This window comes from Muntiacus reevesi, chromosome 6, assembly GCF_963930625.1.
Source record: "Muntiacus reevesi chromosome 6, mMunRee1.1, whole genome shotgun sequence".
NCBI lineage: Eukaryota > Metazoa > Chordata > Mammalia > Artiodactyla > Cervidae > Muntiacus > Muntiacus reevesi.
In genome coordinates this window covers 41,494,388-42,647,820 of record NC_089254.1, presented here as the reverse complement: position 1 = coordinate 42,647,820, position 1,153,433 = coordinate 41,494,388, and the positions used below count along the sequence as shown (strand labels likewise).

The window sequence follows — 1,153,433 nt, the reverse complement described above, 5'->3', positions numbered from 1 at the left end:
GTGGGGAATAGCCAAGTATTAAGAGGGTAAAATGACAGTCTCTGTATACCATAGAACAGCATCTTTCAATCCCAACATACTTGGTAGTTTTTTTTTATTTCAGTTAAATTAAGGAATTTAAACAAAGCAAATATTGCTTTGTGGAACTTGACTATAACTATTATTACAAGATGATTACTGGCTAAGCATATTAGCTATTTTTTATTGAAGTAGAGTTGATTTACAACTGATTTACCACGTTGTGTTAATTTCTGCTATACGGCAAAGTGATTCAGTTACACATATATATATGTACAGTTTTTCTTATATTCTTTTCCACTATGGTTTATCCCAGGATATTGAATATATTTTCCTGTGCTGTACAGAAGGACCTTATTGTTAGCCATCCTATATATAATAGTTTGCACCTGGTGACTCAGACAGTAAAGAATCTGCCTGCAATGTGGAAGACCCAGGTTCAATCCCTGGGCTGGGAAGATCCTCTGGAGAAGGGCATGGCAATCCACTCTTGCCTGGAATTCTTGCCTGGAGAAATCCATGGACAGAGGAGCCTGATGGGCTATAGTCCATGAAGTCACAAAGGGTTGCACGCGACTGAGCAACTAGCATTTTCACTTTCACAAGCGTATTTTTTCAAAACATGAAAGACTCAGAAAACCTACGGACAGTGTGTTAGAAGATTCCCCCTCTCTCCTGCTTCCCATTAGATCAGGGCCTATCCCCTCCTTGGGGAATTGTGTACCAGCCTCCTCCCTACTTTCCCTGCTCCCACTTTCTCTGTACTCAGTACAGAGGTGCTAATATGGAAATAGGATTCTATCATTACTCTGCTTCAAACCCTTCAGTATCTCAATTGGAGGCAATAGTTTATCATTAAGGAAAATCCCTGCTGCTGTACAAGAAGAATTCTTAACAACCTGGCTTCAGTTTTCCTCCCCTTCTTCATTTGTTGTTATCCTTTCATTTCTCTTTAAAATTCCTGGAATGCCTGTCTCCCAATCACCCATGTTATTGGCACTCTATACTCTTTGTTTTCTTTGTCTGAATGACCATTTTCCATCTTCTTGTCTTTGTCTAGCTCAGGTTTTCAGATCCTGCTTAGGTATTACCTCCTCCTGAAAAAAAAAGAAAAAAAACTTAGATCGCTTTTACGCCCCTCCTCGATCTGGTCTTGGCAAACTTATGCATGGTGACATAACTCTCCAGGCCCAGTAATAATACAAATGGAAACCCTGTCAGCATTACTGTATGCCATAATGCCCTCTAAGCACACCACAAACATGGGCTTATTTATACTGCAACCCTCTAAAGAAGGAACTGTTATTATCTGCATTTGACCGATGAGGAAGCAAAGATACAGTGAGAATAACTTGGCTAAGATCTCACCATTAGAAACTGATCGAGCTGACATTAGAGTCCAGGCAGTTTGGCCAATATCCCATGATATTAGCCTTCACATTACATTGCCTTTCAAAGAAGTCTCTTACTTAAGCATGCATTCATTCATTTGATAAGTGATATTTAATACTGTAATAAGAACATTAGCACACATGCCTTGTCTGTTGTTAGCTATAAGCTCCTTGAGGGTAAGAACTGGACTCTATTACTGAATCTCTGAAAAGTGAAAGTGAAAGTTGCTCAGTCGTGTCCAACTCTTTGCGACCCCATGGACTGTACAGTTCATTGAATTCTCCAGGCCAGAATACTGGAGTGGATAGCCCTTCCCTGCTCTAGGGGATCTTCCCAACCCAGGGATCAAACCCATGTCTCCTGCGTTACAGGCAGATTCTTTACCAGCTCAGCCACAAGGGAAGCCTACTGAATCTCTGAAGCCTTCCACAATGTCCAGTGGATAGTGGGCAACCAATAAATGTTACTGAATGAATGAACAGTTGAAGTAATGTGAGACTGGACTTCAACGTATTGGCTCTGAGAAGCTACTTTCCCTCCCAGAGGGCTCTCTAGCAGCCTGCTGAGTAGAGAGGCAGGCTGGAGGGCCACCAGCATGTGGATGCCGAGGAGGAAATGTACTCATCCCGGGAGTTCCCCAGAGAAGGGAGGAAGAGGAATGTTAGGGATTGCAGGAGCAGGAGAAAGAATTCTGGAGAAGAAGCAAGCTTCAGAAATGGGGGTACTAGGGAAAACATTTCAACATGGGAGAGGCATTCAAAAGGGACAGAGGCTTCCAAAAGAATGGAGAGGAGAACAAGAAAGAAGCTTTATAAATTTTCAATCAACAAGTCATTGGCAATTTAATGTGAGGATGGTTTCAAGAATGGCCAGACCACACGAGGCAGCCTGGTTGCTTGGAAAGCTCTTGCCTAAGCTTTGGAGTCAGTCAACAGAAGACAAACTGTTGTGAGTTGAGAAGTAAATGTGAAACATTTTTATAAATTTGAGGTTTTGACAAGGGAAACTATTACTTGTTCTTGCTCCCTCCTGCTGTAGCAGGGGCCCCAATAAAGACTTGCCTGAAGTAAATAAAAGTACAGTTGAGGCTTTGAAAAAATCTAGTATTAAAGGAAAGGAGAGAAAGGCCACTGAATTGGAAAGCAGGTTCAAGGGAAAGATGGATTCTCTCTTTGTCTCTGTCTCTTTCTCTCTTTGTCTCTGTCTCTTTCTCTCTCTGTCTCTCTGTCTCTTTCAGACAGTATTTATAGACTTTCACTGCCTTGTAAGACTTTCACTGCCTTATAGAGAGAGACCCATCAGGAGCACACCTAGAGTTGAACAAATTGGATTTAGTACTCATTCCAGAATAGGAGAAGGCAGATATGCAGATGACACCACCTAAATGGCAGATAGCAAGAGGAATTAAAGAGCCTCTTGATGAAGGTGAAAGAGAAGAGTGAAAAAACTGTCTTAAAACTCAGCATTCAGAAAACTAAGATCATGGCATCCAGTCCCATCACTTCATGGCAAATAGATGGGGGGGAAATGGTAGCACTGACAGACTTTATTTTCTTGGTCTCCAAAATCACTGCGGACAGTGACTGCAGCCATGAAATTAAAAGATGCTTGCTCCTTAGGTAAAAAAACTATGAAAACCTAGACAGCATATTAAAAAGCAGAGATATCACTTTAGCGACAAAAGTCTGTATAGTCAAAGCTATGTTTTTTCCCGTAGTCATGTATGGATGTGAGAGTTGGACCATAAGGAAAGTTTAGCACTGAAGAATTGATACTTTCAAACTGTGGTGTTGGAGAAGACTCTTGAGAGTCCCTTGGACTGCAAGGAAATCAAACCAGTCAATCCTAAAGGAAATCAGTCCTGGGTGTTCATTGGAAAGACTGATGCTGAAGCTGAAGCTCCAATACTTTGCCCACCTGATGTGAAGAGCTGACTCGTTGGAAAAGCCCCTGATGCTGGGAAATATTGAAGGCAGGAGGAGAAGGGGGAACAGAGGATGAGATGGTTGGATGGCATCACTGACTCAATAGGCATGAGTTTGAGCAAACATCAAGAGATAGTGAAGGAGAAGGAAGCCTAGCGTGCTGCAGTCCATGGGGTTGCAAAGAGTCAGACACTCAGACATGAATGAGCGATGAAACAATAACAACAGCATGATTGGAAAATTATGAAAGCAATCATTATGATTACTTGGGCCTATAATTTATGATTTTGGTTCAAGTTTAAAGAGAAAGAGCTTTGCTCTGAATTGGGTATTATCAGCAAGTAGGTGTATTCTGTGGTTGAGGATCTCAATAAGTCTTCTCCAAAGGGAAAGCAGAGCAGAGTCAGGCTAAGGCTGTAATTGATAAAGAAGCAGCAGTCACTTCTATCAGCCAGGAGAGAGGGACGCACGGTATATTGTGAGTTGGACAGTGTTCTGGTTGTGCTCACAGTCAGGTGTGAATACAGAGTAGTCCTGTGTGTGTCTTGACCCGCCATGATTACAGAGTGGCTTTGTCTGAAGCTGATGTTCTGTGAGCTTGTTTCTGTTTGCCGGAAGAGCACCACGGCCCAGCTGTGAGTGCCAGGCCAGCTTCTGGATGCTGGCCTTTTCCTTTCTTGAGGCCTGGGGGAGGATGATGCTAATAGGCGGTCATTGTCTTTTGGGTTTAGGCTTTAGGAGGATTTTTGAATCAGAAAAGTAGGTCTAGATCCAGGTTTTGTGTTACCATACTCTAGAATCTCTGGCACAAAACACCAGCTCAGTAAAGGAGAAGGGAAGGCGTCTTGCTGGAATAAAATTGTATCCGGGGTCAGCCAGTAGGTAATAAAAAGACTAAGTAGATAAGTGTGGTGAGATTACAGATGTTTATTTTTTTTTTCTTCAAAGTTATCTACATTTTCTATTTTTAATAGTGAGTTTTAGTATTATTCAGGTTGTAGTGTTTAAGTTTATCACCAAAATAACAAATATAAGGTTATACTTATGAAGGAGGGGGAAAACTGTTGAGGCGGGTAGAAAATATCATTTCCAGGAACTGAAGGAAAATTATGAATTATAACTCCCATGTCTCTTCTTCTGTGAGGTCTTTCCTGGCTCCATGATTGGTCCATGTTGTCATGATTATTTGTTTAAATACTCAAGTCTGTCTCCTCACCCTTACTTGAAGCTTCCTAAATCCAGCAACCATGACTTAATTTTTTGTTTTTCTTAATATCTAACAATGCTTGGCATAAAGAAGACACTCTCTAGATGTTTGCTGACCTTATACTTTATACATTTGAAAAATCTGTCTCTCCTGAAAAAAGCCTTTAACTCTGAACTTTTGCTATAAAGCACCATGAGGCAGTGTGGCTATTACCAAAGCAATGTTCCTTATACTGACCGTGGGTTGAAATTATGAATTGTTGCACTAAGAAATCTGAAAACTGTTCACAGATTTTCATCTAAAAACTAATGAGTCCTCTGAATGCTCTTGGACATAAACCAGGTTTGGGGATTTTATGTCTTTACCTTGAATCCCAGGGTCCTAGGTAATTATAAGCACCTATCCAGTTGAATTCTGCTGACAGTTGTAGTGCAGATGAGGAAGCAGACTTTTCTCATTTCCAGTCTGGGGTGGAGGTAGGCAGGTGGCAGGTTGTATACTCCCAGTTGTTTTAGAAAGTGGAAGATGCTTAAGTTCATTCACCAGCAATAGAAAATAAAGCAGGGAATTTATTTAACATTCAATATCTACAAGGATTATTGAATGCCTACTATGTACCAGACTAAGCTAGATCTTGGGATATAATAGTGAACAGAGCAAAGATCCCTGCTTTACTAAAGCCTACATTGTAGTGGAGAGGATAGACAGTTACCATGAGATATAATAAATGCCCCCTTCATGGATCACAGATTGCTGTCTGATCATCTCATCCTCTGCCGCCCCATCCTCCTGTTGTCTTCAGCCTTTCTTAGCATCAGTCTTTTGCAATGAGTCCGCTTTTAGCATCAGGTGGCCAAAGTATTGAAGCTTCAGCTTCAGCATCAATCCTTCCATAAATATTCAGTGTTGATGTCCTTTAGGATTGACTGGTTTGGTCTCCTTGCAGTACAAGGGACTCTCAAGAGTCTCCTCCAGCACCACAATTAGAAAGTATCAGTCCATCAGTGTTCAGTGCAAACTCCAGGATGTAGTGAAGAACAGAGGAGCCTAGCATGCTGCAGTCCACAAAAAGTTGGAGGCGACTTAGCAACTGAACAACAACAATATAATAAACGAGTAAATGTGACACTGTGTTACACAGTAGCAAGTGCTATATGGAAAAATAAGAAGACCTAAAAATAGGGCAGGGTAAGATAACAGAGTTGGGTGGAGGGGAGAAAGGCAGGCTACAATTTTAAATAGGGTGGCAGATAGGTCAGGCAGTCCTCACTAAGGAGATAACATTATAGCAAAGACGAAGAAGATATCTGCGAAAGTGTCCAAAAATGTCGTTAGGTGATTTTAAAGACAGATATGGTAGTGTTTTGTTAACTACAATTCTCAGTTTCATCTCAGTTCAGTCGCTCAGTCGTGTCTGACTCTTTGTGACCCCATGGACTACAGCACGCTGGCTTCCCTGTCCATCACCAACTCCCAGAGCTTGCACAAATTCATATCCATCGAGTCAGTGATGCCATCCAAACATTCATCCTCTGTTGTCCCCTTCTCCTGTCTGTCTTCAATCTTTCCCAGCATCAGGGTCTTTTCAAACGAGTCAAAAAAATAAAGTCTGTCACTATTTCCATTGTTTCCCCATCTATTTGCCATGAAGTATTGGAACCAGATGCCATGATCTTAGTTTTCTGAATGTTGAGTTTAAGCCAGCTTTTTCTTTCATAGATATTTACTTTTCACTTGCTTCATCAAGTTAAATTCATGACTTGACTTTAAATCTGAGTAAAATTGCATTTTAAAGACATCCACCCAGTTGCCTATCTTAGTAACTTCAAAACATATGCAAAGATTTATCGTGTTTTACTCTGGAAAGAGTAAAACTTTTATATATCATCATGAAGTGTGTAAAACCTTGTGAGGTCAGATATTAACCAAAATATGATTATATGGCTGAGAGTTGAATTTTTTGAGTATTTGAAAATGGAAAAAATGGATTTCATAGCAAAATCAACTCAGAAATAGCTGTATGATAGTATTTGTCTGCATTACTGCAAATTCAGTCACTTTCATGAACAAATCTTTTCAGTATATAAGGTTGCTTGAGTCACAATTGGGTAGCTAACAGTTGACAATGAAAAATCATACAGCAAAGATTCCAACATATGTTTGTATTGTCTTGGTGCTCAGCTTTCTTTATGGTCCAACTCACATCCATACATGACTACTGGAAAAATCATAGCCTTGACTACATGGACCTTTGTTGGCAAAGTAATGTCTCTGCTTTTTAATATGCTTTCTAGTTTAGTCATAGCTTTTCTTCCAAGGAGCAAGCGTCTGTTAATTTCATGGCTACAGTCACCATCTGCAGTGATTCTGGAGCCCAGAAAATAAAATCTGTCACTGTTTATTTTCTTTTCTAAAGTCTGTCACTATTTATTTTCACTGTGAACTACTGTTAGAGGTGATCAAAGCAAAACATTTAGGCCATTTCAGAATTGACTGAAAACCTGAAAGGAAATAGAAGAAATCAGTATTTTGCAGAAATTACTATCAAAGAGTCTACAAAGAGCTGTTACACACCTAATCCATACCCCTCAGAGTCATACAGAAAGAGTTTGCTGAAAATGTTAATGAATGTCTTATATACAGACTGGGATTGACGAATAATATTTGAATTTACACTCCTGATCCTGGATCTCTAGTTGAGGTTAGCAATGAGGCCAGGAAAGTTAACTTCACAAACCGTATACCACTTATAAGTGGCATGTGTTGTGTTATGTGCAGTGTTATGTGGCTTCAGTTGTGTCCGACTCTGTGACCCTATGTATTGTAGCCTACCAGGTTCCTCTGTCCATGGGATTCTTCAGGCAAGAATACTGGAGTGGGTTGCCATGCCCTCCTCCAGGGGGTCTTTCTGACCCAGGGACTGAACCTGAGTCTCTTGTGGCTCCTGCATTGGCAGGCTCGTTCTTCACTGGAGCCACATGAGAAGCCCATAAGTGGCAGGGTTAGAATCCAGATCTCTGGCTGGCCTCAAGGTTGGTTCTGTTTTACCAAATAGACTCTTTTTTTTTTTCATTTACTTTTATTAGTTGGAGGCTAATTACTTTACAATATTGTAGTGGGTTTTGTCATACACTGACATGAATCAGCCATGGATTTACATGTATTCCCCATCTCGACCCCCCCTCCCACCTCCCTCTCCACCCGATTCCTCTGGGTCTTCCCAGTGCACCAGACACGAGCCCTTGTCTCATGCATCCCACCTGGGCTGGTGATCTGTTTCACTATAGATAATATACATGTTTTGATGCTGTTCTCTCGAAACATCCCTCCCTCGCCTTCTCCCACAGAGTCCAAAATTCTGTTCTGTACATCTGTGTCTCTTTTTCTGTTTTGCATACAGGGTTATCATTACCAGCCTATTATACAGAGTGAAGTAAGCCAGAAAGATAAAGAACATTACAGCATACTAACACACATATATATGGAATTGAAATAGATTCTTAAATTTAAAAAATCCAACATTAAAAACCCTTGGGAGGCACTACTTCAAAAAACAAGATCGCTACTGCTGCCTTAATTCCCTGAACACCTAGAAGAGAACACACACTTTTGAGCCCTTGTGAAACAAAAGTGGCAAGTGTGAAGGGGATATGAGCATATCAGCATGGTCACTGCTGATCCAGCCGTGAACACAGATCACGGTGGAGGCGGGGGCAGGGAGATTACAGTGTGTATGTATATTCATTGGCCTGTGTGCTTCTTGGCATAGCCTCTTCAAACATACACATCGATTATTTAGCAAGGCCAGATGGCAGACTTAACGGCCTCCAGTAATCGTGCCTTCTCGTGCCCCCAAAGGGTGCATGCCATTTATAAACCATGCTGGAATTCTCTGTTGTTGTGTTGATGGAAGTGGATGTAACCAAAGGCAAATGTTTTATGTCAGGAGGAAAGGGGTCAGGCTTACAGTTGGAGCAGTAAACCTTGGCTACCTTCTGCCAGGCACAGCAGTTTTTCTGCTGTTCATCACCCTCAGAACAGTGAGGGGTAGAAAGTGTGACTACATTCTCTGAGGGCCATTGAATCATGGTGGTGGGCATACATGTATTTATTTCATTCAGACCTGAACTCAGGAATTCTTTAATCTTTTTTAGTAAGAATTGGCTAAAGTTTATTTAAACTGTGAAATAGAGAAGATTAAAAAGTTCACTAAGTAAGTCTATAAAGTGAATGAGGTGATTCCTTTAACCTCTCAATGTGAGGTGATGGTTATGTTCCTTAGTTTGATTGTGGTCATTATTTTAAGATGAATATGTATATACATCAAAGCATCGAGTTGTTTTTCTTAATATATGCAATTTTTATTTATCAATTATATCTCAGTAGAGCCGAGGAAAAAAGAATACTTTTATACCCAAATATTATATGAATTGTAGGTCAGATCTGCTGAAATTTTCCATTGGCTATCCTTGAGTGCTCAGTAACTTATATTACTAAATGCCTTTCCAGTATCTTCAAATGCAATTTTTTTTTATTAATTCAGACAAAACACGTAAAAATTGACTAATAGTTAGAATTGAGTTTTATCATATGCATTGGATTGATAAGTGAAAAGTAATGAATGATGTATTTCACTTGAATATGCCCAGTGATAAAACTTCTGCTAGCTAAAGACATCTGTTTTCCCCATGGCTATTTTGTAGTTTACATTTCAGTTTAGCAGTTCCAACTGCTATTCCTGAGATTCTGCATTTTGTAATTTACAAACGAAGAGAACTGAATTAGGATGTTCTGTAAAATCATACAGGATCCCCCAGTCTTTCTTCAAGGTCTTACAAACTACCCAATAGGGGAAAGAACTGATGTCCTCCTGGGGTGTTGGCTGGCAAAATGTGTCCCTAAGTGATCCTGACAACAGACAAGATTAAGGGAATGATGAAGAGAGAACTCATTGGAGTCACAGTAAAATTCCTTGCTACTGGCTCTAGGTGGGTCTGACTCCTTTTTTAATTTCCTGAAGAATGGTGTTTTGGGCTGATGCTGTTTATGCTAAGATGATTGAACATAGATTTAAACAACCTTCTTTTCAGTTCCCAGGGCTATATACATTCCCTCTTGACAGCTTTATCTAGTCCAAAGTCAAAATATCAAGATTTATGCCCGAGAAGAATTTGACATTGAGTTCTTTTGGATGCCTACAGAAATACACTTTCTACTCAAGCTGCTATCTAATCTGCTAGAGTCCCCCATATTTTGAAGGAAAAAACTAGGATTGGATCTATATAGTCACTTAGGAGAGAGCAAAGCTGTTGTAAACACATATAAATTACAATTTTATTTTAGCTCTCGTGAAATATTATTTCATGTAGCTTATTAATCCAACCTTATTTTTACATTTGAAGATTCAGTTGTTTAATGTAACCATCAATACAGATGCTCATAATTTTATTTGTAAGCATTGGAATTCATTAATATTAATTCATGCACATTATTCTGTGTCCTCTATGGACATATGTGGAACATTATACCAGACGCATGAGAATTGAGTGGCAATATAAGGCAGTTTCACATCCTGTTCGTAAATAGCTTATAATATAGATATTATTAGTCCAAATATAGAAGAGAAAGACCAAAACACATTTACAGAAAAAACATAAACTCAGTGGAATGGCATTCCCCCCTTCTCCTCTGAGACCTGAGTCAACAGTTTTGCCTTCTCTTTCCCATCTTGTCAGCCTTTTCCTCTTCACCATCCCCTCCTCCTCAGTGTTTAAACAGGCCAAAGCCACTGCTGCTCTGAGCAGGAATTCTCTGTCTAAATGAGAGTACTTCTCTGACCATCATTCTTTCTCACAGTCTAGCTTCTTGAAAGGGTAGTGTGTGTTCTCCGGCTTTCCTGCTAACCGTGCCACCTGACCTCTCCTGCCAACTCTCTATGGTAACAGTCATCCTCTAGGTCACCAATAACCCAGTAGGTGCCAGCCAATCCAAAGGACTCTGATCGTCACCCTACCTGACTTCCTTGCTCCTTCTCAGTTTCCTTAATGAGTTATGAAACTTCCCATGGATATATTCTGGATTTGGGAGTGGTCTGTCTAGTGACTTATTTTAGACTTTTTTATATTGTCGCTGGTGATCTCACTCACACCTGTGATTTTCATCTCCTGAGCCCTGTGCATTTGCCTGGTGCTTATTCAGAGAGTCTGTAACGCAAAGTGGTTGAGAGAACAGAGTTTGGCACTATGTACCCTGGGTTCCAATTTCTAATTTGGTACTTTCTACTCTTTCAAAGCTTTAAGTCCCTAACTGTAAAATAGAGAAAATAATAGTACCTACATTTTTGGTCATCCCATACCGTTCCCAAGATCCTGGCACAATATTCTATGTCCAGAAGAAACATAGTGAAGTTGTGAGAATTAAATGCAGTAAAGATGTGCATAGCACACTGGCTAGCATGTAAATACTCTGTAAATTTTAACTGTTGTTATTGTTCACCATTCAGAAAATTCAGATCATGGCGTCTGTTCGCATCACTTCATGGCAAATAGATGGGAAAACAATGGAAACAGTAGCTGACTTTATTTTTCTGGGCTCCAAAATCACTGCAGATGGTGATTGCAGCCATGAAATTAAAAGATGCTTACTCCTTGGAAGGAAAGTTATGACCAACCTAGACAGCATATTAAAAAGCAGAGACATTACTTTGTCAACAAAGGTCCATCCAATCAAGGCTATGATTTTTCCGGTGGTCATGTATGGATGTGAGAGTTGGACTATAAAGAAAGCTGAGCACTGAAGAATTGATGCTTTTGAACTGTGGTGTTGGAGAAGACTCTTGAGAGTCCCTTGGACTGCAAGGAGATCCAACCAGTTCATCCTAAAGGAGATCAGTCCTGGGTGTTCATTGGAAGGACTGATGTTGAAGCTGAAACTCCAACACTTTGGCCACCTGATGCGAAGGACTGACTCATTTGAAAAGACCCTGCTGCTGGGAAGATTGAGGGCAGGAGGAGAAGGGGACAACAGAGGATGAAATGTTTGGATGGCATCACCGACTCAATGGACATGGGTTTGGGTGGACTTCGGGAGTTGGTGGTGGACAAGAAAGCCTGGTGTGTTGCGGTTCATGGGGTAACAAAGAGTCAGACATGACTGAGCGACTGAACTGATTGATTGTTATTGTTGAGCTTCCCAGGTGGCACTAGCAGTAAAGAACCCACCTGCCAGTGCAGGAGGCTTAAGAGACCTGGATTATATCCCTTGGCGGGAAGATCCCTTGGAGGAAAGCATGGCAACTCACTCCAGTATTCTTGCCTGGAGAATCCCACGGACAGAGGAGCCTGGTAGACTACAATTGATAGTGTCCCAAACAGTTAGACATGACCAAAGTGACTTAGCATACATGCACACATTGTTATTCTTACTAGACACTGACATTTGGATTCCATAGATACCTTGAACTCAGTATATACTAAAATGAATTTGACATTTCCTCCAAATTGCTCTCCTTTATTGCATTCTGGTCAGTGACATATTCAACCCAGTCACTAAACAGAGACCTAAGTAATATTTCTTTCTTCATTCTTTCATCCATGTGTACACTTAATGTGTCTAAGACCAAGTTATTTTATCTTTTTAATATCTCTTGAACCAATTCTTTTCTTTGTGTACCTATAGCTAATCTTTGGTTCATGTCTTCCATACATCTATGAAAGTATTCTTCAATAAAAACCTAATTTTTTCCTCCCAGCATCAATTCCTGTAACTGCCTTCATTTGCTGTGTTGAACCTGCTTTCAAGGCCCTACATGATCTGACCCTGCCTCTCTTTCCAACCTCATCTCTGCATGTATGCTCTCTTCATCCTTCCCACCCTCACCTAAAAGCAAACTCTCTACTTTAGCCTTAACCAAACATGCCATCCTGTCTAAGCCAGTTTCTTTACCCAGAATCCACTTCTCATATTACTGATGAAGTTGCACTCATCCTTAAAGATCCAGTTTAAATCTCTCCTCCTTCATCATTTTTATTTTTATCCCTAATCATCTTATACTTATGAATTAAAGTTAGTTTACCTTATTGCATTGTCATGTGTTAATTTCTATATGTATTTCCTCCTGCACTTTGAAACCCTTGGTCAAGCAGATATTGGGTCATTTTTACATTCCTAGAATCTGACACAGTGTCTGGCACTTAGTCGGTACTCAGAGATTAGTTGAAGGAATGAATGACCCATATAGAACAGGTGTAGCTTTCGCAGATTGTCTAATTACTTTTATTTCTTTAATTGCCAGCCAACATTCATCTCCTATATCCCCAGAACAGTTTTTACAATCGTACTTAAACATTGTGCACTTCTTTTGCATTGCATTTTGGACTTTATTAGGAATCGCCCTACTCAGCTCACGGTTGGATGAATATTATTTTAAATGATGTTCATTGCATTGCACAGTGTATCCTTTCTAAGAAGCCACAGGAGAAACTTCTTTTAATTCTCTATATGTGAAATAGCCACCCTCTTCTGAGCAATGTGTGTGCTTTTCTTGTATAAACTCTTCAACTTATGTAACTTTTTAGTTTCAGAACCAAACTTAAGACATCAGAGTATGCATCTTGCATATTTATCTCCACTGAATGTATTTTTCCTATCCTGATTTGATGTTACCCTTCTCCATGTTACTGTCTTGTTTGATTGCCTTTCTTTGTTAGCTGCCTTACGTCTATTTTATAAAAAGTGAGTTGTGCAATTTATCCTTAGCTACATAAAGGAAAGTGAAACGCTAAAATGAAGACACTGACATTTGTACAAGTAACTAAGAGGGAAGGGAACAGAGGAAAACATTAGAAGTTTCTAACAGCAACAGTTTGAGCAATAATATCTTACTGATGTTATCCATAACCAATCATCTAATGTTTTTGGAGCAACTGTGTGCCAGACATTGGTAGGCACGGGGGTGCAGAGATATACAAATTAAGTCTCTGCTCACAGGAGCTCAGTCTTGTCAACTCTAATTTCCATTCTGGCCTTTAGGATTATGTCTGAGATACAGAGAGGATCAGTTCAGTTCAGTCCCTCAGTCGTGTCTGACTCTTTATGACCCATGGACTGCAGCACACCAGGCTTTTCTGTCTATCACCAACCCCCTGAGCTTGCTCAAACTCATGTCCGTCGAGTTGGCGATGCCATCCAAACATCTTATCCTCTGTCGTGCTCTTCTCCTCCTGCCTTCAATCTTTCCCAGCATCAGGGTCTTTTCCAATGAGTCAGTTCTTGGCATCAGGTGGCCAAAGTATTGGATTTTCAGCTTCAGCATCAGTCCTTCCAATGAATATTCAGGACTGATTTCCTTTAGGATTGACTGGTTTGAACTCCTTGCAGTCAAGGGACTCTCAGGAGTCTTCTCCAACACCACAGTTCAAAAGCACCAATTCTTTGGTGCTCAGTGCTCAGTGCTTATGGTCCAACTCTCACATTCATACATGACTACTGGGAAAACCATAGCTTGACTAGACAGACTTTTGAGGATACCCTTTCCAAAAAGGACACATTCCCCAGCCCACAAGAAATAATTCTTTTAGTTAGAATATAGACTAAGCTTCTTTGGCATATGCTTAAACTGCAGGTGGCATAAATGCCTAGAAGTGTATTTATTTCTCAGTAATAAAGCAATCTGGAGGTAGACGGTCCAGGGCTGGTGGAGTGGCTTTCTGTGTACAGCACATAGCTTCCATATCCAGGGACCATGTCCTCACAGCATGATGGGTAGAGGGTCAAGAAGCATGCCCACTCCTTTGAAGGGCATGACGTGGCTCTGAAAGTGGCCCGCATCACTTCTGTTCACCTTCCGACAAACAGAACTTAATTCCTTTGCCACAGAAGCTGCAGGGGACACTATCAAATATACCTTTAACTAGGGGCTGCTGTCCAGAGGAAATACAGAAGGGAAGAATAGATATCAAGAGACCTCTAACAAATTTCTGCTAACAGTAGCAAGAAGGTTTCTTCTTGTTTCTGTTCTTCTTATTAGTGATATTAGTATTGTTGTTATTATTATTATTATTATTGGATGATGGTAATTCTAATTATTTTTTTGCCCCCTCTGAACATTATTTAAAGGCCATATATTGTCAGGATAAAGGTTACTTTATGGTTGCACTTCCTGTCCTCTGCCCCATCTATGAACTTCATCTCTTAAAGTTCTCAAAGATCTAAGTTTTTTTAAATTAATTAATTTATTTTAATTGGAGGCTAATTACCTTACAATATTGTAGTGGTTTTTGCCATACATTGACATGAATCAGCCATGGGTATACAAGATCTAAGATTTTTAAAAAATTATTACATAGTAGTAGTATTTTTAAAAAATAGCAATTCACCAGCGATTCAGATGTTACATTGTTCTACATTCTGATTTTTCACTTATCATAAGCCAAGTATATGAGAAAGTACATGAGTATCTACCCCCAGAAAAGGTAAAGCAAGACAATGAGTCACAGGTTTTAGTGTATAAGATCCCATTATTGACAGCTCCTAGAAGAAGTCTTACTGAAAGAGTTCTCTGTTCCCCAGTTGTAGGTTACAAAAATATTTTTTAGTTTTGCTCCTATTTCATATATTTTAGAATATGAGTGATGATAAATTGTTATGAGACACAAATCAAATTGAGATGGGAAATAGGAGAGGAAGGGAAGAGAAAAATGCTTTCTAATATTGCTGATTCTGTGTATAATTTAACTGTCTTTAAATATTAAATAATCTTTTATACTGATCATAAGTATATTCCTGAATATACAGAGAACTATTTTCACTCTAAATTTATAACATTTTTGGAAGCTTAATTATCATACTTGAAGGTCAAATGGTGCTTTATTGCAATAAAATACAAAAAAGTAATAAAGAAATTATTCCTGGGGAGATGAAAGTCTAGGTTCATAGCTCATTAAATGGTAACTTCACAGACCGTGTCTAATTTGTCATATTTAGCTTTGGAAGTTTCATACATTTGAATTTCAAATTAGGTGAAGAGATACCTGAGGCAAAACTACCTAGGGCCTTTGAATTCTAAAATGATTCAGGAGCTATAGTTCCCATAACCTAATACCTGTATCTATAAAAAATTCCTAGCATCATCTGTATAGTGCTTGCCTGATTCAAAGATTTAAAAAAATAATCAATGATATTAACACAAAGTTCATTACCCACTCCCTCAATTCATTTTCAGACAACCCTTTCTTTTTCTTCCCACCATATTGAAATTGCCATCCTTTGCAGTAAATAATTTTTTGAACATGTTGACTGAAAAAAATTTTGGAGTCACATGGTTACCCAAAAGTTTCTTCCTCAAAATAAGTCATTTGAAAGAAAAACACTTGTGAAAAGAACAGTTTTTGGAGGAATTAAATGCAACCCCATTCTTTCTAACATGCTTATTCTAGGCCACTGTGATCTCATCAGTTGCTGGTGACCTCAACTTTTGAAACAGAGTAAACACAGAAATCCTTTTAAGAAATGAAGCTTTTCTTTCAGCATGTAATTTGTCTCTTGGACAAATTGAATTGATGATAGGAATAGTTTTTCCTTTAATATTGGGAAATTATATAATGATCCATGTTTATGATATTTACTAAAAACACCCAAAGATTTAAGCTGTTAGAATGCAATTAAGAGAAGCATGGCTGTGAGCTCCAAGACCCAAACGGCATCAGTTGCTTCCCGTTTCACTTCAGTTCAGTTCAGTCGCTCAGTCATGTCCGACTCTTTGCGACCTCATGGACTGCATCACGTCAGGCCTCCCTGTCCATCACCAACTCCCAGAATTTACTCAAACTCATGTCCATTGAGTCAATGATGCCATTCAACCATCTCATCCTCTGTCGTCCCCTTCTCTTCCCACCTTCAATCTTTCCCAACATCAGCATCTTTTCAAATGAGCCAGTCCTTCACATCAGGTGGCCAAAGTATTGGAGTCTCAGCTTCAGCATCAGTCCTTCCAATGAATATTCAGAACTGATCTCCTTTAGGATGGACTGGTTGGATCTCCTTGCAGTCCAAGGGACTCTCAAGAGTCTTCTCCAACACCACAGTTCAAAAGCATCAATTCTTCGGTGCTCCGCTTTCTTTATAGTCCAACTCTCACATCCATACGCGACTACTGGAAAAATCGTAGCCTTGACTAGATGGACCTTTGTGGCAAAGTAATGTCTCTGCTTTTTAATATGCTGTCTAGGTTGGTCATAACTTTTCTTCCAAGGAGTAAGCGTCTTTTAATTTCATGGCTGCAGTCACCATCTGCAGTGATTTTGGAGCCCCCCAAAATAAAGTCTGTCTCTGTTTCCACTGTTTCCCCATCTATTTGCCACAAAGTAGTGGGGACAGATGCCATGATCTTAGTTTTCTGAATGTTGAGCTTTAAGCCAACTTTTTTACTCTTCTTCTTCACTTTCATTAAGAGGCTCTTTAGTTCTTTGCTTTCTGCCATAAGGTTGGTGTCATTTGCATCTGAGGTTATTGATATTTCTCCCGGCAATCTTGATTCCAGCTTGTGCTTCTTCCAGCCCAGCGTTTCTCATGATGTACTCTGCGTATAAGTTAAATTATCAAGGTGACAATATACAGCCTTGACATACTCCTTTTCCTATTTGGAACCAGTCTGTTGTTCCATGTCCAGTTCTAATTGTTGCTTCCTGACCTGCATACAGGTTTCTCAAGAGGCAGGTCAGCTGGTCTGGTATTCCCGTCTCTTTCAGAATTTTCTACAGTTTATTGTGCTCCACACAGTCAAAAGCTTTGGCATAGTCAATAAAGCAGAAATAGATGTTTTTCTGGAACTCTCTTGCTTTTCCGATGATCCCGTGGATGCTGGAAATTTGATCTCTGGTTCCTCTGCCTTTTCTAACACCCGCTTGAACATCTGGAAGTTCACGGTTCACATATTGCTGAAGCCTGACTTGGAGACTTTTGAGCATTACTTTACTAGCGTGTGAGATGAGTTCAATTGTGTGGTACTTTGAGCATTCTTTGGGATTGCCTTTCTTTGGGATTGGAATGAAAACTGACCTTTTCCAGTCCTGTGGCCATTGCTGAGTTTTCCAAATTTGCTGGCATATTGAGTGCAGCACATTCACAGCATCATCTTTTAGGACTTGAAATGGCTCAACTGGAATTCCATCACCTCCACTAGCTTTGTTCATAGCGATGCTTCCTAAGGTCTACTTGACTTCACATTCCAGGATATCTGGCTCTAGGTGAGTGATCACACCATCATGATTATCTGGGTCATGAAGATCTTTTTTTGCTTTCTGTTTAAGTTTACAGATGTTTCCCAATCTTCCATTTGAACCTACAGAGTTCAGCAAGTCCTCTGTTGGTAGTGTCATAGGGACAAATTGTTAATTATATTCAGTGACATTCTCTAAGTAATTGGAGATAATGGAAAAAATACATTTAGAATTTGAAAGGGAATTTTCACAGAGTAACTATCTAGTACTAAACATAGATATTTAACATTAGCTGTGTTTAAAAGTTTGGAAAGATATTGATAACTGGTTATTTTCATATTATAGTGGAGGTCAGAGTAACTCACACTGAGTGAAAAATAATGAACTATTAAAAAAAAAAATCTCACCCTCCAAAAATGTAAACATATTCCTTAGTAACTTCAACTCTTGCAACTCTGGACCCAGCACCAGCACACTGGTATGTTAACATATGTGGGCTGAGTGCTTTTGTTCATTTACTCAACAAAGTGTCAGTACATGCTCTTTGTACTTGTATTTTAAATGGATGAATAATAACCTTGTTTAAAGAAACAAGAAAGCACATTTTTCTTTGAAAACTTTGCTACTGAATTTACCTTTTTCATGTTAGATCTCCTCAGTCTTTATGGTGTGAATTGATTTGTTGTAAGTTGGATCTCTTTACAGTTGTTTCACATAATAATCCTTCACTATTCTTTGCATAATTATCAGATTTGCACCAATATGAGTTCCTGTATTCATTCAAGTCAATTCCAGTCTTTTTCTTGTAATTCATGGAGATTAGTAAACCATTTCAAGAACAGCACAACTGAGTAAATGGGAAGCTCTACAAGGAACATATTTTTTAAAATAAATTTTTAAGTATTTCCTAAAAACAATGATTCAGGTTTCTTTTATTTTCAACTATATTAGCTTATCAATTAAAAAATCCATTCTCATCTTTTTTATATAGCCCATGAAATTTTAGTGAAATTACATACCTAATATTCAGGTCATTTAAAAGTAGCATCTTGGAAAATGTTTGTCTAAGGAAAGACCTAGAATAACACAAAAGCATTTCATTTTTTATATAAAGCTTTATATTTTACCAAAACAATCTGTATGGGTCCAGCTACAGAACTTGGAGGATGAGTAACTTTTCCGTAGCACTATCACAAACACTGAAAGGAATCTGGAAAAACAAATGATTAATGCACATTTATGAGTGACTTGGACTCTTATGAACGTTTATTCCCTATCTAGTATGAAAAGACTATATTATGCTTTTAAATTTAAAAAAATTTTGGATTTCTCACCTAAAAACCAGTCAGAGTTTGGCATGCTTTCAATCCTAATCCTTTGCTGAAAACATGCTTTTAAAAGACATGGAGGCTTTGGTGAGACTCTATCATGATTCTTACATTGTGTTGACTTGTTTCACTTTATTTTTTAAAGTAACGTAGAATCTTCATTTTAACTTACCTATTTAGCATTTCATTTCTTATCTGTAGTTGTGATGGAGTTGGCTCATTTTGGTGACGTTTGGTATACTCCTTAAATTGCCAAGATACCACTTTAGCTCAATTTCCAATTTAGCTAAGTTACTTTAAATTGTCAGGCTTTACAAAGAACATAGTTTTTCAGTTTTTGTGGATCTCAATGACATTAACTTTGTGGGTAAAAATTACAGAGATCTGCTAATATTTTGAACAAGATCTAGAGTTCATTGAAACATGAATGTTTATTCTTTATGTTACATGTTCTGTTAACAAAGATAGTGATGTTGCCATCTTGCCTAGAATTAGTAAAAATTAATAGATATCCAGAATTATGAGTTGGGTTTGTTTGTACATTGCCAGTACTCATGGAACTCCTTGGAGTGATCTGTGAAATCCAACTGCAGGATATGGTATCCCGTGATAACTGTACTTTAATTCTAAGACATCATTGAAAGTTTGGTCTCTAACTGTTGCGTGGTTTATGAGAGTTTACAAGTTCTTAGTGGAAACTTCATATTAATCTGAATTGCCCCAACATTTGTGGGAAGACAAATGATTTCATAAGTATCAAGGGTTTCTGTAAACCAAGATGAACTCCTGGTATTCTCAGAAGTGAATTTGTTCTGTAGTGGAGGGTGTACAACTAATTGTTTTTGTGAGTCTAGAAATATCCAGATTTGTTAACAGCTCTGTGTTTGGTTGAGTCTCTCACAGTGTAAAATTCTGTCCAGCCATTATATATATAGTTTCACCAGTGAAGCTGTGTGCATGTGTGCTAAGTTGCTTCAGCCATGTCTGGTTCTTTGTGACCTTTTGGACTGTAGACCACCAAGCTCCTCTGTCCATGGGATTCCACAGGCAAGAATACTGGAGTGGGTTGCCACGCCCAGGGGATCTTCCCAACCTATAAATCGAACCTGCATCTGTTAGGTCTCCTGCATTGGCAAGCAGGTTCTTTACCACTAGTGCCACCTGGGAAACCCACTAGTGAAGCTAAATCAAGGACCGTGTTATAAAATTCTCCCCCTCAGTCACCGCTCTGAGTACAGAACAACTCCAAGTTGTTGTTGTCTTCCTCTCCCTTCAGTCTCCTCTGACAACTGGCAGGGCCCTCACTCTCAGTGCATCCTCCCCTGTGTCTGCCTGTGGTCATCATCTGACCTCATCTTCTTATCACGATTCAGAGGCACATGGAAGAATTAAGATGTCTTATACTTCTGTTAAATGTGTGTTCTATCCTATTTTCTCCAAAGCCAAAGCCTATTTCTTTAGGAGCATTTTTGTTCTCTCTCATTCTTAGAAGCAAAGCTTCCCAGTTTAAGCCATTTGGCAACTTTATGAGGTAGCTACTGTCAGTCATGCAATTTCAGATTCAAAGGAGTTGTGAAATTGGACCAAAGTTGATAATGGGTGAGGGCAGTTTAGAGTCCTTAGAGAGGCAGATAATTAGAAACAGACCAACAGAACATTGAGATAAAACGTTCAGTCAATCTAGAACGATGAGTCAGTTCAATGGAAAGGAGCAGGAAATGTATACTTGGAGATATGCCACTACAAGCATTGGAAGGTTGACGAGCTAGGGTCTTTCTTTTCTTTTTTTTTTTTTTTTAGATATTTGAAATACAACTTTATTCTGATTCTAAATGAAAAGGAATGGGAATGACAGTAACAAACAAGATTCCACCTCTCAATATTGTCATGTAACTATAGCAGTCTTATATTTGAAACTCAAGGAGGAAACAACTGTGTTCCAAAACACCTAAATATGCAGGTCCAAAAAATGAGGGTATTTTTTTTCTTAACTGCCACATTCACTCCAAAGCCCATCCATCTCCTTCAGCATCCAGAGATTAAGCACATGTTCTGCTTAGCTATGTAATAAAGTGGCAAGCACGCTGCACCACTGACGTCACAGGACAGCTGCCTATAAAACCAGACTTCCGACGCTGGGCCCCAGCTTCACTTCTCACAGGTCGTCATCTTCATCCGGGAGAGCAGTTGTCTGAGCAACCTCTAAATCGGCTCATACTGTGCTGCCAAGGCTGGGTCCATGACCACTTCTGGCGGGGCAAGAGCAGGCATGGCGACAAACTCCAAGTTAGGGTCTCCAATCAATTTTGTAGCAAGCCAGAGGAAGGGCTTTTCAAAGTTGTAGTTACTTTTGGCAGAAACGTCATAGTACTGAAGCTTTTTCTTTCGGTGGAAGACAATTGACTTTTCCTTAACCTTTCTGTCCTTAACATCCACTTTGCTGCCACACAACACAATTGGGATGTTCTCACACACTCGTACCAGATCTCTATGCCAGTTAGGCACATTCTTGTAAGTAACTCTTGATGTTACATCAAACATTATAATGGCACACTGAGCTTGTATATAATAGCCATCTCTCAGCCTACCAAATCTCTCCTGACCAGCTGTATCCCATACACTGAACTTAATAGGTCCTCTGTTGGTATGGAACACAAGAGGATGGACCTCAACACCCAAGGTAGCTACATACTTCTCAAATTCACCAGTCAGATGACATTTCACAAATGTAGTTTTTCCAGTATCACCATCACCAACCAATACAAGTTTGAACTGAACTTGGGGTTCTCCTTGGGCAGCCATTGTGATGTTACTTCCAGAAGCCTCTCCACGCCCCAAGCTAGGGTCTTTCTGAAGCATGTATTTTATACTTAATAAAGGAAAGAGTTAAGACCTTTTTGGCAAATTAGTATAATTCAGGATCTTAGTAATTCATCCAAATCAGTAATATGAGGCAAAGCAGGTACTAGTATCCAAGTGGGAGTGTAATATATGTTGTTGAACTATATTATACTTCTTCAGGCTACTTACTCTAATTCTTCTGTGGTATGTTTATTCTGATAAATTTAGAAAAGGTGGTGAACTTTCTACAAGCTTACAAATTTCTTTTACACTGCATAAAACTAGATTGATATAGTTGCTTACTGAGAGATGATTAAAGTAAGCTTCCCAGGTCCATTACTTTACTAGATTTTGGACCAAATATATATGTGTATTATACTATACACATGTGACTATTTTTCAAAGAAATGTCTACTTTTCGTTTCACCAAGTTTAATGTGTACTATATTCCTCTTTTTGAGGAAATAATGTTTAGTTATCTCAGAGAGTGGGTATATTTTTAAAAAAGCACACCGAGTCTTCCTAACTAGTGATTGAAAACATGATAAAAGTTGGTTGAGTTAAATCCAACTGGTTATTAATTGGGTATTTAAACTATCCAAACTGCTTATACTAAAGAACTTTAACATTATGAGTTTATTTTGGCATTTTTCAAAGATTTGGATCTTCAATTATTATTTTCCAAAATATCATAAAATACATTACAACTAAGAAGGAAAATAGCATTCGATTCAATTAGGTATTTATTGAGAATCTATTACCAGCTTTAGGCTGGTGTCTTCAGCGGGCATATTTTATGTCTTTGAGGAACTTATTTCTTCTTGGGATAAAAGACATATACTTACTGTAGATAACACTTTTACATGCTGTAAAAGTAAGAATTGTATTGTGTGGTCAAGACAGTTATTTTTGAAGCTGGCTTTCTGTTAGAATCAGCTGAGGAGGTTTTAAAAGTACAAATTCCAAGTTTCCATTCCCAGAGATTCTGAATCAGAGGATGGTTTCTAAATGGCCCTGCCATGATGATTATTTTGGAGGTGGTTCAGTGAAAAATGTCATGTGCCAAAATAATTTTGTAAAGAAAGATATCAATTTGGATAGACTCCTTAGATTAAAATAGACTAATACATAATATTCTCTTCATTTCATCTAGGTCTTAGTAATCAGAGTCATTTAAAATTGATAATTTAATTTAATTGATGTCTCTGCAGATGTTTTGCTACATTTATCTAACTATTGTACTGACTAAAAAATATTTCTAACTGATAATTGCTCTGTGTGTCTGTTTGTGTGTGTGTGTGTGTGTGTGTGTGTGTGTGTGTGTGTGTGTGTGTTCTCAAATCATGTCTGACTCTTTGCGACCCCATGGACTGTAGCCTGTCAGGCTCCTCTGTCCAGGAAATTTTCTAGGCAAGAATACTGGAGAGGGGTACCATTTACTCCTCCAGAGGATCTTCCAGACCCAGGGATTGAACCCACATCTCCTATGTTTCCTGCATTGGCAGGTGGATTCTTTACCACTGCAGCACCTGGGAAGCCCTGATTTCCATATGTTTTATACTTATTTTAACTTATTTCTCAGTTTCTTTCAAGTTACATATTTCATAAACATAAGTACTGTCTCCTCCCTGTCTTAATAATTTATCCGATGAATACAGAGACCCCTTTTGTTAAGGTAGCTAATATTGGACACAGTAAAATACTGTGATATCCTAACAAACACAGCAAATAAAAAAATATATTCTTTTGGTCTAAGTTTCTTGTTAGGTGCTACAAAATCTCATTTCTTGTCTTCACAGTGAACCTTCTTGAAAAAGTAATCTGTGCAGTAGTTAAGAGAGTTGCCACTGAGGTCAAATTTCCTGGATTTGTCTACAGACACCACTTATCACAGTGACTTGATAGATAGATACTAGCATTATTAGGATTATTTTTGTCTCTCTTTTAATTGTCTTCTCTCTTAAAAATCTCTCCTTTCTTTATATCCATCCTTTTCTTTTCTGTGACTTCACCACCTCCTGTGTGATAATGCTTTCCTAATAAATTGCTGAATAGTACAAATCTCCCTTTTGGCGTCTGTTCAGCATTGCCCAGTAGAAGTACAATGGGAGACACAGCTATAATTTTAAATATTCTAGTAGCCAATTTAAATAACAAGGCCCCAAATAGGTAAATTTAATAATATAGTTTCACACAGAATATATAAAATATTAAATATTTCAATATAATGTAATCAGTAAAACTTAATGAGATATTTTCATACTATCTGAAATCTGGTGTGTATTTTTCACTTAAGCACATTTTTAATTGAAGTAGTTGATTTACAGTGTTGTGTTAGTTTCTGATGTATAGCAAAATGACTCAGGTGTGTGTATACAAAAATATATATGAGTACATATATATGTGTATACTCTTTTCAGATTCTTTTCCACTATAAGTCATTACAAGACATTTTGAATGTAGGACCCTATAGTATATAGTAGGACCTTGTTGTTTATCTATTTTATATACAGTTATACGGCAGTGTTACGGCACATCTTAAATGTTGATCTGCTTGGTCTGTATCAAGATTTTATAAATTTTACAACTGAAAACTAGATTTACATATCCAAGTATTCCATACCTACTTACAAGGCTTCCAATAACTGAGTCAAATATAAAAAAAATATTTTTCTTTAATAGCCACATCCAACTTGACAAAATTTATCCATTTTTTTTAAAAAGAAGAGCTGATTTAACTTTGATGCAGAAACATACAAGTTTGAAAACTATGTCTGTCTAAGTAAACTCATTTACTCTTGTGTCAGCCTAGTATTATTAACATGAGATTCACAGGGATACTGCATAAATTGAAAAGCAAGATTATCAATATCAACAAGAAATTCTTCAACTTTTTTGCAGACATTTAAAAAAATTGCCAGTTGCAATTGACATTTGCATATTGATCATATTAGGGAAATATGTAAAATCATTATTTGCTTGTATATTAGAAGTTTCAGTTTCAACATGAATAATCTTAACTTTTCCAACTACTTTACAAGTAAACTGACTATCTTTGAAGTTTCAAATTGAGTACACTCATATATAGTGTGATGTTGGTGAGGGAACATAAATCCATGTGCCATGTTTTTGTCATTGGTTATTGGATAATTGGCAGTTATTCCTTTGTTTCAAAAAAATCTTAAGAGTTGACAGTTCAGTGAATCCTTGTAAAACTCTTCCGGGACTTAACCAATAACCATTGGAATAAAACACAAAATCATTAAATTTTCTTGTTTTTTTTTTCTTTTGAATTCTGTAAACTAGTGATGATTCAGAACATTTGCATGTATATACTAACAATTGTATCTATGACACTTCCCATTGAATCTGTGTTAAAAACTGAGGACAAACATTTTCAACATATATAATATTTCGGATGCCCTAAGACAAACACCTCTAGTTTGAAATTACAAACTACAAACTTAACTGTGTGGATTTTTCATCTAACATAACTGAAGCATTGATCATTGTGATAGAGACTAATTTTTTTAATACCTAGCTGAATTTCTTCTTTAATGAATGTAAAAGATGTTAAAATATCTGTTATGGTTCTAATTTTTAGATAGTGAATTGGCAACATTTCTTCCTAGATTTAGAAGTCCACTGAGAAAAAAAAAAATTACCAAAGTGTCAGTTGGCCAGTATCCCTTATTTCCTAACTCTTACCAGAGTGCCCGTTCTTAAAATGCATATTTGAACAGGTACTCCTTTGCTGATAAATGTTCAGGCGATCATCATGCTTTCATAGTAAAATCCAAACTCCTTAACATTCAGTTTCGTAATCTTGGCCTTCCAATCTTCCCAACTTCACTTTACTACCCCCTCCTCCGAAACTTTGTTCTCATCATGCTAAAATAGTTGTGGTTGCTCCAAAACACCATTCTCTCCTACTTCTCAGGGCCATTTCACTTTCACTCCAGAAACACCTCTCCTCTCTCCTACCCACACCTGTCTTCCTCCTGCTAGTCTTTCACAACTCAGCAACCTCTCCTGACCACTGTCTTCTCCTGGGCAGCCTAGAATTAGTGTCCTTCGTTTGTGCCCTTCTCACCCTATGACCTCTGAACACTATCCCATAGCACTTATTACACTGTACTGTACTTATCTCCACCAGATGGTAAGCTCTTTGAGAGCAAGGAGGGTGCTTTTTGTCCCTATACTACCCCACACCCAGAGTGGCCCATGGTATGTAATGGGTGCTCACGTTACATTCGTAGTGTAAGTTTCGAGGAATACTTGGCTAAACTTGTATGATAAATAACTATCCTGCATGTAAGGGGTTCTTCTTTTCACTTTAGGAATAATGCATGACTTTTAAATATAAGAACTAACTAGTGAGTTGGACATCTTATTTTAGGATGTTAATTGACATTTTCTTCTTAGTCCTCTAAAAAGTTCTATCTAGCTCTTTATTTGTTTAGTATGGCTTAAGTTTTATAACCACATTTGTAATTGTTTATTAATGGATTTTGTTTTTGCTGCTAATAAATCATCTTTCCGTTTTTCTCTTTTGGTCCAGCTCCAACAGAGGTCACTGTGCACCCGCATCTAGGTGAGTATTTGAGGCTCCAGGGTCCCTGACCTCAGTGCTAAATCTACTTGTTTCAGTCCTTTGCTGTGTGAGCAAGGGATACAGAGATGAGGAAACTCTCTGCCCTCTCTGATTCGCTGATCTTTCATTGAAATCAGACTCAGGTCCAGATTATGCTTTAACCTGAGACCTCACTGAGGAGGTGATCCAGAAGCCCAGTTTGGGCTAATGGAAGGACTTTTGAACCTGTTGCTAACATTTATCCTTAGAATCCAGTTGGATTTGATCTTTTGACATAGGGTTCTAATACTGAATTTTCCCCCAAGCCTCTACCCATCATGAATAGTAGAGCATGGAGGCAATAGGCAAGGAGCTTTGAGTGTGAAAGATGTGAGATAAACTGAGTGTGAAAGCAGATCTGAAATATCTGCTTAAACTAGTGTTGTTGTTCAATTGCCAAGTTGTGTTCGACTCTTCACAGCCACAAGGGCTGCAACACACCAGGCTTCCCTGTCCCTCACTATCTCCCAGAGTTTGCCCAAGTTCATGTCTATTGAATCAGTGATGCCATCCAACCATCTCATCTTATGTCAACCTCTTTTCCTTCTGCCTTCAGTCTTTTCCAGCATCAGGGTCTTTTCCAATGAGTCAGCCATTTGCATCAGGTGGCTAGAGTATTGGCTTAAACTAGCACTGGCTTGTAAAAAGAGAGATAATTTGGCCATTTCTTCAAAAACTAAAATGAGATTGTCTAAATAACTGGATGCTTTGTTTAATAGCACCATGTAAAGTTGCCTCCTCTCATTTTTCTCATGATCTTTTCATTCTGACATGTATTTAGTGGGCTGCAGTTCTTGAGGCAAGATTGTACAGTGTTAATAGTACGGATTCTGGAGTCAAATAAACTGGATTTATTTCACCTCTGCCACTTGCTTGCATGATGATATTGGGCAAGTTACTTAATCTCTCTATGCCTGTTTCCTCACCTATAAAATGGAAGTAATGATAGTACCTACCTCCTATGGTTGTTAGGAGGATTAAATGAATTTGTATGTGTATATATATATATATATATATATATATATATATGTATGTATGTATTTTTAATAATAATGTTTGGAAAGAAGGCAATACATGAACAAATAACCATAGAGACTTACCCATGCCTCTGTAAAAAAATCTCTGGAAAGCAAATGACCTTTAAGAGTTAAATTTCTCATATATGACAGTGAAGACTGATTTTAAAAGCAGTTTCCTACACACACTATTTAATAAGAATGAAAAGAAATCATCCTAGCTGGCTCTAGCCTTTTCAGCTGTCTGTCACTGTGGGACTTGCAGATGGGTCAGTATTTGTCTCTTGGGCTTGCTTTCTCTTTCAACCTATAAACCCAATTAATTTATTTTTCTCTTTGGAAAATCTGCCTTGAGAAGCTCTACTTTTATGTAATGCTCCAGCTTGGGGCTCCTCTTCTTTGGCAGATGAACGCAAGCACTTAGAAGCATGCCTTCTGGCAGCTGAGGCAGGCTGGTGACCCACAGTGGCCCAGCCGCGTCTCAGCCATCTTGGGTATTTGAGAGAACGGTACCCTGTAGGCATTTCAGACACTGCATCTAATCGCTCAGGGGAATCATTAAATCACTCCCAAGCACAGAAGACATCACAGTGTTCTCTCCAGTGTAAATCCATATTCTCCCTGTTGTCGAGCCTAAGGCTTTGAGTCTGAACAGCCATTTCTTTCAATACATGCTGATTCACTGGTTTTCCCGACTTCGTTATGTGCTTACCTACTGGCATACCTGGTATAAAGAGGGTGAGGGTGCCTGCAGGTGGCATTGTCACCAAAGAGAATTTGCAAGTGAACTTTCTGGTATTTAGAGGTGATATTTAATTCCTCAATCAGTTCAATAAATTATATACAAGTGAACCCCTCAAAAGAGTAAAATATCACTTTTGGAAAAAATAAAAATTTTTGGTTATGTTTTATTAAACAGATCATATGATTTTTATTTTTTTAAAAAGCATGTGCAAAATGGTCCGAACAAAATTATATAGACCCGGAGAATTTATACTAGCTGAAACAAATTCCCCAAGCAAACCATGGGAATCAGATGAGAAGATTTTCAGGCATCAAATTAATTTTTTACAATTTGTGTAGAAATAATTACCATTTCTCATACAACCTTAGAAATGAGTCTACTTACATTGTAGCTGGCCATGAAATTGTTTTTACTTGTCCATCCTCTATTCAGTGTAAATATTACATACTCCACAGATTATGAAAACATTCTTTGCTCTTGGCATGGCCTGAGTTCTTCTGTAGCTTAAAAAGAAGTATTTAATACAATCTCGAGTATAACAATAATATATTTAAGACTATGGATGGTTTTCTGCCATTCCTCCTGACTTCTAACATGACTTTATTTAGAAGTTTTACTTACTTGTGTAGATAATTTCTCCTATGCAGCTCTGAAGGGGGAAATGGTAACAATTTGAAACACATTACATTTAAAAAATGAGTGAATATAGGGAATGAGAAAAAGCAAGTCAGGGCAAGATGGGTAGTAAGAAAGAGAAGAGGAGATGGGTTAGTAAATAACAGCAATGTTAGCTAACAACAAATAGCCACAATGTTCTGTTCCCTTCAATGCTCTAAAGTTAGTTAGGCACTGACTTTATTCTGGATGTGTTGAGCTGTGAGGGGCAAGTCTTATATGACCTCTTCTTGTAGGCTAGTGCCAACCTTGGTCTTCCCACCTCTGCGACCTGGGTGACATTTTGGTAGGGTTCTCTTTGGGGGCTCTGGTTTCCAGACTTCGAAACAGCAGAGTTATTCTTTTACTTAGTAGTTTAGGGGCACAGCAAATGCAATCAACTGCTTGTTTAAACTGCAATTTTAGTTTAAAATACTGTTATTTCTCATAAATGTGGCATGTTGACTCTTTTACATAGCTAAGTCTATTGTTTAGTGTAACCCTTTTCTAAATCTTTGTTCTTCCTTTAGCTGAAATTCATAGTGACAGTATTATCCTACGAGATGACTTTGACTCCTACCACCAAAAGGAATTGAATCCAAACATATGGTAAGTTAAAGGATCATGCCTCACTTTGGTCTGTATAAAAGGCCAAAAAAAAAAAAAAAAATTATGCTTCCTTGGAGTAGTTACATAAAATTAAAATGCTCTTTAGCTCTAAGTTATCAGTGAGAGTTGTTCAACTAAGGAACTGGGATTAATGTCACCTAGAGTATGTCTATTGTCTATTCTGACTTCTTTAAGAACTGAATCTAGGTATTCCTCAAAGCCATGGGTGTGGTCAGTTTTTTTCAGTAGTACAAATTATTTACATAGAAAAAAAATGTGCCTTATTATGTCTAATAATTCCATTTATTGTTAAAGAAAAGAAGGGAAATTACTTATCTGAAACTGACAGATTATTTGAGTCATACTTCCAGATAACTTCTGTGTTATTGGATTACCGCATTTGTACTCCAGTTTTTCCTTCCAAAGCTGTTTAGAGACCACCATATGGGACTTTGGAAGGCAAAGAAAGAATTAACCAAAACGTATACATTAGAAACTTGTTGAATACATAAATGGATGCATGAATTTGTTGGCAGTTTGTTGTATTTTTCTGACTTTGGAGAAATGAGTCTATCCATCGAGAGCTATAGTCAATCTGAATAATTTGAGAGAGTATCTGAATATGTTATTTTCTGTGTACTAAATGTTTTGTGTACTTGAATAAGAGTTCAAGATAAATTAGAAGCTCTAATGTAATCAAGTTGTAACCAAAACCCAAGCAATATTCAAGACTACAAAGAGGATAACCACTTTATCCTCAAATGTCTGCATATGATATTAATTTCTTTTTCCTTATTTTCACTGTTCAACAAATATCAAACAATAATTATTTTATTTATATAGTACATTAAAAAGGAATGTGGTTCCTTTTTTTGAGTAGCTTATAGTTCAGTAGAGGAGACACCTAAAACACATTTTTAGAAAGCTTATAATTCAGGATAGAAATCCTTGAATGTAATAGAAGGTTATAAATAACATACTACAGTTCTAAAAAAGAAAGGCTGGCTCTAGTGAGAGTTTCTTGGAGAAAGTGATCCTTAACCTGAGAATTGAAGATGACATATAGGTTTAGAGAGTGTTGATGCTTAAATACAAACAGGAACTTATGTCTTTTCTAGAAAGAAATATAGATTTAGAGAGTATAAGTATACAAAAAAATCAGACTAGACAGAGACGTAAAGTCTTATGATTCATATGCCATTAAAGAGATAATTTATCAAAAAGATTTTACTTACCTCTGAACATGTTCTAAATATAAATTTCTTAAAATTAGTTGAAAATCGTTATTAAGGAAAAACCAAAAACTTTCTAAGCACTACTTCTACCCAAGAAAAATTCTCTCATTCTCCTAACATTTGGCTTTTTTATATCCCATTAATATAGATGTTATTAGATGATTTGTTTCTTTCAAGGCGAGTTCATTTGTGTCAAGCTAATTCATTTTCTTCAGTGAGTTTTCTTGACAAATACAAAATGTGACTTTTATGTGGTCCAAATTCTGTTATTTTTGAAATCAATAAAACATGATTGATTTTGCTTCACCCATTTTCATGACTGATCTGGTAGATGCTTTCTTGACCGAAGTTATAGATTTTGTGCCCCACTTGCTTAACCTACGGTTTTTCCTCCTGTTTCCTAAAACCTCTTATTAACTTTAAAAAGCCATGCACTTCTGTCTTCTATCAAATATACTTCAGAGTAATTTTACTTTATCCCTTACTGACCATAATCTCCTTCATCTAGTCTCTTTACAATTAAAAAACAATAATAACAACCTAGGAAGTTCTCATCATTTGAGAGATGGCTTTGTTGAATATAAGTGGCAGAGGTTCTGAAATCAGGTCTGCCTGGGTGGACTTTCAAGCTAGCTACTTGCCAGCTGGGTATCTAAGAATAGTACAAAACTTGCGCTACCTGTCTGAGCCACATTTCTTGTCAATGAAAGTGAGCCGAGTATTTTCCCAACACCATTGTCTTAAAGTTTGATGAACCTGAAAAGGTCTGGTGCATCTCCTGATGTATTGTTGCTGCTCAGTACAAATCAGTTCCCTCTCTCCCTCTCTTATCCTCTGTCTCCTTTTTGTCTCCCTCCTTCCTTCCCTGTCTTTCTTCCTCCTATGGTATAGTTGCATGTTGGTCTACTTGCCTGCCCTTGAGCTCCGATATGATCCCAAATCATTATTATTAAAATATTTTTCAGTCAATTTATGTAAATGATTCCCCAAGTCTTCCCTTACTGTATTCAGATCAAAAACAGACTTCAAATTAAATATATCTATGTTATTTAATATATATTAATGAAAATACAGTAGAATTATAGAGAAGGGAGAAACAAAGAGTGTTAAATATCTTAATCCCCCTTAAAGTAGACATAAGCTCCCTAAAGTTAAAAACCAATACAATCAGATATTCCAGTGAGGTATTTCCAATAACATAACAAAGATCTCTCTTGCTTTGGGCCAACATAGGCAGTTTTCAGGCTTCCCTGGTAGCTCAGTTGGTAAAGAATCCAACTGCATTGCAGGAGACCCAGGAAGATCCCCTGGAAAAGGAAATGGCAGCCCACTCCAGTATTCTTGCCTGGAGAATCCATGGACAGAGCCCTTGGAGGGCTACAGTCCATAGTGTTGCCATGACTTGGCAACTAAACCACCACCACTACCAGGCAGATTCACTCTCCCAGAATCTGTTTTCTTGGTATAGATACTGACTTGCGAGTTTTGTCCCTTATGATATTGTCTTTGATTTTCTTTACCCCAATTAGAAGCCACTGAGCAGCTCTGTGAAAACCAGGAAGGGGAATCCTTACTGACAACCCATAACTTTATGCCATTGGCACACACCACCGGAGAGAAAGAAGCTCAGGGTGTACTGCTTTGGGGCAAATTCCCAAGGCTCAATATATCACTCAATAATTTGTCACAAGAGAAAAGCACTCTCCTTTTATGAGCATGTTTCTTCCATGGAGTTTGAAAATCATCATGTGCGTTATTTAACTTTCAATTTTTAAGGACAAGCCAAAGAAAAAATTAAGAAACTACAGTCCCATCTGTGCAATGATGGGGAGAGAGATCAGTTTAAATTTAGTCACTCATACTTTATTTGCTTCCATTGACTTCATCTAGTAAAATCAACTTTTTTCCCCACTTCATTTCATATTATTCTTGATATCTAAATTTCTTATCTCCTGTACAAATGACTGTACACAAAAAACAAGGAGCATAAAATGATATTACTATTATAATGATGAATGTACCAGCCAAGTTATTATTCCAAGTGTATGACAGTGATTGGACTAGAAACAAGAAACTTTTTTACATCAGCTCAGTATTGAATCTGTCTCTCTGCTTAGTTTAAATATTAGATTTGATTTTAAAATTAATAAATGTACTTAGTGAAAAGTTTGATTATATTAAAAATAATAAAAATAAACCTTTTTCCCATGCTAGATCTATATTCCTTCCCTCTAGAGGCATCAGTTGTTACCAGTTTCTGTCAGTCCTTCCAGAAATTGTTTAGGCTTACACAAGTATCACAGTTATGAATTCTGTCCACAAAATTGAGTATCAGAGAAATAAAACTTTCTTTATTCTTTTTTTTTAACTCAACTTAATTTCTTTTCATTGTGTCCCTTCTACCAGTAGTGAAAACTTAATTTTGGTCAACTTTAGCTTCCCCTCTCCCATTTTTCTGGTGTTGTAGCTAAGTATCAGAGAGCTTATTAGTTCAAAGGCAAGGGGTAGGGTGGGGACACACCTCTTATTCCCCAGTCCTCTGTTCCTACAGATATCCACTGAATCCTCCCTGTCTCATCTAGTTTTTGGTGACTGGTCCACACAAGTAGCCTTCTCACCCATCCTAATCACTCACTCCTTGATGACGATTGCTCCATTTGATCCACGTTTGAAGGCATGACGACTTCTGTTGCTCCTGGGCCTGGGCTGTCAACGTCTCTGTGACGCTCTGCTGTGGTGTCATGCCACTGTGGTCCTTCTGCCTCCCTGAGATGCAGAGTATAGAGTCCTCCTGTGCTTTGACCTCCCCGAGGGGGTCTCTCTATGGCGCTGCCAGAGAAGTGGCCTTTTATCTCCCACTCTCTCAGCCATTTCTGTTTGCTTTGTTCAAATAAAAAATGAGAAGTAAAGTTACAAATGAACAGCAAAACCCTCTCATGGGAATATAGTGACACCTCAGGCTTGATGAGAGTGAGGCTTCTCCACCTTAACTTTGCCCTGATGCAGGGCCACATGCAGGTAGACCTCTGGATCACAACAACCACCTCGTCAGGTCAAATGTACCATTGAACCCAAGAGAGTGAGACAAAGAATGTAGATAGAGCAACACTGAATTACCAGCACTGTTGATAGTTCTCCATTATCAAGTGTGTTCAGTGTGATTACACTCCTGATGATGAAGATGGTCAGTAGAGTCTTGTTCCAATCGAAACAACCCTATAGCCAAAAAGAAAAAAAAAAAGAAAACATAGGAAGGACAACCTCTTATAAATAAATTTAGAAGGCAAGTAAAGACCTACAAATACACTCTATCTCAACATTTCACTTAAACATGTTCTACTTGTGTCTCAACTACCTTTTTTGTAGTTTCTTTTTATGAATTAATTATTTTAGTATCATATAAACACTGTCAGTATTCCATATGAATGGTGAGAAATCTTGATTTTTTTTTTAATTAAAAAGAACCAACCTAATAGCAAAAAACTTGTAACATCCCAGTTACCCATAAACAGGAGAATGGATAAAATAGTGATACATTCATACAGTGGCATGCTATTCAGAAATAAAAAGGAATAAATTATTGATAGCTGAAACAACATGGTTGAATTTAAGAAATATTATGTTGAATGGACGAAGCCAGATCCAAAATAATTCTTACTGTATGATCTTACTTACATGAAATCTAGACTAGATGATATTATCAAAAGTGCTAGTAATTAGATTAGTGATTGTTTCAGGGGTGGGGAATTGACTGGGAAGGAGCATGAGGAAATTTCTGGGGTGATTAATGCATTATATATAGTATTATGAGAGCGTGGGTTACACAGATGTATACCTTTGTCAAAGCTTGAGATCCATGTATTTCCCTGTGTAGAAATTTACCTCAGTAAAAAATTTCAACAGTAATTTTAAAAAATGAGAAAAATTAAGAAATAAGAGACATTTATGATTCATAGCTTGAGTTAAAAAGAGTTCAGAAAGATGGAGAGAGAAAGTTAAGTAAATTGAGTAATTTTTAAAAATAAGTTTTCTTAAGAGGTGTCTTTACCCTCTAAGCAATTAGAAAGTCAGGAAGAATCTTTCTTTTGGCTTACAGATTATCCCTTTAATGTTTGTTTTCTGAAGATCACAGAAGGCATCCAGAGCTATAATATCACTAGGCTATGATGTTCTAGTGGGAAGTGTGAGACTGTTAGAAAACACAATGATAAATAGCAACTAGAAGACAACAGATGTTTCCCCTCCAGCACAGTAATAATAGCAGAGATGTTCTATTCAGCAGAGATCAGGGAAGAACAAGAGTCACTAATCAGAAGAAGCATCTTAGATGAGTAAGTTGTGATGCCAACAGGGATATTAGACATCAAGAAGAGAGACACAAATGAAGTTGTTTCAGATCCTGTGGCACATGAAGACCTCTGTCAATTGGCTTATCATACAGAAAGCCCCACAGTTTACAGCTAAGGAAGCTAAAACTGTGGCTGGCATTGCAGAGTTGCTTGAATCAAGAAAAGACTAGAACATTTCCATTTTTGCATATGAAAAGATCACACTACAGAACTAGAGAAATTGAGATTACAAACTCTGCTGCATCTGATAGTCTCTTCAAAATACTAATTTATTGGAACAGTTACCCAGAAATGGAATAAAAAGATTGGTGATTTGACTTATTAAAGTTTATTTTCTTTGAGAAAAATAATTATTTAAACAAAGACCCTAAAACAATGGAAATTTTAGTATGGAGTGACAGTCTAGCTGAATCTTTATTTATTCAGTGATCAGTAGTTTAACCTATGTAAGATAAAAGAAGTCAAGTGAGCAGTAAAATTACTTCAGAGTTCCTTAGTTTCTTGGAGCCCCCATAGAAAACAAGAGCAGAGGGGACTCCATTTAGTAGACAGGTGTGAAAACTACAATATAAATGTAGTTTCCAGGTAATCAGAACAAAGTAAGTCTAGTGATCAGTGTCACTGGGGAAAAAAAAAAAGTAGATAAAAGTACATCCACGTTGTTCAATGTGTTAGGGGAAGCACACTAATTGAAACCACCCACCCTGGCCAGGCACCATAGTAACCATTTGCATGAGTTTTATGACAGGAGATCCTGATAAGGAATATGGAGCTAATAAGCCACCACCAACTGGAAGAGTTCGGGAAAGGTTGAAAGGAGACACCGCGTGTCTGTCCACTTCCCAGAATCCCTCTCGCTAGCATCCATCTTGGCTGAGCGATGCGTGCGCCACCAGGAAAGACTCTGAATTAGACTGATTGGCCAAAGACTACCCGGAAACTAATCCCATCACCATAAAACCCAAGACTGCGAGCCACGCGGCAGAGCAGTTCTCCTGGGCTCCCTTACCCTCCTCCTCTCCACCCGGGTGCCCTTTCCCAATAAAATCTCTTGCTTTGTCAGCACATGTGTCTCCTCGGACAATTTCCGAGTGTTAGACAAGAGGCCAGTTTCGGGCCCTGGAAGGGGTCCCCCTTCCTGCAACAAATGTACAACTGGCCTGTGGGTGGTAAGCCTGTGAGACCTAACGGGTGAAGGGAAGCACTCACCATGGGCATCAAGGTCTGCACATCACTGCTGAAGGATTTCCAAGGGGCCTTTTGTTATTGTTGTAATGATGACCACTTGGGATCATATCACGTAATATGTCATCTTACCTATTTGACATGGAACGTATACCTTATAAGTTTTCAGGAGATGGTGACAAAGGGAAACTGTGAATGGGTAGTAAAAGTCTGCAAAATAATATTTTATCTTATGATTTACCTTTGCTAAAACCTCTAATATATCACTGTAGTTTGGGTTGTGGAATTGTAATTCAGTTTTAAGGTTTAATGGTCCAATATTCTGATCTTTTTTTAAAAGTGTACTTATTATTTATTTGACTGCATTGGGCCTTAGTTGTGGCAGGCAGGATCTTTAATTTTCTTTTGCAGCGTGTGGGATTTTTGTTGCAGCATGTGGGATCTAGTTCCCAGACCAGGGATCAAACCCAGGCCCCCTGTGTTGCATCCAAGGAGTCTTAGCCACTGGACCACCAGGGAAGCCCCCTGATATTCTGATCTTTTGTGCATCTTTTTCTACTTTTTCTCTTCATCTTCTTGACCTCCCCCTTTTCTACCATTTCTCACTCTCTCTTCTCCTTTGTTAGTAACTTTTTTCTCTTATTATAACACCCTCCTCTAACCTTCTTTTTCTTGCTTCCTCCTCCTCCTTCCACTTCCCCTTATGTAATTGCTCTGGGGAAAACTTCATCTACAATAGAAAGGTTAACCAGGAGGTGTCCTACTATTAAAATAAGGTGCAAATCTGGAAGCTTATTATTTCCTTCTTTAATCTCTGTTTTTTATGACAGAAATAAGAGCTCACTCAATGGAATTAAATGTCAAGTACATTTGAAACAAATTAGAAAATATTTCCTCAAACAGCATGTAGTAGAATTCACCATAGTAGGAGGTCAGAATATTGCATGCAGTAGTAGGGTGATAGAAGGGATATTTTCAATCCAAATAATATTTGTCATTATAGCTGTTAACAAAGGAGAAATTAAATTTTTTAACTCCCTGATGAATAGGAATAGTTCTCTTACCTTCCTCAGTGAGAAGTAATGAGAAAGAATGAACTATAAATGGAGTTTGTCATTTTCACATTTAGAGCATGTGTTAGTTCCCTAGGAAAAAAAGTCATGACATCGTTGAAGGTGATATTTTTCTCAGTCTTACAGAGTGAACTTTCCTTGCTGTTTTTCTAAAAATATTCCATATTTACAAAGAGAAGAGAATTCTTTGGGGGTTTTTCTTTTTTTTTTTTTAAGCATTGTCTTTCACAAGTAAATAGTCATGCCTTTTTCCTATAAAACATCATCTCTCTGCTATAAAATATGGTCAAAAGTTGAGTGTTCTGCTTATTGAGGTTTTTTGTTGGGTTTTTTTTTGGGGGGGGAGTATAGTTGGTTGCTTATTGCGGTTTCAGTGGAAAGTACAAGGAGCTCCAGTGTCTCCAAATGAAGTCAGCTGACTGTCCAGCTCCCAGATGGCCGACAGGGTCCTGTTTACTTTGATGGATTCACCAGGCCCCCATCTGGCCTGGCCTTTCAAGTTCACACATTAGATTTTCAGCACATGCAGTGTGAGCTGTACCTGGGGGAACAGACTTGTTATCTTTGGGTCAGGAAATTGTAAGAGATTTCTCTTTTCTCTTTCCATTTTTAAAGTACATTTTATAATCAGATCAAATATTAAAAGTATTTTAATATCTCTGTTCAGAAATGCTGGTGAATAGACAATTCTGACTCATAGAATACCAGACATCGCCTCCTTTAGAGGCAATAAATTACAGAGAGATAATACAATGTCCCCAGTCTTGGGGACAAACAGCATGTATACCAAATGAGAATTTGATAACTGATTGTCGCTGAGTTTCCAGATGATTAACTTGTTTCAGCAGAGTGACTGACTAAAGGCTGAGTGATTTCACTGTGATCTAAAAAGAAGAATGAGCCATATAATTAGACTGCTCTTGAGAAAATAGTATTTTGGTTATTTATTTATTGTTATCAGGATGATGTCACCACCAACCATTCATAAATCTCTGACTGTTCGATGGAGCCCAAGTTTCTCATTAATCCTCCTCCTCTTTCCGGTGTCCTGAAAGTCCTGTGTGAGTCTCTGTAGGACATGGGGACCGCAGGGACTCCAGGGACATTTCACTCGAGCTTCCTCTGTGCCTTCTGAACAGGGACTTTGGCACGTTTTCCAGCCTAATAATTTTAAAGTCAGGATTAAAAACATAATTATACCTTCAGAAATGTGCATATAATTTCTAAACAAAAACAGCTACCTAAATAATAAAAAAATAAAAATGGAGTATTGACACCAAAATAACAAGTTTCAAACTGCCAAGGAGCTTGTTAGAGTGAAAACCAAATCTTGGCTCAAAGCATTCTTTTTCTTTTATGTTTACAGTTTAACCCTACATGTGTTGGTCAACAAGCACCTGCCTTCATCCTTACTGATTCCTTTATGGTTTTGTTAGTGGAAAAAATGGTAGTATGATAATGTGTATGTAAAATAGGGATGAATTATCTAAGGATATACATGACCAAAGGAATATTGAATTTGCTTATGTACTTTAGTCCAGTAAATTCATTCTAAACATTTTCTATGAAGTCCATGACATTTCTTTTATTTTTTTACATTTGTATTAGCAAAGCAAAATACTTTATCCTATAAATGAAAAAAGCAACTTTTAAGAAAAGACACTAGGTTTTCCAGATGAACTTTGATAGCAAAAATGATGACAAACATTTTTGAAATGCACATGATTTTTGTGGAATTGGAGTTTTCTCTTCCTGGCCGCATTAGAGTGGAGTGGGAAGAATATTGGACAAGGAGTCAGGAAAACTGGCCTCTAGTCTCATCCTGTCATTTGTAAAATGAGGGGGTAATGAAAATCGGTGATACTTCAGATGCCCTCCAACTTGAACGCCTAATGATCTGTGAACTCTAGTAATAGAAGAGATTCATGTGGTACCTAAGCATGTGATAAATAGATTCAAGGAGAGCTCAATAAATTCAGGCTTTGCATGGTCTTTGGGGATAGCAAGCATTTCCCTTAAAATGTCTTTAAATCATACTGTTCATGAGAGTATATTTTGATGTGGGCGACTCATATGATGTGCCATGGTATTTGTCAGATTCTTATGTTCTGTTTTTCATATTGAGAAAAAGAAACTGGGGGGAGTTTCTTAGATTAAAGAAATATTCAGTATTACTTTTAAGCAGAGAAGCAATTCGTTTCTAATCCTTAGCTTGGGAGTTCACATTTCTTTTTAAATTGAAAAACAAAAATCTGTTTAACTGAAATTATTTAAAACTTCCTCTTGCCATCAATCTGTGAAGAATATGTTACCTTACTTTACAGAACCCATCATTTTCTTGAACAAATTCAGTTGGGAAACTACAGTTTAAATGTTATAAATAAATAGCACTTTTCTTGGTCTCTGTACCACTAAAGCTGATCACAGTGCCTATAGGTTCCTAGCACAAGTTTGTTAATTATAAGAATGAATTAATTAATGATAAATGAGTAAATACACTATTGGCAGCTAAGAGTAGATTGGATTTGACTACCCAGAGGGATGTGTTTTCAAAATAACTTACAATAAATTATGTTGACAAACCCAGTCATACTGAAAAATTCAAGCAAAGGGCATTTAAAAGACCTTGACAGGAAGCTAACAGATTTGTTTCATCAGTCCTTGGTGAAGTCACTGTGCCTCCAGGTAGCAACAATTCAGTGAGTAATAGCTGGTATTTCAAGATCTTTAAGATTCAACCGGGTACCAATGCCTTTGGTAATTTTAAGTTTCTGGAGCTATAAAGTACATCAAGGAAGAAGGTCCAGAGAGGTTGTTGAGCTAAGTGGGGAGAATGCTGTAACTGATTGCCTTTTTTGTGTGTTTTATTGGCTTTTTAACTCCTGTTATTCCACAAAATAGGAGTGGTTCTCCAAACACTTCAAATATCTACTGTCTATTCACTGGTTCCCTAGTGCCAGGCTATAGGTACCTATGCTAGAATCATGTTTAAACAATATACAGATATCTAGGTTACACCTGAATCCTATTTAACCTAAACTGTGGGTGATGGGGATTTGAAATACATGTGTTTATACAGATACTATTTTCCTGATATACAGTTGATTTGGGAACTGCTGATCAATATTTATAGATAGAATGATTGCTTTGAGAATTCAAATATCAGGCCTCGGACTTCACACCAACAGTGATGCTTTTAGTTTAAAATCACTGGAGGAAAATGGCAGATAGTCCATGTGAGGGTTGAACAATCTTTTAATTTCTCTCCGATAAAGCTTATTTTTCTTCTGAGTCATTTAACAATGCCTTGGAGCACAAATAATCCTCATCTATCACTAAGAAGCCCACTATGATTTTGATGCTTCTTCTATGTACTTCAAAATCACACTCCTTGGGAAAAATTAATGTATAGTTTTAAGAATAGAAAAACAGTAGTAAAAAGTTCATGTAACAGATTCTCTGTGGGGGGAAAAAACCTAACGTACCTGTTATGGATGAAAATGTTGGAAATCCATAATAAAAATAGTTAAAACTTATGCTAACACTTGTATCATGCTTGCTCTGTTTGAAGTGTGTCAGGCTCTATTTGAAGTGCTTTAGACCTCAAGCCTTAGGGCTTCTTCCTCTTGGCTTTATGAGCTTCGTGGTATCCTTTCATACCTTTGTCCTCTTCCTCTCTGAATAGGACTTCTTGTTCCTTCTTTTCTCTGAGATTAGCAAACAACTGAAAGGGCCTGATACAACAGTCTTCAAAAGCAAAGGGCATAGTGCCCTGTCCACAGTGCTTGGCACCTAGAATGTGAAAGTCTTTAAAAATGTCCTTTCTGCATGAAATACAGCTCTCGTGCACTTTGAGGTTCAGACTAAGAAAACATAGCTCAGTCTTTCTACATGTAATGACTGTAGGTTGAAATATCATAATGCCAGAGCATTATAAATGTTACTGTAAATATGCAAAGTCAAATCTACAGTATTCGTATTGTCAACTTATACTAAAGAGATGAATATATTTAATTTTGAGGTTCTGTTCTAAGATTTTATTAGCCACTTCATAATAATAAGGAAAGCAACTAAGTAAATTATTTGCAAGTTTAACATTAACTCAGTATCCAAAATTTGCTTGGATTAGAATTTGTATTTATTTCATATTATTATGTGGATTAAATACAATCTGACTCCATTATTTTTTGCATGGTATATTTTGTAGACTTGCAAATCTATTTGAGAACAATTATTTTAAACATTGATGTTAATCATAATTCAAAAGAAACAGGTTTACATTTGTAAAACACCTTTTGATTTCAGAGATATATGGTTTTAGCTCATTATATAAGTGTATATAACTTTGCTTATCTTTAATATTAGCAAAATACTTGTATTGAACATAGTAGGTTATGTAATAATTGATAATAATACTAACTGCCATTATTAAGCACCTACTATAAGATTAGTTCTGTACTCAGTTTTATATACATTCTCTCATTTAATCCTCATGATAACTATGTGATATTTAGTTCAGTATTATTATCTTCATATTACAGATGAGAAAATTGAAACTTTGGGAAGTTAAAGTAACCTCCAGTGCCAGTAACTGAGAGAACTAGGATTGAACTTCAAGTCTTTCTGTTTTTATGCTTCTGTAAACTCTGGGAGTTGGTGATGGACAGGGAGACCTGGCATGCTGTGATTCATGGGGTCACAAACAGTCGGACATGACTGAGCGACTGAACTGAACTGAACTGAACTTGTCACAATACAAAATACCATTACCTACCTGGAAATGTTGATTTCAACTGAATAGCAATATCTATTACATCTTTTGAGTGATAAACCACTTTGTGTTACTTAGTTCACAGACTGAGATTATGCTCTGTGTTCCCATAGGGTGGAATGTAACAACTGTGAGACTGGAGAGCAGTGTGGTGCAATTATGCATGGCAATGCTGTCACCTTCTGTGAGCCATATGGCCCAAGAGAACTGGTAAGTATGTGCTATTTATGTACTTTATTCCAAATACACGGTCTTTACTGCAACAAAGATTTTCCTACCCAATTCCAATTCAAATGAAAATGTGCAGTATTACTTATCAGTCCTATTGCAAATATCTCAAAATTAGGTGGAGTGATTTTAGTTTATTTTCAAGTGTAAAAAATGAAGAATTTAGTAAAAAAAAAAAATTGGCAGCCTCAATGGATCTCATATGATTACACGGCTTTTTAAAAATATAGGTATGACATGCATGACATATGATATATACAAAAGACAGGTATTGTATATATAATATCTACATAATTTGTTACTTTATAAGTCCTTGTATAAAGCTTTACTTTTATACTTCTTATCTCCTTGCAATCGAAAAATGTTAGATGAGCAGTTTTATCACATTATTTTTATACTTTGTTTCCTAATCACCTAGAAATTTTAACGAAATATTTAAAGTGAAAGAGCAGACTAAATAAACTAAATAAATAAATTTTTGTTTGGTTTATGCCAAATTGTTTGATAGTAGGTTACTTTAATTTAGATGATTAGACTTTGTTTGCCAAAAATAAGTCCTTGGATCATGTGTAAAATGCAACATGAGCATTCTTAAATTGAAAGCAATTAAATCACTAGCCATCAAATATGACTAATAAGCCTTTTGTTATCACGTGGTACTTCTTTCTGTCACCAAGACTACATTCATTTCACATTCTTGAAAAAGGATGTATTCTTTTTCTTGAAAAAGCTAATTGTTGTCTTACACTTCAAGCTCAGTTTCTTTGCACCTAATGTTCTTTCTGCAGCATGTCTTATGCGTTGCCTTTCAACTTGAGTTTCAGTGCCTCTTTTTTTCTCCTACATCTTCCTTATCATGGAGCTTTTAGTAACAAGTTGTATTTTTCAACCCTCCATCATACATTTTGTTTCAAGTTCATTAATTGTAAAAGTGGCCAGAAGACTGCCTTCCACTTTAAAAGGGAGGGGAAAAAACCTAACTAGGTAATTAAAGGAAGATTTAGTTGTCAAATTGTGAAAGTCAATTAATTTTTATAACATGGTTCTTATTTTATGCTGCTTGAATACCCCTTTCATGGCAATAGATAAATTTAATTTATTAAACATACAAGCTTCAGAACGTTGATAAATTGAAGAGTTTTTAGTTGAAATTAGAACACAAACAGAATTAATTGGATGCAAATTAAAATAATAGGTACTCATAATTCAAGTCTTACAAGGTGTTATAATATTCCTGCAAAACAAATGTGACTCTGTAGTGAAAGTCTTCTTGAAAAAAATAGATTTGCTAGTACATCTTAAATAATGTACCATGACTGAATTAATTATCTATAAACCTTAAAACAAAATTAAATTTTTGTCATAGTTAATTGAGCTTAGAATAAATGCCCATTTTAGAATGTCCTCCCCATTCAGTAATATTTCAGGGAATGCTTGGCAAATTCTTTTTTGTTTCTAATTAATGAGAAACAAACATATCTAAGAATATAATGCCAAAATTCATATTTCTATAGTACAGAGACTGAAGTATCTAGTTTATTTGACTCCAGGTATATTTAATTGTGATAGTTTCCCTATATTCCAGTATATTGACTATTAGAGTTTATATGCTCAATGGGCTAGTTTTGAATTGTGTTATATAATTAATATAAGATTAGCTTTTCAACCAAGAAGGAAAATATTCAAAATAATTATCTTCACCCAAAAAATGAAAAAACATACACAGATTTATGTTTACATCATAAGTATTTCCCTAATATGAGTTGTGTTGTAGACTTGTAGGGAACAAAATGAAGATTCATTAACAAAGATAAGAATGGCATCCACATTTTATACACTAGCAACTTCTAGTTTCCAGTTATTTTTATACTGTATTGGTATCCTAGGAGCAAAAATATATATTGTATCCAAGTCGTGTTTACAGAAGAAAGATCAATCAAAAGAAAAGTGACGAATTCAGTTGTCAGTTAACTTGCTATTATCCACTAAAATTCAAATATTTGCACAGCACTTCAAAACTGAATCCAGTAAAAAACCTGTTGTGCATGAGAACTGATGAAAGTTATCAGCCCCCAAATATCACTTTTAAAAGTAGATATGTATACTTTAAAATTTTTCAAAAATCCAGTTCTTACTGAAATTGTGAAACAAAGAACCATAGATCAAGGCAAAGAACCTTGGTAGGCCTTATTTTTTAAATGCCTAAAAGAGCATTTCCATTTTGTGAATTTAGTCAAATGGCCATTTCATTTCAATAAAAGCCAAGGCCTGTGAGAGGAGGGATCTGCTACCACATGGGCATACTGTGCATTTGTGTTCCCACTGCTGCTCTGCTGCGCAAGCCTCATGTGTTTCATTACTTCAGTGAAGTCTCCGGATTTCAGGGGAGAGCGCTAACTTGATTCATTTTGCTAGTCTGAATTGAAGGTAATGAGAAATTCATTTACCCACTCCTCTAAGAAAAAATCTGCTCTCTCAGAGCTTAAAATAAAATTAGTTATGTTACTCTCCATTTTTAAAAAAATAAATTATTTACTCAATTTTTCTCTCTTATTTGGAAATGTGTTTTAGTTACAATGAGGAGTTTGTGCTAAAACAGGATTAAATTCAGTAACAATTTGTGGGGAAGAAGTGTAGAATGAACAGCTTCAGCCTGCGGTGAATTCTTCAGATTCATTTAGTGAACATACTGCTTTTCTATAATTTGGAGTTCATTTGATAATTTAAGAACAGTGAGATTTGGTAGTGAAAAAGTTCTCTCTCTGATGTTCATCGTCACTGTAATAAATCATCAAAATCTCTTTAAGAGGTCCTTTACTTTTCGAATGACTGATGTAATAACTTTGCAGACTGAAATTATGTATTTGAACTCAAGAATAATAAATAATTTATAATATCCAAATGTAAATACAGGTGAATAGATTTTATAGGCAGTGCTTTATTGGTTTTTTTTTTTTTTTCTTTCTCTTCATCTTTCCTATCCTTTCTTGTAGCTGACAGTTTTACTAATAAACTAAATTGGGTCAAGGTAAAGGAATGAGAGTCAATCATTCCAATAGTTCTTAGCTTCCCTGGTGAAGAAAACAAAAAATGGAATCAACGACTAATAAGTCTAGGGTCACCCTCAGTTAGCACATGTAATTTGAAATTTGGCACTATTTCAAGTGATTTACTGTTTACTAGGAGAGGTCACAGCTGTGAAACTTGATCATCCAGGTGACACAAGCATCATTTATTACACCCTCAGGATAAGTATCAAAGACTCTCTCGTATATTTAATGCACTAGCAATAGCAATAACTGTGGTGCTTTCAGCTTATATAATGCCATACCATTGTTTCAAAGAACTTACATTCAGGAGTGTTTCATAACTCATCTGGGAATTACTCAGTTACATAAAATCAGAGGAGGAAAAGTGCATTCATTGAATTTTTGTGAAAAATTTAAAAATTTTCTAAATGCCTCTTTGGACTTTAAAATTAAATTTTCCAAGTGGAAACCCCTGAGGGTAAGTAGTTCCTCTAAAAGTTATGGGGGAGGGAAAAAAACAGATTTCTTTTAACCTTGAGGCATTTGGTTCTATCCAAGGCATCCATGAGACATTTAGTCTCTGAAACATCTGGTAGATACCAAAAGGTCCTTGAGATTTGGTCTGTCTAAAACGTCCATGAGCTTGTTTGGTCTACGTTAAATGGTTTAGGACATGACCAAATATCATGGACTTTTTGTAGTGGACCAAATGTCTTTTGGACATTTTAGACAGGACCAAATGTCTGCTAACCTCTTTTAAAGAAATCTTGAAAAGAAACTAGTATTTTTGTTATCTAAAGAAAGTTCTCAGTTCAGTTCAGTTCAATCACTCAGTCCTGTCTGACTCTTTGCGACTCCATGAATCACGCCACGCCAGGCCTCCCTGTCCATCACCAACTCCCAGAGTTTACTCAAACTCATGTACATTGAGTCGGTGATGCCATCCAGCCATCTCATCCTCTGTCGTCCCCTTCTTCTCCTGCCCCCATTCCCTCCCAGCATCAGGGTCTTTTCCAATGAGTCAACTCTTTGCATGAAGTGGTCAAAGTATTGGAATTTCAGCTTCAGCATCAGTCCTTCCAATGAACACCCAGGACCGATCTCCTTTAGGATAGACTGGTTGGATCTCCTTGCAGTCCAAGGGACTCTCAAGAGTCTTCTCCAACACTACAGTTCAAAGCATCAATTTTTTGTCACTCAGCTTTCTTCACAGTTCAGCTCCCACACCCATACATGACCACTGGAAAAACCACGGCCTTTCTAAAATGGACCTTTGTTGACAATGTAATGTCTCTGCTTTTTAATATGCTGTCTAGGTTGGTCATAACTTTCCTTCCAAGGAGTAAGCGTCTTTTAATTTCATGGCTGCAGTCACCATCTGCAGTGATTTTGGAGCCCCCCCAAAAAAATAAATTCTGACACTGTTTCCACTGTTTCCCCATCTATTTGCCATGAAGTGATGGGACCAGATGCTATGATCTTAGTTTTCTGAATGTTGAGCTCTTAAGCCAACTTTTCCACTCTCCTCTTTCACTTTCATCAAGAGGCTTTTTAGTTCCTCTTCACTTTCTGCCATAAGGGAGGTGTCATCTGCATATCTGAGGTTATTGATATTTCTCCCGGCAATCTTGATTCCAGCTTGTGCTTCATCCAGCCCAGCGTTTCTCATGATATACTCTGCATATAAGTTAAATAAGCCGGGTGACAATATACGGCCTTGACGTGCTCCTTTTCCTATTTGGAACCAGTCTGTTGTTCTATGTCCAGTTCTAACTGTTGCTTCCTGACCTGCATACAGGTTTCTCAAGAGGTGGGTCAGGTGCTCTGGTATTCCCATCTCTTTCAGAATTTTCCACAGTTTATTGTGATTCACACAGTCAAAGGCTTTGGCATAGTCAATAAAGCAGAAGTAGATGTTTTTCTGGAACTCTCTTGCTTTTTCGATGATCCAGCAGATGTTGGCAATTTGATCTCCAGTTCCTCTGCCTTTTCTAAAACCAGCTGGAACATCTGGAAGTTCACGGTTCACATATTGCTGAAGCCTGGCTTGGAGAATTTTGAGCATTACTTTACTAGTGTGTGAGATGAGTGCAATTGTGTGGTACTTTGAGCATTCTTTGGCATTGCCTTTCTTTGGGAATGGAATGAAAACTGACCTTTTCTAGTCCTGTGACCACTGCTGAGTTTTCCAAATTTGCTGGCATATTGAGTGCAGCACCTTCACAGCATCATCTTTCAGGATTTGAAATGGCTCAACTGGAATTCCATCACCTCCACTAGCTTTGTTTGTAGTGATGCTTTCTAAGGCCCACTTGACTTCACATTCCAAGCTGGCTCTAGGTGAGTGCTCACACATTTGTGATTATCTGGGTTGTGAAGATCTTTTTTGTACAGTTCTTCTGTATATACTTGCCACCTCTTCTTAATATCTTTTGTTTCTGTTAGGACCATACCATTTCTGTCCTTTGTCAAACCCATCTTTGCATGAAATGTTCCCTTGGTATCCCTAATTTTCTTGAAGAGATCTCTAGTCTTTCCCATTCTGCTGTTTTCCTCTATTTCTTTGCATTGATCGCTGAGGAAGGCTTTCTTATCTCTCCTTGCTATTCTTTGGAACTCTGCATTCAAATGGGAATATCTTTCCTTTTCTCCTTTGCTTTTCGCTTCTCTTCTTTTCACAGCTATTTGTAAGGCCTTCTCAGACAACCATTTTGCCTTTTTGCATTTCTTTTCCATGGGGATGGTCTTGATCCCTGTCTCCTGTACAATGTCACAAACCTCCGTCCATAGTACATCAGGTACTCTCTCAGATCTAGTCCCTTAAATCAATTTCTCACTTCCACTGTATAGTCATAAGAGATTTGATTTAGGTCATACTGAATGGTCTAGTGGTTTTCCCTACTTTCTTCAATTGAAGTCTGAATTTGGCAATAAGGAGTTCATGATCTGAGCCACAGTCAGCTCCGGTCTTGTTTTGCTGACTGTATAGAGCTTCTCCATCTTTGGCTGCAAAGAATATAATCAATCTGATTTTGGTATTGACCATCTGGTGATGTCCATGTGTAGAGTCTTCTTTTGTGTTGTTGGAAGAGGGTGTTTGCTATGACCAGTGCGTTTTCTTGGCAAAACTCTTTCTTTTCTCTAAGAAAGTTCTATTAGTGCAGTTTTCTCTAATGACTCTGGTGAGAGGAGGGAAATAGCAAACAGAATTCTGAACTTGGTGGGCCAGTTTTCTCTTAAATAATTTGTAATAATGAAAGATTTAAATGGAGAATTTCATCTGATAACCTGACACCAGTGATTCTTGCAATGGTAAAACTAAATTAGGAGCTGATACACATACTGATCTCTAGATAACTTATAAAACGGTCTCTCTTGTCCTCCCCTTTGTTACCTTTTCTGTTTCTTCATGAATTTTAAAGCCACATAATTAAAACATACACTCCAACACCACTTTCCAAATTGTGTTGTAGAAATGGAAAGCACAATTCGATCTTTTGATATTCACATATCAGCTGAATTCTGGCACTTCAAGAAGTTTATTCACTGTTTGTCCACCAGTTCCCACAGTGATTCATGAACTGGGTATCTCTTAACCCTTCTGCCATGGTGGACTCCATCATATGGGGGCTACAAAGTTCAGGAGTATTATTATGACATTTAAGAAGACTACTCCTTCTGCCATGTTTAAAACATAGTTATCTACTTCCTATTTTATTGGGTGCAGTCATGGGAGGCATCCCATACCTTCGCTCATGGGATCAGAAACCCAACAAGAGTCACTGAAAATGAGAACCAAAAGAAAAAAGAAAGAAGATGAGAACCTTATTTCTCACCTTACTTGAACTGGTATGGGTCAAAGTAACTGCTCCATATAATAAATGAAATAGTGACTGAACAAACAAATGAATTAAAAAAATAAAATTTTTTTTAGATTTTAATTTATTTAAAATTAAATTAGGTACCATTCCGTTTCCAGAAAGGGGAATGCTATTTAGGCATGCTTTTTCATGAAACTAAAGGAAAATAATAGCAATGTGTTGGAAGAGTATTTCTACTCCTATAATTTGATTATTTGGGAGAGGGGTAACAGTTTTATTGAAAAATAATCCTCATATGCTACAATTAATTTGTTTAAAGTATACAATTCAGGGTTTTCACCTTAATCACAAAATTATATAGCCATTACTACAATCAATTTTAGAACATTTTTATCATCCTCCAAAGAAATTCTGCATCTTTTACCTGTTGTAACTTTATTCACTTTTCAAAATATTCCTACTCTTCTCATATGTTTTAATTTTGGTCCCAGTTTTTGTTTGGTCAATTTTTAACGACATTTTTATGGGCCCCAGGCCTATTAATGAGGAATGAGAGAAGGTGCAGTGAGTAGAGGGGGCTGTGTTAAGTGCCTGGTAAATTACACTAAGAAGTTGTTTTAAACAAGAGCCTGAGAAATGTACTAGGACTGCCTAAGTAAGGATCTCCCAGAGAAACACAAAACATTGACAGAAACAAGCTAATCACTGGATAAATATAACCTTTGTTTATGGCTCCTTTCCGTCCTCTAATTTTTACTCTCCCTCCTCCTGAATCTTTTACCTCTTTATCCTGCTCTTTATCTTGTCTGATTTTGGTGTATTCCTTTTTCTAGATTACCACAAGCCTTAATACAACAACAGCTTCTGTCCTCCAGTTTTCCATTGGTAAGTGTTGTTAGCAATTAAGCAATTTAACTTGGAAATGTTTGTCTTAATCATAGTGTTCCAGCAGGATTATGGTGCCAAATGCTTTTAGATTTAGAGAAGAGTAAGTCTTAACACTGCAGTGAATAATTTAAAACATTTTTAAACTGAAATAAAAAAATTTTAAATGCAGTTCTCACTTCTCTCTGGCAGCGAGTGGAGTGTAAAAACAATCCAGGTACCAAAACATTTTAAAGGTATTACATGTACATTTTGAATGTACTGGATTATTATATTACACAGAATGACCTTACTAATAATTTTTTTCTTGGATTAAGATTGAAATCTGTTAAATTTCCTGCATTCTTACTGAATGATGGTAGAAAAGATTATTTATTTATGTCTGAGAGAAACCAATTAAAGCTTCATGTTTGACATAAGTAATCTATGTTTAATTAATTCACACACCAATAATTTAAAAATAACTGTATCTAGCAATATTTCTTTTAGGTGCTTTGTATTTGAGCTAAAAATTTCTATACAAAGCATTCAGTAAAATAAGGTTATCTTTTGGACAAGTGTGTATAGTTTTGCTATTATATTATTTTCCATTTGAATTTTCAGAGTTGTATATTAATAAATAACATGTGTGTTTCCAAAGGGAATATTCTAAGTAAAGAAAGATGCTGCCTTCCAGATGGGGGCTAATTTTTGGTCTTGGTTTTATAACATGGACACCTCCTGACCTCTCCCCATGACATGAGGACTGCTGACAGCCTTGCCTCTGAGATAGCACCCTCCACTTTCAGCCATCTTCACTGTCATATCTTTGGGGATCCACCACTAGTGAGAGAACTGTTTCCTTCACTATGCTTCTAGTCCTAATTGCAGAACAGTGCTCTTGCAGCCCACTGTAGTTGATTTCCTAAGAGCCATTTTTTTTAAGTCATGTAGTTGTCATTTTTCCCTCAGGTTGCCCCCTTTCAGTTTCTGTTAGTTATACAGTGAACCTGCTTATTTACATTTTGGACTCTTCTCTTCTCACATTGATAGCATTACCTCCAACAATTTACTAACTACTCAGAGGTCCTTATGTGGTCATAAGGAAAGCATTAACAAAAAAAAACTAATAAGGTTTTTGGTAGGAAGGATTTTTTGATCTATTAGCAAGTATATAATAAATTTTCTATAATGAGCATATAATACTTCTATAATCAGAAAAAAGAGCTCAATTTTTGAGCTATTGTAGTTTTGTAGTGCTACAAAAACAGAATTTTTTTTCAGTTGTAGCATGATAGGCTAGTGTAACTTAGAGATTCTTAACCAGAATAAATGTGTTTAAATTCATTATACTACTATTATAAAATATAAGCTAGATTTTTTAATTTATCAATAGTCTGAGCATGTATTAATAATAATTAATATATTAATTTCAGATATTATCTTTAAGCATTTAAAGAACACAAGAGAATCCTCTTTTAAAATATATGCTCACAATTCTACTATATTTAAACTTTATTCAAAGTAGCACCGATTAAATTATCCCTCCTTCAAGGGAAAAAAGATCTTTTTTTTATTAATAGTGAGGAGTATACTTTTGAGCCAGCATAGATTCATTTCCTCACCTTTCAATAGCTGAGAAAGGAATGTTTATCAGAGAATAAAGAGTTTGGTGCCTGAGACCCAAAACCCAGAACAAGCACCATGCCCAAAGGCTTGAGACTAGACCCAAAAAAACTTGAAGAATCATTGATTTCTCCACAAGTCAAAGGGCTATAGCCCAGCAGGCCAGAGTGTTGCTTGTATTATAAAAAGCATGGATTTGAATCCTAGGCTAGAAGGCTGGAAGAGTAACAGAATCAGAGTTACAAAAAGATGGATAGACAGATAGGTATTTCAAGTTTTTAACTAAAAAGATACACTTCGGTATTTTTTAGAAAGTTTGGAATCAAAAGTGAAATTTTAACATGTCATTGTATGGGAATGATATAAAATATTTAGTTAAATTATAATTTACTGCTTAGTGACTTCATCAGGGAATTTGCTTACTGCCTTTTGAGGATAAAAATTCTTGAGAACTAAGAAGTATTAAGGTAGCTGAGAAGCAGTATAGTGGCAAACCATTAGCTGTGTGATGTATGGTGTTATGTGGTAAATAGGTATAACAAACAGGACTTTCCTGAAATGATTTTGTGTATCTCGTGATGAGTGCTTGGAGTACTATTGTTCTGTTTGTATTTATGGTGTGAGGACTAGACTGGGGCACACAGAGAAATTACAGACACATCATAATTGTATATATTCATCCTGAGTTTTACAAGCCCACAGTAACCAAATACCAAAGTAGCAACCTCAGCCTAGTAGCACTGCATTTATATTCTGTTCAAAATTTTTATTAAGTGTGTTTTAAAAAACACAATATGTACACAGTTCAATGTTTATATTTATTTGTGTCTTGTGAAACTTTCCAAGTATGTTCTAATAATGTAGTTAAATATGATAAGTCAGATTTAGAGTCACTTCTTAAGAAGTCCTCTGGGATGTTAAATTTTCATTGTATATTGTGATGATTCAGATATAATAGAGACCATTTTCTAGGGGATTCTGTTATTATTTATGGCCTCAGTAATAAATTATGGCTATATAACCATAACTGAATAAATTATTGCCTTGATATATTCTTTCCATTTATTTTTATTAGTTGGAGGCTAATTGCTTTACAATATTGTAGTGGTTTTTGTCATACATTGACATGAATCAGCCATGGATTTACATGTATTCATCATCCCGATCCCCCCTCCCACCTCTCTCTATACCCGATCCCTCTTGGTCTTCCCAGTGCACCCAGGCCCGAGCACTTGTCTCATGCATCCAACTGCCTTAATATTTTTATATTGCTCTTGTAAACATTTTTAATTACATTATAAGCATTATCCAAGAGAGTCCCAAGTACCTTGTCTTTAATTACTAAGGAGTGTCTTAATAAACTCTTGTCATGTCAATTATTAGCACCAATGTTATGCCAGTGTATCTTTCTAAATACACGCACGCACGTGCGTACGCACACACACACACGCACACACACACACACACACACACACACAGATTACAGACTGTCTTCACCAAATGAATTTTTAAGTTAAAGCATCCTGAAAACACAATCCTAAAGTTGAAATTTACTAGGTTAACAATAGCTAAATTGTCTTGAAAGATGTCCTAAAATATTCTTAGAACAACTTCTCATTTTTCCATTCCAGTGAAAGATCTCATATCCATTTCTGTGCTAGGCATCGATCTGCTACAATCCTCACTTGATTCATTAGATTCAATTGGTGGAATTTATGGCTGTAGCCATAGGGACACTTACCTATTTCCTTTAGATTTCCTCTAAGACGGGAAGAAAAATTTGAGATGATGCCCTTACAAACCATTATTTTATAAGTTCCTCCAAACTCTATTTTTCCAAGCAGGGGAAGTGCTAGGAGTGCTTTGGATTCTTTATTCATTTAACAGAATTTCAGTGAGTATTTGCTGTCTCCTTAGGCTTTTCTGGGTTAATGTTGACTATGGAAAGACAAAAAATGAGAAAACAACATTTTCCAGTGCTTAGTGATGTGGTAGAAGGCTTTAGATGCATGTGGAGCATGCAACCTCTGGAGAACTGCTAGTTGTTGTAAACATAGATGAATGTGCGCAGGTCCCTGTGGTGTTAGGTCCTACAGAGTAGAGCAATTCAGGAAGGCTTCTTAAGAGAGTTCCTGAAAGTCAAGAACATGAGTCATTGGAAAGGACGAAGTTTTTCCAGTTGAGGAGATGGAGTGACATAAGCAAGGCATAAAATGGGAAACTCAGTTCTTTCCTGGATCAGGAAGACTGGATAAGGAAGGCTATGAGCGTTGTAGCATATAGTTGTGTCCATCTGAAGAGTTCATGTTCATCAGCTGGGAGTTTTAAATAGGCAGTAGAGGTCTGAAAAGTCACCTCTTTCTTTCTTAAGTGATAAAGAAATACAATGAAATTAATTCTTAATATGTGTGATCTTTCTTAAGAAAGATCAGTTGTATTAAGAATGGATTTGTCCCTTCCTTAATATAAATCTACATTGATTTACTTAACAAGAGCTTGCCAAAGAATATACTTGTTCAATTTAGCCCAGCTCTTTTTTCCAGATTAATAGAATCTGTTGGCTAAGAGGGGATTGAAAGTAAAGCATTTTTAAAACATACATCATGAAGAATTTTTTGGCTTAGGAGATGTATCTGTCTTGTCCATCATTTTATTCTCAGTCCTAAGCCCTCAGCCCTAGCAACTCAAAATTAGAAGATGCTCATAAATATTTCTTGCCTGAGTGACAAGTAACTATTACAGAGACATCTATAATATTATGTAACCAAGTCATAAATTGATGTGATACAGACATTTCACGCCAAGAGATTTGGGGGAGGTGATCTGAGAACCTCAATCAATGGAAAAGATAATCCAGAAGAAAGCAAAGAATCACCAATAAACTGTGCTTTTAGTGAAGCCAGTAGACAAAAAATATATATCCATGCGTTTAATCAGTTTGTTATTAATGAACTAGCTAGAATCTTTTATTTCTTCATAATTCATAGAGTTGGTACCTTTTTTCTTTTGTTTTACTTATGAATATCCTAAAGATTTGGGGTTTTGTAGGTATGTGTTTGGGCTTCCCTGGTGGCTCAGCGCTAAAGAATCCACCTGCAATGCAGGAGTTGCAGGTTTGATCCCAGAGTTGGGAAGATCCCCTGGAGGAGAGCATGGCAACCCATTCCAGTATTCTTGCCTGGAGAATCCCATGGGTAGAGGAGCCTGGCAGGCTACAGTCCATAGGGTCGCAAAGAGTTGGACATAACTGAAGTGACTTAGTATGCACACACACACACAGGTGTTTGTGTGTGTGTGTGTGTGTGTGTGTTTTACTGCTTTTTCATTTGTTTTTAATCACCTTAAACAAAGTAAAGGCACTATGTCATGAACGTTTTATATTTACAGATTAAGATATGAAAATGTCTTTAGGTCTGCATTATTCTCATATGTACTGTACATGTTACAGTGTCTCTGAGACAAGTGAGAGCTACTCGTTTTGTAGTTTGAAGTATAAAAACTAGAAAATTACAAAGTTAGAGGTACTCAATGCTGAATTGGAAGATTGCTTTGTAGAGGAAAAGAGATTTTTCTCAAATAGATGTAATGAATAAAATGCCACTTATAAGAGGTATTATATTGTATCTACTATAAAGGAAGAAGTTTTTCCTTCAAGCCTGATTCACAAACATATTAATTACTCAGAGCTTGATTCAGTAGAGAAACTCTCTCTCAGTTCTTGGAAGAGTTAATTCAGAAGGAAGAGAAATTGAGCCTTCTCATATTTTGGTAGAAATTATTGCTTATTTCCTCTGTCTACTTCCTGAGATGTTTTCCTAAATCTGGCTCTTTTTGTTGTTGTTGTTTTCAAGAGTTACTTTTCTTGGTAAGTAAGACCTTGGGGAATTTATATGAAATTGTGAAAACCTCTTCTGGAAACATGAGACTCCTTGAGTATGAGGCTAACAAAATCTGTAGTGACTTGATATCAAAACATATATAAATAAAAACAGAAGTTTAGCAAGTTTTAATGGTGAAAGTAGCTTAACGCATGCTTTTAATGTTAAATACATGCTTTATTTGAGTTTAAGGTTCTTGGATATAAAAGATATTAAATAAGGTTTCTACTTGATTTTTAAATTTTCAGAACTCTATATTCACACAAAAATTAAAATATTTATATATGGAACACTTCTGTGTTATCTATTTAATAATTAAAATTTGGAATTGATTTTAATTCAGGTTATCCTTCTTCATTCCGGTGTTGATCTTTTTAGGGAATGTAGATTTAAAAAACCAGTTTAAATCAAAGCAAGATCCTCTATGACCCACCTCCTAGAGTAATGGAAATAAAAACAAAGTAAACAAGTAGAACCTGATTAAACTTAAAAGCTTTTGCACAAGAAAGGAAACTATCAGTTCAGTTCAGTCGCTCAGTCATGTCCAACTCTTTGCGGCTCCATGAACCGCAGCACACCAGGCTTCCCTGTCCATTACCAACTCCTGGAGTTTACCCAAACTCATGTTCATTGAGTTGGTGATGCCATCCAACCAACTGATCCTCTGTCGTCCCCTTCTCCTCCTGCCCTCAATCTTTCCCACCATCTGGGTTTTTTCAAATGAGTCAGCTCTTCGCATGAGGTGGCCAAAGTATTGGAGTTTCAGCTCCAGCATCAGTCCTTCCAATGAACACCCAGGACTGATCTCCTTTAGGATGGACTGGTTGGATCTCCTTGCAGTCCAAGGGACTTTCAAGCATCTTCTCCAACAGCACAGTTCAAAAGCATCAGTTTTTTGGTGCTCAGCTTTCTTCACAGTTCAGCTCCCACATCCATACATGACCACTGGAAAAACCATAGCCTTGACTAAACGGACCTTGGTTGACAATGTAATGTCTCTGCTTTTTAATATGCTGTCTAGGTTGGTCATAACTTTCCTTCCAAGGAGTAAGCATCTTTTAATTTCATGGCTGCAGTCACCATCTGCAGTGATTTTGGAGCCCCAAAAAATAAAGTCAGCCACTGTTTCCCCATCTATTTGCCATGAAGTGATGGGACCAGATGCCATGATCTTAGTTTCCTGAATGCTGAGCTTTAAGCCAACTTTTTCACTCTCCTCTTTCACTTTCATCAAGAAGCTCTTTAGTTCTTCTTTGCTTTCTGCCATTAGGGTGGTGTCATCTGCATATCTGAGGTGTCATCTGCATATCAGCAATCTTGATTCCAGCTTGTTTTAATTTTTAATTTTAAATGCTGGGCTTCTTCCAGCCCAGCATTTCTCGTGGTGTACTCTGCATATAAGTTACATTAGCAGGGTGACAATATACAGCCTTGACGTACTCCTTTTCCTATTTGGAACCAATCTGTTGTTCCATGTCCAGTTCTAACTGTTGCTTCCTGACTTGCATACAGGTTTCCCAAGAGGCAGGTCAGGTATAAGCAAGGTGAAAAGACAGCTCTCAGAATGCGAGCAAATAATAGCAAATGAAACAACTGACAAAGAATTGATTTCCAAAATATACAAGCAGCTCATACAACTCAATACCAGAAAAACAACCCAATCAAAAAGTGAGGAAAAGACCTTAACAGACATTTCTCTAAAGAAGGCATATAGATGGCTAACAAACAGATGAAAAGATGCTCAACATCACTCATTATTAGAGAAATGCAGATCAAAATTACAGTGCGATATCACCTCACACCAGTCCATCATCAAAAAGTCTACAAGCAATAAATGCTGGAAAGACTGTTGAGAAAAGGGAATGCTCTTGCAGTGTTGGAGAAAATGTGAATTGATACAGCCACTAGGGAAGACAGTATGGAGATTCATTAAAAGACTAGGAATAAAACCACCATATCACCCAGCAGTCCCACTCCCAGGCATATACCCTGAGGAAACCAAAATTGAAAAAGACACATGTATTTGATTGTTCATTGCAGCACTACATACAATTAGCTAGAACATGGAGGCAACATAGATGTCCATTGACAGATGAATGAATAAAGAAGTTGTGTTCATATACACAATGGAATATTAATCAGTCATAAAAAAGGAATAAATTTGAGTCAGTTCTAATGAGGTGGATGAACCTAGAGCCTATTGTAGAGTGAAGTGAGTCAGAAAGAGAGAGATAAATATCATATTCTAACACATATATATGGAATCTAGAAAAATAGTCCTGAAGTATTTATTTACAAGGCAGTGGTGGAGAAACAGACTTAGAGAATAGACTTATGACATGGGGAGAGGGGAGGAGAAGGTGAGATGTATGGAAAGAGTAACATGGAAACTTACATTACCATATGTAAAATAGATAGTCAATGGGAATTTTCTGTATGGCTCAGGAAACTCAAACAGGGACTCTGTATCAACCCAGAGGGGTGAGATGGGGAAGGAAGTGGGACGGGGGTTCAAAAAGGAGGGTATATATGTACACCTATGGCTGATTCATGTTGAGGTTTGAAAGAAAACAACAAAATTCTGTAAAGCAATTATCCTTCAATTAAAAAATAAATTAATTAAAAACAAAACAAAGAAGACCAGCTTATATGAACTATATATATTTTTCAAATCTACCTCACCCCAAGTTCCTAAGCCCTATCTTAACTAATAAAAGGGAATATTCTGAAATATTGTAAAATGCTACTAAATATAATGTTCTGGCAAAGATTATTGAGATTAATTATGTCTGCATTATTAAAACTAATAACTGAAGAGTTTTCTCTACCTGAATTATAATAGTTTGAAAGATACTGCACCCTTTCCCTTTTGAAATATTTAATTTATTGTCACTCATCTTGGCAAGGCTTGAAAGATAAATATTAATATTTCATTCATAAATATGTTTTCCTAATATTTATTGAGGCCTGTTCTTGTAGAAGGGACAAAACATTGAAAAATAGGATGAGAAGAAGTTAATCATTAATGTAGACTAAATAGTCTTTCCTCCATGAAAAATATCATTATCATACCCTGATATCTCTGAGTCCCCGCTTCCTCTATTTTATTTTGTGATGCTTATTTCACTCAGCATTGATTTATACTCTGGCCATTTGTGCACATCCACTTTCATTCTTTCTAGCTTAAATGATGCTTGAGGACTAAGGATTATACAAGTGTCCTCTTGTTTTTAGGGCATAATCTTACTCACAACTAGTACCACCCCGGAGTATCAGCATCACAGGGAAGGTTAAAGTGATGGTCACCTTCTGGGAGATGAAGTAGAGGGCATTGTAAGGCCTTGTGGCCAAGGTCAAAGCCCAAACAACAAAAGGGTAGTAACGCTGAGTCCCCAGATTGTTGGGCGTTGGAGAGGGACGTTATTTAACACCTGCTCTCAAAGGTTGGTATTAGTCCTACTAGAAAATGAGCCAGACTTGAACACTAGGGCTTAGTTTAAGGCCTCCACCCCAAGGAAGAGAGGGCTGCTCAGCAGGGAACCTGGCAAAGCCTGACACATTTTGCATTTCCCTCCCTTATGTTTTTCCGAACATAGGATCTGATGAAACTTCTATGTTGGACTTGGGAGGGAATTTGTAAAGGGGTGAGGCACCCAAAAGTGGTTGGAAATGGCATGGTGTTTCATAAATCAGGAGAGAATTGGTCCCTTATAGAAGTGGCAGGAAATAGGAAAAAATACAAATATTTTGGAAGTGAGGGAATGGGGATAGGGCTGAAAGAGAGAAAGGTACAAAGGGGAGGAGGACAGCTGTTCATTTTATATCCTGTGGTCATTGTCCATCTGCCATAAACTGAAAGAAGTCACCTAATGAGATTTGGGGATTTCAGCCAAGGAAGTGACTAAGGAGCAAAATATTAAGTACAATAAATCACATACTGTCACATTTATTCAAACAGAAAGGCTTGTAGATCAAATAGTCTGTTTCCTAATAAAGTCAGCCAAAACAAAGATTGTTGCTAGTAGCCTCATTTTAAAAATAAATATAAAACAGAAGGGGAAGAAGAGTTGCTTTTAAAACCTGACTCTTCTTCTGCATTTTATAATAAAGCTTTTTATTTTAAACGAAACATTTTTAGCATATGTATAGCATGAATGTAGAATATTTGAGTTTTTACTGTACTTTGACCTCTCTCAATCCTTAATATCAGTTTTTAGTAGTTGTTTAAAATGGAAAATTTACTTTCATATAATGGTCCTTTTTACAACACTGTCCTTGAAATATGTTTTTTTTAGTGGATAAAATGGTGAATTCCTCCAAAACTTATTTCTTGGTGGGTAAAACTGATGTCTAGACATAAAAAATAGATTTTCATATTCAGATAAGTGGTTAATTGATCTTTTGGGGCAGCTGAAGATTTTGGACATGTTAATTTCTCTGACTTGACAATTTCTGTTAATAAAATGATTTTGGTCAACTTTGGTCATCATATTTTACCAAAATTGAATTCACTTGTTCTTGACAGATCCAAGAGTAATTTGAGGATTTCCTCTCGTACAGAATGGAACTATTATTAATTAAAGTAATATCCTTTCAGTCACAATTCCCATCCCTGTCATTTGGGACTAAGAAGCCCCAGGATGCTTCCCACCTGTGCTGCCACAAAGCATTATCCGATACAGTAACCATTTTTTCCTTCCCTGCCTAGTACTCACCCCTTTAGCTATATTCTGTGAGCTTCAGTAAAGCATAAGCTGCTGTCTCTGTGCAGGCACAAGCCAGGCGAGCTGAGCCTGTATTTTGTGAGAGCCTGAGGCAGCGCTGCCTGGCAGGAAGTGTAGGCAGGGTTCGACACAGGGTCAACAGTGCGAGAATGCCTCAGAGGAGCGAGGGAGACTGGTGATCAGCCAGGAACAGCATCCAAGTACTCTGTGGATACCTGCAGTCCATGAAGGTAATAAGTAACAAAAACAACTTGCTTCAAAGGGTGTCAGGTGAGAAGCTAACTCACTGCTGGAGGACAAACTTGATTACAGTTTTCACAACATTTATAAACTAATGAAGCAGATTTATATAGATGTGCCACATTATAAGACAGTATGAACAGGTATGTATAATCTTATAAAGTTTAGGTTTTCTACACAGAGAGGAATAAAACAAACATGAAAACTAAGAAATATATGAAACTGGCTATCCTGGAAATTACAGCATTACCTGCTTAAAACCAAGAGTCACAATTTAGGTCCTGTTCATCAGGTAGTACTTCCAAGACTGGCCATATTACAAAGATTTTGGTCTACTTATAACAGATTGTTTTGATGCCATGGGCTGGGAGAGCTAATGCCCTTAGGATTTTTCTGGGAGACTCAGTAGTGAAGGAAATAAAAACCTAAGTATAATGTAATTATTGTTCTACATCATTGTTGTTCCTGGAAAATAAACATTCACAGCTGCCTCTAATGAAGTATTTGAGCAGAAGTTTGTGAAAATATCAAAATATTGATCATCTGTATAATAATAGCCCATTGGCTTGCTTGCAGCAGAATTACTCTGAAGAATTCCCAGGTAGTAAATAAGCCTTTACTGTATTTCTCGGTTCTTTTGGATATAATGAGTGTTTACTCACTAGTGAATAGTACTATCCTTAAAAATCGCTCTTATGGGGAGACTTCCCTGATTGTCCAGTGGTTAAGACCCCATGCTTCCAATGCACAGGGCACAGGTTCAGTCCCTGCCTCAGGGAGATCTTTGGTTGGGGAACTAAGATCCCACATGCCATGCAGCCAAAAAAAACATATTTCTCTTGGCAAAGAAAAAGAAGTGATAATTGCCAGAACTGCTTATTATACCAATATCTTCATCTTGCTTGTCACATTTTTCACATTATAGAATGAGGCAAGTCCCTTTCTTGAATGCCTTAGCCTACAGTAACGTAATATGCCCTGGAAGCGACAGTGTCTGGCTTTTAAAAGCTTCTCTAAAAGTTCCCCATTCATTTCTTTTTCCCTTTCCATTCACTACAAGCTCAGTTAATGCCCCTCTCCTCCATTTATCTACCTTGAAAAGATGAAAGAATGTGTTGATTCTGCTAAGATTGGCTCCAGTCCTAGCAGGGAGTTTAAGTAGTCTGATTACATCCATTTCATCGCTTTATGATCTTTCTGTATCAAATGCTGTTGTTTACACGCGGCTCTAGGACTCTGCTTGTCTCTGTGGTCTGAGTTTTGAGTAATAGCAGCAGCAGCAGCACTTGGGCTGCAAGAATTCTCAGCAGGGTTCTGTCCAGACACTCCTCAAGCCTTCAGTATTTATGGGCCCCGCTCCACTATCTAGAGGCATGATTTCTGGCAGTGCTTCTCCCCAATCTATAAATTCTGCAAGATCACTTCTCTCCTTCTGTGGCCCTGTGCCACATTTAAAAAGGCAGCTTGTTTTTCAGGCAGTGCTTTGAGGAAAAGAGTCTGCTCCCGGCAACCACTACCAAACCCCCAAGAGGCAGTAGCTCCTTCTATTGTTTCTGTTCTGATTTACTTTGAAAAGTGCTGGGCTTTGTGGAGAAGGGCATAACCAAATAAAAATAAAGCTACCCAGGTCTTGGGAGACTAAAACCAATTGATTTATCCTTCTACTATAAAAATAAAAAGATATAGAGAGGACTACAGAAGATATTAGGCTCACAATCCCTAATCTGTAATTCCATAGTATAAAAACACTCAGAAAAATCACAGAACTTTTTTTTTTTAATTTATTTGATGGCAAAGCCTCACATGATCTAAATTCATTTGGCAGCTAGACTTGAAGTAATTTAAAGCTATTTATAATCTTTACTTATACTACTTTATATGAACCTTTGTATATTTAAGCACAGAAATATTAATATGTTTCCTTATAGGATAGTGCCTCAGACTTGCTGGTGATCTTACATACTATGTGGTGTATTTACCATGTTACCTTTCTGAAATCTGCAAGTTAAGTCAGTCAGGAATTTGGATCCTAAAGTTTATCTTACCTTAAGTGATTGTGAATTGTATAACTGTTATTTTGAGAAAGTGAGTAATAACTCTTGAATTCTTAATAGAATAAATGACTAATATTTCTATTTTTTATGTAGCTTTGATTTTATACTAAATCAAGCTATTCTTTAAGTTTTTTGCTTTTATGGCAACCACCCAAAAGAAATGGGAAGAAAGGAAAAGGTTTGTATGTGGATTTTGGGAAACTTCCTGGCTCTAGAAGGTATTTGCAGTCTCCTTTGTGCACATACATTATGGTTAATGGGCTACTGAACAATAACAGGTTCTCGGGGTGCTTAATCTGGGCTTCACTGGTTAGCACATAACTGCTGCTTGTTCATGTGCCTGTGTATCCTTGGCATTGTGAACTCTGACAGCCATTTAAGATCCTCTCGGCCAGCACTGCACAGAAGCACTCCAGTTAGTAAATCCTGGAAGTTGCAGGTTCTCACCAGGTTTTGTCGAGCTCCTGAGGCTCATTCAGGTTCATCTCCAGCACTGTCCAACACTGAATGGTTTATTTGTTATGTAAGCAAACGATTGAAGTGAAGTCACTCAGTTGTGTCCAACTCTTTGTGGCCCCATGGAATGTAGCCTACTAGGCTCCTCCATCAATGGGATTTTCCAGGCAAGAATACTGGAGTGGGCTGTCATTTTCTTCTCCAGGAGATCTTCCTGACCCAGGGATTGAACCCAGGTCTCCTGCATTGTAGGCAGACGCTTTACCATCTGAGCTACCAGGGAAGTATATAAGCAAACAGTTATGTCAAGTCATTTCATCTATCCTAATCCAGTTGTTATATGATGATTTCCTTTTAAGAATATTTTAATTGAGCCAGATCTGCTTGAAAAAAAGAGAAGAAAAATAGTTTCAAGAATCATATATTCTTACTTTATTATTGTCTTGCGTTACAGTACATTGTCATGTGAATGTGCCATGTTAAACAAAATGGAAAGTGAACCATGTAATCTGAGCTTGGTACCCCCATGTGAGTTAAGACATTTGTGAAATTCAGGAACACACTACAGGGCATGCTCTGTACAGGGGTGGGATCAGGTTTTGTGGGTCTACATTTGAAGCTTACACAGTTTGGATGAAGGCTAGAGTGTCATTAAGGAAAAGAATACAAAATTGCACATTCAAAATTAGGCAAAAATGTGAATGTTTATTTAAAATGAGAAAAGAAATCACAACATATTACAAATCTTTAGAAACTGGCAATACCACAAACATAAGAAAATCCAACCTTTTTGTTAACTGCCTGAAATACTTTTTTCCTTTTTCCTTTTGGGTGCATATTCTAAAATTACCTCTGCATATAACAACTTTTGCTGTTGATGTAAATGGGGAAGGGAAAAGAGCACTGGATTGGGAGTTAGGCCATGTAGTCACTTCTCTGCCGACTGAATTTGCCACGTAAACTTAGGTAATTGGTGGAGCCCTAGTGAGCCCCTGACAACTCGTTTGTAAAGCAGAATGTTCGTCTTCCTGATCTCTTAAATGTCTTCCCACTGTGACCCTTAATCCTAGAACTGAGTGAAAAGAATGAACTGTGAGTTACCAGGAATAGATTTTATGTAAAAATATGATTATGATGTTGTCTGTTTTAGTTCAGGGGGCCCCTACAAGAAATATCAAAGTAGTTGCTATACCTTTATTTAACCAATCATAACTAGTTTATACTTGTAGCTTGTTTTGCTAGCAGGGAAGATATTAGGTAGAGGAACAGAAAAGCAACATCAGCCAAACCATGTAATATTGTTACCCAAGCAGTTCTCAGCATGAGTGATCAAATGTGCTGCCCCCTTTGACTCTTCCCAGAAGAGTGACAGACTCTTTGCTGGTGGACAGAGGTTATAAATCACCTCCATATCCTTATCCTGCTGAAAAGAAGTACTGCAAAAGAGCCAGTAGTAACAACAGTAATAATAATGATATCATTGCATTTCAAAAAATTCTCTTCTTAGAGTTTAACTGACAACTGCTTCCTAAATTTCATTCATTCAACAACTGTTCTCTGAGCTCCTCTTCTATGTGAAGCAGCTCTTAAGGCCTCGGGGAGACAGGATTCGTGAAAGAAAATCTTTGCCCTGGTCGGGCTGACATGCTGCTGAATATCAAACAAATAAATGTCAGGGAGTACTGAATGCATGAAGAAAATTAATCAGGGGTCAGCACATGAGGGGTCACATTTTGTTGGAGGTGGCCAGGGGATGGCCGCTGAAGATGTAACCATTGATCAGAGGCTTGAATTGTGTAGAAGAGATAACCTGGCAGAAAGAACAGCCGACAGAAGAGCCATGTGGACTGCCAATGGGTAGCCCCACGCCTTATGTAAATGTCAGTTCTGAATGATATTTTACTCTTAAGTGGAGAAGGCTACTCAAAGAGTATACATTTCCTGGCTTTTCCTGAATCATAGCCACAATCAACAGAAGTGGGACTGAATCATGAGAAAATAACTAGGCTTTTAAGTTTGCATGTACCTCAGACATAAGTATTTTTAATAATTGGTTGACTCATTGGTTGATTGATTGCTAGATTGATCATCTTGACCTGACTCCCTATAACAAAAGTGGAAAGTTGCTTATCTATTGTTTTATAAATTACAGTAGGGATGGTTCTATGTAAATAGAGCCCAGAGGTAAAAATTGATACCAATTTTAGTTGCAATTTTATGAGTAAAATGGTTCAAAGGTCAAACTGAGATTACTAAAAATGTTTCTTACAACCATAGTGATGAATCTCTCTAACAGTGACAGTAAAGGAAGCAACCTTATGAAATAACTTTTGCCATTCTTCTTATTTCTTCATTTTTAAATAACAAGTACTAGGCACTATTTTATATTTGTAAATATTGATTGTTTCCTTATAGTAAAATAATTATTTCAGAAACAGATTTATAAACTATTATGGAATTCATTATTTAGGATACAAATGTGGATTACACTATTATTTTAAATTTAATCCTGATTGTAATATTGTATCAGGTTAATGCTTTCCACATAATTAAAGTTTTCTGAGTTGGGAAATGTTAGAATATTACTTCTTTGGAAAACAAGTATTTTTTTTAATCTCTTGTAAATGACTTACTATGGATTTTTAAAGCAAATGACCAAAGAAATTACTTATCAGTGCAATACCTTTTGTGTTTGTTCTGAGTGCTCAGATAGTACGTTATCAAACTGATCTGTGTGAGAGATGATTTAAGGAGGTGATGGTGAAGGTAAAATAAAGGCATAGATTCAATAAATCTGCAGGAGAGTATGCAGCTTTGGGTGACTGACTATGGAGACAGGGGAAGGAGAAGAATGGGCAGGGAACCTGCAGAGAAAGTGATTTCCAAGTGAACCTGATATGGAGACTAGAGGTGGTTCAGTCCTTTAGGTCTTACCAAAAACAGAGCCATGTGGCTCCTGGCAGGGGCCAGAGCGGAAGTGGCACAGAAGCTTGTCCCCACATGTTTGGACCACGTGAACATCAAGCAGTATTTGTTTCCTTAAGTGTGCTTGTGCACTGGAAAGCATACAGCGAAGTGGTTGAAGGCATGGATTCTGGTCTGCCCAATTCTAAATCCCATTTGGGCCTTGGGTAAATTGCCTAGCTTCTCTTTGCCTCAGTTTCCTTACCTGTAAAATGAGCATGCAGAGTAGTACCTAACTGCTCAAAGCAACTATAATTGTTCTCTTGAATTACTGGAATTTTTTTTACCTCTGTGGATGCTGCTAAAACTTTAACTGGTCAGATTTTCTGTTTTCTCTGGATTTTAGGAACTGCAAACTCAAATTTCTACTCTATCAATTCTAAAGACCTTATGAAGTATGTCTCCTTATACTGTTATATGTCTTGCTATCTTATTCCCAAAGCGCCTTCTTTTTCTTATCAAGTAGGTGCCTTTCTTCCCCTCTAATACATTTACCAGTGATGCTAACAAACAGGAAGTTAACTCTTTTGGTTCTCAGTTTTCATTTCCACATTGCACTTACAGCATTTCCATTAAAGAGCTGGGTAAAGCCCAAAATGAAAGAATATATCAAAGAGGGAATATATGCCTTAACATGCCTTAAATTCTTTGATAAGTAGTGATTCAGCTTAGTATTTGGCCCATGAGCAAATATTTTTTCCTTTTTCTAGGATAAATGGATTTATGAAATGAAACAAAAATACTGAATCATACCTGAAATTTCTTAGTGTGGATCAGAGTTGTTTTCTAAGCACATTTCATGTGTTAATGCCTTAATCTTCACAACAGTTCTTTGAAGAGATTGTTATTATTATTCGCATTTTACAAATGTAGAGAATGGACACAGGAAAGATTAGTGACTTGCTCAAGATTAACACAGCTAAAAAGTGTCAAATCCCAGATTACAAACCTAACAGCATGCCCTCACCATCTACTCTCCTAACCCCTATACACACTTTCTCTCTGGAAGATAATATATCAGAGGGAATTTCACTCCAAAAATGAATTTTAAAAATTATATAGAATTATCAGTAATACTAACGAGCACTGAATTTAATATATAGAATTCCCTCATCTATTTAAGACTGTGTGACCCCTAGAGGACAAAATGGCAACCCATTACAGTATTCTTGCCTGGAAAACCACATAGACAGAAGAACCTGGCAGGCTACAGTCTGTGGGGGTCGCAAAGAGTCAGACATGACTGAGGAACTGAGCATGCACATAAGGCTATATGATGTTAAGGTTATATGATGGTAATTTTATAGCATTACAATTTAGAGTAATTTCTATAAAGTTACAGTTGTATTAGGTTTCTTCCTAGACATAAAAGTGGGTTTTCTTCCTTAGAACAATGTGTTAATCTAGTTAAACACTGAAACAGAAACAAAATAAATCAACTTGAAAGGAAAAGATAATGTCTTAGAATTAAGAGGATATTACATTCGAGAAACTTTTTTCTTAATGTACTAGAAAATGATTCCTGATGGAGAGGTCAGAACGTGTGCCTTGGGGGTGATATTCGGTGTGGCTTATGAGTACTTTGTATGACTTTGCAAACTGTTTATTTTTAATTATACTGGGCCATTATAATAAGACTTTACTAATAAGTAAAATAATTCATCTGGCTATCATTATTCTTCATATTACTTTATCTAGCTGATAAAAATGTATCATAATTATTCATGTAATCTGTCTCTGATATTTTTATTCTAAAGGCAAACTGGATTGTGCAACCATCTAAGTCATTTTAGGGCAATTTCTAGTTAATGTGGGAGAATTATTGCCCCATTGACTATATGACAGTACCAAAATTAATCTCGGGTAAGGATACATGTAGTACAAATATTCTAAAGCACAGCTCTCAGATTTTTTTTCACTTTTGACCCAATTCAGACAAATGGAAAATCCTGAACTCCCATCCATCCATGGTTATAGTTCCCCCTTTCTAGTATAAATATATCTCAGTAAAAAACAAAAAAAAAATGGATAATTTCAGATAAGCAAATTACAACAAACCCATCACGGTCAAGGCAGAGCTGATTTCTGTTGTGTACCACGATTGTTCTGGGTACTCAGGACACAAGTAGTAAACAAGACAGACACTGCTTTGATGGAGCTTGCATTCTAACAAGAGATGGACAATGAGCAATTATCAAGTAAATAGATGAGATAAATTTATATACTCATAAAATGGAGTGATAAGATGCAGGATGATTGGACATTGGGGGTGAACTTCTTTAGATTGAATGAGCAAGGAAGATTTCTTTGAGGAGGTGATATTTGCACACATCCATGAGAAAGAAGAGTAACAAACCATGGGAGAGTCTGTGGAATAGGACATGAATGTAATGAGGAAAGAATAGAGTATGAGGATATTGACATCATCCGTGTAATTGCAGGCAGAGAGTAGGCTCATAGAAGCCCTGAGATGGAGTGTTCAGGGAGGAGAAGGTCCATAGTGGCTGAAACGAAGTATATGAAAAGAAGAGTGCTACAAGGGATGTTCTAAGATCATGAAGGATTTAATGTATCATAGCAATGAGCTCATCCTTTTGTTCCTAGTGGACTGAGAAACCTTGAGAGAGTTTTAAGCTGGGTTGGCCTAATCACTAAAAACATTTTAAAAGACTCTTGTTTTTGAAAGGCCTATAACTGCTATGTGGAGGATGAATTACAGGAGAATTAAAAGGGGAGCAAGAAGACCAGCAAGACATGACCCTGACTTAACTAAGGTGGTAGCACTAGTGGAGGATAGAAGCTGAGCCGTATTTTGGAGTCAGAACTCCCAGACTGATGGGTTGAAAGTGGGAAGTGAAGGAAAGGGAGGAATCAAAGATGACATCTAGTATTTTGTTAGTTTCTTTGAGCATCTGGAGTGGTGTCATTTGAAATGCAAAGTGTACTGAATATTTGTAAGGTGAAAAACCAGTTCTTCTGATTTTGACTTAATAAGCCTGAGATGTCCTTTTGGGATGGTAAGTAGCAGTTGGATCTATAAATGTGGATCTCATGGGAAATATCAGTTCAGTTCAGTCACTCAGTCATGTGCGACTCATTGCAACTCCATGGGCTGCAGCATGCCAGGCTTCCCTGTCCATCATCAACTCCCAGAGCTTGCTCAAACTCATGTCCATCATGTTGGTGATGCCATCCAACCGTCTTATCCTCTGTAGTCCCCTTCTCCTCCTGCCTTCAGTCTTTCCCAGCATCAGGGTCTTTTCCAGTGAGTCAGTTCTTCGCATCAGGTAGCCAAAGTATTGGAGTTTCAGTTTCAGCATCATTCCTTCCAATGAATATTCAGGACTGATTGCCTTTAGGATTGACTGGTTTGATCTCCTGGCAGTCCAAGGGCCTCTCAAGAGTCTCCTCTAACACCACAGTTCAAAAGCACCAATTCTTCAGTGTTCAGCTCTCTTTATGGTCCAACCTTCACATCCATACATGACTACTGAAAAAACCATGATTTTGGCTAGACGGACCTTTGTTGGCAATTAATGTCTCTGCTTTTTATTATGCTGTCTTGGTTGGTCATAACTTTTCTTTCAAGGAGCAAGCGTTTTTTAATTCTGTGGCTGCAGTCACCGTCTGCAATGATTTTGGAGCCCAAGAAAATAAAGTCTGTCACTGTTTCCATAGTTTCCCTATCTTTTTGCCATGAAGTGATGAGACTGGACGCCATGACCTTAGTTTTCTAAATGTTAAGTTTTAAGCCAGCTTTTTCACTCTCCTCTTTCACTTTCATCAAGAGGCTCTTTAGTTCTTCTTTGCTTTCTGCCATAAGGATGGCGTCATCTGAATACCTGAGGTTACTGATATTTCTCTCAGCAGTGTTGATTCCAGTTTGTGCTTCATCCAGCTCAGCACTTCGCATGATGTACTCTGCATATAAGTTAAATAAGCAGAGCGATGATACAAATCCCTGACATACTGCTTTCCCAATTTGGAACCAGTTCATTGTGCTGTGTCCGGTTCTAACTGTTGCTTCTTGACCTGCATACAGATATTTGTTGTAGATATTAGTTAAAGCCTCAAAGTAAAAAGTGGCAACATAGAGAGGAGAAGATAAAGCCACCAAAACAATTTGAGATCAAGAACAAAAAGGGCAACAAAGGAGAATGAGAAGCAACAGCCAGTGAAGCAAGAGAAAGATCAAGAAGGCAGTGGAAGATAGAAGAAGTTATCCAATTAAGGGGAAAGGATGGACTGTGACAAATCCTGATTAAGTCTAGTACCCTAAACATGGGGAAATGATCTGTTGATTGGGCAACATAGAGCCCCAGCCACATAACCAAGACTAGTTTCAGGGCAGTGCTTGAGTGTAGAAGTCTGAATGGAGGAAGGGACAGAGGATAGGCTGTGATGACGTGGAGATAGTCACTGGACAGCCCTTCTGAGAAGTTTTCCTATAAGTGGAACAAAAATAAGATTGGAAAGAACAGAAGGTATAGGTGTGACATCAAGAAAAAATTTAAGATGGGAGATGCTTTGTATGTTTCTATGATGTTTGTATGACAATAGGAATGATCCAGGAAACTTATTGGAAGAAATTGATGATACAAGAGAAAGAGAGGGGAGATCTTAAAGAGCCATTGGAGATGGAATCTAGACCACATTCTTTAGAATGTTCACCATTCTTTAGAACAGATCACTTCATCCATTATAACAGGAGGAAGTCAGAGTATACTGGTAGAGTGAAAAGATGAGGGTATTTACTCTCTGGTCTCTGTTTTTCTTAACTATATATGCTGCATTGTTAATCTAATAAGAATGAACACAGATATGTGATTTTATGTTAAAATTCCAAAAAACTTTTAAAACAGTATTTTTATACATAATTTGATGATACAGAGCAAATTATTAAAATAGCACAAATTCTAGCCACAAATTCAGTAGCACAGATTTAGGGCATCATCAATGAAAGGTGGTTTTGTTGCAAGATAGTTTCAAGATATTATGTAGGTATTTGCTTTAGCAAAAGAGTAGAGATGGCTTATAGTTATATTGCAGTACATATATGTCTTAAGTATAAGACAAACTTTAAGCCAATATTAGTCCAGAAATCTTGCTGAAAAAATTATCTATCATTATGTACTATGGGATTGACTAAATAACCAATAGTAATGCAAATGACTGTTATAGTAAATAAATGTAGATTTACTTTATCATTTATCAATTTATCTGTCAATTTTAAATCAAGAATTGCCAACCAAGACCAACTGGAAATAGCACTCATGAGGTACCTTTGACTTAAATATTCTGTCTTCCCCCAAGCCGGGGGTATTACAGTAATCCTGGTGTGTGTACCTCTACATGGAAACCAGAATTCCTAGACTGTTGGATTAGGGCTCCCAGTGGGTTCTAGAAGTTCATCAATTTTATTTATGAATACCATACTTCAGGAACCCTTCATCACTTTGTAGGCTGCTTATATCCTTGATATAAGTAAAACTGATAATATATGAAATTTCCTCCTTTGCCAGTAAGAACCAAAGAAAGAGTTTGCATTTGCAGATCCATTTAAGTCCATTAATGGTTCTCGGACCATACTTTTATAACCATAGTTCTAAGTTATCTTCCTACCTTCAGCAATTCTTAAAATCTCTGCAAAATTGCTACTTTAGAGTGAAGGATTAACAATTACATCAGAAGTGATCCAAAGGAAAGAAAATGAACCTGTACATGAGAGGATATTTTGCATTTTTCATTTGAGTTTGTTTTTCCTTTCTGGTTTTAAATATCAACTTTGGCAATTAAAGATCTTTCATTTAAGAGGGGAAAGAAAGAAGTACCTATTGCAGGTGGCACCTGCTTATTATTGTCTCCTCACTGCATTAGAGGTGTTTGAGGTATGTGATACCAGTGCTTCTGGGAGCAGGGAGCTGGGGATGGCTTTAGGCACCTGGGCACATGGATGTTAATTAACTCTTTCCTCCCCTCATTGCAGACAGAATCAAGCAACCATTTTCAATCTGGGCAAGGACAAATCTTACTCTACTGACCCAAGTCTATGTGACAGTGGGGCTGCAATTCAAAAGGGCTTGTCTGAAGAAGAAATTCACCCAGTCTATGTGGAACAGCTATATTCATAGTGGGAGTGGAGAATCATTTATTCATTGGCTTGGCACCATTTGGGATGGTAGTTTGATAGGAGTGGCCCCAAAGGGAAGCATGTATACAAAGCCAACTGGTTCTCTTGGATGGTGCTTCTTCCAGAAGGGGACGTTCCCATGGCATGGGCAGTGCCTCTCTTCTGGCTGTCCATTCGTACCTAACACCCCAGTCCTGGTCCTCTGGTTGTCCACTCCTCTGTTGGAATCCCTGTGGCTTTTGAGTTGTCTTTTCATGTAGGAACCCTTTAAAGATAACCCTGGGCTAGTTCTGTTTTCCTGGGTACACCTTTAGTCTGTAGGATCCGTGGACCTTTATCTCTCCAGGGCTGGAAGTACTGCTTTATCCTGAAGGGACTGAGAAAGTGTTGATGGATTATGAGAAGGAAGTAACAAGATTCAGTTCACTTGTGGGAAGAGCGCTGGCAATAGTGTGCCTGGGTTAGGGCATGTGAGGCTGGTGACCAGCTAATCACTATTGCAAAGTTCTGGCAAGAGCTACTGAGAATCCATTGACAATAATGAGGAGGAGATGGGTTCAGAAGATATTAACATTTTAGATACAAAATAATTTAATGACCAAGTAAGTAAAAGTGAGTCACCTGCCAGGTACCTTTTATTTAAATGAGTTCATCATAAACTTATCTTACTATTCTTGCAGCAAGAATGCTGGAGTAGTTGGCATAGTGAAAGACAGGGAAGCCTGTTGTGCTGTAGTCCATGGGGTTGCAGAGTCGGACATGACTTAGCAACTGAACAACGACAATGAACTTATTCTCATAACAGTAAACACTTTTTCTCCCAACAGTCAGATGATAACATAAGAAAATAGGGGAGGGGTCATATTGGTTATCAGGGTCATAGTTGAACACATTTTTTATTTTAATGTTTGCCAGTTTTCCTGTTCTTTTTCAATTTGTAAACAATTTCCACTGAATTTCTTCTGTGAAGAACATTTTTGGTTTTCATTTGTTCTCTCCTTTCCATTTTGGGGATTCACCTCAGGCACTTGCTTTTAAGTACTTAGCCATGTATAAAACAGAAAGGAAGCACATAAATACCGTTTACATTCTTTAGGCTAGTGTGAACTGCCTTTTGAAAAACAAATTGTCTGCCAGACTTCATACATGTTTCTGTTGAAGTTTGTCTCACATAATCCTGGCCATTTCCATTTCCAGCCCCACAGTTTGATACTAATTTTAAGCAGCTGCTTAAGAAAAGTAGAACTTAAATGATCAAACAGCATAAAGTAGGCTTCTGTTTGAGCTCAAGGTTACTGTGTAGCTTTCTTTTCAGTAGCCTTTTTTCATCGACATTCTAGCTGTGAGAATAAATCTAGGAAAACTGCTGTTTGGCCTTTTTTAGCTCACTGCCAGCCTTGGCGATGGCAAACTAACTGGTGTTGTACTAAACACTACTGAAATAAAATAAATGAGTCTGATTAAAGCTTGGAACTCTTGAGTACTACAAATATAAAAACCGTCAACAGATGCTGTTTGCTAAAACCACGGCTCCTCTAGCAGATGGGGGAACGTTAAACATAAAATATGCTATTTCTTTTTCGTTTGGTTCATTTGTTTTTAATATAGTATAAAAACCCTGCTACTGAGTTCCAGTAAACTTCTGGCTATGTTTCATGGCTGTTTTGGGAGTGTGCTTTTATTATAAGAATTCATTAAATATGTTAAAACAAATTCTTATCAAAGTTTAAAACTGTCTTTGGTTTTCATATATCCAATACTGAAAATAATCATGAAAAACAATGACCAGATATCCACAATGGAAAATTATGTTTCTCTTTCAAATCTTTGATGTTGGGCTGTAGAAGAATAATATCAATCATATCTCTAATAGTTCTCATTCATTTAATACTTGAATTTACAGTATTTTAATTTCTCATATAGAGTTGGATGCAACTGAGCAACTAAGCAGCAGCAGCATGCTACATCATAAGTTAAATAACACACACAGAAGGATGCTATTTTTTACTCTTCATGCAATTGAATGACTGACATGCCACTTAATACAATCATTATTAATATTAACTTGCAAGAACCATAATGGCATTATTAATCATTCTATAATATTCAGATATTTCTTGGCCTAGAACAGAGTGTTTATATTTAATTTAGAAGTTCATGTATCTCTAAAGAGACCTGCATTTTACTTTTTTCTTGACTCAAAATTATTTATCTACTATTTATCAGAATAGATCACAAGAAGTTTTAGCGTAGTTAGAAGAATGGGGAAATGATCAAATAATTAAGTGGTTAAAAAATTATCTAGAGTATTTATCAGGAAGGATAATATGTAATCACACCGTTCTTTTTTAACTTTGAAATTTATTGTTATTGCTGCTTACAGGTTCAGGTTCATGTCGCTATAGTTATTCAGACCCTTGTATCATCGTGTCATATGCCAAGAATAATACTGCGGACTGGATTCAGCTTGAGAAAATTAGGTTTGTTATCATTTAAAGTATCATCATAAATTTTGATGTAGGTGGGTTTCTGCTTCCCTGTTTACCTTCATTCTCCCACTGACTTTATTCTTCATGCTTAAAAGTACTCTGGTGGTTAATTATATTGAATTACATGAATGCACATATTTACCTGCATATTACCTGCTCTATTTGAAGAACATGTTGTTAAATGTGTCATTTTCCATTCACTACTTCCCACTGTCAGTAGTAGCTATAACAAACTATTTATTTTTGGTAAAAGTACATTTGAGATAGTAACCTTTCTGATGGGATTCTCCACAAAATAACATCACCATCTGTTTCTCTAGGTGGCCTGGCTGTGACCTGGTTTATAGGCCTAGAAATGTATCAGATTACTACCTAAATTCCTTCCAGTCTGTGATGATAATTAGTTAACAGCCTTTTGGATCTAATCCCTGGTTCTGTAATTTTCCTTCTAACTTCCCTAAGGCCAGTTCTAAAATTCTGTTATAACTGTGATGTGAGTTGTAATCATTTATTACATTTTCTTTATTAAAAAAAAAAAAAATCCCTTCATAAGAAAATGAGGTTGGATGCTTAAAGAGGAAGAAGCTCATTCAGGTTGAAAATATTTGATTAAATTTAGAAAAACTCAGACTATGTTAACCATTTTTGTGCAGTTTAAATCATAAAATAAACTTCAGAATGGGTGCTCATTTCAGTTATGGTGAGGTATTTAAAGGAAAAAAATACGTTGAAATTTTATTGAGTGGTTATTCTGCTCAGTTCAGTTCTTAAGTTAGTATGACTCAAGTAGAACATTTTCCATCAGTTCTGTGACAGTTTTCTTTTTTTTTTTAATGCTATTTTCCTTATCCTATTTCCATATTGAAAAAAATGTGATTTATTTGGGCAAGAAGAATAAATATTAGGTTCTTAATCGTTAATATAAAAAATTTCTAGTATTTGAAATAAAAATAAAAGTCTCACAAGTTCAAGTTCTATTTCAACCAAAACTTGAGAAAAGTAATTCTAACTCATGGATTTTAATAGATTTTCTCCCTCTGTGACAGGATAAAATATTATTTATAGATACCTGGTACAAGCTAAGCTCTGACATGCTGTGCCAATTGCCAATTTTATAACAGGGGATTTGCTATTCCTTCTAATTTTTAGTAGTTATAATGAAAATGCATTCATATTAAGTACTGATTTATATAAATGGCTTTAAGCAAAGCAGCATAAGTACTGGAAGTTTTACTCATATGCCTCCATTTTTCTCAAATATATCTCATAGTGTAGATAAATTGTAGTGTATATTTCTTGCTGAATAACAGCTATATGCTTCTGATATGACAAATAGTGAGTGTATACATTTAATTATAAGATATGGAGATCACATTCAGCTGATTCTATTTATTTTTCACTACATAAGACTTTCAACTTTAGGCCATGCACCAAACTATCATTCTCATTAATGCAACTTTGCCATTAGTGATCAGAGTGGACATATTTTCAATCACTTCCTAAAACTAAAATATATTATCTTCATTGATTTAAATTATTTTTGAAGTTAAAAACAGTCATCATTAAATATTTTAAAGGAAAGGGGAATTGATTACCCCCAAAGGTAAGGCACACCATTCATAATCTACACTGACAATCCTACAGATTTATATGTGCTTCATTGGTGAGTGAAAAATATGGCTTTTCTCTAGTCCTTTCAAAACTGATTTATAGTAAGCCCCAGGTACTACTAGTTTGCATTTTAGTACCACTTTTAATCTTGGCTAAGGCCATCATTTTTACTACGCAGGTTTCTACTTGGTAGAATAAAATGTTTAACATAAATATTAAATAGCAAAGGACCTAGATTTCAGCGGATATGATATAAAAATCCTGTTAAATTATATCATGTTTGTAAAGACTGGTATGCAAAACCTGGTAATTTAAAGACTGGAAATCTAAAGAATTCTAAATGAGAACATTTAATTCTCATGGCAAATCTCACATTTTCAAAACAAAAAAAGTATTTGTTTTCTAGAAATAAAGTAACTCATGTAAATATTGATTTTGAAACATACAGCATACAGTGATCCCTAATAGATATAAAATTTCAAAGTAAGAATTAAAATTAAGATAATTTTGCAGTTTTTCTCCTTTTTTTCTTCTTAGTATCATATGAAGTATATAGTTTTAGATTGAGTGTCTACCATTTACAAAATACTGTGCTGGATACTCTGATTTTTTACAAAAGCCAAAGCAGTTGTGTACCATTTTCTCTTCAATTATCCATTTACTGGCTTACCTGAGTATACTTACTGCCTGCCTTGTGTTAAAGGTAGAGCTCTTTAAGACGTTTAATACTTAAACTCCCATCACTCAATATGGACATCTTAATAGCCACATATATTAAAAGGTTTAAGGGGTATAAGATTATGAGTATTTCATCCATAATGTGTAATGTTTTTAAGATAAGAAACCACAATCTTAATTAAGAAACAAAATGGATCTATAAGAAAGATAAAGTGGACCCTGTTGAACTTTATTGTGGCACCAATTCTCATCTCTCCAGAGCCCCTTCCAATGTCAGTACTATCATCCACATCCTCTACCTTCCTGAAGACGCCAAAGGGGAGAACGTCCAGTTTCAGTGGAAGCAGGAAAATCTACAAGTAGGTGAAGTGTATGAAGCCTGCTGGGCCTTAGATAACATCCTCATCATCAACTCAGCTCACAGACAAGTTGTTTTAGAAGATAATCTGGATCCAGTAGACACGGGCAACTGGCTTTTCTTCCCGGGAGCTACAGTGAAGGTTTGATCTCTCTTTCGCTCCTTCTCTTCTCCTCTAAAACCTAAAGCACAATAAACCAAATTGTACTAAACCACTATTTTACTAAAGTATTTTACTAAGTGAAAGTTTCTCAGTTGGACTTCCTTTGTGGCTCAGCTGGTAAAGAATTCACGTGCAATGTGGGAGACTTGGGTTCGATCCCTGGGTTGGGAAGATCCCCTGGAGAAGGGAAAGGCTACCCACTCCAGTATTCTGGTCTGGAGAATTCCATGGACTGTATAGTCCATGGGGTCATGAAGTATTTTACGAAAACCACTATTAAAAGAATAGGTAATATCACTTTACCCTCCCCTGTAAGAATGGGAAATCATTCATTTATTCATCCTTTGAAGAAGTATTTTTGAGAACCCATGGTGGCATATACTGGGCTGAATCTGGAGAATATAACCACAAAAGACAGATATGTCTTTTCCTTTTGTTGTCTGTCAGTTTAGTGGAAGGTTACATATAGCGGTGTGCATGTGCAAAACAGCATAATTGTTGATTTGCTGGGAAAGTTTAAGGTGCTATAGAAATAACAATATACAGTGTCAGATCCAGACTTGAGGGATTAGGAAGACTATCCAAGAGAATAGGAATAGACTGAAGGGTCATTTCAAATTGGCCAGATGGGAAGACTAGTGTTTCTAGAATCATAAATCACACACATAAAGGCTAGAAGAGGATTGCACAAAGCAGAGGCCTTCAACAGTGTTTGAAATGGCTGTCTAATAAATTCTGAGTTGAAACTTGTGATAAAGTCTGAAGATATGACCAGTGATGAAACCTTAAAGTCTTAAAAGCTCACTTTTAAAATGAGAATTAAAATCACTGGCTTGCCTGCCCAGAGAGTGTGTGGAGTAAGTTGACCTTCAACTGGACTCTCTCAAATTTCAAGTATGAAAAAAATAAAGTACAGATGCAGATTGGAGAGTTTTTAAAATTGTGACTCACTGTTACAAAAAAAAAAAAGGGCCTCTGTGCTGCATGGGGGTGAGATCGCAGAAGTCACAAGCAGAATATAGATATCTAAGACACTCATCTCCTTTTAATGATTTATGGGTTGCAAATTATTTACAGTACTTCCCTGGTGGCTCAGTGGTTAAGACTCTGCCTTCCAAAATACATGATACAGTTAAGCTGGTGCTTAGCAAATCATACTCTAGATACTGACTAGCATTAGGAACAGACATCATCTTTGCTCAGCATGAGAAAACACCCAGTAAACCTTATGGAGATTTGTTCTGATAAAGACTCTAAAACTTTGGTTCCTTTGGATCCTTTAAAGAGTCATGGATGCCTTTCACATGAGTGTGGAAAAGAACCTCTGTAAGGATAGCCCGTATCATACCCCACTGCTGCTGATTAAGAGAAGGGTTTCTGTTGTCACTGTTCACCATTGGTAAGATACGTAAACCCAGGAAACACATGGAGACCTCAGGGCCTGGCATTCACATTCTTTTCCTGTGATGATCATTTGGTAATTATTTGATCTCAGTTCCCTTTACTATATATTATATGTACTTTTTGTGCCTTTTTTATAAGCCATCATTATACTAGTTTAATTAACTTTTTGGTTTCTTAATGCACTGTAGTTTGGTACCACACATGTTAAAAGTGTATGAAGTATGGGTTTGCTTTGTAGTAATGGTTACTTAAATTACAACTTGGTGTGGAGTATACTTTTGCTTTGTGGTCTCTCATCTTCCTCCTAAGCTTACTAATCACACATGTGAGACTTGCCTAGTTACCTACTTGCCTAGTTGCCTATTAAGAAAAAATCATTGTAGTAATGGTTTGTACCAGGGTCTTTGGCTGTCACACAGAAGCTTTTCTCTAGTGTTTCTTTTTAAAATTTTAAGTAAGTGCAATGATAAAATCTAAGATTGCCATTTTAGCTCATTTATATGACCAACCTTTTGCATTTTGACTCAAACCTCTAGCATGAAAAACTGCCTTTGCCAAGTGATTTGGAGTTCTAGAAATAAAAATTGTTTATTTAAACTGTATGCAATTTCTCCATCAAATATTTTTCCTTTGGTGGGTGGCCTCTGAGATGAAAACAGAGTACAACCAATTAGAAAACATATCTCAATGTTCCCATTGGTCATCGGACATGTTTTGAACATTGTTTTATTTTGGACTTTTTAGTGTTGAGAGTAATGTTTGTTTGTCCAGACTATATATTGTCTTTTCTAAATAATACTCATTAAAAGTCTCCAAGATGTTTACATCTTAACTAAATCAGAGATTGAGTGTAACCTCAACTGAGTGCTTCCTTGTGCTTCATTACAGAGTAGAATTTATACAAGGAAAAACGTCCAAGCACAGATAGGATACTCTTTGGTTAAGTAGTAACAGGTACTTTTTTATTGTCCATGTATTATTCTGGGGACTTGTTATTCCAGATGTGTGTGTGGGATTATGTATATAATCTCATAGAGTTGATCTTATGAACCTATAAGAAGATGAAAGTGGACATGGAGGTGTTGAGTAACTTGTCCAGAATGCTGTTCATACCAGTGGCGGAGCCAGGATTCAAATACAGGAATCTGACTTCAGAACTCTTGCTGTCAGCTGCCTGATAACTGTGCTCTCACAAGTAGTAAATGTAAACTTAAATGCACCCTTTAGTCTTATGTTTCTTCCCAACATCTATTTGTTAATTTATCTGCCTGTTTTCATCCCCATCACTCTCTGGCAGTAGGCTGAAGATTCTTGTATTTCTCATATTTTTTTATCTTGATCTAGCTTTATTCCATTTGTACTAATTTTCTTTTCTCTGGATGACTGGTTTTTTTTTTTAAGTTTTGACTGCACTGGGTCTTCTTTGCTGCACATGGGCCTTCTCTAGTTGTGGCAAGCAGGGGCTACTCTCCATTGAGCCATGTGGGCTTCTCATTGCAGTGGCTTCGCTTGTTGCAGAGCGTAGGCTCCAGGTGAGCGGGCTTCAGTATCTGTCGCACGTGGGCTCAGTAGTTGTGGCGTGTGGGCTCTAGGGCACTCGGACTTCAGCAGTGGTGGCACACTGTCCCTGTTGCTCTGCGGCATGTAGAGTCTTCCTGGACCAGGGATTGAACCTGTGTCTCCTGCATTGGCAAGTGAATTCTTATCCACTGCACCACCAGGGAGGTCCTGGATGAATGATTTTCATACATTAAAATCTAGTAAGTTCAGACCAAGCACAGGTTGCTTCCTTGTCTTCCAGTCTATAACAGCTGGTTTTATTTTCACAATCATATTTACTGGTCCATCACTGCTGACCTAAAGTGAAGTTAAGGAGATAGGAGTACTAAGATATTTTCCTTACGGAGGTAGGAAGCATTTTCAGTAACCTATAGAGAAGGTGAAATAGAGTGAGAACAGGGGAATTGAAATCAACAGTCTCATGGTAGCAGACTTCCTGTGATGAGGATGTTGGAGTCAAGAATCATACAAAAGGATGCCATTGACAAAAGATGACACCATCATTCCTTAATAGAAAGTATTTCATGCTTCCTCCATACTCAAGACCTTTGACGGCTTCCTATGTAGGCCTTGAGGGGACAAGCCAAACTCCCTAGCATGTAATTCAAGGCTGTTTCCAGTCTATGTCCAGCCTAAGTTTCATCCTTATCTCCTGTCCTCCAGCATCACAAATAAAATGGAATTTCACACTCCCACTCATTTAGACATGCTTTTCCACCTTTCTTTTTTCTAAGCCTAGTCATTCCCCAGCATCCTTAAGGGCCTAGTTCAAATGTCATTGTCTGGGTGAAGTTTTGTGGACAGTTAATGTCTGCCTCCTCCCTGTGCTGCTATAACCATGAAGTTGAATAAGCAGGACTTGAGGTTAAAGACTGTCTACAAAATACAGGTTCATTCTTCTTCACTAGTGACCATTCATATTCACTCAAGACAGCATTTTTAAGTCTGTATCCTTTTTGCACAAAAACTAAGTCAAGTCCAAATACTACTGATAGACCTGAAAAGCAATCAATCACTGTAGTAGTTAGTCTCATTTCAATAACAAATACCGCGTGGTTCACCATAATAGTGCAAACTCCAAACTTCACCCACAGCATCTCCTTTCCTCCAGCTGAGGTCTGCTGAGTAGAAAAGAGATAGAGGTCAACTCCTTCCCCCTCCTCCACTAAGTCATTAATTTTAGCCTTTGAATCATCCAGGGCTGGGTCAGGAGGAAGGAGAAGAAGTGAGAGGCAGTTATTGTTGTGAGTGGGAATTATTGATCTCATAATCTGCCAAGTGATTGAAGCTGGGTTTCTCTTGGATCCATCACTAAGCTCTTTGGATATGTCACCACTTTTCACCAGAACTGGGGATTTCTCACCTGTAGCTCCCCAATGTATATCTCTCAGGTTATGTCTACTTCCACGGCTTCCCACTGGGACTCTGACTCATGACGTCAACCTCTTTCTGCTGAGGGCTCTTTGCCCCTCCAGGAAGCCCTTGGGGGCAGGATCTTAGACAGACCAGATTGCCTTTTGTGCACATGGGTCCAATCCTAGTCTATGGTGAACATTCACTTTGAATCCATCATTGGGAGAAAAGAAGCTAGTTACTTCAAAATGCAGCCCTCTTGTTACCCAGCCACCTGCCAGGCAGCCCCAGTTGTTAGTCTAAGCCCTTACAGAATCCCTTCCAAGGGATGGCCTTGAACTCCTGAGCCCCAGGCTTGAGGCAAGTGGATGATACCTTCCTCCCCTGAAAGGTCATGGATGTGACTCACAGTTCACCAACAACCCTCTGGAAAGGAATCATCTCTCTGCTTTCCAGCTGCCAACCTACTTCAGCTTCAGATTCACTCATTCTCAATTTAGGGAAGTGGCTAAGTCATTTTACCACCTCTTTTGTTAGGTCCTTACATTTGGTCCATTATTTCACTTCGGAAGGAGGAGCAGCACCTGTTTTATTGGCACCTTATTTCAGCATTCTGTTAGAGCATATATATATACATCTATGAGAGCATTTACAATGTTTCTTTGTAGTTATGTTTGTCTCCCTAGTTAGCATGTTAGCTTCTTAAGCTTAGGAACTGTTTCTGCTATTTTTGAATCTCCAGTGTTTGGCACATGATATATTGTGCTAGTTGAACAAATGAAAAGCTGAAAAAATACCAAGATCTAGTTTGTGAAGGAAGAAAATAAATTGTATATTCAAAGATGACATGAGAGCAAAAATATTGTGAATGGGATTGGATATAGCAAAACTGTTAAGAAAATGAGCTTAACAGGGTTCAAATCTTGGTTTCACCATTTACTAGCCGTATGGTCTTGGGCAAGTTATTTAACCTCTTGGTTTCTCAGTATCCTCATCTTTAATAGGGATGATAGTAGTATCCATCTCCTGTTGTGATAATTAAATAAGAAGATACATGTAAACCTTAGAACAGTGCCTGGCATATAGAAAGGTCTTAATAAGTATATGTCTTCTTCATTGAAAATGTTGAGTACAAATAAGCCCCACAGGGAAGTGAATATAAAGGAAAAATAAGTAGAAGGCAAACGATTGAGCTGACAACCCCAATTAAGAGGGCAGAAGGAAGAATAGGATAGAAAAATACAGAATTCACAAATTATGTCATCCATGTTATGTCATTAAGATGATATCAGAATTAAATGAAATAAATGGATTAGGTTGGACACAAGTATTTCGCATAGGTGTAACTTTTGGCAGGCAAACTAAGGACCGGTTTCCGTTTGAATTAAGTTGAATAGACATTCACATAATTAAAAAATTAATAGTAGTTTTCATTATTAACAAATGATTTTTAAGTGCTGTTCATAAAATTAAGTAATAGTAGTAGGGATGTTGATGTTGTGAAAATAGAGTTTAAGGGTAACAGGTCAAATAGAAAGATAAAAATGAGTCTCTAGTATTCTTAGTACTTATTTTTCCTTATCTTCTTTATATTTGTTTCCCATTTCTTTGGTAATAATATTTAATCCATTTTATCTGAGCCTGTGCTTGTTTATCTCAAGTAGGGCAGAATGATAGAAGACCAAATAGAGTAATTAACTTAAGGAGTTAGGTGATCTGGAGAACTGCAATTATAGGTCACCAGTTTAAATCTGTCCTGGGTTGGTAGAAGGCCATTACCATCTGTTGGCTCTTTAGTAATTGATATGAAGTAGGTGTCTAACAGTATCAGCTTTTAATGTAGCACCCGACCTTATGTTTGTTGTGCTTTTTTATTTGGATTGGTACGCTAAAGAGGACTGTAAGAGGTTACACAATTAATATGTTCTTCCTAGGCAGCCATCTGTGTTTCTCTTCCATTCTCTTTGCAAGTTCATGGCCTTGTCTGACTTAGCTTCCAGTGTTTTTCCAGAGAGCTTGCCCATGTGGAAGAAAAGGGGCAACACATTCTTAGAGTGTTTCTAATTACCATCATGATTTTATTATTTCCCATAAATCCCTAAGCAGCCCTCTGTTCACAACCAAATAGGAGGGGCTCTAATGCCTATAAATCTAGTCCTGGAAGTCAGAAAGCTCCCCAGAGCACCACCCTCATTAGCAATCTCCGCAGTAAGCCAGCCGTGGATTCAGAAAGGCAAGGAGTCTCAACTCACTTGATGTTGAATCACCTGTCTTAATGACTGATTGTAATAGTAGTTCCTTCTTTTACAGACAATTGCATCCTTTCTTTTTTTATACTTTTGTATATGATTTCTAGACTAATCAAGAATTTCTCGTGTCAGTTGTTTCTGTTCTGAAGATACAGGATATACTGTGTCAGTCTGCCGGTGGCTGGAATCGGCTACCGCTGCCACAGCTGCCATTCCCTGGCAGCACCTCACCCTATAAGATGGCTGTGGGTGTTTTGCCTCATTTAATAGTGGAAGGCACATTCTTCCTGCCTGAAATGGGAGAATAATTAATCTAAGGGCAACTTCTGGTGCTCTGACTCTTTGAGAATGGTATTGGTTTTGTCATCAAAGTTTAAGAGAAATGGTTGATTTTTTTTTTCAGCCCCTTCCATTTCAAACATATAGAATCAAGAACCAGTGTTTCACCTTGGGTAGGATTCTGATCCCCATCTCCACTGAGTAGCATGGATAGAAGTAAAGTTGCTCAGTCGTGTCCGACTCTTTGTGACCCCATGGACTGTAGCCTACCAGGCTTCTTCCATGGGATTTTCCAGGCAAGAATACTGGAGTGGGTTGCCATTTCCTTCTCCAGAGGATCTTCCCCACCCAGGGATCGAACCCAGATCTCCCGCATTGTAGGCAGACGCTTTGCCATCTGAGCCACCAATAATAATAACAACCATAATTATGATAAGTAGTAATAGAAGCCATAGTAGTGGTGGCATTTCATGAATCATCTGTAGTTGCCAGCACTATGAGGAAAGCCTTTTGATCTAAATTTTGTATCTACAGGAGACATTGCATGTCTGTAAAGAGCCTGAGAACTTAGTGCTCAGGTTTCCTTAGTCATTCTTGAAACATCCAGACCTATCCATCAAAGTTATCTCTTCCCAACTCCTCAAACACACATACTGCAATCTGAAAATGTCCTTAATTTCAAGCTCAAAGAAAAGTGCTGGATGTAACATTTTAAAGGGTCAGCCTGGAGCTGTTGCAGCTACCTGCTTTCTATAACTCACCGTTAAAGAAAAGACCTGCAAAGATCAGGAAAGTACTCAGAAGAACCCAGGAACAAATGATTTGGAAAGAGGTATGAGGAGATATTTTGGCTTTTGTTTTTTCTGTTTTTTTCTATCCTTTAATAGTACCCAGTGAAGCAAAATTTCCAAATAAATCAATATGCCATGGAGGTAAATATTGGTCAAGCAGCTACTTCATTTTGTTTATTCACTCCCATCTTTGGTGGCAGCCAAAATTTGTATTTTGAAAGCATGAAACATCCACAACTCCTTGATATCTGAGTGGGAGAGAGAGTACATGCTTTGCTCAGTCACTGTTAATAAATGTTTATATCTGCTCAGCTAGCCTGGTTACCCTCAGCTTGCAAAGGCATAAATCACTGGCTTCTGTCAACTCTGGAATTGACCCACAGATTAAATGCAGATCACTAGGAGATAGGTGGTGTTCCGTGTATTTTTTATTTTTAAGAAATCTTCCCACTCTGATTGCTGTGCCTGCACCTGCTAATCTTTTTCTATTTATTATCCTAGTTCATTGTATGGATAGCAAAGAATGCCAGATTACTCCTTTTGCACATTTATGTCAACTTGTGTTGAGAAGTAAATCAACATTAAATGTCACAGTTTCTGTTGTGAAGGTTTGTCCTTTAGAATAGGCTGTGATCAAATGTGTTTAAAATATTTTTTTTCTTAAAAAGTAATTTATTAAATTTTGCAGTGTATGTCAAGGATTGGGAGTAACTAAGTATACAGAATTTAGAAGGGCCATATCTTAATCTTTTATTTCTACTTCCAGTTAGATTGCTTCCTCTCTCTTCCATTTACTGTTGATAAATATCCAATAATAATGTCAATTTTCCAAGTTTAACAAACACCAAAGGCCCTAATGAGGAGCTATTAGGTGAATTAGGTAAATCAACAACCCATTAAGGAGAAGCATTAAGTCAGAAAAGAGAGTCTATTAATTTTCTTATAGCTCTTGTACATTATGCATTTGCCAAATTCATTATCCCAGTGGACGCTAGGCAGATCTCCAGTCCTGAATAAGAACTGGAGCTTTCATTCTGGGCTTCTGCTGTCACTTGTCTAATACTATTATCACAAATTGTTGAATCATTAATGGAGAACAAAGGTTGTAACATCCAAATTATGGAAAAAATGCAAACTGATTTGTCTGAAAATGTAAAGTCTTAACACAAGTTGAGGCTAGTGAAAAAAGTCAAAGACAAATGGTGAAAGGGATGATTACATTCAAAGCAGAATTTATTTCTAAATGTGTGTTTTGGGAATACAGTCCTCTGGCAGAGCAATATCTGCCTGCTATAATGCCTAACTTGTCTTCTATGAGTTGGGCACCCCAGAAAAAGGTTTCAAAAGTCCATTCAGTGATTTTCTTTTTTTAGACTGTAAGGACAAACAGGAGGAAATCAGATATGCTTTCCAGAAATATGCTTTGCAAATTGCTGTACTGGAAACTATCTGGTCTGTGACTTGAGGGATTTGAGTACTGGCTTTCTAATGAGGATAAACCTGAGCTCAGTAAGACTTGTGGCTAGACCATGTTCTCGTGTCTTTTTCTATTAAGAATCGGAATGTTAACTACGATTTTCTGGCTAGATTCCAGCTTGGTTAATTGCATGCTGTCTCTCTAAATTCGCTTTGCTTGGGATGTTCTTCATTTTGGATTGCATTGCTCTTATTGTCATGTTTCCCCCAAGAGGTGGGTACATGATATTGTAAAATGAGCCAGAATATAATTTGTTAAACTAATAAGAGTACTTTGGGGATGAAGGGTTAAATGTAAGTAGTGTGTTTTTCACAATTTCCCCCCAATGAGGCCTATTTGTACAGTAATTAATGTGGAATAGCATTAGTGAAACATGGAATTGAGCCAAATCACCATGACAAGAGTGGCAATAACACAGAAACATAGAATTTCTACTAAATAATAAATTCTACTAAAAATAACCATTCAAACAAATCCCCAGAGCCTCCCTTTTCTTGTTTGTTTATGATCTGAAGCTGACACATTTAATCACTAATTATTACATGTTAATACAATATTCAATGTGAAATTTATTTTATTCTGTATGAACATACAAAACCTAGTAACATTTCCCATCATCTTTGTACTTAGCACAGCACAGAGCTCAATTATTTGCATAGTGGTACTCATTAAGGTAAAGTTTGTTAAATGAATGAAGATAGGGGATGAAAAAAGAAAGGGAATTAACATTTACTGATTTCCTAAGATTTAGCAGTCTTTGGAATAAGCATGTTACTTGCACTATCTCATTTAATCCTCACAATTGCCCCCATTTCACAGATGAAAATAAAGAGGCTTCTAGAGCTAAGTGACTTCCCCAAGGTCAAACAGCTTTGATTTTCAAAGCCAGCAACATTGTATAATAACGTCCCAGCCCTTTAGTCCCTCAGTATCTCGCAGCCTCCCATGTTGTGTCTGGTGTTCTGGGCCTTAATTTGAGAAGGCAAGACTGAAAACCTCAGACACTGTGAAAGTCATATTGATCTCTACAGACAAGGTTAACAACTGCTCTGTGGAATTTTTCATTGTTATTCTTTCTCTCATTACTCCAATTCAAATCTGTCACTATGGCTGTTTTAAAATTGTCATAACTAATGCCAATTAATTACACACTTGTCACAAAATATACCATAAATTGAACCTTTATGAATCGTAGTACAAAGTGGTTCAAATGCTTAATGAATCCAGAAAATAATGAGAAAAAAAAAAAAGACTCTTTGAACTCCCTAAAATTTGCTCACTGTGGTTGAATCTATTGTGTTGACTAGAGAAAATGCACTTCAGCCCTCCTGCACCTGGACTGTGTTTATAGCCAAGTTATCAGTTTTTTAACTGGTATTAAACTACCTAGAAATTGAATGTGTGCAAAATGAAAGAAATTCATTTTGCCTCATGAAAGAAATCCCTCTCTTCCTATTTTGTTTTTTTCTTTATAAGCATGAAAGTCTATACCTTTAAAGACCGTTGAACCAGGATGTAGGAAATATGTATCTCTATATGATAATAGCTACAACATGGTGAGAGGCTTAGTAAACACAATGATATGTAATGCTGTAAGTCAGTCCATTTCTGGTCACTTAGTCACACATCTCACTTTAATCCAGAAACTTTTATACCAGCGTATTTTGTTTCCAACCAGACAGTGGCTAATTTATGGCTCTGCCAACAATGCCATTTTAATTAATTTTATTCATCTTATTTCTCTTTCCTCTGCTCCTCATATCTCATCTGTTTGCGTTGCCTAGATTTTAATTAAAAAACCTCTCCTCTCTAAGGAGCAATCTGAAGTGGCAAAAATAATCACTTAAAATATTACAGTCATTAAAAAATTGGCTGTGGTGGAAGCCATGCATTTTCAATTTTCCTACAAATGATGTTTTAGCTTCCTTTTAAAGTGCACTTTGTATCTGAATTGTCTGCCACCAGCCAGCTTGGCTATCAAAAATGGTCTTCCAGCTGGGTGGGCTGAGTGACAACTCCTTAATGGAGGAAATGGATGGCTCTCTGCTCATGTGGAGGGGAAGGCACACCGGGCAGATTTCACTCCATCTGCCACCAGCTCTCTGCAAGCTGGCATTGCCCAGATGCCCAGTATACTCACTCCAACTAAAAGGATATCGTCAAAAATAAATTGTAAGGCTACAGATACCTGAAAGAATCATCAGGGCCATTAGACCCCAGGGAGATAATATTAAGAGGTGCCTCACTATTCATCTTTGATGAAAACCTAATTAAACTATGGTGGAGGTGATTGCAAGTACTTTTTTTTACAAGTACAGAGGTGAAGTCATTAACATTTTCAGCAGAGTATAGAGAGCAACCTTAGGAAAATGCTATCCTGAATTGTGGCCAAAGACTTGTTATATTGAGGAATTTGCACTGATGTTTCCTGTTGATGTTTTTCTGAATGGCAAATTCATGTCACTTAGTTACAGTGTGTTTTGCTTTTCAAGTAAAGGAAATCCATGTAACAGCAAAGTAGAGAAATACTTTTGATTGATAGATGGAAACAAATAAGGATGATATATTAGGGATTTTTAAAAACTGGAGCTTTTCTAGTACTTGGAAGTATAAAGAATGTGTCATTGGTCGATGCTAAAATAATGAAATGAAGTAAAAATAATATTTAACGTCATTATGTAATTAAGAGGGCTAAGGATAGAAAGGAATATATAGAACCATCTGCATAATTTATATCTTTATTTTACTCAAAATAAATTCTGAATTATTTGATACTCACTATAAGTTATTCAAAAGTTGAGACTCAGAAAGTCACATATTATTTGTAATCATTTGTTCAAGAAAACCTGCTATATTTTTACCATACTCAATATAAAATTGTCCTAAATTCCAAAATATTCTTGTTTTTATTGTATCAAGAGCTCATATATCTCACAGTTAGAAATTTAACTGTTTTATGAAGTTGTTCAGATTTTAATTGTCATTGCATGTAAATGACATGAATTTGAATAGATGCAAAGCAAGAACAACTGGGTATTAAAATCACTGACTAATTTCCTAAAATTCTTTTCATTCTTTAAATTCACATTTTGTTTGGATTTTTAACATAAGCACATGTATGTTATACAATGAAAGTTCATCTGTAAGAAAAGTGGCAGCAGACACCTTGCATCATTAAGTTTTCCTAAAGGGAAATGTTTGGTAAGCTGCCAACATTTGGAGAGCTTTAAAGTTCTAATTCATGATTCAGTATATTCTGAAAATTAATGAATGATTGTAATATTTTGCCATATTGTATTGTGCAGTGTATTCTTTTACATTTTATTAAAGGTTTTAAGTTGTTCTGAAGAATTTTAATGACTTACAATGAGAAACACAGTTCAAAATAGATTTAAATGTCCTATTTCTCTATAACCTACTGCTAGGGGTATATACTGCTAAGGGAATATAATAGCTTATTTTTGGAAAATAGCATGTTCAGAAATAAAATAACAGTTATTTTGTAGCACTTAGAGATTTCAAAAAAACCACTTCCACATATAATTTGTGCTTCTTACAGTGTTTCTAGGATATAGATATTAGTGGCCCCAGTCTACAGCCTAAGAAACTAAGATCTAGATGGGTTAAATGAGTTGTGCAGAACCATGTAGCCATTCAGTAGAGAAAATGCATCAGAACATGCCTTCTTTTCTTAAATTTATTTATTTTTTAATTGAAGGATAATTGCTTTACAGAATTTTGTTCTTTTCTGTCAAACATCAACAAGGAACATGCCTTCTGATTTTGATCGCCAAACTCCTTGAAGATGGACAGTAACTGAGTTTTCATTCCGTGTCAAGAATGCTTTTAGTTTCCAGTATTTGGGGTTTTTTTAAGTAACCTTAATCTCCTCAGCTCAATTAATTGAATTGGGTTCTAGGGGGAAGTTCAAGCACCTCTACCCGTACAGGGTATAAAGGTTTATGGACAGCTAATTTTTTCTTCCAGTTTTATTGAGATATTGATATATAACATTATAGAAGTTTAAGGTGTACAGCATAATTATTTGACTACATACATCGTGAAATGATGATCACAGTGAATTTAGTGAACACCCATAATCTCATAAAGATACAAAATTATGAAATATAAAAAATATATTTTTGAAAGCTTATTTATAACAGTTGTATTATCACAAATGGTCTACTAAACCACCAAATGTGTTTGGTAACAGTCAAATAACTAACAAAAAGATCCTTTAAAATATACCTCAGTTTTTTAAAAATACCTACTTAAGTTTGTAAAATGAGTTTAACAATATGGTATTCAGTTTCATAATGATGTTTCTTTACATAAATTTTCCATCTCAACTAAATTAGGAGAAGGCAATGGCACCCCACTCCAGTACTCTTGCCTGGAAAATCCCATGGACAGAGGAGCCTGGTGGGCTGCAGTCCATGGGGTAGCTAAGAGTCAGACACGACTGAGCGACTTCACTTTCACTTTTCACTTTCATGCATTGGAGAAGGAAATGGCAACCCACTCCAGTGTTCTTGCCTGGAGAATCCCAGGGACGGGGGAGCCTGGTGGGCTTACGTCTATGGGGTCACACAGAGTCGGACACGACTGAAGCGACTTAGCAGCAGCAGCAGCTAAATTAAAATATGCATCAAATATGTTAATAAATAAATCTTGGAAGAGTAGCAAAGCATAATTATGTGTAACACAGAGTCTTAAATATTAACAAAGAGTTCTGAGGTAAACAAAATCAAAATGGAAATAATTAAATTGACGTTTAGTCAGAAATGACCAAGATTTTATGTTAAGCAAATCACTCTTTTCATTATACAAATATATTCTTCTAAATTGTAACATGTGATTATTCCATTTTCATGTGTATAGATTTTTCATGGTTGCCTCTTACTTGCACAATGACCTAATATTATTTGCATCAGTGTAAAAAAGTCATATTAATTCCAAATGAATATAGACCACAAAGAGTCGGACCCAAATAAGTGACTGAGCTGAACTGAACTGCAGTTGCTCAGGATCCCAGAATGAGAAGATAATTGTAAAAACCACTATTTAGAGCTTGGTGGCTTTATTATTAGGAAGGTAATCTTTGTTATTTTAGTTGGCATTCCATTATCCTTATAGAGTTCATAGTAGTAGAGGATCTTTGGGTTTGTCATTGCTTAACAGTTTCATTTGATTGTTAAATAAACTAAATCCTAGTTTTGATCAATGTGTGTGGATTAAGGATTGCATATCATGAGCTCAGTGTAGCATCCATGAATAATGTGTACTCATTGTGAAGATGATCTTCAAGCAGGTGAAGCCTGCCACACAGTATAGCATTATCTAACCTGGGGGCTTCCCTGGTGGCTCAGATGGTAAAAAATATACCTGCAATATGGGAGACCTGGGTTTGATCCCTGGATTAGGAAGATCCCCTGGAGAAGGGAATGGCTACCCACTCCAGTATTCTTGCCTGGAGAATTCCATGGACAGAGGAACCTGTGGGCTATAGTCCAGGGGATTGCAAAGAATCAGATAAGACTGATCAACTAACATTTTCACTTTCAAGCTGATGAGAGTCATAGTGTGTATGCCTTATGTCAGTGCTGTGAAATGACTCCCCCAAGATCATGTGCTCCAACTCTCATGTCTGAATGTCTGGAAACTTATGGAATCTTTTTTACTCTTTCATTATAGTAGTCTGATTTCCCTCCCCATTGATTTTATCTTCCACCATCAGTTTAATTGTCATAAAGTATTTCTTTGCACATATTACTGCTCTGTTTTAGAACATCACCACCAATGGAATATAGCAGTGATCTCAGAATATCATTTAAGATCCTCTACAATCAGGCTCCAATCTAATTTTCAAAATTATGCCTACTTATCACCTGTCATTCGTTCATATTTATCATCCAACTTGGATTTTTATCCGTCCTTTAAAGCCAATTGAAGACCTGCTCTTCCATGAAGCCTGCTCATTTAGACCAGCCCTGGACACAGTGACTGCCACCTTCTTTCACTTGTTAGCACTTTCCATATGCTGCCTTTGATATACCTCAACTAGGCTGCAGTTTTTTTAGAGCAAAGATTAGATTATTATTATTATCAATTATAAACCTCTTCACTCCACTGACTTCCTTGATGCTTCCTACCTTGTGAGTTTTCCATAAAAGTTAGTGAATTACCTGAAAGACATAACCGTATCAGAATTTATTCATTTATTAAATTATTCAACAAATATTTTTTAATTACTGCCATATGCCAAGCATTATGCTAAGACCTGGAGTACAGGAATATGATCCTTGCCCTACAGAACCTACAGTCACAGGATCTAACTGAAATTCTGTGTCCAATTATTTTCCTTCATTTCTATTTTATTTTAAGAGTATATAAAACTTGAAAGAATATTTGATCTTTTATTTATTAACATATCTCTGTGTGACATTACCAGAAAATGATTAATGCAAAAACTTATCATATTTTTAAAAGTTAAGTACTCAGTTTACCCAGCTCTATAGTTGGATTTTGCCTTTGATTCTTTACTTGAAGCTGGGGAAAAAAAGTATATTTAAAAAAAGGCTTTGCAAGAAATTATTTATCTTTATTTTCTGTAAGCCTGGTGTTCTTTTGGAGAATGACAAAGTTTGTTGTTTATAGGCTCCTCATCGGGGACATCATGTACTTCCTAGTTCTGGTCAGAAACTTTTACTCAAGAGCTGGCTGAGAGTATACCATCATATCAGGGATTACTTTGACCTTTTCTGTATTCCATGTTTTGATTAGCAAGCTATTCTGCTCATATCCCATTTAGAGACAAATTGTGAAAGGCTTGAATGGCAAGCCAGAAATATATGGAATATTGAAAAGGTCAGTGTGATTTAAGTCCATAACCACAGTATTGAAAATATATGACAAGTCATTATCACACTTAATTCCCACAACAAGGACTGTGGTAAAGATGGGAAATTATTTCAATTAAAATATTCTTGTTTCACACTGAAGGCTGAGGTGGCAAAGCTCAAATGGTCTCTTGACTCCTCTTTTTGTGATAACTTAATAAGATAGAAAGAAATTGTAACTGAATTAAATAAGACCAAAAAAAAGAAAAAGAGGTAACAAGCTCTTTTGATTTCAGAGTCCTTGGTAGAGGGAATACTATAGTGACTTCTAAAAACTCTAATTATACATGAACAAGACAGATACAGCCACAAAACCAATTCAATGGACACCCCACGCTCTCTTTTTATCTACAGCATAGCTGTCAGTCAGATGGGAACTCCATTTATTTCCATGGAAATGAAGGCAGCGAGTTCAATTTTGCCACCACCCGGGATGTAGATCTTTCTACAGGGGATATTCAAGAGCAGTGGTCAGAAGAATTTGAGAGCCAGCCTACAGGGTAAGTAATTGTTATCTCCCATGCTGTGTATAGCACTTACATTTATTCCACTGGACATATTTTAAATGCATATTGTTAAATAGCAAAAGCATACTTAAGTCAATACTAGAGAGTCTTATCATGGACAAGCCAAAGGGGTACACTTATCTTAAACATTCTTTATTAAGCAATCAATTATTTTATGCATACTAAAAATTTGAGATTGCAAATATCTTTTAACTTCAGTTGAATATTTATATCTCATCTTTGCTTATGCAGCTTTTACCAGGAAAAGTTTTTTTTCTTTCAATGTGTATAGCATATAAAATCTTTCCACTACTTTTATATTGAGACTTTCAGTTGTCTCCCTGGGATCTGAGATTTACGGATGCTGTTACCAATTTTTAGTGGAATATGATTTTGATCTATAACAATTAGTTCTATAGATCTATAACAATTAGAATTTGGGGGGTAAAATTTACCATTTAGAGATTTTTAAAGGAAGGATATGACCCTGAAGTTGAAACAATGAGGATGGTTTGGTGGCAGTATTTTCTTGCTTTCCTAAACTGTGTGCCTTCTTCTGGGTCCAGTGTCCCTGAGATATTTCTGTTAGTTGAATGACACTTTCAGAAGTTCAAATTGAGAAAAATTAACAGGTTCAAAGAATCAAAATTCATAAGATAGTGTGTGTCGGAATTCTAGAAATTTTCTGGTTCTCACCTGGCCTTTTTTTTTCTTTTCTTCAATACATATACACTTGTAATCAGAACACCAGGTTCTTACTGTTTAGTGCATGTTTTCTGAAACCATGATGAAGGCGAATGAAGTTAACATAAAATATAGTTTCATAATGATTATGAAATAGCAATGACTTAACTGTTAACTATCAGAAACTTTTCAAGAATACAGCATTTGAGGTATTTACATATCTCTGATCTCAACAAATTCAATCAAAACTGGATGAGACCTGAGTGCCTGAGGGACCAGAGCGCCACCATGGACTTGGGTTCCCCTCTTCCCGTGCATTACCCAGAAAGTGCGTTTGAACCCGATAAGAGGGAAATCTGACCAGCAGCCTGAGCTGCTGCTGCTTGACTTTCTGCTGCCACATCAGGATCTCTCACTGTTGCAAGCGAGAGTTCTGCTAGTACATGCAGCCCTGCTCTTCCTACCTCAGGGAAATCCAGTCTGTGAGAAGCCTCTGAAGAAAACTGACGCCTTGAGGGACCCCACCCCCGCCCCAGGGGGCACCATTGACCGCTCCAATCCTAGTAGTAATGCTCAGGCCCTTAAGTCCACAAAGTCCTTCTCCTCTGAGGTTCTTATCACCCTTGAAGTTCCATGTCCAGTATGGCTCTGGTGTCTGTTTTAGGGACCAGCGACCATTGTTTCTCTTTCTTGTGTCCAGGATCTCCCCAGGAGGCTGGCTGCTTTCCGTACACAAACAGGGCTCATTCCACTCCCCTCATAGACTATTGATGGGATCTAGAATTTTGACCATGCACCCAAGTCTTCTTTACCCACTTTCTGGAGATAAAAGACCCATCACCAGCACATCAGCTCTTTCTGACTTCTGATATAAAAGACCAGTTCAGATCCCTTCCCTGACAATGGAGCTTGACTGTCTATGAGAGGGTCCCAAATTTTCAAGCACCAAAGACTCATTGACCTCCACTCCTTCACCTCTCCAAGTTTGTACTATCCATGCAGCAGTGACAGGTTATTCTTTTTCAGTGAGACCTATATCCCCTGGGAACTCAGGTGATGCCCCAGTAGTATCCAGATACCCAGCCTCCTTCCTACTAAAGCAGAGAGAAACACAAGTCTCCAGTGGTAACATTCTGACATGCAAACCCTTTCCTACCAGTTTATCTAGTTAACTGGCTAGCTAGTTAGCTATGTATCTCTTTCCTCAAAGTTCTAATGTCTTCTTATTCTTTGGAGAAGAGATAAAATTTATTTTTATGTATGGCCTTCGTATCCACATATTTCCTCTCCCAGAATGTCCTCTTCTTTGTTTTAGCTTGTTTTATTGTCAAAGGTCATCTATAGAAGAACAAAAGAATGCTTTACTATATCGACTAATGGTCCACACAGCTCTCCACTACTAACATTAGTGGAGACTTAGTTCAAACACACAGACAAACCCTTTAGGAATTAAGTTTAGAAAGGAACAGATATTATATTAAAAGAAACCAAACATACTTTAGAAAATTAATGTACTAATCCAGAAAAATAACTGGCAAAAAATATATTCCAGTTAACAGATCAGACATTCTGTTATCTCAGAGCACCAATGATACGAGAATTTGTGGTGAAACCAAAACTTTCATCTCCCAAAACAAACCTAAAGAAATAAAAGTATTTATGCTTGAAAAAAGAGCTAAACACAGACACAGGAATATCAGACCAAATTCCATTCACTTAGTGACTCAGATGGTTTCTTTGGCCAATTCTCAGTGCTAAGATATATCAGGTTTTGGTCACAGTTAAGAGGCTGCTACTTTCAAGCCGTGATGTTGTCAGCAGATTTCCGTTCCAATAACATAGAATAATGTGCTTGACAAAAGCACCTGTGTCACTGTAATTGGAACACAATTAATTCACCTAAATTCTGAGAGCAGCTTAATTATTCTAGCAACCACACCTTAGCTTTGTTGTAGCTTTTCCCCAAGGATGTCAGACCACACTGCCCCCTCTCAGAACTACTTCATTTATACTCTTATCTGGTGAATCAGTTATCCATGTTGGCCTTATATTATTAAAAAAAGATATAAAAAGATAATGAGAGAATCTAGTACTTTCTTTGTTTTGGGATGGTGATGGATTGCTGGTTTAATCTGTAATGTTGTATGTGAATGTGTATATGTGTGTATACCTTCTCCACACTTACTCACTCCCAAATGTTGCTTTATTGATCTCAAGAGAATGCTGTTGTAGTAATTCTTAATCAAAACTCCAGTGAAGATATCTTGTCACAATCAAATTAATGTGAAGCATTTTTATCTAGGGTAAGAACTGACAAAGAAAAACAGATCAGGATCTTGGTAGTGAAGTTCTTGATGTGTTTTTTTGAGCCAGATTTACTGAATATTTGTCTCATTCTTCCCCTCAACCATCACCACCCACACAGACAATTTATCATCATAAGCTCACTGCTGAAATAGACATAAAACGTTGGTGTTAAATTCCCACAGTATTCAAGAGTGACCAATTGAATTGATTGAATTCTGACACTTTGAGGTCACTTTCTTATAACACACAAAAAATAAATTATTAATATGGATATAATATTTTCATCTCTTTTAACTGTTTTTTCTCCCGTAAGAATTATGAAAGAGAAAAAAGAATATGCAATCCTCTCTAATAATATCTTCAAAACATTTCATGTGAATTCAGGCAAGAAAAAGTATCCACAGTCATTATGACTTTTTTTGGAACCCAGTTTCCAAATATTCCTGTTTCCTTACCATTTTAATGAAACTATTTGATCTCAGATCACAAAGACCCAAAAATTGTTTGCCTTTCACATCACAAAGCTGTATGTAGATAGGTTTATTTTAAGTGGGATTTTAAAGTTTATTTTCTTTTTCCTAGAGAAGGCACATCTGTTACTTCAGCAAGATAGAAACTTTAATAGATAAGCTGATAATTTATGTGAGCCTTTGTGAACTTTGGCTTAACCTTATAAACACATCATTTAATTAGCAACTACAGTATCTCACCTAGCCGAAGCTGTCTTCAGGTGGGAGGGGACTTTGTAGAGAAACACATTACTAGAATATTGAATTTGTATATTTGTCATGCATGTTTTTAACTATTCAGATAACTTTTCAAAATATCTGTTTTATTGCTTTCACTGAAGTATTCATGTTAGAGAACCTCCACAATGTAATGAATGTTAAGCTGTGTTTTGAAGTGTAATTAATTTACAATGTTGTGTTAGGTTCAGATATATAGCAATGTGATTCAGATATACACACACACACACACACACACAAAGATATATATACACATAGATAGATATATATATTTGTGCTATATTTATGATATATATGTATATATATTTTTTCAGACTCTTTTCCATTATAGGATTATTACAAGATATTGAATACAGTTCCCTGTACTATACAGTGGGACCTTACTGTTTATTCTATATATAATAGTTTGTATCTGCTCATCTCCAACTCCTGATTTATCTCTCCCAGCCTTTCTTCTTTGGTACTCATAGGTTTTGTTATCTATGTCTGTGAGTCTATTTCTGTTTTGTAAATAAGTTCATTTGTATCACTTTTTTATATTATACATGTAAACAATATCATATGATACTTGTCTTTCTCTCTCTGATCTACTTCACTTAGTATAATAATCTCTAGATCCAGGTCCATCCATATTACTGCATATGGCATTATTTCTTTTTTTTTTTTAATGCCTGATTAATTGAATATCAGACTATTGAATCAAGAGAGCATACTCTAGTCTTCCATAACTGCCCCAAATCCTTGGAAATTATAGAAAATGAGCAAATGAATCTGTAATGACACTCTGAAAGAAAAAAGTGTGCCCTAATTGAACCAGGAATTAGGAAGTGTTACAAAAAATGAGAAAAAAAGAAAAGAAAAGGATCTGATTAAAGGAGAAAACCATAACTTAAAATACATATTGAATGAGGCACTACACAAAGGTATAGGTACTGAACACAGGAATCAGATGGGGCTCTGACGTCCTGCTGTGGAGATTGCCAAGTAGGTGAGTGTCTCACTGCATTCAGCTTCCGTGTGGGCACTTCTGCCCTTAGGAACAAGCAGTGAATGTGAACACTTGGAGAAGCAGGGCAATGCCAGGTGACTGGACACCTCAAGGATCCCCATGGTACTCCCCACCCAAGGACACACCTGCTCTCATTGGTGGGCATTTTTACACCAAAACTAAGGGTGAATAGCGGATACAAATCTGAGCAAATGATCTGGAACCGTCAAATCTAAGGAAATCCTCTCCATAAAAATAATTAATCAAACTAGACAGCTACGAGCTGAGAAAAGAGAAGTAGCAGAGTAAACAAACGGAGATTTTATAAGAATTATAGTTAATGTCCTCAGAGAGATAAGAAAGCATACTATATTTGTTAAATTAAAACAGATTTTATGAAGAAAAAAATAGAGATGTGGAAAATAAAAATGTATGATTCTTGAAACAAATTTAATGAATTTGTCCCCTGACTATGAGCATAGGCATAGGTAAAGAACAAATTGATGAGCTGGAAATTTGAGTTTTGAAGTGTTTCTAAAACTTAGGATTATTGTATAGTGTATATACTATACTATAAAGTATAGGGTGAAGAATAGCATTTCTAACATTAGAAATAATAGGAATTCCTAAAGGAGGAAGGGTCAGAGGGAATATGTGGAATGAAATATTAAAAAAAAAAAATCAAAGAAAGGTTCCCGAAACTTAAAAAAGAAGAAAGAAGAGACATAGTTCCTATGAATGAAAATGTTTAGCAAGATGGATGGAAAAATATCTGGTCCTAGACCATAAGGGAGAAACTTTAGAACACAGTTGAAAGTGGAAATCTTAAATCTTTAGATGAGTTTCATTGTGCTTTCCTTGGTAACACTAAGCATAAGTTTAAGAAAATGAAACAGTTATCTTCGTGTTCTGAGAGAGGACTATTTGGAACATAACGTTCTCCTCCAGACAAATATGATTCAAGTATTGGAGAGAAATAAAAAGCTTTTCAGACAAAAGGGTTCAGAAAGTTTACTACTCCTGAACACTCTCTGAAAGAATTACCAGAAGATGTACCCATAGACGTTAATCCAAGAGAAATATGATAGATTGAAGAAAGACTAGTGAGCAAGGAAAAAAGGAAAGCTTATAGTTCAGACTGAAAAAAAAAATTGATTATTAAAATATTTAAATCAAAGTTTGTAGTTAAAGCCCAGATGACCTCAATATAAAAGTTACAAAGGGAAACTGACAAGAAGAGAAAAAGAAGGAATTAAAATACTGCCAACATTCTTTACTTGCTTGGAGTGAGAATGTAGGTCTTGGATAACTCTTAATGTTAGTAGAAAGCTTTAAGGGTAAATAGGTGTGTTAAAGAAATTATGTTAGCCATATATAGGCTACGTAACTTCTAAAGCGTTAGCTTAACAGAATAAAGAGAACTTAGTCTACAAATGCCAGGAAAGTGACAGAAAAATAAACAAAAAACAAGGTAAATAGAAAACAGAAAACAGTTTGGCATGAACCAATCTAAGATCCCCTGGAGAGGAGAATGGCTACCCACTCTAGTATTCTTACTTTGAAAATTCTATGGACAGGGGAGCCTGGTGGGCTACAGTCCAGGAGATCACCAAGAGTTAGACACAACTGAGCGATTAACGCTTTCACTTTTTCAATCTAAATGTATCAGTGCACAATAAACTTGAATGAGTTATGTTCATTTATTAAGTGAGATTTTCATAGTAAGTTTTTAAAAATCAGCTGTATATTTGCTATTTATGAAAGACTTAAACTAGAATAACATAAGAAGTTGAAAATCAATGAAGAAAAGCTAATATACCAGATAAATGCAACAAAAGAAGCAAGGAGGCATATTAATATCAGGTATTCAAACCCTATAAGATAAAATTCAGATTTAAGCAATAAAAGGACTAAAAAGGAATATTTTATGCAATAATATATGAAGAGCACTTTGCACAGTGCATGACATAACAAGCAATCAAAAAAAAATTAAAAATTGGTTGCTGTTCCAACTGTCATTACTGTTGATAATAGGATATGACCAAAGTGGTATTCAGAAAGAAAAATTATACTCACAGAAACTAATAAGATATAAAAGAAACACAAACAAAATTAAATAGTCCAATGAAACTTAAATGAGATTCTCTAAGTAAACTAATGGGAGGTCATTTTAAGAAAGACAGTATTAGTTAAAATGATAATTGGATATATTTTGAAACCATGGAATTGCTAAAATAGATCAAAGTTAACTTGTTTCAAGCTGTTAAAAGACTTATTTGTTCAGGTTTGCTTTTGATGTGGGTTCTAACATTGCTTTCTATTTAAGCAAATTGTTTTTCTATTTTAAAACATAAACAGTAAATTTTCAAATAATCAAAAATAAGTTCATGTGATTAGGTATGCCAAAATTGTTCTGGAATTCCTTGTTTAATTTGCAGCACATTTTTACCTTCACTTTTGGCACTGCCATTCTTGAATTAATACCCTCTTCCCCCTCCAAACTAGCTGTCCACGTGAGCATCCAGAATACAGCAACGATCTTCCTCTTCGAGAAAGGACTGTCTTTACTGAAGTCACAGAAAAAAGAATGAAATCTGAATCTTAATTCCTCACAGCTTGGAACAACATTAGACCACGATAGGATTTTTCTGTAGCGGTGTTAGAAGAGGCTGCTGGCACTGAAATGCTCAGATGCCCACTTCTTCAGCATGTCTTTGTTCTCCATAGTCTTTCTTCAGTAGTTCACCTGCCCACATTGACCACAAGGCACTCCTGAATATCTAGGAGTTTATATGAAGGAGAAGCAGAATTCTGATACCTCAAGAAACATAGCTCAGGGTTATCTATTAATAGAACAAACACATCTAGGAGCATTAGAAAATGGAGAATTTAATTCCTCAGCCCCATAAATTATACTAAATAGTATAATTACTTAGTGATGTATTTTGAAGTATGACAACAAAGTAGTTACTAGTTTGGCATATATAAGAAAATATTATGTAACCCATTTTTAAAGAGTTAATAATAATCTGGGAGAAGTGTATATTATTAATGTAAGTGAAAAAAGGCAAAATTCAAAACCATCTGTATAATATTTTCATGACCATATTGAAATACACATATAAAATATTAGAAATACAGTAAAATGTTAATTGTTCTTGTCTTCCAGTTTTACAATAATGAGAATATGGCTACCATAATAGAAATAGATGAAATACCCAGAATTCCAAAACACTAGCAAGACATAGAAGGGATGCTGAGGGCAGAGAGAGCAGTCTCTCAACTGCTGAACTGAGTATTCCCAGTTCCCTCCAGCCTCCAGTCCTAACACTCCCATTCTGCTACCATCCACACCCTATTAAGACAATTGCTTTATAAATTTGTCCTGAAGAAATTCTTTCAAGAAATACACTTTAAAACATCTCATCAAAGATTACAGAAAAAAATTGAGCAGAGAAAATGTTTTCCTCAGGTCAGCCATAACTTAGTCTCTGCTTAGGTAGGAATTTATATAAAGAGACCAAAATTCAAAGTATTAGTTATATTTTTTAATGTCATTGCTTAGAAAAGTGGGTCATAACTGCAACTGTCTTTTAAGTTTCAAAATGTCTTTCAAGATGTCTTTCTTAAATTTCAGTGCTATTCACTGGAATAAAACCAAGAAAAAGTCAATATAAACTTAAAACAAATTTATATTGGCTTCCCCTTCTGGGGAGATAATCGCAAAGAATGTTACACATATCTTTGAAAACCTAAACTGCATATAGGCCAACAAGAACAATCTCCTTCCATGTCAGTTGATGTTTTTACTAAAAATTGGCCTTAAAGCTCTTTAAAACTCTTCAGAACAGTTTGAGCATCTCTTGCTATTTTCTACAAATTCTTCCCTCTATCCTGCCCAAAAGAATTATGTTACCTCTGGCTTAGGAGCCTTTTCACAAGATGCTTATAAAGCTCCAGAGGGATTTTATTTAAGCTTATAATTCAGGATAAGTGAATCAAGGACAGATTGACAGTTCGAGTTAACATTGTATTAAGTGGGTCTGCTTTTTTTTTTTTTTAAACAGGAACGTTCATTATTATTAAAGCAAAACCACTTGACCATTTAGATCACATAAGTAATAAATTTAAATGCCCAGATAGGGTTGTAGCCCAAATCTTGGACTATACAAAAGACCCACTGATAGAAAGTACAGTTTTCTTTCAACTAAGTATCTCCTTGCTTAAATTGATTGATTAAGCGATTACATTTTGCATGTTGTACTGCAACTTTGTGCAAGATTGCTGCTCTACTAATTGTAATATGAAAAAATACTCATTGTAATTTAGAAGTTCATTTGAATTGCCACTTTGACTTATTTTAAAACAAATATAGCAGTACCTTTTATGGGGCGGTGGGGGGGTTGGAAAAAAGGAAACTAACATTATTTGAAACTGTAATATGCCAGGCGATACATCTTTTTCTCTGAACATCTTCAGTCTAGGTCATATTTCTATTTTATTGGTGAGAAAGCTGAGTGTTTTCTACCATTCTGAAGCCAATACTCTTTACTAATGTTATTCTAACAAGAGTGTAAATAAAAATAATGCGTGTAATAAAAACCTAAGACAAAATTGAATTTGAGTGAAATATAGCAGAACCAATTGAAGAAAAGAATTTTTAAATGCATTGCATACAGGAAAGCCTTCAAAGAGAACTCATCCTTTACCTTCACCTAAGCTGTCATGCTGGAGGAAAAACCTATAAATGCAATGAAGGTGGAGAAGCCTTTAGTCAAAGTATACACCTTGCTAGACCTCACAGGACTTATGCTAGAGATAAGCCTCATGAATATAAATGAATGTGGAAGAATCTTTACCTATGGCACATTCCTTATTAAATATCAAAGAATTCATCCCAAATAGAGACCTTATGGATGTAATGAACTTATTCAATCTCAGAGAATTTCTAGTAGATAAAAAAATGTTATGAATCTGGTAAATGTAGGCTCTTATAGCCAGGCTCTATTCTATATCTTAGTTCAAGCCTCAAGTCATCAACTTTAGGTGGTTTAATATATTCTGGAAAATATAATAAAACAGATCTTCATAGTTCATGTGAAAAGTTCCATTACCTTTTAGAGGCTTTTGTGCCAATATTTGTAGGGGGAAAAAAAAGGTATTTAAAATATAAGACCTCTGTTTCCTATGTTCATATTCTTAGTATTTTCATCAATCTATGATGAAATAATTTAGCTTTTCATTCTGAATTCTAACACATATAAATTGAATGTTTTTCTTCCTTTTTCTGAAAGTGATTTTCCTTTTGCAAAAGAAAAAAAATGTGTAAAGTAAAAATTAAAAGTCTTCCAATGTGAATCCCACTCTTCACTGTTAAAATGTAGACATGTTTTCTGGTATATATTCATTCAGAAATTTTTCTATAACTATACAAAAATACTCTCTAGAGTCACATTTTCCTTACTAAACTTGATTTTTTAAAACTTAACAATATATTATGAATGTCTCTTCTAGTCAGTGAATACATATCATTATTTCAGAAAGGCACTGTACCAATTTATCTATCTGGACCTCTGTTGATAGTCAAAGAATATTGTGATAGATTTTTTGTATGCTTATTAAAGTATTTCTGAAAGAGAAATTTCTAAAAGAAGAAAAAAAAATTAGAGAATCAGATATATACATATACATATATATGTGTATATGTAATTTTCATTTTTATAATTACTGCCAGATTGCCCTTTGAAGAATATTCATCATTCTTTTTTGAGCTTATGAAAGAAGTATTTTTAATTTCAGCTTTATTGAGATACAGTTGACATATAAAGTTGTAAGATATTTGAAGTGTACATCATGTTGATTTGATATACATAAACATTGTAAAATCTAGTTAACTAACATATCTATCATCTCACTTTTTTTGGTTATAATATTTAAGTTTTACTCCTTCATATCATTCTTTATTTTAATTTTTATTGGGGTATTGCTGATTTACAATATTGTGTTAGTTACAGGTATACAGCTAAATGAATCAGTTATACTTTCGTATCATTCTTAAAACTATTAAAGTGTGAGCTGATTAAAATGTAATTATATTCTCAAAGCTTTCCAAAGCAGCTAATAGGGAGGATCACCGGCTTTCCAGTTAAAAAAAACTTCTTTAAATTATTTTTGCTTACAAAAAGAATTCTCTTTTTGATACAAAAAGTAGAAGGACATACACTAAAATATAAATTAAATATTATTTTGCCCTCCTACCTCTAAGGAACAAAGTTGCCTTAAGGCATTTTATTGATTATTAAATTTTTTTGCATATTCCAACTTTGCCCCATTCTATTATAAATAATAGATACCAATGTATTTATAATAAATAATGTAAGGAATGTTTTTTTAGAATTAGCCATCAAAGAATAAATATAAATTGCTATGTTGTAGAGAGTTCTTCCCTCTAGGCAGACATTCCTTCAAATGCAGCTCACAAAGAACCACATTTCTTTGGGGAAAACAATTTAAAATGTAGAGAAATAACACTCCTTTTCAGGGAAATTGCAGTACCATCCAAGATATTGCTAAAACTATAGAGCACTGTAAATACCCCTGCTGGACTCAAAGATTTGGTTATGTTCATGAACAAGATATGTAAATGAAAAATTCAGCATGTTAAATGAGACTATATAGCAAACAGGATATGTCTTTTAACTTATACTGTTTTTATAGTATAGTTTGGATTTTATATATTTCTTAATGAGAAAATTAAAGCAGATTGGGAGGAGTGTCACGTATAAGTGTATTGGAGGTTGCAATTTTAGATGTCTAAGGAGGGCTTCACTGAGTCAGTGACATCATCATAAATGTCTAAAGGAGATTAGGGAGTCAGCCATGCTGGTTGGGCAAGAATATTCTTTGCAGAAAGAACATCAGTACAAAATCTCTGAAATACTAGCATCTCTTGATTCAAATGGCATTTTCACGCCCATAAACATACACTGACAATCAAATTTGTCATAGTTCATAAAAAGTTACATTGTCACAGAAAACAAAAAAAAAAAGATTTGGTTATGTCATAATTTTACTTCATGTAATTATTATATTGAGAGAGTCAGAGACCATGACATTTTTGTAATTGGAAAAGACTACAACTTTGCAACCTGACCGAGAGGGATTCTGAAGTCCAGGCAGGTGTCTATCAGGTCCCTCAGTAGTTGATTCAGCTCTGGGACCCCCTCAAGGATACTTTGCCTCCAACTAAGCTCGAGCCAGTGTTTATACAAATTCATGAAAGAATGAGTTTGTGCCATAAGAAGCACCTACTGAATTTTTAATGAATGAAAGATTATTTAAAGCAGTGAGAATTTTACAAAGTGATTTTTCAGATTTCTCTCCACTTTTCTCTTCAAAGCTGACTAAATTTTCTTTTTCCTTTTATTGTAATATATATTTGTATATATCTTTGTATTTATTAATTTTATTGTATATGTATTTGTAATATATTTATTTTAAAGAAAATAACCTCACTTTTGTTATCTTCATATATATTGGGAGAAATGAAAATTAGAATAAAATTGAATATGTTTTAAAAAAGATTAAAAAGAAATAATACAGCCTAAATCATGTCTCATATAGCCCTCTCTGTGGTAGAAGTCATGAAAACTATTCATTTAGATTAAAGAGTTACTTAATTAAAACTAATAATTAAGAGAAAAAGACTGCTAATTTCATTTCTCACTTGAATAAAACCTTCTTTTAGTCTGTGACAATTCCATCTTTTCCAATTTAATCTTTCATTTTGAAAATACTCTAAAGCAGATGGATGCCTAAAAGGAGTCATCATATGCATCATTTATAACCTTAACTTGCTTTGTGGATCAGTAGACTGAGTGGCTTAATTGGGATAAATGGAGCAGGTAAAAGACCAATGAACCAGTGTGAAATTTTCTTGTATGAGTGGAGAGAGGTTCCTGGTATATACAGTAGTCTAGTACTATTAGGAGCTGCTTTTCCTTAAATGATTGATATAATCTGTTAAAATACAAAAAAAAAAAAAAAATTAGCATACTCTAAACATTTTGGTTTCAAACGGTTCAACATAATTGTCCTGGCACAGTACCCTTCTTAGAACTGCATCTACTAAAATAACAGTGAACTAAGAAACAGAATATCTGTCTCAATTTCAGAGCCAAACAGGTAGTTGGCCTTAGGTAAGCCACTTATGTCTGTGTGTCCCAGTTTCCTCTGTAGGCAAGTTAGTTGTGTGAAAGCAATGGCCAAATTAGACACAAGCAGAGATAAATACTAAGGAGATACAAGAGTTTTAAAATAGTAAATGTTTTTATTCATTTCTGCATATTTAAATCACATTACCTTTCTGAAAACTTGCTAGACTTTTGCCAGGTTGTTTGACTTTTTATTCTATAACTATTTTTAATGTGCAAAATACCATATAAGTATTTATAATGTTATGGTACTATCTTTTATGATTTCCTGTTTCCTTAGTTCAAATTTGATCCCCAATCTCAACTGTTTAAGTGCTTTGAGGATAAAGGCTATTATGTAGCAGATAAACTATACATGTCATGCATGCTAAGTTGCTTCAGTTGAGTCTGACTCTTTGTGTCCTTTGGACTGTATTCGCCAGGCTTCTCTGTCCCTGGGATTCTCCAGGAAAGAATACTGGAGTGGCTTGCCATGGCCTCCTTCAGGGGATCTTCCAAACCAGGGATCGAACCCATGACTCCTAAAGCTCCTGCCTTGCAGGCAGATTTCTTACCACAGAGCCACCAGGGAAGTCACACTATACATAGTATTGATGAAATTTTTCTCCACAGAAAAACTGTAATAGTGAAAGGAATGTGTTTAAAACTTTGTTTAGGAGCTTCCCTGGTGGCTCAGTAGTAAAGAATCAGCCTGCAATGCAGGAGACCTGGGCTTGATCCCTGGGTCAGGAAGATCCCCTGGAGAAGGAAATGGCAACCCACTCCAGTATTCTTACTTGGAAAATCCCATGGACAGAGGAGCCTGGTGGGCTACAGTCCATGGGGTTGCAAAGGGTCTGACATGACTGAGCGACTAACACTTTCACTTTCATTTTCATTACGTAAAACCTGTAGTGCCACATCCTTGTTGTTGCTGTTCAGCTGCTAAGTCATGTCTGACTCTTTGCGACCCCATGGACTGCAGCAAACCAGGCTTCTCTGTCCTCCACTATCTCCCAAAATGTCCTCAAATTGACATCTGCTGAGTTGGTGATGCTGTCTAACCATCTCATCCTCCACTGCCCCCTTCTCCTTTGCCTTCAATCTTTTCCAGCATCAGGGTCTTTCCAGTGAGTCTGCTCTTCACATCAGGTGGCCAAAGTATTGGAGCTTCAGCTTCAGCACCAGACCTTCCAATGAATATTCAGGGTTGATTTTCCTTAGGTTTGACTGGTTTGATCTCCTTGCTGTCCAAGGAACTCTCAAGAGTTCCAGCACCATGGTTCAGAAGCATCAATTCTTCAGTGCTAAGCTTTCTTTCCGGTCCAACTGAATGCGGAGTTCCAGAGAGTAGTAAGGAGAGATAAGACCTTCTTAAATGAACAATGCAAAGAGATAGAGGACAGTAATAGAAGGGGAAAGACTAGAGATATCTTCAAGAAAATTGGAGATACCACATCTTTATTTCAGAATTATTTATTACTAAGTAAATATTCCTCATTAAAAATAAAATGTTATACTCTATAAAGTTTTGACTTAATATTCTAACTGTTAGTGTTTGTCATTTTTTTAAAGGTGGGACATCGTGGGAGCTGTCATTGGTACAGAATGTGGAACAATAGAATCAGGTTTATCACTGGTCTTCTTCAAAGATGGAGAGAGGAAAATATGTACCCCTTACCTGGACACTACTGGTTACGGGAACCTGAGGTTTTACTTTGTTATGGGTAGGTACATTTTGAACAAATTTTATTGTTCGAAATAGGGCAAATTCTAGACCATCACCGACTCCTGAGGAAGTAAGGTTGTTTGTTGTCTACACTATAAAATAAAAATTCATGAACTATGAGTACTACTGGTTCGGCAAAATTGGTGCTCACATCTGCCTCACACCAGCCCTGCTGGAACCATTCTGAACAGAAGTTAGTCTTGGTCTTGCATGACTATACCTAAAGACAAAATGTCTTAAAACCTTCTTTCCACCTCTGCTGCAGTGGTCATAGCCGAAAAGACAATAAGAGAGAAGCTAAGAACAAAGTAACTCCTTTGTCCAAAACCTCTAGCCTCTCCAAAATACAGTCAACCAACTGAACCATTTGTTTTAAATGGATATCTCATCATTGCATAACTGTTTTGTTGTGGGAAGCTAAGAAACAAATTAATAATACTTTTTAATACTTTGATAATATTTTCTACTTTATAATATGGTGGTAAGTACAAAAAAAAAGTACTTATAAAGTGTTATTTTTCTTCAGATGTTTGCAGAGCAAATAAATAGTTAAAAATTTAGAAAAATACCCAAGGAGGAATTAGGGGTTGAAATGTGTGTCCTCTCAAATTTATCATTTTTGTCAGCAAGAGCCACAGCTACATACTCTTTCACTGGATGTCATTCCAAAAATGTGAGTAGGTGTCACATGCCTTCTTTGTTAAATGACTGGAAAAGCACAGGCCACACCTGGAAGTGAAACAGGAAATAAACATTGTCTACCTTTGACCTTACTAGCAAAGATGTTAATTCATCAGGACAAACAAGCCTCCCAAGTCTAGGCTTCTGCACTGGCTATTATTTCTCTCACATTCCTCACTTTCTACAGCTCAGAGTGGCAAAGCAAACTTCCAGTTGTATCATGTTGTCAAATACATTGCCTGTGTGATGCTACCTCATTTCCAATAATGATCCATTTGATTACAAAGATACTGTGGATACAAACCATAATAATGTAATCTTCCTGCCATAAAGATATCCTCACCTTGATTCTGAAATGAGTTGTATAAAGACCCAGACATCAGTTTTTTAATTTTTTAAAATTTTTAAAGAGAATAAATTTTAATTTTTTCTTTTTAGAAAGAAATTTTAGGAATTTAATAAATTAATTTCCTTTAAATAATTAGAATTCAAACTAGCTCTCAGTTTATTAAGACTGATTCCTGGGAAACCTTAAGAACCACTCCCCATCCAGCAAATTATAATAAACATTTAATATCCCAGTCTAATTTAAATATTTTCCCTTTTTCATATTTTCATTTTTTATATAATATTTTTGAATTCTTCATTTTTTCATAGTAAATAATGGTAAATCAACACAGTCCACTGCCTTTGTATAAGAGATTGTCATCTGTATATAATAGATCTAGTTATCTTTAATTCTTTCTAGGATAAAGCAAATTATTAATGAATTAATTAAAATTACATTGACTCTGAGGAAACATTCACTTAAATGGGCCCAAAGTACATTATCCCAAATAAAAGCTCTCCATTCAATTAAAAAATTTAATGAATTCCTATTGAATGTAGAACACTGAGCTAGCATACATGGAGACTACAGCTAGAGAAAATAATGCCACCTAAATCACAGAGGTGCTGATCAGTGAGTTGCAGAGTCCTAAAATAGTGTCTAATAAATAATTAAGACTCAATGTATTTTGGCTTTTATGTGTAAAAAAATTACTTTCAGTCCTTGCCCACAAGTAACATCTATCTTTGAAAGAGATTGCAGTTGGGCTGTAATGGAATGAAAATGTTACAGAAGTGCAAAGGAAGATCTAGATATTGCCACGGAGATGGGATTAGGGTAAAGCTTTGTGAAATAGATGGTATTTGAACTGGGCCTTGAACATTTAAGCTAAGCCAGCATTTTGAGCAAAAGCACAAATATAAAGGTACATGACGCATTTAGAGCTGGTTGATTTTCCCAGGATAGTTGAATGGAAAGACATAAACTGGAACTAGAATGCTGAACTGAAGCCAAAAAGTGACTGAGTTTAATATCATACTGAAGAATTTGGATTCTTTTACTCTAGGCAACATGGAGCTGTCAGGTAATTTCTGTCAGTTCTATAAAATATTCTCATCTTTGTTTTAAAAATGTAATTCTGGCATAGTGTGAAAGAAACACTGAAACAATCAGAAATTAGAAAATAGAATACCAAGTAGGATAGGGTTGCCAGATTTATTGGGGGGTCACTATGAACAAAGCTAGTGGAGGTGATGGAATTCCAGTTGAGCTATTTCAAATCCTGAAAGATGATGCTGTGAAGGTGCTGCACTCAATATGCCAGCAAATTTGGAAAACTCAGCAGTGGCCACAGGACTGGAAAAGGTCAGTTTTCATTTCAACCCCAAAGAAAGGCAATCCCAAAGAATGCTCAAACTACTGCACAATTGCACTCATCTCACACTCTAGTGAAGTTATGCTCAAAATTCTCCAAGCCAGGCTTCAGGAATACATGAACCGTGAAATTCCAGATGTTCAAGTTGGTTTTAGAAAAGGCAGAGGAACCAGACATCAAATTGCCAACATCCAATGGATCATTGAAAAACCAAGAGAGTTCCAGAAAAACATCTATTTCTGCTTTATTGACTATGCCAAGCCTTTGTGTGAATCACAATAAACTGTGGAAAATTCTGAAAGAGATGGGACTACCAGACCACCTGACCTGTCTCTTGAGAAAGCTGTATGCAGGTCAGGAAGCAACAGTAAGAACTGGACATGGAACAACAGACTGGTTCCAAATAGGAAAAGGAGTACATCAAGGCTGTATATTGTCACCCTGCTTATTTAACTTACATGCAGAGTGCATCATGAGAAACCCTGGGCTGGATGAAGCACAAGCTGGAATCAAGATTGCTGGGAGAAATATCAGTAACCTCAGATATGCAGATGACACCACCCTTATGGCAGAAGGTGAAGAACTAAAGGGCCTCTTGATGAAAGTTAAAGAGGAGAGTGAAGAAGTTGGCTTAAAGCTCAACATTCAGAAAACTAAGATCGCGGCATCTGGTCCCATCACTTCATGGCAAATAGATGGGGAAACAGTGGAAACAGTGGCTGACTTTATTTTTGGGGGCTCCAAAATCACTGCAGATGGTGATTGCAGCCATGAAATTAAAAGACACTTGCTCCTTGGAAGGAAAGTTATGACCAACCTAGACAGCATATTAAAAAGCAGAGACATTACTTTGTCAACAAAGGTCCGTCTAGTCAAGGCTGTGGTTTTTCCAGTGGTCATGTATGGATGTGAGAGTTGGACTATAAAGAAAGCTGAGCACTGAAGAATTGATGCTTTTGAATTGTGGTGTTGGAGAAGACTCTTGAGAGTCCCTTGGCCTGCAAGGAGATCCAACCAGTCCATCCTAAAGGAGATCAGTCCTGGGTGTTCATTGGAAGGACTGATGTTGAAGCTGAAACTCCAATACTTTGGCCACCTGATGTGAAGAGCTGACTCATTTGAAAAGACCCTGATGCTGGGAGAGATTGGGGGCAGGAGGAGAAGGGGACGACAGAGGGTGAGATGGCTGGGTGGCATCACCAACTCGATGGACATGGGTTTGGTGGACTCTGGGAGTTGGTGATGGACAGGGAGACCTGGCGTGCTGCGGTTCATGGGGTCACAAAGAGTCGGACACAACTGAGTGACTGAACTGAAAGTGAGACTGAGAGACTTATTTAAATTTGAATTTCAGATAAACAACAAGTAACTTTTTGTATAGGGATTGGTCATGCAAAGTATTTTAGCTGGCAGCCCTAAATTATGAAGGCTATTGCACTGATCCAAGCAACAAAGAAATTACATGATGGTGGCAATAATGTGAAGGAGGGACAGAGATAGAATAACTGGAGAAGAGCCAACTGAAGTTCATGCTCAGCTGACTGGGATTGGTGACAGCAGTCTCCGAGCGGACACAGGTATCTCTGTAGGATGACTGGAAGAATGGTGCCATTTCCCAAAATTGCTACTTTCAAAAATATTAATAATTATGATAAAGAGAAAATGTGGAGTAGAGGGTTTTATATCATTAGATATGTTGAGGTTGGGGGTTCTGGAAGGCCATATAAGCACAGAAATTCTACTCAGGGTCTAAATCAGATTTGAAAGTTGTCAGCATGCAGGTGATAACTGCAGCCACTAAAGTCACTGTGCTCTCCCAAGCAGAAGACAGAGTAGGACATGAAAACTCTGTAGGGAGAACCCTCATCTAGGTGTAGATAGAAGGACAAGGAGAGACAAAGTATACTGAGAAAAAGCATAAGGAAATGCAGGAGGAGGACATGATTCTGTGCTACAGGAGGAAGGGGAGAGAGTGGTTCGGGGGTGGGATGACTAGGAGGTGATCACAGTGGAGGAATGCCACAGAGACAAAAGGCAGCCAGGACGGGTGGAGAGCCCACCTGTGATTCCTCATGGTATGGTGCCTGGGGGAAGCCAAAGTATATAAAGTTAAGAGAAATGGAGATGGCTCACTGACAGAGAACTGCTCTTTCGAGAAGTTCATCAGTAAACACATGGAATGGGGTCTGATCTTGAGGAGAAGGTAGAATCCAGCAAAGGTGTGTTTAGGTTAGGATAGGGATAGGGTAGGATAGGATAGGAGAGGATGACAGCTGGATAGGTAGGATAAGACTGGATACTATGGAAAAAGACTTTAAAACTTTAGTGAAAGTGAAAGTGCTAGTCACTCAGTAATGTCTGACTCTTTGCAACCCCATATAGCTCACCAGGCTTCTCTGCCCATTGGATTCTCCCATTATTGGGAGAATTCTTATGAATGCTGCAATGGGTTGCCATTCCCTTTCCCAGGGGATCTTCCCCCAGGTTGTCCGCATCGCAGGTGGATTGTTTACCATCTGAACCGCTAGAAAAGAATGTGGGAACAGATTTAATATACGATAGACAGTTTATAAGTAACCCCTCACTAAGTATTGTGCCTTAGGAAAATCAGTGGCCGATTGTTAATTTAGAACAGATCACATTCCCTTCTTCTCAGACACTGCCTACGTGTCCTTCCTGGTTTCATCCTTTGGCTCATATCAGTCTGCTATGACCTCCATTTCTGGACAATTTGCTCAACTTTTTAAGTTTGGTTCACGGTCTGTTTCCTTTATTCACACATTCATTTATATAAGACAAATTCATTGAGGACTAGTATCCAGCACTGTTCTTAGAGCCAGAATGCAGTGATCATGACAAAAGTAATCTAATATACATCATTCATTTGGGGTTTTTTAATTTTATTTATTATTTCTTCAATAAATATTTACTAAGCATCTCCTATATATCCCACTCTCTTATTCTACACTTGTATTTCTTTTCTCTGAATTTTGGCTGCAGTTATGGCAACACAACATGCTTGATTGCTAATTATCATTCTTTCACGTATGTTATTAGTTACTTGCCAAATTACAGACTTTTTGAGGTCAGGGCTCAATTGAACCTTCAGGTCCAATATCCTGCACACAGTAAATAACAAAACCACTTTCTTAATGTAAAAAAAAAAAGAAAAGTCTTAAAAAGCTATTAATACTTAAAACAGGATTTAAAATATTTTAAAACTTAACTGTCCATCTAGTTTCTATTGAAATCTTCTGTACTTTAATTGCTGTACAAAATGCCTCTTGAGTCATACCTTTCCACAATACATCAAAGTGAATGAAGCTGAAGAAGAATCTGTATCTTTCTGAAGGAGCTGCTGTCACTGAAACTTCACAGAACTGATAAATTGCCCCCAGAGGGATCTTTCAGATAAAGTCTGTCATCATTTTAAAGTCTTGGCTCCTTTTGGACTTTCTTCTTCTGTCATTCTGGGCTGGATGAAACTCCCACGTGGGTTTCTATTCTCTCTGAAAGGCAGATGCAGTTCACGAACTGTTCTTGAGAGAGCAGAGAGGGTTTACAGGGAACAAATTAATGAAATTAGAGAGAACTGATGGTTCAGTTCCTGTGTCTCTAGATGTGGTGCTTTAAACCCATAATGCCTGTGACCTTTCACCTTTTTTGTTCTTTTTGGTAAGTCTTTTATATTGGCTCAACAACCAGTTTTTAAGAAGATAATTTAGTTTTCGTATAGCTCTTTCCCCCTACCTGCTGAGACTATCCTATAGAATGGCTTGGTTAACTGTTTTTACTATAACCTTGAAGTGTGCAATGATATGCAAAAACATAATATCAGATGTCAAAATCATGATCTTCTCTTTACAGGTTGTTGCCCTTGAACAATAAACATCTTTTAGAATGAGGTCTACATTATCACTATATCTGGCTTCTCTATTCTCAGTTCAGATTACTTAGCTCAGTAAATATTTGTTATATGGCAAGTTGCATACGTCTAACAGATATAACATGCCAAAATTAACAAATACAAATACTCAAGTTTCTTCTGTTATGTACTTTTTATACTGGTCCTTGGGATTTTCCAGGCAAGAATACTGGAGTGGGTTGTCATTTCCTTCTCCAGGGGATCTTCCCGACCCAGGGATTGAATCCAGGGCTCCCGCATTGCAGGCAGAGTTTTTGCCCTCTGAGCCACCAGGGAAGCCCCATACTTGCTTACATACACTTAAGTTACATATGTCTGACAGATGTAATGTGCCAGATTTAACAAATACCAACACCCAAGTTACTTCTGTTATCATGTTCTTTCTTATACGGGTCAGGTTCTAACTTTCTTACTTAACATCACGTTTCAGTAATTTCTATCCAAGATCAGATCCCAGTTATCCAGGTTGAATTTAACCCAGGCATTTGCAATAAATGACTATTTATTTATACAGATGATAAGTCTCATCCATTATTTACTGACTTTACTAGGTTAACTCTTAAAGGGTAATCTTATTCTGGAGTTTTTGAGTTTGCTTTTTGTGTCACTGTAGTGTATTAGGGACAGAAATTTCCTGTAGATAAAAATTAAGATTAATAGTGGTTGATTTAAGAACTGGAAGAGATTTGTCTCGGAAGATAATAATAATAAAATTAGAAATTAATATTATAAATTTTGGACCTTAGGGCTAGAATGTTTGCCAGGAAATCTGTGTTGCCACTTCTGCTATTTTGTTTAGTGTTGTTATGAAGGATAATGGTGAGTGGGGAGAAGTTTCTGGTTTGACAAGTAATCCTTTAAAATCTAGGTTAAGCAGACAGTTGATAGAAGCCGCAATAAAAAGGGTTATTGGCCCAATGATAGTGAAAGGAATAGAGGGTCAAAGTTTAAAACTTAATATCAACTCCTCGTTCTTCCACCAACTGGTTAAATGATCTTCAGTTTCAGGTATTGCATGATTAATAATCTTAACCACCTCTCAAAGTCTAACTTTATATCGTTTCCTATGACTGTGAATTAGTGTGATAGGGAATAAACTACTCTATATATCTTCAAACAATCAAATGAGGTACCAAAAGTAAAAATGTAAAATGAGTTACATTTAAAATACAAATACCTGCTGCTGCTGCTAAGTCACTTCAGTCATGTCCGACTCTGTGCGACCCCACAGACGGCAGCCCGCCAGGCTCCCCAGTCCCTGGGATTCTCCAGGCAAGAACACTGGAGCGGGTTGCCATTTCCTTCTCCTAATATATACTAAAATATTAAAGGTACTACATGTAACCATTTAAGTAACACTACTTCAGTAATCCTTGATTCAGGGACTCACCACACTTTTTTTAAAATCATAATCAATAGTTTCTGAACTTTGACCACAATGACCTCAAATATAAGAAAGTAACGGTTTATTAAAAAGCAGAGCACATTTATTTAATGACAGTTAAAATATGGACCTGTAGTCACAGTTTGTTGTAGACTGTTATTTGGGTAATCTCTTTACCCAAATAATGGTAAATAGTTACTTTGGTTAATAGTTTGGTAAATAGTTACTTTGGCCCTCAAAAATGTCAAGTCTTTGATCTTTAGCATGGCCTATTTGAACTGTCTACATAAATTATTTCTTTGGATCTGGTTACTTTGTTTAGGGTCATTCTTAAGTGACATCTGGGTTTTAGAATTATTTTTTATTCTAATATTTAACACTATATTTGATATTCTCATGGGTGCAAATTGGTACTAACACTTAAAATTTTGTGTGCAGGAGGGATTTGTGATCCTGGAGACTCTCATGAAAATGATGTTGCCCTGTATGCCAAAACTGAAGGAAGAAAAGAACACATTACATTGGATACTCTTTCCTATTCCTCATACAAGGTATACATGCCAATCTGTGTGTCAGCTGGCCCCACCCCAGTCCAAATCAAAACCATGAAGACTCTGCTAAATGCAGAAGATAAATCTCTCTTCTGGTAGTCCAGGAAGTTGCCACATTTCTTTAAAAGTGACGTGGACATTATTTTAGCATTCACTTTTTTCCTAATATAAACAAAAAGGTGAGATTTTATCAGGAAGATTGAATTACAGCCCATCAGAGACAATAAGGTGGAACCCAGTGAGCTAACAGTTATTCTTGTCCCTAAGAAAACTCTTAACAGTGACCCTACCTGTGTAGCCTCACAGACTTGCTATCAGGCATAGTGAGTATTAATCCAGCATTTGCAGTTTCCTAGGCAAAAGACATGGTAGAAGTATTTACCAAATAGCTTCAGTCGTGTCCGACTCCATGTGACCCTATGGACTGCAGCCTGCCAGGCTCCTCTGTCCTTGGGGATTCTCCAGGCAATAATACTGGAGTGGGTTGCCATGCCCTCCTCCAGGGGATCTTCCTGACCCAGAGATCAAACCCCCGTCTCTTATGCATTGGCAGGCAGGTTCTTTACCACTAGTACCACCTGGGAAGACCCAGTAGAAGTATAGATTGTTACTACCTTTGCTTTTTTCTCTTTGCTAATTTGAGCCAGAGAGCCAGTACTTTGAAAAACTTAAACAAAGCCAGCATCTAGCAACTCATAGTTTAAGTCAGAAGACAGAAGATAAACATCAAGGCTAGATGGGTAACAACCAAAGAAAGTATCCAACATACCCTACATGCTAGGGTCACCCAAATTATACCATTTGGAATTTTATTAATGGGTTATTTTTCCAGCTATAACTAGGTAGGGTCATACTTGCACTGGTCAGCTGCATGCCTCAGACCAAATCAATTATGTAAGTTATCGTGGATTAACTCATTGGCTATGGATGTTTCTGCTTAGAGTCCTATTTTTGGAATACCTGGTTTGGCAAAGAATTTATATTACTTGAATACACTTTAAAAGAAGATTGATTAATGTCAAGTTGCCTTTGTCTAGTGCAAAGATAGATAAAATGGATACATAAGCTTTGATAACTTTAAAGACCTTAAGCCAATTTATCTTCAGGTAGAGAGAGTCTGACCAGTCACAAACAGAGTTTCAGCTGTCTGCAAAGGAGGAATTCTGAGTGATTAAAATGAGTGTCCCCTAAGGACAACATCTTTGATGTGAAATAACAAATGGAATAAGCAAAATATTGCTTGGTGCTTAATAAATGGCAGTTGTATACATAATAATTGTAAATTGAATCTTAGAGAATTCGCACTGATTCCCACAAGGAAGATTATGAGTGATTTTGGTTTCCTTTGTTTTGAAGGTTCCATCTTTGGTTTCTGTAGTCATCAATCCTGATCTTCAGACTCCTGCTACCAAATTTTGTCTCAGGCAAAAGAACCATCAAGGGCATAACAGGAATGTCTGGGCCGTAGATTTTTTCCACGTCTTACCTGTTCTCCCTTCTACAATGTCTCACATGATACAGTTTTCTATTAATCTGGGATGTGGAACACAGCAGCCTGGGAACAGGTAGGAAGCCACATTCTGTGTGTGTGGACAAATTAACAATGAACACGTGAACTTGGCTATTCAATCAGAGCAACTTCTTAGTAAGTTGTCACCTGAACTTTTAATAAAGTATCTATTAGTAAAATACAAACTTCCCCCCAAGGGAAAAAGAAAATTTCTTTAAGTAATATGTATGATTAGATAGATTTTAAGTAGAAATGACTTTATTCTAAGAAGTTGATCTTAGGTGTCAACGGTGTTTGGATTAGCTCTGGTAGTCACCCATTCCAACAGTTTGCTGAGAGAGAAGATAAAACAAATAACTGAAGAAAAAGTTTGACCCCATGTAGTTTATGACCCCCTAATAATAGACACAGAAATCAACTAGCACTTCAAGAGCGATGAATTCTCAGTTTTATTTGCTGAAGTGTTGCTCTTATCCTTCCTAAGGATTTTGTCAGTCTCAGGTTCACAGGATGAAGTAGCAGTGTGAGACATGGTAATTGCCTTGCCATCTATCAAATTCAGGAGCACAATCTCAAGTTACCATTTGCTGTCTTTAAAACATCGTTCATTTCTATTAGCAGTAATTTAACTGCTTGCACTTTGAAGGCTGGCCAGACTTCAGTGGAGGGGAAAACAATCACTTTGGAAACAGCATCTTAAATTTTTTTACACTAGTTCTACAGATGTTTAATATACTTCTCCAGAGATGAGTCATTTAATTTCATCTGTTATCTTTGCCCCGTTTTGTTATTCTTATTCTGGTGTGATCAGTATCAGCTTAGAGTTTTCTACCAACCATGGGCGTTCCTGGTCTCTACTCCACACTGAATGTTTGCCTGAGATCTGTGCCGGACCCCACCTCCCTCACAGCACGATCTACTCCTCTGAAAACTACAGTGGGTGAGTGAACTCTAACATAGCAAGAGATTTGAATCCATGTTGCGGACTCAAAATCAGTAACTAAGCCTGAGATTAGTGTTTTTGGCATACTAGATAAGAAAGCTGCCTTCTCCTTCTCATCTGATTTAGGAGTGATCTCATTTTTTTTTAAAGTAACTTTTGTAAATCTGATGCATGATCACAATTTGTAGAGAGTCATTCATTCTTTAGGTATTAAGCTTTTATATTTTGGATTGCATAAATTTAAACTCTATATAGTGACCTCTGGTTATTGCCAAAAAGACTTACTGCCAAAATAGTTACCAATGAAAAGATGCAGCATAGACTGGAAGAAAGTTAAGCTTTGGAATTGAATCTGGGCTCAAATCCTGGTTCTGCCGTCTACTTGTATAATGATATTTACTCTCTCAAACTTTCCACCTCTTTCCATGTAAATTGAAGACAAAGATATACCCCTTTAAGGACCATTAGGAGGATTAAAGATGACTGTATAAAATACTTGCCTCTTTACAGAATAATCACTAGATAAATAATAAAAATGTTTCCAAGAATGCAAGATTAAGTTAAAAATTATTTTCCTTCCTAGCCTGTGTTTAAATATGCACAGAACTAGAGAATAGCAAAAAATAAGAAGTAATCAGTGCTAATCAGCACCCTAGCTCATCACAGTTTATCATAGAATAATATCTAAGGTCTGAGTATTGATGTAAAATTTTCTTTTAAAAAGTCTGAAAAAAATCAATGGCTATAAGGTACTCTAGTTACGTATTTGTTTTAAAATTATAAACAGACTCCACAGGTGAATTTAAAGAGTTTATTACCAGCCATCTCAAGCATAGAGAGACTAGAACATCAAAAGCATATAAAATAGATTCAAAAGGTGTGAACTGCATATGAAGCTGTTTTGTGCTAACTTTCTTGCAGGTGGAACCGAATAACAATTCCCCTTCCTAATGCAGCACTAACCCGGGACACCCGAATTCGCTGGAGACAAACGGGACCAATCCTTGGAAATATGTGGGCAATTGATAATGGTTAGTTTTTGCCTGTCATAATCACATGCCATGGAAGTAGACTCTTCCTGTGCTTTTGTTCGTCTGCACAGGCTTAATCACATTTCTAAGTCATGGCCTTGCAATTTGTTAAACGCCCTTTCTTCCCTTTCTCCCTTGCATTCCCTTAGAAGCCCAGGGATGCACAATCAGAAACATAAAGACAGTGGAGTCAGCAATATTAGATGCTAGTACGCTTCAGCGTACATTCTTTTAAAGTGCATAAAGCTCTGAAACTCAGATTCGCAGTTGATGACAGGGGATATCCTAACATTTCTCTTGAATGTTTTATACAAAATTAATGTAAATGCTACACTGCATGTATTAAAATAACTCATTCTTCTCTTAATAACTACCGTGACATCTGGATGATTCTTTTTTAGATGCAGATGCCACAAATCAGGAAACATCATCTCTAAAATGAAACTTCTGTGTGGAACTTTTACCTCCTTTTCAGAAAATAGCATAAAGGGAAAATTTAGAAATACATAAAATACCCTGTTATCTTTAATTTTTAAATGAATTGTTGATAAATTGTTGCATAACATTAAAACCAGTGTCACTCATGTTGAGTACTCATGAGAGAAGATATTTAATCTGTTGGAGTCCATGACTGTAAATTTCCTATATTTTCTTATTAATAGCCAACTCACTTAGCAATTCTTACTTCAGGCAGATTTAGAGATTTCCTGTTTTAAAGAGTATATAAATTTGAATGAATGGCTTATACTACAAGAAGTAAAAGGGAGGGAAGAAATGACAAAATATCAATACTTAAGTTAGTTTAGGATAGCCACTGACTTATGTTAACTTTGTAAAGTGGGAAAACCCTTCACTATTGTGAAATGCTAAATTTCTGTCTCTTAACATTTTTGTTTTTCTGAATAATTTAAAAATTAGTGCACAATTAATTCAAGAAGTTTCAATTCTTGAAACTCAGGAATGACTTCAGGCAAAATAATTTGCTGTTTGTTGTTGTTTAGTCACTGAGTTGTGTCCAACTCTTTGTGACCTCATGAATTATAGCGCACGAGGTTTCCCTGCCCTTCACTGTCTCCTGGAGTTTGCTTAGACTTATGTCCATTGAGTCAGTAATGCAGTCTAATCAACTCAGTAAATTTTTTAAACAATCTGTATTAAAAGAAGATCAATAAAAGACCCAGATTTCAAAGACCATATGAGCCACATGGGTACAAACATATAGAGATAAACACACTGTATTTGCAAAACTGTCTGAAGATGCATTTATTAAAATGGAATTTCTCCCCTGGCAGAGTATTTTCCATAGAACTTGAATTACCTGTTGATTAGCTCTAGGGAATGAGTATATGCCTCTGGATTGTAGGCTATGGATGGCATTTTCCTGCTGTCATACATTTCAGTGGTCCTAGAATGAGCTTAGATTACTTTAGATTATCAAAAAATTAAAGTGCAAAATGAAGAACATATAAGCCTATGAAAAGAATATTTAAGTTTCCTTAAGATGTACAGTATGAGTTTAAGTCAGGAAGTGTTTGCTTCAGGTTGTGAATTCCCAACATCATGCTTTGAGTAGAATGAGAAAAGATAAAAATACACGGAATAGGCATGTTTAGCAGCGTCTGTCAAATGCAGAACTAGCCACAGAATCTCTTAAATTCTGATATTATTTTATATGTGAGGCTTTTGCAGAAGCAGACCCTGGTTTCTGGTTTCTTCAGAAGGCAAGAGGAATACACACACATCTTCTCAAGGGAAATTTGTGTCTACTTGCCAAAGAATACCCCCCAAATCTCTCCCATTTCAGTATGGAATTTCAGAATTACATCAAAGAAAACAAATAGAAAAAAAACAGATCAATATTGAAAATTCTTAGTAAAATGAAAGATCCTAGAGCAAAGTATGTTTGTCAGCACTTTTAAATTTGTTTAGCTTGATTACATTAGTGAAAATAGTGAAGAAAATGCATTTATCTTTTCCACACTCTTAGAAAAACAGAGCCTTTAAATTTATTCTACTGTGAGTCCTGATGATTTCATAATTAGCAGGGAAAGATGACAACAAAATTCTTAGAAAGGAAAATGATAATGAATAGTAACTTTGCTTATGCCTGAAATCGAATACATGAGAGCTCAATAACCATTGGATCTCTGATTCCACATTGGTTTTGTTCCACTTTTACACTATTTGGTGTGATACTGATTGTACTGATTATCAAAAGGCTTAATAGCTTTAAATGTATTTGAGTCTGAGTATCTCATTACCTACCATTCAACAATCAGGGCCCCATTTCTCAGCATTTCCACAGTTAGAATTTAGGTTTGTAATATCATTATCAGTCAAACACACCATTTTTAAAAAACTCTACAAGTATAGAGAAGACTTTATGCTCAACCACAGATTTTAAGTCTCCACTTGAGGAAGGATAGATTAATATTTAGAAGTACATGTAACAGTCATCTGCCATGATATAGATTCTCTTCAGATGAAAATGAAATGATAGTTTTTTAATTAAATTATAATCTGTCCACTTTGTGATATATCAAATTGTACCTTGGTAAATTCTTAATTTCCACCCAAAGAATATAAACTTGGTAGAAAGTTCAAGACAGAAGCACTAATATTCTGCCTGAAACCATTTTAGATGAAGAGACTGCATTAAGAACCCAAATTATTATGTTCCTACTTTCTTTGCTATGACAGATTAAAATCTTGAAAGGATTATTTAAGTTAAAACCATTCTGGCAGATTTTTAGCTAAACGCCTAGCTTGTCACACAGCACTCTATGTCAACTGGATTCCTGTGCAACATACATGCAAGAAGGAGATTTCATGGCTATTGCTTCCCACAATTGTTTCACATGCTGGTGGTGGTCTTGGCCTTTCCTGTGATTTTGCCATCTTTCACATGCTCTTTTTTGCCCTGCAGTTTATATTGGTCCATCGTGTCTCAAATTCTGTTCTGGCAGAGGACAGTGCACTCGACATGGTTGCAAGTAAGCATTTTAAAGTAATATTTATACTTCTCTTTTTTGATGTGCTTTATATACTGAAACCACAGGTGATATTAATTTGTTTTAGTTTCCTTTTTAGGCTTTTGAGGTTTTTCAAGACTAAAAGTAGCATGCTCCAAACGGATTTTTCAGCATAATAGATTATTGAGTGTATTTTGTAAGTGGAAGTTGCTTAATAAACAATTTTTCTATTAGGCTAAATTGTGAACAAATGTAGCATACTTCATGTAAATTTGTTAACAAATTTGAATTCTTTGTATCTTGATGGCTGCCTTGTATGTCTTTAGTTTCTTCAATATGATATTTCTCCATAAATTTGTTCTAGTGTTCATGAATTATATTTGAATTCCTGGCATGCTTTGTAAATGAATTATAAAAAGTAACAATGATCCATAAACCTGATGGGAAAGGAAACTGGAGCAGGCCAAATTAACAGATTTGATAAGAAAATCCATCGTCTTTAAGTGTTATTTCAAATCTTCCTTGCTTTTGAGAATCTTTTACGTCTTCAAAATGATATATAAAGAATTTCACATAATAATGATATTGAATATGAAGTATGAAATTACACATAAACAGTGTAATACCTTACCCCACCAGACCATTCTGTTATATTCATAGCAAAATAATAGTCATATTTATTATATCATTCCTCTATAATATTTAATTATAAAATATCCTGAGAATCCCTGAAACCACAGTCTTTGTTATACAGATACATTTTCAACAATGGATCATCTAATCTGTCTCTTCTTGTCCTCCAAATTAAAAAGTCACTAATTAATTGCTTAATGGAAAAATCATAAAAGGGTTTTGAACCTGATCATTTGTAAATTATCTTTATAAGGCAAAATACTGGTCACCACTGAGATTAGAGTGTCAAGTTAGCTTTTTTTTTATTTGAAGTATACTTGCTTTACAATATTGTGTTAGTGTCAGGTGTATAGCATAATGATTCATTACTTTTGCAGATTAGATTGGTGCAAACATAATTGCGATTTTAGACAGTGAATTTTAAATCATTATAACTAGGCTCAAACACATCTTTATTATTCAAAACAGAAACAATTACAGTCAGCACATTTTTGCCATTGAGAAATAAATTTGTTTATTCCTTTAGCATAAAGATCTATGCTTCAGGATTCTACAAAGTCTTGGAGAGCTTTTTCTGCCTCCTACTGGTTGTGGAAGCATTTTCCCTGCAAAAAGTTGTCAAGATGCTTGAAGAAGTAGTAGTCAGTTGGCGAGAGGTCAGGTGAATATGCCAGATGAGGCAAAACTCCCTAGCCCAATTCATTCAACTTTTGAAGTGTTCGTTGTTCTATGTGCAGTCAGGCATTGTCTTGGAAAAGAATTAGGCCCTTTCTGTTGACCAATGACAGCTGCAGGCATTGCAGGTTTTGGTGCATCGCATCAGTTTTCTGAGCATACTTCTCAGATGTAATGGTTTTGCTGGGATTCAGAAAGCTATAGATGATCAGACTGGCAGCAGACCATCAAACAGTGACCATGACCTTTTTTTTTGGAGCAAGTTTGGCTTTGGGAAGTACTTTGAAGCTTCTTCTCAACTCAGCCTCTGAACTGGTTGTCACTTATTGTTGTATGAAATCCATTTTTCATTGTACATCACAATCCTATCGAGAAATGGTTCACTGTTGTATGGAACAAGAGAAGGCAACACTTCAAAACAACAATATTTTGATTTTCAGTTAGCTTACTAGTTACCCACTTATTGAGCTTTTCACCTTTCCAATTTGCCTCAGGTGTAGAATGACCATAGACTAGTCGCCATTGAGTTCTTGGGCAACTTCTTGTGTAGTTTTAAAAGGATCAGCTTCAGTGATGCTCTCAGCTGGTCATTAACGTCCGACGGCTGGCCACTACTGTTTTCATCTCATCTCCTTTGCAAAACATCTTGAACCACCACTGCACTGTACTTTCGTTAACAGTTCCTGGGCCCAATGCGTTGTTGATGTTGCAAGTTGTCTCTGCTGCTTTATGACCCATTTTGAACTCTAATAAGAAAATCACTCAAATTTGCTTTTTGTATAGCATCATTTTCATAGTCTAAAATAATCAAAAAATATAAAGCATGTAATAAGTCATTAGCAAAAAAATATACAACAAGAAATACACATTAAAATTATGTATAACCACATTTATTTAAGAGTGTATTCCAGTATCAATCAGCAAAGTTCAATAATACAAAACCACAATTACTGTTGCACCAACCTAATATATTGCATTATAGGTTATTACAAAGTAATGAGTATAGTTTCCTGTGCTGTACAGTAAATTTTTGTTACTTATCTATTTTATATATAGTAGTTTATATCTATTAATCTAGATGATTAATCTATAAAACCCCTAGTTTGTCCCTCCTATTTTCCCTCTCCCCTTCAGTAACCACAAGTTTATTTTCTATGTCTATGAATCCATTTCTGTTTTACTGCATATATTAATTTGTATTATTTTTTATATTCCACGTACAAGTGATATCATATAGTATTTGTTTTCTCTTTCTGACTTACGTCAAAAAGCATAATATTCTTTAGGTCCAGCCACATTGCCGCAAATGACAATATTTCATTCTTCCTTATGGCTGAATAACTTTCCATTACTCAGATATGATTATATATATATTATGTCTTCTTAAGTAAATCATCTGTTAATGGGCACTTGAGTTGCTTCCATATCTTGGCTGTTATAAAAGTACTGCTGAGAACCCTGGGATGCATGTATTTTTTCAAATTAGAGTTTTTGTTTTTTCTGGATATATACTCAGGAGTGGAGTTGCTGAATCATACGGTAATTCTATTTTTAGTTTTTTAAGGAATTCCATACTCTTTTCCAAGTAGCTGTATCAATTTGATTTCCACCAAAAAAAAGTGGAAAGTTGTTTTTTTTTTTTTTTGCTTTTTTCCACTTTGGTGTTTTTGTACACCAAAAGTGTACAAGTTTCCCTTATCTCCACATCCTCTCCAAAATTATTAAGCATGTACTTATTGCCATTTTATTTCTTGTTTTCCAGTTGTTTTTGTATTTCTTCTTTTTTCATTTCTTTTTGTTTTGCCATTTGTAGCTTGATCATTTTCTTTTATAGTCTACTTCAGTTTCTTTCTTTTTGAATTTTGTGCATTTTTTGTATATTTTTTCATTTGTGGTTACCATGGGTTTCCCTGGTGGCTCAGTCAGTAAAGAATATCCCTGCAGTGCAGTGCAGGAGACCTGGGTTTGATTCCTGGGTCAGGAAGATCCCTTGGAGAAGGAAATGGTAACCTACTCCAGTGTTCTTGCCTGGAAAATCCTATGGACAGAGGAGCCTGGCTGGCTACAGCCCATGGGGTCACAAGAGTCAGACATGACTTAGCGACTAAACCACAGCATGGGGTTCATATATGTTGACCCATAGCTATATCTATTTGCTTAAACTGATAAAACTGATAGGCATTTAAGTTCAAATACATTTTAAAAGATCTACATTTTTACTCCCCTCCCCTACATATTATGTTTTTTATGCCATTTTTTTTTTACATCTTCATGCTTATCCCTTAACTGTTTATTGTAGTTATGGTTGCTTTTATAATTTTTTGTTGTTTTTTTAATCTATTTCCTATCTTATTTAAGTGATCTTCAGTCCTCACTATATATTTCCTTTCTTATTGATTCTTGCTTCTTTTCCATTTAGAGAAGACCCTTCAACATTTACTTTAGGATAGGTTTAGTATTGCTGAATTATTTTAGTTTTTATTTCTCTGAGAAATTCTTTATCTCTTCTTCTGGTCAAAATTATAATCTTGCCAGGTAGAGTGTTCTAGTGACAGATTTTTCCCTTTCAGGACTTCATATATATCATACCACTCCCTTCTGACATGAAAAGTTCCTATAGAGAAATCAGCTGATAGCCTTATGGGTTTTCCCTCATGTATGACTCTATTTTTCTCTTGCTGCCTTTAGAATTCTTTCTTTATCTTCAAATTTTGCCTTTTTTTACTATATGTCTTAGTGTGGCTCTGTTTGGATTCATCTTATTTAGGGCACTCTGTGCTTCTAGCACCTGGATAATTTTCCTTCCTGTCTCCTTCTTTGTTTGGGTTTGGACAGTTTTCAGTCATAATTTCTTCAAAAATGTTTTTGATCCTCTTCTTTCCCTCTTCTCCTTCTGGAACCCCTATCATGCATATGTAGGAATGTTTTGTATTATCCCGTAGATCTCACATGTTGCTTTCATTTTTTCATTTGTTTTTCTGTCTGCTGTTCTGATTGGGTAATTTCCATTATTCTATTTATACATTCTTCTGTATCATTTACTTGATTAATTATTCATTGCTTCTAGAAGGTTTTTTTTAATCTCAGAAACTGAATTATCTATTTTTGATTGGGTCATCTCTGCAGTTTCTAGTTACATGTTAAAATGATCTGTGTTTATATTGCTAGTCTTCCTTAATTTAGTTGGCATTTTTATTACCAACTCTGTCTCAGTGTCTTATAGACTCTGTTTCATAGTTTATTTTTTCAGGGGTTTTCTCTTGCTTTTTCAATTGGGAGTAGTTACTCTGCATTTCATTTTACTTAACTTTCACTGTCTTTATGAATTTAGGTGAAATAGTTATCTATAGTGGCCCTGAAAGGGTGTTTTTATGTGAGTGCATCAGTGTCTTTAGCATGAGACTGAATTTGATTTGTATGCCAGCCACATCTTTCCTCAGGGTATGTTGGCCTCTATCACCTTGATAGGGGTGTGGTTGGTATTGGAAGAGCTAGAGCCTTTGCAGGGTGTGAGGTGGAGCTCCTCTCTGCTCTGTAACTGTGGAAGTTCTGTCAGCACTTGGGTCTGCTTTCCAGTTGCTGGAGGGGAAAAGCTGAAGGTTGGGCCCCAGCTGGCTCTGTTCCCTTTAAGTATGTGTTATTCTTTCTCCTGACACTGAGGCCTTTGGTCCAAAGGAGAGTGCTGAAGTAAGTAAGGCTCTTGTGCTTACAGAAGTCTGATGTGCTGCCTTTGTTGGTATCTGCAACTCTACTCAGACACAGCCCAAGTTTGCATCCTTTTCCCTGCTTTCATTTCCTAGATCTAGTGCAAGGTTGTGGCACGGAGTTGGCGGAGCCAGAGCATTTGCTCAGCTGGGACAGGGGGTCAGAGCTTGTGGTTTCAGAAATTGAAGTGGTTGAACTGCCATCAGAGGTCTGGGCTGCTTCTGGGGTGCCGTTTAAGTGCCAACAATGACTGCTGCCACCCCAGCTGGACCATACCCTAGACCCCCAAGCCTTTTCTTTGTCCCTTGATCGAGTCTTCCCCCAGGACCTGTCTGCTGGAGATCTAGCACCAATCTGTGGTGTGAACTGGGGGGGGCTGCAGCATTCTTTTGGCCGGGAGCCAGTCGCAGGGGCTCCAGTAGCTGCTCTGCCATCAGAGGTCTGTGCTGCTTCCATGGTGCTACCAGAACAAGTTGTCTGCCCCACCCAAACCACATTCAGCCCGCAGGGCTATGTCCCTGCATCCTACATCAAGTTTTCCCCAGGACCTGTCAGTTCTAGATGCTATGCCAAGCTGTGTTGAAGAGTGAATAGGGCCGGGTATTCACCCAACTTGGACTGGGGAGCACAGTGAGGTGACAGCCGCTAGTCCAGAGCTCTCTCTGCCCTATCTGTTGGCAAGCCAGCACCCTCCTACTCCTGGTGAGTGGAGTCTAGGCTTCTGCAGCAGCCATCCTCCCAGCACCCAAGGGCACTTGGGTGCTCCTGCATGTAGGACCCCAGTACTAGTATACCTAGTCTGTGACTCCCTCCCCAGGGTGAGATTCCACCCGTGCAGTCCTTCCTTTCCTCTTAGACCCCTCCCAGAGGTACAGGACCCAGCTGATGCCTATTTTTCCCCATTCTAACTGATTACGTGACCGCCTTTCTGACAGTCTTGGTTGTGTGGGAGTTCTACCAATTTCCACTTAGTTTTACATGAGAATTGTTTCACATATAGATGTATTTTTAATGTGTTTGTAGGGTAGGGGTAAGTTCTACATCCTCTTACTCTGTCACACTGAGTCTCAGGTTAACTTTTTAAACTGTATTTCAATGAATTTAATTAGCAGAGACATCATTCTGCATAATGGAAATGTTTGTAATGGAAATATATGTAAAGAATTGAAAACTTCCCATTTTATCTCAAAACAGAAAAAGCATCTCTGCCTTTTTAAATAAAACTACCAGCTCCTGCCCAGAAACACTGACTCATTAGAACTATGAAACATCAGCTGGTATTTTCCTCCAGTTTATCTTTACTCATTATCCGTAGACAGATCATCCTCTTCTTCAGTGCATTTCAAATAAAATTAACACAGAGAAGCTGACATTTTTGTAATTTCTAAAGTTGTCCTGAAAAATTTTGAAAGCAAATTATCTAAAATGACAGCTGCTTTTATTAATGAAAATAGAAAGTGCTATTTCTGAAATACCTATCTATAATTACAGTGGTTACACTTTGTACCTCATTATTTTGTGTACAGTATCTCTGTTAGCATTAAATAACTTTGTTAAGGCAGCCATCTGTGTCACCCATGATGGATGCAAACAGAAATCTGAATGACAGATGCCTTTTGGGCATCTTTTTCTTAGACACTATACATTATCCTGAATAACTGTAGCCTTTTCTTCCTGCTGAAGTCTTGCAAAATTTTTTCACCAGTTGGAATTTTAGTTTTATCCCTGTTCCTGGCAATGTTTCTTGTAACATTCATTGGCTTTCTTCATTTGTGACTGGGATAAATGTTTGGCCACTACCTCCTTTTCCAGCAATATATGCCTTTCAGTTTTAGGCAGAACTCCACAGAAAAGTAATTCACATTCAGTACCATTTATTTCCTTTAAACAGATCCTTGAATTTGGGCCTCTGCAGCTCTTCTTCTCCCCATTTTGCTCCCTTAGTCACTACTGTTACTTGCTGCTAGGATTCCACCTCTCCTGCTTTCTAACACTTTCTTGGCTATGTACAATCCCCAGGCCTGGTTTTCTTTTCTTTTCTTTTTTTTTTAACAATCAAGTCAATATATTTTTAATGACAAATGGTTAGTGTTAACCCTATGTAATATGTGATCAGAAGTAGCTAAAGACCACGAGGTGGTAACTATCAGAAGTAATACTGGACAGAGGATTACTTACAAAAAGAGCAATTTTCAATAGAAAAACTGAGCATTTCCCTTGGGAAATATATTTACTATTTTATTATTAAGCAACTGGGGCAAAAAGGCCTGGTTTTCTAAACTGACAACTTATTATCCTGATAAGCTTATTTCTGTTAGAGATGCTAATGAGGACAGAGAGTATTAGAAACCTTCCTACACAGGTGTCATCTGTGTGTCTTAAGAGTGGGGTGGGCCTCTTCCCCTGAGATTCAAGGTGACTGTAATACCACATTTAAGGGTGCATAGATGAACCAAGAAGGAACATATTTGGAGTCAGAAGAGCCTCTGGACATTCCTGAAATTCCCAGTGTGTGCCAGCATACTATTCTGCTGCAAAACAAAGGCTACAAAGGTATTATATATTTGAGTGAATTCCTTATCAGCATTCTATCCCAGTTATGTAACTTTTGATTAAAGTACACTTTCAAGTCGGGAAGTGACTCCAAAGTGAGTCTTCTCTAAATGATCACCAGTTTCCCCCAATTACTAGACTGAAGAAGATACATTTAATATATAGATATGTGTTTGCCCTGAAAAGCACTCTGGCAATAGATAATCTTACTGGGGAACATTAATTCCAATTTGTGGCCATGGTAAACCATATTGTTTTCCAATGTTAAAATGTATCCTCTTTAGCTGACTTCTTATCCTTTTTAGAAACTGCTTGGCTATTCAGAGTTGGACTAAGTCAGAGGGATAACTTGAGAAATAAATGAACTGCTTGAGGCGTATTTACCTGCTCTGTAAATATTGGTTTTCTTTTCCACTCCCATCCCTAATGCCAAGACAACCTTAGCTGTGTGCTACAATAGTTCTTGGCCTTTTAGGATGCAGCCTCTTTGATAAAATGCTGATAACTTAAGCCTCCCAAGGAATATCCAATACATATAAAATTTTGCATTTGATTTCAGGACATTCATATACTCCAGGGACCCTCTGTGAGGCTAGCATAGATCTCAGTTTCTGCAGGTGTGCTCGTGAGGTAGTCTGTAAGTGTTGCTATAATACCACCTTGTTGGTGCACCTGCTTTATAAAAGACGTGTCCACAGACTCACAGACATAGAAAACAAACTAATGGTTACCAAATGGGAAAAGCAGTGGAGGAGGGATAAGTTAAGAGTTTGGAACTAGCAGATACACCCTATATATACAAAATAGATAAGCAACAAGGACCTACTGTATAGCACAAACAACTGTATTCAATATCCTGTAATAAACCATAGTGGAAAATAATTTGGAAAGGAATATATATATCTGAATCACTTTTCTGCACACCAAAAACAAACCCAACCTTATAAATCAGCTATACTTCAATTAAAATTTCAATAAATAAATAAAAATAAAAGGCTAGTTTCAGGTTTTAGAAAGTTTTGAATGCTTAGAACCCTGCCACCCACCCAGAAAGATACCAGTTTAATTTTATAATGGGTAATGTAGTCGTTATCGTGAGAAGGAAATAGTGCCGTACAAATAAAGAATTTGAAACTGATTCCTGATGAGCAAACTCCTTAAAATATAAGAAGTTTCTGATATTCAGTTATTAAGTCATCTGTGATGAGTTCTGTCACTAACAGAAGACTCAGGTAACTCTATATTCTAGTCAGCTCACACACATACAGTACGTCCTTACATGGCAGCAGGCAGGCTGTTGTGTACTGTGTGTGAGGCGGGTTGCTTTTTCTCGAAGCACTGCTAATGTGGGATTCCACTGAGAGACAACACAGTTCTGCTAAGGACATCTATCTAGGTCAAGGGTGTACGCATTCCTTTTATAATGCCAATCCAGTTTGGAATAAAAATAGATTTATTTTCCAATCTTTTCTTAATATTTCCAGTAATTACTGTAAAAAATATAGCATGTATTTTTACAATTGTTTCTAAAGGAAATTTATTCTAGATATCCTATAGGAGTATTTTACCTACATTGTTTCTTTTATAAATTTAATGAACATCATTGTGGATAAAATTGCATAAACATAATATAACTTTTACAAAGATTTTAAATTGGAAATATGCACAAACATAGGTACATTTGCAGATAAATTATTGGCATTAGTTGAGGGCAAGTGCTGAATAAATGTTTTAATCATAATTTTTTTTTACAGCAGGACTGTATTCTTTTGGAGTATTTACAGTAACTTCTCCCAAATCAAGCCTTCAAATTCAGTATTCTCCAAAAACAAATAAGCCTTGCTCACCATTCTTTCAAATACTGGCTTCTAGACTTCCTCATCCCTAAAGTAAATAAAGAAATCTCTGAAAGGACTAACATTTAGATATTAATTTTATGGTCTCCCTTTCAGATGTGACCCTGGATTTTCTGGCCCAGCTTGTGAGATGGCATCCCAGACGTTCCCAATGTTTATTTCTGAAAGCTTTGGCAGTTCCAGGCTCTCATCTTACCATAATTTTTACTCTGTCCGTGGTGCTGAAGTCAGCTTTGGCTGTGGTGTCTTGGCCAGTGGTAAGGCCCTGGTTTTCAACAAAGATGGGAGGCGTCAGTTAATCACATCTTTCCTTGACAGCTCACAATCCAGGTGAGTTAAAGCAGAGTGAAATACATACAGAAATAAGATAGCAAGGATTCAATTCAGATCTATTAATTTTCTTTTTTTTCTTTGTTACTAATATATATATATCTCTCCTGATTTTTAGTCAAGATGAGAGGAAGCTTATAGTTTATATAGGGTTACTTTGCCCTAGTTTTTAATAAATTTACAAGCTCACTAATGATTTTAAGATACTAATGACTGACTAGATTTTTTTTAAAAAATATGAAATGTTAGCATCAAAACTGTTCTTAAGCCAAGGGCTAGTTAATTATTTATGTAGTTTTATTTATTTGACAGCTTGCAGAGGCTGATTAGATTTACCCTACATCTTCCCTTCCCCCCCAGTGCTTAATAAATAATGTAGCAAGAGAATGATTGACATTTTTAGTGTATGTACACAAGTATGAAGTATACAAATATGTGTAAACATATGGTTATATTTGTATAAATAGATGTCTATAAAACACATGTATTGACCTCATCTTCTACATATATTCATATATATCTCAGTGAAATTGCTTACATTTTATAGAAGAGGGATGAATGGAAACCTATAGCTTTTGGTTTACTGAAATTGGTTCAAAATTGTTTAAAAGCCACAATGAATGTTTTAAATGTTTATGCACACTAATTATAGACAGTTCATGTCTAGGTTTCTCCAGTTCACATTGAGGCTGGGAAGCAAGTCTGTTCTGAGCACGTGCAAAGCCCCTGACCAACCTGGTGAAGGTGTTTTATTACATTATTCTTATGATAATGGGATAACTTGGAAACTCTTGGAGCATTATTCATATCTCAACTATCATGAGCCCAGGTATGTTGGAAAGCATTTGGAAAAATGGGAGGGTGATATTTCCTTCCTGAGGAAATCTTTGTTCAAGTGGTATAAGAGCCTAGATATTTTTGCATTGAGAGATGGTAAGGATAAAGATTGATGCCTCTTGCAATGAAAAACTAGCAAGCTACATTCTTGTAATGTGTTTGCCCTGCTGACTTCTGGGAATTTGAAAAAATTTATTCTCATATTCTGAAATGTGTATCTAGGGGAAATATGTCTAAGAAAGAGAAAAATAATTAACACTTTTTTCCCTTTTCAACTCTAGTGCAAACTATTAGATAAGATTTTAATATAGTATTAAATTACAAATGCTGTTGACAAATATTTGTCAGCAATATATGATAATAAATTATAATAAATCATATGAGATAATTCATAAAATATTACAACTGATTTTTTAAATTTTTTAGTTAATTTTTTTAAATTTGCATGTAACATAATTGAATTATAAGTACAAAGATATTTTTCTAGCATATATGGTGTCCCTGGCAAAGATGGAGTGGACGCTGTATTAAAGCCCTTTCTTCAGGCCGCTTATATTTTTCTTTGACTTATATATTTCACAGTCTACAGTCAAAATTGTGAGATTTAAGTTTTACTTGAAGCAGAGCCATCCTTCAGTTTGGGTAGTGATAATCACCATTTGTGATACAATTTCAGATGTGTCCAAAAGAGTCACCTCCTTTTCTAGAACACTTTTTGGCCTGCTGACTGAAATTCCTTTAAAATAGCAGAAGAGGAAGATTGGAAAGTTAAAATAGCACTAGAGTAGGTATCTCTGTGGCTTATATCCACTGTCAAATATAAAGAGCAAATAAAGTTTGGCTTCCTGGAAGTACATACATGTTGAACATGGAAAAATGTGAAAAAGAGTTGAGGCTTTGGCACTGCAGTGTGCACTGGCATCATAACAAAACAACAGGGGCAATGATGATTTTATATACTTTGAAGTTTTGCCTAGAGTTATCCCTATATTTAAGTATTTGCAAATAGGTGGGAACTTTTATTGATATTTTCATTAGAAAATTAGGTAGCATGTAATAGAGATAATATTTAACAACTATTATGAGTAGTAAATATTATATGTTATAAAATTTAAGAATGCACCAAATGTGTTGAGTCTATTCCAAGGGTATACACAAGACTAAACTCAATGTTCTCACTCAGTAGAGACATATGAATCCTAAAGAAACATTTTGTAGACTCTCCATAATAATCATTAAAAGAAAATCTAGCAAAACTCAAGGTGATAATAAAAAATAATGAAAGCATGAAGAAAATATCATTGTCCTAAGTTAAACTGGCCTAAAATACATTTTTTTCTAACAAAGATAGACAGTTTCAAAATTCAGTAATCAATTTGTAGCATGAAATTTAATTAATCTTTGTTGATATGAAAAATAATTATAGATTTAATGTGCTATTGCAAAGGTACATTTAATCTTGCCTGCCATTTGACAGCAACATTTTTCTTCTAAGCAGAATCAAGGTGGCTTTTCAACACTAGGTATGTGCACTGCTTGAAAGATTAAGATCAGAGTGGAGATTTTTTTAAATGGAGAATATGGTAGTGGTACCAAGAATACTTTCATTTTATATATATTGCCTCTGTCCAAGAGACTGTTCTGTCCTCTTATATAAATATTAATAAAGGGTAACATAGCAGAAGTAGAATTTGATATATTCTAGACACTAAATTGCATTTTATATGATAAATAATACAAACCATGTAAACTCGCCATAGGACAGTTAATTATATCTTCATGCCTTCAGCCATTTGCTGAGTTTTCTTCAGTATTGCTATCTGTAATTGCTGTGAATTTCATATTGTCCCTTTCTGCCATGGTTGTTAGAAAATGAAGTGTGATCCCTGTTAGATATGCTAGTTGGCTAACTACTGTTATTCATAGCTGATTTCTAATAATTTGCTTACCTGTAGTTCACTCAATAAATGAAGAGTTCTGCTTGTTATTTATAAAAGTTAAAGTCTGTATATATCTGAGTTAATCTTTTAACTCTAACTGATTATACTGTCTTGTAAACTAATTGGCATTCTTACTAATATAAAACTTTATATTGTTGGTGAAACTAGTATTATTCTAGATTTTTCTTAATTATGGGGCTTGTTTTTTTATTCTAAAATTATAAAGTCTAACAATATCTTATTTTCGTCTTGGTTATTGATTATAAGAAATTTGTGAGCTTAGTACATATCCAAAAAAGGAAGTTGACTTAAATTCCTGGGTTTTCATCTAGGAATAGTCAGATCAAATGGTTCCATGGCTATACTAGCCAGTCACTGTAATAGGTATAGAGTAGGAAAAACAGAGACTCCCACCCCACCTGAAGATATAATGTAGCGATAAAGAACCCAGATTCTAGAGCCGTGTTCACTAGATACACACCCTGGCATTGTCACTTAAAAGCTGCTTAACCTGAAAGAAAATCCTTAACCTCCTTTTGCCTTTGTGTTTGAGTCTCTATCAGAGTATACTGATAATATGTACTTATTCTATGCAGAAAGAATTTATTAAGTCCTTTTTGTATACCAGATACCAGGTTCTAGGTGCTAAGATAAAATAGTGAAAAACAGAAAAAAGTCTATGACTTTGCCATAAGGATAGTATTATCTCAGTTTCACAGATGAAGATGCTGAAGTGCATAAAGGTTAAATACCTTCCCTGCAGCTGCAAAGTTGTCAACCATTAGGTGCCAAGAGTCTGATTACAGACTCACAGTCTTAACATCTCTGCCGATGAAAATATCAGTCACTTCAATTACTGTTATCACACACATATACACTTTATTTTCTTTAAAATTTCCTGAGAAATTCTACTTCTCAGCTGTTAATTTTTAACATTGTGTATATTTTCAACAGAGAGAATAATACCTGCTTTTAAAATTATTAATAGAAAAATTATAATTTTCTAATAACAATGCTAATACAGCAACATTAAATTAATGTATGATGTTTTTATTATTAAGCCAGTTTGAATATAGTTTCATTATTTTATTATTTCTTTGCTATGTTGACATAAATAATTATTAATTATTTAATAAATGTTTAGAAAAAATAAAGTGAGAATTACTGAAATAACTTAAATTTTACTCTTTTAATCAACTCACATTGGTTAAAATATTAGCAAATTGTGTACTTAAAAATAATAAATTTATGGTAACTGTGTCTTTTTAGCTTAAGAAATGCTTTTTAGTTTATATTTCTGTATTTGAACATTGATTTCTCCTATTTAAAAAGTCTTTTTACTCACATTTCAAAAAGTCCTGCCACTTTTTCACTGTTTTCATCAATGATTGTAATCAGATTATTCCACCCCGTATTTTCATGTACAGATTATTTAAAGAAAAAATAGACTTTATTTTTAATAAGTTTCAGTACACAAAAATTATATTTTCAAGATGTGATTTAATGCTTCTTTGTGTAATAACTAAAAGATGAACATAATACAAATATGAAAATCAATCTACTTTTTCAGTAATCCAGTGTTAGACTTTGAAGTTTTTAAATAATTTTTTTCTAAGTTATCCAACTAGTTACCTGCCTTAGGGAGTTTTTCTTTGCTCACTAGGAAAAAGATTCAGTCCTTTCAGTGTGCGTTAACGCAGACAACTCTCCTGGTGTTTAATTGTACATTGATGGAGATAAATGTTCCATTTGCCATTCACTTCACATCTCACCTTGTGTATGGATGTGAGCAGCATGGTACTGTGATTTATGGAGCTTTCAAGCAGATGTCATTGCAGTGGCAATTAATGTATGGTTCCTGCTGCTGTGTACAATGATTGCTCCTGGAAATTAGATATTATTCTTAATTTTATTCCCCATTTGTCAGATACAGGTTTGTTGTCATAGCCACCATGACAGAGCAAGTGACCTCGCACACTATGCTAAACTCATGGGAATGAGAAAGTGCCATGGTTCCTACCAGTTCAAAACCATAATATGTGTAACAAGCTGCCAGTGTTCTTTACCAGACTTATTTTCTGGTAAATAGGCGAATCTTGCCACATTGACAGCTGTGTTTTATTGGGTTAGTGTCTCTGAGAGCAGCTGAGTGAAAGCAGTCATATTTTTGATGTATCAAGACTTTGTTGCAGTCAGACAAGAAACTGGAAAATCTCAAAAATGTTTGTCAGTGGGAGAATTGTTTTTTCAAATATTATACTGCAGAAAACAAGACCCTGCTATAAATGTTTATATTTTAAGACACCAAAATAATCCGAATTTTACTTCTGTTTTCTGCTTTAGAATAATCTCCGTAGAATTACCAGATGATGCAAGACAGTTTGGAATTCAGTTCAGATGGTGGCAACCATACCATTCTTCCCAGGGAGAGGATGTGTGGGCTATTGATGAGATTATCATGACATCTGTACTTTTCAACAGCATTAGTCTTGACTTTACCAATCTTGTGGAGGTCACTCAGTCTCTGGGATTCTACCTTGGAAATGTTCAGCCTTACTGTGGCCATGACTGGACCCTTTGGTAAGGATTTCATCTTTGTTCTTATTGTTGTTACATTTTGCGTTAAGGATTGAAACACAAAGATGACCTTCCAATCCATCTAGCACTTAGTCTTTTGTATTAATTGAACGCAAACCATTTGAAAAGTCATTATTATGTCTATAAGTAAGTTATCTTGGGAAAGAAGACTGAAAACAAAATGCTGATAGATTTAAATAAAGATAAATCTTACTCTATTTTTTAATCTTGAATTTTTACTTTCCCACCATTACACATAAAAACCCTCTTCACAAAGTGTTAATATCTAAAGTGACTAACATATTCTCCCTTCAAGGAGGTCCATCATGATCACAGTTAAAATTAAAATCACTTTAATGACTATTTTAATAAAATTTCTCATGAGATGTTTTATTTTCATGCTGTCTTACATAAAGTCGAAGAAGTTTTTCCATCCCTGATTTGTTTACTAAGATCTCCTTTGTTTTAAAATGAATTTATTTTAGTTGGAGACTAAGTACTTTTATCAAGATTGGACCAGTGGCTTGTATAGGTAATGTCAGTGGAGTTTCAAGATTGTAGAATCTCTTAGTCAAGATACCTTTCATTCTTAGATTTGTTTCTCTCTATGATCATATGCAAACTTAATTATACATTAAGCAGTAAATGAATAATTTAAGACTGTTATTAGTATTTCAGAAACATCAGTAGGTTGACACAATAGTGATTAACTAGAGTCAGGAGGTGGCCACTTTAGATATCTAGGAGGAAGCTATGTTTGGGTAATTCAGAGAGTGGATACAATGCATTCCACCAATTGGGGGAAAAAAAGAACAGGAAGTTCCAGGCACTTGAAGACCTGAAGGAAGAGCATTCAGCTACAGGAAACTTTGTAGTGCAAAGACTCCCATAGCATGAGTGACTATGGCATGTTCAAAAATCAGGAAGTATGCCAGTGGTGCTGGAGCCTCAGGGATGAGGGAGCAAATGTCAGAAATGGAAGCCAAGAGATGTACAGAAGCCTGATCAAGTAGGAGTTTCCAGACTTAGAGATGCTACATTAAAATTCAGGTCTGTAAAATCTCAAAACTCACAGCCTTCATCACTGTGCATACTACCCCTCTCTGGGTTCCCTTAGAACTTTAAGCATGATTTAAGAATAATTTTCTGAGTCTTTTACTTTCTCTTGAGTCATGGTCAGACCAATTTAATTTCTCCAGATGAATCTCACCAAAAGCTATTCACTGCAATTGTCTCCAGAGAGTGTATCATAAATGACCCATCAGTGACCTTATCATAATTAGAGGTAAATTTTACACACCATTGCACATAAAATTACCTTTGATGGGAACTGTGCATGGACAGTCACATCTCACACACAGCAGGCTAAAATTCTAGCATCAAAATGACAGCTAATGGAATGGAAGTACAGCTGATCACTTTTGCTGTGAGCACTGTCCAACTAGATAAAATGCAATTTCTATATGACAAAATATAAAAAGTTATATTCTGTATTTTCTAGTTGATAGCCTCAGCTGCTTGTTTTTGTGCATGTTCTTTCTTAGTCCCAGAGTCTTCAAAGAAAATAAAGGGGTGAAGCAAATAAGATATAAAGATGTAAAGCAAAATGAGAGTTCTTGGAATTTTATGATTCTGAAATTTTAAATTGACCTGAATTAACCACCATCCAAATTGATCTTATATCATAAACTGTATCCCCCAAGTTTGTGTAGCAGTTTTTCTTTCCAGCACTTTTAATACAACAAAGAATCATATCACGAATGCAAGTCCTGTATCATGTTTATTTTTTTCATAAATAGTTAACATCTGCTCAAATAAACTCCAAAGTTGCTGAGCATTTTAATTTAACACTTGGGTTGAATGCATGATAACAGCAGTTTAATTTCTGTGCTTTGATCAAAACCCGAAGAACAATATTCTTTCACACAAGCCTGATGAATATTCTTAACCCACCACTGCTTTAATTGGTGGAGATACATTTACTTTGTGAAAGTACAATCACAGTAATTATAAAAAGCCATAAGAAAATATAAATAATTGTACAATCCCCATGGGCACCTTGAGCAACGCCATAGGAGTTTTATTAACAGCCACATGTGAGCAATCAGATTTGACTTTCTGATCTTCTCTGAAACGAAAAGGAGTTGTCCTGGTTGTGAAACAACAGAGAGTATACTCTGGTGGTGATAATGAGACTAGAGAAGCACATTAACCGCTTTAATAAGGATGTGAAAAATGCTCTCTACTCATTAAAGTCAAACAACATGCAAGGTTTCAAACTGCTCCCATTTTCTTAGTCAATGAATCAGAATAAAGCCCCTTTTAATGACACCGTTTTCTCTCTGCTGCTGTTGAGGAATATATTGTCCAAGTTCAGTGTGAACTCATTTTAGTGATATTTTTCAAAAACACTTATTACAGTATTAAAATTCAAATGATGACATTGACCAACTATTTATCATAACTCCCAAGTTCTAAAACAAGTTTTGTTTTTTTTTTTCTTTTTTAGTGTAAAACCTTTGGAGCATGTTGTCTTATTAAGTAAAAATTTTTTGAACATGTTCAAATATGTGGCCTCTGGCCTTCAATGACCTTGCTTCTCTCAAGGGAAATTTTGAAATGTATACATGTTTGCCACAAATGACTGGTGTTAAATTAATTATTGTTGGCTTTTCCCAGCTGTGAGTTCATTTGGTTCTCATTTTCTAACTTATGACTTTCCATGGGCATGGGTTCCTGTTACTGAGAGTGTTCTCCAGGGAAAACCTGGACAATTGCTTTTTCATTAGAACTGCAGTCAATATGCTAGAAATCACTTCACAGTGTGTCAGAGCACGCTTTTCCACGTGGAAATGAATTGCTTTAATTATTCGTAGTACTCTCCTTTCTCCCATGCATCGTCTCTGAAATCAGAACCTCTGTCTGCTTTATGTTCTAAAGATAGTCTTTAAAGCCCCTTCCATGTATTTTAAGATCATTAATGGAATTATTTTAATCAATATTTATTAAAGGTGGATTGACCAATACTATTAGCGATAATACCAAGGCGCATTTACATTCCTCTCTCTTATCTAGTAGACTAGCTAAGTATACAGGTGGGAAGGAATTGCTGTTTATTATGCAGAGTTTTTTTTTTTTAATGTAGAGTTTTAGTTTTAAAATGTGTAAAACTGTGAGAGGATGGTCATTATAGCATATTAGAATTGGCAGTTGGTTTTAGTAGAAGACATAAAGAGTTTTCCAGACAACCAAAGACTAAAGGAGTTCAGCACAACTAGATGGGCTTTACAAGAAATGTGTTAAAGGAGCGTCTTCAAGCTGAAAGAAAATGGCTCTAATTGATAACAGGAAAACATGTAATAAAATAAATGTCATGGTAAACGTAAATATATAGTTAAATTCAAAACACTCTCATGTTATAGTGTTTGCATGCTTACTAAGTCATTTCAGTAGTGTCCACCTCTTTGTGTCAAATATGAACCATAGGCCACCAGGCTTTTCTGTCCATGGGATTCTCTAGGCAAGAATACTGGAGTGGGTTGCCGTGCCTTCCTCCAGGGGATCTTCCTGATCCAAGGATCAAACCAATGTCTCCTATGTCTCCTGCATGGGAGGGTTGGTTCTTTAGCCACCTGGGAAACCTTATGTTGTAGTGGTGGTAGGTAAATCACTTATAAATCTAGTATAAAGGTTAGAAGACAAAAGTAGTAAGAATAATTATAATTACAGTAATTTGTAAGCAGAAAAGATAAAAACTATGTAAATTATGGCCCCAAAACATGAAACATGGTGGGGGAAGTTAAAAATGTAGAGCTTTAGTATTCATTTGACTTAAGTTGTTATCAACTTAAAATAGATAGTTATATATATAAGATATTTTATATAAACCTCATGGTAGCTGCAAAGTAAAAACTGTAATAGATACACAAAAGATAAAGAGAATGGAATCCAAGCATAAAAACTACAGAAAATCATCAAATCATGAAGAAAAAGAGCAAGAGAAGAAAGGAAGAAATGAATTACAAAATTACAAAAGAAAGAAATTACAACCAGAAAACAACTAACACAATGACAATAGTAAGTTTTAGTAAGTCCAAACCTTTCAAAAATCATTTTGAATAAAATGGATTGACTTCTCCAATCAAAAGCCAGAGTGACTGAATGGAGTAAAAGAAGCAAGATCCAACTATATGCTGCCTCTAAGAGTCTCACTTCAGTCTTTAAGATAGCACACAAACTCAAAGGGATGGGAAAAGATATTCCATACAAACAGAAGCCAGAAGAAAGCAGGAGTAGCTCTACTTACATCAGACAAAATAGACTTAAAGCAAAGACTCTAATAAAAGATAAAGATAGGTGTTACATAATGATAAAGCTACTAGCCCAACAAATCTATAAAACATTTGTAAATATTTATGCACCCCCAACATAGGAGTCCCTAAATATATAAAGCAAATATGAACAGACATGAAGGGAAAAATCAACAGCTATACAATAATAGGAATGGACTCAGTTTTCTACTTTCAATATTGGATTCATGTAGAATATCAGTAAGAAAACATTGAACTTAAAAGACAAGTTAGACCAGATAGATTTAACAGACATTTATTAAACATTGCATCCGAAAGTAGAAGACTGCATATTCTTCTCAAGTGCACATGGTACATTCTCCAGGTTAGAGCATATTTTAGGCCACAAAACAAGTCCTAACAAAGTTAAGAAGTCTAAAGTCATGTCAAGCAATTTTTCCAACCACAATGGTATGAAACTAGAAATCAATTACAAGAAGTAAACTGGAAAATCCACAAATGTGGAAATTAAACAATGTGCTACTGAACAATAGGTTGAAACATTAAAGAATGTCTTGAGACAAATGAAAATAGAAATACAACATAACAAAACATATGGAATGGGAATTCCTGGTGGTCAATTGCTTAGGAATCCATACTGACTATCAAGGGCCAAGGTTCATTCCCTGGTTGGAGAACTAAGATTGTGCAAGCCTTGCAACATGGCAAAAAGAAAAAGAGAGGGATGGATCCAAAGCAGTTCTAAAAGAGAATTTCATAGTAATAAATGACTGCATTAAAAAATAAGAAAGATGTCAAATAAACCTAGTTTTGTACTTCAAGGAACTAGCTAAAAAAGGACAAAATAATTTTAAAGTTACTAGAAGGAAAGAAATAACAAAGATCAGAGTGGAAATAACAGATACTAAATAACTAAAAAGATAATAGAAAGATCAGTGAATCTAAGAGGTGGTTTTCTGAAAAAAATAAACTGAGTAGACAAATTTTTAACTAGACTTACCAAGAAAAGAGAGAAGGCTCAAATAAAATTAGAAATGAAAAAGGAAACATTACAACTGACACTACAGAACAGTAAAGAATCATAAGAGGCTATTAAGGACAATTATATGCCAACAAATTGAACAATCTAGAAGAAATGGAGGAATTCCTAGAAACATACAGCCTACCAAGACTGCATGAAATAGAAAATCTGAGCAGACTGATTACTAGAAAGGAGACTGAATTAGTAATCAAAAACCTCCCAGAAAACAAAAGCCTAGGAGCAGAAGACTTCACTGGTGTCTAATTCAGACATTCTAGAATTAATGCTGATTCTTCTTAAACTTCTCCAAAAAGTAAAAAAGAAAGGAATACTTCCAAACCCATTTTATAAGGCCAGCACAACTCTGACTCCAAAGCTAAGCAAGAATGTAATGAGAAAAGAAAATTACAGGCCAAAAATTTTGATAAATATAGATGCAAAACTTCTCAGTAAAATATTAGCAAATCTAATCTAACAACACATTAAAAGAATATACATCATAATCAAATTGGATTTATTCCTGGGATACAAAGGTGAGTCCACATATGAAAATCAATCAAGTGATATAACACATTAACTCATATGACCATCTCAATAGATTGAAAAAAAAATGTCAATATTCAACATCCATTTTTAATTAAAAACAAAAACAAAAAAGAACCTCTCAACAAAGTAGGTACAAAAGGAACATGCTGTTCTGCTGTGCTTAGTTATTCAGTCTTGTCCAACTTGATGCAACCCCAAGGACTGTGGCTGGCCAAACTCCTCTGTCCATGGGGATTCTCCAGGCAAGAATATTGGAGTGGGTTGCCGTGCCCTCCTCCAGAGGATCCTCCCAACCCAGGGATCTAACCCAGACCTCCCACACTGCAGGCAGATTGTTTACCAGCTGAGCTACCAGTTCTTATTGTTCAGTCGATCAGTCATGTCTGACTCTTTGCACTTCATGGACTGCAGTACTCTAGGCTTCCCTGTCCTTTACCATTTCCCAGAGCTTGCTCTAACTCAAGTTCATTGAGTTGGTGATGCCATCCAACCATCTCGTCCTCTCTCATCCCCTTCTTTTCCTGCCTTCAATCTTTCACAGCATCAGGGTCTTTTCTAATGAGTAGGTTTTTCACATCAGGTGGCCAAAGTACTGGAGCCTCAGATTCAGCATCAGTCCTTCCAATGAATATTCAGGGTTGATTTCCTTTAGGATTGACTGGTTTGATCTTCTAGCAGTCGAAGAGACTCAAGAGTCTTCTCCAACACCACAATTCAAAAGCATTGATTCTTTAGCACTTAGCCTTCTTTATAGTCCAACTCTCACATCCATACATGACTGCTCAAAAAACCATTGCTTTGACTATACAGACATTTGTTGACAAAGTAATGTCTGTGCTTTTTAATAGGCTGTCTAGGTTGGTCATAGCTTTTCTGCCTAGGAGCAAGTATCTTTTAATTTCATGGCTGCATTGACCATCTGCAGTGATTTCAGAGTCCAAGAAAATAAAGTCTGTCACTGTTGCCATTGTTTCCCTGTCTATTTGCCATGAAGTGATGTGGCCACATGCCATGATCTTGGTTTTTTGGACTGTTGAGTTTTAAGTCAACTTTTTCACTCTCCTCTTTCACTTTTATCAAGAAGCTCTTAAGTTCCTCTTCACTTTCTGCCATAAGGGTGGTATCATCTGCATATCTGAAGCTATTGATATTTCTCCTGACAATACTGATTCCAGCTTGTGCTTCATCCAGCCCAGATTTCACATGATGTACTATGCATATAACTTAATAAGCAGGGTGACAGTATACAGCCTTGACGTACTCCTTTCCCAATTTGGAACCAGTCCGTTGCTCCATGTCTGGTTCTAACTCTTCCTTCTTGACCTGCATACAAGTTTCTCAGGAGGAAGGTCAATTGGTCTGCTATTCCCATCTCTTGCAGAACTTTCCACCATTTGCTGTGATCCACACAGTCAAAGGCTTTAGTGTAGTCAGTGAAGCAGATGTAGATGTTTTTCGAGAACTCTTGCTTTTTTGATGATCTAATGGTTGTTGGCAATTTGATCTCTGATTTCTTTGCCTTTTCTGAATCCAGCTTGAACCTATGGAAGTTCTCTGTTCACTTACTGTTGAAGCCTCACTTGGAGAATTTGGGGCATTACTTTGCTAGCTTGTGAGATGGGTGGAATTGTGTGGTAGTTTGAACATTTTTTGACATTTCCTTTCTTTGGGATTGAAATGAAAACTGACCTTTTCCAGTCCTTTGGCCACTGCTGAGTTTCCCAAATTTGCTGACATATTGAGTGCAGCACTTTCACAGCATCATCTTTTAGGATTTGAAATAGCTCAGGAATTTCATCACCTCCACTAGCTTTGTTCGTAGTGATGCTTCCTAAGGCCCACTTGACTTCACACTCCAGGATGTCTGGCTCTAGGTGAGTGATCACACCATCCTGGTTATCTGGATCATTAAGATACTTTTTGTATAGTTCTTCTGTGTATTCTTGCCACCTCCTCTTCATATCTTCTACTTCTGTTAGGTCCATACCATTTCTGTCCTTTATTGTATCCATCTTTGCATGAAATGTCCCCTTGGTATCTCTGATGTTCTTGAAGAGATCTCTAGTCTTTCCCATTCTATTCTTTTTCTCCGTTTCTTTGCATTGATCACTGGGGAAGGTTTTCTTATCTCTCCTTGGTATTCTTTGGCACTCTGCATTCAGATGGATATATCTTTCCTTTTCTCCTTGCCTTTCACTTCTCTTCTTTTCTCAGCTACTTGTAAGGCCTCCTCAGACAACAACTTTGCCTTTTTGCATTTCTTTTTCTTGGGAATGGTTTTGATCACTGCCTCCTGTACAGTGTTACAAACCTCTGTCTATAGTTCTTCAGGCACTCTGTCTATCAGATCTAATCCATTGAATCTATGTGTCACTTCCACTGTGTAATCATAAGGGATCTGATTTAGGTCATATGTGAATCATCTAGTGGTTTTTCCTACTTTCTTCAGTTTAAGTCAATTTTGCAGTCCCAGGGAAGCCCATAAAGGGAACATATCTCAACATAATTAAAGCCATATATGACAAGTCTACTCAGTGATGAAAGCCTGAATGCATCTCCTCTAACATCAAGAATAAGACAAGGATGCCCACTCTCATTACTTTTATTCAAAGTTGTCCTGAAATTCCTAGCCAGAGCAATTAGGTAAGAAAAACAAAAGTCTCCAAATCTGAGAGGAATAAGTAAAACAGTCTTTATTTACAGATGATATGATTTTACTATGTGTAGAAAAATGAAAGATTCCACCAAAGCTGTTAGAACTAATAAACAGATTCAGCAAAGTTGCAGGATACAAAATTAGTAAACAAAAAGTAATAGCATTTATATATATTAACAATGAACTGTCTGAAGGAAAAATTAAGATGATTGAATTTATAATTGCATCAGAAATAATAAAATATCTATTAATAAGTTTAGGCAAGGAAGTGAAAGATCTGTATATTTAAAACTGTAAGACACTGATTAAAGAAATTGAAAAGACACAGATAAAGGAAAATATATTCCATGCTCATGGACTGGAATGATTAATATAGTTATAATGTCCATACAACCCAAAGCCATCTTCAGATTCAGTGCAATCCCTATCAAAATTCCAATCTCATTTTTCACAGAAATAGAACAAGCAGTTCTAATGGTTGTATAAAAACCACAAAAGACTTCAAGTAGACAATCTTGGAAAGAACAAAGCAGAATATATCACACTCACCGATTTCAAACAATTTTACAAAGTTATAGTAATCAAAACAGTGTGGTATTGGTATAAAAAGAACACATAGCTCAATACAGAACAGAAATGAGAGCCCAGAAATAAACCAATGTATATATAATTTAATTTTTGACAAAAGAGACAAGAACATGTGGGGAAAGGACTGTTTTTTTCAGTAATTGGTATCTGGGAAAAAAGTGCTGCACTCGATATGCCAGCAGATTTGGAAAACTCAGCAGTGGCCACAGGACTGGAAAAGGTCAGTTTTCATTCTATTGCCAAAGAAGGGTAATGCCGAAGAATGTTCAAACTACTGTACAGTGCACTAATTTCACATGCTAGCAAGGTAATGCTTAAAATCCTTCAAGCTAGACTTCAACAGTACATGAACTATGGACTTTCAAAAGTATGAGCTAGATTTAGAAAAGACAGAGGAACCAGAGATGAAATTGCCAATACCTGTTGGATCATAGGAAAAGCAAGAGAATTCCAGAAAAACATCTGCTTCATTGACTACACTAAAGCCTTTGACTGTGTGGATCACAGCAAATGGTGGAAAATTTTTCAAGAGATGGGAATACCATACCACCTACCTTTCTCCTGAGAACTCTGTGTGCAGGTCAAGAAGCAACAGTTATAACCAGACATGGAACAATGGATTGGATCCAAATTGGGAAAGGAGTACTTCAAGGCTGTATATTGTCACCCTGTTATTTAACTTATGTGCAGAGTACATCATGCAAAATGCTGGGCTGGATGAAGCTCTAAGTGGAATCAGTACTGTCAGGAGAAATATCAATAACCTCAGATATGCAGATGACACCACCCTAATGGCAGAAAATGAAGAACTAAAGAGACTCTTGATGAAGGTGAATGAGGAGAGTGAAAAAGCTGGCTTAAAACTCAACATTCAAAAAACGAAGATCATGGCATCTGGTACCATCACTTCATGGCAGATAGATGGGGAAACAATGGAAACAGTGACAGACTTTATATTGTTTGACTCCAAAATCACTTCAGATGGTGACTGCCATCTTAAAATTAAAAGACTCTTGCTCCTTGGAAGAAAACTGTGACAAACCTAGACAGTGTATTATAAAGCACATATATTACTTTGCTGACAAAGGTCTGTCTAGTCAGAGTTATCGTTTTTCCAGTAGTCATGTACATATGTGAGAGTTGGACCATAAAGAAGGCTGAGCACCAAATAATTGATGCTTTCAAACTGTGGTGCTAGAGAAGACTCTTGAGAGTCCCTTGGACAGCAAGGAAATCAAACCAGTCAATCCTAAGGGAAGTCAACCTTGAGTATTCATTGGAAGGACTGATGCTGAAGCTGAAGCTTCAGTACTTTGGCCACCTGATGCAAAAAGCAGATTCACTGAAAAAGACCCTGAAGCTGGGAAAGATTGAGGGCAGGAGGTGAAGGGGGTTACAGAGGATGAGATGGTTGGATGGCATCATCAACTCAATGGACATGAGTTTGAGAAAACTCCAGGAGTTAGTGAAGAACAAGGTAGCCTGGCATGGTAGAGTCCATGGAGTCACAAAGAGCTGGACACAACTGACCAACTGAATAACAGTAGCCACACGCTAAAGACAAAAACTGGACCACTATCTTAAACCATACACAAAAAATTAACTCCTAATGGATCAGAGACTTGAACATAAGACCTGAAGCCATGAAACTCCTAGATGAAAACTTAGGGAGTAAACTCCTTTACATCTGTCTTGCCAATAATTTTTTGAATTTGATACCAAAATCAAAGGCAATGAAAGCAAAAAAAATCACAAGTGGGACTATATTAAACTACAAAGCTTATGCACAGCAAAGAAAGCTATCAACACAATAGAAACACAATCTACAGAATGGGAGAAAATATTTACAAATCCTCTATCTAATAAAATGTTAATATCCAAAATTTATAAAGAATTCAAACAATTCAGTATCCCAGAGAAACCTAAACATTTTGATTTTGAAAATGGGCAAACAGTCTAAATAGACATTTTACCAAAGAAGACATGCAGATGCCGAACAGGTGTGAAAGGTTGTTGCTGACCCACAAAAAAATGCCAGGATTCTTGGCCTCCAGAGGAGAAGAATTCAATCCGGGGCCAGAGATAAGGCTTGATCGCTCAGAGCTTTTGTGCAATAGAGTTTTATTAAAGTATAAGAGAGATAGATAAAGCTTCTGACATAGACATCAGAAGGGGGAAGAAAGAGTAAGCCCTTGCTAGTGTTAGCAATGGAGTTATATACCTTTTAATTAGTTATTACAATGAATCAAAAGAATGTCTCAAGTTTGTGAAAATTTTACCAGACCTACTCTCACAATTTACATTTTAGTATAACAAGATTAGAATTTAACAATAGAAAGATCCTCCAGACCCACTCCCATAATATACATTCTAAGATATGAGGATTAGTCAGAAGGTTTTCAAGAAGGAGAAACTGTCCTCCAGCCGGATACATTGTTGTTGTATAATCCCTAGTCATGGAAAAAGCAAGAGAGTTCCAGAAAAATGTCTACTTCTGCTTTATTGACTATGCCAAAGTCTTTGACTGTGTGGATCACAATAAACTGTGGAAAATTCTTCAAGAGATGGGAATACCAGACCACCTGACCTGCCTCTTCAGAAACCTGTATGCAGGTCAGGAAGCAACAGTTAGAACTGGACATGAATCAACAGACTGGTTCCAAATAGGAAAAAGAGTACATCAGGGCTATATATTGTCACCCTACTTACTTAACACTTATATGCAGAGTACATCATGAGAAATGCTGGGCTGGAGGAAGCACAAGCTGGAATCAAGATTGCTGGGAGAAATATCAATAACCTCGGGTATGCAGATGACAACACCCATATGGCAGAAAGTGAAGAAGAACTAAAGGGCCTCTTGATGAAAGTGAAAGAGGAGAGTGAAAAAGTTGGCTTAAAGCTTAACATTCAGAAAACTAAGATCATGGCATCGGGTCCCATCACTTCATGGCAAATAGATGGGGAAACAGTGGAAACAGTGGCTGACTTTATTTTTCTGGACTCCAAAATCACTGCAGATGGTGATTGCAGCCACAAAATTAAAAGATGCTTACTCCTTGGAAGGAAAGTTATCACCAACCTAGACAGCATATTAAAAAGCAGAGACATTACTTTGCCAACAAAGGTCCATCTAGTCAAGGCTATGGTTTTTCCAGTGGTCATGTATGGATGTGAGAATTGGACTATAAAGAAAGCTGAGCACTGAAGAATTGATACTTTTGAACTGTGGTGTTGGAGAAGACTCTTGAGAGTCCCTTGGACTGCAAGGAGATTCAACCAGTCCATCCTAAAGGAGATCAGTCCTGGGTGTTCATTGGAAGGACTGATGTTGAAGCTGAAACTCCAATACTTTGGCCATCTGATGCAAAGAACTGACTCATTTGAAAAGACCCTGATGCTGGGAAAGATTGAGGGCAGGAGGAGAAGGGGATGACAGAGTATGAGATGGTTGGATGGCATCACCAACTCAATGGACATGGGTTTGGTTGGACTCCGGGTGTTGGTGATGGACAGGGAGGCCTGGCGTGCTGTGGTTCATGGGGTTGCAAAGAGTCGGACACAACTGAGTGACTAAACTGAACTGAACTGACAGAGTTTAAATTGAGTTGTGTAATTGACTAAGACTAAGCAATGCATAGTAAAAAAATGTTTGTCCTTTTCTCCTCCTTGAGAATTCCAGACCCCCAATCTCCACTTTGAGAGCCCCAGACCTCTTTTTCCTCCTTGGGGACCCTGGACTTCTTATCAATTTGCCTAGGAATTGACTCTCTCAGGTACATGAAAAGATGCTCAACATCACTAATCATCAAGGAAATGACAAATCAAAACCACAAGGAGGTGTCACCTCACACGTATTAGAGTGGTTATTATTGAAAATAAGAAATAACAAGTATTGCCAAGGATGTGGAGAAAGGATATCCAATGCACTGTTCTTGGGAATGTAAACTAGTGTATCTACTATGAAAAACTATATAGAGGTTTCTCAAAAAATTAAAAATAAATTCCATACTATCCAACAGTTTTACTTCTGGGTATATGTCTGAAAGAAATGAAATCACTGTCTTGAAAATATATTTGTACCGCCCATGTTTGTGGCAGCCTTATTTACAACAACCCGGACATGGACAGGGCGGCCTGGCATGCTGCGATTCATGGGGTCGCAAAGAGACGGACATGACTGAGCGACTGAACTGAACTGAGGCATGGAAACAGTGAGAGTGCCCGTCAGTGTGTGACTGTATGATAAAGAAAACGTGGTACATACAATGGGATGTTTGCAGCCATAGAAAATAAGGAAATTCTTCCATTTTGACAACATGGATGGGCCTTGAAAAAACCCAAACTTACAGAGAACAGATTGGTGTTTGCCAAAGGTGGGGAGAAAGGGGTGGGCAACATGGGTTGAGTTATCAAAAGGCACGACCTTTTCACTCAGAAGATTAAGTTCTGGGGATATAATGTGTAGCATGACTATAGTTAACAATACTGTATTTTATATTTGAAACTTGCTAAACGAGTAGATCTTAAAAGTTCTCATCACAAGAAAAAAATTAGTAACTGTGTGAGGTGATAGATGTTCACTAAACTTATTGCAGTGATCATTTTGCAACGTATACGTATGTCAAATTGTTGTGTTACACACCTAATACAGTGGTGTGTGGCAATTATTTCTCCATAAAACTAGAAAAAAGTAAAAATTGATAAGATGAACTGAGAAAAGCTAATTTTTTTCTTTAATTATGCCTGAGGAAAAGGAGATTTATTTAAAAGAAGACTTAGAAATGAGAGAGATGTATTGTAGAAATGTTGAAAGGGTCTGCTAGTTGCTTTCATGGGCAGTAGAAATAGAAGTTATATAATATTACTCAATATGTCTTTTTTTTTTTGCATATACAAGTGAATCACTAGCTCCAGTCATGGTAGGATCACTTTTTAGAAGAGAAATTTCCTAAAAGACGTAGTGAAAGTAGAGAGAATATAAAAGAAACACGCAGGAAGTGAAACTAGCTGTGAATGACAAAAGGCATGAGGAAAACAAGGGTGATTTTTTTTGTAGTATGTGATGTTGTGATGGGAAGATTTTGGAAGCCTTTCCAAACCAACCCCAGGTGACATGGTCAGCCTGGAGATGTAGGAAAGCTGATTTGTAAAAGAAGGACAACAGCGGCAGGATGGGTGGCCCAAATCAGAGGGAGTGGACAAATGGCTACAAGTTCAGGACATTCAAAAAGTGTATATTCATATCTCATGGGGCATCTATAAGCATGCACAGCAAAAAGGAAGCTGTATATTTTATAAGAAGCAAGAGTTGCCTAAGGTTCAGGCTAAAAGTGTGTACATACATGCTAAGTTGCTTCAGTTGTGTCCGACTCTGTGTGACCCTATGGACTGTAGCCTGCCAGGTACCTCTGTCCATGGGATTCTCCAGGCAAGAGTACTGGAGTGGGTTGCCATGTCCACCTCCAGGGGTCTTCCCAACCCAGGGACAGAACCTGCATCTCTTATGTCTCCTGCGTTACAGGCGGATTCTTTACCACTTGTACCACCTAGGAAGCCCAAAAGGATCCTAAAAGCCTGTTTATCTCATAATACAAATTAAATACAACTCACTTCCAATAAGAGGTAGGAAATAGTACTGTAGCTCTACTAACTTTGAAGAAAATCAATAATATATTCTTACATAATAATATAACAGAACTGAAAAATGACTGAAATGTATTTTAAGATATACAGGAAGAGCTATAAAGTAGTTGTCAAGGTACTTCTAAGTTATAAGAATCATCAGGTATCAACAATAATGTGTAGTGATGTATAACACAAAACGATTTCCTAATTGATCAGGAGAAATCCCTTCAGAGCTCATGCTTGCTCACACCTGATATATACATTTAGCAAGAAGTGGGCCAAACATTTTTTAATGAGATCTACCCCTTCTTCTAGGGCTTCCCTGATAGCTCAGCTGGTAAAGAATCTGCCTGAAGTGAGGGAGACCTGGGTTTGACCCCTGTGTGGGGAAGATCCCCTGGAGAAGGGAAAGGCTACCCACTCCAGTGTTCTGGCATAGAGAATTCCATGGACTCTAGTCCATGGGGTCACAAAGAGCTGGACATGACTGAGCAATTTTCACTTCACTTCAACTTTTTCTTCTGCTATCTTTTGGTTAATTTTTCAAAATAGGATTTATGTGTTTGAGGATGTTAAAAGTCAAGAGTCTTTCCTACATGCTAATGTTTATTCCTTTGGACTAGTCTCATGAAAATAGTCATGAGGCAAAGGAGGTTGCCTGATACTAATGTAAGGAATGTGTCATTTGTAAACATTCACAAAGGAGAAGTTGGGTTAGTGCCCCTCTGAAACTTTGGATAGCTCACAAGAAAAACAAGCTTATGGTTGTCCCTTTATAAAATGAATCTGCTTATAGAATAAAAATAGCAGCCAAGTAAATATCTTTAGATATTTTCTTTCATTGAACATCAGCCTATAATTTATATAGAAATTTTGTCAGTTTAAATTGTTTATTAGTAATCCTAGAGTATTCTTGGGATTATTCTTTTACAAAGATTATTAAAAAGAATAAATCAACTCAAATTGTGCTGCTGAAGAAAGTCAGTTGGAGTGAACTCACTCCCAAGAGCCATTTCAACTACCATTTCACAGTAAGTGATTAGGAAGGTTAGCAGATAGATAAGGTTAATGCATTGAGTGACAAACTGAAAAGTCTTCAGTGCCCAAGGAAATACCTCTATAAAATTGATAATGTAATTGAAAGTTGCTCAGTCATGTCCGACTCTTTGCAGCCACATGGACTATATAGTCCATGGAATTCTCCAGGCCAGAATACTGAAGTGGGTAGCCTTTCCCTTCTCTAGGGGATCTTCCCAACCCAGGAATTGAACTCAAGTCTCCCACATCGCAGGCAGATTCTTAACCAGATGAGCCACAAGGGAAGCAATGTAATTGAATATACTCCCAAATAGATTTATAAATGACTTTCTAAAATAAATCCTATTTACTAGGTTTTTTCATCATGAGGATTTCATTACATGAACTTTTTATTCGTTGATAAGCTAACATATATTCAGCTGTTTATTGATTGCACTACAGGCAGTTTGTCCTGTAGGTATAGTACTTGGTACTAAAGATGAAGATAGACAAGCCCTTTCTTTGTGGAGCTTATTTTCTAGAGGAGAAAAACAATTATGAACAAATTTGTAATAATATTCCAGATAGTGACAATTGCTGTGAGGATAAAGGAATGGACTGTTAGGTAGCATAAGTGGAAACTGAGACTATTTTAGGTAAGATGTTTAGGGATGCCCTCTTGGGAGTGTAGAGACCTCAGAATAATGAGAAAGAAGCACTAAAGTGAAAGTGTGCAAGGAAACCATGACAGGTAGAAAGAATAGCAAGATCAAAGGTCCTGAGGCAAGCAAGGGACTAGATTATATTAGGGCCTCATAGAGCAATAGAGAAGTTTTGGATTTTATTCTAAGCATTATGCATGCTATGTGCTAAGTCGCTTCAGTCATGTCCGATTCTTTGTGACCACATGAACTGTAGGCCACCAGGCTCCTCTGTCCATGGGATTCTCCAGAGAAGAATATTGGAGTTGGTTGCCATGCACTCCTCCAGGGGATCTTCCCAACCCATGGATCAAGCCTGCATCTCTTACACCTCCTGCCTTGGCGGACAGGTTCTTTATCACTGGCACCACCTGGGAAGCCCCAGTGTGTTATGGGTTATGAGAATTCAGTAATTAATTTGAAGCAAGGGAGTGATGTAATCATATTTTTAATATAATTGTAGCTGCTGTGTGAGAATAGATGGTATGAAATAATAAGAAAAGCTCAGAGGCCAGTAGTGTCATCCACGTGTACTTACTAGAATGTTGCTAGAAATAGTCCGATGGGCCATTTGAAAATATATGTTGGAGAACAAAAGCTTAGAAATGAATGCCAAAGGAATGAATAAAATGGCCATATTCCCAGAATCATGTCTTGTTGATGTCCACACAGTTGACTTTTGAGTCATTTATTTCTCCAAAATTAGATTTTCCTAAAACTCTTCCTAAGAACTAAGCAGCTAAGTGAGATTTCAGAAGTAAGAGAACCTACCACTGAACAAGTTAACAGCAGAAATCTGCATTTCATGATCTGGATTCAAGGTACCTCTGGCTTGTTGAAAAAGCAATTCAGTAGGCTGAGACTGTTACTTTTCTACAGACAGTGGTTCACAGTGCTCTGCGGTAGGCCCTGGGTGAGCTGACCTGGTCAGCCTTTCCTGTCTCCCTGCCTTTCATTCATTCCACCCCAACCACATCGTCCTTCCTTCTCTACTCCTTCTCTACTTCAAGTCAAGCTCTTTCCTCTCCCAGCACCTTTGTATTGCCTATGCCTCTTCCTAGGAAGTTCTTTCATTGGTCTCAGTGCCAAGCCTCCAAGTTTTCCAGGGAACTGGAAAAAGTCCAAGGACTTGAAAAATGAATACTGTTTCAAAACTATGATTTTTTTTAAATGGTAAAAATAAAATTAATAAATTTAAATTAAGTACATGTAAAACACAACATATGCCAACTCCATTCACTGCTAAATTTAAATATTAATAAAATTTTATGCTGTTGGTAATAATTTTTTGGTCAGATTCCTGAGTATATTGAGAAGTCACAGCCAAATGTATATTCTATGCATTACAAGTAGCCAAATAAAATTCAAAGGCAAAATTATAAAATCTACTTGAAGGTTTCTGCACCAAATATATATATATATATATATATGTAATGTGGAACATGGGTGCATTTTAATAAGCTTGCCATGATGTGTGATGGAGTTTCCAAAATTAAAAGTGTCAAAGTCCTATAAAAGTCTTAAAACGGCCCTGCTTCAATACTCACTAAATTAGTACACACTAGGTGACTGCATATGGTTGGAAGGATAAAGAGAAAATTTTGGAGAGTCCTTGTGTATCTTTCTTTCTTGCCTCACCTCTTCCCTCCAAACTGAACATTTTCATTCAGGGCTCTCAGGCCTAACTATATGGGGCCAGTGTGTTCCTTCCTGAAAGGATGTGAGATGCAAGAGGAAATAGGAAGGAGATGACAGAGAGAACAGGAGTGTGTTGAAAAGGCAAGCCCTAATTATAAGCAGTGTAAATATGGACTGGGCAAGTTCGCTTCAACCAAAATTGGTTCTGGGGTTATTATGGATGCAATGTAAGAATAACAGGAGTAAGAGGGTCCAGGACAGCCAAAAGTCGGAGATGAGTTAAAGTTATTAACAGAGGCTGGAAACAGCAAAAGCTTCTCTGATTCCTCTCCTCCCATCAGAAGAGGTGGGAAGTTTTATAGGTGAAAAAGGGCTCCTGACAGCATCGTGCTAAGTCACTTCAGCGTGTCTAACTCTTTGCAGCCCTATGAACTGTTGCCCGCCAGGCTCCTCTGTCCATGGAATTCTCCAGGCAAGAATATGGTAATGGGTTGCCATTTCCTTCTCCAGGGCTCTTCCTGATCCAGAGAGCAAACCCACAACTCTTACATCTCCTGCATTTGCAGCTGGGTTCTTGACCACTAGTGCCAGCTGGGAAGCCTCCCCTGGCAACTTTGCTACTCTCATACCCACAGGTCCCTGGCCGGACACTGCAGGCACTGCGAGAGTTGAGAGGAGCTCTTTCCCCCTGAGTCCTTGGTCTCCCAGCTCTCTGATAGTCTGTCACCTTTCTGGCCGTCAGTCTCTCTCTCTCCTCCTCTCTTTGGGGGGCCAAAGCCCAGTCTGTTCTCTGTGCTGACTTCCTGTCTGTCTGGTACCTGGCAGACATTTCCCTTTTTCTGCCACAGTTTACTCCGGCTGCTGAACATTTCCTAAAACTGCAGTGAGGTGGACAAAATGAAGATTCAGCTGAGAAATGACAGAAATTTTTGAAAGCATACAAATTTTTGTAAACTTTTACAATGTCTATAAACATTTTTAAATTAATTTATTTATTTTAATTGGAGGCTAATTACTTTACAGTATTGTAGTGGGTTTGGCCATACTTTTTTTTTTTATTAGTTGGAGGCTAATTACTTCACAACATTGCAGTGGGTTTTGCCATACATTGACATGAATCAGCCATGGATGTACACATGTCCTCCATCCTGAACCCTCCTGCCACCTCCCTCCCCATCCCATCCCTCAGGGTTGTCCCAGTGCACGGGCTTTGAATTCCCTGTCTCATGTATCAAACTTGGATCTATTTCACATATGTTAATATGTATATTTCAACATTATTCTCTCAAATCATCCCACCCTTGCCTTCTCCCACAGCATCCAAAAGTCTGTTCTTTACATCTGTGTCTCTTTTGCTGTCTCACATATAGGGAACCTATATACCATCTTTCTAAATTCCATTTATATGCGTTGATATACTGTATTGGTGTTTTTCTTTCTGACTTCACTCTGTGTGAAGTTTTTTAGTTAGAGTATAACGGCTCTACAATGTTGTGCTAGTTTCTGCTGTACGGGAACGTGAATCAGCTCTGTGTATACACGTATCCCCTCTCTCTGGAGCCCTCCACCACCCCCATTCCATCCCTCTAGGTCATCACAGATCACAGAGCTGAGCTCCCTATGTTACACAGCAGCTGCCCACTAGTTATCTCTTTTACAGATATATATCAGTGTGACTTTCTCAATTCATCCTCCCCTCTCCTTCCTCCACTGTGTCCACAAGTTTGTTCTCTACATCTGGGTCTCTGTTCTTGCCCTGCAAAAAAGGTTTATCAGTACCATTTTTCTAGATTCTATATATGTGTGTTAATACACAATATTTGCTTTTCTCTTTCTGACTTCACACTGTATGACAGGCTCTAAGTTCATCCACATCACTGCAAATGACCGAATTTTAGTTTTTTGTGTGGCTGTGTAATATTCCATTGTATATTAATGTATGTACCACATCTTCTTTATCCATTCGTCTGTCAATTGACATTTAGGTTGCTTCCATGTCCTGGCTATTAAATAATGTAAATAATGTTACAAAGAACATTGGGTGCATGTATCTTTCTGAATTATGGTTTTCTCAGGGTATATGACCAGTAGTGGGATTGCTATGTCATATGGTAGTTCTATTTTTAGTTTTTTAAGGAACCTCCATACTGTTCTCCATAATGGTTATATCAATTTATGTTTCCACAAACAATACAAGAGAGTTCCCTTTTTCCACACCCTCTCCAACATAAAATTTCTACAGACTTTTAGAACTAGATTTTTTTTTAAGTGATTGGAATTAGCTGCTGGTGTGTAGACTTGGGGAGAATTGGGCTAGTTACCCAGGAGATAAAGGTGAGTAACTGGGCTGCAAATGAACCTCTGTGCTCCTAAGAAAGACATGGAGTCACTCTCTGTGGCTCCCAACAGTCACTGGTCTACCTGCCATCTCATAGTAGCACCTGTGCAGGTGTGTGCAACCTGGTTAGAGAGAGAATATAGTGTTCATTGTCGTCACAACCACTGTGTACAGACATCCTGAATGTCTCACCTAGGTGACTTATTTCCCCCCAGTTCTGTCTCCCACACATAAAACTATCTCATCCTTGAGAGAAAACTGCTATTAAGCACCCAATTTTTTGTTAAGATTTGTTTGCCAGGAGGCTGCTTTCTGTAGAAGCTGAATAAACAGCAGCCAAGCAGCTTGATTTAAGCATTTTATAGCTTAAAGCAAAATGCTGGTCCTGACTTAAAGAACCATGTGCAAATTTCCAAACTGAGAAAATAGAAATGAGACTGAAGAAGCTAAAGAATATAAACTATGTACTTTACATAGGAATTGTAACGATAAGCAAAATAAAGCAGGAGCTAGGAACAGAGGTATAAAAGGAGACTGAAATACATGCTGTAAAGCACATGTATTCCAAAATATTTTCTATTGCCAAGTCAAACTAACAAGATAACTAAGGATTTCACTTAGAAATCCATAAGGACTTTTAAAATGAAGTATTGAATAAACACATGAAAAAATGCATTCATTATATGTAGAAATTTCAAATTTGTTTGAAGCTGTAGATGGATTGAAGTAAGTAAAGAAGATTGTCATAAAATACATCTGTATCTAGAAATTTCTTACATAGAGAATTACTCCAGTTGAGAAACCAGTAAAGAGAATATAGTCAGGAAAACAAAGGGAAAATTAATAAAACAACCTATCATATGAATACAATATGTTAAGGCCTCATGTTTTACATCTTCTTTCTCTAAAATCCTCATTGAAGTGATCGAGACATGATAGCAGAGAAAATGCTGTACCATTTTTGGACTTTGAAAGTTGAATGAGCTTCTTGAAGAAGTAGGGTGTGGGAGGAAAATGTGGTGGTGAGAGTGGAATGAGTGAACATTAGATGACTCCTTGCTTCTGGCCCCTATTCTTTGAGGCTGAGCCTGGGGCTCGATATCAGAAACACAGGTGATGCCATAGAGGGTGGCTGTCAGCAGAAGTATGGAAATTCAGGTGTCTCCACACATTGAATAATGCAGAATGCAAAACCTGTTAGAATCACAAACAGAAAATTACAACCATAATTCAGAGTGTGATTTCAATATTTTGTTTGAGTTCTTGATGGATGAAGCAAACAAAAAATAAGTGAGGACCTAGACAAATGTATGGGAGAAAATTAACAAGGATATTTAATAAAGAAAAAATGATACCCTACTATTAACAAATACATGTCTCTTTCATATGTCCACTGGACATTTGCAAAAAAAATAAGTTTGAATTAGGCTCTGAAAGAGTCTTAATAGATATCAGTAAAGTACGACACCAAAAGCAGGGCCATTAAGGTCACACATTCCAGCACTTAAAGTTTTTTAACTATTTTTTCCCTGAAAACAATACGCAGCAAAAACTGGGAAGAGGGAGTTATTTGCAACATTTATACCAGACTACATATCCCAAATATGTGAAAAATTTGTACAAATAAGTAAGGAAAAGATAAATTCCAACTCTAATGACGGGCAAATTACATGAAAGGCTACTTTAACACCCCAAAAAACTACAAATAGGTAATGAATAGTTAACATAGATATCATGTTAATTTTTCTAATAATCAAAGAAATATAGATTAAGAGATTTTGCATAGAGTAGCTAAAATGAAAACTATTGTCAATGTTCAGTATTGATATGTGTTAAGAATTTGCAGTGCCATCATTGTTAATATTTTTGGTAAATATAACTTGGTACAAAATTTTTGAAGGACAGTTTAGCAATAAGTACTAACCTTTAAATTTTGCTTTGACCAAGCAATTCTGCTTCTAGGAATTTATCCTAAGAAAATAATTAAACAACTATACAAAGATATATAAGGATGCATATTGTAGAAGTATTGTTTATAACAGTGAAAAACGGAAACAACCTCCAAAGATTCCCATCTTTGTAGATTGGCTTTATTCATTAAAAATGACAGTGTCTCAGCATATTTTTTCAATATGGAAAGGTGGGAATGAAATAGTTTTAAAAAGGAAGAAAACAAGACTATTATGATTCTATATTTTTTAAAAGAAAGAAAAGTAAGTGTCTCTGTATGTGTGGGTATATTCCTGTGTGTAAACATAAGGAAACCTGGAAGTATTTACACTAAAATATTAGCAGTGGTCATCTCTAGATAGAATTGTGAATTTTTAGCTTTTTTAAAAAATGCTTCTATACTGTCAGTTTTTTCCAATAAGTGTAAAGTTTATATAATCCACTAAAATATTATGGTTATTTCTATTTTGAGACATAAGATTATAGAAAGTACAAATTAGTTTGTGTCACCTTTAATTCCACAGTATCAGCAAGCATTTCTGTCAACTCTAGTAAACATTTCTTTGAACAAAACCCTCAAAAAAGGATGATAGAGAGGTTTAAATTCATTCACATGTCCTTTTGCAGATTAATATAACTTCTGAATAGTATCAGACCAAAAAGGTTTTGTATTGATCTTCTGTTTCTCTGAAAATGAGTTCTGCAGAGCTGTTCTTTACCATGGGTTTCTTGAAAATAACAGAATACTGCTTAGATTTCTAAGAAATGTAAACACTGGTGCATTGTCTTCTCTTGTGGCCCATTGGTAGTGACACTTCTGCCACATAGTTTACTTACCAAACTATTCTGAAAGAGATGAATCAGTTGTCAAAAATGGCCCAGTCCCTAGGTGATTTGACTATTTTACATGAATTTCCTTTTAAAAAACTGTGTGACCTGAGTATTCCTCTGTTTACTTTAGTTAGATGTATCTGCCTTTCATATAAGAAAGCCTTTTTTTCTGGAGATGGGAACGAGGCTCTGGGGAAATGCAGAAGAGGCAGTTTCTTTAAGAGAGGATAACCTCAAAACCTTGTCTGTGTTCATTACAGCATTTAGGTAACTCTGGTTCTGGAAAACTTGCCTTTTCTCCCATCAAGAGCCCTCACTCATGTGCTCATTTTATTTAATATTCTTTGCATGCTTTTGATAGGCATGACGTAGTGAAAAGGACATCAAAATAGAAATCAGATGGCCTGGCTTCTAGCTTTTTAGTAACCATGTGACCCTGATGGTCAGCAGCTAAGGCTCTCGGTTCTCCTTCTCTATAACAGTGCTCAGGATCCCTGATGTATCTCAAATGATATTGACTCAGAAATCAAATGAAATAATTCAGCTGTTGCACAATTATGATGTCTTGTACCAACACCAAGTGCTTCATGAGGTGTACAAGGCTCTGAATGCTATGCAGGATGCAGAGCTGAGCAAGGTGTGACCTCTCCCTGTGGAGAGGCTTCCAGTCTGGTCAGGAAGATAGGTCCTCAGCAACCCCTGAGATTGAGCTATGAGGGTAAGGCAAAGGACCTATACTCTGGACTATGGAGATTTAGATATGACTAAGGAGACTTGAATTGCATTATGGTGTCATCTACTTACCAGTGTCATAACAGAGAGCCTACTAGCCTTCTTGGGGGTGGAAATGAAAAGGCACAGGGAGGTAAGCTTGCCCTAATGGAAAGAATTGTCCCCATTCTCTCATTAAAATGTTTAAGTATTAAAAGATTCGAGACTGTTTTATTGTTCCTTTATTTTTGAGGCACTCTTACAAATCAACATGAATAGAGCTAAGTCTCCAATTCCTAGTGCATTCTGTCTCCAGAATTTCTCCCCAAAATGCTGATGTGGCCTTTTTTTTTTTTTTTTCCTGTTTCTATGATTGCAACAGAGAAGTTCAGCTTCATTTTTGCCTTTATAAACATATCTTGACTTAGACAAGCAGCAGAGAGGAGCAGTTTTGTAAATTAAAGGATTGCAGCCTGTGAAATTCTCTCCCATAAAATTCCAGTAGTGTATGAGCATCAGAATATTAAGGAGGAAAATGTCAGACCTAATATCACTGACTTTCAGCCAGTCTTAAATAAATCATAAACAATCGAGTGAATTTGTTTTATGAGTGGTCAAGATTCTGAGGCGCAGATGTCTGTGATCTTCTTGGATTATTTTGCTTCAGATTAGGATGGCAGGAGAGATGTCATACAGGGCTTCCCAGGCAGCTTAGCAGTGGAGAGTCTGCCTGCCAATGGAGATGCAGGTTTGATCCCTGGGTCGGGAAGATCCCAAAGAAGGAAGTAGCAACCCACCCCAGTGTTCTTGCCTGGGAAATCCCATGGGCAAAGGAGCCCAGTGGGCTATAGTCCATGGGGTCACAAAGAGTCAGATACGACTTAGTGGCTGAACCACCACCACCACCAGTGGTATCATGCAGTACTGTGAAGTATGGCAGGTGTATCAGAAATGCATTCAGCTCTCAGTTGCAACAAGAAAAACCAGAAAGGTTTGACCATGGTATAAACAAAAGTGAAAAGGCTTATTTTGTCATTTGTAACAAGCCGTCCTAGGATTAAGGGCTGGAAGCATCTTAACAAGGCCATTAGGGACCCATGCTGTCTTCATTTTCTACTCCACCATCTCTGCAGAGAGAGCTCCAACTGCATATTTCTTCCCGTTATTGTCATAGAATGGCCACTGCCCCATTAGGGAGAAAGCATTAGGAGCAATGGGCAGAAGGACATGCCAGCCAAATCTGTCTGTCTCTCTTTAGAAGCTTGTATTAAATCTGAGCAAGTAGATACTTCTCTGGAGGTCCATTGGTTAAGGACTCAATACTTCCAATGCAGGGGGAACAGGTTTGATCCCTGGTTGGGGAATTAAGATCCTGCATGTAATGCAGAGGGAAACAATAGAATAGGAAAGAGATCTCTTCAAGAAAATTAGAGATACCAGGGGAACATTTCATTCAAAGATGGGTACAATAAAGGGCAGAAATGGTATGGACCTAACAGGAGCAGAAGATACTAAGAAGAGGTGGCAAGAACACACAGAAGAACTGTACAAAAAAGATCTTCACAACCCAGATAATCATGTTGGTGTGATCACTCACCTAGAGCCAGACATCCTGGAATGTGAAGTCAAGTGGGCCTTAGGAAGCATCATTACAAACAAAGCTAGTGGATGTGATGGAATTCCAGTTGAGCTATTTCAAATTGTGAAAGATGATGCTGTGAAAGTACTGGACTCAATATGCCAGCAAATTTGGCAAACTCAGCAGTGGCCACAGGACAGGAAAAGTTCAGTTTTCATTCCAAACCCAAAGAAAGGCAATGCCAAAGAATGCTCAAACTACTGCACAATTGCACCCATCTCACATGCTAGCAAATTAATGCTCAAAATTGTCCAAGCCAGGCTTCAGCAATATGTGAACTGTGAACTTCCAGATGTTCAAGCTGGTTTTAGAAAAGGCAGAGGAACCAGAGATCAAATTGCCAACATCTGCTGGATCATTGAAAAAGCAAGAGAGTTCCAGAAAAATATCTATTTCTGCTTTATTGACTATGCCAAAGCCTTTGACTGTGTGGATCACAATAAACTGTGGAAAATTCTCCAAGATATGGGCATACCAGACCACCTGACCTGCCTCCTGAGAAATCTGTATGCAGGTCAGGAAGCAACAGTTAGAACTGGACATGGAACAACAGACTGGTTCCAAATAGGAAAAAGAGTACGTCAAGGTTGTATATTGTCACTGTGCTTATTTAACTTATATGCAGAGTACATCCTGAGAAACTCTGGGCTGGATGAAGCACAAGCTGGAGTCAAGATTGCTGGGAGAAATATCAGTAACCTCAGATATGCAGATGACACCACCCTTATGGAAGAAACTGAGGAAGAACTAAAGAGCCTCTTGATGAAAGTGAAAGAGGAGAGTGAAAAAGTTGGCTTAAAGCTCAACATTCAGAAAACAAAGATCATGCATCTGGTCCCATCACTTCATGGCAAATAGATGGAGAAACAGTGGAAACAGTGTCAGACTTTATTTTTTGGGGGGCTCCAAAATCACTGCAGATGGTGACTACAGCCATGAAATTAAAAGACGCTTGCTCCTTGGAAGAAAAGTTATGACCAACCTAGACAGCATATTAAAAACCAGAGACATTACTTTGCCAACAAAGGTTTGTCTAGTCAAGGCTATGGTTTTTCCAGTAGTCATGTATGGATGTGAGAGTTGGAATATAAAGAAAGCTGAGCACTGAAGAGTTGGTTCTTTTGAAATATGGTGTTGGAGAAGACTTGAGAGTCCCTTGAACTGCAAGGAGATCCAACCAGTCCATCCTGAAGGAAATCAATCCTGAATGTTCATTGGTAGAATTGATGTTGAGACTGAAACTCCAATTTTTGGCCACCTGATACAAAAAGCTGACTCATTTGAAGAGACCCTGATGCTGGGAATGATTGAAGGCAGGAGGAAAAGGGGACGACAGAGGATGAGATGGTTGGATGGGGTCACCGACTCGATGGAAATGAGTTTGAGTAAACTCCAGGTAGGTGATGGACAGACAGGCCTAGCATGCTGTAGTCGATGGGGTCTCAAAGAGTCAGACACGACTGAGCAACTGAACTGAACTGATGTCATGCAGTGCAGCCAAAAAATAAAAATAAATAAAAGAGAAAAAAGCTGAGTGAGTTTACCCACAAAGCATCTTACATGTATCCACTTACATCTCGTTGGTAAAAACTCATTGGTGGACATGGGCACCCCTAGACCAATTACTAGAAGGTGACTGGGGAGAGGGATGCTCTAGATGGCAGCTGAATCAGCCTACCTACCCAACAACATCTGCCCACAACTGCTGGTGGTACAGATGTTCATGCCAAATAAGAATTTTATTATCACTGTGTAACCATCCTCATTTAGCCTCTTAACTTGTCCTTTTCTATATGTTTCGTTTTCTCTCTTGGTGTCTTGGCACCTTTAAAAGCTGTTATCATCAGGGAAGCTCACAGAGCACACTCTTCTCAGGTTTGAATGCTTCCTCTCTCCAACCAAGTTCATGGTTAATTTGTAACCATGCAAAAGTTAGGTGCAGGCACTATTTTCAAAACCCAGCACTTCTTTCTGAATCTGTACAGAATTGCCAGGACACTAAGCCATCTCAGAAGGGAAGAATTTAAAAGGAGTGCTGATTGTGAAAATAATCTTAAATTATTTCAGGAATGCTGGAGTGGAGAAATACTCTGTATGATTTGAGTGAGAAAGTTTTAGTGCCTCTATGTGGCCTGTGGACCACTCAGCCCATGTGCTACTATGCCCTCTGTGCTTTTTAATCAGAAGCCTAGGGTATATACTGCACCTTCAAACAGTTAAATGAAGGCTAGTTTTTGCCTCTGATAACCTTTCTCATAAAGGGTAGTAGAAAGAGCATACAACCCTTGAAGCTAAAGGCAACATTCATTTCTCACAGGGAAAAGTGTTTGGGGTTTTGTTTTGTTTTTTGCCTGTTTTAAAGACTATGGAATTTATATAGATGTTTGTGCCCATATAGCTTACTAGTATTTTTGTTCAATGCTGATTTCTTTTATTTTGTAATTTTACTAAAAATTGCATACCACAGCTTCGTATTTTCTAGATTTCATTTTGCATACCTTAACACATAGCAGCAATCATGGTTTTCTGTCTCTTAAGATAGGAGCATCAATGCATAGTAACTGAAAGTTAATGGTTTTTAAATTAACTATAAATGAAAATTATTCAAAATTAGAGTTTTCTTCTCTGTCTTAGAGTAATAGAAGGACAAAGAGATAGTATATTGGTTGAGACGTTTCGGAATCAGGCAAAGCTGATTTCTCATCAAGTGTCTGCCATTTACTGTCTCCATTTCCTCATTTGTTGTTGTTGTTGTTATTCACTCAGTAAGTCGTGTCTGACTCTGTGACCCCATGGACCTCCACTATCTCCTGCATACATTCATGCTAAGTCACTTCAGTCATGTCTGACTCTTTGTGACTGTATGGGCTATAGCCTGCCAGGCTCCTCAGTCAGTGGAATTCTCCAGGCAAGAATACTGAAGTGGGTTGCCATGCCCTTCTCCAGGGGATCTTCCCAACTCAGGCATCAAACCTGCAAGGATTGAACCTCCATCTCTTTATGTCTCCTGCATTGGCAGGCAGATTCTTCACCACTAGTGCCACCTGCAAAGCCCAACTGTCTCCTTAAGTGTGCTCAGATCCATGTCTATTGAATCACTGATGCTATCTAACCATCTTATCCTTTGCCTCCCCCTTGTCCTCCTGCCTTCAATCTTTCCCAGCATCAGGGTCTTTTGCAATGAGCCTGCTCTTCGCATCAGGTGGTCAAACTGTTGAAGCTTCAGCTTCATCATCAGTCCTTCCAATGAATATTCAGGGTTGATTTCTTTTAGGATTGACTGTTTGAATCACCTTGCAGTCAAAAGACTCTTGAGAGTCTTCTCCAGCACTACAGATTGACAGCCTTCTTTATGGACATCTCACATGACTACTGAAAAAACCATACCTTTGACTATATGGACCTTTGTCAGCAAATTGATATCTCTGTTTTTTAATATGCTATCTGGGTTTGTCATAGCTTTCCTTCCAAGGAGCAAGCATCTTTTAATTTCATGGCTGCAGTCACAATGCACAGTGATTTTGGAGCCCAAGAAAATAAATTCTGTCACTGTTTCCACTTTTCCCCCTTCTATTTGCTATGAAAGATAGGACCAGATACCATGATCTTAATTTATTTTAATGTTGAGCTTCAAACCAGCTTTTTCATTCTCCTCTTTGACTCTCATCAAAAGGCTCTTTATTTCCTCTTCACTTTTCTGCCATTAAGAGTGGTATCATCTGCATATCTGAGATTGTTTTAATTTCCTCTGGTAGGTTATAAATTCCTTGAGAACTTTTCTCTGAAAAAGTAATTGTGCATACCTTCAAGCACTTTATAATCACATAGTGCTCAGTTGCGTGCTCGTGTGTGCTCAGTGGCTGAATTGTGCCTGACTCTTTACAACCCTATGATTGCAGCCCGCCAGTCTCCCCATCCACAGGATTTTCCAGGCACGATTACTGGAGTCGGTTACCATTTCCTCCTCCAGGGGATTTTCCGACCAAGGAATGAAACCTGCATCTCCTGCACTGGAAGGCAGATTCCTTACCACTGTGCCACCTGGGACCCAGTCAATCATGGGGATTTTACAACCATTAAAACCACATTATCTCATTTTCAGTATTTAATAGCTGAGTACTGAAGACTGGAGAATTTTAAAACTGAAAAGTCTCAAATTGTCCCATTTCCTACCACCAAACACAGCCACTGCAAACATGCTGGTTAATTTCCATCATGCATCATTTTGCAAATTTTTTAAAAACATTTTTGTCACATGTACAATAATTTGATTATATTACCTTCATAAATATTTGAAATATGGACAGTCTGTCAAGTGACTATACCAGTTTACTTAAGCATTCCAGTTTCCTAATAGTTTGACATTAAAATGTTTGCCAGTTATTTCCTTGGGATAGAGTCCATGAAACGAGTCAAACGTTTTATCTATTTGAGCAGTACATGAGTGCATACCCATTTTCAAATATATTTGACCACTCAAGGTATCAACTTAAAAAAAATATTGCTTCTTTGATAGGCAGATATTTGATATTTTATATTTCAAATTGCCTTTTTTAAATTAATTGAAATCCATTCTAGAACTTGGCAAGATTTAAATAAGTAAAATAAAATTATTTTGGCATACGGTATGAAATGAAGAGCTTAATTTTTCCCTAATATATTGCTGTTTTTAATTTTCTGATTTCCTCCTCTGTCTTTCAGTTTTACAGGAGATTCTAAACTTGCCTCAAGTATGCGCTATGTAGAAACACAATCAATGCAGATAGGAGCATCTTACATGATTCAGTTCAGTTTGGTGATGGGCTGTGGCCAGAAATATACCCCACATATGGACAATCAGGTGAAACTAGAGTATTCAACCAACCATGGCCTCACCTGGCACCTTGTCCAAGAGGTGAGTTTATTTTCTCTAAAACTTGTGATAGGTAGACGTCACCTTTTTACATAGGGAGCAGAGAATTAAAATTCTAAAAGTTTAGGTTTGGTTGAAAAGGAACAATATTATTTGTAACAGAATTGACATAAACTCAGCAATGGATTTTAAGGATGCCATATTTTGCACTATCAGATGCTAAAGGGAATTGAAAATCTTTAAAATATGGTAATAGATATACTAGGATGGTGTTTTCAACATTATTTTCTCTAGCTCTCTTTCTCTATTAAAGTCTCTTTCTTCTTTCTCTGTAGCATGTCTTCATCTGTTCTTTTCTGTCTCTTCACCTGTAGGTAGACCATACTAAGAATATATCTCCTGCCTTAAAAAACAAAAAAGAAATACATAATTCCAGGTTCTTGAAATAAAATGTACTTCTTTCTATATACATACTGGTGATTCATACATATAGTATGATATTTATGCAGATACTACTGATATGCATAAATATAATACTGAATAGGATAATGTTACCAGGTGGTGCTAGTGGTAAAGAGCCCACCTGCCAGTGCAGGAGACATAAGAGATATGGGTTCAATACCTGAGTCAGGAAGATCCCCTGGAGAAGGGCATGGCAACCCACTCGCGTATTCTTCCCCAGTAAATCCCTTGAACAGAGGAACCTGAAGGGCCACAGCCAATAGGGTCTCAAAGAGTTGGACATGACTGAAGCGACAATATACACCAAATAACAGTGTGACACTAACATGTCAAAAAAGGAACCCTAATCCAGTTTCTGTTTTTCCATGTGGCTATTAGAAGACATTTCATTGCCTTGTGGCATCTCATTTATTTCCCAAATATTTTAGCTTCACAGAAGGAAAATTTATGGATCGTATCCATATTGCAAATGGTTAAGATGACAACATTAGATTTCTCTAAGGTCTTTTTCACTTCTTTTGAGTGAGTAAACATATTGCTCTGAGGAAATGGAAGTTGAGTTAAATTTTTGCCTGATTCTCTTTTAGGAATGCCTTCCAAGTATGCCGAGTTGTCAGGAATTTACATCAGCAAGTATTTACCATGCCAGTGAGTTCACACAGTGGAGAAGAGTCATAGTGCTTCTTCCCCAGAAAACTTGGTGAGAGATGCCATCTTCAGATATGACTGTCACTTTAACTTTTATGTCTCTTCTAGCATGACGAATATGAAGAAGAGTTAAGCACAAGATGACAGTATGCATTCCTCTTTTTTTATTTTAGAATCAAAAGATCTTTCTTTTTGTACTGAGGATATTTGAAAAATAGAGCTAATGAAAATTTGGTTTCCAAAGTGTCATAGCTTTTCCTCACCTCTCTTTTTGCCTCAACTTTTCATTTTGTGGGAAAACTCATTGAGCCAGTTTCTTTGGGTTTGACATATAAAGGGGAATGATACAGGAATCTAAAAACTCCTATGTCAAAAGTTTGGATTGCAAACCTGTTTTCTTCCTGCAAAGGCCTACTTTTTCTTTTAAAAGCTTAACATGTCTTTTTTTCTCTATTCTCTTTCAGTAAGAATGAAGATCACCCCAGGCAGAAGCCTCAGTAATTAGGGAGAAAGTTTAATATTTAATAATATGAAAGAGAAAAGCACATTTTCCCCAAATATTGCATTGTTTCATGTTAGACTGATCACTCCAAGGCCTGTTTGAGGAATAGACTGGAGGATAAAGAGTGAAGACAGGAAGACCAGTTCAGGGGGTGTGGGGTGGTCCCAAGCATTAAAAGTTTAGGTGGCTTGGAGTATGAGTGTAACAGACATGGCAAGAGCCATCATTTGTGAAATTTATTTTAGTGAAATTGGACTTGTTGATGGGCCAGATGGGAGCTGGGGTAAAATGGGAAGAATCAAAAACAGTTTCTAAATTCTGGACCTGGGAAAAATACCACTAAGAAGGGAGAGGCTGGAGGAGTGGATTTAGGACAGTAGATTAAAAGTCATATGCTTCTTATGTTTTGTGCTATGAATTTTGAAATACTTATCTATTCAAGTAAAAAAGCCAATTGGACTTAGGAATCTGGAGCTCAAAAGGGGGGTTGGACTTAAAAGTTAAAAATTATGAGTACTATTTAAACCCTGGAACAAGATAAGCTCACCCAAGAAAAAACCTTTGACCAGAAATTAGAACACCTGAGTTCTCAGTATATCTCTGTTAATGACTGACTGCATGCTTTAGCCATTTACAGCCTCTTCAAACATAATTCCTTATGTGTGTGATGAAGAGGTTGAATTAGATGATCTTAAAGATCCCTAGCACTTCTGGAGTTCTATGATTTGTGTAGCAGGAAAGGCATAAAAGAGACAAAAAGTTATATTTTTCTGTGGTATCTGCTTTCCTCGACCCCTTTTTAAAAGAAAATTACTAAATCAACCCTTCTTGGACTATTTTATAGGAGAGTTAGGCTCCACACAAAAACAATTGGCTAGATAACCACCTAAAATTATTATTATACCTACTTTAGTTGAACATTGAATTACTGCATTATAGAAGAATGCCTCCTTGATTATTTTTAAAGATTCATCATTATGTCAGTTTGAACAAAATGCTTGAATTTTAATTTTCACATATTTTTTATATCCAACTGTGAACTATTTCCTGGATACTCAATTATGCTTTGTATAACAAGTTGTTGCTTTCTCTAACATCCTACTCTTTTATATCTACTGCTGGGAATATAATCAAGATTTATATTTAATTTCAATGATATTCCAAGCATGTCTATCAAGATTATAAAAAAACATTATATCAAACAACTGAAATACCAGTCATAGTTTGTGCATAGCTACTGAGGTGTTGTTTTTTTTTTTTCTAATTTGCCCCCATTATTTCACCATTATGTATATCACCTCGTTATTTTAAAAGCACTGATTTTTATTCATTGACATGTGGGTTACCATTTCAAAATTATGATGGTAAAATAATCCTGACAATATATTTAAGAGATTTTTATTCCCAGAGTAAATGTTTTATTCTGGGAATGTTCCCAGAGACATTTTAAATTATTATCCTTAATTACCATAGTGTAGACAGTATCCCAAAAAGTGCTGTCCTTTATCAAAAAGGACTTTGCAGGTTACTTAACACTAAAATTGTATGTTGTATTATTATTTCTTAGCTTAAACGATATTACTACTGGGTTGAGTTTTACTATAGTTAAAAAGAAATCAAATTCTCATCAATGTTTATTAGGCATGCGTGCCTGCATGCTGAGTTGCTTCAGTCGTGTCCAACTCTTTGTGACTCTGTGGACTGTAGCCTGCCAGGATCCTGTGTCCTTGGGATTCTCCAGGCGAGTATACTGGAGTGGATTGTCATGCCCTCCTTCATTTATTAGGCACTTGAGAGGAAATATGTTGATTCTTAAAGTCTTTAGTTTTTATACAACACCTGACACATTGTTGGGATATTCATTAAATGTTGGGAAATTAAATAGAATTTCAATTTAGTATGCTTTGATGAACCAAAGAGATGTTTTATTACAAGCCATATCTTTTTTACAAACTGAAAAAAAAAATCTACTAGATTATTCACTCTTGACAGCTTGCGTTTATGTACATGTAAGTAAATTATTGAATTCTGCTTTTCCAAATTTCCTTCAAAGCCCTGGGTGAGGAAAGTATAACTATTTCTGAAAGACAAACAATCCAATAGGATATTTATTTTAATATTTCTACTGACTAATACTTAAACTAAACATTATTGCAGTAATAGTTTGAAAAATAATGTCCAACTAGTTATTATCCTTGTTTTTGTATCTATAATGCTCTAAAGCTCTGCTGTAAAGATAAAGTATGTTTATTCTCTTTGACCTTCTTGTTAACTTTCTTATGTGCATTTCAGACTTTTGCAGATGGCAGGTTTTTCCCAAGCATTTGGGAGAAGAAATTACAGTTTAGTTTGAAGCAGTATTCCTTCTGCCAAATCTTTCTTCTGCTGTTTTGATTCAAGCATATGCAACTATAAATTGAACACAGACAAGCAAATGTGATCTGCATTGTCAAAGATCTGTTAACTTTAGAAGATATGCTAGATAGGACAACTTAGATTGAAATATTGAATATGTATACACCTGCTCAAAGAAATTATATTTTATATGAACTGAACATTTGTTACCCAATGAAAATTAACTTCGTTTTTATGAGAGACATTTACATAAGAACAGAGCCTAATGAGACCCAAACAGCTGTGAGTTGCTGACTTCATAAACAAATCAACACCTAATGACTGAATGAGTTTCAGAATAATTGAGTAAATGTAATCACAGTCACTGAAGGTAGAAAATACAGTTTAGTCAGCTTTCATTTAATTTGATTCCTCGAGTTAGCTAACTATCAAGAGATGACTCAGTGGTATTTTATTTCACTCTAGAAGTTTATAAAGGGGAATCAAATAAAGAAAAGACTGTCAAGTTTTGTTGCATTTGAAAATCTATAGTTTGGATTTTAAATGCAGGTCAAATTCATTTCATGATCCACTAGGCAGTAGTGGTACATCCAGACTCAATCCAAAGTGCACAGGATTTTCTTCTTAAGAATACTTAATTTTTTTTTTTTTGCTGTGTCAAAGTGTTTTTTTGTTTGTTTGTTTGTTTTTAATTTTATTTTATTAGTTGGAGGCCAATTACTTCACAACATTTCAGTGGGTTTTGTCATACATTGACACGAATCAGCCATAGAGTTACACGTATTCCCCATCCTGATCCCCCCTCCCACCTCCCTCTCCACCCGACTCCTCTGGGTCCTCCCAGTGCACCAGGCCCGAGCACTCGTCTCATGCATCTCACCTGGGCTAGTAATCTGTTTCACCATAGATAATATACATGCTGTTCTTTTGAAACATCCCACCCTCACCTTCTCCCACAGAGTTCAAGAGTCTGTTCTGTACTTCTGTGTCTCTTTTTCTGTTTTGCATATAGGGTTATCATTACCATCTTTCTAAATTCCATATATATGTGTTAGTATGCTGTAATGTTCTTTATCTTTCTGGCTTACTTCACTCTGTATAATGGGCTCCAGTTTCGTCCATCTCATTAGAACTGATTCAAATGAATTCTTTTTAACGGCTGAGTAATAAAGAATACTTAATTTTGAGAGACAGACAGAGGCAGGGAGGAGGAAGAAGAGAGAGAAAGAGAAAATTGGCAAATTAAATATTTGTATTGGGGGTGATATTTAGCAGTGACGCAGCTGCAAATCAGTGAGATCACACCTTGTGTTCTCACATGTGATCAGCTGGAGATTGCTCACACAACTAAATTTTTTTTTCTCACTAAAAATGAAGCCAATATTCAACCTCTTTCACTTTCTTTTCTGTTAATTAACATCAGCACTTGAAACTGTGGATTGTCATTTTAAATGAAATAATTCACTTTAAGCGGTTTATCTTAATGAAATATCTGTTCAAGAGTTCAGAGATATATGTAAGAATAAAAAAGGATTTGGAATGTGTTTAATGTGATTGTTTAGAAGCGTAAATTAGGTCAGATTTCTGAAACCCTCCAACCCCATTTTAATATTTGAAATATCAAAACTTCAAAATAATATATGCCATGGGTTTTATGTAAGCACGTGATTATAAAGAAAATAAACTATCACCTCTGTCAACAAATCACCAGAGCAGTCATTACATTTTTGAGCTGGAAAGGATCCTAGAAATCAGTTTGCCCAATCTCCTAATTTGAGAGGTGAGGAACTAGAAGCTCCTGAAGGCTTAAATTTCCCACTAAAGGTCACACAGCTGATAAATTGCAGAGCCAGGGTCCTTGGGGTCGAATCCCCTGACTCCTAACACATTTTTCACTCTGTTACCTACAGAAGTCAGAAACAGGGTGCCCTTTCCTGGCCTTGTCCGTCCACTCATTGGTTCACTTTTTAACAGACTTTTTGTACTTTATTCTGTTCCTGTGCAAACTACTGAGATAAAAAGATATCCCTGTCTCCAAGAGAACTCACAGTCTAGACACCTGTGACCCTCAGCTTGACTCAGATTGTATCAGTCTTAAAAGAATATAGTCACCTCTCTAAGTGACAGTAGTGCATGTGTCTTAATTGTCTTCTGTTGGGCTCCAAGATAATGTCCCTACTTTTATAGTAAGCTTTTCTAAAACACGTTTCTTAATTGGTCTATGAAAATTGTAATGGCTATTAGATTACAAATATAAACTGTTACCATGGAAGGGGGCATCTGTCTCGTTGTATGTTCCAGGAAGAGCACTGGTATGCTGCAAACCTGTGTCTGCTGGGTGCATCTCGGTGAATCCTGAAATTATCCTACTATGAATAAAAATGCAACGTATCAACCACATGTCATTAGTAAAATAAACAGTAAAGGCTTAGTCTGGATTTTAACAGTCTGTTATGTACTTAGGGAGTATTTAATATGTGGATAATTGATGCAATAGACCTTAATGGATCATTCAGAGCCATTAAGATCAAGTGTGTCTGTAGCTAGTGTACTAGGGGAGGGTTTAATCAATTGAACTGAGCATGCACGCCTATTCTGCACATTTTTTTGTTTGTTCTCTCTTGTTTTGCACTTTGACCAGATAAAACTGGTCACGGATGCCTGAAACTTCCTATAGGTGAAAAGTATGATGTGATTTTAAAAGCACATTTTGTGGTAGTCAATGAATGGAAACCCTCTTGGCATTTCCCTCAGAATGTCTTCTTTAGACTTTATATCTCATTTGAATCAGGGTCCCAAGTGTTTCTCTATGTGTAACAGACTGTTTAAGTTTTTATCTCCACTTAACATCAACTTGTCCATGAAAACCAAGCAAGTTAATGTTTCAGAAATAATGAGCAGGATTTAGCACCCAGGTGTTCTTACTTGGAAAATAGTACAATGTCACCCATCCTCTCAATCCCAAAACAATACCTGCAAACAAAACTTGTGTTTTATATTGAGCGCCAACTGGAAGTCTTCGAATAACTACTGATACATTTATTGTAAGAAACTGCGTTACTCTAAGATAAACACTGTGCATTTTCATCTGTGAAAGACAGTTTTGTATAAATATTTATTTTTTAAAATTAGTCTGTCTTCCTTTCTTTTCCTAGCATCAAAACCCTAAGCAACAACAGCAATAAAAATCTGATATTGTATCTTTCTTTAAAATGTCTCAAATTAAGACTGATGTAAACAGATAAGTAGACTTTTCTTCATGATGGAATTGTTGAATCAGACAGTAACTGAGTGGAAATTAAACCCCTAAAGAAAAATGATTGGCAGCTAAATTCAAGTTCCAAAGAGTTAGTTCTCTGGAGAATTTTGAACTCTGACGTTCTTTGTCTATTTGACCCCATGTCGTTTTTATTACTATACCTTGGCTTGTTTCTAGGTCCAGTGCCACCCGCTTCCGTTGGAGTCAGAGCTATTACACAGCTCAAGACGAGTGGGCTCTAGACAGCATTTACATTGGGCAGCAGTGCCCCAACATGTGCAGTGGGCATGGCTCCTGCGACCGCGGCACGTGCAGGTATATGTGTCAGAAGAGACGATTGATTCTGCTTCTCTGGGTGTGTGTTTACAATGATACCACAGCAGCTGCCATCAGACTTCTAAGGATAGCCTGATAAATAACGAAATAGCCAAAGGAAAACGATCTTCCTTTCTATCCTTATTTTAGATGTAAAAGATATTGTTGCATTTCAACAAGTATAAAGCCATATATTCTAATTTCAAAGTGCAACCTCCTGGGTTTACATTTCAGAGTTTATCAGTCAGCCCTAAAGTCCTCTTTGTTAGTTAATAGAGCTTGGCTATTGCTTCTCCTTCCTTCCCCTGATAGTCTTAAAGCACAAGTCAAACAGCTGCTGCATACTTTCCTACACCACTTCACCAGAAGCTCAAAGTTGTATACAGAAGGAGATGGTGATTATCGCTAATGAGGATGAGATAGGAACACACTTGAATACTTAAAGACTCTAAAAAAGACATAATTTAATCAGAAGGAGGAACTGTAAAACATGGCCACAGTTAAGTATTGGATGAGCAGACAAACATTTACATGTGACCTTTTAAGCCTACAGGAAAATTTCACAATCGTTCCCTTCTTCCCAACCATACATGTGCATATATGCCCATATCTTTCTTCATTATCCTCATTTCTACCATTATAGCACTTTCTTTTAAAAATGGATTCTGTCCCTTTTTCCCCATGTGAAAAACTGAAGGTTGTTACCTACCACCATGTACAAAGACTAACAGTGTAGTGAAAAGTCTAGTGCAGATGCTAATACCTGAGCAAAACTAAGACATAGGGAATGTTGCGGGTCAAATGGCTGTGGCAGTCACATACGAGTCTATCACTTGTTCACTCAGCCCTCCTCTCTCATAGGTGTGACCAGGGATACCAGGGCACTGAGTGCCACCCAGAAGCTGCCCTTCCTTCCACGATCATGTCGGACTTTGAGAACCCGAGTGCTTGGGAGTCTGACTGGCAAGAAGTTATTGGGGGACAAATTGTAAAACCCGAAGAAGGGTGTGGTGTCATCTCTTCTGGATCATCTCTGTATTTCAGTAAGGTATGAGTGAGAGCCAGGAGTAAGTGATCAGGGCAGTGGCTATTTCAATATGTGATTGATGTTATGGAGCAGCCTGAACTCAGAAGGTACAAATGTGACGCAGTTTTATATTTTCCCACCTTGTCTGCTTTTGATCGAAACTGAAGGTTGCTCAGTTATGTTCGACTCTTTGCAACCCCAAGGACTATACAGTCCATGGAATTCTCCAGGCCAGAATACTGGAGTGGGTAGCCTTTCCCTTCTCCAGGGGATCTTCCCAACCCAGGGATCAAACCTGCAATGAGCATTCTTTACCAGCTGAGCCACAAGGGAAACCCAAGAATACTGGAGTGGGTAGCCTATCTCTTCTCTCTTTTTTCTTCTGCTTTTGATTGGACTTTGCCAAATTCCTGTGCCTTAACTCCATATGCGAAACTCTTTTATAGTTTTATGCTTGTCTTTGCTTACTACAAATCCAGGTAGGCCGATCTAAAATTCCTGCCCCTCTTGTACCTGATTTAAAGCTCATTGCTTTCCTTTCCTCCAGTACCAGCCACGCTTGTGTCTTGAGGGGCTTTGAGTGGGGCAGGTTCTTGGCCCCTTCTCATCCCAGCCTTTGAAGGGTGTGTGAGCATGTGGGTCTGGGGATAAGGAAGTGAGTGGTGGTGGAGCTTAGAAATTAACAATAGCAACTCTGTAGCCAGACTGCCTGTTTCAATCTGATTCTGCCACTTCCTAGCTGTGTGACTTTGAACAAATTCCTTAGCCTGTCTGTGGCTTGGCTTCCTCCTTGGTGTTATATATATGTATATATCTCATTAGCATTATTATGCAGGTTAAATGAGTTAGTACTTGTAAATCATATAGAACAGTACCTAACACATAGAAAGTAAGTACTACTAGAAGTATTTATTAAACTTGGATTATTAAGTTTATTAAACTTTTAATGGATTGCCATTAATCCCAAGAATATGATTGGAGGAATGAGGGGTAATGATGAGGGTAGAGGTGTGCAGAGCTGTTCCTGGGGAACTAACCAGCTGTCCATCAATAGCAAACATCTCAGTTCCTATTTCCACTCAGTTTGGTGGCTGCTTGTGGTATCTGCTGATGTGGGACCATCCTAGTCAACTTGGGCTACTATGATAAAATACCATTGAGTAGGGGACTGAAACAGCAAACATTTTCTTCTCACAGTTGTGAAAGCTAGAAAGTCTAAGATCAAGACACCATCAGATTCAGTGTCTAGTGAAGGCCTGCTTCCACACTTGTAGGATAGTCATCTTTGCATTGCATCCTCACAGGAGGCAAGAGAGAGCATGTATGCTAAGTCTCTTCAGTTGTGTCCAACTCTTTGCAACCCTGTGACATGGAGCCTGGCAGGCTTCTCTGTCCATGGGATTCTCCAGGTAAGAATACTGGCGTGGATTTCTATGCCCTCCTCCAGGGGACTTTCCTGACCCAGGGATCAAACCTGCATCTCTTACATCTCCAGCATTGGCAGGCAGGTACTTTATCACTAGCACCACCTGGGAATCCCCAAGAGAGAGCAGAGAGAGAAAAATCAGACTTTCTTGTGTCTCTTCTTATAGGGGCACTAATTCCATCACGAGGACTCCACCTTCATAACTTAATTACCTGCTGAAGGCCCCACCTCCTAATACCATCCCTTTAAGGGTTAGTCTTCCAGCATGTGAATTTGGGAACATCTTAACATGAAGTCCATAACAGAGACTCCAAGTAGAAGTTTATCTTGCAGGCTTCAGCTTCCCCAGTGGAAGCAGACAGATCAGTATACACCAACTAGGGACTGAGTTGCCAGCCAGAATCCCTAAGTCTGATTCTCTTGGAACAATCCTAACACACACTGCTTGGTGAGGGATGGGGTTGAGAGAACTACCTCCCTCTCCTCCCTTGCTACAGTCTAGGAAGGACGTTTTTTTCTTCCTCTCTCCTCCAGTTCCTCTCTTCATATAGTCTTCAAAAGGACTGCAACCTGAGCAGTGTGTGCAACCGTAATTATTAGCAGCTCTCTTTAGAATGTGGAGTGACTAGTGCCCCTCCTTTCCAGCAAGGACTATAGCCACTAATTCTAGGACAATGGGAAATGTCTCATTCCACATCATATAGCAAGTACGTAAAGGTGGGTGATATATCATAGGGCAGAACCTGTTTGGGCAGAAATCCAAAACACGTTAATTTATGCAAATGTAAAAATAGATACAGCTTTTGTTTTGATACAGGTGCGGAACAAAGAATCAGCAAGTAAACAAGATAGAGAATGACAGAAAATCAGGGATGGATTTTATTTAATGATATTCTTATCTATTGACATTGAAGGTTCCCTGGTCATTATTCTTAGAGATGATACTCAATAAGTGACCAATACACATTCTATAGATCTGATTACACAGTCTAATCCTGCAGAAATGGAAACATTGTGTCTCTGATACCATCAGTTCTAAAACAAGATGATGAATCCGTGGGCTTCCTTGGTGGCTCAGATGGTAAAGAATCTGCCTGCAATGTGAGAAATCTGGGTTTGATCCCTGGGTCAGGAAGATCCCCTGCAGAAGGGAACAGCTACTCACTCCAGTATTCTTGCCTAGAAAATTCCATGGACAGAGGAGCCTGGTGGGCTACTGCCCATGGGGTCGCAAAGAATCGGAATGCAACTGAGCAACTAACATACATGAATCCTTAACCAGTATGTACCCAAACAGCCCAGTAAACATGTGTGTTCACACACAGATATTTTAAACATATAAGGGTTATATATTAATATTTCTTCCTCTTAATTAAAGATGATGTCTGAAGTCAAGCTACCTGGCTTTGTACCCGGGCTCCAAAACTCATGTGTTGGTTCACCTTGCAGAGTTATAACATCTTTCTGTGTCACATCCCACTCTGAAGTGGGATGTTGGGAGTGAGTTAATGCAGGTAAAGAATAAAGGATAGTGTTGGGCACATAGAATTACCATTATAAGTGTTAGCTATCATAATTACATTTTATGAGAATGAATTTCCAATTGGTATATTGAATATTTCCATAGGCATGCCCTGCCACTAATAAAATAAGCATTTCAAAAATAAAATCAATCTCTTCCTCCCACACCAACTTTCTCTGTAAATTTTTGTCAAGATATCTAAGGATCATAGATTTACTTTTTTTCTCTTGAATCAGTCAGACCTGTTTTGAATTCTAAGTGAGAGAAGCTAGCTTAAGCGAAAAAGAAGGAAATTTAGTTCTTGTAATCAAAACAGGGAGGGCTTAGATGAAACTGGCCACAGAGATACCTGGAACTGGAAACTCAAATGCCCACAAAACTCTCTTCTTAAGAGGAGATTCTATTTTCAGGTCAGCATCATTGTGAGAGTGGCCATGGCCACAGAGCCCTCTAAGCAACTCCATGGGAAAATGTGAGGAAGGTTTCTGATTGACCAATGACATGTCCATGGACTGGTGTCATATGATGGGCATGGCCAGAGGAATATCCTCACTCTGTTGGCAGAGAGGTGGAATACACAGTTTGACAGCCCCCACCAGTCAGCATGATTGAAGTAGAGAAGGGATAATGACCCAAAGGAAGGGTTCCTTAGAGCTTTGAAGTCAATCTAGATTCATTTCTCTAAAAACATGCTTCTATCTTGTCATTCTTCCATCACCAATGTTCAGGACAGTCTCCAGGACTGCTGCCCTAACTGCATAACTCATTTTCTTTTCCCAAACATGAATCCTTTGCTCCAAACTGGAAACTCTCCTCATCATCCCATATGTTGTTCATTTCCCTCTTTGCTTAATCTCCACTGCTTTCCTTTATGCCTTCCACCATCTCTGATATCCATATAAAACTTTTGCCCAAATCCTGCTGCTTCTGATACTGAATGTCAGCCTCTATGTACTGATGCTGAATAAAATCTCAGAGATGAAGTTCTGAGTGAAATAGAAAAGAATAGCTTTGTTTCTTTGCCGGGCAAAGGAGGACAACAGTGGATTCCTGCCCTGAAAAACTATTCTACCCAAGGAGGATTTGGTGAGGAATTTTATAGTTTAAGAGTGGGGTTGCTGACCAAGATTAGGGTGTGTATAGAGCCTGCAGTCCTTTATCCTGGTCTCGGGTAGTTTCTTGATGCTTCTCTAGTTTCTTTAATCTGGCCTCAGTGGTCTTCTCTGGAATGAAGAATGTGGATATCTTCCACTTGGTGGGGGTTTTAGTTCTGTCAAGAATGCAAAGATATTGTTATGTGTTTCCCTTTAGGCAAAACGAGGACTCTGCCACAAGGTTGCACTATTGTTTATTGTTCCTCCTTTGTCTCTGTATCCTCTCCCTTCCCTGACTAGCAACTGTTTGAATCTGCTCATTGGGATTCACGGAAGGTCATGAAGGCTGGACTCTGTTCCCTACCAACAAGGAACAGGGGACATGGAAAGGCTTTTGTACCCAGGGGCCCCACAGAGTCCTGCTTGGTTTCACTTCCATGGGGGTTTCTAGGACTAGGGCAGATGACCCTGATCTCGCCTTTATTTGACTGCCTTTCTCATTGTCAATGTTTCCTACATATATAGATCATATTTTTATTCTCATAGTACCCAGCAAAATGCAGAATTACTGACTGAGCCAAACTTCTAGATAAGATGCTCTACTCAAAAATGCTTGCCTTGCATTAGGTATTTACATATCCATAAATACCCTTGAGACTGAATAGATTGGAACCTTGATAACTGATCAGATGACCAAGTGGGATTTAACAAGGAATAGAACTTGATCTGTAGCTCTAAGTTGTCATTACTCTCCCTGCTTGTGTCTGCGAACTCCCCTTTCTAGTTTGTTTTTACAACACGTGGTGTTGAGCTTGGTATAACTGGCAATCAATAATTATTTGAAGAAAGTAATGAATGAATTGGAAAGAAAAGTGGAAAACAACAGGAAGTTCTAAAGAAATGTTATCTTCAAATAAATATAGTAGAATTATTTTTCTGCTGGCTTTTTGATTAAAGATGACTTTCAGTTCAGTTCAGTCACTCAGTCGTGTCCAACTCTTTGCGACCCCATGGACTGCAGCACGCCAGGCTTCCCTGCCCTTCACCAACATCCAGAGCTTGCTCAAACTCATGTCCATTGAGTCAGTGATGCCATCCAACCATCTCATCCTCTGTTGTCCCCTTCTCCTCCTGCCTTCAATCTTTCCCAGCATCAGAGTCCTTTCAAATGAGTCAGTTCTTTGTATCAGGTGGCCGAAGTATTGAAGCTTCAGTTTCAGCATCAGTCCTTCCAGTGAATATTCAGGGTTGATTTCCTTTAGGATTGACTGGTTGGATCTCCTGTCTGTCCAAGGGACTCACAAGAGTCTCCTTCAGCACCACAGTTCAAAAGCATCAATTCTTTGACACTCAGCTTTCTTTATAGTCCAACTCTCACATCCAAAAAACCATATATCCATACATGACTCCTCAAAAAACTAGACAGACGTTTGTTGTCAGAGTAATGTCTGTGCTTTTTAATATGCTGTCTAGGTTGGTCATAACTTTCCTTTCAAGGAGTAAGCGTCTTTTAATTTCATGGCTGCAGTCACCATCTGCAGTGATTTTGGAGCCTAAGAAAATAAAGTCTGTCACTGTTTCCTTTTGTTTCCCCATCTAGTTGCCATGAAGTGATTGGACTAGATGCCATGATCTTCGTTTTTTGAATGTTGAGTTTTAAGCCAACTTTTTCACTCTCTTCTTTCACTTTTATCAAGAGGCTCTTTAGTTCTTCTTCGCTTTCTGCCATAAGGGTGATGTCATCTGCGTATCTGAGGTTATTGATATTTCTCCTGACAATCTTGATTCTAGCTTGTGCTTCCTCCAGCCCAGCATTTCTCATGATGTACTCTGCATATAAGTTAAATAAGCAGGATGACAATATACAGCCTTGATGTACTCCTTTCCCGATTTGGAACCAGTTTGTTGTTCCATATCCAATTCTAGCTGTTGCTTCTTGACCTGCATACAGATTTCTCAGGAACTGGATAAGGTGGTCTGGTATTCCCATCTGTTTTCGAATTTTCCACAGTTTATTGTTATCCACACAGTCAAAGACTTTTGCATAGTCAATAAAGCAGATGTAGATGTTTTTCTGGAACTCTCTTGTTTTTTCAGTGATCCAGTGGATGTGACAATTTGATCTCTGGTTCCTCTGCCTTTTTTAAATCAAGCTTGAACATCTGAAAAGACAACTTTAATGGAAGACAAAACATAAAGTTTTGTAAAGTGTTTTAGAGGTTTTATTATAAAGGCTCAAGATTTTAAAGACATTGCCTTTAAATTTTGTATTATATTATGTAAACCCTAAAGACATTTTAACCTAGAATGTCAGGGAATATTGGACATATTTTCCACTCTCCAGCAATGAGAAAATCCTTAATCTATTATCTGAACACACATACTCTCACATTACATGCCTATGTATACATAGATAGATAGATGGATAGATATAAATGCTTCTTGTTGTTGTTCGGTCACCTAGTCGTGTCTTGACTCTTTGTGACCCCATGGACTGCAGCACACCAGGCCTCCCTGTCCCTCCCCATCTCCCGGAGTTTGCCCAAGTTCTTGTCTATTGCATCTGTGATGCCATCCAGCCATCTCATCCTCTGATGCCCTCTTCTGCCTTCAATCTTTCCCAGCATCAGGGTCTTTTCAAAAGAGTCGGCTCTTTGCATCAGGTGACCAAAATATAGGTCACACATATCTACACATACACATAAATACATTGATCATAGAATGATAGGAAAAAAACTACAAACTGTGTGTTACATCAGATTCTAAGTTCTGACAGAATGGTTTGCCATGAGCTATTTCTTTCTTCTTTTTTACCCCCTTTAAAACAATGTTCATCATTTCAGGTCACTGAACAAAAGAAATTGATTTGTGCTACTCTAGAAAAAAACATCTTCAGTGCCACACCAAGCATTTATATGATATTTTTCACCATTTACAAAAATCCCACAAAATACTTTCAGAACCATTATAGAGCAATACCATAGTCTCCTGGAAAAAGAACACTATTCTGTGAATTTTGCAATAGGCATTCATTCCAACCATCTAATTATGATAGCTGGATTTTTATACTTCTCCTCACCTTAGATCTTTATCCTTCTGGCTCATTTCCACATGCCAGGGTTTTCATAGAACTTTGCTGGATGGGAATTAACCAGCTAGATTCTTCTCAGAATCATTTTTCCTGTACTGATCCTGAGGCATGAAAATTCTAGGTGAGATTATAGTAATCTCTGAGATGTTTCATACTTAACAATATGTCAAGTCAATAGGAAGAAAAATGAAAGACACATCTAATATGCTGAAAATGCATATTACTTTTAAGATTTCTTCTAATATGTACATAAAATTGAGAGTTCCAGAAGACGAGTTCCTGTCTCAGGATTAACCTTAATTTCTTTTTGCTGGCACCCTTGTCTATTTTGGGATCTCTTAGTTGACTTTAGATTTATCGGTAACTGTGTACTCCCATATTTATCACCAAGTATTTCCCCTGTGACTTCTAATAACTGAAACCCTTTCTTAATTAACTTAGTGGATTAGAGTAGAGTTTAAATTATAAGTGTGAGGGATGCTTTGCTCTATACTGTGTATCCTATCTCAGATTTTCTTCCCAGCTTAATTGAACTTCTGAAAACTCTCCAGGACCAATCAGTGCATGTCATGGATTAGCTTTGGCAGATTTGATTTGGGTGAAAGAATCTTATCAGCAAACTTTTTTTCAATCCTGTTAGCATGAAACCATTTACAGGCAAATGATGACAAGCTTGTCAATTTGTGTCTACTACCTTGCAACAGAACTGTGACAGGCAGGGGCACTTCCTGTGACAATAAACAAAGGAAGCAAGTTACCGGATTTGAAGAAGTGTTTTAACATTTTTAAGACACAAAGAGAAAATTTAGTGGGTGCAAAAACTTATTTAGTGATCCCTCCCACCTTCTCTGTTTCCAAGAGAGACAGACAGGTTGACTGACTGAGAGCCCAAGAGACTTCAGTACTCTCTGTTCAGAAGTTTCTGTCTTAACCTGTTTCACGTCAGTTCCCAGGTAGGAGTAGGGTCAAAGCATGTGTATGCAGAGACTATTCCCTCAAGAAAGCATGCCATGTGCTAGGCAAGTTATGTAGCATGTTATTTCATCTACTTGTCACAACACCCTATGCAGAAGGTATTAGTACCCATATTGTACTTCTGAGGAAAATAAACGCTCAGAAAGGTCACACAGCTAGAGGACAGCATGAATCATGGGCTGAGATTCAAACCCAGCTCCAACTGATTTCAAAGTATGTATATGATCTTTCTGCTCCATGACTCCTCCTGGAAGAGATTTACAAAGGGAATACTGGAAGTGTTTTAATTAAAATGAGTTTTGCTTTGTTATTAAAGACTTTTGAATACTCTTTGGTGTAATTAGCCATTCTCAGGGGTCTCATAATCAAGTCCTGGATACTAATAGAATGTATCCAGGAACAGTTAAATAACATAACTTGCTCCTCTCAACAATAAAGGAGAACATGATCAACTTCACATAGAGCCAGGATGCTCATACAAATTTGAAACTGAAACAACAAATTGCTCCCAGATAATTGGATCTATGATTTCTCTGTTCTTTGGAAAGGCTGGGAAAAGACAGTTGGTGAGCTGGGATCTAGATACTTCCTGGGTGGACTTTGTCCAGTTCTACATCCAGATCGGTGGAGAGAGTCCTGCGTGCAACAAGCCTGACAGCAGAGAGGAGGGTGTCCTCCTCCAGTACAGCAACAACGGGGGCATCCAGTGGCACCTGCTGGCAGAAATGTACTTCTCAGACTTCAGCAAACCCAGGTAACCAGCTCTGATTGCCTTCCAGTGGTCAGGAAGGGTAGGGGTGATGTTGCTGTTTAAAACATTGAGTCATTTCAAGGAGAGAGAACTCTCCTGATATAACACAATTAGATATGGAGAGAGACCAACCAAAAGCATCACTTCTAACGCACACAGGGGAGAAGCAGAAACCAGATAAAGCCAACTGGGTCTAATGAAAATAATAACATTCAGGGAGAGAGTCAGGGATGGTAGGTGGGAGATGGAGCTTGGTGAAGTTCCCCCTATACCGTAGAAAGGGAATTGATAATGGGGCCAACTGATTTAAACAATTTGGAATTATTCAAAGTATTTTTTTCTAAGGAATAGCATTGTCAATCTGGAAATTACTGAGAATTCAGTAAAGTAAGAAGATTACTATATAGACAAACAAAAATTCAATAGCTTTCTTAAATTTCAGATATATTCCATTTTTATTTAAGGGAATTTTTCTTTAGGTCCTAACTATCTCACCACATTTTCAAAGAGTTCTATGACACTAAAATGGTTAAGAGATTCTGAGTTGGAAGCTATAAGAAGACCCCATGATGGAAAATACATAAATAAATATAAGGAATAAGTTTAACAATACTGAAAATCTCTGTAAAGAAAATTTTAATAAAACTTCAAAACTTCTTTCAAATATATAAAAATGAACAAATAAATGGAAAATAATATAGCATCCTTGGATAGGAAAACTGAACATTATGATATGAAGATACCTCTTAATTTATATTTTATACTATTACAACCAATGTCTTAGTGGTATTTTTTTGTAACTTTATGTCTAGAAATATAAACTGACAAAAATAGTTTAAACTTTTGGTTAAATATAGAGGGAAACCCTACACGATATTATAATATATTGTATAGCCTACATAATTAAAGTGGAATGATACCAGTGCATAGATAGAACAATCGAGTCAAATGACCCAGAAATTAACTCAGATATACATACAAACTTAAATATGAAAAAAAAAACACATCGGTTATCAATGATCAAGAAATGGTCATTCAGTCAAATGGTGTTAGAAAAAAGTGGGTAGGCTCTTGGGGGGAAATATCTATATAGATTATCATCTACCATCTCAGATGATAATGTTAAAGACTGGTTAAAGATTTAAACATTTAGATTACTATCTGATCTTGGGGAAAGACTTAAACTTTCTATGCATAAATTCAGTAGAAGAATTAACACACATGTGACACATCCATTTCAAAGGAAATAGAAAAAAATCAAAAATAATAAACTGAGAAAATATTTGCAACAAGTGTGAGAAATAGAAGATCAGCGTTCCTGTAAAGAGCTCATACAAATTATCAAGAAAAACACTAAGATCCAGTAGAAAAATAGGTAAAAGGAATGAGTAGATGTTACAAAACAAGAAAGACCTATGTTTAATAAAATACAATTAATATCCAACCTCTCTTGCAATAAAAATGATACCATTTTTCAACAGTCAGATGGTCATTTTTAAATAATATAAAATACTCTTTCCCCATGGAGCAGCAAGACAGGTGCTCTCATGTCATCCTGCATGCCATAATTCCAGGAAGGAATTTTGGAAACATCAAGAGCCTTAAACATGACCATTTTATTTGGCCTGGTAATTCCATTTTGAAGAATCTTCCCTAAAGAAATAAACTGAGGTGTACATAAAACTATATGCATAGATTTCCATCACAGAATTATTTATAAGGAAAGGTGAGATAAATAGTAGCACATCTGTGTGATGAAAAATTATATAAATGGTAAAATGATCTTAACTAAGTTTACTGACATGAGGATGTGCTCATGATATAATGTTAATTTTTTAACTGTAAGATACAAAATTATACATATATCTCACCTGTGTAAAAGAATACATGCTTGAATGATATACAGCAAACTGTTAGCAGAGGCCAATCTCATGTGGTAGATTATGGTTGATTTATGTTTCATTTTTACTGGTTATTTATATTTTCCCTCAATAAAGTAAGAACTGTTTTGGAAAAAAAATGCTATTTTAATGCAGTAATATACAAGGGAGCAGTTTTTTCTAAGGATTTCTTTAGAAATGTTGTGACCATTGCCGTGGTAGTCAAAAGACATTGTTCTGTTAATCAAACTTAGTTGAAATATCTGCCTCCAAAAGATACGATAACAAACGGAGAAACCGGTACCAAGACTAAACTTGCTTACAACTTTAAACCTCTTGTCTAATGTGTCTAAACTTAGAAATTTCTCAAAAATACCAAGAATCAAGCAAAACTAAACTTTCTCTTGTTGCTACCAGTGTTATTTTAACAGCTGCTGAGGAAAACAAAGTTTTTCCTTTCCTGGCACTAAATGATTTGCTTTTATGCAGATTTGTCTATCTTGAGTTACCAGCTGCTGCCAAGACCCCCTGCACCAGGTTCCGCTGGTGGCAGCCTGTGTTTTCGGGGGAGGACTATGACCAGTGGGCAGTTGACGACATCATCATTCTGTCCGAGAAACAAAAACAGATCATCCCAGTTGTCAATCCAACTTTACCTCAGGTATTTCTCATTATGTCTGAACTCCAAGATGACAGAATTGTAAAAGAGGATGGGATTACTGACTCCTCCAAGGATTTAGTGCTTGACACTTGAACGTGTAGTTTGGTTTTATGTGTTTGCACTAATTTTTTTTTACCTCTCTATGCTACTCTTTCACAGATTATTTAGATGTTAAAAAATGTAAGAAAAGACTAGAAAGTTTGGCCAATTCATTAAGCATAATTATTAGTTTGTTTATAAAATAATTAGATATATAGTGGCAAAATATTTTCAGTTGTTAAATAATCAGGAAAAAAACTTCATGGAAGTTTAAAAAACAGTTTGAGAGTCTGGTTTATTTTCTTATGAAACACAAATAGTACATGGTAATACAAATAATACATGGTAATACAATACAAATAGTAGCATGTCACAAACTGAAAATTCCTTTCTTCTTTTCAGAACTATCAAATTGTCTTTGTGTGTTGTTTGTATTGTTTCTATTAGAACTTTTATGAGAAACCAGCTTTTGATTACCCTATGAATCAAATGAGTGTGTGGCTGATGTTAGCTAATGAAGGAATGGTTAAAAATGAAACTTTCTGCTCTGCCACGCCATCAGCCATGGTGTTTGGAAAATCAGATGGGGACCGATTTGCAGTAACTCGAGATTTGACTCTGAAGCCTGGATATGTGCTGCAATTCAAGGTATTTATGCATAAACTTCTTGAAGATTAAGGAGCAACCATCTTCCAGATTTGTGAATGCAATTCACAAAGAACACAAAATGTTTGTATTTCTGTTAGTGAAGGGACTCATCTGAACAGTTTCCAGCAGTCTTGGAATGGCAAAGCCTTTTAGCTTTACCCATAAGGAAAACAGCTTGTCAGTTTTTAATGAGCCCCAGAAGTGGCTGTGTCATTGTATTTCTTTAAGTGCTCATGGAACTCTATCAGAATTAAAAAGAAAGATTACTTTGAGGATTTCAATCTGATTGTGACTTAATGAATCCCATGCTTTTGGATGGTAATGGATACATTCTTTTCAGCTTACTAGTACTTTTTAAACTTGCAAGTAATTTTATGTTTTTACTATGGGGTTTTCAAACAATTTCTTTTCCTTTGATTCAATAAATTTTTACTTTAATTATCACTGTTCTCTTAAAAGCTGCTTATTTTTCAGTGCTGTGATAACATGTCAACATGGATAGCAAGTATTTACTTTGACAAGCTCTTTTTTCAAAACCCTAATCAAAATTTCATTGTGTTTATAATAAAATCCCATTGGTGAATTCTGGGGTCGAGAGTAATGCATTTTTAATGATCCAGCACAACTACATGGTCCTTACATAACGGCAGGATGCAGATGCTAAATAATTTACAAATGGAATTATTAAAGAGATCAGATGTTTATGGGAAGCTCTTCAAATATAATTTCCAGAGGTCTGTAAACAAGGCAGTGAGTCATAAATAAGATGATTAGTGAAATGTTATTCTTCTCTGTTTAGATTTTGATGCTAAATTGCCATGAAAAATCATTAATAACAGTGTACAACTGTATTAATTTGTTGGTACTGCCTAAAATGGGAGCAAAATAACAACAATGGCAATACATTGTCAGAATAGTATGCAGTTTCTCACCTGGCACTTTTTCTAATTAATTAACCACAAAATCATGATAGTGTAGGTGTTGAACTCTGCAAGGTGGTATTCTGAAGGTATTAGATTCTGAAAATCTAAATAGAGAAAACATTATTAAATGTTTCAAAACATAATGCAAAATGCCTAAGAAAAGTCTCAATTTTCAAATCACACCACCAGAAATTGTTGATTTGTAGCTATCAGTTGATAATAGGCAGGTAATATGAGTCATTTAGGAATTGTTAGTGTTTATTTGGAATCTGTAATAAGAACTTGATGTTATTTGTCCAATAAAGTACAGTGCTGGTTAAGTTTTGATGACTACCTGCCTTGTGTCAACACTAAATGCTAGGAATACAGAGATGAGAAATGTAGCCAAGCCCTCAAGGAGTTTAGAAACTAGCAAGTGAGCTAGAAAAGTGAACAGTTGCAGTAGAGTCACTGGAGTGCTGTGTTAGAAAGAGGCTCTGATGCTGTGGGAGTACCTGACATGGTTCCTGGCATATGGCAGGTACTCGAAAATTATCTCTTAGTTAAATGGATAGGTGGATGGATGAGCTGAAATAGGAAGTTTCTGGAAATACAGAGACTTAGCAGACTGCAAAATGAAGGGGTGGGAAATTTCAGTTAGAACAGAATGTGCAACAATGTGAAAATACAGGAAAGTGCAAATGAGAATGGAAACGTTGGAAATTTGAGTTTGGAGTACCTGCCATAGAGGTAAGATAAGGTTGATTCTAATGGGCTTTATATGATACACTAAGTCACTTAGATATTAATCCAAGAGCAATGAGTCATGGAAGATGTGTAATCCATTGAATGTGAGAACCTGCTCCAGTATTCTTGCTTGGAGAATTCCATGGACAGAGGAGCCTGGTAGGCTACAGTCTATAGAGTCGGATATGACTGAGCGACTAACACTGTACCTACACTACATAAAATAGCTAGCAGAAGAGTGACATACTCTGACTTAGACTTTTAAAAAATCACACAGGTAACTGAGTTGGGAGTACACTGGCAGAGTCAAAGGCAGAGATAAAAAGACTGGCCAGGCAATTATTTCAGTGATCCAAGTAATAGATAATGGGAACTTGGACCTGTGAGATAGTGGAGGAGGCAGAGAGATGTGCTCAGATTGCTGACTGTATTTTGAGTGAAGTGACAATGCTAGAGAAGTCATCAAAGTAAGAAATGAGGAGGCCAGACTAAAGCATAGCCTGGGACTGTAAGTAGATGGGTCTGAAAGATGTTAAAGGTACACAGTCAACAGGTTTGGGTAACCTACTGGGTGATAGAATGGATTCTAGAACAACTCCCACATTTCTGGCTCCAGTCACTGAAATCAGAAATTCAGGAATAGGAGGATTTGTTTTAGGGTGGTGGATGATGAGAAGACTTGGACCTGGGGATTTAGGGATTCCTGTGGATTGCTAAGGGTTTCCCAGGTGGTTCAGTGGTAAAAGAATCCACCTGCCAAGACAGGAGATGCAGATTCGATCCCTGGGTTGGAAGGATCCCCTGGAGAAGGAAATGGCAACCCATTCCAGCATTCTTGCCTGGGAAATCCCATGGACAATGGAGCCTGGCAAGCTACAGTCCATGGGGTTGCAAAGAGTCAAACATGACTGAGCACAAATGATCATGGATTGCTGAAGGACAAACAGACACGAAGCAGTTATGTACATTGTTCGGAGAGCCTGAGCGTATCTGGGAGCCATAGGGATTCAGAAGGAATCTAAAAATTATGATTGTGAATGAGATTAGGGAGCTTGTATGGAGTAAAAAGGTAAGAAAGCCAAGAACTGAATTCTAGAAAGCATCAACAGTTAAGAAACAGGCCAAATGGTCCATAAAGAATAAAATCACAAACCTGTCACAGAACTGAAAGCTCCACTGACTTACCTACGTTAGCCATGGGTCTAAGACAGAAAGCTCACTCTGTGTGCCCAGCGTGACTCCTCTCACCACGGGCCAGCCGAGGGCTACGCTAACTAAGTAGCGTGATAAAAGGGCTTATGTTACAAGAGGTGATCTTGCATCTTAGAGGGTCAAGTCTTTATTTTCTTGACATTTAACTATGTAAACTTGGATAAATGAATCGCAATAAAATTGCCACTAGCCATATTATAAATCCTTCTGAGAGATGCTTTCTAGCTCAGAGCATGGAATTAAGGAAAATATGTGTTCTTCCCATTTTTGACTGACTGACTCAAGCTACTTTACAGTCACAAGGATGAGCTGGTTGACCTTTTGAGCTCTGACCCAATTTTATTTGCCTAGGGGCCCATCTTTCCTTCATCCTTTATTTTTTGGTCATGATTATATTCTCTTGAGTTCTTCAATTTTTTCTATAAAATTTGACTATTCTTAGTTATAAAGCCTTATACAATCCTATGATGGCTCCAACCAACAAATGAAATAACATATGAATAGATCATGTGATCTAAGACAACATGTGATTATATTTCAGGAAGAGTTTGACATTTACAATTTTAAAAAAATGTAAACTAAAACAGTAATACAACCATTTATATATTTATTAATTTAGAAAGAAACTGTCCAAAGCTTTAGTAACATTCAGTGCTGTGTAAAACTGATTTATTTGAATCTAAGTGATTAAAAATGAACACATATAAATAGGAAATTCACAGTTTCTACATTTTGATTCATTAATACTACTCCTAGATTTTGGTATGCTTCCTTATAAAGATTACAAGAGAAAACAGAAAAAAATGTTTCTGCTAGGGGCTTCCCTGGTGGCTCAGTGGTAAAGAATCTGCCTGCCAGTCCTGGAGAAGGAAATGGCAACTCGCTCCAGTATTCTTGCCTGGAGAATTCCAAGGACAGAGAAGCCTGGGGGGCTAGAGTCCATGGGGTCGCAAAGAGTTTGAAACAACTGAGTGACTGACATACACACACGCCAATGTAGGAGACACGGGTTCAATCCCCAATCCAGGAAGATCCACATGCCTCGGACCAATTAATCCTGTGCACCACAACTGTTTAGCCTGTACTCTAGAGCCCAGAAGCCACAGCTACTGAGCCCACGTGTTTCAACTACTGAAGCATCCCTCCAGCCCATAGTCTGTGCTCCACAATAAGAGAAGCCAATTCAATGAGAAACCTGGGCACCACAGCTAGAGAGAAAGCCCTGCTCACCGCAACTAGAGAAAAGCCCAAGCAGCAACAAAGACCCAGCACAACCTTTAAATAAATTTGTGCTATAGCCTTGTGATATAGGTTGCATTTCTTACAATTTTTTGAATATTTTTAATCCTGTGATGACAATCATCTCCACAAGTGCATAGAAGAGCAATGATTTTATTTCTGGATTATGTTGCTTTTTTGATGCTGTGACAGAAACTTAATTCTTCCTTATAAATTGACAGTGATTTCTTACTGAGCTTTTGTAAGAAAACAGAATAAAGATGCCTGTCCCCCTGAAAGCAGAGGACAGCTTCAGTGACCTTCATTTTCTAAAGAGGACAGCTCTCTATCATCTGCTTCCCTCTGTTTGTATCCTCAGTCTGGGAAAGGAAAAGAAAACAGTTTCTTGGCTTCTCATCTTTTGTCGAAGACTCTGATCACATCTATGCTCTCTCTTCTCTCCTATAATCTCGAGAAGCCCACAAAATGGGCAGCTGGTCCTGCTTGCTATTGAAAAGCACCTATTGCTTTTTTTTTCATTTATTTTTATTAGTTGGAGGCTAATTACTTTACAATATTGTAGTGGTTTTTGCCATACATTGACATGAGTCAGCCATGGATTTACATGTATTCCCCATCCTGATCTCCCCTCCCACCTTCCTCTCCACCCGGTTCCTCTGGGTCTTTCCAGTGCACCAGCCCCAAACACCTGTCTCATGCATCCCACCTGGGCTGGTGGTCTGTTTCACCATAGATAATATACATGCTGTTCTTTCAAAACATCCCACCCTCACGTTCTCCCCCAGAGTTCAAAAGTCTGTTCTGTACTTCTATGTCTCTTTTTCTGTTTTGCATATAGGGTTATCGCTACCATCTATCTAAATTCCGTATATATGTGTTAGTATACTGTAATGTTCTTTATCTTTCTGGCTTACCTCACTCTGTATAATGGGCTCCAGTTTCATCCATCTCATTAGAACTGATTCAAATGAATTCTTTTTAACAGCTGAGTAATATTCCATGGTGTATATGTACCACAGCTTCCTTATCCATTCATCTGCTGATGGGCATCTAGGTTGCTTCCATGTCCTGGCTATTATAAACAGTGCTGCGATGAACATTGGGGTGCACGTGTCTCTTTCAGATCTGGTTTCCTCAGTGTGTATGCCCAGAAGTGGTATTGCTGGGTCATATGGCAGTTCTATTTCCAGTTTTTTAAGAAATCTCCACGCTGTTTTCCATAGTGCCTGTACTAGTTTGCATTCCCACCAACAGTGTAAGAGGGTTCCCTTTTCTCCACACCCTCTCCAGCATTTATTGCTTGTAGACTTTTGGATAGCAGCCATCCTGACTGGCGTGTAATGGTACCTCATTGTGGTTTTGATTTGCATTTCTCTGATAATGAGTGATGTTGAGCATCTTTTCATGTGTTTGTTAGCCATCTGTATGTCTTCTTTGGAGAAATGTCTGTTTAGTTCTTTGGCCCATTTTTTTATTGGTCTCCCTCTCCCCTTCTTCATGTAATTCTGTGAAACTCTCTGGGTGTCCCTTATGGTGGAGAATCTTTTCACCATTAACCTAGAAGTCTTATTATTAGTGCTATATAGTTGGAGAAGTCTTGAGACTACTGGAAGAATAAGACTGAAATCCAGAGGCAGGAGACTTAAACCCAAAACCTGAGAACACCAGAAAACTCCTGACTACAGGGAACATTAAGTAATAAGAGACCATCCAAAAGCCTCCATACCTACACTGAAACCAACCACCACCCAAGAGTCAATAAGTTCCAGAGCAAGATATACCACGCAAATTCTCCAGCAACGCAGGAACATAGCCCTGAGCGTCAACATACAGGCTGCCCAAAGTCACACCTAACACATAGACCCATCTCAAATGGACACTCCATTGCACTCCAGAGAGAAGAAATCCAGTTCCATGCACCAGAACACCAACGCAAGCTTCCATAACCAGGAAACCTTGACAAGCCAATTGTCCAACCCCACCCACTGGGTGAAACCTCCACAATCAAAAGGAACCACAGACCACCAGAATACAGAAAGCCCACTCCAGACACAGCAATCTAAACAAGATGAAAAGGCAGAGAAATACCCAACAGGTAAAGGAACATGAAAAATGCCCACCAAGTCAAGCAAAAGAGGAGGAGATAGGGAATCTACCTGAAAAAGAATTTAGAATAATGATAATAAAAATGATCCAAAATCTTGAAAACAAAATGGAGTTACAGATAAATAGCCTGGAGACAAAGATTGAGAAGATGCAAGAAATGTTTAATAAGGACCTAGAAGAAATAAAAAAGAGTCAATTAAAAATGAATAATGCAATAAATGAGATCAAAAACACTCTGGAGGGGACCAAGAGTAGAATAACAGAGACAGAAGATAGGATAAGTGAGGTAGAAGATAAAATGGTGGAAATAAATGAAGCAGAGAGGAAAAAAGAAAAAAGAATTTAAAAAAATGAAGACAACCTCAGGGACCTCTGGGACAATGTGAAACGCCCCAACATTCAAATCATAGGAGTCCCAGAAGAAGAAGACAAAAAGAAAGGCCATGAGAAGATACTTGAGGAGATAATAGCTGAAAACTTCCCTAAAACGGGGAAGGAAATAGTTACACAGATCCAAGAAACCCAGAGAGTCCCAAACAGGATAAACCCAAGGCAAAACACCCCAAGACACATATTAATCAAATTAACAAAGAACATATATTAAAAGCAGCAAGGGAGAAACAACAAATAACACACAAAGGGATTCCCATAAGGATAACAGCTAATCGATCAATAGAAACCCTTCAGGCCAGAAGGGAATGGCAGGACATACTTAAAGTAATGAAAGAGAATAACCTACAACCTAGATTACTGTACCCAGCAAGGATCTCATTCAGATATGAAGGAGAATTCAAAAGCTTTACAGACAAGCAAAAGCTGAGAGAATTCAGCACCACCAAACCAGCTCTTCAACAAATGCTAAAGGATCTTCTCTAGACAGGAAACGCAGAAAGGTTGTATAAACGTGAACCCAAAACAACAAAGTAAATGGCAACGCGACCATACCTATCAATAATTACCTTAAATGTAGATGGGTTGAATGCCCCAACCAAAGGACAAAGATTGGCTGAACGGATACAAAAACAAGACCCCTATATATGCTGTCTACAAGAGACCCACCTCAAAACAAGGGACACATACAGACTAAAAGTGAAGGGCTGGAAAAAAATATTTCACGCAAACAGAGACCAAAAGAAAGCAGGAGTCGCAATACTCATATCAGATAAAATAGACTTTCAAATAAAGGCTGTGAAAAGAGACAAAGAAGGACACTACATAATGATCAAAGGATCAATCCAAGAAGAAGATATAGCACCTATTGCTTTTACAGAGATTTCCAGACCCTGTGAAAGGGCCTTGGTTGGAATTGAGCTGCATGTCTTATCATTGTAAATTTGTGCAAACTCAGTAGAAAGAACCCTGACTGCTGTAGCATCTAATTTGTTAAATGATGTCTTGAAACCAAAGCCTGTGTAATTCTGTCTTTCTTTTTAACAGCTTAACATTGGGTGTGCCAATCAATTCAGCAGTGCTGCCCCAGTTCTTCTTCAGTACTCTCATGATGCTGGAATGTCCTGGTTTCTGGTAAAAGAAGGCTGCTACCCAGCTTCCGCAGGCAAGGGATGCGAAGGAAACTCCAGAGAACTGAGTGAACCAACCATGTATCACACGGGGGACTTTGAAGAATGGACAAGAATCACCATTGTTATTCCAAGGTCTCTTGCATCCAGGTAAAGTGCCCATTCTTACCATGTGCCATAGTTGCCATTTCTAAGGAGCATAATTTATCTCAATATCTTCATTTCATGTATCTCAGTAACCTAAGAGAATTCATAACCTCTAGCAGTATCTATCCAAGTAATGGCTCTTAAGAAAATGACACACACATTTGTGAAAAAGTTTACTAACTTACCCATCCATTCATTCATTCGACAAATGCTTATTGAGCCACCTACCTGTGCCAAGTTCTGTCTTGGGCACTGGGATTACATCACTAACCAGAAGATGTTTAAAAGCTAAGTGAGTTATAAAGCATTATGTAACAAACTTTCATTATGTGATGACTTTTTTCTAACTTAATGCCTTCTTGAATAGACAATTTGAGATATCTCATCATTAAGATAAATATAATACAATAGAGAAAAAGATTTTAAGTCAATTGACAGAAGCATGAGCTAAATGGATTAAGAACTTGAAGCAAATTAGTTTTTGTAATACATCAACAAGTTTAACTCTTAGCTTCTTGGCAGCTAGGACAAAGTGTGAGAGGTCAGGAGATAGGGTTATTTGGTTCTCATTGTTGAATAAGAAGAAAGAAAATATATACATTCTTATAAAAAAAATTAAGTGTACTTTTTTCTAAAATATAGTTGTATTGTGTATATATATCTTTGTGTTGGGTGGAGTAGGTAACATCAAGATCAGTATCTTAACTATAATTTTTCAAAAGATAAAGAAGCATTCTTCAAGTGGACACTTTTTAATTGAATCCTAGAACATAATATTCAGTTGTGATTCAGTCAAAGCATTTCTGTGCAGAACTGAGATGATATAATAGGTCTATTTGTACTGCTGGTGATGTAACTTAATATAGAGGTTGAGCTACACATTAATGCCATTAAGCATTATTTCCAGCCTTACTTTCTTCCTAGAATATGGTAGGACTATACTTTCTCCACACAATTTAAAGTTAGGCATTGCCTAATGAAATGTGAGTGGAAATGAAACACATAATTTTGAGTCTATGTGTGTTTTGCAATCTTATCTGTTTCATGAAAGCACCTTTTGTGATGAAGCTTACATCAGTCTGGGTCCTTGAGTTTCTGCAATCAGCAGACTTTCTTACAACCTATACTGAACATATAGCATAAACCAGAAATAAACTTTTGTTAGGTTAACCCACTGAGACTGGGGTCTGCATATTATATCAGCATAACCTATCTCATCCTGACTGACTGAATGATAACAGCTAAGAATCTATGGGAGTGGTTTATTTATAATGTTTGTAGAGACCATTCTGTCTATAATCTTTCACCTAATTGATCACCAGATTTACATCTAGCTGGATATCCTGGTTGTGTTCTCTGCCTCCCTTGTTAATTAGATATGCATACTTTCAGAAACTGCACCATAGATTTCAGTATACAGACGTCTCAGATAGGTAAGAAACTTGTGTGGTCAGGATATATAAGTTTTTGTGGTAATCTACTAAACTTTGGAGCATAATCTTTAAATGCCAACTATTTCAAGAAATAATTCATCAGTCATTGGATCTAAGATCAACTTATAAGTAATTTTTTTTGTCTTTACATGCCAGTGTACTTTGTTGTGTATCAAAGAGACTCAGATGACTTGGTTTGTGCCAGAGTTGATGAGTTGACCTTCTTTAGTGAAATTTAATAATTTGACTTACGTTGTGCTTTAACTAGGAAACAAGTCCAGCTACTATAAAAGCAAAATAAATTCAGATGCTTAACAAGGCTTAAACAAGATAGAAATCCATTATTTACTGCATAATAGTCCAAAGGTGAGCAGTTCAGAACTGACAGTGTATCTCTGCCATTCTGAACACACAGCTTATATCTCTGGATCCAAGGCAGCTATTCCAGACCTTGTAACCTCTCAATCAGTGGAAGGAAAATGATCAGGAATGCATAGGTGCATTACTTTTTAAAAACTATCATTAGCCCTTTTTCATATCCCTCAGTAGAGCATAGGATAATATTTTTACAGTTGTCTATTACTGTGTAACATTGCTCTCCAAAACATAGTGGCTTAAGATAGCAGTGGCTTATTATTTCTCATGGTTTTATGGAGTTGATTGGGTAGTTCTTCTGCTTGTCTCTCCAAGCTTTATAATGTAGCTTTGTTCAATTTGTAGGTTGACTAGTGTCTGGAATTAGTAGGACCTTTCTCTCTATGTGGTTTTCATCCCAGTATCCACCCCAGTATTCATAATACCCACAGTTGGGTGGTTTCAGTGTTAGAAAAAAACAAAAGTAGAAGCTGCCTGACCCTATCTTACTGCCACACCCTAAGGATCAAAACAAGTCACAAGGCAAGTCTAGATACAGAGAGTGAGAAAACAGGCTCCTCTTTTTGATAGGACGTGCAGAAAAATCTTATAGAAGATATACATAAGGAAGTATGATCCACGTGAAAGTGAAAATTACTAGTTGTGTCCAACTCTTTGTGACCCCATGGATTATACAGCTCATGGATTTCTCTAGGCCAGAATACTGGAGTGGGTAGCCTTTCCCTTCTCCAGGGGATCTTCCCAACCCAGAGATCAAACCCAGGTCCCCTGCATTGCAGGGAGATTCTTAACAACAGCTGAACCACCAGGGAAGCCCAAGAATACTGGAGTGGGTAGACTATCCGTTCTCCAGAAGATCTTCCCAACCCAGGATTCAAACCGGGATCTCCTGCAATGTAGGCAGATTCTTTACCAACTGAGCTACCAGGCATTGTTGTAACAACCTAACATAGTTTGTCCTGGCCCTCTGATTCACATCTGTTCCCCATAAAAACATACTCATGTTCCTCCCAAGACCCTCAAAGGCTTGTGCCATCATAGCATCAGGCTCTAAGTTACTTATCTCATGTCAAGGTTCCCTGGATATGACTAACAGATCTAGGAACTGAAAAGAAAAAAAAAAGTTATCTACCCCACCCCTACCCAAATACAACAGTGAGATAAGATAAACATAATATAACAATAATATATATAACAACATAATAAACACTGCCCACTCAGGAAAATGAAAAGAATGGGAAGCACATAGCAACCACTGGTTCACCAAAATTCTGAAAGCCAACAACAGAGCTGTTACTAGGGTCCCTTCTCTACGAACAATGTCCAGGATAAGAAAGTTTGACAATTCTGCTCCTGGTGAGTAGTTCCCTAATTTTTTGTTCTTCTCAGCTGTTTGTTCTACTCTATAGGCTTCATCCTCTGAGACATCTTTCCTTTTCCATAAGGACACATCTGCTTTTGGAGTTAAATAGCCCTTTCATCCTGCTTATTGCCCATCTCAAACTGGGCATTGTAACATTGCAGCCCTTGTAATCCTCACCCCCACCACTGCCATTCTCTCCCCATGTTTTTCTGAAACTGTTCACTTCAGTTGCTCAGTCGTGTACAACTCTTTGTGACACCATGGACTGAAGCACTCCCTGTCTGTCACCAACTCCTGGAGTTTACTCAAACTCATGTCCATTGAGTCAGTGATGCCATCCAACCATCTCATACTCTGTCATCCCCTTCTCCTTCCACCTTCAGTCTTTCTCACCATGAGGGTCTTTTCAAATGAGTCAGTTCTTTGCATCAGGTGGCCAAAGTATTGGAGTTTCAGCTTCAGCATCAGTCTTTCCAATGAACACTCAGGACTGATTTCCTTTAGGATGGACTGGTTGGATCTCCTTGAAGTCCAAGGGACTCTCAAGAGTCTTCTCCAACACCACAGTTCAAAAGCATCAATTTTTTGGTGTTCAGCTTTCTTTATAGTCCAACTCTCATATCCATACATGACTACTGGAAAAACCATAGCCTTGACTAGATGGACCTTTGTTGGCAAAGTAATGTCTCTGCTTTTTAATAAGCTGTCTAGGTTGGTCATAACTTTTCTTCCAAGGAGCAAGCATCTTTTAATTTCATGGCTGCAGTCACCATCTGCAGTGATTTTGGAGCCCCAAAAAATAAAGTCTGTCACTGATTCCACTGTTTCCCCATCTATTTACCATGAAGTGATGGGACCAGATGTCATGATCTTAGTTTTCTGAATGTTGAGTTTTAAGCCAACATTTTCACTCTCCTCTCACTTTCATCAAGAGGCTCTTTAGTTCTTCGCTTTCTGCCATAAGGGAGGTGTCATCTGCATATCTGAGGTTATTGATATTTCTCCCAGAAATCTTGATTCCAGCTTGTGCTTCATCCAGCCTGGCCTTTCACGTGATGTACTCTCCATATAAGTTAAATAAGCACAGTGACAATATACCGCCTTGACATACTCCTTTCCCAATTTGGAACCAGTCTGTTGTTCCATGTCCAGTTCTAACTGTTGCTTCCTGACCTGCATACAGATTTCTCAAGAGGCAGTTCAGGTGGTCTGGTATTCCCATTTCTTTTCTTTTCTTTTTTATTTTTTATTTTTTTTATTTTTATTTTTTTTATTTTATTAGTTGGAGGCCAACCACTTCACAACATTTCAGTGGGTTTTGTCATACATCAACACGAATCAGCCATAGAGTTATACGTATTCCCCATCCCGATCACCTCTCCCACCCCCCCCTCCACCCGACTCCTCTGGGTCCTCCCAGTGCACCAGGCCCGAGCACTCGTCTCATGCATCTCACCCGGGCTAGTGATCTGTTTCACCATAGATAATATACATGCTGTTCTTTTGAAACATCCCACCCTCACCTTCTCCCACAGAGTTCAAAAGTCTGTTCTGTACTTCTGTGTCTCTTTTTCTGTTTTGCATATTGGGTTATCATTACCATCCTTCTAAATCCCATATATATGTGTTAGTATGCTGTAATGTTCTTTATCTTTCTGGCTTACTTCACTCTGTATAATGGGCTCCAGTTTCATCCATCTCATTAGAACTGATTCAAATGAATTCTTTTTAACGGCTGAGTAATATTCCATGGTGTATATGTACCACAGCTTCCTTATCCATTCATCTGCTGATGGGCATCTAGGTTGCTTCCATGTCCTGGCTATTATAAACAGTGCTGCGGTGAACATTGGGGTGCACGTGTCTCTTTCAGATCTGGTTTCTTCGGTGTGTATGCCCAGAAGTGGTATTGCTGGGTCATATGGCAGTTCTATTTCCAGTTTTTGTTTTTTTTTTTTTAAATATTATTTTATTAGTTGGAGGCCAATCACTTCACAACATTTCAATGGGTTTTGTCATACATTGACATGAATCAGCCATAGAGTTACACGTATTCCCCATCCCAATCCCCCCTCCCACCTCCCTCTCCACCCGACTCCTCAGGGTCCTCCCAGTGCACCAGGCCCGAGCACTTGACTCATGCATCCCACCTGGGCTGGTGGTCTGTTTCACCATAGATAATATACATGCTGTTCTTTCAAAACATCCCACCCTCACGTTCTCCCCCAGAGTTCAAAAGTCTGTTCTGTACTTCTGTGTCTCTTTTTCTGTTTTGCATATAGGGTTATCGCTACCATCTATCTAAATTCCGTATATATGTGTTAGTATACTGTAATGTTCTTTATCTTTCTGGCTTACCTCACTCTGTATAATGGGCTCCAGTTTCATCCATCTCATTAGAACTGATTCAAATGAATTCTTTTTAACAGCTGAGTAATATTCCATGGTGTATATGTACCACAGCTTCCTTATCCATTCATCTGCTGATGGGCATCTAGGTTGCTTCCATGTCCTGGCTATTATAAAGAGTGCTGTGATGAACATTGGGGTGCACGTGTCTCTTTCAGATCTGGTTTCCTCAGTGTGTATGCCCAGAAGTGGTATTGCTGGGTCATATGGCAGTTCTATTTCCAGTTTTTTAAGAAATCTCCACGCTGTTTTCCATAGTGGCTGTACTAGTTTGCATTCCCACCAACAGTGTAAGAGGGTTCCCTTTTCTCCACACCCTCTCCAGCATTTATTGCTTGTAGACTTTTGGATAGCAGCCATCCTGACTGGCATGTAATGGTACCTCATTGTGGTTTTGATTTGCATTTCTCTGATGATGAGTGATGTGGAGCATCTTTTCATGTGTTTGTTAGCCATCTGTATGTCTTCTTTGGAGAAATGTCTGTTTAGTTCTTTGGCCCATTTTTTGATTGGGTCATTTATTTTTCTGGAATTGAGCTTCAGGAGTTGCTTGTATATTTTTGAGATTAATCCTTTGTCTGTTTCTTCATTTGCTATTATTTTCTCCCAATCTGAGGGCTGTCTTTTCACCTTACTTATAGTTTCCTTTGTAGTGCAGAAGCTTTTAAGTTTCATTAGGTCCCATTTGTTTAGTTTTGCTTTTTTTCCAATATTCTGGGAGGTGGGTCATAGATGACCCCACTGAGATTTATGTCGGAGAGTATTTTTCCTATGTTCTCCTCTAGGAGTTTTATAGTTTCTGGTCTTACATTTAGATCTTTAATCCATTTTGAGCTTATTTTTGTGTATGGTGTTAGAAAGTGTTCTAGTTTCATTCTTTTACAAGTGGTTGACCAGTTTTCCCAGCACCACTTGTTAAAGAGGTTGTCTTTTTTCCATTGTATATCCTTGCCTCCTTTGTCAAAGATAAGGTGTCCATAGGTTCGTGGATTTATCTCTGGGCTTTCTATTCTGTTCCATTGATCTATATTTCTGTCTTTTTGCCAGTACCATACTGTCTTGATGACTGTGGCTTTGTAGTAGAGTTTGAAGTCAGGCAGGTTGATTCCTCCAGTTCCATTCTTCTTTCTCAAGATTACTTTGGCTATTCGTGGTTTTCTGTATTTCCATACAAATTGTGAAATTATTTTTTCTAGTTCTGTGAAAAATACCGTTGGTAGCTTGATAGGGATTGCACTGAATCTATAGATTGCTTTGGGTAGAATAGCCATTTTGACAATATTGATTCTTCCAATCCATGAACACGGTATGTTTCTCCATCTGTTTGTGTCCTCTTTGATTTCTTTCATCAGTGTTTTATAGTTTTCTATGTACAGGTCTTTTGTTTCTTTAGGTAGGTATACTCCTAAGTATTTTATTCTTTTTGTTGCAATGGTGAATGGTATTGTTTCCTTAATTTCTCTTTCTGTGTTTTCATTGTTAGTATATAGGAATGCAAGGGATTTCTGTGTGTTAATTTTATATCCTGCAACTTTACTATATTCATTAATTAGCTCTAGTAATTTTCTGGAAGAGTCTTTAGGGTTTTCTATGTAGAGGATCATGTCATCTGCAAACAGCGAGAGTTTCACTTCTTCTTTTCCTATCTGGATTCCTTTTACTTCCCATTTCTTTAAAAATTTTCTACAGTGCTGTGATCCACACAGTCATAGGCTTTGGCATAGTCAATAAAACAGAAATAGATGTTTTTCTGGAGCTCTCTTGCTTTTTTGAGAATCCAACAGATGTTGGCAATTTGATCTCTGTTCCTCTGCCTTTTCTCAACCCAGCTTGAACATCTGGAAGTTCATGGTTCACATATTGCTGAAGCCTGGCTTGGAGAATTTTGAGCATTACTTTACTAGTGTGTGAGATGAGTGCAATTGTGTGGTAGTTTGAGCATTCTTTGTCTTTGCCTTTCTTTGGGATTGGAATGAAAACTGACCTTTTCTGGTTTTGTGAAACTGTGGCCCAACCTTACCTTTTCCAAATAGACATGTGAAACATGTTGTGAAGCTGGGAAGCATGAGGGGTAAATATTTGCTGCCGTGACTAGAATACCAGGATGTTGGAAGACATCGCTTTGAAAGTAGTCCATAGAATCAGGAGCCAAGGAACACAATGCTGGTGTGATACCCCAAAGTCAGATAATATAGAGTTGAATCTGAAACTGCAGTTCATTTGATGCTGAGTAGAATTGCCCAGTTGGTAAAGCCACATCTGAGAAATAAGAAAAGACTGTCCTTATTATCACAAAATGAGCCAATATTTTGAGGCTTCCAATTTATCAGTATTTTCTTAGACCTCAGCTTTTGGAAGGCAAAATCTTGTTCATTAGGATCTGGCTTCCTGGTTTGTTTGAATACTATCCGACTTGCTCGGGATGGCATTTGTGATGGAGAGCTCTCTACTACAGAATAGTAAATATGTTACTGCTTCAACCCATGCGAATGAGCTATTGTTTCTTCTGCAGTATGTTAAACTCAGATATCTCCAAATGCAGTGTTGGAAAGCTGAGAATTATAAGTGAAAATTGTTATAATTTGAAACTATTTTGCCACAAAGCAACATGCTTATCAGTTCAGTTCAGTCGCTCAGTCATGTCCGACTCTTTGCGATCCCATGAATCGCAGCACGCCAGGCCTCCCTGTCCATCATCAACTCCCAGAATTTATTCAAACTCATGCTCATCGAGTCGGGGATGCCATCCAGCCATCTCATCCTCTGTCGTCCCCTTCTCCTCCTGAACCCAATTCCTCCCAACATCAGGGTCTTTTCAATGAGTCAACTCTTCGCATGAGGTGGCCAAAGTATTGGAGTTTCAGCTTCAACATCAGTCCTTCCAATGAACACCCAGGACTGATCTCCTTTAGGATGGACTGGTTGGATCTCCTTGCAGTCCAAGGGACTCTCAAGAGTCTTCTCCAACACCACAGTTCAAAAGCATCAATTTTTCAGTGCTCAGCTTTCTTCACAGTCCAACTCTCACATCCATACATGACTACTGGAAAAACCATAGCCTTGACTAGATGGACCTTTGTTGGCAAAGTAATGTCTCTGCTTTTTAATATGCTGTCTAGGTTGATCATAACTTTCCTTCCAATGAGTAAGCGTCTTTTAATTTCATGGCTGCAGTCACCATCCACAGTGATTTTGGAGCCCAAAAAATTAAAGTCTGACACTGTTTCCACTGTTACCCCATCTATTTCCCATGAGGTGATGGGACCAGATGCCATGATCTTAGTTTTCTGAATGTTAAGCTTTAAGTCAACTTTTTCACTCTCCTCTTTCACTTTCATCAAGAGGCTTTTCAGTTCCTCTTCACTCTCTGCTATAAGAGTGGTGTCATCTGCAACTCTGAGTTTATTGATATTTCTCCCGGCAATCTTGATTCTAGCTTGTGCTTCTTCCAACCCAGCGTTTCTCGGGATGTACTCTGCATGTAAGTTAAATAAGCAGGGTGACAATATACAGCCTTGACATACTCCTTTTCCTATTTGGAACCAGTCTGTTGTTCCATGTCCAGTTCTAACTGTTGCTTCCTGACCTGCATACAGGTTTCTCAAGAGGCAGGTCAGGTGATCTGGTATAATAGTTACTAGAACATTGTTCTTTTACAAATAATTCAAAGCTGATTTTCTCAAAGGAACAGTTTGTGTTCGTGTTAATTCTCTTGGTTCTTGCCTGCAGGGGAGGGACATGGTGGTGGTAAATATGCGCTGGTACCTCCCTGCTGACCCTCATCCCCAACCATACCGCCACTCAGTCTGCTCTTGACTCTCTGTGCCAAATGCAGAAAGTCAGCATCTCTGGGAAGGGCTAGAAACTCAGCTGCTTAATATTCTGCCCAATGTCTGCGCCACCACCACACATCACAAGACAAGCCGGTACACAGGCGCTTACCTTCCTGGTTTAAGTGGCAGATGCAATACCTCTCTGAAGTGTGGTGGGCCGAAGGACAGGGGTAGAAACTGATTCTCCAGGTCATGCAGGCATCCTCTGAACAAAGATGACAATTGGGAAAGGAGTAAAGAGAGAGTGTGTTACCTTCTACTACCTTATCTGAAACATGCAGGACAAAGGGGAATTTTGCTTTCTGAGGGGCAGAAATTATAGATCCATGTTTCTCTGGGTTCTGTTATAGAAACTTAAACAGAAAAGGCAAATGTGACTTTAATTTAAAAAGACTTCTACCAGGGAACTGAAGTGTTTCTTTTTTATTTTAGATGTACAGCCTATCTTTTGGAAGGGACACAGAGGCCTTACCATTTTATTACAAACAATTGGCAAAAGATGCCTTTCACCAATTCCATTTATTTCCTTTGAAAGGAAAAATATCTTCACAGGCTAAATAATATTATAACTCCATTGGGAAGGGTTTTCCTAAAGCCCATGGCTTTACAACTGTACTTTCTTTTTTCTTTTCATTTTTTGGTTTTGCTTTGTTTTGCTAATCTTCAATTCTGTTGTCTTTTGCCTTAAATAATAAGACTGATACATTTTGAATTAACTTCAAAGGAAATAAAACATACATTCATCTTCCTTTTGACACATTGAAAAATGTGTTAAGACTTGCATTAATAGAAATTAATCACTGAAAAACTTTTTAAACCTAGTAAACAACATTGTTGGCTACATTTGTAAATTTGCCAAATGTAAATAACTTAAAATAATGAAGAAAAAAGCCAGGGTTATGATTTGGCGTTGCCAAATTACCATAGTTATTTGAAGAGCCAGAAAGAAATGTACTCTGATACTGCTATATTATTTTCATAATAATAGAGGAGAAAAGGAACCATCTTTATCTACAATTATCCTTGATAATCTTCATTAATCTTTAAGATTCTTTACTCTTCTTTACTTAGAGACTGAATTCACTCAAAAATCTATAAATAATGGCAACATAATTAATTGGTATTTAGATGGTCTAATCTATCTTCCCTCTTTAATGTTAGTAGAACTGAGAAGGAAGAGATGTTTTCTTGTTATGAAGTTATAGATGTAGGTGGGTTTCCATGTATTTGAAAGGAAAAGAGATGTGTTGAAAGGATTGGAAATATTAGAAAGCAACTGGGACAAGTTTTAGTTTGGCAGCCTCAAAACTTATGAGGGAAATAGGACTGGACAGCAGCCCAGGCCACTGGTGTTCCAGGGTTTTGAATCACTGGAACCAGGTCCCTCTTTTGTTCGTTGCCAGTTACCAGTGCTTGTTGGCAGCCCAGCTGGTTGCTAAGTTTGTAGAATAAGCATCTTGGAGACTTCAAGATGAGAAGTGAAGAAGGCAAGGAAGGCAACAGGTGAGAATATAGCTGTCAGTACAAACTTGACTCTTTCCTACCAAAATCATGCAAATGGCAGAGCCATAGTCCCCTTATTTGTTCTAACAAAGTACATTCTATTTGATGGTTTCAAAGATTCCCAAATATCCTCTTAAAATATGCAAGAAAAAGAAAAAAACTATGTTTCTGGCCATCAGAATCTTCTTTATCTGAAATCCTCCTGATATTTAAACATTTATGCTGAAGAAAATATCAAGAAGTTTTGATAAATATTTGAGACCCTTTTAAAGGTTAAGTGTCCAATCAAGTGAACATGACTCCCAAATAAATATATATCTCTTGAGTTTTTCTGAACTGTTCTGTATTTCAGTGCTTTGGTATGAGATATTGGTACCAGAAACACATGTGCTGTTTTTCCCAACAGTAAGACCAGATTCCGATGGATCCAGGAGAGCAGCTCCCAGAAGAACGTGCCTCCTTTTGGCTTGGATGGCGTATACATATCAGAGCCTTGTCCCAGTTACTGCAGTGGCCATGGGGACTGCGTTTCAGGGGTGTGTTTCTGTGACCTGGGATTCACCGGTAAGGCTATAGACATGTCTAATGATTTGTTTGGAAAATATTCATCTCTGAGTACTATATGTCATGATACTTCTTCCAAGGAAATATATTCCTAAGTATTTATTCTTAAGTCCTAAAATTATAGAAATTTGTAACCTAGGCAAATGAGGTACTGAAATATTTTGTAGTTTTGAGCTGCCTAAGAAGGAAAAGCATGATAACATGTATTTCATCCCTTAAGTATTTTCATTTACTAATAATAGTGATAATAATTAACATTTCTTGAGTCCCTACTTCATGCCAAGCACTACAGTAGGTGTTTTTTATTTCACCTCATTTAATTCATGCAACAAATAACCCTACAACAGAGTACTGTCATTGTCCCTGTTTACACTTAAGGAAACAGACACAAAGACACACAGTAACTGTCCCAAGGTCACACAGCTAAGAGTTGCTACAGCTCAGCTTTAATCCCTGGCAGCCAAGCTCTTAAGCATTAGGCTTCCTGTGCTCTTTACATTGCTTTTATACAAAGTGTAATTTTATACATTTAAAGTAAAAGTCAACTTGTGAAACGATAAATGCAAGACTGCCAAACAAAAACTTAACAAGAGAAGTATTTTTTGACCATTATCACCCTGAGATGTTGCTACAAGCAAAAGTAAAAAGGAAGCTGAGATTAAAGAGTAAAATGGGAGAAAATATTATAAGCTTCGTAATCTTTTTATAGAATTTTTCCTGGAATTAACTTCAAAGGATCCTTCCCAGCTTTTCAGTGTTCTGCTCTTCATCTGGCACGTGACCAAAGACAAACATATGTTGTTACAGGCCTTCTGTAGAGAGTGCTGTCACTCCTAGTTTCAGGGTGTTTTTTTCTTAAATCTGGGATAAACTCCCCATATTGATCCTCTAATACAAGGACAACAAATGAGCAAATTTTATTTGTGGACAAAATCTTATATCTCAGTTTACACAAATCCTCTGGTTAACAAAAATCATGAAACTGTGTGGTTCCCTCTGTGTTTGTGTTTAAAAATTTAAAATAATAGAAGCAGAATACTGTTTTGATGATAGCAGTGATGACTGTATTTCAGGCAGATGACTGAGGTTTAAATTTTGATGTGATTTCTTTCCCCCAACACCTATGACAAAGTCTCCTTTGCCCACACACTAATGTACCTTCTAATGTTTCATGATTTTGACAAAACCTGTCTCCTCTGTATTTCTTTTCTTGGAAGCTGCACAAGGAACCTGTGTGTCTATTGTCCCTAATCACAGTGAGATGTTCGATAGGTTTGAGGGGAAGCTCAGCCCACTGTGGTACAAGATAACTGGAGGCCAGGTTGGAACAGGCTGTGGAACACTTAATGATGGCAAGTCTCTCTACTTCAGTGGCCCTGGAAAAAGGGAAGCGAGGACTGTCCCTCTGGACACCAGGAATATCAGGTAAGTAGTTAACTGGTCACTTCATGAACATAGTATTTACTTTGCTGTGTGATCTAACCTACAACACTGTTCTTTTCAGAGTTTACATAGTAATGTTTCTCTGCATAGATTCTGATATATAAAAATGAAGCATAACTTTATAATAAAATAGATTCTGCAAAACTTATACTCCAATTCGTTAATCAGCATACTATCATCACCAAGGCCTGTGTGTCTAATATATGTCAGCTTGGTTTTCTAAAGTTCTCTGTTATTATGAAGAATATTTGATATTAATTTTAATATATGCCAGGAGAAACAAAGAATTTTTTGCAACTTTGAATTCTGTGTCCAAAAATGTGGTGCCCCATTCAGCTAAGTTTATTTGTATTCAGTTATTGAAAACTGTTCCAGAAATTTAAAATACCTACACTGACACCTACTGGTACAATAAATAAGTGCTTAGTTTTAAGGGCAAATGAAATAGTAGCACACCTAAAATATAACTGTGCTTCTTTAGTTTTAATCAAATTATTTTAGAATTGGAAGAAAGGAAGTTAAAGAAAGGTTTGAAGCTCTTAGAGCTTCTTCTCACTAAAATCTGGGTTCTGTGCCATATGTTTTCTGCCTTCGGTCTCTTTCCCCTTCCTTCTAAGTCCTTCTCACAGAGCTAACCCTGTCATGTAGGTTGGTTTATAGTGACTGAGGCATAGATTACATCACACCGAGAGACAGTGGTGAAAAATTAAACCATCTGAGTTTAAGTCCATAGTAGAAGTAATTGTCTGGCCCTAAACAAATATAACATTCAAGTTTTTAATGTTAGATTTTTCCTCCTGAGTTTCCGAGGATAGTATCATCTCAATTTAAAGGAATTCCATTTCAGTGATTTCATTAAATTGCATCAGACTGTCACAGTGAAATGAAGTTAAATTGTTTCCTTTTGTTTAAATCATTATTCCAAAATAAAATTAATGGTCGTATCAGTTAACTTTTCTGAATGGTTATAGAATTAGCCTACTATCTAATCTGTGTAGTTTCTGCTTGTCATATGCCCTTTGTGTTTAAAAATAGTACCTAAGAATTACAAGAGTTTTACTTTTTACTGTGTCAAAATACAGAAGGCTAGATGTCTTCTGAACTCATGTTTTTAAGTAAACTGAGGTGTTTTGGGTTTTTCCCCCCCCCAGACTCGTTCAGTTTTATGTACAAATTGGAAGCAAAACTTCAGGGATTACCTGCATCAAACCAAGAGCTAGAAATGAAGGTAAGCTGCTGTATTTCCATAAAAACTACAGTTACTCCTAGCAAAGTAGTTCTTTCTCCTCCCAAAGTTTGGCTGAAATTTTGTAAACTGATTTGTTGTTCAGTTGCTCAGTAATGTCTGACTCTTTGTGACCCCATGGACTACAGCACACCAGGCTTCCCTATCCTTCATCATCTCTGAGAGCTTGCTCAAGTTCATGTCCATTGAGCCAGTGATGCCATCCAACCGTCTGATCTTCTGTCATCCCCTTCTTCTCCTGCCTTCAATCTTTCCCAGCAGCAGGGTCTTTCCTAATGAGTCAGCTCTTTGCATCAGGTGGCTAAAGTATTGGAGTTTCAGCTTCAGCATCAGTCCTTCCAGTGAATATTCAGGGTTGATTTCCTTTAGGGTTGACTGGTTGGATCTCCTTGCTATCCAAGGGATTCTCCAGAGTCTTCTCCAACACCACAGTTCAAAAGCATCAATTCTTCAGTGCTCAACCTTCTTATTGGTCCAACTCTCACATCCATGCATGACTACTGTAAAAACCATAGCTTTGACTAGATGGACCTTTGTCAGCAAAGTAATGTGTCTGCTTTTTAATAGGCTGTCTAGGTTTGTCATAGCTTTTCTTCCAAGAAGTAAGCATTTTTTCATTTCATGGTTACAGTCACCATCTGCAGTGATTTTGAAGCACAAAAAAATGAAGTCTGTCACTGTTTCCATTGTTTCCCCATCCATTTGCCATGAAATGATGGAACCAGATGCCATGATCTTTGTTTTCCGAATGTTGAGTTTTAAGCCAACTTTTTCACTGTCCTATTTCACCTTCATCAAGAGGCTCTTTAATTCTTCTTCGCTTTCTGCCATAAGGGTGGTGTCATCTGTGTATCTGATGTTATTGACATTTCTCCCGGCAATCTTGATTCCAGCTTATGCTTCATCCAGCCTGGCCTTTCACGTGATGTACTCTGCATATAAGTTAAATAAGCAGGGTAACAATATACATTTTTGATGTACTCCTTTCCCAGTTTGGAACCAGTCAGTTGTTCTATGTCCAATTCTAACTGTTGCTTGTTGACCTACATACAGGTTTCTCAGGAGGTACGTAGCGTGGTCTGGTATTCCCATTGCTTGAAGAATTTTCCACATTTTGTTGTGATCCACACAGTCAAAGGCTTTAGCGTAGTCAATGAAGCAGAAGTAGATGTTTTCCTGGAATTCTCTTGCTTTTTCAATGATCCAGTGGATGCTGGCAGTTTGATCTCTGGTCCCTCTGCCTTTTCTAAATCCAGTTTGAACATCTGGAAGTTCTCAGTTCACATACTGTTGAACCCTAGCTTGGAGAATTTTGAACATTACTTTACTAGCATGTGAAATGAGTACAATTGTGCGGTAGTTTGAACATTCTTTGTAAATGGATACACTACCCTAAATCATTCCTTCTCCTCTCCATCACTAAATGGGTAACTGCAGAGAGACTTGGTCTCTAAGTTTCCTCATCCAGGTCCTTAAGCCTAGAAACATATTTGTTTTAGGGAAACCTATTCCTTTATAGGAGTTCCCAGGTGGCACTAATGGTAAAGAACCCACCTGCCAATACAGGAGACATAAGAGGTGTTGGTTCAACCCCTGGGTCAGGAAGATCCCCTGGAGGAAGACGTGGCAACCCACTCTGGTATTCTTGCCTGGAGAATCCCATGAACAGAGGATCCTGGCAGGGTACAGTCCATAGGCTCGTAAAGAATCAGACATGACTAAAGCTACATAGCACACACACACATTTCTTTATAACTTTACACAAGGAGAAAACAAAATTGCAGATACTTTTACATTCAGCACTGTAGGGTACTAGGAATTTCTTTGCATAGGGTATTACTGATTGCAGATCATACACTGCTTCCTGCCTGTAAACAAATCCTTTGGTAGAAGGAGCAGTTTTGGGTAATAATAAATATGAATTTTTACTGAGAAGTTATATATGCAAGGCACTGTTCCAGGTGTTCTATCTGTTAATGCACTCACCATACCCCTTTGCCATTGGTACTGTAATTTATCCTGTTTTACAGATGTAGATGTTGGGGCCCAGGGAGGACAAATAACTTACTCAAATCACGCTGTCAGTAAGTGGACGAGCAGAGATTCAAACCACTAGAGCCTATGCCTCTCTCCTTCCCCAGAACCCTATTCTCTCAGACATCCACACCATCTTCTGCCTCCATGATTCAGTGCTGAAAGAAATGCAAAACACTTCAAGTATACATAGTTGGCCTTCAGTTGCTATACAGATATGATAGGATTCCTTAAGGGACCCTACCTGTGAGTTGGTTCCTGGCACAAAATCCATAAGCTTCTCAGATGGATCCTCCTCCAAACTTTGATCTCATGACAATCATGTGAAGAATTTTGTAGCTTTCAAGTTTGTTATTATCTCGGGTATGACTATGTAAAACTTATTGGCTTAAACACTACAGTACCTGTTAGTCAGTAGAGCTACCGATAGCTCTGTTCATCAGTTCTAAATGTCCTTGGCCTTATCATCAGTAACTGAAAGCTTCCTTGACTTTTCCTAAGTATCTCAGTACTGTTAGTCTAGTAATTATCCAGATCATCTATCCATTGAATTAGCAGTCTAGAAACTTGTATAGGCTATTTTGCATTTCCTGGTCTCTTTGACAAGCGTTTATTAAGAATCTGCTCTAAGCTAGGCACTGTTCTATACAGTGTCACCAAAAGATAGATGCATCAGTCTTGATGAGCTAGTTTATGCTACAATGACAGACAACTCTCAGTCTCTGTGGGTTGAAACATAAGATTTGTCCTCTGTGCTGCATTTTCCTCATGGGTCATCTGAGGTTCTCATCCAGCACCCAGGATAATGAAGCAGCTGCTAGGTAGCTTCTGGGTGTTGCCAGCCATGTGGCTGAAGGAAAGAGAACATGTGATAAAGGGGACAAGAAATGCAAACTACCGTGTAGCAGGATGCGAACAACCAGTGTGGCAGTAATGAGCACAGCAGACAGAAGCGCTACCCTTAAGAGAACTTATATTGTAGTAAGAGGAGTCAGAAATCAAGAGTAAAAGAAATGAGCAGGATGTTAGATTGATGGGCTAGATAGAAATAAATAAGCTGATGAGATGGAAAGTAAACTTATGCTGGGAAAGATGCTGATTTCAATAGGGTGATCTGGGAGTGGACTTACTGAGAAAGTGACATTTAAATTGAAATCTTAAAGGGGAAAGTGTTAGTTGCTCAGTCGTGTCTGACTCTTTGCGACCCCAGGTACGGTAGCCCGCCAGGCTCCTCTTTCCATGGGATTTCCCAGGCCAGAATACTGGAGTGGGTAGTCATTCCCTTCTTTAACGATCCTTCCTAACCTGGGGATTGAACCTGGGTCTCCTCCATTGCAGGCAGATTCTTTACTGTCTGAGCCACCAGGAAAAGGCTTCCCCAGTAGCTCAGCAGTAAAGAATCTGCCAGCAATGCAGGCGATGCAGGAGACTGGTTCCATTCCTGGGCTGGGAAGACCCCCTGGAGGAGCAAATGGCAACCCCCTCAGTATTCTTGTCTGGGAAGTCCCATGGACAGAGGAACCTGGTGGGCTGCAGTCCAGTTCCGTTCCTATGACGGGCTGCAGTCCATAGGATTGAAAATAGTTAAGACACAACTGAGGACACACATTAATGGTGAGAAAAGCCCAAACAGAAAGAGCTTAAGGCAAGTTTTCCAGTCCGAAGAAACAGCAAAGGCCATGAGGTGGAAAGGAGCTGTGGTGTTGGAGGAACAGAAAGAAAGCCAGATGGCCTGGGGCTCATTTAGGTTTAGGAATGCTGGGGAGAAGGAGGAGAGGGACAGAGCCAGGTCATGCAGAGCCTTGCTGGCCATGGAACAGAGGTGGGATTGGAATCCACTGTATTAGAAACAACTGAAGACTTTTAGGTCAGGCAATGATATAACCTGATTTAAATTTTTATAAGATCACCCTACAGAAACAATATGTAGTTCAAAACAAGAGTATCTCTAGAGCACATTCTCCACCCACATGGAAACAGGTGCTTTGAGGGATGCAAAGGTAGATGGAGTTCTGTCCCAGTATCTTGCTTACTGACTGGAGAGGTGGAGAACCTGAATGTTTTCTTTAAATTTGGTGATAAAATTGCTATTTAAAAGTAGTTCGTGGTTGGAACATGAAGCAACTATGTGCATGTGCATATGTGCATGATTCTTGTGAAAATTACAAATCCATACCCCTATTTGTATATGAGGAAAAAAAAGAAACTCTGACTAGAGTATAATGGGAAGCATCCACTTACTGACCTGAGACTGTCCTCTGCTGTAACCTCTGATTACAAATGCTCTTATCTGCCTTCTGGGACTTATTCCCTTTAGGAACACAACTTATTCTCAACAACCCTGAGCCGTTTTCTTGAACTCACTGCTGCCTGTGTAATTTACATCCCACAGGCATTTCTCAGCCTTTTATTGAAAACTGGTTGTTAAAATGTAAATCTGCCTAAATCCTTGAACAAATCTCTTCCAGTGATAAAAGTAAAGATTTTCTGCATACTCAAGCTGAAGCCTCAATTTACATATTTGGAATTAAAATCAAAATTAGGCTATTTTCAGTAAGACTGGGAAGAATGAGGATGGAGTTGTCATTTTAAAAGGGGAATGTTTTATGTTTCTTAAATATTTGGTAGTTGAGCTGAAATGACTTGGTTTATTCCGATGGACAGTGTTTAGATGACACAGCTAAAGAGGATCAGTTCAGCTCAGTCACTCAGTCATGTCTGACTCTTTGCGACCACATGGACTGCAGCACACCAGGCTTCCCTGTTCATCACCAGCTCCCAGAGTTTGCTCACTCATGTCCATTAAGTCAGTGATGCCATCCAACCATCTCGTCCTCTGTCATCCCCTCCTCTTCCTGCCTTCACTCTTTCCCAGCATCAGAGTATTTTCTAATGAGTCAGTACTTTATATCAGGTGGCCAAAGTATTGGAGTTTCAGCTTTAGCAAGAGTCCTTCCAATGAATACTCAGGGTTGATTTCCTTTAGGATGGACTGGTTTGATCTCCTTGCAGTCCATGGGACTCTCTCTCCCTCTCCTTGCCATCCAAGGGACTCTCAAGAGTCTTCTCCAACACCACAGTTCAAAAGCATTAATTCTTCAGTGCTCAACCTTCTTTATGGCCCAACTCTCACATCCATGCATGACTACTGTAAAAACCATAGCTTTGACTAGATGGACATTTGTCCGCAAAGTAATGTGTTTGCTTTTTAATAGGCTGTCTAGGTTTGTCATAGCTTTTCTTCCCAGAAGTAAGCATTTTTTCATTTCATGGTTACAGTCACCATCTGCAGTGATTTTGGAGCCCAAGAAAAAGAGACCCAGAGATTGATTAAAAAAAAAAAAAAAGATAGATAGATAGATAGATAGATAGAGATACTGCTGTTTCCCTTTTTTGCATTTCTCCATTCATTCATACTTACCTGAGAGGCATTCCATTGACCTGAAGAAGTGGGGGCCTCCTCTCTGCAGATCTTGCAGTTAGTTGCCTGCAGGTGTATGTGACAGTCCTGAAAAAGGCAATGTGGAGAAAGGCAGCAGGCAAAAACCAACTGTAGCAGGGACCACTTAAGCTATAATTCTCATATTCTCATGTACATCTGAATCCTTTCAGTTCAGTTGAGTTCAGTTGCTCAGTCGTGTCCAACTCTTTGCGACACCATGGACTGCAGCATGCCAGGCCTCCCTGTCAATCACCAACTACGGGAGTTTACTCAAACTCATGTCCACTGAGTTGATGATGCCATCCAACCATCTCATCCTCTGTCATTCCCTTTTCCTCCCACCTTCAGTCTTTCCCAGCATGAGGGTCTTTTCAAATGAGTCAGTTCTTTGCATCAGGTCGGCAAAGTATTGGAGTTTCAGCATCAGTCCTTCCAATGAATATTCAGGACTGATTTCCTTTAGGATGGACTGGTTGGATCTCCTTGCAGTCCAAGGGACTCTCAAGAGTCTTCTCCAACACCACAGTTCAAAAACATCAATTCTTCAGCACTCAGCTTTCTTTATAGTCCAACTCTCACATCCATACATGACTACTGGAAAATCCATATTCTTGACTAGATGGGCCTTTGTTGGCAAAGTAATGTCTGTGCTTTTTAATATGCTGTCTAGGTTGGTCATAACTTTTCTTCCAAGGAGCAAATGTCTTTTAATTTCATGGCTGCAGTCACCATCTACAGTGGTTTTTGAGCCCAAAAAAATAAGGTCTGTCACTGTTTCCACTGTTTCCCCATCTATTTGCCATGAAGTATGGGACCAGATGCCATGAAAGTATGAGACCAGATGCCATGACCTTAGTTTTCTGAATGTTGAGTTTTAAGCCAACTTTTTCACTCTCCTCTTTCACTTTCATTAAGAGGCTCTTTAGTCCTTTGCTTTTCTGCCATAAGGGTGATGTTATCTGCGTATCTGAGGTTATTGATATTTCTCCCAGCAATCTTGATTCCAGCATGTGCTTCATCCAGTCCAGCATTTCTCATGATGTACTCTGCATAAGTTAAATAAGCAGGGTGACAATATATAGCCTTGACGTAATCCTTTTGCTATGTGGAACGAGTCTGTTGTTCCATGTCCAGTTCTAACTGTTGCTTCTTGACCTGCATACAGCTTTCTCAAGAGGCAGGTCAGGGAGTCTGGTATTCCCATTTCTTTAAAAATTTTCCACAGTTTGTTGAGATACACACAATCAAAGGCTTTGGTGCAGTCAATAAAGCAGAAGTAGATATTTTTCTGTAACTCTCTTGCTTTTTTGATGATCCAACAGATATTGACAAGTTGATCTCTGGTTCCTCTGCCTTTTATAAATCCAGCTTCGACATCTGGAAGTTCACAGTTCACATACTGTTGAAGTCTGGCATTACTCTGTGTAATTTTGAGCATTACTTTAATAGCGTGTGAGATGAGTGCAATTGCGTGATAGTTTGAGCTTTCTTTGGCATTGCCTTTCTTTGGGATTGGAATGAAAACTGAACTTTTCCAGTCCTGTGGCCACTGCTAAGTTTTCCAAATATGCTGGCATATTGAATACAGCACTTTCACAGTATCATCTTTTAGGATTTGAAATAGCTCAACTGGAATTCCATCACCTCTACTAGCTTTGTTCATAATGATGCTTCCTAAAGTCCACTTGACTTCACATTCCAGGATGTCTGGTTCTAGGTAAGTGATCACACCATCGTGATTATCTGGGTTGTGAAGATCTTTTTTGTATAGTTCTGTGTATTCTTGCCATCTCTCCTGAATATCTTCTGCTTCTGTTAGAATCCTTTGGGAGGTTTTAAAATGCAGATTCTTTTTCAATAGGACTGGGGTGGTATGCTGCATAACAAATTATTCCCAACTGAGTGGCCTAAGGCAACGTCTGTTATCTTCTAGTTTCTGCGAGTTAGGAATTCAGGTTCTGGCACAGGACCTCTCCTGAGGTTGTACACAAAGTGAAAGCCAGAAGTGCGTTCATCTGAAGAGCCAACCAGGGCTGGAGGATCTCTTTCCAAGATGCTCACTTATCTGGCTGTTGGCAAGAGGCCAGTTTCTCTCAGTGAACTTGTCCACAGGCTCTTTGTGTGTCCTTCCAGGGGGAGAGAGAGAGGGAAGGGAGTGCAGACGCCTCTTACGGCCTCATCTCAGAAGTCACCCACTGTCTCTTCTACCATACTCTGTGTAACAGTAGCAAGTTACGAGGTCTAGCCACTCTGAGAAAGAGGAGAATTAAGCTTCACTTTTTGATGGGAGGAGTGTCAAACAGTTTGTGGAGATGGTTTAAAAAGCTTCACAGGTGGAACCTGTTCCCAGATGTTGCGGGTGCTGATCCTTGGACCAGACTTTGAGTAGAAGGTGCTAAAGGGCCACCAGTGAGACTTTAGTCTAATGATGCCTTAGTTTTGGTACCATATCTACTTTCCAAATAGGTCTTCTGAGATAACTATCTAAATTATTTATTCATTCTTACTTGCTCTCTCTCATGTTACAAATATCAACCATATCAAACAAATTAATGTCCACAAGAAAACTATATTTTGAGCAAGCAACAAGGGTTGGAGACTGGAGTTTTGTCAGACACTCCTCACCTTGATTAGAATAAAGATGAGAAAGAGCCTCCCTTCAATTTTCTTCAGGAACTTTGATGTGGTTCTCTCCCTTCTGCAACACATGAATCTGACTTCCACCCACTGAAGCTCCAGCTGCCCATGTCTACACCCATACACAACATAGTTCTCCCCACAGAGTTCCTCTTCTTTGAGCTGTTTTTATTCTCTCATCAAACACAATGATTTCTTCTATTTTAAATATAGTAACATTAATTCTCTTGAGATTTCTTTTGCATGTTAGACATTATTATCCCTGACATCACCCCTTGTCAGGTGTAGTGACAATAATTCCATGTAATATCAATTAACCTTAAAAGGCATTCTTTTAGTTCTATATTTTATCATATTATTTCTTGAAACAATTTTACTAAACTCTTTGCTATGCAGTACAACACAGAGATTGAAATATTCTGCTTAGTTAATAATGAGGAAACTAAAAAGATATTATATGAACCCTGGATTATTTTTCCAGAAAGATTGAGGGAACATGGCATTATAGCTCAGATTGTAAAGAATCTGCCTACAGTGAGGAGATCCTGGTTCAATTCCTGGGTTGGGAAGATCCCCTGGAGCAGGAAATGGCAACCCACCCCAGTATTTTGCCTGGAGAATTCCATGGACAGAGGAGTCTAGCAGGTTACAGTCCATGGGGTCACAAAGAATTGGACACAACTGAACGACTTTCACTACTACTACTACTAGAAAGATTGAGCTATAATAAAATTAATATAACAAATACAAATTTACTAGACATAATTTGTGTGAATATTCAGCTAGCACTTCAGTATCCCCAGTCATAATTTTGAATATACAGTGCCAGTCTTAGGAACAGTTATGGAATAGGCAATTAGATAGATGCCAAGAAAGCCCTCTGCCCTTCCCATCAAATAGAATATATATATTTTTAATTATTTGCTAATGATATTTATATTATATGTATATATATATTCTGTTGACTCCTACCATTTCATCATTAGCAGTTTTTTCCTTTGCATTCAACATTACCCTTCCCCTGTGTAAAATAAAAAATGTTCCTGGGAGAGGTAGGAGGAATCGCACATGAAGTATCTTAAACTTTCATGTATATTCCCTAAATCACACTTCTCTGGTGATTAGCAGAGGGAGGTGGGGCAGAAGAGAAACATGAAGGGGAGAAGGTGAAACGAGAGAGGAAGGTCAGAGTATCGTCAGAGTAGAGTGAATTCTTCTGCTTTGCTATGTAGTAATTTGTCTTTATCAGTCTTCATTGACCCAAGTTCTGACAGAGTATGAAATGCCTGTAAAAGTTTCCTTCTGCTTAAGAGAATTTCAGATTGACCTGTGCTTCCTATCTGGCGCATCAGCGGCAAAGAGCCCTTCTTGATTTTGTGCTGGGAGATTGAGATATTCCTTCTGAGTATATAATAATGATATGAGACTTTGTACTGTTCAGGACAGAATCTAAAATTCAAATACATAATCTGAAGTGCATTTTTATGTCCCCCTTACCAACCTCCTCATTGCTCATACAAAGCTGAGTGGTCTTTAAAAGACCTTATGCATTTTTTCCCCCATTTCCTAGGAGTTGGTGCATCAGAAACTGTCAAGAAATTGATGAGCCTTCAGGTCTACTAATTCATTCCTTGGAAATTAGACAAATGTGCCCTCATTCTATGAGATGCAATTTGAAGTTTCTAGTACAGTCTTGCCACTTAAAGTAATACTGTTTCTTGCCTTTTTTGCCTCTAGGAAAGCTGTCCAAGTAACTGGATTTATGTCTTTTAACACAGGGCTTGTTGTTCAGTATTCAAATGACAATGGGATACTCTGGCATTTGCTTCGAGAGCTGGACTTCATGTCATTTCTGGAACCACAGATCATTTCCATCGACCTTCCACGAGAGGCAAAGACACCTGCTACAGCTTTTCGATGGTGGCAGCCCCAACATGGCAAGTTACTGCTCACCCCGACTTTCCTGGTAGCATTTAGATCATCCAGTTAAAGCCACTTTGTATTGTGTGCTTTTTAATTTGCTGTCAATTTCTAGATAATTTGATTTAAAACTGTAGTCATAAAGATATTCATATTGCTATATAATGAACCTCCTGTAACTGCTTTTATTCATCTGATTTCAGGGAAGCATTCAGCCCAGTGGGCCTTGGATGATGTCCTTATAGGAATGAATGACAGCTCTCAAACTGGGTTTCAGGATAAATTTGATGGATCTTTAGATCTGCAAGCCAACTGGTATCGAATCCAAGGAGGTCAAGTTGATATTGACTGTCTCTCTATGGATACTGCTCTGATATTCACTGAAAACATAGGTATACATTTTCACTTGATAAGGGGAGAATATTTAATTAACTAGAGGACTAAATTAACTAAAGCCCAAGAGGAGATTCTCTAATGCCAAACTATGTGCATAACTGCCTGTGCTGAGGGAGGCAGTTGGAAATAACAAGTTGTTTGTCTTCTAGTTTGACTTGGTGAACCCAGTAACAGTTTTTGCAGGGACTGTCTTTCATGTCATGCATAATATGACCAATGTTTCTTAAAAGTGAGGCAAAATATCTATCTGAGAACATTCGTGTGTTTTATAATTTGCAGAATTAGAATTTGCAGACTCTCTGTTAGCCTGTCTCAAGGTGGTAAGGCTTTTCCAGTTAGCAGCCGTCCATATTTCTGAGTCTGTGCTAACTAGATAAAAACAGTCAGTGTGAGATGAAAAGTCAAAGCACATGTGAGACACTATAGATAAGATATGATTTTTGTTTACTACTGAAAGCATGACAAGCAGAAACACCAAATAAGAGAGAGGGCACAATTATGTGCTACCATTAAACTTTTCCTTTTTCGTAGGAAAACCTCGTTACGCTGAGACCTGGGACTTCCATGTGTCAGCATCAACTTTCTTGCAGTTTGAAATGAGCATGGGCTGTAGCAAGCCCTTCAGCGACTCCCACAGCGTACAGCTCCAGTATTCTCTGAACAATGGCAGGGACTGGCATCTTGTCACTGAAGAATGTGTTCCTCCAACCATTGGCTGTCTGCACTACACAGAAAGTTCAATTTACACTTCCGAGAGATTCCAGAATTGGAAGCGGATCACTGTCTACCTTCCACTCTCCACCATGTGAGAATTGTCATTTGGCTACATGTCAGAACTTCAGGTTTCTGTCACCTAATTGGAAAATAATTGTGATGCCACTTGGAAATTCTATTACTCTTTCATGAGAATTATGCATGGAACATACCAGTGGGGAGAGAAAGTTCTAGGTGGTTGGGTAATAACTTTTAAATATGGTTAGGAGTTCCAGGAGTTTTATGAGGGTGAACTTTTCTGCTTCTTCAGCAACCTGAAGGTTGCCCAACAGATTCAGGTTTTAAATTGTTGTAAAAATAAACATCTACCGAGTAACCAGAGTGATACTTTGCCACATGGAGCAGTTTGTAAAATCATTAGATGTAGAAGAGTGTCCTTAGTTGTTGTTGGCTTTTCTCTTTTAATCTCCACACCACAATAAGAGTAAAAGGTTCATTCTTTTGAAATGCTCATATCATTTTACATCTTTCTTCTCCTCCGCAGGATCTCAGATTACATTCAACCCTACCTTATGTTAGCGCTTACAGCAGGTTCCCACTTCTGTGGTTTAGGTGTTGGATAGTGAAGGATCTTTCTAGGAACTAATGTTACTGTGGTGGGTGAGAGAGTGTGTACCATCCTGGGGCTGCTCTCCCCAGATCCCTACATCTTCCTTCCACTGCCCTGCTCTGAATTGTAGACACATTGGCTTCTGCAAGCTGCATTTGCCAGCTGCATGTGTTTTCTGGCTTCCTGGTAGATTTAGGGAGTAACAGATAATGGCAAGAAAGTAGAAGGTGGAAACAAAGTTAAACCAGGGTATTCCTCCCCCTCCCTCTCTATCTCAAGTACATCTTGGCCAAGTTCAGCAGCTCCAGCTCCACCTCGGTGTCCCTCCAGGTGACACTGGCCCCTGGCACTAGCAGCACCTCCTCCTGTATCTCTCCATCTTTGGACTTGCAGTGGCTTCCTGACTTTCCTAAACTCTTATTTCCTCACTGATGCTGCCACTCACTATGCATCCAGTACTTTGTAAATTCTCTCCATTAAACACTTAAAGTGGTTCCCATTTTCCTGGTTCCATTTTGATTCAGAGATGTGCAAACAAGTGACAGGAAAAAAAACCACCAGAAATCAATGTGTTTTAGTATTTAACCTAAAACAGTTTGCTGTGGACCCCAGAGCTTTAAAGAATGCTCACTTGTAGCTCATTTATTCACTCTATTTTTATTCAACAAACATTTATTAAATATCTCTGCCTGCAATGCAAGAGATACAAGAGACATGGGTTCAATCCCTGGGTCAGGAAGATCCCCTGGAGAAGGAAATGGCAACCCATTCCAGTATTCTTGCTTGGAAAATCCCATGGACAGAGGACCCTGGCAGGCTACAGTCCATGGGGCCGCAAAAGAGTCAGATACAACTTAGCTACTAAACAACATTATGTGTTAGATCTCTGGTACAAAATGAATAAAATGATGCCTGGATCCAAATATATGATTTAGGATAACAGGTATCTAAACAGTTATTTATGCTATAAAATGCTAACAGTGACAAAACCCAGGGATATTATTGAAACAAAGGGGGATACTATCCAACTCAGTTCGGGGAGATCGAATGGAGCTTTCTGCAGGAACTAATGTCTGAGTTGAGTCAGCATTAGTGAATAGAGCTTATCTGAGTGAAGAGGCTTGCGGGAGGTCATATGTGCTGTTGTAAGCCAAAAAAAATCCCAGAGACCAGAATATGAGTTGATGGGAAAACTCAAGGACTCGATGCTATTAGAGTACAATTGTGAAGAAATAGGCAAAGATGAGGCAAGAGAAGAGGGCAGATGATGAAGGGGGCATGTATTTCATATTAGCAGTTTGGCATGTGCAGGGGAACCATTTAAAGTGTGTTAAGCTGAGTGGTGACATGATTAGATTTCCGTTTCAGAGCCACCACGCTGGCAGCTGTGTTGCATTGAAGGAGGACTTGTGTGGGGAAAACAATAGCACTTGAAATGTTACTATTGAAATTCCACTTCAAGTCAACTGTGTTTTACATTCCAAATAACTTAACACATTTCTGCTGTGCAATCTGTTCCTAAATGAGAGACTGCTACTGCTGTTTGGTAAGGCTGTACATATTTCTGAATAAAGTGGTCTTCTGACAGTATATCCCAGTTAACAGATTGCAGATATAATTAAAAAAAAAAAAAATGGGGGTTCATCACATCATTCTAGTCCTCACCTTTATGGGAACCAGGCCCTCAGGAACCAAAATAGAGGCAGAAGTTAGATAAGGCTTCCATTTACTACCTCAGAAACCTTAGGGACAGTAGGACAGAGACCTCATGGCAAAACTTTGTAAGATTCCAACTTATCCTCATGTTCATCATCCTCAGTCTCTTTTCCAGTACTGAAAAGTTGTAAAAGCCTGAAAGCAAAAACTAACATTCTGCATAGAGTTAAAACACAGAATAAGTTGATAGTTCAAACTTTTCCAAGTCACATGTGTTCAGAGGCTCTTATATGAAAGAAATGGTGAAATATTTTTAAAGTATATTTTCTACTCTCCTGTTTTTCGGTCAAGAGTAAACATCATCCAAAATTTGGTACAAAACAAAGTGTGTCGAATAAGAGAAAACTGGAACCCTGAGGAAGACACTTTTAAAATGAAAGAATTAAATGTTTTGTTTTTGAAGGTTGCCACTCAAACCAAGTATGATTTGTTTGCTTTCTATTTTGTTTTGTTTTTCTTAGATCTCCCAGGACCCGGTTCAGATGGATCCAGGCCAACTACACTGTGGGGGCTGACTCCTGGGCTATTGATAATGTTGTGCTGGCTTCAGGGTGTCCTTGGATGTGCTCAGGACGAGGGATTTGTGATGCTGGACGCTGTGTGTAAGTTAATGAAATTGGCAGTTTCTTTCTTTGTAATGCAAAAAGAAAGATAGTATCTTGATCTCATGACGTATAATGCCTTTTCTCCACTCATTTTTTTCCTTAGGTGTGACCGGGGCTTTGGTGGAGCCTACTGTGTTCCTATCATTCCTCTACCCTCGATTCTTAAAGATGATTTCAATGGGAACTTACATCCCGACCTTTGGCCTGAAGTGTATGGTGCAGAGAGGGGGAATCTGAATGGTGAAACCATCAAGTCTGGAACATCACTCATTTTTAAAGGGGTCAGATAAGATTCTTCACTAGAACTGAAATTCCTGTCTTTTTTCAATGCTCCACACCGATGCATTTCTGTTCAGATGATATATTATTGTATACACTGTTACTGTCTTCTAACACATATCATGCTTCCTCTTACATCCACTGAGATCATTTTTTATGATCACTTCAGCATTAAACTCCTCCCTTGCTTTGATAATCAGATCTTCCTTACATTCTGCTGGAATTACATATGTAAAAATTATATATACACTATTTCTAGAATCTTGACTTCTAGAATGTAACATTTTGTGTGTTTTCAGATATTTAATTTGAAATATTTTTCTAAATGACTTTATGGAAGATCTTTGCTTTTTCCTTCCATTTTCTTTCTTTTCCTCCTGCCAATACAACCATTTGGTGACTCTAAGAAAACCAAACATTTAAGTCAAGTTAAATCATTACTGTATTTTATGTATTTCAACCTAAATGTTGGTTAGAGGGTTATTAAGCAAGTATGTGAAACTGTGCTGAGCTGGCACATCTTCGTATGTGAATACGTGCCACATCCTGCCCCTCTCAGCTGGGGCAGTTGGCTAATCTAGGTGTGCAAATGAAATCTTTAACAAAAATCCGCATGGGTCTCTGTACAACCTTAATGATTAACACCTAACACTTAGAAAATTAGACACCCTGGAACTTTTTCAATTATAGTTAATAGATGCTGGCTATCATTCTTGTTTGAGTCCAGAATTCTTCTCAAGTGTTTAGATGAGATAGAAAAACACTTGGGGGTCAGGGAGATTCACGAGTCCCTGAGAGCGGTAAATGACTGAAGAAATTGAGGTAGGACATTTCAGGGTAGAGACTGCTGTTTTGATTGTGTGCATTTTAATTCTTGTTTGAGGCTTTAGCTCTTACTACCACTATCTATTTGAAGCAATTGACAAGACTACAAAAAGGTAAATCCTGTGATTCAAATATCTTTACCTGATAAAATTTTAAGCAGTAAATTAACCTGGTTTCTAGGTCCTATGAACAAAGGAAACATATAGTCTTTTATATTAGAATTAAGTATTTTCTCTTAAAAAAAAGTATTTTTTCTTTAGCCATCCAAATGCAAGAGCAGCCAAGCATTATATGTGTTGGACATATACTATCTATCAGTCCTGCAGGATGCAAAGAAGGCTCAAAAATGCCATTCAGTAGGTTGCAGTTTGACCTAGAAAGGCATTCTTTTGTGAAAAAGGAAATGATAGTTTCTTTTCAATGTTTATAGATTCAGGAGTGCTATCTGCTATTAAAATAGCTTTGCATTTAGCACAAATGGATTACTGAACCTGGAAGAGGATCAGAAAAAAAGCATCTGTATGAGCTAGAATATGTGTAGAAGCAGGGCAATACAGTTCCATTGGGCAATATTCCATATCAAGTACTTAACTGTAAATAAAATTTAAAATGTGAAAGAAAGATGCTTTCGTATTTCAGATCATGCTGACTTTCAACAAAATTGTTTCTACAAGATACACTATGAAATGTGTCCTTTAATGCCTGACTTATATTGGCCCATGGGAGCAAGTTTATACTCATATTCTGTAATCAAGGGTGAAGAGTAATCATATTCCTTTATCTTGATGTTGTCAAGGGATATTTATGAACAGGATCTGTTAACTACCCACCTCAAAGTTTTTTCATTGTAAGATGAAGTGACCTTTTCCCATGACCTTAACCTCTATATGGCGCCAAGCTATGAAAACATCCAAGGCCTTAAGCTGATAAGTGTATGAGGGAAAGGGTAAAGACATCAAGACATGAAGGATAGGCAGTGACCAAGCATTGTGGACTGAGCAGGGCAGTGGATTATTAAGATAAAAGAAAAATAAGACTGGAAATATAAGGCTTTTATACAACCACCTTCAATCCTGGAAGTTTGAATCTCTGCTTTGTATAAATGCAGTTGCTTTTTCATTATGATATCAAATAATTCTCAAATTCTAAATTTAGCATTATCTAGATATCTCTCCCCAAACCAAAAGATGATTTAATAAACAAAACACTGATATTTTATAAAGGATGGAGGATAGGTTTCAGAATCTGACATATCTGAATTTGAATTCTACTATCATCACTTTTGCAATCTTGAGCAAGTTACTGACCTTCTCAGATTTTCCATTTCCTTATGTGCAACAGGAAGAATATGTTTCACTTATGAGTGAAAGGTGATTTAAAAGAGTAAAGTGGTTCTTTTAGAACCCAGCATGCTGTGTGCACTCAATATGTGGTTGCTCTGTAACAGGAAAGCCCATTACAAAATTAGTCTTATTTAAAATTTTTCAGCTATTAAAGAATGCATTATAAAATAAATATTAAGAAGAGGAAGAATTTGCTTCCTCTACATTACATTCCACTTGGTGTCTGTTAGCTGATAATTAAAAAGCCAGTAGACAGTTCAGTGTCCACTCAGTATCGGCCAGCCCTACACCACCAAAGAGTCACTTCATTCAGAGTCATACTTGAGAAACTGAAAGTCCTGTTAGTACCTAGGACATTTCCATAGCGAAATTCTATTTTATTGGGCTGTCACTGCAATCCTGCATACATGGAGAAAACAAGCTGTGGAGCTGTCAATCCCAGGCAACCAGAAATAGTTAATTAGCAGAAAAATTACTAAAGCCAGTGTGATCACTTTCCGCCTTCCTTGGCTTCTCTGCATGAACGCTTCCAGCCTGGGCTTAGGGACTTGCTTAGTTACGCCTTATTTAACTTGACCAACTGGAGGGTGTTGTGTCAGCCTGAATGAGAGCCTCCCGGGGCTGTCAGAGCACGCAAAGGAGTAAGTTCTTAAGACTCTTTGGAACCCTGAAAAAGTTACCTATTAGCTTCTAGCTTCCAGCAGGAGCTGGCACATTTTCCGTCTGTTTCCTCTTTACCCCTCTCACAACATGCTGTGATCAAAGGAGGCTGTTTTTTAAAAAGGTTTATAGATATATAATAGTATCATTTTTGCACTGCTTTCTATAAAAGTCACAGCAAAGTGTGACTTAGAGTTGAACCAATGAAATGTTATTCAAGCATAGAGAATGAAAGCCATTAAAAGGGGAAATGATCAATTTTCCTTTCAAACTGGATCAAGTACTGTCTCTTGATCATTATGCATCTATTATTTAGCTAATATAAGTTAGATGTATAAAATCAAAGGAAAATACTCTCACAAATAAAGTAAGATTGCTTAACATGTATGTTTTTTTGTTTGCAGGAAGGACTACGGATGCTCATTTCAAGAGATCTAGACTGTACCAACACGATGTATGTCCAGTTCTCACTTCGATTTATAGCAAAAGGTAAGCCATTTCTATGGGTGTGAATTCACTATTTCCCTTCAAGCAAATTTCCCTTCAAGCAAATTTCCCCATGTATGATTCCTCCTCCACAAAGAAATAACAGATTTTAGGCCATAAATTTTGTTATATGGGAGAACTAACATGAATTTGAGTGCATAAGTGTTCACAAATGTTCTTCTATAATATATATTCATTTTAATGTCAGGGTAAGATTACTACTTATTTTATAATGATTTCATACAGAAATAGTAATCATACTAGTCCTCTGCTGGTTAAATTTATCATCACATCCCTGGATCTTTTTTTCACCACATATGTCTAGCTGAAAAAAATTTAAATTTAAAAAATTTAGCTTTTGGAAACTTGGGATTTTCTTTCACAGATGTAAACCCCTAAAGTCAACTCTGTCATTCCGACCTTTCATAGTAACTAAATAATTTTCCTGACAAATAATGTCATTTGGATATAAGGAATTTTCAAGTAGATTTTTGATAATATCTTGAGATGTAAATGTTTGACCCTTTGTAGAGCTGTGAAGCCTATAGAATCAAAAATTTTTAATATTTCCTAAATGAAATACAGAAAGATATGTGTTCATACTGAGAAAAAGAGGGAGATAGTACTGTGTGAAAAATCCAAGATTTGGTGTGTGTTTTGAGATCTATTTATCCAGAAATTGCAACCCATCATCACTTCAACTTGCCTCAGAAGCATTTGAACTGTAAAGCATCTATGTGAATATAAGCCAAGTTATGCACTGATGCAAAAAAAAAAATAGTCTAAGATTGTACAGTATTCCCGTTTTTATCACAATGTGTTTATGCCTGTGTTTTCTTCTTTCTAGGTACCCCAGAGAGGTCCCATTCTATTCTATTGCAATTCTCCATCAATGGTGGAATCACCTGGCACCTGATGGATGAATTTTACTTCCCTCAAACTACCAACATACTTTTCATTAATGTTCCCTTGCCATATACTGCCCAAACCAACGCTACAAGATTCAGACTCTGGCAACCTTATAATAATGGTAAAAATGCTTAAGTTCTCCTGTTATCAAAACTGATTGTGGCATGTTAACATGCTTTCGCCTAAGGTGTGGAGGAAGGGTTTGTCAGCCAAGTGACTTTGCTGTCGATAGCACATTTTGCATGCTTCACTTTTGAGGAGTTTCAAGGAATATCTAGCTTTATATATCTCTACCTTCATACTTGACTATATATTATCTTCATGTTTGACTCCTATGCAAATATAGCTAAATCCTGTCATAGAGCTATGCTTTTTAAAAAACAATCCAGCTCTACCATTAGGTACTCATCAGTTGTAACTACATTTTTTACTGAATTCATTTAGGAATACATAGTTCTGAGTGCAGCACTTTGTTAATGAGACAGAACAATGTTAGAGCAAAATGCCGTGACAAAGAGGGACCGACACAAGCAGATAGTGCCTGAGATAAAATATTCTGTCATATACACTTGACTCAGTGATAAGTTAAAGTGAATGTATAATTTAACAGCATTTTCAGATGGTTATAGAAAACAATTTTACAGATTTGTAATGTTTTATTACTTACTGTATTTCTATTAACTGCTTTTTATAAAGGACCAGACTCTACCAAATTGTACCTTTAATGGCCTAGGTAAGCACAGAGATATCATATTAAGCGAATTCTTTGCAAAGGTAACACAAGAGTGGATAAGAAAAATGTACTTCCATCTCTAAAACTTAACCTGAGTGTTTCCTTTATAACCAGTAAGTCAAAAAATAAAATAATTGTAACTTATTGTGAACAGAAAAAATAATCTCATATAATCGCTGAGTCCAAAAATGCCACCAGTTTTACAATCCAGAGGATAGTTGTCTTCATATTATGTTTGGAATGCTTACCAATTTTTCTTCATTTCTTTCACCAACTGCTTCCAAAACAAGAAAAGGGAAGGAAGCTACTAGGATTAGAACAGTGACAGGATTAGAGAGGGAAAGGCACCTGTGACTTCATTTAAATCATCAGGTTGTTTCTATAGGCTTCTATTTATAGATCCTTTTATATATTTTATAAGAATTCTACTAAAAGTAGGAATCAGTGAAGAAACAACCTTGGGGAACCTTGTTGTTTCTGCTTGCCGTGGTCTTATCATCTCGTTTCCAGTGCAATCCAAGCAGTGTTTTGCAAAAGCACCGGGCTTGCCCATCTTATCTTCTCAGTAATATCTTTCTTGGGCTTCTCAGGTGGCTCAGTGGTAAAGAATCTGCCTGCAATGCAGGAGACCCGGGTTTGATCCCTGGGTTGGGAAGATCCTCTGGAGAAGGAAATGGCAACCAATTCCAGTATTTTTGCCTGGAAAATCCCATGGATAGAGGAGGCTGGTAGGGCTACAGTCCATGGAGTCACAAAAGAGTTGGACACGACTTAGCAATAAAACAGCAAATATCTTGCTTAAACACTCTACCTGAGTTGCTGAATCAAATTCTATGACAGCCTAAAGAGTGATTTTCCTCATTTTCTGTATGCTCCCATATAGCTCCAACGAAACATACATGTTTTGAAAAGCATTAAGGGAAAAATAAAGTAACATATAACAGAATGTTTTCTTCTGTGTAGTTTTTAACAATGAAATAAAGCTGCACAACAAGCCAGTGTTGTAATGGCCATGGTCCTTAAGCCTAAAGGAAACATGATTCTGAGTCATGAGTTGACTCTAAAATATCCTGAGTTGCTCCATAAATAGACTAGTTAGTGTAACTCATTTCTAAATCCACAGGCTGACCATCCATCCTCATATATTCAGGCATGTTCCAGATTCTCCTAAACCATGAAAGCATGACTCAAAGCCCACTCTTGCTGCTGGAGGGTCCATGGTACCATAGCACTGCTGTGACAGGAAGGGAAGCAAACTCTTACCAGTCTTCTGAAGTTAGTGAGGCTCTTTCATGCAGTGTCAACTTAAAAGGATTGAAAGCGTAATTTTTTCCACACTTTAATCTGATAACACAGTATTGTATAGTTTGTGCTTCTTTGTCTAGAAGGCATATGTTTAAACCAATAGTTACTGAGTTCCTTCTGTCCTTTCTTCCTTTGAGCAAAAATGTTCATCCAGTTTTCACCTTTGAAAAACTTGCTTTATCCAAAAATGCCATAGGTAAGAAAGAAGAAATCTGGATTGTTGATGACTTCATCATTGATGGAAATAATTTAAACAACCCTGTGATGCTTCTGGATACTTTTGATTTTGGGCCCAGAGAAGACAATTGGTTTTTCTATCCTGGTGGTAACATTGGTCTTTATTGCCCATATTCTTCCAAAGGAGCACCGTAAGTATCTAATTGACAAGTTAAAAATAAAGCCACTGCTCTATAGAGATCACAGTGAGCTTTTGCCTAAATGGATTCCTTGTTGTTTTCTTGTATAACAGTGAGGAAGATTCAGCTATGGTGTTTGTTTCCAATGAAGTTGGTGAGCATTCCATTACTACTCGTGACCTGAATGTGAATGAGAATACCATCATACAATTTGAGGTACTTGACTTTGTTCTATTAGTAATGCTTTAAATTTTATCTTGAACAAAATCTAGGAACGAGGAGGAAAATCTCAGATGATTTCATGCATTATGACTTTCCATTTTTGTGCAAGGACAAAAGAGGTTTTACATCATAATTCATTTTTATTAGCAGAATGTATTGTCCTACCGAAGTGTATTTCTGAATTTTTAGTCCTTTATTTATGACATAATTTCCTCACCTACTACAATGAGAAATTGTCAAAATAAATTATTTCAAACATTATAAAAATGAAAAGGACTATACTATTCTAGTGCTATTTTCACAATGTTTATGTGTTACTTAAGACCCAGGTTAGTGTGATTATAGTCTATACCAGGCCAGCACTTTTGTTTAATATTTATCATGATGTCATGAATTTTACAGATAAAATAATGCTTACTATTTTTTTAAAATTTCTGTATATTTCATTACTCTTCATGGACTCCTTATATTTTTCAAGACAGAAATTAAAAATGTATGGAAGAAAAACTTTTATATATTTTAAAAACTCAGATAAAATCAGCAGAACCAAAGATACATTGTGCTAAGATTCAATAGTCTTAACTTCTGAAGATACTTGTTTCATGATTCAAACCTATACTAATCATTGGACAGGCTTAAATTAGTGCCTAATTGTGTCAACAAAATTTTTAATATTTGCTCTAGATTAATTGTATCCTCTAAATTAGAGTTGTTTCTTTCATCTTAAAATCAGAGACCAAATGATGGTCTTAGTGGAGAAATTATTCTCTATTTTAAGCTCTCTGTTATATTTTCTAATTTTTTTAAGTTATTTATATAACCTTATTTTATATTTTCTATTATTTATGCTTTAAATGTTAATAAAAAGTAATACCTGTGGCCCTTTCAAGAGTTCTGTTATCAAAAGAATCTAGGTAGAAGCAAATGCCTGTAGTTGAAAAGTTTACTCATCAGAATAGTTTACCCATCAAAAGAAAAGAGGAGTAGCGTCAACAACAATAAAAATTATAGAAATATATCCAGTGGCTATGACAGCAAGAAAATGTTAATCCCAATTGGAAGAGGGAAGTCTTTTTCATGAAAAGAATCACATGCATTTGTTTAAGTTTTAGTTTAATTCACTTGAAAGCATGAAAAAGGAATGAAGTGATTGTGTCCCTAATGTTAAAAAGTCCTTTCTGAGAATGTTCTCACTATGCCAGGGAAATGGTGACAACAATTTTATTTCATTCTGTTTTAATATTGAAAAACACATACTGAAGATTCTCCATGTGCAAAACTTGGGATTGTTTGAAGGTGTCACAAGACGAAAAATAGAAGGTCTTCCCATCCAGCAGTCTGAAAAAAAGCTAATGGTTAAAATTAAAGAAACAATCTTTTCACTACAGTTTGTATGGCTTGGCAATGAATGTGGGCTAAAGGTAAATTTTGGAATTCCATGCAAGTCTCTGCCTTATTCGCTTCCTAGCTTTTTATAAAAATGAAGGAAAATAAATTTTTCATGAGGCCCTTTGAGGTTCTTTATGAAAAAGTATTATTTAAAGGTAATATGCAATATTACTCAGGCAAAACAGAATTTCATGCTGTTAAATATTTCAGCAAGACAGTTCCCAGGAAAATGGACCCTCGAGAAAATAATGAAGTGGTGAATCATTTCAAGGCTTGTTGCTCTGAGGTAATTTGTATCATTTTTTTCTTCTTCGTCAAGATCAATGTCGGATGCTCAACTGATAGCTCCTCTGCTGATCCGGTCAGACTGGAATTTTCCAGGGACTTCGGGGCAACCTGGCACCTGCTGCTCCCCCTCTGCTACCACAGCAGCGGCCACATCAGCTCCTTGTGCTCCACTGAGCACCACCCGAGCAGCACCTATTATGCGGGGACCACCCAGGGCTGGAGGAGGGAGGTTGTGCACTTCGGGAAGCTGCACCTTTGTGGGTAAGGACCTGCTGCTTCCAGTCGTGTTTTTCTCATTTCACAGTTTTCTTCATGATGTCATGGTTGACTTGCCACTTTATCAGGGAAATGTCTACCTTACATTTCCTCCTCAGTTCTCCACTGAAAGCAGATCAGTAGGTGTTTAAAACATAGGACACTGAGCTGACATACTACTAATTCATGGTTTGAGTGTGTGTGTGTGCTCAGTTCTGTTCAACTCGTTGCGACTGCATGGACTGTAGCCCTCCAGACTCCTCTGTCCATAGGATTTTCTGGGCAAGAATACCGGGGTGGGTTGCCATTTCCTACTCCAGGGGTCCTCCCAACCCAGGGATCAAACCCATGTCTCCTGTATCTCTTGCATTGGCAGGTGGATTCTTTTACCACTGAGCCTCCTGGGAAGTTAAAGAACATTTGGCTTGAAGATAGATTTAAAAGAGCACATCATGGGCAGCATCCTGTGCTGGGGTTTATATCCACATAGGTCTTTATTAGATCAATTAAGAAGCAACAGAAATATAGTTTTCCCTCAGAGTTATAATCTGTCCCCCACCTCACAATTTAAATGCAGTTAGAAGTTTTACTTTCAAATATCTACTTATATCTTTTGTGCAAGGAGAGGGCACATGTGGAGGGTGGAAGCCCGCAGAATATTCCAGGTATTTCATAAATATATATATATATACACACACACACACACACATAAGCACTCTTCCCTGGGTATTTCTATTTTTTCAATCTCTCTCAGTATTCTTGTTACATATATGTGACTCTTCCATTGAAAAGTTATTTGGAAGTAAAGAACTTCAATTCCAATAAATATGAAATGAAAAGTATAGTTCAAAAAATAAAGCTAATAATATAGGTGAACAAAAAGGAAAAAGTCAACAAAGCAGCCTACTTCAGAATTTGTCTTTTCCCTGAGAATAAACAACTTACTCTTTCAGGGTATTAAAAAAAAAAAACAACACTAATATTATACTTTCAAGATGGGAATAGATTTACATTCCCCATGTGAAACTCAGCATAATTAGAAGTCTCAAGTCTTCAAGTGAAACTACTAATACCTAGTACTTTTCTAAAAGTGTGAAAGTGAATCTTCGAAAGTCTTCATTCTCTATGAACATAAATCCATTCACTCCTCATGATACCATCAGCAAAATTTTTGTAATTTGATTGCTAAGGACTCTAATATTTTGTACTATTGAGTATATCATTTATTAATTCTTACTGTTACACCAGGATACTGTTCTAATTATTCGAAAATCTAATTGTTTTTTAAAAAGAAGCATTACTAAGTAAAACATCCTCAAGATTCTTTGGAAGTGATAGTCGAGGAAGCAAGGAGACTCTGAAGACCATAAGAATAGACAGAGCTGATGACTCAGTCAGCAGCACAACCAGAAAGCTGCTGTTAGGGTGTATGGAGATGGGGTGTGAACCTTGTCTATATAAGAATTAGCAGGGGGAAATAGCTCAGGAAAAAACTTTTAATACAAAATCAATTGTGTTATTTAGGATTATGTTATCATTATATGTTGCAAGAAATATAAAGAGGCTTACCAAAAACAGTGGAAGAACTTATTAGAAACGTACTAGGAAAAGCATGGACTCCACTGAGAAAGTGTGAGGACATCAGCAAGAGGAATTTGTGATCCTTTTTATCATGCTGATAATAACATCACTCATCAAACTCCAGCTCTCATTTTCTAGAATTCTTAATTCTACATTTCTATAAAAGAAAATCTGAGCCAGTCAGCTGTGACCAAAAGGCCAAGAGCTGCAACAGAGGGAGAGATGCCCAAAGTCCATGTTTATGGGCAGTACTACTGTTGTTTAGTCGCTAAAGTCATGTCTGACTCTTTTGCAACCCAATAGATTGTACCCTCCAGCTCCTCTGTCCATGGGATTTCCCAGGCAAGAATACTGGAGTGGGTTGTCATTTCCTTCTCCAGGAGATTTTCCCAGCCCAGGAACTGAACCCATGTCTCTTACATTGTAAGGCGCATTCTTTACCACTGAGCCACCTGGGAAGCCCTTATGGGAAGTGTAGACAGGGAAAAATGGTTGGATAGCCAATCACTTTAGCACCTATGACCAATACCATGGTCATTATGGTATTGTGAAAAGCTCCAGGTTTTCTTTTTAGTGGACTGTTAATTTCTTCCAATGGCTCAGGTAAGAATTAGGTTAAATAGAAAACAACCATAAAGCTGGGTGAAAGCCATGAGTTTAGATTGTCTTAACAACTGAGACATGCTTTCAAAAGTTACTACATGAAAATAGTCCATTTTAAAGGCGTATGAAATAAAATCACTGCCAACCAGAGGTACTGAATGAAGCTCCCCACCCCAGGACAGTGTTCCAGGGTCCCAGAGCCTGCATCACTACCAGTTGATTTTGCCCACCTGGCTGTGCTTATACATGAGGCGTGGTGATATAATTTAAACAAGAGAAATGCAGACATCTATATTTTTACCTACTGATACTGGGATTTAGTTTAAAATATGCTTCCTTTAATTATAAAAGGTACAGAACTTAACCATCTTGTTCTTTGTATTCCATGTGATTTTCATTTCTACGAAAAGAAAGTAAATGTATTAAGGAGGCATGCCAGCTCTTACAGTGGTATGAACTTACCTTTCAAACTGCCTTTAACTGTTTCTGCAAAGAGAAGAATTTGCCTTAGAAGTGTTGTGTAGTCCCTGTTTCAGGAAAACAATTAGCACTCTTCTTAAAACCCACACAGGCATGAATTGCTGGAAGGCAAAAGTTAAATTTTCTCCAATTCAGTGAACCATTCCTTGGTTTGTATTCAGCATGGTACATAATAATGGCACAAATGCTAGATGCTAAGAAAAATATATTACCCGTGTTTAAATTGCCCTTTTATGTGCACTCACAGGACACTAGGTACCAAAAAAACTATACTAAATGTTTCAGGTGCAGAAATGGCATTTTTGCCATTTCAAATGTCAATTCACATTTGAAGCGTTAAGCTTCCATCACATTTTATTCACATCACCCTTGTGTCTTTTTCATTTGGAATCTTTTTGTCTTTGAAATTTTCTAATTGCTTTTGCTTTATACAGTTTCATAATGAGTCAACCAAAAACCCTATTTAATGAAAGCACTGCTGTGTGCTTGAAATTTAAAGTTTACATTAAAAAACAGATCCTTTGAATACCACTAGCTTGGGAGAACAGACACTGACATACACTACGGAGGGTGGCAGTGAGAAATTTTCAAAATAAGATTTCAGCAGATGGGGAACCACAGTGAAACCAGACTCTTCAGCCCATTTATCATAGTGCTTGCAGTTTCTGTGTCAAGACAGGTGAACAATAATAAATATCCAACCAAGGTGGTTCATTTGTATTCAGAACATTTGAATAAATAAGAAGTTCAAAAAAACCCATGTAGGCTTTCGTTCAAAGGAAAGCTCCAGCCATTTCCCTCAGCTCAGCAGTCTGAAAGTTCAAAAGGTAGGAAGTTCTTCTTGCCAAGACTAAACTCTGACAGGCATTAGATAATAAAATTTAATTATGAACTGGCATTTTGGGAGCACCTTAATATAGTTGGACTCTTGATATGAACAAAGAAATTAGGGTTAAAATTATATGTGGGAAGTTGACTCTGTCTGCTTTACTACCTACTAAACTTTAGAAGTATAATAAATGTTTCTGATACTGACTTCTAATTTCTGTTCTCAAAAAATTATTCTGAATTTTGTTTCTATATAATTGAAAATTGGGCCAATTCACAGGGTACTAATATGAGTGCACTGGGTTGGAAAGATCCCCTGGAGAAGAAAATGGCAACCCACTCCAGTATACTTGCCTTGAAAATCCCATGGACAGGGGAGCCTGGTGGGCTACAGTCCATAGGGTCACAAAGAGTCAGGCACTACAGAGAGATTAACTCTTGTGACTTGTGTCAGTTCAGTTCAGTTCAATCACTCAGTCATGTCCGACTGTTTGTGACCCCATGAACAACAGCACGCCAGGCCTCCCTGTCCATCACCAACTCCCAGAGCTTACTCAAACTCATGTCCATCGAGTGGTGATGCCATCCAACCATCTCATCCTCTGTTATCCCCTTCTCCTCCTGCCCTCAATCTTTCCCAGCATCCGGGTTTTTTCAAATGAGTCAGTTCTTCGCATCAGGTGGCCAAAGTATTGGAGTTTCAGCTTCAGCATCAGTCCTTCCAATGAACACCCAGGACTGATCTCCATTAGGATGAACTGGTTGGATCTCCTTGCAGTCCAAGGAACTCTCAAGAGTCTTCTCCATCACCACAGTTCAAAAGTATCAATTCTTCGGCACTCAGCTTTCTTTATAGTTCAACTCTCACATCCATACATGACCACTGGAAAAGCCATAGCCTTGACTAGATGGACCTTTGTTGGCAAAGTAATGTCTCTGCTTTTTAATATGCTATCTAGGTTGATCATAGCCTTTCTTCCAAGGAATAAATGTCTTTTAATTTCATGGCTGCAATCACCATCTGCAGAGATTTTGGAGTCCAGAAAAATAAAGTCAGCCACTGTTTCCACTGTTTCCCCATCTATTTGCCATGAGGTGATGGGACCGTATGCCATGATCCTAGTTTTCTGAATGTTGAGGTTTAAATCAACTTTTTCACTCTACTCTTTCACTTTCATCAAGAGGCTCTTTAGTTCTTCTTCACTTTCTGCCATAAGGGTGATGTCATCTGCATATCTGAGGTTATTGATATTTCTCCCAGCAGTCTTGATTCCAGCTTGTGCTTCCTCCAGCCCAGCGTTTCTCATGATGTACTCTGCATATAAGTTAAATAAACAGAGTGACAATATACAGCCTTAACATACTCCTTTTCCTATTTGGAAGCAATCTGTTGTTCCATGTGCAGTTCTAGCTGTTGCTTACTGACCTGCATGCAGGTTTCTCAAGAGGCAGGTCAGGTGGTCTGCTTTCAACAAAAGGAAATGCAAAAAAGCAAAATGACTGTCTGAGGAGGCCTTACAAATAGCTATGAAAAGAAGAGAAGCCAAAAGCAAAGGAGAAAAGGAAAGATATACCCATTTGAATGCAAAGTTCCAAAGAATAGCAAGGAGAGATAAGAAAGCCTTCCTCAGCAATCAATGCAAAAAAAATAGAGGAAAACAATAGAATGGGAAAGACTGAGATACCAAGGGAACATTTCATGAAAAGATGAGCTCAATAAAGGACAGAAATGGTAGGGACCTAACAGAAGCAGAAGATATTAAGTAGAGGTGGCAAGAATACACAGAAGAACTGTACAAAAAAGATCTTCACAACCCAGATATTCACAATGGTGTGATCACTCACCTAGAGCCAGACCTCCTGGAGTGTGAAGTCAAATGGGCCTTAGTAAGCATCACTACGAACAGAGCTAGTGGAGGTGATGGAATTCCAGTTGAGCTATTTCAAATCCTAAAAGATGATGCTGTGAAAGTGCTGCACTCAATGTGCCAGCAAATTTGGAAAACTCACAGTGACCACAGGACTGGAAAAGCTCAGTTTTCATCCCAATCTCAAAGAAAGGCAATGCCAAAGAATGCTCAAACTACGCACAGTTGCACTGATCTCACGTGCTAGTAAAGTAATGCTCAAAATTCTCCTGGCCAGGCTTCAGCAATACGTGAACCATGAACTTCCAGATGTTCAAGCTGGTTTTAGAAAAGGCAGAGGAACGAGAGATCAAATTGCCAACATCCGCTGGATCATCGAAAAAGCAAGAGAGTTCCATCTATTTCTGCTTTATGTACTATGCCAAAGCCTTTGACTGTGTGGATCACAATAAACTGTGGAAAATTCTGAAAGAGATGGGAGTGATTTGTGTGACCATCTATATAAGTAGCTCCTCTGAAAAAAGACTATCTTCTTTGAACTGAGTTTTATACATAATAAAATATACTCAATTATTATATTTCTGGCCTGCTACCTAAATATATAGATTATTTCTAAGGAGTTTATTATCTTTAGCAATATGATAGGACAATCATCTTATAAGTAAAAAGCAAAATTACTTTTCATTTAAAGAGAAATTAAGAAATAAGAGACATTTAACTAAAAATAAACTTGACTTTGTCATTCGTCTCTTTAAAATAATCTTTTGAGGTTCTCTGTTGCCAAACAGGACAAAATCCAAAACACCCTAGTGTGGCTCTTAAAGCTTTCCACATAAAGTGATGTTCAAGAAACACTAACTGAGCATCTGCTATGTGTGAAACACTGCACTAGGCACAAAAGAGTTTGCAAAAAAGAAACAAGTATGGGTATTGGTCTCTGGGATTCATAGCCAAAAAGGGAAATAGGTGTGCTTTTAAATACTCATAGCTGTGATAGCTATAATAATGGAACTTCCATCAAAATTATGGAAGAGAGAGAAATTAAAGGACTAGTTATTTACCATATTACCCAGCAAATTTACTACCATCCTATCCAAAACAGGTATTCAAGCAAATTTTTGTACACAAATATTCATAAAAGCATTATTCACAGTAGCCAAAAAGTGGAAACAAACAAATGTCTATCAGTTGATCAGTGACTAAATCAGTTGACTTAGCCATACAATGTAATATTATTCAGTCATAATAATAAAATAATTCTGATACTTGGCTACAGCATGGATGAACCCTGAAAACCTTATGATAGGGGATTAAAGCCAGACAGTAAAGGTCACATGGTATGATTCCATTTATATGTAGTATCTAGAATAGGTAAATCCACTGAGACAGGAAATAGTTTAGTGGTTTTCAGGGACTGGGTGTAGGGGAGAATCAAAAGTGACTGCTAATAGGCACAGGATTTCCTTTAGCATGAATAAAATGTCTTGGAATGTGATGGAGGTTATGACAAGCTAACAAAGTGAATGTACTAAACACTGCCAAACTGTACACTTTAAGTAGTTATTTATTACTTTTATATTATGAGAATTTTAAGTTTATTTTAAAAAGATTAGTTATACAGAGCCTGCATGCTAAGTCATTTCAGGTGTGTCCGACTTTGCCAGCCCATGGACAGTAGCCTGCCAGGGTCCTCTGTCCTTGAAATTCTCCAGGCAAGAATCCTGGAGTGGATTGCCACTCCCTTCTCCAGGGGATCTTCCTGACCCAGGGATCAAACCCAGGTCTCCTGCATTGCAGGCCGATTCTTTACCATCTGAGCCACCAGGGAAGCCTGTACAGAGGTTGTGTGTGTGTTAGTCGCTCAGACGTGTCCAGTTCTTTGTGATCCTATGGACTGTAGCTCACCAGGCTCCTCTGTCCACGGGATCCTCCAGGCAAGAATACTGGAGTGGGTTGCTGTGCCCTTCTCCAAGGAATCATCCTGACCCAGGAATTGAACCCAGGCTCCGGCATTCCAGGATGATTCTTTACCATTTGAGCTGGGAAGCCCCATAGAAAATGTTTAATGGAAACTGCCTCACCAATAAAGTGTTGAAAAAGATACAAACCCAGGTGGAGATTTGAGAGTGACACTATTGGGAAAGGCTTGTAGAAAGAGGAACTTTATTGGCAACATCCTGGAGATTGAGTAATGTCATTTGTGGTCTTGAAATATTGAACCTTGTTTTCTACTTGAGTGTGGTACAGAGGTGGTAACTGCCCACTGCTCACCGATCAGATGTGCTTACTTTGAAGATATTGTTCTGTTGGTTAGCTTTTGAAAGACTTGTATCTCTTTTCCAGATCTGTGCGTTTCAGATGGTACCAAGGGTTTTATTCCGCTGGCTCACAGCCAGTGACGTGGGCCATTGATAATGTCTATATTGGTCCACAATGTGAAGAGATGTGTAACGGACACGGGAGTTGTATCAATGGAACCAAGTGTATATGTGATCCTGGTTATTCAGGTCCAACCTGTAAAATAAGCACCAAAAATCCTGATTTTCTCAAGGATGATTTTGAAGGTAATCTTTTCTTATGAAACCTATATAACTTTGTGAAAGAATTTACACATTAAGCACAGTTTGTGTGTGCTGTCGCTTCACTCGTGTCTGATTCTTTGTGACCTTATGGACTGTAGCCCACCAGGCTTCTCTGTTCATGGGATTCTCCAGGCAAGAATACTGGAGTGGGTAGCCATTCCCTTCTCCAGGGGATCTTCCAGCTCAGGGATTGAACCCAGGTCTCCTGCATTGCAAGCAGATTCTTTACCATCTGAGCCACCAGGGAAGCCTTGATTTTTTTTGTTTGTTTGTTTATAACTTATTTAAAGCCTTGCTTTTAACTGTGCTCCTCAAGATTTCATCCTTGACCATATTGTCCTCTGATGTGGTACACTCTGCCTTTCAGGCTTTCCTGGTGGCTCAGACAGTAAAGAATCTGCTGTAATGCAGGACACTCGGGTCTGATCCCTGGGTCCAGAAGATCCCCTGGAGAAGGAAATGGCAACCCACTCCAGTGTTCATGCCTGGAGAATCCCATGGACAGAGCAGCCTGGCGGGCTACAGTCCACGGGGTCACAAAGAGTCAGACACAACTGAGCAATTCACACACACACACACACACACACACACACACAATTTGTAATATAAAGGTAATCATTAATGAAAGTCGCTCAGTTGTGTCCAACTCTTTGCAACCCCATGGACTATAGTCCATGGAATTCTCCAGGCCAGAATGCTGGAGTGGGTATCCTATCTCTTCTCCAGTGGATCTTCCCGACCCAGGAATCAAACCAGGGTCTTCTGCCTTGCAGGCAGATTCTTTACCAGATGAGCTATTAAGTTTCACCCTAATATTTCATTATTTTTCATTACATTTGGAACCACCCGTGCCTTTGTTTAGTTCTGAACTTCATAGGATTCCATTTTTGAAACAAAATCAGTAAGAGTGAAGAAGACCATAATTAAGAAAAAGCAAGGCTATTTTCGCCCCGTTTTCTATCATATGTAATTTCTAATCAATGATAATTTTGGAAAATATCTATATAAAGAGTCAACCTTGGATGACAATGTAGAAAAACGTATACTATAATGATTGAAATTATTCACAATTATATATGCATCGGCTATGCACTCTGATAAAATTGGGAAAACGTTCTCATGAGAGAAAGTCTTAAATGTGATAGCTATCTGTGTTAGAATGATGGTGTTGGTTTAGTCACTAAGTCACGTCCAGCTCTTTGCAACCCTATAGAGTGGGGCCTGCCAGGCTCCTCTGTCCATGGAATTTCCCAAGCAAGAATACTGGAGTGGGTTGCCATTTCCTTCCCCAGAGGTTCTGCCCGCCCCAGGGATCAAACCCACGTCTTCTATGTTGCAGACGGATTCTTTAACACTGAGCCATCAGGGAAGTCCATATGTAGGTTAGAAAAATGGGATTGATTTTTTTTCTTTTTCCCAAGTTGCCTGCGAATGTTTTGCAATGTATCTATGGCTTCAAGATATACTTTAAAGTTAGGTTTAGGTATATCAATACAATGGAATAATATTTAGTTATAAAAAGGAATGAAATACTGATTCATGCTGCAGTATAGATGAATCTTGAAAGCATTATGCTAAGTAGAAGAAGTCAAACACATGTCGTATTTTTATGAAGCACTCAAAACAGGCAAACCTATAAAGACAGAAAGAAGATTAATGGTTGCCAGGGGGTTGGGTGAGGGGAAAATGGAGATCAACTGCTTACTGGGTACAAGATTTCCTTTATGGGTAATGAAAATTCTGGAGCTAGCTGGCAGTGATGGTTGCACAACATTATGAATGTACTAAATGCCATGAATCATTCATTTTAAAATGGTTAAATGGCAAAACTAATGTATTATGCCTTTTACCACAACCGAAAAAGGTGAATAACTGAAGAGATTGGTGAGTTGGTTTCAAAAGACATTATTTAATAGGAAATATTAAATTACACTGAAATTTCTCACACTAAAACTGTAGCTTTTAAAATACTATATAACACTGGCCTCATACTGTCCTCTCAGTAGCAAGGACACAGTAAAGAAGTCAGTGGAAAGGTCTCATTACCCTTCTTTAATTCTGGACTGATGCACTCTGACCAGCCAGTGTCTGTTTTTGCAGAGGAGCAGAATGGAGGGAGCAGTTTGGCTGGACCATAGATACTAGGGAAAGGCCCCCTTCCTTTGTCCTGTGGACCCTTAAATTATACAGCCAATGTTAAACAACTCAAACAAACTAAAATGTTGAAAAGACCTCTTATCCTCCAAATCTATGACTTCAATATTCGTGACTTCATATTTTAAAACTACACAAAGCATTTGGCATATTCTTTTTAAAAATACATGGCTATATTTGGGGTCATAGGTAAACCACATTTTCCATTCTTTTCAGGTCAGCTAGAATCTGATAGGTTCTTATTAATGAGTGGTGGAAAGCCATCTCGGAAGTGTGGAATCCTTTCCAGTGGAAACAACCTCTTTTTCAATGAAGATGGCTTACGCATGTTGATGACACGAGATCTGGATTTATCACATGCTAGGTAATCGTTTTTAAATGCTGTTGAAGAACTACCTTGTAATGTAAAGTAGCAGAATGTAATCAAGTCAAAAAGAAGCAGGGATCTCAAGGACAAGGCCTCCCATTGGAAATGCTATGCTTCTGGCTTGCCAAAGACTCCAGTAAGACACAGTTTACACAATTTTCATTCTAAAACTGAGAGAGATCATGCAATATCGGGATCAGAACTGAAACGGAGCTAAACAGAAAGAGGCTAATATCTGGTTTTCTATTAGGTGGTGACCAGGAAATGACAGTGTTTACCTTGCTTTAACTTTAAGAACATAATCTTCTTTATGCACCTTCTACAGAATACTTTTCATTAGCACCTTGTCTATGTAGAAATTATTTACCATGCTCAGGAGAAAGCTTAATTGAAATTCGATGTGCTCACAGATTATTCACCATTAATTGTATATCCATTAACAATTTAAGAACATCTAAAGTGTAGGCTTGTTGTTTATAAGCATTTCTTTCCAATGATTTGCTCATATATTCGAGTCACCCATTTTCTAAATTAAGCACAGTCACTCAGAAGCAAACATTTTAAACTGGCTCTGAGGATTATGTCCTGTCAAGATGTGTATCCCTTGATCATTTGATGAGCCAAAAACTTAGCCAGGAAAATAAAAAATACAGTTTAAAATGTATAAAATGGAACCTTGACCTATTTTTGCAAGTGAATAAAGAAATCATGTTCTATCTTTTGAAATATTTCAGAGTATCTTAAAATATATTTTAACATATCCTCCTCTTTTAAGTTGTTTCATTTATTGAATTATAAGTTTGATCATGTTTCATATAAAATATAATCCTATCTATAAGAATAATTTTACAGTTACAGAAAGCAAGATTTTATTTATCTCCATCCTATTTTAATGCATATGGTTTAATTTGCTGCTCTTTATCTAAGAATTATCACTGGCAACTGAATTCCCTAATTTAGAAATTATTAGGCTTTTCTAAATAATTCTTACATGGTTTATCTATAACTAAATTAATATAAACATTTCCCCAATACAAGTAGACAATATACTAAAAGTGTTTCTCTGTAAACAATTGTTTTTATAGGTAAAACCTTTACAAGGCAGTAACCATGTATTTTTTCCATTAATCCAATGTTAAAAACGCCATTATTTAATCTCATCTCAGTAGCATGCTGTGTAGGATTTGCATATATTGACCTCAAAATGCTCCATGTAAAATCCCAGTTTTCTCAGGGTTATAAGGTAAATGAATGTCCTGATAGTGGATATGGGGGAGGGGAGGAATCCATGAAGAATGCATGATTTTATATATGGAACTGATGACTTTTATTATATGCCCCAATATATTTCTTATGTTTGACTTGCATTCATAATTGGGTATGTGTGTTGGGTTACATATGAAATGTATTCTGCATTACCAGCTAGCACAGTGGCCAGACCAGGAACCAACAGCTCTCCTGCCAAAGATAACATGTGAGCTGGTTTTCCTTGGTAGCCCAGCTGCCACTCTGTCCACCTCCCTGCCAGCTGGGAAGGCTGCCACTGGCTGACCGCCACATCTTTCAATGGCCAGTATCATCCGTCCCAGATGCAGCAAGAGTCAGAGGCTGATACAGTCCACCATCCACACCACCAAACACTCCTGCTCCCCTGCTCCTGGCACAAAAGACAGAGAAGAGACTCAGGCTTAACACACCTCTTCCAAAAAATGTCTGGCCTTTCACAAAGAGGTGCTACAACTGGTGAATTTAAAAGTGTCTCACAAAACCAATAATACGAGATCTGAAAAATTACTGGTGAAAGCTGGGAATGAATGATTTTGTGGATAAATGACATAAACTACATTAATTACATTCTTTCAGTTTCAGATACTAAAGACAAGGATACAGATTTATCTTAGATAGATAGCAATACACACTCCCAAACTTGGACAGCCTTTGGACTGCTCCCGTCTTCTTAAAGAATAGCCAGAGGGCACGATAAATGTTCAAATCCCTCAGACACTCACTTGTTGGTGGGTGGGGGGGTGGAGGGATACCAAATATCATTATGGGTACAGAGTAGCCTTTTTCAGACTTCACATTTTACTAACTCCCTTTCACATTTAAAAGGGAAGTCAAACTTTGGAACAGTTACTTTGAATGTTCCTTAAATCATCGTATTCATTAAAGCTGTGAGCTCCCCTGTTGCCCTGTGCACTTGTCTACAGTAAATTTTACTTGTGTCAGATTTGTGCAGTTCTTCATGAGACTGGGATGTGGTAAAGGTGTTCCAGATCCCAGGAGCCAACCTGTGCTTCTGCAGTATTCTCTCAATGGTGGCCTCTCGTGGAGTCTCCTTCAAGAGTTCCTTTTCAGCAACTCCAGCAATGTGGGCAGATACATCGCCCTGGAGATACCTCTAAAAGCCCGTTCTGCTTCTGCTCGCCTCCGCTGGTGGCAACCATCTGAAAATGGGCACTTCTACAGTCCCTGGGTTATCGACCAGGTCAGTCCCTTCAAGATCAACTATTATAATTTTGTCATTTGCGCTGAATGTGGCTTTAGAAAGCAGTTAGGCCAACCCCTCGCTCAGTAGAGGAGGTCCAGGACCCACAAGCTGGGTGACTTACCCAACGGCATGTTGCTAGATTAGATATGGCATTTAGCTTCCTTTCATTCTCTAGTTCCTCAAATGCCTGAGCCTATAAAAATGAATGACACAACAGAAGGCCCAGGTCCTGCTCATAGAGGATTCTGCCATATGGTTAGAGGGACTTTATTAAGCGTGATTCAAGGCTATAATTCTCTGAAAGGAAAATGTGCAAATTAGCATTTGTGCCACATACAGTAGTTCCCAAATCCTCTTTCCTAACCTTTGAAGAAAAAAATAAATAAATCTCCCTAACATCCTTATGAACAGTTCTAAAGGATCTTCATACATAATAAAATGCATATCCAATAGAACTCAAAGAACTTGTTAACAAACAGTAGAATCCCTGCAAAGAATTGGAACTGAAATGCCTTAGGGTATGTCTGTCCTTAAATAGAAATTTTACTTGGAAAAAAATCACATATAACCAAATTTTGCATTCCCAGCTTGGGTGTATGTAGTTTCCAAAGGCACAGTTTGGTCCATGAAGACTGTGAATGATTTTGTCAGTCTTTCAATTTGTTTCTGTAGCTTCTTGCCAGATGGGCAAGCAGACCACATAAACAGGAGCATTCTGAAAGGCCTCCTAACATTATGTTTGCTGAATAATGCCAGTTCTGAGCAATCTGACAGATAAAAACCAAAAAAAAAAAAAAAAAAAAAAAATGACTAAACTTTCTCATGTCTCAAAACCAAATTGAAAAGTTGTTCTTTAAAAAATATATTTCAGATCCTCATTGGAGGAAATATTTCTGGCAATACAGTCTTAGAGGATGATTTCACAACTCTGGATAGTAGGAAGTGGCTGCTTCACCCCGGAGGCACCAAGATGCCTGTGTGTGGCTCTACAGGTGATGCCCTTGTCTTCATTGAAAAGGCCAGCACCCGTTATGTGGTCACCACGGACATTGCTGTGAATGAGGATTCCTTCCTACAGATAGACTTTGCTGCCTCCTGCTCGGTCACAGATTCTTGTTATGGTGAGTGTTACCTTTCCAGGTGGAGGAACAAACATGTATAAATGGGCATCCATGACTGCCACAGTCAAAGGACTGAACTATACCTCCAAGAAGTCTGGAAGTAAAACACAAGTGCACTTTCAGTCAAACCACAACTGCATTTTTAATAATGTTGTGGGTAATTGGAGTTTTATAAGCTTATTTTTTAATGCCTCAGAATGTAAACTTATTTTAAGTATATGTTCATGAAGACTTCTTTTATATATGTGATACCCAAAGATTTGTATCATTTTATAACTCCAGATTTTTTTAATTTATTTTTTAATTGAAGGATACATGTTTTACAGAATTGTGTTGGTTTCTGCCAAACATCAACATGAATCAGTATACATATGTCCCTCCCTCTTGAACCTCCCTGCCACCTCCCTCCACATCCCACCTCTCTAGGTTGTTACAGAGCACCAGTGTGAGTTCCCTGAGTCATATAGCAAATCCCCATTGGCTATCTATTTAACATGTGGTAATGTAAGTTTCCTTGTTACTCTCTCCCCCTGGTGGCTCAGACAGTAAACAATCTACCTGCAGTGCAGGAGACCGGGTCCGATCCCTGGGTCGGGAAGATCTCCTGGAGAAGGGAATGGCAACCCACTCCAGTATTCTTGCCTGGAGAATTCCATGGACAGAGGAGCCTGGAGGGCTATCATAGTCCTTGGAGTCACAAGGAGTCATACACGATTGAGTGACTAACTCTTTCTACATTTTCTCTCCATACATCCCAAACTCTCCTTCCTAAATCCAGATTTTTAAGGTATCATATTTACAGAATAAGAGAGTCTTATCACATAAGGAATGTCAGAGTCAGCAATAGGATTTACACACACAGGGTTTTACATGTGTTTTAATTAATGGGGCTTTAGATTAGTCCAGTTATGGTCTCCTTTCCATTCTCCCAGGATTCATGAAATTTTGTTGTTACCATTTTGCCTAATACTTTCTGCCATTGTGGATCATAGTATATTCTAAACCACCCTGACTGTGACTAGTTTTCATCTTCTAGGTTGTGCACCTACACACATACCTTATACACACACACACACATACACATACATGGACCTATCTTAGGAGCAATAAATGCTGCCATCATTGCATAATCGGACACTTCACTGGAATTTGCAGATCCATCAAGATTCTGGGGACTTCCTAGTCTTTCACCACCCTGTATCACTGTTCTTCCAAGAGATCTAAACTAGAATGTTCACAAGGACCTTGTTCTGTTTTAGATTCTTGGGGGCTAAAATCTGGAGAACTTTGTTACTTCCAAGGTCCTACAAAATCCAGATTTTTCATATTTCCATTAGGCTGAACTTAATGGATAGATCTTAGGGAAAAACTCAGAAGTGCTCTTTCTACCTTGGACTCAATCAGTCAGCATAAACTAGTCATGGAATTTGAAAAAATATAAGGTATATAGCCTGTCTTCACGAGGTGCAGTCTAGTTGAGGGGTGCTTCAGAAAGTTAAAGTCCAATAAATGACTAAATCAAGTGCTTGATGGAGTGGTACTAATTTAGCAAAACTGCAATGAGAGTTCAGCCAAGAGAGGGATAACCAATGGATGGCCAATCCTAGAAGTTTGGGAAGTTTCACAAAGAAGCTAAGTCTCAAGTGAGCATTGATAGTTGGAGTGAATTTGAAGGGTGAGTGAGGAAGAAGATACCTGAAGCTGGTCTGATAGCATAATGTGGGAGTTCTCCTGGTCCATGGGGATACTATGAGGAGACCAGCCTGAATAGATAATATTTGCATCTAATGGAGGAGGGCAGAGTGCTAATTTTGAAAACACAAAGGGACTTTTGGGTCCTAGATACCCACTCACTGTCCATAGACACAACCAGTGAGAAACCAAAGAGGTAGGTTATGACATGGCCGGCCAGCCTGCAGCAGAACCAGGACTGAGACTCTGCCCGTCTAAGCCCAGTCACGTGTATTTTCTACTGTAGAGTAGGGCAACTTCTTGAGAAAGATTGAACTGAATAAAAAAATAAAAGAGGAAACTGGCTAATCTTTGTTGGCAGCAAATTAAGAAGGGCATTAAAAGGCAAGCGTAGGAATTTGTGCTTGACAAAGTCATGAATGAGAGGGCATGGGTGCAGGGGAGTAGTATGGTGGATTTTAAGGAGATTAGCTCAGGAACCAATGAAGGTGGGTAAAGAATAATCCTGGCAAAGAAGTGTTGGTGGACATCTCTGTAGGAGGTGATGAAAACTTGCTCTACTTGCCATGAAGAGAAATAGAAGAAATAAAACTAGTATGAGACACTGAAGACCAACAGGAAAGCAATAGCAGACCTCAAAACCAGGTGACATATTGAACATAAAGGGTAAAGAAGAAAGAAGTAAATTTTCTAAAATAATTTCTAAATTTTAAACCCAGAAAACTAATGCAGGAGCCTTGTCACTGAGAGAATTTGGAAGTTAAGAAGAGGTGTTTACATGTATACCTATTGCTCATTCATGTTGATGTGTGGCAGAAACTAACACAATCTTGCAAAGCAGTTAGCCTCCAATTACAAATAAATAAAGAAGAGATGTTTGTTTATGAGAGAAAATGAGTTTTTATTTAGCTTGGTGAAAATAGTTTGAGGTAGAGATACCCTTTAATTAAATGTGGAGGGCTTACAATGTAGAAAACAGGAACTTTGTACTGTCCATCGCAATATGCCAGCATCCAGCACAATGCCAGACTGAACAAATTTGCTGAATGAATAAAACCAACTTTGAGATGCAAAATTGTGATATCTGGGCACAGAAATAATAGTTGAAGCCCAAGGAGGGTATGTGTAGAATAGAAGGCCAGAGATGGAGTCTGGAAAGATTCCCATAGCTGGGCTAGTTAGCAGAGAAGTCAGAGGGAAATAAGACAGGAGATTCAGAATAATGTCTTGCAAAAGAAAGGGACATTTCAAGAATCAGGGAGCCATCAATAATGTCTAGTGCTGAAGGGAGTACAGGAACAATGAATAGTGAGACAGGCCATTGTATTTAACTAAAAAGGCCACCAGGAGCCTTCGAGCAGTGAGTGGTACCAAGCTGGCTGCACAGGAAAGTGCCCCCAGGGAACTTAAAAGCTCCCAACATCTTGCCCTGCCCCACAAGAGTGAAATCCCAATCCCTGCAGATACGACTCTGACATTGGTACTTTCTAAATGTACCCAGGTGATTTCATTGTGCAACCAAGACTGAGAATCATGGTCTCAGAGAAGGCAATTTCAATAGGGAGATGTGGCCTGAAGGAGTTTATAATGTCTTAAGAAGGGACTAGAGAGAGAGATATAAAACATATTTTATTCTCATGAACAAAACTTTATTATTTTTTTTCCATTTATTTTTATTAGTTGGAGGCTAATAGTATATAGAGTATAGGTTGAATGTTTTGGAGGAAGAGAAAGGAAAAAAAAAAAAATCTCTTTCCGTAGACCCACAGCCTGATTGCCCATTTGGGCATGAATTTCATGACTTTCAGCTACTACTTTTACTTCTCTGATTTCCCAGTATATTCCATAACACAACAAAGCAATGCTATATAAGCGTATAAAAGAGATTTTTCAATTTCTTAGGAGTTTCTCCTAATCAAGAGAAAATTTGGCACAAGTTGATCGGGATCCCTATTGAATGGTTAAATTTTGAGAAGTCTGCTCAATTTTTTTTAACTATTTAAAAAGGAATCATTATAACATACAATTGCTATGCTCTGTATTTATATGTTGACCTTTAAATAAACAGAAAAAATATACTGTAGTTATTGTAATATGTAAGTGATATCTAATTTATATATTTGTATAACATATGTCCTATAACTATTAGATTAATAAACATATCAACTTTAACTGTTACTATGATTTCTTTAACTGTATATAAAACAATAAATTAAAACATATGAAAACGTAAGTAATCATGGTTCCTGGATCTTCAGATATGTATTTCTAACCAGAATAATGCCTGTTTCAGCTATTGAATTGGAATACTCGATAGATCTTGGATTGTCCTGGCATCCATTGATAAGGGACTGTTTGCCTACCAATGTTGAATGCAGTCGCTATCACCTGCAGCGCATCCTGGTGTCAGATACTTTCAACAAGTGGACCAGAATCACTGTGCCTCTCCCGCCTTACACCAGGTATGAATGCTTCTGCATGTAGTGAACCCAAATGCGATATAATTTGCATGTGCAATTTCAGCACAGGAAGATTAAATGTTATGTAAGATCTTGTTATGTGTTGATGATATTGCCATGCATGAATTTATTAAAGTACTGTAAATAAGTAAAAAAGAAATCAGTTTTTATGGTGACATTGTTCTGTGTTTTCCCCAAATCCAGGTCTTCCTGACTTTTATCTCTAGTATATTTTTCAAATGGTATATGAAAGAAAACAGTGGCCAAATCAGTAAGCTTCTCTAATTTATTATGCCAAGAACAAGTTCATTACGCCAGGAACAAGTCTTAATGGATTTAAATGGAGTCTATGTTCTGTCAGTTAGACTGCTGTAAATGTAGCAGTGAGTGGTATCATATTAAATGGATGTAGCACATAAATGTGTACTAAAATTACTGTTTACTTTTGAAATTTTGTTGTGAGCAGTATCTTGAGAATTATCACCTGGAGCATTCTTTTATGTGAAAAACAATTGTGAATGCTTCTTCCTTGTGTCCTTAAGAAATGACTGTATCTTATAAAACTGAGTGGTAGATGCTGGTAGAAAAGTTGTCTAAACTATCTGTATATTCACTTTTATGGTGGAGAAAAAGCAGAGAATTCACCTTGCCTGGTGGGATAGTGTTACATGCCTCTCTCTCTTTTCACCATCTAAGTAGAAAGATAATCAGTTGCTACCTTTAAGAAAGGAGCAAAGCAACCAATGCAGTCCATGGAATAGGAGTTATAGTCTGGGCTCATTATCATTCTCTCCCTTCCACAAATGAAGAAAGAATAAATCTTCCTAGCAAATGGTCGTAAAATTCGGCCATTCATCTAGGGCATAAGTTTTCCTGGGATTTTCATAAATGGGATGGTTTCAGTTACTAACAGCCCAGAGCTCCTCTACAATTGCTGGCTCAGGGGTACAAGACTATATTAACTGTCAGCAGAGTTGCCAAGTTTAAATGAGATACGTGAGATTTAGTTGCTCATTAAAGGTATTGCCATGCATGAATTATTAAGGCAATCTTAATGAGTAAAATAGAAAAAAAAAAAAACCTCCCGTTAAGGCAGTAGTCTTTTAAGTCATTATGAATTCTGTGAATTATTACCCAGCTACTTGGTAGCATTTTGCAAATAAATGACATTCTAAAATAAACTGCAGCTCATCATTATACCCTTGAGTCTTTTATGTAAAAGTGATTAATCCTCATCTTTTAATCTATCTTTGTCTTTTGTACATACTCATGACATTTTTGACCCTTTCAAATGATATTTGAAAAATCTGGTGAGCAGCCATTTCATCTTGTTATCATATTGAGAATATGCAGTTTGTTTATTATATTACCCTCCAAACTCATGTTGTACAATGGTTTAAAGGCAACACTGGTTTATAATAAGGCCCTCTGGGTAATTCAGAAAGAAATGTGCATGGATGGAACCCAAGCCAGAACCCCTTCTGGTCATGCTCTGCACTATGCCAAAGATCAATTAGAACAAGAGCCAGACTCAGAACACTTTGTCTCAAGCTTGTCAGTGTACTTTATCGGCTCTTACATACAGTTGCTTTTTAAATATGGTGCTTTCTTATTTTGAGTTGAACTGCCTCAACATCTGCCAAATACTGGGAGTTCAATGTTTATGATACCCCTCAGGACAGAATTGAGGATTTTAGTTTGTAGTTCTTCACTATAAACAGACATGATGCTGATGACTTAAAGTCACATGCTAAGTGGGGATTAAGAGTGACTGTGACAATGTTCCAGCTGTAGGTTTGCTCACTCACTTATCACGTGACCACAAATCTCAGATACTGTTGTTGTTGGCACAGTGGTAGAAAGAGTCAGCTGAGGTCGAGTGTCCACAAATTGACATCAAACCATTAGCCAAACTGAAGTGACTAGTAGTCATCAGTAGTGATTATCAGTTATTAAGTCAGTCATTAAGCATGTATTTTTAAAGTATTTAATCATAAGCTAGGTCTGTGTGAGGGGCTGAACTTAGCCCTGCCTCAAGGAACTTTTAGTCCAGTGGGGGAAAGAAACCAATGGTAATCAGAGAAGTAAATACGAAGTTCAACTCATAAGTGATGGAGGAGCCTTGCAAGGTGCTAAGAGATTATACATTATAGAGAGGTTTGTGTGCATCAAGAAGGTCAAGGAACACTTTTTTGAGAAAATTATAATTGCAGTAAGAGTGAAGGAAAGATAAGTGTAAATAGGAGAAGAGTAAAGAGAAGTGTGGCCTGGCGTGCTGTGGTTCATGGGGTCGCAAAGAGCTGGACACGACTGAGCAACTGAACTGAACTGAACTGAAAGAGAAGTGTTCCAGGTAACGAAAACAGCCAGTAGTGGGAAGAATCAGGCATATTTGAGATGCTGATAGAATGAATCAGACAGTAAGAGAGAAAGTGGGGTGAGGTGTAAGATGATGTCAGATCACAAAGAGCATTGTTGGTTGTACTAAAGGTTTAGGGGTTTGTTATATGAATGCTGGAAACCTGATAAAGTGCTTTGGGATTCAGAAACATAATCAGATTTGCGTTTAGAAAAGCTTATTCTAACTGGAGAACAAGTTGGGGAGGATAAGAGTGGAAGTAGATGTAAGGATTCTCTTAAAGAGATAGTAACTGCTGGTAGCTTGGACTAAGATGTGGTAGACATGAAAAGAAGGGAATAAATTCAAGAGAAATAGTGGCAGTAAAATTGACTGAGCTTAATGATGAAAGGACATAGGACTGTGAGGGAAAGAGGAATGCAGAAGATGATTTCCTGGTCTCTGAGTTGAAAAACCAAACTAATGCTGGTGCTTTTCGTTAGGAAGGGAACAGTAAGATTAAATACAAAATGACATCACACTGCACTCCAAACATTACTCTGTTAAAACCTAAATGAATTGGGGTTAATAGATCATAATCTCTGATCCTCCTCATATACACTGATAAAGTTAGGTTTTCATGAAAGGGAAAAAAAGAAAAAAAGACTGAAAAGCATTGTGGTTTAGTGCAGGGCTCCCACTTTTCAGCCCTGTGATCTTCTAAGTAAGTCATTTCATGTCCCTAAGTTTCAGTTTCCTCATCTGAAAAATGAAGACTTTTTACCATATAAAAAGCTCATAAATGTGCATGGTAATGTTTGGGACATTGTAAACATTTACTGAAATGTAAGTCATTTTTACTTTTATGAGTTAACCACATAATCACATGTGTTAACCATATCTCAGGTTTATTACCAGACTTCAGTCAGACTGAGAAGTCTTTCTCATTTAGCTTAACAAAGTGAGCCCATAGTAATTGTAGGACACTACCTTAAGATTCTGCCCTGGAGGAGGTTACAACCTGATTATGGGAAAATAAATAGCTTAAAATTAATACATACTGAATATAATTGAAAGCCTCACTGAGGAATGGTCTGAAAATGCTATAGATATTAAGTATTGAGAGACAGTGTTAAATGCCAGAGTTAGAGAGGGTTTTGTAGAAAAGATGGGCCCTGGCCTCAAAGAATGGCTAGGATTTAGGAGGATAAGGAAAAGAACTTCCTAAATTAGGGGAAGAGCATGAACATGTGAGCCTGGGATAAGCACAGAGGTTGCTGATTAAAGAGGGATCTCATATCTAAAGCTGTGGGACATTGTTTGTTAGTAAAGTTGGGTTAACTTACAGTAAGCGCTAAAGCGAGGCAAGGGGCTTCCTGGGTGGTGCTAGTGGTAAAGAACCCACCTGCCAATGTAGGGGACATAAGAGACACCAGAAGATCCCCTGGAAGATCAACCCCTGGAAGATCCCCTGGCATGGCAACGCACTCCAGGACTCGTATCTGGTTCCCATGGACAGGAGGCCTGGCAGGCTGCAGTCCATAGGGTCACACAGAGTCAGATGCGACTTGGCACACATGCAAAGGAAGGCAAAGGAGTTTAGACTTGTGGGGAAAATGAACTATGGTGAGTTCTGAGTTGAGATTATTCTTCCAAGAAAAAAAAAAAATGGGAAAATAGAGAGACTCAAGTAAGAGAAAGACAAAGGCATTGTGATCATGATGATACATGATAACAAGAGTCTGGACTACAGCTAACATGAGAGTGATGAAGCAGATATTACAGGACATTTCAAAGAAAGAATTGGTAAAACTCAGTCATTAACTTCTTAATTGCATACGTCAAAAGATGACTCTAAAGTTTGAAGCCTGTGAAAATTGTGCGAAAGAGAGGAGTGAGCTAAAGCTGATTCCAAGAGGGGCAGTATGGCAGATTTAATCAAATGATGCTGAATTAAATGTGATGGAAATATCCTTTTGACAGAGCTATGAAGACTGGAGCCCAAGGGAAGATAATAAACCTTGGAGACATGAGCATAGAGGTCATAGGAAATGCTGTAAAACTGCTATAAAGCCCTCCAGAGGAGAGTATTTAAAAAGAAAAGATCCCTAAATTTAATAGCAGAATGAGTGGAAATAGCTATTAGAGGAACCAGAAGGATTCAGTCAGGGAAGTAGGAGAATCAGAAGAACATGGTATCCAAAAGCCAAGCGAGACTAGAATATCAAGCAGAAGAGATGATCATCAGTGACAAATGCTACAGTGAGTTAAGAAGCAAATTTCACAGTAGATTTACTAGAGTTTTTCAATAAGGACATAGTCAGTGACCTTCAAGAGAATAGTTTCAGTGAGATACTGGAAACGAATAGAGCTTGTCTGGTGCCAGAGCCCATGGGTTTAACCTATCGCACTGTATTAGCACTACATCTTTCTTGCTCGCCTATGGGTATGGTCCTAGAAGAGGTAGGCAGCGAGGATGCCAGGAGTTCTTGAGAAGGACTGAAAAAGTAGGAAAATGCTGAAATCAATTTTGTATCCCCTAATCTGAATCTGCCTCCTCCTCTTTAGTAACCCCAGACCTAAAAATAACAGGTAGCTCAAGTGGCATCATAGGTTCTTGAAATGTCATCTGAGAACTAGGGTGAGTCAGTGGAAGGACAGGTAACCTAAATCCACCTAGAAAGTCGGGGAAGGGGAGCTGCCACAGGAAGGCTCAGGTGTGACTTGGCTATTTTAAGTCACAGTTTGAAGATGATCCATCCCCTTCTACTGGCCCTAATGACCTGACTGATACCACTGTCTTTAAAGATTAACTATTACACTTTGGAAGCCAGGTTGTTTTAGTCACAGCATGGAATGTTCTTAATGTGTGCCGGAGGATTAAAGGAATGGTGATAAGCTCAAGAAGGGGCAAAAAGACCGTGGAAGGACTGGAGTAGTGGAATGGGGTTGGAGGAGTCGATAGTTTTTGCAGGTAAACAAATTTAAAGAGGCGACGTATTTTTCAGTGGCATTCCCACCTACCTTATCTGCAAAGAAAATATCTTATTCTAAGAAAATCAGATAACTAAGCATGATGTTTATTGGATTCATCATGAAAAAATATTCAAGGAAATTAAAAGTTCATGTTTTTTAAAGAGATTATTTAAACTTTCTCTGATACTCTGTTTCTCTCCATCTTTATTTGTAACTTACCAGTATCTTTTGAAAGACTTTTGGCAAGTATTTATATTATGGGACATCTTGTTTAAATGTTTCAATCAAGTCAAGGAAGTCTTAGACTTCTCTTAGGTATCTATCTTCTCATACATCATTTTGATGCTTTGAATATCACTGGTGTAAGTTTACCATATTTATGCTAGTGTCTCAGGGCTAAAAACCATTAAACAATTTTGCCTGGTATAAACCATGGTACTATTAATTTTTCACATACAGAATATATTAACATATAGGTGGGCATTCAGTTCAGTTGCTCAGTCGTGTCCAACTCTTTGCGACCCCATCAACCGCAGCACTCCAGGCCTCCCTGTCCATCACCAACTCCCAGAGTTTGCCCAAACTCATGTCCATTGAGTTGGTGTTGCCATCCAACTATCTCATCTTCTGTTGTCCCCTTCTCCTCCTGCCTTCAATCTTTCCCAACATCTGGGTCTATTCAAATGAGTCAGCTCTTCACAATAGGTGGCCAAGAGTATTAGAGTTTCAGCTTCAACATCAGTCCTTCCAATGAACACCCAGGACTGACTTCCTTGAGGATGAACTGGTTGGATCTCCTTGCAGTCCAAGGGACTCTCAAGAGTCTTCTCCAACACCACAGTTCAAAAGCATCAATTCTTCAGCACTCAGCTTTCTTTATAGTACAACTCTCACATCCATATATGACTTCTGGAAAAACCATAACCTTGACTAGACAAACCTTTGTTGGCAAAATATTGTCTCTGCTTCTTAATATGCCGTCTAGGTTGGTCATAACTTTCCTTCCAAGGAGTAACCATCTTTTAATTTCATGGCTGCAGTCACCATCTGCAGTGATTTTGGAGCCCCCCAAAAATAAAGTCTATCACTGTTTCCACTGTTTCCCCATCTGTTTGGCGTGAGGTGATGGGACAGGATGCCGTGATCTTAGTTTTCTGAATGTTGAGGTTTAAGCCAACCTTTTCACTCTCCTCTTTCACTTTCGTCAAGAAGCTCTTTAGTTCTTCTTCACTTTCTGCCATAAGGGTGGTGTCATCTGCATATCTGAGGTTATTGATATTTCTCCTGGCAGTCTTGATTCCAGCTTGTGCTTCCTCCAGCCCAGCGATTCTCATGATGTACTCTGCATATAAGTTAAATAAGCAGGGTGACAATATACAGCCTTGATGTACTCCTTTTCCTATTTGGAAGTAGTCTGTTGTTCCATGTCCAGTTCTAATTGTTGCATCCTGACCTGCATACAGATTTCTCAAGAGGCAGGTCAGGTGGTCTGATATGTCCATCTCTTTCAGAATTTTCCGTAGTTTATTGTGATCCACACAGTCAAAGGCTTTAGCATAGTCAATAAAGCAGAAATAGATGTTTTTCTGGAACTCTCTTGCTTTTTCGGTGATCCAGGGATGTTGGCAATTTGATCTCTGGTTCCTCTGCCTTTTATAAAACCAGCTTGAACGTCTGAAAGTTCACGGTACACGTGTTGCTGAAGCTTGGCTTGGAGAATTTTAGCATTACTTTACTAGCATGTGAGATGAGTGCAATTGTGCAGTAATTTGAGCATTCTTTGGCATTGCCTTTCTTTGGGATTGGAATGAAAACTTACCTTTTCCAGTCCTGTGGCCACTGCTGAGTTTTCCAGATTTGCTGGCATATTAAGTACAGCACTTTCACAGCATCGTCTTTTAGGATTTGAAATAACTCAACTGGAATTCCATCACCTCCAGTAAATTTGTTCTTAGTGATATTTGCTAAGGCCCACTTGACTTCACATTCCAGAATGTCTGGCTCTAGGTGAGTGATCACACCATTGTGAATATCTGGGTTGTGAAGATCTTTTTTGTATACTTCTTCTGTGTGTTCTTGCCACCTCTTGTTAATATCTTGTGCTTCTGTTATGTTCATACCATTTCTGTCCTTTATTGTACCCATCTTTGCATGAAATATTCCCTTGGTATCTCTAATTTTCTTGAGATCTCTAGTCTTTCCCATTCTATTGTTTTCCTCTATTTCTTTGTATTGATCGTTGAGGAAGGCTTTCTTATCTCTCCTTGCTATTCTTTGGAACTCTGCATTCAGATGAGCATATCTTTCCTTTTCCCCTTTGCTTTTGGCTTCTCTTCTTTTCACAGCTATTTGTAAGGCCTCCTCAGACAGCCATTTTGCTTTTTTGCATTTCTTTTTCTTGGGGATGGTCTTGATCCCTGTCTCCTATACAATGTCATGAACCTCCGTCCATAGTTCATCAGGCACTCTGTCTATCAGATCTAGTCCCTTAAATCTATTTCTCACTTCCACTGTATTATCATAAGGGATTTGATTTAGGTCATACCTGAATGGTCTAGTGATTTTCCCTACTTTCTTCAATTTAAGTCTGAATTTGGCAATGAGGAGTTCATGATCTGAACCACAGTCAGCTCCCAATCTTGTTTTTGCTGACTGTATAGAGCTTCTCCATCTTTGGCTGCAAAGAATATAATCAGTCTGATTTCGGTGTTGGCCATTTGGTGATGTCCATGTGTAGAGTCTTCTCTTGTGTTGTTGGAAGAGGGTGTTTGCTATGACCAGTGCTTTCTCTTAGCAAAACTCTATTAGCCTTCGCCCTGCTTAATTCTGTACTCCAAATTTGCCAAATTTGCCTGTTACTCCAGGTGTTTCTTGACTTCCTACTTTTACATTCCAGTCCCCTATAATGAAAAGGACATCTTTTTTGAGTTTTAGTTCTAAAAGGTCTTGTAGGTCTTTGTAAAACTGTTCAACTTCAGCTTCTTCAGCGTTACTGGTCAGGGCATAGACTTGGATTACCGTGATATTGAATGGTTTGCCTTGGAAATGAACAGAGATCATTCTGTCGTTTTTGAGATTGCATCCAAGTACTGCATTTCAGACTCTTTTGTTGACTATGATAGCTACTCCATTTCTTCTCAGGGATTCTTGCCCACAGTAGTAGATATAATGGTCATCTGAGTTAAATTCACCCATTCCAGTCCATTTTAGTTCTCTGATTCCTAAAATGTCAACATTCACTCTTGCCATCTCCTGTTTGACCACTTCCAATTTGCCTTGATTCATGGACCTAACATTCCAGGTTCCTATGCAATACTGCTCTTTACAGCATCACACCTTGCTTCTATCACCAGTCACATCCACAACTGGGTGTTGTTTTTGCTTTGGCTCCGTCTCTTCATTCTTTCTGGAGTTATTTCTCTGCTGATCTCCAATAGCATATTGGTCACCTACTGACCTGAGGAGTTCATCTTTCAGTGTCCTATCTTTTTACCTTTTCATACTGTTCATGGGGTTCTCAAGGCAAAATTACTGAAGTGGTTTGCCATTCCCTTCTCCAGTGGACCACATTTTGTCAGAACTCTCCACCATGATCTGTTCGTCTTGGGTGGCCCTATACAACATGGCTAGTTTCATTGAGTTAGACAAGGCTGTGGTCCATGTGATTAGATTGGTTATTTTTCTGCAATTGTGGTTTCATTGGGCATTCAGTTCAGTTCAGTTCAGTCACTCAGTCGTGTCCAATTCTTTGCGACCCCATGAATCGCAGCACGCCAGGCCTCCCTGTCCATCACCAACTCCTGGAGTTTACTCAAACTCATGTCCATCGAGTCGGTGATGCCATCCAGCCATCTCATCCTCTGTCGTCCCCTCCTCCTCCTGCTCCCAATGCCTCCTAGCATCAGGGTCTTTTCCAATGAGTCAACTCTTCACATGAGATGGCCAAAGTATTGGAGTTTCAACTTCAGCATCAGTCCTTCCAATGAATACCCAGGACTGATCTCCTTGAGGATGGACAGGTTGGATCTCCTTGCAGTCCAAGGGACTCTCAAGAGTCTTCTCCAATACCACAGTTCAAAAGCATCAATTTTTCGACACTCAGCTTTCTTCACAGTCCAGCTCTCACATCCATACATGACCATTGGAAAAACCATAGCCTTGACTAGATGGACCTTTGTTGGCAAAGTAATATCTCTGCTTTTTAATATACTTAGGTTAAGACAAATCAAATCTATTTCCATCCCACTACTACAGAGAGCAAAGCTATTTTCAAAAATTTTGAATTCCCTCTAAGTTTTATCACTTGTCAGATCTGCTGCCGAAGTTGTATCTGAGAATCTGAGCTTTGGCTGTATGCTGTATGGCTATGTGCTCTGTATGTATGCTATAAATGGATTTTAATTGTTTCAACAAATGTATGTCATTCTCCATGAAGTTATTTTGCAAGTTGTAGGAGCTTTCTCATATCTGAAGGATGGTCCAGGATCCCTAGGTGGCTCAGTGATAAAGAATCTACCTACCAGCATAGAAGCCGCAGGAAACATGGTTCAGTCCTTGGGTGGGGAAGATCCCCTGGAGGAGGAAATGGCAACCAACTCTAGTCTTGCTTGGGAAATCCCATGGGCAGAGGAGCCTGGTGGGCTACACTCCATAGGAACACAAAGAGTCGGACACAACTCTGAAGTGACTTGGCACTCACACGTGCTTATAGTATAATATAGTATAGTATACTCCCTCCTTGACTGGCAGTCCTCACACCTGTGAAATGAGACAATTGTACAAAACAGTTTCTAAGAGTCACCCTCTCCTTGCCACCCCAAAGTGTGCTTGACTTCCTTCTTATGTTCATAGTTAAGTGTCTTTTTCATCAGAGTCTCCCCCAGAGCAGAGTCTTTGTGCACCCTGTGACGTGGCACACACCTTTAGAGCCCTTCATAGGTAATTCATTCACACCACTTGTACCAAAGTTCATGCCTCCTTTCTAGAGCCTACTTGTACCTGTTGGTCATGGGCTGTGATGGTTCAGTTGAGGCTGAGTTGAGCTGACCCATGCTTCTTCCCAGGTGTACACCTATGAGTGGAATTACTGGATCATATGATAACTCTGTATTCAACATTTTGAGAAACTGACAACCTGTTTTCCCACAACATCTAGGAGGAACACATGAGGGTTCACATTTCTTCACATCCTTGCCAACACTTGTTACTTCCATCTTTTTATCATAGTCATCATAGGATGACTATTCAACTCAAAATATTGAATACAGAGTTACCATATGAACTAGTAAATCCACTCATAGGTGTACACCTGGGTAGAAGCTGGGGTCGGCTCAGCTAAGCCTCAACTGAACCATCACAGCCCATGACCTACAGATACAAGTAGGCTCTAGAAAGGAGGCATGAGATATAAGCTTCAGGGAGTTATATCTCACTGTGGTTTGAATTTGCATTTGGCAGGTGACACTACTGGTAAAGAACCCACCTGCCAATGCAGGAGACATAAGAGACACACCGGTTTATTCCCTGAGTAGGGAAGATTCCCTGGAGGAGGGCATAGCGACCCACTCCAGTATTCTTGCCTGGAGAATCCCCATGGACAGAGGAGCCTGGAGGGCTACAATCCATAGGGTTGCAAAGAGCTGGACATTACTTAAGCTCCTGAGCACACAATGACTAATGTTTCACATCTTTTCATGCATTTATCAGCCATTTATGTATCTTCTTTGGAGTTTTCTCCACTTTTGTCTAACACAGAGAAATAGGGTCATGGAGGAAATTTTATGCCCAACAGAAAGAAAAGGTCTTGTCTAGCAAGGCAAATATGGGACACATTTTGAAATGAGACAGACACTGTAGAGCCTCTAACTCAATCTCAGAGTGCCAAAGGTTTCAACTCTGACACTGAATAGCAGAAGTCAGGATAGACTTGTGTGTACATACAGCAGCAATAGGCAGGCACAGCTGTCCACAAATAAAAAACTGTTCTATTCTAGGGATAATGGTAGGAATAGGACTATTTGTGCAGGTTGAGATAGAGTTTTGAAGAGTTTGCTTATTGAGAATACAGAGTAATAATGAACCGATAGATCCTTCCCTTGTCTCGGTTTTCTGAGTAAATCAGTATGACTTAGGGCACTGGGCTTTAACATCATCATTAGTAGAATTGGAGGATTGGCTATATTTTCTAGTCTCAAATATTTTATGTATCTCTGAGAGTAAAGAACACATCAGGGAAGAGTGAGAAAGCATATTAAAAATTATGTATTGTTTCTATCAAAGAACTTTTTTCATGATGATGGTGAAGTCTCATCAGGACTTCATAAGCAGACATAACCATTTTGAAGAAAAGAGCAGATATAAAAGACTCTGAAATAATTATCAAAATTCATTATAAGGTGTGTAGACAGTGTGGGAAAAGTTTCCTTGGAAGAGCAATGATGGAAACCATGCTACTGACAATCACATTTTAACTGCTTAGCAATGGATGTTTAATTATTATGCAACACTTATGAAGCACTTACTATGTGATGTAAATGGAGAGGAAATAATATAAATTCAGAAAAGATGCAAGGAGAGGCCTTTCAAGGATGTGGCAAAAGGAGAAATCTGCTCCAGGGCCATTTTCTCCACAACTCCAAGAAGCAGCAGCCGATGGTGGCTATCATTATAGGGAAACTTCAGGATAAATGATGACACCTGCCAAGGGGCTTCACCAAGACACTTTCAGGTCTTGATAAACATGAACTAATTAATGTCCACAACACCACTGTGAGGTGGAAAGTAGCATTTTCCTAGTTTTATGGACAGGGAAGTGTCAGCATGTAACCATAAGTGATTTGGCCCCTTTACATAGTGACAAGACAATAAGAAGTTCTGGAAGTTCAACTTTCAGATTTCATTTTCGACTTACCTTCCAATTCATCCCTTAGTGAAAGTGTTGCCTTTTCTTATAAGACTATATTGGACAGTGTATGTACCCATTTTATGGGGTAGATACAGTTATTTCTAAGAATATAAAATCATCACATTTGAGATGGGGGCCCTAGAAATCATCTAATTTAACCACCTTTTTACATGTATTAATTTACTCACCATGAGCATAGAATTTACTAGGACCAGAATATAAAGTGAAAGTGAAGTCGCTCAGTCGTGTCTGACTCTTTGTGACCCCATGGACTGTAGTCTACCAGGCTCCTCCATCCATGGGATTTTCCAGGCAAGAATACTGGAGTGGGTTGCTATTTCCTTCTCCAAGAGATCTTCCCAACCCAGGGACTGAACCCCAGTCTCCCACATTGTAGGCAGACGCTTTACCGTCTGAGCCCTTATTTATCTTGACTTTCATTGGCCAACTCTGATTTTCACACATTCTATGCATAGTATCCTACTGTTTCCTTTTCTGTGGAATCCTGCAAAATGGTACAAACTGAAAGTGTCATGATCAGAAGTCCCCATGAAAACTATCAACCCAAACAGTGCATTTGGCTCTTAAATCTTCTGTAAGTCTGTTAAGTGGCTACCTGGATTGTGATCAGCACAGCCAGTGAGTGATCAGAAAACCACCACATGCTACGCAGCTCTGCCATCTCCTTACTCTTAGGAAGATCTCCCTCACTTTGGCAGTCATCAAATCACTGCCCCCTCCACCACTGACCCCCAGTTCCTGCCCATCTACTCTCAAGACTTCTTCTATTTCGAATTTTCACCTTTATTGCTACCAGTTTAACATTCTCTCAGTAAAAGTGTATGAAGCCCCATCTATAAGAGTTACCAACAATAAACTGATAAATAAGGAAAACAATCCAACAGAGGAAATAATGCATAAGTAGGCACTTTTAATAAAAAGTGAGAAGAGCTATGATAAAAGGTGATGGGCTAGGTAAAATGTCCATCATCATGTCTACAAATAATAAATACTGAAGAGGGTGTGGAGATAAGTGACCCTCCTACACGCTTAGTAGGAATGTAAACTGGTACAGCCACTATGGAAAACAGTTTGGAGATGCCTTAAAAAACTAAAAATAGAGATACCGTATCATCCAGCTATCGTACTTCTGGGCATATATCTGGAAAAGATGAAAACTCTAACTCAGAAAGATACACAAACCCCAATGTAGCACTATTACAATAACCAAGACACGGAAGCAAACTAAATGCCCCTTGACAGATGAATGGATAAACAAGATATGGTATACACACACACACACACAATGGAATGTTGCTGTTCAGTCACTTTAGCGTGTCCGACTCATTGCGACCCCATGGACTGCAGCACGTCAGGCTTCCCTGTCCATCACCAACTCCCAGAGCTTGCTCAAACTCTTGTTCGTTGAGTCAGTGATGCCATCCAACTATCTAGTCCTCTGTCATCCCCTTCTCCTCCCACCTTCTATCTTTCCCAGCTTCAGGGTCTTTTCCAATGAGTTGGCTCTTCACATCAGGTGGCCAAAGTATTGGAACTTCAGTTCAGCATCAGTCCTTCCATGAGTATTCAGGGTTGATTTCCTTTAGAATTGACTGGTTTGATCTCCTAGCAGTCCAAGGGACTCTCAAGAGTCTTCTACAACACCACAGTTTGAAAGCATCAAATTCCTCGGCTCTCAGCCTTCTTTGTGGTCCAACTCTCACATCCATACATGACTACTGGAAAAACCATAGCTTTAACTATATGGACCTTTGACTGTATGGCAAATAACTATATCACTACAATTGTTATAAATACTATGAAAGGAAAAGAACTTTTTGCTATGGAAGAAATGTAATTTTTAAAGGGCTCTGAAAGAATATTTCTCTATGAGGCCCTGACCTTTTCTTTAAGACTTAAAGGATACAAGAGTTAACCAGGCAGAGACAAAAGAAAACCATGCTGGCGGAAGGGAGGCAAGAGTTTGGGGAGCCTTGTGAGCTGAGAGGATGAGCAAGGCTCCAGAATTAAGTAGAGCGGCTAAGGGGGTTTAGGAGGGGGCTCAGCTCAGGCAGAGCCTCGTGGACCAAGGAGGAGCTTGCAGTTGAAGTTAAATGCAATAAGAAGTGACAGCAGGGCTTTAGGTCGACTTTTCTCTGCTGAGAGGAACAGATGGGAGCTGGCGAAACAGGTTTTGAAGAAATGAGTGCGTAGGTGCTCAGTAAAGAAATATCAAACTGAATGATTTATTTTCAGAGTGAAGATTTGAGTTCTGTTTCTTTTCTATTTTCTAAACTTAATATGTGCTAAGTTGCTCAGTCATGTCCAACTCTATGTGACCCCATGGACTGAAGTCTTCCAGGCTCCTCTGTTCATGGGGATTCTCCAGGTAAGAATAGTGGAGTGGGTTGCCATGCCCTTCTACAGGGGATCTTTCCTAACCAGGGATCGAACCCATGTCTCTTGAGTCTCCTATATTGTCAGGCAGGTTCTTTATCTCTAGCACCACCTGGAAAGCCCAAATTTAATATATATGAGTTCAACTAGAAAATTTTAAATTCTTGTTATTTGCTATTTGGTCCTGCCTAAAACAGATATCTTTCAGTCACGTGGTTAACATATCTTAATGACAAAAATATATGAATCCGTGAAACAAAAGTTGCTTTGGATAATTATTTCCCCCATGCTCTTTGAATGTTCAAGCTCACCTGAGCCTCAGGCATTGTTTGGATTTTACTGCCATCTAGTGTCTCTAAACACATAAGTTTATTTGTGTTTCTGAACAAGACACTCCTCCCAAGCTATGCAAGTGAGCAAATAAATTTCTGCTTATGTAGTGGGAGAATCTCTGTTTAGGTTTTATTTATATTGCATTTAAATCATTATAAAGTAAGTCTGGTCTTACTCCCCTCTCTTTTGTCTGTCTAGTTATCTAGGGTTTCATTGATCCTTCTGACTTACACCCCCACTGTCTTCCTAAGGCTCTCAAAATTGTGAGAATTCCTCCGAAATGTCATGTGAGGCCTATCAGTGTGCCCCTGCACAAGAGCATCTGACCTTAGGTAGCATGGGGGAGTTGAAACCCTCTCCCCAAGTCAAATGCAGAGGGCTGTGGCTGCTTAAGGACAAACATCTTTTCCTAAAATGCAAATATGTTAGCAGCAGACCTGGTGTCCCTTCACAGTGGTTTCCACCCAAAATTCGGGGCTCACTGGCTCCCTGAGGCTACTGGTTTTAGCATTAATTTTAGTTTCTGTTTTAATCTGTTTTTACAAGGCTCAGAAATATCATTGACCCAAAATGTATTCTCAAGCTATTGCAGTTCAGTCTGGCTTGCTTTTATTAATCAAAGTTGGGCAAAGAACACTGCCATTACCAACACTTTCAGAACGTAGGCAAGTGTGTTACATACATTTGTGTTACACTCCTCCATGCACTTGTTTAAACATACCAGGACACGTTCTTTTCTCCACCACATCCTTCATTATAATTTTATTTCTCTTCAAAGGTCCCAAGCCACTCGTTTCCGTTGGCATCAGCCAGCTCCCTTTGACAAGCAACAGACGTGGGCAATAGATAACGTCTATATCGGGGATGGCTGCATAGATATGTGCAGTGGCCATGGAAGGTGCATCCAAGGAAATTGTGTGTAAGTAGGTTTTTTTCTTTCTTCTGTAGAAAGTCCCTGACTCACATTCCAGCCGAATTTTTCCGAAACTGATTTTTGAATCACTCCCAAACTGCCTTAAGTTATATATTTTTCCTGAAATCTGACACTGAGCTAACTATGAAGTTTATGGCTATTGAATCTTCATTCTTGGTTAGAGATTAGGAACTGAACAATAGCTTTCTTTTAAGGAGAAGGCTGAGTTATAATTGACTGTGTTTTATTTTCTTCTGTGTTTTTGTGATACACCTGAGCCTTGAGAAAAATATTAAAGGAGGTTCAAGAGTTCAGCATGTTCTAACTGAAAATAATACATCATAAGTATTTTTCTCACTTAGGTCTGACTGTATATGTAATGATGTGCATTACTTGTGGTTTGAATGGTATTCCTGTGTTATTTGCATAAGAAAGTATATAAATACCTGATCAATTTGCCAGTTATATTTCATGGAGAGACCTGGGATTTTACTCTCATAGAGCCTTAGCATCTTTGGAAGGATCTAAAGAGTGTGTGTGTGTGTGTGTGTGTGTGTGTGTTGTGTACTACGGACTCTGTGGCTTTATTTTCAAAGACTCTACTGTTAGATGGGGTAGTATGAATGAAGATCCTGATAAAGAATTCACATTTCCCTTCTCCATTAATCTCTGCACACCTGGGAAGTCTTTCTTTTGATTAATGATTCTAGCCCATATCAACCATGACCTCTGTGACTCCAGAGCTTCCCAGTCCTATATTCATATTTCTTCCCACATTGAACAGAGAATTCAGTCCTGTGGTCAAAGATGGCAGTTGCTATCCGAAGTGCCCTTTGCTATTTAGAACCTGGCCTCTTGAATTCCTGATTGGCCCAAAGTCTCTGTTAAAAAGACTGATTTCATAAATTATTAGGACCAACCAGGTTAGTTTGGTATCTGCAATTGCTTATCAGCCATCCAGAGCTGTGTCATCTAGGGACTGGGCTTTAGTGAATTCTTTCAGGTTGCTTCTTTCTTTCCGCCTATAAGCCCAAGTCACTAATTTAGGAAAGCCTAGAGGTAGTTAATTCACTCCTTATTTCTAATCTAAAGCACTGTTAAGGAGAGCAACTGAATTACGGCAAACTCTATGAAGATAACTAATCTTTCATCATCTTGGACTAGGAAAAGGAGTTGGCCTCATTAATTTGAGAGCACACTTGCAGGACCTGTGTTTGATGCTGACTTTTCTTTTCTCTTTCTCCACTCCCAGTTGTGATGAGCAGTGGGGTGGCCTGTACTGTGATGAGCCTGAGACCTCTCTTCCAACTCAACTCAAAGACAACTTCAATCGGGCCCCATCTAACCAGAACTGGCTGACTGTGAATGGAGGGAAATTAAGTACTGTGTGTGGAGCTGTGGCTTCAGGAATGGCTCTTCATTTCAGTGGGGTCAGTGTTTGGTTGCTGTTTATTCATTTCTGCTTTCTCTGAGTTCCTCCCCCTCCCAAAACTGACTCTCTTTTGAAGTTTAATCAACAAATCAAGATGCAGAGTTAGAAACTCTAAATGCACAAACCTGATGTGAACTCACAACTTTCTACAAATCAGAAAATGCTTATCATTGTCAACATTTTCCTGTCACAAATCAGTTTGGACAATTTAATTATGCAAGGTGGTGTCAGTACAGGTATATTTAAGTACACATTAAAAAAAAAAAGGATTTAAATAAATTTCCACCCTGGGATAGAGAGCTTGCACAATGTCTTCCATCTGGATGATGTTCTAATTGAAAATTCCTGAGCTTGCAACAGATTTGGGATTTAAGGAGCCACAAATGTAGAAAATGAACTTTGGTGTTCCCTGAATTTATTAACAATAATTAATCCCTCATATAACTTACCCAAGCAAGAATAACTGTTAGTAATTTTTAGACATTTGTATTTATAGCAGATTATTTTGTGAATGACAGCAGCAATGTTAGAAAATTGCTTTGAGAAATTTTATAATCATTCTGCACTGCTGCCAAAGATGACTTGTTTAAAAGTAGAATTTCTCCAGTAGTATGATTAAAACCTTTCATAGGTAAATTTAATTTTTAAAAATTGCAAATTCACTGTCAGTTATTTGTTTCCCTACCACACCCTACCTCAGAGTTTGCATTTGTGCCAGTGAAGTGTACTAGTATTTTAACCCAAGAGTAGCAACAGAACATACAGCATACAAAATTTTATAATCATCAACAGTGTTTAAGAATGCAATGTTCACAATACTGTTTCTTCTTTAGTATTAACTTAGATGGAACTCTGATACCTAGTTTTCCTCATAGTTTCACCTATTAATAAGAAACAACTACTTATCTATGTTAATGAATTAATATAGAAAAGATTAAAATCAACTGTAAAAGTTTAAAAAGCTTACAACTAGTATTGCTAATTATAGTTGTATTTTTGGACATCATTTTACAATTTCATATTAAAATAGTCATCTCAATGCACTATTTTGTTAATAGCCAATGCCTTTTAAAAAATCTAACAGATACCTATAAATAACTAGAAATAGTTTAAGAAAAATATAGAATAGTTACTTTAATTCCAGCTCTCCTATTGCTTAGAAAAAACAAAAGAGAATCTCCTTAGAATACATTGCCCTTTGTAAGTTCTAGTACTAAAATTTCAAAATTTAGCATATGTTTGCTATGTACCTACTGTGTGCTAGAGGCCATACTAGAAGCTAATATAGTAGGAGAAATGATAAGAAAATCATTATTGCAGTACTGTGTGAGCTGCAAAAGAAAGGATGGAAGCCAGAGAACACCTGGAACCTGTCATGACGATTCCTTATCACCGTATTGTTGCTTTCTGCTTCTTAGGGCTGCAGTCGGCTATTGGTCACCATGGATCTAAACCTCACGAATGCTGAGTTTATCCAGTTTTACTTCATGTATGGGTGCCTGATCACACCAAACAACCGTAACCAAGGTGTTCTTTTAGAATACTCTGTCAATGGAGGCATTACCTGGAACCTACTAATGGAAATCTTCTATGACCAGTACAGTAAACCTGGGTTTGTATTCTGTTTTATCTCTAATAACTAGTACGTTGAGCAACATTACTTGATAAGACCTGCCAGCAATCTGTCACAGGGACCACAGGAAGACCTGAACCACACTCACCACTAGATGATGCCTCTGAGACAAACATGAGGATAAGGTTTCTGAGCTGGATAAACAACTGGTTTGGGTTTTTTTATTTCAACAACTAGTTTGTAAATTTTCAGATAGATGAATACACAATCACAGTGCCAGTAATGAATAGACTCACTACAAAAAACCATATATATTAATGAATGTATAATTAAGTTCAACAACATTTTGGGAAAATGGAAACAAAAAACCAGTTTGTAAAAAAAAAAGACCAAAAACCAGTTTGTTTGTTCACCTAGTGTTCACTCCATTTTAGGAACTTGAAGGCTAGAAAATAAACACATTGCCTTCTCCAAAATAAACACAATAAAATGTAAATATCCTTAAGAAGCCTAGAGTCTATTTTTAAATTTCTTACTGAAAAATCCTGAATAAACACAGTGTATGTGTCATTTTTAAGAATATATTCTTGAAGGACAAAAATACAATGTGACCAATTAGAAAAGCCAAAAGGTTAGTAAAAAAGAAAAGAACATTTAATAAAGTAGGAGGAGGAGAAGAATATGGAAGAGAAGGATGAGAAAGGAGAGAAAGAGAGAAGGTTGGAGGAAAGAGGGGATGGGAAGAGAAGGGAGAGATGGAATGATTGTGGCCCAAATAAGAGACAGAATAAAATGAGAAACATAGATAATCCCTCACTGCATGGCAAGCCAGATACTAGCTAAAAATTAGGTGAAATGAAAGTAATCAGAATCTTATAAATGATCATTGAAATTCAATGTATCAGTCAAGAACAGGTTTAGCTGTGAATTACAGAAAACCTCAAATAACTTGGAAGTTTTTTTTCCCTTCTCTTAATATAAGTTAGATCCAAAAGGAAGCTGCCCAGAGCTGCTGCAGTGGCTTCACCAGGACTAGAGACCCAGATTCCTGCTAGCTGGTACTTCTGCCACACTCTACACTTGACCTACATCTCATGGTTCAAAAGAACACACATTCCAGCTCGCAAGCAAAGGGATGGGGCAAGAGCGGTGTGCTGTCTGTCTTTAAAGACACTTCCTAACACTTGCCTACACTTCCTTTCGCATTCCAATAGCCAGAACTTTGTCGCACAGACACACCCAGATGCAAGGGAGTCTGGACATGTTGTCTGTATTCTGGCTGACTATTTGCCTCACTAAAAGATGGGTTCCTAACATGAAGGGAGAATGGGAATATGGCAATTGAGGAAATGCCAGCAGTCTCTGCCATAAACAAACATTTTAAATCCTGCACATGCATTAAAGTTGGACACCAATAAAGGATTACAAATGAAACTAAGTGGTACACATTGTAATAGTGCAAAAAAACTGTGCTCGCCTATTACTAGAAGATGGTAGATGAGCCAAGTAAACTGTTTATGAAGAAGGTTATAGTGTGTCTCACGTACGAGCTTCTGAACACTTATATACAGAGAGAAGGAACTTATGTTTCTGTAGGGTAAAAGCATAACTGTCCAGTCCACTTTAGTTCTCTGAAGAAGAAACAAATTCACCAAGGTAGGAACAGTGGTCATAATTTATTTACACTTTCAGCAGCCTTAGATAAACTTCCACTCCAAAGGTTTTTAAAATGTGGTCAAGGATTTTTCAGGAAAGAAAAATGAGAAGAAAGTCATTGCTCTGGGTAAAGCTGTGTGATTGTGTGTCCTTCCAGGAATGGATAGATTTCTGATATTACTAACACTTTCTAAAATGTTAATTAAACATGCCAATTTAGTGGATAAAAATTATAAAAATATCTTACAAGGTGAGCATACAAAAAAAAAGAGGAAAGAGAAGGGCACACGTGAGCTTCAAAACTGAAATGCATGAGAAAATGAGCTTCGAAAAAGATTATTTACCTAAAGACTCATAGTCTCCAAACTGCCAGTTACTACACAGGTGAGGGTCTAAGATTTACAGTCTATACTTTCCTTCCCTAAGACTACGCTCCATTGAGCTGTTGTAACCCAAAGGATATCAAAATGATGGACATGATCTAAAAAAATGTATTTAAATTCCAAGTACTAGAAATTCAACTAACAACATTGTAGCCTTGAATAGATTTTGACTGATCCCCATCTAGAATACTACCTAGTGTTCTGGTCATTATACTTCAAGGAAGACGTAAAGAGAGAAAAGGGGGTAAAAGAATCAACAAGGAGATACTGTGTAAGCAAAACTAAAATAACTAAACCTCTTCAGTGTGAAAGATGAAAACCAAAGGGTCATTTTTAAGCTCTTAGCTTAAGGGTTCTTCCCAGGATGAACTGCTGCTTGTTGGCCCTGTCCTGTAGTGCTAATACTAAGAGGCAGCCTTGGACTGTAAATGGAGTTAGACTGGCATGGATTAAAAAGATGAGACTTTGCTGCCGTCTCCTGCATCTCCTGCATTAACCAGGTGGATTCTTTACCATTGTGCCTCCAGGGTGAACCCTGCAGTTTTCTGTTTGCCTAGGCCTCCTTCAGATCAGGAGGCATAGGGTATATACACTTTGGTAGACATAAACCAATATTTATGTAAGAGATGCATGTTTGATCCCTGGGTTGGGAAGATCCCTTGCAGAACGGCATGGCAACCCACTCCAGTATTCTTGCCTGGAGAATCCCATGGGCAGAGAAGCCTGGCAGGCTACGGTTCATGGGGTCACAGAGTCAGACACCACCAAAGCGACTTAGTACATACACACAAGACCATAAAATAAAGGCAATTTATCATGGTTTTTAAAAATTATTTTAGCTAAAGTCCTCTCCTCATCTCCTATGTGATGTGTAATGTCTTATGTCTGGATGCACATCCTTTTCTCCCATGAGACATTTGACACAACTTTTCCCCACCCTCACCATCATTTATTCTTCAGATTTGTGAATATCCTTCTCCCTCCTGATGCTAAAGAGATTGCTACTCGCTTCCGCTGGTGGCAGCCAAGACACGACGGCCTGGACCAGAACGACTGGGCCATTGACAACGTCCTCATCTCGGGCTCTGCCGACCAGAGGACCGTCATGCTGGACACCTTCAGCAGTGCCCCGGTGCCCCAGCACGAACGCTCGCCTGCAGATGCCGGCCCTGTGGGGAGAATTGCTTTCGACATGTTTATGGAGGACAAAACTGCAGGTAAATTTTCATTGATGTTAAATGAAAATCCACTTGAGTCTTTTCCAAAAAATGGAATGTGGAACCTTTTATACATTCTCAAGTGGTTACAGAAACAGTGAAAAGAGTGTCCCCTTTTCCTCTCTCAAACTTCCTGGTTTTACATTGTAACGAAACCTTTTCTTTCTTTCAAGCCAGCAAGCTTGCTTTAATAAATAGCATTCTGTAGTTTTACTAATAGGGTAATTTTCTCTGAGAAAATTTTTGTTTCTACATTTCTTGTTTTTTATTTTGGTTAGAAAGCCAGCATTTTTTGGATGTTTGTTTTACTCTCCAAGGACAAGGATTTTGTTTAGCTGTACCTGCATTTGTGATGGCATTTCATGTTTCAGAAATATCCAGGGTCATGCTTTTACTCTTCATTCTTAATAGGAGTATTGCAGTGGTCCTGGTGTACTCTCAAGGAGTTCTCCATGCTATTCTTACTTTTAATGCCTTGTTTTCATCTCATCACATTATTCTGGTCCCTTTTTTAAAGTGGTGTATTATATTAAGTATGTGACTTTGTGATGCCACACACTTAGTTATACTGCATAAAACCTGAAGTGGTATCTTCAGGTAAAGTAGTAATGTTTAATTACATGTATTGTATCAATACAGCAAGTCTTATGGAATAGATAAGACTATACCACTATAGATTCATCAGACAGTGAGACTACGCCATACCCAACTCTGTGCTAGAATCTTACGTAGAAAGAAGGATCTGGATGTATTTTACAGTAATGAGACTGATAAGAACCTTCCAGAGGAATGAAATCGATGCTGAAGACAGTTGAAATGTGGGGAATTTTAGTAACTTAAAATACTTAATTATTAATGTTTTAATGTAAAAGCAATACATGTTCAAAGTGTGAAATTAAGAAAATACAGAAAATCATGAAGATGAAAATCACCCGGAGGATAACCAACATCAATATTTTGTTATTTTTTTAGAGTCTTTTTCTGTGCCTTTATATAATCATATTTTAAACTAAATTATAGTCTTATTTGTATTTTGTAGCCTGCTTGTTTTATTTAGAATTAAATCCTTATCATTTCCTCTTGTCCTTAAGTTTCTTTGAAAATATAATTTTAATAGCTATAGAGTATTCCATTATAATTTTATCATCTTAACATTGAATATTTAGATTAATTATTCTTATTAATTCATTGATTAGTATTTCACATGGACAATGGTATAATTGCAAACATTTAATGAAAATCACCCTTTTAAATGGAAAAAGCTTGAAATGTTCTTCACCACTATCAAGTAGTCTCTTTCAAGAAGATTATTGAGTAGACTTAACATAAATCTGATTTGGAACTTTGCTAAATTACTCATTTGTTTTCCCTGTGTAATGATTTACATAAGTGAGTTTATGATCAGAGAATAATTTAAGTGCAACTTCTATATGAATAAAACAAATACATGTTTTTTCAGATACTGAAAATACTGATTTTTATTTTAGACTAATTTATGATGTACGTTTAAACTCATGCTTGTCTTGCAAAGACAGTGCTCCTAGAAAGTGTAATATCTACTTACAGAAGTAGTTTATAACACTGCAGCAGAGATCAGTGTTAGTTGATTAATGTAAGCCCTTTTTCAGGATCACAGTGTTGTAGCATATAATAAAATATTTACCGGAGAATAAACTCAGGATATTGTTATTGGAATTCAGATTTCTGTGCCTTTTGATTCTGGAGTCCTATACCTCTGCTGTAGGACTAAACGTAACTCCAAATCCAATGGAGTGAAAACTAACAGATAATGGCATTATGGTAGCCATTTGACTCCTGGAGATGAAAATGCTTGTTCTACAGGCATATGTTAAGTTCAGACAAAATCAAAAGAACACAATACTGGTGAAAGCTGGATTCCAATTAAATTGTTTGGTCTCTTCTCTTATGAAGCCATACAACTCTTTGCACAGTAACCCAGGCTTCCACTTGTACCTGTCCATCTCCACTGTGAATGCTGGAGCTAACTAGGAAACTGCCAGAGAAAAGCTGGGCCTGTAAAATCAAAGTGTATCATGAATTAGATGAAATGTATAGATATGTTTAATTTCTAACCTTTCTGGGATAAAATCATGAAGTTAAAGCACCCCTTCCAAAAGAGAAAGCAAATTGTGAGGGACATGAATGTGTGGTGTGCATGTATGTCTATGTGCATGTGTGTTTGAGAGAGCGGCACAATAGGATTACTCTGCACTGATCAAGTCATAATCTTGCTGCTTAAATTTTCGTTAGACTCTTAGAAGCTTTTTTAAAAATCACTTACTGAGGTATAATTGATGTACAAAAATCTGTAGGTATTTAATGTTTACAACTTGATGAATTTGGATTTATGTATACACCTATGAGACGATCACCACAATAAAGGTCATAAATTTATCAGTCATCTCCGAAACTTTCCTCCTGCTCTCCTCTTTTTTAATATTGATTTTTCCATTATGGTAAGCACACTTAACATTAAGATCTCTCTTAGTAAATTTTTAACTACGCAATACAGAATTGTTAACTATAGCCCCCATGTTGTACGATAGATTTCCAGAACTTATTCACCTTGCATTACTGAAACTTTGTGCCATTTGACTGACAAGTCCCCTTTTCCCCTTCCACTATTCTACTCTCTGGTTATAAGAGTTTAGCTATTACAATTTTTTTCATTGCACAGGCTGCCGCTGCTAAGTCACTTCAGTCATGTCCGACTCTGTGCAACCCCATAGACGGCAGCCCACCAGGCGCCCCCATCCCTGGGATTCTCCAGGCAAGAACACTGGAGTGGGTTGCCATTTCCCTCTCCAATGCAAAGTGAAAAGTGAAAGTGAAGTCGCCTGGTCGTGTCCGACTCTGTGCAGCCTACCAGGCTCCTCTGTCCATGGGATTTTCCAAGCAAGAGTACTGGAGTGGGGTGCCATTGCCTTCATTGCACAGGAGACACTACCAAAATTTGAGTATAAATAGCTGACTCACTTCTCTATCATGTTACTGAAAATCTTCCTCTTTCTTTAGATTTGGCCTAAAAAGTTAAACACCTGTCAGGAAAGCAAATAGATGTACATTTCCCTTTGTTTTTCATTTGTAACACATAAAATGCATTCTTTTTTCCTAAATGTAGACTTCACTAGTTTAGAAAAAAAAAGAATGTATGTGTTACAAATGAAAAACAAACTAGTATTGGACACTTGATATATCTCAGTCTCTCAGTATGTATGTTCCTAAAATGATGTGGTTATATTGGTGTTTTATCTGTAGATGGTAGGTAATAAGAGAGATTACTACTTAAAATAATTATCGATCTTACCTAAAGTGAATATTTGCTTTAAAGTATGTTTGTCATAAATCTGTCATTAAAATTTTTGCTTTTCTTTTTTTAAGTAAATGAGCACTGGCTATTCCATGATGATTGTACAGTAGAAAGATTCTGTGACTCCCCTGATGGTGTCATGATTTGTGGCAGTCATGATGGAAGAGAAGTATATGCGGTGACCCACGACCTGACCCCCACTGAAGGCTGGATCATGCAATTCAAGGTGAAAATGTTATGACCTTAACCATGTGTGTGTGCTAAGTCACTTCAGTCACGTCCGACTCTACTCCATGGACTGTAGCCCGCCAGGCTCCTCTGTCCGTGGGCTTCTCCAGACAAGAATACTGGAGTGGGCTGCCATGTATCCCTCCTTCTCCAGGTGACCTTCCCGACCCAGGGATCAGACCTGCATCTTTTATATCTCCTGCATTAGGTGGGTTCTCTGCCACTAGGGCCACCTAGGAAGCCCAGTGTACCACAGTCCACTGTAATTCTTCAAGATCCATCTGTCTTCTTTACAGACCAGATAGGTGAGCTGAAAGGAGATGTGACAGAAATCACAAGCCCCATGACCTTAACTATATAAACAGTCATATACAAATAATATAGAAATGAAAAAAAAAATTGTAGAGACAATGATCATACAATCTTTTATTGACTTAATACATACATTGAAAACTATTAACAAAATTTAATATTAAGATAATATACATCCCAAGTATATATAACTTAATGATTAAAAGTATTTTATTTTTGAACTATTTCAAGGTGAACTTGTGCGGTGTGCTATGCTTAGTCGCTCAGTTGTGTCCATCTCTTTGCGACCCCATGAACTGTAGCCTGCCAGGCTCCTCTGTCCATGGGGATTCTCCAGACAAGAATACTGGAGTGCGTTGCCATGCCCTCCTCCAGGGGATCTTCCCAACCCAGGGATCAAACCCAGGTCTCCAGCATTACAGGCAGATTCTTTATCATCTGAGCCACCAGGAAAGTCCAAGAATACTGGAATGGGCAGCCTATCCCTTCTCTAGGGGATCTTCCAGATCCAGGAATTGAAGTGGGGTCACCTGTATTACAGGTGGATTCTTTACTGGCTGAGCTACCAGGGAAGCCCTAAGATGAACTTAAATAAGATTTAATGTGCTTCTGACATTAAATTTTAATAGAGAAAAATATTGATAATAAAATGTAGAAAACTGATTTCAATTCCCTGAGTTTAAATCATTATATGATGTAGGCATTCTTTTCCTTTAAGAGAAGACTGTGGTTATATCTACTTTTTTAATAAAAACATTTCAGTGTTTCTGAAGAAAGAAAATTACAGAAAACAAAGGCATGATTAGCATTAATGCCAACATCAATTTTAGCTAAGATCTTATGTCAACCAATTTATTCATTCCCACTGTATTAGCAACAAATGTTGCATTATGACTGTCTCCATCAACAAAGAATGCTGTGTCTTATCAAAAGTACCCTCTGTGATTACTTCACTGCATCTTACTTGCAGTTGAAAGTGATTTATTGAGAGTCATAAATTGTATAACAAAACAGTAAACTTGGTAAAGCTGTTAGCAATCCTTCTTGGTCGAGCATTCTGCCAAACAGAAGTGCCAGACCATTAGCACAACAAATAACAATTTGTAAGAGTAGGCCCAGGCCTTCCAAGGCAATCAGCCAGCTATTGCAGAAGCACAGCTTTCAGCTTCTCTCCAAACTCCCCACACAATATATTTGGCACTTTCTATAATTTGTCACCTAGGGCAACCATGTCAACTCCACCATTCATGAACACAGCAAATAAGGAACCTGAAAAGAAACGGATGTGTTGCAGTGTCTGTCAGATAATCAGCGGCTTTCTTACTACCCAGCCCTTAGAGCAGAAGCATGCAATATGGTTTTAACACCTTAATAATCTTGCATCTCTCTGTTTACTAGATCTCTGTTGGATGTAAAGTGTCTGAAAAAGTCACCCAGAATCAAATTCATGTTCAGTACTCTACAGACTTTGGTGTAAGCTGGAATTATCTGGTTCCTCAATGCTTACCTGCAGATGCAAAATGCTCTGGAAGTGTTTCTCAACCATCTGTATTCTTTCCAACCAAAGGGTGGAAAAGGATCACCTACCCACTTCCTGAAAGCTTAGTTGGAAAGTAAGTAGAAAATTAAAACCTGGTTCTAAGCATTCGGAAGTGGATTTAGACATTGTGGTCAGCCTGAAAGTACTGTGTAATTGTCAGTAAAATGCTCTCTTCCTCCCTAACTCTAAAGTTCACTCATTAGTGACCTCCATGATGAACTAATTTAAGAAGACCTCAAGATGTAATCCTCAGACTTGTCAAGATAGGCCCTGACAGGCTGTTCCATTTGAGCAATAGTGATGGCCTTGGAGCCAGTTGAAAAGGTATTTGTTACCTTATGGACCTTGTAAATTGTGCTTTCCACATTGGTCCCTTGTCAATCCATGATAGATGGAGCCAAGAGAAAACCTAACTTATCATGCTCTTGATACTTGTACAAATCCTAACTCTCCATGCTATTTGTATAAACGTAGTTTATAGGTTTCATTTTTTTCTTATCAAAGTATTATGTTCTGCACCTGCAGTGGAAAGTAATTAGCCTAGACAGTCATGAGCCAATACTTCTGAAAAGTATGTCGTGAGCCAATACTTCTGAAAAGTATGTGGATAAGTTAATTTAGGCAATTACAAAGAAATTCCCCTCAACTGTAAAATTAGGGGAAAAGATACATTGAAGAAAATGATAGTTATACTTCTACCATATGTCACAGTTTCTGGCTAAATGAAGAACTTTTTGTGAAACAGATTCAAGATATATGACCAGAACACATAGAGCCTTTGAATAAGGTACTTACAAAAGACAAAAAAAGTCGCATAGAGATTGTTTATTGCATGATCACTCACAGTTTTCTGGAACAAATCTAAAAGGCTTAGTCAGTTAACATGCTAGATAGCGATCAGTATACTTTCAGCTGCAGGTAACAGAAAATTCCATTCAAATTAAAATTACATTTGGCTCAATTGAAAGTGAGATATGTTATCTGTATAATGAAAAAAATCCAAAGGTAAGTGGACTCTAGGATTGGTTGGTTGACAAGGTCAACAGTGTCTTCAAGGACATTATTATTTCTTACTCTCTTACTCTTATTCTTTGCTCCACTCTCCACACACGGATTTCACACACAGTCTTCAGACTAGTTTCCTTTGTGAACATAGATGTCTCCCAGAAAGCTGGAGCACAGTGCATCCTTACCTATGTCCAATGGAAGAGAAAGAGTGTTGCTTTTCTTTCCAGCAAGGCTGGAGCAAGTACTTCTCTGCATCTCACTGGTACAAATTAGTTCAAGAATGTCCATTCCTTACTCCATCAACAGTTAGGGAAATTATATTATCATTTTCATATGACTCATCTGGGCTGACGTGGGTGCTGGAGAGTCACCATACCCTCATTGCCTCATTTACCCCTCTTGTTCTCACTCTCTTTTTTTATAATGAGGTATATAATTTACAGTCAGTAAAATGAACACATTTTGATTGCTCCTCATGATTTCTTCCCATTGTATAATACATGTAACCACCAGAAGCAAGATACAGAATGTTTATATCTTCCCAGGATGTTCCCTCATGTACTCTGAACTCTTTCCACCAAAAAAGGGTGGAATATGTTAATATAAGGTTAATTATGACACTTCTATTTTCCCCAGAGGACAGAGAAGAGCAATGATAAAACTAAAATCTCAGGGAAATTTTCCTTTAATATAACCCTTCAAAATTGTTTTCTAATTAGCATAGTTACTCTGAGAATATTGATTAGGGGATTCAGAAGCTGCTGTTTCCCAACCACCTGAAGGCCATGTGTATGCTGACAAGGTGCTGTCAAAGGAGTGATTTACCTTCTGTACAATTTCAGAAATACAGTTAATGAATCTCAATTGCATTGCAGCCACTGGAATCCAGTTCTTAAGTTGATTTTTAATAGTTACAGATTTGCGTTTTAAAATGTTCCTTTTGCTTGACATAGAGGTCCCACTGTATTTTCATTTGTTTTACAAGTTTACTCACATATTTTAAAATGTAAGTTGAACTGGCTTTAAATTTACATTACTAGAAATAGAAAGATAATGATGATCCAAAAACATCTTTTATTAACCCATTTCATCTTGTCAGAATGGTTTAAATGTTTTCTCTCTTGAATACTGAATGTACATGCAGGAATATGGACCTGAATAAAGTTAACTTTTGTTCTTCACTCCTTTGCTCTTGTGTTGCCAATAGTCCAGTAAGGTTTCGGTTCTACCAGAAGCACTCAGATATGCAGTGGGCAATTGACAATTTCTACCTGGGCCCTGAATGCTTGGACAACTGCAGAGGCCATGGAGATTGCTTAAAGGAACAGTGCATCTGTGATCCGGGATACTCTGGGCCAAACTGCTACTTGTCTCACACTCTGAAGGTAAAGTTAAAGCCCCTGAAGAAAATATGTATCCTCATTCCGGGTCGTGCATCAAGAGCCAACTTAAGAGTAAGACTAATAATTTATAACCATGTTTTTTGGGGCTCCCAGGAAATAAATCCCTTGGACAGAATCTCAAATATATATATATAGGGTTTATTAAATACAAGAATATTAGGACCAAGTGCTAGTATGTTTTACCCACTAAATAATATAAACCAGTCTGTATGGATTAAAGAACATACTCTGTTTTGGAGGGTTTTATAGAGCAGACTGTTAAAGTCAATATTAAACCTTCCTTAATTCACTTTTTTCAGTAGATATACTATTTAAATTAGGAGGGTACTGTTGTTGTTATGAAATAAACCAAATAATATTGATACATTATCACACACACACAAAAAACAAGTTTTCAAAAGGCAGAAACAGCAGAATTTTTGTTCAGAAAGTGTTCTGATTTGTTGACTGCTGAAATGTGGTTGTGTATTAAATGATAATAGAGAGATTAATCTTGGAAATTTTAGCTATTATATAATTATTCAACATGCAAAGTAAATACAGTTGCTCAACACTGTTGCCATATATATATATACTCTGTTTCTGTGAATAAATATACTGTATTTATCTTATAATAACAGAAAAATGACTAAGTTAAAAAAAGTACAAATGATTGAAATTGAGTGTATAAGTGACAAACAATGTAAATAAAACCTGTCATTTTGTGACTTCCCTGGTGGTCCAGTGGTTAAGAACATGCCTTCCAATGCAAGGGATGCAGTTTTGATCCCTGGTCAGGGAACTAAGATCCCACATGCCACAGGGCAACTAAGCCTGTGCTCCACAATTACTAAGCTCACGCACTTCAATTAGAGAGAAGCCCGTGAGATGCTACTAAGACCCAAGCAGCCAAAAATAAATACATTTTTTAAAAAACTGTGATTTTTTTCTACAATACTTCAACAACTTTGGAACTAATAGATTAAAAACGTAAAATTGGAACAATGCTCACTTGTATCTGAAGCTGTTAGTTTGTATGTTATCAAATGAGATTATAACATGAGAAACGTAGCCACAGGTAATAAATAAATTTTTTGATATAGAGTCTTTTGTGAACATTTAAATTCCATTAGCATTCTTCAGTTGGATAAGAAATAAGAAATTGTAGAAATCTATATTATGAACCCTGAATCAGATATTTCTAATGAGAGTTTAACATGATTACCAAAGCACGTCTTCTGACTCTTGTGTTCTCACATATAAACCTCCAGTTATAAATTGCACTTATTTGCTAACATCAGTGAGGTAAGGTAAGGCTAACATGTTGACCACATGTCTTTAACTGTGGAGTTGATTATGTTCCAAATTTGAAGACGGTCTATCTAAACCATCTGAACCATATAATAAGATAGCAAATAGACAACCTACCTAAGACGTGAAAAGGTATACAGTTTTTCTGTAAACAGCTACTACAGTTGCAACTATGACATATAGTTTTCATGACATATTTCTATCACTAAAAAAACAAAAAGGAAAGTGAAAAAAAAACCTGCTTCAACCTAATGCAAAACTGTATTATGGGCAAAAAGAATGTCCTCTGGACAAAATGAATAGAAAATCAAGATCTTGACTATGATATGAGGAAATGAAATAATTGAACATAAAGTTAGCCATAATGAACCCTAATATTTTATTTACCTATTCTGTTTTGGAAATAGACTATTCCTGGTTGGTGGTCTTTTTTAGTCAGAGGATAAACTGGAGACTCCGGGGAAATATTTTATTCTAGATTTTGAGTTCTTCTCCCTATCATCTGGAATCTTGACCCTGACAAACATGTGAAAAGTCCTTTAAATTGCCTTCCAAGATTGTTTTCTTTTGACTTCATGCAGAAAGGTTTGGTTTCAAATGTCCCTGCCTAACCAAATAGACATTTTAAGTTTGTTCTGTGTTGGAGGCTGAAGGGTCCTGGGTTCCTAAAACAGTCTCCAAGGTGCAGGGAGTGGAAGGGGCACATATTTCCAGGGAGAATAAGACAATCAGTCAGGGCATACTGGGACAGGGGGAAGTGCTAAAACATCTGTCTTATCTTATTCCTTTAATTTTTTTAAATTTTTGTTCCTGTTTTCATAATATCATAATAAATTACACGATTACTTTCCATAATATATAAATAAATATTTTGAGAATATATGCTTAAGTAAGTTTTTACAAATAGCAGTATTACTAAACTCAACTTTACAATTGTTCTATTCTAAGATTCTTTCTAGATTTTAAATTCCAATAATTAAGCATTATTTAGGCAGTTTAAATGATTGTCAATAAATGATGGACAAGAATATTGTGGATGTATCGTGTTGGGTTTCTTTTAATATCTTTCAGAAAAGCATTTGAAATCAGCTCTAATTTTTTAAGGTCCAAGATGTAACTTTGTATTGTCTTAATTATTCCATAAGTATTCTTTGAAGTTTTTACTTTTAAACACATACCACTTACTTTTTTCCAGACTTTTCTGAAGGAACGCTTTGACAGTGAAGAAATCAAGCCTGATTTATGGATGTCCTTGGAAGGTGGAAGTACTTGTACTGAGTGTGGGATTCTTGCAGAGGACACTGCACTCTATTTTGGGGGATCCACAGTGAGACAAGCTATTACTCAAGATTTGGACCTCAGAGGGGCAAAGTAAGCCGATTTTTTGTTATCTTTGTCACAACCTAGCAAACTGGCCCCCAAACAAGTACACACCTATGAAAGAAGTTGTTATCCAGGGCTTGAGTAGATAATTTGTTCTATCTGTTCTGATGGCTAATTTGTGCTTGCATTCAGATTCCTGCAGTACTGGGGGCGCATCGGTAGTGAGAACAACATGACCTCCTGCCATCGGCCCATCTGCCGGAAGGAAGGCGTGCTGTTGGACTACTCTACAGATGGAGGCACGTTTCAGGGGTGAAAGCCATGCCTTGCAGCGAATTCCCAAATTCCATCCATTGCCCCTCAGAAAAGTCTCCGCAAAATTTTGCTGACCTGGCAATGCAAATAGTGAAAGTCACAAAGAGAAAGTTATAGATCTTGGTTGCATTCCACCCATTACACAGTCTGTATTTGTAATTTCTGTGTTGTACACAATCTACACAAAAAGGGAAAAGAGAGAAATCACTTTTTAAAAAAAACTCCAAGCTTATGAGTAAAGACAATAATCACGAAGCATAGCTGAAGCTTGATTATAAATGATACAAATAAGAAATAAATTTTTGCATAGTCTTCCAAGTAACAAATAATTTTAAAAACATTTTAAAGTGTTTTAAAAAGCTTTTGTGTGAACAAGCATATAATAAATGGTATAGAAAATCTATAAGAAAGCATTAGTAGTTGTGGAAAACTATAGTCAATTTGTGAGTCTGTCACACACTATTTTAACAAGATTTGTTTCGTTATTTTGAAGTAGCTAGAACCAGACCAGTAGTACCATGAGGTCTTCAGAAAATCAGCATTAGGGGGTAGATATCATTCTTAATAACTGGCAGATAAATAGATGACCCTACCTTAAAAGTATTTTAGGAATTCAAAGGTGTTTCTTAAGTAATTTAAACATTCCACCTACTGTTTTATCAGTTGATGAGAGAAGCTTCATATTCGTCCAACAAATCACAAATTGCATAGAATTATAATCGCTATATTTTAAAATACTAGGAGTATCTTATCTAGAAAGATTTAAAACACAGGTATTTCTCATTATTTATGAGAAATAATGCATATTGGAATCAAGAACAAAACTTTAGAAGCTGAAAATGTTTAATTTTTACCTCGGTACTTTTATTTTTGCCCAAGTATTTCTAAATACCCTTCCCCTTATATCATCAGTCTCATTTTGAAACAGTGTGTGAATACTTAACATTAAAGTCAGTGAAATCAGTTCTCATTATCTGGCTGAAGATCTCTTTGGAGAACTTGTAGTAACTGCAATATATTGGTGGTGTGTTGTGTTTTTTTTCAGTATGTTACTATATTGGTATATTTGTTTTATAGGAATTACTTGGTCTTTGCTCCATGAGATGGATTATCAGAAATACATTTCAGTCAGACATGACTACATACTTCTTCCCGAGGAGGCTCTTACCAACACAACTCGACTTCGCTGGTGGCAGCCTTTTGTGATCAGCAATGGACTTGTGGTCTCCGGGGTAGAGCGTGCTCAGTGGGCACTAGACAACATTTTGATTGGCGGAGCAGAAATCAATCCCAGTCAACTGGTTGACACTTTTGATGATGGTAAGAAACAAGACATTGAGCAATCCTCCCTGTGTATCTTTTGTCTGCTTATGTCTTTATATGAATTGCTACATGAAAAGCATTTAGATGAGTGCCTACCGTATATTTACTGATCAACGAATGTTAGCTATTATTTTGTCTAATAGTTTATACATCTTCAAGATTGACTGCTTGTTGAAATGTCAACAAAGAATTTAATAAATCCCATTAAAGACACAATGTCTTGCTCTAAATATAATTTGAAATTTCAGCAGCCCCAAATAATTTCAGTTTCCTTAAGAATTTCTATACTGCAGAGATACATATTTTATTGGTTTGCAAGTATTCCAGGAAAAATCTTGCAATAGTAAAAGTTACCCAGACTAGCAATTATATTTTAAAAGTTGGGTAATCATTGTACTAACATTTAATAATCTTTTCTAGATTTGATTGCTTATATATTATACCAATTAAAGAAAATAAAAATCAATCTTAAAGGGTAAGCAAAGAGCTAGAGCATAGACATTCAAGTAGTTCAACAATAAACCAATTAATTTAAGAGAATAACATGCCATATTACTTCCAATTTATCTTAACAGAAGGCACCTCCCATGAAGAAAACTGGAGTTTTTACCCTAATGCCGTGAGGACAGCAGGATTCTGTGGCAATCCATCCTTCCACCTCTACTGGCCAAATAAAAAGAAGGACAAGACTCACAATGCACTCTCCTCCAGAGAACTCATTATACAGCCAGGATATATGATGCAGTTTAAAGTAAGGGGAAGCGGCTCCTCCAGGCAGTCTGGTGTTAAATTTGGGGGAGGGAGTACAGAGAGAAAGCTTATTTGAACAACTATAAGGAAATGATTAATTGCATTCATTAAAAGAGACTTTATTTTATGAACAAAAGAAGTTATCTTTCACAAAGGCCTTTATCTTGTAGGATTATTTGAACACACATATATTGAGACATAGCAGGACATGCAACTATATTATATCTCAGATATGTAATCTTGACTTCACTTTTACAAACCTTGAAAATAAAAAGATCAAGTAGGTGCCTTTGTCTATCTCTTTCTTTGTTTCTATCCCTTTCTGTCTCTCTTTCTCTCCCGCTAATTTCTCTACCACTTTATCTTTATGCCTATCTCATACATCAAACTTTGCTTCTTTATATGTCCTTTTTCATGATATCTTTCCATTTTTCTTTTCTCTCTGACTTCCAAACAGCAAGCCTGTACATTAGCCCAACTGAAACCTCCCAAATCCTCAAAGATTTGAAAAGGACTCTCACTTCTTATTAATAAATGTATATTTTACTCATATAGAAAAATGGAAGAGAAGGCATAAGAGGTAATTAGTAGACAAATTAGAGAGAAAGATAAAGCACTATCAATTAATGTCTTATTGCAGAAAACACTAAAAAGGGACATTACAGAAATGCAGTTTATTACTGGATCATTTTAAAGAGACAGATCAGTTGTTTTAATGCTCTTATTTAAAAAGACGTGCTACAATGACAGTTGACAGAAAGAATCCTTATTAGCATAAATAAAAATGTGTTCGTAGCTGGGAGAAGGGGAAAATGGGGAGTTAATGTGTATAGGGTTTCAGTTTTGTAAGAAGAATTCCCAAGTTGAAGAAAAAAGGCAAATTTTCTGTTTTCCTCAGCTTTGTATTAAACCCTACTTCAGAGACTGGAGGGTGAGGCAAGCCCCACTCCCTCGGGACTGTCCTTACCTTAGTGACATGAAGGACACTCAGAGTCACATCCAGAATTACACTACCTCTAATTCAAAGCCACGGCCCTTAAGAGTGAAGGCTTTTCCTCTCTCAGGCCTGCATCACACTCATATTTTTTATTAAGTTGGTTGGGGCCTCCTCTTTTGTTGCTTCTATCAACCCAGAACTGCAGAGACTGAAATTTTCTTCTTTAGCCAAGTCAATTTGTTTCTTTTAAAAAAGAGAAAAAAAAAAAAACTTGTCCCCAGAAATTTAAGAATTAAAGTGTCACTAAATCTGCATCTTTAAAGTCATCATAGACTATCTGAACACCACATGCAACACCTTTCACCCATTCCTCGTTTTTCATTTTCTCTGTACTATTTGGCACTCTTGTTCTTGTCTTCTCCAGCTGGTGAAATTCTCTTTCCCCTCAGTTTCTGGGTTCTCTGATGCTTCTCCTCTTACCTTCTTAATAGCTACGTCTATCTCCTTTTTGGCTCTTCTTCCCTCAACCCTCTAAATATCAGCATTTCTTAGTACTTCTCCCAGGCTTTCTTCTCTCTTCATAGACATTCTCACTATTGAGAACTTCATTCACCCTCTGGCTTCAAGTATCATATCTTTAAGAGCAATTCCAAGATTTGCATATCCAACCTTGACTGGCTCATCAGCATTTAATTCTGTACTTTTAATCACCTATGTACTTTTCTACACCTTTAAATTACTGGCACCTCAACTCAACCTGTTTAATCATGAACTTCCTACCTTCCCACTTCTGCCAACTCCTCTTTCTGATTTTCCTATTACTCTTGATGGCATCACCTCTCACTTATTCACCAGCTCTAAATGTTAATTTAGTCTTTATCATTTTTCACATCTAATTAGTTACTCCATCTTTTTAATTCTAATTCCCTGTATTCCTGGCACCCATAGCATCTCCTCTCTTTGCACTGTTACCACCTTCATTCTGGCCCTCATTAAATCAGTAATCCACTGAGTAGTCCTTTCCTGTCGAATCTCTCTCCACTTCACGTGTTTTCAGCAGCACAGATTGATCCTTACAAAGTACAGCTTTGATACATCATTCTACTGCTCATAAACCCTTAATGACTCCCCCCCCCCATTGCCTACCATATTAAGCTCAAACACCTTTGACTACAACTCATGCTCTGCCAAACTCAACCAATCTTTCCAGCCTTCTCTACCAATGTTCTACACTTAAACCAAAACACATTAACCACACGCTATGCTCTAGACATGCCACAGTGCTTTCCCCCTGCATGTCTACTCACAGTCCTTCCACCTAAACATCTTTGTCTTATCTCTACCTCTGAGACTCTTCCCATCCTTCAGGGACAGCTCACATGCACTCTCATTGATGAATTCTTTTCTTTTTTTAATTGAAATATATTTGACATATGGCACTGTGTAAATTTAAGTCATACAACATGTTGATTTGATACATTTATATATTATAATACAGTTGCCACAATAGTGGTAGTTAGCACCTGTATCACATCACATAATTATTATTTCTGTTTGTAGTTGGAATAATTCAGCTCTCCAACTTCTGAAGAATTATTTTCTCACCCACTTAATCAGATTCAACCTCTCCTTCCTATGAAGCACCAAAGCATTTTATATTTTTCTGGTTTCCATTTCCACTGCTGGAATACACATTGTATTCTCTCTCTGAAACCACAGTTGTTTTATGAATAAGCATATTGTATGAAGTTTATAGCACCAACCTTCCCTAGTGTCAGCACTGAAACAGGACTTGTTGATTGAGTAGATGATTAGAACTTAAATTTGAATCACCAAGTCTTCACAGCATTTATGCACTGTTGATGATTCAAGCATTTAATTGCACATGATATGGAATACTTTTATCTACATGGAAATGGAAAAAACTAGGAAGAAATATTAAGTAATTAAAAATTAACTATTTTTAATTACATATAAAAATGTAATGGCAGCATCAAGGAAGTTAGTAAATCAATGAAACTATCTTGAACCAATGATACTTTGTTTCTTTCCATTAATTCTCCTAATACTACTTTCCTTTTGACCAATTTATCTTCCCCAAATTTACGATTAGTTGTTATACTAATTAAGTAAATATAAATAGTATTTTTTAACCTAAATTCTCATCTCCTTGCAAAATGGTATGACTTGTACAAAACTCAAAAGAACATCTTCTTGGTGTCTGGCAGGCTGCTCTGTAAAAGCTTCTTCAAATACTTCTTGGTTACTTATCAGAATCATAATGAAGAGAGATGAGAGTTCTCGTTAATGCTAGGCATTATTTAATCTTGCCTGATACATATCAATTATCTGCTTGTTTTAGATTGTTGTGGGTTGTGAAGCCACTTCTTGTGGTGACCTTCATTCTGTAATGTTGGAGTACACTAAGGATGCAAGGTTTGTGAAATCACTTTTTACATTTCCTCCAAATGTGAATATACAATTCAAATGGTTGTCTATTTTTAAGGCAACTGCTTACAGGGAAGCATTCTTATGTATTAAATGTGGCAGTTAATTGTATGCATGTGAAAATGTCATTTGTATAAAACTCACAATGTATCTTATTTTCAATTTTTCCTTCAGACCAAGAAAAGTCAATTTCATACTAGGCTGCAGCCAACAAATTTTGTATTTTAAACTAAGACAGTATATTTGTCCTCAAAGTAGAACTCTCTTTTATTTATGTTGCTTGTTTTCAAACAACCCTAATAAAAATATAAATCAACGAAAGATCTGATTATGCTTTAGCTAGAGTCACATCCCCTAAGCGTAGTAGCACTGTTGACTGTAAGTCTGACTTAGTGCAGCTACCTCTTTAGGGTGTCAATAGGCCTGCCTCCCACCACCACTTTGAAAAATGAATTATAGTAATAAAGTTTGGGTAGACAGAGAATGTTGTCAGTCAACTCCAGGTATAGTTCTTGTAGCAATATCAGGGAGCAGAAGCCACTAGAGTCAGCTCTGTGCCCGCTATTATTTTATTCTGTCATCTATAAATATGTTAATGTGCTTATAAAGAGAGTATATCTTATTTGAAATAATTTTCCATTTTTCTTTTTATTATATGTAATTATATATATATGAAATTTATATTAAAATGTCTTAATTTAACTCAATTGTTAAGCATTACCTTGACATGAGACAGGCTGTATATTTCTCTGAAGAGCTGTCTAATGCAGCCTCTCTGGTTTCTCTGGTTTCTGCAGGTCCGATTCCTGGCAGCTCGTTCAGACCCAGTGCCTGCCTTCCTCTTCAAACAGCATTGGCTGCTCCCCCTTCCAGTTCCATGAAGCCACCATCTACAATGCTGTCAACAGCTCTAGCTGGAGGAGAATCACCATCCAGCTGCCTGACCATGTCTCCTCCAGGTAGGCTGCGTACTTAGGTGAACTGTGTGGAATGACCTGTGAGTCTCTGGAGAACTCATACAGGGAGCCGAGAGCAACTGCTAAAAGGAGTCTAGACTTTTAGTTGTAGCCCTAGTCCCCTCTCCCCTCATCTCCCCACTCGTTTCACTGCCCCATGCCCCTAAATGGCAACTGCGTGTGCCCAAAAGAAATAGGATTCTTCTTTGTAAATGATTCATAGACCTCAAATTTTCTTTTAATTAAATACCACAGCACACACCAATCTCAGTCACAGACCCTGAGTGATAAGTGTCCCAAGACTTGGACTTGGCATCACAACTGCCCCAGTGTTCTATGCTCCCAGAGGCTCTGCTGTTCCCCCCACAATCAGTGCCCGCTGGGGTGTGCCAGGCTGATCGGGTTATACTGAGTTGTAGGGTAGATATAATGGAGCACAGTCTTCCTAGAGTAGCATTTATTTTCCCCAAAGATTTGAAAATGACACAACACTGTAGGAAAAATGGATATGGGCTTATTATGGACTAGAACAGGAAATGTACATAAATTTTTCAGGAATTTTGGGGGTTTACTTCCAGAGTCTGAGGGGTACAACTTCACTCACCTCCGCCAATTGGATGCTTTGGGGAAAAGTTTTGGAAACCCTTTTCTTAGAAATAGCCCCTATCTCCAGAGACTAGAGGCTGGACACACCATGGGCAAGAACAGCCTCCTGAATCCCTTCTGCTTTCAGTGCGACACAGTTCCGCTGGATCCAGAAGGGCGAAGAAACAGAGAAGCAGAGCTGGGCAATCGATCACGTGTACATCGGAGAGGCTTGCCCCAAGCTCTGCAGTGGGCACGGATACTGCACCACCGGCGCCGTCTGCATCTGCGATGAAAGTTTCCAAGGTCAGAATCCCGTTTTGTTGTTCTTGACCCAGGAGACCATAAGGTTCTCCTCATCGCAACATTCGTGCAAAGGCCACTAGGGAATGGTAGAAACTCTTGCTTGAGGGATTTGAGATAAATGATGCACTCTTTGATCACAGACTTACTTACCTCAGGGATGAATTATGAAGGATAATTTTATGCTATGTTCCTTGAATTTTTAAAACTGCAGATTTTATTCCCCCCCCCCCAGGATATTCTATAGTACCTCACCTTCCTCAACTTCCACATAACTCCCTGCCCCAGCCTCTACCTTCCACACTTGATTTTTGCTCTGGGCCTCTCTCCTTCCCTGCCTGACTGCCTGTCCCCAGACCCTGGACCAATATTCTTTCTTCCTCGGCCTTTCCCAGGGGCAGGTGCCCCTGGCCTCCCAAGATGGAGCTGACAATTCAAAATGTTCTATTTCCCAAGTCTCTTCGTCACATACACACACAGAAAAACCTTCATAACTCAAAAAATACATTTTTACTGCTTGAGTTTCTAGAGGCTAACTATGTATTTGGGGCAAAGTATCTACTCAACTGCTGAGATACCAGGAGGTTGCTCTGTCAGTCCTGTTTGAAAGCCTGCAGTCCTGCTTTCCTTTGATGAAATGTTTCTCACAGGTTTCAGCCTCTATGTTACAAAGTTCACTGTATCCAATTACTTTTACATCCTTGGAGCCTAATTCTTGACAAAGAGCAATGCACAGTAAATTTTTTTACTGAACCCTTACACTGCCTTATACTTTACTATTTACACAAGTATCCCTTCATTCATTCAGCGGAGTCATTTAGTACTTATGATACCCACCCCCATATATTAACTATGGTTAATGTCACCATTATCACTTTATAGGTAAAGAAATTAAAGGGAGCCTAAGAGACTTCTCTAATAGTACATGTCAGAAAGAAGACCAGAACCCAGGTTGTTCTTTCCAATCAGTCTCTATGTCTCTCAGAGCTGAGAGATTTATCCAAAGAGGACCAGAATTAGCTTCTCCAGGTGTACAATGCAAGAACCCATAGATTTGGATTCTGGAGTAGAGTCTACTTAGCTTTCTTGATGGATGTTATTTCCTTGCCTCCAAATGAAATGAGTATAAATGTAGACTGATTGTTACATTGTTACATGTTAACATTGCTGATGTTAGAAATTCTTAGCTGCTGTCTTCTTCCCCAGATTGTCTTATTGCTGAGACCAGCTGGGTCTGTCCATGTGTTAGATGGAGAATTTGAACTTTTAGGCAAATAAACAACTCAGCTGTCTTACAAGGAGTCCTAGGTGTCTAGAATTTGCCCTTTTCTCTGATCCAGCAGAACTATGAGCTTTTGATTTTGAGTTATTGTAGACATTAAGAAAATTTGTGCATTTCCAGTCAAGGAAAAATGTACAGACATACACATTTGCTAAAGTAATGCCTTCCTTAAATGCCTGTATTGCAGCTCTGTTATCTCTGAGAAACACTTCCAGTTTATTATTCCTGTATTTATTCCAGCTTCATTATGGAACATTTTATATGTACTCAGTATTATGCTAGGTGCTAGAATCCAACAATGAATAAAATATAGACTCTGTTCTCAAGAATCAACTATAAGAGCTAGAAGGAGAACAAGAACATGACTTCTTTCCTGCTATTTTCTTATCATGCTAGGGAAAAATAAATTATTATCTTACCTCTCATGCCAGGGTGAGAGCTCCCTTCTAAGACCCATGGCTGCTAAACATGCAAGCCCAGTCAGATGCTATTTTTTAACAATGGGCTTATACCAGTACTAAGTACATTAGCACCTACCTATTTTAGTAAATATCAACTCAAAGATAATATGACTTTTCAGCAGCATAAGCCAATAATTGCTGAAATAAAAGAGAAATATTTATTTCTAAGAACCTGTATCTGCTTGGCATTTTGTCATTCTTACAGTAAATCTGACATTGATTGGATTAAATGTGAAATTGAATGCTTGTTCATAATCTTTGATGATTCTGTTTGTTCTGGCTAATTTTTGCAACTATTCATTTCCCTCTAGGCGATGACTGCTCTATTTTCAGTCATGACCTTCCCAGTTATATTAAAGATAATTTTGAGTCGGCAAGAGTCACTGAGGCAAACTGGGAAACTATTCAAGGTGGAGTGATAGGAAGTGGCTGTGGGCAACTGGCACCCTATGCCCATGGGGACTCGCTCTATTTTAATGGCTGTCAGATAAGGCAAGCTGCCACCAAACCTCTGGATCTCACTCGAGCAAGGTAACAAAACTCCTGTGTTGTAGTTCAGACACAGAATCAGTCGCAAGCACATCACTGTCCATTGTTAGATATGATCATGAACTTCACGGCATGGGTGTCACTAAGCAGTAGAAAACTAATATCAGCTGCATTTGGTGTGAGAAAGTATTATATGTTTGCACAATTCAGAATTATGATTTACTTAAATTTAGTATAGAGTTACCTTGTGAATGGTGGTAACATAGGCATAAGCTTAGAGAAATGGCCAAATATAAAAAATAGAGAAGTGTATCACAGTAACACAATGCTATAGGTCAGTTGTTTGTCAATAAAGTTGAAAAAGTAAATAATTGGTTATGAATAATCTATATAGATAATTTAATGTGGACCGTATGCAAGCATGTAAATATAAATGTGAGTGTGAAGATTTATAGTAATGCAAGCATACGTAGTCCTATATTTAGCATATGTAGCTACAAATGGAAATGGAAGATTGATGGTTGGATAGATGGGAACTTTAAAAGTTCACACAGTTTAGGAACTGCGTGCTAATGTAGAATAGAGAAGACAAAGGAAAAGAGACCCAGGAGGCTTGGATTTTCTTCCCCACCTGCCCTTCCAGCTCTGCACCTGAGCTAGAGCAAACACAGCTTTTTGTCTGCTAAACAATTCACTTTGCTTTAAATTGATCAATGCATTTACAGGTGTAAGTCTAGCAGTTTATTTGACCACCTATTAATCACTCTGTTAATCACTCAGGAATCTTATTAATCACTTTAGGAATCTTATAAAGATAGATTTCCTATGTTTAAAAACTATATCTTCTAAGGGCAAGGGTGCCTGTGAAAAGCAAAAGGACACATCAAACCCAACAGCAGACATGGTCCAGAGCCTGCATGTCTAACTCAGTTTTCTCTCTTCTCTGATCTCCAGGCATCTTTTCCTAAAATAAACATGATTTTTCCTCATCCAGATTCTGTTCAGCTTGAAGCTGTTTATAAAAAGCATATAGCATAGGGGCACAGTTCTTGAGGCACTAGCCTGTTGTGTCTCCCCTTTGCCTAGCCAAGAAATAAAGCCACTCTTTCCTTCTCCACCATAAAAAGCATATGGTGGAGTAAATATCATGGCTTTATATCTTGTCTTCTCCATGTCCTCAGCTGCCTATTTGGCTGATATTACCTTGCAGAAAACAGAAGGTGTTTCAGGAGAAATGTTCTAACAAGATTTCTAACATCAAAGGAAGAAAAAAGATCTTTGAAAGTCAAAATTGTTTTCTCTGTGTAGAACACCAGCCTTCCAAGCTTATTTTTCATATGTATGATGTAAAAGATAGTTTAAATAAATTTTGTTATTTGTATGACTTAGTCTTAAGACTGGATGCTTCTATTTTTACCATATTATGAACTTGAAAATTACAGAACTTAGAAACAAGAAAGATAAAAAAATAAAGTATAACTCCTTGAATACTACCTGACTTTTGTTTAAAAATGAATTCCCCTGTGGTTGTTTTTTTTTTTTCCCCAGCAAAATTATGTTTGTTTTGCAAATTGGGAGCACATCGCAGACAGACAGCTGCAACAGTGACCTGAGCGGCCCGCACGCCGTGGACAAGGCCGTGCTGCTGCAGTACAGCGTCAACAACGGGATCACCTGGCATGTCATCGCGCAGCACCAGCCCAAGGACTTCACCCAGGCCCAGAGGGTGTCCTACAACGTCCCCCTGTAAGTGCCCAGAAAGGAGAATCAACAGTCTGTGGTGAAGTTATTGAACAAACACCACAAAGTCAGTGGTGGCAGAACCGAGACTGACTAATCCAGATCTCCAGAGTTGTGTTACTGTTTCCTATTGGGACAACTGACAAAACTTGGAGCCAGGAATAAAAGCAAGAAGGAATAGAGAAAAACAATTAAATACCAAGGTGCTTTGTGCATATTTCCCTCCCAATAATGTGTTTCTAGTCCTTTAGAAGACAGCATTTTAAATCTCCTGCTGGGTACACTGATTTGAGAATTTGTTGAGGATAGGTAGGTTTGTCAGTTTTGCCTGGCCTGGTACCCTAGTGTCTAGTGTCTAACCCATCACACAGAAGGTACATCCCACTTGTTGACTGAAGATGCAGCTCTTCCAGGTACTAGTGGAACAAGGGGAAGAAATGAGAGAGATGTAGAAGGATTGCAAATCCTTGAGTAGCCAATAAGATGTGATGCTGCTTAGAAGAATACTGTGACCTAAGCAAATCTAAATTGCATACCCAAAGTTCTGTTGATTTAGAGTAGCCTATTGTATTTACCAGAAAGTTCTCTCTTTTCTAATGTTTGACCTGTCTTCTTATCTGTAACCTAGGGAGGCACGGATGAAAGGAGTTTTATTGCGCTGGTGGCAGCCACGCCACAATGGAACAGGTCATGATCAATGGGCTTTGGACCATGTGGAGGTCGTGCTGTGAGTATCTGATATATAACATCTCATGTCCATTTCAGAAAGGTTTGAAATTTCTTTGATATGGCATGCTCCTTAATTCAGTAAGAATTGTTCGTGATGAGAAACCCCCACAGGATCACTTTGGCTTCCACTCTTCCACAACTGCAAACTATGGCTCTAGTCAACAAGTGATATTATAAGGCCCCGAGTATGATTTAATGTACCTTAGAAAACTTCGATAAGTAACAGTTTATTTAACAATTTGACAATATTAATTCAATGGGATCGAACAGAAGTTTCCAGGTAAATGGGATCAGTGGCTTCATGAAGTCTGGGTTGCCTTATAAAATGGAATGACATCCTGAAAAGAAAAAGGATCTGTGCTGGTCGATGTGCAGAGAATTACTACCTCATGTGCCTGACTATAAACACCTGTCCAAGCCATAGATGCCCGGGGCATTCTTCCATTTAGTGACATGGTCAAAACCAGAACAAAGAATTTGGTTTCAGATTCCTCGTGATTTTAATCCCAGCACCTAAGAAGTCAAGGGTGCCCCCTCCATGGTTTCTCCCATAGAATAAGATTGTCAGCGCTCTCAACTAGCTGGATTGACTGTTCCACAGAGAGATGACTTACTTTTTCTCTAACAATCTAGTTCCTGTAGAACTGGAATGCTTATGTCTCGGCGGGTTCGGACCGATGGCTCCAAGTGGTTGGCAAGGAGAGGCGAATCTTCTCGGTAGATAGGTTCAAATGTTCATTCTGTTTACCAAATAGAAAATGAAATCAGCCCTTTGTCTGATTTCAGTCATTTTGAAAGCAAATTTAAATGATTAATTGGTAGGAAACCTACCAGATTTGTTTTCTTTCAGTCATAGCCATGAGCTGAACTTTTCAGTCTTGAGTTAGTCCTTGTCCTAGTTTTCACTGAGGCACCCGCTTGCATGGCATCCATATCAACCCCAGATCCAAGAGCAACCCAGTCCCTACACAAGCTCCCACTGTGCGCTCTGCTGCTTTGGACCACTTGCTGGGCTCTGCCTCCAGAAGAGAAGCTTGATGTTTAAAGTAACAGTCCAGACTCACTTGACTCCTTGTAATGAGGCTGATGTTTCACTTAGATTTTGATCTCCTCAGACTGCACTGTGCCAGGAATCTCCTGGCTAAGCTGGGCTCTATAATGAATGATGTGTGGTAAGGTCAGAGAGAGCAAGATATCCAGACAGACCAAAAACCAACCCTACCTACATTCATTCTTCCCTGGCTACTTTCCTTTCAAATGAGCGCTTCTCAATCTAATTGAACATGAGATACACTTAGGAGCTTTTGGAAGCATCAACATATGTCCCAATGCCCATACCTATCCCTACAGATGATGTGATTTAAACTGATCTGCAGTGAGACCTGAGCATTGGTCTTTTTTAAAAGCACCTCAGTTCATTCTAATAAACTGTTTGAGAATCAGATTTAGAATTAGTAACTGGTTTTTATCTTTCAAGTCTGTCTCCGAGACAGTTTACATTAATGGAGCTTCCTATCCCTGACAAAGCATTACCAATTTTTATGAAAAGTTCAAAATTTGATAGTCATCAATAGTAGGCAGGGCGCTAATACTGACCTTGGGTAAATATAACAAATCTTACATGTCATGTGTTTCAATAGATATTTCTTCTCCTCCCACCCAGCTGAGCAATTGTAGTTATCCATTTTGGATTTCAAAGGCTTATCATCACCACAGTTCCTTCCCACAGACTAAAATTAAAGAATAGGTGGGTCAGAAGTACAAATATACTCCCTGGTATGAAATAACCCCTTCACAACTCGGGAGTCAAACAGAGCTGACCTGCTGCCTCAAACGTTCACATCATACAGTTCCCAAGGGAACCTTCCGGTATACCTGGCATTGGTGTTAATTTTTATAAGCAGCTGCCAGCTTCGTGATATTCTCATGATATTATTACAAGAATCAACCTAGTGTTTCTGGTATTTTTCTGGAGCAATAATCTGCATTTGTAAAGACTTTACTTTTATTCCATCTCCAGAATTTTAGTGCTTTGAAGAATTTATCACTTACCAGCCACCTGTGTGCTCTTACTCTGTATGATTTTCTCAGTCTCAGGGGACTAAGACATTCTGAATGAGAAAAGCGCATTGCCTCACATGCAGAGTATTACATGACTTGAGTTTTATTCAGTCTTCTTTTCAGTGAATGATTTTAAATTATAACTTTATACACATAACCATAAAATTTTACATATTGATAAACATATGTATACATTATTATATGTTAAAATTTGTTAAAACTAAAGGAGTTACTTTGTTTTCCTTCTTTTTTGGAAGGAAGAAATATTTCATAAATTTGAGTCTAATCAATAAGTTGTTTTAAAAATACCATACAAAGAAATTATCTTTTAAGAACTATGTTTTTGATGTTTTGCTCTTGTATTAGGATTTAATATTTCCATGCCACTGTATTCTTTTAAACTACTTCTTTTCAGAAGAGTCACAAAAAATTTTAAGGCATTTGCTAGTCAATATGCCTTCCGTAGCTCTACATAATTTACTTTAATTCATACATTTAATGAGCTTAAAATTAAAGTTCCAGATAATTCAGAAAAATAAAATAATTTATACAAGTGTCTTTCAAGCAGATAAAGCACAAAGAAACCAGCCAGGGTTCATGTCACAGTTCACAAATATTATTAATTATATCTTTGCTGCAGAGATGTATATTTAGAAATAGGTGAAATACTCCCATAAAGCCCTATTAAATTCAAAATCTCATCCTAATTATACTTCTGTATAGTAACAGTTATATAAACTAGGATTGTTGGTTTTTGAAGTGTGGCAGGAACAGGAGGCTGAGGTGCATACCTAAAGAGATACAAGCCCTGCCTAACTGAACACTGCAAATAGGGCAACTGATATGTTTTTTGCAACCAATGGTTGGAGGTATACATTTTTAGAATATGTTTTCTTTTCTGAGTAAAGATTGGCCCTAATCTAGCTTTATTACCATAGTTTAGCTCTTTTGCATGTGCACTAAGGACACATGCTAAAAACTCCAAGAAAGAAAACCTGTGGTCACGCATGGTATCTTGAGTCTAACCTCAGTACTGCCCATATTAGTGAGAAGATACATGAGTTTGATGAGGAGAAAAAAGAAATGTAGCACTTTTGAAAATATTTCAAGGTTTAGGAGTACATCCTAAATGAACAAGATACAGAACATATTTTTAATTTAATAGCTTAATTCTAAAATACTCCATCCAGAAGGATTTGAGTTTCATAAATATGGATATACAGAATAAGCCCCACACCATAAAGATAAAAACCACCGTTTTGGCATTTAACAAGCGAAGTCACTTATGCCTTATGCTTGTTTGAGAGTGTAATCTCCCCACTCTGATGATTTTTTTCAATAAAACCTGTACATGAAAAGCACTTCATGATGATTAGCCCTTGCTAATCTGCCACAGAACAGATGAACCGAATTGACAGATCACTTTTTCCCAGCCTCACTAGCTAGGACAAAAAGTCCTCATCTGTAAAGTCTGAGTGATGCAGCGTAACACAGTCATTGATAATCAAGTGTCTGAAACCTAATTTCTCTGAATTCATTGGCTAGTGTAGAATATTTGTTTTTCCGTAAATGTTTGTGAATACATTTGGGCAGATCCCTCACAAGATCCATGCTGGTGGGGTCTTCTTAGGATAAAAGAGAATCCTTTTTTTTAACCTTTGTTGCCTGGGCACTCGTCCTTCTATCCTAAGAATCTCCCTCACCCAACTATGCATTTCATTCACACATCACATTTCCTGTGTATGTGTCTTAAGTCACAACCTGTCATGTGTATGATGAAGCGGGCTGATTTTTGCATGTGTACCTTGAAAGCAAATTGCTCAGTAAAGAGTCAGCCTTTGTGAATTGACTTACCAAAAAAGTGAATTATCACCACATTCGCTGAGAATTGAAAACCAATATGTTGCTAACTATGGTCTTAAAAGCATTTATCAGATTTTAATAATATGAGTTCCATCATGGCCATTCCCTCATGCTATTCATTATCAAGATACTGTCATATTTTTGGCACAAATGATTTATGGAGAATAACGTATTACATTTGTTGCAAAGCATATTTATCCTTCCTTAAATTTGATTGTGTTATTTGATATATAGGACTTACTATTTTTAAAAGCCCATTCCTTAATATATTCAGGAATAAGTATCTTCTAAAATGTAAATAATTGAAAAATCAAATAATAACATTTATGGTAGTTATTAAACTATTACTTTCATATTTATGCTTTATATGCAACATTTATGCCAAATGTAGTACTGTAGCTACATGTACTTTGACACATATGGTTATGAGCAAATATTGCATGTTGCATTACATAGAAAAGTTAAATATATGTATATACTAGGTATAGAAGAATAAGGAATAACATCTTTAATTTTTATTTTCAAAAGAGATGAAAAATCCTATATTGCGTCTAAACCTGATCAGACTTTTATGACTAATCACAGTGCTGCATGTGTTGAAAGGCATTTTTTAACTTGTATTATATTTCATTATTTGCTGTCATTGGTTTTCCACTAGAGTAAGGTAAGTCCTCTTACTAATTCTGGGGAACTGTTTACTAAGTTTCATTGTTATTACCTATGTTAACTGAGAAATTTTGTGGAAGACCTTTGCAATTGAAAAAAAAATGTGAAAGGAAAGTTATATGTAATATTGAGAAACACTGGAACACTTGAAACCTATATCATGTAAACTCGGTGTTCAGCCAAATTGCGGTAATTCTCTGATGTATACAAACAGCATAGACCAGAGTGCCAGTCAGCATGCCTTCATTGGACTGATTGTGCCTGAGATTTTCTTAGGCGTTCTCGAAATATGAACAGTTTACAAGTTTGTTTGAGAGGAAAATGAAAATAGAAATGTGTGCATAAGAGCTATGGGCTCTGATTAAATGTGGTGTCTTTCAAAAGATCTCTTGTGCTAGAGATGATTGAGAATGCCTGGACTTCTCAAATCTAAGTTAATAAATGAACAGGCAAAAGGGAGTGGATTTATTCATAATATTTGTGAGTTCTAGATCCTGTCCTTAGGATCTAGAACAGGATTGGCCTTTTAAAATACATATCTACATTTGCTCTCTAATAGGGATACTTTAAAACTTAGGAAAGAAAGTATACTTAGGTAAGACTGGTATCCTTAGGTAAGACTTCTTTAACATATGTTTACATTTGGAGATACTTTAAGCCTAGGTAAGAAGGTAAAATGGTTATCATTTGTTAAATATCAGCATATTCTGCTAGAAGTTTCATTTAATCCTTACAACTCCCCAGTGTACACAATATCAGATACTAGTCTCATCCCCATTCAGTAGGGAAAAGAAAAATGAAGTGCTCTACATTGTGAAATATGTGAGCCCACGTTTACTTACATATATTCCTCCTGAAAATGCAAGGCCTTGAAAGTAAAATGTACAGCATCTTCTATGCAGGGCAGTTTAATTGATTAGTTTCAGTGGCAGTTTCCCATCTTAAAATCATCAGTATTTCTCTGAAAAATAATGGCAGTCACTGGATTCTTATTTTTGCACTGATATAAAGCATTACTTATTATATCGTAAGTTTTGATGAAAAATTAATTACTGAACAGTAAAAATGACTAAATTTCTATGAGCCCAAATTAGTTTTATCAAGTCTCCACCTTCCCCATTTCCTTTAGAATCAACTACAAATCACTTAATTTTTTATAATGGTAAATAACTTAAAATAGTGGCTCCAGTGAAGAATACGAGGTGACCGTAGTCACTAGTTCTTGAAAAAATTGCAATATCCATATTTCCTATGAGGGAAGCATTTTATTATTCCATATGCTGTTTAAAGTCCCTCAACTCCCGCAGCAATAATGGAAATTTAAGTTAGCATTTCCAAGAAATCATTGATCACTCTCCCTTCTTTCAGTGGCTTCCTCAAAATAGAAATTTTTAAATGGACCTAGTTCTATTCAGTCAAGCAAACTGACAAGTCAAGAACCATAGTTGATATGCCTTGGAATGAATATTACCTGCTTTCATTGGAATTGTAATAAAATACTTTCTCGTATTAATATTATTGCAGTGAAGAAATAAATCCTTAAAATTCCATCACACCTATAATTATTTTGGTTATAAGTTTATAACTAGTTTATCTATAACTATACATCTATATGTATCAAAAACAAAAATAGGCTCCCAGATCTGCTCCACAAAAAAAAAAAGAAGACTTAATAAGCATGACATCTTTAAACTGGTTTAAAATTCTCCTAATGTCCAGTCCCATAAATTAGATACTCTAGAAGCCACAAGTGTTTAGCAACCATGTGAGTTTATTAATGGTCCTTGAAGCAGGCAGCACTTTGGTATAGCTTCCCATGATGTTTTATTTTCAAAAGCTTATGAACTGGAAAAAAATCTACTTTTGTTAGATTCCATCATCCTGTCACCAGAGATACTTATGTTTTATGTGACAAAATTTTCCAGTGTGCTTTGAAAATGTGGCCATTTCTAATGTGACTACAAAACACTAGGCATCTATAACAAACATCTATTGCAAATGCTGAATGCATATCAACATTCACAGGGATCTAAAGATATGTTATGGATATATAAATTTATTCAAAAATTAAAGGATATCCAATGAATCAAAATACCTCCAAAAGTAAATATAAGCTCCCAAGCTGGATCTATTCTCAAGGTATTAAAGATCTGCAACCTGTTAATATTTATTTTCTCACTCATAAAAAATGAAGCCGGCTTCCCTGATGGTTCAGCTGTAAAGAACCCATTTGCAATGCAGGAGACATGGGTTGGATCCCTGGGTCGGAAAGATCTCTCAGAGAAGGGAATGGCAACTCACTCTAGTATTCTTGCCTGGGAAATCCCATGGATAGAGGAGCCTGGAGGATTACACAGTCCATGAGGTCACAGAGTTGGACACGAGTTAGCAACTAAACAACAAACAACATAAAAATGTAGAATTTAAGTCAGTCCATAATAAGTAGTTACGTGGAGAAGTTGCTTTGAAACCACACATGCACATCAACTTTTGTTTAAATGAAATGTTCCTATGTTCCCATATATTGAGGTCACTTTCCCATCAATCTGGGTTGCATTGAGATAACTGAATATCCTAAGTGTTCTGAGTTTATCTTTTTTTCATGTAAGATATTTTAACTATTTTAAATTTTCTTTGAGTACCTTATATCTTTAAATGTGTTTACAACAGAATAATTTTCATTGCTTTAACTTTGCAATTATTCCTTATAGTTAAAGAGTAATGATTTACAACAGGAATCCAATCAGTAAGTCACCAAAAGTTCAACAAACATGCCATGACCACTCAGGGGTCAGACAGAAGGCTCAGTGCTATGGTACAGGGGTGGGGGGAGTGGGGCACAGCTGCTACACCCAGAGAAGTTTAGTCAGGGTCAGCCAAGAGATGAACATGAGTCATCATCTCCATGCAAAGCAGAAAAGGGACAGTATGAGGATTCAAAGTAGGGGGGGAATCCTACTGGCAGGGGTGAGTAAAATTTTTTTAAAAAGTGATACTTGAAAAATAACTAGAAATTTAGGAAGCTGGGTTGAAGATTATCCAATAAGGCAGGTGGAAGGGACTCAAGGTGAGTTTGAATAGAGATGTCTGTAAAGTATAATAGATGAAAGGACTTGAAAAAAAGAGTAAAATGAAATGTGTGGAGGACTTAAAATAGCTGGCAAAGTTGACTTAGATAAAAGGATTAGGAATCCTTTTTAACGAGGTTAAATCAATGTTTGCTGGACTTCCCTGGTAGCTCAGATGGTAAAGCATCTGCCTGCAATTCAGGAGACCCGGGTTTGATCCCTGGGTCAGGAAGATCCCCTAGAGAAGGAAATGGCAACCCACTCCAGTACTCTTGCCTGGAAAATCCCATGGATGGAGGAGCCTGGTAGGCTATAGTCCATGGGGTTGCAAAGAGTCAGACTGAGCAGCTTTTCTTTCCTTCTTTGCACATTACACAAATTTCTTTGCAATTACACATTCAGTGATACTTTCTTGGTGTTTATGGTTTCTCTTCAGTGGTATTTCTTTCATAAGCAGAAAGGATGAGGAGGCTAGCTTAGGGGACCACTGTAATATAATAGCTTAGGTAAATTCAGGGAAAGAGCACACACGAAGTGTTCTAGGATGCTGGCAGGAAGATAGCTAGTTCCAGGCTAACCTGTGACTAAAGAGGTGAGAGGATTCTTTCTCCTGACACTTGATTAGTTCAGTACATTAGGCTGTTGTTCTTTTTTTATAACTAGACTTTACATAGGCAGCAAGTAGTACTTCTCACTACTAATAAATAATGGATACATTCATTTCCTCCTTCAACTGTGACATTGAAACTGGTCAGCTTGATTGATACATATAATATTAACACATCAAGGGAAGGACAATCAAGCTATCTGAAAACAAAACCTGATTTTTTTTTTCTTTTTCTCTATAATGTCTAAGGAATATATTTTGTTTCCATTCTATCATTTCTAACATGTTCATAGGATAGAAATCCAGGGTGCAGGTTATTATCATTTTATTTTGTAAACTATAGATCAATGCAATGTCTTTTTATCAAGTTTTAGCATAAATGCTACTGCTTTTTGATTAACTATATCTGATAAAATTCACTTTATATATTTTTCTTTGATTTTATTATAAATTTTATTTTCTAATGATCTAACATCTATAAAATCCTCATTTTAAAGGTTTCTGTATATTACAAATGTCAGTATAATATCTAGGTAAAATAGAATCATTTTACATCTTTCATATTTTACATCTTTGCATACTTTATTTTGCATATTTTACATCTGGTCTGTTGAGCAGAAGAATACACAGCTCAGTGCAAAATTACTCTTTCCTTCCTCTGTAACCCAACGCAAATTCATATCATATTTACCTTCATGGTGAAATCACATCACATGACATTATCCTGCTCCATGCACATTTTAGGTGGTGCAGTGGTAAAGAATCCGCCTGCAATTCAGGAGAAACAGGAGATGAGGGTTCGATCCCTGAGTCAGGCAGATCCTCTGGAGGAGGAAATGGCAACCCACTCCAGTATTCCTGCCTGTAAAATTCCATGGACAGAGGACCCTGGCAGGTTACAATTCACGGGGTAGCAGAGAATCGGACATAACTGACCACACAAGTAAGGAAGAAAAGACTTTAAGACAATACAGCATTCAAGAGACTCAGTGAATTTGAAAAGTACTAAGAGGCTCACTCTTAAAAAACACATTTTGATGCTATATAGAAACATGTTGTCACTCCAGTGCCTGTGTGAATGGAGTTTGATTCTTTTCAGTGATCTTATGGATAAGGATCCTTCTTAAATTACGTTTTCCGTATCAGAACTTTAACAGCTGTCTCTGCCAGTATCATGCATATTTGTACATGTTCCTAGAGTTTTTTCAGTATTTTTATCAGCTTGACCTTGAGTACATATGTATGAATGTGTGTGTACATACATGAGGGGAATGTGTGCACATAGATTTACATCTATACATTCACTTACACTTTCTTAGTATTTTATGATCTTTTTTTCAGTAGGGTATCTCCTTCATAAAGCCACGTTCATAGAATATGACCCCAGCTGCTTACTGTTTGAGAAAAGCAGCAAAATCTGATATTCTGAGAAAAAAATTTTGCTTTATTTTGCCCCTGAGACCTCAGGAAACAGGAAGATCAAGCTGATTCAAATAAGAAGTTTGTTTTTCCTTTGTTTTTGTTTCTCAAGCTTTAAATGGCAATGGTTGCTGGAAGAATCAAATTGTCCTTCCTACTTGTTAAAGATGTATGTAAATAAGGTAATAGGTATAGTACACACTTTATCTCAAGTCAGCCTTTTCAGAAAGAGTTCAAGAATAAAATTAAAAATCAAAAAAACAGTTGCAGTCCACTTTTGCAATTAATCAAGAGAAGTTGCCATTTGTTCTGGTTCAGAGCTCACTCATGAAAAGAAGGGGATTTCTTCAAGGCCAAAGGCAGTAAATGCAGGTGTCAACCTTTAGTTCTTCTGTCCTGGGGTGGTAATGTTAGCATGGCCTATAAACCCTGAGAATTTTCCAAAAAATAGCAGGGTAACTTAGGACATAGACTAGATTGTGCTTTCAGTGATGGAACTTACATGCTCTTTTCTCTTTTCCCTCCCTGCTTCTGTCCTTTCTGATTTTAACAGCACTCGCAAACAAAATTACATGATGAATTTTTCACGACAACATGGGCTCAGGCACTTCTACAACAGAAGACGAAGGTCACTTAGACGATACCCATGAAGAATCAAAAAGTTTATTTTTCTTTCCAATATGTGATGTGTTGTTTCACATTCTTTTAAATCTCGCACTGCATCTGATATCAGGAAATTTCTGTGAAGGACTTAGTGATTAACTGAAAGCCCTTCTCAAGACCAAGTGTACACCACTTTCCCACACTGTGAACTAATGACAAGTGACTTATTTCTCATAAGTAAATGTCTTCATGTTGATGTATCCGTGCAAATTGTGATCTGTTGTAATATCAGTTACAGTAGCAGTATTGAAAATAAGAAATAGTTTAACAGAAAAAAAAGTTTAAGCACAAAAGTTTAAGAGATTTTATGTTTAAAATGGCATTTAGTACAGTATTTAACATTCTTGGTCACAAAGCTATTTAAGTGGACTGTATTTCAGCTATGTATCATGTTTTATATGATTAAATTATCATTGTTGGTTCTTTATGTATTCTCTTCTACAATATAACACATTGACACTGTATTTACTTATTATGTTGCAATATTTTTTGCTGCTGAATTTCAGGCTACTTATATTCTACAGAAAATTCATTGAAATACCTACTCAAGAAGATAGCTGTAAAGATATTGTATCTCCTTTAATATACCCCTCGAAATGTATGTTGGTTTAGCGTTGTTTGTGGATAAGAAAAATGCTTGACCTTGAAATATTTTCTACTTAAAAAAATTGTGGATGAAAACCCTATCTCCCACAAAGGAGTTCCCATTTCCTTGTCTAAAAGATACTTTTAAAGTGTTCCGTGGCTGATTTACTAACAGTAAGTGCCATTTTGTGTCTGTGATAACAGAGTGATTTGTAAAACAGTGGATGTTTTCATTGTGTTCTCTTTGTGGATTGTTCTTCCTGCGGGTCATATTCATACCTTCTGATGAAGTTGTACCAACACCAGCAATGTTATAATGGCCCTGTAGCCCTGAACTCTCTATTAACATAACAAAAAGGTTGCACTCTAGGGTGAGCCAAGCTAAAAGTCCATGCTTAAATAAAAATTATGTTCAAAAACCATTTGAAGTTCATTTGTTATTTCCTGTTTGTGTCTTTATTTGCTGCTTGTGTGTAGGATTTGTAAGTCTGGGCAGGTTTGGAAAGAACAGTGTCAAATATATTTACCAGTTTTTTATTGTTTTTTCATTGATAATAGCCATTATGAAACCACGCTTTTCAATGTAGCCATTTGGTTTTTTCCTATTATTCGCTCTGCAGTCATGCCAAGAAAAGTCAGTAAAGAATTCTGAAAATTATTTAACTCCTGAGAATTTTGTTAGCTGCTGACATAATGCCATAAGTACTCATGCATTCATTCAGCAAATACCTATTGAGTGCTTGTTATGTGACAGGCACTGTGCTAAGTGTTGAGGATTAAAAATGCTGACAGACATTTTCCTTGTTTTTAACATCTACAAAATAATAAATATGTTAATTTTGTTGTATTTGTTGGTTTTCCAGAGGGTTAAAAATACATATATCTAGGTAAGAAAGCATTGAATGGCAGTAGTATTTCTCACTGAACAGGGAAACAATAAGGGATGATCTTGCTGAGTTTAGTTAAATTTTATTCTGAGTCTTGTATCAAATCCATTGTCAATCATTTCCTTGAAGATATAAGGGCCTTTTTTTCTACTTAATGTAACACATGAGACTTTGTATAATTCGGTGCATATGTGGTCCATAAACATTTATAACTATTGTTCTTAATTGTTGATTCTTCTTTGTTCACAAATTGTCAAATGATGGGTCACCTTTTGGTAGTATTTTGTTTCATTTTTTCACTGGTACAAGAGGTTGAATTTTTCCCAAAGTCTTATCTTTGCAAGTAATTTATGTGTGCCATAGACCTATCCCCTGACTAAGATAAGATATTAACAATGCTCTCATACCCTCAGAACAGGATTTGAACTCCCCACCAATTCATCTCAAAGTTTAATTGCATACTTTGGGTCTTACATCTGTTGATTTATTTAATTTGAAAACATAGCTCAAGTAGGAATTCAATTAGTGTGGACTCAACTGACTTATCTTGCTGAAGGAAACAAAGTTTAGTAACAGATAAAAATATATATTTTTATGACCAGGTTTCCATGATTTCTACCCAGTTGTTTCTTATTTGCCATACATTTTAATGTAAACTACACTCCAATCTAATCTTAAATATATTCAATATCACTTGTATTTTACCTTTTACCTAAAAAAAAAAAAAAAAAAGTATTACTTTTAAAATTCCCCAAACTTTCTTCCTTATGTTCCAAGGTTAAAGAAAGAATTATGGGAGATGACTTAAAACATGTATCCATTCATTTTAGTGTTTTCCTGTTGATATTTTGACAGCAAATTGTATTCTTCAGCCAGTTCCCTGATGCTAGGACATCAAGAATATTGAAAATAAAAAAATACAGTTAATACAAATCTTTGCAGAGAGCAGTTTAATATCAGTAACAATGAATATGTTACAATATCAGTAAAAATTACATTTGTGTATACAGCATGACCCAATTACTTCTAGGTATTTACCATAGTGAAACTCACATATATACACAAAGAAATGTGTATAAGAATGTTCACAACAGCATTATTTGTAATTGCAAATAATTGGAAGCAGTCAAATATACATCAAGAGAATGGATAAATTGTGATTTATTTTCATAATAGAATATTGTGATGAAAATGGGTAAACAGTACACCTATTAATGATAACAACAAAAGTTGCAAAATTATAGATACAGTTTAATGCCATTCATCAGATCTTAAAATTTACTAACAAATACCACATGTTGCATATGAACACATGCATAAATGGCAAAAATATAAAAGCATGTGTGGTACTGGTACATACAAATTCATAATTGCAGTTACCTCAGGTGAGGAAATAAGATCAGAGTGGGATATGTGGAAGGCTTTGACTGTGTCTAAAATATTTCATTTCTTTAAAAGCCAAAATAAAATATAATACAATGTTAAGGCTTGAGTGAGTTATGTGTACAAATGGGTTTGTCATATTTCTGTTCTCAAGTGAGGATCTAAATACTATTACAAAAAAAAAAGAATAGGGAATTTCCTGGCAGTCCAGTGGCTAGGACTTGGAGCTTACACTGCAAGGGGCCTGGGTTCAATCCCTGGTCAGGGAACTAATATGTTGCAAGCTGTAAAACACGGCCAAAAAAAGAGAAAATAATAAATAGGCTTTGTCAAGCAAATTCAATGGGGAAATATAGTCTAAGAATAAAGCAGCATGTGCAAAAACCAAAGATGGGAAGCAGCTTGCCTCCTTAGGGGAGTCGCAGCTTATTTGAATTTGAGGAGGGGCACCGGGGGAGCAGTGTGGAGAGATGCCAGGGGCCAGTGTTGTTGGCAGCATCAGGAGGGAGGGAAGCAAGCAAGCATTTGCTCAAACTAACAATATTCAGCTTTTCCCAGGAGGCACTGGCATAAGTCCACTCTGACCAAGGTGTGGAAAGGGGCTGGAGTAAGTTAAAGACAGAAGCTGGAAGATTCGAATTAATAGGTAGATTTGGGACAACAGCTGAGGAATAATTTCAAGTTTCTGACAAGAATTTTGCTAAGGATTCACACTTCTCCAGAGAAACTACAAACTGCTTCACATACAAAATACAGTAGTAAATAAAAAAAGTAACTATGCATTTATTTATTGTTCAGAAGGGGAAAAAAAAAAAAAAACAGCAACTGATAGTGCAAGAATTCCAGTTCAGAGGTGAGACAGTCTTGTCATCATTACTGTATCTTCCATTTAGTCCTTTGGGTGCTTATTATAAATGAATTTTTACAGTATTTTTAAAATCCAACATGGATGGAAATGGATGCTGTCTTTATAGATGTGGGAGACCATGCAATGACAGTGGGAAAGTCTGCCTCTCTCCAGTGGCCTCATTACCTTATTCCAGCCTCTGGATCCATTGTCTAGAAACCATGCCAATACATCAGAGAAACAGAAGTTAAGTCTAGAAACGTAATTTTTTATGGAGAGAATACTGGTAGAATAATTTGTGGAAATACATATGAATAATAAAAAGAAACTGTGTGAGAAATATTGCCTCAGTAAATCTAAAGACAGTAAAATAACACCAAAATTATTACAGAAATTCCTGAATATTACTATCCATAGAAAACAGACATGCTGTGATAAGTGAGGCACTTTTGACCACCTCTACAATTATCTTAAAAAAACTAAACAACTCCCTTAAACATTAAAGAAGAAAGTCAATCCTTACTAATTCTAATGTAATTTCTTTCACATTCATATTTTAGGTGATTTGAAGTTAATTATTTGGTCTTCCTCTGAATTTCCTATCTGTAATAAAATATTTGTAACTATAAAATACTGGAAACTACGTAAATATGCAAACATAGGTGGGTGAGTGAACACAGTATGGTACATAGACACAATGAAGTATTATATAATTGTTAAAAAGAATGAATGAAAATCTCTGTGAAGTGATATACAGTGATTTCCAAAGATATTGAGACATGAAAAAAAGCTGAGGAAAAAAGCATTTACAGTCATCATTGTTTGAGAAAGGAAACTAGAACACATACCTATATCTGCCCAGCTTTGTGATGAGAAACCAGGAAGAATGAGCCAGGAAACCATGAAGTCGTTTACTCCTGGGGGGACTGGGTAGAAGGGAACAAAGGAGGGAAGACATTTCTCTGACTACATTTGTATAGCTTTCACTTTGGGGATCAATGTTAATCTTCTACAAATTTAAAATTTAAATCAAGCCACCAAAAGGAAAATAAACTAAACTAGAAGCAATAGCACTATCTAACTCACAAAGCTGTCCTAATACAAGTTAATACAGGTACAGTGCTTAGAACAGTGCCAAGCACATGTGCCAAATACTGAGTGATACTCAGTATTACTGTTACAATTGTCATATTAAGTCACCTGACCGTTACTTCCAAAGATAGTTTATAATCTACCTGTCTACAGTGTTACTGCTCAAAATCTGACCCTCCAATCGGCCACCAGCCTCACCCAGGAACTTGTCAGAAGTGCCTGTCTCAGGCTCCAACCCAGACGGACTCCATCAGAATCTGCATTTTTAACAAGATCTCCTATGTACATTACAGTTTAAGTACTGGGCTCAAGGACTGACAAGGTAATCTCATAAGATGACAAAGTGTCAAATGGATGACACCGGAAGTGTATGTCACAGGTACCCAATTCCTCCTCAGCATCTCACTGTTAGGATTTATTCAGAGATGATCAAAGTCTGAAGAAAAGTACACACGCCGAGATACCAGTAAGTTCATCACCGGACTCTCAGGCTAGTGTGGTACCCTTGAAGAGAGTGCCCTCGTGTGGAAGAGAGAGGAATTTCCAGCTCTTCCGGGCAGCGTTATGAAGGAGATGCTCGCCCTCTGATGGGCTGGTACTAGTTCTCCAGGCGCACTTTTCAGCTTTGAGAGCCGCCGCCAAGTAACTAGCTTATCATACAGTCGCTTTGGAAATGCAAAAAGCAGGGGAGGGGTGGTCGTGGGAAGTGACTCTAATGAACCAACCATAATCCTTGCTAAGATAAGGTCATAGGAAAGTTTTTATACCGAAATCATTTCTGCCGTTCCTCTTCTTGGATTGGCCACGGTGCTCTCTTACTAGGCGTTAAAAGCACAACAGACTCTTTCCTTCCCTCCTTCCTCTTTATTTCATCCCTTCCTTCTTTCCACACTCCATTTTCCATTTACCTTCCTGTCTCCTAAACTGCATATCAGGTCGCATTACTTAATAAAAAGCAAAAACTGATTTGTACATTCTAACTCGAAGGCCTGGGAAAGAATCCGTGGCGCGTATGTTCAAGTGTTTATCCGAGGCAACTCCTCAAAAAAAATTTAAAAAAAAAAAAAAATTCACACTGTCATTCAGTTTTGTCATTGTTCCTGTGTCAACATTCTCCATAAGGAGTGTATTTTGAAATATATATTAGCTTATTTTCATTATAAAAAAAATAGTAAGATATGTTTCCCACTTGAATACTACCGCTTTATTTACCGTGTTTGCCCCACGAATCCCATCGTCAAGACCCCGTGAGCAGCGGGAGACAAACGGGGGTGTTTCCGTGGCGTCGGGGGGCTGGACGGGCGGCGTATAGTTTCCAGCACACCGTGAAAGTTGTAGAAGTTGGAGAAGAGACCTCTGGGTCGCAGGGGTCGCGCGGCGGGGGGCGGGGCGGGCTCGGGTTACGGGTCCCGCGGGACGGCGCGCCTCCACAGCCCGTCAGGGAAGCAGCGGCGAGGCACCGCGGCGGCGGCGGCGGCGGCTCCGGAGCGCGGCGGGGCGGCGGCTCCGCCCAGGGCAGCGCCGGGCAGCGCCGGCCGGTGAGTGCGCGCGGGCCGGGGCCGGGGAGGAGCTGCGGCGGCGCGCACGGAGCGCCCACCGCCAGGTCCTCGGGGACCCACGGGGTTCCCGCGTCGCCGCCTCTCCCGGCACCTCTAGCTCCGCTCTGTCTCTCGGGCGCTCCTGAAACTGCTTTCCTAAAGTGCATTCAGCATTTGACTTGCCCACACCTTGCCCGTCTCTAGCCCCTGACAGGAAAATCCCAAGAAGCGCCTTCCTTTGCAAACCTCCGACTCAGGCCTCCCCGTGTGCAGCGGCCGCAGAGATTGTTGTTGTTGTTGCCAGACGTTTGTGTCTTTACTGGACGTGTGCAACTCTTCGGTTCTGACCAACCCTCTGCTGTTCACAGCTTTGCTTTCATAGCTTCTCAGGTGCCCAGAACGTTCTCCGCCTTGCCGAGCTGTGCGCAGCCTCAGAACCCCTTCCCACTGACTGCAGCCCGCGCGTCCCCCAGCCCCGGGGGTGCCTTCGCCTGCTCTCCGGAGCCGAGCGCTGCCCCTAGTCCAGCCGGGGGTCGGGGTGGGTTCTGCCGCTGGGACGGCCAGGGTTCCCCGAGAGGGTCTGTAGTTCGGGGTCGGGACGGCTCCCCTCCGCGCCGGGGGAAGCTTGTACCTGGAGTCCCTGGCTTCTCCATGAGCGGAGGGCTTGCTGAGGGCCTTCCTGCCGAAAAATTGGGTAGTGGTGGCCCTGCCTAAAAACGCTTCTAAACACTCGCCGTGGTGGGCGCTCGACCGCAATAGGAGTTCTGATACGAGGGCCTGACTTATATTTAATAAAGTAGTTGATCAGGAAATCAGTTTACTTGTGTCGACTGCCTGCTTGAGGCGCACTCTGGGCAAGACCCACGAGGAAGCGTGCTGGAAGCTGCGCAAGGACCTTCGCTTGTAGGGAAGGCAGCAGTGAGGCTGTGAGGAAGGTGGGGAGACTTTTCCTCACTGGGATGAGTACTGTGTATCAATCCGAGGTCTCAAATTTTCAAAACATGTAAGGAAACACAACAGATACGGCAGGTTCAGGGTGGAGGATGCACTGAGATTCAGCGTTTTCTTATCTGAAAAGTGGAAACAATGTCTATTATATAAATGTTTATTATATAAATTTAAGGTAAGCTTGGCAAATGCAGGGGAATTTGAAGGATGCAATAAGAAGTGCAAGCCTTCTTGAAGTCAAATTTGAAAGTTTTATGCACGCAATCCTTATAATTACTTCCGTAGTTTTTCTGTTTCTGAAGACTTTCTGGCAGGGGACAGGAGGCAGGAGAGAGAAACTCAATCTAATTTACATTACAAAGAAACTTGGGGTGAAGAATTCCTAGGTAAGGTTGCTACGGCTGATACCTTAAGTGCACTGCTGGAAAGCATTCTAGCCTGTAAGTAACACCTGAAGCCCCAATTCTGTTACGTAGGGTTTCTTTTCTTTCTTTTCTTTTCTCTTTAACTACTCTGAAACTATACAGAGTTACACGTTCCTCATTAATTTATGAGTGATACCAAAAGAATTGACTCAATCCAACAAGAATTTGAGCTCCTTTCCTGTATGAGGCACTTTGCTAAGAGCTGCAAAGGATGAAAGATGCGGGAACTTTGCAATTTAAACAGCAGTAGAAACAACAGTAGGCTGATTTGTCAAAAGTAGATGCAGGTGTGCACTGCCTATTCAATTTAAAAGCGAAACCAGTTGGGCTTTTATTTATTCTAAATGCCATGTGTAGCCCCTGGTATCTTTATCATTTGGTAATTTATTTTTTCTATCATTGCCAGTGGTCTGCATTTTAGTAATTCCAAAATAAAAGGTTTTCTAGGAAATGCAACTAAATAAGAATATAAGTCCGTTTTCCCTAGTGTTTGCATTATCATTAAGTTAATTAAGTCAAAATCAACAAGAAAAATTAGGAGATGATTACTTTCTTTTCCTTTCATTTCAATCTAGTAAGACAAAGTCAGCATAAATAAGTTTAATTCTCTCTTCCCTCCTGAACTGTTTTATCTAAGTCCATTCTTTTGGAGGATGATCCACCTTTATGAAATCTTTCCATCCTTCTTTTGGAAGACAGTTCCAGAGGCCAATTTCACAAAACCTTTCATTGTAGATAGCAGAAGCCATCAGCATCATCACATCATCTTCTTCCCAGTCTTACCCTTCAAAACAGTTGTATTCTTCGGGACTTTAGGGAGGGGACAGGACATTTTTAAAATCTGGTCAAAGCTAGGACTTTATCCTTGGAAAAAATGCACATGCGCTCAGAATATTGTATATCTCTTGGAGGATTCATGGTGCCTTGCTCAAGAACAGCGGCAGTGTGGAAATGAAGCAAGGATGTGGGTAAATCTATAAACTGTAGATATAATTTGATTTACTTCAAATGGAATAATACCTGGCTTTTTGAGTTAGTGTTCTGTGAATGGGAAGTAAAAACTATTATTTATAAAATGCTAAAGACAAATTAGTCCTATTAATTTTTTGTTAATCAAGATCAGCTTTTATCTTGAACATTATGAATCTGGTTTTTCAATTTTTGGCATTCTTCTCAAGGAAATGCTTCTGAGATTATTTTTCAGCACTGATGCCTCATTCAGGATGGTTTCTCATGTGCCAACTTTTGTAACTTGGGAATGGCTGAGTTCAAAATTGGAACTTGCTCAATCTCACAGTTCACACAGGAAGGATATATATGTCACATAATTACCATATTCAGTTTGAGCCACGGTGACAGCCCTAGTTGTATCTTGGAGAGACTTGTTTGGTATTAGGAGTGAGTGGAGAACATTAAGAATATCCTGGATGTAGCTTCTTTTGAAGAACCTACAACCTCTGGATTACCTTTCCTTCTTCTATCCCTAGGGCCAAGGAGCAAGCTCTCTCTTCTCCAGCTCTCAGCCCCCTGGATCAGGGCTTCATTGAACTGCACTAGACTGGCCGTCTGGGTTCCCTGCCCCCTGCTCTGTGCTGCACATTGGATCTGGCTGAGTAGAGACCCCCTGGAACTAGTCAATGGTAGAGTGAATCCGAGGTAGTGATGGATTTTACCTGGACTACGATTCTTAACATTTCCAGAAGCCAATATCACATTGCCCTATTTGTAAGAAAACAGTAAGACAGAATGCCAGAAGCATCACTGCTTACTCTCTCCTTTTAACTTGGATCAAGACCAACCCAATCGATCCTTAGATAGTTTTGACTTACCTTATATTTTTTACTATTTGTTTGGCTGCATTGGGCCTTAGTTGTGGCCCTTGGGATCTTAGTTGCCTCAGGCGGGATCTGTCTGCTGCACGCAGGCTCAGTAGTTGGAGTGCACAGGCGTAGTTGCATGTGGGATCTTAGTCCCCCAAGCAGCGATGGAATCCTCCACTGTGGAAGGTGGATTCTTAACCACTGGACCACCAGGAACGTCCCTTGACTTACCTTATTGTTGAGTGACAGCTAAGTAGCTGGTCACACCCATACAACGTCGCTGATGGATGTGCTCAGTCATGTCCAACTCTTGCGGCCCCCATGGACTATAGCCCACCAGGGTCCTCTGCTCAGGGAATTTTCCAGGCAAGAATACTGGATGGGGTTGCCATTCCCAACCCAGGTATTGAACCCACGTCTCTTGCATCTCCTGCATTGGTAGACTGATTCTTTACCACCAGTGCCACCTGGGGGGCCCTTAGAATGTCAATGATACACATTAATTGGATTAGTAAATTAATGGACATCATGGTTTTAATCCAAGCTCTGGCCTTAACTAGGTACATGATCTTGGGCAAATAACAAATTAAATTCCTTGGACCGTGTTTTTCTTATGTAAAATGAGGGTGTCGTAAGGGATCAGTGGTTCTCAACTACTATGTAGTCCCACATGTCTCAATCACATGTAGAATTTACTTAAAATATGTATATACACTGGATCAGAGATTCTGATTTAATTGAACTGGGGCAGGGCCAAACACCTCTGTTTTTTAAAAGCCCGCCTCCACCCCACCCCACCCCCCAAGAAGTGCTAATATCCAACCAAGATTGAGAATCCCTGGGTTAAATCAACACTAAGAACTGATTCTAAAATGGTGTAACTTAAAGATAGAAAAGCAGACCAGTAAAATCTGTTTCATGTGTGGCTTAGCCCGGCATTATATACACCCCACAGTAACCAAGCCTACACACACTTTTCTAAGAAGTAGTCCAAATCAAGCTATTTAAATTTATTCAGGGAGTATTCTGTGCCTTCTTGCCATTTCAGTATTCCCACGATGCTTTGCGAGTTCTCAGCACTTTGTACATTTTGATGGACTGAATTAGATATAACTCTGCCCCTCTAAAATGATTAGCTGTTCCTGAAGGTCCCCAGATTCTCTCTCTTCTCTTGGTGTCCATGCCTGTGTTTACTAGCCTATTGAAAGTTTCTCCTAGAGGTGATCTGTGACTTTCTGGGGTTGAGGAGAAGATGTCAGCAAGGGATAAGGATGATCACATCGATGGTTGCTGAAATGTGAGCTTCTGTGACCAAATTGAGATAAAAAAAAAAAGATCCTCACGCCTTCTCAAGTAGTTGTAGACTATCAAGTTACCAGAACTGGGATAGGGAAAAAAGAGCACATTGTTTACCTTCATCATTTGTTGGGACCTAATCTTGTTGCCATTACACCATAAATTCAATTCAGGTTCACACTTTGAAAATTATTCTTTAGGTTAAAGCTAGAAGTTACTGTAATCCATGAAATTTCTGTTTATCTTTCTCTTTTTTTCCCTCCTGCTGCCCTTCATATTCCAGAATACTTAGAAGTAGAAAAAAACAGTGTATTTGTGTGACTGTCAGATCAGTAAAGAGAAACAGACATGAGTTGACAAAAGATAGAAAGGCATTAAGGAGGAAGGAGGCCCATGGATCACTTAATTTTTTTTTTTCTTTTCTCTCTGCTGTTGGGCTTAGAGCTGCTATGCATTTATTCTCAAGTTTTCTGAAGTTTAAGCAAATTGTATCCCAGCTGCTGTGTTAGGAAATGTGGGCTTGCAGCCCGTGACCCTGTGTTGCTCGCATCTCCCGTACATGGTGCGTTGAGTGCTGTCCTAATAGGGTACAGCCTGGACATGTTGTTGTCGTTTAGTCACCAAGTCATGTCCGACTCTTTTGCAACCCCATGGACCCACCATGCTCCTCTGTCCATGGGATTTCCCAAGCAAGAATACTGAGTGGGTTGCCATTTCCTTCACCAGGGGATCCTCCCTACCAGGGGTCTAACCCACATTGGCAGGCTGATTCTTTACCACTGAGCCACCAGGGAAGCCCAACTTGGTCTAAATTCAACGTTGACCAGTCCCAGGGCCTGTCTGAATCCTAAATAATGTCTTAGGTTGGGCAGTATTTTTTCTGGAGTGGAAAGCCACTGACTGCAGAGCTCTTTGTGTCTCAGAGCTGCCCTTAGCTGATGTCAAAAATCTGATGGAGAACCACAGACCCAACTCAGCCCTCACCTTTCCATCTGCCTAGAGCTATGCACTCACTCAAAAAAATCTCTAAGGTTGGATTCATTTTGTGGGTTTATTGCTGATCATTGTTCCCAAAGATTTAGTGATACAGGGTACATGCTGTTTTGTTATTTCGTAATTTTTTCTTTCTCTACTCAAAATGAATTAACATAGAAATAAATGTACTAGGAAAAAGATTATTTTATCCTCGTAATTTTAAATCTAACAAAGTTTATTCTTGCTAAACTCAAGCACCCAGTTATGTGTTTATATGTAAGCGTTTGAAAGTGAAAGAAAGTGTAGTTGCTCAGTCATGTCCGACTCTTTGCGACCCCATGGACTGTAGCCCTCCAGGCTCCTCTGTCCATGGAATTCTCTAAGCAATAGTGCTAGAGTGGATTGCCATTCCCTTCTCCGGGGGATCTTTCTGACTCAGGGATCGGACCTGGGTCTCTCACATCACAGGCAGATTCTTTACCATTTGAGCCACAAGGGAAGTCTTGTCCTCCCACAAAAATCTAATATTTGAAGATAGTAAGTATAGTCAGGGTTCTTAGGTTCACCACTAGTTTGCTTTTTAATCTTTTATTCCTCAAAACACCTGAATATTGTAAGGTAATTAGAAGTGATAACATTTTCTTAACTGGTCCCTGTTTTATTGAACACTTAACAACGGTCTCCAAAGCTAACAGGGGTTTTTATTTCTTCATTCTTTTCTTCCTTCCTTCCTTCCTTGATTCATTCAACCATTCAACACATGTCTAGTGAATTCCTACCGTGTACCTGTCCTCATGTAACTTTCATTTTTGTGAAGAGAGGAGGGAAGACAGAAAATAAAGTAAAATACAGTGTGGGTTAGATGGTGATACATGCCATGGAGGAAAATAAAGCTGGGAAGAAGACCGTGGAGGAGTTGGTTGCACAATATGTAAAATAAAGTGGCCTGAAAAGGTGGTGGAAAAAGTTATGAAGCTTTCTGGGAGTGGAACTTTCTGGCCAACCAAAGGTCCTGAGGCAGTTCTGTGCCTGGTATATTCACAAAACAGCAGGGAGGTTTGAATGTCTGGAGCAGAGTGATGAAGTGTAAGTAGAAGGAAATGAAATCACCTAAGAAAGGGGCAGCTGAGGGGTAGAGTTTGGGAGGTTGTGAAAGATCTTGCAGTTCCTTGTAGGGCCTTTTCAGTGGGATGCTTATAAAGTGAAATGATGGTGCAGTTTCTTAGTATTTAGTCAAAATAGCAGAAGCCCTGTGATCTCCTTTGTTACACGCTATGGATGTTCCCCACTTTTTTGTTTTGTCACCAAATCAGTCTCTTCCCATCCTTTGCCTTTATCCTTTATCCCCAAGGCTGACTCTAGAGTGGGGTTAAGTCTCCCAGTGGTTGCTTTCTTGATGCCCTGAAGATAAGACTTGCCCTTCTTTTTAAAGAATGTGCTGCTAGTCACTAAAGAAGAAAAACTGTCAGTACCAAAACCAGTAATCATAAGGGAAATTAATAAACCTACACAAAATATATTCTTGGTTTATACTATAGCCCAGACACAAAATGGTTACACTACTGGTGAATGGAATTTAGCTTGTGTTTTATTGAGTCCACACGTTGTTTTCTAAAAAATTTGTGTTGATTTCCAACATTAAAATTTTTTTAATTAAGGGAAGTTTTCATTAAAATATAGTTTCAAGTGTTCTTTAAAAATTGGACATTCTATTTATATGAGGCTCTAGAACAGACTTCCCTGGTACCTCAGACGGTAAAGCATCTGCCTACAATGCAGGAGACCTGGGTTCTATCCCTGGGTCAGGAAGATCCCCTGGAGAAGGAAATGGCAACCTACTCCAATACTCTTGCCTGGAAAATCCCATGGACCGAGGAGCCTAGTAGGCTACAGTCCATTGGGTTGCAAAGAGTCAGACATGACTGAGCGACTTCACTTCACTTCACTTCTTCTAGAACAGACAAAAATAATCCATGATGATGGAAATCAGAACTGAGGCTGCCTGACATAGGAATATAGTAGAGACTGACTTGGTAGGGCCACCAGGCAAAATTTTGGATGATGAAATGATTCTCTGCATAGTAGTCTGAAATGCATGGTTGTTGTTCAGTCGCTCAGTCATGTCTGACTCTTTGCCACCCCATGGACTGCAGCATGCCAAACTTCCCTGTCCTTCACCATCTCCCAGAGTTTTCTCAAACTCATGTCCGTTGGGTTGGTGATGCCATCCAACTATCTCATCCTCTGTCGTCCCCTTCTCCTCCCGCCTTCTATCTTTCTCAGCAACAGGATCTTTTCTAATGAGTCAGCTCTTTGCATCAGGTGGCCAAAGTATTGGAGTTCAGCACCAGTCCTTCCAATGAATATTCAGGGTTGATTTCCTTTAGGATTGACTGATTAGATCTCCTTGCATGGTAAAACACATTAAACAATGTACTGGTCTGTACAGTTTACTATATGTCAGTTGAACCTCACTATGAAGGAAGTTTAAAATGGAAGTCAACATTCAGTAAGAGCTGACTAGTGCTGACCACTCAGAGTTTGGCATGTGCTCTCAAGATTGGCACAAACTTATTACCTGGTTCACTTCAATTATTGTTATTACATACCTGGGCTTTCCTGCTGGCTCAGCAGGGAAAGAATCTGCCTGCAATGCGAGAGAGCTGGGTTCAGTCCCTGGATTGCGAAGATCCCCTGGAGAAGGGAAAGGCTACCCACTCCAGTGTTCTGGCCTGGAGAATTTCATGGACTGTATAATTCATGGGGTCTCAAAGAGTCAGACACGAATGAGCGACTTTCACTTTCACCAGGATCCTGTAGGTGATATTGGTGTGTGATTTATGCAGTAGTGGTTTTGATTTGGACTATCAATAGAGAACAAATCTGAAGAGGCCTGATATGTTTAATTGGCAGTGGAGAAATTAGTACTTGCCTCCTCGGGTTGTATGTGAAGCAGGTAACAGAAACATAATCTTAATAGCTTGGATCAGTCAAGCAGCTCACCTACGTCCATCTCTTAGTGGTATTCTCAAATGTGGGATTCTCTGAGGTCTCTAAACCTAAGTCTCAGCTTTCCTCTCAAATGCAGATCTCCTGTGCTTGCAGACTCCTCCTCTGAAAGGATAACAGAAAGTACATTTAGCTCCTATTACCAGCACTTAAAACTTACTTTTATTATATTTGTTATATGTTTGTTATTTGTTTCTTATGTGTCTACCACAGAAATCTTGGAAAGTGTGGACAAAAGGAAAATAAAATTACCCACAATCCTGAACATAACCTCTGTTTACCATTTTGTGGCAAATGCTTTCAAATTTTTCTTCATAATGTCATAATACAAAATATGCCTATATATTTTATGTTAAAAACTTATTTACTATATAAAATTTAGCACACAATCACCAAATTTGCAACAAGTTAAAGATGAAAGATAACATCCTAGGCACAGGCATTTGCCTTCCGTCTATCCTATAACTCTTTTTAAATGGCTGTGACATTTTGCAGATAATAGAAAGAACCTGAAGAGAGTGGGGGCAAGTTATTGATGAAAAAAAACCAGGAAATTGGTGCAGGAAGGACCACCATAGGAGGGAGAGTGGCCTTCTAGAAAGACGCTCAGGGCGTGGAGTCAAGGACAGAGAGCAGGCATGAGCAAGGGGACCTGAAAGCAGAGAGCTCGATGGAAAGTCTTTATGCATTAGTTAAGGTGAGCCAGTGCTTCTAATTGAGCTTGGCATTGTGGGGTGAATCCTTTCTTTTTCTGGCATTTGAAAAGAGAGTGAACCCTAGTCTGAAGGCCAGCTCTTGCCTCCTCACACTAAAGTCAAACCAGAAGTTGAAGAGCCTGCTTTGCTGTGCAAAGGTTCCTGATCACCGTTCCATTCAGGGAAGAGTCCTGCCCTGAAACCCTTGTGTACAAGAGAGTGGAGGAAAGTGACCCCAGTTAATCAGAAAAGTCAGTGAGGTCTTTATATATATATATATATACACATACACACACATGTACACACACACACATATATATAATAACCTGACATATGAAGGAATGTGAAAAAAACAACCCCAAGATAAACAGTTATTAATGTCAGAGAGGAGATTGTTTAAAATAGCTTTTAACTTAGAGTTACCAAAGGGGAAGCAGGAGGGGAGGGATAAATTAGAAGTTTAGGATTAACAGATAGACACTATTATTGGATTGGCCCGAAGTTTTGTTCAGGTTCTCCATAATATCTTGCAGAACACCTAAACAAACTTTTTGGCCCACCCAATATGTTATTCAAACTAGATAAATAATAAGAATCTACTGTATAGCAAAGGGAACTATATTCAATAATTGTAATAACCTATAATGGGAAAGAATGTAAAAAAGAATACAGATATATACACATACACACACACATATATATATAACTGAGTCACTTTGCCATATACCTGAAACTAACACAGCATTGTAAATCATTATACATCAATTTAAAAAAATAGACAAGGACTATCAAAAAAAGAAAAATATATATAAAATAGCTTTTAAAAATAAAAAAATCTGAGTACCCTCAGAGTGATTAAAAATGTATTGTTTTCATACAACAAAAATATAATTCTGTAAAGAAGGAATAATCAGAAAACAGACAAAAAAGATCTTGAAATTTTAAAAAGTAATTACTGAAATCAATTTAGTAGAGCAGCTGAAAGATAAAGTTTAAGCAGTCTCCTGGAATGAACAACCAAATGTCAAAGAGATGGAGAATATATATGTTAGAAAAGATAAGAAACATAGAAAACAGTTCATTATGTCCACCTTCAATCTATTGGGGCTCTAGAAAGAGAAAATAAAGTCACTTAAGATTGATGTTAAGCTTCTCATCACTGAATAGGACACCAAACTACAATGGAGGAATGCCTTCACAGTTATGAAGGAAAATGATTTTGAACCTAAAATTCTGTTGCCAATTAAATTATTAAGTGTGAAAATAAAATGAGGACATTTTCAGATCTTCAAAGACTCAGGCAATTTGCTTCCACGTACCCTTTCTTAAATAATTACCTAAGGATGTGCTCCAGCAAAATGAGAGCAGAAAGAAAGAAGGAGGAAGATGTGAAATAAGAGTGTTATTCCCCCAGTACAATCCTAGGCTGGCAGATTTGTACCAGACTTAGAAAAAAAATAAAGTGATGCAAATTAAAAACAAAAAGTAGTCAATAAACTCTAAGAATAATGACTTTAGGAAGAACTAAGTAGCTTCTGTTCAATAGATAGAACCAGCAATGAACTATATTCACATAGTTAAAAATAAGAGGGCATCTACCAACCTGAGGTAACTCATGCAGACCTCTCTTCAGTACAAACACACAAAAATAAAGGAAAAGACACAATGAAATGTATCAGTAAATCAGTCAGTCAGTTCAGTCGCTCAGTCATGTCCGACTCTTTGCAACCCCATGGATGGCAGCACGCCAGGCCTCCCTGTCCATCACCAACTCCCAGAGCTTGCTCAAACACATGTCGATTGAGCTGGTGATGCCATCCAACCATCGCATCCTCTGTCGTCCCCTTCACCTCAACGCCTTCAATCTTTCCCAGCATCAGGGTCTTTTCCAGTGAGTCAGTTCTTCGCATCAGGTGGGCAAAGTATTGGAGTTTCAGCTTCAACATCAGTCCTTCCAATGAACACCCAGGACTGATCTTCTTTAGGATGGACTGGTTGGATCTCCTTGCAGTCCAAGGGACTCTCAAGAGTCTTCAACATCATAGTTCAAAAACATCAATTCCTTGGCGCTCAGCTTTCTTTACAGTCCAACTCTCACATCCATACATGACTACTGGAAAAACTATAGCCTTGACTAGATGGACCTTTGTTGGCAAAGTAATGTCTCTGCTTTTTAATATGCTGTCTAGGTTGATCATAACTTTCCTTCCAATGAGTAAGCGTCTTTTAATTTCATGGCTACAGTCACCATCTGCAGTGATTTTGGAGCCCCAAAAAATAAAGTCTGACACTGTTTCCACTGTTTCCCCATCTATTTGCCATGAAGTGATGGGACCAGATGCCATCATCTTAGTTTTCTGAATGTTGAGTTTTAAGTCAACTTTTTCAGTCTCCTCTTTCACTTTCATCAAGAGACTCTTTAGGTCTTCTTCACTTTCTGCCATAAAGGTGGTGTTATCTGTGTATCTGAGGCTATTGATATTTCTCCCAGTAATCTTGATTCCAGTTTGTGCTTCATCCAACCCAGTGTTTCTCATGATGTACTCTCCATATGAGTTAAATAAGCATGGTGATAATATAAAGCCTTGACATACTCCTTTTCCTCTTTGGAAATAGTCAACTTTAAAATAAAGACTACCAGAAGCATGCAGAAAATCATTTAGAAGAGCAGTTAGTGCAAGTTTATACCCAGCACAACCATAGCAGTTTCGCTGGAGGATACAGACACTGAGATATAGAGATAGGATTATGCCATTTGAATCTAGAAGGAAGACTTGACCTCAGGCACAAGGAAACATGGAACCTCTTCTCACCTCCCCCCACTTAATATGAGGTCACAATTTAAAAAACCTATAAGCAATCATAAAGAAGTTTGAGCAAATAAAACAAATAGAAGAAATCCCAAAGAATCTAAAATAATAGAAATATATGAAAAAAGTTATAATTGTGTTAAAAAGTGTTAAAGGGATAAAAAGAATAGAAAACAAAATGAAAAGGACAGTGCATAAAAAGAACAGCATATTTCAAAAAGAAAATAAAGAAATGAAAAATACAGACATTGATTATTTTTAGTTAATGTATTAACTAAACAACATATTACCCAAAAGAAGATTAGTGAACTGGAAGTCAAATCTGAGAAAATTGCTTAAGATCAACCCGTTGAGATTAAAAGATGAAAAATGTCATAGGTTGAAAGACACATTGGTACAATGAGGAGCTCAAATAGATGTCTAATAGAAATTTCAGAAGGAAAGAACAGAGAGAATGTTTTAGCCTATATTGGTTACATAAGTAAACAAATTAAAATGTAATACAATCTAGAAAAAAATAGTAGGGAGTAATGAGATGTAAGTATTCATTTTTCATGGTGAGCACTCATAGATAATATCTAAATTCAATAAATCAAAAGACAGCCATATATTGCTTAGAGCAATAGTTCTCAATCCTTAAGGAGATGTAGAAATGTATCACAGTGACTGGAGGGTGCTACAGGCATTTAGTATAGGGGACGAACATGCTAAATGCACAGCACAGTTCCACATATGTCCCCCAAAATATTAATACTAATAACACTCTTTTTGAGAAAAGCCGATTTAGAGTTAAAAATAAGCCCACCAGAACTAAAAACAAAAACCTATTTTAAGAAAAAGATTGCTTTAGGGAACAGAGCTGGAGTTAGGGAGAAGAAGGGTGGAAAACCATTTATTTTTGTGATTAGTCCTTCCATAATACTTGTATTTTTACCATGTCTGTATTATGTTTATTAAAGAAGACTGGTAAACCAGTATATTGTTCTTCCATTTTTACTTAGAATTCTTTCTTATTAAATATCTGTCATTCAAACTTAAGCACCAATATGAATTACTGAGCTTTTTATCCCAAAGAAGATTCTAGAGGCATATCTTCTGAGTATTAATGATCTTTCCTGTGTTCCTAGTTGGAAAATGAATCTTGCAATTTATCACCTTAAGGAGTCATAGAAAATTAGTGCTGGGATGATTAGTATCTTTAGTGGAGTTGACTAGTTCTCTCATAGTAGGCGGTTTTGATCAGTAGTTCTGCATAGGATAAAGGAGGATGAGAATATGGTCAAATAGCTAGAGCACATGGCTTCAAATTGGAATGTGTAGCCTGCTTTTTATGATCCTTTAAGACTACATCCTGTTCAACTTCTCCAGCTTCATTTTCACTGACTACCTAAAAAAAAGTTTCTACCAGTACTTTTGGTATTCTGTGACTGTGCAGTGCTGTCCTGTGCTTAGTCACTCAGTCGTGTCCAAGTCTTTGCAATCCCAATGGACTGTAGCCCGCCAGGCTCCACAGTCCATGGGGATTCTCCAGGCAAGAATACTGGAGTGGGTTGCCATTTCCTCCTCCAGGGGATCTTCCCAACCCAGAGATTGAGGCCAGGTCTCCTGCATTGCAGACAGATTCTTTCTCATCTGAGCCACCAGGGAAGCCCAAAACTACTGGGCTTCCTTCTTTAGGGGAACTTCTCGACCCAGGAATTGAACTGGGGTCTCCTGCATTGCAGGCAGATTCTTTTTTTTTTTTTTTTTTTTCATTTATTTTTATTAGTTGGAGGCTAATTACTTTACAGTATTGTAGTGGTTTTTGCCATACATTGACATGAATCACCCACAGATTTACATGTGTTCCCCATCCCAATCCCCCCTCCCGCCTCCCTCCCCATCCCATCCCTCTGGGTCTTCCCAGTGCACCAGCCCTGAGCACTTGTCTTATGCATCCAGCCTGGGCTGGTGGTCTGTTTCACCCTTGATAGTATACTTTTTTCAATGCTATTCTCTCAGAACATCGCACCCTCGCCTTCTCCCACAGAGTCCCAAAGTCTGTTCTGTACATACTGTGTTCATGGATTGGAAGACTCAATATTGTGAAAATGGTTATACTACCCAAAGCAATCTATAGATTCAATGCAATCCCTATCAAGCTACCAATGGTATTTTTCACAGAACTAAAACAAATAATTTCACAATTTGTATGGAAATACAAAAAACCTCGAATAGCCAAAGTAATCTTGAGAAAGAAGAATGGAACTGGAGGAATCAACCTGCCTGACTTCAGGCTCTACTACAAAGCCACAGTCATCAAGACAGTATGGTACTGGCACAAAGACAGAAATATAGATCAATGGAACAGAATAGAAAGCCCAGAGATAAATCCACGAACCTATGGACACCTTATCTTTGACAAAGGAGGCAAGGATATACAATGGAAAAAAGACAACCTCTTTAACAAGTGGTGCTGGGAAAACTGGTCAACCACTTGTAAAAGAATGAACCTAGAACACCTTCTAACACCATACGCAAAAATAAACTCAAAATGGATTAAAGATCTAAATGTAAGACCAGAAACTATAAAACTCCTAGAGGAGAACATAGGCAAAACACTCTCCGACATAAATTGCAGCAGGATCCTCTATGACCCACCTCCCAGAATATTGGAAATAAAAGCAAAAATACACAAGTGGGACCTAATTACACTTAAAAGCTTTTGCACAACAAAGGAAACTATAAGCAAGGTGAAAAGATAGCCCTCAGAATGGGAGAAAATAATAGCAAACAAAGCTACAGACAAAGGATTAATCTCAGAAATATATAAGCAACTCCTGCAGCTCAATTCCACAAAAATAAATGACCCAATCAAAAAATGGGCCAAAGAACTAAACAGACATTTCTCCAAAGAAGACATACAGATGGCTAACAAACACGTGAAAAGATGCTCAACATCACTCATTATCAGAGAAATGCAAATCAAAACCACAACGAGGTACCATTACACACCAGCCAGTAGTCATATATGGTTGTGAGAGTTGGACCATAAAGAAGACTGAGTGCCAAAGAATTGATGCTTTTAGACTATGGTGAGAGGTCAGGTAACTTGCTAGATGTCCCAGCAAGAGGGAACACCAGGACTGGAACTTAGGTCTGAGAGAATCCACAGCCTGTGCTCCTGACTGCCACTTATGGATAAGCAAATGAAGGCTTGCAGAATGCACACACCTGTGAAATGACAGTTCCAGCCTCCAACACAGTCCTTCTGAACCCAAAGCCTCTCAGAATGGTGTTGCCTCTCAGAATGCGAATCTAAGAATCCTTTGGCCTAGGAATTGAGTGGGAGGTGGATAATTACAAAAGAAGAGAGAAAGGATGGAAGAGCCACAGACTATATCCTCGAGCAACCACGGTCCCCACCACTCACAAACACTCTGAGAGCATTCAGGCCACAAGCTGCATGTTGCTCTGTGTTAGGTGTTCAGACAATCACACTGTCCTCACAGAGCTTCCAGTCTGCCTTCAGGACCAGCCTACAGGGATTATTGGGCCTTTGGCTCTTTCCACATGTTGGGCCACTTCAATTAATCCATGATCATTAATAAGGAAAAGCAGGGAGTTTATCTTGGTTATGCTAAAAGTCCTAGAGATATAGAAAAGAGGAAGCAGGTTTTTCAAATTCCTTTAAAGAAAAGACTGTGAATGTCATAAGTGAAAGAAAAACTTTTTCTGGACTATAATCTTTCTCTGTGAGCTCTGAAAAAGACAGACTCCAGAATTACTAAATCAGAATCTCTCGAGGTATTTTACGCTCTCCTTGTGATTTCAGGGAGAAATCTGTGGTATTTTAAGCTCTCCTCATCATTTCAACGTGCTCCCAAGTTAGTTGTGACTGGTCTAATTGACCCTATGATAACAGCATAGAACAGCTCAGAACGCTTGAGAGGCAGAACTAGGGCCAGACCCTGACCCCAACCTTCAGTTTGGAGCATCTTCTACAAAACCATAGGAACCTTCATTATTGGCAAGCAACTAATTCTTGCTTTTAGTTTGAAGTGAAAAATGTTGCTGCTACATTTTTATTTATAAATAAGTGACTTTTTAAAATTACTTTGAATAGGAAGCAAGGTTTGCATTTTGAGAATATTTTGGGATAAGTCAAGTGAGTGTAAATGAGTTCATTTTCACATTTACACAGTGAGGAAGTTAAACTGGATGGTTTACAAAATTACTTTCAAATCTAGAAATCAATGTTGAAAAGTATTCTAAACTTTTTATTTTTTTCCTTGATTTTATTTTTTTTATTTTTTATTTTTTTCCCATTTATTTTTATTAGTTGGAGGCTAATTACTTTACAGTATTGTAGTGGTTTTTGCCATACATTGACATGAATCAGCCATGGATTAACATGTATTCCCCCCTCCCACCTCCCTCTCCAACACAATCCCTCTGGGTCTTCCCAGTGCACCAGCCCCAAGCACTTGTCTCATGCATCCAGCCTGGGCTGGTGATCTGTTTCACCCTTGATAATATACATGTTTCGATGCTGTTCTCTCTCTAAACATCCCTACTACGACTATACTTTCAGGAATCATTTCTATAGTTCATTTCTAAACTGTTTTTAAATCCCTTCTTTCATAGCTTTGAAAAACAGGGCTTCAACATCGAGATCAATTTGCTTTTCTGTCATTAGTATTTTTGTTGGAGACTCTGTCAGAAGACTTGTTCCTTAGGGCCATCTGAAAGGTGACTTTTCTCATGTGAGGGTTTATGTACTTAGTTTTACAACTTGGTGATTTATAACGGCAATCCACATACTGGAAGTTCATTATCTGTCAGATAGTCATCTGGTCATTTGATCTCCTGCCTTGGTCCCTAGGTTACTTTACCTCTCTTCTGATATGTAACCTCTTCTTCTGATAAAGTGGTTATTGTGATGATTGTGATTATTGTGATGAGCATACAAAGTTCCCCCAAAGGACAGTCTTTCATTTTAACATCCTCTTCTCCTTTACTCTTCCCAGCAGTCCTTGCCTTTCTCAGTTGAGACATCTTTGAACTTCTGAATAGATATCTCAAGGAGGACAAAAATTGTGCCCAGGGTCCTAAAACCTCAAAAGAGTTTGAGAATCCCCTCCTTTCTGTGTCTCTTCCTGACCTACAGAGAGTTATTATTATTATCAGACTTACCTAACGACAATATAAGATACTCAACTGTAACTAATTTGGGATAAAGAATAAAATTTTAATATAAGTATGCAATATTTGGAACATACTTTTACTAACCATTTGCTACTTATCTGACATTCACATTTTAACTAGACGTCCTATAATTTACTTGGCAACTCTGCAGAGAGTGCATACCCTAAGGCTTTTTTAGTTCATCTAATGTTTTGCGGTCTAAATTCTTTTAACATTTGCTCTTAATTTAAAACTTGAATGGAATGTTTGTAACAACTAAGATTTCAGTTTTCTTTAGCATTTTCATAAAGTGTAGCATTTGCACTGCCCACCTACACATAATTCCCTTTTGTTGTGAGAATATAGAATAGAAATAAGACTTTTCTGTAGAAACCCAAGCTTGATATTTCTCTCCTTTGTAAGTTTTTATTAAATATTTCAAAGATACACGTAAGCAAAGATAGTAATATAATGCATTGCACACAATTTATACCCTATTCAGTTTCCTTCTTTTTGTTTGGTTTGATAGGTAGGTGTGAGGGTATATATTGCCATCCCCTAAGTCAGTGGTTTTGAACCTTGACTGTGCATTAAGAATCACCTGGGGAGCTTTAAATCTCAATCCTTGCCTGTCTCTTAGAACAACTAAATCAGAATCGCTGACAGTAGAGTCAGATGATTCCAGTGTGCATCCAGAGCTGAGAACCAGTGCCCAGAATGAAAATGGCAAATGCAAAGAAACATTGTTTACTGCCAAATCATCTCCTTATATTTCACATTCCTCTTCAAAACTTACTTCATGTATTTTTCAGTAAGTATATTATATCATAGTGTATATATATATATATGTAATGTTATGTTGAATTACAGCACATGTGTCATTTTATAAAGTTTACTTTAAAAAAATCTTATCTGTCTTTAATCATGTCACTGATTCATTATTAATTTCCTAAAAGCTTATAATTGGGTTTGTTTTCAAATATTTCTTTGTGATTTTCCAATGTCTTTTTCATATGCATATCTCTCTTGGGTTATAAAGTTATAAACCAGTGATTCTTACCTTTATCTGCTCATTAGATTCATCTTAGGATGCTCTAAAAAAGATGCCTGGGCCCCACCTCCCAGAGGCTCTGCTGGGAGACTCTGTGCTAATTGGTCTGGTATAGAGCCCATGCATTGAAGTTTTTAAAAAGCACCTGAGGAGATTCCAGTTTCAGGGAGAATTGAAAGCCAGATTCAAAAGATGTTTTGAATCTTTCTGGGGACATTTAAAACATGCACATAATTGCCCTGCTTAATGAACCTGAAACTGCATACATCCTCAGTTGGGTCCAACTCTTTGCAATCCCATGGACTGTAGCCCGCCAGGCTCCTCTGTCCATGCTTAATAAGGTAGAAAGAATTTTGAGGTTCTAGGAGGAAGAGAAATGAGGGAATGATAAATGACCTTCATAGTAATAGGTATAAATGAGGAATTTCTGTTGGGGGAAGCCAAAGGACTTTTGAGAATAAAAATAAGAATGTCTAATATTTTAGAAATGTTTTATTTCTTCTGCTACACTTTAACATGACCTATTGTGTTGCACTGAAAGCTTCAAAACAGTTTGCTGTACTCAGGTATAGGGATGCATGCCCGCACCCATGTAAAGTAAATGCTCGCTGTCCAGAGCCCACCTATGGGACCCTAATTCAGGAGGCTCAGAGTGAGGCCAGACAGCAATCCTTTAAAACCTTGTCCAGAACATTGTGGTGGGAGGGCAGGTTTGGTCACTACTGCACTTTATGATAACACATCCCAATTCATTGCAATTCATCCCATTGACAACTGGGCAAATTCAAGAAGAGTAATTGAGTAACAATGATTATGAGACCTCTCTCAGATCTACCTGGTCTTTTTCTCTTTGGCTATGTGAAGGAAGAAGTTATCTTTCCATGACAGGCTAGGAGACGATCAAGGAAGAGGTCTCCAGAAAAATAATTAAATAAAAATGTCAGAGTAATCTTAGTCTTCTATAATGTAAAGTACAGAGAGGAAGCATGACATACAGTATCAATAATCATGATGCACTAGTCCAAAGACTGTGTGTGTTCATCAGTGAGACAAGGACTGAGCTGGGTCCTGGGATATAAGGGTATTGTCTCAAGGGATTTACAGTCTAGAGGAGGAAACCAATAATTATATAGTTGGGAGAGATATAGGATATTACACAAAACAGTGAGTAGAGACTCTAATCTCATGTGAGATTAGAGGTGAGCAGGAACTCAAGAAAGCAAAGAACAAAACCTGGCTTTTGAGTAGGATGTAGGGAAAATGGAAGGAGAGAGAGGGAAACGAAACAGCATTCCTTGGAGTGAGTGGAATTCTGGGCACAGGCACAGAGGCTGGAAGCAGCTTGGTAGGTTGCCTGAATTGCAGACGGTTCTCTGGTGCCGTTGCATGGTGTTCTGGAGGAGTTGGGGTCAGGAGGGGGGCAGGGTGGCAGTGTTGCTGTCTGTTAACCCACCCACATACCTCAGCCCAGCCATTCTTGTGTATTATGAGGAGTTCCTGGAATAATAAATAAAAAGTTAGATGAGAAGCCAGTCTTGCTAATTCTAAAACAAAAGATATACAGTCTTAATCAGATTGTGCTGCAGAATTCTCTTTCTTCAGGCTTATCTTTTCATATCATCAGTACTGATACTTGGTTGCATTTGCTGCTAGAATTCCTTTTTATTTTAGACTTTTAAATTTTCAACCTCCTTGAACCTAGGCTTTGTTTCGTGTGATGTTTTCTGGTTGGTCACACAAAAATGATTTAAATTTGAGTGTAATTTCAGTTTGATGAATATTGAACTTTTCATCATGAGCAAATTGTGTTGATCAGCATCAGTAATCCAGCACCCACGTGCAGTTACACTGGCCCCTAACCATTAACTCATGCTAACCCCTGGGGAGGGAAATGTCAACCCACTCCAGTATTCTTGCCTGGGAAATCCCATGGACAGAGGAGCCTGGTGGGCTACAGTCTGTGGGGTCACAAAGAGTCAAACATAACTGAAGCGACTAAGCATAAGCATGTTGCTTATAAGCATAAGCATAACCCCCAACTCCTTAACTTCCTTCAGTTGGGACCCATGGCTTTAGTTGTTGTGTACTTATTTTTTATTATAAAATATACCTTTCAAATTTACAACTGCAAAGAATCATGTACCAACCACAACCACCAGTTTATTTACCACTTAACTTAGTCAAATCTTAACATTTTGCTCTATTTGTGCCAGTTCTTTTTTACAAACTAAACATTGCAGATACTGTCAGTTGAAGCTCCCTGTCTATTCCCCTTCTCTCCAGAAGTGACACCATCCCAATCTTAGTGTTTATCATTGTCATGCATTCTTTTATACATTTACTACATATATGTGTGCACATAAAATACATCATTGCTTTGTAAGTTTTTTAAACTTTAAGTAATTGCATTCTTGAAGTACCCATCTGTGCCTTACACTTTTATTGAAAATTATGTTTTTGAGGTTTATGATGATGACATATATAGATTTAGTTCATTTATTAAAATTACTGTCTAGTGTTCAATTTATGACTATACAAAAATTTATGTAGACATTTAGGTTTTTTCTGATTTTTCACTGTCATAAAGCTGCAGTTAACATATTTCTATGTGCAGAAGCATATTGGGTTTTTATTCCTTAAACATTTCTTTTACTCATAAGAGTAGTATTCATTATGTAGATAAGTAGGTAGATAGATGTAGGTATGGAAATATCAGTCATCCTAATAGCCTTAGGCACATAAGCCTCAACTCTGAACCACAGAATAATGTAAGGAGTAACTATATGTGAGTACAGAATTGGGAAGGAGGCTAATGTACCTTCAAGAAACTTGGAGTGAGTTTAAGGACTGCTCTTGCTCCTTTTTCTGTTTCTTTGACACGTAAATTGTTAGAGTCAGCCTAATTCACTGTTTCCTTAATATTGACTTAGAGTCAATTGCTGCAATATTTGTCCACTGAATTTAATACAATCCTTTGTTTAAAGTATACACATTATGCAGTAATTGCCCTGGGAAGAAATGTCATATGCTTTTTATTGACCTTAATTTTCCTTCCATTTATTTGTACCTACTCTGTCCAGATCACTAGGTTTGGTGCTCTGGGTATTCAAGGATGAAAAAGTCATTAGAGACCTTAACACTGCCAGGGAGAGATGGTAGGAAACAATCGTCAGTAAGATTCTGGCATCTGAAATAGAGTTTTTATTTTCCCCCTTAGTGACTCTCAGGAAATGTTTGTCTCCTGCCGTTGATGAATAATTTCAGAGTACTATGGATCATGCTGAAGAAAATGAAATCCTTGGAGCAACCCAGCGGTACTATGTGGAAAGACCTATCTTTAGTCATCCGGTCCTCCAAGAAAGATTGCACAAGAAGGACAAGGTTTCGGATTCCATCGGGGATAAGCTGAAACAGGCATTCACGTATGTTCTTTCAGCCTGTTTCCTTTATTCTGTCATTCAGTTACGAGAGAAGCAAGGTCAGATGTACAAAGAGAATCTGTGATGTGGAGGAAAAAACAAATGATGAGCACTCATGATTTGCAGAGATGTCCACATGGTTCATTCAGATGTCCACGTCTACATTCAGTGGCAGATACTTGATGGAACACAAGCTTTACTATGCATTTCACCATATGAAATTCTGACTATGCCTTATGTCATATAAAGGTTTATATAAACAATCCACTTTTCAGTTCTCCACACACCTTTAAAATATCCACTGCTTTCAGTGACTGTGAAGCTGGGGAGATCTCAGCCAGGAGAAGGACCTAGGATCTCATTGTCTTCCTAACCTGTCAACTCTCCTCCAAAGCCCCTCAATAAGATAGCTTGATCCTTCCCCCTAGTGAAAAAAATAACCCCCTCTTCCATTTCAGGAATGTTCCAACCACTCTAGTCTTTTTCCTGCTTCTACTCTATGTGCCAGCACCTTAAATCTATGAATGTAAGTCCCCACCTGAAGCTATCAAAGACATTCAGTGTCTTGTGACTCTTCATTTTGAAATCACAGATACAGTAATGTGGCAGGCCTGGGATTGATAATACATTGGTGCCTGATTGCACACCTCATTGTGCAAACTATCTGATTGCTGCCTCCTGAGCCATTGAGACCGCAGCTCATGTGCTGTGTTCATTTAAGCTTCACAGTGACCCTGTGCTCTAGATATGACATCATGAGATGTTAGAAATACATACACTGGAGTCAAGACTATCTGAGTTTTAATCCGAATCCCAACCACCTGTCATCTGTGCACTGGTTTCCTCCTCTGAAAAATGGGAATAGTAATACTGTTTACATCATTGGGTTACTGGGATTAAAATCTATTAACTTATGCACAGTGCAAGGCACATGGAAAGCAGTACATAAATGTAGCTATTATTAATATCTGTTTTCTAAACAGGGAGACTGCTATCAGATCTAGTTTGTTTTACTCAGATTCATTGCTCTTGTCATAGTTACCTTACATTTTTGCTTCCAATATCTTTCTACATCTAATTACCAAATACTTTTAATCACTAAAGACACTATATAAAATACCATGCATGGGCTTCCTAGGTGGCACTAGTGGTAAAAAACCCACCTGCCGTGCAGGAGATGCAATAGACTCGGGTTCGATCCCTGGGTAGGGAAGATCCCCTGGAGAAGTGCATGGCAACCCACTCCAGTGTTCATGCCTGGAGAATCCCATGGACAGAGGAGCCTGGTGGGCTCCCGTCCATGGGGTTCCAAAGAGTCGGGTAAGACTGAGCAACTTACTCTTCACAATAATGCATTATCCTTTTAAATGGAATAAATTGCTTCCTCGTCACCAAGAGGACTTGAGACTGTCACAGTGGTAATGGAACTCATCTGTCTATACTCTTATAGGCATTGACCAGCAAGAGGACTGGCCAAAGCCCAGAATATAGTCTCTGTATCAAAGTTAATTAAAACATCCAGGGATTAAATACAGTGCCTTGGTTTTATTACCATGGTGTTCCACCTAACCAAGACAGCCAGGCATAGACTCAGCTACAGTGACAGATGGTGTTTTGAGTTTACCTAATCAAAAACCCTAAAGCATTGAACACACGTTTATAAAGCTCATAATACCTGTGTGAATTCCTTTTATTTTATAAGGGAAAACTTACATATATTTGTATGGCTGAGTCTCTTCACTGTTCACCAGAAGCTGTCACCACATTGTTAATCAGTTATACCCCAATACAAAATAAAAATGCTTTTGAAAAAAAAGAAAAGGGAAAACTAAGTGGGTAGGTGCTGGTCAGTGGTTCCACAATCAAAAGTTAACTCAAGCGGTATGCACTTCCCATACTTTACATCAACACAGAAAGCACATTCAAGATTTCACCTATTGAAATAATGGCTTCTGCGATATCTCAACTATTTTGAAGCTAACTTTTTCTTATTTTTCATGGTCAGTTGCAGAGCATTAGAGTGGAGCCAATTCAGATGTTCCTATTTTCTAAAAAAATAATAAGCAGCTGTTGTCTCTGACTTCTGCAGAGTAGAAAAATCACCCTCATCACCAGTTTGAATTTTTCCTTTTTGTTCCAGAATATAAGGAAGGGAAAATGCCTTGATGTGAATTCTACAGAAATGGTTCTCATTTATCTATTTCTTTGTCCTTCCAGATGTACTCCTAAGAAAATACGAAATATCATTTATATGTTCCTCCCCATAACCAAGTGGTTGCCTGCATACAAATTCAAGGAGTATGTGTTAGGTGACTTGGTCTCAGGCATAAGCACAGGGGTGCTGCAGCTTCCTCAAGGTCAGTAGAATTTTTTTTTCTTCCTCTGATACCATCTCAAACAATTGTGTTAACTTTTTTCTGTTTAATTTCATCATGATTTTAAATTTATAATTTTTATCACATTGTTCTAGCATCTTTTCCTATCTAGAGTAATTCTTCAGAAACATTTTACCCTTTAAAAGCCCCAGATCTTTTAGTTGCAGAATATGGTGATACGTTTACAGATCAATACATTTAGGAACTGGTGGAGCATTGCCTTTCTTTGGCTAAGTTAATTTCTAACTCCATGAACATGTCATTAGGGGCTGTCCTTGAATCAACTATATTACATTTAAAAAAAAAGGTTCTTGACTAATTCAATATCTAATTATAAGGTACTCTGATATACTGAATTCCTCTGCAGTTGTATGATTTTATAGAGATACAAGAATTTAAGAAAATGCTCACTGATTTATTCATCTGTTCACATGTGTGTAACCTGGCCCTCCCTGTTTTCACAGAACTAACTATCCAGTTAGGGAGAGAAGCATGAAATAAATAAAAATACACATAAATGTTTAAGTACAAATGATGGTAAACACTATGAAAGAAGATACAGGGCACTCTGACTTGATAATAATATGGGGACCTATTTTAAGTAGGTAAGTCACAGAACCCCATTAAGAAAGTGAGATTGACCAGGATTGCAATAGGACCTGAGCAGGGACTGGAAGTACTTGGCAGGGCAGCAGCCATATGTACCCTTGTGCATATGCATTTAAATCTTACACTGTGATAAAGGGATGTTTTTTACAGTGCTGCAATAAAATTGGATTATTTAGCTCTGTTCTTGTCTGACATCTAAAATTAATACTTCATACTTCCACATGGGGGGAAAAAAAGGTGAGACGGAGCTGAGACCTGAAGGATGAGTAGGAGGGAGATAAAGAATGAGAAGAGATACATTCCAAGAAGAAGCAACAGCATGTGTGAAAGCAGTTAGCAGGAAAAGAATTGGGTGTTAGAAGTATTCTGAGAAAGGCAGTGTGCCCGGAGTGTGGGGAGTGAGGGGCCAGTGGCTGGCCAGGTGGGGGGCAGCGGGTCTGCACAGCCTCGATAGGCCCCTTTGGATTCCATTCTGAGTCCAGTGAAAGCTTGTCAGCTTGCTTTCCCCTTGGGTTGGTTTTTTTTGGCTAAGAGATCTCTGGGACTGTTGTGTGGGGATGGACTTGGTTGATGGGAGTGGCACCAGAATGAATGTAGGGAAACCAGTTAGAGGCAACAGTGACTCAGTGTAATCAAAAGGTGATAATGACTTGACGAGCCTCTAGGTTAGCTGGCCGAAAAACTATTCCCTCTCCAGTTTCCTGAAAAGTAATTACCAAATGATAAATTTAAAAAAAATTTCCCCAGTGATCAATTAGTTGGATTTTCAATTTGCCAAGTAACTGGGTTGTTGAATCTCTTATATCTGTTAAACAAAGCTTTAAATCAGGTTTAGGACCATTCTCCATAACCATTTTAACACCAGAGGACAGAGAAAGGGACATATTTAAAGGCAGAGGTGAGTGTGGGGGAAGGAGGAAACGTAAACTCAGCATCTGAAGTGGGATATAGGATCTAGACTGGCATTCAGTCAAGTTGGACTGACAGAGCTTCAGGAAATGGCTGCAGTGAGCACATGTAAACAAATGCTTCAGAGAAATTCCAGGATTTTGCATAGTTGTGTTTTCACTGAAATGCCATTCTGCAACTTTTTTTGGACCTTCTTCCATCTAGATATAGGATAGTAGCTGTAAAAATGGAAAGAATTGGAAACATACATGCTGCATTATATAGGTAAAATCAGCAGGACTGGCTGTTGGATTGATTTGGGGGAGAATGAGGAAGCTGGGCACGTGAGGGACAAGGAGACTGACATTAGATTAGGAATGAGAATTTTCTAGAGAAAGGTGAAAAAGCCTTATTCATTTACCCTCCACCTAAAGTCAAAGAAGGAAAGAAGGACTGCAACAGAACCACTTGGAGCACTGGATATGTGTCCCTTGAAGTTCGTGGGCACTATTGCAGGAAAAGTAATCTACAGGTGGAATGGTGTGAACCACCTCGAACAGCAGAATGTGGCCTGCACTTGCAAAGTTTCCTGGGGGTAAAGCATTAGGGGGTGCTTTGGGAGGTAACCAGGCTTGGCTCATTTGAAAGTAACCTGCCCAAGAAGACTTCCTACAGCATAAGTAGCTGCCAGCAGAAAGAACCTGGAAGAGGTGTAAGACCTGGAACCTGGAAGGGGCCAAGATCAGGGGGAGGGGTGTTACATCTGCCAGGGAATGCTACACTGGGAGTTCCTCATTGAAAAGGGTTCTCCAGAGAACCCTCAAAGCACCCCACTGGAGAAGCAGACAGCATTTGGGAATTAACAGCAGATTACAGCTGTGCCAGTCAAGTAAGACTTTCTGCCCATATCTAATTTGGGAAAGATTAAAGCAGAAAAAATCTACTCCTGGTGAAGAGGGAATGACAAGGAAAACTATCTCAGCCTGGATTCTCTGAGCACAAATACAAGATTCTGTGTAGAAGTGGGACAGAAGTGTGGGCATGTTAAGACACATCAGCTTAAATTAACAAGGTTTTCATTTGTTCATCGTAGATAAAGAACCAAGAGAAAAGTACAGAGCCCGCTGTTTTCTGATGATCTCCCCATTTCTGTTTGGTCTTAATCCCACAGGGTTAGCCTTTGCGATGTTGGCAGCTGTGCCTCCAGTGTTTGGCCTATACTCTTCATTTTACCCCGTTATTATGTATTGTTTTCTTGGAACCTCCAGACACATATCCATAGGTAAACCTTATAGTTGATGTTCTACTACCTTTCCTTTTGGATTTCCCAGCTTTGCAATGTGCTGAAGAAATAGCATGTTTGTTATTAGGATATCAAACATTTGTTACTGTATGCCCAATAGGTGCTTTTAAAAAATACACTCTCCCTCAAGATTTCTAGAATTAATAGCTTTCTTGTAATATGGACATAATAGAAAAAGACAGTTTTCTTGACTAAAAAGAGTAGTTGTTGAAATCTGTGATGTAAGTACTTCAGTTCATAATACAATTTGCTTGCATCTGTGTTTTCTTTTTATTTGTTTTATTCATGGTACTTCAAGTTCCTATTCCTATGCATACATTGCATTTGCATCTTATTTTAGACCCTGAATTATACATGGTTTATCTTTAGTGTATTTAGGATCAGGTTTATATGGGTTTCATAATAGTGTTGGTGCTGCCTGAGGGTGCTACCAGCCAACACACACACACACAAGTCTCAGATATTCATTGCTGGGTAACAAACATGCCCCAAATTTAGCAGCTAAAAACAATTATTTGATTATCTCTCATAGTTTCTGTGGGTCAGGATTTGGGAAGGGCTCAACTGGACGGTTTTGGCTTAGCATCTCTAGAGCAGTTGAGAGTCAGGTGGGAGCTGAGCCAGGGCAGCTGCAGGAGGCGGGTCTCCCTGTCCCTCTCCCTCTCCTCGTACCTCCCACCCCATCCTCTCCCCCTGGGGTCCTTTCTGGGGGTTTCTCATACACAAGGGTGAAGCACAGTCAAGCAGTACAGCTCTCAGGCAGAAGCCATATCAGCTTTTGTTACGTAGCCTCACAGGTCACACAGTATCACTTCTGCTGCATTCTTTTGGTTACTAGCGTGCCACAAGGCCACCCAGATTCAAGGAGAGGGGAATTAGGCCACGTCTTCATGGGCAAATGTTAAAGTTCTAGAAGAGTGTGTAGAATGGAAGATTCTGTCACTGTGCAGTGTTATTTCAGTGAGGATTTATTGACCTCACCTGTCTCTCCTGGGATACTGGCAACAATCACATCAGATATGCTGAAACTCATTTCTTTGGTTAATACTTCATTGTTTCAGGTCCGTTTGCAGTTATTAGCCTGATGATAGGCGGTGTGGCTGTTCGATTAGTACCAGATGATATAGTCATTCCAGGAGGGGTAAATGCCACCAACGGTACAGAGGCGAGAGATGCCTTGAGAGTGAAGGTCGCCATGTCTGTGACCTTGCTTTCAGGAATCATTCAGGTAAGACTCACAGATGTGGAAATAAGCTCTCCTTTGCTCATGAGCACTCCTGGCTGGTCATGGGCAGAGTCAGCCAGCAAAACTTCAGAGCTTGGGGTTTGTAGCCCAGGAATACCAGTCCCACTGCATACTTTACTTAAATTGATATTGAGTAGGAACTAGCTAGCTTCAGTTGGGTACGTTAGAGGTTCTAAAAGCAAGACAAGCTTGAAGTAGGGTCAGTTGGTGATGGGAAAAGACATTTCTTATCTGCCTGGAAGGAGCAAGCAATGACATGAGTAAGTGTGTCCCCACTTCTGAGGGACGGGGAGAATAGAAAGGGTGCCCAGTGCTTCGGGGGGCTCCAGGCCCCTCCAAGTGTCGTTGTTTTCTGAATAACCACTGACTGATTTGTTAGCTACTTACCTGCTGTAGATACAAATTTGTAGTGTTAGAAAGTGGTCCAGAAAAAACTTTGGGATGTTTTCTGTTGGATTTAGCTTCCTGATCTATCATGTGGTTTATTTGTCTCTTTGTCATTTAAAAAAAATTAAATAGTTTTGCCTAGGTGTCTGTAGATTTGGATTTGTGGCCATATACCTCACGGAGCCCCTGGTCCGTGGGTTTACCACCGCTGCAGCTGTGCATGTCTTCACCTCCATGTTAAAATACCTGTTTGGAGTTAAAACAAAGCGGCACAGTGGGATCTTTTCAGTGGTGTATGTAAGTAAGCAACTTCCCCACTTACTAGTACTATTTCCCTTCTTTATTTTCCCTCCTTCTCTCCTGTATCTCAAGACTCACTGTGCTTATTTCTAAGAATTTCAGTAGAATGGAGAAGATTTAGGCCTTCTAAGGCTTTTCTGAGAAGAGCATTACAAGGAGAATTAAACCTTAAAGTTTCATTTCATTAATATGTAATACTATCTACCTCACAAGGAATTTTTTGTCAGGTCTCTATTTGGTGGCTACACCTTTAGCCTAATTAGCTCCAGAAACAGCTTTTTCATAAGAACAGATTAGGTTCTCTTTGGGAAAGTGAAAGTGAAAGTTGCTCATTCATGTCTGACTCTGCAACCCCATGGACTATAGCCCGCTAGGCTCTTCTGCCCATGGAATTTTCCAGGCAGCGATACCAGAGCGGGTGGGCATATCCTGCTCCAGAGGATCTTCCCAACCCAGGATTGAACTTGTCTATCTTACGTTCTCCTGCATTATAAGCAGGTTCTTTACCGTCTGAGCCACCAGGGAAGCCAATTTAAAGTCATTCTGGGATAAGATCTCTCTCTCTCCTTGCTCAAGCAGCTGAAAATTGGAAGCCTATAAAGGATTTGACTAACGCACCTAACCAGATTAATCTAATATAATATACATAGACCCTTCCACCAACTCAGAGAAAATATAAATTATTTACAATGAAATTGTAAATACAATGTAATTTACACTGTAAATTACAATGGTAATAACTGATCATGTACAGCTGACCACAACTTCTAAAAATTCAGTTTCACATGGTGCAATTTAATTAGCAATTGATAACTAAAGATGGCTTAAAACCCCCATACACTTGGAAACTAAAAACATATTTCTAAGTAGCCCATGGATAAAGAGAAAATTATGAAATAATTAGAACCAAATGAGAGTGGAAGTGCTACTTATCAAAACTTCTGAAATGCTGCTAAAGATATTTTTGGAATGAAAGACCTATATATGGCCTTTGTAAGAATTCATGTGTCACACACTGTGTTAGGCAGAGCAGTGAGCTTATAGTTCAATGGGAAGACAAATGTATTAGTTGCTTAGTTGTGTCTGACTCTTTGCGACTTCATAGACTGTAGCCCGTCAGGCTCCTCTGTCTATGGAATTCTCCAGGCAGGAATACTGGAGTGGATTGCCTTTTTCATCTCCAGGGTATCTTCCTGACCCAGTGATCAAACCCAGGTCGCCTGCACTGCAGGCAAATTCTTTACTTTCTGAGCAATAGGGAAGTCCCCAGTACCACGGGAAGGCAAATCAGTGCAGTTCAGTTCAGTCGCTCAGTCGTGTCCGACTCTTTGTGACCCCATGAATCGCAGCACGCCAGGCCTCCCTGTCCATCACAAACTCCCGGAGTTTACTAAAACTCATGCCCATCGAGTCGGTGATGCCATCTAGCCATCTCATCCTCTGTCGCCCCCTTCTCCTCCTGCCCCCAGTCCCTTCCAGCATCAGGGTCTTTTCCAATGAGTCAACTCTTCGCATGAGGTGGCCAAAGTACTGGAGTTTCAGCTTCAGCATCAGTCCTTCCAATGAATACCCAGGACTGATCTTCTTTAGGATGGACTGGTTGGATCTCCTTGCAGTCCAAGGGACTCTCAAGCATCTTCTCCAACACCACAGTTCAAAAGCATCATTTATTGGCACTCAGCTTTCTTCACAGTCCAACTCTCACATCCATACATGACCACTGGAAAAACCATAGCCTTGACTTTGTTGGCAAAGTAATGTCTCTGCTTTTTAATATGCTAACTAGGTTGGTCATAACTTTCCTTCCAAGGAGTAAGCGTCTTTTAATTTCATGGCTGCAGTCACCAAAATAGTAAACCACTAATCACATAAATGGGCTGCCCAAGTGGCTCAGTGGTAAAGAATCCTCCTGCTATTGCAGGAAATTCAGGTTTGATCCCTAAGTCAGGAAGATCCCTTGGAGTTGAAAATGACAGTCCACTCCAGTATTCCTGCCTGGAGAATTCCATGGACAGAGGAATCTGCCAGGCTACAGTCCATGGGGTCACAAAAGGGTCAGACATGACTTAGCAACCAAAACAAATCACATAAATGTGTAATTAAGTATAAATTGTGTTAAGTGCTATGAAGGAAAAATCAGGCTGCTATTAAAATTGAAAATTTTTATGAAAATATGAAAACTGAATAGGGAGACCTTTAGATTAGGGATCTATATGTCATACACATAAGATGGCGGCATAGAAGAACGTACGCTCATCTCCTCCTGTGAGAACTCCAAAGTTACAACCAGATGGTCAGTACCGAAATCAGATTGATTATATTCTTTGCAACCAAAGATGAAGAAGCTCTATATAGTCAGCAAAAACAAGACCAGGAGCTGACTGTGGCCCGGATCATGAACTCACTGCAAAATTCAGACTTAAATTGAAGAAAGTAGGGAAAACCACTAGACCATTCAGTTATGACCTAAATCAAATCCCTTATGATTATACAGATGGAGTGACAAATAGATTCAAGGGATTAGATCTGAGAGAGTGCCTGAAGAACTATGGACAGAGGTTCATGACATTGTGCAGGAGACAGGGATCAAGATCATCCCCAAGAAAAAGAAATGCAAAAAGGCAGAATGGTTGTCTGACGAGGCCTTACAAATAGCTGAGCAAAGAAGAGAGGCTAAAGGCAAAGGAGAAAAGGAAAGATATACCCATTTGAATGCAGAGTTCCAAAGAATAGCAAGGAGAGATAAGAAAACCTTCCTCAGTGATCAATGCAGAGAAATAGAGGAAAACAATATAATGGGGAAAACTAGAGATCTCTTCAAGAAAATTAGAGGTACCAAGGGAACATTTCATGCAAAGATGGGGACAATAAAGGACAGAAACAGTATGGACCTACAGAAGCAGAAGATATTAAGAAGAGGTGACAAGAATACACAGAAGAACCATACAAAAAAGATCTTCATGACACAAATAACCACGATGGTGTGATCACTCACCTCAAGCCAGACAAGTGGGCCTTAGGAAGCATCACTGGAGTGTGAAATCAAGTGGGCCTTAGGAAGCATCACTACAAACAAAGCTAGTGGATGTGATGGAATTCCAGTTGAGCTATTTCAAATCCTAAAAGATGATGCTGTGAAAGTGCTGCACTCAATATGCCAGCAAATTTGGAAAACTCAGCAGTGGCCACAGGACTGGAAAAGTCAGTTTTCATTCCAGTCCCAAAGAAAGGCAATGCCAAAGAATGTTCAAACTACCACACAATTGCACTCATCTCACATGCTAGCAAAGTAATGCTGAAAATTCCCCAAGCGAGGCTTCAACAGCATGTGAACCATGGACTTTCAGATGTTCAAGCTTGATTTAGAAAAGACAGAGGAACCAGAGATCAAATTGCAGGCATCCATTGGATGATAGAAAAAGCAAGAGATTCCAGAAAAACATCTACTTCTGCTTTATTGACTATGCCAAAGCCTTTGACTGTGTGGATCACAACATAATGTGGAAAATTCTTCAAGAGATGGGAATATCAGACCACCTTACCTGCCTCTTGAGAAATCTGTATGAAGGTCAAGAAGCAACAGTTAGAACCAGACATGGAACAACAGACTGATTCCAAAATGGGAAAGGAGTATGTCAAGGCTATATATTGTCACCCTGCTTATTTAAGTTATATGCATAGTACATCGTGCAAAATGTCGGGCTGAATGAAGCACAAGCTGGAATCATGATTGCCAGAAGAAATGTCAATAACCTCAGATATGCAGATGAAGCCACCCTTATGGCAGAAAACAAAGAAGAACTAAAGATCTTCTTGATGAAAGTGAAGGAGGAGAGTGAAAATGCTGGTTTAAATCTCAACACTCAAAAAACAACAATCATGGCATCCTGGCCCATCTCTTCATGGCAGATAGACGGGGAAACAATGGAAATGGACAGAGACTTTATTTTGGGGGGCTCCAAAATCACTGCAGATGGTGACTGCAGCCATGAAATTAAAAGATGTTTACTCTTTGGAAGAAAAGCTATGACCAACCTAGACAGCATGTTAAAAAGCAGAGACATTACTTTGCCAACATAGGTCTATCTAGTCAAAGCTATGATTTTGCCTGTAGTCATGTATGGATGTGAGTTGGACTATAAAGAAAGCTGAATGCTGAACAATTGATGCTTTTGAACTCTAGTGTTGGAAAAGACTCTTGAGAGTCCCTTTAACTGCAAGGAGATCCAACCAGTTCATCCTAAAGAAAATCAGTCGTGAATATTCATTGGAAGGATTGATGCTGAAGCTGAACCTTCATTATTTTGGCCACCTGATGCGAAAAACTGACTCATTGGAAAAGACCCCGATGCTGGGAAAGATTGAATGCAGGAGGAGATGGGGACAACAGAGGATGAGATGGTTGGATGGCATCACTACTCAATAGACATGAGTTTGAGCAAGCTCTGGGAGTTGGTGGTGGACAGGGAAGCCTGACATGCTGCAGTCCATAGGGTCGCAAAGAGTCGAACATGACTAAGAGACTGAACTGACTGACTAGATTAAGGATCTAGGAAAGTAGTTTTGAGGAAGTGACAATTAAACTGAGTGTTTCTTTGATTAGAATAGAGTCCAACTGTGGGTGTCCACACATGCTCAGTCACATCCAACTCTTCGTGACCCCATGGACTGTAGCCCACCAGGCTCCTCTGTCCATGGGATTTCCCAGGCTAGAATACTGGAGTGGATTGCTGTTTCCTTCTCCAGGGGATCTTCCGAAGCCAGGGATCAAACCCACAGCTCCTGCATCTCCTGCACTGGCAGGCAAATTCTTTACCACTGAGCCACTTGAGACGCCTCCAACTATGGGAATAGTTCCTAAATAACTAAATTCTTCATTTCCCATAATAGCTGATAACATGCTTCTTACTCAGATTTCTCAAAATGCCTTGTCACAAAGGAAATAGGACAGAGAGGCACACCAGAGAATGCTCTAGGCATTGATAGGAAAGGTTTGCAGCCTGGTCTTGGTGGTCATCTACCTGCCCAGGGTCCATACGAGTACTGACTGCACATCGGGTGCCGAGACTGCAGCCTTAGGAGACAATTAAGTGGCTTTCTTCTCTTAAGTTTCCTGGACTTCTAAGTTTCAGCTACTCTCTTGCCTTCGAAGCTCACCTGATTCCTCTTTCATCTGCTAAAAATTATTTCTCCCGCTTTCAGTTCCTAAAAGCTTTTCTGTATATTTGCTTTCAGATTATTATGCTGATATAACCCATGGTCCTTTCCTAATGCTCAGGACTCAGCTTCAGAGTGACTTTTCTGAATCTTACAATTCTACATTGAGACATTAGTGTAGCAAAGAACATTGTAATATAAGATTGTTGGATAGGTATTACAACTACAATTACCCAGTTGTATAACTGGGTAAAAATGACTCCTAGTGGTGAAAGCTGCAAAGAGAGATTTCAGCCTGAGAACTGTTAACTGGAAATGTCCACTACTGGGATAGCTAGTGTGAATTAGAGCACTAGACTGTCTATTCAGGGGCTATTGCGTGATGTAACATCCAGTGTTCACTGTGTTACAGAGTACAGTTGCTGTGTTGCAGAATGTTAAAAACCTCAACGTGTGTTCCCTAGGCGTTGGGCTGATGGTTTTTGGTTTGCTGTTGGGTGGCAAGGAGTTTAATGAGAGATTTAAAGAGAAATTGCCAGCACCCATTCCTTTAGAGTTCTTTGCGGTAAGTTGACTTCCAGCCACATTCACCTAGCTGTTTCTGTGAATGGTTTTGAAGTGGGACGGGGAGAGAGAAGTTAGACCTTTTTTCTCTCTGTTCCTCCAAGAGAAGGTTGGGGTTTGTCAAGGGGAACTTTTACAAATACAGTGACAAAAAATTAAAAGCATTAAAACATAGGCATGAAGACTATCCGTAAAAGTGTGAATGTAAATTATCTGAGTGAAATTATGGAGATTTTTCTTTCTCAGAGTTTTTATTGTCTAATTGTTTCATGGTGAATATGTAGTACTTTAATGACTTGAAAAAATTAAGCTGTTTCTATTTTGGAAAGAGCAAAAGACAAAGATTCCCAAACTTTGTTAATTCTTGGCACTCATAGGTCAAAGGGAATACCTAACTAATAGTTCCATTTACTAAGTAATCAAGTCCAAACAATTTAATATATATTTATGTCTTTATTGCTTTGGATGAGAAGAAAAAAAAAATATATATATATATATTTATGTCTAACAACTTAAGAACTGTTTGTAAAAATAATGCATATAAATTGGAATAAAGTGTTATTACATTCTTAAATAACCACAACAATTTATTAATGAATTTGTGTGACTTGTGGACACTGCACAACCCCTCAAACCTGGGAATCAGACACCACTACCCTCATTTCTGTTCACTTTGATTTTTGTGTAGTACTTATTTTCTAAATCACAGTGACCACTGAATGCCCAGCTTTGCAAAACTTTGGTATGACTGAAACCAACATAGTAGGAACTAATGTGGAAACTGTGAACTACTCAACCTAGAAGTTTGCATGGTATCTGACAGGTGTCCCTATTTCCCATGAAAGTCTCACAGACCCAGTGAGCTCTCCTTGGGACTCTGGGCACTTCGGTGTATAGTTTGGGAACCACAGGAGAAGAAATAACAAGGATAGGTATCTGATCCAAATTTAGCAAGAAGTTCCAGCCCTAAACCCTACTGGCTGGTATAGCTCACAAGGAAGCCATTGCCTTTGATCCTCTTCCTTGCTTTCATCTCATCTACACCCAAATAGGACTGTTTCTTATCATCTCAAGACTTGTTCTATCACTGGGGTTTGACACAGAGTTCCTGTTTCCTCTCGGAGAACAACAGGAGGTTCTCAGCTCCCTTGCATGGCAAAGGAGAAGGACAAGCCCTAATCATGAAGTAAATAATGAAGACTGTTTTTCCTGGCTGAGGTTCCTAGCTCTGTCCACTTTCCAGATTCCCTTTAAAGTTTTCCTCATGTTTCCCAGAGCAGTGGTTCTCCAGAATTCTTTCATTGTAATTATGGTGAACCTGTGTTTTTTTGGTTTTTAGTTTTTGGGTTTTTTACTTATTTATGTGTTCCTCAGAGCTAGGAAAAAGGAAGCCGTGTTGGAAAATTGGGAACAGAATCAGCATGACTCTCTTTAAACATAAAATTTTTTTCTTATAGTAAAATTGTTTGGGGTTTTGTATTCTGTTTCAAAATGTATCTGTGTGTATTGGTAGGAAAGAGGTGGTTTAAATTATTTACCACTGCATAAAGTTGATGCTCCAGAGACTTGAGCCATGTGTATCCTGTGGATTTGAATCTGGGGGCACTCCCCCAGTTTGAGATGCACAACAGATGCAGTTAAGGGTGACAGACATTACCACCAACAAAGAAGAGGCATTTCATCCTGGGGCCAGAAGCAGCCATGCCCTTGGCCTCGCGGGCGGCTGTGTCTGATCATGAGCGTACCTTCCTGTTGGATCCCTGCAGCAGGCCCCTCCGTGGGGGACTGGCTCCCTTCTCTGGCCACCCCTATTCCTTTGCTCCTGAGTAACCCACGTGACCTACAGGCGGTCGTGCTTTGGGATGAAGAAAGTTGCTATGTCCTGTGTTATTTTCTCTTCTTGTAGCTCAGTTAGACTTGTACTTCACACACAGACTAAATCCAGAAAACCTCATATATAAGGACACTCAGTGACAAGCGGTTTCGCCCTGGCTCTCGCACAGACATGGGAGTAGTCAGCGATGCTTCTGGAGGTGCTGGTGGGCACCTCTAGCCACCTTGGTGCTGCTGTCCTGGAGACAGAGTCCACAGGACGCTGATCCACAGATGTAGATCCAAACATAGCTTTTACAATGATACACTGTCACTGTATCACCCTCACAAGACATATTTCATGTCCTTTGTTTGTGCCACCTTGGCTGGAGCCCCATCTTACTTGCCCTAAATGCAAAGCCAACTCCTAGAAGGTTTTACGGCTTCTTTCTGTTTGTAGCCAAACTAGCCAAATGCCTCAGGAAGAAACAGAGCAAAGTAAAGAGGAAAGAATTCCAGGTCACAAGGAGACTGTAGAGTCCACTTTAATGTTGTGAAGAGTCTTTAGGAGAAGTTAGAAATGCTGGGAACTGACTATAATTCTTTTTAAAACTGGATGTGTGAGAATAGATTTGGCTTGGCTAACAAGTTCTTTGAAGCTTATTTTTGTGATGTTTGAATGTCTATTTCTAATGCATTCAGATTTGTGTCTCTTTCAGGTGGTTATGGGAACTGGCATTTCGGCTGGGTTTAACCTGCATGAATCATACAATGTGGATGTCGTTGGCACACTTCCTCTGGGGTAGGAAAATAGTTATAAGTAACAATATGACTTAAATAATCAGTGGATGAATTATTGCTTTAGTCTTCTTGAAATGAAAAATCATTTTCTCCTATATATCAAATAGCTAAGGGTTTGGGGTGTTTTTTTAGCTTGTGTATGTGTGGCAGAGGTTATTGTGGTAAAAATAATAATAATAACATAAAATTCATCATTTTAATCATTAAGTGCACAGTTCAGTATACTCAGTACAGTCACATTGTTGTGAAGCGGATCTCCAGAACTTTTTCACCTTGCAAATCTGAAACTCTATACTGTTAAACAATAGCTCTCCATTCTGCTTTCCCTCCAGGCCCTACTTTCTATCTCTGTGAGTCTGATTATTTTAGTACTCATAAGTGGAATCATATACTATTTGCCTTTTTTGTGACTGGCTTATTTCATTTAGCATAATATCCTCAAGGTTCATGTTATAGCATGTGACAGGATTTTCTTCCTCTTTAAAGGGGAATAAAATTCCACAGTGTGTCTGTACCACGCTTTGTTTATCCATTCATTAATTGATGGACATCTGGGTTGCTTCCACCTCTTAGCTATTGTGACTGATCCTGCTATGAGCATGAGTATACAAATATCTCTTCAAGACCCTGTTTTTAGTTGTTCTGGATATGCACATAGAAGTGGGATTGCTAGATCATACGATAGTTCTAGTTTGACTTTTTGAGAACCTCCATAATGTTTTCCATAATGGTTGCACCATTTTACAGTCCCACCAACAATGGCATGTGGTTTTTCACTTTGTTTTTTTTCCTATATAGCACTTAACAGTTTTTTATTAATAGATCTCTTCCTGGGTAGCATAGGAGTTAAAAGCAAAATGATCTAAATCTAGCCTGTCACTTAGTAGCTTTGTGACCTTGGGCAAGTCACGTACCATCTCAAAGCCTCAGTTTCCTCCTGTGCCAAGTAAGCATGGTAATTAATGACTATCTGAGGGGCAGTTGTGAGGCTGGGAAACAGTGCAGGTAAAGCAGTCCATGTAGCACCTGGCACACAGTGCATTGTCTAGACGTGTTAATTGAAAGTTCTGTGGCTCATTATTTCAACCAGTTTTCTTATTTTAGACCACATATTGTTGCCTTGCTTCATCTGTTTTTCTTTTATTTAATTCTACATTTTAAAATTTTTACTATCATTTTTTATATTTAAAAGAGTAAGAGTGACCACGAGCCTCTCCTGGTCTCATCTGTCCCTCTCTGATCATCTCTGGCTCTCTGTATCTCTCTCTGTGTGTCTTTTTGTCCCTGGTACCGTCTTTTCATGCCACCCTCTCCTCTCCTTGCAAAAGAACAGAGTCAGACATTTGCCCAGATGTTGGATATTGAAAGAACCTGGCATATTCCATCAGGGCTTGCCCCAGGGACCAGCTAAGAATCTCCAGGGAAGCCCAGGGAGGAGGAGTTGCTCTTCAAGCCAAAGTTCACCCAGGGAGCAAGTGCTGAAGGAGGAAGCCTGCACTCAGCTTCAATGAATTGCTATCATGAATGCGTTACTTACGACTCATGTAAAAGGATAACACAGCCGGGCGCGGTTGTGCGCGCCTGTAGTCCCAGCTACTCGGGAGGCTGAGGCTGGAGGATCGCTTGAGCTCAGGAGTTCTGGGCTGCAGTGCGCTATGCCGATCGGGTGTCCGCCCTAAGTTCGGCATCAATATGGTGACCTCCCGGGAGCGGGGGACCACCAGGTTGCCTAAGGAGGGGTGAACCAGCCCAGGTTGGAAACGGAGCAGGTCAAAAAAAAAGTATAACACAGCGATAATCCTTGCTTTTCTACTTGCACTTATAATTTTTAAAGTACTTTTAAAAGTACTTTAAAAAGTATTGTGATGGCTCACAATAACACTGTCGACGTGTGTTATCCTCACTTAACAGATTAATAAGGTCATTTATTCTCACTTATTCAGCATATATTTATTGAGTGCCTATTAGGTACTAGGGACACAGCAGTTAAAAACAGAAGTGAACATAGGAGCAAAAAAAATCTTTGCTCTCATGGAGCTAATATTCTACTAGGAGAAATGGGCAATACATCAGTAATGAGACATGCCGTAAGACAGGGGAAGCCAGGTAAGAGACAGGAGGGGCTGGGGTTGCTCTTTTAGGTAGGGTGTCAGGGAAGGTGATATTTGAGAGATGTGAGTGCGGTTCGGTGAGTCCCAGCCTGGAGTCAGAACTCAGTCTTCTGATACCCAGGTGTGTGATCTTTCCAGTACCTCACACCTGGGTCGCTAACATAGTTAGTCATGTGATAAACACGAGTCTTTGGATCCAATAGATAACCCTATTCAATAACTAATCACAAGTAATTTACATGGTGAATTTTTACACTTAGATTTCTCCTTTTTAAAATTCACATGCCGCTATAATTCCTACCTAATACCTTCCTTTCCCTATTGCATTATACCCAAATATGCTTACCCTCTATTAGTAAAAGTTAAATCTTAAGAAAAAAAAAAAAGTACCGTTTTGAAACTTGGCTTCCCAGAAACCTTATCTTTATGGAACTTTGCTCAAAACCAGGCAGGAAACCAATAACGCCTGTCTAACATCCTATCTATGTACAGTCATACCACTTCAGTGATATATGAGCCTCATTGCCAAACAGGAGTGGTTTATTTGCCCACAGTTTTTCCGTGTAGGTGAGGCTCAACTGAGTGACTGTCTCACTTGGGGTCTCTCAGGCAGCCACAGACCCTGGGATGACTGGGGCTGGAGGAACCGAGAGGACCTCGCTCAGATGTCTGAGAGCTCAGCTGCAGTGGCTGAAACAGCTGAGGGCTAGCTGGCATCTTCTCTCCACACGGGTCTCCATCCAGGGTCTCTGTGTATCAGCTCAGGGCAACAGGACAGAAGAGCAGAAGCTGCCAAGTGGCTTACCACACTCATTCAGCTTCACTCCCACCACGTTCTGGTCAAAGCAAATCAGATGGCCAGCCCGGATTCAACTAGAGGGGAGACAGACAACATCTAGATGTGGGAGCAGCACACACATGTAAGGGAGGAATTGTTAGTGATTGTATTTGAAAACACTGCTGTAACTACCACACTTAGCCACACACACACACTTAAATGCACAATACAGCGTCCAGAAATGGATAGATGACGGTTAAAAGATCTCATTCATGGCAATATATCACGTTCCTTGGTTTACTTCTCTTAATTCATTGCTGCATACATTCTTTTCTCATATTCTTATTCCTCAGACCCAAACCTGCTGCCATGCCTTCTCTCCTGATTAATGCTTATGCAGCGAAGTTGCAGGGAAAGACAGTAAGTTCCATAGTCAGACCTCCTGGGTCTGATTCCCAGCTGTCTTCAGTAGATCGCTTAAGTCTGCAAATATCAATTTGTTTCACCTATAAATTGGGATAATAATGACACCTATGTAAAAGGATTGTTGTAAGGACAAATGAGATGACATATGTCAAGCATGTAGCACATAACTTGAGTTTAACACATGCTAGGTTCCTTTCCTTTGCTCCTCTCCCTTTCCCTTACCCCAGAACCTGAGACAACCCCTTCATCATTGTGATATGACACAGTATGAGAAATAACATGGAGAGGCAGGTTCTTCACAGTTTTGTTGAACTTGGTAGATGAGTCATTTGATCTTGGACAAATTGCTTGGCCTCACTATGCCTCATTTTCCTCATCTGTAAAATGGAGATTATAATGGTGCCTAGCTCACAGTGCTGTTAAAGATAGGTAAACACAGAACCTGACACAAAAAGAAGCACCTAATAAATGACTATAAAAGTACAATACTGTGCATCAGTTAATTGATGTTATTATTATTTAGCCCAATGCCTTGAATTGGAGCAGGTGCCTTTGAAACCTCTATTGCCCTTTCCCCCATACAATTCCAGGGGTTACCAATTCTGTTCTTTTAGGACAAAGGTTCCAAACTATAGGAATGGACCATAAAATTAGGTTCCCTACTAGGAAGCTCCAGGAGTCACACTTACGGCCCCTCCAGACTCCTAGGATTCCCAGGTGAGACCTAAGGAGTATAATCTGCCGCTGCTCCTTTCCCATGTTAGAAACTCACCTAAAGGGATGTGGGGAAAAGCAGAGTCCTTACATCAAATAGCAAGGGAGAGCAGTGAGTATCCCTGGTGTTGCCTAGACAGTAGTAATTCTCCAATAAGATAGCATTGTCCAGCTCCCTCCTCACCTCAGTTTTGGTTTGAATGTATTGTGGCATCTGAACACTTCACTGACTGTCTCTTCTTCCTACTCCTCAGTCTTACTTACACCTGCCATACGGGGAGCCAAGAGGTATGAGGTTACTCCTTTTCTAAATAAAGTGGCATTGGATCTCTGCTGATAACCCATTCAGTTTGAAAGCTGGCACTCTGGGGGTGGGGCCTGGAAAGAACCTGTGCATCAAAGAGGGCCCAAGTTTTGCCAGAACAAGTACCCAAGTGCTGATTACCTCATCTTCAGATAGTGCCCTCCCCCCACTAAGTGCTCCCCTCTAGCTGCATGGTTTTTTCCAATGGTCACAACACCCAGGTTAAAGTTGGCTTCACTTTTCAGGCTGCTGCCTCCAGCCAATCCAGACACCAGCCTCTTCCACCTTGTGTACGTGGATGCCATTGCCATAGCCATCGTTGGGTTCTCAGTCACCATCTCAATGGCCAAGACCTTGGCAAATAAGCATGGCTACCAGGTTGATGGCAATCAGGTAAATATAATTAATTTCCTGCAGATGCTTCCTAGCGGTATGGTCATCTTGCTCTACTGTGGGAGGCATTAAATCATCAGAACACTGGGGTACTGAATCCTACCTCACCTCATCAGTAGGTGGTATCTCCACTCTGAAGTTTATAGTTTGCCAGATTCCTCTAGGTGCTGTCCCTCCTTTAAAGCTCACAGCCCAGCATCGAAACATGTATATTATCAAGTGTGAAACAGATCGCCAGTCCAGGTTGGATGCATGAGACAAGTGCTCAGGGCTGGTGCACTGGGATGACCCAGAGGGATGGGATGGGGAGGGACGTGGAAGCGGGTTTCAGGATGAGGAACACATGTAAATCCATGGCTGATTCATGTCAATGTATGGCAAAAACCACTACAATATTGTAAAGCAATTAGCCTCCAACTAAGAAAATAAATAAATAAAGCTCACAGCCTGAGAATCTAATATTTTTCCAGGACCATTTTTACTCTACTCAGAAGCTTTCTCTTTGTTCATTAAACTTTGAGTTTATGATTCTTCACCCAAATATATTATTTCCTGCGTTCCTTTATAAGATAGCCGCAGATAAAGTATTTAATCTGAATACCATGAGCCATTAGTTTGGCTTGACAGTGTTACTCTAACACTGTGTAGTTCTAAGAGGATACTAGATGTTCTATGTTTGTATGAGACACAGTGATCCAACTAGGAAGACCAGAAGTTGCTCTGAGATAAGGATTCACTCACTGGTCCAAAGAGGACACTGGCATGGGTTCCTGGATGAACATGAGCCCAGGCATTTAAAAGATGCCAGTAGTCCTATCCACCAATAATTTTCTCTTAAACATCAAAAATATTTTGTCCCTGTTGCTGCAGTTTTCTTTAAAAAACAAAAATATCAATTGTGTAGAGAGTGTGTTTAGAAAACAGGGGGCTAGATGATGATCACAGCATTTATCTCTAACACAATAAAAATTCAAAATCTTTTTCTCCCACCTTAAAGTATGCAACAATTCCTATTTTGAACTCATGCTAAACAAATTTTTTTTATATCTGGAAAGAGAATGAATAGACAGCCTGTACTGTTGAAGATGTCCTTTAAAAGGGTCATCATGCCTGTCTTCCTGAAAAATAACTGATCTCTTTTGTGCTTTCCTTCCACATGGAAAAGGAGCTCATTGCCCTGGGACTGTGCAATTCCATTGGCTCACTCTTCCAGACTTTTTCAATTTCCTGCTCCTTGTCTCGAAGCCTTGTTCAGGAGGGAACTGGAGGGAAGACACAGGTGTGTATGCAGCTGGCCTCTAAGGTCTGGTGATTTGGGTGATAAGCTAATCTCCTGATTGTATTCTGCCTGAAGATCCCTGCTCCAGTGAACTGTGTATGAATCAGAGAAAGGTATGATTGGTTGAAGCAAATCACAAAGAAATGAATCTACAGAAAAGGAGTATATTCACCAGTCAAATCAAAAACATTAACACTCCTGGCTACCAGTAAACCTCACGGTTCAGACTTCGAATGTTGTCATGAAAGCCTGAGAATGAGTGTGGGCAGATTGCCAGCCCCATTCCACAGAACTTTCTGATGGAAATGTTCGATATTTGTGCTGTCCAGCATGGCAGCCGCTAGTCACATGGCCTTCTTGAGCACTTGAAATGTGGCTAGTACAACCCAGACCTGAATTTTTTATTTTATTTAATTTACTTTTTACAATTCAAATAACCACACGTGGCTACTGCAAATGGACAACAAAGCCATGTCTGAACTCTTCTGGCCCCTGTGTGTCTTAGGTCTGCACCATATATCTCCTTTTCTCCACCACTGGCATGGGCATTTCATTCAGAGTATTTAAGCATTTCAGCTTCTGTTTAAAGGCTAAAAGACTTCCTGGTGACTCAGCTGGTAAAGAATCCACCTGCAATGCGGCAGACCTGGGTTCAATCCCTGGGTTAGGAAGATCCCCTGGAGAAGGGAACGGCTTCCCACTCCAGTATTCTGGCCTGGAGAATTTCATGGACTGTATAGTCCATGGGGTCACAAAGAGTCAGACATGACTGAGCAACTTTCACCTGAAGGCTGTAAGAGGAACCAAAACCTCAGAAACGGAGTGGGAAACAAACAGTTACAGGTTTATGTAATGGTATGGGTGACTTATGTGAAGCCATATCTTTCCATAGTGATTTTCAAGAGACTAAGAGCAAGCTATGTCCCACTTCTCACTCAAGTCTCCTAAAAGCCCCTTCCATGTATCTTTTCTCATCCAGCTTGCAGGTTGTTTGGCCTCATTAATGATTCTGCTGGTGATATTAGCTACTGGATTTCTCTTTGAATCACTACCTCAGGTGTGTACCTTGGACTTGGTGAGAGGTTTTTCCATGTGTAGAGATTTTGCAGTTTTATTAGTTGATAGTTTTGTGACTCTCATGGGTTTTTACTATAACCCTAGTAGGGTAGTAGCAAAAAGGGTCAACAGTAGGGTCAGTATCCTCTTCCACAATCTGCCAATACCTGGGACCTACGGGAAACCTTCTCAACATCCCTGGTTCTATTTCCTTATCTGCAAAGTGGAGGTTTGGGTTTGGCTTATCTCCAAGGTCCCTTCTCTCTGATCTTCTATGACCTTATACTTCTATTAAAAATTTGAGATGGCCTACACTCATAAAACATTTAATCTAGAAGAACTTAGGAACGATATAGAGTAGAAAACTCAAGATGCAGGAAGGCCATGGGGGAAATCATCCCTTGAGTACCATTTAATTCTAAACCTGTTAGCCACCATATAGGTTTGCTACTTGGATATAAACCTGGTTTTCCAGAGCCCATTTTAGTTAACCAAGTCCTGAAAATCCAAGTGTTCTTAGCTCCAAACGTGCCATCACTGCTGTGTAGGAAGTGAGTGGAGAGAAGATGTGGCGAGGGCAACAGGAGGACAGTGAGGAGCCAGCAGGACTCCTGAGGACACAGTGTGTCCACGGGGTCTCTGGACACAAGAGGAGAGGCACATGCGGATGTGCTGTGTTTCAGGCTGTGCTGTCGGCCATTGTGATCGTCAACCTGAAAGGAATGTTTATGCAATTCTCAGATCTCCCCTTTTTCTGGAGAACCAGCAAAATAGAGCTGGTAAGTAGCAAAGGTGATTGTTAGGTGAGTATGTCATAGCAACAGATGAATTGTTGCTGGTAAAAATGTGGGAAAGATAAGTTACTGTGGCCAGTTATTATATGCAGTATCCTGTTAAGCAAGGCTAAGTACTGTGTGTGTGTGTGTGTGTGTGTGTGTGTGTGTGTGTGTGTGTGTGACTCAGGAAGTTTTCACATGATTCTACCTAAAGCTCTCTTTTTTTTTGTTTAGACCATCTGGCTTACCACTTTTGTTTCCTCCTTGTTCCTGGGACTGGACTATGGTTTGATTACTGCTGTGATCATCGCACTGCTGACTGTGATTTATAGAACACAGAGGTAAGAGTGCAGATTGGCTTGGGTGTGTGTCCTGCCTGACACTTCAACAGTGACCAAAGCTCAGTCTGGTCAAAGAAAACTCTGATTACTTCTGATCTGCATGAGAGGGAGCTGAGGACTCATGGGCTTGCTGGCTAAATAAGCAAAAGGCCAGAAGGAAAACTCAATAGGATCTTGCCAGATGCTTTACTCTGTCACAGTTTATAATTACATTAGTGACTTTTTAAAAAGAACCTGATTTGTCCCATGGTTCCTGCCATTCCAGCCCCTGTGGCGCCCTGGCTTACGTCCCCTCTTCTGAATGAACTGTGTATTCTTGCAGTCTTCGGCACTGCGTGCTGACATAGGTTTTGATGACATGGAGCAGACTCTGACACCAAGTTACCATATGTGGGGCTTCAGCTATTCCTTCCTCCACCCTGCACTGTTATCGCCTGTCATCTCTTCTCCTAGCAGGAAGCTGAGCCCAATGGAGAAGGTATAAAAGAACTTTTTTAAAAAAACAGTGTGTTCATGATAAATAAATAACTCACTACAAAGAAAAAAATAAAGAAATATTGTTTCCAAATAGTCTGACTTTGGAATCAGACAACTGTGGATTCAAGTTCCGGCTATCACTCCCTATATGCTCTGTCATTTTACATGACAGCCTCAGTCTCTGCCTCTATAAAATGAGTCTAATACTAGCTCCCTCAGAGAGTCACAGTGAGGTTCAAATGAGGATAATTCATGTGAAGAGCCTATCACAGTGCCTGACTCATATTATGCACCCAACAAATTTAACACAGGAGGAATGAAAATGAGGTTAGTCTGCTTTTGCCTGTAGTTGCAAATCACATGATAGTTCTTAAAGTTTTGATTGTGGTTTGTTGAAGAGCTGCTAGATGGAGAATGATGGGATGCTTCCCACTCTGAAGGAAGGAAATGAGCATCTTCCTCATCAAAAACTACATAAAGGGAAATGTTAACATGTGGAATCTAAACGCAAGAATTACACTGTTTTTAATAACAAACTCTACCCTATCACTCTTTTTCATATAAAAATAGTCCCCCACTTGTTTTCATAAGAACATTATTAGTACATGCAAGAGTTCTTTATCTCAGAGCTTTAGTGAACATGATTTAAAAATATCTATATCCTTTATGATATAGATACAGACAAAGGTCCATATAGCCAAACTATGGTTTTCCAGCAGTCATGTATGGATGTGAGAGTTGGACCATAAAGAAGGCTGAGTGCCAATGAATTGATGCTTTCGAACAATGGTTCTGGAGAAGACTCTTGAGAGTCCCTTGAACAGCAAGGAGATCAAACCAGTCAATCCTAAAGGAAATCAACCCTGAATATTCACTGGAAGGACTGATGCTAAAGCTGAAGCTTCAATACTTTGGCCACCTGATGGGAAGGGTCGACTCTTGGAAAAGACCCTGATGCTGGGAAAACTTGAAGGCAGGAGGAGAAGGGGGTGACAGAGGATGAGATGGTTGGATGGCATTGCTGACTCAATAGACATGAGTTTGAACAAACTCTGGGAGATAGTGAAGGACAGGGAAACCTGGCATGCTGCAGTCCATGAGGTCCCAAAGAGTCAGACATGACTTAGCAACTAAACAACAACAAATATCCTCTAAAGAAGCCATGGTATAGAATTCAAGATTTTTTTTCACTTTTTGTTTTTTTCACCCAAATAGTAGTTGGTGATTTCTTATAAATTTTAAAGTTAGGTTGTTTTTAAATGCTCTGCTTTTTTTTCTCTCCCAAATGATTTAGTAAAGTTCATTTTTTATGTTTTGTCCCTGTTGGTGATTGTGCTGGGTCTTTGTTGGTTAGAGTTTGGGGAGCCACTACTCAGGCTACTTGTTTATTTTCAGCTGCTTCTTTTTCTATAATTGGAGCAGGCTACCCAGAGAGGGCTAGTGCTCCACTGGCTTTGCTTGTCTTCCAAACACCCAGATTCCCTCACAGCCAATAAGGTTAAGGGACAGTCAGTTCATCAGCAAATAGTTCCAGATGTCTTCTTCCTGCAGGCGATGTGGGCAATGATATACATGTGATGGAAATTCAGCTTCCCCCTGCCCCAACTGGGGTGGGGGGGAGACATATTAAAATAATTATAAGCTTTTCTTAAAAATTATGGTCTTAATTGGATAAATTTTTTGAGGGAATTCTATGTTCTCATAGAGATGCTAGGCTCTAGGAATATTGCAGTAGATAAAACATGGTCCTTCCCTTCAAAAAGGCTGCACTCTCCTAAGAATGATAGATTCATAATGATGATGATGATGCTAATCATGGTAATGAAGTAATGGTGGCATTAAATTAGTGTGGTTATGTGCCTGGCTCTGTACAAAGATCCATGCTTTGTATCATTTTATCCATATAGACCGATGACTGTTAGCATCCCCATTTCACAGATGTGGAAACTTGGGCCTAGATTGATTAAGATCATACAGCAAGTGGTAGACAATGATTCAAATGTGAGTTTTTGCAAATCCAGAAGCTAATTCTTAAAAAACATTTTATAATCCATCTTCAAGAAATTGAAATACATGGTTTTAAGTGCTTCAGTAACCATAAGCAAGGTACAAGTGATAATAAGCATAAGAAATGGCCAGATAAAACACCATCAGAGTTCATAAAGACTTTCTTGCTCCTTGGGGTGATTAGGAGAGAAACAAGGAGTATTTAGACCTGAGGGTTTTCAGTGTGCTCCAGCTGGTCAGGAAGACCTTTTCTGCATCTGTTGAAATCCTCATACACTGAGACCCCACTCACCCAGCCAGAGAGCTCTCATCCTCCCCTGTGTGCCCACAGCAGTGCTTTGGTCCTCCAGCACCTCGCGTGTCTCCAGGTTACTTGTGTTTTGTGTGGTCCATATGCTGAGTCACTTCAGTTATGTCCAACTCTTTGCGACCCCGTGGACTGTAAATCTCCAGGCTCCTCTGTACGTGGGATTCTCCAGGCAAGAATACTGGAATGAGTTGCCATTTCCTCCTCCAGGGCATCTTCCCAACCCTGGGATCAAACCTTCATCTCTTATGTCTCCTGCTTTGGCAGGCAGTTTCTTTACCACTGTTGCCACCTGTGGTCCCTGTGTTAACCCCTGCTCACCCCTCCCCCCTGGCAACTAGATTGCAACATATGGACAACATTTTGAGTCTCTTTTAAAAGGTTTTCTCCTAATTGTGAACTCAGCTGAGAACCTTTCTTCTTGTCTACAGTATCAGTCCTTGGTGTTATATTTGTCCACAGTCATCACTAGACTGTGAGCATGAGCAACATAATTGTAGAGGTGAGATTCTTGGAGCCCAGAACCAGCACATGATTGTGTGTTCTCTGAATGTTTGTTGAGGGAACCCACCTAGAAAAACCTGTGACATCTCTGCTGTACATTCTAACTCACAAAGCAGTTGTACATACATGCTGAGGAACACCAGAGCATGGTAACGAGGCCATGAAATATCAAAGAAAAGACCTTGAGCCATATTCTGGGTCTGCCAAGCTCTCTAACTTGAACAACTCACCTAACCTCACTGGACTTCAGTTTCTCTTCCACATGGTGGCAGAAATAAACCCAGTATATTTTTAATGGGCTATAATAAGGTAATATCAGGTGTTTAAGAAATAGTATCTAGCATCATTTCACTGTCTACTTGGAGCCAGACTCTAAAGATTTATGAATTTGTGTTCTTGAAAAATAATGTTTAAAATGTATTCATTTGGGACTTCCTTGGTGGTCCAGTAGCTAAGACTCCACACTCCCAATACAAGGGCCCCAGGTTCAATTCCTGGTCAAGGAACAAGATCTCACATGCTGTGAGTGAGAGTTCAGATGCTGTAACTAAAGATCTCACATACCACTATGAAGATGAAAGATCCCACATCCCACAGCTAAGACCCAACACAGCCAAAGAAATCAATAAGTAATTTTTTTTAATCTACTCACTATTATTTTCTCCCATTCTGAGGGTTGTCTTTTCACCTTGTTTATAGTTTCCTTTGCTGTGCAAAAGTCTTTAAGTTTAAGTAGGTCCCACTTGTTTATTTTTGTTTTTATCTCCTTTATTCTAGAAGGTGGGTCATAGAGGATCTTGCTGTGATGTATGTCATAGAGTGTTCTGCCTATGTTTTCCTCTATGAGTTTCTTAATCCATAAAGGTCTTTAATCCATTTTGAGTTTATCTTTGTATCTGCTGTTACGAAGCTTTCTAATCTCATTGTTTTACACATTTTACACAGTTTTCCCAGTGCCACATATTGAAGAGACTGTCTTTTCCCCATTGTATATTCTTGCCTCCTTTGTCAAAAATAAGGTGCCCACAGTTGGATGGGTTGATCTCTGGGCTCTCTATCTTGTTCCCTTGGTCTGTGTTTCTGTTTTTGTTCCAGTACCATGTTGTCCTGGTGACTGTAGCTTTGTAGTATAGTCTGAGGTCAGGAAGGTTGATTCCTCCAGCCTCATTCTTCTTTTTCAAGATTGCTTTGCCTATTTGGAGTCTTTTGTGTTTCTATACAAATTGTGAAATTTTTTGTTCTAGTTCTGTGAAAAATGCCATTGATAATTTGACAGGGATTGCATTGAATCTGTAGACTGCATTTGGTAGTATAGTCGTTTTCACAATATTGATTCTTCCAACCCGGGAACATGGAATATCTCTCTGTCTGTTTTATGTCATCTTTGATTTCTTTCATCAGTGTCAATAGTTTTCTGTATACAGCTCTTTGATTCTGTAGGTAGATTTACTGCTAGGTATTTTATTCTTTTTGTTGCAATAATTTTCTCTTTCTGATTTTTTGTTGTTAGTGTATAGGAATACAAATAATAGCAAATGAAACAACTGATGAAGCATTAATTTCCAAATTATACAAGCAGCTCATGCAACCCAACACCAGAAAAACAAGCACCCCAATCAAAAAGTAGGCAGAAGATGACCTGAACAGACATTTCTCCAAAGAAGACATACAAATGGCTGATAAACACATGAAAAGATGCTCAATATCACTCATTATTAGAGAAATGAAAATCAAAACTACAATGAGATACCACCTCACACTGGTCAGAATGGCCATCATCAAAAAATCTACAAATAATAATTGCTGGAGAGGGTGTGGAGAAAAAAGAAACTTCTTTCACACTATTGGTGGGAATGTAAATTGATACAGTAACTATGGAATACAGTATGGAGATCCTTTAAAAAATTAGGAATAAAACTGCCATATGATTCAACAACCCCACTTCTGGGCATATACCCTGAGAAAACCATAACTGAAAAAGACACAAGTACCCCAGCTATTTACAGTAGCTTGGACATGGAAGCAACCTAGATGTCCATAAACAGGTGAATGGATAAAGAAGCTGTGGTACACATATACAATGGAATGTAACTCAGCCATAAAAAGGAACACATTTGAGTCAGTTCTAAAGAAGTAGATGAACCTAGACCCTATTATACATAGTGGAGTAAGCAGAAAAACAAATATTAACACATATACATGGAATCTACAAAAGTGGTACTGACGAGCCTGTTTGCAGGACAGCAGTTAAGACGCATACATAAAGAAGAGACTTGTGGACACAGTGTGGCGGGGAGGAAAGGGTGGAACAGATCAAAACAGTAGCTTGGAAACATATACACTACCATATGTAAAATAGATAGCCAGTGGGAATTTGCTATATGATTCAGGGAACTCAAACCAAGGCTCTGTGACAACCTAGTGGGGTAGGATGGGGTAGGAGGTGGGAGGGAGGGTCAAGAGGGAGGAGAGATATGTATACCTATGGCTGATATATGTTGATACATGGAAGAAACCAACACAGTATTGTAAAGCAATTGTCCTTCAATTAAATATAATTTTTAAAAAATCTGTTCAGGCTAAACTTAAGGAAACTCCTATGCTGATTTGAGATTTTTGTTTTATCCCCACACCTTCAGTTGATCCTCCAACCTCTCACTCTACAAATCAGTTCTCTTATTTCAAATAAAATGAAAATCCCCTTTCTTGCTTTAGAATTAGAGCAGGAAGATAATTCTGTCTACCAAGTGACATGAGATCATGTCCCAGGCATGGTTTGAACTCTGCACAGTTCATTTTTCCTCCCATCTTTAAATCCCTAAGTCTCTTGTCTGGAACAGATTGTGTGTGTGATATGTGGATGGTATGTACGAGCATGTGTGTGGTGTTATGTGTGTGTGTGTGTGTGTGTGTGGTGTGAGGCATATGTGCTGTGTATGTATATTGTGTATGTGTGGGGTGTATGTAGGTGGGAGGCGTGGCATGGGTTAGGTTTGGGATGGTACTGGGAATGCAAATATATGTGGAGCCCTTCTGGAAAGGGACCATAAAAAGACCAAATAAACAAAAAGAGAAAAGAACCAAGTATCCCTGAAGTCACTATAATCCATACAGGATTTGCAAATGTGCAGAATCTTGTGTTTCCATCACTACCTGAGCATCAGCATGATAATATTTTAACATAGTCCTTCTCTGTCTGCAGTCCAAGCTACAAAGTCCTTGGGCAGCTTCCTGACACTGATGTGTACATTGATATAGATGCATATGAGGAGGTAGGTCCTTTTTTCTATCATTTTAAATGGTTGTAAGCATATGATGTGACTGGCTAACTATTATTTTTACTCAGGATAGAGAGTTAGGGGTGGAGATGTGGGAAGTGTGGTGGTCAGAGTGAAAAATCTGAACTTCCGTTTACTGTCTGGATTCAGTTTTATAGTTTATACTATACATCAGTTACACAGCCTCTTAATATTTATTTTTCCTCTTTTTTAATGAGGATAAATATATATTCTTGGACTTAAAGTATATATTTATAAAATACCAAGACTTCCAGGGTGGTCTGTATGTGCATGATTTCCTTCTGATGAATTCGAATGGGTGATAAAATTCTAATATTAACCATGTACAATGTAGGTGGTGGAGCTGTGGAATTCTCCTACTTCATTTTTTTCCTGCTTCATTTTTAGTAGTTAAACCTATGGCTTAAAATATCCTTAACTTTGAATTTTCTTTTCTGATGTGGAATCTTTTATGTAGAATCTTTTACAAAGTCTTCTTAAACTAGTTTTATCTGTTTGTTTTGTGTTTGGGAAGAAGTTCTCAGACTCACTGTAAAATATTAATAAATTGGACTGGTGGTAGGATTGCTATATTTTCCTCTTTCCAAAGAATTAGGTGCTCAATTACTTGTTTCCAACTGCATTCCAGAATTTCACGAGGCTTCTTGATAAAATTTTCACCTGAGTCTGTTTTGACTCCTACCTACATTCTGTGAATAAACCAATATAAACTTCTGTTCATTTTATGTGACCTCTTCTCAGAGTCTGAGTGGCAGCTCCCCATCTCCTAGATTCTCTTTTTTAATGTTTTTCAGTTTCTTCTTTGTATTTTATGGTAAAAAAAAAATGAAACAAAGACTTTTAAAAGAAATGGGAAGATGTGCGTTTTTAAAGGCCTTCCATTCAACATGCCTTCCTTCAGAACATGAGTAGGTTTTGATTTGCATTTCTCTGAAGAGTGATGTTGAGCATCTTTTCATGTGTTTGTTAGCCATCTGTGTTTCTTCTTTGGAGAAATGTCTGTTTAGTTCTTTGGCCCATTTTTTGATTGGGTCATTTATTTTTCTGGAATTGAGCTGCAGGAGTTGCTTGTATATTTTTGAGATTAATCCTTTGTCTGTTTCTTCATTTGCTATTATTTTCTCCCATTCTGAAGGCTGTCTTTTCACCTTGCTTATAGTTTCCTTTGTTGTGCAAAAGGTTTTAAGTTTAATTAGGTCCCATTTGTTTATTTTTGCTTTTATTTCCAATATTCTGGGAGGTGGGTCATAGAGGATCTTGCTGTGATTTATGTCAGAGAGTGTTTTGCCTATGTTCTCCTCTAGGAGTTTTATAGTTTTTGGTCTTACATTTAGATCTTTAATCCATTTTGAGTTTATTTTTGTGTATGGTGTTAGAAAGTGTTCTATTGAATCAGTTCTAATGAGATGGATGAAACTGGAGCCCATTATACAGAGTGAAGTAAGCCAGAAAGATAAACACCAATACAGTATACTAATGCATATATATGGAATTTAAAAAGATGGTGATGATAACCTTATATATGCAGGACAGAAAAAGAGACACAGATGTATAGAACAGACTTTTGGACTCTGTAGGAGAAGGTGAGGGTGGGATGATCTGAGAGAATAGCATTGAAACATGTATACTATCAAGTATGAAACAGATCGCCAGCCCAGGTTGGGTGCATGAGACAAGTGCTCGGGGCTGGTGCACTGGGAAGACCCAGAGGGATGGGATGGGGAGGGAGGCGGGAGGGGGGTTCAGGATGGGGAACACATGTAAATCCATGGCTGATTCATGTCAATGTATGGCAAAACCCACTACAATATTGTAAAGTAATTAGCCTCCAACTAATAAAAATAAATGAAAAAAAAGAAAGAGAAAGAACATGAGTAGGTCAGCTAGACTGACATTATTTTATTTAAACACTGTCAAAGGGTCCTTAGCAACATCTGTATTAATTTTCAAGTTTGAAAAGGGAGGCAGTTGAAGTTTTGATTCTGAAATATTTCCATATATTAAATTCATTAACATTTTACTTTTCAGGTGAAAGAAATTCCTGGAATAAAAATATTCCAAATAAATGCCCCAATTTACTATGCAAATAGTGACTTATATAGCAATGCATTAAAAAGAAAGGTGAGTCACAAGAAATTAAGAGTGATTGTTTCTGAGGACGGAATCTAAAGATTGATAGGCATGTGAGGGTCACTTACATGTCTCTATATGCTATTTATACTATTTCATTCTCTCCATCTCTATTTTTTTAAATTATAGTAAAATATAACATAAAAATTTATCATTTTAATGATTTGCAATTATACAAGTCGGTGGATGGAATTAAGTACATTTCAACTGTTGGGTAATCAACACCACTATTCTTTCTCTTTTAATATATGCATATATTGTTTCAAAAATATTTAGAAGAAAAAATTAAGTTTCTTATTCTTGGGAATACATGGATTCCTTTGGTCATGATTAGTACTCCACCCCACACTATCCACTAAAGAGGAAAACCTCCCAGTCAACCCACACAGTCTCTTAAATATAAAAATCTGAGAGATTTATGTTTGAAAAACTCTACTTTAAAATTATTTTTAGGGACTTCCCTGGTGGTTCAGTGGGTTAAAACTTTGCTTTCCAGTGCTGGGGTGTGGATTCGATTCCTGGCAAGGAAGTAAAGATATCCCACATGCCTCGTGGCCAAAAACCAAAGCTTACAACAGAAGTAGTATTGTAACAAATTGAATAAAAACCTTAAAAGAATAATCCACATTAAAATTCTCTTTAATATTTAGCTTCTGGCTGTCTTGAATCAAGACCAATAATAAGAAAACTTACCAATGTTCTTTGAATGAGGGAGTAACCCAGTTCAGGGCATTTGAGGGAGAGGTAGAGCAAGGGTTAGGGTGATAACTTGGCATAGAAAACAATCAGATGGAGAGAATTAAAGATTAATTGCTTTGGGTGGATTCTGGGAGCAAGAAGTGATTTTTGCATTTATTGCCCTTCTGTAAAGACTGGAGTGAACCCAGCCTTCATAATGGGAGCAAGAAGAAAGGCAATGAGGAAGTATGCTAAGGAAGTTGGAAATGCCAACATGGCCAATGCGACCGTAGTCAAAGTGGTGAGTAGTCCCTTCATTGTAATTTTCCTTTGTCTCTTGATCTGCCTGCTCCCCCTTTACTCTTGATCTGCAAGTCCCTCGCCTTTTAACACAGCATGAAGTCCCTAAAATAGGAAAGCTTAGAAATAAGGTAAGTATCCTTTATGTATTAAAAATACATAATAAGGTCAGTTATGAGAATGCTTCTGAAATAAGTAGTGATAGGAGCCAGGAAAACGTGATTTTTAGAAATGAAAATCACATAATACCTTAATAAATGTTACTATTATTACTTTGTCAGAAATTTATTCAGCTGATAGTGGGGAAAAAAAGCCTCAAAGACTGGTTTTTGCTGTTTGGTCTTATGGTAATTGTGATCTGTCATGTTGAAATTAATAAGACTATTTTAGAAGTGAGAGGAAAATGGATATGAATACTAAAGAAAGTGGTTTCATTGGACAATAGAGGAAGAGAAGGAAGAAAAACGAAACAGCTAAAATTGAATATTGTGTACATATCCTTTTTTGTCATACACAAGGCTGGAATATAGTGAGTAATTTAGAAGAGATCTGCTATAATCAGAAACTGGAGAATAGAAGGACTAATGTTTCTCTCATAAATCTTTCTCAGAACAAAATATGAGTTGTTTATAGAATTCTGGTTTGGTTTGATTTTGATGTAGGATGCTGAAGTAGATGGAGAAGATGGCACCAAGCCTGAGGAAGATGAGAATGAAATAAAATACCCCCCAATAGTCATCAAGAGCACACTTCCTGAGGAACTGCAAAGATTTATGCCCCCAGGGGATAACATCCACACCATCATTCTGGACTTTACGCAAGTCAATTTTATTGATTCTGTTGGTGTAAAAACTGTGGCAGGGGTAAGCATCATCTTCAAGGAGTCTTTTAAGGATAATATCTCTGTGCCCAGTATCACCATCAGTTAAATTAGAAAACTGAACTAGGGTTTTCACCTCTTAAAATTTGGTTGCTGTTGCTTTCGTTTTTCAACTTTTTGTTGTTAAAAAGAACAAAAATACACAAAAATAAAGAGCAGAGTGTAATGAACCCCCTGTAACTATCACTCAGCTTCAGCAATTATCAATTCATGGTCAATTTTGTTTTGTTTATCCCCCACACCCACTTTCCCCTCCTCTTATTTTGAAGCATATCTCAGTCATCATATAATCTATAAATATTTTAGTATATATCTCTTCGAGAAGATTTTTTAAAAGTCATTACCATAATGATTTTATTACACTTGAATAAAATTTAACAAGAATTCTTCAATGTTCCAAATCATCACTGTTGATATAAAAATCAAACAAAATGCAAATTTTAAATGATTAGTTCAAAATGCATAATTTTTTAAGCAAAGTCGCTCAAGTGAATGAACCAGAGCATCTTATATCACTAAATACATATTGGTAGAAAGAAACTTCTCTTGACACCTCACAGAGTCAAAAGAAACTAAACTTCATTTTAACGTTCTTACAGATTGTGAAGGAATATGGAGATGTCGGTATTTATGTGTATTTAGCAGGATGCAGTGGTGAGTACAGTTTTAGAATGGGGAGGCATTTTATTTATTTCTAAAACAGAATTTATGTTACATTTATTTATAATAATTTTTGTTATAAAAAAACTAAACAGCATCCATGAAGAGAAAACTTCATCTGTCTGCATCCTTGGGGGAGGCATTTTAACATTTTGGTTTTGTTTCTTTTTTTTAATAACTACACTTGGAAGAATTTTCCCTTAATTTTAGTTTTGGTGAAAGTGAAAATTATTCTTCTGAAAATTACTCTGAAGCTAAGCTTTGAAATTAGCCACTTAACAGGCACTCACATTCCTGGGTTACTTGTGGCAGGCCTGTTGCACTGGAGTTTGAGGAAAAGAGCTAGTAAACCATTATGATGGAGTTGTGTTTTTTTTAGTAATCATGTATTTAATGGCTGCCATAACAAAGTTATATAAAATCATTTAAGTGTTTTACCATGTAATGCCTGCTATTTTTAATATAAATTTTGGTTAAAACAGTACTTGAAAATTAAATCCCCATAAAGGCTTCACTTTTCACCTACCAGGATGGCAAAAATTGGAAATATTTGACAGCAGGCTCTGTAGGCTCACTGTGGCAGGATGGGAGCCCTGACATTGCTGGTGGGAGTGCAAACTACAGCAGCCTCTACGGAGAGCAGACCAGCATTTTCTTCCCAAGTTACAAATTCATTTTTACCTTTAACTCAGAAAATCCAGCAATATGCTACACACACTCAAAATGACACATTACGTGATTAATCACAGTATACAAGAACAAAAGGCCAAAATCAGTTTGTGTCAAACAGAAGGGGCCAGTTAAATAAACCATCCATAGAACACTGTGTAATGGTAAAAAATAAATGAGTGAAAAGATTAAGCAAAAAAAAAAAAAATCCTGAATTATATATATATATGTACATATATACATATATACATACACATACATACCAAAAGATAATGCTATCTTATCTATTGGGTAATGGAAAATAAAATAAATATATACTTATATTTATATCTGCGTAAAGACATACTGAAAGAATACACAAGAAAATAATAAAAGTGGCTTCCTTGACCAGGGGAGTGATGTCATGAGGACAAGTATTGGGGTGAGATTTTTTACTTTATATCATTTTAATATTTTATGTGAAAGTGTTATTTTTTTAGTGTTTAAGACTGACACCCAGAGTGTGGGCTAATTTCCTTTTTCCTTTTCCAGCCCAAGTTGTGAATGACCTCACTCGAAATCGATTCTTTGAAAACCCTGCCTTGCTGGAGCTGCTGTTTCACAGCATTCACGACGCAGTCTTAGGCAGCCAAGCCCGAGAGGCGCTTGCCGAACAGGAAGGCTCGGCAGTTCCTCCCCAGGAGGACTCCGAGCCCAACGCCACTCCCGAGGCCTAGGCGAGGAATTCAGCCTGCCGTGGGGTATGAGCCTCTCGTGATTATTAACCTACATGCTTTAAATACTAGACGCTATGTTGTTGTTTTTCCCTGAGGGTAAATATTAGTAGTCAAGGCTTGATTTGGAGGGTGAATGACGCACAGTAAGATGTATGTTACCTGTATTTTTTTTAATTGACTATTTCAAAAATGTTAGCCTCTTGCCCGCCTTTATTGTTCAGTGACATTTCTGTTACTTTTTAGCATTATCTTTGTGAGCCAAGCACTTAAAAATTTATTTAAGTACTTTATCCACAGATCAGATATGCTGTCACCAGATGGGTATTAGTACTTAGTTCTTCTTGTTGATCTACAGACTTTCTGTAATCGGTTACCTTACAGAAGGGGTGAACTCACAATTTTTTAGACGTTCTTCTTTTAAAATAACTATTTACTGTTATAGAAGCAGTATAAGTACATTGGGGAAAATTAGAAAAGATAGACAAACAAAAATAAGGAAAATCTTACATTACCACCAAAGATTATTGCTAACACTTTAATGCATATTCTTCCAGATCTTTTTCTATTCATATAATTTACATCTTCTAACCAAAATAAGATTATACTCTGTGTAGTGTTCTGTAACCTATTTTTTTTTCGGTCCACAATCTCTGCTTTCTCATTCGGAAACATGTTTATTTACCTCAGACCATATTCAAAGTTCCCCAAGTGTCCCACATTTGTAGTTGGTTTATCCAAGCTAGTATTCAGTCTGTGACCTTACACTACAAATGGTCATGTCCCTCTAAGTCTCAGAAGTCTATCTTAACCTAGCACTGTCCCTTTATTTATGACATGGACTTGTTAAAGGGAGTAGGAACAGTTGTCTTATGGAATCCCATCTTGTGAAATGTATCCACTTGGTTTTTCAAGGTGTTATTTAGCTTGTCCCTCCATCTCCTGAACTACCTATAATCTAGAAGTTGTATTTAACTAAAGGCTTCACAAATTTGAATAAAACATTTTTTTTGCTAGAATATATCATAGATGAGACACATGCTTCAAATCACAACAGAAAACAAATAATATCTTGTTGATCTACCTTTAATGATGCTAAAATAAATCACGGGATTAATGTGACAACCATCCCCCAATTACATTTTCTCCTTTGTGACTAGTGAGTTATCTGTATGGTTCCTTTAGTGTTGAATGAATGCTCAGTTCTCCATTAGCCATTCACCCAGGATTTTTAACGTTTAGTAATAGTTCTTGCCTTAATCAGCAATTTTATTAAGGGTTTGTGAATTCTTCTTTCTCTAATTCTCTCCTGTAGTTTTCTCTCAACTTGAATTATTGATCATCCTTAAATACAGTTCTTACTTGAAAGCGAGGTTAAATGTTTTATTTTTTATGCTTAATTATATCAGCTTCAAGGTAAGGGGTTGTTTTAATAGATGATGACAGATTAAGTTCTTTTAGGTTTCTTTTTTTTTTTGGTATAGATTCATCAATTTTTGTAGTGTTAATGTGCTTCAGCTATTATAGTTATTCTTTTTGGTGTTCAAATCATCACACCTGTGGCCAGTAGGACCCCTCCCCCCAGTAGTTTTGTTGTTGCTGCTAATAGTGAAGTAGCCTTCAGTACCATGTATTTTAGAAATCTAACCAAATCCTGGTTAGATTGGTATAGTTATCTATAACCATACAGATAACTGAGTATTATCCTTCTAAGTCCATAGAATTATCAGTTAATTCTTCATCAAACTCAGTTTTAAGCTGATGAGTGAGTAAAAAGCTATTTCAAGCATTTTTCTTTATAGCTATTCAAAAGGAGACCTTTAAACCAATATATGTCATCAGAAGTTCTTGCTCCTGTAATTCCAACCACGAGATCACTCCAAATCACAGCACAAGTATTAGCCAATCTGCTTAAAGCCTCATCTGCTAAGATTAACTGCTAATGTTTTGTCTTTTTTATGAGTTTCCTTACTGACTCCTTATTTTAGTTTTCAGGAAGAAAACACTTTGAGGAGAAAAGTAGATCAGGAAAGGACTAGATTAACACGAGTCTGCTCCAAACCAAACCCTGTGGTTTGTTACTTTAACTGTCAGGTTTCTCAATGACTTTACTAATTTAATTCAAAGTAGTCCCCCTCCTTTATAACCAATACCATATCTAGATCTAGAGTGAAATTAAATTTGCATCCAGTTGTTTCCTTTGCACTCATCACACACAAGATCAGATACATCTGCCTTCTGAAAGAGCATGTAGTTGTAGGACCTCAGCTTACACTGGAAACTTTTTTTTTTTTTTGTATAAGGACTTGATCATTTCAGCCATTCAAGTAGAGCTCAAGGATTTTAAATAATGTTACACAATAATCTATTGCATAATCTTAGCATTAATTTTCAGTAAATGCTTTACACACAGCATATACTCAAGTCTTGGTTGGTCATAGACTGAAAGTAGTATACAGGAAAAGTACCATCCATAGCTTACAAATTTGTATTTAACTTTTCTGCCCTATACTTTTTAACCTATTCTGAAGAGAATTCTACCATGTACATAAAAACACTGAAGTCTTACTGAGGAAAAGTGTGTTTTCTGCATGCCTCTGATAACTTAAGAATGCATTTCAAAATGTATTCTATTTACATGTAGATATTTTGGAATCTTTTGAGTTATTTCATATAATGGGAAGTTTCCTGACCTTTTTATATTTACAATCAAGTTTTATCTCTACCTCATTCTTTCTGGACCTTAAAAGCTGTGTATCCTTCTATGTTTGTATGTGTATCTTTCCATGTTTTTCAGCCCAGGTTCAAATTCATTCTTATTGCCCTATCAAAGAGCATAATCAATACTGACAGATATAGGGACTAGACTATTTTATAGCAGTATGAGAACGCCTTGTTTTCAGGAACGTCCCATATAGTGAAGTTGTCTTTCTCAAATCCTCTGCAATGTGACCATGGTTTATCTCTGTCTCACAGTTGGATGAAATATGTTTGCAAACAGTTGTGAAGGGCCCAGGAAACTCCTCATTCATGTCACAGACACTGACTGTACAATCATATAGCAGCTGAGAGTGGGATCTCAATGCCAGTCTTATCTGCAGTGGGACTCAGAGAAACAGTGAAGGGATGGATCCTCTGCAAGCCCAACGAGGTCATTTTGTAGTTTTCGGGTAATATCTAAAAGATCCACTCCCTGTATTTGATCCTGCATCCTTACCTAACAGATAAAGGAGATGCCTGCCTACAAAGATCCATGTTGAGAAAATGAGACTGCCCTCTTCCTGTGTGACTGGAGAGGGGAGCAAACCTAGAGTCTGCCCCCCAGGGGGCAGTGTGTGTTGATGCTGGGAGGTACCCTTGAGTGGGAATGAGGAAGGAAGGTTATGATGGTGAAGAAGCCCACCCTTTTAATCAGTTTAAATCCTAACATCAAACATAACTTCCTTGGTGTTAGACTGCATGCTTTAGTGAGTGCAAAAACGCTGCTGGTCCTTTTTTAGTGTACCTTTTAGGAATGCTTTTAGGAGTCAGTGTGTAGGTTGTTGATAATATGGTTTGAGTGCTGATAAAAGTTGGTTTGAGGCCTAACAAAATATCTAATTCTCCAAACATATAGCTGACCAAAATGCATACAATGGATTTTATTTCCTTCAAATCCCACAGCAAAACGTTCAAAAGCCAGGGCTCCACCAGGTAACCTGTCTGCTCTGACTTGGGTTTAATATAGTTTGAGCATCTCAAAAATCCACTTTGCCTTACCAGGCTTCTCATTGTACTGGTGCATAGCGTTTCAGCTTTATGTTAACCAATGAACCTTTGTGGAAATTAAATTTTATAAATCTAATCATGTTTTTAAAATGTTATTTAAAAGGTCACTACAGTATTTTTCTAAGTCAGAAATCCTTTGTATTCTATCAGCTTGCTGATGCATGTGTAAATGTGTCTGTACAGACACATACATATTTTACATGGAGGGAGTTACCAGTGAATGTGTATTTTCTTCTTTTTAAATGGAATACAGACATGCTACTCTAGTTAGTGTTGACTTGATGTGTGGCCAGTAGACTTTCATCATCTAACGGAGATGTCAAGATTATTCAGAACCTATAACAGGTTCGGCCTGAGTACCACATATCCAACTTGAGCTGTTTCAAACTAGTGCATCTGATGTATGTGGTGATATGAACAAGTGCTGAGACTTTAAAATAAAGAGTGTGTTCTAAATGCATACATTGATCAAAACAGTACAAAAACATAAATCTTTAGTATTCACTTACAAGCATCACTTGGAAATGGTTCACTTTACTTCATACTTCTTGAAAGACTACAGCAGGTTTAAGGAAGAAAAGCTTTTATGATCAAGTTCACAGTAATGAAAAGAGAAAGGATGTTGGCTAGATTTTATGAATGAATGGCTTTAGTTTTTCAGCTTAAAAATATTCTTATTTAAAGATTTCAATACAATGCTTAGAGGATTTTCTATGTTGTCAACTTTTTTGTGAATTACAATGTATCCATCTCTATTTTGCATTACCTGTGAATACTGAACTACAATAAAAATATTCTTTATTGTGTTTGGGTCTCAGTGTTTGGGAGGGGCATAGAAACGTGTTATTGTGGTGAAAGAGGGAGGGAATTTGGTAGTGGTGGTACATGAAATAATTTTAAAGAGCTTTGTTTAGGATTCTAATACAACTTTTATTTTAGAAATACTTCAGTGTAGACCAGAATTCTTATGGGAGCTTTACCAAAATTTTAAACCATTAATTTATAAAATGAAAATAAGTACTTTTCTGTATAAAGCCAATTCTGGATTTTCTAAATGAGATTATTATAATACATATGTATTATAATAATCTCATTTAGAAAATATGTATATTATTTTTCCTACTTTACTACTTTGCTAGTCATTAATATCAACAATCCTTAATTAATCTGAAATTGACTTAAATGGTAAAGCAGAACACATTACATCAGATGCTTCTTACACTTTAAACAAAGTTCAGCCAAAGCTTTATTATTCAGCATTGTAGGGAAAAACAACTATTGAAACACATGTGATCATGTGCCTTGATGGGCCACTGTGATAAGGGAAGAAGAGTATGATGAACAGAAGCATCGGCGCTGGAGCAATTAAACTTGGCCTCAAATCTCAGCTCTGTGACAAGGAAACAAGGTAGGAAAATTCTGCATCTGTTAAACCCACCTCACTGGGCAGATACAGTGGCAGACACAATGAGATAATATAGGTACAGCATCCTGCCAGCATATGTCTAGAACATACGTGGTCAAAGTGAGCACTTTGCAATTTGGAACCTTTAAATGGTTAGTGAGTCAAAAAACAGCTTTCCTGTCTAATGGCATTAAATATCACCCTTTATTGTACCGCAGAGAAAAAAAGACATCGGGGAAGAAAGCAAACAGTTTTGAAAACCATTTATTTTGTGTGTGAAATGGTTACTAAGAAACCTGTATAAGGTCAGGATTCCAATGGAAAGAGATGTTTTCACAAACACGCCCGGGCTCAGTTGTATGTCATGTAGCGGGGAGTAGCACTGAACTTGGCATAGGACTTAATGACCTTATTGACAGCTTCCAGGAAATCCTTCTCAGTAGCGATTTTTCGCCGTGCTCGGATGGCAAACATCCCAGCTTCTGTGCAGACGCTTCTGATCTCAGCACCTTTTCACACAAAAAGAAAGCAACAGACTTAAATAAAGCCACCCAGACAGAGAGGCCAACAAACAGAAGCAAGACCTGTTCACCTACCAGTGCTGTTTGGACAGAGTCGTGCTAACAATTCAAATCTGATATCTCTTTCAACACTCATTGAACGGGCATGAATCTTGAAAATGTGAGTCCGACCCTGAAAATAGGGAAATTGACAATGTTAAAATGGAAAATAGCACAGGAAGGAAAAAATTTCAAGAATCCCTTTTCTAAAGTGAAATGATGGCTGATTCATGTCAATGTATGACATAAACCACTACAATACTGTAAAGTAATTAGCCTCCAACTAATAAAAATAAATGGGAAAAAAAAAAATCCAAATAAATAAATAAGGTGAAATGATGTTCCCACCTCTAGATCAGGTAAGCTAAACTCAATTTTCCTGTCCAGTCTCCCCGGCCTCATGAGTGCTGGGTCCAGAGTGTCAGGTCTGTTTGTAGCCATCAGCACTTTAATGTTGCCTCGAGGATCAAACCCATCCAGCTGATTGATCAGTTCCAACATGGTCCTCTGCACTTCATTGTCACCCCCAGCACCATCGTCAAAACGAGCCCCTGAGAAGACGGGAGGAAAGATATGATCTCCACATTCACTCAGAAAAGCACTCTGTCTGGTGAATATCACACCCTCCAGCCCAAAGGAACCTCTCAGTTATAAGTAAATTTTGTGCTTTACACAAAACTAATTAGAAAGGGTTCATCATAGGTTTATTTAACATAGGTTCTTTTAAGTATTTTTTAAAATCTTCTTTAAGCAATTTTGTTTTCTAAGTCACTCAAGAACACCTCCATTGTTTGACACAATATACACCTGGACTAGGTAACAAAAATACATGCAAACTTTAGCAGTATAATGGTATTTGATTATATGTAAGAAAATGCCATGCTCTTCTAAAATTCTCAAAACTGTCAAAAATATGGCTAAATCCATAATGCAGCAGAACTGTAACAGCCTACTGTCACACCAATTTGGATATATTAGAATACTCTAGTGTCAACACTCGCCTTCATTTCAATCAGTATAGCGCAAAAAAAGACCTCCGGATATATATTTTTTCATTTTAAAATTGTACAAATACATACTGTTGTATTAATGTATTATGTACAGTATCAAACACCAAAATGAAAAATTGTTAAATGAGATTAAATATGAACCAAAATTCCAGTACTTCCTTCCAGTACCCTAATACAGTTTTATACAAAACTATATATACCCTAATAGAGTTTTATATAAAATCCACTTTGGAAACCATGGATTCAGAGCATCCTCATATCATAAGGCTTATTCCAAAGGTATTACAAAAATGACATCAAGGTCACCACACCACATCCATAGACTGGTCAAATTACGGCCCTTGAACATTTACTAAAGAATGTCCAAAGCCCACAACACCCATCAAGTCTAAAGGCAAGGCTAACAACCAGTCCCCAACCAGTGCTACGGTGTCCACTATACTTTTCTTCACTGAGTTCATTAAATCACAACTGTCTAATGACGTAACACTTAGCAGCTAACAAAGACTATTACTTGTATAGACTGTAACAACAGCCAAGGAACAACAGAACAGAACAAAATTACAGTAAAGCTGTAATTACTCTTTTTATAAGAGAAGCAAACTGGAGCTCAGAGTTAGTTAAGACAACTGGTTTAGATCACACAGCTAATACTGTATTTCATCAAATCTATGAAGCCAGTAATATTATTTTATGTACATTTTATGAACTAAGTAAAGTTGCTCAGTCGTGTCCAACTCTTTGTGACCCCATGGACTGTAGCCTACCAGGCTCGTCTGTCCATGGGATTTTCCAGGCAAGAATACTGGAGTGGGTTGCCATTTCCTTCTCCAGGGGATCTTCCCAACCCAGGGACTGAACCTGGGTCTCCAGCATTGCAGACAGACACTTTACCATCTGAGCCACTAGGGAAGCCCATTTTATGAACTACTACCAATTAAATTATGCCTCAACTGCTTTCTGATCCAATTAAGTGAAGCTGTATCTCAAGTAAGGAGTTGCCAAAGTGTGAAAATACGAGTTCTGTGAATGAAATTGGGAAAGTTCAAAGATAAAGACTGAGAAATACCAATGCTATTTAATGCTTTTCCCCTTTATGGTATAGTCCTACTATTAGATCTCTGGCTCTCATGTGCCAAAGTTCATAAAAGAGTTGAAATTAAAAATTTCACACAAGATTAACATATCAAGGACCTCCACACATACTACTATAGAATCCTCATGAAACTCAGTCCTAAAGTTCTCTGAGATACCATTCATACCTCCAATTGCATCAATTTCATCAAAAAAGATAAGGCAGGCTTTCTTTGTTCTGGCCATTTCAAAGAGCTCTCGAACCATTCGAGCCCCCTAATGAAAAAAATAATTTGTTAATTCAGACCTGGTCTAAAATCTTGTTTAATAGGTTATGCTTCAAACTTTTCAGTATTTCCAAGTATTCAACTATCATTACCTAAAATTTTTTCACAAAGATTAAAGTGTGTTACCTATTCCATCAAATTAATCTCACTAGGTTTAAAGCACTATTAAGTAATTTCATGATTCTGTACTTATTAAATAGTCAATAACTTTAAGACTTGAAGAGATCAAATTAACACAATTAAATAAAGGTACCATTTCAATCAATAAAACTTGCAGAAATAAAAAATCTGATCACTTGGCATTTCTGATCACTGAATTTGATTTGTAAGTTTTGATCAAAGAATAAAAGTATATCTCCACATATGAAGATCCTTTTCTAATTCTCATTTTAAGTATACTAATCATTAATGTTTCAATGTAATATATTCAGCCCTAAACTTACTCCCTAATGAAAAAAAAAGTCTGTCTGTTTTGTGTACATATACCCCTCCACACACACATATATAGACAATCTCTGGTCTCTTCATCAAAAGAACATAAAACACAGCCCCTGAAGTAAATACACTTTCTAATACACTCTCTGGGCATTGCTAGAGTATTTATCTTATAAACCAAATCTGTAGAAAATGGTACCCTTCAGTAGGGAGCATACTGATCAAAAATGTTAAGCAGTTGTTTATTTCCAAATAACTACAAGGGAAGACTTGTGGCTTCTAGACTTTTAACTACTAATTACAATCCATCAATCAAAACATTTCAGGTCTCAAGCTTTTGATGTGAAACCACCATTTTAATTTCATCTATGCTTTATAAATCTTTCCTAGAGCTACATATTCCTTGATTATGATCAATTTACTTTACCTCACCAACATACTTCTGTACAAGTTCAGATCCAATAACTCGAATGAAGCAAGCATCAGTCCTGTTAGCAACTGCCCGAGCACAGAGTGTCTTGCCGGTACCCGGTGGACCAAAGAGCAGCACCCCCTTGGGAGGCTCAATGCCAAGGTTAACAAACCTCTCTGGCTGTGAAGGAGACATAATTTTTACACTTACCCCTTCTCTATAATAAAAACAAGACTATCTCTACATCAATATTTTTAAACCAAAATTATTAAGTCACAATTTATGCATTTGATCTAAAGAAGAATTTTACTTATTCTACCACATAAGATCCAGACTCATTAATACCCAAGGCTTAATGGCTTTTAAAGATATCCTACTATCCAGGGTTGACAAAAACACTTTTTTCCCCTAATTTAAAAAAAAAAGTGTTTAAATAACAAAAGTATTATCTCATATTTAATATTTTGGTTTTTTTGCATTATCCCCTAAGCTTAATTTGACTCAATTTAAGACCATTTCTTCTTGATTTCATTAAAACACATTGCTTCTTTTATAATAACCTACCTATAACATATTTAAGATATTTATAAAGGTTATATCTCAACCTCCCTTGTCACTCTAAATAGATTTCTTTTTTTTGAATAGGGTTGGCTGCTCAATCCTTTTGCCTTCTCTTCTGGAACTTACCAATTCTCCACGCCTTTACCCTCTACCCCATCAAAATTTTTTATTTAGGAAAATAAAAATATTTAAAATGAATGTATAGGCAGAATTTTAGTGCACAGTAGGCAAAAGGCTGTCATATCTTTGTACAAAGAAATTTAAAAAGCAACAGTCTCAGCCACTTACATGAAGCAGTGGGGTCTCAACTACTTCTCGAAGCTTCTCAATCTGCTCCTTACAGCCACCCACATCGCTGTATGTAACGTCAGGTTTTTCCTCCACCTATGAGAAGGACGAAAATGTACAATATAGAGCCACACGCTTTTGAATACTAATTGTTCTATCCAGTAGAGTAGACCCAATACCCTAAAGAAAAATCAAGACTTACACCAAGTAAGAATTTTAATAAAAACTGAATACACTGCTGGTGTCCTAGACTCACAAGCTGTACTACCTGTTAAAACACTACGTGAGAGACGAACTAGTAAAAGACTGATGAACCTTCTCATCTGAAAAATCTCTTCAGTATACATGCACACATTAACATTTTTTATCAGTTAAAACTTTCAACACTTTTTGAGATGAATGCAACTGTATTCAAATTCCTGCCATTCCTTTTCCCTCCCGCAGTTTCTTACCTGCATCATGGTAACTGTTGGGTCAATCTTAGGAGGCAGTGGAATGTGAATCTGATACTTATTTCTGTCCACACTAAAGAGGTAAAAAAAGACCCTCACTAAGACATACAAAAAAATATACTGAATTATCATGTGTTCTACATACATTAATTACATTAACTCACTTAGTCCTTATAACCATTCTAGGGCAAGTGCTTCCTCCAGCTACACCATGTCACCTTAAATAGACCAGCAAATTCAACTCTAAAATTTTGTACTTACTTTAATCCTGACATTTGAGCCCATGAAAGGCTAAGTAGGGGTGGGAGGTCAGGAAGCAGATGCAGAAGAAAGGATATTCAACCACAGTCCTCTACTAGATTACCCCCTGGTAATCCATGACACCCAGTTCATTCAAAAGAAAGTCAAGGACGTGAATGTGACATGGCATTTTTAATGAAAGATGAGTATTTACTGTAGATAGAAATCTTACCCAACTCTCATCCCTTCTTCAATGTCGGTAGGTGCCACCTGATCACTGAGGTCCACCACAAACTTGGCAAACTGCTTCACATTGATAATGTACTTCGGGTCCTCTGAGTCAGCATTGATTATCTTTGTGCATCTAACATGGCAAAAGGCTTGATTAGAGTAAGGAACCTCAACCACTAATAATGAATTGAAGTAACTGAATTCTCTCCTGGGCAAGCAGTACACTACTGAGCAGGTGTGAACTGCAGAAGCTGGGCCACTGTTAAGGATCCCTCTCCACAGAATATGCTCAGTCCCAAGGGTCTGCTCAGCTTTAGTCAAGCCAATAACATTTCAGAAGATATATTCCCCTGTAAAATTAAACCCAAACAGTTCATCATTAGGAAGTTCCCTTTCTTGATTTTCATAACTATATCCCTTTATTAGCGATACGCCTCTGTATCTTCAGGTATTCTCCTTTTTATTTTTCTTATTAAAAGTTGTCATCTTGTCTTATATCATGTTTTCCTAAATCTGTTTTCATTTTTCCCTGAGTTTATATTTCAAACCCATTTGTACTGTTGCTGCTATTTTTAACTTAAATATATTTCTTCCTATGGGTTATGGTGAAGGTGAATTTGCTATCCCACATACATCACAGGTGTAGAAGGAAATGGCAACCCACTCCAGCATTCTTGCCTGAAGAATCCCAGGGATGGGGGAGCCTGGTGGGCTGCTGTCTATGGGGTCGCACAGAGTTGGACACGACTGAAGTGACTTAGCAGCAGCAGCAGCAGCAGCAAACATCACAGGAGAAAGTAATCTAATCCCTATTTGCTATACTATCTGCTTACAGAAGAAACACAAAAACAAACAGAACTCATATGAGAAAAAGTTTATAAGCTATCGCAACAAATACAGGGAAATACAAAGTAGTCTCTGGAATGTGCATTTAGGCAGAGCTAAGAGTAAGGTAAAGAACGCTTTGTCCTTGCAGCATAAATTGTGGACAGGACTCCGTTTTCTGTTATTAGCCAAAGTCTACCAGGGAAGTATAATTTTAAACAAAGTATCCATCACTACTTTATCTGACAGACCCTGCCAACACAGATTTTTTTAATCCTCAGCTGAGAAAGACCTCAACTTGCAAAGCGTTGAAGTAAGGACTTTTGAAAACCTGTTCATCCTTAAAAGCAAAGAGAACACTGGCAAAAACAGTCCAAATCAACATTCTCAGAATTCTGGAAATTACAGGTTTAGGGAAAGGGAAAAAAAAAAAAAAAGGCTAAATCCCAGTAAGAACAGCAAGTGTTTTGCATTTAAACTCACTTTAATCCCATAGCCCTCTCCCCACCTTTGCGGAAGACTTGAAAGCCAACAGCCTCCCAGCCATGGTGAAGGTGGGAACAAGGAGCCTCCCAGCGGGAAGGCAGGGATGAAGAAATAGAGCTCCTCCAAAAGCCCAGCCTCAGAGAACTCCTGACCTGTCTGACAGCTAGCTAAAAAGCCCCGTTCTCAGCATTTGTTTTTATCTGACCTGACTCAGAGTTCACTGTCTACAGACGCCCTCCCCACAGGGCATTTATTGGAAACAATCAGTGGCAGTTATTTAACATCAACTGTCTGAAGCAGCATTTACCAGTTGGGGATAACAAGAGGTTGACCAAAAAACTTCAAAACAACAGGAACAAACCCTGGGGAAAGGAGAAATCTGAGTTCCAAAACTGACGTCCAGTTTCCATCAAACAGTTATGAGACACAAAGACAAGTAAGATACAGCCCATACATAGGGGAAAGGCAGTCCGAAGGAAGACACTGGTCTTACTAAACAGAATCTTTAATCTGTGTCATAAATGTTTTTTTTTTAAAACCAAAGGAAACCATGTCTAAAGAATTAGTGGGAAGTGTGAGAACAATGTCTCACCCAACCGAGAATACCAAGGAAGAGAGAAATTAGACTGGAATATTATTTGGCTATAAAGAATGATGTTCTGATACAAGCTACAACATGAATGAAGCTTAAAACATTATGTGAAGCTAAAGTCAGAAACAAAGGGTGATACATTACATGATTACATTTACATGAAATGTCCAAGATAGGCAAAGCCATACTGAGAGAGTAGATTAGTAGCTGCCATGTCCTAAGAGAAAGGGGAATAGGGACAGTTAATGTGTTTGGGGTTTTGTTTGGAGGTGGTGAAAATATGTGGCAAAAGGTAAAACAGAAGGTACCAAGAAATGCTGGGGCAAGGGGTAGGATGGTGGTAGTGGTGGTACTAACTTGACTGAAAATGAGGCAGGTGTGGAGGTGAGACAGGAAGGGTGATTAAACATAAGTGAACCTGCTGCTGACATTCCCTAGACCCCTACCTCCACTGTTCTTCCAAAATATTGGAGACTGGAAACAACAGGAGACAGAAGACAACTTCTCTAGGAAAAATGAGCGTCCAAATAAAAAGATCTAAAGATACTGACACTGAAGGCTCCCCAAATAAACATTCAATCATATAAGCTACAGTGATGTTTAGGACAGACATGCTTCACTGCCGAATCTAGAGCATCTATCAGCTTTTTTGCCTCCCACTAAAACAGAAGCCCAAAGATTATCAGACATCTAGCATAAAAGACACACACCATGCAAACCAGTACAGCCACTATGGAAGAACAGTGTGGAGATTCCTTAAAAAACTGGAAATAGAACTGCCACACAACCCAGCAATCCCACTGCTGGGCACACACACTGAGAAAACCAGAACTCAAAGAGACACGTGCACCCCAGTGTTCATCGCGGCACTGTTTATAATAGCCAGGACATGGAAGCAACCTAGATGCCCATCAGCAGACGAATGGATAAGGAAGCTGTGGTACATATACACCATGGAATAGTACTCAGCTATAAAAAAGAATGCATTTGAGTCAGTTCTAATGAGGTGGATGAAACTGGAGCCTATTATACAAAGTGAAGTAAGTCAAAAAGAAATATACCAATAGAATATATTAATTCTGTATAATTCTGTATCATATAATATGTGTACATTAATACACATATATATGGAATTTAGAAAGATGGTTAACGACAACCCTATATGCAAGACAGCAAGAGACACAGATGTAAAGAACAGACTTTTGGACTCTGTAGAAGGCGAGGGTGGGATGACTTGAGAGAATAGCATTAAAATATGTATATTACCATATGTGAAACAGATGACCAGTCCAAGTTTGATGCATGAAACAGGGCAAAGCCGATGCACCGGGACAACTCAAAGGGATAGGATGGGGAGGGAAGTGGGAGGGGGGTTTGGGACAGGAGGACACATGTACACCTGTGGCTGATTCATGTCAATGTATGGCAAAAACCACCACAATATTGTAAAGTAATTAGCCTCCAATTAAAATAAATAAATTAAAAAAAAAAGACGCCAAGCAAGAAAAGTAGGGAAAAACCATCTTAGAGGAAACAGAAACATTTCAGTTTAGGCTTAGCTTCCTTAGAGACGACGACAACATATTATGACCGTGATATAAGAACAGGACATTCAAAAAGCAACAAAACATATACACCAAAAGAAAGAAAAGTTCTCAGAAATTAAAAACTTAAGTGAGGGGGGAACAAATCAATACATGGACTCAAAGTTAAGAAAAGATCATGAAAAAGTAGAGCAAAAAGACACAGAAAAGCAGGAAAGAAAGATTAGTGTATCCAAACAATCCAGTATCAGTAACAAAAGTCCAGAACAGAGGACCAAGAAAATGGAAAGAAATCATTTACAAATAGTTTCAAGAAAATCTACATACTGAAGGACATGAGAGCCCAGCACCACAGATAAAAAAAATGTTTAATAAGAAGTAGGTATCATACTAGTCATTAGCACAATACAAATTAAAGTGAGCTGGGTTTTTTGCCCAAATGGCAAAAGTGTAACGTATCTTAACACTGATCAGGCAAATATACATTTCCCTCAAAACCTTTTGGTTTTGAGTTTAAACTGGCCGAACCATTTTCTTCTCCACACATTTCAAAACGGTAAATACCTCTGTCCCCGTTCCACTTCTAGTAAGCTATGCTATAGGTATGTATGCACATACACAGAAAAATATTTAACATGAGTGTCCAAAGGAGCACTGATGTCTGAACATCATCGCTTATGAACAGTGAGGAGGGAAAGGGAGGTTTTTCCATTTTGCTCTGTATTTTCCTATATCATTTAAATCTTTTATATGATTATGTCTTTGCCTATTTCTTGAATTATTATTAAAAGCATAAAATTTTAACCCCAGATACTTTTGGAGAAAGCTTTATTTACTTGAAATATGGAATAAAAATTCTTTATGAACTATTGCCTTATACTCAAAAGTACAGATAAAAAATAAATTTCCAGAGACCATTATGCGTACCTCGCAACCTGCAAAGGCTGTTCACTCTGGAGTGTTTGCTTATCCGCAGCCAAATCCCAGAGTGCTGGTGGAGCCAGGCCAGTGTCAGACTCTTTAATACCTACATAAAGAAAGATCACAAAACTCACTGAAATGTACTGCAAGCTTTCTCAACCTCAGCAATACTCACATTTCAGACTGAGTAACTGGTTGCTGGCATGGTCCTGTGCATTCCAGAACAGCTGGGAGCATCCCCGGCCAAAACGTCAGTCTTGGAACCCCGGCCATTACATCACTAGCACCACGTCCCCGTCAAGATAGGAGAATCAAGAGGAGTCCAGATACTGCCGAATGTCCTAGGGGGATCACCCCAAGTGAAAACTACTGCCCCAAAGTATACATAGGCCAAAAATGTAATGCCATGTTTGACATTTTTTTTGTGCTTGTCAAATACTATAAAACTTCACCACTCAAGTTCTCAAGAAGAAAAGTTTCCAACTACTAGGCCACAGTCTGCTTACTTCAAGCAATAAATGCCATGTAAGATTATATTTTTATTCAAGAAATTCTGACTTGTTTATTAGAGTCTATTGAACTTGGCCTTGACCAACAGAAACATTACTTGCTTAAAGGATGATATTTCTTAATTGCTAAGCATTAAACTTGCTTGTAGAAGTAGTGAAAGAGATTATTAAATGAGATGCAATTTCTTAACAGATAAGGGGAATTTTTTTTTTTTACATTTTATTTATTTAGTTTATTTCATTTTTTAGTTTATTCTCTGTGAAAATAAAGTTACACATACTGCTTTACACACTTTGGCAGAAATAATACATAATTTAAATCTGGAAGACTGGATTTTATAATACTCCTTGTTAGCAATTAAGAGTAGAATAGGGATGACTAACAGTAGACATAAAAAGCTTTAAAAAGTGAAAGAAAAAAGGAAACAATAATAAAAACTTAGAGTATATTAGTTTAGTGCATAATGGATTTTTGTGGTTAATATGGAATTCTGGTGCTGATTCTATGGAAGAATTCTCTTCTATTTTGACTTTTAAAGTGAAAACAAACTATAAGAGGAATAGCATATTTATTTGTAGCAAATAGTTTTTGGTAAAGGATGACTTTTTAAAAATGTATGATTAATTAAAGAGTAATATTTGTATTTCCACTCCTTTAATATAATTAAACCATTACACATAAAGAAAGGAAACAGAAATAAAATATATTTATACCTGTGAGCTCATTAATTTTCTTGAGAAGTTGTTGAATGTCATCTTCAACCTGTTTGATCTGCCTAGAGTAAGTGCTCTGACCCTAGGAGATAAAGGATATCAACAATTTATCAAACTATATTAACAAAAACTTTTAAGTTACATTGTAATAGCTGTTATTGTCCTAAAGCTTGTAAAATGAAAGTACAGAGTTTCTTATTTTCAGAACAATTCCTGAACCAACCTATACCCCCCAAGCAGGTAACACACCATCATGCAAGATAATGAATGAACATGATACCTGAAATTATCTAAAATTGAGGCCCACTTCTATGCATTAAAACTTAGCATTTCAGTTAATTCATTTTCATACATTTTCAATACAGTAAATGTTTGTGTAAATTATTTCAAATATCTTTCCATTTAGTATTACACTTTAATTACAAATAATATAAAAATGATGTATAAGCTTCTGATTTATTCTAGATAGAAACTGTAGATATATAACATTTTTCAGTGAAAATTAAACTGCTGAAAGTTTCTTCTAACTATTCTGGAAACACAATACCAACAGAGTCCTTACTTCAACACAAAACATCTGTATTTTGTAGATACTGAAAGGACTTACATAAGTTTTCAGCAAGGCGATATCCCCTTCGTCCAGCGCTAAAAGAAGAGAGATAACACATGAAATTCAAACAAAACAAACTTGAGCTTACAATTTTTTCTATTCAATTCAAACTACACCAAATGAGAACTGTGCAAAGTTGTAGTGATATAAATATAACCATCAACTAGTTCCTGGACTCAAGGAACTTTTATCTAACTGGGCAAAGGCAGATTCTTAACATTATATAAAATAACTTCAGAGTGACATAACAAGAACCGAGAGCCCAAAGACTTTAAGAATCAAGACGACTTGAGTACTAGACCCAGCAGGGTCATGCATTTGCTAAGTTACCTTGGAAAAACCACTTAATTTCTCTGAGTATCAGTTTTCTCACCTGAAAGAACATTAGCCTCATTGTTTCTTTAAGATCAAGTAAGACATGAATTTAGAAACATAAAAAATTCTACACATTAGTTATAACTGTATCCAAGGGATAAACCTGTTAGTATGTTTATAGAATTATAACTTATCCAGGGAAATACACAGATGAAATGTTAAATCAATGACTAAGTTTTCCACTGGGTGACTGAGCACCTCTTTCAAGGAAAAAGAGTGAGATGAAAGTGGAGAGGAAATGCTTCTTTGAAGGTTGGGTGACTATTAAAACAGGATGCTAGGAGAGGTTGAACTTGTTCAGAAAGGAAAGAGTTAAGAGAAAACAAAAACCAAAAAACCACCATAAGAACATTTTAAAATAACCTATAAGAAACAAAACAGCATAAACATGAGAATGCAAAAGGAAAGAAATCATGAAGGAAAGTGTTGCGGGTAAAGGGTCAAGTGATATGGTCTCTAAGGAGAGTAATCCAGCATTGTCTATAAAAATGTCAAAAAAGAAAAAAATTCAACTGCATTTCTAAAATTACCCTACAGCTTGTGTTTGTGCATGTGCTAAGAGTTACATGAACAAGGTTATTCATTGTTCTATAATGGCCAACAGATTAGAAGGAAATGTCCATCAATGATGATTAATTCATACGTGACTGAACGTCCAATAATTTGGATTTTATACAGTTCACACTGACTCTATATAATGATATAAACTAATTCTTAAAACATAGTAAGGTTTTTTTTAAAAAAGCAAGATGTACAGAAAGTTACATTTATGTTTTTCTTTTTTAAAACGAATAGGAATATATAAGCAAACTTGCTTGTATGTACACAGAAAATGTATAGAAAGATGAGGCAAAATGGCAACATCAGCTTCCTCTGTAGAGGGATGGCTGCGGTCAAGGATGACGCTTTTCAATTTATCTTTTTCTCTTTGGGGTTTTGAATCATGTGAATGCATTACCTAGTCAAAGGAATTTTTTTTTTTTTTTATAGTTAGGTCTCAGGATCCTGGCGCTGCAATGATAACAGCAAGTTGTCACTTGAGGGGGCGGAGGGACGGAAAAGAGGGTCCAGGGAAGCAACCACCACCAGGCGGGGAACTTTTCAAGGCCTGCAAGACCAAGTGGAGTGCGTGATTTCTTCAAGGCCTGAGAGATGCATGTGAATGAACATTTCGATCAGCGAGAGATGAACACAGGCCGTGGGACAGAAAGAGGGGACAGAGAAGACAGCCGGTTAACCCGGCTGCCGCACCAGACTAAATCACCAGCGGCACAAAAGCGTCAGAGCGCCAACCTGGAATCCACCGCCCTCCCCCAACGCCGGGCCAAGACTGGTCCTGACGCGGCCCGGAGCCCCCGCCTGTGTCAACTGACCTCGGATGGGCTTGTCGTCCTTCTCATCTTCTTTAGTTTTCCTCTGATCAGCACCGAGGTAATCAGGCATTTTAAGGGCTCCAAGTACCTCAGCTCCTCGGTGATTACACAGCACCTTCCTCGCTTCCGGTGGTGCCCCCACCTTTCCCTTCCTCACCGGAAGTAAAGCTGGCTCCGCGGGCCTTTTTACTGCGGCGCCAGGCAGAAGAGCGCCCTGGACGTCACTTGCTGGCGTTGCACCCGGTGAAGCGGGAAAGGGGGAAGATATCCCAGTTTGAGGGCGAACGTCGCTCTCCTTCAGCCTCTCACTGTGGCGAGATCCCTCAGCAACACATTTCAAGACCAATACAGGCTCAAGTTGCTGAGTTTAAATCCTGCTTTAGTCATTTACGCTATACTTTGGGGTAACTTCTTTAATCTCTGTGCTTTAATTTTCCTCGACCTCAGAGTATTGTGGAGGCATTAAACAACGACGTTTGTAAAGTACCTGGCTTATTAGATATGCAGTGAGTAGTGGTTTGTTTTATAGAGTGAACGTAAATAGAAGTTGTTCATTAATTTGATGTTAACGACGGATCAGGAAGTAAATTGTTTCCATTTTTGAGCTCGCTGCTAAGGAGTGGTACCGTCTTCAGATACAGGGAAGTCAGGGAAAACAGGTTTTGAAAGAAATGAATTCAGGAGATGAGGAACAGAAGAGAGCAATTAGGAGACAATTGTAGAATTTAGAGAAGAAGAAAAAAAAAGCCTGACCTTTCTGTACACAGCAGTGAAAAGGCAATCTACAGAATGGAAGAAGATACTTGTAAGTCATGTATCTAATAAAGGGTTAACATACAGAATATATAAAGGATTAAAACTTGGTCCAAAGGTTAGAACTGGAGGTCCAGAAGTTGGGACCCAGAATTTTTTCTCTGTGGGAGCCCATGTTCAATCCTTGGTGGGAGATCTAAGATCCTGTAAGCTATGTGGTGTCTTCAAAAGAGAATAGAAAAATCTAAAAAACTCAGGACAAAACCTGATTCTTTGAATAGACAATGTACTTGAATGGATCTCTCCAAAGAAGTTCTACAAATGGTCAACAAGCACAGGAAAAGATGTTCAGCATCATTAGGCCCTGAGGAAATGCAAATCAAAACTATGAAACATTATTTCATACCTGTTAGAATGGTTATTATCAAGAAAAAGGAAAAAAAAAGTGTTGGTGAGGATGTGGAGAAAATAGAAACCTTGTGTATAGCTATAGAAATATTTAAAAGGTGTAACTACAATGGAAAACAGTATGGTAGTACCTCAGAAAGTTAAAAATGGAATGGTCACATGACCCAGCAATTCCAGTTCTGGGTATATACACACAAGAATACACAAGCAGGGTCTCAGAGAGATAGTTGTACCTCCATATTAGTAGCAACGTTATTCATGATACTTGAAAGGTGGAAGCAACCCAGTCAACAAATGAAGGCATAAATAAGATGTACATACAATGGAATAGTATTCAGCCTTAAAAAGACAAAAATCTCACACATAACCACTTGTGAGGAAATTATGCTAAGGGAATAGTCACAAGAAGACAAATAGTGTATGATTCCACTTATAGGAGGTACCTATAGGAGTCAAATTCAGAGACGGAAAGTTAAATGATGGTTGATGGGGGCATAAGGGTGGTGGAAATGGGGAGTTGTTATTTAACACCATGAGTTTCAGTTTTGCAAGATGAAAAGAGTACTGGAGATTGGGTGCACAACAGAGTGAATGTACTTAACACTACTGAACGGCACACTTTAAAATGGTTAAGATGAGAATTTTATGTGATTTCACTACAATTTAAAGATTATGATGAAAATGGATGGAAGAGGTGTGAGAAAAAAAACTATTAAGAAAATGGAGTCCGGTTACCTTGAACCTTGGAGCTTGTTTTAACAGTGGTTACATTAATAAAGAGCCTCTTGATGAAAGTGAAAGAGGAGAGTGAAAAAGTTGGCTTAAAGCTCAACATTCAGAAAACTAAGATCATGGCATCTGGTCTCATCACTTTAATGGCAAATAGATGGAGAAACAGTGTCAGACTTTATTTTGGGGGGCTGCAAAATCACTGTAGATGGTGATGGCAGTCATGAAACTAAAAGACGCTTGCTCCTTGGAAGAAAAGTTATGACCAACCTAGGACAGCACATTAAAAAACAGAGACATTACTTTGCCAACAAAGGTCCGTCTAGTCAAGGTTATGGTTTTTCCAGTGGTCATGTATGGATGTGAGAGATGGAGTATAAAGAAAGCCAAGCGCCGAAGAATTGATGCTTTTGGACTGTGATGTTGGAGAAGATTCTTGAGAGTCCCTTGGACTGCAAGGAGATTCAACCAGTCAATTCTAAAGGAAATCAGTCCTGAATGTTCATTGGAAGGACTGACGCTGAGGCTGAAGCTCCAATACTTTGGTCACCTGATGGGAAGAACTGACTCATCTGAAAAAAACCCTGATGCTGGGAAAGATTGAAGGAGGGAGGAGAAGGGGACGATAGAGGATGAGATGGTTGGATGGCATCACCGACTCGATGGACATAAGAGTTTGAGTAAACCCTGGGAGATGATGATGGACAGGGAGGCCTGGCGTGCTTCAGTCCATGGGGTTGCAAAGTGTCAGACAGGACTGAGCGACTGAACTGAACTGAAAATTAATAAAGGGGTCAATAAGAGTTTTAGTGGGAGATTAGTTTTTGAAATACCAGTTTTGTCATACAGCATACACAGGTAAAGTCAATGTATTTTAACAATGAAAATTAATTCCTAGATAATAATTTGCTTATTTCTGGTTCTCTTTCGAGAAAAGTGGGTACATCAAGTCTTTTCTTTTGCACAACCTAATCCAGATACTCTGGAAGAGGTAATGGGAGTGGGAGTCGGGGAGTGGGAGTCTGTGAATTTTCACCCACTGTTTTCCTTTTGCTAATTCTTGCTTTTTACTTCAGTCCTAGAAGGAATTATACAGTCTTTAATGAACAATTTAGTCCCAAAGTCCTGTAATTGGGAATATACTGAAAGAAAACTTGATGCTGCTAGAGCAGTGTAAAATGATTGTTGGCCTTGGATTAGGATCTAACACTGAGGAGGGGTTTCTTCTGCAAATGATAGGAGTGTTAAATGAGATACCACAGGTAAACTAGTAATAGCACAACAGACATTAGCTTCTATTATTATTTCTGGAGAAGGAAAAGGCTACCCACTCCAGTATTCTGGTCTGGAGAGTCCATGGGGTTGCAAAGAGTCAGACATGACTGAGTCACTTTCACTTTCACTTTCTATTATTTAGGTAAACATAATTGCACTAGAGTTGTAGGTAAAGAATTCTCTATAAAGGTGTAGGCTGTAACAGTTATTCTCAATACTAATTCGTACACATCTTTTCACCTTTTAACAAGTAGAGCTACTACAAAAATGAACAGTTACATTCAGACTAATAAAGTAGTAGTAACTTGAAAAGAATATAGTAAGAGCTGCTTTAGAAAATCATGTTCTATGTATTGCACTGGAAGTGGAAATTAATCCTTTTTTTTTTTTTTTTAACCAGGGAACTGATAATTCTAGGAACCTTTCATGCGTGAATCTTGGTCCCCAGCCGGATATTAGTCAGTAGAGGACCTAGGCAGCCGCACACGTTGGCCGAGGGAGTGGGGGTGGGATTGGCCTACGCACCACGAAGGATTCATCCCGGAAGTAGTTATTGGCCGTCTCCATGCGCCGGTTCCTGGACCTCGTAGAGCCAAGGCGCGAGGCTCGGACGGGGAGGTAGAGCTGGAGGGACTCTAAGCGCCCTCCTCCTGGGACGCGAGCCGCTGCGCCCGCGGGGCTGGCTCCGGCGTCATCATGCTGCTCCTGCCAAGCGCTGCAGACGGCCAGGGCACCGCCATCACCCACGCTCTGACCTCTGGTACGTGCCCACTCAGCCCGGCTCCGTCTAGCCTCAGCCGCCCCTCCCTCGGTCCTCCACTTTGGCGACCCCGTAACCTCTCTATCCTTGCCCGTGGCAACTAGCTTATCGAGTGCGGGGCAGCGACGTCACGAGTGTGTTTTTGCTCCGTGTTACGCAGAAGTCTTTCCTCAGACTGGAAGGAAGGAGGGAGGGGGGCGTCTTCCTTCTGCCCCCGCAATTTCTTCCTCGTGTCGCTGCTGCTGACTCATGGATCAGGCGGAGCAGTTCGGTCCCGAACCCACCAGTACCCTAAAAAGGTTCTTCCAAGCATCTCCTTGCCTAAGGCAAGAAACTGCCCGCAGCTAGGTCCCCACGTGCCTGAGCCCTTACAAAGCTTTGCTGCCGGCGCTCACTTAAACACCTTTCTCCCTCTGTACATTTGCTCTGGCTTTGTTTTTTAGATGTCCCAGCCCAAACAGTGCTCTTTATATTCGGTAAGAAAAGACCACTGTGTGGTGGTGGTAAGACCCGTGTAGACAGACTTTTAAAGGCAGTCATTAAGTGAAACGTCCTATGTAAATCAACTGTCTTCTGTTTTTGTTTTTTTTAAGGGAGAGAAAGTTCCCCAGCTGCTGCAGCTTCTTAGATTTATAGCGCAGGACAGTCGTGGTATTGTAAATTTAAAGAGTCTAGTTTTTAATGATTTCATTGACTATCAGAGCCACGCATATAGACGCTTGTTTGTGATCTCAGACATATTTCACGGCACATGTTGTGTTCCTACTTACAGAGGTTTCTCTGTAATCTCGCAAATAGAAAGTCTTGAAAGCCACACCTGCATTACACAGGTCGTGCTTCTTGAACATAGTGGTTTGGAATCTTCTGTGAATGGTAGAAGAAACCTCAATTTTCCTACCCAAGTAAAACATGAAAAGCAGTAATAGTTTTACAAAATTGTGGCCGTTCGGTACAAAGAAAGACTTAAATCTGAGTTATTATTAGACAATACAGCTTTTTGCTTTCATTTGAAATCAAGATGCTCACTCTTTTCCTGACCCAAGTTACCTTTCTTGAATTGTTAATGTACAAAGGTATAGTGACTTACTGCACTTCCCAGGAATAATGATAAAGACTTACTTTTATTTAACAGTTTGGGGCTTCCCTGGTGGCTCAGATGGTAAAGGGTCTGCCTGCAATGTGGGAGACCTGGGTTTGATCCCTGGGTCAGAAAAATCCCCTGTAGAAGGAAATGGCAACCCACTCCAGTACTCTTGCCTGGAAAATTCCATAGACAGAGGAATCTGGTAGGCCACAGTCCATGGGGTGGCAAAGAGTCAGACACGAGTGAGCGACTTCACTTTTCTTTATTTCTCTGATTTTCAAAATGCTTTCATAGTTTGTCATCCAGTTTTACAAGGAAGCAGATAAGTATTCCCATTTTACAGTTGAAGGCATCTCTGACTCATTTCACATAGCTACTAATAGCCAGACCCACGCTGAAATTTAGAGCTTTTGATTTCAGAGCTGTTCCACTGAAGCACAGTTTCATTAGTAAATCCCTGTTAGCTGCTTGAAAATTGTCTTTCAGAAAAAATCATTGCTAGTGAATTCTTAAAATGTTTGAAAGCTATCTAAATTCAGGTTTTAATAAGTAAAATATTTTTAGTTGGTTTTAGATTTTTTTGATGAGGCTAGCTGTTTATGAGTTTATAATTGTTTGTTACTTTATTACAGTTATTAGTCTAGAAAGGCAGTTAGAAACATCTCTCCCTATCCCTCATCTTCCTCTCATTTCCTCAGAAAAGTATCAATTTATCGACATTGCTGAATGTCCTGTTTTATTGGATAATTGGAAGATGTTGATTAACTCTCTGCAAATACTAGGAAATGATTATTTATTGCTTATTCTCATGTTAACTGGATTACTGCAGTTATTTTCTCAGTTGATGGTTTTGAAATTATATACTTATGCTGTCGCTGGTTTGATATTATTTATTACCTTGGAACAGATTTATTCTGTGCAATACACTGAAGCCTCTCTTTAACACTTTCAATCACAGCCTCAACACTCTGTCAAGTTGAACCTGTGGGAAGATGGTTTGAAGCTTTTGTTAAGAGGAGAAACAGAAATGCTTCTGCCTCTTTTCAGGAACTGGAGGATAAGAAAGAGTTATCAGAAGAATCGGAAGATGAAGAATTGCAGTTAGAAGAATTTCCCATGCTGAAAACACTTGATCCCAAAGACTGGAAGGTATTTAATATCTGAATCTTGTTCAGTCAGGTGCAGTTTTCCATTAAGCCATGTTTTAAAATGATTCAACAAAATAATCATAACTTAGCACCTGTTTATGGCCAAATCCTGAGTGGGACAGCACTAGCCGTAGGATACTAGCTCTACTGGAGAAATCCAGAAAGGTTTCACAGAAAAGGTCATGTCTGAGTGGTCTTAAACTATTAAGGGACAATCTTTGAAGTAAGAGGGAGAAAAGGTGTTCTGGTCAGAAGGAATAGATATGCAAAGACAAAAGGAGTAAAAGAATATGTGCTGCCTCTTCAGGACTTGGTGAAGGGTAGAGTAGCACATGAAAGGGTGAGAAATCAGACTGAAAACAATCTGAATGAACGCTGGAGGATCCTTCTTATGCCATACCAAGGAAGGAATTTATATTTTGCTTTCAGGACAGTAAGACATCATCTGAAGTTTCTGAGCTAATTTCAGAAAAGTAATTTCTAGTAGTACAGAAATTTGCTTGAAAAGGGAGAGCAGGATGAGAGGGGAAGGGAATAGTTTGCTGTTATAGGGCTAGTGTACAAGTGAATGCTTGATGCTTGAACTAAATTTGTAGCCAAGTTTTGAGACAGAGGAGAAAGATTTGCTTTGAGGGGAGGTAGACTTGATGAGTCTTGGAGACCTTGATTGTGCTGCCCAAGAGAAGGGGACGTATTTAGAAGACCCCTGATCACCCCAGGTTGAGTCACCTGTTAGACCGTGGTGGTGGTCACCAGCACAGCAATGAAGGAAAAGGAAGGTTGTGGGGGGCATGGTGTTGTGTTACTCTGCATCTGGAACTCAGACGTCTGTGTTGGAGTGAACTAGGGAGTCATGAACACTTACAGGGCACTACCATCTTCCAATCCTGGCATCGGATCAGAGCACCTTGACCAAAGTAGAGAGAGAGACAGAAAGAAACCCCAGGACTGAGCTTTGCAGGGCATCGAGAAGCAAGTCAGAATAACTGGAAAAGCTACTGAAAGATGGGAGAAAAACAGTGGATTCACAGAAACTAAAGCAAGATAATGTTTCAAGAGTCACCTGTGCTGCCAGTGAAAGTTGAACTCAAGTAAAGGCAGTTGGGTGATCTTGTGTTTGGCAGTTGGAAATTGATTCTGAAGAGAGCAGCTTCATAACCCCAGGGCTGAGAATGGACAGAGTAGAACTAGATTGGAGTGATTTGAAAAGTAAATGCTAGAGAATGTAAAGCTAAAGGAGGACAGCTTTTTCAAGAAGTAATGATGGGAAGCAAAGAAATAGAAGCAAGGTCTGAATGAGAAGCGATAACAGAGCATCTTCTAATACTGATAAAAATAATTCAGTTGAAATTTAGAAGACAGCGGAAAGATGCTAGCATTTGAGAGATGTAGAGAAGATGGTGTTTAGAACCAAGAAGAGGAATGGAGTAATTTGTCTTAGTAGGACAGGCTTTCTCAGTGGTGAGGGAAAGGTAAAAGATACATGGATGCAGGACAATGGCAAAAAGATGCAGGAATTTGAGTATGATAATTTACATAGTTTTCATTAAGCAGGAAACAAGGCCATTGATGAGAGGGTGGAGCAGGGGCTATGAAGCTTAAGGAAAGACTAGAGGACCAAGGTATGTAATAATCGTTTTAGAGAGTGGAATGAAGTGTGAATGCCAGGCATGATCAAGGAACCCATCAGTTTGCAGTCCTGAATTTAAAGGAAAACCAGTTGATCCTATTTGATCTTTTTTCTTCCATGTTTTACACCTTCAACTCCCCTTTCTTCCCACTCATTCTCTGATACTGGATACACCCTTTGAGTTCTGTCAGGAGCCTTTGCTCAAGTGCTGCCTCAACCTCTAAATTTGCAAGGAAAATGAAAGCAGGAGCTTCCTATCCAAAGAAACACCAGTTTCTCAAAATGTTCATCCAACCTTCTTTGCTCCACATGGTTCCTATACTGTCATTGCCACTGGCCCAACCTACTGGGGCTTCTGTAATGCTCCCCTCAGTTCTAAAATCTTGCTGGCTATACCCTGATTTAAGGATAGCCATAGAATATTAATTTGTATTAATAAAAAAAAGAGTCATTTGGTAAATGATTTCAAAAAATACTAGACTTTATAGGTTTCTGTCTGCTTGTTTTTGTTTTGGGTTTTTTGGGGTTGTTTTTTTTTTTTTTTAACTGCAGGGCTTCTCAGAGCCTTTGTTTGCTTTCTATGTATACAGATTATAAAGAAGGCTATATATACAGTGGTCCATGTTTCCTAAACTTCTGTGACCTCAGGACTCATGTGGAATATCTCGCTAAACTTCTATTACGAGAGTTTCACTTTGGGAAACACTGTATTAGGATAGCAACAAGGGATAGGATATATGGCTTCATTTCAAATTTGACTCCCTTTTGTGTCTTTATCAGAACCAAGATCATTATGCAGTACTTGGACTTGGCCATGTAAGATACAAAGCTACACAGAGACAGATTAAAGCAGCTCGTAAGTATTTGGTTATTTTGGAATAGTCAAATATCTGCTGTAGGAAATGTTATCCTCTTGAAAAAGTATTACATGATCACAGTCTCTAGGCATAACTAGATTTAGTGTAAGTTATGTAGTATACCAGTGTATAACCACAGTCCCCTTACCTTCAAAATAAAAAATGAGCAATAAGTCTCCTGAATGGATATCCTCATTAGGGTCAAGAAATCAGGTGAGTGTATTTGTGACAGAATAAACAACATTCTTCTAATGGCTCGCTTTTAAAATATAGTATTTCACCTCCGTTTGGAAATTTGGCCAGCTGCGCTTAGTGGAAGTTGCCTTGATAACTTCAGTTTTTTGGTGCTCTTTTGTGATCTTAGGTCACATCTCTGTTGGTACCATCTTATCTCTTCTGTCCAAGAAAGAGGTATCTGATGCTTCACTGTTCTTTTTATTGACAAGGTTAAAAATTGGTGGGGTGGCAGGTGCAGGGGCAGAAATCATTGGCAAACCAGTCTTCATTGGCTTAAGAGTCACTGTCCACTTAGTGCTCTAAACTGTTCAGTCCTCTGATGTCTTGTGGATGTAATTTCTTACACACCATTTGGTCACCTAATGAGTAAAGCTTCATGAAAGAGGTGAAGGTGATCAATTTTCTCTTTTATCTTAGAACAGTATTCTACCTTCTACTCTAGAGAATGGATATTGAGATCAGAGGAGGTAAAGTCGTGGCCATATGAAAAAGGAAGAGGGTATCAGGGTCAGTCAAGAAGGGAAAGTATTGTACTTGGAGAAAGATGACTGAATGAGACCTACCTCATGTTGAAAAATCCTGGTTGAGCCTAAGTATGGTAAAGGGGCTTCCCAGGTGATGCAGTGGTGAAGAATCCACCTGCGAATGTAGGAGACGCAGGTTCGATCCCTGGGTTGGGAAGATCCCCTGAAGCAGGAAATGGCAACCCACTCGTTTTATTGCCTGGAAAATTCCGTGGACAGAGACACCTTGTGGACTACAGTCTGGGGGTTCACGAAGAATCAGATATGACTGTGCGCAAAGCGCACACAACTGTGATAAAGAAACTCAAAATTTTCCCATTATTGCTTGTATTTAGGAAAGTCACAGGAAGTGTCTTCATTTTGTTAGTTGAAGGAATCTATGAGAATATTTAAGACCTTTTCTTGGATTTCTTTAAAGGCTGGCATGATTTTAGAATAAGCATATGTTAATGCATATGAATAGTCATTGCAGTACACATAAATGCTAAGATAATTCATTTGCCCTGGAAAAGTATCTGCGAAGTCTTACTCTGAAAGAATAGCATACAAATACTATAATGTGTTGACACATACAAATTTATGAAAGAACTGGAAGTGATTTAGAATTCTGAAAGTAGTTTTATGTTTTAAGGTGAGGAATTCTCTAAAGGTAGAAGAATATGTAATAATTATAAAAGAAACATCCATTTGCTCCTGTTAAGTCCATTTTATTGGGATAATAGAAATTAATTTTTGAATATTCTGTTGCCAAAAGTTTTGCACCCCCAATGTACAGATTAACATTATGTGGATTTACGATTAGCTCTCTGCCTCCTTGTTGTATTTTCTCAGTATTTATTCAGAAGACTGACATTCTCTTTCCTCTGTCACTGTAAAATAGATGGCTGCTACTTACTGCTCCCTGAAATCTAGTCTAAAAGTTAATTCTTTGCAAATTTGTAATTATTAGCATAGACAAACCTAATAATATGAGTCTGATTACATTGAGACCCTTCTAGTTCTTGAATCCTATTACCAACACATAAAGGAGATTGTAGGCTTTTTTTAAATTTTATTTAATTTTTTAAATTATAGTTAATGTATAATATTATATAAATTACAGGTGTCCTGTATAGTGATTCACAATTTTTAAAAGCTATACTCCACTTATAGTTACTGTAAAATGTTGATTATACTCCCTGTTTTGTATAGTATATCCTTATAGCATATTTTGTACATAATAGTTTGTTGAAAGTTTTAATTTTTAAAATTTTTTGAATGACTATGATGAAAATTAGGGATTCATTCATGAGTGGATAAAGTAAGTGGTCTTTTTTTTTTTTTATGCATTATCTGAAAAGAATAAATTGCTGGGAAAGTTGAATGATGGATTAAGAGAAAGTACTTGCATACTAAAAGTATTTCCGTTTTTTTCTTGAAGAAAAATTCCCACACTGGCAAATGATGCATGTAGGTTTGATAGTCGCTGCTTGGAAATAAAGTCTTTGGTTTGAATTTTCTAAATTTAATAATTTTAGCTTAAAATACTTCTCATGGGGGACTTCCTGGGTGGTTCAGTGGCTAGAACTCTGTGCTCCAGTGAAGGAGACCCGGGTTCAATCCCTGGTCAGGGAGCTTGATCCGATATGCGCAACTGAAGATCCCATAGGCCACAACTAAGGCCCAGTGCAACCAAATAAATATAAATAAATAAATATTTGAAAAGTAATTCTCATATTTTAAGCTAAAAACTGTTTCACAGAATGCCTCTTAAAATTAGAAATAATAGACATTTTTGTAATCTATAATGGAAAAGAATGAGGGAAAAAAATATATAAATATCTGAATAACTTTGCTATACAACTGAAACTAACACAATATTGTAAATCAGCTGTACTTCTGTATAAAAAATCATAGATGCTTTTTCTGATAATAGCAATATGAATGTACAATAAAAGTCCATTTAGTAATGTACCTTCAAAACCCCAGAAACTGTCTTTGGTGAGGAAGGGAGGAGAGAGAAGTCTGAAATTACGATAAACATGCACAACAGCTGCTCAGAAATTACCCTTGTCTCTTTTTCAAACTGAAAGATGTTCTTTGGCCTTTGTTATCTTGTTTTTAATATTGAAGGATATCTTTTACTTCCTTCAGCCCCAACTCTGGGCAGAGTATACTGTACATAAATGACTAGAGGTGACTAGGTGGAGAGGTCAATGAAGGAAAAAACAGTGTAGCATAAGTGGAGACTATTAACAAAAAACAGGCATTGCCTATCTCAGACTTTATCATAAGGTTCAAAAGAAGACTTGCTCCACCTTGTCGGTGCAATACAAAGATGTTGCATTGGGTTAAGGGAGGGTGACATAGGCATTGCAGAAAGAGATTCAAGAGAAAAAAAAAATAGAATTGCCTGGAAACTCAAAACAGGAGAGCAGGATTTAGAATTACAAAGGCTGACATACAATTAGAAAACAGTAAAGCAGAGGACAGCCTAGAGAAATGTTCCCAAGATTCAGAAGGAAAGAATAAAAAGATGTCAGATTTCCCTAAAGAACAGGTCAGAATAAATGTAACAGAGACAGTAATTGCAAATAAAGAAAACTTACCTGATTTATAAAGAGCTGTGACTTGAGGTTGAGAATATTTGTAGGCATGTGTGCGTGCATGTGTGTAGTTAGTTGTGTCCAACTTTTTGTGACTCCTTGGACTGTAGCCTGCCAGCCTCCTCTCTCCATGGAATTTTCCAGGCAGGAATGCTGGAATGGGTTGCCATTAGGGTTTACTCCTGAGGACACACTTGCATTTCAAAGGAGAACAGTGTGAGTCAGGCTGAGCTGCACAGCATCCATTTTGCCAGCCAGGGTGGAAGAGCCCCGAGTGGTGGCTAGAGAAGCTTTGGTTTTCCTCAAGCACTGGCCGTGGGAGAAGCCAGTGCTCCCTTCCTGCAGTGCCCAACCGTGGTGGGGTCACCACACCTCTGAACTACCCTGTGTGATGTGATGGTTGTTCCTGGCTAGTAAGCCTCCAGGCCTAATAGTCAGACTCTTAGTTCCTGTGAGCTGCCTAATAACCTTCAATAAATTCCTTTTCTCCTTAAACCAGCTAGAAAGTGAAAATGTCTCCTCTTGAGTGTTAGTGGAGAAACTGATAATATACTTGGTTTTTTTTTTTTTTACTGTAGCTCAAAAAAACAAAAGTGTATTTATCAAAGTTTCTGAAACCTTGCACTGTATACAAAATCACTAAATATGCCATAAAAAGATTTGTACAGAAATATTCATAACAGACTTATTCACAATGTCCAAAAACTGGAAGCCACCCAGATGTTTACGAACAGGATGATGGATAAGCAAACTGCTTGTATTCATAAAACAGAGTAGTGTTTAGCAGTTTTTAAAAAATTGCTGATACACATAAGGGGGTGAATCTTAAAACATTATGTCAGATACAAAGACATACTGTATGATTCCATTTAGATGAACTTCAAGAGCGTACAAACATAATCTCTCATGAGAGAAGTCATCCCCCAAGTGGTGGGGGATGGGACTTGACTGGAAAAGGGGTACAGGGGAACTCTGAGTGATGGAAACAATCTGTGTTTTCCTTTGAGTGGTTGTTAAGCAACTGTATACAATTGTCACAACCTTTTGAACAGAGTACTTAAAATATGAACACTTTTATTCTATGTAATAAAGTGGATCTGATTCAACAAACCAAAAACAAGTCACTTGAGTATTTGTTTATACACATTTGGACCTAGACAGAAATAAAAATTGTATTGATAGATGTGAGAGCAAGATCATTGACTATCAGAACAGACGGTTGGCAGCTAGAGCCCTACCGTCAGTAAGTTCATTGCCTACAAAGCCATCATGTTACCTTTTCCTTCCCACCCCCCCCCCCCTTTTTTGTTGCTGCACTGCAAGGCATGTGGCATCTTAGCCCTCTCGTCAGGAATTGAACCGAGGTCCCTCGCAGTGGAAGGGTGGAATCTTAACCACTGGACCACCAGAGAATACGTCTGTTACCCTTTCTAAAGGAGAGAAAAAATAAAACATTCAATTCAAATATTTAAAAGAGTATCACTGAGGAAGATGGAAGGAAAAAAGTAGATAAAACAATATCTTAAAATGGATTTATAAGAAGGAAAAACTTAGTAGAGTACAGAAGGAATAAAAACAGTTACAGAAGATATTTTTAACTGAGACCACAGTTATATGCAAGGAATTTGGAATTTTTGATAATATTGGCTTTTTTTTAAATTGAAGAAATTTAAAGAGTTACCCAGAATTATCTCCTGAAAATGTGTAGACCTAAGTGATTTCTTAGGTTAATTTTTTTTTTAATGCTTAAGGAATTGAAAATTTTCATGCCAAACATATAAACTGTTTTAGAAACAATTCAATTCATGACCGTTAATGTAATCCTAGTATGAAAACCTGGCATTGAAAGGCAAAATTACGGAAAAGTCAGTGAAAAGTTCTTCGTTGCCAGGGGTTGAGGGATTGAGGAGAGATGAATAGGTAGAGCACAGAGGATTTGGGGGCAGTGAAAATACTCTGTATGTTATGATGGGTATCTGTTGTCATGCATTCATCCAAACCCACAGAATGTCCACCACCAGGAGTGAAAACTATGGCCTTTTGGTGATTATGAAGTGTCAGTGTAGGGTCATCAGTTGTAGCAAATAGTGGGCATTCCCTGCTAGTCCAGTGGTTAAGACTCAGCACTTCATTGCCAGGGCCTGAGTTTGATCTCTGGTTAGGGAACTGACATCCCACAAGCCACATGGGGCAGCCAGATTTGGAAAAAAAGAAAAGCTAGGTGAAAAAAAACAAATGGACTGCTCTGGTGGGGGGAGTTGATAAGGAAGGGCGGACAGTCTATAGATCTGTTAATCACCCTCTTAATTTTGTTGTGAATCTTAAAACTAATTACTTTTTAAAATGTGGCCAGAAAAAAAAAAAAGCTATAAATATCATCCATGAATGTATTGAATACCAAAAACAAACAAAAACAGTTAATAGCAAAATGAATTCAACTATATGTTAAAAGAATACTGCCAGTGAATATTACTCTTAAGAAATATATTAACGAAGCTAAATCTACTTATATTTTACATAATATTATCAATATATCAATGTGATGTCCTGAGAAGATAGTGAAAGTACATATAGTATAATTTAATATTCACTCCTTTTTGATAAATAGAACTTTGAAAAGAAATGTAATTAATTCCCACATATTTCAGATTTCACTGCCAACAAACTTGTAACTGTGTGACTTAGTAATACTCTCATAAAAACCCATGAGGGAGTCTGCCAATGACTTTTATGCTATTTGGGAGTTTGGGTCAGTGAATTAAGATAATAAAGGAGAAAGAACTATAAGAAAGAAATATATTATTTGTAGGTAATATGTGAAAGTGAAAGTCGCTCAGTTGTGTCCGACTCTTTGTGACCCCATGGACTATACAGTCCATGGAATTCTCTAGGCCAGAATACTGGTGTGGGTAACCTTCTCCAGGGGAGCTTCCCAACCCAGGAATCGAACCCAGGTCTCCTGCATTGCAGGCAGATTCTTTACCAGCTGAGTCACAAGGGAAGCTGTAGGTAACAGGATCTACCTAAAAACTAAAAGAGTTGAATTAGGTAGCCAAGTGCAAGAAAAGTAAACAAGAATAATAGTTTCTGGAAGGTACCATCAAATATATTAAAAAGAGTCTTGTCGTGGGATTATCTTTAATTAATCAAAGATAATTAATTAAAGATAATTAATTAAAGATAATTAATTAAAGATAATCCCAGGAACAGACCTTGGTAAAATTTACTGAGATAAAGGAAGCCTCACAAATTAGTAGAGAAGGGAAGGATTATTAAATAATGTTAGGACTTTGAAAATTAAATAAGCTTTTCAATTTTGACCATAGAAGATACTCAGATAGAAACATATCAAACTTCTGAAGAATGAAGGACCTCCTTTATAAGTACTGGAATACAGTATAAAGGAAATGATCAGTAAATATGAATTAATGAACTGAATGTTTTTTAAAAACACAAGAATGGTCACAGCAGCTGGGGAAAGCATTAGCATCAAGCATGATGGACTAGGAGAGGCACAAGCTCTACAAGCACAGGCTCTGGAGTCAGGCTGCCTGGATTGGAGCCCAGTTTGACCAGGACTTTGGACAGGTTGCATAGAGGTAAAGTAAGTGGTTATTTAACCTCCTTGTGCCTTATTTCCTTATCTGTAAAATGGAGAAACTAATAGTACTTTTCTCAGAGAGTTACTGAAAAGATTAATTGATAAATAGTGCTTAATGGATATTAACAGCTAGCCATTATTCACTGTAAAGTGACTCACAGGCTAAGAAAAACTAAGATAGCTCTCTATTACTCCATAAGTAAGGGAAGAAAGATAGAAATAACCACAGACATTTTTTTGATCTCCTTGAGCACCAGTGATAATCATGTTTTAAACAATTGGATCCAGTGCTGTTGAGGTTGTGGTGAAAAGAATGTTAACATAGGGGTTGCAGTGGTATAACTTTCAGAAAGGGACTTGTTCATACATTTTCACTCACTGATTACTTCTCTAAGTATATACTGAGAAGAAAGAGTCATAAATATGAAAATACTTGTGTACAAAATGATTCATATTGAAATAGCTTATAGCAGTGAAGAATTGGAAACAATCTATAGTAAATACCCAACAGTAGAGAAATAGTTGAATTAGTTATGATAGATCTACTTGAAATACTGTACTAAGTAGTTGTTAAAATTTTCTGACACGTTTGCAACTGCCTGGGAAATGGAACTGCTATAATGTTTAGTTGAAAATAATCACAAATTGGTATATATAGTATGATTATACCTACATTTTTAAAGGTATATGCTTAAGGGGGAAAAAGTCTGTGTGGACGTACACCAAAATATTAATGGCAGTTGTCTTTTTGGATGCTGGCACTTTGGCCAGTTCTTGAAGTTATTTCAGGGTTTCTCAGGTGACCCAGTGGTAAAGAATCTGCCTGCCAATGTGGGAGACACGAGAGACTTGGGTTTCTGGATCGAGAAGATCCCCTGGAGGAGGAAATGGCAACCCAGTTTAATAATCTTGCTGGAAAATTCCATGGACAGAGGAGCCTGGCAGGGTGCAGTGTAGTCCATGGGGTTGCACAGAGTTGGACATGACTGAGCACACACATGCTAAAATTATTTCTCTGTATAATTTCTTTTTAATAAGCATATGTTTTACTGTGGGAGAAAATATTTTTAAATTAATATTATGCTTTTAAAAATGGCTCTGCTTAACTGATCTTCTTTTTTAATTTTGATGACTAAAAGGACAAGTTATCTAAATCTTACTTTGTAGATAAAGCAATGGTTTTAAAACATCACCCGGACAAACGGAAAGCAGCCGGTGAACCAATAAAAGAAGGAGATAATGACTACTTCACTTGCATAACTAAAGGTAAGAAAGCCTGTTAAGGGTTGGGAATTTTATTAAAAATTTATTATTATTTATTTTTATTTATTTATTATTTATTTAAAAATTCATTAAAAATTCTATTAAGTGAAGATTATTTATTAATTGTTTGGATTGGGTTTCCTGTGTATACTGTAGTTCATTTATACCATACCATTTAAAAACATTTTTAGTTAACATCTGGTTATTTGTGGTAATCTCCCCCAGAGCCTCACTATATAAAGTGAGGTTCTCCCAACCAATGGCATCAGCAATGCCGGAAATGCAGCTTGTCAGAAATGCAGAAGCTCTGACCCTGACCCAGCCTTACTGAATCTGAATCTACATTTTTAACAAGATCTGCAGGTGGTTCTTATGAGAAGCTTATCCTGGAGTTACTTCATATAAGTGCTGTGTTTAATGTTGAGACTACTAAGATCTTTTTCAGTTTCAGATGCCTTATGGGATTAAATTGTTCCTCAGATATTTTGCTTATTTAAATCAAGAAGTTGATTCTATCCTAGTAAAGGACCCACAACTGTCAATGGCTATTTACATAGCCATATCCTCATAAGCAAATTAATTGAGAGAACCACCATTTCTAAATGCTTCCTTAGATATGATTTTTAATTTTGATGCTAATTTTTTAAAAGCTGTATACACACTTTTCAAACTTACTCTTTATTGGCTCACTCTTACACAGTGCTCAGGATGCCAGAGATCCTTTGATTTTTTTTTCTTTTTTTGACAGCCTTGGGATCTAACAGTTAATTTTCTAGCTATTTCTTTTTCCTCATTCATGCTTTCTTCAAGATTGAGTGTGTTTATTGTTTTGTCCTGTCTTTTCCAGAAGAGATACTTACAGAAGTTTTTAAGTCCCGTTTTAACCAGTAATGCTCCAGCTATTATTGAAGTCCTCCCCTCCCCATAAGCACACACAATTTTTAAGTACAAAAAATAATTTTTTTTTTTAAGGAAAAAAATGTAGCATTATGGTGATGTGACCTTTGATTTTTTTTTCTTCAGCTTATGAAATGTTATCTGATCCAGTGAAAAGACGAGCATTTAACAGTGTAGATCCTACTTTTGATAACTCAGTTCCTTCTAAAAGTGAAGCAAAGGACAATTTCTTCGAAGTATTTTCCCCAGTGTTTGAAAGGAATTCCAGGTGAGTTATGGCATCCCCTTGTGATCATAATGCTCTACTGGCTGGCTTCTTAAGAGTTCCAAGTTTCTGTTTTTTCCTCTGGTAATAGTTTGGTTCTCTTCTTCCTCCTCCTTTACAGTATTGAGCTCCTCTGGTGAACTTGCTATAATTGTTTATTTTATTCTCTAAACAGTTCTTCCTTCCTTTAGTTAAATTAACTCACAGGACATTTTTCTTTTAAATTTCCTTTGGGGGAAAGAACAGTGGTTGACTTTATGTAGTGTGACGCTGATACTTAGGTGACAGTGATTTCCCATTTTCTCCCTCCCCTTTGTTAACAGGTACACTACTACATTTGGTCAGTTTTCATTTAGGAAATAACTTTTATTCTATTTTTGAGCATCTGATTATCATAAGGTTCTCTGACAAAGGGTGAATTTATATTTAAGATTTAAGTCATATGTAATTTATTTAATTAAAATCAGTTTCAAATTGTTTGTGAACCAGTAATCTACATTTTTTTGCTTCCATCTGCATTGGAAGGTTTCCTCAGAGCACATCTTAGCTGCATATTGGAATCAGCTAGGGAGCTTGAACAGTTCCTGATGCCTGGGTTCCACTGGAGAAACTGATTTTAATTTAAGTGGTTTGGAATGCCTATAGGGTTTTTAATGCTCACAGGTGATTTTGATGGGTAGCTAAGTTTGAGAAGCACTTTGATTGGTGGTTTGATACAGCCTACTATTTCCTACACCCTTTGTCCTTACCTTTGTTTTGTGATTTAAAAAAAATTAAGGTTGTAAAAAAAAATTAGTGTATTATATTTGTGAGTGTGTGGAACACTGCATCAAGTTGGCAAAACAGATCAGTAGCAGTCTTAGGATCCTTTCGGAGATGGTGGGTCAAGTGCTAAACCTACAAGTCTGATTATTAAGGGGGAGGTGGTAGAGATGAGGAGGTGGAAATCTGTTCCCTCTGAGGATTCACGTTTCTTAAAAGGCTCAGCCTGCAGGTCCCTTCTGTACTGCTTGTACTGAGGACTAAGTGAGCTTGAAAGGTGGGGCTAGAGTCGTTTCTTCTGGCTACCCTGGCATCTTCCACAACCTTGTAATTTACAGAACTGAAGATAAGCTGAGAGTTAGAACAGTGTTCCATTGTTTTCTCCTGCACCCCCATCCTCCCCTTGCCCTCCCTTTTACTGCACCTGTATTGCTCATCACAGCACTCCTGATCCCCCTGCTCTATCTCTTAGTCATGGAGGACGTAGCAGGGAGATTATAAGGGATTCATAAAAACTTTTTTAACAAATCAGTTGTTGAGCATTTGTACAAAATGTTTTTAGCTTTTCTTTTTTTTAATATTTCAGGTGGTCAAATAAAAAAAATGTCCCTAAACTTGGTGATATGAATTCATCATTTGAAGATGTAGATGCATTTTATTCTTTCTGGTGAGTGAATACATTGTTTCTCCAGTGCTTTCATTTTTTAAGAAAAGTATTCAATAAGTACTTGATTGACTTTTATAAATTAATTGATGGATGGGAAAATCACAGAACCTTCACTGAACAAAAGGAGGACTCTTTTAAGAAATCTTCCCTGGTGGCTCAGAAGTTAAAGCATCTGCCTGCAAAGCGGGAGACCTGGGTTCGATCCCTGAGTTGGGAAGATCCCCTGGAGAAGGAGATGGCAACCCACTCCCGTATTCTTGCCTGGAAAATCCCATGGACAGAGGAGCCTGTGTGGACTATACTCCACAGGGTAGCAAAGAGTCAGACACGACTGAGTGACTTCACTTTAAGAAATCAAAATTTCCACAGAATGCTGTATTATCTCCTGTGTACTATTTAGGCTTTTATGATTGTTTTTTCAATCTGTTTTCTATCAACCAGATTTCTAGATGTCAAGCACACTATAGCAATAAAAAACAATGAAAAATGAGTCATTTGAATTCAGTAAAAAAAATTTCATTTATTTTTTAAAGTTATTTGAATATATGACAAGGAATTCTGTAGTCTCTAACTGGTTCATTAATTTTAATACATATTACTCATTTTCTACTTTTATATTATGTGTGCTATATTTTCTCATTAAGTATCTGGTAAATATGAAAACAAAATCACTGTAAAATAAACGACAAATTTAGCTCTGTCAGTTGTAGTTGCTCTTAGCTTCAGAGAATACAAACCAGATAAAGTAACCATTACTAGGTGACCTTAAAACTTGACAAACTAGGGGAGGTGAAGGCAGGAACAACTTGTAACAAGTCCCAGTCAAGAGTAAAACCTGATATTCAGAAGAGATAGCAGGAAGCTGCTATTTTGATTTAGGGCTGATAAGTATTTTAGACTTCCATTCCAAATACAGCTCTTTTTAAAAAGAAGAAGAAAAAGACTTGAGTATAGTGTGATTTCAGTATCAGAAAAGAGGGGAGGGATCTATTAAACTCATTCACTTGTCATTGAAGTTTCTTAAAATTTTATGCTCCTAACTTAATTTTAAAAGGAAGATATTTTTCATTTATTTTGGCTTGACTTTATGTTATTTCTATTTATATTAGGTATAATTTTGATTCTTGGAGAGAATTTTCTTATTTAGATGAAGAAGAAAAAGAAAAAGCAGAATGGTATGTATGTAAATCATTGATAAGACATTTTATTTGGTTCTTTGGTATTTGTGATAATATAAAAATGCACAATGTGTATTTTCTTTCACATTTTTCTGTGTATCCATTTTAAATGAGTTTTCTGATATTTTGAGAACCCATCTCACAAGTTAAGCTTGATAGTGCTAAATATGATATGCTAATGAAATTACTTAAGAAATTGTCAATAAAACTGAAGTCAGCAAATTCTTTTTCTTCTGGTTGCTTAACTAGTTTTATTTATAAAACATTACATTTTCCTGTCATACCATCTATAAGCAATAGTTTGTTTCCAATATTTCCTATTTAATAGCCGTGACGAAAGGAGATGGATTGAAAAGCAGAACAGAGCAACAAGGGCCCAAAGGAAAAAAGAAGAAATGAACAGAATAAGAACATTAGTTGGTAAGTGTAACTGATGGGTTTTTAGAGTTCTTTAATTAAATGTTAGACATTGAAAAGATTTAACTTTTTTTTGGTAGATAATGCATATAGCTGTGACCCAAGGATAAAAAAATTTAAGGAAGAGGAAAAAGCCAAGAAAGAAGCAGAAAAGAAAGCAAAAGCAGATGCAAAACGAAAGGAGCAAGAGGCTAAAGAGAAAGTAAGATGACATTTGATAAAGTTGGACTTTAAATGTTCATAATATTGTCAGTCTTCAGATCTATTTTAAACACAGAATCTGTCAGCAGAGACCTAGGTGCTACTATGAATGAATCACGACACTTGGCATAGTTGATAGAAGGATCTTCTTTACCTCCAAATTCTTACTGGGCAAAAACATGATGTCATATAAATTTCTTAATACTACACTTATTTCATGTCTGTTTTACATTTCTATAAATTTTTGTAGAAAAAAATTTATAAAAAGATAAAAATTTATCTGCTTTTCCTTCAGTCTTTGATAAGTTGATGCTTACCTTTTTGTAATATAAGTTACTAAAAATTGTATTTTTTTAGTAAGGTTATATATAGAGCATTTAAGAATTCTAATTTTATTACTAAATAATTTTATTAAAGCAAAGACAAGCTGAATTAGAAGCTGCTCGGTTAGCAAAGGAGAAAGAAGAGGAGGAAGTTAGACAACAAGCATTATTGGCAAAGAAGGAGAAAGATATCCAGAAAAAAGCCATTAAGAAAGAAAGGCAAAAACTTCGAAACTCATGCAAGGTACGTTGACTGCTTGAACAAACACTACATACAAGTAAATCAGATTCTGTTTAAACTTAAAATATTTCTATATGATAAAAATATAATTAGACTACTATCTGCACTTTATCTCAAAATATAAATATTTTAAAATTCACTTTTTAAAAATTTCACACATGCATATTCAGTATGCAACTCTGATAGGGTCGTGTTTTGTTTGTTTTTAAAATAACTATCTTGGCTTTTTAAACCATCAAAAAGAAAAAAGCTTATTATTTTAATACATGTTCCATATTCAGATCTTCTCGATTATCTTAACATCTTTTTATACTTGAATTGTTCAAATTAGGATCTAAATAAGAGCAACAGTGTCAGCTGTGTATCTCCTGGTTGTGTCTGTCACAGGTCCCCTACCACCACTATCTCACCCCTTTCCCCCAGTTGGAGAAATCAGATCATTTATTCTAAGAATGTACCACGAATTGGTTTTGTCTGGTTGCTTCTTTAATACTGTAAAATTAATTTTTATCACAGAAAAAGTTCTTTTAGAAGTTAAACATGGGTTGCTTTTAAGGATCTAAAAGCTTTCATTTTTGTCTAAATAAAGGGATATTATTTAGTTCAGTGCTGGTAATTTGTGTTCAAATATAGATTTTACTAAAAATACTGACTAAAAAGGCCTTAAAGTTTTCAAATGTAGTTTTTTCCAAGAGATGGTCTTAGGTTTTAAACTGGTAAAGTTAGAGACCAATATTATTTCATACCACACAGCATCAAATGAATAAATTAGTGAAATTCCAAGCTAGAGATTGCCACACCATATACTGCACCATTGTAGTTTAATTCAGCAAGTATGTTCATGCTTACTATGTACAGAAAACTCTTTCATGTAACTGTCTAGAGGCTCCAGACACTAGAATATGTATTCTAATAAATGGCATCTTAAATCTTCACTTAATAAAATTGAAATTAAAACTGCCCCATCACTAGGCTTTGAAAGACATTTAATAAAAATACAATCTGTCTCTTCAGACTTTTGACAAGGGGAAAATCTAAATACAAAAAATGAAATATTTTCCTCAGATTTCACCTAGAAAATTGAAAAGAATGCAGTGTGTTATAGTTGTTGAGAGCAGGGGCTCCGGGCTAGCAGCTTAGATTTGAAGTCATTCTCTACTTCCTTGTCCTGACTATGGTTCTCAGGAGCTTCCCTCAGCCTGTTTGTGTCTCATCTTCCTCCCCTTTACAATAACTGAAGTAATACCTAGAAAGAGTTACAAAGATGAGAGGAGATCATTCATATGTAGCACTTGTTAGATTTGGCATAAGGAGAACTGAATCAAAAACTTTAAAAGTTAGTTAGAAAATAGAAAGTTTAAATAGTTCTTAGAGATGGTACATAAAAGAGGATTAAAGTTCTGGCCTTTGGTAACTTTTTATTATTGCTCCTTTCCAGCATAAGTTCTTTTATTCATTCAACACATATCTGATAGGCACTAAGTATGTGCCAAGCAGTCACAACTAATGTTGATATAATGATAACACAGTCTTTGCTTTCAGGAATCCACTATTTAATGATGGAGAATGACAAGAAAACAGGCAATTGAAATAATTAAAGATGAGTATCAGGTTGAGAAAGTACCAAACAGGTGGTGTTAAGGAAGAAAATGAAAAGTGAAAGTGAAGTCGCTCAGTCGTGTCCGACTCTTTGCAACCCCATGGACTGTAGCCTACCAGGGGATTTTCCAGGCAAGGATACTGGAATGGGTTGCCATTTGAAGGGAGGGAAAGACAGCCCCGCCCATCAACAGAAAATCGGATTAAAGATTGAGCATAGCCCCACCCATCAGAACCAGACCCAGTTCCCCGCTCCACTCAGGCCGGGCCCTGCCCAGAGTCAATCTCCTGTCAGAAAGCTTTCATAAGCCTCTTATCCTTATTCACCAGAGGGCAGACAGAATGAAAACCACAATCACAGAAAATTAACCAAACTGATCACATGGACCACAGCTTTGTCTAACTCAGTGAAACTATGAGCCATGCCTTGTAGGGCCACCCAAGACAGACAGGTCATGATGGAGAGTTCTAGCAAAACGTGTTCCACTGGAGAAGGGAATGCAAACCACTTCGGTATTCTTATCTTGAGAAGCCCATGAACAGTATGAAAAGGCAAAAAGATACGAAACTGAAAGATGAACTCCCCAGGTCAGTAGGTGCCCCGTATGCTGCTGGAGAAGAACAGAGAAATAACTCCAGAAATTTGAAGAGACGGAACCAAAGCAAAAACAGCACCCAACTGTGGATGTGACTGGTGGAAGTCAAGTCCGATGCTGTAAAGAACAGTATTGCACCTGGAGTGTTAGGTCCATGAATCAAGGTAGATTGAAAGTGGTCAAACAAGAGATGGCAAGAGTGAATGTCAACGTTTTAGGAATCAGTGAACTAAATAAAATGGATGGGAATGGGTGAATTTAATTCAGATGACCATTATATCTACTGCTGTGGGCAAGAATCCCTTAGAAGAAATAGACTAACCCTCATAGTCAACAAGAGTCCAAAATGCAGTACTTGGGCTCAGTCTCAAAAATGACAGAATGATCTCTGTTTGTTTCCAAGGCAAACCATTCAGTATCACAGTAATCCAAGTCTAAGCCCCAACCGCTAATGCCAAAGAATCTAAAGTTTAATGGTTCTATGATGACTTACAAGAGCTTCTAGAACTAACACCCAAAAAAGATGTCCTTTGCATCATAGGGAACTGGAATACAAAAATAGGAAGTCAAGAGATACCTGGAGTACCAGGCAAGTTTGGCCTTGGAGTACAGAATGAAACAGGGCAAAGGCTAACAGAGTTTTGCCAAGAGAATGCACTAGTCATGGCAAACACCCTCTTCCAACAACACAAGAGACATCTCTACACATGTACATAACTAGATGGTCAATACAAAATTCAGATTGATTATATTCCTTGCAGCCGAGGATGGAGAAGCTCTATATGGTCAGTGCAAAAAAGACTGGGAGCTGACTGGATCAGATCATGAATTCCTTACTGCACAATTCACACTTAAATGGAGAAGGAAATGGCAACCCACTCCAGTATTCTTGCCTGGAGAATCCCACGGACAGAGGAACCTGGTGAGCTGTATTCCATGGGATTGCGAAGAGTCAGACACGACTGAGCAACTAATACACACATAGGGAAAACCACTAGACCACTCAAGTATGATCTAAATCAAATCCCTTATGATTATACAGTGGAAGTAACAAACAGATTCAAGGGATTAGATCTGATAGAATGCCTGAAGAACTATGGACAGAGGTTCGTGACATTGTACAGAAAGCAGTGATCAAGACCATCCCCAAGAAAAAGAAAAGGCAAAATGGCTGTCTGAGGAGGCCTTACAAATAGCTGAGAAGAGAAGCAAAAGGCAAAGGGGAAAAGGAAAGATACACCCATCTGAATGCAAAGTTCTAAAGAATAGCAAGGAGAGATAAGAAAACCTTCCTTAGTAATCAATGCAAAGAAAAAGAGGAAAACAATAGAACGGGAAAGACTAGAGATCTCTTCAAGATTAGAGATACCAAGGGAAGACTTCATGAAAATATGGGCACAATAAAGGACAGAAACAGTATGGACCTAACGGAAGCAGAAGATATTAAGAAGAGGTGGCAAAAATACACAGAAGAACTATACAAAATAGATCTTCATGACCCAGATAACTACAATGGTATGATCACTCACCTAGAGCCAGACATCCTGGAATGCGAAGTCAAGTGGCCTTAGGAAGCATCACTACGAACAAAGCTAGTGGAGGTGATGGATTTCCAGCTGAGCTATATTAAATCCTAAAAGATGATGCTGCAAAAGTGCTGCACTCAATATGCCAGGAAATTTGGAAAACTCAGCAGTGGCCACAGGACTGGAAAAGGCCAGTTTTCATTCCAATCCCAAAGAAAGGCAATGCCAAAGAATGCTCAAACTGCCACACAATTGCACTCATCTCATGCTAGCAAAGTAATGCTCAAAATTCTCCAAGCAACATTTCAACAGAACATGAACCAAGAACTTCCAGATGTTCAAGCTGGATTTAGAGAAGGCAGAGGAACCAGAGATCAAATTGCCAACATCTGTTGGAGCATAGAAAAAGCAAGAGTTCCAGAAAGACATCTACTTCTGTTTACTGACTACGCGAAAGCCTTTGACGGTGTGGATCACAGCAAACTGGAACATTCTTAAAGAGATGGGAATACCAGACCATCTTACCTGTCTCCTGAGAAATCTGTATGCAGGTCAAGAAGCAACAGTTAGAATTGGACATGGAACAACAGACTGGTTCCAAATTGGGAAGGCTGTATATTGTCACCCTGCTTATTTAAGTTACATTCAGAGTACATCATGCAAAATGCCAGGCTGGGTGAAGCACAAGCTGGAATCAAGATTGCCAGGAGAAATACCAATAACTCACACATGCAGATGACACCACTCTTATGGCAGAAAGCAAAGAGGAACTGACGAGCCTCTTGATGAAAGTGAAAGAAGAGAGTGAAAAAGTTGGCTTAACACTCAGCATTCAAAAAACTTAAGATCATGGCATCTGGTCTCATTACTTCATGGCAAATAGATGGGGAAACAACGCAAACAGTAACAGACTTTATTTTCTTGGGCTCTAAAATCACTGCAGATGGTGACTGCCACCATGAAATTAAAACATGTTTGCTCCTTGGAAGAAAAGCTATGACCAACCTAGACAGCATATTAAAATGCAGAAATATTACTTTGCCAACAAAGGTCCATCTAGTCAAAGTTATGGTTTTTCCAGTAGTCATGTTCAGTTGTGAGAGTTGGACTGACTATAAAGAAAGCTGAGTGCCGAAGAATTGATGCTTTTGACTGTGGTGTTGGAGAAGACTCTTGAGGTCCCTTGGACTGCAAGGAGATCCAACCAGTCAATCCTAAAGGAAATCAGTCCTGAATGTTCATTGGAAGGACTGACGCCGAGGCCGAATCTCCAATACTTTGGCCACCTGATGCAAAGAACTGACTCTTTGGGAAAGACCCTGATGCTGGGAAAGATTGAAGTCAGGAGGAGAAGGGGACAACAGAGGATGAGATGGTTGGATGGCATCATTGACTCGATGGACATGAGTTGAGTAAGCTCCAGAGTTGGTGGTCAACAGGGAAGCCTGGCGTGCTACAGTCCATGGGGTCGCACAGTCGTACATGACTTAGTGACTGAACTGAGAGGGAGCGGAGCCTGAGAAGGAGTGACCCAAAGAGGTAGGAAGAAAATCAGTAAAGCTTTCGGAAGCCTAGGGAAGTGTCCCAGTAAAAGCAGCATTGGAACCTTAGCACCAGGTTGCATGGAGTAAGGGAGCAAGGAGAAGCGAGGGACGGGAGATGTGTCAGCAGCAGCTTATAGGGGCGTGAGAAGTACTTTCCGATTCTTGTTCATCCATGCACATCATGACATTCCTCTAAGTATCATCTCTTGTCAGCAGGTGTTGCTGGACTTCCTATTCCTTAACACATTATTTTTTAATAGTTTGGCACACACACTAGATAGAACAGGCAGCCTGACAAAGGGATTTTGTTGTAAAGAGTTTCTTGATTCTTCGGTTTCTGTGAGGAATCAGTTTTATAACATGCAGAGGTCTTCTGCACCATCACGTTGTTTCCGTTTTGCTCCTGCATCCATTTGCTGATGCCTCTTTATTGCTGGCTGGCCAAGGAGAGCCTTGGGAGGTGCCCTAGGAATGTGGTTCTTGGTGATCAGAAGGGCAACATGTTCAACTTAAGAACTTCTTGAAAACTTCAAGCTTTGTAATTGTGTTTATGGATGTCTTAAGTGCCAGTAGATAGAAGATGAAAATGTTTGTGTTTATACTTCTAGACCTGGAATCACTTTTCTGACAGTGAGGCAGAACGTGTTAAAATGATGGAAGAAGTGGAAAAACTTTGTGATCGGCTTGAATTAGCAAGGTATAACTATAAAGCTGCTGTTGAAGTCTTCTGTTGGGCTTAGGATAAAGTTCCATCCCCTTTTTTCTTTTAAGTTTACAGTGCTTGAATGAAACACTTACATCGTCTACTAAAGAAGTAGGAAAGGCTGCTCTGGAAAAACAGGTAACCATGTGACTTCTGCCTATATTTAGCACTTAATCTGCCTCAGGACTGCTTTCACCTCAGTATTTCCCCACCTGACATGGAAGTTACTGTAGGGGCAGAAAGTGTCTCATTTCTGTTTGGGTTGATGTAAACTGGATTTAAGTATTTATGCTTATTATCATATATGTTTGATTTGTGGTCATCTAGCACATTAATCATAGATTTTTCAGAATCACTGTTAAAAAAAATTGTGTTGATTAATTCCTTGAGCATTTTTGTAGGATAATAACATTTAGAACCAAAAGAGATTTTTATTCTGTCTAGTTTACACCTTTTATTTTACAGATGAGGAAACAGGCCCAGAAATTCAATTCAGTGCAACAAGTGTTAGTAGCTGCTATGTATAACCCTGTGCCTAGGTGATGTGGAGAAGGTCTCATGCTATTTATTGCTGCCACAAAGTTCAGGAACAGTTACACTAAAGAGAAAAGGCCTAAGGATCAGAGGATGCAGGACCTCCAGTAAATACTGTGTGTCGCTTAGAGAGGAAGTGCCAACACAAGGTTGGCGTGGTCAGGGAAGCTCAGTGAAGGGTTTGAGCCAGTTTTGAAAGATGACATTGTTAAATGAAGGTCAGGGGAGCGGCATGAACCATAAAATACAGGTAGGAGTAGACAATTGATGGGGGGAAGTGGGAGATTAAGTTGGTTAAGAAGAGTAGAGTCAAATTAAGCAAGATTTGAATACCAAGATGACTAGTTTCTATAAGCACAGCTCTTTTGAATAGCACAGGGTTAACACTGCTATTAACCTGGCATTTGTAGACAAGAGGCATTGGATGAGTGTAAGTGACTAGTGTTAAGAATCTCACTTGGAGGACTTGGACTATGAGTGATGATGGGAATCACTGAAATCTGTGGGACTTGGTGACTCGTTCTAAGGGTCTGAAGTGGGAAAATGAGTCAAAGATGACTCCCAAGATAGCAGAAGCAACATCAAGTAAAGGCATGTTTTTGTTTTTGTTGTCACTTGTGCATGTTTGAAGGTACACTGGAAGTGACAGTGTAAAAGGTAGAAGTTAAAGATTAAACCAAGGGCGCGTTGCCGTGCTGCTCCCTTTGTGTAGAGAATAAATGATACTGTCTGCAAGAGAGTGGATAGATACGAGCTTTGAAGTTGCCTTGTGGGTGAGTAACCCACTGACTGTAGATTTGACAAGTAGTGTCCACAGCAAATAGATATCATGTGACAGGAATAGTGTAGGTTAGGCTGAGGCTGGTTCTTGGTTCCTTGAAGCAGAGATATGCAGCCTGGCTGGGGCAGTGTAGGGTCCTTGTCTGGATGATGCTGAGGGTCGAGAACCACAGGGGCCCAGCCAGAAAGAGCGCTCAGAGTAGTAAGATGCTTTAAGTCCCTGACTTACCTATGATATTTGTGTAGATAGAAGAAATAAATGAGCAAATTAGAAAGGAGAAAGAGGAAGCTGAGGCTCGTATGCGCCAAGCATCTAAGAATGCAGAGAAGTCAGCTGGCGGAGGCGGAAACGGAAGTAAACACTGGTCAGAAGATGATCTGCAGTTACTCATTAAAGCTGTGAATCTCTTCCCTGCTGGAACAAATTCAAGGTATTGGTTCTAATGAAGCTTCTCTTCACTGGAGCCTCAGGATTATGTAGACAAGCATCTGAAATAGCAGCATATTACAGCAAGTTTCCAAGGATGTGCTTGGGTCTGGATGCTAAATTCTGTGCCACGGTGGAAAATGTAAAAAGCAGAGTGTTCATTTTGAACCTGCTAGTCTTAACAGCTTACACCAGCAGACATACAAAGATCCATATATACAGCAGGATGCATCATCAGTTCTCAGGAAATTAAGGATCATGAGACATAAACCTTGACTGTCATCTTGCCCTATTCCATTGTGGCTTATACGAGGCACTAGGTTTTGTGTTCCATGGCTTCTCTTTAGTCTTAATTCGCCTTTATTACTTCCCACCTCAACCTGGAGCTTAAAAAAGTATGTCGAAATGGCAGTGTACACAAATGTGTGCTTTTATTTGTTGATTTTTTACATAATCTAAGATTTTATACAAACTTGAAACCAAGATTATACACAGCTGATTTAAGCACTCAAGTCCAGGCAATAGTAATAATTAGAGCACCAATTTAGAGCTGATTCTTTAGATGTTATAGTTAACCCTTCTGCAGTAAAAATGTTGGGTCATTCTGAGTTTTGTTTTGGTTTCTTTTTTCTCATTATTATATCCAATTTTCCAGATGGGAAGTTATCGCTAATTACATGAATATACATTCTTCTTCTGGAGTTAAGAGAACCGCCAAAGATGTTATTGGCAAAGCAAAGAGCCTTCAAAAACTTGGTGAGTTAGTTTTTGCCAAATCAGTTTGTTACCTTAGATACATATTTTAAAAGTAATCTATGCAATTTAATGAAAGACTGAGATGAATTGTATTATATTAAAAAAAATTTTTTCCCTTCTCAGACCCTCATCAGAAGGATGACATAAATAAAAAGGCTTTTGATAAATTTAAGAAAGAACATGGCGTGGTGCCTCAGGCAGACAATGCAACACCTTCAGAACGATTTGAAGGTAATGAAATTTCATTCTTCTGATTAGAAAATGCCAAAACCTTGTGTCTATCTGAGAATATACAAGATCTAAGGCCTACATGCAGAATGACTGGGAATTAAAGCATTTAGCGGACTGGAAGGTGTAATCTTTAGGACTGACTGACTTCAACACCACTGAGAACTGCAATTCTTCCATTTCATATGCCATGAGGGGAGGGGTGTGTTTGTTTTGTTTATCAAATTTTACAAATCAGTATTAAAGGATATTAGGACAATTGACATTTAAATAAGGTCTTTAACTTTTTATCGAGGTTAACTTCTTGATTTTGAAAAATACACTATATATAAGGAAATGTCCTAGTTTTTAAGAGAAGACAGGAGTAGAGGGGCAGCATGCCTATAATTCACGTGGTTCAGAACAAGTTGCACAGACACAATTTGTTATGCTGACATTGTCTTGAGTGTTCTAGCTAATCTGATTACTCTGGATCAGTGTGTTTCAAATGCAAATTATGACTCAATGGATCATGAAATCAGTTTAATGGGTCATGAATAGAAAATATCAGAGGGCATTACATCTGTTATACAAGTGGGTATTTGTGAAACTTTTATTCATGTGTATATGTATTTGGGATGTGATACATTTTTCCTATGAGTTGTTGACAAAAGTTTGAAAAGTTCTCTTGGACCTCATGCATTTGTGAGCCAGCAGTCCTTTCTCCCTAACTAAGCTAATCCTGAATACACTTCCCAGATCACAGTACCAGATCTGTTTTGGGATTAACAGCTTTGACTCTGTGATCTCCTGTCCCTATCTTAGCATGCTACTTTTCCTATGTTCTTAGTCTGATTTATTATCCTGTATTTCAATTTGAAAATATTTTAACAGAAGAGACTTAGAATGTTCTATGAAGAGTAAAAAATCATTGTGTTCGCTTGTTGCATTTGCAAAATCAAGGGTGACTTTTGTCTAGGCTGAGTATTATTTTGGCTCTTTTAAGAATGTTACCTGGAGTAGAAGTGGCAACTATTCCAGTATTCTTGCCTGGAAAATTCCATGGACAGATGAACCTGACAGGCTGCAGTCCATGGGGCCACAAAAAGCCAGAAACTACAGACCAATTGAGCACAAGAAAGATAAGTAACAAAGTGGACATTTCAGGACACTTGGAGGGCAGGTCTAAAGGAGATAATGCTCTTGTTCCCTTATGCCCTCCACAAAATGCAGACATGTTCAGAGATTATGGTTATTCTCAGCCCTTTTTTGTGGGACTAATTTACATGCTTGAGGCAGACAATGGTTGTTTTCTGGCAAGTGGGTGACCCTGTGAGGGCAGGAGTGATTGGCGGTGATGTGGTACTTGGGCCCGACTCCTTTATCTCTTCTATGGATTTAAATGGGCAGGCCCCCCTCTCTGCAACTGTACCAGTAAACAGCAAGCTGGCTGCATTTTTTGGAATGGTGATTTCTCATAGAAATTTCACATTTCATTCATTTTGGTATTATGAAGTACTGGGTTGGCCAAAAAGTTCATTCAGGTTTTTCCAGAAAATGTTATAAAAAACCCAAATGAACTTTTTGGCCAACCCAATACTTGGATAATAATAGCAGATAATAATTACATGCCAGTTCCATCTTTTTTCCGAGAGAGAGAGTGAGTGAAATCTATGATGTTAAACAGGTCTTCAAACTAATAAAATTCCACTTAAAGGCTTTCTGGAACTTAAAAGCTGACTTCAAAAAAGCCAGAAAAAAGTCTGGCTTTCCAGACTTCCAAAAAAGTCTTTAATCTGTCTTTAAATGGAAGTTCTCTGCCTTGTTTTGAGGCGTATTGTGGTTTGTTTGTTTTTCAGGTGTATTGTTTTTTAACTTATTCACTGTGCCTATGAGTATTTTTTAATTGGGAAATAACTTAGATTTCCAGACTTCATCCCCAGATACCATTTGAAGTAGTAGTTTCATTACTGGCAAGATGGGTGCCACTGTGTTCTCATTGCATGGTCTGAAATAACTTAAGCTATCAGTCCCTTAACTTAGACTTACTACTAAACCATGTCAGCTTTTTAACCATTTTAATTTTCCTACAAAAGTGGGATGTGCACTTCTTACATCCTTAGGAGGGAATGTATTTGTGATACATTTGTGAAGTTTTCCATCAGACACACAGATTTGGTTTAGTAGAGATGTACAGCACAGGCTTTAGTGGATGTGCTGACAGTGGCAGACAGGAACATGGAGTCTAGTCTCACATCGCCTCTACAGCATTGGGTACCTGCCTTAATTTTGTTAAAATCGTTTTTTCCAGTGTAAAATAGTGGTTTACAGACTCTCATCCAGCTAAAAGTTGTGTAATTAGGCAGCTCTTTTCTCTATGCTATAAGGAACTAGATTTAGATTATCAGAAATCTAAAGTGACTTATGATTGTGTTTTTGAACCCAGCAGTCCAACTGTATATTTTAAATCTGATTTTTAAAAAAATGTCTGGCAAGTATATTTTGAGACCAGAAATACAAAGCATTTCTTTTGTCTCTGATAATTTCCTGGGATGTGAGCTACCTAAAGTTTTTTTTCCCCACTTAATATTGGGTTGGCCACAAAGTTTGTTTGGGTTTTTCCATAAGACAGAAAAACTTTGTGGTCAACTCAATACTGGTATACGTGTGTCTAATCTCAAAGTAGTTCAAGATTACACACCAGATTCAGATGGGCACTTACCAAATGACTCATCTGAGCAGGTGTTCCAAAGCAGTTTTCTATCAATTAGGATAACTGTTTCAAATAAAATTTGTTTCTTAAACAGGTCCATGCACAGATTTCACCCCTTGGACAACAGAAGAACAGAAGCTTTTGGAACAAGCTTTGAAAACATACCCAGTAAACACACCTGAAAGATGGGAAAAAATAGCAGAAGCAGTGCCTGGCAGGACAAAGAAGGACTGCATGAAGCGATACAAGGTTGTAGATCTTTAGTTTATAGATTCTATTATCATTTAAATCATGTTTTTGTGCTTATTTCAACACCACCATAGTTGTGGGGCCAGTATTAGAAATTTCCTAGCTCTGGCAGTTAGTTAAAAAAAAATCAACCTTTTCAGTACAGATTTATCCAATTGGAATGTTTTACATATTTATATCACACACTAGAAATGTCTGCAAATCCTGACAACTTTGTCTAAGTAAAATGTTTGTCTTCTTCCTAGGAACTGGTTGAGATGGTAAAAGCAAAGAAAGCTGCTCAAGAACAAGTGCTGAATGCAAGTAGAGGCAAGAAATGACTTATGACAATCTTCGTTGTGTATGCATTTTTATAATAAAACTGAAAATACTATACAAATTTTCATTCTTAAAATTATACTTAAAGTGTGTCCCAGCATAATTTCTCAGAGTTCAGAGATCTAACCATTCATTATGGTGGTCTTATCCTTTCAAAGTTATTCATATTTACCAGTATAGATTTTTTTTTTCTTTATGACTTACGGGTCTCAGTTTTATAATGTTCCAAATGTTTATTAGGACCATTTTTAATCATGAAGCCAGCGCATGTTACTGCAAATCTGGTTAAAATCTGGTAGTTGCTCAATAGGACCTAAGGATTTAAAAGAAAAGACAGTTACAACTAAATTCGAAGGAAAGTCCTTAGCCAACTTTCTGCATGGGAGACTAGGAGTCAGGCTTACCAACAGCAGCAACAGCTGGACTCTTATCATAAATATATTTGGTACACACTTCTCGAATTATCTCAGCATTTACAGCCTGAAAAATTGAAGATACAAGCATTCAGAGTTTTTTTCTAGTAGTAAAGACATTGTATACCTGGAATGTTTTAGAGCTAAAGCAAGTTTTATGATGCCTATCTTCAGCTGTTGCATTAATAACAAAGATAGTTTTGCACAGATCCAACACTATCTAAGGACTACTTACATCAATTCTTGCTTCAAGCTCAGGGATGGGAATTCTTCTATTATAGCATAGCATTTGCCTACCTATATCTTCACAGATGGGAGTGGAACCTGTTTTAAAGAAAAAGGAAATCTAAGGACTGAAATATAGATCAACCAACCATGTGAAAATAAGACATTAAGTCTTTATTCTTTTACCATCAAGTTGCAGCAACATGTTTGTCTTCAGAAGATTTTTGGCTCGTGCAACTTCACTTTCAGTGACACTTGTACATAGTCGCATCCTAAAAACCATTTGGAAAAAATCAAAGGTCAAGTAATTTGAAAATGTTATGTGTTTTATGAGTTAATGACCTAAAGAAAGAAAGGGTGCTATATTATCTGTTACACCACAATGTACAAGTGATTATGAATTCAGTTTAGTAAAAAGTTGAAATAGTAACTTTTGTTACTGTCAACAGTAACTACTGATTCCAACAGTTAGATAAAAGTTAAAATACTGCTGATTATTTTCCTGGTTGGGTTAACTTCTCAAAAGTGATATGGTTAGCAGAGATTCACTACAATATAAAAATAGGCTAACTACATTTTGAGAAGTTCTACAGTCATTTTGAAAATTTGTGAATCCCCATGCATTAGGATTTGACTTGCTAGGGGATAGATGATAGATCAGTGGGTCACTGGTTTCTCAAAAGAATCTAGCTGAGTCTAACTTAAACCTAGTAATTAATTATTACATCTCTTTAAGTCTGTCTCAGACAGTAATGCATGTGCCTGCAATGTGGGAGACCTGGGTTCAATCCCTGGGTCAGGAAGACCCCCTTCAGAAGGAAATGGCAACCCACCCCAGTACTCTTGCCTGGAAAATCTCATGGATGGAGGAGCCTGGAAGGCTACAGTCCATGGGGTCACAAAGAATTGGACACGACTGAGCTATTTCACTTCACTTCACATCTAGCTAGAGTGTGAAAGAGTAGGAAAGGGACCAGAGCTAAATAACAGTTTTCCAAGAAGCTGTGGGACCTTTCACCTGTCTCAAGGTACTAGTTTTGACTAAAACACTACATTTCTTTTAATAATGGCAACTTCAGGTTCATTTTTATAACATAGCCTTTCCAAGCCAGATAGGTTTAGAAATACTTCCTAAAATTCTAGTTGGCATTTAAACATTTTTAACTTTTAAGCTCTTTCTGAAGTAATCTGCTACTTAATAATTAAGAACTTTCTATGGGGGGGAGCGCACAATAAATAAATAAAAAAAAAACTTTCTATAATATAAATCAGCTTCACATGAAACCCAGAAGAAATGTGATCTTTAAAACACTGCAACAATTGCTACTATTGAACAGTACTTAGTCTTGTTCTCTTAATAAAATGCTATCACCTTAAAAAATTAATCACTGTCAACAGTGTAAAAGAAGAAACTAGTCTAAATTGGTAATTCTTAAGCAAGATTTAAATTATTTTCTCACCATTCTTTTTGAACAACATGTAGCATATCTGCAACAGTGGCTGGTTCACAAACCATATAGATTCCCCACAATCCTGTATCTGTGTAGGAAGTATTGAAAGACTGGAAGCTATGGCAGAGGTTGCCATGACAGGTAAGCTGGGCCAACTTGCTAGATAAATTCTGTAAGGAAAAGAAATTGTCCAAGAGAACTGTAGGTATACATGTTCAGACTACCAGAAAGAAAAATGAGGTGTAGAAATAGTGACTGCCCAAAAAGGCTGTTTCTCAGTTTTATTCAGCAATAACTCAATAAAAAGCTAAAATTCAATGAAACTAACAATTATAGTTACCTTACCAGCCCAATGCATCATCCCCAGAGAAAGTCATAATGTTAAAATCCTTAGAAGCTGCACCCACTTCTAAAATAATACATTATCATACTAAGAGATTATCATACTATGTCACAGAAAAGCAAATATATCACATATGTAGAATCTTAAAAAACTATCTACAAAAGAAAAACAGACTCACAGACTTTGAGTTTGGGATTAACATATACACACCACTATATATAAAATAATCAACAAGGACCTATGCATGCCACAGGGAACTCTTACTTACAGGGAACTTAATACTCTGTGAATGGATTTATATAAATATATCACTTAGCTATATACCCAAAACTCACACAACTACATTATAAATCAACTACAATATAAAAATTAAAACCAAAAAGTGACAAATCCTGTCAGGACAGAGCTATCCCTAAAATTAAAAATGGGATGATCTCACATATTGGAGTTCGGGCACATTCTCAGGATCCCTTGGCTAATCCAAACCAGCATTCCACTTCTAGCACTGACTGAAGTGGGATATGGTTATTAATTATGTATGTGTTCCAGCTTGGTTAAATAATCATTTATAACCATATCAACCAAAAAACTGAATAAACTATGCCAATATGCTTTGCCAACAAAAAAGTTAAAAAAGGTTAATTTAAAAAGTAAAATAATGCACTGTTATTTCCAACATACTTTGTAGAGCTTTTGGCAGTTTGCTTAAAAATCTGAAATATAGCATGTGAACCTAAGATATTTGTATGAAATATATTTTGTCAAAGTCTTTGAGTACAAATATATACACTTTGTTAGCTATTTAAAATCGTATAATGAAAAAAAAAATTGTATAATGATGCTGTTAAGGTGCTGCACTCAATGTCAGGAAATTTGGAAAACTCAGCAGTGGCCACAGGACTGGAAAAGGTCAGTTTTCATTCCAAGGGAAATGCCAAAGAATGTTCAAACTGTCACACAACTGCACTCACTTCATATGCAAGTAAGCTTATGCTCAAAATCCAAAACCGTCAAACTAGGGGTCAGCAGTATGTTAATCAAGAATTAGGTGTACAAGCTGTGTTTAGACTAAAGGCAGAGGACCAGCGATCAAATGGCCAACGTTCACTGGATCATAGAGAAAGCAAGGGAATTCCAGAAAAACATCTGCTTCACTGGCTACGCCAAAGCTGTTTACTGTGTGGATCACAACAGACTGTGGAATATTCTTAAAAGAGATAGGAATACCAGACTACCTTACCTGTCTCCTGAGAAACCTGTATGCGGGTCAAGAAGCAACAGTTAGAACCAGACATGGAACAATGGACTGGTTCCAAATTAGGTAAGCAGTATGACAAGACTATATATTGTCACCCTGCTTATTTAACTTCTATGCAGAGTACATCATGTGAAATGCCAGGCTGGATGAATCACAGGCTGGAATCAAGATTGCTGGGAGAAATACCAATAACCTCAGATATGCAGAGGATACCACAATGGCAGAAAATGAAGATGAACTGAAGACACTCTTGTTCAGGGTGAGAGTAGAGTGAAAAAGCTGGCTTAAGACAACATTCAAAAAACGAAGATCGTGGCATCCAGTCCCATCACTTCATGGAAAACAGAAAGGGAAAAAGGGGAAGCAGTGACAGATTTATTTTCTTGGGCTGCAAAATCTGTGGATGGTGACTGCAGCCATGAAATTAAGACGCTTGCTCCTTGGATGAAAAACTATGACAAACCTAGACAGTGTATTAAAAAGCAGAGAAATCACTTTGCTGAGAAACATCCATATAGTGACAGCTATGGTTCTTCCAGTAGTCAAATACTGATACGAGAGATGGACCATCAAACAACTGAGCAGGGAAGAATTGATGCTTTCAAATTGTGGTGCTGGAGAAGACTCCTGAGAGTCCCCTGGACTGCCAGGAGATCAGACTAGTATGGTAAAGGAAAACTAAATGGTAAAGGAAATCAGCCCTGAATATTCACTGGAAGGACTGATGCTGAAGCGAAGCTCCAACACTTTGGCCACCATACTTTGATGTGAAGGCTCAGCTCACTGGAAAAGATCCTGGTGGTGGGAAGGATGGAGGGCAAGAAGAGAAGGGGACAGCAGAGGATGAGATAATTGAATGAAATCACCAACTCAATGGACATGAATCTCAACAAACTCCAGGAGACACGGGAGGATAGAGGAACCTGGTGTGCTACAGTCCATGGGGTTGCAGAGTCAGACACAACTTAGCAAATGAGCAACAATAATAATTTTGAAGTAATTTCAGATAGAATAGGAACAAAAATTATACAAAGAATTATCTTTATCCAAATTCCTTAACAACTGTTACTTTTTTTCCTTTATCATTCTCTTTAACATATTTTTCAACTGTTTGAGAATATAGTGCAGATATCCTTTTTACCCCCAAATACTTGTTAATATGCACTTCTGAAAAACAATGAATTTAACTTCACTACAGTTATAAAATTAGGCTATTAACATTAATATAGTACTATCAATGAATCCTTCTATCCTTAATCAAAATTTGACAATATAGCAAAAGAAAAAATACTGTTTTTTTCCATGTCTGGGAGCAATCTAGGATCAGTTCATACGTAAGTCAAAATTCATAGCACAGTTTGATCTTCTCATTTATTATGGAAATTTACTTTAAAATCACATACCATTCCTCCTCCGAAAGAGCGATCCCAGTTGCCAATCAGTGTGTTTGCAACCATGAGACAGATTGTATCTGGATGTGCCCAACCAACAGCTTCAACAGCTACTGCAAGGTGTGCCAAAGGCATCTTGTCATCCCTCACTCGAATCTAGTTGGGATAAAGGATGCAAAGCTCTAGTTAAGATTACCACTCTATAACATGCTTGACAAGAAACTAATTCACCAGTTCTATTAATTGCAAACTTAAAATGCCCACCATGACACTCTTGTTTTTTAAACAGTCAGGCCTCATTATACTCCATAGTTAGAAGGCTTTCACCAAAAGATCTCCAGATGAAATACTACAGACACAACCACCAGATAATTACGTGGTCAAAAAGTTTTGCATTATTTACTGGCAGAAATAATCATCAGTCTGAATCTTTCTGTCTAAATTTAGGCTAATCTTAACAGGCTTGTTTTTGTATTGCCAACGCTAGTCTCATGTAACTGCCAACATCAGGCTTCTTTCCAGATACTAATATATGAGCATCATCCCTAATGTGGCAAACAAAGCTTCTAATGAGGCTTAAAGAAATAGCTGATACAGAGCAGATTTCTCTAGAAGTTCTGGCTTTAACAGCTATGCCCAGAAATGTACTATGGGTAGTCTCAGTCAGGAATAAATCTAAAGTGTCAAAATGTGGGATGTTTTTAAAATAAAAGATTACTTTTATGCCCTGCCAATAGGAAAATAGGCAAAATGTCAAGAAGACCAAATAATACTTTCCTTAAAAAAGAAAAATAGGTGGTTAAATATATGGAACAGGAAGAAATATTAGCAACTGAGTCCATGTGCATTTGGACTTCTTTGGTTTCCTCCATTTTACTGTTAGGAACAGGCACATTTTGTACAAACGGTTATAAATACAACACAAGAAACCAAAAGGGTTAAATGCTAGCTTAGGAGGCTTGGCCTACCTCACTTCCTGTGAATTTGCACGGAGGCAGAGCTGGTATTTCTCCTTTTTGTGTGGACAAAGATTCACCAAAATGAAATTTTGCTAACTCAAGCAGCTCATCATGGGAAACTCCTATATTGAAGGAAAATATTTCATATATCCAGCAGCAATAAAATGTAAAGCACACAATTAACTGCCAGTACTTCTGTTTACTTAAGGTGGTATAACTGGTAACAGGTTACAGAAAGACTACTTGCAGTCAGTAAAAGCCTTTTCTTCAAGAGTAAGCTCACAAAGCACATTGTATCCCTGGTGAGAAGACTTGCAGTTGCACAGATTTCTCATTCTGAAGAACAATCAGTTTTCATCCACTGATTCAAAGATAAGTATAAGATAGCTTGAAGATATTACTTTCCATACAAAATCATGTTATATTAAGTAAAAGTCCTAGAATGGTGGTGGTGGTGGTGGTTGAGTTGCTAAGTCATGTCCAACTCTTGTGATCCCATGGACAGTAGGCTCCTCTGCCCATAGGATTTCCCACGCAAGAACACTGGAGTGGGTTGCCATTTCCTTCTCCAGGGGATCTTCCCGAGTCAGGAATCCAACCCAGGTCTCCTGCTCTGTAGGTGGTCTCCTACATTACAAGTGAATTCTTTACCAACTGAGCCACTAGGGAAGCCCCCAAAAGCCCTAGTTGCAAACTAGCAAAAAGGGGTTACTTTTCAATAAAATTTTTAAAGTAGAAAAGAATATGAGCTCTGTATCATTTAAAGAAAGCTCGATATAAGACATGTTTTATTCTCTGTGCTCTGCTATCAAAATTCAGGACTAAAATAACCTCATATAGATTCCTGAATAAATTCATAGCTTATCAAATACTCACTATTTGCCATCCAAAATTTAAGAAGTACTTGGATTCTATAGCCCTATTTTCCAAACTTGAGCCTAAAGAGATTCAGTGAGATTCTTAAATTTACAAGACAAATTCAGGCATGAGTAAAGTGCCTTAAAAAATATAGCCACAAGATTTTTTTGGATGAAACATTCCATTAGAACATAAAAGCACAACTTACACCCATATTTTCCAAACACTCTCTGATATAAAACAAGACAGTGAATGAATGATTATATACACATTCTTTTCACAATCACTACATAAGAGAGCCACCTTGGATATCAGGTCAGGAAGACCTTAGTGGTACAAAGATGGCAAGCAGAGAGTGTAGACCCATGAGCATGGACACAATTCTCAGCACCTGGCAGCCACCCCCACTGTTTTACCACCTTTATCTGTAGCCCTCCTGGTGGGATGTTCCAGGCATTCAGCTCCTGTCCCGGTACCACCTCCACTTACCTCTATCCAAAAGGCAGGGGAGCCAATAATTTATTTTCTTTTTAAAATGAAGCTGGGTCTGGCCTATTTCACTGAATTTATAATACCACTGTTTATAAGAAACATCATCACTTATGTACTAATAAGGCAAAAGGATAATTAATCTAGGATAGGCCATTAATTAATTGTAAGATATCCCAACTCTGACAATCTCAAAATGAACCAATGAACTGTGTGACAAAACCCACTGCATCCATATGCCATCAACAATGGCAGAATCTCCTAGACAACTTAGCTGTTGAGGCCCCATCCAACCAACAGTGTCCCCTTTCCAAGGCAGTTTCATTGTGTAACTCCAGTCAGCACCAGCCATTTTGGAAACACTGTTACTAACTCAAGACAACTTTAGAGAACATAGAGCCACACAAAGGTAACATGTTTCTGACAGTTAACCTCATTTTCATCTTCTTCATTATTCCCAAGTAATAAGCTCAAAGTCTATCCAGGCCAACTAGAATTTTAAATTATTGTCATTTCTAAAGGAAAATTTACACAAAAGAACATTCCATGTAAATCTTCGCTTTGTGTTAAAAAGAGAAAATAAAACTGGAAACCGATAAAATGTACTATTTGCCTAAAGTCAGACTACCAGGAAATCTAACAAAATCTAACCTGAACTTACTTTCTTTCACTAGCTTCAAACATGCTCCTCCAAGGAGGCCTTGGAGTGGCCTCATGCCACTTTCATGTTCAAATTCCCATTAAATAGTCTCAAAATCCCTTATATACTTCCCCTTCTCAGTAATTAGCAGATCTACTGAATGAAGGAACAAATCAAAGAATGAATAAACAATGTAACATACTCAGGCCATGCCTGACCAAGGATGAAGCTGGTTCTCAAGAAATAATTTAAAATCTCAAGAGATTCCCAAACTGTTGAACACTGTCTACCAACTATCATTCTCCTCCAGCTCACCCACTCGCCCTTCCCTTGCAAGTAAACTCCATTATGTGTGTACACTTACGTACTAGAGGCTCACCAAGCTTTCTTGTTAAAAACTACTAAAGAGAAGACGGGGGAAGTCCGGTTTTAGTGTTCCACATTGCCCTTACACAGCATACTAAACAATTTGCCCTGTAAATGAAAACTCTAAAGATATCTCCCAACAGGATCAAACTGATAAGCATATCACTCTGTTTAAAACAGTCACAGAAATTTAAACTTACCTCCAGCAGCAGCAAGTACTATTCTTGGCCCCTTATAATGTGTGGTTATATAATCCACTAAGTCCTTACGATTTATAGATCTGTAAATGGAGTAAGAAAAGCAGTACTAAAGGGAAATTTAAAAGCACAGATCCTCATATAATATACCTTTATACCTCACATAATATACCTTTAATATCCAATTAAATTGGATCTTAAAGTTATTCTAAGTTAAATGCAGTCAGAAATAGGATATATGCAACAAGTATCAAAGAATTTCAACATATATATATATATAAAACATGTAATATCATCACTTGTTTACTCCAGAAATAGGTATAAACCCAGATACCTGGAAATCAAGTGGGGCTAAAAGGTCGTTCAAGTACTGTAATGATACAATTTCATTCAGATTATTGGGGGCAAAAAATAACTTTCTGAAACTTTGTGAATGCTAATTTTCACAATTCAAATTTTTTCTCAAAAAAAGAAAAAAATCTGAGAATTATACCTACTTGATATTTTCAGTTGGTCCCAAAATTGTCCGACCAAGTGCAGTATTTTGATAAGCTGTGGCATGAAGATAATCAAAAACAACTTCTTGTAAATTGGTTTCAACTTCCTGCATCTCTCTAAGGATTACTCCACGTTCACGTTCAATCTCCGCTTCTCCCAATGTGCTGTTCTGTATTATATCAGCAAGAATTTCTACAGCTAATTGAAAATAAAACACAGGAAGAAACACTAAGAGTCTTAATTTTCACTATTAATATCTATTAAATTAGCATCAGAAACCATGATAGTGACCAGCACTCAATAATGAATAAATTATTAAACTGGAAGAAATAAATGTTTCTGTACATTTGATATATCTCAAAGGACTAAATTAAAATGAAAAATATAAGCCCCTGTGGTACAGATGAGCTTGGAGAAAATTCCTAAATTTGCCAGAATTAGTGTTGTCTCAAACATCTTTCCCCACTTAATTCCAATTAATGATCAGTGTTGGTTAGATTCTGTTTATCAAAGTCTCTGATAAATGAGGATTCAACAGAGCTGGAACAGTTAACAGTAGAAGTAAAGATAATTACCCCAAAAGACATACATGTGACTATCAAAGGATAATCAAGTGACCCTTGGGGAAAACTGATGAAACCTTCAAATATTTATACAAAAACGACCCTAATTTGTAAAAAGTCACAAGTAAACTAAAGGATATATCATGCTATTAAGCAATTTTATCAGAGAAAGTACATACGTCTCCAAAGAAGAGAAACCTCAACTATCCTTGAAGAATTACTATACAATTGTAATCACAATCTAAATTTTAGTAAAAAAAAAAACAAATTTATCAACTGTCATTTTGTTACCCTGCTGTACACTTCTGTTAAGTTCACTTAAAGTGGACTTGTTTCAGGAGCAATAATGGTCCAGTACCAAGGACCTCCTGTAATTAATTACCTGCGAGTTGGTGATGGATAGGGAGGCCTGGCGTGCTGCAATTCATGGGGTTGCAAAGAGCTGGCCACGACTGAGCGACTGAACTGAACTGACATTGCCCCAAATGACAGAACTGACTGCAAGAATGAGCTGGGACAGAGACTATGGCCAAGAGGAGAAAGCGATCTGTGAAACCAAACTAAAGCTATCTGTCCATCTAACACCATGTTGTCAATCAAATAAAAAACGCTCCAACAAAATTTTAAAACAATAAAACCCCATCTGTCCAGACAAGTAATGCCCAGATGGTAAGCAAAAGCCCAAAGACAGATAGATGGGAAAATGAGAGAGCCTGTATGAAGAGCCTCCTCTATTTGGCAGTAGTAGTCTAGACTGGTACCTAAAAGTGGGGATTCATATTTCCCAATATTTATGTTTTAATCAGAATCTTCTAATGTATACTTAATACTGAAATTTAAAAGCATAGATCCTCAATAACATACCTGAAATTAAATTGGGCCTTAAAGATATTCTAAGTCAAATGAAGTCAGAAATAGGATATATACTACTATCAAAGAATTTATATATACATACACACATATACACATATAATTTAATACCATCACTTGTTTATTCTAGAAGTAGCTACAAACCCAGACAACCTGGGAGTTAGTTGGGGCAAACTATTGCTTAAGTATTCTAATGATACAGTTTTATTCAGATTGGTCATCGCCAGAGATGGGGGAGGGAAAAATAAGTGAGCTGTTTTAGGTTTATTTTTTTTGGTTTTAGTCTAAATAAATTGAACTTTGAAAAAAAATTAATGGAAAGGAAGCTACGAAAGAAGTGCACTCCAGGAGGAGGAACCAGAATGTGCAAATGCAATAAAGAAGCAAGCACGTTCTGTTCAAAAACAAAGCCCAGCAGTCAGAAGATATAAAATATGTTCTGGCTTGTAACAGAAATGAAAAAATCAGATAACAGAACAGAGAAAAAACAAAAATAAAAAGTAGACAGTAAAAGTGAATATATAATAAAACAATTAAAAATCATTTACTACCCAGGTATGACTCTGGAGGAATCAGTATTTGAATCAAGTGTTAGGACTTGATTTGTAGAAATCTTTCAGCCTATAAATATTTAATACCATCTGTCATATTTGTAGAAAAAATAGGTGCCCTCTCACCCAGAGTTTGATTCACTTATTTTCACATTTCTGGGGTTTACTCAAGAAACATAATGAAAACAGTACTAAATTATTTTTGAATGCCTGTGAAAATTACATATCTGCAATATAAATAAGAATACCTCTTGGCAAATCTTTAGAGAATGCTTTGGCATAATATACAGTCTGCTCTCTGGAGGTATAGGCATTAAGATGAGCACCCATATTTTCAATTTCAAGTTCCAGATCTAACTGGGATCTCTTTTTGGTCCCCTGAAATAGAGAGAGAGAGGAAAAAAAAAAAAAATATATATATATATATATGTATATATAATCTCTCCTTTTATCCCTCATTTGTTCTACACAGTTCAAACAATGAATATGAGGACAGAAGCCTATGTACAGTTTGATGTAAGAACCAAATTTGGTTTCTAAACTACATCAGGCTTCAGAAATAGTGACATACTTTCAGATGACATTTACATCCCATGAGAAAATCTTTGTTTCACCTCTACAGAGCAATTATCAGTAATTATTTCAGGTAATTATCCTGAAAAAAGAAATATTCTAAAAAATAATAAAAATAAGAGATGCTATACTTCTGAAGTAGTTCTCTTTACCTTAGAATAAGACTTTGTGTTTACTGTCTCTTAAAAAGCATTTAAAAAATAATCTTTATAACTTGCCTTGAAAGCCATATGCTCCAGAAAGTGAGCTGTTCCATTATTCTTCTCATTTTCATATCGACTTCCAGCATCAATCCAGAGCCCAACCTTAATACAGTCAGGTAAGAATTAGATAAGACATCATCTTCCTTCTTTTGAGGGGATAAGGTGGGGTGGGGGCAGTGTTCTTCTTTTTTCTGACAAATGCTTTCCAGTCTTAACATTAAAGTTTTTTTGACTTGACTGGATTGACAATATAATCCTATGAATTATGAGATTTAAAAATTTTAAGTCGTTAGGCTACTGGGTGCCACAAATACTTACTTGCCAGCTTTACTGAGGACCCAGATTGTTAGCCCAATGTGTTACTACACTCAATTACCAAGTATAGTATAAAGAACATCAGAAAAGATTGGCAGAAAATCTAGGTTAAGATCCTGGTTCTGTCATGTATTAGTTGTTGTGACTGTGTACAAAACCATTTAACTTCTAGAATCTTGTTTTTCAACTATAAAATGGATGCAATGATCCCTGCTACAAAGAAGTATTTTAAAGATCAAATAAGACAAGATATATAAAAACATTTAGCACACAGTAGTCCAGCAAATATATTGCTCTCATTATTATCAAACACTGCACAATACAACCTGCTACAAGATGTAGTCACTTAAAATAAGCACACATGCACCCAGTATGGAAGTATTACAAGAAAAGCTTCACAAGTGACAATCACTTGCCAAGGCAAAATAACTGCTGCTACTTTCAACTACCTGCCAACCTACTGACAAGCTTTACACATACGGTCTGCTCTCTCCTAATCAGGGGTCAAACTAAATCACTTACTGTGCATGTTGAGAGCCCAGAGTCTTCAGAGGCCACCCTGAGTCCATTCTCCAAACAGGTTACTCGAGTTTCAGGAACATTCAGAACAACTTGTGTAGCAGCCTGTGTACTTCTCAATCTGTTTCCTCCAAAATATGACTGGTTGGGGAGAAAAGAAGCAGCAAAACACATCACTATTCTTAATACAAACTTTTGATTAGAAAACCAAATCTATCTCAAAGAGACTCTAAAGTACTCTTTCCTCCTTAACTTTTACTCCACTAGATCCACCCCTTTGCCTACCCTAGGAACATTCCTCAACCAACCACTTTGCTAAAGCCAGCAACATGTCCACAAACATGCCCTTTCCTCAAGAAAAATGAACAGTTTTTGTCATTATCCTAAAAGAAACTACTTTTATTTCAATACTTCTAGAAATGTTTAGTATTCATTAAGGGAACAAGAAGGGGAGAAAAAAGTCAAGAAAAGGAGAGAAAAAGATAAAAATACACGCACAGTAAAGAAATGTTTAGCTTCCACTGTTCAAGAAAAGGAAAGTTTTGAAAAGGACAGAAAAAGAGAAGGTAGGAAGAAGGGTAATTACTCAAGATACACTCTGGCTGACTGACTGACTATGGACTATTCGCAGGTCCCCATATGTTTTCTTCTTTATATATGTGTTAAAAGTTCCAAGAACTCTAGAGAAAGCTAGTCTCTTATGAGAAAAATACCTATTCAAACTTTTCCTTTAGCTGCCCCAGGGTTCACAGGAAGCAGAGCTGATGAACAGGACGAGAGCCAGTTTTAGGCAAAAAGAGAACTCAGAGCGGATGGGGTGGGGAGTCCTCAGTTTTTAACACCCCCCCCCCCCGCCCCCGCCGCCAACTGCAACCACTGCGATTTTGGTAATCAAAACGCACTCTTTATAATGACTTCTGAGTAACTGGGGGAGGGGGTTAGTAAACCACGGTCTTCCCACACGTCCCTGGCAGGTCACGCGCTGCGGGTGACCAAAGCCAGCCCAGCACCGACGGGAAGTAAGCGTCCCCGGCAGCCGGATGCCCCACGGGTCTTGGCTAAAGCCGGATCCGCAGTTGGAAGTGTGTGGGGCAAACGCCGGCGGCGCAGCCGGGCGCCCGTTAACTCAGGGTCGCCGCACGGGGTCCTGCGGGTGAGGCCCGGTCTAGCCTGATTCCCAGACAAGTAGACGGAAGCTCACCCGCCCAGTAGCGCCCCGGATCAGGAGCCTCTCTGTGAAACCGCAGAGCTGCCGCCGCGCCGCAGAAAACAGCACCGCTCGGGCCGCCGCCGCCATCGTCTCAGTTCTGGACTGTAGGAAGGATGTGCTTCCGGGGTCATGACCTGAGGTCCCAGGCGAGAGGGCGGACCCCACCTAGTGACTGTGATGGGAATGACAGCCCTGTAAGCGGTCTTGGAATCTTTCTGGACGTGGTGCTGACTGAAGAACACGAATTAGGGAGTCTGTAGAAGCCCCTGTATCAGCGGTTACTTTTATCTCCTACGACGTGCAAGGCACCAATGTAGAAGAGTTAAAGGTAACTTGGGGCAACATATTATCCCACTGGTGGGTAAAATTGATTGGAAAAGGGGGGATTTGATCCGTAATATGAGGAACATGATTCCTCACTGTCCTTAGAGGAAGTCTCTAGTGCAAAGGACAGGCGTGGTGAGGGGAAAGAAGCAAGTGTCCGTGTTGACACCTATTCACTCTTCAGCACCTTCAGTCTGGGTCATCCCATGCCACAGACATTGTTGGTGAAGCCACTAAATGCTGAAAGATGGACGTACAATCCTTGACATGGATTTCTTTCTTCATTCTATCTGTTTAAAAATATTTGTTTATTAATTTTCCTGTATGGGGGTCTTAGTTGCGGCACATGGGGTTCTTCCTTGCAAAGCACAGGCTTCTCTAGTGGTGGTGGGGCTCCAGAGCACGGGGCCCCTCTAGTTTGGGCGCCTGTAGTTGACTATGAACTATTTTAGCTCAGTAGTTGCCCACGGTGGGTGTAGTTGCACTGTGGCCTGTGGGGTCTTAGTTCCCATGACCAGGGATCAAACCCACATCCCCACATCTTCCTGTGTTGGAAGAGAATTCTTTCTGTTAGGATTTGTTTGTTTGTTTGGCTGTGCTGGGTCTTCCTTGCTGCGCAGTGGGGCTTTCTCTACTTGCAGACAGCAGGGTGCTCCTGTTCTGTTATCTGCTGTTGTGTTATCTTGCAGGGGCTTCTCATTGCAGGGGCTTCTCTTGAGCTCAGTAGCTGTGGTGCACAAGGCTTCGCTGCTCTGAGGTATGTGGCCTCTTCCCTGGAGGGGGACAGAACTCTGTCCAGTGCATTGGCAGGCAGAATCTTAATCACTAGACAACCAGCGAAGCCCTGGAAGAGGAGTCTCAACCACTGGGCCACCAGGGAAGTCCACCTTTCTCATTGCATCGTTTTATTTTACTTATTTATCTATTTTGGCAGTGCTGGGTCTTGGTTGCTGTGCAGGCTTTTCTGTAGTTGCAGTGAGCAAAGGTTACTCTCCAGTTGCCACTGAGGCACCAGGGAAATCCTCCTCATTGTATCTTAAGAGCTGCTCTTTCTTCTAGTCCCTTCTTGGGCGGCTCTTTATGCACATATCTCTTAGTGAGACTAAAATAGCCAGCACTGTACTAACTGTACTATTCCTGTACTCTTTTATAGATGTAGAAAATGGGATCAATAACTTGCCTGAGTTCAGTTTAGTTTAGTTCAGTTCAGTCACTCAGTCATGTCCGACTCTTTACAACCCCATGGACTGCAGCACACCAGGCTTCCCTGTCCAACACCAACTCCCGGAGCTTACTCAACCTCATGTCCATTGAGTCCGTGATGCCAACCAACCATCTCATCTTCTGTCGTCCCCTTCTCCTCCCACCCTCAATCATTCCCAGCATCAGAGTCTTTTCAAATGAGTTAGTTCTTCGCACCAGGTGGCCAAAGTATTGGAGTTTCAGCTTCAGCATCAGTCCTTCCAATGAATATTCAGGACCGATTTTCTTTAGGATGGACTGGTTGGATCACCTTGCTGTCCAAGGGGCTCTTTTTTTTTTTTTTTCCTTTTTTTTTTTTTTTTTCCAAGGGACTCTTAAGAGTCTCCTCCAACACCACAATTCAGAAACTTCAATAATTCAGCACTCAGCCTTCCTTATAGTCCAGCTTTCACATCCATACATGACTAACGTTCAGGATACTAATAATAGGCTATGTAGCACCAAAGCCTTTGCTCTTAAACACCACATCATCCTACCCTGAAAGTTGGTGTTCCCCAGGGTTTTGGACCTTAGCCTGGGCCTCTACTACTACACACTCTCCCTGTGGTTTCCACTTTCACTGGAGACCTTCCCTGTTTGTCTTTTTTTGAGACCAGGCTCACTTAACCATTCAGTGACTAGACAACTACACTTGAATATCCCATTGGCACCTCAATATCATCTCGTCCAGAATGCACTTCACTGGCTTGCTCCTAAGTCTATTCTTGTATAGTCAATGAAAACAGCCAATGATACCTCCATTCACTAGACATCCAAACCAGAAACCTGGATTTCATCCTCAGCTCCTCCCTTTTTCTCATTCTCAACATCCAATTAATACACCCCTTTCCAGCCTTTTCAATCTAGTCCAGCCCAACTATCATAGTGTTTGGAACAAGGGGTCTTTTTTGAATGCAACTTTGTATTCTATCAACTTGTATGATAGTCCCATTGTGAAGAACCCCCCAGGAACTTCCCTTGGTCAGGATAAAGTGAAGGCTCCCTAGTATGGAAGATAGGTCCCTTCATGAGTTGATTCCTACTTATCTTTTCAGACTCATCTCTCTCTACCTCTCCCTTCTGCTATGATCCACAGGTTCAGCTTACAGGACCTATTATGTAATAAATACAGCAAAGTTTATTCCTTCATGTTTCTAAAACAAATGTGTGTTAACAATAAAGAAATACAAACATCATACATATATACAAAAATATTTAGGTATAATCACAGGAGGCACCTGGGAAATTTCAGCACATCTTAATTCAAACTTAGTTTAGGATCTCAGGGAAAATGACAAAATAAAGACCTCTGAAAGTTCTCTCTTCTTTTCATAAAATAAATGAGAAAACTGGTTTTAAAATTGGCCAAAATATGAGACTTCTCTGGTGGTCTAGTGGTTAAGACTCCAGGCTTCCACTGCAGAGGGCATGGGTTTGATCCATAGTCAGGAAACTAAGATCCCGCATGCCACGCAGCATGCCTAAATAAGCAAATGAAAAATAAAAATGGCCAGAATCAACATTTTCAAAACTCTGAAAATTAAACAAGGTTTGCATTAATCTGGGGTGCTATTTTTTTTAATCCAGTAAAAACACCGAAATCTCAGTAAGAATACTGAGCTTCGTACTGTTCTAACTTAAGGGTTTAACATTATAGTGTTTAACTCTGTATTTAGCCCCTTGCCCCTAACTCCGTGGTACACTTGAAAACCAGGATCCCACAACCAAGGTGAAAATCAGCAGCCTGGCAGCCACCAGAGGGGGTAAAATTGGGTTGGAATTCCTTCAAGGCCTCAAATCCAGAGAATCTAAATTGTTTGACCTGTCTCATGCTCCACTGGGGCTTCCCTGGTGACTCAGCAGTAAAGAATCTGCCTGCCAATCCAGGAGATGCGGGTTTGATCCCTGAGTCAGGAAGGCCCCTGAAGAAGGAAATGGAAACTCACTCCAGTATTCTTTCCTGGAAAATTCCATGGACAGAGGAGCATGGTGGGCTAAAGTCCATGGTGTTGCAAAGAGTTGACATGACTGAGAGATTAACACTTTCACTTTTTTCACTTTTCATGCTTTTCTGGATGACCTCACTTATAAATTTGCCTTTATTTGACCTGACTTAAGGCCAGAAGCCTTCTTCTGGAGATGTTTGTCGAAAATATTTAGAGGCAGCCGTCTAACTTTAGGTGACTGCTTAGAGGTAGCAGATAATGTTAAAGGCAAACAATAGGCAAACCAAGAAGCTTAAAAGAAAAAGCTAGGGCCTCAGTCGTCCATATAAGGATACCTCGTTTTACTGCTCTAGACTTTTTTGTGCTTCACAAATGTTGCGACTTTTAAAAATTGAAATTTTACCGCAACCCTATTGGCACCATTTTCTCCCGGGTCATTTGCTCACTTTGTGTCTCTATGTCACATTTTGGTAATTCTCACGGTGTTCCAAACTTTCTTCATTATTATTATATTTGTTATGATGATCTGTGATGTCAGTGATCTTGAATGTTACTAAGGCCCAGATGATGGGTAGCACATTTTAGCAAGAGATAATTTTTAAATTAAGGTTTGTACATTGGCTTTTTAGACAAAATGCTATTGCACATTGCAGTATAGTATAAACATAACTTTTATGTAAAGTGGGAAACTGAAAAATTCATGTGACTCACTTTATTACAATGTTTACTTTATTGTGGTAGTCTGGAACTGAACCTACAAGATCTGAGGTCTACCTATAGAGGCTTTGAAAAGCCCAGACATAGTTCTGGGAGTCTGGAAAGCCATGCACATGTCTATGGCTGTGTGCATACTCAGGGCTGTACACATGCCCAGGAGAGACCTGAGAACCCCCTGACTGACCTTGAGGCTGTGTGCACACAGGAAGAAAAGGCTAAGGCCAAGTTGTCAACTGCCTGGCTGAGTGTTGAAGGTATGCACAGAGCTTCTTGACAACTGAGAAGTTCATTGAACCTAGGCATTCATGGAAGTATCTATATAATTATTAGCTGCCCATTAAGCTATTTGAGCAGAAACTTCAGTGGTAACACGTGACTTTAAGGAATTCATTTAAAGAAGTCACTAAAGTAAACAGTGGTGACTATATCCGGGAGAGAGTGGAATCTGATATCCAGAACTGACACATTATATTATTCTAAATGTCTAGTTCTCAACAAAAAAATTACAATTCAAAGAAAAATTACATTCAAAGAACTAAGAAAATACAGTCATGCACAGGAAAAAAAAGTCAAAGAAAATGTCCCTGAGGAAGCCAAGACATTGGACTTAAAAAGACAAAGACCTTTTAAAATAAGATGTTTTTAAAATGTTCACAAGACTAAAGGAAACAATGTCTAAACAACTAAAGGAAGGTATGAGAATTATGTCTCATCAAATACAGAATATCAACAAAGAGATAGTAATTATCTTTAAATCAAAATCCTGGAATTAAAAGATATAATAAATGAAATGGAAAATTCATTAGATGGGCTCAACAGCAGCTATGAACAGATAGATCAACTGAGATTAACAGTGTGTGGGTTTAAGAGGAAAAAAATGAAGGGAAATGAACAGAGCCTCAGATTTCTTTGAGATACCTTCATGCATTCCAACATGCACATAATGGGAGTTCCAGACAGAAAGTACAGAGAGAAAGGGAGAGAAAATATCTTTGAAGAAATAATGATCCAAAACACCCAAATTTGATGTAAAACACTAATCTACATGTCTAAACATCTGAACAAATTCAAAGTAGAATAAACTCTAAGACATCTACACCTGGACATATCATAATGTTAAAACTATAGAAAGAGAAAATCTTAAAAGCAGAACAACTAAGATATCTATTCAAATCCTTTATCCAAGTCTTGGTAACAATTTTGAAATAATTCACATATCATGTAATTCTGCCACTTAAATTATACAGTTCGGTGACTTTCAGTATATTCACGGAGTTGGGTCACCATCACCACCAATTCCAGAACATTTCAATTACCTGAAAAAAAGAAACCCATACCCTTTGCTGTCAACCTCCACTCTTACCTTTTCCCCCAACCCTAGATAACTACCAAAAAAAATTTACCTTGTTTCTTGACAGTTTTGCCTTTTCTAGACATTTCTAATAATGGCATAATAGAATGTATAGTCTTTCATGTAATCATTGAGTATACTTGTTTCTTGTAATCAAGGACTGTACTTCTTTCACTTTATGTAATATTTTCAGGGTTCATCCATGTCTTCGAACGTGTGAGTCTTTCATTCATTTTACTGCTGAATAACATTCTGTTTCATGGATATAAACCTGTGGGTCATGTCCACCTTTTTGCTGTTATGACTTATGCTGTTGTGAACATCAGTATACAAGTGGACATCTGTTTTCACTTCTCAGGTATATATCTAGCAGTGGAATTGCTGTGTCAATGGTAACTCTACACCTAACTTTTTGAGGAACCCTCGTATTGTTTTCCAAAGTGCTGTATCACTTTACATTTCCGGTAGCAGCACGTAGGGTTCTAATTTCTCCACATCCATACCGCTACTTGTTATTGTCTCTTTTTAAAATTTAAGCCGTCCTAGTGGAGGTGAAATAGTGTCTCATTGGGATTTTGAGTTTGACTTTGATGTCTGAAGGAGTGTAGGGGAGGTAGGGAAATGACTTATAGCAGAAGTGGCCTTTGGAGAGCCTAGGAGTGTTGGAGGCACTGAACTCCTGGTGGTGGCAGTGTCGTAGGCATCCTGCCTGGCCTCTGATTCCTACTCATTTTCAGACCTTGCTTCTCCAGTCTCCCCACTGAGTCTATGAAGCACAGAAGTTTTTATTTGATGAAGTCCAGTGTATTTTTTTTCTTTAGTTGCTTGTGTTTTAGGTGTCATATTTAAAAAATGCACAATCAAAGATTATGAAGATTTACATCTGTGTTTTCCTCTAAGAGTTTTATAATTTTAGTTCTTTCATTTACGTCTTTGATCCATTTTGAGTTAATTTTTATAATATCATATGAGATAGGATGTCCAACTTTGTTCTTCTGCATGGGATGTCTAATTATCTCAGCACAGTTTGTTGGTATGGTCATAATATTTAAATGGGTTGGTGTTTATCGCCAGTCCTTTTATGTGGTTTTTGTAAACTGATTAATCTTTTGACTGAATTTCATTGTCAAATAGTTGTTGCTAGTTTTGTTGTTTTGAAACTTTCTTTATGGATGTCAAATTCCTTTAAGTTTTTCATGTTTGAGAATATCTGCTTTTGTTTTTATCCTTGAACAATATTTTGTCTGGGCTTGATATTCTTGGGTCACATTTTCATTTGCTCAGAATTTCATAGACACAGCTCCATTATTTTCTTCAATATTGCTTTGGAGAAACAGAGGCTAACCAGATTTGTTTTAACTACCCTAAATATGGCTCACTTTGTCTATTTGAAAATCTAAAAAAAGATAGTTTATTCTTGAAGTCTAATAACTTAACTATGGATATATCTTAATATTGAGTAATATTTTTCTTTTTTTGAGTAATTTTTGTGTTCAGTGATTTTCATAAAAATTTCAGGGAACACAGTATATTTTTTCAATCTGCAGATTCACATCTTTCTTCATTTTAGGAAAATTCTCTTTGATTACATCTTCTGGCATTCCACTCAGTGAGTTCTTTATTGGGGATAACAGTTCTCTTTATGATGAATTACTTTATCTGTCTTCCGTGTTTATTGGCATCTCTCTAAGTTCTTGAAGCTTTGTCATTTTCATCTCAATCTTTTGTGATTATCTCAAGCCAGAAATAGACCCACACATATCTAGCCAACTAATTTTTGGCAAAGATGAGAAAGTAATTTAATGGTCAAAGGATACCCTTTCCCACAAATGGTGCTGGAGCAACTGGATATTTCTAGATACCCTCCCCACTTCCCTCAGTGAACCTCAGCCTAAATCACACACCTTATATAAAAATCAGCTAAAATTGAATCATAGACTAAACGTAAAACTATAAAACTTTTAGGAAAACACATAACATAAAATCTTTGGGATGTAGGGCTAGGTGAAGAATTTTTAGACTTGATATCAAAAGTTAATTTCCTGGGTGTGATATTGTATTACAGTTATGAACAATATTACTGTTGGACAAGATAGATAAAGGGTATGTGGAGTCTCTCTATATTATTTCTTACATTTGCATGTGAATCTACAATTACTTCAAAATAAAAAGTTGAATTTTAGGAGAAAAAGAGATTACAGTTCAAAAAAAATTTTGTATTGTGGGAGAAGAACCATGTGGGAAAAGTATTGTTTCTATCTACTGATCATCATATATCAGTCAGGCACTCATACACACACACACACACACACACAACACACACACACATTAGTCACAGAGGTTCTTACAAATTGATATAGAGAAATTTAGAATTGTTCATCTGGGCATAACTAATAAGGTAATAAAGCAAATTGCAAATGAATTGGAGTAAAAAAATCTTTGCATGTTTCACAAAGCTTTCCTGATCCCGCACTTTCTGCGGTGGCCCTCTAACGAGGAGGGAGCTGTTAGCGGACTGTGAGGTGTGTAATGTGACAGCTGGGGCGGCCCCCTGCGTCTGGCTGCGCTACTGGCAGCCTTTGTGCCCAGCGTGGACTCACTGAAGTGCTTTAGCTTTGTTTCCTTTTGTTTTTTGCCTCTTAATGGAGGTTACACTGAGTGGGAAGGAGGCCCTGAGTTGAATGTATAATCACCATGGGAACAGAGGCCACAGTCAATCCCTGGGAATGCAGCTCATGGCCCCCTCCACATGACTATCGTCCAAGTCCTTCTTATGCATTTTTTCTATGTCCTGAATGTTTCTGAGTTTGAGTGAGTGTGTGCAGGTGTGTCTTTGTCATTCTTATAGATTACCTGATTTGTCCTTGAGGACAGAGGCAGAGGAAAATGTAGGGTACTTTATACAAACAATTTCCCATCCTTCAAAGTTCTGGTTTGTGTTTATTAACTAGGAATCAATTATAAACAAATGTGGTAGAAGAAAAGTAATTGCTGAAAAATCTGAACTCCCACTTACATCCACTCAGGCCACTATGTCTCTTGTATAGGAAATTAAGTCCAGCATTTATGATGGTAGCAAAATCTGATTTTCTGTCTTCCTCACCTTCATTTTCTGCTAGTCTAGATGACTTCAAATTTCGAGGATCTTTGCATTCCCATTGGTCTTTCTGGGACTCTTAAATCATGAATTGCCTCCTCATCTTGTTCTCCATTGATTATATGCTCAGTGCTCCTTGACTCACATTGGATTAATATGTACTAAATGTTTCTTCCCCTGGGCTCCATTTACTCCACAAACCTTCCTAGAGACTCTGTCTTTTCTGTAGTGAAGACCTACAGTACCTTCTAAAAAGATATTCTGCTGTGGATGACTCCAGTAGGGTGTGTGTGTGTGTGCTCAGTCGCTAAGTCACATCTTTAGGATGTGACTTAAACTTATTAAATCTTCACAGGAAACATCCAACGGATCTGGTAGAGAAAGAATGTAGGAGACAGAGTATAGGTTCTAATTTAATATTGAAGAAGCTTTTGCAAAGATCTCAAAATACACAAGAATCAAAATACACAAAAATCAAAATACACAAAGATCAAAAATACACAAGAGTATGAAATCACCTGGGTCACAGGATGTTATTCGTCAGACCTGACTATAAGATTCTTACAAAAGTGAGATTTGAACCTATTTTCAACATTTTCTCCATTATCTGGTACCTGAGAAAAGAATAGGCAATTCAGAAACTATAGGAATGATGATCTGCCAATTAAGTAATTTAGAGTTCCAGGGAGGGGCTCACCTGGTGTCTAGCGGTTGAGAATCTGCCTGCCAATACGGGGGTCAAGGGTTCAATCACTGTTTTGGGAAGTTCCCGCATGCCCAAGGCAACTAAGCCCCCTGCGCCACAGCTACTGAGCAAGTGCTCTAAAGCCCCTGAGCCACGATTACTGAGCCCCTGCACTGCGAGTACTGAAGCCCACTGCACTTAACAGCCCGTGCTCTGCAACAAGAGAAGCTACTGCAATGAGAAGCCCACGCACCACAACGAAGAGTAGACCCCGATTGCAGCAATTAGAGAAAGCCAGTACATAGCAAGACCCAGCACAACCAAAAATAAATAAATAAAACTTTAGGTTTCCAGGGAGAGACGCTAGTCAAGTCAGTTTGGTTTTCTATCTGCCTGGATCTCTTGTATGCATCCCTCTCTTCTTAACCCTGGCTGATTTCACCAAATTTGTATAGAGATAGCTAGTAGTAGTAGTATTGTTAGTCACTCTGTCATGTCTGACTCTTTGTGACCGCATGGACTGTAGCCCACCAGGCTCCTCTGTCCACGGAATTCTTCAGGCAAGAATACTGGAGTGGGTTGCCATGCACGTCTCCAGGGGGTCTTCCCAACCCAGTTATCAAACCTGGGTCTCCCGCTTTGCAGGTGGATTCTTTACCAACTGAGCTACCAGAGATAGCTAATCCTAAAGTATAATTTAATATAAAAGTATTTTTAAAGATTCCTACCAAATCCATAAGCTGGCATGAAACTTTTTCCTGTTGATCTCTTTTTAGTTTCAGTGTGTGGTGGCCAGAATTCTAAGATGACCCCCAATGACCCACGCCCTTATATAATCCCCTCCTGTTCACTCTCATTCCTGTGATTAGATTACATTATATGGCAAGGTGAGGGGATTTTTCAGAAGGAATTAAAGCTCCTAGTTAATTGAGTTTAAGTTAATCAGATAGCCCTGGGAAGACTTCACCTAATAAGGTGAGCCCTTTCACAGGGTCTGGAGGTAAGTCATTCTACTGCTAGCCTTGGATAAGTAAGAAGTAAGAGTTCTGCAGCCACAAAGAAGTGAATTCTTCCAACAACCATGTCTACTTCAAAGAGGACCCCAAGCCTCAGGTGAGACCCCAGCCGTGAACTGACACTTTGATTGTAGTTTTGTGAGACCCTGGAGCAGAGAACTCAGGTAAGCCACGCTCAGCCTCCTTTGAAACCTGTGAAATCATAGATGGACGTGGTAAGCCCCTAAATTTGTGTTGACTTGTGCCGCCATAGAAAATTTATACACAATTTAATCTCCAGAAGTTTAGTTAGCTGTTGCAGAGTGGCTATTTTGTTTCCTTGCTTTACTGTCAGTTTCTTTCAGTATGCCCTACCAGACACCAGGAAAAAAACAGGGAAAAAAAAAAGCATCCCCAAGACCAGGCTTTAAGTCTGTGTTTTGCTTATTGTAGACAAAAGAGGGGGAAATAATATAAATATAAATTCTTATTTTGATCTTCCATCAGGATATAAAACTTCCCTTATCACAGACTATCCATTACCAAATGCTGTTAGTTCTATGATCAAAATATATCCTGAGTCCATCTTTTCCTTTCAATTCCCATTCCACTGTAGTCAAAACCATTATCCCGTGTAGCCCAGACGTCTGTAAACCAGTCTCCTATCTGGTTTCCCAGCTCCTCCCCTTTCCTGCTTCTCACTCATTCCTGACCAGTCCAAAGAGCTATAAAAACACTGTGGGGAGAATTATGTCTCTTCCCCACTTAAAGCCCTTCAATGTTTTTTTCATTGTCCTTAGGATAAAATCAAAAATGACCTGGGCTTTCCCCCAAATAATCTAGATCCACTTTCTTCTGCAGCACAGTTCTCCGGCCCTGCTGATCTTTTTGTTTTTCATCAGACAGATGTTGTCTCTCGAGCCTGGGATACACATTTTTTGGCTAACTCTCCCTCATCCTTCAAGTCTTCACTCAAAAGTCACTCCTCCAACAAAGCCTCCCCAGACACCCTGTGGCAGATGCTTCTGACGCCCCACCTCATCCCGTGTACCCGGGTAGTGGACATCCCTCAGCCACCGCAGGGGTGGCTGCCGCTAACCACTCCCACCTGCACCTTTCTCTAAAGCACTGCCTTTGACTGATGAGAACTGCCTGGCTGGAAGATGCTTGGGAGGTTATTCTCCCCCAAGAGCGTGGCCTTAACCGACTGTCGATTGAAGCCAGGAGCAAAGCACTCAGGCCTCTTGCCTCTGAGCAGGACGGATTTGGTCCTAAACTGAAGCTTCAGAGCTCCTGGTGGGATCAGGCTGTAGCTAAAGTTCCCCCGAAACCCCATCTTTGCCCAGATTCTCCCCCTGCGCTCTCTCCGCTGCTGTCACCCGCTTCCAGACTCCTGGGCGTGCTCTCTCAATGAATCACTTGCACAGGCATCCCCACTTCAGGCTCCACTTCTAGAGAACTTGCCCTAAGATGCCCACAGTAGAAGTGACAGTCCCCATTTTTGTCTCATGTCCACCTTCTTTTCCTTCACTGCGCTTTTCGCAAATATCAATTTTATATTTGTTTCTGGATTAATTCATTGTACTGTTTCCCTATTAGCCCTGACCTCTGTGAGAGTGAGAACCATGCCTGTTTTACCCCAACAAATTGCGCTATGTCTGGTCCCGTGGCGGAGCTCATAAGTTGTTGAACAGATGAATGAATTTGTGATTTTGGTGTCTGTCTTTAGATGAGTGTAGCTGGTAACGGATAAAATGCATACATGGTACCTTGGACTATGACTTGGAAGTTGTATGGGGCTCCTTTATGTGTTTCTAAGTGGAAGTACTTGGAAAACTAAACCTCACTAATTTACAGTCTTTGCTCAGGAGAAGGGGGGCGTAGAAAATAGAATGGCAGGTGGTGGTGTTTCTTTATTCACATTAGCGAGGTCAGAAAACTGAGGTTCAAGGGGATTAGGCCACTTGCCAAGGTACAAAATGAATGAAAGTCTGAACTTTGAATCTAATCTCAGGCTTTCTGACTCTAAAATCCATGCTTTCCAAGGGTTTCTTTGTCTCTCAACCTACTAGCTTATTTAATTAAATTATCTTGGGCCAAATATAAGTAAAGGTTTAAATATGTGAACTTTGAGTTAATGTTAAAACTGGATATAAACCTTAAAATCCTCTTAGTCTTATGAACTGCCATTAGTCAATCTATAATATTGTATTGAACATCTATAATATGTTAAACATTGATCTCATCATGATGAAAAAGGGAAATTAATTGGAGATGATTTTAAAGTTAAAGTACAATTGATTTACAATATTGTGCCAGTTTCAGGAATACAGAGAAGTGATTCAGTTTATATATATATACACACACATATATATGTATATAATGTCAGATCCTTTTCCATTCTAGGTTATTACAAGATATTGAATACAGTTCTCTGTCCTATATAGTAAATCCTTGTTGTTTATCTATTTTATATATAGTAATGTGTATCTGTCAACCCATTTTAATTATCCTGTCCCCTTTCTCTTTGGGAACCATAAATTTGTTTTCTATGTCTGTGTGTCTGTTTCTGTTTTGTATTCATTTGTATTACTTTTTAGACTCCATATATAGGTTATATCATATATTTGTCTTTCTCTGACTTTGCTTAATATGATATTCTCCAGATCCATCCATATTGCACAAATGGCAGTATTTCATTCTTTTCTATGACTGAGTAATATTATATAGTGTGTATATATACACACACACCACACCTTCTTTGTAAGTAGAGATAATTTTGATTTTGGATTTGCTGCTGGCCCAGTTGTTTCAAGGTCACCTGATGGAATTAAATGTACCTGTGTTTATTAAATGTGCCTGTATTTCAAGGACTGGAACAGTAGTGTAGCCTCTGTATCTCCAGTTTCATCTCCCTCAAAGCCATGCTTAACCCCAGAGTGTTTTTTAATTGAATTATAGTTGATTTACCATGTTGTGCCAACCTCGGCTGTACTGCAAAGTGAGTCAGCTATACGCACATGCATACTCTTTGTTTTTTATAGGCTTTTCCATCATAGTTTATCCTGGGAGACTGGATATAGTTGCTTGTGCCATTCAGTAAGAGTGTGTTGTTGATCCAGTCTAAATATCATAGTTAGCATCTGCCTACCCCATACTCCCAGTCGATCCCTCTACCCCTCCCTCTTCCCCCTTGGCAACCACAAGTCTGATCTCTATGTCTGTGAGTCTGCTTCTGTCTTGTAAATGGGTTCATTAGTGCCATATTTTAGATTCTATAGATCTCTTTCTGACTTCACTTAGCATGATAATCTCCAGGTCCATCCGTGTTGCTGCAGATGACTTTATTTTGTTCTTTTTTTATGGCTGAGTAGTATTCCATTGTGTGCAGAATACATCATTTTTATCCATCCATTTATCTATTGGTCAAGATTTAGGTAGCTTCCTTGTTTTGGCTATTATGAATAGCAGTGCTGTGAACATTGGGGAACATATATATGCACTCTATATTCTTTTTTTCTCCTTTCTCACTTCCTTTTTAAAATAAAGATGGCAGCATATTATATCCAACATTCAACTCCTGTTTTTTTAAAACAGTATATCTCAGAGATCATTGTATAGCACTGCATCAAGATCTTAAATTTTTTAATATCTTTAATATACAGTTTTAAATATACAATTTTAAATTATAAATATACAATTGGAAATCCGCCCTGGGTGTTCATTGGAAGAACTGATGTTGAAGCTGTAACTCCAATACTTTGGCCACCTGATGTGAAGAGCTGACTCATTTGAAAAGACCCTGATGCTGGGAAAGATTGAGGGCAGGAGGAGAAGGGGATGACAGAAGATGAGATGGTTGGATGGCATCATCGACTCGATGGACATGGGTTTGGGTGGACTCTGGGAGTTTGTGATGGACAGGGAGGCCAGGCATGCTGGGGTTCATGGGGTCGCAAAGAGTCAGACACGACTGAGCGACTGAACTGAATTACATAGGATTCTACTGAACTGATGTGTCATTATTTAACCAATCCCCAGTGATGAATTTATTGGTTCAGTCACTAAGTCATGCCTGACTCTCATAATTTCCTCCTAATCTCTCGCTATTATAAAACAGTGCTGCAAAAAAAAAAAAAAAAACAGTGCTGCAGTAGATGACTACATATACATATCATATTATATTGAAATTACCTCCCTTTGGTCTATCTTGACTTAGGCTCTAAGTTCGTTTGAGGCAGGAAATGATGCTTTATGCATCTCCAAATTTACCTTCTTTTAACAGGGCTTGGCATGTGTTAGGTGTGTAGTTACAGTTGGCTGGACTGAAGTTATTATGTAAGGAATAAGCCAGTCTCCACATGTCTTTGCTGCCTGTCCAGGTCTGGGAATCACAGGACCTGTGGGCCCCTAAGGGTCTGTTGGGTCATCCTCTAGCCTTCTCCCTCATCCATTCTGTCCCTCTCTACCCTGATCTCTGTACCCAGGTGGGAGCTGAGCCTTACATCATCATCCAGGCTCCTCACCTCTGGCTTCCCCTAGGGTTCATCCAATAGGAGGCACTGCCAAGGGATGGGGAGTGGGAGATGGAAGTTCTTGCTGCTGCTTCCCTGCCTTAGAGTTCAGTTCCAGCAGTGGTTCTGTCTTCCTCTGCTTAGGACTACAGCCTCCTCCCTTCATAGCTCCAGCACTCACATCACTGTCTTCTGCCCTTACCCTTCATGCCCAAAGTAGTACCAAGCTCACTGTTAGTCCTGGGTGGTTGTGATCTCGGTGGCCGCAGCCTGCAAAGGCTTGAAGCAGGATTTCAGTTCCCAACCAGAGATTGAAGTCAGGCTGCAGCAGTTAGAAAGTTGAATCCTAACCACTAGACCACCAGGGACCCGTGGCCAGTGACAAGGCCCCTTGCCCTTAGCCTTTGTAGAAATGAATTCCCTCAAGGACAGAAAATAGTGAGACAAGTAAAGTATTTATTAGGAGAGAAAAGAGTATGTGTGAATAGGCACACACGGGCAGGCTCAGAGAGTCACATCCTTGTGGCAGTTTGAATCACTCACATGGGGCATTTCTTCCAGGCTTCCTGTGGCCAGTGTCCTTGCTTTGCCTGGTTCTGAGTCCATATTTGGTTTATCTCAGGGTCCTCCCCTGTGTCCTCACACATCTCTTAGTCAAGATGGATTCTGGTGAAGAGGCCTGTGGGTAGGTTGACATCATTTACTGTGAGGTGTCACTGCCTCCCTTTTGACTCCCAGGAGCATTTCTGCACATGTGAGGTCGGGAGGGTCTCCTTGACCTTGAGAATGGGAAACATGTGGTCTCTTTCCTGGGCAGGGCTCGCTCTTGGAGTATCTGTCCACAGGGGACAAGCTCCAGCTGCTCAGCCCCGGGCCTGTCTATCTCCTGCCTCGGTTCTTCATCCCTTTTTGGATCCCTTAACCCTACCCATGTCCCTGTAAATTATCTTGCCACTAAATTATCTTCACTTAAAAAAAAAATATCTTCACATAAACCCTTTGCATAGAATCTTATTTTCTTGCCAGGACCTTCCCTGATTTAAGATCTCTTCTGAATCTGAGATTCTACCGTTCTAAGCCTTGATAGTTTCCCAACTCATTTTTGAGATATAACAAAACCTAGCTAAAGAGGCAGTTAAACCATAACTGACTGCCCAAAGATTTATAACAATAGTAACAAAGTGGTGTTGAGAAAATGAAGCACCTAAACCCTGCCCCCTTGTCCTACTGTGACTACTTTGCCAGCATCAGCATTTGTGATTCAGCCAGGAATGTTTAATAAAAAATAAGCACAGAATTTAAAGAGTATTTCAAAGACTTCTGCCTAGCAGTTCTTTTCACTCATTGAAGCAGCAGATAGGAACTGAAAAAATAAAGCAAGCAAATAAGACCAGAAAAATTTTATGTGAATTAAGCAGTACGCTGCTTTATGTATTTCTTACAATGTGCATAGTGCTCACACGGTGTGAGCATTTCTTGAATAGCTGTTCATTAGTGGGCTGTGAATTGCACTTTTTAAAATATATCTATAGGTTGTTCTCCAGCCAATTAAGTTGAAAATAGGGTTTTTTCCCCAGATTAATAGCTGAGCAATAGCCTGGAGAGTCTTCAGGCATTGAGATTAATTCTTTGTACTTTTGAGTTGTAAGGAAATCTGGCTTAAAGTAAAACATAATGGCTGCAGATTGCAATGTTCCTCATTAGCAAAACTCAGGCTTTTGAAAGGAGTGATTTAGGATTTTCCTTCAGGGAGGATCAGCCTGCAATATCTACACACAGCTTTTGCTTCTAGACTTTAGTTACCAAGAACTTTAGAAGACACACAAAATGTTGATCTGTCACTTTGTCTCAAATCAGGGTGCTTCTAAGATAGCAGACCTTTTCAGGCATGAATGATTCATGAAATCATTTCTCCACCTTAATAAAATGATGAGGTGAATGACAAACAAAATGGTTCATTTATTTACAGCATATAAATGGAAGTTTCTTTGGGAAAATATATGCTATATGTATGCACATGTATATAGATACATACATATATAGGAAACTGAGCCCTCCTAAAATCAAGTTCCCATGCTGAGTTTATGATTAACTACTCTATCTAAAACTTTATTCCCTTTCTTGTCCTGCCAGTTATTATTATTGTATATAAAAGTGATATTATTGTATACACAACTAATAATTACTCAGTTTATATGGCAGTTAAGTTTCCCATGAAAAGTTTCTCTTAAGTCCTTAAAACAACCTAGTGGTCAGCCGATATGAGTACCTTATGGATGAGGAAACTGAGGATCTAAGAAGCTAAGATGACACAGCTTTGAAGAAATAGAAGAGATGGAGAAGGAAATGGCAACCCACTCCAGTATTCTTGCCTGGAGAATCCCATGGACGGAGGAGCCTGGTGGGCTACAGTCCACGGGGTCGCAGAGTCGGATATGACTGAGCGACTTCACTTTCACTTTCAACCCTCAGCTGAGAAGACTTTCAGCTCTAGTGTTTGCTGTTGATTGTTTTCTTGAGTTCTCAAAGACCTGTGACCATATTTTTTTAAGTTGCCTGTTTTCTAATTGCATCACTTTACACACTGTTGTCTAATAATATGTGGTATTTAGAATGCCTTCTTAGAGCAGCCATTGCCTGTATTTTCTTAGCACCTCCTTGGTTTTCTTACGTGAACTCATCTGACAGGGAAATGCAGCTTTGTTGTTTGCCCTCTCTGCATATTGGACCATCTGAGTCAGTGTTCTAACTAATCCCTGATGGTCTCTGAGCTACTGTTCTACCAGACTCAGTAGTTATGTGCTTCAGGAATTTTTCGGTAGAATTGGTCCTATTAGGAGACTCTTCATGTCACCTTTGTTATCTTAAAAGCTGGTCCCTTCGCTGAGGCTCTTAATTTTTTGAAAACTTGATTCTATTTCAGCTGAAAATTGGCAAGGCTATTTAAAAAATTGATGGAAGCCATTTAAGAAACTGAAAAGTAATCGCAAACAACATTGGGTAGTTGTGACTTCAGTTCTGTATCAGTTGAATTTTTGTGCTCTTCTCCCTGTGTACGTGGTGGTTCTATTTTTCTCCAATAAAACTTTTTATTTAAAAAAAAAAAAAAAAAAAAAGAGAAGAGAGATGCTAAAAACAACCTAGAACTCTGACCAAATTCTATTCTTCATGGCTTCTATTATTCTAAGGCTTTACTTCTATGAGATGTCTCAGAAATTTCTCAGAACAACCTCAGCCTTGAATTTTATGGTACTGAACACATGAGTTCATTTAATATGGATGAAATAAAATTCATATTTTAAGGTAAGACAAAAATTTAAACATACAATTTTTCTCTGCCCATTTGGACCTCCTCCCACCCCTCTGGATGTGCACTGTACATCTGCATTATGCATTAACCAGACCTCCCCAAGGGCAGAAATACCAGCTGAACCATGAAGTTCAATTTTTCTTCTGGTATCAGTCATATAACTCCTTCGAAGATAGTATTACTTACTTATAACCTTATTAATGTTACTAGCTACATTATTTGTAATCTGCCTATTTTACAATATTATTGTTTTTTGCATTACCAAATGTATGACTGACTCTCTTATTAAAAATAATGACTATGTGGTTTGAAACAATTAACCAAATATATAATTCTATACGATCAATAATTGTAATAGTGCAACTCTAGATATGGGAAGAAGCAACAAGAAGGAACCATTTCCTGGACCATGACAGACTAGTAAGACAGGTGAGCTTTTGGCTACTGTTAACAAGGCCTAGTCTAATAATAACACATTGAGTAGCCTGTCAATGAAATCCTTGCCTGATCTGAGAATGAGTGTTTCTAGCATGATGGGACACATTGATCATGAAATGACTCTGAAATCTAGCAAAAAAGGAAACTATAAGTAAGGTGAAAAGACAACCCTCAGATTGGGAGAAAATAATAGCAAATGAGGAAACAGACAAAAGATTAATCTCAAAAATATACAAGCAACTCCTGCAGCTCACTTCCAGAAAAATAAATGACCCAATCAAAAAATGGGCCAAAGAACTAAACAGACATTTCTCCAAAGAAGACATACAGATGGCTAACAAACACATGAAAAGATGCTCCACATCACTCATTATTAGAGAAATGCAAATCAAAACCACAATGAGGTATCATTACACGTCAGTCAGGATGGCTGCTATCCAAAAGTCTACAAGCAATAAATGCTGGAGAGGGTGTGGAGAAAAGGGAACCCTCTTACACTGTTGGTGGGAATGCAAACTAGTACAGCCACTATGGAAAACAGTGTGGAGATCTCTTTAAAAACTGGAAATAGAACTGCCATATGACCCAGCAATACCACTTCTGGGCATACACACTGAGGAAACCAGATCTGAAAGAGACACGTGCACCCCAATGTTCATCGCAGCACTGTTTATAATAGCCAAGACATGGAAGCAACCTAGATGTCCATCAGCAGATGAATGGATAAGGAAGCTGTGGTACATATACACCGTGGAATATTACTCAGCCGTTAAAAAGAATTCATTTGAATCAATTCTAATGAGATGGATGAAACTGGAGCCCATTATACAGAGTGAAGTAAGCCAGAAAGATAAAGAACATTACAGTATACTAACACATATATATGGAATTTAGAAAGATGGTAACGATAACCCTATATGCAAAACAGGAAAAGAGACACAGAAGTACAGAACAGACTTTTGAACTCTGTGGGAGAAGGTGAGGGTGGGATGTTTCGAAAGAACAGCATGTATATTATCTATGGTGAAACAGATCACTAGCCCAGGTGGGATGCATGAGACAAGTGCTCGGGCCTGGTGGGCTGGGAGGACCCAGAGGAGTCGGATGGAGAGGGAGGTGGGAGGGGGGATCGGGATGGGGAATACGTGTAACTCTATGGCTGATTCATATCAATGTATGACAAAACCCACTGAAAAAATAAATAAATAAAAATTAAAAAAAAAAAAAAGAAATCTAGCAAAAATAAGACTAAAAAGAGGACTCTGTAAAATAAAGAACATAGCCCACCATCCAGTTCTACAAAGATCAAGTCATTAGTTGCTATAGTTGCTGACCTACAATATGCCTTGAAAGGAATTCAGGGCAAAGATCAGGATGAAGCATTTTGGACTCTGGGAAAACTGGCAGATTGGCCCTCAAATAGTTAAATATTTTCAGGAGAAAACTGCAAGAACCCAGTTTCTTGCATTTTCCCATTCTTACCTCTTTGAAACAGTCCTCGGAGCTTTCCAGAAGACTATCTCCTGGGTTATAACCTTCAGGTTGACTTGAATAAAATTTTCTGTTTCTTTGTCAGATTGACTATTAATTTTTTGGTCAAAAATATAATGAAGAAAAAGTTGTTCAGGAAGATTCTCCATAAAATATCCTTCCTGTTCTCCTTTAGAAGATCTATAGAAAAATGGAGATAGTCTTTACTAGCATAGCAAAATTTAGTGGGGCCTGGCATACTGGTCCTCATACAAAACAATTTTATCATTTGAATCACTAACACCATTTTCAATAAATTCTAACAATCTTTATTAAGCAGTAGATTACACACTTACCACCTTCCACCCTTGAGTTGTTTTAATAATCTCCATGAGAATCCTTTGAGAAAGTTATCACTGGCCTTGTTGGAGAGATGAATGCAAACCAATGTACCGGCCAGGTAAAAAAAAAGATGATCTTTCTGGGTGAGTCCCCAAAGTGAGGATCTGCAGAACTGAGCTTTGAAGGTCAGGGGAAATTGCAAGATAGCAAGCAGTCAGAACTTCAGAAGAAAGAACTGGAATAGATTTTCTTAGAATATTGGTTGGAACCAGCAGCAAAGTGTCCCAATGGTGAAATAGTTTTCTGTCTGTGACCTAATTGTACTGTCTGAATTCAAGTGGGCTTCATGAATTCAACCAACCAGCAAGTCCATTCGATCATAACCTTTGTGGATTTGGCTTTAAAACCAAGTTCATTCCTCAAGGTTCCATCTCACAGAGATGAATCCTTTTCCTGTTGCATCAGTTTTATGTTCCCATGTGGTGCTAGTGGTAAAGAATTAGCCTGCCAATGCAGGAGACTCGAGAGACGTGGGTTTGATCCCTGCATCTGAAGGATCCCTTGGAGTAGGAAATGGCACCCCACTTAAGTATTCTTGCCTGAAAAATTTCATTGGCAGAGGAGCCCAGTGGGCTGTAGTCCATGGTATTAAAAAGCAAAGACATCACTTTGCTGACAAAGGTCCATGTAAGTCAAAGCTATGATTTTTCCAGTAATCATGTACAGATGTAAGAGTTGGACCATAAAAAAGGCTAAGCGCCAAAGAATTGATGCTTTTGAATTGTGGTTCTGGAGAAGATTCTTAAGAACCCCTTGGACTGCAAGGAGATCAAACCAGTCCATCCTAAAGGAAATCAACCTTGAATATTCATTGGAAGGATTGATGCTGAAGCTGAAGCTCCAGTACTTTGGCCACCTGATGTGAAGAGCCAACTCAGTCAAAAAGAGCCTGATGCTGGGAAAGATTGAAGGCAAAAAGAGAAGGGGACGACAGAGGACGAGATGGTTATATAATATCACTGACTTAATGGACATGAATTTGAGCAAACTCCAGTAGATAGTGAAAGACAGGGAAGCCTGGTGTGCTGCAGTCCATGAGGTCACAAAGAGTTGGACATACGTTAGCAATTGAAAAACAAATTGGGACATTAAATTCAACTTAGTGTTCACTCTGTATCAGTTTGTTTTTTTCTTAATATTACATATGTTAACTTATCATCTCAATTACACAGTAAATCATATAGCAACTTGTTATAAAAATAGGAGATTTCTCAGTAAATATTTATTTAGTCATTCATTGACTTTTTGGGTGCCTACTCTGCTCTGGGCACCACGCTAGGCTTTGGGGATCTGTTGCTGACACGGAGCCTGTTCTCATGGAGTTCACACTCTAGTCAGCGAGACGGATGTCAAGTAAATGGTCAAATGCACCAATACAAAACTGGGATTGTGACATGCTAAGGAGAGGTGGACAAGCTGTGTACGTACTCAGTGGAAGGGAACCTGTCATATTCGGGGAAGTCAGGAAAGACTCCTGTGAGGAAAGTCCTTTGAGCTGAGGAAGGAGAAGATGCGTTGTGGATGGTGATGCAGGCAGAGGGCGCAGCGGGGACTGCTGAGAGGTAGAGGCGTAGGAGTCTTAGCACCTGTGGAAACCTGTGATACTTTTAAGAGTGAGGTTTGCAGAGTCCAGTGAGACAGGTAAGGAGCTTGTCTTCATTCTAAGAGGTAGAAGGCCAAAATCTGTGTTTTACAGGGAAACTCTCGCTACTGTCTGTGGAAAATGGATCAAAGCATGCCAGAGAGGGTGCTGGCAGACCAGCAAAATAACTCACAATAGTCCGTGGAAGAGTCCAGGAGAGGCTAATTTTAAACTGTCAGTTCAGGAAGTTATATTTGAGATGTCTTCCATCCCAGCTTGTTTAGGTAATGCTGTTTTTCTTTATTTTCCTCTTTATTCAGACTTTTTCCCTTTAGTCACCGATGCACAGTTTAATTGATCAAATGCACTAAGAAATAAATGAATTGACAAAAGGTTAGTTTCTATGGCATCATTTTGCTCGTGAGAGAAAATGTCTAAGTTTGGAGCAGTGCCATATAAAAGAACTATTAAATGTTACTGATGCATTGCTTAATATCGCTCTTGCTTCTTAAATCACAAAATACATCTGGTGACATCTGAAATTTGTTTCTTGAGTTGTAACATGTGAAAAGCAGTCCTATGAGTCCACTGGGATTATGAGTAGCTTCTGTTTTCTTTGTGTAGTGTGTTGGGTAAGAACATAGACTCCAGACAGGCTGCCTCGTTTGAATCCACTTTTGCTTATTTCACCAGCTTACCTCACATTGCTGTTGGGAGAATTAAATAGGTTAAACCACTTAGTACAGAAGCTGGCACATAAGTGCTCTCAGTAAGTGGTCATTACTGTCATTATTTTTCTCCCAAATGTTATTTCCTAATAAACACATATTATTATATGCAGAGCTATTTTTCAACATAATGATATACTTTATTTTTATGATGATTTTCAAAATCAATAATATTGACTTTAGTAATTGTGGTAAATAGGCTCTCAGTGTGGGATTTTAGGGTTTTTTTTTAACTTTTTATTTTGTGTTGAAGTATAGCTGATTAACAAACAATGTTGTGATAGTTTCAGGTGAATAGCAGCCAAGGCACTCAGCCGTACATATATGCGTAGCCATTCTCCCTCAATCTCCCCTCTCATCCAAGTGGCACATGACATTGAGCAGAGTTCCCTGTGCTATACAGTAGGTCTTTGTTGGTCATCCATTTTAAATATAGCTATGTGTCCAAGTTTATCCCAAACTCCCTAACTATCCCTTTCCCCTATTCTTCCTCCATGGCAACCATAAGTTCATCCTGTACGTCTGTAAGTCAAACGGAGTTATTTTTAAACTGGCAAATATGATAGCATAAAAATGTTAACAATGTTTATCTCTAAATGCTGGGGTGAATGGTGATTTTTTTTTTTATCTGCTTCTTTGTATTTCACTGTATTTTCTTGGTTTGTAAAGTGAGCATGCATTGTTTTGTCATCTAAAATGCTCTTTTTAATTGTCTTTATAACTTAGCTTAATGCCAACAGGCAGATAGAAGCGTTAGAGAAATAGTTCTTCAGAACAACACACTGTTGCTTGAAATTTGTCCAGGTGCCTCATCAGGAATAAAGGTGATTGAGCCCAGTGACCTGCTGGTCCACAGTGGGCACACCTAGGAGACAGGGTTGGCAAAATAATACCAGCTGTGCTTGCTTCTTAATACTTTCAAGCTCCTAAATACAGTCAACAACCTAGTGACAGCTGTGTTGTGTAAGAACTGGTGATACTACAACACTAATCTACTATCTACACTGAAACTCAGTCCCAGTAAATATTCATGCTAGGAGCAGCTGAACTCTCCAGTTCTTTAATATATGAACATCAGATTAAAGCTCCACAGATGCAGTGACTTGCCTGCATCCCCAGAGTACTTTAATCCTGATATCTGCAGTCTCCATGACTATTTGCAAGGTCAGAAGGTCAAGGACTTAACCAGATCTTATGCACCTCAGTGTGATGGCTCTACTACCCTGATCCGTCTTCCAGTACGAATAGGCAGGAGATGTAAACAGAATTCGGGAATCAGACCTCATAGCTGGGTTGGGACAGGTATTCAGAGAACAGATACTAGGAGAAAGGTGTATTCCAGAAGGCGGGACACACTGCCCAAGCCAGGTGAAGGGGAATTTAGCTCCTAGTAACTGGGATCTCCCAACTGATAAGGGGCAAGGCCTGGAAGGACAGAACAGGTAACACTAGGAACTCCAAGCAGTGGGATCAGGGAGGCTTGTTAGCTCGTGGTAGAACCATGTTACTGGACTGGCCTCATGAGCAGGACTCTTGTCCTTGATCCTCCTGGTGGAGGAAGCATTATGAGAGTTGGGAAGTTTGACAGGAGGGTCCCAAAGAGGGAGACTTGATAATGGATGGAGCACCAAGATGCAGGTCCACGGGAACCTGGCAGGGGGCCAGATCTCAAAGCAGAAGCAGGAGGGCAAGAAAGTCGGCAGTGGAGATGGGCGGACATTGCAGTCTGGATTAGCCTGCACACTGGCCCAGAGCTGGGCCGCCCTTCCTAGAGTAGAGGCTGGAGTGGGTGTGAATGGTATCACAGTGTGGGGGGAGCGGGAGTTAAGTGGTCGGGGGACTAGGTGGAACCTGATAGTAATCAAAATAGCAGCTGCTCGATGAGCACCTCCTGTGTGTCAGTCACGTTGCTAGGACTGCATATGCTTTCACTCACCTCAAAACACCCCTGTGAGGAAGGTATAATTATCTCTATTTGATAAATGAGGAAACTGGGGCTTAGAGGATGAGTAATAGCCCAAGGTCATAGAGTTACAAAAAAGCAATCCGAAATCTGTGTGACTTCTAACCCAGGATCTTTACTCCAGGAACACATTTATTCCTCACTGTATCTGAGCACAGGTGACTCCAGTTTTTCTGTTCTTGGGGGTAACATCATACATGCAACCTATGATTTATGTAAAACAGTAAAATTTCTATTCGTGGGAAAGTCAAGTCAAGCGTGGAGCTGGTAACCTCAATAACATATATTTGTATATCTATATTTTAATAAGTGAACTCTGTCCTTACTTTCAGAAAGCATAAACATTCCTGGTAGTAGCTTCAGAATTTTTTCTGGCCATTTTGCTAATTCTGGAAACCCTGAAAATAAAGATTATTTATTTATTATAAAAAGGGTCCCATTGGAACCCTTTTTATACAAAACTAGAGAAGTTTTTAAAAGATTAGACACTGCAAGTTGAAGGAAATTGTCAATAGGAACAGGAATTCTGGCGGGAGAGTTTGAGGTCGTGGGTTTCTGAAAGGACTTTGAGTCCCAGTCCCCTACCCCCTCTTCTGTAGCAAAACTAGCAGTATCACTGCCTTCTCCACTAATCAAATAGCACATAGGTGAGAGCTGGCTGCATCTTTGTCTTTTACAAGTATCTCAGTTTAAAAATTGAATCACAACCTCACAGTGACCATATTTTAGAGTCAGAGGAAAGCAAGCAGGGAGGGCTCAGAATGAGCCACGTGGTAAGATCCTCGGGCACAAACCTGTGGTCCCACAAAACCAGACTTACTGACCCCATGCAGTGAGGGAGAGCATTAAAGAGAGGGAGGAGGGAAGCATTTTGTAAAGCTTAGCTTCCTTCTGAAGGATTCCGAGAAGGGCGTAAGGGAAGCAGGGCACAGCTCTTGTATTGAACGCTGTTTCTGCTGTGGGCTTAAGAGAAGTAAACCACCAGGTGGTGGGTATGGAATGGAGGGTGGTTTAGCAATTAGGAGTCCCCAGCAAGAGATGAGAGTAATGAGATGGGCTGAGGCATCCTTGAAAGGAAAGCAGCAGTCATTCAGAGAGGAGGGTTGTGGCGTTTTACAGACTGGGGAGAACAATGGTTTCTGTTAACTCTGCAACTGGCTCTCTGTTCCTCCTTCCGGGCTGATTGACAGCAGGGCTGCTTTTTTTCCCCTTTTCAGTTCAAGATGTATTTTTTCATCTTTTAGTTCCAAATAGGATTTTCCTTTCCAAAGGGTGGAAGGAGAACAGGGGGAGGAAAGTTGATTGAGCCCATTGCTCTTCCAGCTGACCTTCCTGCACTGTGATCTGAACCTTGTTTCGGATTTTTTTATTATCATTGATGGCTGGGGCCTTCAGCCTCTCTCTATGAAGCTATGTTTGTGTCATAACCTGGATGAAACATTGAAAAACATGCTTATGAAGTCCTAAGTGACAGAAAGATGGAGGGACAGAAATTTCTGGATGAGTGGACTGAGCAACACCGCTAAGTGCCCTCCAGGCCCAAACACCTTGAGTAAGGCATCTCTAGGCAGTATCTATGAGTTACCATGTACGGCTCTTTGTTTAAACCAGATCATGCTCCCTACCCCCAACACACACCCCATATTTAAAACTCCTAGGTGGCTCCTAAATAATCTGGCCTCTATCTGCCTTTCTGATTTTATCTTCTGCGTCTCTTCCCTTCTCCCAGTCGTCCAACTACACTGGCCTTCTTTCTGCTGTTCCTGAACTCTAACCTCATTCCAATACTCAAGCCTTTGCTAGACTTCGCTGGAATGTGTGGTAATACACTTACAGAGATTTTTTTTTTTTTTTAAACAGAGATTTTGGACATGAGTAACTCGTCATCATTTAAGTCTCAGCTTAAATTTCATATTTTCAAAGATGCCTTTCCAGTCACTTCTGTCTAATCCTCCCGCCAGCCCTGTCTCTCTCATTACCTCTTTAAATATACGAATGTCTATAGCAAAAGAGAAACAGGCTCACAGGTATAGAAAACAAGCTAGGAGTTACCAGTGGGGAGAGGGGAGGGGCAAGCTAGGGGTACAGGATTGATACAAACTACTATGCATAAACCAGGAAATTATAGCCATTATTTGGTAGTGTCAGGCGAGTGTAAGCTCATCGGTTTTTGTCTCGTCACAACAAAGATTTGGAGTGACATTGAAGTCCCCTCGGCGGATCACAGTTCTCGGGTCTTGGACAGACTGTTATAGCTCTCAGGTCTTGAACAGACCGTGTTATAGCTCTTAGATAAATCAGTGTTACAGCTCTATTTTATTCAGATAATAGCAGGAAAATCCATCTTCGAGGCGTGAGGGCTCGTCGATCCAAAGACACAAAGAAGAGAAGAGCGCCCCATCGCGCGGGAGAGAGAGGGACAGAGCTAGCTTTGGCTCCTCTTTTTATATGTTTTTCTCTCCCTGGGCCTGTCCTATGTAAATTGGGCCAGCCAGGAGCGCTGTTTCTTTAACCTGAGGTTCTCACTCCGGTCCTCAGACCTTCCTTTGTTCTATTTTCATGGGCTTTTCCCTTCCAGGTCTTTTAGCCACCACCATTCTGGACTCCTTTTCCCTATTCTAACTACCTAACATTCCCCCCTCAAGAGATGGGAGGCCCAAATTTTTGGAAATAGGGGCGTTGAGGTCTCTCTGGCTACTTCCTGCTGAACTGGAACGGCGAGGGGCATTGGGCCTCCCCCTCTTGCTAGTCTCAAGCCTCAGAGTCCTCACAGCGGTGTCCATCTAAGGGTGAGAGATATTTCCCGTGGTCGGCTGTAGTTTTATATCTTTGTTGAACTGGCACTGCATGTTGCAGCTCGACCTGGGCACAGACAAGACAGGTTAGACAATTGACAGTACATGGAACAATCATAAGCAGCATCAGTATGGCATAGCAAGGACTAGTAGGGGCATTAGCCAATTACAAATTTACATCACCAGGATGGCTCAAGTCCCTCTTTGTTTAGGGATTAGAAGATCCATCTCCTGTCTGTTTTGGAGTACTATCCCTGTCAAGCTGTGTTGGCTCTTTAGAGCTGTCCTGAGAAATCTTATCCCCAGAGACCAGGTTTTGGGGGTGTTCATTAGGATGGCACTCATTTGTAGTTCTGAATAGGTATCTGAGATCTCCCAGGGGCTCACAGGTGTATTGAGTGTCCTCTTCTGTTTTCTTCCATGGCTTGTGACTCATGAGTAGTGAATCCAGGAGTCAGGTCCTGGCACCCTGACCGCTGTGGGAGTAGAAAGTATTACAGGGTAGGGGCCCTTCCATGTGGGCTGGAGTTGAGCTTTTGGGGATTCATCTTTCCAGACTTTAATAAGGGCTTGAGTCCCTGGAGCATATAGTGGTGACTCTTTAGAATCTTTGGCGTCCTGGTTCATACCCCACAAGCGTATATCCTGTTGGAATTGCCCAATGGCCATGGTATAAGACTGGAGGGTCTGAACCTCTGGATCTAGGAAGAGGTCATTGACATAAACAAAAGATCTCCCATATAGCATCTCATAAGGACTAAAACCAACCTGTACCTTAGGGGCAATACGGGTGCAGAGGAGAGCTATTAGTAAAACCTCCTTCCATCCCAGGGAGGTCTCCTGGGTTATCTTTTTTATCGCTGATTTTAAGAATTGATTGTCTCTCTTTACTTTTTCTGAAGGCTGAGGCCTCCAGGCACAATGGAGATAATAAGTAATGCCCAATGCTTTAGAGACCCCTTGGGTGACCTTAGAAGTAAATGATGTCCCATTGTTGCTTTGTAATGATCTGGGTAGACCAAATCTTGGAATGATTTCATGAAGCAGTTTTTTTTTACCACCACCTCAGCCTTCTCAGTCTGGGTGGGAAAGCCTTCGATTCATCCTGTGAACGTATCTATCATGACTAATAGGTATTTATACCCTTGAGAAACTGGCATCTGGGTGAAGTCCATCTGCCAGTCCTCTTCTGGATAGGCCCCACGTCATTGGATGGGCTGGGCCAGCTGGGGTCTTTGAGCTCCTTGGGGATTGTTTAATTGGCAAGTGGGACAAGAGGAGACCACTTGTTTTATAGTTGTTTGGAAGCCTGTTCCTCTGAAGGACCTTTCTAGTAATCTTTGGAGGGCCTTTTCCCCTAAATGAGTGGTGGCAGGTAAGGAGTTAACCAACTTCCATGGGAGGTTCCCAGGCAGAAAAATGAGTCCCTCCTTTTGGAACCACCCCATATGATCTTGAAAGCTCTCACTCTTAGCTTTAAGAGTCTCACCTTCAATATATGCAGGAGTTTCTGGCAAGTTAGTCTGTGGAACTAAGGTGGCAACCCTTATGAGATCACTGTTCTCTAATACTGCTCTCTTAGCTGCCTGATCGGCTGCTTGGTTCCCTCATGTCACTTCCAAGCTCCCTTTTTGGTGCCCTTTACAGTGGGAGACTGAAACCTCAGCGGGCAGATGGACTGCCTCCAAGAGCCTAAGGATTTGATCACCATATTTGATTGGGAAGCCTCGGGTGGTCAAGTGGCCCCTTTCTTTCCAAATAGCAGCATGTGCGTGTAGCACCAGAAAGGCATACTTGGAGTCAATGTAAATGGCTATTCTTTTTCTTTTCCCCAGCTCTAAAGCTTGAGTCAGGGCTATGAGCTCAGCTAGTTGGGCTGAAGTACCTGGTGGCAGAGGCTTAGCCTCTATGGTCTCAAAATTGGAGACTACTGCATACCTGGCTCTTCTTTTTCCATCTAAGACAAAGCTGCTTCCATCAGTATACCAGATTTCCTCAGGATTGGCCAGAGGATCTTCTGACAATCCCTCTCTGGGTTTTGTCCAGTGGTCCAAGGTTTCTAGACAGAAGTGAAAGGGGAGAGAGCCCTCGGGGGTAGACAGGAGGGTGGTTGGATTAAGAACCTCACAAGGGGATATAATGAGGCCTGGATTTTCCATCAGCATTACTTGATATCTGAGGACATCCATAAATGGCCTCTCCCATTTAGGAGTTGTTTTACTTGGTGGCTGGTAAAAATAGTTAGTTTGCCCCCAAAGGAGAGTTTTTAAACATCTATCATGGTTGCAATAGCTGCAAGATTTCGAAGGCAGAGGGGCCAGCCTTGGGCGGTTGGATCGAGTCTCTTGGATATGTAAACTACAGGCTGGGGCTCAGATCCCAACCTTTGAGTTAACACTCCCAAGGCTATTCCCTCTCTTTCATGGACATAAAGTTGGAATGCTTTTTCTGGATCCGGCAACCTCAAGGCAGGTGCCTGAGTTAAGGTCTGTTTTAGTGTAGCCTCTGCCTTCTTTTGAGAATTTTCCCACATCAGTGAGATAGAATCATCTCGTCCCTTCAAGCTTTCATATAAGGGCTGGGCAATTAGACCATAGTTGGGTATCCAGATTCTACAATACCCAGTTAGCCCCAGGAAAGCTCGCAATTGTTTTCCAGTTGTGGGGGAGGGCAACTGGAGGATTTTTTGTACCCGATCAGAGGACAGCCTCCTAGACCCGTGTGTAATCTGAACTCCCAGGTAAGTGACCTTTGTCTCGACCATCTGTACCTTAGCACGGGAGACTTTATATCCCTTTTCTGCCAAAAAGTTTAGAACCTGAATTGCATGTTGTTGGGCACTTTTCTCATCTGGAGAGCAGATTAGTAGGTCATCTACATATTGTAATATTTTCCCATTAGGTCCCAGGTCCAGATCTAGGGGATCCTGGCTAAGGGCCTGTCCAAACAAGTGGGGGCTGTATCTGAACCCCTGAGGTAATAATGTCTAAGTCATCTGTTGGTGTTTTTCTCTTGGGGCCTCCCACTTAAAGGCAAAAAGATATTGGGATTCTTTAGCCAGTGGTATGCAAAAAAATGCATCTTTGAGATCCAAGACTGTAAACCACTTGGCACTGGGGGGGATTTCTCCCAAGATTACACAGGGATTGGGTACTGTGGGATGGAGGGGGACTACAGCTTCATTTATGATCCGGAGATCTTAAACCATTCGCCAGGTTCCGTCCTTTTTCTTTACTGAGAGGATTGGGATGTTACATGGCGAACTGGTGGGGACCAATAGTCCATCAGCAAGGAATTTATTTATTAAAGGCTGTAGTCCCTCCCGAGCCTCTCTTTTGAGGGGATGCTGTTTCCGGTTAGGAAACCGAGTGGGATCTCGGAGGACAATGATGACCGGTTTAGCTTGATGGGCTTGTCCAGGAATTCCCTGGTCCCACACCTGGGGGTTAATTTTGTCCTCCCATAGTTTTTGGTCCCTCTCTATTGGAGAAGGTGTAATGGGTTCTTCAGTAGTAACCAGAAGCTGTAGGGCCCTAGGGGCTGAAAAGCTTTCCATCACAAGGGTGATCCCCAGTTTAGTGAGTATGTCTCTTCCCATTAAGGGAGTAGGACACTCAGGGACCACCAGAAACTGATGGGAGAATATCTATCCACCCCAGCAACAAAGAAGTGCTTGGGTGAATCTTTTAGTAGTTGCTTTTCTTGTAGCACCCAAAATGGTACAGGTTTGGGAGGGGAAGGCTCTGGAATAGGAGATCAAGACAGAGTAGGTAGCTCCTGTGTCAACCAAGAAATTCTTGGACCTACCTGCCATGTTCAGTTGTACCCTTGGCTCCAGCCCCGTGATGGTTATCTGTGACAGGTGGGCTGGCTGGAGCGGGCCGCTTCAGTCCTCTTGAACCATCGTGAGGGAAGGCTTGGCGCTTGACCTTGAGGTTCTTGGGTCCCAAGGGCAGAGTGCCGCCCAGTGTCCTAGTTGATGGCATTTGTGTCAAGCCGTTCTAGGAGACTTGTGATGGTTAGGACAGTCTTTGGCCCAATGCCCCGCCTGTGTACAGATTAGGCATTTGCCTCGTGCCTTGTCCTTCAAGGACTCAGGGTGTGCCATAGGGCTTCCCTGGAGGGCGGCCAGCATCTGGGCGTGACTTGTCTCTTTCCTTCTCTCCCTCTCCTGGGCCTTGGCCTCCTTCTCCTGGTCTCTGTTATAAAAGGTATTGGTGGCTGTCTGGATCATCTCATCTAAAGAGGCAGCAGAGTCCTGCTGCTGTAGCTGTTGTAACTTAATTCTGATATCTGATGCACATTGGGACAGGATTTATCCTTTTAAATTTATCCTTTAAAATCACCTGTCCCACGTAAGAGTCTAAGTCCAAATTGGTAAACTTTTAGAGGGCCTCTTTTAGCCTTTCCAGAAAGGCAATGGGGTTCTCATTGGGCCCCTGAGTTATTGCTGAGACCTGGGCATAGCCTATTACTTTTTGTTGAGCTGCTTTTACTCCTGCCTTCACACAGATTAGAAAATGATCCCTTTTCCAGATGTGCTTAGGGTCATTATAATTCCAATTAGGGTCAGAGGAGGGGACTGCAGTTTCCCCTACTGGGTATTTATCACTGGACATGTGAAGCCCTGTTGCATACCTCTGGGCTTCCTTTAAGACCCTAGTATGTTCAGGGTCAGATAAAGTTTGACTAAATATGACCATGATATCCTTCCACATCAGGTCAATGGCCAAGGTAATACGTTGGAACGTATCTATATATTTGCCTGGGTCATCTGTATAGCTTCCCAGGTCTTTGATCTGTCTTAGTTCTAAGAGGGAGAAGGGGTTAAGGACCCCGGTTGGTCCGAATTCTCCTCCAGTTTTTTTTTTTTTTTTTTTCTTCTTCTTCTCCAGCTTTAGCTAAGGGACATATTCGAGCTGGCTTTTGTGGAGGGGGTGCTCCCGGATATGGGGGCACGCTTGGATACAAGGAAGAAACACCAGACAACTCGGGAGCTGTGGGAGGTGAGCCTTCACGGGGTGGGGGGGGGGTTCCTTCTCTTGGTTGCCTGTGCCTAACACCATTTGCCTAGTGGGCTCACTTTTAGGGCATACAACAATCCCATACTTAAGGTTCCTTCATATCTCTTAGTCTGAAGAAAATTTGGACATAGGGGATCTCTGTCCATTTCCCTTGTCTTTTGCAGATTAATTCTAATTGCAGGATGGTATTGTAATTTAAAGTCCCATCCTCAGGCCAGGTTCCTCGTCTCCCAGTGGATACCGTGGCAACGCAGTGGCACAAAAGAATTTTAAATGACTCCTCCTCAGAGTTAGAGGATCGAACAGCTTCCAGTTATCAAGGATGCATCTCAAGGGCATCTGCCGGGAAGTGGATTGCTTATTTCCCACCTGAAAGACAGTCATGACGGGGAGGAAAAGGAACAGAAAAAAAAAAAAACTATTAGACTTTCTGAAGCTTATCCTACCCTGTACTGTTGCAACCTGAGAGCCAGGCGTCCCCGGGTCAGAGTGCAGATCCCCAGGCAGGCTGAGGTGTGACGACCTCCTAGGACCCCCAGGCTGGAGTTTGGGCGTCCCCAAGGTCTCCAGTGTGACCAGTGCTAGGTAGGATCAAGGGGTTGGATATTATACAGCACTTCCCTCCCAAGGCCAGCTATTTTCTGGTTTTCCCTCTAGAAGATTGTACAGGCAACGTTGTGGGCCCAGATGGGGCTGAGGAAAGCAGCATGAAACAGGAGGGGGGGGCAGAGCACAACCTTTGAAAGAATGACGTAGCACAAAGGTATAACGTAAACCAATTAAAATCAATTGGGTCCAAGATGACAAGTCAAATTTAAGTAAACTTTAATCTCTAATCTGTAAGCCAAAAGACGCACCCAGAGGTGACAGAGCAGCTCTAAGGCACTGTCAAAAGACAGAGGAGTGGGTGGTTCCCCAATGGCTGGGATGATCTTCCCACTTATTAGCATATGAATTAACCCTGCTCGCAAAACCTAGCCAGGCCACATTCTATGGCCTGTGCCATAGAATGGGCGCTTATCTCTGAATCCTAACAAATCCACCTCTTACTTATTGCTTTGTCACTCACTGAATTTTTGCAATGAGACATCACAGCCTGAGCTTCATTAGGTCCTGAAGCCGGACACACTGGATTTTAGTCAGGCTTGATTCCCGGGAGAAAGAGCTGAAGGAAAGGAGGAAAAAGCAGTGGGAAAAACGTGCCAAGCAATCCCCTTTCATAGACTGCTGGAAAATTTGCTAAATTCTTGACCGGTGCTCACAGTTTTCATTGGTCTGATTCTTGGCACAGAGAAGAGCAAGGACAGATGAACCCCCACCGGCTTGGGTAACAGCTACTGGGGCCCAGCAGATAGTGCCTTTGGGACATACCGAAGAGTAGCCTCTCCAGAGTCCCTCCATTGCGCCCACTGCTGCCCGTCTGTTTGCGGGGGGGTTCTAAGAAACAAGAAACGAGAGATTGTAAAGGAGTTAAGATTTCATTAGGCATATGTCCCTCCAGCCATAGAAGCGAGGCCCTCCTACCTTAACAGGAGGTCTTCTGCAATCTGAGGCTGAGCCGCGTGGGCTTTCTGCTGAGTTTGTTTTCCGCTGTCCCGGTTTCCAGCACGATGGGCCTTCCCCGGCGCTGGGTTTTTTCCGCACTCTGCTTCTACCTCGGGAGCTCCGCTGAGTTGGGCTCCTGCTGCGCTTGGCCTCTTCTGCACGGAGGTTGTTTCCGCCAGGTTAAACCCGACTCATGGCACCGTAGATGTCAGGCGAGTGTACGCTCCTCGGTTCTTGTCTTGTCACAACAAAGGTTTGGAGTGCCGGACATTAAAGCCCCCTCGGCGGGTCACAGCTCTCGGGTCTTGGACAGACCGTGTTATAGCTCTCAGGTCTCGAACGCACCGTGTTATAGCTGTTAGATAAATCAGTGTTATAGCCCTATTTTATTTAGATAATAGCAGGGAAATCCATCTTCAAGGCATGAGGGCTTGTTGATCCAAAGACGTGAAGAGAAGAGCGCCCCAGCATGCGGGTGAGAGAGGGAGAGAGCTAGCTTTGGCTCCTCTTTTTGTATGTTTTTGTCTCCCTGGGCCTGTCCTATGTAAATTGGGCCAGCCAGGAGTGCTGTTTCTTTTACCTGAGGTTCTCACTCCAGTCCTCAGACCTTCCTTTATTCTATTTTCACGGGTTTTTCCCTTCCAGGTCTTTTAGCCACCGCCTTTCTGGACTCCTTTTCCCTATTCTAACTACCTAACAGTAATAACTTTTAATGGAATATAATCTGTAAAAAATACTGAATCACTATGCTGTACACCTGAAATTAATATACTATTATAAATAAACTGCTTTTTTCCCCCCTAAGAATTGAAACGGAGAGAGCTCTCCAATAGACACAACTCTCCCACTCTCAAGGGTCTTGCTTCCATGTCTTATTAGCCTTGTGCCCTCAGAAAAGTTAATTAGCCTCTAAAAATCTCAGCTCCCTCCTCTAAAAAATAAAGAGTAAAATAATGCTTGGTGCCTGAGTTTGTTATGAGGACTAAAAGATTTGTAAAGCCCTTAGCATAGTGTCTGGTATGTGGAAAATTTTACAATAAGTGGTGCCAAAAAATAATAAGCTGAATCTCAAATATTAAAACTCTAAACTGACACAAGAATATGGAATAATACAGCAAAGGAACATACAGAGATGACTACATTATAAAGAGAAATGCATGATCAAAGACAAACTAAATTACCATCGGTCTATATGTTGTGAAAATACTACATAGGTTTTCTAAAGTATGGAAATGATAACCTCATTTCTACTTTAAGGAGGTTTTCTGAGTAGATTTGTCATTTTTACTTTGTTTCAAGAAAATGGAAGACATATCCGGATCACTCAACTAGCAGAGGGAGGGTATTTCTTATGCCTAAGAAAGGACGCTGAATGTAGACAGTTTTATGAGTGTTACTCAGAATGGTCTATAAGGACAGAGTTGTTAACTAAGCTACCATAAAATTCTAAAGTCGTGGCCTCTGCCTAGCAGCATACAAGGATGCAAAGCTGACAAGCCACGCATGGCTGCCTGCCATCCCCCTCAGTTAAGAGACTAGTCAGCGGATTGCTGTGTGAGGCAGCTCATACTGTTAACTCCATTTAAAAACTGACTTTGAAGCAAGGTCAAGAGAAATGCTAGATTGCATGTACAATGAGTATCTGAGGACACCCTTGAATTAAATCATCACACACATCAGCCTCATTTTTTTCTCCAGGGCTCTGGAAGTCTTGCAGAAACATAAATTTCCTGTCCTCTTGTACTTCCCTTCCATCCCCCCCAATTCCCACTCCTGCCCAGTCCCAAGTAGATTCTTCAGAATTCAGTAAATCATAATTTATTTATTCAGTCCACAGACACAATAGGAGTGTCTGCTGTGTGCCTAGCACAGTAGTAGGTGCTAGAGGTGTACATATGAATCAAGCAGAGTATCTGCATATGAGTAGCCCACATCCTGGTTTGGGGAAACATAAATGGAAACAAATAGTCACGCTATAATTTGCTCCCTGCTTTGCTAGTTCTCTGACAGCATGAAGGAGTACATCAAGGCTATATATTGTCACCCTGCATATTTAACTTATATGCAGAGTACATCATGTGAAATGCCAGGCTGGATGAAGCACAAACTGGAATCAAGATTGCCGGGAGAAATATCAATAACCTCAGGTACGCAGATGACACCACCCTTATGTCAGAAAGCAAAGAAGAACTAAAGAGCCTCTTGATGAAAGTGAAAGAGGAGAGTGAAAAAGCTGGTTTAAAACTCAGCATTCAAAAAACAAAGATCATGACATCTGGTCCCATCACTTCATGGCAAATAAATGGGGAAACAATAGAAACAGTGACAGATTTTGTTTTGGGGGGATTGCAGACGGTGATTGCAGCCATGAAATTAAAAGATGCTTGCTCCTTGGAAGAAAAGCTATGACCAACCTAGACAGCATATTAAAATGCAGAGACATTACTTTGCCAACAAATGTCCATCTAGTCAAAGCTACGATTTTTCCAGTGGTCATGTATGGATGTGAGAGAAAGCTGAGCACCGAAGAATTGATGCTTTTGAACTGTGGTGTTGGAGAAGACTCTTAAGAGTCCCTTGGACTGCAAGGAGATCCAACCAGTCCATCCTAAAGGAGATCAGTCCTGAGTGTTCATTGGAAGGATTGATGTTGAGGCTGAAACTCAACATACTTTGGCCACCTGATGCAAAGAACTGACTCATTGGAAAAGACCCTGTTGCTGGGAAAGACTGAAGGCAGGAGGAGAAGGGGACGACAGAGGATGAGATGGTTGGATGGCATCACTGACTCAATGGACATGAGTTTGAGTAAGCTCCGGGAGTTGGTGCAGTCCATGCGGTCACAAAGAGTTGGACGTGACTGAGCTGAACTGAACTGACTGCATGAAAGTAGAGTTGGCCATTCTGCTTTGAGAAGTTGGGACAGCTCCTCAAAGATGGTGATTCTTGATTTGAGTGTTTCGAGATGAGCCTGAGTGCTTAGGGGTGAAGCCGGGGAAGATCATTCTAAGCAGAAGAAGCAGTGTGTACACAAGTGCAGATCAGTGTGTGGTTGACATGCAGGCTCTGGGTGGACAGGGAGGCTGAAAAGGTTGGCTGAAGAGTGACTGTAACAGCAGGAACATGTGAATGTGAAATTCAAAGTTAAACCATGTTTTGCTTCAGCTCTGAATTTTGGAATTGAAAGAGATCTTAGGGATTATGTAAATTAACCTTATAGAGGCTCAGGGTACTTAATGACTTGTACACAGGAGGACCAGAAGCAATCTGCTGGGAGGAGAAAATATTTTCCCCTTCCCCTCTTAATTCTTTTGGCTGGTTGAATAATTAAAATGACATAAGACAGATAAACAGAAGAAAAAAATTTAATTATGAATGTACTGTGCTTAGTTGCTCAGTCGTGTCTGACTCTTTGCAACCCCATGGACTGTATCCAGGCTCCTCTGTCATGGGGATTCTCCAGGCAAGAATACTGGAGTGGGTTGCCATTTCCTTCTCCTGGGATCTTCCCAACCCAGGGATTTAACCTAGGTTTCTCGCATTGCAGGTAGATTCTTTACCATCTGAACCGCAGAGAAGCCCATGATGTACAGGGAATCCAGATAAATACAGGAGATTCCAGAGAGTAAAATGAGGTCATCCTGCATCAAGGAGACGATAGTAGAAGTCTGGGACTTGAAAAATAAAGAAGTAAATTCACAAGAAGAGTGAAGAGAGCAGATGTTTAGTAAATACATATTTGCTGGGATAAACAAACAATGGGACACAGAGGAGAATTTTAACAGACTTTTCTAGGTTCCTTCCCATCTACCACACCTAGTTCATATTATACTATAGATCAGCGGTTCCCAAAATTTTTGGCACCAGGGACCAGTTTTGTGCAAGACAACTTTTCCTCGGACTGGTAAAGGGTGGGGTGGTTTTGGGATGATTTAAGCGTGTTATATTTATTGTGCACTTTAATGCTGCTGCTGATTTGAAAGGAGGTACTAGTTCTTAGCTCAGAGGTTGGGGACACTTGCTATATAGATAACTCTGGTGGTAGTTCTTTTTTCTGAAATAGGCCCTCTGTCTAAATTCTTTTAGGCAGGTAAGTGAGAGTTGAAAAGAAAAACTTCCCGAGCCTTGCGTTTCTTCCTCATGTCAAGATACACATTTTAGGTTGGTCAATTCTGCTTCCTTACCGATCTCTCCCACACAAGGCCTTCTGCTCCTTTCTCTGAATCCTCCAACCATGACTCCTGGCATCAGCCTGGAATATTGGTAACCTACAAAGCCTGGAAATTGGGTCTCTCAGAGCTCAACTTGGAAGTAAAAGTATAGAGTTTAGATGTATGTGTCCATTCATTAACTATGCTAATTGACAAATATTTTATATATATTGTTACCACACTTCAAAGACTGCTTAAAGGAGAATATATTGGTTTCCCATTACTACTATAACAAAGTACCATAAATTTGGTGGTTTATACATATTTATGTATTTTCTTACAGTTCTGAAGCCAAAAGCCAGTCTTTTTCACTGGACTAAAGTCATGGTGTCAGCAAGGCTGGTTTCTTCCAGAGGCTGCCCACCTTCCTTGGCTGTGGCTGCATCACACGAGTCCCCGCTGCTGGTACCACAAGGCCTGCTTCTCTTTGACCTTCTTGCTGCCTCCTTCTAAGCCCCCTTGTGATTACATGTAGGGTCCACGTGGATAATCCAGGCTGATCTCCCTATCTTAAGATCCTTAATCACATGTGTAGATCTTTTTTGCCACATAAGGTAATATTCACAGGCTCTGGGGCTTAGGAGGTGAATATTTTCAGGGGAAGAGAGGGTTCTTTAACACAGGGAGCCATATTCTTTGTTCTTGAATTGGAAGCAGTTGACACACAGCTGTTGTTGGCTGGGGACTTGGGAATTTAGGGAGGAGGACTAGGACAAGTAACCCTCACTAGTCCTCAGTCTTTGAAAAACCAAATAACCTGGGGTGTTTGTCGGGAAGAAGGCAAGACATCTTTTCTCTCTCTGCCATAATAAATGTCATCCAAGTTGAATTAACATTGTATTGTTTCTTTGGGCAGCGAACTGAATGTAAAAAGAAGTTATATTAACCCAACAAGTCAAGGGGAAGTGTCTATTTTAAGGTCCAACATTCATAAGATAAAATGTTCAGTTAGCTAGAGTGAAGAGGATAAATAAGATTTCATGTCTTCAACATTAGCAGTCAGTTTTTGCTGTTTAGAGTTTGAAAAGTGCCTGAGTCTTTACTCTAAATTCCAATCTTTGGTTTTAACTGTGTAATTCAGCTGCATGGAAACCCAAAATAATGTTAGCAGAAAAGCATGAGAACAAAGAAGGCTGATTTTTTCACAGGCAGTGCGCCAGATGAAGACTTCCCTCAAGTCAGATTCTTTCAACCACTTAGGTGTAGGAGGAGTCCTCTCTCATTGGAGAAAATCAAAGTGGGTCTTCCCATCTGGTTATTTTGTCAGTGGATTCAACCTGACAACCTAATAACATAAGGATTAAACATTGAAGTGTATAGTCAACATGAGCAGTCTTTTAAAAGTTAAAACTTATGTTTTAAAAGTTAAATGAAAAATAAACTCAAATAGAAAAGTCTAAAAAAAACCCTTGAAGTCTAATAATTTTCCTTACTCACAAAATACATATATATTGGTGACTTTAAGTTTCCTCTTTCACCGTTTTTTTTTTTTTTTAATATATCTAAAGTTTCATGATTAAAAATAGCCTAACACAGAAGTCAGCAAACTTTTTTGGTAAAAGGTGAGATATTTTAGGCTTTGTGGGTCATGTCTCTGTTGCAACTACCCAGTTCCGCCCTTGTATTGCAAAAGTAGTCAGATGATATATAAATGAATTAAGATGACTTTATGTAAATAAAACTTTTATGGACCCTGGAATTTTATTTTTACAGAATTTTCCGGTATCACAAAATATTATTTTTTGAATTTCCTCCCAATCATGCATGTAAAACTGTAAAAAAAAAAAAAAGCATTCTTAGCTCACAGGCCATACAAAAACAGGTTACAACCTAAAACTATAAAAGTGAAGAAAACTGAAGAAAAGCATGACATTGGACTGGCAATGATTTCTTAGATATGACATTAAAAGCACAGATAATAAAAGTAAGAATAAACAAATGGGACTATACCAAACTTAAACTTTTGTGCATCAAGGACACGGTTAATAAAGTGGAAAGAACCTATGGAATAGAAGAAAATATTTGCAAATCATATTTCTGATAAGTGGTTAATAGCCAGAATATATAAAGAATTCTACAACTCAACAACAACAAAAATCTCTCAATTTAAAAATGGGCAAAGGAGTTCAACCGAAATTTCTCCAAAGATGGTATATATTAATAAACGGCCAACAAGTATGCAAAAAGATGTTCAACATCCCTAATCATCAGAGAAATGCAGATCAAAATCACAACAAAATATCATCTCATACTCATTAGGATGGCTACTATCAATAAAACAAATGATAAGTATTGATGAGGATATGGAGATATTGAAACACTTGTGCACTATTGGTGGAACTGTAAAATGATGTAGCCACTATGGAAACTTTAAAATTAATAAACCTCAATTAAATAGAATTGGGAGACCAGAAGGGGAAACTGTCACACCATGGGATGATAGCAGAGCCCAATGGAAAGGAGAAAGACTCTTCTTTCCTGGCAAGGATTCAACCAAGGGAAAGTCATGAACTCTTTGTTTCCTGAGCCCTCGCAACTCCCTTTCCTCCTCCATGAAAGCATGCTCCTTCCATTGCTCTCTGGGGAAATTCCATTGCATATGGCTCACCATGGTTGCAGACCTTGGATTGCAATTCTCTGCTGACCCCAAATAAACCCACCTTTTCTGGAGAAATATCTGACAGTCTTATCTGTGGGAGCAGCCCAAATGTCCATTGACAGATGAATGGATAAATTAAGTATGGCAAATACATACAATGGAATACTATTCAGCCTTAAAAAGGAAGAAAATGTTGTCACATGCTATAACATGGATGAACCTTGAGAAAATCACACTAAGAGAAGTAAGGCATGGGACTTCCCTGACAGTCCAGTGTTGAGACAGCCTTCCAGTGCAGGGGTTGGGGATTTGATCCCTGGTCCAGGAGCTAGGATCCCATGTGCCTCATGGCCAAAAAACCAAAACATAAAACAATACTGTAACAAATTCAATAAAGACCTAAAAAAAAAAAAGAAGGCAGTCATAGAGAGACAAATATTGGATAATTCCATTTGTATATGTGCTGCTGAAGGGAACACGGATGATTTCATTTGGATGAAGTTTTTGAATAGTCAAATCCACCTAAACAGAAAATAGAATGGTGGTTACCAAGGCCTGGGAGTTGGGGGGAAAAGAGAGTATTGTTTAATGAGCATACAATTTTAGATTTGCACAATGAAATCATCCTAGAGATCTGTTTGCCATCATTGTAAACATACTTAACGCTACTGAACTGTACCTTTAAAAATTTCCACCTTAACCATTTTAGTTATGGTTTTTTACCCCAATACAAGAAATGAAAAAGTATTACTATAATGTAAAATTTGAGGATTTTCTATTTTGAGAACTAGTTTGAATCAGAACCAAAACAAACTAGGGGGCAGATTATACCTGGTCCTCAGGTCAGCTTTGGTTGATCATTGGCCTAATGTAACCCACCTTACCCTGGAATCAACATGCAGTCTTCACATATTTAACCTGCCCCCCACAATCTTTTTTATTAGAGTCATTGAATGTTACAACTGTAAGTGGCCATAGAGACTTGGTCATTTTGGAGGGTAGGAGTGGGGCCCTGGTGATGTGAGATGGGTATTTTCCAAGGTCAAAGAGGTAGTTAATGGTAGATTTAGATGTTAGCTGCCTCATTGATTTACAGGTTAGCTGCCTCATTGCTGTTTGGAGTTATCTATAGATTCTTAATGTTCATGCAGACAATTTTTGATTTAACTGGAGGTGAATGCAGTAGTTAATTCCACAGATGCTGCTATAAGCACACATTGAATTAAACTCCCCTAAATGGCAACCCACTCCAGTATTCTTGCCTGGAGAATCCCAGGGACGGGGGAGCCTGGCGGGCTGCTGTCTATGGGGTCGCACAGAGTCGGACACGACTGAAGCGACTTAGCAGCAGCAGCAGTAAGTAGTCACGTGTGCTCTAGTCCTCTGGGCCTTTAGGCTTGGAGTTGGGAGAAGAAAGGACAATGCTGATTGCAGAACTCACTTTACAGATGAGCTATTGTGCTAAAATTGGTTTATATGTGGTTTTACAGTAGTTATTTAAGTAGAGCCTAAGATTTTGTGAAGTACTTAAAATAAGTTCATTTAATACTAGTCTCCAGAAATGTTACCTTGGCCACCTAGCCACTTAAGGGAGCTGTGTAAATTTGCTCCTCTTCTTTACAGCATTAATTAACATTTAAAAAAGAAGTAATGTTTTAAAAAAATTCAACCGTAAATTGTAAAGATCTTACAGGCTTTATTCAATGATTCATGAATTTGGCAGCATCCCATCTCACAGATAGAAAGAAGCTCCAAGGCACTGTACAAAATTAAAGAACTTTACAGGCAGAAGAAGTTGGGACCTGGAAGTCATACTAGCAGAAAGTGAATTGGTTGTGACAAGGTCACTTTCCTTTAAGGGATGATGTGGGCCTGGGTGTGTCCTGTCATGACATAGATATATCAGGCTGATTATCTCACTAGTGCTGACCAGGTGATTCCTTGATTGACTGGTTTAAGATTCCAATTCCGGGAGAGGCTGACATTATAAGTCCCCGTTTGGTGATGTGGAGTTGAGCATTAAGTGACTCCATTTTAGGCCTGTTGTCTTGTTTTTAACAGTAACAACTTAAAAGACAAACCATTATATGCCAAATGCCTGACTTTCTAGGGGGTCACCAAAGAGTGAAGGACATATAAAACCCAATTCAGCAGGTCAGGATCTAAAATTAAACCATGAGTGAAATGCAAGAGGCACAGGGTTCATTCTGCTCTGTACTGTGAAGCAGGACAAGCAAGGTTTTGCCTGGAATGATAAAAATTGGTATACTAAACAGCTTTTCATTGTCAAAAAAAATTAAGCTTTAGAAGTTTTAGGGGAAGCACACTGACTGAAACTGCCCACCCTGGCCAGGCACCATAGTAACCAACTGCATGAGTTGTTTTATGACAGGAGGTCCTGGTCAGGAACATGGAACTAATAAGCCACCACCAACCAGAAGGATTCGGGAGAGGTTAAAAGGAGACACCACATGCCTGACCACCTCCCAGAATCCTTCTGTCTGGCAACCATGTTGACTGAACAAGGCCTGCACCACCAGGAAGGACTCTGAGTCAGAATGATTGGCTAATGACAACCCGGAAACTAATCCCATCACCATAAAACCCAAGAGCAGAGCAGTTCTCCTGGGTTCCCTTACCCTGTTGCTCTCTGCCCCGGGGCCTTCTTCCAATAAAGCCTCTTGCTTTGTCAGCACATGTCTCCCCCGACAATTCTTTTCTGAGTGTTAGACAAGAGCCCGCGGGGCCCTGGGGGGTTGGGGGGTGCTTTCTACAACAGAAGTAGAGTAGAAATGACAACACAACCCATAAAGTTTGTGTGATATTCCAGAGTTTAGAAAGCATAAACATTAGGGGAAAGGCTTAAAAGACCTTGGGACAATCACATAACTTGAAAATGGACTTGTTAGGGGAAGCACACTGATTGAAACCGCCCACCCTGGCCAGGCACCATAGTAACCATTTGCATGAGTTGTTTTATGACAGGAGATCCTGATAAGGAATACGGAACTAATAAGCCACCACCAGCCGGAAGAGTTCGGGAAAGATCGAGAAGAGACACTACCTGTCCGTCCACTTCCCAGAATCCCTCTCGCTAGCATCCACCTTGGCTGAGCGATGCGTGCGCCACCAGGAAAGACTCTGAATTAAAATGATTGGCCAAAGACCACCCGGAAACTAATCCCATCCCCATAAAACCCAAGACTGTGAGCCACGCGGCAGAGCAGTTCTCCTGGGTTCCCTTACCCTCCTGCTCTCCACCCGGGTGCCCTTTCCCAATAAAATCTCTTGCTTTGTCAACATGTGTCTCCTCGGACAATTCATTTCCGAGTGTTAGACAAGAGCCCAGTTTCGGGCCCTGGAAGGGGTCCCCCTTCCTGCAACAGACTGGATGTTAAACACTATCAGGGAATTGTTGTCTTAGATGTGGTATTGGTATTGTGATTCTGAGGTGAAAGTTCTTATTTTTTTAGAAGACACAGGCTGAAGTATTTAGGGGTGATTGATTTTGATACCTGCAATTTATTCAGACGTATAACAAAAAGGCATCTCTATTTTCTGTATATTTGAAAATCATCATAAAGAATTGGGGTGAGGAGAACACAGGGCATTTTTCAAAAGTTCCTTAGTTAAGGGCACTGTGAAGACCTCCTGAGCTATCAGTAGCTTCAATTTATAGTTTGGTTTTGTAGCGCTGTTTCTTTTCCCTGCTGCAGCCAGGAACACTGACCCAGTAAGAAGCAGCTCTTAATCACTCTTAAGTCAGTAAGATTCAGCTGCAAGCTCCCCGAGGGAGTAAAAGTCCACACCTGCTATAATCTGATTTACATTCCTACGCTATTACACTTGGCACGTTCACCTTCAAATTGCAAAGTAATTTGTTTTGCATTTTCCCGCAGTTGTATCTGCATTCGGAGGCCCAGGCAGAAGGTATTTCTTTCCAGCCCGTGAACACCCAACCATTCATTGTTGAATTCTATTTGCATCTGTCTATACTTTAAAACACTTTAAAAAACAATGAATTGCATCCTGTAATTCAAAAATGAGAACCTGGGGAAAAGCTAAGAATCGTAATCTGGTGGTATTTGGTCATCACCGTAAGAATCTTGCTACCAGGTACTGGCCTCCTAGGACAGAGCAGGCTAAGAGCCGCCACCGCGATTCCATTTAGTTTTAGCAATTAGGGCGGCTGATCCGGGAGCTGTTCAAGCTATCTGCAAGTTAGCGTCTGGTCTAGGAGGGATAGCCAGCATGGTGTCAGAAGGGCTTGTGCGGAGGGCGAGTGGGGCAAGGACCGGGGCCGGGCGGGAGGGGCGCAGCGCGCCTCGCCGCCGGGCCGGCCATCTTGGCAAAGGCCAGAGCGGCGGCCAGCCCGGGGCTGCCAGGTTCGAAGGTCACGATGAGTGAGTGATCGGGCGACGAGGAGCGGAACCTAGCTCGGCCAGGGCCCGGCGCGGCCTCGGGCCGCCCGGGGGGCTGCGGCGCCTGCTCGGCCCGGGATGGTGCGGCGGCGAGCGCTGAGGCGCTGCCTGCAGCTGCTGGCGCCCTTGGCGGAGCCGGCGCGGCGGGGCCGGGGGCGGAGGCACTCGGGCGCCGGCCGCCGGGGCCCCTCCCGCTGCGCTGGGGCGCTGTGTCCGGGGGCGCTGTGGCCCGTCGCCGAGGAGCCGCAGCTGCAGAGGCGGCGGCGCGCGCGCCTGACCGCCCCCCGCGCCAGGTGAGCCCACGCCCCGCGCGCGCCTCCCTCCCCCGCGCGCCGCTCCGTTCCGCCGCGCGGTTCGGCTCGCTTCCTCTCGGGCTGCGGGAGGAGCCGTCCGCACGCCCCGGCCTGGGGCTGCTTGGCCTCTTCGGCGGAGTAGAGCGGGCTGTGGGTGGATTCCTGCTCCCAAGCCCTGCCTCATCTCGGAGATGCTGCACTTGTGAACGGTAGGACTTCGTTTGAATTTGTGCGGAGTCCGCATCTCTGAAGCTGCGTGTTTGAAGAGCCACATAGTTTTTGGTTTTTTTTTCTCCCCCCGATTGGGAGAGTAGCCGCCCCTGGGGTTTCTTATATACAGGTCCAGGCTTCTTCTCTGCAGTTCACGAGGTAGCATCTTCACCGACTGGAATAATGTGGGTGTCTTTTGGTGTATGTAAATGAATGATTAGGCAACTTCCTTGGAACAGTTTATTTCTGCTTCACCTATAGTACTTATTTCTAAAAATTCGTTTCGACAGGTTTCTCCCCATTTATTTTGAAAGTTAACCACGGAGAGGAAATGAGCTAAAGTTTGGAGCAAGGTGCGGCGAGGTGGTAGGAGACGGTGCTTTTGCTTTTTTTGTTTTTTTCACCGTGCCTTCTTGTTTTCTGTTCGGTGTGTTTGTTTCTCAAGTTGAGTGTTACTGCAGGCTTTTCAAAACAGGTATTCAGATAATTCCCCCCCGCCCCCCTCCTTTGACTAGAACGCTCTATAATCTTGGTAGCTGAGATCAATACGTTTCTACAGGCTTCAGAGTCTAATGAACCGTATCTCTGTTACACCTGGAAGATACTAGTATGAGAAAAGTTAACCTTTAAAAAGTCACTTGATTTTGGTTTTTCCTTGACTGCAGTTCTGTATATGTTATAATATGACTCACCTGGTTTACTTTGGCTAATTAACATCAAGTGTTTGCTAGTTGATAATTCTGGCTAATGTATTGAGAAAGTGATTTATGAAATACAGCTCTCTGAAAATTAAGAAATAATTGCCATCTTTGTTAAGAATGAATATCTAGCAGTTCCACTTCTGTTTTCAGTTTCATTGGTTTTGATTTAGCCTCAGACATCCGTATTGTCTAGGGAGAAGTTATGTAATGTTTAAAGAGAAAAGATTACCAGTTTCCACAGTAGTCTGATTTTGTTGGAAGAGAATTTCAGTCTCTTAGAGGAGAAATTTAGGTCTTGTTTAAAATTTAAGAGCGATACTGACTTCAAAATGTTTTCAAGTTAAGTGAAAATATAGTCACAGTTTTCAGATTTTATTTAATTACATTCTGCAGGTCTTCCTGCTGCAAGAATTTTGTAGTCTCCAAGAGACGGTAATACTTAGTGTATTTCTCATACTCTTATTATTTTCATTCAGCGTCTCACATTATACTGTGCTGGATTCATATTGCAAAATTTAATTATGAAATTAATTCAGTTATAACTATATGAAGGACATTTTAATATAAGCATTCCTTTGTAGGGTTTGGGATTTAGTTATGCTTTCTATGATAGTCATCCTGTATGAAAAGGGTGCTATGTTAATTTTGAGTATTAGTGAACTTGGGAAATTGGGGCGATTTTTAAGAACATTTTTGTCCGTGTTTGAAAAAGTACTGCTTGCCTTTTATTTGTTGTTTCATTCTGCTTTTTCTTTGTCGTGGTAGACAGCTGTAATTATAGTGAGTTTTTCCATTCCATTCTATTCTTTTTTCTTTGTAAATTAGAATATGCCTGTAGGTGGTTTGTGTTGATCTGGGCATTTTAGATTGAAATGCATACAGGTAAAAAATGTTTTCATTGAAGTATTACTGGGGAAATGAACTGTGCATGTAATTAATGCCCACACAATTTATCCTGCCTAAGGGCATGTGTAAAACTGGTATTTAAAGAATCACCCATGTGATTTCCAGTCTAAGTCAAGTAGTGTACTATTCTAGAAGCTAGAATACTGAAGACTTCTACCTTTCTATATTTATAGTGCTTTCATTGACTTGTCTTTTGAATTTAATAACCATTAATTGTGTATTTAAATATTTTAATTAACAGACTTTGCGACAGATTATGCATGAACTCATAAATCTCAGGGGCAGTATTGTTACATCAGAGATACAGTCTTTGCCAACTCAGTTGTTTAAATAATGTATTGTTGCAGAAACCAGAAATCGGGAAACCAAGCACCACACTTAGAGAGTTGGAGAACTCAGGTTTATTACGCTGGCGGGCCCCGAGGAGTTAACACTCCAAGCTCTGAGCCCTGAACAAAGGGGTTACAGAGTTTTTATAGACGGACTATAGTGGGCAACACTAGCTGCTGACAGGCTGGTTTAAACTAAGGGGTTTCGTGCACAGGAACAACAGTGAAGATGGAGAAGGGGATGCCTGACCTTTACACGGACAGGCATGATTAAGCAGGTTTCCAGGAGCTGTGCAGTTGCAAAGAGCAGGACAAGGGTGAGTGAGATAAGCTCCAGTTCCTAGTATTCCTCACTTTCTGAGACTGTGTGACCTACATGATCCAGGCTTTGCAAGGAGCAAGCTGAGTTACCAAGGCAGAAGGAGCAGGAGATTATGTGAAATTTTAGCTTTTCCTCTTCATTCTCCCCTCCTCATGCTTCTCTCATTCACTGTAGAAAGCATCATCTCATGTTTTGGTAGGACTTTCAGAGCTCTCCATTGTTTAGGGGGCTATATTGAGCTATTACCATATGTAAATTTATGGATTCAATCCAAGAGGTTATGATCCAGGTAATTGTATTGAGGATACAAGGGCCAAACAAGAGCATTGCAAAGAGCATGAAGAGAGGACCTGTTAAAGGGAGAAGCCACGATGCCCAGCTCCCATATTGTTTCAGTTATCCCAGGAATTAGCTCATTTCTCTCTCCTTTTTATGATTCATTCCCTTAGCTGTTGGACCATGTCCCTGACTATTTCTGATTGGTTACATAAAAGCAGCATTCTTCATTCGAGAAGAGGCAGGTTCCTCCCTTTTTGGCTGTCAGTAGGCCTAGCCCTCCCTACTTTGTAAAACCCCCTCAGCCAGGAAGTCTAGTTGGTTCTGTAATGAAGAGAACAGCAATAATACCGATTAGGGATAGAGGCCAGGATTGACAATGAAAATCCGTCGATATTTTGATGGCTGGATCCTCAGGCTTTGGCTGTGTGTTGACCAGCCAGCCGCTGGAGTGTGGCTGGAGCCAGGCTGAAGAATCCTCAAGCTTCTGCCGCGCGTGGACTGGTCAGCTCTGGAGTGACCAGAGCAGGGCTCAGTGTCCTTCATGGGTGAGGGCTGTTGTCTTTGGAACTGGACCTTGAGGAGATTTTGGGGGTCCTGAACTACTTTCCAGGTGTCCTCATCATAGGAAATCGCTGTGTGTGGTGGATCCAAGGAATGACACCTATGACTTTTAACAGCAGCAGGGGTTGCCAGGACGACTATGTGAGGGCCCGTCCAAAGTGGCTGAAGGGGTTCCTTTTTCCAGTCTTTAACCCATGCCTCATCTCCTGCTGATAGGGATGAACCCAACCGCCCAAAGGAATGGGTGTCCTTTCTAAGGTTTCTCGGGTAATTTGGTGGGAGACTTTTCCCAGGGCCTGGAGGTGTCAGGACAGCTCCAGTTCAGCTAGTTGTTGGTGGTCTCCCTTGAGCTTTTCTATCACTGGGGGTGGTCTCCCATATAAGATCTCAAAGGGAGAATAGGATTTCGGGGTGCATTTACAGGGGGAGATGAGAGTCCACAGAAGGATAAGGCAGCTTGTTCTAACATTGTCTGGGTGTTGGCCTGAGGATATTCTTTCTTAACAAGAAAGTTAAAAATATATGGGCGAAAGATTAACAGAAGTAGGAAAGCTGCTGGAGGGCTAGCCAGGAGAACCAGGTCTAGACGTTGGTTTGTGACATTAGTGTTTCTCTAGATATGAGAAGATGCAAGAATTTGGACTCATAAAAATCTTTACCTGAAAACATCTGACTATCTGAAAACCTGTTTTTCTGGGGTTTTCCCAGAGCACAGAGTGCCTTATTTTTTGTCTCCACCCTGAACTCCTTTCAAGGGGGTGTTGAAGGTCAGCATCTTAGAGTGGTCATGATTTAACCTTTGTAGAGGCAGCTGGCAAGGGCCAACTTCCAGTCAGCAGGGCCCTTTCATAGCCACATATTTGACCGTGTTTTGGGGGCATTTCATGGTCATTGTGTCCCACGGTGCTGGAAAGTCTCATTCCCAGATCTAACAAAGACTCCGTTGACAGGCCACTCGGTGTATTGTCACTAGACCAGGCCTGGTAAGTAGCAAAAGTCTCTGGACCACACCTGTCTTACTAGCCTCTTGGTCCAGGAAAATATTTCCTCTTGTTGCTTCTTCCCATATCTAGAGTTACATTATTACAATTATTGATCTCATATGGAACTGCATACCAGCATTTTATCACAGGCTCAGTCACACATTTGGTAAGGTAAGAAATAACTTCTGAGGCAAGCTACATAGAAAATAATACAACTAGCAGTTATTAGTAAGATTACAAGCAGGAATTTAAGTCAAGAACTTTCATTGGGTATACCCTGATATACCCCAGGTTATCTGACTCGTTAAATGATTATAGCCAAGTGTTAATCTCCTGGTTGTACATCATGGAGCATCTTCATCCAAAGACTGGTTACTGAGATAAGCTTTAGAAACAATCTTAGAGTATCCTTTTTAATAACTTAATTAAATCTTTTAGCAGTATAACAAGAAACTATCTCAGAAGTGAGTGATAGTAAGCACTGACCTTAATTAACAAAACTAGAATATTCAGTGAAACATTTTTTCTTTTTTGGAGAACTCATTGTGAGGACATTAACACTGTAGCCAGGTAAGGCTTTAACCCATCAAATTAAAATGAGGTCTGTCAGGGAGCCGGGAAAAGCCAAGTGGGTGTCTTGGATTTCCCATAGCCCTGCTCTCTTATTTTCAGCTGTTTATCCATTTTTAATTTCCTCATTTAGGAGCAGACTATTGCCATGTTTTAAGGACATTAGGATAGCGAAAATCTAACTGTGAGGGGTTAGTTTTTGCTGAAGTAGAATGAGCTTTCTCTACATGTACCATAATCTTAAATAATGTTTATTTACTTTACCAAAGTAACAAAAAGATTTTGAAAACAAATATAAACCACTTAAAGGCAAAGAAATTCATAATCTGTTATCAAAATCTGCATTCTAAGAAAACTTTGTTCTCTAAACAGAATACCAAATTCCAGTCTGGTACCAGCTTACTGTTAATAACAAAAATTTGTTTATCTGCTTAATTTTAGAAAGTCTTTTCCATAAATCTTGAAGAACTAGCAGTATTTTTCTAAAGGCATGAGAGTAAAACCATAGAAGGGATGTTTAAAATCTGCTTCTGTTGCAGTTGACAAAGAAACCTGGTTATAACACTTTAATATGATAACTAGAATTACAATTGACCATATTTTATTAGGGCATATCAAAGCTATATGAATTTCACATAATTTTAGGATATCTATATTAGTTACATCATTGTGTGGATCACAATAAACTGTGGAAAATTCTGAAAGAGATGGGAATACCAGACCACCTGACCTGCCTCTTTAGAAACTTATATGCAGGTCAGGAAGCAACAGTTAGAACTGGACATGAAACAACAGACTGGTTCCAAATAGGAAAAGGAGTACGTCAAGGCTGTATATTGTCACCCTGCTTATTTAACTTATATGCAGAGTACATCATGAGAAACACTGGGCTGGAAGAAGCACAAGCTGGAATCAAGATTGTCGGGAGAAATATCAATAACCTCAGATATGCAGATGACCCCACCCTTATGGCAGAAAGTGAAGAGGAACTATAAAAAGCCTCTTAATGAAAGTGAAAGAGGAGAGTGAAAAAGTTGGCTTAAAGCTCAACATTCAGAAAACTAAGATCATGGCATCTGGTCCCATCACTTCATGGGAAATAGATGGGGAAACAGTGTCAGACTTTATTTTTTGGGGGGGCTCCAAAATCACTGCAGATGGTGATTGCAGCCATGAAATTAAAAGACACTTACTCCTTGGAAGGAAACTTATGACCGACCTAGATAGCATATTAAAAAGCAGAGACATTACTCTGCCAACAAAGGTCCATCTAGTCAAGGCTACGGTTTTTCCAATGGTCATGTATGGATGTGAGAGTTGGACTGTGAAGAAAGCTGAGTGCCGAAGAATTGATGCTTTTGAACTGTGGTGTTGGAGAAGACTCTTGAGAGTCCCTTGGACTGCAAGGAGATCTAACCATTCCATCCTAAAGAAGATCAGTCCTGGGTGTTCATTGGAAGGACTGATGTTGAAGCTGAAACTCCAGTACTTTGGCCACCTGATGCGAAGAGCTGATTCACTTGAAAAGACCCTGATATTGGGAAAGATTGGGGGGCAAGAGGAGAAGGGCTGATGGAGGATGAGATGGCTGGATGGCATCACCGACTTGATGGACATGAGTTTGAGTAAACTCTGGGAGTTGGTGATGGACAGGGAGGCCTGGCATGCTGCGATTCATGGGGTCGCAAAGAGTCGGACACGACTGAGTGACTGAACTGAACTGAGTATCAATCATACAGTATAACCTGAAAATATTTATCATCCCTTTAACAGTACTTCCCATGTGATTTAACATGTCCAGTGAACCAAGGTAACTTAATAGCTCTTTGGAATGTCTCAGGGGCCCTCTGAAGCATCCCAAAGTTAGCTAGAAGTCAAGTTATTTAGGAAGTTTTGTCAATAAATGTCAAAAGGATTTATAACAGTCACTCAGGTAGGATCATATAAGTTACTGTGAAATAATAGTTATTTACTTAGCCAAAGTTAACAAAAGATTTCAAAGGTAAATATAGAACAGATCAATTAAGAGGTAAACTTTAATCTATAATTAAAAGCAGTTCAACGTCTGAAGAAAGTATGTCCTCTTAATAGAAAGGCCGAGTTTAAGTTTTTGCACCAGTTTACTTTAAACTCATTTAGGTAAACTTAATTAAATTTATTTTAAACTTAGTCCTACCCATGCACAAAACATTTTTTCAGGGTCCACCTTTCACATACCTTTTAACCACTTTCTGTAACAGCCATCTGTAAGTCAGACCTACTTTCTTTTCCCTTTATAAAATGTAATTTTAATTTTTATATCTTCTTTATTAAAAACATACATCCTACTTCTTCCTTATTAGATTAGCAAACAAACATTAATACTAGATATTTAATGTTGAATATTACCCAGTTTATGTGACTCTGAAATTTATTTAATTTTTCTTATATTTAGAATTGTTTGATTCGTAAGTGCTTACTTTTCTTTAGGCCAATTAAATTAGAACTCATTTACAACTTCAACAATATTATCAGAAAAAAACAAAAGATATACACTGAAACGTACATAAATACAGACAAACAGACAGAGATCTTATATTTTTCTGTTTGAGATTTAAAATATCTCTTTGACCTCCTTTTTCACTTGCTTGAAGTTCTAACTTGCCTAAGGCTGAGGCCTCAGGCAAAGTTGGCTGTGTATTTCAAGGAAATGGAAAGGGTTAACTTCAAACTTTTCCTTACGAAAGCCTTTTAACAAGCTAGTTGTTTTTAACTTCAAATGCAAAAAGAATTGGTTTTGCAGTTTCCAAAAAGAAAAATTTCTCTCACTCCATTCAGTCAGCAATCATGCACTCACAATCATTCAGAGGCTATCACAGTGCTTCCCTTCTCCTGAGTCCTCAGGTTTCCTTAACTTTTGCTTCCTTCCTGGGAGCTCCAAGGAGGTGAGCAGTCTCCTCTTCTACCCGTTGGGGTAGGACCTGACCGGGGACTGGCTCCAGGACCTGACCTGATCCTATGGCCATTCCTGGTGAGTTTGGTCCGTCCCTCCAATGAGTCCAGCTGGGGCTCAGCCATCCAGAGAGTCGGAACACCAGTCTGAAAGAAAAGCAGGGATACCATCAGGTGGCATGCCTCCTCGTTCATCTCGGGGTTCCTTCGCTCCAGCCCAGCCAAGCCACCAGTCTGGCGGCTCCAGGGGTTGGCATGGTTGGAGTCTTGCTGGGGCCTCCAGAAATGTTGCAGAAACCAGTAATCAAGAAACCAAGCACCACACTTAGAGAGTTGGAGAACTCGGGTTTATGACGCTGGTGGGCCCAGAGGAGCTAACATTACAAGCTCTGAGCCCTGAGCAAAGGGGTTACAGAGTTTTTATAGACTATAGTGGGCAACACTAGCTGCTAACAGGCTGGTTTAAACTAAGGGGTTTTGCGCTCGTGTGGGAACAGCAGTCAAGATGGGGAGGGGGATGCCTGACCTATACACGGACAGGCATGAATAAGCGGGTTTGCAGGGGCTGGGCAACTGCAAAGAGCAGGACAGGGGTGAATGAGATAAGCTCCAGTTCCTAGTATTGTAAGTCCCCACTTTCTGAGACTGCGTGACCTACGTGATCCAGACTTTGCAAGGAGCAAGCTGTGTTAGAGAGGCAGAAGGAGCAGGAGGCTACGTAAAATTTTAACTTTTCCTCTTCAGTATTATAGCTTCATAATTTCCAGAAACTCTTTCAAGTATTTTTTTAAAATATATTTACATTTAGTTTGGTTTTAGAGACTTACTGAGAGCCCGGGAGATGTGAGTGATTTACCCGAGGATCCTTAGCCCAGCAGCCCTGGCCTTAGGCTCAGTGTGTGTATACACTGCTGCTGCTTGTTAGAAAGGGGTACGCCTTGAAGCCAAGGTAAGAGTGGTTTGGATCAGCACGCTTTGGCCCGCATCACAGCCGTAAGTTGTACCCTTAAAATGGTAGTACCATTATCTATTGGGCACAGGGCCGGCGTCTAGATGGATCAGCATAAATTCAAAAGTGATTGAAAATCAACTCAGTACAAGCCTGCTACCTGGAACAATTCATCTTTCCCCTCTGAGGCAGCAGATTTTCCTGTTTATCTAATTTGGGGGCCTTCCCGGGTTAAGAGACAGTGACATACTGTTTGAACAGTATATGCCTGTAGAGTTCTGTGCGCGTTTGTAATCTCTCTCAGCTAGAAGAATGAAATTGTCAGAATACACACCAAGCTTTCTCATTATTCCGGCACAGCTTATAATGGACAGATACTTGTTTTCCTTACAAAAGACCCTGATGCTGGAAATACTGGACAACAGCAGTAATTAGTTTTGAAAATTGTTTTCTGTTTTTTGAAGATCCTCCAGATCCTCCAGACTACAAAGGTGTTTGTTTTCAAATTACTTTGTTCATTCTTTAGGCTTATTCAGAGTGTTCATGGAAAGTACTGCTATGTATATTGTGCGATTGTATGGTTGAAGTAACTAATAACAAAGAGTTTCTGAGCTCAGAGTTCTATTTAAAACTTGAGGCAAGTTCATCTGTTGATGAGTTAAACTATGTGAAATGTCCCCCATGAGGTGAAATGTGTTACTTGTCTGCCCATGCTGACCACAGTCTATGTTGATTCTAAGTGTTTCTGAGCATAATTCTGATGAGAATATGGCTAATCAGCTGTCCAGCCTCTTTCACAAGCCAAACCTGGACCCTTAGAGTGCCATGTAACTCTATGGCCTAACTTGTTTCTCCTGTAAAAGAAAGAGGTCACAAGGAATGACTTGGGTCATGGAGTGTTCAGGTTACAAAGGACCTAAGTATATGTCTGGGTCCAACCACTTTTAACCTATAGACCTGGATCCTTGGAGTGCCATGTAACTCTCTGGCCTAACTTTTTTCTTCTGTAAAAGAGGGCAAAAAGGGATGACTCGGGTCATGGAGTGTTCAGGTTACAAAGGACTTAAGTATATGTCTGGGTCCAACCTCTTTTAACTTACAGATTTCCTGTTTCTACCCCAGAAAGTTTTAAGCCTCTTATCATACCATGGAACTGAAACATCAAAATTAAACTTTTCCACCATTTCACAGAGATGAGGTACAGCCCTCACTGGCTTATGATGGGGTTGGTGGTGGTGGTATAGTTACTGAGTTGTGTCTGACTCTTGTGACTCCATGGACTGTAGCCCATCAGGCTCCTCTCTCCATGACGGCGTTATGTTCTCATAAACATAAGTTGAAAATATCCTCATTTGAAAATCCATTTACTATGCCTGTCGAACATGATAGCTAAGCTTAGCTGTCTTTAAGCGTTCTCTGAACACTTATATTGGGCTTCCCTGGTGTCTCAGATGGTAAAGAATTTGCCTGCAATGCAGGAAACGTGGGTTCGATCCCTGGGTCAGAAAAATCCCCTGGAGAAGGGAATGTCAACCCACTCCAATATCCTTGCGTGAAGAATTCCATGGACAGAGGAGCCTGATGGGCTACAGTCTGTTGCATCACAGAGTTGGACACAACTAAATGACTTTCGAGCACTTACATTAGCCCACAGTTAGACAAAGTCATCTGCCACAAAGCTTATTCTGTAATAAAGTGTTGTATATCTTATATAATTTATTGAATACTAGTGAAAGTGAAAAATAGAATGGTTGTAAGAATATGGGTCATTTACCATGGTGATTGCTAGCCAGCAACCCCAGTTATTCTTTGGGAGCTGTGGCTTGCTGCTGCCCATCAAGGCAAGAGAATCTTTTGCTTCACCTATTACTAGCCCAGGAAAAGATCAAAATTTACCGTTCAAAGTAGGATTTCTACTAAATGCATATTGCTTTTGTGCCATTGGTAAAGTGGATAAAACCATAAGTTGGATCATTGTAGGTTAGGCTTCCCTGATGGCTCAGTGGGTAAAGAATTCACCTGTAATGCAGGAGAAATAGGAGATGTGGGTTTGATCTCTGGGTTGGAAAGATCCCCTCGATGAGGACATGGCAACCCACTCCAGTATTCTTGCCTGGGAAATCCCGTGGACAGAAGAGACTGGTGGGCTGCAGCCTGTGGGGCCGCAGGAGTTGGACATGACTGAGCAAACGGCACACGGGCACACACAAGTCAGGAACCATTTGTGCTCTGACACTGTTGTTTGAAATTTGTCCTTTCCTCATACAGTGTCTCAGTTTTATATATGTATATAAGATGTCTGTTGTATGTAAACATGTGTGTGCCTGTCAGAGCCCATTTTTGGAGTGGGTGAATGGTAATCCTGGTGAACTTGTTGAATATCACCACAGTGACGAATTTGACATACACTTGTGATGTTCTCAGCAACATTTTCTTAGTTAAGCATGATTATACTGAGCTTTATAATTTCTTTTTTTTTGCTTAGCTGCCTAAATATCTTACAATCATACTTTATAATAATGGTGGTGATTTAGTCACTCAGTTGTGTCTGACTCTTTGTGACCCCATAGACTGTAGCCCTCCAAGCCTCTCTGTCCATGGGATTCCCGAGGCAAGAAATACTGGAGTGGGTTGCCATTTCCTTCTCCAGAAGATCTTCCTGACAGAGGGATTGAGCCCACGTCTCCTGCACTGCAGGCATACTCTTTACTGCTGAGCCACCAGGGAATTAGCCTTTTTAATAATGCTCATCTCCAATTTCATATAAACTGTCCACATTCTAATACATTTTGTTGAAGTCATAACGATGCATATATATGGTACCCTGAGGCCACAGAGTGATCAGTCTTCAGATTATCCCAGGACTGATGGAGTTCCCAGGATACAGGACTTCTAGTGCTAAAACCGGAAAAGCCCTGGGGTATTGATCCTCTTACCTGAAAGTGTCTCTTCTTGGGATTTAATTAAAAATTCTTCAAGTTGGAAGGATAAAATGCCAGGTAGTTATATACTAGATGAACTCAAAGACATATTTTCAAGGCAAGGGAAATATCTTCAAGGCCTCATATATATTTTCTGTTTATATGACTGAAGTATAGGATTAAATTATTCTTTTCCATGTAATTTTAAACAAAAATAATTTTAGCAGTTAAATGAAATAGTTACATCATTTAAAATCTCCATGTAAAGTTAAAAGGGCTGTTATAAGAGAATTGGTATTTATTGTTTACTAAATGCTTTTTACTTTGGGGTCTGAGAAGCATTGCTGAAAGTAAGAAGGGCTAGCCTTGTTTGTGAGACCATGCTCTGGCTGTGTGCTACTAACTTTAGAACCTAGATATCTGTTCAAGGCAAAGTTTTTGAGCTTTTCTTATGCATTCAACATGATTAGTGGAAAGAGCATGGATTATGCAGTCTTATCAACTTGGGTTAGATTTCCAGGTCCAACTGTTACCAGCTTTTTGACTTTATGCAAACTGTTAAATTCTGTGAACCTCTGGTGTGTCACCTGTGACATGAAGATGATATCTGTTTGGTGGGAATGTTATGAGGATTAAACAAGATAATGTGTATAAATTGTCTGACACATGGTGCTCAATAAATGATATACTTAGAGCAGTCATCTGTCTCTGTGTACCCGTGTTTGGATTAGGAAGGCACTGTTTTTTGGATAATTACCTTACATGTTTTTATAGCTTCCCTAAACTTCCAAGTTAAGATTGTTGTGTCAGTTCGGCTTAGTTTTGGGAGGTCCAGAGTTGCAAGGCCCAGGCTTGGTACATGGCCTCTGTCTGAAGTCCTAGCTTTCTGTGCCATTCCCAGTGAGTTGACATCATACTCATGGCTCAAGATGGCTTGAGGCAGCAGGATGCAGGGAGACTCAAGAATGCCTCCCTTTCCCTTGAGACTCCTGGAGGCCCTATGAGACTTCTGCTTCTGTCACATCTGCTAAAGTGTTGTCAATATGGCTGGACGGTGTGGAAACGTAGTCATTAATTGGGGCATCAGTCAGCTCAGCTATGTCCGACTCTTTGCGACCCCATGGGCTGCAGCACGCCAAGCTTCCTGGTCCATCACTGTTGCCCTAATGGGCCAGGAGCGAGCGAGGAGAATGAAGACAGAACAGGAAATCTGGTGCAATGGATCAGGGGACCTGCAGTCTCTATTGGACTGAGGTGCAGAGTCCACTCTGAGTACAACTTTTATTCCTAATTGCAGACTACAAGATTTTCTCAGATCTTATCTTTTTCAAGACATGCTGTGTTAATCACGTACTCCTATTAGTGTCATGGACTACACTGCCATAGTCCAGATCCTTGTGTTTACACAATCATCCTTGTGTTTACCTCAGGCTGTTCCCTTCTGGGCTAGTCCCGGGAACAACTAGCAAGTGTGTAGGCAGCGTTCATGCCTGGCACCAACCCGATGTTCCAAGGTCCGTGCTTTTATGATCCCAGTCATACTCCCTTCTGGTTCTGGCCTTGGGCTTTGTAACAAGGAGATTATTCTTAAGAAAAACGTGAAAGATAATCATTAACGTAATTTCTTAACATATGCTGTTTTTCTAGGTACTATTTCTGTGGAATTTCTCAAGGCTGTGAAAGTACATTATTAGGAATTCCCACTACACATCACTAACTCCCGGAGCCTGCTCAAACTCATGTTCATCGACTTGGTGACGCCATCCAACCATCTCATCCTCTGTCGTCCCCTTCTACTCCTGCCTTCAATCTTTTCCAGTATCAAGGTCTTTTCCAATGAGTTAGTTCTTCGCGTCAGGTGGCCAAAGTATTGGAGCTTCAGCATCAGTCCTTCCAATGAATATTCAGGACTGATTGACTGCTTGGATCTCCTTGCTGTTCAAGGGACTCTCAAGAGTCTTCTTCAACACCACAGTTCAAAAGCATCAATTCATTGGTCCTCAGCTTTCTTTATAGTCCAACTCTCACATCCATACATATGACTACTGGAAAAACCATAGCTTTGACTAGATGGACCTTTGCTGGCAAAGTAATGTCTCTGCTTTTTAATACGCTGTCTAGGTTGGTCATAGCTTTTCTTCAAGGAACAAGCGTCTTTTAATTTCATGGCTGTAGTCACCATCTGCAGTGATTTTGGAGCCCCTCAAAAAAAGTCTGTCACTGTTTCCACTGTTTCCCCATCTATTTGCCATGAAGTGATGGGACTGGATGCCATGATCTTCGTTTTTTGAATGTTGAGTTTTAAGCCAGCTTTTTCACTCTTCTCTTTCACTTTGATCAGGAGGCTCTTCGGTTCTCAGCTGGGGCATAGCTACCCTAAGTATAACTGGCATTCTGTTACTGAAGAGAAAATGGGGACTAGATTTTATGGTAGGCATCTTCTGGTCTCTACCTCTTTGTCACCACTTTACCACCACAGAATGCAGCTACTTAAGTATTCCTTGATAAAGATTTTTCCATTTTTATCTCCATAATTAGTAGTCTTGATGGAAATGCCCCTGGTTGAATTTTGTCTCATTGTTCTTTGGTTACTTTTGCTTCTCCTGTGATTTGATTCCCACCAGGTTCTCTGAGAAAAATTAAGTCTATCCCAGTGAAGAGTAATTAGGATTTAAGCTCCTGTTCATTTATTCATTCAATAAATATTTATTGAGCACTCATCATGCATAGGCTGCTGTGGGTTATTATAGACAATGTTCATTATCACTGAGTGTGTTTCCCTTTTTTTTTTTGGTTTGGCTTCCTGGGTTCACAGAGTTGAATTTGTGACTCAGCTGGATTGAGTACAAGTCTGTGATCTGTCAACCCTTGTCCCTAGCAGTGTGGTCTCCCCAGTCCTAGCATTGTGTGGCCTTGAGGTTCGGCCACCTTGCTAACTTGGAGTGCAAGACTTTGGAGGAAGAACAGGCTTTGTTGGCGACTGCTATGCTAGCATAAATTTGAGGGTGCTAAAGTGTTTTCTCTGAGCTGGAGAACCTAAATGCCCGTGCTAGCTCCTCAACCCTGCCTCCATGGCAGAATCACCCAGAGAGCTTTTAAAAACTACCTGGGGAGTACCTAGCTGACATTTTGCTTCAGGAGCCTCCGGTATAGTTTACAAAGCTCCACAGGTAATTCTGATGTGCAGCCAGCAGTGAGAACCACACGTTTGAGGACTTGTACCCAGCTGGCTTGGAAATGCTCTAGGGAGGAGTCCCACTTTGCTGTTTATCAGTCGTCTGTCATACAAGCAGAGCCCTCCTTGACCTGTTTTGACCGCCAGAAGGGGAATGTGGGAGAGCTCAGAGATCTAGTACCTGGATAGAACATGAGACAGTGAAGTGCTTTAGGGGGCACTTAACTAGAGCTGGCCTTGCGTGCCTGTTTTGCTTGTTCCTATTGGGAGATTTTTCTTTGAGCTGGAGAACCTCGTAACTGGGGCTCCAGCTCTGGGGAGCATGCGAGTTGTGGGTGTGGCTGCTATTGTGAGTTTGCTCATTTTTGTTCTCTAGGGACAATAAGGGGAGATGAAGCAGGTGGGGATTGTTATTTTCAGAACCAAACACTGCCAGTTTGTGAGAGCCTCCTGGTGAATCTGGAGCAGTAGGTGGGGCCACATGGAGCTGTGGGATTACATAACAGTTCTGTGGAGAACCGTGGTTTCATATTTTTTTAAGAGTTGTATGAGTTCTAGGAAGACCGGGGCTTCTCTTCCTCAAATATAAGAACAAAAACAGTCCAGAGTTTATTCCTTTCAAGTTTATTCACACCACTGCCCTCAGCCCCCATCTTTGTAGTGCAGAAATGTCAAAATGGAATTCAAAGTGGAATTTTTTCCACTAACCCTTATTACTAAAGCAGTGTTTAGCATGCAGTAAAACAGTGGCTGAGTTATTGAGGACTTACTGTGTGCCGGACACAGGGCTGAAGGATTATGTACCTTTTGTCCAATAATCCAATGAATAGGCATCAAACAGGGAAACTAGGCTTAGAAAACATGACAAGGGTGCCAAGTTGAGAAGTATTTATTTTTAAAATGTTTTAAGTCTCCTGTGTGTCTTTTCCTGATAATGTGGTTTTTCCTGATAAATGATTTAAAATGTACATTATGTCCTTTTTTTTTTTTTTATAATGCTTGTATAATTTACTACATCCTAGTATTCTTAAATATTGAATTAACTCAGGGATCTCAAAATACTTTTGAGCCTCAAGGTTCTCTTAGGGGTGTCTGAAGGCCTTTACTCTGAACCTGTTACACTGACAGGAGATCGGCTGACCGGCGTCTGACTCCAGTACTGCCCTGGGCCTTGCTTCCTTGTAAAAGCCTCCAGCCTCCACTGTTGGTTTGGTTTTTGTCATTTACCTTTTTCTCACAAAGGATCAGCAAGAGTGACACCCAGGACAGGATGATGTCTGCCATTCTGCCATGTTCAGTGAATCACGTAACCCTTCTAGTGGCCCGCTTGCTTCCCGTCACCCTCTGTCAGCGTCAGGGCCCTTTAACTTGTCTGCATTCAGGAGCTTGAGAGCCTTTTCAGTCTCACTGGCCCCGGGAATCAAAGGACTTTGTCAGTGTGAACTATTAATACTTGGCATGTAAGGAAAAGTGTTTCCTGCCGTTTCGAGATGTAGGGCCCATTGTTCTGGAAGTGCCTTATTCTAAAGATGATTTTTTGTTATTCAAAGCTGATACTTTCTGTAAATATGGTATGGTTGCTTGTGGGTTTTGTTATTTTTTTGCCCCTGAAGGATTTTGAATGCTTGGAGGTTAGGGGCTTGTATTACCCACTGTACCTAGAGTTAGAATTTAGATACAGTAGACAAACTGTGCTTGTTAAATATGACTTTAAAAATGCTTTAACTGGAGGCGCTTACAAATGATATCTCAAATCTTATTTTAAGGTTGAAAGTCTTAAGGGTTGTTTGATGTATCAGATCCGTCATGAAATGCCTTCTGACGTACTTCTGCTCTGAATGACTCCAGGTCTGCCTAATCAACCTGTGAAACTACACCTTGTCCCTGTGACTGACTCTGCTGTTCTCGGGTGAAAAATACTTTACTTGAAAGTGAAAGTGCTAGTTGCTCAGTCGTGTCAGACTCTTTGCATCCCCACCAGGCCCCTCTGTTCACGGAATTCTCTAGGCAAGAATACTGGAGTGGGTCACCTTTGCGTTCTCTAGGGGATCTTCCTGACGCAGGGATCAAACCCAGGTTTGCGACATTGCAGGGAGATTCTGTACCGTCTGAGCCACAAGGGGAGCCCAAATCCCTTGCTAACTTGGCCTAGGGAAAGTGGCCAGATCTGAGCTGCTTGAGCTGGAAACTTCCTAGGAGGCTGGGCACTGGAGAGGGGCAGCCCAGGGCTCTTGGCCACTTTAGACGGGGCAGCTCCAGAGTGGCATAAACGGGCTGTTTGGTGCAAAGACTGTTAGAAAAGGGTTGGCTTTTTGCAGGTATGGTCCAGTCCTCTCATTTTACAGATGAAGAAAGTGAGCCTTGATAGTCAGTGACTTTTTAAAGGTTGCAGATTCAGTAGGGCAAATTTGGAAGCAGAACTGAAGTCAGAAGTTTTGTAAAAGAGTGCACTTTGCCCCTCCTTACCCTTCGTGTCTATCCAGAAGCTATGAAGACACATTTCTCGATTCCTTTCCTTATGAGTTATGCTTTAAAAACAGGCAGCTTTCAGCCCAGTTCTCTGTGACAGCCTAGAGGGGTGGGATGGCGTGGGAGGTGGAGGGAGGTTCTTGAGGCAGGGGGCATATGTCTGCACACCCGTGGCTGCTTCATGTTGATGTGTGGCAGAAACCGGCACAGTACTGTAAAGCTGTTATCTTCTTATTAAAAAACACACAGGCAGTTTGTCTTTTTCCATCATTGATTATGAGATGGGAGAAAGAGGCCGTATTTTTCCTTTTAATAACTTTATTTTTAATTTGGTAGCGCTGGGCCTTCCTTGCTGTGAGGGCTTCTCTAGCTGCGGCGGGCGGGCCCCTGTGGTTGCGCTCAGGCCTCATCGGTGTGGAGCGCGGGCCCTGGGCGTGCGGGCTTCAGTCGTCCTGGCCCCCAGGCTCGGAAGCACAGGTCAGTAGCTGGTTGTGTGGGCTTGGTTGCCCAAAGCATGTGGGAGCTTCTCCAACCTGGGATCAAACCCATGTCTCCTGCATCGGCAGGCATTTTCTTTACCACTGAGCCACTGAGCCTCCTCAGGGAAGCCTGAGACCACATTTTGACAAGTGTATTTTTGTTGAAACCTAGGATTAAGGAATAGTAAATGAACATTTAAGATCCTCTTAACATATTTAGAGGTCAAAATGTGATACATTTTGAAGTCACGTAGGCATTAATTTAGACTTTTTCCTTCTCATCCTTCCCAACCTTTTCAATTAAATAATTCTGTGTATTATTTAAGCATTATTGATTACACAAGAAAGGAATCTGCAGTTTTTGTTTGGTATTATTTTCAAGATATTAAGGAGGTGATGACTATATCATTTCCTTAAACTTATGCATGTCTTCTCAGTTTGCTGTAACATGCCACTTTAATTTGCTAATCCCAAGGATTTCTGTTGTAATACTGGAAGTTTTAGTTTTGAATGGGCTTTGGTCTTAAGCTGGCTCTTTATCTTTTTTGTTTTGTTTTGTTTCTAATCCTAATCAAAGCTTTGGTTTCTTATTAACATACAGGAAAAACTTTTATCATAGAGGAAGCATCTACAGAGTTTATCTTGGTGACTTAAAATCTATAAATAGCCTGTGAAATGATTTTTAGCTCAACATACTGAATTTTGTCCAATAGCAAAGAATTTTCAAAAGCCTTTGGCATTCTATGATCAAGGACATTAGTTATTCTTGACTGCTTTTTAGAAAGAAAACATGTTTTCTAATTCATGTCCTGCAGAACCTGATTGTATTTTACATTCATCCTTCTCAAAACTGCCTATTCTGATTTCTGTGTGCTCTTGGTAAATTAGTGTTTCTTTGAGAATTATTTATGTCAAATGACAAAAACAAAACAATTTAGTAACCAGTTTGCAACCTTTTTTTCAAGGGAAAACAGCCCATGGATTGGGGGAGTACAGGGCCTCACAAATAGTGGCGTGCTCCTCCCTGGGGATTTTGGGCAAAAGGGAGTTCTACAGAAGAGCTCCTTAGAAGAGGCAGCCTGGAGATAGGATTCAGTTGGTCCAGGAGACTGGTCATTTCCTTATAAAGCCAGCAGGTCCTATTTTCTAGGGTAACGTCATAAGGTAGTTTAGCTAAACTGGAGGATTGTGCGTGGTGTGTGTTTGGATTCCTTGACAGGTATTTCCCCTAAGTGAAGGCTGACTTGGGTTCAGATTTGTCATGTGGGCCGGGCTGCTGGGTGGCGGGTGGTCCTGATATATATAGTATGTTGTGTGTTAAGTCACTTCAGTCGTGTCCGACTCTTTGTGACCCTATGGACTGTAGCCCACCAGGCTCCTCTGTACATGAGATTCTCCAAGCAAGAATACTGGAGTGGGTGGCCATGCCCTCTTCCAGGGGATCTTCCCTCACCCAGGGATCAAACCCACATCTCTTAGGTCTCTGCATTGGCAGGTGGATTCTTCACCACTAGTACCACCTGGGAAGCCCTGTGTGTGTGTGTGTGTGTGTGTGTGTACACACACATATATGTAAATATATGTGTATGTGTGTGTTTTAACTTTATCATTTGTCAAAGTAATTTTTCTGACTATAATCAGATGAGCACTTTATAAGACAGATTTAAAGTTTCTTTTTTTTTAACACAGAAGATAACTGATTTATATAAAGAATAAGGACACTTAAACTTTTTTTATTACTTTTTTTACATAAAATTTTTAATGAAAAATTTCAGCAATCTGAATTTTAAAATCTGAAATTCTAGGATGTTATCCTTCACCTGAAAAAAAAAAAAGCAGCTCAGTTGGGTCTTAAGGTTCTATTTGTCATATTTACTCTATTTACTCTTCTGATCACAAATAATAGTAATACTCTTTGTATTTGTGTAGCAGTGAGAAAGGTGGCGCTGGTGGTAAAGAACTCGCCTACCAATGCAGGAGATGTTAGAGACACAGGTTTGATCCCTGGGTCAGGAAGATTCCCTGGAGGAAGAGATGGCAACCCACTCCAGTATTCTTACCTGGAGAATCCCATGGGCAGAGGAACCTGGTGGGGTACAGTCCATAGGGTCACAAAGAGTTGGACACGACTGAAATGACTTAACACAGGAGAAATACTAACCCATGATGTCATAGCTCTTCGTTACAGTCCTTTAAGGATGTAGTTAGTATTATCTTTATTTAGCAGTTAACTAAGCCCAAGTTTGGGTTTCCCTGTTGAATTAGCAGTAAAGAATTTGCCTGCTAATGCAGGAGATGTGGACTTGATCCCTGGGACAGAAAGATCCCCTGGAGAAGGAAATGGCAACCTATCCCTGTGTTTGTACCTGGGAAATCCCATGGAGAGGATCCTGGAGGGCTATAGTCCATGGGGTCACAAGAATCAGACACGACAGAGACTAAACCACTACCACACCCAAGTTTAGAGAGTAAATTACTCTCTCCCTAAGCTTAACCTCTAGTCCATGGGAGAACTGAGTCCTGTCCCGATTCCCAACTAATGTACTTTCCACTACTGTGAGGATAAATTGTCACTGATGTATAGTATATATTATATATACATATATCTAAGTGTAATCATTTATATATATATATAAATTCTGACTAATATATTTTTGATACAATAATTGTTACTGAGTTGTATATTAAAAACACTGCAATGTGTGCATGCTCAGTTGTATCTGACTCATTGCAAGGCTGCCAGGCTCCTCTGTCCATGGAATTTTTCAGGCTAGAATACTGTAGTGGGTTGCCATTTCCTCCTCCAGGGGATCTTGGTAATTAAGTATTAATTTGCTGACCCTCTTTTCCTTTGTGAACAACAGATGGATTTGTGAATAATATTGATAGCTAAGTTTGGAAAAGAAAGCTAGAATCCAGAAGTAGATTTCAAGGTAATAAAGCCTCTGTGACAACTGATAAATATAAAATATAAAATTTTTAAGACCAATTTGTTTCCAAAAGGACAGCATAAATTCTATCTAGTAATTATCAACTGCATTCTCTACGTTTCTTAGAAGATTAAATGACAACTTAACAGCAGAAAAACTTTTATTCCTGTGTCTCTAACCAAAGAGAGGTCTGAACTGCTACATTTGGTGAAGACAGGTTGTCCAAGTAAGAATATTTTAGTTCAAAAACTGCACACATGGGTAAAACGCTTTCAAAAAACAAGAATGCTTTATTTCAAAAGCAAGTGTTTTATCTTTTCTTTCTTTGACATTTAAGGATTGCCAGCTGCCTGGAATTGAATGTGTTGCTTTATCATTAAAAAAATTAAGGAATAAATAACAGTACAATATGTGTTTGAGATTTCAACATACTCATGAATCACAACATTGGAAATCATCATTCCTAGGTTTGACATTCAATAAATAATAATTGAGTGACTATCCATGACATATGAAAGATGCTAACATTTATCTGGAAAATATTCAGAACTGTATTTTCAGATATCAAAAATAATACTGAATTCACAATTTTATTTTTTTAATTTAATTTTTATTTTATATTAGAGTATGGTTGATTTATAATATGTTAGTTTTAGGTGTACAGCTAAGTGATTCAGTTATACATGCACATATATCTATTCTTTTTCAGTTTCTTTTCCCATATAGGCTATTACGGAATAGTGAGTAGAGTTCCTTATGCTATAAGCTAGGTCCTTGTTGATTATCTATTTTATATATAGTAGTATACATATGTTAATCCCAATCTCCTAATTTATCCCTCCTCCCACCAACTTTTCCCCTTTGGTGACCATAACTTTGTTTTCAAAATCTGTGAGTCTGTTTCTATTTTGTAAATAAGTTCATTTCTGTTGTTCTTTTATATTGTAGCAACATAAGTGATATATGATCTTTTCTTTGACTTCAGTTAGTGTGATCATCTTTAGTTCTGCCCATGTTGCTGTAAGTGGCATTATTTCATTTTTAATGAATCCATTAAAAATGGATTATTGTATGGAATCTTATCGAATTCCACATCTTTATCCACTCCTCTGCTGATGGACGTGTAGGTTGCTTCCCTGTCCTGGTTATTGTGAGCAGTGCTGCAGTGAACACTGGGGTGCCAGCATCCTTTTGAATTATGGTTTTCTTCAGCTATATGCCCAGAAGTGGGATTGCTGGATCATATGTTAGTTCTGTTTTTAGTGGTTTTTTTTTTATAGATTGTGGAAACTTCATAGATGTATTGAGCAACTTTCAAAGATCATATTTAAAGGAAGAGTTCTTGAAAGGTTCAACGAATCAAACCCAATTGCACATAATAATATACTTTCTTATGGTTATATCTGAACACACTGATTTTGAAACTGTAGCGCAGATAAAAAACAGTAGTCTTCCAATGCAGTGTTGGGTTTAGTGTCAAAACGGATATGTGAATTAAAAGGCGCCTAATAAGTACTCAGTATATGTTAACTGGTTTAAAGTGGTGTTACATTGCAACTGAAGACCAAACGGTTCTTGTTGGTTCTTGACAAACTCAAAGCAAGTATTTTAAAGAATTGCAGAAATATTCTGGCAAAATGAAGCCACAGCTTTAGAAAAGGATCATAAAACTTTGATTAATATAGAGAACAAGCCTTTATTTCTGAAACATTGTAGTTAAACATTGGCCAAAAATTGGCCACAATGAACATAAACTAGACTCTGGCCATATGAGAGAGGATCCACTGGAGTGTGAGGTAAAGGCCAGAAATTTGAGGGATCATTTATTGAAACAGATGAACTGCAAATTATCTTGAAATTTCTGGCTATGGCCAAATTCTACTTTTGGGCCCTTTTCCTATTAAAATTGAAAACCATCCCTCAAAACTGAATATACAATCTTTTTTGCTTTCTGTGAAAAGCTGAGTCAACTTGTCGGGGACTGCTTTTACACCGTTTGGAAAAAGCTGTATTCTTTGTCTGTGTGTGCTCAGCTGTGTCCAACTCTCTGTGACCCTGCGGACTGTAGCTCATCAGGCTCCTCTTTCCATAGGATTTTCCAGGCAAGAATACTAGAGGAGGTTGTCAGTTCCTACTCCAGGTATTTCTAGTTTCATAAGGAACCTCCGTACTGGTCTCCATAGTAACTGAACCAATTTACATTCCCAGCAATGGTGTAGGAGGGTTCCCTTTTCTCCACACCCTCTCCAGCATGTATTGTTTGTAGATTTCTTTTTTTTTAGTTATAGCCATTCTGATTGGTGTAAGGTGATACCTCATTTTTTTGTAGTTTAGATTTGCATTTCTCAAATAACTAGTGATGTTGGGCATCCTTTCACATGCTTTTTGGCCATCCATGTGTCTTCTTTGGATAAATGTCTATTTAGATATTCTGCCCATTTTTTGATGGATTATTTATTTATTTTGATATTGAACTGTGTAAACTATTTCTACATTTTGGAGATTAATCCCTTGTTGGTCTCTTCATTTGAAAATATTTTCTCCCACTCTGTGGGTTGTCTTCATTTTACTTATGGTTTCCTTTGCTGTGCAAAAGCCATTAAGTTTAATTAGGTCCCAATGGTTTCTTTTTGGTTTTGTTTTTATTTTCATTAAGTTTAGGAGATTGATACAGAAAGATACTGGTGCGATTTATGTCAAAGAGTGTTCTCCCTATGTTTCCTTCTGAGTTTTATAGTATGTGGTCTTACATTTAGTTCTTTAATTCATTTTGAGTTTATTATAATTTATGACAATTATATTTGATAACATTTTAGCTTTCTAAGTGGGACATAAAACAACTGCTTTACGAATCCATGGTGTCTTAAGTTGGATGAAAATCAGTATAATGTAAAGATCCTCATCGTGTTTTGAGACCCCTTTTGTCACAGGCTGTTGACAGTGTACATGTCTTCATGAATATGCCTCTCTCCTTGTGCCCAGTGTTGGCCGGAAATCAAGGCAGAATTTTCACTTACGGTTGTTAACTTTGGAGACAGATATATAACAAAATATAATTGGGAAGTCTGCTACATTTGAAAAAGGAAGCTCCAACCTGGGTATGTTTAGTTAGATATATTTTTTAAGTTTGCAAAGCTGAAAGCTAGTCAGCAGAGCAGGATCCAGTCTCCCTTAGTTCTGGTTGCCCTGTTGTTTTATCTTTGATGTTTACGGATGGCCTTTGAGAGATTGTTCTGTATCTAGTACAGAGTGATCACGAGGGTGATGTTTGACGCAGAGCCTTCACATGACCCAGCGGCTCTGTGTCTCCACGAGCTGATGTTCCCTCGGTCACTGGACCATCTGTTGACAAAGCTCATCATTGTGCACATTCACCAGATGCACTTCTAGTACTTTTCCTCCAAAGGAACGAGCCCAGGTTGTCACAGTTGAGGTTATGTTCTTCTGGTTCCTTCTGATCATCTCACACTTAGAGTGTATAGTGTGGGACGGTGCATCATAGTGGCAGCATCTTGTGTTTGAGCGCCTTTCACGGGCGTACATAATCCTGTGAATTCATCGGTGTCCGTGTGCTGCCCCTCCTCCCACCCCGAGGATACTTTAAGAATCATGTGCACAAGCACGGTGATGGCAGGGGGCCCTGAGGGGGAGTATGATGCATCTGAAGAAACAGATGAAGGAAATAGATGAAGGGCCTGTGTTTGGAACAGAGGAGAGTGTGGGCAGAGCTAGAAGCACATGCCCTCATGGACCGTCGTGCTTACTTTGTCCTCATTCTAAGAACAGAGGACATTCTCTCGAGGTTCCCCTTTACCACATCCCCCTTTTTAAAAAAAATGCCTTTAAAAAGCTCTCTTCTGAAGTCTGGATTTTGTATGTGTCAGGGACCAGATGGGACCATCTAAGCTTAACATTCAGAAAACTAAGATCATGGCATCTGATCATAGATGGGTTTTGGTGGAGACCTGCTTCTAAGGATTAATCTGGGTGAAAGCCTGAGTCGCGGGGAAAAATGGGTTCCATGTGAATAGACAACTTTAAAAAAGTTTCTTGTCCAGGAAGAAGAGTCACCAAACCCATTTTTCACTCTTGTTCCGTCTCCAGGCCCCTGGAAGCCTCTTTGCTCTCTCTTTCATCACCCCCAGAGCAGCCTGGATCCCAGAGATCCATCTGTCAGTGCTCACCTTGGATCCTTCCTTCCCTGTGATCTCAAACCCTGCCTCAGACTCACTGGGACACAGATCCAGTTTCTCTTCCACACTTGAAACATGTACTTAATTTCCCCTCATTCCTTTACTGAGTTAGTAGGCTTCCAGTTCTGACTCATCCCATTTTTAACTCCTGGCCCCAACCTGCCCTACAAAGCCTCCATCCAGAGATTCTCAAATCTCAGTGATGCAGCTTCTTTATTGTCTCTTCGAATTAATCTTTCCTTTCTCACTATCACTGTCTCATCATCTTTTGCCTGGTCTGCTATTCTGCCTTTTAGTTCTTCAGTTAAAAACATATGATTATGATAGCTACCTTGAAATTTTGCTGGGGATGTTAGTTTAAATGCAGTGTGTGAAACGTAGCACAGAGCCTCACTGTTAGTGACGTTCTGGGTTTCTTCTATTTCCTACTCATTTATGTCCCTGGCTCCAGGTTTTAGCTACTCCCTTTTTGTTTTTATCCTGCTACCAGAGTTGTCGTCCCCAAACATGCCCTATTTAAGTGCCTTTAGTGTTTCCCCATTGCCTGAGTGTAGTCAGATCTCCTTAATGTCTCAGCCCCAGGCCCATCCTTTTCATCCCATCCTTAAACATTTGCCACCCCAACTCTTAAAGCCTTTCTTGCATCTGATGTTCCAGGTACATTTGACAACTGGGTGTTGTCTGAAAACCCTGCTTTGAACTTTTTGTGTTTGGTTTTGAATCAGAGTTCCCTTTTCTTTTTTCTCCCCTATCTCTTGATTGTTGAAAACAATGAGCCAAAACTTTATTCTATATTTGGTAGAATTATTACATGTGTGTCTATATGAATATGAATCTCACAAACTTTTAGTCATCCCGAGGGGTGGGCATGAGGTCATCTCTGCCATTGGTTAGACATATTATCTTGTCCAGAAGTGACTTAAACTCTCTAAATCTGTGTATTTTCATCTGTTCAGTGAAGTAGGGTTTAAATGGATGGTCTTTGTTTCTGCCTGGACCCAAACTTGATTATAACCCAGGTAAAGCTATTCTATAGGAGGAACTGAGCTAAATCTCCCAGATCCTTTGCTTTCTAATAGAAGTTAATGACTTTAGATGCTAACTGGATTAGGGAATAAAGGATTAGCAGTTGGGTGAGTAGCAGGCACTTTATGTATACTGTGTCACTTACTCCTTTGAAACCTCACTTGAGATAAGTAGGTATTTAACAGATAAGATAATGGAGGGCTGGAAAGGTTAAGTCACCTGCCCAAGACACAAAGCTGGTTAGGCTGTGGTAGCTGTTGGCCTCTCCCACTAGCAGCCATGCCTGAGCAGAAGTGGGTGCTTCAGCTCTTGTCAGCTGTGGTTTCTTAGTACTGTTTTTCTCTGGACCATGAAGTGTTTAGTCCAGACAGTTTGGGGGGAAAAGTTTTTGGTTGTGTGTGTGTGTTTGTCCTGGGGTTTGAGTTATTTCACTTTCTTCCTGGGTAATATTTCTATTTAAACACCAGTGAAGTCAAATCATAATGCTTGACTCTCTGTTATTTGTGCTTATTTTTCTCAGAAAGCAAATGTTTGTTTAACAGAATAGGAGAGGGGTGAAATCCATGGCAGGTGAATGGATAGTCTTACTGCATCGTTGTTCACTTTAATGTGTCTGGAATCCTGTATAGCTCAAAAGCAAGGATTTCAGTGCCTTGAGGTAGGTGGTGTAAGTGGGCCTAGGAGCAGTAATGAAAAGGGCAGCAGCAACAGCTTCGGTTTGTTGAGCTGATGAGCCTGATGCGTGTGACTGATGCATGTGAGGATGTGCATACATGTGTTACATTTGCTCTGTACATTTTGCATGCATGTTTCTAAGTGCTTTACTTGCATTTGCTTTTTCAATCCTTAATAACCCTTTGGAGGCTGGTATTATTATCATCTCCATTTTTTAGATGAAGAAATCAAGGCACAGAGAAGATAGGACACTTGCTTAAGTTTATAGAGCTAGGATTCATGCTTGCAATTCTATATCTGAGTTAGTTCAAATTTGTATTGTTAACCTGTTACATTGTTGTAATGTCTCTCAACTAATGTGTATCTCCTTTTTTGGTGTTTGGACTCTGCACTTTTTGGAGGGTGTTAGTAACAGACTTATTTATTTTGGGGGGGGAGGGCTCCAAAATCACTGCAGGTGGTGACTGCAGCCATGAAATGAAAAGATGCTTACTCCTTGGAAGGAAAGTTATCACCAACCTAGACAGCATATTAAAAAGCAGACATTACTTTGCCAACAAAGGTCCATCTGGTCAAGGCTATGGTTTTTCCAATGGTCATGTATGGATGTGAGAGTTGGACTGTGAAGAAAGCTGAGTGCTGAAGAATTGATGCTTCTGAACTGTGGTGTTGGAAAAGACTCTTGAGAGTCCCTTGAACTGCAGGGAGATCCAACCAGTCCATCCTAAAGGAGACCAGTTCTGGGTGTTCCTTGGAAGGACTGGTGCTGAAGCTGAAACTCCAGTACTTCGACCACCTGATGCGAAGAGCTGACTCATTGAAAAAGACCCTGATGCTGGGAGGGATTGGGGGCAGGAGGAGAAGGGGAAGACAGAGGATGAGATGGTTGGATGGCATCACCGACTCGATGGACATGTGTTTGGGTGAACTCCGGGAGTTGGTGATGGACAGGGAGGCCTGGCATGCTGCAATTCCTGGGGTTGCAAAGAGTCGGACACGACTGAGCGACTGAACTGAACTGAGTAACAGTTTGTCTTCAAAGTAAAAATAACTAGGCCTTGTGGGGTCGTAAAGTCATTGGAATTAGTGAAATATCCTGGAAGAACTAAGACAATCCTTCTTACATGTTATTAACCATGATGTTTTAAAAATGCAGATATGAAAGTGTTACAGATTCATGAAGATGCTTTATTCTATAGAATGTTATTGAAATGGAAATTTTTCATGTTTAGTGTTGACTGGTGAAGTAGCTTTGTTTTGAATTACAGCACATAAGCAATTTTTAAAAGGTTTGGCAATAATAAGTAAAACAAACACCTTTTCTATTTAGCAAGCGATAATAGTGGATTCTAAAATGACATTTTGCAGGAAGAAAGTTTCAGCCTAATAGAGACATAACAGCATGTGTATGTTTTAACTTTTTTGCATTAAAACTCAGTATATTCTTCTTCCCTCCATTTTTTTTTGTTTTTAGGTCTTCACCAAAGAACATGGATGAAAATGAAACCAACCAGTCCCTGATGACAAGTAGCCAGTATCCTAAAGAAGCAGTAAGAAAGCGCCAAAATTCACGGAGTTCTGGAGGACGTGATTCTTCTAGGTTTTCCAGGAAGACTTTCAAACTGGATTACAGACTAGAAGAAGATGTAACTAAATCAAAGAAAGGGAAGGATGGGAGATTTGTTAACCCTTGGCCAACGTGGAGAAATCCCTCTATTCCAAATGTTCTCAGATGGCTGATAATGGAAAGAGATCACAGCAGTGTTCCATGCTCCAAAGAGGTAGCGTTTGTCTTCTGAGTGCTCTGTATTTGCTCTTTTTAATTATTTTTAATTATTTGTTTGTTTGGCTGCGCTGGGTCTTTTTGGCTGTGTGGGCTTTTCTCCGGTTTTGTCAAGCTGGTCTACTTTCCCGTTGCAGTGCCCAGGCTTCTCGTTGCGGCAGCTTCTCTTATTGCGGACCGTAGGCTCTGGAGCATTTGGGCTTCAGTAGTCACAGCACCAGGGCTCAGTAGTTGCAGCTCCCAGGCCCTAGAACACAGGCTCAATAGTTGTGTTGCACAGACTTCGTTGCTCTGCAGCATGTGGGATCTTCCCAGGCCAGGGATCAAACCCGTGTCTCCTGCGTTGGCAGATAGATTCTTTACCACTGAGCCACTAGGAAAGCCCCATGTATTTGCTCTTAATATATGTATTCCTTAACTTTGCTGTAAATTGTATTATGACACTCCAGTTAGGTAACTGAGCCCTTTTATATGATAAGGTTCTGGAGAGATGACATGAATAAGGTGCCTTCACATTCATAGTGGAGCAGCAGAGGGCATGTGTGTATAACTAGCTCTGAACTGGTGGCAGCTGGAAGTAGGAACAGAATGTCTTTAAAGTGCAGGGAAGGAAGCTGTTGATTCTGACTGCTAAGATTGGAAATGGTTTTACAGAGGAGATGATCTCTGAAGTAGGCCTAGAAAGATAAGAAGTATTTGGCGATGGTTTTCCCAGTGGATGGCGGCATGAAGAAGGTCACCAAAGCTGGGAGTGCACGACGTGTTCCAGAGTGTGCTAGCCTGCTTTGGAATATGAATTACAAGGGTTAAGCCTAGGTGCTTGGCTCTTCATTCTTGGATAAAGCTGCTAAAAATTTAAATCATCAAATAACCTTTCCACTCCTTTAAAAATGGAGAGTAGGTTCCTGGCCTTGCAATATGCCAGTTATACCTATGATGAAACAAACTTTGGCCTACGGTTTATTAGATGAATGAGACTTCACTTTGGCTGGGAGTGGGTGGCTCCCAATTGCAGTAGGACTTTCTTCTCTTTTCTTAGTTTCTGGCTGCTCTGTTCCTCCTACCCACCTTGTCCTCTCTTTTCCAGCAATGCCTGTCCTGCCAGACACTGTGGGGAGTTGAGAGATAAGGCAACAGGCGTTGGAAGTGGGTGGGATTGGAAGTGGGAAGTGGGTGGGAAAAGAGTGGGGACATCCCTGAAGGCTTGATCTGCAGTGAGGCAGGAGCGGGGGAATAGGTGGGTGTTGATGACATTAGATCTTTTAGGTAAGTGTGTCCATTTTTCTTTAAAGGATATGGAATTAAAAAACAAAACACAACCCATATTGTCACTTCAATGCCAAGGAATCCTAGTTAACAGAATTAACATGAATAATATTTTCCCAGCACTTTTTTAAGAGTGAGTCAGGAGATTAATAAGTAAAACCTTATTGTATGTTTAAACTTTGTGGTTGGGAGGAACAAGACCATTTTTGTTTCTTCTAGAGAACCCGATATGAAGAGAAACATGGAGTCAGGCTGTGAGAAGAAGGGCTTAGAGCAGGAGGCCAAGATGGGGAGACTCCCTGTTGGGTAGAAGTCCTTCCTGGTGTTTGGGCCACAGCCTCTAAAGATACAGCAGTAGTAGTGGTGTCTTTAGTTTTCCTTCCTTTCAAAGAGGAAAGTAAGTGACCACATGAAAGCGGAAGCACATCTCTGAACACTTGACGATTTAGAGATAACTGACGAGAAACTGGGTTCATTTTCTGAGGACTCATCAGGCCAGTGGTTCTTAAACTCCACTGTCCAGGTGCTAAAGCTCAAGCCATGAACAAAGCAGAAAGCACCCTTGCCTCCTGGGGCCTTAGGTTTAGTGGAAGAGAGATAGTAAATAAGTAAATGATGTGTGATAGTGAAAAATGATTAGTGCTTTGAGGAATAATAAAGTGGAAAAGGAAATGGGGTGGGGGGTTGGGAGCCGAATTCTTTAATGAAGCATAAGCATTTTTTAAAACTTATTTATTTTTAATTGAAGGATAATGACTTTACAGCATTGTGTTGGTTTCTACCAAACATCAACATGAAATCAGCCGTCAGTCAGTTCAGTTCAGTAGCTCAGTCGTGTCTGACTCTTTGCCACCCCATGAATCGCAGCACGCCAGCCCTCCTTGTCCATCACAAACTCCCGGAGTCCACTGAAACTCATGTCCATTGAGTCGGTGATGCCATCCAGCCATCTCATCCTCCGTCGTCTCCTTCTCCTCCTGCCCCCAGTCCCTCCCAGCATCAGGGTCTTTTCCAATGAGTCAACTCTTCGCATCAGGTGGCCAAAGTATTGGAGTTTCAGCTTCAACATCAGTCCTTCCAGTGAACACCCAGGACTGATCTCCTTCAGGATGGACTGGTTGGATCTCCCTGCAGTCCAAGGGACTCTCAAGAGTCTTCTCCAACACCACAGTTCAAAAGCATCAATTCTTCGGCACTCAGCTTTCTTCACAGTCCAACTCTCACATCCATACATGACCACTGGAAAAACCATAGCCTTGACGAGACGGACCTTTGTTGGCAAAGTAATGTCTGCTTTTTAATATCCTATCTAGGTTGGTCATTAACTTTCCTTCCAAGGAGTAAGCGTCTTTTACTTTCATGGCTGCAGCCACCATCTGCAGTGATTTTGGAGCTTCCCAAAATAAAGTCTGACACTGTTTCCACTGTTTCCCCATCTATTTGCTGTGGAATGATGGGACCAGATGCCATGATCTTAGTTTTCCGAAATCAGCCATAGGTTTACCTATATCCCCTCCCACTCCCCTCCCATCCCACCCTTTTTTTTTTTTTTTTAAAGGCAGGAGTTTCTTGTTTCTTTGATTTTCAATTTAGTTTTTATTTTATATTGGATTATAGTTGATTTACAAGCTACTCCCCATGTAGGGTATTACCGAAATATTGACAAGAGTACCCTTTTCCTTACAGAAGATCCATGTTGATTCTCTCTTTTATGTTTAATGGTGTCTATATGTTAATCCCAAACTCCTAATTTATCCCTCACTGCCATGTTTTCTTGTACCTACAGTAGCCACCACTGAGCTTTCCAAGTCTGTGAGTCTGTTTTGCAAATAACTTCATTTGTATCATTTTTCCTTAACTGTACCTAAAAGTGATAACAGATTTTATTTGTCTTTCTCTGTCTGACTTGCTTCTCTCAGTATGATCATTGGAAGGGCCATGTACATTGCTGCAGATGACATAATTTCATTTTTTTTAAGGGCTGAGTATATATTCCCTTATATAGATATGCACCACATCTTCCTTACCTGTCTTCATCTATCTTCTTCATCTATTGATGGACATTTTGGCTGAATCCATGTGCTGCTGCTGTGAATAGTGCTGCACTGACTGTTGGGATGCATTTGTCATTTCAATTATGGATTTCTTTGATAGACACCCTGGAATGGTATTGCCGGGTATATAGTATATCTACTGTTAGTTTTTAAAGAATCTTCATACTGTTCTCCATAAAGGCTATTACCAGTTAACATAGGAGGGTTCCCTTTTCTTCATGGCCTTTCCACCATTTATTCTTTTTTATTTTTAAATTTTATATATTTATTCATTCAGTTTTGCCTGTGCTGGGTCTTCATTGGTGCACAGGCTTTTCTCAGTTGCAGAGTGTGTGGGCTTCTCATTGTGGTTGTTTCTCGTGAGGAGCACGGGCTCTAGGGTGAGTGGGCTTCAGTAGTTGGGATGTGTGGGGTCAGTATTTGTAGCTCCCAGACTCTAGAGCTCAGACTCAATGGTCCTGGGACACAGGTTTAGTTGCTCTGAGGCATGTGGGATCTTGGACCAGGGATTGAACCCATGTCTGCTGCATTCACAGGCAGATTCTTTACCACTGAGCCATCAGGGAAGGCCCTCTCCAATGTTTATCCTCTGTAGACGTTTTGATGTTGGTGATTCTGATTGGTGCAAGATCATACCTCATTATACTTTTGATTTGCATTTCTCTAATAGTGAGTGATGTTGAGCATCTGTTCCTGGGATTTTTTCCTTAAAAGAGCCTTGTGAGTCATATTTACCAGTTGAAATCAGCTTCTTGAGAGTCACCCCTGTATTGTATTTTCTTTTGATTACCTAGGACAGCACATTGCATGTGGGGAAGTCACGAATACAGTAACTCTGCAGGCCTTGTGATGCAATTCCTCACCCATGGTTTCCAGTTGTTGTTATGGGAAGTGTCCACAAAGGAGAAGCATTTCTTCTTTCCCAGCACTGGTCACAAAGGGCGACTAGATTAGGGCAAGTCTTGCTCCTGGGTTGTTAATGGGAGCCCACCGTGCCAGAAGAAATTCCCACCTGGGCTGTGTCTCGATACTTTCACCCTTTACCCTTCAGCCTGGGCCAGATCTCAACCCCTGCCAAAGCGCTGTGCTGAGCTTGCTGTCCTCTGTAGGTGGGGACTCCAAGGAAGGAGGCTGTAGGTGGGAATGCCTGGAGCACAGGAGACATGGAGGCCAGGTGACTTTTCAAAGCTATTGCAGCCCAGGGGGTCTATCGTGTTTTCCCTGCACTTGGCTTAGCTTAGTTTTCTGATGGCCCTCCTGGATCTTGATATTCTGGTCTCTTCACAGGGTACCAGGCACCACAGGTCCAAGGGGGTTACTCTCTTGACACGTCCTTCCCAGCTCCCTGAGCCCCACGACAGTCCAGCTTTACGATCCAGGTGCCTCAGGCTCCAGGAATGAAATCCCAGCCCTGAAAAGTCAGGCATGAGGCAGGAACAGAGTCTGCTGCTTTCCTTTTTAGGTTGTGATTTAATTTTTAGTTTATGTTGCAGTTGTTCAGTCATGTCTGACCGTCTGTGATGCCATGAACGCAGCACACAGGGCTTCCCTGTCCATCACTGTCTCTGAGTTTGCTCGGACTCATGGCCATTGAGTCAGTGATGCCATCCAACCATCCTCTGTCTCCCCCTTCTCCTCCTGCCCTCAGTCTTCTGCAATATCAGGGTCTTTTCCAATGAGTTGGCTCTTTGCATCAGGTGGCCAAAGTATTGGAGCTTTAGCATCATTCATTCTGATGAGTATTCAGGGTTGATTTCCTTTGGTTGACTGGTTTGATCTTCTTGCTGTCCAAGGGACTCTCAAGAGTCAACACTATAGTTCGAAGGCATCAATTCTTTGGCCTTCTTTATGGTCCAGCTCTCACATCCATACATGACTACTGGAAAAACCATAGCTTTGACTAGATGGACCTTTGTCAGCAAAGTGATGTCTCTGCTTTTTAATGCACTGTCTAGGTTTGTCATAGCTTTCCTTCCAAGGAGCAAACATCTTTTAATTTCATGACTGACCATTAATGGTTGTGGTCACCATCTGCGGTGATTTTGGAACCCAAGAAAATAAAATTTATTACTGTTTCCATTTTTTTCCCATCATTTGCCATGAAGTGATGGAACTGAATGCCATGATCTTAGTTTTTTGAATGTTGAGTTTTATACCAGCTTTATCACTCTATGCTTTCACCTTCATCAAGAGGGTCTTTAGTTCCTCTTCACTTTCTGCCAAAAGGGTGGTGTCATCTTGTTGATATTTCCCCTAGCAATCTTGATTCCAGCTTGTGATTCATAGAGCCTGGCATTTTGCATGATGTACTCTGCATAGAAATTAAATAAGTAGGGTGACAATATATAGCATTAATGTATTCATCTCCTAATTTTGAACCAGTCCGTTGTTCCATGTCCAGTTCTGTTGCTTCTTGATCTGCATACAGGTTTCTCAGGAGGCAAGTAAGGTGGTCTGGTATTCCCATCTCTTTAAGAATTTTTCACAGTTTGTTGTGATCTACACAGTCAAAGGCATTAGCGTGGTCAGTGAAACAGAAGTAGATGTTTTTCTGGAATTCTCTTCATTTTTTCTATGATCCAGCAGATGTTGGCAGTTTGATCTCTGATTCCTCTGACTTTTCTAAATCCTTCTTGTACATCTGCAAGCTCTTGGTTCATGTACTGTTGAAGCCTAGCTTGAAGGATTTCAAGCATTACCTTGCTAACGTGTGAAATGAGCGCAATTGTGTTGTAGTTTGAACATTCTTTGGGATTGGAATGAAAACTTGCCTTTTCCAGTCTTGAGGCTACTGCTAAGTTTTCCAAATTTGCTGTCATATTGAGTGCCGCACTTTAACAGCATCATCTTTTAGGAAAAAGCTCAGCTGGAATTGCCTTACCTCCATTAGCTTTGTTAGTAGTAATGCTACCTAAGGCCCACTTGGTTTCACACTCCACGATGTCTGGCTCTAAGTGAGTGACTGCACTATCGTGGTTATCCAGGTCATTAAGATCTTTTTTGTCCGGTTCTTCTGTGTATTCTTCCCAACTCCTCTTAATCTCTTCTGCTTTGGTTAGGTGTATACCATTTCTGTCTTTTATTGAGCCCATCTTTGCATGAAATGTTGCTTGGTATCGCTAATTTTCTTTGAAGAGATCGCTAGTCTTTCCCTTTGTATTGTTTTCCTCTATTTCTTTGCATTGTTCTCTTAAGGACACTTTCTTATCTCTCCTTGCTATTCTTTGGAACTCTGCATTTAGTTGGGTATATCTTTCCCTTTCCCCTTTGCCTGTCGCTTCTCTTCTTTGCTCGGCTGTTTGTAAGCTCTCCTCAGACACCCATTTTGCTTTATTGTGATTCTTTTTCTTGGGGATGGTTTGTGTCACTGCCTCCTGTGTGTTATGAACCTCTGTCCATAGTTCTTCAGGCACTCTGTCTATCAGATCTAATCCCTTAAATCTGTTTGTCACTTCCACTGTATAATCATAAGGGATTTGATTTAGGTCATACCTGAAGCCCTAGTGGTTTTCCCTCCTTTCTTCAGTTTAAGTCTAAATTTTGCAATAAGGAGCTCATGATCTGAGCCACAATTATTTCAGGGCTTGTTTTGCTGACTGTATAAAGTTTCTTCATCTTTGGCTGCAAAGAATATAATCAGATTTTCGTTTTGACCATATGGTGATATCCATGTGTCGAGTCATCTCGTGTTGTTGGAAGAGGGTATTTGCTGTGTTCTCTTGGCAAAACTGTTAGTCTTTTCCCTGCTTCATCTTGTATTCCAAGGCTAAATTTGCCGTTACTCCAGGTATCTCTTGACTTCCTTCTTTTGCATTTCAGTCTCCTCTGATGAAAAGGACATCTTTTTTTGGTGTTAGTTCTAGAAGATCTTGTAGGGCTTCATAGAACTATTCAACTTTAGCTTCTTTGGCATCTGTGGTTGGGGTATAGACTTGGATTACTGTGATGTTGAGTGGTTTGCCTTGGAAATGAACCAAGATCATTCTGTCATTTTTGAGACTGCACCAAAGTACTGCTTTCAGGACTCTTGTTGACTATGAGGGCTACTTCATTTCTTCTAAGGGATTTTTGCCCACGATAGTAAATATAATAGTCATTTGAATTAAATTCACCCATCCCAGTCCATTTTAGTTCACTGATTCCTAAAATGTCGATGCTCACTCTTGCCATCTCCTGTTTGACCCCTTCCTGTTTACCTTGATTCGTGGACCTAACATTCTAGGTTCCTGGGTAATACTGTTCTTCACAGCATCAGACTTTACTTTCACCACCAGACACATCCGCACTGGGCATCATTCCCACTTTGCTCAGCCTCTTCCTTCTTTCTGGAGCTGTTTCTCTGTTCTTCCCCAGTAGCATATTGGACACGTGCTGACCCGGGGGGCTCATCTTTCAGTGTCATATATTTTTGCCTTTTCATACTGTTCCTGGGGTTTTCATGTTGGAGTAGAGTTGATTAATATGGTTGGTTGTTTTAGGTGTGAAGCACCTTGATTCAGAAATACTGAGATGTGAGTCTGTTTTACAAACTGATGGATTTGTACTGGTTTTTAGATGGGTTGTGGAGGTGCTTTCATATGCTATTGGTCCTTATCTGACTTGCTTCTCATAGTATGAGCTTTTCCAGATGCATCACTGTCGTTGTAAATGGTTTGATTCATTCTGTTTCATGGCTGAGTAATATTCCCTTGTATATATGGACCCTGTCTTCCTTATGCATCTCTTTGGTGATGGACAGTTTGGTCTTGACTTCCAAGTCTGGGCTATTGAAATCATGTTGCAGTTAATTTTCAGTTGTACAAATTTTTATAGTTTCTTTCAGATATGTGCTCAGGAGTGGGATTACAGATAATTTAGCTCTAATTATTTTTTTAAGGAACTTCCCTAGTATCTAATTGGTGCTCTTACCACTTTACCTTCTGAGGAACAGGCTAGAGGCTTCCCCAGCATTTATCATTTGTAAAGGTTTTAATGATGGCCACTCTGTATGTTGGGAGGTGATCCCTCATTGAAGTTAGAATTTGCATTCCTCTACTAATGAGCTATGGAGGTGCTCTTAGGCTCCCCCCCGCCCCGCACCGGATAGAACGTTTCGACTAAAATTTACCTCATTGCACATCATGAAACTCACCCTCTTTTGTATTTTCTCCTCATTACCTGCCAGTACATTTCTCTGGGGAGGTTTCACTAAAAGCTCGGCAGGTCTGTGAGGCAGTTCACCTCAGCACTGGTTTCCCAGCTGTATGGGAAGCATGGCCAGGCAGCAGTATTTGCTCATTCCAGGCACTGGTTCTACAGGGAGCAAGAAGACCAGGGTAAGACCTGCTCCTGCGTTGTTCCTGGGAACCCCGGGTGCCAGAAGAGATGCTGTCTCAATTCTTCCGCCCCTTACCCTTAACCCTGGGACACATCTCAGCTTATACTAAGGATGGGTGCTGAGGTTGTTGTCCTCTGTGGTGGGGTTTCCAAGGAAGGAGACCGGAGGTGTGGTCCCCGAGCACCAGGAGATGTAGCATCTAGCTGACTTTTCAAAGCTCTTGCATCCCAGGGGGTCTGACTTGTTTTCCGTGCACTTAGCTTAACTTGTTGGATGGCCCTCCTGCATCCAAGACAGTGTGGTCCCAGCCCGAGGTTCCCGGCACCGCAGGTCCAAGGGGGTTGCTTTTTTGGCATATCCTTCCCAGCTCCCTGAGCCCCATGAGAGTCCTGCCTTGGGATCCAGCCTCAGATACCAGGGATGAAATACCAGCCCCAAACAGCCAGGCATGTGGGGAAGTCAGCTTTTTCCCCTTTTGAGATTCCCTGGTGGCTCAGATGGTAGCGTCTGCCTGCAGTGTGGAAGACCTGGGTTTGATCCCTGGGTTGGGAAGATCCCCTGGAAAAGGAAATGGCAACCCACTCCAGTATTCTTGCCTGGAGAATCCCATGGATGGAGGAGCCTGGCGGGCTACAGTCCATGGGGTCGCAGAGAGTCACACATGACTGAGTTGATTAACACTGCCACATTTGTTTCAGATGTGAAGCAGCTTGATTCAGTTCACTGAGGTGTACATCTGGTCTTTCTCGGACTGTTTCATATAAGTTACTCCACGCTGTTGGGAAGAGTTCCCTGTGCTAGACAGTAGATCCAATTTTTTTTTCCTGATTTATATGCGTCAGTGTACAGATGTTCATGCCAAACTGCAACGTTATTTCTCTCTCCCAGCTTTCCCCTTTGGTGACCCTAATTTCTTTTTTAAGCCTGTGAGTCTGTTTCTGTTTTACAAATGGGTGTTTTTGTATCAGTTTCTAGATTGTTCTTGGGGGTGACAGCATATGCTGCTCTCTCTTTCTGACTTGCTTCTCACTGTGAGTGTTTCCCTGTCTGTTGTAACTGGACTGACTTCACTGTGTCACGGCTGAGTGCCCCCTTTTATATCCATTGGATGTCTTCCTCTTGTATCTGTTTGATGATGAACAGCTGGGGCCTGGCTTCCATTTCTGAGCTCTTGAAAGCATGTTGCAATGAAACTTCAGGTGAATGAATTTCTTCTCATTACAGTTTCACTCTGATATAAGCACAGATGTGTGATTACAGGTCAAATGTAGCAATAATTAGTTTCTTAAGAAACCTGCATAGTGTCCTCTGTGGTGGCTGTTACCAGTTTACCTTCCGAGCAGAAGGCTAGGAGGATTCCTCTTCCCCACACCTTCCCCAGCATTTACTGTGGGTAGAGTTTTTAATGATGGCTCCTCTGACTGGTTTGAGGTGACCCTTCATTGTAGTTAACATTTGAATTTATCTACTAATGAGGGATGCTGAGCATCTTTAGTATTTGTCTTTTAGTAAAAACTCAAGAAAAATCTACCTCTTAAAATTGACTTCCTGAGATTTGACCCTGTTTTGAATTTTCTTTCAATTACCTGCCTGCACGCATACTACTCCTCCAAATTTTTTCAACCCTGTGGACTGTAGCCATCCAGGTTCCTCAGTCCATGGGATTTTCCACACAGGAATACCAAAGTGGGTTGCCTTTTCCTCTTCCAAGGCACCTGCAGATTTCTCCAGGTGATTAAAAGCTTTGCAGGCTTTCTGGCGAATTCAAAAGAGCACTGGTTTTCCAGTGGTACTTACAGAAGTGTCCACAAGGCGGCAGCATCCTCACAGCCCCAGCACTGGTTTAATAGGGCCAGGTTAGCAAAAGCCCTGCTCCTGGCTTGTTCCTGGGAACGCCCGGCGCCAGAAGAAATGCCCTGGACTGTTCAATACTTCCGCCCCTTACCCTTTACTCTGAACAGACGTCAGCTTATGCCAAGGATTGGTGCTGAGGTTTCTATCTTCTGGGCTAGGGTCTCCAAGGAAGGAGGCTTCTGTGGGGGTCCTGGAGCACTAGGATATGTGGAAGCCAGGTGATACTGCAAAGCTATGCAGCCCAGAGAGTCAGTCATGTTTTTCCAGCCCTTGCTTACCTTCCTTGTCCAGTGACCCACCTGCATCAGGACAGTCTGGTCCCATCCCGAGGTTCCAGGCACGACAGGTCCAAGGGGGATACTCTCTCACACATGCCTCCCAGCTCCCTGAGCCCCATGACTGTGCGACATTAGGATACAGCCAGCTCCGGCTCCAGGGATGAAATACTAGGCCCACGGAGCCAGGCGTGCGGGGAATCGAGTCAGCGTCTTTCCCTTGTAGATTGTCGTTTAATTTTTCGTTCACGTGGGACTAGTGTTGATTAACACTGTTGTGTATGCTTTAGTGATGTGTACACCTAGTCTTTTTTGGAGTCTTGTCCCATGTAGATTATTCCAGTGTTAAGAAGTTTCTCTGTGCCAGCCAGTTGGGCCAGGTTTCTTACTGATTTTTATCTGTCAGTATGTAGGTGTTAATTCCAAATTGATTGTTTATTCTTTCCTCCCAGCATTTCCCTTTTGATACCCTAATTTTCTTTTCTACGTTTGTGAGTCTGTTTCCCGTTAGAAATTGATGTGTTTGTATCTTTGGTCAGATACCACTTGCAGGTTATATGGTATTCTAGTACAGTTTATCATTCGTTTTTGGTCATGTGAGAATTTTTGTTGCAAGTGTCTGATTTCATTGAGTTTCATGGCTGAGTAATTTTCCCTTCTGTGTACCCTGTCTTCCTGAACCATCCTGTGCTGATGGCCAGTTTGTTGCTGGCTTCCAGGTGTGGACAGCATGTTGCAGTGAATGTGAAGTGCATATATATATGTATATATATATTTATATTTATTAGTGTTTCTTTTGGATATAAGCCCAGGGGTGTGAATACAGACCAAATGTAGGTCTGCTTACCATTCACGGAACCTTCATAGTGTCCTCCTTTAGTAGCTTTACTGGTTTCCCTTCGGAGAATACGGCTAGCATGTTTCCTTTTAACCAGCTCCTTTCTAGGATTGATCGCAGAGTTTTCAATAGTGGACACTCTTGACTGTCCCGAGGTGATCCCCTGGTGCAGTTACCAGTGGCATTTCTATTCTGATGAGTGCTGTTGTGTTCCTCTTATGTTTGTGTGTTTTAAAGTTTATTCACGGGAGGTGGGAGGGGGGATCGGGATGGGGAATACATGTAACTCCATGGCTGATTCATGTCAATGTATGACAAAACCCACTGCAATGTTGTGAAGTAATTAGCCTCCAATAAAAAAAAAAAAAATACTGAAGCCACCAAAAAAAAATAAATAAAGTTTATTCACTTTACTTGGAGGATAATTAGTTTAAAATATTCTGATTTTTTTTTGCCAGACGTCACTGTGAATTGGCCACAGGCATACATGTGTCCCCCCCATCCTGAGCCCCACACGCACCTCCCTCTCCAGCCCGTCCCTGCAGGTTTCACAGAGCACCAGCTTCGCATGCCGTGCTTCACACATCGCCCCGCGGTGCTCATCTGTTTCACAAGTTATAATGTACGTTTCAGTGCCGTTCTAATAAATGACCCCAGCCTTGACTTCCTGCACTGAGTCCAGAAGTCTGTCTACTTTCCATCTGTTTCCTTTGCTGCCCTATGTGTAGGATCGTTGGTACCGTCTTTCAGGATTCCATACATGCTTTAATATACGGTCTGTCTTTCTCTGTCTGACTTACTTAACTCTGTATAATAGGCTCTAAGCTCATCCACCTCATTAGAACTGACTGAAATGCGTGGTCTTTTTTTTTTCCAAATAGCTGAGTAATGTTCCATTTTGTATATGTCCCGTAAATTCCTTATCCGTTCATCTCTCAAAGGACAGCTAGGTTGCTTCCACATCCTAGCTATTGCAAATAGGGCTGCAATGAACATTGGCATACATGTGTCTTTTTCAATTCTGGTTTCCTTGGGGTATATGCCCTGTAGGGGGATTGCTGGGTCGTATGGTAGTTTTAATTTTAGTTTTTTTAAGAACTCTCTATACTGTTCTCATAGTGGTTGGACAGATAGATAAACATAGAAGAAGAAGTGGGGGGGAAAAAAAAAAAAGAAGAAGTGGACAATTAGGGTAGAACAATAAAGTTTCAAGATTAAGTTAGGATAGAAACCTTTTCCATCACTCCCTGCTGACCTTCCCTGTTCCATCCTGCACATGGATGGCACAGCTTCAAGCCTTTACTCTGAACTTCCTAGTCCAAGCAAAAATCCAAGTATGAATTTTCTCCCAATGACAATCAAATGAATAAAGCAAATTGCTCTGGAAGAGAAGAGCTTTTCCTGGTACAGGGAACTGAGAGAAATGTTTCTGGGGTGAGTGGGAAGGTGGGGTGGAGGTTGAGTGGGCACCCAGTTCTAAAGACAGCCTCATGGGACGTACTCGGCAAGTTTCACGAGTGGCTTCCTGGGAGAGACCTCAGTGCAGCTCAGTGGCAGAACAGCAAAGCAGTTTGTGAAAGTTTATAGAACCCAGGAATGTGACCCTGAAATGAGCTTCCCTGGTGGCTCGGCGGTAAGGAACTCACCTGCAGCTCCAGGAGCTGCTGGAGACCTGGGTTCAGTCCCTGGGTCAGGAAGATCCCCTGGACAAGGAAATGGGAACCCACTCTGGTATTCATGCCCGGAAAATCCCATGGACAGAGGAGCCTGGCGGGCTACTGTCCATAGGGTTGCAAAGAGTCAGACATGACTGAAGTGACAGCATGCACGCATGTATGACCCTAAAACACAGCTTCTTGTTGCTTAACCCAAGGATTAAATGTAGAATAACCTAAGGTATAGTACTTAACACATTTGTTTTAGTTATTGGTTCACACCTGCTTACCCCCCAAAGTGATCATCTTATCATGTCAGGACCACGTTTCACTTTGGTTTGATTAGTGGTAGAAAACTTCAAAGGAAAGGAATAAGGAGAACCTCTTTGCGTGTGACTGTCCAGTAGTGATCACAGTCCTCTGCTTTGAATTCTATGTACTCAGAAAGTTAGGTTCATAAGAGATCCAGGATCTGCACTTATGTCATCAAAGGTTTTCTTTACTATTCTAGAGACTGACCTCTTGAGAGTTTTGCACTAGCTGAGCAAAAGGACTGCATCTAGGTCAGTCAGCTTCTGGCACTTACGGAAGAGAGCCTTTACAAATATTTAGTGAACTCAGCAGTACTCAAAGTTTTAAATTTAATTTTCCCTTTGTCAGTTGTATTTGTAAGTAAGATCTTACATTACTATATAGTGGTTACTGTGTCTGATTTAGAAAGAAGTATATGCATTTTCAGTAGAAAAACAAACAAAAAAAGACATCAAATGACTTCGGTTCTTCTCAAATAACCCTTCTCTCTATAATTTAGGTCAAAATGTGCTCATGATGATATATATACCTTCTTTTTGTTTGTTTATAAATTAACTGCTGCCTTTCTTTGTACACATAGGAGCTTGATAAAGAACTCCCGGTGCTGAAGCCATATTTTATTGATGACCCTGAAGAAGCTGGAGTGAGGGAAGCTGGCTTAAGAGTCACATGGCTGGGACATGCAACAGTGATGGTGGAAATGGATGAGCTCATCTTGCTCACAGATCCCGTCTTCAGCGCTCGGGCCTCCCCATTGCAGCACGTGGGCCCCAAGCGGTTTCGTCGTCCCCCATGCACTGTCGCCGAGCTGCCCCGGATAGATGCAGTCCTTGTCAGCCACAACCACTACGACCACCTGGACTACAATTCTGTCATCGCTCTCAATGAGCGATTCGGTAACGAGCTGAGATGGTTTGTGCCTTTGGGGCTCCTGGACTGGATGCAGAAACGTGGCTGTGAGAATGTGATCGAGCTGGACTGGTGGGAGGAGAACTGTGTCCCCGGACATGACAAGGTCACCTTTGTGTTCACGCCTTCCCAGCACTGGTGTAAAAGGACTCTGATGGATGACAACAAGGTTCTCTGGGGCAGCTGGTCTGTCTTGGGGCCTTGGAACCGATTTTTTTTCGCAGGAGATACTGGTTATTGCTCTGCTTTTGAAGAGATAGGAAAAAGATTTGGCCCTTTTGACCTTGCAGCTATTCCCATTGGAGCGTATGAACCAAGGTATGTAGATGTCCAGAGAAAGCATTCCTGCTACATGGTAAATCAACTGGGCTCAAAGTAGTCATGATACATGTAACTTGTGATTTTATTGGTGGACTTTGTTATACATTGGGTAGGGGCTTGTGTGTCAGACTCAGTTAAAACTTTTTTTTTTAATTTTAAAACATTTTAATTAGTCATATCAGTTAAATAATTATTCAAAATCATAAATTATATTGCCAAGAAAGAACACCACAGTTTAAAGAATTACTACACCCAGCGCAAAGTTCATGTACTATTCCAACTAAAGTTAAACCCATCAGCTGATAATCCTATCTGACCCCGGCTTTGCCTTTCACATGGAAGGTACTCTCCTTATAGAAAGAACCACCTTTTGCTCCATGACTGCACTGCCCCCATCCCCTGCCCTGTGTTGAGGGCAGAAGAAGCAAGGACTTGGCCTATGGCATCAGTCCCTGCTGATGATCTCACTTCAGTCAGCAGTGCAGTCATTCGGGTCAAAACAGTTTCACGACTGATGGTTTCACTGGCCCTCCAACCTCTCTGGGCTCATCACCTGACTTCAGAGCAGATAAAGGTCACACTAGCATTTGAGACCCATCCACTGCCTATCTTTTCCTTAACTCTATTTAAGAAAAAAAGAAGTGATTTCAAAGAACTTGGTTAGATTTCAGTGGACTGTGGTTGATATGTACACGTGAAGAGAAAAGAAACACTGAAAATAATGAGATAAGGGCTAATTTTAAAAATGTATTTTCTAAGGTGCATGTGTAGGGTCATGTATGCAGACAGAATGGTATGTAGGATGCAGTCCTACAAAGAGAAGAAGGCTGACACAGATGAACTGATTAAGTCTGAGCATTTGTTTCTGATTTTGTTATACTTAAAACTTTTTTTTAAGTTCATCATAAACCATTTCATTACTATTTTTATTAATGCTTATTTCTCCCTTTTTCCCCCTAGTTTCTTCATTTAAGGGACTAGATATTTTTACCTTATTGAAAACTATTATGAACCATTAACACTACCAGAATTTCCCTTTTCCACATACTTCTAATTCTGAATTCTAATGAAATCTCTCAGAATATCAGTCAACCTGTTTACACATCAATTTTGTATGGTATTGATCCTTATTCAATATATCTTCTTAGTATATTAGAATACTTCTTATATGTAATTGTGAAAAAAAGTTTTCATATGTAGCAAGATCCATGTGCCATATATATAGGTGATGATACAATGTGTACAGCCTAAGTATACAAATGCACTCATATAATTCCCTTTCCTGCTTGCATTGAGGCTATCTTGTTCCTAAGATGGGAGAAGGATCGGGGAGAGAACAGTGTTTGCTCTAAGTACTTAAATCATGGTAGCCTCTACTCTGCAATCCAGTTATCTGGTCAGTACTTAAAGTTTTAGAAATAATGTTATCAGAAGCATTTCAGAGTAGTCTATAAGTGTAAGACGATTACACCCAAAATGATTTTCAGTGATCCTAGAATGTTTTCATCCTTACATCTGGGATCCCCTGTCATCAAGTTTCCTATCCAAGTCAGGTGGGATTTTAAGTTTTTAATTTTTATACCTGAGTGAACATTTTAAATTTATTTCAGACACACATGAAGGTAGAAAGGAGTATGTGTATTTCTTTGAAGTACAAGTTTCAACAAATCAGTAGAAACACCTGATTCTACAGTAGAGCCGGGAGAAGCTGTTTGCATCCCGCCCTGCCTCTGAGTGTCGGGAGACACAGCAGATCCAGTGCGTCTCTCAGCTGCTGCTGAGCAGAACACAGGGGCTTCATCCTGAGCGCTGCAGCTCCTCACCATCCATAACGCCCCTTGTGCTGCTGCAGACAGATTGGCTTTTCCATAATGTCTCTGAAAACCGGAGCAGCTCCCTGCTGGACCCAGATCGCTTAGTTTTAACTGCAGCATGAGCTGGCCATAGCAGACCCAGTATATAAATAATGTGAAGACACTGTCGCTTTCCTGAAGTGGTGGCTGGGAAAGCAAAGGATTTACTTCTAGGTAGTACCTTTTACGTATCAGAAATTATTGTTCATCCTGAAAGTGCTGGTTGTGTCAACTAAGTCGGTGCTGGATTTGATGCTCTGAATAAACTCTGTCTTGTTTAATCCTCACAACACCCCTGTGAAGTGGGAATAGCTACTCTTTCACAGACAAGGACGAGGCAAACTGGAGAATTTGAAGTGGCTGCCAAGGCATTCCCAGGAATCAGTAGAGCCAGGGTTCATGCCCAGGCCCCCCGTCTCCAGAGCTCTGCTCTTACCAGGCATGAGGCAGCCGGTCAGCATTTCTACACTCTGTTCAGTCCCCCGAAGTCCCCCTTTTTCTTACCAAACCACACACCTCATCTTTGGTTGTATGATGTTTAATTCAATCCTTGATTAGTAATTGGATTTTTTTTTTTTGCTCCTGATATTATAAATTATACAGTAATTTTTGTTTGCTTTTCACTTTTAGCATGTTAAAAAAATGGTTTCTGTAAGTTATTCAGGTTATTTTGCAACTGAAGTTTTGATTTTTGTTACCCATTATTCCACTTCTTTGATTAGTACCAAGACCAAATCTTTTTAAGATAAGACATTTCTTCAGAATAAATCCTCAGCAAAATGAAAATACATGTGGAACAAAATCTTACTAGTCAAAGGGGAGTTTTGCTTGAGACTTACCTACTGTATAGTAGTTTGTACAAAAAATATTTTAGTGGTCTGAGGAGATGGTTTTGACTAATGTGACTTACTCCTGTGTAGAATCTTAAAGGTTGATGAAGCAGTAATTAGAATTTAGTGTATATTTCAAAGGCCATATTTAATAAATTACTGTTTTCTAAGGTGGTTTATGAAGTACCAGCATGTAGACCCAGAAGAGGCTGTAAAGATTCACATTGATGTTCAGACCAAGAAGTCTGTGGCGATTCACTGGGGAACTTTCGCCTTAGCAAATGAGGTAAGTACGGCTGGTCACAGTGACTCACTGTGTGTCTGACACAGGATGGGACTCAGGCATCAGTGTTACCTGGCAGTGTGTTCAGAAACCAGACTGGAATCTGAGCCTGTGTGGTCATCATAGTCATCAACGTGAATTACAGTGGTAAATGATTAATTAGTAAAACTATTTATATACAGTGAAAAAGAACCTCTTCATTGCATGGGGTCTTTTGAATTATTTATATAACCAAAAATATGTGTGGTCTTAGGAAATAAAAAAATGGATCATCATGTCATTCCTCTCCAGGCAGGCTTTTGTTTCAGTGGAAGATACAAGATATGTACGGAATTGCTCTAAAAATGTTAAAAAAAAGTGGGGCAGATAAAGGGGTCTCCGAGTCAGGGACTGTTACTAATTGAAGGAATCAGGGAGAGCTTCATGGAAGAGGTGACATTTAAACCTGGCTGTGAGAAGGTAAGGAAGAAGGCATCTCAAGATGAGGAGAGTGTCGGCATGGAGATGGTGAGCAGTGAGTTCAGCCAGAGTATGAATGCTCTCAAGAGCAGCAGGGGAAGTAAGGCTGGACAGCTTAGAGCTTTTCAGAAGTGTTATTTGTCCAGTAAACACTGATTGTGTGTCTGCTGTGTGCCAGGCACTGGGATAAATAAATGGTGGTTTTATTTCTAGACTAGTAGAGAAGACTTCATTTTCCGATAAGGGTCCTGGACCCTAGAACTCTGCTTACTAGGCAGAGTTGTGGGATCAAACAGGAGCTTAACCAAAAGCTTTCTCTCCTCTCCTGGAGCCAGGGCCTATCCTCAGGAAAACTTAGAAACGGACAGGTGAACGCAGCTGCTTCTCCTTGCTCTCCGCGGCACCTTCCACATTCCAGGGCCTCTCTGCAGGAGTCCTCTGCTTTTTAAGCATTCCCTCTTTCTGTCCTTTTTCTGGCCTGCCTTCTCCCTGGTTGCATCTTATTCCGTAATTAACACACTGCCTGCCCCCTGTCTACTCCCTCCCATCAAAATCCCCACTCTGCACTGCTGGGGGGACACAACAGAATCAACAGCTGAATGACCATGGGCATAGGAAGGGTGAAGGAGAGTATGTGTTTCTGTGTACACAGGTTTACTGCTGTATTTAGTGGCGGTGTCTTATTCCGTGTGTGTGCATTCCATTCGTATATAAATTTAGATATAAGTATGCTTATTTATGGTCCATTTATATTTCAGCAACTTAGATGAAGTAATAGTATTTTATTAAATGCTGCAAACAGAAGAGTCAAAGATGAATCCTAGATTTTTAACCTGAGTAACTGGGAAGATGGTTATGCTCTTGACTGACTGAGATGGGAACTTGAGAAGAGGAGAGAAAAACCTCAGTCTTTAAGGGTTATTGTATTATTCAGTCTTACTCCTGTTAAAAATCTAACCTTCATCTTTACTTCTTAATGAAACATAAAATACAAACTCATTTAGTCTTTTTGACATTAGTTGTATAAATCTGACAACTGTGAGTTTGCTAAATAAATTATAAAGAATTTGTGGGGAGGATATTTAGCCTATGCTTTACAGACAGTTTAAAATGATTTGCATGTAAATAGTTGTAATAACTGCTCTCTACAGTATAAGCAGCTTAAGGATGTCCTTGACTTGGCAACACTTAAGTCAGAGGTTGCTGTACATACATTTTATCTGAGGAATGTTGAGTGACTTTCTTACATGTATTTAAGCATTTAAGTCACTAGTTTTGGTGGAAACAGACCGTAGGCACTACATTATATATGTTAACTTCTTAAATGACCAGGCTCTCCATTTTGAGTATCTTCTATCTTACAGAGGGAACAGTTTTGAGTTTTCTGGGGCTGGTCGCCTGGCCTTCAGTGGGTCCAGACTGCTGGGAGCTTTCACCACTTACTCCTATTTATGTCTAATCTACTATCTTGATTAATGCATGCTGTTTGGTCCCAGGGCTATGGGGCATTTCTGTCTTCCCTGCAGGACTAAAGTGCCTGCCCTAAAATAGTTTTCTTGCCTACTTCTCAAGTTATCTTCTAGATGGTTGAAGCAGCCAAGAACTGACCTGTGAAGAAACTCACAGAGATAGTGCAACATCAAAATCCATACTAAGTTATAGCTTTTATAATTAAAGTTACAGTTTAGGAAAGAAATTATTAGTGTGAGAGAATTGTATAAGTGTTTTATTATTGGCTGAGAGTTGTAGAACACAGGGGAAGTGGGGAAGAGTTTCATCATTTTGAAATCTCTTAAAAACAATTTTGCAAAGGAAAGCTTCTTGACTTGGGCTATTAAAGTTATATTTTACTGGTGATATATTAGCAATATCCTGTGTGCAAAGAAAAGACTAACAGATTTCTGTTATCAGCGAACCTTAATAAGTGACTATTTCTAGGAATACGGGGTAACCAATGCCTAGTTAAGCAGGCAGACAGTGGCAGCAGTTACTCAGCAGACAGTGGCAACGCATCTCTGAACACAGCCATAAACCTAGAAGTGAGCAAGCAGGGAGGAAAAAACTGGAGTGTGGCCAGTAACTGTTGGCAGATCTGTGCATCTGAAACCGTGGAAAGCTTGCCTGGCTTTCCTGTTGCATCACTGGCTGGCCCTCCGTAGTCTCTGTGGCTGGCTCCTCCCCTCCCTCCCAGCAGTGAGCATGTCAGGACTCCATCGCCCAGGGACCTCTTCTCTTCTCTAATGGGTTACTCCTGGGGAGCTCGCCAGGCTCATGGCTTTAAACACGGTCTGTGCACTGTAAGCTCTCTAACCCAGGTTTCTCCCTACAATCCACTACTTTCCTCCACTTGGATGTCCATCAGGTTACAAAACCTTCATACTAAAAAGCTTCATACCAAACTTCCTTTTCTTTCCTCAAACTTGTTTCTCTTATATCTCTGTAAATGGCAAAATCCTCCTTCCAGCTCCTCAAGCTAAAATCTTCACTGTCGTATGTCCTCTGTCCCACTTTCTCCAAATGCAGTCAGCTCACCTTTCAGACTATGTTTGGACTCTGACTGCCTCTTATCCTGTTCACCAGGCCACGCTGCCCCTTGCTGTCTGTTCGCCACACTGCAGAGGGCAGCGACCTTTACCCCTAAATCAGATCATGACACTTCTCTTCCAGGAGAACTCCCCCCCACACCCAAGTCACAGCCACAGTGCCTCTAACAGCCGCCTGTAAAGCCCCGTGCAGTCTGCTCCTTCAGGTGTCTGTTCAAGTGCTGCCATCTCCAAGAGGACTTTTTAGGTGGCTGTATTTAAAATTAAACCTCCACCTCTGATACTGTTTTGTCCCCAGAACATATCACCCACCCCAAGACTGTTTTCTTATTTGTTCACTTCTTACCTGTCTGTGAACTGGGATGTAAGCTCCAGGAAGGCCAGCGCTCTTATTTGGCTCCCTGACCTGGCTACTCCGGGTACTCACAAGACACTACTGCCTGAAGGGTAGCAGCGGACTTACCGCCGGCGGTCAGAGCAGAGGCCGGGTGATTTTTACTCCTGCTTTAACTTTCACATGTTACAGCTTTTCTGATTGAAATTGAAAAAAAGAAAATAAAAGCCCTTTCTGTAACAGCTGTTTTCCCCCTTCTATTTGATATAAAATAGCCACTATCTAATGTACAGATTTAACTCAGAAATAACTGGTGAAATGACTTATGTTTTATACCTTTTACTTTAATAATTATAACACACTCAAGTGCTTTTATTTGGAAAACATTTGAGTAGGTTGAAACATCCTTCAGTAGTGTTCCATCTTCACTTTTTTTTTGAGCTAGGTGAGGAAACACAATGAAGCTCCACTTGCCAAATCTATTCTCCAGCTCCCTCTTCACTTCTCAGGCTACAGAAGTGGTATCTGTCAGGGGCTTGGGGATGACAGCCCTTCTGCAGGCAAAGATATTGTCTCTAGTGTTTGCTTACACACAGATACTCTTCCTTATAATCTTAAGTTTCTATATTTTCCCCCAATATTGGTAACACTTAATTCTTTAGCACTGGTTCCATTTAGACTAGAATTTCATGTAGGGAAATAGTGATCAGAGTTCATGCAGTCTAATGTTCAATCTAAGTTGGCACCAGAGTTGACATACATGGTGTTAGATAAATTGATCAGTGTGACACTTGTATCAACTCAACAATGATTATATATTGGAAAGTGAATGACTCACTTGCTAATCTTTCGATGAAATGGAAAGATATTATTTTAAGCAGGCTATGTTGGTTATTTTAGTTGAAGTCTTGTTTGAACTTCCTCTCAAATACAGGTGTGCTTAATCTTTTTCCACTTTTGTTTCTCTCTGCCCTTTGCCAGCATTATTTAGAGCCTCCAGTGAAACTGTGTGAAGCTCTAGAAAGGTACGGACTTAAGACTGAGGATTTTTTTGTCCTGAAGCATGGCGAATCAAGATACCTTAATACTGATGATGAAGATGTTGAGTAATATCAACATAAGAGCTTTTCATGAAAAAGGCATCATTTGATATACATGTGAAAAGACTAAGAAATTCATGGATATTATGCTTTTTTACATTTGGAAACAACTTCTGTAGGTTTATGTTATCACCTGATACTAATATGATTGCTGGTCCATATAAACAAGAGTTCAGAGGTGCGTCATTAAAATCCACATTAGCCAACTCATTATTTAAGGTCCTGTCTCAGTGACATAAACACTGCAATGGGTTTTTTTTTTTTTTTCTCACTAAAGCATTCTACTTTCATGGTAGACTTCTGAGGTTATGAAAAACCGATTTTAAAAACTCACTTCTCTTTTTTTATTCTTAGGGGCCTTCTGCAAGGTAAGTCAAGGCTATATACCTACCTAGACTTTCTCAGAGGCCTGCACAGAGAAACGTTTTTTATAGTCACAGTAAATTATGACATTGATTCCCATATGCTTATAGCAATTTGTGCTCTATTAAGATTATGCCAAATGGTAAGTGATTTATTTTTTTAAACATAAAAACATAGTTTGGACTAAGTTACCATTTGTAAAGACAATTTTTTAAAGAGAGGAACAGGATATTCTATGACACATCTACAATCCTTATGGCAGAAGCCCTCTGAGCTGGGAAGTGTGGTTATGAGACATGACTTATGAAATTTTCTATTTCTAATTTAAAAGTCAGACCTGCTCAGCACAAGTATAGCTGCAAGGAAATAATTTAAAAAGACAAATGCACATCTTATATATTGATAGACCATATACTTTGGATTTTTATTTTTTCCCTATTCCATCTCCTCTCTATGTATATATACTTTTTTTTTTCTGATTTCTTAGCTCAAACTCCAATGTCAGCGAGATTTATAAGTATTCTATGTTTTACATGATTGTGATGTCTTATATTTTTATATCAAATGATCCTTAAGCGCAGTTCTACTTGTATTAAGCCTGTGTGGAATGTTAGTGGTTAGTAAGAAACAGTGATTTAGTCGTAGACGGGCTCTGCAGGTACTTGGTGACTGTGACCCTTCCTAAGGGGGAGAGCCGAGCAGAAGCCTGTTCTGTCTCCCTGATCGGGTCTCAGTAAAATGAATTTTATTCATACAAAATAATCGAAGTACAGGTTTTTCTACACCAAATGCTACCCAAGCAGTGCCCTGTAATTTCTTTCACACATATATGCACGTTAGCCAATCTGAACTTCAGTCCTGCTTCCACCGTGGACTTTCTATGTGCCTCAGTGTCCTCATGTGCAATAAGAGGATAACTCCCACCTACCTCCAAAACTGAATAAATAATAGTCATTGGTGGTTTTTTTTTTAAGCACTTTGAAAATACACTGCCTACTACAGATAGGTAGATTTGAAAGTGGAAAACAGGCTACTGCTTTTGATATATTTTGATATATTCAAGCATATAAAGGAGCAGTAAAACATTGAGGACTGACAAGTTTATCTCCTTTTCCTGCATTTCGTAAATTTACAGAGTTATAGCCAAAATAAATGTAAATAATCTTTATTTCTAGCTACAAAGATGCAGCAAATTTGTTAAGGGGAAATGTATATGTAATACAGGTAAATGTGTATGATTTGAGGGCACTAAAGCACAGAAAATTTCCCCATAAAATAAACCTTCAGAAGGAAAAAAAAACCACTTTCCCTCCAAAGGACTATCTCGCAAGCAGACAGGACTCAAGATGTTAGGCTTATTGGAGGATTAGCTCTGGCACGTGTTGCCCGAATACTAGCCAGTGCTCTGTGCTCCCCTTCCTCGCTGTTGCACGCCAGACTGAAAATTCACCTCTTACCTCATCTCTGTGAAGCAAGCCATGCACCTCCTGCTTAGTTATTTTTTCTCCTTGAATGGCCTTAATGTTAATTTTGTTTTCACATGTATTGTTTCACTGAGGGTCTCCAAGAACTTTAATTGGACCTGCCTCATTTTTCTAGGCTTCCTCTATGCTTCATAATTTTTATCAACATTAGCATTCTTGCCACTTTGGCATTTTGTTCCTTAAGTACATTGGGCTTCATCTTTCCTATCTACATTTTGAAGAGTTTTATGTGCAAAGCAAAGACAGATTTTGAAAAATTAGAGAAATCCCCTCTGTTCCCTCCAGTCAGTTTAATACCTTTCATTTGTCTTATCCTCTAAGTCAATTTCATTTTTCTCTTTGATGAGCCAGCATCCATACCAACATGTAAGGTTTTATTGAAATTCATTTCTCCTGTGGAATGAGGAGCACTTTGATACTCATTGCCCAAGAGGGTGCAGCCATCAAATAGGACCACCTAAAAAAGTAAGATGTGCCCTGACCTGCAACAGTAAAGAGCTAACTGTGCATTTTCACTGTGTGATTCTTTCTAGATAGTTAAAATAACCCCCCCCCTGCCGATTTTCTCTAGTAGTTTGACATTTCAAACTCAATGCTCTGATCCCCAGGAAATGTTCTTTGAGAAAAATAGAGGGAGTTTTAGAATCCAGTGCTGCTAAAATCTAATCAAGATTAGATTTTAATGTGTGTACATTTTGAATATATATTTTCATTAAATGAGGAAGACTACGCAAAATTGTTATAAAGAAATGTGCCTTTCAGGGAAGTAATACTTACGTTTGCATCACTGAAAATGATTCTTAGCTCTCATAATGTACAGCTAGTTGAGAATTTTCATCATATACTGAATGTTTTCTACTGTAAAAAATATTTCTCCCAAGTTTCATCTCTGTATCAGTATAACCCTGAGAAAGCACATTTTTCTGTTTGAGGATTTGTAACTTCCTATGGAAATCTATGTATTTAGAAATGAAATTTAAAGTACTCTTCTCTTAAAGATTTTCCTTGAATATGTGAATAGGAAACCTGCTTGCAAACTGATTTACTTAATAACTAAGCATGGTGGTGGTCATGAACTTGAATATTACAAAACATGGGGATATGGGGAGAGAAGGGGAAGTCATACATAGCAAATTGTTACAGTAGTTTATGGGACAAAGATACTATTAAAATAACTGCTGAGAACTTTTATAATTTTAGTCATGTAAAATATAGATGAAAATTAATAAAACTTTTCACTTAAAGGGAGAAAATAATCTTGCCACTTTTTTCTACTTAAAAAAAAACCTATGAATTTTTTACTGTGAGCATACATTTTTGAACACTAGACTAAGCACCTGTACAAAGAAAAGTCATTTCCTCACTCTCCAATCCTGCTCTCAGGAGACTGAGTTTCATTCTAGATATACCAACATGCCTATATATAAATGACAGAAGCATATCCATATATAAGCATATGTTTTTAGATTTAAAAAAACCACAAATGGAGTCACATTATAGCTATTTTTCTACAACATGTATTTTGAAAAACAACTATATTTCATGGATGTCCTTACGTATCAGCACACTGAGACTGTCTCTTTAAAGACTAGATAACTGATTTAACCAACTGCCTTTGGATGGATTTTGATTGATACCAGTATGTTATACACAGTAAAGAGGAGTGGGTATTAGGAAACATTTTTCCTAACAGTTAAAAGTTTTCATAGACTAAAAATAGATTCTAATGATTAGAACAGACCTGAGTGGCAGGTCGCCTTGGGAGTACAGGATCTCATCACTACTAGAAGCACAAGGTCCTTCCTAGGGCAGTTAGGAAACTGTTGCTGTCCCGGTGGAGTAACTGCAATCTCTTTCGACAAGGGAAGGGTAGCTTACATACAAAACGTCACTGTCGCTCCGTGTAGAGGGAATAGCTGAAGTAGCTTACCAAAAAGCAAAATAAAAACAGTTTCAGAACAAGCTCTTATATTCATTTGGTATCAGTAAAATGGTCCAAAGCAAACCAGAAGACCATGGCAAGTTGTAGCTGTGTTGAAGATGAAAATGTATTTATAGTACATGATATTTACTGTTTAAATTCAGCAGTTGAAAGAATCTCTTTGTGAGGAAGGTGAAAAATGAGAAATTTCTGTGTATTACGTCTGGACCGCATTACTCTCTGGAAAAATATGACCAACCAATTAGAATTTTGGTATCATTGTTACCTTCTCCTTCACGTCTGCATCATGGTGATGAACTAAAGCTTTCATTTTCTGGGCACATTCTTTTCCATACAACAGGGAAAACAGTGAACCTGCAGGGAAAGTTGGCTGCGTAGCTAAACTGCGCTCTTCGTTGAGGCAGTTTGTTATATTCTGAAGCAGTGTGAGAACTCGAAGAAGAATCTCCTTTGGTACATGGCCATCAAGAAGTGAAAGGAATGATGAGTCCACCTGAAATAGAAAAAAATGAGAATTAAAAATATACAAAAACATTTTCCATGGGTCTTTTCACATGTACTGAACACATTTTAAAAATCCTGTTATGGAAAACTATTCCTGAGACAGCAGAACATAAATGTGTAAAATCTTAAGCACCCCTGTATCATATACCAAAGGAAACTGGAGGTTTTGTTTTGTTTTTAATTTTTTATTTTTTTCCCAATTATTTTTATTAGTTGGAGGCTAATTACAATATTGTAGTGGTTTTTGCCATACATTGACATGAATCAGCCATGGATTTACATGTGTTCCCCATCCTGAACCCCCCTCCCACGAGGCTTTGTGTCTTAGCTTAAAAATACTGTTTTCTTGGAATCCTAGAATGTAGTCATTTTTCCTCTTTAAGATCCATCATATATAGTCATCATGGAAACTCATTAATTCAAGATGCCAGGTATAAGGGCTGAGCAGATGAATAATAAAATAGGGTCCTTTTTCTATAGGATATTCTATCATAGTACAAACTATGCTTCCTTCAAACCACCACAGCTTTTAATTATCTTGCTCGTTTCTTACATTTTCTGTCTCCTCTACCTAGACTGTAAGCAGCAAGCAGCACATCATGCTGCACTCACTGGTGTATCCTAGCGCTCAACCGGGCGTCAGGCGCGTGGTGGGGCCTCCGTGGATACTAGTGTCCCTGGATACTGAGCTACACTGGGCATTAACAGGTCAAGTGTAAAAGGTGTGATAAGTGCCCCAAATGAACAGACACAAAAGTTACCATCTACTACTACTAGGGAGACCTTTCCAGAACAGTTTTCAGAAGTAAAATATGGTCTTTGCAGAAAGTTGAGGTGATTCATATAGGCAAAGGGAACCAAAACAGAAGGAAAAACCGCCTCTAATATTGCTCCTCAGGGAGAATTCCTGTTAATAGTTTGGGATAAATCCTTTCCTTCTGGATCTGTCTGTCCAAACTGATATATTTGTATAAACAGCACAAATATGCAGGTACTTACTTGGGCATCAAGAAGTCGATCTGTCATGGCTGGATTTTCAGACAAATTCAAAAGAAGTTTCAAAACTTGAACCTGAAACAAGGAAAATATCAGATTATTTCAGACAACTAAAGCATGGATTTTCTCTACTTGACGTGCTGTCTCCCAACCATGTCCATATTTTAAAGTCCTGCCTGTTCTTCAAGGTCTGATGCAAATTCTCTCCATTCCACGAAGTCTTCTCCATTCATTTTACTTAAAAAGCTTAGTTTTTCAATTATACTGATAGGGAGAAAACAGTGAATGTCTTCACTTCCGATCACTGGCCCACACAAATACTTAACACAGGGTAACTTTAACATGTTATATAAATAATCTTTATTATGATTACTGTTATGTAAAATGTGATCTTTGGAACAAAAAAACCATCTCTCAAACTTCAGTTTATCTCTACTTAAAAGTATGAAAATGTAGGGAAAGTCTGGTTATGAAGACTTCCAATAAGGTGCTTTTTATTAGCTTTCTGTGATTCCTGGTGCATACTGTTATGTGAAAAATTTTACAGTCTTTTAAACAGACAGTGATATAATCAGCAAAAACATGTTAACAACTTACACTGGACTAGCTAAACTACTTGCATTCTTTTTTTGGCATTTCATTTTTAATTGGAGGATAACTGCTTTACAGTATTGGTTTCTGCCATACATCAACATGAATCAGCCGTAGGTATACACATGGCTTCTCCGTCTTGAACCTCCCACCCCACCCCACCCCACCCCCTCTAGCTTGTCACAGAGCACTGGGTTTGAGCTCTCTGCATCAGACAGCCAGTTCCCACTGGCTATCTAGTTTATATATGATAATGTATATGTTTCAATGCTACTCTCTCTTCATCCCACTCTCATTTCCACAGTGTCCACATGTCTGTTCTCTATTTCTGCATCTTCATTGCTCCCCTGCACATAGGTTCATCAGTACCATCTTTCTAGATTCCATATGCATGTGTTAATATATGATACTTTTCTCTTTCTGACTTCCTTCACTCTGTATAATAGGCTGTAGGTTCACCCACCTCATTAGAATGGACTCAAATGTGTTTGTTTATGGCTAACATTCCATTGTACATATGTACCACAGCTGCTTTATCCATCTGTTGATGGACATCTAGGTTGCTTCCATGGTGAAGCTATTGTAAATAATGCTGCATTTCAGTTATGGTTTCCACAGGGTATATGCTCAATAGTGGGATTATTGGATTATATGGTTTTATTCCTAGTTTTCTTTTTTTAAATTTTAGGATAATTGCTTTTCAGAATTTTAATGTTTTCTGTCGAACATCATGAATCAGTCATAGGTGTACATACGCATCCCTAGTTTTTTTAAGGATCAGAACTTCCCTAATCTCCTTGCCCTATGGACCCTTTGCTGGGAAAAGAGGATTTGCTGCCACCGTGTGGACACTTCCCATAACTACAACTGGAAAAACCAGGGCTGAGGGGAACTGGATGATTGCAAGGCCCGCAGAGCTATTAGTGAAACCTGCCCTGAGAAATGTGCTGTGGCAAGCAATCAAAAGCAAATTCCAAATAGGCTCAAATTTCAAGCCACTTCAGGAGTTAAGTTTTACTCACAGCATTCTTTTAAGAAATGAAACACATAAGAGGATACTCACCATCACTCAGTAGAGAAATGCAAATTGTCACTACAACGAAGGATCACCTTGCACCAGTCAGAGCCATCATCAAAAACAACAACCGCCAGGGAGGGCGGGGTGAAAAGGAACCCTCCTAGCCTGTTGCTTAGACAGTAACCTAGTGATGGCCACTAGGGAGGACACTATGGAGGTTTCTTAACAAATTAAGTAGAGCTACATCTGATCTGGAATCCCACTCCTGGATATATGTCTGGAAGAAACTATTGAGACAAAATTCATGCAGAACCACCCCAAAGTGTATTTGAGGAGAAAACCAGATTTTGAAAAGTCTCATGCAGCCAAGTATGCACTGGACAAGAATTTTTCACATCCAACAAATGGAAGCAAACAAAATGTTTATCAAGAGGGGAATGGATAAGGAAGTGACACAATACAATGTGATGCAGCCAAGAAAAAGAATGAATTATTGTGATTTTCAGGAACACAGGTAAAACTAGGGGGTAATTAAAGAAGTGAAGAAAGTAAGAATCAGAAAAGTACAAATATCAAATACCACTTAAAAGTGGAGTCTAAAAATACACATAGATTACTTGAGAAAGTATAAACAGACGTGAGTTAAAAAACACTAAATGAGAAGGGGTGAGGGATAAATTATACAGTTTAGATATAACAGATATAATCACTCTATATGAAATAGATAATCAACAAAGACCTAGGAAAGGAGTTCAACACTTTGTAATAAGCTATATGAAAAAAATTTGATTGTGAATCAATATGTATATATGCAAAACTGAAAATACATTTTGTATATCAGTGTTCGTACAGTAAGAAATAAAAGTGAATTTAATTAAAAATAACAAGGATGGAGACAAGCTTTCAGTCTATGTTGTCCTACTTTTCACTTTAAAATTCAACACTGAATCAGGACTTTCAGTGAGGCTCAGGTTGCTTTAAAGAACCACAGTAGGGCTGAGGAGAGCCTGCCATTTTGTGGCCGCCGTTTAGATCAACAATATTAACAACAGAATTGAGTGGTATTTAATCTGCACAAGGCCTGCAGGGCTCTAAACTATACCTATTCTCAAGAAATGCCCTGGGGTAAATCAACAATAGAGAATTGAAAACAGGGCAGACTTTAAAGAAGCCACTTTCAAGAGGTAAATTTTATTTATACTTCATAAAATATAAGCACATCGAGAGATACAGAACATCACTCATTAACATATACACACTGATGTATGTTGACCAGATAAAAAGGAGCTACTGAATAGCACAGTGAACAGTACTGAACACTAATAATCTATGGGAGAAACCCGAAAAAGAAGATTCAGGTCTATGTACAACTGAATCAAGGTCCTGTACACCTATAACAAAGACAACACTGAAAATCAACTCTGCACCAATGAAGAAGAAAAATTAAATGGGGGGAAAAGGTGCCATGAAGAAATGCTATCACCCTGTGGCTCTTTCCCCTAAGGGAAATTGTAAAAACCTGTGCTGATGGGTAATCAATATTCACAAGGGGCAGTCAAGAAAAACACCTGGCCTCAAGGTGTATCCTGGGGTGTGACATGAGAAAAGGTTTCAAACAGGGCAGATGCTCAAGAACCCAATTTCAAGAGTTGTTTCACTCACCTTGTTTATAAAAAGAAAAGATGTCAATATTGTTAAGTATTAGAGAAATGCAAGTCAAAACTACAAAGAGAGATTTCCTCACACCATTCACAATGGTCATTGTTCAAAAGAAAATGCTGGAAATGGTGTGGAAAAATAGAAACCTCCCTGCACCCGTGGTGAGAAGGTAAATTAGTAACAGCCATGATGGAAAACAGTGTGCAGGTTGTTTAATAAATGAAAAGGGGGATGAAATTAGAATACTCACTAACATACAGGAAAATAAACTCCAAACATACTAAAGACCTCAACAAAAGGATGAATGCTATAGAGCTCCTGAGGAAAACACAGGCAGAACATGCTCTGATATAAATTTCAGAAAGTTCTTTTTTGATCCACCTCTTAGAATCATGAAAAATAAAAATAAACTAATGGGACCTAATTCCACTTGAAAGCATTGGCACAGCAGAGGAAACCATAAATACAGCAAAAAGACAACCCTTAGAATGTAACTAATATTTGCAAACAAAGACACCCATGAGGAATTTATCTCCAAAACAGCTTATGCATCTAAGTATCAGAGAAACAACCCAATCAAATGGGGGCACAAGATTTAGATGAACATTTTCCCAAAGACACAGAGATGGCCATTAAGCACGTGAAAAGACGCTCAGCATTTCTAAGTTATTACAGAACTGCAAATCAAAAGTACAATGTGATATCACGCAGTTCAGAATGGTCATCATCAAAAAAACCTACAATAAATGCCGGAGAGGGTGTGGGGAAAAGGGAACCCCACTACACTGTCGGTGTGACTGAAAGTCAGTAAATCCATGGAGAACAGGACAAAGGTTCATTAAAAACTAAACGGAGAACTATCATAGGACCCAGCAATCCCATTCCTGGACATAGATCCAGAGAAAACTATAATTTTATTTTATTTTTAAATAAAAAGTTTTATTAGAGAAAAATAGAACCACCATGTACACAGGGAAAAGAGCACAAAAATTCAACTGATACAGAACTGAAAGTCACAACTACCCTATGTTGTTTGTGATTACTTTTCAATTTCTTTTTTTTTTTTTTTGGTGTTGTCTTTTTTTTTTTTTTTTTTATTAGTTGGAGGCTAATTACTTCACAACTTTTCAATTTCTTAAATGGCTTCCCTCAATTTTTAAAATAGCCTTGCCAATTTTTTCCAGCTGAAATAGCATCAAGCTTTCAAAAAATTAAGAGCCTCAGGGAAGGGACCAGCTTTTAAGATAACAACAGTGACACCAAGAGTCTCCTAATAGGACCAATTCTACCGAAAAATTCCTGAAGCACGTAACTACTGAGTCTGGTAGAACAGTAGCTCAGAGACCATCAGGGATTAGTTAGAACACTGACTCAGACGGTCCAGTATGCAGAGAGGGAAAACAAAAAAGCTGCATTTCCCTGTCAGATGAGTTCACGTAAGAAAACCAAGGAGGTGCTAAGAAAATACAGGCAATGGTTGCTTAAAATAATTAGAAGGCGTTCTAAATACCACATATTATTAGACAACAGTGTGTAAAGTGATGCAATTAGAAAACAGGTAACTTAAAAAAAAAATATGGTCACAGGTCTTTGAGAACTCAAGAAAACAATCAATAGCAAACACAATAGCTGAAAGTCGTCTCAGCTGAGGGGTGAAAGTGAAAGTGAAGTAGCTCAGTCCTATCTGACTCTGTGACCCCATGGACTGTAGCCCACTGGGCTCCTCCATCCATGGGATTCTCCAGGCAAGAATACTGGAGTGGGTTCCCATTTCCTTCTCCAGAAAAACTATAATTTTAACACAGATGCATCATACATCATGACCAAGTGGGCTTTATCCCAGGGGTGCAAGGATTCTTCACTATTCACAAATCAATCAATGTGATACACCACATTAACAAATTGAAAGATTAAAAACCATATGATTATCTCAATAGATGCAGAGAAAGTCTTTGACAAAATTCAACATCCATTTATGATAAAAACCCTCCAGAAAGCAGGCATAGAAGGAACATACCTCAACATAATAAAAGCCATATATGATAAACCCACAGCAAACATCCTCAATGGTGAAAAATTGAAAGCATTTCCCCTAAAATCAGGCATAAGACAAGGGTGCCCACTCTCACTACTATTATTTAACATAGTTTTGGAAGTTTCAGCCACAGCAATCAGAGAAGAAAAATAAAAGGAATCCAGATTGGAAAAGAAGAAGTAAAACTCTCACTGTTTGCAGATGACATGATCCTCTATATAGAAAACCCTAAAGACACCACCAGAAAATTATTAGAAATCAATGAATATAGTAAAGTGGCAGGATATAAAATTAACACACAGAGATCCCTTGCATTCCTATACACTAACAATGAGAAAACAGAAAGAGAAATTAAGGAAACAACAGCATTCACCATGGCAACAAAAAGAATAAAATACTTAGGAGTATCTACCTAAAGAAACAAAAGATCTATATATAGAAAACTATAAACACTGATGAAAGAAATCAAAGAGGACACAAATAGATGGAGAAATATTCTGTGTTCATGGATCAGAAGAATCAATATAGTGAAAGTGAGTATACTACCCAAAGCAATCTATAGATTTGGTGCAATCCCTATCAAGCTATCAATGGTAGTTTTCACAGAACTAGAACAAATAAGTTCACAATTTGTATGGAAATACAAAAAACCTCAAATAGCCAAAGCAATCTTGAGAAAGAAGAATGGAACTGGAGGAATCAACCTGCCTGACTTCAGACTATACTACAAAGCCACAGACATCAACACAATATGGTACTGGCACAAAGACAGAAATCTAGATCAATGGAACAAAATAGAAAACCCAGAGATAAATCCACGCATTATGGACACCTTATCTTTGACAAAGAGGGCAAGAATATACAATGGAGAAAAGACAATCTCTATAACAAGTGGTGCTGGGAAAACTGGTTAACCACTTGTAAAACAGCACAACTAGAACACTTTCTAACACCAGGCACAAAAATAAACTCAAAATGGATTAAAGATCTAAATGTAAGATCAGAAAGTATAAAAATCCTAGAGGAAAACATAGGCAAAACACTCTCTGACATAAATCACAGCGGGATCTTCTATGACCCACCTCCCAGAGTAATGGAGATAAAGCAAAAATAAATGGGACCTAATTAAACTTAAAAGCTTTTGAACAATGAAGGAAATTATAAGCAAGGTGAAAAGACAGCCTTCAGAATGGGAGAAAATAATAGCAAACAAAGCAACTGACAAAGAGTTAATCTCAAAAATATACAAGCAGCTCCTGCAGCTCAATTCCAGAATAAACGACCCAATCAAAAATGGGCCAAAGAACTAAACAGACATTTCTCCAGAAAAGACATACAGATGGCTAACAGACACATGAAAAGATGCTCAACATCACTCATTATCAGAGAAATGCTAATCAAAACCACAATGAAGTACCATCTCATGCCAGTCAGAATGGCTGCTATCAAAAAGTCTACAAACAATAAATGCTGGAGAGGGTGAGGAGAAAAAAGAACCCTTTTACACTGTTGGTGGGAATGCAAACTAGTACAGCCGCTATGGAGAACAGTGTGGAGATTTCTTTAAAAAAATGGAAACAGAATTGCCTTACGACCCAGCAATTTCACTGCTGGGCATACACACCAAGGAAACCAGAACTGAAAGACGTGTACCCCAATGTTCATCGCAGCACTGTTTACAATAGCCAGGACATGGAAACAACCTAGATATCGGCAGACGAATGGATAAGAAAGCTGTGGTACATATACACAATGGAATATTACTCAGCTATTAAAAAGAATGCATTTGAATCAGTTCTAATGAGGTGGATGAAACTGGAGCCCATTATACAGAGTGAAGTAAATCAGAAAGAAAAACACCAATACAATATATTAATGCATATATATGGAATTTAGAAAGATGGTAATGATGACCCTATATGCGAGACAGCAAAAGAGACCCAGATGTAAAGAACAGACTTTTGAACTCTGTGGGAGAAGGCGAGAGTCGGGTGATTTGAGAATAGCATTGAAACATACATATTACCATATGTGAAACAGATCCAAGTTTGGTGCATGAAACAGGGAACTCAAAGCTGGTGCACTGGGACAAGCCTGAGGGGTGGGATGGGGAGGGAGATGGGCGGGGGGTTCAGGATGGGGAACACATGTACACCCATGGCTGTTTCGTGTCAGTGTATAGCAAAACCCACTACAATACTGTAAAGTAATTAGCCTCCAATTAAAATAAATAAATTTAAAAAGAAAAAAGACAGATGCACCCCAACGTTCATGGCAGCACTATGTACAACAGTCAAGATGTGGAAGCAGCCTAAGTGGATGAGGACAGATGAACGGGTGTATAAGATGGGGTACATACACACACCAGCAAGAAGGAAGGAAGGACAATTACATTTAACACTAAGTGAAATAAGTGAGTCGAGGAGAGACAAGTATCATATGATACCACTTAGAGACTGATTCTAAAAATGGATACCAAGGAACTCCTTTACCAAACAGAAAAGGCCTCACAGACATAGCAAAGCACCTTATGGTTACCAAAAGGCAAAGGCGGTGGGCAGTAAGAAATGAGCAGGTGGAGATGAACACACTCTTTATAATCAGAAAGCACCCACTGTAGGGCGAGGACTCCTACTGGTCAACACTATATAATAAACTATATGGGAAGAAAACCTGAAAAAGGATATGTACATGTCTATGCATGTGTGAATTATGGTGCTGTACACCTAAAAAAAACAAACAGACCTCACAACACTGTAAGTCATCCATAGACCAATACAAGGTACAAATTACAAAAAGAAAATGCCGACTCTAGGCATGCCCCTTAGGCCTCGGTGACTGGGGCTGCTGTCACATCCCTGAAGCCTGGGCAGGCTTGGCTCCCAAGAATGGACTGACGTGGGGCTGATGGGTCTGGGGAGGATGTGCCAGCCAATGAGCCCTGCCCATGGACCTGGTGTGCGTGTGTCTCTCTGCATGGGCCTACAACCTCCACAACCTCCACAACCTCCACATCCAGGTGGGTCCTCCGGCAGTAAAACTATGGCTGCTGTACCCAAAGCATGGTGGAGCCTCTGGGCTGGAAGAGCTCTGAAAAGTCCCCTGGGCTCCATGTCTCCTGGTGGTGGGGCTCCCACCTCCAGCCTCCTTCCTTAGGGTTGCCCCACCTATGGGTGAAAGCACCCTCTGCAGAGTGGTGTTGCCGGAATTGGGATTTGTCCAGGGGGCAAGGGGTAAGGAGGGCTTCCCTGGTGGCTCAAGATGGTAGAGAATCTGCCTGCAATGCTGGAGACTCAAGTTCAATGCCTGAGTCAGGAAGATCCCTTTCAAAAGGGAATGGCTACCCACTCCAGTATTCTTGCCTGGAGAATTCTATGGACAGAGGAGCCTGGCAGGCTACAGTCCATGGGGTCGCAAAAAGTTGGACATGACTAAGCAAACTAACAATAAGGAGTAAGAAGGGAAGAAGGTATGAGATACAAGCCTTAAATGTGTCTTCCGGCACATTCCACTCTTAACTTACAATCCAGGAACAGGACCTTCCCCTAAGGCTCTGGTTTCCCCAGTTTCCCCAACCACGGTTGGGCATGAAGACATGCTGCTACCTTGGGGCCATTTCCCATAACAACAACTTTGAAACCACTGTTGATGGGCACTTAATATTCACAATGCCTGCTGGGCTGTAAGTAAAAAAATCTTCCCTCAAGAAATGCTGGAAGGGAGGTAACCGGGAAAATATTCATAACACGGCAGATGTTCAAAAAGCCAATTTGAATAAGCAAGTTTAACTCACTTTTTAAAGAAATCACATGAAAAGATGTCAGCATCACTAAATATGAGAGAAATGCAAACCAAAACGTCAACGAGGTTTGAGGTATTCACCTCACACTGGACAGAACAGTCATAAGCAGAAACTCCACAAACAATAAATGCTGGAGAGGGTGCAGAGAAAAGGGAACCCTCCTAGACTGACTGGGAATGGAAATTGGGAACAGCCACTGTGGAGGACAGTATACAGGTTCCTTAGCAAGGAAAATGAGAATGAAATTAGAATATTCCCTAACCCTATACACAAAAAATCCAGATAGACTGAAGGAGAGATACTATGAAACTTTTGAGGAAAAAAGCAGAACATGCTTTGACATAAAATGCAGCAAGTTCTTTTTTGATCCACCTTTTAGAATCATGAAAAATAAAACACAAATAAACAAATGGAACCTAATAAACATTAAAAGCATTTGCACAGCAAAGGAAACCATCAGTGAATGAATAAGACAACCCTCAGAATGGGGGAAAGAAAAAAAAAAGCAAATGGAGATACCCACAGGGAATTAATCTCCCAACACATACTAGCCACTCACACCAAAATATCAAAAAACAAACTACCCAATAAAAAATTGGCCAAAGATCTAAATGCACATTTCTCCAAAGTTACAGAGACAGCTCCATAAAGCGCATGAAAAGATGCTCAGAATCACTAGGTCTTGCTGCTGCTAAGTCACTTCAGTCATGTCCGACTCTGTGCGACCCCACAGACGGCAGCCCACCAGGCTCCCTCGTCCCTGGGATTCTCCAGGCAAGAACACTGGAGTGGGTTGCCATTTCCTTCTCCAATGCGTGAAAGTGAAAAGTGAAAGTGAAGTTGCTCAGTCGTGTCCAACTCTTAGCGACCCCATGGACCGCAGCCTACCAGACTCCTCCATCCATGGGATTTTCCAGGCAAGAGTACTGGAGTGGGTCACTAGTTCTTAGAGAAAGGCAAATCAAATGTACAATGAAGTTATCACCTCACATCAATCAGAATGGCCATCTCAAAAAACCTGCAACAATAAATTCTGCAGAGGGTGTGGAGAAGGGAATGCTTCTACACTGTGGGTGGGAGTATAAACTGGTACAGCCACTACAGAGAACAGTACGGAGGTTCTTAAAAGACTAAACACAGAAGTACCAAGTGGGACCTCCCTGGTGGTCCAGTGGGTAAGACTGTGCTCCCAATGCAGAAGGCCCTGCGCCTTCTTCCCCCATGCTGCAACTAACGCTCCCACGTGCCACAGCTGAGACTCTGCACAGCCCAATGAGTTAAGAGAATATAAAAGAAGCAGTGCCAAGTGACCCGGCAATGCCACACATGCAGACCCAGAGAAATCAAAAATTTTAAGACACCTGCACCCCAAATAATGTGACAGCACTAGGTACAACAGCCAAGACAGGGAAGCAACCTACGTGCAGAACAAATGAATAGGTACAGAAGACGGGGAACATATACAGAAGGCAGTATTACTCAGACATGAAGAAGAATGAAAACGCCATTTCCAGTTACAAGAAAGAAACTAGAGATGATCATACTAAGTGAAGTAAGTGAGACGGGGAAAGACAAGTATCATAGGTTATCACTTCTGGTGGAATCTAAAAGTGGATACAAATAAACTTCTTTACAAAAAAGAAACAGCCTCACAGATTTACAAAAGAGACTTAGGGTTACCAAAAAGGAAAGGTGTGGGGGTCAGTCAGTAATTAACTGGTTCAGATCAATATAAACAGGTACTCAAGGGCTCTTAACAGTCACAAATCTGACAGGGCTGTAAATGACACCTGCCCTCAAGGAATGTCCTGAGACAATCATCGAAAACACAAGCTAGAATCAAGATTGCAGGGAGAAATATCAACAACCTCAGATATGCAGATGATACCATTTTAGTGGCAGAAAGTGAAAAGGAACTAAAGAGCCTCATGATGAAGGTGAAAGAGGAGAGTAAAAAAGCTGGCTTAAAATTCAACATTCAAAAAACAAAGATCATATCATCTCATCTCATCACTTCATGGCAAATAGATGAGGAAAATGTGGAAACCGTGACAGACTTTATTTTCTTGGGCTTCAAAATCGATGCAAACAGTGACTGCAGCCACAAAATTAAAAGACACCTGCTCTTTGGAAGAATAGCTATAACAAACTTAGTGTAAAAAAGAAGAGAGATAACTTTGCCAACAAAGGTCCATATAGTAAAGGCTATGATTTTTCTAGTAGTCATGTATGGATGTCAGAGTTGGACCATAAAGAAAGCTGAGTGCTTTCAAACTGTGGTGCTGGAGAAGACTGTTGAGAGTCCCTTGGACAGCAAAGAGATCAAACCAGTCAATCCTAAAGGAAACCAACCCTGAATATTCATTGTAAGGACTGGTGCTGAAGCTGAAATTCCAATACTGTGGTTACCTGATGTGAAGAATTGACTCACTGGAAAAGACCCTGATGCTGGGAAAGACTGAGGGCAAAAGGAGAAGGGGGTGACAGAGGATGAGATGCTTGGATGGCATCACTGACTCAATGGACATGAGTCTAAGCAAACTCCAGGAGCTAGTGAAGAACAGGGAAGCCTGGCATGCTGCAGTTCATGGGGTCACAAAGAGTCAGACACGACTTAGCAACTGAGCAACAACAAATCATCGGAAAAGAATTCAAAAGGAAGGTCAACTTTCAAGAATCCAGTTTTAAGAGGTAAATTGTACTCACAAGGTGTACAAAGATAAAAGCAAGTGGAAAGATACTCCACATCAATAATTACTGAGTCAATGCCAATCAAACCTACAATGAGGTATCACCTCACACTGGTCACAGTGGCCATCATCAAAAGAGTCTACAAAGAATAAATACTGCAAAGAATGTACAGAAGAGAGAATCCTCCTACAATCGTGGTGGGGAGGTAAAGGGTGAAGTCACTATGGAAAACAGTATAGAGATTCCTTGAAACACTAAACATAAAGAAAATCATCATTCAAAATGACATATGCACCCCAATTTTCAGGGAAGCACTATTTATAATAGAACCCACAAAAATGTCCACTGACAGAAAAAGGAAGACTAGGTGGTACATCTACACACTAGAATACTACTCAGTCATGACACAGAATGAAATAATGATACAGGCAGCAGCGTGGATGGACTGCGAAATCATCATACTAGGTGAGGTAAGGCAGAGAGAAAAAGACAAATATTGTAGGATATCATGTACAGATGGAATCTATACATTCACACCAATGAACTAATTTACAATCAGCAGCAGACTCATACACTGAGAAAACCAAACTATGCTTATCAAAAGAAAGTTAGAAGGGAGGGATAAATTAAGAGTTTAGGAGGAAAGTGTTAATATATACAGTAATATATATCAAGTTGATAAGGAAAAAGTACCTACTGCATAGAATAGGGAACTCTACTGAACAAACTGTAATAGCCTGTATGAGGGAAAAGAAAAAAAAAAACAAAAAAACATTTATCTTTTTCTCAATACCTGACCCTTCCAGAATCTGCCTTCTCCAGCTGACTCCCCCGTGCACATGAGAGTTTACTGTGAACACATTTCCTTTGATCCCAGGTCCCTGTCCTATGAACTCCGACACCCAGGTTGTTGATTATAAGGAGAGAAATTCAATTCACAGAGACAACAAGCTATTACTAAGAAACAGAATGACCATCATGAAAAAGTCTAGAAAAAGAAAGTGTTGACCAAATGTGAAAATGGGATTTGAACAACCAAATCCCATGTTGTTCCTGGGATTGTCAATTGGTAAGAACCACTGTAGAGAACAGGATGGAGGTTCCAAAAGAAACTAAAAACACAGCTACCACACAGTATGAAAGTCTCACTCCTGGATCAGTACCCAGAGAACACCATCCCTGGAACAGACACACTGTGACATTCATTGCAGTACTATTTACAGTAGTCTGGAGACGCAAGTAATTAAAATGCCCATGGACAGATGGATAGAGATGTGGTAGATATATGGAAGATAATTCTACTGAGCCAGAAAACAGGATGCAGTAATGCCATTTATAGCAACAGAAATGGAGATGATCATATGCAGTGATATAACTCATAGAAAGACAAACACTCTATGATGTGATTGATAGGTAGAAACTAAAAATGGAAAGAAATGAAGTATGTTTCCCAAGTGAAACACACAGATTTTGGAAACAAACAAACTTATTCTAACCAAAAAGGAAAGGTGGAAGCCAGGGATGCACTGGAGGATGGGACCGAAACATACACAGGAACAGAAATGGAACAGATAATTGACAAGGACCTATTGTGCAGCCTAGGAACCTAGACACAACACAGTAATAACCTACATGAAAAAAGTACTTGACAATGAATACAGGTATGTCTACATATAATTCGATGTATAGTTAAACACAACAGCATACATGCCCTATAGTCCACTACTGCCTAAAAATTAATTTTGCAAAAGTGGAATGCCTAGGACACTCCCCTCTCAAGCTTTGGGGTCCTGGGATGAATCACATTCCTGGAGCCTGAGCAGCCTTGATTCCCAAGTCTAGACCATCATGGGGCTGAGGGAGCTGTGAACAATGTGCCAGCAAATAGCCGCTCTGGGACCTGCAGTGCCTGCTCCACTGCGGACTGGATGATAATGTCCGGAACTGGGTAGGACAGCTAAACCAAGGCAAGCGCACTTCAAGGATGGTGGAATGGTGGACCCTGGAGTCCCAAAGACCTGAGAGGGAATCACCTGGTATTCAGGTCTCCTGGTGTCAGGGCTCCCACCTCTGGCCTCCTTCCTTAGAGTTGCCCCAAAGTCAGATGGACCACAGCACCCTCGGCAAAGCACCCCATTTCTCCAGTGGGGTGAATGACAGGGGTAAGAAGTCATGGGACACCTGGCCTTGGTTCTTTGTTCTGCACACTGGGCTCTCATTTATAAGCCAGGAGGACTTTCACCAAGGCTCTGCTCACTCTGGTAAGCAGAGTGAATATAAGAAACAACAAGTTAAAGTGGTCCATTTTCAAGGATAGCTATCTCTGAGTGATAGCTTGCTGATTTAACAGCCCCAAGGCTTACAAAGCGGGAAAATCTAGGTAAACAAAGAGAGAGCAGAATGCTTAGGGTTTTCACACGGGCTTATTCTATTGGTGAATTCAAAATATAAGAACAAGTGCACAGGAAAGGGGAAAACAAGATTTTAAAGGAGGGCCAGCCCATAAAAAGGAAAGGGATGAACCCAGGAGACATTCGGGAAGATTGTTCACCCTGCACTACTCAGCCAATGAGGAACTGGGGGAACTGGGGGAGGGACTTGATGCTCGAATATAAAAATGCTTGCTGTAACTGCCAGGGGTGTGCCTGCCTACTAGACTCCTGATCTTGCAAGACTGTCATTAAAGCCTAGCTTTCTGGTGCACCTCCCATCTCCAAGTCCATTCTCTGGGTTTGGGAAGTCAGTTCAGTCGCTCAGTCGTGTCTGACTCTTTGTGACCCCATGCACTGCAGCACGCCAGGCTTCCCTGTCCATCACCAACTCCCAGAGCTGACTCAAACTCACATCCATTAAGTTGGTGATGCCATCCAACCATCTCATCCTCTGTCGTCCCCTTCTCCTCCTGCCTTCAATCTTTCCCAGCATCAGGGTTTTTTCCAATGAGTCAGTTCTTCGCATCAGGTGGCCAAAGTATTGAAGTTTCAGCTTTAGCATCAGTCCTTCCAATGAATATTCAGGACTGATCTCCTTCAGGATGGACTGGTTGGATCTCCTTGAAGTCCAAGGGACTCTCAAGAGTCTTCTCCAACACCACAGTTCAAAAGCATCAGTTCTTCAGTGCTCAGCTTTCCTTATAGTCCAACTCTCACATCCATACATGACTGCTGGAAAAACCAAAGCTTTGACTACATGGACCTTTGTTGGCAAAGTAATGTCTCTGCTTTTTAATATACTGTCTAGGTTGGTCTTTTGAAAAGACCCTGATGCTGGGAAAGATTGAGGGCGGGAGGAGAAGGGGACGAGAGAGGATGAGATGGTTGGATGGCATCACTGATTCAATGGACATGAGTTTGGGTAAACTCTGGGAGTTGGTGATGGACAGGGAAGCCTGGAATGCTGCGGTTCATGGGGTTGCAGAGTTGGACACGACTGAGCGACTGAAATGAACTGAACCAGGTTGGTCATAACTTTTCTGCCAAGGAACAAGCATCTTAATTTCATGGCTGCAGTCAACATCTGCAGTGATTTTGGAGCTCAAAAAAATAGTCAGCTACTATTTCCATTGTTTCCCCATCTATTCGCCATGAAGTGATGGGACCAGTGCCATTTTCTTAGTTTTCTGAATGCTGAGTTTTAAGCGAAACTTTTCACTCTTTTCTTTCACTTTCAAGAGGCTCTTTAGTTCTTTGCTTTCTGCCATAAGGATGGTGTCATCTGCATATCTGAGGTTATTGATATTTCTCCTGGCAATCTTGACTCAGTTTGTGTTTCATCCAATCCAGCATTTCACATGATGTACTCTGCATATAAGTTAAATAAGCAGGGTTACAATATACAGCCTTGATGTACTCCTTTCCCAATTTGGAACCAGTCTGTTGTTCCATGTCCAGTTCTAACTATGGCTTCTTGACCTGCATACAGATTTCTCAGGAGGCAGGTCAGGTGGTCTGGTATTCCCATCTCTTGAAGAATTTTCCACAGCTGGTTGTGATCCACACAGTCAAAGGCTTTGGCATGGTGAATAAAGCAGAAGTAGATGTTTTTCTGGAACTCTCTCGCTTTTTTGATGATCCAATGGATGTTGGCAATTTGATCTCTGGTTCCTCTGCCTTTTCTAAATCCAGCTTGAACATCTGGAAGTTCACGGTTTATGTATTGCTGAAGCCTGGCTTGGGGAATTTTGAGCATGACTTTGCTAGAGTGTGAGATGAATGCAATCGTGCGGTAGTTTGAGCATTCTTTGGCATTGCCTTTCTTTGAGATTGGAATGAAAACTGACCTTTTCCAGTCCTGTGGCCACTGCTGAGTTTTCCATATTTTGTGGGAATGGGTGAATTTAACTCAGATGACCACTCTATCTACTACTGTGGGCAAGGATCCCTTAGAGGAAATGGAGTAGCCCTCACTGTCAACAAAAGAGTCTGAAATGCAGTATTTGGATGCAGTCTCAAAAACGACAGAATGATCTGTTTGTTTCCAAGGTAAACCATTCAATATCACAGTAATCCAAGTTTATGCCCTGATCAGTAATGTTGAAGAAGCTGAAGTTGAATGGTTCTATGAAGATCTACAAGACCTTCTAGAACTAACACCCAAAAAAGATGTCCTTTTCATTACAGGGGACTGGAATACAAAAGGAGGAAGTCAAGAAATACGTGGAGTAACAGACAAATTTGGCCTTGGAGTATAGAATGAAGCAGGGCAAAGGCTAACAAAGTTTTGCCAAGAGAACGTACTGATCATAGCAAACACCCTCTTCCAAAAACACAAGAGACATGGACATCACCAGATGGGTTTGGGCCTTGGGCTTTATTTCCCACAGTGAAGCATGAAGAAATCTTGCTGCTTTGTGGCCACTTCCTATAACTACAATGGTGGCTCAGACGGAAAAGCATCTGCCTACAATGCGGGAGACCCAGGTTCAATCCCTGGGTCGGGAAGATCTCCTGGAGAAGGAAATGGCAACCCACTCCAGTATTCTTGCCTGGAAAATCCAATGGACTGAGGATTCTGGTAGGCTACAGCCCATGAGGTTGCAAAGAGTCAGGCACGACTGAGCAACTTCACTTCACTTCACTTCATGGGCACTTCACTTTCAAAAGGCCTCTGCGGTTGTAACTGATACCTGCCTTCAACAACAAGTCCTGGGGTATGTAATGGAAAGAGAATTCACAAAAGGGCAGACTTTCAGAAGCCAATTTGAAGAGGTAAATCTCATTCATACCAATTTTGAAAAGTGGCACCTGGAAACATGTTAAACGTCAATTATTAGTAGAGAAATTCAATTCACAGCAGCAATGAGTTATTACTAGGGAACAGATAGAATGGCCACCGTGAAAAAGTCTAGAAAAAGAAATTACTGAAAGAAATGTGGAGAAAAGGGAACCCTCCCATGCTGCTGCTGGAACTGTAAATGGCTAAGAGCCACTGTGGAGAAGAAGATGGAGGTTCCAAAAGAAGACTAAAAACACAGCTGCCACACCATCTGGAAATCCCACTCCTGGGTCACCTGGAGCAGAGTGAACCATACCTGGGACAGACAGATGCGATCCACTTTCACTGCAGCACTATTTAGAGTAGCCAGGACACACAAGTAATTAATATGTCCATGGAAAGATGGATAAAGAAGCTGTGCTACATTCATGGAAGGGAATATTACAGAGACAGAAAACAGGATGCAGTAATGCCATTTGCAGCAGCAGAAATTGACTTGGGAGATGATCATGTGACGTGATGTAACTCACAGAAAGATGGCTTTGATGACTGATGGCTGAAAACTAAAAGTTGATTGATATGGGGAACATTTTCCTAACAGAAACACATTCACAGATTTAAAAAACTAATTTGTCCTAACCAATGAGGAAAGGTGGAAGCCAAGGATGCATTATGACGGAAACATATCCACTAATAGAAATGAAATAAGACAATCAACAAGAACCTATGGTATAGCACAGGAACCCAGATAACACAGGAACAACATGAAAAAGGTACCTGAAAACGAGGACAGGTATGTCTACACATAATTCAATCAATGTGCTGTACCCTAAACAAACACAAGAGTATAAATGCACTGTACTCCAATATTACCTAAAAATTAATTTAGAAAAATGGAATGCCTACTCCATTCCCCTCAAGCTTCAAGGTCCCAGGCTGGTTCACATTCCTGGAGCCCGGGCAGACCTGGGTTCCAAGTCTGGACTACCATGGGGCTGATGGAGCTGTGAAGCATGTGCCAGCCAATGAGTCCCTTGGAGTTCTAGTGCCTGTTCCCTTGTGGATCAGATGACAAAGTCCAGAACAAGGCAAGACCTCCCATAGCTAAATCAAGGCAAATGTACTCCAAGGATGGTGGGATGGTGGACCCCTGAGACCCAAAGATCTGTAAAGGAGTCACCTTGAGGCAGGAGGAACTCCCAGGTAAAAGAAACTGGAGATTCATTCTCTATTGACCGAAATTCCAAGACAAGACTAGCAGGGCGATTAAGGGAGGAGGCTGGACCCTGCACAGACCACATATTTCTCATTCCTGAAGTTAGGAAAACTCCCTGACCACACATGTGCAGAAAAGGCTCCTTGGAGGCCCAAGGTGAGTCATGTCAAGAGATGTCCTACCCAGACGCCTCTGTGGTGGAATAAATCCTGGCTGAGATGTGAGTGCACACGTGGGAGGATCCTGAGATACATCAAATATGGACTGTGAACCAGGCGAACCATGACTGGCCAAAGGAAATCTAGAAGAAATGCCCCATAAAAGTAATTCAAACTACAAGGGTGTGACTCAGCAACTCAGGGACTCTCCCTCTGAGTCTGCCCGTGTGTCTATCCACATGCTGTTGTTCAGTCGCTCAGTGGTGTCTGACTCTCTGCAAGCCCATGGACTGCAGCACATCAGGAGTCCTTATTCTTCACTATCTCCCAGAGTTTGCTCAAACTCCTGCCCATTGAGTCAATGACATTATCCAACACTCTCATCCTCTGTTGCTTCCCTGTCCATCACCAACTCCCAGAGCTCACTCAAACTCATATTCATTGAGTCAGTGATGCCATCCAACCATCTCATCCTCTGTCGCCCCCTTCTCCTCCTGCCCTCAGTCTTTCCCAGCATCAGGGTCTTTTCCAGAGTCAGCTCTTGAATCAGGTAGACAAAGTATTGGAGCTTCAGCTTCAGCATCAGTCCTTCCAATGAATATTCAGCATCAATTTCCTTTACAATTGACTGATTTGATCTCTTTGCAGTCCAAGGGACTCTCAAGAGTCTTCTCCAGCACCATGGTTCAAAAGCATCAATTCTTCAGCCCTCAGCCACCTTTATACTCCAACTCTCCCATCCATACATGACTACTGGAAAAACCACAGCTTTGACTATACAGACTTTGTTGGCAAAGTAAGGTCTCTGCTTTTTAATGCACTTTCTAGGTGTGTCATAGCTTTTCTTCAAGGGGCAAGCATCTTTTTTTTAAATTCACTTTTATTTTTATTAGTTGGAGGCTAATTACAATATTGTAGTGGTTTCTGACATACATTGACATGGATCAGCCATGGATTTACATGTGTTCCCCATCCTGAACCCCCTTCTCACCTCTCTCCCCATCCCATCCCTCTGGGTCATCCCAGTGCACCAGCCCTGAGCACTTGTCTCATGCATCCAACCTGGGCTGGCGATCTGTTTCACACCTGATGATATACATGTTTCAATGCTATTCTCTCAGATTATCCCACCCTCACCTTCTCCCACAGAGTCCAAAAGTCTGTTCTATACATTTGTGTCTCTTTTTCTATCTTGCATATAGGGTTATCGTTACCATCTTTCTAAATTCCATATATATGCGTTAGTATACTGTATTGGTGTTTATCTTTCTGGCTTACTTCAATCTGTATAATGGGCTCCAGTTTCATCCATCTCATTAGAACTGATTCAAATGTATTCTTTTTAAAGGCTGAGTAATATTCCATGGTGTATATGTACCGCAGCTTCCTTATCCATTCGTCTGCTGATGGGCATCTAGGTTGCTTCCATGTCCTGGCTATTGTAAACAGTGCTGCGATGGACACTGGGGTACATGTGTCTCTTTCAGTTCTGGTTTCCTTGGTGTGTATGCCCAGGAGTGGGATTGGTGGGTCCATCTTTTAATTTTGTGGCTACAGTCATCGTCTGCAGTGATTTTGGAACCAAGAAAATAAAATCTGTCACTGTTTCCATCCCTCCACCCCACATCTATTTGACATGAAGTGATAGGACTGGATGCAATGATCTTTGTTTTTTGAATACTGAGTTTTAAGCCAGTTTCTTCACTCTCATCTTTCACCCTCATCAGGAGTCTCTTTAGCTCCTCTTCACTTTCTGCTATTAGGATGCTGTTATCTGCGTATCTAAGGTTATTGATATTTTCCCCTGCAGTCTTTATTCTAGCTTGTGGTTTGTCCAGCCGGGCCTTTCACATGACGTACACTGTATATAAGTTAAACAAACAGGGTGACAACATACAGCCTTGCCATACTCCTTTCCCGATTTTGAACCAGTCCATTGTTCATGTCCAGTTCTCACTATTGCTTCTTGACCTGCATACAGGTTTCTCAGGAGGCAGGTCAGGTGGTCTGGCATTCCCATCTCTGAGAATTTTCCACAGTTTGTGGTGACCCACACAGTCAAAGGCTTTAGTGTAGTTCTGTTTACACTGGGCTCTCAGTTTCAAGCCAGAAGGAGGATTTTCACCAAGGCTTGGATTTCTCTTGGAAATCTCTTGGATTTTCACCAAGAGACATGTGGAAATCCTGCTGCCCTGTGGCCACTTCATGTAACCATAATGTGAAAACAAGTGCCTAAGGGCACTTCAGATCCAAAAGGCCTCTCCTTCTCATGAATGACACCAGCCTTCAAAAAATGACCTGGGGTCTGTAACAGAAGAGGATTCAGTAAGGAAGAGACTTCCAGGAAGCCAATTTGAAGAGATAAATTTCAATCACGCTAATTTTTTTTAAAAAGCAGCACAAAGAAAGATACTCATGTCCAACTCTCTGCACCCCATGGACTGTAGCCTGCCAGGCGTCTCAGACCATGGGACTCTCCAGGCAAGAATACTGGGGTGGGTTGCCGTGCCCTCCTCCAGGGGATCTTCCCAACTCAGGCATTGAACCTAGGTCTCTTTTACCTTTGGCATTGAAAGGCAGGCCTTTATTTTTTTATTTTAACCACTAGTGCTACTTGGGGAAGTCTTCCAATGGTGATTATCAGTAGAAAAATTCAATTCACAAACATTATGAGCTATTACTAGGAAACACACAAAATAGCCATAAAAAATGTTGAGAAAAAGAAAACTGTAGGCAAAAATTTGGAAAAGAACTGAAAAACTGTTTACAGTAACCAGGACATGCAAGCAATTAAAATATCCACGGACACATGGATCAAGAGGCTGTGCTACATACGGAAGGGAGTATTACAGAGAGAGAAAACAGGATGCTGTAATACCATCTGCAGAAACAGAAACGGACTTGGAGATGATCATATGTTGTAGCCTGGCAGAGCAGAGACCAGAACCTGCCTCATGACTCAAGGGTGTGACAAACTGCACCCTCATGCTTGTCCTAGTAAGCATGCCAAATGGACATGCTTCGGGCGGGACATGCTCTCTGCTCCACTTCACTGCCTGCCCCTGCGTCCATTCCCATGGAAAAAAAACAAGATGTTCCTGATCAACAGCAGAGTCTTAACTTTACTTTCTCTTTATGGTATGCTGACGAAACTCCCCAGTATAGCTATTTCCTAAAGATCTCATGTGACTTCTGCCAATAAAAGTGCGGGCTGAAAGAAGCCATTTTGTCTTCCTGCCATGGAGGTCAGGAGGGCCGTCTGACTCTCCACTTGCCAAATTATGTGTGTCTGTCTTTTCATTATGCGTTCACCCCCATTTCAGGTCTTTCTCACCCGCTGGGCTGGACGTGGCAGGTGGTGCCGGAACAGGGACCTGAAGTCAGGAAGGGTTCCCCTGAGGGAAAAAACTGAAAGTGAAGACAGCGAGTGGTAAGTAAGATGCCTGGATCACGACCAGGCCCTTAAACTCTAGGGGTGGAAAGTCCCTTGTTGTCTTACAGAGTCAGGGTAAACAATGGCGAATCATTTGAGTAAAGCTGAGAAACATCATCTCCAGCTTTTAAGGCACTACCTCCAGACTGCTGGAGCGCAGGTGAAGAGGAGCAATTGACACAATTGCTAAGAGAGGTGGTTAAATATAATTCCTGGTTTCCAGAAGAAAGCACTCTAGATATTGAGAAGTGGGATCGAGTAGGAGAAAGTTTGAAAGCAGCACACAGGAGAGAGGATCTGATACCCGTGACAGTATTTGCGACCCGGGAGCTAGTGCCATCGGTCCTACACCTTTACAGACTGAGAAATCACATGGGAAGGCAGTGTCTTCAGAGGCGGTGCCTGTTAACTCTTCCACTCCACTTTGTCACCTAAGCTCGAGCACGATTTTCCACCACCACTGTCTCCGCTGGGTCCAGAAATGTCTTGGGAGGATATGCTGTTGACTTGATTTCAGCAGGTCATAGCCTCCGCCCTTTGTATGGGTGCTTTAGACATTGAGGACCATCTTGCTTTCCCTACTGATTACAGGCCGGACCCCAATAATCCCACTCAGGTTATTGCACCCCATGAAACTTTTGACATCGAGGTTTTAAAGGAACTAAAACCTAGTGTTAGGTTGAATGGGGCTGATTCCCTGTATACATAGAAGCTACTGGAAATTTGTTTGCGTGGGAGATGTTCTCCTTACGATGTTAAAATGGTAGCCAAAGCTGCTTTAAGTGGTCCCCAACATTTAGTTTTTTGCTTCTTATACTGAGCTATGCCAAGAGCAAGCCCGTATTAATTTGGCCAGTGGACATAATCTTACTTTTAAAATGCTCACAGGCACAGGGCAAGAGCCCAACTGATTTATTAAGGTGTTCTAGTGGGAGCATACAAAAGGATTGCCAAATGATGCTGAAGGGCGTGGCAGACAGTATCAGACCCCGATGAGCCTACCACTTCATTTGTTAAAATATTACAGAGACCCAGAGAAGACTTCACTGAATTTATAGACTGACTCTCATCTGCTCTTCACTGGAGTTGACTCACTGGAAAAGACCCTGATGCTGGGAAGGATTGGGAGCAGGAGGAGAAGGGGACGACAGAGGATGAGATGGCTGGATAGCATCACCGACTCAATGGACATGTGTGTGAGTAAACTCCAGGAGTTTGTGATGGACAGGGAGGCCTGGCGTGCTGCGATTCATGGGGTCGCAAAGAGTCGGACACGACTGAGTGACTGAACTGAACTGAACTGAACTGAACTGAATACCAAATAAGTTCTCCCACTGTTGTGAAGCTTCTGAGCCCCATGTTAGCCTTCCCATCCTGGAGAGCTGACAAAGGGACTGGGAATCTCCTCGGATCTGAACTTGAAGGCTAGCAGGATTTTATTACATGATTGCCACAGGATTGGGGGAAACAGAGTCTAGTCTTGGAGGGCACAAACAAAATCCTGGGCACACCAAGACCCAAAGGAAAGGAGCAGTAACCCCACAGGATACTGAACCAAAACTACCTAGAGCTAGCCCATCTCCTGAGGAGCTGTGGGTCGGCAGGGGCTTACTACAGGGATGGGGCACTGGTAGCAGCTGCCCTGCAAGGTGTAAGCCTTCTTGGATGTCATCATTAACCCTACCATAGACCTCATAGACCCAGGGCCAGGTCCTTTCAGCCTGAACAACTCCACCTATCATCAGATAACTGGATTAAAGCTTTAATGAGCAAGGCCCTGCCCACCAGACCAAGACCTATTTTTTCCAACCATCAGTGCCTCCCCATTTGATGCAAGGAGATCAAACCAATCCTAAAGGAAATCAGTACTGAATATTCAGTGGAGGGACTGATGCTGAACCTGAAGCTCCAATCCTGTGGCCACCTAATGCGAAGAACTGACTCATTAGAAAAGACCCTGTTGCTGGGGAAGATTGAAGGCAGGAGGACAAGGGGATGACAGAGGATGAGATGGTTGTAAGGATCACTGACTCAATGGACATGAGTTTGAGCAAGTTCCAGGAGTTGGTGATGGACAGGGAAACCTGGTCTGCTGCAGTACATGGGGTCGCAAAGAGTTGGACATGACTGAGTGACTGAACTGAACTGAACTGTCCCTCCCATCAGGAAGCTTACTTACATAAGCCTCTTAGCCTCCTCCTTCAAAGGGCAGAAGAAAGAAGAAACATAATCCCATAGCTAGAACTAAAGCCACATTATAGAAAGTTAATCAGGATGAAAAAGCAGACAGATATGTCCAAGATGAAGGGACAAGATAAAACCCCAGAAAAACAAGTAAATGAAGTGGATATAGCCAACCTTCCAGAAAAATAATCAGAATAATGATACTGATGATGATCCAGGATCTCAGGAAAACAGTGGAGAATTTGCAAGAAATATTTATCAAAGACCCAGAAGAACTAAAGTACAAGCAAAAAGAGATGGATAATAAACTAGAAGGTATCAACAGCAGAATAACTAAGGTAGAAGAACAGATAAATGATGTGAAGTACAGAATGGTGGAAATCACTGCCACAGAACAGAATATAGAAAACAGAATAAAAGAAGAAATGAGGACAGTCTAAGGGACCTCTGGGACAACATTCACATTATACAGGTCCCAGAAGGAGAAGTGAGAGAGAAAGGACCTGAAAAAATATTTGAAGAAATGATAGTTGAAAACTTTCCTAACATGGGAAAGGAAATAGTTAACCAAGTCCAGAAGCACAGAGTCCCAGGCAGTATAAAACCAAGGAGGAACACACAGAGACACATAGTAATCAAACAGACAAAAATTAAAGACAAAGATAAACTATTAAAAGCAACAAGGGAAAAACAGCAACATACAAGGGAACTCTCATCAGGTTTCTCAGCTCATTTCTCAACAGAAACACGACAAGCCAGGAGGAAACGGCAAGATATATTTAAGGTGATGAAAAGTAAGAACCTACAACCAAGAATATTCTACCCAGCAACACTCTCCTTCAGATTTGATGGAGAAATCAAAAGCTTTCCAGACAAGCAAAAGTTAAGAGAATTCAGCACCATTAAATCAGCTTTACAACAAATGCTGAAAGAACTTCTCTAGATAGGAAACACAAGAGAAGCAAAAGACCTACAGAAAAGAAGCCCAAAACAAATAATAAAATAAGTAGCAGGTTCATACATATTGATAACTACTTTAAATGTAAACAAATTAAATGCACCAACCAAAAGACACAGACTGACTGGGTGGATGAAAACATGTACATGTATGTACTTCCACTTACCACATCACTGTGCCTGATGCCCAAATTGTATGTAATTATTTTATATTGTTAGGTTAATCATGTTCCCATTATGGTTTTAAATTATAATTATCTTTTATTTTTTGTCTGTAATTATCCTTTATCTTTTGTGAAAAACATTTTTCACTAATGTGATTATGTAACAATCACTCACTTAACACCATTGTATTGGGCTTTCCAGGTGGCGTTAGTCATGAACAACCCACCTGCCAACGCAGAAGACATAAGAGACACAGGTTCAATCCCTGGGTCAGGAAGATCCCCTGGAGGAGGGCACGGCAACCCACTCCAGTATTCTTGTCTGGAGAACCCCATGGACAGAGCAGCCTGGCAGGCTATGGTCCACAGGGTCACAAACAGTTAGAAACGACTGAAGCAACTTGGCCCCATTGTATCATGATAGGTCAACAGAAAAATACTACAATTCTGAATCACCAAAATTACCAGTTAATAAAAAACCTCTCATCACTTTTTTAATCCAGATGCATATCAGAATTACCTTGAAATTTTTTGAAAAATATAAACATCCAGGTATTCTTTTTTCCCTCCAAAGTTCCAAATAGTTCCTAATGAGCAGTCACGTCTAAAATCAACTCGACTATATGATGATCTTTTACTTTTATCTAGTTTGTTTTACTTTTACAATTTCATATTCAGTGCTATTTCATTTATATTTTCCAATTTCTCTATCCCTTTTTTTTTGGATGTTCTTTCTCAAGCCTTTATCAAGTGTAGTGGAAAAGTTTTTGTATTATATATATATATAAATAGTATGTATAACATATATATTTTAGAAAACTTGTGAAATTTTGCCAAACTAAAAAATTTATGACATTTTGATTCCACTTATTTCATTTAGTAAGAATAAAATGCTATATTTCTTGTTAAAAAGATATGCAACAAACAACAAAGGTTTACAAAGGTATAGCACTTAGAATAATAGTCAGTATCTTATAATAAACTAGATTGGAAAATTATCGGAAAAATAATATATGCATATGTATAACTGAATCACCTTGTGGTACCCCTGAAACTATATAGCTGTAAGTCAACTATACTTCAATAAAATATATAAATTAAAAAAATAACTTCAATCATCCAGCTGTACACTTCAAACAAACATCACAGTGTAAATCAACTAAAATAGAATCAGAAACACACAGATTTAGAAAACGAACTAATCCTAAACGAAAAAGAAAGACTGAAGCAAGGATGTATTGGAGTCTCAAATAAACACATACCCACTCATACAAATAAAACAGATAATCAACAAGGGCCTATTGTAACGCACAGGGAGCCAGAGTCAACACAGTAATAACTTACATGAAAAAAGTATCTGAAAATGAGTACAGGCATATCTATATTAAACTCAATCATCCAGTTCCACACTTCAAACAAACACCGCATGTATGTCAACTATACTCCAATATCACCTAAAAAGTAATTTAAAAAGAAAATGAAAGGCCTACTCCATTCCCCTCAAGCTTCAAGAGCCCAGGCTGTTTCACATTTCTGGAGCCTGGGCTGCCTTGGTTCCCAAGTGTGGACTACCACGGGGCTGAGGGAGCTGCTGAAGCACGTGCCAGCAAATGACACCACAGGACCCTTGGACGTGTGTCACCCGGTCCCCGGTGAACAGGACGACAAGGTCAGGAACAAGGCAGGACCACTCACAGCTAAACCTAGGCAAGTACACTCAAGGATGGTGGGACGGTGGGCCCTCGAGACCCAACCTGTGAAGGAGGCACCTGGTCTGCAGCAGCATCTCCTGCTGCTGGGGTTCCCACCTCCACCCTCCTTCCTTAGGGTCACCCCAACTTTGGAACACAGCACAACAGCAAGCTTTTGCAGGTTTGGGATGTCTCCAATGGGGTGAATAATAAGGTGGAGGATGTAATGGGACACCAGGCCTTGGCTGTTTGTTCTGGCACATGGGGCTCTCATTTATAAGTCAGAAGCAGCACTTTCACCAAGGCTGTTAATCCTAGCAAGCCCTGTGGAGTCTGAGGAAATTCTGCCTCCTTGTGGTCGCTTCTTGAAACTACAATGGGAAAAACCACTGCCTGAGGGTACTTCACTTTCAAAAGGCCTCTCACATTTTGATACCTACCCTCTATAAATGTCCTAGGGTATGTAACTGAAAGAATTCACTAAAAGTCAGCGTTTCAGGAAGCCACCTCGTAGAAGTAAACTTCATTCACAGTTATTTAAGAAAAGCAGCACAAGGAAAGATGCTAAACATTGCTTATAGTGGTGAAATTTATCACAGCACAATGACGTTTCACGTGGCTGCAAAAAGAACGCCCATCATTAAAAACCTAAAAACATAAATCAGTGAAATTTTTGGTTGATTACCTGTTTCATTTCTGTTAGTGGGTATATGTTAATTCCAGCCTCCTAATGGATCCCTGCCTCCTAATGGATCAGTGAAAAAACTTAGAGAAATGGAATCCTGCTAAGCTGTTGCCTGGACTTTAAAGTGGTAACTGCCACTATGGAGATGATGCTGGTTCCTTCAGAAAGTAAAAATAGAGCTATTATACGAATTAGAAATTCCACTCCTTGCCCTACATCCAGAGAAATCCATACTTGGAATAGAAACACACACTCTGACCAGTAGCTTGGATATGGAAGTAATTAAAATATCCACAGACAGATGGGTCAAGAAGATATGGTATATTTTATGGAAGGGAATATTACTCAGCCAGAGAACAGAAGGAAGACATGGCATCTGCAGCAGCGTAAATGGACTTGGAAATGATCATATGAAGTAAGTCATAGAAAGACAAATACACTAAGATGTAACTGATTGGTGGAATCTAAAAACTGACAGCAATGACAGCAATTTTTCCAAACAGAAACACAATTACAGATTTAGAAAACAAACTTATTCTAACCAAAGGAGAAAGGCAGAAGGCAGGGATCCATTAGGAGGCTGGAATTAACACATACCCACTAACAGAAATGAAACAGGTAATCAACCAATAGCAATACATGCTAACCAATAGCACAGGGACTTTGACTTGACACAGTAATAACCTAACCTACATGGGAAAATAACCCCAAACACACAGGTATGTCTACATGTAACTGGATCAAGTTACTAAACGCTTAAAACAAACACAGCAGTGCAAATCAGCTATAATCCAACAGAATCTAAAAGTTAAAAGGAAACAAAAAGAAGAATGCTGACTATATTCCTCTCTGGCTTCAGGCTCCTAGGCTGAATCACATTCCTGAAGCCCAGGCAGCCTTGGTCCCCAAATGTGGACTGTTAAGGGGCTGCTGGAGCTGGGAAGGAGGTGCCAGCAAATGAGCTCCCCTTGGACCTGCGGTGCCTGGTTCCCTCTGGGTGGAAGCACAGTGTCCAGAGCCAGGTCAGACCTCCCAACAGCCAAACCAAACATACTGCACCCAAAGCACGGTGAACTCTCTGGGCTGGTAGGGCTTTTAGAACACATCTGTCCTCCTAGGACTCACGGTGGTCGGGTTTCCACCCCCAGCATTCCTACTTAGGATCCTCCCATTTAAGGGAAGACAGTGCCCTCCACAGAGCTCTTGTAGAGGTTGGGCTTTATTTGGGTGATGAAGGGTAACAGAGAGAATTAAAGAGACACAAGGGCTTGGTTGTTTTCCTGGCACATGCCTCTCTTGTTTACAACTGTGGAAGATGTTTATCAGGAAGGCTTTGCTGCCCCAGTAAATGGAGTTGAGCATGAAGAACTTCTGACATGTTGTGGTCATTTCCCATACCTATAGCTTGAAAACTGATGCTTACAGGCACATTATATTCCCAAGGCCTTTAGGGTTATAAATGATATCTGCCCTGAACAAATGGTGTGGTAATTGAAGGAGAATTCATAAAAGGGTAGACTTTCAAGAAGCCAATGCAAAGAGGTAAATTTTACACAGTTTTAAAGAAAAAAGCACATGAAAAGATGCTCCACACCACTTATTAGTATTGAAATGCAAATCTAAACTACAAGTAGGTGTTACCTTGCACCAGCCAGAATGACCATTATGAACAAGTCTGCAGTGAATACATGGGGGGTAGGACATGGAGCAATGGGAACCCTCTCAGGCTGTTACTGGAACTTAAATTGGTAACAGCCACTATGGAGAACAGTATGGAGGTTCCTTAAGTAACTGGAAAAAAAAAAAAAAAGCTACCAAATGATCACACAACCCCACTCATGGGCCTATGCCCAGAGAAAACCATAACTTGAAAAGAGACATGTACCCTAACCTGCACTGCAGCTGTATTTACAACAGTCAGGATGTGCAAGCAACCAAAATGTCCGCTGATGGGTGGATAAAAAAGATGTGGTAGATATACACAATGGACCATTACTCAGCCATAAAAAGAGAATGAATGTCAATTGCAGCAATAGGGATGGACCTGGGGATGATCATACTAAGAGAAGTACATCAGATAGAGGAATACAAACCATGTACATCACCGAGAGATGGAAACTAACATTTATACAAATACACTATTTTCCAAACAGAAACACACCCACAGACTTAGAAAACAAACTTATGGCAACCAAAGGGGAATGGTAAGGGGGAGGGATAAATCAGGAGGTTGGGACTGCCAGCACCGTCACTCAAACTCTCCTTTTATCACAATAGTCCTGGATCTGGTGCAGTCAACACTAGCTCCTTCTATAAAGAGGAAACTGATTTTCATAAAACCAAATGAATATCATTCTTTTGATAAGAGAAACAACAGGCCATTTTCATAAGTTAATTTTGAAATTCAGTGTTAGGATATAAAAATAATATACTTTCTTGGGCCCGTGAATGGTTTTTAATAATAAATTTTAAACTTTCTCTCTTTTTGAGGAACATCAACTTAAGACAGGTAACATAAAACGAATTTCAATCTTAATAACATGGATGCAATAGCTGTTTGTACTGCAAATAATCACCATTTCCTTCATACCTTGGTGCTTCCATTTCCTGTGACCAACACGTGGAACAGGTCTGTAATATAACTGCTAAGCATGTCCTGGTGGTCATTGGTCACTGTCATGTTTGTTAACAACCTCAGTCCAGCCAGCTGCACAGCAGAGTTCAGGGGGCCAGAGATGACATCCTCACAGACTTGACTGATGTATACCTGAAGATGGGGAAAAGGGGATCTTCTTAGAATCTCCAAAACTTTCCTATTAAACCGTAACTCTTGCACAGCGGAATCAGGTGATTATTTAGGATGAAACTGACTCTTTAAGAAAGATGGCATTTCTATCAAGATCTCAAACTTGGGTAACTTTTTTTAAGTTCCCTAATTAATAGCAGGCACTGAGCATTTTACAGATATACTCACTTCAGTCCTAAGACAACTAATGAGACAGTGGTATTATGGTCATTTTATAGACAAGGACTGTAAACCCTTCAAGAAGCTTGGATTCTCCGCCCAATGTAATAAGACAGTAGAGCAATGTCCAGACCCAGAGACCAGGCTCTCAATACCAGTGGGGGGCCTCTCACTTGTTGGGGGCCTCCCAATTCTGTCTACCTTTCTGTGTCTGGGCATGTCAGGGTAAGGAGGAAGATCTGCAGGGACATTTTGTACCATAGTCCGTACCTGAATTGTAGGATCCAGGGGCACATCATGTTAGAAGCAAAGAACTGGAGGGGGACACTAAATAGAGCTTTTCTTCAGAGCTCTTTCTTTTACGAGTAAGCAGAGGCAAACTCTATTTGGCCCAAGGTTGTTATTTATGACGTATACGTAGATGAATTACTCCTCTACAATACTGTAAACCACCACTGGCTAAAAGCAATGCAATGCTAGTCGTATGCCCATGTCATACATGATAGATCTAGACTAAACCAAGGGAGACAGAAAATTTTCTGAAACTCTATTTTCTATGCCTGGCCACGAGCCTTCCAGCTTGAAAAAATTATGTCTCACAAGTAACTGGTATTCACCTAAGTTTGAACTTCATCAAAAGTTCTAAGTGGTAAGAAAAATTCCCTAATATAAAATGCTAAGGAATTACCAACTGTCCCATAAGCCAGAACTAACTTTAAAAAATTTCCAAATGTATTCATATTACCACAGAAACGAAAATGATGGCAGTAAAGCAAATTGTGTAAGTAAAACAGATTAAATTTTTAATCCAGTTTCAAAATCCAAATTATATTTACAAATCAATCTGTCCTGGGTCACAATTTCATTATGCACCCATCCTTTAAAAAATGGCATTTCCTTAGCTTATTATAAATCATATATTTTCATAGAATGCTCCTATCTTTCCAAGCATTTCCTAAAATGTGCTGAGCATTTACATCCTTATTGCCTCTGAATCTTATCTTCACTTCAGTTCTAGCAACAAGATTACCAAACAGGCCATCTCAGTTATTCCTGGAGTTTGCCTACCTCACCTTGTTCCTTTCTCTTGAAATTCCCTCATTCCTCAACTCCAGCTGTAGAAACCTTGGACAGTTTTATGAGCCACCTCAGGCTCTACCTTTTACAGAAGCTTCTGAATGAAAACTCTCCTTTCTACATATTCAACAATATTTTACTTGCATTTTTCCTTAAAGTATTTAATCATGTTCTGCCTTGAATTACAATTCTTTTTGGACTTGCCTTATCCCTCTTTCTAGCTTTCTTACAAGCGTTAATCATGTTCATTTCTAAACTCTACAATACAAAGCACGAGCTCAATAAAAGTTGAATTAATGTTATTTCCTAACTTATTGTATCTTTCTGCTGATACTATCTGACTTTGGCCTGGTTCCTTTTTAACACTTTGATTACACTGAACATCAAATTCAAAAGTCCACTGTATTTCTTATTGGCTGGTTCAGGTGCCTTCCTCCTCTTATGATGCATAAAAAAATGAGCAGAAGACCTGAATAGACATTTTCCCAAAGACATACAAATAGTCAATAGGTTTCTGAAAAGATGGTCAACATCACTAATCATCAGGGAAATGCAAATCAAAACCACAGTGAAATATCACCTCACACTTATTAGAATGGTTATTATCAAAAAGTCAAGAAGTAACAAGTATTGAAAGAAGAGAAAAAGGAAACCTTGTGTACTGTTGGTGGTTAGTGCAGCCACTATGGAAACCAGTATGGGTATTCTTCAAAAAATTAAAAATAGAACTGTCATATGGTCCAGCATCCAATTTTTGGGTATAGATCCAAAGGAAACAAAATCACTATCTCAAAGCAGTATCTGTACCCTCATGTTCATTGCAACATGGGTCACAATAGCCAAGACACAGAAATAGCCTAAATGTCAATTTATGGACAAATGGATAAAGGAAATGTAACCTGTATATACAATGGAATAATATTCACTATAAAAAAGGAAGGAAATTCTGCTATTTGTGAAAAATGGATGGACTGAGGGCATTATGCTAAGTGAAATAAGTCAGAGAAGACAAAAATCTTATATGTGGAATATGAAAAAGTCGAACTCATAGAACAGAGAGTAGCATGTTCAGGTGAAGGAAAAGGGGAGATTCTGATCAAAGTATATAGACTTAAAAGTTATAAAATCAATATGTTCTGGGGTCTAATGTATAGCAAGATAACTATACGTCACAGTACTATATTGTATACTTGTATGCTAAGAGAGGAGGTCTCAAATGTTCTCACCACACGTGCACATGCACAGGTAATTATGAGGTGACAGAGGTGATAGCTACGGCTGTATAGTGCATGCATGCTAAGTCGCTTCAGTCATGTCACCCTATGGTAATTATGAGGTGATAGAGGTGATGGCTACGGCTGTATAGTGCATGCATGCTAAGTCGCTTTAGTCATGTCACCCTATGGTAATTATGAGGTGATGGCTACGGCTGTATAGTGCATGCATGCTAAGTCGCTTCAGTCATGTCACCCTATGGGCCACAGACCACCAGGTTCCTCTGTTAATGGGCTCCTTCAGGAAAGAATACTGAAGAGGGTTGCCATGCCATCTTCCAGGGGATCTTTCCAACCTAGGGACTGAATCTGCGTTTGTTACGTCTACCAGCACTGGCAGGCAGGTTGTTTATCACTAGTACCACCTGCAAGCCCAACGCTATGCTGTGTAATCATTTTGCAATATATACATGTACCAAATCATGTTTTATACCTTAAACTTATACAATGTTTACGTTGATTCTATCTGAATAAAACCAGAAATAATAAATATGACTTTATAATAATAAATTCTTGGCTAAAAGCTATAAAGTATGGTCTACTAAAATTTCATTACTTACCTTTTTTTCCTCTCTCATTTATTAGAAAATCTTACCTTTTGTAATTTCAGGTTACTTACCTTTATCTTGATTTGATTTTCAACATTCACACTCAGGTTATTCATTGCATTTAAAGCTTTCTCTTTAATACTCTGATTTGGATTGTTGATTTTGCTTCCAACGATTGGAATACCACCCAATTCACGAATAACGATCTAGGAGGAAAAAAACAGAACCATGACTTCAAATATGCAACCTCTCCTTTATTACATTCTTTGCATCTACAAATACAAATAAAAATTAATGACTTCGGAAATAATGTTCCCATATACAACCTCTAATTCTTATTTTTTTTTAAAGTTTATTACACATAATTTTACAGCTAAAGAAACTGAAAATAAATTATTAATATATGTAATATTTAAACTATAGCAGAGATATACAATGAAGATTTGTAGAGCTACTGCAGTGATCTCAAAGTAATTTGAAAACAAAATAATTTTACTTTGAAATAAGTTATCTCTCTCTTACAGGGCAATCTGCAAATGCATTAAGATTTAGATCAAAACTAGTGTTTTGCTGAAATGAATACTTTGGAACACTAATTCCTCAAGATGTAAATAGATGTTCCATTTTTAAAAAGGAGATTTGGTACAGTGAAGAGTTCACCTGCCAATGAGGGGGATCACAGGTTCAATCCCTGGTCCGGGAAGATTCCACATGCCATGGAGCAACTATGCTCGCATGCTACAACTACTGATGTCCGTGCGCCTAGAGCCTGCACTTCACAACAAGAGAAGCCACTGCAATAAAAAGCCTGTGTTCATAGCAGAGAAAATCCGCATGCAGCAATGAAGACCAAGTGCAACCAAAAGTCTCATTTAAAAAAGTAGGTTTCATAGATAAGTAAGTTTGAGAAACTCTGGTTATAACAAGAGTAAACATGTCTCTTTACTGTGATGCAATCCTATGGTCATGTGATTGGAATCTCCAAGAGGGGAGTATTGAATATTGTACTTCTATAAACTTTATCCAAAAAGAAGATCATTTTTAAATTGTGGGAGGGGAGGAACACTTATTAACATCCTGAAGAATTAAAGTTCCACACAGTTTGGAAATGATGTCCAAATTTTCAAAGAAAAAATAACCTGGGGGTTTCTCACAACCAACTGCAACACTAAATATTATGTGCCTTCATCCCAACATTCAAAGAGGCATAACGCTTCATTTCCTACAAGAAAAATAAGCTGAAAATGACTCCTGTCAGGTCAAAACATGCTGTTCTATCAAGAAAAAGAGATAAAGAAGCTTTCCCTCTGCAATTTCAGGTTCTTCCTAAGAACTTGTGGTTACTAGGAGACGGTCTTAAAAAAACAAACAGAAAGCAAAAAACTGTATGATAAAAGCAGATGAAGGCACCATAACTGATGACAAGAGCCACCGACTCCTGTTACCCAAGAAACTACTTTTTCACCAGTGGCTTCTCACCCACTCTGACTACAGTTTGTTTCAAAGGAATATAAAACTATGGCATCAGAAATACCCTCAATACAGGCATGCTAATAAGCTAGTCACCATCTGTTATTTTTGTCTGCCTGGCAGCCCTCTTTCTACTGGGACAGACACAGTACCTCCTCCACCCCATTCAGTTCCTGGTGAGACTGCTGGTCAACTGTGTTCACACCCTCCCTGATGTTTTGGTCTGCGTGTGAGCCAGGACCTGCTAATCATGGCCCAGGCCAGCCCAACAATTGGGCCAAAGGGTTGGCACTTGATACTAGTAGAGTAACTCCACCTTTTAGATCATGAGGGTCAAAGATGAAAGCTTGAGAGGCCAGTGGCTTTCTTTCCATCCCTGTGAAGAAAACCTCTTTGTGGCCAGAGAGACAAAAATCGTTACACAAAAAGAAGTAGGGGCAAGCATTCAAAAGACAGTGAAAGAGAGAACGAAGTCTGATAATGCTTTCTGTAGCCTTTATCTCTATTCACACTTCTGTCTCAAACCAAAACTATCCTTGGACGTCCAAGTTAACTGAGCTCAGTATTTTTCCTTTTCATTTTAAAATAACCTAAGTTGGGGTCTGTCACTTATAACGGAAATGTACATAATACACACATATTCCTTATATCTCCCTATAAATCTCTAGAGCTAACCTTGACATGATGGATAAAGATGGACTGAAATGAAGTATAAATTCAAAATTTTGCATTCATGACAAGGTTAACAAAGGGCATTAGCTGAGAATAACGACAAAAACTGTTTCACTCTTTCTCCATGGGAGGCTGGGGGGAAGCAGAAGCCATTTACATTTACACTGGTCCATGATTGTCAGAGTGTGGTCCAGGGAGTAGCTGCCTCAGAACCATCCTTGTCAGCCCTTTGTACAATGTCAAGCACGTACTTAAATGTCAGATGCTTCTGTTGCTCTACTGCAGCACTGCTGAGTTGTGAATAATTAAAAAGGCCATGCAATAATACTAAGTGTTGATCAGATACACATATTACAAACGTGATGCTGGTGACCAACTTCATAGATACATACAATCTGACTACTAATCGTATTACTATTAGGCTATGCTTTTTAGAAGTAAACAAACATTATTTTGTAGATATCCATAACCACAGAATATATAGATGAAAAAATTGAGGTTCTGGGAGGTAAAGTAACTTATCAGAGTCACAATTACTGCCGGTGTGTGAGAATGGGAGGAGCATGTTTACGGAGACTAGGGTACTCACTTGGTTGGCTGAAAAGGCTGCATTGTTGCCCAGAGTGACCAAAGCTCGTTCGATAATGACAGGATCCTCAGTTGATTCAAGCAGGTAAAGGAGTTTCTGAACTTGTTCAGTATTTAGGGTGTCATCATATGATCCGCTGGTTAAGTCTTCTATATAAGAATAAAGTTATTTAAAGTTCATTTAAAATCAATATAAGACTTAAAGGGACAATCCTGAATCATATTCTGATGCCAGGCACAGTTTTGAGCAGTTTATATACCTTAACTCATTTAATCATCAAGTGATCCCTTAGAAGACACTATTATGATTCTCAATTTACAGATGGAATACTGAGCCTTATAGTATTAAGAAATTAGGCGATGGTCTTGGTACTTTTCTTTTATTAAGGCACTGCATGCCAACAGCATTTTGTTTCCTCTTTCTAAAAATCACGTATACCCATCCAGTGGAACACTTCCCACAGGCATAGCTTCATTAAGAAACAGAATTTGCATTTGGGAGAACTGCTCCGATCACAGGCCAGAGGAAAAGCTATGCGAGGGACCCTATCATGCTGCTAGTGAGGTACTTTTGTTCAGTTTCTATAAGCAAGGCATGATGACTGTGATGCCAGAAGAACAGTCCAACTGGGGTTGATGACAGAAGCTGTCATTCTAAGGAAAAAAGCAAGCAGTCAAATGCTGGATCTGCTCAGAAGTTCTGAACTTTAAAGCTTGGACCTTTTAAAAAGTCCTTTATAGAAATCTCCACAGGAAAACAGAAACCATTTGTATAATGCAGTCATTGTGTTATAAACATAGAACATGATTCTTTCCAAATTAAGCTATGAATACAGGTCAGACAGCACAACAGTCCACAATACATTGCCCTCCATGGAGTTGTGGCTGGGGGCGGGGCGGGGTGTTGCAATTTACGATAGGTGCTGCTATATGATATCATAGCTGTGCTCATCTATATGCTAATGACTTCTCAATCCTAATCCAAAAGTTAAAACTCTATTTCTGGAGCTTAATTTATAGAAATCAATTTACTAACTGGCACTTCAATTTAGGTACCTTAAAGACACCTCAAACTAACTGTACTCTATCCTGAATACATCGCCTTCCCATACAAGTCTACTAGGCTTCAAAATCTCTATCTCACTGAATGAGACCACTATCTACTTGGTTTCCCAAACCAAGGGCATCTCTGCTTTATACTTCTCTCTTACCACCCACAATAATTCATCAAATCCTAAAAAAGAAAATATGTCTCAAATTATTAAACTTATCATCTTTGGATCCTGGGATTACATATGACTTATTTTCTACCCCATGCTTATGAGTACTTTCTTGTTTTTTCTTTTTCTTTTCTTTTCTTTTTTTTTTTTTTTTACAATAAACACATAGTATTGTATTAAAATAGAATATATTGCTTAAGGAGGAATCACAGACAAATATGAGGTAAATGGACAAGCTTAGATTATGAAAACCAATAGGTGATTTGATGTTCTGAAGAAGCCAAATAAGAAATCAACTATTAGGAAAATCTAAAAGCTAAAGAGGGAGCAGATTCTCACTCCGATGTCTTATAATCAGAACCTCTGGATCATGCTTTTTACTCCTGAACCCACTACCCACCTCATTTATAGCTTAAAAAGTATTTCACCCAAACAATATTTGAAAAGGTAAGTGAAAGCATGGTAAAAACACAAATTGTCATATAGAAAGACTTTTGGGGTTTCATCCAAAAGTGTTTTTACCCACAAGAAAACTGAGATCAGGATCATTTAAGGATTTGCCTAACATCACACAGGAGTCAGTAGCAGAGACCAGAGAAATGAAAGCACAAAGCTGCAGGCAACCACCTAACCTCTTTCGGGTCCGTTTTCTCATATGTAAAATAAGGCTGGTCAAACACCACAGTGATTCCAGAAGTCTCTATGCAGCCCTGAAGTTGTATAATTTTATACATACACACATGGCATAAAAAGGATACATTTAACTCATTCATACCTCCAAACCATTTCAAAGTCTATAACTTCCTCACACATTTTCCCACAAACCATTAAAAAGTTTTATAGATATATTAATTATTAATTAAGTTTTATAGATATATAAATTATTAATGAATAGCCAAATAAAATTTTATAGAGAAAAGGGTTAAAGCATAGAATTTTCTCTTGAAAGAAGGAGGTGTAATGTGGTAGTTAAAAGTAAGCCAAGGTTAAGTCTAGTTCAAATTCCAGCTAAGCTGTTTACCAGCTGATAGACATAACCTCTCAAAGCCTCAGTTTCCTCAGTTATTCCAAGGGAGTTAACAGGGCAAAGAACAGGAAGACAATAGAATGGGATAGACTAGAGAGCTCGTCAAAAAAAATTGGAGTTATCAAGGGAACATTTCATACAAGGATGGGCATGATAAAGAACAGAAACAGTAAGGACTTAACAGAAGCAGAAGATTAAGAAGAGGTGTCAAAAATACACAGAAGAACTGTACAAAAAAGCTCTTAATGACCTGGATAACCATGACGGTGTGGTCACTCACCTAGAGCAAGACACCCTGTAATGTGAAGTGAAGTGGAACTTAGGAAGCATTATTGCAAACCAAGCTAGTGGAGATGATGAAATTCCAGCGGAGCTATTTCAAATCCTAAAAGATGATACTGTTAAAATGTTGCACTCAATATGCCAGTGAATTTGGAAAACTCAGCAGTGGCCATAGGACTGGAAAATGTTAGTTTTCATTCCAATTCCAAAGAAGGGCAGTGTCAAAGAATGTTCAAACTACGAGACAACTACGTTTATTTCACATGCTAGTAAGCTTACGCTCAAAATCCTTCAAGCCAGGCTTCAGCAGTACATGAACTGAGAACTTCCAGATGTACCCATTTCTAAAGCTGGGTTTAGAAAAGGCAGAAGGAGAGATCAAATTGCAAATATTCACTGGATCATAGAGAAAACATGAGAATTCAAAAAAAAAATCTAACTTTTGCTTCATTGACTACGATAAAGCCTTTGGCTATGTAGGATCACAACTATAAAAAATTCTTAAAGGGATAGGAATACCAGACCACCTAACTGTCTGCTGAGAAACCTGTATTCAGGTCAAAAGCAACAGTTAGAACCTTATATGGAACAATGGGCTGGTTCCAAATTGAGAAAGGAGTACACAAAGGCTGTATACTGTCACCCTGTTTATTTAACTTCTATGCAGAGTACATCATGTGAAATGCCAGGCTGGATGAATCACAAACTGGAATTAAGATTGTCCAGAGAAATATCAACAATCTCAGATACACAGATGATACCACACTAATGGCAGAAAGCAAAGAGGAACTAAACAGCCTCTTGATAAGGGTGAAAGAGGAGAGTGAAAAAGCTGGCTTAAAACTCAACATTCAAAAAACTAAGATCATGGCATCCAGTCCCATCACTTCATGGCAAACAGAAAAGGAAAAAGTAGAAGAAGTTAAAGATTTTATTTTCTTGGGCTCCAAAATCACTGCAGATGATGACTGCAGACATGAAATTAAAAGATGCTTGCTTCTTGGAAGGAAAGTTATAACAAACTTAGATAGCATATTAAAAAACAAAGACATCACTTTGCCTACAAAGGTCTGTCTAGTCAAAGTTATGGTTTTTCCAATAGTCATGTACAGATATGAGTGTTGGACCATAAAGAAGGCTGAGTGCCAAAGAAATGATGCTTTTACACTGTGATGCTGCAGAAGATTCTTCAAAGTTTCTCGGCCTGCAAGAAGATCAAACCAGTTAATCCTAAAGGAAATCAACCCTGAATATTCATCAGAAGGATTGATGTTGAAGCTCCAATACTTTGGCCATCTGATGCAAAGAGTCGACTCATTAGAAAAGACCCTGATGCTGGGAAAGACTGAAAGCAAAAGGAGAAGAGGGCGGCAGAGGATGAGATGGTTAAACAGCAACACCGACTCAATGGGCATGAATCTGAGCAAACTCTGTGAGATGGTGAACAACAGGGAACACAGGGTGCTGCAGTCCATGCGGTTGCAAAGAGCCAGACGTGACTTAGTGACTGAATAACAGTGCCAACCTTAAAGCATTTTTATGTCTCTTAATACGTATCCAAGAGTGGAACTGCTGGATCATATGGTAGTCTCACTTTTAGTTTTATGAGGAAATTCCACACTGTTTTTGACAGTGGCGGCACCAATTTACACTCTCACTAACGGTGTATAATGATTCCCTTTTCTCACATCCTCACCAGCATCTGTTATTTGTGACCTTTTTGAAGACAGCCATTCTGACAGGTGTGAGATGATATATCATTGTGGTTTTAATAGGCATCTCTCTAATAATTAGCAATGTTGAGTATCTTTTTACGTGCCTGCTGCCCAATTAAGTGGGAGATGGGCTCGAATCAATAAAATTATAAATGAAAAAGAAGTTACAACTGACATCACAAAAAAACAAAGCATCGTAAGAGACTACTACTAGTAACTATATGCCAATAAAATGGACAACCTCTTGGAAAGGTACCATTTCCCCGGACTGAACCAGGAAGAAACAGAAAATATGAATAGACCAATCACAAGTACCGAAATTGCAACTGTGATTAAAAAGCTCCCAAGAAACCAAAGTCCAGAACCAGATGGCTTCATAAGCAAATTCTACCAAGTGGGATTTATCCCAGGGATGCAAGGATTCCTCAACATACACAAATCAATCAATGTGATATACCACTTCAACAAACTGACTAATAAAAAACATTATGACCATCTCAATAGATGAAGAAAAAGCTTTTGACAATGTATGACAAAACCCACTGAAAAATAAAAATTAAAAAAGAAAAAAAAAATTCAATACCTGTTTGTGATTATTAAAAAAAGAAAAAAACTCTCTAGAAAGGGGGCAGAGAGGGAAACTCTCCCACCCATATAAATATAGGTTGGCTCACTTACGACTGACTCTTTGCAACCCCATGGACTACAGCCCACCCAGCTCCTCTGTCCATGGAATTTTCCAGGCAAGAATACTGGAGTGGGTTGCCATTTCCTACTCCAGGGGATCTTCCCGACCTAGAGATTGAACCTGAGTCTCTTCTGTCTCCTGCATTGGCAGGTGGATTCTTTACCACTGTGCCACCTAGGAAGCCCAACATAATAAAGGCCACACATGACAAATTCACAGTAAACATCATTCTCAATGGTGAAAACCAAAAGCATTTTCTTTAAGATCAGGAACCAGACAAAGATATCCACTCTCACCACTATGATTCAGCATAATTTTTAAAGGCATATCCATGGGCAATCAGAGAAAAAAAGAAATAAAAGGAATCCAAAGAGGAAAAGAAGAAGTAAAATTCACTGTTTGCCGATGACATGACACTATACTTTGAAATTCCTAAAGATGTTACCAGAAAACTACTAAAGGTCATCAATGAATTTGGTTAAGTTGCAGGATACAAAATTAAAAAACAGAAATCTGTCACATTTCTATACACTAGCAAAGAAAGATCAGAACAACAAATTAAGGGAAAAAATCCCATTTGCCTTCACATCACAAAGAATAAAATACCAAGAAACAAACCTACCTAAGGAGATAAAAGACCTGTACTTTGAAAAGTATAAGACTGATGAAAGATACTGAAGATGACACAAACAGATGGAAAGATAAATCATGTTCCTGGGTTGGATGAATCAGTATCATTAAAATGACTATACTAAGCAAAGCAATCTATCAATTAAATTCAATACCTATCAAACTATCAATGGCATTTTTCACAGAATTAGAACAAATCTTTTTTTTTTTTTTTTTTTTTTACAATTTGTATGGAAACACAGAAGACCCCAAATAGTCAAACCAATCCTGAGAAAGAAAAATGGAGCTGGAGGCATCAAGTTTCTTGACTTCAGACTATACTACAATGCTAGAGTCATCAAAACAATGTTACTGGCACAAAAGCAGAAATATACATCAATGGTACAGGATAAAACTCCAGAGATAAACACATTCACCGATGTGCTGTGCTTTGCTTATTGCTCAGTCATGTCTGACTCTTTGCAATTCCATGGACTGTAGCCCAGCAGACTCCTCAGTCCATGGGGATTCTCCAGGCAAGAATACTAGAGTGGGATGCCATGCCCTCCTCCAGGGGATCTTCCCGACCCAGGTCTCCCACACTGCAGGTGTATTCTTTACTGTCTGAGCCACCAGAGAAGCCCCATGCACCAGTGGTCAACTACAAAAGGGGGCAACAATACACAACAGAGAAAACACAGTCTCTTTAACAAGGGGTGCTGGGCAAACGGGACAGCAACACATTAAAGGGTGAAATTAGAACACTCCCTAACACCATGCACAAAAATAAACTCAAAATCTAAATCTAAGTCCAGATACTATAAAACCCCTAAGAGGAAAATCTAGGCAGAATTCTCTCTGATACCTATTGCAGCAATATTGTTTTTCAATCACCTCCTAGAGTAATGAAAGTAAAAACAAAAATAAAACCATCAAGAAAAGAAGAAGACAACCCACAGAATAGGAGAAAACCCTTGAAAACAAAGCAACTGACCAGGGGTTAGTCTCCAAATATACAAACAGCTCATGCAGCTCAGTATTAAAAAAAAAGAAATAACCTAACCAAAAAAATGGGTGGAGGACCTAAATAGACATTTCTCCAAAGACATACAGATGGCCAAAAAGCACATGAAAAGATACTCAACATCACTAATTATTAGAGAAATACAAACCAAAACTACGTGGAAGTATCACCTCACACTTGTCAGAATGGCCATCATCAAAAAATCTACAAACAAAAATGCTGCAGCGGGTTTGGAGAAAAGGGCCTCGTCCTATACACTGTTGGTGGGAATGTAAATTGGTACAACCACTGTGGAGAGCAGAATGGAGGTTCCTTAAAAACTAAAAGTAGTGCTACCAGATGATCTAGCAAGCCCACTCCTGGGTATATATCTGGAGAAAGTTACTCAAAAAGGCATATGTGCCCCATTGTTCACTGCAGCACTATTTACAACACCCAAGACATGGGAGTAACCAAAATGCCCATCCACAAAGGAATAGAAAAGGTTGTGGTACATATATACAATGGAATATTACTTAGCTATAAGAAAGAATGAAATAACGCCATTTGCACTAACATTTCTTTGGATGGACCTAGAGGTGATCATTCTGAAACCGTGTACAAGCCCATGTCCTTGTCTTTTGAAGTAATATGCTTACTCAACAGTTAATGACCGGCCAACCGGGAAATGGGAAGAAGAGGAAACAAAGACCAGCTGCTGGGCTAAGGAAATGGTAACAATTTAGACTATAATCCTGCCACCTAACAGAAGCACCAAACTCCCAGTTCCTTGAAAGATACAGATAAAGGCCTGACACACATTCTCGTTGTTTCTACAGAAAGCAGATGAAAACTGCTGACCACAAGAACATAGACCCTAGACTGTGTTCTTGGCAGAGCCAGGAAAATTAAAAAACAAAAACGAAAAACAAACTTATGGTTACCAAAGCGGAAAGGTGGGGAGGAGGGATAAACTGGGAGACTGGAATTAACATATACACACTACTATACATAACGATCCACTGTGTCGCATAGGGAACTCAACACTTTGTAATACCCTAGATAGGAAAAGAATCTGGAAAAGAAGGGGTATAGGTATAACTGAATCACTCTGCTATACACCTGAAACTAACACATATTGTAAATCAACTATACTCCAACATAAAAAAAATTAATTAAAAAACATCTTATAAAGCTGATTTGTTGGTGCTGAACTCAGCTTTTGCTTGTTTCTAAAATTTTCATTCTTTCCATCAAATCTGAGCAACAGCCTTGCCAAGTAGGTTTTTCCTTTTCACGACTTTAAATATATTGTCCCACCTCCCTCTGGTCTGCAGAGTTTGTGCTGAAAAGTTAGCTGATAGACATACTGGAATTTGCTTGCATGGAACTTGTTGCTTTTCCCTTGGAGCTTTTAATAATCTCTTTATCTTACTTTTTGCTATTTTAATTACAATGTGTCTTGGTGTAATCCTCTTTCAGTTCAGTTCAGTTGCTCAGTTGTATCCAACTCTGCTACCCCAGGGACTGCAGCAGGCCAGGCCTCCCTGTCCATTCACCAACTCCCAGAGACCACCCAAACTCATGTCCATTGAGTCGGTGATGCCATCCAACCATCTCATCCTCTGTCGTCCCCTTCTCTCGCCCTCAATCTTTCCCAGCATCAGGGTCTTTTCAAATGAGTCAGCTCTTCACATCAGGTGGCTAAATTATTGGAGTTTCAGCTTCAACATCAGTCCTTCTAATGAACACCCAGGACTGATCTCCTTTGGGTGATCCTGTTTAGAAGTCTCTCTGCTTCCTGGACTTGGACGTCTGTTTCCTTTCCCAGGTTAGGAGGGATTTCAACTATTACGTCTTCAAATATATTCTTTGCCCCTTTCTCTTTTTCTCCTTCTAGGACACCATGACTGAGGAGTGCCTAACCTTCAGGATCTAATGCCTGATGATCTGAGGTGAAGCTGATGTAATAATAGAAATAAAGTGCACAATAAATGCAATGTGCTTGAATTATCCCCAAACCACCAACTGCCCACTATTCATGGAAAAATCGTCTTCTATGAAACTGGTCCCTGGTGCCAAGAAGTTTGGGAACTGCTGCCATAATGTGAATATTAGTGTGCTTAATGTCCCAGAGGTCTCTCAAACTTTTTTTCCCCCCTGTTCAGCTTCAATAATTGCCACTATACTGTCTTCCAGCTCACTAATCTATTCTTCTTCTATTGTTGATATTTTTGTAGTATATTTTTTAAATCAGTTATCATCTTCTTCAGCTCTGTTTGGGTCTTCTTTACATCTTCTAATTTGCTAAACTTCTCACTGTACTTATCCATTCTTCTCCGGAGTTCTTCAATCATCTTTATCATTATTTAAGACACTTTACTGGGCAGACTGCCTATCTCCACTTCATTTAGTCCTTCTGGGGTTTTATCTTGTTTCTTCTTTGGAATATGTTCCTTTGTCATGTTTTCGCCTGATTTACTGTCTTTATTTCTATTTATCTGGTATGCTGGTTACGTTTCTTGACCTTGGAGAAACGGTCTTATGCAGGAGACACCCTATGGGTTCCAACAGCATACTCCTTCTGGTCACCAGAGTTATAATCCCTAGGGGGGCTCCCTACATCGCGGGGCATGGGTTCTTCAGTTGTGGAGGGTTGACTACTGTGGTGGCCTGGTAGGTGTGGCAGACCCTTCATCCAGTTGGTTGCCAGGGCCAAAAGATAGCCAGCTGCAAAACTCTGGGAGTCCCAGGCCTAGTGCTGGCTCACTGGTGGGAAGAGCTTGGTTCTGGGATGAGTGACCACAGGGCTGGGGTTCCCAGATCTAACGTTGGTCTTCTGGTGGGTGGAGTTGATTTCTGGGGTGGCTGGCTAAGAAGTCCAAAGTATCTGGCAACTGGTGGGTGGGGTTCAGGCCCAAAGCTACCGCTGGCTCACTTATGAGTAGATGTAGGATCTTGGGGTTCCCAAAATTGGTGTCAGACCACTGGTGGGTGTTTGCTTGAATTTTTACTAAAAATCATGTTTTACTTTTTCAGTAAAGAAATAAAAGCCTTAAAAGTCTAAAAAGTTTAGAGGATGGTGATGATCAAATATCCAGCAATTCAACTGATTAGTTTTTGGATTGCTATTATATAGGTGAGGCAGTCAGGTATGTATGTCCCAGTTCTCCACTTAGCTTTATACTAGTAAGACAGTGAAAGAATTTTAGGTTCAGTAGTTCACCCTCTCTTCAAGTAAACTGAGGAGACATTACAATTCTCAAAGAAAAGTGACTACCAAATAATAACATTATAGTAAGATAAATTTCAAGATAATTGTCGCCATTCAGAATCATTCCAATCAGGAACATAATATGCTTTTCTCTTTATGGCGTCTATGTCCTTCATAAAAATTATCTTTGTATAGTCTTCTTGCTAGATGTGTTTCTAACTTTTAAAGATTTTATAGCTATCATAAAATCTTTTCAATTATATTTTGAATTACTTACTGCTTATATACAAAAAGCTATAGGGTATATTTATCTTGCATTCAAATTACTTTATTCAACTCTTCTTGTTTCTAAAGTTATTCAGTTTATTCCCTTAAGTTTTTCCAAGTAAATCATTATGTGATTTACTAATTATACTTTTGGCTCCTTTCTAATATTCATCCAGTTTTTCCTCTCTTATCAAGCTACCAAAGACTCCAGGACAATGCTATATAACAGTTGTGACATCAGGTACCCTTCTCCTGTTCTTTTTGTTTATTTTTGGCCATGCCATGTAGCATGTGGGATCTTAAAGTTCCCTGACCAGGGATCAAACCTGTGCCCCTTGCAGTGGAAGTGTGGAGCCTTAACCACTGGACCACCAGTAAAATCCCATACTTTGCTTGTTCTTGAATTTAATAAGGATGCTAGCAGTGTTTCACCATGGAAAAGAATGTTTGCTTTTGGTTTTTGATGGATGTTCCTCAACAACTTAAGAATATTTCCTTCTATTTATTCCTAACTTGCTGTTTTTATTAGAAATAATAATATTCAAATGTCTCTCTATTTCTTCTTGGCTATACCACACAGCTTGTGGGATCTTAGTTCCCTGATCAGGGATTGAATCCAGGCCCTAGGCGGTGAGAGTACAGAGTTCTAACCACTGGACAACCAGGGAATTCCCCTTCAAATATCTTTCTAATGCAACTTAAAAAAAAAAAATTGAAGTATAGCTGATTTACAAGGTTGTATCAAATGGCTTTCTAATTATGAGGTCATTATGTGCTTTTGCTTTTAAGCTATTTATGCAAAAAGTTTTATCAATCTGTTTTCCAATTTGGATCCTTCCTTTATGTCAATTTGGTCTTGGAATATTATTACCTTAATCATGTAATGGGTTTAATTTGTTAGTATTTTATTTAGTATTTGTAATCTTTATTTTCAATTGAGACAGATTTACAGTCTTTTCATGCTATTCTTGTCAGGTTGGGGATCAAGTTGTTGAATGAACTGGGACTATTTCCATCTCTTTCAAGCTCTCAAACAGTGTTAACAGAACAGGAATTAAATTTTTCTTAACGTTTAAGACAAACAAAAGACCACTTGGTTCTTGTTCAAGATAGTCACATAGGAAGATCTTGAACTCACCTCCTACGGTGGACATACCAAATCTACAGCTACACATTAAACAATTTCCTGTGAACAAAATCTTGAAACTGAGTGATTCCTATATACTGGGCAAATGAGAAAACAACTCACTGGGAAATAGGTAGGAAAGGCTGAGACACTGTCATCATCAACCCCACCCCTGGTTCAGTGGCACACAACTGGGAAGGAACTGACAACTCCCAGCTTCCCCCTGAGGAGCAAGGGGTTTAGGGTCCCCATCTCGTGTCCCAACTTTTAAGACTTCCACCTGAGAGATGGGTCCCCCAAAACATCTAGCTTTGAAAGTTAACAGGGCTTGCATTCACAAGACTCACAAGGCTATACTGAATTCAGAGAGAGTAACCTAAAGGGTTTCTACAGAATCATCATGGCTAAACCCCAAGGACACAGTAGCGGCAAAAGACTGAAGCCAACATTTTCAATGAAAGAAACCAAGAGCAAGGCTCTCTAGAGACAGGAGAACAGGCAGGTGCCATCTTTGCATTCTCTCCCTGCCTTGCTGTAGGTCAACTGGTATTTCCCAGAAAGGAGTTTGTGTATGCCTCTGGTTTGGGACTGCCACCCAAGGGACACCCTTTGATTACCTGGCTCTGGTGGTCAGTGGGGCTTATGTTCACAGATTCAATAAGACAGTAGCAAACAAGGAAATGGTACTTAGCTGGCTGCCATTCCACAGCTTAGTAAAGAAAGTACAGACAGAAACACCCATCTCCCAGACTTCCCCCAAAAGAGGTATATTTGCATACTTTAAAAGTTGCTACCTTAGAGTCTGACTTCCAATCAATCTTCACTTAGGGGTTTACTGAGAATCTCCCCTTGGGACACTGACAGCTCTTGGCACATCATCAAATACTAGGAGCTAATAAAAATAAAACAGGCTGTTTGGACAATCACAAGTTTTGAGAAACAGCTAAGAGCTGGGGCAAGGTTGAACAGTAAGGTTCATCTCCTACACAAGACCTTCAAAGTGGGAAAGGTGGTTGTTTCAACCTAATACATAGAAACCAACAAAGAATCAAGCCAAATGAAGAAACAGAGGAGTATGTTCCAAGGGAAAGAACAAAATAAAACATAAAAAAAAAAAAAAAACCTTAACAAAATGCAAGTAAGTAATTTACCTGATAGAGAATTCAAAGTAATGGTCATAAACACGCATACCAAACTTGGTAGAATGAATGAACACAACAAGAACTTCAACAGAGGGAAAGGAAATATAAAAAAGGACTAAATAGAAGTAAGAGTTTACTTATGGCTGATTCACAGTGTTGTATGGCAAAAACCAACACAACATTGAAAAACAATTATCCTCCAATTTAAAATAAAATTTTAAAGAAGCCATAGAGCTGAAGAATACAATAAACAAACTGAAAAAGAAGCTAGAGGGGTTCAACAGCACACTAGATGAAGTGAAAAAAAGGATCATGGAACTCTAAATGCAGTGAAACTCATTCAATCTGAACAGAAAAATGAAAAAAGAAAAAGTGAACATAACATCAAGTGGTTCAACATTTACCTTATAGGAATCCCAAAGGGGACAAAGAGGCAGAATATTTATTTGAAGAAATAATGCATGAAAACTTCCCTAACCTAGGGAAGGAAGAAAACCAGATCCATAAAGCAGAATTACAAACAGAAGGAACACGAGAGAACCACAAGACACATTATAATTAAAACACAAAAATTAAGAGACAAGGGGAGAATTTTAAAAGCAGTAAGAGAAAAACAACTTGTTACATCCAAGGAAAACCCCCATTAGACTATCAGGAGACTTTTCAGCAGAAACCTTGCAGGCCAGAAGGGAGGAGCATCACTCATTCAAAATGCTTAAAGAACTGTCAACTAAGAATACTGTATGCAGTAAAGCTGTCCTTCATAACTGAAGAAGAGATAAAGGACTTTCCAGGCAAGCAAAAACTGAAGGAATTCAGCACCACTACACTGGCCTTTCGTGTGTGCTTAGTCACTAAGTCCTGTCCAACTCTTTGTGGTAGCCTGCCAGGCTCTTCTGTCCATGGGATTCTCCAGGCAAGAATACTAGAGTGGATAGCCATTCCCTTCTCCAGGGGATCTTCCCAACCCAGGAATTTCAAACCCGGGTCTCTGTATTGCAGGCATATTTTATACCTTCTGAGCCACTGGGGAAGCCTTTGTTAAGGGATACACAAAATAAAAAGATGCAAACTGTGGCCTCAAAAACACAAAGTGTGTGTGTTGCAGGTGGGGAGAGTAACAATGCAGAGCTTTAGAATGCATACATTCAAACTGAAAGTTGTTATCAACTTAAAATAGACTGTTATAACCACTACACGTGAAAGTTGCTCAGTCGTGTTTGACTCTGCAAACTCATGGATTATACAGTCCATGGAATTCTCCAGGCCAGAACACTGGAGTAGGAGCCTTTCCCTTCTCCAGGGGATCTTCCCAACTCAGAAATTGAATCCACGTTTCCCGCATTGCAGGTGGATTCTTTACCAGCTCAGTCACAAGGGAAGCCCTATACTGGAGTGGGTAGCTCTTCCCTTCTTCAGCAGATCTTCCTGACCCAGGAATCAAATCGGGGTCTCCTGCATGGCAGGTGGATTCTTTACCAACTGAGCTATCAGGGAAGCCCCATAACCACTACAGGAAATTATCAAATCACAAAGGAAAGTAACAACAGCAGAAGAAAGGAACAAAGGAATTACCTCCTCTTGGGTTTCTATAGAAACCTCTTTACATTAGCACAATTGATTAAATTGTTGGATACTGGTGACAGAATCAAACTCCAGCCCCTCTCACCAGCCCAGAGGCGAGGTGAAAGTGGGACTGAACGTTCCAACCCTCTAATCACAAAGTTGACTCCACCAGCAATCAGCCCCCAACCATCAATGCTTTCCAAAAGTCATCTCATCAACACCACAATGACATGGTCATTATCAGCAGATAAAAGATGGCAGAGTAAAAGGACGTGTGCCCATCTTCTCCTGTGAGAACACTAAAATAGCAACAAGCTGTTGAACAACCACTGACAGGATATTGGAACTCACCAAAAAAAAAAAAAAAAAAATCCCACATCCAAGGACAAAGGTGAAGCTGCAACGAGATGGTAGGAAGGATGTAATCATGTCAAAATCAAATCCCATACCTGCAGGTAAGCGACTCCCAAACTGGAGAATAATACCAAAGAAGTTCTCACACTGCTGCGAAGGTTCTAGGTCTCACATCAGACTTGCTAACTGGGAGCCAGCAAAAGGAATCCCCAGGGAAACTGACTTTGAAGGACAGCAGGGTTTGATTATAGAACTTCCACAGGACTGGGGGAAAGAGAGACTCTTGGAGGCCACAAACAAAATCTTGTGCACACCAGAAAGAAGTGGTGACCTCACAAGAGACTGTGTCAGACCTGCCTGTGAGTGTTTGAGGGTCTCCTGCAGAGGCGAGGCTCAGAAGTGGCCTGGGTTGGAAGCAGCCTCCCTCAGGGATAGGGGCGCTGGCAGCAGCAGTCCAGGGAGGTGCGTGTTGGCGTTAAGTCCTTTTGGAAGGCTGCTAGTTAGCCCTACTGTAGAGACCGTAGACTCCAGGACTGGGTCGCCTCAGGACAAACAACTAATTGGGAGGAAGTGCAGCCACATCCACCAGCAGGAAATTGAAGTAAAGATTTACTGAGCATGGCTTTACCCAAGACAGCAAGAGCCAGTTCTCCCCACGGCTGGTCCCTCCCTCAGGAAGCTTGCACAAGCCTCTTATCCTTATCCATCAGAGGGCAGACAGAAGCAGCAAGAACTATAATCAAACACAGTCTTCAGAATAAAAACCACAATCACAGAAACCTAACCAAAATGATTACACTGATCACAGGCTTGTGTAACTCAATGAAGCTATGAGCCATGCCATGCAGGGCCACCCAAGACAGACGGGTCATAGTGGAGAGTTCTCACGAAATGTGGTTCACTAGAGAAGGGAATGGAAAACCACTTCAGTATTCGTGCCTCAAGAATCCATGAACAATATGAAAAGTCAAAAAGATACAACAGTGGAAGATAAGCCCCGCAGGTCTGTAAGTGTCCAATATGCTACTGGGAAAGAAAGCAGAAATAGCTCCAGAAAGAATGAAGAGGCTGGACCAAAGCAGAAACAACACTCAGCTGTGGATGTGTCTGATGGTGAATGTAAAGTCTGAGTTGTAAAGAACAATATTGCATAGGAACCTGGAATATTAGGTCTATAAATCAAGGTAAATTGGATGTTGTCAAGCAGAAGGTGGCAAGAGTAAACATCAACATGTTAGGAATCAATGAACTAAAATGCACAGGGATGGGCAAATTTAATTCATATGACCATTATATCTACTACTGTGGGGAAGAATTCCTTAGAAGAAATGGAGTAATCCTAATAGTCAACAAGAGAGTTCAAAATGCAGTACTTGGGTGCAATCTCAAAAAGACAGAATGGTCCCTGTTTGTTTCAAAGGCAAACCATTCAACAGCACAGTACCCAAGTCTATGCCCCAATCACTAATGCTGAAGGAGCTGATGTCAAAAGGTTCTATGAAGACCTACAAGACTTTATAGAACTAACACACAAAAAAGATGTCCTTTCATCATAAGGGATTGGAATGCAAATGTAGAAGTCAAAAGATACATGGGGTAGCAGGCAAGTTTCACCTTGGGAGTACAAAATGAAGCAGGGCAAATGCTAACAGAGCTTTGCCAAGAGAACACACTGGTCATAGCAAACACCCTCTTCCAACAACACAAGAGATGACTCTACATGTGGACATAACCAGACGGTCAATACTGAAATCAGACTGATTATATTCTTTGCAGCCGAATATGGAGAAGCTCAGATAATCAGTTCCTTATTGTAAAATTCAAGCTTAAATTGAAGAAAGTAGGGAAAACCGTTAGACCATCAAGTACGACCTATATCATATTCCTCATGATTATACAGTGGAGGTGATGAATAGATGCAAAGGATTAGATCTGGCAGACAGAGTGCCTGAAGAACTATGGACAGAGGTTAGTAACACTGTACAGGAGATGGTGACCAAACCATTCCCAAGAAAAACAAATGCTAGAAGGCAAAGTGGTTGTCTGAGAAAACCTTACAAATAGCTGAGAAAACAAGAGAAAGTCAAAGGAGAAAGAGAAAGATAAATCCAACTGAATACAGAGTTCCAGAGAACAGCAAGGAGAAATACAAAAGCCTTCTTAAGAGAATAATGCAAAGAAAGAGAGGAATACAATAGAATAAGAAAGACTAGAGATCTCCTCAAGGAAACTAGATATGCCACGGGAACATTTCACACAAAGATGTGCACATCAAGGACAGAAACAACAAGGACCTAACAGAAGAAGAGACTAAGAAGAAGTGGCAAGAATACACAGAACTGTACAAAAAAAGGTGTTAATGACCCAGACAGCCACGATGATGTGGTCAAAAACCTAGAGCCAGACGTCCTGGAGTGTGAAGTCAAGTGGGTCTTAAGAACCATTACTATGAACAAAGCTAGTAGAGGTGATGGAATTTCAGCTGAGCTATTTCACATCCTGAAAGATTATGCTGTGAAAGTGCTGCATTCAATATGTCAGCAAATTAAAAATACTCAGCAGTGGCCACAGGATTGGAAAAGGTCAGTTTTCATTCCAAGCTCAAAGAAGGGCAATGTCAAAGAATGTTCAAACTACCAGACAGCTGCACTCATTTCCATGCTACCAAGGTAATAGTCAAAATTCTCCAAGCTAGGCTTCAGCAGTACGTGAACCGAGAACTCCTACATGTACAAGCTGGATTTAGAAAAGGCAGAAGAACCAGAGATCAAACTGTCAACTCCAATGGATCATAGAAAAAACAAAAGAATGCCAGAAAAACATCTACTTCTGCTTCACTGACTAGACTAAAACCTTTGTGTGGATCACCACAAATTGTGGAAAATTCTTAAAGAGATGGGAATACCAGACCACCTTACTGGCCTCCTGAGAAACCTATATACAGGTCAAGAAGCAACAGTTAGTACCAGACATAGAACAACAGACTGGCTCAAAATTGGGAAAGGAGTACATCAAAGTTGTATATTGTCACCCTGCTTATTTAACTTCTATGCAGAGTACATCATGAGAAATGCTGGACTGGATGAATTACAAGCTGCAATCAAAATTGCCAGGAGAAATAACAACAACATCAGATATGCAGATGATATCATTCTAATGGCAGAAAGCAAAGAGGAACTAAAGAGCCTTTTGATGAAGGTGAAAGAGTGGAGTGAAAGAGCTGGCTTAAAACTCAAACTTTCAAAAATCTAAGAACATGGCATTTAATCCCATCTCTTCATGCCAAATAGAGAGGGAAAAAGTGGAAATAGTGACAGATTTTATTTTCTTAGGCTCTCCAAAATTGCTGAAGATGGTGACTGCAGTCATGAAATTAAAAGATGCTTGCTCCTTGAAAGAAAAGCTATGATAAATCTGGACAGTGTATCAAAAAGTAGAGACATTACTTTGCCAATAAAGGTCCGTATAGTCAAAGCTATAGTTTTTTCAGTAGTCACGTATGAATGAGATTTGGACCATAAAGAAAGCTGAAAGTGAAAGTCACTCAGTCATGTCTGACTCTTTGCCACCCCATGGACTATACAGTCCATGGAATTCTCCAGGCTAGAATACTGGAGTGGGAAGCCTTTCTCTTCTCCAGGGGATCTTCCCAACCCAAGGATCAAACCGAGGTCTCCCCCATTGCAGGCAGATTCTTTACCAGCTGAGCCACCAGGGAAGCCCAAAGAAAGGTGATGGTTGGAGAACTAATCCTTTGGAATTGTGGTGCTGGAGAAGACTCCTGAGAGTCCCTTGGACAGCAAGGAGATCAAACCAGTCAATCCTAAAGAAAATCAGACCTGAATATTCATTGGAAGGACTGAAGCTGAAGCTCCAATACTTTGGTCACCTGATGTGAGGAGCCAACGCATTGGAAAGGACCTCAGGAAAGATTTGAGGGCTGGACAAGAAGGGGGCAACAGAGGATAAGGTGGTTGGACGGCATCATCGACTCAATGGATATCAGTTTGAGCAACCTCTGGGAGACAGTGAGGGACAGGGAAGCCTGGTGTGCTACAGTCCATGGGGTCCAAAGACTCAAGACACTACTTCGCGAAGAAACAATACCTACAACATGGCTGATTCACACAGTTGTCTGGCATAAAACTACACAACACTATAAACTGATTATCCTCCAATTATAAATAAATTAAAAGAAATAAAGCAGTAAAATGGAAATACAACATACCAAAATATATGGGATGTACCAAAACCAGTTCTCAGAGGGAATTTCATAGCAATAAATGCCTACATAAGAAACAAAGACAGATGTCAAACAACCGCACTTTACTGCTCCTCAAGGAACCAGAAAAACAAACAACAATGTCCAACGTTAGATGAAGGAAGAAAATAACAAATTTCTGAGCAGAAGTGAAGGAAATAGAGACAAGAAAGGCAACAGGAAAGATCAATGAAACCAACAGCTGCTTTTTTTTTTTTTTAAGATAAAAAACAAACCTTTAGCTAGGCTTACCAAGAAAAAGGGAGGACTCAAACAAGAACAGAAAGAGGAGACATTACAACTGATACCACAGGATGCAAAAGATCGTAAGAGACTACTAAGAACTATCACACACCAGCAAACTGGACAACCTAGAAGAAAGAGATACATTTCTGGAAACATAAAACTCACCAAAACTGAATCATGAAGAAATGGAAAATCTGAACAGAACAATTACCAGTAAGGAAACTGAATCTGTAATCAAAAACTTGCCTTAAAAACAGAAGTTCAGGACCAGATGGATTCACTGGTGAGTTCTACCAAAAATTTAAAGAAGAATACAAGTCCTTCTCAAACTCTTCCAAAAAAGTAGAAGAGAACACTTTCAAACTTATTTTACAAGGCCAGTATTACCGTGATACCAAAATCAGACAAAGACACCACAAGGAAAGAAAATTACAGGTCGATATACCCAGAATATAGGTGCAGAAATTCTCAACAGAGTATCAGCGAACACATTATTAAAGGATCTACACAATGATCAAGTGGGATTTATTCCTGATATGCAAGAGTGGTTCGATATCTGCAAATCAATACTGTGTTACATTACAGTAATAAAACGAATAAAAGTCACATAATTATCTCAGCAGATGGAGAAAAAGCATTTGACAATATCTAACATTCACTCATGATAAAAACTCTGACAGTGGGTACAGAGATGATGTTGCCGTTGGTGTTTAGTCACTAAGTCATATCTCTTTTGCAACCCCATGGACTGGAGCCTGCAAAGCTCCTCTGTCCGTGGGATTTTGCAGGCAAGAATACTGGAGTAGGTTGTCATTTCCTTCTCCAGGGGATCTTCCCCACTAAGAAATCAAACCTGCTTCTCCTGCATTAAACAGGCAGATTCTTTGTCACTGATCCACCAAGGAAGCCCCATAGAGGGAATGTACCTCAACATAATAAGGGTCATATACGAAAAGCCCACAGCTAACATCATACTCAGCAGTGAAAAACTGAAAGCTTTCTGAGAAACGAGACAAGTATGGCCACTCTCATCGCTTTTATTCAGCATAGTACTGGAAGTCCTAGCCAGGGCAACTCAACAAGAAAAATAAATAAAAGGCATCCAAATCAGAAAGCAAGAAGTAAAACTTTATTTACAGATGACATACAGAGAAAACTCTGAAGACTCCACTAAAAAACTGTTAGAACCAATAAATGGATTCAGCAAAGTTGCAAGATACAAATTCAATATTAAAAAAAAAAAATCAGTTGTGGACTTTCCTGGTGGTGCAGTGGATGAGAGTCTGCCTGCCAATGCAAGGGACATGGGTTTGAGCCTTGGTCCTGGAGGATTCCACATGCCACAGAGCAACTAAGCCTGTGCACTGCAACACTGAAGCCTACACACTCCTACAGCCTGTGCTCTGCAACAAGAGAAGCAACCACAATGAGAAGCCTGTGCACTGCAACTAGAGAGTAGCCCCTGCTCACCACAACTAGAGAAAGCCTGCACAGAGCAAGGAAGACCAAGCACAGCCAAAAATAAACAAATAAACAAAAACTGAAAAATAAATCAGTTGCACAAAAACAAATTATAAAAAAGAGAAATTAAGAAAACAATCCCATTTGTAATGGCATCAAAAAGAATAAAATATCCAGGAATAAATTTAATCAAGGAGGTGACACACTTGTACACTGAAAACTATAAGACACTGATGGAAAAAATGGAAGATGATACAAATAAATGCAAACATACTTATGCTCAGGGGTAGGAAGATTTATTATTGCTAAAATGTCCATACCACCCAAAGTGTGTTAGTTGCTCAGTCATGTCCAATACTTTGCAACCCCATGGTCTGTAGCCCACCAGGCTCCTCTGTCCATAGAATTCTCCAAGCAAGAATACTGGAGTGGGCTGCCATTTCCTTCTCCAGGGGATCTTCCTGACCCAAGGATCTAATCCAGGTCTCCTGCATTACAGAAGGATACTTTACCATCTGAGCCACCAAGGAAGCAATAGCTATCAAAATTCCAATGCCAATTTTCCAGAAATAAAACAATCCCAAATCTTTATGGAACTAAAAAAAAAAAAATCACAAATAGTCAAAGTAATGTTAAGACAAAAACTGGAAACATCATGCTTCCTGAATTCAAAATATACTACAAAGTTATAGTACTCAAAACAGTATGGTACTGGGGCAGGGGAGAGAGACACAAAGATCAACAGAATAGAACAGACAGCCCAGAAATAAACCCTCATGTATATGATCAATTAATTTATGATAAAGGAGCCAGGAATATACCTGGAGAAAGAACAGTCTCTTCAATAAATGGTGCTTGGCAAACTAGACAGCTATGTGCAAAATAATCAAACTGGACCATTATCTTACACAATACACAAAGTCAACTCATAATGGATCAAAGCCTTGAATATGAGACCTGAAAACTTAAAACTCCTAAAAAAACATAGATGGTAAGCTTCTTAACACTGGTCTTAACATGATTTTTTGAATTTGACCAAAAAATAGAAGCAACAAAGGGTTTCCCTGGTGACTCATTGGTAAAGAATCTGCCTGTTGATGCAGGAAAAGTGGTTTTGATCTCTGGGTTGGGAAGATCCCCTGAAGGAAATAACAACCTACTCCATTCTTGTCTGGGAAATCTCATGGACAGAGGAGCCTGGTGGCCTACAGTCCATGGGGTTACAAAAGTCAGACATGACTTAGCAACTAAACAGCAGCAGCAGAAGCAACAAAAGGAAAATAAACTAGTGGAATTACATTAAAAAATCTTCTGTACAGCAAAGGAAGCCATTAACAAAATGAAAAGGCAACCTATGAAACTGGAGAAAATATTTGCAAATCATGTATCTGATACATGGTTAATACCTAAAATATACTTAAAATCCTCATGTAACTCAGTAAGAAAAAACAAAAGGAAGCAATCTGATTACAAAATGGGAAGAGGCTCTGAATGGATCTTTTTTGAAAGACATTCAAACGACCAGGAAGTACATTTAAAGGGGTTCAACATCACTAATCTTCAGGGAAATGCAAACCAAAACCACAGTTACCTATCACCTCATACCTGTCAGAATGGCTTTCTTCAAAGGACAAAACACATGCTGGTGAGGATGTAAAGAAAAGAGAATGCTTGTGCACTGTTGGTGGGAAAGCAAATTTCCAACCACTATGGAAAATATGGAGGTTCCTCAAAAAATAAAAAATAGACCTATCACATGATCTAACAATTCCTCTTCATGATTCCACAAAACCTCTACCTTGAAAAGATATTTGCACCCCAATGTTCACTATAGCATTAGTTACAATAGTCAAGACAGGGAAACAACCTATGTGTCAATCGATGGATGAATATATACATAAAACATGGTAACTCACTCACTCACACACACTCGCACATACACACAATGGCATATTATTCAGCCAAAAGAAAGATGGAAATCCCGCCACTGTGACAACATGGATGGACCCTGAGGACATGATGTCCACTGAAATAAGTCAAACAAATGAAAGACAAGTACAGAATGATCTCACTTTGATGTGGAATATAAAAAAAACATTCTTAACTCATAGAAACAGAAGAGTGTCATGGTGGTTGCCAGGGGCTGAGGGCTGAAGGAAATGGGAAGATTTTGGTCAAAGGGTACAAACTTCCAGTTATAAGAGCAATAAGTACTTACAGCAATAAACAGCTTGGTGACTATAGTTAATAATACTGTGTTGTATACTTGAAAGTTGCTAAGAGAATAAATCTTTTTTTTTTTTAATTTTCTTTTATTTTTTATTTTTTTATTTTTCAGTGGGTTTTGTCATACATTGATATGAATCAGCCATAGAGTTACACGAATTCCCCATCCTGAGAATAAATCTTAAAAGCTCTCATTAGAAAAAAATTTGTGGTGATAGATGTCAACTAAACTTATGGAGATCATTTTGCAATTCAAACAAATTTCAAATCATTTTGCTGTTTATATTACACTAATACAATGTTCATTTCAATTAAAAAAAAAAAGATCACCATGCAAAATATAAGGATGATTCTGACAAAATGGGTATTTCTTAAATCTTCTTCAAAGGAAAAAAAAAATAGCTTCAGGAAGGGTGTCAGGAAGCATTTAACAGGAGGCTTCCTGTATGCTGTTTTGGATCTGTCAGGAATCCTCTGTTCCTTATTAATTCCTGAATATTCAGGAGTTAAGAGGAAAGGCAAGCCTTTCCCGGGGCTGCGGAATCCAGTCATCTCCTTCGTTAGTTTTTCAATATGGTGGTAAGTACCCTCTTCCTTCTTATGAACCATACAGTAAAAGTGATTATTTACAACTCTCTCTCTTTAATAAGAATCGCCTTATGTTTTTAAGTCTGGAATTTTAATCTTTATCTTTGCTGAGAATAACTACCTTGTAAGACAGTATATATGCCCACACCATGATTAAAACACCTTTGCTCCATCAGAGCTTGGGTCCCCATGTCTGTCTGTCTATCTTTCTTTCTCTATTTCTGGCTGATTCCCTGGAGTGTGAAAGCTGGCTGTGTAACCCAGGGAATATTAGCCTCTTTCCTTCTTTCACTCTCTCATTGTCAACTCCAGACCACCAGGTTCTGGTCCAATAAAGGACCAACAAGTGGCGCCCGAACAGGGACTCTGGTACACGTGGCAGATTCAGACGGATTGACCCCAGAGGGTCTACTGAGGCCGGTAAGTACTAAGACATGGGTCGATCGGCTGGAAAGCCCCTCACTTTTCTACTTTACTTCATCACTTATTTAAAGTTCAGGGATTTTCAGTTTCACGCCAGTGAATAGAGGCTTGCCTTCAGACAGTTGTTGAATGTATCCCTTGGCTCCCTGATGAAGGTAGTTTTGATTTAGAAATTTGGCATCAGGTCAAAGAGAATGTTGAATGAGCCATCAGACAGGGAAAAATATTCTGATAGATTTCTGGCCCCTATGGGCTCTCACTGAAGCTGTGATTCTGCCATTTCAAGGTAATTCTAGCCCTCCTGATATTCAGCAACAAGCAGAACACTTATTACATGAATATGAATTAGACGATGAAGTCTTACAAAAGACCCAATTAGAACAACATAAGATATTTCAGAATTTTCCCACTAACCCTGCCCCAGTTGCTCCAAATGCTCCTCCCCTGCCAGCGGGCACAAATCCCAAAGTCTCTCCCTTGATAGAACCTAATGATTCTGGCAACAACTCCCTTAAGCCCATAGTGTAATTTAAAAAAAGAAAGAAAGAAAGAAAGAAAAAAGCTAAAAGACAACTAAAAAAATTACTTGTTTATGAAAATGCAACTCAGGAATGTCAAAGGGCTATAGCCCCAATTCGTGAGACAGGGACTAGTTTTGATTATTTGAAGGCTTGTCACAATATAAGATCAGAAACTCAAAAGATGTAAATGCAAGTTGAAAAATGGCGGCTGCCTTAAGAAAAGGAAAATAAAGGATGCTTTACATGTGGAGATAAAAACCACTTAAAAAGGGACTTCCCTAAGAAAACTAAAAAAACAAAAACAAAAAACAACCTCCAAAAGTCTGCCCCCGTTGCCATAGAAAAATGCATTGGGTCAAAGAGTGTATATCTAAATTTGACATTGAAGGAAAACCTACTCTGGGAAACTCCAAGCAGGAGACCGCCCCCCCCCCCACCCCCAGATCCCCTTCAACAAAAACCAGGGGCAAATTCCATCTTTTCCCTCAAACCCTCAACATCCGGCAGTGCTGCTGTCGATATACCAGCCCTAAATGACTTTCTCCTTTACCCTCAAGCAGTCCTCTCTAGAATACCTACAGGACTTTTTGGGCCCCCGCCCCCACAAGCCTTCAGTCTTTTACTTGGCCAATCTAGTTTGACTTAACAGGCAGGAAGGCCAGGGGTCTCCAAATGGAGAAAATAGGCTGCAGGTGTCAGACATTTTTATCTCTTAAGTGGCAGGAGGAAACAAACTAGCGATATTTCTTTTTTTTCCCCCCTTCTCTATACAAATTTAAAAGGAGGTTTCTCTTAAAATATTGTGTTGCCATAATGATACCTGGTTTCACTTGAAGTCAGCTATTCTCAAACCCTGAGTTAACCAATGCATTTTTCTTATGGAAATGTTTGTCTTAAGCTGTGTTAATGTGCTATACATTTACCCCAGACTGTCTTCAAGTCAGTTCCGCCTAATGGCTCAGAACCTACTTGACAAACCAGTATGTTATACTGATATTGTTCCCCTAATCTATGTAAACAAAACTATTTGTATGGTAATCTGCCTTTTTTCAAGATTCATGTCAATCATTTTATGGCCTGGGACAACTCACCTGGTGCCAAGGTTATCTCAAAATGCATGTTGTGGGTGAGGGGCCTGGTGCTATTCTCTGAGTTTTGAGACAATTCCTTTCTCTAATGAGCAGATTGTTAGTAGTTACATATGATAAATTGCAATTTGAGAACACATTGCAAACTTCTACCTATTTCCAAATAGCTTTTCTAAAAAATTTATTATTTCTCACATTTCTTTTATATAGATGGGACTAAAAACACCAAAGTTTCATTCTGATCTCTTAAAAAATATAAAGTCCTTTATACTAAATTTCATTCTGCTCAACATAATGAATTCAAGTTATTTGCCTACATCCTTACCCCATTAATATAGTCTCTGACTCTATATATTGTTTTTTAATTAAAAAATATAGAAACCTCCATCATAAACTCCTAGTTCTATTAAAACAGACAATGGTCCTACCTATATTTCTAGACACTTTAAACAATTTTTACAATCTTTTTCTATTAAACATATTACAGGTATTCCTTTTAATCCACAGACACAAGACACTGTTGAACGAACACATCACTAAAGTTACAAATAAAAAAATTAAAGAAGGGGGAATACACAGGAACACTACTGTCTTCCTTATCTAAAGCAGACTTTACTAGATTCCAACATAAGATATTTCCTAAACCTATAACTATTGTTAATACAGCTTTGTTTTAAATTTTTTAAACTTACCACAGGGAAATATTTTAACAAGGGCAGAAAGACATTTCGAAGGAATTAAGGACACTTCTCTTCCTCTGCCCATTTGGTATCAAGACGGGTTCAATAAACAATGGAAATCTGGGAAACTAATCTTACAGGGAAAGGGATATGCTTGTATTTCTCCAGATGGATCCAATGAACTCACATGGCTTCCTCTCTGAAAGATTTGACCCAAGGGTACCCCCAACATTCAAGATGAAGATGTGACAACAAGAACCCCAGGAGGAAGAAATTCCAATACGGTCCATGGCAGCTCTAAAGATCTCCAGGAAGCACCGCCCTTGATGGCATCAATCCTATGACCTCCCCTCTTGAGGACAGATAAAAACCCTTACTAATCAAGCTGAAAATTTGGTCTCTCAACAGGGACTGCCTCGGAGTCCTGAATACACTTTCCTGACAATGCTCAGCCTGCTAGCCTGTGCCTCCCAAACTTAACTGGGCTTTCTTACCCAATCTCCCTTTATTATAGGTCATAAAATGGAGGGAGAAAAGACCGATCATATCAACTAATGACTCCACCCATATGCCCCCTCCCTGGATCCCTCACACCCTGGGGAGGAGGAAAAGCTAATTAACATTTCTTTAGGCTATGAAGTCCTTCCATTGTGCATGGGCCCAGCAAAATTATGCTTAAAAGTTAGCCGACAAACTTGGGCTTTCGTCCTGCCTCCAAAAGAAGACTTTTGGACATTGCTGCCCTTTGTCTGTAAACCATGTTTACACTACTGAAACTTTAAGGAAAGAACAAAAAACATTATGTAAAAGGTTACAAATGAAACATTACCATGACAAAGGACTTCTTGGCTGGCTTGACTGTGGAATGGCATCCGCTTCTCCTCAAATCGTCCTCGATAAACAAATTGGGCCTGAACAATGGGACATATGGAAACTTGCTGCCAGCACCGAAGAACTTGGGACTTAGACCGGACATTTCACAGGGACCAGTCATGGTCATAGTAACTATTTCTTTTGCTATAATCAGTCATATTTTATACAGGCCTGTGTCCCAGTTCCTTTTGTTATAGCCATAGGAAATTTACAATTTAATAAGACTTTACATTCTGTAACTTCTATTAACTGCCAATTTTGTGTTACCCCTGTTTACTTCAATCATAATACCTACAACTGGGAACAAATCAAATTTCATTTACATGATAATGCCTCTCTGAATGTACAATTACTGCAAAAGGAAATCTTTGAAACTTCTTCTACACATCTGCCCTCTTCCACTAATTTGGAAACTTTAGCTCAACAAATTATCTGGTCCAGACCCACCAGGATAGTTTCAAAGTATTACAAATAGCATCGGGTCTGGAACTGTAACTTTGGTGATTGTCTTGATAATTGTATTTGCTGTTTATCGTCACCTTTCTACAAGGTTGGTTAATACTAACCAGATTCAATTGATCAGGACCTTTTTTTTTTTTTACAAATATAATAAAATAGGGGGAATTGTCAGGAAGCATTTAACAGGAGGTTTCCTGTGTGCTGTTTTGGATCTGTCAGGAATCCTCTGTTCCTTATTAATTCCTGAATATTCAGGAGTTAAGAGGAAAGGCAAGCCTTTCCGGGGCTGTGGAATCCAGGCATCTCCTTCGTTAGTTTTTCAATATGGTGGTAAGTACCCTCTTCCTTCTTATGAACCATACGGTAAATCTTATGAATCACGGTAAAAGTGATTATTTACAACTCTCTCTGTTTAACATGGATCGCCTTATGTTTAAGTCTGGAATTTTAATCTTTATCTTTGCTGAGAATAACTACCTTGTAAGACAGTATATATGCCCACACCGTGTTGATTAAAACACCTTTGCTCCATCAGAGCTTGGGTCCCTGTGTCTTTCTTTCTTTCCCTCTCTCTCTCTATTTCTGGCTGATTCCCTGGAGCACAAAAGTCGGTTGCGTAACCCAGGGAATATTAGCCTCTTTCCTTCTTTCACTCTCTCATCATCGACTCCGGACCACCAGGTTCCAGTCCAATAAATGACCAACAGAAGGGACTGTGAACAACTTATTTTGTAAGCTGTCTGACCATGGTAATGATGATTTGGGGAAGTAGTAAGACTTTGTCAGTTTCATCTTTTTCAGTAAGTATAAGTTAGTAGGTATCTGGGTTCAGGTCACCTGACTAAACACTTACACAGAAATATCTGACACAAAGACAACAAATTAAGCTTTGGCAGCAAGAATAAGTACAAATCTTTTAAAAAATGGATTCTCTTCCCCTTGTGCCTACTCCCTTTTTTGTGAAGATTTCCTTGAGCAAATTTCTAACTGTAACTCCTTTGTCCTTTTAGTATGAATGTACATCTTTTAGAAAGCTAAGCCTCTTGCTGGTTTACCACCTTAAGAAGTCTTTCTCAGTGGCTTTGATGTCATCTGTTTGAAGTGTAAAAATCATGGAAGGAGTCCCCATCTCCTTATCCGTTTGAGTCTGAGCTTGGTACTTAGTTCTATGTTGTGACTACATGGTTATAAAGACACTGACAAGTCTTATTTTTCCTTTTATATAAGGGTAATTAACACAAACACCATCTCACTACCAGTGAATTTAGAGCGAACCATGTGTAGCAAATGGTTAAATCCTCTTAAGGACAAATTACTGTTTATCATGAGGGTAGGTACATAATATGAAATAGGTTGCACCTGCGTAGATACTAAAAGGGGTGAGAATTCAGTCTTCGCAATTCCACTAGCAGACTGCTCGTGATGTGCGTAGCCATCTGGTTAAATGCTTATTTGATAATAAAACTATTTAGTTCTTTCCCACATTTGTAAGAGAGGAATTTCTTGGTTGGCAGATTTTATTTTTTAATAATTTCTGTAACAACTCCCATGAACTGAAATATCCCCCTCAGAACATGAGCAAATTGTTAGAATCTTGAAAGGACCAATCAACTTTTGAACCCAAACTTAATCATGCACTTGTCCACCAAGAGGGTTGTCCTGCATGCAGACAAGCGTTCTAATTTGATATACATAGCTATATCTGTATCTCCTGTCTCGCAAACTTTGCTTATACACAGACCACGGTGACTTCAAAGTACTTCCTCTCAGAGCTGCCCCTCAGGTGTCCCTTCTTCCACGCTAACCGCATGCAGAATTTCACGTATCGCTGCAGGCCGGGCAACACCCGATGCACATTCAGGAGAAACTCTCTGGTAACAAAAAGGTCAGGAGCAAGATTTAACGCGAAAGGCAATCAACACACTTCTGGGAAACTTAATCCTCCGCTGTGCCACCAGACTTGGGCAAGAAAGTTACAGCAATTTTCCATCCTGGTATTTTGGAGAAAAAGAAATAAAGGTAAGGAACCGAGCCCTACACTCATCCAATTAAGAGGAAGATCCACCTTTTGCACCTGGGCTTTCCGACCTCGCCCTTCTCACCAACCTCCTTCCCTGGCTGGGGTTCTTATTTACTCCCAGAACAGGGAGGCCATAGAGAAGGAAGCGGCAACCCACTCCAGTACTCTTGCCTAGAATTCCGTGGACAGAGGAGCCTGGTGGGCTGCTGTCTATGGCGTCGCACAAGTCGGACACGACTGAAGCGACTTAGCGTGCATGCATGCATTGGAGAAGGAAATGGCAACCCACTCCAGTATTCTTGCCTGGAGAATCCCAGGGACAGAGGAGCCTAACAGGCTGCCGTCTGTGGGGTCGCACAGAGTCGGACACAACTGAAGCGACTTTGCAACAGCAGCAGCAGGGAAGCCAAGAGCTTTCAAGCAAACACATTAAAGGATCATACACAATGACGGGAAGCTTTTTCAACCCCTCATCCAGGGAAAGCCCCAGTCCCAGTCCCCGCCACCTGCCAGGGATCCCGTGGCCTCACCTGCGGACCGCGAGGGGCGCAGTCGAAGCCTGCGGCCGCCTCGTCTCCGGCCCCGCGTCAGCTTGTAGAAGCAGTAGCAGGCGCCGGCCGCAAGGACCAGGCCCGCCGCCACCCAGCCCACGTCCCGGGCGCCGCCCATGCTACCTCTGGGGCCGCGCACAGCGCTGGGCCCGGCGCGGGAGTGTCCGAAGCCAGCGGGTCCAGGCGCCGCCGCCCGGGACTGCGCCGCCGGAGAAAGGAAATGGGCGACTGAGCTCCGCCTCTCAGAAACCGCCCCGCTGAAAAGTGAAAGAGTCCACTCAGCCCGTAGGCTTCCTGGCGGCTTCCTGGAGAATGGGCGGGGCACGGCTGGAGGCGAGCTAGACTGGGTGAAGCGCTGCAAGCACTGCACGCCCCAGAGCACACGCCGGGGGCCGCCCCGGACGCCCGGAGGCGGGTCCCTGCCCCGGGCCGAGGCCCGCCTCTCTTCCCGGCAGGCCACTGAGGGCGCGAGGCAACGCAATGCCTAGCCCCGCCTTCCACGTCGCGCGGTTGCCGTGGCAACGCCGGGACGCGCTAGCCCCTCGCTCCGGACTGGCTCTTGCTGCTCCCGCCGTGGGGAGGGCCAGCGAGCAGCGCAGCATTTCAGTAGGGCCTCAGGTCATGGCCTCGCTGCGCCGGGCCAGCCCCAGGCTGAGGAAATACTTCAAGGAGAACTACATTCCTCAGGTCTGCGAGGTACTGGAGCCACGTGGCGGCGGAGTTAGAAGTGGGAAGAATGGGCAGAGAATTCCCAGAGGAGGGACTGGAATTTGGCGAAGAGAGAAAGTGGAGGTTAAGGGGAGCGAAAAGGGGAGAGATGAAGTCAGCTTTGGACAGGACGGCGGTCTGGGCTGAACACACAGATCAGAGTTGAAGACAGAGGGTTGATGGTGGCTGAAAGGGGAGGGGGGTGGGAATGAGTGACATCTCCCAAGAAGAAAGGGGAAAAGGGCTCAGGACAGAAACCCCAAACTCCAGCTTTTAAGGTTTGGACAAGAAGAGCTAAGGGCTAGAGGAGTGAGAATGAAACGCCTTGGAGATAGAGGAAGAAAAGCAGGAGAGTGTGGCCTTATGAAAAAAGTGGGCAATAGTGTCACCTAAGATAAAGACTTGAAAAGTTGTAGTGGAGTTGGCCCAAAGTAAGTGTGGGTTTTCAATGGAGTGATGAAGGCAGAAAATAGATTGAGGTTAGCTGAGGAGTGGAAACTGAGATCTTTAGATAGAAGGTGAGTGAAGTCACACAGTCGTGTCCAACTTTTTGTGACTCCATGGACTGTAGCCCACCAGACTCCTCTGTCCATGGGGTTTTCCAGGCAAGAATACTGGAGTGAGTTGCCATTTCCTTCTCCAGGGGATCTTCCCGACCCAGAAGGTAGTCAGCCATTTGTGTGAAAGGAAGATCCACACAACCAAGACTTAAATGGGAGGAAAGACTGTCCTTCCCCACCCACCTTGTAACAGGAAGGAAGAAGGACAAGGGGTGGATAGGCTTTGTAGGCTCCGAGTTCAGTTCAGTCGCTCAGTTGTGTCCGACTTTTTGCGACCCCATGAATCGCAGCACACCAGGCCTCCCTGTCCATCACCAACTCCCGGAGTTTACTCAAACGCATGTCCGAGTTAGGAAGCCAATAAAATTATCTTCTGGTGACTTCCATTTTCTCTACAAACATGAGGTGAAATGTTTGTCAAGAATGAGGATGTTTGGGAGGAGATGGCAGTTGTAGAAGGGGTTTTGAGTAGTTAAGTTATTCAGACAAGGAGGGAGAATTCGAAGTCCAGGAAAGGAAGGAAGAAGGGTAAGGCAGTGTTGAGAGCCCAGCTCTGGGAGTAAGTCTCCTATGCAAGTGCCCGGGGCGGGGGGGAGGGGCAATTCAGTACAGCCCTCTCCTTTTGGGATGGTAATTTTCAAATATTTATTAAAATGTTAAATATGAATATCCTTAAACCAAGCATTTCCACTTCTGAGGATCCACTTTAGAGACATACTTGCTCATGTAACCAGAAGGATGTACAAGTATATTCATTGTAACATTGTCACATAGTGAACATAGTAAATAAGGGAATGGGATATTATGTAGAACAATATATACCTGTGCCTTAAGACAAAAATGCAAATTACCTAACAAAAGTGTCTACTAAAATCTAGCTACTTATCTGACTTCATATTTGTATGCATATGTATATTTGTATATAAGTGTGTTTTTATATGTGTATGTATGTATATGTATGTATGTATATAAGACAATAATACATGCATAGAATATATGGCAAACTATTAACAGCAAATGTTTTGGGGGATAGCTTTAGGGGAGAACTCTAATCTTTTACTCCATATACATCTGTATGGTTTTAATATTTTTTATGATGAGTTTCATTCGTGTTTTACCTCTATACAATTATATTTGAAAATGTGTAGAAAGCTTGCTACTTATCTTCCCAGTTGCATGATTTTCTCAAGCAGCACTCAGTAAATCAGACCTAAGTACACAAATAAGAGTTGATTTCATCCAGGATAGGAGTTTGCCACACATATATAATGAAAGGGCAGTGGGGAGGGAGCTAAGCTTTTGAGAGTGCCTAAAGTGATGGGCCTAGGACTCTAAGGACTGCATGGGATATGAGAACAAGACATAATACTGATATGTGGGTAGAAAGTGGAAGTTTGTAAGAGGTGAATGAAAAAGGCTAGAGGAAGTATTTGAGTGAGGGAGCTGGAAAAGTAGGAGGTAGGGGCCAGAAAGTGGAATTGTTTGCACAATTATCTCTCAGAATCATCTTTTTTTTTTTCTATTAAACGTTTTTCTTGGTTAGGTATATTAACACATGACTGACTTCATGGTGCACAATTTCAAACTTTTATAAAGAAAATGAATTTTAGTTTCCATGGGGAGAACCTGAAAAATTTGGATCATCGATTTTTCCTTTTTGAAACCATTTTTGTACTATTATCAGTGCAAGTAGGCCTGGAGGGGTGAAACTGTCCTCACACCCAGAGCTGGGGAAGAAGACAGAGTCTCTTCAAAGGATGTAATACAGTCATCCCTCAGTATCCTCAGCTTTGGTTCCAGGACCCCCATGGATACTAAAATCTATGCATACCCAGTATTTACGTACAACCTATTTCCATCTTACTGTATAAATCACCTCTAAATAAATCATCTCTAGATCACTTATAGTACCTAATCCTGTATAAATGCCATGTAAATAATTGCCTCCACATAGAAAATTAAAGTTTTGCTTTTTGAAACAATGGAATTTTTTCCCAGTCATTTTGGACCCACGTTTGGTTGAATAAAGAACCTGCAGATACAGAGGGCTGACTGTGTTTATGATTCAGTATGAAGCCATTCTGAGGCATAGCTATGTCCAAGTTGGCCATGGAACAGGTAGCACAAGTGGACTTGAGTTGAGGATCAGGGAAGTTGTAACCTCTCCTCGCCTTCCTCTCCACTTGCCATAAAACTGCCCAGTTGCTGGAGGCACCCCTGCTTCCTCCTCTGAATGAGAGCATCTCTTCCACACCAGCCTACCACCCTGCTTTGCCCCCAGAGAAAGGAAGCCCTTAGAAGTGCTCCCTACTGCCTAAGACAATATTATTCTGAGGAGTCCTTCACTCATCTCTGCTACCACATTACCAGCAGGTGCAAGAGAGTGTCACATACCCACCCTAACCTGGTTACCTGTTTTCTTTGCATCTATTCACCTGACCCAATTTTCCATGCCTAGAACTCTTCTAAAACCCATCTTCTGCAAGTTTTGGAATACATTATCTTTCATCACAAATTTCCATGTATATTTAACCTCTTCTGAACTCCACCTACCTGTTCTGAATAAAACCTGGCTGTCTCCTTAGGATATCATTTCCCTGCCAACTTTTGAATAGAGGCTGATTTTTTTTTCTTTTAATCCTGCTTGATTCACTGGGCTTACTTAATCAGTTGATTCATATTTTTCTTCTGTTTTAGAGAATTCTTGATCATTTTCAAATTTTGCTTCTACCTAATTCTCTCTTCTTCTGGGACTCCCATCATAAATATTTTAGCTTTTTCTTTTTTTAAAACTTGGTCCTATGCCTCTTTTGTTCTTTTCTGTTTTTTCCCCATTCTCTTTTCCCTCTGTGCTTAAGTTTGGATAGTTTTCATTGATTGTCTTCAAGTTTACAGATTCTGTTTTACACTGAGTCTCGTCTACTGTTAAGTATATCAAATGAGTTCTTAATTTCAGATAGTGCATTTTTCAGTTCTAGAATGTCCATTTGATTTTTTATACATTCCAACTAAAATCCTGCATCTTTTCATCCTTTTTGTCTATCACTTCCTGTTTTCTTTAACATGTTAATTATTATTAATTTAAAATCATTGTTAATATGAACAACTTTGAATTAAATTATTTATTAGAATTTAGTTATTAAAATAGAATAAATGTTCTTTATTCAAATTACTGGTGTGATTTCTGTCTCCTAACTGGATCCTGACTGATACAGAAGGCTTAACTGGAAGGCTACACAAGGGAACTTTCTGGGAAGTTGGAAAATGACTGAGATTTAAGTGTATCCGTTGTCAGAATTACACAACTAGGATTTGTGCGTTTGAATTCATGTAGATTTTACCTAAAATATTATAATAGAGAACAGGTGGAAAATGGGGAAACATATAATCTAGATGAAATTGATGTTATGTTGATTTAACCCAAAGAATCACACAAATCACAGAATGGTGACAACTGTTGAAACTCGGTGATGGGCACATAGGGGTTCATTGTTTACTTTATATATGTTTGAAATTTTCCATAATAAAGTGTTAAAAGATAGTCATGGCTGCGTGTTTTCTATCTTAATGTATGTAGCTAGGGATGGATGGAATGACAAGCTTGATCTGGCAATACAGTCATTTATCATTTGTTTTCTGTATCAGTTATTCATTGCTGTGTAACACAATGACAAAACTTCGTGGCCTAAAAGAACATGAAGCATTTGGTTTAGTTTGCTTAAAAATCTGAAATTCTTGCAAGGATCTTTAGGGAAAGCTTGTCCCTGCTCCATGTGATACCATCTAGGGTGGATCAGCAGGGTGTTAAAGATCCACTTTTAAGATGGTTCATTCACACCTGGCAAGTTGGTGCCAGAGGTAGGTCTGTGAACCAGGAGGCTTGGTTCCTCCATGTGCCTCTCCACGGGCTGCTTGGACTTCCTCACAGTATGGAGGCTCAGTTCTAAGAGCAAATGTCCCCAGAGAGAACTAAGTAGAAGTTATATCATCATTTATGACCTAGGCTTGGAAGTCAACATAACATTATTTTCACCTTGATTCAAGAGGAGGGAACATAGACCCCACTTCTTAATGGGAAGTGTATCAAAGTCACAATCCAAAAAGAGCTCATGGGATGGGAGATACTGTAATGGCCATTTTGGGAAATATAATCAGATATACCCAGCTTGTTCATACAAGAAGAATCTGGGATCAAGTTGGATCTCAAAGTATTATCTGAACAAAGATATCGTTTACTACCACCTAGCAAGTGGGTCTCAACCCTTCTGTAAATATCCCTTCTCCTTTCTTTTCTATGTTCCTCAGGTGCAGATGTATACTGGACACTAACAAGCTGCCTACACAACATCTACTTCCCTCTTCCTATTATTTCTTACATTCTTATTCCATAACTACCTCTTCCCCACATAGCCTGGGTGCTTCAGGGAAGCTGATTATCCTTATCTCTGGGGTTGGACCCTGATTGACTTATGGTAACTAGCACATTCAAGTTCCCCTGGTCATGTTTGTGACTATGGCAGGTGGTAGCAAGGATCATGGAGGAGGGCAAGATGTGATCTAAACCATTTTAGGTCAGGTTGCTGGTTGGAATGCTGGGACAGATATATAGCATCTCTGGATGTGTGTGGGGAAGTATGTAGCCCTGGGAGCCATCGCCAATTCTTTTGTGTCCACGTGGGAAGATGGTTTTAGGGTGAAGGAAGGTAGAGTGGGAAAATGGAAAGAAATCAGGTCTCTCCTGACGTCAGTAAGTCACCGGATTAAATTCACCCTACAGCAGGATCTACCTTTAGAATTTCTAGTGTAGGACCAATAAACTCCATGTTTAGTTGACATTTATAATTGAAACCTAAAGTGTCTGAAGCAATGTAAGGGAATTATATTAATATTTTATTATGAGATTGCCTAGTTTTGACTCTTGGTGTTGCCAATTACTAATTGTGTAAGTCTGAGCAAGTTTCTAAATCTCTCTGACTCAGTTTTATTTGTAGTCAGATTCCAGATGAATGAGAGACAGGCCCTCACTTTGTAGAGGAGGAGAAAGCGATTGTGAAAGGAAAGAATGGGAAAAGAAAACCACAAAATGTGTCCTGAGGCAAATTAATTTCAGGAAAGACTATATGGAGAAGGTGAGGATCTGGAGAATGGGGAGTCCTTTATACTATTCACTCTCACATACCCCTTGGAAGGCCTTTGTGGGCTTCTAGAGATTTGCATACCAACTTAAAGACTGCTGGATTTTATGTTCAATTCAAGTTAATCAGGTTCCTTTTTTTTTTAAACAACAGATTAAGATCTTTTTTTTTTTCTTGGACAGGATGGCAAGAGTGGACAGGTAAGAAGGGTACCTTAGACCATTTTTCATCAGCAAACATTTGCTGGGCATCTATCCTGTGCTGGTAGAAAACACCTCAACAGCTTCAACCACTTGCAGCTATGACTCTGAAGCTGTCTCTAGCTCAAAGTTTCTCCTTAATACCCTGTGCATTTATCCATTTCGGTGTCCTACAGACACATTAAAGTAAAAGAAATAGGTGACATTAGATTCTCTACAAACCAATCTATCCAGAACATAATCATTTCAATATGGACTCATATTGACTCAATATAAAATCATATTGTCTTCAAAACAATGTGTGTACTTTATACTTGCAGCACATCAGTTTGGACAAGCCACATCTGAAGTGCTCAATTGTTCAGTCGCTTAGTTGTGTCTGACTCAATAGCAACATGAAATTAGTAGCTGCCACATTACACAGTGGAGAAGGCAATGGCACCCCACTCCAGTACTCTTGCCTGGAAAATCCCATGGACGGAGGAGCCCGGTAGGCTGCAGTCCACAGGGTCGCTAAGAGTCGGACACGATTGAGCAACTTCACTTTCACTTTTCACTTTCACATATTGGAGAAGGACATGGCAACCCACTCCAGTGTTCTTGCCTGGAGAATCCCAGGGACGGGGGAGCCTGGTGGGCTGCCATCTATGGGGTCACACAGAGTCGGACTGAAGTGACTTAGCAGCAGCAACATTAGACAGTGCAAGTTGAGAATGTATTAACATATTTAATAAGCCAGAGAAAATTACCTTTGACCCAGAAATGATCATTGTGTCTCTGAGAAGGTTCTTGTTTTCATGGGCACCCAGTTTCCGGAACTTTAGCAAGAGTCTGAGTAGCACAGGGAAGGTGAAGTGGCTGTCTAGTCAGGTTGGTCACCTGCAATGTGTCACAGGTGGGACGGTTGTTCTCACATGCACCGAAGCAAATACATACCTATTTTCAAATCTTCAGGAATCATAATGATTAGTGTTTATTGTGGAAATGAACAAAGTGATATGAACATTCTGTAGATTGAATGTTTCTCCCCAAAATTCATATGTTAAAACCCAATCTCCAATGTGATGGTATTAGGAGGTGTGACTTTTGGAGGTGATTAGATCATGAGGGTGGAGCCCTCGTGGATGGAGTATGCGTCCTTATAATGAAGACTCCAGAGAGTTCCATTCATCCTTCTGTCACGTGAGGGCACTGTCAGAAGATGGCCATCTATGAAGTACTGCTCACCAGACACAGAATCTTCCTGCACTTTGATCCTGGATTTCCCAGTCTCTACAAATGTGAGAAATATGTTTCTGTTGCTTATTAGTCATCCAGTCTATGGTGTTCTAAGATTCCAAATGGACTAAAACAGAGAATAAGTCATGGACTAAACATTGCCAAGGCTTGTCTTAAACCACAAAAGCCTTTAAACCCTTAGCTGAGAAAGACTCCAGGCGAGACTTCTGCAGATATGAGTAGGGATTCAACAAGTGGTCCTGCTATCTTTCTGAATTTTACTATCCCTTTGAGATTCTCTCTTTGGTTACTATTGTATCTTGCATCCCTATCTAAATGAAGGACATATCAAATGTATAGAAAATCATAGGTGGCTAGTGTCTTAGTTGTCTTGGGCTGCTAAAATAAAATGTCATACACTGGGTTGCTTAAATAACAAAAAATTGTTTTCTCAGTTCTGAAGACTGAAAGTCTATGATCATGGTGCCAACATGGCTGAGTTCTGGTGGTGGCTCCCCTCCTAGCCTGCAGACGGCTGCCTTCTCACCATGTCCTCACTGGACAGAGAAAGAGCAAATTTCTCTGCTATCTCTTTATATGAGGGTGCTAATCCCATTGTGAGGATCCTATCCTCATGACCTCATCTAAACCTTATTATCTCCCAAAGGCCGGCCCAGTCTCCAAATACCATTACATTGAGGATTAGAGTTTCAATGTATGAATTTTTCGGTGACATGATTCAATCTATAGCAGTTGGGAAATGTAAGAAAACTAACTCCACTGACAAAAATGAAATATAGATAAAACGTAGTCTTTCCCTCAAATCAACAAACTAAAATGTTTTGATTCTTAGAGTTGGCAAGGTGAAATGGACACTTCCATTGGCTACTAATGAAAGTATAAACTGATAGTATTTTCTTAGAAAAGCAATTTTGAGAAATGTTTGAAGAGCTTCAAAATACACCGTTCGATTCTATATTTTATTTCTAGGGAAATAGACTGAAGATATGTACATTATCATTTGCAGTGAAAATTAATATGTATATCATATAATTTTTAATAATGGGAAAAAGAAACAAATGTCCAATCATTTTGAAATTTTTTAACATTTATGGTATACTTTTTATGCAGTAGATTATCAACCAATCTCAATACATGATGTCTTGAAGAATTTTTGGTGGCATGGAAAAATGCTCACAATAACTAGCCAGGAATTAAGAAAGAAAGGGAGAAATAAATTATATATATTATGATCCTAATTTTAATTTTACAAAAAAATATATGTAATAAGGAAAGACTAAAATTAAAATTTTTATTAGAGGTTATTTCTGGTTGTCAGGATGATAGCTGATTTTTATTTTCTTTGTATTTTTCAATTTTCCAAATTACATCTAATATATAGTATTTTTATAATCAGAAAGAGTTCCTATATTAAAACAAAATAACGAAAACAGACTTTTGTGTAGGAAAATGTGCTTCCTTTTTTTTGCTTTCCCATACTATTATCAAGTGAATTTTATTGGTGGAGAATCAGAAAAACATACAGAGAAAGCATAGGAAACATAAAAGCACTAATTGCTGGGAAGTGCTGGCTTTTCATCAAAGGAAGTCAGGAGGTCAGAAAGGCTGGCCAGTTCGCAGGCCTTTGTCTGGTCTCCTTGGGATGCGAATCCTTTTCCTCTGGCCAGCTGGGGTCCCCTGGACACCCTCTTCCCTGGGTGGGCTAGCCTCTGTTTCAGCTTAGGATGGCACTTTCATAAAACCCTCTCTCTGTAGTTCCAGGTAGGCCTGTGTGTGGCTGGCTGCACAGTGATAGATTTCCAAAGCTTTTTGTTGTTGTTGTTGTTTTTTAGCAGAGTCCTAGTTCTAAGAATTCCTGTGAGGTATGCTCTAGAGTTTAAAAAAGAGTTTTGCTTTTTCCATTTATACCCAGCCAGAAACATCCAAGAGCAACTCTGCTTTCATCTGAATTATATTTTGGGATTCTCATGAGTTTAGATTCTTTAAAAGATTTTTTTCTTTCTGATTTAAAAACTAAATTTGAAACCACTGTGATCAACCACAGGAAATAATCTCTTCCTTCATGGTTCATATCTTCCGTGTTGCAGCAAGCTAGTGTTTTCCCTTATAGACCATTAGCATCTAGCACAGCTTTCATGCAACCTAGATGTATTTGTTTGTACAGCAGAAATAAATATAGTGACCTTTTTCAGACCTTGGAACCAAATATTTTTTAACTTTAATTTTAGATTTGAAATAAATGAACTAAACGATCAAAGATTTGGGGATTTGGACAATAAAATATTTACTTTCTATATATTATTCTAAGATTTGGCAAAAGTATACTTTAGAAATTCAAAGCTTAAAAAAAACTGCATACATGTCAACACTGAGAGCCTGCACCTCAATATAATTGTAGGGAAACTGAACATTGCCTTCTAATTCTTCACCCTCACTATATTCATCATGTCTTTCTCTCTGAGAACTCTGAAATACACATCCTACCACTGTTGAAATCTCCTTCCTTGGAGACATTCCTTTCAAAAGATATTTGTATTTTAAAAAGCTATCACCAAACTAGGAGTCCATACAATGAAGCCCTGTTGGTAGACTATCAAAAGTAGGTCATCAAAAGTATTTAGAAATCTGTTTCTCCCTCAGTTTTCTACAACTAGGCAGAAGTCAGCACACTGTCTACAAACAAGGCCTGACCCATAAGGACCAAAGACGGGCAAGATATTAAGGGTATAGTGTCTACAAAACTATTAAACGGCTACATACAGAGACTACATCTGAGAGTGAAAAAGTGTTAGGTCAGGTTTCGGTTTAACATATGAGAAAGATTAAAGGAATTTGCAAAACTAGATCTGCCCAGCAGAGGGCATGATTAAGTTACAAATCATGGTTTTTATGCAAAATTTTCCATTTTTAGAAATAAATACTTTTAAAGAATTTTTATGCAGTTTTTATACTTTGTGTTTCTCTCATGATTAAGTTTCCAACCTGTATTTTAAAAATACATTTATTTCTAAATCACATAGATTCTACTATCAGAATTTTTTTTTAGATTAATTGCTGCAAATACTTGCCACAGTTGTAAGAATCAGGAATTACCAAATATGTGAGCAAGAGACTACAGGCTTATGCAGAAGAGAAGGAACTGGTCACACTAAGCCATCCTGCTAGACCTTGGAGCCAGAAGGTCGTGGCTTCTCCTGGGGACAGTCATGCTTGCTGAGCCCAACCCACCAATTCATAGATGCAGCTCAGAGACAAACCCATGGGACACTTAGCCAAAAAGCATATGACCTACTATTTCTCTAGTAACAACTCACCTACTCAGCTAGGGATTACCTGGCTGGTAACCACCTCCCCACTGGGCCACGCACAATCCTGCTGGCCCTGGGATCCAGGGTCTTGCTCTCACCTTATACAGACTGTGTCTCTCCACCGGTCCAGTCTGCCTTAAAAGTCCTCAAGTTCTGACCTGTCCCTGGGGTCCCTCCTTAATGCTTAAAGCCAGTTGGTCCCTTTGAATAATCTTCAATATGTTTTTAGCTGTAGAGTATCTAAAATAAAAATTTGGCACCCTCTACTTAAATGTCCACAAGACACAGAACTCCCTTTACTTTCCCATTTTTAACTGTAACATCCATAGAAACACATGCCAACACAATCTCTACCACAGATGGGGATGGTCAGCATTTCTGAGATGTCACTTTGGACTTAGTTTGGAAGTTGGAGGGTAGGGAGGTAGAAGGGACTTTGAACAGGGTTTAGGAACTTAAGCCACTTCCTGAGTAAAGGGGTTTCTGTATATGATGCTGACATTGCAATTTTAAAAGCAATCTCATCTGAAAAAAAGAAAGAAAAAAAAACAGCAACAAGGTGTAAACTATATGTTGATTATGATCTATTTGAAAGAAGAATGTGTTTTGGCATTTGCATATGAATAAAGTTTTTTTGGATAGATAATGTGAAAAAAAATCCTCAAGTTCTGGAGGAAGATACACACGCAACACAATTTTGTTTCAGTGCATAGTATGCGCAAGGGAGGAGTCCTGGGTTTGTAGTTTAAAAATATGCTGGCTCTGTGAATCACTTGGCCCTTCTTTGCCTCATCTGTGAAATCCAGAAGTAAGAATGTACCCGCTAAAAGTCAAGGTCATCCCTAGAGAGATTTTAGAAACACACTGAACTGTGTCTCTCTGACATATGGCCATCTGTGACTTTGGCCACATGAATGATCTTGCATGGGTTTGATTGTGAATAACCTAATGGGTGTAGAGGAGGAACCAGTCCTGGGTCCTAGTATGGAATTCTGGTGTCTTCACAGAGTGACTCTGACTTCATCTCTCACATTTATCCTTCACTCCAGCCAAACTGGTCTGTGCTCCTGAGGCTCTGCTCTTGCCAAGAGAAAGACCCTTACCGTTTCCTTACCACTTGAAAGTTTCTCCAACTTCTGAGTTTCCCACAAGCATTTGGCAGTCATTTTCTTCTCAAGAAGAAATTATCTTTTATATTGCTACTTAGGCCCTTAGCATTTGTTTTTTACTATGTTTATCTGAGTATCTAAAAAGATAAACAAGATTTGTTCTCTCAAGTGTCTTACATCTACCCATTAGTTCTAATAGACAGTTACTATCTTGCTGTTTAAATTATTGTTAAATTTCTCTCTCCTAACCATTTCCCACCAAATGCATTGGTCTTAATTTCTTCTAGTAGACTTGGTATAAAGTCAGTCTGTCTTCCTCTGTCATTACACTGGCCTTTGAATGGTACGAGGGAATGTTTTAAAATATCTTTTCTCTTTGTCCAATCTTTTTTCTCTAATGGAAATGATAATTAGCAGTGAAATGGTTTAAAAATGATGGCTTACTATCATTTTTATCTATTGAGTACTTATTTTGTGCTACGAAACAAGTTAAAGTTCTTTACATACATGAATTCATTTAATTATCAGGATAGCCCTATAACATGCATACTTTTATTTATTTTATATATTTTATGTATAATTAAGGAAACAGAAGAACAAGAGAAGTAACGTGTCAGAGGTTACATACTAGAAAATTACAGATGTCAGAGTTAAACCCAGTGGACTCCATTCATTGCATTATCTTGCTTCTTGAAAGATGGGTAATAGTGTAAAGGAGTAGAAACAATTGTCCTGGATAAACTCCCATTTGTCCTCAGTACCCAGACATTTTTCAGAATATCTGGGAAATATTCTGGACTGAGATTAGGGAAGCAGAGCCAAAAGAAAGTGGAGGGTTGCACAATTGCTTTGTGAATTTATAAACCTGAAGAATACAACTAAGTCATGGTGTTTTTTTGTCCTTGACCATGTAAGTTTTTACTAAGAAGACTAGCAATAATAAAGCCCTACTCATTGTTTTACAGAATCAAACTCTGAAAATTCATCTTGTGGGCATGTTTGCATATTTTGTCTCTGCTTATAAAAGCCAAGTTAATGGTTTTACAGTTTTTATTTTCACTGAGCAGAAAAAAAAAAATCTGTTGATTCACTAACAGATAAGCATAAGAAATACACTTTCTTATTTATATGGAGCTATGCACTATTCACACATTAATATGTCAAACCTCAGATTTTTATTTTGCCCAATGGGAAACTATGAACAATGAGATTTCTTATGTAAAAAGTGAACACTTGAAGTATGTTAGTTCTACATGAATTTACTAGCAATCCAGAGACTTACCCTTTCAACTTGATTTGATTTCTGCAGGATAACTTTTCAGGAAAAGTAGTTTTCTGATCTGTGGAGCTTGGATATATAAAGAAATAAGCAACTTCTCATATTCATTAATCAGATGCCAGTTTCCTTAAAAATTTATTTTAAAGGTGATCTGCAGTAAGGCACTAGTTCTTAGACTTTAGTGTGATAAGAATCACCTGGGGAGCTAATCAAAATGCAGGTTCCTATGTCTCATCCTCTGAGACTGGGTCACTTCCCAGGTTATGCTGATGCAGATGTCCTCTGGGTCCCAGACCAGGATGAAGGGGAGGATGTGGAGCAGGGAGTGGAGGAGCTCAGAACTCTAGTGATCAAGGCACAGAAGTGCTAGAATGCAGATGAGTTTTCATCAGGGCTATTTAGGGAGCTGGCTGAATTCCTGTTATTGTTGTTGTTTAGTTGCTAAGTCGTGTCTGATTCTTTTGCAACCTATGGACTGTAACCTGCCAGGCTCTGAAGTCTAGCCTCCAAGTAACAACTTCAATAGAAGGCTATTCAAATCCAGCTTGCCAACTTTGGTGAAAATACTGATCTCCTCTGTCACAATATTCTTTAGGTTTGAGGGAGAAGGAAATTAGCCTGCAGATGGCTGAGTGTTCACTGTAAGCACCTGGGGTGGGGCTAGGTCAGAAGGCAGAGGTGAAGGGGGGAGAGACATGGAGGTCTTACCACAGTCCTAAAGGCTAGGTTCCCAACTTGCAGACTGCGCACTAAGGGAGGGACATGGAGTTACTGAAAGGGGGAAAATGTGTTGTGCGGGTTCAATCGAGAGAGACGATCCTCTTCTTATTTGAAGATCTAATACAGGACCCCAGGCCTGCACCTGTTGACTTGGCCCATGGAGGTGGGAAGAACTCTGCATGACTGGAATGTGGAATTATTTTGTTCATAAGAGATAAGAGCAGGAAAAAAATCCAGCAAGAGTAGGTCTTATGTGGAATAGGGGCCAAAGGGAGTGCCTCCATCACTATACACACACACACACACACACACACACACACACCCCCAGGAGACCCACCAGTGAACCAAGAGGCAAAGAGAAATGTCTAAGGATTTCAGGTGGTTTCTGTGAGATGGGTGCTGCAAATCCTTTTCCTTTGTCTCAAGTGGAGAGAGATTCAATATATGTCTCACCAATACTTTAAGAAGTTTCTTCTTTGGGGAGGAACTCATAGAAGAAAATAAGGTGGCAGCAGCTTTCTGACGTTCCATATACGTGCCTTAAGGATTATCTTAGATATAATCCAATAAGTCATTTGTTTATCAAGTCCATGAACTGTGTGCTACAGGTTTTCAAATATAACCCTGAAAATATTGTGAAAGATAAAATTTGAAAGCATGTTTAAAAGAATTTTTGAATTCACAGTAGATTTTTATTTTGATGTTGGATTTTCTCAGTCATTTTCATGGTTGAGTCTGAGGAATTTTTGACTTTAAAAAGGAGTTCCTCATAGCCAAGACATGGAAGGAGCCCAAATGTCCACCAACAGATAAATGGATAAGGAAAATGCAGTATATACAACCAATGGAAAGCTACTTGGCCATAAAAAAGAAGGAAATAATGCCATTTGCAGCAACATGGATGGACCTGGGTATTATCATACTAAGTGAAGTAAACCAGAAAGAGAAATACAAATGCCATATGATATGACTTATATGTGAAATCTAAAATGTGATACAAACGAACTTATTTACAAAGTAGAAACAGACTCACAGTCATAGAAAACAGTTACCAGAGGAAAAAGGAAAAGTGGAGAGAGACAAATTAGGAGTTTGGGATTATCAGATACAAACTACTATATATAATGTGGATAAACAACAAGGTCCTAACAAGTATAATTATATAATTATATAACAAGGAATTATACTCAATATCCTATAATAAACCATAATGAAAAATTATATGTATATATGGATATATGCATGTGTGATTGCTAAGTCGCTTCAGTCATGTCTAACTCTGTGTGACCCTATAGACTGTAGGCTGCCAGGCTCTTCTGTCCATGGGATTCTCCAGACAAAAATACTGGAGTGGGTTATCATGCCCTCCTCCAGGAGATCTTCCCCACCCAGGGACTGAACTCATGATGTCTCCTGCATCTACGGCATTGCAGGTGGTTTCTTTACCACTGAGCCACCGGGGAAGCCCATATATGTGTGTGTGTGTGTGTGTGTGTGTGTGTGTGTGTGTGTGTGTGTGTGTGTGTGTGTGTGTGTGTGTCTGCCTGCAACGTGGGAGACTAGAGTTAGATCCCTGGGTTGGGAAGATCCCCTGGAGGAGGGCATGGCAACCCACTCCAGTATTCGTGTCTGGAGAATCCCCATGGACAGAGGAGCCTGGTGGGCTACAGTCCATGGGGTCACAAAGAGCCGGACATGACTGAGCAACTAAGCACAGCACAGCATATGTATATATATACACACACATAGCATTTTGGTGTATACCGGAAACTAACATAGCACTGTAAATCAACTATACGTCAATAAAAAAGGGTTCCTCATATTTAAAGTTGGTAGAAACCATTGATCTATGGTAATCACAACTATGTCTTCAATTGGACTGTAAAGTACTCCTCAAGTAATGCAAAATTCTGTGCAATGACTCTGTTGCCATTTACAATGTATTTTTTTTTTAAAGAGTAAAGGTAAACTGCATTTTGTTCTGGTCATTTGGTAGCACTGAATAAATATAGAGGGGCTATCGATAAGGCACATTTATTTAAAAAACGGTCACATTATTTGACTTTGTAATTGACTGAACAGAAAGTCTATCTGCTGCTTAGGAAGAACATGCATATCCAGACACACTGATTCTACTTCACTTCCCCAGGCTCTGTTATGTGGTCTACTTGTTACATGTCCTGAGGATCCTCTGAGGTATTTAGAGGAAATGATCATTGGAATAATGGAAAACGGTCTTGAAACTCTACTCTGGTGAGTAATGTTTTGATTAATGGTAGGGAGATATTTTATTTTGAAGATAAAACACTCATTGTATAATATCCAAAGATGTGTTGCGAATGAATGTTTCCAATCTTAAGATTATTAAAGAATCTTTGCATGGGCTTTTAAGTCCCCTAGACTTCAATAGTAATAATTTCTCCACTGGTTTCTAACTCAGAAACATAGCACACTGTTATCAAGAACATGTGCTCATGGGGCAGTTTATTTCAACTTGAGGATGAGGACAGAGGCATCCCTTCTTGGGGAGCTCAGCAGAATTGTGAGGGGGAGTAATTTGAAAAAGCTCTCCAGGTGATTCTAACATGTTTCTCCCAAGGGGAAGTGTTTTTCCTTCCCTTCCCCTCCACTCTTTATAATCACAGATTTAATTATGGAACTAACAATTATGAAATGAAATGATTTTTTGACTACATCTTATGATTTTATTAAAGGGATATGTGCATTGATCCATTAATGAAGCCAAAAATTCAGAGACTGTCTGAAACTTACCTGGAACAACTTTTTGGACTGGATGATCAGCTGGTAAGTATTATTAACCAAACATTCTACATTATATGTCTTAAGTTTGGATGGGAGCTCTCAAATAGATTTTAGATTTCATGAGAGGTATGAGGTCAAATTGTTTCTGAAATTGAGGACACTTAGGAAAGTGAAGGAACATTTCAGACATATATACAGACACACACACACAAAGCAACACTCATAGTAATCTCCCCAAATTTCCAAGAAGCATTTGGATAGGCAGTTATTATTCATCTTTCTGATAAAATCTTCCCATTAAATTTCCCCCTTTTTCCTTCTGCCCCTCTCTTGCATCTTTACAATGGTAAAAAAAAAAAAAATAGCATTATGGAAAGCTTTAAAGGATAATAGTTTCTTTCCATTCTAATCTACTTCCTCTGTGTTCCATCCTCCTCCATTTTCTTTGCTGTCTGTCCAGGAATTATGCTACAAAGATATGACTGAAACATTAATAAGACCTAACTTAAAAGCGAGACCAACTTAAAAGCGAAACCAACTTAATGAGAGGAACAATCAGCTCCAATAGTTGGTTTTGACCCTGTAAAGAGGGCAAGGAAGTACTGCAGAATATGGAGACTTTTAGAACGGATTGTGTAACTGAGAGAAGCTAAAATAACAAAAGGCATGCAGGGAGAGAAACAGCAACATGAATTAGATGTGTGATATCTCTAGATCCCTCACCAGTGTCTCGGTGAGCGTAGGCAGGGCTAGTTGCTGGTGAAGCCAGGCATTGAAAAGTGGAATCAAAGTTATGGTCACAGCGAGTGCTGAGAGCCAGGAATGAACTGAAGAGTCATTTAGAAGGATGGGTGGAGGGGCTTCCCTGTTGGCTCAGTGGTAAAGAATCTGTCCACCAACGCAGGAGACTCAGGTTTGACCCCTGATCCAGGAAGATCCCACATGCCTCAGAGCGATTCAGCCCTTTGGCCACAACTACTGAGCCCGTGCTCTAGAGCTGGGGAACCACAACTACGGAGCCCACGTCCTGCAACTGTTGAAGCTCAGTGCCCTCGAGCCTGTGCTCCGCAACAAAAGAAGCCCCTGCAGCAAGAAGCTTGTGCAATGCAGAGTAGCCCCTGCTCACTGCAACTAGAGAAAAGTCCAAGCAGCAAAGACCCAGCACAGTCAAAAATAAAGTGTTCGTTCCTCAGTCGTGTCCAACTCCTTGCATCATGGACTGTAGCCTGTCAGGCTCCTCTGTCCGTGGAATTCTCCAGGCAAGAATACTGGAGTGGGTTGCCATTCCCTTCTCTAGAGGATCTTCCCCACCCAGGGATTGAACCCGTGTCTCTTGCATCTCCTACATTGCGGGTGTATTCTTTACCACTGAGCCACCAGGGAAAACAAATACATTTTAAAACTTGTTTAAAAAAAAAAAGAAGAAGAAGGATGGGTAGAGAGTAACATTGGATCCAAACCAGTGTCTGCAACAGAGAGACAAAATAGAGGGATGGGATATTTCTGTCAAGCCTGGGATGATTCTGAGGCACCAATACACTGGGAAGAACCCATTTGTTTGATCATAGATGATCTGCATCATGATATGTGAGTCTCAATGACTTTATCAAGCACAGGATTTTGATCCACTATGGAGTACAGACATTTGCAAAGTGTGTTCTTGGAGGTGTTTTGGGGCAACCTCAGGAGCTAGAGAGGGAAGATCCAGGGAGTGGCATTCTTGGTCCTTTCCTCCTTACCCCTTATCCTCTAGATAGTCCTGCATTGAGAATAATGTCACATGAAAAAAGCTTGAAAACCACTGCTGTAAGATACTAAAATTATTAAAAACCACTGATCTAGAAGGGTAAACATTGTCAATATTTTGAAACTGACCTTATAAAACACAATCAGATTGTGTCCAATGTCTAGCTGGAAGCCGATAGAGAATCTTTAAAAGTTTGCACAGAATTCTAAGAGACACTGTAGCTACTTCAAATCTTAAGTTTCACTTGAAAAGAAATTCTCAGGGATATTTCATGACATTAAAAGTATAAAATATTAGCAGCAGATCCAGATTTAGCATGGGATATGACAATTCACCAAGGCATAGAAAGAATGCCTGCTTCATAAGTCAGAAAAAACAGAAACTAGATATAACTTTGCAAACTATAAATGTGTGTTTTGTTCAGTTGCAAAATTGTGTTTGACTCTTTGCAACCCCATGGACTGTAGCATACCAGGCTCTCCTGTACTTCACTATCTCCAGGAGTTTGCTCAGATTTATGTCCCTTGAGTTGGTGATACTATTAACCATCTCATCCTCCACCATCCTCTTCTCCTTTTGCCTCCAATCTTTCCCAGCATTAGGGTCTTTTCCAATGAATTGACTCTTCACACCAGGTGGCCAAAGCATTGGAGCTTCAGCTTCAGCACCAGTCCTTCCAATGAATATTCAGGGTTGATTTCCTTTAGGAATGACTGGTTTGATCTCCTTGCAGTCCAAAGGACTCTCAAGAGTTTTCTCCAGTCCCACAATTCACAAGCATCAATTCTTTGGCGCTCAGCCTTCTTTATGGTCTAACTCACACATCCGTACATGACTACTGGAAAAAACAGAGCTTTGACTACACAGACCTTTGTTAGTAAAATGATGTCTCTGCTTTTTAACACATTGTCTAGGTTTGTTGTAGGTTTCTTTTCAAGGAGCAAGCATCTTTTAATTTCATGGCTGTAGTCACCATATGCAATGATTGCTTCCCTGGTGGCTCAGTGGTTATGAATCTGCCTGGAATGCAAAAGATGCATACAGGAGACTGAAGTTTGATCCCTGGGTTGGGAAGATCCCCTGGAGAAGGAAATGGCAACCCACGCCAGTATTCTTGCCTGAAAATTCCATGGCCGGAGAAGCCTGGCAGGCTACAGTCCCTGAGGTCGCAAAAGAGTCAGCCACAACTTAACAACTAAACAATCCCAAGGCATTTTAAATTATAGTACACCAAATAAACATTAGTTTTGTTCCCCCTTCATTTTTCTTTCCTATAGTTACAACTGCTAGTCAGAAAGATTTTAATGTTTTGATAAAAATGTTTTACAGATCACAAACATTCGCAATTTTCCTCATTGATAATTAAGAGTGCTTTGCATGGTTTCAGCAATTTTTTATGGTGCAGTCATTTATCATGGCTTTACACTACGCAGCCCTGCCCAGCAAGGACAGCCTGTTTACATGCCCATTTTAATAATAAACACTTATTTGTTATTCTTTGTCAAGACAAGAATGAATACAAGAAACCATAAGCCAAACAATTATAAAAAGATAAATTGTTCTCATAACAGTAGATAGACAGTTTAACTGTGTGTTCCAAGATGAAAGAATTGTCTATTGTTAAGAAGGAAAAATAGCTTCACAGACTTGATTCTCATTTCTTAGGAAACGAAATCTCTAGATGGGCCTACTAATTATAAGAAGAAAAGGCATTTATAGCATTAAAACATTTTTATTATAGAAAAAACACATAACTCAAAAGTGAGGGTATATAATAATCTCCCTAATTCAGCTTAAATAATAATCAATATTTTGCCAATTTTCTTAATTATTCTCCTCTCCACCTTTGGTCTGGAGTATTAGAAAGTAAATCCCAGGAGTTGTATTACTTTTACTGGTAAATACTTCACTGTGCATCTTTAATAAGAAATGGCATTTTTAGAGAATATTGTACTCAGTCACTCAGTCATGTCCAACCCAATGGGCTGGAGCCCACCAGGCTCTTCTGTCGTTGGGATTTCACAGGCAAGAACACCAGGGTGGGTTGCCATTTCCTACTCCAGGGGACGGGACACCACTGAACAACTGAACAACAAAAACAACAACAACAACTCAATGGTATCTTCTCTACCCAGGGGTGGAATCCACATCTCCTGCATTGGCAAGCAGATTCTTTACGACTGCACCACCTGCAAAGCCCTGACAGAGAACACAGCACAGTGCAGTTGTCTGTGAAACGCAATGAAATGAGCAATAACCCCTGAATATCATCTAGTACTGGCTACATTCAGATATAGATATATATAGACTCCATAATCAGTCCATATTTGGGTTTTCCAAATTGCCTCAAAAATGCCTTTTTCCATATGGCTCTGTTAAGTTGAAATCCATACAGGGTCCACATATTACACTTGGTTGTTACATATTAATATCTAATATCTCTAGTAATCTGCAATAGTTTTCTTCTTTTTTTCCCTTGCCACTAATTTATTGAAGAAGATAGATCACCTGTCATATAAAAGGTCCCACATTCCCATTCCTTTAATTCCTTTCATTTGTTCTGTTTCTTACATTTCCTGCAGGTGTGCAGGTAGATCTACAAACTTCATATTCAGGTTTGCTTTTCCTTTTGTTCTCTGGTAACAAGAATACTGCAGAGCAGATGCTGGGTTCCTTCCAGTGCATTGTATCAGGAGGCACCCATGGTCTGCTTGACCCACTTTTAATGAATCTTGATTCCTACAGACATTAACTAATTGGTTATTAGTTTCATCCTATAATACCTATATAATGGTTTCGAAATAACTATACAAGAGGACTACTAACCATAGAACTATGGAAAGCAGTTTAAGAAAATTACTCAGTTCTTTTTGCTTTTAAGATGTATATAGCCTACCTGGTATTTTCATTAAAATAATATTTTTTTGTTATTTAAAATAATAATTGTTTGTGTTGATGGTCATCTTTTCTTTCTTTGCTATAATTATGCTTTTTCAATTATTTTTAACATTACATGATGGCAAAATCAAAGCAATAAAATGGGGAGTATTCAGGGAAGTACTGCTTCCTTTCCAGCCTCTTTATCTATTGTATTCCATCCATTTCTCTAGGTAACCAATTTTAGTAGCTTTTAGTGTATCTCCCCACTGTTATTTTTGAAAAAAATGTGAGCAAATACACTGTATCCCCCTTCCCTTTTACTTCTTACACTGAAGTATCAGACTGTATATAGCCTTCTATTCTTGCTGGCAGAGAGAGCACTTTGTTACCAAACTTTAAATGAAAGATACGGACTTAAAAAAAAATCTTACTGATACAACAAACGAAGCTTAACTATGAAAAGGAAATTTGGGGTTTTAATACTTGGGAGAAGCACACAGACCTTGTTCCCCAAACAAGATAACCATATCCTATATCCTTGCTGGTTTACAGAAGTATTCATTTTCTTGTGAGAGTGGGTGGATTACTATTTCCTGAGCAGGCATTAAGATAAGTGTCACTGTAATCTGGAAGGAATAAAAATTTTAAAAAATACAAATAATGAAGATATGCAGATATGCATATGAAGATATGGAGATGATACCCCTTTAATGGCAGAAAGTGAAGAGGAACTAAAGAGCCTGTTGATAAAGGTGAAAGAGGAGAGTGAAAAAGCTGGCTTAAAACTCAACATTCAAAAAACAAAGATCATGGCATCCAGTCCTATCACTTCATGGCAAATAGATAAGGAAAATGTGGAAACTGTGTCAGATTTCAATTTCTTGGGCTCCAAAATCAATGCGGACAGTGACTGCAGCCACAAAATTAAAAGATGCTTGCTCCTTAGAAGAATATCTATGACAAATCTAGACAGTGTATTAAAAAGCAGAGACATCAGTTTGCCAACAAAGGTCCTCATACTCAAAGCTATGGTTTTTTCAGTAGTCATGTATGGATGTGAGAGTTGGATCATAAAGAAGGCTGAGCACTAAAGAATTGATTCTTTCAAACTGTGGTGCTGGAGAAGACTCTTGAGAGTCCTTTGGACTACAAGGAGATCAAACCAGTCAATCCTAAAGGAAATCAACCCTGAATATTCATTGGAAGTACTGGTGCTGAAGCTCCAATACTTTGGGCACTTGATGCAAACAACCGACTCATTGTAAAAGACACTGATGCTGGGAAAGACTGAAGGCAAGAGGAGAAGGGGGCGACAGAGGATGAGATGGTTGGATGGCATCACTGACTCAATAGACATGACTTTGAGCAAACTCAGGGAGATGGTGAAGGACAGTGAAGCCAGGCGTGCTGCCGTCCATTGGGTAGCAAAGAGTTGGACATGACTTAGCAACTGAACAACAACAACAAATGAAGATATGAAACTAGATTCATACTATTTACTTTAGGATAAGTTTAAGTGTAAAGTTAAGTAATAGTAGCTAATGATATGGCATAATGTATGTTTTTCTGCTATGTATGGCATTTGAGACTTCTAAAGAACATCTTTGTAAGGTTTTAATTTCATTTAAGTTGTTTCAAGGAGTTTCAGTTCAGTTCAGTTTAGTTCAGTTCAGTCGCTCAGTCATGTCTGACTCATTGCAACCCCATGAATCACAGCACGCCAGGCCTCCCTGTCCATCGCCAACTCCCGGAGTCTACCCAAACCTATGCCCATTGAGTTGATGATGCCATTCAAGGAGTTTACCTAATAAAATTTGCAATAGATATTTACATGCTTAACAAAAATGGATTTTTCCAAATGGTACTGAATTAAATATGTTTATTAAACATAGCTCTAAAATACAAAGAGTAGTCACTGTTTCCTTCCATGTACAAAAACCCCTTGAGCATTAAATAGTCTTTCAATAATACTGAGGTCAAAAAATAAAACTACTCATCATGAGAAATCTAACATTTTATGTCATGCCATGATACCTATGTTAGACCCTGCTCACTTCTTCATTAAAGGCATGGTTTCTTTTTTACTATTATTGTTTTTACTATTAACTTTTATAGCCTATGAAAAATAAATATTTTAGAACTGGGAGGGATTTAAATTAATTCACTCCACCCTGTCTTAGTCTGTTCAGGATGCTGTAATGAAAATATCATAGACAGGGTGGTTATAAACAAGAGAAATTTATTTCTAACAGTTCTGGAGGCCGGGAAGTTCAAGATCAAGGTACTGGTAGATTTGATGTCTTGAGAGCCTGCTTCCTGGTTGATATACTGCCATCTTCTTGTTATAATCTTACATGGCAGAAGGGGAGACGGAACTCTCTGGGGTCTCTTCTCTAAAGACACACTTCTTATCATGAGAGCTCTACCCTTATGACCTAATCATATCCCAAAAGCCCCACTTCTAAATACCACCCATTATATTGGGGATTAGGTTTCAGCATATGAATTCTGGAGAACATAAACATTCAATCATGTGACATGCCAGGCTGGATGAATCCCAACCTGGAATCAAGATTGCAGGGAGAAATATCAACAACCCAGATGTGCAGATGATACCACTCTAACGACAGAAAGTGAAGAGAACTAAAGAACCTCTTGATAAGGGTGAAAGAGAAGAGTCCATATAGTCAAAGCTATGGTTTTTCCAGTAGTCATACCGATGTGAGAGTTGGACCATAAAGAAAGCTGAGCAATGAAGAATTGATGCTTTCAAACTGTGGTGCCGGAGAAGACTTTTGAAGAGTCCTGGACTGCAAGGAAATCAAACCAGTCATTCCTAAAGGAAATTAGCCCTGAATATTCTTTGGAACGATTGATGCTGACACTGAAACTGCAAAACTTTGGCCATCTGGGGTGAAAAACTGACTCATTGGAAAAGACCCTGATGCTGGGAAAGACTGAAAGTAAAAAGAAAAGAAGGCAAGATGGTGGGATAGCATCACTGACTCAATGGACATGAATTTGAGCAAACTCTACGAGACAGTGAAGGATAGGGAAGCCTAGTGTGCTGCTAGTGGTAAAGAACCTACCTGTCAATGCAGGAGACGTAAGAGACAGGGGTTCAGTCCCTGGTTTGGGAAGATCTCCTGGAGGAGTGCATGGCAACCCACTCCAGTAGTCTTGCCTGGAGAGTCCCATGGACAGAGGAGCCTGGCAGGCTACAGAGCATGGGGTTACAAAGAGTCAGATACGACTGAAGCGACTGAGCACACATGCAAATAAAGTAAGTGTCTTACAAAGTTTAAAATTAATGGGACCAATGACTACTGACATTAAACAGCCATGAATTTGGTATGTTTGTAAGCTAGAATTAATGATTTGTAATGGCATTTCATTATCCTTTCATTTATTTCAAAAATTTCCCATAAAATTAATTAATTGATTAAAAAAAATTTACCCAGTTCTCAGCAGTCTGGGATACAAGTAAGAGTACTGATTTGATGTTGTTGTTTAGTTATTAAGTCATGTCTGACTCTTTTTGCAACTGCGTGGACTGTAGCCCACCAGACTCCTCTGTCTATGGGATTTACCAGGCAAGAATACTGAAGTGGGTTGCTATTTCCTTCTCCAGGGGATCTTCCTGACCCAGATATAAAACCCATGCCTGCATTACTAAGCCACCAGGGAAGCTCAACATCTCATTGCTAACAGTATTGATATCCCAAATTTCACTGATTCCGGCCCCTATCTGGGTAACACAGAGGTTGGTTTTTCCTTAAAATTCCAATCAGTTGCTCCTGGGAATCCCAAAGCTATTCTGTGTGAATTCAGGAATTCCAAGATTGTCTCTGTCCCAAACCTGTGAAACCATCTAATGGTGGAGTCATAGTACTGCTATTCTTGACTTCCTAAGAGCTTTGATGTCTAACTTGAGGTGGAGCTTCAGGCTCCTTTAACCACAAATCTTTATGATGCCAAAATAGCACTCCTTTCACTGGATTCCTTGCTCTACTCAAACCATACCTGGTGGTCACACTGTTCAAAAGAGATAACTTTTATAACTTTTCTGAAGATGTCTAGTAAGTCAAACCTGTGCTTTGAGACTAAGGCCACATTTATTTACATGTCCAAATATTACCACCGCCTTGCAAGGACTTAAAACCTTCCATTCATTTTCCCACCAGTTTTGAAATAAAGTGCTTCTTGATAAAACTTTATTTTGAGGGTCTGCACTATTTCAAAACCTGGCATAATGTAAGATTTTGGTAGGTAATACTTTTATATCACATGATTTCCGACTTTCAAAATTTCAAGTGCCATGAAATTTGATGGCACTGTGCTGTGTGTGCTCTCCAGAAGTGGGGGAAAGGCCTTTCCTTATTTTGTGTTGTACACCTCATAAGAGCAAGTTTTTGGATTTTGCTGTAGTCTCTTCTCCATAAGGCTCAGACCCACAATCCATGGGGCTGAGACAGATGTCATGCAGCTCCCCCTGCACCAACCCAAAACTCTGATTTTACTCCTCTGGATTCCTTTCCCCTATGAAGATCAGAATTTAGTAAAGAAAGACTTCAATAACTTATGTTTTCCCCTCACCACAGACAATTTACTTGTAATACCCACCAAAAGCAAGAATTTTCAAATGTCATTGAACATGAGGCAGAATATCAGGGGGCACACAGGCCTTTCTTATATGCCTAAAATTGACTTCATGATTAACATGTGCATGCTGTATCTATTAACTTATCAAAGCATTTACAGCAATGAGCAAATGAGAAAAATGCTTGACCTAGAAAAGTAGAATTCTGAATTCTGGGAAGTTGGTATGCATTTGAACCAAACTTATCTCTACACTCAATAGATAAGACCATGATAGTCCCTTGGACTGCAAAGAGATCAAACTAGTCAATCCTAAAGGAAATCAACCCTGAATATTCATTGGAAGGACTCATGCTGAAGCTCCAAAACTTTGGTCACCTGATGCAAAGAGCCGACTCACTGGAAAAGACCCTGATGCTGGGAAAGATTGGAGGCAACAGGAGAAGGGGCCAGCAGAAGATGAGATGGTTAGATAGCATCACTGACTCAGTGGACATGAATCTGAGCAAATTCCAGGAGATAGTGAAGGATAGGGAAGCCTGGCATGCTGCAGTCCATGTGGTTGCGAAGAATTGGCCATGACTTAGTGAGTAACTCAACTGAATTCCATCACCTCCACTAGCTTTGTTCATAGTGATGCTTTCTAAGGCCCACTTGACTTCACATTCCAGGATGTCTAGCTCTAGGTGAGTGATCACACCATCGTGATTATCTGGGTCGTGAAGATCTTTTTTGTACAGTCCTTCTGTGTATTCTTGCCACCTCTTCTTAATATCTTCTGCTTCTGTTCGGTCCATACCATTTCTGTCCTTTATCGAACACATCTTTGCATGGAATGTTCCCTTGCTATCTCTAATTTTCTTGAAGAGATCTCTAGTCTTTCCCATTCTGTTGTTTTCCTCTATTTCTTTGCATTGATCACTGAGGAAGGCTTTCTTATCCCTCTTTGCTATTCTTTGGAACTCTGCATTCAAATAGGTAGCTTTCTTTTTCTTCTTTGCTTTTGGTGTCTCTTCTTTTCACAGCTATTTGTAAGGCCTCCTCGGACAACCATTTTGCCTTTTTGTATTTCTTTTCCATGGGGATGGTCATGAGCCCTGTCTCCTGTATAATGTCATGAATCTCCGTCCATAGTTCATCAAGCACTCTATCAGATCTAGTCCCTTAAATCTATTTCTCACTTCCACTGTATAGTCATAAGGGATTTGATTTAGGTCATACCTGAATGGTCTAGTGGTTTTCTGTTTCTTCAATTTCAGTCTTAATTTGGCAATAAGGAGTTCACATCTGAGTCACAGTCAGCTCCCGGTCTTGTTTTTGCTGACTGTATAGAGCTTCTCCATCTTTGGCTGCAAAGAATATAATCAATCTGATTTCGGTGTTGACCACCTGGTGATGTCCATGTGTAGAGTCTTCTCTTGTGTTGTTGGAAGAGGGTGTTTGCTATGACTAGTGCGTTTTCTTGGCAAAATTCTATTAGCCTTTGCCCTGCTTCACTCCGTACTCCAAGGCCAAATTTGCCTGTTACTCCAGGTGTTTCTTGACTTCCTACTTTTGCATTCCAGTCCCCTATAATAAAAAGGACATCTTTATTGGGTGTTAGTTTTAAAAGGTCTTGTAGGTCTTCATAGAACTGTTCAACTTCACCTTCTTCAGCGTTACTCGTTGGGGCATAGATTTGGATTACCGTGATACTGAATGGTTTGCCTTGGAAACGAACAGAGATCACTCTGTCATTTCTGAGATTGCATCCAAGTACTGCATTTCAGACTCTTTTGTTGACCATGATGGCTACTCCATTTTTTCTAAGGGATTCCTGCCCACAGTAGTGGATATAATGGTCATCTGAGTTAAATTCACCCATTCCTGTCCATTTTAGTTTGCTGATTCCTAGAATGTTGACATTCACTTTTGCCATCTCTTGTTTGACCACTTCCAATTTGCCTTGATTCATGGACCTTACATTCCAGGTTCCTATGCAATATTGCTCTTTATAGCATCAGACCTTGCTTCTATCACCAGTCCCACCCACAACTGGGTATTGTTTTTGCTTTGGCTCCATCTCTTCATTCTTTCTTGAGTTATTTCCCCACTGATCTCCAGTAGCATATTGGGCACCTACCGACCTGGGGAGTTCCTCTTTCAGTATCATATCATTTAGTCTTTTCATACTGTTCATGGGGTTCTCAAGGCAAGAATACTGAAGTGGTTTGCCATTCCCTTCTCCAGTGGACCACATTCTGTCAGACCTCTCCACCATGACCCGTCCGTCTTGGGTGGCCCCACGCGGCACGGCTTGGTTTCACTAAGTTAGACAAGGCTGTGGTCCTGTGATCCGATTGGCTAGTTTTCTGTGATTATGGTTTCAGTGTATCTACCCTCTGATGCCCTCTCGCAACACCTACTGTCTTACTTGGGTTTCTCTTACCTTGGACGTGGGGTATCTCTTTATGGCTGCTCCTTACCTTGGACTGGGGGGTATCTCCTCATGGCTGCCCCTCCTGACCTTGATTGGTGGAGTAGCTCCTCTTGGTCCTCCTGCGCCTGTGCAGCCGCCGCTCCTTAGACGTGGGGTAGCTCCTCTAGGCCGCTGCCCCTGACCTCAGATGTGGGGTAACTCCTCTTGGCCGCCACCCCTGACAGCTCCTCTCAGCCGCTGCCCCTGACCGTGGACGAGGGGTAGTTCCTCACAGCCACGCTTCTGCGCGGTGTGTCACAGTGATGATGTGATCACTCACCTAGAGCCAGACATCCTGGAATGGGAAGTCAAGTGGGCCTTAGAAAGCATCACTATGAACAAAGCTAGTGGAGGTGATGGAATTCCAGGTGAGCTACTTCAAATCCTGAAAGATGATGCTGTGAAAGTGCTGCACTCAGTATGCCAGCAAATTTGGAAGACTCAGCAGTGGCCACAGGACTGGAAAAGGTCAGTTTTCAGTACAATCCCAAAGAAAGTCAATGCCAAAGAATGCTCAAACTACCGAACAATTGCACTCATCTCACATGCTAGTAAAGTAATGCTCAAAATTCTCCAAGCCAGGCTTCAGCAATACATGAACCATGAATTTCCAGATGTTCAAGCTGGTTTTAGAAAAGGCAGGGGAACCAGATATCAAATTGCCAACATCCACTGGATCATCGAAAAAGCAAGAGAATTCCAGAAAATCATCTATTTCTGCTTTATTGACTATGCCAAAGCCTTTGACTGTGTGGCTCACAATAAACTGTGGAAAATTCTGAAAGAGATGGGAATACCAGACCACCTGACCTGCCTCTTGAGAAACCTATATGCAGGTCAGGAAGCAACAGTTAGAACTGAACATGGAACAACAGACTGCTTTCAAATAGGAAAAGGAGTATGTCAAGGCTGTATATTGTCACCCTGCTTGTTTAACTTATATGCAGAGTACATCATGAGAAACGCTGGGCCGGATGAAGCACAAGCTAGAATCAAGATTGCTGGGAGAAATATCAATAACCTCAGATATACAGATGATACCACCCTTATGGCAGAAAGTGAAGAGGAACTAAAAAGCCTCTTAATGAAAGTGAAAGAGGAGAGTGAAAAAGTTGGCTTAAAGCTCAACATTCAGAAAACTATGATCATGGCATCTGGTCCCATCACTTCATGGGAAATAGATGGGGAAACAGTGGAGACAGTGTCAGACTTTATTTTTTGGGGCTCCAAAATCACTGCAGAAGGTGATTACAGTCATGAAATCAAAAGACACTTACTCCTTGGAAGGAAAGTTGTGACCAAACTAGATAGCATATTAAAAAGCAGAGACAGGGGACTTCCCTGGTGGTCCAGTGGCTAAGACTCCTCACTCCGAATGCAGGGGGCCTGGGTTCAATCCCTGGTGGGGAACTAGATCCCACATGCCACAGCTGAAAGATCCCATGTGCCCCAACTGAGACCTGGTGTGGCCACATAAATAAATACAAAAAACTTAAAAATAAATAAATAAATAAATAAAAAGCAGAGACATAACATTGCCCACAAAGGTCTGTCTGGTCAAGGCTATGGTTTTTTTCAGTGGTCATGTATGGATGTGAGAGTTGGGCTGTGAAGAAAGCTGAGAGCAAAAAAATTGATGCTTTTGAACTGTGGTGTTGGAGAAGACTCTTGAGAGTCCCTTGGACTGCAAGGAGATCCAACCAGTCCATCCTAAAGGAGATCAGTCCTGGGTGTTCATTGGAAGGACTGATCTTGAAGCTGAAACTCCAGTACTTTGGCCACCTCATGTGAAGAGTTGACTCATTTGAAAAGACCCTGATGCTGGGAGGGATTGGGGGCAGGAGGAGAAGGGGACGACAGAGGATGAGCTGGTTGGATGGCATCACCAACTCAATGGACATGAGTTTGGGTAAACTCCGGGAGTTGGTGATGGACAGGGAGGCCTGGTGTGTTGCGATTCCTGGGGTCGCAAAGAGTAGGACATGACTGAGTGACTGAACTGACTGAACTGGTACTTCTAGAAGTTTGTTCCTATCTCCCTAGGCCTAATTCTACTTCCCAGATGCAATCACTGCTCTCATTCTCTTGTATATCTTCCAGAGGTAGCCTGTGCATTCCATTTATTTCTAATGCTTGTTATTTCATGTCTTTCTTCATTTTAGGTGACTCCAGAATTAATGATAAAAGCATGTAATTTTTATAATGGGCGTTTACTGAAGACCCACTTTTAGTAAGAAAATGAGTTTTATATATTATTCCCTCCTCTTTGTGTTCTTATTCTAGAGATTCTCCATATGAAGAACAACTCACTTTTGGCCAGTTGTACTGATTTTATCTATTTAATCTTGTTTTCACCATTTTATATGATATATTTCTTTTATATCTATTCAGCTTTTACTTAGTTAAAAGATAATCTTTGCTTCTTCAAGGTACCGCTTTGTCTTTCTTAAAATAGAACTTCAAAACTCAAAGTACAGGTCTATTATCCCCTTATCTGAAATCCTTGGAGACAGACATATTTGCAAATCTAGATTCCCTTTCTTAAAAAATTTTTTAAAAAGGAAATCTCTGTACACACTGTGTATTATATAACATCTTCAGTTGTGTCTGAGATGGCACACTGGAACCAAAACATATCTGAACACATTAGTATTTCTACAATAAAACGTATTTGTATATTCTTGCAAAGTGAAATGAAGAAATACTATGAACCGTTATGTGTCAGATTCTGAGAAGTTTTGATGCAAAATTTAGGTCAGGTCTAGCTTTGCCTCTAAATAGGTTACGGGAGAAAAAAAAAAAAAAAAGAGTTTCAATTTCAGAGTTTTGGGGGCTTTAGAAATGTATACAAGGGAAATGCAAGCTTCAAGAAAATGCAAGGACTGACTGTAAATAAAACAATGCAAATAATTTAACAGCTTTCTTGAAGCTGTGTTTTTTGAGGAGGTAAAGGAGGCCCAGTATATTATTTCTTCTCTCTCTGTTTGTTTACTAATGTATTACTGTAACTTCAAAATATTATATTCCTGTATTTTCTGCTTATAGCACATGGAGAGAGATAGCAATACCTCTTACAAATGAAGATGAAGTTCTGGCCGAAAAAATGGAAGCAGCAATAGTATATGACAATTTCAGGCTTAAAAAACATGTATTACATCACTGGCACTCTTATGTGAAAAACAGAAAAGAACAACTTAGAGGTAAATCCTTACACAGTAACAATTGGTTTTTGTTTTCATGGATCCAAAGTTTCAACAAACTTAACAGTTAAACATAATTTTTACTAGAGAATTTATTATTTTTATGTCTATTGAAATGTAAAGTCACTAATTTAAAGTATTTAATGAGATTTGTCTCAAAGAGTTTTAGTGTAATAGAAAGCAGGCATATTCAAAATAAAATTCTATATCTATTTGTGTGATATATATACAAGTTTCAATATAAATAGGGAGCTACTATTAACTTTTTTTTTACAAAATAAAGAGTTGGGATAGAAAGGTAGATGGACAGATAGATATCAAAATTGTTTTTTATAAAGAGCTCTTTATTCTTTATATTTCATTTAATGAATTTCTGAGAAAACTTAAAGAAAAATAATTTTCTTTTACTTAAACCCTTGATAGATGAGTGGACAGTGCATGTATGTGCTCTTTAGAGCAGGAATAGAGATTTCATGCAGCTAACTACATATTGATCTGTTTATGGCTGCTGCGAATCAGTAAATCCTTTCCTCTTAATTGGCTCCTATTGGTACCTCAGTGGACTCTGATAATTTTAACATAAGGGTGGTGGTGGTGGCTTAGTCGATAAGTCGTGTCTGACTCTTGCAACCCCATGGACTGTAGCCCACCAGGCTCTTCTGTCCATGGATTTTCCAGGCAAGAGTATTGGGGTGGATTGCCATTTCCTTCTCCAGGGGATCTTCCCAACCCAGGAATCGAACCCAGGTCTCCTACATTGCAGGCAGATTCTTTACCGACTAAGCTAGGTAGTGGGTCTTTATTTCTGAGAGGAAGCAATTAGCTATAGTTAAGAATGGTGTCCCCTAGGCCTGCTTTAATCATCCTCCTTCCTGGCTTGGCCCCTGTGCTTGAACTTTGGACCCCTGCTTAAACATATATATATAGCAATCTATTTAATCACAGGGTATTTAAAAGTACTATCTCATGACTCTATTTCTATGAATAAATCTGGAAGTTCTGGTTTTATAAAGAACAGATTTGTTAAAAAGGAAATGCTATATAACTTGGCATTTTGCTACATCTATAATATCTTAATTTATAAGGGCAAAGGTGATGTTTACAAGTTAATGAAGTCTCAGCAGTACTATATATTGCTGTCAAAAGTAATCAATTTCAGATGCAATTAAAATAAAAACTATCAGACACAGCATTGTTTCATATTATAAACCTGATAGAATATTAATTATAATACTGTGTAATTATGTACAGTAATCTAATGCGTTTTCTTCAGATGCGCTATTGCGGATACAAAAGATGTTCCACTGCTACAAGATGATAATTACCCTAAATAAATGGAGGGATAGAGCAAGACATAAGTTTAGAAAGAGAGAAGATGAGCTGGTATGGCATATTGTAAACTTATTTTTTTTCAGAAACTGAACTTTGCTGTTACATTGATGTTGTCTCAGATAATAATGCTATGTGTGGAAAACACTGACAACTTTAATATTATATACTTTTAATGGGGTCCTTGTTCTTTTAATTTAATAATCTAAATGCCTCCTCACTTACCCAAAATATTTCCTAATAAATTTTGCTCTTTCATTTGAAGTTCAACATCAAGGAAAAATCTTTTTAACATTTCACTTAAATTTGTTGATAAAAACACTAAAGCAAGTGTTTAGGTGGAAATAAATGTTTAAAGTGGAAGAGAAATGGTTTGCTATGATTATAATAAAAATAAATGATAAAGACTAAATTTATTCTTTTCCAGATAAAATCTTAATACTAAACTATCTTTAAAACTACTAAATTTCTACACTTGAATCATATTTAACTGGGACACCTATTAGAAATTAAAGCAGTCAAAACAGAGGATCCAAGCAAACTCCTCCAAACTTATAATAATAAAAACATCTCTAGTTTGCTTTAGCTATCAGTATAGTAGATTATAATTTAATGTTTTTTTAGAATATTCATAGTAACTACTAGGAACAGATACAGAAACATGCTGGAATTTTTGTAGTTACATTATTTAGTATGTAATGCTTTACTAATAGTCTGAAATATAAAGTCGGGATAAATAGAAAAGAGAAAAATAGGAAGAAATTAAACCCCGTTTTACGGTTCCTGGTGAAAAGGTAACTGCGTGAGCAGGCTGCCATTTATATCCCCTTAAACTGAATGTCCCTGAGAGAAGGCAGTGCTGTGCTCTTTAGTCATCCCCATATACTAAACATAATGTTTTGTAGTAATTGATACATATATATAAATACATATGATAGTGTATATTATATATGACAGAGTAATATTATCCTTAATATAAGTGAAAGTAGTGAAAGTGAAGTTGCTCAGTCGTGTCCAACTCTTTGCGACCCTATGGACTGTAGTCTACCAGGCTCCTCCATCCATGGGATTTTCCAGGCAAGAATACTAGAGTAGATATGTATTAAATAGTTAATTGAGTATTTTGTTTTATTTTAGCTATGTGATTTCTTGGCCTAACAGTACTACTGCATTCACTAGGGTGGAGTGAGGACGGCCGGTGTCCGCGGGGAGGAGAGAGCCATGTGCCAGCTCTCCATCGTGTGCTCTCCCTCGGGCTCTAATACATACACATATTACAGCAAACGCGTGTGTGTGTGTGGGTACAGCACTTCTTTGCCCTTTAGGGTTCTTCCTTGATTATGCACTTTAATGAATGTATTGAAGGTAAAAATGGGGATTTACTCTAATGATACATCAGGCAATTCTCCAAATTCTTTCCTTCTGGCATTTTTTTAAGAAAAACATTTATATATATATATAAATATATATATAGCATCTTAGGTTCCTCAACCAGGGACCTTAAACCCGGGCTCTTGATAGTGAGAGGGTGGAGTCCTAACCACTGGACCAGAGAAGAAGTCCCCTGACTTCTTGGGGTAACTTCCATGCCCCAAGTATCAGTTCTGTCATCACCAGAACCTTGACTCTGTGGGTTTCAGCTTTCTCATTTCTACAAGAGAAGGCTGGACCACATCTTCTAGGTGACTGCCTATGCCAGTATTGTATGACAACTAGTGGAAATGATCTATAATGCTTTGGTGGTTCAGAGACTATTACATATGCTCTGGACAATGATAATTTATATAATGACGACGATGATAATGTTTATTTGGTGCTATCATTGTATCAAGCATTGTGCTTTATATGTATCATCTCATTTAGTCCTTACAACAATTCCATGGAATCTGTAAATTATTTTCATGGCAGATGCTAAAGCATGATCTTCAATTACAAAAATTCTCCAAGTTAAAATTCAAAACAAATTCTAAAGAAGAAGACGTTTTTCCTGAACAATTTGTGTCTGAAGGCTTTCTTGTAGATGGGATTACTGAATTTGACATTTCACAGTTACCCAAAAGAGCAATATTACAGGTTCGTATGAATTCATGTATTAACTAGTTGTTTTGATAATTTCTTAAAGGGTGGTTTTATGAACCTTGTATGAATGATGGAAATCATATTTTGAAGAAAAAATATTTTTTACAACTACCTTTGGGTTATCTCAGTTTTTGAAAGTCATCCATTTGGATGGCTGTAAATTGTTATAATAATCAAAAGTGGAGAAATTAAAGAAATAGTAAATAAGAGTGAAAAAAATGTCCTTCTTTTCTTCCTCGTCCAAGAACATGTTGTCATTTAAGGTACAACAGATTTTAGATACTTCACTGCATACCTTTTAATTTCTAGTCCCTAATCCTTTAACCTTAGTGCTATACCTACACTCTGGAATGTAAACGGGGCTTGTCATAATGCAATTTTCAGTTAGTTAAATCTATCTATGCCTCTCATCTTTCTTCCTTAGATTGTGAGTTCATAAAAATAAGAATCATGTATCTATATCTTATAACTCATTGAACTGATCTCTGAAATATAAACCATAATTCCAACTACTGGTTCTATTCTGTCCTATTTTGGTAAACATGTAATCCCTATTTTGTGGGACTACCTGATAAATAGTGGAAGAATTGTAAAATATCACCTTATTCTGGTTGATGGCAGATTTATATTATAAAATCCCATGTAGTAAACCCATCTTTCTAATGTGGAACTGAGCTCAAGTTATTTTGGGGAACAAGATGTATACCTGTATATATATTTCATCTCGCACTTTGTGTTTAGCACAGAGTCAGAATGAGGACATTTTTGTCTACTGTTTTTTCTTTATAAATTGCCTGTTCACATCTTCTTTGTGTTTAAATTGGAATTCCTATAATTCTCTTACAGTTTATAAGAGAGCCCTTTATATACTGATAGTTTTCACCTTTTGTCTGGAACATATTTGAAATTTTTTTCCCCTACACTTAATGTGCTGTGTTTGGTCACTCAGTCGGGTCAGACTGTTTGCGGCCCCTGTGGACTGTAGCCTGCCAGGCACCTCTGTCCATGGGGATTCTCCAGGCAAGAATACTGGACTGCCATGCCTCCTCCAAGGGATCTTCCCAATCCAGGGGTCGAACCCAGGTCTCCCGCACTGCAGACAGATGCTTTACCATCTGAGCCACCAGGGAAGCCCTTAATACCTACACTTCATGCTTGCTTTCAGTTTTGCCCATGTAGTCTGACCAGAGAAAATTTAAAGCTTTATGTAACAAAATCCATTACTATTGCCCCGATTATTTCTTTTCGTGTCATATTAACATGTCATTCTTAGCTATTTTTCTAAGCCATATCAAACTCCTTCCTGCAATTATGTAGCTGGTTTTTCTTTGAACTCCTATGTGTTGACTGCTAATGTTTGCTTACATTGTAAGCACCTGAATTTTCAATTCATTTCAGATTATGCCTTAAAATATTTTTTATAACTTTACATATAAGAACCTAGCAAGAGTATGCTTTCATCTTCCTCTTCCTGTGCTTCATGCTATTATTTCCATGTACTTTACTTTTATGTATTTATAAACCTTACACTAGAGTTTATTTTTCCTTTGAACAGTCAATTATATTTCATCCAATGTGTGTTTTTAATGTTTAACAATCTCAAACAGGAAGGTTGCAAGTGCAATACAAAGTAATTTTTTTTTCTGAACGATTTGAGAGTAAGTTGCTGACATGATAACCTATCACCCCTAAATATCACTGGGGTTTTCACTATAAACAAGGGCATCCTCTTGAAGTCAGCCATCAAAATCCTTGGATCTAATTTGGGTATCCCCAGTTGTCCCAATAATGCAAAAGGATGTAATCCAGAATCACACAAGAACAGCTGATTACCATGGCCATTTGTCTCCTTGAGTCTGCCTTGCTTTAATTTTCATTCCCTTGACATGAAGATCAGGCCAATTTTATTGTAGATCTCTTATTTTAACTTGTTCTGTTTTCTCCAGGATAGATTCAGTTTCTGAATTTTTATTAGGAATACCACAGACATTAGACTGTGCTCTTCTCACTACATGATACAGAATTTGGATTTGCCCAGGACTGGTGATTTCACAGGTGATTGCTTGTTTAAGGTGGTGTCTGCTTCTACACTATTCAACTGCCCTCTTTGAAATGGATATGCATTTTGTGGGGAGGTACTTTACAATTATGTAAATATTCCCATTCCTCATCAACCTTTCAGTTTATTTACATCTGTATGGCTCATGGTTTTCTATTTTATTCAATGAGATATATAATCTGTTACCAACACTATTTATTTTGAAGCTCAAATTCTTCCAGATTCAGAAGTAGGAGTCCTTTCAAGTTGCGTTCTATGTCCCTTTGACATGTAACTATTATCCTCTGAGCACTTCCCTACTTTATAGCACAGCATGATATCCCTAGATAGTTGGTACCAAAAACAGATTGATTATATGCAGCCAAAGATGGAGAAGCTCTATATAGTCAGCAAAAACAAGACCTGGAGCTGACTGTGGCTCAGATCCTGAGCTTCTTACTGCAAAATTCAGACTTGAAGAAAGTAGGGAAAATCACTAGGCCATTCATGTATGACCTAAATCAAATCCTTTATGCTTATAGAGTAGAAGTAACAAATAGATTCAAAAGATTAGATCTGATAGAGTGCCTGAAGAACTGTGGACAGAGGTTCATAACATTGAACAGGAGGAGGTGACCAAAACGATCCCAGAAAAAAAGAAATGTAAGAAGGCAAAATGGTTGTCTGAGGAGGCCTTGCAAATAGCTGAGAAAAGAAGAGAAGCTAAAGGCAAAGATATACCCAACTAAATGCAGAGTTCCAAAGATATAGCAAGGAGAGATAAGAAAGCCTTCTAAAGTGAACAGTGCGAAAAAAAATAGAGGAAAACAGTAGAATGGAAAGGCTAGAGATCTCTTCAAGAAAATTAGAGACACCAAGGTAGCTTTTCATGCAAAGATGGCCCCAATATAGGACAGAAACAGCAATAACCTAACAGAAGCAGAAGAGATTAAGAAGATGTGGCAAGAATACACAGAAGATCTGTACAAAAAAAGTCTTAATGACCCGGCTAACTACGATGGTGGTTATCCTGGAGTGTGAAGTCAAGTGGGCATTAGGAAGCATCACTAGGCACAAAGCTAGTGGAGGTGATGCAATCCTAGCTGAGCTATTTCAAATCCTAATAGATGAATCTGATAAAGTGCTGCACTCAGTATGCCAGCAAATTGGGAAAACTCAGCAATGGCCTGGAAAAGATCAGTTTACATTGCAATCCCAAAGACAGGCAATGCCAAAGAATGCTCAAAGTGAAAGTGAAAGTTGCTCAGCTGTGTCCAGCTCTTTGTGACCCCATGGACTATACAGTCCATGGAATTCTCATGCCAGAATACTGGATTGCGTAGCCTTTACCTTCTCCAGGGGATCTTCGCAACCCAGGGATTGAACCCAGGTCGCCCACATTGCAGGCAGATTCTTTACAGTTGAGCCACAAGGGAAGCCCAAGAATGTTCAGACTATCATTCAGTTGTGCTCATTTCACATTCTAGTAAGGTAATGCTCAAAATCCTTCAAGCTAGGCTTCAACAGTACATAAACTGAGAACGTCTAAGTGTACAAGCTGGATTTAGAAAAGGCAGAGGAACTGGAGATCAAATTGCTAACATCTGCTGGATCACAGAAGAAGCAAGGGAATTTGGAAAAACATCTACTTCTGCTTCATTGACTATGCTAAAGCCTTTGTGTGGATCACAACAAACTGTGTAAAATTCTTCAAGAGATGGGAATACCAGACCATCTTACTGGTCTCCTGAGAAACCTGTATGTAGGTCAAGCAGCAACAATTAGAACTGGACATGGAACAACAGACTGGTTTAAAATTGGGAAAGGAGTATGTCAAGGCTGTATATTGTCACCCTGCTTATTTAACTTACATGCAGAGTACGTCATGGAAAATGCCAGGCTGGATAACTCACAAGCAGGAATCAAGATTGCATGGAGAAAAATCAACAACTTAAGATATGCAGATGACACCACCCTAATGGCAGAAGAGGAACAAAGAGCCTCTTGATGACAGTCAAAGAGAAGAGTGAAAAAGATGACTTAAATCTCAACATTCCAAAAACTAAGATCATGGCATCCAATCCCATCCTTTAATGGCAAATGGATGGGGATAAAATGGAAACAGTGGTAAATTTTATTTTCCTGGGCTCCAAAATCACTGTGAATGGTGACTGCAGTCATGAAATTAAAAGATGCTTGCTCCTTCGAAGAAAAGCTATAACACACATAGGCAGCGTATTAAAAAAGCAGAGACATCTTTTTGTCAACAAAGGTCTGAAGCTATGGTTTTTCCAATAGTCATGTATGGCTGTGAAAGTTGGACCATAAAGAAGGCTGAGTGCTAAAGAATTGATGCTTTCTAATTGTGGCGCTGGAGAAGACTCTTGAGAGTCCCTTGGACAGCAAGGAGATCGAACCTGTTAATCCTAAAGGGAATCAACCCTGAATATTCACTGGAAGGACTGATGCTGTAGGTGAAGCTCCAATACTCTGACCACATGCTACGAAGAGCTGATTCATTGGAAAAAACCCTGATTCTTTGAAAGATTGAAGGCAGGAGGAGAAGGGGACGACAGAGGATGAAGTGGTTTGGATGGCATCACTGACTCGTCATGGACATGAGCTTGAGCAAACTCAAGGAGATAGTGAAGGACAGAGTAGCTTGGCATGCTGCAGTCCACAGTGCTGCAAAGACTTAGTGACTGAACAACAACAATTTGCCTTCTGTGTCCCGTTGACATGTAACTATCATCCTCTGAGCACTTCCCTACTTTATAGCACAACATGATGTTCCAGTCTCCACTTGTACTTTCTCTGCTCCATCCTGGATAGGTCATTTATCTAGAAGTCTTTGAATCATTTTGAAATGAGAATTATACATAGAAACCAAGATTTGAACACTACCTGTGTTCATTGCCACTGGAGTGTTGCTTCTCCCGTGTACTCTTGGTGGAACTAGAGATTCTATAAGCAGGTACACACATATACACATTTCCTCCCTATGTACATATATCTATGTACTTAAAACCTACATGGCCTGTGAATACTTCCAGTTCAGTTTATCACCACAGGACTCATTCTAATCTTCTCCTTTTCTGTATCTGCAATGTCCTTCTCCAACAGTGAGAATCCCAACTCTCATTCTTCTTCACGTATTTACTTATCTGATCACTCCCCTGTGTGTAAGCAGTCACACATGTGGCTGCCACTCCCCCCTCTGTGTGGATACCTTCCTCATCCTGCTCAGACTCTGACACCCCTTGCCACTCAGAGACCCTCCTCATATGCTTGGACTTTGACATTCTATGCCAATGCCCTTTCCCCTATGCAATTGCCTTCCTAATTTTGTTTGTGCTAACACGCCCTGCAGTGAGTACCTTCCTATGTAGATGCCCCCTTACCCTACTCAGGTTCTGAATCTCTGTGCATAGGCTGCCCCTCTTTGGGAATGCCTGCCTTATTCTAAATAGGCCCTGTCACCACATGTCAACCTTCTCCCCCAACATAGCTGCTCTCCACATCCCCCTTGCTCCAGGTATCTTACACAGAGTTCTACTTCCTTAATTCACCCTCCTTGTCTCGTTCAGGCTCTTATATCCCACAATGGCTGTTCCTCCTTAGGGACTTCCCCCTCATTCCTTGCAGACTCCAATATCTTACACGGTTCTTCCACAGGGACTAGAGCCCTCTCATTCTGCTTGTCTCCGTCTGCACTGAGCAGATGTCCTCTTCTTGGGCTCCAGCATCCCACAGTGAGCCATGCTTCCTCATTTTTCTTCCTTTTTCCACTGAGGCTCTGATATTCTACTGTGGGCCATTCCCCCTTGGAGACACACTCCTTGTGCAAGGAAGGCTCCTCCACTGAATGAATGTTCCCCAAGTTCTGATGCCTTGCTTTGGGCAAACAGAGCCCCCATGAGCCCCTCACCTTGGCACAGATGCTTCTTTTGCTTGGACCAATCTAATGGTTTAAGGACTGAACTACATTGAAAGAAGAAAGTGAAAGGGTAGTGGAAGGGATCTTTTAAAGAAATTAGATACAGAAAAAAGTATTTTCTATTTTTCCACAAATTGGTTGATTGTGGTGTTCTTTCTTCTAGTTTAGATTTGAGTTTTCATCTGGAACCATTTTTCTTCAGCATGCATGAAGAACCTCCTTTAACATTCCTTGAAGCACATTTCTGTTGGTGCTTAATTTTCTCAGCTTGTATTTTCTCAACCTTTAAAAATTTCATTCATTCCATTTAAAAGATGTCATTCCATTATCTTCTGTATCATTGTTTTAAATGAGAAGTAAATGGAATATTTTTCTTTATAGGCATGTGTCTTTTTCCTTTCTTGTTGCTTTGAAGACTTTTCCTTTTATTACTGAATATTCAGCAAGTTGATTTTGATATGCCTTGTAGTTTTCTTTGTGTTTGTCTTTCTTGGAATTCAGTGAACTCATAGATATATATGTTTATATTTTTTAGAAAATTTGGAAAGTTTTCAGTCAATATTTCTTCAAATATTTTTCATTCTTCTTTATCTTTCTGGGACTACAATTGCACATACATTAAACAACTTAATATTTCCTCACATTTCACTGAGTTCCTTTTCCTTTTTTAAGACTTTTTTCCTTCCTGTGCTTCATTTTGAATAGTATTTATTGTAACATCTTCAAGTTCAGCACAGTAAATATGCAACTGTTTTTTAAAAAGTCATTAACTTCTGCTTAATTACTCATAAAATTAGCCCAAAAATGCACCAATGATTCGTATAGTAGATGGCCTGCAACATACTGCTGAATTTTGGAAGTAGGATGAACTTAAAATGTTTTAAAATTCTTACTAACTTTCGTTAACCTGCTTTTTCTTCAGCTACCTTAAAAAGGGAAAAAATGCATCCAGTCAATCTTGAGTTTAGAAACTTTTCAGGAAGAGACAGAGAGAATGGCTGCAATAAACAAATAACTTCCTCAGAAGGTAGAGCAAGGAAATTTTTGATTATTAGTGACATTTGGCTAAGTTGCTTCAGTTGCGTCCAACTCTGTGCAACTCCATAGACGGCACGCATGCATTGGAGAAGGAAATGGCAGCCCACGCCAGCATTCTTGCTGGAGAATCCCAGGGACAGAGGAGCCTGGTGGGCTGCCGTCTATGGGGTCACACAGAGTCGGACATGACTGAAGTAACTTAGCAGCAGCAGCAGCAGCAGTGACATTTGGCTAGTTTTATAGTAGGGATTTTTAATTTTGTTTTTATTGTTGACTGCATAACTTCAAAATAATTAAACAGTGCTTGTTTAGGGGGGAAAAAAAAGCAGTGTCTAATCTGCTATTAAGCCATTCCAGTGATTTTTTTCACTATAGATGCTACATTCAGCTCTAGAAGTTATTTGGTTCATTAAAACATTTTTCTACTTTCTCTTTCATTTTCCTTTGAAATCCTTGAGCATTTTCATAATAGCTGTTTTAAAGAACTTGATTACCAGTTCTATTATCCCTGTAATTTCTCTATGTGTTTACGTTCTAAATTTTTCTCTTGGTTATGTGTTGTGTAAGATTTTCCTTCTTCTTTACAGATATTATAATTTTTAAATTATCATATGCTAGACGTTTAGTAAGTTACATTGTTGAGTGCCTATTTTCTTTAAGAAGCATTAACTTGGGTTTTGCAGTTAGTTAATTTACTTGAAGACAGGCTTCATCTTTTCTCAGCTTATACTTAAGCTTTGTTAAGGAAAGACTAGAATAACATATTTTTATGCTAGTTTATCCTTACTCTTATCAAGTGACCTTCCTGGATCTTTATTGAATGCCCTAAGTGTTCTGTGACATGTCTCCACTCTGATTTGTCTCAATTTGTAAATTTCCCAGTTCAGTATGAACTAGAGTTGTACTGTTTACAGATCCCTGGTACACGCTTTGTCCCCAGGAGTGGTTTTCTTGTTCAGCCTCAAGGCATGTCCCCTGCCCAGACACACTGTTTAAAATGCAATCAAAGAGGCAAGGATCCCTATGCAGACTTTTTGAGCCCTCTTTTCTGTGTAACTTCCACTTTTCCAGCACTTTGTCAATAAATTCCAGCAACCTCAACATCTTTGAACCCCATTATCTATTTGCTTGACTTAGTGAGCCTGCCTGGCACTCTTTCTCTCACAAACCACCAATAAGTGCTTCCATGCAGAAAACCTGGGCTATCATCGTTTTCTGAACCTGAATGGTATTTAACTTCAGTTGCTCCAAACAGTGCCCATGTATCCTTTCATGGGTCTCCCTTCCATTTCTTACAGAAACTTTTTAAGCTCTCATTTATGGACTAAATGTTTGTGTCCCGCCTTCTCCCCATTCCTGTGCTGAAGCCCTCACTTCCAATGTGACTGTATTTGGAGACAGGGCCTGTGAAGAGATGATTAGGCTTAAATGAGGTCATAGAGTTGGGATCCTAACCCAATAGGGTAGTTGCCTGAATAAAAAGGGGCAGAGACACCAGAGCTCCGTCTGCAATGTGAGTACATGGCAAGAAGGCAGAGAAGAGAGAGCTCCCGCCAGGAGCCAAATTGGACAGACACTTGATCTGGGACTTCCCACCCTCCAGAACTATGAGAAATACACTTTTGTTGTTTAAGCCACCTAATTTATTGTATTTTGTTGTGGCACCCTGAACAGACTGTTACCACTGTTCAATTTTTCATGCTAAATACCCTACTTCACTGCCCTTCACCTTCACTTTCCATCTTTCACTGAATAACTATATGCCACTAGGTAGGAACTCCTTCAGCTTACTTCCTGACCCCTTTCCTCAGTTCTGTTTTCCTAATCTTTGTACTCTCTTTTCAAACGTACCATCCATACCCATCTTTGCTTCCTTTTCTGTTCTAATGGGATTTTGTGTATATAATATAGAATATTTATATCAGATACCTTTCTTTAAATTCTGCCATAGGTAGTGATACAAGCTATTTTCAGGCCATTATTAATGTCAGTTTTGAGTTCATGAGGGGCAGTTGACAGAAAGTGGCATAATTAACTTCAAACACAAGACAGTTTCTCAACATAGTTTTGTTGCCTGTTAGCCAAAGCACTCAATGAAATACATATGAAATTATTCCTGGATGTCTAGGAGTATGTCTTATTCATATTATATTCTCTGATTTACAAGCATACAGAATATTTTAAATTATTTATCAAGTGAATGAATATGTCATTTAAGAAATTAGATTCACATGTAAATCCATGGCTGATTCATGTCAATGTATGGCAAAAACCACTACAATATTATAAAGTAATTAGCCTCCAACTAATAAAAATAAATGAAAAAAAATTAGATTATGCTGCTCCAATTCAAGGTTAAAAAGGTAGTACAGATCTAGAATAAACGGATCACGTTTTTCCTCAGGCTATTTCTTGTGCTTGTGACAGTCAGCAATTATTGATGTTTAGACATAAAAAAGTAAGTTTTCAATAATTAAAAAATATCTAGTGCTGATGGAAACAGAAGAGAAAAAGGATATGGTTCTGAACTATCTTTAGGCCTCAAGAACACAGTACCTTTCTTTTTATGGGCCTTCATATAGGTGACTTACAGAGAGCATAAAAACATTTAAGTCCTTAGTTTCAGAAGCTGACTAGATGCAAACAGCTCACTGTGCTTCAAAGTAGCTATTCTAGGCACAACAATCTGGGTCTAGTAATTCTCTAAGGTATCAGGTCATACTGTCTTCACCTACCAATACAGGAAAACATGACTGATGGTGGGGTTTAAAGAAACAAGGACTTGTTTTTTCCCTATAACAGAAGAAGGCCATTTGGGGCTGCTTCTCCACAATGCCAATAAAAATGAAATTCTTCTATTTTTTCACTTCACAACTCTTAGTATCCTCTTGGTTATTGTCGCATGGTTGCAATATGGCTTCTCCTCTTTCAACCTCATATTCACTTACCAGCCCAGAAGAAGGAGGAACATCACAGTGGTGGAAGGCAATAGGTTGTCTACCTTCAGTTATTAGGAAAGCCAAAGTTTCCCTAAGACTTCACAGTCAAGACTTCCCGTGATGTGCCTTAGATTAGAACTTTGCCACTAAGCCACAAGACTGCCATGGAACTGTGAGTGGGGGCTTGGGTGAGATAACAGATGGTCAGTCTCATTGAAGGTGAATCTAAACTGCCATTCATCAGTCAGTATTTAAAAGGGCATTCCTCTTTATGAGAACAAAAATGTGTTGGTTTTAGTGAAAAGCAAAGCAACAATTACAACAAATAAGAAGCAAGAAGATGTAGTGGCTGCAAAGGAGCCACTTCCACCTTCCAGTTCTGCTGCTGTTTTTCAGTCATTACTTCATGTTTGACTCTTCATGACTTCATGGACTGCAGCCCTTCAGTCTTCTCTCTCCTTCACTATCTCTAATAGTTTGCTCAGATTCATATCCATTGAGACAATAATGCTATCTAACCATCTCTTCCTCTGCCATCCTCTTTTCCTGTTGCTTTCAATCTTTCCCAGCATCAGGATCTTTTCCAGTGAGTCAGCTCTTTGTATTAGGTGGCCAAAGTAATGGAGCTTCAGCTTCAGCATCAGTCATTCCAATGAATACTCAGGATGGATTTCCTTTAGGATGGACTGGTTTGATCTCTTTGAAGCCCAAGGGACTATCAAGAGTCTTCTCCATCACCACAATTCAAAAGCATCAATTCTTTGGCGCTCAGCCTTCTTTATGGTCCAACTCTCATATCCGTACATGACTACTGGAGAAACCATAGCTCTGACTAATATGTTGGCATATTATGTTTGACTAATATGTTGGACCTTTGTTGGCAAAGTGATGTCTCATTGTTATAACTTTCCTTCCAGTTCAGAGAAACTAAAAATGCCAACTGATAAAGAACCACAGAACCCAGGAGCCAGTAAACCATTTTTTAATGTGATCCAGGCCTTAACAGAAACTTGTACATGGAAACTTCAGCAGTTCTGATGGAGATATGAGCTTGCATGTTTTCTCATAAGAAGTCTTTTAGTTTGATAATATAGTGATTAAAAGTCCAGCTACTCACTAGTGATTTGACCGTTGGTCGTTTCAACCCTCTTGGCCCTTGCTCATCATCCCAACAAAACTAAACTTACAGAGAAGAATTTATGTTGAATTAATTGACATTTGGATTCACTTCTATCAATATATGGGAAACATGTAAAATTATTGGGGATATTGCTGAGGACAATGAAAATCATTGCCAGTTTCTGCATTTTAAATATTGCTTTGTGACATTATGTCATCGGTAATGATCAGGCTTCCTGTCCCTCCTTCTACTCCAATTCCCACTCTGCCTCAGTCTGGAATGATATTGAGTTCTTTGGGGATAGATTTATAGAGTCTGCCAGAATAGTCAAACCATAGCATGATCTAGAAAAGAACAGATTTTTATACTGAGATTTTACCTTTTTCAGGAGGGACAGCTGAGGAGCTAAGAAATTAAATGACATTCCCAAAGCCAGACAGCTATGAAACTAAGACCAGCACTTGTTTTTCCTGACTACTTGGCTAAAATTATAGCCTCTATATCACTTTGGTTTTTCCTTTTAGAGAATTCTAAGTAAAAAGAATGTATGTATATATTTAAACACACACACACACATATATGAATGTGCTATTCATATATATGTAAAATAATAATTTATAATATGTATGCATGCCAAGTTGCTTTAGTTGTGTCCGACTCTGCAACCCTATGGACTGTAGCCTGCTAGGCTCCTCTGTCCATGGGATTCTTCAGGCAAGAATACTGGAGTGGGTTGCCATGCCGTCCTCCAGGGGGTCCTCCCAACCCAGGGATGGAACCTGCGTCTCTTACGTCTCCTGCGCAGGCAGGTGGGTTCTTTACCACTCGTGCCACCTGGGAAGCTGCATAATATATATACATAGGAGTAAAATAAACATGAAACAAAAAACAATAATTAAGAGCCATTATATATCTGTTTAGTTGTACTACCTTTAAAAAAACTAAAGAGTAACTTTTAAAATTTACTAAATCTTGACAAGACACTAAAGCACAGCATTATTTTTGGAGACATTTTCAAATTTTCCCCAGTCAAATAAGTTGTCAAGGATATCCATTAAAATGTACAGGTAATAAAAGAGTAAACTTATAGTGTAAAACTGGAAATTAATGATTCTAACACTCATGTCTTGAAGAATTGGGTTTATTAAGCCTATTAATACAATAGATTTTCAGAGTTAATTTTTTTTAATCATAGTTTTAAAACGACATTTAATTTGGTGACTTCTCTGGTCAATTAATTCTTGGGGACTTAAACAATGTAATATGAGTTGGATCTAAACTTTATTTAAAGTTTTTGGAAGTGTTAGCTTTTAAAAGAGATTTATGTATTTAGACTGCCTAATGTTTTGCAGTATTCTTGCCTGGAGAATCCCATGGATGGAGGAGCCTGGTGGGCTATAGTCCATAGGGTTGCAAAGAGTCGGACACGACTGAGTGACTTCACTCACTCACTCAATGTTTTGAAAGAATAATTTCAAACAGCACCCAGTTTCAATTATTGGGATACAATTTGAACTTCACTTGGAAAAGTGTAGGCTTGCTTTTTATGTTCAGTTGCATCAACTTATGAAAACAAGTCAGGTTATGTTTCACTATCATTTTCCTTAGTATCATTTATGCATTATGAAAGCCTGCTTTGTTAGCAGATGGTAGGGCTCATACACTATCAGTCAAACTCAGGGCTAGTTGAGAGGGTTGGCAAAGATTATTTTCCATGAAAATGCAAGGTTTTTTGTATGTGTGTAGTTTGGCAAGCAATACAGAAAAAAAAACCTCTTATGTTGATGAATTTGGAAAGTCTAAATAATCTAGTTAAGCAATGCAGTTGTCATAAACTGAAAGAGGGCTTGATTAGCTTAATAATGTAAGTAGTATCTTAGGGCCATCTTTCATCTTAAACACCTATAACTTTCTCTTTGTAAATGATAATAGTATGTGGACTTGCAAAAATTTACAAAATCACCTTCAGATTTTATAGTTTGATGACTCATCTCACTTGGGGGATAAAAAAAAGACAACTGGATAACTGTTAAAACTTGTACCATGTTGCAGGAGGAAAACCAGATGGTTCAAGCCTGTTAGACTAAATTACTTGGGATTCTAAAACAAAAGAGTATTCTCAATGACTTTTGAGTCCATATTTTGATAACCTCAGGGGTCAGTCTGACCTCAATTCACCAAAGCAGAGTGGTTCCAGGTTTCTTAGGAAAGTATTGTGTGAACTTCACATAAGGGAGGCTTCCAAAACTACGCCGCTCCATCAAAGAACTATGTGTATGTTGGCTCAATTTGCAGTGTGGATAAAAAAGCAAATGAATCTAAACATCTAAAAATTGTTTTAGGATCAGTTTATTTTTGGTACAAGATTGCTATGTCCATAGACCTGACTTTTATTGCTTTAGCCCTAATCAGTAATGCCAAGTCAAGAAGTTTACAAATGGTTACTTAATCTAAAATCAATCCCTGTTCTTTTCCTTCATAGCACTTCTCACTGTAATTAGTATTAATATTAATTTTTAGCCATGTTCTTATTTTTTGTCTGTCTCTCCCACTAAATTACATGCTTTTGGGGTACTGGGATTACATCTGTTTTGATTACTTCTGTTGAACTAAAACAAGTGCACTGTCAGACAGTTCTCTGGCTAAGGTTTGTTTATTCAGAATCAGCAGAGAATTGCAATCAGAGGTCTGTAACCATTGTGAGTCACTGTCAAGTCCCCCCATGTCAGAGGAAGGTGAGCACTTTTATAGGGAAGGAGAAGGAAGTTGTGATGGCTAAGTAAACAAAGAGTCTTCTCACTGGCTGAGTCTCTGCCGTGGGAGGAAGAGGAGTCCTTCTTCTTGGGCTCTGTTATCCCTACAGGTGTGAGAGATCCTCTTTCTGGTCTCCCAACTCTATTTAATTGAACTTTCTATCTATTGATTTTTCACATTTCTTTATCCTTAGCATCTAGGAGACTGGCACAAGCAGGTACTCAAGGATGTCAATTTATTTATTTAATAACTATGTTGGATGCCTATAATATTGTAATACACAGGCTCCATTTTATGTATTGGGGGTATAGTGACGGATTAGACAAATATCTTGCTCTCACAGGGCAAGTGTGAAGAATAAGATAGTAAAAAAGGAAATACAAAAGGATATGTTACACAGAATTAAATACTATGGAGAAAATACATCAGGGTAAAAGAAGAACACCTTTACTAAAAGGAATGCCAAAAGCAAAGGTGGGGATACAAATTGGTGCAGCCACTATGGAAAACATGGAAGTTCCTAAAAAAAAAATTAAAAATAGAAATACCATATGATTCAGCAGTTCTGCTTCTGGGTATTTATCTGAAGAAAACAAAAACACTAACTCAAAAAGATACCCCATGTTCACTGCTGCACTATTTACAATTAGCCAAGACATGGAAACAACCTGAGTATCCATCAGCAGATGAATGTATAAAAAATGTGAAATTATTATATGTAATATATATTAGAATATTATTCTGTCATAAAAAGAAGGAAATCTTGGCGTTTTTGCCAATATGGTTGGAACTTGGAAGGCATTATGTTAAGTGAAATAAGTCATAAAGAGAAAAACAAATACTGTATGATCTTACTTATATGTAGAATCTAAAAAAACAGACAACAAGAGGAAAAAATGAACTCATAGATACAGAAAACAGACCAGTGGAGGTAGGCAAATTGAGTAAAGGTGGTCAAAATGCATAAACTTTCAGTTCTAAAGTAAGTCCTATAATGTACAGTATTGTGACTATAGTTAATAATGCTATATTGTATATTTGAAAATTGCTAAGAGTAGATCTTAAAAATTCTCATCACACGAAAAAAATTGTAGCTGTGTGGTGATATATGTTAATTAGACTTACTGTGATCTTTTTGTGATATATACAAAGATTGAATCACTATGTTGTATACTTAAAACTAACATTAATGTCAGTTATATTCACTAAAGACAAGAAGCTGAAGTTGAATCATTCTATGAAGATCTACAAGACCTTCTAGAACTAACACCAAAAAAACATGTCCTTTTCATCATAGGGGATTGGAATGCAAAAGTAGGAAGTCAAGAGATACCTGGTATAACAGGCAAGTTTGGCCTTGGAGTACAAAATGAAGCAGGGCAAAGGCTAACAGTTTTCCCAAGAGAATGCACTGGTCATAGCAAACACCCTCTTCCAACAACATAAGAGATGACTCTACACATGGACATCACCAGGTGGTCAATACCAAAATCAGATTGAATATATTCTTTGTAGTGAAGATGGAGAAGCACTATACAGTCAGCAAAAACAAAACTGGGAGATGACTGTGGCTCAGATCATCAGCTCCTCATTGCAAAATTCAGATGTGAATGGAAGAAAGTAGGGAAAAGCACTAGGCCACTCAGGTATGACCTAAATCAAATTTCTTATGATTATACAGTGGAAGTAACAACTAGATTCAAGGTATTAGATCTGATAAGCAGAGTGCCTAAAGAACTATGGACAGAGGATTGTAACATTGTATAGAAGGAGGTAACCAAAGCCATCCTTAAAAAAAAGAAATACAAAAAGGCAAAATGGTTGTCTGAGGAGGCCTTACAAATAACTGAGAAAAGAAGAGAAGTGGAAGGCAAAGGAGAAAGGGAAAGATATACCCATCTGAATGCAGAGTTCCAAAGAATAGCAAGGGAGACAAGAAAGCCTTCCTAAGTGAACAATGCAAAGCAAAAGAAGAAAACAATACAATGCGAAAGACTAGAGATCAGTTCAAGAAAATCAGAGATACCAAGGGAACATTTCCTGCAAAGATGGGCACAATAAAGTACAGAAAAGGTAAGGATCTAACAGAAGCAGAAGAGATTACGAAGAGGTGGCAAGAATACACAGAACTGTACAAAAAAGGGTCTTAATGATCAGGATAACCACGATGGTGTGATCACTCACCTAGAACCAGACATTCTGGAGTGTGAAGTCAAGTGGGCCTTAGGAAGCATTACTAGGGACAGAGCTAGTGAAGGTGATGGAATTCCAGCTGAGCTATTTCAAATCCTAAAAGACGATGCTGTTAAAGTGCTGCACTCAATACACCAGCAAATTTAGAAAACTCAGCAATAGCCACAGCACTGGAAAAGGTCAGTTTTCATTCCAATCCCAAAGAAAGGCAATACCAAAGAATGTTCAAACTGCTGTACAACCGTGCTAATTTTACACACTAGCAAAGTAATGCTCAAAATCCCTCAAGCTAGGCTTCAATCGTATGTGAAAGGAGAACTTCCAGATGTGCAAGCTGGATTTAGGAAAGGCAGAGGAGCCAGAGATCAAATTACCAACATCCACTGGATCATAGAAAAAGCAAGAGAATGCCAGAGAAAAACATCTACTTCTGCTTCACTGACTACACTAAAACCTTTGACTGTGTGGATCACAAGAAACTGTGGAAAATTTTTAAAGAGATGGGAATACCAGACCACCTTACCTGCCTCCTGAGAAATCTGTATGAAGGTCAAGAAGCAACAGAACCAGACATAGAATAATGGACTGGTTCAAAATTGTGAAAGGAGTACCTTCAGGCTGTATATTGTCACCCTGCTTATATAACTTATATGCAGAGTACATCATGCGAAATGCTGGGCTAGATGAATCACAAGCTGAATCAAGTTTGCTTGGAGAAGTATCAACAATCTCAGATATGCAGATGACACCACCCTAATGGCTGAAAGCCTAAGAGGAACTAAAGAGCCTCTTGATAAAGGTAAAAAAGCGGAGTGAAAAAGCTGGCTTAAAACTCAACATTCAGAAAACTAAGATCATGGCATCCAGTCCTATCACTTCATGGTAAACAGACAGGGGAAAAAATGGAAACAGTGGCTAATTTTATTTTCTTGGGCTCCAAAATCACTGTGAATGGTGACTGAAGCCATGAAATTAAATGAAATTTAAAATGAATTTATGAATGAATTAAAATTAATTAATAAAATTAATTTCATGAAATTAAATGCTTGCTCCTTGGAAGGAAAGCTATGACAAACATAGACAGCATATTAAAAGCAGAGACATCACTTTGCCAACAAAAGTCCATACAATTAAAGCTATGCTTTTCCAGTAGTCATATATGAATGTGAAAGTTGGACCATAAAGATGGCTGAGCACTGAGGAACTGATGCTTTCGAACTGTGGTGCTGGAGAAGACTCCCATGAGTCCCTTTGACTACAGGGATATCAAACCAGTCAATCCTAAAGGAAATCAACCCTGAATATTCATTGGAAGGACTCATACTGAAAGTGAAGCTTCAATAGTTTGGCTACCTGATGTGAAGAGCCAATTCATTAAAAAAAGACCCTGATGCTGGGAAAGATTGAGGGCAAGAGGAGAAGAGGGTAACAGAGGGTGAGATGATTGGTTGGCATCACTGACTCTAGGGACATGAGTGTGAGCAAACTCCAGGAGATAGTGAAGGACAGGGAAGCCTGGCTTGCTGCAGTCCTTGAGGCCGCATAGAGTCAGACACGATTAAGTGACTGAACAACATACCTCAATTGAAAAAGAAAAAGTGACGGGTGTGCTGCTGTAGATAGTACTGTCAGGAAACACTTTTCTAACAGAACAAAAACAGGGGTATTTTGTGAGAATTAGAAGAAAAATAATGCCAGGAAAATGGTAGAAACAGTTCAGGTATGGGTGAATAAGGTCAGTTTGACTGGAATGGAAAATAATATGTTGGGAGTAGCAAGATATAAAGTTGGAAAAGTGAGACAGAGCCATATTGTTGAGGCCTTGAGTGTCCACTCAGGAGTTGGGCTTAAACTTGTGGGCAGTGACCTGATGGCAGACTTGAAAATACATTTAGTGGGAATGAAAAGGAAAGGGCCCATGTGAGAACCAAAGCACTCACAGAATTCTGAAACAGGTAGTATGTAGAGTGAAAAAACGAGTGAGGAGGCTGATAGGATATCATTGAGCCTGGGCATCTAGAGGGATGAGAAGCTCAGAAGTAATGAAGTCAGGAGCAGAGCCAGGGTTTTACCGATCTTAAATGCATGCATGACTCACACCACTCACCACTTACTCCTGACTCATGCTTCTGCTTGCCAAGTGTTTTTCTTTCCATACTATACAATGTTCCATTGAAATGGGTGGTGGAACCTAATTCATTTTAGCAGTTTACCATCTGTTTCAGATGGCTTATGATCCACACTAGGCAATTTACCAGTTAACTCAAGAAGCTGTGTGGTATATTTAGAAGACAGCTCTCCTTTTACTGCACTATAAGGTAAAATTAAATAGGACGGAACTGCTACCCCTGCTCCTTCCCTGGCCCCTTTAGTTTCTTTCTTTCTATTAATTTATTTCCTTGTGTCTATAAATGTATGTAACTCATTCCTATTTTATAAAACATTTCTCAACCGTCCTTTCTTGAGCTAATATATTTTTCTCCTTGTAAGAGTTGCCAAATATCTTGACTTTACCTCCCACCTACCTACAGAGACACTAAAAAACTGCTTTTAAAATGGTTTCTACTTGGGTGTTCCAAAGGTACAAGCCAATTCATCATTTCCAAAGTAGAACTCATCATTTGTCTCCCCCAACCCTCTATTTCTCCTGTATCCCGTTTCTAAGTGAACAGCATCATCATTGACTCCATTAATCTAGCTAGAATCTGCAAGTTATGATAAACATCCCTCTTTTATTCCCCACTACATATGCTGTCCTCCTTTTCTTTTATTAATACATTTTCCTTTTTTAAAATTTATATTTATTTATTTTTGGCTGTGCTGTGTCTTCACTGTGATGTAAGGGCTTTCTTTAGTTGCAGTGAGTGAGGGCTACTCTAGTTGTGACATGTGGGCTTCTCATTGCAGTGGCTTCTCTCTTTGTAGAGCATGGACTCTAGGTTGCTCTTGGGCTTCAGTAGTTGTGGCACAAAGACTTAGTTGCCCCAGGGCATGTGGGATCTTCCTGGACCAGGGATCAAACCCATGTCTCCTGCATTGGCAGGTGAATTCTTAACCACTGGGCCACCAGCGAAGTCCCTACCTTTCCATTTTAACATGTAATCTCTCATACTTTCTACTCTCCATTCTCTTTGGCACTCACTACTTTCAGTGACATTATTAATATCAAAGCATCTTAGTTGGGTCTTCCAGCATCTAGTCTTTTTTTTTTCCCAGCACTTATTCTTGACCTTGACCTTCCAACTCATTTTTCATTTGTCCACCAGAGCTGTCTTTCTAAAGTCACATTTATTCACGCCACTTTCCTGCTTAAAAATCTCTCCTTGACTCCCCACTGGCTCTAACATTGCCCACAAAGCCCTTCCTGATCTAGCCCGTCACCATCTTTCAGCTTCATCCTCCACCATTTCTCTGTAGGAACCTTCAGCTCTAGCCATACTGCATTACTTAGTCTATTACCCAAGTACAGGACACTCTCTACAGTCACTATGCCTTCTCTGTATAGGGCCCCCTTCTTTTCTTTGACTGGCTCACTCCTGTAATGCACAGCTCAGATGTCATCTTTTCCAGAAAGGCTACATTTCCAGAAAGGTTTCTATTCTCTCCCTTAGTCTTTGTTAGTTACCCTTCATATGTGTTCCCTGAGAGTGTTAGGTCAGTTTGCTATATGCCCCCTTTTGGCAGTCAGTAAAGTCAATCTCAATCATGAATTGTAATCCTAATACCCCCTGGGTCCTGCTCCTTGGTTGTGCAAATCTTAGAGCCCAAGTACCCAAGAAGAACACTGCACTTGAGCCCACACTGGCCACCACATCTGTGCTTCCTAAGTTGACTCAGTCCTTTGAAGGTAGGAGGTTCCACAGTTTCTGAAACAAGCATGGGCACAGGGACTATTACCATCGTGCTCAAGGCAGGCTATTCAGTGGTCAGTTGCTGTGGCCTTCAGAGGGCTCCCACTAGGGGGCCTGTCACCTTGTCTGCATGGGAATGTAGCACAGATGTCCGCCAGAAGCTCCCATTCTTTCCCTAAGTGGTGAAATCAGGGATTGAGGTAGGGTATGTCTGAATCTAAGTCTTGTCTTTCCCCTACTACATCATAATGCCTATCCTTGAACTTGTGTTGAACAAAAATGCCGAGGTCTTCTTTATCTGAACTGCTGGTCAGCAGTTTTACTTTATGTCACTGCTATTCTCAACCTCAACACAGTGGTTCCTGTTATTTCTGTTCAATTTCATCTTGTTGATTTTGGTACTAGTTCCAATATTCAGTGAGTTAGCTATGTCGTACAGCCTGTGGAATTCACTGCTTTCATAAACATGATACTTACAGTCTTATCCATGGTGAAAAAATGTTGAACACAAATCCTGTCTACTCTCCCTTTCTGGGGCACATATGCTCCCCTGAGCTGTGACATGCCTCTCAGCCTTTGTGTGTGTGTGTGTGTGTGTGTGTGTGTGTGTGTGTGTGTGATCATGGTTATGTCCCCTGCCAGGTAAGTGTTCTGGCTTTGTTTTTTTAAATCAGTCCTCTATCCATATTTTCTCCTGGAGGTGAATTATATGCCAGTGGGGCACTCAACCAGAAGCATGACTGCCAGGGTGGTGCTAGTTCTAGGTGGAGTGAGGGGACTACTGTCCCAAAGTTGCTTGTGATAGAGAAGTCTTCAGAAGATTTGCCCAAACAGCCACAACTAGGCCGGGTATTGAGCATGGAAGAATTCCTTCCTGATGAGAGTCCTGTAAGTGTGTACAGCACATGGGTCAGGCTATGGGAGCTGTCAACATGTGATGGCCATGATGACAAGCAAGTGATCAGGGACAGATGGCCAGGCTGACACTGGGGGTCTATATACAGAACTAAAGGACAAGCACAAGCAATGGGAGACCCCAGTCAGGTTGAGGGTTGCCAGAGTTAGCAAGTAAAAATATAGAATGCCCAACTAAATTTAAAACTCAAGTAAAGTTTGCTTTTCCTTTTTAGCATAACTTTGTCCTATGCAATATGTGGCACATACTTGTACTAGAAGTCTATTAGCTGTTTATGTAAAATTCAAATTTATTTGGGCATCCTGTATCTTATTTGTCAAGCCTAATCCAGATAGAACTGGAAAGTAATGTGGAATTAGGTCCCTCCATCTTTAAAATAGGATAACAATGGACGCATAACAGGAGTCTTCTAAGAATTGACATGAAATGCCTAGCACAGAGGAAGTCCACAATATATTTAAGTGCCCTTTCTACTTCCACACAACCTTTCCTTTCTTACTGAAAGTACAGCATTAAACAATTTGATTAGGTTGTTATCGTAAATATCATATAAGCCCTAAGAATGAACAAACTCTTTGAGGAAGAGAAATTTTAAGAATCTGCTGGTGCCAAAGGGTAAGTATTGGGAAACACTCATGATTTAAGAAAAGGCAAGGAAGCCACCTGGGGACTGTTATGGTTAATTTTATGTGTCAACTTGAATGGCCCATCATGAGTCCCCAGATATTTGGCTAATCATTAGTTCTGGGTGTGTTTTGTGAGGATGTTTCTGGATGAGATTAACTTTTGAATTAGAGCACTGAGTAAAGCAGAAGGCCCTCCCCAGCATGGGTGGATATCATCCAAGCCACTGAAGGCCTGAGTAGAATAAAAGGGTAAGCAAGAAAGAATTCTCTCTGTACTTGACTGCCTTTGAGCTGAGACATCTGTCTCCTGCCTTCTACTTGGACTGGCACTGGAACTTACATCACTGCCTTTCCTGGTTCTCAGACCCTGGACTCACACTGTAACTACCCCTTCTGGCTCTCTTGGGTCTCCAGCTTACTAGCTGCAGATCTTGGACTTCTCAGCCTCCATAATTGTGGGAGCAAATTCCTTAGTGTGTGTGTAAATGTTTGTGTATCCTATCGTTTCTTTAGACTAATAGGAAAATGGAGAGGGCAGAGAATCAGGGGTGGAGAGTCAGGGAAAAACCAGGATAATGTGGCATCTTGGAAGCATGAGAATAGAGAATTTCCATCAAAAAGCCTAGTGTTTGTGACTTTCTTTCTTTCTCTCTGTGCTTAACTGTTTCATAATATTTTACTTTGTTTTGATCTGAATTTCCCAAACTTATTTGGCCACATAATTATTTTTCCTATGAAATATATTTTTTAAAATATTTTAAGTGACAAATAAAGATATTGGCCTGTATGTCCCTTGGGACCCAATTCTTGAATGTCAGACTCTAACCATCATAGTTCAGATGCATATGAAACGTATTATATCCAAAACCGCTTTTTGATTTATAATGGCATTTGGAAATCATAGTAGAATGCTTTTTAGGATACTACCTTTTAGAGAGCATATGTCTCCTTTGAGAATAAATTTAAATTAGGGAGAAACAGAAGAAAGATACGTGAAAAACTTAAACATTAAATTCTTATTTTTCTTAAGATTTTATATACATGAGAAGACACTCATAAAATTTTTAGAATATCTACCATTTTATACATCAGAAATACTGCATTAAAAACAAAAAAAAAGCCAAAGGAATCTGGAGGAAGAAGAATGGAAATGGAGGAATCAACCTTCCTGACTTTAGGCTATACTACAAACAATATTGTACAGGCACAAAAACAGAAATACAGACCAAGGGAACAAGATAGAAAGCCTAGAGGTAAACCAAGGCACCTGTGGGCATGCTATCTTTGACAAAGGAGGCAAGAATATAAAATGGGGAAAAGACAGTCTCTTCAATAAGTGGTACTGGGAAAACTGGACATCTACCTGTAAAAGAATGAAATTAGAAAACTTCCTAATACCATACACAAAGATAAACTCAAAATGAACTAAAGACCTAAATATAAGACCAGAAACTCTTACAGGAAAATGTAAGCAGAACACTCTGACATAAATTATAGCAAGATGCTCTATGATCCACCTCCTAGAGTAATGGAAATAAAAACAAAAATAAACAAGTGGGAGCTAATTAAATTTAAAATTTTTGCATAGCAAAGGAAACTATAAACAAGGTAAAAATATAATCCTCAGAATAGGAGAAAATCATAGCAGATGAAACAGCTGACAAAGGATTAATCTCCAAAATATTACAAGCAGCTCATGCAATTCTACACCAGAAAAACAAACAACCCAATGAAAAAGTGGGAAGAAAGAACTAAATTGACATTTCTCCCAAGAAGACATACAGATGGCTAGTAAACACATGAAAATATGCTCAACATTGCTCATTATTCAGTTCAGTTCAGTTCAGTCACCCAGTCATGTCTGACTCTCTGCGACCCCATGGACTGCAGCATGCCAGGCCTCCCTGTCCATAACCAACTCCCAGAGTTTACCCAAACTCATGACCGTTGAGTTGGTGATGCCATCCAACCATCTTATTCTCTATCATCCCCTTCTCCTCATGCCTTCAATCTTTCCCAGCATCAGGGTCTTTTCAAATGAGTCAGCTCTTCATATCAGGTGGCCAAAGTATTGGAGTTTCAACTTCAACATCAGTCCTTTCAATGAACACTCAGGACTTTAGGATAGACTGGTTGGATCTCCTTGCAGTCCAAGGGACTCTTAAGAGTCTTCTGCAATACCACAGTTCAAAAGCATCAATTCTTCAGGGCTCAGCTTTCTTTATAGTCCAACTCTCACATCCATACATGACACTGGAAAAACCATAGCTTTGACTAGACGGACCTTTATTGGCAAAGTAATATCCCTGCTTTTTAATAAGCTGCCTAGGTTGGTCACAACTTTCCTTCCAAGGAGTAAGCATCTTTTAATTTCATGGCTGCAGTCACCATCTGCAGTGATTTTGGAGCCCCCCAAAATAGTCTGCCACTGTTACCACTGTTTGCTCATTATTAGAGAAATGCAAATCAAAACTATAAAGAAGCATCACCTCACAATGGTCAGAATGGCCATCATTAAAAAATCTGCAAACAATAAATGCTGGAGAGAGTGTGGAGAAAACAGAATCCTCTTGTATTGTTGGTGGGAATGTAAATTGATACAGCCACTATGGAAGACCATATGGAGATTCCTTAAAAAACTAAGAATAAAACTACCATAAGACTCAACAATCCCACTACCGGGCATACACCCTGAGAAAACCATAACTGAAAACTACACATGTACCCCAGTGTTCATTGCAGCACTATTTACAATAGCCAGGACATAGAAGCAACCTAGATGTCCATCAATAGATCAATGTATAAAGAAGCTATAAAGAAGTACATATATACAATGGAATATTACTCAGCCATATAAAGAAACACATTTGAGTCAGTGCTATTGAGGTGGATGAACCTAGAACCTATTACACAGAGTAAAGTCAGAAAGAGAAAAATAAATACTGTGTGTTAAAGCATATATATGGAATCTATAAAGATGGTACTGATGAACATATCTGTGTGGCAGCAATGGAGATGCAGACATAGAGAACAGACTTGTGGACACAGTGCGGAAAGGAGAGGGTGGGACGAATGGACAGAGTAGCATGGAAACTATACGCTATCATATGTAAAACAGATAGCCAGTGGGAATTTGCAGTATGACTCAGGGAACTCAAACCAGGGCTCTGTGACAATCTAGAGGGGTAGGATGGGGTAGGAGGGAAGTGGGAGAGAGGTTCAAGAGGGAGGGGACATATGTATACCTGTGGCTGATACATGTTGGTGTATGGTAGAAGCCAATACAATATTATAAAGCAATTATCCTTCAACTAAAAAAAAAAACAAACAAACACAAAAATAACTTCTCTAGAATGTTCTACTTTGGGTAAGCAGAACAAGATAATTCCTAAGAACAGTCCAGGTGTTGAAATAACACTTGATTTTTTTTAAAGATTAAGCATCAACAGAACATGAAAGCAGATTAACTCTTTTATTCTTGGGAGTTCTATTTCTAACAGGATATAAATTTTCCACTACGTGTTTGGAGGTGAAAGTGTTGTTATATTTTTTGACATTCAGTGTTGTGCTAAAAGGAAAGGTTAGTTTAAACAATGAACAGAAAACTCTTGACCTTGTGCTGGTAAAATTTTCATTTTGATTTTGGATGAGGAGAATGGCTTTATTAAACAACTGCAGTTTACTTTTGAACAATTTTTTTATTTAAGTAAATGGGTGTTTGCAGAATTTTGATACAAATGTCTCTTAGGAGAATTTATCAGCAAAATTACGAAAGTCATTGCATACTGTCAAGAAATTTATGATTAGAAAATGTCCAGTAACTATGAGCCTTTGGAAAAATGCTCAAAATAGAGTTTATATGGTGAGGATTAAATTTTATGCTGAAAGGTGTTTGTGATTCATTCTATTTTAGGCAGGGTGGCAGTCGGGTGAGAACAATCTATCATTCTAGAATGGGGAAAAGTTTCTGTGGAAATTGTGTAAGGAAATGAATCTTAAATGTAGAAAATCAGAGTATGAATCTGAGATCTAAATAATTGTGTGTTATGGATTGAATGTTTGTGCCTCCACCAAATTCATGTGTTGAAGAATGAACTCCCAGTGAGATGATATTGTATTATGAGGTGGGATCTTGGGGAGATAATTAGGTGTAGATGAGGTCATGTGGGTGGAGTCCCCATAATAGCATTATTGCCCTGAGAAAAAGAGGAAGAAAAACCAGAGCTTCCTCTCTGCCACGTAGGACACAGCAAGAAGGCAGCTGCCTACAAGCCACGAAAAGAGCCCTTACCAAAATCCAAATCTGCCAGTGTTTTGATCTTGGACTTCCCATCTCCAGAAATGTGACTCCGTCTATGGTATTTTGTTACAGTAGCCTGAGCTGACTGAAATAGTGTATAACCTACAGCATGTAATCTAATCTCTCCGATCTTCAGTTTCCTGATTTGTATAATGGGGATAAAGTTGATGTGATCTATAAGTGAACATGCCTACTAATACTAAATGTGACTAAACCAATACTAACAATCCCACTGGTACACAATCAATGGTGGAATGGACCCAAGACTTTTACTCTGATGTTTAAAAACACTTATGTCTAACGATGACCTGAATTACTAGTCAATTTTTAAATACATTCACATTCTAACAATTCTATTTTTAATCTCTGGGAATTGTGAAAGCTGGCCTTTTTGAGGCAAGGCAGTATTGCCAAAAAATATCTTTGGGGAATTTTCATTTCTTGTCCCTAAATTTGGTTCTATTTGTTCTGATGAAATGAGTATTTCAGGACACAGGTTGCCCTTAGCACAGGGGTGACAAAAAAAAAAATAAACAGGGTTAAGAATTTGGCTGGGCCCATCATGGGAGAGATGGGGATGGGGATGATGTATAGCAAGGGTGGCCAATGTGCCTAAGGGACAAAACTGCCCTCCACCACCTTTTCTTGTATGAACTTCTAACTAAGAATAGTTTTCACATTTTCAAATGTAAAAAAAAGACAATTTATCTCTTGGTGAACTGCTGTTCAATGAGTTGAAGACATCTCTTCTTGGCCCACAAAGTCAAAATACATACTCTATTGCCCCTTTTTAGAAAATGTCTGTTGATGCATGATCTAGCAATAACTACAGTTTAGTGAGTAAGATTCAGGAAATCAAATAAGTGGTAAACGCGTCCTGGAGCTACAGGCATTTGCTCCCTACTTTGATGATCTATCGGACGGTGGACTGGCAAGGTGCTTCCTGCTCAATAGTCAATCCCTCTGCTTTTTCTTGCTGACAGAGCTTGATTTGGTTCAAGAGTCCACTCTTCATGAGCTTCAGGGGAGGATTTTCCCACTCCAAGCCTCATCTCTTTATCTAATTGTGTACTGAAAACCATGATTTCCCATTAATACTCAATTCCAATCTAACAGCGGAGAGTTCATTCTAGTTTTCTTCCTTTCCACACTCACAACTATACCTTCTCCTAGAGGGAGAAACCTGGATCCCAATTTTCTAGGCTTTTAACTTACTCGGTTTATCCACCTCTTCCCCATATGTACCAATCTCTAATTGTCATAGCCATGTTTCCTGTGCAAGCACCACCCTCCTTACACTCCTCTGGTTCTGATCCTCCACACAGGCCAGTCCTTCATCTCATGAATGGATGTGATTCTCACATCACTAAGGTCCATCTCCACCCTACCCCTCAGTATGACCACCTGACTGTCTTCCCCTAGAGTCCCACTCCTTGACTAGACCCCTTTCCTGTGCACTTGGGCTCTAAGCCCTGTGCTGGGCCAGCCTCATGCTGCTGGTGCCTCACCTCCCACACCATGCCCTCCTCTTCCAGTCCCGACCCCTCAGCCCTGTCTCACTTGGGCTGCCCACCGCTCCCACTGAAGGTCCAATGCTCAAATGCCTTTCACAGGCACGTTTTTCTCATTCCTGCTTTTTATTTTTTTATTTTTTATTTGTATAAGCCTTGAGAAATACATATATCTCAACCTGATAGTCATCCTTCTTCAGCTTTACCAAGCAACTTGAACATGTAGTCCTTGCAGAATGACTTGGCCAGTGTATACATAACAGCATTTTGATTCCGTATATATACATTAGAATACAGTATTTATCTTTCTGTTTCTTACTCATTTCACTCTGTATAATAGATTCTAGGTTCATCCACCTCATTAGAACTGACTCAAATGAGTTCTTTTTTATGGCTGATTAATATTCCTTTGTGTATATGTATCACAATTTCTTTACCCATTTATCTGTCAATGGACATCTAGGCTGCTTCCAGAGTCTAGCTATTGTAAATAGTGCTGCAATGAACAATGGGATACATGTGTCTCTTTCAATTTTGGTTTCCTCAGGGTATATGCCTAGGAGTGGGATTGCTAGGTCATATGGTGGTTTTATTCCTAGATTTTAAAGGAATCTCCATACCATCTTCCATGGTGGCTGTATCAATTTACATTCCCACCAACAGCACACACCCACACCCTCTCCAGCATTTACTGTTTGTAGACTTTTTGATGATGGCCATTCTGACCAGTGTGAGGTGATAGCTCATTGTAGTTTTGATTTGCATTTATCTAATAATGAGCGATGTTAAGCATCTTTTCATGTGTTTGTTAGCCATCTGTATGTCTTCTTTGGAGAAATGTCTGTTTAGGTTTTCCCCCCACTTTTTGATTGGGTTATTTGTTTTTCTGGCATTGAGTTGTATGAGCTGCTTGTATATTTTGGAAACTAATCCCTGGTCAGTTGTTTCATTTGCTGTTACGTTCTCCCATTCTGAGAGTTGTCGCTTCACCTTGCTTATAGTTTCCTTTGCTGTGCAAAAGCTTTTAAGTTTAATCAGGTCCCACTTGTTTACTTTTGTTTTTATTTCCATTACTCTAGGAGGTGGGACATAGAGGATCTTGCTTTGATTTATGTCATCAAATGTTCTGCCTATGTTTTCCTCTAAGAGTTTTATAGTTTCTGGTATTACATTTAGGTCTTTCATCCATTTTGAATTTATCTTTGTGTGTGAAAGTGTTCTAATTTAATTATTTTACAGGTAACTGTCCAGTTTTCCCAGCACCATTTATTGAAGAGGCTGTCTTTGCCCCGTTGCATATTCTTGCCTGCTAGGACCATTGGCATTTTGATAGAGACTGTATTGGATTTGTAGAGCACTTTGGGTAGTACTGCTATCTTAAGTACTTTTCTTGTTAGTATTATCAATTCCTTGGATATTTGATAGAATACTCTTTGAATCTGCAGGGTTTGTGTGTGTGTGTTTTTATTCATAGGCAGATTTCAAATTCTGGTTAAATTTCTTTTTTTGTTATTATGTCCTCCAATCTATTAACATGGGATATTTTCCCATTAATTTGGGTCTTAAATGTCTTTCAATAATACTTTGTTGCTTGCAGTGTCCTAGTCTTTCACCTTAGTTACATTCATTCCTAGATATTTTTGTCAAAATGAGGTTTTTAAAATAAAATATTTTAGGCATGCACAAAAAATATATAATGAATGTAATCACCACTCAGCTTAAGAAATAAGATTTAACAAATACAATTAAAGCCTCTCTGACTGGATTTTTTTTCCCTCCCACAGATGTAACTGGCTTCTTAAAGTTAGTGTTGATCATTTCCTTACATATCCTTCCCTGATAGCTCAGTTGGTAAAGAATCTGTCTGCAATGCAGGAGACCCTGGTTAAATTCCTGGGTCAGGAAGATCCACTGGAGGAGGGATAGGCTACCCACTCCAGTATTCTTGGGCTTCCCTGGTGGCTCAACTGGTAAAGGATCCGCCTGCAATGTGGGAGACCTGAGTTTGATCCCTGGATCGGGAAGATACCCTGTAGAAGGGAAAGGCTGCCCACTCCAGTATTCTGGCCTGGAGGATTCTATGGACTATATAGTCCATGGGGTTGTAAAGAGTCAGACATGACTGAGCGGCTTTCACTTTCTTTTCTTTTTTTTCCCCACTTCTTTTATAAAAAATTAATTTATTTTAATTGGAGGCTAATTACTTCATGGTATTGTGGTGGTTTTTGCCATATATTGACATGAATCAGTCATTGGTGTACACATGTCCCCCAGTCTGGAACCTCCCTCTGTCCTCCCTTATCCCTCCTCATTCCATCCCTCTGGATTTTCCAGGGAACCAGCTCTGAGTGCCCTGCTTCATGCATCGAACTTGGATTGGTCATCTATTTCACATATGGTAACATACATATTTCAATACTATTCTCTCAAATCATCTCACACTTGCCTTCTCTCACAGAGTCCAAAAGTCTGTTTTTTATATTTGTGTCTCTTTTGCTGTCTTGTATATAGGGTCATCATTACCATCTTTCTAAATTTCATATATATGCATTGATATACTGTATTGGTGCTTTTCTTTCTGACTTACTTCACTCTGTATAACAGGCTCCAGTTTCATCCACCTCACCTGATTCTAATGCATTTTTTAATAGCTGAGTAATATTCCACTGTGTATATGTACCACAACTTCCTTATCCATTCATCTGCCAATGGACATCTAGGTTGCTTCCATGTTCTAGCTATTGTAAACAGTACTGTGATGAACATTGGGGTACATGTATCTCTTTCAATTCTGGTTTCCTTGGTGTGCATGCCCAGCAGTGGGTTTGCTAGGTTGTATGGCAGTTCTATTTCCAGTTTTTTAAGGAATCTCCACACTGTTCTCCATAGTGACTGTACTAGATTGTGTTCCCACCAATAGTGTAAGAGAGTTCCCTTTTCTCTGCACCCTCTCCAGCATTTATCGTTTGTAGAGATTTTGATAGCAGCCATTCTGACTGGCGTGAGATGGTACCTCATTGTGGTTTTGATTTGTATTTCTCTGATAATGAGTGATGTTGAGCATCTTCTCATGTGCTTGTTAGCTATCTGTAAGTCTTCTTTGGAGAAATGTCTGTTTAGTTCCTTGGCCCGTTTTTTGATTGGATTGTTTATTTTTCTGGTATTGAGCTGCAGGAGCTGCTTGTATATTTTTGAGATTAATTCTTTGTCAGTTACTTTGTTTGCTATTATTTTCTCACATTCTGAAGGCTGTCTTTTCACCTTGCTTATAGTTTCTTTCATTGTGTGAAAGCTTTTAAGTTTAATTAGGTCTCATTTGTTTATTTTTTATTTAATTTCCATTACTCTGGGAGGTGTGTCATAGAGGATCTTGATGTGATTTATGTCAGAGAGAGTTCTGCCTATGTTTTCCTCTAAGATTTTTATAGTTTCTGGTCTTACATTTAGACCTTTAATCCATTTTATTTTTGTATATGGTGTTAGAAAGTGTTTTAGCTGCATTCTTTTGCAAGTGGCTGACCAGTTTTCCCAGCATCACTTGTTAAACAGATTGTCTTTTCTCCATTGTATATTTTTGCCACCTTTGTCAAAGATAAGGTGTCTATAGGTGCGTGGATTTATCTCTGGGCTTTCTATTCTGTTCCATTGATCTATATTTCTGTCTTTGTGCCAGTACCATATAGTCTTGATGACTGTAGCTTTGTAGTATAGTAGGAAGTCAGGCAGGTTGATTCCTCCAGTTCCATTCTTATTTCTCAAGATTGCTTTGGCTATTCAAGGTTTTTTGCATTTCTATATAAATTGTGAACTTATTTGTTCTAGTTCTGTGAAAAATACCATTGGTAGCTTGATAGGGATTTCATTGTATCTATAGATTGCTTTGGGTAGTACACTCATTTTCACTATATTGATTCTTCTGATCCATGAACATGGTATATTTCTCCATCTATTTTTGTAATCTTTGATTTCTTTCATCAGTGTTTTATAGTTTTCTATATATAGGTCTTTTGGGTTTTTTTTTTTTTTAGGTAAATTTATTCCTAAGTATTTTATTCTTCTTGTCACAATGGTGAATGGGATTGTTTCCTTAATTTCTGTTTTCTCATTGTTAGTGTATAGGAATGCAAGGGATTTCTGTGTATTAATGTTATATCCTGCCACCTTTCTATATTAATTAGCTGTAGTAATTTTCTGGTGGTGTCCTTAGGGTTTTCTATGTAGAGGATCATGTCATCTGCAAACAGTGAGAGTTTTACTTCTTTTCCAATCTAGATTCCTTTTCTTTCTTTTTCTTCTCTGATTGCTGTGACTAAAACTTCCAAAACTATGTTGAATAGTAGTGGTGAGAGGGGGCACCCTTGTTGTGTTCCTGACTTTAGGGGAAATTCACTTTCACCTTCATTTCCTTACACAGTATGACAGGCAGAATAATAATTGCTCCCCCACCCAACCCCCATACCCCACCAAAGCCTCAGAACCTGTGAATACAAGGCAAGAATCTTAGGAGATGTGAGTAAATTAAAGATCTTGAGATGGTGAGATTATCCTTGTTTATCTGGGTGGATCCAATGTAGTAACAAGGTCCTTGTAAATAAAAGAGGGAGTTAGTTAATGAAAGTTGGTCAATTGTATCAGACTCTTTGTGACCCCATGGACTATATAGTCCATGGAATTCTCCAGGCCAGAATACTGGAGTGGGTAGCCTTTCCCTTCTGCAGGGGATCTTCCCAACCCAGGGACTGAACTCAGGTCTCCCACATTGCAGGTGGATTCTTTACCAGTTGAGCCACAAGGGAAGCCCAGGAATACTAGAGTGGGTAGCCTATCCCTTCTCCAGCAGATCTTCCTGACCCAGGGATTGAACCGGGGTCTCTTGCATTACAGGTGGATTCTTTACCAACTGACCTATCAGGGAGGCAGGGCTTAAATACATCTCTCCAAGGGCCAGATAAGAATCAGTATCACTGATTTTTATGACATAGAGATGTTGCCAAGGTCCTGGGACCCATATCTCTTTGAATTTAAATTAGTAAGGATTTTCCTGACATCTTGGGAGCTTGACCTAGGAAAGTAGGCTGGATTATACCCATTTGACATTCTTGGGGAGAAAAGAAAACTTTTATCATCCTTTTGGATCAGAGAATTAACTAGACAGATAGCTACAGATCTAATCTCCATAGTTCACAGGAAAGTAAAGTTTTTATAGAGGAAGTAAAGATAAAACATTACCTTTATGTCATACAGGTTTCTGTGTCTCCGGAGACTAGAGCTTTTTGCAGGAGCACTGAGGAATCCAGGAAAGATTATCTCCTCGGAATAATTTATCAACAACTGAGAGTTCTGATATAACCTTTTATCATGATTGTGGATTTGTCAATTTCTCCTTGTATCCTTGTGGCTATGTTTTCAGATGCTTACACATTTAGAATTGTTATATATCCTTAGTAGATTGTTAGAATTACTTTCTTTAACTATAATGTAGTGACCTTCTTTATCAGATAAACTTTAAAAATCCACCTAAAGTACAATGCTGAACAAGATGAACACAACTGAAAGGAGATTTTTGATAGCTATATTAATATCAGAAGGTAAAACTTAAAAGCAAAACATTATTAGGGGTAATCTTTGTCTTCCCACCAGTAAATTTATTATTACTAGATATACTTAGATTCAGTGTTTCATTTCATTTTATACTATTTGTTTTTTTATGTGCTTCCTTGTTTTGTCCTTTCCTGACTTTATATGTTGAATTTAAAAAGCTATTCCCTTTCCCCCATTTTTATATTTTAGAAGATATCCATTCTATTTATTCTATTTTAATGGTTTCACTTAAATATTTTTAACATGTACATTTACCTTAATAAAGCTTAAAGTAAATGAATATCTAAACTTTCTTCCTGAGTAATTACCAGAATTTAGAACATTTTAACTCTGATTACTCTCTCCAGTCTTAGAATATTAGTATTTTCTAGTGATTTTGTCCCTTTCTTTTTGTACCCCTCACATTAGTCATCATCATTATATGCTTTTATAAGGTTATTGGGTTTACTTCTATGCTTATTAGTTTCTTTGCCCCTCATTACTATTTCACCTCACTCCTTTCTTCTTACATAAACATCATTTACAAGTTCTTTTGTGATGGGTCCATTGAAGGCAAACTTTCTCAATGTTCATCATAGTGTGTCTACTTAATACTCATCCTTGAGTTGTAATTTACTTACATGTGGTACCTGAGATTGATAAGTATTTTCTGCTGACTTTTGCTTTCTGAAACTGCTAAGTGACATTCTTTTGTAGATAATCTGTCTCTGGCTGCACTTAAGGTTTTCCTTTGCTTATGGCCTTTTGTAATTTCACTACAAAGCCATGGGATATGTATCCTGTTTGGGATTTCTTGTGCTTCTTAAATCTGATAATTGTTGCTTTTCATCATTCTAAAGCATTTTTATTTGTAATATTTTTGAGTTTTGCTTTGATTTCCGTTTGTTCTCTTCCTTTCTTCTGGAAATTCTATAAGGGCATATATAGAATGTTGTATAATGTTATCTATAACCTTTTCATGTTATATAATGTGCTCTTAACTTCCTTCATATTTTCCATCTCTTTCTACCTCTGTGCCTTACCCTGTGTAATTTTATCTTACATGATCCAGTTTGCTATTTCTTGCATCAGCTGGGTTTCTTCTGCTACGTAACTCGTAGTTTAGAAAAAGGGTATAAACATTTAGCTATAATATGAATAAGGTCTGAGAATCTAAAGTGATACATGGTGACTATGGTTGATAACACTGTGTTGTAAAATTGAAATCTGCTAACAGAATAGAACTTAAATGTTCTCATAAAAATGAATTAATTAAAATAAAGATAAATATGTGAGTGTTGGATGTGTTTAACTAGATGGAGGAATCCTTTCACAATGTATACATATATCAACTCACTACAACATACATTTTAAGTATATTCCCAGGAATCCTGTAACTTTAAAAAGAACCCAGTTCATTTCAGCAAACGATTATTGAATGCCTTCATTTAGGGAAATCATTCACTTTCTAGCAGAATGCTACTTTCATTCAGAAAACAAAATAAATCTACCTATCTTCTTTACCATCCTTCTGCAACTATCAATTTGGTCACTCTATATCAAAGGCATCATCAAATAAGTTCTAGAACTCTAGATGAAATTTCTATCTTTAGATAAAATGCAAGCACATAAACCCCTGCTACCACAATATATGGACTGCATTACCCTTATTAACACACACACACTCACACAAATGGAAAATGGGAGAGTTAGATCAAAATTCACGTTTTTCAAAATTGTGTATTATTTTTCTTTGTGTTTAGATTTTCTCCTACCTCAGTTTAAGAGATGTGATAATATGTGGTCAAGTTAATCGCTCCTGGTTGTTGATGACACAAATGGGCTCATTGTGGAATGGTGTAAGTAGACACTACCTGAAGCAATGTCTTTATTCTAGTTCTTAAAGGAGAATAGACTGCTATAAGGCCACCTTATAGCAGTAATGGGAACTACCTTCTTCCCTGCTCCACAACATGGCATCACAAAAAGGAGGTACGCTTGTTTAACTTTTGTCCAGGCACAGCCTGAAGGAAAGGATAAAAAATGTTACTTGAAGAGATTTGATAGAAGTATTTTCTAATTTAAATACTAGAAATGAATATTATTTTTTGGATTTAAATAAAGCTGTATTATATCTGAGTTAGGCTTAACATTGCCTTACTCAAGGAGCTCCAGAGATGAACTAAGCAAAATGCAAGAAAGGTGCTTACTGTAGAGTCTGGCATGTGGGCAGCACTCAATAAATATCAGCTACTGTTCTTAGTTCAAACAAACAAAACAAAGCAGCACAAAATATGGAGTAAAAGAGAAGAAGAAAAAAACTACTGAGCTTGAAATCAGGCTAAAATAGACAACATGTAAACAAAGCTTGTTTGATAATTCTTGGTGTGTTTGCATGCACATCCACATATATACACTCAGGCATTTTCTAATGTGGACTCCCAGGCTTATGCCTCTTGTATTATTCTTGTCATTGCACTATATTTGTACTATTCCCACAAAGTAGAACATGCTTTATTTTTCATTCCAAAGAAACATTGAGTGGTAGGTCTTAGCCAATGATAAAAATAAGCATGTATTATCCTTGATGACCTTTCTTTTCTTTCTCTTGGATGACTGCTTTAATCTTAATAACTGATCATTTATGCCATCAGCAAATGTTGGAGTGGCAACATTTTCCTTGCTTCCTATGTCCAGTCAATAGCTGACTTTACCACCCCTCCTTAATTGCTATTGATTAGAGGACTAATGATATCATGTGCTCAGACTGACCTATGAATAGGTGATTGGGGTCATTCTGCAGAAACTTTGACAAAGAACCCAAGAGGAGTTAGCAAGGTACAAGGAATCTAGCTCCATAATCAACGCAGCATCTTTACATCCCATCAGAGCACCATTCCATTCTTGACTATAGTGTTCTACTATTACCTTATGTAGCAATGATAATTTTTAAAAATGTTCTCATCTTAATTAACACCTCTTAGCTACCAAATTTAGTATTCTTGTCTTAGACGTAACTTTTAGTTGAAGGCAGGGATTCTTAAACTTGAGAATGCATCAGAATCATTGGAAGGGATTGTTAGATTGCTGGTTGCCACCTCCAGAGTTTCTGACTCAGTACTTTTGAGGAAGGGCTTGAGAATTTGCATTTCCAGTGAGTTCCTGGGTGATGCTGATGCTGCTTGTCTCTGGACCACACTAAGAACCACTGATTTAAAACAATAAATCTCCTACTTATGTGACAGATTAGGGGGTGTCACTTTTTCCTTTGGAAAACCCATAAAGAAGAAATAAACTGAATCCAAATGGTCTGGGAAAGAAGGAATATGTACCACATTAAATCAGGGCAAATCTTACAGAAAACTGGCAGAAAAAGCCAGCACTCCTGCCCAGAGACCTCACTGGGTAAAGATGGAGAAAATATGAGCACATGGCAGTGAAGAGCAAAGCCAGAGCAGGAAGTTAATGTTCAGCAAATTTCTCTTTCCACAATTATCTGTTGCCCTTCATTTGCAATTATGTCTGTCTTTACTTGTGAGTGCTCAAATGTAACACAACTGTATTAAACCTTTTAGCATGAAGAATAACTTTGTTCAGAAAGCAATAAGAAATAGGATGTTCAGTACACTTAACCTTTTAGCTGAAAGGTAGTATTTTAACACTATGTTACTCTTATCAACTATACTTCAATAAAAAAATACTATCTTGCTTTTTACCCACCAGCCCTGGCCATTCAGAGGTTACAGAAAATTCTGTGCTTTTCAGTTTTATACACTGCACTCAGATCATCTTTCCTTATTTCTAGAACTACCCCCACAAAATTATGAGTTATGGAAAATCCATTATAATCCACATACTATATTGTCTTTCCATAGTCGAGCACTCAATGTATAGTTTGTGCTCATGAAAAAAGAAGCAGGCACACATTAGTGATGAATGCAGAAGGGTCCATTGACATTGAAGTAGGGGGAAGACTTGGGGCTCACCTGGAATGCAGGGGTGGGCATCCAGGCACTCCACGACAAATTGACTCTTGTTGGGGGTGAATGTGAGATCCCTGCCCTCCCAGCTGTCAACCTGGACTGGACATTTGGAATCTGTTTGTAATTAAACCTGGGAATGACCACAAAAACCCTAACAAACAAAAAAGAGTGATGCGATAAAGAAATTTTAGTTCTTTGATGCTTTAAAAATATTTTAAAATTTCACATGCCAAAGATCTTTCTCATTTCTTAACATTTTTGTTGATCCTTTTTAGATTGATTTTTCTGCAGTAAGAAATATAATCACAGATAAATATATAGTGTCTATTTTGCAAAGGTGGCGTCTAAACGTGCTGCGCTTGAATTTTCGTGGTTGTGTTCTCCGATTGAAAACTTTGAGATCTGTTAGTAAGTATGTTTATTAACTGTTTGTCTTGCTTCCCTGTATTTTAAAATGGAAACTTCAGTTACAGTCTTAGGCCATGAAAATGCCTATTAAAACTATTTAAAAGTCCTATAATAGAGTCAGCTCTTCCTAGATTGTATGCCCTGAGACCTGGTCCTTTGGTCATTCTCAATGATTTTTTTTTTTGTCTAGCATTTGTGTATCGATATACCATCAATTTATCCACAATATAAGGACATATTCCCACTAAAGAAATAATAACAATAGACAGTAGAAGAAAAAATCTACTTTCATTTCTCTCAAACCCATTCACTTACCCAGTGGTACTCAACATTATCACTTTTTCTGTTTTTCTAAAATACATTTAAGCATTTGTGATTAAAAATACACAATTTTAATTTTTAATATTAAAGGGATAATATTGTTTTATATTTTCTTTTATATCCTGAAAATCTTTTCATGTCAGTACATATAGAACTACTAAATTATTTTTAAGTACTTAAAATCATTTCCCTGATTTTAGGGAATACCATACTATGGCTATACCATAAGTTAGTTAACTTTCTTCCTACTGATGGACACTAAGATTATTTCCAAGTTTTCTAACTTGCTTTGTAAAGTTTGTATTTAACTGTCTTAGTTCAGGCTGCTATAATAAAGTTCTCTTTTGGCTGGGTGGCTTGTAAACAGAAACTTATTTCTCATAGTTCTAAAGCCTGGAAGTCTAAGACCAGGGTGCCTAGTCTTGGTTGGGTTTTAGTGAGGGCCTTGTTCTGGTTGTTGACTTCTGTATTCTTCCTGTATCCACATATGCTAGACAGCAGGAGAGAGAGCTCTCTGAAATCCCTTGTATAAGGGCTTTAATCCTATTCATGAGAATTTCATCTTAATTATGTCCCAAAGGTCCAACCTCCTAATAGCATTACATTGGGGGTGAGGATTCCAATATATGAATTCTGGGGGGACACAAACATTCAGCCCATTGCATTAAAACGTATGTCCTTTGAGGTATATTTTTAAGTTTCCATATATATATTTCTGGAAATGAGAGAAAAAATAGATTTCAAAATATCAATATGAATGATAAAGATATTAATGGGTGAAAGCAAGTTGCAGAAAGATATATATATATAATCTAATACTATTTGTATACAAGTTTTCAATGTGTAAACTAATACTATATACTTCATTTTTTGAAATAATTTCAATACTGTATATTTAAGGGCACTTGTGTACACATATACAGACACACACACAGACAGCAAAATGTAAAAAGCAAGCATGCAAATGAAAAACTCCAAACGCAAGATAGCGGTTACTTCTGAGATGGAGAGAGTTGAATGAAATGGGGAAGAGGTTCACAAGGGCTTTCAACAGTTACCTGTAATTTTTTTTTTTTTTTTTAAATCTGTATTTTTTTAATCAAAAAAAGAAAAATACAAAATGGAGTTATTCTGACTGGTTATTGCTGGTGCTGCAGAAAGTGATGGCTTTATATATAATGTCATTTTATCTGATCATATATTAAATTGACTTCCTAGTTTTAAGAGTTTGTCAGTTGATTCTTTTGGGTATTCTAGGTAGACTATCATGTCATCTGGAAATATTTCCATTCATTCCTATTCTTATATCTTCTACTTCTCTTTCTGGTAGCAAGGATATGCTGCTCTCTTGTCTTGTTCTTGAATCATCTTCTTGTATTTTTAGTGAGAATGGTGTTACTATTCCTACATATTCTAACTTCTGGGACACACCCTTCACAAAGACAACGCTGTTCCATCTTTTACAGCAGCCGTCTTCTGAACGTTCCTCATTCAATCTGGTATGTTCGCATTTGGATTTTTAGGAGCTATTAATTTCTGATCCACCAAGACAATCCCTGTCATTTTCCAAGGACATGATAGATTAGAAAAATTTGTTTCCGGTAATTTGGGTAGGAAAAGAAAATTGAAACAGGTACTTAGTCTGCCATCTTAAACCAGTTTATTACTTTTTCTTCTTTTGTTCTCTTTTCTTTGTGATTTGGTAACTATCTTCAGTGTTTGCTTGGATTTATTTCCTCTTTTTTTGTGTGTGTGTACCTGTTTAACACTTTTGTTTCGTAGTTATCACGAAGTGTATGTAGAGTAATATTTATACATATTTGATTAAGTTGCTATTCTCTTAAGTTTGAATGCACTTTTACTCTCCAAGTTTACTGTTTTTGACATCACAATTCATACCTTTTTGTGTATCTCTTAATTGCTTATTGTCGATAAAGATAATTTTACTACTTTTGTCTTTTAATCTTCCTACTAGTTTTGTAAGTGGTTGATATACTACCCTTACTGGATACCTGCCTTTACCAATGAAATTTTTTCCTTTTGTAATTTTCATATTTCTAGTTGTGGCCTTTTCTTTTTGACTTAGTGAGGTCCCTTTAACATTTCTTGTAAACCCAGTTACTTTCAGCTTTTGCTCCTCTTTAAAACTCTTGGTCTTTTCCTTGAATCAGAGTGGTAGCCTTTGGAGTATTCTTTTTCCCTTTATCATTTTAAAAACATCATGCCACTCCCTTCTGACATGCAGAGTTTCTGCTGAAAAGACAGCTGATGGTCTTATGTTAGTTCCCTTGTTGTTTTTCCCTAGTTGCTTTTAAGATTCTCTTTTTAAATTTTTGCCATTTTAATTATAGTGTGTCTTGGTATGGACCTCTGAGTTCATCTTGTTTGGGACTCTTGGTGCTTTCTGGACCTGAATGTCTGTTTCCTTTCCCAGGTTAGGGAAGTTTTCAGCTATCATGTCAGTTTTTTGCCCTTTTCTCTCTTCTTCTTATAATGCAAATGTTAGTACATGCAGGTGTGCTAAGTTGCTTCAGTCATGACTGAATGTGCAATGCTATGGACTACAGCCTGATTGGCTCCTCTGTCCATGGATTCTCCAGAATACTGGAGAATACTGGAGTGGGTTCCTGTGCCCTCCTCCAGGGGATCTCCCCAACCCAGGGACTGAACCCATATATATCTCTTACATCTACCTGCATTGGCAAGTGGGTTCTTTACCATTAGTACCACCTGGGAAGCCCAATGTTAGTACACTTGATGTTTTTCCAGGAGTCTCTTAAAGTGTCCTTAAAGAAATTGTTTTTTTCTCTTCAGGTTGGGTGAACTCTTCCAGTTCTGTTCCTCTGTATTATCTCATCTACTGTTGACTTCTCCTAGTATATTTTTATTTCAGTTATGATATTCCTTATTTTTTTTCCCTAACTCTTTGTTAAACTTCTCACTGTGTTCATTCATTCTTCTCCCAATTAATTGAGCACTTCTACGATCATTAACTTGAATTCTTTATTGCACAGATTGTTTATTTCTATTTCTCTTAGTCCTCCTTCCGAGTTTTGTCTTGTTACTTCATTTGGAACGTATTCCTCTGCTATCTCATTAAGCCTAATTCTCTGTTTTTATTTCTATGTGTTTAGGAAATGTAAAAAAACTTAACAATCATGGAAAAGTGGTCTTATGTAGGATATGTCCTATGGGGCTGAGCAGCACACTCCCCACTGGTTACCAGAGTTAAATGCTCTAGGGCTGTCCTCAGTGTGGGCTGCGAGGGTCCTTCTGTTGTGGCAGGGCCAACGACAGTGGGCAGTCTGGTAGACATGGCTGGTCCCTGGTGAGTTTGGTGGGAAGACCCTGCCTTGTTCAGTGGCTATTGGCCCACTGGGTTGGCTGTGAGGCCTGGCAGGTCTTGAGGCTGGTATTCACCAGCTGAAGGATGGGGCCAGTTCCCAGGGCTGCCGGCAGCAGGCCTTAGGGGGTTGTCTGGTTGCCATAGCTTGTTTAATAAAATCACTGTTCATTTCAACAACCTTGAGTCTATCAAAGATTAAAAAACTAATCTCAGAGATGTTTCAGCTTTTCCAGTTTTTTTTTCCCCCCAACTGAGGTCAGTTGATTTATTGATATGCCTAAAGTTATACACATTTCTGGTAAGAAGTTTGACTTTCTCACTTTTTGTTAGATTGAAGGAAAATATTGGCTGATATTTTAGGTTGTTTGGCTGAGTAACCACAAGAGTTGTACTTGTAATCCTTATCTACAAAAAACTTTAGAAGAAAATTAACTTTAACATATTCTTTAAAATGTTTAAAAGACAGATGAGAGCAAGGCTGAGAAATGCCTGTTCAAATATTATGATAGGTAGCCAGAGTATACAATGAAACACTTGAGCATACATTTGGCAAGGATACACATAGTGATTTTTAAGTCCAACAGTTGAATTTTTGAACCTGAGCAAAACAGAATCATAAGGGATGAGAGGCTCCACTTGACTGTAGTTTTTCTACAGCGACTCAAAGACTGGCAAGATGAGATCAGTTCAGAAAATGCTTGACTTGTAAACAGCAAACACCCTCTTCCAACAACACAAGAGAAGACACTACACATGGACATCACCAGATGGCCAATAATGAAATCAGATTGATTATATTCTTTTCAGCCAAAGATGGAGAATCTTTATAGAGTCAGCAAAAAAAGACCAGAAGCTGACTATGGCTCAGATCATGAACTCCTTATTGCCAAATTCAGACTTAAATTGAAGAAAGCAGGGAAAACCACTAGACCATTCAGGTATGATCTAAATCAAATCCCTTAAGATTATACAGTGGAAGTGACAAATAGAGTCAAGGGATTAGATCTGATAGAACGCCTGAAGAACTATGGACGGAGGTTTATGACATTGTACTGGAGGCAGTGATAAAAACCATCCCTGAGAAAAAGAAATGCAAAAAGGCAAAATCGTTGTCTGAGGAGGCCTTACACAGCTGTGAAAGGAAAGAAACTAAACGCAAAGGAGAAAAGGAAAGACATACCCATTTGAATGCAGAGTTCCAAAGAATAGCAAGGAGAAATTAAAAAACCTTCCTCAGTGATCAGTGCAAAGAAATAGAGGAAAACAATAGCCTTGGAAAGGCTAGTGATATCTTCAAGAAAATTAGAGATACCGAGGGAACTTTGCATGCAAAGATGGGCACAATAAGGGACAGAAATAGTATGGACCTAACAGAAAACAGATGTTAAGAAGAGGTGGCAAGAATACACAGAAGAACTATACGAAAAAGATCTTCACGACCCAGATAATCATGATGGTGTGATCACTCACCTAGAGCCAGACTCTAGAGCCTGGAATGAGAAGTCAAGTGGACCTTAGGAAGCATTACTACGAACAAAGCTAGTGGAGGTGATGGAATTCCAGTTGAGCTTCAAATCCTAAAACATGATGCTGTGAAAGTGCTACACTCAATACACCAGCAAATTTGGAAAACTTAGCAGTGGCCACAAGACTGGAAAAGGTCAGTTTTCATTCCAATCCCAAAGGAAGGTAATCCCAAAGAATATTCAAACTATCACACAATTGTACTCATCTCACCACTAGCAAAGTAACAATCAAAATTCTCCAAGCCAGGCTTCAACAGTAATGTGAACCATGAACTTCCAAATGTTCAAGCTGGTTTTAGAAAAGGCAGAGAAACCAGAGATCAAATTTCCAAAATCCACTGGATCATCAAGAAAGCAAGAGAGTTCCAGAAAAACATCTATTTCTGCTTTATTGACTATGCCAAAACCTTTGACTGTGTAGATTACAACAAACTGTGGAAAATTCTTAAAGAGATGGGAATACCAGACCACCTGACCTCCCTCCTGAGAAATCTGTATGCAGGTCAAGAAGCAACAATTAGAATTGGACATGGAACAACAGACTGGTTCCAAATTGGGAAAGGAGTATGTCAAAGCTGTATATTGTCACCCTGCTTATTTAACTTATATGTAGAGTACATCATGTGGAGAAGGAAATGGCAACCCACTCCAGTGTTCTTGCCTGGGGAATCCCAGGGACTGGGGAGCCTGGTGGGCTGCCGTCTATGGGGTCGCACAGAGTCGGACACGACTGAAATGATGCAGCAGCAGAGTACATCACGGGAAACGCTGGACTGGATGAAGCACAAGCTGGAATCAAGATTGCTGGGAGAAATATCAATAACCTCAGATATGCAGACGACACCACCCTTATGGCAGAAAGCAAAGAAGAACTAAAGAATCTCTTGATGAAAGTGAAAGAGGAAAGTAAAAAGTTGGCTTAAAACTCAACATTCAGAAAACTAAGATCATGGCATCTGGTCCCATCACTTCATGGCAAATAGATGGGGAAACAGTGGAAACTGTGAGAGACTTTATTTATCACTTCCCTTGTGGCTCAGACAGTAAAGCATCTGCCTACAATGCAGGAGACCCGGGTTCAATCCCTGGGTTAGGAAGATCTCCTGGAGAAGGAAATAGCAACCCACTCCAGCATTCTTGCCTGGAAAATCCCATGGATGGAGGAACCTGGTAGGCTGCAGTCCATGGGGTCGCAAAGTGTCAGACACGACTGAGTGACTTCACTTTCACTTTCCAAAATCACTGCAGATAGTGACTGCAGCCATGAAATTAAAAGATGCTTGCTCCTTGGAAGAAAAGCTAGGATCAACCCAGGCAGCTTATTAAAAAGCAGAGACATTACTTTGCCAACAAAGATCCATTTAGTCAAAGCTATGATTTTTCCAGTAGTCATGTATGGATGTGAGGATTGGCCTATGAAGAAAGCTGAGTGCCAAAGAATTGATGCTTTTGAACTGTGGTGTTGGTAAAGACTCTTGAGAGTCCCTTGAACAGCAGGGAGATCCAACCAGTCCATCCTTAAGGAAATCAGTCCTGAATATTCACTGGAAAGCCTGATGCTGAAGCTGAAACTCCAATACTTTGGCCACCTGATGTGAAGAGCTGACTCATTTGAAAAGACCCTGATGCTGGAAAAGATGGAAGGCAGGAGAAGGGGGCAACGGAGGTTGACATGGTCGTATGGCATCACCGACTCAACGGACATGAGTCTGAGTAAACTCTGGGAGTTGGTGGTGGTAGGGAGGCCATGCATGCTACAGTCCGTAGGGTTGCAAAGAATCGGACATGACTGAGCAACTGAAATGAGCTGATGCAGAGAATGTGATGTAGCACTGAACTGAACTGATGCAGAGTATATGATGAAACACTTGAGCATACATTTGTGAAGGATACACATAGTGATTTTTAAGTCCAGCAGTTACATTTTTGAACCTGAGCAAAACAGATTCATAAGGGATGAGAGGTTCCACTTGACTGCAGTTTTTCTACACTGACTCAATGACTATCAAGATGAGATCAGTTCAGCAAAAGCTTGACTTGTAAATACTCCCAAAGTTGCATGTTTATGTTTCTAGAATTCATAGAATAAAATACTTAATTTTTTTTGGAATAGAATTTATGAAGTAATTTTCTAGTTTGCCTACCATATTTATGTTATTATTACTGATTCTTTCATTTATACTGATTAGTTACACTATTGACTGATACATATTACATCTCTCCATCCACTCACCAAATACTCTGCCTCCTGCAGAAAGAAGCCCCCAAATCTCACAGAATTTAGCCAAGTAGTTTCTTATTTCTGAATTGCTTCTATTTGCCAGAGCAGGAGCCTTGTTCAGATTTCTCAGAAATGGGTATTAATTGATCCACGGTGAAAACTCCAGGGAAGGGAATGTTTAATAAATGAATAATCCACACTATTTAATATTAAATATCTTCCTCAACGAGTCAAGATTTAGGTCAAAACTGACTCAGACTTAGGACTCAGGAGACCTTAGCTTGTAGAAAATGTGATTTACTTAAAAAAAAAAGAAAAAACCAAAGAATCTTAGAACTAGTTGAAAAAAGCAAACACTTGGGTATTTGAATAAAAATTCAAGTGATATTTAAACATATGTGTTCAAATATGGAGATCTCAGGGTTGTATTATTTTTGACTACTATAAAATATGCTTTTAAAAAACTCTTGAATTTCATCACCTATTGAACAGAAGGAAGTTGCAAAGACAAGTTCTTAAATGATGATAAGTAAGAAATTGGCAGGAGAGGAACTAATTGTTCAGCAATGCTTCCCTGAGAAAAGTATGAACTCTGATACAGAAAAATAGGAATCTTAAGCTTTTAAAAACATACTTAAATTTTGGCCATGGAAGATAGTAGCGATTCTAAACAACTTACTTTTGGATGATCCAGATCAGTTTGTATCACAATGTGTTCCAGAGTTTTATTTCCAAACAGATCCCTGGGGATAATCCTGAACATAAAAATCAACCAATAAAATTCCCAGCTAGCCTCCAAAAACTAAACCAGAGAGTAATTTGGGTCATTTCTCTGAATCAGATTTAATATCCTTATTCCTTTCCAGAACCTTCACATGTCCATTGTGTGCCTTTGTCTCCTACTATGGGCCCACCTGGGCTTTCTCCACTGTCAAATCTTGGATGTTTTCTTTAATATTCCACTCTAAGTGCTCATCAACAATAAGTAAATTTATCACATCTCTCTGGTAACACTTCAAATTTAACAGCTGCCTTTAATATCTCATGTTGAATAATGTGAGAACTTGCTTTGAGAACCGGCGTCTCTTAAGTCTCCACCCTGACCCAAACCATAGGAAAAAGGGCATAGAGGTTAGAACCTTACAATGCAGTGTCATTTCCTGAACCACAAGCTCCAGCAATTCTGTTTCCCACTCTCTTGGTTTCCTATACATATTAGTACAGAGTTAACTGACTTGACCCAAAGATTGTCTCCTGCCCTCACAGGTGTTTCAGGAGAAAAAGTATATGCTCTATGCCTCGGATTCCTCATCTAGAAAAGGCAGATAATATTATGTACCTCAGGGGGATCTTGTAAGAATTAGAAAAAGAATATGTGACGCTCTTAGCACAGTGTCTGAGCTCTAGTAGGTACTTCAGAAATGCTCAACGGAATTCCCAGGTGGTCAGGGGTTAGGACTGGGCACTGTCATTGCCATGGCCTGGGTTCAATCTCTGGTCAGGGAACTAAGATCCCATAGGCCACATGGCACAGCCAAAAAACCATGTTCAATACTGTTTGTTACTTACCATTTCTATACTTTGGAAATCTGTGCAAGTATCAAAGATCAGTTGCTAAACTGTGTACGAATACCTTGATATAAGAAATGAAAATATATTCAACTCAATATGAAAAAGGAAATTTGCATAAAAAAGTTGTATTTCTAATGATATGTATATATTTCATTTTATTTTTCTAATCCAATAGTGCTATCAAAATACAAACTGAAGGGGTTAGTCTCCAAATACTTCCTTTCTTTCTGGTGATCTGTTTTTCTAGGTGAGCTGATTTTAACCTGCAACCCCAGAGGGCTTCTCTTCCATACCGCCTGCTCCCTCAGGTGCTTTTGATATCAATTTCTTTTTTGCTTTTCATCTCAAATCCTGACCGTGAATCCTAATTTCATCCTGTTTTATGCCCCTTCACATATTAGCTTAGCAGGAAGGGCTCAGATCCTTCCCACTGACAGGCGGTTCCATAGCCTAAATTCTGTTAAAACATCAGTGCTGTTTCCACACTTATTAGTGTCTATACCTGTTCAGGGCTCATGATTCACACCACGTACAACTGCTTCTCAGAGTCTGGTCTTCTAACCAGTCTCTAATGTAATTCTCAGATTCTTGGCTTATTGCATGTGACAATTCTTCCAGTTTAGCTTGACATTTTTTTTTTTTTTTTGCAAGGATCAGTGAAAAATAGCGGAGAATTTGGGTTTACCAGGACCTCATTTTGGAGTGCACAGGAATCAAACATGGAAATTTATTCAATGCATAAGCTGACTTAGTGAAAGAAAAAGGGGGGTAGAGGGGAGAGAATAAGATTTTATTATTACTAATCATTTGTATCTCTTCATTTTGATCATCTTTAGTTATGTGCAGGCAACTCTTGAAAAGCATGTAAAAATGAACGAAGTTTTTTTTTTTATTTTCAAAAAGCAGTAAAAAGATTTATACAGGACATTATGAAAATCTAATGCCATCATTAGGACCTAACTTCTGCAGGTTACCAGTGTGGAATCATCATCAAAAGCTGTTCGGCAAACAGGCAGGCAAGCAGGATAAGAGTATTCCTTTGATTACTATATTGACACAATAATAACAATCAAGGGAACCTTCCTTTAGTTGAATAATCCTGCATAAATAAGTAATACAGTTAATCAAAATGTAAACATGCAGTTTTCCAACACCAGTATAGCAAAGGCAAAACTAGTTGCAACAAGAACAATTCTGTTATCCCACAATAGTGATTCTTACACTTTGTTTCTTTGCTGTGTGATCCTTATGTACTTTTTCCCATTCATCATCTTCCATATCTTGGTCAAATGTTTCAGGGTATGCTGGTAATTTGTCTTTGGGGCATTCTTCATAGTAACTCCGAACATATTTTCCTACAAACCACCCTTTGTATTCTTCAGGCATTTTGCATTCCAGGCCATTATAATGCACGTTGTAGTGATGCTTTAACCAGTAGTAGAGGTAGTGGATGTTGTAATCACATCTCCAAGGGTTTTCTCTGAGCCACAAGAGTTTCAAAAAATACAAGTCTTCTAACACACCATAGTCAAAGTTTTGCAGACTGTTGTTTGATAAATCTAACTCTTCTAAATGTGTGAGTCCTAAAAAAGCAGCTAGAAACAGAAAATATTTATTAAACCAATGAGTAATTAGGTTAAGTGCACTGTATTTATAAGGACAAATTTAAAAGTAAGAGACAATTCTCGCTGTTGAAAATAAAGGAAAAGATTTTCCTTAACCTCCTTTTTCTCAGGGTTCTTACTTTAGAAAACTTCCAAGTAGTTTCTCTTCTTTTTTGAAAGGATGTATACACATCCTTTCGAAGACTAAAGAGGCCTTTCTCAGCTCTCTGAGGAACATCCTTCTTAAAAACCTGGGCACATGAGGCAGATAGGATCAGAATTTCCCAACCAGTGATGGAATCTGTACCCACTGCTGTGAAAGCTCAAAGCCTTAATCCCTAGACTGCCAGGGAAGTTCTCTCTGCCCCATGTTCTGCTTCTCCTTCTTCCTCTCTATTAGTATCTGTGATTTCACCTTTCAGGTTTGGGTGTAGTTAACACCTCAACTGCTGCTGGATTCCTTGCGCTGATGGGAACATCTGTGGTTCTGTAAACCCTGGTCCACCCTGGTAATTATTTCCTTTGTAAATTAAAAGTTTCCTCAAAATATCCTAACCTGTGGGTGCCATCTCTTTCCCCTTAGGGTGGATCCTGACTGATCCAAATGTCAAACTTTTATATCCTAATGTTTAAAAAGGAATTTAGACTCACAGACATAGAAAAACAGACTTGTGGTTGCTAAGGGGTAAGGCAAATATTTTTTTTTCCCCAATTATTTTTATTAGTTGGAGGCTAATTACTTTACAATATTGTAGTGGTTTTTGCCATACATTGACATGAATCAGCCATGGATTTACATGTGTTCCCCATCCTGAACCCCCCTCCCCCAGAATTTCAGAAAACTTATGTGGATAGACTTTCTTTTTTAGATTATTTTAGAATGTCTCCTTCAGAATGACAGGAGATAGCATTTTAAAGACTTTGCAGATGGCAAGGTAGAACATATTACCACCCGTTCTAAGAAATGACACCCCTGAGATGTGAATGCAATTGCTGTTACATATTTCAAAGTTTTCCTGTTTTCTGTTTTGAATGTGGATTTGGCAATAATACAGGGGAAATGGATCCTCTTAAGAAGTTTCTAAGAATGAGTTTTACAGCATATGAGTGATTGAAGCACTTGGGGTAGAGTGCCAGCAGGCCAGGGACTGTCACTCACATGACCAGACACAGACATCCTCAGGAGATACACTGCATTCTTCTGAACTCCTGTCTCTTGGTGTTAACAGTCATCACTGTGTTTGATCATGGTCCTCTTTGGGCTTTTAATTTCATAATTGAAATGGAGTAGGTTTCATATACTATTGCCTTTTTGAAACGTCTTTAACTGTCATTGTATTTGTTGATCCTGGTTTTGTGCCTCTTTGCTGTGTTGTGGGCACATGCATTGTTTCCATTTTATGTGTTGCCATTGTATGTTGTCTGGAAATTTATCATCTCTTGACTAGAAATTAATGACGGTAATTTGTAAGGTTATGAAATGAATTGCAAGTTCGTAAGATGTGAGAACTACTTAAATGTTGTATATTTTCAAAAAATAAAAATCATTAAAGTCTTAAAAAAAAAAAAACAAACAACACCTGGGAACAATCTCTTTGAAATGGAAACATCAAGGGAGGAAACACTCCTGCCTCCCACTTACTGTGGGAGAGTAGAGCCTTTAAGGCGCAAAATTACCTCTTGTCATAAAGACAGAAGTTTGCTTTCTTCTTGATAAAACCAATTAGCTACCACAGATGGCTACTCCAATTGCTCGGTAAGGTTTTAGAATGAATTATGTTTGGCAAGTGGTGCTGTCAAGTCTTACTTAAGGACTGAAAGTGAAAGTGAAAGTCACTCAGTGGTGTCCAACTCTTTGCGATCCCATGGACTGTATAGTCCCTGAAATTCTCCAGGCCAGAATACTGGAGTGGGTAGCTTTTCCCTTTTCCTTTTCCCTTCTCTGGGTTGGATCTTCCTTACCCAGGGATCAAACATGTATCCTGAAAACACATATATGCTAGGTTGTATTCTGCTTGGCTACATAAAGGGTAAGATTCTTTCTGCCTCTGCAATCTCTTAGCAGATTGCCTGTTGTGTACATCACATTCTGATTTAATGCTTATTCAATAATGAAAGAATTTTCTTTCTCTACTACTTTGTGGAGAGGATTTCTGTACTGAGTGAGGGCTCTGGTTTTAATTATATTTCCCTAACAGTATACATGTCTAAATGCAAAATTCTGAAACATGTTTTTACTCAAAGCTCTCCGCTTGATTAACTAGAGTGCAATTTTTTATTTGAAAAATCAGTTTTAAGTTAACTTTCTAAAAAATGTAATTTGTGCTCATGTGCATTTTTTTAATACTCACTGGAAAAATGCCACAGAAAGACATGAATTAGGAAAATATTTCAATGTAAGACATAAGTGCACAAAAAATGAGAAATGTGTTCAGAAATCTGACAGCTCTTTGGGACATGAATAAACCCTGAAAATGCCTAGAAAACAAGCCATTTCCAAGTTTATGGGGAAGGAATTATACTATTGTATTGTCCAAAACCAAAAAAAAAAATTTATCAATATTTGAATACATCTGGTTGTATTTTGGCAAGCTATGGTAGGTATCAGCTTTGAATTCATATGTATTTAATCTCACCAGAGGGTAGATAATTAAAACAAATATTGAACACATAACACAAAATCATACAACAAAAAGCTATTTTTCCTTCTCTGAGAGTAAAGAAATCTAAACATAAATTATCCCTTTTTCAGTTAATATGAATAGACCAGGTATGCTATAACAGGCAAATCCTGATTTTAAATATTTTGTTTCTATTTTAAACATTTTCTCATTGTTGTTTTAAAATACTTTTGGTTAGGGTATACAGTGCCCTTATGTTGAATTTTAAAAATACACTCTCAAACCAATACCATTAACCATTTTCATATCATTTGTTTTCAGACAAAATCCATGTGTTCTTAGCTGCTCAGTTGCATTCAACTCTTTGCAACCCCATGGACTGTAGCCCGCCAGGCTCCTCTGTTCATGGGGATTCTCCAGGCAAGAATACTGGGGTAGGTTGCCATGCCCTCCTCCAGGGGATCTTCCCAACCCAGGAATTGAACTCAGGTCTTCCACATTGCAGATGGATTCTTTACCTTCTGAGCCATCTGGAAACCCCATGAATACTGGAGCGGGTAGCTTATCGCTTCTCCAGGGGATCTTCTCGACCCAGGAAATTGAACCCGGGATCTCCTGCATTGCAGGAGGATTCTTTACCAGCTAAACTACCAGGGAAGTCCCCCCCCGAAAGAATTATATTTTGGTGCAAAGCAATGACTTGGGTGTGGGGAGGAGGAGGGAGTGAGGAGCAGGCTGCTGCGAAGGAGCAAAAGGTCAGCCCTCGCAATGATAGTTCTGAAAAGACTGCATTCAAAAAAAATTGCTAACATTTATGAGTCAATCATCTCACTGTTTACTTTTCTTAACAGAAGTTAGCCCTTCAGATTGAAAGCATCTGTAAACATTCCTATATTTTATTTTGAAAATGCTAAAGTTGTTGCTTAAACCATATGTATTTGGGCACTTTGGAAAGCTACTTTTCATTTGTTCCTTAAAGGAGGTAGATTCTAAAATGGGGGGTGCCTTCTTTCCTTTTTCTGCAATAATATCTGGCATTTTATGAGACTGTTATTCACACTGCCTTTTAAAGATTTATGTATTTCACTGCATTTGTATACCTACCAGCATACGTCATTAAAGTAAGTTTGCTTTGGCAGTGTTTCAACTCAAAAACCCTGAAATATAGAAGGTATTTATTTTAAAAGTTTTAAAGGTCATTTTGACTTAAATGACCAGCCTGAAATGACCACTTAAAAGTTCTAAGATGCTTTTTTGTTCCAGAAGATTTACCAAGGAAAGTGGTTGACATTTTCCAGATGCTCAGTAAATATTTGTTAATGTAGAAAAGATCATACTTTTCTGAAATTGAGTTGAACAAAGGGGGGAAAGGATAACACTGCAGGCACTATTTGCAATACCCAAGACATGGAAGCAACCTGAGTGTCTAACAACAGATGAATGTTTATGTATACACACATATACACACAATGGAGTATTACTCAGCCAGAATGAAATATTGCCATTTGCAGCCATGTGGATGGGCTTAGAGATTAAAATAATGAGTTAGTAAGTCAGTGAAACTATATACTACTATATATAAAATAAACAACAAAGTTTCCTGTGTAGCACAGGTCACTATTTTCAACATCTTGTAATAATTTATAATGGAAAAGAACCTGAAAAAATATATATGTATTATTGAATCACTTTTCTGTACAAATGAAACTAACACAATATTGTAAATCAACTATACTTCAATTTTAAAATACCTAAACTGACATCTCACCAAAGACAAACAAATGGCTAACAGACACATGAAAATTGCTCAACATCGCTCATTATCAGAGAAATGCATATCAAAACTACAATAAGATATCACCTCACACCAGTCAGAACGGTCATTATCAAAAGTCTACAAACAACAAATGCTGGAGAGAGTATGGAGAAAAGGGAACCCTCTTGCACTGTTGGGAATGTAAATGGATAACAGCCACTACGGAAGACAGTATGGAGAGTCTTAAAAAACTAGGAATAAAGCCACCATATGACCCAGCAATCCCACTACTAGGCATATACCCTGAGGAAACCAAAACTGAAAAAGACACATTTACCTCAAAGTTCACTGCAGCACTATTTACAAAAGCTAGGATATGGAAGCAACCTAGATGCTCATCAACAGATGAATGGATAAAGAAGCTATGGTACATACATACAATGGAATATTACTTAGTCACAAAAGGCACACATTTGTGTGCCTAATGAGGTGGATGAACCTAGAGCCTATTATACAGAGTGAAATATGTCAGAAAGAGACAGATAAATACCATATACTAACACATATATGTGGAATCTAGAAAGATGGTACAAATTAATTTATTTGCAGGGCAGCAAAAGAGGAATAGACATAGAGAACAGACTTAAGGACACAGATGGGGTGGGAGGGGAGGAGAGAGTGAGATGTAAGGAGAGAGTACATGGAAACTTACACTACCACATGTTAAATGGATAGCCAATGGGAATTTACTGTGTAACTCAGGGAACTCAAACGGGGGCTCTGTATCAACCTGGAGGGTGGAATGGGGAGGGAGATGGGAGGGAGGCTCAAGAGGGAGAGGACATATGTACACCTATGGCTGATTCATGTTGGTGTTTGACAGAAAACAATAAAATTCTGTAAAGCAATTATCCTTCAATTAAAAAAATAAATTAATTTTTTAAAAAAGAAAGATAACAACAAAATAGTATTCCAAGGTGGCACTAGTGGTAAAGAACCCACCTGCCAATGCAGGAGACACAAGAGACCTGGGTTCTATCCCTGAGTCAGGAAGATCCCCTGGAGAAGGGCATGGCAATCCCCTCCAGTATTCTTGCCTGGAGAAGTCCATGGACAGAGAAGCCTGGCAGGCTACGGTCCAAAGGGTCACAAAGAGCTGGACATGACTGAAGTGACTTAGGATAGCATACATGCATTAATACACATTTTTAAACAGTGGGCTTCTCAATTAGGAAGACACAAATATTATGTACATTACAAACCTGATCAACATTGTAATCACTCTCAGTTCTTTCTAAATTCAGTGTGTTAACTTACCATGTTCATTCTTATCAGAGGCTTTGCTTAGCAAATGGAGAAGAGATTTGAAGGATGAAAAAGAATTGATCTTGATCCAGGATTAGGTTAAAATCTATCTGGCTCTAAATTGAGCACATTTTATCTTAATTTATGAGCATGCTTAATTTTATGAACTTAATTTATTCTGCTTAGTAGAATGTTTCAAATTTACTGTTAAAGTCTTACTTTAAACAAGTTGGGACTTAATAAATAGCAAAGAGAATGCCAAATCTGAATTTCCTTTTAAAAAAATCACAACATGTGTAGCATATTATTAGCCACATACTCTTATTTTTAAAATATAGTCTACAAAACACTTCTTTGGGTCAATTGAATAATTGACCAATTAATAACTGTTGCTTAGTAATATACACTATTACATACTTCATAAAGCAACAATTTGGCAAATATTTCTTGCCATTCTAATTTAAGCGTCATATTAATTTAAATTCAAAGTTCTTTTTAGTTTTTCAAAAACTAAATTGTGTTTACTATAAATGTTGCCAGAGAATACCTGTGGCCTGTTAAAAGGGCTATTGGTGGAACTTACCAGGATCTATGAATTGAATGCCATTGCTGCTGAGGTTTAATTTCTTTAACTCATGAACATCTTCAAACTCCTTGGGTCGAAGTTGGTTGATTTTATTGTGTGACAAGTCAAGTTTAACAATATCTGGAGGAATGTTGTTTGGAACTTTCTTCAACTCTAGAAAAAAAAATCATGTTCAGGTTACCAAGCTTTCCTCTTGACCCCACTGACTCTATCACTCATGTGATAAAGAGTCAGCTCTTGAAAGGAAAAGGGATAACCCATCTAAAGCCAATGAACAAGCCTGAGAATATAACTGAATTCCACCAAAGCCCAGCAACTTAAGTGCATTTCACTTAGAGGGGCAGATATCGCTCATTGCTGAAATGTTCTGAGAAACTTCCTAGAGATGGCAAGAAATCAAGAGGAGGACAACAGGCAGTGTGGGCTAGTTGGGCTCAAGGCTAACCATTTGTTAGAATCACCTGGAAAGCTTTTTAAAAACAGAAAGCTGAAACAAAATAAAACCTACAAATCAAACCACTCCATGCGTGGGTCCCCTCTGATTCCCTTCCTACTCCTCTAAGAGCTTTGCCTACTAATTACTGCTTCTCTGCAGTATCTTCATTTCATCCCTCTCAACAGATAAGCTCAGATTTCACCATCCTAAAAAGAAGCAAAAGCCCTTGACCTTGATGACCCTCAAGCTGTCATCTTATTTCTCCTTTCCTTGGATGCTAAAATTCGAGAAAGTATAGTCCTCATTTGCTCCTCCTGCTTCCTGATCACTGTTTACTCCCTGTATCCTTGTGACTCAGTTGTACTCACTCATCCCTAACTCTTCCTGAGGTACTGCAGTAACTGGACTCCTCAGGAAAAACAACAACAATAATAATGCTACCACTACTACTGCTACAAGAGAAGCCTCTGCAAGAAGAGTCCAGTTTTCATAGGTTAATAGGCAATTAAGGTTCACCTATCTTTGATATTTATATTTGTCTTTAAATTATGCTTTTATAAAACTATAAAGTGTGTTTATTTTATATTTTAGCATAATACTTGCCCTTTATTTTAATCTTTAGCAAAATGTTCTGAAGAGGTTTTGCTCAATTCTAAGTAGAGCAAGTGGAAGCTGTGAAGAGAAACAAACATGTTCGGACAAAAGAAACTAGAAGCAACAAATAAAATATGCAGATTAGTTCATACCTGAGAAGTAGCATGACACAAAGACTTCTTGAATATGTAGAAATTCTTTGAACTAGGTAAAGTTTATGAAAGGTGGTATACATCTATCCATGATTCCCTTTTAGCTACTGAATAACTGAGTTGCTGATAATTTCTTCCAAATATTTTTTTTAAAACCCTCTGGTATATATGATTTCTTAACGAATAGCATGTTTACCTTCATAAAGATCCAGTCTTATTTCCTCCCTTCTTTTAACAGCTTAGAATCCATGGTCAATGGAATGGTTCCTTCTCTGGTATCCTTATTACTGTTAAATTAGCTTTTTCATCTCGATGGGATCTTGGTATCTTAGAATCTCTGCATAAGAACTTTTCTAGGTGTTCTAACAAGTATATGTGCAAGAATCATATAAGCTAGTATGTACATTTATCCTCATTTTACAGATAAAGTAGAGGCACAACTTGTTCATAGTCACACACCTAGGATTTAAACACAGACATGCTAGCCCCCAAACCTATGCTTCTAACTGCTATGCTCTGTTGGCTAGTCATGGTACCTTCCAGCCTCATTTATGCTGCCATCTGCCTAGAATCCTCAAACCTGGCGTATGTAGGGTAAAGTGAGGGTTGGGCAGCAACAGGGGTGGAAACAATATATTGGGACGGCTATAAGACCTTTCTGGCTCTGTATTTAAAATGACATCTCTCTGCTTTCAAGCAGACAACAGTAATAAACCATTTCTGGTTTTTTTTTCAACAGTAGATAGCAATATCAGACACAGTGTACATCTTACCGATTTTTTTTTTCATTTTTGTACCCTCCTAGCCATGAAAGCTTTATGAAGGAGGTTTAGAACAATGTCTAATATATCACAAATAAATAAGCCAGCTTCTAAAATGGCACCCAACAATCCCTCTACTGATATTCATGTTCTTGTGTAAACTCTTCTCCCTAAGTATGGGCTGAACTTAGTAACTTACTTCTAACAATAGAATGTAGCAAATATGATAGGATGTCACTTTCATAATTAGGTTATAAGTAATTGTGACTTCTGTCAGGCTAGCAGACTCTTTTTTGGTGGCTTTGAGGAAGCAAGGTGCCATGTTGGAGAGGCTTACATGGCAAGTAATTAAGAGTGGCCTCTGGCTGACAGCCAGCAAGGAACTCAGGCCCTCAGTCCTTATGGAACTGAATCCTGCCAAGCCATATGAACTTGGAAGAAGATACTTTTCCAGTTGAGCCTTCAGATGAGACTACAGCACCAAGCCCTGGTCAATACCTTATTGCAGCCTTGTGAGAGATCCTGAAGCAGTGGACTTAGCCAACCACGTCTGGCTTCCTGACCTACAGAAACTGTGAGATAACAAAGTTTGTTGTTTTAAGCTGCTAGGGTTTGGGGTCGTTTTTAGGCAGCAACAAAGTTAGTTATCTAATAACACATGGGAAATAATGAGCTCGTTAAATATGTTGAGTTTCAGTTCAGTTGCTCAGCAGTGTCTGACTCTGCGACCCCATAGACTGCAGCATGCCAGGCTTCCCTGTCCATCACCAACTCCCGAAGCTTGCTCAAACTCATGTCCATTGAGTCGGTGATGTCATCCAACCATCTCATCCTCTGTTGTCCCCTTCTCCTCCTGCCTTCAAACTTTCCCAGCATCAGGGTCTTTTCAAATGAGTCAGTTCTTAGCATCAGGTGGCCAAAGTATTGGAACTTCAGCTTCAGCATCAGGCCTTCCAATGAATATTCAGGACTGATATACTTGAGGATGGACTGGTTCGATCTCCTTGCAGTCCAAGGGACTCTCAAGAGTCTTCTCCAATACCACAGTTCAAAAGGATCAATTCTTTGGCATTCAGCTTTCTTTATAGTCCAACTTTCACATCCATACATGACTATTGGAAAAACCACAGCTTTGACTAGATGAACCTTTGTTGGCAAAGTAATGTCTCTGCTTTTTAATATGCTGTCTAGGTTGGCCATAGCTTTTTTCCAAGGAGCAAGTGTCTTTTAACTTCATGGCTGCAGATACCATCTGCAGTGATTTTGAAACCCAAAATGATTTAGCAATATTGAAAGTATGAAAGTGAAAGTGTTAGTCACTCAATCATGTCCTACTCTTTGCGACCCCATGGGCTGTAACCCACCAGGCTTTTCATCCAAGGAATTCTCCAGGCAAGAATACTGGAGTGAGTTGCCATTGTCTTCTCCATGGCAATCTTCCCAACCCAGGCATCGAACCTAGGTCTCCTGCATTGCAGACAGGTTCTTTACCATCTGAGCCACCAGGGAAGCCATAAGAATATTGAGCCCTCTTATAGTAAAAGTGCTTTGAAATTTTGGATTGACTTTATTTCCATCCTCTGATAAGATACTGTCTTGTTTGACCTAGAGCTGTGTCTGCCAACACATAAAAATGTGAAAGATTTTAAGATTTGAACTTCTTATAATGGAACACTGAGGTAATATCCTCCTTTAGGACCAGCAAGACCCGGAATGGAGAGCTACATTCCCCCTTACATACTCCATGTAAACAAGGAGATGGAGATCCTAGGAAGAATGGAAAACCACAGAGAATACTTGAGGGCAGGCAGAAGAAATAATTTCCTGACATTTAGCATTTAGAATAATTACTGACAATGCATGGTTGTGGCATTTTCTCAGATTTTTAAAAGAGGAATAAAGTTTCATTTCAAAATACCCAGGATCCCACCTCCCCTCTCTTCCCTCACTGTGACCACATTGGTCTAAGCCACCATCACCTCTTATCTGGATTATCCCAATATTGTCCTAAGTCCACGTGACTTTAAAATATAAGTCAGATCTGTCATTTTACCAGATGGATTGCCGTCTTCCAGATGGCAGGATCCTTTGTTTCTCACATCACTATGAATAAAAGCCCAAGTCCTCACCAAAACCCTAACAAAGCCATTAAGGGCTGAGGTCTTCCTTGCCAGCAGAGTTAGTATCTTCTAGGCTCTGGAAAGCAGCCTATTTATCAGGATTTGCTTGCTGAACCAACATCTGCTGGGTTAGACATGAGAGTGAATGACAAGAGGCCTTCCAAGCAACCACTGTAGAACAAGCTAAAGTGGGTTTACCAAAAATAAATGGGTAGAAAAAATGTTTATGAGAACACCCTGAAACCCAGCTTAACCACTGTGGTAGACCTGTGGAAGAGGAATATGAATTGCAGAACCAACTTTGGCATTGTTACCAGCAGCCCTGGGTAAAAATAGGATCCACAAGTAATACCAGTAAAGGCAAACCAAAGCCTCTACCAGTAGGCTTAGAACACATGGAAAAATCTTATTTGCTGTACTGATGAGTAAAAAGAGTCCTTTGTTTTTAACCTTAAACTTAAATGACAATTGCAAATATTGACATGAAATATGGTTGGCTTTGATAAAGATTATATAAATATAAATGTCCTGAGACCAGAAGTAAAATTTGGTCAATGGCCCCATTTCTAGACCAGGCACCACGTGGTTCTTTGCTGCTATCCAATAATTTTGGTAAACCTTCAATAAATACCAAATTTACTTTATTATCACCCCTGACAAGCATTGCCTCTCCCCTCACCAAACTTTGCTGATTTTGAGGAGGAAACTGGGATTTTTTCCATGTAATTTCCCATTTAGTAGGCTATCTTGATTGTCAGCAATGTCAGAAGTACTCTGAAGGTTTGGTGTAGTGGTAGGTAGAGAGACATAAATGACTTCGTCTATTGCCAATTAAAGATTCCTAATTACTCTTCAAACTAATAGTGAAATTAACTTCGGAGGCAGCTGGGAGCAATTTTTGGTCATAATTCTCCCCAGCCCTAATCTTAGCAGGAAAATGAATCCTTAAAAATGGCAAATTATTCTGGTAAGTGTGAAGCTAAAAAGCAGTTTTAAAACTTACTTTCATGTATTTTTGTTAAATCCATCCATCTCAATAAGGCATAAATAGGACTTTCAACTAGTTTCACATTTATTCCCTTTGAAAGACTAAGTTCTGTTGGCAGAGTGCCTGTCTCCAGTGAATACAGCTCTTATTTCTTTTTCTTGTTATGACTGTTTACAAGCCCATGGACTGTAGCCCACCAGGCTCCTCTGTCCATGGGATTTTCCAGGCAAGAATACTGGAATGGGTTGCCATGCCCTCCTCCAGAGAATCTTCCCGACCCAGGGACAGAAACCAGGTCTCCTGCATTGCAGGTGAATTCTTTACTACTGAAGCACTGGGGAAGCCCCAAGGATTAAATGACAATGCATAAAACTGCTATATCTTAGGCACACAGAGCATTTAGATGGCAGTTCTCATTAATATGGGCTTCCCTGGTGGCTCAGATGGTAAAGAATCTGCCTGCAGTGCAGAAGACCTGGGTTTGACCCCTGGTTTGGGAAGATCCCCTGGAGAAGGAAATGGCTACCCACTACAGTATTCTTGCCTGGAGAATTCCATGGACAGAAGAGCCTGGTGGGCTACAGTTCATGGGGTTGTAAACAGTCAGACATGACTGAGCGACTAACACTTCTTCTCATTAATATTACTGCTAGTTCCACTCTTGACTTCTTTAGGGCTTCCCTGGTGGTTCAGATGGTAAAAAATCTGCCTGCAATATGGGAGACCTGGGTTCAATCTCTGGGTTGGGAAGATCCCCTGGAGAAGGGAACAGCTTCCCACTCCAGTATTCTTGCCTGGAGAATTCCATGGACAGAATTACAGGAGCCTGGCAGGTTACGGTCCATGGGGCTGCAAAGAGTTGGACACAACTGAGCAATTAAAAAAAAAAAAAAAAAGAGATCCTACATAGTATCCAACATGTGGAGCACAATCAAAAATATTACTATACTCTGGCAGAGAGTTAAGAGATAAACAGTGCTGAACATTCATTCTTAGTAGTTGACATTTATTATTTATTTGTAGAATGCAATAAGGAAAACTACAATGGATAAAATTCTAGATTGTCATACTTTTTGAATTCTAGTCATGATTTTTAATTTCTATGTATTTTTATTTTTAAAAGTTGCTTAAATTACTGCCTTGTAGGAGCAAAGGAAGCAGCTCAATTATTGCCATCAATCCAAAGAACATGGCCCTGTGCCAGGCAGTACCAAAGGGAATTTAAAAGACAAGATCTTTGACTTTAAATTTATGGGAATCAACAATATAATAAAAAATGAAAAGTAAATGATCAGCTGAATCAATAGAGTGATATCAACCATATTGAGAGAGATTTATATTGATGATATTAAAAGACAAAACTACCCTTCATTTTATAATCTAAAAAGTATAGGCTCTGATTTACATCATTATTAATAAGTGGAGGAGCTTAAGTTGTCCTTTAGTGTATGAACCTGAATGATATGTACTAACTGTGCATGTCATGAAACTTTGCTTCCCAGTAAATAATATGTGTTTCTAAAGCAAGGGTAATGAGTTTAGGGGGCATATCTGAAAGGTTGTGCTTAGATAACAATAGCTTAAGGAAGGAAGGCAATAAAAATAAATTTGTATTTTTCTAAGTTGATTTTTGGCAAGGGACAAAAATATTATGGAAACAAAGACAAAGGCAGAAATAGACTCACTGGAGAGGGAATGGCCCAAGGGTAGAAAAACAGTAAAAAAGAAAGTTCTTTCCTACTATGTTATCTTTTCTTAAATTACAGAGTGGTCTAGTTGTAGAAATCTTCAATTTTGTTTTGATGGCATTTTTTCTCAGATAATTAATGAGTTTAACTCTATTTTCTCTGGGATAGCAAGTACAAATAAACTTTAGCTTAAGTATAGAACCTCAGCAGTATCAAGTAATTTTCTAACTCAAGTCTAGGAATAGTAGCTTTGTAATAGTTTTTTAAAATATATAATTCAAGTTTTTAAGCATTACAAAGAAAATCCTAGTAAAACATGTTCTTTGGCATGAAGCACCAAGTACTCACTGTAACAGTGTTAGGGAAATTCCACCCAATCTGGCTACAGAGAAACTATGTGTACTGACTTTCCTCGAATTCTTTAATGCTTCCCTTGTTCAGGAGCTTGTTTGAACATGATTAGATTAATTCTGGATGCCAGCAGGCTCAGGTGTACTTAGCTTTGCTGCTTACCTGTGAGACCACAAGCAAGTGTCTGAACATCCCTTAGCCTCTTTCTCCTCCTCCTCCCCTCTACAGATGGGGAATCTACTACTACCTTGCTGGCAGCTGTGGACAGCATGTATGTGGAATACCTGGAGCATAGTAGGTTCTCAATTAATAAGCACTTTCTCTCAAAATTAGAGGATCCCAAGATGGCATCTCCCAGCTTACAATGCTGTAATTGCTCTACTTTAGCATCAAAATTCACAGAGTGTCATAGTAAGCGAATCTTCTGGTGTCATATGGTCATGGTATGATCTAACCATGTGCCATCTTCCACACTCAGAGTGAGAGGGGCAAGCCTTGTGCATGACTTCGTTGATAAATCAACAAAGTGACTTCTGTTTCTTCAACATTAACAGATTCCTGTCTATAATTTCCTTGAGATGTGTTGGAGTCTCTTGGTTCATCTTAACCTTTCCTTTCTGTTCTTAAAAAAAAACCAAAAACCCTTACAGTAATTGGAAGGAATAATACCATGTTCTATATGATGGTAATCCAATGACATCTGGCTTTAATATTACAAATAAGTTATTAACCTATGCCAGAAATGAAAGAGACAACGAAACTGTTTGTTGTCCTAGGGTAGATTAACAGTGCTCAGACTATACTTTGAGAGTGTCTTCACTAATTTGTCAAGAGCCTCACTAAAATCTCCCATGGTGGAAATGACACCAGAAATTCTAAGTCATGGGGTGGGGGCTGGGGGTGGGGGTGCAGGGATTCATAATATTCAAAAAGCATTTTTAATCATCCACAAAAATGAAAAAGTAAGCAACTTACAAACCTTTTCTTCTGCAGTCCAGTGTCTGTATGGGAAATACGTAGTTGTGGCAAAGGGAAGAGTCCACCTCAGTCTTGATGACTGGGGGTTTTCCTGACAAATGGGGTTTCGGAACCAATTGTTCATTTTCTTCTTCATTACATAACTGTTCAGATTTTATCTGCTTCAGTTTTTTATTTTTCAGTTCTTGTGGGCTTTCACACTTGGCATAGTTCCCCAAATTCCGGTTCCTTGGAATCTGCAGCATTGAAATAAGCGTTTCCATCTCACAAGTACAACGCCAGGGGTTGTCATAAAGACGCAGGTAGCTCAGGAGAGGTGTGTAAATGAACACTTCCTCCGTCAAGACTTTGATCTGGTTGTGCTGCAGTAAGAGAGTGGTGAGCTTATTTAAACCGAAGAAAGCCTCACTCTCAATTTTAGAGATCTCATTCTGTTGCAGATCCAAACTTTTCAGCCTCTTAAACTTGGAAAACATGCTGTTCTTCAGTATGCGGATTTTGTTTCTTGCTAACAGCATGTGCAGCAAATCCTGAGGCCAGTCGGGCAGCACATAAACTAGTTTTCTTTCTTGGCAATCTAAGTATTTTTCGTGAAGGTACGTGTACACTTCACAGGGGAGGCCTGGTGCATAGCGTTTGACCGGGTTGGAGTTTTTCCGGCTCCCACCAGCCCGGCCATGGTTCACTCGGTTTCTTGCACCCCCAGGGCTTGCCTTGCGGAGCTCAGCGACTTTACAAAAGAAAAGTAGGATTACGACGGTCACCACCCGCATCCTGACATCCAGCTGGTCCCAATTACTTGGTGTGACAGATGGAACAATGAAAGTATTCCTTTGAAACCCAAGTTTGGGTAATCTTAACTAAAGCAGTTCAGGAAGAATGAGATCCAGCTGAGGTACGGCAGCCCCTAGATTGCAAGAGGAAAAAAAATAGAGACTTTTGTGAACACTGAAACTGATGAATAAAATCAAATTTTCAAGTTTTTTTTTCTTCTAAATTATGGAAGTATGATAACACATTTACAGGAGACTTGGAAAATACAGAGCAAAGTTACATATAGTTCCACTATATATTACAATTATTTTCAAGTAGGCAAATTAAGATTTTTAACTTGGGGTTTCAATATCAAACTCTCAAAAATTAATAGAAAAGTAGAAGGAAATGAGTGAATTCAACATAATCAAGATTTATACAATTTTCACGTAACAGCAGGATACAAATTCTATTCAAGTTCCCATAAACTCTAAACCAAGAGACATGGAACTCAAGTTATTTTTTAAGGCAAAGGCATTCCAATTATTATAATAAAGGTAGATGTAGAAAGTGGTGTACAAAGCTCCATGCCCTCCTACTTGCCTGGTTTCATGGCTAAATGTTTGGGCTCTGAATGTGAATCAAGGCTCTTCTACTTGCTTAACTGTGTGATCTCAGGCTAATTACTTAACCTCATCTTCAGCATCTGTGAAGAGGGACTGATGATACCTCTAGTATTTTGGGGGAAGATGAAACAGGCTCACCGCATTGAATACTTCACAGTTCCTGGTCCAGGGGAAGAACTCAGTTAAACTTTTAGGACTTAGCATTATGAAAACTGAAACTGGATTCAAGAAATTAAAGGGATTCTTCTTATAGCTTTGAGATGTGCAAACAAGAGTAGGACTCCAATGGATGTTCTGCTGAACTTATTTTTTTCTTTCCTTTGCCGTCTCCCAATCACCAATCATGCTGCATGTGGGCTCTAGAAATGCTCAGGGTAAATTGCAACTGTCCTTGCCATCTCCTGCACATCGTGGTTCAAATGTCACCTTCTCAACAAAATCTTTTCTGGTTGCTCTATGTAAAGTAGCACACCTTCCCAGTCACTGGTGATTCTCTAATCCATTTCTTGTTTTATTTCTCTCCAGAGCACGTATCACCATCTGTCAAAATAAGTATTTTGCCTCTTTTGTTTATTGTCCTTCTTCCCCAACTAGGATATAAACTTACTAAGGACAGGAATTTTTATCTATTTTGTTCAATGCTTATTTCCAGCACCTGCAGAGTTTCTAGCACATAGCAGGTTCTTGTTAAATGTTTGTTGAATTGCATGAGTTCAAGTTAACTGCTATTTAAAATACAAATAATTTCAAATTTAGTTATCTTTTGGAATCTATTTTTCCCTTCAGTATTACTGGTGACTTCCAAAATCTGCACATTTTAAAGAATTTTTTTCATTTTAAAAATTCTGAAATTGGTTCTGGTTTGCACTTATTACTTAGGACATAGTTGTAAGGAGGAAAAATGTTCAAAATGGATTTATGATTAATAACATTTCTGTTGTTATTATCGTGGGGCTCTGAGGTTACAAGCAACAGATGTGTTTTCTATTCATTGTCTCAGTGTGAATGCCAGGATCACCCCTTGCCTGGAGTTTTCCTGATTGTAGGGGTCTCCTCCATTTAGAATGCCTCTTTGCCCCAAGCATTCCTCCCCTTCACTGTTTTGTGTTCCCTCACTGTTTCTCTTCTGTCTCAGATTTGGAGTCTTACTCATGCCAGTCTAGACCCAGAGAGCTGATTGTGTAACACTTTGCTGTCTAGCTCTTTCCATACATGTCTTGATTTCCCTTCTAGATCACAAGCTGAGCAGGTGTCTCTGGTCCCAGAACTCATCAGGCACTTGGCCTTTCTGAATCTCCACATATCAATCTAAAATTCTTTGTAAACTTTATGGATATCTAACCTAAAATATAAACATTCTGCCAATTACTGTGCATGCTGAATTATTCATGACATTCACGCTGAAGTATTTGTTGGGGGGAAGTGTCCCGATGTCTGCAACTTACTTAAAATGCATAAGAAAGTAAGATGGATTGAGGGATAGAGAGAGAGATGTACAGGTGCGTATGTGATCAAGCAAATATAGTAAAATATGAATTGTAGAATATGGGTGATGAGTATATTCATTGTATAATCTGTCAATTCTCTCAACCTTCTTTGTATGTTTGAAAAATTTCATAATGTTAAAAGGAAACACAACCTCCCAAATTAACAAAAATGTCACACCACAAAAAAACCAAATTTTTTTTTCAAATGTTTCAAAGCTAAAAAGCTCTAAGTATATACAGTTTTTCCTCCAAAGTAGTATTTTTCTCTCATCCCCTTTCCTTTTGTAATCCTCAAACAATAATAAGAATATTTTAAAGTCCAAATAATTTTTCTAGGAAAGGAAACCATATACTTAGAATAAGTTACTTACCAGGGGTTTTGGTTTGCTTTCTAATGACTACAAAGCATTGAATGTAGGGTGGAAAAACTTTAAATTTAAATATTTGTAATATGCTGTTTAGCAATATGTAACTTGTTTGATTTAGGTCTCTGTAAAAACCTGCAAGAGCTGAATGTCTCTGACTGTCCAACACTCACAGTGAGTATAAGAAGCTTATTTTACTGTTGTTTATATGGATTCAGACTTACTCCACTAGAGTACTAATAACACAGAGGTTCTGCCAAAATACATGCCTGTGTGCTCATTTATATTAAATATGGAGAAAGCAAACTATGTTAAACATTGCCAAGAAATTTTATCCAATTTATATAATGCTATTATTTATCCTATAAATATGCCCAAGGTTGGAATCTCTGGAAAGTGAAAACTATTCAACAATAACACAAAAATGAACTACATTTATGTTTAAGGTCACGTGTGTATGGGACAGAAAAAAATGGGCTCCAGCAGAGACAACAGGCTCAATTTATCAGTCTTCCTGGCTGTCAGCTGTGGTGCCCAAGAGGCGGGAAATGAACACATGGCCCTAGTCAGCTCCTTCCTGGCCCTGTCTCCAGGCTATCCTCTCTTTCAATCTGTCTTCCACTGCGTGACCACAGAATATTCCCTCTAGAAGGCAGATCTGACCATTTCACCACTATCTTCCACCATTTATACAAATGCCTGTCATCCACACTATTGGATAAAGTCAGTGTACTCTGGAGACCCTCGGTGAGCTTGCCTCTGCCTCCCTCTCCAGTCTCATCTTCTTCTAAATCTGCTGCACATTAAGCTGCATCAGCCCCAACCTGCTATGTTGTCTTCGCTGTGTGTGCCAAGCTCCTCCTGCTGCTCCGCCTTCGCACAGGCTGTGCTCTTCACCTGGAGATGGGAGGAACAGAACGAAGAGCCTGACTGCTTCGTGCTCCTCATAAATCACCAGTTCCAGACTGAAGTCCGTGCACCTTGGCACAGGTGAAAAGACTTCATGAATTGGCTCCTTCTTGCTATCTACCCAGCCTCATCATTACAGTTTCTTCTTTCAGATTTCTACTCTACTTCATTCTTGATGTGCATATTTTTAGTACCTACTGGGTTAAAGATACATTATATATAGGGAACTTATATGTTATAAAATAGAGGTGTTATAGGGAATTTAAGATGAATTAGGTTCCAATTCTTGCCCTCAGGGAGTTTTAGTTCCTGCTTGAAAAAAGATCATATTTTGTAAATTTGGATTTCTAATAGGAAAGTCAAAACAATGCCATCTGTGTTGAATTTGTGAACATCAAAGTCTTTTTTCCAGTTTTAGTCTAATAATATACAGGGCTGATAATTTCATCCAGCTACATTTTACTATTGTCTTTCCTTTTGAGACAAAGACTAAGAGACAGGCTTACATTTAAGGAGTTGAGTAACATTCACTCAGAAAGGTTTGATTTTTAAGAAGCTTGCCTTATGAATATATTACATCCAGAAAGATTCGAGTGCATTGTGGACAAATTCCACAGACCATTTTGCAGTGTTAAACACAGAAACAGTTTTTGCATTTATGTGCTCAAGTATCTGGGGATTGCAACTTGAGTTCTTTTGTTCTTTTAAATATTGAAAACAAAATTAGTTTGATTCTCCTTCAGACAGGAAAATGAAGAGAATGGTTTGCTTCCTCATCTCAAAGGAACATCGGATTATTCCATGCTACAGAAAGTCTCCTACATCTTCCTCTTGCTGGTTCCCACAGTTACATCTGTGTGACTACAACTCTAAAGGTGTAAACCAGCTTTCTGTCCTCCTCCATGTCCCATTTCATCTGCATTATTGCCGGAATCTTCCAACAGGCGCATAGTCACTTCAATAGTTGATTGACACCATGAATATTTTTGAAGATAGATTCTTTGTATTAAACTATAATGCCACACATTATGCTTGTTCTCTCCATTCCTGTTGGGGGAAAGTGTACTGTTTACTTTTTTAAATCTATACATGCATATCCAAATCCTACATTTCTGTGATGGAATGTCTAGAAAACTTGCTAGCATCTTGAATGCAGTGGCAAGAATACAGTGTTTATTAAAAGCCCTGTACTTGTTTTCAGGCATTATTGACACACAGAATCTTTTCTACAGCAGAACTACAGTTTTACACCTTAAAAAAACCCTTATGTTCTCTTTAAGGTACAGTTTGCACCTTAAATCAACCAGTTCTTATCCCATGTGCAAGATGCTTTGACCTGTAAGAAAATTAAAAATTTTTCTTATTTTAACATTCATGGTTCCAAGAAGTAGCTAGGAATAGAATATTAAGCACCGATAGTCTGGCTGAAACTAAACATTTGCCATCCTTTGTGCTGTTGGGGGCAGCCATGCTGACCATGCAGAATCCCTCCCCAAACCACATCAGCTAGCCTAGTGACAGTTTACCTCTTCCTGTAAAGGCCTATTTCTAGGACAATGTACCACAGATATTTAAAACTAGCAGACCTCTCCAGTATTCCCAGGGAGACTCATCCACCATCATTAAATAAACACAAACCTGCTGCTACTCATTCTAGAACATTTTACAAATAGTTACCCACACATGAAGCAGCACCATTGCAATCCAAGCTTGCAATTCATCTATCTTGTAAACCTGAGTTTAGGGCTCACGACTGAAATCATTCTTTGTTTTTCTGTTTTTCTCATGTTGCAGTCATACTGTTCTCTTGTTCTGGTTTTCAACTCTCTGGAGGAGGGATGACTGAATCTTTAAGATTCTCCTGCACAGTTTTCCCGACACTAAATTTCATGTTCAACATGTATGCAGCCTATAATTCAACCCATCTCAAACTTATCATAAGTTTGGTGAAAATCTGTTCAGCTGTTTTAAATATTCAGTAATGGAACCACAGAAACTTCACCACACACAAACATCTCTCTCTCTCTATATATATATATCTGTGTATAAATATGGACTCACTTTTTAATGAAGTCCAGTTGAAAGAGTTTACTACTCCTGTCTTTCAGAATGATTTTAAAGTTTAAAAATGGGTCTATTTTCAATCATTTTCATATATCTAAAGAGTCAAGACTGTTTGACACTTTGACACGAGCTCAAATTTCCTGTCATGGCACTGAAATGGCAAAGGTTCAAATTTTAATAAAGTGTCATTGGGATGGAATGGGACTTTATTTCCAAAGAAAGGGAATAGTGAAGTGAAGTTGCTCAGTCATATCTGACTCTTTGGGACCCCATGGACTGTAGCCTACCAGGTTCCTCCATCCATGGAATTTTCCAGGTAAGAGTACTGGAGAGGGTTGCCATTTCCTTCTCCAGGGGATCCTCCCAACCCAGGGATAGAACCCAGGTCTCCCACGTTTCAGGCAGACGCTTTACTGTCTGAGCTACCAGGGAAGCCCAAAGAAAGGGAAGGGGAGGGAGTGATGAAGTTGCAAGCAAAGCAACCTTCTACTTGATTTGATTTATAACTAATAAAGAGTATGAAGAGACCAAGTCTTGCATATACTTTTTTGGTGGCAGGAAGAGAGATGATAGATAATGGGGAAATAGCAAAGCCTGTTAGACTTTGACAAGATTCTTCCCTCTATTGTTATGCAGGATGAATCAATGAGATACATCTCTGAGAGCTGCCCTGGAGTCCTGTATCTCAATCTATCTAACACAGTTATCACCAACAGGACAATGAGACTCCTGCCAAGGTAATGCTTGTGTTATCTGTATCACCCTGAAAATAGCTACGCTCCTCTAGGCCCTGAGTTGCTGTAGTATCACCCAAAGGCAGTGACTGTGGCAGCCCTATGCTGATAACAGGAGACTGCTTTCAAGTGCCGATGCTCTCCCTTCTTGGTGGGTACCCATTGAATAATTAACTGATCCTTTGCCTTGGCTGGTGTTTTGGTGTCACTCTTGTAGGAATTTGCCCAGTAGCTTGAGTTAAGCTCTGCCTGTCTCTTTCTGGTGCTCCTCATTCTTGGACTTTGAAGCCTGGCTCCTCAATTCTAGTCCAGTGTTCAGACTTCTCTACAACAGAAACCCAATACCCTGCTTCCTCAGACTGAACTCTGCAGCGCCAGGTTCCCTACTGCCATGCTCTGGTTACCTGCTAGGACTCCCTCATCACCTCCAGGAAACCTAATATTTGCTGTTTTTTTTTTTTACCTACGGACTGTTGACAAGCTAGTACTTCTTTGCAGGAGAAGGCACAGAAGAATATATTACTAAGAGCTGACAGGATATTCAACTTTATCCAAAATTTACATCATTCAATTATTCCATATTTTCACCAAGGAAAAACTAATCAGGAAAGAGTATATACTCATATTGGGAGAGATTCAAAACATTTTTCAAACTCCTATGAAGGAGTGAATCATTTTTGAGAATGTAACTATTTTTAGATCTTTTTAAAAATGACAGTGAGTTATTCAGAGATGCTTAAACAGAAAAAATTTTAGGTGGTACTCTTCCTTATCTTCTCTCTCTAACCATTTTCTGGAAATGTGCAAGCCTAGGAAAAGAGTGGTGACATATTTGTTTATCTCTTTAATAGACTTGCCACATTCTATTCAGTCAAATCTACCAAATTTTTCCTTTGAAATTTCTGAGTTTTTTAAAAATAGAGTTTTCCTCCTTCCAGGCATTTGATATACATTTTTTTCTTCTATGATTTGTTTTTAAATTTATAATCAAGCTAGAATTTATTTTGGTAGATAAATGAAGCAACGATCTAACAGGTTCGACCCATGTGGCCCAAAGCCTGTTTGTGTGCAGTCCATGAGCTCTGAATATTTGTTTTTCACATCAAGAGTTGTCAAACTCCTGGGGATAGCAGGGCGGAGCAGGGGAGGGGGAGAAATAAATTAAGAGTCTGGGATTAGCATATACATACTACTGTATATAATATAGATAAACAACAAGGACCTACTGTATAGCACAGTGAACTATATATCTTATAATAACCTATAATGGAAAAAATCTGAAAAAGAATATATTATATACATAAGTGTGTGTGTGTGTGTGTGTATATATATATATATATATATATATATATATATGTATACATGTATGTATAGCTGAATCACTTTCCCATACACTTGGATCTAATACTATAACACTGGGGTCTAACATTATAAATTAACTATACTTCAATGATTAAAAAAAAGATTTGTTAAATAACTAACCAATTATTGCAGCATCATTTACTGAATAAAACTTTTCCCAAGTGATGTGTGATATCTCCTTATATGTCTAAAGTTTTTATACAGGTAGTACTAAAAACTCATCATCTTCTAATAGTTTTGTACACATTACTATTATCTGTGTTCTTGAGGTTATTTATGTCTATTGTATCTGTATGGTGAAAATACTATAAAATAGTGTGCTCCATGCATCTCTTCCCAACTCCATGTTCAGTGATCTCTCACTGATAGCTTGAAATCAGCCAAAATGGCATGGAAAATGGCAAATAATACAAAATTAGGGCCTGGCTTATTTTTCTGTTGATTGTTTAGATTGGAGAAAACAATATAGTAGATTAAAAGTGTGTCATGTTTCCGAACTATAGAATGGGAGAAAAGATTTGAAATGATGCCACTGACAGGGCCTAGTTTCTAAAATATACAGACAGCTCAACTCAACAACAAAAAAGTCAAACAACCCAACTGAAAAATCGGCAGAAGACCTAAATAGACATTTCTCTAAGGAAGAGATACAAATGGCAAATAGGCATATGAAAAGCTGCTCAACATTGCTAATTATTAGAGAAATGCAAACCAAAACGACAATGAGGTACCACCTCACTCACACGTGTCAGAAAGGCCATCATTAAAAAGACTACAAATAACAAATGCTGGATAGGGTGTGGAGAAAAAGGTACTCTCTTACACTCTTAGTGAGAATACAAGTTGGCGCAGCCACTGTGGGAAAAAATATGAAGGTTCCTCAGAAAACTAAAAATAGAATTACCATATGATCCATTCCTGGGCATATATTCAGGTAAAACTATAATTCAAAATGATACATGTACCCCTATATTCATAGCAGCACTTTTCACAATAGCCAAGACAATGGAAACAACTTGAATGTCCTTCAACAGAAGCATGGATAAAGATGTGGTATATACATACATGACAGAAAATCATAAAAAAAATCATAAAAAGGAATGAAATAATGCCATTTGCAGCAACATGGATGACCTAGAAATTGTTAAACTAAATGAAATAAGTCAGAAATAGAAAGACAAGTACCATATGATATCATTTATGTGTGGAATCTAAAATATGACACCAATGAACTTACTTATGAAACAGAAACAGAATCATGGACATAGAACAAACAGGTGGTTGCCAAGAAGGATGGAGTTAGGGGAAGGGATAGAGTGAGAGGTTGGGGTTTGCAGAAGTAAGTGTTTATATGTGCAATGGATAAACAGCAAGGTCCTACTGTGTAGCACAGAGAACTATATTCAATATCCAATGACAAATCATAATGGAAAAGAATATTAAAAAGAATGTGTGGAAATATATGTATAACTGAATCACTTTACTGTACAGCAGAAATTAACACAGCAATGTAAATCAACTATACTTCCACAAAACATACTGAAAAAAGGCATGTCATGTCTGTAGCTGCAACATTGTGAATAGCACAAAAATGTTGAGCAAGCATCTTTTCAGTACTTGAAAACTGTTATCTCATTCAGCAAAGTAGTCACATCATTGATGACTGAGTGAAATCTGGACACACACCTTTTTCCTTCACTTTTGCCTTACCCATTAATATAAATAAATATATTTGTATTGGAATTATACTCATTCCTCAATTTTTTAAATTTTACTTCTATTTTTTGGTAAAAATAAATATAGCAGACTGGCCAATTTTATTTTTCCTTTGAGTACACACAGGAGAAGACAAAAGTACCAGCTATATTTACGAGTTTGGCAAAAGTCAATTAATGAAAGCATTGTGTAAGAATCAACTGGCTATATGAAGTCAGTAATAAACAGTATTGTGTATGTTACTATTTGTAATTTGTGGGCTGTTCACCTTTTATATCTGTAGAATAGTTAATGTGAAATAGTAAGATGTATAATTTTATAGCAAACATATATAGATATGCATATATGTTTTTGAAGAGTCAGTTGTTAGATATTTACCAGTATGCCAATAATTAAAGATAAAATAAATTAGAAACTAAGCCATATTTTTACGATATTTAGTCTCCCTATCAGGAACATTTTGTTGTTCAGTTGCTTAGTCGTGTCCAACTCTTTGCAACCCTATGGGCTGTAGTCCACTAGGTCCCACTGTCCCGTGGATTTCTCAGGCAAGAATACTGAAGTGGGTTGCCATTTCCTCCCCCAGGGGAATCTTCCCTACCCAGCGATTGAACCTGCATCTCCTGCAGTGGCAGGCAGATTCTTTACCAAGGATCCACCAGGGAAGCCCATCAGGAACATAGTATACTTCAAAAAAATACTTTTTTCAAATGCTCTTAGATGTCTCAAAATTTTGTTTTACTCATACAGAGAGTTTTTGTGGTGTCTTTTTAATTGCCATTGTGCATGGTATCCTTTCTGATTATGATTCCTCATTATATTTTCTAAATGAATACTTTTGGATTTGGATATGATGTACATGTATCTTTTTAAACTTTTCATTTGTATGATTTAATTGACTTATTTTCTTCTAAAATAAGAAAACAGAGGTATGAAATTACTTTTAAAGAAGATCTTAGGCAAAGCTTGTATGATCTGATAAGTATTGTTCTCCTTTTCTGAAAAACTGTTATATATTTGCTTACCTCTTTGATCCAATAATTATTAGAAGAGAATTTTGTTTTTTAGTTTCATACACTGTGGTCAAGAAATGTGGACAAAATTATTTCTACTTTTCAAAATTTATGGAGATTTCTTGGTGGACTACTTAATATAATCAATTTCAATAAATCATCCATGAATGTTTAAAACAAGAGAGTTTCAGAGAACAAAATTTCTATGTGTATATGCATGTGATTGTGTAAATTCTTAGTGTCATAGTGATATAGTAGTTGCCTATTATAACGAAGTTTTTAAAAATAAATTTATTTTTATGTTATTTAACACATAAGGATTAATTAGTATGCTTGTACATACAATCTATAAATTGTAGCACTTATTTACATAAAATTATATTTTTCTATCCTGGCTGAAGTTTCTTTGTCTTAAATTCTTTTAAAATACTATTTACACAGTCACCTTTGTTTTCTTTTGCTTGCAGTTTTGTGAAATAACTATGTATACCCATAATTTTTAACCTTTGTGTTGCTATATTTTAGGTTTATCTTTCACAAGTAGCACATAGTTAACTTCTATTTTAAAAAATTTCAATCTCTTTGCCTTTTTAAGAAAGTGGTTTAAAAGACTAATATTTCTTGTCAAAACTGAGTATAGAGTCTTATTTATATCATCTTGCTTTATGTTTTTTATTTTTATGTTACTGCACTGTACTTATCTTTTCTGCTTTTTGTTATAAAATGTGTTATATCTATAACCTGAATGCATTTAGATAAATGCATATTCTGTTGTGTATTCTAACTAGTGGCTATTTCTATGTTTTTTAAAAACATGCTTTATCATGCATTTCTCTAATTATTAAAGTCACAATGAAATACTAACTTTGGCTCCCCCTGTGTTCGACAAGAGATCTACTACATTCTAATTCTCCCTTGAGCTTGATGTTCTTCTACTTTGACTCACCTATATGTAAATACATATGAATTGTGATTTTTATCATCTAACTTTCTTTTTAATATTGATTTTTGATGTCTGTACTCAATATTGTAATCATATTTATGATTAGGTAGTCCTAACCCAAGTTTTGGAGAAGGAAATGACAACCCACTCCAGTATTCCTGCCTGGAGAATCCCATGGACAGAAGAGTTGGACATGACTTAGCGACTAAACCACCATCACCACCAACTGTAGTTTTGTCATTCACTGAAGGTCTATTTGTATCACAATTTCCTTATTCTTTAAATTTGATTCATCCTATGATGACTGGGATCTGAAGGAGGAAATGGCAACCCACTATATATATATATATATATAGTATTTTTGCATGGATAATTCCATGGACAGAGGAGCCTGGTGGGCTACAGTCCATGGAGTCGCAAAGAGTAGAGTCGGACATGACTGAAGTGACAGAGACGCATGCATGATGACTGGAAACATTGTTTTACAAACTCTGTATTTGGAAATATGTGCAAATGTTAGATTTTCAGTTATAGCTTTCTGAAGATGACTTTTTGTTGTGTCAGAGGATGAACAACAAATTCTCTCAAGGTATAGTTCTTGAATCATGTCCCTTACTCTACTTAAAACCCTACAAATGCTGCTCCATAATCTTCACTATTTCAAGCTAAAGAAAAGTCTAAAGCCAGCCTGATTTTTCTCTTCTTTTGTTGGTAATCTATTTTTTTCTTCTGCCAAGATGCTGGCAGGAATTTCCTTTTTGCTGAGAAATTAAAAACATTTTCCAAACTTGTGTTCTTTTAATTAATTTTTCCCGGGACATAGTAAACCTTTTGGACATTAAAATGAATTTTCTCAGCTAAAAAAGAGATAGTTTTCTCTTTACTTTTCTATTAACTAAAGTCTTTATTCAAATTTCATCAAGTTTTCCCCTCATGTTCTTTTATTTTTGCTCTAGGATCCAATGTAAGCATTCACACTACATTCAGCTGTCATTTCTTCTGAGGGCCCTCCAGTTTGTACCAGTCCACAGTTGCTCCTTGTATCTCATGACCTTGACACTTGAAGAATACTGTTTATTTATGACACTTGAAGAATACTCTTTGTTTTGTAAACAATCTCTCAATTTAGGTTAACTGATGGACATTTTTCTTTTTTTTTAATGTTTCAACATTATTTGTTCATGTTTTATCTTAAGAATCCCCTTTCATTTTCAGGTCAGATTTTTATTCCAGTCCTTCAAAGCTATCATCTTATTTCTCATCATTGTTTTCTCAGCAATACTGCATTCTCTGTACCAGTAGTTCTCAAAGTGTGTTCCTAGGACAGCAGTGTTCCAGTAAATATTTAATAACTGACTGAGGTAGGGGGTCAAGGTATCCTTTGATTTGTAGGATTTACTGATTTCTGTGACATAAATAATTCCATCATGGCCAGTTTTAAGCTACCAACATGCCACTGAATGTAGAGTTGAGAAGAGATGCTAACAATTGGTTCTCATGGGCTAGTGCAAGCCAGCTCCAGCAGCACCACTGTGGAGGGCCTCTGATCCTTTCAGGAATTCTGTAGGATTTTCTGCCCTGCAATATAGAACATCACTCAGTAGTTTTCTTTAGAAATTCCACATTAAGATATATATGTGTGTGTGTGAATGAATATATGTGCATGTATGAATGTGTTTATGTATATTATACATGTGTCTATGTGTATGTATGTATTTTATCGATCTATAGATAGAAAGTTATTTGGGGGGGCTGGAGAGGGTAGAGAGAGATACATATTTAAAAATCTATAAACCCATATGTGAAAATCTGAACTCTTTTAAGTAGATGATTTGGGAGTAGCATATATCACTTTTTTTTTTTAAACTTAAAACATTTTTCCCAACCATACTTTGAGATAACTTTTTCTTCTAGAAAATTTAAAATAATAGTACAGCTCTGCATTGTTTTTTAAGGATGTTTATTTTACAAATGAAGCTGTATCTTTAGTGGGCAACATATAGGAAAATAGGACCTAAAATGAGAATTTTATTTTAACTTCTAGTTCTTGCTATTGAGACAACATTCAGGATAAATGCTACTTGATACTGATGTTTCTCATCATATGAAAAAAATGTACACTGACTTTCTTATCTATAATAAAAATACATTTCATAATGATTCTCTATTTCTGCTCTGCTTTCTATTGTTTTAATCATGATTGGGTATGTAATAACATTTTTAAGCTATAAATAACTAGAGAAGTGTTGTTTGTTGCTGTTCTTGTTCTCTCTCTGGTGCCTTTAGTGTTTCTTTCCAAAGAAAAATGTAATTTGTTTGCCTTTCTTGGCAACAGTGATTTGCCAATTTTTTATCTGAATATTTTTCCTCACTTCTTTGGGGACTTGCTTAGTTTTCTAAAGTTGAAAACAAGGGCTGCCCATAGCACATGCCCATTCCAAAGTATTTTTTGCTTTTAAATGTCTCCTGGATTAAACCCTGTCCATTTATTCCATTGCCACAGTCGAGGTGGCATTCTCAGTACCTCATTTGGTGCAGCATCCAGATAGTTCACCCATGGTCTCTCTTTCCTTATGTTGTGAGGTGTATTGTCCTGAACTTAGTCTTATTATGTCTTTGACATGCTTAAGGTCTGGACTCTTCTCTTACTGTTCTTTATCATTATCTGATCAAACTTATCTGACTAGGTTTTCCAAAGGAAACTCTCAACTCTGGTCAGTTGATTGCTACATGCTTCTCTTTCTCTACAAGCGAGAATGCCTTTCTCTTCTCTTTGCTAATCTGCAGACTTTACATCTCAAATCATACCCTCTATCAGAACTCCACAGTGATTCCTACCTGAGTTCTAGTAGCAATATTCATTCACTTATTCACCATGTATTGATCAACTGCTATTTCCAACTATTCTGGGCACAGAGTGGTGAATAAAGATATTAATATTATGATCTTTGCTTCTTAATGGAGCCTTATATGCTATAGAAGCATGATGTCTATTTTTCCTATAGATGAATCAACCCTTAAATTGACTGGTAACTTCTTATTGACAAGTACTCTCATGTTATATAGTCTTGCCACAGAATTATCAGAGCGGGGTAGACAGAGTAAGCTGTGGCCCTGACTGGAAATCCTTAGGGTCCACCCTGTAAATAGGAGGTCAAGTCACTGCATTTGGATTTTCTGCATGAATTCTATTTAAAAACTGCCTCTGCAAGACTAAGTCCAGTACTCAACTCAAAAGAATCCATATGCAAATACTCTCTTTTACAGACTGGACCTTGTGTTGATATTTTTCAGAGAAAAGTTAATTTAAATACAGAATTCTATATTTCTTCTAGTAATAGGTACCCTCAGGTGTTGAAGATCTAACACAGAGGGCCTCAATTCTTTAATGGAAAAAAAACCCAAAGAAAGAAGAAAAAGTGATCTCTATAGTTTCTGTAAGAATTGTGATGTCCTAAAGATTATAGTAACAGTAGAAAAATAAATCACAAAGAAAACCTTCCCCACACACATAAGAAAAAGATATCAGATAATTAGAAAACATTGTCTGAAAACACTGCCTCAAGTATAATTAGAATGATCAAGTCATCTCTGGATTGGAAAAATGATGAACCAGATCTTACTCATATAAGGGACATATTTCTTTGCCAAAATTCAGGATAAAAAGTGGCAATATTGCATAAAATTTGCCAAGTGTGATTTCACTGTCAACCAATACTTTTCTCATCCCCCAAAGCTCTAAGTCTGCAGCACTATAAAAGCCTAGAAAGGCTAACAGAGTCACTCAAGATTTGTGTTTTACTTTCAAACTGATGGTTCCCATGAGGTTCCACTTTGAAGAGATAGATCTAGACTTTGAATCTTAGAGTCATTTAGTTTAATTAAGTGACCTTTGCCAAACCTGGGGTCAGTGGATCCTCCAAGAAGATCATGAATGGAAATCAGGGGTTCCATAAATTTTGATAGGAGAAAAAAATCTCTATTTTCACTAAGCTCTAACTGAAATATAGATTAAAAAAATCAGGGTAGTATTAGCAGTCCCTGGGACTCTTTCATCCATACAAATCACAATTGTTTTATTATCACATGTATTTTCTTATAGTTGTTACAAATATTTAAAATTATCATTGGTACTCAGTAATGCTTCAAAAGCATTGTAGTTAATAGACCTGTCATTAGATGTTGTTGTTTAACATGTTAATAAAGAAGCATATACAATTATTTAATATTTTAATAATATCTTTGGATAAAATTGGCTGCCTTTGTAATTGTATTTTATTTTACATTAAAAACATTATGCTGACAAAGGGGCCATAGACCCAAAAGTTATCTGTGACACACAAAAAAGTTAAGAGCTGCTTGTTCAATTCTCATTTTTGGTATTTGTTAATGGATCAGATGCACTTAAACTGAAAAATAGACTTGGACCAGACTTGAATATATTTGAATATGCATGATTGTGTAAGTAATGGATTCCTTATTATACCTGAAGAAAGACTGATTGATGTACAGAGCTTAAAAATAGGTTAGGAAGAACAGTTAGCAAATAAATGGGCAACAGATGGAGGAACAGAAACAACAGCAGACTATCAATCTCACTGGGGTTAACAGATTACACATGGTTTTACCACCATGACCGAAATAGGGTACAGATGGAATACAAGGCCCCTCAAACTCTTCAAATTAGTTGTATGCACCACTGTTGTCAGGTAAGTACCTATTCCATTAAATGGAAAAAAGGTCAAACTTTGTAAGAATAATTCATATGTATTATTTGAGACAGTAGTAGCAATAATAACAATATATGTGTTTTTAAAGGTTTTACCATATCCCTACTGATTTTAATCATCAAAAATCACCCTCAGTATAATACTATTATATATACATTCTTATGTAATTGCCACATCTTTATTAAGAGGAAAAAGCAGATACGTTACGTTCATGTTACAGATGTTCATGTTACAGAAAACTAAGGTTCAGGAAAGCTGGAGGCCCCACAGTTGGTCAGGGTTGAAAAAAAAGATAATACTATAATCTCCACTTAATAAACACGGAAACAGTCTCTGAGCAGTTAAGGGGCAGTTGCAGTAAGTGTCAGGGCTGGGATTCAAATCCAATTTGGTCAGATTCCAAAGCCCTGTGTATTTTCCATTGTGTCATGGTGCCTGCCTCACTATTCCTTTCTCCAAATTGGAAAGCTAAAAAGTTCTTAGGAATGACAACCCCTCAAGAAAATTGTACTTTACTTAGTTGAATCACAAGGGTATAATTCAGGGAGAGGAAGATAAAACATTTTTAAAACTTTGGCAGTGTTCTCAAGGGCCCCAGAAGGGTCATGTCTTTGGGATGTTAGAGCTGCTTTCTCCTTCAGAGCCCTGCCCACCAGCCACTGGGGAATCCAGAAGACTTCCCTCTCTGTTCTGCTGAATCTCAGGGAAATAGCCATTACCAGAGGGAAATGTGTGTGAGTCAGATAATCCGCTATGAAATATGAATTATATCATATAATATTTTCAGATTTGGGAAATAAATCTGATTAATGATCAAAGCTTGCATATCTAATTTTCCATTTATGTGGAAGTAAACTTTATTAGTCATTTGTGGGCTTTTGAGGGACAGAGAGGCATTTTCCTCCTACTTTTTGTTCTTTTTGCTTTCTAGTTCACTGTTAAACTGCTGCAGATCACAAGCCAAGAGCATGTTGTTTAATTCTATTACAAGAGCAGAAGTGAGAGTTCTTGCACTTTTAAAAAATGCCAGGCTTAGGAGGGCTTTGAAAGTTGCCCATAGAGTGTCCTCAAACTGTCAGTCTTGCAGAGAGTTGTCCTAAAGACCCTCCTTTTTCCTGAAAGCTCTCATTTTGGTTATGGTGGTAATGCCATAGTTAATCTGTTGCAACTCCAGTGAGATTTATAGCCTCTGATATGGTTTTATTCCTCTCATATGTTGCCTACACATTTGCAGACTGTTTTTAAGCTCTGTGTATCAGTCAGTCTTTCTTTAGTTATAATAATGAAACTGTTACTTAGAAAATCATGCACATGCAAATCTATTTTTTCAAGCCATTTGCTTACTAAGTCCATTTTAAGAGCCTATTATGTTTAACTTTGCCTCCTTTCTGCCCCAAATCCTAACTCTCATGTAACAGTTAATCACCATTTAAATGTTTACAAAGAGTTTGTCCTCCTAGACATTTGCACTGTTATTTCGGTGCTTTAATATAAAAGCTAAATGCAACAATAACACAAACTGAAACTGCTTTCAAGCACAAACTAACTTGCAAACAATATGAATGCACAGACCTCCCCCGCCCCCAAAGCTTTATCCCAATCGGTTTTCTTAAATATCTAGACAAATCTTTATTTTCATTTGAAATGCTATTATGCATTATCTGATATGCTACTGAAATCTCCTTAACAGGAAGAGAATTAACAATGAAGTTCAACTCTTGAATATCTGCAAGGAGAAAAGATTAATTTACAGCTTTACTCCTCTTTGTCATAGTGGCTTAACAAAGATGTGAGGAAACAGCTTAAGTATAATTACTTTCCTTTCTCTCTTCTCTCTTCCTGTCTTCTCAGGTACTTCTGTAATTTACAGAATCTTAGTTTGGCTTACTGCAGAAAGTTCACAGACAAAGGTTTACAGTACCTGAATTTGGGGAGCGGATGCCACAAGCTCATCTATCTGGACCTTTCCGGCTGCACCCAGGTTGGTCTTTCAGCCTTCTCTTTCCTGCAACAGGCAAAGAAGTCCTCCAGAGAACCGGCTGCATCCAGCCCCAGCCCTCATGTTATACTAACGCTGTGCACGGACTGCAGCACTTTTCAGAGGTTTTCAATTACGTGAACACAGCTGCTTAAATTTTCCCCAGGATCGCTACTATAGGCTCTTGGCTTCCCTCCATTGGAGTGTCACATCCACGAAGAGGCAGAGCTCATTGGATGATGAAGCAGACCACTTCTGTGTAGATACTCTGTGCACAATCATGATAGCAGAGTCCAAATCTTGAAAACGTTTTAGAATTGCTACCAAGATACAAACAAAGAAAAATATTTGGGGGAGAGGGTGGGGAGAATTTGCAAAGAACTTCCTGAAAAGTTAGTTTGCTTCCACGTGGACTCTGAGAGTAAATAGTATTAGGTAAAACGCTACAAGTGATCAGTGTAAGAAAGGAAATACAACAAAGATAATGATTTTTTTAATTGCATTATATCCTTTGTCCAAATAACATGAAGATTTGAGGTCTACATGGGGAAATATTTAAGTCTGAAGGAACAAGACTAAGAAATCTGGGCAGAAAATAGTGTGGAATTGTGGAGGGAATGGCATGGCACTGTGGAAACAGTTCCTGCCTCCTGGATTGTTTCTTCTGCTCTGTTCTGTTCGATTTAAGTCACCATTCATTTAACTTTTCTTCCACCTCTCTGTATTGCAGCTAGTGTCATAATATGTTCATCATTCCATGAAAATAATATAACGACACAAATGAGAACCGTTACTAAACACCAGGCACCATGTTGAGAGTTTCATACATATCACACTTAGACCGCGCATACACATGCTGTGCCTCATAGCTTATCTAGACGAAAAGACCAAGGTTCTCAGGGTTGCACGGCTGGTAAAAGCATGCTGGTACTGCTATAAGCAGGTATTCCTGGAAGGAATACAGGGACAGAATGGATTTCTCCGCCAAGTTCTTGAATGGACAGAAATCTTACTTAGCCACCACCACTGGCACATCATGGTTTCCTGGTACACTAGGCATTGGGGAGGATGTAGGGGAAAGGATGTGGGGGATGCTAAGCTAGGGCTGCAAGGCTAGAGTTTGCATTTGTTTAAATCCAATCTACTAATACATCAATAGTTTGCTAAGCCCTGACATCTGCCACTCTATGAACAAGATGGCCTTAATGTTCCCTCCAGATTGACAAAACTTCATATAGGCTTCTTTCTGATCCTGAATCCCTGACCTCCTTTTTCTTACCTTAGAAAACGTGCAGTTGTACATTCTGTTTTTGCTCCCTTTGAGATGTCGACTTCTTAAAAAAGTTTCTTACCTGTTTTACAACCCATGAATGTCTTCCTCAAGGACCTGGGAGCCAGCCTTTGATATGTAATCATCAAGAGAGAGAGTGTCTGTATCTCTCAGTCCCTGTGGAATGATGGGGGCCTAACTTGGATATGAATGTCAGCAAACACAGATGGCCTGATCACAAAGGAAGAATATTTGCAAATTCAGAAATAACTCAATATGCTTTTGACACATCCCACTGATCAATCTCTCCCTGAAAGATACATCCTTTAGTCCTTCTTTTAAAATTAAATTTTACGGGACTATAGTTGATTTACAATGTTTAGTTTCTGCCGTATAGCAAAGTGAATCAGTTATACATATGCACGCATCCACTCTTTTTTAGATTCTTTTCTCACATAGGTCATTATAGAGGCATTGAGTAGCGTTTCTTGTGCTATACATTAGATTCTTATTAGTTATCTATTTTATATATAGTAGTGTCTAACTCACCTCAGTGCTTTAGAACCCTCCTCACAGCGTGACTTAACTCCGTTTTCTTCTCAGTTTCCACCAAGTACTTATTGCAGCAACAACACAAACACATGCATAGACACACAAACACACATAAACATGTCCTAAGGTTAAATATTTTCAAACACAGCTCAAAGTCAGAGGTTTCAAACTGATGACCTTCTGGCCAGATACTTATACAAAACATACAGATACAGTCTGTCTTTAAATTTTGAGACAACATTTGGAATTTTGGAGTTTTCAAATAAAAATCTAGACTTCAAGTTTCTCTTAAAAAAAATACATAAGAACTAGCAAATTTGGGCCTGCATTCCCACATGGTAAAAGGGTCTGGAACAGAGTCAGCCTCACCCCCTTGAAATGGAGCCCACTCCTCAAGTGTACCGCCCTCTTCTCTATTCAGTAATGTCCAAACATGCACTTACTCTGGGACAGTTACCACTTCACTGCATTGCCTGCCTGTCTTAGGTGTTTGAGTTTGGTCTGAATGTATCAAGAATAGATTTTGTTTCCTAACTGATCCTGAATTTATAATTCTCAAACTACAGTGATCTTAGTATTTCACATCATGCAAAATAATGTTAGGGTGTTTTTTATTCATCTATGTTCCATTTCCCTTTGTTCATTTAATACTTTAACAACAAACAGAGATTTAACCTAGTTGTCAGGCACTGGAAATTTTACCATTTGAAACTTTGTAAGAAATGGGCTCATTATGAACCATAGATATGTTAATAATGGCTGCTGCTATAACTTCAGGACGAATCAGTGTATTTTGGAAGTTACTGCTCCCGAGGGACTTATGAAGTCTTCTGAGGAGGTTTCATTTACTTTCCTGGCTCCATCTACCTTCCTATGAGGACAGTTTCACCCTACCTGGTCTAATTGCATTGGTATGACAATACAAAATGGTTTCAAAGAAGGAAAGCTGACTATTCGCAGGTTTTATAGGTTCGTCCCTTGGAAACTAAAATGTAGTTTCTTTCTATATGTTTGGAATTTTGCACTATGAAGGTATGTGTTTGACCAAGGAAAAATGTCCTGATAAAACAAAAAGAGTTGAGAATAGAAGCTTATGACTAAATGTTTTTCACTGGTGTTTACTGAGAGACTGCTGCATACCGGGCACTGTGATGAGTAAAATAGCATCTCTGTCTTTGGAAACTCTGGATTAACATAAACAAAATATGTCAAGAGCTAAATGTTAAGGTAGTCATGGCTGCCCAAAAAAGGAAAGATGTATTTATACAATATTGTGAAAGTATTTGAACCATACTTGTTAGAAAAAATAAATAACTGGATGATGGAGAACTACAAAGAAAAGTGAAAATCAATTACATATGCTTTAGAAATATTCTACATTCTTATGGGACTGGATAAACACTGTAGGGTGCATTAAATTATATGACTGATTTCCTAATGAATACTAGCACTTACATGTTCACCTGCATGTTACCATCTTTGATGTGGCTGAAGTAATGCCTCTGCCCAGTTTCGTCTCTTTGGAAAAACCTCTGCTCCCTCTTGGCCTGAATTGTGATAGGGCTGCTGCAGTGAACTCTCTCACTATCCTCTGCAAAGAAAAAAGTTAAATTACCTGAAAACTCACCACCCAGAAATAATCAACACTACTAGAATTTTAGGGTCTTTACGCTATGCATGTCGAGTATTCTTTTGAATTGAATTGGATTATATACTACATATATCTTTCATTATTCCATTTCTTTATTTCATTAAATATTTTCCTGTAACTTTACTTTTAATAGGTATATAGGATTCCATTGTATCAAAACATCAAGTTATATTTTAACCATTCATTATTGGCTTACAATCCTTTTTCCTGGTCTACCTTTTTTTGGCTATCATAAATAATCTCTGAGGAAAATTATTGTAGCCATATCTTAGCATATGTGTATGTAATTTTGGGTACAAATTTTTAGAAATGAAATGATCAGAGGTTATTTTTAAGGTTGTCCATGCTCTACAAAGATTCCTAATTTACATTTATGATGAATGAAAATAGTTTATCTTCATAAATATATTCTATATAAAAAACTTGTCAATTCAACATTGAATATGCTATTTTATATTTTCAATTTGTATTTCTTTGATTTCCAGGCAAAGTTAAGCCATATACAGGCACTTAATAAATATTTGTTGAATGACAGCATTTTTATCTCAATAAGCTGCCATTGTTAAAATATCTTTCAAAGTAATTAAAATTTTTCTTTCAAACTGGGGAATATTGGAGATAATTGTAACTTAAGTTTCTGACACAGTTGGTGTTAAAAAATAAAACCTATTAGCATATTTCTATAAAAAATTTTTCTTCAGAGCCTGAGTGCAACATTTTCCTTAAAAAAAAACTGCATTCATTTAACAAAATGATTCTGGCTGAATCAGTCAAACAAATTTAATTTGTTTGCTTTTATATTTACTATTTACTCAAAGTTATAAAATCTAAGCTTATACCATAAAATGATTTTTTAAAAACCATATTTAAATACAATGTGGTAAGACTCTTTGGAGACAAAATGGTTTTATCATGTAAAGAAGTTGCTTTTTCCTGTGCTCCTTTGTAATTTATGATCTGGGAGACATTTGGTGACAGTGAATGGATTCATCTTTTTATACGTCTTAAGGAATGATGTGTGACCTAACTCATGGTAGATGTTTATCAGATGCTTGTTGAATATTTGGATTAATGTTTAGTTAAATAAGTGAAACTAATGAACCACTATATGAGATGTTGGTAGTTTTCCTTTGCATCTAATTCTCTGCTTCAAGGAACCACTCCTCTCCCTTCCCTTGTGGTTCTGAGGATGTGGTTCATGACATTGTGAAAGTAACATACCACAGTAATTGGGAAAATGGGTTCTGGGGTACCTGCATTTTAATCCTGAGTTTGCTATTTGATAGTTATGGAGTTGGGGCAGGTCCTAATCTTTCTGTATACCTTACCTTATCTATGAGAGGGGGAAAATGCTATTAATGGTAACTACCTGTGTTTTGTATCAATTAAATGATTTGACATATATAAGAGGCTTACAATGATGGCTGCATATAGGAAATGCTTAGCTACTATTAGATATTATTTTTAGACTATTAACAGTGTTTTCCAATGGCCACTATCATTTGGCCCAGGCCTAGACATTCTTAAATTCCATCTGCAATTGCTACAATTTTTCCAGGAAGAACATAACCTTAGCAGAACCCATTCAGAACTCTTTAGGTACTGTAACAATTTTATGTATACAAATACACACAAACACACACACATATATATGTTATATGTATATTACATATATATATAGTAAAATAAGTCAGAGAAAAGAGAAATCTGTATGTTATGGCTTATATGTGGAATCTAAAAAAAAAAATACAAAAATAAGTGTATATGTAAAGCAGAAACAGACTCACAGACACAGAAAACAAACTTATGGTTACAAAAGGGGAGGGGAGGGGAGTGCAGGAGGGGCCAATTAGGAGTATGGGATTAACAGATAGAAAATACCATACATAAAGTAGATAAGCAACAGGGATTTACTGTGTAGCACAGGAATTATACCCAGTATTTTATAACCTATAATGGAATATAGTCTGCAAAAAAACTAAATCACTATGCTATACACCTAAAACTAATACAATATTGTAATTCAACTGTACTTCAATTAAAAAATGAGCAAAACATGAAAGTCTTCCTCTAGCAACAAAAAAGAATACATTAATAATATACATATATTAATGTATTTTTTATTTCTTATATTGTGGTCCTGTGTGTGGATATTAATTCTCATAAATTATATTGTGCTATAGCTCTCACTCCTTTTTCTATTTTTGACAATGTTTCTTAAGGTGCTTCTCTAAGTCACCTCTTTTCTTCAACCTCTTAATCACAGAGAGCCCCAAGGTTCAGTTTGGGTCTACTTTTCTTCTCATCACACCCTTGGTGATGTCACCTATTAACAGATTATAGCTTTAAATATCACCTACAATGACAAATACACACACACATACACATATCTAAAATCATATATGTATAATATTCACACACAAATATATGTTCACATGCACATATACAAATACATGTATGTATATAGGAGTATGTTTATATATGTATATATACATATATAAGTATATATGCTTATAGGAGTATATATGTGTATGAGCATGTGTATATATATATGTTATACAGAGAATACACGTATATATGTGTGTACATTTATACACACACACACATATATGCACAGACATAGATACATATAATGATAGACAATATGTATCTTCAATCCAGACTGCTCTCTCAAATTTTAGATTCCTATCTTAAAAAAAGTCTCTGCTCTAAAAGATAATTCCTGCTCCTCCTTTGGCCTTCCCTATCTTAGTTAATGACAGCTCCATGTTTACAGATGCTTAGGCCGAGTCTTGAATTCATCTGTTGCAGACTGAATTGTATCCCCTCCAAATTAATATGTGGAATTCCTAACCCCTAGTATCTTAGAATGTGAACTTACTTCAAAATAATGTCATTGCAGATGAAATTAGTTAAGATGATATCATTAGGGTGGGCCCTAATCCAGTACGACTGATGTCCTTTTTTTAAAATTTGGGGAAATTTGGACACAAACATATGCATACTGGACAGTACCATGTAAACATGAAGACAGCCATCTACAAACCAAGGAGAGAAGCTTGAACCATATCCTTCCCTCACACTGAATGAACCAACACCCCTAACACTGACCTTGGACCTTTTAGCCTCCAGAACTGCTGGACAACAAATTGCTCTCGTTTAAGCCACCAGTTTGTGGCTTTGTTACAGCATACCTAGCCAACTAATATGGCAATCTTAACTCCTCTTTTTCTCACATTCCACATGCACTCTTTCAGGAAGTCCAGTTGACTATCACTTCAGAATCTATCCAGGATCTGATCACTCCTCACCATTTCTATAGTTACTACTCAAATCCAAGTCATCATCCAATCCATCATCTCTTGCCTGGATTATTGTGACAGCTTCCTAACTGGTCTCTCTGCTTTCACTTCAACCTCTAAGTTTCTTTTCAACAAGTAGCACCTAGAATGGTCTTCTGAAAACAGAAGTCAATGTATTCCCTCAGTTCAAATGCCTGGCAAGTCTTCGTATTTGCTCAATAAAACAAAAGCCTTAAAAAAAAAAAAAAAAAAAGCCTTGAAAGGACCTTCAAGAACCTGTGTAATCTGCCTTCTTCCCTAACTGTCTCTCTGACATCATTTCCTATTATTCTTCCTCTTACCAACTCCTCTCCAGCCACACTGGCTTCCTTGATGTTCTTTCAACAGACAAGCTCTTGCTTCTGGATTTTTTGCACTGGCTGTTTTCCTTGCCTGCAACACTCTGCAGCTATCTGTACAGCTTCTCACCTGGTTTTATTCTATCTCATGAAAAGTGAAAGTTGCTCAGTCGTGTCCAACTCTTTGTGACCCCATGGACTGTACAGGGGCCAGACTGAATTCTTCAGGCCAGAATACTAGTGTGGGTAGCCTTTCCCTTCTCCAGGGGATCTTCCCGACCCAGGAATCAAACCAGGGTTTCCTGCATTGAAGGCAGACTCTTTACCAAGTGAGTTATCAGGGAAGCCCTAGTCTATCTAATATATGCCCCTAATGAATGAAGACGTGACTAAAAGGCATCAGCCAAAATGCTCCAAAGAGATCCACATTAGTTTTCCATGTTCATATCAGAGCTCTCTAAGATCTTGTTTCTTTCAAAATCTCAAGAAATATGGGTAGGATTTACAGTTTTAATGGAAAGGATAAATCTACCCTATGTGTACGTGAGAAAGTGCTGATTAGGAGGGCAGATCACCGGTTATGCTTTTCCTTTACCCACTGCTCTGTTTGTGTGTTACTTCAAGGGTTCTTATGTTGATATTGCCTTGGGTAGCCACTTTTCCTACAGATTTAATGTCTCTCCAATTGTGTTTAGCAGTGGGTTTATGGCATTATATAGAAAGTTATGCATAGAATGACCACAGTTGTGCTGGTAACGAAGGCTGGGTTGTAGCCAATCTCAGGTTGAAACCCAAATGTCTAGAAAACCAGTAACCCTGAACATGGAGTGGGAAAAGGATCCAGATGAAGAGGGGGTAGTTTGGGTCAAGGTACAGATTTAAGATTTTCAGCTTAAAGTTAAACCAGAGAGCAAGAGGGTTTATGATAGTTTCTGCCTCTCTGCTCCTTTGTTCTTCATTTCCATCCAGCCTAAATACTTTCACTAGGCTCACTTTTTGCCTTCTGCCTAAATACCCTCATAATGTCTCATTTCCCCATTCATCAGGTTAACGTTCACATATCCTCTGAGGCTCTGTTCAAAGACAACCTTCTCCAGGAACCCTTCACTGACCCCTCCTTTCCCCTAACCCATCTGGGTTAAGATTTCTTCATTCCACTTCCACTAAGTGTTCTCTTTGTATTTGATGGCCTGCTTATTTGTCTGCTCTCTGCCCCACTGTGAGCTCCCGCTGGCCAGGATTGAGCCTGATTATCTATATCTGTAGCCTTAGCATATCATAAATACCTGACACATAGTAAGACTTTGATCAACATTTCATGAATGAATGAATGAAACTGCAGCCGATTTCAGGGCATGGTTAGCGAAGTTCTTCAGGTAGAAGTTCAGGACACTTGTTAGGTGTCTGAGAAGTTGGTAACTTGCTAGAGCAAGGTCTGATTATCTTTTCTTGGTAAGAGCTGAGTCTGATATTTCTTCAGATTTACTGGGAGAAAAGAGCCTAGGAAACTACAAAATATTACAGTGAAAGTTATGGTTTCATCAACTGTTTTTCAGTTATTATACAAGTCAACAAAAATGAAAAGGGATAGCATCCCAGAAATGTTCAAATGATTAGAATACTCAATACAGCAACAGATGTTTATCAGTAGTTCTTATACTATTAAATCTCTCTGAGAGTCATGAATCTTAAAGGTGGACTGTGTAAACTGCAAACTGGAGGATTCTAAGGTCATTTTGGTTCTCCGTACGCTACATAAATTCCAACCTCCCCTTTCAGAGAGGCAAAGATCATGGAAGGTCTTACTTATTCACCACTGGGGTTTGTGGTAGAAGTGGGAGAAAGCTGCGGAGGCACCTCCAGAGATGAATGTATTAGCCAAATGTAACAGAGATTGCATAAGCAGAGCAATCTCATTCTCTCTGCCTCATAAGCAGAGGCACTGGGATGGTGAATGGAGCCCCAAACTAAAGTTAAGAGACCCCCATCTAGCCTTTGCTATGCCACATAAGCACCTGTGCAACCCTGGGCAGTTACTTGGTTTTTCTGCTTCAGCTCTTTTGTACAATGGCTAGGTTAGGCTAGATCTCTGAGATCTTTTTCAGCTTTAGGATTTTGTGTTTCTATACGATGATTAAGATAACTAAAGAAGGAGTATGAGTGGGGGAAAAGAATAATGAATTTTATTTTGGAAAAGCTGAATTTGAGCTTCCTGTGATACATCTAGTTGTCAGTGGCAAGAACTACTTGAGAGTGGAAGTCCAGTCCTTGCAGCAGAGCTGGGAATGGAGGTACAGATTTGGTAGTTTATCAATAGAGGGTAATTGGAATAGTAAGAGTTATGTGACCAGCTAAGCCAGCTGTGAATAAAGAGATTATGTACCAAAATGAATTGTTAACAGCTAAATTCAAAATTATAATTTACTTATATTTTACCTTATTCTATATTTGAATGGATGGTACTAATAATTGGTGGGCTTCTCTGGTGCCTCAGTTGTAAAAAATTATGCCTGCTAATGCAGGGTTTAATCTCTGGGTTGGGAAGATTCCCTGGAGAAGGAAATGGCAACCCATTCCAGTATTCTTGCCTGGGAAATCCCATGGACAGAGGACAGAGGAACCTGGAGGGCCACAGTCCATAGGGTTGCAAAACAGTTGGACATGACTTAGCGACTAAACAACAACAACAATAAAAACTGGTACCATTTGTTGGGTATTGACTATGAACTAGATGTTGAGGTATGTGCTCTGCATTTATTATCCCATTTAATATTTATAAATAACTATATGAGGTGTGTATTATTATTCACATTTTTGAGATGTGGAAACTGAGCACTAGTGTGTTGGTAAACATTTAACACCTCAGAAGAAACAGGCAAATTCCTGAATTACAGTGGTTGCTAATTTCCATGCTGCAAATACTCTCACCAGGGCCTATTCAAGCTAACAGAGGTCAATGAACAATGAGAAAGGAAGAAATGTGCGCTATGTAATACTATCATCACACAGATCTAATAAACATACATATCTTCAAGAGCATAGATAATGATAAAACATAATAGTAAAATAATTATAAAGTCATAAGTTTGGGTATTCGCTACATTTGTTAATATGGCTTATTTAAGTTTAAGTTTATATGTTTTAATTTTTTAGCTGGCTGTGTTTAACAACAGGCTTGCATAGTTCCTACAAACTGCTCTTGCAAGCTAATATAAGCTATCTCCACTTATAATGATGCCACAACAGGGTAAGTAACTTGCTTATGGTTACATTGAAAATGTCTGGACAAAGATTAGAACCTTGATCCATCTAATTCTGAAGATCAGGCTCTTAACCATTCAGTTCAGTTCATTTCAGTCGCTCAGTCATGTCCAACTCTTTGCGACCCCATGAACCACAGCACGCCAGGCCTCCCTGTCCATCACCAACTCCCGGAGTTTACCCAAACTCATGTCCATTGAGTTGGTGATGCCATCCAACCATCTCATCCTCTGTCGTCCCCTTCTCCTCCCGCCCTCAATCTTTCCCAGCATCAGGGTCTTTTCAAATGAGTCAACACTTCTCATGAGGTGGCCAAAGTATTGGAGTTTCAGCTTCAGCATTAGTCCTTCCAATGATAACCCAGGACTGATCTCCTTTAGGATGGACTGGTTGGATCTCCTTGCAGTCCAAGGGACTCTCAGAGTCTTCTCCAACACCACAGTTCAAAAGCATCATTACTTCTGGGCTCATCTTTCTTTATAGTCCAACTCTCATATCCATACATGACAACTGGAAAAACCATAGTTTGACTAGATGGACTTTTGTTGATAAAGTTATGTCTCTGCTTTTTAATATGCTGTCTAGGTTGGTCATAACTTCCCTTCCAAGGAGTAAGTGTCTTTTAATTTCATGGCTGCAATCACCATCTGCAGTGATTTTGGAGCCCAGAAAAATAAAGTCAGCCACTGTTTCCCCATCTATTTTCCATGAAGTGATGGGACCGGATGCCGTGATCTTAGTTTTCTGAATGTTGAGCTCTAAGCCAACTTTTTCACTCTCCTCTTTCACTTTCATCAAGAGGCCCTTTAGTTCTTCTTCACCTTCTGCCATAAGGGTGGTGTCATCTGTATATCTGAGGTTATTGATATTTCTCCTGGCAATCTTGATTCCAGCTTGTGCTTCATCCAGCCCAGCGTTTCTCATGACGTACTCTGCACATAAGTTAAACAAGTAGGGTGACAATATACAGCCTTGATGTACTCCTTTTCCTATTTGGAACCAATCTGTTGTTCCATGTTCAGTTCTAACTGTTGCTTCCTGACCTGCATATAGGTTCTCAAGAGGCAGATCAGAAAAAAAAAAAAAAAAAAAAAAAAGAGGCAGATCAGGTGGTCTGGTATTCCCATCTCTTTCAGAATTTTCCACAGTTTATTGTGAGCCACACAGTCAAAGACTTTGGCATAGTCAATAAAGCAGAAATAGATGATTTTCTGGAACTCTCTTGCTTTTTCGATGATCCAGTGGATGTTGGCAATTTGATATCTGGTTCCTCTGCCTTTTCTAAAACCAGCTTGAACATCTGGAAGTTCATGGTTCACATATTGCTGAAGCCTGGCTTGGAGAATTTTGAGCATTACTTTACTAGCGTGTAAGATGAGTGCAATTGTGAGGTAGTTTCAGCATTCTTTGGGATTGCCTTTCTTTGGGATTGTACTGAAAACTGACCTTTTCCAGTCCTGTGGCCACTGCTGAGTTTTCCAAATTTGCTGACATATTGAGTGCAGTACTTTCACAGCATCGTCTTTTAGGATTTGAAATAGCTCAACTGGAATTCCATCACCTCCACTAGCTTTGTTCATAGTGATGCTTCCTAAGGCCCACTTGACTTCACATTCCAGGATGTCTGGCTCTAGCTGAGTGATCACACCATCGTGATTATCTGGGTTGTGAAGATCTTTTTTGTACAGTTTTTCTGTGTATCCTTGCCACCTCTTCTTAATATCTTCTGTTTCTGATAGGTCCATACCATTTCTGTCCTTTGTTGAGCCATTAGACTATCATTTGTAAAACTATAAAGTGCTATATATTATATATGATAAAGAAATTATTGCTGCATTTAAATTTTGTATTTGAGAAAAATGTTATATGGTCTTAAGTGTCATCACTCAGGAGGGGTTGTAGTGGAAAAGCAGGCATGAATCAGAAAAGTCACAGTGCAATTTCTGCTTCCCTGGGTCAGGTCTTGGGCCTCAGTTTTCCTGTTAAAGCAATGCTTTGTGTCGTTTCTGAATTACACTTCAACCTGTGTTGGGAAAAAAATATTGAAGAAATTATGAAAAATTTTATGAATCTTATTAAGACTCATAAATTTAAATGGTTGTCATAATTATTAGTTTGAATGCAACTTAATACAAGCCACATTGAAATAAAAAATGAAGAAATAAAACAAAAGCCTATTTAGTATCCATAGATTAATGTAATCTCTGTAGCCAAAATATTTAAGGATGTTTATTACATTAAGTAGTAAAAAATAAAACATCTGGCAACAATTTTTAGATCTTGAAGAATCGGATGATAAAATGATGAGTCTCAGGGGACTCAGATCATATTACCTCCTCCTGAAAATAGGCTTGAAAAAATTGTAATGTTTTCTGAAAAACCAAACTTATTTCAGTTTCTTCTCTTTTCCCTATCATAGCAAATGGCTGATACACAGAATTTCATGAACTGCTCATAAAACTCTACTTTAGTTTTTTGGATCTGGGTGAAGCCTGTGGTTAGAACTGTAGTTGTAAAGCCTCCATCTAACTCAATAAATCTAGACAAAGGAGCTCTGTGGATCATTGTGTTTTAAGAAGAAAGTATTGTAGTTGTGATTCCCTTGATTTAAAAGGACATAAGCCTCCATTACAGCACAAGGGAAGCTGTAAGTAATTGGCCAGTGGGTGAGGAAGAGAACAACGTATTATACTCCATACAAGAATGGTAGAGTTTTGGAAGGGTCAGCCTGCTTCTGCAGGTCACAGTTCTCAGTCATTGTGCCGTGAGTACATACCTGTAGAGTTGGCACCTGTGTTTGCCTTCCTGGTATCTGCAGGCTTCACTAATCTTGTGCTTTAGTTTTATTTTCCTTACTCACACTGAAAAATGAAAGTTTTTTTTTTTTTTGCTTTTCAATGTTCTTAGATAAATATGACAATCTTTAACAAAGGACGATATTGACCAAAGCCCCCCTCTCCACTTTAGAACTACTAATTCTAATTTACATTCTACACACAATTTACTTGACAACTACTTGGCCTATTAACAAGCTGTTGTTGCCTCATACTTTGCTCCCAGCACGGTGTTGTAAAGGGCCTGATGGATAAGATGGGCAGGGATATTACACATGTGCACACCTGGAATTATTATACAAGGCAGAAGGTGCACAATGCGACGTGAGGGCTCTGGTTGTTGGTGCTCTGAGATGTAAGAGAAAGAGGCAGCTCTACCCGAAGCTTCTTCCAGAGCTACCTGGGAGAAGTGCATTAGTGAACATAGAGGCGGGAGTGGCCATGAAGAATATATAGGCTGGAAAGTAGAGGCACATGCAAAGAGAGAGATTGGTAGGTATAATAATTAGGTCTCTTATCCTACCACCACAGAAGACATAATATTTGAAAGCCTATCAAGCTCTCTTAACACAGATCCTGGGAAGTGTTGCTACTGAAGCCTGAGGCACATTTGAATGCAATAAAACAAAATGTTCCATAATGTTTTGGGAGAAATCCTTCTTTCCAACAGTTCATTCCACTTGCTAAGCCAGCCTTCTTTGAGGTCATCAAGAGATTGTGAAGGATATATGTATAAGACTGAAGTCGTCACATTACTCATTAGCCATCGGTTATAGTGCTGGTTAGAATGAGAGGAACAGCTGAAAATGGTACAGGAACACAGCATGGGCTATGTCTACCTAAGATGGGTATTTCTGTCATCGAGGGTCTCACCCTATATATATCTCTTTTTCTGTGTTGTTGAGCTAACTGATTCAGAGACAAAGGAGGACTGGAAAACGGGAGCTCGGTAAGATGGGACCCTCCCTGAGGAGGGATCTGAGCTAGATTTTGCTGCTCAGCACTCTGGTCTTCTTTTCGTGTGGCTCACTGAGAGCTCGTTTCCTTCACAGACCACTCTGTCCTGCTGTGCTGAGACCCAGCCAGGGCAGATGGAGAGAATTTCCCTGTGAGCACCAAGGCTTCTCTGCCCCTCTTAGCAGCAGTAGCTGTCTGCTGGGATTTGAGACTGGAACACCACTGGTGTGGCCAACTTCCCCAAGTTCTCAACCAATGGGAGCTTAACCAGAAAACAGCAGTGTGGCAGGGCTCCAGTTGTCCAAATTGAAGCCAAAATTACCTCAAAAGTAAACAAAAAGAGATCCGACCCCAAATTTTAGAAGAATCCTATACAGAAAATGCACAGATATCAGATGTGGCAAAACCCAGTATTTTACCATGGTGAAATAGTTTGCTTTTTCTCTTAGGGAGGAATCTTTAATTTTAGGCTTGTATCCTCATTACTTCAGTGAAGAGAAAGGACAACTAATAGTTGGTTGGTCTAAAAGATTCTGGCAGGAATATTTGAGTCATAAAATATTAGCCAAGCATCTTTTTGGATATTCTAAAATAAACTATGTACAGAACTAAGCATTTCATGCCAGGACAAAACTGAAAAGCTTTTCTCAGAGGTCTCCCTGCCCCTCCCCCTTCCTTTCCTGGATACAATCTTATTGGTTGATATCACCCAGTTTTTGGCTGCATTACAAGGAACCACTCAGCTGTGGCTGATTTCTGCTATCACTTTTTCCCCCTTGTTCAGGAAATCTTGTCATGAACATGTTTCCAAGACAGCAAGAGAGAAAAGTTTTTTACTTGTTTTTGGGAAGACATTATTGGAGATACAAGTGTTAGGGTAATAGACTTGTTGTTGTTATTATTTAGTTGTTAAGTTGTATCTGATTCTCTTGCAACCCCATGGGCTGTAGCCTGGTAGGGTCCTCTATCCATAACATTTCCCAGGCAAGAATACTGGAGCAGGTTGCCCTTTTCTTCCCCAGGAGATCTTCCCAACCCAGGGATTGAACCTGTGTCTCCTGCATTGCAGGCAGATTCTGCTTAGTCATTGGGGAAGCAGGGCAATACACTACGGCTGAGATAAGGGGAGAAATTTAGAAGTGTGAAAAACAACTGCTCCCATCCCTGGATCTGGAGTTATGGGGAGAAATGGTCTCTGGCCTTGGCTCTGCCGTTGACTGTGTGACTCAAGAACATTTGTTCATTCATTCAGCACTTATGGAGCACCCACTCTGTGTGTGGCACCATGTCCAGCATGGGGACACACAATGAGGAATAGATAAGGAATCTATTCTCAAATCACCCAACTTCTCTAAATACCGATTCTTCATACTTATGGTGTGAGGGATACACTAGAATGATCTTTCAAGGTCTTTTACCTCTAGTTCTTGAATCTTTATTTTTCAGTGAGCTCACAATATGCCCAGAAGAACAGTAACAGGAAAACTAGTACTCAAAACATACCAGGTATCATGCTAATTAACCACTTTTATATACATGACTCTGTTTTCTCAAGAATCTCCTAAAATAAGTATTATTATACCCATTTTATAGATAAGAAAACTAAGCATCAGACAGGTTGAGTTGCCTTTTGTTATAAGTGAGAAAGAGATAGACTCAAACCCAGCTCTGCTGGCTGCAAGCCCAGCATTCTTTCCCTGTCCTCTGTTCTCCAGATTTATAATGTTAATTTATTTCCCCTGGACTTTTCTCTGTGAGTACTTATGGAAAACTTATTCAAGAATCCATGGCAGTACAATATGAAATACCTAATTTTTGCCTTATGGGTCTTTCATTAGTTTTTTCTCCCTCTTTACCTACTAAGTTTTTCTTATTCATCCCAAGGGTGATCTTGCCACATCATCTAAGCCCAGTGCTCCCACTGCTTTGCCTTTGCTTGTGTTTTACCTTCAACTTTGAATCACTTTCAATCTTGTTTGTAGCCAAATTCTGTGCTCTTTTCCAGACTTTGTCTTACTCCTAAATTTAATTCATCCATACCCGGATCGTTATTCAACACAGTAAGAAGTTTAAAAGAAAAAGAGTATAAGATCATCTCCTTGGGGGAAATATAACATGCACAAATTATAGGAATGTTATATGCTAAAATAGTTATAGACCTGTAAGGGCAAGAGAAGAAACGTAGCAGGATAGGGCTGGAGTCACTGGGACTTAAGGAATAGCTAAGGCTTGATTAGATGAAAAAAGAGGTGGAGAAAGTTTACAAGGTTGGACAAAGAGCAGACAGGTCCACTGAGTACTGGAGAAGTTGGACGCCTCAACGGCCAGAATGACGAAGTTTGAAGGGCTCTGGAAGCTGGGATGGAACAGTTGAACTGGATGTTATTGTTGCAGAATGTTAATCAGAAGGAGTACTGGATTACTCATCTGTGTTCTTGCTCTACCAATCTGTAATCTGGAGAAAATTGATCAAGAGATCTGAGTCTCCATTTCCTCATCTCCTGGGGCTACCTCAGTCTATAGAAGTCTCAGCTCCTTAGAACAACCTCTCTTCTTTTACTGTTCCTGCCTCCAGACATTTTGTAGTATGTCTTTTAAGTGTGAGCAGTCAGTTATGAGACCTTTCACAACATAGTATAATCACATATACCCTGTGAGAACTTTCACAGTGCTGAAAAACATGATTGGTCACAAAGCTACACAAGTTAAATAATAAAAATTAAGTTATACAGTCTAAATAATAAAATACAGGCTATACAAGTTAAATAATACTTATACACAAGCATTAAAAATGGAATTTTTGATTGGGAGTTTGGGATTAGGAGACGCAAACTAGTATACATAGGATGGATAAACAACATGGTCCTACTGTCCAGCACAAGGAACTATACTCAATATCCTGTAGTAAATCATAATGGAAAAGAACAGAAAATATATATATATATATATCTGAATCACTTTGCTGTACAGCAGAAATTGACCCAACATTGTAAATCAACTATATACTTCACTAAAATATTTTTTAAAATGGAATGTTTCCCCTACCGATTTCAAACTTTAACTTTAGGACACTCAGTTCAGTTCAGTCGCTCAGTCGTGTCCGACCCTTTGTGACCCCATGAATTGCAGCACACCAGGGCTCCCTGTTCATCACCAACTCCTGGAGCTTGCTCAAACTCATGTCCACTGAGTTAGTGATGCCATCCAACCATCGCATCTTCTGTCATCCCCTTCTCCTCCTGCCTTCAATCTTTCCCAGCAACAGGGTCTTTTCCAGTGAGTCAGTTCTTCGCATCAGGTGGCCAAAATATTGGAGCTTCAGCATCAGTCCTTCCAATGAATATTCAGGACTGATTTCCTTTATGATTGCCTAAGTTCCTCAATTAAATATTTCGAATTAAAATGTTAAGACTTGAGACTTTGTGTTTTAACTTGAAAATATGGGGCAACAATAAGGTCTTAGGGCTTTGTTGTTAGTTGTGTATGATTCAAACAGTTAGTGGTGCCAGATGGGGTGGATGGTCTCAAAGATGCTGATCTGGATAAAAATGTGGCCAGGCAAGCTTAGATGATCAGCCAGGACAAAGCAGGCAAGAGCAAAAAGAGCACTAACCATGAGTCTAGGAAAAATCAACGTCCAAAATATTCAAGGAAGCTGTGATGTTAATTTTAGTGTGTCTACTTGAATGGGCCATGGGTGCTCAGTTTTTTTGATAAATATTATTCTAGGCTTGTCCATGAGGGTGTTTCTGTATGAGATCAATACTTAAATCAGTGGACTGACTAAAGCAGATTGCCTTCCTCAATGTAGGTGGGTCTCATCTAATCTGTTGAGCGTCTGAATAGAACAAAGAGACTGAGAGGGAAAATATACTCTCTATGCCTGACTGTCTTCAAGCTAGAATATCAGTCTTTCCCTGACTTCAGACAATACCTTCAGCTCTCCTGGGTCTTCAGCTTACCAACTGCAGATCTTGGGACTTCGAAGCCTCTATTGTTGTTTCAGCCAGTTCCTTATAAGAACTCTATCTATCTATTTATGTATGCATGTTTTTTCTTCCTTCCTTCCTTTCCATCTATTTGTCTGTCTGTCTATATATCTATCTACTTATCTCCTATTGGATCTATTTTTCTGGGGAGCCCAGACTAACACGGTAGCATTAGGATCCACATCCTAATGGGTGGTTGTGAGGATGACACAGACCAGTTATGTGAAAATATATTGGAGCTGAAGCTCTAATATTTTGGCCACCTGATGCAAAGAGTCAATTCATTGGAAAAGACCCTGATGCTGGGAAAGACTGAACATAAAAGGAGAAGAGGGCAGCAGAGGATAAGATGTTGGATAGCATTGCTGACACAATGGGCATGAATCTGAGCAAATTCTGGGAGACAGTGAAGGACAGGGAAGCCTGGCATGCTGAAGTTCATGGAATTGCAGAGTTGGACATGTTTGAGTAACTGAACAACAATATGAAAACTGCCTTAAAAAGTACCTGGTAACAAAAAGTGTTACTTAAATGATAGCTATTATGAGCCCTACTGGGGTCCAATAGCTCACCACAGCTTCTCATGGAACATTTTGGATACTACGATCAGAAACTTTCCCTTCCAGTCCATGACTAAGGAGTAGGGGTAAGAGGAATTCAACAGACGTTTTCCTGAGCTTTACCAGGAAGTCTTTGAAATCATCTAACAGGACACTTTTAGGCCAAATATCACCTAGAGGCTTGGCCTTTTAACAAGTTAAAAGGACCATGTCCTGGAGCAGAAGTCTTCAGTAGATACTCACTTTCAGCATACATTAGATTTCTTTAGGTATGTGACTGCAAGCCTACCGTGTGAGGAAGAGGACTGAATTTCCTTCTTCTTTCCTTTTATTCAATTTTTTCTGATTACAGAAGAATTATATGCTCATTAAATAAGATTTTTAAAACATAAAAGTAACATAAAAGAAAATAAAAATCATAAGCTCAGCATCCCAAGATAAACAATATTTTGAAATGTTTCCAGTTTTTTGTCTGTCTGGGACACATATATTTTTAAAAACAACATTGAGATCATAATATATACGGTAGCTATTCCTCTATCTCCCTCTCATATTGTGAAGATGATTTGGTACAAGACTTCCCCCTGATATTTGTTTTTGGAAAGAGTCTTACTTTCCCATTACTGAATCAGAGCATCATCTTATTGCCCATCCAAGACCATTTGTTAGGAAATGAAGTCTAAATAACAATGTTATTTTAAGATAACTCATAGGGAAATATATTTGATCTTTTGACCAGTAACTATTTTTTGAAAACTCTCTACCACTGTTGCTTCTATTAATGTAGATAATGATAGCTGAAAGAAGTCAACAAACAAAGCTATAGTAATCAAAACAGCGTGGTACTGCCACAGGACAGACATGTAGAACTGAGAGTCCAGAAATCTATACTGTTATGGCCAACTGATTTCCAACACAGGCGCCAAACCATGCAGTTGGGGAAAGAATATTCTCTTCAACAACTGGTGCTGGACAACTGGATTATCCATGAAAAAAATGAAGTAGGTTCTCTACTTCATACTATATAAAAAAATTAACTGAAAATGGACCAATAACCTAAATGTGAACTAAAATGACAACACTTAGAAGAAAACACTGAGAATAAATCTACATGATCTTAAATTTGGCAATGGATTATTAGATATGACATCAAAAGTATAAGCAACAAAAGACAACCTAAAGAATGAACAAAATATTTCCAAATCATATATCTAAGGGTTTAGAATCCAGAATATACAGGAACTCTTATAACTCAACAAATGACAAATGACCAATTAAAAAATAATCAAAGGACTTGAATAGACATTTCCCTAAAGAAGACATTCAAATGACTAATAAGCACATGAAAAGATTTCAATCTCATTAGTCATTGGGCTTCCCTGGTAGCTCAGCTGGTAAAGAATCTGCCTGCAATGTAGGAGACCCCAGTTCAATTCCTGGGTCAGGAAGATCTGCTGAAAAAGGGATAAGCTACCCACTCCAGTATTCTTGGGCTTCCCTGGTGGAAGCCTAGCTGGTAAAAAATCTGCCTGCAATGCAGATGTCATCAGGGGGATGCAAATCAAAATTACAATGAGGTACTACTGCAAACTCAGGAAATTTTTTGAAAAAGCAAAATATGAAAAAATAAAAAATAAGTTTTGGCAAAGATGTGGAGAAATTAGGACCCTTGTAGATTGCTGGTGAGACTGTAAAATAGTACAGTCACTGCAGAAAATATTTTGATGGTTCTTTAAAAAGTTAAAAGTGGAATTACCATATGATCTGGCAATCTCACGCCTAGGTGTATCTCACCCAAAGGAATTTAAAACTGGTATTCAAACAAGTAGATGCACATGTATGTTTACAGCAGCACTTTTCACAATGTCCAAAAGATCTAAAACAGATGCGTGGATAACAAAATGTGATATGTCCATATGATAGAATATTATTCAGCCATAAAAAGGAATAAGGTACTGACACATAACATGTTGTGAACTTCAAAAACATCAGGGCAAGTGAAACAAACTAGACTCAAAATGACCACATACTGCATAATTCCTCTTGTAAGAAATATTTACAATAGGTAAATCCAAAGAGACAGAAAACAGATTAGTGATTGCCAGGGGCTAGGGAAGGTGTGTCGGAGAAGGCGATGGCACCCCACTCCAGTACTCTTGCCTGGAAAATCCCATAGATGGAGGAGCCTGGTGGGCTGCAGTCCATGGGGTTGCTAAGAGTCAGACACGACTGAGCGACTTCCCTTTCACTTTTCACTTTCATGTATTGGAGAAGGAAATGGCAACTCACTCCAGTGTTCTTGTCTGGAGAATCTCAGGGATGGGGGAACCTGGTGGGCTTCCGTCTATGTTGTCGCACAGAGTCAGACATGACTGAAGCTACTTAGCAGCAGCAGCAGCAGCAGGGAAGGTGTGTATGGGGAGCAACTTCTTAATAAGTAGAAGGATTTTTTTAGGGTGATAAATATGTTTTGAAACTACATAGAAGTTGTGACTACAAAATTATGATTAGTTAAGAGACTTTAAGTGACTAATTTTATGTTATATGAATTTTACTTCAATACAAAATAGAATAACAAGTTAAATAGGCTTACCATGGTGATCATTTCACAAAACATACATATAAAAATTAAAATAAGGAAATCAAGATTAGAATATGTGTTTCCTTTTTATGTCTGCAACATGTTATGGTTTCAATTTTAAAACACAGTAGCAAAATCATAACACATCTTTGGTTATTACTATCTTTGGGTTTTATTAGAGGTGATGCTAATGGGTTCTTCCATCATTTTCACCAACTTTGTACAATTCAGATTTCAGTCCAAGGCTTCAGGAACATTGCAAACAGCTGCAGTGGGATAATGCATCTGACTATCAATGACATGCCGACTCTGACAGACAACTGTGTAAAAGTAGGTATTTGGAAACTACATTTTCTTCTCAGTCCCATTTGGTAGGCACATTTTCTAGTGGCTTGAATTGCTGAAAAATATGAATGGGCTTTTCTTTGCAATTGATGTTTATATAATTATGAAATTTATACACACACTTGAACATTTGAATCTTTAAATACCCTAAGAAACTTCATTTCACATTTAGGATATTTTTATTTCAATGATATTGCAATCAAATCTTTTTTTTTTTTTCAGTGGGTTTTGTCATACATTTATGTGAATCAGCCAAAGAGTTACACGAATTCCCCATCCCGGTCTCCCATCCCACCTCCCTCTCCACCAGATTCCTCTGGATCTTCCCAGCCCAACAGGCCCGAGCACTTGACTCATGCCTCCCACCTGGGCTGGTGGTCTGTTTCACCACAGATAATATACATGCTGTTCTTTCGAAACATCCCACCCTCCCCTTCTCCCACAGAGTTCAAAAGTCTGTTCTGTACTTCTGCGTCTCTTCTTCTGCCCTGCATATAGGGCCATCGTTACCATCTTTCTAAATTCCGTATATATGTGTTAGTATACTGTAATGTTCTTTATCTTTCTGGCTCACCTCACTCTGTATAATGGGCTCCAGTTTCATCCATCTCATTAGAACTGATTCAAATGAATTCTTTTTAACGGCTGAGTAATATTCCATGGTGTATATGTACCACAGCTTCCTTATCCATTCATCTGCTGATGGGCATCTAGGTTGCTCCCATGTCCTGGCTGTTATAAACAGTGCTGCGATGAACATTGGGGTGCACGTGTCTCTTTCAGATCTGGTTTCCTCAGTGTGTATGCCCAGAAGTGGTATTGCTGGGTCATATGGCAGTTCTATTTCCAGTTTTTTAAGAAATCTCCACACTGTTTTCCATAGTGGCTGTACTAGTTTGCATTCCCACCAACAGTGTAAGAGAGTTCCCTTTTCTCCACACCCTCTCCAGCATTTATTGCTTGTAGACTTTTGGATAGCATCCATCCTGACTGGCGTGTAATGGTACCTCATTGTGGTTTGATTTGCATTTCTCTGATAATGAGTGATGTGGAGCGTCTTCTCATGTCTTTGTTAGCCATCTGTATGTCTTCTCTGGAAAAATGTCTGTTTAGTTCTTTGGCCCATTTTTTGGTTGGGTCATTTATTTTTCTGGAATTGAGCTGCAGGAGTTGCTTGTATATTTTTGAGATTAATCCTTTGTCTGTTTCTTCATTTGCTATTATTTTCTCCCAATCTGAGGGCTGTCTTTTCACCTTACTTATAGTTTCCTTTGTTGTGCAAAAGCTTTTAATTTTCATTAGGTCCCATTTGTTTATTTTGCTTTTATTTCCAATATTCTGGGAGGTGGGTCATAGAAGATCTTGCTGTGATTTATGTCAGAGTGTTTTGCCTGTGTTCTCCTCTAGGAGTTTTATAGTTTCTGGTCTTACATTTAGATCTTTAATCCATTTTGAGTTTATTTTTGTGTATGGTGTTAGAAAGTGTTCTAGTTTCATTCTTTTACAAGTGGTTGACCAGTTTTCCCAGCACCACTTGTTAAAGAGATTGTCTTTTTTCCATTGTATATTCTTGCCTCCTTTGTCAAAGATAAGGTGTCCATAGGTTCGTGGATTTATCTCTGGGCTTTCTATTCTGTTCCATTGATCTATATTTCTGTCTTTGTGCCAGTACCATACTGTCTTGATGACTGTGGCTTTGTAGTAGAGTCTGAAGTCAGGCAGATTGATTCCTCCAGTTCCATTCTTCTTTCTCAAGATTACTTTGGCTATTCAAGGTTTTTTGTATTTCCATACAAATTGTGAAATTATTTGTTCTAGTTCTGTGAAAAATACCGTTGGTAGCTTGGTAGGGATTGCATTGAATCTATAGATTGCTTTGGGTAGAATAGCCATTTTGACAATATTGATTCTTCCAATCCATGAACACGGTATGTTTCTCCATCTGTTTGTGTCCTCTTTGATTTCTTTCATCAATGTTTTATAGTTTTCTGTGTATAGGTCTTTTGTTTCTTTAGGTAGATATACTCCTAAGTATTTTATTCTTTTTGTTGCAATGGTGAATGGTGTTGTTTGCTTAATTTCTCTTTCTGTTTTTTCATTGTTAGTATATAGGAATGCAAGGGATTTCTGTGTGTTAATTTTATATTCTGCAACTTTACTATATTCATTGATTAGCTCTAGTAATTTTCTGAAAGAGTCTTTAGGGTTTTCTATGTAGAGGATCATGTCATCTGCAAACAACGAGAGTTTCACTTCTTCTTTTCCTATCTGGATTCCTTTTACTTCTTTTTCTGCTCTGATTGCTGTGGCCAAAACTTCCAACACTATGTTGAATAGTAGTGGTGAGAGTGGGCATCCTTGTCTTGTTCCTGATTTCAGAGGAAATGCTTTCAATTTTTCACCATTGAGGGTGATGCTTGCTGTGGGTTTGTCATATATAGCTTTTATTATGTTGAGGTATGTTCCTTCTATTCCTGCTTTCTGGAGAGTTTTAATCATAAATGAGTGTTGAATTTTGTCAAAGGTTTTCTCTGCATCTATTGAGATAATCATATGGTTTTTATCTTCCAATTTGTTAATGTGGTGTATTACGTTGATCGATTTGCGGATATTAAAGAATCCTTGCATTCCTGGGATAAAGCCCACTTGGTCATGGTGTATGATTTTTTTAATATGTTGTTGGATTCTGTTTGCTAGAATTTTGTTAAGGATTTTTGCATCTATGTTCATCAGTGATATTGGCCTGTAGTTTTCTTTTTTTGTGGCATCTTTGTCTGGTTTTGGAATTAGGGTGATGGTGGCCTCATAGAATGAGTTTGGAAGTTTACCTTCATCTGCAATTTTCTGGAAGAGTTTAAGTAAGATAGGTGTTAGCTCTTCTCTAAATTTTTGGTAGAATTCAGCTGTGAAGCCATCTGGTCCTGGGCTTTTGTTTGCTGGAAGATTTTTGATTACAGTTTCGATTTCCTTGCTTGTGATGGTTCTGTTAAGATCTTCTATTTCTTCCTGGTTCAGTTTTGGAAAGTTATACTTTTCTAAGAATTTGTCCATTTCATCCAAGTTGTCCATTTTATTGGCATAGAGCTGCTGGTAGTAGTCTCTTATGATCCTTTGGATTTCAGTGTTTTCTGTTGTGATCTCACCCTTTTCATTTCTTATTTTGTTAATTTGGTTCTTCTCCCTTTGTTTCTTAATGAGTCTTGCTAATGGTTTGTCAATTTTGTTTATTTTTCCAAAAAAACAGCTTTTAGCTTTGTTGATTTTTGCTATGGTCTCTTTAGTTTCTTTTGCATTTATTTCTGCCCTAATTTTTAAGATTTCTTTCCTTCTGCTAACCCTGGGGTTCTTCATTTCTTCCTTCTCTAATTGCTTTAGGTGTAGAGTTAGGTTATTTATTTGGCTTTTTTCTTGTTTCTTGATGTGCACATGTAATGCTATGAACCTTCCCCTTAGCACTGCTTTTACAGTGTCCCATAGGTTTTGGGTTGTTGTGCTTTCATTTTCATTCGTTTCTATACATATTTTGATTTCTTTTTTGATTTCTTCTATGATTTGTTGGTTATTCAGAAGCGTGTTATTTAGCCTCCATATGTTTGAATTTTTAACAATTTTTTTCCTGTAATTGAGATCTAATCTTACTGCACTGTGGTCAGAAAAGATGACTGGAATGATTTCAATTTTTTTGAATTTTCCAAGACCAGATTTATGGCCCAGGATGTGATCTATTCTGGAGAAGGTTCCGTGTGCGCTTGAGAAAAAGGTGAAGTTGATTGTTTTGGGGTGAAATGTCCTATAGATATCAACTAGGTCTAGCTGGTCCATTGTATCATTTAAGGTTTGTGTTTCCTTATTGATTTTCTGTTTAGTTGATCTATCCATAGTTGTGAGTGGGGTATTAAAGTCTCCCACTATTATTGTGTTACTATTAATTTCCTCTTCCATACTTGTTAGCGTTTGCCGTACATATTGCGGTGCTCCTATGTTGGGTGCATATATATTTATAATTGTTATATCTTCTTCTTGGATTGATCCTTTGATCATTATGTAGTGTCCTTCTTTGTCTCTTTTCACATCCTTTATTTGAAAGTCTATTTTATCTGATATGAGTATTGCGACTCCTGCTTTCTTTTGGTCTCCGTTTGCGTGAAATATTTTTTCCCAGCCCTTCACTTTTAGTCTGTATATGTCTCTGGTTTTGAGGTGGGTCTCTTGTAGACAGCATATATAGGGGTCTTGTTTTTGTATCCATTCAGCCAATCTTTGTCTTTTGGTTGGGGCATTCAACCCATTTACATTTAAGGTAATTATTGATAGGTGTGGACCCGTTGCCATTTACTTTGTTGTTTTGGGTTCAAGTTTATTCAACCTTTCTGCATTTCCTGTCTAGAGAAGATCCTTTAGCATTTGTTGAAGAACTGGTTTGGTGGTGCTGAATTCTCTCAGCTTTTGCTTGTCTGTAAAGCTTTTGAATTCTCCTTCGTATCTGAATGAGATCCTTGCTGGGTACAGTAATCTAGGTTGTAGGTTATTCTCTTTCATTACTTTCAGTATGTTCTGCCATTCCCTTCTGGCCTGGAGGGTTTCTATTGATAGATCAGCTGTTATCCTTATGGGAATCCCTTTGTGTGTTATTTGTTGCTTCTCCCTTGCTGCTTTTAGTATTTGTTCTTTGTGTTTGATCTTTGTTAATTTGATTAATATGTGTCTTGGGGTGTTTCGCCTTGGGTTTATCCTGTTTGGGACTCTCTGGGTTTCTTGGACTTGGGTGGCTATTTCCTTCCCCATTTTAGGGAAGTTTTCAGCTATTATCTCCTCGAGTATTTTCTCATGGCCTTTCTTTTTGTCTTCTTTTTCTGGGACTCCTATGATTCGAATATTGGGGCGTTTCACATTGTCCCAGAGGTCCCTAAGGTTGTCCTCATTTCTTTTGATCCTTTTTTCTTTTTTCCTCTCTGCTTCATCTATTTCCACCATTCTATCTTCTACCTCACTTATCCTATCTTCTGTCTCCGTTATTCTACTCTTGGTTCCCTCCAGAGTGTTTTTGATCTCATTCATTGCATTATTCATTTTTAATTGACTCTTTTTTATTTCTTCTAGGTCTTTATTAAACATTTCTTGCATCTTTTCAATCTTTGTCTCCAGGCTATTTATCTGTAACTCCATTTTGCTTTCAAGATTTTGGATCATTTTTATTATCATTATTCTAAATTCTTTTTCAGGTAGATTCCCTATCTCCTCCTCTTTTGTTTGACTTGGTGGACTTTTTTCATGTTCCTTTACCTGTTGGGTATTTCTTTGCCTTTTCATCTTGTTTAGATTGCTGTGTCTGGAGTGGGCTTTCTGTATTCTGGAGGTCTGTGGTTCCTTTTTATTGTGGAGGTTTTACCCAGTGGGTGGGGTTAGATGATTGGCTTGTCAAGGTTTCCTGATTAGCGAAGCTTGCGTCAGTGTTCTGGTGCGTGAATCTTGATTTCTTCTCTTTGGAGAGCAATGGAGTGCCCAGTAATGAGTTTTGAGATGGGTTTATGTGTTAGGTGTGACCTTGGGTAGTCTGTATGTTGACGTTCAGGGCTATGTTCCTGCGTTGCTGGAGAATTTGCGTGGTATGTCTTGCTCTAAAATTTATTGGCTCTTGGGTGGTGGTTGGTTTCAGTGTAGGTTTGGAGGCTTTTGGACGGTCACTTATTACTTAAAGATCCATATAGTCAGGAGTTTTCTGGTGTTCTCAGGTTTTGGGCTTAAGTCTCCTGCCTCTGGATTTCAGTTTTATTCTTCCTGTAGTCTTAGGACTTCTCCAACCATACAGCACTGATAATAAAACTTCTAGGTTAATGGTGAAAAGTTTCTCCTCCGTTAGGGACACCCAGAGAGGTTCACAGAGTTACATGAGGAAGGGGAGAGGGAGGAGGGAGATAGAGATGAGCAGGAGGAGAAAAAGGGGGACTCAAGAGGAGAGAGACAGATCTACGAAGTTGTCTGATCCCAGAGTGTTCTCCGTAGCCCAGACACCCACAAACATTCACAGAATTGGATTGGGAAGAGAAGGGGAAAGGAGGAAATAGAGGTGTTTTGAGGTAGAAAACAGAGAGTCAAGATTGGGAGAGAATAATCAACACACTCCTGAATAAAAATGGGAGCTGAATATTGGATTCTTAAATGTTCACAATTTATATCATATACTGAAAAACAAAAATTAAAAATCTAGAGTAGAGGTTAGACTCTTAAAAATACTATATTAAAAACAAAAACCAAAACATAAAAAAAAAAAATTTTAGAAATATATATGAAGTTTGGTTTAAAAATAGGGCTTCTCTTCTTCTTCAATTTTTTTTTTTTTCCCTGTAAGGTTATAGTGTATTGAAAATGAAAATTAAGGAGTAGTAAGAGGCGTACTACATGACTTTAAAAGAAATGAGAAAAAGAAAAATAGAAAATAGAAGAGAAGAAGAAAAAAGAAAAGGAAAAAAAAGAAGAAAAAGAAAAAAAAGAGAAAAAAAATTGTTTTACCTAATAAAAAAATCATAAAAATCTTATGAAAATGAAAGTTAAGGAGTAGTGGGGGAGTAATAGGGAATTTTAAAGGAAAATAAAAGAGAAAAAAGAAAAAAAAATTTTTTTTCTTACTTAAAAAAAAAAAAGAAAAAAATATATCTAGGAATTTCTCTGGAGTTGTTTCGGTCAGTGTGGGTTCGGCTCAGTTTCAGATATCTCCTCGTTCCAGCTTATACTTCTCGATATCTATAGGTCCTTCCGGTGAAGTCGGTGTTTTCTTCAGGGATTTTAATCTGTTGCACCGGTCCCTTCTGAAGCGGTTCCCTTTGTTTATTTGGCTTCTGTTGCCGGTTTCTTCCACGCCTAATTTCCGCCCTGACACAGGTGGGCGGAGGTGGATTCTTATTCAGGTAGCTAGTTCCGTCGCGCTCCGGGGTGGAGCTGGTGCTGCAGGGAGGGGCTGGGGCTATTTTCTCCGTCTGGGCTGCTCACGCTCCAGGCGGTTCCAGCCCTCGGGTGATTCACAAAAGCGCGGAACACAAAGCTGCGCCTGCGGTTTGTCCCCACGCCGCCCGAGTGGCTCAGGCAGCCAGGCGCTTGTCAGGCGCTCTCTCCCCGGGTGCGGCGCGTCTTCTGCCCTGCGCGATCCCAGCCTCAGTTTCCGCCCGCGCCAGTTGGGTGCAGTGCGCCTTCTGCCCTCCGCGTCCCCAGCCCCAATCCCGCCCGCACTGGCCGGGTGTGTGTACTGTGTCTAGCCACGACCCTCCCGGCGGATGTCGACCATCCAGAATCTCCGGAGGTCTTTGATTAGAAGGCGGAGGCCCGTTTGCAGTGTGGCAGGGGATGCGGTCCTTGGGGCCGAGCCTGCCCCCTTCCCTCCCCCCTGCCTCCTGCCTCTGGCGGGGCTGGGCCGGTCCGCAGCCTGCGAGCTCTTCTCAGGACTTTCTCGGTCCCTTTGTTCTGCGAACGGCCGGCAGTGTGTTCCGCCGGTTAATTTTCTCTCTCTCTTGCTCTTCCACAGTTCAAGCTGGGAACTCACAAAAGCTCCCTCCGATTGTCCTCAGGGCACTCAGGCCCCAGACCCTACCCCAAGCAATGCCGCCCACTCCTCTCCGTTCCGCCCCCACTTGCTGGTTGCGGATGCGGGCTTCTGGGGTACTTTTCTGCTGGGAGTTGCTTTTAGGCTCGTAATCTGTGGGTTTTATTTATTCTATCCCTCCCAGCCAGATTCAAACTCCGAGACTCAAACACTTCCCCCAGGCCCGACAGTGCGAGGGTTTCCCAGTGTCTGGAAACGTCCTCTATTAAGACCCTTCCCGGGACGGATCTCCGTCCTTAGCTCTTTTGTCTCACTTTTTATCTTTTATATTTTGTCCTACCTCCTTTCGAAGACAATGGGCTGCTTTTCTGGGCGCCTGGTGACCTCAGCTAGGGATCAGAAGTTGTTCTGTGAAGTTTGCTCTGCGTTCAGTTATTCTTTTGATGAATTTCTAGGAGAGAAAGTGGTCTCCCCGGTCCTACTCCTCCGCCATCTTGGCTCCAAATCTGCAATCAAATCTTAAAAAATCATATGTAAGCTTAAGTATAAACCTTAAGTGTAGTTCTACATGTCTAGTTCTACATGTACTGATTTCTTTCAGCATTCCATAGTCTCATGTTTTCCTGTCTTTTGTAATACCATTTAGTTGATTCCTACACATTACTCAAATATAAGTGTAGTAAAGTATACTGGAAAAAGTAAAAGCTCCCATTTTCTTTGACAATAGGACAATTAATAGTTAATGTGTCTGTTTTCGAAAAGACTGAGAGAAAAAATAATCTCATGACTTTGATAAATGTGCTCTATATAATCTGATTAATCTTTTCTTTTTTTCCTTCTAAAGGCTTTAGTTGAAAAATGCCATCGTATTTCATCAGTAGTTTTCATTGGTGCACCACATATTTCTGATAGTACTTTCAAAGCTCTTTCTGCTTGTGACATCAAAAAGATCCGATTTGAAGGTGTGAGATATTAAAAAGTAGTTTAGCATTAATTTTTACTTTTAATCTTGCAGTGATTCAAATACAATCCTTAACTTTTTCTTTTTTTTTAACAGGAAATAAAAGGATTACTGATGCATGCTTCAAACTTATAGACAAGAGTTATCCAAACATCAGGCACATTTACATGGTAGACTGCAAGGGAATAACAGATGGTAGCCTCAAATCACTCTCACCTTTGAAGCATCTCACTGTGTTGAACCTGGCAAACTGTGTAAGGTAAACAGTCATTCAGTCAAGAAACACTGATTATCTAGAATGTTCCAGGCTTCCTCAAGATGCTCATTGGTTAGTATAGTAAACATGAAAGTTAGGGATCTAAGTAGAGGTAAGTGCAGAGTTCTGTGGTAAAACAAAGGAGGGGCACCCAACCCAGACTAGTTATATGTGGGCACGGGGAGATTATCAGGGAATGCTCAGGATATGTGGAATCACAGGCTCTTGTAAGATTAAATGAAGTCACCAGAACATTTGTGGGCTACTTATCCTAGTGAAGGTTCTCACAGCTAGTTCAGTTAATAGGTCTTTTTCCCAAATGGACTTTCTGACTTGCCTATGAAGAACCAATCTTACTGAAGTGTTTCCTCTTGGGTACTAGTGAGATTTTTCCTCTGTGTGTATCTGCTCACAGATGGCAAGTTCTTACTGAAACCCTTTTTTTTTTTCACCTTAGTTACAAATAGGCTTCTAACTTGGCATTCTCAGGTGGGCAAGGATCAAATTCTTGCTAAAATTTCTTCCCCAATTGATATCTCAGTCTCTTTCCTATGTAAATTTCTTAAAATATCATGGGGCCAGAAGATAACAAAACAGCATGTGACCTACAAAGAAACTGGTTAATAGGTTGGATAACATAAGACAAGTCAGAGTAGTAAGCTACACTAAACAAAATCTTAACCCATGGTCCCTATTATTAAAATGGGGAGGCACCAAGGGTTGGGAGGGAAGGCAAAGACAGGATTTGAACTGGGAAAAACCTGGATTAGAAAATAAAGCTTCTAGTTAACAGCCAATAAGGAACTGAGGCCTCCTACCAAGAGACATGTAAGTAAATTTAGAAGCAGATCCTCCACACTCAGTAAATTCTGCAGATGACTAAAGCCCCAGCTGATATCTTGTAGTTGCAAGCTCATGAACAAGCTGGCATCATAATGGAAGCACAATATGGAAGCTATTATACAGCAGCTAATGGACTTCCCTGGTGGCTCAGCTGGTAAAGAACACACCTGCAGTACGGGAGACCTGGGTTCTATCCTTGGGTTGAGAAGATCCCCTGGTGGAGGGCATGGCAACCCATACCAGTATTCTTGCCTAGAGAATCCCCATGGACAGAGGAGGTTGGTGGGCTGCAGTCCACGCTCAGTCACTCAGTCAGACATGACTGAGCAACTAAGAACATAACAGTTAATCCTATTTGTATTAAAATAAATAAAATTGAATTGCACTCATATATTTCACTCAGGCTTCTGTAGGTTAATTAATTTTAAAAATAAATGGAGGTTTTTATGCTTCTAGCAGTATCATTGGCAAAACACTTCAAAGGACTCCTCGCTATTTATACAAACAATTTAGATTCTTGATGAAACATACTTTCAATACATTGCTGAGCCTACAAAGAGTAACAGAAATATCCAGTTCATGATTCATCACCATCCTCTCAATGAGCAGACTCTCTGAGATGAAGAGTGAAGAGCAAGCAAACATAAACAGTGGGGCTGCTACTAGCATAAATGTTCATTTCAACATTGGCATTGAGAGAATCAATTTCAGTAAGACTCAGATAGGGAAGCAGGATGAGACTTCTGCAGCGTTTGGACCCTTCAAAAGGGACAAAATAGTCTCAAGTAGACAGTACCCAAGCCCCTGGAATAAGTTATCTCCAAGCTTTTTTGAAGGAAAGCATCTTCTCTTTAAGCATCCAGGATTCCCATAGGTTAAAATCAAATAAATAGATGCTCACAATTAAAGACCATCAAACATATGAAGATATGAGTCATCAAGTGTACAAAGATAGGCAAAATAAATTTGAGCTGAGTAATTCAGATATTAGAAGAATCAGTCATAGAATATTAAGTAACTATGTATAAAATGTTTGAATAAATAGATAATGGAACCAGAAATATGAGCAGGCAACAACATAACTAGACTAGCCATGGAAGTAAAAGACATTTGCTCCTTGGAATAAAAGCTATGACAAACCTACAGAACATATTGAAAAGCAGAGACATCACTTTGCCTAAAAAGGTCCATATAATCAAAGCTATGGTTTTTCCAGTAGTCAGGTATGGATGTGAGAGTTTGACCATAAAGAAGGCTGAATACCAAAGAATTGATGCTTTCAAACTGTGGTACTATAGAAGACTCTCAAGAGTTCCTTGGACAGCAAGGAGATCAAACCCGTCAATCCTAAAGGAAATAGACCCTGAATATTTACTGGAAGAACTAATGATGAAGCTGAAGCTCTAATACTTTGGCTACTTGATACAAAGAGCCAACTCTTTGGAAAAGACCCTGATGCTGGGAAAGACTGAAGGCAGGAGGAGAAAGTGATGACAGAGGATGAGATTGTTGGATGGCATCACTGATTCAATGGATACAAGTTTGAACAAACTCCAGGAAATAGTGAAGGACAGGGAAGGTTGCTGTGCTGCAGTCCATCAGGTTGCAGAGTCAGACATGACTTAATGACTGAATAACAACTTGAAAAACTAACTTTTAGAAATAAAAAAATATGATGTAATTATTGAAATAAAATGGATTGCTAATCAGCAGATTAGAACTCAGTGAACAGAGAAACACAAAGTTGGAAGATAACTGAAGATATGATAGCAGAGTGAAAAAATAAAAAGAAAAATGTAATAGAGTATAACAAAAGATGTTGAAGCTACAATACTTTGACCACCTGATGCAAAGAGCTGACTCATTGGAAAAGACCCTGATGCTGGGAAAGATTGAGGGAAGGAGGAGAACAGGATGACAGAGGATGAGATGGTTGGATGGCATCACCGACTCAACGGACATGGGTTTGGGTGGACTCCGGGAGTTGGTGATGGACAGGGAGGCCTGGTGTGCTGAGGTTCATGGGGTCGCAGAGAGTCAGACACAACAGAGCAACTTAACTGAACTGACTGATAACAAAAGATAGGGGAGGTTTAATATTAGAGTTTTAGATTAGATTTTTAAAAATTCATCTATAGAAGATACACTTAAAATGGGAAATTTGAGAATCAAAGCATATATTTTTCTCAACCACATATCAATCCTTCAAAAAATGGACTATGTATAAAGTTTTAAAGCAAGTCCTCACAACTTTTACATTACTGGTATCAACAAACTATATTCTCTTACTACAGTGCAATTAAATTAGGAATCAGTAATAGAAAGCTACATTTTAAAAATATTTATGATTTAAAATGAAAATTCCAGAGCATCAGAATCACCTGAAGAGCTGAATAAAACTACACATGCCCAAGCTCTGTCCCAGAGCTACTGAGTCTGAATAACTAGGGATGGAACACCAACTAACATTTTTTTTAAAAAAGCAACATGGGAAAAATTGAAAGCATTTCCCCAGAAATCAGGAATAAGACAAGGGTGCCCACTCTCACCACTACTATTCAACATAGTGTTGGAAGTTTTGGCCACAGCAATCAGAGCAGAAAAAGAAGTAAAAGGAATCCAGATAGGAAAAGAAGAAGTGAAATTCTCGCTGTTTGCAGATGACATGATCCTCTACATAGAAAACCCTAAAGACTCTTCCAGAAAATTACTAGAGCTAATCAATGAATATAGTAAAGTTGCAGGATATAAAATTAACACACAGAAATCCCTTGCATTCCTATACACTAACAATGAAAAAACAGAAAGAGAAATTAAGGAAACAATACCATTCACCATTGCAACAAAAAGAATAAAATACTTAGGAGTATATCTACCTAAAGAAACAAAAGACCTATATACAGAAAACTATAAAACATTGATGAAAGAAATCAAAGAGGACACAAACAGATGGAGAAACATACTGTGTTCATGGATTGGAAGAATCAATATTGTCAAAATGGCTATTCTACCCAAAGCAATCTATAGATTCAATGCAATCCCTATCAAGCTACCAACGGTATTTTTCACAGAACTAGAACAAATAACTTCACAATTTGTATGGAAATACAAAAAACCTTGAATAGCCAAAGTAATCTTGAGAAAGAAGAATGGAACTGGAGGAATCAATCTGCCTGACTTCAGACTCTACTACAAAGCCACAGTCATCAAGACAGTATGGTACTGGCACAAAGACAGAAATATAGATCAATGGAACAGAATAGAAAGCCCAGAGATAAATCCACGAACCTATGGACACCTTATCTTTGACAAAGGAGGCAAGAATATACAATGGAAAAAAGACAACCTCTTTAACAAGTGGTGCTAGGAAAACTGGTCAACCACTTGTAAAAGAATGAAACTAGAACACTTTCTAACACCATACACAAAAATAAACTCAAAATGGATTAAAGATCTAAATGTAAGACCAGAAACTATAAAACTCCTAGAGGAGAACATAGGCAAAACACTCTCTGACATAAATCTCAGCAAGATCCTCTATGACCCACCTCCCAGAATATTGGAAATAAAAGCAAAATTAAACAAATGGGACCTAATGAAACTTAAAAGTTTCTGCACTACAAAGGAAACTATAAGGTGAAAAGACAGCCCTCAGATTGGGAGAAAATAATAGCAAATGAAGAAACAGACAAAGGATTAATCTCAAAAATATACAAGCAACTCCTGCAGCTCAACTCCAGAAAAATAAATGACCCAATCAAAAAATGGGTCAAAGAACTAAACAGACATTTCTCCAAAGAAGACACAGATGGCTAACAAACACATGAAAAGATGCTCAACATCACTCATTATTAGAGAAATGCAAATCAAAACCTCAATGAGGTATCATTACATGCCAGTCAGGATGGCTGCTATCCAAAAGTCTACAAGCAATAAATGCTGGAGAGGGTGTGGAGAAAAGGGAACCCTCTTACACTGTTGGTGGGAATGCAAACTAGTACAGCCACTATGGAAAACAGTGTGGAGATTTCTTAAAAAACTGGAAATAGAACTGCCATATGACCCAGCAATACCACTTCTGGGCATACACACTGAGGAATCCAGATCTGAAAGAGACACGTGCACCCCAATGTTCATCACAGCACTGTTTATAATAGCCAGGACATGGAAGTAACCTAGATGCCCATCAGCAGATGAATGGATAAGGAAGCTGTGGTACATATACATCATGGAATATTACTCAGCCGTTAAAAAGAATTCATTTGAATCAGTTCTAATGAGATGGATGAAACTGGAGCCCATTATACAGAGTGAAGTAAGCCAGAAAGATAAAGAACATTACAGCATACTAACACATATATATGGAATTTAGAAAGATGGTAACGATAACCCTATATGCAAAACAGGAAAAGAGACACAGAAATACAGAACAGACTTTTGAACTCTGGAAGAAGGGGAGGGTGGGATGTTTCGAAAGAACAGCATGTATATTGTCTATGGTGAAACAGATCACCAGCCCAGGTGGGATGCATGAGACAAGTGCTCGGGCCTGGTGCACTGGGAGGACCCAGAGGAGTCGGGTGGAGAGGGAGGTGGGAGGGGGGATCGGGATGGGGAATACGTGTAACTCTATGGCTGATTCATGTCAATGTATGACAAAACCCACTGAAATGTTGTGAAGTAATTAGCCCTCAACTAATAAAATAAAATTAAAAATAAAATAAAATAAAAAAGCAACATGGGTGCTTTTGATGCACAGCCAGGTTTAGGACTAACTACATTAACCCATCAACTTGGCCATTATGTGAAAAAATCCTTTCTATTGATATTTATGCTTCCTGGATTATCATATAAATTTATATATACATACATATAAACACAGATACACGTCAGTGTGTGTGTGTGTGTGTGTGTGTGTGTGTGTATAAATGTGTGTTTTCAGGCTACTTTTTCTGTTTCAATCATTCATCTGTCTTCTATCTAATCTTGCAAAGTATTTTATCTATAAAAATGGGGAAAATAAAGAGTATATACTCAGGATTGTTGTGAGGATAAAATAAATCAATTCACATGATATGTTTAGAATAGTGTCTGGCACTTAATAAAACACTCAATAAGTGTTATCTATTATCATTATTATTATAGCTTAATAAATTCTTTACCATCTGAGCCACCGGGGAAGTCCATGAAATCAGAAGACAATTGCTTCTTGCCAGGAAAGTGATGACAAACCTAGACAGTGTGTTGAAAAGCAGAGACATTACTATGCTGACAAAGGTCCATATAGTCAAGGCTATGGTCTTCCTAGTGGTCACATATGGTTGGGAGAGCTGGACCATAAAGAAGGCAGAACGCCAAAGAATTGATGCCTTTGAATTGTGGTACTGGGAAGACTCCTGAAAGTCCCTTGAACAGCAAGGAGAGCAAACCAGTCAACCTTAAGGGAGATCAACCCTGAATATTAACTGGAAGGACTGATGCCGAAGCTGAAGCTCCAGTACTGTGGTCACCTGATGTGAACAGATGACTCATTGGAAAAGTCCCTGATGCTGGGAAAGATTGAAGGCAGAAAGAGAAGCGGGCATCAGAGGATGATACGGCTGGATGGCATCACTGATGCAATGAACATGAACTTGGGCAAACTCTGAGAGATGGTGAGGGACGGGGAAGCCTGTCATGCTGCAGTCCATGGCATTGCAAAGCGTCAGACAGGACTGGGTGACTGAACAACAGCAAAATATATTCTAACATCTAACAGACTGAAACTCTCTTCATGAGTTGTCTTCTTTTAAGTTATTAGATATTTTTGCTAGTTTATTGTTCCAAATGAATGTTGGAATAATTTTGTCACATTTCAGAAAAAAATCCTATTGAGATATTAATTGAGATTATGTTAAATACATAAATTTTGGAAAGATATATCGTTTTATAATGCTTACTTGAGTTTCTCTTTCTTTGCCCAAGAATTATTTATTAAAAATGTATTCAGATATGTAAGTAGTTTATATCTAATTATAATTTTGTTACTAACTTTTAGTTTTATAACATCATGGTACAAGCATGTGACCTCTGTCTTTTGGAGTCTTTATTTAGGGGTAAGGCTGATGGGAAGGTTGATGGTTAAGTTGTTTATCATGTTGAATATACTTTAATAGTCCATGAAACTTAAATTACATTAATTATATTAATTTTTATGTCCCATTTTTGTTTGTCAAAAGCCAAGTCTAATACAAAATTGTACTTTAATTATGTTCTTTTTGAATTCCTAATTATTTTTCCTTCAATTTGTATTCATGCTATATTATGTTTGCATAAAGGGGCTTCCCTGCTAGTTTAGACGGTTAAGAATCTGCCTGTAATGCAGGAGACCCGGGTTTGATCCATGGGTCTAGAAGATCCCCTAAAGAAGGGAATGGCTACCCACTCCAGTATTCTTGCCTGGAGAATTTCATGGACAGAGGAGCCTGGCAGGCTGCAGTCCATGGTTTTGCAAAAAGCCAGACATGACTAAGCGACTAACACTATATGTTGCATAAAAAGTCATGACTTGGATTTTTGTCTTCATAGTAGTATTTTTAAGAATTATTTGGTTAAAAGGTAATTTTTTAAAAGATTGTAGGATGACTTAGTTTTTTACAATTCGGCTTATGAATATACTTAATATTCAAAAATTTGTAATCCATATTCAAAGGCAACCAAAATTTAGAGTAAGATTTGATTTACAATGACCATAAACATGACTTTGGCTCTGTGTGTGTGCTTAGTCACTGAGTCATGTTCGACTCTTTGTGACCTTATGGACTGTAGCCCGTCAGGGTCCTTTGTCCATGGGGATTCTCCAGGCAAGAATACTGGAGTGTGTTGCCAAGCCCTCCTCCAGGGGATCTTCCTGATCCTGGAATCAAACCAGGGTCTCCTGCATTGCAGGAGGATTCTTTACCAGCTGAGCTACCCAGGAAGCCCAGAATTGCCTATAAATGTTCCAAAGCAAATAAATTGATTTAAAATGTTAAAAAAAAATCAAATACCAGAAAAAAAATCAGACTGGCCTTGGATTTTCCCTCTGTAACAGAAAATACATTTAAAATTGATATTTTATTAATATTCTTTATACTGTTATATTTATATGTTTGGTATTTCTCTTGCAGGGAAGAAATCCAAGACCAATCTGATTTTTAAAAAATTTATTTTATTGACGTATAGTTGATTTACAATGTTGTGTTAATTTCTATGGATAGTAAGATTTTTTTTAACATATAATACATATATTTATAAATTGCTAGATCACACAACATATTTTAAATTGCCACATTATTACACCATTTCACTGTACATAATTTCATGGCAGAGAAGAATATGATCTCCAAATTCCACACCCATCCATATTCTCTTCTTTGGAGGTTAATTCTAATCAATATAAAACTACCCTGTTAGTCTTGTTTAATATTTTTACTAGCATAGTATTTTACTGAATTGCCTTCCCTGTGTCAATTTTATTTAATTTGCCTAATACTACTTCAGAATTTTCTTCTTCTTGTCATTTTATTAAAAGTGTGTTTTTTGTTGACTATAATTCAGAGAATCATTTATAAATCAGGACTTATGGGAGGGGTGGCACTGACACAGGTTTCTCTGATTAACGACAGTGTGGGAAGGCTGAGGTCAAGGTCTTCTCACAGCATCGGGTTTTGTCTGCTTCAGAAAGGATCTATACGTAACTTACTGGGTTTTTTCTAGTCCAGCTAAACTGACCTGTACATAGTGGAAATTCCTCTAAGATTTTGATAGTAGTTTGATTGTAAGTATTGGTTCTCCCTATCCTAAGTTTTGGTCTTTTTCTTTAGCAGGAGATTGCAATAGGCACTATGTAACATGATCACATTTTAACTTCAGGGAAGAAACCTTGCAGGCCATCTGTTTTATTAATAGTCATGCCACCAATTAAATGAACAAATGAACAGGAATAGCATTTTTAGTAATACTTCTATTACTATCATACTTCTATTACTATCATTTATATATTTTCTATTAAGGTAAAAGCCAAATAACAAAATTTGGTTTACAAACGTGGACAAAATACCAGATATAGATATTACCTTGCTATTTTGGAATGTACTGGGTGTAGTAGCTCTTATTTTAATAGTACTGTACATATTTACACATAAAATCACATGTAGAACTTTCCTTATTCTTTCCTACAGAATTGGCGATATGGGACTAAAGCAATTTCTTGACGGTCCTGCAAGCACAAAGATAAGAGAATTAAACTTAAGTAACTGTACCCACCTGGGTGATGCCTCCATTGCAAAACTATCAGAACGGTATGATAAAACAATAATATTATATATAATATTAGTAGTTGTATATCTCTTGATATGAGAGATCAGAGATAGACTTTTGAAGCCATTTGGAAAACATCAGGGATGCCTAGAAGCTGGTCCAATATTCAGTTAAACCAAGTAAGATATTGGAGTCATAGATTGAATTAATATTTTCCTATCTCTGTTTATTACTAATTTCACCTTGGAGAAAGTTTGAGATGGAATCACTCAAGAAGTTATAAATAGCTATACCTGGGTGACTTATCTGTCCTTTTCAAGAACATTGTCTCTATGTAAATCTTTACTCCAGTGTATCCCAAGGGATATTCTAGTGGGTGAATTTATTCTTGAGCCTCTTTACTTGTCAAAAGTCTTGTGTACACCACAGGGTGAAGTCCAATTCTTGTGGTAAATGTGTAAGGAAAAGTGAGAGATTTAACTTTGTCCTTTTAGTGGTTATTCATCTTGGTATTTATATGAGTTTTTTTGCATGCATGTGATATTTTTTTCTTATCAGAAATTGCAAGATGAAATGAAATCACAGAAAAAGTATTTCACTTAGCTGCATAATGTCAATTATTTCCACTTTTAAGCTTACTATTAACATTGACATTATGATGAGAAAAATAAAATCCTTGTTTCAATAGCATTTGCTTTCCCCAGATAGTTTTTATGCAAAGAAATTGCTATTTGACAGGGTGATGAAAAGTTTAAAGTACTTTTTCATGCTACTTTCTTTCAGGTGCTATAATCTAAACTACTTGAGTTTACGAAATTGTGAACATCTGACTGATCTAGGAGTTGAATTTATTGCAAACATCTTTTCTTTGGTATCAGTTGATCTCTCTGGAACAGACATCTCTAATGAGGTAAAAGAAAATGACTTCTATTGTTTTCTGTAACACAATCATTTTCCATTTTGTAAACAATGGAGAGAACAACAACTATTTGTTTCTTAAATTATTTGATTATAAAGGGTAAGTTTGGGAAAACTTTTTCTGAAATAGTGATGGTTGAGGTTATTTGTAAATCAATGGTTTTGTTTCTATTTCAAAAAATGGCAAAATACAATATTTGCAGGAAAGTCCTGACAGATCAGACTGTTAGATCTGAAATTTGTTTCAACTATGGACATTTGCTCATTGTGAAGATATATTTTAGATGGCTTAAATATATTTTCTTTGTGGATTACACATTCCAAAAGATTACCTTAGTGCCTTTAGATCCAAGTCTTTAGTTCAAAACTGAAATCTAAAAATGGCCTCCTTAATAAACAATAAAAGTTTTAAAAAAATGAAAAAAAAAGGGGGGAATAAAAATGGCCTCTTCAAATCTATAAAGGGATATATTTTTAAGAAACTAATTTCCTGCAAGCTGCTGTAGCTACTCATTAGAGTTGAAACACAGGTCACACCCATCCTATCATTCCAACACTGCTTCATTCAAAATGAAGATAAATCCAGAGATTTGTCATGTTTCTGAGAGACTTTAATGGACTGCAGTTAGATAATAAATATGCTGGCTTCTCTTGAAATCAGAGCATTAGGAGGGCCAGAAGAAGACAACAGAGGCTAGGATCTCCCCTCCATCTGCTTGCTAAATCCCTAGTCATCCCTCAATCTCAACAAATACCACTGTCTCTGAGGCCTTCTCTGAGAAGTCCTACCATACAGGCAAACACAGCAATTTCTCTGTGTACATCTGCAGCCTCAGTGTATCCTTTACCATGACCTCTTTCTCACCACATTACTGATACCTGTGTTATACGTCCATCTTTCCCCACACATTCAGTAGGCTCTTTTAAATAAAGAACTGTGTCTGTTTATTGGTACGGTTCTTTCTCTTTTTTATCTAAGAGTGAATTTAGATTTGGCCTCCATTCTGCTAGCTGGTCTCCTCTCCTCTTACTTGGAGTGTTGGTGGTGGTGGCAGTTTAGTTGCTAAGTCATGTCTGACTCTTGTGACCCCATGGACTGTAGCCTACCAGGCTCCTCTCTGTCCATGGGATTCTCCAGGCAAGAATATCGGAGTGATTTGTCATTTCCTTCTCCAGGGGATCTTCCCAACCCAGGAATCAAACCTGGGTCTCCGGCATTGCAGGCAGTTTCTTTACCAACTAAGGAGTGTTGGAGTGTTGTCTAAATGCAGAATGACATGGGGAGGTCAGGATAGTTATATGTAGTCAACTCATTATAGTGAAATCAAGCCTGGTCTCCTCAATGCTGTCTTTTGTCCAAGGTGGAATCCCCTGAAGTGTCTGATGGCCCATCTGGTCTTTGGTTTCCTTCCAGGGAAATCCCAGATGTATATTCCCTGTCCCAGCTCCAAGGTCCCCTCAAGTTTTGGGGCTCCTTTGTCGTATGTGCCTTGTTCTGGGCCCCTCCAGGTCATCCTGAGGTGTGGGGACTCTATGAGGCCTTCTTAGGTCCACAGTCCCAGATATCCCCTGCAGACATTTTCCCACTTTTACATCTGGGTGTATTTGTCCTCAGACCCATGCCTCACCCTTGTTACTCTCCTACAGAGTGGCTGACTTATGTCAGTTAGATTCCAGCTGGGTTTGGTGCTTGTAAGGTATCTGTGAACAACAGCAGGGTTGGGAGCAGGGAGGGCCAGGGTTCTTGTCCACCTTTCCCTGCATTATTATTTCAGCTGCATTTCTTTTGTGATCTATTCCCTTTAGTCAGGATTGTTGTGGTTCCAGTTTCCCACATGACCTTGGACTTTGGGCTGCCAGAAACACCACCTCTTTCCATTGTCCTTCCAGCATAGGTGTCGTACTGGCTTCCTGCTACTGCTAATTTCAGGATTTTGTCCTTATTCCATTAGGCTCCTGAGGTATCTAATACCTATTAGTCAATTTTCTTTCACGATTATACTTCCTCAGTTTTAAACAAGAGTTGTTTTTATTTTCCTCATTAGATTTTAGCTGGTACAATGATGAGCATAGGGAAATTCTGATCCCTTGTTGCTTTTCACAAGCATACCAGGGAAAGATAGGATGAGTTCTCATGTACTCTTATATTCCCAACCTATCAGGAGATAGAGTTCAGGGAGGTCTGGAAGTTGGCCCTGTATCCCAGCACCTTATCCTTTTGCTTCCCTCTGGCTCTCCCTTCCCCTCTACTTCCTCTAAGCTCCCCTCCTTCCTGAGCTGCTGTCTCCCTTCCCCTCCCCTTCCCCTTCTCTTCTCCTCTCCCCTCTTCTCTTCTTTGCTCCCTGTCTTTTCTCTTGGCATAGATTCTTTATCTAATCTGGGGGTGGAAGACGTGTTCCAACTGATTACATGGTTTTTAAAAATGTCATGCTCCAAGTCTTTCAGGGTTTAGAATTTTAAGCTTACAAGTCCAGGATGTTTTTCTACTCTGCTGTTCTGTAAAAACCCTTCCCTGACACACAAGCAGAAGGTCCAGCTGTTGTCTGAAGGATCACAGGGTAATGAGACGGATCAAAGCACATTATAAATTATATCAAAATATAATTCCACCACAGCACTCCTCACAAGCCTGAAGTATCTGGTGAACATTTGTTGAATTAACGAAAGGAGGTTTAGATGCTCTATCCTAGTTTTTAGCATTTGCGAAAAACTCAGTTTTTATTTTCAAAGATCATATATTAAAATTTTTATCAACTGAGGATAAGTATAAAATTTAGGGATATAGCCTCAAGTCCCATTCACTGTTTTTATTTTCTTGTTAAAAAAAAAAAACAAAAAACCAATCTGAAAGAACACCTGTGGAGAAGAAAGTTAGTTGTTTTCTGCTAAAAGATGGAAAAATTAGTCTTCTGAAGGCTATTGTTTTCTTCCTTCAAGTCAGTTAAATTCTGACCTAGAAGGGGAATGACTGACAACATAAGCTCCGACAGCTCTGGAAGCTAACTTCAAACAGTCAAATTAAAATGAGTCAGCCCAGATGTCAAACTGGGCAGCTAACACCAGCCTGGACTGTAGGTCTGATGAAATGCAAATATGACTATAGATTTAACACTTAGGATTTAAGCTCTGGAATGTTACAGATATTACCAGAGGTCAAATGTGACCACTTATACCTTTGGGAAAAAATAGATTATGTTTTCTAATAATTATGCTCACTCATGATTCTTTTCAATAGTTGAGTTTTCAGTTTGAATCATACTATACATTTAGTTAACAAATATTTATTCTGACTACACTGTGCTCAGTGCTAAGAGTACTGGAATGAACCAAACAGACCCAGCCCCTCCTCCTAGCCCTTATATTCTAGTGGAAGACAGGTGTGGAACAAAGGTTATAAAACGAGATGGGTGCGGGAAACAAACAGAAGGGAAACTTAACCTGAATCAGTCAGAGAAGACCTTCTTTTACAAGAGAAGGAGAAGGAGTATGTGGTAAATCACAGAAACAGCTTGCACAAAGATAAAGAGGTTGAAAGTATGGTGGCATTAAGGACATCTGTGCATTTGGATATAGCTTGATTGTGAGGAGAGTGGTAAGAGATGATGTTTGACAGGTAGGCAGGGGCCAGGTCATGAGGGGCCCAGAAGCCACAGTGAGGAATTCGTCCTCTGCCTTGTTGGCAATAGAAGGACATTCAGTATTGTTAATTAGGCCATAAAATATTAAAAATGAAATTTTGAAAAGATCATTATCTGCTGGATAGACATGGGAATAATGCACTAGGGCGTCTCTAGTGCCTCAGGCAGTAAAGAATCCACCTGTAATGCCAGAGACCTGGGTTCAATCCCTGGGCCAGGAAGATCCCCTGGAGAAGGAAGCTTGGCAGGCTATAGTCCAGCGGGGTCACAAAGAGTCAGACATGCCTGAGCGACTAAGCATAAATGGTCAGTGACTGATTACAAAGCAGTAATCCAGGTGAAAAATTATGAGGGTCTGTATCAGGGCTAGAACCAGGGAGACGGTAGTAAGGCTGGCACAGCAGATTTGAGAGACATTTGGAGAAAGAATCAATGGGAACTAGAGACAGAATGAATATGGAGGTAAGGAAGAGAAGGAGAAAATCAAGGATGATACCAGATTTTTGGCTTGAGGGGCTGTATAAACGGTGGTATCCCTTACTGAGCTGTGCCCTTTCCACAGTGGGAGGAGAAGGATTGCTACAGGCTGGGGAAATAGGCATGCTTAGTTTGAGTCACCTGAAAGACAGCTTTACAGAGATGTAGAAGAGCTCTAGAAATAAGCAGGGAAATCAGTGAAATTTACTAGTCTGAAGGTAGACGAACTCTTTAAGGTTGCATGGGTAATGGGATTTTATGTCTGGAAAATCATGGATGCTCATGAGGAAGTTAATCAGCAAAGAAAAAACTATAGATATTTAGAAATCAAGCAATATATTTAACTGAGAGAACTAATTTAAATGGGGACAGCAAGGAAGAGAACAGTTACTTCAAACTTTATACATTCCTTTTAATAATTTTACCGTCTTCATTCATTCCTTTTGGGAAAAATAGTGACTAATCTATTACATCATCCAAGAATAAAAGTTGTTTAGGAAGTTATCTAATAAGCATATTTTACAGAAAGAAGAAGGATATTAATTTTCATCTTCCAATATAAAGAGAATAGGGTTTGTAAGTGAAGGAAATAGATTACTAGTGTGATGATATTTTATGGTATCTTTAAAAACCTTTAATTTTCGATAGCTTTTTCTTAATGTCTAATTCAGCAAGATGTTATTAATTCCCTATTGCCCCAGAGGATTGTTTGAATATAAGGTTATATTTCCAGTATATGGGAACAGGTTTTCTGCTAGTTAGGAGAATTATCATTTACTGAAGACCACAGGATCCCTAGTTAGGGCAGTTAAATCTGTTACTTAGGTTGTCTTAGTCACCACCCATACTTGTTTAAAGGAAAAATGAGTCAGAGCTATGTTTCAGACATATGCTTAGACAGTGGTTTAAGAAGACTCTTTCATTTGCCTGATTTTCAAAATTTTTCACCATGAGCACTAGAAAAATGTTCACCCTAAGTGTCCATTGTGTAGGCCATCTCCTGGCATCCCTTCACGAGAACATAACACCCATGAGGCTGAGACTTAATTTTGTTCACTGCTGTTTTCCCAGAATCCTGAGGGTAGGAGATGCTTGATAAATATTCACTGAAGGAACTAACTCTGAGCCCTACAATACCAAATATGAGTAAGATTTGTTCCCTGCAGCCCAATTTGGCAGAGTAAATGTGACTCATTTAAATATGGTATGGCAGATGGAGTGATAGAGGATGCAGAGAAAGGGATCTATTAACTCAGCCAGTCTAACACGAAAGCATGCCTATGCTTGCTTATTCAGGGAACTTTATGCAGCTTAGTACTGCTAGAATATACTGTGAAAAGGCGAGGTTACCACCGGAATGTCACACTATGCCAAGGAGTCTGGACTTGAATCAATGGATGATGAAGTAGCACCTAGAAGGGGAATCACAGTCATGGTCAGTCTCCCATTTTAGATTATCTGGGTTATTCTGTTTGCTTGGGCTCCAAAACCATTGCAGATGGTGACTGCAGCCATGAAATTAAAAGACGCTTGCTCCTTGGAAGAAAAACTATGACAAACATAGACAGCATATTAAAAAGCAGAGACATCACTTTGTTGACAAAGGTCCATATAGTCAAAGTTGTATAGTTTTTCCAGTAGTCATGTATGGATGTCAGAGTTGTACCACAGAGAAGAATTAATGCTGAAGAATGAATGCTTTTGAACTGTGGTGCTGGAGAAGACTCTTGACAGTCCCTTGGACTGCAAGGAGATCAAACCAATAAATATGAAAGGAAATCAACCCTGAATATTCATTGGAAGGACTGATGCTAAAGCTGAAAAGCTCTAATACTTTGGCCACCTGATGCAAAGAGCCAACTCTTTGGAAAAGACCCTGATGCTGGGAAAAACTGAGGGCAGGAGGAGAAGGAATAACAGAGGATGGGATGGTTGGATGGCATTACTGATACAATGGACATGAGTTTGAGCAAACTCTGGGAGAGAGTGAAGGACAAGGAAGCCTGGCATACTGCAGTCCATGAGGTCACAATGAGTCGGATACAACTTAGCAACTGAACAACAACAAATTCTCTGGGGGACAGATTGGAGGGGAAAGCAGTGGGAGTTATTTCAGAGTTAAAGAGATGAATTTTTTAACTAGGTCAGAGTAGTAGTGTGGAAAGAACACTGTCAAGACTACTTAGGAGGTAAAACTGAAAGAATTTGGTGACTGACTAGATGGGGAAGATAAGGGCCTAGAGGTCAAGAGGATAAGAATGATTCCAAATCTGATTTTGGGTAGATGGAGGTCCTACCTCAAAGAAAGTTAGGTAATGCAGGAAAAGTAATAGGTTTTGAGGGAAAGGTGGTTTTGGTTTTATTAGAATGAGTTAGAGTATGTAGGATATTCAGGCCAAAGACTTGGGGGAGAGATCCTGAAGGAAGACTCAGATTTTTAGGAGTCATCAGCATGGAGGTTTGTATGTGGCAAAGATCCTGAGAGAGTGTAGGGAGTAAGGAGAAATGTGTACCTGGGAGGAACACAAGAAAACCAGTATTAAAGAGTAGAAAGAAGATGAATCCACGGAGTATACTAAAGATAGAAGATGAAAAAGGTTTCTAAGATAACCAGAAGAGTGCAGTCATGTGTGGAATGTTGAGAGGATAATGCAGCAATGTCTAATAAAATAGAAATAAAATCAGAGAAAGACCAAAGTTTTAAAGACATTTACCATTAATTAAACAGATCACTGCTGACTCCTCCATTATCATTCATGTCTCTGCTCCTCTAATTCCCTTTCTTCCAGCCCCACTGCCACTTTTTAGCTCCTGAAACAAGCCAAATTGTTTCCTACCTTGGGATATTTACACATACTGTACTTTCAGCTTTGAATACTCCTCCTTCCATACTTGTGCCTGGGTGGGTAGATGCTGAGCAAGAAATCACAGATGTTTCTGACAATAGCTGCAACTTCCTAACATAAGCTAATAGTGTCTTTTAAGATATTTTGGATGTAATTTTATTTATAATAAACATTAGTCATGCTATCCATAATGACCAAATAATCACGCTCTCAACATAGGTCATTTCAAGGCAATATCAATAGGCTTTATTTTATTGACGCATTCTTTTTTTTTTTTAAGAAAACATAAATCACATGGTGAGATTAACTTCTCTACATGTCTTTCTAAACAAGTTAGCATTATTTAGCTCCTAGTATACCATATCTCATCTGTGCCACATTACAGCATAGTCTCCAAAAGGGATATTAGGCTTTTAGAAGGCCTCACAGCAATAAAGGCTCTTAAATTGCTGGTAGCAACCAAATTATTTTCAAATTGAACTGTAAAAAAATAAATTAATTAAGTAACCCTAATTAAATATTAACCAAACTGATCACATGGATCACAACCTTCTCTAACTCAATGAAACTACAAGCCATGCCATGTGGGGCCACCCAAGATAGACAGGTCATGGTGGAGAATCTGACAAAACAAGGCCCAGTGGAGAACAGAATGGCAAACCACTTCAGCATTCTTGCCTTGAGAATCCCATGAACAGTATGAAAAGGCAAAAAGATATGACACTGAAAGATGAACTCCCCAAGTCAGTAGGTGCCCAATATGCTACTGGAGAAGTGCAGAGAAATAGCTCCAGAAAGAATGAAGAGGCTGAACCAGAAAGAAAACAACACCCAGTTGTGGATGTGACTGGTGATGGAAGTAAAGCCTGAAGCTGTAAAGAACAACATTGCATACAAACCTGGAATGTTAGGTCCATGTATCAAGGTAAATTAGAAATGGTCAAACAGGAGATGGCAAGAGTGACCAATGACATTTTAGGAATCAGTGAACTAAAATGGGCTGGAATGGGCGAATTTATTTCAGATGACCATTATATCTACTACAGTGGGAAAGAATCCCTTAGAAGAAACGGAATAGCCCACATAGTCAACATGAGTCTTAAATGCAGTACTTGGGTGCAATCTCAAAAACAACAGAATGGTCTCTGTTTGTTTCCAAGGCAAACCATTCAACATCACAGTAATCCAAGTCTATTCCCCAACCACTATTGCTGAAGAAGCTGAACAGTCCTATGATGACCTACAAGACCTTCTAGAACTAACACCAAAAGAAACATGTCCTTTTCATCATAGGGGACTGGAATGCAAAAGTAGGAAGTCAAGAGATACCTGGGGTAACAGGCAAGTTTGGCCTTGGTGAACAAAATGAAGCAAGGCAAAGGCTAACAGATTTTCCCAAGAGAACACACTGGTCACAGCAAACACTCTCTTCCAACAACACAAGAGAAGACTCTACACATGGACATCATCAATGGTCAATACCAAAATCAGATTGATTATATTCTTTGCAGCCAAAGATGGAGAAGTCAGCAAAAACAAGACCAGGAGCTGACTGTGGCACAGATCATGAACACTTCATTGCCAAATTTAGACTTAAATTGAAGAAAGTAGGGAAAACCACTAGACCATTCAGGTATGACCTAAATCAAATCCCTTATGATTACACAGTGGAAGTGACAAATAGATTCAAGGGATTAGATTTGATAGACAGAATGCCTGAAGAACTACGGATGGGGATTCATAACATTGAACAGAGGCGGTGATCAAAACTATCTCAAAGAAAAACAAATGCAAAAAGGCAAAATGGTTGCCTAAGGAGGCCTTACAAACATCTATGAAAAGAAGAGAAGCAAAAGGCAAAGGAGAAAAGAAAAGATACATCCATCTAAATCCAGAGTTCCAAAGAATAGCAAGGAGAGATAAGAAAGCCTTCCTAAGTGAACAATGCAATGAAGTAGAGGAAAACAACAGAATGGGAAAGACTAGAGATCTCTTCAAGAAAATTAGATACACCAAGGGAACATTTCATGAAAAGATGAGCACAATAAAGGATAGGTATGGACCTAACAGAAGAGGAAGATATTAAGAAGAGGTGACAATAATACACAGAAGAACTATACAAAAAAGATCTTAAAAACCCAGATAATCATGATGGTGTGATCACTCACCTAGAGCCAGACATCCTGGAGTGCAAAGTCAAGTGGGTCTTAAGAAGCATCACTATGAACAAAGTAAGTGGAGGTGATGGAATTCCATCTTAACTATTTCAAAACCTAAAAGGTGATGGTGTGAAAGTGCTGCACTCAGTATGCCAGCAAATTCAGAAAACTCAGCAGTGACCACAGGACTAGAAAAGGTCAATTTTAATTCCAATCCCAAAGAAAGGCAGTGCCAAAGAATGTTCAAATGACCACACAATTGCACTCATCTCACATGCTAGCAAAGTAATGCTCAGAAGTCCCCAAGCTAGGCTTCAATAATAGTAAGTGAACCCATGAACTTCCAGAGGTTAACGCTGGATTTAGAAGAGGCAGAGGAATCAAAGATCAAATTGCCAACATCTGTTGGATCATAGAAAAAGCAAGAGAATTCCAGAAAAACATCTACTTCTTCTTCATTGACTATGCTAAAGCCTTTGACTATGTAGATCACAACAAAGTGTGGAAAATTCTTCAAGAGATGGGAATATCAGACTACCTCCTGAGAAATCTATATACAGGTCAAGGAGCAATAGTTAGAACTGGACATGGAACAATGGACTGGTTCCAAATTGGAAAGGAATATGTCAAGGCTGTATATTGTCACCTTGCTTATTTAACTTGTATGTAGAGTAAGTACATCAGGCAAAATGCCAGGCTGAATGAAGCACAAGCTGGAATCAAGATTGCCGAGAGAAATATCACCAACCTCAGATGTGCAGATGTCACCACTCTGCAGAAAGTGAAGAGGAAATAAAGAGCCTCTTGATGAAGGTGAAAGAGGAGAGTGAAAAAGTCGGCTTAAAACTCACCATTCAAAAAACGAAGATCATGGCATCTGGCCCCATCACTTCATGGAAAATAGATGGGGAAACAATGGAAACAGTGACAGACTTTATTTTCTTTGGCTCCAAAATCACTGCAGATGGTGATTGCAGCCATGAAATTAAAAAGACACTTGCTCCTTGGAAAAAAGCTGTGACTAACCTAGACAGCATATTAAAAAGCAGAGACATCTTTGCCGACAAAGGTCCATCTAGTCACAGCTATGGTTTTTCCAGTATTCATGTATGGATGTGAGAGTTGGATTATAAAGAAAAGCTGAGCACAGAAAAATTGATGCTTTTGAACTGTGGTGCTGAAGAAGACTCTTGAGAATCCCTCGGACTGCAAGGAGATCAAACCAGTCAATCATAAAGGAAATCAGTCCTGAATATTCATTGGAAGGACTGATGCTGAAGCTGAAGCTCCATACTTCAGTTGCCTGATGCAAAAAGCTGACTCATTGGAAAAGACCCTGATGCTGGAAAAGACTGAAGGCAGGATGAGAAGGGGACAACAGAAGATGAGATGGTTGGATGGCATCACCGACTTGACGAACATGAATTTGAGCAAGCTCCGGGAAAATGGTGATCGAGAAGCTTGCTGTGCTGCAGTCCATGGGGAAGCAAAGAGTTGGACATGACTGTGTGACTGAACTGAACTGAACTGTATTGAATATTGGCATGTTTTCCATATTAATTTTGACTGTATATATTATAAGATCATTTCAGATCTAGCAAAAAAATAAAATCTCTATGACTAAGTAATATGTAAGAATAGAAAGAAGCCAGTATGAGATCTTTAACAATAATTAGTGTAGTCTAAACATCTCTCAATTCTGTTCCCCTGCCTCCTCTCCATCCCTGCTGTCACTGCCATAGTTCAAGCATCATTCTTCTTACTAACCTCTTTTTTCTTAAGCATCACTGTCCTCAATCCATTCTTCACTCTGCTGCAGTGTGGTCTTCCAGCATGCAAATCTGAGTCTTTCACTTCTTTGCTCGTATATTGTCAGGAGATCTACATTGCTTTCAGTATAAAATCTAAACAATATAGTATAGGGGACCAAGACTTCCTAAGGTGGTTCCTGCCCACCTATGCAGCCTCACTTCCAAATAGCTTCCACCTTCATTTTTAGCTCCAGAGACACAGAACTGACTTTCCTACAGCTCCTCAGACAGGTCTTGCTCTTCTTTTCTTCTCACTTCCGTGAGTTATTCTCTCTGTCTGAAACACCCTTTCTTTTTGTCTACCTGCTAACTTCTTGTTCATCCCTCAAGTTTCGGCTGTGTGAAGCTCCCCTGGAATTCCTGGGCAATTCCCAGGCAAAGCTTAGGATCTCCCTACCTTGTGTTTCCACTGTACTTTATAATGTCTCCAAAAAAGCAATCAGTTCAATATATTTTTGAGTCACTCAATGTATTTTAATATTTTTTTCCATGCCTGCCTCCTTACAACATTGTAAGACTCTTCAGGGTAGAAGCTGGATTGTCCCATCTTTGGGATGCCCAGCATGCCCAGCAACTTTTAATGCATAAAAGTTGTGTAAAATATTTGATCAGTGAGTAGTGAGTAAGGGAATGAATGGATCTGGTATTATTTTCTTCCTCTAAACCAAACACAAGATTTTTCAAAATGCCACATCTTCTCAGCTATGATCTGAGCTGGAGTGGGAATGCTTACAGCTACACGTCTTAACCTGATGATATGCTTTCAAGAAACCACCCATCTGTATGGAACACAAACACAAATAAAGGCTGAGGTTTAGTGCACCACAACTCCTAAGCACAGGAAATCACTTGAGATTTAAGAAACAGAAAGAATGGGAGTTAAAAGAAAGCAGAATAACTCAGAGATAAATGGATTTGCCTTGGATCAAAAAAAAAAAAAAAAGCACATAAGTTTGCCCAATTGAACTTTTTCCTATTGAACTGGACCTCTCCTTAGTCCATTCCAGGCCCCTCTTCACACCCAGTGGCCTTATATGAATCTGCTGGTCCCATCACTAGCAATAGTGGTTTTCCTCATAGAGCTTCCAGTCAATTTTCTCCTGTTTCCAGAAAAATGCCTACTAATATCATTGCAAAAAAAGAAGTGACCAACTTGAGCTTGTAACTTCCCTCCAGGAGAATCTTTGGTTGATATAACTTTCCTCTCAACCTCCACCAGGTTGGAGGCAAGTAGACCCACGGTGACTTACTCTATTTCCAGGAAACAGAGATGCTTATTTTCTTTCCCTCCACAGACATATAGAGGACCTATTTCTGTGTATTGACCAAAGCCTGCTTTCCTTTAGATTTGTAGGTTGGTAAATTAGGTTGGAAAGGTTGGCACATTTTAAAAAGTATGGTTACAATATCCATATTAATAATCAAGTAAATAGAAATAAAAATAATTAAAAAGAAAAGGTAAATTATTTTTACAAAATTGTAATTGCTAACCAGAGTGTAAAAGGGAAGATCACTTGTGAGGTTAAAGATATATTTTCATGGACATTGTACAAGATAGTGTTACCAGTGATTTTAGAAAGATGATGTGTTAATCAAGATAAAACGTATTTTCAGATAAAAGTTTTTGTTCTTTATTCCTAAAAGAATGTGTAAGCAATCCTGAATACAGTAACTGCTTCAGAAAGAAACATAATAAATGTAAACAATGATTCACACAATTACAAAACTGTTAGTCACTCAGTTGTGTCTGACTCTTTGCAACCCCATGGACTGTAGCCTGCCAGGCTCCTCTGTTGATAGGATTTTCCAGGCAAGAATATTGGAGTGGGTTGCCATTCCCTTCTCCAGGGGATCTTTCCAACCCAGGGATTGACCTCAGGTCTCCTCAATGCAGGCATATTCTTTACCATCTGAGCCACCAGGGAAGCCGCACAATTACAAAGGGAAATAGATTACACTCAAGAATTATGAGAGTATACTAGCAAGATAGGAGAAAATCTGGTTCATCAAAATAGATAATTTTATAAATAGACTACTCATTCACTCACAGATACTTATTCATTGTCAGCTGTGTATCAAAGCCTATGAAAGAGTCTAGGAGTACTAAAGTTATAGACACAGTCCTCAAGGTATAGCCTAGTGGCAAAAGAACACCACCGAGTAACAGTATTACATGGCTAAAAATTACTAAAAGCAGGAATTCAGAGTGTGGCTTTACATCCTCACTGCTGTCACTACACTATGAGAGCTCAAGCAAGTTACTTAACTTCTCTGTGCCTCCATTACCTTCTCTTTAATACAGTAGTTATAATATTACTTTCCTCATAGTGTTGTGAAGACTTGTAAACTGCTTAACCTAAGTATACGCTGCAGCTGCTGCTAAGTCGCTTCAGTCGTGTCCGACTCTGTGTGACCCCATAGATGGCAGCCCACCAGGCTCCGCCATCCCTGGGATTCTCCAGGCACGAACACTGGAGTGGGTTGCCATTTCCCTCTCCAAAGCATGAATGTGAAAAGTGAAAGTGAAGTCACTCAGTCGTGTCTGACTCTTAGCAACCCCATGGACTGCAGCCTACCAGGCTCCTCCATCCATGGGATTTTCCAGGCAAGGATACTGGAGTGGGTTGCCATTGCCTTCTCCAACCTAAGTATATAGCAATAATTTATCAGACCTATGACATAATGAGATCTATTTACTGTTATGGAGTTATATGCACTGCATTGCATCTTGGCAGCAAGAATGAGTTGGAAGGTGAGTGCTTCTGTCTCTGTTGTCTCTGTGGTGGAGTCAGGAGATGCTCTTCAGCTTTTGAGGTGCAGCTAAGAGCTTTAGTAGGTGTTTGTAAGTTGAAGAAAAGAAGAGCATTCTAGTGAAGGAAGAAGCAGGGAGGCAGGCATGGAGACATGAGAGAGGGTTGTGTGTTGGGGATCCACAAGTGCCTTTGTATTGTCAGAGCATGGCTTGAGACAGAGGATGTGGCAGGAGATGAGGCTGGAGAAAAAGGTAGAGGGTAGAATGAGTATGGCCATAGGTGCCTTGCAAAGCGATTCAGACTATGTGCTATATATATACAAAGGGAGTCAATGCAAAACTCAGAGTAGGACTCAAACAGATTTGTGTACAGAGACATAACAGTAGGAAGATCTATTTAAGAAGGATGAGCTTTTGCGATGACAGCTTAAATAGTGAGGTTCCAACCATGGTGGCAGAAGAGGCATGTATAAGAGATATTTAGAGGTAGTGTAGGTAGGGCTTGGTGGTTGATCAATTGGATATGCAGAGCAGTGGGGCAAGGAGTAAACGCAGATAAAATCCAGGTTTTTATTTGATCAGTTGTGGACATAGCAGTGCCATTACCAGGAAAAGAAACAAGAGAAGGATTAAGACTTGGACGCAAGATGCTGAATTCTCTTTCAACATGTTTCAATCCAGTACCAGGACACTTCTCTCCAGACTAAGAGCTCTTTTTTGTCCTGGTTGACAGATAGAAGACAAGAGATTCATTTGACTTCAGAATCTTCACTTTTGTCTGTTTTGTTTCTCAGCACGTTTACCAAGTTATCACAGGCATTAGGTATATTACAATATAAGCATTACTGAAACAGAAAATTTACACAAAAGATTTTCAACAATACCGTCTAACTCTATCCCCTCTATCACAATAACTTATATCCCATTTTATCCTCAAAAAAGCAACAAGAAAGGAGGCTTCCTATGTTTGCTGTTAGGGACCTTTTGTTCTTTTCAGACTTATCATGATCTACACCTCCAATGGTAGATCTACACCTGCAATGGACTTCCCTGGTGGCTCAGATGGTAAAGTGTCTGCCTACAATGCAGGAGACCCAGGTTCGATCCCTGGGTTAGGAAGATCCCCTGGAGAAGGAAATGGCAACCCACTCCAGCACTCTTGCCTGGAAAATCCCATGGACAGAGGAGTCTGGTAGGCTACAGTCCATGGGGTCGCAAAGAGTTGGACATAATTGAGCGACTTCACTTTTCACACCTCCAATAATAATATCAAAATTGTCAGTCATTCTAGACTCTTGTGTACCACATTCCATCTTATTTCTTAGGATGTGTTTTCCAACATCCTGTAATCAGATATTAAATATCCTAAATTGTATGGATTATATTTATAGATTTCCCAGGTAGAGAAATCTAGGCGCTATAGAGAGAGTCATACACGAAAACAAACTATGGTTACCAAAAGGGATAGCAGGGTAGAGGGGTGATAAACTAGGAGTTTGGGATTAACATATACACACTAGTATATATAAAATAGGTAAACTACAGTACCTACTGTATAGCAGAGGGAACTATACTCAATATCTTGAAAACCTATAATGGAATGAATCTAAAAAAGACTACAAATTCACATTGCTGTACATTTGAAACTAACACATTATAAATTAACTATATTCAATTAAGAAAAAAAGACCAAAACAAAGAGAGAGTCATAAAAGTTGTAAAATGCAGAGAAAGGAACAATGTACTTAATTAAGTAGAAGAAAAGTCTACCACGAGTTATTCAACTTTAACCAGACTTCTTGCTTAAACCAGAAGAAACAGTAGGAAGAACCCATTAAACACTGGTTTCCAGTTTGAATACTAGTCCTTTGAAAGTAACAGTGCTAAGTTTCAGGTGCTTATGGCACGTTCAGGTGTCTAATTTTAAAACTCTGGAGCTCAGAAGAGAGATCTGGGCTAGCTGTAGAGAAGGCTAAGGTGCCTGAAGTTATGGATGAGAGACAGAAGAAGAGAGGTCAATTTCAAAGCTCCAGGGAACTCGCATACTTACTGGGTGGATTTGGAAGATAAACCCACAAAGGAAGCTGAAAATAAACATCCAGAGCAGTAGATAAGGAAAGAGTTCAGAGTGATGTCATGAGAGCTAAGGGAATTGATGTTTCAGAAAGCAAGGTTGAACTTCACAGATGGACCAAGTAACATGGATACAGAGAAGGATATATTAATTTCCGTTAAACAAAATTGTTCATATACATACATACTTGTATATGTTAACATACAAAGTTTAATATTTTGCTTGAATATTGGTGTTTTTGTGCTGTTTAGTTTATTTGGAACAGACGGTAAACTCCCCAGAACTGTTATGGGTCTCATAAAGGGAATATGCATGGTGTTAATACTTTATATAGTTCTTTGTTGATATAGACAAGAATTTAATAATGCACCCATGTATTGGCTTTTTTCCCCCAAGTTATTCTAAATTACTTTTCATATTGAGACATTTTATTTACTTATTCACTCATTCTTTTTTCCTCCTTCTTTTGGTACTTAATTATCTAGTCCCTACTATATTTAAGGCAGTAATTCTAGGCTTCAGTGTAGAAACAGGAATAAGACAAGAAAGCTGCCCCAAAGTTTTTACTAACCTTTCTCCCCCTCAAATCTTCTCTTCTTTGAACAGGATATTTTCTTGTTGTTTTGGTCACTTGCTTTCCCAGTAAGTTGTAGTAATTTTTATTGCCATCAACTAAAAATATAAGTAGGCTGGCCTTATACTCATTCACCAGTATTGGCTGTTTTAATTTCAACAAAAAATAGATATACATTATAACTTTATTGCTATTTGATATTGCATTTAAAAAAATTCTATCAATATAATTTCCCCCTAGATTTATCATTGTGATTGTCTTTTTTCTTATGTAAATTTTATGTTTATATTCTTTAGTCACTTATATATTGGGGGTCTCAGTATTTCTGCCAACTTGTATGAGCTCCTTGTAATAATGTAGTTATTAATCATTTGTCATATGTTCATATTTTTACCATACCTTTATAAAGGCTTATCTCATAACTATGGAAGAGAGGCTTGTAACAGTGTTTTAATCTTGAAAGTCTACCAGCTATACTTATAAAGAATATTCAAGAAAAAATGAATTAAAAGTTGGACAAACTATGCAATCTTATTTAATTTTATATAGTTTTTTCCCTAGAGACTTTCTTTACTCAAAGCAGAACAGATTATAAAATTTATCTATGCTTATTTACTCTTCTGGTGTGCCTTATTAAACTGTTGACCGTTCCCAAACTGAAACATAGCATAAACAAGGGTGGTTTGTGGCAATGTGGCTATCAGATAAATTTCATTATATTTTATTCTAATGTTAGTATTCTATAACGCTTAGATTTTTTCTGAAAGCACCATCTTTCAGAAAAAAAAGCCACATCCAAGTTGTAAAGACTAAATCTTTCAGATTGTGAAACTGATTAACAAGGTTTCATACAGTTCAATTTCATATATAAAACTTGGTTCTTTTTAAATTATGACCAAATGTTTATAGTCTTATAATGGGGCAAAATACTGTTGTTTTTTATTTTCTTCAATGTGTCATCTTTGCCAACAAACAACATAATTACACAAGTAAAAGAGCAACTCCATTCTGTAAACACACTTAACAGGAATGTGGGAAAATTAAAACATTGTTTGCCTGTTAACATAAACATGATCAAAAAGATAAGAAATAACAAGTGTTGGTGAAAATGTGGAGAAAATGGGCTGTTTGTGCACTGTTGGTGGGAATGTAAATTGGAGTAGCCACTATGGAAAACAGTACGGAGGATCCTTAAAAAATTAAGAAAAGAACTATCATATGATGTAGCAATTCTACTTGTGGGTATTTATCCAAAGGAAATGAAAACAGTAATTTAGAAGGATATATGTACCCCCCGTTCATTGCAGCATTATTTACAATAGCCAAAATGGGGGAGCAACCTGTGTCCATTGATGGATGACTGGATAAAGAAAATGTGGTCTATATATGTGTGTGTGTGTGTATTTAGCCATAAAAAAGAAGGAAATCTTGCCATTTCTGACAACATGGATGGATCTTTAGGGTATGATGCCAAGTGAAATGTCAGACCAAGAAAGATAAATACCACATGATCTCAATTATATGTGGAATCTTAAAAAACATCACAGATGCAGAAAACAGATTGATAATTGGCAGAGGTGGGGTTAAGGTTGTGGTTAAGGTAGTTATAAAATAAATAAGTTATAGTTATAAAATAAATAAGTAAATAAATATATTTAAATATTAAATAAGTAAATAAATAAATAAGTCATGGGATATAATAATACAGCATGGTGATTACAGTTAATAACAATGCATTGTATATCTGAAAATTGCTAAGATAGTAGATCTTAGAAGTTCTCATGACAAGAAAAAAATTGGAACTATATATGGTGACAGATTTTAAAGAGACTTATTATGATGATCAGTTCACAAGATATACAAATATTGAATCACTCTGTTGTATACCTGAAAGTAATATAAATGTTATATGTTAATTATATCTCAATAAAAAAGGTTGTTAATAACTGATACAAAAAATTAAGTGGGACAGTTAATTGTTATGTCTAAAATAATCTTTTATTCAAAGTACTTCCCAAATTATTCAGCAGGGAGTAAGAGAAAGAATAATGGAAAAAAAGGTTTAAGTGAATACCAGATTCTACATTCAGAAGGAAAGACAGAATCAGAAAACTCTATATTTTTGCAACTCTCAACAAAATAACTGATTTAGGCAAGGATCATCAATTAATGCTCAAATCATTGACTGAAAGGATGTTGAGAAACAGGGAACTCATGTGGTCTCAAAGGATCACATCATGGATTATTTATTAAGTAAATAGGAAAAATACAGTTCAAATGAAACAGCACCTAGGTAACAGTTTTGCAGAAAATGTTTACCTAGAATCCAATCGTAAGGAACAATCAGAAAAATCCAGAATGTAGGATATTTTATATAATGGCTGGCCTGGGATCTTGAAAGGTAAAATTTAAAGAAAAAAAAAGAAAGGCTAAAGAGACATGACAACCAAATGCAATGCATGAACTCTGGGGATTGGATAAAAAGAAAATCTGAATACTGACTCTATATTATATAGTATAGTACTACTGATAATCTTAGGTATCATATTATATATACATAAGACTATATAGCTACATAGAGAAATGTCCTAGGAAGATGCATATAGAATATTTAGAGGTAAAGCATCATGATATCAGAGACTTATTTTCAAATGGTTCACACTACACATATGAATTTTTAAAAATACATATATATATATATATATCTTCCCTGGTAATTCAGTGGTAAAGAATCTGCTTGTTAATGCAGGAGGTGCAAGATACACGAGTTTGATCCCTGGGTCAGGAAGATAGACTGAAGAAGGAAATGGCAACCCACTTCAGTATTCTTGCCTGGAAAACCCCATGGACAGAGGAGCCTGGCAGGCTACAGTCCATGGGGTCGCAAAGAGTCAGACAGGACCTAATGACTGAACAACAACAACATATACACATACAAAACTATATTCTTACATAAATATAAAGGATATGTAAGTGTTCATTATACCATTTTTTGAGCTTGTCTATAGATTTGAATATTTTCAAAATAAAGAGTTGGGGGAGGTATGTTTTCTGTTTACGTCAGTGATATTCTAAGCCTGGAGTGGTATGACTCAGTCATATACTAAGTACACACAAGCACACACTGTTTCAGCATTTGGTAACTAGCTCACTGCTGATGTGTATCTACATCAGCTAAACAACTCCAGATGTAAAACAGGGGGAGAAAAGACTAGTTTTCAAAGGCTTTGTCTGCTCCAGCTATCTGGTGTACACGCAAGTCTTCCTGGCAGTGTGCAGTATTCCCTCCCACTACTCCCAGGAACCCCAGACTGAACTGCTCACACTTTCCAAATGAAGCCTTTGTTCATGCTGCTTTCTCGGTCTGAAACACTGTTCCTATTACTTTACTTGTCAAAATCTTACCCAGCCTTTAAGGCTTAATTCAAATTCTTCTTCCTCCACGAAAGACTGACACCACCTCCTTCCAATTAAAATAAATCACTCCCTGCTCTGTGGTCTCCATACCTCTTTTGAAACACATCCTCATTCCTTTTTGCATTACTGTCATTTATTCCCTGAAGAGGGAGTTTTGTTTAATAGTGTTGCATAGGATAATATCTATATTCCAGAATAATGCTCAAGGCCCTCATGATGTGGTGCCTGCTTCCTTTTGAATCTTAAGTCTTGACACTCCATCCTATAGACATGATGCCAGAGCTATGCATGTTTAGTCATGCAGTCAAGTCTGACTCTGCAACCCCATGGACTGTAGCCCTCCAGGCTTCTCTGTCCATGGGATTTCCCAGGCAAGAATACTAGAGTTGGGGGATGGGGAGAGAGGTGGGAAGGCAGTTTGGGGGAGGAGGGGGCATATGAATACCTATGACTGATTCATGTTGATGTATGGCAGAAACCATTAAAATATTATAGAATAATTATCCTCCAATTAAAATTAAAATTAAAAATAATACAGCAGTGGGTTGCCATTTCCTACTCCAGGGGATCTTCCTGATCCAGGGATCAAACCCTCATCTCCTGCATTGGCAGGTAGATTCTTTACCACTGAGTCACCTGAGAAGCCATCAGAGCTATAATATAAGCCAATTTTCCACTAGGGTCTCCTGGTCCCTCAATTCCATGGCCTGTCTAAGAGAAAAGTGCTCCCCAGGATACCTATGAATTCCTAAGGTATTCTCATATAACCTGCAATGCTGGTGACTTCTCCAGGCTACCACTTATTTGCTTTCCTTTGCATTTTAACTGATTACAAAATTCAGTCCCTTCTAAGTTTTGGCAAAATAAAACAGAACCTTTCCTGGAAAGCATTCTTGAGTTTGGCTTACTTTTAAAGGAGACGAAGGAGGATTTACATTTTCATGATACTACAAATTCCCTGGAAATTTAAGTATCCACTTTCCTTCTTATTTTTGTCTTATCTTCCCACTTTCCTCTTTCCATCCCTCCCAGAAGTAAAAGTTTGGCACAGCCAACTCCCAGGACTCCTCCCTCAAACAATTAACAAGGGATTAAACAAAACAAAAACAAAACCTTGTAGTTTCTTCCTAAGAGAAATTTTTCGACCAGCTTTTCACATAATTTTTCGAAAAATCCATGTAAATCTAATCATGGCATACTATACAGCTTCATATATACACCATACTATTTCATACTTTAATACTTTTGCACATTCTGCTCCTTCAGCCTGGAATGTCCTTCCCTCTGTAGTTTACTTGGCAAATTGCACTTCCCCACTCATGACTCTCCCCCAATCTTCTCTAATCCAAAATAGTGGCTTCATCTTCCCTCTTTGGTTTAATCATTGTGCACAATATTTACCTTCACAGGATTGTAGCAATCTATTGTTAAGTGTGTCTTCAATGCCAGACTATGGACTCCTTGAGGGTAGACACTGTACCTCACTGACTTTTATACTCTCAGCTTCTATCCCAGAGCCCGATCAATATAATACATGCTAATTAAATATTTTTCAAATGAATAATAAATGAAGAATGAATGAATTTTGCCTAGACCTGAGATTTAAGACTTCTAAAGTATAAATAAAGACTGTAAAATGTTGGAACCATCATTTGCTTCAGAGAACACCTTCTAATTTGGAGCATTTATAAATTTCAGTGTCAAGGCTTCTTATTATCTGTCCATAGTCTGTTAAATGTCATACTTAGCAAGTATACTTCATTATAGTTCATTTAAAAATTTTCTAACATAGCCTACATTGAAGCAATAAAAAGTGAAAACTTCAGAGGAACTATTTAGAGATAGTTTCATAAAACAAATTCCACATAGAATAATAAAACATGTTTAGCTATTATCAAGCATAGGGCAAAGAGAAAAACTGCACCACTTACTTGATATTTTTGTTCAAACAATTTAGTTTCTGTTGGGAGAGTATCTAAATTCCAATTCTTTTAACATGAATAAAACAGCATCCACATCTGGAACCCAGACCACATATGATGGCTTCACAGAGTTTGCCCATTCTTTGTTTTCAAACAATGAGACAGAAAATATAATGTGTTCCTAGGAAAGGAATCCACATTTGCAATGAAATTAAAAGAATAAATGGGGTCATTTTATTTTTGTGTGGCGTACAAACTGTTAAATGAAATTAGAAATTGTAATTTAACACTGACTTCAATCAAGTAGAATTTCAAGCACTCTTCTCTTTGATATGCATTTTGTTTTTGAAAAATGAAAGGCCTAATATGTAAATCGGTAAAAAAAAAAACAAAAAACAGCATATAATACCTGCATGACCCATTTTCAATTATAGTCCAAATGTGGTTTTTATGATCAAAACATAAGTAAGTCCTGAAAATAAAATGTAAAAAGGACAAATCATATACTATTTCCAGCATTTTTCCCTGCCAGACAGCTCTGGGACCATAAAAGGAGGAGAAACTGCTCTAGTCCACATAGTCTAGGACGCATATCTAGGAAATAGAAAAGTAACATGATCCTGAATGCAAAACAGAAGGATGGCATCTATAAGGCACAACAGTCAGTTCCTTACCCGAATGTTGTACCAGTTTAGGAGAATAGGTACTGAGAAATGGGCCAACCAATGAAAGTGAAAGTGAAAGTGTGTCTGACTCTTTGCCACCGCATGGACTACAGCCCATCATGCCTCTCTGTCCATGGAATTCTCCAGGCAAGATAACTGGAGTGGGTTGCCAGTATTTTCCAGGGGATCTCTCTGACCCAGGGATTGAACCCGGGTCTCCTGAATTGCAGGCAGATTCTTTATCATCTGAGCACCAACAAAACCACACATTAAAAAAGTGAAGGAATGAAAGTGAAATCCATTTTTTTAAATGAAAAGAGACAAAACTTTTAGCCTGAAAAAAGAAATGAACTACTAGTGAATAATTATCTGTCTACGGGCCTTTACATAAAGATGTGTTTCTTCTCCCTCCAAGCAATTAAACATCATAAAATGAGCTAAAGATTTTCAGATTTCAGACTAAGCATAAATAAGAATTTATTGATAAATAGATTCATTAGCCACATGAAGTGTCTTCAAATAAAATAAAGCTGTAAGCTTAGGCATCTGAAGATTTCTTTACATTGATTGATATAACATTTACCTGGAAACAGGCAAGATAAGAAGTTTTCTGGTTCTAGGATTTGTAATACTTTTTGTAAAACATTAGAGATAACCTGAAAATTTTATTTAATAATGTTGCCTAACCAAAGTGATCGTATGATTAGGTCTAAAGAAATATAAAACAGAAGCTAAATATTTTTAGTTTGCATAAACTGTTGCTATCTTATTGGAAATACACCTTCTATATACTAATATATCATCAAATAATCTTTATATTAATATTTTTAGGGTTTGATGACACTCTCCAGACATAGAAAATTAAAGGAACTTTCTGTGTCTGAGTGTGATAAAATCACCGATTTTGGAATCCAGGTAAGACAATTATGTTTTGTTGTTGTTGTTGTTAAAGAATTAAGATTGAAAATTAAGTGCAAATTGAATAACCTTTGTGGGTAACAACAGGAAAAAAAAGAAGTGGAATGAAATTAATAATACGTATGTGATCTTGGTTGAGCCAGAATCAATTCTGCCTTTAGTTAGGTCTCCACAGCCCGAGGTGATTGAGAGGATTTACTTTTCTATGTTTTCCTGTCTACTTTCTCCCTTCCAGATGTCAGACTCATAGGATAGATAGGGATAGGTTGACATTTTATTTGGAGAATAATGAACTGCAATGTGGTAAAAGTCTTCTCATATTAATATAATAGAAATGTTCTGTAGAAAGAAATGTTATATCATCTAACCATGAAAATTGGGGGAGTCTGAAAAATTACACCAGGTACTTAACCATTAGGGACTAAGTTATTCAAACATAATTGGTAGTATACTTTGCCAGGATGGAAAGCTCATGCTTATCCAATAAGTAATTGGATAAGATAAATGATTATATGCTCAAATGGTACTTTAAGAACTCATGAGAAGTAAATTTCCTAGACCTGGCATTGAGTGATAGATAGGAAGTCATAAAGTAGTTATTGTGAGCAAGCCACACATGGTGTTTATCACAACATTAAGCATCTCAATTTGCTGTTAAAAGAAGACAACTGAAATTATATATCATACTTGTATTGAACTAGGACAAAATCTGGTTACTGATTAGTGAAATAGTGGAAGATAGCATTTTTAAACAGAACTAATAATCTAGGAATGTGGAAACTGTTAAATGTATTGGAAACCCCATTTAAAGTATCCTGAGAGTTCAGAAACCCCAGTATTTATGAAAATCTGGGATTAAATTCAGAAAAATAATTTAAATACAAACTCTTATTGACAGAAAAGAAGTCATCTCACACATAGAAAGATAATGCAAATATTAGGTGAAAAGTCCACCAGTGCATGGCAGACCTGAAGTTAAGCTGTCTTCCATGAATTTGAAATGAACTTTTCAAGAAGTTCTAACATAACTAATAGGAGAGTGTTAAACATTATATGAACTGTTGGGCTACAGAGTGCCAGGTCAAATGGCGTTCTAGACTTTAGCATAGAATTTCACCATTCTGAAGCTGAAGGAATCTTACAATCATCTAAACCATCTCTGTAATTTTACAAGTGAGGAAACTAAGGCCCAGAGGGCTTCGACAGTCTAAAGTCCTATGCCTTCTCAGCAAACTAATCTAATTTTACATAAATGAAGAGTAGAAACAGAGAACTGCTGTTCTAAATGGTTGATGGTCAACATAACCTAGTGGGAAAAATTGTTTTCAAATGATTTTCACTGTACTTCATTGTATCAGGACAATGTAATGATACTGAACAGGAAAATGTAACACTGATAAGTCTCCTTTAAAAAGAAGGGAAGGGAAAGAAAAAAAAAAAAGAAGTCTCCTTTAGGAGGCAATAATGTCAAACGATGTGAATTTCTCCCTGTTTCAGATCCCGCTTGCCAAATTTCTAGCAGGTTCCTAAGAAATCTACCTAGTAGTATGTTCAACTGTATAAAGAGGTAAAAAGAACAAACACTATTTTTCAAAGCAAAGGTCCAGAGAGGACCAACAACTTGCATAGAGCAAGATTGTAACTCTACAATAACAAAAGGGGTTATAATGCGTGTAACCTACTAGAAGAAAAAGCTAAGCAGTTCCTCTAAGGTTAAACCGTGATTTATGTATCACAGTTCATTTAAGGATTAAACATGAAATTACATAAAACTTTATCTATAAATATGATCTAGTCAAGCATTCAAAAGGTCTTTAACAAGGCAACAGAATAAAGGTTATTAAAATTAAACAGGTATTAACATTTCTAGTATCAGGTTATATTTCCTTCATGGTGATCAATTACATTTGATCAATAACTACAAATCATTCAGAAGTATTAAAACCCCCTATGGTAATGACACACAAGACCTCTTAATATCCATCACTATTCATTTAAAAGTGCTTCTTGGAATGAAAGAGAGTGCTGACCAAAGTTTGAAGCTAAGTATCAGGAAGCCAGTGCTTCCTGCCATGGCCTTTTTATTTTCCCTCTTGGGAGCCTGAAAATCATACTATTTTTAGGTGCTCTAAGATATTAGACGAAGAAGTTTACCTATATGCTAATTGTATGATCACATAGCTAAGTTTGGTATAGCTTTTAAAAATGTAGTCTTTTATTGATGTATTGATTTCAGTGATCTAAAAGAAAACAAAAGATGGGGAATACAGGAGCATGGACATACAGAATAATTTAATTATCAGTTGTACAAGATTGGCTGTTCAAGTTCATAAAAAAAAATTTTTCTTTTTCTCTTCCTCATCATCCCTTTTTTTCCCCCTCTTCTCCTTGCTTTTGGAGTGTACGTGGTGTGTGTGTATGTGTATGTGTGTCTGTATGCTCACACTGAAATGCTGTAACTTTCAATCTCTTTCTACCTCTTCCAAGGTTTCAAGGTTTACACTAATGGACATGTGGTAATCTTTCTCCTCCTTCCCTCCTCCAGCCTAATCATTAAGTTCCAAAGAGATGAAACAAAGAGGGAGGAGGAGAAAGTGATACATAAGCCACTTTCACAATTCTTTATCTGGATTTGAAACAAACCTGATTAAACTGAGATGTTTAGATTATCTTAAATTTATCAGGAAATTTCTTGTTATTTAGAAGGTAGGGGACTCCCTTTTTGGCATATGACATTGAAAACTATGTAATGATTTAATGAGAAAAAGGAGAAGATAAGCATTTTTACCCTGACTTGGTTTTGCAAGAGTCATGAACATAATAAGAATAAAAAATTACCTCATTTTAGTTTTACTGGAAACCACAGCATATGAAGTTTGAGTATCTGGAGCTTCAGATGTATTAACTTTTTAGGATCTGGTTTTAATTACTTTTCCCAACTTTAGTTTTTTTTCCTGAGAACATTAGACATTCAATGATCACATTAAACTAAAATTATTTGGTACTCTTGAAAGACACACTCATTTTGGAAGCAATGTCTGATATAGTCATAGCTGGGCATTTCTCAAGAAACTTTTTTCCTTGATGATTTTGCAAATTTAAATAACAGACCGCCAAGTTTGGCAAAAGAATCGGTTTAACTGGGATGTGTGTGTGTGCTCAGTTGCTAAGTCATGTCCGACTCCTTGCAACCCCATGGACTATAGCCCACCAGGCTCCTCTGTCCATGGAATTTTACTGGCAAGAATACTGGAATGGTTGCCATTTCCTCTTCCAAACCCAGGGATCAAACCCATGTCTCCTGTGTCACCCACATTTGGCAGCAGATTCTTTACCAATAGCACCACCTGGGAAGCCCCTTTAACTGAGATGCTATGGTACAAATATATTAGAAGTTTTGTTCTATTAAGTTGTTTGAATAGAACCAATGGAATAAATAAGATTATTTAGTCAACTGCTTTTTACATTCCCTTAACCTGGTGATGCAGATGGTGAAGAACCTGCCTGCAATGCAGGAGAAAGTGAAAGTCACTCAGTCATGTCTGACTCTTTACAACCCCATGGACTATACACAGTCCATGGAATTCTCCAGGCCAAGATACTGGAGTAGGTAGCCTTTCCCTTCTATCGGGGATTTTCCCAGCCCAGGGATCAAACTCGGGTCGTCTGCACTGGAGGCGGATTCTTTACCAGCTGAGCCACCAGGGAAGCCCAATTGTTGAGTATAAGTGTGTAAATTAAATATATGTATACATCTTAGTAGTTGTTAGATTACATGAATATGTCAATGTGTGTGTATATTTAGTATGCCTAAATTGTGTATAGGGATGCTATAGTATTATTTAGTTTAGCCTAATACCAAACAAGATTGCCAGGACAAATATCAATAACCTCAGATATACAGATGACACCACCCTTATGGCAGAAAGCAAAGAAGAACTAAAGAGCCTCTTGATGAAAGTGAAAGAGGAGAGTGAAAAAGTTGGCTTAAAACTCAACATTCAGAAAACTAAGAACATGGCATCTGGTCTCATCATTTCATGGCAAATAGATGGGAAAACAGTGGACAGACTTCATTTTTGGGGGCTCCAAAATCACTGCAGATGGTGACTACAGCCATGAAATTAAAAGACCCTTGCTCCTTGGAAGAAAAGTTATGACCAACCTAGACAGCATATTAAAAGGCAGAGACATTACTTTGCCAACAAAGGTCCATCTAGTCAAAGCTATGGTTTTTCCAGTAGTCATGTATGGATGTGAGAGTTGGACTATAAAGAAACCTGAACACCAAAGAATTGATGCTTTTGAACTGTGGTGTTGGAAGAGATTCTCGAGAGTCCCTTGGAGTACAAGGAGATCAAACCAGTCAATCCGAAAGGAAATCAGTCCTGAATATTCATTGGAAGGACTGATGCTGACGCTGAAACTCCAATACTTTGGCCACCTGATGCGAAGAACTGACTCATTGGAAAAGACCCTGAGGCTGAGAAACATTGAGGATGGGCGGAGAGGGGGACAACAGAGGATAAGATGGTTGGATGGCATCACCAACTCAATGGACATGAGTTTGAGTAAACTCCATGAGCTGGTGATGGACAGGGAGGCCTGGTGTACTGTAGTCCATGGGGTCGAAAAGAGTCAGACACGACTGAGTGACTGAACTAACTAACTAATACCAAATAAATTGTGGTCAATATTCAAGGTGAATAAAAATTAGTTTGTTAAGGAATTATCTTTTTGGTTGCTCTCACCTTCTGAGATGGCCTACATTCTGCCTGTGGAGTGTGTTTCTCTCTAAATAAAGGTGTTTCTTACCTATCACTGTTTCTCACTGAATTCTTTCTGCAATGAGACATCAAGAACCTGAGCTTCCTTAATTCCTGATATCAGGTGTGTGATCTTGGTTTAAAGACCATGGTTTCAAGTCCCAACCTGAGTTCCACAATTTCAGCTGGTGAGCCAGGGTGGGACAGTGATAAGGCACTCACTCACCCAGCTGAGTCCTTCCTCAGGAGCTGCTGCATCCCTGGATAGGCCTCTTCCCTGGATCAGAGCTAATCCAGTTGCTGGTTGATACTATGAGGCAGAGGCCCAGCCCTCTTGCTTCAATTTAAGTCAACTAGGAACAGTCTGTTCTTCCAGTTCAAACTGAAAGGATGTGAAACATCTGGACATACTGCAGACTATCTCAAGGGTTCACTACATCAATGTGGGAGGTATATTGGAAGCCTTGACTAGACATATTTGTCTCAAAGAATGGGAGATAAATCCTGCAAAGCATCAAAGTTCAGCTAAAAGTATATGTACACAAAAAAACCTGCATGCAGATGCTTATAGGAGTTTTATTTATAACTGCCAAAATGTGAAAGCATCCAGCATGTCCTTCTATAGGTAAATAGATACATAAACATCCAGACAATGGAACATTATTCAGCAACATAAAGAAAAGAGACACCAAGCCGAGAAAAGACATGGAGGAAGTATAAATGCTATTACTGTGAAAGAAGCCAATCTGAAAAGGCTAAGCACTGTATGATTCCAACTATATGACATTCTGGAAAGGCAAACGTATGAAGACAGTAAAAAGATCAAAACCTATAGGGGAGAAAGAGATTAATACGTGGAGCACAGAGGATTTTAAGGGCAGTGAAACTACTCTGTATGATACTATCATGGTGAGTACATGTCATTACACATTTGTCGAAACTAATAGAATGTACAACACCAAGAGGCAACCCTAATGTCAACTATGGACTTTGGGCGATTATGATGTGTTGATACATGCTTATCGATTGTAACAAACATACCACTCTGGTGGGGCATGTTGATAATACGGGAGACTATGCATGTGTGGGGGTAGGAGATATATGGGGAATTTCTGTAACTTTTGCTTAATTCTGCTGCAAACCTAAACCTCTTCTAAAAAATAGTCTATTTTTTTTTTAAAAGAATTATCTTTTTGTTTATACTTTAAAAAATTAAGTATCTATGTAAACAGCAAGACTCCTTTTCCTATGGTAAGGAGATAGTTTTGAATATGCTCTTAGAAGAAACAATTTAAAAATTTTTATTCCTGTGAATGAACCAGCGCATTTTGGGGAGCTTGCCAGGTAGGAGATAGTTTCGAATATACTCTTAGAAGAAACAATTTAAAAATTTTTATTCCTATGAATGAACCAGTGCATTTTGGGGAGCTTGCCAGGTGGCTCAGGAGTAAAGAATCTGCTGTGATGCGCGAGAATGTAGGTTTGATCTCTGGGTGCATTTTTTAGTGGCACCTAAATTATAATTGATTAAACATATGTATGTATAAGAGCATTAAGCAATTCTACAACACTACGTAATTAATTACTACTATTCTTGAGAATGCTATAAGAGAATATACAAAGTAAAAAGGAAATGGATCATTGTTTTTCATTAGGATTATGATTTTAGACATATTTCCCAACATCCCAGTTAAATTAGTATAATACTAAGGATATTGATGTACACACTTAGGCATTGAGTTAACCCCTTTGCTTTTGGCAACGTGTATGTGCCCTAAGCCCCCAGATGGTTGTTTTTTTTTTTCATCTTTACTCAGTCTGACTCCATATCTACTTCTGTTACAATCTCATAACACTGTGCATCATGTTCACATACTACAAAGGCAGGCCTCTCTGTTTATGCCCTCTTACTGCCCACCTATGTATGAGCAAGGCTTGTTAAATCTCGGAGGAAGAAGGTCTATAGGGCCAAAATGGACATACGGAACATTCCTTTTCGTACACTAATTTTATATCATGCAACTTTGTTATAATTGCTTATTAGTTCTAGTAGTTGGTATATTTTTTGTTTTGGCTTTTTGTTACTTCTTTGTGATTTTCTATCAAACAGTCATACCATCTGCAAACACAGGCATTTTTTTTTTCTTCTCTATCTACATACCTTCTATTTCCTTTTCTTACTGAATTAGTTAGGACTTCCAGTATGATGAAAAATAGGAGTGAAAAGGGAAAACATCCTTGTTTCATTTCTGATCTTACGGGGAAACCACAGGTTTCTTTTCACCAAGTATGATGTTAGCTATAGATTTTTTGTACATGTTCTTTACCATGTTGAAAGAAGTTCCCCTCTATTCATAGTCTTGCTGAGAGTGTTTTTCAGTAATGGGTGTTGGGTTTTGTCAAATACAATCTTTGATATGATCATATAATTTTTCTTCTTTAGCCCATTGATGTGACGAACTACATTAGCTGATTTTTGAATTTTGAACCAGCCTTGCATATGTCCCAGCATTGTTTCAAAATGGTTACTGAATACTTTATTCCTCCCCTTGAGTCTTTGCTGTGAGAACTTAGCGGCCCTCCTAGAGGTAAAGCTCATGAAAGGCTGTAGGCCCCCTTAAGGTTGGCCTGCCAGGAATTTTTCTCTCAGGCTCACCCATTCTCAGTCTCCAGCAATTAGTCAATTACCCTTTCAGAGTTCCTGCTGGTACTGGCTCCAGCCACAAGTTTCCCCTCCCAGTAGGCCCGAATTCTCTGTTACTTGCCTGACTCTCCAATTTTGACAGTGGTGTTTTGTTTTATGACCTCAATTATCTGACAGATCTAAGAAGAGCTGCTGATTTTCAGTCTGCTCAGCTTTTTTCTTGTTTTGAGGATGAGAGTGATAAGTTCCAGACTTCCATGACAGACTGGAAACTGGAAGTCTGGAACATGAGTTTTGGATTCCTGGATGTTGGCTGAATCAGTAGCATCCAAAAAGGGATGACCAATGTACAGTGGGCTCTGAATCAGATCTTGAGGCCCAGCGATGAAGTTAGGAACTGAAAATCGCTGGAGCCAAGAGCAGAGACCCAGAGGTAAGCTGGGCAGGTAGGTGGTCATTGTCAAGAACGGCACCTGTGGCTGTTGTGAGCTCTCTGCAGTGTGCCTGGCTGTGCTTGTATAGATGGGGCCTGTGGCTGCCCCAAAGTTCAAGTACTTTCTTGGTCATGTCCTTCCAGAAAGATCTTCAGTTTCCTTAGTACAACACTAGAATTTTATTTGCAATTACAAAATCGGAGAAAACTTAGATGATTAAGTTCAACTTGAATGAAGAACTCCATGCCCTCATGTAAGACAATAATCTAATTCAGATTAACTGATTTTATGAAAATGTGACAGTTAGCTCAATGACTGAACTGAAAACATTTGAACTGGACTTTCTATGTAGTGGACACTGAGCTAATCTGTTTTTGAAAAGAGAAACCATTTTAAAATCTTTAAAGAATATTGAGGCTGGGTCTAGTAGAATAAAGAGACTTAGAAAAATCCAATACCACTTAGTCATTGTTAGTTAACATTAATTTAGCATCTGCTACATGCCAGACACTGTTCAAAGTATTTCCCACACAGTAATTACCTACTTTATGAGGAAGGTGATACTTTTGATTCCACTTTACAGATAAGGAGAGGTTTACAGTTCAGAGAGGTTATGAATCTTACCCCAAATAATGAAACAAGCAAGCATGTGAGCTAGGGTATAACATATCTTATTCCAGAGTGACAATTCTTGCCATTATGCTGTGATAAAGGAAGCTACAGAAGGATTCAGTTGAGATACTTAATCCAGCATGGGAATGATAATGATAGCCTATCTGTTGGAAAATCACTTTAATAAGCAGTGTAGAAGATGGATTGAAGATCACAGGGGAGAAAATACTGGTATCACCATTAAAGGCAGAAATATGTTAAGAGGTTTTTGTTGTAGTCCAGGGGTGAGAAGACGGCAGCCTGAACAGCAACAGAAGAGAATGAATGAGGGACTATCTGCATAGCAAATCCACAGAATGGTAATGGTTTGGATGGGACAGGGTCAAGCTCTGGTTAAGGATGATGGCCATGCTTTTGGACTGAAGACTGGGGGCAGGAGAAGGGGGAGACAGAGGATGAGATGGTTGGATGGCATCTCATGGACTCAATGGACAGAGTTTAAGCAAACTCCCAGAAACAGTGAAGGACAAGGAAGCCTGGCATGCTGCAGTCCGTGAGGTCACAAAGAGTCAGATATGACTGAGCGACTGAACAATAACAATAAAAATCATGATTCTGATTTGGCTGCCTGGGAGGTTTGTGGTACCCTCATTTTCAAGCCCTTTTCCATTGCCAAGTCAGGTGTCCAGGGCTATGAACTACTAAGTCTGTACTACATGCCAGCATTTTGGCATTTACTGTTGCACTTTCTTTTCTTGGGAGTGATTTTGTCTGTGCATCCTCTCAGCTCTCGTCATCCTTTACTCTGAAGACAGTCTTAAGCATCCGCTCTCCCACTCTCTTTACCCACAGACTCATGGTGGCTAAGGAAGCTCTGCTGGAGATTGTTTCTGTTTTTACTCTATGTATAGGTAATGTGAGGTAGTCTCTGTGTCCTACTAATGATGAATGTATGGGTCCTATGTAGTTTTATTTGTCCTCTCAATAGATTTAATGGCTTTGGGAAGAGGGGAAGATTCAAATGTAGGTAACTGTCATTGTTCTTCAAACCCAGTCATGGCATCCTCTTTATTTATTACTATTTTTTTTAATGAAAAAAAGTATCTGTAACAGAGAAGGCTATCTATCTTTTAAAACCCTCTAACCAGAATGCAGTTGGTAGGACTTATATCCACACAAGAGAGGTAAGAGGCACATGGTAGTGGTTCAGCTTCATCTACTCTCTTGTGTCTTTTCTCTCTAGCTTGTTGTTTATATTCTTCACAAGCTGGTTTACTGGTATCTTGCAAATGGCACTGCATGAATTTTAAGAGCCCAGTTAAAGTCTAGGTTAATGTCATATTCTCTGATGATCACAAAGGTATCTGATAACTTTTGGTTTTGGGTAAAAGCGGCAGAGGACGTGCTAGAACCTTCACATCCCTCATTGTTCTATTAAGGACTCTTCTTTTATGAGATTCTTAATTTTGCCCTAACTGCTTGGACACTTGAGATAACAAGTTCCTTTTCCCCTTTAATCTTCAGTGTGTTTTGACCTCTTTTACCCTGACTTACAAACTTTTGATTTTACTTTTTATTTGACCTTTACTAACAGATTTATCTTGACTTACAAACAGAAAGGGGAGAAGAGAGGAGAGATCAAGGAATAAGGGACAGGGGAAGTGTGGCCATATGGGGCAAATTATAAGCTATTTCATAGCTGGGAGAACAGCAAAGCAAGATTCACGGCTGATCATCTGGCTTTCAGCCTGACCCAGGAATGTTTAGTACATTGAATGGTTCTATAGATATGGGTCTGCTCCAGGCTGAGTTCTACTGGAGACTGAGGATTCAGGGTTCTCAGTCCTATACTCTAGACTACCTGTGCTAGAGAACTGAAACCCTTGCAACCAGTGTTGAGCATCTACATGGCTAGTCAGGTTGGAAAGGCCTAGGAGTACTCACCTCATTCCACAACAGTCCTATCTGTGTCTTCCTCCTTAATAATCGCCTATGGCCAGCCTGTTCTGAAAGTGTAAGAAAAACTGAATTCTTGTTTTGCCCTAGCACTCATCCTGGATTCATTCTTGACCTAAAAACAAGAACTGAATGACTCTCCAGAGACTCTTTTCTGATCTTAAACTCTTACTTTGAATTACTAAGCTTTCTGAATAGTTATAAAATGTTGTTTATACCAGACTCTCATCACTCATTCTCATCAGTTCATAGACCTCATCCCCAGTACTAAACCAAAATCAGTTTTAGTGGCCTTTGACACAGAATAGCTTACAGTGCCAAAGATGAATTAGATGTGTTGGCTCCACATGGCAACAATGTTTAAAAAAAAAAAAAACAACATTGATTTCTATTTGGTTTCCAAGATTAAACCATTTAAGAATTATCAAAGCATGGAATTTCAATAACTCCACCTCTTCCCCAGGGATACAGTTATGTTTATTGATTGCAGGGAAAGCAACAAACAGAAGATCCATTTCCAAAACGGCCACAATTCTTGGCCTCTGGTGCAGTGGAAGCTCTGAAATCTCCTGCATGTGGGAACATGGGGTATCCAGACGTCTGGACACTTTATCTCTTGGCTATACCACTCAGGAAAATTCTTTATCTTATCTATTAATATAGGTTATTATTAGGAAGTAACTGACTAAATAGTGTATGATGAAGGTACCAGAAGATCCCAGGTTCAGAATTATTTTACATGGTCTTAGAAGAAGGAACTAAGGAATCCCTCTTGTAGAATTAAGAAGGGAGTATCTGAAACCTTATGGAAAAAGCACCTCCCACAAAACCTGGAATTAAGTATCAGCTTTGTTACAGAAATTGATGCTTCATGGCTACCCATGCCAAGAACAGTCTCCTAGGATTTATAATAGAACAAAATACTCTTTAGAGACCCAAGGCACCTGAAATCAACTGAGTCACAAACTCCTACCAAGATACCTAGGCTTTATTCTCTTTTCAAAGGCTATGAGCAAAAGAAATAAGCTCAGAATTCTCCACTGCTCCTTATGCTAGTGTGTTTCCAATTGTTGAGGCAATTCAACAGAATTAGAAATTTGCCAGCACTTCAAAGGATGTGGGATTTGACAGTTTGTCATTTTCCCACAGTCTCTACTGTTCAAGGCATAATGGAGTCTTGGGTACCATGTTTTCATGTCTGATAAACAGCTGAAACTGAGACCATCCCACACAAGTCCTGGCTTCTTGCCTACTCCCACTGGAGAGAACCATTCTCCAACAACTGAAATGCTGATGGATTCATTAAATGAATGCATACATCTGTTATTTTCATGTTGAACATCCACAGAAAAGAACTATAAGAGAATGTGTTAAAAGAAGAAAATCCTTTGGAGGCTTCTCTCAATTTTCTGTCCCTGGAACATTAGTTTATCCTATGTAAGCTAAAACTTGCCAAAAGTCAGATTATCTGAAGGCAAAAATAAAAGGGCAGGAAAAATAAACGTCAGAATCTCACTTTCCTACAATAGTATGAGTTTATGTTTCTTAAGCCTAAGTGGCTAATGTGTTTTTGATCTCTCTTTTATGCAGCATGCCTAGGCTCACTGCACCTCACCTGACATGAACTGAGCACCTGAAGCATGTCTCATAGGAGTTGTGATTCTTCTATGTTATGACTTCTAATAATCCTCTTTGTTAACTTCCAGTTAAATTATGTGCATGATATTCCTTCATCTCAAACCCTCCAGCATGTTGAAGGTGGTAAGGTGGTGTTCTCATGTCTTAATTGGCAGGCAGGATTGTTCTACAGCCTCTCTGGTTCCACTGATGACAGCCTTTTAAAAAGTCAGCATTTACATAGGGTATTACGTCTGCTAAGGGATCCTGGAGTACACATTTTCTCTCTACTTTCCAATAAACCTGAGAAATAGTTATTTTCATTCTCTTCTTAAAGATGAAGAAATCTGAAGTTAAGTAACTTGCCCAAGGTCATAGACACAACTTCAAATTCCTGGCCCTTCGTTTTTCTTCTAGACCAGTAACCTCCCTTGATTACATCATCTCTTATTCCATTATGCACCAAATTGGAGATCAAAGCATCAATCATGGTTGATGAACTCATTATTCAATAGAGATTTTTAAATGGAAGAGGTCACGGGAGGACACTGTGACTTTGTCCTTAAAGTTCCGAGTTGCCATTTTCTTGGGAAAGAAGGAGAAAAAATAAGAAGTCCAGTGACTGACTGTGCAAATAGAAACCCACCAACTCTTTAACACTGATTATTATAGCTGAAGTAATTTCCCTGCCCAAAGATCTTAATAGACATTTATCCAAAGAATAAATACAGATGACACATGAAAAGATGCTCAACATGACTAATAATTAGAGAAATGCAAATCAACCCTGCAATGAGGTACAACCTCATAGCTGTCAGAATGATCATCACTAAAAAAAATCTACAAATAACAAATGCTGGGGAAGGTATGGAGAAAGGGGAACCCTCCTACACTGCTGGTGGGAATGTAAATTAGTATAACTACTATGGAGACCATTATGGAGGTCACTTAGAAAACTGAAAAAAAGAACTACCATAATATCTAGCAATCCCACTTCCAGGTATACACACAGATAAAGCTATTAATTAAAAAAGATGCCTTTATTTTAAAGTCTATTTTATCTGATATGAGTATTGCAACTCCTGCTTTCTTTTGGTTTCTGTTTGAGTGAAATATTTTTTTCCAGTCCTTCACTTTCAGTCTGTATGTGTCCCTTGTTTTGAGATGGGTCTCCTGTACATACCATATATAGGGGTCTTGTTTTTTTAATCCATTCAGCCAGTCTTTGTCTTTTGGTTGGGACATTCAACCCATTTACATTTAAGGTAATTGTTGATAAGTATGATCCTGTTGCCATTTATTTCGTTGTTTTGGGTTCGAGTTTATACAGCCTTTCTGTGTTTCCTGTCTAGAGAAGATCCTTTAGCATTTGTTGAAGAGCTAGTTTGGTGGTGCTGAATTCTCTCAGCTTTTGCTTGTCTGTAAAGCTTTTGAATTCTCCTTCATATCTGAATGAGATCCTTGCTGGGTACAGTAATCTGGGTTGTAGGTTATTCTCTTTCATTACTTTAAGTATGTCCTGCCATTCCCTTTTGGCCTGAAGAGTTTCTATGGAAAGATCAGCTGTTATCCTTATCCTTATGGGAATCCCCTTGTGTGTTATTTGTTGTTTTTCCCTTGCTGCTTTTAATATTTGTTCTTTGTGTTTGATCTTTGTTAATTTGATTAATATGTGTCTTGGGGTGTTTCACCTTGGGTTTATCCTGTTTGGGACTCTCTGGGTTTCTTGGACTTGTGTGACTATTTCCTTCCCCATTTTAGGGGAAATTTTCAACTGAAGTAAAACTCTCACTGTTTGCAGATGACATGATTCTCTACATAGAAAACCCTAAAGACTCTACCAGAAAATTACTAGAGCTAATCAATGAATATAGTAAAGTTGCAGGGTATAAAATTAACACAGAGAAATCCCTTGCATTCTTATACACTAACAATGAGAAAACAGAAAGAGAAATTAAGGAAACAATACCATTCACCACTGCAACGAAAAGAATAAAATACTTAGGAATATATCTACCTAAAGAAACAAAAGACCTATATACAGAAAACTATAAAACACTGATGAAAGAAATCAAAGAGGACACAAACAGATGGAGAAATATACCGTGTTCGTGAATTGGAAGAACCAACATTGTGAAAATGAGTATACTACCCAAAGCAATCTATAGATTCAATGCAATCCCTATCAAGCTACCAATGGTATTTTTCACAGAACTAGAACAAATAACTTCACAATTTGTATGGAAATACAAAAAACCTCAAGTAGCCAAAGCAATCTTGAGAAAGAAGAATGGAACTGGAGAAACCAACCTGCCTGACTTCAGGCTCTACTACAAAGCCACAGTCATCAAGACAGTATGGTACTGGCACAAAGACAGAAACATAGATCAATGGAACAAAATAGAAAGCCCAGAGATTAATCCACGTACCTATGGACACCTTATCTTTGACAAGGGGGCAAGAATATACAATGGAGAAAAGACAACCTCTTTAACAAGTGCTGCTGGGAAAATTGGTCAACCACTTGTAAAAGAATGAAACTAGAACACTTTCTAGTACCATACACAAAAATAAACTCAAAATGGATTAAAGATCTAAATGTAAGACCAGAAACTATAAAACTCCTAGAGGAGAACACAGGCAAAACACTCTCTGACATAAATCACAGCAAGATTTATTTATTTATTTATCACAGCAAATCTATGACCCAACTCCCAGAATATTGGAAATAAAAGCAAAATTAAACAAATGGGACCTAATTAAACTTAAAAGCTTTTGCACAACAATGGAAACTATAAACAAGGTGAAAAGACAACCCTCAGAATGGGAGAACATAATAACAAATAAAGCAACAGACAAATAATTAATCTCAAAAATATACAAGCAACTCCTGCAGCTCAACTCCAGAAAAATAAATGACCCAATCAAAAAATGGGCCAAAGAACTAAACAGACATTTCTCCAAAGAAGACATACAGATGGCTAACAAACACATGAAAAGATGTTCAACATCACTCATTATTAGAGAAATGCAAATCAAAACCACAATGAGGTACCATTACACGCCAGTCAGAATGGCTGCTATCCAAAAGTCTACAAGCAATAAATGCTGCAGAGGGTGTGGAGAAAAGGGAACTCTCTTACACTGTTGGTGGGAATGCAAACTAGCACTGCCACTGTGGAGAACAGGGTGGAGATTCCTTAAAAAACTGGAAACAGAACTGCCATATGACCCAGCAATCCCACTGCTGGGCATACACACCGAGGAAACCAGAACTGAAAGAGACACGTATACCCCAATGTTCATCACAGCACTGTTTATAATAGCCAGGACATGGAAGCAGCCTATATGCCCACCAGCAGACGAACAGATAAGAAAGCTGTGGTACCTATACACAATGAAATATTACTTATCCATTAAAAACAATATATTTGAATCAGTTCTAATGATATGGGTAAAACTGGAGCCCATTATACACAGTGAAGTAAGCCAGAAAGATAATATATATACCAATACAGTATACTAATGCATATATATGGAATTTAGAAAGATGGTAACGATAACCCTATATGTAAGACAGAAAAAGAGTCACAGATGTATAGAACAGACTTTTGAACTCTGTGGGAGAAGGCGAGGGTGGGATGATCTGAGAGAACAGCATCGAAACATGTATATTATCAAGTGTGAAACAGATCGCCAGTCCAGGTTGGATGCAAGAGACAAGTGCTCGGGGCTGGTGCACTGGGATGACCCAGAGGGATGGGATGGGGAGGAAGGTGGGAAGGGGATTCAGGATGGGGAACACATGTAAATCCATGGCTGATTCATATCAATGTATGGCAAAAACCACTACAATATTGTAAAGTAATTAGCCTCCAACTAATATAAATGAAAAAAAAAAAACCAAAAAAATAAAAATTAAAAAAATTAAAAAGATGTATGTACCCTATGTTCATAGCAGCACTATTCACAATAGCCAAGACATGGAAACAAAGTAATGTCCACTGACAGATGAATAGACAAAGGAGATGTGGCACATATACGATGGAATACTGTTCAGCCATAAAAAGAATGAAATAATGCCATTTGTAGAAACATGGAGAGATTTTCATCCTAAGTGAAGCAAGTCAGAAAGAGAAAGACAAATACCATATGATATCACTTATATGTAGAATCTAAAATATGACACAAATGAAATTATCTATGAAACAGAAACAGAGTCACAGATACACAGAACAAACTTGTGTTTGCCAAAGGGGAGGGAGCTGGGAGAAGGAAGGACTGGGAGTCTGGGATTAGCAGATGTAAACTAATATACACAGGATGGATAAACAACAAGGTCCTACTGTACAGCACAGGAAACTACAGCTGATCTCCTGGGATAAACCATAATGAAAAAGAATACAAAAAATACTGCATATGTTGTATAATTGAGCTACTTTACAGCAGAAATGATCACAACACAACACAAACCAACCACACTTCATTTAAAAAATACTATTAATAATCATTTAAAGCAAAAAAAAAAAAAAAGAAAAAGAAAGCAATTTCCTCACCCCTCTGGTCCCATAGGGCTGCTGGAGTGTCAGGTAACTGGGCCACTTGATATCCTTTTCTTATTTTTTAAAAATGGAAAAAAATATTGGTTATATTTCAAGTCACAAAAAAATACCTAAATGACCTTTGGGTAGTCCAACCTTAGCTCATTTTTTTTTTTTAAGATGAAAATCTAGGATTTTCTTTCAATAGTCCTAATTTCAAATTATAACTCAGAGATACTTTGTTTTGATCTTTCTTGATCTTCCTTCCAATATGCATTTTCTTCCACTCACTCAACCTGTTTATAATTTTCTTACATTTGACATCATGTACTTGTCACATTTGATACTTTGAAAGTAATTCCCTTGTTTTTACCAAATACCTAGAGTTTGTACAGCCAGTATGTCATTAAGGTTTACTGACAACCAAAGGCATACCATTGAGTAGGTTTCTCCAGAGAAAGCATTTACTCTGGCAAGTAAACAAGATAATCTATTTCAGTGTGACAAGAAAATATTAGAATTTCTATTAAGATTTAGTTTTATCTCATATATTTTATTTCTATTTTTATATACTTTGTAATATATATTTGAATATCTATATAATTTACAAGTACATTTAATTTACATTTTTTGAAAGTATATGCTCAAAATATTTTTATTATGGTGTGATGATTTTAAAAATTTTGAAATCATAACCATAGAGAATCAGTAGGTACAAATAATATTACTAGCTATTATTTACTAACTGCTATGTTCCAGGCATTGTTCAATTCCTTTAATCATCTTAATTCACTTAATCCCCCTATCAACAACTATAAGTATGTGCCATAATACTATACCATTTTATTTCCACGCTGCAAGTGAGATTCAGACATTGAGAAGTTGGATAATTTATCTAGAGAGACAGAGCTTCTAAGTGGCAGGATTTGAAATTAGGCTAGTGGACCCCAAACTCTGTCCTCTTAACTACTCTTGTTCACTAACAGTTACTGAACAGAGTACCAGGTAGGACTGGGCTTAGTGGAATCTATGGGAGCTCATTCTCCTCACTCCTTTGATGACAGACATTTCCCCGTCTCTTCGGAAACTCTCATCTTGAACTTCATCTGTATACCAGATGTTGGGGCCACAAGATAATTTAGACATGGTCTCTGCCCTCAAGAAGCTACAGTCAATGCAGAAGATAAGACAGTTATATAAATAGCTATAATATAAGTGGAAAGTGAGAAGGACAAAAAATTTAAAGCTATAGAAATTATGGAGAGTCATTACTTCCAGAGTGAGGAACTGGGAAAAACTTCATGGAATAAAGTACATTTGAGGTGGTTTGAAGCTATGGCTTATTCCCTCAAATCACTATATAACTGACAAGAAATTTCATGGTGAAAGTATCTTTGGAAATATTTGTTTTGGGTCTTGGCCTTGCCCTTTCTCCCTTTCATAGTCCTCTCCATATTTAAAAACAGTAGGCTTCTCTAGAAGTGGTATGTATAATCCTCTAACGCTGAGCCCAAGCTAAGCCTAGTTTCCCTGGCAGGGAGAACGTGAATGCAGGGGAGGCATCTTATCAGTGGGGTGGTAGGGGTGGCGGTGGACACCTAGGCTCTGATAGTTTGGTTTTGGGGCCAGGCCCAGATTTCACAGCCCAGTGTGCCCAGGCAATCGCCACTCCTACCTGTGCTGATGCCTAATGGGGACAAAGCATTATAAGAGACTATAGTTTTGAATTCAGTTTATAACTTAGAATTGAGGAAGTTGTATTTCAACTAGCCCCAAATAGTCTTCATTATAGAAAATGGTTCATGATAGCAAAAGAATTCTCCATAATTATCAGTAGAAAACTCTATCCTACTCCCAGACATAAGTTTGTACCAGGATTAATCAGAACTTAATAAGGCAAATAGTCAAGAGATGGTTTTATGAGTATGCACCATGAGGTGAGCTTTTTTAAGACTGGGAGCTGACACCTTTTGAGGTAGCTTAAATTAGGATTTTGACAGAAGCACATTATTGTCACAATTCATAAATGTTAGTGAGATTCAGTCTCCTCCACATATCCAATTTAGGAATGTAGTCATTAAGCCCCCACACAGTGATTCAATTCATGACATACAGAGAAAAAAATTATTTAACTCACTAAGAGATTTGGAAGTTGTCTTAAAGTCTGCTGAGAAAGTGAAAGTGTTAGTCACTCAGTTGTGTCTGACTCTTTGTGACCCCATGAACTATAGCCCACCAGGCTCCTCTCTCCATGGAATTCTCCAGGCAAGAATACTGAAATGGGTAGCCATTTCCTTCTCAAGACTGCTAACCCATGGAAAAACTGGTTGATACATGGGATGAAAGTAAAACTTGATAATTTTTGCACTTTCTCTCCATTTTCATTATAAAAGATTTTTACTTTGAAGAAGCTCAGTCTAGCATTTTCCAAGATAAGAAAATCAACAGCATTGATATATGTGTGATTCTGAAGCACTGTAGCCAGAAGAGCATAAATCATCTTATGGGTAAGGGGGGGTATGGAATTTCATGAGTGATTATGCTAAAAAACATGCCTGCAGACTTAAGTACTTAATACAACTTACAGTCTCTAAAGGAAAATATGGATTGTAAGAGAGGAAAAGTTCTGACTTATTTTTTAGATCTGCACTGATTTATGTCAAACATAAAGCCCTGGACTCACCTTTGTGCCTCAGATTTTCCCTGAATGAGAATGCTACCACGAATGCATCATAGGCCTTGTTAATCATTTTTATAAGTTCTTCTTTAATTTAAAAATTCTGAGAAAGTTTAACTTCAAAGAATATCAAAGCTTTTAAAAAGGCTTAAAGCAGAACTGATTCAAGCAGTCCAAGACACTGACAGATGCTTCTGAAAAGAGTCTGCAGACACGCAGAGACTTGAATTTCCCTTTGAAGCTTGTTTCATCTTTTAATAAGTTTTTCTTATAGTTTAACTATTCTTTCTTGCTTTACATTTTCTCTGGTTCCTTGAACTCTATCCATTCTCTAAATAGAAAACAATGTTATCCTACCCCTTGCAACATAAGAATTCCTGTATTATTAAAACATAAGTCTTTATATCCTTGAAGATACTCACAGATTGAATAAGCAGCTAGTATTTATCGAGAACTTACTGTAGTCTAAATATGATGCTTATGAAAGGGATATAAGAAGCAAGCAGAGTTCCAGACAATACCTCTGAGAGACTAAATGCACTCTAACTGAAAGACTTGTTGAATGTGAGCTGAGTTTTAAGACCAATTCCAATCCTTTAAAGCTAGATTTCCCTAGTTGTGCCCTCTATGCTTGATTAGCTCCAATAACAGGGACCTCAATATCTCCTTACCAGCTGCCCCTTCCAATATCTGACCTCACTTAGTTGCTAGAGAAAACAAATCTCATGTAAACTGAGCTACAAAACAGAATGAGTCAAGCACTGGAAGTGCTGAATCAGTTAGTTGAAAAAGACAAGTTTTGTATGAGGTCAGACGAAAGTGGAATCACTGATGGTTACTGTGGTCAGAAAAAGATGATGATTTAGGGTAAAATAACCAATATCTTTTGGTTTTCTCCAAAGTACAACATAAACGTTCATCTTTATTATTACTGGTATCATATGCAAATTCCAGTAGTGATTAATATTTATTGAGTGCTTGTTGTTCAGTCACTAAGTCGTGTCTGAATCTTTGCGACGCCATGGAGTGCAGCATGCCAGGCTTCCCTGTCCTTCACTATCTCCCAGAATTTGCTTAAACTCATGTCCATTGAGTCAGTGATGCCATTTAACCATCTCATCCTCTGTCTCCTCCTGCCCTCAGTCTTTCCCAAGAACTAATCAATTTGTTAAACTGCCTCTCAAATGACACTATATATAAATTTCAATATAGGCTTTTTTTTTTCCTTTTTACTGAAAGTAGGAATGAAAATTAACAACAACCAAGATAAAGGGAAGAACTTTCAATGATTTCCAGCCTAAAAATTTTAGATGAACATTTTGGCATTCCAGAACAATGCTGGAGGGTAGATATTATTTTCCCTAACTTGAAGAAACTGAGGCTCAGAAAAATTAAGTGACTTGCTAAGGTTTCAAAGCTAATAAAGTGGTAGAATGAAATTAAAACTCAAGTCTGTCTGATTCCAGAAACTGTGTTTTTTCCATTATATTTTAATGTCAACCCCAGAGTGTTTGCCATCTAATTCTTATCTCCAGATTTCTTCTACTCACTGAACTGAATATAACTCTAATAATTACTAACCATATGGGTAAAATTCCATTAGTGATAGAAAACCAAATACTGTTAGCAGGAATTTGAGTATTACTGAACTGTTAAGTGGTGTCTGAGTATCTTTTGTTATAAGGAGATTTTGGACACAATGGCTCCTTTGTTTGCAACAAAATGTAACATATCTACATCTCAAGAGCTGAAATGCATACTAAATAAACTGCCAAGGGGTAAGATGGCATAAAATTTGAATAAAGACTAAGAAAAGAAAAAAAGAAAACCACTAACTTTGGAATTTCTTGCAGGTATTCTGCAAAGGCTCACTGACCTTGGAACATCTGGATGTCTCTTATTGCCCCCAACTATCAGATATAATTATTAAAGCATTGGCCATTTATTGTATTAATCTTACATCTCTCAGTATTGCTGGCTGTCCAAAGGTATGTGCAGGAGTTAGAGCTCAGACATGTCAGACTGAAGTACTGCCAAAGAACACAGGCAGGATAGCAATTAGGTGTTAGACTCATAATAGAGTTTTTCTTTGCCATATCTGAGGTATTCATCAAGAGTTCTCCTTCCCCAAACTGTAAATAGCTTTATGATTTCATTTGTGTAAAAGTAGTACCTGGAAAAAGTTAAAGACAATTCTCATACAAATATAAAAATGTGTCAAATATTTACTTAATTCACTAATGAGAGAACCAGCAAAATGATAAAGTCAGTTCACACAGCATTTGATCAAACTGAGTATTTATAGGAACTGAAGAAAGAATGTTGGAACATGATTGTTAGGTTAAATCCAAAATTTGTTAAAGTCCTACAAGGTAACAAATCAATAACCTTGGAGCTATAGTTTCTGCCAGAAATAATCTGCATCTCTCTTAGACAAAAATACAACAGGTAGAGTTTGAGCCCTAATCAATAATACATAGTATGTCCAAAAAAACGGCATAATTCCTTGTAGAATTTCTCAGTTGGACCGGTTAAAATCATGTTCCAGTAAACACTGAAAGGGTAGGCAACCATCTTTTGTCTTATTTTCAAGTGTTTGACAATTTTTCTTGACATCTGTCTTTGAAAGGAATATATACTCATTGCAAAATCTTTGGACTGCATACATTAAAAGTATGAAAGTAAAAATTCAAAGTCATACCACCATCCAGGACGTAACCACTGGCATTTTATACTTACTCCTCTAGAATTCTTTTCTTTTCTATGTACAGAGATTGTAGTTAAAGAAGGTTTGTCTTGCTTTTTAAACAACAGAGTCATACTTTCTAAAATACACTGTAACCTGCTTTCTTTTCTCTTAATATACTACGGATATTATCACCAGGTCAAGAAATAGAAGTCTCTGGTGCTGGATTAATAGGGCAGATTAAATACACCCTGATAATTTTGTTCCCTCTTGAAACACTACCAAAACTGCAGAAGAAGGGTGAGGACCCGCAATGATAGGGAAAACGGTAGGAGACAAAAGCAACAAAATTTTGGAAACCTGAAAATAGATGAATTAATTTAGCATACCAGAGACAACTTTGAATCCTAAACCAATAGTAGAGAAAGCTGGGGAAAGAATGGATTTACACCATAACCTTCAAACTTTGCAATACTGTATACTTCTGTAACTGGGTTAAGAGGATGGCTAAAATAAGGAAGACTGGGTTAAAAGTTCTTGAGAAGTAGGTACATCATTAGATCTCCTTTCCTATTCTATGCTTTCAGGCAACTGCCCCTCCTCATCCTCACCAGATTTGAGATATATTTCCTAGAGCCAGATTTCTCAACCATGGCATTACTGACATTTGGACAAGATCATTCTTTACAGTAGGGGATTGTTTCGTGCACTGTAGGATGTTTAACTGCATCCTTGCCCTCTATCCAGTACATGTCAGTAGCACCTAGCCCCCCCATACCTCCAGTCATAACAATAATAAATGTCTCCAGATATTGTTGAACGTCCTCTGATGGAGGTAGGGAGTAAAATCTCTCTACTATCCGCTCTACAGATAATAAAACAGAAGGTTGCCAGGCTGGGAGACATCATGTAAAACTGAGAACTTGGATACAAAAGTGAAAATGGGAATTAAGTGACTAAATGCTTAATGCAGAGATACTCAGCACTTTTCCAACACAGCATCCAGAATTTGGCTGCCAGATCTTTCCCTCTAGGCAGGAAGCTGGAATCCTTTTTTCTGGGGACTCTGACTAGTCCAAGACGAAACACTGAAAAATACTGACATTTGTGGATTTTCCAACAAATAACTCATTTAGCCCATTGAAGCTGAAAGAAGAGAAGACCCATATTATGCACTCAGACCTTCTATTCAGCTTTTGTTGTTGTTTTTGTTTAGTCGCTAAGTCATGTCCAACTCTTTTACGACACCATTATTTGTAGCCCACCAGGCTCCTCTATCCATGGGATTTCCCAGGCAAAAACACTGGAGTGGGTTGTCATTTCCTTTCCCAGGGGATCTTCCCGACCCAGCGATCAAACCTGTATCTCCTGCATTGCAGGTGGATTCTTTACAGCTGAGCCTCTAGGGAAGTCCACTCAGTTTTTAGCTCTCCACTATCAATCATGAGCAGACAGTCAAAGACATGAGGCCACACTTAGGAGAAAAGCGTCTAAAGGAGAAGATAAAGACCAAAACAAATTAACAGAAAAATCTCAGAGGAAGTAAAATACTCAAACGGAAGAAAATTAAAATATCTCTTAAAAAATCCTCAGAAATTGCAAAGTTACTAACAATTTTGTCCTCTTCTGTTGCACACATTAAAGTATCACCTGAACTTTCAAGACTCCTTGAATTCTAACTGGTCTAAAAATTCAGCTCCTCAGTTGTTCAGTCTAGGTAGTGAGTAGGTTAAGAGAGTGATGCTAGAACCTCCTGATTTCTCTATCATTAACCATCCCACAATAAGGGGGAGGCAGTGGTGGGAAAGCTATTGTCAATCATGACAAAATTGATCTAGAAAATTTACAATAAAATTCTTCTTTGTTCAACAGCCTTTAGAACTAGGGAAACCAGATGTCTTTCTGGTCAGCATCATCTAGTTCTAGAAGCAAGCTGCGGCAAGGTATTCAGGCCAGCAGTGACCATGAACCCTCTGCAGCTTGGGCAGTCACAGCTCGCCGGGCCCTTGCTTCCACTGCACACGGACACATAGACACATGGGTAACACATGGCTCACTGGGAACTGCCCTGTCTCTAAAGAAAGCACAGATGTTGACTGGGCTTTTAAAAGGCTCCACTAATAAGGGAGGGAAATAGGAGAATGAGAAAAGGAAAGACTCTAAAGAGAACAGGAACTGAGGCAGAGGATTTGTGTTTGTTTTGTTTTTGTAAGGAAAAACTGACAGAGTTCCTTCTACAAAATGTGCAGTGGACATTGTCTTACAGCCCAGAAACTAAGGAGGATTAAACAAATAACATTTTATAAAATGCATCACACTACACTGAAGATCTAGACTGAGAAAAAGCAAGGAGAATAGATTATTTCAGAATCTCAATGTAAAGGAAAAGCATTGAGCTTTACCATCTATGCAGGTGAAATGAATATTCTGATTCAGAAGATGTAATGACCATAATATGAACACTCCCCACAGCCTCAGAAACCATAAGGCTGTGATCCTGTCTGATATATTTAAGTTCCATTGTTTCTGATGAGCCATAATACACTTCAGTGTCTGGCTTATCATTCTAGGCTACATTTCCCAAAAATCCATGAATTAACCTTGAATGGACATCTTATACACCTCCTGGAAGGTTCCTACAACCAGCTCACCTCCAAGGTTAGTGAGTAGTACTATGACCTCATCCTACCCGGCACTAAAATGGGAATAACATAATCTCTGCTCAATAGGACTGAGATCAAGACCTTGTATCTGGGAGTTAAGAATGTGGCCAGTCACCTCGACCTCGTTTCCAGCTCCCATAAGTTCCAAAAACATCACCTCAGTCACTGAACACTTGGGATTCTGATCTACAGGAAATGCTGGGCTCCTTTTCAGTTCCTCCAGTATCAAAAAAACCTAGTACTCTGAGCTCTAATTCTCTGGGATTTTTCCATCATCTCATTGTCTTTTCTCTTCTCTACAATTCATTAGGGCAGGCTAACTCCTGCTCCCAATGATATCATATCCTCAGAGACCCATAGAGTGTGGCAGGAATGTCTGAAAGCATTTATGTGAGAATCAGCTGCAATGTTAAACCTTGGTCCTGAGCATGTTCTGGAAACAGGGCATACTTAGACAATGACATCTATCTTTCCAAACATAAAAAGTATACATTTCAAATTAAAGGGGGTTTCTGCATAATTCTCTCAATTTTATGTAAAAAACAAGAGCTTAGCCTCATGGCATGTTTTTTAGAATGTTCAAACATTTAAAGTAAATTAAATCCAGTTGGAAAAAAATTCCTTTGAGGAGAGTAATCTAGTTGATTCTGCAGCAAGTCTCACAGTTCAACTATAAATTCAAATGCTAGACCTTGAGGAAGTGAAGCAATCTAAGAAGTGGAGTTGAATTACTTCTACAGAACATCTGTGCAAACCCTCAAGATGTTGGAAACCTTAGCAGAAATTCTCAGTGTGAGATTCACGTAGTCTCTGTGGCTTCTGCTCTTCTTTCCTCTGCTGCCTACAAACATCTCTCTCACCTACTAGTCCCTTTCCAGAACCAATTATTCCATACACAAACCATCAGAGATGTCCAGATCCCTTCTTATAGCAAGTTGATTCTGTTTGTAGGTTAATATATATATATTATATATATATATATATAAATTCATGTAACACATATATTACAGTTTTGTAACATGTGGAGTTATTAAACTTATGCTTCTCAAATTGATGTTGCCTTAGATTCGATTTCAAATTTAAAGCCAAATGCTGTTATAGTAGAATTTCATAAGTTGCTCATACCAGTGTGACAAGTATTACTAGGAAAATTTTGATGAAGTTTTCCATCCCAAACAGGTAACTAAAATAAAAATAACAGCAAGATCACAAATTCTATTAGTACCACTTGAAAGAGAACTTTTACTGTTCTGGAAACAGACTAAGTCACTGACCTGATAACAGCAAGGGTTCCGACTTATATTTGTTATGGATTGAGTATTTATGTCATTCCAAAATTCACATGTTGAAACTCTCATCCCTGTTGCGACAGTATTAGGAGGTGAGGCTCTGGGGAGGTAACTAGGGTTTAGATTGAGGTCACGAGGGTAGCACCCCCATGATGGAATTAGTGTCCTTAAAGAATAGGAAGAAACTAGAGCTCCCTTCGGGCTTCCCTGGTGGTTCAGATGGTAAAGAATCTGCCTGTAATGCAGGAGACCTGGGTTTAATCCCTGGGTTGGGAAAATCTCCTGGAAAAGGAAATGCCAACCCACCCCCGTATTCTACCATGTACAGTTACAGCAAGAAGGTAGCCATCTACAAATCAGAAGAGGACCCTCACCAGACACTGAGCCTGTGGGCAATTTGATCTTGGACTTCTCAGTTTCTAGAACTCTAAGAGATAAATGTATGCTAGTTAAACCAACTAGTCTGTGGTATTTTGTTATAATAGCCCAAACTGACCAATATACTAGTCTTCCTTGGGATGCAGTTGCTTGAAATAATCAGTAGTTACTTTGGCTCTATGTACAGATTACTGACTCAGCCATGGAGATGTTATCAGCAAAATGCCATTACCTGCACGTTTTGGATGTTTCTGGCTGTATCCTGCTTACTGACCAAATGCTTGAGAACCTTGAAATGGGCTGCCGACAACTCCGGATCCTAAAGATGCAGTACTGCAGACTTATTTCCAAGTAAGTATATACCTGAGTATGAAAAGTTTTGAGAACTACTTCCTGAGAAAACAGATTATGTCACCACAGCATTCATAATACAATACATAGTGGATTTCAGAGTTAGGAAGTTTTTATTTTTCACTTAACTGAAGCCAATATATTGAGCTGACCTCTAAAATGGTCTTTGTGGTTTTATATTCCTTTTCCAGTAGCCCTTCTACTCCTAGTGCTTCCCTTTCCTTGACTGTGCAGCTGCCCAAAGCCCTAACTCTGCTCCTCAAGGAATAATCACTAGCTCTTCCTCTCCTTCCTTCTCAAAATAATACCACTCAGTTAATCTCCCATGTGGGTTAAGAAAATCATCAGACATAGCAGTAGTGGTGTTAGTCACTGAGTTGTGTCTGACTCTTTGTGATCCCACAGACTGTAGCCCACCAGGTTCCTCTGTCCATGGGAATTCTCCAGGCAAGAATACTGGAGTGGGTTGCCATGCCCTTCTCCAGAGGATCTTCCCGACCCAGGGCTTGAACCCGGGTCTCCTGCATTGCAGGCAGATTCTTTACTGTTTGAGCTAGCTCACAATTAGGTACAAATTACTAACAGTTATCCTAAGAGTCCCATCTCCCCCAAAGCTATTTGTTTTATATTTGTTATTTTACTAAGATCGAGAGCTCAGAGTAAGGTATTCTGATAACTGCTACAGGCCAAATGCCTATTTCCTCAATTTACAAAATGCTTCCAATGAAATAACAGCTGGGTAAATAAGAAATCTATAAAGGTAGAAGGTATCAGGTGTTACCCTATAATTTTTAGATAGAAAGCAGTGTTTTGCTTTGTTGTTAATTTTTTTTTTCTATTGACTGGAAATAAAAACACGGAAGTACTTTAACTGACCTGATGAAGTAACCCGTGGAGTGTTCATACGAGAATTCTTGACCAGTCCCTGAAGGTCAGGTTCTTTTCTGAAAGTTGGAAAAATGAACACTAAGAATTAATATTATCAAGGTACAAAGTACATAATGTATTCTAAGCATGTAGATTTCACAGAAGAACTTTCTTAATTAAACAGCCCTGGCAAGAGCTGAACCATGAGATCTGTTCACTTGATAACTGAGGAAGAAAATGATTTCTGATCTAAGGATATGTGTGCTAAAATGAAATGAAAAAACAAAAACAAAGCTATTACTTATAGAATAAGCACTCCCACTGGGCCTAGACTTGCCAGGGGAGAAGAGAGCCAACTGAAAATGGATCAGAAAAAAGAGGGCAGGTTCTTGAAAATTGTTGAAGAAGAATAGAGACTCAACCTTTCTTGATAGGTCTGTTTGAATATTATTAACTCAGAGTATTACACCATGAAATAAGGTCCTAGGAGTTTCTGTTGACCTTGTGATATCATAAAACAGCCAAGATGTCACCTTTGGGTAATGACATGATGATAGACAATGGATAATGTATTACACAAAGGAGTTTAGCTTTTAGTCTTTTGATTATATTTTGCCAATCATTATTTTGGGGAGGTAATAAACTTCTGAAATGTAGGATGTTAAGTAAATGAGTGGAAGACTTAGCTAGGGTCCTTGTGAACCTAAACATGGTTACCCATTCCTCGTGCAAGGTCCATAGATTGAAAAAAAAAATGCAAAGAAAATAAACAAGTAAGATTTTACTACTAGCTGGGGTTGGCCCCCCAAACCGATGCAAAACTCTAGTTAACTAGCTGAATCTATGGAAAATTCCTTTACCCAATCCAGGACAGTTAAAGGCCTATTTTGTTTTCTACCACCAGGCCTGGCTGTCCCTATCAGCCAGGAGCAGACAGAGACTGGCCCTCATGCTTAAAGGGGAGCCAGCTTGTCTGCCCATCTTATTGTCTAAAGAGGCCAAACCATCTTAGTTTCCCTTATAGCTCCACTCCTGCTAAGATCCAGTAACAAAGAGGCCTAGAATTTTCTGATTCTATCCTTGTCTAGCAGTGGAGAGGGCTGTCCCACAGCATGGTGGCCAGGTTAGTAAGGCTCCAGGAGCATATGTCTTGACGTCCAGCTTCCAGGAGAGGATGCTACTTGTCAGTCAAGGAGGTCCCAAGATACTTGGGTTTCAAAATTTTGATTACAGAAATGGTAAGGTCTGGCCTCATTTCGCTGTTTGGGCTCAGATCTAAAGACTAGAGCATTTTCTTCTTCACTTAGACTCATGAGATCCTTTGGCGGAGCTGGAAATGCTGCAGAGTATGTGAACCCTTGAAGACACAAGCTCATGATGGTATCTAATCCCTTACCTATGTCCGGTCTAAAAAAAAGCAGTTGTTTCCTCTTGCTCCCTCAACAGCGAGAGCTTTGTTTCATCTGGGTGAAATGAAACATCTGGAAATTAGGATGGAGGAGATTTTTCTTGGGAACAGGTTTCGTGACTTTGAATCACAAAGCAAAATATTCCCACACATCTGACTCCATTTGAACATATGAATGTATGAAATCATATAAAATCTAGTTATAGACCTCAGAAGAAATTGTCCTATATACAAATTCCTCCATACTCAATGGAATCTGAAAATATTTCACTAGCTTTACAAATCAAAGAGGTCTATTCAGCCCACCCTTTCTGAACCAGGGAAGTAGTAAACTTTTGGTCAATGAGCAAATTATCTATAGCTCTTTTGCAGGAGAGCTTCCAGCAAGAGATATTATGTCATTCTACAACTTCAGAGCCTGAAGGGATCCCAGGAAATGATTCCAGACGTCTACATAATAAGTGAATGAAAGTCACTCAGTTATGTTTGACTCTGCAACCTCGTGGACTGTAGCCCACAAGGAGTGGGTTGCCATTCCATTCCTGGGAGATTTCCTGATCTAGGGATCGAACCCAGGTCTCCTGAATTACAGGCAGATTCATTACTGTCTGAGCCACCGGGGAAGCCCATAAGAGATACAATTCTCCTTTAATTCAAGCAGAAATTCTTAATAACTGAGATTTTAAATATGACAAGAAAATCTAGCTGTCTACATTTGAAGCAGTTGTATTCAACAAGTCTTTCAACTTATAGACCTCTGTGAGGAAAGCAAGATAGGCAAAGGAAAAAATGAAAAGCATAATGGAAAGCCAGAGAAAGACCCAAACGATGGTCTCCACAATCCAGGAGGGTCTGAGCCATAAAGAAGCAGAAGAGCCATTAAGTCTATAACTGGCAAAGAGAAAAAGAACCCTTCTGATATTGTTGGGGTCTGGAATCCAAAATTTTAAACATTAGAGAGATTAGCAGAGAAAATCTAGATGGTTGTCAGAGATTTGAACAGCAGTACAGAAATTATTTGAAGACCTTATTTAGCAGTTGTTGGCAGTGTAAATTATCACCTAAACACTGTAAGAGATCTGCATTGTTAGAAAATCTTAATAAATTCAGAGTTCTCTCCAGCTCATGGGAATGTCTTTGTGGAAAGACCTTTGAAATCTGGACCTACTGAATTTTATTACTAATATGAACAAATAATATTATGTAACCATTATTATTTGCCATGTACTGTGCTAAATCCTATGACCTAATACTCACAAATACTCTATTACCATAAAAATGAATAAGGAAACTATCTTAAACAGGTTAAATAACATGCCTAAAGTCATACAAATAAAAGAGCCATACTTTGTACCTAGGTCTGATCATTGCTACGCTGCTCTTTTGTCTTTAGATTAGTGATATTCAAGCTTTCCTAAAGGCCTAACACTTTGACTGTGTGGATCACAATAAACTGTAGAAAATTCTGAAAGAGATGGGAATACCAGAGCACCTGACCCACCTCTTGAGAAACCTGTATGCAGGTCAGGAAGCAACCGTTAGAACTGGACATGGAACAACAGACTGGTTCCAAATAGGAAAAGGAGTACATCAAGGCTGTATATTGTCACCCTGCTTATTTAACTTATATTCAGAGTACATCACGAGAAATGCTGGGCTGGAGGAAGCACAAGCTGGAATCAAGATTGCCAGGAGAAATATCAATAACCTCAGATATGTAGATGACACCACCCTTATGGCAGAAAGTGAAGAGGAACTAAAAAGCCTCTTGATGAAAGTAAAAGAGGAGAGTGAAAAAGTTGGCTTAAAGCTTAACATTCAGAAACTAAGATCATGGCATCTGGTCCCATCACCTCATGGGAAATAGATGGGGAGACAGTGGAAACAGTGTCAGACTTTATTTTTTTGGGCTCCAAAATCACTGCGGATGGTGACTGCAGCCATGAAATTAAAAGATGCTTACTCCTTGGAAGGACAGTTATGACCAACTTAGACAGCATATTAAAAAGCAGAGACATTACTTTGCCAACAAAGGTCCGCCTGGTCAAGGCTATGGTTTTTCCAGTTGTCATGTATGGGCTATAAAGAAAGCTGAGCGCCAAAGAATTGATGCTTTTGAACTGTGGTGTTGGAGAAGACTCTTGAGAGTCTTTTGGACTGCAAGGAGATCCAACCAGTCCATCCTAAAGGAAATCAGTCTTGGGTGTTCATTGGAAGGACTGATGTTGAGGCTGAAACTTCAATATTTTGGCCACCTGATGAGAAGAGTTGACTCATTTGAAAAGACCCTGATGTTGGGAAAGATTAAGGCAGGAGGAGAAGGGGACGACAGAGGATGAGATGGTTAGATGGCATCACCGATTCAATGGACATGAGTTTGAGTAAACTCCGGGAGTTGGTGATGGACAGGGAGGCCTGGCGTGCTGCGGTTCTTGGGGTCGCAAAGAGTCAGACATGACTGTGACTGAATTGAACCTTTAATCCCTTTTAATTTATGAAAAACAAAAGTCATTTACAAACTAAACCCTCTAATGTAATACAACTGTTTGTGGCATATCATATTTGAAAATCTTTGTTCTATTCTGATCCAAAGAAACCTCTCTCACCAGGTTAAATGTGTAATGACTAACCATTGCAGTAGACCACTTCAGTTTTCAAATCATTTCTTACCAGGTGTTGGTATTGCTCAGGCCAAGCCTGAGTAGAAGGTACTCAAAGGATTCCATATGCACTTGAAGGAACTTAGAACACACAGTGATTCCTATGTAGGCATTTTCTTTTCAATACTTCCCAGCTCCCATATAGATTAGAGCATCAAGTTATTAAAAAGAAAGAGGGGGCGTTTGAGACAAACAGGCAGACAAACATGTTTCTAGCAGGAGCATTCAGTTTCTACATTTTCAAGTTTCCTGATACTTTTCAAAAGTTCTTATGTGCAAATACAAAGCTACACAGAATGTTGTGAAAAGTAACTCTGAAACTCACTGGCGGTCACCATGCTGGTCCGTTCTCTTGGTTAGGTCCTGTGTTTTAGGAGTCAGTCAATGCAAGGATGACAGAAGTCCTAGTAAGGTGGTGAGGGCAGCTAGTTTACAGTCTAAAGATTTTCTAAAGGGTGGAGAGGAAGCAAACTAGGAAATAGTCTACACTAGTATTCAAACTCTAAAACTAATGCCAAATTTGCCCTAAACAGATTCAGATTTTTCAGTTTTCCCCAGGACCATGCTTGCTGGTAAAATATATAGGACTAAGTTAGCCCTAGAGACATTCTAGACTTGAGGAAGCCTTAACCTCCTGGCATTTGTGACTGGGGGAAGAGGGGTCTCAGACCTGATCCTTTGTTCCTCTCTTGTCGGATCACCTTCAATGGCCAGGAGACCTTCTTATGTTTAGTTTTAGTGAAGCTGACTGTGAGTAAAAGGCAGAGCAGTGCTTATCACTAAGAGCTAAAGTAGAGGCAGTGTGGAATTGCAGATCTAAGAAATGTTTGTACCACTGTGTACTTCATCTATGGCCAGGGCTCAATACGCAGCTTTTTTTTTTTTTCTTTCCAATTATTTTTATTAGTTGGAGACTAATTACTTTACAATATTGTAGTGGTTTTTGCCATACATTGACATGAATCAGCCATGGATTTACATGTGTTCCCCATCCTCAACCCCCCTCCCACCTCCCTCCCCATCCCATCCCTCTGGGTCTTCCCAGTGCACCAGCCCCGAGCACTTGTCTCATGCATCCAACCTGGACTCGTGGCAATCTGTTTCACACTTGATAATATACATGATAATATACATGATAATATACATGCTGTTCTCTCATATCATCCCACCCTCACCTTCTCCCATAGAGTCCAAAAGTCTGTGGTATACATCTGCGTCTCTTTTTCTGTCTTGTATATAGAGTCATCGTTACCATGTTTCTAAATTCCATATAATATGCAACTTTTTTTGCTAACTTTTTATATCACATTACCTACCATCTATCTTACTGGGTCTTATGAGTCATTTGAGGAACTCTATTACCCAGTATTTATGTATCCCCAAACTTAATATTGGAGAAGGGAATGGCAAGTCACTCCAGTATTCTTTCCTGGAAAATTCCACAGACATAGGAGCCTGGCAGGCTCTAGTCCACAGGGTTGCAAAGAGTAAGACACGACTTAGCGACTGAACAAACTTAGCATTAAGAGTACTTATCCTCTTACCAGTTAACTAGAATTCTCAAAAACTCTTGTTCTTCTGAGGCCAAAGGTTATAAATAATTTTCTCAAGTATTTACAGATCTTTTACTCCTAAACATGTCCTTTTCCAGTAGGTCAAGACCTTCTTGCCTAAACTCAGTAGTACTGTTATCATCAGTGGCATTAAATCATTATCAAGAACTGTGAAATACAGTATGTGTGTCCAGCGCTCTGCTGTTAGGATGTTGGAAACAGCAACTTAAACCAAACCAAACTAGATCAAAAACCAGCAGAAGATAAGATAGCTAAAGGGCTCCTGAGTAAACTACTAAAGTCTCTTGATTTTGCTATTACTACTGTATTTCAGGAGATGCAAAGAAATGTAATATGCCCGTAAATACCTTCTTAAAGGAAAGAAAAATAACAAAGTCTAAAATTATAAAAAGTTAATACTATGAAACTATGTACTGGAAAGAAACTAATTCTATGGTCAACTTCCTATGAAAGTTTAGAGGAGGAAACAGTTGGGTTGGAGTCTTAAAAGACAGGCAAAGTTTAGACAGGCAGAGACAGGCTGAAGGCTAACAACAGATCTCTGTTGCCCAGGATAGTGCTTTAACCACTTACCCATGCTTCTGAGTCCCCCAGCATTTGGTATTGTATTGTGGCAGGTTTTTGAGGTTAAAAAAAAAAAAATCTCACAGGAAACACTTTAAAAAACATGGCAATTTTTTCAACTACATAGAATTTAAAAGGGAGAAAAATCTTCAGAAGAAAACAGAGAAAGCTAAAGATATCTATTATTTTTGCATGATACTATTCTACTTAGACGACATACAAAGATTATATAAGAAATTTAAAACATAGAATCACATTTCTTAAAAAAGATTGAAAAATTAGCAGAATGCAAAACTTTATATTGATATTGGGCTATAAACTTCTCTTCAAATTTTAGAATAAATATTTCTCTAAAGAGAAGACATCTGTTTGCTAAGTTTTAACGCACAGGGATTCATGGCTCAGAACTAGAAATTAGTATAACAACTGCTTTTCCTTAAATTGTTCTTTAAACTTTTGTAAGTTTTATGAGTGCAAGTATAGTAGCCAAAAAGCGATGTGGTAAGAAACAGAACTGGCAATGCTTTGGCTGTCTCTCTGCTGAGTTTGCTTACAATTATTTTAAACTACCTAAGGTCTGACTGAAGTGAAACGGTATTTTAAAAACGGTATTTTATCTTAGCTTTTTTGTAAATTTCATAGCCATACCAGAACTCATATGGCCATTGAACACAAACTTAAGTTAAAGTATATGACACCAGCTTCCGTATCAATGACCCAGTTTCCAAACTTTTGTAATTAATAGCTGAATGTAATAAACAGTAATAGCAAGCAAAGAATCCCCCACACGGGCAAATGTTGTTACTTATCTCTGTTCCTACAGAAGCTGCCAGTTACTTATTTCCTTTCTAGTGCTGATCTCACCATTCAAACCAGCTTCCCAGGAAAATCCTTCTATCCTGGAAATGACATTATTTCCAAGTTAGATATACTTTTTTTCTGATGTTGAAATATTGTGCTTTATAGGACATATATATTTGGTCATTCAGAGGACCAAAATTTATCTTTTATATATATTTGGTCTTCCTCCATGGTTTCCGGCTCACAGTTCCCAAAATCTTTGGAATTTCCTGAGTGATAAGAGCAATGGAAGAATCTTTTATTATAGTATTTGGTCTCTTATCTTAGTTTCTGAAACTGATTCAGAGCCACAAGGTGAAATATGGGTGTCTTGTTATTCATAACAAGTCCCCTTCTACTACAACTGAGTTTATGTTAAGGAGGTGACTTCTGGAAAGCACTTAAGGATGAGGGCTGGTTGCCAAGGGAATCAACCATGAATAGAGGAGTGAAACATTTTCAGGAAGATTTCAAAAATCACCCTCTGATTTTTGGGGAGAAGTGAGGGACTGGAGGTTGACTCACCCAATGGCCAGTGATTTAATCAATCATGCCTACATAATGAAGCCTCCATAAAAACCCAAAAGGAATGGGCTGAAGATCTTCCAGTTTGTTGAATGCATAGATTTGGGGCAAGTGGTATGCCTGTAGAGAGCAAGGAAGATCGGCATCCTTTCCCCATATCTTGCCCCATGCAGCTCTGATACCTGGTTGTTCTTGAGTAATATCCTTTAATCAACCAGTGATTCAGTAAGTAAATGTCTCTGTTTTATGTGAGCAGCAGTAGGTGGTAGATCAGAAGCCCAGGTAACAACCTGGACTTGAGATTGACATTGGGAAGGTTTTCCATGGGTCTGAGCCCTTAACTTGCAGAATCTAATGCTATGCCTGGATATATAGTGTCAGAATTGGGCTGAATTATAGGATGGTCAGCTGATATCTTGGAACTGTTTGGTGGTGTGGGGAACACCACCACCCAATATTGAAACTGGGATCCCAAAAAACTTTCTGATGATTTCTTTGCTTCCTTCTTTCTAAGAAACACATATTTTTAATCATTTTGGTCATGGACACCTTTGAGACGTTAATGAAAGTCACAAAATCTCTCCTCAAAAAAAAAAAAGTGCATAGTAGATACAAAACTGCATGAATTTTCAAGGAATCCCTGGGCCCTCTCTGAAGTTCATCCACATACCCAACAGGGATCTGTGGACTCTAGGTTAGGAGCTCCTGCTCTGGTGCACAGCTAACTTTCACAGGTTGCCTAGTTAGGATACTCCTATCAAAGAAACTCGAATAACAAGCAGAGAGCTCACTTAAGAGTGCTAGCTACAGAATGCCCTCAGTTTTCCCACGCCTTGGCCATGCTATTTCCTTACCTATTTCAGTACCTGTTAATCTTTGACCTGACTGAACCAGAGAACTACTGAGTCACTGAAGCTTTGGGATCCTGATTATCAGCACAATTTACCCACACCCTCCCCTCAGGAAGGCAAAAGAGATGTGAATTCACGTTGTGACAGTAAGTTCTTTAACTCCAAATGTGGTCTAATTTGAAAATTCTGCACTAGCAATTACTTTTTCAACTAGCTAATGCTCATCACTGTTATTACAGGGAGGCAGCTATGAGAATGTCATCTATAGTTCAGCACCAGGAATATAGCGCTTCTGACCCTCCACTTTGGTTTGGCTATGATTCTGAAGGCAAATCTCGTACAGAGCAACAAAATACATCACTTAAAGATTCAGAATTGACCACAAAAGAGTCAACATACAGTAGTGAAGAGGAAGCAGTATGACCTTCAAACTCAAGCAAGAACAAAAAATCTAGAATCTGGCAACTTCATTTGATGCAAGTATTTTTTACTAGCTGGATCTAAACAGTGTAAACAAGATGGAAATCATTTCCAGATTTTTATTCCAGCTATGTGTTTGTAAATACATCTATGAGTTCTTCTATCTAACAATCACAATTAAAAAAAGCCAAATCAAGTACTGCTACTATGTAACTTTATTCTACTTAAATTTACCTTAATCAAACCAATTGTTTTGATGAGATTATCAAATCTATGGTTACAGTTGTATACAAAACAATCCTGACAGATATGATGTTTTTGACAAGAAATTTAGAAACTTCTCCTTAGAAAAGAAAGCAGAAGGCTATATAAAACAGTAAGAGTTTTGAGTGAGAGCAATGACATTAAGGATCTGTGAGGCTTTATTATAAATGATATAGATATACATTTTTAAAAGAAACAAAGCTTTGTAGTAATTTCTAGACACTTAACAAGAGAGCTCTAAGTGCCAATTAACCCAGGACTCATTTCAACATTTGACTTAACAGTCAGAGGCAAATTAAAAAGAAACAGTCCCTTTTAATCAAATTTGCACTGTTCCTGCAATGTCTCAGAAAGATCTTTTTTTATGGAAGTATAGCTGATTTACAATGCTGTGTTAGTTTAGGTGTATGGCACAGTGATTTGGTTATATACATGCACGCACATACATATATATTCTTTTTGTATTATTTTCTCTTATAAGTTATTACAAACCCTTAAGTATAGTTCCCTGTGCTTTTCAGAAGATCCTTGTTTGTTATCTATTTTATATATAGTAGTGAGTACATGTTAATTCCAAACTTCTAGTTTATCCTTCCTCCTACCACCCTCTCCCTTTGGTAACCATAAATTTGCTTTCTGTCTGTGGGGTTGTTTTTATTTTGTAAATAGGTTCATTTGTATCTTTTTCTTAGATTCCATATATAAGTGGTATAATATGATATTTGTCTTTGGCTTACTTCACTTAGTGTAATAATTTCTAGGTTCATCCTTGTGGCTCCAAATTATTTCATTCTTTTTATAACTGAGTAATATTCTGTTGTGTGTGTGTGTACATATCTATATATATTTCACATTTTCTTTATCCATTCATCTGTAAATGGGCACTTAAGTTGCTTTCATGTGTCCTGACTATTGTAAATAATGTTGCAATAAACACTGGGGTGCAAGTATCTTTTCAAATTTTAGTTTTTGAGTAAGAGTGCTAGATCATATGAAAGAAATTGAAGATGACACAAACAGATGGAAAGATGTAATATGTTCCTGGATTAGAAGAATCAATATTGTTAAAATGGCTATAATACTCCAGGCAATCTACAGATTCAATGCAATTCTCACCAATTTACCAAGGGCATTTTCCATAGAACTAAGCAAAAAAATTTTTTATTCAGGCTCTCTGACTTCAGACTAAACTACAAAGGTACAGTAATCAAGAAAGTATGGTACTGGCACAAAAAACAGAACTAGAGATCAATGGAACAATAGAAACTCCAGAAATAAACCTGGACATCTATGGTCAATTAATCTATGACAAGAAGATTCAATAGAGAAAAGAGGGTCTCTTCAATAAGTGATACTGGGAAAACTGAAGATCTATATGTAAAATAATGAAATTATAATATTCTCTACCACCATATACAAAAATAAACTCAAAGTAGGTTAAAGACCTAAATGTAAGACTAAGTACTATGACTCCTAGAGGAAAACATAGGTAGAACACTGTGACAAAAATCACAGCAGTATCTTTTTGTATCCATCTCCTAGAATAATGGGAATAAAATAAAAAGTTTAAAAATAGGACCTAATTAAAAGCTTTTGCACAGTAAAGGAAGCTTTAAACAAATGAAAAGACAACAGAATGAAAGAAAAATTTTCAAATGATGTGACTGACAAGGGATTTACAAACTATATAAACAGCTTATACAGTGCAATATCAAAAAAACACTAAACGACCCAATCAAAAAAATGGGTAGATCTAAACAGACATTTCTCCAAAAAAGACATATAGATGGCTAACAGGCACATGAAAAAATGTTCAATGTCACTAAATATTAGAAAAATGCAAATCAGAATTATAATGAAGTATCACTTCACAGGCTACAAATAATAATAAATACTAGGGAAGGAATGGAGAAAAGGCAACCCTCCCATACAGTTGGTGGAAATGTAAGTTGGTACAGCCACTATGGAGAACATATGGAGGTAACTTAAAAAACAAAAAGATTTTCTTTTAATCAAATTTTCACTATGGAGAAATTTTTAAACTGTGCTATACCAAAAAAAGCTTCCAACTTTATCTAGGAGATATGGGTTACTGATTGTGTATCTACATGTAGTTTTTAATAAGCTTTAATCTATGAATTTATATCATTATAAAAGATATATCATTATAAAAGATACATAAAAGATAATAACTCTCTTTAGATTTTAACAGAATTCCAATGATCACATGCCAGTGTATGATTATTTATTTCATACTATGTAACACCAAGGCTAATAGAGTCCAAGAAAGAACTCTGTTCTGCCACAATGTTGGTAGTATTAGATCAGTCTTTTACTCTATTTCCTCCACTACTCATCCCTTAAATTGGGTTACTGTCTTTTGAACCCCACAAATACAAAGTAAAAGATTAAACTTTAGGTAAAAGATATGAAAGTTATTTTGAAAAGCTTTAAAAAGTCTTAAAAAGGTATTTTTAATACCTTTTTAAAAAGGTATTTTTAATACAGTTCCCTAAAATTAGCTAAATGCTCTTAGTAATTCTCCCCTTAGTACGTGGTCCACTGGAGAAGGGAATAGCAAACCACTTCAGTACTGCCTTGAGAACTGCCTTCATAAACAATGTGAAAAGGCAAAAGGGTTTGACACTGAAAGATGAACTCCCCAGGTCAGTAGGTGCCCAACATGCTACTGGAGAAGAGTGGAGAAATAACTCCAGAAAGAATGAAGAGACAGAGCCATAGCAAAAACAACACCCAGTTGTGGATGTCACAGGTGACAGAAGTAAAGTCTGATGCTGTAAAGAGCAATATTGCATAGGAACCTGGAATGTTAGGTCCATGAATCAAGGCAAATTGGAAGTGGTCAAACAGGAGACGGCAAGTATGAACATCAACATTTTAGGAATCGGTGAATTAAAATGGACTGGAATGGGTGAATTCAACTCAGAGGACCATTATATCTACTACTGTGGGCAAGAAGAAATGGAGTAGTCATCATAGTCAACAAAAGACTCCAAACTGCAGTACTTGTATGCAATCTCAAAAACGACAGAATGATCTCTGTTTGTTTCCAAGGCAAATCATTCAATATCAGAGTAATCCAAGTCTATGCCCTGACCAGTAATGCTGAAGAAGCTGAAGTTGAATGGTTCTATGAAGACCTACAAGACTTTATAGAACTAACATCCCCAAAAGATGTCCTCTTCATTATAGGGGGTTGGAATACAAAAATAGGAAGTCAAGAGCTACCTGGAGTAACAGGCAAATTTGGCCTTCCAGTACAAAATGATGCAGATCAAAGGCTAACAGAGTTTTGCCAAGAGAACGCACTGGTCATAGCAAACACCCTCTTCCAACAACACAAGAGACGACTCTATACATGGACATCACCAGAATGGTCAATACCGAAATCAGACTGATTATATTCTTTGCAGCCGAAGATGGAAGAGCGCTATACAGTCAGCAAAAACAAGACTGGGAGCTGACTGTGGCTCAGATCATGAACTCCTTATTGCCAAATTCAGACTTAAATTGAAAAAGTAGGGAAAACCACTAGACCATTCAGGTATGACCTAAATCAAATCCCTTACGATTATACAGTGGAAGTGACAAATAGATTCAAGGGATTAGATCTGATAGAGTGCCTGAAGAACTATGGATGGAGATTTCATGACATTGTACAGGAGGCAGTGATCAAGACCATCCCCAAGAAAAAGAAATGCAAAATGGCTGTCTGAGGCCTTACAAATGGCTGAAACAAGAAGAGAAGCTAAAGACAAAGGAGAAAAGGAAAGATATATCCATTTGAATGCGGAGTTCCAAAGACTAGCAAGGAGAGATAAGAAAGCCTTCCTCTGGCATCAATGCAAAGAATTAGAGGAAAACAACAGAATGGGAAAGACTAGAGATCGCTTCAAGAAAATTAGAGATACTAAGGGAACATTTCATGCAAAGATGGGCTCAATAAAGGACAGAAATGGTATGGACCTAACAGAAGCAGAAAATATTAAGAGGTGGCAAGAATACACAGAAGAACTATATAAAAACCACCTTCATGACCCAAATAACTCCTATGGTGTGATCACTCACCTAGAGCCAGACATTCTGGAATGTGAAGTCAAGTGGGCCTTAGAAAGCATCACTACAAACAAAGCTAGTGGAGGTGATGGAATTCCAGTTGAGCTATTTCAAATCCTAAAGATGATGCCCTGAAAGTGCTGCACTCAATATGCCAGCAAATTTGGAAAACTCAGCAGTGGCCACAGGACTGGAAAAGGTCCTTTTTCATTCCAATCCCAAAGAAAGGCAATGTCAAAGAATGTTCAAACTACCACACAATTGCACTCATCTCACAAGCTAGCAAAGCAATGATCAAAATTCTCCAAGCCAGACTTCAACAGTATGTGAACTGTGAACTTCCAGTTGTTCAAGCTGGATTTAGCAAAGGCAGAGGAACCAGAGATCAAATTGCCAACATCTGTTGGATCATCAAGAAAGCAAGAGAGTTCCAGAAAAACAACTACTTTTGCTTTATTCACTATGCCAAAGCCTTTGATTGTGTAGATCACGACAAACTGGAAAATTCTTCAAGAGATGGAAATATCAGACCACCTGACCTCCCTCCTGAGAAATCTGTATGCAGGTCAAGAAGCAACAGTTAGAACTAGGCATGGAACAACAGACTGGTTCCAAATCAGGAAAGGAGTACATCAAGGCTGTATACTGTCACCCTGCATATTGAACTTCTATGCAGAGTACATCATGAGAAATGCCAGGCTGGATGAAGCACAAGCTGGAATCAAGATTGCTGGGAGAAATATCAATAACCTCAGATATGCAGACGACACCACCCTTATGGCAGAAAGTAAACAAGAACTAAAGAGCCTCTTGATGAAAGTGAAAGAGGAGAGTGAAAAAGTTGGATTAAAGTTCAACATTCACAAAGCTAAGATCATGGCATCTGGTCCCATCATCAGTTCATGACAAATAGATGAGGCAACAGTAGAAACAGTGAGAGACTATTTTTTTGGGCTCCAAAATCACTGCAGATGGTGGCTACAGCCATGAAATTAAAAGATGCCTGCTCCTTGGAAGAAAAGCTATGACCAACCTAGACAGCATGTTAAAAAGCAGAGACATTACTTTACCAACAAAGGTCCATCTAGTCAAAACTATGGTTTCTCCAGTAGTCATGTATGGATGTGAGAGTTGGACTATAAAGAAAGCTGAACACCAAAGAATTGATGCTTTTGAACTGTGGTGTTGGAGAAGACTCTTGAGAGTCCCTTCGATAGCAAGGAGATCAAACAAGTCAATCATAAAGGAAATCAGTCCTGAATATTTGTTGGAAGGACTGACGCTGAAGCTGAAACTCCAATGCTTGGGCCAGGTGATGTAAAGAACCGACTCATTGGAAAAGCTTCTGATGCTGGGAAAGATTGAAGGTCAGAAGAGAAGGGGACAACAGAGGATGAGATGGTTGGATGGCATTACCGATGTGATGGACATGAGTTTGAGTAGGCTCTGGGAGTTGGTGATGGACAGGGAAGCCTGGCATGCTGCAGTCCATGGGGTCACAAGAGTCAGACACGACTGAGCGACAGACCTGAACTGAACTGAACTGAAATGAGCTAAATGCTTTTAGTAATTCTCCCCTTTCTTAGGTTGGTTTTGAAAGTTTTTGAAATAAGCAGTATCACTTAGCTGTGAAATGGTTCCTGGAAGTGGATGGCTGCGGAATCAACTGAGTAGAAAATTTTAACACCTAACCCGAGACATAGGATGACTGTTCCAGAGGGTGATTTTTAATTAAATTTGTAGATTCTGGCAGCTGCATATAAATTAGCTTCTGACCCCTAAGTATTTCGAGCACATAACTGGAAAGATACGCAAGATGCAACTGCTTTCTAAAGGAATGCCTGCCTAGGTAAAACCACAGTATGGAGAAACACACCCATTATGTTTCTCTAGAAACCAGGCAGGGTATTTAACTGCCAACGCTTGCTCCAAAATTCTTTGAGTAAGGTCCTATTTTAAACAAAAACAAGAGACACATTTGTTCATTATGGGGAGACAGATTTTATAGTAGCAGAAATGAAAGAAAAATGGTAGGTGTTAGAAAAGATTGGCTATGAAAGGGGAACAAGAAGTGGAGTGACCAAGTGGTGAAATTGTTAAGTTCTGGGTGCAAATTACTCAAGGTATCCATAATATTATTGATATGTAGGTCTTCAGATCTTAAGCATTTGAAACATATAGGTCCGTGTTCAAGACAGTAAAATACGTGACTTTACCTTTCAGTTTGGACTTGAATCTGTCATCCAAATATGTACCATTCTTTTAATAATTGTAAATATAGTTGACTGCCGTTTATGCTCAACTTTCTGGCTATTGTTGACCAAGTTCATAAACTTTGTCATGAAAATGTTTATATAATTGCAGAAGGTGGAAAAGATGATAAAAATTGCCTTACTGCCTCCCAGTTCCCTCTACTTAATAATTTAACACACACACACCACAATCACATCAAACATACTAACATGAGAGTGTTGTCCAAACCCACACAAATTATAATTTTATGAAGTATGAACTAAAAAGAGACTTTGAGACACCTGACAAAGCTGACTTTTTGCTTCATAAATAAAAAGGTAAAAACAGAACTCCAAATAAATTAAATATTAACAAAAAGAGACTATTACAGGTCATATTTGGAAAGGTTTATTAGAAAATCAGAATTTAAGAGCAAAGAAATACAATCCAATAGATAACATCTATTCAGTATTATATAATTTAAATCTTCCAGGGGTCAACAAGGTTTGAAAGAAAGAAAATTCATAAAATAACTTAGATAGTACATCACTGTAAAAGTAAAAATCTATCTTCATGCAACAGGCTATAAAGTAGTTGAATGCTGCCCCACCACCAGAATGCATTATGCTTTAAATTACATTAAAAAAAAAAAAAAAATCAGTAGCAATTGCATCATATTTGATGTATTTTATTTGTGTATGTATTTGTGATATAGCCACAGCTTAAATTTATATTGTTGTCATAATAAGTGCTAAGTAGAAAACATTTTATACAAGAGCCCTGGTACAAAGAATTTTTAAATAACTGCCCCCTATTACCTATTATTTTTGTACAATTTCTTCTTTTTAAGTGGAAACTATGAACATGATGAAATATCATTTTATGATTACATTAGATTATCCTGAGTAGGCCTGACCTAATTCTCTGAGCTCTTTAGAAGCAGTTATCTCAAGCTGGTTGCAGAAAAAGAACTCAGATAGTCAAAGTATGAGAAGGACTAATTGCAATATTGCTGGCTTGAAAATGGAGAGGGCCACATGAGAAGGGATGCAGGTGGTCTCTAGAAGCTTAGAGTGATTGCCAACTGACTGAATGGAAACATAGATCTCAGTCACACAGTCATGATGAACTGGAGTTTGCCAATAATATGAATGAGCCTGGAAGTAGACTATTTCTCAGATCACCCAGATGAGAATTCAGTCTGGCCAACACCTTAAGTCCAGCCTTGCAATACCGTGGATAGAGAATCTAACCACACTGAGCTCCTCCTGGTCTACAGAACAGTGAGTTGATGAACAGGGTTGTTTTTTTTAAAGCTTGCTGCTGTTGCTGCTGCTGCTAAGTCACTTCAGTCATGTACGACTCTGTGTGACCCCATAGACGGCAGCCCACCAGGCTCCCCCGTCTCTGGGATTCTCCAGGCAAGAATGCTGGAGTGGGTTGCCATTTCCTTCTCCAATGCATGAAAGTGAAAAGTGAAAGTGAAGTCACTCAGTCGTGTCCGACTCTTAGCGACCCCATGGACTGCAGCCTACCAGGTTCCTTTGTCCATGGGATTTTCCAGGCAAGGATACTGGAGTGGGGTGCCATTGCCTTCTCCGTTTTTAAGCTTAATAACTCATATTTTTAAAAAAAATTTAATGAGGTATGGTTGATATACAATATTATGTAAGTTTAAGGTATACAATATAGTGACTGACAATTTTTAAAGGTTACATTCCATTTTAGTTATTACAAAATATTGGCTATATCCCATGTTGTACTATATATCCTTGCAGCTTATTTTATATATAGCAGTTTGTACCTCTTAATCCCCTACCCATATCCAGTTCCCCCCCCCCTTTTCTCTCCCTACTGGTAACCACTCATGTGTTCTCCGTATGTGAGTATGTTTTTTAAAAATTATATTCAGTAACTGTATTTTTCAGATTCCACATATAAGTGATATTATGTAATATGCATATTTCTCTGACTACTTTCACTTAGCATAGTACCCTCCAGGTCCATCCATGTTGCTGAAATTTTCATTATGTTTCATGGCTGAGTAGTATTCCATTGTATTTAAATATTTATTTGTCTGACTGTGCTGGCTCTTAGTTGTGGCATCTGGGATCTTCAATCTTCACTACAGCATGCAAACTCTTAGCTGCAGCATATGGGATCTGGCTCCAACCAGGGATTGAACCTGGTACCCCTGCACTGGGAGTGTGGACTCTTAGCCACTAGACCAATAGGTAAGTTCCTTATTGTACTTATATATACCACATCTTCTTTATTCATTCACTTGTAATGGATACTTAGGTTGCTTCCATATCTTAGCAATTGTAAATGCTATTAATATTGGGGTGCAAGTATCTTTTCAAATTAATGTTTTTTGTTTTTTCAGATAAATAACCAGGAGTAGAAGTGCTGGGTCTTATGTTAGTCCTAGGTTTTTTCTTTTTTTTCTTTTGCAAAACCTCATACTGTTCTCCATAGTGGCTGCACCAATTTACATTCCCACTAAGTATAAGAAGGTTCTCCTTCCTCCACATCCTTGCCAATATTTTTTATTTGTGGTATTTTATGATGATAGCTATTTTGACAAATGTGAAGTGATATCTCCTTATGCTTTTAATTTTAATTTATCTGATTATCATGATGTGGAGCATCTTTTCAAGCATCATCAAGTGATGATGGCCACTGGTATGACTTGTTCAGGAAAAAAATGTCTATTTGGATCTTATGCCCATTTTTTAATCAGATTTTTTTTTTTACATTGAGTTGTAAGAGCTGTTCGTATATTTTGGATACAACCCTCCCATTCAGTGGTTGTCTTTTTATTTTGTTGATGATTTCCTATGCTGTGCAAAAGCTTTTAAATTTAATCAGGTGCCATTTGTTTTTTTTTGTTTCCCCTCTCTTTACTTTAGGAGAGCTCATCCAAAATATTGCTACAATTTATGTCAAAGGGTGTTCCACCTGTGCTTTCTTCTTGAAGTTTTGTTTCTGGTATTACATTTAATTCTTTTTTTTCCATTTATTTTTATTAGTTGGAGGCTAATTACTTTACAATACTGTAGTGGTTTTTGCCATACATTGACATGAATCAGCCATGGATTTACATGTGTTTCCCATCCCGCTCCCCGCTCCCGCCTCCCTCCCCATCCTTAATTTGTGTTTGCATATGGTGTTAGAGAATATTCTAATTTTATTCTTTTACATGTACTTGACCAGTTTTCCCAGCACCACTTATTGAAAAGACTTTTTTCCCATTATATATTCTTGCCTACTTTGTCACAGATTAATTGATGGTAAGTGCATGGGTTTATTTCTTGGTTCTCTGTTCTGTTCCACTGATCTACACCCTTGTTTTTGTGCCAATTCCATGCTGTTTCGATTACTCTAGCTTTTTAGTATGATCTGAAGTCAGAGCATGTGATTCTTCCAGCTTCCTTCTTTCTGAAGATCATTTAGTTATTTAGGGTCTTCTATGTTTCCATACAAACTTTAGAAATATTTAGTTGTGTGAAAAAAATGCCCGTGGTATTTTGATAGAGATTGCATTGAATCTGTAGCCTGCCCTGGATAGTATGGTCATCTTATAAAATTAATTTTTCCAATGAACATGGCATATCTTTCCACCTGTTCGAATTACCTTCAATTTCTTTCATCTGTGTCTTATAGTTTTCCAAATACAAACCTTTAACCTCTTTAGGTAAGTTTATTCTTAAGTATTTTATTATATTTGATGAGATGGTAAATGGGATTGTTTTCTTAATTTCTTTGATAGTTCATTGTTAGTGTGCAAATAAATAACAGATTTCTCTGTATTAATTTTGTATCCCACAACTTTACAAATTTAGTGATAAACTCTAGTAGTTTTGTCAGTGTCATCTTTAGGATTTTCTGTGTACAGTGTATCATCTGCAGTGACCGTTTTACTTCTTCCTTTCCAATCTGGTGGCTCAGACGGTAAAGTGTCTGTCTATAATGTGGGAGACCAGGGTTCGGTCCCTGGGTGGGAATGATCCTCTGGAGAAGGAAATGGCAACCCACTCCAGTACTCTTGCCTGGAAAATCCCATGGGAGGAGCCTGGCAGGCTACAGTCCATGGGGTCACAAAGAGTTGGACACAACTGAGTGACTTCACTTCACTTCTTCCAATCTGGATTCCATTTATTCCTTTTTTTCTTTTGTCTGACTGCTGTGGCAAGAAATTCCAAAACTATGCTGAATAAAACCGGCAAGAGTGGGCATCCTTGTCTTGTTCCTGATCTTAGAGGAAATGCTTTCAGCTTTTAACCACTAAGTATGATGTTAGCACTGATTTGCCATATATGGCCTTTATTATGCTGAGGTATGTTCCCTCTAGGCCCATTTTCTGGAGTGTTTTTAAACATAAATGAAAGCTGAACTTTGTCAAAACCTTTTCCTCCATCTATGGAGATGACATGTGGTTTTTATTATTCAACTTGTTAATGTGGTGTATCACATTGATTGATTTGTGTATACTGAGAAATTCTTGCATCCCTGAGATAAATCCCACTTGATCACCATGTATGATCCTTTTGATGTATTGTTGGATTTGATTTGACAATATTTTGTTCAGTATTTTCACATCAATATTCATTGGTTATAATGGCCTATAATTTGTGTATGTGTATAATTATCTTTGTTAGTTTTGATCTTATGGTGATTCTGGCCATGTAGAATGAGTTTAGCAGTGTTCTTTCCTCTGCAATTTTTTGGAATACTTTAAGAAGCATAAGTGCTGTCTCTAAATGTTTGGTAGCATTCATCTGTAAAGCCAGCTGGTCATGAACTATTTGTTTGTTGGGAATTTTTTGTCACTAATTCAATCTCATTATTTATAGTTGATCTGTTCATATTTTCTACTTCTTCCTGAGTCAGTCTTGGGAGTCTACTATTGATTCCTTTTAGCATACGTTTTTAGGATTTGCCTATTTCTTCAATGTTGTCCCATTTTTTGACATATAGCTGTTTGCAGTAGTCTCTTATGGGCCTTTGTATTCCAGTAGCATCAGTTGTAACCTCTCCTTTTTCATTTCTGACTTTATTGAATTGGATATGTTTTTTCTTGATGAATCTGGCTAATGGTTTATCAATTTAGATTATCTTTTCAAAGAACAAGCTCTTAGCTTCACTGATCTTTTCTGTTGTATTTTTTAAGAGTCTATTTCATTTACTTCTGCTCTGATTTTTATTATTTCTTCCCTTTGACTAATTTTGGGTTTTGTTTGTTTTTTCCAAGATAGGAAAGTTTTCAGCTATTATGTCTTCAATTATGTTCTCAGCCTCTTTCTCTCTATTCTGTGGGGATCCTAAAAGGCAAATAAAAATGAGCTTGATGTTGTCTCAGAAGTCTCTTAAAAATATCCTCATTTCTATTCATTGTTTTCTCTTCAGCATCACTGATTTCCACTACTCTGTTTTCCAGCTTCAGATCCATTCCTCTGTATCATTTAGTCTACTACATTGATTTTAGTGCATTTTTCATTTCAGTTACTGTATTCTTCATCTATGTTTGGTTGTTCTTTTTATTTTTTCTTTGTTAAAAACTTCTAACTTATCAGTCTGTGCAGCCATTCTTTTCCTAAGTTCTTTGGTCATTTTTATGATGATATCCTTAAACTCTTTCTTGGTTAGATTTCATATTTCCCACTTTACTTAGTTCTTCTTCTGGGGTTTTTTATCTCAATCCTTTGTTTGGAACACGGTCCTGTGTTGCCTCATTTTGCCTAACTAGCTGTTTTTGTTCTTTATGTATCTGACAGGTTGGTTGTGTTTTCCAATCACGAAGTGATCTGTGTTCCAGCAGTGCACTCTCCTCTCATCAAAAGCTACATGCCTTAGGAGTTCCCCCTATGAGGGCATGGGTCTTTCTGTTTTGGCAGACTGTGTAGGTGGTCTGGTAGGCTTGGTTGGCCCCTGATCTGTTTGGTTGCCAGGTGCTTCCTTGTGCAGAGGCTGCTGGCCATTGAATGATGGAACCAGGTAATGAGGTGGTTGACTGTAGAGGCCTTAGGGCTAGTGCTGAGTAGTGTCAGCATCCAGAAGATCCCAGGACAGTTATTTTTTAAAGTCAGTAAGTTTGTGGTAATTTGTTACACAAGAAAACTAACAGTGAAGTACAAATTTTGAAAAGGTTTCTCCAAGATATTCCAGTTTGCTGTTTTCAACATCTGTATGAACACTGGTATTTGCTTTTTTGTAGTCATAGATCTACTTACTAGTCGTTGTTAAAAGTTAGAAATATAATTCAAGTCATTCAGTCCTGCAGCTTCAGGGACTGAAACCAGCTTTGGCTTCTAAAACGTACAGTTCCTTTTGGGGCATCAGCCTTAATCCATTTTTCATGTTTGCTTGTTTGATTCAGGAATCCTGAAACAGAAAATTGCATAAAGTTATATCCTGACTGACAAGAGCAATACTGACTGCATATATCCTAACAATATATCTCTAAAACTAAAAAACATTTTAGACAGCAAAAATCTTAGTAAAGACAGCCTTAATTGGAAGAGTTGCAAAGAGGTTAGTTACCTGGGCTTGTTCTCTCCTTTCTTTTCCTCAAAACAACATGGAAAGGGAAACTACTCTGTTTTTTATTCATTCATTTTTGTATGTAGGTTTTAAAAAGACCTTTATTTAAGTATAACTGACTAAATAATACATGTATTTAAAGTATGTAATGTAATAAGCTTTTACATATGAAAAAGTCTGAAAAACCATCCTCAAGAGGTTTGACAGAAAACAACAAAATTCTGTAAAGCAATTATCCTTCAGTTTAAAAAAAAAAGGATAATGAACATATCCACACTCACAAAAGTTTCCTTGTGTCCCTTTGTAATATTTCCCTCCTGCCCTGCCATGCCTGTCGTATCTGCACCTCTTCCAATCTCTCAACAATTACTAACCTACTTTGTGTCACTATGAATTAGTTGCATTTTCTAAGATTTTAATAAATAGAATCATACAATATGTACCCTATGTAGTCTTTTAAAAAATATCTAGGTTCTTTCAGCATAATTATTTTGAGGTTTGTTCACACTGTAGCATGTTTCAGGTGGTTTCCTTACACACATGCTGATCCGTACTTTGCTAAATAGTCATGGGCACCCTGTAACTCGGCTCACTCTGGAACTTTCTCTTGTTAACTCTAGCAGCCCTTATCTCTTCCATGTGGTGAATATGTTGGGCTCTGCCTCTGTTACCCCTCTCCCTGCCCTACAGCGTGGAAACCCTGAAGCTAATAGGCTATGGCAATCATTGTGCTCACCTGTTTTTTTTTTTTTTTTTTTTTGCCATCTCTAGTCTTCTAGTTCTTTTTTCTTTCAATTAAGATAGTTAAGATGTTATACCTCTGGAGCTCCACTGCAATTCTGGACTTAAGAAACCAGTCAAATCTCAACTGAGGAATATTGTGACTACACTGTCTCAATTCATCATATACATTTTCTTTGTTGAATCCAAGCACACAAATCAGGAAACAAACTCTCTTCTCTACCACAGTTTCTTCCTTCCTTAGTATATATGATGTTCCCACCTGCTGAAAAGGTACTTTGTACCATTCAGTCTTTGTGTCAAGACTTGGAATCTTTCTTTGACACAAACTCTCTGAATTCTTGCCTCTCCCCTTTGATCTGAGACATAATCTTATCTATTTCTTTACTGCATCTTTAGCAAAAGACAGTTGAGTATTCAATGACTTCCTCTGGAGATTTTTCCTTCCATTTCTTTTGCTGTATTTCCAGTATCATCATATCCCAATTTCTCATGAAACTGCTTAATCTTTGTCATTCAACTGGTGAATCTTTGTGTTAGAGGCTTCTCTTTTTCCTCTAATCTTCATTATTAAGGGATTCACAATTTTGTCAATTTTAATCTCTTCATCTTTTTGTGCCTGTACTGCATTTAATAGATCATGATTTCAAGGTATCTATAACCAACAGTTTTTCTCTAGTATAGAATTTCTTTTTCTAGTAATTAAAACAAACATAGAGGAAAGAACTGGTAATTCTGAATCAGTTCAGTTCAGTTGCTCAGTCATGTCTGACTCTTTGTAACCCCATGGACTGCAGCACACCAGGCTTCCCTATCCATCACCATCTTCCAGAGGTTGCTCAAACTCTTCTCCTCCTGCCTTCAATCTTGCCCAGCATCAGCGTATTTCCAGTGAGTCAGTTCTTCACATTAGGTGACCAAAGTATTGGAGTTTCAGCTTCAACATCTGTTCTTCCAATGAATATTCAGGACTGATTTCCTTTAGGATTGACTGATTTGATCTCCTTGCAGTCCAAGGGACTTTCAAGAGTCTTCTCCAACACCACAGTACAAAAGCATGAACTCTTTGGTAATTCTGGATACCAGTTGTTAAAACAACCAGGAATAATTAGAACTATTATTTTTTTTACACATTTTAGCAACAATAGTAAAGTGTCAAAAATAGTAAGGGTTTCCCAAATACCTAAGATCGTTTGTTGTTCAGTCGCTCAGTCGTGTCTGACTCTTTGTGACCCCATGGACTGCAGCATGCCCGTTCTTCCCTGTTCTTCACCATCTCCTGGAGTTTGCTCAAACTCATGCCCATTGAGTCAGTGATGCCATCCAACCATCTCATTGTCTGTCATCCCCTTCTCCTCCTTTCCATAAGCAAGCAACTCATGATTGGGGAGGTAAAATCTTAAAAAGTAAGACCTTTTACCTCCCCAATTATGAGTTTCAGGCTTATGGAAAGAGAAGCCAAATCTACCTATTTCCTCTATTCCTGCAGCAATAGAGACCATGCACAGTGCTATTACTACTAACAAACTGAACAAACAAGTGATTTTAGCTTATGAAAAATACTCACAAGCAAGACAGTTTATAAAGTTCCTTTTAGCTTGCAGGAAAAGAGCTTTCTCTTGCCAATAAGTAATTCACTAAAAGCTCTGAACTTTGGGTTGAATCTGTGGAGACTCTAATTCTAATTTATAAAGTTTATAAATTCCTTCCTACAAAAATCTTGTAACATGGATTGGAACTTGGGATTGCAGAAACCTTGTTCCTTTTTAAATTCCCTTTGCCAATGAAAATCAGGCAATATTTTTTGACCAGGAAATGGGAAATGACTACTCTATCCCCATGTGACTTGGCTTCCATTAATTGGGAAAAAAAGTTTATTCTCAGGATGTTTTTAAACTTATGCATTTGCTCTCAAAATCTGCCATGTTCAAATTTACCCAAGTATATAAATATTCAAGTTGTACATTTATATGATTGATTGATTTCCAAATACCTAATTGAGAGGTGTTACACTTATTTAACCCAAAATGAACCTGATCTAATCAGCACTAGCCATGGACAAAGATAGGGCTGTAAGGAGTAACTGGCAATATTTCTGTCTCTTATTTAAAAATAGGCTTAAGCATCTTCACTAAGGTAAGCCTCTTCCTGCTACCCACTCTACCACTCCCCACTCCAAACCCTGTAACTGACTTTGTTTACTTACATTGGGTTCAGAGGGATAATTCTGGTGCTGTCTTATTAGGAACCAATTAAATTTCAGTGCATCACAGTTGGAGGATTCCCTCTTTTACATTATAAACACTAATGACCGCCCAAAGTGGGAAGCACCATGCTAAGTATCTTAGGGAAGTTTAAACAATGTAAAGAGACATGCTAAAATCCTCAAGAAGCTCACCAGCTGGCTAGGAAAATAAATTATACACTTAAGAAAAAGCATGAAAATAATTACTTTGAAATCTTATTATTTTATGTATTTCACAAACAAAAGCTCTAATACCAAACACAAGCACACAACCAAATATTTTAATGTTGTCAACATTCTTAAACTGTTTATATACAGGCTTCCCTTGACAAAAGTGCAACCCAGGACATCTTAACAAATTTCTACAAGAAAGTATTTTTGAGCTAGTTTTAATGTGACCCATCATTGTATTTTCTCTCAATTATCATGGAAAATGACAAAGTCAACAGTAGACTAGGCTTTGAGCAAGTATACAACTAATCAGTTTTGCCCAAGAAATATTATTCTGTGTCTAATACCACCAACTGTATTTCTCATCTCAGATAATGCAGCTTTCATTTCTAGAAATTCAATTTTAGTCTGGCTATTTTCACTCAGCATAATGCCTTCAGGTTCTAGCAAAGTTGTATTAATAGATCGTTCTCTTTCATTATTGAACAGTACTCCATTGTATGGACATATCACACAGTGTGTGTGACAATTTACTGGTAGAAGTATATTTTAGTCATTTCAAGTTTTGGGCTATTTCAAATAAAGCTATGAATACTTGTGTACAGGTTTTTACATGAAACAGTAAGCTTCACTTCTCCAAGGTAAAAGCCCAGGAATGTCATATGGATCATATGGTAGTTTCACACTTAGTTTTCTTTTTTTTTAACAAAATGCCAGACTTAATTCAGTGGCTATATTATTTTACACACCCAACAGCAAAGCAGGAGAGACCCAATCTCTCCACATCCTTGCCAGTATTTGATATTATCAGTATTTCTTATTTTGGCCATGCTAATAGATATGTAGTAACATCTCATTCTGGTTTTAATTCATATTTTAATTCATATCTCATGACTGATTAGCGATATTGAACATGTTTTTGTGTTTTTACTTGCTATCTTAAATTTTCTATGGCTGTTTCTTAAATTTCACATTATTATACTTCTATGTGCACAAATCTTTTTTTCTTCATTACTGGGAAGAGTTTCCTCAGGGTAAGATTTGGCTACAGTTCAGTCTTTCTTGAATGACCAAAATAAACATGAAAACAAAACCAACTTAAAAAGAAACAAACCTAGGCATCACACGCAGAGTTCACATGCTCTAAGACTGGGGTCTGCACTTTGATCTCTAGTCTAGGGAGTCAGCAAATTATGGGCTACAGGCCAAATCTGGCCTGAGGCCTATTTTTATAGCCTAAGAGCTAAGAATGACTTCTACATTTTTAAAGGGTTATAAAAAACAAAAGAGAATACACAACAGAAACCATATGTAGCCAGAAAAATCTAACATTTACAATCTGTCCTTAACAGGTAAAGTTTGTGGATGAATAGAAACAAAACCTGATCTTCCTTTTTTGGTACACCTTAACAAACAAAGCTGATGTCTATCTATTACACTCCCAGGATCTTAAACTTTAATAAAATGGAGAAACAAAATACCATAATAGCACAAATAATCTGAAGGCAGTTTCTACATTAATTCTGTCAAAGTATTTTTCAGCAGCCAGCCATAAACCTAGAGCATTCTTCAATGTTACCAAATTTCTTCCTTGTCATCCTGAAGCACATCTACATGACTGACAAATCAATATTTCTCCAAATGCTATAAACTGGAAGAAAACAAAAACTTGTGTGTTCTAAAAAAAAGTTATTCCTATGAGTCATATCAAAAGATTAAACTTTTTTTCTTGTTTGGAGAGAAAATATTGTCTCTAGCTCTTAAAAGTGGCATCCTGTGGTCTCAGTCTCATTTCAACCTCTTTTCCAACCAATGAACTAGTTTTCCAATAGAAATCACAATACCATTAAATATGCAAGTTTCCAGCATACAAACAAGCTGAGAACTCTCTTCTGACTTGGTAGTTTATTTTGATCCCAAATGAACTTACTTTTATCATGCTTTACATTTACAGTTTGACTAAAATAAAGTGAACCCAGTAATATTTAATACCACTCTCCCTACCATGCAGACAATGTCAAACAATTGTTTGACTGACAACATACTTCATTTCTAATACTCTCTAATCATTTAAATTGAGGCACTTTTAACACAAAAGAATGACGTACCACATGCACCTCTGGTCTTAGAGAATGGCTTGATATACAGTGGGGAGGTTTCAAATTTAAGTTGGTGAATCCAGTTTAAAACCTAATAGAGAAGTCAATTTATTTCAAGAAATATCTAACCTAAGCTATTCACCACCTATCCAATTTACCATATACGTGCTGTGCTGTGCTTAGTAGCTCAGTCGTCTCCGACTCTTTGCGACCCCATGGACTGCAGCCCACCAGGCTCCTCTATCCATGGGGATCCTCCAGGCAAGTATACTGGACTGGGTTGCCATGCCCTTGTCATGCCAGGGGAATCTTCCCAACCCAGGGACTGAACTCAGGTCTCCCACATTGCAGGCAGATTCTTTACCATTTGAGATACCAGGAAAGCCCTACCATATTTGGTTAGAACACAAAACTTTAGAATCAAGGATCTCAAAAGGATTAGAGAATATATCCCAAATAATACACTGTGCATAACTCTTTAGTAGATAAGTGTTTTAGCCTAAGAGTTCCAGGATTTCTTTTGACCTTAGAATAGCACATATTTATAAATCACTTTAAGAATTATACAACATACATTTATTTATCAGTGATGGCAACAAGGGACACCATGGAGCAGGAAATCAAATAAAATTACAGGCTAACACATGCTAACCCTGAGCCCTAGGAACTAAAGTTTACTGGCATGGTTTCTTATAGAAATCATGCTACAGATACAATCCAGACCTCTTAGTAGCGAGGGCATTTCTGTTTCTATGCCTCACAGACTCTGTAAGGAAGGCCCAGAAGAGCTGGGCTCAGCTGCCTATAATAACAACTCACATATAAAGCTGCTCATTACTTCCAAAATCGGGTTTCAGACTGGAAATCTCTACAGAAAAAACAATCTATTTTGATTTTCAAGACCTCTTCTTAAATTATTACATCCAGTTCATAAATGAGATCTGTGGACTTTTGAGCACCAGTTTTGAAATAAAAATGAAACATAAAGGTTTCTCTAAACCCAATAACTTGTTCATACAGCTCTCTCTACAAAAGACTGCTGAAATATTTATCTGAAATCTCTCTGTATTACCACTCTTGTGGATTTAATCTAATATCAGAGACAACCTACAGAACCATTTGGGGCCCAATCTCACAGTGTATCATGTGCCACTCGCCAAAAGAAATCTGATTCTTGGGCTGTGAGCAGAAAATAAACTTTGTTCTGCAATTTGGTCCTTCCTGGTTTAGGAAACAGGGGCTAGAGTATAAGATATAATAACACAAAAAATAATTAAATGGGCTAAGGAGCTTCATAGTAACGAATGAGGTAAGCATACATCTTCCTCATAGCATCCATTTACAATCATAATTTAAAATTTGATATACTTTTAAGTATAATAAAAGTCTGTAAGTTGTAAAGTAAAAAATATTGCTAAAAAATGCCCATTATTTGACCCTTTAGCAATTAATAATCTTCTTGCTGGTACTGGGTCTTGCCTTGATGATGATGGCTGCTGACTAATTATGGTGGTTGTTGCTGAAGGCTGGAGTGGATATGGCACTTTCCTAAAATAAAATAACAATGAAGTTTGCTCTACTGACTGACTCCTTTCACAATTTCTCCATAGCATGCAATACTGTTTGACACCATTTTACCCACAGTAGAACTTTCAAAATTGGAGCTAATCCTCTCAAATCTTGCTTTATCAATTAAATTTGTGTGATATTCTAAATCCTTTATTATAATTTCAACAGTCTGCTAGCATCTTCACCAGGACTAGATTCCACCTCAAAAATATCACTCTCTTTGCTCATTCATGGAAGCAATTCCTCAACCATTATAGTTTCATCATGAAACTGCAGTAATTTAGTCATATCTTCCTGTGCTCTGCTTATAATTCAAGCTTCCTTGCATTTCCTTCCACTGTATCTGCAGTTACTTCCTCTACTGAAGTCTTGAACCCCTCAGAGTCATCATGAAGGTTGGGCTCAACTTTTTCCAAACTCTTTTCAATGTTGATAGTTTGACCTCTTCCCATGAAATCAAATATTCTTAATGACATCTAGACTGGTGAATCCATTCCAGAAGGTTTTCAGTTCATTTTGCTCAGATCCATCAGAGGAATCACTATCTTTGGCAGCTCGAGCCTTATGAAATTTATTTCTTAAATAGTAAGACTTGTAAGTTGAATTTACTCCACATCAACTTGGATGTTGTATCAGGAAAACAATATTAAAACCATTGTATGTCTCCATCACAGCTCTTAGGTGGCCAGGTGCATTGTCTGAGAAGCAATGTTTTGATTTTTTTTTTTCCCTGAGCAGTAGGTAGCAACAGTCAGCTTAAAATATTCAGTAAGCCATGTTGTAAACAGATGTGTAGCAACAAACCCAAGATTTACTATTCCATTTCTAGAGTACAGGCAGAGTCAGTTAGGTTCAGTCACTCGGTCCTATCCGACTCTGTGACACCATGGACTGAAGCACACCAGGTTTCCCTATTCATCACCAACTCCCAGAGCTTGCACAAACTCATGTCCATAGAGTTGGTGATTCCATCCAACCATCTCATCCTCTATCGTCCCATTCTCCTACCGCCTTCAATCTTTCCCAGTATCTTTTCCAATGAGTCAGTTCCTCACATGAATTGGCCAAAGTACTGGAGCTTCAGTTTCAGCATCAGCATCAGTCCTTCCAGTGAATATTCTGGACTGATTTCCTTTAGGATGGACTGGCTGAATCTTCCTGCAGTCCAAGGCACTCTCAAGAGTCTTCTCCAACACCACAGTTCAAAAGCATCAATTCTTTGGCACTCAGCTTTCTTTATGGTCAACTCTCACATCTGTACATGACAACTGGAAAAACCATAGCTTTGACTAAATGGATCTTTGTCGGTCAAGTAATGTCTCTGTTTTTTATTATTCTGTCTAGGTTGGTCAAAGTTTTCTTCCAAGGAGCAAGTGTCTTTTAATTTCATGGCTGGAGTCACCATCTGCAGTGATTTTGGAGCCCCCCCAAAAAAGTCTGTCACTGTTTTCATTATTTCCCCATCTATCTGCCATGCAGAGGTAGAACAGGATGCCATGATCTTAGTTTTCTGAATGTTGAGTTTTAAGCCAACTTTTTCACTCTCCTCTTTCACTTTTATCAAGAAGCTCTTTAGTTTTTCTTTGCTTTCTGCAATAAGGGTGGTGTTATCTGCATATCTGAGGTTATTGATATTTGTCTGGTAATACTGATTCCAGCTTGTGCTTCATCCAGCCTGGCATTTCGCATAATGTACTCTGCATAGAAGTTAAATAAGCAGGGTGACAAAATACAGCCTTGATGTACTCCTTTCCCAATTTGGAACCAGTCCATTATTCGAAGTTCAGTTCTAACTACTGCTTCTTGACCTGCATACAGATTTCTCAGGAGGCAGGTAAGGTGGTCTGGTATTCCCATCTCTTAAAGAATTTTCCAGTTTGTTGTGATCCACATAGTCAAAGGTTTTAACATATTCAATGAAGCAGAAGTACATGTTTTTCTGGAATTCTCTTGCTTTTTCTATTATTTTTAGGTCCACTTGACTTTGCATTCCAGGATGTCTGGCTCTAGGTAAGTGATCACACCATCGTGGTTATCTGGGTCATTAAGATCTTTTTTTGTATAGTTCTTCTTTGTATTCTTGCCACCTCTTCTTAATATCTTCTGCTTCTGTTAAGTCCATATCGTTTCTGCCCTGTATTTTGCCCATCTTTGCATGAAATGTTTCCTTGGTATCTCTAATTTTCTTGAAGAGATCTCTAGTCTTTTCTGCAGAATAGGTTGAGCATAATTCTGAAGCTGTATAGGATTTTTGGTATGGAAAATGAACACTAGCTTCAACTTTAAGTCACCAGCTGCACTGGCCCCTAATAAAGTCTGAAGCTTTGAAGCCAGACATTGACTTCTATAGCTATGAAAGTCCTAGATGGAATTTTCTTCCAATATAAGGCTGTTTCTTCTACATTGAAAACCTATTGTTTAGTGTAGTCACATTCATTAATTACCTTAGCTAGATCTGGATAACTTGCTACAGTTTGTACATTAGCATTTGCTATTTCACCTTGCACTTTTATGATATGGAGATGGTTTCTTTCCTTAAACCAAACTCTCTTAACTTCAAAGTTTTCTTTTGTAGCTTCCACATCCTTCTCAGCCTTTGTAGAATTGGAGAGAATTAGGAATTTTCTCTGGATTAGGTTTTGGCTTAAGGGAATGTTGTGGCTGGTTTGATCTTCTATCCAAACCTCTAAAACTTTCACCATATCAATAATCAGCCTGTTTCACTTTCTAATCACTCATGTGTTCACTGAAGTACCACTTTTAGTTTCCTTCAAGAACTTTTCCTTTATTCATAACTTGTTTACCTGTTTGGTGCAAGAGGCCAAGTTCATGTCCTATTTTGGCTTCAACATGCGCTCCTCCTTAAGCTTAATCATTTCTAGCTTTTGACTTAAAAGTGAGAGATATGCAACTTCTCCTGTCACTTGAACACTTAGGACTCTTCCTTTCACTTGAAAGTTCCTTCCTTTCACTTGAACACTTAGAACTCTTCCTTTCATTCTAAGAGTTCCTTAGAACTCTTACTTGAACACTTATTAGAGGCCATTGTAGGGTTATTTCACTACCCTATTTCAATAATGTTGTCTCTCAGGAAACAGGGAGATCTGAGGAGAGGGAGAGAGACAGGTGAACAGCCAATTGGTGGAGCAATCAGATAACACAGAACCTTTATCAATTAAGTTCAATGTCTCATGGGGGATCATCATGGTGTCCCAGAATAATTTTAACAGTAGCATCAAAGATCACATATCACCAAAACACATCATAACTTTTAAAAATTAAAATACTGCGAGAATTATCAAAATGGGATACAGAAACACAAAGGAAGCAAATGTTCTGGAAAAAAATGGCACCAATATACAAGCTCCACGCAGAATTGTCATAAAACTTCAATTCGTGAAAAACACAGTATCCATGAAGTACAATAAAGTAAAGTACAATAAAATGAGGTATACCTCTATCTATGTTTTTCAACCAAAATTTATTTAAGGCTTTTTATTCACTTGTTTGAATTAAAATAGATCATTGTGGAGTCCAGGCCACTAAACTCTTTCTCCTGAATTACTGTGATAACCTGTTAATTATCATTAACTTTTCTTTTCCTTCACCTGCCACTGTCCTTTCCAATATTTCTCCACTCAACATTCAGTAATCTTTCTTTTTCTGTTGTTATTGCTGTTGTGCTGGGTCTTCACAGCTGTGCAAGGCCCTTCTCTAGTTGCGGCAAGAGGGGGCCACTCTTTAGTCGCGGTGCATGGGCTTATCATCATGGTGGCATCTCTTGTTGCTGAGCACGGCTTCTACAGCATGCAGACTCGCTGGTTGTGATGCATGGACTTAGCTGCCCCGCAGCATGTGGTCTCTTCCCAGACGACAGTTTGAATCCATGTCCCCTGCTTTGCTGGCTGGATTTTAACCACTGGACCACTAGGAAGTTCAGTGATCTTTCTAATACACAGATCCTATTATATGAACTCCAGATTGAAACCTTGCAGTGCCTTTGCAATGCATTTGCTATGAAAGCCAAATTAGCCCTCTATGATCTGATCCTTCTTGGACTCTCCAGCCTCCTTATATACCACTGTGCCCCTCACTTGCTACAGTCAACTATATTGAACTTGTCTTACTTCCTCAAATTCACAATGCTAGTATAATTTAGACGTGCCACTTTCATGCTCTCATGGTACCACGCACATACCTTTATTACAACATTTATTCCACTTTATTATATTCATTGGTTTGGCTATCTTGCTTCACTAGGACATAAGCTTCTCATATGTCAGAGAGACCATGCTTTATTACCTTATCTTTGCACTCCTAATTTCTAGCAGTACCTGACCTCAATAAATGTTTGCTGAGTGACTGACAAAAAAAAGGAAAATAGAGACTACAGGAGGAGGAAGAATTAGCCTAGTAAAAGATAATATCTGTTTTTACATATATTAAGTTTGAAGTGGTACCTGTTTAGTGGAATGGAAACAGGCAAGAACTTAATAACAGATATCAGGTCTGCAAATAATGATTTTATCTAATGACAGGACTACTAAGTATTCTTAGAGCATATAATGAGGTCTTTTTTTTAAAGGCTGAAATGATGAGAATAGGGTTTTGAAAAGGAACTTAAACTAAATCTAAATTTCAGAAATGCATGATTTTATGAGTTACTTAATGAAAAGTGAAAAAATATTTATAATTCAAACATTCTAACATGCAAAATAATTTGATTATGCTATCATTCAGAGCATTATTAAATAAATTTGTATTATTACTTTACATTAAGAGGGCCAAAAAAGGTAACCCTATTGGTTCTTTATCAAATTCAAGATATCATATCACAAGAAATTGATTCTTACCACATTTAACACTTAAAATTTTCATCAGGTTTTCTCTGTGTAACCAAGAGTCTGACCATTAAGCACAGAGTTAATCTGAAATTGTACAGGTGTTATTTTTTACTACTGCTACTTTTTGCTAATATTTTATGATTTTAAGACTGCCTTTTTAACTTTTATGATAAATAAAATGAATATCTAAGACAAAACTTGATCTTTATCATTAAATAAATTCCTTTACTTTTGAGGAAAAAAATTCTCCCTCCCCCCAAATAATCTCTACTCTCTGCCAAGATTTAATAAAGCAGCTGCTAATTATTGTGAAACTTGATCTCAAGAAGACACCCCACTGCCACCACCACCACCACAAATACTATCTTTTTCTCAAGAGTATCTCATGGGTAAGCCTGCAGCATACATGCATACACACACTTTCATTTCAGTGTCCTCTGCGCTAGAGACAAGATTGTGCAGCAGAAGGACTTGAGTTCACCTCTTCTCATGAAAACACCAAAACCACAACTAACTGTTGAGCGATCATCAACAAAAGATTCAAACTTACCAAAAATAATATTCTATACCCAAAGATGGAGAAGCTAAAACAAGATGGTATAAGAGGAGCTTTCACAATATAATCAAATTCCATACCTGCTGAGTGGGTGACCCACAAACTGGAAAATAATTACATTACAGAGGTCCTCCCATAGGAGTGAGAGTTCTGAGCCCCACATCAGGCTCCCCAGTCTGGAGATCTGCCAACAAGAGGAGGAGCCTCCAGAGCATTTGGCTTTGAATGCCAGGAGGGCTGCAGTACAGGAGCTCTACAGGATTTGGGAAAACACAGAAACCACTCTCAGAGAGTGCACACAGGTTTCATGTGTACTGGACCCAAGAAAAACCAGTGACTCCATAGAAGCCTAGGCCAGGCCTACTGGTGGGTTTTTAAGGGGCTCCAGTGGAGGCAGGGATCAGCTGTGGCTCACTGTGGAGGCAAGGACACTAGTGGCGGATGCCCCAGTGAACAATCATCATCTGTGTGAACTCTCCCGGAGGTCAACATTTTGACACTGAGACCCAACCCCACCAAAAAGCCTGCAGGCTCCAGTGCTGGGATGCTTTAGGACAAATAACTAATGGTGGGGTTAGGAGCAGGGTAGGTGGGCTGGGGTGAGGTGGGGGCTAGAGAAACAGCCATATCCATCAGCAGACAGGCTGCATAAAGTTGTCCTGAGCCAGTTCAGTTCAGTTCAGTTCAGTCCCTCAGTCGTGTCAGACTCTTTGTGACCCCATGAACTGCAGCACGCCAGGCTTGCCTGTCTATCACCAACTCCCGGAGTTTACTCAAACTCATGTCCATCAAGTTGGTGATGCCATCCAACCATCTCATCCTCTGTCATCCCCTACTCCTCCTGTTTTCAATGTTGCCCAGTCCAGCATCAGGGTCCTTTCCAATGAGTTGGTTCTTCACATCACGTAGCCAAAGTACTGAAGCTTTAGATTTAGAATCAGCCTTTCCAAAGAATATTCAGGGCTGATTTCCTTTATGATTGACTAGTTTGATCTCCTTGCACTCCAAGGGACTCTCAAGACTCTTATCCAACACCACAGTTCAAAAGCATCAATTCTCTGGTGTTCAGCTTTCTTTATAGTCCAACTCTCACATCCATACATGACTACTGGAAAAACCATAGTTTGACCAGACGGACCTTTGTTGGCAAAGTAATGTCTCTGCTTTTTATTATGCTGTCTAGGTTGGTCATAACTTTTCTTCCAAGGAGCAAAGGTCTTTTAATTTCATGGCTGCAATCACCATCTGCAGTGATTTTGGAGCACAAAAGAATAAAGTCTGCCACCGTTTCCACTGTTTCCCCATCTATTTGCCATGAAGTGATGGGACTGGATGCCATGACCTTTGTTTTCTGAATGTTCTGTTTTAAGCCAACTTTTTCACTCTCCTCTTTCACTTTCATCAAGAGGCTCTTCAGTTCTTCACTTTCTGCAATAAAGGTGGTGTCACCTGCATATCTAGGTTATTGATATTTCTGGTAATCCTGATTCTAGCTTGTGCTTCATCCAGCCCAGCATTTCACATGATGTATTCTGCATAGAAGTTCAATAAGCAGGGTGACAACATAAAATATACAGGGTGACAATATACAATGTACTCCTTTTCAAATTTGGAACCAGTCTGTTGTTCCACGTCCAGTTCTAACTGTCCCTTCTTGACCTGTATACAGATTTCTCAGGAGGCAGGTCAGGTGGTCTGGTATTCCCATCCCTTTAAGAATTTTCCACAGTTTGTTGTGATCCACACAGTCAAAGGCTTTGGCATAGTCGATAAAGCAGAAGTAGATGTTTTTCGGAACTCTCTTGCTTTCTCAATGATCTAGCGAATGTTGGCAATTTGATCTCTGGTTTCTCTGCCTTACTTTCTAAATCTAGGTTGAACCTCTGGAAGTTCACAGTTCATATACTATTAAAGTCTGGCTTGGAGGATTTTGAACATTATTTTGCCAGCGTGTGAGATGAGTGCAATTGTGCAATTTTTTGGCATTGGCTTTCTTTGGGACTGGAATGAAAACTGACTTGTTCCAGTCTTGTGGCCACTGCTGAGTTTTCCAGATTTGATGGCATATTGAGTGCAGCACTTTCAGGCCATCATCTTTTAGGATTTTAATTAGCTCAATTGGAATTCCATCACCTCTACTAGCTTTGTTCATAATGATGCTTTCTTAAGGCCCACTTGACTTTGCATTCCAGGATGTCTGGCTCTACGTGAGTGCTCATACCATTATGGTTATTTGGGTCATGAAGATCTTTTTTGTATAGTTCTTCTGTGTATTCTTGCCACCTCTTCTTAATATCTTCTGCTTCTGTTAGGTCCATACCATTTCTGTCCTTTATTGTGCTCATCTTTGCATGAAATGTTCCCTTGGTTTCTGTAATTTTCTTGAAGAGATCTCTGCTGCTGCTGCTGCTACTAAGTCGCTTCAGTCGTGTCTGACTCTGTGCAACCCCATAGACGGAAGCCCACCAGGCTTCCCCGTACCTGGGATTCTCCAAGCAAGAACATTGGAGTGGGTTGCCATTTCCTTCTCCAATGCGTGAAAGTGAAAACTGAAAGTGAAGTCGCTCAGTCGTGTCTGAGCAGCCCCATGTACTGAAGCCTACAAGGCTCCTTCGTCCATGGAATTTTCCAGGCAAGAGAACTGGAGTGCGTTGCCAGAGCCTTCTACGGAAGAGATATCTAGTCCTTCCCTTCTATTATTTTCCTCTATTTCTTTGTGTTGATCCCGGAGGAAGGGTTTCTTATCTCTCCTTGCTATTCTTTGGAACTCTGCATTCAAATGGGTTTATCTTTCCTTTTCTCCTTTGCCTTTCGCTTCTCTTCTATTCACAGCTAATTGTAAGGCCTCCTCAGACAGCCATTTTGCTTTTTTGCATTTCTTTTTCATGGGGATGGTCTTGATCCCTGTCTCCTCTACAATGTCACGGACTTATGTCCATAGTTCATCAGGCACTCTGTCTATCAGATCTAGTCCCTTAAATTTATTTCTCACTTCCAATGTATAATCATAAGGGATTTGATTTCGGTCATACCTTAATGATCTAGTGGTTTTCCCTACTTTCTTTCTTCAATTTAAGTCTGAATTTGGCAATAAGGAGTTCATGACCTGAGCCACAGTCAGCTCCCAGTCTTGTTTTTGCTGACTGTATAGAGCTTCTCCACCTTTGGCTGCAAAGAATATAATCAGTCTTGTCTCAGTGTTGATCATCTTTGTTGTCCATGTGTAGAGTCTTCTCTTGTGTTGTTGGAAGAGGGTATTTGCTATGACCAGGGCATTTTCTTGGCAAAGCTCTATTAGCCTTTGCCCTGCTTCATTTTGCACCCCAAGGCCAAATTTGCCTGTTACTCCAGGTAGCTCTTGAGTTCCTCTTTTTGCATTCCAGTCCCCTATAATGTAAATGACATCTATTTTGGGTGTTAATTCTATAAGGTCTTGGAGGTCTTCATAGAACTGTTCAACTTCAACTTCTTTAGCATTACTGGTTGGGGCATAGACTTGGACTACTGTGATATTGTAACGGTTTGCCTTGGAAACAAACAGAGATCATTCTGTCGTTTTTGAGACTGCATCCAAGTACTGCATTTTGGACTCTTTTGTTGACCATGAGGGCTACTCCATTTCTTCTCAGTTTCTTAGTCCTGAGCCAAGAAATGCCTATAAATAAACTTTTTGACACGGCCCTGCCCACCAGAGTAACAAGTTCCAACTCCACCCACCAGTGGGCAGGCACCAGTTCCACCCACCAGGAAGCCTGCCCAAGACCTTAGGCCAACTTCACCTCCCAGGATGCAGATACTAGAACCAAGAAGAACTACCATCCTGAGAAAAACAAACCACAAATATGGAAAGTTAGACAAAATGAGATAGCAGCAAAATATGTCCCAGGCGAAGGAACAAGATAAAACTACAGAAAAACAACTAAGTGAAGTGGAGATAGGCAAACTACCTGAAAAAGAATTGATAGAAATGATAGTAAAGATGGTCCAAGATCTCTGAAAATGAGTGGCACACAGACTGAGAGGATACAAGAAATGGTTAATAAAGAACTTGAAGCCTTAAAGAATGGAGATGAACAATACAATAACTGAAACCAAAAATATACTAGAAGGAATCAAAGCAGAACAAATGAGGCAGAAGAGTAAGTGAGTTGGAAGACAGATTGGTGGAAATCACTGCTGTGGAACAGAATAGAGAAAAAAGAATGAAAAGAAATAAAGACAAACTCAGAGATCTCTGGGACAATGTTAAATGCATCAACATTCACACTATAAGGGTCCCAGAAGGAGAAGAGAGAGAGAAAGGGAGGAAAAATATTTGAAGAGATAATAGTTTAGAATTTCTGTAACATGGGAAAGGAAACACTCAAGTCCAAGAAGTGCAAAGAGTCCATTACAGGATTAATCCCAGGAAGAACATACTGAGACACATATTAATCAACCTAACAAAAATTAAAGAGAAAATAAAAACAACAAGAGAAAAGCAACAAACAACATATAGGAGAACCCTCATATGGTTATCAGATGATTTTTTCAGCAGAAACTTGGCAGGCCAGAAGGGAGTGCCATGATACATTTAAAGTGATGAAAGCGGAAAAACCCACAACAAAGAATACTCTACCTAGCAGGGCTCTCATTCAGATTTGATGAAGAAATCAAAAGCTTTATAGACAAGCAAAAGTTAAGAGAACTTAGCACCGCCAGGTCACCTTTGAAACAAATGCTGAAGGAACTTCTCTATGTGGAAAAGAAAAGGCCACAATTAGAAACAAATTACAAATAAGAAAGCTCACCAATAAAGACAAACATAAAATAAAGACAGGGAATCATTCACACACAAATATGATATCAAAACCAGCAACCGTGAGGAGAGTGCAAATGCAGGATATTAAAACACATTTGAAATTAAGAGACCAGCAATGTAAAACCACCTTGCATATATATATATATATATATACACATATATATAAAAAATTATATCAAAACCTCATGGTGATTTCAATGTCTTTCTCAATTACACTCTAGTAAGATGTAAAGGAGACACTCACCAGCATTACTGATTACTTTTTTTACTATATAAATGTATTATCCACACCATAAATATTTTTTGAAGTAGTATCAACTATCAGTATAGCCAAAGGTAATTTAAAAATATGTGGAAAAACTACACATTTTTTGGAATTAAGAATTTGTCAAACTAAAAGATCAAGTTTACAATGTGCATAATACCACGCCAAACTCCTATTTATTTATTACAATTATACAAAGTTAACTTCAAATCTTCAGAGAAGGCAATGGCACCCCACTCCAGTACTCTTGTCTGGAAAATTCCATGGATGGAGGAGCCTGGTAGGCTGCAGTCCATGGGGTTGCTGAGTCGGACACAACTGAGCAACTTCACTTTCACTTTTCACTTTCATGCACTGGAGAAGGAAATGGCAACCCACTCTAGTGTTCTTTCTTGGAGAATCCCAGGGATGGGGGAGCCTGGTGGACTCCCATCTATGGGGTTGTGCAGAGTCAGACACGACTAAAGTGACTCAGCAGCAGCAACTTCATATCTTACAATATAATATATGTGTTTACAGTTTAAACTGAAGAACACAAGTTTGAACTATATGAATCCACTTACACACAGATTTTTTAAAAATAATACATATGACACTACTACATGATCTGCAGTTTGTTGAATCTACAGATGTGGAACCACTAACATGGAGGACTGACTGAAAAGTTACAGGTGGAATTTTGACTTTGCACTGGGGTGGGGGACCAATGACCACAATTTCTCTGTTATTCAAGGGTCAATTGTACTTGATTTTTAAGACCAAGAATTAGAAAGCAACTATGTCAGAAAAAAAAAATGAGATTTTTGATTATAGTAAAAAACACAGAAAATAAAATTTACCATTTTATTGTTTTTTATTATAATCAAAAATTAGTCATTTTTATCAAATTACAATCATTTTAACTATTCTAAAATCTACAGTTTAGTAGTGTTAAGTATATTCACATTGTTGTGCAATAGATCTCCAGAACTTTTTCATTTTTCAAAACTGAAACTTTATACCTGCTGAACAACTCCCCATTTTCCTCTCTCTCTATTTTGATTCTTTACATATCCCATATAAACGTAATCAGACATTATTTGTCTTTCTGTGACTGGCTTATTTCACTTACTGTAGTGTCCTCAAGGGGCACTGATGTTGTAAGCATATAACAAGATTGCCTTTCTTTTAAAGGCTAAGTTTGCACACTCATGTTCATGACAACATTATTCACAGTAGCCAAGAGGTAGAAGCAACTCAAATTTATATTGATGGTGAATGTATAAATGAAATCTCTTTGATAGGAAAGTTTTTAAAATCTATTTTATCCAAAGACAGGACTAAATGCCTGCAATTGTATTACTGATAAGCAGCTAGAAGAAAAATGTGTCAAACATCACTATGTGACAACAGAAAAAAATAAAGATTAAAGCTGCAGTTAAGAATAGCATATTTCTACTTATAGACAGACAATGACTATTCATCTTACATAGCAAAACACAATCTCCTTACCAGTGATTATCACACCATCATCTCTATGAGCTTCATGCATTTCTTCAACATGGACATCTGAGTTCACATCAATCTCTTTCCCTGATAACTGTAAATAAGCTTGAAGAGAAGATGCAACCTTGACAAGAATAGAGCCTGTGATAAATTTAAAGGAAAGCTTATTTAATACAAAGAAATAAAAAGTACTGGAGACTATTATAAAATTATTTAAAGAGTAGCATTGCCCCCAATAGTCTGTCTTTACTCATCAGTATATTTGATTTAAATAGTAATACCTAAAAAATAAATAAATAAATAAATAGTAACATCTTTTCCTCACTCTCAGGTGGTCAGTATCTCTTATTCCCAAGGCAATCACAGTATCTTTTGTCAAGAATATGAGCTACTAGGCCATCATGAACTACTATTTCTTCTTTTGCCAATAGTCTTAATCAGCTTGTCTAATACCAGAAAAGTGAGTTTAATAGACATGCAGCTTATAGACAGAATTTACCATTAACTGCGCATTTACTAAGAGCCAGACACCTTCATTACGTTATCTTTTAATTTCCCTCTCAACTTAACGAGGTATTATTGTAATCCCAATTTTACAGGTAAGAACTTAAGTTTCCACGACAGCTATTGCTAGAATCAAGATCCACTGCAATGACAACAAACCAGTGCTCTTAATCATTTCGGTATTTCATACACTGCTACCTCATTGTATTACCAGACTGTGATCTCACTGATCACTATAACTTAACTAGAACCCTGAGCTCTTATGCTTTCAGTAGTACCTTGTTTGTAGGGGAGGGGAGGGTCAATAACAAAAATTTAAAAAGGAATATTTAGATTTCAACTCGCTAATGTTTCTTTTAATGGACTACAGACTTTTTTTGGTGTACCTGAAGCAAGACACTCAACTTTATTTCTACTACAATCTTACCAAAACAACAAACACCTGTTAAGGAGGAGTCATTTTTCAAAACAACTACATGGATTGCAGTGAAAATTTACCAGTACATTCTCATTTCAAGAGGTTTTTTCCTGCATTTCTTACATATCAAATAAATAAGAGGCCCTTCCCATAAAAGAGTAACCTCATCTCTGTCCACAAAGAAGGTCAGGATGACAACTATTGTGAATGCTGTAAAGACTGCTTCTAGAAGGCTTTGTTTATGGGTCACTGTGTGCTTTCCAGTTTGGTTAACATCAGCTTACGTTTCCCTAAGTAATCCTGTATCTTCTCAGCCTTTCTAATGGGAGCTGGAAATCTGGAGTTAAAACTGATGGACTTTAGCATTTACTCCTCATAAGGGGAGAACAAAGCACATTACTACAGTTGGTTTATCTTATTTAAAAAACAAGTTGCTTTTCAGAGTTTCAGTGTCAGCTACTTAAATACGAGCTGCCCATAAAAACATATTATGAGGGCTTTAGGAAAACTCAAAATAAAAGCAAACTAGGAAAATGTCAGGATAAATAGAAGATACATGTTCTTTTACCAAGTATACTTTAAAATGTAGAAAATAATGGATTTTAAAAACCTTTTATAAAGGTTTTAAAACTTTAAATACATCAAATGTGATAATTTTAAAAACATATTTTTTTTCTGTTCTTAAATAAAGGGACTGTAAATTTGTGGGTCTTAAAAATGTTAAATGATGCAAAGAGTTCTATCCTTATCTCTCCACACCCTTAAAGAACAAAAACTATCACTATCAAAATTCCATTCCTATCTGTGAGTGAAGTCTCACGATTTTTGAAAGCTCTATCCAAAGTGCCATCTCTAACACTATCTTCTTTAGAAAGGGCAGCACCTATTATATCTTTAACCTCTTTTCACCTCAAAACCTGCTTCATGCATACTGACATCAATACCATTTTTTAAAAATTAAAAAGTGAATACTAATAATAGCATCATTTATTGAAGGGATATTATATGGTTAAGATTAAAGGTTTTATCAAGGAAAAATTTTAAGTGGAAAAGTCAGTACTCAGATGCGACTCTGACTCTCAAGCCTAAACACAGCCTTTTCAAATGAATTCATAAGGTCACCATGTTAACTTTCATAGGAAGAGAGGAAATAAGCATTGTGACAGTTTTTTTCACTTGGCAAAATGACTACAGGGGCCAAAAGGACAGCGTAGGAGACTCAAGTGGCTGGCTCTTAAACCCTTCAGCAAGACAGTGGCAGAGCTGGAAAGGATTCCAGATGTCTTTACTAACTAGTAAGCAACAGAATTATGAAAACTTTCCATCACTCCAGAAAGTTAGTGCTCCCAAGTCTAGTGAGAATTAAGAGACCTGAAATAAGACAGAAAACTTTGTTTCCAGTTATCTTTACGCTCCTGCCAGTATCATGGTCCCAATAGGAGAAAACATAAAATTGTAATTTCAATCAATCTTGCAATATCATGTGCTATTTCAGTAAGTTACTGGAAAAACAATCCAAATAATAGCTAAAAATACTTCAAATGGACAAAGATTAACAATGCTTTTTGTTTGCTTTTACTTCTTTTCCCATTCATACAAAATAGTAAATGATTTTCATGTAAGAGCTATCTAAAACTATGTTTTAACTCTGTTACTAGCAACATTAAATGTAGTAATGGTTTTTCTCCTTGGGTCTTCACAATACAAGAATGCAATTATATGAATTTTTTGACATTTACAAAATATCCTAAACAGTATTATTGAAGTGCTTAGAAATTTAGTGAAAACATAATATTATCTTATTTAAAAGGAAAAAATGTGATCTTAAGAAATCAAATAATACTTGTCATCAGCAATAACTTCAGTTTCACATGTTTATGCTTGTAGTTTTATTTTGATACTGAGAAGAGAGCCTCATTGAACAAAAAAAGTACTAAACAGACATGATAAAGAAATTACTAACAGGAACAACTGGTCTCTATGGAGGTTTTTTTCCTTGTTATAAACATAGCCATGTTCTGGCCTATATGCAAGAACTTCCAGATTTTCTCTTAAAAAAATTTTATATAGAGGTATGGTTCTTAACTTTCCGAATCCAGATCACTTAAGCCCCTATAGCCAAGCTACTTCAAGTACCCAAGTCACTTATGACCAAGCATGTGTACATCTATGTGCATGCATGCATGCAAAGACTTGCATATTCAGCCTTCAGGTGATTAAAAAGTATATAATTTTTCATGAAAGACTTGAACTCTTAGAATAAGCTATTTATATTAGAAATAAGATTACACAGAGACACATCATAATTCATAGTCTGATACTACAACAGTCCCCAACCTTTTTGGCACTAGGAGAGATTTTGTGGAAGACAACTTTTCCACAGACTGGGGTTAGAGAGGGTGGTGTTTCAGGATGATTCAAGAACATTACATTTATTGTGTACTTTATTTCTATTACTATGACATTGTGATATATAATGAAATAATTATACAGCTCATCATAATGCAGAATCAGTGGGAGCCCTGAGCTTGTTTTCCTGAGATGAGGCCAAAACACAAGGGATGGGGAGAGATTGTAAATAGAGATAAAGTTTTGCTCATTGGTCTTTTGCTTACCTCCTGCTGTGCAGCCCAGTTCCTAACAGACCAGGGACCACTACTGTTCCGTGGCCCAGGGGTTGGGGACCCTTGCTGCAAGAGACTTAGTTAATAATCACTTTAGAGGACCTTCTTGGTGACACGTTTATTTCAGGATCATACCTTCAAAAGTATTATTCTAGCATAATGGCCTGAGAAAGTCCTCTTACAAGGGAGCAGGAAAGCTACCAAAAGAATGTATGAGAACTCTTTCTCTCCAAAGAGTATTTATTTCAGACATTAAACTGAAAAATTCCAAAATAACAGTCAATAAATTACAACATTTTTGTTTGTAATACAAAAAAAAAAAGATAGTCTTCATGGCCATCTATTCCAAAAGTTTCAAAGATCATTGGTGTTGAGGGCCAGTATTCCAGTCTTTAAATCAGGTTCTAACACAGAAAAATTTTATTGAAATCTGTCAGTGTAGATAAGATAATTTGACCATCTGTTTCCTGAATGTTACATAAAATCTTCCTAATATCATATGTCAAAATAAAACATTGCACTTGGCTAACCTTTATGGACTTTCAATTCCACTTTCCCCAGCTGGCTGACATAAACATCTATGGCACCCTGCTGAGTCAAGGCATTTAGACATCCAGAAGACGAACCTAGGAGGAAGAAAGAACCATAAGCATAATCATTCTTATCTGAGTAACTGGAATTATAATTTGAAATAAAAGGCTCTACTTCAGCATTAGGATAAGGAGCTAAGAATCCTGAAGGTTTTCTATTTTCCTTGTAACCATATCATCTTTTGCTTTAAAAATGAAAACAGAATCAGAGGTAACAAGTCTACACTGAGGTAACTAATAAGAAAATCCCTATGTTTGCAGTAACCTCCAAAACTTAACTCTAACCATGTTTAATCTAAAACCCAATTTGTAGCAAGGATATTATGGAAATAATGACAACCCAAACCATTAAGTATTATTGACAGATTTAGTTTATCAACTTTCAAAATTTACTAAAGAATTCTATCTCACATACAGTCACATAGAGGTAGTAGCAAAGTTAATAAAAATGAAAACTCTTATATTTTCTCCTTTTAGCAAATGAGCTAGTACTAAAAAGTGCAGCCAACAGTGAAAGACTACATTACACAAGGTTTTGCTGCATTTCTTAGAGAGATGCGGAGGGGAAGGAATGACATGAAAAGTGGGTGAAGTTTATTTATATCTAAATATTTCAAGTTTTGGAAACTGAACAGGTTATCTTTAAGTCAAGGGAAGAAAATCATAATTAAGGTGGTCCTGGTTTGACACTCAGATTTCCCTTTGTCATCACTGAACCCAGTTTTCAATCATCCAATGTTTCAAGTTTCAGGGGATGCTGACAGTCAGATAAAGAAGTAAGATAACTGTGGTGAAGAGTCGGAGCTGTGTAGCTTCTCCTTTTTTGTCCTTTCCCACAGCAATAGAACTTTGAGCTTTTCTATTTGATTGTCCTGAGAAGATCAAAGAATATTTTTTAGAGAGATCTCGTAAAAAGCATATTTTATTAGGTGCTTTTATTACTTCAAGGTAGAAACAAATTAAGGAGTATGGTGAAAATAATGCCAAAAATTATACACTTTTTACAAAACATGAAGAAAAAAATTTGTATACTCACAAAGGAACCATCATTCTTCTTTAAAATAAATGTTTAGGACTTTAAACAGAGATAAAAACTTGGGAATAAATAGTTTAAAATGTGACTTCAAGATAATTTATAATAATTTATCTCTAACCTATATTCAAAATGCCATTTATTAGATCCAATGTATTTAATTTTTAAGTGTCACAAGTGAACCCTGAAGTTGGGAAGTTAAGCCACTGGAGATAAATGACATGGAGTAGTTGGACAAAGGCGGAGAAGGCAATGGCAACCCACTCCAGTACTCTTGCCTGGAAAATCCCATGGACGGAGGAGCCTGGTAGGCTGCAGGGTTCGCAAAGAGTCGGACACAACTGAGTGACTTCACTTTCACGCACTGGAGAAGGAAACCCACTTCAGTGTTCTTGCCTAGAGAATCCCAGGGACGGCGGAGCCTGGTGGGCTGCCGTCTATGGGGTCACACAGAGTCGGACATGACTGAAGCGACTTAGCAGCAGCAGCAGCTGGACAAAGATGAATATTTCTCTCCTCAGGTACCAAGAGAAACTCCTATAAAAACTTCTTCAATCAATTCAATTCAAAGCAGTCACTCAGTAGTGTACGACTCTTTGTGACCCCAGGGACTGCAGCACACCAGGCTTCCCTGTCCATCATCAACTCTCGGAGCTTGCTCAAACTCATGTCCATCAAGTCAGTGATGCCATCCAACCATCATCTTCTGTCATCCCCTCCTCCTGCCTTACTGCATCCTAAAGAAATACTTCTTACTGCATCCTAAAGAACCCAAGTAAAAATATATTATGGTAAAAAAAAGAAATGTAAACTACAAAATGTGTATTACCCCAAGCTGAACAAAGTAAAATATTTGAAACAATATTTAATTTCTTGCTTTTTCTAGGGGAAACCCATAAGATTTTTATATAGCTCATAAACAATGCTTTTCACTTCTTTTTCTCTTCACATGGGACATAAACAACAGCTAAGTAATTATATCCTAACCCATTAATAAATTATACACTCACGTTATCAGTCTTGAGCTCTAATACTGGCCCACCCACTGGAGGCTGTCCAAAAAATTAAAATTCAAGATGTGTTTTCAAAAGAGAAAGCAAAGGTAATATTTTAAAAGCTATGTAATGGCAACTCTCTCCAGTATTCTTGCCTGGAGAATCCTAGGGACAGAGGAGCCTGGTAGACTACAGTCCACTGGGTCACAAAGAGTCGGACATGACTGCAACTTCACTTTTCACTTTAATACAAATGAATGGAACTAAAAATTAATTACCAAGAGTCAAATTAAGGCTTCATTCATAGAATTTCATTTTACGGAGATTCACAAAACAGAGAAATTCTATTATAGATCTTGGAAGAAGCCTTAAGGAAAAAAGCGTTAGAGATTAAGTGAACAAAAATTACTAGTACAGACACTGACTGGAATAAATAAAATCCCACAGAGAGTTTTCTATCACCACAACTTTGGAAAAAGATTTTGTTCATCTGACAGAGACCACTGAGTCTTCCTGGAAAATTACACACACAAAAGGGAAAAACTGATGTCAGCTACCAGCTAACACTATATATAACCAAATAAATAGATATTTGTAATATATACTCTGCTATTAAGCAAAGAATAACAACTAAGCTCAAAAGGCTAAAATTCCAAACTTTTCTATTTTCTTTCAGATAAAGGGAGAATTCTCTTGAAATTGTTCAAACACATTCAAGTTCTTCTCAATTTTTATAATTTTACCTCATTTCAACATGCAGATAACTAAAGAATAGCAACACAAAAGATAATGATTTTGCAATTTGATTCCTACACTTCCAAAGCTACACTAATTCCAAGAACAAGGAACAAATTTCATATACAGGATGTAAAGGATTTGCAAAGGCAGAATTTTAAGATCACTTTGAGGAAAATTTTCTAAATTAATGTCCTGCCCCTAGGAATTCTGTTAGGAAGGTAGCTTATAGCAGGCTGGGCTTATAAGAAACACACAGGGCAACTGCTACTACCAGCCCCCCTCAAAAAAAAAAACTATGAAAATATCCCTTTTTAAAAGATATAATTTCCAGTACACAGCTTCTGGAAGTGCCTTCCAAAAGAGGGAACACAGAACAGGCAAAGTAAGGCTGGTGAGCAACTTCTATTCCACCATTATCTACTATCAAGCCCTGCTTTCTCCTACTGACTTTTTAAAAATGGAAGATGACCAGGTATTCCAGAAGAAAGATACTATTTTTAAAAATATAAGTGTAGGGAAAATTAGGATTTTTATATACATAATCAATTTTTTTAACAGAACTTCAGCTTCTAACAGAGCTCTATATGTATTACGGAAATTAGAAAGAACAGGGTTTTTGTATGTAGCTGCTGCTGCTACTGCTAAGTCGCTTCAGTCGTGTCTGGCTCTGTGCGACCCCATAGACGGCAGGCCACCAGGCTCTGCCGTCCCTGGGATTCTCCAGGCAAGAACACTGGAGTGGGTTGCCATTTCCTTCTCCAATGCAGGAAAGTGAAAAGTGAAAGTGAAGCCACTCAATCATGTCCAACTCTTAGCGACCCCATGGACTGCAGCCTACCAGGCTCCTCCGTCCATGGGATTTTCCAGGCAAGAGTACTGGAGTGGGGTGCCATTGCCTTCTCCGTTTGTATGTAGGTTAGAATGTATATATAAAATCCAAGTGATTGAAGAGATTACCTAAGAAGCAGATCAATTATATTATCTAAACTAGATTTAAAGGACCATAATTACACATATTCTTCTTAAAAGGAATCATGGAGATAACACATGGAGATAATCTATTTTCCTGAAATTAGACAATATAATAACTGTATCATCTTTAGCCTCTTAATATTCCAATTTGATAATACTGTATAGCCTTTTCTCTACATCCATTCCAATATTTTGAAATCTCTGGTAGACTAACAAATTTCCTTCTCAGGTACCTACATAACTTTTTCTTTGTAATTGTCTTGCTTCTACTGATCTCAATTTCTCAAAACTCAAGTTATGAAGTGACTTTAATTAGGTTGTCTTGATTTGCTGAGCTGCCTCAACTTTGTCCAACAAATCTTCTGATTTAAGGAAAACAAAAATCAACCAATCAAGAAATTTCAAATAAACATTACCCACTAGTCACCTTTGGGATTAAGGTACCAGACCCAACATTTCTCCAGAATCATAACAACAATGGTCTTTAGATTTTATAGCAGGGTTGTCAAATTACAGTCCACCTCTTCTTATTATTAATAAAGTATTATTGGAACACAGACACATCCATTTGTTCGTATACAGTCAATGGCTGCTAGCATATCAAAATGAGAAAGCTGCAGAGTATTCATAGACTGTGGCTCACAGAGTCCAAAAATTTTACAATATAGCTCTTTACAGATAAAGTCTGCTGCTCCTAGAGCAAAACATTTTAAGAAAATGAGCTTCCATCCCCACCAAAAAAACACAATGTTAAATCTGATTCTACTTAAGATAAAGATTTATCAATTTAGTAAAATCAACTCTTTTTCCTAAGACTTCAGTAATGTACAGATAGGTACACAACTCTTGCTTACAGAAATGAAAAAAATTGTTGTCTCAGGGCAGTTCTGACTCTTCATTGACCCTGATTGCTTACTATTTTCTAGCACTAACAGAGTTGTTTCCATCCAATTTATTAAAGTGAGAAACAGCACATCACCAAGTAAGTAACTAGGACTATAATGACTTGCATAAAGATTATGTCAGCTTATTTGTTTATATATTTAATCTTTTACACAGTATACTCTTATTAAACAAAAAATTAGCAATGCTGATTTTTGACTTACAAAAGAGCTCAAGTGGGCTCCTCATGAATTGTATGGCATCTCCTGCTCTGGCTGTCAGTAAAAATGGGATCTATTCCCACAAATCAGTGACTTAGGTCCAGATATATTCAAAGGAAGAAACCTGTAACAAGATCCAAACAACTTTGATTTCTATATAAATTCTGGATGCATTCTGCTGTGCTCTCCTCTTACTTCCACTCTCATTCTCCTTCCCTCCCTTCTTTTTCCTGACTTAATACTCAATATGAAAGCATATTTTAAAATAATAGTACAATGTTTTACTATTTTTTTCATTTAATTAAATGTCAGGAATATCCTTTTATAATGTATACTACAGACCTAAGTAATTATATTGTTAAAGACTGAAGAACATTCACTTTATGACTGTATCATACTATATTTAGTTATTCTCTTACTGGGAACAACCTAAAATGTATACTTTCTTTTGCTACTAAAAAGAAATGATATGTACATACATCATGTATATATCTTTATATCCTCATGTATATATCCTTATATCCTTATCAGACTCTCTCCTTGAGATAAAGTTCTAAAAGAGGAAGTGCTGGAACAAAGCAAATGTAGATGCTTCCAATTTTAATATACATTTACAAACTGACTTACATAATGATCAATTACATCTGAACTAACAATTGATGGGAATCCCGGTTTCACCCTAACTTTTCCAACAATGGATATTATCATTGTTTTAAGTCACGACGGTTTATACTTAGATGCTTTTGATTAGCAATAAGGTGAAACAACACTGTGCATGTATATACAATATTTCTTCTGTGAACTGCTTGCTCATGTTTATCCATGTTCCCATCCCACTAAGTGTTCCTTTTCCTCTCATCTGTTGTACACACATATGGACAAGATTATATATGAATATATTTATATTCAACTTCATTTTATAAGCATAGTGTAATCCTAATAACAAAACCTACAGAGATTTTACAAAAGAAAAAATCACAGATCAGCATTCATCATAAACATGAATATAAAATCCTTGACAAAATATTAGCAACTGGGCTTTGCTGGTACAGTAAGTAGTAAAGACTCTGCCTGACAATGCAGGGGACATGGGTTCAATCCCTGGTCTGGAAAGATACCACATGCCGTGGAGCAACTTAGTCCATTCGCCACAACTACTGAGCCTGTACTCAAGAGCCCACAAGCCACAACTACTGAGCCCACGCATCCTGGAGCCTGTGTTCCACAATAAGAGGAAATACTGCAATGAGAAGCCTGCACACAGCAACTAGAGAGTAGTCTCCACTTGCCATAACTGGAGAAAGTCCACACGCAGCAACAAAGACCCAGCACAGCCATAAATAAAATAAATAAATAAATCTCAAAAAAAAAAAAAAATTAGCAACCTCAACCCAACATGAATAAATAGGATCAATTCAGTTCAGTCGCTCAGTCATATACAACTCTTTGCAACACCATGGACTGCAACACGCCAGGCTTCCCTGTCCATCACCAACTCCCAGAGCTTGCTCAAACTCATGTCCACAAACTCGGTGATGTCATCCAATGATCTCATCCTCTGTCGCCCCCTTCTCCTCCTGCTGTCAGTCTTTCCCAGTTTCAGGGTCTTTTCCAATGAGTCAGCTCTTCACATCAGGTGGCCAAAGTATTGGAGCTTTAGCTTCAGCATCAGTCCTCCCAACGAATATTCTGGACTGATTTGTTTTAGGATTGACTGGCTTGATCTCCTTGCACTCCAAGGGACTCTCAAGAGTCTTCTCCAACACCACAGTTCAAAAGCATCAATTCTCCGGTGCTCAGCTTTCTTTATGGCCCAACTCTCACATCCATCCATGACTACTGGAAAAACCATAACTGACTAGACGGACCTTTGTCAGTCAAGTAATGCCTCTGCTTTTTAATATGCTATCTGGGTTTGTCATAGCTTTTCTTCCAAGGAACAACTGTCTTTTAATTTCATGGCTGCAGTCACCATTTGCAATGATTTTGGAGCCAAAGAAAATAAAGTCTGCCACTGTTTCCGTTGTTTCCCCATCTATTTGCCATGAAGTGATGGGACCAGATGCCATGATCTTAGTTTTTTGAATGTTGAGTTTTAAGCCAGATTTTTCACTCTTCTCTTTCACTTTTATCAAGAGGCTCTTTAGTTCCTTTTCACTTTCTGCCATAAATAGGATACTATATCATGATTAGGTACAGTTGATCCAAGGAATACAAGGTTAGTTAACATCAAAAATCAATGCAGTTGATCATTAATAGAGTAAAAAAAGAATTAAAAAAGCAATCATTTCAATAAATACAGAAAATATATTTGACAAAATTCAATATCCATTCATGATCAAAGAAAAGGAAAAAAAAAACTTTCAGGAAACTAGGAATAAAAAGAATTTCCTCAGTTTGATAAGAGTATCTATAAAAAGCCTGCATAGCTAACAGCACACTTAAAAGGCACAACACTGAATGTATTCCTCTAATACTGGATACTAGGATTGAGAACAATCTGCCACTATTATTCAATTTGTGCTGTAAAACCTACCTAGCCTAATAAGGCATAAGAGAAAAAAGGAAAACAGATTGGAAATAAAGAGATAAAACTATATTAATTTGCAAATGGAATGACTGCCAACCTAGAAAAGAATTCTGGATTCTAAAAAATACACTATTTAGAATACATAAATAAATTTAGCAAGGGCACAAGAAACATAGTCCATGAATAAAGATCAGTTGTGCCAATATCACTGATGAACATAGATGCAAAAATCCTTAACAAAATTCTAGAAACAGAATCCAACAACATATTAAAAAAATCATACACCATGACCAAGTGGGCTTTATCCCAGGAATGCAAGGATTCTTTAATATCCGCAAATCAATCAACGAAATACACCACATTAACAAATTGAAAGATAAAAACCATATGATTATCTCAATAGATGCAGAGAAAGCCTTTGACAAAATTCAACACTCATTTATGATTAAAACTCTCCAGAAAGCAGGAATAGAAGGAACATACCTCAACATAATAAAAGCTATATATGACAAACCCACAGCAAGCATCACCCTCAATGGTGAAAAATTGAAAGCATTTCCTCTGAAATCAGGAACAAGACAAGGATGCCCACTCTCACCACTACTATTCAACATAGTGTTGGAAGTTTTGGCCACAGCAATCAGAGCAGAAAAAGACATAAAAGGAATCCAGATAGGAAAAGAAGAAGTGAAACTCTCGCTGTTTGCAGATGACATGATCCTCTACATAGAAAACCCTAAAGACTCTTCCAGAAAATTACTAGAGCTAATCAATGAATATAGTAAAGTTGCAGGATATAAAATTAACACACAGAAATCCCTTGCATTCCTATACACTAACAATGAAAAAACAGAAAGAGAAATTAAGGAAACAACACCATTCACCATTGCAACAAAAAGAATAAAATACTTAGGAGTATATCTACCTAAAGAAACAAAAGACCTATACATAGAAAACTATAAAACACTGATGAAAGAAATCAAAGAGGACACAAACAGATGGAGAAACATACCGTGTTCATGGATTGGAAGAATCAATATTGTCAAAATGGCTATTCTACCCAAAGCAATCTATAGATTCAATGCAATCCCTATCAAGCTACCAACAGTATTTTTCACAGAACTAGAACAAATAATTTCACAATTTGTATGGAAATACAAAAAACCTCGAAGAGCCAAAGTAATCTTGAGAAAGAAGAATGGAACTGGAGGAATCAACCTGCCTGACTTCAGACTTTACTACAAAGCCACAGTCATCAAGACAGTATGGTACTGGCACAAAGACAGAAATATAGATCAATGGAACAGAACAGAAAGCCCAGAGATAAATCCACGAACCTATGGACACCTTATCTTTGACAAAGGAGGCAAGGATATACAATGGAAAAAAGACAATCTCTTTAACAAGTGGTGCTGGGAAAACTGGTCAACCACTTGTAAAAGAATGAAACTAGAACACTTCCTAACACCATACACAAAAATAAACTCAAAATGGATTAAAGATCTAAATGTAAGACCAGAAACTATAAAACTCCTAGAGGAGAACATAGGCAAAACACTCTCCGACATAAATCACAGCAAGATATTCTATGACCCACCTCCCAGAATATTGGAAATAAAAGCAAAAATAAACGAATGGGACCTAATGAAAATTAAAAGCTTTTGCACAACAAAGGAAACTATAAGTAAGGTGAAAAGACAGCCCTCAGATTGGGAGAAAATAACAAATGAGGAAACAGACAAAGGATTAATCTCAAAAATATACAAGCAACTCCTGAAGCTCAACTCCAGAAAAATAAATGACCCAATCAAAAAATGGGCCAAAGAACTAAACAGACATTTCTCCAAAGAAGACATACAGATGGCTAACAAACACATGAAAAGATGCTCAACATCACTCATCATCAGAGAAATGCAAATCAAAACCACAATGAGGTACCATTACACGCCAGTCAGGATGGCTGCTATCCAAAAGTCTACAAGCAATAAATGCTGGAGAGGGTGTGGAGAAAAAGGAACCCTCTTACACTGTTGGTGGGAATGCAAACTAGTACAGTCACTATGGAAAACAGTGTGGAGATTTCTTAAAAAACTGGAAATAGAACTGCCATATGACCCAGCAATACCACTTCTGGGCATACACACTGAGGAATCCAGATCTGAAAGAGACACGTGCACCCCAATGTTCATCGCAGCACTGTTTATAATAGCCAGGACATGGAAGCAACCCAGATGCCCAACAGCAGATGAATGGATAAGGAAGCTGTGGTACATATACACCATGGAATATTACTCAGCCGTTAAAAAGAATTCATTTGAATCAATTCTAATGAGATGGATGAAACTGGAGCCCATTATACAGAGTGAAGTAAGCCAGAAAGATAAAGAACATTACAGTATACTAACACATATATACGGAATTTAGATAGATGGTAGCGATAACCCTATATGCAAAACAGAAAAAGAGACACAGAAGTACAGAGCAGACTTTTGATCTCTGGGGGAGAACGTGAGGGTGGGATGTTTTGAAAGAACAGCATGTATATTATCTATGGTGAAACAGACCACCAGCCCAGGTGGGATGCATGAGTCAATTGCTCGGGCCTGGTGCACTGGGAGGACCCTGAGGAGTCGGGTGGAGAGGGAGGTGGGAGGGGGGATCGGGATGGGGAATACGTGTAACTCTATGGCTGATTCATGTCAATGTATGACAAAACCCACTGAAATGTTGTGAAGTGACTGGCCTCCAACTAATAAAATAATATTTAAAAAATAAATAAATAAATAAATTGAAAGTGACTTACAAAGATTATTAAAAATTTAATGTCTTTCTCATAAAAAAAAAAAAAGATCAGTTGTATTTTTTTTATATACCAGCAGCAGACCATTAGAAAATGAAATTTTCTAAAATTCCAGTCATAATGGGGCCAAAAAAGCAAATTTAACCAAAGATATCTCAGACTACTACACTGGAAACTATAAAACAAGATAAGAGAAATTATAGATATGTATAAATGAAAAATTACACTTTGCTTGTGAAAGACTCAATTTTTGTGAGTGTATCTTTTCTGCAAATTGATAAACTCATTCCACATTAAGGGCTTGCACTGGCTGTCCTCTGTATCTACGGAGCTGTGCATCCAGAATTCTACATGCCTTTTCCCCGTTATTCTGACCTTAAGTCAAGTATCTCTTCTCCAGACTCTCCCTGATTGCTAAACGAAGCAGTTTTCTTTCCCCTCTATTACACTACCCTCTCTTATTTATTCATTACACTATGTGAAATTATCTTTTGTCATTCACAAACTTAACTGTCTTTCTTCTCAGCTCAAAGGTGAGCATGAAGACAGTATCTTTTGACCAACATATTCCCCAGTATCTACATGAGCTCCTGGTGTGGAGCAGGCACTTGGTAAATATATGTGGACTACTTATTGCCATATTCAGGGTTGTCTTCAAATGCTAACACAATTTTAAGACCAATATAAACAGTGACATAATTTATACTTTCTTCCAACGTCTTAATAGAGATATTCAAAGAATCAAAGGAATTTAAGAAATGAACACTTTTATTAAGGTTAAAACATTGTGGCTTACTGTCTTATAGATAATAAAATGAAAGAGGAAAGAGAAGGACTACCCACTCTTCTTACCCCCATCCAGATTAGTGTGTGTGTGTGTGTGTGTGTGTGTGTGTGTGTGTGTGTGTGTGTGTGTGTGTGTGTGTGTGTGACTCAGTTTTGTATTCAACTCTTTGCCACCACATGGACTACACAGTCATGGAATTCTCCAGGCCAATACTGGAGTGGGTAGCCTTTCCCTTCTCCAGGGGATCTTCCCAACCCAGGGTCTTCCTAAACCCAGGTCTCCCGCATTGCAAAGAACTGGATTCTTCACCAGCTGAACTACCAGGGAAGCCCTTAAAATTTATACAGTTAATCATTTATACACAGTGAAAACATCTTCAAAGATGTAAATTACTGTTCATTTCATCCTAGCTGTTGCTATTCTTTTTTCAGTATGGGTAATAATGCATTTATTTCCAATTTTAGAAAGAACGGTTTCCCCTTTACATCCCCACAGTTCATCCAACAATAATACTAGCATTATCATATAAGTATTTCTCAAATTCTCATCTGCCTAAAGGGTCTGCTAGTGGGCAGTGAAACTCACTGTGCCTCCCAATTTAAAATATTCCTTTTCTTTCCTCCCCTTCCCTTACTGCTATAAACTCTACCCATGTCTAGGACTCTCCTCCTGCCCCACACCACCCCAGATAGCTCAGCTTTTTACTAGTGTATCTTTTTTTCACCCTAGAAACTTTCCTTACTAACCCCAGATGCACCCTCTGATGGAATGGCCTGAAGAGTCAGCAGTGAATTTTGATTTCTCTCTGGGACAAAGGTAAATCCTGTTATGTTTTCTGTTAAAATGATTGACAACTATCACATAGGAAGCCTTTATCTTCTATTTATCCCTCACTGAACATAAAGGTTACAATGTCTAGAAATCTTAAAAAGGGATGTGCATCTTAAGTCTGAGAACCCAGAAGAAGTGATAGTGAAAAGAAATGTTGAGTATATTTACCATTTCAGTCAGCACACACACAAAAGAAAACATGAAATGTCAAAAGGACAAAACCAGGAAGCCAGGGCATTCATACTGGCAATAAGCCATAGCTCCTCAACAAAGATCCTGGTTTGCCACCACTGACCCCTATGCTCTAAGGTCTAAAAATCAACCACCACTCTTAGAGCTCAGAGTGTGCCTTCACCTAACAGGCAAGAAGGTGCAACTAGGGATAGAAAAGAGCTCTATCTAAGCTATCTGGGAATCTGAACTTTTATTCCCACAGGCACAGCATCACATGTGGTGATTAGGTCTAAAGGACAATTAGCCACTGTTAGTTCTGGCCTAGGACTAGAACAATAACAATAATTAAAATGGCTATTATTTATTGAGTACTTATCATATGTCAGATGCTATGCTAAAGTACTTAAATATCTCATTTAATCCTTACAAGATCCCTATTTGATAGGTTCTTACTGTTATTTCTATTTTTTTCAGAGGTGGAAGCTTAGTTACAGAGCAGTTAGGTAATTTTCCATGAATAGAAAGTGGTGAAATTAGAATTCTAAAAGTATTCTGATTGATAGCAAACCTATAATTATATAGTATTTATAGGATGATGAATCAATGAACTTTTAGAAATAATTTCACACATTCATATATTTATTGTTGTTCAGTTGCTAAGTCATGTCTGACTCTTTGTGACCCCATGGACTGCAGCACACCAGGCTTCCCTGTCCTTCACTACCTCCTGGAGTTTGTTCAAACTCATGCCCACTGAGTCAGTGATGCCATCCAACCACCTCTTCCTCAGTTCATATATTGGGTCTGCCTATATCTGACTGGTATATCAGGATACTATTAGGTTCTTCAGCTAAATTATAGATTTTATGTGCTCTAATAAAATATCACAAATATAGCTATTTTAAAAAGAATGCAAAATTTACCAACAACCACTTAGCACATACCTACTGTGATGTTACCCATCTTGCTTCGTAATGTTATATTACCTGCAAAAGAGAGAAAAAGGCAACTTTACACATTAGGGATAATCTAGAAAGAAAAGGTATTAATAATGTTCTACAGCATGATTAGATATCCACAAGGTTATTTAATAATATTATTATTGTCGTTCACAATTTTTCTCAGTATCACAATCCCAGTCAGAGATTTAGGCGCAACTACAAAATAAATAGCTTTAGGCATCTATACAAACTCTCTTCTTCCACTCTAACTTAATCTACTACAGCACAACTGAAAAAACAAACCCCTTTCTGGAAAACATGGAAGAAAAATAATGATTCTTCTAAAAGTTAAAAAATGTAAACAAATAAATAAATAAAAGACTTAAATGTACTGACTAGGCATTTTCAACCTAAATATTACAATATTTATCAGACCACACAAAGCCAACTTTTGAACCAAATAACACTAAAATAATCCACGGAAAAAAGTAATTACTGTTATTTTTTAGGTCAGTTTGGCAAACTTATCTGTGAGATTTCAGTGGTTTTTCTGTCAAGAGTTTAAAAGGTTTGGGACAGGAGTAATAAATAATTGAAATATGACTAACAACAACAAAAAAAAACTTCAGATAGTCCCTTCTTTCAATGAAAATCTATTTTCCAGGATAAACATAGGACTGAAACCATTCTTCCCAGTGCCTTCCTCCAGCATCAAAAACAGCTGGATTTTTCTTTATGTGTGTTTAAGGGATAATTACTCCTAGAGTTATACCACCTATATTTACTGCACTATTATAATTCTAAAACTGTAGTGAAGAGTAAAAAAGGAGTAAAAAAAGAAAATGGTAAGAAACAAGTAGACTAAAAGAAGCTGAGCTATTTAAAATCCCAAAACATGATGCTATTAAAGTACTGCACTCAATATATCAGCAAATTTGGAAAACTCAGCAATGGCCACAGAACTAGAACAGGTCAGTTTTCATTCCAGTCTCAAAGAAGGGCAATGCCAAAGAATGTTCAAACTACTATACAACTGCACTCACTTTTCATGTTAGCAAGGTAATCCTCAAAATTCTCCAAGTCAGGCTTCAGCAGTACATGAAACTATAACTTTCAGATGTACAAGCTGGGTTTAGAAAGGGCAGAGGAACCACAGATCAAATTGTCATAGAAAAAGCAAGAAAATTTCAGAAAAACATCTACTCCTGCTTCATTGACTACACTAAAGTCTTTGACTGTATGGATCACAACAAACTGTGGAAAATTCTTAAAGAAATGAAATATCAGACCATCTCACCTGCCTCCTGGGAAACCTGTGAAGCAGGTCAAGAAGCAACAGTTAGAGCTGGACATGAAACAGCAGACTGGTTCCAAACTGGGAAAGGAGTACGCCAAGGCTATATATTCTCACCCTGCTTATTTTATCTCACCCTGCAGAGTACATCATGTGGTATACTGAGCTGGAGGAAGCACAAGATGGAATCAAGATTGCCAGGAGAAATATCAACAACCTCAGATATGTAGCTGAAACAACTCTAATGGCAGAAAGAAAAGAGGAACTAAAGGGCCTCTTAATGAGGGTGAAAGAAGAGAGTGAAAAAAGATGGCTTAAAATTGAACATTCAAAAAACTAAGAACATGGCATCTAGTTCCATCATTTCATGGCAAATAGATGGGGGAAAAGTGGAAACAGTGACAGATTTCCTTTCCTTGGGCTCCAAAATCACTGTGGACACTGACTGTAGCCATGAAATTAAAAGACGCCTGCTCCTTGGAAGAAAAGCTATGACAAACCTAGACAATGTATTCAAAAGCAGAGATACCTCTTTGCCGACAAAGGTCCGTCTAGTCAAAGCTACGGTTTTTCCAGTAGGTATGTATGAATGTGTGAGTTGGACCATAAAGAAAGCTGAGTGCTGAAGAATTGATGCTTTCGAACTGTGGTGCTGGAGAAAACTCTTGAGAGTCCCTTGGACTGCAAGGAGATCAAACCAGTCCATCCTAAGGGAAATCAACCCTGAATACACATCGGAAGGACTAATGCTGAAGCTGAAGCTCCAATACACTGGCCACTTGATGCAAAGAGCTGACTCATTGTAAAAGACCCTGAAACTGGGAAAGACTGAGGGCAGGAGGAGAAGGGGGTGACAGGATGAGATCATTGGATGGCATCACTGACTTGGTGGACATGAGTTTGAGCATGCTTTGAGAGATAGTGAAGGATAGGGAGCCTGGCAACCTACAGTCCATGGAATCACAAAGAGTCAGACACAACTTATCAACTGAACAAAAACAACAAGAGAAGTAAAGAGCAGAAGAATAAATTTTGTCTCAGAATTAATCTAGGATGAGTAAAATCATTTATTTTATTTCATGTATCTTTTAAATACTGACATGCCCATCAGCAGATGAATGGATAAGGAAGCTGTGGTACATATACACCATGGAATATTACTCAGCCGTTAAAAAGAATTCATTTGAATCAGTTCTAATGAGATGGATGAAACTGGAGCCCATTATACAGAGTGAGGTGAGCCAGAAAGATAAAGAACATTACAGTATACTAACACATATATACGGAATTTAGAAAGATGGTAACGATGGCCCTATATGCAGGGCAGAAGAAGAGACGCAGAAGAACAGAACAGACTTTTGAACTCTGTGGGAGAAGGGGAGGGTGGGATGTTTCGAAAGAACAGCATGTATATTATCTGTGGTGAAACAGACCACCAGCCCAGGTGGGAGGCATGAGTCAAGTGCTCGGGCCTGTTGGGCTGGGAAGATCCAGGGGAATCGGGTGGAGAGGGAGGTGGGATGGGAGACCGGGATGGGGAATTCGTGTAACTCTATGGCTGATTCACATCAATGTATGACAAAACCCAATGAAAAAAAAAAAAAAAGTTTAAAAAAAAAATAAATAAATAAAATAAATTAAAAAAAAAAAAAAAGAAAATAAATAAATAAATAAATAAATACTGACATGTATCAGTACCTGGGAAAAAGAAAACAAAGAAAGGAGGCACTTGATTCATTTGTCCAACAGTTAAATGTGCTTTGACTGTAAAAATTTCTCTAAAAGAGAAATTATATTTCATCATACTTCACGTGAGCATATGAACAAGAGGTACACTTGTGTAGGAGTAAAACTTGGTTTGTGTACTTTGGCCACCTCATTCGAAGAGTTGACTCATTGGAAAAGACCCTGATGCTGGGACGGATTGGGGGCAGGAGGAGAAGGGGACGACAGAGGATGAGAAGATTGGATGGCATCACTGACTCGACGGACATGGGTTTGAGTAAACTCCGGGAGTTGGTGATGGACAGGGAGGCCTGGAGTGCTGTGATTCATGGGGTCGCAAAGAGTCGGACACAACTGAGCGACTGAACTGAACTGAAGCTTATAAAATTATTTTCAAGTTTCAGTAATTTACAAGGCTGTGCAGATCCTCCTCTTACATGGTTAAGTAAATATTATTTCACTGATGTGTTCTAGATACTCTTCCAATTTTCAAACCCAGTAAATGCAGATTCACATGCAAATAGTGGCCAAGGATCATAAAGCTGCTAAGATAGCTTCCAATGATCCCTGCCTCCTGGTATTCATGCCCATGGAGCTCCTTCACTCATATGGATGCTGGACCTACTGATGCTTTTAACAAAGAGAATAAGGGCAAAGGCAATGAGATGTTACTTTCAAGACTAGGTTACAAACGATTCTTGCATCTATCTTGCCAGCTCCCTTTTGCTGCGATGGAAGCCAGCTAGCCATATTGTCTAACTTCCTTATGAAAGACGCCCAAGACCAAGGACCTAAAGAGGCCCCCAGCTAATAGAATCTGAACTGAATCCTGCTAACAACAACATGAGTGAACTAAAAAGCAGATTCACTTTTGGCTGAACCTTCAAATAAACCCATGGCCCCATCTGATACCTTGATTACAACCTCAAGAGAGATCTTGAGGTGGAACACCCAGTTAAGTGATACCCAGATTCCGGACCACCCAAAGTATAAGAAAATAAGTGGTTGCTGTTTTCAGCTGCTGAATATGTTACAAAGGAAGAGGTAACTAGAAAAGATGTTGAAAGCTGGACGTGGGGTGATGCCACAATAAATAACTAAAAATATGGGAATAACTTTGGAAATTGGCAGTAGGCATAGGTTGGAAGGATTTTTAGGAGCATGGTAGAAAAAGCCTAAATTGCCTGAACAGTGTGTTAGTAGAAAGCTGGACTTTGAGTGCTTCTCATATAAGGGCTTAAACGGAAGTGAAAGGAGTGTTTTGGAAACTGGAGGAAGGCAGATCTTTGTTAAGCAGTATTAGAAACATCGCAACACTATCACATTCAGTAATGTGGAAAGTGGGAAATGTGCCTAATGAACTGAACGATCTAGCTAAGGAGATGGCCAAGCAGAGTTAAAGTGTTGTTGGTGCTGCCTATTTTTTCTCGTAGCATCTGTAAAATACAAACAAAGTAAGATAAACTAAAGAAACGATTGTTTAAAAAAACAATCAGGACAAGAATCATTTTGAAAATTCTCAGCTTCTCAAGATGGCAAAAGATGAGAAAGTTAAGAATAGCTTCAACACAAAGTTTGAATTCAGTGTACTGCCAGAACATGGCCTAAAAATGAAACTGATGGATTGACTGTAAAATCTTTTGTCAAGACTCCAGAAAGATTAAGAGTGATACCTCACAGTATTAATTTACCTGTACAAAAAGTCCATTAAACCAGCTGAGGGTATCTCACAGATCCTCTCAATCAAGCAATAGGTCCCCTACAAAGCTTGCGAGCACCGTATCTTAATTTCTCTGCAGAAGTCCACATTTTGAAAAGATTCTTGGATGTGGTCTTCATCTAATAGAATAAACACCAATGTGAATTCATAGAAGGCTGACAAAATTTGTGAGAATTATATCAGCAAACACATTGCTAACTTCGACCAAAAGGGACAGTAACAGTACAAAGTGAAATGAGACCACTGGAGTCCCAAAATTCTGCTGGCAGGAAACAGATTAAGAAAATTCCTCAGCTGCAAACACATGCTACATTTCATGAAAAAGGAAGGATGACTCAAATGGAGAAACCAAGAGCTCAGAGGGCAAAGCCTGGAAACCTAAAGAATTATCACAAGGCCATGATTCTAATCAAAGAACCTCCAATGTTTTCCTACCTAAATTTCAAAATCATTATGGACCAATGACTCCTTTGTGCCCCTTACTTTTCTCCCCTTTGAACAGGAAAGTCTACAGCAATCATCCTCTGTGTATCCCAGCACTGTATGCTTAGTGTGCAGGTGGTGTGTATGGGTTGAGAGGTTAGAGAACAGGTCTTAAGACTGAGAACTATACTTGAGGAGTTAGGCCTAAGCAACTATACCCGAGGAGGCTCATCTACCTCTGGATCTGATTTTGGTGCAGACATTCTGGACTCTGAGCAGATATGCAATAGGATGAGACTCTGGGAACCTTGAAAGGAAGGGAGTGTATTTTGTATGTGGGAAGGACACAAATCACTTGCAGGGGGTGCAGAGGATAGACTGGCCATTCAAAACCTTATAGGCTATCTAGTGAGATACATACATGAAAAGTTAAAAATGAGTGTTTATTAATAATTTTAAGTTCATGTTGTAACTGAATAGTATGTATTAGGTTCCATAACCACTCTGAGGAAGCAGACTAAAATGATGTGGCATGAACAGGGAGAAAATCATATTGGAGATTTCATCAGAGTCTATTTTTGAAATATGAGTAAAATTTGATGCTGAGGGGGAAAGATTTTGTTGAAAAGGTATGTAAGCAAAGGTAAAAAGGTGTAACTACATGTGCTATATTTAAACCATGCTCATCAGTTAGGTTGGAGCAATTAGGCCAGTCTATGAGGACAGGAATTAAGTGTTTCTTACTTAGCATTATATTTTGAGAGCTTAGCATATTGCCCTGTATATAGTAAATGCTATTATTTTTTGAACTTATGTTCAAATTTAGTTTGGAAAAACAGGTAAAAACAAATTTGTAGAAGAATCATAGAGTGTTTAGTCTACTGACTTTGTCCTATACCAAAGTCAAAGAAGAATTTCAAGATGAGAAGAACACAAGAAAAAGCATCTAGTATTCATTCCTTCCTAATCTTTAGGAAGATTAAGCTTGTGTCAGACACTCAGAATTCTCTTTACTGTTTTCACCTTATGAACACCTTAAAAATAAGATAAAGCAGACCTCTGATATTTGTGATTCTAACTATTAGTAAAACAACAATAAAAAAAACTGACATAGTTCTATAGTCAGTCATTTAGTTAGTGAGTTCACCCATTCAGCAAGACAAAAGGAGCTTTACTAAACTAGTCTCCAATGAATGCAGTAAAAATTTACTTTTTTAAACAAAAATAGAAAATGTGGTCTTTTTCAAAAAGTCAGTCAGTAGTGAGTATGATAAAAGTGATCAAGAAAACAATGGTTTTAGAGTCAAAAAATAGAAGTTTTAGTTTCATTAAAAAAAAAAAAAAAGAGGACTAGTTAAATTATAAAGTGAAGTCGCTCAGTCGTGTCTGACTCTTTGCAACCTCATGACTGTAGCTTACCAGGCTCCTCTGTTCATGGGATCTTCCAGGCAAGAATACTGGAGTGGGTTGCCATTTCCTTCTCCAGGAGATCTTCCCGACCTGGGGATTGAACCCAGGCCTCCCGCATTGTAGGCAGATGTTCTACCGTCTGAGCCACCAGAGAAGTCAGTTAAATTATAACAGAATCTATACCGTCTCAAATCACATCTCTCTTGAATGTTAGAGTTCTGTACAGGAAAAGCATAAGGGAATAATAAAACTATGGAAATAAAGAATATCTGTAAATATAAGGAATATATCAAAATGTTTTTGTTAGTGCTAAAGGACTTTTAAAACAACAACAAAAAAATATTCTCAACTCATCAAACTGTTTAGAAAATCTCTACCCTAAACAGAAATATTCCAAGGTCATTATCTCAAATACTTTGCGGAAGAAGACAGAATATTTTAAAGTACACAGATCAACCGAATGGACATTACCAGCACAGTTTTCTATAATTTGGTTTTACCTTTCTCCATCACCAGACGGTGAAAACAATAAACAAATCAACTATCTGAGAGGAGTAGACCTTTGTAAAAGCCTTCCTTTCAATAAAGCAGATGCCATATGATCTGTAATAATTATGTGTGCTTACTCTTCTTTCAAGTTATTTAATTTTTCCACAAAATCCAATGTTTGAGAAAATAAACAGTTCTCCTTAACTAGCCATTCTTCATTCTAAAAGGATTAGAGGAAGAATTAGCTATCAATTTAAAGACAAATAGTTTATTTTTCTTCACTAAAATAAATGTGATTTTGGTAAAAACAGCACACATGCTCTCATTATCCAAACAGAAATAAGATATCCATAAAGGTTAAATCCTTTTTGTGCTTCTTTTTTTTAAGGGGAAGATTGGGGGAGCAGAAAGAAAGTATTTTCTACTTGCAAGCACATGGCTAAATGCAAAGCATATAGAGGTAAATAAAACAAGATCCCTGCTATTGAGGAGTTTATAGTCAGGCAAGAATTTATGGGTCAATGGAAGGCCAGAAACGGAGAAAGGCTGCTTTAGCTGAGTATGAAAAGATTACTAAAAGTAAATGAGATAAAGAAAGCTGGGAAAAACATTTTAGAAAGACTATAACTGATCTGTATGATCAAAAGCTCTGATCAAAAACTCAGAAGTATAAAACAGGTATGAATGTATACAGGAAGAAGTAAGAGATTGTGTAATTCTAGAACACAAAGCATAAGGTCAAAAAAAGGTAGTAAGTTAGCTAAGTCACTGAGTAGGAAAGGGTTTGGGTAAGACAATGCCATGTTCAAGGTGCTTCTTTTCTAATAAACAACCATATAATAGTTCCCTAATAGCTCAGTTGGTAAAGAATCCACCTGCAATGCAGGAGACCATGGTCTGATTCCTGGGTCGGGAAGATCTGCTGGAGGAGGGATAGGCTACCCACTCCAGTATTCTTGGGCTTCCCTGGTGGCTCAGCTGGTAAAGAATCTGCCTGCAATGTGGGAGACCTGGGTTCTATCCCTGAGTTGGGAAAACCCCCTGCAGATGGAAAAGGCTATCCACTCCAGTATTCTGGCCTGGAGAATTCCATGGACTGTAAAGTTCATGGGGTGGCAAAGAGTCAGACACAACTGCGCGGCTAGCACTTGCACTTTCACACAATAGTTAGGACAGTGAATTTGAAGAAGGCAAGACTGGAAGCAAATTTATTGCTAGAGGTGAGGCAAGAGCTGACAAGAATCTTAATTAGAAGAGTAGAAATTTGGAAGAAAAAGATGGGATAGATTGAAAGAAGTATTTAGGTGAGTGTGCTCGTGCAGCTCAGTCATGTCAGACTCTTTGCAAACCCAAGGACCGTACCTGCTAGGCTCCTCTTTCCATGGGGTTCTCCAGGCAAGAACACTGAGTGGGCTGCCATTTCCTCCTCTAAAAGAATTTCCCAACCCAGGGATCAAACCTGTGTCTCCTACATCTCCTGCAATGGTAGGCGGATTCTTTACCACTGAGCCTCCTAAAACGTATCTAAACTTGGTGTTGACTAGATGGGGAAGGTGACAGAAGTTCAGGATTACTTCTGGATTTCTAGTTTGGGAAATAACGTACATGGTAGTATTAGAATCTGCAAATGGAAATAAAAGAGGAGGAATACATTATGGATGAGGTTGGGGGTGGGAGCTGGGAAAATAGGAGAAAAGAAGTTAGAAACATGAAGTCATCAGAGAAGACTCTAAGGATCCAAACGGCTATGTCTACTAAGCAGATGGATGTATAAGTTGGAAGTCAGGGCTAGAGATACAAATTTGAATTATTGGAATACAATGGTAGTTGAGTCAAAAGTGTCTAAGATGTCCAAGGAAAAGAAAGAACTAAAAGAACAATGAAACAGGATGAAATGCTGAATACCAAGGGGGTGTGTAAAGAGGAGGAATTCACAGACATTTGAGAAAAAGCAATTTTAAATACTGATGCTTTCAAATTTGGTGCTGGAGAAGACTCTTGAGAGTCCCTTGGACTGCAAGGAGATCAAACCAGTCAATCCTTAAGGAAATCAACTCTGAATATTCACTGGAGGGACACATGCTGAAGCTAAAGCTCCAGTGCTCTGGCCATCTGACATGAAAAGACGATTCACTAGAAAAGCCCCTGATGCTAGTAAAGACTGAAGGCAACAGAAGAGGACAACAGAGGACGAGCTGGTTAGACAGCATCAATGACTCAATGGATATGAACCTGAGCAAACTCTGGGTGATAGTGAAGGACAGGGGAGCCTTGCATGTTGCGGTTCACAAAGAGTCAGACACAACTTAGCGACTGAACAAAAATTATAAATATAAGCTGTGACACAGACGCCAGCACCCACTAATACTTGTGTGCCTTTCTCCTTCCTTAAAACACACTAAGCACTTTATCTCAGACTTCTATAGTTAAAGTCATTTTAAGACATTCTGGCTAACAAATTTCTCACATGATCCTTTATGATCTCTCTTCCTTTAGTGGAAGCTTGGAGGCCATACACTGAAAATGGCATTATCACCTTTAAGGAAGAAGTCCAGTCCCTCCAAGGAAATGAGTGGAGTACAAACACTGCATGGAATAGCAGCATATTTATCACATGTCTAAATCATGAAAGAAAAAAAAAAAAATCTATGCTATCTGTACCACAAAGGAAGCTATAATTTCATATAAAAAAGTTTAAGTGTCCAGATTCAACATTAACATAAATTATGTGTCAAATGACAATCAAACTTAATGAACTTAAGAATAAATGCTAAAATTAGAACAAAGCATTTTCATGAGCTTATGAAGAATCCCATTTAATCCAATAAAAGTTTTCTTCCTTTAGAATTTTGTATTTCTGAGTTTCTAAATTCATAAGGCAGATTTATAAATTTACCAGAACTTATATGTTCTTAGAGAAAACTGAAACATATCTTTATGAAGTTTTGAGTGCTATCAAAATTATTAATTGTATTTGCATAGTTTATGTAACTTTTACTTTTGTGAAAGTTTCTAAAATCCAAGGTTATTTAAGAAAGCATTTAGCATGTATATATTGCTAAATCTTTTGGCAACAAAGGACTTCTGAAGTACAGAAAGATGGGAACTAACAGTCACCAATTTATTAATGTATGTTCCCAAAGAGCCTAAAATAAGATCCTAAGTTATACAGAGAATCTAAATATTTTAAATAGTTTTATTCATTAATCATTTATTCCAAAAAATAACATGTTAAATATAAAACACTAAAATGACTGTCATGAGTACTCCTATATATTAAACCCAATTAATTTATTTAAATTGTAAGTAAAATCAATCCCAGCAAGCCACTTCAAGGAAGCCTTTCTTTCTGAGTCAGGATACTATATATTTATAAATGTTCTAAAAATATATTTACTAGAATACATATAGATATAGAATTCTTTAAAAATCACAAATATTCAAATAGCAGAATACAACAAACTACACTTTACAAAGAATCTAATTTTTGACAACTTAAAAGAAAATCAAAAGATAGTAAACTGTAATAAAATTTTACATTTGAACACAAACTATTCAAGTACTTATTCTCCCACTAGATTCTCAGTGCCAGAACATTAGGGAATTTTTGTTGAATCAATGAATACCCTAGTTTCTTCTGTATTAGAAGACATACATACTTAATATGTGATTCAACATTCAGTTCAGTTCAGTCGCTCAATTGCGTCTGACTCTGCGACCCCATGGACGGCTGCATGCCAGGCCTCCCTGTCCATCACCAACTCCCAGAGTTTACTCAAACTCGTGTCCATTGAGTCGGTGATGCCATCCAACCATCTCATCTTCTGTCATCTCCTTCTCCTCCTGCCTTCAATCTTTCCCAGCATCAGGGTCTTTTCCACTCAGTCAGTTCTATGCATCAGGTAGCCAAAGTATTGGAGTTTCAGCTTCAACATCAGTCCTTCCAATGAATATTCAGGATTTATTTCCTTTAGGATTGACTGGTTGGATCTCCCTGAAGTCCAAGGGATTCTCAAGAGTCTTCTCCAACACCACAGTTCAAAAGCATCAATTCTTTGGCACTCAGCTTTTTTTACAGCCTAACTCTCACATCCATACATGACTACTGGAAAAACCATAGCTCTGACTAGATGGACTTTTATTGGCAAAGCATATCTCTGCTTTTTAATATGCTGTCTAGGTTGGTCATAACTTTTCTTCCAAGGAGCAGGCGTCTTTTAATTTCATAGCTGCAGTCACTATCTGCAGTGATTTTGGAGTCCCCCAAAATAAGTCTGTCACTGTTTCCATTGTTTCCCCATATATTTGCCATGAAGTGATGGGACCAGATGCCATGATTTTAAGTTTTCTGAATGTTGACTTTTAAGCCAACTTTTTCACTCTCCTCTTTCACTTTCATCAAGAGGCTCTTTAGTTCTTCTGTGTTTTCTGCCATAAAGGTGATATCATCTGCATATCTGAGGTTATTGATATTTCTCCTGGCAATCTTGATTTCAGCTTGTGCTTCATCCAGCCTGGCATTTCTCATGATGTACTCTGCATATAACTTAAATAGGCAGGGTGAGAATATACAGCCTTGACGTACTCCTTTCCTGATTTGGAACCAGTCTGTTGTTCCATGCCTAGTTCTAACTGGTGCTTCTTGACCTGCATACAGATTTTTCAGGAGGCAGGTCAGGTGGTCTGGTATTCCCATCTCTTCAAGAATTTTCCACAGTTTGTTGTGATCCACACAGACAAAGGCTTGGCGTAGTCGATAAAGCAGAAGTAGAATTTTTTCTGGAACGCTCCTGCTTTTTCGATGATCTAACGGATGTTGGCAATTTGATCTCTGGTTCCTCTGCCTTTTCTAAATCCAGCCTGAACTCTGGAAGTTCACAGTTCACGTATTGCTGAAGCCTGGCTTGGAGAATTTTGAGCATTACTTTGCTACCATGTGAGATGAGTGCAATTGTGCGGTATTCAACATTACAAATGGAGAAGGCAATGGCAACCCACATCAGTACTCTTGCCTGAAAAATCCCATGGATGGAGGAGCCTGGTAGGCTGCAGTCCATGGGGTCGCTAAGAGTCGGACATGACTGAGCGACTTCACTTTCACTTTTCACTTTCATGCATTGGAGAAGGAACTGGCAACCCACTCCAGTGGTCTTGCCTGGATAGTCCCAGGGACGGGGGAGCCTGGTGGGCTGCCATCCATGGGGTCGCACAGAGTCGGACACGACTGAAGCGACTTAGCAGCAGCAGCAGCAACATTACAAACAGTAAATATTACTAGTTAGTTAGATTACTTATTTTCTTACTGAGAAAATACAGCCAGCTATACTTAAAATTTTCATTTCAAAAAACATTTTAGATTTTTTTTTCTTTTCTCTTCATATAGGAGTCAATTTGCAAAGTCAGGAATGACTTATTACTCCTTTCATTTTCCCTTTCTTCATTACTGAGCATCCTCTTTTTTCAGCAGTACTGGTTTGCATCAGAGTATATGAACAAAAAGAATACATAGACAAAAACAAATTTCAAGCTCCCTCTTCCTTTATGGAAGGAACCCTTTGAAGCCACACACTGAAGATAGCAGCAACACTTTTATAGAATGAACTGAGTACCTGATTGGCTCCACGGAGCTAAGCTGAACCCAAACACTCTATTGAATACCAAAAACTCATTTAAGGCATAATAAATGACCCTGAAACTGGAGTTTACAATTTAGAACCCAGCTGAAGCAGTGCATCTGTGTTATAGTGTTGTTTGCCTAGAGGAAGCATCTGTAGAGCAACCCAGGAAGCCCTCAAAGCAATGACAGAATTTGGGTTGCAATCAAGAAATTCAGCATGGCTATGTACAAACACTGTTTTAAAACATCTCCCTAAAAGTCAAGAAATCTGGATTGAATACTTGCTCTTCCACTAATAACTTATAACTGAGAGCAAACAATTAGACATTTCTAAGTTTTATAGTCTTCATTTGTAAACAGTCAATTACCCAGTAAGTAAAAGAAGCAAACTCACTTCATGAAGCACACAATGAATGTTTGCTTTCAACACGCTTTCACACAAACGCCCACCCACCTACTGATCGGCTTCCCAGGCAGTGGAGTGGTAAAGAACCTGCCTGCCAATGCAGGAGACATAAGAGAGATGGGTTCGATCCCTGGGTTGGGAAGATCCCCTGGAGGAGGGCAAGGAAATCCACTCTAGTATTCTTGCCTGAAGAATTCCATGGACAGAGGACTCTGGCAGGCTATGGTCCCTAGGGTCACAAAGATTCAGACACAACTGAAGCAATTTAGTGCACACACACACCCCTACTGACACAAGGGCTCCAAATTCATATATCTGAAGACAGTTATTGTTATGATGTTTGTGGTATAAAGGCTTTTACAACATCCGTATGTTGGAGTTAAAAAACAAAAATCTACCTTATGAAAAAGAAGCCAAACTAAACAAATCCTCAACAGGCAGGTCTTAGAATATATACATTCTTATTAGTTTGTTTTCTATAAGATGTTTAGAGTAGCAATCTATTTTCCCATAAAAGATTCCCAAGGTAGTTTACTTAAATACAACCAAAATATGTATCTAATTTGCATTATATGACCATCACCACTTACAACAAAGAATTCACTGGAATATACACTTAGCATTCCAGCTTAGGATGATTCTTGGGAGGTATCTCTCTCTTTTTTTTTTTTTTTTTTTTGGGAGGTATCTCTCTTTACTAAACTCCAGTAGCTAGAACATAGGGACTTCCTCCCCCTAGTCATGACTCTATCTTTAAACTTATTAGGAAGTATGGCTGGAACACTGGCTAGTCTTCTGTATCCATCCCATCTTCACACTCCAAACTCAAGGAACATGTGCATATAATCCCTTGGGACAAGGATGGAAGTAGGTATGGCACAGAAGGGAAAGGCAAGAAACTTGGGCCTCTCTGACATGTGACTTAAAAAGTAGGAAGGCACTGGGTGTGACTAAAAAACAAAAATGGTTTCTTTCAAATCTCTCTCTTTCTTATACTGACTACCACTGGAAAACCAAGTAGAGTGAGAGCCAAGGATCAGATAGAGAAAGCAGGGCTGAACAACCTTTTGTATTTGTACAACCTTTGTACAAAGGGAACCTTTTGTACCATGGCAACTGGATCAATTTTCCCTTCTACTTCTTTTTGCTCTACTAGTATTACAAACAAGACTATGAGCTTGACCATGAGCTCCCACTAGACTATGAGCTCTTTAAAGATAGAGATCATCTCCTGCCCAACTTCATACCCCCAGGGCCTGAAAATCTGGCACACAGTGGGTGGTCAATAAAGGTACTACTGCGTGAATCAATAAATATAAAGGTAGAGGATGCTGTACGCTGTCATCTAGAATCCCCTCTGTAACTGAAGGGCTTATTTTCTGATCTACTGGGAATACTGCTGGCAGACAGTCCTCACTGTCTGCCCCCTTAGGGAACTGGTTTAGCTGAAGAGAGCCATTCTGATCCAGGATCATACTGCTGCTGGGGCAGCCTGCATCTTAGGACTGGGGACATAAAGGTCCACCTCCCCTCATCCCAACCTGAAACAGTTCTGAGGACCATTTCAGCTTCACAGCATCCTTTGGGGTTGCTGAGACTCATCAAGTTTAATCTCTCCTGTGGAAACTAGGCTTTCTTCCTTTGTATGGCATTGGGCCCCAGAGGCCTCCCTGGTAAATCTGCTGCACTCTTAATTTCCATCTTACAGTCTCCTTTCAAAAATCCAACCAGAGACAAAGTCTGAAAGAGGATGCAGGTCTGATTAGACTTAAATAACCCAAGAAAAGGTATTTGACTTCAAAGTAGAGGTCAGTAAATAAAAAACATTTTACGAAAGCTCAAGAAATGAACTCTTTTATTCCTAGCCATCTGTTTCCGTTTCGGCCACTGTAACTAATCAAGAGACCTAAAGTATTTTGAGGACTGCTTAAAAAAAGTGCATTTGTTTTACTATCATGCAAACTACTGATGTTAAATTGTACCAAGTTCAATTCTTGACTAACTTAAAGCAAAAAAATAAATTAAAAAACATCAATGAATTTAGAATAAACATGATATACAGTACTGCAGAGAAGAGAGCTGTTCTTATCCCGAGTGTTAATCAACATGTAATATGGTAAGGAACTGCTTTTCGACTAAAAGTTACTTAATATATTAAGTACAGCACTTTCAGTTACAATTGACAGTTAGAAATGCAATGCTTACATATAAGTCATTGTTCAAATATGGAGTTACAAAGTACCAGAACTAGTCAAGGCACAACTGAGTAAAAAAAAAAAAAAAAACCTGATGAATAAGTAAGAAAACTATTTGTTTTATTTAGGTGCAGCTCTACTGGACACAAGCTATTCTGGTCTCAAATAATACTTTAAGCCTACAAGAATGATTGACAAGGTTTAACTATGAAATTGAGGTTATTTTAAGCATTTAAGTACTCATTTTTTTAGTTTTCTTTTTAACTGTAAGACTACTTGCCAGTTTGCTATACAGCATGGTTAGCACTAGTCAGGTTTTCTAATACTACTTAACAATTCATGTTGATTATGAAAATCTGGAGGTTTCACCAAAGTATATAGATAACAATATTCAGCTTTCCTATAGAAGTTAAATGAGTGTCGACTATGTACAGCAAATGTTTGTTTGTAACTCCTGGAAAATGGTCCAAAAGGCATTTAGCAGATGTGTATACACTACCTGCCAGGATAAGAGATTCTTAATTCTATTAATATCTATATATATTTCAGAAAACATGTCTGGACTTAAATCATCCGCTACGTGGAAATTAAGAAGCATGTTGAGTGACACTAAATACCAGCATGCCCTCAGCCATATTACTTCACCATTATGTTCTCTTCTCTTCTTTCAGTAACACAAAAGTTAACTAAGTAACATTATTTAACTGCACAGATGTGTTTTGAAAGTTGTAAGATTGTATTTAATTAAAGAACACTGAAAATGGCAGGGCACTGAGAGAACCTGGTGCTAGAACTAACACACTGAAGTATTTTAGCCAAAATTAGTATCACTGAATCGCTATAATCTCTTTCACAAATGCTTCATTAACGTAGTTCATCCTTAGCTTTCCTATCGCAACCTAAAACACTCAGAATCCATCTTTATTTTTTAACACTGCTTTCACTTCATCATGCTTTCCTCTGAATATTCCTGCACACATTTCTTTGTTTGTTCCATTCTACAAGAAAATGCATTAAAAATCAGAATTATTTTTAGCTTCATGTATAACAACATGATATTCAATTTCTTAACAAAATAAAATTCAGTACATTATGAGTCACTTTATTTTGTGGGTTTTTAAAGATGATTAGTTTGTAACTAATTATTTAGAGGGACACCTTCTTAATTTGCAGATCCTCCTTCAACTACGAAGAAATAGTCATCTCTTAAAATTTGTTACATGGCATATCTAAGATGTATTAGGCCTTTGTCATCTTACCATGAACACTTCCTAATGTAATATCCCCAGCAGCAGAAGACAGAAATGATGATTCTGTATAAAGATACTTGACTTTCAGCAAACCATCTTCAGTAGATATATTAACAGAACTTCCCTGCAGTTTATCTACAGTCACAGTCTAGTAAGAGAAAGATTCAATCAGTATAAAATGAAGGCTAATAAAAAGTGAAAACTGTGCCAACAGAATTAGTGAGCAACTAATATGTACAGCATGCAGTCAACTTATTGACTTTAACTTTCCAGCTCTAATTACATGATTATGAGCAACAGTGTATTCTCTGTGGAACATATCCATTATATTCCTTCATTTATTTAGATCTTCTTTACTTTCTCCCAATAATGCTTTATATTTTCTATGTAGAGTTCTTCATGTTTTGTTAAATTTATTCATATTTCATGTTTTCTAAATATCATTATAAAAGGTATTTTTTAAACATCACTTCATCTTAATTGCTTTTTTTATTTGACCTTAAATTCGAAGCCTCACTAAACTCACTTAATTCTAATAATTTACTTGAATTAAAATAATTTTTCTATGTGCATAATTATATTGTTTACAAGTGGTAGTTTCATTTCTTCCTTTCCAATTCTCATATTATTTTTCTTGCTCTTTCTTGGCTTATCTAGCTCAGGCCTCCAATTCAACAGTGAATATGAGTGATGAAGTTATAAGCAAGCATCCTTATCTAACTCCTGTTCTCAGAGGGAAAGCTTACAACACTGCATCATTAAGTATGATGTTTGCTATAGAGATCTTCTAGATCCCTTTTTGTTAGACTAACGAAGCTCCCTTTTATTTCATATCTGTTTTGTTGTTGTTGCGGTTTAAATGATGAATGGGTTTTAAATTTTAGCATTTACTTTATCTGATTTTATTGGACTATCATATGCTTTTTCTCCTCTCATCTGTTAATGTAGTAAATAAACTATTATTTCTAGAATGTTTTCCCCTTACATCGAATGTCAGTAGTTTTACATCGAGCAAAATGGAAATACTTTTATATTTATGTCTAAGCTTCTCTAACAAAATTTAGTATGCATTTCTGTCTCAAATGCTGAGCACAATGTAAAATGAAGATATCTAATTAAGAACTCCAGATTACAGATGAATGGATAAGGAAGCTGTGGTACATATACACCATGGAATATTACTCAGCCGTTAAAAAGAATTCATTTGAATCAGTCCTAATGAGATGGATGAAACTGGAGCCCATTATACAGAGTGAAGTAAGCCAGAAAGATAAAGAACATTACAGCATACTAACACATATATATGGAATTTAGAAAGATGGTAACGATAACCCTATATGCAAAAAAGAAAAAGAGACACAGAAGTACAGAACAGACTTTTGAACTCTGTGGGAGAAGGTGAGGGTGGGATGTCTCGAAAGAACAGCATGTATATTATCTATGGTGAAACAGATCACCAGCCCAGGTGGGATGCATGAGACGAGTGCTCGGGCCTGGTGGGCTGGGAGGACCCAGAGGAGTCGGGTGGAGAGGGAGGTGGGAGGGGGGATCGGGATGGGGAATACGTGTAACTCTATGGCTGATTCATATCAATGTATGACAAAACCCACTGAAATGTTGTGAAGTAATTAGCCTCCAACTAATTTAAAAAAAATAAATAAAAAAAAAAAACAGCAAAAAAAAAAAAAAAAAAAGAACTCCAGATTATCTGTACAGTATTTTAAGCAAATATTTTATAAGCATAACGTGATAGCTAATATAAAATTGCTGACATAAAAACTAAATCACCAGGAAGGCATGCCACAGTTTTGCCCAGGGTCAGATTCAAGCATTATACTGAGGTATTTAAAGATAGAACATCTTTGTTTCTCAACACATTGGCATCAGTATTATTTAATCTTAATACTTCCTTCAAAAATTGCTGAGTGCAAAGTATTATCTAATAAGAATTGAGTTTCAAGAATACTAAAATACGAAAAGAAATAAAAGTACCTAGAGGTTGTTATAGTAAGTACACTAGAATTACTTTGCCATCTGGATTTTCTTTTTTAATGGACTTTTATTAGATATACTAAATACACCCCCAAAAATAAATAAATAAATACACCTAATTACTTCTTATCTACTACAGTTTCTCTTCCACTAATTATGGATTCACAGGTTTACTTTAAATCTAGTTTCGATAAATCTGTCAAAGGACAGATATTTTACATACATTCAGATTTGTGAGGATACACATGCTTTGCATCCTTCAGTGTAACAGTAAAGGTTTAATATTCTTAAAAAATTATCCTTTACCTACAAAATTTCTTTATGAAAAGTTGTTTTATGCATAGCTTCAAATTCTCCAAGTATTTCCATAAAGTAGACAAGTATGAACACTCTAGCTTTTTATAAACAGTGAAGCTGTTTTAGGGAATACCAAAAGATAAATATTGAAAGAATATTTGAAACTTAATTGAACTGGCAAAGGAGGAACTTTTGATTAGACTCTCCCCACAATCAAATAAAGCCTTTAAGACATTCCTTATGTATTTATGAAAAAGCTAAAAATTTACTTTGTTCATTAAACACTAAATATTCTCAAAAATATTCTCAAAAAAAATATTCTCAAAGCAAATGAAAGCAAGCAAAAATACAACTCTCCCCGCCACAGTAATATAACTATTTTAACCAATCAATCAATAAAATTACTTTAAAGAAACAGAAAATTCACTGAGGGCCATTTATAATGCATTTTATCAGATCCTAACTGGAATAATTAAACTTAGGGCACCATAGTTTAAATACTGAAGGTCCGATTTATATTAATGGTAATAGCACAAAGAGTAAAAAATAGACTCATTTAAATTGTACACCTTGCTTGTTAAGAAAAGGAGCTATTTAAAGAAAGAACAAAAAGCAGACTCAAAAATACCTTTCTTAGAGAGAAATTGCTATAAATTAATCTGCCTTCCTACACAAAAAGAACTTTTTCTCATAAAGTCTAGTTATTATAAATAAACATTATCAAATTAAAATGAAGCTTTAAGGGAAAATTGTAGCCTTGTAGTCCAAACTAAGAAAGGAAGGTCAAATGATAACTATATCATCAATTCATTCAACAATCAGATAAAATGGATTTCTATCTTCTCTGTATCAAACTTAGGATACAGAAATTAACAATACAATTTAAAAAATAGCCATTCCATATAAAATGATACATAAAGAATACTGCTGAGTATTTATCATGCTCACTTGATTCTCACAATCTTCTTGAGCAAAAAAAAAAAAAAACCCATCCCTATGTTATGAATAATGAAAGAGTCTCAGTGAAGTTAACTGGGAGGTTTAGGACTTGTCAAATTATCTTTCCTGTGTTTCACTTACCTCTATCAACATCATCGTCAACACTACAACAGAGTTAGCTATGCCAGACACTGTATTAAGTACTTTATCTATATTATGTTTTAACTCATTTAATCCTCATGACAACCATCTGAGTTAACACCATTATTCCATTTTCTAGAAAACCAAAATACATAGAGGTTAAATAACTAATCTGAAAGTAAAGAGCTTAGTAAAAGTGGCTATGCCAGGATTCAAACCCAAGTATGCTGATGCTCAATTTTGTGCTCTTAACCAATTCACTAAGCTACCTCTCAAATATCCAAAACATTTCCATGAAAGCTGTATATTAAAAGTTAATATATTTTATAAGCAATTTTTATATAAAGTCCCACAAACTTATAAATATGTCTTAAAAATTAATACTATGCATAAAATAAACTAAAAGAAATATCAAAATAGATTTGTTAGCACAACACAAAACCCAGTTAGGCAGGAAACAAACCAACAAAAAAAAACCAGATCATAGGAATAAATGAATATTCAATAAACCATGAAAGTTGACAGAAAAGATAAACGATGAGTGGAAACAGAGGTCAAAATATAATTATGATGAGTTAAATCTTCGATAGTTACATCTGAACATCAGGATGTACTATTCTACAACTGCAGTTATCCAATTTCCTTTTGTACCTCCAAGACCACAATCAGAGAGGTGAAGCTAAACGCCATCTCAAAACAGCTGCCACATAAAGCCAGGCAGTGTCTTACAACACTTTTTAAAAAGATAAATTTGAATGTTTGGGTTTAAACAGTCTCCCACAGGTTCTAAGGAAAAGGCGATGAAAAATAAAAAGGCAGGATAATTAGTGTGATAACCTGCCTTGTTTAATTATGCCAACAATAATCTACATATAGGATTCCAGTTCCTCTCTACAATCATTTGAGGATAAAGTTGAGTATGGAACTGAACAAATTCATGACAAAACAGCCATGCAAATTAACTGTAAAATAAAAGATGACTTGTGTGCTCAGTTGTGACCGACTCTTTGCAACCCCATAGACTGTAACTTGGGAGGCTCTGTTGTCCATGGAATTTTTCAGGTGAAATACTGGAGTGGGTTGCCAGTTCCTATTCCAGGTGATCTTCCTGCCCCAGGAATTGAACCTGCATTTCTTTTGTTTCCTGTATTGCAAGTGGACTCTTTACTGCTGAGCCACCACAGAAGCCCCAAAAGGTGGCTTGTAACTGTGTGCTAAGTCAGTTCAGTCGTGTCTGACTCTCTGCAACCCCACTGACTGCATACCACCAGGCTCTCCTGGCAAGAATACTGGAGTGGGTTGCCATGCCCTCCAGGGGCATGGGATTCTCCAGGCAAGAATACTGACGTGGGTTGCCATGCCCTCCAGGGGCATGGGATTCTCCAGGCAAGAATACTGACGTGGGTTGCCATGCCCTCCTCCAGGGGATCTTCCTGACCCAGCGATGAAACTGGCATGTCTCATGTTTCCTGCACTGACAGGGGGGTCTTTCCCACTATCGTCACTTGGGAAGCCAAAAAGGTGGCTTACACCTTTCTAAAAGATTCAGTATATTACTGATTGTGCTGAAAAATTGTTGAAAATGTATACTTCAAAATCATACCTTTATTCTTAATATTATGTTAAGCCACAGAAAGCAACAAAAGTTGAATGAAAAATGCAAACTGTCTTATAAAAATGAAAATTCCTATGGCTAGCAAAAGCGTTTGGAAAACAGTAATGCTATCTAATGGCGCCATCTTGTGGAAAATACTGAAGAAAGTTGAGTTTTGAAACTCATCCTTCAATTGCCTAAAGGCAAAATAAACAGGTATTGGGTAAAAAAAATACTCAAATAAACCTAAAACTAAGAAAAATTTATGGCATCACTGACTCGATGGACATGAATTTGAGCAAACTCTGGTAGTTGGTGATGGACAGGAAAACCTGGCGTGCTATATAGTCCATGGGGTTGGAAGAGTTGGACATGACTGAGTGACTGAACTGAACTAAACCACTAGACTGCCAGGAAATCCCTAAGTTGTAAGTTCTTTATGTGTTCTATAAATTATGTCAATAAAGGGCTAATAGCCAAAAAAAAAAAGAAAAATTTAATTCCAAGTACAGTATTACTTGGGGCTTCCTTTGTGGCTCCGCTGGTAAAAGAATCCGCCCGCAATGCGGGAGACCTGGGTTTGATCCCTGGGTTGGGAAGCTCCCCTGGAGAAGGGAAAGGCTACCCACTCCAGTATTCTGGCCTGGAGAATTCCATGGACTGTATAGTCCATGGGGGTCGCAAAGAGTTGGGCACGACTAAGCAACTTTCACTTCACTTCACTTCTTCATAGTATTACTTAATGAATAATTTTAACCCATGATAAAAAAAAAATTTCTTCAGAATCAGAATTAAATATTAAGTATTTGGGAAAAAGGCACTGGGAGTTTGGGGTTATACACAAACTATTTCATATAGAATGGATAAACAATAAGGTCCTACTGTATAGCACAGTGAACTATATTCAATATCCTGGGATAAATCATAAAGGAAAGGAATATAAAAAAGAATGCATATGTATGTATAATTGAATCACTTTGTTATATAGCAAAAATTACCACAGTACTGTAAATGAACTCTACTTCAATTTTAAAAAATTTTAAACAAATATTAAGTATTTAAGGATATTACTGATTCCAAATAAGTAGCTAAATAACAAAAGTTTTAAAACATAAATTTAAAATTAAATTGTATAATATTTAATCATCTCTATTTCAAACTCAAATTTACTAATAAACTAAAATGCATTAAAAAGGGGAAGTTATACTACAAATTTTGTAGAATCTACCCTCTATGTGAGCCAAGCTGAGACAAAACTGCAATTACTAAACATGAAAATTTCAATCTTACACTTTTATCTGATGCATGGATATCTATATTTCCATAAACCGTTCCCAGGCAGATCACTTTGCCTCCTGTTGTTTGAACATGTAATTTTTGACTCTGAAAGACAAATACAAAATAAACATATAGAAAAAGAGAGCATAAATTTGACTCACACTAGTAAATATTCAACATTTTATACATTTCTTTTTAAATAATAATAATAAAGCAGTAACAGAGGAACTAGGAATGAAATAGAAATGTACTGCTTTGAATAATAACATCTGTGAGAAAAGAATGTCAACTGCTGTTAAAGGGATTAAATAAAGCTGGACTAGAGGGACTCAGGGGTTTTAGTAGCTTAACTGAAGAAAGGCGTGGGAATCAAAGATCACTGTGACTGGCTAACTAAACATAAATGATGAAGATGATAACAATAATCAATGTTACTGTTCATCATTATTAATATGTGTATTATTAATAACAATAACACCTATGACTTGGCATTCCCTTTGCATCAATAACAGTGTTTGCTACTTTACACAAATTAACATTTAATTCTCACAACTCAGAGTGATGCATATTATGTGTTTCCCCATTTTACAGAGAAAGAAATTCAAGAATCAGAAAGGTAAACAACTTTATCAGGTGATATACTGGAAAACAGCAAATTATAAACTAACAGAATCAAACTTACACCTCCTGCCCTGGAAGGCAAGGTTCTTTATCACCAGCGCCACCTAGGTGCTTCTAAGTTCTTGCCAACAGAATAAAAGTGGAAATACTATGTTTAATACCCAGGCTTGTGCTTTTAGAACTGATGTGCCTTCTCTGTGTTCTGCCCCTTCCATCAGGTGAGTGCATATTACAATAAGGCTTTAATAGACGACAGAGCCAGAAGATGAAAGGAACCTACAGTAACTGAATAGAAATGAGTCACCCACACAAATGAAAAATAAACTTGGACACAAATGAAAACTAAACTATGGTTGTGTGTGAGCTATTAGATGGTTTGATCTATTTTTCAGAGTACCGTTCTTCACCTTAATATCTGTGAAGTCTTCAGTTCTACCACAAGTATAAAGAGAAAACAAACAGGTAAATACCAGAGAATGAAAGACAGCAAAAGCAAACCCATCAATATCACAACCAGCAACAACAGAAAAGTATCTAAAAAGTAGGGGGAAAAGTTCAAAACAATCACATGCCTTCTGGTTGCTTTACTTGAAGGAAAAAAAAAAAAACAATAAAACTTTAGGTAAAACAGCCCAGGGATGAAATTCAAAAAATTCAGTAAAAAGGGCAAAATGAACCCCTCTTAAAAAGCTCTTTTATGTTACAGCATGGTAGACTACTTCATGCCCAAAGAAACATGAGTCAGAAGTCCAATTGTATTTAATAATACTGTCTTTATCAAGGAGACAAGTAATTCATGAACTTTAAAAAAGAATATCTCCAAAATAACTGAAGGACAGGGAGGCCTGGTATGCTGTAGTCCATGGGGTCACAGAGTCAGACAGGACTGAACAACAACAAGAGTTCTTAACCAAACTTACATGACATTCTGGAGTCTGCAAAACTTATGAAATTGTAAGCAAAATTTCATATATATGTATATTTTTTCCAAGTAAATAATCATCCTATTTTCAAAGAAGCCTAAAGCTCAAAAATATTATGAAATAGTTAAATGTTTAAATAAGTCAGAAGCTATTTAGTATAATATAAACTATTATTACTGCATTTTTAAAAATGCAAATGTGTGGCATTCAATGAGGTAAGAGACTATTGCTTGAAAAGTTTACTCATTTATTCCCTAATTATGCTGAAAAAATGTACTTCTGCTAGACATTTTGCTTGGACAATAAAGAAAAGTGAAGATAGCATAGCTTGGAATGCAGAAAGACCCAAGTTCAAATCTTAGCTCTATTTATTAACTATGGGAACCTAAATGAGTTCCTCAGTCTCTGTATCTGACAGTTTCCTCCTTGATAAAAAGGAGACAATTCACAGAATAAATGAAGGCTTAGCTAAGTTTCTGGATATATAATAAGAACTCAGTAGACAGTTTTGTTGTTTGTTGTTGTTCAGTCACTAAGTTGTGTATGACTCTTTGGAGACCCCGGTAGCCCACTAGACTCCCCTGTCCTTGAGATTTCCCAGGCAAGAATACTGGAATTGGTTGCCATTTCCTCCTCCAGGGGATATTCCCGACCCAGAGATCGGAACCCATATCTTCCATGTCTCCTGCATTAACAAGCAGATTCTTTACCACTGAGCCACCAGTAGCTATTATTATTGCTATAAACATCTTATTACATAGATCAAATATATCTCAAATCCTTAATGAGTGGAATAGAAACTTACATTAAAGGCAATCACTAACTAGAAATAATATTATGCCATATTTGAAGCTTTAAACCAGGTATTTTATGAAGTGTTCCCATTTGTGAATTTAAGTCAGTTAAATTCTGAAATCTCAAGAATGATTCTCTCAACTCAATTCTTCTAACTATCACTAAGATTCAGTGGACCCAAATTTAATTTTTGAGTATTTTTGAACTATTGTATTTGTGGGCTTCTCTGGAGATCAGTCGGTAAAGAATCTGCCTGCAATGCGGGGGACCTGGGTTGTATCCCTGGGTGGGAAAGATCCCCTGGAGAAGGAAATGGCAACCAAACCCATATCCTGGTCTGGAGAATTCCATGAATAGAGAGGACCCTGGTGGGCTATAGTCCATAGGGTCGCAAAGAGTATGACACAACTGAGCAACTAACACATTCTATTTGTAGGATTGATGTATCATGACTTTTATTCTTTCTAAGAGGTATCCTAAAAAAGTAAATAGAAGATTTACTAATTTTTTAAATAGGATAAGCATTATTCTATCTTAAGATTACTGTAATGGTCCACTGGGCTCCTTTGTAAATCTAAAATACATTATGGAATCTTAGTAATCTTATTTTTCATATGTCTCAAAACATTTGCTACTTCATTATCCGAGTAGATATTTCAATATCATTTTTCAATTATTCCTAACTCTGACAGAAAATATCTAAAAGAATAAGACAACAGAAGAATGATAAACTTGCTCTGAATAGTGTGTTTGGTGGTGGTAGTTTAGTGGCTGAGTTGTGTGTGACTATTGCTACCCCATGTACTGTAGCCTGCCAGGGTCCTCTGTCCATGGGATTTCCCAGGAAAGAATACTGGAATGGGATGCCATTTTCTTCTCCAGGGGATCTTCCCAACCTAAGAATCGAACCCGGGTGTCCAGCATTGCAGGAGGACTCCTGCATTGCAGGTGGATTCTTTACAGACTGAGCTAGGAGGGAAATTTTGAAAGGTGGTTCTTAACTAAAAGTGATTTTGCCCCCCAGAGGAGGACAATGTGTGGCAATATTTTTCATTGTCCTAAATGAGGACTGTTTCTTAGCACTTTGTTTACAGAAGCTAGGAATACTGCTACACACCCTACAGTGCATAGGTCAGCCCCTGACAACAAAAATTTACCCAGACCAAAATGTCAATAGTGCCAAAGCTGAGAAATCATTTTTCATGTAATGCACATAATGATAGAAAAAAGAAAAACTGACAAAATAGATATTTCAGAATTTTCAGATGAATCAAAAGATTAATGCAAAGACAGACAGCAGTACAGTTGCTTCTAATTTTGATTGTGAAATTGAAAATCTAAGACTCTGAGTCTCCAGGGGACAATATTCTAGACGAGTATTCTGAAATTCAAGCATTGATGAGTGAACAATACGTTTATAAGAACAAAAAGGAACCATGGTATTCTCATCCAGCTAGTCATTCAACATGAAAACCACACTGTGCAATCTTTTACAATAAGAACTGGAACCATCTCATTTTTCCAAAAGGGTATGTAATCTTTTTTGATATATGTGCAACTAAATGTATTGAAAAGGATCACATGTGAACAGATGACAAAGGCAGGTGTGTAAATAAAGGTGGTTGGAACAAAACAAATAATGTAAAAAAAAATTTAATGCATCCAATTAATCATTCTAATTAGTGTTTATGAAATTAAAAATGAAAATGTTTTGCAATTATGAAGCAGAGATGACTGACTTCTCTTCAACAATACTAACAAAGTTCACAAAAGTATTGAGTTTTGAATATGAAATATAAGAAGTACCAGTAAGAATAAGCTAAATTTATCAATATGCATTTGAAATCATTTAGAGCTGAGACAAATCTAATTTTAAGAAAATTAAATATAAAAGTGTTACAGCACAAAATGAAGCTTTTGTTGTTTAGTGAAATACCTACTTAATCCTTAAGTAATGGGCTACCTGGTACATTATAATTTTGATTAACTTAATATTTTAAGCATATTTATAATGCTTAAAGACTTTTCCTTACTCCTTAATAAATGTAAGAAAATCATTCTTTAATCTCTTAAGCTTGGTAAGATCTAAGAATACTAAGAATGTATTATGAGTTTTGCTGTACACTTTGAAATGAAATCTAAATGTAATATGATGAAAATCTCCAAAGTTGCTACAACTTCTACAGTGTCATAATAAAACTGATTTTAAAACAAAAGTTTTACAAGGAATTTCTGAGTGATGAATAAATGATACTCAGTATTTTCAGTAAATGTTCAGAATAACAGCCTTCATTAGATACCATGGTTCACAGTTTAAAGTGTTTTAAAAAATAATATTAAAACAAAATTAGAAAAATAAATATACCTTAATAGACTGTAAGATGCTAGTCCCCTGCTCAGTTTCAATTTTGCAATTATCACACTCAATATTTTGGACCTTTACACAGCCAGACCCTGATGACTGGATATTCAAATCTACAAATGAAAAAAAGAAAATCCAAGTTACTATGGCTAATGGCTCCAAAGCATTTAAGCATCCTGCAGAAATTCAGTTCCTCAGTCATGTTCATAACGTTACAGAATTCTGGAAAGAACATAGCTGTCAGTAGTCTCTCTCTAAAGGTAAGGGACCTCCACCACAGCAGGACCAAATTAAAGCTCTTTTCTACCAGTTTTTAAAAAGCAGTTATTTCTGTTGGCCTCTATCATCTAAAGAAAGGAAGTAACATAGGACGTAAGCAAAGGAGGTCGAAGATTCCAAATTCTTATAGGCACACCTGGGAAAGATCATAGAAGCCTCTTTCCCACTGAGAAAATACACACACACAAATTTGAGTAAGAATACAGCAACTTAAAATCATTATGGTGAACTGGATAAGTCAGTTAGATTATTCTCTTTTAAAGTTCAAATATTTGTTTCCAAACCTCCCTCAAATTTAAAGCATACTGTAGAAGAAATGTATGTATCAGTGTACATGATCATGACTAAGGTTTTCAAATCCTACCTCTAACCTCTCATATTATCATGCAGCTGTATTACAAGGTAATCTGAAGTAATAAAGAGTAGAACAACACAGAGTAGAACGCTCTGAAAAATTTAGTACTGATTAAAACCTCAAAATTGTGGGTAACAGTAATATACATGAAAAAGTTTAGAAAATAAGCCATGCTTAGCTTGAAAGTTTAACCTTGTGTGTATGCGTACATGCTGAGGGGTCTCTGACTCTTTGCAACACCACGTACTGCAGACCACCAGGTTCTCTGTCTTTGGAAGTCTCCAGACAAGACTATTGGAGTGGGCCACCATATCCTACTCCTGGGGATCTTCTCGACCCAGGGATTAAACCCAAGTCTCTTATATCTCCTGCACTGGCAGGCAGATTCTTTACCACTGCACTACCTGGGAAGCCCAACTTTAACCTTAAATTCAACTTAATATGTAACCTTAAATGTGTCTGTATAAAAATTTAAAACACCAATACTTAATACCTAATTCAAATATTGATGATTTCCCTTAAACCAGACCAGCGAAGTAATGTTGCCCCAAACACTGGGGCCTGACACTACAATTCCAATAGTTATGGTATAAAGATCAGTTTCTACAGTTGGGTATACGGTAGTCTCTATAAAGGCAATATTTTGATTTGGATTAATATAAAAAACATAAAAGACAATTTTACCCCATATTTACATGGATGCAAATGTAGCTGGCAAATGTAGCCATTAAGTAGTGTTATAACATAAGCCTTGATCTCAGGCAGTAAAGATAGGCATGGGGAAAAGAAAACAGACTCTAAATATACTCTACCCTCAACAGGTGGGTAGAGAAGTTAAGGCTAGATATTGAGTGGTAGTAATGTTATTCTCACTCTTTCACTGAAACAGTTATAGACAAACTGGAGGAACACGAGTTGAGTATGAAGAAAACTGAACTATGTTGACTTGAGGGGCCTGTGGAATATACACATGGAAACAGTAAAATTGTAAATGGGATTCTGGCTCTGAAAAGAGGAATCAACAAATAATGAGGTTTGGGTAGCTCATTTTTATCTGAGCTGCCATAAAATTTTGCTTATCTCTATTTCAATTTTCAGTTTATTTTGTACTATCTAATGCATTAGCAAATCTTCCTCCCCACTGTAGACTTTTATATTTTGAGATCAGGGTCTCTTACTCATCTTGGTTAGTTTAAAAAAAAAAATGTTGAGAAGCAATAAAGCATAGTTGTTCAGCAGACTTCAGTCAGTTCAAATCTCAACTCCACCATGTTATATCTGAGAGACAACTGGCATATTTTTTTATCTATCCCACTAGAAATTAAGTTTCATGAGGGCATGGATCTCCTCTACTTGTTCACCCATAATAAATCCTCAGTATATGAAACTTGTGCTGTGCTGTGTTGCTTCAATCATATCCAATTCTTTGCCACACTGTGGATAGCAGGCCATCAGGCTCCTCTGACCATGGGATTCTCCAGGCAAGAGTATTGGAGTGGGTTGCCATGCCCTCCTCAGGGGATCTTCCCCACCCAGAGGACTGAACCAGTCTCTAGTCTCCTGCATTGACAGGAGGGTTCTTTACCACTAGGGGGTCATCAAACTTGTTGAATTTCAATTCTCTTACAGTAAATGGTGACAAAACAGTGTCTATAATATAGTGCAATTGTAATTAGAAAAGATTATCTTGGAAGTGTTATCTGCTATTATGATCATTAATAGTATCTTCCTTCAGTCTTAGGAAGGCAGAGAACCTAGGAAGACGTTCCTAGAGAAGTGTCACAGAAACTGTGGCTTCCATGTGAGAAATAACATGGAACTCAAAACACCTAGAAAACACATCTGGCAACCATTATCAAATGACCTTTCTGGGGCAATCTAGCTATGTGTTTTTCTTCAAAGCCTGCAACTCACAGAAAATTTACTTAGGCCAAAATGGATGCGGACGTTTTCAGTAAGAAGCCGGGTGCCTATTAGAAACCAAACACTTGGTCCAGATTATATGGAACATACTATAGGCAAGGCTGTTTGGGGAACAGACCCCAGGCCATGAGCAAGTGGAAATGTGGACGGCCTGCCATGCCACTGAATGGATTACCAAAATACTTTAACCCTGAAAAATAAAACACTTTGTTATGGACAAAGTGCAGTAACACAAATAGGAACAAAGTGTCATAGGAGGAAAAGACAAAAAAAATGTTATGTGGCTTGCTGCTGCTGCTAAGTCGCTTCAGTCGTGTCCGACTCTGTGCGACCCCATAGACGGCAGCCCACCAGACTCGGTTGCCATTTCCTTCTCCAATGCATGAAAGTGAAAAGTGAAGGTGAAGTCGCTCAGTCGCGTCCGACTCTTAGCGACCCCATGGACTGCAGCCTACCAGGCTCCTCTGTCCATGGGATTTTCTAGGCAAGAGTACTGGAGTGGGGTGCCATTGCCTTCTCCGGTTATGTGGCTTAGGTTATTCCAAATCATGTTTCTACTAGATTTGTAAAATTGCTATAACTGAAAACTTAATTCCTAACTGCTACTCAGAAACCCAAAGTAGAACAGAAAAAAAAAAAGACATAGCTTCTGAAGGGGTCAAGAGTAAATTACGTTGAAAAGTCAGATTCAAAGGGACAAATTAAAAATGCACGTCGGCCTAATTTCAGAAGGTCACAGGGTGTGCCCCGGGACCCAAACCCGTTTTACAGTCACTTACCAAACTTCAGGGGGGCGTTCACTTCCACGGACGCCTGGTGGTCGATGGCATCAGCCACGATGGTCACCTCCTTCTGCGCCTCGTCGTAGTTCACCTGCAGGCCGGCCAGGGCCCGCGCCCCGCCCTCCACTCCGCTCACTGTGACCAGCACGCGGTCGCCGTCTGGGTAGGTGAGGGGGTCCAGGGGTCTCACGGTCAGGTGGCATGGGAGCCGCGCCCGCAGCCGGCCGAAAGGGCTCACCAGCAGCGCCCACTCCTTCAGAGTCCTGCGCGCAGGGTCAGACCTAGAGACCTCGGGCTGGGACCCACCTGAGCCGTACAGCCGGGACTGACATGTCCCACAGGCCCAGCGCCCGGTGGCCTCGCCGGCCCACACTCTGAGCAGACAGAGCCGGAGGCAGCCCAGCCCCCATCCGGAGAAGGGGAACATGGCGTGCCCCTTTCTCCCTCAGATTACTTCAGCCTCAGGTTAGTCTCCCCACGTCCCGTCGGCTTGCCGCTGGGCTGACCAAGCCAAAAGGGAGATACTTGATAAGAGGGTCTGCTGAAGCAATAGCAAGACCGCTCACTTCGTTCAGCAATGTAAACGTCAGCTACACGGGTCTAGGCGGCAAATTGGAATTTTAAAGTTCTAAGTATCCATCCTGACCCGAACCCCTCGCCTACTCCCGCCCCTTTCGCAAGGGCCGGTGGGATAGGTAGTTCCAACGGTGGCCAGATGTTGAAGGGTTCGGACAACTGAGAAACTACATTTCCCAGAAGGCAATGCGCAGGATGCTAAGGGTAGTTAGAGCCAGCTGTTGGACGGAACTCGGAAGGCCTGCGCTTTTCCCTCAAGCCCTTAAGCCATTGGAAGGACAAGGGCCGGGGTGGGGGGGGGTGTGGGGTGGGGGGGGGGTGTGGGGTGGGCGGGAATCTACACCGCAGTCCACTGGCCAATGGAAAGCGAGGAAAGCCAAAGATGGGCCAGGCGGCTTGGTTTCCTTGGATACCGAGGACGCGACTTCTCCGAAGAGGGTGGAGCTTTGGAGCGAGACGGAGGAAGATCGACGGAGAAAACTTAGGAGCCTAAATAAGGATCAGGATGAAGAGAAGAGCTAAGAAACTGCGCTTTTAAAGGTGAGAACGTGATTTAAAATAGGAGTACCCTCAGTGAGTGGTTAGCTCCATACGTCATTAAATTAGTGCGGGTTACCCTGGGATGGAGAATAGCTCTGCAAGAGGTTAAAGACTCATTAGTTCTCTCAAAGGAAACTCCCTCTTCGAGAGCAAATATAGGAATAGCATTAGTGTCCTGTCTCCTTTCAGACTCTAAATGACCTCAGGCCAGTCATTGAATGTATCTGAATTTTAACTGCTTGCTCTTAAAATTAGGTCAATAATACCTTCTTTGTCTTACCTCAAAAGTTTTTCTTTCTTTCTTTTTTTTTTTAGGGATCAAATGAGATAATGGATGTGAACACCAGTGCACAGGCTGTCAAGTTGAAGTTTATACTATTTTTATTTTATATCTAAAAATCCTAATGAACTGAGCTAAAGTCCTCAAGGGCCCAAGTCACAGAGTTCTTCACAAGCCATTATCTGTTTAAAAATTCAGTGTTTTTCTTAAGTTATCCTTTCCTCCTTTCTGTCCTAGTCCATCTCCCACCTTATAAAAGCTCACTCATGACAGATGCAAGCTTTTAGGTTCATCAGGTTTCCACTGCATATTATATCTGTCGTTGGTTTTGTGTTTCATTTCATCATAATTATTCAAACTGATCTTCAAACTGTCTTTTTTTTTTTTTAATTTTTCAGTGGGTTTTGTCATACATTGATATGAATCAGCCATAGAGTTACACGAATTCCCAATCCCAGTCTCCCATCCCACCTCCCTCTCCACCCGATTCCTCTGGATCTTCCCAGCCCAACAGGCCCGAACACTTGACTCATGCCTCCCACCTGGGCTGGTGGTCTGTTTCACCACAGATAATATACATGCTGTTCTTTCGAAACATCCCACCCTCCCCTTCTCCCACAGAGTTCAAAAGTCTGTTCTGTACTTCTGCGTCTCTTCTTCTGCCCTGCATATAGGGCCATCGTTACCACCTTTCTAAATTCCGTATATATGGGTTAGTATACTGTAATGTTCTTTATCTTTCTGGCTTACCTCACTCTGTATAATGGGCTCCAGTTTCATCCATCTCATTAGAACTGATTCAAATGAATTCTTTTTAACGGCTGAGTAATATTCCATGGTGTATATGTACCACAGCTTCCTTATCCATTCATCTGCTGATGGGCATCTAGGTTGCTCCCATGTCCTGGCTCTAATAAACAGTGCTGTGATGAACATTGGGGTGCACGTGTCTCTTTCAGATCTGGTTTCCTCAGTGTGTATGCCCAGAAGTGGTATTGCTGGGTCATATGGCAGTTCTATTTCCAGTTTTTTAAGATATCTCCACACTGTTCTCCATAGTGGCTGTACTAGTTTGCATTCCCACCAACAGTGTAAGAGGGTTCCCTTTTCTCCACACCCTCTCCAGCATTTATTGCTTGTAGACTTTCGGATAGCATCCATCCTGACTGGCGTGTAATGGTACCTCATTGTGGTTTGATTTGCATTTCTCTGATAATGAGTGATGTGGAGCGTCTTCTCATGTGTTTGTTAGCCATCTGTATGTCTTCTTTGGAGAAATGTCTGTTTAGTTCTTTGGCCCATTTTTTGATTGGGTCATTTATTTTTCTGGAATTGAGCTTCAGGAGTTGCTTGTATATTTTTGAGATTAATCCTTTTTCTGTTTCTTCATTTGCTATTATTTTCTCCCAATCTGAGGGCTGTCTTTTCACCTTACTTATAGTTTCCTTTGTTGTGCAAAAGCTTTTAATTTTCATTAGGTCCCATTTGTTTATTTTTGCTTTTATTTCCAATATTCTGGGAGGTGGGTCATAGAAGATCTTGCTGTGATTTATGTCAGAGAGTGTTTTGCCTATGTTCTCCTCTAGGAGTTTTATAGTTTCTGGTCTTACATTTAGATCTTTAATCCATTTTGAGTTTATTTTTGTGTATGGTGTTAGAAAGTGTTCTAGTTTCATTCTTTTACAAGTGGTTGACCAGTTTTCCCAGCACCACTTGTTAAAGAGATTGTCTTTTTTCCTTTGTATATCCTTGCCTCCTTTGTCAAAGATAAGGTGTCCATAGGTTCGTGGATTTATCTCTGGGCTTTCTATTCTGTTCCATTGATCTATATTTCTGTCTTTGTGCCAGTACCATACTGTCTTGATGACTGTGGCTTTGTAGTAGAGTCTGAAGTCAGGCAGGTTGATTCCTCCAGTTCCATTCTTCTTTCTCAAGATTACTTTGGCTATTCGAGGTTTTTTGTATTTCCATACAAATTGTGAAATTATTTGTTCTAGTTCTGTGAAAAATACCGTTGGTAGCTTGATAGGGATTGCATTGAATCTATAGATTGCTTTGGGTAGAATAGCCATTTTGACAATATTGATTCTTCCAATCCATGAACACAGTATGTTTCTCCATCTGTTTGTGTCCTCTTTGATTTCTTTCATCAATGTTTTATAGTTTTCTGTGTATAGGTCTTTTGTTTCTTTAGGTAGATATACTCCTAAGTATTTTATTCTTTTTGTTGCAATGGTGAATGGTGTTGTTTCCTTAATTTCTCTTTCTGTTTTTTCATTGTTAGTATATAGGAATGCAAGGGATTTCTGTGTGTTAATTTTATATCCTGCAACTTTACTATATTCATTGATTAGCTCTAGTAATTTTCTGGTAGAGTCTTTAGGGTTTTCTATGTAGAGGATCATGTCATCTGCGAACAGCGAGAGTTTCACTTCTTCTTTTCCTATCTGGATTTCTTTTACGTCTTTTTCTGCTCTGATTGCTGTGGCCAAAACTTCCAACACTATGTTGAATAGTAGTGGTGAGAGTGGGCATCCTTGTCTTGTTCCTGATTTCAGAGGAAATGCTTTCAATTTTTCACCATTGAGGGTGATGCTTGCTGTGGGTTTGTCATATATAGCTTTTATTATGTTGAGGTATGTTCCTTCTATTCCTGCTTTCTGGAGAGTTTTAATCATAAATGAGTGTTGAATTTTGTCAAAGGCTTTCTCTGCATCTATTGAGATAATCATATGGTTTTTATCTTTCAATTTGTTAATGTGGTGTATTACGTTGATCGATTTGCGGATATTAAAGAATCCTTGCATTCCTGGGATAAAGCCCACTTGGTCATGGTGTATGATTTTTTTAAATATGTTGTTGGATTCTGTTTGCTAGAATTTTGTTAAGGATTTTTGCATCTATGTTCATCAGTGATATTGGCCTGTAGTTTTCTTTTTTTGTGGCATCTTTGTCTGGTTTTGGAATTAGGGTGATGGTGGCCTCATAAAATGAGTTTGGAAGTTTACCTTCTTCTGCAATTTTCTGGAAGAGTTTGAGTAAGATAGGTGTTAGCTCTTCTCTAAATTTTTGGTAGAATTCAGCTGTGAAGCCATCTGGTCCTGGGCTTTTGTTTGCTGGAAGATTTTTGATTACAGTTTCGATTTCCTTGCTTGTGATGGTTCTGTTAAGATCTTCTATTTCTTCCTGGTTCAGTTTTGGAAAGTTATACTTTTCTAAGAATTTGTCCATTTCTTCCAAGTTGTCCATTTTATTGGCATAGAGCTGCTGGTAGTAGTCTCTTATGATCCTTTGGATTTCAGTGTTGTCTGTTGTGATCTCACCCTTTTCATTTCTTATTTTGTTAATTTGGTTCTTCTGTCTTTGTTTCTTAATGAGTCTTGCTAATGGTTTGTCAATTTTGTTTATTTTTTCAAAAAACCAGCTTTTAGCTTTGTTGATTTTTGCTATGGTCTCTTTAGTTTCTTTTGCATTTATTTCTGCCCTAATTTTTAAGATTTCTTTCCTTCTGCTAACCCTGGGGTTCTTCATTTCTTCCTTCTCTAATTGCTTTAGGTGTAGAGTTAGGTTATTTATTTGGCTTTTTTCTTGTTTCTTGATGTAAGCCTGTAATGCTATGAACCTTCCCTTTAGCACTGCTTTTACAGTGTCCCATAGGTTTTGGGTTGTTGTGCTTTCATTTTCATTCGTTTCTATACATATTTTGATTTCTTTTTTGATTTCTTCTATTATTTGTTGGTTATTCAGAAGCGTGTTATTTAGCCTCCATATGTTTGAATTTTTAACAATTTTTTTCCTGTAATTGAGATCTAATCTTACTGCACTGTGGTCAGAAAAGATGACTGGAATGATTTCAATTTTTCTGAATTTTCCAAGACCAGATTTATGGCCCAGGATGTGATCTATTCTGGAGAAGATTCCGTGTGCACTTGAGAAAAAGGTGAAGTTGATTGTTTTGGGGTGAAATGTCCTATAGATATCAACTAGGTCTAGCTGGTCCATTGTATCATTTAAGGTTTGTGTTTCCTTATTGATTTTCTGTTTAGTTGATCTATCCATAGTTGTGAGTGGGTTATTAAAGTCTCCCACTATTACTGTGTTACTATTAATTTCCTCTTTCATACTTGTTAGCGTTTGCCGTACATATTGCGGTGCTCCTATGTTGGGTGCATATATATTTATAATTGTTATATCTTCTTCTTGGATTGATCCTTTGATCATTATGTAGTGTCCTTCTTTGTCTCTTTTCACATCCTTTATTTGAAAGTCTATTTTATCTGATATGAGTATTGCGACTCCTGCTTTCTTTTGGTCTCCATTTGCGTGAAATATTTTTTCCAGCCCTTCACTTTTAGTCTGTATGTGTCTCTGGTTTTGAGGTGGGTCTCTTGTAGACAGCATATATAGGGGTCTTGTTTTTGTATCCATTCAGCCAATCTTTGTCTTTTGGTTGGGGCATTCAGCCCATTTACATTTAAGGTAATTATTGATAGGTGTGGACCCGTTGCCATTTACTTTGTTGTTTTGGGTTCACGTTTATACAACCTTTCTGCATTTCCTGTCTAGAGAAGATCCTTTAGCATTTGTTGAAGAGCTGGTTTGGTGGTGCTGAAATCTCTCAGCTTTTGCTTGTCTGTAAAGCTTTTGAATTCTCCTTCGTATCTGAATGAGATCCTTGCTGGGTACAGTAATCTAGGTTGTAGGTTATTCTCTTTCATTACTTTGAGTATGTCCTGCCATTCCCTTCTGGCCTGGAGGGTTTCTATTGATAGATCAGCTGTTATCCTTATGGGAATCCCTTTGTGTGTTATTTGTTGCTTCTCCCTTGCTGCTTTTAGTATTTGTTCTTTGTGTTTGATCTTTGTTAATTTGATTAATATGTGTCTTGGGGTGTTTCGCCTTGAGTTTATCCTGTTTGGGACTCTCTGGGTTTCCTGGACTTGGGTGGCTATTTCCTTCCCCATTTTAGGGAAGTTTTCAGCTATTATCTCCTCGAGTATTTTCTCATGGCCTTTCTTTTTGTCTTCTTCTTCTGGGACTCCTATGATTCGAATATTGGGGCGTTTCACATTGTCCCAGAGGTCCCTGAGGTTGTCCTCATTTCTTTTGATCCTTTTTTCTTTTTTCCTCTCTGCTTCATCTATTTCCACCATTCTATCTTCTACCTCACTTATCCTATCTTCTGTCTCCGTTATTCTACTCTTGGTTCCCTCCAGAGTGTTTTTGATCTCATTCATTGCATTATTCATTTTTAATTGACTCTTTTTTATTTCTTCTAGGTCTTTATTAAACATTTCTTGCATCTTTTCGATCTTTGTCTCCAGGCTATTTATCTGTAACTCCATTTTGCTTTCAAGATTTTGGATCATTTTTATTATCATTATTCTAAATTCTTTTTCAGGTAGATTCCCTATCTCCTCCTCTTTTGTTTGACTTGGTGAACTTTTTTCATGTTCCTTTACCTGTTGGGTATTTCTTTGCCTTTTCATCTTGTTTAGATTGCTGTGTCTGGAGTGGGCTTTCTGTATTCTGGAGGTCTGTGGTTCCTTTTTATTGTGGAGGTTTTACCCAGTGGGTGGGGTTAGACGATTGGCTTGTCAAGGTTTCCTGATTAGCGAAGCTTGCGTCAGTGTTCTGGTGCGTGAATCTTGATTTCTTCTCTTTGGAGAGCAATGGAGTGCCCAGTAATGAGTTTTGAGATGGGTCTATGTGTTAGGTGTGATCTTGGGCAGTCTGTATGTTGACGTTCAGGGCTATGTTCCTGCGTTGCTGGAGAATTTGCGTGGTATGTCTTGCTCTAAAATTTATTGGCTCTTGGGTGGTGGTTGGTTTCAGTGTAGGTTTGGAGGCTTTTCGACGGTCACTTATTACTTAAAGATCCATATAGTCAGGAGTTTTCTGGTGTTCTCAGGTTTTGGGCTTAAGTCTCCTGCCTCTGGATTTCAGTTTTATTCTTCCTGTAGTCTCAGGACTTCTCCAACCATACAGCACTGATAATAAAACTTCTAGGTTAATGGTGAAAAGTTTCTCCCCCGTTAGGGATACCCAGAGAGGTTCACAGAGTTACATGAGGAAGGGGAGAGGGAGGAGGGAGATAGAGATGAGCAGGAGGAGAAAAAGGGGGACTCAAGAGGAGAGAGACAGATCTACGAAGTTGTCTGATCCCATAGTGTTCTCCGTAGCCCAGACACCCACAAACATTCACAGAATTGGATTGGGAAGAGAAGGGGAAAGGAGGAAATAGAGGTGTTCTGAGGTAGAAAACAGAGAGTCAAGATTGGGAGAGAATAATCAACACACTCCTGAATAAAAATGGGAGCTGAATATTGGATCCTTAAATGTTCACAATTTATATCATATACTGAAAAACAAAAATTAAAAATCTAGAGTAGAGGTTAGACTCTTAAAAATACTATATTAAAAACAAAAACCAAAACATAAAAAAAAAAAATTTTAGAAATATATATGAAGTTTGGTTTAAAAATAGGGCTTCTCTTCTTCTTCTTTTTTTTTTTTCCCCTGTAAGGTTATAGTGTATTGAAAATGAAAATTAAGGAGTAGTAAGAGGAGTACTAGATGACTTTAAAAGAAATGAGAAAAAGAAAAATAGAAGAGAAGAAGAAAAAAGAAAAGAAAAAAAAAGAAGAAAAAGAAAAAAAAATAGAAAAAAAAATTGTTTTACCTAATTAAAAAAATCGTAAAAATCTTATGAAAATGAAAGTTAAGAAGTAATGGGGGAGTAATAGGGAATTTTAAAGAAAAATAAAAGAGAAAAAAGAAAAAAATTTTTTTTCTTCTTACTTAAAAAAAAAAAGAAAAATGAAAAAAATATATCTAGGAATTTCTCTGGAGCTGTTGCGGTCAGTGTGGGTTCGGCTCAGTTTCAGATATCTCCTCGTTCCAGCTTATACTTCTCGATATCTATAGGCCCTTCCGGTGAAGTCGGTGTTTTCTTCAGGGATTTTAATCTGTTGCACTGGTCCCTTCTGAAGTGGTTCCCTTTGTTTATTTGGCTTCTGTTGCCGGTTTCTTCCGCGCCTAATTTCCGCCCTGACACAGGCAGGCGGAGGTGGATTTATATTCAGGTAGCTAGTTCCCTCGCGCTCCGGGGTGGGGCTGGCGCTGCAGGGAGGGGCTGGCGCTACGGGGAGGGGCTGGCGCTATTTTCTCCGTCTGGGCTGCTCAGGCTCCAGGCGATTCCAGCCCTCGGGTGATTCACAAAAGCGCGGAACACAAAGCTGCGCCTGCGGTTTGTCCCTACGCCGCCGAGTGGCTCAGGCAGCCAGGCGCTTGTCGGGCGCTCTCTCCCCGGGTGCGGCGCGTCTTCTGCCCTGCGCGATCCCAGCCTCAGTTTCCGCCCGCGCCAGTTGGGTGCAGTGCGCCTTCTGCCCTCCGCGTCCCCAGCCCCAATCCCCGTCTGGACTGGCCGGGTGCGTGTACTGTGTCTAGCCACGACCCTCCCGGCGGATGTCGACCATCCAGAATCTCCGGAGGTCTTTGATTAGAAGGCGGAGGCCCGTTTGCAGTGTGGCAGGGGATGCGATCCTTGGGGCAGAGCCTGCCCCCTTCCCCTCCCCCCTGCCTCCTGCCTCTGGCGGGGCTGGGCCGGTCCGCAGCCTGCGAGCTCTTCTCAGGACTTTCTCGGTCCCTTTGTTCTGCGAACGGGGGCCGGCAGTGTGTTCGGGCCAGTTAATTTTCTCTCTCTCTTTTGCTGACCCACAGTTCAAGCTGGGAACTCACAAAAGCTCCCTCCGGTTGTCCTCAGGGCACTCAGGCCCGGACCCTGCCCCAAGCAATGCCTCCCACTCCTCTCCGTTCCGCCCCCTCTTGCTGGTTGCGGATGCGGGCGTCTGGTGTACTTTTCTGCTGGGAGTTGCTTTTAGGCTCGTAATCTGTGGGTTTTATTTATTCTATCCCTCCCAGTCAGATTCAAACTCTGAGATTCAAACACTTCCCCCAGGCCCGCCAGTGCGGGGGTTTCCCGGTGTCTGGAAATGTCCTCTATTAAGACCCTTCCCGGGACGGATCTCCGTCCTTAGCTCTTTTGACTCACTTTTATCTTTTATATTTTGTCCTACCTCCTTTCGAAGACAATGGGCTGCTTTTCTGGGCGTCTGATGACCTCTGCTAGCGATCAGAAGTTGTTTTGTGAAGTTTGCTCTGCGTTCAGTTATTCTTTTGATGAATTTCTAGGAGAGAAAGTGGTCTCCCCATCCTACTCCTCCGCCATCTTGGCTCCTCCCCTCAAACTGTCTTTTTAATAAAATCCCACAGGAATAACTTTGCCAAAGGCATTGGTTTAAGCATGTTGAGAACGCACTCAACTTAGTTGTTCAGTTCAGTTCAGTCGCTCAGTTGTGTCTGATTCTTTGCGACCACATGGACTGCAGCACACCGGGCCTCCCTGTCCATCACCAACTCCCGGAGTTTAATCAAACTCATGTCCATTGAATCGGTGGTGCCATCCAACCATCTCATCCTCTGTCATCCCCTTCTCATTCTGCCTTCTATTTTTTCCAGCATCAGGGTTTTTTCAAATGAGTCAGCTCTTCGCATCTGATGGCCAAAGTATTGGAATTTCAGCTTCAACATTAGTCCTTCCAATGAATATTCTGGACTGATTCCCTTTAGGAAGGACTGGTTGGATCTCCTTGCAGTTCAGCAGACTCTCAAGAGTCTTCTCCAACACCACAGTTCAAAAGCATCAATTCTTCGGTCCTCAGCTTTCTTTATAGTCCAACTCTCACATCCATACATGACCACTGGAAAAGCCATGGCCTTGACTAGACAGACCTTTGTTGGCAAAGTAATGTCTCTGCTTTTTAATATGCTGTCTAGGTTGGTCATAACTTTTCTTCCAAGGAGCAAACGTCTGTTAATTTCATGGCTGCAGTCACCATCTGCAGTGATTTTGGAGCCCCCAAAAATAAAGTTTATCACTGTTTCTATTGTTTCCCCATCTATTTGTCATGAAGTTATGGGACCTGATGCCATGATCTTAGTTTTCTGAATGTTGAGCTTTAAGCCTACTTCTTCACTCTCCTCTTTCACTTTCATCAAGAGGCTCTTTAGTTCTTCACTTTTTGCCATAAGGGTGGTGTCATCTGCATATCTGAGGTTACTGATTTTCTCCCAGCAATCTTGATTCCAGCTTGTGCTTCATCCAGTCCAGCATTTCTCATGATGTACTCTGCATATAAGTTAAATAAGCAGGGTGACAATATACAGCCTTGATGTACTCCTTTTTCTATTTGGAACCAGTCTGTTGTTACATGTCCAGTTCTAACTGTTCCTTCTTGACCTGCATACAGATTTCTCAAGAGGCAGATCAGGTGGTCTGGTATTACCATCTCTTTAAGAATTTTCCATGGTTTGTGGTGATCCACACAGTCAAAGGCCTTGGCATAGTCAATAAAGCAGAAATAGATGCTTTTCTGGAACTCTCTTGCTTTTTTGATGATCCAGCAGGTGTTGGCAATTTATCTCTGGTTCCTCTGCCTTTTCTAAAACCAGCTTGAACATCTGGAAGTTCACAGTTCGTATACTATTGAAGCCTGGATTGAAGAATTTTGATCATTACTTTGCTAGCGTGTGAGATAAGTGCAATTGTGCAGTAGTTTGAGTATTCTTTGGCATTGTCTTTCTTTGGGATTGGAATGAAAACTGACCTTTTCCAGTCCTGTGGTCACTGCTGAGTTTTCCAAATTTACTGGCTTACTGAGTGCAGCACTTTCACAGCATCATCTTCCAGGATTTGAAATAGCTTAACTGGAATTCCATCACCCCCACTAACTTTGTTCATAGTGATGCTTCCTAAGGCCCACTTGACATCACATTCCAGGATGTCTGGTTCAAGGTGATGCTCACACCATTGTGATTATCTGGGTTGTGAAGATCTTTTTTGTACAGTTCTTCTGTGTATTCTTGCCACCTCTTCTTAATATCTTCCGCTTCTGTTAGGTCCATATCATTTCTGTCCTTTATTGAGCCCATCTGTGCATGAACTGTTCCCTTGGTATCTCTAATTTTCTTGAAGAGATCTCTAATCTTTTCTAGTCTATTGTTTTCCTCTATTTCTTTGCACTGATCACTGAGGAAGACTTTCTTATCTCTCTTTGCTCTTCTTTGGAACTCTGCATTCAAATGGGTTTATCTTTCCTTTTCTCCCTTGCTTTTTTGCTTCTCTTCACAGCTATTTGTAAGGCCTTCTCAGACAGCCATTTTGCTTTTTTGCATTTCTTTTTCTTGGGGGTGGTCTTGATCCCTGTCTCCTGTACACTGTCATGAACCTATGTCCATAGTTCATCAGGCACTCTGTCTATCAGATCTAGTCCCTTAACTCTATTTCTCACTTCTACTGTATAATCATAAGGGATTTGATTTAGGTCGTACCTGAATGGTCTAGTAGTTTTCCCCACTTTCTTCAATTTAAGTTTGAATTTGGCAATAAGGAGTTCATGATCTGAGCCACAGTCAGCTCCTGGTCTTGTTTTTGCTGACTGTATAGAGCTTCTCCATCTTTGGCTGCAAAGAATATAATCAATCTGATTTCAGTGTTGGCCATCTGGTGATGTCCATCTGGTGTAAAGTCTTCTCTTGTGTTGTTGGAAGAGGGTGTTTACTATGACCAGTGTATTCTCTTGGCAAAACTCTATTAGCCTTTGCCCTGCTTCATTTTGTACTCCAAGGCCAAATTTGTCTGTCACTCCAGGTGTTCTTGACTTCCTACTTTTGCATTCCATTTCCCTTAATGAAAAGGACATCTTTTTGAGGTGTTAGTTCTAGAAGGTCTTGTAGGTCTTCATAGAACCATTCAACTTACACGTGGCAAATATTTTTAGATTAAATAGTAAACCCTAATGGATGATTTTGTTATGGTATGGTAATTTTGTTATGGTGATTTTTCTGACGCAAACCAAGTCAGTGGAATTGGCAACTGAACAATAATTGTCTATGTGGCAAAAGTCATTGCTTTACTATTTCAAATAAATAAAATAAAACTGACCAAAACATTACTTTTTGGATCATCTGAGCTTTAGAATGAAGATTATGTACATTAAGGTTAACATATTAAAAAGTTAGTGATACTTTTATAAGTCTGATGTCATGTAGCAAGTCTGTCCACATATCAATAATAACCAATAAAAGTACCACCTTCCACCTTTATGACATTATAGTTTTCAGAGCATATTTACATGTATCATCTCATGGTATCCTCACAAAGCACTCTGTGTTTAGCAGGCCAAATATTATTATGCTCACATTATTGATGAAGAAACAAATTTTGAAAGATTAAGAAACAGAAGGTCTGACCCTCTCCCCACTCTACTAAAGTCCTTCTATTTTCCTGACACCTTTGGAGAAAAAAAAATTACAAAATGAATAGAAAGTCGTATATAACTTCCCTCCATATTTAGAATTTACTTGTAAAACATTTTTGCACAGTCAGTTTTTTAAAAGCCATTCCTGCGGTCATGAACACACAGTGCTCGTAGGAGTATGTTCTTAAAACTTTCAGAGTTCAGTTTAGCAATATGCATAAAGCACCTTAAAAATGTGTGTATCCACAACCTAGAAATTGTACTTTTTGAAACTTAATATAAACATAAAATTAGGGATATTCACAAAAACTTACATTCAAGGAATTTTTTTTACAGGATTACTTATGATAATAAAGAACTGAAGCAACTTAAACGTCCACAAAATAGGAGGGTGTTACATTAATTTGTGAACATCTGAAATATTATGCAATAACTTAAAAATTATATTTTGAAGACTGTTCAATGATATGTGAAATCTTCTACAACATAAAGAAAAACCTATAATTCTCCTTTGTATGGAAGAACTACACCCACAACTACCACACATAACTTCCCTTCTGACACTTCCAGTCATCCAGTGTGTGGAGGTTTTCCCTCAACAAAAAGCATTTTCTGTGACACCAGCTGGATGTCCTACAATTCAACTCAATTCTGACACTAATGTTAAATCCCACAGGTTAGGGGTTCAATTCCACAAAACTGCTCCCACCCACTTCAGATGACGATCACAAGTAGGAAGTCTTCAGGTTACCCACAACTTCTATCCCATTTGGCTAGAAATTGGAGAGTCCCACAAGCCCCTCCTCAGATTCAATTAATTTGCTAGTGTGGCTCACAGAAATTGGGAAAATACTTGAATTTACCACTTTACTAAAGGATTAGTAAAGGATACAGATGAACACTCAGATGAAGAAACACAGAGGGTGAGGTCTGGGAGGGTCTGGGCTGCGGGAGCCTCTATCCCCGTGGAGTCAGGATGTGTTCCTCTCCTGGTGTGGATGTGTTTACCAATCTGGAAGCTCTCCAAACTGCATACAGTCTGATTGTTATGGAAGTTGCATCATGTAGGCTCATCAACTCCATTTTTAGTCCTTCCTTCTCAAGAAACTTGGGGGCAGAGCTGTAGATTCCAAGCTTCAAATCATGTCTTGTTTTTTCTGGTGACCAGACCTCATCCAGGAGTCTACCCAAAGGCACTTCATTAAAACAAAAGACACTCCTATCACCCAGGAAATTACAAGAGTTTCAGGAGCCCTTTGTTGGGAGCCAAGGACAGAGACCAATAGATATATATTGTTCTGTTATCTCACAATAATGTTAAGTGACAGGAGTAGAATATAAAATTGTATGTATAGTGTATGACCTCAGCTTTATAATTAACAGGAATTTTAACATAAAAGTATATTTTAAAATATATTCCATAGAAACAAATAATTAAATAGGTAGAGGATTTCTTACCATCTAAATGCCCATGAATATTTTACTTAATAATTAATATTCAGTGAGTGTACAATTTAATGTAGCATGATGAAATTTTGTCTGAGATATTTTATATTTAACTATTCTGATAGTTAAAGCCGTGGTTTAAGCAGCTGTTTCCTAAGCTAGCCTAGTGATTAATCTTTGACACCTCGTCCTGTGATGAAGACTTAACATACTCCAGACAGCCTTATAGAACAAATTCATTCCGTACTGGACTATACATCTGTGAAGTGAATGACAGTCTCTCATTGAGTGGCCGAGCCTTTTCAAGGGGGGCCCTTGCAGCTGGAAGTTCTGGTCTGCCTAGGGCTCTTTATTTCCATTTGGCTGAAGCACACCAGGTCCTGATCACGCTCAGGAGATCCCTTCCCTGTGTCTTCCATCCCCTTCACAGGGGCCAGCTGCTGTGATTTACAGAAGGTCCTTCTAGAAGTTAACTCATCATCAGCCCCCAAGGCTCTCAGGCTGCAAAGTCGTGAAGTTTCAAGGCTTTTTGTGGATGACAGGAAATGGTCCTCACATTAAGTTCTGTGGACTGAATCTATTCAGAAAGGGATCTCTCTCAAGTTTTAAAAAAGGGAAATTTACTTGCCTCGTGCTACCGAAATAAGAAACTTAAAAAATTTGTGTTTGAAGATCCAATAACTCACAATTGTAAGGTCACATACAAGGATAAGTATTATTATAAGTAATTTCATTACAGCATTAAAAAAATGCCAGCTAGGTTTTATAAGTTGCAGAGCTCTACAACTCTTACACCCTACGAATGACAGATGATACTTGCATGACATCAGCACCTGTCTTCCATCTTACAAGATGCTCTGAGTGATATCAGTCACAAAAATCATGTGTGGACAGCCACGGCAGGCTATCACAAAAGCAAAAAGAAAACCTACACGCTAGGAGAAAATATTTGAAAACAATGCGACCAATAAAGCCTTAGTTTCCAAAATATTTGCAAACAATGCAACAAATAAGGGGCTTAGTTTTCAAAATATACAAGCAGCTCATACAACTCAACAACAAAAAATAAACAATGCAATCCAACACTGGGCAGAAGACCTAAATAGAAATTTCTCCAAAGAAGAAATACAGATGGCCAATAGGCACATGAGAAGATGCTTATCACTAATAATTAGAGAAATGCAAATCAAAATTACAATGAGGTACCGCCATGTCAGAATTGTCATTATTAAGAAATCTATAAATAACAAATGCTGGAGAAGATGTGGAGAAAAGGGAACCCTCCTATACTGATAGTGGGAACGTATGTTGGTGTAGCCCCTGTGGAAAAGAATTATGCATATGATCCAGCAATCCCACTCCTGGATATATATCCAGACAAAACTATAATTCAAAAAGATACATTCACCCCTGTGTTCATAGCAGCGCTACTCATGATGGCCAGGACACGGAAACAACCCTAAATGTCCATCACTAGATGGATGGGTAAAGGAGGTGTGGTACATATAAACAGAGAAACACTACTCAGCCTTAAAAAAGAACGAAAAAATGGCATTTGCAGCAACGTGAATGCAGCTAGAAATTATCATACTAAGTGAAGTAAGTCAAATACAGAAAGACAAATACCATACAATTTCACTTATATGTGGAATCTAAAATATGACACAAATGAAACTATCTATGAAACAGAAACAGAATCACAGACATAGAGAGCAGACTGGTAGCTGCCAAGGGGGAGGGATGGAGTGGGAGGTTGGGGTTAGCAGATGTAAGCTTTTATATAAGAATGGATAAATAACAAGATCCTACTGTAAAACACAGAGAACTATATTCAGTACCCTATGATAAATCATAATGGAAAAGAATATATATATATCAATAATGTATATATACAGATGTGTAACTGAATCACTTTGCTGTACGGCAGTAATTAACACATTACCAACTATAAGCATTAGTCGCTCAGTCACGTCTGACTCTTTGCAACCCTGTGAACTGTAGCACTCCAGGCTCCTCTGTCTATGGAATTCTCCAGGCATGAATGCTGGAGTAGCCATTTCCTTCTCCAGGGGATCTTCCTGACCCAGGGATCTAACCCAGGTCTCCTGCATTGCAGGCAGATTCTTTACCATCCGCTGCTGCTGCTGCTGCTAAGTTGCTTCAGTCGTGTCCGACTCTGTGAGACCCCATAGACGGCAGCCCACCAGGCTCCCGCGTCCCTGGGATTCTCCAGGCAAGAACACTGGAGTGAGTTGCCATTCCTTTCTCCCTTTACCATCGGATACTTCAACAAAAAGTTCAATAAATGAACAGCAGAGGGCATTGGAGACTTTTCAGGGAAAAAAAAAAAGTAACCTAAACAAAGGATTCTGGAATTCACTTTAAGTGAGGGGTGCCCTAGGAGTTTGCTAACTTAATTATAAACTCTTGAAATAACTATATCTTACAACATCTGTTCTTCTTACAAAATCTTAATAAACTCAATAATCTAGAGTAATAACTATAATACTAAGAAGTAGTTAATGAATATGTAGGTAATCCCATTTGAAATCCCATGTTATTTGTTTTCATGCAGATGATGTACCAGAAAAAGCTTGTTACTTAATGTAGTCAAATTTATCTCACATTGAACAACTTGAGAAATCATCTAGTTTACAGATATCTGAAGATTCTCAGGGTATACATTAAAGCAATGTGTGTGTGTGTGTGTGTGTGTGTGTGTGTGTCTAAGATAGTATTTATTGCAAACAGAAAGTTAATTTATAAGAGAAAAACTTTAAAAACTCACTTTAGGCTAGAGTTCTTGTATGTGCTAACTCTTCACTGAACTTCTAACAAAGCAGCAATAATGTTGCAACCATTCACATTGCAGTATCATTAACATATACTTTGAGTAGAAATTCTATTTACATTTTACATATTTTGAGGCAATACTGTTAGTTGTGTACAGGGTCAGGATTAATACTACTTGATAAAATTTTTGTCATTAAATAATATCCCTCATTATCTCTAGTACTGCTTTCTATCTTGATGCATATTTTAATCTAATAATAATATTTTCATCCTTTTATTTCAAGACAAGTCCTTTTATTTGGGACTTGTCTCTTATAAACAGAATATAGATAGATATTTTATTCAAGAACCTGCATCAACATGTAAATTGAATTTACCTACTTTTTTGTAATTACTTTTACATTTATACTTATTCATACCATCTTATTTTGTGTTTTCTATTAACCTTGCCTTTTTGTGCCTTTTTTGTTCTTGCTGTTCCTGCTTTTCTTCATTCGGGTCTTTAGTTTAAATGTTTTTCTTTGTTCACCTTTTGCCTCTATAGTAATTTGAAAGGCTATTTTCTTCTAATCATTATCCTTAAATTTTTCACATACTCACTTGGACTTAGCAAATGTCTAATCAATCAATATCTCTATCTTCATCTCAAACAATAGAATTCTCTAACATAAGTCTTTTCCCTTCCATCTTTCATGTCATTTATTGTCTTGTGCTTTTTAGTTCCACCTTGTTTTTGAAGCCAAGCAAGGAGTTATTATTATTGCTATTTATATTTAAAGCTTATTTAAATTTAGCAAGGTTTACCAATTTATTTGCTCATCTCGTTACTTCTAGATTTATTTTTGTTTGAGAGTCTCTGAGTAATTTCTTCAGACTATGAAGTGTTTTTATTTTACCCTCACTCTTAAGTAATAACTTAGTTGACATATACTGTCTCTCAGTGGGCTTGCCAGGTTGCTTCAGTGGTAAAGAATCTGCCTGCCAATGTAGGAGACGCAGAGGCACAGGTTCTGTCCCTGAGTCGGGAAGATTCCCTGGAGTGAAGTAGAACATGGCAAACCACTCCAGTATTCTTGCCTGGAAAATTCCATGGACAGAGGAGGCTGGTGGGCTACAGTCCATGGGGTCAGAAAGAGCCAGACACAACTGAGTGACATGCACACAAGCGCTGTCTCTGAGTACTCTGAGGAAGTACTGGTTTTGTAATGAGAAGTCTTCTAGTTGTCTAATTTACTTCCTTTGTGGAGAATCTATTTTTTATTTTTGGTTATTTTTTAATTTTCCCCCTTTGTTATAATAGTTTACATTTCAGTATTCTGTGTATGTTTAGATCTTTTTTGATTGCTTTAGTTTGTTTTAAAGTCAAGTTTATTGAGATATAATTTACACAAAGTAAAACTCACCCATCTAAAAACAAACAAAAAAAAAATTAAAATAAAACAAGAAAAAAACAAAACTTTCTCCAAATCAAGGTTGCAAAGATTTTCCAAAACATTTTCTTTTGGAAGTTTTTTCACTTTTAGGTTTTACATTTAGGCCTATGCCTCATTTCAAGTTAGTTTTTATAAATTAGTCAGAGTATGAGGTGAGAAACATTTTTTTACCTAAGGATGTTAGAGATCAGTTGTTCTAGCATCATATTGGAAAATATAATCATCTTAATGGATTAAAAAAAAACATTTAGCGAAATTCAATACCCAGTCCTGATTAAAAACACTCCACAAACTTGGAAGTGAAAGAATTTCCTCCACCTAATATAGGCATTCATGCAAAACACACACTCAGTACCATACTTAACCATAAAAGACTGGATGCTTTTTCCTTTGATCTGAAACAAGGCACACTCACCACTTGATTGTTCTGGAGGCCCTAAATGTTATAATAAGGTAATAAAAGGAAATGAAAGGCATCTACATTGGACAGAAAGAAGTGAAACTGTCTATATGTAGACATGATCATCTAAATAGAAAATTCTAAGGACTATTATACAAAGCTAAACTCAATTAATTAAAAAGTTTACAAGAAACAAGGTCAATAACAAAAAAATCAATTCTATTTCTAAGGGCTAAAAATGGCATTTGGAAATTGAAATTTAAAGACAATGCCATTTACAGTAAAATACAAAATGTGAAATATGCAGGGATACATTTAATGAAGTATATACAAGACCTATTTTCTGAAAACCATAAAGCACTGCTGAGAGAAAATGAAGATCTATATAAGTGGAGTGAAATACTGTATTCAAGGAAAATAAGACTCAAGATGGCATATCACTCACACTAATTATTGATTCATTGTGCAGCCAAAAATTTTAGCTGGCTTCTATTTTAAATTCTATTTAAAAATTAGAAATTGACAAGTTACTTCTAAAATGGAAATGTAAAATGCCAAGTATAGCCAAAACAATTTTGAAAAAAGAGCTAAGTTTGAGGACTTATCCTACTTAATTTTAAGACTTATTTTAAAACTGCAGTAATCAACACAATGTTGTATGACTGTAAGAAGAGACATTTAAATCAATGGGATAGAATAGAGACTATAGAAATAGACCTAAAAATATCTGGTTAGTTAATTTTAAGGACAGTGCTACTATAATTATAATACAACAATGGGAGGAGGATACTTTTCCCAACATATGTGCTGAAACATTAAATATCCATTTGCCTCTCCATCCCTCCTCCAAAAGAACATTAACCTTTACCTCACAGCATGCACGTAAATTTGAAATAGTTAAAAGTTGCAAATAGAAGAGCTAAACTATAAAAGCTCTAGAAGAAAACATAGGGAAAATCTTGTGACCTCGAGTTTGGCAAAGATTTCTTAAACAAGATACAAAAAGCATGAATTAAAAAAGGAAAAATTATAAATTGGATTTCCTCAAAATTCAGAAGTTTTGCTCTTCAGAATGAAGAGACTAGGAAAGATTGAGAGAAAATATTTATGAAACATCAATCCTTCAATTAAAAATAAAATTAAAAAAGAACTGTATCCAGAATATGCAAAGAATTCTTATAATGATAACAAAAACTATTTTAAATGAGCGAAAAAAAAAATTGAACATACACTTAAACTAAGAAGATATATAAATGGCAACTAAGCCCACAGAAAATTGCTCAAAATAATTAGTCATTATGGAAGTACAAATTGAACTACAAAATTATTAGATACTACTTCAAAACTACCAAAATGGCTAAAACTAAAAATACTGACAATACCAAGTATTGACAAGGATGTAGAGCAGTGGGAACCCTCATACATTGCTCATAGGAATATAAAATGGTATAGCCATCTTGAAAAACCATTTAACTGTTTCTTATAGAATTAAACATAACTTACCATTTGACCCAGAAATTCCATTCCTAGGTGTTTACCCAAAATACACCTTCACATGAAGACTTGTACTTAAATATTCATAGCAACTGTATTCATAATAGCCAGGAAAGAGAAACAAACATCTATCAACTGGAGAATGGCAGATAAATCATGGTGTATTTATACAGTGGAGTATCACCCAGGAATAAAAGAAATGAAATATTGATATCCATAGCAATGTAGATGAGATTCAAAAACCTTATGCTAAATGATAGAAGCCAGAAACATATATGATTCTACATACATGAAATTCTAGAAAAGGCAGAACTACTGGTGGTTTCCAGGTGCCTGAGATGGAGGGGATGGGAAGGGAAGGGGCACTGACTGTAGAGGGGCACAAAGGAAATTTTTAGAGCAATGGGAATGTTCATGGCAGTGATCACACCCTGTCCGTATCTGTAAAAACTCATCAAATGTATACTTACAATGAGTTTTATTTAACATAAATTATATACCTCAATAAAGCTGAATTTTTTTTAAAAAAATTACTGAATTCATGTTTCCCCATTCCTTTCCTACTCCTGAGCATGAGACCCAAGTTCAGGGTTGTTAGGTAGCATTATAGTTCAGGGTGGCTGTCTAGTTAGTGGTGTCTGACCATGCTGATTCCTCCTGAGATGTGCATCCACCTGGGTCCCCTATGTGGGCCTCCATGCTGGCATCTTCTGAGAATCCTACATCCCCATCTGATGCTCAATTGTATGATCCACAGAACTTTCTGAAGTAATGTCTTGTTATCATAACACCAAGGGCTCTTGGGGTGCGGCACTCCCAGTCACCCTCAACACCTCTTCTATTCCACTTTAAAATCTCTTCAACCCTCTCTGCTTTATCACATGAAAGGGTAGGACTGATGATGGCTCTGGAAACTTGCCACTTTCCTCAAGTCCTACTTGGCATGAGAGGCACATTATCCCTCTGATGTCTTGGAAAGTCCAAGTTTCACTGTCTGATTTCCTGAGCTTGATCATGGGTGGACAGAGTGCCTCAGGGGACCATGCCAGCTTGATTCCTCACCACCTCTCCTTGTTCCCCAGCTCAGAAAGAAGGTGCTTTGATTTATTTTATTTTCAATTTCCTCTTCCAATGTACAATAGGAAGATTGTCTTGCTAAATATTCTTCTAACCCTATCAGTTCAGTTCGGTTCAGTCGCTCAGTTGTGTCTGACTCTTTGCAACCCCATGGACTGCAGCACTCCAGGTTTCCCTGTCCATCACCAACTCCTGGAGCTTGCTCAGTCTTAGGTCCATTGAATTGGTGATGCCATCCAACCATCTCATCCTCTGTTGTCCCCTTCTCCTCCTGCCTTCAATCTTTCCCAGCATCAGGGTCTTTTCTAATGAGTTGGCTCTTCCCATCAGATGGCCAAAGTATTGGAGCTTCATCTTCAGCATCTGTCCTTCCAATGAATATTCATGACTGATTTCCTTTAGGATGGACTGGTTTGATCTCCTTGCAGTCCAAAGGACTCTCAAGAGTTTTCTCCAACACCATGATTTAAAAGCATTAATTCTTTGGTGCTCAGCTTTCTTTATGGTCCAACTCTCACATCCATACATGACAACTGGAAAAACCATAGCTTTGACTAGACAAACCTTTGTTGGCAATTAATGTCTCTGCCTTTCTAACCCTATAATAAGCAATGTAAAAACCTTTGCCTTTAGAGAAAGGAAAGAAATTGAGTAAGGGATGCTGCCTGGGGAGAGGAAGACCAAAATAGAGATCTGCCTTGGACCAGAGGAAACCTGTGAACAGGAAATACTCTTGCAATGAAAATAGAAATCTGTGAAATTTCTAAATATAGGAGAAGGAACTTGACTGCTATACTTACTGTCTGTAAAGTTGGCTCTTCCCACAGGGCTTCCCTGGTTGTCTAGTGGTTAAGAATCTGCCTGTCAATGCAGGGGACATGGGTTTGATTCCTGGTCCAGGAAGATCCCACATACCACAGAGCAACTAAGTCCCGCAAGCCACAACTACGGAGCCCATACACCACGCCTACTAAAACCCACGCACCTAGAACCCATGCTCTGCAACAAAAGAAGCTGCTGCAATGAGAAGCCTGTGCACCCAAACTAGAGAATAGACCCTGCTTTCTGCAACTAGAGAAAGCCCACATACAGCAACAAAGACCCAGTGCAACCAAAAATAAATACAGATAAAATCTGGGGGGGGGGGGGGGGGAGTTGGCTCTTCCGTGACTCAGAGTTGACACATATTCGTTTTAAGGACTTTTAAAATTTTTAGTTGCTCCCTTTCTGCTTCTCCAGTACCCAATATCCTACATACTCTTTCTTATCCTAGATTTAAACATCTCACAGTGGGATTTGAAGATTAGGTTTACCAGGACTCTCACACCAAATCCTAAGGAGAGCTCTGGGACAAAATCATGCTGAAGAGGACCCAGGTCGCCTTTTCCAGACCATAGATTCCTGAAATAATTTGGTGCAGTCCCAGGCTGACCTCTGTTTATTTTTTTCCCTATAAAAATAACCCAAGGCATATTGTATATGAAAGCAAAGGAACCAGGCAGAGATGGGAGGAGGCTGCCATTTTATTGAGGACTATATGCTGAATCTGGGCAGAGACTTCACATACACTGTTCCATTTTATCTTCACAACAACTCTTAAACCATCTTTCAGTTAAGGAAACAGCCACTTAGAGGCTGAATGTCTTGCCCAAGGTTATATAGGAAGGGGGGAAGAATGAGATAAGCCCACACTGACGAATTCCAAGTAGTTGATCTGTTAGCCCTTTCTGTCATCCTGGTAGACTAAGTAAAAGACACTAATCCTAATCTTAGATGAAATAACAGGAGAAGGGGGAGGACAGAGAGAAGGTAGAAGGGAGAGACCTGGGCTCTTGCAAGCTCGGAGGCAGTGACACTCCCATATTTCATGAGCATCTTTGCTAAGGAAACAGACCCACAGTTTCTTCTGACTGTGACCTGGGGAAGAGAAAAGGTGTAAATGACAGAAGAGGTATGCAAGGCGATGGTCTGATTAGATAGGATAGGCAAATGTTGGAATGCTATGCATGTGCTTTCTGGTATCATTTTTTTTTAATTCAAGCAAAGATAATAGAATTTGAAAACCATGGACATTTTCATTGCAAGAGTGAGGAATGGCCATCAATGTGAGGATTCTAGATTGTATGCACATGTGTAAGAATCTCTGTTTAACAGACCTCCTGGGAGACTGGCAGAAGATGGCAGAAGATGGCAGAAATGCCCAGAAATACTTGGGCATTTCATACCTCCCACAAGCTTTGATACTCAGTCTCTGCTTAATACTAAATTATTTGGAAACTATTAGAGAGATCAATAGGACCTCTCAGGCATTCTTTGAATTTCTGAAGCCTGACCAAACTTGTAGACTGATTGTAAATTATTGCAGATGTAAGATCCAGCATTTCTTGTCATACTTCGTATATGTGTGTATATATGTGAACGCATTCCTTTGATTTGTAACTATAACAACAAGTTCTATAGTCCATGGTTTTGCACAGATCAGTCTTAAGGCCTTTTGGACTGATAATCACTGCTCTACAAGAATTAATTTGTTTCTAACTGATTTATACTCTGCTGGCCTGGTCTTTCCCAAAGGGGTCCTAGCCTTACATCTTTGTAGTGACAGAGGTTAAATTCCATCAGCCTGCCTGTGTTCTTGATCCTGCTTTTCACTGCTGGAGGCCTAGGGACAAGGGCTTTTCTAAGACCATGGCAAATGTCCCACAGAGTAAAATGCAAAAGGTTAAGGGATTTAGAGCAGTAAACATGGGTTTGAATAAATACTGTCATTTATTGCTGTTTGATCTTAGTCACATCATTTATATTCTCTGACCTTCAATTCCCTCACCTATGAAATGGAGATAATTATTCTTATGGAACATGGCTGCTGTAAGGATTAAGTAAAACAATATGAGGGAAAGTTTTGTTTAAATAGTAAGGGACCATATAAATGTTCTTATAATTAGGTGCACAGGTAAGTGACCACTGGGCAAGAGTATGTGCACGCTGATGAGGGCAATCAGGAGGATATGTTAGAGACAAAAATCATATCAGTTTCACATCTATATAGAAGAACTGTTTCCATGACAGTTCTTCTACATAGATGGTACTCACCATCATGACCCAATATGTTATACCCACTCAGAAATGAGTAACATAGAGCTCCTTTTAGCAATGCAGATTCCTAAGAAGAAAGCAGGAAGCTTTAAAGAAATGATAGCTTTTCTTATATCTGTGTTTGGGGTGGGAGTGTGCAGGAGGAGCTGATAGGACTGTGAAATGAGTTGGGAGTGGGGCTAGAGCTCTCTCAGCATCTTTCCATCCCAGAGAAGGGAGCTCGTCCTGTAAGAATCTTGGGTTCTCTATGATCATGGGCAGTTAACAGGCTCCTCCCTGGTCGTGGTGGTTGTTTAGTCACTGAATCATGTCCGACTTTTGCGACCCCATGGACTGTACCTCACCAGGTTCCTCTGTCCATGGGATTTCTAGGCAAGAATTCTGGAGTGAGTTGCCATTTCCCTCTCCAGGGGATCTTCCAGACCCAGAGATCAAACCCATGTTTCCTGCATTGACCGGCAGATTCTTTACCACTGAGCTATCTGGGAAGCCTTCTTCATTGATTATACATGCATACATTATCATTTAAGACTTAACTCTCTAATACTGTGAACATTTACTTTAAAGTTTAGATATGCACTTGGAGCTTCCTCTCAAGAGTTTTGTTTACTTTTAAGTGTATGAAATGTTTTTAATTAAAGGATGTCCAAGCCACATTATTAGTTTAACACTTTGATTATGAACCAGATTTTATCTACTGACTGCTGCTGCTGCTAAGTCACTTCAGTCGGTGTCTGACTTTTAGCAGCCCCATGGACTGCAGCCTACCAGGCTCCTCCGTCCATGGGATTTTCCAGGCAAGAGTACTGGAGTGGGTTGCCATTGCCTTCTCCACTACTGACTGCAGTGGTCTTATTTATTTATTTTCTGTGCAAGAATGGTTTTTTTGTGGGTTTTTTTCCAAGATTCTTTTTTGAGTGGCTCTTTTTCTTTCTCATTTTTTTTTAGGAACAGAAAGAAGCTGTGGTTTGATTTGCTGGGTCTTTGAATGACAAAGCTTTTCTATTCCCTCTTCTTAAAAACATGACCTGAAATCTGTATCTATATGTTATTAATAAAAAAACCTTCAAGTCTAATCTTGTCTTTGCATGGTACTAATGGGTACTATATAATTGTACATAGAATAAAGTACCTAGACATGAATAAGTTCAATAATTGTATCTGTTGCATTTAAGACTGCCAATGTCTTAATATCTGATAATGATCTTGTTGTTGTTATTGTTGAATTAATTGGATCCGAGGTGACTGCAGGCTGCGTGTTGGGTTGGCTGCCCAGTATTCTGAGCCTGTCACACTGTGGACCAGAGGCCTCTCAGAAAGAAAAGCCTTCAATGTAGACTTTAATATTACCTTCAAAAGAGAATACATGTATAATCACAGTGATACACTGACAGGATTGAGAGGCACTTGCCCTACAACTTTAAATATACCACAGTTTTTTAACCCCATTTTGACGTTTCTATGTTTTTTAATAAATGTAGGAAACTGAAACAACAAAAAATTAGGTGTCCCAGACTTTTCCCGTCCTCCAAGAGGTCTAGCTCTGAATTATAGAATTAGCTCTGAATTATAGAAACGTTCATGTAACTAACCTTTTATAGCAGTGGGTGACGGGGAAAGGAGCATGTGATTATGTTTCCAGGGCAATTAAAGAATGCTAAATTACGAAAACTAGTGCCCAGGTTCTGTGTGGGACAAAGAAATACTATGTTTGACTTTACATCACACCTCACTATTCTAAGATAAGCAAAATGTACGCCTGTTTAGTGACTAGTGATGTCGAAAGGCAATATGGTGGTTTCCTGCTACATCTATTTTGAGGCAAGCATTGTCATTTTACCTTCAAAGTCACATCATTCGTGTATCCTGCCCATTCTCTGGTGTGCGGGGTTTTCAGTTTATTGCATGTGTTTCTTGTAAACATCAAGACAAATTTCCTGAACAGTTCAAAATCAAGACAAAATGATCACCACTTTAGCTTTAGGGAAGAGGAAGTTGTGGTGTATCTTACAAAACAAGGCATGCCCTGCAATGTTTATTGCTTAATTATTCTTTGGGAAGCTTCCTATTTTGGCTCTGTCTTTTAGCCCCGAGGCGAAGTGTGAATAATAGAGGAGTTCAGTGTTCTTCTGCAGTGGGACTAAAGCTTTTACTTTTCTTCTTTCCTCCTTCAGCGGCCTTTTGTTTTTCTGTGTCAAAGCTCAGTGTATGTCCTTTCCCTCCTAGAAAGCCTCATACACCCACGGCCTCTCTCCTCCGGACTCCTATGGTATAGCATGGCACTGCCTTGGTACCGCTCACTACCTAACCTTCCAGTCAGGGTTGCTTCACTGCAGAATTTTCCCTGCGCATGGCACTCACTGGGAACATGTAGGTGCCCCATAACCCTGCTTCTGCATCCATGCTTTCCCAGCACCTCTTACAGTTACTCATAATTTTTTTATTTATCTCTGTGATTCTGTGATTAATTGCCATCTTGCTTACCAGTCTGTGAACCTCCCTGAGGTCAGGGACTTGTCTGGTTTTGCTCACTATGGCATCCATCTGCTACCCATAGCACAGGGACTGGCTCAAAGCCTCTAAATTGTTTCCTTGCCTCCAAATTCACACCCTTTCCAGACCATTCTCACTGCCAGCAACATCTTTACAAATTCAGATAACTCCTCTCTGCAAAAAATGTAATGGCTCCCAATACATATAGATTAAAATCTAAATTCTAGGATACAAGTTTCTTTTTAAGCCTTACATACATTTCTAAGAAAACTTTTTATTTAGGTTTGTTTTATCTTCATGGACAACATTAAAGTCTATGACTGTGTGGATCACCACAAACTGTGGAAAATTCTTAAATATATGGGAATACTAGACCACCTTACCTGCCTCCTGAGAAATCTGTATGCAGATCAAGAAGAACAGTTAGAACAGGACATGGAAAATGGACTGGTTCAAAATTGGGAAAGGAGTATGTCAAGGCTATATATTGTCAGCGTGCTTATTTAACTTATATGCAGAGTACATCATGTGAAATGCTGGACTGGATGAAGCACAAGCTAGAATCAAGATTGCCAGGAGAAATATAAATAACCTCAGATATGCAGCTGACACCACCCTTATGGCAGAAAGCAAAGAGGAACTAAAGAGACTCTTGATGAAAGTGAAAGAGGAGTGTGAAAAAGTTGGCTTAAAATTTAACGTTCAAAAAACAAAGATCATGGCATCCGGTCCCATCACTTCATGGCAAACAGATGGGGAAACAATGCAAACAGTGGTAGACTTTATTTTTTTGGGCTCCAAAATCACTGCAGATGGTCACTGCAGCCATGAAATTAAAAGATGCTTGCTCGTTGAAAGAAAAGCTACGACAAATCTAGGTAGCATATTAAAAAGCAGAGACATTACTTTACTGACAAAGGTCCATATAGTCAAACTATGGTTTTTCCAGTAGTCATGTATGCATGTGAGAGTTGAACCATAAAGAAAGCTGAGTGCCAAAGAATTGATGCTTTCAAACTGTGGTGCTGGAGGAGACTCTTGAGAGTCCCTTGGACTGCAAGCAGATCAAGTCAATCCTAAAGGAAATCAGTCTTGAATATTCATTGAAAGGACTGATGTTGAAGCTGAAACTCCAATACTTTGACCACCTGATGCGAGGAACTGACTCACTGGAAAACACCCTGAAGATTGAAGGCGGGAGGAGAAGGGGACGACAGAGGCTGAGATGGTTGGATGGCATCACCAACTCAATGGACATAAGTCTAAGAAAGCTTTGGGAGTTAGTGATGGACAAGGAAGCCTGGCATGTTGTAGTCCATGGGGTTGCAGAAAATCGGACGCAATTGAAATGACTGATTGTACCTTATCTTGTATGACACAGAAATTATTTCCCTGCATTCATTCCTGTTTAGATTGTAAATCGCTTGCACCTTTGTAGACTCTTGATCCTCATAAAATGACTCAATAAATGTTTGCTTAATTGATTTAGGTATTATGGAGATATATGGCTCTAGAATCACTATACTTGATAGCTATGTAGTTCTTACACCAGGCGTTTAGAAGTTTTATAAATATTCTCTTGTTTATATCACTGTGGCCTGCGAGTATATATTGTTGTTTTATTTATGGCTCTCAATTAATATTGACTGCAGCATGATACTATTAGTACAATGGGCTTTGGTATATTAACTAATCCTTGAATTTTTTTTGTCTATTAAACTTTGGTATCTACTTAAAGCCTGTCACTATATTTAACTAGATTGATTAGTGTTTTATATTTAATTCACATGAGACTTTTGCACTTGCCTGTCTTGTGTTTTTTTACTATCTTACTCTCCCTTTCTTTTCTAAAGGTTGAACTTTGTCTGATAATGTCTATCAGAATTCAATTAGTGTCCTTTAGTTGCTTTCCTATGTAAAATGTCTTATCTGCCATAAAATATTTAGAATGTTTTCAAGATAGTAGAGCCTGAAAACATCAACAGACTCAGGAATTTGTGCAAATTCAGCATGACATCTTCTTTCGTTGCCCAGGTAAGCTGTACTGTATTTAAAGGTGCCATGCTCTGAGAAGATAGCCTGAGCTTCCGTTTTCAGGTTAATGCCATCTGGATTATAAAGATTCCAAGAGCCTTGAAAATATACTTTTAAATAAATTGGTGTACTTTACTTTGCAAAACTGTAATAGCAGAAAACTGAAAACATTCCATATATTTATAAATGAGGGATTATTTGAATAGCTTGTGGCATACCTATGCAAAGGGGTGCCTTGCAGCTGTGAAATGAAATGAGAACTATCTCTACAAATATACAGAGATATTCAGGGAGTTCTTCAGCACATATTATTAAGTCTAGATGTCTAGGTTTTGCTTCAAAATAATATGGAGAGTGGAGATGGAAAAAAGTTTTAATAAAACAAAATTACTCATGAATTGTTATTTGTTGAAGTTACTATGGTTATATTTGACATATTCCTTAAAGAAAAGGCTAAAAGAAAAAGCTGAAAATAACAATTATGACCTGATTTTCTGAAGAAAATGTTTTGTTGGGAAAGCCCTAAACATTTTTCATCCACGAAATGATTGGACATACATATTTTAACTTATTAACACAAATCTAGATATGTCATCAAGCCATTTCCAGTTCCCTGAAGACTTAAACAATAAACTGACTAAGGTTGTGATACCTTAATAATAACAGGTTCTATTTTTTAAAAAACTGTATTATGGCATTAAAAGTGTGTGTGTTAAAGGAGGGGCAGTCTAAATAATATCAATTACTATTAATATCACATAAAGAAAAACAACCAGACATTTAGTACTTCATGATGGAAGTGCATACTATACCTGTGACGTGTTATTGTAGCAAGAGGAGGAAGGCAAGTGCATGTGCGGTTTATGGCTGTGGCAGAAAACTGGAGATAGTAGAGTGGAAGCTAGAAGTCCAGAGGCATTATTACATCTAATATGCATTTTCTTTATGAAATAGAAAAATAGTTACTGTCACTTCCATTTTAGAGAGGAGAAAACAATGAAACAGTGATATGCCTGTGACCACTTTAATAAATTCAGGAATCAGAGCCTACCATGCCATCTAGATTCATATTTTAGAACATATTTTCCATATTAAAGGAAGGAGAATCACTATCATCAGAGTAGGGATAACATAGACATGTGAGGTGATACGTGCTCAACAAAACCTTAAAATTACATAGGCAGAACACTCTTTGACATAAAGCAGCAGTATATTTTTGGACCCTCTCCTAAAGTAAAGGAAATAAAGGCAAAAATAAATCAAACCTAATTAAATCTAAAACTTTTGTGCAGCAAAGAAAACCATCAACAAAATGAAAAGACAGCCTACTGAATGGGAGAAAATATTTCCAAGTGATATGACCAATAAGGAATTAATATCCAACATATATAAATATCTCATACAACTTGACATCAAATAAAACAATCCATCAAAAAATGGGCAGAAGACCTGAAAACACATTTTACCAAAGAGGAAATGTAGATGGCCAGCCAAAATGCACATGAGAAGATGCTCAATATCGCTAATCATCAGGGAAATGCAAATCAAAACTACAATGAGATATCACCTCACTTGTCAGAATGGCTAACATCAAAAAGACCACAAGTAACATAATCTGGCATTGATGTGGAAAAACGGGGAACCCTCCTACACTGTTGATGGGAATGTAAATTGGTGCAGTCACTGTGGAGAACAGAATGGGGGCTTCATCAAAAAACTACGAAAAAATAGAACTACCATGTGATCCAGCAATTCCATTCCTTGGTATATATCTGAAAAAGCACTAATTCAAAAAAATACATGCACCCCAATGTTCACTGCAGCACTACTTACAACAGCCAATATATGGAAACCACCTAAATGTATATCAGCAGATGAACGGATAAAGAAGATGCAGAATACTCCTCAGTGGAATACTGCTGCTGCTGCTGCTGCTGCTAAGTCGCTTCAGTCGTGTCCGACTCTGTGCGACCCCACAGATGGCAGCCCACCAGGCTCCCCCATCCGTGGGATTCTCCAGGCAAGAACACTGGAGTGGGGTGCCATTGCCTTCTCCACAGTGGAATACTACTCAGTCATAAAAAAGAAGGAAATTTTGCCATCTGCAGCAATAAGGATGAACTTGGAGGGCATTACACTAAGTGAAATAAGTCATACAAAAAAGATAAATACTGTATGATATCACTTACATGTGGAATCTAAAAAATGCAACAAACTAATGAATATAATATAAAAGAAATAGACTCATAAATATATAGACAAATGAGTGATTACCAGCAGGGAGGTGCAAACTGTTGGCTGTAAAATAGGCTCAAGGAGGTATTATACAACACGAGGGATATAACCAGTATTTTGTAATAAGTGAAAATGGAGAGTAACTTTTAAAAATTATATAAAAATTTTTTAAAAATTAAAGCAAAAAGAAATTATGACAGTTGAAGTTAGCCTGTCTAGTAAGAGAAGAAAGCAGGCATGCTCTTCTGTTGAGTGCACATTCATATATGTGGAGATGAAAAAAACAGGTTAGATTGGCATTCTCCTATGCAATGGAGGCCTCTTACCAGCTCTCAGAGGAGCCGCCATCCCAATGCCCCCAAAGTGAACCAATAGAGACCCTGCTAGCCAACACAGGGGTCCTTTTAGAAATGACTCTAGGTCCACTTGACTACATGAGCAAATCAATGTCAATAAACAGGGCTGGTTTCAAGGATGTGTGACCTGTGCAGTGATAAAATGACCCACTTTTGGAGGGGCCTGTACTTGGCTTAATGTTCTGGTGTCATCAGCTTGAAATACTTAGTAATTTTATTTTGAGCTTATATTTTGTAAGTGGAGTCTGATGGAACAGTTGAGCACATGCCCATGAGCACAGAGACGGGCCAGGTGTCAGGGTACACAAGCATAGGGGCCTGAGCAGTGGCGGCAGCAGGCAGTGTGGGTATCGAGCAACTAGCCCGGGGGCCTTGTGCACAAGTGCATGCCCAAGGCAGAGTGGAGACCGCAGGGCGTTGTTTTTTATGTTTCCAAAAATAATTTGAATTAACTTTGTGCTATATTTTAAGGATAAAGGTTCTGTTTATTAATCCAGTCAATGAATAGTAATTGAGTACTTACTACAATACTCAGTGAACAAAATTAGGTTTATTTTCTGCCTTCATGGAACCTAAATTCTAGTTACTAATTATTTTTTCCAATTAATGAAATAATCTACTCTTTAAAATGGGAAGTATTGCTTTGAGTGTATCAATGGAGAGCATCTTTGCCACAAAGTAGCCTTTTATAGTAATGTGATTGCAGCTGTTTCCTGATCTATAATTTCATTGAACAGATTACTCTAATTGCTTTTATTATCCTATCCTCCATTAATTTTACTTTATAACTGAAGATATCTATAAATAGCTAAATATGAAATGATTTTATTTTAGAATTGTGAAAAATGGAAGACAGTACCACAGACACAGAACAAGAAGAGGAAGAGGAGAAAGGTGGAAAGGCTCAAGAAGACCCCATTTATGCCATTGCACCCACAATTAATATCCAAGATGAGCGATTTGTTGATTTATCTACAACTCCAGCTTTCATTTGTCTGCATGAGGTACATATATATTTATTACTCTCTTTATAAATTACTACAATGAAACTTGCCTCCTTACCTACTTAAAAATTCAGATGAAGTTAATATCATTATCAAAATAATTTATTATATGTAATCTGTATGTGATACATACTATTTGAAGCTCTTTAAAATAGTCCCTACCTTCTCTTCCAAAAGCCTATCATATAATCCTGGACTAATGCAGTAGTGTAGGTTCTGATACTTTGAAGGCATACTAAATCTTTACATACATGCAGCGACTTAAGTACATTCTGTCTGTTGGTAAATTAATTAAGAGAGATTTCTTTCATTGTTGGATAGACTACTTCAATAAAATGAAGATAAAAGGTTTTGTCTTATAATGATAGACATAACATACATTTAGTTAACTAAATGTAGTTACTTTAGAAGAGCACTGAAGTATACTGTTTTCTATTAGCAGAGAAGTAAAACAGGGAATATGATTTTTGCTATATTTTTATCTGACTTTTTAAAAAATAAGATGAACAGTTAGAAGATACCCAAAAATGAGGAGAGTGTTTTTTTAATAATAACTGACCACATAGCAACTTGTCAATTTTGAGAGCTGTACTTGAGAAAAGAGTTTAGAGGACATATGAATTCTGGACTCCTAACTTTACATGAATATAACTGAATAAAACATCTAAGAAATTTGATAGTAATAATAAAAATAAGCTAAAAAAAAATCTTCGGGTAAAATCAGAGTTTACTTAAAACCAGAAGCAAAAGTAAATCCCCACCCAAGTATTTTATTGGTGTAAATGTTTTGAATAATTGCTACAACTTTTGTTGAGCTTTTGTTTTACATATACATATAAACCACATATCAGGAACACCTGATGTCAGTTTGTCCCATTACTCATGTTTTCAGCTTTTATCACTTGGTTAAGGTGGTGACTTCTAGCTTTCTTTTCTATAAAGTAATTGTTTTTCATCTTGAAATTAATAAGGCCCTATGGGGAGATAATCTGAGGCTATTTAAGTATCTCTTTGTTGTCATTCAGTCACTATGTCATGTCCAACTCTTTGCAACCCCATGGGCTGCAGCACACCAGGCTTCCCTGCCCTTCACTATCTCCCAGAGTTTGTTCAAATTCATATCCATTGAGTTGGTAACACTATCGAACCGTCTCATCCTCCGCTGCCCTTTTCTCCTTTTGCCTTCAATCATTCCCAGCATCTGGGTCTTTTCCAGTGAGTTGGCTCTTCCCATCAGGTGGCCAAAGTATTGGAGCTTCAACATCAGTCCTTCCAATGAATATTCAGGACTGAGATCAACTGGTTTGATCTCTGTAGTCTAAGAGACTCTCAAGAGTCTTCTCTAGCACCGTAATTCGAAAGCATAAATTCTTTGGCACTCAGCTTTTTTTATGGTCCAACTCTCACATCCATACATGACTACTGTAAAAACCATAGTTTTGACTGTATGAACCTCTGTCAGCAAAGTGTTATCTCTGCCTTTTAAACTGCTTCTCTTCCAAGGAGCAGGCACATTTAATTTCATGGCTGAGTCACTGTCTGCAGTGATTTTGGAGCCCAAGAAAAGAAAATCTGTCACTGCTTTGATTTTTACTCCATCTATTTGCCATGAAGTGATGGGACCAGATGCTATGATCTTTGTTTTTTAAATGTCAAGTTTTAAGCCAGCCATTTCACTCTTCTTTCATTTTCATCAAGAGGCTCCTTAGCTCCTTTTCACTTTCTGTCATTAGAGTGATATTATCTGCATATCTAAGGTTGTTGATGTTTATCCTGGCAATGTTGATTCCAGCTTGTGATTCTTTCAGCCCAACATTTCACAAAATGTACTCTGCAAAAAAGTTAAATAAGCAGAGTGACAATATACAGACTTGTTATACTCCTTTCCCAATTTGGAATCAGTCAGTTAGTTGTTCCATGTCTGGTTTTAATTGTTGCTTCTTGACCTGCATACAGGTTTCTCAGGAGACAGGTCTGGTATTCCCATCCCTTTCAGAATTTTCCACCATTTGTTGTCACAGTCAGAGGCTTTAGCGTAGTCAAAGAAGCAGATTTTTTTTTTCTGGAATTTTCTTGCTTTTCCTGTGATCCAGCAGATGTTTGCAATTTACTCTCTCTCCTTTTCTAATCCCAGTCTGTACATCTGGAAGTTCTCAGTTCACATACTGCTGAAGTCCAGCTAGAAGGATTTTGAGCTTTACTTTGCTAGCATGTGAAATGAGCACTACTGTATGGTAGTTTGAACATTCTTTGGCATTACCCCTCTTCGGGATTGGAATGAAAAGTGATCTTTTCCAGTCCTGTGGTCACTGTAGAGTTTTCCAAATTTACTGACATATTGAGTGCAGCACTTCAACAGTGTCATCTTTTAGGATTTGAAGTAACTTAGCGGGATTATAATGGCACCCCACTCCAGTACACTTGCCTGGAAAATCCCGTGGATGGAGGAGCCTGGTAGGCTGCAGTCCACGGGGTTGCGAAGAGTCGGACACGACTGAGCGACTTCACTTTCACTTTTCACTTTCATGCATTGAAGAAAGATATGGCAACCCACTCCAGTGTTCTTGCCTGGAAAATCCCAGGGACGGCAGAGCCTGGAGGGCTGCCGTCTATGGAGTCGCACAGAGTCTGACACGACTGAAGCGATTTAGCAGCAGCAGCAGCTGGGATTATATTGCTTCCATTTAAGTATCCTGCTCTGCTAAAATTTTCACCTACTAGTTTTACATCTCTGATGATTCTTGCCAAAATTAATTATTATTATTATGATGGCTGCAAAATGGCAAGTTTCTTATTCCATCATTTCTTCTACACTTATTAGTCAGCTTCCTACTGTAAGGTAGAATGTTCTCTTCTTTCCTATATCCATCCATCCATCCATCCATCCATCAGGGTGAACTTATGAGTTCTTATTCTACTCAGTGAGTTATAATCCATCATTGCCATTATTCATTTTGATACTTCAATTGTCCCAGATTTGGCCAGTGTAACTCTCTCAAGAAGGCTCACTTACCCTTTTGACATGTTCCTAAGATTCCTTATGTACTTTTTAACTTTCTGTCATAAGAATATATTGCAGGTTCATCTTGCATTTTCTTTGCTCCAACTCTAGGATCAGCCATTTCTCGAAGGATTTCTAGTTCCCTTTTCAGAGGAGAACAATATTTGAAAACTAAGATCTCAGTGCTGGATGTGTTCACTGCTACTGGACTGTCGTTGCTTCTAAGTACTCTCAGAGATAGGAAATAGGCACATAAATATATTTATTCTACACAAATTTATATATATTTCTATCTATATCTTTATATATTTATAATGATGAGTTTATATCTCTATTAATATTTTCAAATGATCAGGGTTCTCTATTTCTGCTAAAATCCATCATATGTCTTTGAAATAGTATTTCTACTTTCATACCACTATTCCTAATAATTCTATTAAATAAGGGAACAGTTTATTTCTACCAAAGGTCGTGCTAACGATAAAAATTACAGTCAAATTTTTTAAGCCACAGATAAAGAAACAGGAAATGTTTGCTTTGTAATATCAAAGGAGAACTTAGGACAACTTCTCCTGAATATTGCTCTTCAAGGTAATGATTCATTAAATATTTCAAGAATCTGTTAATAGTCATGTATGCACAAATTATAGCTATTAATCATTGGGTATGACCCCCCCCCCCCCAATATAGTGGATACCTTTGATTATAAGGTCAAAGAACTGTCCAACTGTTTTGAGTAGTATTTACACCAATGATTTTACTGCCTGAGAACTCTTTTTTTTTTTTTAAGCCAGCAAAATCTTGCATAGTGAATTACTGGCTTCAAACAACTTTATTTCCATAATAAACACCCCTGAGGTTATTCCTATTGGCATCTAGTTTTATTTTCTAAGAATCAGAAATCTAAGATTCCCAAGTCTTACAATTTTTTAACCTATTCTATATAAGCCTTCCTCCTTCAGTTGTCCAAACAGAAGTTGAATCTGCAGAATAACAAAAGTTCTGAAAAAAAGCAGTCAGAAATCCACTTCTAAAGATCCAGATGCTTGATATCTCATTGAAAGAACCAGAAGTCGCTTACACATTTATTGTTGCTAATGCTAGTCATACAATTGGCCCAGTGCTACTTAATTGTAAAACATGGATGTCACACTCTCATCTAACATTGCTTACAGAATGTGTTCCGCAAACATAGCACTCTGCGATTTGGGCCCAAACTACTTTTGCAATCTAATAGTTCACATAGGCCCTCATGAACTTCTGTTTATGTTACTCCTCTTAGTATGGAGTCTCCCATATTTAGATGGCTAGGAAACTAGCAACATAGTCACAAAGCATGATGCAAGGTCATGGCTATCCATAATTCTCCTATTCATGTTGCCTCTTGAAAGACTATGCTACTCTCACTAAAAAGAAATCAGATGAAACACTTGCAGAGACCACACCTTGCAACCCTGCATTGGTTCCTAACCTCTTAGAATCTGGCTTAGTTCCCACTCCTTCAAGAAACTGTATCTGAGCAGCCAGTACACAGTATTTTCTCCAACCTATCAATTTTTATGGCATTTGTAGGCTGTAACTTTCACTTGGTACGGGATCATTAACAGATATTTATTGAATATCTTCTCATTATGCAATATTTTGCATAGCAGATTTAACTCCTCACTGATATTATGATCACATAAAACAGTAAGACTTAACAGGGCAGGGACTACATTGTGTTAAATTCACTCTTTGGGATTAATGTTCAAAGTGGTGCTTGGAAATGAAGTCACATCAATGGATTGTGTGGGTTAATTCTGGACACCTGCTCCTCAACCCTGCCATGGCTGCCTAATGATCAGGACTGACACTCTACAGATTTTTCTTGTCCTGTTGAAAACTTTTATTTAAAAAAATGTTTTGTTAAGGTGTAACATATATTCAGTAAACGTCACAAATACTCAGGGTATAGCACTTTTTTACGTATGCCATTAACCAACATGTTCAGCACTAAATTAATTATTCTCCCAATCCTAATTCTCCTCCTGTGTTCTCTTTATCAGTTTGAGGGTTAAATATCTCCATTAACTATTTCTTGAATTTATCGCTTCTTCATTCATGCCATATTCACACTGACATGAAAATGTATTTCCTGCAACTCAGTGGTATCCCTTGAAACTCTTCCAAGTCATTGCTCCCACTGAAGTCAGCCACTATTCTGACTTGTCACTACGTATTAGTTTTGCCTCTTTTAAAAAAATCATATGAATGGAATCATAGTACCATGATCATCCTTGTGCATGCTTCATATTTATGAAGTCATTTATCTTAGGTGTATTCCTAGGACTGGGGTTCCTGTGTCATAGTTTAGGCTTATATTCAACTTTAGTTGATATCATGAAATACCAACTACTGTGGGCAAGAATCCCTTAGAAGAAATGGAGTAGCCCTCAAAGCCAAAAAAAGTCCAGAATGCAGTACTCGGGTACAATTTCAAAAACAACAGAATTATCTTGGTTCATTTCCAAGACAAACCATTCAGCATCACAGTAATCAAAATCTATGCCCCAACCACTAAACAGAAGAAGCTGAAGTTGACCAGTTCTATGAAGACATACAAGGACACCAAAAAAATATGTTTTTTTCATCATAGGGGATTGGAATGCAAAAGTAGGAAGTCAAGAGTTAACTAGAGTAACAGGCAAGTTTGGCCTTGGGAGTACAAAATGAAGCAGGGCAAAGGCTAACAGATTTTTGTCAAGAGAACATGCTGGTTATAGCAAAGACCCTCTTCCAACAACCCAAGAGATGACTATCCACATGGACATCACCAAAAAGTCAGTGCTGAAATCAGACTGATTATGTTCTTAGCAGCTGAAGATGGAGAAGCTCTATACAGTCAACAAAAACAAGACCTGAGACTGACTGTGGCTCAGATCATGAACTCCTTATTGCAAAATTCAGGCCCAAATTGAAGGAAATATGGAAAACCACTCAGCCATTCAGGCATGAACTAAATCAAACCCCTTATGATTATACAGTGAAGGTGATGAATAGATTCAAGGGATTAAATCTGGTAGAGAGTGCCTGAAGAACTATGGATGGAGGTTTGTAACACTGTACAGGAGGCAGTGATCAAAACCATCCCCAAGAAAAAGAAATGCAAGAAGGCAAAGTGATTGTCTGAGGAAGCCTTACAAATAGCTGAGAAAAGAAGTGAAAGACAAAGGAGAAAGGGAATGATATACCCAACTCAATGCAGAGTTCCAAAGAATAGCAAGAAGAGATAAAGCTTTACTAAACGAACAATGCAAAGAAATAGAGGAAAATAATACAATGGGAAAGACCAGTGATCTCTTCAAGAAAATTAGAGATTCCAAGGGAACAGTTCATGCAAAGATGGGCACAATGAGGGACAGAAATGGCAAGGACCTAAGAGAAGCAGAAGAGATTAAGAAGAGGTGACAAGAATACACTGAACTGTATATAAAAGGTCTTAATGACCTGGATAACCATGATGATGTAGTCATTCACCTAGAGCCAGATATCCTAGCGTGTGAAGTCAAGTGGGCTTTAGGAAGCATCAAAGATAGTGGAGGTGATGAAATTCCGGTTGAACTATTTCAAACCCTAAAAGATGATGCTGTTAAGTGCTGCACTCAATTTGTCAGCAAATTTGGAAAACTCAGCAGTGGCCACATGACTGGAAAAGATCAGTTTTCATTCCAATCCCAAAGAAGAGCAATGTCAAAGAATGTTCAAACTTTGTACATTTGTGCTCATTTCACATGCTAGTAAGGTAATGCTCAAAATCATTCAAGCAAGACTTCAGCAGTATGTAAACCAAGAAGTTCCAGATGTACAAGCTGATTTAGAAAAGGCAGAAAAACCAGAGATCAAATTGTGAACATCTGTTGGATCACAGAGGAAGCAAGAGAATTCCAGAAAAACATCTACTTCTGCTTCATTGATTATGTTAAAGCCTTTGATTGTCTGGATCACAACAAAGTGGGGAAAATTCTGAAAGGGATGGGAATACTAAACCACCTTACCTGTCCTGAGAAAACTGTATGCAGGCCAAGAAGCAGCAGTTAGAACCCGACATGGAACTACAGACTGGTTCAAAATTGGGAAAGGAGTACATCAAAGCTGTATATTGTCACCCTGCTTATTTAACTTACATGCAGAGTACATCATGCAAAATGCCAGGCTGGATGAGTCACAAGCTGGAATTAAGATTGCTGGGAGAAATAGCACTGTAATGACAGGAAGCGAAGAGGAACTAAAGGACCTCTTGATGAAAGTGAAAGCAGAGAGTGAAAAAGCTGGCATAAAACTCAACATTCAAAAAACTAAGATCATGCCATTCTGTCCCATCACTTCAAGGCAAATAGATGGGGAAACAGTGGAAGATTATATTTTCTTGGGCTCCAGAATCACTGCAGACGGTAACTGTAACCATGAAATTAAAAGATGCCTGTTCCTTGGAAGAAAAGCTATGATAAGCCTAGACAGCATGTTAAAAAACAGAGACATCACTTGGCTGACAAAGGTCTCTACAGTCAAAGCTATGTTTTTTCTAGTAATCACGTACAGATGTGAGAGTTGGACCATAAAGAAGGGTGAGCACCGAAGAATTGATGCTTTCCAATTGTGGTCTTGGAGAAGACTCTTGAGAGTCCCTTGGAAGCAAGGAGATCAAACCAATCAATCCTAAAGGAAATCAACTCTGAATATTTATTGGAAGGACTATGCTGAAGCTGAAGCTCCAATACTTTGGCCACCTGATAGGAACCACTGACTCACTGGATCCCCAATGCTGGGAAATACTTTCAAATGACTTTCTGAAAAGACTGTACCAAGTTATACCCTCTGATGAGCTATAAGCAATTGTCCTCTTCTAACACTATGGCAAGGACCATGTGTTAAACAGGACCAGGCTCAAGATCTTGCACAGAGATAAGTAGTAAATATTTAGTATTTAAAAATATTGTTAACAAATAGTGTGTGTCTCTTTGTTCAAAGCATCATGTCTGTTGCACATTCCAGCTTAATTTAAGTGATAGCTTTCATGGTATTCCCCAAGCCAAAATTTCTACTTTTAATCTGTACGTGGTTATGTAAAGTAGCACTGATTTCCAAGGGTCAACTTGGTTGTCAAATGTCAGTGTCAGATATTAAGCTTTTCCAAGCTTTGGAAGTCATAAAATCATTCTTGTCTGAATGCCAAGAGCCAAAACCAAAACACGAGTGTATCTTGCCTGAGCCTTTTGGCTCTTTTGCTTTTCATCAGAACTTGTCAGCAACTCCTTTCATTTCTTAAAAATAATTTTTATGCCAATCATTTTTAAGTCTTTGACCTGATTTAACCAACGGACAGAGAAAAAGTAGCACAGAGCATTTGGGAGACACAAGGGGCAGTGTGAACACTGGAAGAAAACAGTAAGGAAGTAAAAGTGTGAATCTGTGTATAATACAAAATTCTGTTAGAGTGTAGAGTTTCTTGAGATAATGTTTTCTACTTCTTTCATACATTAACTAATTAATCAAGTAACTGGTTACAAAGAAGAAAATGTAAGATATCCCCCCACCCCAAGGAGCTTATAGGCAAGGCAGCTTCAAGTATGTAATTTAATTTTCATAATAATTCCATAAAGAAGTTTAAGATGTCATTATTTCCACTTAAAGGTTCTAAAAGGCTGAGGCTTGCCCTGCTTTGCACTGCGAGGCAGATACAGAGCCAGGCATGCAACCTAGCCTCCATTCTCCAACACTGATGCGCATTTCACCTGACATGCTTCACTTGACAGTCACACATTTAAACACTGCTATTTTAGGGTTTTACAAATTTACTTTTAAAGTAAACTGTATATTAAAAGAAAAAATAAAGATAAATATTTTTACTCTCCATTTAAATATTTCTCTTTGGTTTCCCTACCCTTTCTTAGTTATCACACCTCACTAATAGCTGTACTTAGAGGATATGCACTAAAAAAACCCAACTATAAATTTCTTTTAAAAATGTTTCTACAAGTCTTATAGTTTTTGGAATCTTTTTACTTTTCCTTCAAACACCTAGGTAGGCTTGCAAGAATAATTCTTCAGGATTTTGTTTGGCTGTCAAGAAACTTTCAACAGACTAATAATTTATTAAACAATACAGATAGGTTCCATTTTCCCCATAAAGTGTTTTGTTTTTTACTTTAACAGCAAGATAGAAATTTTAAAGTCTTTATAGTATGGAAGAAGATCATGGATCATGCTTGGAATACACTAAACATTTGGGGTATTAACATGGCTTGTATCTATTTATAAAGATTGGAAGTTTACATTAGGATTATGGGAATAGAAGCCATATTCCACTTCGCAAAGTGATTAACACCCCCAATTCAATCAGTAAAAACTGTATCAGGAAAAGATAAAAGAAGGTCCCCTGTTAGAGTATCCTCACCCTTGGCACCTTCAAAGATGATTCTGGACATGAATCTGGGGTGTGGTTAAAAAAAAACTCTGCTATCTGGACGTGTGATCAGTGGCAAGTAGGAGTCAGAGAATGTTAAAAATTGGGAACGGAAAGGAATTGGCAGTTCCTCTGCCTCCTGTAAGTGAGGTTATGTGTGTGTTAATCACTCAGTCAAGTCCAACTCTTTGTGACCCCATGGGCTGTAGCCCGCCAGGCTTCCCTGTCCTTGGAATTCTCCAGACAAGAGAATGGGAGTGGGTAACCATTCCCTTCTCCAGGAAATCTTGCTGATCCAGGGATCGAACCTAGGTCTCCCACATTGTGGGCAGATTCTTCACCGCCTGAGCCACCAGGGAAGCCCACATGTAAGATTATCTCCCTTTAATCATTCTGAAAATCTTTCCTGAGCATCCACCACTTGGTGGACTCAGACCTTGGAACCAGAGGAAAACATAGCAGTGAGCGTTCTACCCTCTGCAGCTCATCTGTTCCTTCATATGTTTGGTTTATGTTCCTTGATTTCCTTTTTTCTTTTTTGATTCCTTTACTGACACAAGAACCTAGTCTGTGTGTGCATGCTTGCCTGTGTGTTTATTTTAAGTATATATTTAACAAAATTTTAATTATCTATTTTTCATTGATTCTTTAGCTATTTTGTAGCAAGTTGATTTAAATATTTTAAACAATAATGTAAATTCAGATGCTTTTTTTAATCACTGTGAACAGATGTTGGTTTTTAAAATAATGATTAGGAGAAATACTTAATGTATTGTTTTCTTCTCAGAGAAAGACAGCTCTTAAGAGAGAAAGTTGGCTTTTGATTATCAAGTTTGTAGTTCTCAGTAGAGTATGTGCATCTTGTGATAAAAGAACCTTTAAAAATCCAAGAACTATTTGAATATATTAGGTGTTAAAGATGAAAGCTTAAGGATTAAAATAAATAATGCCCTTTTTGATTAAAATCTATTTTACATAGGTGGATGAGGAGATGGTACTTTTGTCGGTCGGGTAGACTATTTGGGGAATAAAGCTGAGAGGTGTATGATTGGGAATTTGGCTATTCAGCAACTGGACTTACAGGTAACATTAGTAAATTAGTCAGCAGTCGTGAGGGCTTCCCTGGTGACTCAGACGGTAAAGAATCTGCCTGCAATGCAGGAGACCTGGGTTTGATCCCTGGGTTGGGCAGATCTCCCAGAGAAGGGAATGGCTACCCATTCCGTATTCATGCCTGGAGAATTCCATGAACAGAGAGCCTGGGAGGCGACAGCCCATGGAGTTGCAAAGAGTCAGACACGACTGAGTGACTAACACAGACACACACACAGCAGTAGTGAACACCAGAGAAGTCCACTAAAACAAGGCAATTATTACAGTTTTCATTAGGCAAACAAGATCAGGATCTCAGCAATTAAGCAGTGAGATAGAAGCCAGGTCTCAGCAGTTAAGTAGTGAGATAGAAGCCAGTGAGTCAGAAGCCAGGAAGTTAAAGAATAGAGTATTAGAGAGCCAGGTATTAAAGATTTTAACCATGAGATTACTATCTTTCTCTTTTTAACCATTTTTTAATACAAAAAAATATGATGTAGTACAAAATTCAAAGATGCAGAATAGCATACAGTGAAAATTAAGCCAGTCTGCCACCCATGCCAGGCTGCTGTCCCCTTCCCCAGAGGCAACCATCATTCACAGTCTCCTAGAGAGCCTTGCAGAAATCTGTGCACAAACAAGTAAGTGGTAGCATAATATTCATACTTCCTTTTTTATACACATATATACAATTGTTATATTCTTTTTAATGTTTGCATAGTATTTCAGTGCATGGATGGAACATAATATAACCAATTTCCATTATAAAATTTGGATTAATTTGGATTATTTCTATCCTCTGCTGTTATAATGATAGAGTCAATAACCTCATGTGTACATCATTTCACACTGAAATAATCATAGGACAAATTCCTAATAGTGGGATTGTTGGTTCAATGGGTTTGTTCATTCAAAAAAATTTTTTAACTGTGGAAAAGCAGACGTACCATATTGACCATTTTTATATGTACAGTTCAGCAGTGCTAAGTATATTCACAGTGCTGTGCAACCAATTTCCAGAATTTTTCATTTTGCAAAACAAGCAACACTCTCTCATTTGCCCCTCCTCCCAGATCCTGGCAACCACATTCTGCTTTCTGTGTCCATGCATTTGACTACTCATTCACGCATCTGTGCTCAGTTGCTCAGTCTGACTCTTTGCGACCCCGTAGACTATAGACTGTCAGGCTCCTCTGTCCATGGATTTTCCAGGCAAGAATACTGGAGTGGGTTGCCAGTTCCTTCTCCGGGGCATCTTCCCAACCCAGGGATCAAACCCGTGTCTCTTATGTCTCATGCATTGGCAGACAGATTCTTTTACCCCTGTGCTACCTACTCTAGATACCTTATATTTTACAGTATTTGTCTTTTGTGACTGGCTTATTTCACTAAGCATATTGTCTTCAAGGTGCATCCATGTCATAGCATGTGACTGAATTTCCCTCCTTTTTAAAAGACTGAATAATATTCCATTTATACTGGATTGGCCAAAAAGTTCATTCAGGTTTTTAATAACATCTTATGAAAAACACGAAAGACTTGTTTGGTCAACCCAAAATACCATATTTTATTTATACATTTATCTGTCAGTGGACACTTGGGTTCCTTCCACTTCTTGGATATTATGAATATAATGCTATGAACAGGGTGTCCAACTATTTCTTTGAGATCCTACTTTCAATTCTTTTGAAGTAGAATTGTCAGATCATGAGTTTTGTGTATTTAAAAAAAATTTTTTTACTGCCAAGATGCTCTCCATAAAGGTTGTAATAATTTATGTTCCCCTCAACAATAAATGTGTCTTTACTCATACCAGCACTGTGCGGCTTTTCAACCTTTGTCACTCTGATGAGAGAAAAGGTTATATCATCATAGTCTTTATTTACATTTATCTTAAAATGAATAGCTTCTTTTCATATATTTAGGACTGTTTTAAAATATAGTGTATTATATGTTCCCTAGTAATCTAGTGGTTAGTATTCAGTGCATTCACTGCTGTGACCTATGTTCAACCCCTGGTTGGGATACTGAGAACCTACAATTTTGGGGCATGGCCAATACATAAATAAATAAGATGTATTAATAGAAAATGTGACGTATAGGAAGGCCAAAAGGTCAGGAGACAATTGTCATTGAAATGATAGTTTATTACTCACCGTTTCTAGAAATAAAGGGGGGGGGCACGCCATAACATGGCGGGGGGCCACATGGGGAAGCACTAGGTTGATCAGGAGGCAGAGGAGAGTGAGGAACAGTACGTAAGAGCTTTTATTGTGATTTCCCTGGGAAGGAGCGGGTGATTTGGGATAAGCGGCTTAGGATTGGCTGGTGTGGATAATTTCAGCAGACTCTGGGGCGTAGGCGATGTCCTGAGTTGTTTGGCACCTGGCATTGGGATGATTAGGACAGTTGCACAGTGACCTGAGCACAAGGGCCCAGTAAAGGAGATTGGTGAGGGTGTGGACTCTGGATTGGTTGGTTTCCATTTGACAAGTCATCTTCCTCCAAGGAGGAAGATGCCTGTCAATGTAGGGGAGGAGGACGATGAGGGAGGCAAGGTGACTCAGGCATATTATCAGCTTGTTTAGAACAAGGCGTATCTGGCATAGGCATGTAGGGCAGAGGTTAAAGCATCAAATTTACAGAAGCTGGTTAATACAGAGACCTATTTGTACTTTGGTTTTTTGTTTGTTTGTTTCTTTGGTAAATTTTGTTCACATCTTTTTTTTATTTTTTTGTGTGTAGTTTTTTTTTAGAGACTCATAGAAACTCTTTATACATTAAGAAAATAGGCTTTTGTGCATAATATGCATTGCAGAAATCTTATTCTCTGATTTTGGATTTCTTTTGAGTTTACTTAAGATGGTTTTTCTCCATGTGAAAATTTATTTTATGTGTGCTTAAATTTATTGACTTTTTCTTTTAGAACTTCAAGATTTTATGCCATACTTAAGAAGACCTTTGGCACTCTGTTATCATAAATTATTTCCTGTGTTTTCTCCTAGTATATTGATAGTTTGAGTCATCATATTTTAGCCTTTATTTTATCTAGCATGTATGCTGATATAAGGGGAAGCAGAAAGGAGATGACAGCAAGCTTACAACCTCATGCCGAGTCCAGAACCTCTGGACTTATCTTCTGAGGCAAATGTTCTTTACATATTCCCAGCCCATGTATACCTGCTACTGCTGCTGCTGCGAAGTCACTTCAGTCGTGTTTGACGCTGTGCGACCCCATAGACGGCAGCCACCAGGCTCCGCCGTCCGTGGGATTCTCCAGGCAAGAACACAGGTGTGGGCTGCGATTTCCTTCTCCAATGAAGGAAAGTGAAAAGTGAAAGTGAAGTCGCTCAGTCGTGTCCGACTCTTGCGACCCCATGGACTGCAGCCCACCAGGCTCCTCCGTCCGTGGGATTTTCCAGGCAAGAGTACTGGAGTGGGGTGCCATTGCCTTCTCCGCATGTATACCTAGGTGTGGGCAAATAGGTATACCTGGGTGGCATCAGAGATATGAGTTAAGTGGGTACAAGAATTACCAAATATTGAACCACAGATTAAGAAAACAGGAATTTTGCTGTCTACATCTAAGAATGGACAGGCTCAAACTATCTTAAATTTGAATGGTTTGGAAAGAAAATCTCTGATGGGTGGGGCACAGTGGCTGGGTGAGGCAGGGAGTGGGAAAATGGCTCAGTAAAAAATGGGTCTGCTTTCCCGCTCTGCACATACTAGTCATATACACTTTCAATTCCTGAGCCTCACTTTACACCAATAGTACATTTGTCATCTTCAGAGGCACCTCAAACTGCCTACCATTGTGATTTTCACCCTCCTTTTAAACTGCTTTTATTACTTGTTTCCCAGTAAAAAAAAAAAAATCTTACATGGAAGCACAGCATGTAAGACAGAGTTGGATACGTTGGATGTAGAGGTGAAGCATGCAGAGGTGAAGGTCCCCTGTTCTTTACACTCACATCTCCTGTCACCGCCAACACTAGGGCCCCAGTCCCTCAAGGCGCTGGGGAAAGCCCGCATGCTCTGTGCAGATAGTCTATGAACTGAATTCAAGCGAGCCGCCTCTCTCCCACCCTAAAACCCATCTCAGCACAGCCAAAGGAAACACAGATCTGTCCCAAAAAGCCGTAGAAAGCCATGTGAGTACACTGAAGCTTCCTTCAGGGCGAGAGGAGGGAGCTCCACCGCATGTCATATGGCAGAACTTCCTAAAATTCCTCATCACAGCAGAAGCCTCTCCCCACCACATATACCCCTATTGTTCCCTCTTTAAAAACTCCTCCAGGAACCTTTTTTTCCCATCCCCAGCTGGGTTTTCCTCTTCGAATCTACACCCGTCTTTTCCTTGACATCTTTGGCCATTTCATTATTTTATAAAACAGTCTTCAGAGTTACTTCCAGCTTTCCTCCCCACCCAGTGTCCCAACATCACCCCAGATTCAGACACAAAACCAGTCAATAGGTGGCAGGGGGAGACTGTAGATACTTGGACTGTGAATTTTTTCCTGCTTTAACATAAAGATCAAATGTTACTTCCATGAACTTATAGTCAAATCCCTCTACAGTCTCATCCACCATTTCTTTCTTCCTTTTTTATTTTGTTTTTTTAACTGTTCTCTGCTACATAACTCAGGCTCCAGTCAAATTAGATGTATCGTTGTTTTCCTAACTAGCTCCTGGTTTTCCAGCCTGCTTTTGTTCATCCTCTACCCAGCCTGGGACTGCTCTCCTCCACATTTCAGTGCTTTAGAATTCTACCCATTCCCCCACCGGACAGTTCAGATTCCACCTTCTTAAAGCATGGCACTTCCTGACAAAGTGGAGACACTTCCGTGCTGTAACCTCTCTGCATGTGCTTGTACCACACGCCACTTTTTTTTTTTTCCGTTTTTTTATCTTAAAAAAAAAAAAAAAAAAGCTAATCTATAGTAGCTTTAGGAACTTTGAAAGCAGGAAGCCTGTTATTCTTCTTGATATGCCTTGCAAACTCTTGGCACACGTGTAGCCATGCCATTTTTCCATCCACATACTAACCAGGTCCGACCCTGCTTAGCTTCCGAGATCAGATGAGATCAGGCTCGTTCAGGGTGGTATGGCCATAGACTGCCATTTTCAAAGGAATAGATGTATATGATAATTAGTAAACCCTCCACCGAAATAATCACATTACTGAATGGCTACTTTACAAGGCACACTGAAGAGGAGAAATTTCTTCTGTATTTCTGATTGCATTTTCCACATCAAGCCCACCAAAATTCTCAGATATTTAAATGTTTCAAGTTGGAAATATCATACCAAGTTAGAACTATTGTGTATCTATTTTAGTTTTATTTTCGCTGACTGAGCTCCAAAAGGGATATGCAATGGGGAGGCAGTGATTTTACAATATTTTTTTGAAAACAGAACAAAATCTTTTAAGTGAAATTGAAGGTGAAGCCCCAAGATTCAAGATAAAAGTAATTTTCTATGTATAGGTCTTTTGTTTCTTTAGGTAGATATACTCCTAAGTATTTTATTCTTTTTGTTGCAATGGTGAATGGTATTGTTTTCTTAATTTCTCTTTCTGTTTTCTCATTGTTAGTGTATAGGAATGCAAGGGATTTCTGTGTGTTAATTTTATATCCTGCAACTTTACTATATTTGTTGATTAGCTCTAGTAATTTTCTGGTAGAGTCTTTAGGGTTTTCTATGTAGAGGATCATGTCATCTGCGAATAGCGAGAGTTTCACTTCTTCTTTTCCTATCTGGATTCCTTTTACTTCTTTTTCTGCTCCGACTGCTGTGGCCAAAACTTCCAAAACTATGTTGAATAGTAGTGGTGAGAGTGAGCACCCTTGTCTTGTTCCTGATTTTAGGGGAAATGCTTTCAATTTTTCACCATTGAGGGTAATGCTTGCTGTGGGTTTGTCATATATAGCTTTTATTATGTTGAGGTATGTTCCTTCTATTCCTGCTTTCTGGAGAGTTTTAATCACAAATGGATGTTGAATTTTGTCAAAGGATTTTTCTGCATCTATTGAGATAATCATATGGTTTTTATCTTTCAATTTGTTAATGTGGTATATTACATTGATTGATTTGTGGATATTAAAGAACCCTTGCATTCCTGGGATAAAGCCCACTTGGTCATGATGTATGATTTTTTTAATATGTTGTTGGATTCTGTTTGCTAGAATTTTGTTAAGGATTTTTGCATCTATGTTCATCAGTGATATTGGCCTGTAGTTTTCTTTTTTTGTGACATCTTTGTCTGGTTTTGGAATTAGGGTGATGGTGGCCTCACAGAATGAGTTTGGAAGTTTACCTTCTTCTGCATTTTCTGGAAGAGTTTGAGTAAGATAGGTGTTTGCTCTTCTCTAAATTTTTGGTAGAATTCAGCTGTGAAGCCATCTGGTCCTGGGCTTTTGTTTCCTGGAAGATTTCTGATTACAGTTTCGATTTCCTTGCTTGTGATGGGTCTGTTAAGATCTTCTATTTCTTTCTGGTTCAGTTTGGAAAGTTATACTTTTCTAAGAATTTGTCCATTTCTTCCAAGTTGTCCATTTTATTGGCATAGAGCTGCTGGTAATAGTCTCTTATGATCCTTTGTATTTCAGTGTTGTCTGACGTGATCTCTCCATTTTCATTTCTAATTTTGTTAATTTGGTTCTTCTCCCTTTGTTTCTTAATGAGTCTTGCTAACTGTTTGTCAATTTTGTTTATTTTTTCAAAAAACCAGCTTTTAGCTTTGTTGATTTTTGCTATGGTCTCTTTAGTTTCTTTTGCATTTATTTCTGCCCTAATTTTTAAGATTTCTTTCTTTCTACTAACCCTGGGGTTCTTCATTTCTTCCTTCTCTAGTTGCTTTAGGTGTAGAGTTAGGTTATTTACTTGACTTTTTTCTTGTTTCTTGAGGCACGCCTGTAATGCTATGAACCTTCCCTTTAGCACTGCTTTTACAGTGTCCCATAGGTTTTGGGTTGTTGTGTTTTCATTTTCATTCGTTTCTGTGCATATTTTGATTTCTTTTTTGATGGCTGCTATCCAAAAGTCTACAAGCAATAAATGCTGGAGAGGGTGTGGAGAAAAGGGAACCCTCTTACACTGTTGGTGGGAATGTAAACTAGTATAGCCACTATGGAGAACAGTGTGGAGATTTCTTAAAAAACTGGAATTAGAACTGCCATATGACCCAGCAATCCCACTTCTGGGCATACACACTGAGGAAACCAGATCTGAAAGAGACACGTGCACCCCAATGTTCATTGCAGCACTATTTATAATAGCCAGGACATGGAAGCAATTTAGATACCCATCAGCAAACGAATGGATAAGGAAGCTGTGGTACATATACACAATGGAATATTACTCAGCCATTAAAAAGAATTCATTTGAATCAGTTCTAATGAGATAGATGAACCTGGAGCCTATTATACAGAGTGAAGTAAGCCAGAAAGATAAAGACCAATATAGTATATTAATGCATATATATGGAATTTAGAAAGATGGTAACGATAACCCTATATGCAAAACAGAAAAAGAGACACAGATGTACAGAATAGAATTTTGGACTCTGTAGGAGAAGGTGAGGGTGGGATGTTTCGAGAGAACAGCATTGAAATGTGTACATTATCTAGGGTGAAACAGATCACCAGCCCAGGCTGGATGCATGAGACAAGTGCTCGGGTCTGGTGCACTGGGAAGACCCAGAGGAATCAGGTGGAGAGGGAGGTGGGAGGGGGGATCGGGATGGGGAATACATGTAAATCTATGGCTGATTCATGTCAATGTATGGCAAAAACCACTACAATATTGTAAAGTAATTAGCCTCCAACTAATAAAAATAAATGAAAAAAAAAAACATAAAAGTAAAACCAGACCTATTCAAGGTAAACAGTGTTTCATGCATCATATATTCTCCTGGCATCCTCTCCTTCCCCGCTTCCTTTAGCATTCATGAAATATGTCTGCAGAACCTCTTAGGTTGACTGAGGACACAGTTCGAGACCCTTTCCTCTAGTGGTTCGGCCTGTTAAATACCAACCCCATAAATACTGTACGTAAATACCGTAACTCCCGTAACCATCCAACTGACATAACTACCCGTGATATACCCATGAGTGTCTCTAGATTTTTAATCACTGACTTGTTATACGATAGAAATTTTCAAAGTCACTATCACCAGTACCATTCATCTAAATGATATGTGCATTTGAAAAGAATTATATAACAAATGAAAATAAAAACTTTAGTGTTTACAAGAGAAATCTTTTGGCTCCCAAAGACCTTACAAAGTGCTTTGTACTTAAATGGAATGTTTTCCTTAGTGAATCCTGCCACGTAACCATGGAAGTAAAACAGTGTTTGGAGAGTACAGAAACTTGCTTGCCTTTTCTGTCAGAATTGTTATAAATTCTGACTTAGCTACAGGAAGCAAATAATTTTTAACCACTAGGTTAACTAAGGACATTAACACCCTTGAAAATATATATTTTTTAAAAAAATCTCCTGTCAACAGAATATTATGTAATTGTTTTTTGAGAAGATACAAAGAGAGTTATTTCACTTTAAGTTGAGATTTATTTGGAACCATTTTCTGTTTTGTAGATTCACACAAAAAGTCAGAGCAGGGGTGATACTGAGGTTTACAATGTATGTATTGGGTTGGCCAAAAAGTTCGTTCAAGTTTTTATATACCATCTTACAGGAAAGCCCCAAAAGAACTTTTTGGCCAACCCAATACTTTACCATGGAATTATCACAGGTAATTTATCATAGAAAATTAGTCTATTTTATGAGAAAAACACCAAGAAGGCCAGGAGAGCTGAAAATAGATAATGGCCCACACATGATGCACAGCTTTAGATAGCAAAGATTGGTTTTTTTTTTCCCCTCCTTCAGCGAAGACTTTAGTAAGTGTAAAACATTACCTCCTTATTGTGGCATGAATCACAGCAAACAGAAATAACACTGGAAATGCTCCTAGGAAAGTGTCCAGCACATGGCTGGCTCTCAGCAAGTGATAGTTGCTTATAATTATGAGCATTTAGAAGCAAAATCTCTAAACAAAAAGTAAGACAGATTAATTAGATTGAAAAATTATGATACTCATTACTGAATGAGAAATAAATGTAAGCAAACAGTTTTGAATCCCTTCTTTGATAAAATTTCACAACTATGTAAGCACAAAGTACTTCCCTCTTGTAGAAGATGAGAAACCCAATTTTCAGAGACATCAAGTGAGCAAGTTTTCAGATACTACATGATTTCAAATTTGCTGAACTTTTGTATGAGGCCTTTTGTGATGGAGAAGCAATTCATCTTAATAGTGTCATCCTTAATTACTCAGAGAAAATCCTGAATGCTAGAAATTAAACTCAGATTTTGAGAGTTCAGAAAGTTATTATTTGAAAAAACCTTATTCAGAATACTTTAATAAGCACATAGCACCATGCTATACATATAGAGGCAAATTATAAATATTTATTGGATTAAAATAATAACTATACATGTAATAGTTGTTATAAGGGACTAAAACAACACACAAAAAAGCTGTTTATTTTAAAATGTGATTTTTTTCACTTTCAAAAGAATAGATTCTCAGCATTATAGTGTAGATTTCCTTCTGAAAATTGCTAATAAAATAATAAAGATCTTTTTGAGTTACTATGTGAAGTCCAGGAGGACACTGACCACAAGTTAGCTAGGTTTTAATTTTGGTTCCCTCCTGGGACTTTGGGTGAGCAAAGATGCAATGGAGAACTGAATATAATGATGAGGACAGTAGGTTGCTTACCTGAAAGAGAAGTAAAAAGAGCAAAGGAGTAAAAAGAGCGAAGTAGAAGGAGCCATGCTACGGGGTTGTGGATGAGAAGAGAGGCAGTGCAGAAGGAGCGGCTCAAGGAATACCAGCAGCACTAAGAGCACAGAATTTGTTTCAAGGATTTAAAGAAACTGCCTAAAGCTCAATTTTATGATAGTCTATTTGTATGTGTTTATATAAAATGAGCTATGTTATATAAGCTAGCTATTGGCCCATTGTGATTTTTGTTGTATTGACTTTGGACTACATGTAAGAGCTGCATGTCTATTTTATTTCAATGGACAGACTTCCTTGTGTGTTATAGCATGCATGTCACAAATTCCATATGTAAGCCTGCATGTATATCATACATGTACATGTGGGGTGTGCATGTATGTGCACGTGTGCATGCATCTACACACCACAAGGGAACCTCCCCACATGCAGAGACCTATACTCACTGCTGGCTGCAGCTGCTGTGGCTGCTGCTTAGTTGCTCAGTCGTGTCTGACTCTCTGTGACCCCATGGACTGTAGCCCGCCAGGCTCCTCTGTCCATGGGAATTCTCCAGGCAAGAATACTGGAGTGGGCTGCCATTACCTTCTCCAGGGGGTCTTCCTGACCCTCTATCTGCTGCTGGACCCAACCTAAGTGGAAACTTCCAGTCACATTCACTGATAACCATTCTGTTATAAGCACTTTGAAAGCTATTAGAAATACAAGATTAGGTTACATCTGACTTGGAAAACTATCGGAAAATATTTGTGAAAAAAAAACAAGTTTTAAGATCACTAACGTCTCAAAAATTAAAAGGAATAAAACTAAGTCTCCTCTTAACTAAAGGTTTATAATCATACCAAACTAGTACTCTAATGATTTAAAATGTCCATACATGATTCCTCAAACTTGGGCATTACACTGTCAACAAAGAATGTTTTTTCAGTCTGTAGCCTAGGTCATATTTCTTTTGCTATATACACATGTGTACACACACATGCATACACCATATCCTGCATGAATGACAACCCTCCACCCTCAGAAGGTGGCGTCTCCCAGATGATGCACTGTGTAAGATCTCAATATGGTATTCCTCCTCCCTTCACTGTGAAATGACTGCTTAAGTCAAAAGCAACGACTTGTAGAAATCCACAGTAACATAATGGCTTCTCAGACATCCAGTAAGCCAACAACAGTGTGGCTGACAGAAGCAAGAAAAAGCGCATCCAAATCTCCAGTAATCCAGAGAAAGTATCTGTTCCACTAGGAATAAATCTCTGCCCTCTTCATAAGGAAGCTACCCAGAGACTTCTCAATTGACACATTTACAGGGTGATCGGATGGGATGCAACTGTGTTGGTTCCTCCTTATCTCCAGCTTCTTCTCTGAAAGTCTTCACTTCACATGCATCTGTTTACTGTTATTTCATCTAGTCCCATGGATTTGTTACCAGCTATATTTTAGCAACCTACGTATCTTCCCTGAACATCACACTAACATCCAAATGCCATCCACTTGAATGTGTTATAGATCTGAACTTAAGATATTCAAAACTGCTGATCCCCATTCCCTCCCCCACCACCCCCACATACACTTTCCAGACAGGCTCCCCCTGCAATCTTCCCCATCTCAGTTAACAGCAGCTCTCTACTTCAAGTTGCTCAGACTAAAATACTGTAGTTTTCTATGATACCTCTAAATCTGTCCACGGTCCACACCTTTATCCCATCACCCTCCAAGTTTACTGCAAACACCATCGACCTGGTGTTCATGCTCCACTCTTCTCTCCTAACTGTACTCTTCCCTCAGCTACAAGAAAGTACGTGAAAGTCACTCAGTCATGTCTGACTCTTTGCGACCCCATGGACTATATAGTCCATGGAATTCTCCAGGCCAGGATACTGGAGTGGTAGCTGTTCCCTTCTCTAGGGAATCTTCCCAATGGAGGGATCGAACCCAGGTCTCCCACATTCCAGGCAGATTCTTTACCAGCTGAGCCACCAGGGAAGCCCAGGAATACTGGAGAGGGTATCCTATCTCTTCTCCAGCGGATCTTCCTGACCCAGGAATTGAACCGGGGTCTCCTGCATTGCAGGTGAATTCTTTACCAGCTGAGTCACCAGGGAAGCCCAGCTACAAGAGTGATTCTTTTAAAACTGGATGAGATCATCTACCTCCTGGAATCAAAAGCTTCATGACTCTTATCTACTCAAAAGGCAAAATCCTTATCATGGCTCACATGAGTTGGCAGCCCCCACCCCCATTTCTTATTTAAGCCCAACTCCCCAAGCTCTCTCTGATCTCATCCCCTAAACCCCCTCCTCCCCAGACTGCCTGCTTTTTCCAGGCTCCTTGCTGACTCTAAAACACACCAAGCACTTTTGTACTTGATGCTCGCTTTGCTTGGAACATACTTCTCCCAGTTGTCTGTTTGGCTTGTTCTCCCTTATCTTTTATGTCTCTAATCAAATGTCACTTCCTCAAGGAGGTCTCCTCAGACCTTCCTATATAAAATAACACCTTTCCTCTGAAACTCCTTATCTCTCTTGCCCTGATTAATTTTTCATGGCACTTATCATATATTGTTTATTCATCTCCTCTGATTAAATATAAACTCCCCAAGTATACTGTTAGTCACTCAGTTGTGTCTGATTCTTTGCGACCCCATAGGCTGGAGCCCGCCGGGCTCCTCTGTCCATGGAATTCTCCAGGCAAGAATACTGGAGTGGGTTGCCATCCCCTCTTCCAGGGGATCTTCCCAAACCAGGGATCAAACCCAGGTCTTTTGCACTGCAGGCAGATTCTTTACTGTCTGAGCCACAGGAATTTTGTCTGTTTCAGTCATTGATATATCTTTGTCTTCCATGAAGACTATTTAGAACATGGTAGACACTCAATAAATACTTTAAAAATGAATTACAGCAAAATCCACTCCAACATTTCTCTCTTCATGATTCTTTTATTTCCAAGACATTTTTGACTTCTCAACTTCAGTCAGTGTTAGGTGCTATTGAATCAAAGTTTATTTTAACTAATCAAACAATTAGAACCAAATACATCCACTCAAACTAGCCTCCTGAATATAGAATTTCTGGTAAATATACCTCTGTCAATAAATTCAGTCACATATGAAATTCTGGTACTTTTTTCTTTCTTTCTTGGTCAAGCAACCTCAAAATTCATCTTTATGTGTGTTCCCCAAACTTCTGCTGATATAAATTAGCCAAGTTGTATAAAAGCTTCTCTGGCAATTTGACTTTATAATTCTCAGGAGGGCATGTCTTAACCTTGGTTATAGATCTGGAGATGCTGATGAGTGAGATGAAAGAGCCTAAAGGAGGATTAACATCACTCCTTCAGAATTTGTGTTTTTGTTTTTTTCCCTACATACCCAGGAGTAGAATTGCTGGGTCATATGGCAGCCCATTTCAGTATTCTTGCCTGGAGAATCCCAGGGGTGGGAGCCTGATGGGCTGCCATCTGTGGGGTCACACAGAGTTGGACACAACTGACATGACTTGGCAGCAGCAGCATGGTAGTTCTATTTTTACTCTTTTCTATTTTTCACAGTGGCTGCATCAATTTATATTCCCACCAATAGTATACAAGATTTCCCTTTTCTTCACATCCTTGCTAAAATTTGTTATTTGTGTGTATGTGTGTGTTTTTAATGGTTGAAAAAGTCAGAGAAAGACAAATACTTCATGATATCACTTATATGTGGGATTTAGAAAATACAACAAGCTGGTGAATATAGCAAAAAGCAGACTCACAGACCTAGAGAACACACTAGTCATCACCACTGGGGAAGGAAAAGGGGCAGCATAGGGGTGGAAGACTGAAAGGTATAAACTATTGGGTATAAGATAGCTGAAGGATGTATTGTACAACACAGGAAGTATGGCCAATATTTTGTAATGACTGTAAATGGAAAGTAACATCTAACAATTATATAAAAAATTTTTGCAAGATTATTCCCTCAGGAAAGAATGCAACAGTGCCTTTAGCAAGAAAAACCTTATTAAATGTGGGGGAGGAACTGCTTCAAGGAGCAATGGAGGCTCAGTCACACTTAGGAATTCAGGGGACTCTGAGTTCTCTCAGTATACCCCATTTCCCTCCCTCACTTCTGTTCTTACTTTCCACTTGTTCCAATAGATAAACAAAAGAAACCTGGCAGTCATTCAATAAACATTATAATTTGTCAATGTTCAGAATGAAATTCAAGTCTGGATTTAGCTAACTCTGCTTGTTACCTCTGGGGAGAGGGAGGGGATTGGAACTGAAGGTGGTTTGCAAAGGGGTCTTTAATCTAAGTGATGATTGTTTAAGAAATTAAAGCATTCATGCATTTTTTATGATTAAAATTAGTTTCAAAATTGCAATACAAGTATGTAAAATGCTTTTTTTCTTTAGAAACTCAGCCAGGTAGAACAATCACTGGCCTGGTAAAACCATCCTTCTCTGCATAATAATATACCCATAAGCATGTTCCCAGACCCCTTCTAAAAGTTTGCCATTGTTTTAAGTACCCAACCCTATAGTATATCTGATCCTGTCTTGCCATATCCTCCCCTGAAGTCAATCACTGCTAAACTGTATTCATAATCTTCTAAGTTTTCAGATTTGATGATACCCACTCCTTCCCCATTTATAACTCTGGCTTCTTTTGACTATAGCTCTGCATTTGTGGTCCCTGGAAGGAAAGTTATGACCAACCTAGATAGCATATTAAAAAGCAGAGACATTACTTTGCCAACAAAGGTCCATCTAGTCAAGGCTATGGTTTTTCCAGTGGTCATGTATGGATGTGAGAGTTGGACTGTGAAGAAAGCTGAGCACAGAAGAATTGATGCTTTTGGAACTGTGGTGTTGGAGAAGACTCTTGACAGTCCCTTGGACTGCAAGGAGATCCAACCAGTCCATCCTAAAAGAGATCAGTCCTAGGTGTTCATTGGAAGGCTTGATGCTGAAGCTGAAACTCCAGTACTTTGGCCACCTCATGTGAAGAGTTGACTCATTGGAAAAGACCCTGATGCTGGGAGGGATTGGGTGCAGGAGGAGAAAGGGACAACAGAGGATGAGATGGCTGGATGGCATCACTGACTCAATGGACATGAGTTTGAGTAAACTCTGGGAGTTGGTGATGGACAGGGAGGCCTGGCGTGCTGCTATTCATGGGGTCGCAAAGAGACACGACTGAGTGACTGAACTGAACTGAACTGAACTGAACTGCATCTGTAGTAACATATTCATGAACCACTTTGAATAATAACACTCAAGTATCAAATTTCCTTTACATCCTAATCAACCAGATTGATTTCAGAGTAGAACTTACACAATTATTGAATAATGTAATGGATAATAAGGAATATACAGGATGGTATAAAAGCAATGGGAAGAGGCACCAAACCCCCCTTGATGTCATCAGAGAAGGCTGCCCAGAAAAGATAATTATTTAGAAAGATGATAATGATGACAATACATATGTATATGCTAGGTGCTTTATATACACTATCTCATTTAATCCTCTCAATAACTCTGTCAGATTCTACTCTAACTTCTATTTTATAATTGAAGGAACCAAAAAAATGAGATTAGGTGATTTTGCTTGTGCTCACAGAGCTTGCAAATAATGGAGTTGAAATTCAAACTTAATTCTGGCTTCTGAGTCCCTGCTCTTAATCATGGATAATAAAACTCAGCGGGGGTTAAGGATGGCATTCGACCTAGACGAAGGGAACAACACAAAGTAATGAAAATATGAGAGAACATGGTTTATTCTAGAACAAGGCATTCAGTATGGCAGGAGTGTGAATAGTGGCAGAAAGGATAGGCAGAAATCAGTTAATGAAGGAGCTTATTTGCTGAATTTTATTGTATAAAAAAAGGAGTTGTTAAAATGTTTTAAGCAGGAAAATAACATGATCAAAATTTTATATTTTTATATATATATATTTTGCTGCACCAGTCAGCATGCTGGATCTTAGTTCCCCAATCAGAGATTAAACCTGTGCGCCCTACATTGGGAACATGCATCTTAACCAGTGGACCACCAGGGATTGTACTTTTGAATCATTCCTCTGGTAGTGATATGGAGGATAGTGACAGGTTGGAATAGATTCAAAGTGAGGGCACAGATCACACTTAGGAAGGGCTTGCATTATCCTAAGAGGGTGTTGAGGGCTAAACCAGAGCAGCAACATGAATGATGGAAAAAAGAGGAGATGGGGTTAAATGCCACAAAAATAAAACCAGAACTTCCATATTTCAAATGTGTCAACAGTATTCAAGAGGAAAATAAGATAATGGTGTTCCTGTATTTGCCCCTGTCTTCCTGTTAATGAAATTGTTCTCATTAAAGTCATCAGTGAGTCAAAGGTATTGTCTAATTAGGTAAAATTTATGCAACTTTTCAGCTAACAGTAAATATATAGAAATTATTTTATAAACAATAGTACTTAATGTTTCCAAATTAAAGAAATAAATAGATGTGATGATTAAATCTTTTATTTTACAATGTTTTTAAAAGACATAAAACATAAACCAATTTTTATGTTTTAGATAAACATAAGAACATTTCCTTTTATACATAAAGGAAAATAAGAATTCTAAACAAAGGCTTATCATGATGCTATTACCCATCACTTTTTATCTTTAAACCTTCTACCCTTTCCTTGGGTAGACATTCGAAAATAAGGAACAGCAAATTTGTTACTCAGATTTCTTTTGTCTTGTATATTTAAGCTGTTTATTTATTGGATAAATGTGTCATCATTTCATTTGGAGCATTACTAATCAGAAAAATTTGATTTTTTTTTCTCAGTGATTAGTGAACCAGTTCCACTTGGAATTTCTAAAGACCTAATCTTAGTCAATATTTTCAAAGTGTGATAAAGCTCAAAAATAATTTGTTACCTCAGATAACAAATATTAGTCATTAAAATGGAACCAGGACAAGACTCTAAAATATTTGTTAGTAGTCAATCCACATTTGTGAACATTAACTCATGATATTAGTGAATAGTTTTGCTAGGGCAAAAAACTGTCTCAAATAGAATCTATTCCCATCAATATGGTAAAGATTATAAAACTCTAAAATATATTTTATAAGTGACATGAACTGACTTCTAAAAGGAATTTCTATGTTATAGAATTTGTTATGAGAAAGGTGCCATAAATGTATAATAGAAAATAAAATTTTGATTCTTTGAATAAGGTGGAAAGATAGACAGGCTTTTGAGTATTTATGTTGATTAAGGAATTATTTGCCAAATTCTCCTGAAATGATACCTGCATCCTATTAAAATCAGTGGATAGTTGCTATGTGAGCTATTTTTTTAGAACTGTATTTTTTAAGGAATCTATTTTTCATTTCAGAAATTTGCCTAAATTTATACACGTTAGTAGTTACATATAGTAAGTAAAAATGCCTTTATCTGAAATATTATATTGTATAGTATCAAAATCTTCTTAGCCTTTTTGTAAAAATCAGAAAAGAAAGAGAAGTAAAGAATAAATTAGTTACAACATTTACACTTAGTATCCAATTGAGAGATATGAAGTCTTTGAAATCTACAATGATATTTTATATTTTGGTAATCACTTAATTCTATTTGCATTTCCCTTGTTTTGACATTTTAATAATTATTAATAATAACATAATTTTTCATTATGTTTACCTTAACTTTGTACATTATATATTTTTAAAAGAATGTCTTGCTTTTTTATTCAAATTATCTATAAAAAGGCAATACTTGAAAAATTAACTTCTTACCTAATGATACTATTCTCAATTATTTTCAAATAATGGGTAAAGCTGCATTTTTGTGAATTTATTTTTGAAAACCTGGCTGCCTTAGTAGAAAAAGACACTAGAAATTAAAGACTGACTGTATGTCTATGACTCACATACAGTATTGTGTATTCTTCCACATGTTATTCTAGAGCATTTTTAAAACATGCTATAGAATACTGCTGTTCTCTCTGAAATGATTCCTTTTTATAATAGAGAAGTTTAACAAATTATTTTTGTAATCCTTTAAATATGATTCTTGCATTTTAGAATTAATGAATTATAAGCATTCTAGCTACTTGTGTTAAAAAAAGAAAAAAAAAAAAAACCTGTGTTCTGATAGCAAAGTAAGCAATACACCAGTTAGGGTGGAAATACATATTTGAACTACTCTTCTATATATTTCATATTCAAGTTATTTATAAACATGAAGATTTACCTATTAGTCATATAAATTCAGCTTTGTATAAAGTGAATCACCTAGTAATACTGATGCTTTGGATCTAAGATTGGCTTTCAGAATGTCATAGCCTCTGGATAAGTGCTTCACTCCTCACCCACACCTGCTTCTCCAAAAGAAACTTGACCAGTAGCTTCGCACAACAGTGAGCAGTCGTAAATTAAAAACTATTACGCTAATATTAGAGTAAAGGAAAATATTTTTTATATTAAAGCAGTTTTTACCATCAAACATCTAAAGAGTTATAAACTATAAAAGAATTACCTTTAAATCATGGTCTTTAAGGTTAAATTAATTTTCTAAATGCTTGTTGGAGTGACATGATACTATCACATTTTAAAATATTTTCAATGATAAAATTTTACATTTCACAAATTGTACATGAGCAGGTTCAATTATATATATTTCCCCTTTCTTGGAAACTAAAATGCTGTAAATGCCATAAACTGAGTAAATTTATCTCATAATGAGGAAGAGGGTATTTAGAGACAAATAAATACACAGTAACTATAGCCTGAAAAGATGTGTTTAAATCTCTGTCAAAATAGGGGTCACTTCTGTAAAATCTAGCCTGCTGAAAAAAACAACTATTTTTTAATTAGAATGAGTAATATAAGTAATACAAAACTTTTTAAATAAGAGGAATTAAAAGAACTATAAGTCTAATGTGTGATTCTTAATATTCCCAATTGCTTGCAAGTGTTTATTTGGATAACATTAGAATAGTGACAAGGGACTTCTTTAAAAGGCATATTTTTCAGTTTCATTTCAAATGCCATGTAGCATAAGAACCCATTGCTCAGAGATAAATTTTAAGCCATGGAAAAGGAGTATGAAACATTCCAAAGTGCTGAAGGAATTAATTGCCCTATTGGGTAATAAATACCCAGAAGAATTAGCATTAGTGATTTATGGCTTAAAGTGCTTGGGTCTGATCATCATTTTGACTTCTTTGAAGGAGGACTTGTAACCACCAGGTTGCGCCTCACTTATGCCAGGCCAGGTACCCCAGAAAATCCCATTTCGGACACCTCTGTATTTTTGGTGATAATATTTGCCATTTAAGTTTGCAGAAAGACAGGCGTCAAACCACCAGCCTGAACTGTAGTAGAGCCCACAGTTTCCAGAGGGGTATCGATCATTGTCTCTATCCGGGGTGGTGAAAAACTTCAGGTCGTGGTTGTAATGTTTACTGAAACGTAAGGCGTCTCCAGCCGTGCCATTATAGTCACCAACGTGTAGACGGTATTTGAGAAACTCGTTGGCCACATAAAAGTGATCATACAAGGCATAGAGTTTGACACCATTAAAGTCTTCAAGATCTATTCTGAGAATCATGTCCTTACTCTTAGTCAGAAGATGGATTTTATCATTCCCCAGCCAAAATTCTCTCCTGAGGTTTCCGAAGCCTACTTTGTAGTCATGCCATGTTCTGGTAAAGTTGGTGCTTCCATCAACACGAGCTTGCAGCACTGTCCAGCCTCCCGCCATGGTCTCCATGTCACAGAAAACTTCGAAGCTACTATTTCTGGGATCCGGTGTAACTCTATAGAGCTCACTGCTTCTTTTGCCTATTGTGTAGTATTCAGAGCAATCTTTATATATAAGATGTTGTTGAACTGAAGGAATAAAAAAAGAAAGGCATTGGATTTTGTTAATAAAAACTAAGCATCTAAAGAATTCTTGATATGCACAAAAGCAGTTTGATAATTCGATCAATGGTGACAATGAAACCTTGCTTGGCTAAATTACTTGAACCTGTTTAGCAAATGCTTATTAAAGCCTCAGAACAAGGCCTTGGTGTTATAAAGCAGGCAAAGTTCTCTAACACACTCTTGGTTTAATATATTGACAATATCAACAAGTAATAACAATAAGAAATAAAAGTGAGTTTTAGTGATTTAATGATATTTAGTGAGGGCTCTGCCTGTGTCTTAGAGATTCTGCCAAAGACTTGGTGACATTTTTACAGTTGATCTGCACGTAAACTGTATGATGTAGGTAGTATTACTACTCTGCTGGTGAAAAAGAATATTTAGGCTCAAAAAGGATCAGTGGCTTGCTCAGCTTCATAGGATCTTTAAATGGCAGAGCCAGGACAGAGCAAAACTTGGTCCTTGTAACCACTTTATTCCTTAGTCCTGAAACTCAGATGATTCCAGCTCTCCTAGAATTGCATTCCACGCATACAGAGGACGCACAGGCTTCTATTTCCTTTCACCTAAAGAGGCTGATATACTTCACTTTCAGGCCATTTTAGATTATTCCAAATGATTTATTAAAATTCTAAAATACAGCATTGACCAACATTTCCATTTATCTTACTTGACAGTTAAAGAAGCTCAAGTTAAAAAAAAAAAAAAAAAAACTTCACTAATACATGAATATCCTTATTCTGAATTTATTATCCAGGAAAATATTTAGCGTTTCACATGTTTGGTTTTTAGAAGGAAACCATAGGTGATTACATTCAGGATAAGTATAATAATCAAATAATGTGGCTCTTTAGGAACCACTAGAGATATTTACTACAAAATAATTTTTATAAAAATCCTTGCCAAATCAGGCAAGTTTAATACAAGCCACTATGAGCCACAAATGATCTCTTCATGTCTGTTTAGAACTCAGAATATTCAGATAGTTCCCCAAAACTTTAGTAGAAAAATAGCAGAATCCTGTTCTTGTCATTACACATTGCCATGCAGTACCAATTTAACGCGCACCCAGGTATGCCACCTGCGACATGAGCCTCTGCCTTGCAATGTGCAGGGTCCATTTAGATACAGGCTGCTGGGAGTGTTAGCAACAGTGGTCCTTGAAACTCCCAAACACCTTCACTGGTTGATTCCCCGGGAGTGGAGCACGCATGAGGTGCTCCTTTCAAAGGAACGCGATCTCTGCCGCAGGCACCACACCCCTTCAACGTCACACTCTCAGAGACGGCTTTCAGAAGACCATCAGTAAGGGTCCCAGGAACTCATGTGGAAAACCAGCGTTTGGGGGAACCAGTGCCACAGCCAGCAGTTCTTGGACAGAGTGGGTAGTTAGGTTTGTGGTCTTTAACATGTATTTATTAAAGTTAATTCAAATAATCTGGATGGGGAGGATGGATTCTACTGCTATATGCTTGAATTCTAATAAAAGAAAGGAAGAAATAAGAATGTATTCCTTTCCTTGGTAGCATGCCAAAACTCTGCATAAAATAGTTTTGTGCCACTAGGTCTCAAAGTAAAAAGTTTTGCACACACATGAAGCCATATAACTATTTTTATCCGATCTAGAAAATCTCCCATTTTCACTAGATGTTTGGGATTATTAACTGCAGATTACTTGCTAAAATCTTTCAAAGGTCTCTTGTTGCTGTATAAGGAGCAATCACCCAACCACAAAAAAACTGATTTGCGAAGAACAGGGTACAACCACAAACACTGCCTTAACTCTATTGTTTTCAGATACTTCAGTGAACAAATAAGTAAGTTAAAGTCACCGAAACATTAAGACATTCTCTCCACTTCTGTTTGTGTGTAGCTTTGGTGTCAGCAAATAAGATCTTTAAAAAGTGCTTTAAAATGGATACAGAACTCATTATGATTTTTTTTTTTTTTTTTGTAATTAGGTCCTATCTCTTTTCTGTGGTCACATTTAGAAAGATAATAGTTTCCCTTGTACTACCTTGATGAATAAAAGGCTTAACTTTTAATTTGTCCTTTTTTTAACATAATTTATCAGGTTAATGTTTATAGATCCTATTGAGTTATATAACATTCATCAACAAATGATAAGAAAACATTATTATACATACCTGGGAGTGATTGTATTTGTTCTTGACTGGGACACTTAGATGAACACTTGCCATCCAAACTATTGACAACAAATGTGAGGTTTGCCACTTTGCTATCAACATAATGTTCTATGTTGTTCATATTTACGAGATTCAGCTTCTCCAGGCGACCCTGAAGCACGTCGATCTCCTCCTTGGCATTCTTAAGGTCAGAGGACAGTTTGTTAACCTCGCTCTCTAATTCTCTCACTCTGTTGTCCCCAGTTTCTCCTGGGGCTCCTGTGCCTGGTAACAGCAATCCATTTCTTCCCGGGTCTCGATTGTCATCAGCCTGCAGTTTGCAGTCTTGGCAAGTCTTCTTCAGGCTATTTACAATTTCCTTGAGATTCTGAACTTCTTTGAACACCTCCTCGATCCTGCTGAACTGCTTGGGGAGCTGAATAGTCAGCGGGGGCAGGTTCACCTGGTAGGGACATTCGCCTTCCACCTCACATCTCCCTCTGCTTTCTAGTCTCACCCGGCAGGCATCCTGGGCTGCTTCATCTTTAATTTCCTCTGTTGCATTGTTTGCCACAACCAAAAAACCATATGTAGCAAGGACAGTTGAGCTCAGCCAGCACCAGTTCGCCAGTTTCATCTTTGCGGTGGCGCTCACTCACCCCAGCAGGGAAGGGTGCCGGGCTGGAGCTGTTTTAAAGAGCGGCAGCTGCCAGCTGCTGGCCTGAGTCAGGCTTTCTGTGTTCTCAGGAAAGGGCGGGAGCTCTGCATCACAAGTCTCAGAAACGCGGAGGAAGATTCTGTCCTCATCAAACTCAGTTTGCCAAAACTGTTATTTATTCTCAATCAAAATCATCCTCTTTGGAATTCGTGCAGCCAGTCAGATGCACATGTTCAACAAGTTTCACTTTCATTGTTTATTTAATGAAGCGCAAGAAAATAATTGTACTTGGAGTAAATCATTTCATGATACTTAACTCCCCAGTGGGGGAAATAGTTTTTAAAGATAAAATTGAATGTGCTAGCTATCCAGATTGTGTGAAGGACAGAAATGTTACCAAAATGGATATGGTTCTTTTTTTCTTTTTGGAATAAGCCATCGAGAATCCTGTAGTTTCTTCACATTGGGCTTTCAGGTGAAATCTCAAGCACTTAAACACAATTTTAAATATAACAAAGCTCAACTTTCTGACTCTTGCAGTGGACTTTTGTTTAATCTATTCGAAAAGGGGAAGAAAACCAGTAAAGAAAAAAAGTTCTGCTTTCTATTTCTTTGACCGCCGCACAGTGTAGGAGAAATGTCTAAATGATGAAAACACTTTATAAGGTACAACATTGTCTTTATCAAAACCAGCAGCCTCCTCCTTTGCCCTTCGGCGGTTTTGTGACTGTGCTGTCCTTCCACAACCACCCAAGTGAATCTGTGAACTAGTCCCCCCTGTGTTCTGCTCCTTGCCTCGTCTCGAGCACCTCTGGCTTCCCTTCCTCCTGGCAGCCCTGCCAGTCCCACCTCTGCGCTTTCTGCCTCCACAGTGGGCCCTCCGCTTGGTCCCCATGCCACTCGCTATGGCACTACTTTGCCCCGAACATGTCTGCGTTCCTGACTTCGTACTCTTCAAACTTTTCTTCCCACAGTTTTCTAACTTTTCTCCTGAGAGGCTGAGGGCAGGAAGAGGGAACAGCTTTTACTGGAGAAACCACTTCCTTTTAATTTGTTTTACATATTGGCATCTCATACAAGATTTCTTATTGGTGGTAGTGATGGTTTAGTTGCTAAATTGTCCCTGACTCTTCTGCAACCCCATGTAGCGCCCGGCTCCTCTGTCTATGAGATTTCCCAAGCAAGGATACTGGAGTGGGTTGCTATTCCCATGGACAGAGGGGCCTGGCAGGCTACAGTCCTTGGGGTCACAGAGAGTCAGGTATGACTTAGCGACTAAAACAAGATTTATTTAAAAAGGATTTTATGGCTTTAAAAACCATTTCAAAATTATGGCTAAAAATCTAAATTCTTACTATCATCATTTGCAGTACTCTATAATCTGTCTCTTATGTATTTCTTTAACCTGATTTCCTATTCTATTTCTATATACTCCTCCATCCCAGCCAAACTCTCCTATTCAACCTAACTATTCATGTTCTCTAAATGTGTCAGGTTCACTTTACACTTACAAACTGTATTTACTCCTGAATACTCAGGAGACCTAGATTCTACCTCTGGATCTACTTTTTATTGGATCTATCATTAGCTTTGCTGAATCTTGGTTCCTGTAACTGTGAAGGAGGGGTTTGGCTATTCTTCCCTCATCCAGCAATGATAGTTATAAACACCTTGAGTGCTGGAGTGCTGAAGGAAAAATGCAGTGTATAAAATGTAACATTCTTTCCAAACAAATTTGACAAACATGTTATACACACCTTAGGTCTCATTTTCCTCCATCTTCTTCCAACTTTTTAAAAAATTAAGCTTGTTTTTCTCTTCATTCCATTTAATATATTCAAATAAATTTTAGATACACTCTTAACTCTAAAATATATATATTTAATCTCCTAATTTCATTTCTCTCTCCTCACCCACTTTCAAGCTGTGACACTCCCTTATTGTGAGGGGAGAAATAAATGAGTGATTAGGGAATTTTAAAAAGAGTAAGAATGATGATAATATAGATAATAGATTAAAGTATCTTATAAAGTAGAAATACATAGGAACAATGTTTAGTTTAAGGTACATTATTGAATGCCTTTGACTGAATTGACTCTAAATCCACATGCTTAGGGACTTCCCTGGTGGTACAATGGTTAAGACTCCACACTCCCAATGCAAGGTGCCCAGGTTCGATCCCTAGTCAGGGAACTAAGGTCCTGTGTGCTGCAACTAACACCTGGCACAGTTGGGTTTAATAAGTATATGTTTTTTTAATCCACACATTTAGTCAGTCAAGTTCAGTCAAGTATTTATTAAAGATCTGTATACTCAGATTTGTATATTCCGAACACAAAGATATGTACACTAGAGCATATAAAAGATGGATCCACCCATCCTATATTTAACTGAGCATCCCGTACATGCAAGACACTATTCCAGGTACTTAGGCTGCAGACATCAAAAAACTCCCTTTTCCTTCTTAGGAAGGAGTATTGAGGACTTTGCATTTTGTTCATGTTGAACTTTCAAATGAAATCTTAAGCACTTTTAAGCTTTTCTAAATCTAACAAAAGTACAGCTTTTTGACTCTTGCATTGGGCTGTTGTTTCATCCCTGTGAATCAAGGATTTGCTTTCCAGGTACTGCTGTTGATTCTTGGACCCTGCAAACCCCACTTAGCCAAAGGCCACTTAAAATGTTTGGATGTGCTATGGGAACTGGTTCCTGTCCCTTCAGGACCATAGAAAATACCCAAAATAAAGGCAGAAAATTGCTTTATTAATCATTTTTATTGACATTAATAGATTGGATTCTAAGTTCTTAAAAGATTATTGTTCACTTACCATGGGCAGACACTGACTACCACATGAAAGAGGCTCAACCTGCCTAGTAAATTTATAGCCCATGGGGGCAGAGAGTTTGCTACAGTTTTTCAAGAAGCTTTCACAAATACTGTGTCACTACATCCTCCCATCCACACAGTTACTTCCTGTATGTGCAGATGAGCAGAGAAAGAGTTCAAAGAAATAAATGATTTGCCTATAGTTTCACACTTTTTAAGGGACAGTATATTAAAAAGCAGAGACATTACTTTGCCAACAAAGGTCCGTATCATCAAGGCTATGGTTTTTCCAGTAGTCATGTATGAATGTGAGAGTTGGACCATCCAACTCTTTGGCTGAGTGCCAAAGAATTGATGCTTTTGAACTGTGGTGTTGGAGAAGACTCTTGAGAGTCCCTTGGACAGCAAGAAGATCAAACCAGGAAATCAATCCTCAATATTCACTGGAAGGACTGATGCTGAAGCTGAAGCTCCCATACTTTGGCCACCTGGTGCAAAGAGCCCACTCATTAGAAAAGACCCTGATACTGGGGAAGATTGGGGGCAGGAGGAGAAGGGGACGACAGAGGATGAGATGGTTGGATGGCATCACCAACTCAATGGACATGGGTTTGAGCAAGGGGATGGTGAAGGACAGGGAAGCCTGGCATGCTTCAGTCCATGGGGTCACAAAGAGTCAGACACTACTGAACAACAACAACAAGCAACAGAGCTGGAATTTGAACCTGGTCTGACTCCAAAGTTCATGTCTTTTCTCCTATGCCATCCTGTCATGTGGAGGGGATGGTGAAGGACAGGGAAGCCTGGCGTGCTTCAGTCCATGGGGTCACAAAGAGTCAGACACTACTGAACAACAACAACAAGCAACAGAGCTGGAATTTGAACCTGGTCTGACTCCAAAGTTCATGTCTTTTCTCCTATGCCATCCTGTCATGTGGAGGGCAGGGAGATAATACTGGAAAAGAATACTGGTACCATGTTGTGGAGAGCCTGGTACTTAAATCACTGCTTAGATAAGTGGGGACTCACTGAAAGTTTTGAGCAAAGGAATAATTTAATCAGTGAAGCATTTGAGAGAAGTTAATCATTGAAACTGTAGGCACATTGGAAAGGGAAAGATTAGGTGAGGAGAACAGTTTAGAGGCCATTTAAATAGTCTAAGTTATTGATTCCCAAAGTGTGTTTTCTGGAACATGAGTGACTAGATGTTGATAAATGTTATGTCAAAATAGAATTCCAGGACAGGTGGATCTGAAAATTATCAGTCATTTACTAGCATGCATTATAGCTGGCCATAAGCTAAATAATATATGCTGCATTTTAAAAATTATGATTGAGAATGGGAATCTTTTTTTTTTCTTTAACACAGTTTTTAAGAATGAATCTTCTGCTAGAAACCAGTAGGAAATGCTATTGCACATGAAAGGTGCTAGCATGGTGGCAGAAGGGGTGGTGAAGGGGTAGCAGCTATTGTCATATGTGTGTGTGTGTCTGTGTCTGTGTCTGTGTCTGTGTGTGTGTGTTTAGTCGCTAAGTGGTGTCCAGCTCTTTGTGACCCCATGGACTGTAGCTTGCCTCTGTCCCTCCTGTCCATGGGATTTCTCAGACAAGAATACTGGAGTGGTATGCCATTTCCTTCTCCAATGTGTGAAAATGAAAATTGAAAGTGAAGTTGCTCAGTCGTGTCCGACTCTTAGCGACCCCATGGACCGCAGCCCACCAGGCTCCTCCATCCATGGGATTTTCCAGGCAAGAGTACTGGAGTAGGGTGCCATTGCCTTCTCCATGAGAGTTGAGAGGGAGCCGTAAATTGGGGAGAGTGTAGCAGTAGTATTTCTGTTTTGAATAGAATGACAAGCCACCAAGTAGAAATATCTAATATACAGTTGAATATCTAAGTATCACACACAACACAGAATGGAAATGGATGTCAATTTGAAGCCACTGGAACCAAAAGGGTTGTAAAATATGAGAATCAGAAGAGTACAGTGTCACAAAGACCAGGGGAGAGGGTTTCAAGGAGTCAGCCATCAAATGACCAAAAACTTGAAGAGCTGACTTCCTGTCCTCAACTTGCACAAAATCCCCACCCTCTGACCTTGACTCTCTGTCTTCTCCCTCTTCCGAGGAAACCATTCTGGACTTTCTCATGCTCAGCCTGTCCTGACTCCTAGGATCATTTACTGATGAGGGCAGTCAGAACCTTCAATCCCATATCCACTCTCAACGTAAAACTGATACATTATGCCCACTTGTTTTTCAGATCTAAACAAATTAACACCAATATATGTTGGAATTTTAAAGTAGTAAGATATGTTTGTATAAGCCCTAGGTGTGCGGGAGAGGGGATCGGGATGGGGAACACATGTAAATTCATGGCTGATTCACGTCAATGTATGGCAAAAACCACTACAATATTGTAAAGTAAGTAGTCTCCAACTAATAAAAATAAATGAAAAAAAAGCCCTATGTGAAAAGTGCTTTCATCAGTCCATGCTCACAACATATTCAATCTTCTTTTCTTTTTCTTATGCAAAGTATATTCAAGAAGGGATCTGCATTTACTGTATCTGGATCAGATTCCAAAAGCAAATTTTCATTTCCCTTAATACAGTTTTTTTTTTTAAATAAACCCTTTATGTTTCTATTTTTATCAAAGGGAGTAAGTAAATTTAATAATTATTATTATTTGTAATGTTGAGATCCCTTCGTTGATATTACACCTATTAATTTAACATATTTGTAGTTTCTGACTTATTAAATAATTGTTTAGGGAGTGCATGCTTTCGTGGTAAAAATTAAAACGTTCACTTTTTAAACTACTTGAATTGAAATCTCAACAGTAAATACTGTTTATCTTAATACTCCTTAAAGGTTCATTGCATATCTCATGGAAAGAACTTTAAACAAAAGCCTAATTTCAGCAACCCACAGAAAGATCAAGAATTGCCTGATTTTGGTTAAAGCTAGAATAACAGTTGGTAGGTTCTTTGTTACATCTTGCAAGTACTTCACACTAGCATAGATGATGTGATTTAAACTAGGAATCCCTCCAGCATGGACCTACCATGAAAGATTCACTATGTGGGTCCTTAGAGGGGTTCTGGATCAACAGAAATATCCAAAGGTTCACTCTTTATAAGAATACAGAACATAAAATCACTTGATGTACTAATGGCCTGTCTTCAGTGGGGTATCCAGGGATTCTCAGGTTAGAATTTTATGAAACTGGAATATTCCATGGGAGTCTTGGAATGTTCATCTGTCAATACCTTATCAACAAAATCTCTTTACTATGTATACCACACCAAGAAGGGGATCATGGAGGATCCAAGAGATCCATGCGGCATGGCATCTAATTTTGTTGTCATTTTTCTAAATTTCCAGAGACTTAATAATCTTCATATAACCAATGAGGAAACAAAATATATTTTTATATCTTGTATTAGAGATTGATCTTGAGCTTCCTTTCATATTTCTCAAACAAAACAAATACTGTAAGAAAGAAATCATAAAAAAAGTGAAATTGTGTTTTTTTGTGTGTCTTCCCATTGTTTCTCATAATTTATGGCAGTTATATCTTCTAAAGTCACCACAAACACTGAATTAGCAAATACCAATCCATTGCCCCTAGCGGAAATATGGGGTTAGGTCTCTAGGAGCCTCTCTGGTCCTAATATTTTTGTCAAATGACCAATATATAACCTTATTTTAAATATGTTTCTGTTTAAAGACATCTTATTTAACATATATTATTAATTCATTAACACAAAATTCACGGCCAAGAGAACAATAATTCATGACTGAAGGAAGCTTTTCTAACCCATGTATTTTCTCCTTAAGGTTTATCACAACTTTCTTGCACTGAGGAACAACTTGTTAGTACCTCAGAACTATGCTCAGGGGCCATTTTAAATAGTGAAAATATCAATTAAAAAAAAACACAAAAAGTAATTAGCCTCCAACTAATAAAAATAAATGGGAAAAAAAACACAAAAATGTTGAAAAACATGGCACTTAGATCACAAAAAGAGCACTTGTTTACAGTATGAGAGAGGAAACAAAACAGCAGTGTTGATCTCTGAGCTTAGCTGGGAATGTACATGGTGGGCAACTCAAACTTTTCATGGCCCTGCACGTGTCTGCAAATGGTCCCCAAAGCCCATGATTATCTTGGGGTTGCAAATAAATTCTAATAAGTAAGCAAATTTGCAAACACACAGTACATGGATAATTAAGATTCACTGTATATTGTTACAAAATCCAAGGCTTTAAATTCTTGGAAATGTCTATATAGCCATTTCAAGTTAAGTGTTAATTTGGTTTTATCTGTTTTATCACTTGTGTTCCTTAGGGTATTATTTGTTTTGTCTTTACTAGGCATTTAAAAATAATATATAAATATGAATTTATATAATATGTAACATATTACATATGTCTAATTATATTCTATATAATTGTATATAATATCATGCAATATCATTTATATTATATAGTTATATAAATTTAAACTGAATTATAAAATTTAACTTAGGAATTTGTTTCAGTTCATTCATAAATATAGTGTGCATCTTAAACAATTAAATTATTATGGAAAAGCAAAACTATTTAATTCCATGCCACTTGAATAATTTCATGTTGAATGTATATGTTTTGAATGCTTGTTCTTTATTTTCTTCAAAATTTGTTTTTAAAAGACTCGAGTTTATCTTATAAAATACATCTCAGTATATGAATTCTCAATAAATGTTCATTTTAAGCTGATTTCCACTGTGCTAATAACTAAAGAAAACTTATGAAATGGAGTAAATGTAGTAATTTAATAGTAAACATTTGAACACACCAATAACTCATCATCCAAGTTCTTCTCAATAAATCTTTTTAAACATGATTCAAACTATAGCATTTTGAAGTATAGTCTGTCTTACTGAGTTTCTTTTTCTGCTGTTGGCTTGATGTTATCTATGATTTCAGTCATATCCTGTTGTTTGCAGTGAAAAATTTTCAGAGTATAAGAAACCATTTCTTGATCATTATCAACAAATGTAAAATTGCTTGGCCCTTATTTTGCTTATTTTAAAGTGTCCACCACTATTTACCACAGCTTTCTCTGCTTGTGTATTTATTTCAATCATGTTTACATGTACAAATGATATGGCATGTGTTTTGATAATTTATATATATTAAAGTTCAGCTTTAACAATTTTTGTTGTACAAAAAGATGACAAAATATATGCATAAGTTGTGGTCAGTTATGGTATAAACATAGGCTTAAAGTTAGTTTCCATTTACTACCATTATCATCTTAAAAACAGCATGACATGACAGGGTGAAAAGAGCCTTAGGGTGGTAGTCCAGAAACCCATGATCTTAGTGAGCAAACTCCAGCTTTCTTGTCACTTTTCCTCATCTATAATATGAGGTCAGATTAGAGATCTCAAGGTCCTTTTCAGGTGTAATAGTTTATGACTAAATGTTATTAATTAAAAGCCATATAAATAGCATAGAAAGTTATAAGTGCAGATGGTCCTTTGATTAAATCATTAATTACAATGGAAAATTATAAAGACCTACTTCATTTTTGTTATTCCTCCATTCAATGAGTCCTTATTTTCCATTTATTGAGTCGTGCTCTGTACTGACCCTGGGGATGACAACAGTGAAAAACCAGACCCATTCCTCACTTTGTGGAGCTTTAAGCTGCAAAGTAGTTCAAACCAGAGCCAGCCTTGGGCCAGGACAGTATGTTTGGCCTTAGAGAGGGGGTCAGTAAGCACACTGAGGTCTTTTGCACCCCTCAGCTCTCTCCCTCAATGCCATGGCATTGGCCTCTTCCTTTGCTAATTCTGAAAATAGCCACTTTTAGAGTCATTCTTTTCAAATTAGACCACAAAGATTGCACAGTGTCTGTATATAAAGATGGCTATGTTGGATATACACTGCCTGGCAGAGAAGAGAACTTTCTTTTCTTTATTAGGCTTATTTCTCTGTGTCTTAACCCACCTCCATAATTGCTACCACTCCAAAATGATCCATTTACAAAGCAGAGATAAACAAGTGTTTGGAATGAAAGGCATTTTAAAAAGAAAACCCTATTTTATACAAATGGCATGTATAGCTTCCCTAGGTCTAAATTTTACTTTAATAAGCATGTGCATGCTAAGTTGCTTCAGTAATATCCAACCCTCTGGGACCCTACGGGCTGTAGCCCACCAGGCTCCTCTGTCTATGGGGTTCTCTAGGCACAAATACTGGAGTGGGTTGTGTTTCATGCCCTCCTCCGGGGGATCTTCCCAACCTAGGGATTGAACTTGCGTCTCTTAGGTCTCCAGCATCGGCAGGTGGTTCTTTACCACTAGCGCCCCCTGAGAAGCCCTAATGAGCATAGGGTTTATTAATTCAATAAAGTATGTATTCTGCAGAATGCACAGAATAAAGATACAGTTGTAGCACTGAAAATATAAGAGCATAGAAGGTAAATATATTAAAACTTTTTGCTTTTATATATGCTGTTTTCCCTATTTTTTCCCTCCTGTTTTATCTTTGATTCTGCATTGTGAAGCAGTAGGGGCATGGAGGAAGAAGTTGTTCTTTAGCAACTACAAGCATGTGGATTGATGGGTGGTTTACTTTTCTCTTTTCTAAGGCAAGGCCCAGAAGAGGGGTTTAACCTGACTTGGAGAATCTAGGCTGAGTTTAAGTTGCTCTTCCTCCCTGCTCCACAGCTAGCTAAAATCTGCTGCTTATTATGTGGCCCATCCTTTCTAATTTTCCTGCTAATTTCCACCCAAACACAGAAAACAGAAACATAGTGCAAAGGAATGTAGTGGAGCCCAGACATATGAAGGTGGTGGGATAAAGATGACAAAGAAACAAAGAAAAGAGACTCAAGGGGGAAAGAGGGAGAGAAATTGAATTATGGTGGGGTCTGTATTTTGTTTAAAGACGATATTAAGTCCATATGTAAGGCTAATTTTATAGGATTTCTTTTCCGGAATGGGTATTGAGAGAACAAAGTTAGAGGACATGACTGCATCCAAGCATTAGGGCATCAAAGATAAATGCTTTAGCCATCATTTTGACAGTGGTCAGTTGTGTTAATAATTGCTTCAGATTGTATTATTACATTGATATAAATGAAGTTAAATAAACTTTTAGGGCATAGAAGTTCCAAATAGCTTTACCTTACAAAGAATGTAAATTTTTAGCCAACATACCCAATTTCCAATGTTTAAAGGAGTTTTACTGTGGAGCTATTTGCTTTCATAACAATTTAATTCACTGTGATTTCTTGTATTTTTCATATTTTAAAATAACACTACTATAGCAAATAGAATAATATTATTATTATGGTGGAAGTTGAATATACTAGATATGTATTCCAGTAATTAATATAAAATATCTAAAACAAACTGCATTTAGTTTATTAAATGAACTTTAATATTAAACAACTATTTCACACTTTTCTAGTGCTGTAAAACTTCAGGAAATGACATTACATGTTATCAGGACATGTTATCAGCCACTTCATTTTACAGATAAGCAAGGAGGTCTCAAAACAACTAAATGTCCTGCCCATGCCTGACCAAGGCTGCTCAAGTCTCCCAATTCCACACCATCTACTTATACTGATCTCTACAGTACCCTTAATTTGTAGCTAGACTAGAGAAACATGCTACAAAAATAAAGTCCACCCATATTAAAACTTTCCTAGCTAAATGCTTCTGGGGTTTTAGAAAGCAATAGTTTCCTTATATTTCAAAATAACTGGGAGTTACCAAATGAGCTATTCACATGTCTTGCTATATGATTCAATTTCCTTTATACTTTTATGTATATATTACATATACAATCCATAAGCCGTCACTACAATTTTTAATTATATAAAACATAATCCATTGCTACAATTTTCCACCTGTTTTTTATGCTTGTTTGTGTTGTTTGGCTTAGAATATAAGTTCTTAGAATAATAATTTTTTAAAGACATCTTATCCCTCACCCTGCCCAGAGCTACATTCTAGAGGACATGTGAAAAAAATTTTTTTTAATCTCTTTTCATAGAAAAATTTTCTGATTATAAATGTAATGCTTGTTCATTAAAAAAAAAAAAAGAGAAAATACAGAAATTCTCAGGAAACAAGAAAAATCTCAAACAACCCAACCTTATACATAAAAGAACTAGAACCTTACACCTAAAGGAAAAAACCCAAAGTTAGTAAGAGAAAAGAACTCATAAAGATGAGAGCATAAATAAGTGAAATAGAGACTTAAAAAATAGAAAAGATCAAGGAAACTAATAGTTCTTTGAAAAGATAAACAAAACTGATAAACCTTTAGCCAGACTCATCAAGAAAAAAAGGGGGTCCAAAACAATAAAATCAATAATGAAAAAGAAGTTACAACACCATGGACATACAGAGAGGCATTAGCGATTACTAAGAACAGTTATATACCAATAAAGTGGACAGCCGAGAAGAAATAGATGAATTCCCATAAATGTACAATCTACCAAGACTGAAATAGGAAGAAATAGAAAATATGACCAGACCAGTTAGAAGTAATGCAATTGAATTAGTAATTTTAAAACTCCCAACAGGACTTCCCTGGTGGTACAGTAGACACGTCTGCCTGGCAATTCAGGGAACATGGGTTTGATCCCTGGTCCAGGAACATTCCACGTGCCACAGAGCAACTAAGCCAGTGCGCCACAACTACCGAGCCTGCACTCTAGGACCCACAAGCCACAACTACTGGGCCCATGTGCCACAACTATTGAAGCCCACGCCCCAGAGCCTGTGTTCTACAACAAGAGAAGCCACCACAATGAGACACTCACACGCTGCAACAAAGAGTGGCCCCCCACTTGCTGCAACTAGAGAAAGCCTGAGGACAGCAACAAAGACTCAGTGTAACCATAAATAAGTAAATAATTTTTTAAAAAACCTCCTGAGAAACAAAAGTCCACTGGACTTCACAGGTGAATTATACCAAATATTTAGAGAAAAGTTAACACCTATCCTTCTCAAACTGTCCCAAATTATCACAGACTTACCACTTCCAACTCATTCTACAATGCCAGCATCATCCTGATACAAAATTCCCACAAAGATAAGAAAATTACATAAAAATCATGCAAAAAATATTACAGGCCAATATCAATAACAACACATGCACACATCAATAACAAATATAGATGCAAAAATTCTCAACAAAATATAGTAAGCCAATTTCAACAATATATTAAAAAGATCATACACCATGATCAAGAGAGATTTAGCTCAGGGATACAAGGATGATTCAATATCTGCAAATCAATGTGAGAAGCTATATTAACAAATAGAAGAATAAAAATCATATGACCATCTCAATAGATGTAGAAAAAGTATACGACAAAATTAAACATCCATTTATAATACAAATCTTCAGAAAATGAATATAGATGAAACATATATCAACATAAGGGTCATATATGCTAATCCCACAGCTAACGTCATATTCATGGGTGAAGAGCTGAAAGCATTTCCTCCACATGGAATCTAACAAAAAGAATGAAATGGACAAATATAACAAAACAGAAACAAACTCACAAATAGAAAAACCACTGGTTTTCAGTAGGGAGAGGGAAATGCGGAGGGGCAAGATAAAGGTAGGGGTCTAAGAGGGGCAAACTACTATGTATAAAATAAATAAGCTACAGGATATATCATAAAGCACAGGGAATATAGCCAATATCCTATAATCTTAAATGGAACATAATCTATAAAAGTTTGAATCACCATGTTGAACACTTGAAACTAACATGATACTGTAAATCAACTGTTACTATACCTTAATAAAAGAAAAAAATGTAGAAATGTATATGACAACTACATTCCCACCATTTTTTTCTTTTTTTAAATCTTTTTTTTCTATCACTTTTTATTGTGGTAAAATATTCATAACATGGAATTCACTATTTTAATCATTTTTAAGTGTACAGTTCAGTGGCATTAAACACAGTCACATTGCTATGCAACCATTACCACCATCTATCTCCAGACCTTTTCATTATCTCATACTAAAACTCAGTACTCATTAATGAATAAACCCCCCTTCTCTGCTGCCCCATTCCTGGTAACCACTTTTCTACTTTCTGTCTCTATGGATATGAATATTCTAGGTACCTCATATGAGCAGAATCATACAATATTTGTCCCTTCACATCTGGCTTATCTCAGTATAATGTCTTTAAGGTCTGTTCATGGTATAGCATGTATCATAATATAGTTCCTTTTTAAGGTTGAATAATATCCCACTATATTTATACATCTTATCTACCCATATATTGATGGACTTTTGGGTTGTTTTCTAACTTTTTGAGGAACTGCCATACTGTCTTCCACATCAGGTTGTATCATATTATATTCTGATCATCCATGCATAGGTGTTCCAATTCGTCCACACTCTTGCCAATAGTTGTTATTTTCTGTTCTTTTGATAATGGCTATCCTATTGGATGTGAAGGTGTATCTCATTCTCACTTTGTGATTAGTGATGTTGAGTGCTTATTGACCACTTGTATTCTTCTTTGGAGAAATGTCTATTCAGATCCTTTGTCCATTTTGGATTCTTGGTTGTTGTTGTTGAGTACAGTGTAATGCTACTTTTATTAATATTTTCAGATATTTCAAATCATCTTTCCAAATATATATATATTTGTGTGTGTGTGTAACTTTAGAAAAATTAGACCATCTTCTACATAGATTTTAATCTTTTAAAGTCTGAAGTGTACATAAAGTATCCAAAATATAGAGAGACAATTCAAATCAAATACTCAACCACCATCCAAGGCAAAAAAAAAAATACTGCCAGCTCCCCCAAATTCTCCTACTTGTCACTTACCCTGTAGGTAGCCACTGTCCTGACTTTTATAATAATACTTTCTTTTTGTTTTACCACCTCAGCATGAATCCCTAAACACCATACTTCATTCTTCTAACATGATATTTTCCTTTTAATTTGTAAAACCTTATTCTTTTTAAAATAAATTTGTATTATTAACCATTTGTATATCAAATATTTGCATACTTTTTTTTCAACTCTGACATTTGAAATTCAGTTATGGTAATTAAATATATGGAAGTCTTTAGATGTTTCATTTTTATATCTATTAATCTTTTCCTTATGATTCCTTCATAATACTACAATCATCTAAAGGCCATGTGTATTTTCTATTATTTTTATGGTTTTAATTTTTATGTTTGAATTTTACTACTCTAGGGTTTGTTTTAAAGTGTGAGATAGAAGCCTAGCTATATCATTCCCCAAAATGTTTGATTAGTTCTTACAATATAATGTGTTCATGAATTCCACCTTTTCTTGCACTGACTTGAACCTATCCATAAGCAAAATGTTTTCTGTTTACATTGATATGGCTCCTATTCTGGTGCTGTCCTACTGTTTAAATACCATAGATCTAGAATGCATCTTAAATCTGAAAGGGAAAATGCACACTTAAAAGTCCTCCTTTTATAAAATTTAAATGACTTATTATTCTAACTGTACTTTACAATCTTTTTTAGGGCATTCTTTTAAAAAAATTTTTAATTGAAGGATAATTGCTTTACAGAATTCTGTGGTTTTCTGCCATACATCAACAACAATCAGCCATAGGCACACCCGTGTCCCCTCCCTCCCGAACCTCTCTCCGTACTCCCTCCCCATCCCACCCTCCAGCCCATCATAGAGCCCCTGTCTGAGTTCCCTGAGTCACATAGCAAATTCCCGCTGGCTACCTATTTTACATGGTTTTGTAAATTTCCATGTTACTCTTTCATACATCTCACCTTCTCCCTCCTCCCCTCCTCCCACACCCCCCACCCCGTCCATAAATCTGTTCTCTGTGTCTCCTATTCCATTGCTGCCCTGAAAATAAATTCATCAGTACCATGTTTTTAGGTTCCATATATATGCATCAGTATTTGATATTTATATTTCTCTTTTTGACTTAGTTCACCCTGTATAATAGGCTGTAGGTTCGTCCACCTCTTTAGAACTGACTCCTAAATGCATTTCTTTTTATGGCTGAGTAGTATTCCATTGTATGTATGTACCACAGCTTCTTTATCCATTCATCTGTCAATGGTCATCTAGATTGCTTCCTTGTTCTAGCTATTGTAAATAGTGCTGCAATGAACATTGGGGTGCATGTGCCTTTTTCAATTTTGATTTCCTCAGGGTATATGCCAAGAAGTGGGCAATCATTTAAGTTCCAAAAATTCTAGTGACTAATTTGGGTATAACTGGCCTTTATAAAAAGATATCAACCTGGGACATTTGTTCAAATCTTCTTTTACATTTCCCTATACACTTTTATATAGTTTTCTGTATACAGAGCTTTCACATTTCTTGTTAAATGTATTTCCATATTTTTTATCTTTCCTATTGTTATGAATCAGCTCTCTTCTTATTTTAAAACTTCTTAGTCTGATTAATTTGGAAACCTATATTTTTATAAATTTATTTTATAAATGGTTACTTTACTGCATTATAAAATAATTTTTCATGTAGGCATTTATATCAACTGCAAGTAATGACTATTTCTCCTTCTTTGCCATATATACACATCATTTTCTGTCTAAATGCATTGGTATATATTTTCTGATTTATATTTAATGACTCATACCTACCACACTTCCCTACCTTATTTCTGATTTTAATGGGAATTCTTCTAGAATTCCATAATTAAAATATGATGCCAGCTATTTGTTTGAAATTAGTGCTTAAGGGATAATAAATTCTCAATAGTTACTACTAAGTCTGTGACTGTTGTCTGATTCTAGCCAACATGGCAGGAGACAGAGCAGAACAGTGAAAAGAGGATGAACCCTGAGGTCACCATGAATTTGAACCCTTGCTTCTCTCCTTAGAACACAGACTCTCTGACACAGACCTATTTCATAGGATTATCAGAAGATTAACTGAGATAACACATTCCAGGCTCCTAGTGTACTTTTCTGGCATATATTGTTATTATGCACAATCTAAACACTATAGTTTAGATTTTCAAATTTTTCCACGGATTTCTTTGCAATTATAACTAATATTTTATTCATATATATATTAATTACATTCATCTATTGTTCTCAAAATACACAGCACTTCTCAAAATGCTCAAAATAAGGGTATTCTCTGTAAAAAATAGATAACCACTTTGATGAAATACCAATCAGTGTTGTATCTCTTTTCCTCTGTAGAATAGAATGTAGTCTCTAAGTTTGATAAGACTATCAGAACATATTCAAAGTATCTTTGTAATATGTTCTAGGAAATTTTGTTCCTTTATGCTTTCTTTTTAAACCAGTCAACATAGTATATTCTAATTCTGTGGTATAGGTCTCCAGCACTGCAGGCAGATTCTTTAAACATCTGAGCCACCAGGGAAGCCCAATCTTGACTATGTGGATGATTAAATATATATTATAATTTTGATTATTTTAAGATATAATTATATAGGAAGCTCATAATATATAAATATACATATATAGAAACTATAATATTACTGGAATAAATTAATGGCCTATAAAGTATTTTAGGTCAACACTCTTAAATATCTAAATTCTGATACTTCTGATTATCAAGAAATATATATAACCTTTTAAGAAAATTTCCAAACCTACATTAAAGTAAAGAAAATAATATATGAACCCCCAAGAACCCAAAACTTAGCTTCAGCAATCATTGATTCATCCCTCACTCATTTCCCATATCACTGAACTGCTGACTACTGTAAAGCAAATCCCTAATATCAAAGCAATTTTGTTCATAAATGTTTCATTATGTATTTCTAAAAGACAAAAACTCCCTTAAAGTGTAACTATGATGCCATTATCGTATTTCCTCAACTAAGAAAAATTACTTGATATATTAGTTATCCAGTCAGTTCATGCTTCTCTGTTTTACATAATATTTAAAGTTATTATGCAGTTATGAAACAACTGGATACATAGTTATGTTTAATTGATTTGTTTTCAGCTTTTAGGAAATGATTTTAATTTTATAATTAAGGTACTATACTGCTCTAAATCATGTCTATAAAACAAAGTATTCAAACAATTATTGCTTCTATCCCTAGCTCCTTGCCTGTTTTCTCTTCTTACAGTATAATTCTATTTTAAAGTTTATTTGTCCTTTATATTTATTTATGTCTCTCTTTATACATAGTAGAGCATCTGGATTTTAGGAAGGCTTGTGGTTTTATTACAATAGTTACCTTTATATTCATACCATTACATAATAATATTTCTCCTTTTTTATAATTATTTTTGACTACTGTTATTTGGTTTCACACTATAAGTGATTTCAAATTAGCTAATATCTTCTTCTTCCTCTTACCCATCCTCACAGCATCAATTTGGCACAGTGTCCTTCCACAAATATCACCCACCCCTACATGGTCTTGTATGTCTGCCAACCTGTACTGCCTTTAGTTCTCTAGATGTGTTTCACACTATCTCCATGCTATCAGCAAGATTATGCTACTTATTCCTGAGCTTCTCTAATTCACTTAAAAATGAGTAACAGAATAGGATTATGGTCAAATTCTTCCTAAGAGCTTTGTGACCTTGTTCAAGTTTCTCAATCATCTTCAGTTTTATTTTTTTAATTTAGATTGGAATATTTATTTCATAGGGTTATTGTGATGACTAAATAACATACATAAAGCACCTAACATAGTACATAACAGTCTTTCAATAAAAAATGTCAAAAAGAAGAATTATTAATTTGTACTTTTTGTATATTTTCATCAGTATTCTTGGGCTTTCCTTATGGCTCAGCCGGTAAAGAATCCGCCTGCAATGCAGGAGACCTGGGTTCGATCCCTGGGTTGGGAAGATCCCCTAGAGAAGGGAAAGGCTACCCACTCCAGTATTCTGGCCTGGAGAATTCCATGAACTCTATAGTCCATGGGGTCGCAAAGAGTCAGACACGACTAAGCGACTTTCACTATGGTATGGTTCTATTTCATGAATAAATTGATTTGATGATTTACCCATTTATTTAATAAATATTTATTGAATGACTGCTGTTTGCTAAGCACTCGCATGTGTGTTTCCTCTCACTTACTCAGCATGTATCTGTGAGTTCCATATGAACTAGGCTTTGGAAGCATAGTGATGGGAAAGATGAGCATGGTCCCTACCTTAATGGAATTTTCAGTCTTTCATAAGTCATAAATTATGCTCTTTTTGAATCTATATTTTTGTTCCAGTGACTCCCCTCTTAGAATCCCTAGGGTTCCACTGCTTGACTTGCCTGGAAATAATTTTCTCATTTGACTACATTACTCAGTGTTTACTTCTTATTTGACTCAAACCTCAACTAAAATGATAACTGCTAGGGTAAGTTGTTCAGAATTTATCTGCAACTTTCTTACAAATTATAACTTGCTATTTTGTTAAAGCTTATAACATACAAAGCCAAAAAGATCCTTAGTGGCTAGGGTAGTGTTTGTAGATAAGGGAAACCTCTTTAACTGAATGTTTCCTGTTTTTCAGCCCCCTCCTCCAAAATTGAGCCAAATGACACATTTTTTCACATTCTCCTCAGAACCTTTTTAGCTTAATTTTTTTCCCATGGTGTATAAAGTTATAATAAACTGAATAAAATATATTTCAATATCCAAATAATAAAATATCTCAATTTAAATATTTTTAAAATGTTAGTCAAAAGTATCAGAATCATGTTTATTTAACCTTTTCATAAAATTATCAGAAACTAAAATGGAAAAACAGTAAGAAAATCTCAGAAATTTTAAAGCATTAAGTTTTAAACTTCAGATGATATAGTTGTGTGTGTTTGTGTATATGTATTAATAAAACATAAAGCAGTGTCCCAATGTTAAATGCCTACTACTACAAGGTCTGTAAAGGTAACGAGTGAAACAGCCTAGATGTTAGTACATTGTACGTACATTGGAAGGGTAGGGTAGACTGGGCTCCTTTTAAAAGGGGGAAGCCTCTTTTATTACTGCTGAAAGTCAGTATCTGCTAAATGCCAATTGATTATTGTAATGTTGGAATATGAATCCGGTGTCATCAAATCTAAAGTTTTTTCAAGAGAAGCTGGGAATTCAGTTTTTATGGCCAAATCTACAAATTTTTAGATGTTCTCAGCTAATTTTCTAATTTTAAAAATTGTACATACTAAAAATATCTGCAGATTTATACTCTTGACTGCTGTGTGCTAAAGTTGCTTCAGGCATGTCTGACTCTATGCAACCCTATGAACTGTAGCCCACCTAACTTTTCTGTCCATGGGATTCTGCAGGCAAGAATACTGGAGTGGGTTGCCATTTCCTTCTCCAGGGGATCTTCCCAACCCAGGAACTGAACCTGAGTCTCTTACATTCCTTGAATTAGCAGGTGGAATTTTTACCACTAGCACCACCTGGGACTGCTAGTTTGCAATATTTGGAGTAAAATAAATGCTGTGACATGGATTAAGGTCCATCTCACATATTTTAAGAGATAAAGACAGTATTTTACCTACTTTTCCTGATTAAGAAATATGTAGAAATAGTTACCAGTCTCTAAATTTTACAGTCTATCAAGGATAACTGGAAACGTGGCATTTCCATGAAATGAGGCTCTTTATGTTTGCCAGAAAGCACATTAAAATATTTTGTAATCACTGACTTAGTGAACTAGAAACAGCTGTGTTTGGTGAAGTGTTTGTTAAAATATACTTTTTAAACTTTTTTCATGTATTTTTATTTTACTTTGCTTGGGTATCAAAGTTGGTATCAAGTGAAAAAAGTTTTAAAATTATACTTGGTGACATTATATGGTTTTCTCTTCTTTTTTCAAAACTAAAAACTATGTCTTCAAATATAAAAAAACAGACTTCTTGGCAAACTGTGTTAATTTCTGAATATTCCACCCTTCTCTGAGGAAATCCCAGAATAGACTGTTATATAATTACCATGAGCAATTGCTATCCATTGGTTACCATTCAAGTTATAGTATTTCAAGAAATCTATAAAGTGACTAATCGGTTCATATAGTTACATAACAAAAGATTATGAGGATCTTTCAGTTTAAGTGTAACACATTATAATACCCATTTAGTTATAAAAATTCTATTCTTTTTCCCTTTAAAGAGTTTTTGTTAGGATTCAAACATTCAGGTATTGGATTTTATGCTTTATTCATGGATTTTAATATTTCTGGTACTTAAATTTGACCTAACAGTCTATAGAAGTCTGAGTAATTATGGGCTGAGCTACCCATCCTTGGAAGTTGATCAGGCTGAGTTGAGGACTTTCCCCAGTGACAAGCTGTCAGGAAAAAATGTTGGACAGTTTTTCTATTCAAAGGCTAATATTCCATTCCAACCTGTATGGGGAGTGTGCATTCCACATACAATCAACCAATCCATAAATCTTCCATAAATAATACCAGCTTATATCCTCTTAAATTTTATACACACACGCCCACCTGCACATACACATACACACACACCACACATGCACGCACACCCTTCAGGCTGTTGGTGTTCCTTCTAGATTGACTTTTTTATATTATTTAGGTGATGTCCTTTATCCTTTTGGCCCAATTCACATGTGTATATGGAGAGGACAGGTCATATATTGAGATAAAACAGCAAGTTTTAAGGATCGCCCTCTATTTTCATGGTTAATAATTTTACTGCTACATGCAACCTCTCATGCCACACCCCTATCTGCCAGATGCTGATCAATTCTTGAGGCATATGCTGAGCACCTGCTGTGTGCCAGGTTCTTAAGACATCAGAATGACCTCCACCTGCAGAGAGCTTCCCATCTGGTGGACAGACATCTGAGCATGATTTCAACATTACAAGATAAGCACTCTAATTGAGGAATGTGTGAGCTATAGTAACATCACTCATGAAATACTTCTGTTCAGCAGGTTCTAGATATCTGGGCTATATCAAGTGAATAAAAGAGTGAGAGATATTCTGCCTTAACAGAAACATCTATAGAACACATATGAAAGCTTACAGCAGGTTTTAAGGATTGGCCTATATTTTCATGGTTAATAATTTTACTCATCAAAATCAAAAGGCTTCTGCACACTGGAAATAAACAATCCAAAAATGAAATTGCAAAAACAGCTCTACTTACAATAGAATCAAAAAGATTAAAATACTTTGGGATAAAAGAATAAAATTTAAATGGCTTGCCCAAATATGCTGCCAGGATTTAAGGCTCCCCTACCAGGAGATTAGCAAGAATGCAACTCAGACATCCTCATACTCTGCTCCTGAGTTTCCATTTCATGGTATCAATGAGGAAGTTGCGAGCTGTCAGTTCAGGTTTTTGTTCTTTTCCAAAGGACACTTCTTTGGTTAGCAGTGAAAAGCTTCACTGTCCATCATAATCTGCCTGCTAGAAGGGGAAGTGGAGGACGCTGCCACAGAGCATGCTCAGCTGGCACCGGGGCTTCCCAGATGCCTCTCTGGTAAATGCACTGTTATTTATGAACACCGGGAAGAGCAGTGTGGGCAAATGCATCTTCAAAACAGGAAGGTGGGCACCAAAGGTCCCAAGATTTTTTGTTGTGTGAAGTGGCTATATCCTCTATCTGTAACCTCATAGCCCAGAGCAGGAGGAATTGGCTGCCAGTCAAGTGAGAGGGGCAGAGTCCTTAGCACAAAGAGGAGCCTGAAAGGTGGGAGTAGCAGCAGAGAGTAGCCAGATCCAGGGACCCAGGCCACTGTACTCCAGGCTCACCCACATTTACAGTGATGGCTCCTTGGGACAGCAGCAGTGCAGGGGCTGTACTCTGTGACCTGCATAGTGAGATGAATAATTGACCATCTTTTATACATTTGTAACCCTTGTGTTTGAGACGCGTCCCAGCTCTACTTTCCATCTCTCCCTACCTAAAGGCACTCCAGGTCTGTAAAGGTGCATTAGAGGTGGGGCCCTGGCATGTAAATGGTGAAAACTGATTGGTCAGAGTCAGCAGGCAACACAGTTCTTCCTGCCCCGCCCCCACACCGCCATTCCTGCCCTCACCCCTGCTCTTCTAGTTCCTGTTTTTGTGATTTTAGTCATTTGTCATGGTTTTTAACTCTGTTTCCTAACTCCATTATGTTCTGACTCTCACGTAAATACCCCTCAGGACTCTGGCCCAGTTAGCTTCTTTACTCTTAACCATTAGTTCGCCCTTTGAAGTTCAGAAAGAGGAATCTGGGTTTTAATCTGGCTCATTTCCTGCCTCCTGGGCTCACAGCCACTCCAACCTGCTATCATCTTTTCCCATGATCTTTGGAAGTAGGGGGGAATCATTTAAACAAAGGATAAATGATTGTTAAAATTCCAAGCAACTGCAGTTTCACTGGGACAAATGTATTTTAAAGGAATGTCACTCACTAGCATGTATGTGCTTTGACATGCTTTTTATTTATTTGACTGTGCATGTTATCTTAAAATTATTGTAACTTAACTTTAAAGTCTTACACAGAGCTAAGCCACCTGCATTCCTCACCCACAATGTCCACTGCATTTGATACCTTTACTCTGGGAGGCCCTGTTTGCCACTTGTGGCCTCCCCCGCATTCCTGTGGTCGGCCACCAAAGGAGGAACAAGACAGCTGTGGGAAACAGTCCCAGAGCTCTCTGCTCATCCTGTGAGCCTTGCCAACCACACAGAAGGGAGCAGGGGAGCCGTGGGTGAGGCAGCCTGTGTTGTGTGGCACATTCTCTGCTCTTTCAAGTCTTGTGTTGAGGCCAAGTTACCTGCTCTTATCCTCCTTTTACACCTGCCCTCTCTGATGGGAAAGTTGGAGTGGAAGTGAATGAATGAGCGAGAGTTCTTACAGCCACATCATTGGTTTTAAGATAAGCTTAAGTCAACACAGTGTGAAGAATATTACTGAGTACTTATAAGATACCTAGCTATGTGTTGGGGCTGAGAGATGAACACCCTAGGATTTCTATCATCGGAGAGTACACAGCCTAACAGGGGTGACATATTTAAACATATGTTGACAATAGTTTACCATGTGTACAATAAGATATGCATCTAAAATTAAAGAAGCAGTAGAGAGAAAGAAGTAATCTGCCTGGAAATGAAAGTCAGCCACAGAGGCTGACAACTGAGATGTTTCAAAAGAAGAATAAGAAGTCTCCAAGTGGACAGGAGAGAGAAACTGAAGCTAGGGCAATACAACATACAAAGACATGGTATGAGACGGTATTCATCTTCTACTGCTCTCATAACCAATTACCATAAACTTGGTGGCTTAAACAACACAAATTTATTATATTATGTAGGACATCTTGTCTAATACGGGTCTTGATGGGCTAAAATCAAGGTGTTGACAGGACTACATTCTTTTCTAGAGGCTCTAGGGGAGTATCTGGTTCTCTTCCTGTTCCAGCTTCTAGAAGCAGCCCTTATTTCTTGTCTTGAGGTCCACTTCCTCTGGCAGGTCAGGTCCTTCTCACACTTTCAATCTTTCCTTCTTCTTCCATTTCATCTCTCTAACTCAGCCAAGAAACATTCTTTGCTCTGAAGGACTCATGTGATTAGACCAGACTCAGTCAGATAATCCACAGTAATGTCCTTATCTTAAAGTCCGTATCTGCCAAGTCCCATTTACCATTAAAAAGTAACATATGTACACATAATAGGGATTATGATGTGGACATCTTGGGATTGGGGGGAGGGGCATCATTCTGCCAACCACAGGACATGTTCTAGAAATGAAATGGTCACAGTTGGTTTAGAAGGAGAAGAGCCATTGGCATACAGGCAGGTTCTGATTATACAGGTAGTTCAGACTAGGTACAGTGGATAAATTTAAAAAGAAAAAAAGGTCATGGCAAAAGCATGGGCAACACCAACTTTCAAAAAGTTGGTGAGAAAAAAACAGAAGAATTAGGAAAGAACTGTGAAACCATATGCCACAGGAACCAGAGGAGAGAGTTCAAGAACAATGAACTGTCAGAAGTCAATAGTAATAAATGTCATAAGATTATCAAGTATAACAAGGACAGAGGGATATTTGAATTTAATAATAAAGAGGTCACTAAGGCTCTACTTCTAATCAAGATGGAGTAACAAAAACTAGATTTACCCTCTTACCTTAAACAACTAAAAAATGGACCAAATCAGGTGAAACAATGGTTTCCAAACTTTGGACAATACCACAGGGCATTGATCCCTTGGAATAGGTAATAAGTGGGATGAGAACTATAATTGCCCCATTTTACTACTTACAAGTGTTTCTCCAAGTAATAACAGAGGGAGGGGATTCCAAACAGAGCCAACTGGCCTTGCTGATTTGACAGAGTCTGGGGTTCAGGGAGGCCACATTGGCTAAACTATGCAGGTGAGGTGAAGGGAGAGTTTCACAGGGAGAGAGACAGAGAGAGAGAAAGAGAGCACTCCGGAAATCTGCCGAGGAATGCTGATCAGTGCATGCATTTGAGGACAGTGCTGAGGCTGGGAAAGAACTCCCAGAGACACTGGGATAGAACAATACCTGAAGCTCACACAGAGCCAAGAATAGTTCGTTAGGCGATTAGAAGACCTCTTGGCACAGTAGAAGTGTACTGATTCAGGAGTGGGGCCAAATTAGCCCAGAAAGAAAGCTCATTCTAGACTTCCTCAACAAAGTTTCAAAGCAAGCCTTGAAAGGATCAAACTATTCCCAAGTAACTTAACTGTGACTCACAAAGTCCCAAAATATTTAAAGGAGTATCCCCCCCCAAAATCCATTTCACAACAGTGTAAAAATCACCGTGTCCGTCGTCCAATCAAACATTAGTAGGCATGCAGAGAAGCAAGAAAATGTGGCCTATAATGAGAAAAACCAATAATGGAGTAGACACAAAAGCAGAATTAGTAGACAAAGACAATAAAAGAGCCATTACACATGCTTTGAATGTAGGGGGAAAGGTAGAGGAGAGCATGAGCATAATAGAGAGTAGAATAAAAAGACCCAAACCAAACTTCTAAAAATGAAAAAACAACACTTGAGGTGAACAGTTCACTGGATGGGATTAACAGCATGTTAGATACTAAAGAAAAAGAGATGAGTGAGCTTTCAGATTTGACAATACAAACCATCCAACATGAATCAAAAAAGACTGGAAGACAAAAATGAACAGAACATCGGTGATCTGTGGACATCAAGTGGCCCAACATGCTCAGTTAGAATCACAGAAGGAAAAAAAAAAAGAACCACAGAAGGAGAGGAAAAGGGGACAGAAAAAAATATTTGAAGAAATAACACTTGAATTTTTTTCCAAATTTGATGAAAACTATAAACCCACAGATTGAAAACACTGAAAATCTCAAGCCAAAGAAAACCACACCAAGACATATCCTAAACAAATTATTGAAAAACAGTGATAATGAGAAAAATATCAAAATCAACCAGAGAAATAAGGAAATCGTCAGTCAGTTTACCAATCTGGTGATACAGTGGCAGCCTGATCCCTATAGATTGGTGAGTGACTGGAAAGTAAGAGAGTGGAGATAAAGGGCAGAGTCAAATCTTCTGAGAAAAAACTGAAATGAAAGAGAAGGAGAGAAAGAAAGGGTTATTTAAATGGGAGCACAGCATTCAAGGTATATTTTGTTTTGTTTGTTTTTATAAGATAGACTTGAGCAAATTTATAGGTTGAGGATAATGTTAATGATAATAATAATAAAATAACTAACATTGATAAAGTCCTTATTTGTTTACCAGATACTATACTCAATACCTTATATATATTGATTCCTTTTGTCTTCATTACAGCTTTATGAGGGCTTCCCTTGTGGCTCAGCTGGTAAAGAATCTGCCTGCAATGCGGGAGACCTGGGTTGGATCCCTGGGTTAGGAAGATCCCCTAGAAAAGAGAAAGGCTACCCACTCCAGTATTCTGGCCTGGACAATTCCAATGAGGTCACAAAGAGTTGGACATAACTGAGCAACTTCCACAGCTTTATGAAATGGGGCTATTTTTCCTCTTTTATAAATGAGGTACAGATGGATTAAATATTACTCCAAATTACAGGGTTAAAAAGTAGCACAGCTGGAATTCAAACCAAAGTCCACTTGTAATGTACTTGGCTCTTATGTGTTGAGCCAGCGAAGAGGGGAAGCAGATGTTATTATAAAGATGAGAAGATATGCCTAGGAAGGGGTTCAGTTCACTTGAGTTCAGTCACTCAGTCGTGTCCGACTCTTTGCGACCCCATGAATCACAGCATGCCAGGCCTCTCTGTCCATCACCAACTCCCAGAGTTTACTCAAACTCATGTCCATTGAGTCAGTGATGCCATCCAGCCATCTCATCCTCTGTTGTCCCCTTCTCCTCCTGCTCCCAATTCCTCCCAGCATCAGGGTCTTTTCCAATGAGTCAACTCTTCACATGAGGTGGCCAAAGTACTGGAGTTTCAGCTTTAGCATCAGTCCTTCCAATGAACACCCAGGACTGATCTCCTTTAGGATGGACTGGTTGGATCTCCTTGCAGTCCAAGGGACTCTCAAGAGTCTTCTCCAATATCACAGTTCAAAAGCATCAATTCTTCAGCACTCAGCTTTCTTCACAGTCCAACTTTCACATCCATACATGACCACTGGAAAAACCATAACCTTGACTAGACGAACCTTTGTTGGCAAAGTAATGTCTCTGCTTTTTAATATGCTGTCTAGGTTGGTCATAACTTTCCTTCCAAGGAGTAAACGTCTTTTAATCTCATGGCTGCCATCACCATCTGCAGTGATTTTGGAGCCCCCCAAAATAAAGTCTGACACTGTTTCCACTGTTTTCCCATCTATTTCCCATGAAATGATTGGGTAGGAGATATATATTTGAGAGCACATGTGGATTGGTGGGACATGACCAGGAGGAAAGGAAGACTTCATTTTTGAGATCTGGGGAAAGAAATTAAGGCTGTGTGTAAGTGTAGATAAATAGATTTGTTGATGACTTTAGGTGGCCAAATTTTGCTTGGTCAATGTGTTAGGTTAGGTGTACAGAAAAGCTAAAACTTGATATGACAACCAAGGGGAGAAGTCAAACAAAATGAGTGATGAATTGTTGTTTAGAGTTTGATTGCATTTGAGCTACATCTAATGGCTATGTTCTTTATTTCTAGCAGTGAAAGGGAGAGGGTGAGTGAGAGAGAAGGATGGTAAATATTTATCCTACCTCCCATAGCATGGCAGCAGGATGAGACCACCCGTAGGGAATGTCAAAGAAGCAATAAGAATAGAGTAGGTTAATAACCATGGTCACCTTGGTTGCCCCACAGACACCCACACAGACACCTAATTGTTTCCTCATGCTGACCCCTTCCAGATAAGTCCACTTGGTAAAAGCTCTTACTGAGCTATTAGTTTCCTTGGAATGTCCTAAAATTTCAATTTTTGAAATTTTTTCCATATTATTACATGTCATCTATGAATCATGAATTCTTGTTAAACTTTTAACTCTAGAGTAAATGTTTCCTTCCAGTCTCAATTACCAACAAGGCAATTCAGTAACACAAGAATCTATTGTAAAATCCTATTTATGAACTTCTGACATTATATCTAACCTTTTGTTGTATATACTCTTTGACAACTTAAGATTGGGCTTTATGCTCTATTTCTTAGGGCACGCATTTTTAAAACATGACAAACTTGGTTTCTGTAACCAGTTGTGTCACACAGGGTGAAAATGCAACTGTCTTTTCCAGGTTTATGTTTACAGACAAAGAATTTCATCTACTAGAACTGAATCTTTTTCTTTTAAAAATTTTATTTATTTATTCAATTTCTTTTTGGCTGTGCCAAGTCTTTATTGCTGTGGGGGCTTTCTCTAGTTGTGGTGTGCAGGCTTCTTGTGGTGGTGGCTTCTCTTGTGGAGCACAGTCTCCAGGGCTCCAGGGCATGTGGTTCAGTAGTTGCGGCTCCTAGACTCTAGAGCACAGGTTCAGCAGTTGTGGTGCATGGACTAAGCTGCTCTACACGAAGTAGGATCTTCCTGGACCAGGGATAGAACCTTTGTCTCCTGCACTGGCAGGCGGATTCTTTACCACTGAGCCACAAGGGAAGCCCGACTCTTTTTAAGAGATATTTGTGTTTAGTAGAGTAGACCATAGTAAGATAGCTTATCTATCCTTTTTCTAAACATCTATGATTTAACCTTTTCCAAGTTATGCAGAAACTACAAACACATATCACAAGTGTTGCCCTGTCAGCTTTCTTTCAGATTCTGGATACCAAAGGTAATCTGGCTGGTGGAGTGATGTAAATAGCAAATAGGAAAAGAAATATGTCTACCTTCCTGCTTTTTCTGTGATCATAAAACCTGCCAACAAGCATCCATGGCTGACCTGCCATCAGGCTTCAAACTACTGCTATTTCAGATGAGACTCAAGTTAGGGAAAATTCAGCTGAGTTTTCAATAAGTCTGAGCTAGAATTCAGCTGTATCTGCCACTACAACCTGATCACAATATTCTCCAGTTTGAAATTCTGTTCTGAATTCCTATTGCTTATAGCAATTGTTTTCAAGCATATTTTGACTTTTTGTTATTAAAAGTAGTATGTATCCATTTGGAAAAAATTATGAAATATAGATAAGCGAAAATAAAAATATAAAAACTGTACATTCTTATTACCCAAAGAACATCATTTGTAAAAAATCTTAGTTCTTAACCTAGATCTATACCTTATTGATGGTCTCTATCTGATGAACTGTCATTATAATCTCTTCTAATTCTTTAAATGTGATTTTGTTTCATTTTTTTTAACATATTATAATAGCTGCTTTGAAGTCTTTAAGTCCAACATTTACACACCCCAAAGCAGTTTCTGATTTTTTTTCTTTGCATATCTCATGATTTTTTGTTGAAAAACTGGACATTTTGGATAACATTGGGGCAAGTCCAGATTCTGATCCTCTCCAGGCTTCTTCTTGTTGCTGTTTTAGTCTTTGCTCTTGTGCAGCCTCTGATGTCTCTGTGTAGATAATCTTTCCTTGTTTTTGTTGTTAAGCTTGGCTTCTTGGGTGGGGGGTGCTCCATAGCTTGGTCAACCACTGGTTGGTCAGAGATTGTATTTAAGCCTCCTGAGCCAGTAAACACTTCAAGATTTCACTCTTTTCCATTGAGTCTGTATGTGGCTTGGGGACTGCTTTCAAGGTTCAGGGAGTTTACATATCTGCCCCGCCTTTAGCTCAGAGACCTTGGAAGTGTACTCTCTGGTTCCTCCTCACGGGTCACAGCCTTAAGCTTTTCTACAGCCTTCTGGACCACTGGTATCAAGTGTGATACTAGCAGGGCCCTCTCTGACTCTTTCTGGCCCCCATTTCTCTGTTAAACTTCTCCTGGTCTGCCTCCACTGATATCACTAAACTATTAGCCTCCTTTTACTGTTAATTCTTGTGATAACTATTCTTTTTGACAATTCTTTGGGGCATGAATACTCTACACTCTTCCAAATCGAGTGAGCAGCCTCAGGCAGGAGGTGGTCAGCATTTGTTAAGGGGTCTGATCTTAGGCTGCCAAGCCCGGCCAGAGTCTCCCTGTTCAGCAGTTTGGGGAGCGGGGATGGGCACTATTCAACAGCTTCAGTCACCTGCCCAGTAAGGCTCTTCACATACAGTTTGGGGCAAGGGGAGGGCTGCCCACCCCCTGGAATACATCTTCAGCAATAGGAAGGTGGGGCAGTGGGGTTTCCATTGACTGTCAACCCTGCCCAGAAAGCTTCTTATACAAGAGGGACCTAAGAGTGATGGATGCAGCTCATGGGGTAAATGCCATAGTCTTCTTACTCGTCTGAGTTTCAGTAGATTTTATTAAATAAATACCTCTCAATTTCTATCATGCCCTAGGTCAATTTCCAGAGACCATAAATGGGTATCTTAGATAATTTTGACCAGCTTGATCAATGTTTCTTTGAGAGAACGACTTCATCAACTACTTCACACCACCATTTTAGAAGTTCCACCCCATGGAAGGGGTCTATAATTTATCATTTTACTTATTTGCTTTACCTTACAATATAAAGAAAATAATTACAAAATATCAAATATACTTTTTTTATGAACACTAAAACTACTGAGTGTAGTTCTAAGCATTCAGTAATTTCTGTTGTGCCTATCACCTCAAACTATGAGCTACTGTAGGGCAGGCCCTACGTCAATTCACTTGTTTCCATGGTGCAGGGCAATGGATGGGAGGTAATGGTCTTTACAGCCTTAAAACAAAATACTATATGTGTTTTTAAACATATGATTCTATGATTACCTTACCTAATGGCTTAACTTCAGTGACTATCTCACTAGGTCAGTTTGTTGCTAGTTACAAGGCTGGCTCCCGTGTGGGCTCCCTAGTACGCACATAACCATATAAGCCCCCACACACACTTAACCTTTTCATAACATTTTCCCAGTTACTAGTCGCCTTTAAGAGTGCCCCATGTGAATTTTTTTAAGAAATTAGACTTTAAAGGCACAATGCCTATGGCCTGCACTTTTTTTTGAAGGCAGTGAAAATGTTTGTGATTCAAAATAAATTATATATTGGCTCAGAAACACAGAAAGAAAACCGCAGAACCAAAATAAATGTGTTTAATTAAATGTTTATAAAATCAAATATTAGGTCAACCTATCAAAAACAACTCAACTCAACACTTAAAAAGTTACATATGAATTATATTTAAGGTGGCATATGAATACATTTGGGGACATTTGTAGTGGCTCAGCAGTAAACAATCCGCCTGTCAGTATAAGAGACACGAGTTCAATCCCTGGGTCAGGAAGATCCCTTGGTCGAGGAAATGGCAGCCCACTCCAGTATCCCTGCCTGGGAAATTCCATGAACAGAGTAGTCTGGCAGGCTACAGTCCACAGGGTCACAAAAGACATGACTTAGTGACTAAACAACGACTGGTGTTAACTACTTCTGTAACTTTAAACAAATTACTTAAGCTTTCTAAACTTCAGTTTGAAAGGGAGAAACTCCTATTCACAAAACATTTTCATGAATGAAATAGCTACTGTACAACAGCTGCTCATAATAGAGGCTCAATAATTATTAGTTCTTTCAACTTACAAATAGCCACCCTAGTAATTTATACTCTGTACCTTGTTTGCTAAAGTTAGATATATGAGATTTTTTTTAGAGTTGGAAGAATTTAAATCAATTCCTTCCCTCAGGTAACAGATGAAGAAGTCACAGTATTCATCTTGAGAGGTAAAAGACTTTCCCAGGAACTCGGCAGAATAGTACTAGAACCATTTTCTCTGAACACCTGCCACCTTTCTAATATGCCTTGTTGCCGCATGTTTCCTAATGTTTAGTTGAAAGATTTTATGATATATCCATTCTGTCTTTGCTTCAAGCATATAGAGGATTATGGCTAATAGTGGTCCTGTGTTCCTTGTGTTCTCTTTGCTAGTTACATGCTCTGGGGAAACTTCCTGGAACCAGGATGGCAGAGTTAAAAGCCAAGTACACCTTGCTGCATGATACTGTGATGAGGTAAGCTATTTACCAACATGGAGACATATTTACTCATGCTTCTACTTCTTCCTTGAAATGGGACCCGTCTTATTTTTCAATTTCCCCAAAGCAGACTCTGAGACAAAGATTTGAGTTCAAGCAGTTTAAGAAGTGATACCAAAAATTATCATGAGGTAGGGGGGAAGTGACATGGGGAAGAAAGTTATTCAGCTGGGGATGTGTTACTCTTCAGGTTAACACTGCAGACAGCTGGGGCTCAGTCTCACTGAGGACCCTCTGAGTGACTACAGAACACGCCTCAGAACTCTCCCACTGAAGGGTGAGAACACTGGTATATCTGTTCACTAATTTCCATCTCCTGTTGATCTAGGATTGCGTCTAGGTAGATGAGCTCCCGACACTTCTAGCTTACCCTCCGAGAAGCCACAAGTTCCAATGGCCAGAGAAAGCTCTCAGGCAGAGGCACACAGACGCTGTTGTTATATATGACAACTGTCCACCAAAGTTACTGGTGACCACTAGAGTGGGCCTAGGTGACCCTGGTGAGGCACTGACGTTCTCTGCTACAGGACACTCCTGGAAGATTCTTTCCTCCCCACCTTCACCACTCAAGAGGTTTAGGTTCTATAACAACTCCAGTCTACTTCTGCTAAGATTTCTGTCTTTACTTCTCACCTGTTCCTCCTATCCCCAGCCACTCACCTTAGCCCAGTTGTAATCAGCAGAGGTCAGAGACTAGGCGACAATAGAATAATTCAGCAAGGTTTCCTAAGCATGTGCGATCAGCCACTGGGAATCAAGGGGGAAGGAGAGTGAAGAAAGAAGTGGAAATCCTGTAGTGCTGCTACTCCCAAGTCCCCTTCTTCCTTTTCCCCACCTCCTGCCTCATAGCTTTGCGTGACGTCTTCATTAAAATCCAAGGAGAGACACAGTGAATAGACACGCCATCCTCCCCTCCCCCTCCCCCATATCCAACCATTACTCCTACTGCTTCGCTTGCCCAGGAATTTGGCTACTTTGAGGATGGGAGCCTAGGGGAGGAATGAAGGAGAGCAGAGCTGCATCCCTATGGACCCTCCCCTAGGCTCCACCTCATACACACTCAGCTGCATCCTGGCTCCTAACCACCCTCCAGAGCCCTCAGCTTTGTCTCCTGCTCCTCCCCAGCCCTAAACCAAATTCTCACCCTCACCCCTGTAACAGGGACTCCACAACTCATCCCAATTGCCAGCGCGTACACACAGCTCTCAGGACTCAGGAACTTAGAGGATTTAGACGGAAAGTCTGGGGTGATCTTTTCAACATATTTCACACCGCTTTACTGCGAGAAATTCCACACAGTTATCTGAGCCTCCTTGCAGACTGAAACCCTTCTCACCCTCTGGATAACTCTAACCTAGAGCCCCACAGAGCCCTGTGTCATGCTGATGTGGCTGCCTACTTGCCTGGCTCACAACTCAGCTCCCTGGACTCCAGTGAGAGTCATGCAGGACCAAGGCCATGGCATTCTTTCTTCCTCCTTCCAGGCTGTGTCGCAAAACCATTACTTCCCTTCTGCTACTACAATTTACCTCCTTCTACTTCCCTTCTGCTACCACATTTTACCTCCTTCTGACCGCCCCCCCCCCCAAACACAAAAGAGTTCCCTCTTTTGTGATTACAATGAACACCCACCACTCTCTCCCACTCCCACTGCCTGGTGGGTGGGAAAGACATGAAGATGCAGACTCCTCATTCTTGGTGCTGGGGCTGCAGCAGGACAGATAAAGCCTGCAAATGCTGAGCTGAAATTGAATGAGGTTTCCATAGAAATCATGTTAAAAGAGTTGTTAAATTCTCTTCTGCTGATGCTCTATTTCAAGTTCAGGTGTGTAAATTACCATTTGTATTCTGGCTGGAACCGTAACCACTGTGTATGCCTACTTTCTGAGGGAAAATGGGCTCAATGGCCCAAGACAATACCTTACAATTCCATAGTTGAAGACTCATGTTAAGGATATCAGGTAACTTCATATATATACAGTATATACAAGGAAATGAATTGTAAGAATTAATTCTAGCATTCATGAATGGAAATTACATGTGTATCTTTATAACTGTTGTTGCTATTTGGTACCTAACATCTGATATCCCAATAAATGTTTTGCTGTTGAGTAAATGATGTGGTAAAGACAGAAAATGGGTGGAGCTGGTAACTTCAGTCGAGACAGGCTTGATTAAGTCATTGGGCATCTCTGCAAATGAACAGAACCCTGAAGAGTTCTCCTAGTGAGAAAAGTTGGTGGGGAGCATGCACACAGTGCTGCCTTTAAAACAGGAACTGGCAGGGTCTTGCTTCTGAAGAGGAGAGATAGCAAATGCAAGGAGGAAGGATTTCTAAGAAAGAAGAGTCAAATATGCTGATAAAGCTGGATCTGACACTAGCTTGCACCATAGGTCAGTGATTCCTTGAAGATACTGGCGATTCCAATAAGTCCAGTTTCTATGCTCATTCAATTCTGCCTCAAGCCACATGCTTAACCCTTTCCCAAGATAAGGCCAAAGCCATAGAATATACTTGGAATTGTAGGTACTGCTCTTTTCTGTGACGTTTACATCCAGCTGTAGCCAGGCATTGAAGTTATGATCAGAAATATGTAAATTAAGTTCATAATTTTATAGAAGAATTTTCCTTCCTAGTCTCCTGGTGAAGTGTCATTAGAAAATTTAACTGTTTTTTCTTATCACTAAGGAAGAAAAGATTTTCCTTTAATCAGGTCATGAGAATCCAAGAATTCAAGAAAGCCAGGGTTGCTAGGGCAGTTGGAGGGAGAACCCACTCTTCTCGGTATTTTTCTTCTCACCCCCTGGAAGGTCATGATCATTCTTTAAAGTCAAGTGCAAATATCACATTCCCATCCAACTAATCCTTTCTCTACCATCTTGAGCTAGACACGAGGGACAGCACTTGTCAGCTGGTACTCCAGCTTCCTACCCATGTCTGCTCCCCTTGGCTAGATTGTGAGTTCCATTTGCCTTTAATACCTAGTGCAATACTTGGCACAGAAATGCCACTGAATTGAACTGAACCCAGGAATGGAAGGAGAGGGCAGCAGTGTGGACATACTCCCTCCACACCTCACCAGACCCCCCACAGGAGCTACTAAGGGTATGAAAGGCATACACTTCTCATTACGCAAATCTCTGTTTTTATGGGATCCAGCACACAAGAATCAGAGGTCCAGCTGCTACAGGATGCCAAACGTTTCACTGAGCAAATACAAGAGCAGCAGTTTCACCTGCAGCAAGCTGATAATTTTCCACAGGCGTTCACCACCGAAGTTTCCAAAATGAGAGAACAACTTCTCAAGTATCAAAATGAATACAACGCAGTGAAGGAAAGAGAGTTCCGTAATCAGTACAGACTGAATAGGTAAGTGCACGATTCTCTCAAGTTTGCTGAAGACAGATGCAAGCAAAGCTGCTTCCATATAAACTAAGTGGAAAAACTTAGACTAACTGAAGAAGGAATTTCAGGTACAGGGGTTATGAGATAGCAATGATAAGAGAACCACAAGCCTAGTTCTTTCCTTGATTCCCTAGAACAGGCAGTCCCTGAACAAGAAGGTTACAAAATTTTAGAAGAATAAGCTCAGGTTTCAGGAAGATGCTCTTAGGAAGAGGAGATCCTGTGGTGGTTTCCGTGTGTCACGAAAACCATAAGCATCAGGAACTGCAACCAAAGAACAGGCTCCATAGAAGAAGGACTTGGCATACACTCGTGGTCTCTCCAACCCTGGTGGTGGCCCCTTTCTTTTTGTGGTGCCGGATCCCGTGTCCACATGGCGAGTGCCCCGTGAGGACTTTCCAAACAAGCCTACGTGAGCTGAGGGCCATACCTGGTTCCCTTGATTCTTCTAATACAGGAATGGGGACCACATAATCAACCCTCTTCTCCTATTACCAGACTATTCCTTAAGGTCAAGGAAAAAAGTGATATCCTTTTGGAAGACACATTCACTTCTCCAAATCTGGGGGATGCCATTCAATGAACTAAAGCGGAAATGTACTGCTGGAAGGGATAAATGCTATTTCTAAAATTGCCTCTAACATTACTCTTGTGAGTAGCAAGTCAGTGAGAGTTTGTTCAGCAAATCACACTATTTAGATTGAATTTCAAAACAACTGCAGTCCAGGTTTTGTGATATGTGCTGTGCCTGGGTACCACCAGAGAGAAAGCCAAACCATCTCTCCTAGAATGCGTTACCATTTAAGGTGGCAGAACTTTCTCTAGCAATTTTTAAGAGTAGGTAGATTCCCTGCAGAGTGATGGAACTCAGTCCTGCCAAGAGATAAGGGAATGATTTGAGTGACCTTTGGAGGACTTTGCTCGCCCTGGTTTTAAATCCTCTCTTTGGGGCCTATTATTTCAACTGGGGGATGAAGATTAGCCTAATCAGGAGAATTATATTCAGGGGGAAAAAAATCTGAGTTCTTCTTTGTCTTTGAATCTAAACTTGTTTCAGGCTCACCAGTGAAATCTATAAAAAGAAAGCTTAGCTATTTCTGTGCTCTGTAAGCACTCTTTCAGTTGAGAAAATAATGAAATTAAAACAATTGGTAGTTGTTCATTAGTATTGAAAATATGAATGCTTGACATTTCCATGAAAGGGTAAGAGGAACATAAGTCAGTTGATATTTAAATTGTTTAAAATTTCCAAGTATTCCTGCCAAGAGGAAAGGAAAAAAATGACCAGAACTCTTGCCTTTTAGGTATAGACAGGCAAATTGTTCATTGAGTTGCTTGGGATGGGGGTGGGGGTGGGGACTGCACACAGTGATCTACAGTAAACAAGAACATTTAAAATGAACATTTGCAGAAATGTTTTGTGTGTATTATTTTTGGATTTGTTAACATGTAATACTTTAGCTTAAGCAGACTTCCCGGCATCCTCAACTATTAGCAGCTCAAGAATTAACAAACTTATTTCCATAAAAATAATGGTGATATCAAAATAAATACTAGGAAAGACTTACAGGCTGTGTGTTTCATTGGCTTAACATACTTAGTATTACATGGTACGGAAACAAATTCACTCAACACTTCCTCCCTGGGAAGAAATTAGATATTTCCATCCCCACATAAAAATAAAGAAACCAAGCCAGTGAGAGGAAAAAAAAAACTATTCATCTAAATATACAGATGATATTTTTCAGACCAGCACAACAAAATCTCATTTTATTCTGGGCCTGAATAACAGAAGTTCAAATAACTAGCACTCCTCTACCCCAACATCTTCAGGAACTTCTGAATCATTGGCAACTAGTAAGAACAATATATTGTTTAAATATTCTAGAGAAAAGATTTTTCCTCTATAATTTAGTTGATTTTCTTATGTTTTCAAATAATATAAGCTCCTTAATAAATGCTAAGGGAAGTATAATTACATGGCTGGTTGATTAAATCTGTTGCAACAGTTTTTGGCTTTGGATTAACACTCCTGATGATCTCTTGGTAACTATGCAGTTCAGGAATGAATATGGAACCTACTTCAATAAGTAAACACGTACAAATAAATAATGAAGTGATTAAATAAATACTGTTGAGAACTTATACTTGAAACAAAGTAGAAGTCATTATTTTTCCAGAAACTTCCCCTGAAAAGACTTTTCAGTATTCTTTTCAAGATTTTCCTAGCTTTTACTTTGTTACCTTTTGGGGGCTTCTCTGCTTCCTAGAAATCCTAAAGATCTGAGTCTCTCATGCTAAACCTGAGCTATCCTGACAAGCCTTAGTCAGCTGGGGAAACAGAGCCATGGTCAGTGCTGTCTGTGGCGGGTGTGGACGTGGAGGGGGACGTGCGTGTTGCACGTGTGCAGGGCTGGGCAGTGTGATCATGGCCTTAGTGACTGCTTCCTCGGCCATGGCTCGATCCCTGTTGGTGCTCACCCAGGGGGTTAGTAGTCATTTTCCATTCTTAGTCCAACAGCGATAGCAAAGTTGGAACCAAGAAACAAACAGATCTGATAAGAAAGGAACAGAGAGATTATTTTAGTGATGCCTCTGGAATTCCAGAAAGTTAGACTGACAGAGGGACATGCAGATCATCAGGATTAGTAGTAAGGAAAGTACTCACAGCTGGGACAGATTTTACCTTCTAAACATTAAAAAAAAAAAAAAAAAAAAAAGTTCTTGTGGCAACCAAGAAAGAAACAGCTTAGAACAGGTTTTGCTGCATACAGTCCTCATAACTGAAAGGGAAGCACCTTAGATCCATGTTTAAAAGGTGGATCCAACTCTAACACTAACCATTCCACTTTCTGCCCAGGCCTTCCCACCCAAGGTAACATTTGAGTTGCTCACATACTTCCTATGTGATTCTTATTCTTGTCAGAGTTTGAGAACTGTTGGTCTCCAAAGAGGTTCTGAGCCCTGAATACTCTCAGAATCACCCAAACCTTCTCTCAGTAACCACTCACTGTGTGGTCCAACACCTCCAGCGATGGGGGCTCACAGCCTCCCGTAGCAGAGCAGCCCAGCTTTGGACAGCCTGACTCGTAGATGGCTGTTGCTTATATTGGATAAGAAACTGACCTTCTTAAAACTTCCACCCAGTCAAGCTGGTTCTGCTCCTGATGGTGGATGATGCCTCGTGCACTTGGCAGCACACGTGGCTTCCGGCATTGCTTCTTCGCCTACAAGTCCTTAAAACTGAAATCCTTTGATGGCACGGTTTCAGTTAGGACTCTTGCTACAGAAAAGAAATGAATCCTGAGGAGCTCTGATGCTGAAACACCCCTAAGTCAGGAAAGCTGAAAGTGTCAGTTTTAGATTTTAATGTCAATTTGAAAGGTTAGAGGTTTATATATATCAAAAGGCACACACACAATAACTTTTTCTCATCCCAGTAATGCCCCACAAAAATGCGAATCCAAAACAAGAAAAAAGACAATGCATGAAGATGCCTATTATTATTTACAAAAGCAAAAAATCTAAAGCAATCTAAATTCTAAAAAACAGTGGAATATTTCAATAATAGTGTATTCCAGGTATAGCTTGATACTGAACAGTGCCTTGAAGTCAGATAGAGCTGAGTTTGAAAGTCAGTTTAGCCTTGACTGGTGACTTTGGAAGAGGTGCCTAACTCCTCAGCTTCAATGGCTCTTAATGAAAAAGAGGAAAATGTACGATTGAAATTTAATTAATCTAAAACGTTCAAAAGAATTAACCATTTTATGTTTGCTCAAGAAAAAAAAACATTTTGTATTTAAAGAAGAGACTAAGTCTTATCTTGTGGGAGAGTCTCATGTCACCATTTTGAAATTCAGGAACACGCAGGTTGGCTTTGCAACCCAGAGATGGCAGCACACTATCACCCCCTGGTGGCAACACAGCTGAGGTACAGGATCCACAGCTTGGAAGTAAAATAGCAATACATACACAGGTTGGATGTCATCACCAACTCAATGGACATGAGTTTGAGTAAAGTCCGGGAGTTGGTGATGGACAGGGAGGCCTGGTGTGCTGCAGTCGATGGGGTCTCAAAGAGTCAGACACGACCAAGTGACTGAACTGAACTGAATATACAAGCTCTAAAAGGAAAGGGCTTCCCTGGTGGCTCAGATGGTAAAGAATTGGCCTGCAATGTGGGAGGCCTGGGTTTGGTCACTGGGTTGGGAAGATTCCCTGGAGAAGGGAACGGCTACCCACTCCAGTGTTCTTGCCTGGAGAAAGAATTCCATGGATAGAGGGGCCTGGCGGGTGAGTCCATGGGGTCACACACTTTATTTCTTTCTAAAAGGCAAAGGTATAAGTACTCAAAACTCTGAAGAAATTCAGCTTCAGCCTACAGTCCACACAACTAACCTATAAAATTCTGTGTAGCACACAGTTATTGCAAAAACCTTCATTTACTTATTGCAAATACAGTTTCATAAAAATAAACCTGGTATGCATGCCTCTTTAGACCTACTGGCTAGTGGGATATGCTAATTTGATGGAACCAGTAAAGGCTGTAGCAGTAATCCAGACAGGTGCTAGTTTCTTACAAATAATATAAAGAAAAATCCCAGAGCCTGCCTGGAAGGAACCTGAGTCTGGAGGGGAGGTTGTGATCCCAAGCAGCTACAATGTGGTGAGAAAACTCCTTTGATGGTACAGTGTTATCCATCACTGGGTAGGTGGAGGACTGGAGAGGGAGCCCCTACATGAGCCTGTGGGAGTCAGTAAAGCCATCATGAAGGATGGACACCAGGCTGACAAACACACCTGAGAGTGTGTTCTGAGAAGAGAAAGTAGAAAATTATTACTGTGCAAATAGTTTACTTTTTTGTACTTTGTCAAAGTTGTTTTTTTTCTTTTCTTTTTTTGCAGCTTAGTGGAAGAAAAAAATCTCATACTAAAGGAATTTGAGAAGATACCTAAGCCAGGAGTAAGTCTTAGATGATCTAGACTTTGTTAAATACAGCTGGATTGAAATAACCTTTTTGATAAATATTAATGTTTATCACAGAAACCATATCCTGAAACATTTGAAAGGCCCAGAAGTCTTAACTATGGATGATGATGAAAGAAATACCTGTATAACTTCTGCAGTAAGCATAAGTGTGCCTATTACAGGATTTAGCTACTTGGCATTTAATTTAGGTTGTGTTTGGTTGGACAATATCTGCTTTGTTTTCAGAAGAAAAAAGGATTCTATGGTTGCCACTTAAAAACATTATTTTTGCTATAGTTATTACTCTCTTAGCTTCCTGAATGTCTCGAGCTTATTGTAAGAAATTTTTATACAGATGTATCACTTAGTAATTCATGCCTAACAAACTTCCCTAAAACACACTAGTTTAAAACAACAGCCATTTCTTATTTTCAACAGTTGTGAATTCTTCTAGCCTGAGCTGGCTCAGTTGGGGTTGAATGACCTAGGATGGCTTTATGTCAGTCATTTTGGTGTAGTTGCTCTAAGGTCACATGTCACTGGTTAGTCTCATGATGATGGAAGGGTTTCCAGTGTCAAGAAAGAGACAAATAATCTCAAGAAAGGGCAAACCTCAACACAAGCAGTTTTTGAGCCTTTGCTTAAATCACTGTTGGTAACATCACATTGGTCCAAGCAAGTCATAGTGCCACATCTGGAATCAAGGGGCAGAGGTCCTACATCTAAATATGACACAGCCATATTGCAAACAGGCATGCAAACAAGAATAGGAGGAATTTATGTCCCTTTCTTTGCTATCTATCATAGAAAGTAAATGGAAAATCAGCACACATCACATTGAATGGGACTGCACTACACCTTCTGAATGGTTTTATTAAAAAAGTATGTTGTTGATGGTTTAATTCCAAGGCACAAAAACCTGTTAACCATAGAGTAAGATACTATTACATATATGAGTATGAATATACATATTATATATGAATGTAAAATGTATATATAAGTATATATTATATACTATCATATAAGTATTCCTAACCACCATTTTCAACAGAGATTCTATAGGAAAAAGCATGTTGAATTTTAGTTTCAGATTATAGGATCACTCACCAATTTTACCCTCCAGGAGCAGCGGTGGAAGAGAGCCATAAGCAGAAAGGCCAGAGAAGGCTAAGTGGATCCTTCCCCTTAGTCATTAGTAATGTGTGACCCTCCTGAGTACAAGAAGGCTTCTCTCTCATAAACTAAACACTCCTCAGATAATCAGTCACGGGAAACAGTCAAAGCCCTGTTAGGAGTCTGAGGCAGAGGGCTTTTGAGGAGAATGTGCATGAGTTAGAGAAGTAGTATTAATGAGAGTGGGGGATTAAGGAATGTCAAGGATTAGACATTCCTAATATGAACTCCCTAATCTCTAACTCTCATGTGTGACTCAGAGTAACCATAACCTAGATAGTCAAACATTATTTGTATCTGATTTGTCAAATCACAAAGCTACTAGAAAAAGGCTAGAAATTTTTACTAATGCCTTTTGGTATCAAATAAACATTAACTCAGAAAAAGGAAACATTTAAAATGTAGGAAGACAGAAAAGAGCATTAATTTAAAAAAATAGAAGAGTTCAAATCTAATGTAAAACGTTTAACACACAGTATAATTGCTATGCGTTTATTGACGAGGTTGGAAATCAAAAGTTGCATTTAACTCTGTAAGAGATAATTTATGCAGCTCAAAACAAATATAATCAAAATGGTAAGTAAATTTTTTAATTTGATTTTTAGCCAAACAGATGCTTGCTCAGACTCTGTATAACCTGATGGTTTTCATGCCTTTTAAAGGAAATGGAGAAGAAGATGAGACTATTGAGAGAAAGCACTGAAGAATTACGTAAGGAAGTAATGCAGAAGAAATTAGAAATTAAAAATTTACGGGAAGATTTGACATCCAAGCAAAAGCAATTACTCAAGGAGCAGAAGGAGCTAGAAGAACTGCTTGAATATCAGGTCACCTTAAAGGTGTGCTACTTCAACTCATACATATGTAAACGTTGTATCTGCAAGGACATGAAAATGCATGAGTATCACTGCACTTTTTGCATTGACTACAGAGGTTTGACAAAGACCAAAACACACAAACTGAAATGTTATGCAGCTGTGATTGATCCTATCAAACTAAACCTGGGCTCTGGGGATTCACAAAAGATTTTTTAATATTCAGTAGCATCACTCTAAGTTGGGCCCTGACTGGGAGAAAAGGTTTCTCTAGACCTGATGCTAAAGCTGAAACTCCAATACTGTGGTCACCTCATGCGAAGAGTTGACTCATTGGAAAAGACCCTGATGCTGGGAGGGATTGGGGGCAGGAGAAGGGGACGGCGGAAGATGAGATGGCTGGATGGTATCACCGACTCCATGGACACGAGTTTGAGTAAACTCCGGGAGTTGGTGATGGACAGGGAGGCCTGGCGTGCTGCAATTCATGGGGTCGCAAAGAGTCGGACATGACTGAGCGACTGAACTGGACTGAACTGAGACCTCGCCAAGCATTTTCCAATATTAGAAAGCAGTGTCACAAACACAATCACTTCCTTCAAGAGCAACCAAATGTCCTAACCTCTTTATAAAAATGGCAACCCACTCCAGTATTCTTGCCTGGAGAATCCCACGGACAAAGGAGCCTGGTGGGCTACAGTCCATGGGGTTGCAAAGAGTCGGATACAACTGAGCAACTGACACACATTACTTTATCCTTGTCTGCCTGTTTCATTCCACTTCACTTCCCTCTCAGTGTGAATATTATACAAGGCCCATTATTTATGTTTTCAGTTCAGTTCAGTCCTCAATTGTGTCTGACTCTTTCCTAAAACATATTTATGTTTTAAGAAATAATTAAAATTCATTTTACTTTTAAATATTTTGCAACAGGTCTTGAAACAATTTAAGTAACCTAGAGTTATTTTTTAAAGCAACACATCTGAGATGCCTTAGATTAGAATTAGGATTCACTCTGACCTCCTCCTTAAGAGAAGAAGCAGTTGGCCAAGACATACCCAGCTGCCACCTAGAACATGGACACTGAGCAGAGATGGATTTACAAGAAACCTAGTGAAGCTAAGGCTGCAGCCTCTCACATACATGAACCGCCTCCAAGGCCCTAAACCTAATTTAGCATTTGTAACTTGTGATTCTTTCTCTTAAAAAGAATTCCTCAAATTGTACAAGTTTTAGCCTCACAAAATTTAGATTTGCTCAAGACTGAGCAAGACCCTAGAAATAAACCACACTGCAGGGATGTCTTCAAGTCCCAAGCATCTGTGTTACCCCAGGCCCCAAAGTCCAGCATGATCCTCAGGTGGGAAGGGTTTCTTCCACACCCCCTGCAATGTATGTACACACCATTCTTGAGGCTAAAAGTGAATCTTCCGTGAATCCATAGAGCGTAGTGCAAAGTGGTGTTGGACAAAGTTAGCTTCTGATCTTGGCCTTACTGCTTCGAAGTTATGTGACTCTGTGAAAATCATTTACCTTCTCTTAGCCTCAGCCTTAGAGATTAAGATGCGTATTCACGGAGGTAAAGCTCTAAGGAGAATCCGACAGGTGAGTGAGGGAAACAGGACAGAGCTGTGCAAGAAGTCAGGCCAGAACAAGGTTTCAGGAGACCCCTGGTTTCAACCTGATCCCATGGGGAACTCAGATCATGAATCACACCACAGAAGTTGTTCCACCCTGAGTCGGGGGTGGGCTGCTGGACCTCCGCATCAGTCACCGCCTGTGCCCCTCTTCCTTCCATCCCCCTCCCCACCCACCCCAACCCCCGCCCGCAGCCAGGGCAACTCTGCACAGCCGTGGCGCTCCGTGGAGAGAGCGAGCATAAGCTGTTAGCAGCCTTCAAAACCTCTGAGGGATGGGTGTATCTCCGTAAAGAGAACCTGGGCGGAGCACCCACAGCATTCACTACAGTCAGTTAGCTCCTCTTTCAAATGGTAACCACAACCATCTTGAAAGGTCATTGTGAGAATTAAATGGAATAATTAAAGCACACTGCAGGGTACAGGACAGAGAGTAAAAATTCTACACCTTGTAGCTCCTTTCTCTCTCTCCTATTTAATTTGCTTAACTGCTTCTCATTAAGAGTACATAATTTAACTTGGCTCCATTTCTTTACTAGGATGAAGTGGTCCACCATCAATCCATCCCCGTACAAATTGGAAAAGAGATAGAAAAAACAACACGCAAAAAAGTGTATGGTTTAATATTTTTTATTTTCTATCCCTCCGGCCCACATTTCCCCAAGTTATGTGTGCATGCTAAAATAAGAATATTAGCCACTGAACATATCAAACTACTGCTATAATTTTAGAAATATCTGCATTTGGCTCTCTCTAGGTTGTACATATTAAGTTCTTTATAAGAATGTGGTGCAGCCCATTACTGTCATTCCTAACACTTATTTATGTCTTAATTTTGGGACAATATTCTCTTTCTAATATATAAATCATATCTCTATGGAGAGCTCTAACTGACTTTAACAGAAGTGCATATGGAATAAGTTGTTTGAACTGCAGAGAATCTCATGGTCTAGATATGTCAGCCAGCCAGATGCCTGAAGCCCCCAAAACAGTAATTCTTCACTTGTCAGCTATCTGTGTGCATAAGCCCCTACACATTTAGAGCAGACTGCAGGCAGAAATCACAGAAAATTCTCAAAGTTTAGAGGAACTAAAAAAGATATATCAGTGGAGATACAAAAGTCTGGAGAAGAGGGGGGAAAGGAGACAGACAGTAGTAGTGGTTCTAAAACCCAAGCCCCACCAGTACCAATGTCGAGAAATTTAGGTCAGTTCAGAGTATGAGGGTTGAATCCCAAGAGATGGTAGCGCCAGGGACCTGGGGAGAAAGTAGGAAAGCTGGACAAATGCTTACCCTCAGGGACACTCAGTGGAGATACCCCCTCAGTCCCACTCATCTGTGGTCTTCATCTCACTTCTGATTTTATGACTAGACCTTCCGTTGCCTGGTTAGAAAGTACAAACAGGTGAGGACATTCAGGGCTCAAAATAAGGCAAATGTGTATGTGTGAATGTGTTGTGTACATACATAAATATGTACGTATGTATCCCCACAGAGAAATGGAAAAGAAAAAACTTGTCTTGGAACATGAACTCAAAGAGCTAAATGATTGCCTAAAGAAAGTTGAAACCAAAATTAATGCTGTAATGGAAGAGAAGGAGGATGTAATGAAGGAAGTTGAAGGCAAACGGGCCTTACTTGAAATTAAAGAGCGAGAATATAACCAACTGGTCAAGCTATTAGAATTAACTAGAGAGAACGAAGCCAGTTCACTAACTGAAAGGTCTGCTATATTAACGTGTTTTGTCACCTAAATATTTCTTTGATTTATATTTTAAGATTCAAAATAATCTCAAACAGACTTATATTCACTTAGTAAACATTATTATAGAATTTTAAATCATTTTACCATTAATAAAAATATATTATTAAATAAAGCATTTCAAAGTATTTTTCTGTCCTTTATTCCTCATTGTCCTCGATTTCTTGTGACCAAATCTTAAGGATGCAATTTATTGTATTTTTTTTTTAAAGTTTCTCTAATGTACCTCTGGAAAATTGTATCATTGGAGTGTGCTATAATTGAAGGATTTTTTCCCCCCTGCAGATTACAGTATTTCTGAGGTAATCATGATATTTTTCCTAAAGGGAGCAATTCCGTGATATGAGTCTCTAGGAGAGTGTTAATTCTCATTTTTAAGTAAAATTTCAGAGAAACTAGGAACTTCTGTCTCTGCCAATTTGCTCTTCCATTTGGGTTTTTATGACTGCGACACTGACAAGAACTTGCAAATGAAATTGCTTTTGGCATTACTTAAAACTTGATTCTAACATGAAAATAGTTCTGTATATATCTGCTGACCATGCTACCTTGAAAAAGGGCAGTTGATGACAAATCACTTTCATATTCTCTTTTTACCTGGAACAGAGGGATCTTGGATCTCAATTTACGAAACTGTCTTATTGACAAGCATAACTACCACGATGAACTTTCTCGAAAGCAAAGAGAGAAAGAACGAGATTTTCGAAATTTAAAAAAAATGGAGCTACTCTTGAAAGTGTCCTGGGATGCGCTCACTCAAACTCAAGCACTGCATCAAAGGCTTCTGTTAGAGGTGGGTGCTGGACACTGCTATCTGGTTTGCAAACTCGGTGCCATCTTTTTGGTTTTTGGTTTGTTCTTTTTTTCCTTTGAGAAGCACTGGTGCAGCTTGTGGGATCTTGGTTCCCTGACCAGGGACTGAATCCAGGCCCTCAGCAGTGAGAGCACAAAGTCCTAACCATAGACAGCCAGGAAATTCCCTCAGTACCATCTTTCTGAAGCAAAAATATTTCAAGAACTTGTTTTTGCTGTCAATAGGGAAAGAGGGAAAGGAAAAGAAAAGATAAGAGATAGCTTTAAAGTGCATCAAATCTGTTATAGAGGCCCAGCCTTACAGTATGTTTCAATCGTTTTGTTAGCCCAAGATTAGAGAAATGTCTTATTGGGATCACGCATCAACCTGGCCAGGGAAGCAGTAGGGCCATCCAGTCCTGGAAGAGCTAATGGGTTCACTTCAGGGTAGGACCAAGTGAACCACTATGTTTGAAAGAGGTCAAAGAGTCAGATCCGGGATGCTGTCACTGAGACTACAACAGTCAGAAACAAGAGCAGATGATGTGAATACGGACAGCCAGCCAGCCTGCACCTCCAATTAGCCAACGCCCATCAGAACCCAGTGTCAGCTCCCTGAATAATTCTGTGTGTATCAGAGGTGCACTACAGCTAGAGAAGGTTCAACATAGCTATTACCTTCTCACTACCTCTGTGCTCCCATATGGAGGGATTTTGGTCCCATTGTCTCTGATTCCCTCCTCTTTCACGTGGCACCTCCTGCGCTAATGAACCAAGCACTGCTGAAAGGCAGTGAATCATAAAAAGGACTGCATCCCTATGCCCAGGCCTTGGCCAGTGCTTCCTCTGGTGAAAAAGAGATCAGTCTCTGAGATGAAGCAGCTGGGGGTACAAAAATCATACCTGTTTTCTTATGACCTCAGAAACGTAAACAGGAGTTTCCAGTTATGGTAGACACTTCCAACTCTAACCTATAAGCCTAATTCTCTCCTTCTGGGTATATACAAGGTTTATACTTCCTTGTACCCTCTGCGATTGAGCAGGGTCATATGACTGGTTCTGGTCAATGGATTGTGGGCAGAAATGGCACATGTTCCTTCCATCCTAGAGCAGTGTGAGAACCTCTAGCCCCTTTCCCCCCTCCCATGGCCATTGTGGTGACTTCCAATGATTATATGGAAATGTTGTAAATAAATGCATCCAGGAATACTGAGCCAACTGTGGTCTTGAAGAACCACCTTGACTGGCCACTTTGTCAGAGCAAGAAATAAGCTTTCATGCTTTTGGGTAATGATAGTTAGACTTGTTTCTGAGGCAATAACCTACCCTATCATGATTGAAGGACAAACTTTTTTATTAAATTGTGAAAATAACTTGTAGAGTTATGAATGGTCTAAATGACTAGGTCTTGATCTTACTGTCAGATGGCACTCATGAACTTTTTTATATCTTATTGGGGTGAAAAGTGCTTTGCACACTTTTACAAAACAAACAGAATGCTTATTATTTTTATTATTAAAACAACAGTATTTATGTTTCTCATCTATTTTTAATAGTTTTATTAAAATTCCTACATGTAGATTGATTCCTTTATAACTGAAAAGTTTTAAACTAAAAATGTTTTTTTTCTATAAAAGCTTACATTTTCTACATCAACCATTACACTGCTTTTTTGTTGTTGTTTTCACAGTTATTTCCTCATCTATCCATTTACTTTCATTCCTTCTGTGTCCTTATCCAGGTGTGTCTTTCATACACAGCATATACTTTTTAATATTTAGTCTGAAAATTTCTGCCTTTCAGTTCTTGTATTTGTCCAAAAGCACATTTGCTAGAGAAGCAAATGGCAATCCACTGTAGTATTCTTGCTGGGGAAATCCCATGGACAGAGGAGCTTGGCGGGCTGCAGTCCATGGGGTCGCAAAACAACTGAGCATGCACAGACACATTTGGGCTTATGGCCACTGTATTACTATTGCTTTTTCTCTGTCTTATCTATTTTTTGTACCATTTTTTCTCGTCTTTTCTTCTTTCAAATTAATCAAAAAGATGAATTTTTCTATTTTCCCCATTTTTTGATATGCGTTAGTTTTGCACTCTCTTTTTAGTCTTTCAGTGGCTACCCTTAAGATTACATCATTCATTCTTGACTTATTAGAGTCCAGTATAAATTCTTTTATCCCAGATAATGTTAGAACTTTTGAAGACTCTAGATCTTTGCAAATCTTATACCTTCAAATATATTTTTTAATCTAACTTTTCAAGTTATTCTTACTCAAAGTACTGGCTTACTGCAAGCTATTCCATCTTAGCCCAAAGCCTTGCACATTAGAAAGTTAAGTTGGAACTTTGGATAAACACAGACTTTCTGGTATTCCACCTCACCCACAATGAGATCTACAGTGATGAGCAGTTAAAATATTTATTCCAAGAATTGGTGGAAACCTAGATGTGGTGAATAGCAGGCTCTTAAGACCAGTAAATGTTGCTTTTATTAATAAAACAATCCTTGTTTATTAAGCAAATAATCATAGTAAGATTTCTTTAAACAATAATAGGACAAAAATTATCATGGCTTTTAGTAATCTACTATGGTGATTCCAGTAGTAAGTGAAGTTAGTCTATCAAATATGTTGCTAATGCTGACTCAACAAAACATTTTTCTTAAAAGCGGAAAGAAAGATAAGTTGAATGGGAGCACTAAGAGAGCTTGTCATGTAGAGAAATATCTATTGGTGATCTCAAAAGCAGTTATAAGCTGATAACAGTCACAATATTGGTTCTAAAATATGACACACACTAAACAGAATTTTAGAAAAGGAAGAGGAACCAGAGATCAAATTGCCAACATCCGTTAGATCATCGAAAAAGCAGGAGACTTCCAGGAAAACACCTATTTCTGGTTAATTGACTATGCCAAAGCCTTTGACTGTGTGGATCACAATAAACTGTGGAAAATTCTGAAAGAGATGGGAATACCAGACCATCTGCCTGTCAGACCTGATCTGCCTCTTGAGAAACCTATATGCAGGTCAGGAAGCAACAGTTAGAACTGGACATGGAACAACAGACTGGTTCCAAATGGGAAAAGGAGTACGTCAAGGCTGTATATTGTCACCCTGCTTATTTAACTTATATGCAGAGTACATCATGAGAAACGCTGGGCTGGAAGAAGCACAAGCTAGAATCAAGATTGCCGGGAGAAATATCAATAACCTCAGATATGCAGATGACACCACCCTTATGGCAGAAAGTGAAGAGGAACTAAAAAGCCTCTTAATGAAAGTGAAAGAGAAGAGTGAAAAAGTTGGCTTAAAGTTCAACATTTAGAAAACTAAGATCATGGCATCTGGTCCCATCACTTCATGGGAAATAGATGGGGAGACAGTGGAAACAGTGTCAGACTTTATTTTGGGGGGCTCCAAAGTCACTGCAGATGGTGACTGCAGCCATGAAATTAAAAGATGCTTACTCCTTGGAAGAAAGTTATGACCAACCTAGACAGCATATTAAAAAGCAGAGACATTACTTTGCCAACAAAGGTCCGTCTAGTCAAGGCTATGGTTTTTCCAGTGGTCATGTATGGATGTGAGAGTTGGACTGTAAAGAAACCTGAGCACTGAAAAATTGATGCTTCTGAACTGTGGTGTTGGAGAAGACTCTTGAGAGTCCCTTGGACTGCAAGGAGATCCAACCAGTCCATCCTAAAGGAGATCAGTCCTGGGTGTTCATTAGTAGGACTGATGTTGAAGCTGAAACTCCAATACTTTGGCCGCCTGATGCGAAGAGCTGACTCATTTGAAAAGACCCTGATGCTGGGAAAGATTGAGGGCAGGAGGAGAAGGGGACGACAGAGGATGAGATGGTTGGATGGCATCACTGACTCAATGGACATGAGTTTGAGTAAGCTCCGGGAGTTGGTGATGGACAGGGAGGCCTGACGTGCTGCGATTCATGGGGTCACAAAGAGTTGGACATGACTGAGCAACTGAGCTGAACTGAACTGAAACCAAAACCGAATTAAGTTTGTCTTTACCAGAAAATCTAAAATAAAAGGGCACATAAACAGAATATAAAATGTAACTCTGCTTCCAGTTAAGACATAAAGCATTGGAGTAGACCATGGTTCCTGTCATAAGAACAAGAAAAAAAATTAATAAAATAAAAATCACGTATTTTTAAAAGACGTATGAGAGTTGTAGAAGTAAATTCTATAACAGTATAAACACTTCCTAGATGAACAGATACAGGTAGCCTTTTTCTTCCCTGAAGCATTTGCCAAGTCTAGGTATGAGCAGGTAGAAGGTGGGCCTGCCAAGAAGGAACAAAGCTGGAGGCATAATCCTCCCAGACTTTAGACAATATTATAAAGATAGAGTAATCAAAATAACATAGCACTGGTACAAAAACATATAGATCAGTGCAACATAATAGAGACCACAGAAATAAACCCACACATCATCTATGGTCAGTTAATCTTGGGCAAAGGAGGCAAGAATATACAATGGAGAAAAGACAGCCTCTTCAGTAAGTTGTGTTGGGGAAGTTGAACACAATCTCTTAAAAATTCATGAAGTTATAAGAGAACACTGCCTGACACCACACTCAAAAATAAACTAAAGTGACTTAAAGACTTAAATATAAAATGCTAAACCATAAAACTTCTAGAAGAAAACAAAGGCAAAACATTCTCTGACATAAACTGTATCAATGTTTTCTTAGGTCAATTAACCAAGGCAATAGAAATAAGAGCAAAAGTAGAAACAGGGGACCTAATGAAACATAATGGAGAAGGAAATAGCAACCCACTCCAATATTCTTTGCTGGAGAATCCCAGGGACAGAGGAGCCTGGCAGGCTATAGTCCATGGGGTTGTAAGAGTCGGGCACGACTTAGCGACTAAACCAATCAAACATATAAGCTTTTGCGCAGCAAAGGAAACCATAAACAAAATGAAAAGACAACAAATGGACTGGGAGAACATACAGGCAAATATCACTTCTATGTGGAACCCAAAAAAATGACACAAATGAATTTATCTATGAAACAGGATCACAGACATTGAGAATAGATCTGTGGTTGCCAAAAGGGAGAGGAGGTGGAGGAGGAATGCAGTGGGAATGTGGGGTTAGCAGATGCAAACTATTATATTTAGAATGGATAAACAATAAAGTCCTACTGTATAGCAAAGCGAACCATATTCAGTATTCTGTGATAAACCATAATGGAAAAGAATATTTTAAAAGAATGTCTTTCTGTATATCTGAACCCCTTTGCTGTATAGCAGAAATTAACATAACACTGTAAATTAACTATACTTTAAAATGAAATATGTCCAAAATAAATAACGAGTTATGTGAAAAATGTAAAAAAAAGCAACATCCATATACATCTTAAACTGAATTCTGAAGTCTGTAACTAGAATTTCCTCTCTCTTTGGTTCATTACTTTGCCAATACTTTGTCCTTATTACAATCTTTTCCTTCAAAGAAAGGCAAATAAGATTCTTGGCTTTTAATTAAGAAAAGCCTTAAGTGCCACATTACCTATATTACTAAAGTACAATGGGCTCTGTTTCTGTATGTTGAAATACAGTTGATCATGCAGTTTCATGAAATATATATGATTTTTATTGGGCTTTAAAAAAAGAAAAAGACCAGCCTGCCATAAGGAGAGAGATTTCGCCAAGGTTAGGGAAAACCATGACAAATTGAAATGTAGAGAATTTCTTAAAGATATCACACTTTCAGGAAATCAAACTACACATTAAAGTACACTTCTGATTTTAATCATAGCTCCTACTGACTTCCATTGAGGTACGGAAGAGGAATAAAACCCCATATCTACATTCTAACACAGTCCCCTCAGTGACTCCAGGGATTTTGCTTTGACATTCACTGTCATGTTTTAAGGGTTGCAATATTATGTCTGTAAGGTTATTTTCTTTCAAAATAAAAACATGCTCAAGATTGTGGCAACAACAAAATCCTCTAACCAAGTAACTATTTCATTTTCTGTATGTACACACCAAGTCATGTACCACGCAGATCATCAATCCCAAGGAAGCAGAATGCCATGCATCACTCACCTATCTTGGGGAGGGGGCCCACTGCATCTTGGTGTTGGAGTCACCAAGGAAAACACAGCAGTCAAGTACTGGGTGGAACAACACTACCTCCACAAAGAAGAGACAGGAAGATCAGCTTCAGTAGTGAACTTTGGTCCCCAGTGGCCAGCAGTCTCTCCTGATGGCCAACTCAGGGTGACTGGCCTATGCTCACAACTGTCTCACTATGGTGAAAGGAACCTTGATCCTTCTTGTGGAGTCTGAAATACTGAAAGCTGGCAGTATGCCTGAGGGCCACTGACATACAGGCTTAAGCAGAACCAAGGAGTTCTCACTGTGCCTGAAACAGGGAAAGATATTCCCACACAAAGTGATAAACCCAGTACAGGCTGTGTGGATTCCCTATCTCTTCATAAGGAAGAGTTCTAGGGCCAAAGCCCATTCTTTTGTAGCCATGCATGCATGCCAAGTGGGGGTGGAAAGGCTGCAGGCAGGAGACTGCTTTTTCCAACAGCACTTTTCCCTTATTTGTAGTTTTCTAGAAGATTCATCTCTCTCTGCTCTTAGAAGTGATTCTGCATTTCTCTTAGTGACTCCCTTCCAGTGTTCAAGGCAATTGTGACAACTTAACTATATGGAGGAGAGCATCAGTTTTGAATCAGGCAGAGTCAGGTTTAAATCCTAAATTCACTGAGCAGCTGCTGCTGTTTGGCATTTTCAACCTCTGAACTAGGATTATTGCAAGGAATAAAGTGATTACAGATGTGAAAGTATGTGGTTCCAAGAAGACGGTACCAAGAAACAACTGTTGCTTTTCTTCCTGTATATATATATAAACTTTTTCAAAGGCTAAAGAAAATTTTATAATCAGAATAAGACTTTGAATATGGCTATTTCATTCCAATGGCAAGGATGGCACATTCAGGCCCTATTGATAACCCTCAGGAAAGTCTTTCAGTATCCACTCTGCATCATCTGAATGACTGCCACTGCCACCAGCTATTTTCCCTTTGTTCTATTTTTTCCAGGTTCAATCTACTCTCCATTTTGCTACTAATTTAATATTCTTAAATGAAAAAAAAAATAAAAAAAATTCTTAAATGATACTTTCATGTGTCACTTGCTCAAGACATTCATATTATAATCATAGGATGAAAGAACTGAGAGGATTTGTAAAGATCATATGGTCCAAGGAAGGCAAATGCCAATTCTCTTCAGCTGGTGGTAGCCCTGTAGTGAACATTTTGCAAAGGATTCTGAGACTCAGCACTGGCTTATCAGTTCTGTAGTTGATTAGCGATGTCTGCCTCAGGTATAGAAAGGTACAAGACAGCATATACACCATTTATTTCCTATTCTTAATTAAGTCCTCTTCCTTTAGCTAATTCTTGTGATCTATCTTCATCATTTAAGTAATATGTGAATAATGCTACTCCTTCATTTTTCAGTTTTAGACCTGATTATTTTTACTTCTCACTATAAAAGATGAGGATTAAGATTATTTTTTACTTCCCTGGTGGCTCAGACGGTAAAGCGTCTGGCTACAATGCAGGAGACCCGGGTTCAATCCTTGGGTCAGGAAGATCTCCTGGAGAAGGAAATGGCAACCCACTCCAGTATTCTTGCCTGGAAAATCCCATGGATGGAGGAGCCTGGTGGGCTGCGAGTCCAAGGAGTCACAAAAAGTCAGACATGACTGAGAGACTTCACTTTCACTTTCAAGCTTATTTTAAACCGTGTCTGTTGAACATACCTATTTCTTGTCCCTCCATATACTAAATAGCTTTATGCTAAAATTTTAGCAATTTTGAAGTTTCATATTTGCATTATTATGAATAAATGTCATTCACACCTGAGTCACATTAGATAATTATTTACAAAATTGTGTTCCCCAATATTTATATACATTGTGTTTTTATTTGTAGTTTTCTGTGTATTTATCATTAGTTCAACCCCAAACTGTCCTGTTACTGTGTAAATTTCCTCTCAGCATGTTAAAACACACTTGGTAGTCTATTCATTTAATCTTCTTATAGAAATCACTTCTGAGACTTTTCAGTTATCTCAAGCCAAAGACCAGTAGGAACACATCTATGGTTGAATGAGTTGAGTTTACTACTCATTGTAGCAAGAGAAAATACACACCAGGCGGAATAGTAGGGTATCTCAGTATATGGCCTATTAGAAAGGACATATAGATTTGGGGCTGGTGTTATATGTTTTGGGGGATGTTTTAAGAAAACAGGACTTTGCCTTAGATTTGAATACTGTCAGAAAGTGAGGGTAATCCTATGAATGAGTATCTTAATAAATTTTATGGCAGAAAGAGAAAAGACTAGATTGAGGCTAAAGCTATAATAAGCAAGGAAGACCAGGAGACGGGAATACATGATATTTTGTGGCTTGGACAATGTTCTTGTTTGTATCTGTGACCAAAGACAAATACAAAGTGGTCTTGTTTTTGTCTGTGATCATAGAATGGTCTTGTCTGATGGTGATTTTCTGTGAAATTGTGTTCAACAGAACACCAGCTATGAGGGCCAGGTCAACTGCCAGATATCAGAAGCTGCTTTTCCCTTCTCAGCTTTCTGATCTATTGCAAATTGGGTCTCACTTCTCTACATGTACACTCCCCAGCTTGGGAGCCTTACCCACCATCTTGGTGACTCCCTTTATCTCTCTCCTATGTTGGATCCCGTATTCCATGAGTCTCTTCTATTTCTCTTTGACTTACTCTCTTTTTGTGGGAAGGGAATATCATCCACCTTTCCCTGAGAAGAGGTGAATGGAAACTAATCTTTTAAGACCAGTGTGTCAAAAAATGCATTGTCAGAACACCTTGCACATCGAGAAATATTTTATCCTCACTTTAGCTTAACAGATAATTAATAATTTTACTGGATATGATATTTTATTTGGAAATTATTTTTCCTCATAATGAAGGTATAGATCAATTGTCTTTTATTGCACTACTAAGACACTTGGTGCCATTCTCACGCTTGATTCTTTGTTTGAAACTAGTTTTTCTTTTTTTCCATGCTGGAAACTTGTAGGATTTTTTACTGCCTCCCAAAATTTAAAATTTCACAATGAAGTTCCCACATGTGAGGCTTCTATTTTTAGCCATCGTACTGGACACAGAGTGGGTTCTTTGCATAAAGAGACTTATGTTTTTCATCTCTGAAACACCATCTTAAATAATTTCTCCAAGTTTGTCCACTTTTATTTTACTATTCTCTTTCTGGGACTTCTATTATCCAGATGTTAGACCTTCTCAAAGAATCCTTTTAATTTTCTTTTTTTTTTCCTCATATTTTCCATTGTTTTGTTTTTCTGACTTGCTATAAGGGAAATTTCTTCCACTTTTTCTTCCATTCTGTTATATTTTAAATTTCCATAAGCTATTTTTCTCCTAATGCTTATTTTTTATTGTACCGTTATGCATACTTCATATCTTTTTTTAATCTCACCAAAGATATTAATAATAGCTTTTTATTTTTTTCTTCTCTCTGAAAATTGCATTTTTCTGTTTTTGTGTGTGTGTGTTTTGTGTTCTTGTTTATTTTTTCTCTTTCTTACTAGAAATTTTTCTCATCTATCTGGTAATCCTTAGCTATCAAGTTATATTTAAGAGTGAGAGTACTATAAAGCTAACTGCATGCTGTTTCTGATGATGAGGTTTGCCACTATAGACTTATCTCACTTGACACAAATATATAAGGGATTTCTCCTGACCAAAGAAATTGTGGTAGCATGCTCACAAGTTGTTCGTATTTTAGTAAAGAAATGCTATTTATATTGGACTACTTCTAGCTATTAAGTCCATAAAATAACACTCATATAGCATAGAACAGAAATGAAAATAAAAGTCCTTTTCCGTCACTGATTTCAAGAAAAGTCTATGCTTTTGTTCTAGTTCAGGGGGAGACTAACTTCCTCTTTGAACTTATGACTTATAATTAGCCCAGCCATGGTCCTACGCTGACTGGCAGTACTTGAAAATAGGAGTGGGTCAGGCCAGTCACTCCCAGTCTGAACATTTCAGACTTGCAAGCATTCCAAAAACAAAAAAGATAAAAGATAAGCATGAAGAGATCAAGCTATTCTTCAAAATTTGTTTCCCCCTAGGGACAACTGTTTGATTCTCTTAGGCCTTTGACTGTAGAGACTCTTCCAGAATTCCACAGACCTCGTGAAAATTTGAAATATTTTAGAAAAACAACAGAGCCTTAAAGAAACTGAAGTTCACTGATACAAAGTAACTGGGATGTTTACAACAACCGAATATGCCTAATTTCTTAATTTTATGAAAGTAAATGTTTGTTCATGTATTAAAAATGTCAGGAAAAACAGACACCAAACTATTAATGCTGCCTCCTGATGAGCAGCATCTGAATGTGGAAGTGGGGAGCAAAGATGTTTAATTTCTCACTTTACCTACTTTTTTCATTTTTTGTTTCAATAAATGCACAGTTTTTAAAAATATATCAAGTGCTACTCTATAAAAATCAAATAACTAAAATGAATAAGCTTACAAAACATACTATGTATACAGCTTAGGGGTTCAAAAATAATGGTCAATTACTTTACCTCGGTACTAGAACTTAATATTAGAACTTTGATACTTGATCAGTTTTTCTCTTCTCCATTAGTGGAAACTTCAGCCTAATACCAGCCTAGTCCCCAGATTACCTTAGAAAGATTTCCTTTGGAAAAGATGTATCAATCAGGTTTTCAATTTGGCTTCAAGAAGTAGTAGAAACTCAATTACAGTGGCTTAAGTAAATAGGGGTTGCTTCATTCAAATAATAAAAAAATCCAAAGATAGGCATACACCAAGCAGTTTCACGTAATGAAAAGTACAGAGCCTCTGAACTTTCTTGTCTGTCGTCTTTAACATGTATGTTTTTTCTCCAAGGTTACAAAATGGCCATTAAGCCTTTGGGCATAAGATCATACAGAAGTGAGGAAGGGCAGAGAGCAAAATGCACATGGCAGCTGACTTGGCTGACACTGTCTTTCTAAAACAGTCACTTTTCCAGGAGCCCCTCCAGATTTCCGCTTACATTTTATTGGCCCACCCTGGCTCTTATCATCACCCCCAACTTTGAAGGAGTTTGAAGATTTTTGGATATACCGCAGCTCTGAACAAAACTGGGGTTCTGTTAGTAAGGTCAAAGTGGAGGATAGATATTGGCTAGGCAGCCAGGAAGCTCTGCTACCAATGGTTCACCTTGTTACCTCTCTCACAAACAAAGCACACTTAATTCCCTCCTGAAACTAGAGGGCTGGGTTTGTGGAGAATTGAGAAAATGTTAAAAGGTAGTTGTGCAGAGTTCAAAAATGAGTATCATTCACTGTAGTGTTGTCTGTAATTTAAAACATTGGAAAAAAAGTTAAAATGCCTGAGACCTGAATCCAGGAAAATTTGTCAGAAGCCTTTAGCTGACAGAGGAGTTGATGAGTTTGCTCTCATCGTATCTTCTGTAGAAACTGTCCAAGCTTCTCTAGTCCCTGTCAGTGTTCGTGTACAGATTTGCCAACACTTGGGAGCAACATTTGGAGCAGCCTGCTCCAGGGCATCAGTGGCAGAGAAATAGTCAGGGACCAAGATACTTGCTGGACTCCAATCTGTCCAGGAAGAATTAACTCTACTTTCCAGAAGGAAAAATCAAAGTCTTCCTCGCTGGCTTCTCAACTCTTCCTTGAAACCTTCCTTGATTATTCAAGTCCATGTGAAGCTCTCCACTTCCTGACCTGCTGTAGGAATTATCTGCTCATCCAAATCACAAATTCTATATATCATTACATGGATTTCACAATACCATGTCTCATTTTCCTAAGTCCAGTATGTGCTTCTCAGCAGCTAGCTCTCTGTAGTAGGAGAGGCCATGGAAAGCAGGATGTCATTGGGACTCTGTGGGCACAAAAGATGCTACTGAAGATACACAGGTTCGTGGGTGTGGAGCATCCAAAGACATTTCAGCTACTTTAAGAGATCAGTGTGAACTTCAGAACAGGTTCGTGGGTGTGGAGCATCCAAAGACATTTCAGCTACTTTAAGAGATCAGTGTGAACTTCAGAAGGATCCTGTTTAGTGACCTTTAAATCACTAAAAAGAGTATGATCTTCTCTTCTTGGGACAAATTTTAGCCAATATTCAACTTTGGTGCCTAGAAGTGTATGCTGTCACAGTAGGAAATAAACCACATCAGACTAGAGTCATGAGCTTTTGATGTGAAGATCCAACTCTAAATCTTCTCTGAGTCAAGTATGCAGTCAGCACTCCAGTGTAACCCTTCTTGTATCCTTGGATGGTACTCCTTCCCCTTCAGCTGCCACATGTCCTCTTTTACTCTGCTCTCTTCTCCATCATAAAGAATCCGATAAGTTCATTGCTAATAGGAGAACAACATCTTATAATAAGATGTTCTCTCTTCAAAGTACTTTGACAGAGGACAAAAGCACAAGCTAATACAATAGAAATGTAACGGTGGAATCTCAAGTATCAACAAAAAAGAGTTTTCTTTTGCATAACAACTTTCCAGGTACTCAAACTACTACAGAGTAGACAACTATTCTGTTCTTAATAATTCCTATTTGTCTATATAGTATTTCATAAATGAAATCAGGTAAGTATTGATATAAAAAATATCATTTGAAAACATGTTTCCAAAGTGCTGAGTCATTAAAGAGGTAGTAAAATACAGTGTTAAGACCATGGGCTCTGAGTCTGACTGCTGGGTTCACACGTATACCACCATGGCGAGGTGCTTAACTGTCTTTGTTCCTCATTGCCATCTGTACAGCTGGAGATAATATTACCTACCTAATGGGGTGATTATGAGAATTAAATAAGACTATACACATAAGCTGGAGAAGGCATTGGCAACCCACTCCAGTATTCTTGCTGGAAAATCCCATGGACGGAGGAGCCTGGTAGGCTGCAGTCCATGGGGTCATGAAGAGTCAGACACGACTGAGCGACTTCACTTTCACTTTTCACTTTCATGCATTGGAGAAGGAAATGGCAACCCACTCCAGTGCTCTTGCCTGGAGAATCCCAGGCACAGCAGAGCCTGGTGGGCTGAGGTCTATGGGGTCGCACAGAGTTGGGCACGACTGAAGTGACTTAGCAGCAACAGCAGCATACACATAAGCACTTAGAACTTTGTTTAACACACACTCATGCTCTATAAATGTTAGCAACTATTAGTAGTAAGGTTTTTTCCCAAATGAATAAGAAGTAGAATATTTGCAGCTGGGGAATTACAAATCTCTTGCAAATCTCCATATTTCAATTTACCATGACTTTACAAAGAATATTCAGCATGATAAGCAGTTTCCTGTAAGAGTGAGAATCATAATTTGCCCACCATTTTCAAAAGGTTCATGATGGGGTTGACTACAGGACACTGAAAATTTCTTTCTTGTATAATACCTGTTTTAAATTCTGATTTCCAGATTGAAGCTATTCCTAAAGATGATTCTACATTATCTGAGAGAAGGCGAGAACTCCACAAGGAAGTTGAAGTAGCTAAGAGGAATTTAACCCAGCAGGTTAATATCAACTTTAACTTAAATTTCTAAGAATGACTAATGCAAAGCTGTGTTTTTAACTGTGTTCCATGAAACCTCGTTAGTAGAAAAGTCAAAGAGAGTATGATCTTACCCAATATGAGTCTGTTTCTTTATCTCAAAGTCCACTCAAACCCACATAAAAATTTTGGAGGAGGGAAAAAAATATGTTTGAACTAGCAAAAAAAAAATTATACAAATTCATGAGAGTTTAAAGTAAAAAGCCTACTGATTCAAAATAAATAATAAATGCATTATTTCACCAATATCCAATTTCAAATTTTGTTTATTCAAAACCACTGTCAAAGTAAAACATGCTTTTATTTCTCTTCAAAAATTTACTTGAAAATACAGTCTGAATAAGAAAAAGTTCTATGCTATCATATTTGCACTTTCTTTTTATAAGATAAATACTTGGTGCTAAGGCAGCAGAGTTACTTTTTGTGTTTTAATAAAATAAACTCTACATAGAAGATTTTAAAACTAGTCTGAGATACTGGCCTTAGTTCAGTTCAGTTCAGTCGCTCAGTCGTGTCCGACTCTTTGCGACCCCATGAATCACAGCACACCAGGCCTCCCTGTCCATCACCAACTCCCGGAGCTTACTCAAACTCATGTCCATTGAGTCAGTGATGCCATCCAACCATCTCATCCTCTGTCGTCCCCTTCTCCTCCTGCCCTCAATCTTTCCCAGCATCAGGGTCTTTTCCAATGAGTCAGCTCTTTGCATCAGGTGGCCAAAGTATTGGAGTTTCAGCTTCAACATCAGTCCTACCAATGAGCACCCAGGACTGATCTCCTTTAGGATGGCTGGATCTCCTTGCAGTCCAAGGGCCTTAGTATGTTCCTTCAAATAAATACTTTATAATATTTGTGTTTTTCCAAAAGAAAATCCTATCAGAAGCTGAGTCTAAGTTAGTAGAACAGCAACTTGCTGAGGAGAACAAGCTTTTAAAGGAGCAAGAAAACATTCAAGAACTGGTATTCAACCTTGTCCGTATGACTCAAATAAAAATTGATGAGAAGGAGCAAAAATCCAAGGATTTCCTGAAAGCTCAGGTAACTGCATTTTTGTAACCATTCATTAATTACCACAACAGTCCAGGGTAGCCTCATGTTAATACAATGTTCATTAGAAAACTATGACTTTAAGTCCCTTTCAAGTTCAGTGACTACCAGCTTCCCTAAACAAAATTCAACCATGCATTGAAAAACAGTCCCAGGATTCAGCTGGCAACAGTCAACCATCTAGAGGGGAAAAGAATTAGCTCAATGACAATAAGCAGAGGATTTAACAGATGATAGTTTCAGTAAGAATATGGTGGGTACCTCCAGGTGAAACGGCTGACAGGCCCAAAGGCACAGGTGTCTATGATTCACCACCATCCCACAATCCATCATGATTTACCCAGAACAACTCAGGGCCACAGCATTAGACCACTCTCCTTCCCAAGTTCATCGAGTCAGCATCATTTAAAACAATGTGAGGACAGTTACCTTTAGTAACTGTTTCACCCTATGCCTTTCCTGGGCTCCTGACCAAGTACCAGAGCTGACCCAGTGCAACATCCCCAAACAAAATCAACAATGAAACAACAGCAAAACAATTTTTCTATCACAGCTAAAATCCTAACATTACAATCGTTTATTCCACATAAGGATTGTGTCCAGAGACCCTCTTTTAAAAATCATTATGGAGTTTCCCTGGTGGTCCAGTGGTAAAGAATCCACCTGCCAATGCAGGAGACATGGGTTCCATCCCTGGTCCAGGAAGATCCCACGTGCCCCGGAGCAACTAACCCCGCGTGCTGCAACCACTGAGGACTACACACTTAGAGCTGGTGTCCCACAACGAGAGAAGCCACCGCAATGAGAAGCCTGGGCACCACAAGAAACAGCAGCTCCCACTCGCTGCAACTGGAGAAAGCCCACACACAGCAACAAAGAAAAGACCCACCGCCCCGAAAACTAAAAATAAGTAAATAGCTCTTCTTAAAAATGATATGACATGTTACCCCAGTAGAATACCTAAATTTACCATGTGACCCAGATGCTGGCTGTTTCTGAGTGCAGCTTTGTTTAATTCTGAGCAAGCATTCACACAGGGTAGCGTTTCTTTCTTATTTTTTGGAAAGAATTCACAACAAAGCGTTACTGAGCCATGAGGGTAAATACAGATGAGAGAAAACTAAGGTAAAGATCTGCATCACACAACCCACAGCCAACTATTCAAACTGCCCTTTAACTGTTTATTGCCACATCCCCACCACCCCAGAATATCTGAGAGAGAGAAACTAAAAGTTTAGCATGGTTGGGGCATGGGAAGATGGGGAAAGTGTGTCAAATAGTGAGACCCGAGAGGAGAGGTCAGGCGGTGAAGGTCACTTAATCCCCGTTGAACAGTTTGGATGCAGTTTGTCCCAGAAGCTCAGGCAAAGCCCAGTAGAGTTCAGGGAGTTTCAGTAAAAAAAAGAAAGACAGTAGCCAGGGAGGAACCGGGAAAAGAAGGCACCCTGAGGAAACAGCGTGGCAGAGGGGAGGAGGAAGAGGAACGAAATAAGGAGCAGGATACTTGTTACAAGAAGCATGGATCTGTTTCATGAACTAGACAATTTTTAAATTAACCTCAAAACCTGACACATGTGTTACCCATGTGTGACTAATCTATGTCTGCCAAATCTCATGACTAAATTGGCTAATTTAGCTCTCTAACTTTTCTCAAAGGAGATCAATTCTTTCTCTTGAAATATGGAAATCAATAAAGGAAAAATATTGTTTCCCCGAAGTATTCTGAGCACTGGGGATTAATCTGTTAAACAGTGGTAATACACTATACTTTCCATAAGAATCAGTCAATCTTATCATTTATTTTCACCTCTCATCTACATCCCTAAGATAAAAGGTGAAGGGACAAAGAAAGTCAACGTTGCTATCACCTCCAAGCGGGAGTGGATGACTACATTTTACATCTCTTTAATTCTTCATAGACACAGTTACTTAGATGCCTGGTTTCTTTTATGGGAATTGCTCTCACGGTCCTTAGGCCAGCAGAAACTGGTTTCTACCAGCAAAATTCTGTACTTCTTTGAATACATTTTTCACCCTAGATGAGAGACACAACATCTTTAGATTTGAAGACGTACTAGTTCTTTTAGCACTTGGTATATCTTGAGGACTTTGGAAACAATAACTACTGTCTTTTAAAATATTTGTGTGGAATCTGTTTCTTACCTCCTTATGGGGCTGGTCTCAGCATAGCACTTCATTCTGTAGGAAAAAAACACCCACCTTACAAAATAACGGAAAGGTGCTTTAAAATCATGGCTTCAGGGACTTCCCTGGTGGTCCAGTGGTTAAGAATCCACCTTCCAGTGCAGGGTTGGTCTGAGCTCTGGTTTGCAGGTTTGAGCGCTGGTTCAGGAAGATTCCACATGTGGGAGGGGGTGGGAGGGACCTAAGCTGGTGCACCCCGGAGCCTGCTCCCTAGAGCGCTTGCGCCCCAAGTACCGAGCCTGAGCATTCTGGAGCCCCGGCCGGGCAACTGGAGAGAAACCTGCGCGCTGCAACAGAGATCCCGACTGCCGCCACTAAGACCCACCGCAGCCAAAAATAAATAAATAAACAAAAATAAAATTATGACTTCAGTCTCTCACCAAAAATCACTGAGGCTTCGACTCACAACAGTTCTATGACAACCTAGAGGGGTGGTATGGGTGGGACCTGAGGTGGGAGGGATGTTCAGGAGAGAGGGGACATGTGTATACCTATGGCTGAGGCACGTTGATGTATGGCAGAAACTGACACAATATTGTAAAGCAATTATCCTCTAGTTAAAGGGAAAAAAACCGCCACCTGATTCCGACCCCCCTCCCTCAACTATCGTTCACAAATTCCTCACTCACCCAACCCAATCGCGCTTTCCGTAATCATTCTTTGGCTCTTGAAAAGTTCCCTGAATTTTCCTCAGACCAACCTGGGCAGACACCTTTTCCCCCTCCTCTCTGGCTCTTTCTGCCCTTTAGTGAACCCTTTGTCCTAGTCAATGCAATTCAGTTCAGCTGGCCAGGTAATTTTCAGCCCCCGACCCCGCCTCTTCCCTGTGATCTGCACAACCCAGCTGATGAAGATAGAATGGTCTTTGGTGGATACTTATGAAATGGGGTGAGACTGGGAATATTCACATGCTGTTGGTGGTGGACTTTTAAAAAATTTCACAATTAACTTTTATATTTCAGCAAAAATATACCAACATTGTTAGGGAGATCAAAGCAAAGGATCTTGAAATCCGGATACACAGGAAGAAAAAACGTGAAATTCATCGGAGGTAAAAATTACTCGAGGACTTATCTAGTTAGTTTAGAGAGGGAAACATATTTATTTCACAAGTTTCAAACATCCTTGTGTTTTCACAGACTCAGAGAGTTTGCTAAACTGTATGACACTATTCGAAATGAAAGAAACAAATTTATTAACTTACTTCACAAAGCTCACCAGAAAGTCAATGAAATAAAAGAAAGGCATAAAATGTCATTAAATGAACTGGAGATTTTAAGAAATAGTGCAGTTACTCAAGAAAGGTAAGTTTTACAGTAACTACTGTCTTCTGAGTCACTGAATGATAAAATACCCTGGGGATTATAAAGTAGAAAACAAGTCTTCAACAAAGCTGGAAAAGCCCTTGCTCACATACCTTACTTTAGAGCTGACAAGCTAAGCCTTTGAATGTGATTCCTTATGCTTCTACTTGGGAGCTGTATTTTTATTAAGTGAGGGGAAAACTAAATCTGTAACTATTCTCATTTTATTTTCATTTATTCATCTAGAAATAAAAGCAAAAATTTGACAATCTGCATTTAAAGTTAGAAGACAATCAAATGTTAATTAACCAACCTAGCATCTAATGTGCTTGTGGGAGGCAGTATAGCAGAGCTGTTAAGAGAGGTGACTTTTCTAGACTCAAATCCCAGTCCTGCCACTTACTAGTTGTGTGACCTTGGGCAAGTAATCCTAGCTCTCTGGGCCCACTTTTTTTAATCCATAGAAGTAGTCCTTTATATAGGACTTTTTGTTATTAAGTGAATTAATCCAATGGTTGTTTTTAAACTTTATTATTTACCATGTGACAAGATCTGGTGGACTCTCCCACCTGTATTTAGTCCCTGATTCATAGAATCTATACAACCTGAACTTTTTCTGGTGGCCACTATTGTCCAGTTTTCTTTTCTAAAGATATTACAAAATAGGCTCTTGTTTTGGGAGTAGTGGAAGAGAGATGGGAGTAGAGCTGGGAGGGGACTGGTATGAAAAGACAAAGCTATCATCCTAATCTGGTTCTCATCCTACATGAAAACAAATGTCATTTCCAGAGGCCATGCATTCATTTGGCATTGATTCTGATGCCATATTAAGTCAAGCACTACGTTAGGTCCAGTGGACATTGTCAGGTATAACCACCTTCACCCTCAAGATCGCAGAGTCCCCTGGGGGCAACAGACAGTAAATGAATCACTGTAGTCTCTTGCTTTGATAAAGGGGAGCAGCAAATTTTGGGGGCACAAAGGAAAGATGTTCTAATCCAGATTAGAGGAAGTTGGAGACTTGGAAAATTACAGAAATTCCAAAGAGTATGACATGATGAATATCATCATTACTATTACTATTGTCATTTCAAGGAACATACTAAGGCAAGAGCTACTTTGACAGTTTATTTCTCTGAAGTCTTCATTGTTTTTAAAGAAACTAAAGGAAATTATAATCATACCCATTTTCCCATTATTTTTAAAGAAAGCTACAAAATTCTATGCTGAAGCATGCCAACAACATTACCATCAGAGAAAGCATGCAAAACGATGTGTGCAAACTTGTAGCAAAACTTCAAGAAATGAAAGAGAAGAAAGAAGCCCAGCTAAATAACATAGACAGACTTGCCAACATGATCACAATGATTGAAGAGGAGATGGTACAGCTTCGAAAGAAATACGAAAGAGCTGTTCAGCGTCGAAATGAAAGGTGAAAACTAGGAACCTGATGTGAGAGTAAAGAACCCAGAGATCTGATTTAGAAATGTTGCCCATTTTTCTATGTAGACTTGACAGGACATTTGATACTTAGATATCATTAGCCTCTGCAAGGTGGGGAGGAGGGCTGTATGCTTTCCTTGAAAATAAGACACTTTGTCCTCATAAGAGAGACAGGCAAGAGTAGGGTTTGGGAAGCTGCTCGCTTAAAGATCACAGTCCTTTCTCAGGCTACCATTTAGGATACTATCAAATTATTTCAGAATAACTGATATAAATAAGAAGTCTTTGGATCTTATATTCACTTTGGGGACAGATTTATTAAATGATTCATCCAGTACATTTTCTCAGCAAGTAAGTATCACCTTCAAGAGGTGTTACTATTGAAGCATTACTTCTCCCAGCTATAATAATATTAATCGATTACTACTTAACAGTTTTCCCAAGTTTCTTGTGCTCTAAGAAATCTGGCATTTGAGACTATAGAACTCTCCTTTAGAATCAAATCAGGCATTTTTTTTTTTTTTCCATCAAACCTTGATTGTGTGCTGTTCTGTGTAAGGCTGTGTTCTGTGTAAGTGCTGGGCCCTGAAAGTAAAAAAGGTGATAAAGCATCGCACCTGGCTTCTGATGTCAAGAGATTAAAGAAGCTCAGGAGATGATCCAGTGAACAGTAAGTGAGACGAAAAACAGAGCTAAGATTAACCAAATATAACCCTGTGCACACATGTCTTGAGAGAGGCGAGAGAAAGAAAAAGTAATTAAAGATTGCTTTGGGATAATAGATGCCGACACTATCAGGGGAGAACTTCAGGGTCCTGATGAACACAACTTTTTCAAAGGGCTGGCAGGTGTTCTCTCTGGGAAAAGAAAGTCCTCTTATGTGGCTCCTGGCACAAATCAAACATGTAGGCAGTGTGCTCCCAGACCCTGGTCAGTTCTGTGAGGCTGGAATTAGAAAATTCTTACTTTGTTTTTTCCCCATAGTCTCCTCAAGAGGGGTCTTTCCCCTGGCATGATTTCAAAAGACAGGATTTTGCTTATGGGGAAATGTGCATCAGAAATATTTAACTGTGAAAGAGCCTAATGGGTCTGGCAAATTATAGAGAGCAGAATAGCTGCAAGAAACACATTCCCTGGCTTCCTGCCTGGGTACTTCTGGCCAAATCTCGGCTGGCGAGTCTGGCCCATGAAAAGGGTCTGCAGAAAATCAGACTCTGGGATCACATTGTTCGTGTGTGCGAAGTGACATTCTTTCCCACACCAGGAAAACCTTTGGGATGTGCAGATATACTACGGCCAGCCAACAACATAGTTGGCCTTCAGAGTCCAGATGCTAAACAACCCTCTCTGTCTAATGCCCAGAAAAATTCAAAATGTAGAGTTTAACTGGAAAGCCAACAGCGAGTATCTATTGTCTTCTGGAATTATGCAATGTTGATGTGTTATTTTGCACCCAAATCCAGAGGGAACCACAGTGACTAGTAAAACAGTGGCCTCAACATCCTCTCAGCCTTTGCCTTTTAATTTGACTGTAGTGGTGTTCAGCTGATAGAGCGGGAAGAGGAAGTGTGCATTTTTTATGAAAAAATAAATATCCAAGAGAAGATGAAACTTAATGGAGAAATTGAACTACATGTCCTGGAGGAGAAGATCCGATTCCTGAAACTGAAGATTGCTGAGAAGCAAAGGCAGATTCACGTGACCCGGAAATCACTGCCAGTCAAGAGTGCCTTGGATGCTGACTTAGCCGTGCTCCAGATTCAGGTGGGACGTGTATTCATGACACAATTCCTGGGACCAGTTGTCTTTTTTTTTTTTTCCTCCTTTGTTTGTATGTCATATAAGTTCTTTCTTGTGAATCAAGTCATGCTACTCCTGATACCTAGGAGAACTCATGAGTTACATGTCTTCTTCACAAATGCTCTTGAACGCTGCTCCAGGGTACAATCTGTGCTTCAGACATCTGAACTAGACTGTCTTTCAATCCCTGGTGAAACACTTTCTGCCTTTCCTGGAACTTAGACCCTCACAAATCTCAACTCTAGCTCAGCTTCTTCAGAGCTCAAAACTTGAGTCATCCAGGCTTTTGCTGTGTGTGCTCAGTCATGTTAGACTGTAGCTGACACCATGGACAGTAGCCCACCAGGCTCCAATGTCCACGGGATTTCCCAGGCAAGAATACTGGAGTGGGTTGCCATTTCCTTCTCCAGGGGATTTTCCTGACCCAGGGATTGAACCCACATCTTCTGCATTGGCAGGTGGATATCTTACCACTGCACCACCTGGGAGGATGATAGGCTTCCACCACCACCCACATAGTTATGTTTTTGAAGCTTGCTGGAAGATCTTGCAGACCATCTAGCTCTCTTATTTTTGATACTCTTATTCTCTAGAGCCAAGATTTTTGTTTCTTATATATTGATAATCATCTATAGACTCCTTGTTAACACCTGTAATTTCCCTGTAATTTAGTAACATGGTCTTTGATTTGGTTTTTTAAAAGTGGAATAAAGTCATAGCATTTAAACACAAAATAGCCAATACATAAAACCATTAATATAAAGCTATTTTCTTCTTATGTAATAATTATACTTTTTTTCTTAGTGAAAATAGAAGGAAAAAAAAACTAAAACAACTGAGGCTAAATTTTTTCCATTGATTCAATGTAGCAGGAACACATTTTAACCTATGTTTCTAAAAAGTCACGTTTGCTTTCAGATTTTTTGGTTATAAAATTAGGACAAGTTCCACTTATGAAGTTTTGTAAAAATGTTAAAAAGTTAAAGCAAAAATTACATCCCTAAGATATAATTACTATTAAACTTATGAAAAATTTAGATGAGTTCCTCCTGGTCTATTTCTAGGTATACAGGCAAATGATTTTCATTAGCTCATGCCATAGACACAGTTTTGGGTCATTTTTTTTTTTAATCATGTCACGGAAATTTATAGGACTATATGAAATTGGTTGATGCGTCTACTATTCCATGGCATTTGAATGTGTAATATGCTATATAGACAAAAGGATCTTTCATTTTGCACAAATATGCTAAGGTTTTGATTCCAGTGTTTCTTGAGCTATATGTTCTCCCATTCACTTCTTCAATAAGTGCAGCCCTGAGTCAGACGGATTGGCTGGAACGGCCCCCAGGCCTCCCCCAGGTCTCCCACAAACTAACTCCTGCTTCCAATCAGTGGTTCATTTGGGGGATCCCCTCCTCAGATCGCAAACACAGCGTCTGGTCCACTTCCGTGTCACACTCCTCTTTCCACCCGCGCTGACACAAGGCCATTCCTGTGAGGTCTGTGTCTGTAAACTGACTTTACTGAAGAATTGGGACACCAGTGTGAGAGGATACGTTAAAGAAATGCAAAGAAATTCAAATTGAGTATCAGGCAAGTAGAGTTCTTAGGACCACGCCACCACTGGGAACAGTCACCCAGGTGTATTGGCCCATGCAGCACCCCAGCCTAGCTTCATTTCACAGACTTGTCTTTCCATCCTTCATCCACCATCTCCCTTCCACAGCCTCACCATTCCAGATTGCCCCCCAGGGGCAATCTTAGTTAGTTCTAAGCTAAAGAACAGTTGAGTAGAAAGTTTCCCTTTAGTCTTCAGACTGCATCTAATTACTTAATTGTATACTCAGCACTAATCACTTGGGCCCTTTGAAGGATACGATGTGAAGCTTTGAACTTCAGGCAAACCCCTGCCATGGAGTGCCAGATCCCTGTCATATCCTGTTGTTTGTTATGGTGACAGTGTTTTGTGGTCTTTTTCCCTCCCCCCAATCTTCCTCTTTTTTGTATCATTTTCAGAATTCTCTTAAGGTTTGAATTTTTTGGTTCCTTGAAACAGTTTTTAATTGCCCAACAGTCTAATCCAAGGATTATCATGAGTCACATTTTCCTGCAATATTTTATTTATAATGATAGCTTCTTTTTAGGGTTCTCAGAAGTCATGTGAACTATTTTAGGACATAAGAACAGCATTTTATATAGAAAAAGAAAACAGTTTTTCTTCAAGCCCATGGGAAAATAAGATCAATCAATCACTCTGATAAGCAAGTACCATATATTTTTTCCTATTTAATTCCCTAATTAACCATGGAGACATTAAATATTATTAATAACAAATACAACAAATGCTTAATTACACATACAAGGATACTTTAACTCCATATTAAGGGCAATTAGGAAGTGTGGAGATAGAAAAAAATATTCATATCACCATTTAAAATTCTTTTTTGCTGGGAGGACAAGAATAAATTTAAAATTTTAAATTCTATCTATATCACTCTTGGACATGTTGTCAAGTACTCTAGGTGTATTATCTCTTTTAATGGGTAAATCCCATGAGTTTGGGATTTATTTTCCCATTTGACAGTTGAGGAGACGAAGGTTTAGAGAAGATAAATGATTTGCTTGAGATTATACAGATTTTCAGTAGAAAAGCTAAAAGTGATGACTCTTGGTTTTCACTGTGTTAAACATCTCTCCCTATAAAACAGTTAGGTTTAGCTGCCACTTCTCCTTGGGAATTTCTGTATTTCTTCATCTACCTCCAAAGTCTCAGGGTCAACAAATATAGTTGATACATGAAACAATATATTGGGTGTTTAACAAAAAAAATACAAATAGTTCAGGCTATTCCTCACAGACTGTGCACTGTGTTCACCTAGTAATAAGAACTTCACTCTTCTCTGGTAGGCCATCAAGCCTATTGCCAGCAAAGGGATTTAAACCGGAGTCTGGTGTGTTGCCTACCTGTGTGCTGTCTACCTTGGCCCCCGTGACAGCACGCAATAAAGAGATCAAGTGTGTATAGTCAGAGTTCTGCAGCTAAACAGTATCTCATGAATATAACACAGATGGGAAGTAAAAAAAGGACTGGTTATAAAGTCTTTTTTTTTTTTTTTTTGATGCCCCAGAAGTCACCACCTTGCTTTGTATTAATAAAGTCAATTAACAGGCATCTTCCTCATGGTACCATGAGTGAGAAGAAATACTGTCTCACCCCGAGTCGCAGCTGAAGGGTTGTTAAGAATTCCCTTCAAACTGTGCCTGGAAGGACCCTAAAGACCCTGGGCTATGTGCCTTTAAGATTTACTGAGCAAAGTTAATGTTTCTTTCTTGTTTAATAGTTTTCACAGTGTACAGACAGAATAAAAGACCTGGAGAAAAAGTTTATAAACCCCGAGGGAGAGAACAGAACACGCTTACTTCCAGGGAAAGATATGACTGAGGAAGAAATGATCAAAAAAGTGGATGCGGTAAATGTCTTTTCCTAAAATAGCATCTGTTATCCCCTTGTTGATCACCGTCACAGATTATCTGTGGTACTGTGTCATGTTATGCAGATGAATCCCTCATGATTCCAGTCACTAATGTAGTCCTTTCACTGTAACTTAGTAAGAAAATCTAAGCTTGACTTTGGATGTTGCCAAAAGAAGCAAAATTTGAGTGCTTTCAAGATACCCATCTCTGTCTCACAGCCCATAGGAGCAATTTTGGCATCTTAAATGAATTAGTCTTCCTGATGGAAGCATTGCAGAGGAATGACAATGTGGGAGCTAGATGGAGCCAAGAGGTCCATTTTTTTGCCATGGGGAGAAAGAACTCCATAGCGCATGTGAGGGGAGGGGATGGAGGAGGTTGAAGAGGGCAAGTCTGGACTTTGTCCAGTTCTAAAGACCTTCTGGAGTTATGAAGGCAAGGGGTTTTCACTGGGGGAAAGGGGGAATAGTACTCTAATTAGGAAAGATTTTGACTTGCATGACTTTTTTTCTCCCTTTGAAATTCTTTTTAACTGTAGCTGGAACTACAGCTGGCCAAAAAGGAGGAGAAGTTGCTGGAGAAGGATTTCATCTATGAACAGGTCTCCCGGCTCACAGACAGGCTCTACAGCAAGACGCAGGCCTGCAAGCAGGACACACTACTCTTAGCCAAGAAGGTCTGCCCAAGTCCCTGCCCTCTTCTGCCCTTCCTCCTCTATCACCCTCATTTTCCATAGATAGCTTCATTTCCTGAGAAAAGCCCTGGAGAGGTGAGGCTTTATAACTAGAGAAATACAAAGAATTAAAATTTTTACTGTAAAGATGACTCTTAGAGAATTGCCCAAGGTAAGTTTCAGTCTTGTTTCCCTGAATGAATTCTCATTATAATGGGAAATTCTAAGCCTTTCAATGGCAGTACACAAATTTCACTTAACAGAGTACGTACTCAGAAATAACCATCATTATCTTCACATTTCATGTGCCATGTTCAACCCTTTCTACTCCCTTGTGAAGGGGGGGGCCTCACACATCCAGGAGTTTGCGTGGGAACTGCCGAAATCCAGCAGCAGCCAGGTCCCAGCAGCCGTGTTGTTGGTCTCTTAGGTCGCGTCCGACTCTGCAGCCCCGTGGATTGTAGCCTGCTAAGCGCCTCTGTCCGCGGGATTTCCCAGGCAAGAATACTGGAGTAGGTTGCCATTTCCTTCTCCAGGGGAATTTTCCTGCCCCAGGGATTGAACCCACGCCTCCTACATTGGCAGGCAGATTCTTTACCACTGAGCCACCAGGGAAGCCCCCCAGAATGGAAGGGAACCATTAAAGGGAACAGCGGTCACACAGCACCGCGGGGCAGAGCTGCCAGCAGGCCCCACCAGTGAGGAACGGCCAGTAACGCTGAGCTTCTAATTCCCTAAGCTTAGTATACCAGGGCTTCTGATCCAAAGCTGAGGGGTCAGGCAGAGACTGGAAGCTATACCAAGAGGAGGGAGGCTTTGCACTGCCTTTGCAGCAGGACTTCACACTGTCTGGAGTCAGAGGGTCTGCTGCCTGCCTGGCCTCCCCAGCCCCTTGGAGAATCCTTCTGTGACAGCTCAGGGTTTTATTCAGTCAGCAACAGTTACTCGAGCTGCTGTGTGCAAAAGGGGAAAGACCCAATGTCCACACATTGCAAAAGGGAGGAAACCGTTAAGAAGATAACACAGATAACAGCAACACCATGCCCCCCACTGCGGGCTCCTGAGGGCAGTGGTTCTTTATTATTCTTAGTTTTCCGGATGCCTCACATCCTCTAGAAACACATTTATTGGATAACTTGACAGTATTGTTTGAGAAACAGTTCTGGCACACTATATTATTGTAAATCTGAAGCCTTCTTGGCCACTTTTATTTGATTTTTCCTCTTCCGCTCTAATCACTTCCACTAATGGACTGCAGCACTTGTGCAAATCTCAGCTTTACCTCATAAAATAAGAAACCTTTAAGAAACTTTTTTAAGCTCATAAACTTAGCCTGAATTAGCATATCTGGAGTTTCTTTAAATGTTGCCTTCTTTTCTTTTGGAAAATGAATTTCCCTTTCTGTGGGGGAAGTTGGTTTTGCTTAGGGTTGGCTTGTCAAAGCTGATGGCAGTCTCTCCAGTGGTCAACTGGAAAGCCAGAGTAACACAAATTGGAGCTGTCGAGACCATACACGTGGTCAGGAAGGTTCCAGCAGAACTAAGTCCTGTCCTCATGATTTATCTCCCCTTTCCTTTCCCCACCTTCCATGCTCTCTACCTGGCTTTCATCCCCCTCCATTTAAAATAACCTCTTCATAGTAGGCAGAGTTGGAAGATAAGACATTCAGATCCCAGATTTGTGATTTACCAACACTAGCAAGTGATCTTGAGAAATATACATAATCTTAAAACTCACGTTTACTGATCTGTGAAATGGGTGTAATATCAGCTAGCGTGGTGGCAAGCATCACACAGTCGAGCAGAAATGGCCAGGCCCCTTGCAGGTACTTAGCAAGGTTGCATAGCTCATCTCTCATCTCTCCTGGAGAGCTCATGGCTCCTCTTACAAGTTTCCCAAATGAACATAAAATGGGAAATTTCAGCAAAGACTTAGAGAACCCAGAATAACACCATCCTTTTTTTTTTTATGGAGAAGAGAGGTTGGTTACTTATACACACACTCAAGTGTGCAATGGCTGATTAATAAATGACATTTAAAAGAGATAATGACTCATTATTGAAGCTTTGAATGCCTATCACTTTTATTCAAATTATGCTTCCTGAAAATTAGCACAGCATAGAAGAGTTATAAAAATTTATATTCCCAGACTTCCCTGATGTAGAGCGGTTAAGAATCTGCCTGCCACTATAAGGGACACGGGTTCAGTCTCTGGTCTGGGAAGATTCTACATTCCATGAGGCAACTAAGCCTGTGTGCCACAACTACTGAAGCCTGCTTGCCCTTGTTCCACAACAGAGAAAACCCCACAATGAGAAGCCCAGGCAACACAACTAGAGAGTAGCCCCCAGTCACTGCAACTAAAGAACGCCTGCGTGCAGCAACGAAGATCCAGTGCAACCAGAAAAAAAAAAAAGATTATATTCCCTATTCCATTAAAGAGATAACGTTTGCACATAATAATTGGTCATTATATTTTCAGAGGAAAGTTAAATCACCAGCAGCAACGTTTCTGTAAGCAAATGTACTGATAAACCAGTATATACTCTAGGGAAGAAAGTGTTTTGAGGTAGGGTATAGTTTTTGGAAGCTCATATTTGTGTCTCAAATTGCCTTGGTTCAAAGGACTGAGCAATTAAAACAGACTAAGAATGTATTCATTCCTTCATTCAACAAACATTCAGTTTTAATTTTGCCTCCTATATTCTAAGCACTGGGAACATTATGAGTAAAACAAACAGTCCTTGTCCCCATGAAGAATACGTTCCTGTGGGATGACAGGCTATAACCAAATACATTTATACTATGATGTCAGTAGTGAAAAGATATGAAGAAATACTAAGGCAAAATAATACAACAGTGAGCATTGGTGGGTGGGAGGAGTCGTCTCTTACTGCCCCACCAGGGCTACAGCCACACTGAAAGGCCGTGCAGTGGGCCAGAAAGCTTATAGGAACCACCAATTCCAACTTTTACTTCTTTTCTGTCCTTTAAAATCAAATTTTCCACTTAGTCTTATCTTTTAATTCTTTGATTCTTTAATTCAAAAATAAATAGCTTATAGGAAAAGGTAAGCACATGCGCATTAACACACACAACTGGGAATATTGCGTTTCAAATTACTGTCCAGATGGTCCAGTTCAACTCATGCTTGCTTATGACCTCATAATGATGCATCCTTGGAACTATGATCAATAAAACATACATGTTGAAGGGTAATAGCTTCTATTAAAAATCACCACAGATGCTGATTATCTTATTTAAGTCAGTGTATTAGTAACTAATACAGTTCCATTCTATCAGATTCTCCCCCCTGGATAAGTAGCAAACTAGTAAGAAGGCAAAATCAGGTCAAAACTTAGACATCAAGAATATCCTTTCCCTTGTTCTTACCACCTCTTAAATATGAAGACACTAAACTATTCCCCTCAATTCTACCCACCTGTAAATCCATTGACTAGATGAACAGATCTCTTTCTTTTCCCTCCTCCTTGTCCTTATTTCACAGCCAGAGTGTTGGGCTGAATCTCTGAGCTGTCCTCCAGTGATTAGTCTCTGTGAATTCCCATTTAACCGCTCCCTTCTTCAGGCAAAAATGCCACCCACTATCCCAGCCAGCCAGTAGCCTGTCTTCATGGAGTGTATACATAGGCTAAGCCTTGGACTTTTTAATCCTAGATGAATGGCTACCAGAAAAAGATCAAAGATGCTACTGAAAAAATGATGGCTCTTGTTGCTGAGCTGTCCATGAAACAAGCTATGGCCATTGAACTCCAAAAGGAAGTCAAGGAGAAGGAACAGTTCATCTTCACTTGCAATTCCAGGATGGAAAAGGGTCTGCCCCTCAATAAAGACATCGAGAGAGAATGGTTGAAAGTACTTCGAGATGAAGAAATGTATGCCTTGGCCATTGCTGAAAAGTCTCGGGTAAGCTATGGCTTCTGTATTTTCTACATTGCATTTGTAAAGTGTGCCAGGAAGGGCTGTTTCAGGGGTCGTCAATCCTCCCAAAATACATGAAATTTTTCTACTCCACCGTACACAGAGTCCTAACAATTCGTTAGAGAGAAGCTTTGCTTTTTTAAGCTATTATGTAGGTAATCAAGTGCAACAGTGTAAAGCATCAGAATATTCCCTGGAGAACACTTGGCAAGCACCAAGTCCCATGCCAGGGCCTCCCACTGGCATGGCAGTGACCATGCTGGCATTGGTTTTACCTTAGATCTCTAGTCTCTGTCTTTGCAGCCCTGCTCAGACCATACCTTACTCTTCGATGCCCATCTGCTGCTGCGGCCACCAGCAGATGAGGCCTCAAGCATATGCTCATCACAAGTTTCTGCAGACTCTGCATTTGGTGCAGAAGCGATGACTCCAGCGCCACCCTTCTTCTCCCACCAATGACCTAACTCTATCACTGACTCCACCTAGGAGCTCTATGTCCAGCTCTTCTTCCTACTCCCATGACCTTTCAATTATCTGAGAGTGGAATTAGGCATCTCTTCTTGACTATGGGGCAGACATCCCCAGAAGATCACTGTTCACTCTCTAAGCTGAGAAAAAAAGTGTATTCCAAACACATACTGAGAATTCTTGAAAATGGGTCTGACTTATCATTCTTACACTCACTGCCTAGGACTGTATTTTTGAAGGCATTCAGACTTTTACCTGTGGTGTCCCAGCTGTCATTTACCTGTCTCCATTTTTTCCCCCAAGTTCTTTTTAATGCTATAAGAAATTCCTGTTTTCCAGAAACACAGGCAGAATCTTGAGGCTCAAAGCAAGCTGCTGACCTCTTCTCTCCTCTGCTTCTATTTTACTCCTTATCTCTTCCTTTGTACCGTTTGCTCACCAGTGACCTACCAAAGGAAATAGATTATCCTGCCTTTGTCACAGAGACGGAAATAACTAGTGCTTACGACTGAGCACCTTCACTTTCACTTTTCACTTTCATGCACTGGAGAAGGAAATAGCAACCCACTCCAGTGTTCTTGCCTGGAGAATCCCAGGGCCGGCAGAGCCTGGTGGGCTGCCGCCTATGGGGTCGCACAGAGTCGGACACGACTGAAGTGACCTAGCAGCAGCAGCAGCAACATAAGATACTGAGTTTGGAATGTGGTGACTTTAGGCTCTATCAACCAGTTTGTGGTCAACCCTAAACCCCGGGAACAAGGTGATGCTTGAGCCACATGGGTCACTCTAGTGAGAGGAAATGTGTGTGGGGATGTGTGTGGGTTTGGTGACTCTACCCTCACACCCTTTTGTCCCTTGGAACGTTGGCCAGCATAGCCAAGGGGTGCTCAGACCCAGCTGTGTCTGATGGGCCCTGGGGATGAAGTGACTTAACCACTGTTTTCAAAAACTGAAAAGGATAAATCATTCTTTGCAGGAGTTCTTGGAAGCTGAAACTCGCCAGCTGCCCAATGGTGTTTACACAACTGCGGAGCAGCGTCCAAATGCCTACATCCCAGAGGCAGAGGCCACTCTTCCTCTGCCAAAGCCGTATGGCGCTCTGGCTCCTTTCAAACCCAGTGAACCTGGGGCCAACATAAGACACATAAGGAAACCTGTTATTAAGCCGATTGAAATCTGAACATGTGAACCAACCCAGGCTTCTGAAGGAGATATTTCAACCAGGCTCTTCATATCCACAGTTGGAAAATGTCAGCAAATAGCCCTAAATTACAAACAAATACAGTTTCCACAATTACCCAACAGACAACAACATATACTTCCTTCCTTTCACACTCATCGATTTTTCACTCCATCTCTTGATTACATTTCAGAAATATATAGTAGTCTGAGTGCTATAAAAATGCAATAAAAATAAATACCTTTTCAACAAAGTACAGAAATTGGCAGTGGTCTTTATTACAGAAAGAAAAGGAGGTCCTGCTCAATATACTCACTTTAAAGAGAAAGAAAAAATGGTTTAAAAGAAGAACATCCCAAGTATCACAGGTGCATAACTCACTTTGTTAAGTAAATAGCTGTATTGGAAGTTGATGTTGGTAAATTTAAACTGAGTGAAAAGCAGTAAAGGACCTTGTCTTTTTTAAAGTGACATTATAAATGATTCTGTTTACAAATAAAGAATCCTTTTGTGCAAAAACAATCATGCCCTATTTTACCTTTCTTATAAACTAGATTTTCCACAATATTATAGGCAAATATACTTGTTATTACTTTCTTTTGATGCCAGATCTTTCAAAATTTCAATGAAAATATTTATAACTCTGCATGTGAAAGAGTTGAAAATGAGGCCAGTTTCACTTATTTCATTACTCTATATTGTATTGCATCCAAATATACTTTCATGATTCTGTTTACTTTCTCATATAAAAGTACACAAGTAGATTTGAAGCCTGTGGCTTTTCCACTCATTAATATGCTCAAACTACTGTAATTTCAAATTGATATCAGTTACAGATTTAATTTCTCTACTCTGGGAGTGAGAAGTATCACATTCGTTTGTTTTGCTAAATCAAACAAAATCTGTGCCAAGCCCCCACCTGATAGACTGGATCTATAGACTGAATCTCCTCCTCAATCTAGGAGTCCTGAATCCGCCCGACTGCTTTGTGAAATCATTAAAAAGCAATTCCTTAGAAGTGCCTATAAGTGATGCTGAATAAGCTGTGGTTAATGCCAGAAAATACTGCATACTTAACACACAGCTGCTGTCGTGTAGGATCAGTAATTAGAGATTCAAAAAACAAACACATAGGAGGTATAACAATATCGAAAGGAAAAATAATTTTTAAAAATCAGAAAGGTTTGAATGCTTAAATATTACAACAATGCTACAGGTCTAGAGAGTGAGATACCACTCTGCATTGGAATGGCCAGGGATCAATCACTCAGATGCAACTTTTTATCTGGCCCTTAAGCATAAATAAGATTTTAATAAGTGGAGGGGAATTCTAGGTGGGGGAAATAACCTGAGCAAGACTTGGAAGTAAGAAGACAAAAGCCGTGCTCCAGGCCCAGTGAGCCAGCGTGGTGTGAAGGGAACACTAGTACCAGGGAAGTGTATGAGGCCAGGATATGGGAGATCTTGAACATCAAGGAGTTTGGAATTTATCCTGTAATAAATGCCAAGTACTTGAAGGATTATGAGGAAAGTGGCAACAGGATCAAACTAGTGTTTATCTCAAATATGCGTCAGATGAATTAGACTTCAGAAAGCAACAGAAACAACCCTGGTGAGAAAAGGAAAGCGTAGGGAATGAAAAATAGTGACCTTATCAGGAGGAAAAATCAGCACCGCCTTGCTGATATGGCTCCAAGATTTTGAGCCTCAGTGACCATGAAATATTTAACCAAAACGGGAAATTCTGTAAGGATAATTTCTAGAATACAATGATGATTTTAGAAAAGCTGAATTGTTACACCAGCTAGTGATGTTTGTAATCATTAAAATTTTGCAAGTTCATGTGCTCGCTTCGGCAGCACATATACTAAAATTTTACAAGTTCACTGAGGGAAACGGTGTAAAGAGACAAAAGTAAAGGGTCATGGGCTTCCTTATAATTACAGGAAGCAACTATATTATGGTCAGAATGTCACTGTAGAAGAGAAAGGGATAAAAAAGAAAAACTCATTAGGCTTCATGGGGTTGGGGGAACATGTTCCTGGACTCATGACTCTTGATAGGAATGAAAAGGCAAAATTCAAAGAACAAAGGAATCAGGCTAAAACTTTCAGTGTTTTTTTTAAATGATAAGGTATTGCTAAATCAAAGTTTTATAAATATAAAAAAACACTTTACAATATTAAATACAGTTTCATCTGAACCTTCACAAAGACAAATTCTAATCTATGTATGTACAAATTTTTGTATTCTACAAATTATTCTGTACTGGAATTAATAGATCTTACTTTGTTTAAATTTAGTTTTTTAAAAAAGTATCCTCTTTCCAATAGAGCTTTTCTGCAACTTTTAATTTTTCTGCTTGTCACATACTCATTTCAATGACACATCTAATTTTTGTTTTTCTAAGCACTGTTCCTACATTTTTGAAGCATATTTTATTTCAAAGTATAACAGTAGCTGACTTTTGGCCTATGAGAGTACTAGGAGGATCAATCACTTGGAAGAATTTACACTATGGCATACCTCCTTGGGCAGGCTGTCATTTCTCTACACTTGACTGTTCATCTGTTGTTCAAAATGGGATGAAACACGGTGGTTTAGTTCTAGCTGAAAAAAGTATCAAACTGACCTTCAGATGGCTCAACAAGACTTTGGTTACCAATCTAAAATATTGCTAAAGAATTCCTAATGAGAATGGAGCTAATAAGCAAGATTAAAATGTTGGAAGCAGATCTAACTGTATTTTCTCTTTATAATCCTAAAAGCATTGCGGTGTGTTTCAGAGCTGCTTCCTCTACAAATTTTGCATCCACATTGTCATGTCCTTCAAAAGCATATAGAGCTGAAAGGAAAAACAGAGAAAAGAGTTACTATGAGGTCACAGAACATTTATAATATTGTGCCTACAACTCACTGAAATCATAGTTATTTTATATCCTAGTAAAACATATTATTCTGAGAATGTGTTGTTAAAATTTATTAATCTTCAGCACCAAGAAAGGCCATTCACACGACCCAAATGGGTTATAACTCTTAATTTTTTTTAAAACCTGAAAGGTGGTTATTCTCTTGGTAATTTAGGTAGTAAACTGTATATTGCTAATTAAAACCAAATGCAATAAGATCCTACTTACCAGTAAGGGACATTTTGGCAAGAAAAGGGTACACAGAAGTAAACAGAGACTGATGGATGTATCAAGGGAAAACAGGCAAATTCTGAGAAACAGAGGAGTGACTTACCTGGATTGGAGGACTCGATGTCTGTCAGGATGTGAATGAAGTAGTTCAGAGGCAGAAATTCTACACTGAATGATGACTTGTCCATTACAGAACTCCAGGGCTAAAAGGGAAATGGCTGTGAAGGCAGCTGATTCTCCAAAAAAGCACAAACTTAAAGTGGTAAGAACTATAAATTACTGTCCATACTTCAGCACCAAGAAAGGCCATTCATAAAATGGACAAAGAAGCTCCAAAAAAACATAAAGCAGGGCCCTGCTCCACACAGACTCACCTGTTTGTTGTAGTTCTGAAGCAGTCGCTTTACATGGTTCCGGGAAATAATATTAGAACTGACAGGATGATCCCAAAGCCGACAGATCTTCTGACCTGTAAGCTATTTTTGCAAATTAAAAAAATATGTAGAGGAGGATTTTTAGGGCAGTGAAAATACTCTGTATGATACTACAATGAGAGATATATCTCCTTATACATTTGTCCAAACTCACAGAATGACCAACACCAAGCATGAACCCTAATGTTATCTATGGACTTCAATGATTATGATGTGTCAGTGTAGGTTCATCCATTGTAAAAGATGGACCATTCTCATGGGGGCTGTTGATAATGGAGGAGGTCATGCATGTGTGGTGACAGGGGGCGTGCAGGAAATCTCTGTACCTTCCACAATAAAAAAAATTTAAGTTAGTAATAAAAAATAAAAATATGGAAAAATATAGAGAGGAGCCTATAGCTCACAGCAATAAGTAAATTTACCTTATATCTACCCATAATTTTACAAGCTGTATTCCAGCTAGTTAGTCTAAAAGATGTCATCTTTATGGTTAATGACCTTGGAGAAAGGCCATTTCCTATGAGGTATGCTTCTGAATTTTGAATAAATACTCCCTTAAATGCAACTCTGTGGAAAGCAATTTGTGCACTGATGTTGCCAAACTTTTTTTTTGAAATGGAGCTCATCTGTTACTCTTCAAAACTGAGTATGTGCATGCCAACCCTAAGTGATATTTTGATATGAAGCTAAAGGTTGTAGGCATGTACTCTGCCAATGTCTTGCCGAAAATTTTCAATTCCCTGAGAGTATAAAGGGAAAAAAAAAACATGTTCAGAAACCAAACTAAATGTTCAGAGATATTCCCCAGAGAGATCTAGCCATGGAAAATATGCTTTGTTTTCTATTCTTGCTTTTGCTTCGGTAAGCCTGTGAAGGTAAGAAGATGTTACAAAGCAAGATGCTTAGGTCCCGAAAGGCATCAGACACCCCTTGGTGAGAGGATCATGCTAGAGATACGAGTGTTCAAGGTATGTAAACAGCACAGAGCTGGCCAAGGCTCTCAGGGCCAGGAAGTCCACAGAGTCAGAGGCTCTGAAGACCTTGCAGTGGGATTTCTTAATTTCACAGCATTTCTGACTCAGAGAGCTAATATCCTCCACAAAAACAAGGAGAGCCTGTTTAACCCTTTCGACCATGTTTCTCATCTTTCCTTCAACCTGGGAATGTTTTCCTGCCATGGCAGGGACAACAGTGGGAGGAAATGCAGTTCCAGAACCTTCTGACCTCACCTGTATTTAAATTTCTTATCAGTTTAAATGCCAAAAGCATGTGTTTCCCCTCTGCCTCCCCTTGGACTCACAAATGTAAATATTACTGTGGTTTCCTAAGAGGAGAAAATGGTTAAACGTTCTAGGTGGTCTGTGCCAAGAAGCACACACACAGCCAGAGGGGCAAGTACTCGGTAGCCCCAGCGGGGGCAGCAGACAGAGGGTGGGGATGGATGGGATTTCTTGGAAAAGGCTGAAGCGTGAAACAATTCAATTGACTTCAACCCAAAGCAAGTAAATGCTCTTTTTGCAAGAAAAAATTGAAGAAGGTACATGCCGAGGCTTAGAAAATAAAGTATACTTCAGGTTTACCGGAGGAAGCCGCATAATGATGCTGAATTTTAGTTTTTCATTTTTCTCTGTATTGTCCAGATCTACGAGAAAGTTAGAAATTGGCAAACAAAATAAAACAAAACAAAAGGAAAAAAACACACAGAAATCTCTGTTTTAATATCTGAGCAAGCTAATACTTCAGTGCTTCACCCTGATAACACATGTCCCAACCTTGTTTTCCAAGATAAGCCTAACAACGCTATGAAAACATTAGTTTGTGTCTCTATGAATAGAAAAGGGATTTCTTAATGAAGCCACTGCTACATATCATGGAACAGGGTTCTGAAACAGGCTGCCAGTCACAAAAGCAATTTGCTAACTTAAAACAGAATGCACCTTGAGGAATGGCAAATACTTCAATATATATTAACAAAACTCATCTATAAAATACCACAGTCAAATAAATTAATAGTCATTATACTATAGACCTTTTCTCAAGTTCAAATTCCCATAGGTACTGTATCTCTCAGTTTTCCTTGCATTCCAAGTCTTAATTTGAGAGGACAGAGTTAATTGGCTGAAAGCAAGTCATTTTATGAGATTTTTCTTGAGAAACAAGCCTTCAGTCTCCTATCCTCAAGTACTCTCATGTACGGAAAAGGAGTCTAATAGTTGTATGTGGATTGAGAAGTCCTTGAAGGGCTACAGGCCCGAGGATGGTTACGGGAAACAAACTATACCCAGTAGGCCCAGCTGTGGAATCATGGAGCCCACCTTCAGCTATAGACTGAAGGCAGAACATTAAACTGTGTGTGGGCCCTTCTGAGTGTGGCAGGACCTGGAGTGACCACATAGTCGCCCACCCACAAAGGCAGCCCTGGGGGTGCTGGGGCTGGGATGAGGCAAACTCAGAGGCCTTACCTTTCATGAGCCTTGTGACAGCTGCTTCTGTGAGAAGTAACACTCCGTGATCAATGTAGTGCAACAGGTTATGCAAAGGCAGACAGCGGACGCCAAGGATCATGTGCAGAGTGTGAAAACCTGGGAAGAGAGGTCCAGGGTGATAAACACAGTCAGTCAGCATCTCCAGCTTCCCAGAGGAAATGAATCTGGTGATGGCAATAAAGCACTCAGCTCCCCGCTTGATGCCTAGAGTCAAATAAATGCTTCTTGAAGACCCTTGAAGATAAGGTCCAAGGTTCCTTCTTTGTATTATCACAACTAAGTATGGTATGTAGTAAGTTTCCCATAAACATGTATTCCCCCCACCTTGTACATCTTCCTAGGCCAAAGAGAAGAAGAGTGCATAAAAATGGACTTTTTTTTACAGTCCTTTTATATAGTTTTTTAATACTTTTAATAGGTCTATAATTCTATGATAAAATTGCAAAATAGAAAAATTAACAGAAGAACTTCAAACTCCACATACCCAGGCTAAAGGCTGATGGCCAGGGACCATTTTGTTCAAGGAGAAAATATTTGGACCAGAAGGGAACACTTTTTATGACTAATCTTTGGGTATTCCCTGGAGAAAGAGTTTTGGGGTCTACTTGAACTAAATCATAGAAAAGAAAAATTAAAATGATATGGTCAGATAGCAAATCTATAGGAATTCAGTAAAAAGGCACTCTCAAATCTAAGTCTCATGGGCAGGACTACCCTAGTTCTCACAAAGCTAGAGCTGTAAGCCCACTATTAACACTAACCCAGACACACACACCCATGGGAGAAGAAGATATCAGACTGAACAGAGAACCAGAAAAGCCCTCTTGGATGTCAGGTGAGAGGTGCTTTGAAGGGTTGATGCCATTCCTGAGAGTGAAAATGATGTGAGAGAATGTACAGACTAGAGAAGCAGCAAAAGCCACGTGGGTCTGAGTAAACAGAGGCCAGAATCGTGCTGTGCTGCTTACTAGGTACAGGGAACTAGCTTTTCTGGTCTCTGCATCCCTCAAGGAGAATCACCAGCACCTTTCCCCCAGGGCTGCTGTGAGAACTTGAGCTAGGTCTGTGAAGAGCCTGGCACATGGTACAACACGGTGACTAATACCAGACATGTCCTGAGATCTTTCATCTATGCACAGGCTCACCTGCCTCTCATATAACACCATGGGGTGGGTACAACTCAATCCTTTTCTTATAAATTGGGAAACCAAGATTCACAGGAGCTAAGAAACCTTTCCAGGATCATACAGATAGGAAGTGGCAGAGCTGACATTTGAACCCAGGCTGTAGCATCTTAGTCTAGGCTTTTAACCATGTTATCTTGCTTCAATAACTGGTATTAATGGAATAATATGAACAGAGGCTCAAAGGTGAGAAAGCGTGTGGCACATTCCGGAAAGAGTAAGCAATCCACTTGGGTTAGAACAGGTGTGTAAGAGGAATGGTGGGAGGTAAGGCTGGGAAGGTTAATTTACTCAACAAACAGGCAAAGGCAGTGATGAGAACAGGCATGACTGCTGCTCCACTTTCCAGTCTAAGGGGAAGACTGACAATAAAATAATCACAAAATAAATATACACTTTTTTAATGACCATTTCTACAAAGAAAAAGTAAAGGGTGCTCGGAATGTAGGTGTTAGGGTTTGAATGCTGAGTGTCAGCAAGGAATCTATCATTTAGGAAACTCTGGAGAAGGCAATGACACCCCACTCCAGTACTCTTGCCTGGAAAATCCCATGGACGAAGGAGCCTGGTAGGCTGCAGTCCATGGGGTCTCGAAGAGTCAGACATGACTGAGTGACTTCACTTTCATTTTTCACTTTTATGCATTGGAGAAGGAAATGGCAACCCACTCCAGTGTTCTTGCCTGGAGAATCCAGGGATGGGGTTGCACAGAATCAGACACAACTGAAGTGACTTAGCAGGGGAGGCACTGGAAGCTTTTGAGCAGGATGGTTGGAGGTTCTGAATTTTACTTTCGAAATATTAACATAACAACAGGCAAAGAATGGGCTTCCCTGATGGCTCAGCAGGTAAAGAATCTGCCTGCAGTGAAGGAGACACAGAAGATGCAGGTTCGATCCCTGGGTCAGGAAGATCCCCTGGAGAAGGAAATGTCAACCCACTCCAGTATTCTTGTTTGGGAAATTCCATGGACAGAGGAGCCTGGTGGACCACAGTCCATGGGGTCACAAAGAGTCGGACAAAACTGGGAGACTAAGCACACTCTCTGCAGGCAAAGAATGGACAGGAGTGACAGCTTGCTGTCAGGAATGAAGGCCTGCTGGGAGGCCAGTGCATGAACCTGTGCACGAGGGATCGCGGACACTGATAGTGACAGGGAGGGAAGGGACTGGAGGGGCAATGTGATGTGAACTGGCTTGGAAACTGATTAGATGTGGGTGGGGGATGATGAAGATTCACTGCCTAGCCTGAAAGGCACACATGACAAAGACATGATGGCCAAAGACAGCTGGGACTTGGATTCAGAGAGGTCGTAGAGCTTCTTTCTCCAAGCACATGAATCATGAGCAGAGGGAGACTTGAGTCCCATGTCCTGGCAACATTGAGGGTCAGATAAAGTTCAGACTCTGCCCTCAAGCAAATGTTAAGGGGATGACAATGGGATGAATCTTCCAAATGCCCTGATTAAAAAAAAAAAAGAAGATTCTACTAGCTAATTAACAACAAGAGATTTTTCAAATGGATTTGGACAGTCTTCCCAAGATTAAAAAAGTTATGAGATTATTTCTGAAAAAAGAGTTTATAATAGGCTACTGATCTTATAGTTCTCTGGATTCAAAATCCCTCTCTAGCCCCACATCCCTGTCCTAAAGATCCCTCACTCCCCTTCATCCTCTTCCCCAAGGGCGCAGTCCCAAATTCAACAGCCCGTTCTTGGCTTCCTCTCAGCACGTCAGATTTAAGCAACAGAGCAAACTGGGCAGAAGTAGGCATCAGTTCCAAAAGAGAGAGTTCTTCCACCAGCCAACTCTAATACTCATCCTCTAGGACTCTGGGCCTTCTCCAGGCAGTAAGGGGAACACAGGGCCCTTGTAAATTGTAAATGCTCCAGCTCCAAACTATGACTTCCCTTCTGTGGTCCCCATTCCCTTTTTTATCTTTAACTAATTCCAGTTACAAGTTCCTCTACTTGGAACTCAAACAGTTCTCCTTAGTCCAGGGGGCCTGGAAAGCAAACTCATTTACATATGAACACACAAAAATAACCTGCATTTATACACACACACAATCCAGTGCCACTTCATATTAGAGAAACATTTCAGAAAAAAAGAGAACGAGAAACTGCTCTTCCTTACTTGATCCATGGACACCAGCCATTTAAGTCTTACTCATAATAATTCTCAGTCACTATGGGTAATGTTTTTCTGTTTCCTGTCTTTATCCATCTCTGTGAAGAAATGCAACGTTCCGTAGAAAGTAGATTTGTATGATCTCACAGATAGAATATTATCCCCAGTCAGTTTTATTTATTTATAAAAGGAGCTTAGATATCCATGGTGAACATTCCTCGACCAGGTCTATTGTATTAAAGACAAGCATTTAAGAATTTAAGCCAGAAAATCATACATAACTTTCATGAAATCCTTTCATTCTTTCTAGAGGGTACTTCACAATTCATATTCCATTTAAAACCTACCATTCTTCTCATGAACCGTCACTTTCAGATCCCTACAAAGTCATAAGAAACACCTTGAGTGCCTCCACTACAAGCAGATCTTGTAAGATAAGGTGTATGGATAGAGAAAGTATAATGGATTCCAGACCGTATCAGATACTTCACAAATGCCGAGAAGCTGAGATGTGCTGTGGGGATTTTCGGCACCCATAAATAGCCAATGTTTCAATATCAACTAATTCAACTGGAATATAAAATTCAAGAGGCAGCACAGAATAGTAGTTAGAAGCACAGATTTTAGAGCCAAACTCCCTGGATTTGAGCGCTGCCCTGTTGCTTAATAGCTATGTGACTTTAGGCAAGTTACTTTCTTTCTGTGCCTCAATTTCACCATCTATAAAATGGGAATAATATTAAATGGAACCATATGAAAGTGCCATCTTTGTTGGTCAAAAGCTGATTTTATAGAAACAATTCAATGTGGTTCAGTTTAAGCTCTTATCACTTAGCATCATTATGAAAATTAAATGTGCTAATTTATGTAAAGTACTTAAAACAGTACCTGGCACAAAAAAATGGGTACCATATACATGTCAGTGGAAAATGAATGAGCAAAGGAGCAAATTAATGAGGGATGGATGGATAGATGTACATGAAAGAACAAACTAAATTAAATTGGCTAATATATATTATATAGTGATAGCTACCATAAGAGCCTGGTGGGCTGCCGTCTAGGGAATTGCACAGAGTCGGACATGACTGAAGCAATTTAGCAGCAGCAGCTACCATAAACTTAAAATTCATCAGAACTTAAACATATTCAGCATAAGTTAAGCAGTTTAGAGCAAACAGGAGCTTATTTGTTTCTTAAAATGAATAATGATTAATATGCATATTTTCCCTAGTAGACTTTTGTTAATTTTTGGAACTGCTCTAATTACCAGCCCAGTACCTGGCATGTAATTGCTCAACAAATGTTTGTTGATTGAATTTTTAAAAATGACCAATTAAATGAATGACTGCAGACACATGTGTCAAGCGTGTTTTGAGACCTGATATGGTCCTGTTTCAAAATCCCAAGGGAAGTTTTCAGTTTCCAAGGAACACATAAGAATCAACTCAATTTTTGAAACACAGCCAGGTCCACTTCCGTCTGAATGTTAACTTTCTTGATCAGATAAACTAGGCCTGGAGACATCAACGAAAGTTTTCCACTGGTTCAAAATATCCTAGACAGTTGCAAGGGGACCAGATTTGGCCCCCTAAAGTTGGTGACAAGCTACAGTACAGTTTAATAATCAGAGGAGAGTTTCTGGGTAACCACAGCTCCCTCGTCCATAGGGTCTTGAATAAAGGTAATAATTACCGACACTCAAGGAGAGGGAGCAGGAAGCCATAAATCCTCCCCCAGGAAAGAGGAGATGGATTACATCACTTCAGTCTGCACCCTCCTAAAAGACTTTTCCCGTTTCCCCTGCCCAGTACTTCATATTTCCAGAAAGGAATAAGCTTCCCACATCTACTGAGAAATCATGCACCAGCAAGTTTCCATAGAAGTTAGGCTTGGCTATTCTCTTGGCCTTCTTCAATCTGCTCTTTAAAATATACAAAGTGGACTTCCCTTGTGGTCCAGTGGCTAGGACTCTGTGTACTCCCAATATAGGGGGCCTGAGTTCTATCCCCGGTCAGGCAACTGGATCCCAAATGCTGCAACTAAAGATCGGGTGTGCTGCAACTAAAGATCGCATGTGTTACAACTAAGACTTGGTGCAGCCAAATAAATAAATAAGTAAATATTTTTTTAAAAAATCAGAGGAGATGTAGTCAGTAGACCATCTCTTACAGTGACATGAGACCAAAAATTTCTCAGACTCAGGAGGTCTCATTCTTAAACTCATAATGTGCCAAAGTCCAGAAGAAAAAACAAATTTATTACAACAACAACAAAAAGCCAAGACTTACCAGGAGGCAGAGGTAAAAACAAAGTGTTAGTAGCTTCCAAAATCCTGGTCATGATGTGAAAGACTGCAAATTCAGCAGCACTCGCCTGTCTATTGCTGCAGGTCAAAGAACAAAGCAGCAATTCAGCCAAGCAGCTCATTTCCAAAACCCCATTTGCACATAAGCAGTGGCTCTGAGTGCCACATCCAGATGAAATTCATGCTATCCGTGAAAGGCAATACCCTATGGAAAGCTTCACAGATATGATGACCATCGTTGCAATGCCTAGAATCTAACGAGACAGTAGGCATATAAATCACGAATTGTGTTAACTCAAATTCCCCTTTTGGGCAGTACTGAGTTTATATGCCCCTCCCCCCTCACCAAGCATATGCCAAAGAAAGAGGACGGGTGAAGCAGCAGGGGCATAACTTTAAATGTTGAGTTCAGAACTAGGATGGATGGTGTAAGAACTGGTGAAAGTTACTTTCGTCTACTAAGTTTAATCAAGGCTTTGCTAATACCAGCAGCAGTTGTTTGGCATTTTGTACACCATAATGAAACAGAGCAAGAAATACTTGCGTACAAGTGGAGAGTCCAGGGATGAAGATTATGTTTCCTCCAACTGGCTTCCAGTATTTGGCAAATGAGATCCAGCTAGAGGGTAAAGAGAGTCTGTTAACCTCCGTTCACACCCTTTCCCCTCAGGAGTCCCTACAGCTCTGCTCCCATAGCTCTGACGGGCACATTCAGGGCAGCTGGCATTCAGGCTATGCCTGGACATAGAACCAGCCTTTCAGAGGTCAATTCTGAAGCACTGGAATTCAAAATGGAAAGACTGAAAATGTGCAGCCACATCTAACAGAGCATCCACTGTCATCGTGGGTAGTGTCCCAGCTGGGCTTCCCCACCACTAACCGGCCCCACCGCTCCCAACACAGGCGCTCAATCACAGGCCTTTGTCCACCAGGGAAGGTCAAGTGCAACAGGGTTTTGCCTTAGGCCTGTTATGTGGCAAGGGTGACACGGTAGACAGCTGACAGAGGAAAGGCGATTTTGAACAGAATGGAGGTCCCGAGCATGGATTGTGAAGTAAAACTAGTTTCAAGTCAAGTTCTACATTTTACTAGCTTGTCAGCAATAGGACAGTGTTCAAGGAATTGTTATCAGGACCACAAATCCATGCACTGCACATGTAGGCAAAGGACAGGGAGCAAAATTAGGAAGTTTCCATATGAGCACAACAGACACTATTTACTCTCAATGATATGGATTCCCAGTTTCTCTCTGGCTGAAATCATGTAAGATAACACACAAGCAATATAAACAGGTTCTGCAGCAACTTTCCAGGATTTATTTTTAAAGGCTGTCCAGTCACTCTCCTAGGAGGGACTGGGAGAAGCAGATGTTCGCTTCTGGGCAGGGCAAGCAGCTTTGGCATCAGTCAGCGACTGCTGGGTTGGAAAGGCAGGGGGCACCAGGTCTCAGTTTTCTGAGACTGCATTGCTACCATTTCTGGTCCTATTGGTTCTAGGAGCTGTTAGCACAAACTAGTGTCACATGGATTTTTCTTTTTTTTAATATGATGAAATAAAGGGAAGACTGATGCTTGAAGAAAAACCCTAACACTCTGGAAGAGGACGCTTAAAGTCAACAGAAAGAATGATACATGATATGATAAATAACTGTGCATTATGAAAGGACAAAGAAGGGGGCTTCCCTGGTGGCTCAATGGTAAAGACTCTGCTGCCAGTGCCGAAGACACAGGTTCGATCGCTGGCCCAGGAGCATCCCACATGCTGCACAGCAACTAAGCCCGCGGGCCACAGCTATTGAGCCTGTGCTCTAGGCTTGGGGATAGCAACTGATGCACTGTAACTACTGAAGCCCATGCACCCTTGAGCCTGCGTTCTGCAACAAGAAGCTACCGCAATGAGAAGCTTATACACTGCAACAAAGGGTAGCCCCCACTTGCCGCAATTAGAGAAAAGCTTGCACATCAATGAAGACCCAGCACAATAAAAATAAATAAACCAAAAAAAATTTTTTTTAAAAAGGACAATGAAATCAAGTCAGCATCAACATAAGAAAGACCAGTAACACATTTGTAAAGTGAGTTCCTTTTCTACAGTAAAGAATTATTATTTAAGAAAGTGCCAATGCCCTGCCTGTACACATTAGTATATGCAAATACCTGTAAAAGTCAAATTTTGCTTAGAAATTCAAATATATCATTTAAAAACAGATACTAGTGACTGCAATAAAAGGGAAAAACTATAAAAATTGAACATGAAATTAAATCAGAGCCATATCCAATAAACTGAATCTTCTGGAGTTCAATGCAAAAATATTTGTTCACATTTATACACTAGTCCTATCCAAACTAGAGAAATGGAGTATTGAAGTTTTTTTTTTCTCTTTCTTTATATTTAAATACTTAAAAAAAGTTTTATCTATCATATTATTCCTAGATTCTAAGTAGGGTCAGGCCTCAGTTCCATACGCATTTTGAAAGATAGCAAGACAGGTTCAGATTTCAATCCAGCCTCATCACTTCCGTTTATACAAGGACCAGTGTTATTAAGTCCGATCACACAATTTCAATGAATGGCTACCTGGTGAATGAGCTGCCAATCTCACCTACAGATTCTAATGTGGTAGTATTTATATAACTGAGCTGGAATCTCGCCTAATTAGGCCGCTGGAGCTAATTAAGAATTGAAGTTCAAGTTCTCTCACGTTTGCATAAACCTCCATGTACATAAATTACTACCTACAGTTTAATAAGGAGCTGGAAAATGCCAAGATGACACGAACATTTGGCACCCATGCTGAATGCATCACTGTTCCATGCATATGTAAACATATATATGCACTGTTCCATAAGCACATAATAAGCACTGCTGGAAGGGAAAAATAAACCACTTCCAAGGCCATGTTCTCCTTGTTTTCTGGTTCTTTTTCCCCTTTCTTCAATCTACAGCATCATATATACAGGTTTGAGGACAGGAGAGATCCAAAATTCTAATATGAAAAACATACTGAACCACATACTGGAAACTACACACCAGGGGACCAAGGAGATGGGTTGGGGGAGGGGTGCACGGGTAGAGAAGATAAAGCAAAACCAACCAGTTTTGAAACGTAGTCCAGAACCATCTGTTCAATTTTTTTCTTTTCCACACCCTGTAGATGTCTCAAAAGATGGTCTCTTAGTTCGGACACCATCTGAAAACAGAATGTAGATAAGTCACAACCTACCCACTCACACCTGCAACTGGTTTGAATTCATTTATTAATATTCCCTATCAATATGAAAAATATTGGACCTGAAGATCCCACTAGCAGAAATGTATAACCCACGATGTTCCTTTGATGGGCATAAATCAGGCGGCACTACCATTTTCCTCAAGAGGAACGATTTATGATACACCCAAAGCCCAGTGAGCAGCTGAGAGTCAGGCTGCCAGTCCTGTTAAGAATTCTCCAAAGTAGCCAGTGGAAGTTAGCCAGTGGAAATCACTAGGCTCAGTAGTCAAAAACTTTGGGATCTACCAAAGGATTGAAGTCTACTGTTCTGGCTCTGGAGAACTAACAGGAGCAACTCTAAACATAGAAAGTCTATGTTAATGGGAAGGAACAGGGTTTGGATGTTTGGAAGGACAGAGGCTGGAATAAAAAGGAAATGCCCCAGATACCTCCCTCTGCGCACTGGCTAAAACAATTCCACGGAGTTCCCTGACACGCAAAGGTATGGAAAACTTCAATTCTTAATTAGCTCCAAATTGGCTTATTTCTATAGCCGCACTGTTATGACTATCCCTGGGGCTTCCCAATTAGTGTGGCATTCCCAGCTTTTTGTTTTTCTCTTCCTTTCTTCCTTTTCTTGTCTCTTTTGTCTAAATGCCTTGCTCAGCAACAGACCTTCTTGGCTAAAGAAATCTTTGTACCAATAAACACCATGGGAATTGTACAACTGACAACACACACACACATATGTAGGCATCTTCTATTAGTATCTAAGCAGATTTACAACAGACACCCAGGGCAAAACTAAGCCCATAGCATCCTGGGCCAACACAGAGTGGTATATTATTCTAGTCTCCTGCATGTATTAAATGATTAAGCTTTTTAAAAAAAACATTATTTTTTTTCTGCATAAGATATGACGCATATTCTTGTCATTTTAATTTTTCTATAATACTCATATAAATGAAAACTTACATTGCTCATAACCCTATCATTTACATTAACATTTCGATTTTTTACTTTCCTTTTTTCCAGTGTGTATAGCCATTCTAATATTTTACAATCTGTTTTTTTTATTTAATAGTTTGTCATTAAACATTCTTTATCACACTAGCTGTAATAGTTGTACAGTAACCAATTTTATTAAAAAAAATACTATAATTGAACTATTTATTCCCTTCTTATACATATGGAATATTTATTACTATTAATAATACCGCCCCAAAACTCTGTGTACAAGGGTTGTTTATCATATCCTTGATTATTTTGTCAGGCTAAATTCCTAGAAATGGAATTTCTTGGGTCCTATACTTAGACTTACAGAGACACTGCTGAAATGCCTTCTACTGAGGTTATATTAATACTAATTTCAAATTCCATTGCATGCGACTGTCAAATTCCCCATACTCTGACCCTTCCTAATATAATTTTTAATTTTTGTCAATTTGATAGGCAAAAACAAAAAAAATACTTATGCTGTTTGTCATTTAGTTACAGCAATGTTAAGTATTGTTTTTCTTTCTCTGCCCCGATTCGAGATATTTTCAACCTAAGTTAACTTTTGAAAATTCATTGGTAACAGTTTTTGTTCATTTCCCTTCTGGTATATTGTTCTCTTACTGATTTATAAGCTTTATTTACATGCCAAATGTTATCCTTTTATCACATTATGTGGCAAATATTTTTTTCTAAATATTATTGCTTGCCTTTTTGTTGTTCTGTTTCAAGATTTCAATCAATCTTCGCCAATATGCTTACATTCAATAATACACTTGAAAAGCTTTCCCAGTATTAATTATCCACTTATTTTATTCCAATTATTTCACAGTTAATACATTATACTAATTTTTATATTAGATTCCTTAATCTGATATTTCTATGGTATAAAGTGGTATTTGGGGTGGGAAAAATCCAATTTAATTGACTTCTCAAAATAGTCAACCACTGATTGATCAACTGACTAAAAATTATTTCTTTTCACATTGATTTTCAAATATTTCATTTATCATTCACCAAATATTCAAAATTAAATTAGAATTTCCTATCTTTGTGTTAGTGACATATTTTTCCAATTATTATAGATCAGAAGCACATTTAGATATCTCGTAATATCAGTCCCATTCTTCCTTATTTTGTTAAGTAAGTCACTTAGTCAATTGTCAGAGAAATTTCATTGACTTTTTGTTTGTAATTTCATTAAAGCTAGATGTTAAGGATTTGGAAATTATATACTGTTTTTCATTATCTTTTCTAACTAGTTAATTCTAATAAAATGAAAATAAATATAGCATTGTCAGCTTACTAACTTACATTATTATTTTTATTCTTTATTTTAAAAATTTTATTATTTTCCATTTACCCAGTTGATTATTTTGTTGTTGTATTAGACAATTAAACCATATTCTTTTACTCTTGTTTCTTCTTTATTGGCTAGAATTTTTAGAAAAATGTAAAATATTAGTGAAAATATCAAGTATACTTAGTTTCTTTCTGATTTTAATAGCAATGCCTCCAAGTGAGATTAAGAAGGATGTTGGCTACTAATATTAGACTATACTTTGTTTAAAATTCCAAGAGTGGAATTATACTTTCATCAACTTTTAGCACCCATAGAATCATTTTTGCCTCTTGGACTCAATGATATGATGAACTACATTAATATATTTTCTAATATTAAGCCTTCCTGGAAATAAGCCCATGTGGCCAAGTTGTATTTTCAAACACAGTATTGGAAAGTATTTTAATTAAGCTTGTGGTATCTATATTCACAAGTAAAAGTGGTCATTGTTGGATTCTGGTTTAAAGATTATGCTTTTTAAAGTGAGTAAAAAGCTTCCCATCTTTCTTCAAAAATACTTTACATAATATGAGAATAATCTGGTCTTTAAAAGTTTGAAAGAACTAATTCATTAAATAACTTGGGGCTTTTTTTAGAGATAATCTTTGACATTTTTTCCAGATTATTTTATGGTTATTATACTTTCAGGTTTTCTATTTCTTCTTGGCTCAAGTTTGTAATTTCTATTTGCTAAGGAAACATTGTTTCACTAGAATTTTTAAGTGTATGGCTATGTATTTACACATATTTTTCTCATATTTTTAAACTAGCCTTATCTAAAGTAATAGATTATCCCATTCTAAGCCTGCACAGCATTAAAAATATTTTATTAAATTTTTTTAAAACTAGTTTTTCAGTTAAAGATGTTTTTCAGATTTAGATGTTTAACTAGTTGGTTTTTTTTTAAGATTTTGGATGAATTTGCCAATTCTGCTCTTCAATTAATTTATTTTGATTTACATCTTTGGTCTTCCTAGCAGTAAGATCTCTTGAGAAAGAATACTTTATTCCTTCGTATTTTAAAACCAAACACAAAGGCCACAGAGACGCTGGTCTTTCCTGTTTTAAATACCCTCAGTGCTATACATTTCTTTATGATGCTTTATAATTATACATTTATTGGGGTGACTGATTAATTTGTGTTTCTCTCACAAGACTACAAATACCAAGAGGGCAGAAATTATATATGTGTTCCTTACCAGTGAACACGCAGGGCCTACAGTGAGTGGATGGCAACAACCATGTGTTGACAGAATGAGAAATACAACCTAGCCCTTTCCCCTTTCCTTGGAGCTCACTGTTTGCCAGCACCAAATGTCCCACTTACCAGTCCGATAAGCAGCTGCTGGTGATTGTCTTCCTCCTGGAAGAGGGGTGTTAATCTTGGCTCTGAAATTAAAAAGAGTGATAGTCAAGCAGGGTGGTTTTTAGGAAATGACCAGAAGGAAGAGAGCTCAGTCTGGGCTTCCCTTCTCTGAGTCACTGGGAAAATATAACACTTTCCTGATGGGATGAAAACTTTTCATTCAGTGTGACCTTGTCCTACACGCTGCAACTTATCACTCAGGTGATATGCAGGGAGCGCTGTGAACCAGAGTGAGGCACAGACTGAGAAAGAGAGAGGGAACACGAGGAACACATTCCCAACACCAATACCCTCTGGCTTCAATTTCTCTTCAATGTGGAGGCTCGTCACTGAGATCCGCTGCTTCACAGGAGACCAAACAACTCAGGTCCTCTCTTAAACCTAAGGCGTGGCAAACCCAGGAATGGGGACTGAGTGGAAGGATCACGTGACTCCCTTCTTCCTGACTCCAACTTGTAGTTTATAGTTACTGAGGTGAGGGGACCAGTCACCACAGACAGTTACTGTGGCAAATAATAACTGGCACAAGTTATTGGACTGAAAATGTAGTTAGACTGAGATGGAAAAGTGGTGTGTAAGGTTAAACCAAACGGCACTTTCTCCACCATGATGTGCACTGTGCCAGCAAGACTGGAGGGGCAGGCCAACACCGCCTCTAGGAAGATCTCCTAGAGCATCTTCGTGCCCCATCTTCCTCTGCCAGAACCTGGGTCACAGTGCCGGTCAAGAGGTAGAACTGCCCGGGTCAGGGAGCTGAGGACTCCTTTCAGGAGGGCACAGATGCTTCTTGACCCCTTGGGATAAATCCTAACTAGATCCTACACAACCTTCATGATGAAAAATTCAAAACTAGAGCCCAGCAGTTTTCACGGTTGTTTCGCATTTCACAAAGAATGTTCAGTTCTGACAGTGACTTTCTTCCTAGGAAACTAACACAAAGAATTTGTGAGAGGAAGCAGCGAGTTCCCTAAAGTGCATCAAGAGAGAATGACTAGTAACAGATGCAAACGGCCCTGACGTCCGGGAGCAGAAGGAGCTCTAACCAGACGTGGGAGCAGAGGACACAGGAACCTCAGCCAGACCAGTCACACTTCCCATACTACAAATCCCTGAGTGACGAAAGAAGGGGAGCCTGCAAGCACGCTCACACCCTTGGCTGACTGCCCCTGCCTGGGATTGGTGGCAGAGCCCTGGCTTCAGGCCGGGACGACCTGTTCCCCCGGGGCTGCTCAGTGACTTCACAACTCACGTGGGCTGTGTGCACAGCTGCAGGATGTGCAGCAAAGCACTCTATAAAATAATTTCCACTAGGGTCACCCAGCATATACCTAAACATCCAAGCCCATAAAAAAACATAAAAATAACAGCTTAAAAAAAAAAAAGCGAGGCTGACCTTTAAGAGGTGTGAAAGAGTCTCACAGATAGATAGCTGGAGAGAGAATAGCTCTAAGCCAAGGGAAATACACCCAGCAAGTACAGCCAGTGAGCATGTTAATTAGACCAGTTCTACAGGGAAACAGGAGGAAAACCTACAGTCAGGGAGTCCTCCACCAAAAGCACATTCAGCATCTGTTCCCGAAGGACCTGGTGCCAAGAGAGACATGGAAGAAACTGGGAGCCACTCTGATAGGAAGATAGTAAAGGGTGTTGCCTTCACTGAGCTAGTGGAAGTGATTTCCCTGCCAACCCACAGTGGGAGGAAGAATGGTGTTACAAACAGACAACTGACTGAAATCCAGAAGGCTTTATTACAGGTCTTTTCTTACCCAAATTCTTTGCTTCTAGGTTAGAAATCACCCTACAAGAAAAATTAGCCAATGTTATTTACACAGGAAACATTAATTAAAAAAAAAAAAAAAGCAACCCACAATACCATACAAAGATATTGTCATTTAAAAACCCATAAAACCACTGCAGAAACTGTTCTCAGGCTGCTGAAAACCTCAAAAACTTTAATCAACTTGGCAAAAGCCACATTAAGCAATTATAAAATCTCAAAAGTCTTTAGTGCAAACAATGACGGTAATTTAGAACAATTGCAGCTCTCAGTTATTGGAAATAATGGGAACAGAAAATAGAACAGGGGTTGGAATGGGGCCTATGCTTGTAGCACTCCGAGATGACTCATCTACTCAGAAAACATGCTTTCAAAATAAGAGCAGGTTCACCAGCCGACTAACTCTTATTTAAAATCAACCCACTACTTGTACCCTTCTAAAGTGCTCTATTAACAAGAGCTTTCATTACCACTTATTCCTTCTGAGTCATCCATCCCCAGGACGCAAATCTAAAAGGTTTAACATATAAACTTTTCCCACAAGAAACTCTAGCTCCAATCTCCAAAACAGGGCTTGGGTGGCTGCTGACGGCATCATCTCATTAAGAATAAAACAAAAGTAATAAGCTACTTCCCTGAAAGACAGCCAGCAAAGTAATTACAAAAGATAGCCATCTTATAGCTATAATAATCCTTCATTTTACTTACTTTATTGCATTATCAAGAATATTTCTCACATACACCGTAGACCTTCTTTTTCCTGTTTTCTAGGAGTGAAGATACATCAGAGGTGTGGAAGGTTAAGGTTTTGTGGGTGACATTTTTCACATTAAGGTCATAATACAATATAGTTAAGAGTTCAGAAAAAAAGGAGACTTTGTTTCAAGGTAATCATAACACCTAGATTCTTAAAAAATTGGCTTAAAAACTTTTATTCTGAAACTATTACAAGTTCTCAAGGAGTTGCAAGTCCAACTATATTTTATATATCAATACAATAACACTACAACTATATCCAACAATGCTGCAGAGAGAGCTCACATACTCATCACCCAGTCTCTCCCAGTGTTCATATCTTACATAAACAACAATAGTAGAATACCCAAATCAGTGAGCATACAGTTGTCATTTTCTCACATGTATAGATTCACATATGACAATGTACAACCATAATCCACATACAGAACTGCTCCATCACCCCCAAGATCTCCCTTTGTGTTACCCCTTTATAGGGGTCATATTCACTCTTTTGCTTTTGACCATTCCGAACCCGTCTGTCCGTGCTCAGTTGATCACTCATGTCCGACTCTTTGCCACTGTATGGACTGTAGGCAGCCAGGCTCCTCTGTCTATGGGATTTCGCAGGCAAGAATACTGGAGTGGGTTGCCATTTCCTCCTCCAGGGGATCTTCCCCATCAAGGGATCAAACCCACGTCTCCTGCACTGGCAGGTGGATTATTTACCACTAAGCCATCAAGAAGCCCTCCCTAACTCCTAGCAACCACAAATTTTGGAACATATAGATTTTTAAAAATCACTTTTTAACTATGTAAGTAATGCAAGAACACATCTGAGACTCGAATGTGAATCCCACTTCTGCTATGAACGTGTTGTGTGTGTCCCTTAACCTCTTTGCACCTTTAATTTCCTCTTGAAGAGAAAGACACCACAGAAGCACCTTGGTCTGCCTGCTGGGGATCAGCAGCACTAATGAACAGTGCCTGGCAACACTGGACCTCAGCCAGCTTTGTGACCTCAGGGCCTCACCTAACCTAACCTGCTGGGCTTCTTGCTCTCCTCTCAGGAACCCACACCTACCTCTTCTGAGATCAGGTTGTGCCACTCTCTCCTGACCACGCTGTTGTTATAGTATAAGTGTGGCTTGGAGTACTTAACATATTCCAGGTTGGAGTTCAGCTTTTCCCAGTAGCCCTTAAAGCTATGCACCTGTAGGAGACAAAAACATCAGTGGGCTCGAGAAGCAGGTCCTGGGGCCTGAACTACATGGCACAGCCCGGGCAGGCCTTGCTACAAAGCTCTCATGAGGCAGCATTTCTGAGCGGATACTTCCCACAAGGGATGACAGTCTTGTCCTGACAGGAATTCTAAAACAGACTCAAAGAGGCTTGCCTCCCTCCCTTTCTTTTCGAGCCCCTTTTATACAGAGAGAGCTGCTCACTTCCCTCTGCCAGTGTGACTCCCCCTGGGTGAGGGCCAAGCAGGGAAGTCTGCTTTGAACACCTCAAGTCATTTCTCCCCAGAAGCCCATTCTGACTCAGGTTATATCAACAATGCCATGTTCAGTGACAGAACGGTCACAAGATTTGGAGCACGTGGAAGCATAGGTTTACTTTCCAGTTAAGTTTATTTACTTGCAAAGGGTCTTTTTCAAAACTCAAGAATCAGAAAGGTGAAGTGAACTTTCACACTCAGTTGTCAACTATTTCAAAATGGAATTAGCTGGCACCCATCCCCCTCTAGATTTTTGACATATTGATATCACTGTACTAGCCCAAGGCAAAAAATATTCATTATGTACATTTTAAAATAAAATGCTATAGTAATACATTTTTAATGTTAAAGGATATCTTGACAAAAAATTGTTTTTGCAAATTAATGAAGACAGATTCATGATACCTATTATCTTGCCAAAATATATGCATTTATAAAAGATTTGACTGGGATCAAGGGTGCAATGTGTGGCCAGGAAACAAAGTGAGCTTAATGCCTACGGTGGGAACAGACTAGTCTGTATTACAAGGGGAAAAAAAAGAGAATTTTTAAAAAAATGCCCCATCAAGAAAAATGCCCTTTGTTAAGTGATAGCACATCACCCAAATTCTTATTGAAAGCAGTCACAAGTGGCTTAAAATGGATACCAGTATTAGGAAAGTGAGTTACATAACAAAACAAACTTGCTATTTTAGAAGCTTGAAAGGCCTGTCCAGCCAACACCCATTTTCACAGAGACAGGAAGAGCTATTTCCAAGAAATTGTTATTTCAAGAGGAAATCGGAAACCTGGAGTCAGGTCCCACTCTCCACCTGACCTCTCTCTCTTATCTTTTCTTTCCTTCTCCATACATTGATAGTGAATATATCTTTGTCTACCACTTTGTCTCCGTTATAGTGAAAGAACAATAATGAAAGCAAACCCTGTAGACAACTGACAGAATTAGGACCCTGACAGGAAGTCACTGCAGCTTTTCTTGCTGCAGCTATTCTACATCTGAGTTTAGGCAACTAATGCCCGAAGCCAGCAGATTAACTGGTGTTGTGGTGACATCTAGTGGCCAGTTATGCAATTAGTTCTGCCTGCTTTGCATCGGAATCCCACTGCACGGTCCATCCAACCTCGCCCAGGATGAGACACGGGAGGAAGGAAAGATGGTGTCCTACCTATGCAAGACCTTCTTCCCCTCAGGCCAAAGGCATCCTTCTGTCAGAAGACTCTATTTTCACACAACACTGCGGCTCCCAAGAAAAGATCTCTCCCAAACTACCCTCCTCTCACCCTCGCCCCATTTACAAAGTCCCTTTCCTCATAACCTAGTCTTAGTTTAGAATAAGCAGATAAAACAAGCAAGTCCAAGGACATGCTTCAGAGGCGGTCCTGAGTCTATTGATTGTATGTAAAACAGAGTATGTGTTCTTATGAGCACTTTTCTGGGATGAAGGTCTACAGTTTATATCAGAGTTTCAAAGGAATCCATAGCTTAAAATAGTTTAAAACTACTGAGGTCAAAGGAAAAATTATCTAAGTTTTAAAACAATAACTTACATTTAAATAAGGATAGCCAAAAGCCCCAGAAATATTTTAATATTTGTAGGTCTATTTAATATGTGTAGGTCGTTGAAGGAGGTCACTGGGCTGGATGTTATGATATTGAGAGAGTACAAACAGTTAATGGCATATGTCAGTACTTGGTATCTATGAGATTAAGTGATGCAATTTTTTAAGCTATGAAAATTCACAAAGATCATTATAAATTGGGAGGTCTATTTGGAAGTCTGTGCTTAGTCACTCAGTCATATCCAACTCTTTGTGATTCAAAGGACTGTACCCCACCAGGCTCCTCTGTCCATGGGGATTCTCCAGGCAAGAAGACTGGAGTGGATTGCCATTTCCTCCTTCAGGGGATCTTCCCAACCCAGTATCGAACCCAGGTTCCCCACATTGTAGGCGGACTCTTTACCGTCTGAGCCACCAAGGAAGCCCAAGAATACTGGACTGGGTGACCTATCCCTTCTCCAGGGGATCTTCCCGACCCAGGAATCAAACTGGGGTCTCCTGAACTGGTGAATTCTTTACCAGCTGAGCTACCAGGGAAGCCCATTTGGAAGTCTGGGAAATAAATAAGACCTAGAAGATGGAAATGGATACATAAGTGAAGGGTGAAGACAGGATGTTCCACGTGCAGCTCCTAGGAAATGAGCAAAGATTCAGACCATAGACAGAGCTTTAGAAAAAGTAGAGAAAACAACCCACAGCACTTCAATCTCTGCAGTGAAGATATCTACCCCTAGGGTATGACTGCCAACCTCAGTATCCACCTGGGTCCCATTCCCTAGACTCCTACTGTTGTGGGCTGTGACCTGGGCCTCATGAGTTTTAGACATTCCCCAGGCAAGTCTACTGTTCAACCTGGGCTGAGAACATGCTTGAGCACATCCAGGTCATGTCAGTCTCTTACCCACTCTCAAAGGTTTTCATCTACATCTCTAGCTTAAAGGCTGATGAAGAACCACCTGCTTGCAGACTTGCAATTGTGTTGTGACATAATAGGAGATAGGGTTAGAGAGGAGGTTCAATGTAACTTTCAAAGAATCTTCAAATGCCACAAAGTTCTGTCTAGTCAAGGTTATGCATTTTCCAATAGTCATGTATGGATGTGAGAGTTGGAGTATAAGGAAAGTTGAAGAATTGATGCTTTCGAATTGTGGTGTTGGAGAAAACTCTTGAGGGTCCATTGGACAGCAAGGAGATCCAACCAGTCCATCCTAAAGGAAATCAGTCCTGAATAGTCATTGGAAGAACTGATGTTGAAGCTGAAACTCCAATACTTTGGCCACCTGATGTGAAGAACTGACTTATTTGAAAATACCCTGATGCTGGGAAAGATTGAAGGTGGGAGGAGAAGGGGACGACAGAGGATGAGGTGGTTGGATGGCATCATTGACTCAATGGTCATGAGTTTGAGTAGACTCTGGGAGTTGGTGATGGACAGGGAGGCCTGGCACGTTGCAGTCCATGGTGTCGCAAGGAGTCAGACTCGACTGAGTGACAGAGCTGAACTGTACTGAACAGATATTAACTTAGGAGAAACAAGGTGGGAGTTCAGGGATGAATTTTACTTTCTTAAACAGCTTGTCATTGACTTATCTTGAAATATTGCTTTAAGTGTAACCACATAGTTTGTCTTTAACTTGAGGGCTGCTCAATATTCCACATGAGAATCTCCTGTCTAATTCAATAAACATATATTAATTGCAAAAAAAAAAAAAAAGAATCTTCAAATGCCAAAGTAACACCAGCACATTCCTTGACCCAGAGAGTAAAAGAAGCACCAAGGTAAAATGTTAGCTGTTGTTACATAGTATGGGGGGAAGAGGACATGGGAGCTACACAATCACACCCTACCAGCCAACCTGGGAGCACAGAAAGACACTCCTCTTTGTCAGGCAGCATTTATGGAACTAGCTGAGTACTAAGCACCATATTCATCAGGGACAACAGGAAAGGAAAAGCCACAACAATTTAAGAAGCACATTGCCAGCTTCTTGAAAAGAGTTTATAATGATTTCAAATACACAAAAATGCTTTATAAGAAAATACCCATGAGTTTAGCTACTTCTGGGAGACTCTGGCGTTAGAGTCCATCAGATCCTCAAGGAATGACCCAGGAGCATTTCCCTATACAAGGGACAGTTTTACATTTTGATTTTAAAGGAAGGAAAATTATTTCAAGTCTCTTCTTGAGAAATAATCTTAATTTGACTTTTAGGATGACATGAAATAATTACCAAATGTAGTCCACCACAACTAATATTAATTGAACAAAAGGACTAAAGGGTTATATTAAGAGACTGTTTCCCATTTATGTGGGAAATAAATTTGATTTTTTTCCTCTTTAAAACAGAAGTACCAAGAAAGGAAAAAACAACAACAACAACCACACTGTGGTACTTATTGGCACATCTGCAAATTACTGCCAGGAAAAAAACATCTGCCTCTCATTTCTTAAAGGCCCTCTGGTTTTGATCCTACATCTGCTGATTAACCAGCATTTTTTTTTTTACAGAAGAGGAAGCCAACTTCACCCTTCATACCAGGGCTCAATTAGCAGAGGTAAAGCATCAAACTTGGCTCTTCAGTGGATACTATCTCAGCATCAGCTTTTACTTGCAGCCCAGAGAAACAGAGTGGCCCACTACCTCCTGTACAAACAGAATAAAACAGAAACATCAGTGCGTCCACAAAGCCAGCAAGGTACCATACTAAGCCAAGATGCTCTAAGCAGGGCCATCCATACAGAGGACAGTGACTGCAACTCCTGAGGCTTCCTGCTAGGAAAACCGCATGTTGTATGTGCAAGTTCTCCTAGTTACAAGTGGACTTTCTCCTTCTTCCCAACATTTAGTAAAAAATACCTCTCTTCTCTTCCCAGCTGGGTAGTAGTACTCATTTTTAATGGGATGTAATTTTTAATGTAACTTCCTAAATATGGCTCTAAACTATTACATCTCACAATCAGCATGTATCTTGAGAAAGCCCATGCTAAGACAGTTTCCTCCTCTTAACCTTAAGAATTCAACACTATGTTCTCAACCAAACTCTGAACAAAAGCAGCACAGTCGAATGACTGGCAGAAGAGAAAGAAAAACAGGAATCCTTGATCAGGTCTGTTCCTCAATTTGAATATCTGGGAAGTAAACTGAAGGTACTCCCATCTCTACAGATAAAGACAGGAATGAGTTTTCCAGCCTGGTGCGCTGTCTCTAACAAGTAGTGTTTCTTTGGACCATTATAAAATTATGTTTCTACAATCTTAATTGAACTTTCCACAATTCTCTGCCTCTAAAAATACACTATATAGGAATAACTTGTGTTTTTTCTCTCCAACAGTCTATTCACAAAATTCTTCACTTCTGGTCACCAACTGTGTGGGTTTTTCCCTCCACATTCATCAATTCTCCAGTGCCAGCACGGTGTCCTACAATTGTCTGGAGACAGTCTCAGACCCCACAGGTGGAGGACTCAGTCCCACAAGGCTGCCCCCTTTTCAAATGCTACTCTCAAGTCCAGGTTGCTACCTGTGATTCTGACCAACTGTCTATCAATCTGAGGTTCCCAGCACCCCCTTCATGGGTTCTATAATATGTTACAGTGGATCTGAACTCAGGAATAAAGTTTACTTCCTATATGCCAGCTGATTATAAATGGATCCAACTCAGTAACAGCCAGACTGAGAGATGAGAGCGCAGGAATGGGCCCTGAGCTTCCATGTCCTCTTCGGGCGCACCACCCCCACCCTTGCACCTCCATATATTCACCCAACCCATTAAATCTCTGAAACCTTTCAACTAGGGTTCTTTATGGAGGCTCCATCACACAGGCACAATTGATTAAACCATTGGCCATGGGTGGCTGAACTTTATCTCTAGCCACTCTAGCCTTGGAAGGTGGTGTTGGCAGAGGGCTTAAAGGGCCAACCCTCTAATCACGCGGTCGGTTCTACTGGCAACCAGCTCCACCCTTAGGTGCTTTCCAAAAGTAACTTCACTGACAAACTCAGGTGTGGCTGAAAGGGGCTTGTTAGGAATAATAAGACCTTCTTTTCACCTTTGTGCTCTGGAGCTATTTCAGGAACTGGAACACTTAACATTATAACAAAAGATCTCCCTATAGTTCTTATCTCTTAGGAAATCACAAAGATTTTAGGAGAGCTCTGTGCCAGGAACCATCGAAGAAGATGAAACACATATTTCTAGTTATATCACAAGATTGCATATGTACAAACTAAACTTTGGAAAGTCAGTATCTCACACATAACCAGTTGACATTTCTGGTAATACTACACTGTTGTCAAAGCAATAATGCTCATTTTTAAAAACTGTAAGTTGTTAGGCTGTGATTGTGTTGACACTTTGAATCGCTAAGAAAACTTTTCTTCAAGTGATGGTGGCTGTCTGCATTGGAAGGATCAAGGAAAAAGTTGTCTTTTATATCTCACTAAAAGCTTAATTATGTTCATGCTTTGCCCAATTAAAACAGTATTTTTTAAACACTTTTTAAGTGTTTAAGAGAAGAAGCATAATCAAGTGAAAAAGTCTCTGAATGGAGAACAGCACAGGTGTCAACCACTCTTTCTCCAACTGCTCAGGGGCATCCAGACCCCTGATGGACACTGCAGCAGCCGTCTCACTTGGAGCGGCCATAACTTGGAAAGGGTCTGAAGTCCTTCTTCCCAGTCTCTGGGTCAGATAGTTAATAGTCACAACACAAATGGTTAAATTAAAGCCTTCCTTACTATATAAAATGAAACTAAAGATGTCTGTCTTAAAAATACTTTAATAAAAATACTACATTTCTCCATTCTTGATATTCAAGTAAGCTATTGTTTCTACTTTTTTTTTTTTTTTAATTCTTACATGACTTCCTGTGGAAGGGATTAAATCATTCTTAGGAAGGCCATTCTCGATGACATGCCTTTTAAGGTTTTAAGGTGCAGACCTTGTTTTAATATACTTTTTGTTTCATTTTTAAAAATTCTTTTAGAAACCATTCTATAAAGGAAACCTTTTGTCTTTCAGATGATAAACTGGTATAAACCAATTAAATTCGATGTCCGTATATTAAACATTTATAAAGTGCTCTGCTTCACACTAAAATTATTTGCAGGAAGACCAGAAGGAAAGTGTTCATCTAGTTTCCTTTTGTCCTTCCTTCTCCAGACTCCTTATCAGGGCAGTCATCTTACAAGCAGAATGGAAGCAAGTGTGCTCAGAGCAGACAGGGGTCCCTTGGGCCTCATGGAAAATCCAGAAGCAAGCACACTTTCAAAAGGTAACTTGTGATTCAGGTTAAGGGTGCTCAGAGCCAACTCCTATTAGGGAAGTTGCAAGAACAGTCACATAACGGGCCAGGGAGGGAGGAAAAGTAGGGGGGATATGCTACTACAAGATCCATTGCAATATAATTGGGCTGGGACCTGCGGTTGAAGTAGGTCAAAGACAGCTGCTTATGGTGAGAGGTATTATGCAAGCAGAGACGGGAAAACAAATGGGAGTTGTGAGGGCCAAGTGTCTTGTGAACTGAAAGGTTCGATAAGTTATGGGGGTGGGCGAGACGGGCAGGAGCTGGCCAAACCAAACTCGGTACCACCATCTCCTGAGTCCAAGAGCAAATCCCTCTGCATTCCTATGGCTTCCCTGATGGATCATGTCTGCATAGAAAGGACAGTGAAGAGATCTACAGCTCAAACTTGTCCTATGTAATACTTCTGACTTGTATATGAAACCATGTAGTGTCTCAGATGAACTCCCAAGCATGTTTGGGAACAGTTAATGGGAAATAACTCTCTGCAGAGCCAAATGCTAAAGATAATTAGAGAAGAGTAGAAAAAAAAAAGTGAGGAAAAGGCAAAGTGAATAACAAAGAAGGAAAAAAATGAACTACATAAAAAAATAATTTTATATGAACACACACACACACACACACACATAGAGTTAGAGTGCCAAAATAAGCTAGCTTGTTCCCAAGCAAAGACAGATTGTATTCTTAGAATAAATCAATGGGTAAAAGTCTTGAGAACCTTCCCATCAGTCTTTTATACTTAATTTTTTTAATGAAAATACACAATGTTGGTAAGGTTATAGTAAAACTGATAAACTCATAAATCCCTTGTAATTGTAAATTATCACAACATTTTTTTAATATAAGTTTGGCAATAAAAATCAAAGGCTCTAAAAATTGTCATGGCCTTTCACTCAGTAATACTCCTGGGCATTTAACTTAGAGGAATAAATCACATAATACACCCCCCCCCAAAAAAAAACCTACATAAAAGTATTCACTGCCAAATTATTTTTAATAGCAAAAATAATTTTTTCAATGAGGGCTAGAGACAAACTAAATGTCTCAAAATGGAAGAATGATTAAGTAAACTAAGACACAGGAACACAGTGGAAACCCATGGAGTCATTAGAAATCATAATTATGAAAATTATGACGTTTATGTACCAACATGAAAACGTGCATGATATACTATAATTTATAATCTTTATTAAATATCCCTAGATGGCCAGTACTAGGCAAAATATGCACACCTATGGCAAAGACCAAGAGGAAATGGGGCAAATAGACAGTTATGTTAGGAATTAAAGAGCTGTGGGTGACATGGCTCTCTTCTAAAACTTTCTTCACTGGTTTACTGTGTGTCCATTAAACACATTCTCGATTTGTTGAACTAGTGGTAAAAGCAAAAACAATAAAATAAAAGGGTGGAGGTTCTTAATAAGAATCTTTTAAGCTATTAATCAAACCTTTCTTTTGCATCATTTTCCTGCTTTTGTAGATCTTCAAAGTTGTCTCACATTGCTGTCTAGAAACCTCTTTTATCCACCCCTACTCAAAGGATGCTTGAAGTCCAAAACCAAGAACCACTAAACTTGCCCCAGTTGGCCCTCTCTCACCCCCAAGGCATCACCATGACCTCAAACGCCCACAGTTTCCCCCCAGCTTCCTGGGCCTGGCCTGCTCTTCGTGGATTCAAAAGAATCAAATGTAAATACCAAGAGGCACCCCGGGCTGCCTGCTGCCAAAAGTTGAGATTTCCCAGCACACAGCAAGCTATAATTAACAGGAGGCAGTGCCAAAAACAACAAAGGAGCTTCAAGGAAACTGTGCTAAAATACTCCCCAGTTTTTAACTACATACACATTCTTTTCTACTCACCCACCTTACCCCACCCTCCCCATTGTCTTAGAAACTCCTGTGAAACCACCAGACTGTAGAGATACACTAAGGCTGCCGCTTGGCGGGCAGGAAGAAGGTGCGCTGAGACCACAGAGAGCCCGAACAGGTCACTTAAGAAGAGAAAGGCCGCTCTCAAAACCAGAAGGAAACTAGATAATCCCAGCCCAGGTTACTTAATGGTTTTAAGATTCTGTGGTGTGTGTGTGTGTGTGTGTGTGTTGAGGGGGTGACAAAGTAAATGAAGTGAGAAAAAAAACAAACAGCTCTCGGGTCCTCTAGAGAAAATCTACAGGACTTCCTCCAGCGTGGACTGGCTTCAAGCACAGTGGAAAATATGACTTTTACATGCTTCATATTCTCTGTCTTCAGAAAATCTCCCTCTTTAAAGAGCACTCCTAAGAATTGCCCTGATACCATCCTTAGAGACTACCACTTAGGAAGGACTGCCTAGACCACCAGCCTTCCCCCTCACCCCACCCTCGCTGAGAGTTCACAATCCCTTCTGGAACCACCATGACGTTTGGGGCAGGTGACTGGAGGCCAGCAAGGAAGCCATGAAAGCCTGCACTTCTGTCTCTCTGTAAGCACTTACCTTCATAAGAGGCAACGGAATCTCTTCAGTCACAAGGGTTATTCCAGGAATTTCCTGTGGAGGGGGGAAACACACACACAACTGCTAAACGTATCAACTACCACCAGCCCGAGCCTTCAGGAAGTATTTTCTGTACACAAAGAAGCTGAAGGCAGCTCCCAGTTTGCTAACCTCTACTTTAAATAAACCTTGGGGTTTATAAATACTAGTGAACACAGCTTATCTCTTACCTCAGGAAGGAAATATTCTGTAAAGTTACGATTATAATAGTTGACAGTATCACTAAATGAAAGAATAAGACTACTATGAAGAAACACAGAATAATGTATTATTTATACATTATTATTATTATTCCATTTAAGAACAAAGGAGGCAAATGACATTTGCACCATCAAGTATGATGATAAGGTGGACACTTTCCTTTTTTTTTTTTAACTCCTTTCTCCCTCTTCCCCTTCATTTAAATATATTATAGTTGATCCCCATCCCACTAATGGGATTCTTTTTTGACTTCAGTGGAAAACTGTTCTGCACTTCATCCTCCAACATAATTTCAGAAATAAGAGATCTCCATAAAGAGTTTATACAGCACAATCACCATGGCAAATGTGCAAGAGGCAATTCATATCAGGAAATCCAAATAATAACATTCTTCTAACTCATGAGCATTACAACAGAAATTTAAATAAAAAATAAACTGCCAAAATTGCCACTTATTTTGAAAAGAGTGGTTCCTTGTTGTTACATATATATTAATCTCTCAATTAGTCAATTCTTCTTTCATTTCCTTAAAAAAAAGTAGATGATATATGGGAAAATAGAAATAAAATCTGGTATTTGTTTAGAACTCAAATGTCCTGGGTTTCATTGACATACAATATTCCTGAGAAAAATAGCATCACAGGGATGGAGAAATAAATTTCCAGAACATTGAAGCAACTGAGATCTTCACTGTGACAGGAGAAAGCCTGTTTTAAGAATCTAAATGTGCTTCACTTATCACTATTCAGGAACAGAAATTTCACTACAGTTTTAGGTTATAAATAACATCTTAAAATAGGTACAACAGGCCTCATTGTCTGCAAACCATAGTTCAGGATTATCTATGTGTAAGAGCACAATATTTTCTAGTATCTTAAAAAATCCAATTCAGCTATTTACAGAAATAATCTATTTCCATATAGTAATAGAAGTATGACTTAAAATTTTCTGTTGTGGCAAGTATTTATTAAGGGTATAGCATTAAGAGCATATGCAGATTAGAAAAAAGTAAATGATTTATATCATTGCTAAAAATCAAATCATAGGATCATAGAATTTCAGAACTAGAAGAGACCTTTAAGGTAACATACTCTAACCACAAGAACTTTAAAGCAACGTGGTAAACCCTAAAATAAGCTCTGTGCAGTAGTTTAACTTGGTTTTTTCATATTTTTCATATTATACTTCTTGTAGGACTTCCTGATGTCACTCTGTATGTCCACAAAGTTCCTTTGCCCCACAAAAAAGGAGAAACACACATGTGAAGAACTGTCTGTCAGGGTTACAGTCACACAACATCCAACTAACATATTCTCAACCCTGGAAACTAGAGGTCCTGTTTAGTCTCCCAGACACTGAACATAGAACAGTGACAGCCAGCATTGGTGGTGAGGGGAGGAAGCTGAAATGTACATTTCCTGCTTCTGGCCAGGGTGGAGGTGGGGGTTAACCTGCAAACTTCCTGCCACATTACCACAGAGTCTGCACCTTTGAAGAATGTTCTTCAAACAGTGAGGACCTGGAGAAGAAACAAACTCAGATCTTTCCCATATAACTTTACAATGAGCCATGAAAGTTTAACTACTCTAATAGTGAGAGACAAGAAGAAAGGGCCTTTGGGAAAACACTACCATTGTGTATGTCAATAGTTTAGAAATTAATCAAACATGGGACTTCCCTGGCTGGAAGACTAGTGATTAAGTCTTCTCTAGTGGTTAAGACTCTGTGCTTCCACTGCACAGGGCACAGCTTCGATCCCCGGTGGAGGGAACTAGGATCCCACATGCTGCATGACAGGGCCACCACCAAAAAAAAAAAAAAATCAAACACATCTGAAAGGCCTTTTTAAAGGATTGAATTTAGATAGTTTTAAAACAAAATGGGAAGTGTTACAGTTTATCCTAGTACTTATTTTCCTGTGTCTCCTGAAATAAATTTATTTGTCTAAATGCCTTGTTGATACAAATTTCTGCCTCAAGAGTAAGCACACAGTAGTTCTAACAACTAAACATGAAAGGAAGAGAGGCAGAACCTTTTTCAGGGCAGCCTGTACATGATTTTCACTTGTGATCCAACAAAGTTCAGTTTATTGAACCACATTCAAGAGAAAATGAACAATGTTTTCTCCTGAAATACTTTTTCCCAACTAAAAGGAAGGGAGTCTGGACCAACAGGAAGAAAACGATGAATGGGGTGAATTTGCTTAAGATTACTGAGTTTAACTGATCTTGACACTCTAGAGTTATCACAGCTTTTCTTCCTAAGGCTGGGGGAAAAGCTTATGAAGGTGCTAATCTACTAAGTAAATAGAATGGCTCTGAATAATAGCAGTGGTCCAGCTGCTGCTCATTTATAAAATCCTAAGATTTATTTTCATCTACTCCTGCTGTTAAAAAATCTTTAAAAACTAAAACAATTTGAAGATGATACAAGCTTCATTCTGCTTGGTAGTAGGAAGGGTAACACATACACTGTATCTTCTCCTTCAATTCTAGAGTTTTATGTTAAATACATTTGGCCAACAGTAACAATTCACTGTCTCTTCTACCAGAAATCTCCAATTCAGATCCTTATGGGGGCTTCCCTGATAGTTCAGTTGGTAAAGAATCTGCCTGTAATGCAGGAGACCCCAGTTTGATTCTTGGGTTGGGAAGATCCACTGGAGAAGGGATAGGCTACCCGCTCCAGTATTCCTGGGCTTCCCTTGTGGCTCAGCTGGTAAAGAATCCACCTGCAATGTGGTTTGATCCCTGGGTTGGGAAGATCCCCTGGAGAAGGGAATGGCTACCCACTCCAGTATTCTGGCCTGGAGAATTCCATGAACTGTATAGTCCACGGGGTCACAAAGAGTCGGACACAACTGAGTGACTTTCACTTTCAGATTCTTATGAGGTAAAATAGAAATGAAATCACAGCCTTGGTTACTGCGACAAGGATGTCCTACAACTGACCCACAACTGTGAATCAATTTTAATTACACAAGAAATATATAAAGTGTTAACTTACTGTATCCCAAGTGAGCAGTGAGGAATATGGCAAAAGTTTATCCATGTTACTTGTCTCTGGATAAATGCTCCAATATGAAGAAGCTGAGTAAGTTTGGGGAGGGGGAGACATGTTTTAATATGAAGAAAAGGCAGTAGACTTTGTAATTCACCAAAACAAGCAAACCAAAAAAAGTTTTCATTGTCTTTTTCTTCATTCTCAAAAGACTAATCATCATGGTTCTATCTGCTGTTCAGGTTCTACTTTTTACATTGAGAACAATTTCAAAAATTATTTGACATTTACATCTGTCAAAATGACATTATATCACTTCACACAGAACCAGCCAACACAATGCTGAGCACTACTTTTTACTGGAAAAAAAAAATCACTAATAAGGTTATAGAATCAAGATCATGTGTGATATTTCATCAGTCTCTGAAGAGTCATAGCTTCTTGCAAAACCACAAGAGAATGAAGCTTAATTAGCTGCTGACTACAATAGACTTTAAAAATAAAATGCTCCTATCCAACATTTTGACATATTAAGGCATTATCAATTTACTGCTTTCCCTTAAGCAAAAGGATCATGGATTCAATTTAACATGCACCATCAGAAACACCTACCAATTATAAATTCCTGAATGAGGTCAAATGAATGGCAGGCAGAGATGTTCTCAGAAATCCACTGAATAATCTTTAAAAAGTAAGAAGACAATTCCGTTGGTATTTAAATCTAAACCGTGCCCTCCCACCACCAAAGAAGTACAAGATATGTATGAATCTTTTAAAGTGTGATATCTATTTTAGAGTTGCCTAGGAATACACTCACTTCTACATAACACAAAGCTGCGTGGGTAAAACAGCACTATAAATGAGGTCCTCTTCATACACCATTTTAATAAACACCCTTGGCTGGGATCCAAATAAGTCTTCTTGAATCCAGTGTTTGTTTTTGCTAGAGTAGGACATATAACAGCAAAACCACGGTGTGAAGAGCTATGGATACAGGAGAAAACCAAACTCAACCACTGAGCTTGGAGGCAGCAGACCTGGGTTTGAATTTCAGTACAGTAACACCATTTAATCATTGTCAGCATGGCTATGCTGTCTTCCCAAGGACAGTATAATCCCTATTATGTCTACGATTCTCTCAATCAACCTCTGTAACAGCCTGCTGCAGAAACAAAACTCTTTGTTCCTGAACCTTAGAGCTGATGCCATGAGGTTTGACCAGCCATGGAGCCGCTCACATTTCTGATCCTGCCAATAAGTTGTTCTTATTTTCAAACATATCATGCTGGTTGTCTTATTTTGAACAATTAAATATTTAAATAATGTTTATTTTTAATAATATTTAAATATCTAATAATAATATTGATATTAATTGATACTACTTAAATATTTATTTAAATATATTACTTAAATATTATTAAATTTAAATGTTTAAATATTCTTTAAATATTTAAACAACTAGATGTTAAATAATATTTAAATCTTTAAATATTAATAAAATATTACCCCCCAGACGAGTGAAATACGGACACAAAAGGATATTGGTGGGTCGCTAAAAGTTGAGGGCTTGGCTAGTAGGAAGCTGCCGCAGGGCATGGGGAGCTCAGCTCAGTGCTCTGTGACGCCCTAGAGGTCTGGGGTAGGAAGTGGGAGGAAGGTTCCTGAGGGAGAAGATGTGAGTATATGGATAGCTGACTCACTTTGTTGTCAGCAGGAACTAACACAACACTGTAAAGCAACTATACTCCAGTTTGAAAAAAGATAAAGCTGAAAAAATAAAATGCTCAAAATACAGCTCAAAGAGACAAAGAGTTGGTGTAAAGATGAAAGAGAAATTGAGACAAGGAACACAAGCAAGAAGCTCCAAGATATAGCTAATAAGGATTACAGAAATAAATCAGAGATAGAATGAAGGAGAGATAACAGTCAAAGACATATTGGTAGAGAATTTTCCATAATGAAAAATCATTAGGCCAGTTTGCAAGAGAACTCTAAATCCTGAAGAAGACACATAACACAAATCCACAGTTAATACATTGCAACGAAACTACAGACTAAGCAAGATGATATAAAAATCTTAAAATATGTATCTGAAAAGGAGCAGCAATCAGACAGCAGACTTTTGGCTGGTTACAACAGATGTCACAGATGATCAAATACTATTTTCTTTCTTGTTTTTCTTTTAACCTCCCTCCCCATCCCACCCCTCCAGGCTGACACAAAGCCCCTGTTTCCGTTTCCTAAGCCATACATCAAATTCCCGTTGGCTATCCATTTTACATATTGCAATGTAAGTTTCCTTGTTACTCTTTCCATACATCTCACCCTCTCCTCCCCCTCCTCGTGTCCATAAATCTATTCTCTATGTCTGTTTCTCCATTCTTGCCCTGTAAATAAATTCTTCAGTACTATTTATCTAGATTCCATATATATACATTAGAATACGGTATTTATCTTTCTCTTTCTGACTCATTTCACTCTGTATAATAGGTTCTAGGCTCATCCACCTCATTAGAACTGATTCAAATGCATTCCTTTTTATGGCTGAGTAATATTCCATTGTGTAGATGTGCCACAACTTCTTTATCCATTCATCTGTCAATGGACATCTAGGTTGCTTCCATGTTCTAGCTAATTGTAAATAGTGCTGCAGTGAACAATGGGATACATGTATCTCTTTCAAGTTCGGTTTCCTCAGGGTATATGCCTAGGAGTGGGATTGCTGGGTCATATGGTGGTTTTATTCCTAGTTTTTTAAGGAATCTCCATACCGTCTTCCATGGTGGCTGTATCAATTTACATTCCCACCAACAGCGCAAGAGCGTTCCCTTTTCTCGACACCCTCTCCAGCATTTACTGTTTGTAGACTTCTTGATGAGGGTCATTCTGACCAGTGTTAGGTGATATCTCATTGTAGTTTTGATTTGCATTTCTCTAATAATGAGCGATGTTGAGCATCTTTTCATGTGTTTGTTAGCCATCTGTATGTCTTCTTTGGAGAAATGTCTCTTTAGGTTTTTTTTTTTCCCCCATTTTTTGATTAGATTGTTTGTTTTTCTGGCATTGAGTTAAATGAGCTACATGTATATTTTGGAAATTAATCCTTTGTCAGTTATTTCATTTGCTATTATTTTCTCCCATTCTGAGGGTTGTGTTTTCACCTTGCTTATGTGCTTTCCTTTGCTGTGCAAAAGCTTTTGAGTTTAATTAAGTCCCACTTGCTTACTTTTGTTTTTATTTCTGTTACTCTAGAAGGTGGGTCACAGAGGATCTTGCTTTGATTTATATCATTGAGTGTTCTGCCTATGTTTTCCTCTAAGAGTTTTTATAGTTTCTGGTCTTACATTTAGGTCTTTCATCCATTTTGAGTTTATCTTTGTGTGTGGTGTTAGGAAGTGTTCTAATTTCATTCTTTTACATGTAGCTGTCTGGTTTTTCCAGCACCATTTATTGAAGAGACTGTCTTAGCTCCATTGTATATTCTTGCCTCCTTTGTCAAAAATAAGGTTCCCATAGGTGCATGGGTTTATCTCTGGGTTTTCTATCTTGTTCCATTGGTCTGTATTTCTGTTTTTGTATCAGTACCATACTGTCTTGATGACTGTAGCTTTGTAGTACAATCTGATGTCAGGAAGGCTGATTCCTCCAGCTCCAGTCTTCTTTCTCAAGATTGCTTTGGCTGTTCAGGGTCTTTTGTGTTTCCATATGAATTGTGAAATTTTTTGTTCTGGTTCTGTGAAAAATGCCATTGGTAATTTGAGAGGGATCACATTAAATCTGTAGATTGCATTTGGTAGTACAGTCATTTTCACAATATTGATTCTTCCTACCCAGGAACAAAATATCTCTCCATCTGTTTATGTTATCTTTGATTTCTTTCATTAGTGTCTTATACTTTTCTGTGTATAGTTCTTTTGTCTCCTTAGGTAAGTTAATTTCTAGATATTTAATTCTTTTTGTTGCAGTAGTTAATGGGATTGATTTCTTAATTTCTCTTTTCAATTTTTCATTGTTAGTATATAGAAATGCAAGTGATTTCTGTGTATTGATTTTGTATCCTGCAACCTTGCTAAATCCACTGATCAGCTCTAGTAACTTTCTGATACTATCTTTAGGGTTTTCTATGTACAGTATCATGTCATCTGCAAAAAGTGAGAGCTTTACTTCTTCTTTTCCAATCTGGATTCCTTTTATTTCTTTTTCTTCTCTGATTGCTGTAGCTAGGACTTCCAGAATCATGTTGAATAATAGTGGTGAAAGTGGACACCCATGTATTGTTCCTGATCTTAGGGGGAATGCTTTCAGTTTTTCACCATTGAGAATAATGTTTGCTGTAGGCTTATCATATATGGCCTTTACTATGTTGAGGTAGTTTCCTTCTATGTACTCTTCAAACTTTTTTGAAGAGTTTTAATCATAAATGGTTGATGAATTTTGTCAAAGGCTTTTCCTGCATCTATTTAGATCATCATATGGTTTGTATCTTTCAATTTGTTAATATGGTCTATCAAATTGATTTCCGTATATTGAAGAATCCTTGCATCCCTGGAATAAACCCAACTTGATCATGGTGTATGAGTTTTTTGATGTGTTGCTGAACTCTGTTTGCTAAAACTTTGTTGAGGATTTTTGCATCTACATTCATCAGTGATTACTGGCCTGTAGTCTTCTTTTTTTGTGTTGTCTGTTTGGTTTTGGTATCAGGGTGATGGTGGCCTTGTAGAATGAATTTGGAAGTGTCCCTTCCCCTGCAATTTTTTGAAAGAGTTTTAGAATGATAGGCATTAGCTCTTCTCTAAATGTTTGACAGAATTCTCCTGTGAAGCCATCTGGTCCTGGGCTTTTGTCTTTTGGGAGATTTCTGATCACAGCTTCAATTTCAGTACTTGTAACTGGATTGTTCATTATTTCTATTTCTTTCTGGTTCAGCCCTGGAAGATTGAACTTTTCTAAGAATCTGTCCATTTCTTCCAGGTTATCTATTTTATTGCCATATGGTTGTTCATAATAGTCTCTTATAATCTTTGTATTTCTGCATTGTCTGTTGTAACCTCTACTTTTTCATTTCTAATTTTGTTGATTTGATTCTTCTCTCTTTTTTTCTTGAATGAGTCTGGCTAAGGGTTTGTCAATTTTGTTTATCTTCTCAAAGAACCAGCTTTTAGTTTTATTAATCTTTACTATTACTTCTTTCATTTCTTTTTCATTTATGTCCGCTTGGATCTTTATGATTTCTCTCCTTCTACTAATTTTGGGGGCTTTTTTTGTTCTTCTTTTTCCATTTCCAGTTGTTTTAGGTGTAACAGTAGGCTACCTATTTGATGTTTTTCTTGTTTCTTAAGGTAGGATTGTATTGCTCTAAACTTCCCTTTTAGGACTGTTTTTGCTTCACCCCATAGGTTTTAAGTTGTGTTTTCATTGTCATTTGTTTCTAAACATTTTTTTATTTCCCTTTTGATTTCTTTAGTAACTTGTTGGTTATTTAGAAACTTGTTGTTTAATCTCCATGTGTTTGTGTTTCTTACAGTTTTTTTCTTGTAATTGATATCCAGTCTCATAGCATTGTGGTTGGAGAAGATGCTTGATAAGATTTCAATTTTCTTAAATTTACTGAGGCTTGATTTGTGATCCAAGATGTGGTCTATCCTGGAGAATGTTCCATGTGCAGTTGGAAAGGTGTATGTGCAGAAAGGTGTATTCTTCCGCATTTGGATGGAATGTCCTGAAGATATCAATGAGATCCATCTCATCCAATGTATCATTTAATGTTTCCTTGTTAATTTTCTGTTTTGATGGCCTGTCCATTGGTGTGAGTGGGGTGTTCAAGTCTCCTACTATTATTGTGTTACTGTCAATTTCTCCTTTTATGTCTGTTAGTGTTTGTCTTATGGATTGAGGTGCTCCTATGTTGGGTGAATAGATATTTACAATTGTTATGTCTTCTTCTTGGATTGATTCCCTGATCATTATGTAGTGTCCTTCCTTATCTCTTGTAATCTTCTTTATTTTAAGGTCTATTTTGTCTGATATGAGGATTGCTACTCCAGCTTTCTTTTGCTTCCCATTTGCATGGAATATATTTTTCTATCCTCTGACTTTCAGTCTATATGTGTCTTTAGGTCTGAAGTGGGTTTCTTGTAGACAGCATATATATGGATCTTGTTTTTGTATCCATTCAGCCAGTCTGTGTCTTTTGATTGGAGGATTTTTTTTTTTCCAGGTTTGTCTTTATTTTTTTTTCCATTTATTTTTATTAGTTGGAGGCTAATTACTTTACAATATTGTAGTAGTTTTTGCCATACATTGACATGAATCAGCCTGATTGGAGGATTTAATGCACTTACATTTAAAGTAATTATTGATATATATGTTCCTATTGCCATTTTCTAATTGTTTGGGGTTGATTTTGTAGATATTTTTTCTTCTCTTGTATTTCTTGACTATATAAGTCCCTTTAACATTTGTTGTAAAGCTGATTTGGTGACACTGAATTCTCTTAACTTTTGCTTGTCTTTGTCAGCTTTGTCAGTATATACACCCATAAGCAAAATCAAAACAGTTCAACAAAAATAAAGTACAATAGACTGACCTGGTGAACAAAGGAAACCAAAAATTATATCTACCAGAAGAACACTAATTAAAGCACAAACTGGGAAAAAAATCTAAAGCAAAGTGCCAACTGGGGAAAAAAAGCAATGAAAATAAAAGTAATAAATACGTTGAGAGAAAAGGAGAGAGAGAAAGGAAAGAAAGAATAGCTATGCAGAGTTAAATAGAGGAAGATAATGTTAAATGTAGATATGTAAAATATAACATACAAATGTTTATATATGTTAAAGATTAACTGCAAGGGGAAAAGAACAGTAGGAAAAGCAAACAAAGAAATAAATGTAGGAAAAAATAATAGGTTTAAAAAATTAAAATTAAAAAAAGAGAAAAGGAAAAAAAAAAGAGGAAAACTCCACAGAACTGCAAAAGCCCAATATAGAGGCAGAGGTTTATGACAACAATAAAATGTGATTGAGGGGGAAAAAAAAGCTCAAAAGCTTAACTGGGTTTCCTAGTTCCAATAAAATCAACAACTACAACAGAGGGGGAAAAAGAAAAAACAATCCAAAAGAATCTACAGAACAAGTCAAAACATAGAATAATAAATGTTTTTCTTGAGTCACTGCTGTCAGAGTCCCCTCCCTTGGATGCCCTCCAACACTGAGCTGATCTCTGGACCTGCTGTGGGGACAGCTCAGATTCTAATCTGGTCCTATTCCTGTGTGTTCTTGCCTCCAATGTCCACAGCTATCAGAGCTAGTGCATCTTCTTCTGTGGGCACTCTCAATGGCCTTTTATATATTCCATAGACACAGAGTCTGCTTGGTTGATTGTGTGGATTTAATCTGCAGCTTGTACAGCTGGTGGGAGGGTTTTGGATCTTCTTCCTTAGCCACACTGCCCCTGGGTTTCAATTATGGTTTTATTTCCACCTCTACACGTGGGTCTTCCACTGGGGTTTAGCTCCTGAGGCTGCCCTGGAGGACTGGGGTTTGCCCCTGTGAGGGCCAGGTGTGGAGGTGGTGCAGCTGCTTGGGCTGCAGGGGTTCTGGCAGCATCAGGTACTCAGGGGGGTTGGTGGCTAGGGCAGCAGGAAATATAGGGCTCTAGAGGGGTGTGGCAAGCAGTCTTGGCCAATACGCTCCAGTATCTTGCCTGGAGAACCCCTCTCTGACAGAGAAGCCTGGCAGGCCACAGTCTACAGGATCACAAAGAGTCGGACACGACCGAAGTGACCCTGTGCACACAAATGCGACTGTTTCTTTTGCCTGTGGCAGCTCTGCCCCAGTGAGAGTTGAGCGTGAAGGTGGTGCAGCTGCTTGGCTTGCGGGGACCCTGTCGGTGTTAAGTGTTCAGGAACATGGACTGCCTCTGCTGCAGGAATTATGGCCCTATCAGAGTCTTCTGTTAAGCTTCTTGTAGCTGGTGATCAGAAGGCCTCTTTCGCCAGTCCTCCATAGCTCTGCCCGTTCAGGCACATAGAGGGCTCCCTTGCCTGAAAGTAACTAAAAACTTCATATCTATACTCAGTTGAATGATCATTACAGAAGGAAAGCAGCTTTCCCCAGCAGTTATGAGCCTGGGATGCTGGCATGGCTGCTGGTAATGGTCCTTATCATCATTTCTTCTCTTGTTATTCCCCTCAAAACTCTCAATATAAATCTCACTCCCTGCTATAGTAAAGGTCAAATAAAGATATTTTCAGACACACACACACAAATAAAATTGAATGTTTGGGAAAGACTCCAAGGCATATCTCTAAAAACACTTTATTAAAAAACTAGGTGTGAGACAGCTATAATAGAAAAAACTGCCTGATAACATACAAACTGCTTTGAAAGGATCTTTAAACTATTGACCCCCTTAGAGGATAAAATGAAAAGAAAAGAAAAAGAAAGTAACTGGAAGAGCCTTACAGGTACAGATAAAGCTATGACCTTAGTAGTGGTTTTATGTAAGAAAAATAATTTTTAACTCCAATTAGCTGACAAAGAATGGACCTTAATCCACATCAAAAGATAGGGAAATAAATGCATATCCACATGTTTTAAGTTAAAATAATAAAATATTTAAGATATCTTTTTTTCAACTGATCAACTACCCATTGGTCCCAATCAAGTCTAATGAAGTTGGCTTCTCCAACTTCACCAAATAGTTAAAATTAAGCAATAAGATGTATGTAAGTGCTTCGTAAACTATAATGTGAAATATAAATGTGAGCTATCTCTAATTAAAGGGTAATAAGTAGATTTAGTCCTTTTGATTATATTCACAAAATACAGATCAGGAGAAAAAGTAGATATTTGAGAAACTCTATTTTACTGAGCACTTCCTTGGAACATTACTGCTAGAGCTAACATTCACTCACAATATGGAAAAGAGAATAGTGAAAAGAACAGACATGCCTCACAGTATGAGGTCTGTGTGCATAAAAAAGGAGAGCACAAGGGAAGAATACCTTCAAGCAGGACAAAAACGATAAACCTCAGTTGTCACCAAATAAACCTAACTTCTGTTCATTTCAACCACTAAACGTATACATCTGGGGTCGTCCATTTGCAGATTTTTAAACTTAAGCTATATTCCCACCTTGGCTTCCAGTCGTCGTGGGTCTCGGCCACATGAGAGCACACAGTGAAGCAAGGCCATCTTCTCACAGTCCAGCCGGGTGTTCCACAGGAACTCCAGTAAATATGACTGGTTGAGGAGCGCCCTGTAGAGCTTTCCAGAACACGAATCCAGGACCAGAGACCCTGACAGTGACTGTAAAGGGCTATGAGGTAGCATTGATATCACTTCACTGTTCTCTGGCCAAAAAAAAAAAAAAAAAAAGGAGATCAGCAAATAAAAGAACCCCACTCCCCCAAATATAAATATTAACATTTAAATGAACCCAAACACACCATGTTCATGAGGGGAAAACTACAGGCATACCTGTCAGAAACAGACTGTGGCAGATCAGGTCTGGATGTTGGATGTTAAGGAGATGAAAGAAATGACCAGGTAAGTAAACGGCCACGTAATAGTCTATGGAAGAGAGATTTAAGTCAGCTCCAAGTGGCAAGTGCTATAAAATATAGATTAGAGTCAACAACTTTACAGTATCCCTATTTTTCTTTGAATCTCTTAAAACACAGAAATTTTGACCAATGTAATAAAAAGCTGTCTGATATCAGTATGTTTCATCTTACTAGCAAGATATCATTTATTTCTACCTATAGCTTTCTTTAGATATTTAACTATGGTTATCTTAATTTATATCTGTAGTTTTGTTTATGAATTGTTGCTTTATATGAATCTGAATAAACTCTGAGAACAAATCAGAATTAAAAAATATCCAGCAACATGAATTATTCCTTAATATGACAGGCTGGAAATAGTTTATCATGGGAATTTCCTTCATAATTTCTGACATGTGAGGGAAGTTCTAAAATTTAGTTTCTTATGTTTGCCCACTGCTCATTGTCACCATTATCATCAGCAGCAGCATTTTCTCTAAAGAACCTTTAAACTGATATTCATCAAAACAATCTCTGTAGGCATTCTGACACTTCATGATGTACTAATTTATTTCCTTGCATAACAAGCTGCCTAGAATTCACACCTTCACAGTCCCTTCATGAGATATTTTTGTACAAAGAACAGAATTTTTGTATACGGATTTGAGGCAAGGTATACCAAACAGGTTTTTGGAGAGGGGGGCAGGATAGAAGTAGTCCTTGCCAATAACTTTTTCTAGGATCTTAGAAAAACAGAAAAATTCATATAGTAGGAGTGAATTTCATGCAGATGAAGCATTTAGATTATTAATATAAGCGAACCAGTTAGACTTGCTTTTTCTCCCTAAGAAGTAAAGAAATACATGCTAATTATTTTCATAAAAGGCATTCTGTGGAAGGGAAAGGAAAGAGGATGTAAAACTCTAAATAGTTGACATATAGCTGTCCTTTAAAGTCACTGTGGATTAAGTGATGCCAAAGTACTTAGCATAAGTGGTTGCGATGTTATCATTACAACAGCACTTAAGTACAAAAATACAAATCATGATATGGTAGGGCACAATGGAAAGACATCATGATCTAAATTAACTCCTCATCCTACCACTTACTTGACCAGTTAATTACGGTAGTACTATGTCCCTGGGAAAGGGGGCATTTGGAAATACATGAGGGTGTTCCAAGTTGTCACAATTATTGAGGCAGAGGGGAGATTTATACTGTCATTTGATGAATGAGTGGGCTCCAAGAATGTCAAATCTCTCAGTGTGCACACAAAAGTTACTGTCTCACCAAAAGTGTCAGTAGTACCTATGGCAGGCTAAACAACCCAAAGATGTTCATGTGGTAATCCCCAGAGCCTATGAATATGTCACCTCAAGTGATAAAGGAGACCTTGAAGATGTGATTAAGGATCTTGAGATAGGAGTATCCTGTATTATCCAGTTGGAGCCAATGTAATCACAAATGGTTTTATAAGGAAGAAGAGGAAGATTCGACTACAGAAGACCATATGATGATGAAAGAGACTGGAGTGATGTGATCACAAGCCAAGAGATGCTAGCCTCTAGATGCTGGAGGAGGCAAAGAATCAACTCTTTCCTGAAATCTCCAGAAGGAATCATTTCTGCCCCTATCTTGATGCCCTAAGACTTGCTCATTTTAGAATTTTGACCTCCAGAACCACAAGACAATGTGTTGCTTATTTAAGGGCTAAATTTGTGGTGATTTCTTACTGCAGCAATAAACTAATATAAGATCTTCAGGGGATCTTCCAAACCCAGGGGTTGAACCCAGGTCTCCCACATTGCAGGTGGATTCTTTACCAGCTGAGCCACAAGGGAAGCAGTGCCCCTGATGAGAGACACAAAAAGAAGTCTGAGAACACAACACAGACTTTTCGAGTTTCAGTTTCATTATCTGTAAAGTAGGGATTCTTTACCAACTGAGCTATCAATATTCAGAAACTAGGATCATGGCATCCAGTCCCATCACTTCATGGCTAATAGATGAAGAAAAAGTGGAAACAGTGCCAGACTTTATTTTGGGGGGCTCCAAAATCACTGCAGGTGGTGACTGCAGCCACGAAATTAAAAGACACTTGCTCCTTGGAAGAAAAGTCATGACCAACCTAGACAGCATATTAAAAAGCAGAGACATTACTTTGCCAACAAAGATCCATCTGGTGAAGGCTATGGTTTTTCCAGTGGTCATGTATGGATGTGAGAGTTGGATTATAAAGAAAGCTGAGCACCAAAGAATTGATACTTTTGAAATGTGGTGCTGGAGAAGACTCTTTGAGAGTCCCTTGAACCGCAAGGAGATCCAACCAGTCCATCCTAAAGGAGATCAGTCCTGAATATTCACTGGAAAGACTGATTTTGAAGCTGAAATTCCAATACTTTAAGTGGCTACCTGATGCAAACAACTGACTCATTTGAAAAGACCCTGATGCTGGGAAAGATTGAAGGCAGAAGGAGAAGAGGACAACAGAGGATGAGATGGTTGGATGGCATCACTGACTCAATGGACATGAGTTTGAGTAAGCTCCAGAAGTTGGTGATGGACAGGGAGGCCTGGTGTGCTGCAGTCCATGGGGTTTCAAAGAGTTAGACACGACTGAGCGACTGAACTGAAAATAAGGATAACATCACCAAGAAGAATTGCTGTAAAGATGAAGAAAACTTAAGCAAAACACTTAGAATATAGTGTTAAAAAAAAAAGAATATAGTGTTAATTTGAGAAAAGACAGTTTTTTAATGTATAAATATATCTGTCTTATATAGAGGTGGTTTGGGGTTCATGAAAAACTTCCCTTAAAACTCTATTCTTTAATATTTAAATCAATAGAACCCCTTCTAATAGGGTGACATTTCAGGGAAATTATATTCAATAAATTGCAAAAAGACCTCACTCAAAAAGCAATACTGTTGTCATAAAAGTCACCTCTAGAATAGTTTTAATCTTGGGTACAAACTTGGGCCTATGTAACAAAATCTGTTTCAAGAAGGAAAGACAACTTATGTAAGATAGCCTATTTTTACAAAGCTCTACTATTTTTTCACTCTCCACATTCTAAAGCTCGTAGATTAAATCATGGCTGCCCTTATCTAGAGTCATTCCTAGGGGTTAAAAAAAAAAGGAAGCATACATTTGACCTTGCAAAATGGGAAGTTTTTTTTAGTGGAAAGTTTCCCACATCACTCTAGAGATGGGATACTGATATAGCTTTGCTGATAAGAATCAAGTCTCAGACCCAGGAAATTTTACATTTATCTCTCTTACCACAGGATAGAGTAGAATCAGGCCTCTCAGAAATAATTTCCCACAGGTTCAGAGCTCATATTAAAAACTGCCACATATTGACCCACTTAGCATAGGATATCTCCCCTCATCAACAGTATCATTCAAAATAAAAATCTTTTTTTTGCAACAGTGTGGCTGGACCTAGAGAGTATTATGCTTAGTGAAATAAGTCAGATGGAGAAGTAAGAAATATTCTGTATCACGTATATGAAGAATCTAAAAAAAAAACCAATTATCTACAACAAAACAAAAGCAGACTTACAGATATAGAGAACAGATTAGTCGTTACCAGTGAGGAGAGAGAATAAGGGCAAAATAAGTGTAGGAGATTAACAGATACAAAGTATGTACAAAATAAATAAGTTACAAAGATGTATTTTATAGGCAAGGAAACATAGCCATTATTTTGTAATAATTTTAAGTGGAGTATAATCTATAAAAATAATGAATCACTGTTGTGTACCTGAAATTAATATAATATTGTAACTTAATTACACTTCAATTTAAAAGACCAAAAAAACTTATAAACTTTCTTATCATTTTGGTTCTTCATTTGCCCAGTTCCTTTACAAGCCTTTGTCATGATAGTAGGCAAACTGGGAAACAGGGATAAAGAGAATATTAAAGAACCCATCTGCTCTAAACCTGAAGTTTTTCTTTTAAAAATACTGTGCTGTGTCCCATATGCAGGCAAGCAACAGTTCTGTTTAGTCTTGTACTAACTAACCGGTTTGTGCCCACTCATCCCAACTGTCATGGAAAAGCAGCTTTCCACTGGGAGCCACAATAAATCCCTTCTTTACTGACTTCATTATAGACTCACTTAATATGTTTTTTTTTTTTCACTTAATGTATTTCAGTCTAATACTCAAGTTCCCTTTACCATATTTACTCAGTGAAAAACAACTCACTCAAGCTGATCTATCTATAAATGATTTATGGGACTCAGAAGCTTTTAGCAATTAGTAACAGGGGAACAGATGATTTCTCAAGGGTTTTTGTCTCTAAAATCAAGGGACAACATGATGTATTATTTCTCATAGGCTTTTAAGAAACATCTCATTCACTGTCATCATTTTTATACAAACAAATGATCTTTTAGGATTGCTACTAAAAACACAGAAACGCTGACATCCTAGGTTCTAAGAAAGGAGATACATTCTCCCTGCACTATCCCTCCTTTAAAAGCTCATTTTGGAGTGTATCCAGAGAAAACCTTCCCCTATCTGGCTTCAAAAAGGTCAGTCATAGTCATCACAATCTGAGTCCCAAAGAGGCATGAGAAAATGGGGTGCAAAGAAAAACAAGGCCTAACATGTACCAGAAGGAAAGGTCAGAGCAGAGAGACACATATGCCGCTCACTCACCAAGGTTGAGAAAAGTAATGCCCTTTGTCACACATGAGTCAACATTCCCAAGACTAGTAGTGAAGGTCTTGCTGTGCCCTGTGGAGAGAACACCAAGCCAGAGAAAGGATGTTAAGAAACAAAGAGCTGCAATTCCACCCAAGGCAGTGACTCCACATCATACTCCCCACACTGAGTAACTGTGAAACTGACAAAGCAAGTGTCTTCAGGGTTCTAGAGCTCACGGTTCCCCCATCACTCTCCAGAAGCCAGTACTGAAGACGGATCACCTGAGTATAGTCACAAGCTGGTAGTTCTGGGCTTACACACAATCTTAGAGCTTAAAAGGTGGGTTGTGCTGGGATAGAAGGATCCGAAGAACTAAGAATCCAAGAGAGGGAGAAGACCAGGTGGCTGTTTAACCCTCATGCCTCAAGGCTCACTGCCACACTCTTGCCGTCATTAAGGCCCTTAAAAACTTCTCTGAATCACTGAGGAAGCCCACTGTGAGTCAGTTATCTAGTACACTCAGGGTAGGACTGGGTTTCACATTCCATTCTTCTAACTTGTAATCATGGTTATTAGCTCTTAGTATGACTTTCAGAAAAGTTCTATTTACTGGCTTTAATTATTAACCATTTGAAAAAGGTATGAAAATGTTCCACAAGTATCAAACTTGTATTATTAAAGCATGCATATAGGTCTTCTGAATTTTCTTCTGTTTTCTTCATTATTAAGTTATTAAACATTTTTTACTTTGATCTCTAACTTCTGAATGTAACATTAGGCATGGCTGCAGAATCTGGTGTGACCTGGCATAATTTTTTTTGAAAATCCTAATTTTAAATAATTTTAAGTCTACCCACAGTATTATTACATAGCTACTAATTTTAAGCAACTAAACAAGCAGAATAAATACTCTTTAGCATGGTTCAGGCTAAAACTATTAAAAGTCAATTTTAAAACTATTAAAGGGCACTCTGCTATCAACTACAGAACTAGAAAAGATTAGACACGTCACTCCTGTCCTCCAGGCTGACTATTGACATATCAATTTCTTGGGCCACAGATGTATGAAATGAAATAAATGTATCTTAGGTCTTAAGAGCTGTTAAAGTCTAAGATGGTAGAAACTTTTTAAACTAAAACCTTATGTACCTTTGTAAGCTAAATCTATAGGTACCTTTCAATTAGCAATAATATAAAAATAAAAAACACACTCTCAGCAAATACATCCCTTTGTATTGGTCTATAGGCCTGGTAAAAAGATATAGGTCAGGAAAAAATATATATTACACAATATTATTTTTAAAATAATATAAAAATAATTAGCTAACAACACTCATCATAAATTTCTTTAGGAAATATGTATTATATAGGTATACAGATATATGATGTACTTATCAAATTTGTTATAAGGTAATAAAATTTTAAAATCTATATACTTTGCTATTTGGAAAAAATGACTATGCTAAAAAAAAAGAATAAATGAAAAGTACCTTTATGAAAGTAGAACACTGAATATGTGATTTGTTCGCAAGAGTCAAAGTTCGGGCAGTAACATACACACAAACTTCCTAGAAGGAAGAAAGTATTTAGTAAAGCTTAAAAGAATCACAGACAAATAAAGTTTCCTAAGCTACTTAAACTTACTGCCATTCCTTAGGATGTTCTGCCTCAATTTACCTCACAGATTATTCCCAAATTCTAGAAATTAACTATTAACAAGTTACTAAGAAATTCCAGTATTCTTGCCTAGAGAATCCCACGGATGGAGGAGCCTGGTAGGCTACAGTCCGTGGGGTTGCAAAGAGTTGGACATGACTGAGCGACTTCACTTTCACTTTCAAGAAATTTCAATTCAATAATTACTCAGCACACACTATATGCAATGTATAGTGGTAGGCTATTGAAGGCTAGGAAAATGGAGAGAGACTTCCATATACGAAATCATGGGAGTCTGGAGAAGTCTACAAGCTTCATGAGATTCTCCTTACACACGTCCTCCCCTGAACTGTGCTCTTTTTCAGTCTGTTCTCCAGTCATGACTAATAGCAATGGACCCCAGTTGATCAAAAATATATCTCCTTTTTACAGAAAGTTTCCAGTCTTATTATTTATTTACAGTGGAAGGCAAACTGAGGCAATGAGAGCAAGTGGTGTGTGAGCCTGTTCCCACCTATATTTGGGTCACTGAGGTCCGTGGCCCAAGGTCAAAGGAGAGCTCCTGGCATAGACTGGTTTTTCCAGATGAGCGCTGACCGCCCTCACTTAGCCCACCACTTCAGAACAACCTCAGCCTGCCCACCCGCGTCAATGTGTAAAACTGTCCATCACGTCAGGCTGCTGCCACCTGTACATATGGGTAAATTCATCAATGACTTACAAATGAGGGCATTATGCTTAGACTGATACTTCTATTCTAATGCTAGCATTTATGTGATCACCTGAAATAGGAGATTTCTAGGGTGGAAAGGAACTTGACAAACCTGGTTCTAGTCCCAGAGTGAATATTCACCAGCTATGTGAACTCTATCATTATTCTACTTCAGTGAATCATTTCCTCTACCATACTCCACTAGAGTTCCTTTGTTAAAAATCATGGTAGGGAAAAAAAGGTCCATTTTCCCTAAGAAGGCTATTTCAGGACGTATTTAAGCATTCTGTTATAATATTTATCAGTTTTGACTCTTTAAATGATTTTTAAGATTGCAATATATTGTTAGAAATTCATTTTATTGCAATATTTTCAACATGAAATGACAAAGAAGAATAACTTTATCAGATTAAAAAAGGTAACAATTCTGTTAGATTTTAAACTATCGTTATGCTTAAAGACGACACAATAATACCTTTCTTTAAAACTACAGCAGACTCACTAAAAATAAAATAATGCTACACTAAAGCATAAACAAAAATAGTAATTAAAAGAGTTACCAAAGTTCCATGTACCACTTTGAATACTTTCATACAGTAAACATTCTGTATGTTTACTATAGAATGTAAACCTACTGGTTTATCCTGTTCTTTTATGTTCTATGATCACAAGGACAAAGACATTTTTAACAGACAGAGTTAAAACTTCAGCCTCTCTCTGATAATAAAGAAATAAGAATTAAAACAAGGTACCACATTTTTCCTTTAAAATTAACAAAGTTTTAAAAATTATAATCAATTCTGCCAATGGAAGAAGAATCTCAAATAATAATAAGGAAAGGTGAATGAGTACAACCTCTCTGGAAAAACAGTTTTGCAGAGAATTAAATATATTCACACCTGTTGACCCAGCAACTGTTCTTTTAGGAATATGTCCTGAGGAATGAGCGTGAAATGTAAACAATATAAGGAAGATTATATCTCCATTCTAGAAAAAAATCTCTACACACCATTCTTTAGAGAACGGAGGTTATTGTTTTCCTTGTTTTGAAGAAAGTTAACATGAGATGTAAAATAAACTTACGTAAAAACATACATTGAGAGCCATATTCAGATATCATAGCAAGTATCTCCAAACAGGTTGCAGGTTAGTCCCCCTTCTCCATCCCAAAGGGGGAAAAAAGACACAGTGAGGGGAAACAGACTGTGCACAGGCTCTGCAAACCTGTCCCGCTCCTAGAATTTTCTCTGATGGTGTAAATGTTCTACTGGTTCTAAATCTGGTAGCCATGAGCCACATGTGACTACTGAGCATTTAAAAGATGGCTACTGTGACTGACAAACTTCTTTTACATTTTATTTAATTTTAACAACTTAAATAGCCGCACATGGCTAGTGGCTACCATACAGGACAGCACAGCTCTGGAGCACCGGTTCTCACCTCTGAAAGCACGTTAACGCTTCCTGAGCTCACAGATACCTGGACAGACTAAATCAGAAACTCTGGGGCTGACACTCAGGCATCAGTATTTGTTACATTTGCCTGAATCATATTAATTGAAATCTCTAAGCCTCAGTTTCCTCATCTGTAAATAAGGAAAACATAGCACCTCCTTCATGTGGTTCCAATATGAGTGTTAAATGAGATAATAATGTATAAAGTTCTGGCAAAAAAGTTATATGTAGTCATAAAGGTTAGCTGCTATTATTATTATTCCAGAATAATTTTGCTGCTATTTATGAGTTTGGGGAAGTCAGAGTTTGGGGGGAAAAAAAGCAGGCTCTTAATGGTGTATCCAGCAATGTTTAATGAATATTCATCAATGATGAAGATAATATCTCAAAGTTGGCTAGCCTGAGGGAAACCATTTGGACAATGAAAGCTATTATGGACAAAGTTTTCCAAGGGAAATTATCTCATTGTAAAAAGCTCTATAAAATGCAAAACAGAGGCCTAATTCTGGGAACTTGTGAAGGGCAACTCTTATAATTAAGTGCAGGATGGAGAAGTTACACTTTTCACCCCTTACCACCTCCCAGTAGGTGGTGCACAAGAAAGAATTACAGCCACCATGGACCCAGAACACACAGAGCATTCTAAGTACCACTTCAGGGTTGACTCTCAAGATAGGGAGTGTAGTCTTTCCTTCAATGCTTTAGAAAGTTCCTGATTCAGGCTTCCCTGGTAGCAAAGCTAGCAAAGAATCCGCCTGCAGTGCAGGAGATCCTGGTTTGATTCCTGGCTTGGGAAGACCCCTGTAGAAGGGACAGGCTACCCACTCCAGTATTCTTGGGCTTCCCTGGCGGCTCGACTGGTAAAGAATCCATCCACAATGTAAGAGACCTGGGTTTGATCCCTGTCAGAAAACAACAGAATGGGAAAGACTAGAGATCTCTTCAAGAAAATTAGAGATATCAAGGGAACAAAATTCAGGCAAAGATGGGCTCAAAGATAAAGGACAGAAATGGTATGGACCTAACAGAAGCAGAAGATATTAAGAAGAGGTGGATGAATAAAATACACAGAAGAACTGTACAAAAAAGATCTTCACAACCCAGATAATAATGATGGTGTGATCACTCACACTCACCTAGAGCCAGATATCCTGTAATGTGAAGTCAATTAGGCCTTAGGAAGCATCACTATGCTTCCTAAGGTTATGGAATTCCAGTTGAGTTATTTCAAGTCCTAAAAGATGATGCTGTGAAAGTGCTGCACTCAATATACCAGCACATTTGGAAAACTCAGCAGTGGCCACAGGACTGGAAAAAGGTCAGCTTTCATTCCAATCCCAAAGAAAGGCAATGCCAAAGAATGCTCAGACTATTGCACAATTGCACTCATCTCACACGCTAGTAAAGTAATGCTCAAAATTCTCCAAGTCAGGCTTCCACAATACATGAACCGTGAACTTCCAGATGTTCAAGTTGGTTTTAGAAAAGGCACAGGAACCAGAGATCAAATTGCCAACATCCGCTGGATCATCAAAAAAGCAAGAGAGTTTCAGAAAAACATCTATTTCTGCTTTATTGACTATGCCAAAGCCTTTGACTGTGTGGATCACAATAAGCTGTGGAAAATTCTGAGAGATGGGCATACCAGACCACCTGACCTGCCTCTTGAGAAACCTGTATGCAGGTCAGGAAGCAACAGTTAGAACCAGATATGGAACAACAGACCAGTTCCAAATACATCAAAGCTGTATATTGTCACCCTGCTTATTTAACTTATATGCAGAGTATATCATGAGAAATACTGGGCTGGAGGAAGCACAAGCTGGAATCAAGATTGCTGGAAGAAATATCAATAACCTCAGATATGCAGATGACACCACCCTTATGGCAGAAAGTGAAGAAGAACTAAAGAGCCTCTTGATGAAAGTGAAAGAGGAGAGTGAAAAAGTTGGCTTAAAGCTCAACATTCAGAAAACTAAGATCATGACATATGGTCCCATCACTTCATGGCAAAGAGATGCGGAAACAGTGGAAACAATGGCTGACTTTATTTTTTGGGGCTCCAAAATCATTGCAAATGGTGACTGCAGCCAAGAAATTAAAAGATGCTTACTCCTTGGAAGGAAAGTTATGACAAACCTAGACAGCATATGAAAAAGCAGAGACATTGCTTTGTCAACGAAGGTCTGTCTAGTCAAGGCTATGGTTTTTCCAGTGGTCATGTATGGATGTGAGAGTTGGACTATAAAGAAAGCTGAGAGCTGAAGAATTGATGCTTTTGAACTGCGGTGTTGGAGAAGACTCTTGAGAGTCCCTTGGACTGCAAGGAGATCCAACCAGTCCATCCTAAAGGAGATCAGTCCTGGGTGTTCATTGGAAGGACTGATGCTGAAGCTGAAACTCCAGTACTTTGGCCACCTCATGCGAAGAGTTGACTCACTGGAAAAGACCCTGATGCTGGGAGGGATTGGGGGCAGGAGGAGAAGGGGACGACAGAGGATGAGATGGCTGGATGGCATCACCAACTCAATGGACATGGGTTTGGGTAGACTCTGGCAGTTGGTGATGGATAGGGAGGCCTGGCATGCTGCAGTTCATGGGGTTGCAAAGAGTCTGACACGACTGAGTGACTGAACTGACTGACCCACTCCAGTATTCTGGCCTGGAGAATTCCATGGACAGTATAGTCCATGGGTTTGTAAGAGTCGGACACAGCTAAGCAACTCAGATAGGGTGTTCAATCTTTCCTTCAATGCTGTAGAAAGTCCCTGATTCACCCTCCTATTGTTAAAAATGTATTAGAAAAAACTATAGGAACTCATTATCCTAATAAATCAGTGGTCTGACATTAACAGAGCACTTTTGCCCACCAGTAACTCTTATGATCAGCCTCATCTTTGAGATTTTAACCTTTAAATCTCTGAAAGGTAGCACATTTCATTTCTTAGGGTCGGAAAATTCAGGTAAGAAGTGATGGTGAAAGGTCAAAGTAGCTCTCAATGACCAATATGGAACAACTGAACAACCAATGTTATTACAGCATCAGCATGAATGTAATAGTTGAAATAAGTAGAGTTTGTAAAAGGTCCTGAGTCTATTGGCATTTCTTTCACGAACCATGTTTTCTGTTCTCCACACCAGTGGAAAACTAAGCTCCTTATTATAGAGGGAGCCATATAGGGATTAGACAATTTGCGCCTTTCTCCATTTGCTGAAGTAGATATTTGTTTGTTTTAATCACAAAGTTTCAAAAGCTGGTTTTGAAAAGTAATTTGGGAAATACATGAACTGACAACTTATGAGTTGAAAATAAAAAGGGTGCTTCTTTTGGTTTATTTCATCTTAAATCTGAAAGCATCCCATTTGAAACAGGCTTATTTTTTCAATTTCAAAGCTGACTTTGAAAAGCAAGCCTCCTAGACGTCACTGAGAAAGGAAAAACAGGCTCTTCACATCTTTTGCCAAATTAACCTAACATTTCTTATGTCATAGATATGTCATAGATAGCCTATTTATGAACTACTAATATATGTGAGAAATTCCTGTGGTAATAAAATAAAAAGGAATAAAAGCTTCATAGAATAAAAACCTGAAATGATTGTTTATATCCAACAGATTTAAACTAAGTAGCAGGGAAGAACCAACCCTGGGGGCACCACATGAGCTCTGGATGCCATTACATCCCACCTTCTAAGCAAATTCACTCTACTAGTTATTTCTCTCTGCTGTATATTGTCATCTTTTCTTTTCCACTAAATATTCTATAAGCATTCAAACATACTACAGTTTCTACTGTCTCAAAAAATAATATCCCCACAATCCCACTTCTCCATCCAGCTGCTACCCCTCTCATGCATGCACATGTTGCTATAATTTTTCAATTCTCACATGAGATTTCACCCAGCACAATCAAGATTTTACCTCAATCACCCAGCACAAACTACACACAGTAACTTCCATGCAGCCATACCCAATGGGCTCCACTTTTCACCACCTATTAAAAGTCACTCTTGTTTATGAAACCCCCTTGACTCTTGGCTGCTATAACATCTCACTTGGTTTCCCTCTTGTCTCCCCATACTCTTTCCTTTTTCTTTGAATGTTCTACATAACCTTTGTATATTTATGTCCAGATCTAATACCTAAACCTCTTCCCTTTCTTTGACCCTTTACTTGTGTGAGATAAGTGTAATTGTACAATAGTTTGAGCATTCTTTGGCATTGCCTTTCTTTGGGATTGGAATGAAAACTGACCTTTTCTAGTCCTGTGGCCACTGCTGAATTTTCCAAATTTGCTGACATATTGAGTGCAGCACTTTCACAGCAACATCTTTTAGGATTTGAAATAGCTCAACTGGAATTCCATCACCTCCACTAGCTTTATTCATAGTTATGCTTCCTAAGGCCCGTATGACTTCCATTTCCAGGATGTCTGGCTCTAGGTGAGTGATCACACCATCGTGATTATCTGGGTTGTGAAGACCTTTTTGTATAGTTCTTCTGTGTATCCCTGCCACCTCTTCTTAATATCTTCTGCTTGCTAGGTCCAGATCATTTCTGTCCTTTATTGTGCCTACCTTTGCATGAAATGTTCCCTTGGTATTTCTAATTTTCTTGAAGAGATCTCTAGTCTTTGCCATTCTATTGTTTTCCTCAATTTCTTTGCAATGATCACTGAGGAAGGCTTTCTTATCTCTCCTTGCTATTCTTTGGAACTCTGCATTCAAATGGGACTATCTTTCCTTTTCTCCTTTGCCTTTTGCTTCTCTTCTTTTCTCAGCTATTTGTAAGGCCTCCTCAGAGAACCATTTTGCCTTTTTGCATTTCTTTTTCTTGAGTGTGGTCTTGATCCCTGCCTCCTGTACAATGTCATGAACCTCCATTGTAATTCTTCAGGCACTCTGTCTATCAGATTTAATCCCTTGAATCTATTTGTCACTTCCTCTGTATAATCATAAGGGATTTGATTAAGGTCATTCCTGAATGGTCTAGTGGTTTTCGCTACTTTCTTCAATTTATGTCTGAATTTGGCAATAAGGAGTTCATGATCTGAGTCACAGTCAGCTCCCAGTCTTGTTTTTGCTGACAGTATAGGGCTTCTCCAACTTCAGCTGCAAAGAATAGAATCAATCTGATTTCGGTGTTGACAATCTGGTGATGTCCATGTGTAGAGTCTTCTCTTTTGTATTCTCTTGGGCTTCCCTGATAGCTCAACTGGTAAAGAATCTGCCTGCAATGCAGGAGACCTGGGTTTGATCCCTGGGTTGGGAAGATCCCCTGGAGAAGGGAAAGGCTACCCACTACAGTATTCTGGCCTGGAGAATTCCATGGACTCACAAGAGACTGACCCAGACTTGCCCGTGAGTATCCAGGAGTCTCTGGCGGAGGCGTGGGTCGGCTGTGGCCTGCTGCAGGGTTGGGGGCACTGAGTGCAGCAGTGTGCGCACGGGACCTTTTGAAGGAGGTCGCCATTATCTTTGTTACCTCCACCATAGTTTGGCCTCAGGCCAGATAACAGGGAAGGAACACAGCCCCATCCATTGACAGAAAATTGGATTAAAGATTTACTGAGTATGGCCCATCAGAACAAGACCCAGTTTCCAACTCAGTCAGTCTCTCCCATCAGGAAGCTTCCATAAGCCTCTTATCCTTCTCCATCAGAGGCAAGACAGACTGAAAACCACAGTCACAGAAAACTGACCAATCTGATCACATGGACCACAGCCTTGTCTACCTAAGTCAATGAAACTATGAGTTACCCAAGGGCTACCCAAGACAGACGGGTAATGGTGGAGAGTTCTGACAAAAAGTGGTCCACTCGAGAAGGGAATGGCAAACCACTTCAATATTCTTGCCTTGAGAACCCCATGAACAGTATGAAAAGGCAAAAATATAGGAGACTGAAAGATGAACTCCTTAGGTTGGTAGGTGCCCAATATGCTACTGAAGATCAGTGGAGAAATAACTCCAGAAAGAACGAAGAGACAGAGCCAAAGCAAAAACAACACCCAGTTGTGGATGTGACTGGTGATGGAAGTAAAATCCGAAGCTGTAAAGAAAATATTGCGTAGGAACCTGGAATGTTAGGTCCATGAATCAAGGCAAATTGGAAGTGGTCAAACAGGAGATGGCAAGAGTGAACGTTAACATTTTAGGAATCAGTGAACTAAAATGGATTGGAATGGGTGTTAATTCAGATGACCATTATATCTACTACAGTGGGAAAGAATCCCTTAGAAGAAATGGAATAGCCCGCATAGTCAACATGAGTCTGAAATGCAGTACTTGGGTGCAATCTCAAAAACAACAGAATGATCTCTGTTTATTTCCAAGGCAAACCATTCAACATCACAGTAATCCAAGTCTATGCCCCAACCAGTAATGCTGAAGAAGCTGAAGCTGAATAGTTCTATGAAGACCTACAAGATCTTCTAGAACTAACACCCAAGAAAGATGTTCTTTTCATTATAGGGGACTGGAATGCAAAAGTAGGAAGTCAAGAAATACCTGGAATAACAGGCAAATTTGGCCTTGGAGTACAGAATGAAGCAGGGCAAAGGCTAATGGAGCTTTGCCAAGAGAACACACTGGTCATAGCAAACACCCTCTTCCAACAACACAAGAGAAGCCACCCTCATCTCTTGCTAAAATCGTTCCATGGTCTGAGAGGCCCTACATGACCTGGCCCCTGCCTACCTCTTCAGCTCTCTGTCCCAATACTTTTCCTGTTGCTCACTTTACTGCAACTAGTCACTTTGTTCTTAGCTTACATACATCCTTCAAGTATCAAGGGAAATATTATTTCCTGACCTAAATTCCCCAAGATTGGTTTATAGAAGGACTTGTGGGCCTGAAGGAAACCCTAAATGGAGAGAAAACTATGGGAAGCACTTTGAAAGAGTGAGGTGGAAAAGGAAGCAATTTTCAGGACTAAGAATGCATTGGCTGAAGTAGAACATACTTGAACATACTATAACAGTATCTTCTATTAAACCTTCACTATATGCTCTCATGGCTTCCTATAAGTCTCATTCATAAAATGTACCAGGGTTCTATTCAAATACTATATGTGCATGTACTTAATATCCAACATCCATACTAAGTAGTAACTTTCTATTAATGCTCCATAAGTGTCAGCTCAATGAATACTACATAATATGGCTTTAAATGAATGTAATTTTAGTCCAAGCGCTACTTAACTCTAATAGTAACTGTCCACTCAAGTTGGGGTATTAAATATGGCTATTAGATTTAGTTATTAGAGTTGATTATTTAGATGATTATTAAAGTTAATGAGTTTTTTCATGAGATTCATTGACCGTAACCATACTGCTCTCCTCTCGTTTTCAGACATTATTTTCCCCCCCTCTCTACTTTTTCTATCTATAATAAACAGGTCTTAAGAGATGGAATACTGTACACTCATAACTTGTATGTGAAGATTTGACTGCCAGCTCAGTAGGTTATAGCATGGCTCTGAAAGTAGCAAATAACATGGGTTTAGAATTCCAACATCAGTAAGCCAGACACAAAAACCATCCCTCTCATTGTATGTCATTTCTTTAAAATGAAGCAGGTGAGAAAATGTAGCTTGATTAAATATGAACCCATCCCCTCTACTAGAGAAATAATATAAAGAAAAACTTTTAGAACAATAGCTGGACTGTGGCTTCTTTTATACAGACAGCAAATATATAAAATTACACTGGAGAAGTTAATTTGGTATGTAAATATCCACATGATCACTTATGTTCAGGATCCATATAGCTGAACAATGGCTAAATATATGGAACTCAAGTAAAATTAAATAAATTGACAAATACAACCCGGTTCTACCTGTATGGTTGGTAAAAACACATAAGGTCAGGTGTTCGGATAATTCCTCTTGGTCTTGAAGATCACTATATCCAAAGTTGACAAGTCTAAGAACATAAAGGATAAGAATTTACAAATAAGTTCCCTCATAAAAGATGTGAGTAACCACTATAATTTATCCACATGTCTCTGAGAAATTTAAGTAGATAATATGTCTTTTTGTTAAAATAAATAAGTAAAACAATAATTTTTCAATCTTTGGTCCAGGAAGATCCCATACACTGCAGACATCCCATACGCTGCAGTCCATGTGCCACAAATATTGAGCTTGTGGTCTCAGGAACTGCGACTACTGAAGCCTTCGTGCCCTGGAGTCTGTGCTCCACAAGAGAAGCCACCGTAAAGAGACGCTATTAGAGAGTAGTTTCCGCTTGCCACAACTAGAGAATAGCCCACACGGCAATGAAGACCCAACACAGCCAAAAAATAAATAAATAAAATTATTTTCTTAAAAAACAGTAATTTTTTAAAATACATGGTACATAAATGGCATGGTCCTGGTAATAGGGAAAAGAATACACAATATTTCAACTTTTGTCTAATTTTAGAATAATGTTGATGCTACATTTCAAAATAAACAGAACTGAATATTCATATATGATCAAATACAGCTAGTGAAATATAGCATTTTGCAATTATCATTAATTCAGGAAGACTTTCATTTCTTCTGTGCACTGATGGCTCTGAGTCTATTTTTTCAAAAGTATCTCCTGTTTTTACTAAATGTAAAATAGTCTGGGGGTGAAAAAATCTTGCCTTTTGTATAAAAATGAAAACAGGAAAAAAATAAAGCAATAGACTCAGCTGAGCTATAAATGGATTGACCTGAGACATTCTCTTTGATGGCAACAAGAAAAGGCTTCTGATGCTTCATTCTAAACACAGAGTTTTCTGACTCTGACTCTGAATCTTTTTATTGAATTACAGAGCACTTCCACAGATCAAAAAAATGAAGATACCCTATAGAAATAAATGGCTAAGAAAATCAATATGATTGCCTTTACATGGAAAAACCCTGTGTTTATACTTGATAACATTGTTTATATTCCCTATAGAAAACAGAAACTGAAAAGATGACAAACACTCCCTCACACAAACAGAACATCAAATTATCCTTTTAGCAGTATATCACAGATTATGTTTAAATATAACCATTCTGTCCAGAAGTGTCTATAAAAAATAATAATAATTTAGGAGTAACCTACTTGAATCCTGAGTCACTTAATGATATATCCAAGGGTGCTTCAAACTGTCAAAAAATCAAGTGATAGCAAAGCAAAAGATGACATTAGTTAAGTGATGATAGGTCTGGAAACCAGAGCAAACCTGATGACACTATGTTTACATAATGATGAAGAGCTCCTTTAACTAGCATTATCTTCAGAGGCTATTTCACAAATCCACATAGAGAAAGTCCACTGGGAATATTCTGGAGTCTACATAAATCACAAGCTTGATGTATATTTATCAATCATAAATATACATCAAGATTTTGCTTCAGATTTGACTACCATAGACGGGTTGTGTAATAAGTCAATTGGAAGGAGTAGGCTTTTATAGGACACAGATGACTGTGTACGGAGGGAAGGAATGGTATCTTTAGAAAGAGAATGAGTGTGAGTCCAAAAGGCAGGGGGTGGGGGCAGGAGGAGTAAATGAAATTCTTATAATGGTATGATGTCAATCTGCATTAGACACCAATATTAATCCTAGCCAGGAAGAATAATAATGTTCTGTCCATCACAGATAAAGATACTATGAATCCTCACTACAATGATACTTCTCACTACACTCCAAATACTTTTCCAGGAGTGATTCCAGATTTTTACTAATTAAACTATATCCTCTCATCAACTTTAGACTCAATCCACCATCCTCACACATCCTTTTGGATCAAATGACGTGTAATCACGTACTACTGAGCACACACTACCACACACTATCTCCTACTAAATACTACCTTCTACTAACCCTCACTCTTAACCATGTTTCTTTATTGTGAAGCATTCAGTTGGCAGAAATTCCCTGTGTGTGCTTTTCTAATCACTTATATTAATTGCATTTACTATAAAGCCGAAGCTTTGAGCTGGCAGGAACTATCTTACTTGCTCATACAAGCTATTAATACATGATCAAGAATGCTAAAATGCTCTTTATGATAACTTTCATTAAAAAGGAGTAATGGTTAGTATAAGGGCTTCCCTTGTGGCTCAGTTGGTAAAGAATTCACCTGCAATGTGGGAGACCTGGGTTCAATCCTTGGGTTGGGCAGATCCCCTGGAGAAGGGAAAGGCTACCCATTCCAGTATTCTGGCCTGGAGATTCCAATGGACTGCATAGTCTATGGGGTCATAGAGTCAAACATGACTGAGCGACTTTCACACAAATCACAAAATAGGTATAAAATTTCACCATATAGCCCAGTCATTTTCCGGACTTACCATTAACTTAAAGTGCTCATCAGCATAAAACTGGATGCATTTTAAGACACTCCTTGACTTCTAAAAGAGAAAACAGAGTAAGTGACAAATTAAGAAAACAAACAAACACTAAAGAGAGAGAGAAAAGGAAGCAACCAAAAAGTAAACAGTAATGAAAATCTTCATTATTTGTAATAAACTTCGACTGACTGCTCTCACCAATGAAAATGAAGTAATTAATAAATTACAAGTGATAATTCAAAATTAAAACACTCCCATAAAAAAGAGAGCCAGTGGACTAGTTTTTACCTTCAGATCAATATAGTATAATCTCTGCTCTGACATATCCCACTGAGCCCAAACAAAATCTTCGGCTACTCTCTCTCTTGGGAGATGGCCAGAACTTTTAATTACCTAAGGAGGCAAAGAGATTTTAGAAATAAATAACTGTTTTAAAGAAGAACATATCTGGGTTTCATAATTATTTTGAATATTCTATCTTTATAATACATGTAAATATTTCCACAGTTTATTTTTAGTTGCCCCCTACCTCCAACATATACACATGGAAAGTCTTTCCAAAAAAGATTTAAGGCATCATTTCATTACTTGCTCTTCAAAACACTCTGCAATAAACTATTTTTTTCTTGTTCTTAGTTAGACAGATAGGCTGGGGCTGTTGAAGGCAAGACCACACCTATCACAAATCAACAGCTAGCAAATAGAAGATTCAAAGCTTCCTGTTTTGGACATAACACACTCAAGTATCTGCAGTCTAGAGGGCTTTACTACCAAAGGTTAACTGTGAGAACAAGGGAAAACTCAAGCCTAGGAGAGGGGAGTACTGGGCAACAATCCTAGATCTGCCATAAACCCTTCATGTGGCTTTGGTCATGGTTCTCACCTGTCCATCTTCTACAATGAGTATGATGATACTGCCCATTTCTCAGCAATACTTAATTATTCATCCTTCAAGACCCAGCTGAGGCATTGCCTCCTGTACAAAACCCAATTTCACCTCCCAATATGAAGGCAAAGCTCTCCACCTCTGTATATCTATGTCACTTTGGCATGCTTCTATGACATTTATACTTTAATTAATGCTGTAAGTCTACCCCAATGAGTATGCACTCTTCTACAACACCTTTATATTTTTAATGACTTGACTGTTTCTAGTATGTAGTAGTACTCAAGAAATACTTCTCAAATGAAGGGAAAGGAAATAAGGTATGCAAGGGTAAATTGACAAAGAAATGCTAAATGTAATACAAGGAATGAAGAGTTCATTTTCCTCAAAATGCTCAACAAGCAAAAGCTAACTATACTGGGGCAGGTAAATAAAGAACGAAGACAAGCTGATGTAGGAGAATGAGGGAAAGAAGGGATAGACCTTTTTTTGATGGTCTGATGGACCATCAGAATGATCCATATTTGTACCTAAACCCTCTCTAATCTCAAGTGGGATTTCTCCCCTGAGGCTAAGTTGGAACTCAAGGGAGGCACAGGGCAAGTAGAATCATACACTTCCATTTCTGTTTGCCTGGTTCCATCACATTTTGTGGAAAAAGATCCAAGAGTATTTGTCTGACTCTTAACTTTGGGAAACCCATCTTGTGTCCATCTGATGGCAACCCAGGTTCATAGAGCAGTTCTTCCCTCTCCAGAGTTACCTTACCTGTGTGAGTCTACGCTGTTGTGTTTCCTGAAAACGCTGGGATATATATGATACCTTGGCTTTTATATAGGGATGTTAGGGTTGTTGTAGGGGTTATAGGTTGTTATAGGGCTGTATATAGGGGTGTTAGCAGTGCCTCACAGAAGCGCACACGTGGATGAAGGTGTGCTGGGCTGCATCGCCCTGGCCAGGAGCACCCTTCCTGGGCTTCTGACAAGTGCCCCCGGCCCCCTCTCCCGAAAATGTCTCTCATGACTCCCAAGCCCCCTTCTGACCAGCAGTCCTCTGTCTGTAGCCATTTCCAGTTCTTGACTCCAATTTGTTTATTTAACTACCTCCAAATCCTCACTGATGGTTTTGGGATTTTGCACCTTGGTCCTTCCTCTCTGGCCTGACCTTTTCCAACCATTGGGCTTGTCTTTGCCCTCCCATCCATCTGGAGCCCAGATGGGTCACACGCTTTCTGGTCATTTCCCAGCCAGGCCTCTTGATTTGAGGCTTTCAATCATAGATACACAATTAACAAATGCCATTTCTCATTTCAATTTTGCTTGCATAATTTAAAATTAAAATCAGAGAAAGAGTATTTTGATGTAGACTGTTTAAACATTGAAGGAAATCATTTTAATATCAGTAATATCACAAAAACTGTCAAGAAAAAAGACAACCTAGCAAAAATATAGACAAGAATATAACTAAACAATTTTCAGAAAAATAAATTCACATAGGCAATAAGTGTAGAAAATGTTCAAACTCAACAATATTAAAGGAAATACAAACTCAAATAATAATGATAACAACTTAAACCCATCAAACTGGATTTTTTAAAAAGGAAATACACCTATTACTGGTATGGATAGAGGGAAAGGGTACTTTTATATTTTGCTTGCAAAACTAAATTGTTACAAGTCTTTTGGAATGCAATCTAGCAAAATGTGTTGAAGTTTATTAAATGCATATAACCATCAACCCACTTATCCATCCCAGAGGGTTTAACCCAAAGAAACATGTGTACCAAACATGTAAAGTTAAAAACATTTGAAACAATTTGTAATGTAAACAAATAAAAGGGGGGGAAAGGCAATCAAGTGAATATCCATCCATGAAAGAATGGTGACAAAACTGTGTACACCCACACCAGAGACTGCTTGCACTTCTGAAGGCAATGAACTAAGCTACCCTAGGTTGCTCGGCAGTAATTCCACAAAGCTGAATAAGGAAAGAGTGAATAATAAACAAACCCCTGGGTGTATCAGGGTGGGGATGTGAGACACAGAGGTATGGAGAAAAGTATGAAAAGATACACAATACACACGGTTGTGAACAAAAGTTAGAGGTGAAGAGTCAAAGGGGATGTGGAAAAGAAGCAAAAAAGAAAAGAAAACTGAACTATATAGAACCTCAGCATATATGTTATGATCTCATTTATTATATGCATGTATATGTATACGTGTATACAAATTAAGAGAAAGAAGTCATATCTCTGTTTAGAAACATACAGGGATACCCCTGATATATTAAGCAAAAGCAAAGGCAGCAAATTAATATTTATACTATGAATCTATTTTAGTAAAAGCAACTAAATCCCAGTATCTGTGCACCTAAACCTGGGCAAGGTACAAGGCATGGAAGCATCACACAAGGCTGTCATTAGTTATCTCAGGAGACTGATTGGGGGGTGGGGGTGAGAAAGATATGAAGGAAATAATCAACTCCTTCATGTATCTTATATTATTTCACATATTATAACAACCAATCTATAACTTGAAAGACACCAAATAAAGTAGAATGTTTCTATAACATGAATACATCCTTAATAATCTAGAAATGCTACTCTTTATGGGAAAAAACTCTGAAGCAAAAGGAATTTCAAATATTTACCACTCGATTTCCATCTTCTTGGACAACTTGGATACGAAATTGTTCAATATCTTTTTAAAAAGAAAACAGAAAGACAGTTTAACCTTCGTGAAAAAATGAGTACTTTTTTTCACCCAACAATTGTGAACTTTTTTTTAAATATAAAAGCAAAGCAGATTAAACAACTGGCTGAAAAATAGTATTATCACAGATAGCAATCTTACAAGAAAGATTCAAAACAAAAACTCACCTTTTTCCACCCTCCCTTTACAGTCTGTCTCAAGTCCAGCATTTACTCTGCTTCTCAATACCAACAACACATGAAACATTTAACTCTGCTACTGCCCTAGGTTAGCTGAACAAGTGTTTCCCTTCCCAATACCATCAGTCTTATATAGGGCTAATAAGGACTCATTTGGCAGGGTTTATCTTTGATTTCCAAATACCAAATACCTCTTTATATGAAAACATCATATAGAAAACTCATTATGCCAGATATTAGGGGGAGGTATTTTTATAGGGGTCATTAACAGAACATGATAAACACTTTATTGATGTATAGATGGACCATTTATTCTCAGTAAGCAGTTTATGAGCCATATGTATCTTTTACTGGTTCTAGTTACAAAAATGTGAGATACATAATTGGGCAAGAGTATAGAAAGTGAACACAAACTAAATCTTCAGTCTTGCCCCTCCAATTACAAATCAGCTGCTTCACCTCATAACAAGAGAGGTGGCTTCCTAGATAAGATCCACCAGTGAATTTTGTACATCCCTCCTTCTACTTGAAATCATCATTAAAGGATGTCCCAATCTTATCTGCCTCTACCTGAATTTGACCAAGTCCCTAAGTATCCTCGAGTTCTGCCATGGGTTTCTTCTAGCTTCCAATGCCACTCCCTCTGTCCATCCAAGCCTCTCTCCTTACATTATAGTTTCAGCTGTGACAGACATCCTAAAGAAGGATGGGCTAAAGAAGACAAAAATGACTGTTCTACAAACATTCTACCATGTGCCCAAACTGGAAATCCAAATTTGCAGAAGCCCATCACATATGGAGACAGAGCCCCAGAGAACAACAAGTGGGGCAGAGAGAAAGCCCTTCCACAGGAGGCCTAGATCTCAAATGAACATCAAAGTCAGTGGACTCTTGGACTGGCAAGTGGACAGTTAGAAGCTTCATCACATCCTATGCTTCACTAGGAGATATGCTATTCATGAAGTCCCTACAAAAACCCTAAAGATATACTTACATTTCTCTTCTGAAAGCAGTAACAGATGATTCTCTGGTTGGGGGCGACTTTCAACATGTGGGTAGAGGAACTATAAACAGGAAATTAAAGTCATAAGCAACTACCTTGCTTACACAATTATTTCAAAAGTTATGTTCAATTACTGTACTACTACATACCATAGAAGGGAGTGGGAACTACAAAATAGTTGAGGCAAATCACATTCATACACACACACTATAGATGGAAGCAAGGAAGAAAAAGGAACACTTCCAGGAGCTTGGTTTTGCAGGAGGGGATTGGTGGTAGGTCCAACACAATTCCGTTAAACAGTAAGGCTAAACTGTAAGACATTCCTAGGGATGGTGCTTCCTATTTGATTCTGTGATTCTGAAGTCAATCAAAAACAATATCAATAAACAACATTTGAACAGAAAGTTCCATTTCATAAGCACCCAAAAAGAGTGATCGATAACAATTTCTCATGCAGCTAAACCCACTGTTTAATTTGAGAGCCAAGTAAACAAACTCTCCACGACAACTTCCAAAGTTCCACATCCGAGAGACAAGCGCAACAGAACCAGGGACTTTCCAGGAAAGGACAGTGAGTCACAGCGCGGCATGCGGTGGAGGTTTACCTCAAGGAATCCAACACTGCCACTGGAAGAAAAGGCCTGATCCTGCCCTTCCTCCTCCTCTGCGCCTGCCCTTATTTGTCAGCCCACAGGACAAAGCGGGCAGCCAGAAACACAGGGCCTGACCCCATCAGCTGTGATAATGAGGGGAACCTGGCCATGGGATGACTCCAGTGACTTAATTCCTTCATCATCATAGGAGTAACTATAAATCTGAAGTTTCACTTTGCAACATGAAAGACAGCTCACTAGATCCACTGGTGAATTTTGGGTTTTCCCTCCAAACTTGAAAGCATAATAAAAGAACAGAACTTTTCACATAAAGACTAGGGAAATTTTTGACAAAATATATTACATGGTACCCTAACTTTTCATAATGCCAAATTAGAATAGAAATTGTCAACTTTTAAAAAGATTTATCTTTTTTTTTTTTTTCTTGGCTACACTGCGGCATATAGGATCTTAGTTACCCAACCAGGAATTGTAGCTGTGCCCCTTGCAGTGGAAGCTTGGCATTTTAATCACTGGACCACCAGGGAAGTCCCTAGAATTGCTTAACTTCTAAAACGGCTTGCAGTCATTTCCCTTTGAGAAAAATAAAGCATTAACTATATACCATTCTTCACAGCAGGGCTTCCCCAATGGCTGAGAGGGAAAGAATCTGCCTGCAATGCAGGAGACCCAGGTTTGATCCCTGGGTAGGGAAGACCTTCTGGAGGAGGAAATGGCAACTCACTCCAGTATTCTTGCTTGGGAATAAGCCCATGAGCAGCGGAGCCTGGCGGGTTACAGGCCATGGGGGTACAAAGGGTCAAACATGACTGAGCAGGTGAGCACACACACACACACGCATTCTTCACAGCAACAAACCCGAAACTGTAAAATAGAAAGCAACGCAGAATTCCGCTATGAGAAGAATATAGAGCTTATTTCTGCTGATTTGTGAAACTGTGTACATCAAAAAGGATACTTTGTGCACTGGAGTTGCGGAGAAGCAATGATGAGTGAAACCGCACAGACAATGGAAGAGCAAATACTCAATGCCTCAAAATAAGGAGAAACTACAGATTTGGTGTCCCCTGGGTCTCCAGAGGTGACCAGGGTCCGCTAGCTTAGGGCTGCCTGGTCTCTGTGAGGCAACCACGATTTTAAAAGTTCCATTCAGGTTGTTGTTTTTCTTTCTAATTTGAGGCAACCCTGGAGTAAGGCCTACAAGTGAGAATATACGTAAGATAGGCTTCAGACACAGTTCTACAAAAGCATGCAAAGATTTTGGAGATTTTGTTTTGTTTGCTTTGTGGGTAGGAATCTATATAGACTATATTAGCAAAATAATTTTTTTTTTAAATATCGAGCTAGATTGTGACCATTAATAATCATTGATGGAACGTACATACTATAGGCATGTGGGCATGGATATGTGAGTAATTATCCAATAAACTATCTGAAAGGTGCATGCCGGTGGGGAACTCTACAAGGGTCCCAGATTGAGATCTGGACTCCACTCTCTACTGTCCTGAAGAAGTTTCTTCAAGAAGCCTGCACAGGTAGAGGGAAAATGTACTAGTGGAAATCATCATGGATGTTTTGGAAAGAAAAAAGAAATAGATGACAGGGTAGGACCAAATTTTGTGGACAATGAATGGTGCTTCTCTAAAGGAGAGCAGAATGAAGAGAGGGTGAAGGTAGGGATTTACCACGGGTGGAGGCTTGGAGGAGTTTCTTTCTTCAGAGGCCTGAGCATGAGAGCAGGGAGCAGGGCTTGGACCTGGATGGACCAGGATGAGTGTGGGTCTACTTCACATGGGTAGGGGTGCAATCATGCACCTTGCATTTTTAATTTTTTCAATTAAGATAAAATGCACATAACGACATTCACTATTCACAGTTTTCACTATTAATAATACAATTCAGTATTTTTTAATATATTCAGAGTGTTCTGCAACTATATATTTGTAAAACTTTTTTCCTTCCTACACTCTGATTACCCATCCTTCAATAACATCATCATTGCCTACACAGCCCTGGATAAAAATGGTAAGGAAACCAAAAGAACATGCCAGAAAAGGGAAGTGTCCCACAGTCACCCCTGCACTGAGGACAGTGTAAATAAACAGAGTGGATTCCTGGGGGAGGGAACGTAGCTTAGCAGTTCCAGGCCAGGCCCTGCCTGGCAGCAAGCAGCGGCCCAGAAAGAAGCCAGGAGTGGTGGTGAAATGCACAGCTGGAAGGGCTGGCTGACAGTGGACAAACAGGCACATGAGAGACAACCTGTTCTCCCAACACACACTGCCAGAGGGAGACCCAAGGTCAGAGGCTGAGAGCAGGTAGGGTAGGGGGAGGCTACACAAGGTAATTGTTCATGCAACCCAGCAGGAACACGGGCAGTCGATTCTTGTTCTCAGTGATAGTTACAATCCATATGTGCCTGCATCAGTGCTTAATCATTTTCAATTCCTTTGTGACTCCATGGACTGTAGTCCACTAGACTCCTCTGTCCATGGGATTTTCTAGGCAAGAATACTGGAGTGGGTAGCCATGCCCTTCTCCAGGGGATCTTCCCAACCCAGGGATCAAGCCCGACTCTCCTGTATTGCAGGCAGATTCTTTACTTTCTAAGCCACCATGGAAGCCCTATGTTCCATGAGGTCACCACAAACACCGAACTCAGAACTACTGTTCCCAAGGGAAACAGTGATAAAAGCGCCTATGAGCTTCTAGCTGCAACATTTTTGTCAACAAAATAGAACAAAACTTGGTCTAATGTGTGTCCCTATTTAAAGACATTGTGGGACTTCCCTGGTGGTCCCGTGGCTATGACTCCGCGCTCCCATTGTAGGGGGACCAGGTTTGATCCCTGGTCAGGGAACCAGGTCCCATATGTCACAACTAAGAGTGTGCATGCTAAAAAGATTCCGTATGCTGCATCAGTGATCAAAAGATCTGGCGTGCCACAACTAAAGATACTGTTGACTCGCTAGCAGTGAACTCAGTCAGCTGCCCTATAAACTAACTCCTAAATGAAGTTGATCTAATGAACACACAGATTTCCTCTGTAAAGTATATAGCAGTCTTTTTGCACTTAGAAACATGAAACACTACTTCAGCAATACACTTGGAGGACATGTCAAACATGAAACCAACTGCCAAAGAGTATGAAAAACATGGCATTAAGTTGACTATGAAAACAATGTTTGTTTACAGTCTGAGACCTGAATCTGAAAGGCAGGGTCACCTTGTTCTACCTTAGCTGGGAACATGTACGTTGGGTGACAAATTTTCACATGTCTACCAACGACTGATTTTGGGGTTACAAATGAATTTTAGTGGGTAGCAGAATTTGCAAATTCTATGTGTAAGTAATGAGGATTGACTATATCTAAGTCTATTTGTGTTATACACACAGTGCTTCTGCATCAGTGCATGGAGTTGAGAAATTCAGGGATTAATTAAGTCATTTAAACGCAGGTATTTAACCTGTCAACTCTATGAAACATTAGATAAGCCATTTTTAAAGTTCCTTTCAATGTGTTTTGATATTCAATATTTTATCATGTAAAAACATCTATTATATCAAACAACCATGATGTAATAGAGACAGAGAGCTAGGTTTGAATTTGATTTCCATGTTTGCGAGGGAAGAGGTGTTCATTCCAGCCATACCCATTCACTGGATTATTCTGAGGATTAAATGTGATAATGTGTATGAAAACACTTTTACCACCACTGTCTCTAGGTTTCATGCCTTTTGATTAAAGAGATAAGTGATAAAGATATGCTCACTTACCTGTACCCAAATATAGCTATCCACTGCTTTTAGAACCTTCACATTGTTAATGGGGTGGATCTCAACCAACAGAGTTAAGCACTTTGATCCTATAAAGTAAAGGATGCTTTTAATAGCAGCAAAGTCCAGAATATTACAATTTACCCTTCCACATAGGCCTGAACTTTGAAAATGTAAAATGCATTACTTACTATATTAGTTACTCCACAAACAAAAGCAGTTATCTTAACATTGAGACTTCTTAAAACCGCAAATAGATACAGAAAACATCATAAAGGAGAAGTCAATGTACATGGAGTGAGAAACCAGTTCCCACCCATTTCTCAGCTATTTTATCATCACTTTAGGGGCCCTGAATGAATCAATGTGCTAGGGCTGACAGCAACGAGGACAGGGGCCGGGCTTCCCTCAGGAAGGGTGGAGCTGCATGGATAAGGACTCCCTTATTTCCTTAGTGTCACATCTGAGCAAATGTCATTAAAGATAGTCATTAGGAGGAAGTTTTGGACACAAGCTAGAATGGGGTTACCACAGATATTCAAATTTAGACCAAGAGTTTCCCTCCTCAGAAAAGTAGTTGCCTTATATGTGAGTTCTTAGAACAGCTCTAATATTCTTATGTGCTTTCTCAATGACTTTATTTTGAGTAATAATTTACAATTTGGGGATGGCACAGCAGCCTGGAATTGAATCAATGGCAGTTTTCACTATTTAAGAAAGTAACCTAACAGTGTTGCCTTATGTCAAGAAAAAAAAAAATGTAAAGAATATAAAATATTTTCTGGGATATTGCCTCACATTTTCAAGAACTGGATATTTCTATAAAAATACCTTTTAGAGTTTACTGAAAGCAAAACAGTGCGTGAGTTATTACGTGGGATCACAAATACACAACAACAAAAAAAATTAAAAGCAAATGTTTGGTCAATGGGTACTTAGAATAAAAATTTCAGTGACAGGTTACTCACGATTCAAAAGGGCTATATACTTCTAATAACTGAGACAAGGTAAAGTGAGATGCTTTGGGAGTCTGCTTGATGACTCAAAAAATGGCTCTAAGAATAAGAAATATTGATGTCAAAGATACTTGTGAAGAAAAATAGACTGTGAAATGTGGGAATGACAAAAAAAAAAGCAATTTTCCTTATTGTCTTATTTTAAGTATATATAACTAATTTAATACAGTAAATAGTACAAGTTGATATTTGACTATTTCATCTCCTGCCCAAAAAGTTTATATATTCCAACTAGGGGAAAAAGCTTTTTAGGGGGCAGGCAGGGGAATCTTCTCATTGCCTCAAGGCATTATGCTAAATGAAGTAAGTCATATTAAGAACGAAATAATGCCATTTGCAGCAACATGGATGGACCTAAGGAAGTTAAGTCAGAGAAAGACAAATATCAAGATATCATTTATATGTGGAATCTAAAAAAAAAAATTATACCAATGAACTTATTTACATAACAGAAACAGACTCAAAGACATAGGAAACAAACTTTGCCAAAGGGGAAAGGGCTAGGGAAGGATAAATTAGGAGTTGGCATTAACAGATACACACTACTATATGTAAAACAGATAACAAGTTTTTAGTGTTGAGCATAGGGAACTATATTCAATACCTTGTAATAACCCATAATAGAAAAGAATCTGAAAAAAAAAATACATATGTGTGTAACTGAATCACTTTTCTGTACACCAGAAACTAACACAATATAGTAAATCAACTAAAATAAAAGACAAGTACCATATGATCTCTTTTATATGTGGAACCTAAAAACCAAATCAAATCAACCCCCAAACCAGGTTTATAGATACAGAGAACAGATTGGTGGTTGCAGGAGGCAGGGGTAGGAGGTGAGGGGAGAAATGAGTGAATATTTTTGCTTTGTTTAAATTGAATTTAAATTAGGAAAAAAAAAAAAAAGCACAAGGATAGTCATGGCACAGGGAGGGTGAAGAGTGAGAAAAAGAAAGAAACTGGTCTGATGCAGGTAAAGGTACATATTGTGAAATAGTGAAAAGGTTGGAAGAGTTCAGTCAAGTCTAGTTGTTTAGAAGCTCTGGTTATTAGAACTTCTGAATCAAAGCAGCTCCATGGAGCATCTGCAGCACTTACTGACTACAAAGGCTCCTGAGGTCCTGGAGCAGCAAGGGGGCCCAAGACACTGCCCACAGGGACCTGCTATGCCTTAGGGAAAATATAATACCTCCAGGAAGGGTGAAAGGGGCAGCTGTGCCTGGCTTCCTATGGAAGATCATTTCCTGAATCAAACAAGTTTGCATGGCCTCGGCCAAGAAGAGATGCACTGCTGACAAAAATTTTGTCGTAAAGTTTGTAGACCAAAGAACTCTCTCTTGCTTATATGAGATACATTATAGTTTGTCTCATTTGCAGTGGAAGAACCTCATGATAAGCAATACAGTGTTAACACCTTGAGGCAAACTACATTTTATAATCAACTGACTTATTAAGTTATTCACAAACAAAAAATTAGCCTTCAGCAAAAGGCAAAATATTTGCATGATATTTGTTCAAAGGACTAACCATTAAAACAGATCCTATAGTACTTTCTGGTCACATAATTTCTGAAATTGTAGCTGAACAGAAGACCTCCTAAGGGCTTCCATGATCTGTCTGCAACTCACATTCATTTCCTGCTGGCCTTACTTCCCACCACTCTGCCCTTGTTCACTCCAGTCCAGCCTCACTGACCTCACTACACTGGAACAGCCAGAGTCTACCAAGCACTCCAGCCTCCCGGCCTTCATGCTGGCTGTTCCCCCTGCCGGAAATGTGCTTCCCCTTGCTGCTGCTGCTCAATTGCTTCAGCGGTGTCCGACTCTGTGTGACCCTATGGACTGCAGCCTGCCAGGCTCCTCTGTCCATGGGGTTCTCTAGGCAAGAGTAGCTTGCCATACCCTCCTCCAGGGGATCTTCCTGACCCAGGGATCAAACCATTGCATAGAGGCATGCTTGCTGCCCCTCTCCTTTCAGGTCTCTGTTTAAAAACTCCTTTAATGAAGTTTCCTAGGATCATCCCTCAAACTATCTGGGCTCAAATACTAACCTCCTCCCGACGTTTGGGACCAGCTTCTTTCTGCCTATAGCACCTGTTTAGTCTGCAGGTGGTAATTGCCTTTTTTAATATTTCTGTTATTCACTGTCATATTATTTTCTGTACGTTCTTGTTTATTTGGAAAAAATGCAAAGAACATGCCTGACATGACCTTTGCCTTTTTATTCTGAGATAAACCTATTTGTAAATATGCTTGCAGTTTGGCTTAGTAGCTCAATAAATCTTCATCTATCAACAAGTACTAAAAACTGTAATGTCATTACCTGGTTGAAACTCATTACTCTTTCCTTCTTTAGCAGCTTGAACTAAACTTGTGGCTAATGGAAAAAGAAAAAAAAATCCATTAGCAAATGATCTATGCAGTGGCTTGTTAAAGTTTACCAGAGAATACCCAGAATAAGGGAGGGCTCAAAGGATCTGTCAGTGGATAATTAAAGTAAAATACAAAGCACTCTTTATTGTAGGTAGACTCTACAGATTCTTTATTTCAAATCTTATCTCAAAAGTACATCTTTTCCCAGAATAATCAACTATTGTAAAAATTCAATACTTTGAAACTTAAAAAATATAGCTTAGTTCTCAACTTGTAGCAATAAAAGAGTTCAACTTACCCAGCAAAGTTTTCTCCCTGTTGACTGAGCAACTGACAACTTGCAAATCTTTCTCAAATGTATAGAGATGCTATTAAAAGAGAAGTATTTTTTAATTTGGAGTTTCATGTTAAATAACAATTTTATGAATGCAAATCCCCACTCAGCTTTTTAGCAAGTATCACTGTGGCAAGCATTTTATTAAAGGACCACCAATGAACCAGTTTATCTATACTCAGAAGTTTCAGATTATTTTTTAAGAAAAAAGTTTGCTATTGTAGGCCATGTTTGGCACTGAAATTTAACCATGAGACAACACAGGGTAGTGGTTAAAAGCACAGACCTTGAAGTCAAGCTGGACCCAGGCTCAAACCCTAATTCTGTCACTTGCCACCTGTGTGACTTTGGATGAGCTATTCAACCATTCTATCCTCCCATCAGCAAAATAGGAATCATGTTACTACCTATCTTGGGAGATCCTCAAAAGTGCTAAGTTAAATAATCCATGTGAGAATACTTACTACAATGTCTGCTACACATAATAAGCACTCAAGGATGAGCAATTAGGATTATGAAGGCAAGTTAACACTTTAATCAAACTATATAACTATGACATCATTAACTATGTCTAAGAGACTGTCACAAGTGCATCTCCTAAAGGATGTCCAGTTTTAGAATACTGGCAAAGTAAAAAAAAAAAAAAAAAAATAGAATACTGGCAAAGTAATCTGCTATTTTTATTTAACCTGTATTTTACTTTCTTGCTGTTTAAATGTTGCAAGATTCTATTTCCTGGAATATCAAAGAAAATTAAGATGGTCATGTAGAAGGAGGATGTGAGGTGCAGACTGAGGAAATGGAGACAATCACAGTTATATTAAGCAAACTCTCTTAAAACATATTCACGGTATAAGGAAAGACAGAATCTTAGACTTCAGGAGAGAACAAGTTAAGAGAAACAGTGACTAGCAGAACTATTAAGAAGGTAAATAATATTTGCAGACTAAAAAAGCACTGAAAATATACTAGAATGCAATGACCAAAAGTTGATAAAAAATGTCGAGAAGTCAGGAAAAGTAAACTGAGTTAATAAGAAGGCTCTGAATTCATGTGACAAATTATGGTTTCCTTTATTCTTGCTCTGAGGGATCCTTATTTATAAGTAAGAAGAGGCATGAATGTATATACTTAATTGTAACTGCTTCTTCCTTTTTAATTATATAACACACATAGTCTAATAAGTGTTTAAAACATGCAAACATTACCAAATAAAAAGTCTAAGTTCTCCATTATATTCACCCTATCTCAACCCCTTTTGAAAAAGAAACATTTTGTTACTCTGTAGTCGTTCAGATCTTCAAAATGAGTTTTTAATATATTTACACACATATATATTATGCCATTTTCTTGGAAGTTTTTTTAAAAATATCAATGGAATGTGTTATTCTAGCAACTTGCTTTTTCATGTATTAATGTGTTTTGGAATGACTCTGTGACAGTGTACATTTATAGACTTCTCAATCTCTTGATATTCTACAAGTTATTTTTATATAGACACAAAGGAACCTCCTCCCATTTGCCTCAAGACTTAGACAAGCCTGTCACATTAACCAATGTCTTATGTGAGTTGTCTGGGGAAAGATTAAGAAAAAGAGGCTGGTTCTATAACTGGATCTTTGAGAAGTAACGAGAAGAAAATCAGTGAAGTTCTGTAGAAGCAGAACTCAGAATCAGAGGTCATTCTGACATCCTAAGCTTCTGGGAAACACACATCGTAGGGAGGCCACTGGACTTCCTACATTCCTACAGTATAATTGGTTTGAGCCTATTCAGCTTAAATCTCAAAGGACTAAAAGACTACAGTTGACATTTGGTGCAGGAGTCCTCACACTTTTATTTTTTATTTTTTAAAGACAGTATAAAAGGAAAAGAGAAGGAAGACAAAGAAATATAAAATAAATTTGTGTCTTAAAAAAAGGGAAACTAAAGGCAGTAAAGTAACTGATAACTAATGTATAATTTATGGTGATTTTTACCTCATTTTGTTTGGTTTGGTAATCATACAATCCAAAGAAGACATTTCCCTTATCGTCCTGAAAGGAAAAAATTAACTAGATGTTTATTAAAGGTCATTGCTTAGGAATTTACTAGTTTTAAAAGAAATCTGCAATAATTCAACCAGTATGAGCAATAAGCACTCTAAAGGCAGCCTGCTATGCATATCAGAGAAGGACTGAACACGATTCGGAGGGCAGCACAGATCAAGCGGTGAAGGGGACCGAGAACATACAGCTCAGGGAGTCTGAGGTAGCCTGTCTATAGGACACAGCAGAGTGACGGAGCAAATCTTTTTCTACTTTCATTTATTTCTGTAAAAGAATATGAACGATGGATACTGAAAGTAGGTAGAATAAGTCCATGATAGTCTTATAAGTAAAACTTCTTGGCAAACAGATGGCGAAACAATGGAAACAGTGACAGATTTTATTTTCTTGGGCTCCAAAATCACTGTGGATGGTGACTGTAGCGATGACATAAAAAGACTCTTGCTCCTTGGAAGAAAAGCTATAACAAGTTTAGACAGTGTATTAAAAAGCAGAGACGTTACTTTGCTGACAAAGGTCCACACAGTCAAAGCTATGGTTTTTCCAGTCATCATGTACGGATGTGAGAGCTGGACAATAAAAAAGGCTGAGCACCAAAAATTGATGCCTTCAAACTGTGGTGTTGGAGAAGACTCTTGAGAGTCCCTTGGACTGAAAGGAGATCCAACCAGTCCATCCTAAAAGAAGTCAACCCTGAATATTCATTGGAAGGACTGATGTTGAAGCTGAAGCTCTAATACTCTGGCCACCTGATGAGAAGAACTGACTTATTAGAAAAGACCCTGATGCTGGGAAAGACTGAAGGCAAGAAGAGAAGGGGATGGCAGAGGATGAGATGGTTGGATGGCATCATCAACCCAATGGACATGAGTTTGAGCAAACTCCAGGAGATGGTAAAAGACAGGGAAGCTTGGCAAAGAGTCAGACACAACTAAGCGACTGAACCACCACCAAAAACTTCGTGAATCATAGAATTCCTTGAATGTAGCATCCTCATGGATACAACCTAAAATAACTTTTTTAAAGCAAAAACAGTAATACAATTTGCAAAGCAAACTGGCCACTGCAATTATTCTTTAATGTTTCACTATTACAGTAAAGTTATCCACGAAGTTAAATTTTCTTTCCTTAGAACAGTTAACATTGAAAACACACTGTTAAATAATAATGCCTCAAAACTCTGAGTATAAAGAAATTCAAACAGATGATATACAGTAATAATATTTAATGTTTTCTCAAAGATAAAAACTTAACATATTGATTAAGTTTAAATATCTCTTACTTGGCATTTTTCCTCTAGAGGATGAAACTGTTCATTTATTCAAAACCTTTGAGCACTGTATCAGACATTGGGTATAGTTTTATTTTATTTAAAAAAAGGAAAAATATTACATAAGATTGAATTTCAATTACCCTATTCAATCTCACAAAATAAAAAAAAGTCATATGTTAAAGATTAAATGCCAACAAGTCTTATTCACTACACCTTAAAAAGATAAAGCATATAACTCTGTTGATGGTTAAAGAGTAAATTTTATGTTAAGTATGTGTATGTGTGCTTAGCTGCTCTATGCTCAATGCTTTGCCATCCCATGCATGGTCTGCTCCTTCATCCATGGGGATTCTCCAGGCGAAAATACTGGAATGGGTTGCCATGCCCTCCTCATGTATGTATATTCTACCACAATTAAAAAAATCATATAGACTTACCTTACAGGTATAAATAATATTTCTGTTTCTTTCAACATTTAGTACACGTAAGCACTCATAATTGTTTTCTAAAACACCTAAAACAGAAATAATCACAAGTTAATATCTAGAAGGAGATGTTTAAAAACATAACTAACAAAAATATATCTGCATTAGAGTTTAAAAGCCAAATACAAAAGAACACTGATAATTCCATTATATAGAGCTTAAAAACAGGCAAAGCTAATCTATTTTATGGAGATCAGATTAGTAATGACCTCTAAGGAAGAGGAAAGTAGTGATTAGCAAGTATCTCACAGAAATCTTGCTAATGGAAGTTTACATTAGACAAAACTAGCAGAATCTACTAAGGCTGAATATATATGGCTCAACAACTGTCTGTGTACTTATATCTCATCAGAAGTATATACATAGTTTGGCAAATGACACACATGACATATACAGCACTATGATTCATAATAGCCAAAACTGGAAACGCAAAATATTCATCAAGCAAAGAACTAATAAATCATGATATATTCAAACAATGGAATGTTATATAAAAGTAAGAATTAATTAACTTGCTATAACATACACACATACATACATAAATAATTGAGTAAAAGAAACTTATATTTTCACTCCTCCCCAAAAAGGCACAAACTGTATAATTTAATTTATGCACAAGTTTCAAAAACTGTCAAAAAGAATCTATGGTGCTAGATGAATGACAGCTAAAAAGGAGTTCGAAGGGGATCTTTGAGGTTCTATTAATGCTCTCCTTCCTGCTCTGAGTGCTGGTTCCACGGAGGTGCCTCACGTTGTGAAAGTTAAGTGAGCTGTGCACTGTGATCTGTATACTTTTCTGTATGAAGACCATCTTCAACAACAGATATAAAGAGTGTTTACACAAAACATTTAACTTGTAAGTTAACTGATCATCACCTTTCTTCTAAAATTTTAGGATATTCCTCTGAATTCTACAGTTAAAGGATTTAAACACTGGTTAGAAACATCATCGATCATTAATCAGAGAGAAATGCATATTTCCCCAATTTCCTCTAAATAAATTGCTTAAACTTGACTCATCTTCCCCATACAAGAATAGTGTTTTCAGATGTTAAAATATCATGTTGATTATGACAAATACCAATATTCAGAAAAAAATATGCAAAATACCCTATAAATCAGAGCAAATTTCAGTCTGTATTCCTAATTAAAAAGGAAAAATCAAGATACAAAATCAGGATATTTGGTGAGCTCAATCCCTGCAACTAGAGCTGACAGTGGAAAACATTTAGAAGGCAAAGAGCGGGTTCACTGAGAACCCAGAAATCATCCTGCGCTCTCTCTTCCCAACTCTTCAAAGAAAGAAACTGCATGGATTTTCTGCAGACACGGCAAAGGGAGGGTCAAGTGTTGCTTATATATGTGTATATACAGCTTTCAATGTCTAGTGAGGTATCAGAAACACTTCTCAATGATTAAAAAAAAATAATCACTTGGTCTCTTAGAATAATAGTATGATTCAGTTAGCTTACTGCTGAATAGCAAAGAAAAGGTAAACAGAATGAACTGTTTCCTCTATCATACTTACAATAGGAAAATGGGTAATTACTAAAAAATCCTTTAAGGTAGATTTTGCAGACATCTAAAGAGAATTTCTGTGAGTTATTTTTCATCCTGCATATGACTCAAAACTCCTGGAATGGAATGTGTCAATATTTCGCAAAGTATTTTTTTTTCTTTCCAGATTATAAGGATGCTGGGACTTTCTCAAAAGTACACTTAAAAGGTTTTAACTAAGATAAGAAACTGCTTTATAAGAATCTTGCTAAGAAAATCCAATTTCCTTGCAAAAGCACACCTATTTTCAAATCACTATAATAAAGAGGAAAAAACGTCTTCAACAAGTGCAGATTACAACAATTGATATATGCTTATTCCATTAAATCAGTGGTTCTCAAGGCTGGTTGTGTTAGAATCATCAGGGGAAATTTTAAAAGAACATGGATGCCCAAATCCTGCCCCCAAATATTCAGATTTTTTTTTGAGCTGGTGAAGGTCCTACTCTCTCCTGTGTGTGTTTCTAAGTTCACTTTGTTATGCTAATGGGCAGCCAGAACTGAGAACCACTGAACTACATATATACAATATACATTAAACAATATTTATTAGACAGCACAATTATAACCAGCTTATAATGTAATCATGATATACAGATTTGAAGGAAATAATAAAAATTATGCCTTTATGGGTCTGTTAGGGAGCAATGATTGCAGTTTTAAATAATCCTGCAGTTAAGCACATGGTTCTCATCTCTAGGACATTTGCATTAGATAAATTTGGCAATACTGGAAATCCACAGACTGGCATCTCACCACACACTATAAACCGGCAAGCCCTTCCTCTTCAGATTAGCTGCTCATGCTTTAGACACACCCTTTTAAAGACTTATTTAATAACCTCTTTGCTTATTCATTCTGACTATTCTCCCACAGTTCATCACTGGAAAGTCCAGAGGAGGAAGTTTAGCAATTTCAAATGAGGAAATGCGGTTTAATTTTACAGTTTAGTTAAATCAGAGTTCATGAAGAAAAAATGTATCATTTTGATAGACACTTGCATAAAAGTAAATCTATTATAAAAAAAATAAATAGATACTAAAGGTGTTGGCAAAGTCACAACTCATGTGAAATTTAAGCTGGTTTGCCACATAGTCTCATCTAGCTCAATGTATTCTTTGGTAAACACCAGTGATTTCACTTTAAAAGAAGATGTTTAGCAAGTATGCAGATATGGTTTCCAATTGCTATGAAATAGGATAAATCTCATATAAAAGTATTTCTTTTCTTTCCAATGACTATGGGAGCATGGGAAGTCTCACGGCCTTATACAAAAACTTGAACTAGGTTCTAAAACACAGATCAAGGAGTGTTAAAATATGATTATACCCATGACATTTCTATTCTGTAAATAATTCACATAAATCCTCCTGCTCAACATGACTAGATGCTATAATTCCTAAACTTATGAAGTAAACATCATTACGTGACTTATACTTCATGTTCTGGATAAAATGAGGAAAATCAAGGATGGGATGATGAAGCCATAAAGAGAGAAGAGACTCAGAAAAGAATACTAGGAGAGTAGGGGAAGGAACAGTGAACAGGAAGGACAGTGGCAAGAGACTGAAATGATAAAAAACAATCATGTGACAAAGCCAGTCTCTGGCCCCCAGATCTGTCTGGGGGTACCTAGGAGGCAACAACAAAAGCACTACCCATGAGACAGTCACCTGGTACAATACATCACTTCCCTGGAAAAGATGAATAATTACAATACTAGAAAGAATAATCAGTCTGGAATATTACTAAATTCTAACAAATTTACAAATCTAGTACTAATCGAAGTGGACAAGGAGACACAGGAATGGAAACCCACATTCTTCCTGGTCTTAAGTATATGTGCCATTGAAACCTCAGAAAATTCACATACCACAGACTTCTTAAGTTTCCTGAGGATCTGATACATCCCAAGAGGAGATTAAGCATTAGACACAAAAACTAATATATAAAATCTATTATATTGCTACATACCAGTAATAGTACATATAATGTTTTTAAATGTGCCATTTTTGAGAGCAACAAAAACAAATAATAGCCCAGGAGTAAATCCAGCAAATCTTCAAGGAGAAAATTTTAAGACTTGTTAAGAGTCATAAAAAGACTCTAAATAAATAACAGGCTATATACTTTGTTCACAGTTGGGAAGATTTAATACTGTAAAGATGCAACTTCTCCCCTAGCTGATCTATAGATTCAATGTAACGCAAATAAAAAATCCAACAGACTTTTTGGTGAAATCTGACAGGCTGATTCCAAAATCTATACGTAAGAAAAAGGAGCATAAAATAGCCAAGAGGATCCCAACAGTGACTGAGGTGAGGAGACTTACTCTACCAGTTACCAAGACTTAACAGAAAGATAGTTATTAAGATGTCTTCACCTTATATAGACCAATGGAACAAAACTTAAAACCCAGAAAAGAAGACTCACATGCTTACGGAAATATGATGTGTAATGGAAGTGGTTTTGCTGTCAATGAGAAAAGGTAGGGCTATCTGGTTAGTGACCGTGGAACTACTAGCTATTAACATAGAAAAACAATGCAGTTTACAAAAGAATATTTTAACACATGTAAGCCAAAAAAAGGCAGAGGAACCCGAGATCAAATTACCAACATCCGCGGCATCATTGAAAAAGCAAGAGAGTTCCAGAAAAACATCTATTTTTGCTTTATTGACTATGCCAAAGCCTTTGACTGTGTGGATCACAATAAACTGTGGAAAATTCTGAAAAAGATGGGAATACCAGACCACCTGACCTGCCTCTTGAGAAACCTATACGCAGGTCAGGAGGCAACAGTTAGAACTGGACATGGACCAACAGACTGGTTCCAAATAGGAAAAGGAGTACGTCAAGGCTGTATATTGTCACCCTGCTTATTTAACTTATACGCAGCGTACATCATGAGAAACGTTGAGCTGGAAAAAGCACACGCTGGAATCAAGATTGCTGGGAGAATTATCAATAGCCTCAGATATGCAGATGATACCACCCTTATGGCAGAAAGTTAAGAGGAACTAAAAAGCCTCTTAATGAAAGTGAAAGAGGAGAGTGAAAAAGTTGGCTTAAAGCTCAACAATCAGAAAACTAAGATCATGGCATCCAGTCCCATCACTTCATGGGAAATAGATGGGGAGACAGTGGAGATAGTGTCAGACCTTATTTTTTTGGTCTCCAAAATCGCTGCAGATGGTGATTGCAGCCATGAAATTAAAAGACGCTTACTCCTTGGAAGGAAAGCTGTAACCAACCTAGACAGCATATTAAAAAGCAAAGACATTACTTTGCCAACAAAGGTCCATCTAGTCAAGTCTATGGTTTTTCCAGTGGTCATGTATGGATGTTGAGAGTTGACTGTGAAGAAAGCTGAGCACTGAAGAATTGATGCTTTTGAACTGTGGTGTTGGAGAAGACTCTTGAGAGTCCCTTGGACTGCAAGGAGATCCAACCAGTCCATCCTAAAGGAGATCAGTCCTGGGTGTTCATTGGAAGGACTGATGTTGAAGCTGAAACTCCAATACTTTGGCCACCTCATGTGAAGAGTTGACTCATTGGAAAAGACCATGATGCTGGGAGGGATTGGGGGCAGGAGGAGAAGGGGACGACAGAGGATGAGATGGTTGGATGGCATCACTGACTCGATGGACATGAGTTTGAGTAAACTCCGGGAGTTGGTGACGGACAGGGAGGCCTGGCATGCTGCAGTTCATGGGGTCGCAAAGAGTCAGACACGACTGAGCGACTGACTGAACTGAAGCTATAGATAACAACAAAATAAAACCATGGAATGACCACCCAGCTTAAAAGTAACAGATATCAAGACTAGTTCTAAAGGTTCCAGTGTTCCCCTATCTGATTCCTATATCACATTACACACAGAAATACATTCCAGATGAATTTAAAAAATAACAAAATTCAAAATGAAAAGCTTTAAAGCTTTTAGAAGTTAATATAAAAATGTCTTCATGGCTTCTAAGTTTCTTTAAAATATCCCAAAAGCACAAACCATAAAGGAAAAACACTCACAAATTAGACTACATCATAATTAAGAACTCATTTATCAAAGGTAACTACAAACTGAAAAAAACAACAGATACTTGCAACATATATGATTAACAAAGGACTAGAATCCAGAATGAAGAATGCTTTAAAATCAATATGGAAAAAAAACCCACAACAGAAAAATAGACAAAAGGATGAACACCCTACAGAAGAAGAAACACAAATAGCCAGTTAAGTATATAGAGATGTTCAACCTCAGATCATAAAGAAGTATTATTTACTTCTGACACCAGTCTGACCAGAAATTAAACACTTGGAAAATTCAAGAGCTTGTAAAGACACAGAGTACCAAAAATATTTTGATAACACAAATGATACAAGTATTTTGGATAGCAATTTGGTACTACCCAGGAGGTAACCCAGTGGATAAACAATCTGCCTTCAATGTCTTAGATGCAGGAGACACCGGTTCTATCTCTGGGTCAAAAATATCCCATAGAAAAGGGCATGGCAACCCACTTCAGCATTCTTGCCTGGAGAACCCACGGACAGAGGAGCCTGACAGGCTACAGTCCATAGGGTCACAGAGTCTGACACAACTGCAGCAATTGAGCATGCAGGAAAAGTGAAGATGTGCATAGCCTGTGAGTCAACAACCTCACCGTCAGACATCTGTCCTAGAGGAACTTGCACCAGGTGACGTGCACAAGGTTAGAAAAGCATTGACTATAACAGCAAACCCAGAAACCTCCCAAAGGTCACCATCGGGAAAAGGATAAGTAAGCTGGGTTCCCTAGGGAACACCCTGAGACACTTTAGTACACAGGATATTTACTAGTTTGTGCTTATTAAAGTAGGATTAATGTCTGTAACAGGACGGAGAAGAAAGCAGGACCGGGGTGGGGGAAGAAGTCAAGCTGCAATAAAGGTCCAGGGGCCTCAGGTGACGTTGGGGTCCTCCATCAAGGAAGCTCTAGAATTGAAATGAATTGCCACAGTTGTCCCATGTGAGTAAAAATGCCCAGGCTTTTATATCCTACCTGAACCCCTTATTAGAGGAGGGCATACCTAAAGGGGCATAAACTTTGTGATACAGCCCTCTGCCGAGGCCATCCCTGAAGATGCTGACAGCTGAGGGCTCTGATACCACATTCACAGCACCTAGGACAAGCCTGTCCTTGAAACAAAGGTCTAAGCATTGCATCTCCATGTTTACCATATTGTATAGTCACACAAATGGAATACTATACAGCAGTGAAAAGTAATGTCCTATAGCAGTCAACATGGTGCTAGTGGTAAAGAACCCGCTTGCTAATGCACAAGATATAAGAGATCCAGGTTCGATCCCTGGGTTGGGAAGATCCCCTGGAGGAGGGCATGGCAAGCCACTCCAGTATTCTTGCCTGGAGCATTCCATGGACAGAGGAGCCTGGCAGGCTATAGTCCATGGTATCGCAAAGAGTCAGACATGACTGAAGCAATTCATCACACATCACATACCAGTCAACATGGATAAATCTTAAAATACTGAGAAGGAAAAAAAAGCAGAATTCATATGATATTCTTTCACTTAAAGTTCACAAACAAGAAATTGAAATGATATTTTGCTTAGGGAGATACAGGTTAAAACTACAAATAAGATTGAAGGAATGTGAAAATATAAAAATTTAAATGGTTGTAGGCAACAACATATAGATGGGAACTATAAAGAGAAATAGGATCAAATAGGGAGACCCAAGAACCAACAAAAGTCTTGCTATTGTTCTACTTTTAAGACAGGCACATGGTTTTGCTTTTATATTATTTATAGCTTACATGTGTTAAAATATTCTTTTGTATAACTGTTTTAATTTTTTTAAAGAACAAATATTTTCTTCATTTATTTCAGGAAAAATAATTTCCCCAAAGTTCAACCCAGAACCAGGAACAGAGGCAGTAACCGAATCTGGTCTCCTTATTTCTTAACCCCTTATTGACTAAAATGCTATCCCACTGAATTTCTGCCTGGCTAACTTAGCCTCGCTCTCTGGCTATTTTGCCAGAAATATGTCATACATCAGGAATACTACTTAGCGCCACTAAGAAATCTTCAACTGTATTTATTGATGTAAAAACATTAAGGCTTCAAATTTAGATAGCAAGTGTGCAGAGAGGAGACTTTACAACGGTATAATTATTCGTAATTTACATTTGAAAAGCCGAGACTTTGAAAGGAAAATAATTTGCACAAATGTGTGGAGTCAGAGCTATGCTAGAGATAAAATAGAATTCCAGATTCCTCTGCCAGTGCTACAAATTACAGCAGAAGAAGAATTAACTTGTGGGGGTTTTTAAGCTGCCACCACTAGTGATTATCAGAAGTAACAGTCTTTTAGTATAACAGGGCTAATATTTTTGCCAAGCTGCTCTGTAGGAGCAAAATACTACCAATATGAGAAAAGGCTGGTATTTCTAGTAAGTTTACTTTCTGAGGACCCAAGGGTATCTGCTGTTTGGTGAAATGTCAATGCACAAGTCTGTGTCTTCACAGATGAATTAAAGACACAAGGAAGCCAAAACCTAACAGGCTCACACACAGCTTTTCAATCACAACACATTACTGAAACATAAGACTGTGGCATTTCACACTTCATCTAACTTCTCATTCTTGAGCACCTGCCACTTAGCTATATAAGGAGATGGTCCAGAGAAAAGGGGCTTCCCAGGTGACACGGTGGTAAAGAATCTTCCTGCCAATGCAGGAGACTCAAGAGACACAGGTTCGACCCCTGGGTTGGGAAGATCCCTTGGAGTAGGAAATGGCAACCAGCTCCATATTCTTGCCTGAAAAATTCCATGGACAGAGGAGCCTGGCAGGCTATAGTTCACCGGGTCACAAAGAGTTGGACATGACTGAGTACACAGGCCAAAGAAAGGACCACTTTGTGTTGAAAAGCACAAACCTTCAGAAACTCTTTAGACATCCAGGAGACTTTTTAAAATGTAGCACCACCCCCCTACCCCACCAAAGTGAGCCTTTACTAATAATGACACTAGTCATTAGTCAAACTCACTAGTCAAACTGGAGTCTTGAGCTAGACAAAGATGACTCTGTATTTGGAACCAAGAGAGCCAACATGCCAAAACAAGGAACCCTACAAATATTCTGCTAAAACCACAGGACAGAAAACTTTCTCCAGTGATGAGGGGAAAGGAGTTGTAGATACTGGTAATTTGATAGCCATTTCCCAAAAATGCCTTCCAGCAGTCTACAGTGCTTAAGGAAACCAGAAGTGGGGGAAATACACTGAAGTGGCTAGCTCCTGTGCACAAATGGGATTCCAGGGTATCATTGCTTAGAACCTGAATCTAAGCCCTGAAGATGCAACATTATGTGAAGCAAACTTCTCTTCTTACAAAACAACCTGAGAAATCACGGAGTTCCCCTTCTTTAAAGTTTCAATTGATCAATGCTGGGAAGGCTCAAAAGTCACTTTTCACTCCCTAAAAATCAAAGGATTTCTGAGACACATGAAAACCAAAGTCTCAACTTTGGGGAATGTATTCCAATCCACCCTGAGAAAATAGGGCAGGACACCTGAGCATCTTTTCTTTCTCATAAAGTGAGACCTTCCAGCCCCTAGTCTTGCTAGAGCCCCTACCCGGGTGACAAACCTTCTTAAAACAGGAGAGATGTGAGTGAAGCATAGAGAGCCACCCTCTCCCACGCCCCGCAGCCTTGCGCCAGGGGAGCAGAGCCTGGGCAGCTGCTCCTCCTGCCTGATGAGATGATGCTTAGGGTACCACTAGTGTCCCCTGCCTTTCTGCTTAAGGTGACTTACTGTGGGCAATCAGTAAGCCAGAAGATGGCAGACTCGCCAGAAGCAGTGTAGCTCGGCCGAGGCTTTGCCCGGGGGCTGCCCCTTCAACCTTCACCCAGCGGCCCGGGGTGAGGATGGCAAAGCTCAGGCTCTAAAGAGGGCAAGCTTCCCCTTTCAGGACCAAGCTTCACAGGCTGGCAGGGGGCACAGGCTGCCGCTTTGGGTCGGTGCTCACCACTTGGGCGCAGCCCGAGAACCCCTAGACCTGAGTGACTGTCCCGCCTCCACTGCCCCCAGGGCCCCCGGCCGGACGCGCCCCCCGCCCCGCCCCCCGGCCGGACGCGCGCCTACAGCACCTGGGCCGCCGCCTCGGGCCCCGGCGGCCGCCGACGCCGCCAGCTGCGCCCGCAGCCACGGGAGCACGTCCTTTCCGAGATCGAAGTCGGCGATCAGACGGAGAGCCATCGCCTGGACGCGGCCACGGAGCGGCTCTGGGGCCCCGCGCCGCGGGCATTCCCGGCCCTCCGCGCACCACCGCGCCCGACTCCCGCCCCTCCTTCTCTCCCCTCCCCGCCCCCCCCAACCCCCTCCCCGCCCCGCTTTCGGTTCCGCCGCCTCCCGGACCGAGAGGCCCCAGCACCGCCTCCTCCCGGCCCGCGCCGCGCACGCGAGCCCCGAGCTGTGCACACCCGGCCGGGGGGAAGGGAGACTGCGGCCCGCGGAGCAGACCCCACCCGGCCCCAAAGCCGCCGCTGGCACCCTCCAGGCTGAAGGCAGAGAAGGAGGATTTGGTCTTTTAAGAGCTGTGGATGTCAATGTATGGTAAAAACCACTACAATATTGTAATGTAATTAGCCTCCAATTAAAATTAAAAAAAAAAAAAAGCTGTGGACATGGGGGTGAACCGATGGTCTCCAAATTATGCTGCACGTTACATGTGGGCTCTAGGTGTTTGGTTTTTTGTTTGTTTTTGTCTCTTTTAGTGCCCAGGTGAGTCCACTGTGCAACAAAGTTCAGAAACCAGTTGGCTAGAGAGAGGTAATACTAGCCGGTTCACCTGAGAAGTTTCAAGTTCATCGCCAGGGCCAAAGCAGGTGGCGACTTGGGCTTGTTCGACCCAATTTCAGGGTGACGGTGTTTTATTAGTGTTATTTAGGTAGTGAGTGGCAGCGAGGAGTGTGTGAAGAAGATGATTCTATTTTAAGAGAGATGCGGAGACACTGGAAAGGGTCAGCTGGCTCAACACAACAGGTCCTCTGCCTGTTTGCCAGACTGTTCCCTACACTGGCTTCAACGAAGCTGAATTAAGGCTCCCTTTGCACTTTGTCTTTGAAAAGTGCTCTCCTTCCTCCAGGGTCACCTGTCACTTTGGACACCATCTCACCCCCATACAAGTACAAACAAGTCCAGTATTTTTGTTTGTTTGTTTGTTTTTAATCTTTCCACTCAGGTTTCTTTCTAACTGAGTGTTCTGCCACTACTGCTTGCTGTACCTTTGGCAGATCCAATCCATCCTGAACATGCATGCCAAGTTATTACTCTCCCTCAAAGCTGTCTTCATGTCCCTATGTAAAGACCTGGAGGAAAGCCGACCCCAGGAACAAGTGCCTATGCTTTACCTGACCCTTCCAGCCTTTTCACCTAGACCTTCAGTTCCAGGTTGGCCTGACTCCAGAAACCCTCTGGTTCCATCTTCCCTCTCAAAAAAAAAAAAAAAAAAAAAAAAAAAAAATCACCAGAGCCTTCCAAGCTGGATCCACAAAGTCTTCTCACAGCTGCAGCCCCTAGTGACCTTCCTAACCCTGAACCTCTAGAGAAGGTTGCTAGTACACCTCATTTGACAATCAAATACCACATGGAGACATGAACTGAATCTTGCCTCTTGGCACACTTCTCTGCAGCAGCACCCAGAAGTTGCTCGTCTGTTACTGAAGAATGAGTAAATGCAGTAACAGACTAAGGAGCTCTGTGTCACGTTCCTCAAAGTGAAGGTCTGAAAATACCTGTGTTGCAGTCATCTGGGAAGCTGTTTTACCATGTGGACTCCTGGGCTCTGGTCTAGACCTGGGCAAGGCACAGAAAATGTGCATTTTAACCAGGGTCTTAGGTTGCAAAGAGCTGGACACGACTGAGCAACTAACAGCTTCACTTTTTTTTTAAGGTGATTTTTTAGGCTTGCTAAGATCTGAAAACTTCCTCTGTAAATAAAGATAAAAGAAACTCTTGATTTTCCCATACAGACCTGTTTCTCCAGTTGAGGCGGTGGTTGATTTCAGGTAGTTCTCCACTCTCACCACCATATTCATAAGAAAATCATCCTACCTGTAAAGTGCATGAAACTCTTAACAGAAATGCTTACTCAGGCTGATCATATTGGGAGTGCATAAAAGTGAGATCACTGAAAACCAAGAAATAAAATTAAAAAAAAAAAAAGAACATAGAGAAGCTGAGAAATAATAACAAAGAGACTAGAAAGATACAGCCAACATCATAAAAAACAGTATACAAATAGCTGAGCTTTGGAGATAATTCACTAAGGAAAAGACTAGTGAATGGTGAGGTTTTTGTAATTGTTTAGTCACTAAGTCGGGTCCAACTCTTTCGTGAACCCTTGGAACTCTAGCCCACCAGGCTCCGCAGTCCATGGAGTTCTCCAGGCAAGTATATTGGAGTGGGTTGCCATGCTCTCCTCCAGGGAATCTTCCAGACATAGGGATGGAACCCTGCATTGACAGGGGGATTCTCTACCACTGAGCCACCAGAAAAGCCCTGAAAGGTGACTTACTAGTTTACAATTTGTGGAAGGTAAATAGGAAAAGAATGCTGATGGATTATCCTTCAGCTCTAGAGAATGCAGAACTGGATAATGTCCTATCTTCTTTAGTTAAAAAGCTGCTTCTTTGATGGATGTGTTAATTTGACTGTGGTAATCATTTCATAATTTATATTTACATTAAACCTCACATTGCACACTTTAAATATTACCTCCAAAAAAAAGAAAAGAAAGCTGCCTGAGAATCATTAGGTACTGGAACTGTCTTTTGGATAGAGTAGGGATATTCTGCTTTTGGGGGGTTTTAAGAATTAACCATCATCTTTCTTAATACCAGAGCATAGCATAGAGTTGGAGATTTAAAGATCTTATAATCAAGACCTTTATTTTATAGATGAGGACACAGGCTTAAAAAGGTGAAATTAGTGTCTGGTCTCAAGAAGCAAAGCTAGTAGTTAACCACAAGGCTGGGGTCAGAACACAGGTCTACGGCAACCGGTGTTTGTGTTGATTATGTCCAGTGACTTAGAAGACTCAAATTACCATTCAGCCTGAGGATTCCTAGTTATACAAATATCACACCCTAACTGGAGTGGAATTCTGGGACCACAGTGAGAAATCACAGAATTTGAACCACATAACTTCCTCAAAATAGCCTAGGTTCTTTGTAGTTTCATCTTGAGTTTTAGAGTTGAAGAAAACTAAAGGAATTGGAAATGTGGGATGAGTGACTAATTTCTAAATGAAAATAGTTTATCTAATAGAGATGTTAAAATTAAAAGTTTCATACACATTCTCCCAACCAAGAAAGAACTTCTGAAAGTGGGAAATCATACATGTTGATTTTGAAGAAGTTAGAAAATGGCCTATTTAACAAATCTAACCAAAAATTCTAAAATTGCAAGGATTTTAAGGAAAGGACTATAGATACTAGGTTTGAAACTGGCACTCATTGGAGCAATAAATGTGCTAAAAGAACATTTTTATTTGTAAGCTTAAGTGGTTGAAATAAAGTAGAAGTGAATCAATTAAAATCCAAACCTCATAGTTTGGAGGCTAATCCTTTGAAAGCACAGCTGATAATTTTTTCATGAAAATTAATAGAGGTTATCAGAAAACCCATTAGAATCTAAGTAATGCATAAGTAAGGTTCCTCTTCCTCAACAGTTAGAACCAGACATGGAACAACAGGCCCGTTCCAAATTGGAAAAGGAGTACATCAAGGCCGTATATTGTCACCCTGCTTATTGAGCTTCTATGGGAAGTACATCATGCAAAATGCCAAGCTGGCTGAATCACAAGCTGGAATCAAGACTGCTGGGAGAAATGTCAACAATCTCAGATATGCAGATAATACCACCCTAATGGCAGCAAGCAAAGAGGAACAAAAGATTCTCTTGATGAGGATGAAAGAGGAGAGTGAAAAAGCTGGCTTACAACTCAACATTCAAAAACTAAGATCATGGCATCCAGTCCCATCACTTCATGGAAAATAGATGGGGAAACAATGGAAACAGTGACAGACTTGATTTTCTTGGGCTCCAAAATCACTGCAGATGGTGACTGCAGACATGAAATTAAAAGATGCCTAATTACTTTGTCAACAAAGGTCCATCTAGTCAAGGCTATGGTTTTTCCACTGGTCATGTATGGATGTGAGAGTTGGACTAGAAAGAAAGCTGAGCACCAAAGAATTGATGCTTTTGAACTGCGGTGTTGGAGAAGACTCTTGAGAGTCCCTTGGACTGCAAGGAGATCCAACTAGTCCATCCTAAAGGAGATCAGTCCTGGGTGTTCATTGGAAGGACTGATGTTGAAGCTGAAACTCCAATACTTTGGCCACCTGATGCGAAGAGCTGACTCATTGGAAAAGACCTGATGTGGGAAAGATTGAAGGCAGGAAGAGAAGGGGACGACAGAGGATGAGATGGTTGGATGGCATCAGCAACTCAATGGACATGGGTTTGGGTGGACTCCAGGAGTTGGTGATGGACAGGGAGGCCTGGCGTGCTGCGGTTCATGGGGTCGCAAAGAATTGGACATGACTGAGCGACTGAACTGAGCAGAACTGAACTCCTTGGAAGAAAAGCTATGACAAACCTAGATAGCCTATTAAAAAGCAGAGATATTACTTTGCCAACTAAGGTCCATATAGTCAAAGCTATGGTTTTTCCAGTAGTTATGTATAGATATGAGAGTTGGACCATAAAGAAAATTGAGCACCAAAGAATAGATGCTTTCGAACTGTGGTGCTGGAGAAGACTCCTGAGAATCTGTTGGATTGCAAGGAGATCAAACCAGTCAATCCTAAAGAAATCAACCCAGAATATTCATTGGAAGGACTGATGCTGAAGCTCCATTCGATATTTTGGCCACCTGACGAGACATGTCAACTCATTAGAAAAGACCCTGATGCTGGAAAAGATTGAAGGCAGGAGGAGAAGGGGACGACAGAGGATGAGATGGTTGGATGGCATCACCCACTCAACAGACATGAGTTTGAACAAGTTCTGGGAAGCTTGGAGTGCTATAATCCAGGAGTCACAAAGAGTTGGACACAACTTAAAGACTGGACTGAACTGAAGATTCTTCTGAACTTTCTAGGAAATAATAATCTAAGTTTTGTAACTAAGATGATAAAGTACTTACCATAAGGTGGCTTCTTATGTAGATATTGAGAATGCTGCTTTCCTGTAGTAATCTGTTTCTATCAGAAGTACTTAATATATTTTTAAGTAGCATTTACTGTGGTAATCATTACTACCCCTCATCCATCCATTTGCCCCCAGTAAGGTGGTGACAGTTCCTCTTGCCAGTGACTTGATTGGGAATGGGCATGTGTACTAGTCAGGATTAGATTCACCAGAAGTCAGTGCAAACCCAAACTAACAATGAATTAAAGACACAGGTCTTACTTTCTCACCTGTCTGGAGGTAGGTAATCCAATGCTCATTAAGGGCAGGTCTCTGAAATCATCAGGGACCCAGGCTTCTTCCAGGTTTTTGAGTATGTCTTTGTCGTCATGGTCCAAGGTGAATGTGAAAGTTTCAGCCATCTTGTCTGCATTATAGAAATCAGAATGAAAGATAAAAGAGGATGCTGCCTTCCTTTTAAAAAATAATTCCCACAAGTTCTACATAACATTTTTATTTACATTTACATGGAAATAATTTACAAGGAATTTAATTTAAAATTAAATGACTAGTCATAAAGTCTGATAAAAAATCAGGATAATATTACTAAAGAAAATGGGGAGAGCAGATATTTAGAAGCAACTAGAGGTCTCTGTCATGGCATGAAACCTGATTCTGGACAATGGGTTGTAAGGAAACCTCTAATATGGTATTTCTGGGAAAGATTTCTCTATTCCAAAAAAAAAAAAAGAAAAAAAAAAAGTCATGAGAAATCTATAAAAGCTTGTGTCTATTTCAAGGCCTGGATATGATTCCTGGAACTTCACCAGTCCTGCTACTAGTCTGAAGAGGGAGTCAACAGATAGAACTGGGAACTGGGTAAAGCCCAGAGAACTGCAGAGAAAGAGGGCCTTGGCCTTTCATTCTTGATGCCAGCCCTACCTTGGCCTTCTTGATATTAGAGATAACAAATTTCCCTATTGTTTAAACAAAATTGAATCAGACTTTTATTTTACTTGAGGCCAAGGCTCTCAATTTTAAAGGCCTATCATTTTGCAATTTTCATAACTTCCACCAAAGAATCCTACAGTCATAATAGGTTTTGAACACATTAGGACACATGGTCCTATATTTTTGTATTGTTCTTATTAACATAAAATAATATTAAGGGAGTAGGCTTACCCAATCAAAAAATGGGCCAAAGAACTAAACAGACATCTCTCCAAAGAAGACCTACAGATGGCTAACAAACACATGAAAAGATGCTCAACATCACTCCTTATTAGAGAAATGCAAATCAAAGCCACAATGAGGTACCATTTCACGCCAGTCAGAATGGATGCTATCCAAAAGTCTACAAGCAATAAATGCTGGAGAGGGTGTGGAGAAAAGGCAACCCTCTTACACTGTTGGTGGGAATGCAAACTAGTACAGCCACTATGGAGAACAGTGTGGAGATTCCTTAAAAAGCTGGAAATAGAACTGCCATATGACCCAGCAATCCCACTGCTGGGCATACACACCGAGGAAACCAGAACTGAAAGAGACACGTGCACCCCAATGTTCATCACAGCACTGTTTATAATAGCCAGGACATGGAAGCAACCTAGATGCCCATCAGCAGATGAATGGATAAGGAAGCTGTGGTACATATACACCATGGAATATTACTCAGCCATTAAAAAGAATACATTTGAATCAGTTCTAATGAGGTGGATGAAACTGGAGCCTATTATACAGAGTGAAATAAGCCAGAAAGAAAAACACCAATACAGTATACTAATGCATATATATGGAATTTTAAAAGATGGTAATGATAACCCTGTATGTGAGACAGCAAAAGAGACACAGATGTATAGAACAGTCTTTTGGACTCTGTGGGAGAGGGCGAACGTGGGATGGTTTGGGAGAATGGCATTGAAACATGTATATTATCATATGTGAAATGAATTTCCAGTCCAGGTTGGATGCATGAGACAGGGTGCTCAGGGCTGGTGCACTGGGATGACCCAGAGGGATGGGATGGGGAGGAGGAGGGAGGGGGGCTCAGGATGGGGAACACATGTACACCCGTGGCGGATTCATGTCAATGTATGGCAAAACCAATATTGTAAAGTAACTAGCCTCCAATTAAAATAAATAAATTTATATTTTAAAAGAATAAAATAAAATAAAAAAGGGGAGTATGCTTGGAGGAAAAAAACCCAGATAAGCAAAATGTTAGTTTCAGAGCCCTGATAATTTAAGAACCTCTGGATCAGATCACACTTAAAACTCACTCAGCAGACTTTTTAATTATAACAGCCAATACTTCTCCTTTATTATGTAAGCCAGTTTGGACTGAATTCTTAGTTATTTCTGCTAAAATCACCCCAAGTGGAGATTCTCTAAATTTAATGAGTATACAAATCACCCGAGGATCTTGTGAAACTGTAGATTCAGACTCAGCAGGCTGGGGTCTCCAGTTTCACAAGTTCAGAGGTGATGCTGGTGCTGGTGGTCCACAGCTGACACTTTGAATAGCGAAGTCCTGCTACCTCATGCAAAGATCTTCCATTTGTGTACTGCTACCTTACTTTCGCCACAGAGAGGGCCAGGTAGGAAAAGGCTTGGATGGGTTAGCTATGGTGACATCACAGAACTCAAAATCTCGGTCCCGAGAGAAGTCTAAAATGGGGGTAAGTACTGATTCCATAAATTAGAACCAGACCACAGGCCACAAGTTCTAGCAGCAAATTACAGAAATCAGAAACTGAAGGGAGGAAATTTTAGGAAACAGAAAAGGATCTTTGCCCAGGACTTTTAGAAAGCAGAGCGTGGACAAAGAGTAAAGTGCTACCACTTCACAAAGTGAAAGTTGAAAGTGAAGTCACACAGTCATGTCCGACTTTTTGCAACCCCATGGACTGAAGCCTCCCAGGATTCTCTGTCCATGGGATTTTCCCGGCAAGAGTACTGGAGTGGATCGACATTACCTTCTCCAGGGGATTTTCCTGACCCAGGGATTGAACCAAGGTCTCCTGCATTGCAGGCAGATGTTTTACCCTCTGAGCCACCAGGAAGCTACACAGGAGAAATGCAAACACCGGCAAGAAAAGAGGTAAAGAGTGGATCAGACTGTGCATTTTAACAAGACCCTGAATGATTCACATGCCTGTTAAAGTTTGAGAAGCAGTGTTCTAGCTACTGTATGCTTTAAATAAGAGTTGTTTTCTTTCTTTCTTTGTGATTGAGTTGTTGAGTTCCAAGTGTGTGTGGATTTGGTGCAGAAGTAGAGATCTCACTCCAAGAAACAGGAGACAAGTGGTTCAGAATTATAAGATTCCTTGCAAGGTATACCTACTCAGTGCATATCACAACACAGTGACCCTGAAAGAAATAAAGGGATTTCCTTCTTTGTGTTCATACTTTACACTGTTTTACTGGATGTGGCTTCAGCAATATAGAGATCTACACAACAGGAAATGAACAAAGATGTAGCTTTTCTAGGGAATCTTTAAAAAATATACAAGATGTTCAAGGTGGATAATTTGTATGTCCCTAAATCAATTCCAAATTCTGTTATAATAGGATATTTTTGCAGTCATGTTAAAATTCTGTCCTAAACGTGAAAGTGGAGCACGCTGACATCCAACACACTTCTTCATCTAAAACAGTAATCCTATTTCCTGTATTTAAAAAGAGACAAAAGACATCGTCCTATTTCTTACCATTTACAAATGGAATTCTAAAGATTGTCTCAACCATTAACAATAGTTAACTCTGGGAAATATAATTAAAGCTTTTTTAAAACCTTAGCCACATATGAATTTTTTTTAATTTTAAAAGCTAATTTAAATTTAAAAAAATTATCTTCACTCTGAATTTGGTAATAAAATTATTGTTCAAGCTTTCAGGAACATCTTCTTGATATTATGTGCAAATCTTTGTCCTGTGTGTTGTGGAGATGGCTGTATGCTTAGGGATATCGTATATGTTTGTACAGGTTTTCTTAGAGAGCTGACACTGTTTCACAGCAGTGATTGATAGAATAGCTGTTTAAATCTGCTTGCTTATCATTACAATGTTAGTGTGAGAGTACTTTCCCTGCAGTTTGTTGAAAAGACTGACATAGATCCTGTAAGGAAATGCTCTGGACAATAATAGCCCTATGATTAGAAGGAATATAGAGGGCTGACATTTAACAAGATGGACTAGACAACAGTTAGAACCCATTCTAAAGGAATTATACCTGATTTAATCAGGGCATAGGGAAGAATTGGGGTGAAATAATCAGAACGGTGCTAAATACTTCTGACAGCAAGAATGCTTCCCCAATTCCTTTTTAAAGTTCAGCTGATGAGCAAATATCATCTGTGTGGAATTACTATTTCTCAAATAGGAAGAACAGTGGTATGTATAAAATATAAAAAGATCATCTTAGAAGTATACAATCATGTGAAAGTTGGTTTGCCATCTCTAATATCTGGACTTTGGTATTACTTGTAATGACCAAGGGGAGAAATGTTATATTCTACCTCAGTCAGAAAGCACTCCATTTCTAAGGGGCTTCTTAGAGTTTTCTTTTATTTCAACTGTATCATTTTAACAGAAACTTAATCTGCTTACTTGTGATTTATTTAAACAAAGATGTGTGTTCCCCCTCCCTTCTTCTTCCTCCTTTTCTCTCCTTATTCTTTTCCCTTCCTCCTTCAAAAAGCCCTTTCCTCTTCTGATCCCAAACAATTCCATCCTCTAACCATCAGGTGGGGCAAAGCATTCACATAACTAGAGTTGAGGGCAGGATGTTGGCCAAAATCTATATTTCGGGGCCCAAGCAGGATGAAGAGGGTGTTCATGGCGGGGGGCGGGGCGGGGGGGAGTGGAAGGTGTCACCTAGCATGAGGTGTCAGAATACAATCAAGGTGAGCTGGCCAGGTAGGTGGGGGTGGTTGCTCAGTATGGGATATCAGCTTTCAGGTGGTGTGGGGAGAGCATCTGCACAGGGGTGGGTATGGCAGCTGAGATGGGAGACTGGCTACTTACCATGGGGATTGTATCAGATAAGTAAATATATTAAGAATGATATAAATCATGTTTCTCATTGGCAGGCAGGGGTGTCACCAGAAAAGAAAAAAAGGCTTAAGTAAACTCTGTAGTGTTGGACAGGACTTGCAAGTATTAGTGTAAACTTACAATTTTCTTTAGAGAGATGATGGTGATAGATAGAAATGTAGATGTGATATAAATGTGTGTATGTGTTCGATATACATATACACATACACTAGTTCCATCCATTAAAAGCCTGGGAGCAACAATACTTCCAGTGCCAGTGTACCTGTCTGGTATGAGAAAGAAGATGAACTGGATACATCTCTTAGTGCCAGAAAGCAAGAATGTGCTCCAAGAATGATGGCAACATGTCAGGACATAGGAGCCAGTGTGAAGGAGATTCCCACTGGCTACACCTGGGACAATTTGAGCATCGAAATAATATTTATAATAAAGGATTGTAAACTGTTAAAAGATAAAAGGCATATTAAAAATTTAAGAGTTTATTTGCACAAAATTTCATTTGAATTGGGCAACACCAAATTGAAACTGGTTAAGAGCACTCCAGACATCCTGGAATGTGAAGTCAAGTGGGCCTTAGAAAGCATCACTATGAACAAAGCTAGTGGAGGTGATGGAATTCCAGTTGAGCTATTTCAAACCCTGAAAGATGATGCTGTGAAAGTGCTGCACTCAATATGCCAGCAAATTTGGAAAATTCAGCAATGGCCACAGGACTGGAAAAGGTCAGTTTTCATTCCAATCCCAAAGAAAGGCAATGCCAAAGAATGCTCAAACTACTGCACAATTGCACTCATCTCACATGCTAATAAAGCTCAAAATTCTCCAAGCCAGGCTTCAGCAATATGTGAACTGTGAACTTCCAGATGTTCAAGCTGGTTTTAGAAAAGGCAGAGGCACCAGAGATCAAATTGCCAAAATCCACTGGATCATCAAAAAAGCAAGAGAGTTCCAGAAAAACATCTATTTCTGATTTATTGACTATGCCAAAGGCTTTGACTGTGTGGATCACAATAAACTGTGGAAAATTCTGAAAGAGATGGACATACCAGACCACCTGACCTGCCTCCTGAGAAACCTGTATGCAGGTCAGGAAGCAACAGTTAGAACTGGACGTGGACTAACAGACTGGTTCCAAATAGAAAAAGGAGTATGTCAAGACTGTATATTGTCACCCTGCATATTTAAGTTATATGCAGAGTACATCATGAGAAACGCTGGGCTGGAAGAAGCATAAGCTGTAATCAAGATTGCCAGGAGAAATATCAATAATCTCAGATATGCAGATGACACCACCCTTATGGCAGAAAGTGAAGAGGAACTAAAAAGCCTCTTGAAAGTGAAAGAGGAGAGTGAAAAAGTTGGCTTAAAGTTCAACATTCAGAAAACTAAGATCATGGCATCTGGTCCCATCACTTCATGGGACATAGATGGGGAAACAGTGGAAACAATGTCAGACTTTATTTTTTTGGTCTCCAAAATCACTGCAGATGGTGGCTGCAGCCATGAAATTAAAAGACGCTTACTCTTTGGAAGGAAAGTTATGACCAACCCAGATAGCATATTAAAAAGCAGAGATATTACTTTGCCAACAAAGTTCCGTCTAGTAAAGTCTATGGTTTTTCCAGTGGTCATGTATGGATGTGAGAGTTGGACTGTGAAGAAAGCTGAGCACTGAAGAATTGATTCTTTTGAACTGTGGTGTTGGAGAAGACTCTTGAGAGACCCTTGGACTGCAAGGAGATCCAACCAGTCCATCCTAAAGGAGATCAGTCCTGGGTGTTCATTGGAAGGCCTGATGCTGAAGCTGAAACTCCAATATTTTGGTCACCTCATGCGAGGAGTTGACTCATTGGAAAAGACCCTGATGCTGGGAGGGATTGGGGGCAGGAGGAGAAGGGGACGACAGAGGATGAGATGGTTGGATGGCATCACCGACTTGATGGACATAAGTTTGAGTAAAGTCCGGGAGTTGGTGATGGACAGGGAGGCCTGGCATGCTGCGATTCATGGGGTTGCAAAGAGTTGGACATGACTGAGCGACTGAACTGAACTGAAGAGCACTCCAGTAGGGAACAACATAAGGAAATAATTGATTGGCTCTAGCTTCAACCTGGTTGGCTCTTTGTAACTGGTAACCCTTAGGTTTTGATTTCATAATCTTGAGGGACATATGGGCTTAGATTCTGGTTTGCTTACATAGGCTGCCACAGCATTAGATTCACTGCAGTCTAATGGCCTCTGTTTAATTAATGCAACAAATCAAATAAAGCAAGAATACACACACACACACACACACTGTAATACACATAAATAAAGTTTGATGCAGAGCAGGATATCTAGCTAGTTTCCGAGTACCACTCCACAAAATGCTGGTTAAGCCTCAAATATACCACTGAAATCAAGGGATCAAAGTAAACAATATCGGTAATAATACAAACAGAAATTATAGGATAAAATCATTTCCAAAAATTACAACTTTAATCATGAGAAAACATCAGACAAACTCAATAGAAGAACGTTCTACAAAATAACTGGACTGTTATCTTTGAAAGTGTCAAAGTCATGAAGAACACTGGAAAACTGAGGAACTGTTCCAGACAGCAGGTGGCCGAAGAAACATGACAGCTATGGACAAGACTGTAACCTGGATACTTCGCTATAAAATTCATATTAGGTCTAAATGCTAGAGAGGATGTGAAGGAAACAGAACACTCCTACACTGTTGGTGGGAATGTAAATTGGTGCAAGCAGTCTGAAGCTTCCTCAAAAAAAAAAAAAGAAAGAAACTAAAAATAGAGATCGTATGATCCAGCAATCCCATTCCTGGGCATATACTCAGAAAATCTGAAAAGATACATGCACCCCAATGTTTATAGCAGCACTGTTTATAATAGCCAAGACATGGACGCAACCTAAGTGTGCATGGACATAGGAATGGATAAAGAAGATGTGGTACAAACATACAAAAAAAAGAATCAAATAACGCCATTTGCAGCAACATGCATGGACTTGGAGATCATCATAATAACTGAAGTCAGAGATAGGAAGACAAATATCATATGATATCACTTATATGTAGAATCTAAAAAAAAGTGATACAAATGAATTTATCTATGAAACAGAAATAGACTCACAGAAAACAAACTTATGGTTACCAAAAGGGAAGAAGGGAGGGATAAATTAGGAGTTTGGGATTAACAGATTCACAGTACTATGTGTACGATATATAAATAGCAAGGACCAACTGAATAACATAGGGAACTATAATCAATATCTTATAAGAAGTTATGATGGAAAAGAATCTGAAAAATAACATATATATATATATACACACATATATATGAAATTACATGAAACTAATACAACATTGTAAATCAACTATACTTCAATAAAAAAAAATAAAGTTCATTATTGGGTCAACTGAATAAACTTGAACAGGTCTGGGAATTAGACAGTAGTGATGTTTCAAAGTTAATTTTCTCATTTTGATTGTTGTACTGTAGTTATGTAGGAGAATATTCTTGTTTGTAGAAGATACATACTAAAGTATTTGGAAATAATGAGACATCAGATCAGCATTTGTGCATGCTTAGTCGATCAGTAGTGTCCAACTCTTTGCAACCTCTTGGACTGTAGCCCGTCAGGCTCCTCTGTCCATGGGATTTTTCAGACAAGAATACTTGAGTGGGTTGCCATTTCCTCTTCCAAGTGATCTTCCCGACGCAGGGATGGAAACCATGTCTCCTATGTCTCCACCGCAGGCTGATTCTTTACCACTTTGATCTGGGAAGCCCATCAGATCAGCAATTACTCTCAAATGGTTCAGGAAAAAAAAAATATTTTGGTGATACCCCCAACTTTTCTGTAAGTTTGTGATTGTTTTGAAGATGAAAAATATTTTAAAAAGCATAAATTTTATCAGAATGATTGGTATTTCAAAAGTCTCATTATTTTCTATAGAAGTAAATACCATCTATTGTCTCAAGAGCAAACTTTAAATAGTGACATGAATGGATTTGATTTAAAACAGTGAATTATCAGAGGATGCAAAGATTTCTAATTAGATTGCATTGACAGAAATGCAAAGAAAATTACTAAACTTAGTAGTTCTTGTGCTCTATGAAGTGAATTCTCCAAAACTAGCTGAAAAGAAACCATAGTCAATTAAAAGGAGAAGTAGCATGAAAAATTTTTCACCTCTTACATGACTATCTTTTTTTCCTTAATAGGAATCTTCCATTACCTATTCTCAGGGGAAAAAAAATTCCTAAAATTAAACATTTTTTTCAGAGCCATCAGATGACTTTATTTCATAGGGAGACTGACAGCATAAATATAATAAAGACATAAAAAGAATAAATATATATTACAAAAACATTTTCACTAAAAATGCACACATTGAATTTCATTAACAACACTTACCCATTTAAAAAGAAATGTGTTAACAGATATTTGTGTGTGCAGCAGATTTTTAATGTCCAACTGCCGTGTGTTCTGTATGTAGATTTTTTTTTCTTCAGATTTCTAAGCACAGTGGAAACCATGAGAGAGAATATCTGAAGCAATTCATTAAAATCTTGGCAGCAGAGCCTGCAGCTCCTGTTTCCCTGAAAGCTGCCTTTACTGGAGCTGCAATTCCCTCCACAGAAGCCTATTGTCACAGCCTATGGAGGGGCAACTCCTGCAGGGACTGCTTCAGCCAGTCCAGGGTCTTGAATAAATAAAAACTACATAAATAAATTACCATCTCGAAAAGCGGTGGTTTAGTGTGCTCTTTTGAATGTTCCTGGGAAAACAAATTTGATGAAAATGAAATATTCTTGCCGTACGTTGCGAAGCTCCGATTCAGTGGATTCCAGTGAGTGTCAGCTATAGGGGGAAGGGACATGACAGGCTGTCCTTCAGCTGTTGAATCAGACGAATCTTTTTTCTTGGACAAGACTCCACAGCGAAAATATGCTGAAGTGATCTAAAATGAAAGAATTTTTACCTGTTTGTGGTTCTGGGTTTGTTTTTGTTTTTATTCTTGCTACTGTCCCCTCCACTGGGCTTTGGTAATTAGGGCTGGGAATTTCCTGATTCCAGAGCTCCGTGGTAGCCTTTTCCCTCCCTCCAATTTCCTCCCAGTGGCCTATCTCTTTAGTGTCTTTGTGCTCAGTACAAAATAGTCCCTGAAAGCATTGATCAAAGTTCTATGAATACACACTGACTCATTAACTGCTTGAAGATCTTCTTCATTAAGTAGCTTCTTTTAAAATTTTGGTGATGGTTTTTTTTTCTTACCATGAATCATAATATACAAAGGGAACATTACTTGACAGAAAAAATCCATATCATAGAAAATATTTTTGAAAAAGATTTTACTGTGCCAAAAAAAAAAAAAAGGAAGCCTCTGATCCTTTCTCTTTGTGCATGCTAATAATACAGATTACTTCAGAGAAACAGAAACAAGCCCAGCACATTCAAAAGAGGATCCCAGCAGTTAATCACTAAAATGACAAGGCATTAGTCCTCTTTAAAATCCCTGTTATTTACCGAAAATAATTTAATAGGTGGAAGAAGTGAAATCTGCAGGTAATTAAAAAAAAAAAAGTTTACTGAAGAGTCCATGAATGTTCCCCCATACGTCCATTTAGTTGTTTGAAATATGTAATTTAAACCCTCTTCATTCACAAAAATCCAAACCTTTTCCAAATTTTGAGATTATACCTCCTCGCACTGCAGAATTTTTCTTTAAAAAGATGATCTGATTCTATGTCATTATAGCAAAGGCTGGTCTCTGGGCCTTCACTGGAAGAGAGACTAGAGAGAAATGCCAATGCGAAAGAGGTATTTCTTCATCCTGCATGGAACTGAATACCATGGAAAGCCTGGAACTAATGGCGGCCTGAAGCTTGTAATGAGTCACCTTCTCCTTCACGGACTCCACCTTTCCAAACGCCCATCTAATCTGTGTTTACCCTTGGGAGCAGATAGTACAGTTCCCAATCAGGGTATTCTCTGATAGTATCAAAAGTGAAAGTAAAAGTGAAGTTGCTCAGTCGTGTCCGACTCTGCGACCCGGTGAAGCATAGCCTACCAGGCTCCTCTATCCATGGGATTACCCAGGCAAGAATACTGGAGTGGGTTGCCATTTCCTTCTCCAGAGGATCTTCCCGACCCAGAGATCGAACCTGGGTCTCCTGCATTGCAGGCAGACGCTTTAACCTCTGAGCCACCAGGGAAGCCCGATAGTGTCAAAACTTGCTGCTTAAGAAAATGCCTAATATCTACACCAGGTTGGTCAAACGCTCAGCTGAGTCTCAAGAGGGTGAAGAATTTCAGGTATTTAAAAAAAAGTATATGTTTATTCTCTACATCTGGGTCTCTATTTCTGCTTTGCAAATAACTTCATAAGTATAATTTTTCTAGATAACTCATACAAACTGTATTTGTTTTTCTGACTTCCTTCACTCTGTCTGAGAGTCTCTAGGTATAGCACAGGCAGTGCTACTAGAGCTCAGTGGTGACCTAAATGGGAAGGAAATCCACCTCCCAGAATATTGGAAATAAAAGCAAAACTAAACAAATGGGACCTAATGAAACTTAAAAGCTTCTGCACTACAAAGGAAACTATAAGTAAGGTGAAAAGACAGCCCTCAGATTGGGAGAAAATAATAGCAAATGAAGAAACAGAAAAAGGATTAATCTCAAAAATATACAAGCAACTCCTGAAGCTCAATTCCAGAAAAATAAATGACCCCATCAAAAAGTGGGCCAAAGAGCTAAACAGACATTTCTCCAAAGAAGACATACAGATGGCTAACAAACACATGAAAAGATGCTCAACATCACTCATTATCAGAGAAATGCAAATCAAAACCACAATGAGGTACCATTACACGCCAGTCAGGATGGCTGCTATCCAAAAGTCTACAAGCGATAAATGCTGGAGAGGGTGTGGAGAAAAGGGAACCCTCTTACACTGTTGGTGGGAATGCAAACTAGTACAGCCACTATGGAAAACAGTGTGGAGATTTCTTAAAAAACTGGAAATAGAACTGCCATGTGACCCAGCAATACCACTTCTGGGCATACACACTGAGGAATCCAGATCTGAAAGAGACACGTGCACCCCAATGTTCATCGCAGCACTGTTTATAATAGCCAGGACATGGAAGCAACCTAGATGCCCATCAGCAGATGAATGGATAAGGACGCTGTGGTACACATACACCATGGAATAGTACTCAGCCATTAAAAAGAATTCATTTGAATCAGTTCTAATGAGATGGACGAAACTGGAGCCCATTATACAGAGTGAAGTAAGCCAGAAAGATAAAGAACATTACAGCATACTAACACATATATACGGAATTTAGAAAGATGGTAACGATGGCCCTATATGCAGGACAGAAAAAGAGACACAGAAGTACAGAACAGACTTTTGAACTCTGTGGGAGAAGGTGAGGGTGGGATGTTTTGAAAGAACAGCATGTATATTATCTATGGTGAAACAGACCACCAGCCCAGGTGGGATGCATGAGTCAAGTGCTCGGGCCTGGTGGGCTGGGAGGACCCAGAGGAGTCGAGTGGAGAGGGAGGTGGGAGGGGGGATCGGGATGGGGAATACGTGTAAGTCTATGGCTGATTCATGTCAATGTATGACAAAACCCACTGAAATGTTGTGAAGTAATTAGCCTCCAACTAATAAAAAAAAAATTAAAAAAAATAATAAATGGGAAGGAAATCCAAAAAAGAGGGGATACATGCATATGAAACTCCAATACTCTGGCCACCTGATGTGGAGAGTTGACTCATTTAAACAGACCTTGATGCTGGGAAAGGTTGAAGGCAGGAGGAGACGGGGACGACAGAGGATGAGATGGTTGGATAGCATCACCGATCCAATGGAGATGAGTTTGAGTAAACTCTGGGAGTTGGTGATGGGCAGGGAGGCCCGGCGTGCTGCAGTCCATGGGGTGGCAAAGAGTAGGACACGACTGAGCGACTGAACGGAACTAAACTGAGTAACCAAGGAAGGAAACACAAAAATTTTAACAGTGAAAGATACCCCGTATAGCCAGGTAAGACACATCCTACAAAGCCAATCAGGAAAATGGAATAGAAGGTTAAGGAACATTAGGGAGTTTTAAAAAGCAGTTCACATATACTCCCTAATCCCCACTCAAAAAGCAAACAGTAGGTTTACCACATACTACTGGATAAATGCCTGAGAATCCTTTAGGGGTAGTTAATCCCTTCTAAAATTCAAGCAATGTTGCTAATTTTTTCTTTAAAATGTCTTCATCTAAAAAAAAAAAGATTGAAAGGAAAAAGAAAATTTAAAAATGCCTTCTTCGAAACTTCTTTCGTTGTTAAAAAAAATCCTAACTCCCTGTGTACTGATGATATGGAATCCAACCCTGCTGTCCTGCCCTTCAGAAGTCTGCAGTGTATTCTGTAAATAATCATCTCATTAAAAAAACATAGATAAAGACCCAGCTGCCTCAGACAGCTGGATCTAAGTTTCCTCTTTCTCTCTCATATATTTACATATTAATTTTAAACCATAGGTGTAAAGTCAAGTCTGCTCTCTCCCAGTCTCTCTTTGATGCTGCAAAGATCAAAGGCTTCCTAAGGGAAGGTTTCTTGCAGGGAATATTGATTCCAAGTATGATCGGTGCCCTGAATCTGACTGCTAAGACTGTGAGGACAGAAGTGCTCTGTGGGCCTCAGGAATCTGGCCACACTGCCCACCACTCTCCACCAAAGCCTGGGGTGGAGATGGCACTTCCTACTGAGAGTCGGGTCACCAAGAGCTGAAACTGGAACATACATCATAGTCACATCCTGTTCAAGTGAAAGACAAGTTCTATTTCCAGAAG

At 38.5% G+C, this 1,153,433-nt stretch overlaps 14 protein-coding genes, 1 non-coding gene and 1 pseudogene across 27 annotated transcripts in view; 8 read left to right on the top strand and 8 right to left on the bottom strand.

Moving 5' to 3' along the window:
- Nucleotides 1-309,150, top strand: part of RELN (reelin) — a 530,384-nt gene extending 221,234 nt beyond the window's left edge. Inside the window, exons 5-64 of the mRNA XM_065939296.1 lie at nt 26,490-26,522; nt 29,507-29,585; nt 42,312-42,408; nt 50,110-50,161; nt 74,596-74,692; nt 77,250-77,490; nt 93,878-94,023; nt 108,522-108,673; nt 116,807-116,919; nt 118,276-118,484; nt 119,241-119,369; nt 120,294-120,403; nt 123,330-123,396; nt 132,894-133,127; nt 133,795-133,956; nt 138,248-138,484; nt 168,757-168,949; nt 169,957-170,069; nt 176,311-176,448; nt 177,310-177,496; nt 186,132-186,337; nt 188,704-188,875; nt 189,362-189,562; nt 197,206-197,438; nt 208,758-208,915; nt 210,133-210,340; nt 211,510-211,586; nt 221,496-221,654; nt 221,841-222,029; nt 222,565-222,838; nt 225,535-225,675; nt 225,782-225,959; nt 229,190-229,274; nt 230,119-230,301; nt 232,415-232,586; nt 232,688-232,790; nt 234,505-234,734; nt 242,432-242,652; nt 245,041-245,188; nt 247,421-247,679; nt 248,554-248,803; nt 252,789-252,957; nt 268,681-268,821; nt 270,068-270,245; nt 271,666-271,859; nt 274,820-275,076; nt 278,479-278,633; nt 280,346-280,560; nt 282,703-282,880; nt 285,384-285,559; nt 285,704-285,810; nt 286,904-287,146; nt 287,725-287,900; nt 291,199-291,272; nt 292,082-292,243; nt 292,974-293,131; nt 295,183-295,402; nt 296,909-297,106; nt 297,729-297,827; nt 308,067-309,150. Of these exons, the coding sequence (XP_065795368.1) occupies nt 26,490-26,522; nt 29,507-29,585; nt 42,312-42,408; nt 50,110-50,161; nt 74,596-74,692; nt 77,250-77,490; nt 93,878-94,023; nt 108,522-108,673; nt 116,807-116,919; nt 118,276-118,484; nt 119,241-119,369; nt 120,294-120,403; nt 123,330-123,396; nt 132,894-133,127; nt 133,795-133,956; nt 138,248-138,484; nt 168,757-168,949; nt 169,957-170,069; nt 176,311-176,448; nt 177,310-177,496; nt 186,132-186,337; nt 188,704-188,875; nt 189,362-189,562; nt 197,206-197,438; nt 208,758-208,915; nt 210,133-210,340; nt 211,510-211,586; nt 221,496-221,654; nt 221,841-222,029; nt 222,565-222,838; nt 225,535-225,675; nt 225,782-225,959; nt 229,190-229,274; nt 230,119-230,301; nt 232,415-232,586; nt 232,688-232,790; nt 234,505-234,734; nt 242,432-242,652; nt 245,041-245,188; nt 247,421-247,679; nt 248,554-248,803; nt 252,789-252,957; nt 268,681-268,821; nt 270,068-270,245; nt 271,666-271,859; nt 274,820-275,076; nt 278,479-278,633; nt 280,346-280,560; nt 282,703-282,880; nt 285,384-285,559; nt 285,704-285,810; nt 286,904-287,146; nt 287,725-287,900; nt 291,199-291,272; nt 292,082-292,243; nt 292,974-293,131; nt 295,183-295,402; nt 296,909-297,106; nt 297,729-297,827; nt 308,067-308,163 (9,833 nt within the window). The 3' untranslated portion in view covers nt 308,164-309,150. The remainder of the gene's footprint in view (nt 1-26,489; nt 26,523-29,506; nt 29,586-42,311; nt 42,409-50,109; nt 50,162-74,595; nt 74,693-77,249; nt 77,491-93,877; nt 94,024-108,521; nt 108,674-116,806; nt 116,920-118,275; nt 118,485-119,240; nt 119,370-120,293; nt 120,404-123,329; nt 123,397-132,893; nt 133,128-133,794; nt 133,957-138,247; nt 138,485-168,756; nt 168,950-169,956; nt 170,070-176,310; nt 176,449-177,309; nt 177,497-186,131; nt 186,338-188,703; nt 188,876-189,361; nt 189,563-197,205; nt 197,439-208,757; nt 208,916-210,132; nt 210,341-211,509; nt 211,587-221,495; nt 221,655-221,840; nt 222,030-222,564; nt 222,839-225,534; nt 225,676-225,781; nt 225,960-229,189; nt 229,275-230,118; nt 230,302-232,414; nt 232,587-232,687; nt 232,791-234,504; nt 234,735-242,431; nt 242,653-245,040; nt 245,189-247,420; nt 247,680-248,553; nt 248,804-252,788; nt 252,958-268,680; nt 268,822-270,067; nt 270,246-271,665; nt 271,860-274,819; nt 275,077-278,478; nt 278,634-280,345; nt 280,561-282,702; nt 282,881-285,383; nt 285,560-285,703; nt 285,811-286,903; nt 287,147-287,724; nt 287,901-291,198; nt 291,273-292,081; nt 292,244-292,973; nt 293,132-295,182; nt 295,403-296,908; nt 297,107-297,728; nt 297,828-308,066) is intronic.
- Nucleotides 21,290-21,889, bottom strand: LOC136171084 (GTP-binding nuclear protein Ran-like). Its single transcript, XM_065939779.1, has one exon. The coding sequence runs from the start codon at nt 21,887-21,889 to the stop codon at nt 21,290-21,292; it is 600 nt and encodes a 199-aa protein (XP_065795851.1).
- A 21,893-nt stretch (nt 309,151-331,043) lies between the features above and the next one.
- On the top strand, nt 331,044-331,219 carry LOC136171332 (small nucleolar RNA U3; annotated as a pseudogene).
- A 4,754-nt stretch (nt 331,220-335,973) lies between these two features.
- Nucleotides 335,974-372,369, top strand: SLC26A5 (solute carrier family 26 member 5). 2 transcript variants are annotated; one of them, XM_065938881.1, is made up of 18 exons: nt 335,974-336,125; nt 338,340-338,479; nt 341,166-341,276; nt 342,359-342,525; nt 343,063-343,227; nt 348,800-348,952; nt 351,483-351,565; nt 356,143-356,290; nt 357,456-357,569; nt 358,549-358,626; nt 359,309-359,404; nt 359,636-359,742; nt 366,240-366,309; nt 368,365-368,457; nt 369,338-369,445; nt 370,107-370,307; nt 370,924-370,978; nt 372,185-372,369. In XM_065938881.1, the coding sequence occupies exons 1-18, from the start codon at nt 335,974-335,976 to the stop codon at nt 372,367-372,369; spliced, it is 2,226 nt and encodes a 741-aa protein (XP_065794953.1). The 2 variants fall into 2 exon arrangements, with proteins under 2 accessions (XP_065794953.1, XP_065794954.1); XM_065938882.1 differs by lacking the exon at nt 359,309-359,404.
- A 5,418-nt stretch (nt 372,370-377,787) lies between these two features.
- PSMC2 (proteasome 26S subunit, ATPase 2) lies at nt 377,788-391,195 on the bottom strand. Its single transcript, XM_065938995.1, has 12 exons — nt 391,039-391,195; nt 389,288-389,325; nt 388,681-388,762; nt 387,464-387,563; nt 383,091-383,222; nt 382,619-382,691; nt 382,167-382,262; nt 381,333-381,497; nt 380,372-380,459; nt 378,448-378,650; nt 378,136-378,232; nt 377,788-378,048 (listed from the first exon to the last, which is right to left on the bottom strand). The coding sequence occupies exons 1-12, from the start codon at nt 391,106-391,108 to the stop codon at nt 377,891-377,893; spliced, it is 1,302 nt and encodes a 433-aa protein (XP_065795067.1). The 5' UTR covers nt 391,109-391,195; the 3' UTR covers nt 377,788-377,890.
- Nucleotides 391,196-394,722: 3,527 nt separating this feature from the next.
- On the top strand, nt 394,723-424,856 carry DNAJC2 (DnaJ heat shock protein family (Hsp40) member C2). 2 transcript variants are annotated; one of them, XM_065939970.1, is made up of 17 exons: nt 394,723-394,963; nt 397,095-397,196; nt 399,606-399,681; nt 407,797-407,895; nt 408,916-409,057; nt 410,403-410,483; nt 411,593-411,658; nt 411,990-412,081; nt 412,159-412,280; nt 412,697-412,846; nt 418,717-418,805; nt 418,880-418,949; nt 420,372-420,556; nt 421,208-421,308; nt 421,432-421,539; nt 424,323-424,477; nt 424,723-424,856. In XM_065939970.1, exons 2-17 carry the CDS (start codon nt 397,164-397,166, stop codon nt 424,795-424,797), a joined length of 1,644 nt encoding a protein of 547 aa, XP_065796042.1. In that variant the 5' UTR covers nt 394,723-394,963; nt 397,095-397,163; the 3' UTR covers nt 424,798-424,856. The 2 variants fall into 2 exon arrangements, with proteins under 2 accessions (XP_065796042.1, XP_065796041.1); XM_065939969.1 differs by having other exon boundaries at nt 397,006-397,196.
- A 152-nt stretch (nt 424,857-425,008) lies between these two features.
- PMPCB (peptidase, mitochondrial processing subunit beta) lies at nt 425,009-438,825 on the bottom strand. Its single transcript, XM_065939971.1, has 13 exons — nt 438,679-438,825; nt 437,481-437,618; nt 436,659-436,745; nt 436,116-436,245; nt 433,883-434,081; nt 433,389-433,468; nt 430,845-430,957; nt 429,889-430,032; nt 426,894-427,054; nt 425,620-425,705; nt 425,444-425,532; nt 425,200-425,275; nt 425,009-425,108 (listed from the first exon to the last, which is right to left on the bottom strand). The coding sequence occupies exons 1-13, from the start codon at nt 438,772-438,774 to the stop codon at nt 425,044-425,046; spliced, it is 1,464 nt and encodes a 487-aa protein (XP_065796043.1). The 5' UTR covers nt 438,775-438,825; the 3' UTR covers nt 425,009-425,043.
- Nucleotides 438,826-438,909: 84 nt separating this feature from the next.
- Nucleotides 438,910-538,132, top strand: NAPEPLD (N-acyl phosphatidylethanolamine phospholipase D). Of its 4 annotated transcripts, none has more exons than XM_065939975.1 (5): nt 438,910-439,015; nt 512,423-512,729; nt 526,883-527,529; nt 530,387-530,501; nt 534,816-538,132. In XM_065939975.1, the coding sequence occupies exons 2-5, from the start codon at nt 512,439-512,441 to the stop codon at nt 534,942-534,944; spliced, it is 1,182 nt and encodes a 393-aa protein (XP_065796047.1). In that variant the 5' UTR covers nt 438,910-439,015; nt 512,423-512,438; the 3' UTR covers nt 534,945-538,132. The 4 variants fall into 4 exon arrangements, with proteins under 4 accessions (XP_065796047.1, XP_065796045.1, XP_065796046.1 ...); XM_065939973.1 differs by lacking the exon at nt 438,910-439,015 and adding an exon at nt 483,976-484,339; XM_065939974.1 differs by lacking the exon at nt 438,910-439,015 and adding an exon at nt 484,421-484,548.
- Nucleotides 538,133-538,282: 150 nt separating this feature from the next.
- Nucleotides 538,283-606,261, bottom strand: ARMC10 (armadillo repeat containing 10). Its single transcript, XM_065939977.1, has 6 exons — nt 605,905-606,261; nt 576,317-576,465; nt 573,657-573,791; nt 570,312-570,488; nt 540,227-540,298; nt 538,283-539,216 (listed from the first exon to the last, which is right to left on the bottom strand). Exons 1-6 carry the CDS (start codon nt 606,041-606,043, stop codon nt 538,965-538,967), a joined length of 924 nt encoding a protein of 307 aa, XP_065796049.1. The 5' UTR covers nt 606,044-606,261; the 3' UTR covers nt 538,283-538,964.
- Nucleotides 606,262-606,546: 285 nt separating this feature from the next.
- Nucleotides 606,547-822,049, top strand: FBXL13 (F-box and leucine rich repeat protein 13). Its single transcript, XM_065938466.1, has 21 exons — nt 606,547-606,621; nt 622,333-622,436; nt 622,898-622,988; nt 636,793-636,860; nt 637,676-637,830; nt 639,104-639,213; nt 641,068-641,232; nt 675,805-675,900; nt 678,300-678,432; nt 706,711-706,763; nt 710,199-710,299; nt 721,912-722,041; nt 743,565-743,663; nt 752,057-752,174; nt 752,270-752,432; nt 761,474-761,593; nt 762,336-762,462; nt 785,637-785,720; nt 806,824-806,958; nt 812,174-812,337; nt 821,866-822,049. The coding sequence occupies exons 1-21, from the start codon at nt 606,547-606,549 to the stop codon at nt 822,047-822,049; spliced, it is 2,475 nt and encodes an 824-aa protein (XP_065794538.1).
- LRRC17 (leucine rich repeat containing 17) lies at nt 688,251-722,212 on the bottom strand. Its single transcript, XM_065938440.1, has 4 exons — nt 721,982-722,212; nt 703,360-704,265; nt 695,288-695,443; nt 688,251-689,013 (listed from the first exon to the last, which is right to left on the bottom strand). Exons 2-4 carry the CDS (start codon nt 704,129-704,131, stop codon nt 688,616-688,618), a joined length of 1,326 nt encoding a protein of 441 aa, XP_065794512.1. The 5' UTR covers nt 704,132-704,265; nt 721,982-722,212; the 3' UTR covers nt 688,251-688,615.
- On the top strand, nt 777,201-777,273 carry TRNAC-ACA (transfer RNA cysteine (anticodon ACA)). Its single transcript has one exon. It is a non-coding gene; the product is annotated as a tRNA-Cys (tRNA).
- Nucleotides 822,050-829,004: 6,955 nt separating the features above from the next.
- FAM185A (family with sequence similarity 185 member A) lies at nt 829,005-902,443 on the bottom strand. 3 transcript variants are annotated; one of them, XM_065938441.1, is made up of 8 exons: nt 901,786-902,443; nt 898,453-898,562; nt 893,761-893,853; nt 887,517-887,655; nt 870,982-871,023; nt 858,015-858,110; nt 853,945-854,079; nt 829,005-835,003 (listed from the first exon to the last, which is right to left on the bottom strand). In XM_065938441.1, exons 1-8 carry the CDS (start codon nt 902,213-902,215, stop codon nt 834,891-834,893), a joined length of 1,158 nt encoding a protein of 385 aa, XP_065794513.1. In that variant the 5' UTR covers nt 902,216-902,443; the 3' UTR covers nt 829,005-834,890. The 3 variants fall into 3 exon arrangements, with proteins under 3 accessions (XP_065794513.1, XP_065794514.1, XP_065794516.1); XM_065938442.1 differs by lacking the exon at nt 887,517-887,655 and adding an exon at nt 880,576-880,657; XM_065938444.1 differs by lacking the exons at nt 829,005-835,003; nt 853,945-854,079; nt 858,015-858,110 and adding an exon at nt 858,127-858,946.
- Nucleotides 902,444-934,207: 31,764 nt separating this feature from the next.
- CCDC146 (coiled-coil domain containing 146) lies at nt 934,208-1,044,615 on the top strand. Its single transcript, XM_065938562.1, has 18 exons — nt 934,208-934,366; nt 998,631-998,713; nt 1,001,898-1,002,107; nt 1,007,049-1,007,106; nt 1,008,948-1,009,124; nt 1,011,277-1,011,350; nt 1,012,234-1,012,461; nt 1,013,107-1,013,293; nt 1,026,824-1,026,919; nt 1,027,826-1,027,996; nt 1,031,173-1,031,261; nt 1,031,350-1,031,514; nt 1,032,722-1,032,946; nt 1,034,493-1,034,721; nt 1,038,102-1,038,230; nt 1,038,773-1,038,910; nt 1,042,586-1,042,834; nt 1,044,294-1,044,615. Exons 1-18 carry the CDS (start codon nt 934,208-934,210, stop codon nt 1,044,495-1,044,497), a joined length of 2,871 nt encoding a protein of 956 aa, XP_065794634.1. The 3' UTR covers nt 1,044,498-1,044,615.
- Nucleotides 961,168-967,483, bottom strand: FGL2 (fibrinogen like 2). Its single transcript, XM_065939353.1, has 2 exons — nt 966,752-967,483; nt 961,168-964,568 (listed from the first exon to the last, which is right to left on the bottom strand). The coding sequence occupies exons 1-2, from the start codon at nt 967,365-967,367 to the stop codon at nt 963,859-963,861; spliced, it is 1,326 nt and encodes a 441-aa protein (XP_065795425.1). The 5' UTR covers nt 967,368-967,483; the 3' UTR covers nt 961,168-963,858.
- Nucleotides 1,044,616-1,044,751: 136 nt separating the features above from the next.
- Nucleotides 1,044,752-1,134,652, bottom strand: GSAP (gamma-secretase activating protein). 6 transcript variants are annotated; one of them, XM_065938564.1, is made up of 31 exons: nt 1,134,462-1,134,652; nt 1,124,697-1,124,773; nt 1,122,918-1,122,974; nt 1,120,903-1,120,972; nt 1,120,555-1,120,608; nt 1,117,214-1,117,302; nt 1,112,813-1,112,882; nt 1,111,578-1,111,627; nt 1,108,331-1,108,435; nt 1,108,043-1,108,102; nt 1,106,807-1,106,850; nt 1,105,563-1,105,648; nt 1,095,395-1,095,472; nt 1,093,917-1,093,994; nt 1,089,182-1,089,274; nt 1,088,837-1,089,054; nt 1,080,311-1,080,380; nt 1,079,705-1,079,787; nt 1,076,438-1,076,491; nt 1,066,687-1,066,815; nt 1,065,576-1,065,634; nt 1,064,857-1,064,888; nt 1,063,052-1,063,113; nt 1,059,270-1,059,365; nt 1,056,724-1,056,794; nt 1,056,159-1,056,253; nt 1,050,534-1,050,653; nt 1,049,652-1,049,713; nt 1,048,012-1,048,113; nt 1,047,741-1,047,840; nt 1,044,752-1,047,342 (listed from the first exon to the last, which is right to left on the bottom strand). In XM_065938564.1, the coding sequence occupies exons 1-31, from the start codon at nt 1,134,568-1,134,570 to the stop codon at nt 1,047,251-1,047,253; spliced, it is 2,565 nt and encodes an 854-aa protein (XP_065794636.1). In that variant the 5' UTR covers nt 1,134,571-1,134,652; the 3' UTR covers nt 1,044,752-1,047,250. The 6 variants fall into 6 exon arrangements, with proteins under 6 accessions (XP_065794636.1, XP_065794638.1, XP_065794639.1 ...); XM_065938566.1 differs by lacking the exon at nt 1,095,395-1,095,472; XM_065938567.1 differs by lacking the exon at nt 1,108,331-1,108,435.
- Between the last annotated feature and the right edge of the window lie 18,781 nt (nt 1,134,653-1,153,433).

Excerpts from the sequence above, each read along its gene's own strand:
- GSAP (XM_065938564.1), bottom strand. The coding sequence starts at position 1,134,570 with ATGGCTCTCCGTCTGATCGCCGACTTCGATCTCGGAAAGGACGTGCTC. Across the intron at positions 1,120,609-1,120,902 it reads CAGGGAGAAAACTTTGCTGG|CCACAAGTTTAGTTCAAGCT; the intron begins GTAAGTTGAACT and ends TTTTTCCATTAG. Across the intron at positions 1,112,883-1,117,213 it reads ATAGCTATATTTGGGTACAG|TTCCTCTACCCACATGTTGA; the intron begins GTAAGTGAGCAT and ends TCCTGTTTATAG.
- LRRC17 (XM_065938440.1), bottom strand. The coding sequence starts at position 704,131 with ATGCGGGTGGTGACCGTCGTAATCCTACTTTTCTTTTGTAAAGTCGCT. Across the intron at positions 695,444-703,359 it reads ACTGGACTGCAGAAGAAAAG|AGTTGAAGAAAGTTCCAAAC; the intron begins GTTTGTAAGTTG and ends TTTTTTTTCTAG. Across the intron at positions 689,014-695,287 it reads CATTCAATTCATAGATCCTG|CTGCTTTTTTAGGACTCACA; the intron begins GTAAGTTCCACC and ends TTCTGTTTCTAG.
- FAM185A (XM_065938441.1), bottom strand. The coding sequence starts at position 902,215 with ATGTTCCCCTTCTCCGGATGGGGGCTGGGCTGCCTCCGGCTCTGTCTG. Across the intron at positions 887,656-893,760 it reads TCCATGCATCAGATAAAAGT|ACTGTGACTGTAGATAAACT; the intron begins GTAAGATTGAAA and ends TTCTCTTACTAG. Across the intron at positions 835,004-853,944 it reads TGATGGTGTGATAATCACTG|GATTCCTGAATCAAACAAGC; the intron begins GTAAGGAGATTG and ends TTTCTGTTTCAG.
- FBXL13 (XM_065938466.1), top strand. The coding sequence starts at position 606,547 with ATGGCCTCGCTGCGCCGGGCCAGCCCCAGGCTGAGGAAATACTTCAAG. Across the intron at positions 622,437-622,897 it reads GGTCTTGAAACTCTACTCTG|GGATATGTGCATTGATCCAT; the intron begins GTGAGTAATGTT and ends ATTTTATTAAAG. Across the intron at positions 639,214-641,067 it reads GAAAGAGAGAAGATGAGCTG|ATGCTAAAGCATGATCTTCA; the intron begins GTATGGCATATT and ends TTTTCATGGCAG.
- ARMC10 (XM_065939977.1), bottom strand. The coding sequence starts at position 606,043 with ATGGGCGGCGCCCGGGACGTGGGCTGGGTGGCGGCGGGCCTGGTCCTT. Across the intron at positions 573,792-576,316 it reads CAGCCTTTTCAGCCAACCAA|ATCGTTATTCGTGAATTGGG; the intron begins GTGAGTACCCTA and ends TTTTCCTCCTAG. Across the intron at positions 570,489-573,656 it reads AAAATCAAATCAAGATAAAG|GTATACATCAGTCAAGTCTG; the intron begins GTAAGTAACCTG and ends CCCCATCTTCAG.
- CCDC146 (XM_065938562.1), top strand. The coding sequence starts at position 934,208 with ATGGAAGACAGTACCACAGACACAGAACAAGAAGAGGAAGAGGAGAAA. Across the intron at positions 1,002,108-1,007,048 it reads AATCAGTACAGACTGAATAG|CTTAGTGGAAGAAAAAAATC; the intron begins GTAAGTGCACGA and ends CTTTTTTTGCAG. Across the intron at positions 1,026,920-1,027,825 it reads AGAGGAATTTAACCCAGCAG|AAAATCCTATCAGAAGCTGA; the intron begins GTTAATATCAAC and ends TTTTTCCAAAAG.
- DNAJC2 (XM_065939969.1), top strand. The coding sequence starts at position 394,900 with ATGCTGCTCCTGCCAAGCGCTGCAGACGGCCAGGGCACCGCCATCACC. Across the intron at positions 411,659-411,989 it reads GAAAAAGAAAAAGCAGAATG|CCGTGACGAAAGGAGATGGA; the intron begins GTATGTATGTAA and ends CCTATTTAATAG. Across the intron at positions 418,950-420,371 it reads AGGCTGCTCTGGAAAAACAG|ATAGAAGAAATAAATGAGCA; the intron begins GTAACCATGTGA and ends ATATTTGTGTAG.
- PSMC2 (XM_065938995.1), bottom strand. The coding sequence starts at position 391,108 with ATGCCTGATTACCTCGGTGCTGATCAGAGGAAAACTAAAGAAGATGAG. Across the intron at positions 382,263-382,618 it reads CAACAGTTACCATGATGCAG|GTGGAGGAAAAACCTGACGT; the intron begins GTAAGAAACTGC and ends TCCTTCTCATAG. Across the intron at positions 378,651-380,371 it reads TGAAATTGATGCAATTGGAG|GGGCTCGTTTTGACGATGGT; the intron begins GTATGAATGGTA and ends CCGTCTTCTCAG.
- SLC26A5 (XM_065938881.1), top strand. The coding sequence starts at position 335,974 with ATGGATCATGCTGAAGAAAATGAAATCCTTGGAGCAACCCAGCGGTAC. Across the intron at positions 348,953-351,482 it reads TTCCTTTAGAGTTCTTTGCG|GTGGTTATGGGAACTGGCAT; the intron begins GTAAGTTGACTT and ends TGTCTCTTTCAG. Across the intron at positions 356,291-357,455 it reads ACCAGGTTGATGGCAATCAG|GAGCTCATTGCCCTGGGACT; the intron begins GTAAATATAATT and ends CACATGGAAAAG.
- NAPEPLD (XM_065939973.1), top strand. The coding sequence starts at position 484,125 with ATGGTGCGGCGGCGAGCGCTGAGGCGCTGCCTGCAGCTGCTGGCGCCC. Across the intron at positions 484,340-512,422 it reads CTGACCGCCCCCCGCGCCAG|GTCTTCACCAAAGAACATGG; the intron begins GTGAGCCCACGC and ends TTTTGTTTTTAG. Across the intron at positions 527,530-530,386 it reads ATTGGAGCGTATGAACCAAG|GTGGTTTATGAAGTACCAGC; the intron begins GTATGTAGATGT and ends CTGTTTTCTAAG.
- LOC136171084 (XM_065939779.1), bottom strand. The coding sequence starts at position 21,889 with ATGGCTGCCCAAGGAGAACCCCAAGTTCAGTTCAAACTTGTATTGGTT.
- PMPCB (XM_065939971.1), bottom strand. The coding sequence starts at position 438,774 with ATGGCGGCGGCGGCCCGAGCGGTGCTGTTTTCTGCGGCGCGGCGGCAG. Across the intron at positions 430,958-433,388 it reads AGTACTTGCTGCTGCTGGAG|GAGTTTCCCATGATGAGCTG; the intron begins GTAAGTTTAAAT and ends CCTTCAATATAG. Across the intron at positions 425,109-425,199 it reads TCCAGCTGTTGCTGCTGTTG|GTCCTATTGAGCAACTACCA; the intron begins GTAAGCCTGACT and ends TTAAATCCTTAG.
- FGL2 (XM_065939353.1), bottom strand. The coding sequence starts at position 967,367 with ATGAAACTGGCGAACTGGTGCTGGCTGAGCTCAACTGTCCTTGCTACA. Across the intron at positions 964,569-966,751 it reads ACAAATACAATCACTCCCAG|TTCAACAACATCTTATATAT; the intron begins GTATGTATAATA and ends TTATTCCTTCAG.